Raw genomic sequence first — 1,153,433 nt, 5'->3', positions numbered from 1 at the left:
GGGTCAGTACCAAAGTGCAGAGTGGATTTGCCCTCACTTCCACACCGGGGATCCCTTTATGAGGGGCCTTGGGTCAGAACCAGAGCGCTGAGTGGATTTGCCCTAACTTCCATACCGGGGATCCTTTTAAGAAAGCCTGGAATCAGAATCAGATCACTGAGGGATTTGACCTAACTTCCATACAGGAGATCCCTTTAAGAGAGCCTGGGGTCAGTACCAGAGCATTTGAAGGCAATTGCCCTGACTTCCATACCGAAGATCCCTGGCCTGGGGTCAGTACCAAAGCGCAGAGTGGATTTGCCCTAAATTCCATACCAATGATCCCTTTAAGAGAAACTGGGGTCAGAACCACAGAGCTGAGTGGAATGGTCCTAACTTTCATACCGGAGATCCCTTTAACCCCTTCACGACCTTTGACGCCACGTAGGCGTCATGAAAAGTCGTGTCAGAACGACCCATGACACCTATGTGGCGTCATGACTTTAAAGCCCCCCTGCGGGTCGGGTGACCTAGGTCACTGAAAGGTCACCCGACCCGCAGATACAGGGGGCTTTGTTCTTCGCCACAGGGGGCGTGGCTTCGCCCCCACGTGGCTACGATCGCTCTGATTGGCTGTTAAAAGTGAAACAGCCAATCAGAGCTATAGTAATATTTCATCAATGAAAATTGATGAAATATTACAATCCAGCCATGGCCGATGCTGCTGTAGCATCGGACATGGCTGGAGACACCGATTCCACCCCCCCCACCGGCGATCGCCCCCCCGCAACTGAATGACAGCGGCGATCTGCCGCCGCTGTCATCATCTGCCCCCCCTCCCATTCCCTCCGCTCCCCGCCAGCTTCCGATCCCCTCCTCACCCACTCTCACCTCCCCCGGCACCTTCTAAGTCCCCCTGTCGCTCCCGGTGTCCGGCGGGTCCGGTTCATGGGCGCCGCCATCTTAGAAAATGGCGGGCGCATGCGCAGTGCGCCCGCCCGAATCTGCCGGCTGCAGATTCCATTCTTTCATTTTGATCACTCTCACAGTGATCAAAATGAAAGAAAAAGTAAATAAACCCCCCGATTATCACCCCCATAGGTAGGCAGAACTAATAAAATAAAGAAAATATTTTTATTTTTATTTTTCCATTAGGGTTAGGGTTACGGTTGAAAAGAGGGTTAGGATTGAAAAGAGGGTTAGGGTTAGGGTTAAAAAGAGGGTTAGGGTTAGGGTTGAAAAGAGGGTTAGGGTTAGGGTTGAAAAGAGGGTTAGGGTTAGGGTTGGAAAGAGGGTTAGGGTTAGGGTTGGAAAGAGGGTTAGGGTTAGGGTTGGAAAGAGGGTTAGGGTTGGAAAGAGGGTTAGGGTTGGAAAGAGGGTTAGGGTTAGAGTTGGAAAGAGGGTTAGGGTTAGGATTGGAAAGAGGGTTAGGGTTGGAATTAGGGTTAGGGTTGGAATTAGGGTTAGAATTAGGGTTAGGGTTGGAATTAGGGTTAGCGTTGGAATTAGGGTTAGGCTTGTGGTTAGGGATGTGTTGGGGTTAGGGCTGTGGTTAGGGGTGTGTTGCGGTTAGGGTTGGAGTTAGAATTGAGGGGTTTCCACTGTTTAGGCACATCAGGGGGTCGCCAAACGCGACATGGTGCAACCATTGATTCCAGCCAATTTTGCGTTCAAAAAGTCAAACGGTGCTCCCTCCCTTCCAAGCCCTGACGTGTGCCCAAACAGTGGTTTACCCCAACATATGAGGTATCAGCGTACTCAGGAAAAATTGCACAACAACTTTTGGGGACTAATTTCTCGTGTTACCCTTGGGAAAATAAAAAATTGGGGGCTAAAAAATTATTTTTGTGGAAAAAAATGATTTTTTCATTTTCACGTCTCTGCATTATAAACTTCTGTGAAGCACTTGGGGGGTTCAAAGTGCTCACAACACATCTTACATACGTTCCTTGGAAGGTCTAGTTTCCAAAATGGGGTCACTTGTGGGGGGTTTCCACTGTTTAGGCACATCAGGGGCTCTGCAAACGTAATGACGACCGCAGACTATTCCATCAAAGTCTGCATTTCAAAACGTCACTACTTCCCTTCCGAGCCCCGACGTGTGCCCAAACAATGGTTCCCCCCCACATATGGGGTACCAGCGTACTCAGGACAAACTGGACAACAACTTTTGGGGTCCAATTTCTCCTGTTACCCTTGTGAAAATAAAAAATTGCGAGCTAAAAATTCATTTTTTGAGGAAAAAAAAAGATTTTTTATTTTCATGGCTCTGCGTTACAATCTTCTGTGAAGCACTTCGGGGTTCAAGGTGCTCACCACACATCTAGATAAGTTCCTTGGGGGGTCTAGTTTCCAAAATGGGGTCATTTGTGGGGGGTTTCCACAGTTTAGGTACATCAAGGGCTCTGCAAATGTAACATGATGCCCGCAGACCATTCCATCAAAGTCTGCATACCAAAACGTCACTACTTCCCTTCCGAGCCCTGACGTGTGCCCATACAGTGGTCATCCCCCACATATGGGGTATCAGCGTACTCAAGACAAACTGGACAACAACTTTTGGGGTCCAATTTCTCCTGTTACCCTTGTGAAAAAAAAAATGCGTGCTAAAATTCATTTTTTTTGGAGGGAAAAAAATGATTTTTTATTTTCACGGCTCTGCATTATAAACTTCTGTGAAGCACTTGGGGGTTCAAGGTGCTCACCACACATCTAGATAAGTTCCTTGGGGGTCTAGTTTCCAAAATGGGGTCACTTGTGGGGGGTTTCTACTGTTTAGGCACACAGGGGCTCGGCAAATGTAACATGACGCCCGCAGACCATTCCATCAAAGTCAGCATTTCAAAATGTCACTACTTCCCTGCTGAGCCCCAACGTGTGCCCAAACAGTGTTTCCCCCCCACATATGGGGTACCAGCGTACTCAGGACAAACTGGACAACAACTTTTGGGGTCCAATTTATCCTAGTACCCTTGTGAAAATAAAAAATTGCCATCTAAAAAATTTTTTTTTAGGAAAAAAAAAGATTTTTTATTTTCACTGCTCTGCATTATAAACTTCTGTGAATCACCTGGGGGTTCAAAGTGCTCACTATGCATCTAGATAAGTTCCTTAGGGGGTCTAGTTTCCAAAATGGGGTCATTTGTGGGGGAGCTCCAAAGTTTAGGCACACAGGGGCTCTCCAAACACGACATGGTGTCCGCTAACGATTGGAGCTAATTTTCATTTCAAAAAGTCAAATGGCGCTCATTCCCTTCTGCGCCCTGCCGTGCACCCAAACAGTGCCCCCCCCACATATGGGGTACCAGCATACTCAGGACAAACTGGACAACAACTTTTGGGGTCCAATTTCTCCTGTTACCCTTGTGAAAATAAAAAATTGCGAGCTAAAAATTCATTTTTTGAGGAAAAAAAAAGATTTTTTATTTTCATGGCTCTGCGTTACAATCTTCTGTGAAGCACTTCGGGGTTCATGGTGCTCACCACACATCTAGATAAGTTCCTTGGGGGGTCTAGTTTCCAAAATGGGGTCACTTGTGGGGGGTTTCCACAGTTTAGGTACATCAAGGGCTCTGCAAATGTAACATGATGTCCGCAGACCATTCCATCAAAGTCTGCATACCAAAACGTCACTACTTCCCTTCCGAGCCCTGACGTGTGCCCATACAGTGGTCATCCCCCACATATGGGGTATCAGCGTACTCAGGACAAACTGGACAACAACTTTTGGGGTCCAATTTCTCCTGTTACCCTTGTGAAAAAAAAATTGCGTGCTAAAATTCATTTTTTTTGAGGGAAAAAAATGATTTTTTATTTTCACGGCTCTGCATTATAAACTTCTGTGAAGCACTTGGGGGTTCAAGGTGCTCACCACACATCTAGATAAGTTCCTTGGGGGGTCTAGTTTCCAAAATGGGGTCACTTGTGGGGGGTTTCTACTGTTTAGGCACACAGGGGCTCAGCAAATGTAACATGACGCCCGCAGACCATTCCATCAAAGTCAGCATTTCAAAATGTCACTACTTCCCTGCTGAGCCCCAACGTGTGCCCAAACAGTGTTTCCCCCCCACATATGGGGTACCAGCGTACTCAGGACAAACTGGACAACAACTTTTGGGGTCCAATTTATCCTAGTACCCTTGTGAAAATAAAAAATTGCCAACTAAAAAATTTTTTTTTTAGGAAAAAAAAAGATTTTTTATTTTCACTGCTCTGCATTATAAACTTCTGTGAATCACCTGGGGGTTCAAAGTGCTCACTATGCATCTAGATAAGTTCCTTAGGGGGTCTAGTTTCCAAAATGGGGTCATTTGTGGGGGAGCTCCAAAGTTTAGGCACACAGGGGCTCTCCAAACACGACATGGTGTCCGCTAACGATTGGAGCTAATTTTCATTTCAAAAAGTCAAATGGCGCTCATTCCCTTCTGCGCCCTGCCGTGCACCCAAACAGTGCCCCCCCCCACATATGGGGTACCAGCATACTCAGGACAAACTGGACAACAACTTTTGGGGTCCAATTTCTCCTGTTACCCTTGTGAAAATAAAAAATTGCGAGCTAAAAATTCATTTTTTGAGGAAAAAAAAAGATTTTTTATTTTCATGGCTCTGCGTTACAATCTTCTGTGAAGCACTTCGGGGTTCAAGGTGCTCACCACACATCTAGATAAGTTCCTTGGGAGGTCTAGTTTCCAAAATGGGGTCACTTGTGGGGGGTTTCCACAGTTTAGGTACATCAAGGGCTCTGCAAATGTAACATGATGCCCGCAGACCATTCCATCAAAGTCTGCATACCAAAACGTCACTACTTCCCTTCCGAGCCCTGACGTGTGCCCATACAGTGGTCATCCCCCACATATGGGGTATCAGCGTACTCAGGACAAACTGGACAACAACTTTTGGGGTCCAATTTCTCCTGTTACCCTTGTGAAAAAAAAATTGCGTGCTAAAATTCATTTTTTTTTAGGGAAAAAAATGATTTTTTATTTTCACGGCTCTGCATTATAAACTTCTGTGAAGCACTTGGGGGTTCAAGGTGCTCACCACACATCTAAATAAGTTCCTTGGGGGGTCTAGTTTCCAAAATGGGGTCACTTGTGGGGGGTTTCTACTGTTTAGGCACACAGGGGCTCAGCAAATGTAACATGACGCCCGCAGACCATTCCATCAAAGTCAGCATTTCAAAATGTCACTACTTCCCTGCTGAGCCCCAACGTGTGCCCAAACAGTGTTTCCCCCCCCCCATATGGGGTACCAGCGTACTCAGGACAAACTGGACAACAACTTTTGGGGTCCAATTTATCCTAGTACCCTTGTGAAAATAAAAAATTGCCAACTAAAAAATTTTTTTTTAGGAAAAAAAAAGATTTTTTATTTTCACTGCTCTGCATTATAAACTTCTGTGAATCACCTGGGGGTTCAAAGTGCTCACTATGCATCTAGATAAGTTCCTTAGGGGGTCTAGTTTCCAAAATGGGGTCATTTGTGGGGGAGCTCCAAAGTTTAGGCACACAGGGGCTCTCCAAACACGACATGGTGTCCGCTAACGATTGGAGCTAATTTTCATTTCAAAAAGTCAAATGGCGCTCATTCCCTTCTGCGCCCTGCCGTGCACCCAAACAGTGCCCCCCCCACATATGGGGTACCAGCATACTCAGGACAAACTGGACAACAACTTTTGGGGTCCAATTTCTCCTGTTACCCTTGTGAAAATAAAAAATAGCGTGCTAAAAAATCATTTTTGAGGAAAAAAAATGATTTTTTATTTTCACTGCTCTATGTTATAAACTTTTGTGAAGCACTTGGGGGTTCAAAGTGCTCACTACACATCTAGATAAGTTCCTTAAGGGGTCTAGTTTCCAAAATGGTGTCACTTGTGGGAGAGCTCCAATGTTTAGGCACACAGGGGCTCTCCAAACGCGACATGGTGTCCGATAACGATTGGAGCGAATTTTCCATTCAAAAAGTCAAATGGCGCTCCTTCCCTTCCGGGCCCTGCCGTGCACCCAAACAGTGGTTTATGACCACATATGAGGTATCGGTGTACTCAGGAGAAATTGCCCAACAAATTTTAGGATCCATTTCATCCTGTTGCCCATGTGAAAATGAAAAAACTGAGGCTAAAAGATAATTTTTGTGAAAAAAAGTACTTTTTTTTTTTTTACGGATCAATTTGAGAAGCACCTGGGGGTTCAAAGTGATCACTATGCATCTAGATAAGTTCCTTGGGGGGTCTAGTTTCCAAAATGGGGTCACTTGTGGGGGAGCTCCAGTGTTTAGGCACACAGCGACTCTCCAAACGCGACATGGCAAGCGCTAAATATTCCAGCATATTTTCCATTCAAAAAGTCAAATGGCACTCCTTCCCTTCTGAGCCCTGCCGTGCGCCCAAACAGTGGTTTTTGACCACATATGAGGTATCGGTGTACTCAGGGGAAATTGCCCAACAAATTTTAGGATCCATTTTATCCTGTTGCCCATGTGAAAATGAAGAAATTGATGCTGAAAGAAAATTTTGGTTGGAAAAATTAAAATGTCCTTTTTTTCCTTCCATGTTGCTTTAGTTCCTGTGAAACACCTAAAGGGTTAATAATCTTCTTGAATGTAGTTTTGAGTAGCTTGAGGGGTGCAGTTTTTAGAATGGTGTCACTTTTGGGTATTTTCTGCCATATAGACCCCTCAAAGTGACTTCAAATGTGAGGTGGTCCCTAAAAAAAATGGTTTTGTAAATTTTGTTGTAAAAATGAGAAATCACTGGTCAACCTTTAACCCTTATAACTTCCTAACAAAAAAATATTTTGCTTCCAAAATTGTGCTGATGTAAAGTAGACATGTGGGAAATGTTATTTAGTAACTATTTTGTGTCACATAACTCTCTAGTTTAACAGAATAAAAATTCAAAATTTGAAAATTGCGAAATTTTCAAAATTTTCGCCAAATTTCTGATTTTTTCACAAATAAACTCAAAAATTATCGATCTAAATTTACCACTAACATGAAGCCCAATATGTCACGAAAAAACAGTCTCAGAATCGCTAGGATGCGTTGAAGCGTTCCAGAGTTATTACCTCATAAAGGGACACTGGTCAGAATTGCAAAAAATGGCCAGGTCATTAAGGTCAAAATAGGCTGGGTCATGAAGGGGTTAACAGAGGCCTGGGGTCAAAACCAAAGGGCTGGATGGATTTGCTCTGACTTCCATACCAATGATCCCTTTAAGAGGGAAGATGTGCCTATATGATGGAGGCTGTGTGATGTGTATCTGGGCACAGGAGGGGGGGGATTCATTTCTGTCATGTGCTCCTTTTTGGGGGGCAGACAATGGCTGAGAGCTTATGTTCCCAGGTAGGCTAGATTTCTCCCACCATGTCAATGTCTGCTGAGGTGTTGTCAAGTGGGAAAACTTGCTCATAGCAACCAATCACAGCTCAGCTTCTTTTAACCAGCTCTGGTGAAATGAGTGATGCTTAGTGATTGGTTGCAAGGAAAACTGTTGCTCATAGCAACCAATCAAAGCTCAGCGTCTTTTGAACAGCTCTGTTGAACTGAAAGATGCTTTGTGATTGGTTGGTGATACACACACACACATTCAGTTTTATATATAGAGATTTATGCCTAGATTTTTCTCACTTCACGTCACCAACTTAGACTATTTACTGCTGATGCATCACACACAAATCGGATTAAAAAATATTTAAATTCAAGTTGTAATGTAACAAAATAACTAAAAAGCCAAGGGGTGAATACTTTTGCAAGTCACTGTATGTGGTAGTATTCTTGTGTGTGTTCAGATTTCTTGTATTAAGTGCTGTAACGAGAAAGTTCCAACTCAGCACTTAACCCACCCTTTGCAAAAAAAAACAATACTGAATTGATAGATATGTGGTGTACAAACATGCTAATATTAACATTTTAAATCAAATAGTAAAGATTAAACAAGCAGTTTCAGACTGGCCCAGAAAAGCAGTGGAGGATTATCTGGTGGGTTCTCCCCCTTGCTTCTGCATGTTTGGAGTAGATTCACTTGGGCTGAAGTTTGGAGCATCATTTAAGGTAGTACTTGCATCTACAGTTAGGTCCATATATATTTGGACAGAGACAACATTTTTCAAATTTTGGTTCTAGACATTACCACAATGAATTTTAAATAAAACAATTCAGATGCAGTTGAAGTTCAGACTTTCAGCTTTCATTTGAGGATATACACATTAAAATTGGATGAAGGGTTTAGGAGTTTCAGCTCCTTAACATGTGCCACCCTGTTTTTAAAGGGTCCAAAAGTAATTGGACAATTGACTCCAAGGCTATTTCATGGACAGGTGTGGGCAATCCCTTTGTTATGTCATTCTCAAGTAAGCAGATAAAAGGCCTGGAGTTGATTTGAGGTGTGGTGCTTGCATTTGGAAGGTTTCGCTGTGAAGCAAACATTTGGTCAAAGGTAGAAATGAGCGACTTTGCCTTTTTTAGGGTCGAGTCGGGTTTCATGAAAGCCGACTTTCGCAAAAGTCAGGTCGAACGAAATCGGCCGACTATAGGGAAAAGTCGGAGTTCCGACTGAAACACGAAACCCAATGCAAGTCAATGGGGAAGCAAAGTTGGCAGGGAGTGGAGGACAGTAAACACACCTACAGTGCCCATTTCAATGCCAAAAACATCAATTCTTATTACTGAAGCTTGTCAACCTTAATTTACTTCATAATAATAGTTACACATTGAAAACTGGGGGTTATTTGGCTAAAGATGTGGGGGGGTAGGGCTGGCTCCAGGTTTTCATGTGCCCTGGGCCAAAGAGTGTCAGTGCGCCCCTTTAACACATACCACAACTCATGATGCTCCGATACGCCACAGAAATATAGGTATAGTACAATGACAAATACTTCACTGCTTACATGACATGACTGATCTATTTTAAATTCTACAATAGCTCTAAAAGAGGACAGTATATTACTCCATACAGTATTATGGCCACCACATTGTGCGCCATACAGAATAATGAGCCCCATATATTTCTCCATACAGAATAATTGGTCACATATAATGTTCCATACAGTATATGATGAGCTCCACATAATGCCACAGTATATGATGGTCCCTATGGACGATGCTCCAGTGTGTGATGGGCCCTAATAATGCTCCATATATAGTGGGGTCCATTTGTAATGCTCCAGTGTATAATGAGCCCCCGTAAATGCTGCTCCAGTGTCTGATGTCCCCCATTTGGAATGCTCCAGTATATGATGGGCCTCATGGATGATGCTCCAGTGTATGATGGGCCCTAATAATGCTCCATATATAATGGGCTCCATTTCTTATTCTCCAGTGTATAATGGGCCCTGTAATGCTGCTCCAGTGTTTGATGTCCCCCATTTGGAATGCTCCAGTATATGATGGGCCCCATTTTTAATGAACTGAGGCATGGTATGTGAAAAGAGCTCCATAGAGTTATCTTAAGGGTGTGCTGCTGCATCCTTCACCTTTGATGTGGGTGAAGAACACAAGGAAAGGGGTTGCTCCTGACCAGAAGCCTGCACTGACGAATCAGTGCTTATTTTTTTTTTTAAACTTCAGAACAGTAGGCGATAGAGCTGGAGGCTGTTTCACCAATGTAAGGCAACACCAGTTCCTGATGCTCTGGCTTTAAAAGCAGTCTACCTACTCCCATAAAAGGGAGCCTTACAGGCCTTCCAGAGCTACACCATGACGCAGGCTCAACACATCCTGCCCTAGCTGCTATTGTGTTTTTGGCACTACCAGCAGATGCATCACCACCACCATCACTAACAGGTGGCCCCCCATGCCCACGTCCGCATCATCTTCCACCATACTTCCTCATGTTTTTTAAATGGACCCAAAATGCCAGCAGATATATGGTACTGTATCTGAAGCGTACAGCACTATACAGTCAACGAATAACAGTAAATCTCCATATATATTTCATGAGTCATACACAGATGCTCACAAGCTCAGTATGGATTACCCAATAAAATAACATGTTGAAAAAGGGTTCAGTATCACCAGATACAAGGTATATATAGTATAGTGTCAACATTATGAATCTCCGTATATATTTCAGGAGGCAGACACAAACGCTCTCAGGCCCAGTATGGATTACACAAGAATATGAAAAGCTGTAAATGGGTAATGTAACACAAGCGTACAGCTGTATCCAGTGTTGGAGTAATCTTAAATCTCCAAATATATTTTCGGAGTAACAGACAGACGTTCACAGGATCATTATGGATTACACCTGAAACTAAATAGCAAAAAAGGTTACTGTATCAGAAGCGTACTGCTGTAATCAGTGTTGGCCAAATTTAAAATCTCCGTATATATTTCCGGAGTCACCCTCACACGCTCACTCAATCAGGGTTTGACCATAATAAAAAATGTTGTTAAAAAGGTACTGGATAACAAGATAGCAAGTTTATATAATATAGGGTACAATTAAAATCTCCGTATACATAGTCCCATAGTCACTCTCAGATGCTCACTCAGTATGGATGTGACCGTAACACTAAATGTTGACCAAAGGTAGTGTATAACAAGAAACAAGCTGTATCGAGCATAGAGTAAAAATTGGTATCTCCGATTCACCAACTATATAGAAGGCGGAAACCACACACGCTCACTCACTATGGAGGATACCTTACTAAAAAATTTTGAACAAAGGTACTGTATCAGCACATACCAGGTGTATCCAGTCTAGGGGTAATTGTAAATTTCCGTCTACACTTCCGGAGTCAGACACAGACACTCACAGGCTCAGTATGTATTACACTATAATTTAAAAAGTAGAAAAAGAGAAAGGTATTCGAGGCGTACACCAGTATACAGTGTTGTGGTACTTTTAAATCTTCGTATATTTTTCAATTTCAGTAAGCCAGTCCAGACTCTCCTCTACTGCAAACTATATGGATAAAAGTACAGATGGAAAGTCGATTGTTTGCAGAAATTTGGGAATTACTCATCGTGGGAAAACTTCACGTTAGATGTTGCAGAGGCAATGCAGACCCTCAATTACTGTGTCTGTGGAGACAGTGAAAACACTTCTTTGTGAAGAAAGGATAGCTTTATTGAGTAGCGTGGATCACATCACCGTTACTCGTCTCCATCAAATTGTGATCACAGGGAGAGATGAACACATGGTCCTCACTGCCTATCACGATGTGTCTGGGCATTTTGGAGGGCAAAAGACAGAAACAACAGGCCGTAGGAGATTCTATTAGATTGGCATGAGAGGAAACATTGGAAAATGGTGGCAGGAATGTCACACGTCTATGACTAGAAAAACTATGAAAGCTGATCATAAAGCACAACTGCATCCGATTGTGAGTTGACGTCCATTACAAATGGTAGCCAATGATCATCTGAAGGTAGAGGCCAGCAGGACAGGCCATAGCTACATCTTAACCATCATCAATCAATACACCAAATTTCTATTGGCCGTCCCTGTGAAGGATTTAACTGCCCAGACTACACAGCGGTGGAGCACAGAGAGGTAAGTATTGCAACTTGCAAGTGCTGTGGCCATGACCAAGCAGGGGGGCACACTCGTGGGTGACGGTACTGGCACAGGGCCCCTCATAGTATGCTGGTGTGTCTGATGGCGAGTGGGCCCCCCCCACCGTCAGACACTGTGTTGAACTATGAGGGGCCCTGTGCCAGTGCGGTCGGCCATCAGTGGGCCCATCCACCTGTTCAGAGCAACAGCAGTTGCCCGGGTGCACCAGGTGTTGACCCCAGTACTTGGGGGGGGTCAGCCCAGTTAGGGAGGTTTAAAAAATGGCATATGTTGATGTGTAGGCTGGACATTCAGCAGCTGTAAATGGTAGAATTGTGCAAGTCAGAGGAAGAGGAGAACAAAAGCAAGGCAGTTTTCTGGCAACCTAGGTGTCATCAGGGGAAGGTGGGACAAAATCCTTGGAAAACCATGCATGGTTCATTTTAATGAAGGTTAGATCATCAACATTTTGGGTCGACAGACGGGTCCTTTTTTCTGTCAGGATTGATCCAGCAGCACTGAAGACTCTTTCAGATAACACACTAGCAGTAGGGAAAGCGAGCTCCTGTAAGGCATATTGTGCCAATTCAGGCCAGATGTCCAGTTTAGATGCCCAATAGTCAAAGGGGAATGACCTGTGAGGGAGAACATCGATATGGGAGGATAAGTAGTTTGTAACCATAGTTGACAACTGATGTCTCCTGTCACTTTCCATCGATGCAGTATTACCAGTTGTGTGAGCGGTACTTGAAAAATCAGTCCACAACATTGTCATGAAACCCCTGTCTCCAACGCCACTTCGGCTGTGTGCACCACGAACACCTCTTCCATTGTGCCCACTACGGCTCGTTGGAGAAAAAGCACCGCTGCTGTGTGATGGGAAAGCCTCAAACGGTTTACCAGAGTTGCTTGTTTGTAAGCCAATATTATCTCTAGGTTCTCCTGTGGCATGATGTTGTGTAATTTGCCTTTGTAGCGTGGATCGAGGATGCTGGCCAGCCAGTAGTCGTCATCCTTCATCATTTTGGCAATGTGGGGGTCCCTTTTTAGGATCTGCAAGGCATAATCGCACATGTGGGCCAATGTTCCAGGTGTCAATAATGCACTGCCACTGCTGGGTGAAGGAGCACTTTCTGGAAAATCCACATCCCTACAGTCACGCACAAACCCTGCACCTGACCTTGGAACGCCAACATTTTCTCTTGCCCCATGAGAAGCATCCTCCTGCCCAAAATAATCAACCCCCTCATCCTCCTCCTCCTCCTCTTTTTCCTCACCTCGTCCAGGACAGTTCCCTGACCAGACAATGGCTGACTGTCAGCAAGGCTTCCCTCCTCCTCCTCCTCCTGTTCCTCCTCCACTGCAGACGCCTGTTCCTTAATGTGAGTCAAACTTTGCATGAGCAGACGCATAAGTGGGATGCTCATGCTAATGATGGCATCATCAGCGCTTACCAGCCGTATGCATTCCTCAACACACTGAAGGACTTTACAGAGGTCTTTCAGCTTTGACCACTGCACACACGACAATTCCATGTCTGCCCTCAAACTGCCTGCCCATGTATCCTCCCACAAATGCATTACAGCCTGCCTCTGTTCGCACAGCTTCTCAACCATGTGCAGGGTGGAGTTCCACCTTGTTGCAACGTCTATAATTAGGCGGTGCTTGGGGAGGTGAAGCAATCACTGCTGCTTCTGCATACGACTGGAGTGAACGGGCGAGCGACGGATGTGCGAGCACAGTCTTTGCACCTTATGGAGCAGGGATGTTACCTCCGGATAATTATTAAGGAAGCACTGCACCAGCTGGTTCAAAGTGTGAGCCAGGCAAGGTATGTGTGTGAGTTTTGCAAGGCCTATGGCTGCCACAAAATTACAGCCGTTATCACTGACTACCTTGCCTGGCTCAATATGGAGACTACCCAGCCATGACTCAGTTTGTTGCTGCAAGTAGTCGGCCAGTACCTCCGCGGTGTGTCTGTTGTCGCCCAAACACATCATCTTAAACACAGCCTGCTGACGCTTACCACTAGCTGTTCGATAGTGGGACACCTCGTGTGCAACACTGCCAGCTGCTCATGCTCGTGCAACTGCACCCTGTGGACGACCTTTCGCTTATAGAGGAGGAGGCTCGAAAGCCTACAGGCAACTGTTTTCTATACCGTGGGATAGGCAGCACTGTTCCACCACCGCTGTGCCCTGTGGAGCCTGCATCCACCACATTAACCCAGTGCGCAGTGATGGACACATAATGGCCCTGGCCATGCCTACTGGACCATGCATCTGTTGTGAGGTGCACCTTTCCACTCACTGATTGCTTGAGTGCATGAATAATGCGGTCTTTCACATGCAGGTGGAGGGCTGGGAAGGCTTTTCGAGAAAAGAAGTGCCGACTGGGTAGGTCATAGCGTGGGACAGCGTAGGCCATGAGCTCGCGGAAAGCTTCGCTTTCAACCAAACGGTAGGGCATTATCTCTAACGAGATTAGTTTGGCAATGTAGACGTTCAAACACAGAGTATGCAGATGAGAGGATGAGTACTTTCTTGTCCTACTCAGAGTGTCTGGTAGGGTGAGCTGTACTGGAGAGCTGCATATGGGGGAACTAGCGGTGGACCGGACGGAGTGAGAGGGGGTTGGTGATGTTATTGGTGTTGATGGCCTAGATTCAGTGTTGTGTTGCAAAACCATTGTGATTCCCTGAGTGCTTTGGCCTTGCGACGACACCTCAACATTTTGTGCTGGTGGTGTACTTAACGGTGGCAGTGGTGTTACAGTGGGGGAAGTGATGGAGCGTTGCTGGCTACCTTTAGTCGGAGCAGGTGCACATGTGCTACCTGACTTTTGTAGTCCATCCACGCTAGCAAGTGCATGATGGTTAAATGTCTAAGCATGCAACTGGTATTCAAATTTCTGGGTTGTTTACCTCGGCTAAAGGTCTTTCCGCACTTCTTACAGGTAACCTTTGCCTCATCAGTAGGATTTTGGACAAAGAAGTGCCACACTGCACTCTTCCTATTATGGTAGACATTTTCTGGCCTTGCACGCTCTGCTAACTTGACCGTCTGGCCAAGCTGCCCTGCAACTCTTTTATTTTTTGGTCCATGTTTTTGGACAGTTATGGGCCTGCCAGATAACCGCTGCTGCGATGTCAATGCCTGCTGCAGATCCTTCTCCTTATCTGACCTATTGCCAGCGCCACCCCCCTCCCCCAATGGATGCCAATCCGGGTCAAGAACTGGGTCATCCATCACCTCCTCTTCAAAGTCATCTGCACCTTCCTCTTTACCTTCCTCTGTGTCACTGTGTAAGGTGGTATAGTATGCGGGAAGGGGCACCTGAGTTTCGTCAGGGTCAGATTCTGGCTCAGTAGAGTGCGAGGGCAATGTAGTGCTCTGGGTCAATGTACCAGCAAAATCATCTAGCAGTGGCTGTGCATCAGTGCACTCCATGTCAGATTCATCTTGGACTGGGGAATTCAGGATTTGACTGGATAACCCAGGCATGGTATGTGAAAAGAGATCCAAAGAGTAATCTGAACTGTGGGCTGCTGCATCCTTCACTTTTGGTGGGAGTGAAGGACACAAGGAAAGGTGTTTTTCCTGACCAGAACCCTGCACTGACGACTCCGTGCTTGCAGGTTTGGAACGTTCAGAAGAGGAGGCAATAGAGCTGGTGGCTGTTTCGGCAATGTACGTCAAAACCTGTTCCTGATCCTCTGGCTTTAAAAGCGGTTTTCCTACTCCAAGAAAAGGTAACCTTACAGGCCTTCTTGGGCCAGACGATGACGCAGGCTCAAAACCTCCTGCCTTAGCTGCTATTGTGCTTTTGCCAGAACCAGCCGATGCACCACCACCATCAGTACCAGCCGCGCCCCCCTGCCCACGTCCTCGGCCTCTTCCACCATACTTCCTCATGTTTGGGAAAATGTACCCAAAATACCAGCAGAGAGATGGTACTGTATGAGGAGCGTCCAGCTGTGTAAGGTGTATACAAAAAATTAAATCTAGGAATATTTTTTGTTAGTCACAGACGCTCTCCCAGGATGTATTTGACCGTAATACAACAAGCAGATATACGGTACTGTATCAGAAGTGTACAGCTGGATACATTTTGTGTAACTAACAATTTCCATATATGTATTTAAAGTGTGTCACATGCATCCGCTGTCTCTTTATAGTTTGGACCGTAATCAAACAGCACATATACTAAACTGTTTGCAAAGCCGACAGCTCTATACGGTGTAGGTCTGGAAAACTGTCAAATCGCCTCGACTTGGTTTTCCAGAGTTACACACAGATTGCTTGTATCCGTCTGTGATCCCAGCCGGTACACGGTACTGTGTGAGGAGCGTGCACCGCCATACGGTGTCTGTATGGAAGATTGCAAATCTCAAGCTATGCTTATACGGAGTGACACGCTGTCTCTGTATAGTTTGGACCGTAATCAAACAGCACATATACTAAACTGTTTGCAAAGCCGACAGCTCTATACGGTGTAGGTCTGGAAAACTGGCAAATCGCCTCGGCTTGGTTTTCCAGAGTCACATCCAGATAGCTTGTATTTGTCCGTGATCCCAGCCGGTACACGTTACTGTGTGAGGAGCGTACACCGCTATACGATGTGTGAAATATGAACGCTCGGTAAATGAGCAGAACAAAATAATAAAAGTTGGAGTGCTTTGAAAAAAGCAGTTTGAACAGCAGAGTGCACACACCAATGCAGTTATCAGGTAGCCTTAAAAGGCAGCCTAATCACCACCAGCGCTGCTGCACACAACTAAAATCCTCCACTTTCAGCGCTAGCAGCAGAAGCTATTTTTTTTTCTTCTTCCCTGCCTAACGCTCTCTCTATTCAGCATCAGCAGCAGCAGCTCTCCCTGTTCTAAGATCGGCAGAAGTAAGATAGCGGTCAGCAGTCACTGTCTTTTATAGCCCCTGTGATGCCACCCAAAGCCAGCCAATCACTTCAATGCCCTTCTCTAAGATGGTGGTGGCCGCTGCACATATCATCGCGTTACCCACAGTGTGCGTCCTCCATCATTGGCTGAAGAAAGGCGCTGGACGCATCATTGAAACGCGACTTTGGCGCGTGGATCGGCGACCTCATGGTCGACCTCATGCTATGGTCGGGTTTCGTTTCATGAAACCCGACTTTGGCAAAAGTCGGTGATTTTTGAATTTGACCGACCCGTTTCGCTCAACTCTAGTCAAAGGAGCTCTCCATGCAGGTGAAACAAACCATCCTTAGGCTGCAAAAACAGAAAAAACCCATCCGAGAAATTGCTACAACATTAGGTGTGGCAAAATCTACAGTTTGGTACATCCTGAGAAAGAAAGCACTGGTGAACTCATCAATGCAAAAAGACCTGGGAGCCCACGGAAGACAATAGTGGTGGATGCTCGCAGAATAATCTCCATGATGATGAGAAACCCCTTCACAACAGCCAACCAAGCGAACAACACTATTCAGGAGGTAGGCGTATCAATATCCAAATCTACCATAAAGAGAAGACTGCATGAAAGTAAATACAGAGGGTTCACTGCATGGTGCAAGCCACTCATAAGCATCAAGAATAAAAAGGCTAGACTGGACTTTGCTAAAAAACATCTAAAAAAGCCAGCACAGTTCCGGAACAACTTTCTTTGGACAGATGAAACCAAGATCAACCTCTACCAGAATGATGGAAAGAGAAAAGTATGGCGAAGGCGTGGTACAGCTCATGATCCAAAGCATACCACATCATCTGTAAAACACGGCAGAGGCAGTGTGATGCTTGGGCATCCATGGCTGCCAGTGGCACTGGGTCACTAGTGTTTATTGATGATGTGACACAGGACAGAAGCAGCCGAATGAATTCTGAGGTATTCAGAGCCATACTGTGTGCTCAGATCCAGCCAAATGCAGCCAAACTGATTGGTCGTCGTTTCATACTACAGATGGACAATGACCCAAAACATAAAGCCAAAAGCAACCCAGGAGTTTATTAAAACAAAGAAGTGGAATATTCTTGAATGGCCAAGTCAGTCACCTGATCTCAACCCAATTGAGCATGCATTTCACTTGTTAAATACTAAACTTCAGACAGAAAGGCCCACAAACAAACAGCAACTGAAAACCACCACAGTGAAGGCCTGGCAGAGCATCAAAAAGGAGGAAACAGCGTCTGGTGATGTCCATGAGTTCTAGACTTCAGGCAGTCATTGCCAACAAAGGGTTTTCAACCAAGTACTAGAAATGAACATTTTATTTACAATTATTTAACTTGTCCAATTACTTTTGGTTCCTTTAAAAACAGGGTGGCACGTCTTAAGGTGCTGAAACTCCTAAACCCTTCATCCAATTTTAATGTGGATACCCTCAAATGAAAGCTGAAAGTCTGAACTTCAACTGCATCTGAATTGTTTTGTTTAAAATTCATTGTGGTAATGTCTAGAACCAAAATTAGAAAAATGTTGTCTTCGTCCAAATATATATGGACCTAACTGTACATTGAATTCTGTAGTACTATCTTAATAAAACTCTATGCGCCACCTTAACACCTCTGTGGCACCCCAGAGTGCAGTTGCCATGATGACATTGCCTTCATCTTAGGGGTGATGTTATGCTTGGAGGCAAGGAGGTCCCCATGCCAGGTAATACACAGCATGCATCACAATTCCTTCTCCAGGCCAGAGGAAGGTAGCTCTAGATTTGACTTCAGGGGAGCTGTTCTCTCTGGTCTGAGGGGGAGTCAGTTACGTCTGTTTGCCAGTTTGTCGGTGGAGAGGGAAGGGACAGGAGTGGAGTCAAGGGCTCTAGGGAATTGAAGCTGCATGGAGCTGACCCCAGAGTCGAGCGCTGACAAAAAGGATGCCAAAGTCCATGGTGGGGCGGGTGCTGTATGTCCCAACAGCCAAATCTGGAGGTCAGGGGAATGCAAGCTCCCTGGCCACACCGAACACGCGAAGGCACTGCAGCAGACCAAGAGTCCGGGGCTGACAGTGAAAAGGCAGTGCCCTTGATAGGCTCACGCTGTCAGCCGTACAGGTTAAAACCAACGGGCAGGAGAGGGTCGCAGCTTAGCTACAGGCAGCAGGGACCCGAAAACAGAGCTCAGTAGGAAGGTCCCCACCGGGCAAGGTGAACCCCATGAATACCTCCAGGCTAGTTGGACTCCTTCTGTCATCTGTAACTGGTACCCCGGATTGCATTTTCATCTACCAAGAAGTAAAAGGTTAAGAAAACTGCACTTCTCTTTGTCCCTTACTTATTCTCTGTACCCCAACTTTCACCACCACCTGAACAGCCAAAAATACTTGCCCTGGGGCCTCGCTCTACCCATGGGGAGCTGTACCATCTTTGCTGCGCCACCATCAGCCCCAGTGGACCTAAACCGCAGCGTTGGCCACCCATTGTCGAACACCACGGGTGGCATTACGACTCAATGTCATATAACTATCCCCCATTTTATGACACGGCCAGGGCCACGGAAATGGATCACGGCCCCGTGACTTCCCCCAAAGAACTGTCTGGACCGTTTCTGAATACCCTCCAACCCTGGGGGAGCGTGTCACCTCCTTCCTTCCTCTCACACACTTTAGTCTTATTTGCTGTAAGGGAAAGAGATGAAAGGCTCTGCAAAATGTAAGTGCATGGAGTGGATGGTGGGAGACAGAGCTTTCAGTCAAATATGGGTGACTGAGGGCCCCCATACCACAACACCCATATCATCCTTTGCTGAATGAGGGCCCACTCACTCACACTGACAGCTGTGCACACATTATACATGAGCAAAAGATTCACACTCTGTATAAACATGTACACACTCACACTCACTGGCAGCTGTAGGTTAAGCTATAACAAGGAGCAACCAGGGTGGTAGTTATGGCCAGGTCACTTAAAGTTACAATCCACAAAAAAGAGTCCACTGAGCCAACGGTCAACAAGCACCCTGGCCCCCTTGTACATAAAAATGGACAAGATGGATGTAGCTCACACGATTTACCTTTTTGTTATGATCGGGTCATTGAGGAGGATGGCAGGAACAGGCTAAGCCACCAGAAGACCAGAGAGATTGGTAACTAAGCGGATTGCAGACCCCTGATCCTATCCAGACAACTAGCAGTAGCCGTGGAGCATTCCTACGATGCCCTAGACACATCGTCACAGCCGGAGGACTAACTAAGCCTAAAGACAGAAAGATTAAATCTAAACTGCCCCGGAGCAGATCCCCAAAGGAATAGACAGCCCCCAAACATATATTGTCGGTGAGACAAGATGAGACACAAACATAGGCAGAGAACAGACTGAGCAAACGATGGGGTCAAAGCTGTCTAGACAGGACAGGACAGAAAAGATACTGTCTGCAATCACACACAAAACCCTGAAAAAGTCCAACACTTCTGATATACAAAATACCTGAGGTCACACGACCTCACCCCCGCTAGATCAGCACTCTGGTATAAACTGGCAGCAAAGCAAAAAGATACTAACATAACAGGGGACTGAACAAGCTGTAACATATGAAGCAGGGCCCAGCGCTGCCCCAAGCAGGGAGCACGCTGAACCCTAGCAGCAAAACAGAAAGCAAAAAAATGACACAACCAGATTAGATGCAAAGGTTTAGCAAAAGAATCACTTAGCTGAACAATGCAGATCAGGCAGGGGACAAAAGAACTCCAAATGCACACAGAGGAAATCACCAGCAACCTCCAAGAGCAGCCAGCTCAATTATATGTTCCCAGCCAGTAATCCCAGGTTCCCAATTATTATCATCAGGTGGAGAACTTCCATCCACCTGGCCAGCTCCACTACTCTCAGTAACCACCAGAGAGAGCAGAGGGAGCTTTGGCTCAGAACTTCGAGCAAGGGAATTCACAACACCTTTTCTTCCCCTCAGCCACGACAGTCCAGGCAATTAAAGTCCAGGATCCAGCTGCAGTCCAACAGGGAATAAACTTTAATAAAGCAGAAGGGGTACAATACTGGCTTCCTTCTCTGTAATAATAATGATCTTTATTTTTTCATATATATATATATAGCGCTAGCATATTCCGCAGCGTTTTACAGTTTGCACACATTATCATTGTTGTCCTTGATGTGGCTTAAAATCTCTTTCCCTGACACTTTCCACGGCTGCACCCACTACAGCCACAGTAGCCGAAATAAAGCAGCAATCCACTCTCTGGAATCTGGACGCTTTAAGGGGCCTTTACACATAGCGATATCGATAGCGATATCGCTAAAGCGTCACTGATTTTGTGACGCAGCAGCGATATCGCTAGCGATATCGCTATGTGTGATACTTACCTCCGACCGGCTCCTCCGCTGTCTGTCGCTGATCGTGCGAGATCGTGCAGCTCCATTTCTCGTCGGGCGCTTCCTGCTGGGCTTCCTGCTGGTGCCGACAAGCGACGTGTGGACGAGGGCAGGAGGACGTCAGGATCGCCGTGTCTGAAAGGTAAGTAACGACTGCTGCTGCGTCGCTACATCGCTGTGAGATCTGCCTGTGTGGCAGCTCACTAGCGACCATTTAGCCATGCAGCAGCGATCCTGACCGGGTCGTATCGTTGTCGGGATCGGTGGTGCATCGCTAAATGTAAAGGGGACTTTAGTCCCTTCAGCGGGGACCCTTCTGAAATCCTGGGGCCATGTTGCAGTCCTTAAGTCCTTAGTACGGGGCAGCAGATTCTGTTCCCTCCTGGGATCTGTCAATGCCCCCGCTGTTCCTATGCATCTGCCCAGGGCCAATTTGCCCGGGCTACTCTCTGAAGGCAGCAGCTTCCTGCTACTTTTCTGCTGCTGGCCCAGCCCCACAGGTTAACACTTCACCGTGGGCAGCACGGTGGCTCAGTGGTTAGCCAGTTCGAATCTGCAAAGAGTTTGTATGTATTCCCCGTGTTTGCGTGGGTTTCCTCCGGGTACTCTGGTTTCCTCCCACATTTCAAAGACATACTTATAGGGAATTTAGATTGTGAGCCCCATCGGGGACAGTGATGATAATGTGTGCAAACTGTAAAGCGCTGCGGAATATGTCAGCGCTATATAAAAATAAAGATTATTATTATTCACTGTCCCTGAGCTAGTACACACAGATATAAGGAACATTACAAACACAGCACTTGTGTTACATTACATAACGTGAATACAACAGCAGACACATATTAACATACATGACAGCAAGACACAGCACAATACAGTTAATTCAACAAAGTGCATGGGGTCAACACATAGGAGAGAGTAAGGTTCCTGCCACCTCCTTTCAAAGCTATGGGTGGGCTTTCAATCAACACATTGCTATAGTCCAATAGGATCTTATCCAAACCCCATAAGGCCGCTTTCACACATTCATTATTTGGTCAGTATATTACATCAGTATTTGTAAGCCACAATCAGGAGTGGGTGATAAATACAGAAGTGGTAACGTGTTTCTATTATACTTTTCCTTTGACTGTTCCTCTTCCAATTTTGACTCACAAATACTCAGGTAAAATACTAACCAAATACTGAACGTGTGAATGTGGCCTAAAGGATATACTGGTCTATACAGAATTGACATATACATTATGTAAGTATATGTGTGTCTGACCACTCTCAATTTGACCTATAAATCTTAGTTTGATATGATCATTCCTGTTAAGGCTGTTAAAATTATATTTCTGACCACTGTCAGTCTAATTTTTTATTCTCAGTCTGATGTAATCAATTTTGTCCAGGCTGATGGATTTGGGTATCTGACCAATGGCAGTTTAACCCATGAACCATAGATGGACATTACCAATAGCAATAGCAATGTTGTTAAATCCATCAATGTGGAATGGATATTGATTTTTCACCTGTTATGAAATGAGCGAACCTGTTCGGAAAACGTTCGCCAATCTCAAATTCGGCACAAACGTAGTGCATTCGGATTTGTGTTCAGTTTCCAGAGCATTTTTACTCAAAGTCGGCAAAATTCAGTCACAGTTTGGTAAATCATCATGTTTCCACTAATGCTTTTGTTATGGCTTTGGCTAGGATAGTGGTGCTGTTGTCACGTGCCCCATCCTGTGTGACACGGCCAGCAGGCCGGTAACTAATACAACAGGACACGGCTCGTGTAATTGTCCAGTGTGACACGACCTACAGGCCGGTAACTAATACAACAAGACACAAGGGATAGGGAAACATTTACAATGGTGGGCCCTGTGATAGGGAACGGGGGACATGGAGACCTCCTGCACTCCCCTGAGTCAGTGTCCCTAACACTCCTAACATTCTCTATACAGGCTCCTCACCTGTCGCCGATCAGGATACCTGTCACCCTAGCACACCCTAGACCTATTCCTTACTAGGGAGCTGGGTGGTGCAGGCACTGGCCCCACTGCTGTACTAACACCAACATGAGGAAAAGTGACAAACAGGGAAACACTTAGCTTTGCTCTGATGCACTTGCTCCTGGCATCAGAGTCCAACACCTGAGTGCATCTTCCTTCCACCGTGTCCAACACCTGGGTGCAGCTTTACAGCAACAGCATCCAGCACCCGAGTGCCAACTTGGAGCAACAGAGTTCAGCACCTCAGTGCAGCTGTCCAGCAACAGTGTCCAGCAACAGAGTCCAGCACCTGAGTGCAGCTTCCAGCAACAGAGTCCAGCAACTGAGTGCAGCTCTACACCATAGCTGCCACTCCACCAAGCTTGGCAAGAATTCTTCACTGACACCATAGCTTCCATTCCACCATGCTTTACACAAACTCCTAGCTGACACCATAGCTGCCACTCCAGGACTCTGACTGAGCTGCCCTGGAATCCTCAGCTCCTTCTTTCACTCAGGATGGTTGGAAAAGACCCACAATTTCACCAACGTCAGTGAGCACAACTGACACACCTTTATTGAGTAAACACACCTGTTAGTGATTCCCAAACAATTACACTAACCACCACCGGGGGCAAAACTATCTCTAAAAACACCAGTGCAATGACCATACTGGCCACCGGGGCAAAACTATCTCTAAAAACACCAGTACAATGACCATACTGGCCACCGGGGGCAAAACTATCTCTAAGCACAAAGCTTAGAGAGAAAAAAAAGGTTACCAGTGCTTTTATCTGACATGATCCAGCATGGATCATGACAGCTGTAAGATTAGCTTGTTGGATGGGGGGACATGTTAATTGAGGAAAGGGGGTGTGTCTAGGTCAGTAGAGCTGTGGAAAACATTTTTTTTTTTTCTTTAATAGCTTAATGTGTAACCATTAAGGGCATAGAAGTCATCCACAACGTCATGACACATGCTCCACCAGTTGAGAGTTCCCCTTCTGTTCTCCCTCTGGTGGTGACAGGAGGCAGTGCGGTTGGTTTAAGTGGCAGTGATCTGCCACCTGATGAGGAAGATAACGATTGGATCTCTGGAGTATCAGACTGGATATAAGACAGCCGACCCACTATCCGGGTGCTGGTGATTCAGTCTGCTTCTCAGGTCCTGGACTTCAGCTCTCTTCCAGTATTCTCAAGTTAAGCTTGTTTTTTGCTAATGTTCACACTTGCGCTTGTTGGTCAATTCAGTTTGTTGTGTAATCAGCCTGCCCCTGCTGGGGCTATGCTGAAATTCCACTTCTATTAATCAGTATTTGCCAATCTGCTTTTTGTCCCTTATTAGATTGGCCTCTTTTTTGCTCTGTCTCAGAATATGTCAGAGTGCTGATATAGGTTTAGAAGTCTAGTGACTTTAGGGTTAATTTTGCTATCAGAAGTGGTGGACAATATTTTTGTAGGTTGCTTTTGGCAGATTGCAGACAGTGTCTTTCCTTTTCTGTCCTTTTTAGTTAGCCAGGCCCCATCGTTTGCTCAGCCTATTTTCCTGCCTTTGTTAGCATTTTCATCTTGTTTCACCGTCAGTACATGTGGGGGGCTGTCTTTACTTTTGGGTCTGCTCTGGGGCAGTTCGTTTTCCTCTTTTCCTGCTTTAGGCTTATGTAGTTCTCCGGTTGTGACGAGGCGTCTAGGACCAACGTAGGAACGCTCCACAACTGCTGCTAGTTGTGCGGTTAAGATCAGGGATCTGTAATCTGCATAGTTACCAACTTCTCTGGTTTTCTGAGACTTAGCTTGTTGTCTTTTTTTCCTCCTCGGTTTCCCATTCATAACAGTCTTCTGTGGTTGGCTGCCTAAGTCATAAGTCCCTGTCCATATAAAAAGCGAACATCTTGTTTTGCTCTCACCATATTCTTAGAGTGCAGACAGGCCAGCTCCTGTTTGTGCTGCTACTGAAAGTGAACTTGTCAGTTAGCTAGATAGGATCCTGTCCTGTGTGAAATTGATCTTCCAGCATCTAACTAGATTGTGCTAAAACTGTGTTGCAGTCTCAGGAGGCCTTACTTGCTAATCAAAATCGTTTGTGATAAACCTGTTTCAGTGAGGAATCAGAAGACCAGATTTCCACTTAAAAATCGCTAGGCCTACTATTGGGGTGCAGCTAGGAGGCACAATTTGCTAATCCAAATCGTTTGTGATTAAACTGTGTCTCAGTGAGAAATTAATGGCCAGATTTCCACTTAAAAATCATTAGTGTGCGCTGGTCTGGCTCATCCTCTTTGAGATCCTGCAGCAGCTGGATTTTGTAAGGGTGCCATTTGTGAGTAGCTAATATCCGCCAAAGGGATGTTCGACTGATGCCAGATCAGCGCACTGAATTTGCAGACTGGGCAAAACAAAAATTTGGAACAGGACCCTCAGTTTACACAGAACATTATGTTCTGTGTTGAGGCAAACTTTTTTAGGTGAGCCATTTATATGGATACACCTAAATGAAATGGGAATGGTGACAGTTTTCTTGCGTAGGGTGTCTTGCATTGAAATCTGATGCAATGACCCGGGTACTCTGTTCACCAGACATCAACACAATTTCTATCCACTCCTCACGTGTTAACCTCTGCGACATGTCAATGGCTGTAAGCAAAGAGAAACTTGTAAATAACTCATGGAAGAATAAAGCTACATTAAAACCAAGCACACCATTGTTTTTCTTGTGAAATTCTCAATAAGTTTGATGTGTCACATGACCCTCTTCCAATTGGAAAAAATAAAGTTGGATCCAAAATGGCCGACTTTAAAATGGTCACCATGGTCACCACCCATCTTGAAAAGTTTCCCCCTACCATATACTAATGTGCCACAAACAGGAAGTTGATATCACAAACCATTCTCATTTAATTTAGGTGTATCCATATACATTGCCCACCCTGTATTTCTACTTTGTGGAAATTGATGCCACTTTAGTGCTGTGTGACATTATTTTTGGGAAATGTGGTGACTCCAAGTTGAGTTTCCATCTGGTGGGTTGCCTGTAGTGGAAGGCATGTCGGAGGCCTGTTATATTGTTTCTACTCTGTGGAAATTGATGCCACTTTATTGGTGTGTAGAATCCAGCAAATAAGTGGCAAAATGGAACTCACCATCCTTAAAATGTCCTTTATTTGGATATCATAAAGACAGCAGGGAACTGTGCTGTGGAGACACACTGGACGACGGCCTTTTCGCGCAAAAAATGAGCTTCTACGGGTCCTAGGTGGTGAGGAAGTGAAGAGCCTCATAAAGAGGCATAAGACGTCCCCTCCTCTATTGTCAACCAGGTAAATGGAGACCTCATAACACCTATTAAACATCTAAAAGAATAACTTAATAACAAAATTCTTTAAAATACAGACACATTTTGCCAATATGGGGCCCCAAAATTCCTAGTGGCAGCCCTGTCCATTGGGCGAAACTCAAAATTAAAAATAAATCTTTTACCTCTTTTCTTATTGTCTACCAGAGTCCCCATTTCAGCAGAAGTAGAAGTCTGTAAAACAGACGAAGAACAAGCAGGGGAAGAATCAGGGTTCAGTGCTATTTCCAAAGCCGTATCTAAAATCTTTTTAGCATACGCTCTTTCAACAAATCTATTATAAAGGTCAGCAGATTGTACCTTCAAACATTCTGGATCATTGTTGATCCTTTTCAACCTTAAAAACTGGCTATAAGGTACAGATTTTTTCACATGCATAGGATGATCGCTTTTAAAGTCCAAAAGAGAGTTAGTGGAAGTGGGTTTTGATAGCCCTCCTTTTTAATACTTCTTTCTTCTGTCCTCACCAACATATCTAAAAATTCTAACTTGTGGCCCCCCAAACTTATAAGTAAAACTCATGTTCATGGAATTTGATGAATTTAAATATTTGGAGCAGATTTCACATTTCTGTCGTCTTTTGTTGCTTTCCAGTGACTGGTCAGAAAGTGCATCATGACTTTACAGACACACTGTACATGTGATGTGGGTACCCATCGCAGTACCCACCCATTGTAAGTTACAAATATCCAAAAACTTAAACGCATTATGTTTTAAAATGGACTTAATCCCCTCGCAAATAAAATTACTAAATTTTTCCTATTGTCTGTATTTGATAAAGACCTGCTAATTGCCTCTACCCAACCCTTTTGAGGGAGTAAAGACTTTCCATATCTATAGAAATCAAATCATAACTCTCCTGCCAATCAAAGGCTCGAATAGCTGATAGAAATTCGCCTGTATCCTTAATGTAAGATGGTACGGCTTTAAGGAGAGGGCGTGAATGCCAAACCATCTACTGGGAAAAGGGCTCAGTGAGTCATCCTATCTCAGATACAATGGGGCGGCCAGGGGGACACGAGCGAGATTTGTGAATTTTTAGTATGTGATATCAGTGGGGTTTCCAAGGGAAATCTGGTAATAATTTTGCCACTTTTTTTACGGGAAAGGATATCATTCTCTATCTGTTTTCTAAGAAATGTTTTCAATTTGCTTTTATACCCGTTGGTTAGATCACATCTTAAAGGCACATACGTTTGGGTGTCAAATAATTGTCTATAGGCTTCTTTATAATAATAATATCTGGATAGGAGCACTGTATTTCCTCCCTTGTCTGCCCTTTTAATTATGGTGTCTTCCCCATCCCTGATCGAAAAGAGGGCTTTTTTTACTATCAGTCAAATTATAAGGCATTTTAGGATATATCAGAGCTTCCAAATCTCTAACTACTTGTTCAGCAAAAAAATCAATGGCATTCCCCTCGGAAATGGGAGTCATATATGAGGATTTAACCCCTCCGGTGAAATGGGTTATCAGTGTTTTTGCATTTGTGGCTATGTCTGTATCAGATAGCTCAGTCAAACTGCATAAAATTGCTGCATCTTTTTTAATGGCGCTCAAAGTGTCATCATTCAATCCTGTCACCATAAAGAATAAAGGACCTACTACACATGGTTTTTCACCTTCTGCAACGATAGTATCTTTTTGTTGAGATAAAGCAAATGATTTATACAGATGAATTTTTCTAATAGCCTTGGACATATCAACTTTAAAATCTACCAAACTGAAATCTCCTGGGGTACAAAAACCCAGACCCTTTGACAAAAGAGATGTAGCAGACAAGTCCAAAACATGTTCAGTTAAATTCACAAGTTGACTAATGTGTGATTGCATTCCTTCATTTATCTCCATGAGGCCTGGTTACTCTTGTGCACTGCGCCTCCGTTTCTTTCCCCTGCCCCCTCGCCTTGTTTTCCTCCTAAAGGGGCTGATGAATTAGTAGAGACAGGTGACTGACTAGTTAAAGAAACATCCATTTCGTCATTCACACAAGAGTCTGAATCAGTAGTCAAATGATCATTTTTAGTCCTTCTAAGGTTTCTCCTAGATGCGGCATTCGTTCTCTTTCTCTGACCAACTTTATTTTTATTCCACGTAAAAATGTTTCCAGAATCAAAGTCATTCTTATCTCTAACAAATTTATCTCATTTTCGTTGCTTTATATCAATCTGAATGGGTATTAATTTCTTGTTTAATCTACTGGACATTTGCTTTCATACGGATTTCGGCAAGGCACACGAGTTGATCCGGTTCCTAAGTGTGATCCAGGAGCAGTGCAGATGTGCCAATCCATTTTTGCTTTTTTGGATGGGTCTTTATTGGTGTGTGACAATAATTTTTTGAAATGTGGAGACTCCAAGTTGGGTCTCCATCTGGTGGGTTGCCTGTACTGGAAGGTGTGTCAGAGGCCTATTAATACTATTTTTACTCTGTGGAAATTGATGCCACTTTACTGGTGTGTGACAATAATTTTATTAAATCTGGAAACTCCAAGTTGGGTCTCCTTATGGTGGGTTGACTGTAATGGAAGGTCTGTCAGAAGCCTATTATACTATTTCTACTCTGAGGAAATTGATGCCACTTTAGTGAAATGTGACAATAATTTTTTTAAATGTGGAGACTCCAAGTTGGATCTCCATCTGGTGAGTTGCCTGTGTAAGTAGAGCTCTCAGACAGGTAGGCATGCACTTACTTTCACTCAATGGTCAATTGATCAATCAACTACCAGTGTCACTTTCCTTACATTTTTCTACCAATACTACTGCATGAAAATGATGTTTATGCCATCAGAGTGTGGCTGTAAAAAGAATAAAACATTTGAAGATGTTGAATGAGGTGTCAGGGCTCCCAGTTAAAAAGGCTTACACCGCTCTCTTAACTACCTGGTTCAAATTGAAACTTCAATTCAATGCTGTAAATGCTGGCTCAGACTCTGATCCCTCATGCATGGCCCATCGCTGACTGCTCCTGTGCCAGTATGAAAGGTTCTATTGTGGAACAATTGATCAGTCAACTACCTGTGTTACTTTACTTACATTTTTCTACCAATTGTACTGTATGAAAGTAATGTTTGTGCCATCTGAGTGTGTCTGGAAAAAAAAAACATTGGGCTCCCAGCTAAGAAGACTTACAACATTCCCTTAACCCCCAGGTCCTCATTGAAACTTCAATTCAAAGCTGTAAATGCTCGCCAAGACCCTCATGCCTCATAAATGGCCCATGGCTGACCGCTGCTGTGCCATTTGCAAATTTCTACTGTTGGTCAATTGATGCCACTTTTCATTTTGTATGCCCCTAATTTTAGCTGTTTGGGAAGCTTTTTGTCACCGTGTAAGGTGTTGTGTATACATTTGGTTTGGCCTCCCATTGAATCTAATGAAGTTCGGTTATGTTCGTTGTCCTGTTTGGCTAAGATGTTTGGCAGACGTCTAAATGTTCTGCAAATTGAACTGAACTTAAAAGGTTTGTTCATCTTTATCCATTACCAATGCTACAATAAAGTGTTACAAAAACAAAACTGCTTTATTCAAAAAAAAGCAAATAAAAGCACTAACCTACACCCCCCCCTGATCATTTTATAAACCACCTAGATCCCATATTCGGCCAACGTAGTCTATGTAATCTAATGTAGTCAATAAAGTGATAACAAAAATGAAAGAAATCTCTGATATTTAGTTTCACACACTTCATCTTAATGTACATAGCTATGTCCTCCTTTTTGTTGCAGACTTTAGCCTTTCTTATTTTGATAGTAAATGGATGGTGGGCCCCAAGAATGATGTTCTCTGGTATGCCCTGTGTTCCCCAGTCTGACACTGACAAGAAGAAATATAAATTCACCTAATCCTCTATTGAGGTGTTGACAAAGAGGCAGAAAATGAGATTAATTGTTTTAAATTAGAAACACTTGGCTTCAAAAACATGCAGCTATAAGAGGTCACTGTACCATTTTCACATCACAACCAGCCTGTGTCTGAGTAATGTAGATTTACATAGTATTTATAATGTTGATATTTCAGGAGCCAACTTGTCTGTCATGTACAATTATTTGGAATGGGAATAGGATGCTATAATATCGAGAGAAAACTTCCTGTAGTACGAACTCGATGAATGATTGGGATTTGTTTGATCCTATTAACTGGACAGAGGCTGAAAAGTAGCAGACAAAGTCTACACAAATGTTTTTCCAAGCAAAGCACATGCTAAATTTCTTCCACAAACAAAACCATGACAGTTTTTCAATGAATTCTCTCATTAGGCTCTGTTTCCCACCAAATTGCCAATAAAAAATGAGTAATACGAAAATGTAGTTTACTGTTGAAGGCAATGTACGTGAGAAACAGACACAAAACAAGTATGCTACAAGTCATTTTTCACCAAAATAATGTTGAGAGAAGAACGGGAGCTAAAGTCAAGAATAGAACGACAGTTAAAAAATATAATAGTTTAATAAACAACTTTGAGATATCATGTTAATAGTAGGATGAAGACATAACTTAACTATTAGATTTATCATCCCAAATGTCTGTATTTGTATATAAACAAACTAGCCTTAATCCCTTAATTACCAAGCCAATTTTGACCTTAATTACAGAGTCAAATTTTACAATTCTGACCAGAGTCACTTTATGAGGTTATAACTCTGTAATGTTTCAACATATCCCACTGATTCTGAGAACGTTTTTTCTTGGCATACTGTACTTCATGATAGTGGGAAAATTTATTTGATACGACTTGCATTTATTTGTGAAAAAACAGAAATTTGGTGAGAATTTCACAATTTTCAAATCTTTATTTTTATGTCTTTTAATCAGAGAGATATGTCACACAAGATAGTTAACAAACAATATTTCTCACATGTCTACTTTACATCAGCACAATTTTGGAAACATTTTTTTTGTTAGGAATTTAGAAGGGTTAAAAGTTGACCAATGATTTCTCATTTTTTCTACAAAATTTCCAAAACCAGTTTTTTAGGTACAACCTCACATTTGAAGTGACTTTGAAGGGTCTATATGATAGAAAATACCCAAAAGTGACCCCATTCTAAAAACTGCACTCTTCAAGGTGCTCAAAATGATATTCAAGAAGTTTATTAACCCTTCAGTTGCTTCACAGGAACTGAAGGAATGTGGAAGGAAGAAAATGAACATTTAATTTTTTTCGCAAAAATTTACTTTAGATCACAATCTTTTTTTCACAAGGGTAGCAGTAGAAAATGGACCCAAAAATTTGTTGTTCCATTTCTCCTGAATACGCCGATACCGTAATTGTAGGGGAAATCTACTGTTTGGGCGCACGGCAGAGCTGTGAAGGGAAAGAGTGGCATTTGACTATTTGAATGTAAAATTTGTAGGAATAATTAATTGCTACCATGTTGCATTTGGAGAACCCCTGATTTGTCTAAACAGTGGAAACCCCACAAGTGACCCAATTTTGGAAACCACACACCTCAAGGATTTTATCCAAGGGTATAGTGAGCATTTTGAACCTACAGGTATGACACAGAATTTTAAAACATTAGGTAGTCATATTATATATGTCGTCATAAGTGGTGAACTCCAGTTTGCATTGGGTGCTTAGGTATGCACCAAATATCGTGAGGGCTAGAGTGACATGCTCAAGTCCCTGTGTAGAGTCGGCGGGCCGAGCCGAGCTGGGGGGTGGTCCCTCTTCTTACCGCACAGAGACGAAACAGAGACAAGATGTAGGCAAGTTCAGGGTGCAACAGGTCCAAGTTTATTCACGCTCGCCGTCCGCCTGACGGCCTCAAAAGCACACTGTACTTTCTTCACCTCACGGCCCTCCGTTTCCAGAGCCGCTTCTCACACCGTACTTTACACTAGGAACGTGTCTGTACACACCGTCCCCTCCTCACTCATCGACGCTCCTGACAGGTCCATCACTGTGGCCGCCTTAGGCCCGTAAACTAACAGCGCTTCCACTGATCAGTCGTCGTGTCAAATACGGTGTCTCACACCCAGTGCCTCGTCCCTTCTGCGGTTCTTCCTGTCAGGACCACCCCCCTGATGTTCTCTCTCCTCAGTCCCCCTGGTTTAGATTCTCCTCACACCGCACAGACTGTCACAGTCCTCCTGTCACTGGAGCTCCCCCTGGGGACTGGAACCTTCTGGAACCCTCCCTCAGTATTTATAGCTCTCCCGGGCCCCTGTCACTGTAACCCCGCCCCCCATGACCAACGGTTTCTAAAGCCCTAAGCTGTTGTCAAGTCCTTTGCTCAAACTCCTCCCTGCCATCTAATGGTCAACCCAAGGTACTGCACGTCCATTACACTTTCCTAGCTGTTTTCCCACTGTAATAACTGACACCTACCTACACTGTGCAAACCTTTCCTTCTTCACTCTGACTAGTCAATCAGTCCGTCAGGTCACCTTCCCTACACTCTCCCTTCCTTTGTCCATTGTCATCCTCGACAATCGTCATCCCTGCCTTCGTCGTTCTGAAGCTACACCTACACTCTGTTGTCGGACCAGCTGTTGGACCACACCCACTATCTGCGGGGGCCGAACCATACTGGGAGCACTATGCTCTGAGCAGCCTACTGCTAGTCACCAGCGCGCACGCCACATGACAACGTCTTTCAAATTGGGCTAGGTACACCCATATTCTCTCTATGGCATGCACCTTCCCCTACTCTCCCCTACTGTCACCTTCCACTATGCGGTACGCCATGATCGAGGTCTCTTACCTTCCAGATCATTACCAGCGCCCGCCTTCCTCCTTCAGGGGTGTCCGTGGTGTTGGGGACCTGACCTAGGACGGCTGTCTCTCTCACATCTTCCAACTCATTTTCCCTTCTTTCAATTACATGTCATGGTCGGCATCCCGGTCTTCCAGACCTCCTAAACTCTTAGATCCCTACCGGATCTCACACTTTCCTTTGGTCCCGCAGACCTTCCCTTACCCAGACCTGTTGCATTTTACCTTGGCATATTATACATTAAACAACTTTATAATAGCACAAGTACCCATTTTTATATTTTTTTTTGTTTTCTTTTGCTCATTTTAAAACCAACATAATACAACATAACATTGCAGATCCCCTTTCGTCCTCCCCCCTTCCTTGGACAAGGACACTCCTCTGCTTTTCCGTATCCCCGTTCTGTCAGGCAAACATATTTACGTATACTTTCCATACAAGGAACATAGAAAGAAGAAAGAAAGAGAGAAAAAATAGTTGCATCAGATAAACAACAACAACACATTTTTTTTTCCAAACGCAACTGTCCTTATAACCTGCACAACGCTGCTGCAAACTCCTGACAGTTCAATCCGCCTTCTAGCGGTCAGTAGTGAGGGACCCCACAGACGTGGAGTTCTGGGAATACTGAGGGTGTCCATTCAAGTCCTCTTTACGGGGGTTCACTTTCTTCGGGCTCCGCTAGCACTGCCACCGCATAATACCCGCGGGGCAGTATTCTTTATAGTAGGAAACCAAGTCCCCTTCCTTAAGCGCCCGACCATGCCATATGGAGGCCACATTCACATATACCTTCTGGCCGGTCGTGTCACGGATGAAGCAGGGGAGCAGCTGGCGTTACTGAACCCCACTTACACAGGAGCTAGTGTTTTTCTCTGTGCAGATGGCACTTCTGAGCAACAACTGGTGGTGTTGGAGCCCAGGATCAATCATGGTGTAGGCTGAGGCCTACTTGGAGCAAGTTTAATATCTGATGTAGTTTGAATGTGGAGGGAGCAGGAGACATTGCCGGACACACAGCAGGGGAGCAGCTGGCATTACTGAACCCCACTAACACAGGAGCTAGTGTTTTTCTCTGTGCAGACGGCACTTCTGAGCAACAACTGGCGGTGTTGGAGCCCAGGATCAGTCATGGTGTTGGCTGTGGCCTAATTGGAGCAAGTTTAATATCTGACGCGGGGTGAATGTGGAGGGAGCAGGAGATATTGCCGTACACACAGCAGGGGAGCAGCTGGCATTACTGAACCCCACTAACACAGGAGCTAGTGTTTTTCTCTGTGCAGACAGCACTTTTGAGCAACAGCTGGCGGTGTTGGAGCCCACGATCAATCATGGTGTAGGCTGAGGCCTACTTGGAGCAAGTTTAATATCTGATGCGGGGTGAATGTGGAGGGAGCAGGAGATATTGCCGGACACACAGCAGGGGAGCAGCTGGCGTTACTGAACCCCACTAACACAGGAGCTAGTGTTTTTCTCTGTGCAGACGGCACTTCTGAGCAACAACTGGCAGTGTTGGAGCCCAGGATCAATCATGGTGTTGGCTGTGGCCTACTTGGAGCAAGTTTAATATCTGATGCTGGGTGAATGTGGAGGGAGCAGGAGATATTGCCGGACACACAGCAGGGGAGCAGCTGGCGTTACTGAACCCCACTAACACAGGAGCTAGTGTTTTTCTCTGTGCAGACGGCACTTCTGAGCAACAACTGGTGGTGTTGGAGCCCAGGATCAATCATGGTGTAGGCTGAGGCCTACTTGGAGCAAGTTTTATATTTGATGTAGTTTGATTGTGGAGGGAGCAGGAGATATTGCTGGACACACACCAGGGGAGCATCTGGCGTTACTGAACCCCACTAACACAGGAGCTAGTGTTTTTCTCTGTGCAGACGGCACTTCTGAGCAACAACTGGCGGTGTTGGAGCCCAGGATCAATCATAGTGTAGGCTGAGGCCTACTTGGAGCAAGTTTAATATCTGATGTAGTTTGAATGTGGAGGGAGCAGGAGATATTGCCGGACACACAGCAGGGGAGCAGCTGGCATTACTGAACCCCACTAACACAGGAGCTAGTGATTTTTTCTGTGCAGATGGCACTTCTGAGCAGCAACTGGTCGTGTTGGAGCCCAGGGATTACAGTTCAGGTGGTAGAAACATGAACACAACAGGAGACCTGGATACTGTTGCCAACCAATTATTTAATCTGGAAGAGGACTGGCAAATTCAGGCGAGATCCAAGCCTTGTTCATTTTCAGAAAAGTAAGCCGGTCAACGTTATCAGAGGATAGTCGCATGCGACGGTCTGTTAGTACACCACCTGCGGCACTAAAGACGCGTTCCGATAATACACTAGCAGCAGGGCAAGCCAGCACCTCCATCCAATGCATACTGGCTAAGCTATGGCCAGGTATCCAGCTTAGAGACCCAAAACTTGAAGGGGGAAGAGCCGTCTGGGAGTATATTGAGAGGGCAAGACATGTAGTCTGTCACCATCTGACGGAAACGTTGCCTCCTGCTGACTGGAGCCGTCTGTGATGGTGTAGTCATTTGTGGCGGGCACACAAAACTTTGCCACATTTTGGCCATACTGGTCTTGCCTTGTGTGGAGGCGCTGCTTCTGCTCCCTCTTTGTGCAGAGCTTCCTCCACTGCCTCGACGCACAGAGCTGCTTTGTAAAGCACTAGCAGCACTGCTCTCGGGTGGAATGGAGAACATGATGGAATGCACCAATGTGTCTTGGTACTCCCGCATTTTATGCTCCCGGTTCAACGGTGTTAAGAGGCTTTGTAAGTTGTCCCGGTAGCGAGGATCTAGGAGGGTGTACACCCAATAATCAGCCGTGTTGAGAATGTGTGCAATGCGGCGGTCGTTTCTCAGGCACTGCAGCATGAAATCAACCATGTGCTGCAGATTCCCAACTGGCCAAGAAACGCTGTCCCCTGCTTGAGGCGTCATCTCTGCCTGCTCTGCATCATCCCACCCTCGCTCTACATACTGACTACTAGAGCATTGTGTACCTCCCTCCTCTGGAGAGATGTCGTCCTCCTCCATTTACTCCTCCTCATCCTCCTCACAAAGTGTCCCCTGCCTAGGCCTTTGTGAGGAACCACGTTGCGCAGACTGTCCAGAAGCAGATGGCATTTGTGACTCCTCATCCTCCACCTCTTCGAAAACCTCCTCCCTTAGTGCTTGCAGTGTTTTTTGAAGCAGGCACATAAGGGGGACAGTTCTGCTGACTAGTGCATCATCTGCACTTGCCATCCGCGTGGAATCATCGAAGCCACGCAACACGTGGCAGATGTCCTTCATAGTGGCCCACTCAGTGGTGGTGTAGTGTGACCGGCGCGCAGTGCGACTTGTTTGCGCCTGATGCAGCTGGTACTCCATTACTGCTGCCTGCTGCTCACACAACCGCTCCAACATATGTAACGTTGAATTCCACCTGGTTGGTAAGTCACATATGATGCGATGTTCCGGAAGAGCTGCAATGCGCGATCTTGCCATGCTGGAACGCCGCAAGTGAGCGCACTCTATGCAGACCTTGTGCAGCAGTGCATCAAGATCCGGATAGTCCCTCAGAAAGCTCTGCATGACCAAGTTGAGCACATGTGCCAGACATGGGATGAGAGTGAGGTTGCCTAGGCCCAGAGCTGCCAGCAGATTTCAGCCATTGTCACACACTACCAAGCCTGGCTGGAGATTTGCTGGCACAAACCACACGTCGCTCTCCTGCTTGATGGCATTCCAGAGCTCCTGCGCTGTGTGGCTTCGATTCCCCAAAGAAATTAATTTCAGTACGGCCTGTTGACGTTTGGCCACGGCTGTGCTCATATCGGTCATAACAGGCAAGCGTTTACGGGTCCATGTGGAGGTAGACCGTGATGGCTCCTGCAGCGCTGATTCTGAGAAACTGGAGTATGAGGAGGAGTCAATGTGTACAGACTGGATTCCTGCAATCCTTGGAGTTGGCAGAACACGTACAGCGCCACTCTCAAGATCTGTACCCGGCTCCACAACATTGACCCAATGGGCAGTGAGGGAAAGGTATCATCCCTGTCCATGGTTACTGGTCCACGCATCGGTGGTCAGGTGGACCTGGCTACTGACGGCGTTTAGTAGCGCATGTTTAATTTTTCCCTCCACATGCTTTTGCAGGGCAGGGACAGCTTGCCTGCTGAAATAAAAGTGGCTGGGCATGGTGTATTGTGGGACTGCCAATGCCATGAAGTTACGGAAGGTGTCAGTCTCCACCAGCCTGAATGAGAGCATTTCAAGGGCCAGTAGTTTAGCAATGCCAGCATTCAGAGCCTGTGCTCGGGGATGGTTTGCCGAGTATGGCCACCTTTTCTCCCATGCCTGTGCTACCTATGGCTGTAGAATGGCCTGGGAGTGTGAGGATGACAGGGAAAGTGATGCTGTGGGTGGAATGTCACTGGGTCTCTGGACAACAGTGCCAAAAGTTCTTCCATGGCGATCCTGTGAGGAAGCTGAACCAGCTGTGTGTGAGCTGGAGGAAGAGGCTACAACACGAGCTGAAGAGGTGGTAGGTGGTGCTGTAGGTTGGCCTACGTCTTCAGTGTGTCTTTGTAACTCCACCACGTGCTTTGTCTGCACATGTTTCCACATATTTGTGGTATTGAGGTTGCTGACACTTTTCCCTCTTTTGACTTTCTGATTACACAGCTTGCATTTGACAAAGCAAATGTCATCTGCAACTGTATCAAAAAAGGACCATGCACTGCAAGTCCTGGGAGCGCCCGTTTTGGGTTTTGGAAGAGGAATGTTCCTAATGGGTGCCAAAGTGAAGGCTACAGGCAACAAAGTCTGCCTCCTCCCTCTCCCTCCTGTTTTGGCCGTTCGGGGAATCTTTTCCTCAGAGCTGCTCCCACCACCTTCCTGTTCCTCACGCCATGATCGATCAAGGACCTCATCATCTACACTCCCCTCTTCAAACACCTGCTTCTCCTGGGTAGTCTCGCCAGCACAGTACGCACCAGAAAGTGGCACCTGAGTCTCATCATCTGATGCGTACTGAGGTGTGCTGACCATAGGCACTGGCCCACCCGCCTCTTCAGATTTAGAGGGACAATGCAGTTGCGCATCACTGCATATTCCCTCTTCTTCACATTCTAGAATGCTAGTTGGCTGGCCCCCTCTTTCCAAGCCAACAGATTCAGAGAACAGAAGTAGAGATGGCTCCTGTCCAGGGCTCTCTGACTGCCTGGGCAATTTGGCAGGTGGTGAAGAGACAGATGGTTGCTCTTCAGTGCTCTGGCCCTGAGAGGATGTGGAAGTTATTGAAGTCGATGCGTTAGCTGCCATCCATTCAACAACGGCTTCAATTTGATTGTCCCGCAGTAGTGGGGTACGGCGAGGTCCCACAAAGCTGCGCATAAAGGACTGTTCCCAGGTAAAACTGGGGGATGCTGAGTCACTGGTGCCCGCAGCAGGCACAGAATCCCCACATCCTCTCCCTGCTGAAACTCCACGCCCACGACCACGTGCCTTACTCCCTGCCTTCTTCATCTTGGTAGACTGATAAAGATAGGCAGAAAAGTACAAAGGGGGCTTAGTGTGCTTATTCCTGAACAGCTGCTAACAGGTATAAGAAACACTAATTTTATAAAGTGTGTGGACTACACTTTAATATGAGCTAATGTGGCCTACACAACTGTCAAGAGGAGTGTTTGGTGAACTTTATTTACCTGATTGTTTTTCTTTCAAAAAAACAAAAAGGATGTGACCAAAGATGTGAAAGCGATAGTATCACAAACTTTTTAGAGCTATTACAATGCAGGAAGGTAACCTACAATGCAATAGATGAGGCTCCAAAAAATAGGCTAATACTAATCTGGCTGGGGCTGCAGGGCACAAGTCAGAAAAAAGGCTCCTCTGTCTACTCCTATATAGTGTTTGCAACCAATCTAGCTGGATACAGATGGAAGCACAGTAATAGGAGAAATTCAGGAAAAATAAGCAGCACTAGAGCAAAAAAGAACAATGTATGAGGCAGTGACGCACGCTGAGTGAGCTACAACCAGAACTGGCTGCAGAACACACTACATCGTGAACTGCACTCACACACAGAGACCTCACAGACAGCCGTGAACAGTGCAGAGAACTGTGCACTAGCACTGAAAGGCTGCAGAAAGGCTCCGCTGTCTACTCCTATATAGTGTTTGCAACCAATGTAGATGGATACGGATGGATGCACACTAATAGGAGAATTAATGAAAAATGAGCAGCAATAAAACAAAAATAAATATGTATGAGGCAGCCTGCTAAACTAGCCTGGGTAAAGCACAATCTAGCAAATCGATATTTCTAACTGTCCCTCAGAGTCACAAGAGCAGCGTCCTGTCCCTAACTGAATTCACAGCAGAGTGAACCCAAAATGGCGGCGGCGGCTATTATAGTGCATCATGACATCATTTCAGCAGCCAATCACAGCCATGCCATTAGTGAACATGCCTACATGCCTAACAGGATGTGCCCACACTTCCTAGAATTCCTCATTGGCTGAATCAAATCAAACTGGCTCATAGCATTATGGGAACTTCCGATTCCGGTATTCGATATGCTAAAAGTATCAGAACTCAGTATCGGAATTCCGATACCGCGAATATCGGCCGATACCCGATATTTGCGGTATCGGAATGCTCAACTCTACTATCCATTACTAATCCTAAAGTCATTCAAGGGTTAAATAAACATACACAATAAGAGTAAAGTCTTTTAGTGAAATAAATGAACACACATGTTTTCCATCTTTATTGTTCTCCTAATCCAACTGAAGCCCTCAATCTCCTGAAAGAAATAAAAAATAAAAAAACAACAATATACCCATACCTGTCCAGGGAACAGTCAAGTCCCATGGCGTAATCTAGATCTGAGGGGTAAATACAGAGGAATGAGATGCTGGGAGTGGAGGTTCAGTGACTAGCCCTGACGTCACTGAAGCTCCGTCCCCTCACAGCCTGACCTGGAGTTAACTCTGAAGTGTGGGAAAATCCAAGGGAAGAGGTTACCACAGGTAATGTATCTATTCTATTCTTTCTATCTATCCTTTTTATCTATCTATCTACAGTATCTATCTACCGTATCTATCTATCTACAGTATCTATCTATCCTTTCTTTCTTTCTTTCTTTCTTTCTTTCTTTCTTTCTTTCTATTCTTTCTGTCTATCTATCTATCTACTCTTTCTATCTATGTATTCTTTCTTTCTAGCTATTTTCATGGATTAGACGGATCCGTCAAAAAACGGAAGAAACAGATAAAAAACGGATGCGACGGATCCGTTTTTTCGACAGATCCGGCAGTCAGATCTGTAGAAAAAATGGATCCGTCGCATCAGTTTTTCACAATCTGTGATGGATCCGTCGATCCGTCGCACCGACGGATTGAGACTGATGGCAAAAACCTGATGTGTGAAAGAGGCCTAACTTCGACTGCAAAGAATGGGAAAAAAAAAATACTTTTCATCTAATTAAGGGGGTAACAAAGAAGGATTTGATTTACTATTTTTTTTATTTTTTTTATTTTGATTACTGTGATATGGTCTATCACAGTGATCAAAAGGAACCAATAGGAAAAATTTCCTATTGTTGCCAGGTAATGTCTGGCAGATCTTGGCGGGCTCACTACATGTGCACCCGACATTTCTTTCCATGAAGATGATGTCGGGTTGGGGGACGGACGGATCAGGAGGGCCTGGGGATAGTGGAGATACCAGAAGGTATCAGGGGGCATCATATCTTTCTCCTCTGACATGTATATCATGTCAGAAGAGAGAGAAATGATTGATGCAGGGTGCACACTTTTTTTTGTGATCGCCTATATTCCCTGATTAACAGCTATCACGTGATTGGGCACCGGAAAATCTGTCTGATCATGTTCCCCTGAATCTCAGCTATCCCACGTTGCCAAGACACTGGAGATTTTCCAACTCTGGGGGGCACAACAGCCTTATTCACGACAGCTGTTTTGAAACAGCTACAAAGGAATACGTACCCTTAGCGATCGCTGTTTTAATGCATATCGGCTGTCGCTAAGGTGTTAATAATATGCCAATCTACCATTGAGATGCATTACTACTATGTTCAGTTTGACTAAAAGTGGAATCTGGACTTTCTTCATCAACAGCATCATATCCAAGAATTATCCCTTACATGCATTACAGTTGCATGTAAAAGTTTTAGCACCCCTGGTCAAAATTGCTGTTATTGTGATCAGTTAAGCAAGTTGAAGTTGAAAGGATCTCTAAAAGGGCTCATATTAATGATGACACATTTCCTTTGTATTTTAGGCAAAAAAAATTTATATTTTTTTCATTTTTGAAGATTTGTGTGCTCAGATTACTTTGACCAAGGTTTCAGACCTTAATTAGCCTGTTAGGGTTATGGCTTGTTCACTATCATCATTAGGAAAGGCCAGGTAATGCAAATTTTCCAGCTTTAAAAGAAAACAGTCTTCTCTAACCTTGTGCCAAAAAACAGCAGCCATGGGTTCTTCTAAGCAGCTGCCTAGCACTCTGAAAATAAAAATGGTGGAGACCCACAAAAGCAGGAGAAGGCTTTAAAAAGAAAGATAGAAAAGCGTTTTCAATTTGCCCTTTCCTCAGTTCGAGATATAATTAAAAAAATGGCAGTTAACAGGTACAGTGGAGGTTAAGATAAGGTCTGGAAGACTAAGCAAAATTTCAGTGAGCGCTGCTCATAGGAGAGGCAAATCAGAACCCCAGCTTGATTGCAAAACACCTTTCTAAACATTTATCAGACTCTGGAGTTGTGGTACATTGTACTTCTGTTCAGAGACACTTGCACAAATATGGCCTTCATGGAAGAGTCATCAGAAGAACACCTCTCCTGCATCCTCATCATAAAAGTCAGAGTTAGAAATATGCAAAAGGACATCTAAGCAAGTCTGATGCATTTTGGAAACAAGTCCTGTGAACCGATGAGGTTACAATAGAACACTTTGGCTACAATGAGTAAAGCTTTGTGTGGAGAAAAAAAGAGCACAGAATTTTAGGAAAAGAACATTGTGCCAACCATTAAGCATGGGGGTGCATCAATCACACTTTTGGGTTTGTGCTGCAGCTAATAGCACGAGGAACATTTCACAGGTAGAGGGAAGAATGGATTCAATGAAATTTCAACATGTTCTTGATGCAAACATAACACCATCTCTAAAAAAGGGGAAGTTGAAAAGAGGATGGCTTCTACAAATGGATAATGATCCTAAGCATATGTCAAAATCCATAACAGACTACATAAAAAGACTCAAGCTAAAAGTTTTACAATGACCTCATTCCCCTGATCTAAACATCATTGAAAATCTGTGGCTAGACCTCAATACAGCAGTGTATGCAAGACGACCCAGGAATCTCACAGGGCTGGAACAATTTTCCAAGGAAGAATGGATGAAAAGAAGCATTTAAAACCTGTGATACATGCAAAAGAGGGTGCTACTAGGTACTAACCATGCAGGGTGCCCAGACTTTAGCATTGGCATATTTTCCTTTTTGTATTTTGTGAAATGTAAAAAATTACCATATATATATATATATATACTAGCTGAAGAACCCGGCGCTGCCCGAGCATAGTAACTAACTGTGGTTAGTTATAACAAATTATAATTATCCTCCATCCCATAGTCCCATGCCCATATACCCATAACACATCCTCCATCCCAAAGGCCCGTGCCCATATACCCATCACACATCCTCCATCCCACAGTCCCATGCCCATATACCCATCATACATATCCACCATCCCATAGTCCCGTGCCCATATACCTGTCATACATATCCTCCATTCCATAGTCCCATGCCCATATACCCATCATACATATCCTCCATCCCATAGTCCCGTGCCCATATACCGGTCATACATATCGTCCATCCCATAGCCCCATGCCCATATACCCGTCATACATATCCTCCATCCTATAGTCCAGTGCCCATATACCCATCACACATCCTCCGTCCCATATTCCCATGCCCATATACTCATCATACATATCCTTCATCCCATAGTCGAGTGCCCATATACCCATCACACATCCTCCATCCCATAGTCGAGTGACCATATACCCATCATACATATCTGCCATCCCATAGTCCCGTGCCCATATACCCATCATACATATCTTCCATCCCATAGTCCAGTGCCCATATACCGGTCATACATATCGTCCATCCCATAGCCCCGTGCCCATATACCCGTCATACATATCCTCCATCCTATAGTCCAGTGCCCATATACCCATCACACATCCTCCATCCCAAAGTCAAACATTATGACATCATAATGAGCGGCGGCAGGGCTTGCAACCTATGATGACATCAGCGTCGCCATGGCAACCATTGTGACATCATAATGAGGGGCGGGGCTTGATACGCACCCACTGTTTCCCCATTATGCAAATAGGGCATTATGACATCATAATGAGGGGCGGGGCTTGACACGCACACACTTTTTCCCCTGTATGTAGATGGGGGCAAATTTGTTTGGTGAATTGGAACACGCGGGGTTAAAATTTCGCCTCACAACATAGCTTAGGACACTCTCGGGGTCCAGACATGCGACTGTGCCAAATTTTATGGCTGTAGCTGCGACGGTGCGGATGCCTATCCCGGACATACACACACACATACATACACACACACATACATACATACATGCATACATACACACTTCGAGCTTTATATATTAGATATGTATATATACTGTATATATATATATATATACTTTATATATATATACAGTATATATATCTATTATATAAAGCTCAAGTGTGTGTATGTGTGTATGTGTGTATGTCCGGGATAGGCATCCGCACCGCCGCAGCTACAGCTACAAAATTTGGCACAGTCACACATCTGGACCCCGAGAGTGTCCTAAGCTATGTTGTGAGGCAAAATTTTAACCACGCGCGTTCCAATTCACCAAACAATTTTGCCCCTATCTACATACTGGGGAAAAAGTGTGTGCGTATCAAGCCCCGCCCCTCATTATGATGTCACAATGGTTGCCATGGCGACGCTGATGTCATCACAGGTTGCAAGCCCCGCCCCTCATTATGATGTCACAATGGTTGACTATGAGATGGAGGATGTGTGATGGGTATATGGGAACTGGACTATGGAATGGAGGATATGTATGAAAGATATATGGGCACGGGACTATGGGATGGTGGATATGTATGATGGGTATATGGGCACGGGACTATGGGATGGAGGATATGTATGATGGCTATATGGGCATTGGACTATGGGATGGAGAAAATGTATGATGGGTATATGGGCATGGGACTATGGGATGAAGGATGTGTGATGGGTATATAGGCACTCGACTATGGAATGGAGGGTATGTATGATAGGTATATGGGCATGGGACTATGGGATGGAGAAAATGTATGATGGGTATATGGGCATGGGACTATGGGATGGAGGATGTGTGATGGGTAAATAGGCACTCGACTATGGGATGGAGGATATGTATGATGGGTATATGGGCATGGGCCTATGAGATCATGGATATGTATGATGGGTATATGGGCACGGGACAATGGGATGGAGGATAATTATAATTTGCTATAACTAACCACAGTTAGTTACTATGCCCGGGCAGCGCCGGGCTCTTCAGCTAGTATATATACATATCTAATATATAAAGCTCAAAGTATGTATTCTTGTGAGTTCATTTTCCCCTTCATTACTGAGGCCTGAGGAACTCCCTCTTCTGGTAAAGAAAGGTAGTGAGCCTGATTATCAAACACCTGAGGCTGATGATGATGACTGGCTGAGTGGAGTTACTGACTGGATATAAGGCTGCCGACGCCCTTCTGCCCTGCAGGTGATTTCTCTGTGGGATCCTTGGAGACCAGTCTGAATTCCTGCTCCTCTAAAACTAAGTTTGCTGATCGGCCTTTTGCTTTGGTGCTTTGGCTTTGTTTTGCTTTGTTTTTCTGGATTTCTGCCATTCCCTGCTGGGGTGTGCTGAATTCATTTAGCTCTGTCTTCTGAAAATACCTGAGTGCTGATTTAGTTTTTGAAGCTTAGCTGCTTCAGGGCCTTTTTCATATCAGCTTGTTGGCTTATGTCTTTGATAGGGTTTTGGCAGATTGCAGACAGCAGCCTTCCTGTCCTTTCCTATCTAGGTAGTTTTGGGCCCTGTCTTTGCTCAGTCTATCTTTCTGTCTGTGTTAGTATTTTCATCTTGCTTCACCGTCATTATATGTTGGGGGCTGCCTATTGCTTTGGGGTCTGCTCTGGGGCAGTTTAGATTTCCCCTTTCTTTCTTTAGGCCTATGTAATTCTCCGGCTGTGATCGAGGGGTCTAGGGCATCGTAGGAACCCCCCACGGCTACTGCTAGTTGTGTTGATAGGTTCAGGGGTCTGCAATCTGATAGTTGCCAACTTCTCTGGTTTTCTGGACTTAGCTTGTATTTCTGCTTTTGCCTCCTACGGTGACTCATTCATAACAGAATCACCGGCCATACCGCAGATCCTAGGGTACTCAATAGCAGGAAAGAATTGTAAAAAAAAAGTGTGTATATTTTTTCCTCTATTTCTCTGAGGCCGTAGGGGGAATTTTTTTTTTTCTCTCAATGGAGATAAAGCAATTGTCTGATCGTGTGGAGCAGCTCGCTGCGGAAGTGTGGGGAATTTCCGCCTACCTTGCTCATTCACATGCTGCTGAACCAAAGATTCCTACACCTGATGTATTTTTTGGGGATCGGTCTAAATTTTTGAATTTCAAAAATAATTGTAAATTATTTTTTGCCTTGAAGCCTAACTCGCCAGGGAGCGCCGCGCAGCAGGTTAAAATTGTCATCTCTTTGCTGCGTGGCGATCCCCAGGATTGGGCGTTTTCTTTGAAACCAGATGATCCAATTCTGACTAATGTGAACGCATTCTTTCAAGCTTTGGGGTTGTTGTATGATGAACCTAATGCCATTGATCAGGCTGAAACGACCCTGCTGGCATTGAGCCAGGGTCGTGATTCTGCAGAATTGTACTGTCAAAAATTCCGAAAGTGGGCAGTACTTACTACCTGGAATGATAATGCCTTGGCTGCTCTCTTTTGGAAGGGGTTGTCAGAAGCCGTAAAAGATAATATGGTGGGATTTCCTGTTCCCTCTGGTCTTGACGATTCTATGTCATTAGCCATTCAGGTTGATCGGCGTTTGCGCGAACGCAAAGCTGCACGAGAGGTGTTGCCACCTGTTGAACAAATGTCTGAACCTATGCAATGTGATAGAGTTTTTTCCAGAGAGCAGCGTCAGGAGTTCAGAAGGCGTAATAAGTTGTGTTTTTTCTGTGGAGATGCCTCGCATATTATTTCTGTCTGTCCTAAACGAGAGAAACGCTTTGCACACACGTTTTCTGTTGGGGGTGTTCAACCTAAGTTTCTTCTGGCTATTACTCTGATCTGCTCCCTGTCCACATTTTCCACCAAGGCTTTTGTGGATTCGGGAGCAGCCCTAAACCTAATGGACTTGGATTTTGCTAAACGTTGTGGATTTCCGATGACACCTCTGCAGACGCCTATCCCTTTGAGGGGGATTGATGCTACTCCTTTGGCTAAAAATAAACCCCAGTTTTGGACCCAGGTGGTAATGCGGGTCGCCCCAGACCATCAAGAAAATTGCAGATTTTTGGTGTTGCATAATCTGCATGATACTATTGTTCTGGGGTTTCCCTGGTTACAGATTCATAATCCAGTTTTGGATTGGAAATCTGTGTCTGTGGTGAGTTGGGGTTGTCGGTGTGCCTTTAGTGAGGCTCCGGTGTTTTCCACCTCTCCTCAGTCGCATGATGTTCCTGGTTATTTGGCGGACTTTTATGATGTATTTAGTGAGAATGAGTCTGCGTCTCTGCCTCCTCATAGGAGTTATGACTGTGCAATTGAACTGAGCCCAGGGTGTAAATTTCCCAAGGGTCGGCTCTTCAATTTATCTGTACCCGAGCACAAGGCTATGCGATCCTATATTAAGGAGGCGTTGGAGAAGGGTCATATTAGACCATCCTCGTCACCCTTAGGTGCCGGGGGTTTTTTGTAGCCAAAAAGGATGGATCATTAAGACTTTGTATTGATTATCGTGCCCTCAACAAAATTACTGTTAAATATCAGTATCCGTTACCCCTGATTTCTGATCTATTCTCCAGAGTTAAAGGTGCTTGCTGGTTTACCAAGCTTGACCTCAGGGGGGGCGTATAATCTTATTCGCATTAAGCATGGGGATGAATGGAAGACGGCGTTTAATACTCCGGAGGGACATTTTGAGTACCTGGTGATGCCTGTTGGGCTCACTAATGCCCCTTCTGTCTTCCAGTGCTTCATGAACGATATTTTCCAAGATTTTGTCGATAAATTTTTGATTATCTATCTGGATGATATTTTGATCTTCTCCAAGGATTGGGATTCTCATGTGGAACATATTCGGACTGTGTTCCGGATCTTGAGGGAGAATTCCCTGTATGTCAAAGGATCTAAATGCCTTTTTGGAGTACAGAAGATTTCTTTTTTGGGATTTATTTTGTCCCCGTCAACTATTGAAATGGACCAGGCCATTCACGATTGGGTTCAGCCCACTTCTTTGAAGGCCCTCCAGAAGTTTTTGGGTTTTGCTAATTTTTATCGGAAATTTATAGCAAAATTTTCTAGTATTGCCAAGCCATTGACTGATTTGACTAAAAAGGGTGCTGATGTGTTAAATTGGTCTCCGGAGGCTGTTTCTTCCTTTCAGGAGCTGAAGCGAAGATTCACCTCCGCCCCGGTTTTGTGGCAACCTGATGTCTCACTTCCATTCCAGGTAGAGGTGGATGCTTCTGAGATTGGTGCAGGAGCTGTTTTGTCCCAAAAGGATCCTGTAACATCTAAAATGAATCCCTGTGCTTTCTTTTCCCGAAAGTTCTCTCCATCTGAACGTAAGTAACTATGATGTGGGGAATAGGGAACTGTTGGCCATGAAATGGGCATTTGAGGAGTGGAGACATTGGTTGGAGGGAGCTAAGCATCAAGTCGTGGTCCTCACTGACCACAAGAATTTGATTTACCTAGAGTCGGCTAAGCGCTTGAACCCTAGACAGGCTAGGTGGGCCTTGTTTTTTACACGTTTTGATTTTGTGGTTTCTTTTCTTCCTGGAACAAAGAATGTCAAGGCAGACGCCCTCTCTAGGAGCTTCTTTGCTGATTCTCCTGTGGTGACCATGCCTGCTACCATCTTAGGCGAAGGGGTAGTTCTTTCTGCCATCTCGCCCGATTTGAGACGTGCTCTGGAAGAGTTCCAGGAGGACAAACCTGAGCGTTGTCCCAGTGGAAAGTTGTATGTTCCTGACCAGTAGAAGAAGAGGGTGATTTCTGAAGTTCATTGCTTTGCATTGGCTGGTCATCCAGGTATTTTTGGTACTAGAGATCTGGTGAGTCGTTTTTTTTGGTGGCCCTCCTTGACTCGTGATGTCAGGAATTTTGTGCAATCCTGTGGGACGTGCTCCCGGTCTAAATCGTGTTCTCACTCTAGTGGGTTGTTGATGCCTTTGCCTGTCCCCAAGAGGCCATGGACCCATATTTCAATGGATTTCATCTCTGATATGCCTGTCTCTCAGAGGATGACTGTTATTTGGGTGATTTGTGATAGGTTCTCTAAGATGGTCCATCTTGTACCACTCCCTAAGTTGCCGTCTTCCTCTGAGTTGGTGCCCCTGTTTTTACAACAGGTGGTTCGTTTGCACGGGATTCCTGAGAACATTGTATCTGACAGAGGAGTCCAGTTTGTGTCTAGATTTTGGAGAACTTTCTGTTCCAGCCTGGGAATTCAGTTGTCCTTCTCCTCTGCTTTTCACCCTCAGACCAATGGGCAGACAGAGAGAACAAACCAGACCTTGGAGTCATATTTGAGATGTTTTATTTCTGCTGATCAGGATGATTGGGTTTCATTTTTGCCCTTGGCCGAATTTGCTTTAAATAATAGAGCTAGTTCTGCCACTTTGATGTCACCTTTTTTTTGTAACTTTGGGTTTCATCCTCGATTTTCTTCAGGGCAGGTGGAGCCCTCTGCCTGCCCAGGTGTTGACACTGTGGTGGAGAGAATGCACCATATCTGGGACCAAGTGGTGGATAAGTTATCTCTCTACCAGGAAAAGGCCCAGCGGTTTTCCAACCGACATAGGACCATTGGTCCCCAGTTTAAGGTTGGTGATATGGTGTGGTTATCATCAAAAAATATTGCTATGAAGGTGGCTTCTCCTAAATTTAAGCCTAGATTTATTGGACCTTACAAGATTGTGGAGATTATTAATCCGGTCTCTTTTCGTTTGGCTCTTCCTGTCACATTTAAAATCCATAATGTGTTCCATAAATCTTTGTTGAAGAGGTTTGTTGAACCTGTTGCTCCGGGGGTGGCACATCCAGACCCTGTATTGGTTGAAGGTAACATGGAATATGAGGTAGAGAAAGTACTGGATTCCCGTCTGGCTAGACGGAGACTCCGGTATTTGGTTAAGTGGAAGGGTTATGGTCAGGAGGATAATTCCTGGGTCTCTGCCTCTGATATTCATGCCAAAAGATTGGTGCGTGTCTTTCATCGGGCTCACCCTGATTGCCCTGGTGGCGTGGTTGAGGGTTCGGTGACCCCTCCTCAAGGGGGAGGTACAGTTGTGAGTTCATTTTCCCCTTCATTACTGAGGCCTGAGGAACTCCCTCTTCTGGTAATAGAAAGTTAGTGAGCCTGATTATCAAACACCTGAGGCTGATGATGATGACTGGCTGAGTGGAGTTACTGACTGTCGACGCCCTTCTGCCCTGCGGGTGATTTCTCTGTGGGATCCTTGGAGACCAGTCTGAATTCCTGCTCCTCTAAAGCTAAGTTTGCTGATCGGCCTTTTGCTTTGGTGCTTTGACTTTGTTTTGCTTTGTTTTTCTGGATTTCTGCCATTCCCTGCTGGGGTGTGCTGAATTCATTTAGCTCTGTCTTCTGAAAATACCTGAGTGCTGATTTAGTTTTTGAAGCTTAGCTGCTTCAGGGCCTTTTTCATATCAGCTTGTTGGCTTATGTCTTTGATAGGGTTTTGGCAGATTGCAGACAGCAGCCTTCCTGTCCTTTCCTGTCTAGGTAGTTTTGGGCCCTGTCTTTGCTCAGTCTATCTTTCTGTCTGTGTAGCATTTTCATCTTGCTTCACCGTCATTATATGTTGGGGGCTGCCTATTGCTTTGGGTTCTGCTCTGGGGCAGTTTAGATTTCCCCTTTCTTTCTTTAGGCCTATGTAATTCTCCGGCTGTGATCGAGGGGTCTAGGGCATCGTAGGAACCCCCCACGGCTACTGCTAGTTGTGTTGATAGGTTCAGGGGTCTGCAATCTGATAGTTGCCAACTTCTCTGGTTTTCTGGACTTAGCTTGTATTTCTGTTTTTGCCTCCTACGGTGACTCATTCATAACAGTGTATGTATGTATGTATGTATGTGTATGTATGTGTGTGTGTATGTCCGGGATAGGCATCCGCACCGTCGCAGTTACAGCCACAAACCTTGGCACAGTCACACGTCTGGACCCCGAGAGCGTCCTAAACTATGTTGTGAGGCGAAATTTTAACCCCGCGTGTTCCAATTCACCAAACAATTTTGCCCCTGTCTACATACTGGGGAAGAAGTGTGTGCGCGTTAAGTGCTGCCCCTCATTATGATGTCATAATGCCCTATTTGCATACTGGGGAAACAGTGTGTGCGTATCAAGCCCCGCCCCTCATTATGATGTCACAATGGTTGCCATGGCGACGCTGATGTCATCATAGTTTGCAAGCCCTGCCGCCGCTCATTATGATGTCATAATGGTTGACTATGGAATGGAAGATGTGTGATGGGTATATGGGCATGTGACTATGGGATGGAGGATATGTATGACGGGTATATGGGCACGGGCCTATGGGATGATGTATATGTATGATGGGTATATGGGCACGGGACTATGGGATGGAGGATGTGTGATGGGTATATGGGCACTTGACTATGGGATGGAGGATATGTATGATGGGTATATGGGCACGTGACTATGGGATGGCGGATATGTATGATGGGTATATGGGCACTCGACTACGGGATGGCGAATATGTATGATGGGTATATGGGCATGGGACTATGGGATGGAGGATGTGTGATGGGTATATGGGCACACGCCTATGGAATGGAGGATGTGTGATGGGTATATGGTCACGGGACTATGGGATGGAAGATAATTATAATTTGTTATAACTAACCACAGTTAGTTACTATGCCCGGGCAGCGCCGGGCTTTTCAGCTAGTGTATATATATATATATATACTGTATATTTGCCAAAAATACAAAGGAAATGTTTAATTTTAAACTTTAGGCCTTTTAGAGATCATTTCATCTTTAACTTGCTTAGCTGTTCCCAATAACAGCAATTTTGAACAGGGGTGCCCAAAATTTTACATGCCACTCTATTTGCTGTAAAAATGATGAGTCTGTAAAGTTCTTAAGATCATTAAAATTATGCACTACCACAAAAAGATGCAAGTTAAAACCAATAAGGCTTTGCTACACTAAAGGGCCTGTCACACTAAGCGTTATCGCTAGCAATATCGCTATAACGTCACTGGTTTTTGTGACGTTATAGCGATATTGCTAGCGATATCGCTATGTGTGATACTTACCTCCGACCGGCTCCCCCGCTGGTTATCGCTGATCGCGCGAGAACGTCCTGGACTGTTTCTTGTCGTCAGCTTCCTGCTGGGGCTTCCTGCTGTGACGACGAGCGACGCGTGGACACGGGCGGGAGGACGTCTTCATCGCCTCATCTGACACGTAAGTAGCGACCCCCGACCCCTGCGATGTTGCTGGTGAGCTCTGCCTGTGTGACAGCTCACTAGCGACCACTTAGCGATGTACCAGCGATCCTGACCACGTCATATCGCTGGTCGGGATCGCTGGTACATTGCTAAGTGTGACAGTACCTTTAGATGAAAGTAATAGAAGAGATAAGAGAGGTGTGACCTTAGTAAGTTAAAACTATGTTGAAATGCCTACGGTTGTAGTACAGACTTACAACATTGTCACATTACAGCCATTACCAATCCTTAAAAAACTCTGGTTATCCTTGGGTCAAAATCACCATGGGTGTAAATATATAACCTCAACATATAGGCTAAGTCCAGGTGGGAGACCCCAGAGAAAGTGGTAGAGAATGAAAGGGCTAAAATCCTTTGGGACTTCACGATCCAGACGGATAAGCAGGTGTTGGCCAACCAACCGGACATTGTGATAGTAGACAAGGATCAGAAGACAGCAATGATAATTGTGGCAGTGCCTATTGACAGCAACATCAGAAAGAAGGAATATGAGAAGCTGGAGAAATACCAGGGCCTCAAAGGAGAACTGGAGAAGATTTGGAAGGTGAAGGCAACAGTGATTCCAGTGGTGATAGGAGCCCTTGGAGCAGTGACCCCTAAGTTGGAAGAATGGCTACAACAGATCCCTGGAGCAACATCTGAGCACTCTGTCCTGGAAAGCGGTAATGCTGAGAACAACTAAGATCCTGCGCAGAACCCTCAAACTCCCAGGCCTCTGGTAGAGGTCTCAAGATTGAGAAAGGACAACAAAGACCACCCCCAGTGGGGGTGAGAAGGAAGTTTTGGGTTATATACAGTATATGCTATATATTACTATATTACTGTTAACAGTTATCTAGTAAATTAAGGAAAATAACCCAACTTCCACATAAAAGACATGAGAACATAATCTACTTCACCACAAGAAATTTGATGATAAAGTAAGGAATTAGCTACTGGATATATCACTCTATACTTGGAAATAATTGACTGTAACAGTACAAACTTTAATAATCATACACAGATCGTACCATTATTAACAAATGGTAAAGATAAAAATAAAAAATAAATATATTCCTTTAACTATTTATAAATCATTTAACACAGGACAGTCATCACCACTTTAGCGTGGTTGAATGGGGGACTCTGGTAGAGCTTATGCACAGGGACCAAAGACGATCAGATCAATATACAGTATAAAATCCTCTAACATTGCAGACCAGTGTTCCTTTGTCTGCAGACCTGTGGAAATTCTTCTTAGCAGAATAAAACATGTTTTGAAGCTGCTCATTTTGGGTATTGGATAGCTTGGGAAAAAAGTAAATGCATATGTGACAAACAACACACATATTGTAGTGCAGTATATGTGGAAAAAAACATGACAATAAGAGTAAGTGAAAAAACACATGTAAGGCTAGTTTCACACTAGTGCATTTTACAGGCAGCGCACGGTGCCGCTAAGCCCCGCCCTGTCCGGTCATCTCCTCCTGCTATCGCACATGGCCGCATGCGATCTGCGCACCCTATCCTTAGCATAGGGTGCGCAGACCGTGTGCTAGTAGGATTTTTGCGTGCGCTGCGCACTTTTGAAGGTGTGCGCTGAACGCACCATGTTGCATTTTGGTGAGCTCGGCGCACCATCAAAAGTGGGCAGCACACGCAAAAATCCTACTAGCGCATGACCAGCGCACGGTCTGCTAAAGATAGGGTGCGCAGATCACATGCGGCCGTGTGCGATAGTAGGAGGAGATGACCGGACGGGGCGGGCATGGAGCGGGCAGGGGGTGGGGCTTAGCGGCACCGTGTGCTGTATGTAAAATACGCTAGTGTGAAACTAGTGGGTCGCCCTCCCAGGGCTGTGGGGTACTCGGTGTCAGTGGGATGTGTCACAGCGGCGGTGACCCGGACCGTGGCCCTGGGCGCCCAAGTAATATGAAGATGTGAATGGTGAAATGTAGTTAAATGAATAGTTTGTGACGCCACCTGTGGTGCTCGGCAAGGGAGGTGTTAAGCCGACGCTGCATGCAGATTCTCCGGGACAGATGGTGTGGTGCAGCAATGATGGTATAGCCCACCACAGGCAGGGCTGTTGTCCCAGGGCAGTGTAGATGTGGAGACACTTAGGTGATGTAGTGTCTGGTGCAGGGGATGTAGCAGTGTCAGGCAGACGGACGCAGGAAGGAATGGAGGACACCAAGGCATGTAGTTCTAAAGCTTTACTCAAAGTCTGTAGTGCCTGCTTCTGTGCCGTGTCCTCCGGGTCAGGGACTCAGTCAACCTCCAGGCAAGATGGAAAGCTCCCTTCCACACTCCGCCAACTTATGTGCCTTTCCTGAACGTCTCCTCTATAGCGCCTTTAAGTGTGAAGATCTCCAGTACCGTGTTACACTGGAGTTCCTCCTGACAGATGTTCACAAGAACGCTACTTGCACGGCAGACAGCTGTAGCCTGCTTCGGGGACCTCTACTCCTAAGTCCCGGCTCTCTATCCGTATTGCTGTTGTGCCCTCAAGTCTTAGATGAGAGTAGTGCATTTACAGCCCACTACTCCACCGGTGTCTGCTGCAGAACCATTAGCATTCATACAACCTCGGGGACCGGGCCCCGGCCTTGCACTTAGAACTTCTAGGCAGGGTTCTTCCTCTAACCCACGTCCTCTGTGTTCCCTTTTACTCCTACGTTCCGTACTTGTCCTTTCCCGTCTATGGAAGCTCAGGCTTCAGGTCAACGTCCTTCTCCTTCTTTCCTTTCCTTTCCCGTGCCAGCTGACTCAGGTCACTGAGGCAGCTGCAGCACTCCTTCCTCCATCCCTTCTTCCAGGGATCCCCACTCCTCCCGAGTGGCTTCCTTCCTCACTGACCTCCTGTCAGACTGACCTGTCATCCTAAACCATCCCGCTCATATATATATTCTGAACTCCACCCACCTCCCAGCACATCTAGTGTTCCAAGCAGAGAACCACCAAAGGTGCTCTGCTTCTCTCTAAGCAAGGAGCCGCAATGTGGTTGTGGTGAACTACTCTATTGTGTGGGGTGCGAGTGTTGGAGCGTGGTCAGGAGCCCCCAACTTACCTGGATGGTGGGGCACCACACCTTAGGTGAAGGTGCAGTACCGCTGTGGCCACTGAGCCTCAGGGGCACCACATACCCCCCGTTAAACACAGCACGTCCGTGGGCTGCAAGGAAAACAAAGTTGACAGTACAGGAACATACAAATTTTACAATGCTGAATAAACATTTCTTATACTAAACTTCCCAATGTGAGAGGCACTCATTCTTGAACGCTGCAAACAGTTATTAATTAACTACCTAAAATTCTAAGTCAAAAAGTGCAATTTTTCCATACCATACTTAATTCAAAGTGCTATTATCTGTTACTCACTATCACTTCAGTATTCTTCATCTTTCCATCTCTAGTATACATTTCTTTTCTCTCTCTAGTGCACATTTTCTACCTTCTCTCAAGTGACAACCGTGATGCCTGGTTCATCATATACATTTTCAATTCTTTATTCAAATCTCTCATCTCTGCATCAATACATTCCTAATTCTATATAAAAGCTATCATAAGACACATTATCAAATACTTCACATTAAAACTTTCAACAATAATTCTTGTAAGTGCTGGACACCGCTCCCAGCCGGGATCTCTTGCAGTGTCCTTTGATTGGAGTCATGCTCCAAATGAGGTAGACGTAATCTTCACAAAGTGTCTGTATGTAAAATATGTAAAACCAAGAGAGAGCACCTAAAGAGGTGCAACTATTTACAAGTAAAAGTTTTTGAATCACTCCAAGTTCATGATCGCTAGTTCAATATGAAGGCTGCCAACAACACAGGGCAGCACTGGGAAAACAAAAATTAACCATGATGGTCAAAAATAAAACAAAAGGCACAACGGTGCAAATAAACCCTCCTGGGTCACGAGAGTTAGTGCAAATTTTAGTGCTGGTCCCCTCCTGGGGTTCTGGAAGCTGTTGATGGGGTACTGCTTCCAGATGAAATACTTTGGGTGTCTTCATCCTGCTGGTTACTTGCTAATCGCATATACTCTGCTTCCCATAGGGAGAGATAGGGACTGGTCGAGGTAATTGAAAGGGCCAGGAAAACGTCTACTGCCTGCGGGGATGGCATATCCGCTATCTCCGATGGCGCTTCTGCTACCTTTGGTGACTCAGCTGGCGCTATGGCTGGTTCCTCAGAATCCGATTCTTCATTGTCCATCGGGACCTCAGGTGGCAGCACCGGAGCCTAGGGCTTCTGGCAGAGGTCAACTGGGCCATTTCTATTGGTGGGTTCCGTCCCCAAGGCTAGGGTCAGGTCAGGGGTGGTGGTCGTACCTTGTGCCTCCAGACGAGGTTCCAGTCCCGGCACCTGGTAGTGGATAGTGGCATCCGCAACTCCCGGGGTTGTTGATGGGATGGGCAGCAGTTGAATCCGGGCAGGGGCAAGGCCGGCCTCGGCCTGGGTCGTCGGTGGAGGCCGGTGCAACAGCACCCGGTCCAGACGGAGACGCAGTCCCGGCCCTCCATTCTGCTCCAGAGCCCTCATATACCTCCTCCAGGCGGGACTCACCCAATGACAATATCGGTTGTAAGGTGGTGGCGGATGCTGCAGGGGATGTATCAGCGGTCGCAGCCTCCGTAGGGGCGGCCTAGGGGCGAGTGGCTTCTCCTCCCTCCGTTCTTCTGTCTTCTCTTTTCATCATGGCATTCTGGCGTTCTTCTACCTCCTCTCTCGGCCCCTTTCCCGCCACTGGCTTCTGCCCCTCCTTCTTGGGGCGGCGTCTTCTTCCAGTGCCTCCATACCAAGCCAGCATACAAACCCCTCGGGGGATGGGCCATGTTGCTGTTACATAGTAATTCAGGCAGGGGAGGCCCAAGACTCTTCGTGATCTTTTCCTAGGACCTCCCATCTCTTCACGCCCTTCTTCTCCACGCCAGCGGCCATTTTTAATGTTCATTTCACAGTCTATCAAACTGGGTCTTCTGCACATTCTCACAAGTTTTAAGTCCAACAAATCTCAGATGCACACAACCCGATGGCATAGGGTCTCGTCATCCTGTTCGTGACTCCAAAATTGGGTCACCCTCCCAGGGCTGTGGGGTACTCGGTACCGGGCCGGTGTCAGTGGGATGTGTCACAGCGGCGGTGACCCGGACCGTGGCCCTGGGCGCCCAAGTAATATGAAGATGTGAATGGTGAAATGTAGTTAAATGAATAGTTTGTGATGCCACCTGTGGTGTTTGGCAAGGGAGGTGTTAAGCCGACGCTGCATGCAGATCCTCCGGGACAGATGGTGTGGTGCAGCAATGATGGTATAGCACTCCACAGGCAGGGCTGTTGTCCCAGGGCAGTGTAGATGTGACGACACTTAGGTGATGTAGTGTCTGGCGCAGGGGATGTAGCAGTGTCAGGCAGATGGATGCAGGAAGGAATGGAGGACACCAGGGCATGTAGTTCCAAAGCTTTACTCACAGTCTGTAGTGCCCGCTTCTGTGCCGTGTCCTCTGGGTCAGGGACTCAGTCAACCTCTAGTCAAGATGGAAAGCTCCCTTCCACACTCCGCCAACTTATGTGCCTTTCCTGAACGTCTCCTCTATAGCGCCTTTAAGTGTGAAGATCTCCAGTACCGTGTTACACTGGAGTTCCTCCTGACAGATGTTCACAAGAACGCTACTTGTACGGCAGACAGCTGTAGCCTACTTCGGGGACTCTCTACTCCTAAGTCCTGGCTCTCTATCCGTATTGCTGTTGTGCCCTCAAGTCTTAGATGGGAGTAGTGCATTTACAGCCCACTACTCCACCGGTGTCTGCTGCAGAACCATTAGCGTTCATACCACCTCGGGGACCGAGCCCCAGTCTTGCGCTTAGAACTTATAGGCAGGGTTCTCCTCTAACCCACGTCCTCTGTGTTCCCTTTTACTCCTACGTTCCGTACTTGTCCTTTCCCGTCTATGGAAGCTCAGGCTCCAGGTCAACGTCCTTCTCCTTCTTTCCTTTCCTTTCCCGTGCCAGCTGACTCAGGTCACTGAGGCAGCTGCAGCACTCCTTCCTCCATCCATTCTTCCAGTTATCCCCACTCCTCCCGAGTGGCTTCATTCCTCACTGACCTCCTGTCAAACTGACCTGTCATCCTAAACAATCCCGCTCGTATATATATTCTGAACTCCACCCACCTCCCAGCACGTCTAGTGTTCCAAGCAGGGAACCACCAAAGGTGCTCTGCTTCTCTCTAAGCAAGGAGCCACAATGTGGTTGTGCTGAACTACTCTATTGTGTTGGGTGCGAGTGTTGGAGCGTGGTCAGGAGCCCCCAACCTATCTGGATGGTGGGGCACCACACCTTAGGAGAAGGTGCAGTGCCTCTGTGGCGACTTAGCCTCAGGGGCGCCACACTAGCCTAAGATAACAAACTTGTGGCTATAATACAATGTTTAATTCTGTCTGTTGCATGTCTTCAAGGAGTTCCTGGACATATGGATAATAAAGTTTCCATACATTTTTTCCTACAGCCCTCTTTCAATCATTTCACTAAAAAAGGCTCAACATGTCTTTCCTGTTAAAAACAAAAAGAATCAGATCTCTAATCTCCCTAAAAGACAAAAGAAAATATTAAATGTGTTCCAACAGCTTTATTGTTATCCCAAATCCCCCCCAAATATTTTTAATATTCTATAGGACAGCTAACAGATGTGTTTCTACTAACTCCCTAAACTCTACATTTTTAAAACTCTGTTCCATCTCTCAGACCTACTAAAAGTGCAGCTTCCAAATCGGAAATCTATTTGGGGTTTGTTTTGTCTCCTCATGCTTTCTGCTTTCCATATGCCTGTTTAATTCTAAAACTCTGGTGGTATATAAACTCTATGAAGGAGACTTGAATAATACCAGTGAAGATAAAAAGTAATGTACTTTTCGTGTGCTTCATAATCCCCCAGCGATGAGCCATTCTTATTAATGCATGCCAGGCGTTATAGTTTGATTTAAAAAATAAACTTTATTCTTCAAATTCACTAAAGACATGGTTTAAATTTTTTGGATCATGTTAACAATTACTACAATCTTGGGTACTTACCGTATATACTCGAGTATAAGCCGACCCGAGTATAAGCCGACCCCCTAATTTTGCCACAAAAAACTGGGAAAACTTATTGACTCATGTATAAGCCGAGGGTGCACAGTGAGTGGCCTCAGTTATCTACACAGTATGTGGCCCCAGATAATGCTGCACAGTGAGTGGCCCCTGTTATGCTGCACAGTGAGTGGCCCCTGTTATGCTGCACAGTGAGTGGCCCCTGTTATGCTGCACAGTGAGTGGCCCCTGTTATGCTGCACAGTGAGTGGCCCCTGTTATGCTGCACAGTGAGTGGCCCCTGTTATGCTGCACAGTGAGTGGCCCCTGTTATGCTGCTGCTGCCCCTGACTCCCTTACAAAAAAAACAAAAAAACTGTATACTCACCTCTGTCGCTGCCCCCTGCTCATCAGTGTTGCGCTCTGCAGTGACTGTGCAGGCAGAGAGCGCGATAGCGCTCTCTGACCTGAATGTCACTGCAGAGGACGCAAGACAGCAGAGCGCAGGGACAGGTGAATATGCCTCCAAACCCCCCGTTCATACTCACCGGGTCCTGGCGCTTGTCTCTGCAGCTCCTCTGCTTGTTCCATGTATGTCGGCGCTGCTCTCTTCCTGGTTCAGCGGTCACATGGTACCCGCTCATTAAATATGCGCATATTTAATGAGCGGGTGCCATTTGACAGCTGAAGCAGGAAGAGAGCAGCGCCGACAAACATGGAACAAGCAGGGGAGCTGCAGAGAAGGGTGAGTATGATCTGACAACCCCGCTCCCCCTTCCCCGGCCGACCCCCGGTATATGTCTCATGTATAAGCCGAGAGGGGGACTTTCAGCCCCAAAAAATGGGCTGAAAATCTCAGCTTATACACGAGTATATACGGTAAGTTTAGTAGAACTGTTAATGTTGCTTTACAAAAAGGTATGGTACAACATAAATGCAATTTATGTCAGTGAAAGGCTGGCAGTGGACCAGCTTTGTGCAAGCCACCGCATCTAGCATTCTGTAATACTGTAGATAAACCCCCGATGTAACCTGAAAGATAAGAAAAACAAGTTAGATTATACTCACCCGGGGGTCCGGTCTGGTCCGATGGGTGTCGCGGTCCGGGTCCGGTGCCTCCCGTCTTCTAGCGATGACATACTCCTCCTTACTTCTGCCGCGGCTCCTGCACAGGCGTACTTTATTTGCCCTGTTGAGGGCAGAGTAAAGTACTGCAGTGCGCTGGCGCTGGACCTCCCTGACCTTTCCCGGCGCCTGCGCACTGCAGTACTTTACTCTGCCCTCAATAGGGCATATAAAGTACGCCACAGCAGAAGTAAGTAAGAGGACGTCATCACTAGAAGATAGCAGGCTCCGGGCCGGATCGCGACACCTACCGCACCCGACCGCGCCCCCCGGTGATTATAATCTAAGAAGTGGCCTCGAGGGAGGAAGAAATGCCACAGGGCAAGTGCCACACAGACAGCCTCACTAGGAAGGTAGATGCCTTGAAAAACTGCTGAGACTGTCAGGATGAGAAGATCAAGCACTGTGTCCAAGAAGATGAGACTTCGCTCTTCCAGTGCGTGGTAGAGGTACCAGAAGATGAGCGGGATGCTTGTGCCAGTAAGGCTGTGCATGAGACCTTTAGAAAAGCGGTAGATGCGTGTAGCGTGTACTGGGCACCAGAGTGTAAGCAGTTAGTGATACTGTCAACTAGGGAAGTCAAGGTGAAGCGGGTGGCTATCCTGAGTTATATGCACCTACACTGTCTTCGCATGAAACAGAGGATCTTGTTGTGGAATGAGGAAACCGCTCGACATCTGTAGTTTGCAAAGAAAGCCCAAGGTTGGTTTGAATTGGTGGAGGACTTCGTTCAAGTGCCCAGGAATCTGGTGAGAAAAATCATTGGGAGACTTGGCAAAGTAATGCAAAAGATCGTAGATAAGTCTGGTGTGGTGAGAGTGAGTATTTGAGCTAATGACAATGACCAGGTAGCTGGTGAAGGTAGGATGGTTCCATTCTTAGTTGTTGGATCAATGGAGAGCCTGCAGAATATCCAAATGCTCCTGGAATATCGCGTGGCGTACTTAAGAGAGGTAGATTTAAAAGGCTGCAGGTCAATAAACAGCTGCAGGAACTGTGAAGAAGATGGTGGCCACTTTCAACCTGAGGTCTGGAGAAATGAAGGGGTTTTCTAAAGAATGTAAGAATTAGAAGTAGTGACTCCTCTGTTAGCTCAGTGCTGAGTGACCTAGGCGGGAGACCCTGTAGCTCGTGATAACAGAGGGTCAGACCAAACAAAAGGTATGGGACCAAGGGAATCGCAACACCATACTGACCACTGTGGATGGGGTGTTCCCCATTCATCCCCATGCTTGATGCGAATAAGATTATACGCCCCCCGAGGTCAAGCTTAGTAAATCAGCAAGCACCTTTAACTCTGGAGAATAAATCAGAAATCAAGGGTAACGGATACTGATATTTAACCATAATTTTGTTGAGGGAACGATAGTCAATACAAGGCCTTAATGAACCATCTTTCTTGGCCATGAAAAAAAAACAGCACCTAAGGGCGAAGAGGATGGTCTAATATGACCCTTCTCCAATGACTCCTTAATATAAGATCGCATAGCCTCATGTTCGGGTACAGATAAATTGAAAAGTCGACCCTTGGGAAATTTACACCCAGGTCTCAACTCAATTGCACAGTCATAACTCCTATGAGGAGGCAAAGACGCAGACTTGCTCTCACTAAATACATCATAAAAATCAGCCAAATAGTCAGGAACATCATGCGACTGGGGAGAGGTGGAGAAAACAGGAGTGTCGCCAAGAGCACACCGACAACTCCAACTCACCACAGACACAGATTTCCAATCCAAAACCGGATTATGGATTTGCAACCAGGGAAAACCCAGAACAATGGTATCATGTAAATTATGCAACACCAAAAATCTGCAATTTTCTTGGTGGTCTGGGGCGACCTGCATTATCACCTGGGTCCAAAACTGAGGTTTATTCTTCACCAAAGGAGTAGCATCAATACCCCTCAAAGGAATAGGTGTCTGCAGAGGTGTCATAGGAAAACCACAACGTTTAACAAAATCCAAGTCCATCAGATTCAAGGTCGCTCCTGAATCCACAAAAGCCTTCGCGGAAAATGTGGATAAGGAGCAGATCAGAATAATTGCCAAAAGAAACTTAGGTTGTACACCACCCACAGCAAATGTGTGTGCAAAACGTTTCTCTCGTTTAGGGCAGACAGAAATACCATGAGAGGCATCTCCACAGAAAAAACACAGCTTATTACGCCTTCTAAACTCCTGACGTTGCGCCCTAGACAAAATTCTACCACATTGCATACGTTCAGACATTTGTTCAAAAGGTGGCAGCGCCTCCCGTGTAGTCTTGCGTTCACGTAAACGCCGATCAACTTGAATGGCTAATGACATAGAATCGTCAAGACCAGAGGGAACAGGAAATCCCACCATAGTGTCCTTTAAAGTTTCAGACAAACCCTTCCGAAAGAGAGGTGCCAATGCACTATCTTTCCATGTAGTAAGGACCGCCAACTTTTGGAATTTCTGACAGTATAACTCTGCAGGATCCTGACCCTGGTTCAATGCCAATAGGGTTCTCTCAGCTTGATCAATAGCATTAGGTTCATCATATAACAACCCCAAAGCTTGAAAAAATGCATCCACATTAGTCAAAACAGGATCTTCAGGTGTCAAAGAAAACACCCAATCCTGGGGATTGCTGCGCAGCAAGGAGATGACAATTTTAACCTGCTGCGCAGAGCTCCCCGATGAGTTAGGCTTCAAGGCAAGAAATAATTTACAATTATTCTTAAAATTCAAAAATTTAGACCAATCCCCAAAAAACACATCAGGAGTAGGGATCTTTGGTTCAACAGCATGTGAATGAGTGAGATAGGCGGAAATTCCCCGCACTTCAGCAGCAAGCTACTCCACACGATCAGACAATTGTTTAATCTCCATCAAGGAGAAAAAAAAAATCCTCCTATGGCCCCAGAGAAAAAGAGGAGAAAATATACATCTAAAAAAAAAAAATTCCGACACTTTTTTTTTTTTTTTTACAATTCTCTCCTGCTTTTGAGTACCCTAGAATCTGCGGTATAGCTGGTGATTCTGTTATGAATGAGTCACCGAGGAGGAAAAAACAAAAAGCAAGCTAAGCCCAGAAAACCGGAGAGGTTGGTAACTAGCGGATTGCAGACCCCTGATCCTATCCACAACAACTAGCAGTAGCGGTGGAGCGTGCCTACGGTGGTCCTTGACACCTCGTCACGGCCGGAGAACTAAATAAGCCTAAAGAAAGAAAGGGAAAATCTAAACTGCCCCAGAGCAGACCCCAAAGCAATAGACAGCCCCCAACATGTATTGTCGGTAAAACAAGATGAAAACACAAACACAGATAGAAAGATAGGCTGAGCAAACGATGGGGCCCTCACTAACTAGAAAGGACAGGAAAGAAAAGCTGCTGTCTGCAATCACACAAAAAACCCTGCCAAAAAATGTCCAACACGTCTGATAGAAAAAGGCCCTGAAGTCGCTAGACTTCAATTCCCTATATCAGCACTCAGGTATGTTCTGAAGACAGAGCAAAAGAGGTCAACTGATCAGAGACAAAATGGGGATTCAGCCCAGTCCCAGCCAGGGCTGGCTGAACACAAAAACTAAGTAAACCAGACGAAAACTCATATGAACAATAGCAGAGAAAATTTAGCTTTAAGCAGGCAGGAACCAAACTGGAAACGAGAAGCCACAGTCAGGAGAAATCACCAGCAAGAAACTAGGGAGTCGGCTGCCTTAAATCCAATCAGAAATTCCTGATGTCCAATCACAGTCCTCTTCCTCAGGTGGCCGGTCTCTGCCTTTTAGATCAGCTTCATTACCTCCCTTCACCAACAGAGGGAGTCCAGATAGAGAACTCACTACTCCTCATCAGCACAGCCAGCTCCATAACCCTCACCAGAAGCCAGAGGCAAACCCAAAAATGAGCTCACAATAGGCAACCCTATCAGAGGAGGTGGCGGAGTCGGACAACCTATTGTTTCAAAAGGGTTCAGTGACGAAGCCCAATTTTGATAGATGGGTTTACTTCCGAAGATGACCAAGAAGGGTCTCTTGTCGGATAAGGGAAGGTGCCAAGCCCCACGGCTTTAGTCAGAGTGGGAGGTATGTAAGGAGGTTAATAGCCGCATAATCAATGGGAGGTATGTGTCACAGGGATGGCTGATACCTGTGATGTAACCCGTAATAATTTCCTTTAGTGCATGTAAGCACTAGGATGTTGTTTAGTGCACCTGTGTCCAGGTTACGGGTAGCTATGAGAGATGGGCGGGTCTGGCTACTGATATACCTCACATCTGGGTGTGGTTACAGCCTATATAATGGAGGCTGTTTTGGAACAAGGTCTGTGGCTAGAAGTGTGGAGACCTTCATTGTTGGTGTCTTGGGAGGGAGAAGCCTCATGTGTGTGGCTCCAGACCGAGCCTGCATGCTGGACATTGCCCGGCCTGTGTGCCCACAGGCCTGAGGGAGTAGAACCCAGCTAAGGACATTTTGTGTTGTTTTGCCTGCTGTAAAGGCCGTTTACCTTCTGTTATTGCTTAGGGGTTTATGGAGCAAATAAACCCGCACAAACTTTTTAAAAAAAACGAGCCTCCTGTCTTCCTCCTGCCGCACCTGAGTGAGTACTATCTCTACACCTGGTATATGTCCCACCATTCTGGTATATGATCCACCATACTGATACATGTCCCTCCATCCTGGTATATGGTCCCCCATCTTTGTAAATGTCTGTGTCCTGGTATATGATCTCCCATCCTGGTATATATTCCTCTATCCAGGTATATGCTCTCCCATCGTGGTATATGCCCCCCATCCTGATATATGCTCCACACATCCTGGTATATGCTCTTCCATCCTAGTATATGCTTCCCCTCCATCCTAGTATTGAACCCATTCTATGCCCAAGTGGTGAGCATTTTTATAGGTACATTTTTAATTTTACACCTTTTTTTGAAGATACTGTGTCAGTTAATTCTCATATACAGTGTCTTCAATAAAATGACGCCTGAGATCACGGTATGCGTATGCACTGACTCTGGTGTCATTTTGTTGAAGTAATGTACTAGAACAGTGATGCCGAACCTTTTAGAGACTGAGTGCCCACACTGCAACCCAAAACTCACTTATTTATCGCAAAATGCCAACATGTTAATTTAACCTGAATACTGAGATTTTAGTTTAGATAAAACACCTTATAAAGAGATTAGGCGGGGGCAGCAGAGAGCAGACAGTGCAGCAGAGCAAGTAGGGGCAACAGAGAGCATGCAGGGGCAACAAATTTCAGTCACAGACAGGAGCAGGAGTGCCAGACTACAGTTATAAAGGAACATGCTCCTCCGTCCTGGTATAAGCTCCTCCATCCTGATATATGCTCCACTATCCTGGTATATGCTCCACCATCCTGGTATATTTCCTTCCATCCTGGTATATGGTCCAACATCTATGTAAATGTCACCATCCTGGTATATGCTCCCCCATCCAGGTATATGCTACCCCATCCAGGTATGTGCTCCCCCATCCTGATATATGCTCCACCATTCTTGTATACGCCCGTCATCCTGGTATATGGTACACCATCCTTTTATATGTACCCATCCTTGTATACTGTATGTCCCCGTCCTAGTATATGCTCCTCCATCCTAGTATATGTTCCTCCATCCTGGTATATGTCCCTCCATCGTGGTATATGTTCCCCCATATTTGTATATATCCCCCATCCTGGTATACAGTTTTGCTCAAAAGTTTACATACCCCTGAAGAATTTTTACTTTTATGGCATTTTTTCAGAGAATGTGAATGATAACACCAAAACTTTTTCTTCACTCATGGTTAGTGGTGGGGTAAAGCCATTTATTATCAAACTACTGTGTTTTCTCTTTTTAAATCATAATGATAACCCAAAACATCCAAATGACCCTGATCAAAAGTTCACATACCCTGGTGATTTGGCCTGATAACATGCACAGAAGTTGACACAAATGGGTTTGAATGGCTAGAAAAGGCAACATCCTCACCTGTGACCTGTTTGCTTGTAATCAGTGTGTGTGCATAAAAGCTGAGCGAGTTTCAGGGATCCACACAGACTTTTGCATCTTTCACCCAGCCACTGATGTTTCTGGATTGTGTGTCATGGGGGAAGCAAAATAATTGTCAACGGATCTACAGGAAAAGGTAGTTGAACTCTGTAAAACAGGAAAGGAATAGAAAAAGATATCCAAGTAATTGATAATGCCAGTCTACGGCATTCAAACTGTGATGAACAAATGGAATATCAGGGGCTCTATAAAACCAAAACCACCATCAGGTAGACCAGCAAAATTTTCATCCATAACTGACAGGAGAAGTGTTTAGAAAGTTGTGGGAAGCAAGATATGTTACAGTCCGCGCTGCCGAGATTCACAGATCACCTGGGATGCAAGATGTTATAACAGTGTACTCCTTTATTTCCTCCTACGCATTTCGGCGTCCTTCCTGGCACCTTCAAGGTGCCAGGAAGGGCGCCGAAACGCGTAGGAGGAAATAAAGGAGTACACTGTTATAACATCTTGCATCCCAGGTGATCTGTGATTCTCGGCAGCGCAGACTGTAACACATCTTGCTTCCCACAACTTTCTGAAGGTTTTTCCACATGCGAGTGGTTGGTGGAGGTCCTGCAGCAGCTGATTCTGTGATATGCACTCAAGCCAGTTGTGGGTTACACAACTGGAATAGGTGAGTGGAACTGCATTATACCACTCATACTTCAAGTGTCACTAGTGATAGGGCACTATTGCGCCTCTTGTTCCCCCCACCATTTTTGTATTGATACAGGAAAAGTGTTTGGGATGCAAAGAAAAACCCACAAATAACATCAGCTGAAATACTGGACTCTCTGAAAAGTAGCGGTGTGGCTGTTTCAAGATGCACAATAAGGAAGCACTTGAAGAAAAATGGACTGCATGGTCGAGTCACCAGAAGAAAGCCATACATTGCTTATTTCTGGACCTGGTCAACCTTTATCTGCGCTCACCTTTTCTGGCTCCATGGGAGTGATTCAGAAACACTTCAGGTACAGCTTGCATTTAATATGGTCTTGCTTTTAATACATTTAGGAGGCTGTAATGGCACAGCGAATGTAAAAAACGTAGAGTAGGACTGCCCTATATGAGAATGTCTTGGCGGGGTGGCTCAAAATATTGATACATTTTTTGCTAAATGTCTCATTTTGAAATACAGTTAGAAATCAATATGTGCATATGCACTTTATGTATTGCGTTCTGACCACAAGCAGCGCTGGCTTCTCCCCTCTTTACTTTTTTTTAGGAGAAAAATCAATATATGCACACACAAAGATGGGATCACCAGATATTGATTAATTTTATTTAGAGAGCAAACAAAAAGTTAAAAACACTTAAAAAGCATCCAAAGCATTGGACTGCCCACATTGATCCAATAATAAATATTTTGTAATAAACATAATCCTAGCAGCCAGATAATAGTAACATTATGAATCGATATAACAATCAAAATGCATACACAGTAAATTTTCCATACATGATCTCAAGCATAGATATAGTTCCTAAGCCTTAACAGTGCTGACTATACTTTTTATGTTATGGCCATATAAAATATATGACCAACAGAATGACCAGAGAGCCAAATAAATATAACCAAATAAAAATATATGCTGTTAGCACAATAAGATATAATAAACTCAGGAAACAAAAATGAAAAAAGCAGGATAAGAAAAAACCTGGTAAAAATAGTAGGGATTGAACAATGTAAATAATGGAGTTCAAACCCATATGTATGGAACCTGCTGGTCCATGTCTCCTTTCCTTCCTGGTATATATCCCCATCCTGGTATATGCTTCCCCAGCCTGATATATGCTTCCCTCAACTGGTATCCTCTCCCATTCTAGTAAATGCCCTCCTTCCTGTTATATGCTCCCTCCATCCTGGTATATGCTCCCCCATTCTTAAATATGCTCCCCACATCCCGGTATATGCTCCCCCATCCTGGTATATGCTCCCTTATCCTGTTATATGTTCCCCATCCTGGTATATGCCCCCTCATCCTGGTATATGCTTCCCCATCCTGTTATATGCCACCATCCTTGTACAGTTGTGGCCAAAAGTATTGACACCCCTGCAATTTTGTCAGATAATACTCATTTTCTTCCTGAAAATGATTGCAAACACAAATTCTTTGGTATTATTATCTTCATTTAATTTGTCTTAAATGTAAAAACACAAAAGAGAATGAAGCAAAAAGCAAAACATTGATCATTACACACAAAACTCCAAAAATGGGCCAGTCAAAAGTATTGGCACCCTCAGCCTAATACTTGGTTGCACAACCTTTAGCCAAAATAACTGCGACCAACCGCTTCCGGTAATCATCAATGAGTTTCTTACAATGCTTTGCTGGAATTTTAGACCACTCTTCTTTGGCAAACTGCTCCAGGTCCCTGATATTAGAAGGGTGCCTTCTCCAAACTGCCATTTTTAGATCTCTCCACAGGTGTTCTATGGGATTCAGGTCTGGACTCATTGCTGGCCACCTTAGAAGTCTCCAGTGCTTTCTCTCAAACCATTTTCTAGTGCTTTTTGAAGTGTGTTTTGGGTCATTGTCCTGCTGGAAGACCCATGACCTCTGAGGGAGACACAGCTTTCTCACACTGAGCCCTACATTATGCTGCAAAATTTGTTGGTAGTCTTCAGACTTCATAATGCCATGCACACGGTTAAGCAGTCCAGTGCCAGAGGCAGCAAAGCAACCCCAAAACATCAGGGAACCTCCGCCATGCTTGACTGTATGGACCGTGTTCTTTTCTTTGAATGCCTCTTTTTTTCTCCTGTAAACTCTATGTTGATGCCTTTGCCAAAAAGCTCTACTTTTGTCTCATCTGGCCAGAGAACATTCTTCCAAAACGTTTTAGGCTTTTTCAGGTAAGTTTTGGCAAACTCCAGCCTGGCTTTTTTATGTCTCGGGGTAAGAAGTGGGGTCTTCCTGGGCCTCCTACCATACAGTCCCTTTTCATTCAGATGCCGACGGAGAGTACGGGTTGACACTGTTGTACCCTCGGACTGCAGGGCAGCTTGAACTTGTTTGGATGTTAGTTGAGGTTCTTTATCCAACATCCGCACAATCTTGCGTTGAAATCTCTTGTCAATGTTTCTTTTCCGTCCACATCTAGGGAGGTTAGCCACAGTGCCATGGGCTTTACACTTCTTGATGACACTGCGCACGGTAGACACAGGAACATTCAGGTCTTTGGAGATGGACTTGTAGCCTTGAGATTGCTCATGCTTCCTCACCATTTGGTTTCTCAAGTCCTCAGACAGTTCTTTGGTCTTCTTTCTTTTCTCCATGCTCAATGTGGTACACACAAGGACACAGGACAGAGGTTGAGTCAACTTTAATCCATGTCAACTGGCTGCAAGTGTGATTTAGTTATTGCCAACACCTGTTAGGTGCCACAGGTAAGTTACAGGTGCTGTTAATTACACAAATTAGAAACGCATCACATGATTTTACGAACAGTGCCAATCCTTTTGTCCACCCTCTTTTTTATGTTTGGTGTGGAATTATATCCAATTTGGCTTTAGGACAATTTTTTTTGTGTTTTTTCATTTAAGGCAAATTAAATGAAGATAATAATACCAAAGAATTTGTGTTTGCAATCATTTTCAGGAAGAAACTGAGTATTATCTGATAGAATTGCAGGGGTGTCAATACTTTTGGCTACAACTGTATATGCTTCCATCCTGGCATATGTTCCCGCATCATGATATATGACCCCCATCCTTTTATATGCTCCCTCATCCTGGTATATGCTCCCCTTCTCTTATCCTGGTGGTATATGCTCCCCCTATCCTAGTATATGCTCCCCCCATCCTGGTATACTCTCCCCGTCCTGGTATATGCCCCCCATTCTGGTATATGCTGCACCCACCCTGGTATATGCCTTCCATCCTGGTATATGCTCCCCCATCCTACCTGCGATGCTGTTTTCAATACACAGAAAAAGAAAAAAGCAACAAACACTCCTGCTCACCTTTACCCTGTGTCCTTGCAGTGCGCGGCAATCTTCTGAAGTCAGCAGATGACGTCATTGCCATTCACCCCATCACGTGCACGCTGATGTCAGCTGCTGGCCTCTGATTGGCTGGCAGTGTGTATTGCGGCACATGGACCGCCAAGTTCATGCAGTACAATATACTTCAGCTGCATGTGCATCTGAGGACGTACATCCATCTGAAGTAGGAGATGGCTTTGGCGACGTCCACACTACAGTGCCATTTTATTAAAAACACACTTCACTAAAAATAGCACTGCAGTGCAGTATGCGCATGCACTGACTCCGGTGCCAAACTGCGCAGGTGTTGAGGCTTCAGACAGAAGGACACCTCCTGTTATATTAAAGATAATAAATATATCCCTCATCCTGATATATGTGTCCTTCATCCTGGTGTATATGTAGAGGTCAGCCAGGGCCGTAGTTGTGGCTGAGTTCATTGGGCCTTGTGTGCCCTGGCCTTCCAATACATAAAAATCACTCTTCACTGTCAGCTTGCTTGTCTCTCTGCCCCTGCGTCGTCAAGGCCTGTTCACCATGCTTTATGGTCACCTCCGGCCGCTTCTGAATAAACAGAGACACAGTCCAGGAGCAACTCAAAGCGAAAAATTTACTTTCATGACTTCGCAGCACATCAAGATTCATTACAACATTATTGACAGCTTGTACATTACACGGTGCTTCATCTTTCCCTGCACAACTCTCCTTGTCACACTGCACGTGCCTGTGTCAGTCCGTTTCCAGCGGCTCCTCAGCGTCCTCTCTGGCCAGCCTCACTGCATACAGGTTTTACCTCAGCCGTTTCACCCCAGATCTGAGGGCAACAGCCCAAGCAATAACCTGCCACATGATGAGCGACCTGCCCTGTTGTGCTGCCGTGACTTCTCCTGTACCCCAAGTTCCTGAAGCTGCTGCCACTGCTGTATCTGTGGCTAAATTATCCCACTGATTCTGGATAGCTGGGCTCCTCCTTAAATGTCGAGAGGTGTCACGTAGCTCAGGCATTTAGCCCACCTGAGCACTTCGGGCTACCTAGCCCTGACTGACTCTAACCAGGAACTTTTCCTGCTTTACACCTCAGCTAACCCCTCCTTTGTTAACTATTTACTTTCTATTGAACTCTTAACCTACACTTAATACACTATTATATCCCCGTCTAGTGGCCTAATAACAATACTACGTTTTCTCTATACTACACCTTAGGAATATATATACCTAGCAGCATTATAAGGCAACAATATATATACAATTATACACACTAAATGTTTGGACGGTCAGGACAGCTTCTGTAACCCCTTTACATATATGTCCTTCATTCTGGTAGATATGTCCCTCATTCTGGCTTCATCTTTGTATATATGGCACCTATTCTGCTATATGTCCATTATCCTGGGCCCCATCCTGGTATAATCCAACATCTTGGTATATGTCACCGTTCTGCTTGTTTTTTAATGTATAGAAGAAAATAAACCATTATGCTCGCCAAGGGCTCACATAAATGTCATGGGGCTCAATAGAAGAAGTATACTTTATCCCATAGTCCTCCTAATAAAGGCCAAAGCGAAGGAGGACTGGGCTCTCCATAAAACCCTGCCACGCCATTTTAAACATTATCATGGGTGTAGCCCTAAAGGTTTAGCGATAATGGGCATTGATCAAGTGGATTTGAGATTGACGAGAGGGGATGCAGGGAGAATTTTAACACAGGTAGAAAGTAAGTGGATTTATCGACTAGGCACTTTGGTCTCTCAAGGTCTGAATGAAAGCTTCAGCTTTGGGTCCTTTTTATAATTATAACTGTTCACACAAATGTATATATTTTTAAAGTTTGTAATAATGTTTTCATGTTCACTTATCTTAGGGTGTACTTGTGTCTCTAGACGATTTTTTGGCGCATCCTCTGATAAACCCTTTTTACATCCTCGGGCGGTGGTATTCTTGTTTGGTTGTGGTCATGATGGGTTCCTTCTTTGGACAGCAATACAACAGCATCCTCAAAGACATCAAGCCTTCATTTACTCCTCTTTTGATAACATTCAGAAACTTACATGGACGATATCCAGCATTCCTTCCTACTTCCTTTCATAAGAAAACCTTTGAAGTTTGGATAACCCTTATGTAATGCACACTGGGAAGAAATTAAAAGAAAAAAAAAAACAAGGAAAGATGGTATGCAGAGTCCCTTCTCGCAGATACTTATAATATATTTCTGTGTACTTTTTGGTACTTTGATTTTCTTATTTTTTATCATTAAATTCATTAATCAATGTCTTGTTGGGGCTCCTATTGCTTTATAATCTTTGAACTCTTGATTTCCACTGGTCTAATGTCCATTCCTTGTGTTCTTTAGCCCAAACAAGTCTCTTCTGCTTGTTGCCTGTCCTTAGCAGTGGTTTCCTAGCAGCTATTTTACCATTAAGGCCTGCTGCACAAAGTCTCCTCTTAACAGTTGTTGTAGAGATGTGTCTGCTGCTAGAACTCTGTGTGGCATTGACCTGGTCTCTAATCTGAGCTGTTGTTAACCTGCAATTTCTGAGGCTGGTGACTCAGATGAACTTAACCTCGGCAGCAGAGGTGAGTCTTGGTCTTCCTTTCCTGGGGCGGTCCTCATGTGAGCCAGTTTCTTTGTAGCGCTTGATGGTTTTTGCCACTGCACTTGGGGACACTTTCAAAGTTTTCCCAATTTTTCAGACTGACTGACCTTCATTTTTAACCCCTTCCTGACATGAGACGTACTATCCCGTCCACGGTACCCGGGCCCGTATGACCGGGGACGGGATAGTACGTCTACCGCGATCAGCGGCGCCCACGTGGTGAGCGCCGCTGATCGCGGCCGGGTGTCAGCTGATTATCACAGCTGACACCCGGCACAATGTGTCAGGGGCGGTCACGGACCGCCCCCGACACATTAACCCCTTGCACACCGCGATCAAACGCGATCGCGGTGTACCGGGAGTTAAAGGGAAGCATCGGCAGGGAGGGGGCTCCCTCCGTGCTTCCCTGAGCCCCCCACGGCAGCGCAATGTGCAGCGCTGCTGCGGGGGACTCCTATCCTCCAGGCCCCCGAATCCAAGATGGCGACGGGGGCCTTCGGGGGCCTGGGGAAGCTGGCTTCCTCAGTGCCTGCAAAGCGCAGGCATGAGGAAGCCTTGTGCACTGCCTGTGACAGATTGCTGATCTGTCACAGTGATCTGTGATGTGACAGATCAGCGATCTGTCACAGGACAGTGATGTCCCACCTGGGACTATGTAATAAAGTAAAAAAAAATTAAAAAAAAAGTGTAAAAATAAATTAAAAAAAATCGCCAAATAAATTAGTAAAAAAAAAAAAAAATATTCCCCAATAAATTCATTTTTTTAAAATAATAAAAAAAAAACAATAAATGTACACATATTAGGTATCGCCGCGTCCGTAACGACCTGCCCTATAAAACTGTCCCATTAGTTAACCCCTTTAGCGAACCCCTTAAAAAATAAAAATAAAAAACGAAGCAAAAAATAATGATTTATTATCATACCGCCAAACAAAAAGTGCAATAACGCGAGATCAAAAAGACGCATATAAATATCCATGGTACCGCTGAAAACGTCATCTTGTCCCGCAAAAAACAAGCCGCCACACAGCATCATCAGCAAAAAAATAAAAAAGTTATAACTCGCAGAATAAAGCGATGCAAAAATAATTATTTTTTATATAAAATAGTTTTCATTGCATAAAACCGACAAAAACATAAAAAAAGACCTAAATGAGGTATCGCTGTAACCGTACTGACCCGAAGAATAAAAGCGCTTTATCAATTTTACCGTACGCGGAACGGTGTAAACGCACCCCCCCCAAAAGAAATTCATGAAACGCTGGTTTTTGTTCATTCTGCGTCCCAAAAATCGGAATAAAAAGCGATCAAAAAATTTCACGTGCCCGAAAATGTACCAATAAAAACGTCAACTCGTCCCGCAAAAAATAAGACCTCACATGACTCGGTGGGTCAAAATACGGAAAAATTATAGCTCTCAATATGTGGTGATGCAAAAACTATTTTTACAATAAAAAGCGTCTTTTAGCGTGCGACAGCCGCCAAACATAAAAACCGCCATAAATAGTAAATCAAACCCCCCGTTATCACCCCTTTAGTTAGGGAAAAATAATAAAATAAAAAAAATGTATTTATTTCCATTTTTCCATTAGGGTTAGGGCTAGGGTTAGGGCTAGGGCTAGGGTTAGGGTTAGGGCTAGGGTTAGGGTTAGGGCTAGGGCTAGGGTTAGGGCTAGGGTTAGGGCTAGGGTTAGGGCTAGGGTTAGGGGCGTGTTGGGGTTCGGGTTGGAGTTAGAATTGGGGGTTTCCACTGTTTGGGCACATCAGGGGCTCTCCAAATGCAACATGGCGTCTGATCTCAATTCCAGCCAATTCTGAGTTGAAAAAGTCAAATGGTGCTCCTTCCCTTCCAAGCTCTGCTATGCGCCCAAACAGTGTTTTACCCCCTCATGTAGGGTATCAGCCTACTCAGGACAAATTGCAAAACAATTTTTGGGGTCCAATTTCTCCTGTTACCCTTAGGAAAATAAAAAATTGGGGGCAAAAATATCATTTTTGTGGAAAAAAAATGATTTTTTTATTTTCACGTCCGAGTGTTATAAACTTCTGTGAAGCACTTGGGGGTTCAAAGTGCTCACCACACATCTAGATAAGTTCCTTGGGGGGTCTAGTTTACAAAATGGTGTCATTTGTGGGGGGTTTCCACTGTTTAGGTACATTAGGGGCTCTCCAAAGGCAACATGACACCCGCAGACCATTCCATCAAAGTCTGCATTCCAAAACGTCACTACTTCCCTTCCGAGCCCTGACGTGTGCCCATACAGTAGTTTTCTCCCACATATGGGGTAGCAGCGTACTCAGGACAAATTGGAAAACAACTTTTGGGGTCCAATTTCTCCTGGTACCCTTGGGAAAATAAAAAAATGGTGACTAAAAGATCATGTTTGTGGAAAAAATACGAATTTTTTATTTTCACGCCCGGGCGTTGTAAACTTCTGTGAAGCACTGGGGGGGTCAAAGTGCTCACCACACATCTAGATAAGTTCCTTGGGGGGTCTAGTTTACAAAATGGTGTCATTTGTGGGGGGTTTCCACTGTTTAGGTACATTAGGGGCTCTCCAAAGGCAACATGACACCCGCAGACCATTCCATCAAAGTCTGCATTCCAAAACGTCACTACTTCCCTTCCGAGCCCTGACGTGTGCCCATACAGTAGTTTTCTCCCACATATGGGGTAGCAGCGTACTCAGGACAAATTGGAAAACAACTTTTGGGGTCCAATTTCTCCTGGTACCCTTGGGAAAATAAAAAAAATGGTGACTAAAAGATCATGTTTGTGGAAAAAATACGAATTTTTTATTTTCACGCCCGGGCGTTGTAAACTTCTATGAAGCACTGGGGGGGTCAAAGTGCTCACCACACATCTAGATAAGTTCCTTGGGGGGTCTAGTTTACAAAATGGTGTCATTTGTGGGGGGTTTCCACTGTTTAGGTACATTAGGGGCTCTCCAAAGGCAACATGACACCCGCAGACCATTCCATCAAAGTCTGCATTCCAAAACGTCACTACTTCCCTTCCGAGCCCTGACGTGTGCCCATACAGTAGTTTTCTCCCACATATGGGGTAGCAGCGTACTCAGGACAAATTGGAAAACAACTTTTGGGGTCCAATTTCTCCTGGTACCCTTGGGAAAATAAAAAAATGGTGACTAAAAGATCATGTTTGTGGAAAAAATACGAATTTTTTATTTTCACGCCCGGGCGTTGTAAACTTCTGTGAAGCACTGGGGGGGTCAAAGTGCTCACCACACATCTAGATAAGTTCCTTAGGGGGTCTAGTTTCCAAAATGGTGTCATTTGTGGGGGGTTCCACTGTTTTGGTACATCAGGAGTTTTCCAAACGCGACATGGTGTCCGATCTCAATTCCAGCCAAAAACGTCAAATGGCGCTGCTTCCCTTCCGAGCTCTGCCATGCCCCCAAATAGTGGTTTACCCCCACATGTGGGGTATCAGCGTACTCAGGACAAATTGCACAATAACTTTTAGGGTCCTGTTACCCTTGGAAAAATAAGAATTGAGGGTGAAAAGATCATTTTTGTGGAAAAAATATGATTTTTTAATTGTATGGCTTTATGTTATAAACTTCTGTGAAGCCCATGGGGGTTCAAAGTTCTCACCACACATCTAGATAAGTTCCTTAGGGTGTCTAGTTTCCAAAATGGTGTCATTTGTGGGGGGTTTCCACTGTTTTGGTACATCAGGGGTTTTCCAAACGCGACATGGTGTCCGATCTCAATTCCAGCCAAAAACGTCAAATGGCACTGCTTCCCTTCCGAGCTCTGCCATGCGCCCAAATAGTGGTTTACCCCCACATGTGGGGTATCAGCGTACTCAGGACAAATTGCACAATAACTTTTAGGGTCCTGTTACCCTTGGAAAAATAAGAATTGAGGGTGAAAAGATCATTTTTGTTTAAAAAATATGATTTTTTAATTGTATGGCTTTATGTTATAAACTTCTGTGAAGCCCATGGGGGTTCAAAGTTCTCACCACACATCTAGATAAGTTCCTTAGGGGGTCTAGTTTCCAAAATGGTGTCATTTGTGGGGGGTTTCCACTGTTTTGGTACATCAGGGGTTTTCCAAACGCGACATGGTGTCCGATCTCAATTCCAGCCAAAAACGTCAAATGGCGCTGCTTCCCTTCCGAGCTCTGCCATGCGCCCAAATAGTGGTTTACCCCCACATGTGGGGTATCAGCGTACTCAGGACAAATTGCACAATAACTTTTAGGGTCCTGTTACCCTTGGGAAAATAAAAATTGGGGTGAAAAGATCATTTTTGTGGAAAAAATATGATTTTTTAATTGTACCGCTGTACGTTATAAACTTCTGTAAAGCCCTTGTGGGTTCAAAGTTCTCACCACATATCTAGATAAGTTCCTTGGGGGGTCTAGTTTCCAAAATGGGGTCACTTGTAGGGGGTTTCCACTGTTTAGGTACATCAGGGACTCTCCAAACGTGACATGGCGTCCAATCTGAATTCCAGCCAATTTTGCATTGAAAAAGTCAAACGGCGCTCCTTCCATTCTGAGCTCTGCCATGCGCCGAAACAGTCGTTCCCCCCCACATATCAGGTATCTGCGTACTCAGGACAAATTGCACAATAACTTTTGCAGTTCAATTTCTCCTGTTACCCTTGGTAAAATAAAAAAAATTGAACCTGAAGTATTTTTTTTATGAAAAAAAGTTAGATGTTCATTTTTTTTTAAATATTCAAAAAAATTCCTGTGACGCACCTAAAGGGTTAATAAACTTCTTGAATGTGGTTTTGAGCACCTTAAGGGGTGCAGTTTTTAGAATGGTGTCACTTTTGTGTATTTTCTATCATATAGACCCCTCAAAGTGGCTTCAAATGTGATGTGGTCCTAAAAATAAAATGGTGTTGTAAAAATGAGAAATCGCTGGTCAACTTTTAACCCTTATAACTTCCTAACAAAAAAAAATTTTGGTTCCAAAATTGTGCTGATGTAAAGTAAACATGTGGGAAATGTTAGTTATCAAGTTTTTTGTGTGCCTTATCTCTGTGATTTAAGGGCATAAAAATTCAAAGTTGGAAAATTGCGAAATTTTCAAAATTTTCGCCAAATTTCCGTTTTTCTCACAAATAAACGCAAGTTATTTGAATGAAATTTTACCACTAACATGAAGTACAATATGTCACGAGAAAACAATGTTAGAATCACCGGGATCCATGGAAGCGTTCGAGAGTTATGACCTCATAAAGGTACAGTGGTCAGAATTGTAAAAATTGGCCCGGTCATGAACGTGCAAACCACCCTTGGGGGTGAAGGGGTTAAAGTAATGATGGCCACTCGTTTTTCTTTACTTAGCTGCTTTTTTCTTGCCATAATACAAATTCTAACAGTCTATTCAGTAGGACTATCAGCTGTGTATCCACCAGACTTCTGCACAACACAACTGATGGTCCCAACCCCATTTATAAGGCAAGAAATCCCACTTATTAAACCTGACAGGGCACACCTGTGAAGTGAAAACCATTTCCGGTGACTACCTCTTGAAGTTCATCAAGAGAATGCCAAGAGTGTGCAAAGCAGTAATCAAAGCAAAAGGTGGCTACTTTGAAGAACCTAGAATATAAGACATACAGTATTTTCAGTTGTGTCACACTTTTTGTTAATTATATAATTCCACAAGTGTAAATTCATAGTTTTGATGCCTTCAGAGTGAGTCTACAATTTTCATAGTCATGAAAATAAAGAAAACTCTTTGAATGAGAAGGTGTGTCCAAACTTTTGATCTGTACTGTATACTGTGTATATATATTGTGGTGTAATGACCACTGTGTCCGCTAGGGGGCACTGTGTGGATGAGAGAGGATGAGTGACAGAATATGGAAGGACCGTTATGTATCTCAAGGTGGGTGGCCTTGAGATGGAGACTTATGTATGTGTGTGGATCAGCAATGACATTGCTGAGGTGTTGCTTCAATGTGTCAGGGAGAAGTCTCCAGGTAACTAGAGAGATGGGCGGCCCTGGCTACCTACAAACCCACCCAGGGGGTGAGTTTAAAGAACACTGTTGTAAAGAGTGTGTAAATGCTTGAAGGACCTGTGATGAGGTCAGAGTCATGTGACCCGGTGGGCATGGCTATGGACCATATAATGTGGCCAGGGTAGGTCACATGGGGTGAATGCTGGGACCTGGTTGGTCCAGTGTGGAAGGTCCCATCTGAGTGAGATGGGGCTGCCTTCTGACAGCAAGTGAACGCTGTGTTAATGGCTGCACATGCCTGTTAATTCCCTGGAGGGAATGGACGTCTGCAGTATGAGGAACCATGAGTGACCCTGACATGGGTGAGATAACTGAGGCTAGAAAGCCTGTGTACGCTTAACCTGTGCGACCACAGGGATTACAGAGCTGAACTCTGGCATGGACGCTATGCTCTTATATGAACTTTATGTTGCTTCTATGGGTTTATGCTGCTGAATAAACCACATGGACTGTTTTGAGTTTATGGAAAATCTGTGCCGGATCTGATTTTGTGGCTGCTGAGCGAGTATCCCCTACTTGAATGACAGCGCTACCTAACAATATATATATATGTATACACACACCGCATATATATAGTATTTTTTTTTTCTTAGATAAATATTGCTCCTCTGCAGTCATTTTTCATCGTTTATCCTTGCCTAGTCCACATTTTACCATTAGCAATTTTCACATCCGTGCACTCCACTTAAAAATGTCTGGTGACTCCATATTACATAGGGCACATGCCAAACCCCTTGGGTAATCTGGGGTATATTGCCATTGGGCCCTCGGTAGTTAAACAAGCCCCCGGAAAAAGCATAGGTGAAACAGCGTTGGGTGCGAGGAGAACACGGCACCCAATGTCAAAACTGTTTACTGTTACCTTTCACCACTTGGCATCGACTGCATACTATCCTTGTGTATGTAGAGTTTGCATTTTCTACCATTGATCCTACAGCTCTTGTGCACCTTGTGTAGAGGCATTTAGTATGTGTGATCATCTGAAGGTCTAATATTGTATGCATACATATTGCACTGCAGCACTAGATTTGATATTAGATTTTACTAGATTTGATATTTTCTAGGATAGATATTGGTTGTGAATTTGAGTAAAAGTGTCAAGCACTTTTGATTTTGTTTCAGGACATTTTTGATTATCCATAGTCATCTATGTAGTATAATGCACAGTCCATCAGAGCATTACTGCCCTTACTGCTGTATGGAGCCTGGTGAGCAGAAGCAAGGAGGTTGAGCTTGGTCCAGGCCCTTCTTTTTGTTTCTGTTCACCGGGCCCCTGGGGCAGGATTCTGCCAATTCAGTAACTGAACATGCACAGAAATAGTTAAAATCCATCAGCCAATCAGTGGCCGGCAGCTGATTTCAGCACACATGTTGTTGGTGTATGATGTCACTGTCATACGCCGGCACATGGGTGCCTCAAACAGATGAGAAACAGGATGCCGCTGAACTGCGGCCAGGTAAGGAAAAATATTTTATTTTTATACTAAAAGCCACAATATGGTGGCAGGATGAGAGTTCATATGGGGACAGAATCCAGGATGGGAGCTCATATGGGGCAAAATCCAGGATGGGAATTCAAATGGGGCCAGGATCCATGATGAGAGTTCACATAGGGCCAGGATCCAGGATGGGAGTTCATATGGAGCCAGGATCCAGGATGGGAGTTCATATGGGGCTTGTATCCAGGATGAGAGATCTTATGGTGCCAGGATCTAGGATTTTAGTTCATAAGGGGCCACAATGGGAGTTCATATGGGGCCAGGAATCAGGACAGGAGGTCATAAGGGGTCAGGATCCAGGATGGGAGTTCATATGGAGAACAAGGTCCAAGATGAGAGTTGATCTGAGGCTTGGATCCAGGATGGGAGTTCATAAGGGTCCAGGATCCAGCATGGGTATTCATATGGGGCTAATATCAGGATGGCAGTTCAAATGAGGCCAGGATCCAATATGGGCATTTTTAAGTGGCCAGAATAAGAGTTCATATGGGACCAGGATCCATGGTGGGAGTTCATGTAGGACCAGGATTTATGATGAGAGTTCATAAGGAACCAGGATGGGAGATCATGTGGGGCCAGGATCCAGGAAAGGAGTTCATGAGGGGTTCCAGGATGGGAGCACATATGGGGCCATGATGGGAGGACATATGGGGCAAGGAATGAGACACATGGGAGCCAGGATGGCAGATGTTATTATAGGAAGGTACCCTGGATGTGGGATATTATCACTGTAGGGGCTAATTAATGAATATTAGTACTGCTGTGATGCATTGTTGTTCAGGGTGACACTATGTGTATTTTTTCTTCATCTGACATAGTGTAGAAGTTGGGGGAAAAGCAGGAAATGTGCTCAGGAAGCAGTGCTCTAGATCAGGGTTCCCCAACTCCGGTCCTCAAGGCCCACCAACAGGTCATGTTTTCAGGATTTCCTTAGTATTGCCCAGGAGATAATTCCATCACCTGTGCAATACAAAGGAAATCCTGAAAACATGACCTGTTGGTGGGCCTTGAGGACTGGAGTTGGGGAACACTGCTCTAGATAACTGTGTGTTATTTTCTGCATAGACTAGTCCTTGCTGGAAGAAGTGATGTCAGTCTGCACTGGATGAAGAAGAAAAGCAATGATTAAGGACTTCAACTAGAGATGTCACTGGTGAGTCGTGTGTTACCTGTACACTGACACTATACACTATATACAGTGCTCCTGTATTTAATGGTACTAATGGTAATATTAGTATTGTGTTTTTTTACTAAGGATCAGTATTGTAGTATTCAATCACTATGTGGTAGTAATACGTGATCTGGTCATGGTGTGGCAGTATTTGTGTCTTGTATGTGGTATCATTCAGTCATTGTGTGGTGGTAATATGTGGTCTGGTCATGGTGTGGCAGTATTTGTCCCTTATTTGTGGTGGTATTCGGTCACTATGTGGAGGTAATAGGTCATGGTGTGATGGTATTTGTTCCTTCTATGTGTTATTATGCCATCACTATGTGGTGGTCGTATATGAACCGGCCATCGTGTGATGGTATTTGTCCATGGTATGTGGTATTATTGGTCATTTAAAAAAGATGTATGTGACACACTCCCTTACCTAAAAGAGTATTGGGTATTTTAAGAAATGTTTAATAATAGAGTAAGGCCCTGCCAAAAGAGTCTACATAGTCATAATGGCAGGCTTAAAAAATTCTTTTGGCCAAAACAAAAGCTGATGGCATGTATTTGATCTGGTGTTTGATGGGAACTGTTAATATGTGATTAGTGAGAACATGGTGCAGAAAAGGAGTTTTTCCAAGAGTGGGCAGTGGGACTGTAGAAGGTTTGAGGGCTGGGGTGGAGCCTAGGTGGAGTCTCATTGGAGCCTGGAAATTTTGCTAGTATGGAGCCCTAAAATTCCTGGTGTCAGCCCTGCAACTCACAGTCATCCATAAAGTATAATGCACCCCGTAGTCATACATAAAGTATAATTCACCTCATAGTCATCTAAAAGAATAATTCACCCCATAGTCATGCATAAAGTATAAAGCATCCATAGTCCCCCATAAAGTATAATGCACCCTTATAGTACTCCATAAAGTATAATGCATCACATAGTTATCCATAAAGTGTATTGCACCCCAACAGTCATCCATATAGTATATTACACCCCATGGTCATACATAAAGTATAATGTACAGCCCATATTAATCTATAAAGCATAATGCAGAGCCCATAATCCTCCATAAAGTATAATGCACCCCCATAGTCATCTATAAAGTATAATGCACCACCATAGTCATCCATAAAGTAAAATGCACTCCATAGTCATCCATAAATTATAATACACAGCCCATACTCATCCATAAAGTAATATGCACTACACTCATCCATGAACTAGCATGATCACTGATTAAAAAAAAGTACTCACCTTCAGCATGCGCCGCCCCCTTGAGTAGCTGGCAGCTGACTTCAGCGTGCGACGTGAGCGCATGATGTCACTACCATGTGCCCCGTCATGTGAACACCGATGTCGGCCGCTGGTCTCTGATTGGCTGGCAGCGTGTATTGTCCAAGGATGCACATCCAGTTGAAGTGATTGACCACAGTCATTTCACAGCTGGATCATAACTTCCCCACGGAAGGTTATAGGGCGGCGGTTTGGGGGCCATCGGGTCCAGCTGGACCCCTGTTATGCTACGAGACAAAACACGGTTTTGCTACCTGGCTTCTACTAGCTGTTCTGTTTTAATGCCTACACTGGGGTGCTAGAGCGGATTGAGACCATGGCAGGCATTTGGCCAGTTCACGAGATCTGAAAAATGTAACCAGTGTAGATCTAGAACGTACGATTACTCCATATTCTCATTAAATCTCCTTATGAAATCCTCATCTGGAAAATTAGAATGAAGCAGTTACACAGCGTTGCTTCCGCAGGGGTCATCCTGTCATGAAGGTCTTGGTATAAACTAAGTGGGAGTGGGAGTATTCCATTTGAGGCAGAGGAGGCTGGACCACCTGCTGAGCCAGGTGTCATGTTAGAGACATGCTGAAGGAGGATTGGATCCCCAATTGACACAAGAAATGTTTAAGTTCTTTACAAATTTGCTCCACTAGTCTGGAGGGACTGCCGGAGTACCTGAAAGACTTCAGACATGTATTCTCGGAAAAAGAGGCAGATATTTTACCTTTTAATTATCCTTATAATTGTGTTATTGATCTTGTCCCCTATTCCAAATTACCTAAAGCTCGCCTGTATAATTTGTTAAGACCTTATTATTGCTATGAAAGAATATCGAAGTCAAAGTTTACAAAAGTAGCTGCTGCATTTTCCTTTGTTAAAAAGAAAGATGTTGGCTTCTGTCTTTGCCTCGTTTTTCATGAATTAAACAAAATTACCGCTAAAAATACTTACCCACTTCCACTGATCCCTGACCTATATAATCAGTTTATGGGGGCTATATCTTGTACTAAACTGGATCTTAGAGGAGCTTAAAATTTGATACGCATCCGGGAGATAGATAGAAAAAACTTTGGCATTCTAATAGTTGCACTGGAAGAAAGTAGCTTTATTCAGTTAAACTGACCAATGTGAACACAAATTAATTCAACTTTTTGGTCAAATAGGGCCTTTATCACAGTATGTCTAGGGGGAAGAAGTGGTCAGAAGGTCCAGAGCAGTGAGGATTTAGTCGTGCCATGAGGAGTGGCGCCATTTGGTGGAAATGTTGGCTTTATCTGTGTTCATATGGGTCGGTTTAACTGAATAAAGCTGCATTCTATTTCTGAGCGTGTTCTCGACATTACAGTATTTATTTTTATTATTTGAAAATCTTGTCATGTCTTTTGGGTTAATTAATGCACCAATGGTATTTCAAAATTTTATAAACTGTATCTTTTCTGATTGTATTAAAAGATTTATTGTGGTATACCTTGATAACATTCTAATTTTTTCGCCAGAGATGGATTCACACAATGAACATGCCCATTTGGTTATATGAAAGCTTAGATAGAATTCTTTATTTGATAAACTGGAGAAGTTTACCTATTCTGTCCAAAAGAGATATCGTTCCTTGGGTTCATTGTATCAGCTGAAGGTTTTAAGATGGATCCTGGGAAGGAGCAGGCCATAATTAAGTGGGTTCATCCTCGTGACCGTAACGCATTACAATATTTTTTAGGATTTGCAATTTTACTACAGAAAATGTATTAGGAGTGTTTTACAGATCACTAAACCTCTCATTGATCTCATATGTAAGGGGGCATCTTAAGTTTTTGTTGCCGGTTGCTATTAAGGCATATAATAAATTAAAAGAGTATTTTATGACCAACTTGCGACCATGTTCACGTTTCTCTAGGAAATTTTCATCCGCCAAGAGAAAATATGATGTTGGGAATCACAAGCAGCTCGAGGTTAAATTAGTCTTTAAAGAAAGGAGACATTTTTGGATGGGAACAGCAGAAAAAAGGCAGCACCGCTTACCTGGCCAAGTCTTTGAACAAATGCACTACAGTATGCAGCCAGCCCATATAGCAAGATGTTGGCAACACTGGTGCAAAATACTAAATACATAGCCACTCATCACCTACCCATTCATAATGCATAGTGTCTGGTTCTCAGCTTATTAGTCACACCCCTACTATTTGATTAGGTGGGCTGGTCAGCACTCTCAATGCATCCCAGTGTGAACACTCCTGTGTACAAGACCAAATGTGCTGGGCTTGGCTGCACCCTGAAAAATATAGTTCACAAAATACATAAAAATAGTGAGGTATTGGTCGATATTTTGGCCAAAACATGCAAGCTTGCATCCCACACCAAGGGTCCCCATACTTCCAAGTCCTGTCACTAAATAACAAAGCCACAAAAAAAGAACTAAAATACTCCAAAAATTTAAAAAGCGCAGCAGAAAAAAGGCAACACTGCTTACCTGACCAGGTCTTTGAAGAAATGCTCTACAGGATGCAGCCAGCCCATATAGCAAGATGTTGGCAACACAGGTACAAAATACTAAATAGACAGCCACTCACCACCTACCCATTCATGGAGGGGGTAACTGCTTAATATACATTTGCACAATAAAGGCATATATATGGCACTGTTCACATAGAGGTAATGTGTCTGGTTCTCAGCCTATTAGTCACACCCCTTCTATTCAATTAGGTGGGCTGGCCAGCACTCTCAATGCATCCCAGTGTGAACACCTCTGTATACAAGACTAAATGTGATGGGCTTGGTTGCACCCTGAAAAATATAGTTCATAAAATACATAAAAATAGTGAGGTATTGGTTGATATTATGGCCAAAACATGCAAGCTCGTAACTCACGCCAAGGGTCCCCACACTTGTGAGCTCTATCACTAAACTAATAGCAAAGCCACAAAAAGAGAACTAAAATCTTCCTAGGAGGGAGCAGCTTATCAAATCATGGTGGTGACAGATCATAAAAATTTAGCCTATATTGAATCAGCTAAACATTTAACCTTAAGATGGGTTAGATTGTCCTTATTTTTCTCTAGATTAAATTTTTCAATCAAGATCAGGCATGGGTTCAAGAACATGAAGACTGTCATTTATTACACAGCCTTGATTGGGTTTCTAATCCAAAGCCTCTATCGTCCATTCTTTCTCATGGTTTTGAGGTTTCTATGGTATCCTCGGAGTTGGATGTGGAGACCTGCAAAGCCCAGCCATTGGCCACTTCTGCTACTTTAGGTTCCAAATTATTTTGTGCCGGTGTATCTACAATTGTGTCTGTTGCAGGAGTTTCATAATTCTGTCTTGAGTGGTCATCCTGGGTTTACTGCTATAAGGAAAGCTATTGCTAGACTTTTGTGGTGGTCATCTATAATAATAAATGCCCTAAGCAGCTTCCGGTTGTAACAACTTCCGTCCAGTTGTAACCGGTGACGTCACCGTACACCTCTTTCCATGTTAACCCTCAACACACACACTCCTCTCACCTTTCACCATCTCCACTCACTCTTTCACTCCACATATGACCCTTTCTCTCACTCCGTCTCTCATACTCACGCCGTCATCGCCACTGATCCACGATCCCCGACATCTTCTTCCGCCGGCGCCATCCTGGATCCAGACGTCCTCCACGCCGGCGACATGTTCTTGCGGCGATGCCATTTTGGATCGGCGAAATCCCGCGATAGTCAAGATGGCATCGCCGCAAGAACATGTCGCCGGCGTGGAGGACGTCGGGATCCAAAATGGCGTCGGCGAAATCTCACGAGATTTCACCGACGCCATTTTGGATCCCGACGGCATTCACGCCAGCGACATGTTCCTGCGGCGACGCTATTTTGGATCAGCGAAATCCCGCGATACTCAAGATGGCGTCGCCGCAAGAACATGTCGCCGGCGAGGACGACGTCGGGATCCAAAATGGCGTCGGCGAAAACTCGCGAGATTTCGCCGACGCCATTTTGGATCCCAACGTCCTCCACGCCGGCGACATGTTCTTGCGGCGACGCCATCTTGACTATCGCGGGATTTCGCCGATCCAAAATGGCGTCGCCGCAAGAACATGTCGCCGGCGTGGAGGACGTCTGGATGCAGGATGGCGCCGGCGGAAGAAGATGTCGGGGATCGTGGAGCAGCGGCGATGACGGCGTGAGTATGAGAGACGGAGTGAGAGAAGGGGTCGTATGTGGAATGAAAGAGTGAGTGTAGATGGTGAAAGGTGAGAGGAGTGTGTGTGTTGAGGGTTAACATGGCAAGAGGTGTGATGCTATCGCATCCTCCCGATGCGATAGCATCGGGCCATAATCTAGTTCATGTATAATGATATAAAAATTTCGTATTTGCTTGCGAAACATGCACATGCGCTAAAGTCAGTCTTAGCCGGTGAGCCAGGGAATTGGCACCCCACTACCAATTGCAGAAAGACCTTTGTCCATGGATTTCATCACTGATTTGCCTTTCTCTAGTGGAAAAACTGCCGCCGTCAGGATCCCTTATCCCTAGTAGTCACCTATTACTGCCCTCACTAGTGCACTGGCTGGTAAAGAGCACTAGACTCACTTCTGCAGAATAATGCACAAAAGGGGAAGTGACAAACACCAAAGAGACAAGGTAACAAAAACACCACACTTAGCTTATGTACACCACTGCTAAGCTCCACACCGCAGATAACAACAGCAACTGGACTCCAAACACAAGACGTGGCTGACACCAGAGAGCTGCTCCTGCTAGACTGGCCTCCAGAAAGGAAATGTATCACCAACAGTCAGCTGATGCAACAGGTGACCTTTTAAAAGATGGTGGGAGTGGTCACCGCCCACATCAGCTGACCAAGCAGCAATGCAATTACACCAGATTGCCAGCGGGGGAAAAACTGACTTTAACCTCCGATGGTCTAAAATATTTTAACTGAGAGGAACCAGAGCTGCCACAAATCCAACAATGGATTGTGTCAGTACCCCCCTTTCAATGAGGTGCCTCTGGACCCTCAACACCAGACCTCACCAGAAAATGATATATGGTGAGGTTTACGGTGAATGCAGCCTGATGGAGATGACAATAATGTAGGCTCTGGAGGCACCACAAATCTCCAGAGTATGGACCTGTGGAATCAGTTGTGTTATGAATGAGTCACCGTAGGAGGCAAAAACAGAAATACTAGCTAAGTCCAGAAAACCAGAGAAGTTGGCAGCTATCGGATTGCAGACCCCTGAACCTATCAACAACAACTAGCAGTAGCCGTGGGGGGTTCCTACGGTGCCCTAGACCCCTTGTTCACAGCCGGAGAACTAAATAGCCTAAAGACAGAAAGGGAAATATAAACTGCCCCAGAGCAGACCCCAAAGCAATAGGCAGCCCCGAACATATAATGACGGTGAGGCAAGATGAAAAAACACTCACACAGATAGAAAGATAGGCTGAGCAAATGATGGGGCCCAAGCTAACTAAATAGGACAGGATAGAAAAGCTGCTGTCTGCAATCCACCAAAATCCTATCAAAACAAGAGCCAACAGACTGATAGGGAAAAAAGCCGTGAAGACGCTAGGCTTCAAAAAGACTATATCAGTACTCAGGTATTTTCTGAAGACAGAGCAAAAAGGAATTCAGCTCACCCCAGCAGGGAATGGCAGAAATCCAAAAAAACAAGGCAAAACAAAACCAAAACACAAATGCAAAAAGCAGAGCAGAAAACTTAGCTTTTGAGGAGCAGGAATCAGACTGGTCTCCTAGAATCCCTCAGAAAAATCACCAGCCAGGCAGAAGGGCGTTGGCTGCCTTATATCCAGTCAGCAATTCCCGTCACCCAGTCATCATCATCCAGCTCAGGTGCTTGGTAATCAGCCTCACTACCTTCCTTCACCAGAAGAGGGAGTTCATCAGACCTCAATGGTGAAGGGGAAAATGAACTCACAACAGTACCTCCCCCTTGAGGAGGGGTCACCGAACCCTCATCCACGCCACCAGGGCGATCAGGGTGAGCCCGATGAAAGGCACGCACCAATCTTTTGGCATGAATATCAGAGGCAGAGACCCAGGAATTATCCTCCTGACCATAACCCTTCCACTTAACCAAATACTGGAGTCTCCGTCTAGCCAGACGGGAATCCAGTATCTTCTCTACCTCATATTCCATGTTACCTTCAACCAATACAGGGTCCGGAGGTGCCACCCCAGGAACAACTGGTTCAACAAACCTCTTCAACAAGGACTTATGAAGCGCATTATGGATTTTAAATGTGACAGGAAGAGCCAACCGAAAAGAGACCGGATTAATAATCTCCAAAATCTTGTAAGGTCCAATAAATCTAGGCTTAAACTTTGGAGAAGCCACCTTCATAATGATATTTTTTGATGATAACCAAACCATATCACGAACCTTAAACTGGAGACCAATGGTCCTATGTTGGAAAACCGCTGGGCCTTTTCCTGGGAGAGAGATAACTTATCCACCACTTGGTCCCAGATCTGGTGCATTCTCTCCACCACAGTGTCAACACCAGGGCAAGCAGAAGGCTCCACCTGCCCTGAAGAAAATCGAGGATGAAACCCAAAGTTACAAAAAAAGGTGACATCAAAGTGGCAGAACTAGCTCTATTATTTAAAGCAAATTCGGCCAAGGGCAAAAATGAAACCCAATCATCCTGATCAGCGGAAATAAAACATCTCAAATACGACTCCAAGGTCTGGTTTGTTCTCTCCGTCTGCCCATTGGTCTGAGGATGAAAAGCAGAGGAGAAGGACAACTGAATTCCCAGCTTGGAACAGAAAGTCCTCCAAAATCTAGACACAAACTGAACTACTCTGTCAGATACAATGTTCTCAGGAATCCCGTGCAAGCGAACCACCTGTTGCAAAAACAGGGGCACCAACTCAGAGGAAGATGGCAACTTAGGGAGTGGTACAAGATGAACCATCTTAGAGAACCTATCACAAATCACCCAAATAACAGTCATTCTCTGATAGACAGGCATATCAGAATTGAAATCCATTGAAATATGGGTCCATGGCCTCCTGGGGACCGGCAAAGGCATCAAGAACCCACTAGAGCGAGAACAAGGTTTAGACCAGGAGCAAGTCCCACAGGACTGCACAAAATTCCTGACATCACGAGACAAGGCGGGCCACCAAAAAGACCGACTCACCAGATCTCTAGTACCAAAAATACCTGGATGACCAGCCAATGCAGAGCAATGAACTTCAGACATCACTCTCTTCTTCCACTGGTCAGGAACATACAACTTTCCACTGGGACAACGCTCAACTTTGTCCTCCTGGAACTCTTCCAGAGCACGTCTCAAATCGGGCGAGATGGCAGAAAGAACTACCCCTTCGCCTAAGATGGTAGCAGGCTTGGTCACCACAGGAGAATCAGCAAAGAAGCTCCTAGAGAGAGCGTCAGCCTTGACATTCTTAGTGCCAGGAAGAAAAGAGACCACAAAATCAAAATGTGTAAAAAACAAAGCCCACCTAGCCTGTCTAGGGTTCAAGCGTTTGGCCGACTCCAGGTAAATCAAATTCTTGTGGTCAGTGAAGACCACGACTTGATGTTTAGCTCCCTCCAACCAATGTCTCCACTCCTCAAATGCCCATTTCATGGCTAACAGTTCCCGATTCCCCACATCATAGTTACGTTCAGATGGAGAGAACTTTCGGGAAAAGAAAGCACAGGAATTCATTTTAGATGTTACAGGATCCTTTTGGGACAAAACAGCTCCTGCACCAATCTCAGAAGCGTCCACCTCTACCTGGAACGGGAGTGAGACATCAGGTTGCCGCAAAACCGGGGCAGAAGTGAATCTTTGCTTCATCTCCTGAAAGGAAGAAACAGCCTCCGGAGACCAATTCAACACATCAGCACCCTTCCTAGTCAGATCAGTCAATGGCTTGGCAATACTAGAAAATTTTGCTATAAATTTCTGATAAAAATTAGTAAACCCCAAAAACTTCTGGAGGGCCTTCAAAGAAGTGGGCTGAATCCAATCATAAATGGCCTGTACCTTGGCCGGGTCCATTTCAATAGTTGACGGAGACAAAATAAATCCCAAAAATGAAATCCTCTGTACCCCAAAAAGGCATTTTGATTCTTTGACATACAGGGAATTCTCCCTCAAGATCCGGAACACAGTCAGAACATGTTCCACATGAGAATCCCAATCCTTGGAGAAGATCAAAATATCATCCAGATAGATAATCAAAAATTTATCCACAAAGTCTCGGAAAATGTCGTTCATGAAGCACTGGAAGACAGAAGGGGCATTAGTGAGCCCAAAAGGCATCACCAGGTACTCAAAATGTCCCTCCGGAGTATTAAACGCCATCTTCCATTCATCCCCATGCTTAATGCGGTTAAGATTATACGCCCCCCTGAGGTCAAGCTTGGTAAACCAGCAAGCACCTTTAACTCTGGAGAATAGATTCGAAATCAGGGGTAACGGATACTGATATTTAATAGTAATTTTGTTGAGGGCACGATAATCAATATAAGGCCTTAATGAACCATCCTTTTTGGCCACGAAAAAAAAAACAGCACCTAAGGGTGAAGAGGATGGTCTAATATGACCATTCTCCAACGCTTCCTTAATATAGGATCGCATAGCCTCGTGCTCGGGTACAGATAAATTGAAGAGCCGACCCTTGGGAAATTTATACCTCGGGCTCAGTTCAATTGCACAGTCATAACTCCTATGAGGAGGCAAAGACGCAGACTCATTCTCACTAAATACATCATAAAAGTCAGCCAAATAGTCAGGAACATCATGCGACTGAGGAGAGGTGGAAAAAACCGGAGCCTCACTAAGGGCACACCGACAACCCCAACTCACTACAGACACAGATTTCCAATCCAAAAGCGGATTATGAATTTGCAACCAGGGAAACCCCAGAACAATGGTATCATGCAAATTATGCAACACCAAAAATCTGCAATTTTCTTGATGGTCTGGGGCGACCCGCATTACCACCTGGGTCCAAAACTGAGGTTTATTTTTGGCCAAAGGAGTAGCATCAATCCCCCTCAAAGGTATAGGCGTCCGGAGAGGTGTCATCGGAAATCCATAACGTTTAGCAAAATCCAAGTCCATTAGGTTCAGGGCTGCTCCCGAATCCACAAAAGCCTTGGCGGAAAATGTGGACAGGGAGCAGATCAGAGTAATTGCCAGAAGAAACTTAGGTTGAACACCACCCACAGAAAACGTGTGTGCAAAACGTTTTCTCGTTTAGGACAGACAGAAATAATATGCAAGGCATCTCTACAAAAAAAACAGCTTATTACGCCTTCTGAATTCCTGACGTTGCTCCCTGGACAAAACTCTATCACATTGCATAGGTTCAGACACTTGTTCAACAGGTGGCAACACCTCTCGTGCAGTCCTGCGTTCACGTAAGCGCCGATCAACCTGAATGGCTAATGACATAGAATCGTCAAGACCAGAGGGAACAGGAAATCCCACCATAGTATCTTTTACAGCTTCTGACAAACCCTTCCGAAAGAGAGCTGCCAAGGCATTATCATTCCAGGTAGTAAGGACCGCCCACTTTCGGAATTTTTGACAGTACAATTCTGCAGAATCTCGACCCTGGCTCAATGCCAACAGGGTCTTTTCAGCCTGATCAATAGCATTAGGTTCGTCATACAACAACCCCAAGGCTTGAAAAAATGCGTTCACATTAGTCAGAATAGGATCATCTGGTTTCAAAGAAAACGCCCAATCCAGGGGATCGCCACGCAGCAAAGAGATGACAATTTTAACCTGCTGCGCGGAGCTCCCTGACGAGTTAGGCTTCAAGGCAAAAAACAATTTACAATTATTTTTGAAATTCAAAAATTTAGACCGATCCCCAAAAAACACATCAGGAGTAGGAATCTTTGGTTCAGCAGCATGTGAATGAGCAAGGTAGGCAGAAATTCCCCGCACTTCTGCAGCGAGCTGCTCCACACGATCAGACAATTGCTTTATCTCCATTGAGAGAAAAAAAAAATTCCCCCTACGGCCTCAGAGATATAGAGGAAAAAATATACACACTTTTTTTTTTTTTTTACAATTCTTTCCTGCTATTGAGTACCCTAGGATCTGCGGTATGGCTGGTGATTCTGTTATGAATGAGTCACCATAGGAGGCAAAAACAGAAATACTAGCTAAGTCCAGAAAACCAGAGAAGTTGGCAGTAGAGTTGAGCGAAACGGGTCGAAAAATTTCAAAAGTCGCCGACTTTTGGCAAAGTCGGGTTTCATGAAACGAAACCCGACCCTAGGATGAGGTCGGCCACGAGGTCGGCGACTTACGCGCCAAAGTCGCGTTTCAAAAGTTTGTTTTGCGCTCTTTTTCAGCCAATCAGGATCCACGGGCACTGTGGGCAATGTGATGACATAGGCAGGGGTCACCACCATCTTTCAGAAGGGCATGCAAGTGATTGGCTTGCTTTGGTGGGCGTCACAGGGGTTATAAAAGGGCGTGCACGCCGACCGCCATCTTACTTCTGCCGATCTTAGCATAGGGAGAGGTTGCTGCTGCTGATTCTGTAGGGAGAGCGTTAGGCAGGGAAGAAGAAAAAAAACTGCTTCTGCTGCTAGCAATTTTGCCTGTACAACACACCAGTCACTGTGTGTGCAGTGCAAGGGGAGGCTATATTGTGGTGGATCAGCGGTGTTGGTTGTTAGGCTGCCTTCTAAGGCTTCCTGACAGCTGCATTGCTGTTTACCCACTGCTCTGCAAACTGCTTTTTTAAAAGCAATCACAATTTTTTTTTTTCGTCCTGCTGAGGTACTGAGCGTGCATTTTTTCACACCATACAGCGGTATACGCTCCTCACACAGTACCGTGTAACAGCTGTTATCACAGCCACAGTGAAGCTATCTGTGTGTCACTCTGTGAGAATAAGTCGAGGACATGTTCCGTTCTTACAGACCTGCACCTACTAGTTTTGTCTAGCTTTCAAACAGTTAAATATATTTGCTGTTTGATCACATTCAAAACTATAGAGAGACAGCGTGTGTCAGTCCGTATACTTAAAAAACACGGAGCTTGACAATTTTACGTACACCGGACAGCCGTGTACGTGCACGCTCCTCTCAGTACCGTGTAACGGCTGTTATCACGGCCACAGTGAAGCTATCTTTGTGTCACTCTGTGAGAATAAGTCGAGGACATGTTCCGTTCTTACAGACCTGCACCTACTAGTTTTGTCTAGCTTTCAAACAGTTAAATATATTTGCTGTTTGATCACATTCAAAACTATAGAGAGACAGCGTGTGTCAGTCCGTATACTTAAAAAACACGGAGCTTGACAATTTTACGTACACCGGACAGCCGTGTACGTGCACGCTCCTCTCAGTACCGTGTAACGGCTGTTACCACGGCCACAGTGAAGCTATCTGTGTGTCACTGTGGAAGGATAAGTGGAGGACTTGTTCCGTTCTTACAGACCTACACTCTAGGGAGATTCCTATTCTGCCCAATTCTACATACACCTTGTAGTTTGTGATACACTAGCCAATTTCTGCCTGTGACATAGCGCTCTGATATTCAGTGGGCCTCACACAATCCAAAAGTGTCCAGTGTCCACTAGTGTGTGCAGAAATTCAAAATCTCCCTTATCCTGTAGTCACTTTTTTCACACCTGTGCCATCGAGCCTGTGACATAGCGCTGTGATATTCAGTGGGCCTCACACAATCCATAAGTGTCCAGTGTCCACAAGTGTGTGCAGAAATTCAAAATCTCTGTGATCCTGTAGTCACTTTTTTCACACCTGTGCCATCGAGCCTGTGACATAGCGCTCTGATATTCAGTGGGCCTCATACAATCCAAAAGTGTCCAGTGTCCACTAGTGTGTGCAGAAATTCAAAATCTCCCTTATCCTGTAGTCACTTTTTTCACACCTGTGCCATCGAGCCTGTGACATAGTGCTCTGATATTCAGTGGACCTCACACAATCCAAAAGTGTCCAGTGTCCACTAGTGTGTGCAGAAATTCAAAATCTCCCTTATCCTGTAGTCACTTTTTTCACACCTGTGCCATCGAGCCTGTGACATAGCGCTGTGATATTCAGTGGGCCTCACACAATCCATAAGTGTCCAGTGTCCACAAGTGTGTGCAGAAATTCAAAATCTCCCCTGTCCTATAGACACCTTGTACCTTGTTTTACATTACTATATAGTTTGTTGGATTTTGTCTACATTTCTACAAAAAATGAGGAAGGCTGGTGGAAGAGGCCGTGGAATTGGGCGGGGGTTGGCAGCTGGTAATGATGGTGTTGATGGTGGATCTGATGGTAGTGGCAAGAGCAAAATAGGACCGAATGCAGGAGGTGTTGAGCCTGCGTCATCGTCTGGCTCCATAAGGCTTCGAAGGCTTAGTTTTCTAGGAGTTGGCAAACCGCTTTTAAAGCCAGAGCATCAGGAAAAAGTTTTGTCTTACATTGCTGACTCAGCCTCCAGCTCTATCGCCTCCTCTTCTGAAGTTGTAAAAAGTAAAAGCACTGAGTCGTCATTGGAGGCTCATGTTCATGAACCACACCTTTCCTTGTGTCCTTCACCCCAACCAAGATTGAAGGATGACGCAGGCCATACTACTGATTACTCCATGGAGCTGTTTTCACACACCATGCCTGGATTATCAAGTGAAATGGTGAATTACCCAGGCCAAGATGAATCTGACATGGAGTGCACTGATGCACAGCTGCTGATAGATGATTCTGCTGGTACATTCACTCAGAGCACTACATTGTCCTCGCAGTGTACAGAGCCAGATTCTGACCCTGATGAGACTCAGGTGCCCCTTCCCGCACACTATACCACCATACACGGTGACACAGAGGAAGGTGCACATGACATTGAAGAGGAGGTGATGGATGACCCAGTTGTTGACCCAGATTGGCATCCATTGGGGGAAGAGGGTGCTGCTTCCAATAGCTCAGATGAGGAGCATCCACAGCAGACATCGACATCGCAACAGCTGTTATCTGGCAGGCCCGGAGCACTCCAAAGACAGGTTCCAAAAATCAAAAGAGTTGCTGGACAGCTTGTCCAGAGGGTCAAAAGATCACAGCGTGCTAGGCCGCAAAATGTCTGCCAAAGTAGGAAGACTGCAGTGTGGCACTTTTTTGAACAAAATCCTCATGATCAGGCCAAGGTTATCTGTAAGAAGTGCGCAAAGACCTTTAGCCGAGGGAAAAATCTGAAAAATTTGAATACCAGTTGCATGCTTAGACATTTAACCACCATGCACTTGCAAGCGTGGACACAACACCAAACCTCAAGTGCCACATGTGCAACTGATCACAAAGAAGGTAGTCAGCAACGCTACATTGTTTCCCCCACTGTAAGCCCACCGGTTAGCACAGCAGCAAATGTTGAGGTGTCGTTGCAAGGCCACAGCAGTCAGGGAATCCCACTGTTATATCAACGAAATACTGAATCTAGGCCATCAGAAAGAACACCAACTCCATCACCATCATCAACCCTCTCTCAGTCCGCCCTGTCCACCGCTACTTCCACCATATGCAGCTCTCAAGTCCAGCTCACCCTCCCAGACACTATGAGTAGGTCAAGAAAGTACTCAGTCTCTCATCCGCGTACACTGGGTTTGAACGCCCACATTGCCAAACTAATCTCGTTTGAGATGATGCCCTATCGGTTGGTGGAAAGCGCAGCTTTCCGCGAACTCATAGCCTATGCAGTACCACGCTATGACCTACCCAGTCGCCACTTCTTCTCTCGCAAAGCCATCCCAGCCCTCCACCATCATGTAAAAGACCGCATTGTCCATGCACTCAAGCAGTCAGTGAGTGGAAAGGTGCACCTCACAACTGATGCATGGTCCAGTCGGCATGGCCAGGGCCGTTACGTGTCCATCACTGCGCACTGGGTTAATGTGGTGGATGCAGGGTCCACAGGGGACAGCGGTGGTGGGACAGTGCTGCCTAGCCCACGGTATAGGAAACAGTTGGCTGTAGGCGTTCGACCCTCCTCCTCCTCCTCCTCCTCCAGAAGCGAAAGCTCGTCCACAGAGCGCAGTCGTATGAGCACTCCATCTGCAGCTGCCACTGTTGCACACGAGGTGTCCCCCTATCGAGCAGCTAGTGGAAAGCGTCAGCAGGCTGTGTTGCAGATGATGTGTTTGGGCGACGGACACACCGCCGAGGTGCTGGCCGAGTACTTGAAGCGACAAACTGAGTCATGGCTGGGCAGTGTACATCTTGAGGCAGTCAAGGTAGTTAGTGATAACGGCCGTAATTTTGTGGCAGCCATAGCCCTTTCAAAATTCAGCCACATACCTTGCTTGGCTCACACCTTGAACCTGGTGGTGCAGTGCTTCCTCAAAAATTATCCGGAGTTAACAGCCCTGCTCCAGAAGGTGCGAAGACTGTGCGCGCACATCCGCTGGTCGCCTGTACACTCCGTTCGTATGCAGAAGCTGCAGCGATTGCTCCACCTTCCCAACCACCGCCTCATTATCGACATTCCAACAAGGTGGAACTCCACCCTGCACATGGTGGAGCGGCTGTGCGAGCAGAGGCAGGCCATAATGCATTTGTGGGAGGATACACGGCCAGGCACTTTGAGAGCAGACATGGAGTTGACAGGTGTGCAGTGGTCGAAGCTGAAAGACCTCTGTAAAGTCCTTCAGTGTTTTGAGGAATGCTCACGGCTGGTAAGCGCAGACGACGCCATCCTAAGCATGAGCATCCCACTTATGCGTCTGCTCATGCAAACTTTGACGCACCTTAAGGAGCAGGCGTCTGCAGCCAATGTTGATGAGGAGGAAGAGGAGGAGGGAATCCTTGATGATATTCAGCCATTGTCTGCTCAGGGACCTCTCCTGGACGAGGTGGAGGAAGAAGAGGAGGAGGAGGATGATGATGGGGATGATTACTTAGGGGAGGAGGATGCATCTCGTGGGGCAAGTGAAAATGTTGGCGTGGCAAGGTCTGGTACAGGGTTTGTGCGTGACTGGAGGGATGTGGATTTGCCAGAAAGTGCTCCTCCAACCAGCACTCGCAGTGCATCATTGACACCGGGAACATTGGCCCACATGTCAGATTATGCCTTGCAGATCCTAAAAAGGGACCCCCGCATTGCCAAAATGATGAACGATGATGACTACTGGTTGGCCAGCATCCTGGATCCACGCTATAAAGGCAAATTACAAAACATCATGCCACAGGAGAACCTTGACCTAATATTGGCTAATAAACAAGCAACTCTGGTAAATCGGTTGCTTGAGGCATTCCCAGCACACAGCAGCGGTGATGGTTCTCACACGAGCCGTACGGGCCGGGGGCAGCTTGGCAGAGGTGTTCATGGTGCACACAGCAGAAGTGGCGTTGGAGACAGGGGTTTCATGACAATGTTGTGGACTGATTTTTCAAGTATCGCTCACACAACTGGTAATACTGTATCGATGGAAAGTGACAGGAGACAGCAGTTGTAAACTATGGTTCCAAACTACTTTTCCTCCCATATCGATGTTCTCCCACACAGGTCATTCCCCTTTGACTATTGGGCCGCTAAACTGGACACCTGGCCTGAATTGGCACAATATGCCTTACAGGAACTCGCTTGCCCAGCTGCAAGTGTGCTATCGGAAAGAGTCTTCAGTGCAGCTGATCAATCCTGACAGAAAAAAGGACCCGTCTGTCAACCCAAAATGTGGATGATCTAACCTTCATTAAAATGAACCATGCATGGGTTTCCAAGGATTTTGTCCCACCTTCCCCTGATGACACATAGGGTGACAGAAAAATGGCTTGCTTTGGTCCACCTCTTCCTGGGACTAGACCTATTTCGCCTTTTGCATCAGCTGAATGTCCAACATCAACATATGCCACTTTCTAAAACTCCCTAACTGTGCTGCCTCCCCCCCCATGGCCGGGGTCACCACCTAGCGCACGACACCGTGCGAGTGCCGTTGCCCTGGACAGGTGGGTAGGCCGACTCTTGGGCGCGGGCACTGGCACAGGGTCCCTCATAGTGCAATCAAGTGTCTCTGACGGTGGTGGTGCACACCCGCCGTCAGACACACCGCCGTACTATGAGGGGCCCAGTGCCAGTACCGACGCCCACGAGTGGGCCCCCTTGCTTGGGCAGGGCCCCAGCATTTGCAATCTTTACCTCTCCCTGCTCCTCCGCTCTGTAGTCTGGGCTGTCAAATCCATACTGTGCCTGACATCGTCTGAGCCTGCCTCCTGATGTATAGACATATATTTTGAATGTGTACGCTATCCATACATGTTATCCGGGGATACGGTACCCTTTCTCACCTTTGTGCAATCACGTGCAATCCATACTGGGCCTAACACCGTCTGAGCCTGCCTCCTGATGTATAGACATATATTTTGAATGTGTACGCTATCCATACATGTTATCCGGGGATACGGTACCCTTTCTCACCTTTGTGCAATCACGTGCAATCCATACTGGGCCTAACACCGTCTGAGCCTGCCTCCTGATGTATAGACATATATTTTGTATGTGTACGCTATCCATACATGTTATCCGGGGATACAGTACCCTTTCTCACCTTTGTGCAATCACGTGCAATCCATACTGGGCCTAACACCGTCTGAGCCTGCCTCCTGATGTATAGACATATATTTTGAATGTGTACGCTATCCATACATGTTATCCGGGGATACGGTACCCTTTCTCACCTTTGTGCAATCACGTGCAAGCCATACTGGGCCTAACACCATCTGAGCCTGCCTCCTGATGTATAGACATATATTTTAAATGTGTACGCTATCCATACATGTTATCCAGGGATACGGTACCCTTTCTCACCTTTGTGCAATCACGTGCAAGCCATACTGGGCCTAACACCGACTGAGCCTGCCTCCTGATGTATAGACATATATTTTGAATGTGTACGCTATCCATACATATTATCCGGGGATACGGTACCCTTTCTCACCTTTGTGCAATCACGTGCAAGCCATACTGGGCCTAACACCGTCTGAGCCTGCCTCCTGATGTATTGACATATATTTTGAATGTGTATGCTATCCATACATGTTATCCGGGGATACGGTACCCTTTCTCACCTTTGTGCAATCACGTGTAATCCATACTGGGCGTGAGAACGGCTGGCGAGCTGTTAAGCAAGCTACAGCACCTGTGGTTTGCACACGTAAGTTTTTCATTTTTTCAGGAATGACGGTTAGGCCTAATTCCGGAACTGCGGTTGACCTGCACTTACTGGGAAATTATCGTTCGCGGGTAATAATTGTAATCAGTGATCCCCATCACTAACGTTGTTCAGCGGGTTATCTTCACCTGTAAGCGACAAACGCTGGCCTTTTCAGTGTAGCGCACATGCAGCCACGGACATGTAAGGGCATGACACACCAGTTATTGGCCAATCTCATGTGCCAGAGCCTCACGTGTCCCTCTAGTAAGCCGGACTCGGACCGCGGGGCATGACGGAGTCTCGTTCGTTAACAGAATTAAGCTTGCAATGTGTGCATCTTTTCTTTAGCTGGCATGGTTGAGGTTTCCCAGGTGGAGTCGAATTTAACCGTAGGCTCCACTCCTGGTGGTGCCCTTCTGGACATTCCTTTAAGGTTCAGCTTTGCAACCATACTGCCCACGTAAAACAAACACTTTGCCTTCATGAACACTGTTTGGAGGGTCATGACTCATGGGAATAACGCCGCCCAATCAGTTAACCTGCTAGAGAGATCCTTCGTTGCTCCCAAGCATGACATCACACTCCCTAGGAGGAAGGTAATGCCACTGTGGCGACCGTACTCCTGGGGGCGACACAAGTGCACTGATGCCCAGCCACTGCTCGATGAATCTGCTGGTACATTGACCCAGACCACTACATTCCCCTCGCACGCTACACGACCTGAATCTGACCCTGATGAAACTCAGGTTACCCTTCCCATATACAGTTCCATCTTACACGGTGACAAAGAGGAAGCTGCAGATGAAAGTGCAGGTTCAGCCCACCCGCCATCAGACACACCACCGTACTATCAGGGGCCCTGTGCCAGTGCCGTCGCCAACGAGTGGGCCCCCCCTGCTTGCTCAGGATCACAGCACTTGCAAGGTTGAAATACTGTGCAGTGAGATGGAAGATGGGGACGACGAGGAGTCCAGACTAGTACAGGGATTCCTTAGCGAGGAGACTTATTTGATTGTTTTCAATGTTGGGGCAGCAATTTTTGGGGAGCACTATACTCTGGAGAATGATAGATGGGGCCCACCATACACTGGAACATTCCAAAGGTGGACATCAAACACTGGAGCAGCATTTACAGGGCCCATTATACACTAGAGCATTAGAAATGGGGCCCATTATGTTTGGCCCATTATGTTTGGAGCATTGGGTTTCGTGTTTCGGGACGACCCCGACTTTTCCCTATAATCGGCCGATCTTGCTCGACCCGACTTTTGAAAAAGTCGGGTTTCACAAAACGAAACTCGACCCTAAAAAACCAAAAGTCGCTCAACTCTAGTTGGCAGTTATCGGATTGCAGACCCCTGAACCTATCAACAACAACTAGCAGTAGCCGTGGGGGGTTCCTACGGTGCCCTAGACCCCTCGATCACAGCCGGAGAACTAAATAGCCTAAAGACAGAAAGGGAAATCTAAACTGCCCCAGAGCAGACCCCAAAGCAATAGGCAGCCCCGAACATATAATGACGGTGAAACAAGATGAAAAAACACTCACACAGATAGAAAGATAGGCTGAGCAAATGATGGGGCCCAAGCTAACTAAATAGGACAGGATAGAAAAGCTGCTGTCTGCAATCCGCCAAAATCCTATCAAAACAAGAGCCAACAGACTGATAGGGAAAAAAGCCGTGAAGACGCTGGGCTTCAAAAAGACTATATCAGTACTCAGGTATTTTCTGAAGACAGAGCAAAAAGTAATTCAGCTCACCCCAGCAGGGAATGGCAGAAATCCAAAAAAACAAGGCAAAACAAAACCAAAACACAAATGCAAAAAGCAGAGCAGAAAACTTAGCTTTTGAGGAGCAGGAATCAGACTGGTCTCCTAGAATCCCTCAGAGAAATCACCAGCCAGGCAGAAGGGCGTTGGCTGCCTTATATCCAGTCAGCAATTCCCGTCACCCAGTCATCATCATCCAGCTCAGGTGCTTGGTAATCAGCCTCACTACCTTCCTTCACCAAAAGAGGGAGTTCATCAGACCTCAATGGTGAAGGGGAAAATGAACTCACAACACAATGTTGAACCGGTCGGGAGGGAGAAGGCCCAAGATTGGGGATCATCCTTGAGAAGGGAGACTATAATCCCCACAGGCTGTTCCTCACTCCCTTAAGAACAAGGGCGAAGCCTGAAATACAGCTTGCAGGCTTTTTAAAATACTACAAACTTATTTCTCCCTCCAGAGAAACGATCAGGGAGAGATATTTTGGGTTCCGGTTGAGCCTGTAACTGAGCCGAGGCCCAGATCCTCATCAACTGCTGAAGCTGCTGCGTCACCTTGTAGGGTCGAGCAGGTTCTCAGGATGCAGTGACGAGACACGAGACAGGGTATGACTTGTATAATAAACTTTTATAAATTGGAGCCACTAGGGCTATGCTGAACAGGCAAAACGGGTAACACAAATCTGTCCTCGCAGGGACTCAATAAAATAAACAATACTTTTCTAAGTAACTGGGAGTAACCCGGCTAGTCCAGGTGTCGAAGGCCGGAATATGGCCAAACTATGGTACTTATTGCTATAGTCCACTTATCCCTCCATGTGTCACTCGGGATCGCAGATGCAGCCGTTTTGAGATTGTTAATGCGGAGGCCTTGACGCCTCGATATTCCAGGAAGATTTAGACTCGACAGGCCCTGAAGAAACGGTGCCGGTGGGGCGCAATAGTCCCTGAAGAAACGATGCCAGTGGGGCGCAAAAGGCCCTGAAGAAACTATGCCGGTGGGGCACAACAGGCCCTGAAGAAACGGTGCCAGTGGGGCGCAACAGGCCCTGAAGAAGTGATGCCGGTGGGGCGCAACAGGCCCTGAAGAAACGGTGCTGGTGGGGCGCAACAGGCCATGAAGAAACAGTGCCAGTTGGGGCGTAACAGGCCCTGAAGAAGCGGTGTCGGTGGGGCGCGGTAATGACGCAGTTCCCCCAAATGACTGGTGGCCGTCCTCTGCTAAGGGTCCCTCCGTAACCGGGACATGTGCCTCTAACGTCGCCTATGGCAAAGTGGCGTCCCCTGAGGCCGGTGATGACGGGGTCGCCGCGGTGGGAGAAGGCCGGGGGGCAGTGTCCAGGCCTCTGTGGCCGTTTTATGTGTAGTCACAGCCGTGACCTGAGGTGAAGGATCTGTCCCACAAGGGTGGGGGACGGCGGACGTGGCTTTCTGAGAAAGTGGGCGGGAAGCGGCCTCCGGTAAAAGTCTCTCACGTCTTACTTGTCGGTGAGTGCGCAGTATCCTCCTCACAGGCTCCTGTTGGTGTCCCCTCCAGTCGCCCGTCTTCCTGCCTCCTGTCACACTCTCTCCCAACTGCCAACTGAGCGCGCCCCCTGCTCCTTTTATCCTCGCCCCACCCCCTGTTTCCCTCACAACTTCGGTCATGTCTCTCCCTTTACTGTTCTCCCAGTATTGTTCCCTCAGGAACCCTGATGGCGGCCCCCTGGGTACCGGCCCGGTCACTGTCTGGGAGTCCTCCTCCCCACAACCTGACCCTGCAGCTCCTTAAGCTCATCAGTGAAGGTCTGGATCAATTGGACAAAGGCCTGTATTTGAGCCATGGTTCACCGGAAAAAATGTGACAGTTGGTGATAATGTCATGAAGTGACACGACCCAACGGGTGGTCGGCCATTGAATGGCACAACACACTCACAACGGAATGGAATAGGGGAGAGGAAGGCACTACCGATAGGGAATGAGGGATGGTCACCACCTGCGCTCAAACCTGATCCTGTCCCTCCACTCACCTAATGCTTTATGTGAATCCTTCCCCCACCACTGTCAGGATACCTCATCCCTAGTAGTCACCTATTACTGCCCTGGCTAGTGCACTGGCCAGCAAGGAGCACTAGCCTCACCTCTGCAGAATAATACACACAGGGGGAAGTGACAAACACCAAAGCGACAAGGTAACAAAAGCACCACACTTAGCTTATTTACACCTCTGCTAACTCCACATCTCAGATAGCAACAGCTACTAGACTCCAAACACCAGATGTGGCTGACACCAGAGAGCTGCTCCTGCTAGGTTGGTCTCCAGAAAGGAACTGTATCACCAACAGTCAGCTGATGCATTAGGTGACCTTTTAAAAGATGGTGGAAGTGGTCACCGCCCACGTCAGCTGACCCAGCAGCAATGCAATTACACCAGATTGCCAGTGGGGGAAAAACTGACATGACATGGTCCAAAAGGAAAAAGTTTTAACTGAGAGCAACCAGAGCTGCCACAAATCCAAAAATGGATCATGACATGACTGCTTGCAGCTGGCAAAAAAACACACTCGCCGTAACAGTGGCTGCAGGCAGTAAAATCATTTTAACTCTGTGTCTGTTCAGAAACCTTAGCCTGTTAGACTTATTTCAGTTTGTCAAAAGTATTATTATGTTGTTTTAGTATTTTCAAGCATCATCTTTCCATCACAAAAACTAATTTTATTCATTTTTTGTACAAGTACAGTTAAAAATTTGTGTTGTAAATATTGGCCAAATTGTTTACTGTTATAGGGACAGCGCTAAGGCATTACATATAGCTGGACTTTGATGTTTCTAACAAGTTGTGTCTTAAACATCTTAAAGAATCCATAGTAAGAAATAACTTTAGTCTAGGAAGTTAATGAAAAAACAGCATGTAAGATTTATGGAACCAAAAGAAAACTGAATTCTCCTTTCTACAGTCATAAAACAGCCACAGGAATCGAATTTTCACAGTTCATGTGGATGGCATAACATTGAATGCTTCAACGTGATTTATTATGCTTCATGGGAAAGGATCTTTTTATTTTTTTCTTATTTACATCAAATGGCATTTATTAAGCCTGTCAGAATACTTCAGATTGTGAAGTATGTTGTTATAGCTCACAACTTTAGATATATCTTTCCCACTGACTTCTGTGTAATTATGCAGTATTGTACATTTTTATGAAAACCACTGGCATGACTGCATTTGAACAGAGGGTCACCGCAATTTTCCAAAAGTCATAATTTCATGAGTCCAAGAAGCTAAGGTATAGAGAGTTTGGTTGGATGGTGTTCATTGTGCATTAGCTGTGATTTTTCTTTCCTGGCAAATTATACAGCAGCACTTCAGGTAATCCATTGTGAGAAACTGGGTCTGAGCAGAAAAAGTAAATTAATGTGCATGCAAAATGTAATTGCATATGAACACATGACCTTTACACAGAGAAAACCAAAAGCAAAACACAAAACAAATATCCTGGAATAAAAAAGTTAAAAAATATATTGCAAAAATTGCATGAAGGTAGTAATAATAGTAATAATAAGGGTATTTAGTTAACATAATTTTGATCAAAATAATGTAGAAGCAATCCTGCCACGTCACGGCAACCCTTGTGGGACAGTCCTAACTCTTGTATTTAAAACCTTTCCACTTGTCAAGTGACGTAAATGTGAACAAGGACAGAGGGACTGAACCACCAGTAATAGTATAGGCCAGACAGGATGGATTTTCCAACTCAGAAACAGGGTGGTCACACCCTTATATGCACAGAATGCACAATGAAACAAATGAGAAACTGGGTCTGAGCAGAAAAAGTAAATTAATGTGCATGCAAAATGTAATTGCATATGAACACATGACCTTTACACAGAGAAAACCAAAAGCAAAACACAAAACAAATATCCTGGAATATAAAAGTAAAAAAATATATTGCAAAAATTGCATGAAGGTAGTAATAATAGTAATAATAAGGGTATTTAGTTAACATAATTTTGATCAAAATAATGTAGAAGCCATCCCGCCACGTCACGGCAACCCTTGTGGGACAGTCCTAACTCTTGTATTTAAAACCTTTCCACTTGTCAAGTGACGTAAATGTGAACAAGGACAGAGGGACTGAACCACCAGTAATAGTATAGGCCAGACAGGATGGATTTTCCAACTCAGAAACAGGGCGGTCACACCCTTATATGCACAGAATGCACAATGAAACAAATGAGAAACTGGGTCTGAGCAGAAAAAGTAAATTAATGTGCATGCAAAATGTAATTGCATATGAACACATGACCTTTACACAGAGAAAACCAAAAGCAAAACACAAAACAAAAATCCTGGAATAAAAAAGTAAAAAAATATATTGCAAAAATTGCATGAAGGTAGTAATAATAGTAATAATAAGGGTATTTAGTTAACATAATTTTGATCAAAATAATGTAGAAGCCATCCCGCCACGTCACGGCAACCCTTGTGGGACAGTCCTAACTCTTGTATTTAAAACCTTTCCACTTGTCAAGTGACGTAAATGTGAACAAGGACAGAGGGACTGAACCACCAGTAATAGTATAGGCCAGACAGGATGGATTTTCCAACTCAGAAACAGGGCGGTCACACCCTTATATGCACAGAATGCACAATGAAACAAATGAGAAACTGGGTCTGAGCAGAAAAAGTAAATTAATGTGCATGCAAAATGTAATTGCATATGAACACATGACCTTTACACAGAGAAAACCTAAAGCAAAACACAAAACAAATGTCCTGGAATAAAAAAGTAAAAAAAATATTGCAAAAATATATTTTTTACTTTTTTATTCCAAGATATTTGTTTTGTGTTTTGCTTTTGGTTTTCTCTGTGTAAAGGTCATGTGTTCATATGCAATTACATTTTGCATGCACATTAATTTACTTTTTCTGCTCAGACCCAGTTTCTCATTTGTTTCATTGTGCATTCTGTGCATATAAGGGTGTGACCGCCCTGTTTCTGAGTTGGAAAATCCATCCTGTCTGGCCTATACTATTACTGGTGGTTCAGTCCCTCTGTCCTTGTTCACATTTACGTCACTTGACAAGTGGAAAGGTTTTAAATACAAGAGTTAGGACTGTCCCACAAGGGTTGCCGTGACGTGGCGGGATGGCTTCTACATTATTTTGATCAAAATTATGTTAACTAAATACCCTTATTATTACTATTATTACTACCTTCATGCAATTTTTGCAATATATTTTTTTACTTTTTTATTCCAGGATATTTGTTTTGTGTTTTGCTTTTGGTTTTCTCTGTGTAAAGGTCATGTGTTCATATGCAATTACATTTTGCATGCACATTAATTTACTTTTTCTGCTCAGACCCAGTTTCTCATTTGTTTCATTGTGCATTCTGTGCATATAAGGGTGTGACCGCCCTGTTTCTGAGTTGGAAAATCCATCCTGTCTGGCCTATACTATTACTGGTGGTTCAGTCCCTCTGTCCTTGTTCACATTTACGTCACTTGACAAGTGGAAAGGTTTTAAATACAAGAGTTAGGACTGTCCCACAAGGGTTGCCGTGACGTGGCGGGATGGCTTCTACATTATTTTGATCAAAATTATGTTAACTAAATACCCTTATTATTACTATTATTACTACCTTCATGCAATTTTTGCAATATATTTTTTTACTTTTTTATTCCAGGATATTTGTTTTAGGTAATCCATTGTACCTGAATTATTTTATTTCATATTGTGGGTTTAACACCTTCACTGGAACCAAACTTACAGTACCATTTTTAAATTGATGGTGCTATAAGTTCTGTTCATAGGGTCATGGTGTTACATCTAAATGTGAGCAGTTGCATATGGGTAAAATAGTCCAGTAAGGCTAGGTTCACATTTGCGTTTAAATCTGCAGCGTATCATCCACATTCTCAAATGCATGCAAACGCATAGTTATGCAGCATTTTTTATCTGCATCATCTTACGCATGACGGCAAAAAAATGCAGCGTTTACATGCGTGTATGCGTTTTTGCATGCGTTTGCAATTTTTTTATGCACATGAGTTAGAAATTTCCAATTTTTTCTAGAAGCTTTTCCTTGACATCAGACACCCAGTAGGTGTGTCTCATGGGATTTCTAGATATATATACACACACTGCACTGAGGAAATCCTCATCTTTGCCTGCTGTATCTAGCTGCAAGATGGATCTTGACCTGGACAGCTTCCTATCTGGATGTATAACTGAAGTTGGCTGCTGCCTTTGCTTTTGCTTGTCAAGAACACAGAAGAGAAAGACTGAGAAGATGTCGTCGTCGCTATTGGCAACACCCCATGCTTGAACTCCGAAAGAGCCGTGGAGCCTACCACTTTTTGTACACCGAGCTGCAGCAAAACACGGAGAAGTTTTTTGACTACACGAGAATGTCGCAACAGAGCTTCCATGAGTTGCTGCTATGTGTCCAAGGATCCATCGCCAGGCAGGACACATAGCTCCGTCGAGCAATTCCTGATGAGGAAAGTCTCTTGGTCACCCTGAGGTACGTAGTGTTGAAAAAGAAATTCCTGTCACAAATAACCCTAACCCTACCCTATCCCTAACCCTAGCCCATCCCTAACCCTATCCCTATTGTTAGGGCTGGTGGAATGCACCAAATAATAAAGATGGTAATAAGGTGTGTTCGCAGCCTGGGGTCCACCGTGCAAGGGTGGTAAACTGCTGCTAAGTAATGGCAGATGCTATATAGTGGTATAATAGAGAAACACATGTGAGTTAAAGTCACCCGGTGTGTACAGGGGGCGACTCTGTTGCTTCACAGAGCCGCACTACCGCTGAATATAAATGCCGGAGCCTGTTAAAGCTCACAGAGCTCGGCAAGGTAAACGCTCAGTATCAGGTCACAGAACTCAGCCCCAAGGACACAGTGTCAGAGTCCTTCCAGACCTACTAAGAGTGTGGCGTCGCAACTGCGGATGCCACTAAGTGACGCTGGTGACCGTGGAGTGTCGACCAAGTGAACCATGGCATACAGACCAAGCCACCACTTGGCATTGATGCTAGTCTCTGACTCTGCCTCCTACTTGCTCCTCAGCCTGGGCGCTAACAGGCTAGACTACACAACACATGTGTACCAAGGGTAGGGGTTACCAATGAGTCATTCACCAGAGACATTCATACATGCATACAACTCTCACTCCACATGGTCTAAATATTTCTCCATATTAGCACATGGCCGAGCGGCCATGCGAACCTTTTATAGCCGCGTCCTTCTGGGACCTTCCTGACCTTCCTGATGGTCCAATCCGAGCTGGAGAAGGACCTGAGCATGCAACCTCCGATCTCCAATGAGAGATCGTCCCATGGGCATGCTCAGTGGACCGAAAAGAGGACTTAGTCCCTGGAGTAGCTCGCTGCTGACCAGCATGCATTGCTATAGCTGGACCAGAGGTGGCAGTAGCAACCAAATCTACAGAGCTGGTCAGAGCAGAGCGCCTGGATCAACGAGCCTGCTGAGCAGCCTCTTCTGGGCCAGAGAGAAATGGGAGACTGCCAAATGCAATGCTCTGGGATTCCTGTTGTGCCTAACACCTATCCCGAAGCAGTGTATTGATTTTTGTTTTTCATTTTCTTTTCCACAGATTCCTGGCTACTGGAGAGACATTGTCCTCGTTACATTTCCAATTCTGTATTGGGGTATCCACCCTTTCTGAGATTATTGTAGACACTTGTCATGCTTTAGTTGGCATTCTGCGGCAAGAATTCCTCCCCAACTCACAAGTGAACTCTGGATTAAAAATGCCTCCAAATTCCAGGAAATTTGCAATTTTCCTAATTGTGTGGGGGCTGTGGACGGCAAACACATTAGGATTATGAAACCAGCTGGAAGTGGAACAGAGTACTTCAATTATAAAAAATACTTTTGCATAGTTCTAATGGCTATTGCGGCTGCCGATTGTAAATTCGTTGCTGTGGACAAGGCAATGACTCGCAGACGTTCAAAAACTCAGTCATGGGCCAATGTCTGTATGGGAATGATTTTAATTTTCCACCGCCACGACCTCTGCCCAACACTGATGGACCGCCAATACCTTTTGTTGTTGGTGATGAGGCTTTCCAAATGTGTGCCAATCTCATTAAACCATACTCTAGTAGAAACTTAAATCACACAAAAAAAATTTCAACTACAGACTGACAAGGGCACGAAGAACCGTGGAGTGTGCATTTGGATTGCTGGTATCGAAATGGCGCATTTTGAGCACATGCATTAATGTAAAAATTGACAACATTAATGAGGTTGTGAAAGCATGTGTTCTTCTGCACAACTACATAATGGTAAAAGAGCAACCAAGCTTACAACCTGAGGAACCTGTTACATTGCATGATTACCAATTTCACCCTCTGAGAACCACTCTGAGTTGCCCAGATGAGGGATAAGTTTGCCACTTACTTTGTTTCAGATAATGGACGTGTGGCCGGGCAAGACAAAATGATTTAAGCCACTAAGTTAAGTGTACCTATTATGTTTTGTACCTGTTATGTACCTGTAAGGTCAAATATTACTTACCTGTTATGTTTAAATGTACCTGTGATGTTAACATGGACATGTAATAATTTACCCCTAATGTTTACTGATTTAAATTTAAACTACCTTCCCTCCAAAAAAAGTGTGCTTGTGTTGTACCCTACCTCATAAAACAAGTGTGTTTGTGTCGGCAGCAGCGCATAAAGATAAAAAAAGCAAGGTATAGTGGTAACAATATAGAACAACTTTTATTTTCAACACTTTTACAACTTTTATTTTCAACATTTTTTCGAAAAAAGGGTTAAGGTTTGGGTGATTTGTTTTTTCTTTGGGGTTTACGTGAGGGTGAAATGGGTAGGACCTTAGGGGTGTGGAGCTGTGAGGATTGGGTGGTAGTTGATGAGGAAGGGGTTACAGGGGAAGGGTCTACAGGGGAAGGGGCAACCAATTGAAGGATTGGATCAGAGATGGCAGTGAAGACATTGGGGAGAGATGACAAAGTGGAATCATGGGAATTGATAGACAAACTGAAAGGAACAGACAGAGACATAAGGAAAGGTAGTGACCATTTGGTAGGTGAGGGTGGAGGTGGTGGGTTCAAAGTGGGCAGATTTTTTTGGCTCCTGGTTTTGGTCCTGACTCCTGATGCCAAGATTTTTTTTTGGACCATGCTTTTCTTGGGCGAGTGGGAGTGCTGGGCTCTGTAGCAGTCATCTGGCATGGTGCTGGACTGGGCCGCATTAGGGGTGCTGTAGTGGGCAGGGGTGCAGGAATTGGCAGGGGTTCTGGACTGGGCAGGAGTGGTGGACTGGGCAGCATCGTTGATCCTGATGGCTGCATGGGTGCTGTTCTCTGGAGCATGGTGGATGCTGCCGGCTGCAGAGTTGAAGGACTTGGCAGCGTGGGCGCTCGGTGAACTGGAGGCAGTGGTGGTGGTGGATAGTTTGGTGCTGTGGGAACTAGACAGCAGATTTGATGCTGGTAGTATCCTCTGGCCTGTTGAGTGTAGGATCGTGACTGCTACTGCTGCTACTGTAATGCATGGCTGTAAGCAACCTGGCAGACCTGCATGACAGACAGCTGGAGTTGAGGCATAAGGTTTTCTGACACACTCCGCTCAATCACCTAGACCAGGCGATCTAGGTGATTGTTGACTTCCTTGAACCCACTCTTCACTCAGTCAGCAAACAACCTAACCCCATCCTGGAAGACCGAGCTTAATTGAAGAAACTCAAGCATGCCTCACCTCTCACAGGCCCTCTGCCACTGACGAGAAGTACCCAGCAAAAGCAGAGGCAGAGGGCTGAGAGAGGGGAAAACCTCATGGACAGGCTGCCTCGTCCCCAGCCTGTGTAGCCTGCAAGGTTGCTCCATCGCAGCTGGATAACTGGTACTGTGTCTGTTAAGTGGATGGTAGATGCGGGGCCGCTTCAACTGAGGCGGCTCCGGGTTGTTTGGTGCTGCACCAGGTTCTGTGTGGAAAAGAGAAAAACATTAGTGCAAAAATCAAGGTTGTGTTGTGCTGCTCCAGGTTCTGTTCGTGGAAAAAAGTAAAAATTAGTAAAAAGAAATTTTTCTTTTTATATACTTACGTTCGCTGAGCAAGGGCAGGCCTCAGAAAGGCAAGGTCCCGGTGGTATTTGTATTTGCGAAACCTTACAGCAGAGCCACTTTGAACCCAAAGCTCCTCTCTCATGTCATTGTTGAAGCGGTCCTTCATAGAGTGCCAACGGATTTTGATTCACTTCACTGTGTAGGGAAAAAAAAGAATTAGAAAACAATGTATATCCATTCACAGGTTCATTGCCAGTCCTGACCACATTGCAATACTTACCAAAATCAGTTCTGGCTCGCGGCATGGCACGGTCCCAACCAGGCAGCAGTGATGTTGCCACTTCTTCTCAGAGCCGTTGAATCACCACATTGTCGGAGTGGGTGTCCCACAATGGTACTCGCTCTTGCACAAGGTGGATGAGTTGTTCGCTATCTATATCCAGTGTGGCTTCTTCCCATTGTGAAACCTATAGATAAAATAGAAAAAAAGAATTTTAAGGTGAAAAAAAATTGTATTACAACTCTGATGAAAGGAATACTTTCACCCCGTCTTTCCTCCTGAGGCACATGAGCCTGATGACCCTAGGAAGAATCCTCTCCACTGGACTGCTCCTGCTCTTCATCACTGCCAGGTACCTGTAAAGAAATTAAATTATTTAACACATGTGGAGTATTGCCAGTCAATACATACCAATCAGTAAAGCAAATGTGATTACATAATCTTTGTCCGGTCCACCCCAGGAAGAAGTCTGTTCTTCGCTTGAAGACATGGTTGAAGAGCAGACGAGCAGCCAAGTGAAACACTACAGAAAAGAAAAGAAGAAAAATTAAACTTGCAAAGATCCAAAAACATTACAAGCAGTAGTCCAACACCACAGTAGTCAGCACAGGCCAGGGACAGACGATAGCAACAGGAGCCAACCACAGCACCAGGAAACGACCACGGGAAAACTGCTGCACCAGAAGACATCCACTGCGCCAGAAAGAATCAGCCAGTCTACAAGGAACAGAAAAAGCATTCCGAGAGACAGACATTTCCAAAGCTTCTGTACTTACACAGACAGTGTTGTCCTCACCATGACAGAAAGGAGCACCAGGAGATGAAATGGGGAAAACCGGTGCACCAGGAGACACCCACTGTGCCACATAGAATCGGCCATTCTACAAGGAACAGAAAAATCATTCACAAAGACAAACATTTCCAAAACAAATGTTGTCCTCACCACGACAGAAAGCAGCAACAGGAGACAAATTGGAGAAACCTGCTGCGCCAGGAGCCAACCACTGTACCAGGCCAAGTGACACGTCTAAAATTAAACAGAAAAAAAAATTAATGGAAAGTACAAACATCAGTGAGGGAGGGTGACATTTTCTAAGTTTCTATACTTACATAGCCAGTGTTGTGGTATCATCCAGAGTCCAGAGAGTTATGGCCTTGCTATGTCCACACTTCCTTATATAAAGCTCTCAATCATCAGGTAGATGAATCACTTCCTGACTTGCATTTATTTGTTAAAAAAGTAGAAATTTTACAAAAATTTTGAAAAGGGTTAAAAGTTGACCAGCGATTTCTCATTTTTACAACAAAATTTGCAAAACCGGTTTTTTTTGGGACCACCTCACATTGAAGTGACATTGAGGGGCCTATATGACAGAAAATACCCAAAAATAACACCATTCTAAAAACGGCACCCCCAAGGTACTCAAAACCACATTCAATATGTTTATTAACCCTTCAGGTGCTTCACAGGAATTTTTGAACTATGGAAAAATAATAAACATTTACTTTTTTTCACAAAAAATTTCCTTTTTTTTTTTTCTACTTTTGCAAGGGTACCAGGAGAAAATGAACCATATATTTTGCTGTGCAATTTCTCCTGAGCATACTGATACCCAAAATGTAGGGGAAATCTACTGTTTGTGCACATGGCAGGGCTTGGAAGGGAAGGAGCGCCATTTAACTTTTTGAATGTAAAATTTGCTGGCATAATTAGCAGTCGATATGTCACGTTTGGAGAGCCCCTGATGTGCCTAAACAGTAGAAACCCCCCACAAGTGACACCATTTTGGAAACTATACCCCTTAGGGCACTTATCTAGATGTGTATTGAGTACCTTGAGCCCCCAGGTGCTTCACAGAAGTTTATAACGTTAAGACGTGAAAATAAAAAAAAATCACATTTTTCCCAATAAATCTTTTTTAGCTCAAAATTTTGCATTTTTATAAGGGTAACAAGAGAAATTGCTCCATAAATTTTTTTGTGCAATTTCTCCTGAGAGCGCAGATACCCAACATGTGAAGAAAAACAACTGTTTGGATGCATGGCGGGGCTTGGAAGGGAAGGAGTGCCATTTGACTCTTTGAATGTAAAATATGATGGAATAGTTAGCCTATGCCATGTCACATTTGGAGAGCCTCTGATGTTCCTAAACAGCGTAAAAACCCCACAATTGATAACATTTTGGAAACTAAACCTCTTATGGAACTTAACTAGATGTGTATTGAGCACCTTGAATCCACAAGTGCTTCACAGAAGTTTGTAAGGTTAAGCCCGGGAAATAACAAAAATCTATATTTTTCACACAAATATCTATTTTAGCTACAAATTTTGTATTTTCACAATGGCAAAAGGAGAAAATGGACCACAAAGTTTGTTGTGCAATTGTTCCTGAGTTCACAGATACCCCATATGTGGTCAAACACTACTTTTGAGACACAATGCAAAGCTCAGAAGGGAAGAAACGCCATATTACAGTGCAGATTTTGCTGCACTTGTTTGAGGGTGCCATGTTACATTGGCAGAGCCCCTGAGGTGCCAGAACAGCTGAACCCCCCATAAGTGACCCCATTATACCAATTGAATCTCTCATTTAATTCATCTAAGGGTGCAGTGGTTATATTGACACCACAGGTGGGTCACAGACTTTTAGAGCATTGGGCAGTGAAGAAAAAAATAATTTACATTTTTACCACCAAGATTGTGTGTTAGCCCCAAGTTTTACATTTTCACACAGGGAAATTGGTAAAAATGGCACCAGAATTTGTCCCATAATTTCTGCTGAGTGTAGAAATATCTCATATGTGGCTGTACAGTACAACTTAGCCATACGGAGAGACTCGGGAGGGACGAGCGCTATTTGCCTTCTGGAGTGCAGATTTTCCTAGACTAGTTTGTGGATTCCATATAAAGAGCCCTTAAGTGCTAGAAAAGCAAAATTCCCCCTCAAGTGACCCCATTTTGGATATTATATCTAGAGATGTATTGACAATTTTGACTCCATGGGTGTTTTCCAGAAACAGGCAGCAGTGGATGTTGCTGAGTGAAAATTGCAAACTGTGGTTGAAGTTCGTTGCAGTCACCAGTATGATATGCCTAGCTCATGCTTCTGGAGACATGCACCCATAAATTAGGCGGGCTCTCATCACTACAGAAATGCCAAACATGTGGGCAATAAATGTTGTTTAGGCACACTGGGACTCAGAAGGGAGGGGGGGCATTTGGATTTGGGAGCGGAGAATTTGCTGAATTTCTTTTGGGGAGCAAGAAGTCATTTCGCTTTTAAAGAGCCTTTTTGCTGCCAGTAATGTGGAAGCCCCTTATATTTCCCTTAACAGATGACAGACCTGAGTGGGGACTTGCTTTTTTTGTGGTTTGAGTTGAAGATTTTTTTGGGAACAGTTTACATAATGTTTGGGATTACATTTATCTGGCACTCTACACTGAGCACTTACTTTGAGTTTCCATCTAAATCTCAGAGTGACGTGACAGATAAAACCCCGAGGGATCGATTCCCTATAATGAGGCAACAGATTTACTCTTGACTCCGTCTGAGCTCTGCTCAGCGGTGTCCTTTTCAGAAGTGCACAAAACTGTGGCCTATGTCACTTTTATGCAGTCCTAAAAAGACGGACATCGCCAGATCACAGGTCAGAAGGCATCCACAGTGCCTCCATCTGCCTCATTATAGGGAATCTTCCACCAGAGGTTCCATCTGAATCATGTATTTCAGAGATTTACATGGAAACCCCAATGTAAGCGTTCAGTGCAGAGCACAGGATAAATGTGAGCCGAGCCTTACTACGATCTTTAGGAGGCAGAATGAACAAATTAACAGCAGGTGAAGAATTTGTTTTATTTCATTTTTACACTGTTCCTCATGTGGTATAAGTTTATAGATTACTTTATTCTTCAGGTAGGTGTGATTACAGCAATACCAGATTTATACGGGTTTTATGTTATCACACAATAAAAGATGTTTCTTATTTATATTTAAACAGCTATAATTTTACCATATTTCGGCTAACAGAGTCAAGTGGCAGCTTCTTTTTTTGTAGGACGACTTGGTGGTTTTATTGGTACCATTTTTGGATACATAACAATTTTGATCACTTTCTATTCTAATTTTTGGGAGGTAGAATGAACAAAAAACAGCACTTTGAGAATTACTTTTTGAGCTTTTTCTATACCATTGTATGTGTGGTAAAATTGTTAAAGCAGCTTTATTCTTCGGGTCAGAATGATTACAGCGATATAACATTTATATAATTTTTTTCATATTTTGGTGCTTTTACATAATTATTATTATTATTATTTATTTATATAGCGCCATTAATTCCATGGTGCTGTACATGAGAAGGGGGTTACATACAAAGTTATAGATATCGTTAACAGTATACAAATTTACAATGACAGACTGGTACAGACGGGAGAGGACCCTGTCCATGCAGACTTACAAAAACTATTTTATAGAAAAAATAATTATTTTTGCATTGATTTATTCAGAATGCTATAACTTTTTATTTTTCCACTGACAGAGCTTTATAGTAACTTGTTTTTTGTGGGGCAAGATGACATTTCGAGCGGTACCATTTTTATTTACATTCGTCTTTTTATTTGAGCTTTATTGCACTTTTTGTTTGGCGGTATGATGATAATGAATAGTTTTTTTGCCTAATTTGTTTGTTTTTTTATTATTTTTTTTACTGTGTTCATTAGTGGGACAGTTTTATAGGCTGGGTCGTTCCGGATGCGGCGATACAAAATATATGTACTTTTTTTCTTTTTTCTTTTTTTTACATAAATATTTGCATTTAGTAGCTTAATACTTATTCATTCTTTTGGTCTTTATTTGGGGATTTTTTTTAATTTTTTCACACTTTTTACTAACTTTTTTTTACTTTTTTAAATTGTTCCACTAAGGGACATCACCTTTACTCTGCAATGCTTCTGTACTGCAGGCCTTCAGAGCATCATCTGACAGGCAGGGAGGAAGTGTGTCAGCTCCTGCTCCTAGCAGGTGCTCACAGGCCACTTTTACTGACCATGAAGGACCCCGGGGCCATCTTGTGGCTTGGGGTCACCATGGAGATCATCGGCACAATGCAACGCAGCTCTTGTGTTGAAGGAAGCAGAGAGGGAGGTCAGTCCCTCTGCGATGCTCCTCGATGTCGCTGTCACTATTGACAGAGGCATCAGAGGGGTTAAACGTTCGCAATCAATGCTAGCACTGATCATGGGCATTGCTGCAGGGTGTCAGCTCTAACATTCACCTGATTGCGCGCAATCTCAGTGCCGTATATATACTTCTCTTTGTGGGTACTCAGCTCCCGCAGAGCTGTATATATACGGCACATGTTGGGAAAGGGTTAAAAGTATAAAAACAAAATGCAAAGAAATCCCTTTTCCCCAAGTTAAAAAAAAAAAAAAACGTATTTGGCATTTCAACATTCATAATAGTCTGGTCCATCAAAATGTTATATTAATTAACCCATACAGTAAACACCATATAGAAAAAAACAAAACACCAAAATAGTTTTTTTCACAATCAGAACAACCTCAATGAAAAATGTAGTAAAAAGCAATCAAAACATCATATATACCCCAACTTGGTACCAATAAAGCCAACAGTTCAGCACTCATACAGCTTTATTGATGGAAAATGGTGACCAGACTAACTTTTTTTAACAAATTTCTCAAATTTTCTTCATAATTTAAATTTTAAAAAGTGCAAGTTTGTTATTGCCATAATTACTTTGAGATAAAAAAATCATGTTTCTAGGTCATTTTTACAATACAACAAGCACTTTAAAAGCAATACCCTAAATACAATGGCAGAATTGAATTTTTTTACTAACTGATCCCACTTTTTTTTTCCTCATTTTTAAGTACATTGTAATGCAAAATAGTTAATATAATTAAAAAAAACTTATCACTCTTCTCATACAAAACAAGCCCAAATATAACTATGTCACCAGAGAAACAAAACGTGGCTACAGAGGCAAGAGGTAAGGCCGGGGTCACACTTGTAAGTGCAATGAGAGAAACTCATGCAAGACTCTCGCCTCAATACCTGGCACTCAGGACTGGAGTGTGCAGCTGCATGTCTTTCTATGCAGCTGAACGCTTCAGTCTGAACCACCGGCGACAGTGCCGGGTATTGAGGTGAGAGACTTGCGCGAGTTTATCTCATTGCATTCGCAAGTGGGACCCGGGCCTTAATGTGGAACAGGCTATTAGACTTGTTTAAGAGCATAGTGAGTCTGTCTTAGGCTATGTGCACACATTGATTATTTGCTTGCAGAAATTTCTGTAAGGTTTCTGCATCTCTTTGCAGGAAAAATGCTGCGGCAAAAATGCACGTTTTTGCCTCGATTTGGTGTGTTTTTGTCATGTTTTTTGCATGCATTTTGGCACAGGAATGAAGTCTTCTTTCAGGTAAATAAAGATATTTAAAAAAAAAGTTTTGCGATGTTATTTCTTGGTTCAACACCTTTTTCATGCTGTTATCAGTGACAGCAGACATAGCCCCATGGGAGCAGTAGTCTCATAGGCCCATGCCTGCGGGTCACAGTCACAGTTGAGGGATCATGCTGACATCTGCCAGCATGATCCCGCAGTGCTCTGACTGACAGTCTTACATTACCTGCAGGTGACAGTCACAGCTTCAGGGTCACGATGACATCTGACAGCATGATCCCACAGCACTCTGTACTGGAGTGTGCAGCTGCATGTCTTTCTATGCAGCTGAACGCTCCAGTCAGAACAGTCGGTGGCAGTGCCGGGTATTGAGGCGAGAGACACGCGCCAGTTTCTTGCATCGCACTCGCAAGTGTGGCCCCGGCCTAACTGTCAATATATCAGTGGTCATAACAATGGATACCTAAGGTCCTGCAATGCCTGCACATCAGGCATTCAGAAAGAGACATTCCGAATCAGAAAAATGTACTACATTTCTAATTATCTGCTAATATTATTATTATTATACCTACTACATATTGGGATGGGATATTGGAGATGGGAATACCACTTTAGTGATTTATGGAGCTGACAAAATGGTTGTCCAATTTTTGGAGGATTTTTGCTTAGGGGTTTTCAAGAAATAAGATGATATTTAGTAAACTGTTTTCTATGGTCCATACATAGGAGTTTATGATCACTGATGTTTTTTTCTCTCCATCTGGGAACAAAGTGACCATGCTTTGGAATTTAAAAAATATATATATTATAAATTATTTGAACCAAAGCAGTTGTTTAACATTCATGCAATACACTGAACCCTTTGTATAAAATTGTGATATTTTTAATCAAGTGAAAATTCACCTGAAATTTGTTACATGTGACAAATATACATCCTCCTTTAACTTACATTTGTCATTTGTGACTTCAATTTTCAATAAGATATCAAAAATTATGGCAAAATAAATTACACAAAATGAAAAATAAAGAAAAAGTAATATGAATGATAGTATTAAACTCCTACATGAATATCAATCTATTTCCTGGTTGCAGGTGATATTTAAGGTATAGCACCTCAGCAGTACCATATTACATTTCCTGAACAAGGTGAAACTTGTACATTAATATTCTTGGCACCTACACTTTTTCAAGAAGTTCTTTACAGGCGTGTAGTCTGTGTAAAACTTTTATAAAGCTAAACTTAACTGTATTACAACTAACAATTTCCAAAGGAACAAGAATACGTTCCCTTCTGTGCTCAAACTTTCAGTATAAATATTGTCATATTCAATATTGTCAAGTACATCCTTTCCTGCATAATTTAAAAATTGTAAAAAGTGATCCTTCATCTCTACCCAGCATATAAGGAACAAAGTAAATGATCGGCTTAAAACAATGCTTTAGTTATTTTAACTCAAGATATTTAACTGACAGAAAGATTTAGAGTTGGAGAAAAATCAAACTAGCTTGTCAAGCAATAGTATGTTCTTCCAATTAGATCTGATGCGAATTGATCCACTGCAAATCCACTTCAAGTCAAATTTCCTGAGATTCCCAGGTCCTGACAAATCCGACCAATTTGGGATTTGATTTGCCTAGATTGCAAATAAGAAAAAAATGTCTATTAACATTTCATACAGTGAGGAAAAAAAAGTATTTAGTCAGCCACCAATTGGGTAAGTTCTCCCACTTAAAAAGATGAGAGAGGCCTGTAATTGACATCATAGGTGAGATAAACTATGAGAGTCAAAATGAGAAAACAAATCAAGAAAATCACCATGTCTCATTTGGCAAGATTTATTTTGCAACTTATGGTGGAAAATTAGTATTTGGTCATTAACAAAAGTTTATCTAAATATTATGTTATATATCCTTTGCTGGCAATGACAGAGATCAAATGTCTACTGTAAGTCTTCATGAGGTTGGCACAAACGCTTAAGCAGGGGGACTGGCACTGCAGGATCTGAGTACTGGTGTGTAGTGTGTTGCTGATGGTAGCCTTTGTTACGGTGGTCCCAGGTCTATGCGTGGTTCTTGGATTTTTTCTCACCTATCTTGTGATCATTTTGACCCCATGGGGTGAGATCTTGCGTGGAGCCCCAGATCGAGGGAGATTATCAGTGGTCTTGTATGTCTTCCATTTTTTTATTATTGCTACCACAGTTGATTTCTTCACACCAAGCTGCTTGCCTATTGCATATGAGAGGAAGCTGAGTGATCAGTCCCATACTGTTATTTGTTGGAGGTGTCATGCCCCTGCCATATAGGGCCATAGGCTTTCGTTGCTCTTATTTTGCCTACCCCACCTGCAGCATGGTTCCTCAACCTGACGAGGGCCCTCAGATATGCTCAGTGTCAGTAACGGGGTGCAAGTGTCTGGACTATTGGACTCAGGAATTTTGGTGACCCTGATAAGGGCCACACTTCCTCATCAACTGGTCCTTGGGAAGGTGATGGGTGTCCGATGTATCCATGGAGACACTAAAAACTATCCTGTGGCTTGGGAGGATGCAAGCACAGACTCTGGCACTGCGTCTCAGAAAGTGGGGGTTGTCAAGGGATTGCTGCACCCTATAATCATTGGACGGGACTTTGAATTGTTTTGGGACCTGTGGGTGAAAGCAAACAGGTCTGATTGCTCGGACAACAGCGAGGTAACCCCTAAAGGAGCCTGACGAGTTTTGCTTCTGTGTGCTTGTTGGCAATGAGAATGTGGCAGCATCCCATTAGGTCAGAATACCAAAAATTTAGTTGACCGAAGGAACCTTTGCAACTACCCAAATCAGGGACTTAACTCTTAAAGGAACAGATGCTTCAGCGATTCTACTGGCCTGAGTGCTACAGAGAAATCATGAGCTATTATCGTTCCTCCACCACATGTCAGCTAACCTCCCCTTTGGCCAACTTCTGCAGTCTCCTAGTACCGCTGCCCGTCATCAAAATTCCATTCGAGTGTGTAGCGCAAGAGGACTTCCATATAGTCCGCAAGAGAACATCAATATATATTGGTGGTTCACGATTACACTATGTAACAAATTTTTATTTATCTTTTGTTCCTGGGTCCAAAGTGTGTTTTTCTAACCCATTATGTCTAAAACAAATAGACGATAGTTGTTGTTCCACAAAAACTTTGCTTTTGTGAGTAAGAGAATAACGAATCGTAGTTTAAAAGCAATTATTTGTTTTAGATGGCATCAAGAGGTTGTTTGTGCCCAGCAGATGCATTTTGCTACATGTGGACAATTTATAAAGACAATAGCAAGAAAGTATTCTGTGAAAGCATGTCGTATGATGTGCGAGGTCTACAAGGCATATTTTGTAGCATAACAGAATTGTAGCAAGCATAATACATGTAGGAGGGTAAACGGATGTAAATATCAATAGACAAATATCATATACCCCTCATATACATGTACACATAAGGGACCATATCAGGGCTAAATGCATCAGCATATTAATACCAAACCCATGGACTGTAAACATGCCAGAGCTACTGCTTATAGATATAAATGGTTAATACCAAAACAGCCATGAATGAGTAGTCAGATTAAATAACTGATTGTGCAGAAGTGGAGGATGGTCTGGAGGCTGACGGTCCTCCACTTCTGCACCCAGGGGTGGTTGACCCTGAAAGCCCGTTTTTCATATGTGGTCATTGAGTGTGCGCATAGTCTCCCTCTTTTACCTTTGTACTTGTAGCTTTACTATATACTATATTTGTATCAATAAAGTTTACATTTTATATGTGACCTTATGATTGCTCTTTTGTTGTTTGGCAAGGCATATTTCGGCATGCCTGTCGGGGATCAAGACAAGCCCTGGGCACCTCATTTCACATGCGAATGTTACAAGAAAACTCTTGAAGGTAAGGTGAACAATTGCTGCTTGTTTAGATTGCAGTGCTTTATTTTGTAGAATTTCAATGATTTAGATCTAGTACAGTTTAACCCCTTACTGGCCGCAGACGGAATGGTACATCCATGGCCAGTATCCCCCGCTATGATGAGGGCTCCAGTAGTGTTTTGAACAGCTGACATGTGCCCACAATAGGTGCGAGTGGAATCGCGATCCACTTGCGCCTATTAAGTAGTTAAGTGCCGCTGTCAAACTATGACAACGGCATTTAACAAGCGATTTAACAGAATTAATTTTTTGGTCATTGTAATAAAATGCACAGCAAGCTCCTTGTTTGGTGGCCAAGAAGCTCCTTGTTTGGTGGCCAAGTCTAAAGTCAGCATGGAAAATGTTAAGATGGTGGACACCTTGTCCTGCTCACAGAAACAACAATGTCATAAGATTTTGTAGCAGAATAAAGACCTGTTTTCTGAGTTTATGGTTCTCACTCTGGTCAGAGAGCATAAAGTACTCACAGAGCATCATGTTTGCGTCAACATGAAACCATATCAGATTACAGAGGCCCATCAAGAGGTGATCTTGAAAGAGGTGAAACGGATGCTGAATCTGGGAGTCATTGAAGAGTCCAAGAATGGCTGGTCCAGTTCCATAGTGTTTATGCCAAAACCAGATGGGAAGTGGTGGTTCTTTAAAGACTACATGAAGCTCAATGAGGTCTTGAAGTTCCACACATAACCCAATGCCCAGGGTAGATGAACTGATTGAAGGACTAGGGACGGCAAGGTGCATTACCACCCTTGACCTCAAGAAAGGGCATTGGCAAATTCCATGTCCAAGATGCCAAGCAGAAGACAACCTTCTCAATGTTAGATGGTTGTTTCCAGTACACAAGGATGCCATTAGGGTTACAAGGAGCTCCGATCACCTTCCAGAGAGCCGTGGACCAAATCCTAGCTACCAACAAGGAACATGGAGCAGCCTAACTGGAAGACATTGTGATCTTCAGCCAGGTTTGGGGAACCATCTGAGTAAAGTCCAGGTGATACTATAAACCTGAAGATATGTGCCCCGGGCATGTAAGAAGCTAAGTATTTGGGCTATGTAGTAGGCAGGGGCGAAATAAAGCCCCAAATAAATAAAGTTGACGAGATCCAGAGTTGGCCATAACCTCTCTCAAAGAAACAGGTCAGAGCATTCCTGGGCACTGTGGGCTACTACAACTGGTTTATCCCTAATTTTGCCATGATGGCCGCCCCTCTGACAGACCTCCTTAAAGGGACAAAGTCACCTATGGCTAAATGGTCTTCAGAAGCTGAGATTGCCATCCAGGAACTGAAACTAGTCCTCTGCCTTGTATAAATAGCCAGTGCTGGTGGCACCAGATTTCTCTAAGGAGTTTGTGGTCCAGACGGACGCATCAAATGTTGGGCTGGACACTGTCTAATCACAAGAGGTGAACAGGGAAAAGCACCCCAAAATGTATCTAAGTTAGAAACTGTCATCCTGCAAGAATAATTACTCCATCAGTGGGAAAAGAATGTTTGGCCATCAAGTTAGACACTTTAAGGTACTACATCTTAAGCAGGAAATTCAGGCTAGTGTCAGACCATGCCAAGCTGAGATAGATGAGGGAGAATAAGGGGAACAATGCCCGAGTTACCAAGTGGTAAATAGCATTTCCAGATTTTAGCATCCATGTAGCGCATAGGCACGGGAAACTGCATGGCAATGCTGATGCTCTGTGAAGGGTCTGCTGTCTGATAGTAGAAGGTGCCAAGCCCCCTAGTTTTGGACAAAAGGGGGTTTGTATGTAAGGTGACAGCTGGACAGGTCACGGGCAGGAGGTGTGTGTCCCTAAGGTGCCAAGCCTCAGTGATGTAGGAGCCAGAAAAGCGGGATCCAGCACACAGTGCGGAGAGGAGTTTTAATGGTTCTGGATAATGGGTCTGAGTTTTATGAGCAGCTGAAAGAGCTACATAGGTTGAGCTGCTCAATTACCTCCAGCCAATGTCTTTGAATGTGAGATTTAAGGCAGCTGATGCATCTCACTTGGCCTGTATGTGCGCAAGGTGAGGAGTCTGAGTGAAGATTTTCCATTTAAATGGGTGAGCCCGTGCTTTGTATTGACTGATTATTTTCCATTTTTGTTCTGTTATATGTTTTTTTAACCCAGAAGAGGCTGTTTTATTTTGTTAAACAGACGGTTTAGGAAATTTAATAAACCACCTGTTTGCTTTGAACCAACAAACTGAATCCCTGTGTGTGAACCAGTGTCTACCATCACACAACCCTTTTATCCCCTTGGATGAGCTGTGGCAAGACCATATGATGATGATAGTGGGCACCCAAGAGTGATTGTTGTGATCAGAGCTAACTCATTGATCACCTCACTGATGCTGCTGTCAAATGTGGCATTGGCATTTTAGAGGTTAAGAGGGAGAGTTCTGATATTCATAGAAGAGCGACAATTATATACAGTTGTGGCCAAAAGTATTGACACCCCTGCAATTTTGTCAGATAATGCTCAGTTTCTTCCTGAAAATGATTGCAAACACAAATTCTTTGGTATTATTATCTTCATTTAATTTGTCTTAAATGAAAAAACACAAAAAGAAGTGTCCTAAAGCCAAATTGGATATAATTCCACACCAAACATAAAAAAAGAGGGTGGACAAAAGGATTGGCACTGTTTGAAAAATCATGTGATGCTTCTCTAATTTGTGTAATTAGCAGCACCTGTAACTTACCTGTGGCACCTAACAGGTGTTGGCAATAACTAAATCACACTTGCAGCCAGTTGACATGGATTAAAGTTGACTCAACCTCTGTCCTGTGTCCTTGTGTGTACCACATTGAGCATGGAGAAAACAAAGAAGACCAAAGAACTGTCTGAGGACTTGAGAAACCAAATTGTGAGGAAGCATGAGCAATCTCAAGGCTACAAGTCCATCTCCAAAGAACTGAATGTTCCTGTGTCTGTGTCATCAAGAAGTTTAAAGCCCATGGCACTGTGGCTAACCTCTCTAGATGTGGACAGAAAAGAAAAATTGACAAGAGATTTCAACGCAAGATTGTGCAGATGTTGGATAAAGAACCTCGACTAACATCCAAACAAGTTCAAGCTGCCCTGCAGTCCGAGGGTACAACAGTGTCAACCCGTACTATCCGTCGGCGTCTGAATGAAAAGGGACTGTATGGTAGGAGACCCAAGAAGACCCCACTTCTTACCCCGAGACATAAAAAAGCCAGGCTGGAGTTTGCCAAAACTTACCTGAAAAAGCCTAAAACATTTTGGAAGAATGTTCTCTGGTCAGATGAGACAAAAGTAGAGCTTTTTGGCAAAGGCATCAACATAGAGTTTACAGGAGAAAAAAAGAGGCATTCAAAGAAAAGAACACGGTCCCTACAGTCAAGCATGGCGGAGGTTCCCTGATGTTTTGGGGTTGCTTTGCTGCCTCTGGCACTGGACTGCTTGACCGTGTGCATGGCATTATGAAGTCTGAAGACTACCAACAAATTTTGCAGCATAATGTAGGGCTCAGTGTGAGAAAGCTGTGTCTCCCTCAGAGGTCATGGGTCTTCCAGCAGGACAATGACCCAAAACACACTTGAAAAAGCACTAGAAAATGGTTTGAGAGAAAGCACTGGAGACTTCTAAGGTGGCCAGCAGTGAGTCCAGAATTGAATCCCATAGAACACCTGTGGAGAGATCTAAAAATGGCAGATTGGAGAAGGCACCCTTCAAATATCAGGGACCTGGAGCAGTTTGCCAAAGAAGAATGGTCAAAAATTCCAGCAGAGCATTGTAAGAAACTCATTGATGGTTACCGGAAGTGGTTGGTCGCAGTTATTTTAGCTAAAGGTTGTGCAACCAAGTATTAGGCTGAGGGTGCCAATACTTTTGTCTGGCCCATTTTTGGAGTTTTGTGTGAAATGATCAATGTTTTGCTTTTTGCTTCATTCTCTTTTGTGTTTTTTTCATTTAAGACAAATTAAATGAAAATAATACCAAAGAATTTGTGTTTGCAATCATTTTCAGGAAGAAACTGAGTATTATCTGACAGAATTGCAGGGGTGTCAATACTTTTGGCCACAACAGTAATAGATACAACACTATCTAATACTATAGTATTTCAGTTTATTGTATAGGCACAAGAAATCCAAACTTGAAGTCCCCTACGAGGACTAATAAAAAGAATATTATAAATGGTAAACATTTATATAAAAAAACAACAAATTTAAATCTTGCAATCGACTTCTTTTCCCAAAATGCAAATAATGAAATTTAAAAAGAAGAAAAAACTGAAAAATGTCCCATTGGCAAAAACATACAATATGAGTGTGATTTCCCATTGAAATAAATAGTATCATTTGAAACTTGTTTCTGTGGATTTTGAAGTGGATCCATTTCACAATCTGCATAAACAATACTCCATGCGAGTATACCATAATGATGAGGTACACTGTAGGCAGTGGATTTAAAATACACAGTAGCAGTGACTAAACATCGTAATGACAGTACAGCTATAGGGCCTAAACGCAAATGTGTTTCACCATAGCTTCTCTTTTGTCCTTTATCCCAGGATTAGCTAAATATAGCATGACAAAATAAAGTAGCAGTTACAAATGACACTTCTATAAAGGTGTGTTTATTTTGGAACATATTCACAGACAATGAGACTATACTAAATCATTTGTTTGAGAGTCCATGCTTCATTTATTTAGAAGGCAGACATAGTCAACAAGAGTGTTCAAACACATATGGGCTGTGTGCAAACATCCAAAATCCCAACCAAATATTTACATGTAATGTGAAATTATTGCATTGATTCACTTAACATTACACATATTTTCTACAATTTATCTAATGTCTCTCCATTTTTTTCTGGGTTGCCAAGTTGATTGTTTCATTTTGCTGTCCAGAATGACTCTTTCATAATAATATCTATTGCTGCAATTTTTTGTGTATATTTTGTTCACTAAATTTCACCAAAATATGGGATTTTTATCCACCAGGAAACTGTCTTAAGTTGGTTAATAAGTCCTACTCAGATTTCTGGTGTAAAACAGTTTGAAAAGTTCCAAAATTTTTGAGCAGTGTGGAGTTGAGTAAAAAATGTTATATCATCTTTTCTAGTTGTTTTATGCCAGGTTTAGCTAGGTCCACCAAAATGGGTTTATCTGGGATGGGGCCCATCAAATTCACTGAAACTGAGACGTTTGAGAAATACACTGCTGTTCCTTAAACAACCCCTTGAGAAGCACTTATGGTGAGGTGCACACCACAGCAATGATGTGTCAAATTCATTAGGTGGTAGGCACCTCTTAATAAATTTCACATTTTGAACTGCAGCAAGATCATAATTAAGGCATGACAATTCCAATAACAATGAATCGCCCCTATTTGTCAGTATGTACAGACTAACAATTAAATCCTTCAGTTATATAGCTTTTCAGTTATCCTTTGGTTCTACTGCTAAACTATGAAATGCATGATGGAAAGAAGTGGGAAAGATGACATGGAATATGAGTAAATGTGTAGAATGCATAGGGCATGAAACAGTACTCTTAGCCACAACTCAGAATCAACTGGTAATATGAATTAGAGAGTAAATATAATACATGTTTATTATCAGTGTAAAGTCTAAATGAAGCCTCACCTATGAGAAGCAGACTTCATTATCTGTAGGTACTGTAATAGGCAAAAAACTTTTTATTTACTAATAGGAGCTAAAATAATTTAGAAGGGAGCATAGCGAGCTATATACAATGCATAGAATATAATGGGTGGTGCATGACCAACCACAACAGACAAAGAGCTGTGAAAGTAATATGTAATTAGTAGCTATTAGCATGCAGCTGACAGGCATACAATATGTAGAGGAAATTACATACGTCTTATTGGAGCTGCTTAATTGTACATGTTTTATGTGTTATATTGGTCTATAGATGCCATTTTCTGCTAGAGGCAAACTATTTTGCATACTTAAAAAATATAAATAGGTTAACTGGGGTCTAAGTATATTGGCACCAGTGGTTGTAACTTGAGGTTTGCAAGCTGGGTTGTGAGAGTCATCTAAATCTTAAGGTACTGTCACACTTAGCGATGTACCAGCGATCCCGACCAGCGATATGACGCCGTCAGGATCGCTGGTACATCGCTAAGTGGTCGCTAGTGAGCTGCCACACAGGCAGATCTCACCAGCGACATTGCTGGGGACGGGGGTCGCTACTTAACTGTCACACTAGGCGACCCTGCGTCCTCCCGCCCGGCTCCACGCTCGTCGCTTGTCTCTCCACAGGAAGCGCCGCAGGAAGCTGACGACGAGAAACAGTCCTAGATGTTCTCGCACAATCAGCGATAACCACCGGGGGAGCGGGTCATAGGTAAGTATCAGACACAGCGATGTCGCTAGCAATATCGCTATAACGTCACAAGTTATAGCGATATTGCTAGCGATATCGCTTAGTGTGACAGTACCTTTAAAAGAAAAAGTGTTGTCGAACATTATGCAGCTGTGTAGATAATGTACACTGATGATCAAAAGGGTAACAATGTTTTGAACTTTTGACTTTCAGGCTCCATATCCACTACTGCTTTGAATGTGAGACTACCATCATTCTATAGACAATCATCTTGGCTAGCTCATGCATAAATTTGACTTGCAACCATTTAGCATATGATTAGTTATGCAGATTCTTGTCATGTCACTGCATTTTTACTGTTTTGCTCCTAAAAATCTAATTTTTGATTTTTATTATGTAAATTCACCTTTGGCTTTCAACACAACCTGAATCCTACCGGGCTTGCTCTCGACCAGATTCAAGTATGTTTCCACCAAAATCTCATCCCAGGTCTCTTTTATACGTTCCCAAAGTTGGTGCATACTGGTTGACTCACTTGGGTATGTATATAGCTTTTTCTTCAATTCTACAGATGAGTATTCAATTGGATTGAAGTCTGAGAACTGTGGAGCTCAATACCACATTGTCATTGAACCATTTATTCACCAATCTCGATGTATGCTTTGAATCACTGGAACACTATGTCGTAATTTTCATAGTAACTTGTCTTGTAGAATATTCATATATCGCTCAGTATTGGGACCACAATCGACCCTGATCCATTTCCTTCGGCTGTGAAACAACCCCATATCATCAGGTTTCCTCCACCAAACTTGACATTTCCTTCAATTTCTCAATCCATTTGCCCTTTTTCTTTTGTTTTTTTTCTAGACCCATTTGCAACCATCAGAGCCTAGACTATCCACTTTTGTCTCATAGCTCCAAATCATGAATTTGCATCCTTCTAATGTCTACTTTTCATACTTTTCTTGCAAACTCTTCTTATGACAGGTCAAGGCGTCTTCACCTTTTTTCGGACTTGTGTACCATGTGTCGCTTAGTGCTATTATGAAGCATAGGAATAATCTCCACTACCGTGTTTGTCATGCCAGAACTGATAGACTATATGATGAGCCGACTTGTTGACTCCAATATTTTACCTGGATGTCTACCTCTTGGCTTTTGAATGCATGGATAGACTTCATTTTGTATTCTCCCAACTCACTAACATGATGCAGTTTGGCAATTTTCTTGGCCAAGAGACTGCTATTGATGGGCTAAATAATGCTGTGTCTTCTTCATGGCTGCACCTCGATTAGAACCAGTGACCTTTTGCCTTGGAATCAACCTAGTAACTCACTAAGCTATTAGGGAATGTGAAAACAGGTTGTAATTAGTAGTATACAGGAAGAAAAAGATTTTTCCACTACTAGGAGCAAAACAGTAACAATGCAGTGATATGACAAGAATCTGCATAGCTAATCATATGCAAAATAGTTGCAAGTCAAATTTAAGTATAAGATATCCAAGATGATTGTCTATAAAATGATGGTAGTCTCACGTTCGAAGCAGTAGTGGATAGTGGGATATGGAGCCTGAAAGTTAAAAGTTCAAAACATTGTTACCCTTTTGCTCATCAATGTATGAAAATAGCCATTTAAAAGCGATGCATAACAAGCACGAAAATAGAGATGACAGAAGATACACTCACATGTGCCATTTTGTGTGCTTTGCTTTTATTTTTCTGTAGTTTCCACAAGCTATGAATAAATTTAAAAAAGGATGCAAAATTTGCATGAGTGAATATATCTTCACATTTTCTTTTTTTAGGATAGTGCAAAACTTCACTCAAAATAATGTTTTGCCTTGGAAAAATGTCAAAGAACAGTACTCATTTTCATTTAATATTAAATATTTTCTGTTTCTCAATGATGGACATGCTCGTCTTTTTGAATATGTCTTGACAATTCATGAAAAGCAATAAATATTGAAAAGATTTTAGAGTGACCTGAACAACACTTTTGGCTTAACACATGTTCCTATTTGCGGAAGTACGGATAAACTTATACCTTGTGAAAAGTATTTGAGTATTAGAGGCTCTTAGTTCAATCCCAATGTTTCAAATATAATACCCACTCTGTAATATAACCTGGGACTGTGTGTGAAGAAATCACCCCATAAATATGCACTGTAGTCTCCTTCAAGTACATAGGAGCTCATTAGTAATGCAGTGTCAACAAATGGGTTAAAGCTGCCTTTCTATTGAGTGTATAATGCACTGCTGAATCTATTAACCTTAAGTAATTGAAAAAGAACTAACTTGACATATGTAATGACAAATCCTTTATTTGTTTCTTACCTGCATCAGAATAGAGGCAAAAGTGCTGGGCAAGCAGTAGGTCTTGACATTTAAATGAATTTGCTTAGAAAGCCCCTCTTTCCACTACTGATGTTGTTACTTTTAGGGTGGAAACTTTCACTCATTTCAGACCAAGTTTAACAGTAAAGTGACTATTGTTCTGTTTCTTCTGGATTAGGAGACTCATTATTTTGATGTTTTTCTAACATATCGGAGATCCCTATTTATGACTCATGTGCTCACAACTTAGTTTTTACATTTTGAGATGTGATAACTAGACTTATTATTTTAACTTAGATTTTCCAGTAAAGTCTACATTTAGAAAGAATTATCCACCCTTATATGATCAGATCTAGGATTAAATGTGTTGCATTTGTCTGGTAATGAATGCATGCATTGTAAATGCCATTTTCCAAAGGTTCTAAATCCAAACCCTACCACCCTTAGCCGTTTTAATTTTTACATTTCCATTCATCAGGGACAAATTTAATATTCCATACTCGGGTGTTATATTTCTTCTTATGAGTCTTAGACGTTTATACACCGTGTTTGACATCTATCACGCATGATTGCAACATGGAGGTCAGCTCAGCATGCATATGTTTTAAATGGAGAGAGGGAAATAAGTCACTACCAAACACCTCCAGTAGTAGCTAATATCTCTTAAGAGAAAAATGGCTGTGCATTGAAATTCAATGTCGCAGGTTCTCTTTTTCCCCTGAGGAAGCTGCTCGTTCCTGCAGTGATACGGGTGGTGTCTTTCCCATTTACCCTTACAACTAACACTTTGCATTACTAGACCCTATTATCCTTTCTTATCTGGGACTCACTTCTTACCATATTCTCTATTTGTTTGCTTTCCCCCCAGATCTTCCTTATTCTGACAGTACCTTACTCTTATGATGCTATCATTTTGATGGACTTCATCATTAGTATTTTAGTAACCAACATTGCTTGGTATGCTGTTGGTTGCTTATTTCTCTAATTTGTGCAAGTTCTATCAGTATTGCTTTTTTACTATATGACCAACCATTGGTTCAATTGATGTACACACAATAGAGTCTGTTGATGGTGCACTTGTAACTAGGAATGGGCGGACCCTTGGATATTCGGGTTCGTCGGGTTTGGCTAAACTTTAGAAAAAGGTTTGTTTCGGGTACCAGAACGGCACCCAAACTTGATCATGAACCCCATTTAAGTCAATGGGGGTGCCTGAACAACAGGAGGTTCCCACACATTCCTCTTTGTGACATGTGGGAAACAGCAGCTCTGATCTCTGGTAAGCTTTCTAAAGTCACCGTCGGTGTCAGCCGCTGGGTATCGCGGACCACTACAGGCTCTTATGCTTTTACTGTAATGAATAGCTTGAAGTGCTGGCCTTAAGGAGATTGAATTGCAAGCAGGTAGTCCACAGTGAAGGATCTAAGCAGAGCTGCTAAAGTGTCATCCAAAAATAACCAACAAGGAAGCAAGCCTAGCAGACGAGCCAACCATCAGTTGAAATAATGTTTTTTTTTCTGGTATTTCCCAGTGAATTGAATGTATTGTCAGAAAATTACCAATTTTTTTTTATCATAAACATAATTTTTAAATATTTTAGTTTATGACTTTTTAATTGAAAAGTCACAAAACTTTTGAAGTTTTCACACCAGTCCCAGCCAGCATCACCAAAGTAGGTGAAGCATGGGTGGGACAAGACATGGCAGTGCCTTCTACAAAATTAATAATAAATTACGATACCTTAGTAACTTATGCCAGAAATGTTGCTCTAGTCCCTGACTGGGGAAGCATTTCTGGTGCACATCACTGAGAAGACGTGCCAAATTCCTGGGTGTGTCTTTTAATAAATTTTGTGCATCTTATCAAACCATGCCCACTAATTTAAGACTGGTGCTGCATGAATTGGCCCCTTTATGTTTTGTAAAGGTCACTTCTAAGTAGTTATCTCATTATCATCATAGACCAAATATAACATAGAAACAAAATGAACATATGCCCTAGTATAAGTAAGTGAAAAGCAATAGTGCATATAAATAACATAAGGTACTTAAACACTTTTTTTGATTTTAAAAAGTGTAAAAGCCATCCCACCGGCACCAAGGTGTACCCAGTTGGGATGGTCCTAGCCTCTAGTACTAAAACCTTACCATGTCTCAAAAATGACCTCAATATGAATAAAGGGCCGACCTGTACCGGGGCCCAACTGTGGACACTTAGCAATGTGAAACTTTATAAATGTAATGCCCAGCTAATTAAAAAGGGAGGCTACACCCTTAGGCTGGGTTCCCACTGCGCTATGACAGTCCGTTTAACGGACTGAGTTACACCGCGGTATAACGTGGTGTAACGCAGTCCATTAACGCTGCCATAGCCTCCCATTAATTAGCGCATCGCGACATATGCCGTAAAGCGGCACACGTTCATGATGTGCCGTTAAGCACTGACGGAGCCTCGGACGCGGCCTGCAGCGTCTGAGGCTCCATCACAGCTAGCACTGATGATTCATCAGTGCTAGCGGTCGGTCATAGCATGTCACCGCTAGCGCTGATGAATCATCAGCGCTAGCGGTATAGCATAACGCATATCGCGTTATGCTATAGTGTTAACGCAGCCCGTCAACGCTATGCGTTGATAGGGCTGGTTAATGCTATGTGAACCTGGCCTTACATGCAGCACTAAATGCAAAATACTAAAGGAAAGCCAAAATAAATTAACTGGAGTATAGCCCCCGTCACACACAGCGAGATCGCTAGCGAGATCGCTGCTGAGTCACAAGTTTTGTGATGCAACAGTGATCTCACCAGCGATATCGCTGTGTGTGACAGGTATCAGAGACCAGCCCCCCTGCCAGGTATCTCTGATCGTGCTTAAAAGCCCTGGACTTTTTTTTGATCGTTGGTCTCCCGCTGGCCAGCACACATCGCTGCGTGTCGCAGGCGGGAGAGCAACGATCACCGAGCTCCCAGCTCGTATCCAAGGTAAACAGTGGGTTTCTAAGCACCGCACGGCGCTTAGAAACCCGCAGTGTACCTTAGATACCAGCGCGCTGGTGCAGGGAGTTGGTATCCAAGGTAAACAGCGGGTTTCTAAGAGCCGCGTGGCACTTAGAAACCCTCTGTTTATCTTGGATACAAGCTCCCTGCACCAGCACGCTGGTATCTAAGGTACACAGCGACGCATGCTCTCGTCGTTGCTGGTGCTTATCGCTGATGAAGCTGCCTATTTGGCAGCTCACCAGCGATCATGTAGCGACACACCAGCAATCCTGACAATTTCATATCGTTGTCGGGATCTCTGGTGAGTCGCTATGTGTGACGAGGCCCTAAGAGTTTGTATACATGCAATGTGTAGGAGCATGTTCACTTTCATCATAGGCAAGATTACTACTGGTAAATGTAACACCTACATATAGATAGTACAGGAATCATTATTGACAACAGATAATAGAATCTGCTTACCCTTCTCACACATAATGACCACTGCACATGTCATAAAGCAAGTCCAGAATACTCTTCATTCCAAGTAAATGGCAATGCGTTATCTCTACAGTATATCCAAAAAACACTTCAGCATGCAAAAATAGCAATCAGGAGGTCAAGGATCCATATGTGAGACTCCAGTAACAGAAGTTTCTGACCTTGACTTCCTGATTCTCAGATTTACCTTGATAAAGGCCTCAATGGCCGAAACATTGGCTTGTTTGTTTTACTGTGAACAAATTAATCTTTTTGGAATAAATCTCATAGACTTATTTGACTTGATATTTTTGTGTGCCAAAGTATTTTTTGGATATAGTTGAGATGGATGTCTTAGGGTACCGTTACACCTAGCGATGGACCAGCGATCCCGACCAGCGATATGACGTGGTCAGGATCGCTGGTACATCACTAGGTGGTCGCTAGTGAGCTGCCACACAGGCAGATCTCACCAGCGACATCGCTGGGTATGGGGATCGCTACATACCCGTCAGTCGCGGCGATCCTGAGTCCTCCCGCCTGCATCCACGCGTCGCTCGTCGTCACAGCAGGAAGCGCCGCAGGAAGTGGCCAACGAGGAATGATCCAGCAGCTTCTCGCGCGATCAGCGATAACCAGCGGGGGAGCCGGTCGGAGGTAAATATCACATGCAGCGATATCGCTAGCAATATCGCTGCAACGTCACAAAATCGGTGACTTTACAGCGATATTGCTAGCGATATCGCAGTGTGTAACGGGGGCTTTACTTTAGAGCACCATCTATTGTTAATAGTTGAGCACAAACCTAATCCCTACTAATAAGTTATCTCTAGATACCAGATTTCCCTGTCCGAGTGGCAGTTAATGCACGTCTCTGAACCAGTATAAGCACAACTCCAGACATGTCTTCCATCTAGCACATCTGGGTTTTATGACAAGGTGGTTGCTCCTATTAATTAAAAAATAGAATTTGAGGGAAAAAAGCAAACAAAACAGATTTGAAAAAAAAGTTGTTACAGCATCTAGATTTAATTAGCGAGAAAATCTACATGGAAGTCTCCAGAGATTAAGAATGGCTGCCAAATTAAGAAGCATACATTCAAGCAACGATTGTTAATCTTCATGCAATATCTGTAAACCACTTTGCTGTCAGATAAAAAGAGGAGCAACATTGGAGCAGCTTCAAAGGACAAGGCACTTTTTCTCATTTTTAATTTTTTCTTACTACATGGCACAATAATCCTGTACAGTAAATTTGTCATAGACAAGAATCATTAGTTATATACTATTGTACTTTTGGAAGAAATACAATTAAGAATTTGGAGCAGGCATTCCTTTGATAAAAGACTTTTATCTAGAATACAATCTCTCTAAGACGTTAAATGTGTTGTTAGGATCTAAGGATAGAAATGCACAAAAGACATTACTTTACTTGTCAAGTTCAAACTATGGTCAAGTATGTTTACAGTCATGGCTCCTACATATATCTTAATGTTAGATTAAGTAAAGATTGTAAATACTTAAGGTATTATTTCATGTTGGTTCTAGACAGCAATTACCGTTTGAATATCCCAAGTGAAGATAGCAAAGCATATTTAACATTTGGAAACAAATAATAGTATTAAATAGTATTAATAGTATTAAATAGTTAAATTGGTCAAAATGGAAATACTATTGAAAACCCCTCATTCCAGACAGTTAAAAAATTATTGATATAACAAATTTTAGAGATGATCTAAAGATTTTACTAGCAGGACACGTTTATTCTTCATTACAAGTACACTAACAAGTTGACGCTGCATTGACTTGGTTGTGAGACCAGTAGCACGGCTATTCCGCCAAAGTATCACAATTACTAAGTAATTTATATTATTTATGATTTATTTTTAGTCATGAGTAGTGTTGAGCATTCCGATACCGCAAGTATCGGGTATCGGCCGATACTTGCTGTATCGGAATTCCGATACCGACTTCCGATATTTTTTCAATATCGGAATTCGGCATCGGAATCGGAAGTTCAAAGTTGATTGACAGACTGACGTCATCATGATGCGCGGTGTGTGCGCATCATGATGCGCCGTCATTTCGGGCCTTCCGGGGGTCTCTGCCGGCCTGCCGGGGGGCTGTGCCGGCCTGCCGGGGGGCTGTGTGGACTGCCCGGGGTCTGTACCGGCCTGCCGAGGGGCTGTGCCGGCCTGCCGGGGGGCTGTGTGGACTGCCCGGGGTCTGTACCGGCCTGCCGGGGGGCTGTGCCGGCCTGCCGGTGGTCTGTGCACCCTGTGGGGGTCTGTACCGGCCTGCCGGGGGGCTGTGCCGGCCTGCCGGTGGTCTGTGCACCCTGTGGGGGTCTGTACCGGCCTGCCGGGGGGCTGTGCCGGCCTGCCGGGGGGCTGTGCTGATGTCCGGGGGTCTGTGCAAGCATCGTCCGATGGGACTACAAGTCCCATCGGGCATGCCTGCTACCATGACAGTGATTGACACATTAGCCAATGATGGGACAGTAGTAGTCCCATCATCCGGCTAATGTGTTAAATGTTAAAAAAAAAAAAAAAAAAATACTACATACATACTACATGCATGCTACATACATACTACATGCTACATACATACTACATATATACTACATGCATGCTACATACATGCTACATACATACTACATGCATGCTACATACATACTACATGCTACATACATACTACATATATACTACATACATACTACATACATGCTACATACATACTACATACATGCTACATACATACTACATGCATGCTACATACATACTACATGCATGCTACATACATACTACATGCATGCTACATACATACTACATGCATGCTACATACATACTACATGCATGCTACATACATACTACATGCTACATACATACTACATACATACTACATATATACTACATACATACTACATACATGCTACATACATACTGCATGCTACATACATACTACATACATACTACATACATACTACATGCATGCTACATACATACTACATGCATGCTACATACATACTACATGCATGCTACATGCATGCTACATACATACTACATGCTACATACATACCACATACATACTACATACATACTACATGCATGCTACATACATACTACATGCCACATACATACCACATACATACTACATACATACTACATACATACTACATGCTACATACATACTACATATATACTACATGCATGCTACATGCATGCTACATACATACTACATGCTACATACATACCACATACATACTACATACATACTACATGCATGCTACATACATACTACATGCCACATACATACCACATACATACTACATACATACTACATACATACTACATGCTACATACATACTACATATATACTACATGCATGCTACATACATACTACATGCTACATACATACCACATACATACTACATACATGCTACATATATACTACATGCATGCTACATACATACTACATATATACTACATGCATGCTACATACATACTACATGCTACATGCATGCTACATACATACTACATACATACTACATGCTACATACATACCACATATATACTACATACATACAATACATTCATACAATACATACATAGACATACAGTACATATAACATAGAGTAACATACTTACCAATACTTGTCACATTGTTCCCCGAAGCCATTGTCTTTTCCGGAATAAATATTAACATAACAAACCACAAAAATACTCACCCACGATCCGAAGCAGTCCACGAGTGTGTCCCACGACGATCTTGGGTAGAGAACGGCAGCATCAGATGATGCTGCCGTTCTCTACGGGCTGCAGGAATCCAATGACGGAAGGTAGGTATCCTTCCGCACTGTATTCCTCCGCCACTTAAAAAAAAAAAGTCCCTAGTCTCACTTTATGCCATTGCTGCGTGGGAAATTCCCACACAGCAATGGCATAAAGTGAGACTAGGGACTTTTTTTTTTTTTAAGTGGCGGAGGAATACAGTGCGGAAGGATACCTACCTTCCGTCATTGGATTCCTGCAGCCCGTAGAGAACGGCAGCAACAGCTGATGCTGCAGTTCTCTACCCAAGATCGTCGTGGGACACACTCGTGGACTGCTTCGGATCGTGGGTGAGTATTTTTGTGGTTTGTTATGTTAATATTTATTCCGGAAAAGACAATGGCTTCGGGGAACAATGTGACAAGTATTGGTAAGTATGTTACTCTATGTTATATGTACTGTATGTCTATGTATGTATTGTATGAATGTATTGTATGTATGTAGTATATATGTGGTATGTATGTAGCATGTAGTATGTATGTAGTATGTATGTAGCATGCATGTAGCATGTAGTATGTATGTAGCATGTAGTATATATGTAGTATGTATGTAGTATATATGTAGTATGTATGTAGCATGCAGTATGTATGTAGCATGCATGTAGTATATATGTAGTATGTATGTGGTATGTATGTAGCATGTGGTATGTATGTAGCATGTAGTATGTATGTAGCATGCATGTAGTATGTATGTAGCATGCATGTAGTATGTATGTAGCATGCATGTAGTATGTATGTAGTATGTATGTAGCATGTAGTATGTAGCATGCATGTAGTATATATGTAGTATGTATGTAGCATGTAGTATGTATGTAGCATGTAGTATGTATGTAGTATGTATGTAGTATATATGTAGTATGTATGTAGCATGTAGTATGTAGCATGCATGTAGTATGTATGTAGCATGCATGTAGTATATATGTGTTATGTATGTAGCATGCATGTAGCATGCATGTAGTATGTATGTAGTATATATGTGGTATGTATGTAGCATGCAGTATGTATGTAGCATGCATGTAGTATATATGTAGTACGTATGTTGCATGTAGTATTTATGTAGTATGAATGTAGCATGTATGTAGTATGTAGTATGAATGTAGCATGTATGTAGTATGCATGTTGTATGTATGTAGCATGTAATTTTTTTTTTTTTTTTTTTTTTTTTTTTTACATTTAACACATTAGCCGGATGATGGGACTACTACTGTCCCATCATTGGCTAATGTGTCAATCACTGTCATGGTAGCAGGCATCGCCCGATGGGACTTGTAGTCCCATCGGACGATGCCTGCACAGACCCCCGGAGCCTGCACAGCCCCCCGGCAGGCCGGCACAGCCCCCCGGAGCCTGCACAGCCCCCCGGCAGGCCGGCACAGCCCCCCGGCAGGCCGGCACAGCCCCCCGGAGCCTGCACAGACCACCGGCAGGCCGGCACAGACCACCGGAGCCTGCACAGACCCCCTGGCAGGCCGGCACAGCCCCCCGAAAGGCCCGTACAGACCCCAGAGAGGCTGTACAAGGGCAGGAAAGGGTTTTTCTTATTCCGATACCGGAAGTCCCATAGACTTGAATGGGACTTCCGGTATCGGAATCGGCGATACCGATACTTTTTTTAAAGATCGGCCGATACCATCCGATACGATACTTTGAAGTATCGGACGGTATCGCTCAACTCTAGTCATGAGCGAACCTGCTAGGATAAAGTGTTATCCAACCATGCTTAGGTGCTGACCGAGTGTCTTCGGTGTGCTCGAATAATAAGTTTGTCCCCGCAGCTGCATGTCTCGCTGCCATTCAACAGCTGCAATACATGCAGGGATTGCCTAACAAACTAATCAGGATGCATGGATAAGCTTTTCAATTAAAGTGAGAAGGAGTGATTACAGCAGTCACTGTTTAGTGGAGACTTTATAGTTGCAAAGTTTATCTTCACTTGTAGTATTAGTTTATGAAAGTAAACAAGTGTATAAATAAAATGATGGCTTTTCTTTAGGTGTCACAATGAAAGTACAAAGGGTTAAAAGCTATTCATGCAAGTGGCCATAAATATTACATAGAAGAAAATTGATGGTTGAACAACTGTTTAAATGTCTTGTGAATGGTTGAACGGTATTTTCATTGGTGCAGACATATAATCATGGCTGAAAGTGTTTGCACCCTTGAAATTGTTCCAGAAATGAAGTATTTCTCGCATAAAATTATTGCCCTTACACATGTTTATTTCCTTTGTGTGCATTGGAATAACAAAGAAAAAAGGTGAATTGGGCAATATTTCTCACAAACCCCAAAAATGATCCAGACAAAATTGTTGGCACCCTCAACTGAATATTTGGTTGCACACCCTTTGGAATAAATAACTACAATCAACCGCTTCCTATAACCATCCACAAGCTTATTAAACCTCTCAACTGGAATTTTGGCCCTCTCTTCTTTTGCAAACTGATCCAGGCCTCTCATATTTGATGGGTGCCTTTTCCCAACAGTAATTTTAAGATCTCTCCACAGGTTTCAATGGGATTTAGATCCGGACTCATTGCTAGCCACTTCTGAACTTTCCAGCACTTTGTTTCCATCCATTTCTGGGTGCTTCTTCAAGTATGTTTGGGTCATTGTCCTGCTTGAAGGCACATGACCTAGGATGCAAGGCCAGCTTTCTGACGCTGGGCACTACATTGCAACCCAAAATCCTTTGGGAATCTTCAGATTTCATGATGCCTTGCACACAGTCAAAGCAGCCAGTCTCAAAGTCAGCAAAACAACCTCAAAACATCTTTGAACCTCCAAAATATTTGACTGTATGTGTTCTTTTCTTTGTAGGCCGCATTACATTTTTGGTAAACATTACAATGATGCACTTTAGCAAAATGCTATATTTTGGTTTCATGTGTCCTTAAGACGCTTACCCAGAAGAATTTTAGCTTACATACATTTTGGCAAACTACAGTCTAGCTTTTTTATGCCTCTGTGTCAGTAGTGGGGTCCTCCTGGGTTTCCTGCGATAGTGTTTCATTTAATTCAAATGTCAATGGATAGTTCATGCCGACACTGATGCAACCTGAGCCTGCAGGACAGTTTGAATTTCTTTGGAACTTGATTGGGGTCTGCTTATCCACCATCCGGACTATCCTACGTTGCAATGTTTCATCAATATATCTCTGCTGTCCATGTACAGGGAGATTTGCTGCAGTGCCATGGGTTGTAAACTTATCGATTATGTTGTGCACCGTGAAGAAAGGAACATCGAGATTACTGATATTGTTCAACAATTTTGGTTATAAAGTCCTCTGACAGTTCTCTTCTCCTCTTTCTGTTCTCCATGCTTAGTGTAGCATACACACAGACACGCAATGGAAAGATTGAGTCAACTTCTCCCTTTTTTATTTGGTTTCAGGTATGATTTTTATTTGGACCACACCTGTTATCACATGCTTGAAACAAAGTTGTTTATCCATCATTTTGGAAAGGTGACAATAATTTTGTCCAGCCCATTTTTGGGGTTTTGTGTGCAGTAATGTCAGTTAGCCTTTTTTTTCTCAGTTTTTTTGTGTTGTTCCAAGACACCCAAATTAAATAAACATGTATAACAAGGCATGTGTAATTGCAATAATTTTCTGGTAGAAATACTTCATTTTTGGAACAATTTCAAGGGTACCAACACTTTCAGCCATGACTGTACATATTTGGGATCATATTGGTTCATCTGTTGCCTAAAATAGCTGTTCATTGCTAAATTTTGTCCTTAATACAAAACTACACAAAAAAAACACCATTAGTGATGAGCGAGTATACTCGTTGCTCGGGTCCTCCGAGTATTTTGGCATGCTCGGAGATTTATTTTCTGTCAACGCAGCTGCATGATTTGCGGCTGCTGGACAGCCTGAATACGTGTGGAGATTCCCTAACAAACAGGCATTCCTCACATGTATTCAGCCCGTCCAGCAGCCACAAATCATGCAGCTGCATAGACAGGGACTAAATCTCCGAGCACATCAAAATACTCGGAGGACACGCAAGCATGCTCAGGAAAACCCGAGCAATGAGTATACTCGCTTATCACTAAACACCATTAATCTAATAATGATTGTCTATCCTAAAAGCAAACCAACAATTTTAAAAGCTTGCAAAACTCTTTTAATTACATCCCGTCATTTTGAAATCTGATCTACAGTACAAGCACAATATTATAGGGTAGCGGGCGCTGATGATGTCGATATACATGTATGTGGGAAAATTTCAGTAAAACTTACATTTCATTAATTGAAATCCCTGGTGTTTGCTCATGAGTCCAGTCAGTGGTCTTATTCAGTGATAGACAATCTTCATTGTATGATTGTGCATGCAGAGATTACTGTTAATCACTGAGTAGGACCACCCACTGGACTCATATGCATGAAAACATCAGGGATTACAATCACTAAAATAGAAGTTATGGTGAATATTTTCCAAGAAACATATATATTATTCTGCTCAGCTTCTCCTGGTCTATACCATGGTGTCCACAGATCAGACTGCATGTACAAACCATTGAGCATATTGTGCCTATGTGACAGTTACCAAAAAGTCTTCTATGGCAATATGTTTGTAATTACTGTATTCTTAGGTTGAACTATGACACTTATCTGCAATTGTCTTCATCTAAAAAGAAACCACTTGAGTGTATTAAAATCACAAGCTATATGCACTGGAAAGCTATACACAAAGCATTAAAGAGATTAGGCAGCAAAAAAAGTATTTTGATTGGCTGCAGTGGTCACATATCTGGTATTTGGAAATCAGCACTGAAGTAAAAAATAGAGAAAGTACTATGAACCTGAGAAAAATATAGACTAGAGAATAAATCTGAGAAGCAACAAAATTGGAGTACAGTAGGATTAAAATGGAATAGAAATGTATTCAAGTGGAATTGAATTCTAGTTGAATGTTAGAAAAATCCATATTTCCCAGAATACAGATTTTTTTTTGCAATTCACTCCTTAAGAATTCAGCAAAATGGCAGCCGGCTAATTACAAAGATAAATAATACTTATTTTAACACTCACTACTCTGGCCTCCTCCTCTGCTTACTCTCCACCGTATAATAATAATAATAATAAATTTTATTTCTATAGCGCCGACATATTTCGCAGCACTTTACATTTCAGAGTGGATTTGTACAGACAACAGATATTACAGCATAATAATAATCACATAGATTATAACAAATACCAAGAGGAATAAGGGCCCTGCTCGCAAGCTTACAGTCTATGAGGAAAGAGGTAGACACGAAAGGTGGGTGGTAACAGTTGCCCTGATTGTATGGACCAGCCATAATGTTAAGTATGTAACAGTACAGACACAGAGGGCTAATGGATGCATAAAGCATGTGGGAACATGATGCGGGGAACCTGGATATGGTAAAACTTTTGGCTGTGCCACACAGGGATAGATTAGGTTATTGTGTTGAGGCGATAGGCCAGTCTGAATAAATGCCTTTTCAGGGCACGCTTAAAATTCTGGGGATTGGGGACTAATCGTATTGACCTGGGAAGTGCATTCCAAAGAATTGGCACAGCACATGTAAAGTCTTGGAGACGAGAGTGGGAGGTTCTGATTATTGAGAATGCTAACCTCAGGTCATCAGCAGAACGGAGGGCGCGGGTAGGGTGGTATACTGAAACAAGGAAGGAGATGTATGGTGGTGCTGAGCCATGGAGGGCCTTGTGGGTGAGGGTAATAAGTTTATACTGAATTCTGGAGTGGATGGGTAGCCAGTGTAATGACTGGCACAAGGTAGAGGCATCGGTGTAACGATTGGTGAGGAATATGATCCTGGCTGCAGCATTCAAGACAGATTGGAGAGGGGAGAGTTTGGTAAGAGGGAGACCAATTAGAAGAGAGTTACAATAGTCGAGATGAGAATGAATAAGAGAAACAGTAAGAGTTTTTGCAGAGTCAAAAGTAAGAAAAGGTCGAATTCTAGAAATGTTTTTGAGGTGCAGATGACAAGAGCGAGCCAGTGATCGAATGTGGGGGCAAAGGAAAGCTCGGAGTCAAGTATGACCCCAAGACAGCGGGCATGTTGCTGGGGAGTAATAGTGGAACCACACACAGAAATGGCAATGTCGGGTATAGGTACATTAGTAGAGGGAGGAAACACAAGGAGTTCAGTATTTGACAGGTTCAGTTTCAGATATAGTGAGGACATGATGTTAGACACAGCATTTAGACAATCGCTGGTGTTTTCTAGAAAGGCTGGCGTGATGTCAGGAGACGAAGCGTATAATTGGGTGTCATCAGCATAGAGATGGTAATGGAAACCAAATCTACTGATTGTTTGACCAATAGGGGCAGCGTACGAGGAGAAGAGGAGGGGGCCTAGAACTGATCCTTGAGGAATCCCAACAGTAAGGGGAAGGTGAGAGGAGGAGGAGGAACCGGCAAAAGATACAGTACAGGAGCGGTCAGAGAGATAGGAGAAGATCCAGGAGAGAATGGTGTCCTTGAGGCCAATGGAACGGAGCATAGTGAGGAGGAGCTGATGATCCAAAGTGTCGAATGCTGCAGAGAGATCCAAGAGAATTAGCATGTAGAGTAATGACCATTTGATTTAGCTGTTAGTAGATCATTAGAGACTTTAGTGAGGGCAGTTTCAGTAGAGTGTAAAGAGCGGAAACCAGATTGGAGAGGGTCAAGAAGAGAGTTGTCAAAGAGATAGCAGATAAGATGGGAGTGGACCAGGCATTCCAGGAGTTTAGAGATGAAGGGAAGATTAGAGACAGGTCTATAGTTAGCGGCACGGTTTTGGTCGAGAGATGACTTTTTAAGTAGTGGATGTATGATGGCATGCTTAAATGAGGAGGGAAAGATACCAGAAGAGAAAGAGAGGTTAAATATTTTAGTTAGGTGAGGGGTGACAGCAGGGGAAAGGGACAGGAGGAGATGTGATGGAAATGGGTCACTGTTGAAAGTGGTTGGGCGAGAAGATGCAAGGAGCCTGCTTACTTCTTCTTCTGTGACTGGTTCAAAATCAGAGAGTGAGCTAGATGCAGTGGGGCAGGGAGGACAGTGCATGGTATGAGGTGATTGGGAGATAATTTCCTGCCAAATCTGGTCAATTTTTTCTTTGAAGTAATTAAATTTATAGGGTAGATTGAGAAAGTTAGCAACAAAAGTGGCTCATTACACGGGGCATTGATCTGAACTATTCATATGTTACTTCTGTTCCAAGCATCAATATTTCAGTTACAACTGCATTGTAGTTCATTTTGGAAAGGATCTGGTCTCACAGTATTGGTCATCATCTGTTTCAGTCTTATTCCTCTAAGGCTGAGGGATTTCTTTTCTTTTTAATAGACACTATATGTTTAGTTCACATTACAGACAATTACAATGCGTTACTTTATTATAACAGTGTAATACTTCATGTTAAACTGCAAAAATAAAATGGAAGGTGTAAGAAAAAGTGGAAAGTAAGCTAAGCGAACTATTGTAAATAACAGAAAGTGGTAAATGGTACATATCCAAAATAAATAGTATTAAACTAAATTAATAGTGGTTAATATAAAAGTGGCTAATGGAAGATAACCATAATAAATAATAATTAATAATACAATAGCATGTATTGTGGTTATGAACCATTAGTCACTTCCTGTTATTTACAATGGTCAGTGTGACCATATTCCATCTACTTTTGTCGCACCACGTGTCCCCTGCCTTTCATTTTCATTTTGTCTCTCTGTCTGTCATGTTTTAAAAATTTTTATATGTCAATAAAATCTATGAATTCTGCCAAATAGTTTTTGTGTATAGGTATCATTTTTGAGGTATATACATTTTGTTACTATACTTTATAATTTTTGTTCTTATATATTTATAATTGGGGGCTTTCCTTCTGAAATTGGTTATTTGGTTTTATTAAACTATTTGGGCAAGATATTACCATAAAGTGTCTTATTTAAAAATAATAATGAAAGTGAGAAAACAACTACACGATAAGCATCGGTGCAGACATTTCCTCTTCTTAAAAATGCCATCAAGTTGTATAAACTAGTATAAGCCTGAGCATGCCATAGAGAGTGAACTTCAAAGATTTTTATGAGCGCAGATATAAAACTGCTGTTATTGGCAAGGTGCCATATTGTTTTTATGGACTTTGTTGCAGAATAAAACACAAAACTCCATTTAGAATAAGTGCAGAATTAATGGCAGCACTAGTTAAAACATCATTGAACAATAAAAGGTTCTGTTTGTTTTCATGGTTTTATTTTAACTCTGCAACAAAGTTTAATGCCTTCAGTTTCATCTAGAAGTCAATATCCGGTATTTTTTATTTTCACATATTTTTTTATTCACAATGTCAGTGACCTGCTATCCTAATATATAAATTTTCAGCTTGTCACTTGGCACAAAATGATGTGTTATATGTGGTTTTACACAGCTATATCAGTTATAATGTACTAAAAAAATATGCCAAGGGAAACTGACACACCGGGGGAGATTTACAAACCAAACTAAGTCAGAATTCTAGCTTAGCTTGCAGCAAAAAAATATTACTTGTCTTGTGCTAAATTAACTGCATTTAGACACTTGTTGAAACTCACTTGACAGTTTTTAAAAGTGTCTTGAAAAGAAGGATGAGGTTTACGGGTGGCTTTAAAGTTTCAAATTACTCTAAAATTATACCAACAAATAGTGGTCTTTAGTAAGCAAACCAAGAGGTAGCATAAAGGTGGAAAAAGTGTCTAACATGTCTAACAAGATATGTGTACAACTGTGATACACTTGCCCCTTTTTTTACCATAAAAGTCTGAATTTGGGCAGTGCATGACAAAAGAATGTTCTCTTTGAAGTGCTATGACCACTAAATGCTCATATGGACATTGTGGAGAGAGTCAGGATGCGAGGAGTGGGCTTAGGTACAGAGGCAGCTCCACATCGTTCACATGCCAGTTGCGTAGCTGGCATCTCCCTCTCAAAGTAACGATTTTTGATAGTGCCGATCCCTGCTGTTAACGCCAGCATTTAAGTCCAGCGATCATGACTAGCATTCATGCACATTTCCATTGACCTCCATGATGTGATTGTAGGCTGCCGATGGGTTGCCATGGCAGCTGTGGCCCCCATTATTGCCTTTTCTTTCTTGTGAAGTCCAGCCACAGGTTGGTCTTCATAGACTTAGAACTATAAACCGCAATAGTTCTATATAAAAATCCTATAGACACAAAAATAAAATAAAATTGAAAAAATAAATGCAAATGACTGCCCTTTTTCCTAGTTAAAACTAAACAAATATAAAAATACACACAGACAATATATACATACTTGGTATTTCTGCACCTATAAAAGTCTAATCTATGAAAATATAAAATTTCTTAATCTCTACAGCAAACGTTGTAAATAAAAACCATTGAAACACTAAGGCTGGAGTCACACTAACCTGCGCAAAATACGGTCAGTATTTTACATGCGTAATACGGATCAATGACCACTAAATAGTGGTCCGTAGGTCATCCGTAAGCAAGGTGAGGTCGCGTATTTTGCGCATGTGTGTATCCTTATGTAATCCGTAATCAATCCGTATGGCGAGATTTTCTCGCAGCCTTGCAAAATGGACATTTAACGGTTTTGAGGCCTGCAAAGAATTTAAATCATTAGCCTGCACCCTATTTAGACACTCAGAAACAGGTGGCTGCCTACATTCTGTACATTTCTCACCTTGCTTTCACGAGGTGTGTTGGTGTTCTTTGTGCAGCATGGCCGAGGGTCTGACATTCAATACAACCGAGCAGGTTCTCTTTACCTGGCTTTTGTCACGGCGCTTTGGCCAACCATATCCTGTGATAGTGGATCTGCGGAGGAGGAGACGCATGTGGGTACATCCACTTTTGAGGCAACGACTCACAAGAGGTCATTTTCACCGCCTCTATTCGTCTCTGCGGGAGCATCCGGACAAATTTTACCAGTACTGTCGAATGAGCATTTCCACATTTGATCGCCTCTTGGAGACAGTGCGCCCTGGGATCACCTTTCAGGACACTAGGATGCGCAAAGCCATATCTGCAGAGGAGCGACTTCTACTCACAATACGGTATGTACTCCACGACCACATTCTCTATGTTCATAATGTGTGTGTTAATTTATGTTTTTTGGCCTTCTTGGACAAAGTTTAATACCCTCATCTTACTCAAAATATGTTTCACCTGACACAGCAGAATGTTACATCTAATATGTACTGCATATCACTTAGTCATTGTGCCACCAAATATGTGTGTGTTGTTCTCTCTCATTCCCTACCAAGTTTGGTCGGCATGTAACTGATTTTTTTTTACTTTACCCATTCTAACCTGTACTATTTCTGTTGTTCTACAGCTTCCTGTCCACTGGCCTGTCTTATGCCGCCCTCCACCATGAGTTTCTCATTGGAAAGTCAACCATTTCAGGCATAGTGAGGTCTACATGTGCAGAAATCTGGACAAGACTCCATCAGGTGGTCCTACCCGAGCCCAGGATGGAAGACTGGTTAAGGATTTCAAGGGACTTTGAGGAGAACTGCCAGTTTCCAAATTGTATTGGGGCCCTGGATGGCAAACATATCAGGGTGCGTAAGCCGCCGAACTCAGGCTCCCAATTCTTCAATTATAAGCAATACTTTTCTGTTGTATTGTTGGCTCTGGTAGACCCTCAATACAAGTTTATAATTGTTGACATTGGGGCCTATGGAAGGACGGGAGACTCTAGAGTCTTCAATACTTCCATAATGGGTCGGCGGCTACGCACCAACCAGTTGGATCTACCACCACCACGCCAGCTACCAGGCTCCCCTGAACAATCAGTCCCTTATGTCCTTGTGGCAGATGAGGCCTTTCAGTTATCACGCAATGTCATGAGGCCATATCCCCGGCGCAACCTTGACCACAGGCGCAGAATTTTTAACTTGCGCCTATCACGTGCTAGGCGACTGGTGGAGTGTTCCTTTGGGATTCTTTGTGCCAAATGGCGGGTACTCCAGTCTGCCATTCAGTTGAGTGAGCAAAATGTGAATGAAGTTGTCAAAGCCTGTGTTGTTCTGCATAACTTCACCAGGATACATGATTGTTCCTCCTCTGATGGTGTTGTGCGTAGGCCGGACAATGTGCGCAGGGTGAGACCACCTATCATCCCTCAACGTAGACCGCTCTCTGGCCTCAAAGTGCGTGATATATTCACGAATTACTTTATCTCACCTGAGGGGGCAACTTCTTGGCAAGAGAATGCTGTGTCTATGTTATAATTTTTTTTTTTCAAAGTGTGTCTAAATATATATTACTCAAGCCTTTTTATGATTCTATGAGTGTTTCATTGCATTGGTTGGTGTCTGTTAGTATGTTGTGAGGGATTGTGAATAATCACACAGAGACGTTAACTAGAGTAGACAAATTTTTAATTTTGCCTTTTTTTTTTTGTTTTGCTTAAAGGAAAGCATAATTTTGCCATAACACAAATTTGGCAATTGCCAAAATGACCCTTTGTGCCTTCTTTAACTTGGTGTAACATTAACATTACAGAAAAAAACTGCAACAAACATTATGCAATAACAACATTGCTGCATGCCTACATTAACCTTGATTAGGCAACAAAGGGTGAGCTCCATCACCTAAATAAAGTCAATAAGATAACACTCACATTTCCTCATAATGTTATCCAATCATAGAAAGATTCCACCATGACAGGCAAGGCTACCTCACATCTTTCACACAGATATTACCTGTCTGTAGAACAGACAATATTTAAGCATGCTATACCGGAAAGGATGAAAATACAAAAATCACTTGTTAAGACATAGAGAGAGCGTGATATTCTGAATGCTGGTCGCCTCAAATTGTTTTACTAGAGATTGTTAACAACAAAGTTGACTACTTAACTAAAGGCAAGCACGCCTTTCCTATGCGTTAGCAAGTGACTAGTGTATTTTCATCCTTTCATGTAACAGTATAGCGCATTTAAATATTCTCTTTTATACACACATGTAATATCTGTGTGAAAGGCGTGAGGTAGCGTTGCCTGTCATGATGGATTGTTTCAAATGTTTGGAAAACATTGTTTAAAAATGTGAGTGTTAAATTATGTTCTAAATGTTGGTGAAGGAGAACACCTGTTTTTTTGTCTAGATTAGAAGCACCAGTTACCTGTTACTGGACATCTCCAAACTTTTGATTCATAAATCCTCATATGTAGGGGAAGGGGAACGGGGAGGAACAGCCTGTGGGTGCTGCTGGACATTGTGGCCAACATCGCCCTGTGTGGGGCCATACTGTTGCCCATGATGCTGTTGTTGTCCAGCCTCCTGGGCCTGTTGGTGACACTGGCCAGAGCAATAATGATGATGGTGAGGGGCTTCTTGTTGGCTCTGGTAGGCCCGTGGCTCATACCCACCAAGATAGCCAGATCGTCCCCAACCAGGTTGGGACCAGCCTCCAACACTGGGTGGGTACAAGTGGCCATATTGGTGGGGTTGGCTTGATGAAGACACTTGGGGCTGCGGAATAGAAGGATGGGTAGGGGGAGGAAGGGGTTGAGGTGTTGGCCCACGTATTAGGGGCTGTTCAGACCCTGCTTGAGCAAGCATCTGTGTGGATGGTCTCATGCGCATTAAATTTCTTGGTGAAAGCTGCCACCTCTCCAGAAATTCAAACACCTCATATGGGGTATTGGGGGGTGCTGGCATCAAGCAGGATCTGAATACACCCCCTAATACGGAGCCTGACCTCACGGGTAAGGGCACGGAGATAAAGGGTGAGGCTACGTGCATAGGCCTCCTCACCATCATCTGTAGTGACTCTGGACAAGTAATTCAGCACCCCAGTGTCCACATTGGTCCTGCTCTCTTGAATGGTGACATGGCGCCTTCTTCTTATTCGCCGTGATGCTAGAGCAGCCTGTGGGGAGGGCCTGATCTGGGCAGTTGGGCTGCTGCACATGTTGCCCATCTCTTCCAGGATGGGTGAGGTTGCAGCTGCAGACCGTCCTGGTGGTGTGTTGTGGAGGGCAGCCATTGTGTGTTCTGGTGATGCCTCCTCTTCAGCCATCCTTCTTGTAGGGGGAGAAGATGGGCCAGCCACCTCATCCCCTACAGGATCTATAATGGGCTCTGCCTCTGAGGCCGTTCCTCGATCCGTAAGGTTGGATTGAGTTCTGTTATGAAATCGAACAGAGGCAAAAATACATCAATATTTTTGTCCCTGTAAAGTATTTGTGTAATGTTTTTGTGTCATGTGGTGTGAGGTATGTACTTACGGTCTCAGAGCCAGAATTGGGGCGAGGAAGTTCAGCCGGTCATAGTAGATATATTTGCGCTTGACATGGCCAGCATCCCCACTCCTGGACCGCTGCTGGCGTTCCCGGCGGTACTGGTCCCGGATGCTTCTCCACCGTTTCATCACATCTTCCACTGCAATGTGACAGGAAAGATTGTCAAAATCAGATATTTGAGAGGTCACATTTTCAAACAGTAGTCTAGGCATGGGGCCTTATGGGGTGTGCGTTCTACCCATGGTGGCATATGTAATTGTGCCAATACCCAGGGTCTCATTAGCTCCCCTGAAACAAATTTTAGTGGCTAGGAGGATGAGGAGCTTGTGGCCTAACCCCTAATTATGGCTGTGTGAAGCCACGTGTCACATCCTAATGTAACGGCCTCATGAGGCTAATAAAAGTACATGCACAGGAAGGGGGGGGGCTGATTGTAGATTCATTTTAGAGCGCGCGCTAACGTTAATTATATTTTTATGGTTGCACTTACGAATTTTATGCTGCTCATCACGTGGTCTGTCACCAAAGTCATGGTACATCTGGCGACAGATGCGCCTCCATGACGCCTCCTTTCTTGTGCGGTTCGCATAGTTTGCGTCGCGTGGGTCCCATATTTCTGGACGCTCCTGCACCAGCACAATTAGCATCTCTACATTAATATATGTGGATGCCATGCTGCTGCTGTACTCCGTGGAGGCGTACTTCCTGGATGTCTGGAGCGCTTTTTGAGCTCATTTGCATGTCTACGCTTCCTGATGATGGATTGGCCCATTTCCTGTTCACCAGCCAAAAGACCTGCGTATTGCTCGCAGGTCACACGTGTGTTCCGTGTGTAATGCGTATTTTTTGCCACCCATAGACTTGCATTGGCGTACTACGGGCGTAGTACGCTGACAATCGCAGCATGCTGTGAGTGGCACGGAGCGTAGGATACGGAGGAGAAATATACGGCTGGTGCGAGTGACCCCATAGAGAATCATTTGTCCGTGTCTAATGCGTGCTTTTAGCGCCTCTCACTCTCCCGTATTCCTCGCCAGTGTGACTCCGGCCTAAAACTTCCTTTTTAAGTTGCTGTTATACATTCAACATTAAAAAATGCAGTAAAAGGAGATCAAAACATATTATATTAACCTAAATAATATCAATTAGAACCCCAACTCGGCAAGCAAAGAAAAGACCTCACACAGCTACATTGAGAGAAAATTAAAAAAAAATCTTAGAGAATGAATACAGAAATAATTTTTTTTACAAAGTTCAGAACTTTTTAAGCAACTAAAAGAGTTTAAAAAAACTTGTACATGTTCAGTAGTTTGGTATTGTCATAGTTACACTGACCTGTTGCATCGTGTTGCCAAGTCATTTTAACTGCACAGTTAGTGACATAAAAATTAAACCCAAAAATAATGTTTGAATAGGGTGTTTTCATTAGTCCTCCTCACTTGGAATGTTTATTCCATTTTCCTGTACATTATCTGGTAAAATCAATGGTATCTGTTAGGTACCATGATTTTCCCACTGCATGGGATGGATCCCAAGCCTTGTCTGGCCCTACCGTCTCCCATTCGGGTCCAGCCACTAAGACTGCTGCTCAGCACAGGCATCAGCCCCAGTGTCTTACTCAGGTTCATGCCATGTGCTTGGTTACTGCTGATGCTAAGCCTTTAGTAAGCAGTGGCATACAGGTACTGCCTTGCGCTCAGGAGGCTAAGTCCAGAGGTCCAGAGATCACCTTTCTGATCATGTCCGTGATGTGGCGTCTTCCTATTGGAGGTCGGACGCCAGCTGCTCAGGTGATGTGGCAGCTCTGGATTGGTCCACGGGCAAAGTCCTGTCCATCTGGACATGAGCCTAATGTATAAAAGGCTCTCAGAGGCGCACGCCAGTGCACTAGTATCATTTATGGTTAGAGTGTGTGAGTGGATACCACTCTGTATGCATGCGAGTGTGTTTAGATGCCTCCTGAGTTTTAGTCAGCTAGGGATTTTTGTACCTGCTTGGCTTAGCATCTGTTTTTCACATATGTGCGGTTAGCACACTGGACGTACAGGGCAAGATCCAACCAAAGAGCTGTGCTCCCCTGTGAAGTCTACGGGGTTTGTAGTTAGCGTCAGTTTTTGTATTTTTCTTGTGACTCAGCATCTGTTTCGGCCAAGTGTGCGATTGGCATGGGTCAGTTACAGAACGAGCACAACCCTTTAGCTCTACCTCTCTGTGAAGCTAACAGAGCTGAGTGTTGTACGTTCTGTTCATACTGCATGGAGTTAGCGCAGTGATATCATGTAAAGATATCATTCAATTCTGTGATACAAAAGGATTATATTAGTACTTTTGATCCCCCCTGACCCCACACCTTTGATGCATAAATACCTTTTTAATCACTCTTCCGGTGTATGTAAATCGCCGCGGTCTGGTCCGATGGGCATGGCTTATTCTCCTTCCCCCCACCTTAGCTTGCTGGATGTAATTTCATCTGTGAATATCACAGATGCTGTTGTGTTTTTGCGCCTGCTCATTGATAAGGCCGCTCGCTCTTGCGCAGTATGCTTTGACCAACTGTGGGCAAAGCATATAATCACTACAGCGCATGCGCGGGTATTTTTCCCTGCTGTCTATGACCCGGAAGTCTTTACATGCCAGAGACGCTCTTCCTGGACGCCGGATACCTGAGAAAAGGTCTGAGCAGTGCGTTCAGTAGATAATTTTCTTCCTCATGTTCCGGGGTAATGCGCACTGCTCAAGCATACTGCGTTAGTGAGAGCGGCCTTTTCAATGCGCAGGTGCTGAAAAACTACGTTAACGCAAGACTAACAATAACAAAATACGTAGAGCAAGACAGGGGTGGGGGAAGGAGAATAAGCCACTCCCATCTGACCAGATTTACATACATCGGAAGACAGATTTAAAAGGTATTTAAGCATCAAAGGTTCGGGGTCAGGGGGGATCAAAAGTACTAATATAATCCTTTTGTGACACAGAATTGAATGATATCTTTACATGATATCACTAAAAATGGGTGACAGATTCTCTTTAAGGCGTTTGCTTGCTGTCTTTAGTTCGTCATTGCTCACACTAGTAGCAGTTTTACATCTCTGCATGGAAGACCCCGGGTTGTGATCGCTATTTATGATTTATTTTATTTATTTTATTTAGTGATATCCGCAAACCCTAACAGTGTCTTTCAAAACTACAGCTCTTCCTAAAAAAAATTGCAAACCTACATATGGCTGTGCTTATAGAAGAATAGAAAAATTATGAATATTTGAACAAAGGAAGTAAAATATGAAAACCTAAAAATGAAAATTGGCTACTTCCTCCACACCATCTTGTTATTTATATCAATGTTATAAGAAGTGATATCAACTATTGTGGTCAAATTACCATTTGCTGTGATCTGCTCTTCTACGTGCCAACTCACACCTTAGGCTGGAGTCACACACAACTATTAAAAAATCGGTCCGATTTTTACGGTACGATATCGCACAAAGATTTCTTGTCCAGGGATCCGTCTGTCATACGAATTTCTGGCGATGAACCGATTTTATTTTCATCTAAGCATCAAATTGACTTCCAATGCCAATGCCTGATGCTCTTTCCTGTGACCTGGAGAAGTCTTGCGATTTTATCGCAAGTCACACTTGTGGTCCGTTTGTAATCCGATTTTTAATCGCACCCATAGACTTGCATTGGCGAGTCCGATCCGAAAATTGGTGACAATCGCAGCATGCTGCGATTGTCTCGGTCCGAGGAAATGTTCCGAAAAAAAATCGGATGATGAGAGCTGCCCCATAGAGTAACACTGGGATGAATGCTGGGATGAATGCAATGCGATTTTTTATCGCATTGCATTCGTCCGATTTTTTCGCTAGTGTGACTCCAGCCTTACGCTAATATTCTACAAACACTGTAAATGTAACAGGCAGCTGAAGGCACAAAAAGATCGTGCGGCACCTTAAAAAATCTTTGACCTCACACCAGATCTGGATTCACGACAACACAACTCCATAGTGTATAATGTCATCTACACTGCTTTTACTTCTTTCTTTGTGCTAAAAATGGTGTGAAGAGCAGGAATCTGTCTCCGTGTGCTGTGTAGTACATGCGAAAACCCCTAGCAGCTAGTCTTCTCGCACTAGGTCAGATAGAAACTGCAGAGAGAAAAACTGATAAAAATGTCAGCTGCAATACATAATATAGAATACTAGTCCTCATGGACATACGAGAAAGTTTATTATGAAAAGTGGCTTGAAAGTGCAGTTAGCCTCTAAATCGTTATTCCCATAATATTGTTATTTCCTATCAATAGGATAGGGAATAACTTACTTGTCTCTGAGGATTTTGACCATTGTGACAACTGGTGAATCAAAGATTGGATTCCTGGATCTCGAAAATTCAACCTTGAATGGAACAGAGGTCCATGATCAACCTCTGCTGCATTCATTATCTATGGGACTGTTGGAGAAAGCTGAGCTGAGCACAATGCTATTTCTTGCAGTCCCATAGGCCGTGAATACAGGTCTATAATGTGCAACTGCTCTTCGTTCAAGACAGGGCTCCGCAGAGCCTTGTTCCAGGGTGTCAGAACCTCAATCTAGGGATCACATGTAGTACCAGCAGTCGGACCTCAGCGATCAATAAGTACTGTAATAATTCACTGTCAAAAGCTAGCACCCCTTGAGGTGACCACACACATTAGATTACTGTCAGCCTAACTTACAGATTTCAGTGGAACCAGTCATGAGTAGAAGGGTGTCGACTCCTAACTCTTACCTCTTGGGGCGGCACGGTGGCTCAGTGGTTAGCACTGCAGCCTTGCAGCGCTGGAGTCCTGGATTTGAATCCCACCAAGGACAATATCTGCAAGGAGTTTGTATGTCCTCCCCGTGTTTGCGTGGGTTTCCTCTGGGTACTCCGGTTTCCTCCCACATTCCAAAGACATACTGATGGGGAATTTAGATTGTGCGCCCTGTCGGGGACAGTGATGAAAATGTGTGCAAACTGTAAAGTGCTGCGGAATATGCTAGCACTATATTAAAAAATAAAGATTATTATTACCTGATGGATGCTGCCAGGGATAAAAAAAAGTATTTTGTTCTTAGGGATCATATGATGCACCACCACCAGATCATGGTAACTGAATGAGCAATAATTCCAGGAAATTAAAAGTGCACTAGTAAAACTCAATACTTTTGGCTTATTTTTGTGCTATTCTATGGTTATTGCCCTTTTTTGCCGGGTCCTAATTCAGATGACATAGGGATAAAGACACAAGCAATGCAACATGAGATTTTCAACATAAAAACATAGAAAAATAAGATTTGTTTGAATACATAAACCTTCAGTATGTTCTCTACAGATAAAAGGAGGATTTGCTGAGAGCTGTGCTTTATTGTCAGCTTGTTAGTATAAAGTTTTCTTGTTTTAATAACGATAGTCAGACCCGAAGATCAAGTATGGACTTATAATTACAGTAAAAGCTTAGAATCCAGTTTAAAAGACTTAATGTTATTTCTTTTGCCATACATTATCCATTGTTACTTTAATGTGAAACTAATTAATTATAGAATCAATAGTTCGGTTTAGGTCTCCCGGACGCTGCGTTTGAACTTATTCTCGCACTAAGCCACTAAATCTTTGTCAATCCCAGCCCTCATTAAGATAATGAATGTAGCTCAGAGAAATTTGTAGAGTTCTATTTTCGTGGTAGTGATCAAGAACTAGACTCATCATTAAACGTAAGAGCAATGGACCACCTTCACAGGTACACATGTTATTGCCTACAGCTAATTTTGAAGGCAAACATTAAAGTATTTAGGAGGGAACCTAATATTATCAGACTGGGCTTTTCTTTTCGCCTTTGACTTTCACTTATGACATGCTACTGCACATCACAGGATCCTCGAATGGAAACACAAAGGAAGTGATAATCCAAAGTATAATAAGATCAAAATAAAATCAGATTAAATGTTGGGAAAGCTTCCCTGGTGTCTATGTCTATCATCGAGAGAAGTATTGTGTTGCTCCACAACAACACATCACTATCAGGCAGATGTTAGTTACTACCATGTGGTGGGTAGTCTTGTAGCCCCAGCCATGATTAGATGGTTACATATTATTGAAGTAGTCTTCAGCCATGTAGAAATTTGTTGGATAGAAAGGCAGCTGGCGGTACTGAGGCATGTGAACATGGGATGGTCGATTAAAACATCTTGAGCTTGGGCTTTATGAAAATCTCAAATATTAGAAAGTAATTACCAGGACATGTGGAGATCACAGAAACAATTATTCCTCCTGCAAGCATACAAATCAGCCCCAAGTAATGCATTAGCACATAGGTTTAGTATTGTTTAGCGTAAGCACATGGGAATCATTAACAATTAATCCTAGGATTACTAGACATGGATAAATAAAACATTGTTTGAAACAAAGAAATTGTTATTAAAGGCAGACTCACATTATCCGTCCAGTACGGTGCACATAATCAGCCCTGACTCGGTGATAACTGGCGCATTAATACGACCTATGGGCACTTCACTAGAGCAAAGACTTTTGGCACTGTGCATCACCTTGCAGAGGATTTTGCCATAGAGCAAAATCAATGAAGAAAATCTGCTATAAATCCGCATGCTCTCAATGTCCAATGAATTTTATTGTCATGGATTAGATTTAAAAAGCGTCATTCACACGTATTGTATTGTAAATTGTTGCAGATTTCAGGTGCCGAATCTGTACCCCAAAAATGAGTGGCATTTTAGCAGCATGTGAATTCATCTGTATGTCGGCATTGACTCCCTATGGGTCTTTATTATGGGTCTATTATGGGAAAATATGATTTTTCAATGATACGCAGCTTTTTCTCCATATTACATTTAATGAAAGTTTCTTACGGCATCCTCAGCTTTTATTAAAAAAAACATTCTTCAGCAGGGCTGTGCACTAATAATTTTTTAAAGCTTGTTTGCTTGCATTTTTTAAAATGATAACCTTCACATTACTCACTTTCCCCTGCTCCAGCAAAACCTCTGTCTCCTGGATTTTGCTGACCGGCTGCGTGTGGAGTAACCTCAACACACGTTCCTTCCAGAGTATGATGTACATTTATGTCCATAGGTGTGAAGGAGTTAATTTATTACATTTTTACTTCCCTTTGGGAGACATAATGAGGAAATAGGTAAATTAATTCTCCTGAGGAATGAGGAAATGTGAATTGATTTGTTCACCATGAGTCCTGACCAGAACTGAGTACAATGATCCATTTACTATTCAGATGCTACATAGAATACCTTAGAATTGTTTCCTATGAAGTGAAAGTCTCAACATATTTGAGCTTACTCAGATAGAATACAGTAAAGAGTGCATTACTGTTATACTGAGGGGATTCATCCACTGCGCAAATGACAAATATTTGGGTGATGGGTCCTCTTTAACTGGTGTGAAGTAAATGACTTTGAAGAAGAATTAAAATCCTTTTTTTACATAAGATTTCACAAAAAGAAAGGTGCAGAATGGGGGACCTTATACTATATAGACTTATAGAGGGACTTTATTAATGGTGGATGCCACTTTAACAATGCTCCCATTGTGGTCCTGTATATTAATAATGCCCACCTTGTGGCTTCATACTTTAACAATGCTCCCATTGTGGCTCCATACATTAACAATAAGCCCATTGTGACCCCACACATTATCAATATGCCCATTGTGGTCCCATACATTAACACCGCCTCCTTGTGGCCTTATAGATTATTAATATATGAGGCCACAATTTTTGACATTCCAACTGTATCAGGACACAATAGGTGAACGTTATTACTGTATGGGTGACAATGGAGAGGAAGATATTACTGTTGCATTTGAGCTTAAAGGTGTACATTAATATTGTATGGGACACTAATAGTAATGTTACTATTGTACGGGAATCCACGAAAGGGAACATCTACATTAATACTATATGGGGAGGCCACATAAAGAGAGGATACTTTTACTGTTAAAAATTGTATTTTTGGGGACACAGTCACTATGCAGGCATGTAGGATGCCACCATCGCACTTTTCTTCATCTGGCGTAGTGTAAAAGTGGGGGGCATAAGGTGCTCTAAAAGCGATCATTTATAGATGTTTGTGTTTTGTTGTGGCTGGAAGGTGTCATAGTGGTCTGTATCAGATAAAGAAGAAAAATGAAGATGACGGAGACATCACTGGTAAGTCACTGGATTTATGTGTACACATTATATACTATCTGTCAAGACTCTGTTATCGCATGTCCTGGGACCAGGGGCTCCTTCCCTCCGCCCTAGCTCGCCCTGGATTACTTCTGATGGTGAATAGTGAATACACCGGGGCCACATACCTTGCCTTAACTCCTGAATCCCCCTTCTGTCCGTACCCTTCCCCCACCCTGGGAAGAGGGGAGTAGTAGTCTACTGCAATACACCAACCAGACTTAACAAAGTTATACGAACAACGGTAATTATTATTATTATTTATTTATTTATATAGCGCTATTAATTCCATGGTGCTGTACATGGGAAGGGGGGATACATACAAAGTTATAGATATCGTTAACAGTAAACAAATTTACAATGACGGACTGGTACAGAGGGGAGAGGATCCTGTCCTTGCGAACTTACATTCTACGGGATAGTGGGGAAGAGACAGAAGGTCGGGGGTGCAGCAGCTCTGGTGGTGATGAGGCGGCAGCTCAGGCGGTGGTGAGGCGGCAGATTGGTCATTGCAGGCTGTAAGCTTTCCTGAAAAGATGGGTTTTCAGGTTCCATTTGAAGGATCCGAGGGTGGTGGATAATCAGACGTGTTGAGGCATGGTATTCCAGAGGATAGGGGATATTCGGGAGAAATCTTGGAGGCGGTTGTGCGAGGAACGAATAAGTGTGGAGGAGAGTAGGAGGTCTTGGGAGGATCGAAGATTACGTGAGGGAATATATTGGAAGATTAGTTCAGAGATATAAGGAGGGGAAAGGTTGTGGATGGCTTTGTAGGTCAGTGTTAGTAGTTTGATTTGGATTCGTTGAGGAATTGGGAGCCAGTGGAGGGATTTGCAGAGGGGAGAGACAGGAGTAGCGAGGAGAGAGGTGGATTAGTCAGGCAGCAGAATTGAGGACAGACTGTAGTGGTGCAAGATAGTTAGCAGGGAGACCACAGAGGAGAGTGTTGCAGTAGTCAAGGCGGGAGATGATGAGGGCATCTACAAGAGTTTTTGTAGATTGAGGACTGAGGAAGGGACGGATTATGGAAATATTTTTGAGTTGGAGGCGACAGGAGGTGGCAAGAGTTTGGACGTGTGGTTTGAAGGACAGGGCAGAGTCGATAGTTACTCCGAGGCAGCGGATTTCAGGTGCGGGAGAGAGCGTGATGCCGTTTACCATAATAGATAGATCGGGTAGGGAAGATACGTGAGAAGGAGGAAACGGTAATGGAAAATACCAAACATACATATAACAGATGTATGCACTGGAGAGTGGAAGATGGGGTCAAACCAAAGTAACATAGTACCATAGTAACATAGTTTTGAAGGCTGAAGGTAGACCTTATGTGTTAGGCGTCAGGTTTCTGCGTCTGCTCTGCAGGAATCTAGAGCCTCACATTCTGCGTTCTTCTGCTGTCTATCTACTGCAGAGAAGATTACTTGGCAGCAGACCGCTCCAGAGACTAAGCCCCTCTGTGCTCCTACTGGGCTTGCTCACGAGACGATCTCCCATTGGAGATCAGGAGTCATGTGCCCAGGTCCTGCTCCGGATCTCATTGGTCCATCTCGGAGATCTGGAAGGTCCCGCATGGCTATAAAAAGCACACATGACCGTTCGGCCATGCGCTGGTATAGACTATACTTGCTATGTGTGAATGGTGACGGATGTATGTTTCTGGTGACTGATTCATTATAAAACCCCTTCCCTCTGATATTACGCATGTGGATAGGGGATTAGTTTAGCAGTCAGCCCCAGTCAGTGGCAAGCCTTAAGCCACTGTGCACACTGCACCGCTAGCGTCCGACATTGCGCTTGCTTTCTGGCTTTGTCGTCGAGTGGCAGTGTCCTATGCCGTGCTGCAGTTGCAGTCCTTCTTGGCGCTCGCAGAAGTGATGCCGCACACACGGTAAGTCTAGAGGGACGCAGCTCCCCTGTCTTGGGTCCTACTCCTGTGACCAGATGCCATGTGTGCATTTACCTGAGGCCTGTGTCACTAACAGGTTCAGCATTTTGTATGTTTTGTTGCGGCACCTCTGTGTGTGAACAGAGCCGCTCTGCGCACTCCGGGTGAAGTTGAACCCGTGCGCATTATACCGCCATATCGGCACCTCTGTGTGTGAACAGAGCCCGCTCTGCGCACTCCAGGTGAAGTTCAACCCGTGTGCATCATACCGCCATATTGCTCCTCTGTCATTACCTAGCAGCGGTGTAATACCTACTGCACGGTGGACCCCAAGCGGCGAATGCACTTTGTTATTTATTTTTATTTAGTGCGTTCCGCCATTCCTAACATTATAATAGCGCCAGGGTCTGGCTAGTAATGGCAGATCAGCAGCAACTCCTTCAGTGCATTCGCCAGCTAGAGGGCCGGTTGGCTACTCTTGAGAGTGTTATCGCAGCGGCGAAGTCTTCGGAGGCTGCTGTACAGGCGATCGCAGAGGCGGTTTCACCTATGTCCACGTCCTCCCATGCACCGACAGTTACCTGCCTCCCATTGTCCGATAAATTTTCTGGCAATGGCGCCTCCTGTAGGGGTTCTGTCAGCCAGTGATCTATCCAGCTGGAGTTACTGGCTGCGCGATTCCCTATGGAACGGGCCAAGGTGGGGTTTGTTGTTTCCCTTCTGTCGGGCAAGGTGTTGGAGTGGGCTACACCACTATGGGAGCGTGGTGACCCAGAGGTTCGAACCGCTGCTCAGTTTCTAACAGCTATTAAGCAGGTCTTCCTGGGACCACGGGTCACGCACAACACCTCTCTTCAGCTACTCGCTTTGACTCAGGGATCCCTCTCGGTTAGTCAGTATGCCGTTCGTTTTCGGACACTGGCTTTCGAGCTGGAGTGGTCTGATAAAGCCCTCATCCCTGTGTTTTGGAGAGGTTTGGCGGAGCATGTTAAGGATGCTGTCATGATCCAGCATGGATCTGACAGATTAAATGGATAAGTGAACTTTTTTCCTTTGGCTTGGTGCCGAAGTGGTGTGATTGCCCCCGGTGGCCATTAGAATTATTACACGTGGTGTCGTTCATTCTAAGTTGCCCCAGTGGTGGTGAGCGGTAGTGCACTTTAGTTTCTTTGGTTTAATGTGCACTTAATTATAATTCAGGTGTGAGGCTCTTTAAAAGAGTTCAAGTGGGTGATATTGTGTTCGTCATTTGGGAAGCAAGCCTGGGTGAGGAAGGAGCTGAACACGAGTCCTGCACAGCCCAGCCAGAGGGGACGAGTGGCAGCTATGTGGTCTGCAAGAAGGGTTGGCATGGTGTGGTGGAGTCACAGTTTATGGTGTCGGCAGGAAGTGCTTGCATGGCTTGGTGGAGTGACGACTATGGAGAGAGTTGCACTCAGCATGCGGGACTTGGTTGCTGAGAGCTGGACTCAAGCATGCTTGACTTTTTGGGCAGGAGCTGAACTCAACTTTGGGACTCTGTTACTGGACTTCTGCAATTGGTGGTGGACTCTGCTCCAAGGCTGCACTATGATGAATTATCCAGTTAAGGTGATGGATCCGGGTGGAGGAGAAGATGCACGCAGGTGGTGGGCTCTGTTGCTAGGAGCGTACGCAACAGAGCAAAGCTAAGTGGTGTCTCCCCTGTATTGTCATCTTTCCTTGTGTGTGTTTAGTGCAGTGGTGGGATAGTTTCCGCACCGACCAATTCCCTAGTGAGGGTTTAGGTCAGGGCGAGCTAGGGTTAAAAGGTATCCTGTGCGTCGCCCGGTGCGGAACCGGCATAGGGAATGTTAGGAGTGCAGGAACTCTGGCTCAGGGGAGTACAGGAGGTCTCCACGTCCCTATTCCCTATCGCAGGGCCCACCATTGTTAATGTTACCGAGGTTCCCCTTTATTATTTAAATTTGCCTTACTGGAGGTGGGGTTTCCAGACTATTGTATAAATACGTGTAATACCTAAATTCGCCAGTTGGAGGCGGTGTATCCAGCTGCACGTCTTATTATTTAAATTCGCCCAACTGGAGGTGGTGTATCCAGGGTCACGTGTGTCATATGGGTTCCCCTTGCGGTACTCACTGCGTCCAGACACACGTGACCGTGACAGATGCTCTCTCTACCAGAGAGGTTCCTGCAAGTTTGGAAGAGCTGATTGCCATTTCCACCCGCATTGATCTCCGTTTTTCGGAGCGCAGTCTGGAGCGTGCTCAATTCAAACAGAAGGTTACCTCCGCTCCCAACTTTTTTGAACCTCTAGAACCACCCGAGCCAGAGACTCCACTCTCAGAGCCCATGGAGGTGTCTCGCGCCGTTCTCGAGGCTCGTCCGTCGCAAAACTCCATTTGCGGTTGCCATTGTCAATGCGCTGTTTCTCAGGACAACAGTGTCCCGCAATGGCCAAACTCTGTGCCGCCGGGCAAGAACTTTGTCCCTCCCCACATTCGGCCGAAGGTCCTCACGTAGGCACATGCATCCAGGGCGGGTGGTTACTGTGGCTACATGCAGACCACAAAACTCCTGGCAGGGTCGTATTGGTGACCACACAGGGCTCGGGACATTAAAAAATATATTCAGACATGCGCCTAATGTGCTCGGGTTAGCCTCCTTAAGCAGAGAGTGGAGACGTCCGCCGTCACACCGCGGCGTTCCATTTCAACTGATGCTCCAGGCGGTTTTGCCGCTCCCGTTGTCTCCCACGTGTCCCTTCTTAAACCTGGCGATCTTGCTGCCTCTGATACCTTCCACATGTCCCGGTTTTCCGTGTCACCTACCGGGACATCAGACTTGCTCCGGACGAGTCTGAGGCCTATGCCTCTGATGGGCACAGGGTGGTGGAATGGAAGGCTCAGAGAGGAGGGGGCGCCAGGAGGGGGGGTAATGTTAGGCATCAGCTTTCTGCGTCTGCTCTGCAGGAATCTAGAGCCTCACATTCCACGGTCTCCTGCTGTCTATCTACTGCAGAGAAGATTACTTTGCAGCAGACCGCTCCAAAGACTAAGTTCCTCTTTGCTACTACTGGGCATGCTCACGAGATAATCTCCCATTGGAGATCGGGAGTCATGTGCCCAGGTCCTGCTCCAGATCTCATTGGTCCATCTCGGAGATCTGGAAGGTCCCGCACGGCTATAAAAACCGTTCGGCCATGCGCTAGTATACTTTAGACTATACTTGCTATGTGTGAATGGTGATTGATCTATGTTTCTGGTGACTGACTCATTATAAAACCCCTTCCCTCTGATATTACGCATGTGGATAGGGGATTAGGTTACCAGTCAGCGCCAGTTAGTGGCAAGCCTTAAGCCACTGTGCACACCGCACCGCTATGCTAGCGTCCGACATTGCGCTTGCTTTCTGGCTTTGCCATCGAGCGGCAGTGTCCTATGCCGCGTTGCAGTTGCAGCCCTTCTTGGCGCTCACAGAAGCGACGACGCCCACACGGTAGGTCTAGAGGGATGCAGCTCCTCTGTCTTGGGTCCTGCTCCTGTGACCAGATACCATGTGTGCATTTACCTGAGGCCTGTGTCACTAACAGGTTCAGCATTTTGTATGTTTTGTTGCGGCACCTCTGTGTGTGAATAGAGCCCGCTTTGCACACTCCGGGTGAAGTTGAACCCATGTGCATTATACCGCCATATCGGCACCTCTGTGTGTGAACAGAGCCCGCTCTGCGCACTCCGGGTGAAGTTGAACCCGTGCGCATCATACCACCATATTGCTCCTCTGTCATTACCTAGCAGCGGTGTAACATCTACTGCACAATGGACCCCGAGCGGCGAACGCACTTTATTATTTATTTTTATTTAGTGCGTTCTGCCGTTCCTAACATTATGTCCATCTAGTTCAGCCTATTTTTAGTGCAGTTGTTCTGCATTGTTGATCCTGGGGAAGGCAAAAAACCCACAGAGTAGAAGCCAATTTTCTCCATAGAGAAAAAAATTCCTTCCCCTATGCTGGGTCAACCATCTACCTATAATATTATGTTATTCGTAACCTTCTGTACTGTTACTCACAAGAAAAGCAGCCATTCCTTTCTTAAATTCATTCAGTGAGTTGGCCATCACCACTTCCTCAGGAAGAGAATTCCAGAGCCTCACTGCTCTTACCGTGAAGAACCCTCTTCTATGCTGGTGCAGAAATTGTCTTTCCTCCAAACGAAGAGAATGCCCCCTTGTTCTTGTCACAGTCCTTGGTACAAACAGTTCACTGGAGAGATCTCTGTATTGCCCTCTGATATACTTGTACATATATATTAGGTCTCCCCTAAGTCTTCTCTTTTCTAGAGTAAATAGACCTAATTTTGATAACCTTTCTGGGTATTGTAGTGAATCAACTCCATTTATCATTGTAGTAGCCCGCCTTTGAACCCTTTCAAGTTCAGTAATGTCTTTCTTGAGCACCTGTGTCCAAAATTGCACACAATACTCCAAGTGTGGTCTGACGAGTGATTTGTACAGAGGGAGAATTATGTTTTCATCTCGTGTCCCCAGACCTCTTCTAATGCATCCCATGACCCTATTTGCTTTGTTGGCAGCTGCCTGACACTGGGCACTCCAATTTAGCTTCTTATTGACCAAGATGCCTAAGTCTTTTTCCATGTCTGATTTCCCCAGCAGTTTCCCATTTAGTAAGTAATTGTAGCATCTGTTTCTCCTTCCCATGTGCATAACCTTACACTTATCTGTGTTAAACCTCATTTGCCATTTTTCAACCCAATTCTCCAATTTACTCAAATCTGTCTGTAGTTGCAAACTGTCCTCCTTTGTGTTAACTACCTTACATAGTTTTGTATCATCTGCAAATGCTGATATTTTACTGTGTAAACCATCCACTAGATCATTAACCCCTTAATCCCATATGACGTACTATCCCGTCCATGTGCCCTGGGACTTAAATCCCAGGAACGGGATAGTACGTCATAGCGATCAGCGGCGCCCACGTGGTGAGCGCTGCTGATCGCGGCCGGGTGTCAGCTGATTATCACAGCTGACACCCGGCACAATGTGTCAGGGGCGGTCACGGACCGCCCCGACACGTTAACCCCTTGCACACCGCGATCAAACACGATCGCAGTGTACCAGGGTTAAAGGGAAGCATCGGCAGGGAGGGGGCTCCCTCCGTGCTTCCCTGAGCCCCCCCACGGCAGCGCAATGTGCAGCGCTGCTGCGGGGGGCTCCTTCCCTGCAGGCCCCTGAATCCAAGATGGCGACGGGGACCTTCGGGGGCCTGCAGGGAGCTGGCTTCCTCAGTGCCTGCAAAGCGCAGGCAAGGAGAAAACCTGCACACTGCCTGTGACAGATTGCTGATCTGTCACAGTGATCTGTGATGTGACAGATCAGCAATCTGTCACAGGACAGTGATGTCCCACCTGGGACAATGTAATAAAGTTAAAAAATAAAAAAAAGTGTTAAAATAATTTTAAAAAAATCGCCAAATAAATTAGAAAAAAAAAATATTCCCCAATAAATTCATTTTTTGGAAATAAAAAAAAAAACAATACACATATTTGGTATCGCCGCATGCGTAACGACCTGCCCTATAAAACTGTCCCATTAGTTAACCCCTTTAGTGAACCCCTTAAAAAATAAAAATAAAAAACGAAGCAAAAAATAATGATTTATTATCATACCGCCGAACAAAAAGTGCAATAACGCGCGATCAAAAAGACGCATATAAATATCCATGGTACCGCTGAAAACGTCACCTTGTCCCGCAAAAAACAAGCTTCCATACAGCATCATCAGCGAAAAAATAAAAAAGTTATAGCTCACTGAATAAAGCGATGCAAAAATAATTATTTTTTTATATAAAATAGTTTTCATTGCATAAAACCGACAAAACATAAAAAAAGACCTAAATGAGGTATCACTGTAACCGTACTGACCCGAAGAATAAAGCCGCTTTATCAATTTTATCGCACGCGGAATGGTGTAAACGCACCCCCCCAAAAGAAATTCATGAAACGCTGGTTTTTGTTCATTCTGCGTCCCAAAAATCGGAATAAAAAGTGATCAAAAAAGTCAAGTGCCCGAAAATGGTACCAATAAAAACGTCAACTCGTCCACAAAAAATAAGATTTCACATGACTCAGTCGGTCAAAATACGGAAAAATTATAGCTCTCAATATGTGGTGATGCAAAAACTATTTTTACATTAAAAAGCGTCTTTTAGCGTGCGACAGCTGCCAAATATAAAAACCGCCATAAATAGTAAATCAAACCCCTCGTTATCACCCCCTTAGTTAGAGAAAAATAATAAAATTAAAAGAAAATGTATTTATTTTCATTTTCCCGTTAGGGCTAGGGTTAGGGCCAGGGCTAAGGTTAGGGCTAGGGTTAGGGTTAGGGCTGAGATTAGGGTTAGGGGTGTGTTGGGGTTAGGGTTGGAGTTAGAATTGGGTGGTTTCCACTGTTTGGGCAAATCAGGTGCTCTCCAAATGCAACATGGCGTCTGATCTCAATTCCAGCCAATTCTGAGTTGAAAAAGTCAAATGGTGGTCCTTCCCTTCCAAGCTCTGCCATGCGCCCAAACAGTGTTTTACCCCCACATATGGGGTATCAGCGTACTCAGGACAAATTGGACAACAACTTTTGGGGTCCAATTTCTCCTGTTACCCTTGGGAAAATAAAAAAATTGGGGACTTATTGATCATGTTTGTGGAAAAAATACGATTTTTTTTATTTTCATGCCCGGGCATTATAATCTTCTGTGAAGCCCTTGGGGGTTAAAAATGCTCACCACACATCTAGATAAGTTCTTTAGGGGGTCTAGTTTCCAAAATGGGGCCATTTTTGGGGGGTTTCCACTGTTTAGGTACATTAGGGGCTCTCCAAAGGCAACATGACACCCGCAGACCATTCCATCAGTCTGCATTCCAAAATGTCACTACTTCCCTTCCGAGCCCTGACGTGTGCCCATACAGTAGTTTTCTCCCACATATGGGGTGTCAGCGTACTCAGGACAAACTGGTCAACAACTTTTGGGGTCCAATTTCTCCTGTTACCCTTGGGAAAATAAAAAAAATGGGGACTAAAAGATCATGTTTGTGGAAAAAATGCGATTTTTTTATTTTCACGCCCGGTCGTTAGAACCCCCCAGTGCTTCACAGAAGTTTATTAGTGCTCACCACACATCTAGATAAGTTCCTTGGGGGTCTAGTTTCCAAAATGGTGTCATTTGTGGGTAGTTTCCACTATTTTGGTACATCGGGGCTTTCCAAACGCGACATGGTGTCCGATCTCAATTCCAGCCAAAAAAGTCAAATGGCGCTGCTTCCCTTCCGAGCTCTGCCATGCACCCAAATAGTCGTTTACAGCCACATATGGGGTATCAGCGTTCTGACAAATTGCACAATAACTTTTAGGGTCCTGTTACCTTTGGGAAAATAAAAATTGGGGGTGAAAAGATCATTTTTGTGGAAAAAATATGATATTTTAATGGTACTGCTGTACATTATAAACTTCTGTGAAGCCCTTGTGGGTTCAAAGTTCTCACCACATATCTAGATAAGTTCCTTGGGGGGGTCTAGTTTCCAAAACGGGGTCACTTGTGGGGGGTTTCTACTGTTTAGGCACATCAGGGGCTCTTCAAATGTGACATGGCATCCGATCTGAATTCCAGGCAATTTTGCATTGAAAAAGTCAAACGGCGCTCCTTCCCTGCTGAGCCCTGCCATGCACCGAAACAGTGGTTCCCCCCCAAATATCAGGTATCAGCGTACTCAGGACAAATTGCACAATAACTTTTGCAGTCCAATTTCTCCTGTTACCCTTGGTAAAATAAAAAAAATTAACCTGAATTATTTTTTTGGTCAAAAAAAGTTAAATGTTCATTTTTTTTAAATATTCAAAAAATTCCTGTGAAGCACCTGAAAGGTTAATAAACTTCTTGAATGTGGTTTTGAGCACCTTGAGGGGTGAAGTTTTTAGAATGGTGTCACTTTTGCGTATTTTCTATCATATAGACCCCTCAAAGTGGCTTCAAATGTGATGTGGTCCATAAAAATAAAATGGTGTTGCAAAAATGAGAAATCGCTGGTCAACTTTTAACCCTTATAACAGCCTAACAAAAAAAATTTTGGTTCCAAAATTGTGCTGATGTAAAGTAAACATGTGGGAAATGTTACTTATTAAGTTTTTTGTGTGCCGTATCTGTGTGATGTAAGGGCATAAAAATTAAAAGTAGGAAAATTGCGAAATTTTCAAAAATTTCTGCAAATTTCAGTTTTTTTCACAAATAAACACAAGTTATTTGATTGAAATTTTACCACTAACATGAAGTACAATATGTCGCGAGAAAACATTGTCAGAATCACCGGGATCCATGGAAGCGTTTCAGAGTTATTACCTCATAAAGGGACAGTGGTCAGAATTGTACAAGTTGGTCCGGGAGTAAACGTGCAAACCACCCTTGGTGGTGAAGGAGTTAAAGGGGTTGGATACAGCCCCAGGAGGCCCAGGAGGTTTTGCAGTACTAATAATTCACTGCAAATCAAAATTTTGGGGAAAATTCAGTGAAGCTGGTGAATTTGACTTTCAAAAGATTCACTCGTTTCAAAATTGTGATCAGAATTAATTAATTCATGGAATTGTGAAAATGCTTCCCAGTTGCATTTTATCAGTGAAAAATATCTATTATCTCATTTAGAAACTGTGATATTCCCCCATAAAATTTCACCATACATGACAAGACAAAAATGGTGTGACAAACAAGTAGGCAGGAAAAAAATACCATCTTAAACAGCATCAGCCTTGTTGAATTGTTTCAACTGATAATGCAGCCAGTCGAATTGATTTGTTTCACCAAAATTGCAGCCAATTATTCATTAAATGGGTTGTCCCATGAACAAGTTACATTTTAATTAATAGATCGTTGCATAATCATAGTATGATTACTTCCCTAGTATGAATCATAGTATGAATAGTTCTACAATTGGATGTGTTAAACAATGTGCCTATACTGAGATGATCTTATAACTATGCTCTTGCTATGTATTGTGTAATGGCTGTGCATGACTATGCAGAGCTGCTCCAGTTCATTTTTGGCACATACCATAGCTCCAGGCCTGATGAAGAAATATAAGTCACTTATGATAAGTAAGTATAAACAACAGGGGCTCACACCTGCTACTTTCTGAGGAAAAACATTTCCTTACCTGTTTTATCACAGGAGTGATTATTTCTGCCATGTTTCCATCTCTCTGAAATCATCATAAACCAAGACAGTGGCATATAAGCTCAGCAGCAACTGGAGCATCTGCATCACTGTATTGATTTATGATGAGCTGAGGGGGCTGGAGATGTGGTAGAAATGCTCACTTCTGTGTCACATTAGGCAGGGAAATGTGTTACCTCAGGCAGGGAATTGTGATACTTCAGGCAGGGAAATGTGTTACATCAGAAAGCAGAAGCTTTAGGCTATGTGCACACGTTGCGGAATTGCCGCTGAAATTTCTGTGGGAATTCTGCAACTCCCTGCAGCGGGAAATATGCTAGAATTACGCATGCGTAATTCCCACGATAAACTAGCGTTTTGCAAGCGTAATTAGCTTGCAGAATGCTAGCATTTTCCAAGCGATCTGTAGCATCACTTGGAAAACTGACAGGTTGGTCACACTTGTCAAACATAGTGTTTGACTACTGTGACCAACTTTTTACTATTGAGGCTGCCTATGCAGCCTCAGTAGTAAAAAGATATAAAATTAAAAATAATAAAAAAATAAAAAATTGTGTTTTTCTCACCTTCCGGTGTCCCATGCAGCGTTCCCGATCCTTGTGATGCTCCCAGCAAGTCCCGTTCCCAGCGATGGCTTGTGACAATGACCTTTGATGACGTAGCGGTCTCGCAATACCGTAGTGGTCTCGCGAGACCGCTATGTCATCAAAGGTCATTGTCGCAAGGCATCGCTGGGAATGGGACTTGGCGGGAGCATCGCTGAGGCCTGGGGGCGCTGCAGGGGATGCCAGAAGGTGAGAATATCACCATTTTTTATTTTAATTCTTTTTTTTACTGGCATATGGTACCCAGGGCCTGGAGGAGAATCTCCTCTCCTCCAGACTGTGGGTACCATCCGCTCATTTTCCGCTTACTTTGCGCATGGTGGGCTTAGCCACATGCGGATAGTAAGCGGAACAATGCATTCCTATGTGTGCGAAATTCCCACAATTCCGCACAAAGAATGACCAGCACGGTCAGCAGTATTATCAGCATGCGTATTTTTCCGCAATGCGATTTTGCAGCGGAAGAATACGCAGCATTAGCACAGCATGTGCGGAATGTCATTGAATACAATGGCTTGCTTATTTTATGCGTTTTTGCAGCGTTTACGCCGTGTTTTCGCCGCAAAAATGCAAAAAATACCGGGGAATTCCGGACGTGTGCACACAGCCTAAAGTGCACCTCAATTTTCATCTGTATACTCACGTATCACAATTGTCTTATGTTTTATGCTCCCCCCAGCTAGGAGCTGTGGTATGTGTCAACTGTGAACTGCAGTGCTTTGCATGGTCAGTCACAACAAAAAAATAGTATATAGCAGGGCATATTTATAAGATTATCTCAGCAAACAACATTTTTTGTTAACCTTCAATTATTGAATTTATTATAATTCCAAGATCTATTGATTAAAATGTATTTTGTATGTGGGACAACTCTTTTAATGTTGCATTTGGTCATTTTTTTATTACTTTTACCTAATACGTATAATTTAAATTTGCTAAGGTGTTTTAATCACATACATAGTGCATTATCACCATCAGTTTATGTATACTGAATCACTTATCTATTTCCATGTTGATTTAAGGAAGCAACTTGTCTGCTTCCGAAATGTCATATTTCTGCTGATAGAAAATCTGATTAATGAGACTAAATGAACCCGCAACTGGGAATTTCCTAATTTCTGACTACATGATTGAGGATGTTTTTTTTTTAGTTATTTTAACAGTTATTTCGTATGCCAAAATAATGTGGCTCATTAGTCCAGATATCAAAACTCTTTATGTCTTAAAATAACATCATTTTTTACATTATCTTTTCTTTTTTTTATATCAGTGAAGCAAAACCCAGACCATCAACACATGTTTAAAAGAATTGAAATTCAATATAATCAGCCCCAATGAATAACAAAGAGCTGTAGAAACAGGGTTAATTATATGTATAGAATTATATAACAGGCCAATATTTTACGTTCATTTAAACAGACATGGTCTTCTCTAATATATCAGAAGCATTTCAGTATTCACCAATTATACAGCATCTCATTTATCATAGTGAACATATCTCTGTATCAGGAATATTTTCATGTACAATGGTATACAGTCTATGGGTGTTACTCAATCACCATCCTTAACGACAACACATAGAGAAAAAGGATTTTTAAGAACTTTTTCAGTTGGAAATCACTGCAGAATCACTTTGCTATTTCTTTATATCTGTAATAATGGAAGGACGATCATCATTCCCTGAAAATGTTATAGTAGACCCCTTCACCCTCAATTTTCTATTTTTCATTTTCATTTTTTCCTCCCCTTCTTCCCAGAGCCTTAACTTTTTTTTATTTGTCCATCAATATGGCCATATGAGGACTTTTTTTGCTGGACGAGTTGTATTTTTAAAGACACCATTGATTTTACCATATAGCATACTGAAAAATGAGAAAAAAAATCCAATTGCGGTGACATTGCGAAAAAAATGCAATTCCGCAATTTTTATTTTTTTTTTATTTACCACGTTCACCAAATGCTTAAACTGGCCTGCAATATAATTCTCCTGGTTAGTACGAGTAAGCAGACACCATACATTTGAAGGTTTTTTTTTACTTAAGTGTAGAAAAAAATTCAAAGTTTGTGAGAAAAAAACTGTTGCCATATTCCAAGACCCGTAATATCTCCATTTTTAGGGATATGGGGTTGAGTGAGGACTCCTTTTTTGTGTGCAAGCTAACACATTTATTGATATTTTGGGGTAGATGCAATGTTTTGATCGTCCTTTATAGCATTTTATTGCAATGTTGTGGAGGCCAAAGAAACAAAATTCTGGCATTTCATTTTTTTTCTTTTCTCATTTGGTTTACCGATTGGATTAATTTACTTTATATTTTGATATATCAGACATTTCTGAATGCAGTTATACCAAATATGTGTATTTTTTATTGGTTTATTTTGACTGGGGCAAAAGGAGGGGGGTGATTTGAACTTTTGTGTTTTTTTATTATATTAATTTTTTTTTTTTAAGGTTTTTTTTCACTTTTTACTGGCTTCAATAGTGTCCCTAGGAGACTTGAAGCTGAAAACATGGCTTCAGCCCTGCTATGTGTAGCATAAATCATGATTTCGGAACGGCGTTCACAATGACAGGCATCAAGATCTTCTACAGACACTTGGCTGTCATGACAACCCATCGGTGCCCTATGATCATGTGACGGGGCACAGATAGGCGAGTTTTCTGGCCAGCATGTGTTACATGCCACTGTCAGAGATTGACAGTGGCATTCAATTTGTTTACAGCTGTGGGTGGATCACAAATTCACCTGCGGCTATTAGATGCTTATATATCATGTCCAAGGAAAGATGGAAGCTCAGCGCCGGAACCTGCATCAAAGGCAGGGACACAACCGATGATGTACCTATATGTCATCGGTCATAAAGGGTTGATGTATGTGATTTTCAGCATTGCCTATTAAAGTGTACTGTGAAAACTCATGTAGTCTTGAAAAGGCTTACCACATCATTAGGTATAGTCCATGTATACAATCCCTTATAATTGTGGGTGCTACTTCTGTTGAAAACCGACTACACTTAGTATAATTGAAAAAAAGAAAACAGCAAATTCACTTTAATTAAAAGAGAATAAAAAGAATATTCACCATTGGCCACAGACTGACGCGTTTCTGGCGTACACAGGGCCAAAGTCAGACTGCTGTGCATGCCATAAATGTGTCAGTCTGTGGCCAATGGTGAATAAACTTTTTATATCCTTTTAAAGGATTTCTAATAAAGAAGAAGCAAGCTTTTATTTAAAGTGTATGTGCTCTTTACTTTTTTAGATTATGAAAACTCATGCAAACTGAAAGGATTTTTGAAAAAAAGGGCTAGCAATTAGTGGGATGCTGAGGAAGGAACTTTAGCAATATAAGGGGCTGTAGAGACCGGGTACACCAGTGAGAATGCCTGTAGTTACAGCACAGTGAGCATCCGCCAATCAGACAACTACGGTAATTCTACCAGAACAGGAATCCAAAAATGTGGCAGAATACTTTCAGTGATTATAGCTTAGGGTGAAGATGGAAGAGGCCCAAATGGGAGTATAGATGGGAACAATGGGAGTACAGCAACTGGTAGTCCTAAGGCTACTCTGTTTTGGACGGTGTCACCCTGTAACAGTGGTGGATTGTGAGGTGCCATCCTAGTGTGGAAGTTTTTGGAAGAGAAAGCTATGTCTTGACTCATGGGAGCATCTAAAAAGGTAGATTCTGCAGCCTGTGTGCAGAAATGTATAATTGTGAGCATGGGATCGCGACACCCAGACTAACCAACTTTGGCTTATCTATTATGACAACACAGCAGTTTATCTTAATTATCCAGATGTAAGCTAGCAGATTCTTTTTGCAGGTTAAATTGATATTTGTAAATTGATGAATGGTTGTTATTTTCCTGTTATATCAGCTCTTACAGTTTATCGTACTGTTATCTTTGATATGCCTCTGTAACAATATACATCCAAACATCCAAGAGATCCAAAGATCCAAAGAACCAGAGATTCTTTACAAAACCACAGATTTGGACCCACCGGTCACTTGAGTCACATGGATAAGTCTGGGAAAGCCAGGATTGGGACCCTTCGGTAACCTGGCTCCATGGAGTTGTTGGGAGAAGTAAGGTTGTAACCTAGTCTTGTAAGTGCCTAGTTGTGAGAAGGACACATATGTTTCAGTGAACTTTTATATGCTTACACATCCAGATACAATTTACAAAATAATCTCTCTATCCAAATGATAACATATCATAATTAGTGATGAGTGAATATACTCGTTGCTCGGGTTTTCCCGAGAATGCTCGGGTGTCCTCCGAGTATTTTGGCGTGCTCGGAGATTTAGTTTTCGTCGCCTCAGCTGCATGATTTTTGGCTGCTGGATATCCTGAATTCCCTATCAAACAGGCATTCCTCACATGTATTCAGGCTGTCCAGCAACCGCAAATCATACAGCTGCGTCGACAGAAACTAAAATACTCTGAGGACACCCGAGCATGCTTGGGAAAACCCAAGCAATGAGTATACTTGCTCATAACTAATCATAATCACAATTCTGCTGTTTGCTGTGTCTTGCTTTTACTTCATTCATTGTGTGATAAAAATGACCTGGCATCGTGCTTTTAAATTTTAGTGCAATTTCAGCTATACCGAGCATGTATATATTTTTTTTATTTGAATGACCAAAAACTAGAAAAAAAATTGCTATATGTGAAGAAGTTTGCTTTTGTGTAGCAAACTAACTTTTTTTATTATAATTTTGGAGTACATACAATTTTTTGATAACTTTTCATTGAATTTTTGGAAGAGTTAAGGGAACTGAAAGACATACATTCTGTAATATTTTTTTCCTAATGTAGAGGTTGAATAATATATTTTGAAAGACCAGACTTTTACACACCAAATACTGTATGGTATTTATTATGCCTTTAATGGGGAAATGGTAGGTACAGATCATTTAAAATTTTATTTATTTTTTTGGTTTCTTTTATAAGATTTTTAAAAGCTTTTTGTTTTTACAATTTTTCAGTCACCCTAGTGGACTTGAACCTGGGATGATTTGATTGTTCTATATACTGCCAAACAGTTCTTTTCTGTAAATAGCAAAAATCAAGGTTCATTATAAAGCCTGCGGCTAGGCTTCAAAGGAGTACCAATGTCCAGGCTCAGACTGGGGGACAGAGAGGGGGACATTATATTAAATGGGGGCCAGAGAAGGTGACATTATACAATATAGAGGCCAGAGAGGGGTATATTATACAGTGTGAGGGTAAGAAAAGGGGGCATTATACTACGCGAAGCCCAAGAGGTTGCCACAAAGGGGGACATTAAATTACATGGAGGCCAGAGTGGGGTCATTATACAGTATGTGGCTACTATGGGTAACAATAAATTACATGGCGCTAGGTAGGGTGCATTACATTAAATGGGGACTAGAGAGAGGGACATTATACTAAAATAAAGCTGGAAATGGGGACATTATATTACATTGGGACCAGAGAGGGAGAAATTATATTATATGAGAGCCTGGGAGGGGGACATATTATTAAATTATAGTGTGGAACAATATATTGTATTATACTGTATGGGACCACAAAGCTGGGACAGTATACTGTATGCAGAAACATGTAAAGTAAACATGTAAGCTTGAATAAAGACCACAATTGCTGTTGAGACACATTGCTTATTCTCTCAAATTTTTGTCCATTTGTACAAACCCTAGTGCCATGATATTCTAGCTTTTTCAAATAAAGTATTTTGAATTTTATCCGGGAGCTGGATCTAAATTATTTTTCTATTATTCTGTATGAGGACCGTAGTGGAGGATATTATACTGTATAGAGTCCACAGAGGATGATATTATACTGTATAGGGGCCAGAGAGGGCGATATTATTACTATATTGGGGCCAGAGTGGGGAACATTATACTATATGGGAGGACATTATTAATGTATGGGGCCACATTAACATTGTTGCTTACATTAAGAATTCCCACCTTGTGGCCCCATACATTAAAAATGCCTCCATTGTGACCCATGTTAGCAATGCCCCCATTATGACCTTGTACATTAACAATGCATATTTTAAATGTGTGGGTTCACAATTTTATTTGTACCAACCGTATCAAAGCATAAAAAGTGGATGCTGTTACTGTGTGAGTATCACTGGCAAGAGAGGCATTACTGTTGAATTTGAACACAACAGTGGAAATAATTACTCTTTGTATTAGGGCATAAAGAGGAATTTTATTATTAAAACTAATATTACATGGGGCCACAGGGTGGGAAACATTTCTACTGTAAGAGGGTTCCAAAGGACATCAGTACGGTAATATATTTTATTTTGGGGGACAATGAAACTGTGCAGGCAAATTGGGTGGTAATATGGCACATTTCTTTTTCATCTGGTGCAGTGTACAAGTGGGGGAGATAATGGAGAAGGTACTCTAGAAGTGATTAGCTATCGATGTCTGTATGTTTCATTCTGCAGAGAGAAGTCATGACTGGAAGAAGTCATGGAGGTCTGAGCTGGATAAAGAAGAAAAGCAAACCAGAATTACTTCAACTGAAGATTTCACTGGTAAGCTACTGGACTTACCTGTTCACTTACACTATACATAACATACTATCTACAGAGTTCCTGTGTAAAATGTCACCGGTGATCATTGTATTTACCTGTATACGTACACTACATATTATTTATAAAGCTCCTATAACATCACTGGTGATCAGTATAAATTACCTGTACACTATACAGTATACTAAAGTTTATACTGATTCAAACAAGCCCCTTTTTTCTGTTAGATTGATTTCAACAAAATCGTTTGTTTAATTTAGCCAGTGATATGCAAATTAGTGGGTGACTAGTTGAGGGAGCATTTATCTCTCCTGGACTAAACATCCGATACATCATGTTCTCACAACTATATGAGTGTGAGTAACAAGATTTGCAAGAGTCGTATCCACTTTCTCTTGGCAAATCACTGCCTTCTTGACAATGACCACTGCGCATTCCCAGGGAAGCACCAGTTGATGATAACTAGGGATGGGCGAATCAACTCGTTAGGACTCGTTACTCTGCGAGTAGTAGGGGACTCGCAGGACTCGGTACTCTGCGAGTTTCCAAGCGATTACTCACACAGTAACGAGTCCAAAGTAAATCAATGGCAATCCTAGTTTTGGTCCGTTTTGTATTCTACTCAGATTCTCAGATCAATGCTTTCTGCTTTCAAAGTTTAAATCCGAGTTTTGCTTTCAGAGTTTAAATCAGAGTTTTGCTTTCAGAGTTTAAATCCGAGTTTTGCTTTCAGAGTTTAAATCAGAGTTTTGCTTTCAGAGTTTAAATCAGAGTTTTGCTTTCAGAGTTTAAATCCGAGAGCATTCAGAGTTTTGCTAACTCGCTATCACTGTAGGATCATTTTTGACAGTCAATCCGGGTCCAGCAGCAGAGGAATCGCTGCAAACTCGCTTCCCCATTAATTAACATTGGACTCGCTAGACTCGCAACGAGTAGCGAGTCCTGCACTCGGACTCGTTAGAGTCTAGCGATTCCGAGTAATTTAGGATTCGCCCATCCCTAATGATAACATTAGTGATATGATTAGACTTGTTGAGTAAATTGCCCCCTCGACTAGTGACCCACTAATTTGCATATCCCTTGCATATACATTATTTTATAGAAATTGATTAAACTGAAAACAAAAGAAAGGAGATTTTTGGAAGCAATATAAAAAGTTGGATAAAGACATGTTACCAATTTGTGTGATATGCGGAAGCTCTCCAGTTACCTTTAAACCCTTTACAACATATGATGCATATTTAAGTCATATGTCATATCCCTAATTTTGATGCGAGCTCGCAAGCTGAGCCTGCATCTTTCCCGACACATGATGGCTGACTTAAGCAGACATCATTTGCCTTTAACAGCCAAGGGTGGAGCAGTGCTCCTCCAATGGCTGTTAACCTGTTATATCATGCAGTCAATCTCTTATAGTGGGATTTAACATGCAACGACAGAGACATGTGTCATTCTACATTCCAATCGGTGCTCCCGTGATGTGATCATTGGACACTAATAGATTGTGATGACAGCCGGGGCCCATGGCCTGCGTTCATAGGAGAAACACTGCTATGTATAGAACAAGCAATTGGATAGCTTCAAATCTCCTAAGGGGGCTTTTAACCCCTTTCCGACATGTGGCATAATAATACGCACATGTCGGTTTCCCACTGTTTGGTGCGGGTTACGGCACTGAGCCCTCACCTTTCCTAGCACAAGACAGCTGATCTACATAGCTGACATGTGCCCACAACAGCAGCGGGTGGAATTGCGATCCACCCATGGCCGATAACTAGTTAAACGCCACTGTCAATCTCTGACAGCAGCATTTAACTTGCGCTTACAGGAAGCGCATCTGTGGCTCAGTCCATCGGTGACCCTGTCACATGATCGTAGGGCACCGATGGGGCAGAATGACAACCAGAGGTCTGCAGCAGACCTCTGTGTTTGTCATTGCCAAATTGCAATGGCAACTCAATATAAGTCCTAATAATTTTTAAGTTGAAATCTGGGCTTCTGATTTGCCACTGAAACACAGTGTTAGCACAAATGATTTGGAGTGGCTGACTGGGCATCGTGGCTGCACCACTATATTTGACCTAACAATTTTTAAGTAGAAATCTGGCCTTCTGATTTGCCACTGAAACACAGTTTTAGCACAAACTATTTGTAGTAGCTAATTGGACCTCCAGGCTGCAACCCAATATTAGTCCTAACAATTAGTAGCAAACGGGGCTTCCAGAGACAGGACAGGATCCAATCTATTTAACTGTCAAGTTCACTTTCAGTACCAGCACTAGTGCAGAAGCAACCTCTCTGCACTGTGACACTGAGCAAGTGTCGCCAGAAAATCATGATGTCCGCTTTTTATTTGGCCAGGTACATGTGACTTCGGCAGCGAATCACAGAAGATCTTGTGTCGTGATGTTGTGGATGGTTTCTGCATCCTGATTGGTTGCCGGAATCAACACATATAAAGTTATACAGTTAAGGGGGAAAAAGCGTGCGCCGCTTTTGTAATCTCTTCACATTATACTCTAACCTCTCCACATCCTCTCCCCTCATCAAACATGTTCCCCCTGCTCCCTCCACCCATCATACAGCAGCACTATCCTAGCCAAAGTAATTACAAAATCATTAGTGGAAATGGGATGATTTACCAAACTGTGACCGACTTTTGCCGCCTTTATGTAGAAATGCTCATGAAATCGAACATGAATCCGAATGTGCTACGCTTGTTCTGAATTTCAGATTGGCAAATAATTTCTCACGTTTGCTCATCTCTAATCATGGTGCCTACCAAACTGGACATTCACAAAAGAAACCTAAGGAGATAGCTTTCTCAGGAGATTAGAACGAAAATTATAGAAATACATGTTAAAGGTAAAGGCTATAAGACCACCAGGTGTACATATGATTCAGAAGTTTAAGGTTTATAGGACTGTAGCAAACCTCAGTGACCACAGCCACAAGAGAAAAACTGATGACAAATTAAAGAGATGAATAATACGAATGGTATTGAAAGAGCCAGAACAAATTCCATAGAGATTAAAGGTGAACTTCAAGGTCAAGATAAATCAGTGTCAGGTCACCCCACCTATCTTTGCCTTAGCCAAAGTGGACTTCATACACTTAGGTAGGAAGGAAGGATCATCCCCGCGCTGCCGCAAGAAGAATTCCAAGAATTGTAGACGTTTCAATGTGGTTTATTCTACACGTTTCAGGGTTCAGGTGACCCCTTCATCAGGACATACCACAAATATTGTACAAGAGTCATAGGCATACAGGGTTTAAGTACACATCAGCATTTGAAAACGACGCCCAATGGATCAGATGACACCCAGTGTCAAAGTTCAGACTCATCAGAGAGTTCACATGACAAGATTAAAAGTAATCAGAGAAATACAAATTAATATCTTACACATTTAACCTTATTTTTGTTTGTAGGACAACGAAATTGAAACAGAGAGATATCATGGAAAGAGAAAAAATGGCGAGAAACACATTTTAAAAGGTTCTTTTTTATCATCTCTTTCGTCAGTTTAACTCAGGATCCTATAAACTCATTTTTATAATGTTTTTTTATATTCTGGACCAGATTCTCATTTGCTGTATGCTTCAGCATTTTAACTCCCCGTTTCTTAATTATTAGGGTACCGTTACACCTAGCGATGCACCAGCGATCCCGACTAGCGATATGACGCAGTCAGGATCGCTGGTGCATTGCTAGGTAGTCGCTAGTGAGCTGCCACACAGGCAGATCTCACCAGCGACATCGCTGGGGACGGGGATCGCTACTTACCTGTCAGACGCGGCGATCCTGCATCCTCCCGCCCTGTTCCACGCGTCGCTCGTCGGCGCCACAGGAAGCCCAGCAAGAAGTGCCCGACGAGGAATGGTCCAGGAGCTTCTCGCGCGATCAGCGATAACCAGCGGGGGAGCCGGTCGGAGGTAAGTATCACACATAGCGATATCGCTAGCAATATCGCTGCAACGTCACAAAATCGGTGACTTTACAGCGATATTGCTAGCGATATCGCAGTGTGTAGCGGGGGCTTTAGTTTGTTTCAATTATATTCTCTCCCCTTTTCATTTAAGAAAATTTATTTTTGTGGTATAACATACTCCCAAATAACTTGACAAACACATTTCCACTTTTAATATAAAAAATCTTTTAATATTTATTAATAAAAAAGTATTTTAACTATAATAATAATAAATTTTATTTCTATAGCGCCGACATGTTCCGCAGCACTTTACATTTCATTTGTACAGACAACAGATATTAAAGCATAATAATATTCACATAGATTATAACAAATACCAAGAGGAATGAGGGCCCTGCTCGCAAGCTTACAGTCTATGAGGAAAGAGGTAGACACGAAAGGTGGGTGGTAACAGTTGCCCTGATTGTATGGACCAGCCATAATGTTAAGTGTGTAACAGTACAGACACAAAGGGCCAATGGATGTATAATGCATGTGGGAACATGATGTGGGGAACCTGGTTATGGTAAAACTTTTGGCTGTGCCACACAGGGCTAGATTAGGTTAATGTGTTGAGGTGATAGGCCAGTCTGAATAAATGCGTTTTCAGGGCATGCTTAAAATTGTGGGGATTGAAATATGGTTCAATGGTGGCAATCTGTGTCCTTCAAGAGTCCATCCCTCCAGCTCAGTAGCTCAAAGTAAATACCTTCACCTCTGAATTTTTTCCATTGCTCCTATGTGAGTTCAATTCCACCTTTTTTCTCAGTATGACTGTGTTTCTTGCCATTTTTTTTCTCTTTCCATGATATCTCTCTTTTTCAATTTCGTTATCCTACAAACAAAAATAAGGTTAAATGTGTACGATATTAATTTGTATTTCTCTGATGACTTTTAATCTTGTCATGTGAACTTTCTGATGATATAACATGAACCGACGAGCACGTCATCACATTCAAACAGTCCCTCACTACTTTCAAGACCACACTCGCCACAGCTAAACAAACCTACTTCTCATCTCTCATATCCTCCCTGTCTCACAACCCTAAACAGTTATTCAACACCTTCAATTCTCTCCTCCATCCCCCAGCACCTCCTCCCTCCCCACTCATCTCAGCTGAAGGCTTTGCCTCATTTTTCAAGTAGAAGATTGATAACACCAGAGACAGTTTTTGTCAACAACCCCCAGAGCCCCTCCTCCCCACTTTCCAGCCCTCCACCTCCAAAACCAACTTCTCCACCATTACAGAAGATCGACTCTCCACTCTACTCTCAAGATCACATCTCACCACCTGTGCACTTGACCCGATCCGTTCCCACTTCATCCCAAACCTCACCACAGTCTTCATCCCAACCCTAACCCAAATCTTCAACCTATCACTAACAACTGGTGTTTTCCCCTCAAGCTTTAAACATGCCTCCATCACACCTATCCTCAAAAAGCCCTCTCTTGACCCATCCTCTGTATCTAGCTATCGCCCTATATCACTTCTCCCCTATGCCTCCAAGCTACTGGAACAACACGTCTACCTTGAACTGTCCTCCCATCTCTCTTCTTGCTCCCTCTTCGACCGCTTACAATCTGGCTTCCGGTCACACCACTCCACTGAAACTGCCCTTACTAAGGTCACCAATGACCTCTTAACCGCCAAGAGCAAGCGACACTACTCTGTCCTGCTCCTCCTGGACCTGTCGGCTGCCTTTGACACAGTGGACCTTTCCCTATTATTACAGACCCTCTCATCCCTTGGCATCACAGACTTGGCCCTATCCTGGATCTCATCATACCTAACAGACCGGACATTCAGCGTCTCCCACTCACACACCACCTCCTCATCTCGCCCCCTATCTGTCGGAGTCCCACAAGGTTCAGTCCTAGGACCCCTGCTCTTCTCCATTTACACCTTTGGCCTGGGACAGCTCATAGAATCTCATGGCTTTCAGTATCATCTCTATGCTGATGACACACAGATCTACATCTCTGCACCAAATATCACCTCCCTACTAACCAGAATCCCTCAATGTCTGTCCACTATTTCATCCTTCTTCTCTGCTAGATTTCTGAAACTTAACTTGGACAAAACAGAATTCATCATCTTTCCCCCATCTCATGTGACCCCCCAACGAACCTATCCATTACAGTAAATGGCTGCCCACTCTCCCCAGTCCCACAAGCTTGCTGCCTCGGTGTAATCCTTGACGCTGATCTCTCCTTCAAACCACATATCCAAGCCCTTTCCACTTCCTGCCGACTTCAACTCAAAAATATTTCACGAATCCGTTCATTCCTCAACCAAAAATCTGCAAAAACCCTAGTCCATGCCCTCATAATCTCTCGCCTTGACTACTGCAACCTCCTGCTCTGTGGCCTCCCCTCGAACACTCTTGCACCCCTCCAATCTATCCTAAACTCTGCTGCCCAACTAATCCACCTGTCCCCCCCGCTATTCCCCAGCTTCTCCCCTCTGTCAAACCCTTCACTGGCTCCCCATTGCCCAGAGACTCCAGTACAAAACCCTAACCATGACAAACAAAGCCATCCACAACCTGTCTCCTCCATACATCTGTGACCTCATCTCCTGGTACTTTCCTGCACGCAACCTCCGATCCTCACAAGATCTCCTTCTCTACTCCCCTCTTATCTCCTCTTCCCACAATCGCATACAAGATTTCTCTCGCGCATCACCCCTACTCTGGAACTCTCTACCACAACATATCAGACTTTCACCTGTTGTGAGTTCATTTTCCCCTTCACTACTGAGGCCCGAGGAACTCCCTCTTCTGGTAAAGAAAGGTAGTGAGCCTGATTATCAAACACCTGAGCCTCATGATGATGACTGGCTGAGTGGAGTTACTGACTGGATATAAGGCTGCCAATGCCCTTCTGCCCTGCGGGTGATTTCTCTGTGGGATCCTTGGAGACCAGTCTGAATTCCTGCTCTTCTAAAGCTAATTTTTCTGCTCGGCTTTTTTTCATTTGTGCTTTGACTTTGTTTTGCTTTGTTTTTCTGGATTTCTGCCATTCCCTGCTGGGGTGAGCTGAATTCCTTTAGCTCTGTCTTCTGAAAATACCTGAGTGCTGATTTAGTTTTTGAAGCCTAGCTGCTTCAGGGTCTTTTTCCATATCAGCTTGTTGGCTTATGTCTTTGATAGGGTTTTGGCAGATTGCAGACAGCAACCTTCCTTTCCTGTTCTGTTTAGTTAGCTTGGGCCCCATCGTTTGCTCAGCCTATCTTTCTATCTGTGTGAGTGTTTTTTCAACTTGCTTCACCGTCATTATATGTTGGGGACTGCCTTTTACTTTGGGGTCTGCTCTGGGGCAGTTTAGATTTCCTTTTCTGTCTTTAGGCTATTTAGCTCTCCGGCTGTGATCGAGGGGTCTAGGGCACCGTAGGAACCCCCCACGGCTACTGCTAGTTGTGTTGATAGGTTCAGGGGTCTGCAATCTGATAGTTGCCAACTTCTCTGGTTTTCTGGACGTAGCTTCTATTTTTGTGTCTGCGTCCTACGGTGACTCAATCATAACATTCACCTACCATCGAAACCTTCAAAAAGAGCCTGAAGACCCACCTCTTCCGACAAGCCTATAACCTGCAGTAACCACCGATCGACCAAACCGCTGCATGACCAGCTCTACCCTCGCCTACTGTATTCTCACCCATCCCTTGTAGATTGTGAGCCTTCGCAGGCAGGGTCCTCTCTCCTCCTGTACCAGTTATGACTTGTATTGTTTAACATTATTGTACTTGTTTTTATTATGTATACCCCTCCTTACATGTAAAGCGCCATGGAATAAATAGCGCTATAACAATAAATAATAATAATAATAATCTCCCATATACAATGGAAACAAGGGAGGAATGAAGAGATCCCAGAAAATATATTAAAACAGTAAATTTTATTCAAGTAGTATTTAAAATACAAAACTGAAAATGTTAAAAGGCATGATGCTGTCCAAGGGACACTGAGCAAAAAGAATATATAACAAATATACACTGTTGTACTGTGATATACTATGTCAATTAAACATTATATTTCTCCCAGTTAGTGCAATACAGCATGCAGTAATGTTTGAAACAACAATTCACAGGCGCTTCCAGCATTCATGTGATACAGGCAAAAATAGCCATATAGAGGAAATAAGTATACTGACATGCCTAAAGAATCATGAAACGGACACAAGTATGACCGCTATATTAGCACCACCAAGTGAAAGAATTAGCTAGTAATTAAGATATAAAATAAAGAGAAAGACATGTTACCTCTTTACAGATACGTGTGGCTCAGCGTCCCCTCACCCCGACGCGCGTCAGTAAACTTATTTCCTCTATATGGCTATTTTTGCCTGTGTCACATGAATGCTGGAAGTGCCTGTGAATTGTTGCTTCAGACATTACTGCATGCTATATTGCACTAACTCAGAGACATATAATGTTTAACTGACATTGTATACCATAGTACAACAGTGTATTATTTGTTATGTACCCTTTTTGCTCAGTGTCCCTTGGACAGCATTATGCCTTTTAACTTTTTCAGTTTTGTATTTTAAATACTACTTGAATAAAATTTACTGTTTAATATATTTTCTGGGATCTCTTCGTTCCTCCCTTGTTTCCATTGTATATGGGAGATTTGTGTTATATAATTATTGCTGAAGTGCCCTGTGAGATTTGAACACCTTTTTTGCTAATTAGAACTTTCTGATGAGCCTGAACTTTGACACTGGGTGTCATCTGATCCATTGGGCGTCATTTTCAAATGCTGATGTGTACTTAAACCCTGTATGCCTATGACTCTTGTACAATATTTGTGGTATGTCCTGATGAAGGGGTCACCTGAACCCTGAAATGTGGAGAATAAACCACATTGAAACTACTACAATTTTTGGAATTCTTCTTACAGCAGTGCTGGGATGATCCTTCCTTCCTACCTAAGTGTATGCATCAACCAGGTCCTGCACTAACCTGTGGATCTGTCTTTCCTTCTCTCTCCAGGTGAGTAGTTCTCTTGGTGGGAAACTCTGTGTAACGTTTGATAAGACCCTATTTGCTCTTTTATGTCTCCCTCTTTTCTCAAAGTGGACTTCATAGAAGATGGACAAGGAGGAAATTATTGTTGAAAGCAAATCATAAAAAAGCGACACTGGAATTTGCAAAATGCATATTGAAAAACCTCAAAGCTTCTGGAAGAATATCCTTTGGACAGGTGAGATAAAACTTGTGATTTTTGGCAACTCACATCAGCTCTATGTTCAGACAGAAAAATTAAGCAAGCAAAGAAAATAACATTGTACCTACTGTGAAACATGGAGGAAGCTCAGTAATGTTTTGGGGCAGATTTGCAGCATCTGCAAAGGGTGTTCTGAATCTGTGATACGTACAATGAAATCTCAAGACTATCAAGGCTTTCTGGAGTAAAATGTGCTGCCCAGTGTCAGAACTATTGGTCTGAGTCACAGGACATTTGTCCCATAACAGGATAATGATCCACGCAGCTTTAAACATTCACAAATCCATAGAACTCACAGCTTAAAACATCAAAGAATAGCTAAGAGCAAATAAAACATCAAAGAATAGCTACGAGCAGACCATTGGCGTATTCTCTAATGGGTTCCATGAGCTCTGGTCTAAATTCTATTGAACATCTGTGAAAGAAACTTAGTCCTCGCTTCCACTTACATATAATCACATTGTATAAATTATATAAATTTATTTTCATTTTGTAGTGATAAATAATTATTAGTATTTGATCCCTCTGGCAAACAAGACTTAATACTTGGTGGCAAACCCTTGTTGGCAAGCACAGCAGTCAGACGTTTTTTGTAGTTGATGATGAGATTTGCACACATGTCAGAACTCAGGAGGAATTTTGGTCCACTCCTCTTTGCAGATCATCTCTAAATCATTAAGATTTTGAGGCTGTTGCTTGGCCATAAGTTTTCTATGAGATTAAGGTCGGAGACTGGCTAGGCCACTCCGTGACCTTAATGTGCTTCTTTTTGAGCCACTCCTTTGTTGCCTTGGCTGTATGTTTTGGGTAATTGTCTTGCTGGAAAACCCAGCCACGACCCATTTTTAATGTCTTTGCAAAGGTAAGGAGGTTGTCACTCAGGATTTTACGATACATGGCTCCATCCATTCTCCCATTGATGCGGTGAAGTAGTCCTGTGTCCTTAGCAGAGAAACACCCCAAAAACATAATGTTTCCACCTCCATGCTTGACAGTAGTGACAGTGTTCTTTGGGTCATAGACAGCATTTCTCTTCCTCCAAATATGGCAAATTGAGTTAATGCCAAAGAGCTCAATTTTTATCTCATCTGACCATAGCACCTTCTCCCAATCATACACAAAATCATCGAGGTGTTCATTGGCAAACTTTAGATGGGCCTGCACATGTGCCTTCTTGAGCAGGGGGATCTTGCGGGCACAGCAGGATTTTAAACCTTTACAGCATTTTGCGTAATGTGTTACCAATGGTTGTCTTGGTGACTGTGGTCCCAGCTGCCTTGAGATCATTAACAAGTTCTCTCCGTGTAGTTTTAGGCTGATCTCTCACCTTCCTCTTGATCAAGGATACCCCACGAGGTGAGATTTTGCATGGTGCCCCAGATCGATGTCGATTGACAGTCATTTTGTATTTCTTCCATTTTCTTACTATTGCACCAACAGTTGTCTCCTTCTCACCCAGCGCCTTACGTATAGTTTTGTAGCCCTTTCTAGCTTGGTGCAGGTCTATGATCTTTGTCCCTGACAACTTTAGAAAGCTCTTTGGTCTTGCAAATGTTGTAGATGTTAGAGTCTGACTGATTGAGTCTGTGGACAGGAGTCTTTTATAAAGGTGACTATGTAAGACAGCTGTCTTTAATGCAAGTAACAAGTTGATTAGGAGTGTCTAACTGGTCTGTAGGAGCTAGAACTCTTAATGGTTGGTAGGTGATCAAATACTTATTTCTCACTGCAAAATGCAAATAAATTTATATAATTTATACAATGTGATTTTCTGGGTTTTATTTTTGATATTCTTTCTCTCAATGTTAAAATTAACTTACTCTTAAAATTATAGACTGTTCATGTCTGTATCAGTGGGCAAACTTACAAAATCAGCAAGGGATCAAATAAATATTTCATTCACTGTAGATACAAAAGGAAAACAAAAGCAGCACCAGAAATGGATCGGGGTGCTGTGTTTCCCAGGAAAATACCAAATCTTCAATAAGTAGAAAAAATTAGAGGTAACACACCAACTTGTAAAGGTGAAAAAGTGCCATTTAATAGACCATACTGGCGATGTTTCAGTTCAAAACAAGAAGCGTTTGAGAAAGGTTCTTGGTTTGAACTGAAACATAGCCTTTATGGGCTATTAAATAACACTTTTTTCACCTTTACAAGTTGGTGTACTGCCTCTAAATTTTTCTACTAGATAGATACTGTATTTTTCGGACTACAAGACGCATCCCAAATTTAGAGGAGGTAAACAGGAAAAATAATTTTATGTGAAAATGAGGGTCTGTCTTACAGTCCAAATTTAGCTTACCAGGGGGTGGGGTCACAGGAGGCAGGGTCGCCGCTGCAGGAAGCCGGCGGTGGCAGGTGTGGGGCGATGCAGTGGGCCCTGGGCTGGGAAGAGAGGGTGATCCAGGAGTTATTCATCTCTCAGTGGCGAGCTTAAGGAAAATGTTGTCAGTGCACCGCAGGATTGTAGTTCCTACTGTGCACACTGATCTCCCAGCGGTGGGCTTTATGAAAATGGTTGCCAGAAGTGGTGCATGTGCAGATTGAGATCTCGGGTTGTCTCTGCCTCCTGTGACCCCTCTCCACCGCCACAGGTAACCACTGCCAATAAATTGTTGAACGAGTGATAGTGTGGTGGGGTGTTTAAATATTGTTTTCTGTGTGTGTTTTTAGTTTTTATTACTGGGTTAGTTATGTGGGTGTTTGATAGACTCCTCTCCATTACTACATTGCTAACCCCCGGGCTTGATGGCAGTTGTGATTTTTGAAAAATCACAGCTGTCATCAGCCTCAGCTACCATGGCCTTGATTGACACCGCAACAGGGAAATCAGAAAAAGTAGGGCAAAGAGGCCAGAATTGGCGCATCTAATATGATGCACCAATTCTGAGGTGGCTTCTGGCTTGTATTTTTAGGCTAGGAAGGGTCCAATAACCAGGGACCTTCCCAGCCTGATAATATAAGCCCACAGCTCTCTGCTTTACCTTTGCTGGTTACCAAAAATAGGAGGGACCACATGTCATTTTTTAAAATTATTTATTTATTTAATAGGTTAAGTAAGGCTAAACATCCTTCAGTGCCACATGAAAGACATTAAAGACATGCAAGTTTATTGTAATGGGCTTGTGATATATATCTACAAGACATCTATTCTATTTATTTATCTATCCATCTATCTATCATCTATCTATATCTGTATATAATATTGCTATATTCGTTAGTAAATTAGCTTAAGTTACGTAGAGAATTGTAAAAGATTACGTTAAAAATGCATCGCATACGCATGTCATACAGTCTGATTTCATACAGATGCTAGGTGAAAAAGTAACACACATTGCACTCACATGACACTCACGTAGCATTACTTTTCAGGATCACCAACACAGTGATTTTTTTTTTACTCATATGTGAGCGAGGTTTCATACATGTAGTCTAGAGAAGATGCCATCACACCTGAGAGAGCTGTGGATAGGTGCAGAAATCTCAAAAGGTTGTGCAATAAAATATAAAGATAAGAGTATCATTTGGGCAGCATGGTGGCTCAGTGGTTAGCACTGCAGCCTTGCAGCACTGGAGTCCTGGGTTCAAATCCCACCAAGGACAACATCTGCAAGGAGTTTGTATGTTCTCCCTGTGTTTGCGTGGGTTTCCTCCCACATTCCAAAGACATACTGATAGGGAATTTAGATTGTGAGCTCCATCAGGGACAGTAATGATAATGTGTGTGCAAACTGTAAAGAGCTGCAGAATATGTTAGCGCTATATAAAAAAGTACCATCATTTTTGTCCAAGTCATTTTGATTATTTTTTTTTGCTTTTAAATTGTTGAACCGCAATTCAAAAGCAATGTCTGAATTTCATTAGTTTCAATTTATTTCAGTGGCCTTTGTGGGTCTTTCTTTCTTTAATAGAAGAGTACAAACAATATTGTTCATGTGTGTACATGAGATTTTTCCAGGCTTCCCTATGGGGGAAAAAAAGAACAAAAGTCACACAGTTAACAATGTATTTCAGCACACTACAGGCATGAGTTTTCATGAAGTCACATTCACTTTGCATGGACAGATAAATAAAAAAATAAAAAACAATAAAAAACAATAAAAAACAAAAAATTCTGTCCCACAAGGGTTGCCGTGATGTGGCGGGATGGCTTGTACATTATTTTGATCAAAATTATGTTTACTAAATACCCTTATTATTATTACCTTTATGCATTATTTGCAGTATACATTTTTTACTTTTTAGTTCAGGATATTTGTGTTTTTTGCTTTTTGTTTTCTCTGGTTAATGGTCATGTGTTGATATGCACTTACATTGTGCATACACATTAACTTACTTTTCTCAGTTCAGATTTGTTTTTTATTCATTTCATTGTGCATTCAGTGCATATATGGGTGTGACCGCCCTCTTTCTGAGCTGGGAAAGCCATCCAGTCTGGCCTACACTGTCACTAGTGGTTCAGCCGCTCGACCCTTGTTCACATTCACGCCACTTGGCAAGTGAGAAGGTTTTAAATACTAGAGTAGGGAAAACTGTCCCACAAGGGTTGCCGTGACGTGGCGGGATGGCTTGTACATTATTTTGATCAAAATTATGTTTACTAAATACCCTTATTATTATTACCTTTATGCATTATTTGCAGTATACATTTTTTACTTTTTAGTTCAGGATATTTGTGTTTTTTGCTTTTTGTTTTCTATGGACAGATAAATGCAGCAGATTTTATGCACAAAAAAATAATTCAGGGTAAAAATGCAGTTTTATGTTATGTGGGAAATTGACACCGAGATTAAGAACATTCTCTGTTCTAAACGCGTCTGGTGATCTCACGTTCCTCCACATGTTCCCCCGGCTCTTATGTGAATTTCACATGTATATCATCTGAACACTTACCGGATTTTATTTGTATGAAATAGAGGACATCTTGTTTTATCTGCATTATGCCGGAAGCTGGATCTTATTTCCTTCTTATGTAGAAAATTGACCATAGACTGCATACTAGTGTAAGGTACTAGCAGGAACATGGGATGCAGTGACGAGCAGGAGGCAGAGCAAGAGTTAACAGGTGTTTTTATGCAAGAATAAAAATAGCAGTATATGCTCCGCGCAGGGAGCATGAGCATTGAACAGATGTAAAACGGTACACAGACAATGTACAATGAACACTTTGCAGAGTCAAGATTGATAATAAAATGTCTTAACTTATCAGTTTGTAGTTCCTGGATGAGGGAGGTTGGAAAAGTCCTCGATGGCGCCGTAGGTGGTGCGAGACGGCGTTGAAACGGTCCCGGATGTAATTATAGCACAGTCTCTGTGCTGAAGCGTTGCTTCTAGGCTTTTCCCGGCGGAGTCTCTCAGTCCTGGTACACGATGGGGAATGAGTGGAGCTCTCTGACACCGCGTGCGTAGTGCAAAGTCCTGGAGCAAAGGCCACAGCCACGACTTCGCTTTCAGAGCAGTAAAGGGACTCAGTGGTGAGTGAAGTGCTGGACCTAGTCAGGGACGCCGGTCTGAGATGGCATCTACGGACTACAGTCTGAGTGGAACGGCGGTCAGGAGCTGCACAGTCAACGTGAGCGGGAGAGGACAGGCAGTCAACCTAGCTGGATACTTTGCCTGGCAGAGCGGAGATGGAGTAAACCTTCTCCCACAGGGTAAGCTCTGCTCCCACCAAAAGCCCCAACTTCGAGCACTCCCCTCTTTTTATGTCTACCCCACCTCCTGCAGTCAGGTGCCCAGGACTGCTCTGGTCAGGAAATGCTTTCCCCGCAACAATGGTGACAGCCCTGATGGTTCCAGCCCAGACACACAAGAAGCTGTCCCAGCCCGGTCCATCTCCCTACACTAGCAAACAAAACAATTATCTCTTAAGTTTGTTGTAGTTTTGATTGGCAGCATCCATTTCTTCATACAATGTACTGAAGAAAGGGGAAAAATTGTAATGAAATAGTGACAAAAATGCAATATTCTGCCATTGATTCTTTTTACGTAATTCATTGTATGGTAAGAATGACATGGCAGCCTATTTCTCCCAGTCATTAGGAATACAACATTACCATGGATTTTATTTCCTTATTTAAATGAGGAAAAAAAGCAAAAGTTTGTAAAAGAAATATTAGGGTTTGTGTCACACTTTTCCAGTACCCATAATGTTTGTATTTTCAGCCAATTAAGCTGTGTGAGGGATTGATTTTTGAAATGTGAGTGACTGGTTTTATTAATACCAATTTGGGACACATACCTTTTCATCATGTTTATTGCATTTTTTTAGGGAGACATGGGTAACAAAAAATGCTTGATTAAAAAATAATTATTTTTTTTCTTTTTATAGCATATAGTCTCAGGTAATTCATGATATATTTTGATATACTATACATTTACTGACTCCACACATGGGCATCACAGGGCTGATATGCATGAATGTCATTTTGTTTTAGGGGGTTAAACACTATTGTCTATCTTTATTACACCTTTTGGTCAATTTTTGCTGTAATTTGGCGTATGTCTTATTTTAGGCCATTCCAAATAAACCAAAACCTTACCACAAAGTCACTCTAAGGGATGAGCAAATCTTTCGTAATTTGAATTCACCAACTTTGCCAAATTTTCCCCAAAAATGTGATTTGCAGCAAATATATTTGTGCACATTTCAATGCTGGGAAGCTTGTAATTGCAGGTAAAATGCAAGTGGTGGAGAGGAAAAAGAAAGAAAAAACCTCGCTGATCATAAGAGCTTATACGTTACAGGTGAGAAAAAGAGAGAACCCAAGCTTAGACTTTACAAGCAAGAGAGAGGACCCCACTGACCATAAGAGCTTACTCTCTACAGAAGAAGGAGACTTAGGCTGGGGTCACACTAACCGATGATAAATGAGGTCCGTATTTTACATGCGTAATACAGAGAAATGTCCCCTAAATAGTGATCCGTATGTCATCCATAATCAAGGTGTGGTCGCGCATTTTGCGCATGTAAGCATCCGTATGCAATCCGTATGTAATCCGTATTGGATCCGTATGGTGAGATTTTCTCAGCACCTTGCAAAATGGACATTTAATGGTTTTAAGGCCTGCAAATTATTTAAATCATCAGCCTACACCCTATTTATTGGCTCAGTAACATGTGCCTGCCTCCAATCTGGCCATTTTTGACCTTACCTTGTCTTGGTGTGTTGTGGTTGTGTGGCCAACATGACAGACACACTTAGTTTCAACCCTACTGAGCAGGTTCTCTTCAACTGGCTTTTGTCACGCCGCTTTGGGCATCCATACCCTGTGATTGTGGATCCGAGGAGGAGGAGACGAATGTGGGTCCATCTGCTTTTGAGGCAATGCCTCACGAAAGGTCATTTCCACCAGCTCTATTCTTCTCTGCGGACTCATCCAGAAAAATTCTTCCAATATTGTCACATGAGCCTGGACACCTTTGGTCTATTGTTGGAGACAGTGCGCCCTGGGATCACCTTTCAGGACACCAGGATGCGCAAAGCTATATCTGCTGAGGAACGACTTCTACTTACATTACGGTATGTATTCCTCAACCACATTCTCTATGGTCATGATGTATAGCTTAAAGTATGTTTCTTCTCTTCTTTGTTTTACATTTGTTGCCCTCATCTTTGGCCAGATATCTTGTACATTTCATACCCGATTAATATGTGTAGTATTAAATGTCTAGCAAATAGGCCTTATTATTCAAAAAAGGTGTGTGTTTTAACAGATTTAAAGTAATACTGTGTTCTATTGATATAGCTCTCATTTATCATTTTTTTTTATTGATTTTGTTCACCTTTTGTGGTTATCCAGCTTCCTGTCCATTGGCCTGTCATATGCCGCACTCCATCATGAGTTTCTCATTGGAAGATCAACCATTTCAGGCATAGTGAGGTCTACATGTAGTGAAATATGGTCAAGACTCTATCAAGTCATCATGCCCGAGCCCAGGATGGAAGACTGGTTGAGGATCTCAATGGACTTTGAGGAGCAATGCCAGTTTCCAAATTGTATTGGGGCCCTGGTTGGGAAACATATTCGGGTGCGTAAGTCGACAAACTCGGGCTCACAATTCTACAATTATAAGCAATACTTTTCTGTTGTTTTGTTGGCTCTGGCCGACAATGAATACAAGTTTATTATTGTAGACATTGGGGCCTATGGAAGGATGGGAGACTCTAGGGTCTTCAATACTTCCATTATGGGTCAGCAGCTATGCACCAACAAGTTGGATCTACGCCCACCACGGCAGCTACCTGGCTCAAATCAACAATCTGTCCCTTATGTCCTTGTGGCAGATGAGGCCTTTCAATTAACGCGGCATGTAATGGGACCATATCCCCGGCGCAACCTGGACCACCGGAGCAGGATATTTAACTTGTGTCTATCACATGCCCGGCAACTGGTGGTGTGCCTTTGGCATTCTTTGGGAAAATGGCGTGTTCTCCAGTCAGACATTCAGCTGAGTGAACAAAATGTCAATGAGGTAATCAAAGCATGTGTGGTCGTACATAATTTCACCAGGATTCATGATTGCTCTGCCTCTGATGGTGTGGTGCGTGTGATGGACAATGTGCGCAGGGCGAGACCACATGTCAACCCTACCCGTTGTCCACTCTCTGGTATCAAAGTGCGTGATATTTACACAAATTATTTTATGTCACATGAGGGTGAAACTTCATGGCAAGTGCATGCTGTGTCTATGTTGTAAATTTTTCTTTTTTGCCGTTGTGAAAATATATATATTACAACCCGTTATGTCTTTTCTGTTTCTAAATCACTGTGTAAGCATATGGCAGCATGTCGTGATGTAAGTGCATCATTGATAAAGACAACAACTATTGAAAGTTTAAACTTTTCATGTATCTTTTTTTAAGGCCTTGTGAAACCATATTCTAGCCATATGATATTTTGCAAAATGGCCATAATAGGCCTTTGAGCACAAAAAATGGTAAACTGTTACATTACAGCATTAACCACCAAAAAAACACACAAACTTATAAATTGTGGTATGTAGCGGGGGAGAAGGCAGCAGCCCAGCCTGTGTTGCCTGCTGGCTAGTTTGGCCAACTTGTCCCTCGGCCTGTGAGGGGGCATTCTCTTGCCCATGATGGAGGTAGTGGGCCAGCTCATGGGATTGAGGTGGATACTGGGCACTAGGATATTGGAGACGACTCTTCTGTTGGGGCTGGTAGGGCCGTGAGTCTAAACCACCAAAATGGCCATGTCGTCCCCAACCAGGTTGGGACCAACCTCCAACACTGGCTGGGAACAAGTGGCCATATTGGTGTGCTGGGTCCCTGACATTTGGGAATGATGTTGCCAATGTTGAGTAGGGGGGAAGGGGGCGAGGTTTAGGCCCATGTGTAGGATGATCCTCAGACCATGATTGAGCAAGCACTTGGGGTTGGGGGTTAAGACGCATGAGATTCCTGGGTGAACGCTGCCACCTCTCCAGAAACTCAAACACCTCATAAGGGGTATTGGGGGTGTGTGCTTGCATCAATTGGGAACTGAATGGATCATCGCACACATAGCCTCATTCTGGTTACGGATGCTGCACCAGCGTCTCATTACATCTTCGACTGCAATGTGACATAAAAGAATTAAAAATTTAAATTTGGCTAAAACAAGTTTTTGAACTAGTATCAAAGTCATGTGGCCTACTAGGGAGTGAGTTCTACCCAGGGTGACATATAGCATTGGTGCAACCCGGCCAGATGCATGGGGTCACAGTAGCTCAGGGAGCATGTAGCAACTATTTAAACTGGTTTTGCTAGGCATTATGAGGCGCTTGGGGACAGAGTAAAATTCTCTCAGGGTCAAACAGTGGGTTCAAAAATAATATACAGGCCCCAAGAGCCCAAAATCACAAGCACAGGATGTGGGGGAGCCTACTTGTAAAATAATTTTTTGATAGCAAGTAATTTGGCATACATAATTTATGGGCAGTTACCCATGTTCTGCTGCTCCTCACGTGACCGATCACCAAAATCATGGAACATTTGTCGACATATGTGCCTCCATGCAGCCTCCTTTCTGGCCCGGTCTGCATAATGTGCACCCCGTTGGTCCCATAATTCCGGGCGATCCTGCACAAGAACAATTAGCATCTCCACATTCAGATTCAGGTAGGGTGCCATGATGCTGTACTCCGTGGAGGCGTACTTCCTGGATGTCTGGAGCGGTTTTTGAGCTAATTAGCATGTCTAAGCTTCCTGATAATTGCTTGGACCATTTCCTGTCACCTGCCAAAGTCGTGCATATTTCTCGCAAGTCACACGTGTGGTCCGTGTGTAATGCGTTGTTTTTGCGCACCCATAGACTTGCATTGACGTATTGTGGCCGGAATACGCTGACATGCACAACATGCTGCGATTGGCACGGACCTTAAAATACGTGCGAGAAATTTACGGCTGATGGGAGCTACCCCACAGAGAATCATTTTTCCGTGTGCAATGCGTGGTTTTTACGCCTCTCACTCATCCGTATTTCTCTCTAGTGTGACCCTGGCCTTACCCAGTGACTCTGGAGATATAAAACGACTCTGCCGTATAAACTGTTCTCCACTGGAAACTGCTGATCTGTGATGTCCCAGGTACTGACAACCACTGTATAAGGTCTGAAAATCTGTTTGAAGTCATTTACAAATGTAAATTTTTGGTGAAGAATCAACAAGTGGAACACAATTGTGAAGTTGAACGAAATTTATTGGTTATTTTAAATTTTTGTGGAAATTCAAAAACTGAAAAGTGGGGCGTGCAATATTATTCGGCCCCTTTACTTTCAGTGCAGCAAACTCACTCCAAAAGTTCATTGTGGATCTCTGAATGATCCAATGTTGTCCTAAATGACTAATGATGATAAATATAATCCACCTGTGTGTAATCAAATCTCTGTATAAATGCACCTGCTCTGTGATAGTCTCAGGGTTCTGTTTGAAGCACAGAGAGCATCATGAAGACCAAAGAACACAACAGGAAGGTCCGTGATACTCTTGTGGAGACGTTTAAAGCCAGATTTGGATACAAAATGATTTCCAAAACTTTAAACATCCCAAGGAGCACTGTGCAAGTGATCACATTGAAATGGAAGGAGTATCATACCACTGCAAATCTACCAAGACCCGGTCGTCCCTATAAACTTTCATCTCAAACAAGGAGAAGACTGATCAGAGATGCAGCCAAGAGGCCCATGATCACTCTGGATGAACTGCAGAAATCTACAGCTGAGGTGGGACAGTCTGTCCATAGGACATCAATCGGTTGTACACTGCACAAATCTGACCTTTATGGAAGAGTGGCAAGAAGAAAGCCATTTCTTAAAGATATCCATAAAAAGTGTTGTTTAAAGTTTGCAACAAGCCACCTGGGAGACACACCAAACATGTGGAAGAAGGTGCTCTGGTCAGATGAAACCAAAATCGAACTTTTTGGCAACAATGCCAAACGATATGTTTGGCATAATGGCAACACAACTCATCACCCTGAACACACCATCCCCACTGTCAAACATGGTGGTGGCAGCATCATGGTTTGGGCCTGCTTTTCTTCAGCAGGGACAGGGAAGATGGCTAAAATTGATGGGAAGATGGATGGAACCAAATACAGGACCATTCTTGAAGAAAACCTGTTGGAGTCTGCAAAAGTCCTGAGACTGGGATGAAGTCTTCCAACAACACAATGATCCCAAACATAAAGCAAAATCTACAATGGAATGGTTCACAAATAAACGTATCCAGGTGTTAGAATGGCCAAGTCAAAGTCCAGACCTGAATTCAATCGAGAATCTGTGGAAAGAGCTGAAAACTGCTGTTCACAAACGATCTCCATCAAATCTCACTGAGGTCAAGCTGTTTGCCAAGGAAGAATCTAGAAGTATCTTTATGTTTGAAGCATGATATGTGGGAAAAGATTGGAAAGCTGCAGGGGGACGAATACTTTCGCAAGGCACTGTATGTATAGTGTATAGGGTAAGTGTAGTTATTGGATTGACCAATAGATGGGGCATTATAGTGTACAGAGCTTTCAGCTATTGAATACTATAGGAAAAGGTTAATTATAGGAGGGGCTGCTGTGTGGTAAACTAGGAATGTTCCCTTAGGTAGGCAGAAGGGCCTGGGTGCCTGAATTGTCCACATGGGCTCTAGACCCAGGACACCACAGCAGTCACGCAATGTTTTAGAATAAGAGAAGCTTATCCATTCGGAGTCTATAGGACATAAGTATTGCATCAAGCAACAGGATTGCAGCAGTTCATAGCTGAAGAAAGGAAGTCGTCCGGGAAAGTAAAGGGTGCAGATTGTTCAACATGTGGCAGATAGTTGCATTGGTCGATGCTCTCAGGACTGGGGCAAAATGGGCCAGAGAATCCCCAAGCACAGGAAGTCTGAACAGGGATAACGCTGCGGTACCGCCTAAGGCGCTATTACCCCATAATGTACTGGAGGATGTGGAACTGAGTACAGGGAGAGAACAGAATGAGAATTGAATGGAACTTGCTGTTGATGTTGTAACTGACAAGAATGTGCTGCCAAGTTGTTCAGGTAAATTTTCACTTGTTTCATTTGAACCGGACTGTGTCTCAGTTCTTGTGAAACCAGTTGTAGAAAGGCTTCAGCAACACAGTGGTATCCCTGTGGCGCAATGAGAGACGTCACAGGTATGCTGGTGAAAGAATGCTGTTTTCATGTGAGAGGAGGCCAGGGCACAGATACACCGGAGTGCTCGGCCATGACTTCCGCCCTGGACTTCCCATACATAATGACTGTTAGAACTTACCAGTATTGTACCTTCACAAATGCTTTGAATACAGCTGACCTCAAATACAAAATTCTTTGCTGTCCATAGTAACCAATTAGAGCTTAAAGAGGTATACCCATCTCCAAGATCCTATCTGAAAATTTAGTAGTGTATTATTATTATTATTTATTTATATAGCACCATTGATTCCATGGTGCTGTACATGAGAAGGGGTTACATACAAATTACAGATATCACTTACAGTAAACAAACTAACAATTGGGTCGCCCTCGCACACCCAGGGCAGCAGGGGTACTCGGTACCTGGCCGGTGTCAAGGTGGGAATGTGTCACAGCAGAGGTGAGAAAGGGCACCTAAAGAGATGCAACTATTTACAATAAAAGTTTTTGGATCAATCAGCGTCTATGATCTCCACAGTTCCATTTCAAAAACAACACTGCCAAGCAAAAACTGGGCAACATGATAAACAAAAAAGGCAAAGGCACAACTGGTGCAAACAAACCCTCCTGGGTAACGAGAAATTTTGTAATTCTATTTCTTAGTGGCTACCAGATTCAAAGTAGTCATCAGCAATCTGCAGGTACTCCTCTTCCCACGGTGTCAAGCCAGGGATCCTTGGTTTGGGCTGCCGAACTGGAGATAATGGAATAGCAGCCTGGTTCTTGGAAACAGGACCTGAGCAGTCTGTGGGGTACCAGTAGATGGAGCATTGACTGATCTTGATGGCAGGTACCTCTCGATGAACTCTGCAGGGATACGTCATACATTCAGGGCGTACCATCCCCTGAGTCCCTCATGCCGGGTGAAGGTCACATATTCCCCAGGCTGCAGGTCTCTTTTAGGGTGTTCTTTGGGCAAGTGGGGTTCAACGTCCCTCCGATTAAAGAATAAGTCACTTATCCTTTTGGGGTCTGCAATAAATCTGAACCCCCGTTCTCGATTGACGTTAAGGACCTGCCCCCATCCTGCGGCATCCTGGGAACCGTAATGCCCAGCACGGGTCCTCTTTTCTCTTCAGATCTGGGCCCAGTACAGCCAATCTCCTCTGCTCCCTCTCCCGGCACTCATCTGCCAGCTTTTTAATGGTGGCTCGGCAATAGGCCTCATTCTGCTCCTCCTCCTCCCGGGACCTGCTTTTGCCTACTGGGGCCTGCGACACCACCGTTGGGGGTTCCGGTGTCTCGCTTCGGGGACTGGCTTCCCGGTCCCAGACCAGGTCTAGTACTACCTGGCCGGCCGCTGCAACGGTGGGGCAACCCCGGGTCTTCTCGAGTGAAGGGGCGCCGGACATACCTGAGGTCTCCTGGCGGAGCGGCCTTGGCACCGGTGCAGATGATAAAGGAGAAGTTGCGGGTTCTGGATCCACAGGGGTCTCTGTGGGGACCGGCACAGCCGCGCCAGGTCCAGGCGGGAGCTCTGCTTCCACTCCCGGGTCCTCCGGTAACTTCTCCGGGCCGGTGGTGCTCAACCGCATGGTCAAAGTAGATGTGTAGGTCAGCGCCGCCTGGGGACAGTCCAGTGCGGTAGCAGCGGGTACCGATGGAGAGGGTGGTACCGCTGGTGTAGGCCCCACTGGGGCATGCTGCCGTCTCAGCTTCTCCAGCGCTTCTCTTCGTAGCTGCAGAAGAGTAGTCAGTTCAGCGATTTCATCTTCTAATTGAGGTGGTTCATTCCGGAGTTTGGGTTGGAGCCATCAGCCATGGTGCCGGGGGTTTGCACTTCCCCGCGCTCCGCAGGCCTCCTTCCCTTGCTCTCCAAGATGGCGTTCTGGCGTTCTTCTTCTTGCTCCGCCCTTCTGCTCGCCACTGGCTTTCTCTGCCCCGCCTTCCGGGGGCGGCGTCTTCTTCCAGCGCCTCCATACCAAGCCAGTATACGAACCCCTCGGGGGGGGTGGGCTATGCATCAGTCACATAGTAATTCAGGCAGGGATGGCCCAAGACTCTTCGCGGTCTTTTCTTAGGACCTCCCATCTCTTCACGCCCTTCTTCTCCGCGCCAGTGACAATTTCTAATGTCCATTTTACAGTCTATTAAATTTGGTCTTCTGCACATTTTCAAAAGTTGTAAATCCAAGGCACACAGAACCCGATGGCATCGGGTCTCGTCATCCTGTTCGTGTCACCAAAATTGGGTCACCCTCGCACACCCAGGGCAGCGGGGGGTACTCGGTACCAGGCCGGTGTCAAAATGGGAATGTGTCACAGCAGCGGTGACCCGGTCCATGGCCCTGGGCACCCAATATCAATGGCGGTGATGTTAATGGTGTTAAAGTTTGTTAGAATAGTTCGTGACGCCACCTGTAGTGTTTGGCAAGTAAGATGGTAAGCCAACGCTGCATACAGATCCACTGGGACTGATGGTGTGGTGCAGCAGAGATGGTGTAGCTCCCCACAGGTGGAGCTGTAGTCCCAGGGCAGTGTAGGTGCAATGGGTGATGAGAGGCACAGAATGGTATGGAGGCTGGTACCCAGGTGTAGTGGTGAGGGAATAACTGGAGGACACCCGAGTATGCGGTTCCAAAGCTTTACTCACTGTTTGCAGTTCACACAACTGCCTGCCTCCGTACTGTGTTCTCCAGGTCAGGGCTCCAGCCAACCTCCAGGCAGCATAGGATTCTCCCCTCCACACTCCGCCAACATGTACCTTACTGAACGACTCCTCCAATGCGCCTTTAGGTGCTATGCACTCCAGTACCTAGTTACCCTGGAATGCCTCTCTCTAGGTGTTCCTAGTCTTTACTTGTATGACAGACAGCTGTAGCCTGCTTTGGGGACTCCTCACTGCGTCCCGGCTCTCTATTCAGTTGCTGTTGTGTCCCAAGTCTATGATGGGAGCAAGACGTTAGCGGCTCACTACTCCTCCGGTGTCTGTTGCGGGACCTAAAGATCCAATCAACCTCGGGGACCGGGCCCCGGCCTTTGCGCTCTCTGGACTGGTAGGGTTCTCTATCTTTCTTCAACCAGCTTCCCACCGTCCTTCTATTCTCTTTCGTTCTGATCTGTTCTCTCTCTCTTATGGAAGGTTAGGTTATCAATTTTATCAGTCTCTTTCTCTGGTCTTTCTCGTGCCAGCAGCCCAGATCACTGGGACCTGCTGCAGCACGTCCCTCAGACACCCATCTTCTCTCTTCTCTCTCCTCTACCCAATTAACCACTAACTCTCACTCTTCCCACTCTTTTATATCTAACTTCACCCGCCTCCCCAGCACCTCTCGTGTTACGAAGCCAGGGACCACAAAAGGCACCCTATGACCTTTCCAGCATAAAGCATGGATGGTTCCCTGCTGAACTATCCTGTGTGTGGGGTGCAGGTGTTGGAATGCGGAAAGGAGTTCCCAGCCTACCTGGATGGTGGGGCACTACACCTTAGGAGAAGGTGCAGTACCTCTGTGGCGACTGAAGCCTCAGGGGCGCCACACAATCACAGACTGAAACAGAGGGGAGGTGACCCTGCCCTTGCAGGCTTACATTCTACAGGATGGTGGGGAAGGAAACAGTAGATTGGGGGTTGCAGCAGCTCCAGTGTTGGTGAGGCAGTAGCTCCGGTAATGGTGAGGAGGCAGCGGGGTCATTGCAGGCTGTAAGCTTTCCTGAAGAGGTGGGTTTTCAGGTTCCGTCTGAAGGATTCGAATGTGGTTGATAGTCGGACGTGTTGGGGCAAAGAATTCCAGAGGATGGAGGATGTTCGGGAGAAGTCTTGGAGGTGGTTGGGTGAGGAGCGAATAAGTGTGGAGGAGAGAAGGAGGTCTTGGGAGGACTGGAGATTACATGAGGGAAGATACCGGGAGATTAGTTCAGAGATATATGGAGGAGACAGGTTATAGATGGCTTTGTAGATCAGTATTAGTAATTTGAACCTGATACGGTGAAGTAATGGAAGCCAGTGAAGAGATTTGCAGAGGGGAAAAGCGGAGGAGTAGCGAGGAGAGAGAGAGGAATTAGTCAGGCAACAGAGTTAAGGATGGACTGGAGAGGTGCGATGGTGTTATCAGGGAGCCATAGAAAAGGATGTTGCAGTAGTTGAGGCAGGAGATGATGAAGGCGTGCACAAGCATTTTAGTAGATTGAGGGTTGAGGAAAGGACGGATCCTGGAAATATTTTTGAGGTGGAGTCGACAGGAAGTGGAAAAAGCTTTGATGTGCGGTTTGAAGGACAGGGCAGAGTCAAGAGTTACTCCTAGGCAGTGGACTTCTGGTACAGGGGAAAGGGTGATGTTGTTAATTGTTATAGAAAGGTCAGGTAAGGAAGATCTGTGAGATGGAGGATTATTTGGTTAGAGGGTGCCGGGGTTTGGGGATAGCGAAGGAGAGTGAAGGTTAGTGGAGCAAACACTGTAAGGGCATATGTAAACTTAGTGAAGGAGTAAGATGGTTTAAAAGAAAAGCTATGTCCAAGTAATAAGAAGTGCTTACTCGGCAGACATACCCAAAAGAGACAGATACATAGTGTGGGGTCCTGACTTCTGCCGTGACTAACTGCCATTGAAATAACTGCAGCTTCTGTATACTTAGCTGTAGTTATACTTTGCTGCAGGATGTGTGCATCCACCCCTCATGCGTGCACCCCTTAGAATGCTACTAAATTTATAGGAGTGAGTAGAGGATCAGGTGAAAGGGATTGTGGGAGCTGGTTTGGGATAAATTAGCAGTTGGCTAGCACAGCAGGAGTGGATAGATGATCAAAGATGCTCAGCCTGGCTACATTTATATGCTGTAACACCTTTCACCAGATAACATCTAGAGTGACCCCAGCATGGATATACAGCAGTGAGTATTAAGTAATTAAGTAAAATGCAACAAATGAATTATACCAAAGATTTAGCAGGCACATAAAAAAGATATATATACTGTATATATACTGCATATGCTGTATATTGCAGGATGATAGGCAGCAGATGAGACAGCAAGCAGAGGTGTAGAGTTAGACCATTAAAATATATTGTAGGGTGGCAGGCAGCAGATGAGACAGCAAGCAGAGGTGTAGAGTTGTACCATTAAAATATATTGCAGGGTGATAGGCAACAGATGAGACAGCAAGCAGAGGTGTAGAGTTGTCCCGTTAAAATATATTGAAGGGAGATAGGCAACAGATGAAACAGCAAGCAGAGGTGTAGAGATGTACCATTAAAATATATTGCAGGATGATAGGCCAACAGATGAGACAGCAAGCAGAGGTATAGAGTTGTCCCGTTAAAATATATTGAAGGGTGATCCATTGAAATAACTGCAGCTTCTGTATACTTGTTACGGGCTTGCGGAACGCACCAAATAATAAAGATGGAATAAGGTGCGTTGGCAGCCCAGGGTCCACCGTGCAGAGATGGTAAACTGCTGCTTGGTAATGGCGGAGGTTATACAGCAGACAATAAACACGTGAGTTAGCGTCACCCGGTGTGTACAGATGAGAGTTCTGTTACTTCACAGAACCGCGGTGCCACACAGAGTAAATGCCGAATCCTGTTAAGCTCACAGGACTCGGCCAGATGAGCGCTAGAGTACGGACACAGAGCTCTGTCCCAAGGACACGGGATTAGAGTCCATCTAGTCCACTAGCGCTTGGCGCCGCTGCAGCAGTGCTAGCACAGGATAATAATCCCAGATAAGCGTGCAGGTGTGCACAGAGCCGCTCAGGCAGACGCCTCTAATCACCCAGGGTTGGGCCAGATAAGGGCACAGGTTGCGCAAGGCACTGCACAGGCGGTAGCTGCCACCTGCCGTGGTACGATAGTGCCCTGCAGAGGGCAACACCATCGGACGCTAGTGTGTGCAGAGTACTAGGAGCACAGTGGCGTGAGCATAGCCACCTATTGGCGCTGACTAACTCTGAATCCTTAACCAACATGCGTATCCAAGGAAGGGGAGGGAGTTTTACTGAGTCAGTCACCAGATACATGCATCCTTCAGCATACACACAAATAAGCATAAAAGTCTATACTAGCGCATAGCCGTGTGGCCATGCGACTCTTTTAGAGCAGCATCCTTCTGGGACCTACCTAGTGGTCCAATGGGAGCAGCAATAGGACCTGAGCATGTGACTTCAGACCTCCAATGAGAGGACTTCCCACAGGCATGCTCAGTGGACCCAAAGAAGGACTTAGTCCCAGGAAATGCTCGCTGCTAGCTATTGCATGTTACTATAGCTGAACTCTCATTAGCAGCAGTAACCAAGCCAACAGTAGTAGACTGAGCAAGACGCCAGGAATCATGCCTTTGCTCAGCAGGCTCATCTGCGGCCGGAGAGGAATGGGAGACTGCAGATGGCAAGGCTCTGGATTCCTCCTGTGCAGAAGCAGGAACCCAATGCCTAACAATACTTAGCTGCAGTTATACTTTGCTGCAGGACATGTGCATCTACCCCACATGCATGCACTCCAATATGTCAGGGATTTTACTTGTCTATCCCACTTTCCAGTTCCAGTTAGGAACTTGCAGCTCTCTGGCAACCCTTTACCCTCAGGTCAATCAGGGGACTGCACCTAGGATACGTAGTCGCCAGAAAGACTGCCTTGCTGTGTACTGGCTATTGGGCACTCTGCAGTGAGGGCGGTATGTATATTTCCAGTCTCAGGCTGGAAATAAACACATAAACCTCTGTTCTGTCACTGCCAGGGTCTCCAAAATCCCCAGAACACTTTGCTGCCACTAACTCCCCATTTGACAATAAAACCAATATCGTGTCAAGAGCCCACCCACAGGGTAGCGTAATTTAACACGGAGATCGTGGCGGTTCATTCTTAGAGCAAGGAAAAGAAACTAGTACATTTTATAGATTTCCTCCAGAAAATATAGGCAGTGTTTACAAAAATACAAAAGATGTTACAAAAGAGAAAAAATACAGTATATACAGACAGTTGAAATAAAAGGGATTAAAATAAGAACTTACACACCTCGGTCACTGGTACGTCGTGTGGATGAGTGGGAGGAGAATTTTCCCAGAACAAAGGGGTACAAATGCACAGCTTCCTGCAGCTGATTCCACAGGCAAGTAATAAAAATAACATTAGTCACTTCCAATTAGAAAAGTAGTATAGCTCTATAGAGCTAGCTCTCTTTCCTCATGTGCATGCATTGTAGGACCTTAGGTATCCATGGTTATGACCACTAGCAACTAGCTAACCATCTGTCACTACAACTGTGGTTGTAACCATGGATACCTAAGGTCCTGCAATGCCCTGCACATGAGGAAAGAGACATAGTGAGTCAGAAAAGCTTTACTACTTTTCTAATTGGAGGTATTTGCTAATATTATTATTATTACACCTACTACATATTGGGACAGGATTTTGGAGATGGGAATACCCCTCTAACTTTTATTTAGCAAACTTCTATGGAAAAATGAAAGCTGAATTGTAATTGGCTGCCATGGTTAACAAAATACAATTTGACTATTAGACAGTTAAATAATAAGCAATATTTCTATGCTGAGACACAATGTACTTTACATAATTACATAATTCAGTATACCAGCAATTTGTAATAAAAATAGGGTAAAGTAAAATAGAGAAAAAATTGAAATTTCGTGTAACCCTCAGGGCCAAAAATGTCTTTAAGGTGTTTAATAAGGTAGTTTTAATTTTATTATGTTATTTATATTGGGTGCCTTTTATTGTATCTAAAAAATAACAGAATAAATGTAAAAGAACAATTCTGCATTTATAAGATTTTATTATTTTCTTATTAAGGATTTTACTGATTTAACAGTGCTGTACTTAGACGTGGTCCTCTACCAAGTATTCTTCAAAATGACTAATAAGGGCAAAAGATTAAGCACACCACAAAAGCTTTCTTAAATAAGCCCTCATGACATAAAGCATTTGTAAAATTTTTGTGCGCGCTATTTTTATTATGTCTCTGCCAGAAGTAAAAATCCCAAGCACCATCCTTAACCACTCAATCAGGAAGGGTAAACACAGGCTGTTTTCTCAAGACTTACCAGACTGTCACTGCTGTCACTGAATGAACCCTCCAATATAAGCAGAGTTACACCACATAAGTCTCTTTTCTTTTCCTGATTATTAATGTATAATAAAAGCAGAGCCAAAGTAAACAGATGCAGGATTTCTAAGTCAGGAGCCTAAGTCCTGCCTTACATACAGAATCTACATTATAAAAAAATGTGTTTCAATATTACGGCTAATGTTAAAGAACATAACACTGCAAATATGATGCCATAGTAAAGTTATATAAATAATAAACCTACAGAAATGTGGTTGAATAAAGACATATGTCCTATCACATTCATCCAAGGGTGGGATGATGGGAATGTGGGTGTAGAGAAGGGGGCAAGTAAATCTTTAAGGGGGCAACCACATGGTCATTTCACACAGACAACGATGGCATTGCAATGTTCGGACTGACAGGCGGCTATCCTGACCCAAGCCTGATAGCCTGTATTTCTATGCAGCGGTCATGCTCAGGTCAGAAGAAGTACAGGCCCGTCCGTGCACTGCAATGCGATCGTCGTCCGTGTTATACGGCCACTTCACTGTGCCCTAAATCTGTTTCCCCTTACAAAACAAGAAGAGTGTAAAAATCTGAATGGCATGCGCCAATCTAGTAACATCTGGGACAAACTTTGATTTAATAGTAACTAAACGTATAGAGCAATAAAAGTTACAAAACATTGAAAATCACTTTATTAGGGGGTTTGTGTCGATTCCTGTAAAGATTGACACTTATGTGACCCGTGAATCGCCGCTTTTCCCATATCTGTTTTCCTGCCTTTAGCTGCATTGATATCAGAGTATACACATTTTGGAGTACAGCTGATGGCAGTGAAGGGTTAGCACTTGTGTCTCACTAAATCTGGGGAAAAACCTGCTGCAAGAGATTGCTCAGATACGAACAGCACTCAGAGGATAAGACTGGGGTTTACCCTTTCACTGTCATCATCAGTCCTCCAAATGACTATGTTCTGATATCAATGCAGCTGAAGGCAAGCAAATAGACTGGGCTCAAAAGCAAGGGTTTAGAAGCCACTTAAAGCATTTTTTTACAGGATTTAAAAATAAATGCCCTAAAAAAGTGATTTGCAAAATGTAATAACTTTCCATGCTGAACAAAATTATTAAAAATAAATAATGTTTATTCTTTCAGCAGTTTTGCAATGAGGTTCTATACATCTCTAAAAAAACACACTATAAAGCCTAGAAGTAAGAGCATCATACCATGAAAGTAGCAAGTAATATTAATGCATTAAGATAAAGTCACATCTTCAAGGAAAAATATTTATATTCCAATAATACCATGAATACACAAGCAGAGGGGCTCACATAGCTTAACATCTTCTAACATATTTCAGTGACAATTAGAACTTTCAACACCTTTTTATATCTTTCCTAGTAGTCAGATATCACTTTAATTAGGATTTTGGGCCCAATTCATTAAGATTAGTGTTGTACACACCAATCTTAATGGAGGGGCGTTGTGGAGCAAAATATTCCTGAGTAAAAGGCACACGCCACTTAATGAATTGGGTGCATCTTATAAGTAAAGCGCACCTCCACTAGAAATGTACTGCAGTTAGGGACTGGAATACATTTCTCTCAAAATTGCACCATCAAAGTGGCATAAATGTTCATGCATTAGATGTGCGGACTTAGCCATGCCCCGTCTGGCTCCCGTTATGCCTAATTTTTACTAAACTGGCTGGAACTAGAGTGGATACACCAAAAGTCTCAACATTTTTGTCCAAAATTTCAGTGAGCAAAAATGTTGCCACTTTTTAAGGTGTTTTATGCCAGAATTCTGGTGAAAATCATTTAATGAATAAAGCCCTTTGTGACTAGCTTTATAGACACAGACTTCATGCAACTTGAACATCCTTGAAAAGCAAGAGAACACTTCAAATTGGCAAAATTTAAAGTAAAGTCCACAGTGAAGACTGCGATAATATGTGAGTATATGCAAGTAGTCAATCTATAAACAGCCTGCTGAATTTTGCCTATGATACCATGCATTTGTAGATATAGTAATCAAAGCCGATACCTTGAAGCTGGATGTGCATCTATTTGACTTCACAAGGTTTTGAACTGTTAGGGTCCCGTTACACATAGCAATGCTCCAGCGATCCCGACAACAATGCGACCTGGTAAGGATCGCTGGTACATTGCTACATGGTCGCTAGTAAGCTGTCAAGCAGGCAGATCTACTCAACGACGCAGCAACGATACCACTATTCATATAACGACCTCGGCAGTCGTTGGGACCTTGTCACACAGCATCTATTGGGACGACTCAGACTTCGATAGGCGTGCTTCAGCGTTGCCTTTTCCATGCCCCTCTGCTCAGATTAGTGGCCACTATTGTGCTATCATTCTCTGATTGGGCGACCTCGTCATAAAAGACAATGTAGTAGCGCTCCCATTCATTCTTCCTGAGCGCTGTGGATCGTATTATACGGTATTCCTGCAGCATTCCCGTGTGAGTCGCTAGTGCGTTATTATTCGTGGATTTCACTACGCGGTTTGCTTCAGCGTCCCTGTCTGAGTCGCTACTGTGCTATTATTCGTGGATCTTACTACACCTTCTGGTTGCTCCGTCTTGCAAGGTAGGCATTGTTTGGGGTCTCAAATTAAGATCTTTGTTGCGTTTCCTTTTTTAGGTCAGCTATCTCTTATATTTAATCATAACTGTATTCTACATTGTGGTCATGATTTTACACTTGCAAGCCAATGCAGGGCTGCTTGGCTTCTATCTGTGTACATACGCTTTGGCATGGACAGCCATTTTAGTTTGCCTGCCTCACCCGCCCCCGCCATTGTAGGATCTTTGTAGCATTTCCTTTTATAGGTCAGCTATCAATTATATGCAATCATAACTCTATTCTACATTGTGGTCATGCTTTTACACTTGAAAGCTAATGGGGGGCTGCTTGGCTTCAATCTGTGTACATATGCTTTGGCATAGGCAGCCATTTAAGTTTTCCTGCCCCGCCCAACAATCACTAGTGCATTTCAAAAGTGGATTTTGATTTTTCAAAAACGTCACATGTATTGTACTGTTCTCACTGTTTGCTTTTTTTTTTCAGATGTCCTCCGATAGACAGGAATTTATTCGGGAATTGATCGAAATGTATCGGTCCCTGTCCAGCCTTCAGAAGATAAAATCTGCTGACTACAGCAATAAATATACAAAAAGGAGGCTTATGAAAAACTAGTTGCCCTCTTCAAGCAGCACAATCCCAGCGACATGGTGGATGAGACTGCGGTGAAAAAAAAAATTCAGGGCCTACGCACAGTCTACAAAAAAGAACTAAATAAGGTCAAGAAGTCCACAAAGTCTGGTGCTGGTACAGAAGAAGTCTATGTGCCCAAGTTATGGTACTACGACTTAATGGCCTTCACACGTGACCCAGTATCCCATGTTACCTCAGGCTTCCCAATTTTTTACTCTGCCCAGGCAATGTGTTAACGATTTAGACTTGTATTATCACCAATTGTAGTTTCAGTGATATTTTCTTTTATTTACTGATTACTTATGACATGTTGTTTTATTTTATTGTTTACATATTTCTGACTGTAATTTAAATATTATTTTGCTTCAAACTTGTGGCCCGCGTTACTAAATTCTGCATACAGTTATTAGCTGGCCTACTAAGGCGGGGTAATGGGCTGGGTGGAGGTCAGGGCCGCCATCAGGGCAGTACTCCCGTTAAAGATGCACAGATATAATGGGTGTGTTTTTATTATTTTTTTTTACTTTCTTTTTTTAGTTTATTTTTTAATTTTTATTTAAATGTATATTTGAATGTTTTTGGTTCTCTTTAAGGGTGTATGTTAATGTTTTGGAGTAAGTTGACACTGCAGAGGATATAAACTATAAATATATAATTTATATATATATATATGTATATATATATAAAATATAATATTTTTTTATTTTTAAATGTAATGATTTTTAAATTTAACAAATAAAAAATAGCAATGTGGCTATTATTGCCTGCCACCCTGTTGTTGGGTCACCACATACCTCTCCAGCATCACTCCATGTTGATGCATAGCTGCCATCATCCGCCTGTGTGATGCCAGCAGGTCCTGAAAGGTTGGGATTTCTGTTGAGGGAATGGTAAAAGTTAACCAGGCTAATTCTGTTGCAACATCTAACTAAAGGTACATGTTTGTGGTTTAACACTTACGGTTTTGGGGCACCCCTGTTCCTCAGATGAGGAGCTGATAGCCCAACCTGATAATAATAATAATCTTTATTTTTATATAGCGCTAACATATTCCGCAGCGCTTTACAGTTTGCACACATTATCATCGCTGTCCCCAATGGGGCTCACAATTTAAATTCCCTGTCAGTATGTCTTTGGGATGTAGGAGGAAACCGGAGTGCCCGGAGGAAACCCATGCAAACACGGGGAGAAGATACAAACTCCTTGCAGATGTTGTCTTTGGTGGGATTTGAACCTGATCCTGTGGCACCACCGGCTAGGGAAACACACAAAACTTTATATTACACGACAGTCTTCCATCCTTCTAACACCCAAGTATCCTTTCCAACTTGTTTTGGGCCCGCTTCTTTTTATCATATTTATTAATGACCTTGTAGAGGGCATAGAGAGTAGAATTTCAATATTTGCAGATGACACTAAACTCTGCAGGGTAATCAATACAGAGGAGGACAATTTTATATTACAAGAGGATTTATGTAAACTAGAAACTTGGGCTGATAAATGGCAAATGAGCTTTAATAGGGATAAATGTAAGGTCATGCACTTGGGTAGAACGAACAAGATGTATAATTATGTGCTTAATTGTAAAACACTGGGCAAAACTGTCACTGAAAAAGACTTGGGTGTATGGGTGGACGACAAACTCACATTTAGTGGCCAGTGTCAGGCAGCTGCTGCAAAGGCAAATAAAATAATGGGATGCATTAAAAGAGGCATAGATGCTCATGAGGAGAACATAATTTAACCTCTATGTAAGTCACTAGTGCGACCACACTTAGAATACTTTGTACAGTTCTGGTCTCCGGTGTATAAGAAAGACATAGCTGAACTGGAGCGGGTGCAGAGAAGAGCGACCAAAGTTATTAGGGAACTAGGGGGTCTGCAATACCAAGACAGGTTATTACACTTGGGGTTATTTAGTTTGGAGAATCGAAGGCTTAGGGGTGATCTTATTACAATGTATAAATATATGCGGGGACAATACAAAGACCTTTCTAATGATCTTTTTACTCTTAGACCTGTGACGGGGACAAAGGGGCATCCTCTACATCTGGAGGAAAGAAGGTTTAAGCATACTCACAGATGCGGATTCTTTACTGTAAGAGCAGTGAGACTATGGAACTCTCTGCCATATGATGTTGCAATGAGTGATTCCCTAATAAAATTTAAGAAGGAACTGGATGCCTTTCTTGAAAAGTATAATATTACAGGGTATATACACTAGTTTCCTTAATATTGCGTTGATCCAGGGAGCTAGTCAGATTGCCGTATGTGGAGTCGGGAAGGAATTTTTTTCCCCAATGTGAAGCTTACTCTTTGCCACATGGGTTTTTTTTGCCTTCCTCTTGATCAACATGTTAGGGAAAGTTAGGATAGGATATGGGTTGAACTAGATGGACTTAAAGTCTTCCTTCAACCTTAATAACTATATTACTATGTAACTATATTATGTGCTTCAATCACCGGAAGCCGCACCTGTACCAATGTCACGGAGTGACGCGGAGAGAAAGCATCTCTGGATGAAGATGACCCAGATGTGAAGGCGGGGTAGCAGCAGGAGACGAGGTTGCAGCTTGGGAAGGGGTAGCAGCTAGAGATGGCTGTGCTGGTGGGGACGGTGGCGTAGCAGGAGATGGCTGAGCTGGTGGAGACGGTGGTGCTGCTAGAGATGGTGGTCCTAGGAATAGGAAAAAAAAATTATTGAGCGGAATACTCCAACTTGATTTGGGCTTTTGGGGCGGCGCTTTGGCTACTTTAAATTAAGCATTCGCTACTGTTATGCGTTATGCTATGGAGCATGGCAGGGAGAGTACAGGATGTCAGAGCAGGAGGCGGGACAGGCACCCTGGGGCGGTGATAACAAAACAGAACCTCTCCAGATCCGCTCAACAACACTCACCTCGATCCCTTCGATTTTGTGCATGGATGCTGGCGATGCGCTCACTGGACCGGAAGCGCAGGTCCGCCAGCTTCTTCCTGATCTGGGAAACAAGATTTCAAGGGCAGTGAACATATGATTACAGGTGGCCCTGACCCATGGTGACCACCCCATAACATGCACTAGCTGTGGAATAACTCCCAATACTTTGTATACAAAAACACTTGGAGTAAAAACATCCACCAGGAAGAATAATTAAAATAGTTTTATTCTCAAAGATTCATGATATAGACAAAAAATACATAAAGACGGGTCACATGATTAAAGAGCTCCATATGATGAAGAATTCAGGTGCAGAAAAAACACACACGCAGCAATACTAAGAGCAATGGAGTAAAAAGTGTGTATAATGGATATACAGAGATAAATAAAGTGCCAATGCTTCAAGTCTTTCTTTCAAATATCCAAAAAATCCCACAAAGTGACCCCCTCACAATAATAAACTGTCACAGCATAGTAGCTCAAAATCTTAGTTTGGAGGCCACATATTGAAAACCTATTCAAAAACGCTTACCCATAGCTGATTAGTATGCCACACGTGTAGCCCCTATGCGCGTTTCGCGTGGGCTTCGTCGGGGGGCATTTTGTCTATATCATGAATTTTTGAGAATAAAACTAATTTAATTATTCTTTCTGGTGGATGTTTTTACTCCAAGTGTTTTTGTATACAAAATTCTTCCTGATCTGGGTTGTGGATCGCTTCACACCGAAGCGGCGGGCTAGGCCTCTCCGTATCCTCCGCAGCACTACACATTTGTGGATCATGGGACGATAATGGAATGCGTATTCATAGTCACATGCATCAACCTCCCTCACAAGAAATCCACCTCAGCATCCTCCCATGGAAGAGAACGCCTGGCCGCCATCTTTTCACAGCTATGGGCACCACACCGCATCAACGACGCCCACCAGACCGTCATGACGTCACAATGAACGGTCGACCCCCCCTTGGGACGCTAATGCATCCTCAAAGGGAAGCAACCTTAAATTCAGCGTATCCGCCTGATCGGAGACGCAACTGCGTTTGCAAAGTGTCGCTTCCTCGATACAGCGTCTATGGTCAGACGGGAACGCTGGTGTGTGCACCGTTGCTGTTTAGTATGGATATCAATACATCTAATTGTTAACATAGGTGTATAGACATTAAAATAGGAATATATTTGTATGTACACCATGTTCCTAATTATTATGCAATTGTTCTTTTTCTCTGATTTTCCTAAACCGTTGGTGCAAATGACAGTCAGTGTAAAAAAGTCATCACGCATTGGAGTGTATATCGAATTTTAGCAGCTGATAAAATATATAATTAGATATATATAAAGAGAGAGAGAGAGGAGAGAGAGAAAGTGCACAAAGAGCTGCACATGTGTACGGCCCTATTAAAATCAATGTGGCTGCCACATGTATGCGACCGCTGCGTGCACGGGCCCTTATTAGTGAAAGAATGACAAAGCTTTTCTAAAGTAAAAAGTAAAGTTTATTACAAAAATCATTACAGATAATGAAAAATAAATGTATAAATGTGATCAGTAGACCACCAGATCTGATGCTGCCAAGTAACAGCACCAGGACCGTTAAAATATTGGCAGTAGTTGTTTCGGCAGACCTTCACATCATCCTTGGTTCTGCCGTGTACGACTGGTTAAAGTTCTGCAATTGCGGGATCATTTGCACACCAGTTACCGAGCACCACTTCACCATTTGTTTGGTTGTCAGAGTCCACGAAGCCAGGCGGACTGTACGCAATTGCATTGTACCGCCGAAGGAAGTTGTGCAGCACGCAACAGGCCAAAGAACTACAGAGTCTATAGATTCAAGCTTCAGGTTAATAGGCGTGTGGAAAACTCTGAAGCGGTTCACCATAATGCCAAAGGAATTTTCTACAACCCGTCGTGCCCTTGACAACAGGTAATAGAAAATTCGTCTTTCCTCCGTAAGACTTTTTTTGGGGGTACGGTTTTAGTAGATTGACATGAAGTGGGAAGGCTTCATCACCGACGAAAACAAAATTAAGGTTGCCTGTTGTCTCCGAATTGGGAGGCAAGTGCAGGTCACAGTTGTTCAATCGCTCTCCAAAAAGTGTGTGCTCCAAAACACCACCATCCGAAACCATGCCGCTCATGCGAACATCAACATTTATAAATTTGTAATTGGCATTAACGAGGGCCATCAGGATGACGCTGAAATAGCCCTTATAATTGTAGAAATATGATCCGCTGTTCGGTGGTTGAGTGATCTGCACATGTTTCCCGTCCAACGCCCCACCATAGTTGAGGAACTGCCAAAGCTGCTCAAAATCGGAGGCAATTTTTTTCCATTCCCCTCCATTTTGGGAAACTGACTGTAGCTCCGCAGACTGCAGATAATCACATTACATGTCTCCGGAATGAAAACGCTGAGCAGGGACCTTGAAACAGCTGAAGAAAATTGTAAGTCTTGCAGTGAGCATCCGGTAGCCAGGAATTGCAGCGTGACTGCCAATCTTTCGTCTGCCAGGACAGCAGCATGCATTGCTGTATCCTTCCATTGAGTAAGTGGCATAACACTTTCCAGTAACAGCTTGAAGGATTCCTCTGACATCCGCAGATAGTTGCAGAAATCATGAGGATTCATCTCCTGAAGCTCTCTTACAAGGTGCATGTGGGAGAATTTGGACCTCTGCTCCAGCCATTCTCTGGTACACATGCGACGCTTCCATTTGGAACGCCTCTCTAGCATCCATGCCTCACCTTGTTGCCAAGCTCCCTCAATCAGCAATGCAGCAACCACAACAGCACGCTCCATGTCGTTCATGATGTGCAAACTGCAAAATAAAAGGTAAAGATGAGAGAAGTTTCAACAAAACAAAAACGCCATAATTATAACTGTACATGTTAAATGTTATGATTGCATATAATTGATAGCTGACGTATAAGTAATGGAAATGCTACAAAGATCCTACAATGGCGGGGGCAGGCGAGGCAGGAAAACTAAAATGGCTGTCCATGCCAAAGTGTATGTACACAGACAGAAGCCAAGCAGCCCTCCATTTGCTTGCAAGTGTAAAATCAAGACCACAATGTAGAATACAGTTATGATTAAATATAATAGATAGCTGACCTAAAAAAGGAAACGCAACAAAGATCCTAATTTGAGACGCGCAAACAATGCCTACCTTGCAGAAGCAGCAACCAGAAGGTGTAGTAAGATCCACGAATAATAGCGCACTAGCGACTCAAACAGGGACACTGAAGCAAACCGCGTAGTGAAATCCACGAATAATAGCGCACTAGCGACTCACACGGGAATGCTGGAGAAATACCGTATAATACGATCCACAGCGCTCAGGAACAAAGCATGGAAGTGCTACTACGTTGTCTTCTTTTATGACGAGGTCGCAGTAGTGACCACCAATCAGAGCTGAGGGGGCGTTGAAAGGAAAAAGCAAAATCATGCCTGCGTCGCTGAGTTCTGAGTCGCCAACGCGGTCGCTCGTCATTGTTATTATGGCGTCAATCACAGTGATGCATGCTGGCCAGCAGGATGCCAACTATCAAAAAATGGCCCAGGACATTCGAGCACAATCAGCGATATCCAGCAGGGGGGCCGGTCGCCACTATGTGTCACACATAGCGAGATCGCTGGCGAGGTCGCTGTTGCGTCACAAAATCGGTGATGTTTCAGCGATCTCACTAACGATCTCGTTATGTGAGATGGGGCCTTTAATAGACTGTGGACTTTGCTTATCACAATGCTCATACAAAAATTGTTTGCATCACGTGAGACCTGTATCATGTCAGAATTTGGATACCAGCTGTTAGAGATGAGCGACTTTGCCTTTTTTCGGGTCGAGTCGGGTTTCATGAAACCCGACTTTCGCAAAAGTCGGGTCGAACGAAATCGGCCGATTATCATGAAAAGTCGAAGGCCGACTGAAACACGAAACCCAATGCAAGTTAATGGGGAAGAAAAGTCGGCAGTGAGTGGAGGACAGGAAACACACCTACAGTGCTCATTTTAATGCCAAAAACACAATTCATATTTCTTAAGCTTGTCAACCTTAATTTACTTTATAATAATAGTTAGGCATTGAAAACTGGGGGTTATTTGGCTAAAGTTGTGGGAGGGGGTAAGGCTGGTTCCAGATATTCATGGGCCCAGGGCCAAAGAGTGTCAATGGGCTCCTTTAACACATGCCACAATTCATGATCCTCTGTAACTGCAGAGAAATAGCGGTATAGTACAATGAAAAATACTTTACTTCTTACATCACATGACTGATATCCATTTTAAATTCTCCAATAGCTCCAAAAACAGACAGTATATTACTCCATACAGTATTATGGCCACCGCATAGTGCGATATACAGAGTAATGAGGCCAATATAGTTCTCCATACAGAATCATTGGTCCCATATAATGTTCGATACAGTATATGATGAGCTCCACATAATGCTACAGTATATGTCGGTCCCCATGGATGAAGCTCCACTGTTTTATGGGCCCAAATAATGCTCCATATATAATGGGCCCCATTTCTAATGCTCTAGTGTACAATGGGCCCTGTAAATGCTGCTCCAGTGTCTGATGTCCACCCTTGGAATGCTCCAGTGTACGGTGGGCCCCATATATCATTCTCCAGAGTATAGTGCTCCTCAAAAATTGCTCCCAACCTTTAAAACAATTAAACAAGTCTCCTCGCTAGGGAATCCCTGTACTAGTCTGGACTCCTCGTCGTCCCCATCTTCCATTTCTCTGCACTTGGACTGTTTAGGCAGAGGGCGTACAGACGTTATGTCATCACGCTCTCTAACCAGAATGTCACTGTCTGGAAACGCGGAAGACGTCACGGCGGTGGAGCAGGGAGAGGTAAGTATTTCAACTTTGCAAGTGCTGTGATCCTGAGCAAGCAGGGGGGGCCCACTCATTGGCGACAGCACTGGTACAGGGCCCCTCATAGTACGGCAGTGTGTCTGACGGCGGGTGGGCCCTCCCACCAACAGAGACAAGTTTACGTACTATGAGGGGCCCTGTGCCAGTGCCCTCGCCCATGAGTATGCCCCGCCACCTGATCAAGGAACCTGCACTTTCATCTGCACCTTCCTCTTTGTCACCATGTAAGGTGGTATAGTATGCGGGAAGGGGAACCTGAGTTTCATCAGGGTCAGATTCTGGCTGTGTAGAGTGCGAGGGGAATGTAGTGGTCTGGGTCAATGTACCAGCAGAATCATCTAGCAGTGGCTGGGCATCAGTGCACTTGTGGCGCCCCCAGGAGTACGGTCGCCACAGTGGCATTACCTTCCTCCTAGGGAGTGTGATGTCATGCTTGGGAGCAATGAAGGATCTCTCTAGCAGTTAAACCAACACACAACACAGTTCCCACTCCAGGCCAGCAGGGAGACCTCTGAACATGACTGCTGAGGAGCTGCTCTCTGTGGTCGAGAGGAGGGAAGTTAGGGCAGTCTGTGAAGGGAAGGGGAAGTGTGTGGATGTGAGAAGGGGAGCTGGAGGATGAGCAGAGTTAAGGCTCACTCCTAGCTAGCGCACATGGTCCGGATTCCGGTCTCCGAGTTTGTACGGACACTGACGGTCCTGCAGCAGAAACCGGAGGAAGTAGCAGCTGTAAATGCTCTGTTCCCAACTAAGGCTTGGAGGCCCCAGCAGCGACTTGTGTGAGCCAGAAGGAAAAAGCTACGGCTGCCTGCCATACAAGAAAGTTTCAAAAGAGAGTCAACAGGGTGAACTTCAGTGAACTCCGTTCAAGCGCTTATCTGAGGTACTCGCAGTACTGAGGCCACACTACCTATCTGTAGAGAGAGATTCCTAATTTGCTTCCAGGTTGACCAACTCCTTCTCCATCTGTACTCTGGGTCCTGGACTGCACTTACCAAGTACAGGTAAAGGAACTCCACGGCTGTGTCTGTCATCTTTCTCCTGCGCCTGGCACAAGGCTCTGCTACATCCTGCACTGCACACCATCTACCAACTCTTTCATCTGCCCTGCGACTATGGCCCTACCTGTGCAAGGCTTCTACATCTTACCTGCACCACAACATCTGTCCCAGAGAAGCGATACTGCAGCGCTGGTCAATCTGATCAGAAACCACAGGTGGCGTCACGTATCATTCACCTATAAACGTTATTCACCCCTTTGCATGGACGCCCAGGCCCACGGACCGGGTCACCACCACCGTGACACATCCCTCTGAGACACTGGCCCAGTACAGATTAACCACACTGCCCTGGCTGGCCACCCACACTCCATGTCAAATTCATCTTGGACTGTGGAATTCACGATTTGACTTGATAACCCAGGCATGGTATGTGAAAAGAGCTCCATGGAGTAATCTGTAGTGTGGCCTGCCGCATCCTTCACTTTTGGTAGGGGTGAAGGACACAAGGAAAGGTGTTGTTCCTGACCAGGAGCCTCCACTGATGACTCAGTGCTTTTATTTTTTGAAACTTCAGAAGAGGAGGCGATAGAGCTGGAGGCTATGTCAGCAATGTAAGCCAAAACTTGTTCCTGAAGCTCCGGCTTTAAAAGCAGTTTACCTACTCCCAGAAAAGGGAACCTTCGATGCCTTGTGGAGCCAGATGATGACGCAGGCTCAACACCTACTGCCTTAGGTGCTATTGTGCTTTTTGCACTACCAGCAGATGCACCACCACCCCCACCACAATCAGTACCAGCTGGCAACCCCCGCCCACATCCACCATACTTCCTCATTTTTGGAAAAATGTACCCAAAATACCACCAGCTATATGGTACTGTAAAACAAGGTACAAGGTGTATATAGTATTGGGGAGAATTGGAAGCTCCCTAGAGATTTTAGGAGGCTGAACTATTATCTCAGGCCCACTATAGATTACACCTGAATTTAACTGGCTGAAATAGGCAGGTGTATGACCAGGCACAAGGTGTGTATACAGTATTGGGGAGAATTGGAAGCTCCCTAGAGATTTTAGGAGGCTGAACTATTATCTCAGGTCCACTATAGATTACACCTCAATTTAACAGGCTGAAATTGGCTGGTGTATGACAAAGTACAAGGTGTGTATATAGTATTGGGGAGAATTGGAATCTCCCTAGAGATTTTAGGAGGCTGAGCTATTATCTCAGGCCCACTATAGATTACACTTCAATTTAACAGGCTGAAATAGGCAGGTGTATGACCAGGCACAAGGTGTGTATATAGTATTGGGGAGAATTGGAAGCTCCCTTGAAATTTTAGGAGGCTGAACTATTATCTCAGGCCCAATATAGATTACACCTCAATTTAACAGGCTGAAATTGGCTGGTGTATGACAAAGTACAAGGTGTATATAGTATTAGGGAGAATTTGAATCTCCCTAGAGATAGATTTTAGGAGGCTGACAATGATGCTCTCTGTCCAAGTATGGCAGCAGGCAGCCTAATAAGCAGGACCGCTGCACACAAAAGTGTGGAACAATTAACGCTTGGTAACTGTGCAGAAAAGAGGAAGAAAAGTATTTTTGCTTTTAAAAAAGCAGTTTGCATAGCAGTGTGCAAACAGCAATGCAGCTATCAGGGAGCCTTATAAGGCAGCCTTATAACCAACAGAGCTGATGCACAAAAAATATAGCCTCCCCTGTCACTGCACACAAACTGTTGTGTTGTACAGTGGAAATCGCTAACAGCAGAAGCAGTTTTTTTGTTCTTCTTCCCTGCCTAACGCTCTCCCTTTTTTAGAATCAGCAGCTGCAACCTCTCCCTATGCTAAGATCTGCAGAAGTAAGATGGTGGTCGGCGTGCACGCCCTTTTACAGCCCCTGTGACGCCACACAAAGCAAGCCAATCACTTGCATGCCCTTCTCAAAGATGGTGGTGACCGATGTCCATGTCATCGCGTTGCCCACAGTGTGCGTCCTCCATCATTGGCTGAAAAAGGGCGCTGGAAGCATCATTTGAAATGCGACTTTGGCGCTCTGGTCGCCGACCTCGTGGCCGACCTCACGCTATGGGTCGGGTTTCGTTTCATGAAACCTGACTTCAGCGAAAGTCAGTGACTTATGAATTTGACCAACCCATTTCTCTTAACTCTACTAGCTGTTATTTTCTGTTACTGCTTTTGGCATATGTAATAAAGAATGTGAACCTTTTCCCTGTGATGGCAGCAACATGTGAGTAGTTAATCTTTACAACAGCATGCAGTATTTTGATACTCTGCATATCATCTGCATGTCTCAAGTTATGGATTGCTGCATTAGTAATGAATCAAAACAACAGTACAATAATCCAGCTCCAGCATCAGTACTGAATGCATCACCAGAACCACAGTTAGTACAGAAATACACCACTAGAGCCATCATTAGCACAGGAATGCAGCACGTGAACAGCCCTTATGAATATGACTTATAACTGCCACGTTATCCCCCTTGTAAACTATAACCACCAAACAGTCCATTTTTATGAACTGTACCCGTTATAATGTCTACTGCTATTAAACACTGCCTCCACATCATCCCCAATTTTAAATTATAAAGGACACTATTCCCCTTGTGAACTATAACTACCCTACTGCCCACCTCATGAACTATAACTGCCACACTATTCCCCTTTATGGACTATAACCACCACACCGTCCTCTATAATAAACTATAGATACGACATGGTCCTCCTTTATTAGCTATGATGCCACACTGTCTTCCTTTTAAGAGCAATAATTGCCATACTGTCTGCTGTTATGAGAAATAATTGCCACACTGTTCCCTCCTATAAATTATTTCCTCTACACCATCCCTCTTTCATACTACAACAGCTACTTCCCACCTTATGAACTACAGTATAACCGTCACACTGTTCACTCTTATGAACTATAATTGCTTCATTGTACCTCACTGTACCCTCTTACAAACCATAACTTCAACACTGTCTTCTCTTATAAATATAGATACCACACTGTAATCTCTCATAAACTATGATGCCATACTGTTCCATCTTATGAACTATAACCATCACATTAAATCCTTATGAAATATGAGTATTACACTGCCTGTCCTTATGAACTGTAACTGCCTCACTGTACCCCCTTATGAACTATAACTGTATTCTACTATAAAATATTGTCTCCACATCGTCAGTTCTTATGAACTACAACTGCCACACCATCAACCTTATGAACTACAACTGCCACACTATCCAGCCTTATGAAGTATAACTGCCACATGGTACCACTATAGTTTATAACTGTGTACAGTATGGCAGTTATAGTTTATAACAGCCACACTCTACCCACTTATGAAATATAACCATTCCACTGTTTATCCTTATGAACTAATGCCACACTGTCCTCCCTTATAATCTATAAATGCCACACTTTACTTCCTTATAAACTATTACCACCACACTGTCGCCTTTGTGAACCATGACCTCCACAGCATCCTCCCTTATGCTTCCCTCACAATTGCCCCTCACTATAATGTGCCCCCTCTTTACCCTTTTCCCCTGTGCACACTGTCATAAAGACACAGATGCAGTTAAAGTTTTGAAAAACTCCTGACATTCTGGGACAGTGGGATAGCTTCCCAAATTTGGGATTGTCTAGCTAGATTTGAGGGTGATTGGGAGGTACACAATGTCACGTGGAGGCTACATACGATGTCAGACAGGGGGCCTATGGTTCTAAAACACAGAACTATATTCCACTCCAGCAATTACAATTACTGCACGGGGAGTGTACTATTTGCATAGGACGTAGAGAAAATACCTACATGCTTATGTACTATTTTAAACATACCTTGCTCATTTTATTTTATAATAGTGTCATGGCATCATTGTAGAGAGGTTTTATGGTGTCTTCTTAATTAGCAATTCATAAACACTAGCATTTACCAGAATGCCAACATCACCTGCTTTTATTGGATTTAAAGCATTAGCATAAATTCATATATAGATGTCAATTTGTATTTCTGGTCATCCACCTCATATATTTTGCTCATTAAGCCAAACTACATGACAAGGTGCTTTTGGGGGCTTTTAAATAAGCTTTAGGTGATTTGTGAGATGACTGGGTCAAAGGCCTAGCACGTTTAACCACCAGGAGAGAAGTTTAACAAGATCAGAAAAAATACAAGAAAGAAGTTTTCAATTGGCAAGAATAATGAGGTGAGGCTTAGACTGATGATGTCATAATGGTGCTCATTGAGAGACAAACACTTTATTCTTTAGTCTTGACGTTACCACATGCAGCTTTCCTTAGGAAAGATAAGGCCAAATCCTAGTATAGGAAATTAAAACAGTACTATGAATCTATTGTCAACTGGGACATCGTAACCAGTGGTGGCATTCCCTGTGGTAATCATTTCAGTAGAGCATTTCCTAGTTATACAGTTGTCAGGGCTATAATTTAGCTCATGCTGCCCCAGGCACTAAGTGTCACAGTCAACACCTTCTATTGGTGATAGCAGTCAGTCAAATGTGCTCCGCTAACAGCTATCTCTTAGGACTCAGCAGCTTTTATAATTGTTTTATATGTTAATACTGTATTAGTATGCAAAAAATAATAATTGGTTTGGATTGCCATATTTTATGAGCTATAAATGTTTATTTTTCTATAAATTAAGTTGGAAGCTTGTCTTTTATGCAAATGAGCCATAGCTTTCATTTTCATTACCACTTAGTAATTGTAACTGAGGAAAAGTGTTTTGGCTTTATTTCTTTTATATATCAACTAGAAGGAGGCCCGATGCGAGGGCGGTAATGTCACGATGTTGGCAGTCTTTGCAACGTTGAGAATCTCTCCCCCCCATGTGCTCACCCACCTATCGACTCTCTCTTTCCCCATGTTCCCCATGTGCTGACTTCTCCCGTCTGTGCTCTGTTCTTTGACCTGTCCACCCCATGTGCTATCCCCCTTGTCTGCTGTCTCTTTCCTTTCTGTTCTGTGTTCTCCCCTCATGTGAGGTAAAATATTGTTTAACCCCTTCACCCCCAAGGGTGGTTTGCACGTTCATGACCGGGCCAATTTTTACAATTCTGACCACTGTACATTTATGAGGTCATAACTCTGGAACGCTTCCATGCACCCCTTAAGGTGCTCAAAACCACATTCAAGAAGTTTATTAACCCTTTAGGTGCGTCACAGGAATTTTTTTGAATATTTAAAAAAAAATGAACATCTAACTTTTTTCACAAAAAAAATACTTCAGGTTCAATTTTTTTTATTTTACCAAGGGTAACAGGAGAAATTGGACTGCAAAAGTTATTGTGCAATTTGTCCTGAGTACGCTGATACCTGATATGTGGGGGGGAACGACTGTTTCGGCGCATGGCAGAGCTCAGAATGGAAGGAGCGCCGTTTGACTTTTTCAATGCAAAATTGGCTGGAATTCAGATCGGACGCCATGTCACGTTTGGAGAGTCCCTGATGTACATAAACAGTAGAAACCCCTTACAAGTGACCCCATTTTGGAAACTAGACCCCCCAAGGAACTTATCTAGATACGTGGTGAGAACTTTGAACCCACAAGGGCTTTACAGAAGTTTATAACATACAGCGGTACAATTAAAAAATCATTTTTTCCACAAAAATGATCTTTTCACCCCAATTTTTATTTTCCCAAGGGTAACAGGACCCTAAAAGTTATTGTGCAATTTGTCCTGAGTACGCTGATACCCCACATGTGGGGGTAAACCACTATTTGGGCGCATGGCAGAGTTCGGAAGGGAAGCAGCGCCATTTGACGTTTTTGGCTGGAATTGAGATCCGACATCATGTCGCGATTGGAAAACCCCTGATGTACCAAAACAGTGGAAACCCCCCACAAATGACACCATTTTGAAAACTAGACCCCCTAAGGAACTTATCTAGATGTGTGGTGAGAACTTTGAACCCCCAAGGGCTTCACAGAAGTTTATAACATAAAGCTGTACAATTAAGAAATCATATTTTTTCCACGAAAATTATCTTTTCACCCTCAATTCTTATTTTTCCAAGGGTAACAGGACCCTAAAAGTTATTGTGCAATTTGTCCTGAGTACGCTGATACCCCACATGTTGGGGTAAACCACTATTTGGGCGCATGGCAGAGCTCGGAAGGGAAGCAGCGCCATTTGACGTTTTTGGCTGGAATTGAGATCGGACACCATGTCGCGATTGGAAAACCCCTGATGTACCTAAACAGTGGAAATCCCCCACAAGTGACACCATTTTGAAAACTAGACCCCCCAAGGAACTTATCTAGATGTGTGGTGAGCACTTTGAACCCCCCAGTGCTTCACAGAAGTTTATAACACCCGGGCGTGAAAATAAAAAATTCGTATTTTTTCCACAAACATGATCTTTTAGTCACCATTTTTTTATTTTCCCAAGGGTACCAGGAGAAATTGGACCCCAAAAGTTGTTGTCCAATTTGTCCTGAGTATGCTGACACCCCATATGTGGGAGAAAACTACTGTATGGGCACACGTCGGGGCTCGGAAGGGAAGTAGTGATGTTTTGGAATGCAGACTTTGATGGAATGGTCTGCGGGTGTCATGTTGCCTTTGGAGAGCCCCTAATGTACCTAAACAGTGGAAACCCCCCACAAATGACCCCATTTTGAAAACTAGACCCCCCTAAGGAACTTATCTAGATGTGAGGTGAGCACTTTGAACCCACAAAGGCTTCACAGAAGTTTATAATGCCAGGGCATGAAAATAAAAAAATCGTATTTTTTCCACAAACATGATCAATTAGTCGCCAATTTTTTTATTTTCCCAAGGGTAACAGGAGAAATTGAACCCCAAAAGTTGTTGTCCAATTTGTCCTGAGTACGCTGATGCCCCATATGTGGGAGAAAACTACTGTATGGACACACGTCGGGGCTCGGAAGGGAAGTAGTGACGTTTTGGAATGCAGACTTTGAGGGAATGTTCTGCGGGTGTCATGTTGCCTTTGGAGAGCCCCTAATGTACCTAAACAGTGGAAACCCCCCACAAATGACCCCATTTTGGAAATGAGACCCCCTAAGGAACTTATCTAGATGTGTGGTGAGCACTTTGAACCCCCAAGGGCTTCACAGAAGTTTATAATGCCCGGGCATGAAAATAAAAAAATCGTATTTTTTTCACAAACATGATCAATTAGTCCCCATTTTTTTTATTTTCCCAAGGGTAACAGGAGAAATTGGACCCCAAAAGTTGTTGTCCAATTTGTCATGAGTACGCTGACACCCAATATGTGGGAGAAAACTACTATATGGACACACGTCGGGGCTCGAAAGGGAAGCAGTGACATTTTGGAATGCAGACTTTGATGGAATGGTCTGCGGGTGTCATGTGCGTTTGGAGAGCCCCTGATGTACCTAAACTATTGAAACTCCCCACAAGTGACCCCGTTTTCGACACTAGGCCCCCCACGGAACTTATCTAGATGTGTGGTGAGCACTTTGAACCCCCAAGTGCTTCACAGAAGTTTATAACGCTCGGGCGTGAAAATAAAAAAATCATTTTTTTCCACAAAAATGATATTTTTGCCCCAAATTTTTTATTTTCCTAAGGGTAACAGGAGAAATTGGACCCCAAAAATTGCTTTGCAATTTGACCTGAGTAGGCTGATACCCTACATGTGGGGGTAAAACACTGTTTGGGCGCATGGCAGAGCTTGGAAGGGAAGGAGCACCATTTGACTTTTTCAACTCAGAATTGGCTGGAATTGAGATCAGACGCCATGTTGCATTTGGAGAGCCCCTGATGTGCCCAAACAGTGGAAACCCCCAATTCTAACTTCAACCCGAACCCCAACACACCCCTAACCCTAATCTCAGCCCTAACCCTAACCCTAACCCTAGCCCTAACCCTAACCCTAATGGAAAAATGGAAATAAATACATTTTTTTTATTTTATTATTTTTCCCTAACTAAGGGGGTGATAACGGGGGGGGTTTGATTTACTATTTATGGCGGTTTTTATGTTTGGCGGCTGTCACACGCTAAAAGACGCTTTTTATTGTAAAAATAGTTTTTGCACCACCACATATTGAGAGCTCTAATTTTTCCGTATTTTGACCCACCGAGTCATGTGAGGTCTTATTTTTTGCGGGACGAGTTGACGTTTTTATTGGTACCATTTTCGGGCACGTGACATTTTTTGATCGCTTTTTATTCCGATTTTTGGGACGCAGAATGAACAAACACCAGCGTTTCATAAATTTCTTTTGGGGGGTGTGGTTACACCGTTCCACGTGCGATCAAATTGATAAAGCGGTTTTATTCTTCGGGTCAGTACGGTTACAGCGAAACCTCATTTAGGTCTTTTTTTATGTTTTGGCGCTTTTATGCAATGAAAACTATTTTATATAAAAAATAATTATTTTTGCATCGCTTTATTCTGCGAGCTATAACTTTTTTATTTTTTTGCGGGACAAGATGACGTTTTCAGCGCTACCATGGATATTTATATGCGTCTTTTTGATCGCGCCTTATTACACTTTTTGTTTGGCGGTATGATAATAAATCATTATTTTTTGCTTCGTTTTTTATTTTTATTTTTTAAGGGGTTCGCTAAAGGGGTTAACTAATGGGACAGTTTTATAGGGCGGGTCGTTACGGACGCGGCGATACCTAATATGTGTACTTTTATTTTTTTTATTTCTAAAAAATGGATTTATTTGGGGGAATATATTTTTTTTTTCTAATTTATTTGGCGATTTTTTTTAATTTATTTTAACACTTTTTTTTTTTTTTTTTTTACTTTATTAAATAGTCCCAGGTGGGACATCACTGTCCTGTGACAGACCGCTGATCTGTCACATCACAGATCACTGTGACAGATCAGCGATCTGTCACAGGCACTGCAGAAGGCTTCCTCATGCCTGCGCTTTGCAGGCACTGAGGAAGCCAACTTCCTGCAGGCCCCCGTCGCCATCTTGGATTCGGTGGCCTGCAGGAAAGGAGCCCCCGGCAGCAGCGCTGCACATTGCGCTGCCGTGGGGGGCTCAGGGAAGCACGGAGGGAGCCCCCTCCCTGCCGATGCTTCCCTATAACCCCCGGTACACCGCGATCATGTTTGATCGCGGTGTGCGGTGTGCAAGAGGTTAACGTGTCGGGGGCGGTCCGTGACCGCCCCTGACACATTGTGCCGGGTGTCAGCTGTGATAATCAGCTGACACCCGGCCGCGATCAGCGGCGCTCACCACGTGGGCGCCGCTGATCGCGGTAGACGTACTATCCCGTCCATGGGCATAGGGGCCCGGGTCCCATGGACGGGATAGTACGTCTCATGTCAGGAAGGGGTTAAAAACAGTCAGTGAAATAGTTTACCTCCCAAAATGAACCCTGTGTGATCCCCTGCTGTAATGTCAGTATTGTATTTTGTTTCCTTTCCTGCCCAGGAGATGTGGTATGCTCCATACACGGTCAGACACAGACAATTTTTAAAATGAACTTTCATTCGTGAGAAAACCCCTTTAATGTGACCGGCTTCCTCTGCCTGCCGACACTTCGCGCTTCTGCCGCCGGGATCACCTGAATGATTCACTGTGCCTGCGTGGAATTCCAGCAGGCGCAGTAAATCAGACCGCCACCATCTTTGTGCAGACAGATCGCGGCGGTCACATTAAAACTTTGCATGTGCTTCTCCTGTACAATGATGGTGGCGGTCAGTGAATCATTCAGCTGATCCCGTCAGCGGCCTGTTCGTGACGGGGTTCCGGTGGTGGTACCGTACAAGAGGCTGCATACAGCGTATACAGTGTGTGTGTATGTGTGTATATGCCTTATGCACCACAGACACAGAGTGTGTGTGGTGCGTACGGTGTATACAGTGTGTGTGTGTGTGTGTGGTGCCTCTGGTGCGTTAGGCATATACAGTGTGTGTTTGTGTGTGTGTGTGGTGCGTACGGCTTATCTGGTGTGTGTGTGTATGTGTGTGTGTAATAAAGAGCAGGTGTTGGGTATGTCACCACGGAACAGACAGACAGTTAAAGGGGGGTTTATTTACAGGGATTAACACTGGCAATACAACAGTGCGAATATGTGCAGAGTGAAACAGATTCTCGAACAGGCAAACAGTGTAAACAGTATTAACCTGATTTTCTTGAAAACTTAACAGTCTGATGGAGACTTGCTTGCAGAGTCATCTTCTCCCGCGTAGGCGCCGATCACCAGCGGCACTTGTCGTCTCTAGTCTCTGTGAGCTCCGAAGTCTCTAGTAACCCACAGCCGGGGTCTCAGGGGTTACTGCAAGAGGCAGAGGGGGTACTGGGCAAACGTGGTCCCCTCTGCTCTGAGTCTTTTGCTTAAACACAACAGTCTCTCCCAGGGGAAACAACACTCTGTCTCTTGTTAGGTCTCTCAGCAGGAATCAGGGGCTCTGCACTAGCACTGCGGGTACCGGGGCTACGCGCAGGGGTCGCGGTCTGTGCACGGGCTACTGTCTCTGTACGGGCCGCTGTCTCTGCATGGACCGCTGTCTCTGCACGGAAGTCAGGGAGTACCTCTCCAGTCACTGCAGACTCCGGTTCCACATACTCACAGGATGCAGTCTCTCTGTACAGTCCCCCGGTATTTGCCTTCTGAACAGGAGTTCTGTCTCCTCCCCGGAGCGCGGCTGTGTCCTCTCCTGACCGCTGCACAAGCTGCTCTCTGCTCAGCATGCCCTGTCTTCTCACTCTCTCCCCTGCTTCCTTCCTGTGCAGCACAACTTCCTCCTCCCCGCTGCTACTAACAGGCCCATGATGCAGTCGGTCCAGGTCTAAGGGTCACCCCCCCGGCAAACCTACTGAGAAGCTATATGGTTACAGGCATGGAGCAGAGGAGGTAAACCCTTTCTTGTCCTTCTTGTGCTTCAGCCCCTTACATGTGTGTGTGGTGCGACAGTGTTCCGCTGGTGGTAGCGCGCAAAAGCTGGTACCACCTGCAGTTTCGATATTGAGACATGCATCACTTGGGTGTCCCAATATGGTCGTCGGTGAATTTCTGCTGCTTGGAATTCTGGGATCAAGACACATCTGGATGGAACAGGATGTGAAGACATTACAAGGTAAGTATATATTAAGATGTAAATCAAAATTAATATCCCATGGAGGTCTGAATTTGGAATGATACTCAAAATCAAAATGGAAAATCAAATTACAGGCTGATCACAACTTCAGTAGAAATGCCTCAAGACAAGGAAATTATGCTCAATGGTTCTGATGAGGTGGTGGATGTTCTCCTGAGCGATAGCCAACCAAACCTGGATTAACCCCTTAATGTCTATGGACGTGCACAGTCCATCATGGCAGGAGGTAACTTTCAGCACCATGACGACTCTGCACGTCCTGCCTTTGAACTGACACTGCGTGTAAACATGCAGTTTCAGTTATTATTATTATTATTATTATTATTATTTATTTACATAGCACCATTGATTCCATGGAGCTGTACATGAGAAGGGGGTTACATACAAATTACAGATATCACTTACAGTAAACAAACTAACAATGACAGACTGATACAGAGTGGAGAGAGGACCCTGCCCTTTCGGGCTTACTTGCTACAGGATGGTGGGGAAGGAGACAGTAGATTGGTGGGTTGCAGCAGTTCCGGTGTTGGTTGAGGTGATATCACCGGTAGTGGTGAGAGAGAAGGAGGTAGCAGGTCATTGCAGGCTGTAGGCTTTCTTGAAGAGGTGGGTTTTCAGGTTCCGTCTGAAGGATCCAAATGTGGTTGATAGTCGGACTTGTTGGGGCAAAGAATTCCAGAAAATAGGGGCTATTCGGGAGAAGTCTTGAAGGTGGTTGGGTGAGGAGCGAATAAGTGTGGAGGAGAGAAGGAGGTCTTGGGAGGACCGGAGATTACGTGAGGGAAGGTATCGGGAGATTAGTTCAGAGACATATGGGGGAAACAGGATATAGATGGCCTTGTTGGTCAGAATTAGTAATTTGAACTGGATACGCTGAGGGAATGGGAGCCAGTGAAGAGATTTGCAGAGGGGAGAAGCGGAGGAGTAGCGAGGAGAGAGATGAATTAGTCGGGCGGCCGAGTTAAGGATGGACTGGAGAGGTGCGAGGGTGTTAGGGAGACCACAGAAAAGGATGTTGCATTAGTCGAGGCGGGAGATGAGGGCATGCACAAGCATTTTAGTAGATTGAGGGTTGAGGAAAGGACGGATTCTCGAAATATTTTTGAGCTGGAGGCGACAGGAGGTTGAAAGAGCTTGGATGTGCGGTTTGAAGGACAGGGCAGAGTCAAAGGTTACTCCGAGGCAGCGGACTTCTGGTACTGGGGAAAGTGTGATGTCATTAATTGTTGTAGCTAGGTTGGGTAAAGAAGATCTGTGAGATGGAGGAAAGATGATGAGTTCAGATTTGTCTACATTGAGTTTGAGGAAGCGAGAGGAGAAGAAGGAGGATATGGCTGATAGACACTCTGGGATTCTGGACAGCAGAGAGGTGACGTCTGGGCCAGAGAGGTAGATCTGAGTGTCTTCAGCATAAAGGTGGTAGTGAAATCCGTGGGACTTTATGAGTTGCCCCAGACCAAGTGTATAGATTGAGAAGAGTAGGGGTCCAAAAACAGTCTTGAGGGACTCCAACAGAGAGAGGGTGGGAGGAGGAGGAGGTGTGGGAGTGGGAGACGCTGAATGTGCGGTTGGAAAGGTATGAGGAGATTCAGGATAGGGCAAGGCCTTTGATGCCGAAGGAGGAGAGGATCTGTAGTAGGAGGCAGTGGTCAACTGTGTCAAATGCAGTGGACAGGTCTAGAAGCAGGAGTATAGAGTAATGTCCATTTATTTTGGCTGTAAGTAGGTCATTAGTAATTTTGGTCAGGGCTGTCTCAGTGGAGTGATGGGGGCGGAAACCAGATTGTAGATTGTCAAAGAGCAAGTTAGATGATAGGAGGGAGGAAAGTTCAGCGTGGACATGCTGTTCCAGGAGTTTGGAAGCGAATGGAAGTAATGATATTGGGCGATAGCTGGACATGGCGGCTGGGTTGAGGGTTGGCTTTTTAAGGATAGGCGTGATTGTGGCATGCTTGAAAGCAGAAGGGAAGGTACTGGACATTAGTGATAGGATGAAGAGGTGGGTTAGGGATGGGATAAGTGTGGTGGTGAGGTTGGGGAGGAGGTGGAATGGGATGGGGTCAAGTGCACAGGTTGTGAGGTGCGATTTGGAGAAGAGGCGATTAAGCTCCCCTTCAGTGATGTTGGAGAGTGAGGTTATGGGGTTTGGGCATTGGTCTGGTATACAAAGGGGTTGTGGTGGTTGAGTGATGAAGACTTGCCTTGTTTGGTCAATCTTGTTTTTGAAGTGTGTGGCAAAGTCCTCGGCAGAGATGAGGGAGGTTGGAGGAGGCAGTGGTGGGCGGAGGAGGGAGTTAAAAGTTTTGAATAACTGTTTTGGGTTGTAAGATAGGGAAGATACGAGGGTTGTGAAGTAGGCTTATTTAGCAGAGGTGAGGGCAGATTTGAAATTGTCTGTCATACAAATAGAGTTGTTAAGAACATCTGACAGGAGGAACTTCAGAGTACCACGGTACTGGAGCTCTTCACACTAAAAGGTGCAATAGAGGAGTCGTTCAGGAAAGGTACATGTTGGCGGAGTGTTGGAGAGGAGAAGCCTGACTTGCCCGGGAAGTTGATTGAGTCTCTACCCCGGAGGACACGGCACGGAGGCAGGCACCAGTGTGTACCATGAACTGTGAGTAAAGCTTTGGAACTACAAGCCCTAGTGTCTTCCATTCAATTGCGCGCCAACGCCGCCAGCACTGCTACATCTGGGTTGCAACATTCCTCACAACAACTGCGCCTATACACTGCCCTGGGGTTACAGCTTCACCTGTGGGGAGCTACACCATCTATGCTGCAACACACCATCAGCCCCAGAGGATCTGCACGCAGCGTTGGCTTAACATCTTGCTTGCCAAACACAACAGGTGGCGTTACGAACTATCACATAAACTATATTACAAACCACCATTGATTTGGGCGCACAGGGCCATGGACCGGGTCACTGCTGCTGTGACACATCCCACTGACACCGGCCCGGTACCGAGTACCCCACAGGGCGACCCACAATCAGTGTAGGAGCCCAGCGCTGCAGTGGCTGAGCGTCCTGCACTGACAGCTAGGAGTGGAGCTCCCACCTCCCCTGGCTGTTAACCCCCTCACTGCTGCGATCGAGTGTGATCGCAGCGTTCAGAGGGGGAGGCAGAGGGTAGGGGGCTACCTCTGCCTCAGGTCGGCGTCCCTGCGATGTAATCACGGGGCCCGACCTGTGCCATGATGACCCGGAGGTGTCATGACAACCTCCGGGTCATTTACCTACGGAGAGCTGGTGAAATCATGCTCACAGCAAGGTGTCACCAGCTTTCAGCATTGGTATAATGCATTACAATGCTGGAGCATTGTAATGTATTATACCTAAAGTGAAAGCGAAAGTGAAAGTCACATAAAGTGACAAAGTAAAAAAATGTAAAAAAATTATTAAAAAATTCCCTAAAAAATCCCCTAAAAATTACACATTTTTGTGTAAAAAATAAACAAAAAAATACGCATGTTTGGTATCGCCACGTCCGTAAAAGTCCCACCTATAAAAGTGTCACCCTAGTTAACCTGTTCAGTGAACGCCGTAAAAAAAAACACAAAAAAGTAGCAAATTATACTTTTTCCAAGCCGTATCATCATACCGCTTGGAAAAAGTGCAATAACACGCGATCAAAAAGACGAATATAAATAAACATGGTACCGCTGAAAATGTCATCTTGTCCCGCAAAAAACGAACCACCATACAGCATCATCAGCAAAAAAATTTAAAAAGTTATAGCTCGCAGAATAAAGTGATGCAAAAATATTTTTTCTATAAAAGTTTTTATTGTGTAAAAAACACCAAAACATAAAAAAAATATAAATGAGGTATCGCTGTGATCGTAGTGACCCAAAGAATAAAGCTGCCATACTAATTTTACCACATGCGGAACAGAGGGGGAAAAAAAAGCATTCCTAAATTGCTGGTTTTTGTTCATTCAAAAAATGAACAGAAAAATCAGAATAGAAAGCGATCAAAAAACCTTATGTGTCTGAAAATGGTACCAATAAAAACGTCAGCTCTTCCCGCTAAAATCAAGCCCACACATGACTCTGTCGGCCGAAATATGGAAAAAGTATGGCTCATTGAAGATCATTTTTGTGGAAAAAATATGATTTTTTAATTTTACGGCTCTATGTTATAACCTTTTGTGAAGCCCTTGGGGGTTCAAAGTGCTCAACACACATTTAGATAAGTTCCTTGGAGGGTCTAGTTTCCAAAATGGGGTCACTTGTGGGGGGTTTCCACTGTTTAGGCACACAGGGGCTCTCCAAATGTGGCATGGCGTCCGCTCTCGATTCCAGCCAATTTGACATTCAAAATCTCAAATGATGCTCCTTCCCTTCTGAGCACTGCCGTGCGCCTAAAGATTAGTCTTCCTCCACACATGGGGTATCGGTGTACTCAGGAGAAATTGCACAACAAATATTGTGGTTCATTTTCGCCTGATACCCTTGACAAAATAAAAAAAAAAATTGTGTCCAAATAAAAATTTTGGGGAAAAAAAGTTAAATGTTCATTTTTTCCTTCCACATTGCTTCAATTCTTTTGAAGTACCTAAACGGTTAATAAACTTCTTGAATGTGGTTTTGAACACCTTGAGGGGTGCCGTTTTTAGAATGGTGTCACTTTTGGGTATTTTCTGTTATATTGACCCCCCAAACTCACTTCAAATGTGAGGTGGTCCCTAAAAAAATGGTTTTGTAAATTTTGTTGGAAAAATTTGAAATCGCTGGTCAACTTCTAACCCTTATAACTTCCTAAGAAAAAAAAATTTTGGTTCCAAAATTGTGCTGATGTAAAGTAGACATGTGTAAAAAGTTATTTATTAACTATTTTTTGTGACATATCTCTCTGATTTAAGGGCATAAAAATTAAAAGTTTGAAAATTGCAAAATTTTACAAATTTTCGCCATATTTCCATTTTTTTCATAAATAAACACAAGTCATATCGAATAAATTTTACCACTAACATGAAGTACAACATGTCACGAAAAAACATTCTCAGAATCAGCGGGATACGTTGAAGAGTTCCAGAGTTATAACCACATAAAGTGACAGTGGTCCGATTTCAAAATTAAGGCCTGGTCTTTAACCTACAAAATGGGTTGGTCGTTAAGGGGTTAAAGCATCAGTTATCTCCTAGACAGTCTGCGCTAAAATGTGGTATTGTGGATGGAACAAAACATGATGTCCCAGATGTGCTTGATTGGTTTCAGGTCTGAGCAATAGGCAGGCCAGTCCATGGTATCAATGTCTTCATCATGCAGGAACTGATGACACACTTCAGCCACATGAGGCTTAGCATTTTTGTATGGGGGTCAGGGCTTAGCCCCTTTAAATGTTCATGCTGCTATTTATATTGATCTGTACATAATTGCTATATATTTCATTGTGACGTGTTTTCATATGTTTATTGCTGATTTATACTAATATGTAAGCTAGGGACAGTGCAGTTAGGGAAAAGGGCCACTAGATGGGGGCACTCAGTACACTGCAGAGGAAGGTTTACTTGTAGGACACTTAGAGGTTAATTCTAGGAGGGGTAGCTGGGGAATAAGTTAGACAGATTTCCTGTATATAGTCAGTCAGGGGCAGACCCCTGTGTGTCCTCAGGTGGCCTCTGGCCTGAGCTGCTTAGCTACCATGCAGCGTTCTGAAGTAGAAGCCCAGCCATCCAAGGAATGAGTAGGAGTATTAAGGAAAAAGAGAAGTGTAAAGATCACAGTATATGCAGCAGAGTAGTGCCGAAGTTACAGAAAAAGTTTGGGTACAGAAAAAGTAGAGCGGGCCACCGTGAAAGTGCGCGGGCAGGATAACCGTAAGGGGGTGGAAGACCCAGTAGATAATATTTCTGTGTCTGGGCTGAGGTCAGTTCCAGGGAGATAAATACAATTCGCGTTTTCACTGGGCTCCTCGTCCCATTATATCTTTGTGGCCTATTCCTGTGAAGCAGAAGTTAGGGAAAGACGAAGAATAATGCATTGCTGGTACTGTGACAAGTGTGCTGGAAGTGTTATGGATGTGCTGAGTCCTGAAGAGAATAAATCTGTTATTTTTAAAGTTGCTTTGGACTCTGCCTCCTATCTTTTGAGTGGAAGGAAGAACGGGGAACACTGCAGGGAAGAAGCAGCTGACAGCTCAGTGAGTAAGGATTGTGCTGACATGACTACAACCCTGTCACTGTTTTACATTTTCATGCATTAGAAGTAACCCAGGGTCCAGTGCACCTGCATATGGTCTCACAATGGGTCTGACAGTCTCATCCCGGTGCCTAATAGCGTGCACATAAGAGGGTTATACGGCCCACCAAAGAAATGCCTCCCCACATTACTATGGACCCACTATCAAAATGGTCAAGCTGGAGGCTGTTGCAGGCAGCAGAACATTTTCCACAGCATCTCCAGACTGTCATGTCTGTCACATGTGCTTAGTGTGAACCTGCTCTCATCCGTGAAGCGCTCAGGATGCCAGTATTGAATTTGACAATCTTGGTGTTCACTGGCAAATGCCAATCATCCTGAATGGTTTTGCACTGTAAGCACAACACCCACTTGTGGATGTCGGGTCTTCATGCCACACTCATGGAGTCTGTTTGAGCAGACACATAAATGTTAATGGCCTGATGGAGGATATTTTGCAGGGCTCTGGCACTGCTCTTCCAGTTCCTCCTTGCACAAGGGAGGAGGTAAAAGACCTGTGCTGGGTTTTTGCCCTCCTACGGCACCCTCCACATCTTCTCGTGTACTGGCCTGTCTCCTGGTATCTGCTCCATGCTCTGAACACTGTGTTGACAGACACAGCTACCCTGCTTGCCACAGATGACATTGATGTGACATCCTGGATGAGCTGCACTACCTGAGCAACTTCTGCCTAATGTTTCTGTACCTCTAGGGGTGAGAGCAATGACTAAATGCAAAAGTGACCAAAACAACAGCCAAAAAGGATGAGAACAGAGAAAAAGTCTATGGTCATTACCTGCATAACCACTCCTTTATTAAGGCTGTCTTGCTAATTGCCTATCATTTCAACATGTTGTCTGTTCCATTTGCACAAGAACAGGGTAGATTGATTCACAATCAGTGTTGCTTCATAACTGGACAGGGTAATTTCACAGAACTGTGATTGACTTGGAGTTACATTGTGTAGTTTAAGTGTTCCCTTTATTTTTTTGAGCAGTGCATATATATACATATATATACATATACAGCTCTGGCAAAAATTATGAGACCACTGCAAAATTTTCACTTTGATTTTTCTCTTTATAGATATGTTTTTGAGTAAAATGTAAATTGCTCTTTTATTCTATGAACTACTGACAACATTTCTTCTAATTTCTAAGCAGTAAATGTTGTATTTATTTATAGAAAATGAGTAATGGCCAAAAGAATTTAAAAAATGCAGTGCTTGCAGACCTCAAATAATGCTAAGAAAACAAGTTCATAATCATTTAGAAACAACAATACTAACATTTTAACTCAGGAAGAGTTCATGTGGCGCCCCTGAGGCTCAGTCGCCACAGAGGTAATGCACCTTCTCCTAAGGTGTAGTGCCCCACCAACTAGGTAAGTTGGGAACTCCTTTCCACACTCCAACACCTGCATTCCACACACAGGATAGTTCAGCACTGATCACATTGCGGCTCATGCTTAGAGGGTAGCAGAGCTCCTCTGGTGATTCCTTGCTTCGTAACATGAGATGTGCTGGGAGGTGGGTGGAGTGGAGATCCATATAAAAGAGTGGGAAGGTTTAGAATTGCAGGTCAGTCTGACGGGAGGTCAGGCGAGAGGAGTTCAGTTCTGAAGTTAGTTTTGAGTTCAGTTTGAGTTCAGTATAGAAAGAGTGCTGCAGCTGCCTCAGTGATCTGAGCCAGCTGGCATGGGAAAGAGAAGAGAAGGAGAAAGACATAGAACTGCAAACTAAGCTTCCATAAGAGAGAGAAGGAACAGCGCGGAACGAAGGAGTAGGAGAACAGAGAGGAGTTGTGGGTTGGAAGAGGAACCCTGCCTATAGGTTCTCAGCGCAAGGCCGGGGCCCGGTTCCCGAGGTGGTATGGACACTTATGGTTCTGCAGCAGACACCGGTGGAGTAGTTGGCTGTAAATGCACTACTCCCATCTAAGACTTGGGACACAACAGCAACACGGATAGAGAGCCGGGATCCAGGAGGTCCCTGATCAGGCTACAGCTGTCTGTCATACAAGTAAGGTTCTAGGAACATCTGTCAGGAGGAACTTCAGAGAACCACGGTACTGGAGTTCTTCACTCTAAAAGGCGCAATGGAGGAGTCGTTCAGGAAAGGCACATGTTGGCGGAGTGTTGGAGAGGAGAACCCTGACTTGCCCGGGAGGTTGATTGAGTCTCTACCCCGGAGGACACGGCACGGAGACGGGCACCAGTGGTTACCAAGAACTGTGTGTAAAGCTTTGAAACTACAAGCCCTGATGTCCTCCATTCATTCGTCGCTAACACCTCCAGCACCGCTACATCTGGGTAACAGCATCTATACCATTCTGCGCCTCTCCTCGTCCATTGCACCTACACTGCCCTGGGACTACAACTCCACCTGCGGGGAGCTACACCATCTTTGCTGCAACACACCATCAGTCCCAGCGGATCTGCATGCAGCGTTGGCTTAACATCTCCCTTGCCAAACACCACAGGTGGCGTCATGAACTATTCAAATAAACTATAACACTATTAACATCACCGCCATTGATATTGGGTGCCCAGGGACACGGACCGGGTCAGTGCTGCTGTGACACATCCCCCTGACACCGGCCCGGTACCGGGTACCCCGCTGCCCTGGGTGTGAGGGCGACCCATTCAGAAATCAATATTTTGTATAATAACCATGATTTTTAATCACAGCTTTCATGCATCTTGGCATGCTTTCCACCAGTCTTTCACACTGCTTTTGGGTGACCTTATGCCACTCCTGGTACAAACATTTAGGCAGTTCTTTTTTTGATGGCTTGTGACTATCCATCTTCCTCTTGATTACATTCTAGAGGTTTTCAATAGGGTTCAGGTCTGGAGATTGGGCTGGCCATGACAGGGATTAGATGTGGTGGTCCTTCATCCAAACATTGATTGACCTAGCTGACACATTGTCCTGTTGGAAAAAACAGTCCTCAGAGTTGGGGAACATTGCCTGAGCAAAAGGAATGAACTGTTTTTCCAGGATAACCTTGTATGCGGCTTGATTCATACGTCCTTCGCAAAGATTAACCTGCCCAATTCCAGCCTTGCTGAAGCATCCCCAGATCATCACCAATCCTCCACCAAATTTCACAGCTGGTGCAAGACACTTTACCTTTTGTTGGGCAAAGCTGAAAATTAGACTCATCAGAGAAGATTACCTTACTCCAGTCCTCTATGGTCCAATCTGTTATGATTGGGTCACCAAGGAGGAAAGCAAGACCAAGCTAAGCCACAGAAAACCAGAGAGGTTGGTTACGAAGCGGATTGCAGACCCCTGATCCTATCCACACAACTAGCAGTAGCCGTGGAGCGTACCTACGATGATCCTAGACGCCTCGACACAGCCGGAGAACTAAATAAGCCTAAAGCAAGAAAGGGGAATCTAAACTGCCCCAGAGCAGACCCCAAAGGAATTGATAGCCCCCAAACATATATTGTCGGTGAGAAAAGATGAAAACACAAACGCAGGTAGCAAAATAGACTGAACAAACGATGGGGCCCACACTAACTAGACAGGACAGGAAAGGAAAGACTCTGCAATCACACAAAAAAAACCTGCAAAAACTGCCCAACACGTCTGATAGAAAAACACTGAAGTCACTAGACTTCACCCACTATATCAACACAACGGTATATTCTGAAAGCAAAGCAAAAAGAGGACAATCTAATAAGGGACAAAAACAAACTGGCACAAGCAGTAACATAAGGATGGAAATTCAGCACAGCCCCAGCGGGAGCTGGCTGACCACACAAAACTGAAATAGACAAAACAAGATCAAATGTGGACAATAGCAAAAGAACACTTAGCTGAGCATGCAGGGACTGAGCAGGAAACTAACACCTCAGGAGGCAGGAAAAATCAGCAGCAGGGAGAGAGGGAGTTGGCTGCCTTAAATCCAGTCAGAAACTCCAGATCTCCAGTCATTTTCCTCATTATCAGGAGGCAGGCCTCTGTTAATTAGATCAGCTCCATTACCTCCAGTAACCACCAGAGGGAGCCCGGAAAGAGAACTCACGACCCCTCTGTCAATATAACCAGCTCCACTACTTTCACTAGAAACCAGAGGTAGGCCACAAAGCGAATTCACAACACCAATCCTTTTAGTTCAAAAAAATAAAGGGAACACTAGGCACTCTTACTGAGCAGACACATGGATGTTAGTGACCTTCCTATCATTTCTACCTGTTGTAGGAGAAATTGAACCACAATCAGTGTTGATTTCATTACATTTTGTTGTTTAAGTGTTTCCTTTATTTTTTTGAGCAGTATATATGTATATATACAGCATATATATATATATAATTATATATATATATATATTATATATATGTAAATATATATATAATCTGTTTCAAATATTTTTTATACCTTTTTACACAATTTTCACACCTACTAGAGGACCTATCTATGCTCCTGATTCAAACATGATTGCAGTGTTCCAGTGCCATAGGGAAGCATCGGGCAGGGAGGGGACTCCATGTGTGCTTTCCTGAGATCTTCAGAACAACACGATGTGCTTGCGTTGTTCTGAGAGCCTCCTTCCTGCAGAACCCCGGATCCAAGATGGCCACGGGGTCCTTGCAGGTCCTGCAAGGGAGGTGGCTTCTCAGTGCCTGCTGAGAGCAGGCGCCGGCAAGCCTCCTACACTGCCTGTCAGATAGCTGATCTGACACAGTGCAGTGCAAAGTGTCAGATCAGCAATCTGACACTATATAGTGAGGTCTCACCCTGGGACAGTGTAAAAAAGTGAAAAAAAATACATGTGTAAAAAAAATTTTTAAAAAATTCCTAAGTAAAGAAAAAAATATTCCCCAATAAATACATTTATTTATGTAAAAAAACAACAATAAAAGTACACATATTTAGTATCATCGCGTCCATAATGACCCACCCTATAAAACTGTCCCACTTGATAACCCCTTTAGTGAACCCCTTAAAAAATGCAAAAAAGGCAAAAAAAAACAATGCTTTATCATCATACCACTGAACAAAAATTGGAATAACACGCAATCAAAAAGACGGATATAAATAAACATGGTACCGCTGAAAACGTCATCTTGTCCCACAAAAAATGAGCTGCCATACAGTATCATCAGTAAAAAAATAAACGTTATTGCTCGCAGAATAAAGCGATGCAAAAATAATTATTTTTTATATGAAATTGTTTTTATTGTATAAAAGCGCCAAAACATAAAAAAAAGATATAAATGAGGTATCACTGTAATCAAACTGCTTTATCAATTTTTCCACACGCGGATCGCTATAAACGCCCCCCAAGAGAAATTCATAAATTGCTGTTTTTTGTTCATTCTGCATCCCAAAAATCGTAATAAAAAGTGATAAAAAAATGTAATGTGTACGAAATGGTACCAATAAAATCTTCAACTCGTCCTGCAAAAAATAAGACCTCACATGACTCTGTCGGCCAAATTATGGAAAAATTATAGCTCTCAAAATGTGGTGATGCAAAATCTATTTCTTGCAATAAAATGCGTCTTTTAGCATGTGACAGCTACCAAACATAAAAATCCACTATAAAAACATGCTATAAATAGTAAATTAAATCCCCCTTTATGATCCCCGTAGTTAGGGAAAAATAATAAAAGAAAAGAAATGTTTTTATTTCCTTTTTCCATTAGGTTTAGGGCTAGGGTAGGGTTAGGGTTGGGATTAGGGGTGTGTTAGGGTTAGGTTTTCGGTTAGGGTTATGGTTAGGGTTGGGACTAGGGTTAGGGGTGTTAGGGTTAGGGTTGTAGTTAGAATAGGGGGGTTTCCACTGTTTTGGCACATCAGGGGCTCTCCAAACGCGACATGGCGTCCGATCTCAATTCCTGCCAATTATGCTTTGAAAAAGTCAAGCGGTCCTTACCTTCCGAACTCTGCCAAGCGCCAAAACAGTGGTTTACCCCCACATATGAGGTATCAGCATACTCAGGACAAATTGCACAATAACTCTTGGGGTCCAATTTCTTCTGTTACCCATGGGAAAATAAAAAATTGGGGGCAAAAATATCATTTTTGTGGAAAAAATATAATTTTTTATTTTTATGGATTTACGCTATAAACTTCTGAGAAGCACTTGGGGATTCAAAGTTCTCACCACACATCTAGATGAGTTCCATGAGGGGTCTAGTTTGAAAAATGGGGTCACTTGTTGGTGGGGTTTCCACTGTTTAGGCACATCAGGGGCTCTCCAAACTTGACATGGCATCTTATCTCAATCCCAGCCAATTTTACGATGAAAAAGTCAAATGGCGCTCCTTCCAAGCTCTGCCATACACCCAAACAGTGGTTTACCCCCATATATGGGGTATCAGTGTACTCAGGACAAATTGCACAATTACTTTTGGGGTCTAATTTCTCCCGTTACCCTTGGGAAAATAAAAAGAATTGGACCTGAAATAATTTTTTGGTGAAAAAAAGTTCTTTTTTTAAGCATTCCAAAAATTCCTGTGAAGCACCTGAAGGGTTAATAAACTTCTTGAATGTGGTTTTGAGCACCCTGAGGGGTGCAGTTTTTAGAATGGTGTCACTTTTAGGCATTTTCTATCATATAGACCCCTCAAAGTGACTTCAAATGTGATGTGGTCCCTAAATATAATGGTGTTATAAAAATGAGAAATCGCTGTTTAACTTTTAATCCTTATAACTTCCTAACAAAAAAAAATTGGGGTTCCAAAATTGTGCTTATGTAAAGTAGACATGTGGGAAATGTTATTTATTAACTATTTTTTGTGACATATCTCTCTGATTTAAGGGCATAAAAATTAAAATTTTTAAAATTGCTAAATTTTCACCAAATTTCCGTTTTTTTCACAAATAAACGCAAGTCATATCAAAGAAATTTTACCCCTATCATGAAGTACAATATTCACTAGATAGACAGTCGCACTCAAAAATGACTTGGTCTTATTGAAGAATCTTTGTGATTTTTGTAATTTTTATTTTTTTATGTCTTTTTCTCCTACAGCCCCTAACTGGCACTCTGAAAATAATTTTCCTATCTCCCACTCTGAAACTTCTATTTGAGGTCAGTACTTACTATGTCAGCTTTGCTTCCCCATGCTTGCCACTTACCTCCACCACCCCCTTTGTCTTAATGCATCACTCAGCAAATGTAATTTATTATGATCCTTTTGGCCAACAGCCTGAAACGTCCTCTCTGTCTACTCAAGTAGCAGCATTGTACCCTCCTTGTTTTTTCACTGATCCCGATGTTGTCAATTTTTATGTATGTGAATGTGTGCTATATTTACAAGGGCCCTTCAATTCTTTTGCTTTTATCTGTACATAGTTATACCAAATATGTTCGTTTTCTCTGACATTATGTTTACTCTGTTCATTTTGGTAATTATTGCCCATATTTTATCTTGCAGTATGGTTTGAAAAAGACCTATGGTTAGGTCGAAACGTAACCATATAGAATACACTTCTGGGATTTATTGCGGTGTTACACTATCTGTTGAATTGAAAAATAAAAAATAAAAATCACAAAGATTCTTCAATAAGACCAAGTCATTTTTGAGTGCGACTACCTATCTAGTGACTATTGCTTGTGGATTTTCCACACTCAGTCAGCACCTATCTAAATAGCAAGAGTGCACGTCTTTTTCTTTTACATGAAGTACAATATGTCATGAGAAAACAATGTCAGACTCACCGGGATCCATGGAAGCATTCCAGAGTTACAGTATTACCTCATAAAGAACAGTGGTCAGAATTGTAAAACTTGGCCCGTTCATTAACGTGCAAACCACCCTTGGGGGTAAAGGGGTTAAAGACTCCTAAAAAAGTGTGTGTGCACATAATCGTAAATGCTTTCCTCCTTCAGAGCCCTCCTACAGAGCAATGTCACTGAAGAATGTGGTTAAATAGTGTAAAGGTCTGTTTACACAAAACAACCAGCGTTACGATAAGGGTACCATTACACATAGCGACGCATCAACGATCCCAACAACGATACAATCTGGCAAAGAGTACGCTGATACCCCATATGTGGGGTCGAACCACTGTTTGAGCGCATGGCAGAGATCTGAAGAGAAGGAGCGTCGTTTTGTAATGCAGACTTTTTATACTATTTTATTTTTTAGACTATACTAAAATATACTATTTTTTATGCCATTCCAATTTCTGTATTTGTGATTATCCAACATCATTCCTCGGGTTGGCACGATTACAGCGCTACAGGATTTATATCCATTTTACATGTATAGCTTTTGACACACTATAAAACAATGTTTTTTTGTGCATAACTTTTTGGAATAAATGTTTGCATCGCCGATGCATTTTGAGAGTTATAATTTTTCCCTATTCCGTCCAACAGAGTCATGTGTGGGCTTCATTTTTGCAGGACGAGCTGACATTTTAATTGTTACCATTTTCAGGCACATTTAATGTTATTTGATCGCTTTCTATTCCGTTGTTTTACACATTAACAACATTTATACACCAAATAATTATTTTCCCATCAGTTTATTCTGCGAGCTATAACTTTTTTAAATGATGATACCACTTGGAAAAGGTATAATGTGCTTATTTTAGGAGTATATTTTTGTAATGGCGTTATAAAAAGGGGTTAACTTGGGTGACGCTTTTATAGATGTGATTTAAATGGATGCGGTGATAACAAACGTTTATTTTTTAATTACATTAACATATGTTTTTGAAGAGTAATTTTTCCTGGAATTGTTTTCTTAATGTTTTTTTACATTTTACATAATATTTTTGAAAAAATTATTCTATTTTCGCTTTCATTTTCGGTTTAATACATAACAATGGTCAAGCATTGAAATGCATTGTATCTATGCTGAAAGCTGGTGAGACCATGCTGCGTGTTTACACGCTGAGACTGTTCAAAGGCAGCCCGTGCACAGTCTGTATACTCAAATTTAAAAAAAATAAATAAATACAAATAAAAAATGTGCTATCAGAACAAATGAATGTCCCCCAAAAAAAAAAAGCACGAACCAACAAAACAGATCGGCTCAACAACACTCACCACGACGCCGTTCATTTTGTTCTTGGATGCTGGCAATTCGTTCATTGGACCTGTATCGCAGGTCCGCTTATCTTCTTCCTGATTTGGGTTGTGGACCTGTCAATCCCAAATCGGCGGGATAGGCCCATTCTTATTTTGCGCAGCACCATCTTTTTGTGGCGCATAGGATGGGCACTGTGTTGTGGGCATGCATAGTCACGGGCATCCATCTCACGAATGAGATAGCGCACCTCTGCATCCCCCCATGGTGCTGCATGTCTGGACGCCATGTTTTATCTGCAATGTGCTCCACACCGCATTAACGATGCCCACCATTGCGTTGTGATGTCATGACGCTTGGTTGGCGCCTTTGGGGACGCTAATGCATCCTATAAACTGCGTCTCCAACGGCGCCGACCGAGCGTCATGACGTCACGACATACTGGTGGGCGTCGTTAATGCGGCGTGGTGCACATTGCAGAGAAAACATGGCGTCCAGGCGTGCAGCACCATGGGGGCACGCAGAGGTGCGCTGTTATGATTGAGTCACCGTAGAAGGCAAAAACAGAACTGCTAGCTAAGTCCAGAAAACCAGAGAGGTTGGCAGCTATCAGATTGCAGACCCCTGATCCTATCACAACAACTAACAGTAGCCGTGGGGGGTTCCTACGATGCCCTAGACCCCTCGATCACAGCTGGAGAATTAAATAGGCCTAAAGAAAGAAAGGGGAAATCTAAACTGCCCCAGAGCAGACCCCAAAGCACTAGGCAGCCCCCAACATATAATGACGGTGAAGCAAGATGAAAACACTAACACAGACAGAAAGACAGACTGAGCAAAGACGGGGCCCAAACTACCTAGATAGGAAAGGACAGGAAGGCTGCTGTCTGCAATCCATGAAAAACCCTATGAAAATAAGAGCCAACAGACTGACAGTGAAAAAGGCCCTGAAGACGCTAGGCTTCAAAAAAGCTATGTCAGTACTCAGGAATATTCTGAAGACAGAGCAACCGGCAAAAGGAGATTCAGCTCATCCCAGCAGGGAATCGCAGAATCCAGAAAAGCAAGTAAAACAAAAACAAAACATAAATGCAAACAGGCAAAGCAGAAAACTTAGCTTTAGGGAAGCAGGAATCAGACTGGTGTCCTAGAAGTCCACAGAGAAATCACCCGCAGGGCAGAAGGGCGTCGGCAGCCTTATATCCAGTCAGTGACTCCACTCAGCCAGTCATCCTCATTAGACTCAGGTGCCTGATAATCAGGCTCATTACCTTCCTTTACCAGAATAGGGAGTTCACCAGACCTCAGTAACAAAGGGGAAAATGAACTCACAACAGTGCGCTGTCTTAATATCATAAGTATCACTGTCAGGGTAGCAGGCATTATCGTATCGTACGATGCCTGCATACACACACACAAGCATACACCCCCCCACCGGACAGACAGATGACCTACGTACAGGTCTGCAAGACAACAGAAGACACCTCCCCCTGACAGCTCGATGAGCCCTGCACAGGTAACGACAGACCCACCCGTTGAGCCACAGACAGACCTTACCATCTATGTGGCCGCCACACGTAAGCACATAGCGGACCACTGTGATGCTGCCAAGTAACAGCACCAGACCTATTAAAATATTGACATCACTCCCCTTTCCCCATCACTCCCATCAGGCCCTTATGTGTGAAAGAACCATAAAGTATTTGTAAAGTAACACATAGCTTTTATTTTATTTAACAAAATAACAACAAATGAGCATAAAACAATGTATAACTGTGATCTCTAGGCTACTAGATCTGATTCTGCCAAGGTACAGCACCAGGACCATTAAAATATTCACAGTACTTGTCTCGGCAGGCCTTGGCATCATCCCTGGTTCTGCCGTATATGACAGGTTGAAGTCCAGCAATTGCGGGATCATTTTCCCACCAGTCGCCGAGCACCACTTCACCATTTGCTTGGTCAGCAGAGTCCACAAAGCCAGGTGGACTGTACGCAATAGCATCGCGCCACCGAAGGAAATTGTGCAGCACGCAACAAGCCAACACCACAGAGTCTATAAATTCCAGCTTCAGGTTTATAGGCATGTGGAAAACTCTGAAGCAGTTGGCCATGATGCCAAAGGCATTTTCTACAACACGTCATGTCCTTGACAACCGGTAATTAAAAATTAGTCTTTCCTCCGTCAGACTTTTTTGTGGGTATGGTTTGACAAGATTGGCATGCAGTGGGAAGGCTTCATAACCCACAAAAGCAAAATTAAGGTTGCCTCTAGACTCAGAGTTGGGAGGCAAGTGCAGGTCACCATTAGTGAATCGCTCATGAAAAATTGTGTTCTCCAAAACTCCACCATCTGAAACCCTGCCGTTCATGCCAACATCAACGTTAATAAATTCATAATTGGCGTTAACAAGCGCCATCAGGATGACGCTGAAATAGCCCTTGTAGTAATACGATCCGCTGTTAGGTGGTTGCGTGATCCGCACATGTTTGCCGTCCAAAGCCCCACCACAGTTAGGAAACTGCCAAATCTGCTCAAAATCAGAAGAAATGTTTTACCATTCCACCTCCGTTTTGGCTCCATAGACTTTAATTCCAGAGACATGCAAGGCGATTGTCCAAAGTGCTGAGCAAAGACCTCGAAACAGCAGCAGAAAATTGCAAGTCTTGCAGTGAGCATCCGGTGGCCAGGAATCGCAGCGTGACTGCCAATCTTTCGTCTGCTGGGACAGCAGCACACATCGCGGTATCAAGGAAAACTAAAATGGCTTCCTATATGAAAGCATAAAATTATTTAGAATCGAGTTATGAATAAATATAATAGATAGATGGCCTATAAATGGAAAGGCTACAAAAATCCTACAATGGCGGGGGTGGGCGCGGCAGGAAAAATAAAATGACAGCCTATACAAAAGCATAAAATAATTTAGAATCTAGTTATGATTAAATAAAATTGATAGATGGCCTATAAATTGAAACGCTTACAAAAAACCTAAAATAGCGGGGGTGGGCGCGGCAGTAAATGTAAAATGGCTGCCCATGCCAAAAAGGAAGGAACGAGATAGAAGCCAAGTAGCCCCCCATTAGCTTTCAAGTGTAAAAGCATTTACAAAGTGTAGAATAGAGTTATAAAAAAAGAAACGCAACAAAGATCCTATTATGAAACCCCAAACAATGCCTACCTTACAAAGACGGAGCAAAATCCTGACGATATGAGAAAATACACAAAATCACGCAGTAGCGACTCCGACAGGGTCGCTGAAGTAAGCAGCCAAGTAAAACGCACTTGTGACTCGCCCGGCAACGCAATGCAGCAGGCAATACCGTATCCACAGCGCTCAGGAACTGTGTCTTTTACGCTGTAGCGGCCACCAATCGGAGCTGAGGGGGCGTTGCAAAGCAAAAGTTAAATCACGCCTATGTTGCAGAGTTCTGAGTCACCAACGAGGTCTCTCGTCATTGATAAAGGGCATCAAACATAGCGATGCATGCTGGACAGCGGGATGCCAGCGATCAAAAAATGATCCAGGACGTTCGAGCACAATCAGCGACATCGCAGCAGGGCGCCGGTCGCTGCCGCGTGTCACACATAGCGAGATCGCTGCCGATGTCGCTGTTGCATCACAAAATCAGTGACGCTTTAGTGATATCGCTAGCGATTTCGCTGTGTGTAACGGGGGCTTAAGGTAAACTTTTACCTCTCAGACGTCGTTTGACTCCATTTACACAGGCAGACCTCAGCAAATTATGTGCACTGAGTGATATTTACTAGCTTGCTCAGTGCGCATAGGATGCAATGGATGATGCACCCCCAAGATTGATGATCTTTTATGCCATGCAAAAGATGAATTCACCCGATGAAGGTACATTTTCCTTTTTCATTGGGTGATTGGTGTTGTCTTTATACGGGTAGAGTAGATACTCGTGAAACAAGCTTAACGCTGGTTCACAAATATCTTGCAGTGTAAATGCATCTTTAGAACAGGTAAATTTACATTGCTCCACCAATCTGAGGTGAGCTACAGGAGAAACAGAGGAGCAATACCGATTTCCTCACCTTTCTCTACCTTGTACTCCCTGCTCCAGTCATCTGCCTTGTTGGAACCCCTCGCCCTCCCTGAAATATGTTGGTTCTGTTATTAAGTCCAAAATGGGGCAGAAAAGGGGTTAAAAAATATTTTCTTTTATTAATATTAATCTTTTTTAACTGCAGTATATTCATCAGGTAGATACAGTCTTGAAATTATCACTAGCCAAACTGCATCAGTACTGTGTTAATCAGACTAAAAAGCCATTAATTAGCATAAGAAACTTGAAAGGAATAATTATCTGGCCTCTAGGACTTGTTTAGTTGTTTTTCCCTCCATTATTTAAAGCAATTCTCCAATCAAGGTGGCAATATAGTGGTCTGTAATTAGATAGCAATGAATGGAGCAGGCAAGCACAGCTGGACACAGAAAAGGTGAGTTTCACATAACCTCCAAAGGCATGTTCACACGTCACGTTTCTCCCGCAACTGCAGCATTGCACTGTTCCAGCAAAGTGAATGATATTTCTGAAATCTCATGCAAATGTTGCTTAGTTTTTCCTTACCGATTTGAAACAGTTTCAAATCTGTGGAATTTCAATTCTTTAAATAGGTTGTCCACTACTTTATCATTGATGACGTATCCTTAGGATAGGTCATCAATGTCTGATCGGTGAGGGTCCAACACCCGGCACCTCCGCTGATCAGCTGATATCATTGTCGCTGGTGGTCGGAAATGCTCAATTGCAGAGCTGCTCCATCTTCTGATAGTGGCTGTAGCTGGGTACAGCACATCTGAATCATATTGATTTGAATAAGGGGTGGATGTGCAGTACCCAGCTGCGGCCACTACCAGAAGACGGAGCAGCTCTGCAAATTAAGCACCGACAGTGAGAATGGCTGATTGGTGGGGGTGCCTGGTGTTGGACCGATCAGACATTCATGAATAGAGATGAGTGACTTTGCCTTTTTTAGGGTCGAGTCGGGTTTCATGAAACCTGACTTTCTCAAAAGTTGAGTCGAACGAAATCGGCCAACTATCGGGAAAAGTCGAAGGTCCGACTGAAACACGAAACCCAATGCAAGTCAATGGGGAAGCAAAGTTGGCAGGGAGTGGAGGACAGTAAACACACCTACATGCTCGACCGCTTTTTTAAAGTGCGCGAAATCTCTCTCTCTCTGCACATGTCATCTCGTTGCCCACAGTGTACGTCCTTGCTCAGTGGCTGAAAAAAGTCACGTGCAAGCATTCTGGGAAATCTGACTTTGTCGCTCGTTTTGCCGACCGCATGGCCGACTTCACGCTGTGGTCGGGTTTCGGTCGGCGAAACCCGACTTTGCCATAAGTCGGCGACTTATGAATCTGGCCGACCTGTTTCGCTTAACTCTATTCATGAACTATCTTAAGGATAGGTCATCATCATCATCAATAATAAAGTAGTGGACAACCTCTTTAAGCAGTTTTTTACCCATACTAATGATTGGGAAAAAATGAACGCAAAAACGTGACAAAAATGTTTGTTTTTTGCAGCATTTTTCTTGCCAAGAGACAGTTTTGATGCACAAATTGTCTGCAGCAATTACTTAGCATTTGCAGTGTGCACAAACCCCAATAGATATGAATTTGGCGCATAACACAGGTATTTGCTATGGTACAAATAGTCCCTGTTGCTCCATTTTCTATCTAAGAGAAAAACAGTAAAAATACGTTACTCAACACTTGGTGTTAGTCCAGGTGAATGTCCAGCAGTCTGAGTCTACTATAATGTAATTTTATATATTTGTGAGATATTTACTATAAAAGAAACATGCTCCCGTGGTGTTTTTTCCTAGGGAACTTCAGCATTTGACAATTATGCTTTTTGGCTTTTGATAGATTACAGTTCAGATGAAATCATTTAATGCAAGAAATTCTTCAACTGGATTTCAAGCAAGATTGTTCCAGAAAGGCATATTTCCAAACTGATCATCAATCACCGTCTTCAGACTACTGAACATATTGTGATCATCAGAATGGGGATGGTTACGTGTAGACTAAATTATTGTCTGGAAGATGTACATATTTCTAAAGTTGCAAATATTTATAAAATGAATGATTCTGTGATGATACACTGCAGATTATTTAATCGTCATTGCTCTCTTAAATTAACATCTGGTTTTGGTTTATTAAAAAGGGTGGAAATGAGTTGTTACTACAAAAAATTGCTTTCGGGTGTGAGTCATGTATAAAACTGATGGTTCTGAAGAATGGCACAAGTGAAGGTAACAGAACCCATATTTCTTATGTTTAAATCAAGAATTAATAAACATAATTTTTTAAAAAAATGTGTTTTGCTTTTTACTCATTTATGTCAATCTACTGAGCCTTCAGTAGGCTGACACTGGTTTTGGAACTTTTGAGAATTCAATTTATCTCATCAGAGCTAGAATTACAATGAACAGTGACTGTTGTGAATTCGCTTTCTGGCCTACCTCTGGTTACTAGTGAAGGTAGTGGAGCTGGTTATATTGACAGTGGGGTCACGAGTTCTCTTTCTGGTCTCCCTCTGGTGGTAACTGGAGGTAATGGAGCTGATCTGATTAACAGAGGCTTGCCACCTGATAATGAGGAGGAGGATTGGAAATCTGGGGTTTCTGACTGGATTTAAGACAGCCGACTCCCTCTATCCCTGCTGGTGATTTTTTCCTGCCTCCTGAGGTCTTAGTTTCCAGCTCAGTCTCTGCATGCTCAGCTAAGTGTTCTTTTGCTATTGTTCACATTTGATCTAGTTTTGTCTATTTCAGTTTTGTGTGGTCAGCCAGCTCTGGCTGGGGCTGTGCTGAATCTCCATCCATTGGCCTCTTTTTGCTCTGCTTTCAGAATGTACCAGAGTGCTGATATAGTGCGCGAAGTCGTGTGACTTCAGTATTTTTCTATCAGACGTGTTGGACATTTTTTGCAGGGTTTTTTGCATGATTGCAGACAGTGTCTTTCCTTTCCTGTCCTGTCTAGTTAGTGTGGGCCCCATCGTTTGCTCAGTCTATTTTCCTACCTGTGTTTGTGTTTTCATCTTGTCTCACCGTCAATATATGTTTGGGGGCTATCTACTCCTTTGGGGTCTGCTCTGGGGAAGATTAGATTTCCCCTTTCTTGCTTTAGGCTTATTTAGCTCTCCGGCTGTGTCGAGGCATCTAGGATCATCATAGGTATGCTCCACGGCTACTGCTAGTTGTGTGGATAGGATCAGGGGTCTGCAATCCGCTTAGTTACCAACCTCTCTTGTTTTCTGTGGCTTAGCTTGGTCTTGCTCTCCTCCTCGGTGACCCATTAATAACAGAATCACCAGCCTAAACCGCAGATTCTAGGGTACTCAAAAGCAGGAAAGAATTGTAAAAAAAAAAGTGTCAGAATTTTTTTTTTCTTTAATGGAGATTAAGCAATTGTCTGATCGTGTTGAGCAGCTCGCTGCTGAAGTGCGGGCAATTTCTGCTTATCTCACTCAATCATCTGCTGTTGAACCAAAAATCCCTACTCCTGTTTTCTGGGGATCGGTCTAAATTTTTGAATTTTAAGAATAATTGTAAACTATTTCTTGCCTTGAAGTCTAACTCATCGGGGAGCTCTGTGCAGCAGGTTAAAAGTGTCATCTCCTTGCTGCACGGCGATCCCCAGGATTGGACTTTCTCTCTGACACCTGGAGATCCTATTCTGACTAATGTGGATGCATTTTTTCAAGCCTTGAGTTTGTTGTATGATGAACCTAATGCTATTGATCAAGCTGAGAAAACCTTATTGGCATTGAACCAGGGTCAGGATTCTGCAGAGTTACACTGTCAAAAATTCCGAAAGTGGGCGGTCCTTACTAAATGGAGTGATGATGCCCTAGCAGCTCTCTTTCGGAAGGGTTTGGCAGAAACCGTAAAAGATGTTATGGTGGGATTTCCTGTTTCCAAGTGGTGGATAAGTTGTCCCTCTCTCAGGAAAAAGCCCAATGGTTTTCCAACCGGCATAGGACCATTGGTCCACAGTTTAAAGTGGGTGAGATGGTTTGGTTGTCATCAAAGAATATTCCTATGAAAGTTGCGTCTCCAATGTTCGACCAAGCTGAAATACATTTATTTTGATCGCTTGGTATTTTTGGCACCCAGTATGGATCTCAGACCGTAAGTACAGACATCACACCACATGACACATATGCTTTTTAGGGTCAGAGATACATTTTGTTTTTTGTACATTTCCTAACAGAACTCAATCCAACCTTACAGAGAGTGAGACAGGGTCGGATACTGAGCCCATTATAGACCCGGATGGGGGATGTGAAGAGGTGGCTGGCCCATCTTCTGAACAGAGCTTTTGCAACCCCCAGCTCCACCAGCATCAGGCCCAGCATCAGGTTCTGCACCTGGTCCAGACCCAGCAAAGCCACCAGCAGCCAGCAACTTAGAAGATCCTGGCAACAGCAGCAGTCTTACTGGCCGTGTTGAACGGTCCCCCCAGCCTGCAGCTGTTGGCCGCCGTAGGAGACGGAGAAGGGACAACACTGCCTCTGATACCCGGAGGCATGTAGTCACAGGTGTCCTAAATTACCTGTCCAGGGCGACCCAAGATGAGGGTGAAGAGGCATATTCCCGAAGCCTGGCCCGGTACCTCCGTCCCCTACCCCGTGAGGTGAGGCTATGTGTGCGAGGATCCATTCAGATCCTAATTGATGCATGCACACACCCCAATGACCCATAGGAGTTGTTTGAGTATCTTGAGAGGTGGCAGCTCTCAACCCGTAACCGTATCCGTCTTGTCCGACAACCAGCTGTGCATGCTCAATTAGGATCTGAGTGTCCGCCTGCACATGTGCCTACACCTCCACCCATTCCCTCCCCAAACCAACCTTGACAACAACATGGCCAAATGGCAGCCTATAACCAACCTGCCCAATATGGCTTCTTGTACAGACCTTGTGTTGGAGGCTGGCCCCAACCTGGGTGTGGATGACATGGTCATATTGGGGGGTATGATCGACGTGGCTACAATCAGCCACAGGATTTTAATCAACAGTATCCTTATGGTCTTTTTGGTGCACAGCTGCAGGAATATGGCCACATATTCCCATATCCCCAACCCCCAACAAAGAGATGAAGGTCTCCCGCCATCACCTCCGCCAAGCTTCCAGCAGTTATAAAATACAAAATTGTTTTATTTTTTGTTTTTGTTGGTAATTATCATTTATTGTTACCTATTTGGGTGTCCAAATATGCAAATGTTATATACAGAAAAGGCTAAATAGCCTGGGCAATATCTGCCATATGAAAAAAATATGGTAAACAGTATTCCAACCTATTTTTTGCATTTATAAAAAATTGAAAATGCATCTTTGGCCCTCTTCTTGAATTATTTTAGGCATTCAAATAAGTAAGCTAACTTTATCACATATAAACCGATCACACACATCATAGAACAACAAAAAATAACATTATTTTCACACACATAAGAACATCACAACATAGATACAGCCTGATCTTGCCAGGTAGTAGCACCCTGAGGTGAAACTAAATACTGGGTGAACACATCACGTACTTTGAGTCATGAGAGAGGACGCCGTAAAGGGAGCACATGTGGCCTAGGCCTATCCCCATTGTCCACCACACCTTCAGTGACATCAGATGAGGAGCAATCATGCAGTCTAGTGAAGTTATGGAGGACCACACAAGCTTTGATGACCTCATTGACATTGGCTTCATTCAGCTGAATGGCAGACTGGAGGACATGCCATCTGGCACAAAGAATGCCGAAGGCGCACTCCACCAGTCTTCGGGCACGTGAAAGGCGCAAATTAAAAATCCTGCGCCGGTGGTCAAGGTTTCTGCGCGGGTATGGCCTCATGACATGCCTGGTCAATTGGAAGGCTTCATCCCCCATTAGGACATAAGGCACTGCTTCTTGATTTGAGCCTGGTAGCTGACGTGGTGGTGGTAGGTCCAACAGGTTATTGTGCAGCCGCCGACCCATAATGGAAGAATTGAAGACTCTAGAGTCTCCAGTTCCTCCATAAGCCCCAATGTCTACAATTATAAACCTGTAGTTACTGTCAACCAGAGCCAACAAAACTACAGAAAAATATTGTTTATAATTATAGATTTGGGACCCTGAGTTTGGCGGCTTATGCACACGGATGTGCTTCCCATCCAGGGCTCCAATACAGTTGGGGAATTGGCAGTGCAACTCAAATCCCCTGGCAATCCTCAACCAGTCTCCCATCTTGGGCTCTGGCATGACCAGATGATGAACTCTGGACCAGATTTGAGAACATGTAGCACGAACGATGCTGGATATTGTCGATCGCCCAATCAAAAACTCCAGATGGAGTGCTGCATAAGAAAGGCCAGTTGAGAGGAACCTACAATTAAACAAATGTAGAAAATATATACATTAAAATACATGCTCAAGGATGCACACATTACATATAGATCACCAGAACAGTGTGTAAGAAGCTAGGCAAACAATACATATACACATGTACCACGGCTAGGTAATGTGGAATAACACATCAAAGTGTTCTAAGTTTTAGAGCATATATTTCTTACCAATTCTTAATGCTTCTTGGCCAAAAAGGGGTTACTGAGTAAGAGAATTATTTTAGAAACTAATCATCTACATACATTCTGTAGCTGAGGAATACATACCGTAACCTAAGGAGAAGCCGCTCCTCCGCAGAGATACATTTGCACATCCATGTGTCCTGGAAGGTGATCCCTGGGCGCACTGTCTCCAACAAAGCATCAAAGGTAGAAACGGTCATCCGACAATAGAGGAAAAACTTGTCAGGATGTGTCCTCAGAGCTGCATAAAGCCTGTGAAAATGGCCTTTATTGCGTCGTTGTCTCAAATGCGGATGCACCCACGTTCGTCTCCTCCTCCTTGGATCCACAATCACTGGGTATGGCTGACCAAAGCGGCGGGACAAAACCCAGTTGAAGAGAACGCGGTCAGTTGGGGTGAACTGAAGTGTCTCTGACATGTTTGCTAACAATCACAAGACACCAACACAAGCGCAGCACCAAAATGGGCAGATTGGAGGCTGCCAACTGATGTTGAGGCAATAAATAGGGTTGGTGCTGATGATTTAAATTATGTGCAGGCCTCAAAACCATTAAATGTCCATTTTGCAAGGTTGCGAGAAAAAAACGCTATACGGATGCTTACATGAGAAAAATACATGGCCACACCCTGACAACGGATGACATACGGAGCACTATTTAGGGACCATTTATGCGTATTACGGCCATAAAATACGGTCCATATTTCTCTACGTTGTGTGTGACTCCAGCCTTAAATATCAGTACCCGTTACCCCTGATTTCTGATTTATTTTCCAGAGTTAAAAGTGCCTGCTGGTTTAGCAAGCTTGACCTCAGGGGGCGTATAATCTTATTTGCATCAAGCACGGGGATGAATGGAAGACGGTGTTTAATACTCCGGAGGGACATTTTGAGTACCTGGTAATGCCTTTTGGGCTCACTAATGCCCCTTCTGTCTTCCAATCTTTTATGATCGATATTTTCCGGGACTTTGTGGATAAGTTTTTGATCATTTATCTGGATGATATTTTGATCTTTTCCAGTGATTGGGATTCTCATGTGGAACATGTCCGGACTGTGTTCCGGATTCTGAGGGAAAATTCCCTGTATTTTAAGGGATCGAAGTGCCTCTTTGGTGTACAGAGGATTTCATTTTTGGGATTCATTTTGTCCCCGTCGGCTATTGAAATGGACCCGGCCAAGGTACAGGCCATTTATGATTGGGTTCAGCCCACTTCTTTGAAGGCTCTCCAGAAGTTTTTGGGTTTTGCTAATTTCTATCGTAAATTTATAAGTAATTTTTCTGGTATTGTCAAACCACTGACTGAGCTGACCAAAAAGGGAGCTGATGTGGTGAATTGGTCTCTAGAGGCAGTCTTGGCATTTCAGGAGCTTAAACGGAGATTCACTTCTGCTCCGATTCTACGGCAACCTGATGTCTCACTCCCATTTCAGATGGAGGTAGATGCTTCTGAGATTGGTGCAGGAGCCATTTTGTCCCAAAAAGACCCGCTGACTTCTAAAATGAATCCCTGTGCCTTCTTTTCTCTAAAATTCTCCCCATCTGAACGTAACTATGATGTGGGGAATTGGGAATTGTTAGCCAGGAAATGGGCATTTGAAGAGTGGAGACATTGGATGGAGGGAGCTAGACATCAAGTTGTGGTCCTCACCGACCACAAGAATTTGATTTATCTTGAATCAGCCAAACGCTTGAATCCTAGACAGGCTAGGTGGGCCTTGTTTTTCATGCGTTTTAATTTTGTGGTCTCTTTTCTTCTGGGCACTAAGATAAAAGGAGAGATACAGGGCGCATCCACTGTGTGAAATCCGTATAAAACAATTAAAATTGTGGAACAGTAAGGAAGGTGCTCACCTATTGGGGTTGTGAGGAAGTCACAACACACATGAATGCTTAAGAAGCAGCAGCAAGTCTGCACAGGGTCCTAGGACAGAATTGCAGAAATGACGTGGAAGTGCAATAAGGACTGCGCTTGCTTCTGGTAGAGTAAAGGGTTCTTTATTCAGCCAACGCGTTTCCTGAGCCTGCTGGCTCACTTCATCAGGGCAGATTACATTGGAAGACAGTGAAACATACTTATAGAGAAAAAAGGCGCCAATACAGGGTCAAACAGAATCAGCAAAGGTCAAAAAAAAACAAAAAAAAAACTATGAAACTTTATTACAAGCATAAAAAACACAACAATAAGAGTATATATAGAAAAGAAAAAATAAAAATATGTAAAAGTACAAAAAATTAAAATATAAAACAGAGTGCTATGGATCACGGGGTTAAAACATGGCTATAGTTAAAAAAGGTGAGTCCTCAAGGGGTATTAGAACCTGGCTCATAAAATGCAAATGGAAGGTATTAGTCTACTAGACCATTAAGCTTGACTGTGGTGGTGTGAAGAATAAATTGAGGGGTTGTTTGTCACTTTATTTAGAAAAAAAAAAAAAAAAATATAAGCAAAGGTCAAAAAATGGTAAAGAATAAAAACAATGAAATTTAATCACAAACATAGAAAACACAACAATAAGAGTCTATATAGAAAAGAAAAAATAAAATTATGTAAAAGTACAAAAAATATGAAACAGAGTGCTAAGGATCACAAAACATGGCTATAGTTAAAAAAGGTGAGTCCTCAAGGGGTATTAGAACCTGGCTCATGAAGTGCAAGTACAGACTATAAAGTGCAAATGTAAGGTATTAGTCCACTAGACCATTAAGCTTGACTGTGGTGGTGTGAAGAATAAATCCTTTCCCCCTCTTCTATCACATAAAAGCATCATTGATAATATTGAGGCCATAGGGACCAATTGTCTTTAATTTATAAATCCAATAGACCTCTTTTCTATTCAGTGCTTGGGTTCTATTGGAAACGTGTTCAGGGATGTGTTCTATAGGAAAAATGATAGCTTTAGAAAAATCTCTTTGGTGAAATAAATCAAAGTGACGTGACAAACCGTGTTTTTGATACCCAGTTTTAGTGTTGTGTCTATGAGAGTTCATTCTACAGTGAAGGGGTTGTGTGGTTCTGCCAACATACAATTTAGGACAAGGACAAAGGATGACATAGATGACAAAGGAAGACACACAGGACAGGTGGTTAGTGATGGTGAATTTTTCTGAGGTGAATGGATGTGACAAGATGAATGTATTATGAGCAATATTACTGCATAGGCTGCACCTGGGTTTCAGGCATCTGAAAATGCCTGGTGTCAAGCCAGTGCAGTTATCAGGAGTACACTGGGTCAATCTGCTAGGGGCCAGATGGTTTTTTAGTGATCTGGCCTTCCTAAAAGTGACAGTAGGTCTATCAGGCAGAACTTTATTGAGTATTGGATCTTTTTTGATAATATACCAGAGGTCACCTAACATATTTTTTATCTCTTTATGTTGGGAGTTATAAGTAGTGATGAAGTTGGCCAGGAAATGGGCATTTGAAGAGTGGAGACATTGGTTGGAGGGAGCTAGACATCAAGTTGTGGTCCTCACCAACCACAAGAATTTGATTTATCTTGAATCAGCCAAACGCTTGAATCCTAGACAGGCTAGGTGGGCCTTGTTTTTCATGCGTTTTAATTTTGTGGTCTATTTTCTTCTGGGCACTAAGAATGTTAAGGCGGATGCCCTTTCTAGGAGTTTCTTTGCGGATTCTCTTACTGTGACCGAGCCTACTACCATTCTAAATGAGGGGGTAGTTCTTTCTGCCATTTCACCCAATTTGAGACGCGCCCTGGAGGAATTTCAGGAGGATAAACCTGAGCGTTGCCCTATGGGAAAATTGTATGTTCCTGACCAGTGGAGAAAGAGAGTGATGTCTGAAATTCATTGCTCCGCATTGGCTGGTCATGCAGGTATTTTTGGTACCAGAGATTTGGTGAGTCGGTCTTTTTGGTAGCCTGCCTTATCTCGTGATGTCAGGAATTTTGTGCAGTTCTGTGGGACTTGTTCTCGGTCCAAACCCTGTTCTCGTTCTAGTGGGTTGTTGATGCCCTTGCCGATGCCCAAGAGGCCATGGACCCATATCTCAATGGATTTTATTTCCAATCTTCCTGTCTCTCAGAGAATGACTGTTATCTGGGTGATTTGTGATAGATTTTCTAAGATGATCCATCTTGTACCACTCCCAAAGTTGCCATCTTCATCAGAGTTGGTGCCCTTGTTTTTACAACAGGTGGTTCGGTTGCACGGGATTCCCGAGAACATTGTGTCGGACAGAGGAGTCCAGTTTGTTTCAAGATTTTGGAGAGCTTTTTGTTCCAAACTGGGAATTCAGTTATCTTTCTCCTCTGCATTTCATCCCCAGACCAATGGGCAGACTGAAAGAACAAACCAGACTTTGGAGTCCTATTTGAGATGTTTTATATCTGCTGATCAGGATGACTGGGTCTCATTTTTGCCCTTGGCCGATTTCGCTCTAAATAATAGAGCTAGTTCTGCCACTTTGATGTTGCCCTTTTTCTGTAACTTTGGGTTTCATCCTCGATTTTCTTCAGGGCAATTAGAATCTTCGACCTGCCCAAGTGTGGACACTGTGGTAGAGAGAATGCAGCAGATTTGGAACCAAGTGGTGGATAAGTTGTCCCTCTCTCAGGAAAAAGCCCAATGGTTTTCCAACCGGCATAGGACCATTGGTCCCCAGTTTTAAGTGGGTGAGATGGTTTGGTTGTCGTCAAAGAATATTCCTATGAAGGTTGCATCTCCAAAGTTCAAGCCAAGATTCATTGGACCTTATAAGATTTTGGAGATTCTTAATTCTGTTTCTTTTCGATTGGCTCTTCCAGTTACATTTAAGATCCATAACGTGTTTCATAAATCTCTGTTGAAGAGGTTTGTGGAGCCAGTAGTTCCTATGGCGGTGCCTCCTAACCCTGTATTGGTTAAAGGCAATGTGGAATATGAGGTAGAGAAAATATTGGATTCTCTTTTGGCTAGGCGGAGACTCCAGTACTTGATCAAATGGAAGGGTTATGGCCAGGAGGAAAATTCTTGGGTCTCTGCTTCTGACATTCATGCCGATAGACTGGTTCGTGCTTTTTCACCGGGCCCATCCTGATCGGCCTGGTGGCGTGGATGAGGGTTCGGTGACCCCTCTTCAAGGGGGGGTACTGTTGTGAATTCACTTTCTGGCCTACCTCTGGTTACTAGTGAAGGTAGTGGAGCTGGTTATATTGACAGAGGTGTCGCGAGTTCTCTTTCTGTGCTCCCTCTGGTGGTTACTGGAGGTAATGCAGCTGATCTGATTAACAGAGGCTTGCCACCTGATAATGAGGAGGAGGATTGGAGATCTGAGGTTTCTGACTGGATTTAAGACAGCCGACTCCCTCTATCCCTGCTGGTGATTTTTTCCTGCCTCCTGATGTCATAGTTTCCAGCTCAGTCCCTGCATGCTCAGCTAAGTGTTCTTTTGCTATTGTTCACATTTGATCTGGTTTTGTCTATTTCAGTTTTGTGTGGCCTCTTTTTGCTCTGCTTTCAGAATGTACCAGAGTGCTGATATAGTGGGCGAAGTTGTGTGACTTCAGTATTTTTCTATCAGACGTGTTGGACATTTTTTGCAGGGTTTTTTGCATGATTGCAGACAGTGTCTTTCCTTTCCTGTCCTGTCTAGTTAGTGTGGGCCCCATCGTTTGCTCAGTCTATTTTCCTACCTGCGTTTGTGTTTTCATTTTGCTCTAGGGCACTTTAGATTTCCCCTTTCTTGCTTTAGGCTTATTTAGCTCTCCGGCTGTGTCGAGGCGTCTAGGATCATCGTAGGTACGCACCACGGCTACTGCTAGTTGTGTGGATAGGATCAGGGGTCTGCAATCCGCTTAGTTACCAACCTCTCTGGTTTTCTGTGGCTTAGCTTGGTCTTGCTCTCCTCCTCGGTGACCCATTCATAACAGGTGACACTTCTATTGTAAAGTTGACAAATAATAGATAATTCCAAATTTACCTCCTTCCCTCCCTGCAGAATGTGTCTCACTTATTTTAACAATAAACTATCCATTTGCAAAAGTACAAGAGCCTCAGTTATTAAAAGCACCAATCTAGCATTTCTTTATTTTACCACTGGAGAGTTTCTCTGCCCCTAGTAATACAGGGTGGGCCATTTATATGGATACACCTAAATAAAATGGGAATGGTTGGTGATATCAACTTCCTGTTTGTGGCATATTAGTATATGGGAGGGGGAAACTTTTTAACATGGGTGGTGACCATGGCGGCCATTTTCAAGTCTGCCATTTTGGATCCAACTTTATTTTTTCCAATGGGAAGAGGGTCATGTGATACAAAGTGCTGCCCATTGTGTTGGATTGTCAATGCAACTATCTTCTCCCACTCTTGACACACTGATAGCAACATCATAGAAGAAATACTAGCACCGGCTTCCAGTATCCGTTGTTTCAGATGCTGTAAGAATCACACAATGGGCAGCACTTTGAACACATTTTATAAGTGGTCATAAACTTGTAAATAACTTATGAAAGAATAAAGTTACGTTAAAAGCAAGCACACCATTGTTTTTCTTGTGAAATTCTCAAAAAGTTTTATGTGTCACATGACCCTCTTCCCATTGAAAAAAATAAAGTTGGATCCAAAATGGCCACCATGGTCATCACCCATCTTGAAAAGTTTTCCCCTCCCATATACTAATGTGCCACAAACAGAAAGTTGATATCACCAACCATTCCCATTTTAAATAGGTGTATCCATATAAATGGCCCACCCTGTATATTTACCAGGCACCTTCTTCTGCTCTTCCCAGCACCACTCCGTACCTGTTCCACCATCTTGTGACCGCAGTTTCAGACTGACTGGAAGTTAGAGATAACAGTCACAAGCGCTCATCAATGCAAGGACTCTTTCAGATAGATGTTTGTAATTATTGATCCAATCTCAGATCGCAATGCAAGGACTGAATGCGCGTCTCCTGAACTGAGAGTGACGGCCTCATAGAAATATATGAATCTGTCAAGCTCATGTTGGGAGATGTGCAGCCAATCCGTCCGTTGTGATCATAAAGGTAGACTGAGAAGTGACTTCTGGATCTCCGACAAGCACTAGAACAATCTGGCAGGTGACAAACTGCAGAAGACAACCAAAGCATGGCCTAAACAGATTAAGACAGCAAATGGTAAGTATAATACTATGGTCAGGGAACAAAAATTAGTAACACCACTCCAAAGGTAAAATGAAAAAAAAATGCAGGAAAGGAGCTTTAAACTGTATAAGTGAAAAACTCTTTGTTGCCCATAGCAAACTAATTAGTGCCCCGTGTTCATTTTTTCAACTCGCTAATGACCTATAAAGTACATTTTCATAAAAGGTTGTTAAGGAATGAATGAAGCAGTTTTAGGAGCTGAGGTTGCTTCATACCAGCCAGAGGATGCCTGTGCATCTGCCTGTAATAAAAAAATGGACAAGTCTGGCATCACCGTAATTGTACTGATCTGAAGAACTTTCTGTGCAGGATCGTCCTGGGCCATTTTTTGATCGTTGGTCTCCTGCTGGCCAGCACGCATTGCTGTGTGTGGCAGCGGGGGAGCAACGATCAGCGACGCTGTATGCTGGTTTCCAATGTAAACAGCGGGTATCTAAGAGCCGCGCAGCTCTTAGATACCCGCTGTTTACATTGTAAACCAGCTTGATCGCTGGTCCTGATCGCTGAAGGGCTGTCTATGTGACAGCTCACCAGCGATCAGCCTAACGATGTCCCAGCGATCCCATCCATGTTGAATCATTGGTGGGAACGCTGGGACATCGTTTTGTGTAATGGGGCCTTTAGTGACCTTCCTATCATTTCTACCTGTTGTTAATTCCATTTGCACAACAGCAGGATAAATTGAATCACAATCAGTGTTGATTTCACAGAAGTGTGACTGACTTGGAGTTACATTTTGTTGTTTAAGTGTTCCCTTTATTTTTTTGAGCAGTGTGTGTGTGTGTGTATATATATATATATATATATATATATATATATATATACATATATGTATATGTAAAGCTCTGGCAAAAATTAAGAGACCACTCCCAAATGTTCATTTTGTCTGATTTTTCTCTTTATAGGTATATTTTTGAGTAAAATGTAAATTGCTTTTTTAGGCTACAAACTTCTAACAACATGTCTCTGAATTTCCAAGCAATAAATTTTGTGTTTTTTCTGGAAAAGGAGAAATGGTCAAAATGAAAAACAAAACAAAACAGTGCTCTCAAACCTCAAATAATGCAAAGAAAACAAGCTCATAATCATTTAGAAACAACAATACTAATGTTTTAACTCAGGAAGAGTTCAGAAATCAATATTTTGTGGAATAACCATGATTTTTAATCACAGCTTTCATGCATCTTGGCATGCTTTCCACCAGTCTTTCACACTGCTTCTGGCGCAAAAATGTAAGCAGTTCTTTTTGTTTGATGGCTTGTGACTATCCATCATCCTCTTGATTACATTCTAGAGGTTTTCAATGGGGTTCAGGTCTGGAGATTGGGCTTCCCATGACAGAGTTTTGATGTGGTAGTCTCTTAATTTTTGCAAATGGGGTTTTTATGCAATCATACTTGGATTTTTTTTTCCTTTTTACAGTAGTCTGGTAAAACTTAAAAATTAATGGCGTTATTCAAAACTAAAACTTATTCCAAAGGAAAAAACCCTTATATGACAAAGCAGATAATAATATACAAAAAAAATCTAACTTTTGGAACAAGGGGAAAAAAATATTGCCAAAACAAAAAATTCACCAGACCTTAATGGGTTAAATAGCTCCGGTAAAAGGAAAGCATCACTGTGTTTGGTTGGTATGGGCAACAAAAAGTTTTTGGAAAATGTGTCCCATTTACAGTATTAAGTCTAGACATGTTTGTCTCCCCTACCCAATTCCTCTCTGATTTTATTAAGTACAATGCTGTTTTGCACTCATCAGTAGATGCTGGCCATGAGGGAAGGAAGACACATTTCTACACCCATGTTACAGCTGCCATACTACAGGTGTAACAAAGTAACTCAAACTGATAGCATCATAGACTTGTGAATGTAATATGTGCACAGAAATGTGTCCGTATCATGCTTCTGTATAACTGGCATTATGGCTATGGTCACCTTTCCAACTATTTTTTGTCCCACTGGATCTAAAAAGAAAAAATGATGTAACTTTGCAATAGTTCTTAAATAAAAATTACCTTTCATATTGAGTCTACAGCTCCATGCAGATCTGTAACGTAACAAACTAAAATAGAGACTGTATAAACTGAATCTATAGTCCTACTATATTCCATCATCCACCAACAATAGAGCAATTTTCATTTTAGATGCATTGACCTCATTCATTTTTTTTCTTTTCAAAAGGCATACATAGCCTGCAAATACTCACACACACAATCATAATAATATCTCATTACAAAATTGAAAGTTTACAGAAACACCATACAGTAGAGGAACTAGGTGACTCTACAGTAAATCCACTATACATTATATATATATATATACATATATATATATATGTGTGTGTGTGTGTGTGTGTGTGTGTGTGTGTGTATAGTGCTTAGCATAAATGAGCACATTCCAACAGATTTGTCAGAAAATCTTTAGTTCAAAACCCTTCAGAATCAGCATTTTCTATGGGATGCAATACTACAAGATACTCTCACAAATGATTGATTGCAAACAAGATTTGGATTTGTTATTTTGCATAGTCAAAAAATGACTTTCCTAGTAAATTCTTTCAAGATTATCTTGCAAAACTAGGTACACTCCAATAAAAGTCTTAGGAACCAAGCTAATAAATTAAAAATAATTCAACCAAGTTCACTGCAGTTAGCTAAATAAGAGGAAAGCCAAACCCATGACACAATATGGCATCCACTACAGAGAAATTGCATGAATGGGTGTCCTCCACGAAGGAAGTCTCTCCTAAAACCCATGCACAAAAAAAGTTAGCTTTCAAATTGATAAGGCCCATGCTGACAAATATGAATATTACTGGGACTCTATACTCTGGAGTGATGAGACCAAAATAAATGTTTTTGGAACGGATGTCTTCACAACTGTATGGCATTGTAAAGGTGAGGAGAGTATGAAGAAAAATGCATGGTGCCTACGGTGAGACATGGTGGTGGCAGTGTCCTTATATGGGGCTGCATGACTCGCAGTGCTATTAGTGGCACACAGGGTTATAAGTAGCCACCAACACACCAAACACACATGATACTAGCGCACAGGCGTGCGCTCCAGAGGACCTTTGATACATAAAGCTCAAGTTCAGACAGACAGGACCTTGTCTGTGGACCAATCAGAAGCTGCCACATAACCAGAGCAGGTGATGTCCGAGCACCAATGAGAATGCGCCACATCCCGGACATGCTCAGTAGGATGAAATCTGGACTTATGCTCGAGAGTACAACACCGCATGCGTAAACCAGTAGTCACCATAGGCTTAGCTGGAGAGCCAGCAGCATCTACATGTGCAGTATGAGCCTGGGCTGAGCAGTCATCCCAGCGGCTGAGCCTGAATGGGAGACCACAGCACGAGACAAGGCCTGGGATCTATCCCTTGCAGTGGAAAAATTCCAGTGCCTAACATTACCCCCTGCTAACACCCCCTCCCCGGTGACATTTGTCACGCTTGAAAATCGCCATACACTGGGAGGAATGGATGTGCTTTTGCTGGTCGGCCGAAGCTACCAGTGGTATATAGAGCTTGCCCGGGGGTACCTGAGCTTTAAGACGCAGACTCTCACAAAAACTACCCCTTTTTTTTGCTCCCCTTTGCCTAATCAATCTGGGGAGAATGGAGGCGCAGCCACGGTATCCCCAAAAGTACCTCATCCATACCCTCCAAAATAACCAGAAAATATATTATCTTCTGATAGTCTGGAGAAACAGTGAGGGTAAGGGGTACGGTCCGATGTGAAATTGGGGTTGGCAAGACAGCCCCATTAGTTACCCAAAAAGACATTGGCTTAGGTAGCATTAACAATGAGATAGCATGCCGTTGGGCAAACGTAGTGGACATGAAATTGCTCTCTGCCCCGGATTCCACGCAAGCCTGCCTAGTGAGAGCAGCTGACCCACATGTTAGTGTAACCCCAAAATCTAATTTGGGTGACACCTCAACAGGAACTAGTGAACCTCTCCCCAAGGCCACCTGAGGCTGTGACTCTTTCTGATGCATGTTGCACTTATTAGCGAAGTGTCCAACTTGCCCGCAGGCAAAACAAGTCAGCTGCGGACATACAGAGCGGGAAACTGGCTCTCCTTGAGAGACATCCATGGGCTCTACATGGTCATCAACCAGAGTTGGGGAACACATGGGATTGGCAAAGTTCAGAGCCAACAGGACCTTAGATTTAGTTTTAGTATGAGCTTGCTCCAAATCACACTCAACATGTCGCAGATCTATGTGGGTGGCCACAGATATTAACTCCTTCATGGAAGTTGGAATCTCCCTAGTGGCCAAAGTATCCCTGATGTGACCTGCTAATCCCTTCCAGAAGATAGGTATCAAAACCTTATCAGGCCACTCCAACTCGGTAGCCAAAGTGCGGAAACGGATGGCAAACTGGCTAACCAAAGATAAACCCTGAGTCAAAGCCAAGAGCTGGAGTGCGGTATCGTGAGTTACCTGTGGTCCCAAAAGAAACCTCTTTCAGGGCAGCCAAAAAAAATCGAAAGGCACTAAGGATCAGATGATCATCTCGTTCCCACAATGGTGTAGCCGACTCAACTGCCCTGCTAAAAAATAGGGAAATAATAAATCCCACCTTAGTACGCTCTGTCGGATATTGTGAAGCCAGTAACTCCAGGTGGATTGAGCACTGATTCAGAAACCCTCTACAAGCATTGCTGTCCCCAAAAAAATTTTTTGGGAACGAAAAACGTGGCACTGAGGAAACAGGAGCCGCAGCAGCAACCTTAGTAACGGCTTCGGTGGCTGCTTGTGCTACCATCGCGGCGAGGTCCCCAGTTGAGGTAGCCTGCTCAAGAGTGGTCAATCTGCTCTCAAGCTGCTGGATGAACCACTGAAGATGCTGATCATACGCCATTGCTAGCCAGACCCTGGCGCTAGTATACTGTTAGGATCTGTGGAACGCACCAAATAAGAAAAAATAATAAGGTGCGTTCGCAACCCGGGGTCCACTGTGCGGTGATGGAGAAACAGCAGCTAGAACAAAGGCGGAGCAAGGCTGGGAGAAAACACTTTCAGCACAATGAGTTAAATGTCACTCAGTGTGCACAGAGTGCAAGGTAACAAGCTCTGTTACACCACAGAGCGGTACTATGAAGCAACGCACAAAAGACTGCACAAGCGTATAGAAAATAGAATACTAATTGGGATCCCTATAACTCAACCTCCCAGGGAAGTCTAAGCTGGTGAGTGAGCCTGCTCTGACACACGGTTGTGCTTTCTGCACACACGCCTGAGGATACCCAGTGCAGATGTTAAGTTCAAGTGGGAGTTCCCACCCTACACTGCCTTTCTAGACAAACACTCACAGTGCTATTAGCGGCACAAGTGCACACAGGGTGGTAAGTAGCCATCAAGCTCTTTCTTACCGAAATCTCGTTCGTCCCTTATCAACCCTGTCATACTCCCAGTTCTACCCTGTCCTAACTCCCTTTCCCGTCCTTTATCCTATTACTACCGTTCTATGCCCTGTTACTCCCTGCGTGGAGTATATTTGTTGTTAAGAAAATTCCATTAACTCATGATCTGTCTTCTGCCGGTGGCGACATCCCGCGTTCCTGTGATTTCTACAATGTATATCAACAGAACTGTATTTTTGGAACCATACTTGATATAGATAGTGATGCACTTGGAGGTGAAAGGCTCCTGACTTGTGCTTTACAGTAATGAGCTATAATATTGGCCCAGGGGTCATAAGTATAACCCACAGCAGTTTATAAGCAATAATGATAAAAAATGGAGTGACAACAAGCACCTGCAGTCTGAGAGTTGGAACAGTTCTCACACACATCCTCTTCCTGGCCCGGCTCAGAGAAGAATTAGATGTTGTTTGAGGTATTGATTCTGAGCACCAGATTCCTCTTTATGCTCGCTGAAAGCTATAATGATTTCACCTCCAGTGCTCATAAAAACCACATTGCACTGGGGACTCAACCAAATATGTTTCTCTCTTTCTGTTTTGAACATAGGCTTGTGCATTTGCGCTCTTAATGTGTTGTATCATATTGCAAAGGTCTGAAACCATGCCAAATAAAACCAAGCAACTCTAGCAACTAAACACAACATGTAGAAACAGAGCATGCATTTATAGCATGGCGGAAAACTGATTTTCATGTGTCCTACTCTGTAAATAGTTTCGAAATTCGGTTTTGCCTGTATGTGGCATTTAAATACATGGGTCCTTTCAATAGATTGAAATGAATAGTTGTAAACTATGAGCCGGGACTGACCTTCACTCTGTATAGGCATTTCCATAGTACCACTCCTCTTCATCTCTAGGAATATAACCTCTAAGAAACAGCATGTAGCGGAGAGTTTATCTCTAGTCTTTATTGACCCTATAAGTCATTTCAACTGTTTTATGTGGTAGGAAGTGACTTCTGTAGTTATAGATTTGTATGACTGTGTATAACCTGTGGTCATATACTGTGTATTTATCTCATAGTCTATAAAAGTTCATTTTATTTATACAGCAAAGCACAATGACCCATGCTCAACTCATATATCTAAAGTTATGCATAGAATATTTAAGTGTGATATAGAGCAGAGGTTTTCAAACCGCTCTTCTGGGGCCTGACCCAGATATTTCCACCCCAGTATGTAATTGATCAGGTCTATGATGTAATTTCTATGGGACCATGACCATCCACAAATCACAAGGACTCTGACATCTACATGTTGTATTACTGTGATTGAAAAATTGTTAATTTGTACATTTGCAATAGCAGTGGTCCTACCTCCCAACTTTAGAAGAACAGAAAGAGGGACAAATTATGCGAAGTGTGTAGTGCACATGACAAATTCTGACCGTGCCTCTAGCAACACACCAAGCCACACCCATTTACCAATCCTTTTTACCATGGCAGTAGATGTCAGAGGGAGTGAGCAGGTGCCCAAGACTACAGGGTGTAGACCTAAATCTGGGATTGTCCACCTGTGTCCCAGACGTCTGGGACTAGAGATAAACGCATTGATTCATGGGACTCTGGTCCAGCATCCAGGCCGATGGTGCCTGGCGGCTGGATGGGAGGCTCACAAATCTTTTATCTTCCAGCATCCCTGGCATGGCTTTTGATTAGCCATGGCAGGCACAATGCCATCTATGTGTCCTGCTAGTTGGGACCTGGTGATTTATTTTTTGTTCATTCATTCACGGTTGTAGCAGCAAGAAGTTTCACATCTTGATGTAATGTTCGCTATATGATATCTTGCTTTTGGTGTCTATAAGGCCACGTTCACACGTTGCTGTGTTTTTTGCTTTCTGCAGGTGTCTACAACAAACTACGCAATAACAATCTTCTCTGATTGTTGCATTATTGCTGAATTTTTTATGCCTTTTCTCCTTATCTGATGCATTTTTGGTGCAGATGTCAAACTGCGTATTTAAGTGGTTTTTATAGTTCAAAAAATCTTTGAATCTGTACTTAAATAAGTGACTGACGTTTTCTAAATGCGTTTTTTAGGCTGAAAATAGAAGCCTCTAGAGAAAAAAAAGCACCAAAATCACAGCGCTCAGCAGCGCTTTTAGACACACATGAAAATCACATCCATTTAGCATGAACAGTTAAAAGCTGCAGAATTTTTGTGCAAAAACAGCAGCATTACATTTTTATTTCATTTTTTTAATAGAGAAAAAAAACAATCATGGCACTTTTTATGCCATTTACCAATCATCATAAACAATCTGATCTCTGTAATGTGTGGGTCATTACGATTAAAGGTACACCAAATATGCCTGTTACTTGCTGATTTGTGATGTCGATTATTTTTTTTTAATTACATTATTGTAATTGTTTTTTATCAATTTTTAGGAATTTTATAGGAAGAAACAATAAATACCTTTTTTATTCTATCTCTAGATTACATGGACATAGAAATACATATACAGTATCTATACATCTATACATAGCAGTGTATTTCTATCTCTATGTACCAGAATCATCTGCCTATGGGTTTAATTGCTGCAATGCAGCTACAAGTTTCCTGCAATTATAGAGATGGAGGTTTCAAGTCCCAGGGAGACTCACAAAAAAATAAACTTTTTGTAATTATTTTTTTAGTAGTTTTATAGGAACAAATAAAAGTGACTTTTTCGTCACCTTTAGAATACAGGGATATAGAGATACACTGCTATGTACATATGTATCTCTATTTACAAGTATAATCTGCTTCTGGGTTGCATGCTATTCAACTGAAGATTACCAAATTGTCCTATGTTGTGGGCCATGGGTCACAGCAAGAGCTGCTGCCTACGGCATACAGGTACATAGAGGTACACTACTATGTGCAGATGTATCTCTATGTACCAGTACAATCAGCTTATGGGCTCACAGCCTGCTATACAGCTCAAGATTATCAAAAACTGCTGCTTGCAAACATGGAGGTCATGAGTTTGATTCTCGAGGCAACTAGAGAAGACTATTGTTCAATTTATGTACATGAGCAAAGAAATGTTGGCCCTGCCCCCGAACTAAGGAGTAGCCTGTGAAGAGAGTGAGAGGAAGTGGACAAAACCTTGACTTAGCTGGACTGAGCCCTCAAATCGGGGCAATCCTGTTAAATCTGGGATGGCTGGGAGTTATGGTAGTTGTGCACCACCAATGTAAGGTCAGGTAAATTGAATTGAATATTTATTAATTATATCAAATACAACAGTTCTATTGGAAATTATACTTACGGTATTAAGACATGTTAGTAAACTACACTTATTAAAGATGGAGAACCTTTTGCAATTCAAATTTACCAGCTTTGCAGAATTTTCCCCAAGAATTTGATTCACAACAAAAATTTGCAACAAATCTCAATACTTCAAAACCTCTAATCGGCTGGGCTTTTTAATGAAAACATAGCCTTACGAATGTCCAAGTGATCGCATCCTATCTGGCTCATGAAAAACAGATGGTAACTGACAGTATTCACTAGCCTATTTAGCAATACATTGAGCAGAAGACATTTAAGGCTACTTAAAAACTATTTAAAAATCATCGCTTTTGAAGGCCAGATGCCGACACAGCAGACGCGAAACACGCACAAGGGTTACACGTGGGGCGTGCAGTAAAGCTATGGGTAAAAATAGCACTATCACTTTAGTGGGAATTGTATACCCTATCTTGCTAGGTTGTGCTGCTTGTTTGCGCGTGGTTTTGCTGCACCTGAGTCTTTGTCTAACTGAAACCCTGTCTTTGATATGACTCTTTTCATGCTTGTTTTTTCAGTGACTTCTGTGTATTAAGCTAATAAAAATTATATTGCTTTTACTCTTTTGTGGTGGATTAGTTTACTCGAATTTTTGCATGTACTGTATACATGTCATGATCCAGCGTGGATCTGACAGATTAAATGGATGAGTGAACTTTTTTCCTTTGGCTAGGTGCCAAAGTGATCTGATTGCCCCTGGTGGCCATTAGAATTATTACACGTGGTGTTGTTCATTCTAAGTTGCCCCGGTGGTGGTGAGCGGTAGTGCACTTTAGTTTCTTTGGTTTAGTGCACGTAATTATAATTCAGGTGTGAGGCTCTATAAAAGAGAGCCAGGTGTGTTCAATCACTGTTGGTGATATTGTGTGTTCGTCATTTGGGAAGCAAGCCTGGGTGAGGAAGGAGCTGAACATGAGTCCTGCAAGAAGGGCTGGCATGGCATGGTGGAGTCACAGTTTATGGTGTCAGCAGGAAGTACTTGCATGGCTTGGTGGAGTGGCGACTATGGAGAGAGTTGCACTCAGCATGCAGGACTTGGTTGCTGAGAGCTGGACTCAAGCATGCTTTACTTTTTGGGCAGGAGCTGAACTCATCTTTGGGACTCTGTTACTGGACAGCTGCAACTGGTGTTGGACTCTGCTCCAAGGCTTAGCAAAGCTAAGTGGTGTTTCCGCTGTATTGTCATTTTCCCTCATGTGTGTTTAGTGCAGTGGTGGGATTAGTTTCTGCACTGACCAATTCCCTAGTGAGGGTTTAGGTTCAGGGCGAGCTAGGGTTTTTAGGTTCCTGTGCGTCGCCCGGTGCGGAACCGGCATAGGGAACGTTAGGAGTGCAGGGACACTGGCTCAGGGGAGTTCAGGAGGTCTCCACTTCCCTATTGCAGGGCCCACCATTGTTAATGTTACCCAGGTTACCCCTTTATTATTTAAATTCGCCTTACTGGAGGCGGGGTTTCCAGACTACTTTATATATACGTATAATATCTAAATTTGCCAGTTGGAGGCGGTGTATCCAGCTGCACGTCCTATTATTTAAATTCGCACAACTGGAGACGGTGTATCCAGGGTCACGTGTGTCATATGGGTTCGCCCTGTGGTACTCGCTGCGTCCAGACACACGCGTGACCGTGACAATACATATCGCTGGGAGTAATTCCATGGCTATTGCTTGTGGTGGTTTGGTTACTTAGGCCTGAGGCCACCCATTACAGTATGTATGCTGTCCTAAAGATTTTATATGCTAATTAGGATTACCATAATTATTAATATTTGGCAAATGACAGAAAAATGAGAGAGAGAATGTTTTAAGGTATTTTTATTACTTACTGCAAAGTCAAAAGTTTACATACACTAAGATTACTATGCCTTTAAACAATTCTGGACTGCCCATATGATGTTGTCATGTGTTCGGAAGCTTCTGAGTTAATTTGAGACACACCTGTGGATGTATTTTAATGCACACCTGAAACAAACTGCTTCCTTGTGTAGCATCATGGGAACTTCTTAAGAAATCATAAAGGATATCAGGAACATAATCGTGGACTTGCACAAGTCTGGCTCATCCTTGGGTACAATTTCAAGATACCTGAAGGTGCCTCATTCATCTGTACAAATATATGGAAGTACAAACAAGATGAGAATGTCCAGCCATCATACCACTTAGGAAGGAGACGGGTTCTGTGTCCCAGAGATGAACGTGCTTTGGTCCGACGTGTGCATATTAACACAAGCAAAAGACCTTGTAAAGATGATGGCGGAAGCTGGTAAGATTGTGTCATTATGCAAAAGTATTGTATCGATCTCTATCAGTACAAGAACTGTATCAATATAGGCTGAAAGGCCACTCTGCCAGGAAGAAGCCAATACTCCAAAAGAAACATAAAAATGCCAGATTAATGTTTGCAAATGCACACAGGAACAAAGATCTTAACTTTTGGAGACAAGTCCTGTGGTCTGATGAAACTAAAATTAAACGTTTTGGGCATAATGACTATCGTAACGTTTGGATGAAAAAGTGAAAAGCTTGGAAGCTTAAGAACACCATCCCTACTATGAAACACGGGAGGGAGGGGGGCAGCATCATGTTGTGGGGTTGTTTTGCTGCCCCCAGGGACTGGTGTATTTCACAAGATAGATGGCATCATGAGAAAAGAAGATTATGTGGCAATACTGAAGCAGCACCTCAAGACATCAGCCAGGAAGTTAAAGCTTGGGTGGAAATGGGTCTTCCAAATGGACAATGACCTGAAGCATACTGCCAAAGTGGTAGCAAAGTGGCTTACGGATAGCAAAGTCAATGTTTTGGAGTGGCCATTACAAAGCCCTGATCTCAATCCTATTGAAAATTTCTGGGCGAAGACGAAAAGACAGGTGTGAGCAAGGCGACCTACAAACCTGAATCAATTACACCAGTTTTGTCAGGAGGAATGGGGCCAAATTCCGACCAACTATTGTGACAAGTTTGTGGAAGGATATCCCAAATGTTTGACCGATATCATTCCGTTTAAGGGCAATGGTACCAAATACTAATGAAATGTATGTAAACTTTTGACTTTGCAGTAAGTAATAAAAATGCCTTAAACATTCTTTCTCATTATTCTGGCATTTGACAAATATTAATAATTATGGTAATCCTAATTGACCTAAAACGAGAAAGGTTTATTCTGATTTCATGTCAGGGGGACCATATACAAGGATGTGGGACCATATATCAGGACTAGCTATTGAACCAGTTCAACGCCCAGGTGGCGAGCATTTTTATTGGTACATTTTTGTGCTATGTTAAAGGGAACCTGTCACCAGAAATAACACTATTAACCTACAGATATGTGGTTAATCTGCAGGTTAACAGCATTACTATGCTGTCTGGCATCTGCAAGCACCTGAATGCAATGGTGAGGACCTATACATTTGCCTTTGACAATGCTACAGCAACCAACATTCTCTCCAAGATCACCAACTCTGGTGACTTTGTAAAGGTTCCGGCCCATGAAATTCGGACATGGGACTATGAAAAAGAGAGAAGTAGATTGATGTCTTATGACCTTCACCCCTTTACTCTAGCAGAATATTATAAGCTGAATAGGCTCCCATGTAGACTTAGATGCCACCTATACCCAACACTTTTTTATGACAAACCAGAATACTGCGAGAAGTTTAGGCAAATCTTAAATATTCTCTTGACGTTATTATTCTAACCATTGATTCACTTCAAGCACCCATAACAGACTGAGAAAAAGATTACGTCCACAGAAGAACAAGTAACGTCAACTCTCTCTACTACGGACTGGCAGAACCTGAAGGCCAAAACATACAAGACTATCAAGGAACACTGTAAATCCTTACAGGACAAAAAAGATCCAAGTTCCAGAGAGATTCTGAAGATTACCTACAGGAATGAGTCTACAAATGGAACGAATCATGGAATCCAGCACCATGGCATACGAACTACGGTTCAAGAAGACAAGGATCATTCAGCACTGACAGCAATGGCTCTACAGGCCCAGACCCAGGTGCGTTTTTAGCCAAGCGACAGCTAACGAGTGGCAACACAAGACTTACAGGAGGAGATCGACTCGGAGGGTCACCTGCAAACACTGGCGATCGAATGGCAACAAAATCCCAGGTAAGACCCCAAACTTGATGGTCAACATATGATCCTACACCCTCAGCCCTGTGCAACTGACAGTGCTCCAATGTGGCCTTTCCTTCTCCCCTACTCCCCCCTGGAATAAAGTTAGACTTGAACAAGACCTCGAGCATTTATTCCGTAATATTTGTCTGAAGACTCACTTCGGACTTCAACAGGATCTGACTAGGAACAGAGGCTCTCCAGCCAGGGACACCTCTGCTCCTGAACTATCCATATCCCCATTGGGGCTCTGTAACTAAAGTGCTTTTAACCTACCACAGGGTAACCATGCAACAGAGGCGTCTATTGCCCTCATACACAAAGACATAGACCAGATCCTAGTTCAACACCAGAAGGGTTCACTCCCTATCAGTAGCAATGTGACACAAATTGAGAAAAAATTCCCTCAGAAATAATCAACACATAATCGTTAAACTAGCTGACAAGGGTTAGGCAATTGTCATCATGAACCAAGCCAATTATATTAATGAGATTATACGCCACCTTTCTGATACAAAGACCTATAAAAAAAATCCTCTGAGATCAAACAGTCATAATCAGGCCCAAAATAGACCATATTCTCAATAAATATCTATCCCTCAACACCATTGACCAAAAAACATCACCTTCGTGACCAATTCACATTCTGTTACCCCAGTCTTTTATGTCTTGCCAAAGATCCATAAATCCCTAGCCAATCCTCCAGACCGACCAATCGTTGCATCCATAGATTCAATACTGTCCCCACTATCAATATTCTTGGAAAAGATCTTCACCCCACTCATCAAAAACACCTGGTCTTTCATCCTTGGCACAGGGCATTTTCTTAACACTATTAGACAGATAATGGATATTACCCCTGAGTGCCTTCTGGTCACTCTTGACATCAATAACCTTTACACATCCATCAGACACAATTTAGGCCTAGATGCACTACAAAATCTACTAGAAACCTCTGATCTTACCCGCAGTTCCAAACTAATTTGTCTGTATCTCACAAGAACTTTCTTATTTTTTCTACAAATCTGCGGTACAGCCATGGGTTCTAACGTGGCGTCAGACTTATGCACTGCTACATGTGTGGTGCCCCTGAGGGTTCAGTCACCACAGAGGTACTGCACCTCCTCCTGAGGTGTGGTACCCCACCATTCAGGTAAGGTGGAGACACCTGACCACGCTCCAACACCTGCATCCCACACAACACAGTAGTGTAGCAAAGCACCCTTTGGTGGCTCCCTGCTTGGAACACGAAGCGTGCTGGAAGGTGGGTGGAGTTTAGTTGGCACCAAAAGAGGGGGAAGAATTTAGGATTGAGTCCCACTGACTCTGTCAGACTAAGAGTGAAGATCCCCTGAGTGGGATGGAGGAAGGAAGTGCTGCAGCCGACCTCAGTGACCTGGATCCGCTGGCACAGGAAAAAGACATTGATGGAAAGCCTAACTCTCTCCATTAGAAAGAAGGATTAGTACGGAACGTAAGGAGAGGAGGACTAAGGATTAGGGTTAGAGCAGAACCCTTCCCAAGTTCACAGCGCAAGGCCGGGGTCTGGTCCCCTAGGTGGTATGGATACTAATGGTCCTGCAGCAGACAACGGAGGAATAGAAGTAGTGACCACTTTATTCCCACACAAGACTTGGGGGCACAACAGCAACGAGAGTGAGCCAGGACTTAGTAGCAAGGAGTCCCTGAAGCAGGCTACAGCTGTCTGCCGTACAAGTAGAGTTCATAGGAACATCTGACAGGAGGAACTCCAGTGTAACTCAGTACTGAGAGTACTTCACTATAGGCGCAAAAGGGAGACGTTCAGAAAAGGCACATATGTTGGCGGAGTGTTGAAACGGAGTACTTCATCTTGCCTGGAGATTGGCTGACCCCCTGACCTGGAGGACACGGCACCAAGGCGGGCACCTGTATGCTCAACAGACTATGAGTAAAGCTTTGGAACTACATGCCCTGGTGTCCTCCGCTTATTACTGCGCCAACCCACTCAGCACTGCTACATCTCTGTGCCAGACACTACACCTCTCCCTTAACACCTATCTTGTTCATCTACTCTGCCCTGGGACTACAGCCCTGCCTGTGGAGGTTTACACCATCATTGCTGCACCACACCATCTGTCCCAGAGGATCTGTCTGCAGCGTCGGCTTAACATCTTCATTGCCGAACACCACAGGTGGCGTCACAAATCATTCACTCATAAACTTTATTCCATCACCCTTAACCCCCTTTTACAATGGATGCCCAGGGCCACAGACCAGGTCACAGCTACCGTGACATCTCCCATTGAAATCCACTGGGTCCGGCTCCGAGTACCCCACGGCCCTGGCACGGGGCGACCCACATGGATGCCTTCAAATGCTATCTCAGGTACATAGACGACATATTCTGTATATGGAACGGCACACCTGATACACTGCTCAATTTTTTTTTTTACGTATCTAAACTCTTTGTGACCCGAATTGCAATTCACACTCAACTCAGACAAAGCTAGAATTTTGTTCCTCAACATAATGGGGCTTAAGGAAAGTGAGGGCAAACTCATCACAAACCTCTATACCAAACCAATAGACTGCAATAATCTCTTACTTTACTCCAGCTGCCACCCCAAGGCAACGAAAAACAGCCTACCCATTCACAGTTCCAACTTGTTTCCAGAATAGTTTCAGACAAAAACTTGGTAACTACATGCCTTGATGAGAAGTCCCAGAAATTTCCAGATAGGGAGTACCCTGAACTGATCCTTACAAAAGAAAAACAAAGGATTCTCAACATTACACCCTCAGTTGCTCTGACCCCTAAACCAGAAGGAATCTCATTTGTACACACACTACCCAGTTATGCCCAAGATATACAAATTCCTCAATAAACATTGGTCTCTCTTAACAAGAGCCTATCCACAGATAGATGTATTCAAAACTCCAGCTCTGATGTGTAAAAGGAGACCAAGAATCATTAGGGATCACTTAGTGAGAGCCGACATGGTAGCTTTCTCAAACAACCGAAACAAAGCTTCCTCGGGGCTGAAAGGACGAGTACATTTCCCTGCCTAGGCTGTGCCTGTTGCTAAAACGTTATCTAATCAAGTGATAGCACCTACCCACCTACAGGCAAATGCTATAAAATCAGATGATTCTACACCTGTGAGTATATATGATTCAATATCCATGCGGCCTATTATATATAGGGGAAACCACACAACATTTGTGAGACCGAATAGCAAGTCATAAGCCTACCACCAGATGTAAGAAAGCGTGGATCACACTACCTCACACCCCAACCACTTTCTAGCTGTCAGTCACTTGGTATCTGAGATTCCAGGTTGTAGAACAGGTCGATAGGCCAAGGTGAGGAGGCAACCATGTTAAATTACTTAAAGAGAGAGAATCCATTTGCATCCACACTATACAAATCCTAGCACCCAAGGGTTTGAATAGAGAAGACTTGCTAATCAGCTGAACTTTGGCACCATGGCTTACACCCCTATCCCTGGGACTATTCAGTTTTTATAATTTTCTGCATTACAAATGAATCATAAAAATTATGCTTTTTTATTTGTCTTTCTGTATGCTTGTCTATACCTGGTTGCCTGCTGTACCTGATGTAATTGATGCCATCACAATTATCTCCCTGGTGAGTATATAGTGATGCATGCTTCTTTTTTTCCCATCGAACCTATTTCTTACCTCTTCCAGACCACTGATATACCTGTTAATTTTTCATAGATCCCTTAGGAGTAAGTAATATCCAGCAATTAGATTTACATTTTTATTTTTATTATCTTTATTTTTTATTGTTTTATTTTAGTTTTATTTCTATTTCTATTTTTATTTACTATTTATTTCTTATTATTTTTATTTTTCAGTCTTATTTTTCATTTTATTCTTTTCAGCTTCACTACTGTTTTATTTTCCATTTTTTCATTATATTTTCAATATTTTTTTCATGTTTTCATCATTTTTTTGGACAATTAAAAACTTGGGGCCAAAGCAACATTTTAATGGAAAAAATGGAAATTTTCAATTTATTCAATCCAATGTTATACAATTCTGTAAATCACCTAAGGGTTAAGAATGCTCACTACATTCCTAGATGAATTGCTCAAGAGGTGTAGTTTCCAAAATGGGGTCTTTGTGGGGGTCCCTCATGTTTTCACATGGCAGGGGCTCTGCCAACACAACATGGCATTCGCTTTCCATTCCAGCCACAATTGCATTTCAGTATTCAACTGGAGCTGCTTCCCTAACAAGCCATGCATGCAGCCAAACAGTAGTCTTCTGTCACATATGGGGTACTCAGGAGAAACTGTACAACAAATTGTATGGTCCATTTTCTTGTGTTACCCCTGTTGAAAATGAAAATTTGGGGCTGAAGTAACATTTTTGCAAGACATATATATTTTTTATTTTCATGGCTCAACATTATAAAATTATGTGAAGCATCTGTGGGTTCAAGGTGTTCATCGCACCACTAGATAAGTTCCTTGAGGGGTGTAATTTTCAAAAAAGGGTCACTTGTGAGGATTTTCCACTGTTTAGGGACATAAGGGGCTCATTAAATGTAACATGGTATCTGCAATCCATTCTACATAATTTTGCACTCTAAAAGTCAAATGGTGCTACTTCCCTCCCGAGGCCTGCTGTGCGCCCAAAGAGTAGTTTTTCACCACATATGGTGTATCGGTGTACTCAGGAGAAATTGCACAACAAATTGTACAGTCAATTTTTTCCTGTTACTCTTGTGAAAAAGAAATATTTGGGGCAAAATAAAGTTTTTTGTGGGAAAAAATTAAAATGTTCATTTTTTCCTTCCAGATTGCTTTTACTCCTGTGAAGCACCTTAAGAGTTAAAATACTTCTTTATTGTGGTTTTGAGCACTTTTGGGTATTTTCTGTGACATAGGCCTCTCAAAGTCACTTCAAATGTGACGTGGTCCCTAAAAAAATGGTTTTGTAAATTTTGTTGGAGAATCAAAAATTGCTGATAAACTTTTAACCCTTATAACTTCCTAACAAAAAAACTATGTTTCAAAAATGGTGCTAATATAAAGGAGACATGTAGTAAATTTTATTTTTTATCTATTTTAAGTGGCTTAAGGCCATAAACATTCAAAGTTTGAAAATTGCTAAATTTTCTCATATTTTGTCAAATTTTCTATATTTTCATAAATAAAAGCAAATTATACTGATTAAAACATACCACTAACATTATATACAGTAGCATTCCAGAGTTATTACTTCTTAAAGTATCACTGGACTAAATTGTAATATTTGCCCTGGTCAGGAAGGTGAAAATAGACTTGTGGATGAAGGGGTTAAAGCCAATAGACCATTATCAAGCACATAACAATCTCCATGTTCTGCACTGCAATCATTACTGTCGCCATCACAATTTCCATTACTCCCTCAGCCATGAAAAGTTATTATATCACTGTAAATGAGGTGTGCTTATGTAGATGAATATTTGAGGGACAGATCAAATATGTAACATATTATTTATTACAAATAAAAGGTCACCCAATGTAAAAGGAATCAATGGATTTGTACATTCCAGGCATGAAAATTGAAAATGCTTACATAGTCTTCAGCTAAAAATGTTCTTAAATGTATATAGTTGATATAATATTGTTTTTTCCATCAGACTGTGACTACATTTGGTATAATTCCATCTATCCTGACATTTACTCTTGAATAATATATATATAGCAGTATCCTGCTTAAGTTATGCTTCAGCGCTCTGTTTATGTAGCTGTAATATTAATTACTTTCATAGAATGTATAAGAAAATATTCCCTCCGCAGTATCCAGAGAGAATATTTTCCTACGCACCATACAGATACTGTATACTGGGATGGAGCAAGATCTGCCTACAATAAGCCCAACTGAAAGAGATGCAGCAAGAGTTCACATTGACCATCGACACGTGATCCGATTAATACAGATTCAGTGGCATGTAAAAGTTCGAGCACCGCTGGAGAAAAATTACTGTTGTTGTGAAGAGTTAAGCTAGTTGAAGTTGAAATGATCTCTAAAAGGCCTAAAGGTAAAGATAATACATTTCGTTTGTATTTTAGGCAAAAAAATATATACACATATTCATTCGTCTTTTACATTTTAAAAATTCCAAAAAAGGAAAATGGGCAGATGAAAAAGTTTGGTACCCTGCATGGTTAGTACTGTGAAGCACCCCATTTTCACAGTTTGTAAACGTTTTTATAGTCAGAAAAAAGTTTTTGAATTCTTGTTTGATGGATTTTCATCCATTCTTCCTTGAATATTCTTCCAGTTTTGAGAGATTCCTGGGTCGTTTTGCATGCACTGCTATTTTGAGGTCTGGCCACAGATTTCAATGATGCTCAGATCAGATCTGGGCAGCACGGTGGCTCAGTGGATAGCACTGGAGTTCTGGGTTCAAATCCAACCAAGGACAATATCTGCAAGGAGTTTGTATGTTCTCCCCATGTTTGCGTGGGTTTCCTCCCACACTCCAAAGACATACTGATAGGGAATTTAGATTGTGAGCCCCATCGGGGACAGTGATGATAATGTGTGCAAACTGTAAAGCGCTGTGGAATATCTTAGCGCTATATAAAGATTATTATTATTAGATCAGGGGACTGTGAGGACCATTGCAAAATCTTCAGCTTGCACCTTTTGAGGTTGTGGATTTTGATGTGTGTTCAGAATCATTATCCATTTGTAGAAGCCATCCTCTTTTCAAATTCAGGGTTTTTTTTACAGATGGTGTTATGTTTGAATCAAGAATTTGTTGTATTTTCATTTAATCCATTCTTCCCTGTGCCCATGAAAAGTTCCCTGTGCCATTGGCTGCAACACAACCCTAATGCATGATTGATCCATCCCCATTCTTAATGGTTGGCGACAATGGTCGAGATGTTCTTTTCCTGAAATTTTGTGCCCTTTTCTCCCCACACATACCTTTAATCATTGTGGCCAAAGAGTTGTATTTTAACCTCAACGGTCCACAGGACTTTTTTCCGAAATGCATTTGGCTTGTTAGATGTTCTTTTGCACACTTCTGAGGCTGAATTTTAAGGTGAGGATGCAGGAGATGTTTTCTTCTGATGACTCTTCCATGAAGGCAATATTTATGCAGGTGTCCATAAAGAGTAGAACAATGTATCACAACTCCAGAATCTGCTAAATCTTTCTGAAGTTCTTTTGCAGTCACGTGGGGGTTCTGTTTTGCCTCTCTAGCAGTCCTATGAGCAGCTCTCACTGAAAAGTTGCTTGGTCTTCCAGACCTTATCTTGACCTCCACTGCTCCTGTTAACTGCCATTTCTTAATTACATTTCAAACTAAGGAAATAGCTACATGAAAACGCTTTGCTATCTTCTTATAGCCTTCTCCTGCTTTGTGGGAATACACCATTTTCATTTTAAGAGTGCAAGGCAGCTGTTTAGAAGAACTCATGGCTGCTTTTTTTTAAAGGTTAGAGGAGGCTGGCTTATATAACCGTGGGAAATTTGCATCACCTGGCCTTCCGTTTTGCAGTCAAGCAAGGGTTCTGATTTGCTTCTCCTATGAGCTGCTCTCACTGAAATTCTGCTTGGTTTTCCAAACCTTATCTTGATCTCCACTGTTCCTGTTAACTGCCATTACCTGGCCTTTCCTAATGATGATCTATATATATATATAAAACTGAGTGTATGTATGTATGTGTGTGTGTTAAGCCACGCCCACTTCACATAGCCCCGTCCACTCCACATAGCCACACTCACTCCACACGCAAAGCCCCCTATAATAAATATCCAATCTAATATACTGTATAAATATCTAATATATATATATATATATAATAACTATCTAATATATATATATTTCACAGGCACATCTTCTTGGCCACAACAGGTTACATTGCCTGTGTTGCCCATAGCAACCAATCACTAAGCATCTTTCATTCCACCACAGCTGTTTAAAAGATGACAGCTGAGCTGTGATTGGTTGCTATGAGCAACAGTTTTCCTGGTAGACCGTTGTGATAACTGAGGCGTATTATTCTTATCATTTCTATGGTGTTATCGTCCTTCTGTAAAGCTGGAAATAACACAATTTATTACCGCGCCAACAAGGACCACCCCCTGACACAGACTGCAGGGGGAGTCCAGAATCAGGAACTTCTCTTTGCCTGGCATGAAGCGTCTCATTAACTTAAAAATTCAAACACAGATTAAAAAAAGAAACAAGACGAATTTCTCCAACCCAGGTATCATTTTAATCGGTGTAACAGCGCCAACCTAACAATGCCTGGCTCTCTTTAAACTTATTTATACAGCTACAACTAATGCCACTCTAAATTTGTCCTTCTTTACAATTAGTAACTAAATGGTATTACACTCAGGGGGTGGAGCCGCCGCAATGAAATGCTCTGTGCTGCAGGGACACTGCACCTCCACCGTGTACAGACGTGAGGGAACCTGGAGATGACATACAGGTATATACTATATTCAGGGGGAGATGACATACAGGTAAATATTATATACAGGGGAGATGACATACAGGCATATACTATATACAGGAGGAGATGACATACAGCTATATACTATATACAGGGGAGATGACATACAGGTGTATACTATATACAGGAGGAGATGACATACAGGTATATACTATATACAGGAGGAGATGACATACAAGTATATACTATATACAAGAGGAGATGACATTCAGGTATATAATATATACAGGGGAAGATGACATACAGGTACATGTATACACTATATACAGGAGGAGATGACATGCAAGTATATACTATAGTCAGAGGAGATGACATGCAGGTATATACTATATACAGAAGGAGATGACATACAGTTATATACTATATACAGGAGGAGATGACAAAGAGATATAACTATATACAGGGGAGATGACATACAGGTATATACTATATACAGGAGGAGATGACATACAGATATAACTATATACAGGAGGAGATGACATACAGATATATACTATATACAGGGGAGATTTCATACAGGTATGTACTATATACAGGAGGAGATGACATACAGGTATATACTATATACAGGAGGAGATGACATACATGTATAACTATATACAGGGGAGATGACATACAGATATATACTATATACAGAAGGAGATGACATACAAGTATATACTATATACAGGGGGAGATGACACAGGTGTATATTATATACAGGAGGAGATGACATACAGGTATATACTATATACAGGGGAGATGACATACAGGTATATACTATATACAGGATGAGATGACATACAGTGACAATTTATGTGCAATACAATCACTATACTTTGTTATAACTAACCACAGTTAGTTACTAGGCCCAGGCAACGCCGGGCTCTTCAGCTAGTAGTGAATAAGCCATAACCCTAACAGGCAAATTAAGGTCTGAAACCTTGGTAAAATTTATCTGAGCACCCAAATCGCCAAGGGTGCCCAATCTTTTGCACTGACCCATTTCCATTTTTGTAATGTTTTAAATGAAATAAATTACAATATAATTTTTTTCCTTAAATACAAAGGAAATGTGTCATCTTTAACTTTAGGTCTTTTATAGATAATTTCATCTTCAACTTGCTTAACTGTTCACAATAACAGTAAATTTGACCAGGTGTTCCCAAACTTTTACATGCCACTTTATGTGTATATATTTGTTTTGGGTTATTCTTTAGTTTATGGCAGTATGAATAGTTTCCTATCAGTTTATATTTTAGGACAAAAGTGTCACTTCATACAGAGGTTAAAGTTGAAGGTCACAATTGTAGTACAGGCAAAGTTAAAGATAAAGGTCTTAATAGGAAGTCAGCTGCCAAAACTCCATAACTTAGATGAGTAACAAAAACAGGAAAGGAGCAAGGGTTAATAGCTAACAACGAGCAGCAATACTTAATTTGTGGCTAAAGGCAAGCAAAGAAACATGGTCAGCAGGAAAACTGAGGTTTAAATCCCATGACCAAGTTTATGTCATCAGCAAGTAACAGAAACCATGGCAAAGTCACTCTCCAACCGGATTTGTTGTTGTCTAACATTGTCATGCCGTGTGAGCGCTGCAGACAATCAACTGGTACTAATGGGCTGCAGCGCTCACACCTCTCCTGGGTGTAGAACTTTTGCCTGATGGAAGAGTGAGTGTTGCAATCAGCAGCCAATAATTGGCTGAAGTGCTCACATAGCATAATAATGTCACATACTGTAAATACTGTCAGACCCACGCAAACATCGCTGAAATGGCAACGGGATAATGAGTTCAGTATCAGTTTTATTTATTTTACATGGAGTGATACAGCATTGAAGAAGGGGTTGTCAATGTAAAAAGATGATCCAAATAATATAAACAAGCATTCTTCAACATGAAATGTAGCAACATGCAGCAGAAAGATCATATAATTCCCAGAAAAGACACAGCTAAATGGATGGATGCAGTTTTATTAAACAGTGTGAAGGTGTTGTTGGGTTCACAGCTCTCTTGTGAAACTCATGTTCCTCTGTTTGTCCTTATACTACCTTGCAAACCTCATCAGTTTTGTGATGCGTTCTAGTTTACCGTTACAATGCTATTTTCTTGACCTTGGTCCTATGGTAGAGAATGCTGTTTAAATCACAAGAGTGATTAGTCCAATTCTGAGGCAATATTCTAAAGGTCTGTCCACTTCCCTTAAGCCAAACCAATATTGGACACTATTGATTTACCAGTTATACGCACTTTTAACTTAGCAAAAATCCATAGTAATAATCTGTACCTAATAAAGGTTTTCAAAATTTCCAACCCATGTATCTCATCCATGCATCTGAGACATGCTGAATAGACCATGCAGAAATGCTGTCATGCAATATATTACTGTTTAGCAATCAATTACCTAAATAGGAGAGTAAAGAACCATATTATTGAAGTAGTTCTGAATGTCAAGGCACTTAGGCCCCAATTCAAGACTAGCGATTTCCTCTGTGCTCTTTATGAGGGTGTGGTGGATGGAATCAGACGCTCCTGATTCATTTAGAGGTACATGGCTGTTAATAAATCAGGAGCATCTGACGAATGCCATGCGCCTTTGTGCACCACGTCAAAAATCTTACACCAGTCCCTGACTGAAGTAAGATTTCAGATGAATTAGACAATCTGTAGCATTACCTTGTCATGCCCGTCATGCCCCAGCTCCACCCACCCTCACCCATTTTGGCCTCATTTGAAAACAGCAAAAGTTGCAAAATTTTTGCACAAAGCCAAGTTGCGCCAAATTCTTGTGACTTTTCAAAACTATCTACTCCAGAATTCTGGCAAATGGCTTGCATCAATTGTTAGTTAATGTTGTATACTGGACAAAAGAACAATCCGATATGCCATCCAGTGACATTACTCTTATAATGAAGATAAAAGCAAAGTGTAATGGTGTTCGCAGGAGAGAAGAGGGGTATCAAAGATTGCCCTGGTCTTGTTCGGACTCTCTGATTACTAGTATGGAAGCAATTCAATGAACTTTAGTGCTTTCTAATTTCTGAAACACCCCCCAAAAATACCACTGCATATAGTTAAAAAAAATGTCCGTTATAAGTTACCAGTAATGAAAATAACTGTTTACTATAATACAAAATGATTGAGAAAGCCAAAAAAAGTCTGCAAGTCAGACCTTGTACACACAGACATCTGTCTACTGCAGGTGACAGAGCTTTGTACACGGTGCAGAAAAGTGAAGTTTCCAAAGAAAAAGATTTCCATATTTCCTTCAGAACTTCAAATGGTTTACGGCTTCAAATTTCTGAAAAATCATTATTAGGACTATCGTATGATCACATTTGTATGATATTGTTTGTGGAAAGAATTCCTTAAGTTTAGATCTGTATATCATTAGAAATATTTATTTATAACAAGACACATACAAATTATGTGTTTATGTGAAGAAGCTCCATTGAAAAGTGGAAGGCTGCACAAAACATTGGATTCAGCCACAAATCAGTTCAGTTTCTTAAAGGGAATCTGTCATCCCATTTTAGCCCTATAAGCTGCGGCCAGCACCATCAGGGGCTTATCTACAGCATTCTCTAATGCTGTAGATAAGCCCCCGATGAAACCTGAAAGATAAGAAAAACATGTTAGATTAAACTCACTGGGGCGCGGAGTCGGGTGCGGTGGGTGTCGCTGTCCAGTCCGGCACCTCCCATCTTCATACGATGATGTCCTCCTTGCTTCTCCCTTGGCACTTGCGCAGGCGTACTTTGTCTGCCCTGTTGAGGGCCGAGTAAAGTAGTGCAATGCGCAGGCACCAGGAAAGGTCAGAGAGGTCCCGCACCTGCGCACTGCAGTACTTTACTCTGCCCTCCACAGGGCAGATAAAGAACACCTGCGCAGGAGCCGAGAGAGAAGCAAGGAGGAGGACATCATCATATGAAGATGGGAGGTGCAGGACCGGACCGCGACACCCACCGCACCCGACTCCGCCCCCCAGTGAGTATAATCTAACGTGTTTTTCTTATCTTTCAGGTTATATCGGGGGCTTATCTACAGCATTACAGAATGCTGTTGATAAGCCCCTGATGGCTATGGCCGTAGCTTATAGGCCAAAAATGGGGTGACAGACTCCCTTTAACTATGAAAAAACTTTTGTTTGGAAGATTTAGTGCTAAAAATGTTTGGTAAACAGCTCAAACTCAGTGAGTTTTGATGGAGATTGTTTGTGAACAGCAGTTTTCAGTAGAGATGAGCGAAACAGGTCGTCAGATTCAAAAATCACCGACTTTCGCCAAAGTCGGGTTTCGCAGAGCGAAACCCGACCATAGCGTGAAGTTGGCCATGCGGTCGTCGACCCGAGTGCCAAAGTCACATTTCCCATAATGCTTGCAGGCGCCTTTTCTCAGCCAATGAGCAAGGATGCATACTGTGGGCAACGAGATGACATGGGCAGCAGCCACCACAATCTTAGAGAAGGGCATTGCAGTGATTGGCTTGCTTTGTGTGGTGTCACAGTGGCTATAAAAGCCCTGACCACTGACCGCCATTTTACTTCTGCTGATCTTAGTGTAGGAAGAGGTTGCTGCAGCTGTATCTCAGTAGGGAGAGAGTTAGGCAGGAAAGAAAAGTGATTCTGTGCTTGTGCTGATAGCAATTGAATTAAATTTTCCCCTACAACGTATACAGCTGTACGTTTCTGATACAGTACCATATATCTGCTGTTTGTATTACGGTTAAATCCATACTGGGAGAGCGTCTGTGTGTGACTCCGGAAATAAATATGGAGATTTAAATTTTCCCCTATACCGTATACAGCTGTACGCTTCTGATACAGTACCGTATATCTGCTGTTTGTACTACGGTCAAATCCATACTGGGAGAGCATCTGTGTGTGACTCTGGAAATATATACGGAGATTTAAATTTTCCCCTACACCGTATACAGCTGTACGTTTCTGATACAGTACCGTATATCTGCTGTTTGTATCACGGTCAAATCCATACTGGAAGAGCGGCTGTGTGTGACTAAGGAAATATATGCGGAGATTTAAATTTTTCCCTACACCGTATACAGCTGTACATTTCTGATACAGTACCGTATATCTGCTGTTTGCATCACAGTCAAATCCATACTCGTCTGTGTGTGACTCCAGAAATAAATACGGAGATTTAAATTTTTCCCTACACCGTATACAGCTGTACATTTCTGATACAGTACCGTATATCTGCTGTTGGTATTACAGTCAAATCCATACTGGGAGAGCGTCTGTGTGTGACTCCGGAAATAAATACAGAGATTTAAATTTTCCCCTACATCGTATACAGCTGTACGTTTCTGATACAGTACCGTATATCTGCTGTTGGTATTACGGTCAAATCCATACTGGGAGAGCGTCTGTGTGTGAGTAAGGAAATAAACACGGAGATTTAAATTTTTCCCCACACCTTATACAGCGGTACGCTCCTCATACAGTACCATATATCTGCTGGTATTTTTGGTACATTTTCCCAAACATGAGGAAGTATGGTGGAAGAGGCCGCGGACGTGGGCAAGGGGGGGCAGCTGGTACTGATGGTGGTGGTGGTGCATCTGATGGTTATGCCAAAAGCACAATAGCAGCTAAGGCAGGAGGTGTTGAGCCTGCGTCATCGTCTGGCTCAAGAAGGCCTGGAAGGTTCCCTTTTCTGGGAATAGGTAAACCGCTTTTGAAGCCAGAGCATCAGGAACAGGTTTTGGCTTACATTGCCGAAACAGCCTCCAGCTCTATCGCCTCCTCTTCTGAAGTTTCAAAAACTGCAAGCTCTGAGTCATCAGTGCAGGCTTCTTGTCCGGAACAACACCTTTCCTTGTGTCCTTCACCCCCACCAAAAGTGAAGGATGCGGCAGGCCACACTTCAGATTACTCCATGGAGCTCTTTTCACATACCATGCCTGGGTTATCAAGTCAAATCCTGAATTCCCCAGTCCAAGATGAATCTGACATGGAGTGCACTGATGCACAGCCACTGCTAGATGATTCTGCTGGTACATCGACCCAGACCACTACATTGCCCTCGCAGTCTACTGAGCCAGAATCTGACCCTGATGAAGCTCAGATGCCCCTTCCCGCATACTATACCATCTTACACGGTGACACAGAGGAAGGTGCAGATGAAATTGAGGAGGAGGTGATGGATGACCCAGTTGTTGACCCGGATTGGCATCCATTGGGGGAAGAGGGGGCCACTGGCAACAGCTCAGAAGAGGAGAAGGATCTGCAGCAGGCATCGACATTGCAGCAGCGGTTATCTGCCAGGCCCGTAGCTGTCCAAAAACATGGTAAAAAACAAAAAGAGATGCAGGACAGCTTGGCCAGATGGTCAAATTAGCACAGCATGCAAGCCCTGAAAATTTATACCATAGTAGGAAGAGTGCAGTGTGGCATTTTTTGACCAAAATTCTATTGATGAGGCAAAGGTTATCTGTAAGAAGTGCGGAAGGACCTTTAGCCAAGTAAAAAATCTACGAAATTTGAATACCAGTTACGTGCTTAGACATTTAATCACCATGCACTTGCAAGCGTGGACGGAATACAAAATCTCAGGTAGCATATGTGCACCTGCTCCAACTGGAGGTAGCCAGCAAAGCTCCATCGTTTCCTCCACTGTAAGCCCACCGGTAAGAACACCACCAGCAACAAATGTTGAGGTGTCGTCACAATGCCAAAGCAGTCAGGGAATCACAATGTTTTTGCAACAAAAGACTGAACCTAGGTCATCACCACCACCATCACCATCACCAACCCCCTCTCCGTCCGTCAGGTCCACCGCTAGTTCCCCCATATGCAGCTCTCAAGTAGGACAAGAAAGTACTCATCCTAACATCCACGTACACTGGCTTTGAACGCCTACATTGCCAAACTGATCTAATTAGAGATGATGCCCTTCCATTTGGCTGAAAGCGAAGCGTTCCGAGAGCTCATGACCTACGCTGTCCCACGCTATGACCTACCCAGTCGGCACTTTTTTTCTAAAAAAGCCATCCCTGCCTTCCACCTGCATGTGAAAGACCGCATTGTCCATGCACTCAAACAATCAGTGAGTGGAAAGGTGCACCTCACAACAGATGCATGGGCCAGTAGGCATGGCCAGGGCCGTTAAGTGTCCATCACTGCGCACTGGGTTAATGTGGTGGATGCAGGCTCCACAGGGGACAGCAGCAGTGGAACAGTGCTGCCTAGCCCACGGTATAGAAAACAGTTGGCTGTAGACGTTCGACCCTCCTCTTCCTCCTTAAACGAAAGCTCGTCGACACAGCGCAGTCGCACTAGCAATCCATCCGCAGCTGCCAGTGTTGCACACGAGATGTCCCACTATCGAACAGCTAGTGGTAAGCGTCAGCAGGCTGTTTTAAAGATGATGTCTTTGGGCGACAATAGACACACCGCGGAGGTACTGGCCGAGTACTTGCAGCGAGAAATTGAGTCATGGCTGGGCAGTCTACATCTTGAGCCAGGCAAGGTAGTCAGTGATAACGGCTGTAATTTTGTGGCAGCCATAGCCCTTGCAAAACTCAGACACATACCTTGCCTGGCTCACACCTTGAACCTGGTGGTGCAGTGCTTCCTAAATAATTATCCGGAGTTAACAGCCCTGCTCCATAAGGTGCGAAGACTGTGCTTGCACATCCGTTGCTCGCCCTTAGACTCCAGTCGTATGCAGAGGCTGCAGCATGGAACTCCACCATGCACATGGTTGAGAGGCTGTGCGAAAAGAGGCAGGCTGTAATGCATTTGTGGGAGGATACACGTGCAGGCAGTTTGAGGGCAGACATAGAGTTGTCGGGTGTGTAATGGTCAAAGCTGAAAGACCTCTGTAAAGTCCTTCAGTGTATTGAGGAATTCACACGGCTGGTAAGCGCAGACGACACCATCACAAGCATGAGAATCCCACTTATGCGTCTGCTCATGCAAACTTTGATGCACATTAAGGATCAGGCGTCTGCAGCGGAGGAGGAAGAGGAGGAGGAGGAGTGAAGCCTTGATGACAGTCAGCCATTGTCTGATCAGGGAACTGTCCTGGACGAGGTGGAGGAAGAAGAGAAAGAGGAGGAGGAGGAGGAGGAGGGGGATGATTATTTTGGGGAGGAGGATGCTTCTCAGGGGGGGCAAGAGACAATGTTGGCTTGCCAAGGTCAGGTACAGGGTTTGTGCGTGACTGGAGGGATGTAGATTTAGCAGAAAGTGCTCTTCCACCCACCACTGTCAGTGCATCATTGACACCTTTAACATTGGCCCACATGTGTGATTATCTGTTGCAGATCCTAAAAAGGGACCCCACATTGTCAAAATTATGAAGGATGACGACTAGAGTTGAGCGAAACGGGTCGAAAAAATTCAAAAGTCGCCGACTTTTGGCAAAGTCGGGTTTCATGAAACGAAACCCGACCCTAGGATGAGGTCGGCCACGAGGTCGGCGACTTACGCGCCAAAGTCGCGTTTCAAAAGTTTGTTTGCGCTCTTTTTCAGCCAATCAGGATCCACGGACACTGTGGGCAACGTGATGACATAGGCACGGGTCACCACCATCTTTCAGAAGGGCATGCAAGTGATTGGCTTGCTTTGGTGGGCGTCACAGGGGGTATAAAAGGGCGTGCACGCCGACCGCCATCTTACTTCTGCCGATCTTAGCATAGGGAGAGGTTGCTGCTGATTCTGTAGGGAGAGCGTTAGGCAGGGAAGAAGACAAAAAAACTGCTTCTGCTGCTAGCGATTTGGCCTGCACAACACACCAGTCACTGTGTGTGCAGTGCAAGGGGAGGCTATATAGTGGTGTATCAGTGGTGTTGGTTGTTGGGCTGCCTTCTAAGGCTTCATGACAGGCTGGCATTGCTGTTTACCCACTGCTCCACAAACTGCTTTTTTAAAAGCAATCCAATCTCCCTTATCCTCTAGTCACTTTGGTCACAGCTGCGCCATCGAGCCTGTCACATAGCGCTCAGATATTCATTGGGCCTCAAACTGCTTTTTTAAAAGCAATCCCAATTTTTTTTTTGTCCTGCTGAGAAGAAAAAAAAACTGCTTCTGCTGCTGATAGCAATTTGGCCTGCACAACACACCAGTCACTGTGTGTGCAGTGCAAGGGGAGGCTATATTGTGGTGTATCAGTAGTGTTGGTTGTTGGGCTGCATTTTAAGGCTTCCTGACAGGCTGGCATTGCTGTTTACCCACTGCTCCGCAAACTGCTTTTTTAAAAGCAATCCAATCTCCCTTATCCTCTAGTCACTTTGGTCACAGCTGTGCCATCGAGCCTGTCACATAGCGCTCAGATATTCATTGGGCCTCACACAATCCAAAAGTGTCCAGTGTCCAAAAGTGTGTGCAGAGATTCAAAATCTCCCTTATCCTCTAGTCACTTAGGTCACAGCTGTGCCATCGAGCCTGTCACATAGCGCTCAGATATTCATTGGGCCTCACACAATCCAAAAGTGTCCAGTGTCCAAAAGTGTGTGCAGAGATTCAAAATCTCACTTATCCTCTAGTCACTTAGGTCACAGCTGTGCCATCGAGCCTGTCTCATAGTGCTCAGATATTCATTGGGCCTCACACAATCCAAAAGTGTCCAGTGTCCAAAAGTGTGTGCAGAGATTCAAAATCTCCCTTATCCTCTAGTCACTTAGGTCACAGCTGTGCCATCGAGCCTGTCACATAGCGCTCAGATATTCATTGGGCCTCACACAATCCAAAAGTGTCCAGTGTCCAAAAGTGTGTGCAGAGATTCAAAATCTCACTTATCCTCTAGTCACTTAGGTCACAGCTGTGCCATCGAGCCTGTCACATAGCGCTCAGATATCAGTGGGCCTCACACAATCCAAAAGTGTCCAGTGTCCAAAAGTGTGTGCAGAGATTCAAAATCTCACTTATCCTCTAGTCACTTAGGTCACAGCTGTGCCATCGAGCCTGTCACATAGCGCTCAGATATTCATTGGGCCTCACACAATCCAAAAGTGTCCAGTGTCCAAAAGTGTGTGCAGAGATTCAAAATCTCACTTATCCTCTAGTCACTTAGGTCACAGCTGTGCCATCGAGCCTGTCTCATAGTGCTCAGATATTCATTGGGCCTCACACAATCCAAAAGTGTCCAGTGTCCAAAAGTGTGTGCAGAGATTCAAAATCTCCCTTATCCTCTAGTCACTTAGGTCACAGCTGTGCCATCGAGCCTGTCACATAGCGCTCAGATATTCATTGGGCCTCACACAATCCAAAAGTGTCCAGTGTCCAAAAGTGTGTGCAGAGATTCAAAATCTCACTTATCCTCTAGTCACTTAGGTCACAGCTGTGCCATCGAGCCTGTCACATAGCACTCAGATATCAGTGGGCCTCACACAATCCAAAAGTGTCCAGTGTCCAAAAGTGTGTGCAGAGATTCAAAATCTCACTTATCTTCTAGTCACTTAGGTCACAGCTGTGCCATCGAGCCTGTCACATAGCGCTCAGATATCAGTGGGCCTCACACAATCCAAAAGTGTCCAGTGTCCAAAAGTGTGTGCAGAGATTCAAAATCTCACTTATCCTCTAGTCACTTAGGTCACAGCTGTGCCATCGAGCCTGTCACATAGCGCTCAGATATCAGTGGGCCTCACACAATCCAAAAGTGTCCAGTGTCCAAAAGTGTGTGCAGAGATTCAAAATCTCACTTATCCTCTAGTCACTTAGGTCACAGCTGTGCCATCGAGCCTGTCTCATAGTGCTCAGATATTCATTGGGCCTCACACAATCCAAAAGTGTCCAGTGTCCAAAAGTGTGTGCAGAGATTCAAAATCTCCCTTATCCTCTAGTCACTTAGGTCACAGCTGTGCCATCGAGCCTGTCACATAGTGCTCAGATATTCATTGGGCCTCACACAATCCAAAAGTGTCCAGTGTCCAAAAGTGTGTGCAGAGATTCAAAATCTCACTTATCCTCTAGTCACTTAGGTCACAGCTGTGCCATCGAGCCTGTCTCATAGTGCTCAGATATTCATTGGGCCTCACACAATCCAAAAGTGTCCAGTATCCAAAAGTGTGTGCAGAGATTCAAAATCTCCCTTATCCTCTAGTCACTTAGGTCACAGCTGTGCCATCGAGCCTGTCACATAGCGCTCAGATATTCATTGGGCCTCACACAATCCAAAAGTGTCCAGTGTCCAAAAGTGTGTGCAGAGATTCAAAATCTCACTTATCCTCTAGTCACTTAGGTCACAGCTGTGCCATCGAGCCTGTCACATAGCGCTCAGATATCAGTGGGCCTCACACAATCCAAAAGTGTCCAGTGTCCAAAAGTGTGTGCAGAGATTCAAAATCTCACTTATCCTCTAGTCACTTAGGTCACAGCTGTGCCATCGAGCCTGTCACATAGCGCTCAGATATCAGTGGGCCTCACACAATCCAAAAGTGTCCAGTGTCCAAAAGTGTGTGCAGAAATTCAAAATCTCCCCTGTCCTATAGACACCTTGTACCTTGTTTTACATACTATATAGTTTGTTGGATTTTGTCTACATTTCTACCAAAAATGAGGAAGGCTGGTGGAAGAGGCCGTGGAATTGGGCGGGGGTTGGCAGCTGGTAATGATGGTGTTGGTGGTGGATCTGATGGTAGTGGCAAGAGCAAAATAGGACCGAATGCAGGAGGTGTTGAGCCTGCATCATCGTCTGGCTACATAAGGCCTCGAACGCTTAGTTTTCTAGGAGTTGGCAAACCGCTTTTAAAGCCAGAGCATCAGGAAAAAGTTTTGTCTTACATTGCTGACTCAGCCTCCAGCTCTATCGCCTCCTCTTCTTCAGTTGTAAAAAGTAAAAGCACTGAGTCGTCATTGGAGGCTCATGTTCATGAACCACACCTTTCCTTGTGTCCTTCACCCCAACCAAGATTGAAGGATGACGCAGGCCATACTACTGATTACTCCATGGAGCTGTTTTCACATACCATGCCTGGATTATCAAGTGAAATGGTGAATTACCCAGGCCAAGATGAATGTGACATGGAGTGCACTGATGCACAGCCGCTGATGGATGATTCTGCTGGTACATTCACTCAGAGCACTACATTGTCCTCGCAGTGTACAGAGCCAGATTCTGACCCTGATGAGACTCAGGTGCCCCTTCCCGCACACTATACCACCATACACGGTGACACAGAGGAAGGTGCACATGACATAGAAGAGGAGGTGATGGATGACCCAGTTGTTGACCCAGATTGGCATCCATTGGGGGAAGAGGGTGCTGCTTCCAATAGCTCAGATGAGGAGCATCCACAGCAGACATCGACATCGCAACAGCTGTTATCTGGCAGGCACGGAGCACTCCAAAGACAGGTTCCAAACATCAAAAGAGTTGCTGGACAGCTTGTCCAGAGGGTCAAAAGATCACAGCGTGCTAGGCCGCAAAATGTCTGCCAAAGTAGGAAGAGTGCAGTGTGGCATTTTTTTGAACAAAATCCTCATGATCAGGCCAAGGTTATCTGTAAGAAGTGCGCAAAGACCTTTAGCCGAGGGAAAAATCTGAAAAATTTGAATACCAGTTTCTTGCTTAGACATTTAACCAGCATGCACTTGCAAGCGTGGACACAACACCAAACCTCAAGTGCCACATGTGCAACTGATCACAACGAAGGTAGTCAGCAACGCTACATTGTTTCCCCCACTGTAAGCCCACCGGTTAGCACAGCAGCAAATGTTGAGGTGTCGTTGCAAGGCCACAGCAGTCAGGGAATCCCACTGTTATATCAACGAAAGACTGATTCTAGGCCATCAGAAAGAACAACAAATCCATCACCATCATCAACCCTCTCTCAGTCCGCCCTGTCCACCGCTACTTCCACCATATGCAGCTCTCAAGTCCAGCTCACCCTCCCAGACACTATGAGTAGGTCAAGAAAGTACTCAGTCTCTCATCTGCGTACACTGGGTTTGAACGCCCACATTGCCAAACTAATCTCGTTTGAGATGATGCCCTTTCGGTTGGTGGAAAGCACAGCTTTCCGCGAACTCATGGCCTATGCAGTACCACGCTATGACCTACCCAGTCGCCACTTCTTCTCTCGCAAAGCCATCCCAGCCCTCCACCATCATGTGAAAGACCGCATTGTCCATGCACTCAAGCAGTCAGTGAGCGGAAAGGTGCACCTCACTACTGATGCATGGTCCAGTCGGCATGGCCAGGGCCGTTACGTGTCCATCACTGCACACTGGGTTAATGTGGTGGATGCAGGGTCCACAGGGGACAGCGGTGGTGGGACAGTGCTGCCTAGCCCACGGTATAGGAAACAGTTGGCTGTAGGCGTTCCACCCTCCTCCTCCTCCTCCTCCTCCTCCAGAAGCGAAAGCTCGTCCACAGAGCGCAGTCATACGAGCACTCCATCTGCAGCTGCCACTGTTGCACACGATGTGTCCCCCTATCGAGCAGCTAGTGGAAAGCGTCAGCAGGCTGTGTTGCAGATGATGTGTTTGGGCGACAGACATACCGCCGAGGTGCTGGCCGAGTACTTGAAGCGACAAACTGAGTCATGGCTGGGCAGTGTACATCTTGAGGCAGGCAAGGTAGTTAGTGATAACGGCCGTAATTTTGTGGCAGCCATAGCCCTTTCAAAACTCAGCCACATACCTTGCTTGGCTCACACCTTGAACCTGGTGGTGCAGTGCTTCCTCAAAAATTATCCGGAGTTAACAGCCCTGCTCCAGAAGGTGCGAAGACTGTGCGCGCACATCCGCCGGTCGCCTGTACACTCCGTTCGTATGCAGAAGCTGCAGCGATTGCTCCACCTTCCCAACCACCGCCTCATTATCGACATTGCAACAAGGTGGAACTCCACCCTGCACATGGTGGAGCGGCTGTGCGAGCGGAGGCAGGCCATAATGCATTTGTGGGAGGATACACGGCCAGGCACTTTGAGAGCAGACATGGAGTTGACAGGTGTGCAGTGGTCGAAGCTGAAAGACCTCTGTAAAGTCCTTCAGTGTTTTGAGGAATGCACACGGCTGGTAAGCGCAGACGACGCCATCCTAAGCATGAGCATCCCACTTATGCGTCTGCTCAAGCAAACTTTGACGCACCTTAAGGAGCAGGCGTCTGCAGCCAATGTTGATGAGGAGGAAGAGGAGGAGGGAATCCTTGATGACATTCAGCCATTGTCTGCTCAGGGACCTCTCCTGGACAAGGTGGAGGAAGAAGAGGAGGAGGAGGATGATGATGGGGATGATTACTTAGGGGAGGAGGATGCATCTCGTGGGGCAAGTGAAAATGTTGGCGTGGCAAGGTCTGGTACAGGGTTTGTGCGTGACTGGAGGGATGTGGATTTGCCAGAAAGTGCTCCTCCAACCAGCACTCGCAGTGCATCATTGACACCGGGAACATTGGCCCACATGTCAGATTATGCCTTGCGGATCCTAAAAAGGGACCCCCGCATTGCCAAAATGATGAACGATGACGACTACTGGTTGGCCAGCATCCTGGATCCACGCTATAAAGGCAAATTACAAAACATCATGCCACAGGAGAACCTTGACCTAATATTGGCTAATAAACAAGCAACTCTGGTAAATCGGTTGCTTGAGGCATTCCCAGCACACAGCAGCGGTGATGGTTCTCACACGAGCCGTACGGGCCGGGGGCAGCTTGGCAGAGGTGTTCGTGGTGCACACAGCAGAAGTGGCGTTGGAGACAGGGGTTTCATGACAATGTTGTGGACTGATTTTTCAAATACCGCTCACACAACTGGTAATACTGCATCGATGGAAAGTGACAGGAGACAGCAGTTGTCAACCATGGTTACAAACTACTTTTCCTCCCATATCGATGTTCTCCCACACAGGTCATTCCCCTTTGACTATTGGGCCGCTAAACTGGACACCTGGCCTGAATTGGCCCAATATGCCTTACAGGAGCTCGCTTGCCCAGCTGCAAGTGTGCTATCGGAAAGAGTCTTCAGTGCAGCTGGATCAATCCTGACAGAAAAAAGGACCCGTCTGTCAACCCAAAATGTGGATGATCTAACCTTCATTAAAATGAACCATGCATGGGTTTCCAAGGATTTTGTCCCACCTTCCCCTGATGACACATAGGGTGACAGAAAAATGGCTTGCTTTGGTCCACCTCTTCCTGGGACTTGACCTATTTCGCCTTTTGCATCAGCTGAATGTCCAACATCAACATATGCCACTTTCTAAAACTCCCTAACTGTGCTGCCTCCCCCCCCATGGCTGGGGTCACCACCTAGCGCACGACACCGTGCGAGTGCCGTTGCCCTGGACAGGTGGGTAGGCCGACTCTTGGGCGCGGGCACTGGCACAGGGTCCCTCATAGTGCAATCAAGTGTCTCTGACGGTAGTGGTGCACACCCGCCGTCAGACACACCGCTGTACTATGAGGGGCCCAGTGCCAGTACCGACGCCCACGAGTGGGCCCCCCTTGCTTGGGCAGGGCCCCAGAATTTGCAATCTTTACCTCTCCCTGCTCCTCCGCTGTGTAATCTGGGCCGTCAAATCCATACTGTGCCTGACACCGTCTGAGCCTGCCTCCTGAGACATATATTTTGAATGTGTACGCTATCCATACATGTTATCCGGGGATACGGTACCCTTTCTAACCTTTGTGCAATCACGTGCAATCCATACTAGGCCTAACACCGTCTGAGCCTGCCTCCTGAGACATATATTTTGAATGTGTACGCTATCCATACATGTTATCCGGGGATACGGTACCCTTTCTAACCTTTGTGCAATCACGTGCAATCCATACTGGGCCTAACACCGTCTGAGCCTGCCTCCTGAGACATATATTTTGAATGTGTACGCTATCCATACATGTTATCCGGGGATACGGTACCCTTTCTAACCTTTGTGCAATCACGTGCAATCCATACTGGGCCTAACACCGTCTGAGCCTGCCTCCTGAGACATATATTTTGAATGTGTACGCTATCCATACATGTTATCCGGGGATACGGTACCCTTTCTAACCTTTGTGCAATCACGTGCAATCCATACTGGGCCTAACACCGTCTGAGCCTGCCTCCTGAGACATATATTTTGAATGTGTACGCTATCCATACATGTTATCCGGGGATACGGTACCCTTTCTAACCTTTGTGCAATCACGTGCAATCCATACTGGGCCTAACACTGTCTGAGCCTGCCTCCTGAGACATATATTTTGAATGTGTACGCTATCCATACATGTTATCTGGGGATACGGTACCCTTTCTAACCTTTGTGCAATCACGTGTAATCCATACTGGGCGTGAGAACGGCTGGCGAGCTGTTAAGCAAGCTACAGCACCTGTGGTTTGCACACGTAAGTTTTTCATTTTTTCAGGAATGACGGTTAGGCCTAATTCCGGAACTGCAGTTGACCTGCACTTACTGGGAAATCATTGTTCGCGGGTAATAATTGTAATCAGTGATCCCCATCACTAACGTTGTTCAGCGGGTTATCTGCACCTGTAAGCAACAAACGCTGGCCTTTTCAGTGTAGCGCACATGCAGCCACGGACATGTAAGGGCATGACACACCAGTTATTGGCCAATCTCATGTTCCAGAGCCTCACGTGTCCCTCTAGTAAGCCGGACTCGGACCGCGGGGCATGACGGAGTCTCGTTCGTTAACGGAATTAAGCTTGCAATGTGTGCATCTGTTCTGTAGCTGGCATGGTTGAGGTTTCCCAGGTGGAGTCGAATTTAACCGTAGGCTCCACTCCTGGTGGTGCCCTTCTGGACATTCCTTTAAGGTTCAGCTTTGCAACCATACTGCCCACGTAAAACAAACAATTTGCCTTCATGAACGCTGTTTGGAGGGTCATGACTCGTGGGAATAACGCCGCCCAATCAGTTAACCTGCTAGAGAGATCCTTCGTTGCTCCCAAGCATGACATCACACTCCCTAGGAGGAAGGTAATGCCACTGTGGCGGCCGTACTCCTGGGGGCGACACAAGTGCACTGATGCCCAGCAACTGCTCGATGAATCTGCTGGTACATTGACCCAGACCACTACATTCCCCTCTCACGCTACACGGCCTGAATCTGACCCTGATGAAACTCAGGTTACCCTTCCCATATACAGTTCCATCTTACACGGTGACAAAGAGGAAGCTGCAGATGAAAGTGCAGGTTCGGCCCACCCGCCATCAGACACACCACCATACTATCAGGGGCCCTGTGCCAGTGCCGTCGCCAACGAGTGGGCCCCCCCTGCTTGCTCAGGATCACAGCACTTGCAAGGTTGAAATACTGTGCAGTGAGATGGAAGATGGGGACGACGAGGAGTCCAGACTAGTACAGGGATTCCCTAGCGAGGAGACTTATTTGATTGTTTTCAATGTTGGGACAGCAATTTTTGGGGAGCACGTTACTCTGGAGAATGATAGATGGGGCCCACCATACACTGGAACATTCCAAAGGTGGACATCAGACACTGGAGCAGCATTTACAGGGCCCATTATACACTAGAGCATTAGAAATGGGGCCCATTATGTTTGGAGCATTATTTGGGCCCATAAGACAGTGGAGCTTCATCCATGGGGACCAACATATACTGTAGCATTATGTGGAGCTCATCATATACTGTTTCAAACATTATATGGGACCAATGATTCTGTATGGAGAAATAGATGGGCCTCGTCATGAGATGTAAAAAGTGAAGTATTTTTCATTGTACTATACCGCTATTTCTCTGCCGTATCGGAGCATGATGAGTTTTGGTATGTGTTAAAGGGGCGCTCTTTCGCCCAGGGCACATGAAAACCTGGAGCCAGCCCCCCCCCCCAACTTTAGCCAAATAACCCCCATTTTTCAGTGCGTAACTTGTATTATGAAGTTAATTAAGGTTGAAAAGCTTAAGTAAGAAGAATTGATGCTTTTGGCATTCAAATGGGCACTGTAGGTGTGTTTCCTGTCCTCCTCTCACTGCCGACTTTTATTCCCCATTGACTTACATTGGGTTTCGTGTTTCGGGACGACCCCGACTTTTCCCTATAATCGGACGATCTTGCTCGACCCGACTTTTGGAAAAGTCGGGTTTCACGAAACGAAACGCGACCCTAAAAAACCAAAAGTCGCTCAACTCTAATGACGACTACTGGTTGTCCAGCATCCTTGATCCACACTATAAAGGCAAATTACAGAACATCATGCCACAGGAGAACCTAGAGCTAATATTGGCGAACAAACAAGCAACTCTGGTAAACTGTTTGTTAGAGGCATTCCCAGCACACAGCAGCGGTGCAGGATCTACCACGAGCCGTACTGGGCCAAATGGTAGAGGTGTTCGTGGTGCACACAGCCAAACTGGCGTTGGAGACAGGGGTTTCATGACCATGTTGTGGACTGATTTCTCGAGGACCGCTCACACGACTGTTAATACTGAATCGATTGCAACAGACAGAAGACAGCAGTTGTCAACTATGGTTCAAAATTACCTCTCCTCCCCTATCGATGTTCTCCCTCACAGTTCATTCCCCTTTGACTACTGGGCCTCTATACTGGACACCAGGCCTGAATTGGCACAATATGCCTTACAGGAGCTCGCTTGCCCTGATGGTAGTGTGCTATCAGAAAGAGTCTTCAGTGCTGCTGGATCAATCCTGACAGAACCCGGCTGTCGACCCAAAATGTTGGTGATCTCACTTTCATTAAAATGAACCATGCCTGGGTTTCAAAGGATTTTGTACCACCTTCCCCTGATGACACATAGGTTTCCAGCAAAATGGCTCGCTTTGTCCTCCTCTTCCTCCGACTTGTGCAATTCCTCCATTTGCAGCTGCTGAACGTCCAGCCTACACTTCAACACACGCCAGTTTTTCCACCTCCCTAACTGGGCTGTACCCCCCCAGGGCCGGTGTTAACACCTGGTGCACCCGGTCAAGTGCTGGGGCCCTGAGCAGGTGGGGGGGCCCACTCATGGGGGACAGCATTGGCACAGTGCCCCTCATAGTACGCCGGTGTCTCTGATGGTGGGGGGGCCAACTCTCCATCAGAGACACCGTCGTACTATGAGGGGCCCTGAGCCAGTGCCGTCGCCCACGAGTGGGCCCCCCTTGCTTGCTCAGGGCACTAGCACTTGCAATTATTACCTCTCCCTGCTCCACTGCTGTGACCTCTTCTGCATTTCCTGACATTGACACTCAGGTCAGAGAGCGCGATGACATCACGTCTGTACGCCCTCTGCCTGAACAGTCCAAGTGCAGGGAGCTGGAAGATGGCGACGCTGAGGAGTATAGAGTAGAGCAGTGCCCAGCGAGGAGAGGTTTTTCATTTTTTTAATGTTTGGAGCAATATATGGGGAGCATTATACACTGGAGAATTATATATGGGGCCCATCATACACTTGAGCATCATAGATAGGGCCCATTATACACTGGAGCATCATATGGGGCCCATTACATATGGAGCATTATAAATGGAGCCCATCATACACTGGAGCATCATCCATGGGGCCCATCATACACCTGCTCATTAGAAATGGGGCCCATCATACACTGTAGCATTATAAATGGGGCCCATCATACACTGGAGCATCATATACGGGGCCCATTATACACTGGAGAATTATAAATGGGGCCCACTATATATGGAGCATTATACACTGTTTGCATAATTATTATTAGGCAAGTTGTATTTCAGAGGAGAATTCTTTTTATTATTGAACAACAACTATGTTCTCAATCAACCGAAAAGACTCATAAATATCAAAGCTTAATATTTTTGGAAGTTGGAGTGGGGTTTTTTTAGATTTGGCTGTCTTAGGAGGACATCTTTTTGTGCCCGTAACTATTACTGTGCAGAATTATTAGGCAACTTAATAAAAATCAAATATATACCCATCTTACTTGTTTATTTTCACCAGGTAAACCAATATAACAACACAAAATTTAGAAATAAACATTTCTGACATTCAAAAAAAAAAAAAAAGGGACCAACATAGCCACCTTTCTTTATGATGACATTCAAAAGTCTTCCATCCATAGATTCTGTAAGTTGTTGATCTGTTTACGATCAACATTGCATGCAGCAGCCACCACAGCCTCCCTGACACTGTTCTGAGAGGTGTATTGTTTTCAATCCCTGTAGATCTCACATTTTATGAGGGACCACAGGTTCTCTATGGGGTTCAGATCAGGTGAACAAGGGAGCCATGTGATTATTTTTTCTTCTTTTAGACCTTTACTGGCCAGCCACGCTGTGGAGTATTTGGATGCATGTGATTGAGCATTGTCCTGCATGAAAATCATGTTTTTCTTGAACGATACCGATTTCTTCCTGTACCACTGCTTGAAGAAGGCATCTTCCAGAAACTGCCAGTAGGTCTGGGAGTTGAGCTTCACTCCATCCTCAACCCGAAAAGGTTCCACAAGTTCATCTTTGATGATACCAGCCCATACCAGTACCCCACCTCCACCTTGCTGGCGTCTGAGTCAGAGTGGAGCTCTCTGGCCTTTACTGATCCAGCCTCGGGCCCATCCACCTGGCCCATCAAGAGTCACTCTCATTTCATCAGTCCATAAAACCTTACAAAAATCTGTCTTAACATATTTCTTGGCACAGTCTTAACGTTTCATCTTATGTTTCTTGTTCAAAGGTGGTCGTTTTCCAGCCTTCCATACCTTGGCCATGTCCCTGAGTATGGCACACCTTGTGCTTTTTGATACTCCACTAACGTTGCAGCTCTGAAATATGGCAAAACTGGTGTCACATGGCAACTTAGCAGCTTCACGCTTGATTTTCCTCAATTCATGGCCAGTTATTTTGAGCCTTTTTTTATCAACACGCTTCTTGCGACCCTGTTGGCTATTTGCCATGAAACGCTTGATTGTTCAGTGATCATGCTTCAAAAGTTTGGCAATTTCAAGGCTGCTGCATCCCTCTGCAAGACATCTCACAATTTTTTGAGTCCGTCAAATCTCTCTTCTGACCCATTTTGCCAAAGGAAAGGAAGTTATCTAATAATTAAGCACACCTTACATAGGGTGTTGATGTCATTAGACCACACCCCTCCTCATTACAGAGATGCAAATCACCTGATTTACATAATTGGCTTTCAAGCCTATACAGCTTGGAGTAGGACAACATGTATAAAAAGGATGATGTGATCAAAATACTCATTTGCCTTATAATTCTGCACACAGTGTATAGGACCATCATACACTGGAGCATCATCCATGGGGCCAATCTTATACTGCAGCATCATATGGGGCCCATTATATATGGAGCGTTATATAGGCCCATCATACAAAGAGCCTCATCCATGGGGCCCATCATATACTGGAGCATCATATGGAGCCCATCATATACTAGAGCATCATATGGGGCCCATTATATATGGAGCATTATATAGGCCCATCACACTATGGAGCATCATCCATGGGGCCCATCATATACTGGAGCATCATATGGGGCTCATCATATACTGGAGCATCATATGGGGCCCATCAGATACTAGAGCATCATATGGGGCCCATTATATATGGAGCATTGTATAGGCCCATCATACAATGGAGCATCATCCATGGGGCCCATCATATACTGGAGCATCATATGGGGTTCATTATTTATGGGACATCATATAGGGTATGGAGCATTATATGGAGCACATATGGGGCCTATTCTGTATGGAGCATTAAATGGAGCCCATTCTGTATGGAGCAATATATGGGGCCCATTATATACTGTATGGAGCTTGATATGCGACTCATTATACTGTATGGAGCAATATGTGGGGCTCATTCTACTCTATGGGGACCGTCCTATACTGTATGGCACATTATATGGGGACCATCATATACTGTAGCATTATGTGGAGTTCATCGTATGCTGTATGGAACATTATATGGGACCAATTATTCTGTATGGAGCAATATATGGGGCTCATTATTCTGTATGGCGCACTATGTGGTGGCCATAATACTGTATGGAGGAATATACTGTCCGTTTTTTGAGCTATTGTAGAATTTAAAATAGATATCAGTCATGTAATGTAAGAAGTGAAGTATTTGTCATTGCACTATACCAATATTTCTCTACTGTATCGGAGCATCATGAATTGTGGTATGTGTTAAAGGGGCCCACTGACACTTTCGCCCGAGCACACGAAAACCTGGAGCCAGCCCTACCCCCCCACAACTTTAGCTAAATAACCCCCAGTTTTCAATGCGTAACTATTACTATAAAGTAAATTAAGGTTGACAAGCTTAAGTAATAAGAATTTATGTCGCTGGCATTGAAATGGGCACTGTAGGTGTGTTTACTGTCCTCCACTTCCTGACGACTTTGCTTCCCCATAGACTTGCATTGGGTTTCGTGTTTCAGTCGGACCTCCGACTTTTCCCGATAGTCGGACAATTTTGTTCGACTCGACTTTTGAGAAAGTCAGGTATCATGAAACCTGACTCGACCCTAAAAATGGCAAAGTCGCTCATCTCTAGTTTTCAGCTCTTTCCACAGATTTTTGATTGGATTCAGGTGTGGACTTTGACTTGGCCATTCTAACACCTGGATACGTTTATTTGTGAATGATTCCATTGCAGATTTTGCTTTGTTTTTGGGATCATTGTCTTGTTCGAAGACAAATATCCATCCCAGTCTCAGGTCTTTTGCAGACTCCAACAGGTTTTCTTCAAGAAAGGTCCTGTATTTGGCTCCATGCATCTTCCCATGAATTTTAATCATCTTCCCTGTCCCTGATGAAGAAAAGCAGCCCCAAACCATGATGCTGCCCTCACCATGTTTGACAGTGGGAATGGTGTGTTCAGGAAGATGAGCTGTGTTGCCTTTACGCCAAAAATATAATTCGATTTTGGTTTCATCTGACCAGAGCTCCTTCTTCCACATGTTTGATGTGTCTCCCAGGTGGCTTGTTGCAAACTTTAAACAACACTTTTTATGGATATCTTTGAGAAATGGCTTTCTTCTTGCCACTCTTCCATAAAGGCCAGATTTGTGCAGTGTACGACTGATTGCTGTCCTATGGACTGACTGTCCCACCTCAGCTGTAGATCTCTGCAGTTCATCCAGAGTGATCATGAACCTCTTGGCTGTATCTCTGATCAGTCTTCTCCATGTTTGAGATAAAAGCTTAGAGGGGCGGCCGGGTCTTGGTAGATTTGCAGTGGTATGATACTCCTTCCATTTCAATATGATCGCTTGCACAGTGCTCCTTGGGATGGTTAAAGTTTTGGAAATCCTTTTGTATCCAAATCCAGCTTTAAACTTCTCCACACAGTATCACGGACCTGCCTGTTGTGTTCCTTGGTCTTCATAATGCTCTCTGTGCTTCAAACAGATCCCTGAGACTACCACAGAGCAGGTGCATTTATATGGAGACTTGATTACACACAGGTGGATTATATTTATCATCATTAGTCATTTAGGAGAACATTGGATCATTCAGAGATCCACAGTGAACTTCTGGAGTGAGTTTGCTTCACTGAAAGTAAAGGGGCCGAATAATATTGCATGCCCCACTTTTCAGTTTTTGAATTCCCACAAAAATTTAAAATAACTAATAAATTTCATTCAACTTCACAATTGTGTTCCACTTGTTGATTCTTCACAAAAATTTAACATTTGGTATCTTTATGTTTGAAGCATGATATGTGAGAAAAGGTTGAAAAGTATCAGGGGGTCGAATACTTTCACAAGGCACTGTAGTATTCTATGTGTATATATCTATTCGGTCTATTCTATTCTAACCTGTCAGTGTGATTTTACTGTACGTGCACAGGAATTGCCGGCTTTTCTTCTATCTATCTATCTATCTATCTATCTATCTATCTTTCTAATATATAAAGCTCAAGTGTGTGTATGTATGTGTGTGTATGTCCGGGATTGGCATCCGCACCGTCGCAGCTACAGCCACAAAATTTGGCACAGTCACACGTCTGGACCCCGAGAGTGTCCTAAGCTATGTGGTGAGGCGAAATTTTAACCCAGCGTGTTCCAATTCACCAAACAATTTTGCCCCTATCTACCTAATGAGGAAAAAGTGTGTGTGTATCAAGCCCTGCCCCTCATTATGATGTCATAATGGTTGCCATGGCAACGCTAATGTCATCATAGGTTGCAAGCCCCGCCGCACATTATGATATCATAATGGTTGACCATGGGATGGAGGATGTTTGATGGGTATATGGGCACTGAACTATGGGATGGAGGATATGTATGACGGGTATATGGGCACGGGACTATGGGATGGAGGATATGTATGGCGGGTATATGGGCACGGGACTATGGGATGGAGGATGTGTGATGGGTATATGGGCACTGGACTATGGGATGAAGGATGTGTGATGGGTATATGGGCACTCGACTATGGGATGGCAAATATGTATGATGGGTATATGGGCATGGGACTATGGGATGGTGGATATGTATGATGGGTATATGAGCACGGGACTATGGGATGGAGGATGTGTGATGGGTATATGGGCACTCGACTATGGGATGGAGGATATGTGTGATGGGTATATGGGCACAGGCCTATGGGATCGTGGATATGTATGATGGGTATATGGGCACGGGACTATGGGATGGAGGATAATTATAATTTGCTATAACTAACCACAGTTAGTTACTATGCCCGGGCAGCGCCGGGCTATTCAGCTAGTTATCTATATATATAAAAACAAGTGTATGTGTGTGTGTATGTGTGTGTATCAATCCCCGCCCCTCATTACAATGTCATAATGGTTGCCATGGCGACAATGATGTCATAATGGTTATATGGGCACGGAACTATGGGATGGAGGATGTGTGATAGGGAAAATGGGCACTGAACTATAGAATGGAGGAAATGTATGATGGGTATATGGGCACAGGACTATAGGACAGTGAATATGTATGACGGGTATTTGGGCACAGGACTATGGGATGGAGGATATGTATGATGGGTATATGGGTACGGGACTACGGGATGGAGGATATGTATGATGGGTATATGGGCACAGGACTATGGGATGGAGGATGTGTGATGGCCATATGGGCACTGGACTATGGGATGGAGGATGTGTGATTGGTTTATGGGCACTGGACTATGGGATGGAGGATAATCATTATAATTTGTTATAACTAACCACAGTTAGTTACTATGCCCGGGCAACGCCGGGCTCTTCAGCTAGTCTATATATAAAAATGAATGTATGTATTTGTGCGTGTGTCAGCCACACCCACTCCACATAGCAACAAATCACTAAGCATCTTTCATTTCACCAGAGCTGTGTAAAGGAAGCTGAGCTGTGATTGGTTGCTATGAGCAACAGGTTTCCTTGTAGACAGCTGTGATAACTGAGGTCTGGTATTCTTCTCATTTCTATAGTGCTAATGTCCTTCTGTAAAGCTGGAAATAACACAATTAACATGCCGACACAGACCACCCTCTGACACAGACTGCAGGGGGGTCCAGAATCACACAGGATAGGATTAGATACTCAGCTCAGCAAACTGTATCACACAGGATAGAATTAGATATACGGCCCAGTATCACACATCATAGGATTAGATACACAGCTCAGCAGACAGTATCACACAGGATAGGATTAGATTCACGGCTCAGCAGACAGCATCACACAGGATAGGATTAGATATAAGGCTCAGCAGACTGTATCACACAGGATAGAATTATATTCATGGCTTAGCAGACAGTAACACACATCATAGGATTAGATACACAGCTCAGCAGACAGTATCACACAGGATAGGATTAGATTCACGGCTCAGCAGACAGCATCACACAGGATAGGATTAGATACATGGCTCAGCAGACAGTATCACACAGGACAGGATTAGATACACGGCTCAGCAGACTGTTTGACACATGATAGCATTAGATACACGGCTCAGTAGACTGTATCACACAGGATAGGATGAGATACACGGATCAGCAGACAGTAGCACACAGGATAGGATTAGATACACGGCTCGACAGTCATTATCACACAGGACAGTATTACATACATGGCTCAGCAGACAGTAGCACACAGGATAGGATTAGATACATGGCTCAGCAGACAGTATCACACAGGACAGGATTAGATACACAGCTCAGCAGATGGCATCACAAAGGACAGAATTAGATACACAGCTCAGCAGACTGTATCACACAGGACAGGATTGGATACACGGCTCAACAGACAGTTACACACAGGATAGGATTAGATACACGGCTCAGCAGACAGTATCACACAGGACAGGAAAAATTCACAGCTCAGCAGACAGTATCACACAAGACAGAATTAGATACACAGCTCAGCAGACAGTATCACACAGAACAGGATTAGATACACAGCTCAGCAACAGGATGTGCCAAAGGGGAGGACATTTTCATTCCAAGAATTCCACTCATTCCATCTGATTTGCCTTTTGATTTTAAACGCCTCCTGTTTCCACTTCAACTGGCATTTGCAGTGTCCATTAACAAGACTCAGGGACAGTCCTTGAAAGTAGTAGGGATCGATTTGCAATCTCCATGCTTTTCTCATGGTCTACTTTACGTGGCCTGTTCGAGAATTGGAACTGTCAAAAATTTGTTCATCTTTGCATTGAAAGGAAAAACCAAAAATGTTATTTATCAAAAGGCTCTTGAATGAGTTGAAAATAAAATACTATCAATATTTAGGTAATCGTTTAGTTAATTTATATATGTGTGTGTGTTTTGACAAATATTTCCTTTGAAAACGATGTGTAAATGACATAAAGAACTGCTGCATGTAAAATCTCATGTTAAAATCGCATTGCAATCGGATAGCAATCGCAATGCACTCGGATGTAAATCGGATGCTAGGTGTGAAAAGCGCATTGTACGAGCATGACACTCACATGATAGTCGCATGTCACTCGTCTGTTTTTTCGGTCCAGATTACGGAACTTTTTTTCTCACATATGGGTATGAGCCCTTAGAATTGTCCTACAGACGTGTGTTTGAACTCTAATTTCATCCAAGTCCTTTGTTCCTTTTGTCTCCTTAGGGTACTGTCACACTTAGCGATGTACCAGCGATCCCGACCAGCGATATGACACGGTCAGGATCGCTGGTACATCGCTAAGTGGTCGCTAGTGAGCTGCCATACAGGCAGATCTCACCAGCGACATCGCTGGGGACGGGGGTCGCCACTTACCTGTCACACCAGGCGATCCTGCGTCCTCCCGCCCGGCTCCACGCGTCGCTCGTTGTCACAGCAGGAAGCGCCGCAGGAAGCAGATGACGAGAAACAGTCCTGGACATTCTCTCGCGATCAGCGATAACCAGCGGGGGAGCGGTCGTAGGTAAGTATCAGACACAGCGATATCGCTAGCAACATCGCTATAACGTCACTAGTTATAGCGATATTGCTAGCGATATCTCTTAGTGTGACATGCCCTTTAGACTTCAGTGAACTCTCATCATTCCAGCAGGTTAACTCATACCTTGCCGTATGCTTCTTGAAATATTATTGAAGTCTGTTGGAAATACCTGCACCTGCTGCTATTTAACCCACTCCTTGCTGTGAACATCATGAACTGTTATTAGACACTGTTTGCATTACCTACACCTGTATGCTTGCTTCACACCTGTTGTTTTCCTCACTTCTGCCCCCTGCTTCTGTAGCTTCTATCATGTTCTACATTGAAAGAGTAAGGGCTCATACTCACTTGCGAGAGATTCACATGATTCTTGTGCGTGTCTCTCGCATGAAAACCTGGCACTGCCGCCGGCACTGGGACAGGAGCGTGCGGCTGCATAGAAATACATGTAGCAGCACGCTCTGGTCCCAGTGCCAGCAGCAGTGCCAGGTTTTCAAGTGAGAGAAACGCACAAGAATCATGCAAGTCTCTCGCAAGTGAGTATGAGCCCTAAGTGGAAAAATGGTGGAACTCCTGATCAAGGTGCTCAAGTAGGGTCCAAAACCATAGAAGCATTCATCAAAAACTTGGCACTCAAACGGATGTAAATTTTAACACTTTAATGGCAGTGAAGTAGTACAGTAAAGCAGATGTTTCAGTCTATGGAGACCTTCATCAATGTACTAAAAATTGAGTGTAAACAAAAAATTGTATATCAATCCAAGTCACAAAATGCCAAATCCAAAACAGCAATATAATTTTGGGAAAACTTCAGACAATTGGTATATCTTTTGTGAGTGTGATAAGCTAGTATCTATATTCAAGAATAAAAAAAAAAAGAAAAAACCTACCACGCTGCTTAAGACAATGGAGAAAAGGACACAGTATCCAGCAGAGTGCATCACTGAAATTTTAAATGTAATGAGATTAGCAGCAGCGACATAAACGCAGTATGCACAGATGGTTCTATGGTGCACCATATGTGATGAGATTAGAAGCGGCGATGTGAACGCGGTATGCACGGATAGGTCTATGGTGCGCCATATGTGATGAAATTAGAAGCGGCGACATGAACATGGTATCCACCACTGGTTTTATGGTGCACCATAGATGATGAGATTAGAAGCAGCAACGTGAGCGCAGAATCCACCACTGGTTTTATGGTGCTTCATAGGTGATGAGATTAGAAGCGGTTACGTGAATGCAGTATCCACCACTGGTTTTATGGTGCACCATAGGTGATGAGATTAGAAGCAGTGACGTGAGTGCACTATCTACCGCTGGATTTATGGTGTACCACAGGTGATGAGATTAGGAATGGCGACGTGAACACAGTATCAGCTGCTAATTTTATGGTGCACCATAGGTGATGAGATTAGAAGCAGCGACGTGAATATGGTATCCACCGCTGGTTCTATGGTGCAGCATATGTGATGAGATTAGAAGTGGCAACATGAATGGGGTATCCACGGCTGGTTCTATGGTGGTTCCTGCTGTCTCCTCAGATTTATGTGAACTCTCATCATTCCAGCAGGTTAACTTATACCTTGCCCTATGCTTCTTGAACTATAATTAAAGTTTATTCACCTGCCCTCACGAATCTATTGGACGCTACAGAAGACACAGGTCCTCAGCCTCCGCACAATCAGCGATATAGTCTGCCATTGGAAAGGTAACAGTTTTTCATTATTTGAATCTTTGGAAAACTGGAAACCAGGAAAAATGTGACTATCACGTATGTGACCACTGGCTCTATTAACTCATCTAGCCTTCTTTTTTACTTTACCTAAGAGATTATCAGACAATGAAACTCAATCTGTACCTCATCTATCCATCAACGTATGGTAAAGTTCTCATTATCCACATTAATTTTACTAATGTCTACACCATCTATGATGAATAGAATTGTAGTGACTTCCATTACTACCCCTACTTTTGGGTTTTGACTCTAGTAAACCTTTAAACCTTTTAACCATTCACCAAGCCACGCAGGCATGTCAACGATGCATTGAACCTCTTCTCTCCGTGGCAAGTTGTGGCTTCAGTTCTGATTCCCTTCTGGGAAGGTAATCAAAGTGCAGACAAATATATATATACTTATTATTGAAGTCTGTTGGAAATACCCCGACTCCCTGTTGTGAACATCATGAACTGATATTAGGCACTCTTTGCATTACCTACACCTGTGTGCTTGATTCACACCTGCTCTTTTCCCACTTCTGTCCTCCTACTTCTGTGTCTTCTAGCCAGATTGTCTGCTGATCGCATTGCCATCTATTAAAGCCCTCATTGTACCAAGTGCCTGAAAGCCTCCTGTGCTGACACCCGGATTCACTGTATCCTCCCTGACCTGCGACTTTGTGGGTCCACCTCATCACATGAGCCTAAGTAATTGATCAGTGATGTGGTGTAGCTGGCATTTGTCCTGCTGTAGGTCTTTCTTCAAGCAGAAGCAAGAAGTACAATAGTTTTTCCAAAAAAATCAAAAGTCAATGTCAGTCAGAGAAGGTGTGCTGTCTGGTCACAAGCAACTGTACTGAGATTTTTCCTTTCTTCTGCAAACGTTTTTATGACAGGGGAATAATTGTTTGTTTTTTTAATACAAAAGAAAGATCCCTAAAATTCAAACATTTAACCACAGCAGTCTACCTCACAAAATGTGCATGGTTGCAAAGAAATTGCTTTTTGCATACCCGTTTTCCTAACTAAAGTTTACTTCAGAACATGCCACACCAATACTGCACCGTATACAGGTGCCAGCTTTTTGGTCATGCAACTACACAGCAACTCTTATTTTGTCACTTTATGGAAAGAAGATGATATTGTTAAAAAAAATGGAGAAGTAATAAAAAATGTACACATTTAACTCTGCATCACATCTGACAATAAGTAAACATGGCAACAGCATCCACGATACAAAACTTCTTTTATTCTTCCATCACCAGTACAGGGAAGACAAGCAATGTTTCGGCCTTAATACATGGACAGGTCTTTATCAACCATAATAAGGCTGTTATATCTTGATAAAGACTTATCCATTAGAGATGAAGGGATGGATTGAAATTCAAATTCACCGTCTTCTCCAAATTTTTCCAAATAAATTTTAATAGCCTGGAAAATATGTATAGAATGCTGCGAGTTCCCTTTGAAGTCGGTAGATCATGTTTCGAGCTCTGTAATGCAAACACAGCCTTTTTAATGCCTCAATGATTGCCACCTTCCTGGCTAGGGAAAAAAAATGGTAAGCAGAGGTAGCTAATAGCATATTTAGCAACACCCTGCAGTAGCAGACTTTTTAGGCTACTTAAAATATATAAACCGTCTAAAAATTCTCTATCTTGTGGGCAGATGCATGCATTATTGCTCTGTATAGGCAAATGGTGCAAACAGCATTTTCATATGGTTGGATGCATCATTCATGCCGGTTTATCCCTGTTTAAAGAGCTTTGCACTTTGCTAAATGAAGAAGTAGTAGCTTTTTGATAAGTCGTACAAAAATTATCCATTTAATTAGGGAGGCAAAATTGTTTTGAATGTGAAAAAGTAATGGCCTCTCAACTATCATGGAAAAAAAGATCCATTTTGGGGGTCTGCAACTGGTTTGCTAATAATATAATTATTATGGAACTACAAATTATTTTTATCAAGCCTTCCAAAAATTATCCCTTTTTTCTAGTTTTTAAAATGAAGAAGGTATGGCTTCTTGTCATCAAACCTTTTAAAAAATTAACCTCATTTTGAGAGCTGATTCTTGAGCATACAAAAACTTGAGACTTTCTCAACCTCAGTAGTACTGTCTAACACTAGACAGGAAATGTGTGACTGGCATGGCTGCAGCAGCAGGAGCAGCACCACAGTTGGGGCAGGCAAGGAGATACTTGGAAGTTCAGGGCCAACAACGGCAGCCCTGGCAGCAACAGTACAAAATAGCACTAAGAAGCACACTGGGCATCCAGGAGGTATATGGCTGTGCAGTGACTGCAGAAATGGAAGTATAGCAGAGAAGTAAGACAGGGCAGGCAAGAAGATGGTTGACAGGACAGGGCATCAACAGTCCCAATAGCAGCAGTACAGTCTGACACTATGAAACACAGGCGATAGCCAGAACATTTGTTGTAACTAGCCTGGCTGTGCAGTTATTGCAGCCAAAATCAAAGGGAATGTTAATGAGACAGCTATGGAGAGGAAGGTCACTGTACAACCAGCAATGGCAGCTGCAATTGCAGCAGTACTACACTATGGATGATTTAATAGATTGGAAGTTGATGCCAATCTGAGTTTGAGCTGGGTCGCCCTCCCAGGGCTGTGGGGTACTCGGTACCGGGCCGGTGTCAGGGGAATGTGTCACAGCAGCGGTGACCCGGTCCGTGGCCCTGGGCGCCCAAGTAATGGGGAGAGGTGGTTAAATGCATAGTTTGTGACACCACCTGTGGTGTTCGGCCAGGGAGGCAGACAGACAGATCCGCTGGGACTGATGGTAGGGTGCAGCAAGGATGTAAAAGCTCCCCACAGGTGAAGCTATAGTCCCAGGGCAGTGTAGATGTGGTTGGTACAGGAATGTAGCAGTGCCGGAAAGGTAGGAAGCAGACAAGACACAGTGGGGTGCAATTTCTGTACCTTTACTTGATAACTGCAGTCCAGGGTCCTGATTACAGATGGTAACGGAGCAGGCTAGCCTGGAAGCAACTCAGGGATTCTCTCTCAGCAGATGGGCTGTGCAGTCTCCTTCCCTAGCGCTTGTTTGAATGAAGTACTCCAGTACTAAGTTACTCTGAAGTTCCTCCTGTCAGATGTTCCCAAGAACCTTACTTGCACGGCAGACAGCTGTAGCCTCTCTCGTGGACTCCTCTCTCTCTTGAGTCCTGGCTCTCTATCCAAGCTGCTGTTGTGCCTCAAGTCTTAGATGGGAGTAGGGCATTTACAGCCTCCTACTCCTCTGGTATCTGTTGTAGGACCGTTAGTATCCGTACAACCGTTGAGACCAGGCTCCAGTTCATGCGCTCTCAAGCTGAGGGAGCTCTCCTTCCTAGCTCAACCTCCAGCTTCTCTCTTCACGTCTGCACACTTCACCCTCCGCAGACTAACTAACCACTCCTTCCTCTTGACCCTCAGAGAGCACTCCTCCCCTTAATCCCGGTTCAGAGTTCCCCCTGTAGGCCTGGAGTGGAACTGTGTTGCATGTATGGATTGACTGCGAGAGAGACCCATCATTGCCTAAAGTCACAACTGATCCATGCCTGATTCATTTTAACTTATTTCCACTGGTTCAGTCTGCAGAGCTAGAAGTCCATGGGATCAGAGCAGGGCCGGACTGGGACTAAAATTCAGCCCTGACATTTGAAGTTACACAGGCCACTAGTCACATGGTGACTATATAATATCTTTGTACACTTGTAGGTTACAAGAAGTCAGAGGAGATTAACACGACTATATAACATGTAGTCACAGCTGTGCCCTGTATTTCAGCTCAGTCCTATTTATTGCTTTTAGTTGCAGTACTCCTCCCAAAGCTCTGTCCCCTTTTGTACGCATGGTGACAGAATTCCTGGCAGAACTGCTATCCATTGGGCAACCAGACCCCCTGGTCATAGCTGCCCCTATCATACCTCACAACTTTTGAAGAAGGGAAAGAGGGACAAAGACTGTGGTGCATGCAGCGCGCCGCTGCAAATTTTAGGCCATGCCCCGGCCACATCCATTTCGCAACTAGTCACACCCATGTCCACGCCCAACCGCACTCATTTAGCACTGCTGATCACACTGACTGGTACTGAGGGCACAGTGGCTGGCATTATGGGCACATTTGCTGGTGCTGTGGGCACACTGACTGGTACTAAGGAAGAGAGAAAGCAGAGAGAGAGAAAAAAGAAAGCAGAGAGAGAGAAATAAAGAAAGGAGAGCGAGAGAGAAAGAAAGAACAGAGAGAAAGAAAGAAGTAAAGAAAAGAAAGAACAGAGAGAAAGAATGAGAGGAAAGAAAAAGAAAGAAAGAGGGGAAATAAAGAACAGAGAGAGAAAGAAAATGAGGGACAGAACAGAGAATGAGAAAGAAAGATTCTGTAAAGATACTATAGCAGCCCGGCTCCCATTGTAGTGCCCACCTGAGCCTCCCAATGCAGGACATATCATGATCCGCTCACATGGCTGGCATCCCCGATTCTAAGGCGATCCTTCTGTCTGCGCTGTCGGAGGAGGACATGGTGATGGATTTGAAGCATTCATCGTTCCGTCACAATTTCCTTATGAAATTATCTCATTTCCGGTCAGCTTCCAGCACATCACTACCGGTGGAACGTCATGTGTGAGTTTTAAAATGCTCCTCGGGGCTCCGCTGTGTACTCCTGTGTCCGTGGGAAAAGCCTGCTTTGTATGCTTTGTACACACTTGGCTCCACTCCGTACATCCCGTACACATATGGCTCCACTCCGTACACACAAGACTCCTCTCGGTACACCTTGTACACGCGCGGCTCCGCTCCGTACACCTCGTACACACGGCTCTGCTCCGTACACCTCGTACACAAACGGCTCCTCTCCGTACACCTCGTACACACACGGCTCCTCTCCTCAAACCTCGTACACGCGGCTCCGTTGTGTACACCTCGTACACACATGGCTCTGCTCCGTACACCTCGTACACACACGGATCCGCTCCATACACCTCGTACACACACGGCTCCGCTCCGTACACCTCGTACACACGCGGCTCCGCTCCATACACCTCGTACACACATGGCTCCGCTCCGTACACCTCATACACACACGGCTCCTTCTCCGTACACCTCGTACACATCCTGCTCCGCTCTGTATACCTTGTACACACACGGCTCTGCTCCGTACACCTCGTACATGCAGCTCCACTCCGTACACCTCATACACACACGGCTCCTCTCCGTACACCTCGTACACATCCGGCTCCTCACCGTACACCTTGTACACATTTGGCTCCGCTCTGTACACCTCGCCCACACCCGGCTCCGCTCCGTACACCTTGTACATGCGCGCACCGCTCCATACACCTCGTACACACGGCTCCACTCCGTACACCTCGTACACGTGGCTCCGTTCCGTACACCTCGTACACACACGGCTCCGCTCCGTACATCTCATACACACACAGCCTGCTACATCTACCCTGTACACCCCTCCTGACCACACACATACTTCCCTCCTCCAGCACCATGACAACCAGCACAGCAGAGTCCTGCAGACACCAAGAGGCAGGGCTGTGCGCACAGGACCTGTGATGAGGTCACTGGAGGGGCGGAGTAAGGGGTCTGGACAAAGACTCCTGATCATGTGACCCCCTGACTCCTCCCCTCCTGTGACCTCATCACAGGTCCTGTGTACAGAGAAGAGAGCAGGCAAGCGATGCTGTGAGTGGCTGTGGGCGGGGGGTCTCATGCTAGGGTGAGGATGGGGTGCGTTGGGGGGGTGTGGCGGCTTATCTCCCTGCAGTGAGGGATAGAAAAATCCCAGGAGGGTTGGAAACTATAACCGTCGTGCCCGCAGAGAGGGCCGGCGGCAGGAACAACAGCCAGGCCAGTGGCCGCATCAGCTGGCAAGTGGCCAGATGAGTGGGCGCTGCCGCCTGCGGCCCACATGACAGCGGCCCAGCGGGAAAATGCCCGGTCGGGCACATTACCAATCCGGGCCAGGATCAGAGCTAAGGATATTTGCTTTAAAAAAGACACAATGCAAGTTAGACCAGCAGATAAACCATCTGGTCCATCATGTCATATGTAGAGTGATTTGAAAAAGTGTTCATACCCCGTGAACTTTTCCACATTTTTTCACACCCAGAAACTTTTTATTTTATTAGGATTTTTTTGTGATGTACCAACACAAAGTAGTAAGTTTTTGTGAAGTGTAAAGTAAATGATACATTGTTTTCTAATTATTTTAAAAACATAAATCTGAAAATTGTGACATACATTTGTATTCAGGCCCGTGTCCATTTGCCTCCAGAAGTCACATACCGTATATACTCGAATATAAGCCGAGATTTTCAGCCCATTTTTTGGGGCTGAAAGTCCCCCTCTCGGCTTATATTCGAGTCATATACACTGGGGGGTAGGAGGGGGAAGGGGGGTGGGGGTGTCAGGTCATACTTACCCGTCCTGGCGCTGTATCTTCAGCCCCCAGCTTCTCCGCGTTCTCTCTTCCTGCCTTCAGCGGTCACGTGGTACCGCTCATTAAAACTCATGAATATGCGCATATTCATGAGTTTTAATGAGCGGTATCACATGACCGCTGAACGCAGGAAGAGAGAGCGCGGAGAAGCTGGGGGCTCAAGAGACAGCGTCAGGACAGGTAAGTATAGCGATACTCACCTCTCCTGCGTCCATGGCTGCTTGCTGCTGTGTGTCATCGGTCAGTGACTTCAGACAGCAGAGGGCGCGGTGACGTGATTAGTGCGCCGCGCCCCCTGCAGGCTGAACGTCACTGACCGATGACGTGACAGATAGCGGTGAGCAGCCATGGACGCAGGACAGGTGAGTATCTGACACCCAGCGACGGAGAGGTGAGTATGTCATTTTTTTTATTTTTACATGCAGCAGCAGCGGCAGCACATGGGGGGAATAACACTGGTCAACAGCATTTTTGGTGCCAAAGATATTTCATCGAATTTAGGGTATTTTTGGGGTGCTGATTCTGAATATGTCATCAGTTTTGCCAGATTGGCTCAAGTTTTTGAGATTTTTGGTATCTTATTTATAGCACTTGTTGGTAAATGCGACGCATCATCTCATTAATTTCTTTGGATTAGTACTTGAACTGAGCAGTTCTCAATATAGTTTTGTGTTAATTAGTGTTCTAAAAGTTTGTTCATAGCTTGATTTTTGCACTAACTTTATGTTGTTGTCTGTTTTCCAGTGAAAAGCATGAACTCATCAAGAAGAAGTTGTCTTAACGATCCAGACTCATTCTGTTACATTTGTGGTGAATACACACTGCCAAAACATAGAAGAAACATAACAGACTTCGTAAAAAAAGTGTATTTTGCCTATTTTGGGGTTATGCTTGGGGACCAAGACAAGTTTTGGGCACCACACATAGTGTGCAAAGCATGTATCGAATTATTACGAAAATGGAGCAAAGGACAAAGAAAAAGCTTCAAATTTGGTGTTCCAATGGTGTGGAGAGAGCCAAAAAATCATCATGATGACTGTTATTTATGGTAAACACAGGTACAGGCACATCTTCACAATGAGGGACAGGCCTTCTTGCAGATTCCATGTTACTCCCATTTTCGTTTCTTATGCTTATTGAATCCTTGCACTTGCACTGCACAGAAATAACAGTCATCATGATGATTTTTTGGCTCTCTCCACACCATTGGAACACCAAATTTGAAGCTTTTTCTTTGTCCTTTGCTCCATTTTCGTAATAATTCGATACATGCTTTGCACACTATGTGTGGTGCCCAAAACTTGTCTTGGTCCCCAAGCATAACCCCAAAATAGGCAAAATACACTTTTTTTACGAAGTCTGTTATGTTTCTTCTATGTTTTGGCAGTGTATATTCACCACAAATGTAACAGAATGAGTCTGGATCGTTAAGACAACTTCTTCATGATGAGTTCATGCTTTTCACTGGAAAACAGACAACAACATAAAGTTAGTGCAAAAATCAAGCTATGAACAAACTTTTAGAACACTAATTAACACAAAACTATATTGAGAACTGCTCAGTTCAAGTACTAATCCAAAGAAATTAATGAGATGATGCGTCGCATTTACCAACAAGTGCTATAAATAAGATACCAAAAATCTCAAAAACTTGAGCCAATCTGGCAAAACTGATGACATATTCAGAATCAGCACCCCAAAAATACCCCAAATTCATTAAAATATTTTGGACACCAGAAAAAAAAATTTTTTTCGTTGACCTGTGTAATCTAAGGAGCTTCTTATGGGGTCAGCATAAGGGGGAATAATCTAAGGAGCTTCTTATGGGGTCAGCATATGGGGGAATAATCTAAGGAGCTTCTTATGGGGTCAGCATATGGGGGAATAATCTAAGGAGCTTCTTATGGGGTCAGCATATGGGGGAATAATCTAAGGAGCTTCTTATGGGGTCAGCATATGGGGGAATAATCTATGGAGCTTCTTATGGGGTCAGCATATGGGGGAATAATCTATGGAGCATTTCCCACCCTAGACTTATACTCGAGTCAATAAGTTTTCCCAGTTTTTTGTGGCAAAATTAGGGGGGTCGGCTTATACTCGGGTCGGCTTATACTTGAGCATATATGGTAATTAGTAAATTGAGTACATTTGTGTGTAATTTATTCTCAGTAAAACTACAGCTGTTCTGTGAAGGCCTCAGAGGTTTGTTTGAGAATATTAGGGATCAAACAGCATCATGAAAAACCAAAGAACACACCAGACAGGTCAGGACTAAAATTATGGAGAAGAGTAAAGCAAGGTTAGGTTAGTCGTATTAGTTGTATACTCCACAAATCTGGCCTATATGGAAGGGTAGCAGGAAGAAAGCCTTAAGAAGTCCTTTTGCAGTTTGCAAGAAGCAATGTTAATGACATACCTATCATGTGAAAGAAGGTACTCTGGTCAGATGAGACTAAAGTAGAACTTTTTGGGCTAAATGCAAAAGTGGTTAGCACTGTAGCCTTGCAGCGCTGGGGTCCTGGTTTAAATCCCACCAAGGACAACATATGCAAGGAGTTTGTATGTTCTCCCCATATTTGCATGGGTTTCCTCCAGGTTCTCCGGTTTCCTCATACACTCAGAAGAAATACTGATAGGAAATTTAGATTGTGAGCCCCATTGAGGACAGCGATGATAATGTATGTAAAGCACAGCAGAATAAGATAGTGCTATATAAGCAAAGCATAATAAATAAATAATAATAAAATGCTATATGACTTAAGATTGGGGAATAGCTTTACCTTACAGCAGGACAACCACTGTACCCATACTGCCAGAACTAAAATGGAATGGTTTCGATCAAATCATATTCATGTGTTTCAATGGCTCAGTCAATGTCCAGACCTAAATCCCATTGAGAAATTGTGGCAAGACTTGAAAATTGCTGTTTACAGACGTTCTCATCCAATCTCACTGAGCAAGAGTGAGTTTGCAAAAAAAATGGGCATAATTTTCAGACTCTAGATGTGCAAAGCTGGTAAACACATTGCACAAAAGACTAGCAGCAGTAACTGCAGCAAAAGGCAGTTCTACAAAGTATTTACTCATTGGCGCTGACTACAAATGCAAGTCACAATTTTCAGATTTATATTTTTAAAATATTTAGAAAATCATGCATTATTTCTTTTACACTTCACAAGTACTTGTCACTTTGTGTTTTTATATCACATAAAATTGCAATATTTTGTGGTTATAACTCGAAAAAAGGTGCAAAAGAGCACTAGATTTATTGTTTCTGCCCCATCTTACATCCCTTGTCATATTATCATAAACAACTGTCCATATCAACCCAAAATTAGCCTCTAGACTTATAATCTGATTCTGCTTAGAAGTTATGTAGAAAAACTCCTAATGCTTTTTACTCAATAGCAAGGGAATCTTGGCATTTCAAACCATTCAAAATGTGATCCAGTTTCAAAGTCTTGGTAGCATTAGCATATCAGCGGATAATTAGTGATACAAACTGTATCATGCAGAAAAGTGAGCTATTTGCTGTAGTCAGAAGTAGCTCATAAATCCCGGGGACTGGAGGAAGGCCAGAGACTGAGGCTCTCCAGATGTCCCAAAGTAAACAGATTCTCCATAAGGCGAATTTCCTCATTTACTGTTGGCAAGAGACGCACCTTTACATCTAGTGCAGCATTATCACCCTTTTAAATTCTGCCGCATTCAATTACTGCAAGCTACGCTATATCTTTCCATCTCATCAGATAAATAAGAGACAGCTCAGGCAGACTATGTGTATATAGAAAATCTGCTCTTAATGGGAAATTATTTGAAGAAATACCTCACCCAAAACTTTTGAACTTTGTCCACTGGAGAACCTTAAAAAAAATTGGACGGTTCTTCATTGGTATACATCATTTATTTTTCTAACACATATCTTGCTTGGTCTGAATCGCAATAACTTGGAATGAAGCTGACGGTGACGTTATTTTTCACTAAATCAATTGTTATTAAAAAATTTTAAAAAAAAGACAATGATAAGATGACAGCAGTAACTAATTAGTTACTAGTACATAAGAGATGATGAATGCCAGATATGGTAGTTGTGCATTTGGAATACATGTTTTTATTTTCTATTCTAGCCTGTAACACTATTAACATTACCAAAACATTTATGTAAAAGAACTTTATACTATTCCATTAGACGTCTGTAAATCATAGGAGATTAGTTTTTAGCTCTGAGGAAGAAATAAAAAAACATGATAAGTTGAATATTGCACACTTGTATGTTATTTAAGGTATAGTCCTTGTAAGGAATATTTTTTACTGTGACAAGATCTACATAAGTGTAAAAGTTTGGTCATAATCAGATGAGGGATTGCAAACTGAACACCATTAATATAGCATTTTACCTACGTGACTGATGGAGAAACCCAAAGAGTTGAGAATGGGAACATTTGCAAAAGCCTTTTGATCTTCCGATTCTAGTATCTGTCCTTTTTTTTAACATATGATGAATGGGGGTAGCATACACGTTTAGCATTATTTTCACCTAACACATAAAGCGTTATCATAATGCAGAAAAATCTCTTGTTGCAAAAATCTGTAAGTGAAGACTCAACACAGCACCAGCCATTGAATACATTAAATTCTAGTTTTCTGCACTGATATATCTTGACACACCGTGGTGTGTGCATTTTTAGGAAAGACTGTATGTGCGCATGCCTTGTGTACCTTTTCATCACGTCAGTACAGAAGCATAGGAAAAATTGGTTTTAAGCCTGTTGCTCGTAGCAAATGCAAGTGCAGGGTTGCGCATGGGATCCATATCTAAGGGCATGATTGACCCTTAAGTGCTAAGTGTGCCACAGTAAAACTTTTAGTGAAGAATACCTCAATATTACCACATGAGAACAAATCTCTATATACCACTGTATAAAATTGGATGCTCATAAAAATCAGCCATTGCAACCTGCGGACACTTTATCACAGCTCCATATAACACAGTGTATGTCATGTGCATTAGTCCTTAAAGGGAGTCTGTCACCTAATTTTTGGGCTATGAACTGCGGCCACAGCCATCAGGGGCTTATCTACAGCATTCTGTTATGCCGTAGATAAGCCCCCGATGTAACCTGAAAGAGAAGAAAAGCGAGTTATATTATACTCACCCGGGGGCAGTCCGGGTCCGGTTCGAGGTGCTGGACCTCTTCTGGCGCCTGCACACTGCAGTACTCAGCTCTGCCCTGAACAAGGCAGAGCAGTGCACCTGCGCCAGGAAGCAAAGAAGAGGACGTCGGACCGGACCGCTACACCCAAACCGGACCGCCCCCGGGAGGGTATAATATAACTTGTTTTTATTCTCTTTCAGGATACATTGGGGGCTTATCTACAGCATTACAGAATGCTGTAGATAAGCCCCTGATGGTGGTGGCCGCAGCTCATAGCCCAAAAAATAGGTGACAGATTCCCTTTAAAGCAGTTGAGAATTAAACAATAGATCTGGTGGGTTTTCTCCTGAACAGAGCTCCACCTTTTGACATTGGGTTGTGGCTGGTGTCGCACCCTATCCTCATTAAAGAGAATGCATAATTAGATATAGGCCATGTGGATGAACAGCACTGCTTTTGACAAAAAAAAAAAATTATCTTACCCAGACAAACCCTTTAAAGACATTCTCCAGAGTATTAAAAAAATGGAAGAAAAAAGAAAAAAGTCATTATGAATAAATTTCTAAGGAATAATCAAATCACACCAGTTTTGTCTAGGGAGATAATCACTATGGCTAGTTTTACATTTGCAGTTGAATCCACAGCTTATCTTCCACAATCTCAAACGCACGAAAAACCGCATGCAAACACGTGCAAAAGCAACGGTTTTTAGATGCATCAGCTTACGCATGTGGTCAAAAAAACCGCAGCGTTTGCATGCTTTTTCATGCGTTTAGCATGCGTTTGCGCTTTTTGTGCGCAAGGTGAAAAATTTGCCAAGAGAAAAATCTAGACTCCACCAATGGGACACCAATGGGCTTGTCTTATGAGATATCTTTATATAGACCCTTGGACAGCTGAAATCTTCAGATTTTGCCCCTGTATCTTGTGTCATGATGGATCTTTCCATGGAGAGCTTTCATTTCAACCTGGATTTAAGTATAAAGCTTAATATAAAAATTGATATGAAATACCAATTATACACTGGCGCTTCCTAGTGTAGAAAATTTGGATATATATATAAGGTAACTGCTGCTGGTATATATATTGAGTCTGTGCGCACCCAGAAAAGAATACAATATACAATTAAAAAATATACCTGCGCTGGTTAACTATATCCAAGTGAAACAAAAGAATGACCAAACATAAGGTGAAAAATCAAATAAAGCATGTAATAACCTAAATAAGTATGTGTGATAAGAGCCACTGATTAAAGTGACTATGGATTGGTATATCACTTACTTCATATTGGTTGTGAAGCTGCAAGTGGATCCAGCATGTGCCACGTGGAATGATGGCTGTGCCGCGGTAGTGAAAGCAGAGACACAGCACCAAGGAAGCATCCCTCCTATAAAAAGTGGTGTGATAGCGTCTCTGGAGCTGACAGCCGCTGGATGTAGAGAAAAAATGGCGGCGCACTTCGGCCGAGAGGCGCCGCCGTCAAGCAGCAGCTGGGGAGGGGGAAAAAAGACCAGGTGACGTCACCAGAGGAAAAGGAAGGGAGCGCGTGGAGGTCAAAATGAAAACCAATGCGTTTCTAAGGTCTACGGACCTTCTTCATCAGAGCCCTGCATGCCGGCGGCGCCTGTCGGCCGGAGCGCGCCGCCATTTTTTCCCTGCATCCAGCGGCTGTCAGCTCCAGAGACGCTATCACACCACTTTTTATAGGAGGGAAACCTCCTTGGTGCTGCGTCTCTGCTTTCATTACTGCAGCACAGCCATCATTCCACATGGCACACGCTGGATCCACTTGCAGCTTCACAACCAATATGAAGTAAGTGATATACCAATCCATAGTCACTTTAATCAGTGGCTCTTATCACACATACTTATTTAGGTTATTACATGCTTTATTTGATTTTTCACCTTATGTTTGGTCATTCTTTTGTTTCACTTGGATATAGTTAATCAGCGCAGGTATATTTTTTAATTGTATTAAGTATAAAGCTGTTTCTTGCCTATGCGTTTGCTTGTGAGCAACAAAGAAATAGAGGAAGACGGCGTCGGCATTATTGGAGACACCCCATTATTGAAGTCCGGGAAAGCCGTGGAGCCTACCACACCCTATACAGCGAGCTCAATGCCAACCCAGAGAAATTTCCAGAATATACCAGGATGTCTCAAGAGACCTTCCGGGATTTGCTTGGTCATGTCCAAGGAGCCATCCGGAAACAGGACACCCAGCTCCGTAGAGCGATTCCTGCAAAGGAACGTCTCCTGGTCACATTAAGGTACGTAATTATTCTAAACAAACGCCTGTCATAATTATTATTGTTCTGCCTTGTATTAATTTTTTTTCTCCTTTATCTGTTTAGCTTCTTAATTTTTTTCTTTCTCTGTTTGGCAGATTCCTGGCTACCGGAGAGACCCTATCTTCGCTGCATTTTCAGTACCGGCTAGGAATTTCCACCCTGTCTGGAATTGTTGCAGACACCTGCCAGGCTTTGTGGAACGCTCTCCGGGATGAATTTATCCCCCTATCCACCGTGGAAATGTGGCTTGAAACTGCCAAAAATTTCTGGCGAGTGTGTAATTTCCCCAACTGTTTGGGAGCAGTGGATGGAAAGCACAACGGATTGCCAAACCCTCCAGATCTGGATAGCAGTACTTTAACTACAAGAAATATTTTTAAGTAATGTTCATGGCTATAGCAGATGCGGACTGTCGATTTATCGCCATGGGCATTGGAGCTTTTGGCCATGGCAATGACTCCCAGACTTTTAAAAACTCTGATATGGGCCGACACTTGTATGGAAAAAATTTTAATTTACCCCTGCCATGACCTCTCCCCAACACTGAAGGCCCACTGGTGCAATTTGTTATGGTTGGGGATGAGGCCTTTCAGATGTGTGAAAACCGTCTGAAGCCATTTTCCAGTCGGGACTTGAACCACACAAAAAGGATTTTTAACTACAGACTGACAAGGGCCCGAAGAACTGTTGAGTGTACCTTTGGGATTCTTGTCTCCAAATGGCACATTCTTGAGACAGCCATTAATCTAAAAATGGAGACAGTCGATGAGGTTGTCAAAGCCTGTGTGGTTCTCCACAATTACATAATGGCTAAGGAGCGACCCACATTGAACTGGATGAACCAGTTGCAAACCCATTGCCAGATTACCAGCATCACCCTCTGCGGTCAACAGTTGAAGTTGCCCACGAGGGAACAATTTGCTACCTACTTTGTTTCTGACATCGGACGTGCGGCATGGCAAGATTGTATGGTGTAAAATGTTCTGTTGGGTTTGGGTCTGTACCAGTCATGTTTAAAATGTTCCTAATGTTTGTTGTTAATAAACAACGTGTTTTGATACCTGTACCAAGTCTCCTATGTCTTTCCTCTCAAAACCACTTATGATGTCAGTGGTATGGTAGTTGGCGTCATTACATCCTGCGTCTCTTCTGCAGTATCTATTGGACGCAGACTGAAGAAATGATGGAGGTATAATACAAAGCATATCTATACTCACCAGGCCATGTGTCAGAAATAGTGAGTTCATGATGCACAAAACCCAACATCATGAATTCACTATTTCTGACACCTGTCCAGATGAGTATAGATATGCCTTGCATGTCCTCCATCGTCTCTTCAGTCTGCATCAAATAGATTACATAGACTGAATAGATGCTGTTGGTAATAGAAAGCAGATCTATACTCACCAGGCGATGTGTCAGAAATAGTGAGTTCAGGATGCTGGGTTTTGTGCATCCTGAATTCACAATTTCTGACAGCTGGCCAGGTGAGTATAGATATGCCTTGTATTACCTCCATTGTCTCTTCAGTCTGTGTCACATAGATTAACGCAGACTGAAGAGATGCTGGAGAAAATACAAGTCATATTATTTTTTGACAACTCATAGCTCCATGACAGACACAAGAAGCAAAGCTGCAGTGTTCAAGCTGTGTCACTCCTGGAACTATGTGGTGTCAAATATTTAAAGTGTACAGCGCAGTGTTTTTCACAGGTTCAGAGCTTCTTCTTTTCTTGTTCCCAGTCTGCAGAGTTGTAGACTGCCAATGCCCACTCCCTCTTTTTATCTATCTTTGTGGGGGGGTGGCTAATTAGTGTCTAGACAGATTTATTCAGGAAAAACACATGCGTTCACAAACGCAAACACGTGTGCTTGCGAATGCATGTGTTCTCATAAACTTCAATGCATTGTTTCAACGCATTCCTTCTGCAAACAACCACATACATTTCTAGGCGGCAAATTGACGCCTTCAAAATTGCAACATGTTGCATTTACCGCGCCCAGCCGCAGACGACTAAATGACGCATGCATCGTCAAACGCGGCAAAAAGCATACAAACGCATGTACCTGCGTCCCCAATGTTAAAGATTGGAAAACACGACGCATGCGGATGTATGCAGCAGAAACGCTGGGGACACAACCGCAAATGTGAAATCAGCCTAAAGCACATTAAAACTCAGAAACCAGTCTTAGAATGATAATAGCATGTGCTCATCCTCACTCCTCCCTTCATGTATAGGAGTACTAAAGTAACAAGAGGCTGATCACACTATTGAAGATACCAGGGGTATAGGAGTAAGAAAAAGCTGCTCAATGTCATGATCCAGTCCAGAGTTTGTTTTCTGCTGTCTTCTCTTTGGACGGGTCATGCGGGGGTAAATCCCCTCTGCCTCATTCTGGAGCTGGTGGGGTTATTTCAGTCCTCTGCAGCCTGCGTGCCAGTGTCAGCTGTAGTTCATGCTTCCTGGCTAGAACCTCTGACCCTATACTGGTGATCCTTCTGCCTCTGACTTCCCAAATTGCGTATGACTTGGCCTGATCTCTGAACTCTGCCTCTTGTTTTCCGTCTCTGATACCTCGCTCTCTGACCCTGGCTTGTACCCTGACAACGGCTTACGTCTTACGTTTCTGATACTACGTTCCTGGTAGGTTCTGACTTCTCGCTTGTCCCTGACTACACTCTTGCTTCTCCCTTTGTACTTCTGCTCCTGACAGTTGCTGACTTCGTCTAGTCTGACTACTCACAGACTGAGCAGCACGTTACACTGACATTGCTGTCAACCCTGTCTTTTTATCTAATACTGTAGCTACCAGTGGTGCAGAGGAAAGAAGATGCTGCTCACACTGCTGGCCATCATGTCTTTCTGATCTAACACTGAAGCTACCAGGAGTGCAAAGGTAAGAAGACGCTGCTCACACTGCTGTCCACTATGTCTGTCCGATCTAGTCCTAGAGCTAACAGGGTTGCAGAGGTAAGAAAATGGTACTCACATTGCTGCCCACTATGTTTTTCTGATCTAATACTGGAGCTACCAGGGGCGCATAGGTAAGAAGACACTGCTCACAATGCTACCCACCATGTCTTTCTCATCTAGTACTGGAGCTAAACAGGGGTGCAGAGGTAAGAAGATGCTGCTCACACTGCTGTCCACCATGTCTGTCCAATCTAGTCCTGGAGCTAACAGGGCTCCAGAGGTAAGAAGAGGCTTCTCACACTGTTGTCCACCATATCTTTCTGATCAAACACTGAAACTAGCAGGAGTGCAAAGGTAAGAAGACTCTGCTCACACTGCTGTCCACCGTGTCTGTCTGATCTAGTCCTACTGTTAAACAGGGTTGCAGAGGTAAGAAGACATTGTTCACATTGCTGCCAACCATGTCTTTCAGATCTAATACTAAAGCTACCATAGGTGCATAGGAAAACAAAAAAAGACAATGTGTGCATACACCATAATGAAAATAAATAAGTAAAAAAGCAAGTGTATTAAATAATTAACATAGGGTATTTAGTAAACACTATTTTTGATCAAAAAAAGCATAAAACTGTCCCACCGCGACAAAGTATGCCCAAATGGGACAGTAACTACACTCTCTAATGTTAAAACCTACCTAGTGTGAACAGTGGCAGAGAGTATCTGTGTCTTATCTGGACACCCAGCTTTGGAGGGACTATATATGAATTGCCCAGTTTAGGTCATACTCCGGCTCACTTTTCTGCTTTTTTTTTATTTATTTATTTTTTTTATAGGTGTATAGGTTAGAAGACACTGTTCACAATGCTGCCCACCATGTCTTTCTGATCTAGTCCTGGAGCTAACAGGACTGCGGAGGTAAGAAGACGCTGCTCACAATGCTGCCCACTATGTCTTTCGGATCTAATACTGAAGCTACCATAGGTGCATAGGTAAGAAGACTCTGCTCACAATGCTGCCCACCATGTCTTTCTGACCTAGTACTGGAGCTAACAGGGTTGCAGAGGTAAGACTCACAGTGTGAGTCACATGATGGTTACTCAGACTCTTCAGATCACTCTGTTCTCTATGGGTCAGACAGAAGTCTCTTTCAAAATGTAATCCTATATAGCCTATGTAGCCTCGTTCTGGCGCTCCATTGGCTTAAATTGTGACAGCCACTTATGGGTCACACAGAGAGTAGTGTGATCCTGACAATCTGAATTGCCATCACATGCCTCAGAAGAGGACCGGAGCGGCACTGGATACTGGAGAAGACAGTGATTGGTAAGTATATTAATACAATGACTTTACACTACCCTAAAATTAAATGGTCTTTAACTGAGGACTTTTTTACAATAAGTTCATTTTACTACATTATGAAATATCATTTTTCTTGCAAGTTCTCTCTGGTCAAAATAAAACCACAAGAATAAAGGACTGTATAGTACAGCAGAATATGTCTGAACTATATGAACCACTGAACCACAGCATGACCTGCTCTACCCTCTCCTACTGTATCCTCACCCATCCCTGTAGACTGTGAGCCCTCACAGGCAGGGTCCCCTCTCCTCATGTACTTGTGTGTCCCTTGTCTTACACATGTTTACTATACTTGTCTATATTTCCACTTTTCACATGTAAAGCGCCGTGGAATGAATAATAATAATATGTGAAAAAAAATAATATCCATGTAATAAGATGTATTTTAATGTTTCCATGTCAATAATTTAACATTTAATATTTAAATTCATTTTATTTTATATAATGTTTGATTTATGCTGTCACGATGAGAAAAAACTACTAGGTCACGTCCTAGGTGTAATGCTTTTAGAACTGTCAGCTAAAGTCAATAAATGCACTTAGACTAAAAGGGAAACTGTATTCAGGCATGTTTACTTCCACTGTATTGACCGTAAAGAGCTTAGCGGGATTAAAATATTTTGTTTATATGCAGTGTAATATCCTGATGTATTAGGAGCGGTAGAGAATGCAACAAATCGTCACGTCCCATATTTCCTGTTTAGCAAGCATTCCAATGCAATGAGAAGGGAATAGAATAGAATGGAAAATAAGAAGAGATAAGGAAGGGTTTTCTGTGGGGAAATTTAATGGAACTTTGGCAGATAAAGTGACAGGATGACCAGTAACTTCAACTACAGTATAATCCATTTGACTGTAATAAAACCAATGTTTATTCTTCACAAATCTAATAAGAAGCTCATTTATCCCAATATGTAGCATGAAAACATTTAGTGAACCAAAAAGCGTGTTCAAGAAATAATTAATCATCAAAATTCTGTTTAGACTTTATGCAATAGATTTAAATCAACCCTATAAGTAAAAAAGAAATGGGTACGCATAATTAACCCCTTTACTCCCAAGGGTTGCATGTTAATGCCCAGGCCAATTTTTACAATTCTGACCACTGTCCCTTTATGAGGTAATAACTCTGCAACGCTTCCATGGATCCCGGTGATTCTGACAATGTTTTCTCATGACATATTGTACTTTATGTTTGTGGTAACATTTCTTTCATATAACTTGCATTTATTTGTGAAAAGAATGGAAATTTGGCAAAAATTTTGAAAATTTTGCAATTTTCCAACTTTGAATTTTTATGCTCTTAAATCACAGAGATATGGCACACAAAAAACTTAATAAGTAACATTTCCCACATGTTTACTTTACATCAGCACAATTTGGGAACCAACTTTTTTTTTGGTAGGAAGTTATAAGGGTTAAAAGTAGACGAGCGATTTCTCATTTTTACAACACCATTTTATTTTTAGGGACCACATCACATTTGAAGTCACTTTGAGGGGTCTATATGATAGAAAATACCCAAAAGTGACACCATTCTAAAAACGGCACCCCTCAAGGTACTCAGAACCAGATTCAAGAAGTTTATTAACCCTTCAGGTGCTTCACAGGAATTTTTTGAATGTTTAAAAAAAATGAACATTTAACTTTTTTCACAAAAAAAATTACTTCAGGTTCAAATTATTTTTTTTACCAAGGGTAACAGGAGAAATTAGACTGAAAAAGTTATTGCGCAATTTGTCCTGAGTATACTGATACCTGATATGTGGGGGGAACCACTGTTTGGGCGCATGGCAGAGCTCGGAAGGAGCGCCGTTTGACTTTTTCACTGCAAAATTGGCTGGAATTCAGATCGGATGCCATGTCACGTTTGGAGAGCTCCTGATGTGCCTAAACAGTGGAAACCCCCCACAAGTGACCCCATTTTGGAAACTAGACCCCCCAAGGAACTTATCTAGATATGTGGTGAGCACTTTGAACCCACAAGGGCTTCACAGAAGTTTATAACGTACAGCCGTACAATTAAAAAATCACATTTTTTCCACAAAAATGATCTTTTCACCCTAATTTTTATTTTCCCAAGGGTAACAGGACCCCAAAAGATATTGTGCAATTTGTCCTGAGTACCCTGATACCCCACATGTGGGGTTAAACCACTATTTGGCAGAGCTCGGAAGGGAAGCAGCGCCGTTTGACTTTTTTGGCTGGAATTGAAATCGGACGCCATGTCATGTTTGGAAAGCCCCTGATGTGCCAAAACAATCGAAACCCCCAATTCTAACTCCAACCCTAACCCCAACACACCCCTAACCCTAATCTCAGCCCTAACCCTAGCCCTAGCCCTAATAGGAAAATGGAAATAAATACATTTTTTTATTTTATTATTTTTCCCTAACTAAGGGGGTAATAAAGGGGGGTTTGATTTACTATTTATGGTGGGTTTTTATATTTGGCAGCTGTCACATGCTAAGACGCTTTTTATTGTAAAAATACTTTTTGGATCACCACATTTTCAGAGCTATAATTTTTCCATATTTTGACCCACAGAGTCATGTGAGGTCTTATTTTTTGCAGGACGAGTTTACGTTTTTATTGGTACCATTTTCGGGCACGCAACATTTTTTGATCGCTTATTATTCTGATTTTTGGGACGCAGAATGAACAAAAACCAGCATTTCATGAATTTCTTTTGGGGGGTGCGTTTACACCGTTCCGCGTGTGGTAAAATTGATACGACTATTTTATTCTTCGGGTCGGTACAGTTACAGTGATACCTCATTTATATCTTTTTTTATGTTTTGGCACTTTTATGCAATAAAAACAATTTTAAATAAAAAATAATTATTTTTGCATCGCTTTATTCTGCAAGCGATAACTTTTTTATTTTTTTGCTGATGATGCTGTGTGGTGGCTCGTTTTGTGTGGGACAAGATGACGTTTTCAGCGGTGCCATGGTTATTTATATCCGTCTTTTTGTTCGCGCGTTATTGCACTTTCTGTCCGGCGGTATGATGATAAAGCATTATTTTTTGCTTCGTTTTTTATTTTATTGTTTAAGGGGTTTGCTAAAGGGGTTAATTAATGGGATAGTTTTATAGGGCGGGTTGTTGTGAACGCGGCAATACCAAATATGTATACTTTTATTGTTTTGTTTTTTTTTATTTTCAAAAAATGAATTTATTAGGGATTTTTTTTTTTTTTATTTATTTAGCAATTTTTTATAACTTGGATCCGGGGACCTGCAGGGAAGGAGGCCCCCACAGCAGCTCTGCACATCGTCCTGCTGCGGGTGTCTCAGTGAAGCACGGAGGGAGCCCCCTCCCTGCCGATGCTTCCCTAAACCCTCGGTACACTGTGATCATGTTTGATTGCAGTGTGCCAGGGGTTAAAATGCCGAGGGCGGTCTGTGACCAACCCTGACACATAGTGCTGGGTGTCAGCTGTGATAATCAGCTGACACCCGGCAGCGATCAGCGGCGCTCCCCACGGGGGGGCACCGCTGATCGCTATGATGTACTATTCCATCCTTGGGACTTAGGTCCCAGGTCACATGGATGGAATAGTACATCTAATGTATGAAAGGGGTAAAAGTGAATCTGTCACCCCATTCTTTCACCATCAGCTGCCAGCACCGCCATCAAGGGCTTATCTACAGCATTCTGTAATGCTGTAGATAAGCCCCCGATCTAACCTGAAAGAGAAGAAAAACAAGTTAGATTATACTCACCCAGGGGCGGTCCAGGTCCAGTCTGTGTCCTATGGGTGTCGTGGCCCTGTCCGGTGCCTTCCATCTTCTAACGGTGATGTCCTCTTCTTTGATTCCCATCGTGGCTCCTGCGCAGGTGCACCGCTTTGCCCTGTTGAGAGCAGAGCAGAGTTCTTTGATAACCAGTATATACTGAAGGAAGGAATGTCCTGAACGACTGGATGCGTTTCGAACACGTGTAGTGCTCTTAGTCCTCAGTTTTGAAACGCGTCCAGTCGTTTAGGACATTCCTTCCTTCAGTATATACTGGTTATCAAGCAGCTTATTTTTTAATTTGTTTCAAAAAAGATTTTGGATTTTATTTCCTGAGCTGGATACCTTCTTTTTTCTACAAGTATTCAACGTTAAGCAGAGACGCTTCCTTGCTCGGACAAAACCATTCATGTGCGATGTGGAGATCAATATAAGGGTGAGCTGAATCTACTTTTTTCTATTCAGAGCAGAGTTCTGCAGTGTGCATATGCTGGACCTCTCTGACCTTTCCCGGCACCTGCGCACTGCAGAACTCTGGGTTCTGGTTAGGGTTAAGGTTAGGGCTAGAGTTAGGGTTAGGTCTAAGGTTAAGGTTTGGGCTATAGTTAGGGTTAGGGTTGGGGCTAAATTTAGGGTTAGTGTTGGGGCTAAAGTTAGGGTTAGGGTTGGGGCTAAAGTCAGGATTACAGTTACGGTTGGGATTAGGGTTAGGGTTGGGATTAGGGTTACGGTTTGGATTAGGGTTAGGGGTGTGTTAAGGTTAGGTTTGTGTTTAGGGTTATGATTAGAGTTGGGATTAGGGTTAGTGGCGTGTTGGAGATAGGGTTGGAGTTAGAATTAGGGGTTTTCCACTGTTTAGGCACATCAGGGGCTCTTCAAACGCGACATGGCTTCTGATCTCAATTCCAGCCAATTTTGCATTGAAAAGTCAAACGGCGCTCCTTCCCTTCCGAGCTCTGCCATGCACCCAAACAATGGTTTACCTGCACATATGGGGTATCAGAGTACTAAGGACAAATTGTGCAACAACTTTTGGGGTCCAATTTCTCCTCTTACCCTTGGTAAAATGAAACAAATTGGATCTGAAGTAAATTATTTGTGAAAAAAAGTTAAATGTTCTTTTTTTAAAACTTTGCAAAAATTCCTGTGAAGCACCTGAAGGGTTAATAAACTTCTTGAATGTGGTTTTGAGCACCTTTAGGGGTGCAGCTTTTAGAATGGTATGATTTTTGGTTATTTTCTATCATATAGACCCCTCAAAGTGACTTCAAATGTGACGTGGTCCCAAAAAAATGATTTTGTAAATTTTGTTGTAAAGATGAGAAATTGCTGGTCAACTTTTAACCCCTATAACGTCCTAGCAAAAAAAAAATTTGGTTCCAAAATTGTGCTGATGTAAAGTAGACATGTGGGAAATGTTAATTATTAAGTATTTTGTGTGATGTATCTCTGTTATTTAAGGGCATGAAAATTCAAATTTGTAAAATTGTGAAATTTTCTAAATTTTTGCCAAATTTCCATTTTTTTCACAAATAAACGCAAGTCATATCAAAGAAATTTTACCACTATCATGAAGTACAATATGCCATAAGAAACCAATGTCAGAATCACTGGGATCCATGGAAGTGTTCCAGAGTTCTTACCTCATAAAGGGAAAGTAGTCAAAATTGTAAAAATTGGCCTGGTCATTAACATGCAAACCACCCTTGGGGGTAAAGGGGTTAAAAAGGAGGCAATATGTCACTCAAAATGGTATTGTAGAAAAACGATAACTGGCAACACCAATATAATTGTTTTCTAATAAATGTTTTTATGATGTATAGAAACAAGCAGATACCGAAATGGAAGATGCTTTCTCTCTCACTCTGTCTCGCTCTCTCTCTTTCTCTCTCTCTCTTTGTGTAAATAATCTAACTTCTGAGCAAGTGAATTGAATAAACTGTTCCAGATTTATTGTATTTGAATTTATTCTACAAATGATGAAGAATGAGTCTTTACAGAATTGTGTAGCCAATGTGCATATTGTGCCTTTTAAAGTGACAATAACCAATAAGTACTACTCTATCAGTTGTGTGTAATTAATTAAAAACACCCCCACATTATACTTTTGAGTACTGACAGGTCATATGCCATGTTCAATTGCAAACTCTTAAGACTGGTTAAGACAGTAAGAAAAAGGTTAACAAAAACCACTTGGCACTACCGTCTTCCTCCCATAAATGCACAATGATGTATCCACACGTAATCTTTACCCATAGCTAACTGCCATAAATTTCAGCTGTGCTCTGTCATTATGCTCAAAGACACTAAAAGTCCAAAATTGGAGAAATGAAGACTGGATGAGACATAAGTTGGCTTGAGAACTTCCAACCAAATCTTATACATGGATTTTGACATTAACACAATTTGCTATACAGGTTTGTTTCTGATTTATAGTAACATAGTAACATAGTAACATAGTAATTAAGGTTGAAGGGAGACTTTAAGTCCATCTAGTTCAACCCATCCTATCCTAACTTGCCCTAACATGTTGATCCAGAGGAAGGCAAAAAAAACCCATGTGGCAAACAGTAAGCTTCACATTGGGGAAAAAAATTCCTTCCCGACTCCACATACGGCAATCAGACTAGCTCCCTGGATCAACGCAACACTAAGGAAACTAGTGTATATACCCTGTAATATTATACTTTTCAAGAAAGGCATCCAGTCCCTTCTTAAATTTTAGTAGGGAATCACTCATTACAACATCATATGGCAGAGAGTTCCATAATCTCACTGCTCTTACAGTAAAGAATCCGCGTCTGTTAGTATGCTTAAACCTTCTTTCCTCCAGACGTAGAGGATGCCCCCTTGTCCCAGTCACAGGTCTAAGAGTAAAAAGATCATTAGATAGGTCTTGGTATTGTCCCCTCATATATTTATACATTGTAATAAGATCACCCCTAAGCCTTCGATTCTCCAAACTAAATAACCCCAAGTGTAATAACCTGTCTTGGTATTGCAGACCCCCCAGTTCCCTAATAACCTTGGTCGCTCTTCTCTGCACCCGCTCCAGTTCAGCTATGTCTTTCTTATACACCGGAGACCAGAACTGTACACAGTATTCTAAGTGAGGTTGCACTAGTGACTTATATAGAAGTAAAATTATGTTCTCCTCATGAGCATCTATGCCTCTTTTAATGCATCCCATTATTTTATTTGCCTTTGCAGCAGCTGCCTGACACTGGCCACTAAATGTGAGTTTGTCGTCCACCCATACACCCAGGTCTTTTTCAGTGACAGTTTTGCCCAGTGTTTTACAATTAAGCACATAATTATACATCTTGTTCGTTCTACCCAAGTGCATGACCTTACATTTATCCCCATTAAAGCTCATTTGCCATTTATCAGCCCAAGCTTCTAGTTTACATAAATCCTCCTGTAATATAAAATTGTCCTCCTCTGAATTGATTACCCTGCAGAGTTTAGTGTCATCTGCAAATATTGAAATTCTACTCTCTATGCCCCTTACAAGGTCATTAATAAATATGTTAAAAAGAAGCGGGCCCAAAACTGACCCCTGTGGTACCCCACTGCTAACCGTGACCCAGTCCGAGTGTGCTCCATTAATAACCACCCTTTGTTTCCTATCCCTGAGCCAGCTCTTAACCCACCTACACATATTTTCCCCTATCCCCATTGTTCTCATTTTATGTATCAACCTTTTGTGTGGCACCGTATCAAAAGCTTTTGAAAAGTCCATATACACCACGTCCACTGCATTCCCTTGGTCCAGTCCGGAACTTACCTCTTCATAAAAGCTTATCAGATTAGTCTGACAGGAACGGTCCCTTGTAAACCCATGTTGATATTGGGTCATAAGTTTATTCTTCTCCAGATACTCCAGTATAGTATCTCTTAGAAAACCCTCCAGGATTTTACCCACAGTTGAGGTTAAACTCACTGGCCTATAATTTCCAAGTTCAGTTTTTGTCCCCTTTTTGAATATTGGCACCACATTTGCTATACGCCAGTCCTGTGGTACAGACCCTGTTATTATGGAATCTTTAAAGATTAAAAATAATGGTCTATCTATGACTGTGCTTAATTCCTGCAGTACTCGGGGGTGTATCCTATCCGGGCCCGGGGATTTGTCAATTTTAGTGATTTTTAGATGCCGCCATACTTCCTGCTGGGTTAAGCAGGTGACATTTAATGGAGAATTTTTATCCCTGATCATGTTATCCGTCATGGGATTTTCTTGTGTAAACACTATTGAGAAAAAGTCATTTAGCATATTGGCTTTTTCCTCATCCTCATCCACCATTTCACCCAGACTATTTTTAAGGGGGCCAACATTATCATTTTTTAGCTTCTTACTATTTATGTAGTTAAAGAATATTTTGGGATTATTTTTACTTTCTCTGGCAATGAGTCTCTCTGTCTCAATCTTTGCTGTCTTGATTTGCTTTTTACAGAATTTATTTAATTTTCTGTATTTATTTACATCATCACTACCTACTTGCTTTAATTCTCTAAATGCTTTATTTTTATCTCTTATTGCACCCCTTACAGCACTATTTAGCCATAGTGGCTTCCTCCTATTTCTCACATGTTTATTCCCATATGGTATATATTGTGCACAGGTCCTATTCAGAATGTTAATAAACGTCTCCCATTTTCTTTGTGTATTTTTATGTCTCAGGATATCGTCCCAGTTAATTGCACCAAGATCATCTCTCATCCGTTGGAAATTAGCTTTCCTGAAGTTTAGTGTCCTTGTAACCCCTCTACTACACATCTTATTAAAGGATACATGAAAACTTATTAATTTGTGATCACTATTACCCAAGTGACCCCCAACCCTTACATTTGATATGCGGTCTGGCCTGTTGGTTAACATTAGGCCTAGCAGTGCCCCCCCTCTTGTTGGGTCCTGAACCAGTTGTGAAAGGTAATTGTCTCTCATAGTTGTCAAAAACCTATTACCTTTGCTGGAACTGCAGGTTTCGGTTCCCCAATGTATTTCAGGGTAGTTGAAGTCCCCCATAATAATGACTTTTCCTTGAGTTGCTGCTTCATCTATTTGCTTTATGAGGATATTCTCTGTTGCTTCCATTATTTTTGGAGACTTATAACAAACCCCTATCAGTAATTTATTATTTTTCCCCCCTCCCCTTATCTCTACCCACAGGGACTCTACATTTTCATTAGATTCATATATATTATCACGCAGGATGGGTTTTAAGGATGATTTTACATATAAACACACGCCTCCCCCTCGTTTATTAGTACGGTCATTTCTGAACAGACTATAGCCCTGTAAATTAGCCGCCCACTCATGGCTCTCGTCCAGCCATGTCTCAGATATCCCCACCATGTCATAATTATGCTCCAATAACATTAACTCCAATTCCTCCATCTTGTTGGCGAGGCTTCTGGCATTAGTATACATGCACTTTATGTATCTCTCTGTACCTCTATTCTTTCTTAAATTATTAACTGTTCTAACCCCACCCCCCATGCCACCCCCACCCCCAATCTCATTATTTGTGCCCAGGTCTCTATCTGCACTGTCTTCCCCTCCTATAAAAGGAATACCCTCCCCCCCCGTCCCTAGTTTAAACACTCCTCCAACCTTCTAGCCATTTTCTCCCCCAGCACAGCTGCACCCTCCCCATTGAGGTGCAGCCCGTCCCTAGCGTAGAGCCTGTAGCCAACTGAGAAGTCGGCCCAGTTCTGCAGGAACCCAAACCCCTCCTTCCTACACCAATTCCTGAGCCACTTATTAACCTCCCTAATCTCCCGTTGTCTCTCTAGCATGGCACGTGGTACAGGAAGTATTTCTGAAAATACCACCTTGGAGGTCCTTGCTTTAAGCTTACAGCCTAATTCCCTGAAATCATCTTTAAGGACCTTCCACCTACCTCTAACTTTGTCATTTGTGCCAATGTGCACCATGACCGCTGGATCCTCACCAGCCCCTCCCAGTAATCTGTCAACCCGATCAGCGATGTGTCGGACTCGAGCGCCAGGTAGGCAGCACACCGTTCGACGATCCCTGTCTTTGTGACAGATTGCCCTATCTGTTCCCCTAATAATTGAGTCTCCCACTACCAGAACCTGTCTGGCCTGCCCTGCTCTCCTATTTCCCCCTTTGCTGGAGCAGACACTCCTCCGGCTTTCAGAGGACATGCCTTGCTGCAGCAGTGCTACTCCTCCACTAACACTCCCCTCATCTGCCAACTTAGCAAACTTATTGGGGTGTGCCAGATCAGGACTAGCCTCCCTGGTGCTCTTCCCTCTACCCCGCCTTCTAACTGTCACCCAGCTAGCTGCTTCATTGTCCTGCAGCTCCAACCTAGCATCCCCCCCCTCATCTATCCCATTGAGCCTCTGCTCAGTGAGCAGAAGACTCCTTTCCATATTGTCTATGGATCTCAGTGTTGCCAGCTGCACATTTAGATCCAGTATCTGGGCTTCCAAATGCACAACGTGCTCACATCTCGCACAGCAGTATGCACCCTCGACCGGCTGTTCAAGGATTTCATACATGCGGCAAGACGTGCACTGGATGGCATTGGCAATAGTGGAGCACATCCTAATGGGGATTGCACCAGACAGGAAAGATAAGCAAAAATAAAATAAAAAGTATTAATAAAATATAACAGTAATTCAGTAATACCTCCCTTGGAAACTCCCTGAATCCAAAGTCACTGAATCTCAAGTCACACACTTACCACAGTTCGCACTTACGCTCAGGTCACACTCAGCTCATTCACACACGCTCAGGCAGAAGATTTAAAAGATTTTTTTTTTTTCTTTTTCCCCTTTTACCAGCACACCACCTTGCTGCTCAATGCACTTCCAAAAGGAGTTAAGCCCCAACCAGCTGCCCCTTATAAACCCTTAATTACTGTATGAACTCCCACCCTTAATTAACCCCTTGTGAATATAGTTACACCTCAAGATTTAAATGCAATATAGTTAACCCTTAAAAACACAGATAGTAAAATAAGAGATTAAAGATTAGAGAGAAAAAAATAGGTTAAACAAGCCCCCAAGCCCCCCAAAGATTGAACAGGTAGAAAGCACTCAGCAACCCACAATTCAGCAACTCACACAGGTATTTGTTATAGGTTTTCCAAACACCTCTTCACTGAATCTCAAGTCACACACTTACCACAGTTCGCACTTACGCTCAGGTTACACTCAGCTCGTTCACACTCGCTCAGGCAGAAGATTTAAAAGATTTTTTTTTTTTCTTTTTCCCCTTTTACCAGCACACCACCTTGCTGCTCAATGCACTTCCAAAAGGAGTTAAGCCCCAACCAGCTGCCCCTTATAAACCCTTAATTACTGTATGAACTCCCACCCTTAATTAACACCTTGTGAATATAGTTACACCTCAAGATTTAAATGCAATATAGTTAACCCTTAAAAACACAGATAGTAAAATAAGAGATTAAAGATTAGAGAGAAAAAAAAATAGGTTAAACAAGCCCCCAAGCCCCCCAAAGATTGAACAGGTAGAAAGCACTCAGCAACCTACAATTCAGCAACTCACACAGGTATTTGTTATAGGTTTTCCAAACACCTCTTCACTGAATCTCAAGTCACACACTTACCACAGTTCGCACTTACACTCAGGTCACACTCAGCTCGTTCACACTCGCTCAGGCAGAAGATTTAAAAGATTTTTTTTTTTCTTTTTCCCCTTTTACCAGCACACCACCTTGCTGCTCAATGCACTTCCAAAAGGAGTTAAGCCCCAACCAGCTGCCCCTTATAAACCCTTAATTACTGTATGAACTCCCACCCTTAATTAACCCCTTGTGAATACGGTTACACCTCAAGATTTAAATGCAATATAGTTAACCCTTAAAAACACAGATAGTAAAATAAGAGATTAAAGATTAGAGAGAAAAAAAAAATAGGTTAAACAAGCCCCCAAGCCCCCCAAAAATTGAACAGGTAGAAAGCACTCAGCAACCTACAATTCAGCAACTCACACAGGTATTTGTTATAGGTTTTTCAAACACCTCTTCACTGAATCTCAAGTCACACACTTACCACAGTTCGCACTTACGCTCAGGTCACACTCAGCTCGTTCACACTCGCTCAGGCAGCAGATTTAAAAGATTTTTTTTTTCTTTTTCCCCTTTTACCAGCACACATTGATTGACACATTGAGTCAATGGCATAAATTCTCCAGTCAATTTACTGGAAAAGGCATTGCTAATATAAAACTGACAATACTTTAGTCTACAGAATTTTTTTATTTAGCGATCTCCGGCTCGATCTTGAGCCATGGCGACTTCATGGACCAACGCTCTGTAGGAAGGCCGAACTTGTGCAAACCTAGATAGGTTCACCAGGGTCTTCTCACCCTATATCATATCATGCCATCTGTTGCTGGTCTTCTTAGCCTTGCTCCTTCTGTTCATCTGATCTTAATGTCCTTCTCCAGTGATTGCTCTCTTCATATGATGTGTCCAAAATAGGTCAGTCATCGCTTTATGATCTTTGCTTTGAGTGGCATATCTGGCTTGATTTGTTCCAAAATTGGTTTGTTTGTTCTATTTATCATCCATGGTATTGATAACATCCTTCTTCAGCTCCACATTTTGAATGCATTTATTCTTCTTCCGTCTTATTTTTTCAACATCGTCCATGTTTTGCATCTATATGTTACCTCAGAAAAGACGAAACTATGTACAAGCCATGTCTTTATCACAAGTGAAATGTTCCTCGATTTGAAGACCTTGTCTAATGACTTCATTGTTGATTTTTCCATAGCTATTCTCCTATTGACTTCTGGTGTCATCATTGCATCTTGAGTCATCATTGATCCGACTAGGTTAAAGTCATTTACAATTTCCAATCCGTCACCATCCATCTCAGATGTGTTCTGGTCGTACCTGGCAGTAGTAAATATCTTTGTTTTCTTTGTGTTGAATAGCAGCTTTCCATTTTGGCAGTCTGTAAGAAGTCCTTCATTCCATCGATTGTTGCTATCAATGTTGTATCATTGGCGTATTTAAGATTGTCATCCAGCAATATTAATTCCTTCTTTTTCTGCAAGCCCAGCCTTCCTGAAAATAGCTTCTGCATATAAATTGAAGAGAAATGGTGACAGAACTTATACTTTTTTGGCACCTCTCTCTACTTTGAACCATGCTATGTTGCTGTGTTTTCCGTTTATACTCTTATTTCTTGGTCGATGTAAAGGATCCGAAAGAGGCTGAACAGATAGTTTGGCACACCAGCGACCTTCTTAGTATTCCAAAATTTCTGGTGATCAACACAGTTGAAGACTTTGCTGTAGTTGAAAAAACAAAAATAGATCTCTTGTTGTATGCTATGGCTTTTTCCATTATTCATCTAATTTTAGCAATCACATCTCTTGTTCCTCTGGCAGCTCTTTATTAAAGTAAGAATGTAACCGCCTCTGTAAGATCTTCAGTAGTATTTTTCTGATATGAGTTATGAGTGCAATAGTTCGATAGTTTCCACGGTCAGTACCAACTCCCTTCTTCGGAATAAGAATAAGCATGGATTTTGTGCAGTCCTTGGACCATTTACCAGTTGTCCATATCTGTTGACTCAGGCATGTGATGACATCAACTGCTGCTTCAGGAGACTTTATTAGCTCTACTGGAACATTATCACATCCAGGGGCTCTGTACTTTGACAGAAGCTATATCGCACCAACAACTTCACCTTTCAGGATGTTCAGTTCTCTATCATTACAGTCTCAGTTTCTTCATGTATAACTGATTAGTTCCTGTAGAAGTTCTCCATGTGCTCTTTCCATCTTTCCTTGATCTATTCTGGGTCAGTTAGTTTATTCTTATTGGAGTATTTCAACTTGCCCATTCTTGGTTGAAACTGTCCGTGTGTCTTTTTGATCTTTAGGTATGCCTTTCTGGTCTTGCCCCTCAGATGTTCTCTTTCTATCTTTGTACAATATTCAGAATTGAGAGTCCTCAGTGATTGATACCTTTTATTGGATGACTGAAAAGATGGTAACAAATTGCAAGCTTTCGAGTCAATGCCTGATGAAGAGACCTGAGTAGTCTCGAAAGCTTGCAATTTGTTACCATCTTTTCAGTTAGCCATTAAAAGGTATCAACCACTGACGACTCTCAATTCTGAATATTTTTCCATCTACTGGCTAACACGGTACAAAGATATACATCTTTCCTGTATCTTTGTATCTTTCCTGTCTTTTGTAATAAAGTTCTTTGCCTGCTCAAATGGCTCTCTCTAGTCTGTTACTGATGTTGTCTGTGTTCTGCTTGTTACCTTTTGCTTTTGCCATTCGTTTATCTTCGATGATCTGTAGGGTCTCTTCTATTAACCATGGCTGTGAGGGGTCTCTACTGCCTCTTGTTTATTGTCTTACTGGCTTCTTCAGTAGTAATAGTCTTTATATGTGTCCAAAATTGCTCAGACTTTCTTTCCTCTGAGTCCAGTGATGTAAATTGATTGTGCAGACTGTTCCAAAACACTTCAAATTAGAGTTGAGTGAAACGGGCTGGTCAAATTCAAAAATCGCGTTTCAAATAATGCTTCCAGCGCCTGTTCTCAGCCAATGATGGAGGATGCACACTGTGGGCAATGCGATGACATGGGCAGCAGCCACCACCATCTTAGAGAAGGGCATTGAAGTGATTGGCTGGCTTTGTGTGGCGTCACAGTGGCTATAAAAGGCCGTGACCACCAACCGTCATATTACTTCTGCCGATCTTAGAATAGGGAGAGGTGCTGCTGCTGATTCTGAATAGGGAGAGCGTTAGGCAGGGAAAAAGAAAAAAAACTGCTTCTGCTGATAGCGCTTTTCACTGTACAGTTAGTGTGCAGTGAAAGGGGAGGATTTTTGTTGTGTGCAGCAGTGCTGGTGGTGATTAGGCTGCCTTTTAAGGCTACCTGATAGCTGAATTGCTGTCTGCACACTGCTGTTCAAACTGCTTTTTTCAAAGCACTCCAACTTTTATTATTTTGTTCTGGTGAGTTACCGAGCGTTCATTTTTTCACACACCGTATAGCGGTGTACTCTCCTCACACACTACTGTGTACTGGCTGGTATCACGGACAAATACAAGCTATCTGTGTGTGACTCTGGAAAAACAAGCCGAGGAGGTTTTCCATTTTTCCAGACCTACACCTTATAGAGCTGTCCACTTTTCAAACAGTTTCGTATATCTGCTGTTTGATTACGCTCAAAACTATACAGAGACAGCGTGTGTCACTCCATATAAAAATAGACGGAGATTGACAATTTTCCATACAGACACCGTATAGCGGTGTACGCTCCTCACACACTACCGTGTACCGGCTAGTATCACGGACAAATACAAGCTATCTGTGTGAGACTCTGGAAAAACAAGCCGAGGAGATTTTCCATTTTTACAGACCTACACCTTCTCGAGCTGTCCGCTTTTCAAACAGTTTTGTATATCTGCTGTTTGATTACGCTCAAAACTATACAGAGACAGCGTGTGTCACTCCGTATGAAAATAGACGGAGATTGACAATTTTCCATACAGACACCGTATAGCGGTGTACGCTCCTCACACACTACCGTGTACCAACTGGTATCACGTACAAATACAAGCAATCTGTGTGTGACTCTGGAAAAACAAACCGAGGAGATTTTCCATTTTTCCAGACCTACACCTTCTCGAGCTGTCCGCTTTGCAAACAGTTTCGTATATCTGCTGTTTGATTGCGCTCAAAACTATACAGAGACAGCGTGTGTCATTCCGTATAAAAATAGACGGAGATTGACCATTTTCCATACAGACACTGTATAGCGGTGTACGCTCCTCACACACTACCGTGTACTGGCTGGTATCAAGGACAAATAGAAGCTATCTCTGTGTGACTCTGGAAAAACAAACCGAGGAGATTTTCCATTTTTCCAGACCTACACCTTCTCGAGCTGTCCACTTTTCAAACAGTTTCGTATATCTGCTGTTTGATGAAGGGCAAAACTATACAGAGACAGCGTGTGTCACTCCGTATAAAAATAGACGGAGATTGACGATTTTCCATACAGACACTGTATAGAGCTGACCGATTCTCAAACAGTATTGTATATCTGCCGATCGAATTACAGTCACATCTATACAGAGTCAGCGTCCGTGTGTGACACTCCGTAAATACATATACGGAGATTGTTAGTTACACAAAAAACGTATACAGCTGTACACTTCTGATACAGTTCCGTATATCTGCTTATTGGATTACAGTCAAGTACATACTGGGAGAGCATCAGTGACTAACAAAATATATACGTAGATTTAATTTTTTTTATACACCTTACACAGCTGGATGCTCCTCATACAGTATCATCTCTCTGCTGGTATTTTTGGTACATTTTTCCAAACATAAGGAATTATGGTGGAAGAGGCCGCGGACGTGGGCAGGGGGGGCGCAGCTGGTACTGATGGTGGTGGTGCATCGGCTGGTTCTGGCAAAAGCTCAATAGCAGCTAAGGCAGGAGGTGTGGAGCCTGCGTCATCGTCTGGCCCAAGAAGGCCAGTAAGGTTCCCTTTTCTTGGAGTAGGAAAACCACTTTTAAAGCCGGAGGAACAGGTTTTGGCGTATATTCCCGAAACAGCCACCAACTCTATTGCCTCCTCTTCTGAATGTTCGAAAGCTGCAAGCACGGAGTCGTCAGTGCAGGTTTCTGGTCAGGAAAAACACCTTTCCTTGTGTCCTTCACCCCCACCAAAAGTTAAGGATGCGGCAGCCCACACTTCAGATTACTCTATGGAGCTCTTTTCACATACTATGCCTGGGTTATCCAGTCAAATCCTGAATTCCCCAGTCCAAGATGAATCTGACATGGAGTGCACTGATGCACAGCCACTGCTAGATGATTCTTCTGGTACAATGACCCAGAGCACTACATTGCCCTCGCAGTCTACTGAGCCAGAATCTGACCCTGATGAAACTCAGGTGCCCCTTCCCGCATACTGTACCACCTTACACGGTGACACAGAGGAAGGTAAAGAGGAAGGTGCAGATGACTTTGAAGAGGAGGTGAGGGATGACCCAGTTCTTGACCCGGATTGGCATCCATTAGGGGAGGAGGGTGGCACTGGCAATAGTTCAGATAAGGAGAAGGATCTGCAGCAGGCATTGACATCACAGCAGCGGTTATCTGGCAGGCCCGTAGCTGTCCAAAAACGTGGACCAAAAACTAAAAGAGTTGCAGGACAGCTTGGCCAGACGGTCAACTTAGCACAGCGTGCAAGGCCAGAAAATGTATACCATAGTAGGAAGAGTGCAGTGTGGCACTTCTTTGTCCAAAATCCTACTGATGAGGCAAAAGTTACCTGTAAGAAGTGCGGAAGGACCTTTAGCCGAGGTAAACAACTCAGAAATTTGAATACCAGTTGCATGCTTAGATATTTAATCAACATGCACTTGCAAGCATGGACGGACTACAAAACCCAAGGTAGTACATGTGCACCTGCTCCGACTGAAGGTAGCCAGCAACGCTCCATTGCTTCCCCCACTGTAAGACCACTGCCACCGTTAAGCACACCACCAGCACTAAATGTTGAGGTGTCATCGCAGGGTCAAAGCACTCAGGGAATCACAATGGTTTTGCAACACAATACTGAATCTAGGCCATCGCCACCAATACCATCACCAACCCCCTCTCACTCCGTCCGGACCACCGCTACTTCCCCCATATGTAGCGCTCCAGTCCAGCTCACCCTACCAGACACTCTGAGTAGGACAAGAAAGTACTCATCCTCTCATCCACGTACACTGTGTTTGAACGCCTACATTGCCAAACTAATCTCATTAGAGATGATGCCCTACCATTTGGTTGAAAGTGAAGCTTTTCGCGAGCTCATGGCCTAAGCAGTCACACGCTATGACCTACCCAGTTGGCACTTCTTTTCTCAAAAAGCCATCCTAGCCCTCCACCTGCATGTGAAAGACCGCATTGTCCATGCACTCAAGCAATCAGTGAGTGGAAAGGTGCACCTCACAACTGATGCATGGTCCAGTAGGCATGGCCAGGGCCATTACGTGTCTATCACTGCGCACTGGGTTAATTTGGTGGATGCAGGCTCCACAGGGGACAGCGGCGGTGGAACAGTGCTGCCTAGCCCATGGTATAGGAAACAGTTGGCTGTAGGCTTTCGACCCTCCTCCTCCATAAGTGAAAGCTCGTCCACAGAGCACAGTCGCACGAGCACACCATCTGCAGCTGGCAGTGTTGCACACGAGGTGTCCCACTATCGAACAGCTAGTGGTAAGCATCAGCAGGCTGTGTTAAAGATGATGTCTTTGGGTGACAACAGACACACCGTGGAGGAACTGGCCGACTACTTGTAGCGACAAACTGAGTCATGACTGGGCAGTCTACATCTTGAGCCAGGCAAGGTAGTCAGTGATAACGGCCGTAATATTGTGGCAGCCATAGCCCGTGCAAAACTCACATACCTTGCCTGGCTCACATTTGGAACCTGGTGGTGCAGTGCTTCCTTAATAATTATCCAGAGTTAACATCCCTGCTCCATAAGGTGCGAAGACTGTGCTCGCACATCCATTGCTCAAATGTCCACTCCAGTCGTATGCAGAAGCTGCAGCGATTGCTCCACCTCCCCAAGCACCGCCTAATCATAGACGTTGCAACAAAGTGGAACTCCACCCTGCACATGGTTGAGAGGCTGTGCGAACAGAGGCAGGCTGTAATGCATTGTGGGCGGATACACGGGCAGGCAGTTTGAGGGAAGACATGGAACTGTCGGGTGTGCAGTGATCAAAGCTGAAAGACCTCTATAAAGTCCTTCAGTGTTTTGAGGAATGCACGTGGCTGGTAAGCGCAGACGACGCCATCATAAGCATGAGCATCCCACTTATGCGTCTCCATGCAAAGAGAAGAGGTCGCACTCATCGAGATTGAAGTTTCACTGATTTATTGACATATCATGAACATGTCAAGTCGGGGGAGTGACATAAGGAGTGCAAGAAAGGCTGACAACGGCCGTTTTGCGCTGCTCGAGCGCTTCAACGGGTCAACGTGACCCGTTGAAGCGCTCGAGCAGCGCGAAACGGCCGTTGTCAGCCTTTCTTGCACTCCTTATGTCACTCCCCCGACTTGACATGTTCATGATATGTCAATAAATCAGTGAAACTTCAATCTCGATGAGTGCGACCTCTTCTCTTTGCATGGATTCCCAGGATTGACTGTTTCCAGGTCTGGCACCCGAGATTCCCAGCTGCTGGGGTTCTGCATGCCGCACATCATTTGAAGTCACACGGTAACAGAGGTGCCGTCCGCTTTTTATCTTGAGTTTTGCCACTTATGCGTCTGCTCATGCAAAGTTTGATGCACATTAAGGATCTGGCGTCTGCAGCGGAGGAGGAACAGGAGGAGGAGGAGGGAAGCCTTGCTGACAGTCAGCCATTGTCTGGTCAGGGAACTGTCCTGGACGAGGTGGAGGAAGAAGAGGAAGAGGAGGAGGAGGAGAATGAGGGGGATAATTATTTTGGGCAGGAGGATGCTTCTCAGGGGGCATGAGAAAATGTTGGCATTCCAAGATCAGGTACAGTGTTTGTGAGTGACTGTAGGGATGTGGATTTGCCAGAAATTGCTCCTCCACCCAGCAGTGGCAGTGCATTATTGACACCTGGAACATTGGCCCACATGTGCGATTATGCCTTGCGGATCCTAAAAAGTGACCCCCGCATTGCCAAAATGATGAAGGATGACGACTACTGGCTGGCCAGCATCCTCAATCCACGCAACAAAGGCAAATTACACTACATCATGCCACAGGATAACCTAGAGATAATATTGGCTAACAAACAAGCAACTCTGGTAAACCGTTTGTTTGAGGCTTTCCCAGCACACAGCAGCGGTGCTGGTTCTCCCACGAGCCGTAGTGGGCACAATGGAAGAGGTGTTCGTGGTGCACACACCCAAGTGGCGTTGGTGACAGGGGCTTAATTACCATGTTGTGGAATGATTTCCCAAGTACCGCTCACACGACTGCTAATACTGCATCGATTACAAGTGACAGGAGACAGCAGTTGTCAACTATGGTTACAAACTACTTATCCTCCCATATCGATGTTCTCCCTCACAGGTCATTCCCCTTTGACTATTGGACCTCTAAACTGGACACCTAGCCTGAATTGGCACACTATGCCTTACAGGAGCTCGCTTGCCCTGCTGCTAGTGTGTTATCTGAAAGAGTCTTCAGTGCTGCTGGATCAATCCTGACAGAAAAAAGGACCCGTCTGTCGATCCAAAATGTTGATGATCTAACCTTCATTAAAATGAACCATGCATGGATTTCAAAGGATTTTGTCCCACCTTCCCCTGATGACACATAGGTTGCCAGAAAACTGCCTCGCTTTTGTCCTCCTCTTCCTCGGACTTGCCCAATTCCGCCATTTGCAGCAGCTGAATGTCCAGCCTACACATCAACATATGCCATTTTTTAAACCTCCCAAACTGGGCTGCCCACCCCCCCAAGGGCTGGGGTCAACACCTGGTGCACCGTCGCCCATGAGTGTGCCCCCCCTGCTTGGTCATGGCCACAGCACTTGCAAGTTGCAATACTTACCTCCCCCTGCTCCACCGCTGTGTAGTCTGGCCAGTTAAATCCTTCACAGGGACGGCCACTAGAAATTTGGTGTATTGATCGATGATGGTTAAGATGTAGCTATGGCCTGTCCTGCTGGCCTCTACCTTCAGATGATCAATGGCTACCATTTGTAATGGACGTCAACTTACAAGCGGATGCAGTGGTGCTTTATGATCACCTTTCACAGTTGTGATAATCACAGACGTGTGACATTCCTGCCACCATTTTTCAATATCTCCTCTCATGCCACTCCAATAGAATCGCCTACGGCCTGTGGCTTCTGTCTTTTGCACTCCAAAATGGCCAGACACATCATGATAGGCAGTGAGGACCATGTCTACATCTCTCCCTGTGATCACAATTTGATGGAGACGAGTAAGGGTGATGTGATCCACGCTACTGCGATAAAGCAATCCTTTCTTCACAAAGAACCATTTTCGCTGTCTTCACAGACACAATAGTTGAGGGTCTGCATCTCCTCTGCAACATCTACCGGGAGGTTTTCCCGTGATGAGTAATTCCCAAATTTCGGCTAACACTCGACTTTCCGTCTGTAGTTGTATCCATGTAGTTTCCAGTAGCGGAGAGTCTGGACTGGATTACTGTGATTGAAATATATACGAAGATTTAAAAGTACCACAACACTGTTTACTGCTGTACGCTTCGAATACCTTTCCCTTTTTCTACTTTTTAAATTCTGGTGTAATACATAGTGAGCCTGAGTGTCTGTGTCTGACTCCGGAAGTATAGACGGAAATTTACAATTACCTCTTGACTGGATACACCTGGTATGTGCTGATACAGTACCTTTGTCAAAAAATTTTATTACGGTATCATCCATATTGATTGAGCGTGTGTGGTTTACGCCTTCTATATATACGGTGAATCGGAGATACCAATTTTTACCCTATACTCGATACAGCTTGTATCTTGTTATACAATACCTTTGGTCGACATTTAGTATTACGGTCAAATCGATACTGAGTAAGCATCTGAGAGTGACTACGGGACTATGTATATGAAGATTTCAATTGTACCCTATAATATATATACTTGCTATCTTGTTATCCAGTACCTTTTTTACAACATTTTTTACTATGGTCAAACCCAAACTGAGTGAGCGTCTGAGGGTGACTCCGGAAATAAATACCGAGATTTCACATTTGGCCAACACTGTATACAGCTGTACGCTTCTGATACAGTAACCTTTTTTGCTATTTAGATTCTGGTGTAATCCATAATGAGCCTGTGAATGTCTGTCTGTTACTCCGGAAATATATTTGGAGCTTTAAGATTACCCCAACCCTGTATACAGCTGTACGCTTGTGTTACATTACCCATTTACAGCTTTTCATATTCTTGTGTAATCCATACTGGGTCTGAGAGCGTTTGTGTCTGCCTCCTGAAATATATATGGAGATTCATAATGTTTACACTATACTATATATACCTTGTATCCGGTGATACTGTACCCTTTTTCAACCTTTTATTTTATTGTGTAATCCAAACTGAGCCTGTGAGCGTCTGTGTATGACTCATGAAATATATATGGAGATTTACTGTTATCTCTAGACTGTATAGAGCTGTATGCTTCTGATACAGTACCATATATCTGCTGGTATTTTGGGTCCATTTTCCAAAACATGCGGAAGTATGGTGGAAGAGGATGTGGACTTGGGCATGGGGGGCCACCTGGTACTGATGGTGGTGGTGGTGCATCTGCTGGTAGTGCCAAAAACACAATAGCAACTAAGGAAGGAGGTGTTGAGCCTGCGTCATGGTGTAGCTCTGGAAGGCCTGTAAGGCTCCCTTTTTTGGGAGTAGGTAGACTGCTTTTAATGCCAGAGCATCAGGAACTGTTTTTGGCTTACATTGCTGAAACAGCCTCCAGCTCTATCGCCTCCTCTTCTGAAGTTTAAAAAAATGCAAGCACTGAGTTGTCAGTGCAGGCTTCTGGTCAGGAGCAACCCCTTTCCTTGTGTCCTTCACCCACACCAAAAGTGAAGGATGTGGCAGCACACACTTCAGATTACTCCATGGAGCTCTTTTCACATACCATGCCTGGGTTAATTAAAAATGGGGCCCATCATATACTGGAGCATTCCAAATGGGGGACATCAAACACTGGAGCAGCATTTACGGGGCCCATTATACACTGAAGCATTAGAAATGGGGCCCATTACATATGGAACATTATTAGGGCCCATCATACACTGGAGCATCATCCATGAGGCCCCTCATATACTGGAGCATTATAAATGGGGCGGATCAGACACTGGAGCAGCATCTATGGGGCACATTATACACTGAAGCATTAGAAATGGGGCCCATTATATATGGAGCATGATTTGGGCCCATCATACACTGGAGCATCATCCATGAGGCCCATCATATACTGGAGCATTCCAAATGGGGGACATCAGACACTGGAGCAGCATTTACGGGGCCCATTATACACTGGAGCATTAGAAATGGGGCCCATTATATATGGAGCATTACTTGGGCCCATCATACACTGGAGCATCATCCATGAGGCCCATCATATACTGGAGCTTTCCAAATGGGGGACATCAGACACTGGAGCAGCATTTACAGGGCCAATTATACACTGGAGAATTAGAAATGGAGCCCATTATATATGGAGCATTATTAGGACCCATCATACACTGGATCATTATCCATGAGACCTATCATATACTGGAGCATTATGTGGAGCTCATCATATACTGTATGGAACATTATATGTGACCAATTATTCTGTATGGAGAAATATATGGGGCTCATTATTCTGTATGGCGCACAATGTGGTGGCCATAATACTGTATGGAGTAATATACTGTCCTTTTTTTGAGCTATTGTACAATTTAAAATAGATCAGTCATGTCATGTAAGCAGTGAAGTATTTGTCATTGTACTATACCTATATTTCTTGCCGTATCGGAGCATCATGAGTTGTGGTATGTGTTAAAGGGGCGCAATGACACTCTTTGGCCCAGGGTACATGAAAACCTGGAGCCAGCCCTACACCCCCCCACAACTTTAGCCAAATAACCCCCAGTTTTCAATGCGTAACTATTATTATAAAGTAAATTAAGGTTGACAAGCTTAAGTAATAAGAATTGATGTTGTTGACATTGAAATGGGCACTGTAGGTGTGTTTACTGTCCTCCACTCCCTGCCAACTTTGCTTCCCCATTGACTTGCATTGCGTTTCGTGTTTCAGTCGGCCTCCGACTTTTCCCTATAGTAGGCCGATTTTGTTCGACCCGACTTTTGCGAAAGTCGGTTTTCATGAAACCCGATTCGACCCTAAAAAAGGCAAAGGCGCTCCTCTCTACTTCAAGTATGTTGCTCAAATCGAAGTTGGAAATGGCCTGTTGTCTAGTCTGATTAACTCTAATTTTTGCAGTCAAAAGTTCATGATCAGTTCCACAGTTAGCTCTTTGGCTTGTTTTCACGGTAATGAGCGACGACCGCCATCTTTGGCTAACACATATGTAGTCAATCTGTTTCTAATATGTCCCATTTGGTGACGTCCATGTGTAGAGTCTACATTTGTAATTTTGGAAGAAGGTGTTCATGATGGACAGCTGATTTGCCTTACAAAAGTCCTTTCTCCAGCCCGTTTCGCTCACCAAGTTGAAAGATTCCAATACTGGTTCCATGTTTGTCGTGGCCCACTTTGGCATTCAAGTCTGCCATGATAAGTCTTGCTTTTGGTATAGAATGTAGAATTTAATCAAGTTAATTATCACATATTTGTATGCTTTAATATGTATACATACCTGCAAGTGATAAACATATTTATCTACAAATTTAAAAAACTAAAGAAAGCAACACCGTGTTCATATATCCTGGATCCACATCCTGGGACCCTGACATACAGTTCACCAATAAGATAAAAAGTCAAAAATTGGGAATATTGCTGTATATAGTGAAAATCAATATCTCCTATGAAGCTCAGCCTTTGCAGCACCAAGTTGGCAGCGATGGGGAAATCTGTCACCAGGTTATTGTTACCTCATCATATTTTTGTCTGCTGTAGATATAGCAGTGCTCAGAAAACTTACCCTGCCCACACCACTGATTAGAAGCTCTCTATGTACATTGTATATTGACAGTAAGCCGCTAAACTAGGGTAGTGACATGGTTGGACCAGAAAGCACGTGGGCAGCTAGTCTCGTACTGATAATCTGTTGATAAGACACTGGTAATGTTGAAACTACAGCACACAGCCTAATAAGTATCAAATCACTGAAATCAGTATCTCAACCCATACCTCATGCTGCCCAAGAGTAGATGGCAAAAACCTGCTGACAGAACCCCTTTAAGTAGGACCCTGGCAGCCATGGTAACCCATGGGTGCCTTATGATGACATTGCAGGTGACTGATGGTGGCCAATGTGTGTGATCACAGGTAACTGGTAATTGACAACGGCATTTAATTGGCTAACAGCAGCTATCAGAGCTCAGCTCTAGCCGCTGCTGTTAGACGCAGATGCTGGCTTTGTAACACAACCAGTATCGACGCCATGTGCAAGGAGCTCAGCTCCTGACCACCCTCTATAAATGAGCACCTCAGCACTGAGGTACATGTACTTGATTTTTCAGTAAGCGGTTAAGAATCATTGTTTTGCATCATTTCACAATTTATCAAGACTTCAACCTCATTTTCTCGAAAGAAAATCAAAGGAGTAGTTCGAAATTAAAAGTACTATGGAAACATTAGCACTTCTACTTTTGTCTAGAATTTCTAATTGGGGTGTACAACCTCCATAGACCATACACTCCATAGAGGTGGTGTTTATGGAAGAGTGGGCAGAAAAAAGCCTTTATTTACACAGAAAAATTGTATGGCTCGCTTTCAGTCTGCCAAAAGACATGTGGGAGACTCCCCAAATGTATGGTGGAAGGTGCTGTGGTCAGTTGAAACCAAAATTGAACTTTTTAGCCACCAAGGTAAACGCTATGTCTGGTACCAAACGATCAGTCGGTAATCCGTATTGTCGTGGTGCTCGTGAAGAAGTAACAATGAATACAGAAGACCTGGCATTCATGTGTTGAATAATTGCTATTATGCACACTGAAGTTTTCAGTTTGTTTGGCCTATTTGTTGTTTGCTTCACAATAAAAAGAAAACCAAGAGTTCACAATTGTAGGCATATTCCTTACTGATGCAAATACTAAAAAAATGTGAAATTCCATGTTGTGAGGTAGCAAAATGTGAAAAATGGGTGAATACTTTTGCAAGCCACTGTATATAGAGTGTACTTATTTCCATGCTTTCAGTATACTTCCGTTCCGCACCATCTTCAATCCTAGCTTGCGTCTTGCTTGTTATTCCTTTAAATGCTGTTGTAAATCCCATTTTGCATAAGTACTGCATCACAGGAGCAGCTGGAGAGATCTCTGTCTGCTGTGGTAAAACTGATTATATTTCACTCTATATTCTCCTAAACAAACAAGTAGATTATAAGGATACAATCAGGGTGGCTGAATTGTGATCTCCTCCATTATAACTGAGAGGCACTGTGCAGTCATCATCATTATCTTGTATATAAACTTCTGTCATCCATCACTCACCCATCCTATGGAGAACGTCAGTTACAGAGTCCATGCGACTGCATCAAATAGGAATTTCTGATGGCTGAGATGGAGAGCCCCATTCACAGAACATAAAGTCAGGTAATTACTGAGGGGCACCTTGTTGTCACATGACCTACCTGATAGTATACCATGAATTTCCTGATAGAAAGGGACAGCTAAATAAACTAATATTTATTTATTGAGAGACATGTGGCAGGATGAATAAAAAATGGAGTGCTACTTTAATCACTTTTTTTTCTTGTTAAAGTAAATGGATTCTGAAATTGAAAAATAAAAATGTTAACTTTAAATAAGTACATACCGTATCTTGACTGTTCTAGCGAAACATACAATATGTTCTGTTTCATGAAAAATCATGCTATAATAAACATTATAAGCATTGCAATGCTTGAGTTCAATTTGGTATTCTATGTGGAAAATATGATTTGAAAACTATAAAGCTTACAATTCCAGATGGCTAACAACAGATGACTAATATTCACAAATGTTTAGCAAGTGTTTCAGAAAAGCTCAAATGGATAAAAGGAACATGATGGGAACTGATAAATAAGATGCTTTGATTTTAGTTGGCCTATTGCTATTCAATAATTCTAATGCAGTAAAAATCCTATAATCTGTTAATACAGTGTGTATGGGAAGTATTCAGAACCCTTTAAATTTTTCACTCTTTGTTTCATTGCAGCCGTTTGGTAAATTCAAAACAGTTCATTTTTTTCTCATTACTGTACACTAGGGTGACCGGATCTCATATGGGGGGGAAAAAATGTCAGAATCTTGTTCGTCTGGACCCCACAAAACGATTCCCCTTTCCAGATATTGAGAGAGCCAAAATTTGAGCTCGATCAAACGACGTTAACCCGTGCCGCTCGTCGCTCAAAGTTTGAAAAAATCCAAATTGAGGTATTTTAAGATTTAGGTATTTTGCATAGTCTGTTAGACTATAAAGAATGTGACAACAACATTGCAGAAATAGCCCTGACCAAATTTTCGAACCATTTGTGGTATTTGAATGCAGAGTTGGTGGGATTATCGTTTTTTGATCCCACCATTACAAACAATGAAAAGTTGTTAATGGCTAATAAATTGCTCAGTAGCACAGATGAACCATCAGAGCACGCTAACCTACATGAGTTGATAATTTTACATAGTTATCTAATCTATTCTAGAGCTTTTGTTAAAGTAGTTTTTGAAACGTCAGAATATAATGCTCGGCATTTGCTTACAACTTGCAGGACATATTGCTTTTGTTCTTCATCTTTTGTCAGAAGGTCGTTAAAGTCGGTTACTTCCTACCTCTTTTAATTTTTCTTTCCTAACTTTTGGATTTACAACCCTAGCGTGCTCTGATGGTTCATCTGTGCTACTGAGCAATTTATTAGCCATTAACAACTTTTCATTGTCTGTAATGGTGGGATCAAAAAACGATAATCCCACCAACTCTGCATTCAAATACCACAAATGGTTCGAAAATTTGGTCAGGGCTATTTCTGCAATGTTGTTGTCACATTCTTTATAGTCTAACAGACTATGCAAAATACCTAAATCTTAAAATACCTCAATTTGGATTTTTTCAAACTTTGAGCGACGAGCGGCACGGGTTAACGTCGTTTGATCGAGCTCAAATATTGTCTATCTCAATATCTGGAAAGGGGAATAGTTTTGTGGGGTCCAGACGGACAAAATTACGACATCGATTTTTTGCGGTCACCCTACTGTACACTGTGCACCCCATCTTGACTGAAAAAAAACAAATGTAGAAATTTTTGCAAATTTATTAAAAAAAATGGAAATATCACATGGCCATAAGTATTCAGACCCTCTGCTCAGACACTCATATTTAAGTCACATGCTGTCCATTTCCTTGTGATCCTCCTTGAGATGGTTCTGCTCCTTCATTGGAGTCCAGCTGTGTTTAATTAAACTGATAGGACTTGATTTGTAAAGGCACACACCTGTCTATATAAGACCTTACAGCTAACAGTGCATGTCAGACCAAATGAGAATCATGAGGTCAAAGGGACTGGCCAAGGAGCTCAGAGATAGAATTGTGGCAAGGCACAGATGTGGCCAAGGTTACAAAAGAATTCTGCAGTACTCAAGGTTCCTAAGAGCAGGGTGGCCTCCATAATCCTAAAATGGAAGAAGTTTGGGACCACCAGAAGTCTTCCCTTCACCTGGCCGTCCAGCCAAACTGAGCAATCGTGGGAGAAGAGCCTTGGTGAGAGATGTAAAGAAGAACAAAAAGATCACTGTGGCTGAGCTCCACAGATGCAGTAGGGAGATGGGAGAAAGTTCCACAAAGTCAACTATCACTGCAGCCCTCCACCAGTCGGGCCATTATGGCAGAGTGGACCGATGGAAGCCTCTCCTCAGTGCCAGACATATGAAAGCCTGCATAGAGTTTGCTAAAAAAACACATGAAGGACTCCCAGACTATGAGAAGTATGATTCTCTGGTCTTATGAGTTGAAGATAGACCTTTTTGGTGATAATTCTAAGCGGTATGTGTGGAGAAAACCAGGAACTGCTCATCACCTGCCCAATACAGTCCCAACAGTGAAACATGGTGGTGGCAGCATCATACTATGGGGGTGTTTTTCAGCTGCAGGGACAGGACGACTGGTTGCAATTGAAGGAAAAATGAATACAGCCAAATGCAGAGATATCCTGGCTTAAAACCTCTTCCAGAGTGCTCTGGACCTCAGACTTGGCTGAAGGTTTACCTTCCAACAAGACAATGAACCTAAGCACACAGCTAAAATAGCAAAGGAGTGGCTTCAGAACAACTCTGTGATCATTCTTGACTGGCCCAGCCAGAGTCCTGACCTAAACCCAATTGAGCATCTCTGGAGAGACCTGAAAATGGCTGTCCACCAATGTTCACCATCCAATATGATGGAACTGGAGAGGATCTGCAAGGAAGAATGGCAGATAATCCCCAAATCCAGGTGTGAAAAACTTGTTGCATCATTCCCAAGAAGACTCATGGCTGTACCAGCTCAAAAGGGTGCTTCTACTCAATACTGAGCAAAGGGTCTGAATACTTATGACCATGTGATGTTTCAGGTTTTCTTTTTTAATAAATTTACAAAAATGTCTACATTTCTGTTTTTTTCAGTCAAGATGGGGTGCAGCGTATGCATTAATGAGAAAAAAAATGAACTTTTTGGAATTTACCAAATGGCTGCAATGAAGCAAAGAGTGAAAAATTTAAAGGGGTCTGAATACTTTTCGTATCCACTGTAGATGCCAGAATATCAAGCTTCTTAGACAATTGCAGAAATGGAGACACAATAAATAGTAAATGGAGACACCTTTCAGGAAGAATGCACAAAATAATGTGCTAACATAAAGAGTTTTCATAATGCATTTTTTTTTATAAATCTGATACATTTCTTTTCTTCCTATCTTCTCTTTTGTTACATTCCAGATTTAGTTCTGTGGTGAAAACAAATGTCGAATAATTGGATACAGATTAAAATAATTTAATGGGGAAAGAGATTTTTGTAACACAAGAACTGTGGTTTCTGTTATGTAAGTAAACCAGAATGCAGCATCAAGGGCATATTAATCGCAGTTTGAGACGGTGCAACTGCGTAAGGGGAATCTGTCGACGCCAGCGCCTATTTCAGCTGTAGGAATGTATTGTGGAGCAGAGACCTGTGGGGTTCCTGCACCACAATATACGTCACTGGCCAATCAGAGGTCGGGAGCTGGCGTTGATGTGCCAGTCACAGGCACCTCATAGCAGTGATGTTATGTATCTCTTATACCAAGCATGCCGTAGTAAGCTGCTGGCTACAGAAGAAGACACTGTACATCAAGCGAGTAGGGGAAGGTGAGACTTAAAAAAAGAAATGTGTTAGAGAACAGCAACAGAATGGAGAACATAATATTACAGGATGGACATAGAAGTGGGAACATTATTACTGGAATGGAAATGGAGACATTGAACCAGGATGGGGGTCATTAAAGCAGGAAGAGGTCTAGGATGATCATTATACAAGGAAGGGGTCGAGGATAGGGGACATTACACCAGTATGGGAGACATTCTAGCTGGAATGAGCCCAGGATTGGGGACATTACACCAGAAAGGTGCCCAGGATGGGGGACATTATACCAGTAAGGGACCTAGGATGGGAACAAGGTGCCCAGGATGGGGATCATATATTACTGGAATAAGCCAGGATGGGGACATTACATCAGGATGAGGGACATTATTACAGGAAGGGGCTCAGAATGGGGGCTTTATAGCAGGAAGGGTGTCAGGATGAGAACACTATACAAGGAAGGTTACCAGGATGTTCGACATTCTTGCTTTAAGGGCCCAAGGATGGGGAATATTGAAAGGCGCACAGAATGTTGGACATTTTTATTGCAATGGCCAGGATGGAGGACATTATATCAGGAAGGAGTCCAGAATGAGTGACATTAGTACAGTACGGGGGACATTATTACATTATGGGGGTCAACACGTACATCTTAATAGGTTATAGAATGCTACAAGGTCCCATACATCTGACCAACATGCAGGTGGAGGCCCAGGTCCAAAATCTTCAACTGGACCCATTGTAATCCATATCTGACATGATAGACACCAACAATTCCTAACTCTGTTGACTTACAATAATGTCTGTTAGAGTTTTGTTATGGTGTAATTTATTTTGAAAGAATAGTGCTGCATGCTGTACTAAACTTCCTATTAATTGAGATGGAATCTGCAACAGATGATCCTACAAACATTTTCAAAGCAGATGTGAAAACCACCTTAGTTATTTATTTCATGAAAAAGACAGTAACGAGTGAAATTAGGGATAGAACAATACTAGCGTGATTGACTGAGATTACATGTGCAAACAATGTGTCTTCAGTGTACATTTGGCAAATGCAAAGCTCCACTTTGTGAATGTTTTTATTTAAGTTGGAATCTTTGAATGATGTTTTCCTCTATGTAGTATATACAGTTGCATTTGATGGCAAATGCTTCCATATACCAATAATAGAATACTAAATTGTAGTGAGAACATAGCCTATGATGCTATTATAAAGATATTACAAATAAGGATTTATATCACTTATATTACTTCATGTATATAAAATTAATACAAACTTTTCTAATTTCTGCTAATTTCTGATTCTTTTAGAAAGATAGCCTGTGAGTAGGACATCAGTATAGGATTGGTGGGGTCTAACTCTCTATTCCTCCACCGATGAGCTGTTCGAAGGGGCTGCCTCGCTCTGCAATTGCCGAGTGCTTTTTATTGTTTACGAGGCACAGGTCCATACTTCATATCTGTGCCTGGTATTACATCGCTGTTTAATTCAGTCCCATTTATTGTAACTGAATGTAATTATTGTGAGGTGAAACACTAGGTACAGCCAGTACTAAAAGTAGAAAGTTGTGCTGTATGTGAGTTGGCCACAGATGAAACCTCATCTAACAAATGATCACTGAAGGTTACAGCTATTTAACTCCTTACCGCCAAAGCCGTTTTCACCTTCCGGTACACGGCCAAATTTTTCAATAGTGAACAGTGTTACTCTATATGATAATAGCGCTTCAATATATCCCACTGATTCTGAGATCATTGTTTTTCATGACAGTATCATGATAGTAGTAAAGTCAGTTCGATATGATTTGTGTTTCTTTATGAAAATATTAAACATTTGACAAAAAAATTTTTGAACTTTGAATTTGTATGACCTCAAAAAAAATAGTCATACTACACCAAATAATTAATGACTAGCATTTATGATATGTCTATTTTATGCCAACATCATTTTGAAACATATTTATCTTTGGTAGGAAGTTAGAAGGGTTAAAAAACTAGCAGTTTTTTTTTATTTTTTCTGCAAAATTTACAAATCCTGTTTTTCGGGGGGACTACTTCACTTTTAAAGTGACTTTGGGGGTCCTATATGACAGAAAACCCCTAAACAAGATCCCATTATAAAAATGGCACCCCTCATGGTATTCAACACTGCATTCAGGACGTTTGTTGACCCTTCAAGTGCTTCATAAGAATAATAGCAAAGTGGAAGAAAATAATGAAAAACTGTATTTTTCCCCAAAATTTTGCTTTAGCCACACATTTTTCACTTTCACAAGGGTAACAGGAGAAAATGGACCATCCAATTTGTTGTGAAATTTCCCCTGCTACCCCATTTATGGGGGAAAACTACTGTTTGGGCACACAGTAGAGCTTCAAAAGAAAGGAGTGCCATTTTGGAAATTAGACTGCATGTATGGTTTGCGAGCACCATGTCACATTTGTAGAGCCCTTGTACGGCCAAAAGAACAGTAACCCCCCACACATGACTGCACTTTGGAAACCATACCCCTCAAGAAATTCATCGAGGGGTGTGGCAATCATATTGAACCCACAGGTGCTTTACAAAATTTTATAACATTGGGGCATAAAAATGAACAATTACATATTTTGTTTACACAAAAATGTTGTTTTATCCCCATATTTTTCATTTTCACAAGGAATCAGGAGGATGAGGACCTAACATTTATAAAGCAATTTCTTCATTACCCAGCATCATGTGGTCAAAACTATTGTTTGTGCACGGCTGGGCTCAGAAGGTAAGAATCACTATTTAGCTTTGGGAGCACAAATTTGGCAGTAATAGTTTGTGGACAATACTTGCAGAGACCCTGAGGTGCCAGAACAAGAGATGCCCCCCCACAACTGACCCACGTTTGAAACTACACCTCTCAAGAAGTTCATCTGAAACTGGAATAAATATTTTTATCCCACAAGTGTATTTACCAATTTATTTACCAACAGGATGTGAGAAAATGAAAAGTAGATTTTAAAAAAATCTTTCATCTTTACCTTGGCCATTAAAAAAAAACATCCCCCGTAAATTATTATGCTATTTATCCCAAGTACAGCAGCACCCTATATGTGGTCATACACTTCTGTTTGAGCATATGGAAGGGCTCAGAAGAGACAGAGTACCATGTGGCTTTAAGACTGCAGAGACCTGTGTGTCGTAAGCAGTGCCTTCCCGCCTCCCACCAATCCCGTAATAACAAAACACCGACAAGCATGGATGGGTTGAACAAGTCAGTCACAGTTTATTAATAAGCAGAGAGAGGCAAGTACAATTCGCAACGGACTCATAGCTGGAAGTTCCGTCACTGACCGCTGGGCAAGGAAGCTGATGAGCGGTTATGAAACTTGCCCCCTCTACACTACCGCTGTGACATAATAACATAACAACGTGAATAAAACTTTGCATAAAACAAAAGGGGTTTTTTTTTTAAATCTAAACTTTAAACAATAGACTCGCCCGCATATCGAAAATTCTATAAGGGAGGGAGGGTGGGACAAAAGCTTCTATGGGTCAGCCGAGGAGAGAGAGGAAGACCCTGGCCCCCGCACCTGAATTTAACCCCTGAGGGTGTGGCCGGACGCCCCTTCCTCTCACTTCCCGTTGGTCAGTTGGGCGTCCTAATTATGGCATCACCTGGGGGAGTTGTGGGAGGGGAGGCACTGCACAGAGTTCCCTTCTAAATTAAGTCCATGGGGGCTCTACAGTCAGATGCACGTTCCTTATGCAGTACTGTGCCTGCCAGGGAGTATAGTTTCCTGGAGTAGGTTGTAGGCACCATTTGCAGAGCTCCTAAGCTTCCAAAACAGCAGAGATCCACTCGGGAGATATGTGCTCATCAGTTTTCACTGTTAAGATGGGTCACAAACCATCAGTCCACCATAATCCTCCACTGTAGAGAGACATACACTGCATGGTATACATCTCTGTCCAGCATCCTCCTGTTGTCATGATTTGCTCAGCTGGTAGGATTAGGTAGTTCAGAGGTTAATCTGGGCGGCCTCACTCTGGGATTCTGGGAGGCTTCTTATAGCCTCATTGTGGGGTCATTCCTCGCCACTTATACTCTGACCCTTGGCCGAGTGTGTGTGACCTTGTTGTGCCTGTGTCTGTGCTTTGTGCATGTGCTACTTTATGCTTGTCTGGTTCTGATCTGGTTCTGTCCCTGTTAATATTTCTGCCTGTCCCTCCTGTACTGTGCTGTTATCTCTGTCTATGACCCCCTTGGCTACGTCCTGACTATTCTCTGCCCGCCCCTCTTGTACTGCGCTGCCATCTCTGTGTTTTGACCCTTTGGCTACATCCTGACAATTCTCTGCTCACCCCTTCTGTACCGCGCCGCCCTCCCCTTGTATGAAACCCGTTTTTGTCTGACCAGTGTGGGAGGAACGGCCCCTGTCAAGTGTCCGGGCCGGAACCAAGGGAGCCGTCATCTGGGTTCCGGGGGAAACTGTACTCGGAGGACAGAGTTCAGGGACAGACCGTTGTGACAGACAGATGGGCTGGGGGAGGGACCAGCATAAAGGAGGCGGGGAATTCCCAGGATGATAAGTCAGCAGACCGGGACAGAGGCAGCAGGAGACCGTGGGAGTGACTGAAAGCTAGAGCGACTTTCCAGTGCCAGGGAAGACGCTCACTGAGGACTCCAGAGGGGCGGCGCCAAGGCGATCATCCGCTCCAGCCGGCGGCCACTGCGGCCCCAGTTCGACCCGCGGCAGCTGCCACCTCACCTCAGCCCGTGGCTGCGGCCTACCTGCGGTCACCCACGACCGCTGCCATCTCGCTTCAGCCCGTGGCTGCAGCCTATCCACGGTCGCCTGCAGCCGCTGCCATCTCGCTCCAGCCCACGGCTGTGGCCTGTTCCCAGCAGCCGCCCTGCTCTCACCAGTGGCTGTGGCAAGAACAGTGCTGTCGGCGGCCACCACTGTCCCGCTCTGGTCCGCAGCAGGGGCCGAGCCTCTGCTGGCCGCGGACTTCCCGTCGCAGCCGTTAGCTGCGCAGGTGGCCTGTGATTCACCACCCTACATCACTGCTGCTTGCCCCTGTCCGGGGACTGCGGCCCGTCCGTCCAAGGACTCCCTCGGGGCTTGTGGGGCTCCAGCATCATCAGCGCGCCGGAGCACACAAAGACTTCGTCAACGCCTCAGCAACTGGGCCCAGCGACTTCTACGCCAAAAGACCACCATACCGAACGGCGAGGGACGTCTGGACGGCTAAGTTGACTATATAATTAAGGACCCGTAGTCGGCCACACCGCAGCCCTATAGTGACCAGCTATTGCCGGAAGTAGTCGTGTTCTACCCGTTTGTGTTTGCTTGTATAGAGCCCCTGGGAGGGCAACCCGTGTTACCCCTTTTGTTGATCAGGCCGTGACTGAGGAAAGTTCCCTCTAGTCTTATAAACGTTAATATAGAAAGCACCAAATTGTCTCGCGACTCGTCACTGCATCCTGCGTACCTGCAAACACCACACCTGCTTTCACCCTCCAGAGTCACCGCTGCATACCCCCGGGTCTGCAGTCTTCCAGTGGTGCTCCACTGTGGCCCGGCCCCTCCTGTGACACGTAGTCACATGATCGCAGGTCCTTCTGTCTCCTGCAAGTACAGCGTCCCCTCTCACTGCGGTGCTCCGGTCCCGTTTGCCTGAGCTCCCCCGCAGCACCTGATCCTTGAGCTCCATCGTAGTGTGGGTGAGTCACTCTGTTCAGCCATGGCAGATCGCTGATGCTGACAGGGTCTTGACACCTGTATTGGAAAGTGCTGTATTTTCTCATAAAGTCACATAAGTGCATGTTGGCCAGTCAGAGGCTGAAAGAACACTGCGTCTGGTGAATGGTTGGCCATGGTGACGTTACAATATATGTCTGGAAAAATTTCCAGATTTATACTGTAGGCTAGGTGCATGGATGCAGTACTGTGCATGCTGTGAAGGGGTTAAATATAAACGATCCAGTCTGGTCAATGTGATGTTTCTCATACTACTGAAAGGTGGGAAGAGCTGCAAAACCAGTCAACCTACAGTCAATAGTGGCACTGCTTCTGGAAAACATATCACCCCCTTAAAGGGTGACATACTGATGCTTCATAAAGAATTGTACATTTTTCTGTGCGAAGAGTGTGGATCACCACATACTGATTAATAGCCACTTTACATAAAAGGTGAAATGGAACTGTAATGAACAGAACAAATATAGCCTCTGACACTTCATTATATTTTTTCATTTCACCTGCTATGAGTTCATTTTACTAAAGGAAACTCTTAGCTAATTTCAGACATTGATGTTATTAGTAGTTAAAATTAGTTCTGCAGATGAGAAAAATGACTATGCATAAAAACATAAATAAGACCCAAGCAAAGCCAATATCACCCAAGTCTTGGTTAGATCGCATAAAAATAATTATTTCGGAATCAGACATAATTTACATTAGTGGGGAACAAACAAGATGTTACAGGTTACTCTGCCTTTAAGGGGTTGCCTCATGAACAAAGTACATTTTAATCAATAGATCTAGGATTAATAAATTCCACAATTGGATGTGTTAAAAAAATGTCCCTGTGCTTAGATAATTTCATAAATGTGCCCATGTTGTGTACCGTGTAATGGCTGAATCTGACTGTGCAGGTACATAGCCGCAGAGGCATTATCTGAGGCGAAGGGGGCAGGTGCGGCATGTGCCCTGGGCGCAGCCAACTTGGGGGGCACATGCTGCGGCACTCAGAAGTGTCTCCCCAGCGGCTGCATTTTGTTGCCCCCTGGAGTGGGAGTTGGCTGTTCGCTGAGCCGGCAGTCAATCTGAGAGCCGGATCAGAGAAGGCGCAGCGTGCCGGCTCCCAGAGATCAATTGTACTAGGGTCTTTCACACGATGTGACAGCCCACCACCCCTGAAAGAAGCATTTCTTGTAAAACACGTGTTGGTTGCGGTGGGACCCTGACTCTGTATCATAACAGCCTGGGACTACGCTTCTCTGTACTCTTTAGACTCAACGAACCCTACCACACTGACATTGACATAGCTTCTGACTCGCCCCCAGAGGCCGTGGGGTACTCGGTGCCGGGCCCGTTGATTACAATGGGAGATTTCACAGTGGCAGTGACCCAGTCCGTGGCTTCAGGCGGTCAATGTAAAAGGGGTAGTGTGATGGGGATAAAGTTGTTGAGATGATTCGTGACGCCACCTGTGGTTTCTGGTCAGTTTGATCAGCGCTGCAGGGTTGCTTCTCTGGGACAGATGGTGTGGTGCAGCAATGATGCTGAAGCTCCCCACAGGTGGAGCTGTAGTCCCAGGGCAGTGTAGATGATGTTGGCAAGCGGGGAGATGGTGTAAGGAGCAAGAATAAGTGGAGGACACAAGGGCATGTAGTTCCAAAGGCTTTACTCACAGTCTGGTTCGCACAGATGCCCGCTTCAGTGCCGTGTCCTCCAGGTCAGGGGCTCAGCCAACTCCCAGGCAAGGTAAAGTACACCTTTCCAGCACTCCTCCAACATGTGCCTTCTCTGAACGTCTCCACACTAGCGCCTAATCTGAAGTACTTGTAGTTGCGTATTAAACTCAAGTTCCTCCTTCTTGATGTTACTTAGAACTCTAATTGTACGGCAGCTGTAGCCTGCTTCGGGGACTTCTTGCTATCATGTCCCGGCTCACCCGCGTTGCTGTTGTGCCCCCAAGTCTTAGTTGGGAATAAAGTGGTGACGACTTCTATTCCTCCGGTTTCTGCTGCAGGAACATCAGTATCCATACAACCTCGTGGACCGGACCCCGGCCATGCACTTCAAACTTGAGCAAGGGCTCTGCTCTGACCCTAGTCCTTAGTTCTCTTCTTCTCCTTACGTTCCGTACTAAACTATCTTCCTTCTGAAGAATCAGGCTTTCTATGGCTCTTTCCTGTGCCAGCAGCTCCAGGTCACAGGAGTCTGCTGCAGCACTTCCTTCACTCCATCCCTCTCAGGGGATCTTCTCTCACAGACTGACCTTTTCCTAATATTCTCCCACTCTCTTGTGCAGTCTAAGCTCTACCGACCTCCCAGCACTCTTCGTGTTCCAAGCAGGGAGCCACCAAAGGTGCTTTGCTACATTACTATGTTGTGTGGGATGCAGGTGTTGGAGTGTGGTCAGGTGTCTCCACTAGAGTTGAGCGAAACGGGTCGAAAAAATTCAAAAGTCGCCGACTTTTAGCAAAGTCGGGTTTCATGAAACGAAACCCGACCCTTGGATGAGGTCGGCCACGAGGTCGGCGACTTACGCGCCAAAGTCGCGTTTCAAAAGTTTGTTTTGCGCTCTTTTTCAGCCAATCAGGATCCACGGACACTGTGGGCAACGTGATGACATAGGCACGGGTCACCACCATCTTTCAGAAGGGCATGCAAGTGATTGGCTTGCTTTGGTGGGCGTCACAGGGGGTATAAAAGGGCGTGCACGCCGACCGCCATCTTACTTCTGCCGATCTTAGCATAGGGAGAGGTTGCTGCTGATTCTGTAGGGAGAGCGTTAGGCAGGGAAGAAGACCAAAAAAGTGCTTCTGCTGCTAGCGATTTGGCCTGCACAACACACCAGTCACTGTGTGTGCAGTGCAAGAGGGGAGGCTATATAGTGGTGTATCAGTGGTGTTGGTTGTTGGGCTGCCTTCTAAGGCTTCCTGACAGGCTGGCATTGCTGTTTACCCACTGCTCCGCAAACTGCTTTTTTAAAAGCAATCCAATCTCACTTATCCTCTAGTCACTTTGGTCACAGCTGTGCCATCGAGCCTGTCACATAGCGCTCAGATATTCATTGGGCCTCACACAATCCAAAAGTGTCCAGTGTCCAAAAGTGTGTGCAGAGATTCAAACTCTCACTTATCCTCTAGTCACTTAGGTCACAGCTGTGCCATCGAGCCTGTCACATAGCGCTCAGATATTCATTGGGCCTCACACAATCCAAAAGTGTCCAGTGTCCAAAAGTGTGTGCAGAGATTCAAACTCTCACTTATCCTCTAGTCACTTAGGTCACAGCTGTGCCATCGAGCCTGTCACATAGCGCTCAGATATTCATTGGGCCTCACACAATCCAAAAGTGTCCAGTGTCCAAAAGTGTGTGCAGAGATTCAAACTCTCACTTATCCTCTAGTCACTTAGGTCACAGCTGTGCCATCGAGCCTGTCACATAGCGCTCAGATATTCATTGGGCCTCACACAATCCAAAAGTGTCCAGTGTCCAAAAGTGTGTGCAGAGATTCAAACTCTCACTTATCCTCTAGTCACTTAGGTCACAGCTGTGCCATCGAGCCTGTGACATAGCGCTCAGATATCAGTGGGCCTCACACAATCCAAAAGTGTCCAGTGTCCAAAAGTGTGTGCAGAGATTCAAAATCTCACTTATTCTCTAGTCACTTAGGTCACAGCTGTGCCATGGAGCCTGTCACATAGCGCTCAGATATCAGTGGGCCTCACACAATCCAAAAGTGTCCAGTGTCCAAAAGTGTGTGCAGAAATTCAAAATCTCCCCTGTCCTATAGACACCTTGTACCTTGTTTTACATACTATATAGTTTGTTGGATTTTGTCTACATTTCTACCAAAAATGAGGAAGGCTGGTGGAAGAGGCCGTGGAATTGGGCGGGGGTTGGCAGCTGGTAATGATGGTGTTGGTGGTGGATCTGATGGTAGTGGCAAGAGCAAAATAGGACCGAATGCAGGAGGTGTTGAGCCTGCGTCATCGTCTGGCTACATAAGGCCTCGAACGCTTAGTTTTCTAGGAGTTGGCAAACCGCTTTTAAAGCCAGAGCATCAGGAAAAAGTTTTGTCTTACATTGCTGACTCAGCCTCCAGCTCTATCGCCTCCTCTTCTTCAGTTGTAAAAAGTAAAAGCACTGAGTCGTCATTGGAGGCTCATGTTCATGAACCACACCTTTCCTTGTGTCCTTCACCCCAACCAAGATTGAAGGATGACGCAGGCCATACTACTGATTACTCCATGGAGCTGTTTTCACATACCATGCCTGGATTATCAAGTGAAATGGTGAATTACCCAGGCCAAGATGAATGTGACATGGAGTGCACTGATGCACAGCCGCTGATGGATGATTCTGCTGGTACATTCACTCAGAGCACTACATTGTCCTCGCAGTGTACAGAGCCAGATTCTGACCCTGATGAGACTCAGGTGCCCCTTCCCGCACACTATACCACCATACACGGTGACACAGAGGAAGGTGCACATGACATAGAAGAGGAGGTGATGGATGACCCAGTTGTTGACCCAGATTGGCATCCATTGGGGGAAGAGGGTGCTGCTTCCAATAGCTCAGATGAGGAGCATCCACAGCAGACATCGACATCGCAACAGCTGTTATCTGGCAGGCCCGGAGCACTCCAAAAACAGGTTCCAAACATCAAAAGAGTTGCTGGACAGCTTGTCCAGAGGGTCAAAAGATCACAGCGTGCTAGGCCGCAAAATGTCTGCCAAAGTAGAAAGAGTGCAGTGTGGCACTTTTTTTAACAAAATCCTCATGATCAGGTCAAGGTTATCTGTAAGAAGTGCGCAAAGACCTTTAGCCGAGGGAAAAATCTGAAAAATTTGAATATCAGTTGCTTGCTTAGACATTTAACCAGCATGCACTTGCAAGCGTGGACACAACACCAAACCTCAAGTGCCACATGTGCAACTGATCACAACGAAGGTAGTCAGCAACGCTACATTGTTTCCCCCACTGTAAGCCCACCGGTTAGCACAGCAGCAAATGTTGAGGTGTCGTTGCAAGGCCACAGCAGTCAGGGAATCCCACTGTTATATCAACGAAAGACTGATTCTAGGCCATCAGAAAGAACAACAAATCCATCACCATCATCAACCCTCTCTCAGTCCGCCCTGTCCACCGCTACTTCCACCATATGCAGCTCTCAAGTCCAGCTCACCCTCCCAGACACTATGAGTAGGTCAAGAAAGTACTCAGTCTCTCATCCGCGTACACTGGGTTTGAACGCCCACATTGCCAAACTAATCTCGTTTGAGATGATGCCCTTTCGGTTGGTGGAAAGCACAGCTTTCCGCGAACTCATGGCCTATGCAGTACCACGCTACGACCTACCCAGTCGCCACTTCTTCTCTCGCAAAGCCATCCCAGCCCTCCACCATCATGTGAAAGACCGCATTGTCCATGCACTCAAGCAGTCAGTGAGCGGAAAGGTGCACCTCACTACTGATGCATGGTCCAGTCGGCATGGCCAGGGCCATTACGTGTCCATCAATGCGCACTGGGTTAATGTGGTGGATGCAGGGTCCACAGGGGACAGCGGTGGTGGGACAGTGCTGCCTAGCCCACGGTATAGGAAACAGTTGGCTGTAGGCGTTCCACCCTCCTCCTCCTCCTCCTCCTCCTCCAGAAGCGAAAGCTCATCCACAGAGCGCAGTCGTACGAGCACTCCATCTGCAGCTGCCACTGTTGCACACGATGTGTCCCCCTATCGAGCAGCTAGTGGAAAGCGTCAGCAGGCTGTGTTGCAGATGATGTGTTTGGGCGACAGACATACCGCCGAGGTGCTGGCCGAGTACTTGAAGCGACAAACTGAGTCATGGCTGGGCAGTGTACATCTTGAGGCAGGCAAGGTAGTTAGTGATAACGGCCGTAATTTTGTGGCAGCCATAGCCCTTTCAAAACTCAGCCACATACCTTGCTTGGCTCACACCTTGAACCTGGTGGTGCAGTGCTTCCTCAAAAATTATCCGGAGTTAACAGCCCTGCTCCAGAAGGTGCGAAGACTGTGCGCGCACATCCGCCGGTCGCCTGTACACTCTGTTCGTATGCAGAAGCTGCAGCGATTGCTCCACCTTCCCAACCACCGCCTCATTATCGACATTGCAACAAGGTGGAACTCCACCCTGCACATGGTGGAGCGGCTGTGCGAGCAGAGGCAGGCCATAATGCATTTGTGGGAGGATACACGGCCAGGAACTTTGAGAGCAGACATGGAGTTGACAGGTGTGCAGTGGTCGAAGCTGAAAGACCTCTGTAAAGTCCTTCAGTGTTTTGAGGAATGCACACGGCTGGTAAGCGCAGACGACGCCATCCTAAGCATGAGCATCCCACTTATGCGTCTGCTCATGCAAACTTTGACGCACCTTAAGGAGCAGGCATCTGCAGCCAATGTTGATGAGGAGGAAGAGGAGGAGGGAATCCTTGATGACATTCAGCCATTGTCTGCTCAGGGACCTCTCCTGGACGAGGTGGAGGAAGAAGAGGAGGAGGAGGATGATGATGGGGATGATTACATAGGGGAGGAGGATGCATCTCGTGGGGCAAGTGAAAATGTTGGCGTGGCAAGGTCTGGTACAGGGTTTGTGCGTGACTGGAGGGATGTGGATTTGCCAGAAAGTGCTCCTCCAACCAGCACTCGCAGTGCATCATTGACACCGGGAACATTGGCCCACATGTCAGATTATGCCTTGCGGATCCTAAAAAGGGACCCCCGCATTGCCAAAATGATGAACGATGACGACTACTGGTTGGCCAGCATCCTGGATCCACGCTATAAAGGCAAATTACAAAACATCATGCCACAGGAGAACCTTGACCTAATATTGGCTAATAAACAAGCAACTCTGGTAAATCGGTTGCTTGAGGCATTCCCAGCACACAGCAGCGGTGATGGTTCTCACACGAGCCGTACGGGCCGGGGGCAGCTTGGCAGAGGTGTTCGAGGTGCACACAGCAGAAGTGGCGTTGGAGACAGGGGTTTCATGACAATGTCGTGGACTGATTTTTCAAATACCGCTCACACAACTGGTAATACTGCATCGATGGAAAGTGACAGGAGACAGCAGTTGTCAACCATGGTTACAAACTACTTTTCCTCCCATATCGATGTTCTCCCACACAGGTCATTCCCCTTTGACTATTGGGCCGCTAAACTGGACACCTGGCCTGAATTGGCACAATATGCCTTACAGGAGCTCGCTTGCCCAGCTGCAAGTGTGCTATCGGAAAGAGTCTTCAGTGCAGCTGGATCAATCCTGACAGAAAAAAGGACCCGTCTGTCAACCCAAAATGTGGATGATCTAACCTTCATTAAAATGAACCATGCATGGGTTTCCAAGGATTTTGTCCCACCTTCCCCTGATGACACATAGGGTGACAGAAAAATGGCTTGCTTTGGTCCACCTCTTCCTGGGACTTGACCTATTTCGCCTTTTGCATCAGCTGAATGTCGAACATCAACATATGCCACTTTCTAAAACTCCCTAACTGTGCTGCCTCCCCCCCCATGGCCGGGGTCACCACCTAGCGCACGACACCGTGCGAGTGCCGTTGCCCTGGACAGGTGGGTAGGCCGACTCTTGGGCGTGGGCACTGGCACAGGGTCCCTCATAGTGCAATCAAGTGTCTCTGACGGTGGTGCACACCCGCCGTCAGACACACCGCTGTACTATGAGGGGGCCAGTGCCAGTACCGACGCCCACGAGTGGGCCCCCCTTGCTTGGGCAGGGCCCCAGTATTTGCAATCTTTACTTCTCCCTGCTCCTCCGCTGTGTAATCTGGGCCGTCAAATCCATACTGTGCCTGACACCGTCTGAGCCTGCCTCCTGAGACATATATTTTGAATGTGTACGCTATCCATACATGTTATCCGGGGATACGGTACCCTTTCTAACCTTTGTGCAATCACGTGCAATCCATACTGGGCCTAACACCGTCTGAGCCTGCCTCCTGAGACATATATTTTGAATGTGTACGCTATCCATACATGTTATCCGGGGATACGGTACCCTTTCTAACCTTTGTGCAATCACGTGCAATCCATACTGGGCCTAACACCATCTGAGCCTGCCTCCTGAGACATATATTTTGAATGTGTACGCTATCCATACATGTTATCCGGGGATACGGTACCCTTTCTAACCTTTGTGCAATCACGTGCAATCCATACTGGGCCTAACACCGTCTGAGCCTGCCTCCTGAGACATATATTTTGAATGTGTACGCTATCCATACATGTTATCCGGGGATACGGTACCCTTTCTAACCTTTGTGCAATCACGTGCAATCCATACTGGGCCTAACACCGTCTGAGCCTGCCTCCTGAGACATATATTTTGAATGTGTACGCTATCCATACATGTTATCCGGGGATACGGTACCCTTTCTAACCTTTGTGCAATCACGTGCAATCCATACTGGGCCTAACACCGTCTGAGCCTGCCTCCTGAGACATATATTTTGAATGTGTACGCTATCCATACATGTTATCCGGGGATACGGTACCCTTTCTAACCTTTGTGCAATCACGTGCAATCCATACTGGGCCTAACACCGTCTGAGCCTGCCTCCTGAGACATATATTTTGAATGTGTACGCTATCCATACATGTTATCCGGGGATACGGTACCCTTTCTAACCTTTGTGCAATCACGTGCAATCCATACTGGGCCTAACACCGTCTGAGCCTGCCTCCTGAGACATATATTTTGAATGTGTACGCTATCCATACATATTATCCGGGGATACGGTACCCTTTCTAACCTTTGTGCAATCACGTGCAATCCATACTGGGCCTAACACCGTCTGAGCCTGCCTCCTGAGACATATATTTTGAATGTGTACGCTATCCATACATGTTATCCGGGGATACGGTACCCTTTCTAACCTTTGTGCAATCACGTGCAATCCATACTGGGCCTAACACCGTCTGAGCCTGCCTCCTGAGACATATATTTTGAATGTGTACGCTATCCATACATGTTATCCGGGGATACGGTACCCTTTCTAACCTTTGTGCAATCACGTGCAATCCATACTGGGCCTAACACCGTCTGAGCCTGCCTCCTGAGACATATATTTTGAATGTGTACGCTATCCATACATGTTATCTGGGGATACGGTACCCTTTCTAACCTTTGTGCAATCACGTGTAATCCATACTGGGCGTGAGAACGGCTGGCAAGCTACAGCACCTGTGGTTTGCACACGTAAGTTTTTCATTTTTTCAGGAATGACGGTTAGGCCTAATTCCGGAACTGCAGTTGACCTGCACTTACTGGGAAATCATTGTTCGCGGGTAATAATTGTAATCACTCAGTGATCCCCATCACTAACGTTGTTCAGCGGGTTATCTGCACCTGTAAGCGACAAATGCTGGCCTTTTCAGTGTAGCGCACATGCAGCCACGGACATGTAAGGGCATGACACACCAGTTATTGGCCAATCTCATGTTCCAGAGCCTCACGTGTCCCTCTAGTAAGCCGGACTCGGACCGCGGGGCATGACGGAGTCTCGTTCGTTAACGGAATTAAGCTTGCAATGTGTGCATCTGTTCTGTAGCTGGCATGGTTGAGGTTTCCCAGGTGGAGTCGAATTTAACCGTAGGCTCCACTCCTGGTGGTGCCCTTCTGGACATTCCTTTAAGGTTCAGCTTTGCAACCATACTGCCCACGTAAAACAAACACTTTGCCTTCATGAACGCTGTTTGGAGGGTCATGACTCGTGGGAATAACGCCGCACAATCAGTTAACCTGCTAGAGAGATCCTTCGTTGCTCCCAAGCATGACATCACACTCCCTAGGAGGAAGGTAATGCCACTGTGGCGACCGTACTCCTGGGGGCGACACAAGTGCACTGATGCCCAGCGACTGCTCGATGAATCTGCTGGTACATTGACCCAGACCACTACATTCCCCTCTCACGCTACACGGCCTGAATCTGACCCTGATGAAACTCAGGTTACCCTTCCCATATACAGTTCCATCTTACACGGTGACAAAGAGGAAGCTGCAGATGAAAGTGCAGGTTCGGCCCACCCGCCATCAGACACACCACCGTACTATCAGGGGCCCTGTGCCAGTGCCGTCGCCAACGAGTGGGCCCCCCCTGCTTGCTCAGGATCACAGCACTTGCAAGGTTGAAATACTGTGCAGTGAGATGGAAGATGGGGACGACGAGGAGTCCAGACTAGTCCAGGGATTCCCTAGCGAGGAGACTTATTTGATTGTTTTCAATGTTGGGACAGCAATTTTTGGGGAGCACTATACTCTGGAGAATGATAGATGGGGCCCACCATACACTGGAACATTCCAAAGGTGGACATCAGACACTGGAGCAGCATTTACAGGGCCCATTATACACTAGAGCATTAGAAATGGGGCCCATTATGTTTGGAGCATTATTTGGGCCCATAAGACAGTGGAGCTTCATCCATGGGGACCAACATATACTGTAGCATTATGTGGAGCTCATCATATACTGTTTCAAACATTATATGGGACCAATGATTCTGTATGGAGAAATAGATGGGCCTCGTCATGAGATGTAAAAAGTGAAGTATTTTTCATTGTACTATACCGCTATTTCTCTGCCGTATCGGAGCATGATCATTGATGAGTTGTGGTATGTGTTAAAGGATGTGTTAAAGGGGCGCTCTTTCGCCCAGGGCACATGAAAACCTGCAGCCAGCCCTACCCCCCCACAACTTTAGCCAAATAACCCCCATTTTTCAGTGCGTAACTTGTATTATGAAGTTAATTAAGGTTGACAAGCTTAAGTAAGAAGAATTGATGCTTTTGGCATTCAAATGGGCACTGTAGGTGTGTTTCCTGTCCTCCTCTCACTGCCGACTTTTATTCCCCATTGACTTACATTGGGTTTCGTGTTTCGGGACGACCCCGACTTTTCCCTATAATCGGACGATCTTGCTCGACCCGACTTTTGGAAAAGTCGGGTTTCACGAAACGAAACACGACCCTAAAAAACCAAAAGTCGCTCAACTCTAGTCTCCACCTTACCTGGAGAGTGGGGTACCACACCTCAGGAGGAAGTGCAGTACCTCTGTGGCGACTGAACCCTCAGGGGTGCCACACTTCCTTAGAGTTGCCCTTTACTGTAGAGGAACTGCGGGCTGCTGTAAAAGAAACCAAGTCGGGAAAGGCCCCGGGCCTAGATGTATTTTCACTGGCCTACTATAAATTGATCTTGGGATATCTCTCTCTCTTCATCTCATCACTAGCCTTAATGCGATATCTAAAGGATCTGCTCTCCCAGGAGACTGCCTGCGAGCCAACACATCAGTGATACATAAGCAGGGGAAAGACCCAGCACAATATGCAAGTTAGGCTGGTTTCACATTTGCGTTTTTTTGCGCTTGAAAAAAACGCATACGTGCGCATGCGTTTTTTTCCCCTATATTTAACATGGTCGCATACGTGCGCGCTGGCATGCGCACGTATGCGTTTTTCATGCGCTGCGTTTTTTTGGGGTGTGGGTTTGTATTTTACAGACGCTACATGTTGCATTTTTTGGTCCGCCCAAGCACTGCAAAAAAGCGCATGCGCACGTATGCACACATTTTGCGCTAAAAATGGCCATTATGGCCTATGGATGCGCATACGTGCGCACTGGCATGCGCATGTAAGCGTTTTTTTAGCGCTGCGTTTTTTTGGTGGTGTCCACTAGTTGCACTAGTTAGAAAATTCTAAAGTAAAAAAAAAAAAGTCTATATAAAGGAGGTGCCTGCCAAAACTCTGCCACTACTACACTGACAGATTGGAGAGCAGACAGTCACCAAGGAACCCATCTTCTATCAGCGTCAAGAATGTGAGTATTACATCATATGCCTGTCCTTTTAAATTATGTATGTACTAATGATTTTTATTATTTTGCAGTATGTCTTCAGAATCAGAATATTCCCCATCGCGGCAGGAATTGGCGCAAGCAGACCGTGAGGTGATTATTTTCGTGCATCTGGTAAGTATATCTGCTGCTACTCCAAATCTCTTACGTTTTTTTCAACTTTTTTAAGACATCATCATCATCTTCTGCGGACGGGACTACTGAGGGCGAAGAGCAGGAGCAGCGAAGCCAAGTCCCGGTGGTGATACGGAATGTATGTATCAAATGATTTGTAATGTTCTTTATTTTTTATCTTCTATTTTTACTCTTTTTTATGTTTCTTTTTTTTGTAACTTTTTATTCAATTTAAATTTGATTATTCTAATGAATGTGTTTTGTCTAGGTTCCACAACGGGATGAAGACGTCTACCTGGATAATGAGCAGCTCATCAGCCTGGTCCAGGAGCGTGCGCCGTTGTGGGACAGCCATGACCGGCTGTACAAGGACAATGTGGTGACCCGGCGGCTATGGAATGAGGTGGCCGCAGCATTGATGGATGGCTGGGACAGCGCCACAGCATCCTCCAAAAAGGCGTTTAGTGAGTATTTCCCTGCTCTGTATTGTGCCGCAGTGACTGTTGTCCTTGACGGCACTGTTGGGTTTCGTGCTAGGTATATTCTAGCAGGAAACTCAACAGTGTCATCGGGCTCTACAGTGACTGCTTTGAGTATTGTATTGCTGTATTGTGCCGCAGTGACTGTTGTCCTTGATGGCACTGTTGGGTTTCGTGCTAGGTATATTCTAGCAGGAAACCCAACAGTGTCATCGGGCTCTACAGTGACTGCTTTGAGTATTGTATTGCTGTATTGTGCCGCAGTGACTGTTGTCCTTGATGCCACTGTTTTTTTTTTCCCAACAGTGGACAAAGTCCGAACACGTTGGCGTTCGATCAAGGACCGCTTCAACAGTGATGTTCGTGCTGAGGGCCAGGTTCGCAGTGGATCTGCGTCAAGGACCAGAACTAGATACCGTCACTATCACGCGTTGCAGTTCCTAAGACCGGTCCTTGCCACGAGATCGTAAGTATTATAAATTTTGGGTTTTTAGTTTTATTAATCTGTGTTTTTCTAATCCACAGCTGATGCTTCTTGTAAAGGCATGGTAGTAATGATTTTCCTTTCTTCCACAGCACCTGTAGCAGCACCCTGCAACCTGGCCCTAGAGCGGTCCTTCCTCGGACGTCCTCTGACCCGTCCCAGCCATCCGACAGCCAGGAAGCACCTTGCAGGTCAGCCACACACACAGCTGGTGACCAGGAAGCTGGGCCATCAGGTGTTCCCCTGTCCCAGGTCTCTGCCACTGGTTATGCGGGCACTACCCGCCAGCGGCAGAGGGCATTGGACAGGAATGTCTTGCCCGAGTTTATGCATTTGAGCGAGGCCTTTAATTCCAGCCTCAAGTCGCTGTCCGACAGAGTTGAAAACGGTTTTGCACTCATGGAACGTGGTTTTAACCACTTTGAACACCGCTTCAATTCTGTAGAACAGCGCCTTGACCGTCTGGAGGCCGACCTCAACAGACCAGCACACCATTTTATTAGTAAGATTGAAAAGGGCATGGCGGAACACCTTAGTCCTGAGCAACAGCTGAATGTGCTGCAGGCCTGCAACAATGCTTTCTTGCAAGCTATGCAGCATAATCGGTACGGTCAGCAGTCAGTGGTGTCATTTCCACCTGTGCCACCATTGACTCGCTTCACCTCACTACCGACTTGTGCTGCATACCACTGCACGGACACCTCTATTCAAAGCCAGGACACCCACCGTTACACCACCATAAGTCTGAGTGCAGCTGGTCACTTCACCGACACCACCATGGCAAGCGCTGCTCCTGTCTGGAGCACCACCGCCACTCCCATGCATGCGTGGAGCTCAGCCACCACTAGGCAAACATGGAACAGCCCTGCCGCTACAACAACATGTAGTAGCCCTGCCACCACCACTCCGCAAACCTGGACCATCACTGCCGCCACCAGTCCTCCTGCAAGGACGAGCACTGCCAACCAAGAGCAGCAGCAGCAGCCACCTCAGCAGCAGCAGCAGCCACCTCAGCAGCAGCCACCTCAGCAGCAGCAGCAGCCACCTCAGCAGCAGCAGCAGCCACCCCAGCAGACGGGGGACCTACACTCAATATTTGCCCCAAGTTCAAGGCGAAATCAATCAAGGCGGGCATTGGGCCAAAGTCGGTCCAGGCACACAAGCCTACGGCGACATACGATTACAACAAATGTACCTGAACAGATTTCCTCTCCTCCAAGTGTTCCTAGTTTAATTCCCTTAACTGGACTACCTTCCCCCACAAGTTTTGTTGCCCCTTCCCCTCAAACACCGTCTTCAACTGCAAGTGTTGCATATTCCCTGCACACCCCCAAATTGAAACCATCTGCCCCCAAATGCCGAAAAAAATAATTTTTTTGTTTATTTTTGTGGTTAAAAATAAATTTACATTTGTGGTTCACCATTACAAAGTTTGATTAATGTTGTTTGCACCGCTCACACACACTGATGGGTAAATACATGTTAAAAACCAACCCAAGGCCTAGTATAGTCATATGTGAAATAACACGGACTAGTAGTCATACCAAGGCCTAGTGTAATAACTCGAGTTTTACCAACTAGGATCTGGTTTCATGAAAAACAAACTGTTGAAACTTGTTTCAATTTTTTTAGTCAAGTTTCACCAGATTGTTTTTCGTGAAACAAGATCCTAGTTGGTAAAAATCGAGTTATTACAGTAGGCCTTGGTATGACTATACTAGGCCGTGGTATTTCACATATGACTATACTAGTAGGCCCAAGGCCTAGTATACTCATATGTGAAATAACACGGACTAGTAGTCATACCAAGGCCTAGTGTAATTACTCGAGTTTTACCAACTAGGATCTGGTTTCATGAAAAACAAACTGTTGAAACTTGTCTAAAAAAATAAGTTTCTTTCTTTAAAAATGTTTCAATTTTTTTAGTCAAGTTTCACCAGTTTGTTTTTCGTGAAACAAGATCCTAGTTGGTAAAAATCGAGTTATTACAGTAGGCCTTGGTATGACTATACTAGGCCGTGGTATTTCACATATGACTATACTAGTAGGCCCAAGGCCTAGTATACTCATATGTGAAATACCATGGCCTAGTATAGTCATACCAAGGCCTAGTGTAATAACTCGAGTTTTACCAACTAGAATCTGGTTTCATGAAAAACAAACTGTTGAAACTTGTCTAAAAAAATAAGTTTCTTTCTTAAAAAATGTTTATTTCTACACTACCACAATTTTAAATAAAAGTTGGAATTGAGCTGATTACATTCATCCACTCAATGCTGACTTGTATTCCCCATTGACTTTCATTGGGGTTGGGTTTTGAAAAAATCACATACTTTTTTTTCAACTAGTTGGACAATTTTCTCTTGAAAAAAATTGGTTTCCTGATTCATGGCCTGGTTAATACGCATCAGATTTAACATGCAGCTTTGCTTACGTTCCAATATATTTCACGCAGACTAGCAATGCTGCATTTTAACTCATATGTGTATTTACCTGCCCAGGTGTGTGAACATCAAAAACTTCACAGTTATACATGGGAAGTTTTTTATTTAATTGGAGTTTAAAAAATATAGTGCACTCAGTAATGGTATCAAATAAGGTTTTTTATTACCATAAACAAACAAAAACATTCTTACACCATTTCATCTTGCCAGTGCACCCGTCCTACATCAGAAATAAAGTAGGCCGCAAATTGGTCCCTCATTTGGCCAACTTCAACGGATGACCTGAGAGGGTGCTGAGTGAATTCAGGCAATGGGTTAGGAGCATCAGCGTCCAGTTCAAAGGTCGGGTGCTCTTTAGCCATCACAAAGTTATGTAGAACCACACAGGCCTTCACCACCTCATCGACTGTTTCAAGTTTAAGATTAATGGCCGTGCCGAGAATTCGCCATCTGGAGACAAGAATCCCAAAAGCACACTCGACAGTTCTTCTGGCCCTGGTCAGCCTGTAATTAAATATTTTTTTGGTGTGGTCCAAGTCCCGGCTGGAGTAGGGTTTCAGTAAGTTTCCGCACATTTGAAAAGCCTCATCGCCAACCATTACAAAGGGCAGTGGCGGAGCTTCGGTGTGAGGAAGAGGCCGTGGCATAGGGAAATTAAATTGGTTGCCATACAACCTCAGGCCCATGTCTGAGTTTTTAAAAGCCTGTGAGTCATTAGCACAGCCAAATGCTCCAATGTCCACTGCTACAAACATACATCCGGCATCCGCAATGGCCATGAGTACTATTGAAAAGTACTTTTTGTAATTATAGTACTCAGATCCCGTTCTTTTGGGTTTGATGATCCGTATGTGTTTACCATCAACAGCTCCCAAACAGTTGGGGAAATTGCATACTGTCCAGAATTTGTCAGTAATTTCCATCCACTTTTCAGCGGTGGGCAGGGGCATAAATTCTGGACAAAGAACATTCCAGAGAGCCCGGCAGGTCTCCGCAACAATTCCAGACAAGGTAGAGATTCCAATACGGTACTGGAAGTGTAGTGAAGATAGGTTTTCTCCAGTTGCCAGGAATCTGTGAACAGAGAAAGAAGTTAAATTAATATTTATGTATATCATTTTAAAAAACTATAAAATAAAATATTAGTACATTCACGAAAACTAATTACCCAAGGTTTTGAATATTAAATTTTAAAAAAAAGCAATCAGACCGCACCCCTTGGTTTTTAAATATTACGTACCGTAATGTCACCAGTAGCCGTTCCTCAGGAGGAATCGCACGACGGAGCTGTGTGTCCTGTCTCCGGATGGATTGTTGGACATGAGCAAGCAAATCCCTGAAACTTTCTTAGGACATCCGGATATAATCTGTAAATTTCTCCGGGTTTGCCTGGAGCTCGCTGTAGAGGGTGTGGTATGCCCCACGGCTCTCCCGGAGTTCAACAATCAGATGTATCCACATACGCCGCCGCTGCCGTCTTCGCTGCCTCTCTCTCTTCCTTTGTTCATGGCAAGCAACTGCATACGCCTGAGCCATCGCGATGTCCAAATCCAAGTTGAAGTGAAAACTCTTCCAGCGCAGATCCATGGTCACGAGAAGAATCAAGAAAATGGGAAGAATACTGTAGACAGGGTCTATATATTAACATACCACACCCACAATGAAGTCCCATTGGTCTTGTGTGTTGTTGAATGTTTTTTTTTTCTTTTTTGGGGGGTTGTCCAAAAATCTGTAAAAAAACGCAAACGCACAAAAAACGCATAGAAACGCACAAAAACGCTGCGTTTTTTCCCTGCATGCGCATAAAAATGCTTGAAAAAAACGCAGCGTTTGTATGCATTTGTATGTGTTTTTTCTATGCGTTTTTTTGCGCTAAAAACGCGCTGGAAAAAAAAGCAAGTGTGAAATTAGCCTTATAGGCCTATATCCCTGCTCAACGTGGATATTAAGCTGTTTGCAAAAATGCTTGCATCCAGATTTTCTCCACTTTTGACAGGGATTATCCACCCAGGTCAGGCGGGTTTCATGAGGGTGAGAGAGGCCAGGGACAACACAACCAAGGCATGGAACCTAATACATAGAGCCAGAATTAAAAGTCAACCTCTTATGCTACTATCTACCACTGCAGAGAAAGCATTCAATAGAGTGAACTGGGTTTTTATAAATGAGACCCTTCATAGACTAGGCCTAAAATCCAACATGTTACACTAAGATATCAGCATTATACTCAAAGTCAATTGGCAATATAAAAGTGAATGGGGTATTCTCCAATAAGTTTGTTATATGCAATGGTACGCATCAGGCATGTCCATTATCTCCTCTGATCTTCATTCTTACGCTAGAACCATTTCAGAGGAAAATCCGGTCTAATAAGAATATTGAGGGTCATTGTGGTCGGGGTTCTTCATGTAAAATTGCAGCCTATGCAGATGACCTGCTTTTTTTCATTAACAAACCAGCCAAATCTTTGCCTACTCTAATGGCAGAGTTCAGTACATATAACAACCTCTCTAATTTTAAAATCAATTTTGCCAAATCGGAAGCCCTGAACATGAATAACCTTCAGTCTATAGTGGCATCCCTAAAAGCAGCTTTTAGTTTTAAATGGGCCAAGACAACGATAAAGTATCTAGGGTTCGGCAGAAGTGCAATATTTAAAATTAACATTCTCCCTCGAATCCTGTATGTTATCGAGGCCCTTCCAATTGCTGTCTCCTTGTCCTTCTTTAAAGCTCTTGCCACGGCTCAGATGAAGTTTATCTGGTCGGCTAAGCCTCCCCGTGTAGCAAGGAATACATTGTATCATCCTCTGGGGGTACTGCCTTGCCTGATTTCAGATTATATTATAATGCTGCCCACCTTTCTAGAGTTCTGGACTGGTGTAGGACAGTAATGGAGAAGGAATGGCTCGGGATTGAACAAAGTTTCACAAACATCCCTCTAACCACTATTCCCTGGTTTGGCATTTCTGTAGTTAATGTTCTAAAGACACACCCTACTATTGGAGCTACCCTTGCGTGCTGCAATAATCCTATTGTCACGCTCACCTCCCCGGCGCGTCCTCCAGCCTCTGTAGCCGCCGCTCGGACCGCTGCCGCCACAGCGCGTCCTGACCTTGCTTCGGGCCCTGCTCCTGCCGCCGCCGCGCCGTCCGCCTCTGCTGCGTCCCCTGTTGCCATGACGCCGGCGGTCTCCGCTCTCCCCCCTGGCTCCACGCTGCCCAGGCACTTCCGGTCCTCTCGGCCCGCCTCCGCTGCTTCTCTCCAGGTACGCAGGCGCACGCCCCCCCTGTCCAGGCATCCTATCCCTCGGATCCCAGACTCCGCCTCTCCCTAACCCGGAAGTCCTCCTGCGTGCCCTATATCAGGCAGCCTCTCCCTAGGCCCCCTGCCTGATTATCAATTGTGCTTCGCGCTCTGATATCGGGTCCACGCTTCCTAGCGCTCTGTCTGTCTCTGTGCCTTGTACTCCTCCTGACTTCCCGCCAGTCTGCCTGTCAGTTACCCTCTCGTGTTCCTTTCCAGGTCTGCTCCGTTCCTGTCCTCGTCCGCCTGTTCCAGCTTCCCTTCTGCTACACGTTCCAGCATCCCTCCTGGTGGTTACCTCCTTCCTCGCGGCAACAGCAGTCTCCCCTGTGGTCGTCTTCATTCCCACCGGTTCTCCAGTCCTCCCCTGGCCTACGTCATCCTCCGGTTGTCCCCGGGTATCAGCTTCCGTGGCGATAGTCTCCCTTGGGTCTGCCCCTTACACTCTCTGTATAGGGGGTGGTCCACCTGGTCAGCTCACCTAGGGGAGGTTCGTCGTCGCGGTCCTGAGGGTTCAGCTCCCGGAGGTTTCCAGCCTCACAGCATAACAGAATAATCAGGCCATGGACCCCGCTGGTACCCCGAACCCAACTCAGAAGGAACTCCTGTTCCTACGAGAAAACCAGGCGAGGATAATGTCCTTCCTCAAGTCCATGGAGTCCCATCTGTCATCCATACAGACCTCTGATCCCACTAGCGCTCCTCAGGTGGCGAGTCTTCAGCAGGAGCTCGCACAGCAGCGTGACACTCAGGCCCACATTTTAAACTATATGGCCTCGGTGGATAACCGTCTTCTGGCTCTCCAGTCCACAGCCTCCACTCCACCCCAGGCTGCAGCTCCCCACCCACCACCCCCTCTAGCAAAGCCCCCATGCTTTAACGGCGATCCCAAATTATGCAGAGGGTTCCTAAACCAATGTCTGCTACACTTTGAGCTGTCCCCTCTGCAGTATTCCACTGACCGGGCCAAGGTTGCTTTTGTCGTGTCCCACTTGGAAGGGGAGGCCCTGGCTTGGGTAAACCCCCTCTGGGAACGAGATGATCCCATAGTCTCCCAGCTGTCCATTTTTCTGGACACCTTTCGGAAGGTGTTCGATGAACCGGGTCGCTTAGCCTCTACTACCGAAGCGCTGTTTAATCTCCACCAGGGGGCGCTCTCGGTAGGTCAGTACGCCATTCGGTTCCGTACCCTATCTTCTGAGTTAGGGCGGAACAATGAGGCCTTGGTGGGAGCCTTTTGGCGGGGACTCTCTGCTCGAATTAAAGACGAGTTAGCAGGCCGTGATATTCCAGCCTCCCTGGAGGACTTGATCTCCTTGGCCACCCGCATCGACCTACGATTCCAGGAGCGATCCCGCGAGGCCGCCAGAGAGAGAAGACCTTGCGTCCTACCGGTCGCTCGCAGCCCTCCCCGCTCCCGTCCTGCGTCGTCTTCTGTGGTTCCTGCACCGGAGCCCATGCAAGTAGATCGGCTAAAACCGGTGGAGGAACGCCGGAGAGAGAGGATCGAACAGAGGCTCTGCTTCTATTGTGGGAGTGCTTCCCACTTCCTCCGTTCCTGTCCTATCCGCCCGGGAAACGCCTCCGCCTAGGACAGGTAAGAGAGGCCTCCCTAGGTGATTATGATTCCTCTCTACCTTTGGTTCTCTCCGTTCTTCTGCACATAGGCTCCAAACGTTTCTCTGAGTGGGCTTATCTTGATTCAGGCACAGCGGGCAACTTTATTCAGTTCGAGGCGGTTAAGAGACTTCGGATCCCTGTGCGATCCCTGGAGACTCCTCGGCAGATTGCTTCGGTCGACGGCCGACCCTTGCGGATGTCCGTTACTCAGGTCACCGAAGAAGTGGAACTTCAGATTGGAGCCTTACACCGGGAGAAGATTGTCTTTTATGTACTGCCCGCGCTATCCCATACTATCCTCTTGGGCCTACCCTGGTTGAGAACGCACGAGCCTACCTTGAACTGGCGCTCCGGGGACATCCTGCGCTGGGGACAGTCTTGTCAAGACCGATGCCTGTCTGCCGTTCTACCGAAGAACTTCACGTCTCTCACTTTGGCCTCCACTGATCTTCCATCGGCCTATTGGGCTTTCTCGGACGTCTTCGATAAGGAGGCAGAGGTTCTACCCCCGCATCGACCCTACGATTGCCCAATCGATCTGGTCCCAGGCTCGACTCCTCCTCGAGGTCGGATCTATCCTTTATCCCCTCCCGAGACTCTGGCCATGACCGAATATATCAAGGAAAACTTGGCCAGAGGCTTTATTCGCAAGTCGTCGTCACCTGCAGGAGCAGGCTTCTTTTTCGTCAAGAAAAAGGATGGATCCCTTCACCCCTGCATTGATTATCGGGGTCTCAATAACATCACCATCAAAAACAAATACCCGCTGCCTCTCATTCCGGAGCTATTTGACCGTCTACTGGGAGCACGAATCTTCACGAAATTGGATCTCCGAGGGGCCTATAATCTAGTCCGCATTCGCTCCGGTGACGAGTGGAAGACTGCTTTCAATACCCGAGACGGCCACTACGAGTATTTAGTTATGCCTTTTGGCCTGTGCAATGCTCCCGCAGTGTTTCAGGAGTTTGTCAACGACGTGTTTCGAGATCTTCTCTACTCCTGTGTAGTGGTGTATTTGGACGACATCCTCGTATTTTCCCCGGACCTGGCTGCTCACCGAAAAGACGTCCGTCAAGTCTTACTACGATTAAGAAAGCATCGTCTCTACGCCAAACTCGAAAAATGTGCCTTTGAGCAATCTTCTCTGCCATTACTGGGTTATATCATTTCGGACTTGGGCCTACGTATGGACCCGGGAAAAGTGTCCGCCGTGCTCAAATGGCCGCGTCCCCAGGGAATCAAGGCGATTCAACGTTTCCTTGGTTTTGCCAATTATTATCGGCAGTTTATTCCACACTTTTCCACCTTGACCGCTCCAATCTCCACCTTAACCCGTAAGGGAGCCAATCCTCACCTCTGGTCCTTGGAAGCTGAGGATGCTTTTCAAGCCTTGAGACAAGCTTTCGCTATGGCTCCCATCCTCCATCGTCCTGAGATCAACAAACCTTTTATTCTCGAAGTAGACGCATCAGCCATCGGAGCAGGGGCGGTTCTTTCCCAGAGATCTCCCTCCGGCCGTCTGCTCACATGCAGTTTTTTCTCGAAGATGTTCTCCACCACGGAGAGGAACTACGCCATTGGTGACAGAGAGTTGCTTGCCATCAAATTGGCCCTGGAGGAGTGGCGGTACCTTCTGGAGGGAGCTGTGCATCCGTTCAAAATCTACACCGACCACAAGAACCTGGCATACATCCGGTCTGCACAAAGACTTAACCCCCGGCAAGCCAGGTGGTCATTATTCTTTGCCCGCTTCGACTTTGAACTGCATTTCCGTCCTGGAGACAAGAATCTCAAAGCAGATGCGTTGTCCCGGTCCTTTCTGGTCTCAGATCATGAAGAGGAGCCATCGCACATCATGGATCCCAGTAAAGTTATCATGGTCGCACCCGTTAACTTGACTTCATTACCGTCGGGTAAGACCTTCGTGCAGGAAAGTGAGAGGAGACGAGTACTACGCTGGGGCCATGCCTCCAAACTAGCCGGCCATGTAGGCCTCAAGAAAACGCTCCTTCTCATTTCTCGTTTTTATTGGTGGCCATCGCTTCGTCAAGATGTCCGAGACTTCATTGCCTCGTGCCCATCGTGTGCCAGAAACAAAGTCCCACGGCATCTACCCTCCGGACTCTTACACCCGCTTCCGATTCCTTCGGCCCCCTGGCAGCATGTTGCAATGGACTTTATTACTGATCTGCCCCGGTCTTCTGGTCACACCGTCATCTTGGTCGTGGTGGATCGGTTTTCTAAGATGGCCCATTTTATTGCTCTGCCCGGCTTACCCTCCGCGCCTGAATTGGCGAAGATTTTCGTCACCCATGTGTTCCGGATTCACGGCTTCCCCAAACATATCGTTTCCGACAGAGGGGTTCAGTTCACCTCACGGTTTTGGAGGGCCCTGTGAAGTACAATGGAGGTAACGTTGGACTTCTCCTCTTCCTACCATCCCCAGACCAACGGCCAGGCTGAACGCACGAATCAAATCCTTGTTTCTTATCTCCGGCATTTTTCCAACGCCCACCAGAATGATTGGTCCAACCTACTCCCTTGGGCTGAATTCACCTACAACAACCATACCAGTGAATCCTCCTCCAAATCACCCTTCTTCATTGTCTATGGACAACATCCAGGTGTACCTCTGCCGGTACCTCCTGTCTCGGGTGTGCCGGCGGCCGATCTTCTGACCGAGGAGTTCTCCAGGGTCTGGCAGGAGACCAAAACCGCGCTTGATCTGGCTCAAGGTAGGATCAAGAGACATGCGGACAAAAGACGCCTGGATTCTCCACTGTACCAACCCGGAGATAAAGTATGGCTGTCTTCAAAATTTGTCCGTCTAAAACAACCCTCGCACAAACTGGGTCCTCGGTATATAGGTCCATTTGAAGTCTTGGCTCGGATCAATGATGTGGCCTACAAGTTAAAACTTCCCGCCTCGCTGAGAATTCCTAATTCGTTCCATGCTTCTCTCCTAAAGCCTGTTATCCTGAACCGTTTTCACTCTTCCACTGGCCGCTCACCCCTGCCTGTGTCCGCACAGGATGTCTTTGAAGTTAAAGACATTCTTGCGATGAAAAGATCCAGAGGTAGGACCCTCTTCTTAATTGACTGGAAGGGATTAGGTCCCGAGGAGAGATCTTGGGAGCCTCGCAAGAATATTCAGGCTCCTCATATCCTAGCCCGATTCCTTTCTGGCCTTAAGAGGGGGGGGCGTAAGGAGGGGGGTACTGTCACGCTCACCTCCCCGGCGCGTCCTCCAGCCTCTGTAGCCGCCGCTCAGACCGCTGCCGCCACAGCGCGTCCTGACCTTGCTTCGGGCCCTGCTCCTGCCACCGCCGCGCCGTCCGCCTCTGCTGCGTCCCCTGTTGCCATGACGCCGGCGGTCTCCGCTCTCCCCCCTGGCTCCACGCTGCCCAGGCACTTCCGGTCCTCTCGGCCCGCCTCCGCTGCTTCTCTCCAGGTACGCAGGCGCACGCCCCCCCTGTCCAGGCGTCCTATCCCTCGGATCCCAGACTCCGCCTCTCCCTAACCCGGAAGTCCTCCTGTGTGCCCTATATCAGGCAGCCTCTCCCTAGGCCCCCTGCCTGATTATCAATTGTGCTTCGCGCTCTGATATCGGGTCCACGCTTCCTAGCGCTCTGTCTGTCTCTGTGCCTTGTACTCCTCCTGACTTCCCGCCAGTCTGCCTGTCAGTTACCCTCTCGTGTTCCTTTCCAGGTCTGCTCCGTTCCTGTCCTCGTCCGCCTGTTCCAGCTTCCCTTCTGCTACACGTTTCAGCATCCCTCCTGGTGGTTACCTCCTTCCTCGCAGCAACAGCAGTCTCCCCTGTGGTCGTCTTCATTCCCACCGGTTCTCCAGTCCTCCCCCGGCCTACGTCATCCTCCGGTTGTCCCCGGGTATCAGCTTCCGCGGTGATAGTCTCCCTTGGGTCTGCCCCTTGCACTCCCTGTATAGGGGGTGGTCCACCTGGTCAGCTCGCCTAGGGGAGGTTCGTCGTCGCGGTCCTGAGGGTTCAGCTCCCGGAGGTTTCCAGCCTCACAGCATAACACCTATAGTATATTCATCAATCATACAACAGGCCTCCTCCATGTATCCTATATAGGGAAATCCACTCTCCCCCCCCCCCAGAGCTAGAGGACAAAGTATTCTGTTCTTGGTTTAATAATGGTTGTTTGAGAGTATCACATTTTGAAATGGGAAAAGAATGGCCATCAAAGGAATGCCTTCAAGGTCTTTCCTCCCCCTCTTCTTTCGGTTTCTGTAGAGCTGGTCAGTTATCTCATTTCTTATACTCTCTTCCATCTAGAGTCCACTACAAAAATGACAAAAATATGTTCAAAGAAGAGTGCACAAAAACAGAACCTATGAGGCACACCTTGCCTTTCTCCTACTCCCTACTGATCAGTCCCATGGATCAACCCAAAATACATTTCCAAAGTCAATGGGAGAGTGATTTAGGCCAAACTCTGATGACGGATCAGTGGAAACGTATATGTAATTTAACACACAAATTGTCTATTTGTTTGCGTTTTCACAAGGCCGGTTACAAACTGTTATTGCGATGTTACAGAGTCCCAACCCGACTGCATGAGATATTCCCTGATGCCAATCCTATGTGCTGGAGATGTGGGGAGGAAGAGGGCGACCTAATGCATATATTCTGGTCTTGTAAGCTTCTTTCCCCTTTCTGGGAAAAAGTTGATCTAGTGATAGGTAAAATCACAAATCTTATCACAAACCTAAATCCGGCTGTCATCCTTCTCCATCACAGCGACAACCCTTTTAAAACCTACAAAAATTGTATATTGAGACACTTAATTGCATCTGCTAGAGCAGTGGTCCTCAACCTTTCTGACCTTGAGAGCCACATTCAGCTTAGAGAGAGGGTTGTGAGCCACATTCAGCACTGAGAGAGGGTAGCGAGCCACATCCAGCTCCCACCCCCTTCAAAGTAGTGTCATCCAAAGTCCCCATACAGGTATAATGATAACAAAAGGTTTTCCACAGAAATCACTCCAAAGCAGTGCACTGAGATCCAGGGGTTCCCACAATAACCCCACTCAGTATTCACTCATCAAGGACTCCCAACACACAGTCACATCCAGCTTTGAGCACCTCCTCTAACAGGTAGTACCATCCTCCAGCGTACCACACCTAAAACATCTCTAAATCCCTAAGACCAGTATATGTGCATCCAGATCTGCTCTTCTGTGCAGGGCTACTCCCAAAATTTAATATTTTGAGATGTGCTCTTCATACCTGTTTGCTAGACCTAGACCTAATGCACCAAACTGGCAGACAGCCGTGAGCCACAATTCATGAGACCGCGAGCCACATGTGGCTCCCGAGCTACAGGTTGGGGACCCATGTGCTAGAGCGTGCAGTCCTTTGTAGTGGAAAAAACACAAAATCCCAACAGTTTTCCTATGGTTTGCTAAAATGAATGAGATAATGCTAACAGAGGAATTAACCTTGACAATAAGCAGCTCATATCGGAAATTTTACAAATGATGGTATCATTGCATAGAATTTAAATCCTTCAATGAATATCGGGATCTCATGGGAGACAACTGATTCAGCAGTTCCGGTGCCTCTGGATATAGTTCATTGTCCCCTTTGTCGGTATTTCCCTACCTCCCTCATGTTTCTTCTCTTTTCTTTACTCTCTCTCTCTTTTTCTCTCTTACCTGATTACTTTTTTAAACTTCAATTTTATTTTCAATGTAACTGTAAGTACAAATTTTGGTTATTCCCACTGTTTAATGCTATATGCATTTTGATATATTTAATGGATTCACTCTTAACACGACTAAAATTATGATTGTTATGACTCTTGTATTTGTGTTTTGAAAATTTAATAAAAGTTTTAAAATAATAAAAAAAAAAAAATAACAGCCTGTGGCTACATTGTGAGTTCTTCAAAATGCTGTTTTCAGAAGGATTCAGACTAAGCCACTAAATACACTGCAAAAATTACGGTTCTACCGCAATTACATGAAAAAACATGACCTCGATAAGTGAACACAGGCTTAAAAAGATTGTGCGCTTCTATTTTCTTCATTTTAATTTAGTTCATTGTATTCATTAAAGGGGATTTCCTACTAACAAAGTTAATTTTAACCAATAGATCTTGGAATAATAATAATTTCCACAATTGGATATGGTTGAGAAAATGTTCCTGTGCTGAGATAATCTAATAACTGTGCCCCTGCTGTGTACTGTGTAATGTCTGTGTCTGACCGTACAGGAACATGGTCTGATCATACCAAAGCTCCTAGGCAGGGTGGAAGCTAAAGAGTATACAGACAGGACAGCATGGGATAACAGCTGATTCTTTTTGTGAGACATAGCATTTCACTGCCTGCTTTTAAAAAATGTTTTACTTCAGGACTTATACTCATCTTCGTTTAAATCAGACAAGTACAATCCGATAAAAAAAAGATTGCACTTGTACCAATGTTATTCATTGATTTATTACTCATCTGTAATTTTTTTCTTAGCTGAAATTTAGATGAGAAAAAAATTGCAGCATGCTGCGAGTGGCCACGTATATTGGACAAGACTCACCAATGCAAGTCAATGGGTGTGAGAAAAAAAACTAAATGTACGCGGTCCAGCCATATGCCATCAGATTTTTAAAGATGCATAACCATTCTGTAGCATAGAACACTGTACATGGTCTTGTAAATGATAGTAGGATAATAGTTGCAGAAGAAAAATGTGTTGCATACACAAGTCATACTGATGCTATATGAGAAAATTGCATTGAACTCAAATGACACTTGTCCTAATTTTCTAGATCAACATCAGAGCGATTTAATTAACGCTGAGTGTGAGATGAGTTTGACCCCTCAAAGAAAGAATTCCCATGCTTTAATGTCTATATACTTAAGGCCCTGTCACACACAGCGATCTCGCTAGCGATCTCGCTATCGCGACAGCGATCTCACCAGCGAGATCGCTGTGTGTGACACCTATCAGCGACCGGCCCACCCATGCCGGGAATTGCTGATCGCTGTGGAAAGGGGTGGACTTTTTTTTGATCATTGGTCTCCCGCTGGCCAGCACGCATTGCTGCGTGTGGCAGGTGGGAGACCAGCGATCAGCGAGCTAGAGCTTGTAACCAAGGTAAATAGCGGGTTTCTAAGCACCACGCGGCGCTTAGAAACCCGCTGTTTACCTTGGTTACCAGCTCCCTGCACCAGCGCACTGGTATCTAAGTTACACAGCGACGCTCGCGCTCGTCATCACTGGTGCTGATCGCTGGTGAAGCTGCCTGTTTGGCAGCTCACCAGCGATCATGTAGCGACACACCAGCGATCCTGACAAGTTCATATCGTTGTCGGGATCGCTGGTGAGTCGCTATGTGTGACGGGGCCCTTATTTACTTCCTCCGCAGACTAAGAGTAAGGCTATGTGCACACACTGCAGATTCACCTGCGGGTTTTTTCCCGCGGAACCGCAGGTAAAACCGCAGGTAAAGTGACCTGCGGTTTTGCTGCGGTTTGGCCTGCGGTTTTGCCCTGCGGTTTCACACCTCTACTATGTTAAAGGTGTGAAACCGCAGCAGAATCCGCAGAAACAATTGACATGCTGCGGAAAAAAAAACGCAGCTTTTCCGCAGGTAAAAAACCGCAGCGTGAGCACTGCAGTTTTGAAAACCCATAGGCTAACATGGTAAAGTACCATGTCTGTGGAACTGCTGCAGTTCTGCAGGGCCAAAACCGCAGCAGAACCGCAGCAAAAACCGCAGCGTGTGCACATGGCCTAAGGATGAGCTGACCCGTAGATATCCAGGTTCGGTCAGACTTTTTTTTTTAAAGTCTGGTTCAGGACCAAAACTTGACCCCGGACACTGAAACCCATATAAGTCAATGGGGACCAGAACATTAGTACTGTAAAATGGCTGTAAAATGGTTGGAGTAAGAGGTAAGGGGCTGCAAAAGCAAACAAAATGTGGGTAAGAGCAGAACAATTGCTCTGCAAACAAATGTGGATAGGGAAATGACTTAAGGGGGTTCTGTCACCATAGCAATCATCGTAAAGTAGGAAGTAAATGAATAACATAAAAAATGTAACAGTGCCCTCACAGACAATGAGGCTTACTACTGCCAGTTCAGTTAAAAATTTCACTCACAGAGCATGGGGAGAGTACCCCCAAAGATCAGCTTGCAAATTTCACCCACAGAGCATGGGGCAGAGTATCCCCACAGAAGCTGATGAAAAATTTCACCCACAGAGCATGGGGCAGAGTACCCCTACAGAAGCTAATTAAAAATTTTACCCCCAGAACATGGGGCACAGTACCGCACAGAAGCTGATTAACATTTTCACTCACAGAGCATGTTTTCATATTTCCCCCACAGCTGCAAAATTTCAGCTCCACTACAGAAGCGACTGATGAAAAACCGGTAGTATAATTTTGGATTGAGCTGGCTGTTCACTGTCAGGCTTCCTACCTGCAGTCCCAGCCCCTTTGCCTTGGGACGCATCCCCAATGCTGTTGCATACAGGTCCCAGGTGCCCAATGTGTTTACCTTTAAAAGATTATTGTTCGAAGCAAGCAATCATGCCTGAACACTCCGGCCAGGGATAATGGAATAGTACTCCGCTTCTATTTAATCGTTTGTTAGAACTGGGGCCATGACTAAGAGGGGACCTGGTGGAATACAAAGCCTTGTCTAGAAGTTGGATCCAGGATAGCCATGTAGCAGGAACAACAAGCATGAGCAGGAGCTTCCTTACATCAAGGTTTCAAATAAACTGAGTTACCCTTAGTGCTGATAAACTCTTCAGTGATCTGTAGTGTAAGAACCGTGTCTGGGCCGATCACCAATGTGCTATTGCCTGTGACAGTACCTGAAATTGAACAAACTAAGATGGCGGTGACCTGCGGTCAGAGGTGGAGAAGACTGGCCAATCGTGGAAGTAGACAGTACCCATTGGACATTCGACCCAGAAGATGGGATATGCTGAAACCAGGGTTCGGACTAGAATGGGAGTTGTGTTCTGGAAGAAGGCGAATTTGAAAATGAAATACGGTTCACTAGGTAAGAGATGATGAGTGAAAGAGGAGTGGCCAAGGGTGGAGTCACCAGGAGTGACAAGTAATGGGGTAGTGCGTCAGATGGCCTGCTCCCGGAAGGGCGGGCTGAAGAGAAAAAGACTGCATGGAAGCTGTCACTGGGGACAGTCTTGTCAGGAACACCGCACTGCACCTGCTCACTGAGCCAGTATGCATGTCCTGAGTACAAAACTGTGCACAAAGATACCTGTGGAATGGGGCAGCAGTGGTGATGATGCATGCTCCAGGCTCACAGGACCTGAAGCATGTGACTGCTGAGGGCGTGGTCTAAACTCCAGAGAGCTAGGAGCTGAGGAAAACTCCTAGAAAGGTAACTACAGGACAATGTTACCAAGGGGCATAGACAGAGACAGAAACCAGATCAAGCCAGGGTCAAAGCACAAGATAGCACGACAGTACCGAAGGGTTAGGCAGAATGGATAGTCAGGATGTAGCAATAGATCAGAAAACCAGAACGGGCAATAGACGGTACAATAGGGACAAACTGTAACAGAGTAATGATAGCCAAGCCAGGAGGTCAGAACTGGAAAAGACAATAATACCAAAACAAGAGACGGAGTACAGAGTGAGGGGACAGACCGGGTCATACACGGGAAGCAAACAAGCAATGCAGTGCACACGCACACCAGGGGGGGTCAGACACACAATCAGAACAACAGTATAGCTGACAGAGAACTCTGGTAAAGAGTGAGTATAAATACCTCTCCCAGATCCAGAAAGAGGCCATGTACACTTAACCCTGTGAGTGCAGGGCAAGAACACTGTCCAAACCATGACAAGTCTGCAGTGAGGCAAGTGGAGATAGCAGCAGTAAGACCACGTGAGAGCAAAATCAACAGTTATCATGGCTTCCGCTGTTGCAGACAAGCGAGTGCTGAGCAGCGCTATGCCGGAGGACACAGCGGCTGGGAACAGCAAAAGATATTGCGAAATATATGAAAAATTAAATTAAATTAACTAATGGGAGGAGGATGAGAGGTGGCAGTGCAGCCGTGGACTACAACCTAATGTAGGGAAGCAGGGGGAGTCTGCATCTGCCCAGACGCAAAGCTAGACAGGTGCAGCAATGCAGACCAGGCTGGCAGAGGATATACCACAGCTTACAAATACCACCATGACATTCAGGGAGCTGTACCCTTTGGGTGTGTAAAAACCCAGCAGTGGATTAAAAGATTTAAAAAGGGAGAAGGTCACCCTTTACAGTTGGCGTGGGGGATTGTGAGTGTAAGGAGGAAGACTGGGCTGCGGGTACCTGTGCTGCGCTGGGTTCGGAACTGTCGAGGCTGCGTTTCTTGTTTCCCGGGGGAAGGCAAAAAGGCCCGGACAGGTGCTCTGGCTCGGAAGCTGGAGACGTGGTTAAAAGTGAAAGCGCTCAGCGTTGGGAATTTTCCCATCAGCCGTGAGAGAGGTCAGGTGTGTGCGCAGCGTGTTCCATGGGGTGCGCAGCAGGGCCGAGGCAAAACGGGGCCGGCCATAAGATAGGACACTGCCGGAGCCTGCGGCAGTAGCAGGGAGAGAGCCTGGAGCCCTGTTCAGCTGAACGCCGCATGAAAGCTTAAGAGCCTGAGAGAGCGAGGTGCCGTGTGCCCGGTAGTTACCAGACAGCAAAGTGACGTGGGCTCTGTGATCGTACTGTACTGTATCCATGCCCCATAGAGAAAGTTGAGTACTGGACAGACATTTGCAGCCTAACTTGCCAGTCCACGTTGGACTCTGTCAATGCTGCCACCCTGTTTGCTTTGGTTACAGCAATCTATGGACTAGGGGCTCAGCAGGACTGTTGTTTGCAGGTCTCCACTGGAAAAGCACCACACCAGTCATTGCTTGTGTTACTGACTTCAAAGCTTCAGTTGATAGCTGGGAAGCCTCTGACACGATAAGTGATTTAAAGAACTGCCGTTATCTTGTTTATTGCTCAATAACTTTGCCTATTGCTTGCCATTGAACTGTTTAACCCTCTGTGAGGGACGAGTAAGAATCCATTTTGGATTATATGTTCAGGACATCTCCATCCACTGCAGAAATGTGCCCCCACCCTTGCATTCCCCCAGGCCATAAAAGGCAATGCAATGTCTTTATTTAATAAAAAATCCAGGGACAAGCTCTTTGAAGCTTGGTCCCCACCAATTGGCACCAGGGTGTGAACGCCTGCAGCTACAGCTAGCTGGCTCCCTTTGTCTGACCAAGCATATGGAGACCTCGTGGCACTATAGGTCACAGCAAGACTCTGAGGTATCAAATCTGGAAAATGACCTCTAATAACAGAATGCAATATCTCTAAGATTAGCCGAGCAAATAATCGGAATCGGCATTCCTTCCCCTATACGCCGTGCCCGAAAGCCACCTGTAGCACTCTGCGTTATTGAGTTATAAAGCATAGCTACCAGAAATTACATACGGTACACATATTTAGTCTCTATGCACAGATAAAATCCAGCAGAACCCAGTGGCGGCGCCACCAACCCATTCAGAGCTTCGGTTGGAAAGTTATAGGCCATCCATGATTCTGGACAGAAAATTGTATTCTCAGACATGGGAGGAGGGAGGCAGCCCAGCTCAGGGCTGGTAGCAGAGTGTGGTATGGAACAGCCTAGGAAAAATAAGGCAGACCCTCAGTTTGGACTTAGTTCTTCTACAGGCAGGAGTTCCATTACCAAACGTGGCAAAGGGAACCACATAACTAAGATTTGGACCTGTGATCTATCAGCGCCTCCCTGTGGTCACGTGCTACATAACACCGTAAATGCAACCTATCTATACCCTACCTTGTACTGCACTCCTGACTGTAAAGTTGTATATTCATTCTTGAATATATACCTGTATATTTCTAGTGCACCTTTTCGGCGATTAAATATAAAACTTATCTTGGGCTGCTGTTTTATACACAAATCCCCACGTCCACATGCTCGGTTGACGCTACCCGGGTTGGTTTCTGACCTGATATAAGCCTGTTGTCGGATGGGGCTTATTTCGAACGAAGAATGGGTGGCAGAATACCATACTGTGTTATTGAGGAACTCTGGCAGTGATGGCTAGGTGGTTTATATATATACATCTCCATCCTGGACTGGTGATATATATCCCCCCTCACTGGGAGCACCTCAATAACTCGTACCTATAAGAGAAGCCTTTCCGGAGACTATTTACCCTTGATGCAGTTCCCTGACTGACCTGGGGCAAGTGGTGATGCCAGAGAAATGACACCTGCTAGGTCCTTCTCTGTCCTCCCCCGACGTGAGCGAAGGCGACACCCCCTTCCCTTGTGCAATCCGACACACCCTCTTTTAACTATTCATCTCCCTGCAAGGAGTTAACCCCCTATTAAATAAAAATTCTTAAATTTGTTAACTCTTGCTCTTGGCAGAGATGGTCCAGAGCCTCGAAGCACCTACCCCGAACGCGGCAGAGCCGGAGTGGCCCCACGAAATATGGCAGGAAATGCAGAAAATGAGGGCAGAAATAAGGAGCCTAATGGAAGTCCTTGCTGTTACCTTGGCATCCAATCCCCTACCCCGGGGTAACTTACGGCAAGAGATAAGAGAGTTTAGAGGAGAGATACGGAGCGTAAGAGAAACTCCAGCCGCAGACCCAGAATCTAATTCTATATCCTGGGATGAAGAGCGATTACAGAGGGGGTATGCCTCTCCTGGAAGACGGCGATCTAGTCCGAAGCACCCACCATACAGGTGCAGAAGTGAGTGTTGGACTTGTGGAGAAATGGGACACATGTCAAGGAGTTGCCCTACACGAGACAGCCAATGGCAAAAATTCGCTAACCCCACCAAAGGAAATGCTCACTGGAGAGAACGCTGCACATGGAGGAGACAGTCCTGGGACAGGGAAACCCACCCCCGAGGAACAGAGTGGAGAGAGAATGTCCGCCCATTGCAGAGTGACCATGGAGGACGAACGGACACCTGGAATAAATCGTATGGTGAGCGGAGGGGAGCCTTGCCCAGAGCCAGATAGAGCCATGGCGTTGGACGCCAAGAAGTGAGGGAGAAGGCGTCACCTGTTTGCAGTGAGGGGCTCAGCAGAAGGTGCAGGGAAAGAATACGGGAAAGAAAACACAGAACCATAATCCTCAATCAAGTAAAGTAAATGTATAAAGTGACACACATCCATGAGAATGGGTAAGAACTAACAATGACATGACTTGTTCCACCACTGTTAGGGTTAAAAAACTGGGATGGCCACTGACTTTTCAAAATGAATGGTACTATGCATTGCCCTTTACTGTATGTGGTGATAGTGAGTTTGGCACTTCTCAATTACTTCTTGCATAATTAGTAGCACTGTCACTTTATACTTTTACTTTACTTGATTGAGAATTGTGGTTCTGTGTTTTCTTTCCCGTATTCATGCATGTGGGGTGACACTATAATTTTAGTGCACCTTTTGACCGGATTTGAAAAGCTTTATTTTTGATAAAACTATTTTGAGATATGTTTTGAACTATGTCTTATGAATTAACTTGTCATTAAAATGTACCTTTTTAATTACTACTTAATATTTTGTGGCTTATGTGCTCCATGTTTCTATGTTCTAAAATCGATATTGATTGCAGCTTTTAAAAGGCAGTCAGAGGGAGTGAGCTCCTTCTGCCCTCTGGCACCCCAATGATAGTGATGATGATCATTGCTGTGGTGACCAGACGTAATCTTAGCGACATCTGGGTCATCAGGCTCTAGCATGCGCAGTGTATGATCTAACTCAGGGTTCTCCAACTCCAGTCCTCAAGGCCCACCAACAGGTCATGTTTTCAGGATTTCCCTTGTATTGTACAGGTGATGCAATTATCACCTGGGTAATACTAAGGAAATCCTGAAAACATGACCTGTTGGTGGGCCTTGAGGACTGGAGTTGGGGAACCGTGATCTGATCTAACTAAATAACTAAGGCCAGGTTCACATAGTGTTGTGGCAGTCCGTTTAACGGATGAGTTGAAAGGACTGCGCGAACACTACTCTTCTTTTGATCGCATTTGCGCAGCTGCCCCATCTGCACTAGCCATGATGGACCCTCGAACGCTGTAGACCACGTCTGAGGTTCCGTCACAGCATGACGGCACATCTGTAATGCATGCCGATTATGACATGCGTTAGTGATGCGCTCGGTTATGGCAGTCTATGGGTGCATTAACGGATGCGTTACATCGCATTAATGCTATTTTGTAATGCAATCCGTTAAGCGGACTGCCATAACGCTATGTGAACCTGGCCTTACTAACTAACTTGTGTCAGTGCACCTCTGACAGTTGCAAAGCATAGCAATACTCCCATAGAGTGCTAAAAGTGAGAGTCCCATAGTGGACCTGAGTAAAAACGTTAAAAAAAAAGTTGTAAAAATATTTTTTTTAAAAATTCACAAAATAATAGAAAATGTGTAAATAAATATTGTACTCATAAATAAATATTTTTATGAAAAAAATAAAATAAAAAAGTCGACATATTTGGTATCGTCGCGTCCTGAGGCAAAAAACAATGCTATTATCATACTGCGGAACAAAATTGGAATAAAACGTGATCAAAAAGACCAATGTAAATAAAAATGGTATCGCTGAAAATATAATCTTGTCCCCCAAAAAACAAGCTGTCATACAGGTCTATCAGCAGAAAAAAAGTTATAGCTCTCAAATTATGCTATTTGTTTTCTATAAAATAGTTTCTATTTTGTAAAAGTGCCAAAACATTAAAAAAAATTATAAATGTGGTATTGAAGCAATCAAACTGACCCAAAGAATAAATGTGCTGTACCAATTTTACCACACATGGAAAGGCAGAAAATAAAACAAAAATTTCCAGAATTGCTGGTTTTTGTTCATTCTGCCTCCCAAAAATAAAAATACAAAGAGATCAAAAAATGTCATGTGCCAAAAATGGTATAGATAAAAACATAAACTAGTTCCGCAAAAAATAAGCCCGGAAATAACGCTGTTTGCAGAAACATGCAAAAATTATAGCTAACAAAATATGACGATGCAAAAACTGGTTTTTTTTGCTTTTTGTTTGTTTTGTTTCTTTAAAAAAAGCATCTTTTAGTGTGTGACAGCAACTAAACATAAAAACCCAATATAAATGTTCTATCCTCACTAAATGAAGCAGAATTCATGTAGCTTATACAGGCAGCTAAACCACTATACTGGGGTCCAATAAGGAGACTGTAAGTTGAATCTGTGCTTTATTGAACGTGATGGTATATTGGCGCAGTGAAACTACAATGCAAACATATATACACTCAGTCAGTACGGGGTACATTAGAATTCATATATACATTATAAATCAACATCTGCACTCCTAGCTGAGCAGGGGAAACTAACTAGGTAGGCTAATATGGGATAGAAATTAGATACAGGAAACATAAGTACATACCAACGATTCTGTCACAAGGGGAGAAGAAAAATGAGATGCTTACTGGATGCAGGCTGAGGGAAAACGGAGAACTGGAGGGAAAATGGGGGCTGGACTAATCATAATCCTTTGCAAAGCTTACCAGAATGCATTGTGAACGGAGGGAAAAAGAGATTCAGGAAGTGAAAGTAAAATAACACAATAACACTGCGGTTATGACTGTGGTCACTAGAGGGAGCCAGAAACAATAAAAACATTAACAAGCAGATAATCAGGGATTATGAATTAAATGTCGGAGACAGAATACTCCCCGTCTGGCATCAAACGGATGTCACTATTCTTTTTCTCCGAAGACAACAATAGGACCAGCTCAGTTACTGGTCTGGAGAATGACTTAAGTTTATTCCCTTTGGTCATCCTCAGTTCGACTTTGCGGACGTTGCCATCCTTACTCGGGAATGTTGCAGTCACTAGTCCAAGTGGCCACTGGTTCCGATGGGCTTGACAGTCTTTCACAAGGACGAGGTCACCAATCCTCAGGTTAGGCCTTGTAGATTGCCACTTCGTCTGTGACTGCAGAGTAGACAAGTACTGTTTGCGCCACCTGTCCCAGAATGTGTTTGCAAGATTTTGTACCTGTCTCCATTGGTGCTTGTAGAGGTCCTTAGCGTGGAATCCTCCTGGAGGGGCAATGGATAGTTCTGTTTTCTGGATGAGGAGAGTAGCTGGAGTCATTGTATGAAGTGTAGACACCTGAGGGCAGATTCCAGCATCTGAGTCCTCTCTCACTAGTTCAAAGGTGTCTGAACAACGTTCCTCAGTGTACAATAGTTGTGCTTCCTAGTCGACTTGCGTCAACTGCTCTAGTTGCATGATCTACAGGATTTTGGTTCGTGGGAATGTAATGCCACTGTTTTTGATGAATTGATCACCTAATTCGTAGCACTCTGCTATCGACATAAACGTAGAATCGTCTAGTTTCATTGTGGATGTATCCCAGGACTACTTTGCTGTCTGAGTAGAACTTGGCATGTGTCAGGTCGATATCCATTTCGGATGCAATGAACTCTGCAAACTCGACGGCTAAGACTGCAGCACAAAGCTCTAACCTTGGTAAAGTGTGCTCTGGTTGTGGAGCAAGTTTGGCCTTCCCCATAACAAATCCAATGTGGCTCTGACATTTGGAGTCTACAGTTTTGAGATAGGCAACAACAGCAATTGCTTTGACAAAAGCATCTGCAAATATGTACAGTCTTTGGCTTTGCGTTTCTGTAGATGGCACAGGGGTGTATGGTCTTGGAACATTCAGGTTGGAGAGGGCTGCTAAAGAGTTCTTCCATACTTCCCACTGGATTCTCTTATCAGGTGGCAGATGTGCATCCCAGTCAGATATTTCCTTAGGCTAGTTTCACACTTGCTTTTTTTTGCAGCGCGTTTTTCCCGCAAAAAAACGCATTGAAAAAACGCATACAAAAGCATACAACTGCTGCGTTTTTTTCAAGCATTTTTATGAGCATGCATGAAAAAAACGCAGCGTTTTTATGCGTTTGTATGCGTTTTTAGTGCGTTTTTACCGCGTTTGCGTTTTTTTCCAACATTAGGTGGCCCCTCACACTAACCCAAACCATGACTTTACTAACCCTAACCCTGACCCTAACCCTAACCCTAACCCTGACCCTAACCCTAACCCTGACCCTAACCCTTAACCAAATCATACTTAACCCTAACCCAAACCCTACACCCTAACTAACCCTAACCCTAACCCTAACCCTGACCCTAACCCTAACCCTAACCCTGACCCTAACCCTAACCCTAACCCTAACCCTGACCCTAACCCTAACCCTGACCCTAACCCTTAACCAAACCATACTTAACCCTAATCCTGACCCTAACCCTGACCCTAACCCTTAACAAAACCATACTTAACCCTAACCCTGACCCTAACCCTAACCCTAACCCTAACCCTGACCCTAACCCTTAACCAAACCATACTTAACCCTAATCCTGACCCTAACCCTGACCCTAACCCTTAACAAAACCATACTTAACCCTAACCCTGACCCTAACCCTAACCCTAACCCTGACCCTAACCCTAACCCTAACCCTAACCCTGACCCTAACCCTTAACCAAACCATACTTAACCCTAATCCTGACCCTAACCCTGACCCTAACCCTTAACCAAACCATACTTAACCCTAACCCTGACCCTAACCCTAACCCTAACCCTGACCCTAACCCTAACCCTAACCCTAACCCTGACCCTAACCCTTAACCAAACCATACTTAACCCTAATCCTGACCCTAACCCTGACCCTAACCCTTAACCAAACCATACTTAACCCTAACCCTGACCCAAACCCCAACCCTAACCCTGACCCTGACCCTAACCCTAACCCTAAACCCCTTAACTAACCCTAACTCTAACCCAAACCCCTAAATTCCATGGTTAAAAAAAAAAAACGCATATGCAAAAAAACGCATACATGAGCATGCCAGTGCGCACATATGCGCATCCATAGGCTATAATGGCCATTTTTAGCGCAAAACGTGCGCATATGTGCGCATGCGCTTTTTTGCAGGGCCAAAAAATGCAACATGCTGCGTCTGGAAAATACAAACGCACACCCCAAAAAAACGCAGCGCATGAAAATCGCATACATGCGCTTACAAGCACGCAGGTATGTGCTCCCATGTTAAATATAGGGGAAAAACGCATGCGCACATATGCGTTTTTTTCCAGCGCTAAAAAACGCAAATGTGAAACCAGCCTCAGTTAAGTCTTTTAGTACGGCTTTGCCTTGTATAGTAACAGGAGCTGCGAAACCCAAGGGATCGTACAGGCTGTTGATGGTAGACAGGACACCTCTGCTTGTGAAAGGCTTTTCTTCCTGGCTGACCTGAAAGGTGAAAGTGTCTGACTGTAGATTCCAGAGAAGCCCGAGGCTGCATTGCATTGGTGTGGGGTCTGACCCCAGGTCCAGGTCTCTGAGACCATTACACAAGTCTTGTGAAGGGAATGCTTTCATGAGTTCTTGGCTGTTTGAGGCTATTTTGTGAAGCCTGAGGTTAAAGCAAGCAAGCATCTCTTGGGCTCTCCTGAGAAGACTGATGGCAGTCTCATTTGAAGGCATGGCTTTCAGACAGTCATCAACATAAAAGTCCTTTTCTATGAATTGTCTGACATCTGATCCATATTCTGTTTCTCCTTTTTCTGCCGACCTTTTGAGTCCATAGATGGCGACTGCAGGTGAAGGACTATTGCCAAAAGATGTGCACTCTCATGCAGTACTCTGTGACCTCTTTTGTAGGATCATTGTCTCTGTACCAGAAGAATCTTAGGAAGTTCCTGTCTCTCTCTCACAAGGAAACAATGGAACATTTGCTGGATGTCAGCGATGAAGGCAATGGAATCCTTACGGAAGCGCATAAGTACTCCCAGCAGTTTGTTATTGAGGTCTGGTCCTGTCAGTAGAACATCATTCAGGGAGACATCATCAAACTTAGCACTGGAGTCAAACACCACTCTAATTTGGCCCGGTTTCTTAGGGTGGTATACTCCAAACATGGGTAGGAATCAGCATTCTACAGAGTCTTTGAGAGTGGGAGCTAGTTCTGCATGGCGGTTCTCAAAAATCTTTGACATGAAGAAGAAAAAGTGATTCTCATCTCTGGCTTCCTTTGTAGATTATGTTTGAGAGAGGAGAAATGTTTTAATGCCTGATTTCTGTTGTTTTGTAGACGTGGTCTGTGGGTTCTGAAGGGAAGAGGTGCAACCCAACTGTTGGTCTCATCTTTTACAAGTCCCTTTTCCATTACCTCTAAGAACAACTTGTCCTCTACCGACATTGCTATTTGGTTGTCTTGCTTAGTTCTCTGGAAGACTGTGCACCCCAACTGATCCACATAGCTTCCTGACACCATACTGCTGTCATGAGTAAAGTCTATTAAATAATTGGGCAGTTCGATGCTGTGTGGTAGTTCCTTGACATGGAACTTGTTGTTGCAAGGTTGAAACAGAGATGGGTGTCTTTTCTCCAATGTATTTGGTAGCATACTTGTCACCAGAAGATGGGGCGTGCACATGTCCCAAGCATGCGTTTCCTATTATGACCCATCCTAGGTCTAGCTTTTGGGCATAGGGAGCATTGTGGAGTCCATTGATGTGACATCTCACCTTATGGACCTGTAGGATGTCTCTTCCCAACAGCAGTATTATCTGAGCCTGATGGTTGAGTTCCAGTATAAGGTGTGCTATGCGTTTCAAGTGAGCGTGATGGATTGCCACATCTGGCGTAGGTATTTCAGATCTATTGTCTGGGATCTGGTTACACTCAATGATTGTAGGTAGTGGTAGGCAGAATTGTCCGTCTAAGGACTCAATTTGGTAGTCAGTGGCTTTCCTGCCTGATGTTGTCACAGTACCTGCACATGTCTTTAATGGGTAGGGAGTGCTTGGCCCTTTGATGTTGAATAGGTCAAAAAATGTTGATCTAGCCAAGGATTGATTACTTTGATCATCCAAGATAGCATACAGTCTGACAGCTTTGTCTCTATGACCCTTTGGGTACACTCTGACGAGGCATATTTTTGAACAGGACCTACTGTCTATTGTCCCTTTACAGATTTCAGTACTTTGTGAAGTGATCTCTGGCATAACTGCATCAGTGCTCCTTTCCTCCCCGCCATGCTCATTGTCAGCTGGCGTGTTTTGTGCACTCCATGGAGCTGGGCCAGGGTGTAGAGCAGTGTTATGATCTGTGGTGCCACATTCTGTGCATTTTACACTGACCTTACAATCCTTGGCGAGATGAGTTGTGGATGAGCAGCACTTGTAGCAGATACCGTTCTCTTTCAGGAAGCTTCTGCGATCTGGCATAGATTTTCCCCTGAAGGCTCTGCATTTCAGGAGAGGATGAGGCTTCTGATGGAGTGGGCACTACTTGTCAGGTTCTTGTACCTTTGTCTCTGATTGGGAGCAGCCAGCAGACCTGTAATTGGAACTTGGAGAAGAAACATAAGTCTTGTGCACTGCCACAGACGTTCTGCGTGTATTTGCAGCTGGTGGCTGTGCGGCATATGACATTGCAAAGTCAAAGCTGGGATCATTTCTGATTGTCACTTGTTCGTGTATAAAGTCTACAAAAATGGAGAAGGGAGGGAATGGAACGGTGTGTTTGTATTTATATGTGGAACCACGTGTGAGGCACCTCTCCTGTAGATTGTAGGGCAACTTTAAGACTATAGGGTTAACACCTTTGGCTGTGTCAAGGAATGCAAGTCCTTGTAGGTCACCTTCACATTTGGCAACTAGGACTTCCTTTAACAGGTCACTTAATTCTCTAAGTTTCTGGAGACCTTTGTTAGATATTTTAGGAATGTCATCGATTCTTTTGAACAAGGCTCTCTCTATTACCTTTGCTGAGCCGTAACATTCGTCCAGCCTCTTCCAAATCTCTTTGAGGCCAATTTCAGGGTGGTTTATATTAATATCTCTGATCCTTACTGTGTGTTTGACTGACTCTTCTCCCAGGTATTTGACTAAGAGGTTTATCTCTTCCTTGTGTTGTAGCCCCAATTCTCTAGTGACATTTTGCAAGGAAGCTTTCCAAGCTCTGTATCCTTCAGCGTGGCCAGTGAATTTCATGAGTCCCTTGGCAACCAGATCAAGTCGTATGAAGAACTTAGCAAATTCTGTTGTGAACCGGTTGTCAGCAGAGTATACTGGTGATGGGTCACCCTGATAGTGATGTGAGGTGAGTTCATACCTGTTAGTATCCACAGGGTGATGCCAACCGGTGTCATATTGCTTCGGTCTGACATGCGGTGTGTCAGCAAGGCAATTCACGTTGGTTACCTGGTGAGGGGCAAGGTAGTCATTAGCAGAATTGTTTTGCTCCATGTTTTCCTGGAGCTGAGCCTCATGATGACTCTCACTCTCTTCACTGGATGTTCTTGGTTATAGTTGGATCAGGAAGTTCATTGTCATTCTGAGATGTGTGTTGTTGTGAATCTTGCAGTGGCAACTTCAGACTTGACGCACTGCTTCGGCTACGCAGCTCAGGGTTGTGCGTGGCTTCTAGTGATTCTGCTTTGGCTAGTGCTGCAGCAGCTTCTCTTTTTACTGCTAGGCTCTCTAAGGCAGCATCCACGCGTGCCTTCTCTAACTGCGTCTTTCTCTCTAGTTCAGCTCTCTCTAAGCATAACCTGCTCTCTAGGTCAGCTCTCTCTAATTTAAATTGCATCTCTTGGTCAGCAAAGCTTGCTCGTATTTTGGCGGCCTCAGCATTGGCGCGGGCAATAGCGACCGCGCTGCTGATGGATACAGTCTTGGAGGAGACAGATGTAGCAGATTTTGCCCTGTGGGATTTGTGGGATATGGTGTCTTGGGGGAATGCTTGGCTGTGCAGAGATTGCTGTAGCTGTATTAGTCTCTGTGTAGCCAGTGACATGAATCTCACTAGGTGGGTGAGTGCAGTTTCACTAGTTCCTGCAAGCTGGATGAAGGGCTGTCCTTTCCCTGAATTCCACTAGCTGGATGTCCATTGCTTTACTGGCTCCTGCAGGATGGAAGACTCTTCTTTCTCTGAGTTCCCACTAGCTGGATAGCCACTGTTTCTCTGTGGTCCTGCAAGATGGAAGGCTCTTCTCTCTGTATTGCCACTAGCTGGACAGACGCTATTTCACTGTTCTGTCCTCACTAAATGAAGCAGAATTCATGTAGCTTATACAGGCAGCTAAACTGCTATACCGGGGTCCAATAAGGAGACTGTAGGTCGAATCTATGCTTTATTGAACGTGATGGTATATTGGCGCGGTGAAACTACAATACAAACATATATACACTCAGTCAGTACGGGGTACATTGGAATACATATATACATTATAAATCAACATCTGCACTACTAGCTGAGCAGGGGAAACTAACTAGGCAGGCTAATATGGGATAGAAATTAGATACAGGAAACATAAGTACATACCAGTGATGCTGTCACAAGGGGAGAAGAGAAATGAGATGCTTACTGGATGCAGGCTGAGGGAAAATGGAGAACTGGAGGGAAAATGGGGGCTGGACTAATCATAATCCTTTGCAAAGCTTACCAGAATGCATTGCAAACGGAGGGAAAAAGAGATTCAGGAAGTGAAAGTAAAATAACACAATAACACTGTGGTTATGACACTGGTCACTAGAGGGAGCCAGAAATAATGAAAACATTAACAAGCAGATAATCAGGGATTATGAATTAAATGTCAGAGACAGAACACTCCCCCTCTGGCATCAAACGGATGTCACTATTCTTTTTCTCCGAAGACAACAATAGGACCAGCTCAGTTACTGGTCTGGAGAATGTCTTAAGTTCATTCCCTTGGGCCATTCTCAGTTAGGATGGTCAAAGGGCACCAACCTGAAGAATAAAGTTGTCTAATTACTTATACCGCACAAGGAATAGCGTAAAAAATTAATAATACCAGTTCTTCACCTACTGTTGATTTATTCATTGTGTCTTCCAAAAATCACAGTAAGGCTCAGCTCACATTTATCCTGCACTCTCTGCATGTAAATCTCTTAAATATGTGATTCAAACGGAACTCCTGATGGAAGATTACCTACAATGAGGTAGATGGAGGCACTGTGGATGCCGTCTGACATGTGGTCCGGCGATGTCCATCGACCACAGTTTTGTGCAATTCTGAAAAGGACACTGCTGATTAGAGGCCAGACAGAGTTCAGAGTAAGGCTGAGGTCACACTTGCGAGAAACTCGCACGAGTCTCACGTCTCAATACCTGGCACTGCTGCCGTCAATAGAGCCTGGAGTGTGCGGATGCATGTATTTCTATGCAGCAGAACACTCCGGTCCGAGGGCAGTGCCGGGTATTGAGAAGCGAGACTCATGCGAGTTTGTCTCAAGTGTGACCCCGGCCTAACTCTGCTGCCTCATTATAGTGAATGGATTCTTCAGGGGATTCATCTGAATTACATCACTCATGAGATGGATCAATGTGATCCCAAACAATTTGTGATATGTTCCTACCAAAAGCTTCAAATCAATCCACAAAAAAAGTCCCCACTCAGGTCCGTCATCTGTCAGTGGAAATATAGGGGGCTTGCACATTACTGGTAGCACAAAGGCTCTGGAAAAGAAAAATGGCTCCTCGCCCCCCAACAGAAATTTGGCAAATTCTGCGCTCCCAAATCCAAATGCCTCTCTCTCTTCTGAGCCCTCATGTGCCTAAACCCCATTTAGTGTCCACATATTTGACACTTCTGAAGCTATGAGAGCCTGCTAAATTTATGGCTGTGTGTCTACAGAGCCATGATGTCACAAGTGTGTCATGTCGTCCTTCGAGATCTGGGGTTAGGTGATCTTTACGTACTGTGAATCACAGGTCTTCCAATTAGCCTGTGTGTTTTGTTCCTCATATTAAATGGACTTCGTTTCCTTTGGCGCTGAAGAGGTTAATGACTTTTTGTATGCTGGATAGAGACATGCAGCTCCATCTCACAGCTGCTCCTAACCTGCTCATTTTTCCTCTCTATAAAACGTGGCCAGACCTTCTCTTCTCTGCCTGCAAAAGTTTTGCTTCCTGGCTTTCTGAAGTTGGTGTGCTGAAGTTGGAGTTCATAGTTGCTGCTGGAGATTGTTGTTTGCTGTTTTGGGTGTATGCATTCTCCATTATGCTTTTTTCCATTTGGTTTGTGCCTTCCTATCCTTCCCTTTATTCCTCTCTACCCTTGGCGAGTGTTTTCGAATGTAAATTGCTTTTGTTATCCCTATTTGTCTTACGTGTATACACTAACATAACTGTCCCAGGCCTCCTTGTGGAGGGGTAGGGATAGCTTAGGACATTAACAGGAACATAGTAATGTTGGCGACTCAGGAGTCTCTACCTTTAAGAGTACCCCCGGGTCAGGGATAGTTAGGGTACCAGTTCCATGGACAATTTGAGGGGCCCCCTTCCCTACCAAAGAACATCACAGCATGACACATGAGCTGCTCACTACAACGTACTGGTCATTACAACATACTGGCCACTACAATGTACTTGGGACTACAACGGCAGTTTGCAATTTTCACTCAGCAACATCCCCTGCTGCTTGTTTCTCAAAAACACCCATGTAGTCAAAATTGTCACAACAGATGTAGATAAATTCCCAAAAAGGAATCCACAACCTCTTTACCTCCCGCAACCTCCTCTGATCCACGACCTCTTTACCTCCCACAACCTTTCCTTCCTGGCCCTCACTGAGACCTGGCTGACACCCCTTGACACGGCCTCCCTGGAGTTATGGCGGCCCCCACTTTACCCACACTCCTCGTCCTGGCAGCAGACATGGTGGAGGAGTGGGTTTCCTCCTTTCTAAAAACTGCTCCTTCAACCCTATCCAACCCCCACCCTCCCTTATCCTCCCTTCTTTCGAGGTTCACTCTGTCCGTATCTATCCTCCCTCCAATCTCCAAATGGCTGTCATATACCAACCACCGGGCTCAGCCACTACCTTCATTGACCAATTTTCCACCTGCCTCCTCCAATTTCTCTCTGCTGACATACCCACCATCATCATGGGGGACTTCAATATCCCCATTGACACCCACCAACCAGCAGCCTCCAAGCTCCTGTCACTTACCTCATCCTTTGGACTTACTCAGTGGTCCTCCACAGCCACCCACACAGATGGACATACATTAGACCTCATCTTCACCCGCCTCTGTTCCCTATATAATCTCACAACCTCTCCCTTCCCCCTATCTGACCATCTACTCACCTTCTCATCCTTGTCCTTCTCACCTGCCCCCCATGTCCAGCCACTAGCACATCCTCACAGAAACATCGCACACCTAGACATTCACAGACTTTCAGACTCTCTTCTCCCTCTGTCCTCCATATCTTCACTCCACAACATGGACAGTGCCACCGCTTTCTACAACGCCACCCTCACATCAGCCATAGACTCAGTCGCTCCTCTCATGCATGGCAAAGTGCGACAAACCAATAGGCAACCCTGGCACAACAATCTCACCAAAAACCTTCGACAAGCATCCATTGTCGCAGAGCGGCGTTGGAAGAAAACACGCCTGCCAGACGACTTCACTGCCTTCAAACAAGCTACAATTGCCTTTAAATCAGCCCTCACCTCTGCTAAACAGACCTATTTCACAAACCTTGTATCTTCACTATCCCACAACCCAAAACAACTGTTCAGCACATTCAACTCTCTCCTCCGCCCACCACTGCCACCTCCAACGCCCCTCATCTCTGCTGAGGACTTTGTCACCTACTTCAAAAACAAGATTGAGCAAACAAGGCAAACCTTTACAGTTCCACCACCCCTACTGCTCCACATACCAGACCTCTGCCCTTCCCTAATAACCTCCCTCTCCAACATCACTGAAGGAGAGCTTACTCATCTCCTTTCCAAATCATGCCTCACCACCTGTGCACTTGACCCCATCCCTTCCCACCTGCTCCCCAACCTCACTAACATGATCATTCCAGCCCTAACCCATCTCTTCAACCTATCCCTAACTTCTGGTACCTTCCCCTCTGCCTTCAAACATGCCACCATAACACCCATCCTCAAAAAAATCAAACCTTGACCAAACTGCTATGCCCAGCTATCGCTCCATGTCACTGCTCCCGTTTGCTTCCAAACTCCTTGAACAGCATGTCCATGCTCAACTTTCCTCCCATCTCTCATCTAACTCCCTCCTTGAAATCCTGCAATCTGGCTTCTGCCCCCACCACTCCACTGAAACTGCCCTGACCAAAATTACTAGTGACTTACTCACACCCAAAGCTAACAGACATTTCTCCTTCCTCCTCCTTCTTGACCTGTCCTCTGCCTTTGACACAGTTGACCACTGCCTACTGCTACAGATTCTTTCTTCCCTTGACATCAAAGACCTTGCCCTATCCTGGATTTCCTCATACCTTTCTGACCGCACATTCAGCATCTCCCACTCCCACACTACCTCCTCATCCTGCCCCTCTCTGTTGGAGTCCCCCAAGGCTCTTTCCTGGGGCCCCTACTTTTTTCCATCTATACTCTTGGCCTAGGACAACTCATAAAGTCCCATGGCTTCCAGTACCACCTGTATGCAGATGACACTCAGATCTACCTCTCTGGCCCAGATGTCACCTCTCTGCTGTCCAGAATCCCGGAGTGTCTATCAGCCATATTCTCCTTTTTCACCTCTCACTTCCTAAAACTCAACGTAGACAAAACTGAACTCATTATCTTTCCTCCATCTCACGTATCTTCCCTACCCGATCTATCTATTATGGTAAATGGCATCATGCTCTCTCCCGCACCTGAGACCCGCTGCCTTGGAGTAACTCTCGACTCTGCCCTGTCCTTCAAACCGCACGTCCAATCTCTTGCCACCTCCTGTCGCCTCCAACTCAGAATCAGTCCCTTCCTCAGTCCTCAATCTACTAAAACTCTTATACATGCCCTCATCATCTCCCGCCTTGACTACTGCAACACCCTCCTCTGTGGTCTCCCTGCTAACTCTCTTGCACCACTCCAGTCTGTCCTCAATTCTGCTGCCCGACTAATCCACCTCTCTCCTCGCTACTCCCCTGTCTCTCCCCTCTGCAAATCCCTCCATTGGCTCCCAATTCCCCAATGAATCCAGTTCAAACTACTAACACTGATGTACAAAGCCATCCACAACCTTTCCCCTCCCTATATCTCTGAACTAATATCCCAATATCTTCCCTCACGTACTCTTCAATCCTCCCAAGACCTCCTACTCTCCTCCACACTTATTCGTTCCTCACACAACCGCCTCCAAGATTTCTCCCGAATATCCCCTATCCTCTGGAATGCCATGCCTCAACACGTCCGATTATCCACCACCCTCGGATCCTTCAAACGGAACCTGAAAACCCATTTTTCCAGGAAAGTTTACAGCCTGCAATAACCATTCTGCCGCCTCACCACCACCCGAGTTGCCGCCTCATCACCACCAGAGCTGCTGCACCCCTGACCTTCTGTCTTTTCCCCGCTATCCCGTAGAATGTAAGTCTGCAAGGACAGGGTCCTCTCCCCTCTGTACCAGTTTGTCATTGTAAATTTGTTGTGGAAACTTGTTTACTGTTAACGATATCTATAACTTTGTATGTAACCCCCTTCTCATGTACAGCACCATGGAATTAATGGCGCTATATAAATAAATAATAATAATAAAAAGGAATAATTTCCAAAACGGGCTCATTTGATGGGGGATTCAGCTCTTGTAGCACATAGGTGCTCTGTACAAGGAGTCCGCAAACTATTCTAGGAAAATCTGCACTCCAGGAGGCAAATAGCGCTCGGTCCCTCCCGAGTCTCGCCGTACGGCTAAGCAGTACAGTGCAGCCACATATGGGGACTTTCCATCTTCAGCAAAAATTGTGAGACAAATTTTGGTGACATTTTTACCCACTTCCCCTAATTAAAATGTAAAATCTGGTGCTAAAACCAAATTTTGGTGGTAAAAATGTCATTATTTTTTCTTCACTGCCCAATGGTATAAAATTCTGTGACAAATTCTATACCTTAAGAAGTATAGTTTTTAAAATTGGGTCACTTATGAGAGTTTCTCTTGTTCTAGCACCTAAGGGACTCTTCTAATGGGTCATGGCATCTGCAAGCCATAACAGTAAAATCTGCACTATAGTATGGTGCTCCTTCCCTTCTGAGCTTTGTACTGTGCCTGAAAAGTATTTCCCAATTACATGTAGGGTATGGACGCACTCAGGAGAAATTGCACAACAAGCTGTGATGTCCATTTTTTATTATTGGCTTTTAGAAAAATTAAAAACTTGGGGTTAAAACACATTGTTAGCTGTAAAAAATGTAATTATTCTTTATTTACCATACAATGGTATAAAATATGATCACTGCATCCCTAGATTAATTCATTATTAGGCAGTGTAGTTTGTAAAGTGAGGTCATATGTGGTGGGTTTCTGCTGTTCTGGCACATCAGAGGCTCTGCCAATGTGACATGGTGCTCTCAAACCATTCCAGCAAAATCTGAACTTCAATATGGTGCTTCGTCCCCTTTGGCTTTTTACTGTGCCTCAAAAGTAGTTTTCAACTGAATAGGGTGCATTGGTGTACTCAGGAGAAATTGCACAACAAATTTTGGGGTCCATTTCTACCTGTTACCCTTGTGAAAATAAATACTTTTTTTGTGGGGAAAATATGAATTTTTATTTTCATGGCTCTACTTTATAAATTTCTGTGAAGAACCTGAGGGTTCAAGGTGCTCACCTTACATCTAGATACATTACCAAAGGGGTCTAGTTTCCAAAATTGTGTCACTTATGGAGGATTTCTACTCTTTAGGCACATCAAGGGGTCTTCAAATGCGACATGGTGTCTACTAATGATCCCAGCCAATTTTGTGTTCAGAAAGTCAAACGGTGCTCCTTCCCTTCCGAACCCTGCCGTGCGCCCAAACATTAATACTCCCCCACATGGCATGCTCAGGAGAAATTGCATAACAATTTTTTATATCAATTTTCCCTGTTGCCCTTGTGAAATGTAAAAATTCGGCTAAAAGAAAAATGTTTTGGAAAAAATGGGACTTCTTTTTGTTTTACGGCTCAACATTATAAATGTCTGTGAGCCAGCTGGGTGTTCAATGTGCTCACCACACATCTAGGTAAGTTCTTTGAGGGGTCTAGTTTCCAAAATGTGGTCACTTGTGGGGGTTTCCACTGTTTAGGCACATCAGGGGCTCTCCAAATGCAGCATGGCATCCGCTTTCGATTCTAGCCAATTTTACATTCAAAAGTGCTCTTTCCTTTCTGAGTCCTGCCATGTGCCCAAACAGTACTTTCCCCACACATATGGGGTATCTTTATTCTCAGGAGCAATTGCAAAACAAATTTTGTGGTCCACTGTCTTTTGTTACCCTTGGCTAAAATAAAGAAATTTGAGTCTAAAGTTAAAAGTTAAATGTTCATTTTTTTCTTTCACATTTCATTAATTCCAGTGAAGCAGCTGAATGTTATGACACTAGTCACTTCTCACTGCCAAGCTGTGAGTCAGAGTGGTCAAAGAGTCCAAGGTCAGAAACCAGGAGGGTACGTTACGAACAGAAGGAAGAGACAAAGGCGTAGTTAGGTAACCTTCTGAGGTCAGAGTACTGGGAGAATAACAAATCAGAGCAGAAGGGGTTTAACAGGTGGAAGGTCAGAACAAAGTCCAAGGTCAGGCAACAGCTCAAGCATACAGAACTCAAGGCACAGGAGAACAAACCTCATAAACTGAATGTACGTCTGGCAGCATTCTGGGAGACACAGCTCAGTTAAGAAGCATGGCAATTACTTAGAATAATGAACACTTGGAGACAGCCCATGTCTCACAGTCTCAGATTGGATAGTCGAGCTGTCAATCAACACAATGACAGCTCAGCATGTCCTTGTACCAGAATGGATGGCCAAGCTGTCAATCAAAATACTGACAGCTTCAGCACACCCCTATTCCAGATTGGACGGCCAAATTATCAGTACCTGCATCCCAGACACACTGAGGGGTGGAACCGTGACAAATGGTTAATAAACTTCTTGAATGTTTTATTTTAGCATCTTGAGTGGTGCAGTTTTTAGAATGGTGTCAATTTTGGGTATTTTCTGTCATATAGATCCCTCAAAGTCACTTCAAATGTGTTGGGTACCCTAAAAAAAATGGTTTTGTAAATTTTGTTGTAAAATGAGGAATCGCTGCTCAACTTTTAACCCTTATAACTTCCTGACAAAAAATATGTTTTAAAAATGTTGCTGATGTAAAGTAGACATGAATGTGGTAAATGTTATTTATTAACTATTTAGTGTAACATAACTCTCCTGTTTACGGCCATGAAAATTAAAAATGTGAAAAAAAAATTCATCACATTTCTGATTTATTTTCAGAAATAAAGTCATAGCAAACAAAGTTTACCAATATCATGATGGACAATATGTCAGTACAGTGTCAATAAACAGTTTCAGAATAAGGGGATCCATTGAAGCATTCCAGAGTTATTACTTCATAAATGGACACTGGTCAGATTGTAAAATTTGGCATGGTCAGGAATGTCAAACAGGCTTGGGGGGTAAATGGGTTAAAACAACCTAGAATTAGCAAAACTAATTACTTGCAATCTTAAAAGAACATTGAATGAACCAAAAATAAACTAACAAGATACAACCAGGGTATAGTTTGGGAGGATGAGAAGGAAGAACAACAGCAGGGTGGAGTTTAGAGCAGCTTTAAACCAGACATTCTGTGAAAAGTCCGTGTTCGAGATTTGATACTGGACAGTAGGTGTCCAGTGCGGACCCCAGACTTTTCAGCTCAGGTTCGCTCATCCCTATCCAGGAGCTGTGGTATGATGAGACCATGTTTCTGCACGGTCATGCGCAGCCATTACACAGTACACAGCAGGGACATATTTACAAGATTATCTCAGCACAGGAATATTTTTTTTAAAACACATCCAATTGTGGAAATATTTTCATTGCAGGATCTATTAATTAAGAGGAACTTTGTTCATGGGAAAACCTCTTTAATTAAATTCATTTGGTCCAATGAGTCAGTTATTGAGCAGCAAACATTAACCACAATGTGCACAGTGCATAGAAGCAGATCTATGTGTATAAACAAACATAAGACAGTTCATCAGTCTAGAAAAGTCTAAAACATTTGTGAAAGTTGAACTCCTATGCCTTTATAAAAATAACTATGATAGTATCATGTAACTACCATATTTTATGTGTCATAGGTGCAGTTTAGACCCCTGAGGAGATGCAACTGCTTCTTTCTCCCCCTAACACTATGTCCCTGCTACACAAGATCCCAAAGTTGCAATACATTAAAACTGAGTTACTTAAACTATGGGATGATTTCCTTAATTGATGAAAATAAGTGCAATTACAAAATCAGTGTTCAAATAAAGTATTTTATAACATAAATATATTGATATTATTTGCAACCACGAAGGTGGCAGCTATATTTAAAGAGAAGATAAGGCCATGGAACATTCCCAAGTGGTTAAATGGTAACACACTCTTGCTGGATGAGATCATAGCCTTATTTTTAGCTCTGAGATAACTACACTACATTTTATATCCACATTTAGTGACTTCTGCCAGGAAATTCAGCAATAAAAGCAGTAGTTAAAAAAAGCCTCTTTTAGTCACTGTGATGATTTTCTGTGGTTTGAGTCAATGATTTTGGCTCTGTTACATAGCTCTGAGAACTTCGTATAGTTGGCTCTTGTTGAGGGAAGAAAGGGGAAAGCCTAAGGACAAGTATTTTGTCACTAGGGAGCATTCTTTAAATGCGAGCTATTCTCACCAAACACATTACATAAGCCTTATAAATCATTTGTGACCACTTCTACTAAAGCATGATGCATTAAAATGTAATGAGTCTTACACCAGACCTAGTGACATGACTCTTGCACACCAAAGTGCTAATGTGTTGATCCTAATTGCACTTAGATGATGCAAGTCGAAATATTATTAATGCCGGCCAACAACATCAGAAACAATGAGTCTAACTTCCCCAAAGGGGGTACTTTTATTATATATTATTCATGACTTTCCTCTATTAATAATTCATCCAGAAACAACTTATTCTTTCATCCCTGTAAATATTTATCCATCCACCGCAAACAGTAGTACTGACTTCTTCTAGTGACAATATCAACTTGCCGAAGGTCAAAGCTTTTCCACTGTCCAAATCGGTGTGTCAACTGGTTTTCTTCTTTTTGTCCTATGAAACAACTAGCATATTCTAGTCCTGTCATTAAAGGAAAAAAAAAAACTTTATTTTTTTGTACAAAAAGAATAATAAGTAAAAAAAAATGCACACATGTATGTCTTAAGATGCAGATATAGTTGAATACGGGACATGTTGCTCACTTCCCAAATATTTTTATATACTAGTAAGTTTACAGCTACAGTTTAGTGCATAATTTTATTCAGCATATTGTGTAGATTATGGTACTAAGTTATTTATACTGTTAGAACTATCATTGTATAGAAAGGCCTATAATTTCTTTGTGTGCAAATCCTTAAAGAGGTATTCTCAAATTTAAAAGTTATCTGACCCCTGTGGCCCCCACAGATCTCGAGAAACCCCTGCTGAAAGGATCGGAGGTTGATCATGTGCACTGCCAATTGGCAATCTATAGATTTTATTAGGAGCACCAAAGATCACCCGAGCACTGCGCTCTCCAATCTGTGGCGCTTATTAATAATGAATTGAGACGTAGTGCACATGATGGACCATGGCATCATTCAGCCATGGCTATTTAAAGCCATGTATCTTGGGATCGGTGGAGGCCATGACTGTTGGACCCCAGCTGTAATGAGTGTGTCATGTCAACCTGGAAGATCTGGAGGTAGAAGATCACTGCGTATTGTGAATCTCAGATATTCCATTTAGCCTGTGTATTTGGATCACATATTAAATTAATTTGGTGCTAAAGAAGTTAACAACCTTTACTATGCTGGTCAGAAACATGCAGCTCCATTTCAGTTGTTTCTGATCTGGTCATTAACTCTTCCTATAAAACCTGGCCAGACCTTCTCTGTCCTGCCAGTGAAAGTTCTACTTCCTTGCTCTTAGGAGACGCTGTGCTGAATAGGAGTTTGTTGTTGCTTTGGAGATTTGTCTTCCTGTGCTGTGTGCTAAAGTAGTTGAAGTTTGGAGCTGGAGTTGTGGTGTTCTGTAGGTTGCTGTTGTATGTATATATTTGTCTCCTGTTCCTTTACCATTTAGTTTATTCCTCCTTGTCCCTATCCTCCTCCCTATTGTAGGTTAGTGCTTTTGTATGATAGATGTTTTCTGTTATCCCTGTTTTTGTCTTTGTGTCTGGTCTACCTTTCATTTCTGTTCCATGCCCCATGGGGTGAGAGAGGTGACAGATGAGGGTTTTTACAGGAGCATAGTAAGGTTGGAGACTCAGGCCTCTCTACCTTTAAGAGTACCCCTGGGACAGGGATAGTTAGGGTCCCAGCTCCAGGGGCAGTTTGAGGACCCTCCTTACTGAAGACCCTCACAGCATGACACCAGGAATCAGAAAGTTGTCCCCTATCTGTTGTGAGTTCATCTTCCCCTTCACCATTGAGGTCTGGTGAACTCCCTCTTCTGGTGAAGGAAGGTAGTGAGGCTGATTGCCAAACACCTGAGCTGGTGGAGGATGACTGGGTGACGGGAGTTGCTGACTGGATATAAGGCAGCCGACGCCCTTCTGCCTCGCTGGTGATTTCTCTGAGGGATTCTAGGAGACCAGTCTGATTCCTGCTCCTCAAAAGCTAAGTTTTCTGCCTTGCTTTTTGCATTTGTGTTTTGGTTTTATTTTGCCTTGCTTTTCTGGATTCTGCCATTCCCTGCTGGGGTGAGCTGAATTCCTTTGTGTCTTTTTGCTCTGTCTTCAGAAAATACCTGAGTACTGACATAGTCTTTTTGAAGCCTAGCATCTTCAGGGCCTTTTTCCCTGTCAGTCTGTTGGCTCTTGTGTTGATAGGGTTTTTGGCGGATTGCAGACAGCATCTTTTCTATCCTGTCCTATCTAGTTAGCTTGGGCCCCATCATTTGCTCAGTCTATTTTTCTATCTGTGTTAGTGTTTTTTCTTCTTGCTTCACCGTCATTATATGTTGGGGGCTGCCTATTGCTTTGGGGTCTGCTCTGGGGCAGTTTAGATTTCCCTTTCTGTCTTTAGGCTATGTAGTTCTCCAGCTGTGATCGAGGGGTCTAGGGCACCGTAGGAACCCCCCACGGCTACTGCTAGTTGTTGTTGATAGGTTCAGGGGTCTGCAATCCGATAGCTGCCAACTTCACTGATTTTCTGGACTTAGCTAGCATTTCTGTTTTTGCCTCCTACGGTGACTCGTTCATAACACCTATCCTTCTAACAGGGAGTAACTTCCAAACCTGAGAACTCCCCTTTAGTGATATAGTTTTTTGTTTTACTTTAGGCTAGTATCTAAAGCTGGGGTTTCAAACTCGGCTTGGATATATTGGCTGCACATAGAAAAAATTTGAATTTTGGGGGACCGCATTCATTGAAGGACAAAATAACATTTTTAGTGACACCATTTCTTTCTATATACCTTTTGAAAATTTTTGCCATGTTTGTTTTATGCTTTTATAGGTTGGGTTGTTATGAATGTGGAGATAACAAATGTGCACTTTTTCTTTGTTTACTTTAGTTTATATATGTAAGCATTTTTAGTGGCAAAATATTTTTTCATACTTTATTTAGAATTTTTTTTTTACAATTTTGTTTTCCCCAATTAACCATATACAGTAATATTGTCTTACAATTAGCACTATACAGTAATTCTGGCAAACATCTTGTAGTGATGTGCACCATTCTGGTCTCCATCTTTCAGCAATGTCCTTATCCTGGTCTTGATCCTGTACAATGCCCCATCCTGGTCCACTTCTTGAACGAATGCCCCATCCTGGTCCAATTCTTGTACTAATGTCCCATCCTGGTCCCCTTCTTGTATTAATGCAACATCCTGGTCCCATTCTTGTAGTAATGTGACTTTGTCTTCATCTTGTAATGCTGATCCATATTGTCTATATTGTCGTTAAGTCCCCATCCAGGTCCCCATATTCTAGTTATGTCCCACACAGGTCCCCATATTCTAGATGTGTCCCTTATTGTGCTGTTCTTCACATACACATAAAAGAGAAAAAAAGAAGATTCTTCTCAACTGTCCTCCGTTCCCTCGGCATCCTTTCTGCACATGCGGATCGCAGGCACTGTAGACCACTTGATGATCATGGCCCAGTGCAGGATCTGGTGACAGCAGCGCTTTTGTAACGAATGGAAGCGGAGGCAGAGATGGTGAAGTTCACATTCGTTTTTATTTTTTAAGTGGAACCTCGGGACCACGGTTCGGGGGGCTCCGAAGGGGGCGTGACTATTGAGCCCCGGGTACCCATTGTAAAGCCCCTCAAACAGGGCCAGAATGGAATACCCGGAGGACACAGGTGCTACCTCCAGTTAGACCCTGAACACGAGGCAGCTGTCCCAGCGGGACCAAAAGGGATAACAGTAGTTACAGCAGAGTCCGTAATAAGACGGGTCCTGGATCCGGGTAGTTGGTAAGGAGTCGTTTCCAGTAACCTTTACACAGTCCTTGGACTCGGACGGCTGTTGGCAGAACGGGATGGCTTTCGCCCAGATAGTTGCAGATATAAGCAGGAAGCACAGGATACTGATACTCAGTGGAGACAGATAGCATTAGACTGCAGATGCAGCGCAGACAGGTTAGCATGAGAACCGGATGTAGCAATGATTGATACTCGTTGCTCCGGCGCTCTCCCTCTGGAGGAGAGGCCAGAAATAGCAGCCAGTGCGCTGCCATTGGATAATTGCATTTTTTGAAAAATGCACGCCGTCCCTTTAAGAAGGCAGGAGAGCAGGCGGGCAGGCACTAATAGCTCTAGTTACAGATCTGCCGACAGAACGCCAGGAGGTGAAGGCTGGAGGGAGGCCTGCATGCAGAGCAGCAGCATGAGACCCAGAGGAGGCCGGCTGCCGCCTAAGGACAGCATGTGTGGCTGGAGGTGAGTGCCCAGATCGGAGGGCAGCGGCAGACCTGGGCGCAGCGCCAGGACGGGGACGAGGTGTAGCAGTGGCAGACCTGGGCGCAGCGCCAGGACGGGGACCGGGTGTAACAGCTTTATTTCAGTTGCATGTGCATTCTTGAATGCACATTCAATTGCTGTGCATAGCCAAGCACTCTGCATAAAAATACCAATGCCAGCCGCCTGCCAAAAACTAACTGGGACATCCAAATCAGAAAACTGGTGTGTACCCACCCTAGAGAGGTATTATTCACTCTAGACACGTAGGTTCCCAGCAGATCTGAGCCCGCCTTGTCATTGGCTGCTGGGAATTCATGAATTGGCCAAATTATGTGCTAAGCGTCTCTATTTTTTCTTATTATTTAGAGCAGTAATGCTATTCATATTTCATACATTACATATTTACATGCTTTAGCACTACGGAGTGCAACTTTGTTTGTTTGTTGTATATGGAGGTGACTACTCCTAGTTCACACCAGTTTTCTGATTTGGAAATGCCAGTCAGTTTTTCGCTATTTACAAAGTATAGGAATGCACCCTAAGAAATTATTACATATAATCCCACAGACGATGCCCAGAAGGATAGAAAAAAAGTGCAATGACACTCCACTACATCGAAAATGATTGTTTATTTAAACTTCTTAAAAACATTTGCCAGTAATTAAAAGGTAAGGTTACCTCAAGGAACACAATTAGATCAGGCAAGAAAAAGAGAAGTTTCTATGCATGGCAGTCTCACTTATAGTAATATAGTATTGAGGACAATGGTCCATACTAGTGTTTATATATAGTACGGGGAACCTAATTGTACATAGACCAGATAGTGGTTAGAATAGTATAACAATTAGTAGCTTAAAATTTATTTAACCAGGCAAAAGTGAAAACATTATAAATTCTAACCATATCACAGTAACTAGGGAAATCAAATAGCTAAAACGTAATATGCAAATATCAATATATACATGGCAGTCTCACCTATGGTAATATTGCATTAAGGATAATGGTTCACACTAGTGTATATACATTGGAAGTTGAACCTAATGGTGCAGACATTGGTTAAAATAGTATAGCATTTAGTAGCTTACAAATGATTTTACCATGTAAAAGTGGAAACATAAATTCTGACTATATCACAGTAGGTAGAGAGATCAGATAGCAAAAGCATAAAATGCAGATATCAATAATGCTTAGCATAGTTAATAACAACTGCAAACCTATGGGAAGAGTACTAACATGTGTCACCCATGTGAAAATAAAACAACATACAAATGCTCATCTAACGAATGGGCCTCAAACAGAGAAGAAACGAGCCCCACCTAGATGCATTAAGGATATAGATGGTCAGCTATGAATCAGTTATATAGGTAGGCAAAACATCTAAAAGGTACAGCAATCGAGACATATTCCACTCATAAATGCCATAGCCTAATTGCACATATATGTAAACATCATGCAAAATTATGAAAAATAAGGTCTCTCAGGACCACAAAATAGACAGTCAGGTGAAATAGTAATGTTTAAAAGGGAACAATCTCACCAGTTAGAATAACGGGTCAGGAGTCCCAGAAGATCCTCTGTTCAATCAAACTGAAGGATAAATTAGGGGAAGACAATACCCTGACACATCCCTAAGGGGCTAACAATCAGCTAATCCCCAGACTCCTGCCCTAACAAGGGCAGTCCACAGCTAGCCCTAAATTGCACATGCCCTGCACTTTCCCTAAGGTGGTGTCCCAACGCGTTTCATCCAAGTAAAATCTTCAGGGGACTAAACTTGTAAAGTGCCATAGTGCTATAAATGAGAGGAAACAAAACCTTCCACTCCCTATGCTGTCCTCGGGAAATGGAGGAAAAAGGGCATATTTATAGATAACCTCATGTGCAATCACCAATCCTCCTCCTAAATTCACGAATGGTCTTACCCACATATTCCAATCCGCATGTGCAAGTAGCCTTGTATATGACGCCTTTCGTGCCACAGTTCATGAAGTGTTTGATGTGGTGACTCTTCCCCGTTATGTTGCTCACAAAAATCTTACCCACTTCAATGTGTTGACAAGCCACACAGTGGCCACATTTATAGCAACCCACAACGTCACTATCCAACCATGTTTTTGTAGTTGGGGTGGAAAAATGACTATGCACGAGTCTATTGTTTAGGGACCTAGCTTTCTTATAGGTAATTTGAGGATGGTTGCTTAAAAAAGGAGAAACATCATTATCCATCTGTAAGATAGCCCAATGTTTTTGAATAATGTTCCTCACTGGGACCGCCCCATTATCGTAAGTCGGAATAAACCTCAAAGTCTCATTTTCAACATCTTTTTTACTGTTATTGGAATTCAACAGCTCAACCCGCTCACAGCCTTTGGCTTTTTGATATGCTTCTTTTAGTACGTTCCGGGGATAGCCCCTATCAAAAAATCTGTCCCTCAAGTCTCTGGCTTGGGCCTCAAAAGTCATAGTATCGGAACAGTTTCTTCGAATTCTAAGGTACTGTCCCTTAGGAATAGCTCTCTTCAGGTGTTGTGGGTGGTGGCTACCCCAATGTAACAAAGAGTTGGTAGATGTTGGCTTCCTATATGTGGAAGTAACCAAATCCTCTTTTTCATTTTTCTCGATAAGAATGTCAAGAAAGGGCAATTTCGAGGCCTCAATTACTGATGTGAAAAAGAGACCTATATCATTACAATTGAGCCTGTTTACAAATTCACCGAACTCCTTGACTGAGTCTTTCCAGACGATGAATATATCATCTATGTACCGTGTCCATATTTCGGGGACACGGCACATAGACGAACCATCCAACTGGTCACCCCCAAACACCACCGTCTCCTCCCACCAGCTGAGGAGGAGATTAGCGTAAGCCGGCGCACAGGGGCTCCCCATGGCTGTCCCCCTCAACTGGTGGTAGAATTTACGGTTAAATGTGAAAAAATTGTGTGTTAGACAAAATCGGAGGAGCTTCAATACAAAATGATTATGTTCACGGTACTGGCAACCTCTCATATTCAGAAATCCTGTCTATTTTGTGGTCCTGAGAGACCCTATTTTTCATAATTTTGCATGATGTTTACATATATGTGCAATTAGGCTATGGCATTTATGAGTGGAATATGTCTCGATTGCTGTACCTTTTAGATGTTTTGCCTACCTATATAACAGATTCATAGGTGACCATCTATATCCTTAATGCATCTAGGTGGGGCTCCTTTCTTCTCTGTTTGAGGCCCATTCGTTAGATGAGCATTTGTATGCTGTTTTATTTTCACATGGGTGACACATGTTAGTACTCTTTTAATTGGCGGATTAAAAGTTATGTTTTATTTTCCACCTATTTCTTTATCATATATCCTATTAATTGGGTGAGATTCAATTTATGTCAATTCCTAACAGAAATTGTCTTATGTTTTATTGATAAAACCTGTGGGAAGGTAGTCTGGCTAATGGTATCCCAAGCCCCAACAAAAGTTTTATCCTGTTTCCTCAGGGGGCATGAGGAAGCAAGGTGTAACACTCATCGAGGCTTGGGACACCAATAGTAAGGGTACCCTATAACAGGTTTGCAATTGCTATTAACTATACTTTGCATTATTGATATTTACATTCTAATTAGATGGGCCTGATCTTATTCAATACAAGTGTATTGAGAAAAGCCTGAAATAGTCTAGTCCAAATGTGACTGGGAGTATGCAATTCGCATATTTGTGATCACATGATCACTGTTCCTGGTGCCAATGCTCAGGAATCCTCAGAACGTACAGTGTATGATGTGAGGATTTACAGGTTTCTAATTACATATAGTGACTGCAGACTTCTAGTTTAAAACTGGTCATCTCCTTTTAATAGTTTCCTTAATGCTGAGAAATACTGGCAGATAATTATTTAGCATGCAATACCATTAAGTAGGCATCTGATTGTCTCCATATGTATTCTGCAGCAGTACAATGCTATGAGGCACAGCAGTGTTCTACTTCTCCACTGAGTTATGTTGACAGAGTTTTCCCTTAGTTTACTTTTATTATTTATCCCTAAATAATTGACAAATTCTTTATCACTAGACTGCCAAGTCCGTCCTTTTTACTGCAACCTCCAGACCATTGCTGTGACCTCCTCTGATCACAAAAAATAATGGTCCAGAGCACACCTTATCTTCTCACTGCATGGCTTTAGTGAGGTTGCCTGTGAATAGATAGATCATCTAGCATGTAGCTACCGTAGGTCAGAAATCTCAATTGTGGGAAAACCTGTTTAACAGGGCAGCTAGTTTTTATCAGTTGTGGAACTGCACAGCAGAATCCAGTGAGAGCTCTATAGTGGTCACAGCCGAGAACTGCACATCCAGCCACCACCATCACTATAAACAGCTGATCGATGTGGGGTATTGCACTATCAATCTGGTTCAATTATTTAACCTAAATGCAGGTCAACAGCAGAAAAATACTGGCAACCCTTTTAATAATGTGTTCCATGGTCATAAAAGCTTTTTATCTCAAACCCTTCTTTTTGGTAGATTCAGGAGTTAGTTTTCTTTAAGTTGAGATGCATTATTATAGGCACACAACCAGCATCATGTGTTTACTTGTCAGATGCAACCACATGTAACTGTATATCTAAAGCTAGGGATATACTGTACTTTGGATAGCTGTTGACTGAATAATGTTTGGTAAGTGGCTATCTTTCCAACCTCCCTTAGCTCAGCCAAATATGTTATAATTTTGAATGTGGAGAAAGGAGTTAGCTGCGACCCTGAATACAAAAACATCAAACAACTTGAACCTAACTACCTAAACCATCTCACTACTAAGGGCAGGTGTCAGGATGAACCCTATACACATTAGATGGTTAGCCAGGTTTGATGTAATTGATGAGTTTGGTCAACAATAATCTAATGTGTATGGTCAGCTTTTTTAGTTCAATTTTTAACCCATAACTTCATACTCATGTAATAACATTCCTGGACGTGTATGGTAGCAATTGGCTAAATGCTTGTGACACCAAGTCACTTTTCATGGACAAGCCATGAGTCGGGATAATCGAGAAGTCTGAGGTCAACAGCCAGGAAGGTATGTCATGAACAGAGCTGTAGTACATTTGCCAGTCGGGTGGTCCCTTTCGGCCGCGGAACAGACTGGAGGCAGACACAAGAATCCGTTCAATCAGGTCCAAACTTTATTGGGTGTCCTGCTGACATCCACGGCATACACTACAGCTTCTGCCTCCCCGGCCCGGGTACCCGTCACCTCCTGCTGCTATGATTGGCAAAGATTCTCCGGGTTCTTTCACCGTGGCTGTCGTTAGGCCCACGGCCACAGCGCTTCCCCCTGGCTAAGTCTGCCTGCTGTACACCTACTCACTATTGGTGGCCCAGCCGTCCAGTGTCCAAACCTTCCGTTAGTCACCGCCGTCCTTTCCTGTGGCTGCCTTCTCAGGGCCACCCCCCTTTCTGAGTTACCGTCTCTGGCTCTCCTCTGTCCTTCCTGAGCTTCTCCTTTCTCCATCCTCTCCTGTGCTCTTCTCACTTCTCTCTTCCTCCTGGGTGTCTCTCTGCCCTGCCCCCTGGGACTCTCCTTCCTTATATCTCCTCTTTCTGGAAATCCCCTTCCAGTCCCGTAACTCAGCCCACCATGACTATGCGTTTTCCCTAGCCTAAGGCCTGCTGGTAAGTCCTTTTCTCACTGCTCTCTGTCTCCATCTTGTGGCCAAAACCCAGTACTATGTTGTTGTGTTTCTCACTGCTCTCTGTTATGAATGGGTCACCGAGGAGAAAAAAGCACAACAAGCTAAGTCACAGAAAACCAGGGAGGTTGGTAACTATGCAGATTGCAGATCCCTGATCTTACAACACAACTAGCAGTAGCCGTGGAGCGTGCCTACGATGTTCCTAGATGCCTCGTCACGGTCGGAGGACTAAATAAGCCTAAATCAAGAAAAAGGAAAACTAACTGCCCCAGAGCAGACCCCAAAGGAATAGATAGCCCCCACACATGTATTGACGGTGAAACAAGATGAGGGCACAAACACAGGCAGGAAAATAGGCTTGGAAAATGATGGGGCCCAAACTAACTAGACAGGAAAGGAAAGGAAAGACACTGTCTGCAACCTGCAAAAAACCCTACAAAAATCATGTCCAACACTTCTGATAGCAAAATTAAACCTGAAGTCACTAGACTTCTCCCACTATATCAGCACTCTGAAATATTCTGAGACAGAGCAAAAAGAGACCGAACTAGTAAGGGACAAAAAGCCAATTGGCAAAATACTGATAAATAAGAGTGGAAATTCAGCACAGCCCCCAGCAGGGGCTGGCTGACCACACCAAAAAACTGAATAGACCAACAAAATCAAGTGTGAACATTAGCAGAAAAACTTAGCTTTAGATGACTGGAACAGAGCTGAAAACCAAGAGCTGACAAGCCAGAATGAATCACCAGCAACTGAATAGGGCATCGGCTGTCTTAAATCCAATCTGAGACTCCTGAGATCCAATCGTCATCCTCATTCTCAGGTGACAGATTTCCACCGATCAAATCAGCCTCTCTACCTCCTGTTACCACCAGAGGGAGTCTGGAAGGAGAACTCACAACTGGTGAACCAGAGAATGAACTCACAACAGTACCCCCCCTTGAGTAGGGGTCACCAAACCCTCATCCACGCCACCAGGCCGATCAGGATGGGCCCGGTGAAAGGCACGAACCAATCTATTGGCATGAATATCGGAGGCAGAGACCCAAGAATTATCCTCCTGACCATAACCCTTCCATTTGACCAAATACTAGAGTCTCCGTCTAACCAAATGAGAATCCAATATTTTCTCTACCTCATATTCCACACTGCCTTCAACCAACACAGGGTCAGGAGGTGCTGCCATAGGAACCACTGGCTCAACAAACCTCTTCAACAGAGATTTGTGAAATACGTTATGGATCTTGAACGTAACTGGAAGAGCCAATCGAAACGAAACAGGATTAAGAATTTCCAAAATCTTATAAGGACCAATAAATCTTGGCTTAAATTTAGGAGATGCAACCTTCATAGGAATATACTTAGACGACAACCAAACCATATCACCCACTTTAAACCAGGGACCAATGGTCCTATGCCGGTTGGAAAATCGCTGGGCCTTTTCCTGAGAGAGTGACAACTTATCCACCACTTGGTCCCATATCTGCTGCATTCTCTTAACCACAGTGTCCACACCTGGGCAGGACGAAGATTCCACTTGCCCTGAAGAGAATCGAGGATGAAACCCAAAATTACAGAAAAAGGGTGACATCAAAGTGGCAGAACTAGCTCTATTGTTCAGTGCGAATTCGGCCAAGGGCAAAAATGAGACCCAATCATCCTGATCAGCAGATATAAAACATCTCAAGTAAGACGCCAAGGTCTGGTTTGCTCTCTCAGTCTGTCCATTGGTCTGGGGATGAACCGCGGAGGAGAAGGATAACTGAATTCCCAGATTGGAACAAAAGGCTTTCCAGAATCTGGAAACAAACTGGACTCCTCTGTCGGACACAATATTCTCAGGAATCCCATGTAACTGAACCACCTGTTGTAAAAACAAGGGCACCAACTCAGCGGAAGATGGCAACTTTGGGAGTGGTACAAGATGGACCATCTTCGAAAATCTATCACAAATCACCCAGATAACAGTCATTCTCTGAGAGACAGGAAGATCAGAAATAAAATCCATTGAGATATGGGTCCATGGCCTCTTGGGCACCGGCAAGGGTATCAGCAACCCACTAGAACGAGAACAGGGTTTAGATCAAGAACAAGTCCCACATGACTGTACAAAATTCCTGATGTCACGAGATAAGGCAGGCCACCAAAAGGACCGACTCACCAAATCTCTGGTACCAAAAATACCTGGATGACCAGCCAATGCGGAGCAATGAATTTCAGACATCACTCTCTTTCTTCACTGGTCATGAACATACAATTTTCCCATAGGGCAAAGCTCAGGTTTATCCTCCTGAAATTTCTCCAGGGCGCGTCTCAAATCGGGTGAAATGACAGAAAGAACTACCCCCCTCACCTAGGATGGTAGTAGGCTCGGTCACACTAAGAGAATCGGCAAAGAAACTCCTAGAAAGGGCGTCTGCCTTAACATTCTTAGTGCCCGGAAGAAAAGAGACCACAAAATTAAAACCCATGAAAAACAAGGCCCATCTAGCCTGTCTAGGATTCAAGCGTTTGGCCGACTCCAGATAAATCAAATTCTTGTGATCGGTGAGGTCCACAACTTGATGTCTAGCTCCCACCAACCAATGTCTCCACTCCTCAAATGCCCACTTCATGGCCAACAACTCCCGATTCCCCACGTCATAGTTGCGTTCAGATGGGGAGAACTTTCGAGAAAAGAAGGCACAGGGATTCATCTTAGAAGTCACAGGGTCTTTTTGGGACAAAACAGCTCCTGCACCAATCTCAGAAGCATGTACCTCTACCTGAAATGGAAGTGAGACATCAGGTTGCCGTAAAACTGGAGCTGAAGTAAATCTCTGCTTAAGCTCCTGAAATGTTGAAATAGCCTCAGGAGACCAATTCAGCACATCAGCGCCCTTCTTGGTCAGATCAGTTAGTGGTTTGACAATACCAGAAAAATTACCTATAAATTTACGATAGAAATTAGCAAAACCAAAAAACTTCTGGAGGGCCTTCAAAGAAGTAGGCTGAACCCAATCATAAATGGCCTGTACCTTTGCCAGGTCCATTTCAATAGTCGATGGAGATAAGATAAATCCCAAAAATGAAATTCTCTGTACACCAAAGAGGCATTTCGATCCCTTAACAAACAGGGAATTCTCCCTCAAAATCCAGAACACAGTCCGGACGTGTTCCACATGAGAATCCCAATCACTAGAAAAGATCAAAATATCATCCAGATAGATGATCAAAAACTTATCCACAAGGTCACGGAAAATATCATTCATAAAGGACTGGAAAACAGAAGGGGCATTAGTGAGCCCAAAAGGCATCGCCAGGTACTCAAAATGTCCCTCCGGAGTATTAAACGCCGTCTTCCATTCATCCCCGTGCTTGATGTGAATAAGATTATACACCCCCCTGAGGTCAAGCTTAGTAAACCAGCAGGCACTCTTAACTCTGGAGAATAAATCAGACATCAGAGGTAACGGGTACGGATATTTATGTACAAAAATATTTGGCACTCAAAAATGAAGAAGCAGTATATTCTTTATTTAGCATCCAGACAAAAATAGACTCATATCGTATGAACGTTTTCAGTCCAACAACGGACCTTCATCAGAAAGCTTTTTTGGTTTCTTTTGGTAGAAAACTGCAAAAGATACCGATAGGGTAATAGCTATCCTTAGGTGGTAGCAAAGTCTATGCTGCTGGTATTATATAGAGGCTGGATTACGAGTCTATCTGGTTGGAATTAGATAAATGTGACTGGATAAAGCAGGGCTACAGGAATGGGTTAACAGGAATGGGTTAACAGCGCTAAGGGTGCAGGCTCTGCAAACAGATACAGCGCCTAGTGCCTGCAGGAGAAATCCAGGGTGCCGCCACATGATCAGACAATTGCTTAATCTCCATTAGGAAAAAGAAAAAAAATCCTCCTACGGCCCAAGAGAAAAAAGAGGAAAAAATATTAAAAAAAAATTCTGACACTTTTTTTTTTAACAACTTTTTCCTGCTTTTGAGCACCCTAGAATCTGCGGTATGGCTGGTGATTCTGTTATGAATGGGTCACCGAGGAGAAAAAAGCACAACAAGCTAAGTCACAGAAAACCAGAGAGGTTGGTAACTATGCAGATTGCAGATCCCTGATCTTACAACACAACTAGCAGTAGCCGTGGAGCGTGCCTACGATGTTCCTAGACGCCTCATCACAGCCGGAGGACTAAATAAGCCTAAATCAAGAAAAGGGAAAACTAACTGCCCCAGAGCAGACCCCAAAGGAATAGATAGCCCCCACACATGTATTGACGGTGAAACAAGATGAAGGCACAAACACAGGCAGGAAAATAGGCTGGGCAAATGATGGGCCCAAACTAACTAGACAGGAAAGACACTGTCTGCAACCTGCAAAAAACCCTACAAAAATCATGTCCAACACTTCTGATAGCAAAATTAACCCTGAAATCACTAGACTTCTCCCACTATATCAGCAGTCTGAAATATTCTGAGACAGAGCAAAAAGACACCGAGCTAGTAAGGGACAAAAAGCCAATTGGCAAAATACTTATAAATAAGAGTGGAAATTCAGCACAGCCCCCAGCAGGGGCTGGCTGACCACACCAAAAAGCTGAATAGACCAACAAAATCAAGTGTGAACATTAGCAGAAAAACTTAGCTTTAGATGACTGGAACAGAGCTGAAAACCAAGAGCTGACAAGCCAGAAGGAATCACCTGCAACTGAATAGGGAGTCGGCTGTCTTAAATCCTATCTGTGACTCCTGAGATCCAATCGTCATCCTCATTCTCAGGTGGCAGATTTCCACCGATCAAATCAGCCTCTCTACCTCCTGTTACCACCAGAGGGAGTCTGGAAGGAGAACTCACAACTGGTGAACCAGAGAATGAACTCACAACAGCTCTCTGTCTCCATGTTGTGGCCAAACCCCGGTACCACGTTGTCCTGCACTGATTCCCAGCTGTTAACCATACACATACAATAAAGCATAGTGCACATCATCCTTTACATGTTCTTTCCTTCTCAGACAGATCCATAGGTCAGTCCACCCCCTACCAACTCCCTTCCTTTGACCATTGTCATCCTGACAATCCTGTATCCTTCATTTTTCTTTTCCCACTTTCTTTTGCCCGTGTGGCCGGTTTGCCAAGCAGTGCCTGGAGCCCTCTAGCTCGACACAGGGTGCTGGGCAGAGCTGGGAGTAATTAAACTCCGAGTAGCTGATGGCTACCTGCCAGTGCAATTTTCATTCATTGGGGTGGGATCACCCGGACTCCTCAACTAGTGTTCTCTCCCACTATTCTCACTTTCCAGGACTGTGCTCCACTCTAGGTGTGGGATGACCACGGCTCCAACCTACCGGGTCACCGCCCTCCCTGTTCTTCTGCTCTGGGTATTTTCCACCTAGGACCTGACCTGTGGACCACCGTCTGTTCCAAATCACAAACTTTCTTATTCCCTTCAATTCTAGGATTAGTCATGGTAAACATTTTTTCACATCTTCACATTTTGGACCTCTTTCTTGAACATTTTTCAATATAACAATTTTACCAACTCTTCTGGCAACATTTACATCATTTTTGTTACATACACTCATTACCTCTACTTTTAAATATTTATTCCAACTACTATTATTAATTAACTTTTTCCCTCTTAACTATTCAACATATTTACTAATATTCCTCATCACAATAAACATTTAGGCTAACCATTATTATTAATTCACTCTTTCCCTTTTAACTATTCAGCATGTCTACTAATATTCTTCGTCACAATAATAACCCCCCAAATCTTTATATAGACATTATCTAAAACATTTGTAAATACAAGAGCGCCCCCTTCCTTTATGAGCAGTACCCCCAACCACATCCCGGCTGCATCAGGCTCAGGGCTCCTTACCCCGAGGAGACGCAAAACAGTCCCCTGAGCTGTGCAACGGTGCGCAGCAGTCCCGGTAGTTCGTGAACATCAACAGTGCTCCGGGCCATCTCCTGACGGCCGTTCTTCTTTGCCAGCAGTAGGGCACCCCACAGCCGTGGGGCCCCCAGGATGCCTGGCTGCCACCGGGCCACGAGTGTCCACTTACGCCTTAGTTTTTCTGCTACAGAAGCGCAACAGGTGCCCCCAAACAATTTTCCTCAGGTCCCATGGACTGTCATGGACTCTCCAGATGAGTGCTGCAGGGTTCCTTACCCTGGGGGGAATGTGGGGCAGTCCTAGATGGTATAAACATGAACTAGAAGGGGAAGAAGGGCCATGGAGGGTTCTGCGGCGTATGTCACAAGCCGCATCCCTGCGGGAGGCCTGGGCCCTGGCTCGGGCCAAAGAGGACTCTGCATCCGCAGAGCCCCCAAGCAGAGGGGAAGATACAGGGGCAGAGGCGTCCTCAGTTGCCTCCGCACGGGGGCCGACATCTTCTCCGGAGGGCACGGTGGTTCCAGGGGACACCGAGCGGGAGCGCGGGGGCCCAGTGACGCAGACCTTGGGCCTCATGTCCCTGCAGTGGGATAGCGTTGAGGCTACGCGGTCCATCACTGGCCAGGGTAAGGATGCACTCACCCCCTCTGATGTCGCGGCTCCGCTCTGTCGGCTCTCAGCTTCTGCCGGTGATGCTGCGTACAGGAGGCCGGGCGGGGGAGGTTGGAAATCACTAACTAGGATTTTGGGCCTAGCGTCCGGATGAGGCGGGGAAGCGGGGGCTGCCGGCAGTGCCGCCGGCCAGGGTGGGAAGACACTCACCTTCCCCGGCACCGCGGCCTCCTCCCGCTGGATGGGCTCGATGTTGTCAGCCATCACCCACGGGAAGGGTCTCGCCTGTCCTCTGCTACTTCCAGTCCCGTCGCCTCCTCCTGCTGTTCTTCATCCCGCTGTCCGGCAGGACCGGTCTCCAGGCTTGATGGTTCCGCAGGACACGTCAGCGACGGCTGCTCTAATGGCTATAAAGAGCAGGTCCCGTTTCCCGCGCTGTCTCTGACTCTGGCATGAACGGTGGAGAGTGTGGGCGCACCTTCGCTAGGTAATCCTGCTCCAAGGCTGCAAGCTCAGATGTTGAGGACTCCATCTGCGGCAGGTCTTCAGGACGGGTGAGAGCTTGCTGCTTTTGTAACGGCTCCCAGCTCCCGCTGTAGTCCTTTAACGTGGGAGGGTGCCCAGCTTTCCTGCAGCGGCACCCAGCTTTCCCAACAGGGCGATTGTCATTCGATGTGCACTGCTCCCCACAGGGGAAGGTTCAGCTTAGCTGCCCCTGGTAGTCCAATTTAGCGCCAACCTCCTCCTTCCCAACAGTTGCCATCTCTGGAGGTGCGCAAAGTCTCTTTCAGGATTCCTCCTCTTTCTTCTTTTCCTATTTTTTAGCCAAATCCGGTCTGTAGTCTGTTAATGTAGAAGAGTACTCAGCTTTTCTGCAATGGCATTCAGCTTTTCCAGCAGTGTTACTCTGGGTCAAATCGGGCAATTACACTCACAGTCCAAATTGTAATCCACTCAGGCACAATCTTCAACCTGTTCAGCTCAGGTCTTAATTTGTAATCCACTCCGGTAAATCTTCAACCTGTTCAGCTCAGGTCCTTTGAATCTTCGGCACGGTCTCACCGCTGGCATTGGTGTATTAGGCGGTGATGATCCTACCGACTACGCCAATTGTAGTACGTGTGCCGGCTGGGGGGTGGTCCTTTTCGGCTGCAGAACAGACTGGAGGCAGAAACAGAAATCCGTTCAATCAGGTCCACAACTTTATTGGGTGTCCTCCTGACATCCACGGCATGCACGACAGCTTCTGCCCCCTGGCTCGGGTACCCGTCACCCCCTGCTGCTACGATTGGCAAAGATCCTCCGGGTTCTCTCACTGTGGCTGCCATTAGGCCCACGGCCACACCACTTCCCACTGGTTAAGTCTGCTCGCTGTACACCTACTCACTCTTCGGTGTCCCAGCCGTCCAGTACCCAAACCTTCCGTCAGTCACCGCCATCCTTTCCTGTGGCTGCCTTCTCAGGGCCACCCCCCTCTCTGAGTAACCGTCTCTGGCTCTTCTCTGTCCTTCCTGAGCTTCTCCTTTCTCTGTCCTTTCCTGTGCTCTTCTCACTTCTCTCTTCCTCCTGGGTGTCTCTCTGCCCTGCCCCCTGGGTCTCTCCTTCCTTATATCTCCTCTTTCTGGAAATCCCCTTCCCAGTCCCATAACTCCGCCTACTATGACTATGCAGTTTCCCTACCCTAAGGCCTGCTGGTAAGTCCTTTTCTCACTGCTCTCTATCTCCACCTTGTGGCCAAAACCCAGTACTACGTCGTCCTGTTTCTCACTGCTCTCTGTCTCCATCTTGTGGCCAAAACCCGGTACTACGTCATCCTGCACTAATTCCCAGCTTTTAACCATACACATACAATAAAGCACAGTGCACATCATCCTTTACATGTTCTTTCCATCTCAGACAGGTCCATAGGTCAGTCCACCCCCTACAGAGGGAAGAGCAAAGTCGTAGTCAGGTAATGGTCCGAGATCAAAATACCAGGAGGACTGCAGATCAGAGTACAGGGGTTATACTGAATGATGGTCAGAATGAAGTCCAAGGTCAGGCAGCGATAGATCAATGAGTAAAGTACAAGACACCAGACTGGACAACTGGGCTGTCAATCACTGCACAGAAAGCTCAGCACTGAGAGGTGGAATTGTTACAGTGTTCCTCTTTATAACATTTATAAGAGTCCTTGAAGTTCATTGGAAAACCAAGATCTTTAAACCAAAATATTGTCCAACCTAGCTAAAAAGAGCCTTAACAAAATCTTTGCATGACAAAATTTGTCGTAGAACACAGTAATTTCCTGACTTACTAAACAAACATAAAAATATTACATCAGAAATATGGTTCTTAGATAAAACATACAATTTGTAGCTAATCCATGCTAGCACTAAATGAGTGTTAACATATATAATCAACAGAATCTTTATTGAGTACAATAAGTTTGAAGAATGTTCGTTCCTTCACTGTGTAATTTGGCAACTCTTAATGTTGTTAGTAATGAAGGTTGACATTAAAATGACTGAGAAATTCTAGCATCAGTCCCATATGTAATTTAGGGTTTGAAGTATAATATATTCAACCATTTTTGTTGTTTCTTGTGGTTACTAGTACAGAACATTCCATTATGACATTCAATATCAACATCTATGGCCTTTAATGTTAATGATGGAATATTTACCAGTTCCAATTAATCTTGATTTGGTTTCATTGAGCTACTTTGTATCAATTTAATAAGACTAAGTAAAAGTCAGAACAATATTTACAGCTCACACAATCCTGTGCCCTAAGCCTTTAAGCACCCCCATAAAAGCTTAAATTACATTTTCAAAACCAGAATCTATAATCTGTATACACAGGTTAACCTTAATCCCAAGTAATAGGAAATATAGTGGCTTGATATCTCCACCATACTATGTCTGGATAACGCCCATTTATGCAGAGCTTACCACACAGACATCTTTACCCCATGCTTTCAGATTCATCCTTACCCTCTTCACAAACCCACACCTACTGATCCTACTTTTCCCTTTAATAATGTATCTGGCAAGACCAAGTATCAAAAACACTTATAAAAATTAACTTTTATTTTTATCAATAAAAACGAATATCAATGGAAGAAAACAGAAAAACAGAAAGGCAGCACTCCATAGCATAGTTCAGCAAAATAAACAGGGCCTTTCTGGCATAAATTCAAAAGAAAAAGATGACATACAACTAAGTCCACTTGTCTGAGGGTTTTGCCTACTCAGACCACCAGGTGTGGAGACTTGCTCTCTCCAAAATCCACAACACACACTGACTCTCACGTTAAGCTACTTAAGCAAGACCATGTGATGATCACATGACTGTGACATCATGGGATCCTGTCAGTACACATGCCAGTGTCGGACCTGCAGGTGGAGATATGATGAGCAACCTCCAACCACTCTATGTGTGCCCACTAGAATTGAGCGTCTTTGGTCGGATCGGGTTTCATGAAACAAAATTTGTTTCAGATGAAACTTGTCCGACTAGGGCAAAAAAAGTCGGAGTTTCGTCCGAAACCCGACCCCAATGCAAGTCAATGGGGAATAAAAGTCGGCATTGAGTGGATGAATGTCTTCCGCTCAATGCCGACTTTTATTTCCCTTTGACTTGCATTGGGGTCAGGTTTCAGACGAAACTCCGACTTTTTTTGCCCTAGTCGGACCAGTTTCATCTGAAACAAATTTTGTTTCATGAAACCCGATCCAACCAAAGTGCCCACACTCTAGTGCCCACATAAAACCAGCCCATGCATGCAACTTTAATTTAATCCTTTCAGCATGTAGTTTGCAAGAGGAAAAATAACCTGGTTTCACATGACTGACGCCAGCATGCACAGTGACACATATCTCCCCTCATATACTGTGCCAGTGACCCTGTCACAACATATATACACATAATGTTCTTTTAATTTTTCAGTTTTAGTTTTTATTCAGTTTTTATTTTTAACATTTTAAATTTGTAATCTTTTACTTCACATTTCCAGCATTTTTACCCAAAGTTTTGTTTCCATAATTTTCTGCTTTCTAAACACATCCACATCTCCCCATTTTTCTTTCTATTTTCTTCCTTTTCTTTTTTTTCTACATTTCTTTTTCCTGAACTTTATTTGCAGTGACAAGTTATGAATCACCCACATTTCATGTGGGTGTTTTGGATAACACCCTATTGCGTCCTCTTGTTCCCTAGTTATTTTCCTATGTAAAAAAAAAATGGTATAAATGAAAATGCTAAATAATGTTTTTTTTGGCAAAAATAAAATAGTTATAGCTTTTAGAATATGACGATGCAAAAACAAATTAATTTTTGTAAAAGATTGATTTTATTGAGTAAGAAATAGCAAAGCGTAAAAAAAATATATAAATCTGATATCTATATAATCGTAATAACCCGAAGAACAAATGGTCTCATTACTTTTACCACATGGCGAATTGCACAAAATAAAAAATAAAAACAATAACTGAATTGCTGTTTTTTGTTCATTCTGCATCTGAAAAAATTGAGAAAACTCTGATAAAAAAATGTTATGTACCCTAAAATTGTACCAAAAAAATCTTTAACTCATCCCACAAAAATTAAGCTATCACATTACTCTGTTCTTAAAAAAAAGCTATCGCTCTCAGAATATGGCAATGAAAAAATTTTAAAAAGTATTTTTAGTGAGTGATTGCTTCAAAATCTAAAAAATCCCAATATAAATCTGGTATTGTTGTAATCACACTGACCCAAAGGGTAAAGCCATCTAATCACTTATATTTTATATTGCACGAAAATTTAATAAAAATAGAATCTACTCTTGTATTGCTGTTTATTTATTTTGTCTCCCAAAAATCAGCTTAGTTTACTTTAATCCTGTGCTCTCCACTGAGCACATACATAGGAGTTTCCTTTTAAAACACAAAAATTCATATCGAGTCCCCTGGACTGTGTTTGGTCTCTGTTCTGGTGGTGGCACATTATTTTAGGCGTGGTTTTAGCGCACAAGTGTGTGACCAAAGTTTTGTGCATGCCTTAAAAGATGGTTTCATTACAACTGAAGCTAAACAGAGTCTACAGAGTCTCTATCTGCCTCATTGTAGTTGGTGGTTCCATTGGGGTTTTGTATGAATCGCTTTTTTGGAAATTTACACGAATATCTCAACATAAGAAGACAAGAATGTAATCCCAGCCTTACATTGAAAGTGACCACAAAATGCTTTGTAAAGCAACACCAAAAGAAGAAACTTTACAACAAGCCAGGGTATGAAATAATAAAAAAATAGTTTATTGAAAATATTAAAAACAACATATAAAAGAGGGAAACACCGCAGGTAACAGGAAAGAGGTGGGCACCGCAGACTGTATATAAATGTAAACAAGTACTCCAAAAAGACCTAAATATGCTATGTTCACATAAACATTCCTTTATGTGTCAAAGTTCCAAGAAGGGAACTAAAGTAATTAATACAGTAGTTATTTCCATATTGCTCATGTGAAAGAGGTAAGACACCTAATATAAATGATATGAGACAATAAAACACTGTGTTTACAGTGAGTGCGGAAAGTATTCAGACTTCTTTAAATTTTTCATTCTTTGTTTCATAGCAGCCATTTGGTAAATTCAAAAAAGTATTTTTTTTTCCCATTAATGTACACTCTGCAACCCATCTTGACTGAAAAAAACAGAAATGTAGAAAATTTTGCAAATTTATTATAAAAGAAAAACTGAAATATCACATGGTCATAAGTATTCAGACCCTTTGCTAAGACACTCATATTTAAGTCACATGCTGTTCATTTCCTTGTGATCCTCCTTGAGATGGTTCTAATCCTTCATTGGAGTCCAGTTGTGTTTAATTAAACTGATAGGACTTGATTTGTAAAGGCACACAACTGTCTACATAAGACCTCACAGCTCACAGTGCATAGAAGTAAGAAACTTGGCACTCAACTTATGATAAGGAAATCCAGATTTTTTATTTAGGCAGTCATAAAAACAGAGGACGTTTCGGTCCCAGTTGGACAATGGTGGACTCCGGGTCAGTGTAGGAGAGGCTAAGCACAGCGCCTGCTTTTCAAATCCCTGCTTTTGGTCAGCTTTGACCTATACACCCCTTCTCATATTTGCAGGACTAAACTCTAATTACAGTTGCTGCTACGCCACCTTCACCTACAGGCACATTTAGCCCTGTATCTATACTTACTCATTCATACAGCATTCGGGCTGATGAAGGTCCAACTGGGACCAAAACATCCTCTGTTTTTGTGACTGCCTAAAAAAAAATCTGGATTTCCTTATCATAAGTTGAGTGTCAAGTTTCTTACTTCTATCTTACTGGCTTGGGAACCTACTTGAGCACCTTCACAGTAGTGCTACGGTTTATTCTCAGCTCACAGTGCATGTCAGACCAAATGAGAAACATGAGGTCAAAGGAACTGACCAAGGAGCTCAGAGGCAGAATTGTGGCAAGGCACAGATCTGGCCAAGGTTGCAAAAGAATTTCTGCACTACTCAAAGTTCCTAAAAGCACAGTGGCCTCCATAATCCTTAAATAGAAGAAGTTTTGGACCATCAGAAGTCTTCCTAAACCTGGCCATCCAGTTAAACTGAGCAATCGTGGGAGAAGAGCCTTGGTGAGCAAGGCAAAGAAGAACCCCAAGATCACTGTGGCTGAGCTCCAGAGATGCATAGGGAGATGGAAGAAAGATAAATAAGATACTCTGGTCTGATGAGACAAAGATAGGACTTTTTGGTGATAATTCTAAGTGGTTTGTGCGGAGCAAACTAGGCACTGCTCATCACCTGCCCAATACAATCCCAACAGTGAAACATGGTGGTGGCATGGTGTTTTTCAGCTGCAGGGACAGGATGACTGGTTGCAATTGAAGGAAACATGAATGCAGGCAAGTACAGAGATATCCTGATGAAAACCTCTTCCAGAGTGCTCTGGACCTCACACTTGGCCGAAGGTTCACCTTCCAACAAGACAATGACCCTAAGCACACAGCTAAAATAACAAAGGAGTGGTTTCAGAACTACTCTGTGACCATTCTTGACTGGCCAAGCCAGAGCCCTGACCTAAACCCAGTTGAGCATCTCTGGAGACACCTGAAAATGACTGTTCACCAACATTTACCATCCAACCTGATGGAACTGGAGAGGATCTGCAAGGAAAAATGGCAGAGGATCCCCAAATCCAGGTGTGAAAAACTTGTTGCATCATTACCAAGAAGACTCATGGCTGTAGCCAGCTCAAAAGGGTGCTTCTACTCAATACTGAGCAAAGGGTCTAAATACTTATGACCATGTGATATCAGTTATTCTTTCTAATACATTTGCAAAAATGTCTACATTTCTGTTTTTTCAGTCAAAATGGAGTGCAGAGTGTTCATTAATGAGAACAAATGAACTTTTTTGAATTTACCAAATGGCTGCAATGAAACAAAGAGAGAAAAATTTAAAGGGATCTGATGCAGTAGGGAGATGGGAAAAAGTTCCACAAAGTTAACTATCACTGCAGCCCTTCACCAGTCGGGTCTTTATGGCAGAGTGGCCCGACGGAAGCCTCTCCTCAGTGCCAGACATATGAAAGCCTGCATAGAGTTTGCTAAAAAACACATGAAGAACTCCCAGACTATGAGAAATAAGATTCTCTGGTCTGATGAGATGAAGATAGAACTTTTTGTTGATAATTCTAAGCAGTATGTATGGAGAAAACCAGGCACTGCACATCACCTGCCCAATACAATCCCAACAGTGAAACATAGTGGTGGCAGCATCAATCTATGGGGGTGATTTTCAGCTGCAGGGCCAGGACAACTGGTTGCAATTGAAGGAAACATGAATGCGACCAAGTACAGAGATATCCTGGAGGAAAACCTCTTCCAGAGTGCTCTGGACCTCCGACTTGCCGAAGTTTACCTTCCAACAAGACAGTGACCCTAAGCACAAAGCTAAAATAACAAAGGAGTGGCTTCAGAACAACTCTGTGACCATTCTTGACTGGCTCACCCAGTGTCCTGACCGAAACACATTTGAGTATCTCTGGAGAGACCTGAAAATGGCTGTCCACCAACGTTCCCTTTCAACCTGACGGAACTGGAGAGGATCTGCAAGGAAGAATGGCGGAGGATGCCCAAATCCAGGTGTGACAAACTTCTTGCATCATTCCCAAGAAGACTCATGGCTGTATTAGCTATAAAGGGTACTTCTACTCAATACTGAGCAAAGGGCTTGAATACTTATGACCATGTGATATTTCAGCTTTTCTTTTTTAATACATTTCTATATTTCTGTTTTTCTTCAGTCAAGATGGGGTGCAGAGTGTACATTAATGAGAAAAAAATGAACTTTTTTGAATTTACCAAATGGCTGCAATGAAACAGTGAAAAATTTAAAGGGGTCTGAATACTTTCCGTACCCAATGTATATAGCACCAATAGCACTGCATTAAAGTTATGAATTAAGTTGAAAAAGCAAAGTTGCTCAAGTATAAATGACATTCAGGATCCTGAATGTCGTTTATACTTGGGCAACTTTGCCATTTCAACTTAATTGATAACTACTGTATTAATTACTTTAGTTCCCTTCTTGGAACTTTGACACATAAAGGAATGTTTATGTGAACATAGCATATTTAGGTCTTTTTTGAGTACTTGTTTATATTTATATTATTTACATTTAAGACCCATCAGTCTTATGAGACCACCTTGACGATGGTTCATGGACAGACATCATGTGGCCAAATTTTGTGCAAAGTGTCTCATTCATTTTTTCCTAACATTCAAAAGCCATATTGCCATTCATATTTCATATATTTCACATTGGCATGCTTTAGCAGGATAGAGTGCAACTTTTTTTGTATATTACATTTATATACAATCTGGGGTACGCACCTTTTTTCTGTTACCTGCAGCGTCTCCCTCTTTTATATGTTGCTTTTAATATTTTCAATTAACTATATTTTTATCATTTCAAACCCTGGCTTGTTGTAAAGTTTCTTCTTTTGATGTTGCTATATATGGTTTTTACTTTATGACCATCAATATAGGATAATTAGTTGGTGTATTTAAAAAATGCTATGTAGCCAAACAGTAACCCAGACTGCCCCTATTATGATCCGCCTATTATCCGCACAGAGCATGCTGTGAGGATTCCTTGTTGTCAATGGAAAAATCAAACGGTAACATGAACTGAAGAATGCGATAAGCATACTCCAAGGGACATTCTGACTAGACTTGTACATCTTCGGTCAATACACATCTGGAGAATCTTCACAGCAAATGTGAGGATTCACAAGCCTGCAGTCACGTAGAGTGACTGCAGACATGAATGAAAAACCTGGACCACCCATTTTAAATAAAATGTTTATGTGTAAATAGATATACTTACTGTAAATTTACAAAACTATATGAAAGAAAAATCATAGCCTAGATTCAAGAATATATATTATTACGAATGCAATATATTATACACAAATGTTATATATCTACTATAGGCTCACATTAGATAGTTCTCATTACACAATATTCATATGTCAAAGGTAATATGGGAGATACACACGTGGTCAAAATTGTTGGTACCCCTCATTTATTGACAGAAAAACCCACAATGGTCACAGAAATAACTTGAATCTGACAAAAGTAATAATAAATAAAAAAAATCTATGAAAATGAACAAATTAAAGTCAGACATTGCTTTTCAAGCATGTTCCACAGAATTTAAAAAAATGAAACTCATGAAATTGGCCTGGACAGAAATGATAATACCCCTGAAAATAATTTGACAAAAGGAACATGTTAAATCAAGGTGTGTCCACTAATTAGCATCACAGGTGTCTACAATCTTGGAATCAGTGAGTAGGTCTGTATAGAAGGCTACATATACTCACTGTGCTGTTTGGTGACATGGTGTGTATCACACTCAACATGGACCAGAGGAAGGGAAGGAAAGAGTTGTCTCAGGAGATTAGAAAGAAAATTATAGACAAACATGTTAAAGGTAAAAGCTATAAGACCATCTCCAAGCAGCTTGATTTCCTGTGACTACAGTTGCACATATTATTCAGAAATTTAAGCTCCATGGGACTGTAGCCAACCTCCCTGGCCGCAGGAGGAAAATTAATGAAAAATCAAAGAGATGGATACTACGAATGGTAACAAAAGAGCCCAGAAAAACTTCTAAACAGATTAAAGGTGAACTTCAAGCTCAAGGAACATCAATGTCAGATCGCACCATCTGTCATTGTATGAGCCAAAGTTGACTTCATGGGAGACAACCAAGGAGGACACCATTGTTGAAAAAAATCTTTAAAAACCCAGACTGGAATTTGCAAAACTACATGCAGACAAGCCACAAAGCTTCTGGGAGAATGTCCTATGGACAGATGAGACAAAAATTGAACTTTTTGGCAAGGCACATCAGCTGTATGTTTACAGATGGAAAAATGAAGCATATCAATAAAAGAACACTGTCCATACTGTGAATAATAATAATAATAATCTTTATTTTTATATAGCGCTAACATATTCCGCAGCGCTTTACAGTTTGCACACATTATCATCACTGTCCCTGATGGGGCTCACAATCTAAATTCCCTATCAGTATGTCTTTGGAATGTGGGAGGAAACCGGAGTACCCGGAGGAAACCCACGCAAACACGGGGAGAACATACAAACTCCTTGCAGATGTCGTCCTTGGTGGGATTCGAACCCAGGACTCCAGCGCTGCAAGGCTGCAGTGCTAACCACTGAGCCATCGTGCTGCCCCTGTGAAACACAAAGGGGGCTCTGTTAAGCTCTGGGGCTGCTTTGCTGCATCTGGCACAGGGTGTCTAGAATCTGTGCAGGGTACAGTGAAATCTCAAGACTATCAAGGGATTCTAGAGAGAAATGTGCTGCCCAGTGTCAGAAAGCTTGGTCTCAGTCACAGGTCATGGGTCTTGCAACAGGATAATGACTCAAAACACACAGCTAAAAACACCCAAGAATGGCTAAGAGGAAAACATTGGACTATTCCGAAGTGACCTTATATGAGCCCTGACCTAAATCCTATTGAGCATCTTTGGAAATACAGTAGCTGAAACATGTGTGGCGCCCTGTGTCTTTGCTGCCACAAAATGGTCAAATATCTACTCTGTTGTATGTGTTTTGTAAATGATGGGAGTTATGCTTTCTTTGCTGGAGACAGCTGCACACACACAATTTTACCTCACTCCCTTACTTCCCTGAAGCTTAGAGCTTTAGAGACATACCATAACTGGGAGGGGGAGGAATCGGGTTGCTGTTCTGTCAGGAAGACGGTGGAGAGGAAATGGAGAAGGTTCCAGGAGCAGTAACAATGCTGAGAGGAATCAGGGAATCAGCCCCTAGACCATCTATGCTTTTAGAGTTGAATGGTAAGCTGAGAGACTGTGAGGTTCATACAACCAACAGCAAAGTGTTGTCTCCCAGGAAGACTACAGCAACTGAGGATCAGTGAAGGATTGTGCAAGAAGAAAGTTGTGCTTCACACAGGATTCAAGCTGCAAGTCGCCGGGGGAGAAACCACAGTGTGTAAGTGGCTGTACTGGAAGTTTCAGACTCCGGGAAGCCTTGGTCCCTGAAGGGATTAGAACAGCAGGAAGTTTTCACTGAGTCACAGCAGAGAGAATGATAACTCCCATCTTGCAGAGCAGACTGTAACCCTGGTGAGAAAGTTGTATTTTATCCTCTGAACTGCATATGAACTTCAGTAAATGATAAAGTGGCTATCCTTGTCTCCTGCCTTATTACTCCATGCCATCTACTTCCATCACAATCTCTGGGGGGTCAGCCCTAGTTGGAGGGGGTTAAACACCTGCACTGCCATCACCATCTACCCCCCAGGGATCATCTGCAGTGCCGAATATCTTACAGTCGAACACTCCAACTGGCGTCACGAATTCTTTTTCAAATTTCTTTTATTTTTACTTTATTTTTCAACCCCCATTTCACTGTCTCTGGAGCACAGTCGCCGGGCACGGCTGCCACCCCCGTGACCTCCTGATTCTAACGCTGCCTGGCGACCTGAGTACCCTGCTCTGGGCGAGACAAAACTTGGCATCACGAACAGGATCCTGTGCACCTAAAGTCCTATAGGAGCAACGACCTGCAGCAAATGAAGCGGTGAGTCGCACCCCTGCAAGGGTTATCTGGGGGGAAGATGTCCTCAGGGTGCAGCAGCTGCAGCTCCCATATTTCCGCTCTCCATGCCTTATGTACCTGGTGCGGCATGGCTGCCACAGCACACTGGCGAATTGCACACCTTAAGTGACTTCAATGAGAAGCTGCGCAGCATGTTTGAAATTTACCCTATGTCAGAAGAGCATAAAGTCAGTATACAGTCAGCTCAGTGGCGCCGCTCAGAGAGAAGTTAAATCTTGGCCAGCGACTGATAAAAAGACTGGAAAAGACATTTTTGCTAAAGTAAGGGATACTTTTGACACCCGTACTGCTTCAGAAATAAAGATGTGGTTTTTCAGCTGCAGACAGAAATCTCAGGACACTGTTAGAGACTATGCCCTAAACCTGCAGGAGGCACTGCGGGCCATTAAACAAATTGATCCAGACAGTGTAAGAGATGAGACCAAAATGCTGAAAGAGCAGTTCATTGAGGGCCTTTTGTCTGATTCTAGTAAGGCTCAACTGCGCATGATGTCATTGCAGAACCCTGACTATAGCTCCTTCAAGTTAGAATTCTTGGCTATCGTTTGGGCAGTGACCGAGAGGTTCAAGCACTATTTGGCCTCATCTAAATTTACCATCTATACGGACAACAATCCGATAACCCATCTGGAGACCGCCAGGCTCGACACCTTGGAACAAAGATGGATGGCTCAGTTGTCTAATTATGAGTTTGTCATTAAATACCGAGCTGGCACTAAAAACGACAATGCCGATGCTTTGTCCCGTATGCCAAATGCTCCTGTTCCAGCAGAAGATCTAACAGATCTGGAGGAAATAGAGATGACAGCATTCCACCACCATGGTGCCTCCCAAGACTTTAACCACGTGACAGGGAGAAGTCTTGCCGTTCACGAGGTTTCCCTTAATCCACTACCCCACCATGGTTGGGCAGAGACGCAGAGCAGTGACCCGGCTATATGTATTGTCAAAGAACTACTTGGAGAAGCAGATTCATCTCCAGCTCCTGATACGCCTGCAGATAACAATTAATATAACAAATAACATAACAAATACTCTGAGTGAGTTCCATATAGTTACATAGTCAAATAGGTTGAAAAAATCCTAGGTCCATCAAGTTCAACCATTCATTTCTGCACTTTATGATATACAGTGAAGAGCAAAAGGGTAACAATGTTTTGAACTTTTCACTTTCAGGCTCCATATCTCATTATCCACTTCTGCCTTGAACATAAGAATGTTATCATTTTATAGGCAATCATCTTGGATATCTCATACTTAAATTTGACTTGAATTATTTAGCATATGATTAGTTATGCAGATTCTTGTCATGTCACTGCATTATTACTATTTTGCTCCTAAATATCTAAGTTTTAATTTTTATTATCTTGTTAGTATTTTGGAAATCCACCATTGGCTTTCAACACTATCTGAATCCTTTTGGGCATGCTCTCTGTCAGATTCAAACATATGCCAACCTAAATCTGAACCCAGGTATCTTCTACACGTTCCCAAAGTTGGTGTATACTAGTTGACTCACTTGGGTATGTGTACAGTTTTTTCTTCAATTCAACCCACAAGTATTTGATTGGGTTGAGGTCTGTGGACTGTGGGGGCCATTCCATCACCTCTAATTCATTGTCATTGAACCAATTCTTTGCCACTCTCAACATATGCTTTGTGTTGCTGTCCTGTTGAAACACCATGTTATCATTTTCATGCCAATAAGTACTTGAGTGTACAAAGTAACTCATCTTGTTGTATTCTCAGATATAGCGCAGATATAGCTCAGCACTGAGACTACCATCGATCCTGGTCAAGAATCCAATGCCTGTGGCTAATAAGCAACCCAATATCATCAGGCTTCCTCCACCAAACTTGACATTTCCTTCAATTTTTAAATCAGTTAGCCCCTTGTTTCAGACGCATTTTCACCTATCAGAGCCTAGTCTATTGACTTTCTTGTCCTTGCTCCAAATCACCGGTTTCAAATCTTTAAATGTCCACTTTCATACTTTTTTGTAAACGCGAACCGAAGCTTCTTATGACAATATTGAAGTTGAGGCTTTCTCACCTTTTTTCGGGCCACCATTCCAGACTTGTGTAATGTGCGTCATACAGTGCTGCATCCATGCTTGTGATCTCACTATTATAAAGCATTTCAGCCATCTCCACTTCCATGCTTGTGATATCACTATTATGAAGCATATGAGCCATCTCCACTGCCATGTTTGTCATGCCTGAACTGATAGACATTGAGATGAGCCAACTTGTTGACTCCGATATTTTGCCTGGATGACCACCTTTTGGATTCTGACTCAGACTTTAAAGATGGACTTCAGAAAAACAGATTTTAATGGACTTCGGAAGAGTGTAGGAAAGGTCCAATGGCTGGATGTTCTAAAGGACAGAAATGTCCAAAAAAGATGGGAGATTTTGCTAAATATAATTCTCATTGCACAATTGATGACAATCCCGAAAAAAAGGAAGAATTGGAAGCATTTAAAGAGACCAGGATGGATGAACTCAGAACTTAATCACTTGTTAGAAAGGAAAAAAGAAATGTATATTAATACATACCTAAAGAAAAATATAATGCTGTTTGCAGGGAATTCAGGGCAAGTGTTAGAAGACCTAAAGCCAGTAATGAAGTGAGGCTTGCACGGGAGATGAAAAGCAGTAAAAAAGGATTTTGGATGTATGTCAAAAGCAAAAGAAAAGTCAAAGATGCTATATAATTTTTATAGGATAAAAAGGGTGAAGTGGTCAATAATGATGTTGGGAAGGCAAAACGTTTACATTCCTATTTTGCATCTATGTTTTGTAAAAAAGCTGTACATCAGCTGATCTTCACAGTGCTATAATACGAATAAAATAATCTACACTATCAACAGAGAGATGGTGAGGGAACACTTAGCTGATTAAAATTGATTGAAATCTCCTGGTCCAGATAAATTACGTCCTAGGGTACTGAAAGAGTTAGCTGAGGAAATTGCAGAACCACTAGCCAGAATCTTTGATAGATCCTGGAGATCAGAAGTCCCAGAAGATTGGACAAGAGCAAATGTTGTCCCGATCTTCAAAAAAGGAAAAAAGATGGAGCCAGGAAATTACAGACCATGGCAGAATAGGGAGGTAGGAAGGTGGAGCGAGTACTGTTATAGACACTGCTTGGGCACCTGTTTAACCAGGGTTCATATCTGGTCTCTGCCGGTATATGTGTCTGCGTTTAAGGATGTGTTCTCAGAACAGAGGTGTTAAGATCTTCCTCCTCATCGTCCATGTGATTGCACCATTACTTTAATTTCTGTGGCCAAATTACCTAAGAGCAGGTTGTATAATATTTACGTTTACGGTCCTGAGAGCCAGGCTATGAATGACTATATCACAAAAAGTCTGGCTAAAGGTCATATTAGACTTTCTTCATCTCTAGTTGCAGATGGGGGGTTATGCCCACAATTTGGGATACATACAGTATGCTCTCCCTCTCATTCTGAACCTCTTAAGAAGACCATCTGGGCAAAGTGGTTTTCTAAACTGGACCTCAAAAGGGTCTATAATATCATCCGTATAAAGGAGGGGGATGAGTCAAAGACTGCTTTTAATACACTAGAGGGACATTACGAAAACCTTGTTATGCCATTTGGGCTGACTAATGCCCCTGACATTTTTCAACACTTTGTAAATGTCATTTTTCACCATCTGGCAAGTAGATTTGTGGTAGTCTATCTGGATGACATATTGATTTATTTGCTGGACCTAGAGTCACATCAGGTACATGTCAGGCAGGTCTTACAAATACAGTACATAGGGACAAAAAATTATTTGTTAAACCATAGAAATATATAATCTTGGTTCAGATCACTCTTCTGGGATATTTCTAATTGTCCACTGGTTTTCTCATGGATTCAGCAAAAGTCCTGGCAGTACTAGATTGGGATCATCCTGAAGATGTAAAAGCTTTACAAAGATTTTTAGGGTTCACCAATTGTTACCAGAAGTTCATCAAGAACTTTTTGATAATGGCCAAACCACTGACAGATATGACCAGGAAAGTTAGGGACTTTTCTAAATGGTCCACTCCAGTCAGTGAGGCATTTGCTACTTTAACCCCTTAACCACCAGGGGTATTTTTGGTTTTGCATTTTTATTTTCCCTCCCCTTCTTCCCAGAGCCATAACTTTTTTATTTTTCTGTCAATATTGCCTTGTGAGGGATTATTTTTTTGTGGGACGAGTTGTACTTTTGAACGACACCACTGGTTTTACCATGTCGTGTACTACAAAATGGGAAAAAAATTCCAAGTGCGGTGAAATTGCAAAAAAAAGTTCAATCCCACACTTGTTTTTGCTTGGCTTTTTTGCTAGATTCAGTAAATGCTAAAAGTAACCTACTATTATGATTCTCCAGGTCATTACGAGTTCGTAAACACCCAACATGTCTAGGTTCTTTTTTATCTAAGTGGTGAGTAAAAATTGCAAAGTTTGTTAAAAAAAAAATTGTGCCATCTACCGAGACCCGTAGCTCGTCTCCATTTTTCGGGATCTCGGGTTGGGTGAGGGCTTATTTTTTGCGTGCCGGGCTGACTTTTTTAATGACACCACTTTTGTGCAGATACGTTCTTTTGGTCGCCCATTATTGCAATTTAATGCAATGTCACAGCGACCAAGAAATCGTAATTCTGGCATTTTGATTTTTTTTCTCGCTATGCCGTTTAACGATTGTGTTAATCCTTTTTTTATTGATAGAGCGGGAGTTTCTGAATGCGGTGATGCCAAATATGTGTTTGATTTTTTTTTACTGTTTTATTTTGAATGAGGCGAAAGGGAGGTGATTTGAACTTTTATATTTTGTTTATTTTTTTCGTATTTTTAAAAACATTTTTTTTTACTTTTAGTATGATTCAATAGCCTCCATGGAAGGCTAGAAGCATCCACTACTTGATCGGCTCTGCTACATATAGGCGATGCTCAGATCGCCTATATTAGCAGAAATACAGCATTGCTATGAGCGCCGACCACAGGGTGGTGCTCATAGCAATCGGGCAGCAACAACCATAGGGGTCTCCAGGAGACCTCTTGTTATGCCAATGCATTGCTGACCCCTGATCACGTGACGGGGGTCAGCAATGCGTGTATTTTCGGCCGCGTAGCCAGAAGCATTAGTTAAATGCCCCTGTCAGCGTTTGACAGTGGCGTTTAAACTAGTTAATAGGCACAGGTGGATCGCAATTCCACCTGTGCCTATTGCGGGCACATGTCAGCTGTTCAAAACAGCTGATGTCCCGGCTTTGATGCGGGCTCACCGCCAGAGCCCTTATCAAAGAGGGGGAGACGTCCAATGACGGACTGTGTCCGTCATTGGACTTTAAGGGGTTAAAGAGATGTTTTGATTGTTCACCAATTCTTACATAGTCTGACTTCACTCAACCATTCATTGTAGAAGTTGACGCATCGGAGGTGGAAAAAGCGTTCATCTCCAAGTAAAAAGCGTTCATGTGCATACTTCTCCAGGAAACTCATCTGCTGAGAAAAACTCCAACATTGGTATTAGGAAACACTAAAGAGGGCCTTTGAGGATTGACATCATTTTTTGGAGGGGGGCAGTTCATTCGGTCATGGTAATCACAAATGATAAAAATCTTTTGTATTTGTAATCTGCCAAAAAGTCTGACACCTACACAGCCAAGATGGTCATTGTTTTTTTACCAGATTCAACTTTTTTGTGACTTATAGGATAAAACAGAAAAATGGAGGGCACCATCAATGACAAGGTATCACCCATAACATGTTCAGAAAATGCATAAACAACTGGGAAAAAGAGGACATGTAAACTACGCTTAGAGGTTAATCTTTCATTTTCTTCCGCCTTTCATCCACAGTCTAATGGGCAAACTCAATAAGTGAACCTTAATCTTGAGACATATCTTAGGTGCTTTGTGTCAGAGAATCAGGAGGATTGGGTGCCTTAATTACATCTAGCTGAGTTCGTTGTGAATAGGAATCTACTGGCAAGTCCCCATTCTTTGGGAATAGGGTTTTTGTCCTCAATTCGGCTCCTTCAATAGGAATCATTCTTCAGGAGTAAATGAGGAGGAACGGTTTTCTTTGCCTATTACATCAGTGTGACAATGTGTTCTTAAAAATTTGAGGAGGATGGGGCCCAAATATAAGAGTATGGCAGACTGGAAACGCTTTGTGGGTCTGGACCTGTGTGTTTGTGATTTTGTGTGGTTGTCTTCTAAAAACATTAAGTGGAAAGTTCTGTCTTGAAAACAGGGACCCGGGTTCATCAATCCCTATAACATAGTTACCATTGTTAGTCCAGTAGCGTTTCGCCTTGTTTTACCACCAACTTTCAAGATTCATAATGTGTTTCACCGATCACTTCTCAAAAAATATATTACTCCTCTGGACCATCGCCACCACACCTTCCTCAGTCATCGTTGATGGGAATCTGGAATTCCAGAGAGCGAAGATTATCGATTTTCACTTTGTATGCCTGTCTCTTCAATATTTGACACATTGGAGGGATTAGGGTCCTGATGATAAAATGTGGGTACCAGCATCTGATGTCCATGCGATCAGGTTTGTTCGGTCTTTTCTCACTTCACATACAGATGAACCTGGTTCTAAAGCCCCCCGTCACACACAGCGAGATCTCTAGTGAGATCGCTGCTGAGTCACAAGTTTTGTGACGCAACAGCGATCTCACCAGCGATCTCGCCGTGTGTGACAGGTATCAGCGACCGCCCCCGCCGGGTATCGCTGATCTTTCTGGAAAGCCCTGGACATTTTTTTGATCATTGGTCTCCCGCTGGCCAGCACACATCAGCGAGCTGACGCTGGTTTCCAATGTAAACGCGGGTAACTAAGGGTGCGCGTCACTTAGTTACCCGCTGTGTACCTTAGATACCAGCATGCTGGTGCTGGGAGCTGGTATCTAAGGTAAACAGAGGGTTTCAAAGCGCCGCATGGAGCTTAGAAACGCACTGTTTACCTTGGTTACCAGCTCCCTGCACCAGCACGCTGGTATCTAAGGTGCACAGTGGGTAACTAAGCGACATGCGCGATTGTTACCCGCGTCGTCGCTGTCCTGATCGCTGCTGAGATCTGCCTGTTTGGCAGCTCACCAGCAATCATGTAGTGACACACCAGCGATCCTGACAAGGTCATATCATTGTCGGGATCGCTGGTGCATTGCTATGTGTGACTGGGTCCTAAGGTTCCTGGGGTCCCTCTTAGGAGGGGGGGTACTGTCACGGGAATACAAAAGGAGGGGCCAGAAGATAATGGCGTCTGGTTACACAAACTCCTGCACTAATTAGAACTGCTTTCCTCTGTCATCTAGAAACCCATAGGTTTCTTTTCAGCATGATATGTGCTGAAGGAGTTAATTGGCCATGTTATGGGCAGGTTTTTAGGTGAGTAGGTAAGAGATAGGAGGGATGCCTACTCACTATATCCCCATCTCAAGGGTGTGGCTTGGGAAATAAATGTCCAGCCAGGTTTTTTTTCTGTGGTATGTTTTGTGTGGAGACAATCAAGTCTATAGGTTGACGCTCCTGTGAGACCTACCATATGTGTTGCCCCAGAAGTGCTGGGCAGGATTGTTTATGAACTTCTTATTGCCTTTTGACACAGAAAGGCTGTTTTTCTTTTTTCATTTTGGGTTTATGATACAATAAACCACTCAGAGACTTTAACCCACACGTGCCTGTGTCTATCTCGAGGAGCAACTAAGTGAACCAACCTTCCATTAATACTATTAAACAGTATAGGTTTTCCTTGCTCTGTCATTGCAAGCGTTAATCAGTTAAGTTGATCTCCTGGAGTTCTCCATCCTGAATCTTCTCAGCTGTTTTGTGTTGGCCACTGGTATATGTGCTCGCCACTGGTACCTGGGAGTTGCCAGTGATAGTGGTTCTACTTCCTGATTTGAAGTTGAAGGAGAAATTCAGTGTTTGGAGTAAGCAGTTGCAGATTCTTTCCAGGAGATTGCTGCTTGGAGTTGGTTTCCATGTTTTATCTTATCCTCTCCCATTTGGTTTATGCCTCCTATTCCTCCCGTTTCCCACTTTGTTGTTTTGTGAGTGTATTTGCATGTTTGTAGTTTACTTTTATCCTTGCCTGTTAACCACTGTCTACATGGTTAGTGTTTTCCATTACACTTTTGCCTCACACCTCCCTGGAAGGAAAAGATAAGGGTTAAGATAAGACACAGCAAGGTAAGAGACCCCAGTATCTCCACCATGCATGGTAATCCGTAGGACAGGGATAAGCTAGAGTGCCCCTAGTTTGAGGGAATGTGTAACTGCCCACAATCCCTTGTCATTACATGAAAGGTTGTTCAGTGGTATGAACCCAAAAGCATGCTGCAGAATGCTATGTGCTAAGAGGGGTTAATCCGCCATGACAGGGCTGTGATTTTGTGAACAGCTAATGAGTTGGGTGAGATGTCTGTTCACGATATCTCCACCCTAGGATGTGGTCCTGGAGTTAAAGGTAGAGCATCTGCACTCACTCAGTGTTCTGCGTGCCTGAAGGTGAGAAGACCTACAGAGTTCTGCTTATGTTAATCAGAGGTGAACTCTGTTTCTCAGTGGGTGGACACCACAGTTATACTGACTGTAGTGAGTGCTGGTTTTGTTTCGTTATGCCAGCAAGACTGAGTATGTTTACTTTATTTTGGACTGGTTTATGAAACATGTTTTTAATAAACCACTTGAAGAGTTAAATGAAAAGCATTCATTTGACTACCTTATTAACCAGTCAAGTAAGCCGATCTACTACACCTGGTAAACGTCAGTGAATTCATCACCAAAAGCTTATTAAGGTTGACTCTCATGGGTATGACTATTGAGTAAGCTTTGTGTTTAGTTACCCTGTGCTTTGGAAGATATCACCAACCAGTAATCTCAGCTGCTATATTCTCTGCAATCTCCTCTGGGTTCTATAATGTGCATCACCTTCTTGGATCAGGCTTGCTGATTAACCATTTGTCTGCTGTAAGCATAATGGACCAGACTTGTTCACACTTCAGTTGCTCCTGTATCAGAGTGTATGTTCTCAGCTCCGCTGCCAACAATTATATCCATTTGTTAACTTATTAATGCTTTACATGTATTTTCTGTAAGCATAACAGCCACCATGCCTTCTCCTGGCATGAATCTGGTTAAATTGGATCAATTACATGTTGGAACCATGATCCAGTCTCTTCGCACCTTCATATACCAGAAATAATAGGCAAACCTTGGATGTGGATGCTCATTCATAACTTAAGCCCCCGTCACACACAGCGAGATAGCTAGCTAGATCACTGCTGAGTCACAAGTTTTGTGACGCAACAGCGATCTCACCAGCGATATCACTGTGTATGACACTTATCAGCGACCGGCCCCCCTGCCGGGTATCGCTGATCGTGCTCGAATGGCCAGGACATTTTTTTGATTGTTGGTCTCCCGCTGGCCAGCACGCTCTGCTTAGAAACCCGATGTTTAACTTGGTTACCAGCTCCGAGCACCAGCGCGCTGGTATCTAACGTACACTGCGGGTAACTAAGCGACGTGCGTCGCTTGTTACCCGCGTCGTCGCTGTCCTGACGCTGCTGAAATCTGCCTGTTTGACAGCTCACAGACGATCATGTAGTGACACACCAGCGATCCTGACAAGTTCATATCGTTGTCGGGATCGCTGGTGAGTTGCTATGTGTGACGGGGCCCTTACTCAAAGACAAAGTGTGTATATCAATTGTCAGGTCTAGTACTGGGGAATTTATCCATAACAATGCAGCAGATACCTGTAGTACTCCTCTCCTCGTACTATAGGAGGAATTGAAGTGCATAGTAAGAGAGGTGCTTACCAAACATGGTACCAAGTTGAAAGCAAAAGAGATCCTTTATAGTTTTTTATTTAATACCAAAAATAAATGCATTAGAGCCAACATTTAAATTGAATCACTCCCCATCTATTCTTAATGAGAGAAGAAGTCAAACACGTTTTTGATCAGAAATATTTTATCTTACAGGGTCAAAATAGGAAATACATTTGTGAAGTTTACAATCAATGCTGCTGTTCTTTGGCCAGGTTACTATACTTCATACGTCCCAAATGTTCCACCCTTCCATCTTGAGTCTAGCGGTCTAGGGAGAAAAAGTGAATATGATTCTGTTAAGATCTCTACAATATTCATAGAAATGCAACACAAAGAAGGAAAAGTCATGAAAATATTAATTAATGAAGTCTCATATATATATTCCACGTAGAAAGAACAAAGGGTTACCATTTTTTTTATCTGCATTTATTCATCTGGATTCATCATTAAGAGGTATCAACCACTGAGGACTCTCTATTCTGAATATTTTTTATCTGGATAATCATCTGTGTATACGACTTCATATAGGATATATCTAGGCGGTGCAAAGCTCCAAGAATAGCATATATTCACAAAGTAGTAATAGAAAGGCAACACTCACCCATATCCTTTGAATTAAAAGTCCTTTATTTTGTACACGTGGACATCATTCTTGGTGGTGGGCAAGTAAAAATAAGGGTTGTGGCAGGGGAGAAGAGAAGCAACGGGCTACGGTCATTTTGCGCCTTTGCTGACGCTTCTACGGGTCCATTCTGAACAGAACAACGGACTATGGCCGTTTTGCGCCTTTGCTGATGCTTCTACGGGCCATTCTGAACAGATTATTATGATTATTTATTAGTGGCATAGTCAATCCTTTTAAAATACGGTAATAAGCAACTGATTGGTTGATAATGTTAATGTTACAAGAGTTATTGTAAAAGAATTGAGAAGAAATACACATAGTGTCCGGGTAAAAGGACTGATCCAACCTATGAATGCTGAAAGAAACATGCCAGATAGGTTTCTTTCATGTCAGACTGATCACTTCTGATGTAGAGTATATTTATTGAAGGAAGTTAATAAAAACATTCATAATTTAATAAACCATATGTGTCTGTTTGGCAAAAAATGTCTTCAACCACAGGAAATGTAATCACTTGAATATGAAGAACTCAAGACATATCACATCAGCAAGAACATCCATGTGCTAAGTAAAACCAGAAAAGCCAAGACCAACAGCTGTGATGGACAAGTAGCTGAGCTGGCGATTGAAACCTGAGCTGCTGAAAGTTTAAAGAAAATTGTCATTTATGTGAGCAGAAGGTTTTTGGACTTATATAGTATCTATACAGTTAAATGTCTGAATCTAGAGGAAGAAAATGAAAATATACAAACCATAGAATGAGTAAAGGAAAAGAGATTATAGGTGTAACCCAACTCAAAAAGCAATCAGGGGAACCATTTATTTAAGAGTTAATGGTGTTTCTATTGTGGAATTTAAGATGGTGCAGGCTACGTTTTACAAGCAGAAGCACATTTTCAGCTCCTATAAGAAGCTTGTATTACCAAGACACAAATTGGTGTTTCTTTAATGAACAAAAGCAAACTTGAGCCACAGTGTTCAAATAAACACATAGCAGGATACAATGGATGATGTTTGCTTGAAATAATAGCCAATATTGTATTATACCATACAATGATAAAGCTGCAAGAGGTTGACATTAACCCGGAAAGTCCAATCATCGCCGGCACTGCAGAATGTAAACATTCATTATGAATGGATGGTTTTTCACAAATATTGAACGGTTCTTTACCTTTGGGTGTGTTGAACTTTGACCTTGTGTTTATTTCTAGAGTCTATAGTTTTGGGGCGATAACATGCAGAAATATTTTGCTATAATAAATGTGGACACCATTCCAAAACAATTTAGAAAAAAAATGCATACAAAAGTGAAAATTAACCATATCCAGATGGTAACATGTAGCATGGTGACATGTTGTCTTTGTTGTCACTATGGCATTATATTAGCTGCAGTTACAAGGACTGCAGGTTATGCCCTACGGGAAACAAATGCAAATAATTTATATAACATTTATGCGGTCTACTGTTATTGACAGAACTACATTGCTGGAGGAAGGTGGGGTAAGTCTACTATGCATATTATATATCAATATATTGAATCTCTACCATAGCTTTTACTTCTACCAATTTATTTTTAATTTTCAAATTGCTGATCCAAGCCAAACACAGTTCTCAGTTACAGCTGCAATCAAAATTATTCACACCCCATTGGAAAATAGGTTTACTGGCAAAACGCATTAACTGTTTGCAAAAAAAACCAAAACAATAATTCAAATACCTCAAAACAGCTAACATAACAAGTTGTTTCTCCAAATTCAACACAAAATGACACTTTTACTGAATACTATAGTCTCAGAATTAATCAACCCTTTCATGATAATAGTCTTTAGGACTTAATAGAGCACCATGTAACTGTTATGATCTGCTGTAAACATTATGCATAGCAAGGCACCTGATTTCTTATCCCATTCCTCCTGGGCAATGCCCTATGATGGGCACAGTTGGAATGATGGCACTGTCAGACTGCCTGATGCGGTGGTCCAAAGTATCTCCCTGGTAGTTCCAGAGTGGGATTTGGCCTTCTTTAAGCCAGCTGACAGCCAGCTCAGAGAAAGTGTAATACGCCCGCTCCCTGAATTCAATTGCACTCGCGTCGTCCAGACACGAGTACAATGAAGCTCAGATCAACAGACCTTCTGGGTAAGAGTGATATCAGAGCATGATTAGGTCAAGTGATCACGCTGCTGACTTCACTATCCTGTGCCACATAGGTGGTGAATGTTGGTATGCTAAGAGCTCTAGTGGACTTGAAGAAACGTAAGTTTTTTTGTCATGAGAAATCTTTTGAATGGGCAGTATATTGGGGGAGTTAGAAGAGACTGTATGGGAGGAGAAAATGTGTCAGGAGACAGTATGAGGAGCGAGGGGGCTGTGTGAGGAGATAGTGTAGAGAGTGAGGGTGAAAATGTATGATGAGACTGTTTGGGGAGAGAGTGAAGAAATGTGTGAGGAGGCAGTATGTGGAGCGGGTGGAGAAATATGTAAAGAGACAGTTTGGGGATTTGGTGGGAAATGTGTGAGGTGACAGTAGAGGGAGAAATGTGTGAGGGTACAGTAGGTGGAAGAAAAGTGTGAGATTGCAAAGTATAGAGATGGTGTATTATCAGGGGCAGTATAAAGAGGGGAAGCATGAGTGTGAGGGTACAGTATGGTGGGGATAGTATGCAGAGGAAAAGTGTGAGGAAGGGCATATTATAGAGACTAAACAGTATAGGTAGAATACAGTGTGAGCGTACAGTGTGAAAAGTGGACCCAGTATGGCAAGGAGAGGGCAGTGTGAAGGGCATGTACAAAAAGAGGGATAGTGTGGGAGTCATATTTTGTGCACGGACCAAAGCAAGGGGCAGCTATTTTTAATCAGGTGCATTATAATCACACTGATATTTTTAAAGTCACTATTTCAGAGTGTGCTGCAGAAGACCCGAGAAGATGAAATTCTACAGAGGGTAGCTATAGATGTGAAAAGTCATCATTCGGACAAGATTGAGAAGAAAATAAAGAATGATTCCAGTCACAGAACAAGGCACTAGTAAGGTACCTGCATGTAAATGTTTAAATGTGATACTGCCTGCATCTCATCAGTACTGTGATTCCTGTATGGTTCACAGTTTGATATTGACTGATTATGACTGTTTATTATCTCCTTACCATTGTCAAGGACATACTGGCAATTGTAGGTTCATGTAATACAAATGTCTATGGGGCTGAAGTGACAATACAATTGCATGCTGTACTAAGCCTGGTGCTGTTCTCATGTGCCAATGTAAGATCTGGAGCTGTATTCCTGTACTGATGGTAGTTCAGGTGTTGTATTCATATACTGATGGTGGTTCTGATGGTAAAGTTCTGTTCTATTGGTGGTTCTGTTGATGTATTTCTTTATTGGTTGGTGTTGTGATGCTGTATTTCTGTACTGATGGGGTTCTAATCATATATTTCTGTATTCCTGTGTTTATTGGTTCTGATCCTGTACACACAGTGACAATATAAGTATTTGATACACTGCAGATTTTACAAATTTTCCCACCAACAAAGAATGAGAGATCTGTAATTTTTATCGTAGGTACACTTCAACTATGAGAGACAGAATCTAAAAATAAACACCAGAAAATCATGTTTTATGATTTTTAAATAATTAAATTGCATTTTATTGCATGGAATAAATATTTGATCACCCACCAACAACCAAGAATTCTGACTCTCACAGACCTGTTAGCTTTTCTTTAAGAAGCCCTCCTACTCTGCAGTCATTACCTGTATTAATTGCACCTGTTTGAACTTTTTACCCGTATAAAAGACACCTGTCCACACACTCAACCAATCACACTCTAACCTTTCCACCATGACCAAAGAGCTGTCTCAGAACACAAGGGATAAAATTGTAGGTCTGCATAAGGCTGGGATGGGCTACAGAACAATAGGCAAGCAACTTGGTGAGAAGGCAACAACTGTTGGCACAATTATTAGAAAATGGAAACAATACAAGATGACAGTCAATCTTTTACGGTCTGGGGCTGCATGCAAGATCTTGCTTCGTGGGGTAAAGATGATTCTGAGAAAGGTCAGGAATCAGCCCAGAACTACAAGGGAGTACCTTGTCAATGACCTGAAGAGAACTGGGACCACAGGATCAAACATTACCATTAGTAATACACTATGCATGGATTAAAATCCTGCAAGACACGCATGGTCCACCCTGCTCATGCCAGCACATGTTCATGCCCATTTGAAGTTCAACAATGACCATCTGGATGATCCTGATGAGGCATGGGAGAAACCCATGTGGTCAGATGAGACTAAAATAGAACTTTTTGGTATCAACTCCACTTGCCGTGTTTGGAGGAAGAAGAAAGATGAGTACCACTCCCAGAATAATGTCCCAAGCGTGAATCGTGGTGGGACAAACATCATACTTTGGGGGTTATTTTCTGCAAAGGGGACAGGATGACTGCACTGTATTGAAGGCAGGATGGATGGGGTCATTTATCGAGAGATTTTGGCCAAAAACCTTCCGAGAAGAGCAAAGAAGATGGTTCATGGCTGTGTCTTCCAGCATGACAATGACTCGAAACAAACAGCCAGGGCAACTAAGGAGTGGCTCCACAAGAAGCATTTCAAGGTCCTGAGTTGACTAGCCAGTCTCCAGACCTGAACCCAATAGAAAATCTGTGGAGGGATCTGAAATTCGACATTGCCCAGCGACAGCCCTGAAACCTGAAAGATCTGGAGACTATCTGTATGGAGGAGTGGGCGGAAACTTGGGCAAGAACTACAGGAAACTTCTGACTTCTGTAATTGCAAACAAAGATTTCAATAACAAATATTAGGCCTTATTTTCTATTGTATCAAATTTGTATCAAATACTTATTTAATTAAATAAAATGCAAATTAATTATGGAACTATCATACAATGTGATTTTCTTTCTTTTAAAAAAAAAAAAAAAAAAGATTCTGTCTCTCATTGCTGAGGCGAACCTACAATAAAAATTACAGACCTCTCCATTATTTGGAGATGGGAAAACCTGCAAAATCGGCAGTGTATTAAATACTTATTTTCTCCTCTGAATGTAAGAATCCATAACTTGCAAGATTACATGCTACATGGCCATGTTAATAAAGTATTGTGCCATTTGACAAGTTAAAGGTTACTACATTAAAGCGATTGTACAGGTTTAGGATAAAACTCTGCTGTCACTTTGAGAAAGTGAGGTATCATCACGTGAAATGTGCGTTGGGGATTTCTGTACTTGCATGTGCACTGGTGTCTCCTTATAGCAGCATGGGTAAGGATTGCCTTATGTGACTTTTTTGAAAAATACTGGAATTGATGGGGATTACTTACAGAAGAAGTCTAAATGGCCTCTTTGCAGACATGGATACTTTATTATAAAAATCTTTCCCCAGATTTATCCTATCCACAGTGCCCATCTGCATTTTTGGTTACCCCCTTGGTGCTAGTTACCACTTGTTTGTCTGTCTTAACACCTGTGGGGAATTTTAATGTGGGTGGGTATTTTTTTATAAATAAAATTCATTTTTTTAAGCCTAAACTACTCAATTTTTCTCCTTGTTTTGATTCTGTTCTTTGAGGAGTGGCGTTCTATGATGTCCGATGCTGGATAAGTCTATTATGACTATCTATATAGATGTAAAATGATCCTTATCACTTTACATGACTGCAGACTTCTGAATCCTCACTGCATACGCATTACACACAGTCAGGACTCTGATGACGGTGGTGAGAGGGGGAGATCACGTAACCACAAGCATTCGATTTGCATACAAGCATTTGATGTTTAGTGTAGGGACTCGTAAGCATGGGGACCCTTGGCACGGGTTACAATCTCACGTATTTTGGCCAAAATATCAGCTAATACCTCACTATTTTTGTATTTTGTTTGCACTATATTTTTCAGGGTGCAGCCAAGCCCAAATACGTCTGGTCTTACATGAGGGGTGTTCACACTGTGATGCATTGAGAGTGTGCTGGCCAGCCTGCCTAATTGAAACATAGGGGCGTGATTAATAGGCTGTGACCAGACACTATGCAGTACCTTTGTGCGAACAATGCCCTATGCGGGTCTTTATTATTCATTTGTATACTGGGCAGTCACCCCCTCCAGCAATGGGTAGGTGGAGAGTGGCTGTGAATCTGGTATTTTGCACCTGTGTTGCTAACATCTTGCTTTATGGGCTGGCTGCACCCTATAGTGCATTTGTTCCAAGATCTGGGCAGGAACTGAAACTGCCCTCACTAAAGTCTCTAATGATCTACTAACAGCTAAATCAAATGGTCATTACTCCATGCTAATTCTCTTGGATCTCTCTGCAGCATTCGACACTGTGGGTCATCAGCTCCTCCTCACTATGCTCCATTCCATTGGCCTCAAGGACACCGTTCTCTCCTGGTTCTCCTCCTATCTCTCTGACCGCTCCTTTACTGTATTTTTTGCTGGCTCCTCCTCTTCTCTTTGTACACTGCCCCTAATGGTCAAACAATCAGTAGATTTGGTTTCCAGTACCATCTCTATGCTGATGACACCCAATTATACGCTTCTTCTCCTGACATCACGCCTGCCTTTCTAGAAAACACCGGCAATTGTCAAAACACTGTGTCTAACATCATGTCCTCACTATACCTGAAACTGAACCTGTCAAAGACTGAAATCGTCGTGTTTCCTCCCGCTAATAATGTACATATACCCGACATTGCCATTTCCGTGTGTGGTTCCATTATTACTCCCCAGCAACATGCCCGTTGTCTTGGGGTCATACTTGACTCCGAGCTTTCCTTTGTCCCTCACATACGATCGCTCTTGTTATCTGCACCTCAAAAACATTTCTAGAATTCAACCTTTTCTTACTTTTGACTCTGCAAAAACTCTTACTGTTTCTCTTATTCATTCTCGTCTCGACTATTGTAACTCTCTTCTAATCGGTCTCCCTCTTACCAAACTCTCCCCCCCTCCAATCAGTCTTGAATGCTGCTGCCAGGATCATATTCCTCGCCAATCGTTACACCGATGCCTCTACCTTGTGCCAGTCATTACACTGGCTACCCATCCACTCCAGAATCCAGTGCAAACTTATTACCCTCACCCACAAAGCTCTCCATGGCTCAGCACCACCCTACATCTCCTCCCTTGTTTCAGTATACCATTCTACCCGCGCCCTCCGTTCTGCTGATGACCTGAGGTTAGCATCCACTATAATCAGAACCTCCCACTCCCGTCTCCAAGACTATACACGTGCTGCGCCAATTCTTTGGAATGAACTTCCCAGGTCAAAACCATTAGTCCCCAATACCCACAATTTTAAGCGTGCCCTGAAAACTCATTTATTCAGACTGGCCTACTGCCTCAACACATTAACCTAATCTATCCCTGTGTGGCACAGCCAAAAGTTTTTACCATAACCAGGTTCCCCGCATCATGTTCCCACATGCTTTATACATCCATTAGCCCTCTGTGTCTGTATTGTTACACACTTAACATTATGGCTGGTCCATACAATCAGGGCAACTGTTACCACCCACCTTTTGTGTCTCCCTTTTTGTCCTCATAGATTGTAAGCTTGCGAGCAGGGCCCTCATTCCTCTTGGTATGTTATGATCTATGTGATTATTGTTATGCTGTTATGTCTATTGTCTGTACAAGTCCCCTCTGAAATGTAAAGTGCTGCGGAATATGTCGGCGCTATAGAAATAAAATGTATTATTATTAGGTAAGTGGTGCTGCCTTTTTGTCTGCTGTTTACATCAAATTTTTGGAGACTGAGTCTTTAGTGGTTTTGCTAATTCGATATGCATACATGCAGTCAAGTGCCACCTACGTGTGTGCTGCATTTCTCAATTCACTTGTTTTGAGAGAGGCTGTCTAGTCGAAATGTGGCTGGAAGTATGTAAATCAAATAATTATGGTCATATGACCGCTCTTGCCATTTACATGGTAGAATCCTGAGCTTGTGTATTGTGTTCTGTGAGGATAGAATAACTGCAGACTTTCTTCACAAACGTGAAAAAACTCTTTAATTATAAAATAAAACACCGTAGCATACCAAATCTTATCAGCATGTAATATATTCACTTTCAGGATTCAGTTCTAGATAAGAGTTTTAATAAGTTCTGATATGAGTTTTTCATACTTGTGGTCACATGCGACTAGCTTATCTTCCTGCTTCCTGCTTCTTTTAATGAAGCAAAAACTGCAGTTTTTTGCTAAACATTGAGATTATCAGGATGAGCAGCTAGTCGGCACATGGCTGTAAGTATGCAAATCACATATGAGCACTCACATGATGATTACTCAAACTGCATAAGCTGTATATAGGAGGGGCGCCAAATGGAATTTTAACCCCGGGTGCCGGAAAACCTAGATCCACCTCAGATATTGCTATCCACACGCTACAGGAATCCAGTTGCAGAGGAAGTAAAACGGCCCCAAAGCATCACTGAGCCACCAATAAAATTCCTTGTAGGGAGGGTGTTCTCTCCAGCATATGTGTCACGGGTGTGTCAGGTGACAGTCACCCTGGATCCGGCTGTAGAAGGTCTTTGTGTTCAGCTCAAGCACCTTCTTGATTTTGGCATCAATGTTATGGAGCGATAACCTTCTCCCTCTAGGACCCAATAGTTACCTCCACCTTCTGCTGCTAATCACACACCTGGGCTGAAGGTTTTAATGCATTCAGTTGCTGCAGCATGGTGCGGGTGTAAGCTCTTATGTGCCTCAGTCTTGTTGGAGGTTCTAAGGACCCTTGCAGGATTGCTAATGTGACGTCTCTGTTGTCTTCTCAAGCTAAGTGGTCTTCCTTCTATGTCTTTTATTTTAGTGGGGACTAACTAGCACCTACCCCGTCCCCTCCCTATGTAGGTCCTATGGATAGGGGCAGGCAGGGATTAGGCTCCAGCTCAGTGATAGGTGCAGAATCTATATAGGGGCATTTAGGGCAGACAGGGTGAGTTTAGATCTGCCAGGGGGTCTCCATTCCCTTTGTTGTGCACTTACTTATCCTTCACCCAACGTGACAATATGCTTCATTCCATACATACAAATGATCCATGGATCTGAACTTTTGTTTCATTGCCCCACAGAACAGAAGCCCAAAACTTCTGTGGTCTATTTAATTGAGCATATTTCTTGTATTATTGGGACAGTAAAGTTGTACATTTTGAGTTTGTTTATGGCGACCTTCAACATTTAATATGTTATTCAGTGCAGACTGAAACCTCAGTGTCTGCTGTCACTAACTCTTGCTGCAGGTATTTTGCAGTCTTGAAGAGTTTTTGACCACCTACCACTTCAGGAATCTGGTCACAGCCAGTGATAGTTCTCTCTCTCTGTTTGACCCAGTAAACCCTTAAGCTTGAATTTGCACACTATGCTTTTAACTAAATCTCTTGGAAAATAAAACACATTTGAATCTTTTTTGCTATCCATTCCCTTGTTTATGAAAGGCTCTTCCTTTATTTTTTGGACCACGCTCTTGACCAGACCTTATTTCTAAAGTGCAAATCAAAAGTCACAGTGCATAAACCCATACTAAAGTCCAGGTATTTGATGTGATGAGCCATCTAAATTCTTCTTTATTGATTGGTTTATTGCTAATTTGCAATGGTCGTTGATTGAATAATTTTGATTGCAACTGTAATAGCTACTGATAATAATATACTGACGTTAACCCCTGAATGACCCAGTAATTTTTATATTTTGTGCTTTCGTTTCTTTGCTTGCCTTTTCCAAAAAAACAGTACTTTTTAGGTTTCTGTCGACATAGTCACATTCATTTTGCCTTATAATTTAAAGAAAAATGGGAGAAAAAAATTAAAATCCAGTGAAAATATTAACCACTCTGCTATTCTGCCATAGGTTTTTGGTATTGCTTTCATGCCATTCATTATGCAGTAAAATTGACCTGCCAAAATGATTCTTCAGGTCAGTACAATTACAGTGATAGCAAACTTGTCTAATTTTTTTGTGTGTATTATTTTAGCACTGACTTGAGCCCATGACCATTCGCTTTTAATATACTGTATACTGCAACATGACACTATTGTAGTATATAGGGAAATTGCAGCTCTCATGGATCTCAACCTTTAGCTAAGCTTCATTGAAGGAACAAGAAGGCAGTGACAGAGACCTTCAGCAGGTTAACGGCTGCCTTGGTGACCCATAGGTTCCCCGAGATCATATCATAGGGAGCAAAAGGAAGCCGATGATCATGTACGCCACCACTGATCTAATCTAAAGTCTGCTGTCAGAGATTTACAACAGTACAATTGTTTAATCTACAGTGAGCAAAACGTGCTATGGCCACTGCAGTTAAAGGCAGATTCCAGCTATGTAAGTTTTTCTGGTACGAAGCATTCTCAACTCCTGAGACTGCATCATACATTCCTTTTCGACTTATGATGAAAATGTATGTAATAGGTCTGTAAGGAGATCATTTCAATTTCAGAAACAAGAGATTCATTTGCCATGTCCTTAATGTTTCATTTTACTATTAATTTGAAAATTTAAGGAGCGCCATTTGACTTTTTGAATGGAAAACTAGCTCCAATTGTTAGCGGACACTATGTCGCGTTTGGAGAGCCCCTGTGTGCCTAAACAGTGAAAAACCCCACAAGGGACACCATTTTGGAAACTAGACCCCTTAAGGAATTTATCTAGATGTGTGGTGAGCACTTTGAACCCCCAAGTGCTTCACAGAAGTTTATAACGCAGAGCAGTGAAAATAAAAAATAATTTTTTCCCTCAAAAATGATTTTTTTATCCTGCTATTTTTTATTTTCACAAGGCTAACAGGAGAAATTGGACCCCAAAAGTTGTTGTGCAATTTGTCCTGAGTACACCGATACCCCATATGTGGGGGGGGAACCACTGTTTGGGTGCATGGGAGAGCTCGGAAGGGAAGAAGTGCCATTTTGGAATGCAGACTTTGATGGACTGTTCTGTGGGCGTCATGTTGCATTTGCAGAGCCCCTGATGTACATAAACAGGACAAATCCCCCACAAGTGACCCCATTTTGGAAACTAGACCCTCCCAAGGAACTTATCTAGATGTGTGGTGAGCACTTTGAATCCCCAAGTGCTTCACAGAAGTTTATAACGCAGAGCCGTGAAAATAAAAAATCATTTTTTTCCCTCAATAAATGATTTTTTAGCCCACAATTTTTTATTTTCAGAAGGGTAACAGGAGAAATTGGACCCAAAAGTTGTTTTACAGTTTGTCTTGAGTACGCTGGTATCCCATATGTGGGGGGGAACCATTGATTGGGCACACGACGGGCCTTGGAATGGAAGTAGTGACGTTTTGAAATGCAGACTTTGATGGAATGGTCTGCGGGCGTTGTTACATTTGCAGAGCCCCTGATGTGCCTAAACAGTAGAAACCCTCACAAGTGACAACATTTTGGAAAGTAGACCTCTCAAGGAACTTATCTAGATGTGTGGTGAGCACTTTGAACCCCCAAGTGCGTCACATAAGTTTATAACGCAGAGCCGTGAAAATAAAAAAATCATTTTTTTCCCACAAAAATAATTATTTTAGCCCCTCAATTTTTTATTTTCCCAAGGGTAACAGGAGAAATTAGACCCCCAAAGTTGTTGTGCAATTTTTCCTAAGTACGCTGATACCCCATATGTTGGGGTAAACCACTGTTAGGGCACACATCGGGCCTTGGAAGGGAGGGAGCACCGCTTGACTTTTTCAACGCAAAATTGTCTGGAATCAATGGTGGCACCATGTCGCGTTTGGAGACCCCTGATGTGCCTAAATAGTGGAAACCCCTCAATTCTAACTCCAACCCTAACCCCAACACACCCTAACCACAACCCTAACCCCAACACATTCCTAACCCTAATCACAACCCTAACCATAATCCTAACCCCAACACACCCCTAACCCTAATCCCAACCCTAACCTTAACCCTAATCACAAGCCTAACCCTAATCCCAACCCTAACCCCAACACACCCCAAACCCTAATCTTAACCCTAATTCCAACCATAACCATAATTCTACCCCTAACCCTAATTCCAACCCTAATCCTAATTCTAACCCTAACTCTAATTCTACCCCTAACCCTAACTCCAACCCTAATAGAAAAATAAAAATAAAAATATTTTACTTATTTTATTATTTGTCCCTACCTATGGGGGTGATAAGGGGAAGTGATTTACTTTTTTTTATTTTGATCACTATGATAGGATCTATCACAGTGATCAAAATGAATGAACGGAATCTGCCATTTGGCAGATTTGACGGGCGCACAGCACATGTGCTCGTTGTTTTGGAAGATGGCGGCACCCATGATTCGGGACGGCAGGACACTGGGAGCCACAGCGGGACTCGGAGGGTACCGAGGGGGGGAGGGGGTGATCAGAAGGTGGGGGGAGCAGAGGATGATGGCAGCAGCAGATAGCTGCTGTCAGTCAGTAGCGGGGGCCGATCGCCCCGTCAGTCGGTGGGGGGTCGGATCGGTGTCTCCAGCCGTCCCCGATGCTATTTCAGCATCGGCCATGGCTGGATTGTAATATTTCTTCAAATTTCATTGATGAAATATTACTATTGCTCTGATTGGCTGTTTCACTTTCAACAGCCAATCAGAGCGGTCGTAGTCATGGGGGGGCAAAGCCACACCCCCTGGTGTGAAGCCCAAAGCCTCCTGTATCTGTGGGTCGGGTGACCTTTCAGTGACCCCGGTCACCCGACCTGCAGGCGGGTGATTTATACCATGATGCCTACGTTGGCATCAATGGTAATAATGGCACAGGTTTTCATGACACCAACGTAGGCGTCATTGGTCGGGAAGGGGTTAAGGGAAGCTTTCAGAATAAGGTGGCATGTGTGTGCATGAGGAATAACCCAATATTTCTCCATAATATGGTAAGAATTCTGCATTTTTCACCGCTGCATGCTGTCTCTAGAATATTCAGTTTCAGTTGTCCTTGAGCTAGTGGGTGGAGAATAGCTGCTATGATGTCTTCAATACACAGATACACAAGGAATTCATGCTCAGCTGTCTCAGTGTAACAAATGTTCTGAGGCAGCAGCAATGAAAACATTATACAAGTAGTACTGAGTAATGTAGCTGTGAATCCAGCTTTGTAAAGAGATAAAAAATATTTGTCAAGTGCCCCCTTTTCAGCTACACCTCTTACCAATATTATAAATGGCACACATCTATTGATAACTTTATTTATGTCAATGCAATAAATTACTGGTTTATTTTAACAGTTACACTACATGTTTATGACCCAATGTAGCATAAATTTTATGTTTCAGCTTTTAATTAATTCATATTGTATATTAATTGATAGAGTTGTGGCCAAAAGTATTGACACCCCTGCAATTCTGTCAGATAATACTCAGTTTCTTCCTCAAAATGATTGCAAACACAAATTCTTTGTTATTATTATCTTCATTTAATTTGTCTTAACTGAAAATACAGAAAAAGAATTGTCCTAAAGCCAAATTGGATATAATTCCACACCAAACATAAAAAAGAGGGTGGACAAAAGTATTGACACTGTTCGAAAAATCATGTGATGCTTCTCTAATTTGTGTAATTAACAGCACCTGTAACTTACCTGTGGCACCTAACAGGTGTTGGCAATAACTAAATCACACTTGCAGCCAGTTGACATGGATTAAAGTTGACTCAGCCTCTGTCCTGTGTCCTTGTGTGTACCACATTGAGCATGGAGAAAAGAAAGAAGACCAAAGAACTGTCTGAGGACTTGAGAAACCAAATTGTGAGGAAGCATGAGCAATCTCAAGGCAACAAGTCCATCTCCAAAGACCTGAATGTTCCTGTGTCTACCGTGCACAGTGTCATCAAGAAGTTTAAAGTCCATGGCACTGTGGCTAACCTCCCTAGATGTGGACGGAAAAGAAAAATTGACAAGAGATTTCAACGCAAGATTGTGCGGATGTTGGATAAAGAACATCGACTAACATCCAAACAAGTTCAAGCTGCCCTGCAGTCCGAGAGTACAACAGTGTCAACCCGTACTATCCGTCGGCATCTGAATGAAAAGGAACTGTATGGTAGGAGACCCAGGAAGACCCCACTTCTTACCCTGAGACATAAAAAAGCCAGGCTGGAGTTTGCCAAAACTTACAGGAAAAAACCTAAAACGTTTTGGAAGAATGTTCTCTGGTCAGATGAGACAAAAGTAGAGCTTTTTGGGCAAAGGCATCAACATAGAGTTTACAGGAGAAAAAAAGAGGCATTCAAAGAAAAAAACAAGGTCCCTACAGTCAAACATGGCGGAGGTTCCCTTATGTTTTGGGGTTGCTTTGCTGCCTCTGGCACTGGACTGCTTGACCATGTGCATGGCATTATGAAGTCTGAAGACTACCAACAAATTTTGCAGTATAATGTAGGGCCCAGTGTGAAAAAGCTGGGTCTCCCTCAGAGGTCATGGGTCTTCCAGCAGGACAATGACCCAAAACACACTTCAAAAAAGCACTAGAAAATGGTTTGAGAGAAAGCATTGGAGACTTCTAAGGTGGCCAGCAATGAGTCCAGACCTGAATCCCATAGAACACCTGTGCAGAGATCTAAAAATTGCAGTTTGGAAAAGGCACCCTTCAAATATCAGGGACCTGGAGCAGTTTGCCAAAGAAGAATGGTCTAAAATTCCAGCAGAGCATTGTAAGAAACTCATTGATGGTTACCGGAAGCGGTTGGTCGCAGTTATTTTGGCTAAAGGTTGTGCAACCAAGTATTAGGCTGAGGATGCCAATACTTTTGTCTGGCTCATTTTTGGAGTTTTGTGTGAAATGATCAATATTTTGCTTTTTGCTTCATTCTCTTTTGTGTTTTTTTCATTTAAGACAAATTAAATGAAGATAATAATACCAAAGAATTTGTGTTTGCAATTATTTTCAGGAAGAAACTGAGTATTATCTGACAGAATTGCAGGGGTGTCAATACTTTTGGCCACAACTGTAGTAGGATTTTCTTAAAGGAACTTGGGAGCAGAGGTTATTAGAATTGTCATTTATCAACAATGGACTACAGTGGTAAAACTTACTAAAACTGTCCAGATTGGTCAAATATAAAATATCCTCCAATTCTAAACAAGCTGATGTAAATGGACATTGGAAAAAATAAATAAAAAAATAAAAATAGGATAAACACTTATATATTCTCCACATTGCCGTCCGGCTTCTTGATTGTGATTTATCCTAGGGTTTTCCGCAATGGTTTTCTCAGACAGGAATGTAAAAATAAATACAGATTTTACTGTCTTGGCTTATTTATTCCCACAGGAAGCAGAGCGTATTTACAAATCGTAAATGCAAGTTATTTTTTGTTAGGTTGTTTGCTTTTAAATTTGTCTCTCATGACACGGCTGCTTGAGAATGCAAACATTCTCCAAGGGATTCTGCGGGTCTCCTGGCAATAAAACTAGATAGTGTCACTATAACGAAACAGCGAGTATGTTAACTACATGGCAAAATGTGCAACATCCCATAACTTCAAATGTTTACACTGTAACATGGTACAGGAAAAAGAGTTTTATTGCAATGATTCTGCAATATACTCAGACTAAGCAAACTGCTACCTTTAGGAAGTTGAAGTGGGGAATCAAGCACTCCTCTGCTTGTCTTCTAGCTGCCCTCTACAGAACCCAAATGTGAATGGAGAGAAAAAGGACCTGGAGCGAAAGCACAAAACATAACTGCTATTTCATTTTTAACCCCTTCACCACTTTGTGCTTTTCCGTTTTCGTTGTTTGCTCCCCTTTCTTCCCAGATCCATAACTTTTTTTTTTTATTTTTCTGTCAATATGGCCATGTGAGGGCTTGTTTTCTGTGGGACGAGCTGTAATTTTGAACGGCACCATTGGTTTTACAGCATAGTGTACTGGAAAACAGGAAAAAAAATTCAAAGTGTGGTAATTGAAAAAAAGTGCAATTCCACAATTTTTTTTTATTTTTTTTACTATGTTCACTAAATGCTAAAACTGACCTGCCATTAAGATTCTCCAGGTCATTACAAGTTTATAGATATCAAACAAGTATGGGTTCTTTTTTACTTAAGTGGTGAAAAAAAATCCCAAATATTTACAACAAAAAAAAGTTGTCATTTTCTGAGACCTGTAGCGTCTCCATTTTTTTGATCTGGGGCCGGGTGAGGGCTTAGTTTTTTGAGCCGAGCTGACATTTTCTTTTGATCACCCATTATAACATTTTAACCCCTTCCCGACCAATGACGCCACATAGGTGGCATGAAAACCTGTGCCAATGTGACTAGTGACGCCCCCGTGTGGGTCGGGTGACCGGGGTCACTAAAAGGTCACCCAACCCGCAGATACAGGGGGCTTTGTTCTTCACCACAGGGGGCGTGGCTTCGCCCCCACGTGGCTACGACCGCTCTGATTGACTGTTAAAAGTGAAACAGCCAATCAGAGCGATAGTAATATTTCATCAATGAAAATTGATGAAATATTACAATCCAGCCATGGCCAATGCTGCAGTAGCATAGGACATGGCTGGAGACCCAGATCCGACCCCCCCGATCGGCCCCAGATACCGACTGACGGCAGCAATGTGCCGCCGCTGTCATCATCTGCTCCCCCCCTCTCCCCCCGGTACCTCCGATGTCCCTCTCCGGCTCCCGGTGTCCCGCCATCCTGCTTCATGGGCACCGCCATCTTGGAAAATGGCGGGCGCATGCGCAGTGCGCCCGCCGAATGCAGATTAATTCATTCATTTTGATCACTGTGATAAACTCTCAAAGTGATCAAAATAGAATGAAAAGTAAATAAACCCCCTGTTTATCACCCCCATAGGCAGGAACAACTAATAGAATAAAGAAATTACTTTTATTTTTCCATTAGGGTTAGGGTTGGAAATAGGGTTAGGGCTAGGGTTGGAAATAGGGTTAGGGTTGGAATTAGGGTTAGGGTTGGAATTAGGGTTAGGGTGGAATTAGGGTTAGAGTTGGAATTAGGGTTGGGGTTGGAATTAGGGTTAGGGGTGTGGGTTATGGTTAGGGTTGGGATTAGGGTTAGGGATGTGTTGGGGTTAGGGCTGTGGTTAGGGGTGTGTTGGGGTTAGGGTTGGAGTTAGAATTGAGGGGTTTCCACTGTTTAGGCACATCAGGGGGTCTCCAAGCGCGACATGGTGCAACCATTAATTCCAGCCAATTTTGCGTTCAAAAAGTCAAATGGTGCACCCTCCCTTCCAAGCCCCGACGTGTGCACAAACAGTGGTTTACCCCAACATATGGGGTATCAGTGTACTCAGGACAAACTGGACAAAAACTTTTGGGGTCCAATTTCTCCTGTTACCCTTGTGAAAATAAAAATTTGCGAGCTAAAAATCATTTTTTGAGGAAAAAAATGATTTTTTATTTTCACAGCTTTGCGTTATAAACTTCTGTGAAGCACTTGGGGGTTCAAAGTGCTCACCAGACATCTAGATAAGTTCCCTGGGGGGGGTCTATTTTCCAAAATTGGGTCACTTGTGGGGGGGTTCCACAGTTTAGGCACACCAGGGGCTCTGCAAATGTAGCATGACGCCCGCAGACCATTCCATCAAAGTCAGCATTTCATAATGTCACTACTTCCCTTCCGAGCCTCGACGTGTGCACAAACAGTGTTCCCCACCCACATATGGGGTACCAGCGTACTCAGGACAAACTGGACAACTTTTGGGGTCCAATTTATCCTGTTACCCTTGTGGAAAAAAAAAATTGCTGGCTAAAAAATAATTTTTTTTTTAGGGAAAAAAATGATTTTTTATTTTCACGGCACTGCGTTATAAACTTTTGTGAAGCACTTGGGGTTCAAAGTGCTCACTATGCATCTAGATAAGTTACTTAGGGGGTCTAGTTTCCAAAATGGGGTCATTTGTGGGGGTGCTCCAATGTTTAGGCACACAGGGGCTCTCCAAACACGACATGGTGTCCGCTAACGATTAGAGGTAATTTTCATTTCAAAAAGTCAAATGGTTCTCCTTCCTTTCTGAGCCCTGCCGTGCTCCCAAACAGTGGTTCCCCCCCACATATGGGGTATCGGTGTACTCGGGACAAACTGGACAACAACTTTTGTGGTCCAATTTCTCCTGTTAGCCTTGTGAAAATAAAAAATAGCGTGCTAAAAAATCATTTTTGAGGAAAAAAAATGATTTTTTATTTTCACTGCTCTGCGTTATAAACTTTTGTGAAGCACTTGGGGGTTCAAAGTACTCACTACACATCTAGATAAGTTCCATAAGGGGTCTAGTTTCCAAAATGGCGTCATTTGTGGGGTTTTTTCACTGTTTAGGCACACAGGGGCTCTCCAAACGCAACATGGTGTCCGATAACGATTGGAGCTAATTTTCCATTCAAAAAGTCAAATAGCGCTCCTTCCCTTCCGGACACTGCCGTGTGCCCAAACAGTGGTTTATGACCACATATGAAGTATCTGTGCACTCAGGAGAAATTGCCCAACAAATTTAACATCCATTTTATTCTGTTGCCCAAGTGAAAATGAAAAAAACTGAGGCTAAAAGAAAATTTTTGTGAAAAAAAAAGTATTTTTTTTTTTACCGATCAATTTGTGAAGCACCTGGGGGTTCAAAGTGATCACTATGCATGTAGATAAGTTCCTTGGGGGGTCTAGTTTCCAAAATGGTGTCACTTGTGGGGGAGCTCCAATGTTTAGGCGCACAGGGGCTCTCCAAACGAGACATGGCAACCGCTAAATATTCCAGCATGTTTTCCATTCAAAAAGTCAAATGGCGCTCCATCCCATCTGCACCCAAACAGTGGTTTATGACCACATATGAGGTATCGGTGTACTCAGGAGAAATTGCCCAACAAATTTCAGGATCCATTTTATTCTGTTACCCATGTGAAAATGAAAAAATTGATGCTAAAAGAAAATTTTTGTTGGAAAAATTAAAATGTCCATTTTTTCTTTCCACGTTGCTTTAGTTCCTGTGAAACACCTGAAGGGTTAATAATCTTCTTGAAAGTAGTTTTGAGTAGCTTGAGGGGTGCAGTTTTTAGAATGGTGTCACTTTTGGGTATTTTCTGCCATATAGACCCCTCAAAGTAACTTCAAATGTGAGGTGGTCCCTAAAAAAATGGTTTTGTAAATTTTGTTGTAAAAATGAGAAATCACTGGTCAACTTTTAACCTTTATAACTTCCTAACAAAAAAAATTTGTTTCCAAAATTGTGCTGATGTAAAGTAGACATGTGGGAAATGTTATTTAGTAACCACTTAGTGTCACATAACTCTCTGATTTAACAGAATAAAAACTAAAAATTTGAAAATTGCAAAATTTTCAACATTTTTGCCAAATTTCTGATTTTTTTCACAAATAAACGCAAAAATTATCGACCTAAATTTACCACTAACATGAAGCCCAATATGTAACGAAAAAACAATCTCAGAATCGCTAGGATCCGTTGAAGCGTTCCTGAGTTATTACCTCATAAAGGGACACTGGTCAGAATTGCAAAAAGTGGCCTGGTCATTAACCTCTTCCTGCCATCAGACGTACTATCCCGTCCATGGGACCTGGGCCCCTATGCCCATGGACGGGATAGTACTTCTACCGCGATCAGCGGTGCCCACGTGGTGAGCGCCGCTGATCGCGGCCGGGTGTCAGCTGATTATCACAGCTGACACCCGGCACTATGTGTCAGGGGCGGTCACGGACCACCCCCGACACGTTAACCCCTTGCACACCGCGATCAAACATGATCGCGGTGTACCGGGGGTTAAAGGGAAGCATCGGCAGGGAGGGGGCTCCCTCCGTGCTTCCCTGAGCCCCCCACGGCAGCGCAATGTGCAGCGCTGCTGCGGGGGTCTCTTTCCCTACAGGCCCCCGAATCCAAGATGGCGACGGGGGCCTTCGGGGGCCTGTAGGGAGCTGACTTCCTCAGTGCCTGCAAAGCGCAGGCATGAGGAAGTCTGCAGCAGTGCCTGTGACAGATTGCTGATCTGTCACAGTGATCTGTGATGTGACAGATCAGCAATCTGTCACAGGACAGTGATGTCCCACCTGGGACTATGTAATAAAGTTAAAAAAAAAAAAAAAGAAAAGTGTTAAAATAATTTAAAAAAAAAATCGCCAAATAAATTAGAAAAAAAAAAATATTCCCCCAATAAATCCATTTTTTTTAAATAAAAAAAACCCAAAACAATAAAAGTACACATATTAGGTATCGGCGCGTCCGTAACGGCCTGCCCTATAAAACTATCCCATTAGTTAAACCCCTTTAGCGAACCCCTTAAAAAATAAAAATAAAAAACTAAGCAAAAAATAATGATTTATTATCATACCGCCAAAACAAAAAGTGCAATAACGCGCGATCAAAAAGACGCATATAAATATCCATGGTACCGCTGAAAACATCATCTTGTCCCGCAAAAAAACGAGCTGCCATACAGCATCGTCAGCAAAAAAATAAAAAAGTTATAGCTTGCAGAATAAAGCGATACAAAAATAATTATTTTTTATATAAAATAGTTTTCATTGCATAAAACCAACAAAACATAAAAAAAGACCTAAATGAGGTATCGCTGTAACCGTACTGACCCGAAGAATAAAACCGCTTTATCAATTTTACCACACGCGGAATGGTGTAAACGCACCCCCCCAAAAGATATTCATGAAACGCTGGTTTTTGTTCATTCTGCGTCCCAAAAATCGGAATAAAAAGCGATCAAAAAAATCACGTGCCCGAAAATGGTACCAATAAAAACGTCAACTTGTCCCGCAAAAAATAAGACCTCATATGACTCAGTGAGTCAAAATACGGAAAAATTATAGCTCTCAATATGTGGTGATGCAAAAACTATTTTTACAATAAAAAGCGTCTTTTAGCGTGCGACAGCTGCCAAAAATAAATACCGCCATAAATAGTAAATCAAACCCCCCGTTATCACCCCCTTAGTAAGGGAAAAATAATAAAATTAAAAGAAAATGCATTTATTTCCATTTTCCCATTAGGGTTAGGGCTAGGGCTAGGGTTAGGGCCAGGGTTAGGGTTAGGGCTAGGGTTAGGGCTGAGTTTAGGGTTAGGGATGTGTTGGCGTTAGGGTTGGAGTTAGAATTGGGGGTTTCCACTGTTTGGGCACATCAGGTGCTCTCCAAATGCAACATGGCGTCTGATCTCAATTCCAGCCAATTCTGAGTTGAAAAAGTCAAATGGTGCTCCTTCCCTTCCAAGCTCTGCCATGCGCCCAAACAGTGTTTTACCCCCCACATGTAGGGAATCAGCCTACTCAGGACAAATTGCAAAACAATTTTTGGGGTCCAATTTCTCCTGTTACCCTTAGGAAAATAAAAAAAAATGGGGGCAAAAATATCATTTTTGTGGAAAAAATGATTTTTTTTATTTTCACGCCCGGGCGTTATAAACTTCTGTGAAGCACTTGGGGGTTCAAAGTGCTCACCACACATCTAGATAAGTTCCGTGGGGGGTCTAGTGTCCAAAATGGGGTCACTTGTGGGAGTTTCAATAGTTTAGGTAGATTAGGGGCTCTCCAAACGCACATGACACCTGCAGACCATTCCATCAAAGTCTGCATTCCAAAACGTCACTACTTCCATTCCGAGCCCGACGTGTGCCCATACAGTAGTTTTCTCCCACAAATGGGGTGTCAGCGTACTCAGGACAAATTGGACAACAACTTTTGGGGTTCAAATTCTCCTGTTACCCTTGGGAAAATAAAATAATTGGGGACTAATTGATCATGTTTGTGGAAAAAAATATGATTTTTTTATTTTCATGCCCGGGCATTATAAACTTCTGTGAAGCCCTTGGGGGTTCAAAGTGCTAACCACACATCTAGATAAGTTCCTTAGGGGGTCTAGTTTCCAAAATGGGGTCATTTGTGGGGGATTTCCACTGTTTAGGTACATTAGGGGCTCTCCAAAGGCAACATGAAACACGCAGACCATTCCATCAAAGTCTGCATTCCAAAACATCACTACTTCCCTTCCGAGCCCCGACGTGTGCCCATACAGTAGTTTTCTCCCACAAATGGGGTGTCAGCGTACTCAGGACAAATTGGACAACAACTTTTGGGGTCCAATTTCTCCTGTTACCCTTGGGAAAATAAAAAAATTGGGGACTAATTGATCATGTTTGTGGAAAAAATACAATTTTTTTATTTTCATGCCCGGGCACTATAAACTTCTGTGAAGCCCTTGGGGGTTCAAAGTTCTAACCACACATCTAAATAAGTTCCTTAGGGGGTCTAGTTTCCAAAATGGGGTCATTTGTGGGGGGTTTCCACTGTTTAGGTACATTAGGGGCTCTCCAAAGACAACATGACACCCGCAGACCATTCCATCAAAGTCTGCATTCCAAAACATCACTACTTCCCTTCCGTGCCCCGACATGTGCCCATACAGTAGTTTTCTCCCACAAATGGGGTGTCAGCGTACTCAGGACAAATTGGACAACTTTTGGGGTCCAATTTCTCCTGGTACCCTTGGGAAAATAAAAAAATTGGTGACTAAAAGATCATGTTTGTGGAAAAAATACGAATTTTTTATTTTCACGCCCAGGCGTTATAAACTTCTGTGAAGCACTGGAGGGGTGAAAGTGCTCACCACACATCTAGATAAGTTCCTTGGGGGTCTAGTTTCCAAAATGGTGTCATTTGTGGGGGGTTTCCACTGTTTTGGTACATCAGGGGCTTTCCAAACGTGACATGGTGTCAGATCTCAATTCCAGCCAAAAACGTCAAATGGCGCTGCTTCCCTTCCGAGCTCTGCCATGCGCCCAAATAGTGGTTTACCCCCACATGTGGGGTATCAGCGTACTCAGGACAAATGGCACAATAACTTTTAGGGTCCTGTTACCCTTGGGAAAATAAAAATTGGGGGTGAAAAGATCATTTTTGTGGAAAAAATATGATTTTTTAATTGTACCGCTGTACGTTATAAACTTCTGTGAAGCCCTTGTGGGTTCCAAGTTCTCACCACATATATAGATAAGTTCCTTGGGGGGTCTAGTTTCCAAAATGGGGTCACTTCTGGAGGGTTTCCACTGTTTAGGTACATCAGGGGCTCTCCAAACGTGACATGGCGTCCGATCTGAATTCCAGCCAATTTTGCATTGAAAAAGTCAAATGGCGCTCCTTCCCTTCTGAGCTCTGCCATGCGCCGAAACAGTGGTTCCCCCCAACATATCAGGTATCAGCATACTCAGGACAAATTGCACAATAACTTTTGCAGTCCAATTTGTCCTGTTACCCTTGGTGAAATAAAAAAAATTGAACCTGAAGTATTTTTGTTGTGAAAAAAAGTTAGATATTCATTTTTTTTTTAAATATTCAAAAAATTCCTGTGACGCACCTAAAGGGTTAATAAACTTCTTGAATGTGGTTTTGAGCACCTTAAGGGGTGCAGTTTTTAGAATGGTGTCACTTTTGGGTATTTTCTATCATATAGACCCCTCAAAGTGGCTTCAAATGTGATGTGGTCTGTAAAAATAAAATGGTGTTGCAAAAATGAGAAATCGCTGGTCAATTTTTATCCCTTATAACTTCCTAACAAAAAAAATTTTGGTTCCAAAATTGGGCTGATGTAAAGTAAACATGTGGGAAATGTTACTGATCAAGTTATTTGTGTGCCGTATCTCTGTGATTTAAGGGTATAAAAATTCAAAGTTGGAAAATTGCGAGAAATTTTCAAAATTTTCACCAAATTTCCATTTTTTTCACAAATAAACGCAAGTTATTTGAATGAAATTGTACCACTATCATGAAGTACAATATGTCAAGAGAAAACAATGTCAGAATCACCGGGATCCATAGAAGCGTTCCAGAGTTATGACCTCATAAAGGGACAGTGGTCAGAATTGTAAAAATTGGCCCGGTCTGAACGTGCAAACCACCCTTGGGGGTGAAGGGGTTAAGGTCAAAATAGGCTTGGTCATGAAGGGGTTAATGCAATGTTGCTGTGACCCAAAAAACGTAGTTCTGGGGCTTTGATCCTTGTTCTTGTTAAGCCATTTACAGATCGGATTAATTATTGTTATATATTGATAGATCGGGCAATTCTGAACGTGGCAATACCAAATATGTGTATTTTTTATTTTCAATGGGACGAATGGGGGGTGATTTAAACTTTTATATTTTCTTAATATTTTTTAAAACTTTTTTTTTTTTTTTTTACTTTTCAAGTCTTCAACCCCGCTCTGTGTAGCAGAAATGCTGATTTGCTATGAGCGCCGGCCAATGGGTGTTGCTCATAGCTATCCAGCAATGATAACCACAGGGGTCTCCTGCAGACCCTAGGTTGTCATCCTAACCCATCTGTGATACACGGTCATGTGACACATGCACCGATTGGTGGAGTTAGTTACACGCTTCCAGTGCCATCATGTTAAATGCCGGTGGCATCAAAAAATCAGCTGACATGTGCCAGAAAAGTTGTGGGCTCGTCACGCCCGCAGCAAACAGGGGGAGGTGACCTTGGATGTACAGTGGGGCAAAAAAGTATTTAGTCAGTCAGCAATAGTGCAAGTTCCACCACTTAAAAAGATGAGAGGCGTCTGTAATTTACATCATAGGTAGACCTCAACTATGGGAGACAAACTGAGAAAAAAAAATCCAGAAAATCACATTGTCTGTTTTTTTTTCATTTTATTTGCATATTATGGTGGTAAATAAGTATTTGGTCAGAAACAAAATTTCATCTCAATACTTTGTGATATATCCTTTGTTGGCAATGACAGAGGTCAAACGTTTTCTGTAAGTCTTCACAAGGTTGCCACACACTGTTGTTGGTATGTTGGCCCATTCCTCCATGCAGATCTCCTCTAGAGCAGTGATGTTTTTGGCTTTTCGCTTGGCAACACGGACTTTCAACTCCCTCCAAAGGTTTTCTATAGGGTTGAGATCTGGAGACTGGCTAGGCCACTCCAGGACCTTGAAATGCTTCTTACGAAGCCACTCCTTCGTTGCCCTGGCGGTGTGCTTTGGATCATTGTCATGTTGAAAGACCCAGCCACGTTTCATCTTCAATGCCCTTGCTGATGGAAGGGGGTTTGCACTCAAAATTTCACGATACATGGCCCCATTCATTCTTTCATGTACCCGGATCAGTCGTCCTGGCCCCTTTGCAGAGAAACAGCCCCAAAGCATGATGTTTCCACCACCATGCTTTACAGTAGGTATGGTGTTTGATGGATGCATCTCAGTATTCTTTTTCCTCCAAACACGACAAGTTGTGTTTCTACCAAACAGTTCCAGTTTGGTTTCATCAGACCATAGGACATTCTCCCAAAACTCCTCTGGATCATCCAAATGCTCTCTAGCAAACTTCAGACGGGCCCGGACATGTACAGGCTTAAGCAGTGGGACACGTCTGGCACTGCAGGATCTGAGTCCATGGTGGCGTAGTGTGTTACTTATGGTAGGCCTTGTTACATTGGTCCCAGCTCTCTGCAGTTCATTCACTAGGTCCCCCCGCGTGGTTCTGGGATTTTTGCTTACCGTTCTTGTGATCATTCTGACCCCACGGGGTGGGATTTTGCGTGGAGCACCAGATCGAGGGAGATTATCAGTGGTCTTGTATGTCTTCCATTTTCTAATTATTGCTCCCACAGTTGATTTCTTCACTCCAAGCTGGTTGGCTATTGCAGATTCAGTCTTCCCAGCCTGGTGCAGGGCTACAATTTTGTTTCTGGTGTCCTTTGACAGCTCTTTGGTCTTCACCATAGTGGAGTTTGGAGTCAGACTGTTTGAGGGTGTGCACAGGTGTCTTTTTATACTGATAACAAGTTTAAACAGGTGCCATTACTACAGGTAATGAGTGGAGGAAAGAGGAGACTCTTAAAGAAGAAGTTACAGGTCTGTGAGAGCCAGAAATCTTGATTGCTTGTTTCTGACCAAATACTTATTTTCCACCATAATATGCAAATAAAATGAAAAAAAAAACAGACAATGTGATTTTCTGGATTTTTTTTTCTCAGTTTGTCTCCCATAGTTGAGGTCTACCTATGATGTAAATTACAGACGCCTCATCTTTTTAAGTGAAGGAACTTGCACTATTGCTGACTGACTAAATACTTTTTTGCCCCACTGTACCTATACGTCCAAGGTCGTAAAGGGCTCAAACAAAACTACTGTTAAATGTTAGTAGAATAAATAAATAGAAAGAAAAAATATGGTTGGATAAATAGCTCAGAAAGCTATTGTCATGATACAGGATGGGGTTTTGTCTTTGTCCCATCCTGGTTAGACAGGGGTTACCGTATTTTTCGGACTAGAAGACGCACCGGACCATAAGACGCAGCCCAATTTTCAGAAGGAAAATAGGGAAAAAAATAATAATGTGTCAAATGGGGGTCCGTCTTACAGTCCAAATTCAGCTTACCTGGGAAGGGATCTGGCACAGGTGGAGAAGTAGTCACAGGGATCATTCAGTGGTCCAGGCTTGTGCGGTGGCGGCGGCTCTGTGCTGGGGCAGCTGCGCTGGAGCTGGGGCGGGTGGGCTGTGCAGGGGCAGCTGTGCTGGGGCAGCTGTGGCAGGGGCAGCTGTGCTGGGGCAGGTGGGCAGGGGCAGCTGTGCTGAGGCAGGGGCAGCTGTGCTGGGGCAGCTGTGGCAGGGGCAACTGTGGCAGTTGTGGCAGGGGCAGCTGTGGCAGGGGCAGCTGTGCTGGGGCAGGTGGGCAGGGGCAGCTGTGGCAGGGGCAGCTGTGCTGGGGCAGGGGCAGCTGGGGCAGGGGCAGCTGAGGCAGGGGCAGCTGTGCTGGGGCAGGTGGGCAGGGGCAGCTGTACTGGGGTAGGGGCAGCTGTGGCAGGGGCATCTGTGGCAGGGGCAGCTGAGGCAGGAGCAGCTGTGGCAGGGACAGGTGGGCTCTGCGGTGGGGGCAGCGGGCGGCGCTCTGCGGTGCGGTGGTGGCAGCGGGCTGTGCTCCGATGCAGGGGCGGCGGCTCCGCGGCGTTTCTTCGCAGCCCGGAGGCCCCCTGCACACCCCTTGCTGGGCGCCGCCATGTTGCGGTGGCCTCCGGGAGCATGGACCCCGGCAAGATGGCCGCCGGTCCGGGGTCCATGCGCAGCTTCAGATCTCGTGCCGAGATCTCGGGGGACGAGATTCAAATCTCCATGCTCCCGGAGGCCACCGCAACATGGCAGCGCCCAGCAAGGGGTGTGCGGGCTGCGAAGAAACGCCGGTGGAGCCGCCACCCCTGCACCGGAGCATAGCCCGCTGCCACCACCGCACCGCAGAGCGCCGCCCGCTGCCACCACCGCACCGCAGAGCCTCGCCCGCTGCCACCAGCGCACCAGGTACCGTGCATTGCGACCATAAGACGCACCCCCCACTTTCCCCCAAAATTTTTGGGGAAAAAAGTGCGTCTTATGGTCCAAAAAATACGGTAATTGTATCTGCCTCTCTCTTGTGTTTAGGCAGCTATTTAGTTGCCACATGACCTAGGTCCGGTGTCAGTGATAATTCTGGTCCCTCGGCTTGAGGAGCTGGCCTTGGTTACTCTGTTGGTTATGGTGCTTCTCTGTATACATGTCCGCTGCTGTGTGTATGACCCGGCTTGTTCCTTGACTTGAGTTTCTGTCCTCTGTTTTGGTACTGTTTAGCTTGCTCTGGTTTCTGATTCCCTGGCTTGTCTCTGATTACTCTTCCATTTTTCCCCCAGTACCACGCGCAGATCTGGTTTTGACCTATTAACTTGTTCCTGACCACGTGCTTGCTGTGACCTCGGTACTTCGTATTACTGCTTGCTGCTGACCAGGCTTTTGATGTTTTTGCTGCCACCTGGTGGTGGTTTTGGCTGCTGCAGTGCAGGCTTGCCCTAGGAGTGTGCAGTCCCTTCTCCCCACTGTTGCCAACAGGTCGAGCACACACAAACCTGCATTGTAGCTGCATGACAGCTATCATAAATTGAGAAATACTTAAATTGAAGATAGAAAAATAGACAACTACACACACAAAAAAATCTGATCAGCATATCAACAGAAAGAAGCATATGTGAACAGGTGCAAGCTGATGTGACCAAAATAAAAAAAACACTCCTCCCATCAGACTAAGATTGGAAGGATCCCATCTCACCTTTAACCCCTTCACCACTTTGGGTTTTTCTGTTTTTGAGTTTCTGTTTTTTGCTCCCCTCTTCCCAGAGCCAACTTTTCTGTCAATATGGCCATGTGAGGGTTTGTTTTTGGTGGGAGCTGTACTTTTGAACGGCACCATTGGTTTTGCCATATAGTGTACTGAAAAACGGGGGAAAAAAATCAAAGTGCGGTGAAATTGCAAATAAAAGTGCAATTCCACAATTTTTTTTTGCTTTGCTATTTTACAATGTTCACTAAATGCTAAAACTGAGCTGCCACTATGATTCTCCAGGTCAGTGCGAGTTTGTAGCTACCAAACATGTCTAGGTTCTTTTTTATTTAAGTGGTCAAAGAAAAAGCCAAAGTTTCTTAAAAAAAAGGTGCGAAACTACGCCCATCAGACTGGACTGTGAAGATTACCATACAGCACGGGAGAAATTAAAAAGGTTTTTCGCGAGAATACAAGAGGATTCATGGGGTTCTATAAGGATTTAGGGAATGCATAGCTGACGCTGAATAAGGTGACATTTTAGCTGCTATGTCACAAAACTGGTGACAGGTTGGTTCCCTTTAAACAAGAATAAAGATAAAGTTTTTGAATGGCCAAGTCACAGTTCTGACCTTAAAGCAGCACTCCTCCTCCTATCAAAGTTTTTATTCTCATAATAAATTGAAATCATCATATTATATATCACTGTGTAATTGCAATTCCTCCAAACAAGCACATCCCTGGTGACATGGTTACATCAAGGTGCGCAAAGGGGTTAATTTTATTTGTCTGTTCCTACACTTCGAAAGACAAAAGAAATTCCCTAACACATATGTGAAATAGCTCTGATAAATAAAATTTGCCCCAAAGATATGAATGTTGTTACACAACACAATACACTATTGCAATCATGCATCTTACAAAAATACGTACAATTCCAGATACACACATACGGTATGCAGACATGTACACACACAGAAGCAGAAATGTACACACAATACAGACATGCACAATTACGCAGACATGCATGTTACAGACATGCACATACAAGCAGACATAGTTGTGCTCAAAAGTTTACATACCCCGGCAGAATTTTTGCTTTCTTGGCCTTTTTTCAGAGAATATGATTGATAACACAAAAACTTTTTCTCCACTCATGGTTAGTGGTTGAGTTAAGCCATTTATTGTCAAAATACTGTGTTTTCTCTTTTTAAATCATAATGACCACCCAAAACATCCAAATGACCCTGATCAAAAGTTCACATACCCCATTTCTTAATACTGTGCATTGCCCCTCTAATATTAATGACAGCTTGAAATCTTTTGTGGTAGTTGTGGATGAGGTTCTTTATTTTTTCAGAGAGTAAAGCTGCCCACTCTTCTTGGCAAAATGCCTCCAGTTCCAGTAAATTCCTGGGCTGTCTAGCATGAACTGTGCGCTTGAGATCTCTTCAGAGTGACTCAATGATAATGAGGTCAGGAGACTGAGATGGCCACTCCAGAACCTTCACTTCTGCTGTAGCCAATGACAGGTCGACTTGGCCTTGTGTTTTGGATCATTGTCATGTTGGAACGTCCAAGTATGTCCCATGTGCAGCTTCCGGGCTGATTATTGTAAATTTGCCTCCAGAATTTGCTGATAACATGCTGCATTCATCTTTCCTTCAACTTTGACGATTTTCTGTGCCTTTGTAGCTCACACATCCCCAAAACATCAGCAACCCACCTCCGTGCTTTACAGTAGGAATGGTAATCCTTTCATCATAGGCCTTGTTGACTTCTCTCCAATGTAATATTTAAGGTTGTGGCCAATAAGTTAAATTTTGGTCTCATCACTCCAAATTACCTTGTTCCAGAAGTTTTGAGGCTTCTCTTGGTGCTGTTTTGGGTATTGTAGGCAAGATACTTTGTGGCATTTGAGCAGTAATGGCTTTCTTCTGGCAACTCGACTATGCAGCACATTTTTCTTCAAGTGCCTCCTTATTGTGCATCATGAAACAGCCACACCGCTAGTTTTCAGAGAGTCCAGTATTTCAGCTGTTATTTGTGGGGTTTTTTTTTTTTGAATCCTGAACAATTTTTCCTGGCAGTTGTGGGTGAAATCTTTGTTGGTCTACCTGACAATGGTTTTGTTTTTACAGAGCCCCTGATTTTCCATTTGTTAATCACAGTTTGAACACTGCTGACTGGCATTATCAATTCCTTGGATATCTTTTTGAATCCCTTTCCTGTTTTATACAGTTGAACTAACTTTTTCTGTAGATCCGTTGACAATTCTTTTGCTTTCCCCATGACTCACAAAACAGAAATGTCAATGGCTGTATGAAAGATGCAACAGTTTGTCTGGGTCCCAGAAACTCACTCAACTTCTATGCATACAGTGATTACAAACAGACAGCTCACAGGTGAGGATGTTACCTTTAATAGCCAATCATACCCAATTGTGTTAACTTCTGTGCATGTTAGGCCAAAATCCCCAGCGTTTGTAAACTTTTGATAAGAGTCATTTGGATGTTTTGGGTTGTAGTTATGATTTAAAAACAGAAAACACAAAAGTTTGACAATAAATGGCTTCACCAAACCACTATCCATGAGTGGAGAAAAAGTTTTGGTGTTATCATTCATATTCTCTGAAAAAAGGCCACGAAAGTAAAAATTCTGCCAGAATATGTAAACTTTTGAGAACAACCGTATGCACACACGCAGACATGCACACACACAGTACACTAATATACACATATGATACACAGACATGCATTTACATGCAGACCTATACACATGCAATACAGATATGCACACATATGGCACACTGACATGCATATACACGCAGACCTGTGCACATGCAATGCACAGACATGCACACACATACACACTAACACTATGCAGACATGCACCCACATGCACACATATGGTATGCAGACAAGCACACACGCAAGCACACGTGTTTATATTCAATAATCAGACATGCACACAAACGCAGACACTCATTTGCACACACACAAGCAGACATACAGACATATTAAGAGTGTTTTAACATGGGGAAGCCAGAAGATCACATTCGCCTTCCCCAGGCTGGTGTCCCATCTGGCCCACTTGATTGAAGCTCCTCTCCGGTGAGAAGATGGCAGTGCAGGGTGCATTGAGTGATGTTATTTAGCAGACATGGCTGCACAGAGCTTACTTTGCAGACACATCAGGGTCAGCACACAAACAATTAAAGCCTAAGAGCCCGCCCTTCTGATGAAGATACAGGTGGCCCTGCACAGCTGTCGAGGGAGCGGCCCAGAGGGCATTTGCCACTCTACCCCCCCCGGCCCAGTCTGCCCCTGTATCTGTCTGTATGATTTTTCTATTCTTCCAAATCTATTGTATCTATTTTTTTCTTCTTCAAACACGTAATAGTTGCTTTTAAAAGTGAACTACAACATTTGTTCTTATTTTTGTGCCAGCTCTTCGTTTCTTATTATTTACATGTACTGTATATTCTGCAGAGGGCAGATTTCCATCATTACCAGAAAGTCTGATAGAGCTAGGGTCCTATCAAACAATGCTACACCTTGTCGTGGCTTGTGGGCACACATGAATTGGACAAATTGAATACTAAGTACCTCAATTTTGTTAGCATAGTAGATAAGGATTTTTAATTGCATTGCTGCCATATTTTATTATCTTTGTGCCGCTCTCCTCTGTAATCCAGGAGGCGATACTCATACAGATATCTATAGTCCCCTCCTGGAAACGTAATAATAAATGAGTATCACTGCACACATATAGCATTGAAAGAGTAACACAAACCATCAAACAAATATTTATTATTTATTATTTTCATCTACATTAAACAATAGTAAAAAATTATTTGAAGTACAATAAAAAAATGACATGGCAATCTCAGCGTTCTGATTGACCCAACCTATTTCTCCCAGATATGCTTTGCATATACCATGCTGCTTGTCATGGCTCTGTATAAGCAAGAAAATGGTAAGTACTGAAATTGTAGCAACGACTTACTGCACAGAAGTCTAAGCACCGTCCTGGCATGTACAGGGTGGGCCATTTATATGGATACACCAGGGTGGGCCATGTATATGGATACACCTAAATAAAATGGGAATGGTTGGTGATATCAACTTCCTGTTTGTGGCACATTAGTATATGGGAGGGGGAAAACTTTTCAAGATGGGTGGTGACCATGGCGGCCATTTCGAAGTCGGTCATTTTGGATCCAACTTTGTAAATGGCCCACTCAGGTGTATCCATATAAATGGCCCACCCTGTACTTCCAGAAAACCGCTGTGTGCCCTAATTCTGCTACAAATGGAGGATGATTGTATTACCGTAATCGTCCCATGAAACAATATGCATTATTAAACTTTACGTCTGCCAAGTAACATATGCAGGTAATATGTGACTTACCTACAGTAGATCCTTAAAGTGATCTCTAGCATCAACTCTCTAACACAATCTTATATTATCAGTAAACTGCTGCTTGTTGCCAGTTCTCACAGTATGGCTCCATAGTAATGTGTAAACTATACATTTTCTACTTATAAAATTGGTAACTCACAACTTATTAGCAATTTGTATAGTACTAATAATGATAAAAAAAAAACCCTGAAAATGCTAAATATCGCTTGACTCATAGTATGAGAAAATCGGAAAATAGCTGATGACATTGGTTGCTTACTGTGACGGGTTTAATAAGGACTGAACAAACATGGATGATTTTTTCCAAAAACAGCGCCACACCTGTCGAAAGGTTGTCTGTGGTAATAGAGTTCGGACCTATTCACTTAGCAGCTTGCTGTGGTTTTGATAAAATCACTATTTATCTGTTGCGGTTCTCTGAATGCTGAGCTCTGTACAACCCCGCCCACAGCGCTGATTGGCAGCTGTGTTCTCTGTGCATAGGCAGAAAGCTGCCAATGAGTGGGGGAGTGAGGTTATACAGCGCTCATGAATATGGAGGACTACATGGCAGCAATTATATTAGTTTTATAGTGATGATTTCCTGCTGATAAAACTGTGAATTTATCAAAACTGCAACAAGCAGCCCAATAAATGACATATTGCTGCATTCAGGGTGTGTCTCTACACAGCACTGTTCGCAGATTATCTAACAAATCCTGGTGACAGATTACATTTAAGAAGGAAGCCATGTTTTCCAAATCTTAGACAACTATTTAAACTATTCATTTTAAAGGGAAACTATTTCAACATTCCATTTTGTAGCCAAAGGGGATTTTTCCATAATAATCTTGTAGATGGAAATGACTGACATTTTATTATTGAATTGTAAACATGTACTATGTAAAAAAGGATGCTTACAAAGTCATAAAAAATGAGAACAAATTAACTGGTATCTGTAGATCATTCATGGATGCCCAAGCCATCCTCTGGAAATCACATGCAAATCTTCATAGCTGAGATCTGGCAGACGGCAGGAACAGGGATCCATGGAAGTAGTATCACTGTAGGGATTAGAATCCAGCTTCTGTGTCCTTATCCTGAGGGTCCACGGATTCCCCTATTGATGCCAGAGCACAGTGTTAAAACACGAGAAATCCAGATTACTTAATAACAAGTATTAAGAGACTACAAATACAGCAGAGAAAAAATACATTAGAATTAAAAATAGAGGATTAAGTAGAATGTCACTTTCTATACGTTGTTAAAAACAGATACACAATATATGAATTATTTTCTAATTTTATATTTTAATGCACATCACTGAGTCAGAGATCGTGATAGTGTACAACTTTGCTGTATTGCTACCATATAACGTCTTTCATGCGGAGAAAGCACAAATAGGACAAAGGAAAAGAAAAGCCACAATAAAATAAGAAACAATTTCCAAGACGAATCCCAAAGTGATGTTAATTTTAGTAAAATTAAAAACTGGATAAACCTCGTTATGTCAGCACAGTCACCATTGTTCAGTCCCTAAATTAACCTATTATTTTAATACACACACAACTATCTAACAGTACGAATGAGAAATGATGTGCCGAGCCTTGAAATACCATAAAAAAATATTTTTTGATATGTGCAAAACTATCAACACATAAATAAGCAAGGTTTTGTCCCGCAACACATAATTTAACCCCAGGTTTTTTTTTTACGTTTGCATTTATTTCCTTCCAAAAGTCATGTTTTTCATTTTTCCGGCACTATTTGAAGGCTTGTTTTTTCAGAATGACTTGTAGTTTTGAATGACACCATTTGTTTTACTGTACAATGTATAAAAAACGGGAAAAAACTGTGAGATGAAATGCTGAAAAAAATACAATGGTGAGCTGACAGTTTTACTGATATAAATTTGGGGTATATACGATGTTTTGATTGCATTATTTTAGGGAGGCGTGCTGACCAAAATGTACAATTCTGGTGTTTTGATTCTTTTTTCTTTACGGCATTTACCGTACTGAATAAATAATATTATATATTGACAGACCAGACTTTTACTGGTGCAATGATAGCACGCAATTTTTTGCATTTTTTAGTTTCCTTTGAGGACTTGAACTTTTGATTGCTTTTACTCTCTACTGCAATACTATGGTACTGCAGTGCATAGTGAAAATAGAGGTCTCCCCTGAAACTCATCCACAGGCTGAGCTTCACAGAAATACCAAGATGGCAATGACGGAGGCCTTGAACTTTCAGCATCTAAATGGTTAACAGCAGTGGTGAGAAGAGATGTTAGCTATGTAATATATCCAAAATGTATGCGTGACCAGAGAGTCCTCTCCACACATGGTGATGCCAGAACTGACATACATGTACGTCACTTTGTGCTAAGGGGCTAATGCTGTATTTGTACAGCCCTTATGCCATAAACCACTATGGCTAAATAGAGCTGTAAGGGGCGCAGTAATTGACAAAAATAAAGCATTTAGAGAATTAAAGCAAGTAGGTAGTGATGAGGCATTAACTAAATACAGAAGATTAAATAAATTCTGTGAAAAGCAAATCAAGACAGCAAACACTGAGACAGAGAGACTCATTGCCAGAGAAAGTAAAAATAATCCTGAAATATTTTTTTTTTTTTTAAATCAGATAAATTTTTATTGCATAGCAAAATATAAAACAACCAGCATATTCAATCTGTGAAGAGTATACAAGTTACACATGTTTTCAAAACATTTTATTTAAATAAAAGTACACAGTAATGCAACATTGATCTTCTGAGGTCAGCACCTCTCCGCCCAGGGATTCCATATTGTTTCAAAGGTACCAACCTTTTACCTTTTAGCGTATATACTCTTTTCTATACCCATAATATAGTCAGACTGTCTATAGAACTCCCGCATTGTCGGTGGCTCTTCACTTTTCCAACATCTGGCAATCAGTTTCCTCGCAACATATAATAATCTAGCTATTGCTAGTTTATGATAATTCGATACCCCGATCTCCTCTACATACCCCAAGATACACACCAGAGGCTCCCTTTCAATTCTACAATTATATACCCTTCCAATTGCAGTCGTCACTTCCACCCAAAACGTTTTTAATTTTGGACATTGCCACAGCATGTGTATAATCCCAGCCCCTTTGGTCCGACATCTCTGGCATTCGGAAGTTTGTCTCAACCCCGCCTTGTATAGCCTATCTGGAGTCCTATACACTCTATGGAGCGCATAAAACTGAGACAGTCTGGCTGGTTTGCTCAGTGACAACTTGGGTACATATTACATTATTATTTCCCATTTATCTTCCTCTATATCTCCCACCTCTTTCTCCCATTTCTCTTTTCCTTTAATTAGATATCTTTGTAGGAAGGCAAACAGTGGGTCCCTGTATATCTCTGAAACAACGCCTCTCGTCCCCCCTTTTGCACAAACATAGTTTACCAGAATATCCGCCCGAACCTTCATATTAACTGTTTTACTCTGAGTCCTGTAAGCATGGTGGAACTGCCTATACTGAAACCTACAGACCTCTGGCAACCCGTAAACCTCCTGCAGTCTCTCAAAGGGTAACAACTCCTGCCCATCCTGAACCTGGCCGATGTAAAATATTCCCAAACCCTTCCAAATTTTAAAGTTCCCCATTTTAACAAACTCCGGTAAATTATAATTTTGCCATATTGGAGAGAAGTCAGTTAGATATTCCACCCCTCTAATCTTAATTTCCTCCCACATCTTATGAATCAGTAAACAAGTGGGGTAGACCCAACCAGCCTTCCTAAAGCATCCTGCTTCCAGGCCCTGGATCAGTGGACTCCTATCTAAAACATGCGCCAAAACCCTTTGTGATCATATTATCACTTTCTTTCCAGCCCCTTATATGTTGACCCTGCGCAGCTAAATAGTAAATCCAAAGGTTCGGAAGTGCCAAGCCCCCTTCATCCTTAGGTCTCTGCAGAATTTCCAGTCGAAGCCTTGCCTGTTTTTTCCCCCAAACCAGCTCTCTGAAAAGGGAACCAATGGCACGGAACCACCTCCTGGGTATCCAGATAGGGGCATTATGTAACACATATAGAAGCTGGGGCATTAAAATCATCTTGATCAAATTGACTTTCCCCACCACTGAGATATGCAATCTGCTCCATGTCCCTATTTTATTTCTGAATTTCCCCAACAGCGGAACCAGATTGAGATCAATATAGCCAGATAGTGGAAGCGACACCTGAACACCCAAGTATTTGAATTTCTGAACCACGGCTAATTTCGCTCCCTCTCCCCTTAACATGAGTTCGTCCTCCCCACCATCAACCGCCATAATATTGGACTTTTCCCAATTAATGACTAGGCCTGACACTCCCATGTTATGAAGAGTCACCGAAGGAGGAAAAAACAAAATACTAGCTAAGTCCAGAAGAACCAGAGGTTGGCAGCTATCGGATTGCAGACCCCTAAACCTATCCACAACAACTAGCAGTAGCCGTGGGGGGGTCCTACGGTGCCCTAGACCCCTCGATCACAGCCGGAGAACTACATAGCCTAAAGACAGAAAGGGGAAAAACTAAACTGCCCCAGAGCAGACCCCAAAGCAATAGGCAGCCCCCAACATATAATGACGGTGAAGCAAGATGAAAACACTAACACAGATAGAAAGATAGGTTGAGCAAATCATGGGGCTCAAGCTAACTAAATAGGACAGGATAGGAAAGCCGCTGTCTGCCACCCGCAAAAACCCTATCCAAAATGTGCCAACCGACTGATAGGAAAAACAGGCCCTGAAGTCGCTAGGCTTCAAAAGACTATATCAGCACTCAGGTATATTCTGAAGACAGAGCAAAAGATCAACAGATCAGAGACAAAAATGGAATTCAGCTCACCCCCGGCCGGGGATGGCAGAACTCCCAAAAAACAAGGCAAAACAAAAACAAAACTGAAGTGTACAAAGCAGAGCAGAAAAACTTAGCTTTGAGATGCAGGAATCAGACTGGTCTCCAAGAATCCAGCAGGATCACCAGCAAGGCAGAAGGGCGTCAGCTGCCTTATATCTAGTCCTCAATTCCAGCCACCCAGTCATCATCTAGCTGCTCAGATGTTTGGTAATCAGCCTCACTACCTTCCTTCACCAGAGGAGGGAGTTCATCAGACCTCAACGGTGAAGGGAAAAATGAACTCACAACAGTACCTCCCCCTTGAGGAGGGGTCACCGAACCCTCATCCATGCCACCAGGGCGATCCGGGTGAGCCCGATGAAAGGCACGCACCAATCTTTTGGCATGAATATCAGAGGCAGAGACCCAGGAATTATCCTCCTGACCATAACCCTTCCACTTAACCAAATACTGGAGTCTCCGTCTAGTCAGACGGGAATCCAGTATCTTCTCTACCTCATATTCCATGTTACCTTCAACCAATACAGGGTCAGGAGGTGCCACCACAGGAACTACTGGTTCAACAAACCTCTTCAACAAGGACTTATGAAACACATTATGAATTTTAAATGTGACAGGAAGAGCCAACCGAAAAGAGACCGGATTAATAATCTCCAAAATCTTGTAAGGTCCAATAAATCTAGGCTTAAACTTAGGAGAAGCCACCTTCATAGCGATATTTTTTGATGACAACCAAACCATATCACCCACCTTAAACTGGGGACCAACGGTCCTATGCCGGTTGGAAAACCGCTGGGCCTTTTCCTGGGAGAGAGACAACTTATCCACTACTTGGTCCCAGATCAGGTGCATTCTCTCCACCACAGTGTCAACACCTGGGCAGGCAGAAGGCTCCACCTGCCCTGAAGAAAATCGAGGGTGAAACCCAAAGTTACAAAAAAAAGGTGACATCAAAGTGGCAGAACTAGCTCTATTATTTAAAGCAAATTCAGCCAAGGGCAAAAATGAAACCCAAACATCCTGATCGGCAGAAATAAAACATCTCAAATACGACTCCAAAGTCTGGTTTGTTCTCTCCGTCTGCCCATTGGTCTGAGGGTGAAACGCAGAGGAGAAGGACAACTGAATTCCCAGCTTGGAACAGAAAGTCCTCCAAAATCTAGACACAAACTGAACTCCTCTGTCAGATACAATGTTCTCAGGAATCCCGTGCAAGCGAACCACCTGTTGCAAAAACAAGGGCACCAACTCAGAGGAAGATGGCAACTTAGGGAGTGGTACAAGATGGACCATCTTAGAGAATCTATCACAAATCACCCAAATAACAGTCATTCTCTGAGAGACAGGCATATCAGAGATAAAATCCATTGAAATATGGGTCCATGGCCTCCTGGGCACCGGCAAAGGCATCAACAAGCCACTAGAGCGAGAACAAGGTTTAGACCGGGAGCAAGTCCCACAGGACTGCACAAAATTCCTGACATCATGAGACAAGGCGGGCCACCAAAAAGACCGACTCACCAGATCTCTAGTACCAAAAATACCTGGATGACCAGCCAATGCAGAGCAATGAACTTCAGACATCACTCTCTTCCTCCACTGGTCAGGAACATACAACTTTCCACTGGGACAACGCTCAGGTTTGTCCTCCTGAAACTCTTCCAGAGCACGTCTCAAATCGGGCGAGATGGCAGAAAGAACTACCCCCTCGCCTAAGATGGTAGCAGGCTTAGTCACAACAGGAGAATCAGCAAGGAAACTCCTAGAGAGGGCGTCTGCCTTGACATTCTTAGTGCCTGGAAGAAAAGAGACCACAAAATCAAAACGTGTGAAAAACAAGGTCCACCTAGCCTGTCTAGGATTCAAGCGCTTGGCCGACTCCAGGTAAATCAAATTCTTGTGGTCAGTAAGGACCACGACTTGGTGTTTGGCTCCCTCCAACCAATGTCTCCACTCCTCAAATGCCCATTTCATGGCTAACAGTTCCCGATTCCCCACATCATAGTTACGTTCGGATGGGGAGAACTTTTGGGAAAAGAAAGCACAAGGATTCATTTTAGATGTCACAGGATCTTTTTGGGACAACACCGCTCCTGCACCAATCTCAGAAGCATCCACCTCAACCTGAAACGGGAGTGAGACATCAGGTTGCCGCAAAACCGGAGCAGAAGTGAATCTTCGCTTCAGCTCCTGAAAGGAAGAAACAGCCTCCGGAGACCAATTCAGCACATCAGCACCCTTCCTAGTCAAATCAGTCAATGGCTTGGCAATACCAGAAAAATTAGCTATAAATTTCCGATAAAAATTAGCAAAACCCAAAAACTTCTGGAGGGCCTTCAAAGAGGTGGGCTGAACCCAATCATAAATGGCCTGTACCTTGGCCGGGTCCATTTCAATAGTTGACAGAGACAAAATAAATCCCAAAAATTAAATCCTCTGTACCCCAAAAAGGCATTTCGATCCCTTGACATACAGGGAATTCTCTCTCAAAATCCGGAACACAGTCCGAACATGTTCCACATGAGAGTCCCAATTCTTGGAGAAGATCAAAATATCATCCAGATAGATAATCAAAAATTTATCCACAAAGTCTCGGAATATATCGTTCATGAAGCACTGGAAGACAGAAGGGGCATTAGAGAGCCCAAAAGGCATCACCAGGTACTCAAAATGTCCCTCCGGAGTATTAAACGCCGTCTTCCATTTATCCCCATGCTTAATGCGAATAAGATTATACGCCCCCCTGAGGTCAAGCTTGGTAACCCAGCAAGCACCTTTAACTCTGGAGAATAGATCAGAAATCAGGGGTAACGGATACTGATAATTAACAGTAATTTTGTTGAGGGCACGATAGTCAATACAAGGCCTTAATGAACCATCCTTTTTAGCCACGAAAAAAAACCAAGCACCTAAGGGTGAAGAGGATGGTCTAATATGACCCTTCTCCAACGACTCCTTAATATAGGATCGCATAGCCTCGTGCTCGGGTACAGATAAATTGAAAAGCTGACCCTTGGGGAATTTACACCCCGGGTTCAGCTCAATTGTACAGTCATAACTCCTATGAGGAGGCAAAGACGCAGACTCATTCTCACTAAATACATCATAAAAGTCAGCCAAATAGTCAGGAACATCATGCGACTGGGGAGAGGTGGAGAAAACAGGAGCATCACTAAGGGCACACCGACAACCCCAACTCACCACAGAAAACGATTTCCAATCCAGAACTGGATTATGGATTTGCAACCAGGGAAACCCCAGAACAATGGTATCATGCAAATTATGCAACACCAAAAATCTGCAATTTTCTTGATGGTCTGGGGCGACCCGCATTAACACCTGGGTCCAAAACTGAGGTTTATTCTTTGCCAAAGGAGTAGCATCAATACCCCTCAAAGGGATAGGCGTCCGCAGTGGTGTCCTAGGAAATCCACAACGTTTAGCAAAATCCAAATCTATCAGGTTCAGAGCTGCTCCCGAATCCACAAAAGCCTTGGCGGAAAATGTGGACAGGGAGCAGATCAGAGTAATTGCCAGAAGAAACTTAGGTTGAACACCACCCACAGAAAACGTGTGTGCACAACGTTTCTCTCGTTTAGGGCAGACAGAAATAATATGCGAGGCATCTCCACAAAAAAAACACAGCTTATTACGCCTTCTGAACTCCTGACATTGCGCCCTAGACAAAACTCTATCACATTGCATAGGTTCAGACATTTGTTCAACAGGTGGCAAGATCTCTCGTGTAGTTTTGCGTTCACGTAAACGCCGATTCACCTGAATGGCTAATGACATAGAATCGACAAAACCAGAGGGAACAGGAAATCCCACCATAGTATCTTTTAGGCTGAGTTCACACGTGGCGTTTTTTTCGCGTTTCCGCGGCGGTTTTAACCGCGTGATTTTGCCGCGAAAAATAAGCATCCCATGCATTCCTATGGGATTCTGCAATGCTGTGCTAATGCTGCGGTTTTTACCGTGGCGGAATCGCTTCGCAGTAAAAAAACGCAGCATGCTCATTAATTTTGCGGAATCGCGGCGATCCCGCACCCATAGGAATGCATTGTTCCTCTTACTTCCCGCATGTGGCTGTGCACACCATGCGGAAAGTAAGCAGAACACTTGCGGATGGTACCCACGGTCCGGAGGAGAGGAGACTGTCCTCCGGGCTTTGGGTACCATATCCCTGTAAAAAATAGAATTTAAAATAAAAAATATTGTTATTCTCGCCTTCCGATGTCCCGCGCAGCATTCCCGCCTCTCTCCATGCTCCCGTTCCCAGTAGTCCTTTGCGAAAATGCCCGCGATGACGTCCGTTCTCGCGGGATCGCGAAGTCTCGACGTCATCGCGAATTACCGCGAGATTTCACGATCCCGCGAGAACGGACGTCATCGCGGGCATTTTCGCAAAGGATTACTGGGAACGGATGCGCAGGACGTCGGAAGGTAAGAATAACACCATTTTTAATTTTTTTTTTACATTCTATCTTTTACTACTGATGCCGCATAGGCGGCCTCAGTAGTAAAAAGTTGGTCACACTCGTCAAACACTATGTTTGACGAGTGTGACCAACCTGTCAATCAGTTCTCCAAGCGATGCTACAGATCGCTTGGAAAACGCTAGCATTTTGAAAGCTAAATATGCTTGCAAAATGCTAGTTTTTCCGCGGGAAAATCGCGGGAATTTAAAATGCGATTTTCCCGCGGAATGGAATTCCGGAATTCTCGCGGTAATTTCCGCGAGAGTTCCGGTACGTGTGCACTTAGCCTTACAGTTTCTGACAAACCCTTCCGAAAGAGGGCTGCCAAGGCACAATCATTCCAGGTAGTAAGGACCGCCCACTTTCGGAATTTTTGACAGTACATCTCTGCCGAATCCCGACCCTGGCTTAATGCCAACAGGGTCTTTTCAGCCTGATCAATAGCATTAGGTTCATCATACAACAACCCCAAGGCTTGAAAAAATGCGTTCACATTATTCAGAATAGGATCATCAGGTTTCAAAGAAAACGCCCAATCCTGGGGATCGCCGCGCAGCAAAGAGATGACAATTTTAACCTGCTGTGCGGAGTTCCCCGACGAGTTAGGCTTCAAGGCAAAAAATAATTTACAATTATTCTTGAAATTCAAGAATTTAGACCAATCCCCAAAAAACACATCAGGAGTATGAATCTTTGGTTCAGCAGCATGTGAATGAGCAAGATAGGCGGAAATTCCCCGCACTTCAGCAGCGAGCTGCTCCACACGATCAGACAATTGCTTCATCTCCATTGAGAGAAAAATTCCCCCTACGGCCTCAGAGATATAGAGGAAAAAATATGCACAAAAAGAAAAAAAAAAAATTCTGACACTTTTTTTTTTCACAATTCTCTCCTGCTATTGAGTACCATAGGATCTGCGGTATGGCTGGTGATTCTGTTATGATGAGTCACCGAAGGAGGAAAAAACAAAATACTAGCTAAGTCCAGAAAAACCAGAGAGGTTGGCAGCTATCGGATTGCAGACCCCTGAACCTATCCACAACTAGCAGTAGCCGTGGGGGGTTCCTACGGTGCCCTAGACCCCTCGATCACAGCCGGAGAACTACATAGCCTAAAGACAGAAAGGGGAAAAACTAAACTGCCCCAGAGCAGACCCCAAAGCAATAGGCAGCCCCCAACATATAATGACGGTGAAGCAAGATGAAAACACTAACACAGATAGAAAGATAGGTTGAGCAAATCATGGGGCACAAGCTAACTAAATAGGACAGAATAGGAAAGCCGCTGTCTGCCACCCGCAAAAACCCTATCCAAAATGTGCCAACTGACTGATAGGAAAAACAGGCCCTGAAGTCGCTAGGCTTCAAAAGACTATATCAGCACTCAGGTATATTCTGAAGACAGAGCAAAAGATCAACAGATCAGAGACAAAAATGGAATTCAGCTCACCCCCGGCCGGGGATGGCAGAACTCCCAAAAAACAAGGCAAAACAAAAACAAAACTGAAGTGTACAAAGCAGAGCAGAAAAACTTAGCTTTGAGATGCAGGAATCAGACTGGTCTCCAAGAATCCAGCAGGATCACCAGCAAGGCAGAAGGGCGTCAGCTGCCTTATATCCAGTCCTCAATTCCAGCCACCCAGTCATCATCTAGCTGCCCAGGTGTTTGGTAATCAGCCTCACTACCTTCCTTCACCAGAGGAGGCAGTTCATCAGACCTCAACGGTGAAGGGAAAAATGAACTCACAACACTCCCAAATGTTTTAAGAATGTTCATCACACCAAACAATGAGTCTCCAGAATCCTCCAAAAAGAGCAGCACATCATCTGCAGAGCTATTTTCTCTTCTATCTTCCCATATTTAAATCCCCTGACCGAGGTCGCATTTCTAATTGTCTGTGCCAAGGGCTCCACTGCCAACGCAAAAAGTAGCGGGGACAGTGGACACCCCTGCCTAGTCCCTCTGTGAAGGCCGAAACTATCTGACAATTGCCCATTAACTTTTATTTTGGCCGTCGGGGATGCATATAATAATTGTATCCATGAAATAAAAATTGGCCCAAACCCCAAACTCTTCAACGCTTCCCAGAGATATCCCCATTCGACACTATCAAACGCTTTACGCGCATCCAGCGATACCACCACCCTGCGACCTCCATTGTCCGACGGCAGCTGTAAATTCAAGAATAGTCTACGTAAATTAATTGCTGTGGACTTATTTGGCATGAAACCAGATTGATCAGGATGAACAAGGTCCTGGAACACACTCGTCAATCGGTTAGCCAGGACCTTAACATCTGCCGTCAGCAACGAAATGGGCCGATATGATTCAGCCAATTCTGGATCCTTACCCTCCTATGGAATAACCACCACCACCGCCTCTCTCATGGACAATGGCAGCTCCCCTTCCTTCAGTGTCTCCTCAAAAACTGCCTTCAACTGAGTCATTGTCACTCCCTTTAATTGCTTATAGACTTCTCCCGGCAGGCTGTCTGCCCCAGGAGTCCTATTACTTGTCACTGACATGATGGCAGATTCAATCTCCTCCTCAGTTATGGGCTCTTCCAACCTAAGTCTGTTACTATCTTTAATACTAGGGAGTCTCGCCCTCTCAAGAAAATCTTTAATGTCCCCAACAGAAGCCTCCAGTCCAGATGTATACAACTTTTTATAAAACTTCCCAAATTCTCCCAAGATATCTCCCATGGTTTCCAGCAGTATCCCAACATCCGTCTTTAATTTGTACATATATGAGGAGTCTCTCTGTGCCGCCGACACCACCGAAAGCAAGTGCCCCACTTTTTCTCCCTCCTCATAAAATTGCGTTTTCTGAAAAGCTCTCCGTCTCTCTGCCTTCTCCAAGTATAGCTTATTAACTGCTTCCTGGGCCCCCATAAGCCTTCCTTGCTTTTTCTCCGATAGATCCGCCACCATATCTATCTCCGCCCTTTCTAATAACTCCACAATCGCCTAATCCTTTAACCTAGTTGCAGATTTACATTTAGATATTTCCCGAAAGAAGAGGTCTCTCAGAAAAGCCTTCATGGCATCCCAAACCACCCGTTTACTAGCACTGCCCTCATTAAGCTGCCAGTATTCTTTCATCTCCCTCTCTATGATGTCCAAATTTATATGTTCAAGCCATAAGGGGTGCATTCTCCATCCCCCCCCTCCTCCCCTCTGACTTTTTGATAGATAATTCAATTGGTTTATGATTCGAAATTACCCTCAGGAGATATTCCGCCCCACAGACCATCCGTGTCATTAACTCATTGCCCGGCGCTATATCTATCCTTCAGAGGGACCCATGGGTCGCAGAGTAACAGGAGTAGCAAACTTCATTCTCATTCCTTACTCTCCAGAGATCCACCATCCCCAATTCCCACATGAAGGTACCAAATGGCGAAAGTTTCTTTGCCCCTTTATCCACTCCTTTTTATGTCTGTCCCATCCTTCATCTATTACATTATTAAAATCTCCAATAAGTAACAGTGGTAGTCCCATTACCTTCTTAAATAAGTCAAATATTTTCCGGATCTTAGTCCTCGAGAATGGGGGCGGTATATACATAGCCGCCGCCACACACATCGGCTGCCCATAAATTCGACAAATTAAAAAAACATATTGTCCACATGACTCTCCATTTCCTCAAATGGTGTAGATTTCCCTATGAGCAGGGAGACCCCCCTGGCGTATTTAGAATATGTGGAGTGATACGCCTTCCCAATCCACCTTCTTTGTAATATCTCCACCTTTTCCCTCAATAAATGCGTCTCCGGAAGGCATATCACTTCCGGCCCCCTCTTTCTAATGTATTCCAGGATTGCCGCCCTTTGTGTCCCTTCAGTCAATCCTCTTATATTCCAACTGAGTATTTTAATTTTATCCCCCATCATGTATACTAAAGTGGATAATTTCCCAGACCCCATGAAATAGACCACTGCTGTATGTGCTTTTTAGAACTTGTTCTAAAACAACAAACCTCCATTCCCTCCTCCCTCCACCCTCCCCAACATTTAACACTACAATAGCCCAAAAACATAACTCTGACATACATTCAGCCTCTCCTCTCGGAGAGTGGGTAAACCTGCTTCTGATCACCATCTTAACGTTACCTCTAAAGTTGCTATCAACCTAGCACACCCCAGCAACTCCTCGGCATGTACAAAATTATAGTAATACAGTTTTTTGAACATAAACTATCCCTCCAAAATCTGCATCCTATATTAAAAAACAAGAAGCATCAGACTAGACCAATCAGTAATCGTCCAATTTTATCATATAAATCTTCAGTTTCTTCTCACTTCCCTCTTTCCTTTCCCGCCTTAAGCTTCTTAGTATTTGAGTCCAACCATTTGGTAGCCTCCTCCGGTGTAGAGAAAAAATGAACCTTGCCCAGGGCCACAACCCTGAGCTTTGCTGGGTATAGTGTGGCGTAACTCAATGACAAGTCTCTCAGTCTCTGCTTCACTGCTCCGTACTTAATCCTCTGTTTTTGCACTTCAGCCGAGTAGTCAGGATAAATAGAGATCTTTTGACCATTGATACACATATCATCAGCCTCTCTGGCTTTCCTCAGTATAATGTCTCTGTCATTAAGGATTTTGGCAATGATGGTACGAGGGGGAGATCCAGGGGGAAGGGGTCTCATGGGGACACGATGGGCCCTTTCCACTGAAAACATTTTAGACAAATTGGTGACACCAATCTTACTTTGGAGCCATTCATCAATAAACTTTGTAGGATCAGTCCCTTTAGCCTTTTCAGGGATGCCCTTAGTCTCACATTATTCCTTCTGGACCGGTTTTCCAAGTCATCAGTTTTATCAGACAAGGCAGCACATTTCTGCAGACATTGAGTGTGAGACTTTTGCATCTTAGCAAGCTGATCTTCCAGCACACTCACTCTTTCCTCCACTGCACCTATTCTGGTATCAACTTTATTCATGGCAGCTTTAATTTTGGTCACTTCACTTTTAACCCCATCCACTCTTTGAGAATGGGACGTCAATGTGGTTTTACAAAATTTAACCAAGTCATAAATGTCACGCAGCGTGGGCTCCCCTACTTCATGTTCCACAGTAACTTCCTGCTCCATGTTCTCCTGCTCTTGGTGCTCTTCCTCCCCCTCTGATTCCCCCCGCTCCACTTCTTCTTCTGAAACTTCGTCCTTATCTATTCCAGACTCTCCGTCATTCTCCCTCCTCTCCTCAGCCATCCCTTTCATAGCTCCCTACACCCAGGCATACTATTCCAGCTTAGCTGCAACCTTTAACCTCTTTGCATAGGAGGCATTGGCGGCATCTGCTCGCTCCCTCACCTCAGTGCTGCAGGTGCCATCTTGAGCCTGGCTCCCTGCTCCTGTCTTGGCGTCCTGCTGTCTTTTCCGACCAATCACGGTCGTTCCTGTCAAAGTTGCACCTCGGGGTCAGATACCGCTCCCTTCCCCCACCAGCACAGACCAACACCAGGACTCTGGAGGGACTTCAAAGCAGGATAATAAATATTGCACAGCGGAGGAATGCCAGCAGCTGTCCGTTCACATCAGGTGCCAGGACACGCCCCCCCAAAAAATATTCTTTAACTACATAAATAGTAAGAAACTAAAAAATGATAGTGTTGGCCCCTTAAAAATAGTCTGGGTGAAATGGTGGATGAGGATAAGGAAAAAGCCAATATGCTAAATGACTTTTTTTCAACAGTATTTACACAAGAAAATCCCATGACAGATAACATGATCAGTGATATAAATTCTCCATTAAATGTCACCTGCTTTACCCAGCAGGAAGTACGGCGGCGTCTAAAAATCACTAAAATTGACAAATCCCCGGGCCCGGATGGGATACACCCCTGAGCACTGCAGGAATTAAGTACAGTCATAGATAGACCATTATTTTAATCTTTAAAGATTCCATAATAACAGGGTCTGCACCACAGGACTGGCGTATGGCAAATGTGGTGCCAATATTCAAAAAGGGGACAAAAACTGAACTTGGAAATTATAGGCCAGTAAGCTTGACCTCTACGGTGGGTAAAATCTTGGAGGGTTTTCTAAGAGATACTATACTGGAGTATCTGAAGAATAACCTCATGACCCAATATCAACATGGGTTTACAAGGGACCGTTCCTGTCAGACTAATCTGATAAGCTTTTATGAAGAGGTAAGTTCAGGACTGGACCAAAGGAATGCAGTGGACGTGGTGTACATGGACTTTTCAAAAGCTTTTGATACGGTGCCACACAAAGGTAGATACATAAAATGAGAACAATGGGGATAGGGGAAAGTATGTGTAAGTGGGTTAAGAGCTGGCTCAGGTATGGGAAGCAAAGGGTGGTTATTAATGGAGCACACTCGGACTGGGTCTCGGTTAGCAGTGGGGTACCGCAAGGGTCAGTATTGGGCCCGTTTCTTTTTAACATATTTATTAATGACCTTGTAGGGGGCATAGAGAGTAGAATTTCAATATTTGCAGATGACACTAAACTCTGCAGGGTAATCAATACAGAGGAGGACAATTTTATATTACAGGAGGATTTATGTAAACTAGAGGCTTGGGCTGATAAATGGCAAATGAGCTTTAATGGGGATAAATGTAAGGTCATGCACTTGGGTAGAACAAACAAGATGTATAATTTTGTGCTTAATTGTAAAACAATGGCCAAAACTGTCATTGGAAAAGACCTGGGTGTATGGGTGGACGACAAACTCACATTTAGTGGCCAGTGTCAGGCAGCTGCTGCAAGGGTAAATAAAATAATGGGATGCATTAAAAGAGGCATAGATGCTCATGAGGAGAACATAATTTTACCTCTATAGAAGTCACTAGTGCGACCACACTTAGAATACTGCGTACAGTTCTGGTCTCCAGTGTATAAGAAAGACATAGCTGAACTGGAGCGGGTGCAGAGAAGAGTGACCAAGGTTATTAGGGAACTAGGGGGTCTGCAATACCAAGACAGGTTATTACACTTTGGTGTAATTTAGTTTGGAAAATCAAAGGCTTAGGGGTGATCTTATTACAATGAATAAACACCTGAGGAGACAGTACAAAGACCTTTCTAATGATCTTTTTACTCTTAGACCTGTGATGGGGACAAGGGGGCATCCTCTACATTTGGAGGAATGAAGGTTTAAGCAAAATCACAGACGCGGATTCTTTACTGTAAGAGCAGTGAGACTATGGAACTCTCTGCCATATGAGGTTGTAATGAGTGATTCCCTACTAAAATTTAAGAAGGGTCTGGATTCCTTTCTTGAAAAGTATAATATTACAGGGTATATACACTAGTTTCCTTAATATTGCGTTGATCCAGGGAGCTAGTCTGATTGCCGTATGTGGAGTCAGGAAGGAATTTTTTTCCCCAATGTGAAGCTTACTGTTTGCCACATGGGTTTTTTTTTTGCCTTCCTCTGGATCAACATGCTAGGGCAAGTTAGGATACGATACGGGTTGAACTAGATGGACTTAAAGTCTTCCTTCAACCTTAATAACTATGTTACTATAAAGTGCCGCCCCCCACCCCAAAAAAAAATAAATCACAATTTCAATTTGGCATGCAAAAATGTGAAATCTTGCACCGGATTCTAAGGCACACAAATAGGACAAGGCTAAAAGAATTTTTACTGCTCCACATAAACATTTGAAAATGAAAACAATAAATATGTAACCTGAACAAGTTGCTTTCCCTTGTTCATTTTATTAGAGTCTACAGTCATCCATAAAATTAAACTTTGGTCACCATTATAAGCTGTCAGTGAGGAAAGAAAGAGAAAAAGGGTTTTACTATCCCAGGAGGATGTTGACTCTCATCACGGTCATTACTCTTTAAACATATTAAAGAGGGTATTATTTACAAGTCCTTTGACTTTTCATATTCCACTTTGTGTTAGCGGAGTACAGGAAACATTCCAAAAACTCAACACGCTGTTGAGATAGTTAAGAGGCCATGAAATCAGTTCTCATATTCAACATTTCTTCCACAGAACTAGAAGGGAAATGTGTAAGGTCAATTTACTGGCCAGTAGTTATTTTTTGCTGTTTTACACCTATAAAGAGACCATGTTGAGGATGATATAGGATGTGGCAATCTGCATCTAACTTCATGGTTTATTCCCATCCCATATGTTATTTAAGGACTTCTTATTACGACCTTTACAGCCATTGGACATGTACATTTAAAGGGGTATTCCCATCTCCAAGATCCTATCCCAATATGTACTAGGTGTAATAATAATAATATTAGCAAATACCTCTAATTAGAAATGTAGTATAGTTTTACTGTTTCGCTAGATCTATTTCCTCATTTGCAGGCATTGCAGGACCTTAGGTACCAATGATTACTTCTACTGATAAAGTGACAGTTAGTTAGCTAGTTGCTAGTGGTCATAACCATGGATACATAAGGTCCTGCAATGCCTGCACATGAGGAAAGAGACATAGCGAATCAGAAAAACGTTACATTTCTAATTGGAGGCTTTGCAAATATTATCATTATTACACCTGCTACATATTGGGATAGGATCTTAGAGATGGGAATACCCCTTCAATCATATTTATCTCAGCAAACAAGTATGGGGCTGTGCTCGTAAAGCCGTCCATATGATAGATTTTCCATCCAGTATTTTACTAAAATGTTAGATGAAAACTGAAGACAAAACTAATACTATTATTTCCAATGGAATTGTTGCCACCTGTACATGGCATTATTTCGACCTGTGCAGCGCACCAGTTGTTGTGCCAAACAGGCGGATAGGTCTAGATGCTGACGGGAGGCTGAATCATAGAGTTAGATGCAACTAAGAAAACATTGGTCCTAGTGCAGTAAAATCAGCACATCATGGGAATAAAAGCCTGCTTATGTGATTATGTTTTAATTCCTAGCAGAATTATTAAGGAGATAAAATGTAAAACATGATGTAAAGGATCCTGCATTCAAATATCACCCCTAAGTCAAGCCTACTCTTTTATATCAGTATAGTTACCGTATTTTTTGGACTATAAGATGCACCCCAAATTTTCAGAAGAAAAATGGGGAAAACAATTAATGCGTCAAATGGGGGTCCGTCTTACAGTCCTGAGTTCTTCTTACCCGGGAGGGATTGGCAGTGCTCGTGGCAGCAGGAGTTGGGCGATTCTTCCAGTGGTCCGACGCTGCAGTGCGATGATCTCGCTCCCATCCCAGCCTGGTGCGGCTGGTGGGGCACATTCAACGGTGCTCGGTGGTACGGGGGAGCTCCAGCGACATTTTGTGAAAGCCCGGAGCCCCTGCAGTTCTATTGCCTCGATGCTGTGGCCTCCGGGAAAATGGCCATTGGAGGCGCAGATTGAGATCTTGGCAACGAGATCTCGTCCCGAGATCTGGGGAGACGAGATCTAAGACTCGAGATCTCAATGTGCGCATGCGTCGCCTCCGACGGCCATTTTCCCGGAGGCCAGATTGATTCCCCAGCCGCAGATTGAGATCTCGGCAATGAGATCTCAACCTGAGACCTCGAGAGACGAGGTCTTGGAGCCGAAATCTCAATCTGTGCATGCGCCACCTCAGGCGGCCATTTTCCTGGAGGCCACAGCATCGAGGCAATAGACGTGCGGGGGCTTCGTGCTTTCACAAAATGTCGCCGGAGCCTCTTACACCACCGAAAACCGCCGAAACTGCCGCATCAGCTGCTCCAGGCTGGGATGGGAGCAAGATCATCGCACTGCAGCGCCGGACCACTGGAAGAATCGCCCGACTCCTGCTGCCACCACGCTAACTGTAAGTACATTCCGACTATAAGATGCATCCCTGTTTTCCCCCCAAATTTGTGTGTCTTATAGTCCGAAAAATACAGTACAATATATTTTTTTCTGCATCATATAAGTGAGAACTAAGACCTACATCTGCCCGGCATGAAGTTTGAACACAGGTTTTTGCTAAACATTCTATGGTTAAGAGCTACATGTTCGAAACAGGTAAAGTGCTTTTATCCCTAATGTTTCAATGGATCTGAAATAAAGACTACCTTGTTTCAATTTGTTGAGGTAGTATACTGCACGTAGAAGGGCTGTTCTTTTATTACATTATTATAGGATTTCTTGAGGACTTAGATATTGACAATCAATCCGTAGGAGATACAATACGATACCAGCTTTTTGCAGCTCCCACACTGACTTTATGTACAGAGTGTACAGAGCGGGAACTGCACAGCTCAATACACTGTGCAGTGGTTGTTCTCGGGTACTGTAGCTCGGCTCCCATTCACTTTACAGGAAGCTGAACTGCTGCACCCGAGAATGGCCACTACACAGTTTACAGAGCTGAGCTGTTCCTCCTCTGCATACTCTTTACATCAGCCAATGTGGAAGCAACAAAAGGCTGATCTGTGATAGTGCACCCACTGATTGCTCCCTAGGTTGAAAAAAGACCTAGGTCCATCAAGTTCAACCTTTCTTCACTAGTTAGATATTTTTGTACTTAAAGCCATCAATATTTCAGTTCTGGACAAACCCTTTAAATACATAATTATACATCATAATATCTAATTAACTGCATGAAATCAATCCCTTTACAGTCCTGTTCACAAAAGAATCTTGAAGATCTCAAAACCTTTTACCTGGCATGAGAAGAGAGTGTTGAGATCCAGAATCAGCACTTAAAGACAATCTTCCGCCTTTGGCCAGCCTATCACACAACAAGGTGATGTGTTTCTTCAGCTTGGATGTATCTTTTGGAATGCTCAACTGGCTGCTGAGGTTTAATGCCTGCTCTTTAGAACTCTTAGATAAACACGTCCTTAAAAGATGAGATAATGCCGCATCCACCGATTCTTCCCACCCCTGATAAAAAAAAGAGAAAGAAAACAATTAAAATAAGCTCTATAGAAACTCCATGTAGGTATTGGTATTGTTTGTACCTTTTTCATATCTCCAGACCCTGAATTTAAGGGGAGTTTAAAATTATAAATATTATTGTATGTTACAGGTCTTGCAAAACTTCTTAAGAGTCACAGTATAAAATGCTAAATTCTGCGTTATTAATATTTTGTACTAGGCCGACTTCAGTCTTATACACCTAAAGCTGTTTTCTGTAATAGCTGATGGAGCCTTCACTCCATGGTCATTGTAAGCTGAATACTTTGAATCATACTGTCAAATTTGTAACATTTCTTGTGCCATAAAAGAATCATCGACATTAATAACCATTGTGAAAAATGAGATATCTAAGGTGGCAACACCTTGGGAAGTGTAAACAGTTCCAAAATAATCACTACACAAGAAATAAAGAGCAGCAAGGCCTATGAGACAGCACTGGAAAAAGATGTGAAATAGGAATTTTACTGAAATTTTGTGACAAACAGAATAGATAAATACACTTCAACATAATAACAGTTTATAACACTTGGGAGACATAAGCGTCATGGTTTCTGCTTATTGTCAAGCACACTAGTTCTCAAGCGGGAGGCACATTACTTGAACAGTCTGTTCCCACAATTAGTCTCTTTTACCTTATTCAACAATGGCCTATGAATTGGTCACTTCCCCTGGTAGAACTTCATGGTTTGTCTATTTACCTCCATTTTTCATGGAATAAATCACTCAGTTTTTCAACATTTCTTTAAATAGGTTGTCCACTACCAGAACAACCCCTTCTCAATCTGAATAATTGCCCCAGTTTAAAAAAAAACCAAACACTTATACTCAGCTCCGGTGTGAGTGTCTTCGGACAAATCAAACATTAAGAACAAGTCAGAGGGCAGCCATAACCCTGACTTCATGTTCATGTTCAATTCATGCTAAGGTGGGGCAGTGAAGCCGTCACTGATTGGGTGCAGGCCTTTTGTGACGTAAAAACCTCACATGAGCCCTGAGCAAGCAAGTGGAGAAATTGTTGGAATGGCATCGGCACAGGAGGTTAGGAGACTTTTTTATTTTTATGTGGGCAAACATTCAGATTGAGAAGGGGAGTGTCGTAGTAGTGGACAACCCATGTAAGGCCTGACAATCAGCATCAGATGGTAAATATCCATTTCCAAGCCACCATTGCAAGCCTCAGTTGCAAGGATCACTTGTCACTCCACCTCGCTTGCCCGTCTACTCATAGTAAGATCAATATCAAATGCCAGACAGTGGTTCGGCACAAGTGAGCAACAAAATCTCTCTGAGGGTATACTTCGAAAACAGGCAACTTCATCAGATCAGTCTTCTTTACAATATTTGCAGCTCTCTCTTTCTCTATCTCTAGTAGGCAGCTATTTTGGAAACTCTTTTGGCAAGCTAAAACTGTGGACACTTTCAGAAGCTCCTAGTCTCCCTTCCACCACAGATCTTGCCCCATTTTCTCAGTAAAGGGATAAATACACCTCACAGGCACATGCCCAAACTGCTCTTCTTCTCCTCAGCCCAGTGCTCACATGCTGACATCTCCTCTTCAAAGCAACAGTATGCTTACAGAAGCACCATATGTTTCCCCTTTAACACCCTGGCACTTTTACCAGGGAGCGGCCTCTAGCATTAGCCAGAGTGTGATAAGAGGAACCTGTGGCTGACAGCACACCACCATTATCATAATTTTATTGTCTTTTCTAACATTTTCAATGTCACTTCAACAAACTTTGCATAAATCAATAGTTCAAGCGAATTTAAGAAAAGTTGTAATATATCTTATCAGGCCAATTAGCTTTTTTCTCAACTTATCAGACATTAATTCCCCTTCCTTTTGCCCATTAACTCTGATTATATACTCTGAAAAACACCAGCTCACAGAAGTAGGTTGCTCACAGGTTGCAGCTGCCTTTAAACTCTAATGAGAGGAAATGGGAGAAGTGAGGAGCACTTAGCAGACTGACCAACCAGGCAGACACATGCAGAGACACAGGCAGAACTTGCTGCAGCTTCTAGCAAATTTATCTCACTGTAGTACTGGATTCACAGCCACACAGCTCAGTATTATAGTATAATGTACTCTATGATGCACTGCTGCTTCTGTGTACATGCTATAAAGAAAGAAGACCAAGGTTACCACATGTTTCTGTGTGTTTAGTGTAAGGCATATATCATAGCAGTGGGTCTCCACCCATTAGGTCAAAAACAGCAAAAACATAGAAATACAGACTGCAGATGAGAAAACTGATGAAAAATGCAGGCTACTAGTCCTATAAGTTATTGTGTTATTCCTCAAAGACACACACAAAACATTATTCTGAAATGTTACCTGAAATGACAGATACACACACAAATACATCTCAAAATTTAGTAGGTTAGTATTATTCGGGAGCCATGAGCCCCCGAACTTACAACTAGAACACAGGGGCTGGGATCCTCTTTATTTTGACTTACCTCTAAGGCTTGCCTGTACTGACCCAGTGGACATGAGATTATAGAGGTATAGATCTCAGAAGGGGTTTACATGCCCTACCCTACTGGAGTACATTCACAATAAAGGTCTACAAGACTAGTGAACAAATAATATTACATTTTGAATAGCTGCCAATGAAAACAATTAGCAATACTATTCTTTTCTTCTCTATAGCATATACAAAATAAACATTTTTCCCACACAATATATAAAAGTTGCAATATTATATATTTTTCTTTTCTTCAATGACACTCTCTGGAATGAATAAGACAAATCTGGCCCCCAAAAACTTGTCCTCTAGTTATCAAAAAATAGGAAAAAAATGTAAATGACTAAATAAGATGGCTGTAAAAATATAAATGAATACAGAAAAAAAAATGGACAACAAAAACTACAGAAAGGATTTTGTTATGGCCCAACATTTAACAACAGGATTTGTATATGGATAAATATGGATTTGCAACTGTACTGTATAGTTAGCACTCTCCTTCCTGCAATCTGGGTCTGCTGATGCATTTTACTACTTCAATATATCTCTAGATTTCCTATGTCTTTTAATGACTGTCCTATAAAGTGCTGCAGTACAAGAGGAAAGACAATTTAGCTCTAGACACGGACGAAGATGGAGATTGTCCATAACTGGTGACCATATGGCCTAATGATATAGCATATATGTTAGCCAAAAAAGAACCACCAACGTGTAACATTATTTTAGGTTCTATTCCAGAAATACATAAGGCTTTATAAATATATTGTAAGGAACAATATAAATGCCACAAAATACATTTTAATTACAAGCAGGGCATATTCCCACACAGGCTACTCTATAAAAACCTGTTATTTCATGTGACGTCAGATCACCCAAGGAAAATGCAAACATTGCCATTTCATCATACACTCAACAAATTCATTTCATGAACGAAAATAAAAGAAGTGTAAATTGGAAATGAGGTATAAACAGTCTGAAATGTGGATTACATTGGCCAAAAAAAGATTAAATACTAAGGACAAGAATTGATTTGACATTCTAAAAGACCCTATCATGGGGTTAATGGGTTTTTTATTACATTAATGGACTCATGAATATGTCAAAGTGTTGTTTTACTCGTTGTACATTACATTGTCACAGTTCTGCGCACCGCCCACAGGACTGTACGGACTCCATTCGCGCATATACACACGTCTGTAAATGTACTGTCCAAGGCTAAAGCTTGTCTATAGTTTATCCTCTATGGACTTGAGCTTGTCCATATTGTGTCAATAGTTTTGATAAGTTTTTCAATCTTTGCCCAAAAGTAAGGCATGTCAAGAAGAAATAACTATTTCTTATCCATTAATGTATAGGAGGCTGGGGAATAATGCTAATTAGAGCCTGAGCAGTTCCATTTATGTGAAATGAAGTGTACCATGCTAGTAAACAGCTTTTCACCTAACTGCTTATCAAATTGACCAATTTTCTAAGTAAACTGTCATTTATTTCATGCAATGACTGGTAAGTAGAAGTCCTCACCTGAGCATGAGCCTTTATTTGCCTGGTTCTCGCAGCACTCACATTGTACTCCTCTAAAGTCAGACCAGGTCTGTAGCCGTGACACATACGGTTATGTGCAAAATAATAGCAGTCTAACATCACTAATGTGTTTCATTACTGTTTTTTGCATTAAAGATTAAAAAGCATACGAAAAAATTGATGACTAGGTGTAGGCGAGTAATAGGCAACCAACAGAATCAACAATAGCGACAGGTACGCTGCTAATTGAGTGTAATTGACTGATCTAATGAAAGGGGGGTATTCTAAGCAATAGCAGTGTGAAGAAACAGGTGTCAATTATAGCCCTTGTTTAAAAAAGGAGGGTAGCAAATGTCCTACCTCCTGGTTTAAGCTCTTGCTCAGTGAGTAAAATGGGTTGTTCCAGACATTTTACCAAAAGAGAATGCACTGTGATGAGAAGTTGATTGGAGAGGGGAACACATTTAAAAAAGTGTAGAAAATAATTGGCTAAATAGATTTCCAATGCTTTTAAATGGCAAACAAGACCTAAAACATGTGGTCGGAAAATAAATACTACCATCCACATACTGTAGATCATAGAATCACAAGAATAGCAAAGAAGCATCCAATAATCAGCTCCAGGGAAATCAAAGAAGATCTTCAGTTACCGGTGAGTCCTGCAACCATCAAAGTTTGGATTTGCCATATCGGTCAAGCACAAAGAACAGTTGAGATGTCAGTCGTCCCTTTGGGACCTTCCACTAAGAACTTATGACCCATCCAAGATATTGGGAATTATTTCAGCTAGGAGGTCAGGGGAGAGGTTTCAATTTGGCCCAGATGGGCGGTGGCAAATATGGGAGGTGGCGAGCTAGGGGTTAAAAACTAACTACACACATTTAGCCAGTGTTATTGTTCTGCCACGGAAGCAATGTCACGTCCGCGTGGAGCCGAACCAGAAACTAAGGAAGCACCTGTGGGGTTGTTTCTGACCCAATATAAGCCTGCTAACGAACCTGGCTTAATTTTAATGAGGAACTGGTGGCAGCAGGCCGTTCTGGTGTTATTGGGGGATCCTGGTAGTGAAGGACCAGAGGTTTATATATGTATATTCAAGGCCTGGGACTGGTGATGTATATATACCACCCTCACCGCAGAGCGCCCCGATAACAAGTACATAACAGGGCAGCCTCTCCGGTGACTACTTATCCTAGGTCAAGTTCCCTGACTGATCTGAGGGTAAGGGTATGCTGTAATGTCTATTGTCTGTACAAATCCCCTCTGAAATGTAAAGTGCTGCGGAATATGTCGGCGCTATAGAAATAAAATTTATTATTATTATTATTAAGGGCTCATACTCACTTGAGAGAGACTCGCACGATTCTCGTAGGAGTCTCTCACATGAAAACCTGGGACTGCCGCCCGCACTCAGACCTGAGCGTGCGGCTACATGTATTTTTATGCAGCCGCATCCCCGGTCTGAGTGCCGGCGGTAGTGCCAGGTTTTCATGCGAGAGACTCGCACGAGAATCGAGCGAGTCTCTCGCAAGTGAGTATGAGCCCTAGGGGGGCACCATAGAGATGTGTCTGCGTAAGTTCTGTCACAGATTGATGACAGCGGTGGGATATCTGTATCCCCCAACTCTCGTTCATCACACCTATGTAAAGTCAGACTAACTGCAAGAAACTCTTTTAACCCTTTCGCGCCTGAGCCTGTTTTTGCCTTCGTGACCAGGCCAATTTTTTCAATTCTGACCAGTGTCACTTTATGAGGCCATAACTCTAGAACGCTTCAACGGATCCTGCTGATTCTGACATTGTTTTCTCATGACATATTGTACGTCAGGATAGTGGTAAAATTTCTTAGCTATGAACTGCGCTTATATGTTAAAAAAATCGAAATTTGGCAAAAATTTTGAAAATTTTGCAATTTTCAAACTTTTAATTTTTATGCCCTTAAATCAGAGAGTGATATTGCACAAAATAGTTAATAAATAACATTTCCCACATGTCTACTTTACATCTGCACAATTTTGGAAACATAATTTTTTTTTTTTTAGGAAGTTATAAGGGTTAAAAGTTGACCAGCGATTTCTCATTTTTACAACAAAATTTACAACACCATTTTTTTTAGGGACCACCTCACATTTGAAGTGAGTTTGGGGGGTCAATATGACAGAAAATACCCAAAAGTGACACCATTCTAAAAACTGCACCTCTCAATGTACTCAAAACCACATTCAAGAAGTTTATTAACCCTTCAGGTGTTTCACATGAATGAATGGAATGTGGAAGGAAAAAATAAACATTTAACTTTTTTTCACAAACATTTTACTTCAGAACCATTTTTTTTATTTTCACAAGTGTAAAAACAGAAAATGAACCACAAAATTTTTTGTGCAATTTCTCCCAAATACGCCGATACCCTGCATGTGGGGCTAAACCACTGTTTGAGCACACGGCAGAGCTCAGAAAGGAAGGAGTGCCGTTTGACTTTTTCAATGCAGAATTGGCTGGAATTGAGATAGGACGCCATGTCGCATTTGGAGAGCCCCTAATGTGCCTAAACAGTGGAAACCCCCACAAGTGACCCCATTTTGGAAACTAGACCCCTTAAAGAACTTATCTAGATGTGTCGTGAGCACTTTGAACCCCCAAGTGCTTCACAGAAGTTTATAACGTAGAGCCATGAAAATAAAAAATCATTTTTGTTCCACAAACATGATCTTTTAGCCCCCAATTTTTTATTTTCACAAGGGTAACAGGAGAAATTGGACCCCAAAAGTTGTTGTCCAATTTGTCCTGAGTACACTGGTACCCCATATGTGGAAGAAAACTACTGTTTGGGCACACGGTGGGGATCGGAAGGGAAGTAGTGACGTTTTGGAATGCAGACTTTGATGGAATGGTCTGCGGGTGTCATGTCGCGTTTGCAGAGCCCCTGATGTGCCTAAACAGTGGAAATCCTCCACAAGTGACCCCTTTTTGGAAACTAGACCCCCCCAAGGAACTTATCTAGATGTGTGGTGAGCACTTTGAACCCCCAAGTGTTTCACTAAAGTTTATAATGTAGAGCCGTGAAAATAAAATCATTTTTTTTCCACAAAAATGATCTTTTAGCTCCCAATTTTTATTTTCACAAGGGTAACAGGAGAAATTGGACCCTAAGAGTTGTTGTCCAATTTGTCCTGAGTACGCTGGTACCCCACATGTGGGGGAGGACCACTGTTTGGGCACACGGTGGGGCTCGGAAGGGAAGTAGTGACGTTCTGGAATGCAGACTTTGATGGAATGGTCTGCGGGCGTCATATTGCATTTACAGAACCCCTGATGTACCTAAACAGTGGAAACCCCCAATTCGAATTCTAGCCCTAACCCTAGCCCTAACCCTAGCCCTAACCCTAGACCTAGCCCCTAGCCTGCCTACCTGCTTTTTTTTTCTTTACTTTTTTTTTTATTTTTGTGTTTTTTATTTTTTGTATTTTTGACTCATAGTAACGCCACTTCTCCTCTGATCTCACACTGGCAGATGATCAGAGGAGAAGCAGCGTTACTATGTGACAAGATCGCTGTCCGGCACATAGTAACGCCACTTCTCCTCTGATCTCACACTGACAGATGAGCAGAGGTGAAGCAGCGTTACTGTGTGACAAGATCGCTGCCTGACACAGCTGTGCCAGGCAGCGATCAGCTGTGCCAGGCAGCGATCTAGTCACACTGTAACGCGGCTTCACCTCTGCTCATCTGTCAGCATGAGCTCAGAGGAGAAGTCGCGTTATAATGAGGGAGATTGCCGGGAAACAAGCAGCTTTCCCAGCGAGCTCTCTCATTGGCTGCTGTGACGCGACGTCATCAGGACCTGAACCAATCAGGTCTCGATGACGTCGGGGGTCCCAGCATGCATTGTGCACCGGATCCCCGCGTTATAAGGTATGAGGGGGTCCCGGGGGGCACAAAACCGCCGACAGTAGATAAACGTCGGCGCTGCACAAAGCCCAGCAAGCGCCAACGTTTATCTACTGTGGGCGGTCGCGAAGAGGTTAAAGTACCATTGCTAAAAAAAAGGATGTGCTGAAAAGGTTACAGTATGTCGGAGAACACATTGACTACCCTAAAGAGACTCAACATTCTATGGACAGATGAGAGAAAGATTGTTCTTATTGGGTCTAAAGGCCGCAGACAGTTTGTGAGAGAACACATAAGCTCTGAAGTCAAGCCACAGTACACTGAAGACTGTAAAACATGGAGGTGCAAGCATAATAGTTCGGGGATGTTTATCATACAATGGAGTTGGGGCCATTTATCGCATACCAGGCACCATGGAAAAGTTTGAATATATCAAAATACTGGAAGAGATCATATTGCATTATGCTGAACAAGAAATGCCCTTGAAATGTGGGTTTCAGCAGGACAACAACCCCAAACACACCAAAAAATTGGCAATATCCTGATTCCAGACCAACAAGATTGATGTTATGAAGTAGACAACCCAATCCCTAGACCTCAATCCGACAGAATATTTGTGAATTGACTTAAAAAATGCTGTCATTGATACAAGACCTAAGAATGCAAAAGAACTGTGGAATGTACTCGGGTAAGCTTGGGCTGGAATACCTGTTCACAGCTGTCAGATTTTACTTGACTCCATGTCTCACAGATGTAAAGCAGTTATCAGAAATAAAGGTAAAACCAAAAAATATTAGTTCAGTGATTAACAGAAAAGTCTGTAAACAAATTTGTTTATACTGTGGTTCCGAGTTTGTAAATGAAAACGCAGACATTTTAAAAATTGATATTTTGTTCATGTTTTCATTAGTAATTGAATGTGTAGTGGAAGAAGTGAAGGAAAACTGAAAATGGCCAGATAAAGTGATCTGAACAGAGGGGCGGTTGCGAGCTCTAAGCTTTAGCACAAAGAGCCAAATTGAAAAGTTGCCTGTTTTTAAAAGCACTTTGCAATTTTAACCATTTAAGAACTTGAAATAAACTCTTTAACAAATTATTTAAAATATTGAAAATAATGGTGAAGAAACATATCGTACTGTTATCTAACACATAGCAGGCACACAATATTTTGATTACATTTCCATATCCACTCTGGTTTCTTTTGCTCATGATAAAAACTGTAGGACATTAATAAATGTCAACCTGACCTGTTGACATTCCTGTTGACTTTCCTGTTGGCATTTTACATAAAATGTCACTAGTTGAATGGCAGCAAGGTGCGTTCTACAATGGAAAACAAAGATGGCTCCTGATGTTGTAGACAGTTTGTAAACAGGGAATTCTGAGACATAGGAGTAATTTGTTATTAGTCCTCTTTAAGCTGTTGTTAATGAGAACTTTTATATGATGTGAATGTTTTTACATTTTAGACTAATTTTATTTTGACTCGCGAAGGCTATATGCAAACATTGCGGATTTGTTGTGTTTCCGCAGCATTTTTTCCATGTGGAAATGCTCCAAAAACACAATGGATTACTTACTTGATTGTTAATCAATGACAGTCCTGAACTGTGCACATGCTGCAGAAATTTCTGTCCTTACTTGCAGCGTTTTATTTTTCGCAGAATGTCGATTCTTTTTGCGGATCTGCAGCGTTTTTCACCCATTGACTTCCACTGAGTCAGTCAAATCTGCAGCAAAAACGCAGGTGTAAAAAGGTTTGCGGATTTGCTGCCAAAAACGCTGTGGAATTGTCAAAGGAAATGATGTCAGAAGAAGTGATTGTACTTAGGCGTCGTCTGATGAGACTACTACTCCAATCCGGCTATGTCTGCTGTCACATATAACAGAGACAGCATGAGCCAATGATGGGAGAATAGTCTCATCATATGGAACCTAAGTTCAATTGTAAAAAAAAATCAAAACATTGACATAATCACATACAATATACATACTCACCGAACTCCTAATCCCCGATGCTCGTGTCTCCTGCAAGCAATCAAAAATAATAAACCAACATATACTCCCTGTCCGCCGTAGTCCATTTACTACGAGTGTCCCATGTCAATGTCACCCGGCCTCCGGCGATACACTGACAGGAGGTAATTGCTCCCGCAGTGTATCACTGAGCCACCTTGAGAGTTCACCGGAGTTCATCAGCTCTAGTCCTCTCACGGCACCGCTGCATGAGAAAGTTCTCACACAGCGGTAGTGCCTTGAGAGCACTGGAGCTGATGAACTTTGGTGAGCTCAAACAGCAGCGCAGTAATACACTATGGGAGCGATTATCTCCTGTCAGTGTATCGCCGGAGGCCAGGTAGAGCAGTCACATCTCCCGATATGACTGCTCTACATATGAGATTGCCGTGGGACACTTGGTGTTATGGACTACATCGGACAGGATAGTATTGTATGTTGGTTTATTATTTAATTTTTGCCGCAGGAGACGAGGGAGTCTGGGATTAGGCGTTCAGTAAGTATGGTTAATTAAGATTCAATAAAGGAGTCTGTGTGATTTTTTTCAAAAAAAGATTTTATGCTGGCTGTGTGTCTATTTACCATATAGCTATAGGATTAGTAATGGATAGGTATGTTATAGACGCCTCTCTATTACTAACCTGTGGGCTTGATGTCACCTAACAATACAAAGGTGACATCATCCCCACAAATATGAACCCCATTTGCCACCACTACAGGGAAAGTGGGAAGAGCAAAGCTAAGTGCCAGAACTGGTGCATCTATATGATGCACCATTTCTGGGGCAGCTGAGAGCTGATGTTTTTAGCCTTGGGGCCTTCCCAGGCTATTAATATCAGCCCACAGCTGTCTGCCTAGAATTTTCTGGTTCAATTTTATAGGGGGACCCCACGTCAATTATTTTCTGGGGTTCCCCTCTAATCTAGCCAGTAAAGGCTAAGAAAACAGCCGTGAGCTGATATTAACAGCATGGGAACCTTTTTGGCTATTGGCTCCTTCCCAGAATATTAACATCAGCCATCAGCCGTTGGCTTTCCCTATGCTGGTTATGAAAATTATGCGGGAGCCCATACAATTTAAAAAAAAAAATTGTAAAAAAATAAATATTGTGTTTCACGCAGATATCAGACAGTTGCTGTTTTGTTACAGCATATGTAGGTTAATTATGTTAATGCTCGTGTGTGTTTTTATTTAACTCTTTTTATGTACTGTTTTATTAATGAGGGTATCTGGCTGACACCTGTTCATTACTAAAACTCGGGCTTGGTATTACATACTGTATATATATACAGTGGGTATGGAAAGTATTCAGATCCCTTTACATTTTTCACTCTTTGTTTTATTGCAGCCATTTGGTAAATTCAAAAAAAGTTCATTTTTTCTCATTAATGAACACTCTGCACTCCATTTTGACTGAAAAAACAGAAATGTAGAAATTTTTGCAAATTTTTTAGAAAGAAAAACTGATATCACATGGTCATAAGTATTTAGACCCTTTGCTCAGTATTGAGTAGAAGCACCCTTTTGAGCTGGTACAGCGATGAGTCTTCTTGGTAATGATGCAACAAGTTTTTCACACCAGGATTTGGGGATCCTCTGCCATTTCTCCTTGCAGATCCTCTCCAGTTCCATCAGGTTGGATGTAAACATTGGTGAACAGCCATTTTCAGGTCTCTCCAGAGATGCTCAACTGGGTTTAGGTCAGGGCTCTGGCTGGGCCAGTCAAGAATGGTCACAGAGTAGTTCTGAAACCACTCATTTGTTATTTTAGCTGTGTGCTTAGGGTCATTGTCTTGTTGGAAGGTGAACCTTCGGCCAAGTCTGAGGTCCAGAGCACTCTGGAAGAGGTTTTCATCAGGATATCTCTGTACTTGGCTGCATTCATGTTTCCTTCAATTGCAACCAGTCATCCTGTCCCTGCAGCTGAAAAACACCATGCCACCACCATGTTTCACTGTCGGGATTGTATTGGGCAGGTGATGAGCAGTGCCTAGTTTGCTCCGCACATACCACTTAGAATTATCACCAAAAAGTTTTATTTTTATCTCATCAGACCAGATAATCTTATTTATCGTTCTTCCATCTCCCTACTGCATCTCTGGAGCTCAGCCACAGTGATCTTGGGGTTCTTCTTTACCTCTCTCATGAAGGCTCTTCTCCCACGATTGCTCAGTTTGGCTGGATGGCCAGGTCTAGGAAGACTTCTGGTGGTCCAAAACTTCTTCCATTTAAGGATTATGGAGGCCACTGTGCTCTTAGGAACCTTGAGTACTGCAGAAATTCTTTTGAAACCTTGGCCAGATCTGTGCTTTGCCACAATCCTGTCTCTGAGCTCCTTGGCCAGTTCCTTTGACCTCATGATTCCCATTTGGTCTGACATGCATTGTAAGCTGTGAGATCTTGTATAAACAGATGTGTGCCTTTACAAATCAAGTCCTTTCAATTTATTTTACCACAGCTGGACTCCAATGAAGGAGTAGAATCATCTCAAGGAGGAATACAAGGAAATATACAGCATGTGACTTAAATATGAGTGTCTGAGCAAAGGGCCTGAATGACCATGTGATATTTCAGGTTTTCTTTTTTAATAACTTTGCAAAAATCTCTACATCTCTGTTTTTTTATCAGTCAAGATGGGGTGCAGAGTGTACATTAATGAGGAAAAAATGAACTTTTTTGAATTTACCAAAGGGCTGCAATGAAACAAGTAGTGAAAAATTTAAAGGGGTTTGAATACTTTCCGTACCCACTGTATGAGCTGCTGTGAGTTCAGCGTCAGTGACTAGCGGTGATGTCATCAAGGTTACCACCAGTCACTGAGGCTGCGTAGGATGGAGAGATGGCTGGCTGAATGGATGAGGGCTGGATAGAGGGATCAATGGATGAGGGATGGATGATGGATGGATGGCTGGGGGATGAATGGAGGGATGTATGTAGGTATGGCTGGATGAGGGATGACTGGATGGATGACTGAATGAGGGATGTATGTGTCAGGGAAAAATGGATGAGGGATAGATGGATGAAGGGTGGATAGATGAGAGATGGATGGATGAAAGATGGAAGGAGGGGCGGCTGGAATCCATAGTTTCCCACACCGTAATCCATCTGTGCGACGTGCTCTTCAGCATGAGCGGTGGCATCATGCGACTGTTCATACTAAGAAGCAATCAAGAATGAGCTGCAGCAAGCAAGTCCCCTGAAATATGGTGATCACCGCTAGCACAATGAGAAAAAGTCACACAGTGCAGCGGTGAATTCACCACAGTCCACCGTGAGAACTTTCTCCCGGTGAACTCACCACCGATTTACCGTAACTTTTTCTCACTGTGCGAGTGGTGACCTCACCAAGGTCATCGCAGTCCCGACTAGGACTAGTTCACTGTCCCGACTAGGAACGCAGCCTCAGTGATCGGTGGTAACTTCAATGACATCACTGTTAGTCACTGATGCTGTGCTCGCAGCAGCTCATTCCTCAGTGATTATCAGCCAGGATGGTCACATCTTGGCACTGTCCAGGCTCAAAACTGTTTATCCCCAGAAATAGCTTACGGAGTGCGACAGAAATTAGGACAGTGAGTATTTTTGTTGATTATTATTTTATGTTTTCACAGGAGACGATGGCTTCAATAGAATGGATATTAGGTAAGGGTCACGGGTGTGTCAGGTGTGATGGAACGTCATCCTGGATCCGGCTGTAAAAGGTCTTTGCTAATAGCTCAAGCACCCTCTTGATTTTTGTATCTATGTTGTGGAGTGATATCCCTCTCACTTTAGGACCCTACGGTTACCTCCACCTTCTACTAATTAGACACCTGTGCTGAAGGTTTATATTCATTCTGTGTCTGCAGCATGTTGCTGGTGTTAGTTGTTGTCTCTGTCTTGTTGGATGTACTAACAGTTGGTTAGTTCCTTCTCAGAAGACTCTTGGAGGATTGCTGGCATGACATCTCGGTTGTCTTCTCAAGGTAAGATTTCCCATTGTTTGTCTAACCTCTTTGTGTTTAGCTGTAGTTGGGACTAACTAGTGCCTTCCCCATCCCCTCCCTAACCACGGCCTATGGCTATGGTCAGGTAGGGATTAGGTTAATGATCAGCAACAGGTGCAGAACCTATATAGGGACGGTTAAAAAAGACAGGGTAATTTTAGATCTAGCTAGGGGTCTCCACTCCCCACTTCCCTAGTGTTTGGGCTCCCCCCTCCCTTTCCCCTTTGATATGCACTTACTTATCGGTCACCCAGTGTGACAGTAAGTATAAGAGTGTTTATTTTTAAATAAAACAGTAAAAGAGTTTTTTTTTTTTTAATTTCAAAAAAAGGACTTTATTCTAGCTGTGTGTTTATTTACAATATAACTATAGGATTAGTTATGGATAGGTGTCTTATAGTTGCCTCTTCATTAGTAAGCTGTGGGCTTGATATTACCGGACAATACAAAGGTAACATCAACCCCATAAATATTACCCCACTTGCCACCGCTAGAGGGCAAGTGGGAAGAGCCGGCAAAGGACCAGAATTGGTGCATCTAATAGATGTGCTTTTTTTTGGGCGGCTGCAGGATGCTATTTTTAGGCTGGGGGGCAATACCCATGGCCATTTACCAGCCTGAGAATTCCAGTTGTCTGCTTGTTTGGCTGGTTGTCAAAAATGGGGGCACCCCACGACATATTTTTAAGTGATTTATTTAGATAATTAAAAAAAAAAGTTTTGCCTGGCTGGTAATCAAAAATACAGGGGAACCCACGCTGTGTTCTTTACTGTATTTACTCGTGTATAAGTCGAGTTTTTCAGCCCCTTTTTAGGGCTGAAAAAGACCCTCTCGGCTTATACAACGAAAGCCGGCGGGGGAGGGGGAGTAGGTGAGCAGGAGACATCATATTAACCCTCCTAGCGTCTGCATATCCGGCTCTGCTACATCTCAGTCCCGGGGTCTGCATCTCCCTTCCTGTCTTCTTCCTTTGCTGGTCACATGGTACCGCTCATTAAAGTCATGAATATGGACGTGTCTCCACTCCCATAGGGGTGGAGAGCATATTCATGACTTTAATGAACGGTACCATGTGACCACACAGGAAGTAGACAGGAGGAGAGATGCAGACGCCAGGTCTGAGATGTAGCAGAGCCAGATATGCAGATGCCAGGAGGGTGAGTAGGACTGGGAAAGAGTGAGCCATGCCATATTCACCTGTCCTCGTTCCACTGCTATGCTCAGTCTCCCAGGTCCTCTGGCTGTGACGTTCAGGTCAGAGGGTGCGATAACTTGTTTAGTGCGTGCCCTCTGTCTGAACAGTCACTGCAGAGAGCCGGCGACGCTGAGGAGCAGTGGGCAGCGACGAGAGTTGAGTATGTCATTTTTTTTTTAAAGTCACAGCAGCAGCAATATATGGGGCATATTCTAATATGGAGCATGTTATGGAGCCACCATTAACCTTTCTGCAGCATTATATGGGGCGTATCTTAATATGGAGCATCTTATGAGGCCACCATTAACCTTTCCGCAGCATTATATGGGGCATATATTAATATGGAGCATGTTATGGGGCCACCATTAACCTTTCTGCAGCATTATATGGGGCGTATTTTAATATGGATCATCTTATGGGGTCACTATTAACCTTTCTACAGCATTACATGGGGCATATATTAATATGGAACATCTTATAGGGCCACCATTTTACTTTTATTGGTATCTATTTTTATTTTTGAAATTTACCAGTAGCTGCTGCATTTCCCACCCTCGGCTTATACTCGAGTTAATACGTTTTCCCAGTTTTCTGGGGCAAAATTAGGGGCCTAGGCTTATACTCGGATCGGCTTATACACGAGTATATACGGTATTTATTTTGAGCGAAGGCGCTGACTGAATACTCCCATCAGTCGCCGCCTGCTTTCGCTGTTATCAGGTGTTGGCTGATGGGAGCAGTTGTCCCATCAGCCGTCGCCAGTGACCAGAGGTAAACTTTTCACCTCAGATTGCAGCTGCGGGCTCACGCTGCCATTTACTGCCGATCAGAAGCAGTGTTTGCCGAGCTGTTATGCACATGACAGCGTGACAAACACTGGATGTTCTAACCCACCATTCAAGTGAATGGGGTCCGGTTTCGGGTACAGTTCTGGTACCCAAACCTGAACTTTATTTTTTTTTTTTAACTGTTCGGTCAAACCTGCAGGACCTGAACATTCAGTGGATCTCCCATCTCTATTCACTAATGATGAGTTCATAATAAAGTATTACCATAAACGTATAACATAACTGTCTGAGAGGCTGTTGTTGGTGCTGCGCAAAACGTTGATTGTCAACAGATTAAGAAACTTAAGAAACTGACAGACTCCATGGATGGAAGGCTTCTGACTGTTATTGAAGAGATTGGTTGGCTACATTGGTCAATGATAATTTTTTTGGAAATGTCAGAAATTTATTTTTGCATTTTTTGAGTTGCTTGATTATTTTTATAACTAGCAGATGAAAAAGAACAAAATGTAATGGAAAAAATTTTCTTTAGTTACATAACAATTATACACATTAATAGATACCCAGGATATTCTCCTAAGAAAGAGAAAACCTTACTTTTATCTTCTTAAATATTCAGGCTTTAGGTTTATTAACCTTTTGAATTGACCAACAGCATTGTAGTTATTCAATAATAAAATGAATAATCAAAAATACAAATTACCTAATTGTGCATACAACATACAAGCACACTGGGCAGAACCAAAGAAATCATATTGATAGATATCTCTGTTGCAGACAGTGACATTTTTTGGCTAGCTATTTATTATAATTTAATCTGTCTCTTTAGTCCATATAGTTAAATCTATTAAATTGCAAACTTTACCAAGAAACAAGGAAACAAATTTTCTTCATAAAACAGAAAAAAATCCTACTCAACTCCAAAAAAAAAGCAATCAGTATATATCATTCCCCTGAACTAACTGTGCATTTAACCCCTTTGTGACTGGACCAATATTTTAAATTCTGACCAATGTCACTTTATGTGGTCATAACTCTGGAATGCTTCAATAAATCCCAGTGATTTTGAGACTGTTTTTTCATGGCACATTATAATTTATGATACTGGTAAATTTAGATTGATATATTTTGTGTTTATAAAAAATCAGAAACTTGACAAAAATGTAAAAAATTGCAGTTTTTACACTTTGAATGATTATCCCTTTAATCCAGATAGCCATACCACAGAAAAACATGAATAAATAACATTTCCCTCATGCCTGCTATACATCAGCACCATTTTTAAAATGCTAATTTATTTTGTTAGCCTTTTAGGAGGTTTAAAAATGTAGCAATAATTTTTAATTTTTTCAAGGAAATTTACAAAATGTATTTTTTTGAGGGACCTATCCAGGTTTGAAGTGACTTTAGGGGTGCTATATATTGGAAAACCCCAAACATGATACCATTTTAAAAACTGCACCCTCTGACATATTGAAAACTGCTGTCAGGTAGTTTATTAACCCTTCAGGTGATTTTCAGGAATTAATGCAAAGTGGTATAGCCGGAATGAAAAAGTGTTTGCTTACCACCTAAATGTCACTAACTTCTGAACTGGCCGCTGTAGCGGGAGACTCTAAGGCCACTATTTGGCCATGAGCTGCTATGGCAAACATCAGGACCACATAATCATGATCTCTGTGTGTCATTTAGATTAAAGCGCAAGCCCCCACAATCTATTAACCATTTATTTGATGTAGTCACTTTTGACAGCAGCAACTAAGGGGTTAAACATATATGGATGGTGCCAACTCCGATCATTTATGATACAGCAAGTTGTCAGATATAGTGGACAGCCAACAGCTGCTGGCTTGTCACCTGTATGGGGATGATATTCCCTTATATCTCAGGTCAGTAAATATACTTATTGGCTGTCATGAAGGGGTTTTAAAGCAATTTAATATCCAATATAGTATTATTTCTTTGCAATGTACTGTATTTGAATAGACTTGTGAATCCCCAGCGCACTCCCTGCACACTGCGAGGATTCGACAGCTTCTGAGCTGGTAACGGCGCTGATGTATGCGATATGAATACTCCCAGCCACAGTCTATCTAGTGGGCACGGCCTCACTCCATACACTTGTATTGAGCAAGGCTGTGTCCACTAAATGGCCGCGCTCACTGGATCCGTCACTAGATGGGTCGCATTCTCCCGCAATACAAGTGTATGAAGATAGGCCATGCCCACTAGACAGCTTCTGCCCAGGAGTATGCATAACGCATACATCACCAATCAATAATTTAGGCAACCCTTTAATGGCGCATCCTGTTGATATACAAAATATGTCTCCTACAGTTGGGAATTGCCTTTACTGAAGTATATTGAGTCCTCACAGCCCTGGAATGAGAGCTGTGGACAAAGACGGACACAAACAGAAAAGGGCTCCTATTCAGAAACACCCTTTGTAGTCCAAAAGCGCATCGAAATGCACTCCTTTATGTGACCATGACAAAAGCTGCTTGTGACTTTGGAACTGGAAGTGGGCACCCTTGGCACTTGGGCCTTTATGCTGATGCACAAGATGCACCATCTTAGAAGTAGCTTATGACTAGCAGCTTTATTTTTGATTAATGGACATATTAATAGACAAAATATATTGCCAAGTTTTGTAGAATCGTATTTTGGCCATTTGTATTTACCATCACCATTTAGTTTGGCTAGGCAATAAGTGTTGGGCAAAATATTTACTTGATCAAAAATGGCGATGTCTGATTAATAACAAAAGAATTTGTATAAAAATGAATTTATAAAAAAAATCCACTTGGTTCAGTAAACAAAGCAATGTGCATTCTAGATTAAGAGGTATAAGACACATAAAATCTAGAGGCTAAATGAAATCCGTAGCCTGCTGGGTTTCTCTACATTGTTGACTGAAAATGAAAATCCCAATGGTGTTACTTTGTTAGGATAAAGATAAATCAAAAAGCAGAAATATGGGTGGAAGAAACAAAAGATGAAAAACACTCAGAATTACAATGTGCCAAAAGGAAACAAAGAAAAAAAGCATGTGGATCTATAAACTGAACCCATGCATCGAGTGTCCAAAACCAGGCGTTAACTATAAACTCTACCTTAAAAACGGTGCCAGATGGATTAATTTAACAACTCAATTTTACAAGATATACAGAAAAGCAGTATGGGTTTCATTTCAGTCATAGAGGGGCCTGCAGTACATTTCCAGAAATGCATTGTATGCCCTACTGGCACTTGCAAGGGTAAATCGCACCTTTTTTTGTGGGTGACCTGCTAAAATTCATTTAGTGGAGGCCATAAAATGGAAAAGAAAAATGAAAAGAAAGGTTATCTGGTTTCACATTGGCCATAAAACTCTGTGTGCACTGTCATAACAATAATAAGGTGAAGAATTGTATATGCCAAACCGCTAGTAAGGAACCAGTAAATTCCTCTGGAGGTGTTCTGGGTGACATCATAAGCCACATGAGAAGAAGCCTGGAGTGGTCACAGCAAGTATAAGAAACTTTTTACAGCCATTTATGACCTTTCTTATTGAGTTTGGGCATACTGGGTATAGATTTTTACCTTTGTAATTTATTTCATTAATGCAATATTCTTTGCAAGCCAATAGCATGTTCAAAGATAGGACGCTCATTCCGAAGTCGAGTTATTTCCAAGAAAATAGCGTCTTTGAAGCCAGAAAATTACCAGTCCATTGCACCCTGAACCAGATGACAAGTAGGCTGCTTAAAAAAAAAAAATATATATATATATATATATATATATATATATATATATATGTGTGTGTATATATATATATACCTATAATTTTACTGCGATTTTGAATGTTGAATGTCTACATTACATCACAGTGAATACTTATTCCATCTGATGTCCAGAAATCTCCACTTTTCCAGAAAGGAATGGTTAGTCGTGGACAATATTTTAGATGATTTTAGCAATGCAAAACCTAAAATCCAGAGGAGTCTTAGATGTTTTCTAAACTTCAGGTGCCTAACGGTTTTCCCACTAATTAGGCCTCATGTACAAATTTTATATTCATCCTAATATGGGTTTATATTGTACCCCTGTGCCTTTCCAAATTCATATACAGTATATGGGGCATTTTAGGGAATATGTTGGATACACTTTAGGGAGTATGTAGGAGACACTTTAGGGAGTATGTAGGAGACACTTTAGGGAGTATGTAGGAGACACTTTAGGGAGTATGCAGGAGACACTTTAGGGAGTATGCAGGAGACACTTTAGGGAGTATGCAGGAGACACTTTAGGGAGTATGTAGGAGACACTTTAGGGAGTATGTAGGAGACACTTTAGGGAGTATGTAGGAGTCACTTTAGGGAGTATGTAGGAGACACTTTAGGGAGTATGTAGGAGACACTTTAGGGAGTATGTAGAAGACACTTTAGGGAGTATGTAGGAGACACTTTAGGGAGTATGTAGGAGACACTTTAGGGAGTATGTAGAAGACACTTTAGGGAGTATGTAGGAGACACTTTAGGGAGTATGTAGGAGACACTTTAGGGAGTATGTAGGAGACACTTTAGGGAGTATGTAGGAGTCACTTTAGGGAGTATGCAGGAGACACTTTAGGGAGTATGCAGGAGACACTTTAGGGAGTATGTAGGAGACACTTTAGGGAGTATGTAGGAGACACTTTAGGGAGTATGTAGGAGACACTTTAGGGAGTATGTAGGAGACACTTTAGGGAGTATGTAGGAGACACTTTAGGGAGTATGTAGAAGACACTTTAGGGAGTATGTAGGAGACACTTTAGGGAGCATGTAGGAGACACTTTAGGGAGTATGTAGAAGACACTTTAGGGAGCATGTAGGAGACACTTTAGGGAGCATGTAGGAGACACTTTAGGGAGTATGTAGAAGACACTTTAGGGAGCATGTAGGAGACACTTTAGGGAGCATGTAGGAGACACTTTAGGGAGTATGTAGGAGACACTTTAGGGAGTAATTAGGAGACACTTTAGGGAGTAATTAGGAGACACTTGAAATTGGTTTTGACTAATTAGAATAATATGGCAGAGGGAGATCAACAAAAGCCTTGCCCGAATATTGCTCCTAGATCCACAACAAACATGAGTAATCAGAGATGAGCTGTCATGGATATACAGTATCTGTGACAGATCCCTTTGACTTCTTGCATAGCACTGCTGGAAGGATCATTATATATTCTAAGTGAATGTCCAACTCAACTGATTGGCTGGATGCAACCACATGGCTGCAGCCAGCTCAGACCACAATAGTTTATATTTTGGTAATTTTTTAAGGCACGTTCCCTTTAAAAAACAAAAAACAAAGATATGTTGTTAATATCAGGTTTTTATGCTAAAAGTAATTTCAGTAAAGTTTTGGAAAGTATTTTTATATTTACACATTACTATTTATATTAAATAATACAAACATTGTGTACTTTCCATTCTGGCCACTAAACCTAATGATAGGTTCATACTACCTCTACAGAATATATCCCTTTCCAGAAGCCACACGGGTATACTGCAGACACCGGTCTACTGGCTCTGTCTTTTTGACTTCTTCAGCAGAGCTTTTTATTTATACCTTGATTTGGGTAAATGTCATTGTGAAGGGAGGGGAAGAAGGTGAGCTGTGACCATCACCATCTATATTTGAGGAATCCTGCAGAGTATACAGGTGTCATTTTACTCCTGCTTGTAATAATAATAGCTAAAAATCATCGGTACAGAACAAGAAGAAGTAAGAGTATAGTATTTCACTTAGTGGCCAGTGTGAAAATGATAATATTTCTGTATTTTCTTTCATATAGATAGTGATATTTAAAATTGAAAATAAAAACATTATCAAAAGTGTGTAAAAAAAATACAGATAATACAAAAACCTGATTAAACAGTGCAAGACTGGACCATTTACCCCTGTTCCTGACCAGTCACATTCTCAGTTTTTTCATACATGTGGTTTAAAGAGCCGTAAATAATTTTCTTGTTTAGATATTCAAGTGATTTTTGAATTATTTTCCAGTTTACATGGGTCTTAATTTTTAAGTCACAGTCATATTCCTTTCTTTTGATGACATTGGAGGATATCAGAGGGAAAATAAGGGAGACAAGTGTCTATTTTTCTCATTTTTGTGACAGCAAAGGACCACTAAAATGCATTTAAGGATTTGTTCCCCATTCTGTAATTTTTTTTGGCACCAGACATGTGTTTTTTTTTCTTATGCCGGCAGGGCTAGTAACAACAATTTGTATTAACAGTGGCACTTCAATTATTTTATTTATGTATTTTTTATTAATTTCATTTTTCATTTATTTTAGACATTGTGCCCCCCATAATGTTATAAAAGACCCCTTTAGGGGGCATTTCAATTTTATTTTATTATTTTCATCTTAATTCCCTTGTAACTATGGTTGGCATACTAGCCCTAGTTACAGGGGAAATTTAATTTTTTGGCTGCATAAGTCTTGCTCCCTCCCTATGCACAGCAATCACATGATCGATGTCATTATCATAGAATCATAGAATCGTAGAGTTGGAAGGGACCTCCTGGGCCATCTGGTCCAACCCCCTGCTCAAAGCAGGATTCGCTAAATCATCCCAGTCAGATGTCTGTCCAGCCTCTGTTTGAAGAGTTCCATTGAAGGAGAACTCACCACTTGTCGTGGCAGCCTGTTCCACTCATTGATCACTCTAACTGTCAAAAAGTTTTTTCTAATATCTAATCTGTGTCTCCTCCCATTCAGTTTCATCCCATTGCTTCTAGTCTTTCCTTGTGCAAATGAGAATAAAGTTGATCCTTCTACAATGTGACAGCCCTTTAGATATTTGTAGACAGCTATTAAGTCTCCTCTCAGTCTTCTCTTTTGCAAACTAAACATTCCTAAATCCTGCAACCTTTCCTCATAAGACAGGGTTTGCAGACCGGTCACCATTCTGGTCGCTCTTTTCTGAACTTGCTCCAATTTGTTGATGTCTTTTTTAAAATGTGGTGCCCAAAACTGGACACAATATTCCAGATGAGGTCTGACCAAAGAGGAGTAGAGGGAAATAATGACTTCACGTGATCTAGACTGTATGCTTCTGTTAATACATCCTAGAATTGCATTTGCCTTTTTTGACTGCTGCATCACACTGTTGACTCATATTCAGTCTGTGATCTATTAGTATACCCAAGTCTTTTTCACATGTGCTGTCACTTAGCCCCATTCCTCCCATTCTATATATGCTTTTTTCATTTTTATTGCACAGATGTAGTACTGTGCATTTCTCCCTGTTAAAAACCATTCTGTTAGTTGCTGCCCACTGCTCCAGTTTATTTAAATCTTTTTGAATCCTCTCTCTCTCTTCTCTAGTATTAGCTATCCCTCCTAGCTTTGTGTCATCAGCAAATTTAATCAGTTTACCCTCAATTCCTTCATCTAAATCGTTGCTAAAGATGTTGAACAATACAGGGCCCAGGACAGAGCCCTGTGGTACCCCACTTGAGACATTCTTCCAACTGGATGTGCAGCCATTTACGACCACTCTTTGGGTCTGATCAATAAGCCAGTTATGAATCCACCTAACAGTTGCCTTGTCCATTCCATACTTAGTCATTTTTTCAATAAGGATTGTATGAGAGACTTTGTCAAATGCTTTGCTGAAGTCAAGATATACTATATCTACAGCATTTCCTTGATCCACCCAATCAGTGATACCGTCATAGAAGGAAATTAAGTTAGTCTGACATGACTTATTAGTTACAAACCCATGCTGACTGTGTTTAATCACTTCATTCTTATCCAGGTATTGACATACATGTTGTTTAATAATTTGTTCAAAGATCTTTCCTGGTATAGAAGTCAGACTCACTGGCCTATAGTTGCCTGGGTCCACCTTCTTCCCCTTTTTGAAGATAGGAACAACATTTGCTCTTCTCCAGTCTTCTGGCACTTCTCCTGTTCTCCAAGAATTTTCAAAGATTATGGAGAGGGGTTCAAAAATGTCTTCTGCTATCTCCTTCAGTACTCTGGGGTGTAATTCATCTGGACCTGGAAACTTGAATTCATTTAGGTTAGCTAAGTGTTTCCTCACTATCTTTCTGTTTATAGATATCCTGGATTCTTCTATTCCCTTAATAAGACAGTGAATAACAGTTGATGTTATATTTCCTTTCTGAGAGAAAACAGATGCAAAATAGGAATTTAAAAGTTCAGCCTTCTCAACATCCTGTCTTACCATTTCATCATTTTCATCCTGTAAAAATCCTATAGCATCTTTGACTTTTCTTTTACTTTTGACATATCCCCAAAATCCTTTATTATTGCTTTTGACATCTCTTGCAAGCCTCAATTCATTTTCAGCTTTAGCTAATCTGATTTGTGCCCTGCAGGTTCTGCAGACAGCGCATTATATTCTTCTTTAGATATGCCTCCCTCTTTCCATTTTATAAACATTTTTTTCTTCCTTTTTAGCATGTGCTTAAGTTCTGTGTTCATCCATCCTGGCTTCCTTAAATGCTTCCTATTCTTCCCTCTTTTCGGAATTGTTAACAACTGTGCTTTGAGAATTTCATTTTTCAAGATTTCCCATCCTTCCTGGACATTTTTGTCTTTAAGGATATCCAGCCATTGGATCCCTCCAATTCTCTTTCTGAATCCCTTAAAATCTGCCTTTCTGAAATCTAACCTTGACGTCTGAGTCTTCACAGGTCTTCCGCCTCTAGTTATCCAAAATTCTAAAATAGCATGGTCGCTACCTCCTAGGGTCCCAGCCACTTATACCTCCTCAACCATTTCCTCCCTGTTTATAAGGATTAGATCCAAGGTAGCAGTTCCCCTTGTTTTCTCCCCTACCTTTTGGAAGATAAAGTTGTCAGCAAGAGAGGATAAGAATTTCCTTGACCTGTTAGTTTTGCCTGAGAGAGATTCCCAACAAATGTCTGGATAGTTGAAATCTCCCATGACAACTATGTCATATTTTTTGGAGAACTTGGCCATTTGATGCATAAAGAGTTCATCCATATCTTCAGCTTGCACAGGCGGCCTGTAGTAAATGCCTACAATGGTGTCCTTTCTATTGTTCTGTCCTTGTATTCTTACCCAAACAGTTTCCACAGAACTCCCAGTCTCTGAAGCTTCAATCTCTGTGCAGATATACGCGTTTCTAACATACAATGCGACACCCCATCCTCGTTTATCAAGTCTGTTTCTTGCAAATAAGTTGTATCCTTCTAGTCTTGTATTCCAATCATGTGTATTGTCCCACCAAGTTTCAGTGATTCCAATGACATCATATTTCTTTTCCTGTGTTAGTAGTTCCAATTCTCCTTGTTTGTTGCCCATGCTTTGTGCATTAGTATAGAAACATTTTAGTTTGTGATTGGTTTCTCTTTCTCCAATATTTTTATTAATTAGATTCTTTCGTCTTTGTTCTTCCTTTCCACTTCTAATAGCAGAGTTCTCAATAGCATTTGTCAGGTGTATGGCTTTTTCTGGTCTTTTGCTTCCCTTCCCATGTTGTTCTAGTTTAAAGCTCTCCTTACAAGTGTAGCAAGGCGACTTCCAAATACATGCTTTCCAGTCTTCATAAGGTGCACCCCATCTCTAGAAAGTAGTCCATCGTATAAGTAGTTCACTCCGTGATCCAGAAATCCAAATCGTTGCTGACGGCACCATCGACGTAGCCAGTTGTTCACCTGCAGAATCTTTTTCCACCTCCTTGTTCCATGGCCATCCACTGGGAGGATGGAAGAGAAGACCACCTGCGCTCCCAGTTCTTTCACTTTCTTGCCTAAGTCTTCAAAGTCTCTGCAGATGGTTTCCAGGTCGTTTCTTGCGGTGTCATTTGTCCCCACATGTAGTAGCAGGAATGGGTATTCATCTGTAGGTCTGAAGAGTCCTGATATCCTGTCAGACACATCTTTAATTTTTGCACCTGGAAGACAGCACATTTCTCTTGAAGTTATATCCGGTCTGCAGATAGCGGCCTCTGTTCCTCTCAACAGGGAATCCCCCATGACCACCAATCTCCGTTTCTTCTTCACAACATTTTTCTTTCTCCATCCAGGAGAACTCTGAAGGCGTACAAGGTTGCTGTTTGTTGGAAAAGTCTTATCCTGATGTATTTCTTCATCGTTTTCCTGCGTGAGAGCCTGGTACAGGTTTCTGAGCAGTATGGGTGCTGACTGCCTCCTGATCCTCCTGCTTCTCTGGGTCACATGTCTCCATTCCTCTGTTTCTTCAGGTGCACTTCGAATTTCTTCTCTTTCTGTAACATGAAGAGATAATTCTGCTCTGTCCAAGAACTCTTCACCTTCCTTAATGATCTTCAACGTAGCTAACCTCTCTTCGAGATTTTGCAACTTTTCCTCCAACAGGGACACAAGCTTGCATTTGTGATTCCTATTACTGCATAGTGCTACAGAAGGCACACATGGTAAGTAACCATCTCTGTCTTCTCTATGGGCACTGGAGAGTAGGAACCAGAACACCTGGTCGTTTATAGTCTATTGGCGGTCTGGGAGAGGTTAACCAATAGGAAATTTTCCAGTCACACATTCCCTTTAAACAAATGCTACCGTCTAAACAGATTTTAACCTTTACTGCCATAACTGACTAAAGACTAAACACCCCGACTGCTTGGGTCTCCTGATTTCTGTGTGATACAAAAACTCTGAAACCTACAAAAAATGTCTTCACCACCATGGTGATATAGAAACTAGAAAAGTGACTAGACAAGTTATTAGGAGTGAATATACTTTCATCTCTACACATCGTATATATAACTGTACATGATAGTAAGATGGGGGCAGCTATATAGAAATATGACCTTGTCCTTGCTGGCACAGTCTATCCGCTTTATGCTTTCTCAGATGTCAATAAAATGCTATTAATCAGGACATATAATATTCCATTTTACTACTAACACGTTTCCACACAATATAACAATCCTGTGTGTCTGCAGCATATTTAGTTGTGATCCATCAAGTTAATATCTATGATCCATACGGTCTCCTTGCATCGCTTTCTTCTTGAGTCATAGGTTTTATTGCCAATTTACATAACCGTCAAAACTGATATAATAAATGTATCACAGGCAGAACATTATACTACTGATTCGTACGGATAGCCTGCAAGATGTTTTATAGAAATCTGGTTGAGGTTATATAAGAAAGGTTAATCATAATGCTCAGATGGGTGTTCAGTCTCAAGCCATGCCACCTGTGACCTAGTGAGCTCAATCTATTCAGAAGGAAGAGAAATCTCATTGATAAGAGATGTAATAAGATACCTGAAAATGGCTCACACTGCCAATACCAATATAAAAATGTATGTACGAATGGAAAGCTTCAAAGAGTTCAGTTCACACAACTCAGAGGACTTGTCAGAACTATAATATTTAATGGTGACCGGCTGACAAGCTAGTATTTTCATATGTAACAATTCTATAAGGGCAAAGAGGAAAAAAACAGCACCAGGTGATTTCCATAGAAATTCAAATTTTTATCTTTTTATTTAATCCATTGCTTGCAAAAAGTTAAAAATATATGTGTCATTAAGTGTCAAGGGGCAAAACATCCCCAGCTCGCCTGACGCGTTTCGGACTTCATGTCCTTACTCAAAGGCATCTGAGATGCTGTAGAGGAGCTGAGATTAGTTGAGCTGTGTTTGATATCTGCTGCTAAAAAGTCAGCAATGTGAAACTGCAAATGCTTCTCTATTGATGCATATGACAAAGGATTATCTTCTGCTGTATGCATCAATAGAGCTACAACTGCAGTTTCACATCATTGATCTCGAAATAGCGGGCAATAAACACAGCTTTGCACTGACGTAGTAGAAAAGGGTAGGAAAGTTGATACCTGCTATATTCAGCTAAAACTGTGAAACAACAATGTTGCTAAACTGATGAAAATAGCAGAAGATAAAATTGGCCGGGCATAGTACTGTAAAGGAGAGGAGAGCGCACAGATGCATAAGTTGAATGATACACTTCAGGTCTGTTGGCACTAAATAACCGCCTATTAGGAAGCTTTTACAGCTTGGCGGTCATTTAATAGCTGTTACGGGCTGGCGGAATGCACCCAATAAATAAAGATGAAATAGTAGAAGAGGTGCGTTCGCAGCCTGGGCCCCCAGTGCAGAGGTGACCAACTGCTGCTGAACAATGAGGGAAAGGCATGTAGGAGGAAAGCCGGACACCAGTGGGTAACCACTGAGCCGGTGCTAGCAGGCACGAGCTCCATTACTTCATGCAACACGTACCAGCCGGCGAACAGCCGCAACCTGTTAACATCACAGGTCACGGTGGTGTGAACCACTGCTTGCAAAGTGTGCAGTGTCCGCCCTGATGGACGCCACTAACCAGCCAAACAACGGTGCAGGAAAGGACACATGGCGCTACTGTAGCGGACACTGCGGTAGAAGTGGCCAAGGAGGCCTATACTAGGCGCTAACGGTAGATGAGGAGCAACACTGCAGCGCTATACAGTGTTAGAGCTAATGTGCTGACTCTAATTCCTAACCCTAACTTATGCATGATATCCAAGAAGGGGGGAATTATAATGCCTCAGTCACCAGGCTCATTCATCCATCATCATACATACACTAAAATACATTAGCCTCAGAGTCTATCATAGCGCATGAAAGGGCGGCCATGCGAGTCTTTTATAGACGTGCCCTTCCGGGACCTTCCTGATCCTCCAGATGGACCAATCAGAACTGGAGAAGGACCTGAGCATGTGACTCCTGATCCCCAATGGGAGATCGTCTCATGAGCATGCTCAATAGACTAAAGGAAGGACTTAGACTCTGGAGTCTTTTGCTGCTGGACAGGTTGCATTGCCATAACAGGACCAGAGGTTGCAGCAACAACCGAACCCACAATGCTGGTGTGGGCAGAACGCCGGGATCGTGGAGTCTGCTGAGCAGGCTCCACTGCAGCCGGAGGGGAATGGGAGACCGCCGATGGCAAGGCTCAGGATTCCCGCTGTGCAGCACCCTGAACCCGACGCCTAACATTACCCCCCATCCTAGGTTTCCCCTCCCCCTGAGCCTCGCTGCGCTCAAATGCTGCGTTAAGGAGCGGGGTGTGGATATTCTCCACTGGCTCCCAGGTCCGAGCCTCAGGATCATGACCTTTCCAGTCCAGCAAAAAAAAATTTTTGCCACGCACCACCCTGCATCCCACGATGGCATTGACCTCAAACTCATCCAAAGACAGGTCGGATGTCCCGGCAGATGACTCGGAAAACTGGGACAAGTGGGAAGGCTTAAGGAGGGACACGTGAAAGGTGTCAGAAATGGCCAAGTGGGGAGGAAGAGCCAGGCGATAGACCACAGGGTTGACCTGCTCCAGGACCTTGAAGGGACCAATGTATCGCAGCGCAAACTTGGTGGACTCGGCCCGCAGCCTGATATTATGGGCAGAGAGCCACACCAAGTCGCCAGGGGCAAAAGTGGGAGCGGGACGCCGATGCGTGTCGGCGGACGCCCTCATTCTCTCCTTAGAGGCCTGGATAGCAACCTGAGTGCGATCCCAAATGTTGCAAGCCTCCACTGCCCAGTCTGCCATCCTGGAATCAGTGGAAGACACTGGCATCGGGACGGGAATGCACGGATGCTGGCCGTAATTAAGGAGGAACGGGGTCTGACCGTTGGAATCAGCTGCTGCGTTGTTCAGCGCAAATTCTGCCCACGGTAGTAAGGGTGCCCAGTCATCCTGCCTGGCTGAGACAAAATGTCGCAGGTATGTGACCAGAGTTTGGTTAGCTCTCTCAACCAACCCGTTCGTCTCGGGGTGATAGGCGGAGGACAAATTTAGGTCAATGCTGAGCAGACTGCAGAGCTTCCTCCAAAACCAAGCAGCAAATTGGGGATCCCGGTCACTAACAATCTTGTCCGGCATACCTTGGAAATGAAATACGTGCTTTATGAACAGCGCAGCGAGACCACATACAGAAGGCAGCCACGCGAGTGGCACCAGATGCACCATTTTAGAAAAATGATCAGTGACCACCCAGATGACATTGCTGCCACTGGATTTGGGCAGGCCAACCACAAAATCCATGCCGACCACCTCCCAGGGTCTGTCTGCCACCGGCAATGGGCACAGTAACCCAGCCAGCCTCTGTGGACCTGTTCCGAGCACAGGAGACGCATGCCTGAATGTATTCTCTCGTGTCCCGAGTCATGTGCGGCCACCAATAAGTCCTTGCCAGGAGTTCCGTGGTCCGCCTAGTACCAAAGTGACCACCCACCCTGGACGCGTGAGCCCACAAGAGGACCTCTGGCCGCAGGCGGGAGGGAACAAAGGTCTTGCCCGGCGGCACTGACTCAAGAGCTACCGGGGCCATGGTCCTCAGACTCTCAGAGGGGATGCTTAGCCAAGGCTCAGGCTCCTCCTCCTTCGTTGACACTACCGAGCGAGAGAGGGCATCAGCCCAGACGTTCTTCTCACCGGATAGTGCAGGGTGAAGCGGAAGTGGGAGAAGAAAAGAGACCACCTGGCTTGGCGATAGTTCAAGCGCTGAGCTGTTTGTAAGTACACCAGGTTCTTATGGTCAGTGTACACCTGAAAGGGAAACCGGGCTCCCTCCAGGAGATGTCTCCACTCGGAAAAGGCCAACTTCATTGCCAGCAGCTCCCTGTCCCCGATGGAGTAGTTTCTCTCCGCCGATGAGAAGGTCTTGGAGAAAAAGAAGCAGGGATGCTTCAGACATTGAGCATTCTTCTGGAAAAGGACTGCTCATGCACCAACGGATGAGGCATCTACTTCTAGGATAAATGGTTTATCAACATCAGGACGATGGAGGATAGAAGCGCCAGCAAAATGGGTCTTAAGAGACGAGAAGGCTGCGGAGACCTGTTCCGACCAGACCTTAGGATTGGCTCCCTTTTTGGTGAGGGCGACCAGAGGAGCCACCAGTGTGGAGAAGTGGGGGAGGAGGCTCCGCGCCTGCCAAAAGGTCTATAGGACAGTTGTAGGGACAATGGGGCGGAAGGGTCTCTGCAGATTTTTTAGAGAACACGTCCGCGTACTGCTGGTAGTGTCTTGGGAGTGCGGAGAGGTCCGTGGGACTCTCGGTGGAGGCTACCTGAATGCAGTCCCTCACGCATCTACCCTCGCAGGACTTGTTCTAACCCAGTATTCTCCCCGAGGACCACTCCATATGAGCAGAGTGGCAACGGAGCCAGGGAACTCCCAGGAGAATCTGGTTGATGCCCTCGGGCATAATGAGCAGAGACAACGTGTTGTGATGGGACGGCGAGAGTGAGAGCCCAAGGGGTGCTGTCTGATGTGTGATTGGGTTGGCAAGGTCGTACCGTTGACCACCCTGATGGTCACGGGGTGAGGAAGTGGCGCTAAGGGAATTGCATGCTGTTGGGCGAAGGCCAAGGACATGAAGTTCCCCTCTGCCCCTGAGTCCACAAACATCTCTACCTCCCAGGTGGAAGCACCATTCTCTAACATCCCTCGGAAGGACAGTTTGGAGGAGAAGGTTCCAGTGTCTAGTAGGCCTCCTCCGACTACCACTAGATGCGATCGTTTCCCGACCGCTGAGGGCACCTGTTAGACAGGTGACCAGGCTGTCGACACTGGAAACAGTGTGTGGAGATTCGCACCAGGCACGACTTGGAGCCGGTGCGAGACACCTCCATGGCTTTTGGGGGCATGACTCCCAGAGCAGGGTGTTCAAGAGGTTTAAAGAAGGCTGAAGCCAATCTAACCCTCAGTCTGGACTGAGAACGCTCCAACACACGCTCCGTGAAACGGAGATCTATGCAGGTGGAGACGGTAATCAGTTCCTCCAGACTAATGGGAACCTCCCTGGTGGCTAGAGCATCCTTAACGTGCTCAGCCAAACCTCTCCAGAACACAGGGACGAGTGCTTTCTCAGGCCATTCCAGCTCGGAAGTCAGTGTCCGGAAGTGGACGGCATAATGGCTGACCGAGAGGGGTCCCTGAGTTAGTGCCAACAACTGGAGAGGTGTCTTGTGTGACCCGTGGCCCCAAAAAGACCTGCTTTAGAGACGTCAGGAACTGAGCAGCACTCAGAACCATGGGGTCACCACGCTCCCACAATGGAGTGGCCCATTCCAAAGCCCTGCCCTACAGGAGGGAGATGATAAATCCCACCTTAGTCCGCTCTGAAGGGAATCGTGTGGCCAGTAACTCAAGCTGGATAGAGCACTGGCTCACGAAACCCCTACAGGTGGTGCTGTCACACGAGAACTTGTTGGGCAACGGGAGACGGGACAATGTTGGGGCAGGAATGGATATAGAGGTGCGGGAGACTGCCTCTGCTGCCGCCTGGACGGCGACTGCAGTGACGTCTGCAGCTGAGGCTGAGCGCTCGAGAGCGGACAACCTGCCCTCCAGCTGCTGGACATATCGCTGAGCGCTGCTCATTTGTTATTGTTAGCCAGGCCCTGGCTCTATGATAATGTTACAGGCTGGCGGAACACACCCAATAAATAAAGATGAAATAATAGAAGAGGTGCGTTCGCAGCCCGGGCCCACCATGCAGAGGTGACCAACTGCTGCTGAACAATGAGGGAAAGACATGTAGGAGGAAAGCCAGACACCAGTGGGTAACCATTGAGCCGGTGCTAGCAGGCACGATGTTACTTCACATAACACGTACCAGCCGGCGAACAACCGCAACCTCTTAGTGTCACAGGTCACGGTGGTGTGAACCACTGCTTGCAACGTGTGCAGTGTTCGCCCTAACGGACACCACTAACCAGCCAAACGGTGCTGGAAAGCACAAACACGGCGCTACTGTAGCGGACGCTGCGGTAGCAGTGGCCATGGAGGCCTATACTGGCCGACACCCTAGGCGCTAGTGGTAGATGAGGAGCAACACTGTGGCGCTATGCAGTGTTAGAGCTAATGTGCTGACTCTAATTCCTAACCCTAACTCATGCATAATATCTAAGGAGGGGGAATTATAATGCATCAGTCACCAGGCTCATTCATCCATCATCATACATACACTAAATACATTAGCCTCAGAGTCTATCATAGCGCATGGCGGCGCGGCCATGCGAGCCTTTTATAGACGTGCCCTTCCGGGACCTACCTGATCCTCCAGATGGACCAATCAGAACGGGAAAAGGACCTGAGCATGTGACTCCCGATCCCCAATGGGAGATCGTCTCATGAGCATGCTCAATAGACTGAAGGAAGGACATAGACTCTGGAGTCTTTTACTGCTGGACAGGTTGCATTGCCATAACAGGACCAGAGGTGGCAGCAGCAACCGAACCCACAATGCTGGTGTGGGCAGAACGCCGGGATCGTGGAGTCTGCTGAGCAGGCTCCACTGCGGTCAGAGGGGAATAGGAGACCGCTGACAGCAAGGCTCGGGATTCCCGCTGTGCAGCGCCCGGAATCTGACACCTAACAATATCTTGATTACATATACACACCAAAGTTAGGCTAGAGAGGAGCACATAAGAGAGGGGAAAGTGGATGGTTGGACTGAAGAGAAGAGATGTTGACAAATTTTTGAGGAGATAACAATATTCGACATTTATTTATAATATTGGGACCTATATTCCCCCCCTTTCATGTGATCTTTATTATTATTATTATACATTTATATAGCGCTATTTATTTCATGGCGCTTTACATATGAAAAGGGAAATATAGACAAGTACAATAATCATGTGTAAGACAAGGGACACACAAGTACAGAAGGAGAGAGGACCCTGCCCGCGAGGGCTCACAGTCTACAGGGATGGGTGAGGATACACTAGGAAAGGGTAGAGCTGGTTGTGCGGTAGTTCAGTAGACTGAGGATCATTGCAGGCTGTAGGCTTGTCGGAACAGGTGGGTCTTCAGATTCTTCTTGAAGGTTTCCGTTGTTGGTGAGAGTCTGATGTGTTGCGGCAGAGAGTTCCAGAGTATGGGGGAAGCACGGGAGAAGTCTTGCATGCAGTTGTGGGAAGAAGAGATAAGGGGGGAGTAGAGGAGGAGACCTTGAGAGGATCCAAGGTTGCGTGCAGGTAGGTATCGGGAGACGATGTCACATATGTATGGGGGAGACAGGTTGTGGATGGCTTTGTATTCCACACAATTGACAGGTATTTATACATATTCTGTTTTTTTTCTTATTAAATTTATTTGATGGGGGTGGGTATTTCCAATTTTTAGCTTTGGAAAAAAAATTAATTTCTTGGGGTTTTTTTTTTGCAATTTTAAATGTTTACAATGAGTTTTTTTCCTTGGTGTTCAATTTTCTTTATAAAATAAAAGTTTAATTTTTGGATGTGCCAGTATTTTGACGGTATCTTTTTGCATTTTTATTCCAAGTATACATTTATACACACTCATGTATATCAAAATATATGTAATTGCAAGAAATACTTACATTTCTGGAACAATTTCAAGGGGGCCAACATTTTTGGCCATGACTGTATATGCATTATTTTTCATGGCACTCACCTAGGCCTCTTTGTCTGGCAGATACCAATACAACCTGCCATTACAATATGTGAAGCTGGATGCACCGAAGGGCAAATAGTGATAAAAAGATGCCTAGACCACTCCTTTTGCCTTTGTGCCCCTTGGATTTTTATGCACTTTAAGTGAACTGAATATTAAGACTCATTCATCTATATTTGCATGCTGATGTGGACACAACACATTCTAAGACCAATCAGGAGAGCACTTCCACTAACAAGTGAGTGTATTGTTTAGATATATTTTCTTTTTTTTCACATAGTTGTCTGCATTTGCACTCACTTCTTACATTGTTATAAGTCCAGTGTATTCATAAGAGGGGTTCTCATCGCCATTGAAGGAATGCAGATTTATAGAAGCTAGCCAAAAATAACCTTTGGAAGGAAGAGGGCAAGCAGGGACAGGGACAGAGCCTTTTCGTAAATATACCAGACTCAAAGCCATGTTTTTATGAAACTGCAATTTCAGCAATATCAAAAAAGAAAATGGATTCACAGGATAGGCAGAAATATTAATGATATACAAATGATGAAAAAAATGGAAGCATAATGTACAAAACGTCTCAATTTATTCAGTATTGCGTATGATTACCACATTCAGAAATACACAAACGCCTAACCATACAACCAGTGAGGTTATGAATGGTCTGAGGAATGTTCTGCCACACGGAATATACCTAGGCATAAGAATTGCAACTATCCCCTGCGGGCACCTCCCTTTTTCAATTGCCAACCAATGACGTCCGAGATGCGTTTGATGTGAAACAAGTGGTGAGATGCTGCAGGCCATGGTAACACATCTAGACCACGCAGGCTGCTTGCAGTAGCATTGGCAACATGTAACACTTTGGAGAAATGGCCACACCATTGGTTCCATCATCAATTCAATGGTAGTATACCTGTAATGAAGACTAGAGGGATACTAATACTACCATACATTATGCCACTCCACACCATAATCCAGGAAGTAGGACCAGTGCGACATTGACTCATGAAGGCTTCTTTATGGCATTGCCCATGTGGTCTTCACGTGGAGACCGGAGTCTGGTATTATGGTGTGGAGTGACAAAATATACACTAGCCGGATCTCTGTAGTTTTATTTCAGGTCAGTGTTACATTGACTGGGTGAATCTAGCGGTACAGCCATTTCTCAAATGTGTCCAAGGAATCGGTTTTCAACATAACAATGTCAGACCACATGTTGCTTGTGCTACTGTGAGCAACCTGCTTGGCCTAAATGTGCTACTATGACTTGTATCCCATCAAGCACATATGAGAAGTCATTGATCAGCAATTGTACAGGCAGCTACCACCTTGGTGATGTGTGCCAAGTGTGTTCAGTGTGGCAGAACATTCCATGGACAACCATTAATAACTTCAATTAATAGCAGCCAAGGTCTGTATGTGTGTATAATAAGTTAATATTTATTCCCCCTAGCTTATATAGTAACATCATATTCCAAAGCAGTATACAGAGATATTCACTATTCACATCCGTCCCAGTTCCCATTAGGGCTCCCAAACTAATTTAATCTAGTTACATTTCATAGACTGCCAATTATTTAGTACGTTTTGTGGAAGTAGAGGGATAAGAGAGCACCTTGAGAAAATCCATACAAGTACATGGAGGACATACAAACTCCTTACATATTGTATCCTTGGTCAGATCCATTACCCTAGTGTTGCAATGACATGAGCTCCCCTTAATTATCCCACCCCTAAGTAGTGACTGTGCTGGACAAACTGTTACAACTGAATCATCCTGCTATCTACACTCACTGGCCACTTTATTAGGTACACCTGTCCAACTGTGTGTTAAGACTTAATTTCTAATCTGCCAATCACATGGCGGCAACTCAGTGCATTTAGGCATGTAGACATGGTCAAGACAATCTCCTGCAGTTCAAACCGAGCATCAGTATGGGGAAGAAAGGTGATTTGAGTGCCTTTGAACGTGGCATGATTGTTGGTGCCAGAAGGGCTGGTCTGAGTATTTCAGAAACTGCTGATCTACTGGGATTTTCACGCACAACCATCTCTAGGGTTTACAGAGAATGGTCCGAAAAAGAAAAAAAATCCAGTGAGCGGCAGTTCTGTGGCCGGAAATGCCTTGTTGATGCCAGAGGTCAGAGGAGAATGGGCAGACTGGTTCGAGCTGATAGAAAGGCAACAGTGACTCAAATTGCCACCCGTTACAACCAAGGTAGGCAGAAGAGCATCTCTGAACGCACAGTGCGTCGAACTTTGAGGCAGATGGGCTACAGCAGCAGAAGACCACACCGGGTACCACTCCTCTCAGCTAAGAACAGGAAACTGAGGCTACAATTTGCACAAGCTCATCGAAATTGGACAGTAGAAGATTGGAAAAACGTTGCCTGGTCTGATGAGTCTCGATTTCTGCTGCGACATTCGGATGGTAGGGTCAGAATTTGGCGTAAACAACATGAAAGCATGGATCCATCCTGCCTTGTATCAACGGTTCAGGCTGGTGGTGGTGGTGTCATGGTGTGGGGAATTTTTTCTTGGCACTCTTTGGGCCCCTTGGTACCAATTGAGCATCGTTGCAACGCCACAGCCTACCTGAGTATTGTTGCTGACCATGTCCATCCCTTTATGACCACAATGTACCCAACATCTGATGGCTACTTTCAGCAGGATAATGCGCCATGTCATAAAGCTCGAATCATCTCAGATTGGTTTCTTGAACATGACAATGAGTTCACTGTACTCAAATGGCCTCCTCAGTCACCAGATCTCAATCCAATAGAGCATCTTTGGGATGTGGTGGAACGGGAGATTCGCATCAGGGATGTGCAGCCGACAAATCTGCGCCAACTGTGTGATGCCATCATGTCAATATGGTCCAAAATCTCTGAGGAATGCTTCCAGCACCTTGTTGAATCTCTGCCACGAAGAATTGAGGCAGTTCTGAAGGCAAAAGGGGGTCCAACCCCTTACTAGCATGGTGTACCTAATAAAGTGGCCAGTGAGTGTATATCTCAATATAATGTACTGTGCACTTTTAATTTATCGTATATACAAAGGTTTAGAAGAATATCACCAAAGCACATTTAGTTGCAGTAAGAAAACAAAAAATTAGTTACTTTAATATATACATATGACTGTATATATTGAAGATGTTCCATTTAAAATTTTGCAAAACCAATTTATTTTATCTTATTTAATTGCAAAATCTTCCAAATGTATAATCAAAGACGACACAAAAGACTAATCAGGAGACCAATCCGGCAAAGAATATCCTACAAAGAACATAGGCATAATGATATGCATTACTTTTTTTGGGAAATGTCAGGAATTTGCAGCAAAATGTGCACATTTTACCATCAGAAATAAATATATGATCTGCAAATCACTTTGATTTAGTAGGCAAGAGCTGGAACATTTATGCAGTAGAAACATATGTGTAACTTCATAGCCATAGTAAATTCACCCCTGAAAAACGGGTTTTCCTTAAAATGGCCTCACGTTTTCTTTGCTCGAATGATATAGTGTCTATAAAGAGCTTCCCAGACATAACCAGTCCCTCCTGTAACCAAGTACAGTGCACATGGACGTGTTCCCACATTTATCATCCACCAGACTGCTGTCTACCTGCTTAGGAATGGCTCAGCAATAAATGGACTGGACTTTTAACGACATATTTTGCTGTGAAAAAGAAGTGCCATGTAGGTGCCATGTCTGTCAGCACTTTCATTTCCTCGGAATTTCAAGTTCGGTAAACAAATCAGCCGCCCTGACAGACGTCTTGATTCGTAAAGGTATGTATTTCTCTACTTCCAAATGTAAGCGCTAATGATTTTGCTTTCAACGCAACATCAGATATCCTAAAGAACGTGTGAACAAATCATACTTCATAGGCCGACAAAACAGCTGCACATTATTATGGAGTATATAAACTACCACGGGCCACATGACCTGTAGGCTTTCATTAGAACAGCAGAAAACCTAAGAAATATCATTTTATATGGCTTTGTTTTATGATACAAGTAGCTTTCACACATTACAAGCCGTGACACGCCTAATAGAATTCTTTTGATTCACTGGAGTTATTATAAAAACACCTGAAATTTTCAGGTTCTGTTCTACACTCGAGTGTTTGTACATATAAGGATCAAATTAAAGACTTATTCAAATTATATGTATGGTATATATACATACATTGCTCAGCATAAATGAGTACACCTTCTTTGAAAATAAAGATTTTAATCAATATCTCCCTGAACGAAAGAACAATTTAAAATATTTTGGCAAAACCGAGCTTCATATAACATTTTTTTAACCTAAATTATGAAAGTAAGGTTACTAGCATAACTTTCATTACAAGATCTTCAGTTAACTCAAATTAGTTGCTGCAAAAATGAATACACCCCACATCAAAAACAACCACATCTAGTATTTTGTATGACCTCCATGATTTTTAAGGAGAGCACCAAGTCTTCTTTCCAGACATGGAATGAATAATTTTGCAACACATTGCAACATCTATTTTTTTCCAATTTTTTAAGAACGACCTCTCTTAGAGCCTGGATGATGGATGGAAAGTGATGATCAATTTTTCACTTCAGAATTCAAAATAAGTGTTCGATTGAGTTCAGATCAGGAGACATAATTGGCCACTAAATCAGTTTCGCCGTGTTCTTTTTTGGACCATTGTCATGTTGTAAAAGTGAATGTCTACCGAGGGCATGGAATGATGGTAGCATCTTCTCTTGCAATATAGAGCAGTGCATCTGTAAATTCATGATACCGTCAATGAAATGTAGCTCCCTGACACCATGAGCAGTCATTTAGCTCCATATATGACACTTCCACCATGATTCTCTGTAGGTACCATGCATTTAGAAAACTAAATATAAAAATGCTTCTTAATGCATTTTTTTGCAGAGTTGTAACAACTGGGATTTTCAGCAGACACCTGGCTGTCATGTTGACACATTGGTATAGCATGCAGCGCTTGAAAGCACAGTAACCCACTCCGCCTGATTGCGTCACTTGGGACCTCATGGGAGCGTGGAAAAGCATACAAATGTGCTGCATGCCGTAAATTCTGCCACTATCGTAGATTGACAGGGTTAATTAAAAGGTTAATAGCTGTGGGCAGAGCTTGGAGCCTAACATCTACAGCACTCGGCATTAAGAGTTTAAGCATGCCTGCCTAATCGAACAGTGACCACAAGGAGAAAATCAAGTCCAAGGGGGAAGCACAGGGAGCTATTACTATCACTGCTCACTATACAGTGATTGTGCTGTAATCACTGCCTGGCACATTGATTGACACTCTGATCTGAAAACATGCCCTGAACACACACGCTGCAAAGCAGGTTGTCTAAAAAAAAGTGCTAGGGAGTGATTGCAAACCATTTGTATAGTAAGTGTAACGGCTCCCTGCACCGCTTCAATGACTACAAATGACTGGATGCAGGGAGAAAAAAAATTCATTATCTTCCTGCAGCTGCTGTTCCAGTAAACCCTCAGGCAAGATTTAACCTCTATTTACCTACAGAATACAGCTATTTCTGTAGTTAAATGGCAATTTAGAAAGGCTCCCTTTAAGACTTATTTACTTTTATTCAAGAAACTTTGTGATTCCTGTCCGCTGTGTGTGCTTGGATTAGCAGCTCATTCCTATTCAAAAAGAAGTGAGATGCCTAAAATGAATAAAGGCTTCTGCTATCTCCATTGCTATAACACAGGAAGCAATGAGAACCATGTAAACTGTATACCACAGGACTCGCTAATCAGAGGCACATGTTATAAAAGTGGGCAACAGGGTAGATAAATTGAATTAACATAAAATTATGTATACAAAAAGTTTTCTTACCTCAAAAGGAAAACCTCAATATCTTAAAAAAAATCTCAGTGTAATCTTGTAATAACAAAAAGCTACTGTACACCAGTTAAAAAGATATAAACTAAAAATTGATAAAATATGTCTAGCATGTAAAATATTTCAGAGCATGCTTTTCTGAGTCTAATGACATGGTTTAGTTGAACAGCTCATATAATCTATCGTTCTGTCTTGCCTTAACAAGTTAACAGTTCTTTGCTGATCAATGGGCTTGTTCATGACTTAATGTTTTTATTAACGACACAGTCTGGTATAAAATAATAAAAGAAGTAATATGTTATCAATCCCCTGTGGATCACAATCACTTGCTGTAGGTTGTGTGTTGGCCACTGTTGTGGCCACTAATTGGCAGCAGCGGTCATAAGTCCATCCATAGGAAGCAGGAAGAAGAGACAGATGGGCAACCCAAGAAGTATCACTGGACTGGCACTTTTTAAAAAAATGTAAGTAGCTAGACAACACCCTTAACTTAAAGGGAACCTGTCACCAGGTTTGGCCGATATGAGTTCTGGCCACCGCATTTCAGGGCTGATATACAGCATTCTATAATGCTGTATATCTGCCCCCAACCTGACCTGTAAGATAAGAATAAGAGCTTTTACTATACTCACCTGCAGGGCAGTCCAGTCTGAGGGGTGTCGCTCTTCTTGGTCCAGCGCCTCCCTCCTTGCGATTACGTACTCCTGCTTGTTTGACATGGATGACGTGTCCCGGCATCAACCACAAAGTCTCCCCAGCATTGCGCTACTGAGAAAGGTATACTTATCTGCCCTCAACAGGACAGATAAGTACGCCTGCGCAGGAGCACGATGCCGAGCAGACTGTGGTGATGATGCAGGGATGTGTCATCCACACGAACCAAAAAGGAGGATGGTGATCATAAGAAGATGGGAGGCGCTGGACCAGAAGAGCGATACCCCTTGGACCGGACCGCCATGCAGGTGAGTATAATAAACGTTATTTTTCTTCTCTTACAGGTCGGGTTGGTGGGAGATATACAACATTATAGAATGCTGTATAAAATAAATATAAAAATGCTGTATATCAGCGCTGAAAGGTGGTGGCCGCATCTCATATCGGCCTAACCTTGTGACATGTTCCCTTTAAAGAAGACATCCGGATAACATTTTTATTTCATAAATTGTCCTAATTACTTAAGAAATGATGTGTAAGTGTATTGAACAAGACTCCATAGACTTACAGAGAGAAAGCGACTTCCGACTCATATAGTGGGAAAAATAAGTATTTGATACACTGACAATTTTTCAAGTTTTCCCACTTACGAAGAATGGAGAGGTCTGTAATTTTTATCGTAGCTACACTTCAACTGTGAGAGTCAGCATCTAAAAATAAAACCCCCAAATCACATTGTATGTTAATTTTAATCATCTACCAACCAGCAAGAATTCTGGCTCTCACAGACCTGTTAGTTTTTCTTTAAGAATCCCTCCTACTCTGCATTCATCACCAGTATTAACTGCACCTGTTTGAAATTGTTACCTGTATAAAAGACTCCTGTCCACACACTCAATCAATCACACTGCAACCTCTCCAACATGGCCAAGACCAAGGAGATGTCTAAGGACACCAGGGATAAAATTGTGGATCTGCACAAGGCTGAGATGGGCTACAGGACAATAGGTAAGCAACTTGTTGAGAAGGCAACTGTTCGCACAATTATCAGAAAATGGAAGAAATATAAGATGACTGTAGATCTTCCTCGGTTTGTGGCTCAGTGCAAGATCTCGCCTTGGGGGGTAAGGATGATTCTGAGAAAGGTCAGAAATCAGCCCAGAACTACATGAGAGGACGTGGTCAATGACCTGAAAAGAGTTGGCACCACATTCTCAAACCTTACCGTTAGGAACACACTATGCCATCATGGATTAAAATCCTGCAGGGCACTGAAGGTCCCCCTGCTCACACCAGCACATGATCAGGCCTGTTTGAAGTTCATGAATGATTATCTGGATGATGCAGAGGAGACATGGGAAAAGGTCATGTGGTCAGATGAGATCAAAATAGAACTTTTTGGTATCGATTCCACTCGCCATGTTTGGAGGAAGAAGGATGAGTAAAACCTCAAGAACACTATCCCAACTGTGAAACATGCTGGGGGTAACAACATACTTTGGGTGTGCTTTTCTGCAAAGGGGACAGAATGGCTGCACTGTATTGAAGGGAGGATGGATGGGGTCATGTATCGCAAGATTTTGGAGAAGAACCTCTGTCCCTCAGTAAGAGCATTGAAGATGGGTTGTGGCTGGGTCTTCCAGCATGACAATGACCCGAAAAACACAGTGAGGGCAACTATGGAATGGATCCATAAGAAGTATTTCAAGGTCCTGGAGTGGCCTAGCCAGTCTCCAGACCTGAAACCAGTAGAAAATCTTTGGAGGGAGCCGAAACTCAATGTTGCCCAGTGAAACCTGAACGATCTGGAGAAGATCTGTATGGAGGAATGGGCTAAAATCCCTGCTGCAGTGTGTGCAAACTTGGTCGAGAACTACAGGAAATGTCTGATCTCTAATTGCAAACAAAGGTTTCTGTAACAAATATTGAGCTCTGCTTTTCTATTACATCAAATACTTACTTCATGCAATAAAATGCAAAATAATTATGTAAAAATCATACAATATGATTTTCTGGTTCTTATTTTTAGGTTCAGTCTCACAGTTGAAGTGTACTTACAATAAAAATTACAGAACTTTCCATTCTATGTAGGTGGGAAAACTTGCAAAATCGGCAGTGTGTCAAATACTTATTTTCACTATTGTACATAAACCTCTGTATGAGCTGCTTAGTCAGTTCTTCGGTCACAGTGGTAATATGTTAACATATTCCCTGCCTGTAGCACAATTCTTTTATAAAGTACAATTATACACAGCATCCTTTTTATACATGTTGTCCTACTGCAAGCTGTATAGGCTTGAAAGCCAACAGCCAATTATGAAAATCAGGTGCTTTGCATCTCTGTAATGAGGAGGGGTGTGGTCTGACATCAACACCCTATATGAGGTGTGCTTAATTATTAGGCAACTTCCTTTCCTTTGGCAAAATGGGTCAGAAGAAAGATTTGACGGACTCTGAAAAGTCAAAAATTGTGAGATGTCTTGCAGAGGGATGCAGCAGTCTTGAAATTGCCAAACTTTTGAGGCGTGATCACTGAACAATCAAGTGTTTCATGGCAAATAGCCAACAGGGTCGCAAGAAGCGTGTTGATAAAAAAAAGGCGCAAAAAAACTGCCCATGAATTGAGGAAAATCAAACGTCAAGCTGCCAAGATGCCATTTGCCACCAGTTTTGCTATATTTCAGAGCTGCAATGTTACTGGAGTATCAAAAAGCACAAGGTGTGTCATACTCAGGGACATGGCCAAGGTAAGGAAGGCTGAAAAATGACCACCTTTGAACAAGAAACATAAGATAAAACGTAGTCAGGGACATGGCCAAGGTAAGGAAGGCTGAAAAATGACCACCTTTGAACAAGAAACATAAGATAAAACATCAAGACTGGGCCAAGAAATACCTTAAGACTCATTTTTCTAAGATTTTATGGACTGATGAAATGAGAGTGACTCTTGATGGGCCAGATGGATGGGCTCGAGGCTGGATCAGTTAAGGGCAGAGAGCTCCACTCCGACTCAGACGCCAGCAAGGTGGAGGTGGGGTACTGGTATGGGCTGGTATCATCAAAGATGAACTTGTGGGACCTTTTCGGGTTGAGGATGGAGTGAAGCTCAACTCCCAGAACTACAGTTTCTGGAAGACACCTTCTTCAAGCAGTGGTACAGGAAGAAGTCGGTATCGTTAAAGAAAAACATGATTTTCATGCAGGACAATGCTCCATCACATGCATCCAAATACTCCACAGCGTGGCTGGCCAGTAAAGGTCTAAAAGAAGAAAAAATGACATGGCCCCCTTGTTCACCTGTTCTGAACTCCATAGAGAACCTGTGGTCCCTCATAAAATGTGAGATCTACAAGGAGGGAAAACAGTACACCTCTCCAAACATTGTCTGGGAGGCTGTGGTGGCTGCTGCACGCAATGTTCATCGTAAACAGATCAAGCAACTGACAGAATTTATGGATAGAAGGCTTTTGAGTGTCATCGTAAAGAAAGGAGGCTATATTGGTCACTGACTTTTTTTTTGTTTTTGAATGTCAGAAATGTTTATTTCTAAATTTTGTGTTGTTATATTGGTTAACCTGGTGAAAATAAACAAGTGAGATGGGTATATATTTGGTTTTTATTAAGTTGCCTAATAATTCTGCACAGTAATAGTTACCTGAAAAAACAGATATCCTCCTAAGATAGCCAAATCTAAAAAAAAACCCACTCCAACTTCCAAAAATATTAAGCTTTGATATTTATGAGTCTTTTGGGTTGATTGAGAACATATTTGTTGTTCAATAATAAAAAGAATACTCTCAAATACAACTTGCCTAATAATTCTGCAAGCAGTGTAATACATTTTTAAAAAAAATATAATTAGGTTTTTGAGGCGAATGTAGGGATTCCCAAAAATAAAGTAATAAGATACAGTAATTAAAGAGGAAATTAAGGGTGCCGCTTAGTCTATGAACAGATAAATTGCAAGATATCAGACCATCAGGAGAAAACAGGCATTGCTTATGATAAATAACCAAAAGACCTGAGACCAAAAAAATAACATTAAATTTACAGATTATTCCCTTTATAATAATAATAAATTTTATTTCTATAGCGCCGACATATTCCGCAGCACTTTACATTTCGGAGGGGATTTGTACAGACAATAGACATTACAGCATAACAATAATCACATACATTATAACAAATACCAAGAGGAATGAGGGCCCTGTTCGCAAGCTTACAATCTATGAGCAAAAAAGGGAGACACGAAAGGTGGGTGATAACAGTTGCCCTGATTGTATGGACCAGCCATAATGTTAATTGTGTATCAGTACAGACACAGAGGGCTAATGGATGCATAAAGCATGTGGGAACATGATGCGGGGAACCTGGTTATGGTAAAACTTTTGGCTGTGCCACACAGGGATAGATTAGGTTAATATGTTGAGGCGATAGGCCAGTCTGAATAAATGCGTTTTCAGGGCACGCTTAAAATTGTGGGGATTGGGGACTAATCGTATTGACCTGGGAAGTGCATTCCAAAGAATTGGTGCAGCATGTGTAAAGTCTTGGAGACGGGAGTGGGAGGTTCTGATTATTGAGGATGCTAACCTCAGGTCATCAGCAGAACGGAGGGCGCGGGTAGGGTGGTATACTGAAACAAGGGAGGAGATGTAGGGTGGTGTTGAGCCATGGAGGGCTTTGTGGGTTAGGGTAATAAGATTATACTGAATTCTGGAGTGGATGGGTAGCCAGTGTAATGACTGGCACAAGGTAGAGGCATCGGTGTAACGATTGGTGAGGAATATGATTCTGGCTGGAGCATTCAAGACAGATTGGAGCGGGGAGAGTTTGGTAAGAGAGAGACCGATTAGAAGAGAGTTACAATAGTCAAGACGAGAATGAATAAGAGAAACAGTAAGAGTTTTTGCAGACTCAAAAGTAAGAAAAGGTCGAATTCTAGAAATGTTTTTGAGGTGCAGATGACAAGAGTGAGCCAGTGATCGAATGTGGGGGGCAAAGGAAAGCTCGGAATCAAGTATGACCCCAAGACAGCGGGCATGTTGCTGGGGAGCAATAGTGGAGCCACACACAGGAATGGCAATGTCGGGTATAGGTACGTTAGTAGAGGGAGGAAACACAAGGAGTTCAGTCTTTAACAGGTTCAGTTTCAGATATAGTGAGGACATGATGTGAGACACAGAATTTAGACAATCGCCGGTGTTTTCTAGAAAGGCTGGCGTGATGTCAGGAGAAGAAGCGTATAATTGGGTGTCATCAGCAAAGAGATGGTACTGGAAACCAAATCTACTGATTGTTTGACCAATAGGGGCAGTGTACAAGGAGAAGAGGAGGGGGTCTAGGACTGATCCTTGAGGAACCCCAACAGTAAGGGGAAGGTGAGAGGAGGAGGAACCGGCAAAAGATACAGTAAAGGAGCGGTCAGAGAGATAGGAGGAGAACCAGGAGAGAACGGTGTCCTTGAGGCCAATGTGTCATGTCGGACGCTGTTCACACCACAGCATCCGGCAGGCAGAGGTAGTTCCACCTCCAGCCACTATAGCCTCAGTGGCGCCGGTTTGATCTTCAGGCTCTCGGGGGTTAATCCTGCTGGAGACCAGGTTGGAAGGTTAGTCACGCCCACGGTCTTTAAATAGTCATACTGGCATATGGGCGTCGCCGATTATAGCTTGTGTTTCATACCAAGTGGTTCCGGTCTGGAGTGGAGGTGTTCAAGAGAGAGAGATTCATATCTGGTGTCGTATGATCCGTCGTTATCCTTTCTCCTTCCCATATTTGTGTTTAGTTGTGCCCTGTTCACATTACTGTTTATTCCTGTGTGTGTGCGGCGCAGTGCAGTTTAAGTTCTCCCTGTCTGTCATTATTTGTGTGGGAGCTTTGGTGGTGTGACTCCTCACTGGGTGGAGGGTGGAGGGTTAAGTGCAGGGCTGAGCAGGAGATAAGGAAAGGTCGGAGGCTCAGGCATTTGCACCTTCAGCAAAAACCCTGGGTTGAGGGTCAGACAGGGTTTCCCCTAGTAAAAGGGACACCACAGGGGCCCCGGGTATTTCAGCCTTAGTTGAACTAAGCCCCCGTGACATTATAATCGGCCCACATTTTTTCAGGAGTCCATGGATCCATTAGATTCCATAACCCGCCAGTTGGCGGCACTGTCCATACAGGTCTCCGAGTTGAAAGGGGCTGTTCAGCAGCAGGGCCTGGTAGTAGCAAAGGTGCAAACGGCATCTGCAGGTATCGGTGCAGAGCCGAAGTTTCCGCTGCCAGAACGATTTTCAGGCGATCGCAGCAAATTTGTCGTATTTCGGGAGGCCTGTAAATTATACTTCCGCATGCGGCCAATATCCTCAGGTAATGAGGCCCAGCGAGTAGGGCTGGTGTTGTCATTACTGAGTGGTGACCCCCAAGCATGGGCATTTTCCTTACCAGCTGACTCTGCTACATTTCATTCGGTCGATAATGTTTTTTCTGCCCTCGGGCTCATTTACGATGACCCTGACCGACTGGCTCTAGCGGAATCTAAAATCCGCGCCCTCCGCCAGGGGGAGCGCTTGGCAGAAGACTATTGTTCGGAATTTCGCCGCTGGGCTGTAGACACACAGTGGAATGACCCAGCACTGCGGAGCCAGTTTATTCATGGGGTATCAGGGAGGGTGAAACAAGCCCTCCTGATGTATGAGACTCCGGCATCATTGGAGTCTGCCATGAGTTTGGTGATACGTATTGATCGCCGTTTTCGTCAGGGGGCACAGGAGACGCTACCTCTGGGGGAAAACAGAGGTGCAGGTGTGGTTGAAGTAGATGAGTCCCCTGAACCTATGCAGATTGCTGGCGTGGCACAGGTTCAGCCTCGCGCTCCGGGATTCCGGAAGCCCGGAGCATGTTTCTACTGTGGTAAAGGAGGTCATTATGTTAACGTTTGCCCGGTACTACCTAAGAGGGTCACACCGGCGGAAAACTGTTAAGCTCAGAGGGTATGGAGGAGACCCAACTGAGCGTATGCATATCCTCCATGATGGTATCTCAATGTATGCTCCCTGCCAAGGTTATTATCGCCGGCAGAGAGCTACCTATATCAGTGTTTGTGGATAGCGGTTCCGCCACCAATCTCATAGATGAGGAGTTTGCACACACCACCGGGTTTAAGATCGAAAAACTTCCTCACCCCATACAGGTGGTGACCATTAATGCTGTTCCCCTCCCTCAAGGGGAGATTACTGAGTTTGTGGCAGAGGTGAAACTCCACATTGGGGTCCTACATTCTGAGTCGGTTACATGTAGGGTCCTCCGTAATCTCCCAGCTCAAATGGTCCTGGGTTTTCCATGGCTGTCCAGGCACAACCCGGTAATTGATTGGAAAACTCAGGACATAGTACAATGGAGTGGTTTCTGCCAAGACAATTGCTTGGCCACATGTGTGTCCGCCGTGACGCCCAGCCTGCCGGAGGCTTTGCAGGATTTCGCGGATGTTTTCTCTGAGAAGGGTTGCTCAGAACTGCCTCCACATAGAGCCTATGACTGTGCTATTAGGTTAAAACCCGGGGCCAAATTACCTAAGGCCAGGATGTTTAATATTTCTGGTCCTGAGAGACAAGCTCTGAAAGACTACATCGCGGAGAGTCTGAGCAAAGGTCACATCCGGCCTTCGTCCTCGCCTGTAGCCGCGGGGTTTTTCTTCATTAAGAAGAAAGATGGGGGGTTACGCCCGTGTCTGGATTTCCGAGAGTTAAACCAGATTACTATCCGTGATCCCTACCCAATGCCGTTGATCCCGGATTTGTTCAACCAGGTAGCGGGGGCGAAATGGTTTTCCAAGCTGGACCTCAGGGGGGCGTATAACCTCATAAGGGTCCGTCAGGGGGATGAGTGGAAGACGGCGTTTAACACTCCTGAGGGTCATTTTGAGAGTCTGGTTATGCCGTTTGGGTTGACCACCGCGCCTGCCGTTTTCCAACATTTTATTAATGATGTATTTACTCATGTCCTGGGGAGATTTGTGATTGTATACCTGGATGATATCCTCATTTATTCTAGCGATCGGGACACTCATTTGGAGCATGTTAGGCAGGTGTTACAGTTGCTCCGGGAGAACCAGCTCTATGCTAAGCTGGAAAAATGTTTTTTTTTTGTCCAGGAGTTGCCCTTTTTGGGATATATTGTGTCCGCAGCCGGTTTTAAAATGGACACCGCTAAGGTGCAAGCGGTGTTGCAATGGGAGAGGCCGGAGAGTCTGAAAGCACTCCAGCGGTTCCTTGGGTTTGCGAATTATTATAGGAAATTTATAAAACACTTTTCGACTGTCGCCAAACCGCTCACGGACATGACAAAGAAGGGTGCCGATCTGGCGAACTGGCCTGAGGTGGCTATACGTGCATTTGAGCGTCTGAAGAATAGTTTTGCTTCAGCCCCCATTCTGGTGCAACCAGACGTGTCTAAACCTTTTGTGGTAGAGGTTGATGCGTCGGAGGTGGGAGTGGGGGCAGTACTGTCTCAAGGCTCGTCCTTGAGCGAGATGCATCCATGCGCCTACTTCTCCAAGAAGCTGTCGCCGGCCGAACGGAATTATGATATCGGCAACAGGGAGTTGTTGGCTATCAAACTGGCTTTTGAGGAATGGCGACACTTCTTGGAGGGGGCGGCTCACCAGGTCACAGTTATCACCGACCATAAGAATCTGCTCTACTTGGAGTCGGCCAAGCGTCTGTCTCCTAGGCAGGCTCGCTGGGCATTGTTTTTTACTCGTTTCAATTTTCTTGTGACGTACCGTCCCGGGGCTAAAAACACCAAGGCGGATGCTTTGTCTAGGTGTTTTCCGGGGGGAGAACCTCGGGAAGAGCCGGTACCCATCCTCCAGAAAGGGGTAGTGGTCTCGGCTCTCACGACTGAGGTAGAGGCGGAGATTGCCGAGGCCCAAGAGGAGGTACCACCAGGACTTCCCGCCAACAAATCATTTGTACCCCTGCATCTTCGGCCTAAGGTGTTGAAGGAACACCACGATTCGGTACTGGCTGGTCACCCAGGGGTGAAGGGCACCTTAGAGCTGGTATCGCGTCGTTTCTGGTGGACCAAAATCCGGCAGGACGTGGTCTCGTACGTGGCAGCTTGCATCACGTGCGCTAGGGCTAAGTCACCCCGAACCTGTCCTGCTGGCACGCTACAGCCTCTGGGGGTACCCAATAGGCCATGGACAGAAATCTCCATGGATTTTATCACTGACTTGCCAGCCTCGGCAGGGAACACGGTCATCCTGGTGGTGGTTGACCGTTTTTCAAAGATGGCGCATTTTGTGGCGTTGTCCTCTTTGCCCAATGCTAAGACGTTGGCTCAGGTATTTGTGAAGGAGGTGGTCAGACTCCACGGAGTACCGTCTGACATAGTATCTGATAGGGGTACGCAATTTGTGGCGAGGTTTTGGAAAGCTTTTTGCTCTAGGTTGGGGATCAAGTTGTCACATTCATCGGCGTTTCATCCAGTCTAATGGACAAACTGAGCGCATGAACCAAAATCTAGAACAGTATTTACGATGCTTTGTGTCCGACAACCAGGAGGAGTGGTCTACTTTCCTTCCTCTGGCAGAATTCGCATTAAATAATCACCGCCAAGAGTCATCAGGAGAGTCTCCATTCTTTTGTGTGTACGGTCAACATCCTCAGTTTTGTACCTTACGTCAGGGTGACTCCGGGGGTGTCCCGGAGGAGGATCAGCTAGGAGCCCAATTGTCATCAGTCTGGAGGCGGGTGAAACAGCGTTTGTTGAGCATGAGTGCCAGGTACAAACGGGTGGCTGACAGTAGACGCGTGCCAGGTCCGGACCTGTGTGTGGGTGAATGGGTGTGGTTAGCTACGAAGAACATAAAACTCAAAATCCCATCTTTAAAACTGGGTCCAAGGTTTATTGGGCCTTTTAGGATTTCTGCCATCATTAACCCAGTGGCTTATCGGTTGGAACTTCCTGCGGTGTACAGAATACATAACGTTTTTCACAGGGCTTTATTGAAAAAGGTGGTAGGCTTGGTGGACACGACGCCGATGCCACCTCCAGTCATGGTGGATGGCGAGTTAGAGTTCGAGGTCGCCAAGGTGGTGGACTCTCGAGTAGTACGCCGTACTCTTCAGTATTTGGTGCACTGGCGGGGGTATGGTCCAGAGGAGAGGTCTTGGGTTCCAGCCTCAGACATACATGCGGATCGGCTGGTCAGTTCTTTTCACCGTCGTCATCCGGACAAGCCGGGTCCTATGAGTCTTGAGGGCCCTGGGGTCCCTCGTAGAAGACGGGGTACTGTCATGTCGGACGCTGTTCACACCACAGCATCCGGCAGGCAGAGGTAGTTCCACCTCCAGCCACTATAGCCTCAGTGGCGCCGGTTTGATCTTCAGGCTCTCGGGGGTTAATCCTGCTGGAGACCAGGTTGGAAGGTTAGTCACGCCCACGGTCTTTAAATAGTCATACTGGCATATGGGCGTCGCCGATTATAGCTTGTGTTTCATACCAAGTGGTTCCGGTCTGGAGTGGAGGTGTTCAAGAGAGAGAGATTCATATCTGGTGTCGTATGATCCGTCGTTATCCTTTCTCCTTCCCATATTTGTGTTTAGTTGTGCCCTGTTCACATTACTGTTTATTCCTGTGTGTGTGCGGCGCAGTGCAGTTTAAGTTCTCCCTGTCTGTCATTATTTGTGTGGGAGCTTTGGTGGTGTGACTCCTCACTGGGTGGAGGGTGGAGGGTTAAGTGCAGGGCTGAGCAGGAGATAAGGAAAGGTCGGAGGCTCAGGCATTTGCACCTTCAGCAAAAACCCTGGGTTGAGGGTCAGACAGGGTTTCCCCTAGTAAAAGGGACACCACAGGGGCCCCGGGTATTTCAGCCTTAGTTGAACTAAGCCCCCGTGACACAATGGAACGAAGCATAGTGAGGAGGAGCTGATGATCCACAGTGTTGAATGCTGCAGATAGTTCCAAGAGAATTAGCATGGAGTAATGACCATTAGATTTAGCTGTTAGTAGATCATTAGAGACTTTAGTGAGGGCATTTTCAGTAGAGTGTAAGGAGCGGAAGCCGGATTGGAGAGGGTCGAGAAGAGAGTTATCAGAGAGATGGCGGATAAGACGGGAGTGAACCAGCCGTTCCAGGAGTTTGTTAAACAGTTAGTTGGTAAAACAGTTAGTAAAAAATTCATAATTTGGGAGCGGTCACACATACAAAAATAGTCATTGGGGTGGACATATTCAGCATTGGACCCCCAATATTCTCAAATTGCTAATAGAACATCTCAGCTCTTAGGCCTCATTCAGATGTTTGGGGTTTTTCTCATAATTAAACACATGGACCATTGTGCATAAGTGTATGAAGGAGGCAGTCAGCTCAATCTGGCCAGCAGTGGAGCCAATATGAAAAGAAGAAATGCCAGTGTCCAAAATGGAATAAAATCATTTTACGTTCACTTACATCTTCTTGAAATATCAAATATATCTATGATATTTGAGCTAGATGTATCCTGAATGTGGATATAGGAGGCTCCCTCATTCGACAATAGTTAAAGAGATAGATACAAACAGCAGCACAGTACAAAGAATAGCCTCCGCTAATATAACTACCAAATAGTCCACCAAGACTGTAATCATAAGTAAAAAAAAATGCTATAACAGGTCAAACAATGCTTGATACAAGATTTCACCTATAGGCTAATGAGCCCAGACAGTCCACTAATAAATCATGGCTAAAAACATATTTTTGGTGGTCTTATGCACGGCAAGAAATCCTACTTATTAAATTGTTTGTTTGAACCACAAAGGGTGTAGGTAGTGTGTCCTGCTGTTAAAGACCGGTTGGATCTTAGTGATTACTCACTTGACTAGCTACGGAGCGCTATTTGGACCAATATCCTATGCATTTTGGAATCCTCGGGAGGCTATTCTTTATACTGTGCTGCTGTTTATATATAACTCTAACTGCTTTGTTGTCGAATAAGGGAGCCTCCTTTACCCCCGTTCTGGATACATCCAGCATGAATATCACAGATCTATTTGCATTTTGACCAATCTAGACAAAGCTGTGGTATTGCTTTATTATTCACAGCAGGGCATCCTAAAATATGCTAGCGCCTTGGTTATCTCATATTATTTTCTTAAAATATCAGCAAGCCATATCAAAAATGGAGGACAAAAAATAACTATCTGATTACCTGCTTTGAGCCATTGTAGCTTTTAGCAATCATGAACAAGTTGGGCATACAACACTTATATACAAACAAGGATAATTAACCTGAAACCACATTTTTGACCATTGAACAGAAAATACAGAAAAAATTATTCAGGTCCAAAGAAAAATGACATTTAAAAGCAATATATAAATATGTATGTATATATGTACAGTATATTTCTACTATATAATCGCCTAATTCTGTCTGTCTGTTTGTAACGGAAATCCCGCTTCGCTGATTGGTCGCGGCCGGCTGTGACCAATCAGCTTCAGGCGCAGTCAGGCTGCGAATCAGTCAGGCCGCAGTCAGGCTGAGAGCAGGCACTGAGGAAGCCTGTGCAGCGCCTGTCAGATCGCTGATCTGACACAGGGCACTGCAAAGTGTCAGATCAGCGATCTGACACTTTATTGTAATGTCCCACATTGGGACATTATAATAAAGTGAAAAGAAAAAAAACGTGTAAAAATAATTTATAAAAAAATCCTAAATAAATAATAAAAGAAAATCCCTAATAAATTCTGTTTTTTTTAAATAGAAAAAAACAATAAAAATACACATATTTAGTATCACCGCATCCGTAAAGTCCCGCCTTATAAAACTTTCCCAGTAGTTAACCCCTTTAGAGAACCCCTTCAAAAAAGAAAAAAAACTAGGCAAAAAACAATGCTTTATCATCATACCGCCAAACAAAAAGTGCAATAACACGCAATCAAAAAGACACATATAAACATTGTACCGCTGAAAACATCATCTTGTCCCACAAAAAACGAGCCACCATACAGCGTCATCAGCAAAAAAATAAAAAAGTTATAGCTCGCATAATAAAGCGATGCAAAAATAATTATTTTTTTATATAAAAGTTTTTATTGCATAAAAGTGCCAAAACATAAAAAAAGACATAAATGAGGTATCGCTGTAATCGTACTGACCCGAAGAATAAAACCGCTTTATCAATTTTACCACACGCGAAACAGTGTAAAGGCACCCTCCAAAAGAAATTCATGAAATGCTGGTTTTTGTTCATTCTGCGTCCCAAAAATCGGAATAAAAAGCAATCAAAAAATGTCACATGCCAGAAAATGGTACCAATAAAAACGGCAACTCGTCCAGCAAAAAATAAGACCTAACATGACTCTGTGGGTCAAAATATGGAAAAATTATAGCTCTCAAAATGTGGTGATGCAAAAACTATTTTTACAATAAAAAGCGTGTATTAACGTATGACAGCTGCCAAACATAAAAACCCGCTAAAAATAGTAAATCAAACCCCCCTTTATCACCCCCTTAGTTAGGGAAAAATAATAAAATTAAAAAAAGTATTTATTTCCATTTTCCCATTAGGGTTAGGGCTAGGGTTAGGGCTGAGATTAGGGTTAAGGGTGTGTTGGGGTTAGGGTTGGAGTTAGAATTGGGGGGTTTCCACTGTTTAGGCACATCAGGGGCTCTCCAAATGCAACATGGTGTCTAATCTCAATTCCAGCCAATTCTGCGTTGAAAAAGTCAAACGGTGCTCCTTCCCTTCCAAGCTCTGCCATGTGCCCAGACAGTGGTTTATCCCCACATATAGGGTATCAGCCTACTCAGGACAAATTTCACAACAACTTTTGGGGTCCAATTTCTCCTGTTACCCTTGGGAAAATAAAAAATGGGGCAAAAATATTATTTTTGTGGAAAAAAATATGATTTTTTTTATTTTTATGGCTATACATTATAAACTTCTGTGAAGCACTTGGGGGTTCAAAGTGCTCACCACACATCTAGAAAAGTTCCTTGGGGGGCTAATTTCCAAAATAGGGTCACTTGTGGGGGGTTTCCACAGTTTAGGCACATCAGGGGCTGACCAAAGGCAACATGACACCCGCAGACCATTCCATCAAAGTCTGAATTCCAAAACGTCACTACTTCCCTTCCGAGCCCCGACGTGTGCCCATACAGTAGTTTTCTCCCACATATGGGATATCAACGTACTCAGGACAAATTGGACAACAACCTTTGGGGTCCAATATCTCCTGTTACCCTTGGGAAAATAAAAAAATTGGGGACTAAAAGATCATGTTTGTGGAAAAAATAAGATTTTTTTCTTTTCACGCCCGGGCATTATAAACTTCTGTGAAGCACTTGGGGGTTCAAAGTGCTCACCACACATCTAGATAAGTTTCTTGGGGGGTCTAGTTTCCAAAATTGTGTCATTTGTGGGGAGTTTCCAGTGTTTAGGCACATAAGGAGCTTTCCAAACCTGGTATGGCGTCCGATATCAATTCCAGCCAAAAAAAGTCAAATGACGCTGCTTCCCTTCCGAGCTCTGCCATGCGCCCAAATAGTGGTTTACCCCCATATATGGGGTATCATTGTACTCAGGACAAATTTCACAGTAACTTTTGGGGTCCTGTTACCCTTGGGAAAATAAAAATTGGGGGTGAAAAGATCATTTTTGTGGAAAAAATGATTTTTTAATTTTACGGCTCTACGTTATAAACTTCTGTGACGCCCTTGGGGGTTTGAAGTTCTCACCACACATCTAGATAAGTTCCTCGGGGGGGTCTAGTTTCCAAAATGATGTCATTTGTGGGGGCTTTCCACTGTTTAGGCACATCAGGGGCTTTCCAAACGTGATATGGCGTCCGATCTGAATTCCAGCCAATTTTGCGTTGAAAAAGTCAAACGGTGCTCCTTACCTTCTGAGCTCTGCCGTGCACCGAAACAGTGGTTCCCCCCACATATCAGGTATCAGCGTACTCAGGACAATTTGCACAATAACTTTTGCATTCCAGTTTCTCCTGTTACCCTTGGTAAATTAAAAAAAATTGGACGTGAACTAATTTTTTTGTGAAAAAATTAAATGTTCATTTTTTTTTAAACATTCAAAAAATTCCTGTGAAGCACCTGAGGGTTAATAAACTTCTTGAATGTGGTTTTGAGCACCTTGAGTGATGCAGTTTTTAGAATGGTGTCACTTTTGGGCATTTTCTATCATATAGACCCCTCAAAGTGACTTCAAATGTGATGTGGTCCCTAAAAAAAAAAAAATGGTGTTGTAAAAATGAGAAATCGCTGGTCGACTTTTAACCGTTATAACTTCCTTAAAAAAAAATGTTGGTTCCAAAATTGTGCTGATGCAAAGTAAACATGTGGGAAATGTTACTTATTAAGTTTTTTGTGTGCCATATCGCTGTGATTTAAGGGCATAAAAATTCAAAGTTGGAAAATTGTAAAATTTTCAAAATTTTCGTCAAATGTAATTTTTTTCACAAATAAACGCAAGTTATATGAATTAAATTTTACAACTAACATAAAGTACAATATGTCACGAGAAAACAATGTCAGAATTACTGGGATCCGTAGAAGCGTTCCAGAGTTATTACCTCATAAAGGGACAAAGGTCAGAATTGTAAAAATTGGCCTGGTCATTAACATGACAACCATCTTTGGGGATAAAGGGGTTAAGGTGGTGGCAGGCTCCTTAACTACTCAGTCACATATATGGCCATAGATATCAATAGAATCCTATGCCAATGCTCCTACACATTTCTTTAACAGTGCCCTAATGTTTCATGAAAAGCCGACAGTGTGATCAGTTATCTGTCTGCAATATGAAAAAGACAAGAATCCCCTCCTTCTCACAATTTTTCATGTCAACGGTAGGGATTTAGAAAATTCCTCCAGCCATTAAAAAGCCTTGATACATACTAAAAGCTAAACGTATGGAAAAACCACAGTGCTGGGTCGTTACTAATCCTTCAGGCACATACATTAAGTGATAGCAATCTGTGTCCACATTTGCACTTGGTCAGTTTGGAATATTTCACAAATCCGCCCTTCCCCACCCACATTGTAATGAGGATGAAGAGGATGAATTTTATGTTTTATTCCAATATCCAAGAAGTATCATTTCTCCTAAGTCATGTAACAAGGCTCATTAAAGGGTTGACATTGACTATTAGGATTGCTACTTCCCATAGGTGGCACTAAAGTTCTAGTCCTCTTCCTCTCTGAAGAGACAATTTGCATAATTAGCATGTTTTATTCCAGAAATCCACTTGATCAAGAACCATATATATTTATACCTACAGAGGAAATGTTTATATTTTAATAATAGCTGATGGACCTTGTATCATATTGTCTTTTCCTAAGTCAATTTGTAGACGTCAATGTAACATGTTTAGTACAAAATGGACATATATTAGCTGAGCAAACAGAACGCTGCATAAGTCCTGCTCATACCCTTAAAAAAACATGCAATTAGACCATGCGTGAGGATGAAGGGGAATGGCATGAAGATCTCAATGTGCTTGACTTCATTAAGTGTTTCTCTGCAATGCTTCAGGTGTATTTGCTCTGTATAAACATATGTCCTACAAAGAGCTTTGGTTTAATCCCTCTCACAAAAGAGACGGAGAGGGAAAAAAGAGACTAAAATATGGGGTTACACTTACTAAATCTACCATGAACGTATACAGTTAAAAGGGTTTCACACACTGTCACATACCATAACATTTGTAATAACAGAAAATAAAAGTCATTCTTAGACTATGCAAATTACTGCACACAAAACTATTGGTTTCCATATCCAGCATTAATGTGAAGTGATTCTGGATGTATATAGTTATATTATTGGGAGAAAACATTGATTTTATTAAAACTATTCCCAAATGTCACAAGAAAGATAAACATTCAACTTGAGTAATAAAATCATTGTCTGAGATTAGATAGAGGTTCTACATCTCCATTGACCATGTCTAGTATTACTGGTTGGCCTCGTTTAAGGGGGTATTCCCATCTCCAGGATCCTATCACAATATTCAGTAGGTGTAGCAATAATAATATTAGCAAATACCTCCAAATAGAAATGTAGTATAGTTTTTCTTATTCACTATGTCTCTTTCCTCATGCGCAGGCATTGCAAGACCTTAGGTTACCACCATTGATATAGTGACAGTTAGTTAAGTAGTGGTCGTAACCATGAATATCTAAAATCCTGCAATGCCTGCTCATGAGTAAAGAGACATAGCTAATCAGAAAAACTATACTATATTTCTAATTGGAGATATTTGCTAATATTATTATTACACCTACTACATATTAGGATAGGAATGTAGAGTTGTGAATACCTCTTTAACCCCTTCCTGACATCCGACGGTATATCCCGTCCATGGGACCTGGGCCCCTATGCCCATGGACGGGATAGTACGTCGGGCGCGATCAGCGGCGCCCACGTGGTGAGCGCCGCTGATCGCGGCCGGGTGTCAGCTGATTATCACAGCTGACACCCGGCACAATGTGTCAGGGGCGGTCACGGACCGCCCCCGACACGTTAACCCCTTGCACACCGCGATCAAACATGATCGCGGTGTACCGGGAGTTAAAGGGAAGCATCGGCAGGGAGGGGGCTCCCTCCGTGCTTCCCTGAGCCCCCCACGGCAGCACAATGTGCAGCGCTGCTGCGGGGGACTCCTTTCCTCCAGGCCCCCGAATCCAAGATGGCGACGGGGGCCTTCGGGGGCCTGAGGAAGCTGGCTTCCTCAGTGCCTGCAAAGCGCAGGCATGAGGAAGCCTTCTGCAGTGCCTGTGTCAGATCGCTGATCTGTCACAGTGATCTGTGATGTGACAGATCAGCGATCTGTCACAGGACAGTGATGTCCCACCTGGGACTATTTAATAAAGTAAAAAAAAAATAAAAAAAGTGTAAAAATAATTTTAAAAAAAATCGCCAAATAAATTAGAAAAAAAATAAAAAATATTCCCCCAATAAATCCATTTTTTGGAAATAATAAAAAAAAAAACAATAAAAGTACACATATTAGGTATCGCTGCATCCGTAACGACCCGCCCTATAAAACTGTCCCATTAGTTAACCCCTTTAGCGAACCCCTTAAAAAATAAAAATAAAAAACGAAGCAAAAAATAATGATTTATTATCATACTGCCAAACAAAAAGTGTAATAACGCGCGATCAAAAAGACGCATATAAATATCCATGGTACCGCTGAAAACGTCATCTTGTCCCGCAAAAAACGAGCCGCCACACAGCATCATCAGCGAAAAAATAAAAAGTTATAGCTCGCAGAATAAAGCGATGCAAAAATAATTATTTTTTATATAAAATAGTTTTCATTGCATAAAACCGACAAAAACATAAAAAAACGACCTAAATGAGGTATCGCTGTAACCGTACTGACCCGAAGAATAAAACCGCTTTATCAATTTTACCGCACGCGGAACGGTGTAAACGCACCCCCCCAAAAGAAATTTATGAAACGCTGGTTTTTCTTCATTCTGCGTCCCAAAAATCGGAATAAAAAGCGATCAAAAATTTCACGTGCCCGAAAATGGTACCAATAAAAACGTCAACTCGTCCCGCAAAAAATAAGACCTCACATGACCCGGTGGGTCAAAATACGGAAAAATTATAGCTCTCAATATGTGGTGATGCAAAAACTTTTTTTACAATAAAAAGCGTCCTTTAGCGTGCGACAGCTGCCAAAAATAAAAACCGCCATAAATAGTAAATCAAACCCCCCGTTATCACCCCCTTAGTTAGGGAAAAATAATAAAATAAAAAAAATGTATTTATTTCCATTTTTCCATTAGGGTTAGGGCTAGGGTTAGGGCTAGGGGTGTGTTGGGGTAGGGTTAGGGCTAGGGTTAGGGTAGGGTTAGGGCTAGGGGCATGTTGGGGTTCGGGATGGAGTTAGAATTGGGGGTTTCCACTGTTTGGGCACATCAGGGGCTCTCCAAATGCAACATGGCGTCTGATCTCAATTCCAGCCAATTCTGAGTTGAAAAAGTCAAATGGTGCTCCTTCCCTTCCAAGCTCTGCCATGCGCCCAAACAGTGTTTTACCCCCACATGTAGGGTATCAGCCTACTCAGGACAAATTGCAAAACAATTTTTGGGGTCCAATTTCTCCTGTTACCCTTAGGAAAATAAAAAATTGGGGGCAAAAATATCATTTTTGTGGAAAAAAATGATTTTTTTATTTTCACGTCCGAGTGTTATAAACTTCTGTGAAGCACTTGGGGGTTCAAAGTGCTCACCACACATCTAGATAAGTTCCGTGGGGGGTCTAGTGTCCAAAATGGGGTCACTTGTGGGGAGTTTCAATAGTTTAGGTACATCAGGGGCTCTCCAAACGCACATGACACCCGCAGACCATTCCATCAAAGTCTGCATTCCAAAACGTCACTACTTCCCTTCCGAGCCCCGACGTGTGCCCATACAGTAGTTTTCTCCCACATATGGGGTATCAGCATACTCAGGACAAATTGGACAACAACTTTTAAGGTCCAATTTCTCCTGGTACCCTTGGGAAAATAAAAAATGGTGACTAAAAGATCATGTTTGTGGAAAAAATACGAATTTTTTATTTTCACGCCCGGGCGTTATAAACTTCTGTGAAGTACTGGGGGTTCAAAGTGCTCACCACACATCTAGATAAGTTCCTTGGGGGGTCTAGTTTACAAAATGGTGTCATTTGTGGGGGGTTTCCACTGTTTAGGTACATTAGGGGCTCTCCAAAGGCAACATGACACCCGCAGACCATTCCATCAAAGTCTGCATTCCAAAACGTCACTACTTCCCTTCCGAGCCCCGACGTGTGCCCATACAGTAGTTTTCTCCCACATATGGGGTATCAGCATACTCAGGACAAATTGGACAACAACTTTTGGGGTCCAATTTCTCCTGGTACCCTTGGGAAAATAAAAAAATGGTGACTAAAAGATCATGTTTGTGGAAAAAATACGAATTTTTTATTTTCACGCCCGGGCGTTATAAACTTCTGTGAAGCACTGGGGGGGGGGTCAAAGTGCTCACCACACATCTAGATAAGTTCCTTGGGGGGTCTAGTTTACAAAATGGTGTCATTTGTGGGGGGTTTCCACTGTTTTGGTACATCAGTTTTCCAAACGCGACATGGTGTCCGATCTCAATTCCAGCCAAAAACGTCAAATGGCGCTGCTTCCCTTCCGAGCTCTGCCATGCGCCCAAATAGTGGTTTACCCCCACATGTGGGGTATCAGCATACTCAGGACAAATTGCACAATAACTTTTAGGGTCCTGTTACCCTTGGAAAAATAAGAATTGAGGGTGAAAAGATCATTTTTGTGGAAAAAATATGATTTTTTAATTGTATGGCTTTATGTTATAAACTTCTGTGAAGCTCATGGGGGTTCAAAGTTCTCACCACACATCTAGATAAGTTCCTTAGGGGGTCTAGTTTCCAAAATGGTGTCATTTGTGGGGGGTTTCCACTGTTTTGGTACATCAGGGGTTTTCCAAACGCGACATGGTGTCCGATCTCAATTCCAGCCAAAAACGTCAAATGGCGCTGCTTCCCTTCCGAGCTCTGCCATGCGCCCAAATAGTGGTTTACCCCCACATGTGGGGTATCAGCGTACTCAGGACAAATTGCACAATAACTTTTAGGGTCCTGTTACCCTTGGGAAAATAAAAATTGGGGTGAAAAGATCATTTTTGTGGAAAAAATATGATTTTTTAATTGTACCGCTGTACGTTATAAACTTTTGTAAAGCCCTTGTGGGTTCAAAGTTCTCACCACATATCTAGATAAGTTCCATGGGGGGGTCTAGTTTCCAAAATGGGGTCACTTGTAGGGGGTTTCCACTGTTTAGGTACATCAGGGACTCTCCAAACGTGACATGGCGTCCAATCTGAATTCCAGCCAATTTTGCATTGAAAAAGTCAAACGGCGCTCCTTCCATTCTGAGCTCTGCCATGCGCCGAAACAGTCGTTCCCCCCCACATATCAGGTATCTGCGTACTCAGGACAAATTGCACAATAACTTTTGCAGTCCAATTTCTCCTGTTACCCTTGGTAAAATAAAAAAAATTGAACCTGAATTATTTTTTTTATGAAAAAAAGTTAGATGTTCATTTTTTTTTAAATATTCAAAAAAATTCCTGTGACGCACCTAAAGGGTTAATAAACTTCTTGAATGTGGTTTTGAGCACCGTAAGGGGTGCAGTTTTTAGAATGGTGTCACTTTTGGGTATTTTCTATCATATAGACCCCTCAAAGTGGCTTCAAATGTGATGTGGTCCTAAAAATAAAATGGTGTTGTAAAAATGAGAAATCGCTGGTCAACTTTTAACCCTTATAACTTCCTAAGAAAAAAAAATTTTGGTTCCAAAATTGTGCTGATGTAAAGTAAACATGTGGGAAATGTTAGTTATCAAGTTTTTTGTGTGCCGTATCTCTGTGATTTAAGGGCATAAAAATTCAAAGTTGGAAAATTGCGAAATTTTCAAAATTTTCGCCAAATTTCCGTTTTTCTCACAAATAAATGCAAGTTATTTGAATGAAATTTTACCACTAACATGAAGTACAATATGTCACGAGAAAACATTGTCAGAATCACCGGGATCCATGGAAGCGTTCCAGAGTTATGACCTCATAAAGGTACAGTGGTCAGAATTGTAAAAATTGGCCCGGTCATGAACGTGCAAACCACCCTTGGGGGTGAAGGGGTTAAATACATTTGTTTACCTCTGGAGTCATAGTGCTCACAACTGAACCCCAACAATCACTGACCACCCATTAGGGATCACAGAAGGGAAATTGATTTAGGAATTTAGAAATCCATACACTCTCACACATTCTATAGATGTTATATCCGAACTCATCATCTTTCCTCCATCTCACAAATCTTCTCTACCTGATCTATCACAATTAATGACATCACGCTTTCCCCAGTACCGGAAGTCCGCTGCCTCGGAGTAACCCTTGACTCTGCCCTGTTCTTCAAACCACATATCCAAGCTCTTTCTACCTCCTGTTGCCTCCAGCTCAAAAATATTTCCAGAATCCGTCATTTCCTCAACACTAAATTTACTAAAATGCTTGTGCACGCCCTCATCATTTCCTGCCTCGACTACTGCAACATCCTTTTCTGTGGTCTCCCTGCTAACACCCTTGCACCTCTCCAGTCCATCCTTAACTCTGCTGCCCGACTAATCCATCTCTCTCCTCGCTACTCCTCCACTTCTCCCCTCTGCAAATCTCTTCACTGGCTTCCATTCCCTCAGCGTATCCAGTTCAAATTACTAATACTGACCTACAAGGCCATCTATAACCTGTCTTCCCCATATGTCTCTGAACTAATCTACCGATACCTTCCCTCACATAATCTCCGGTCCTCCCAAGACTTCCTTCTCTCCTCCACACTTATTCGCTCCTCACCCAACCGACCGCCTCCAAGACTTCTCCCGAATAGCCCCCATCCTCTGGAATTCTTTGCCCCAACATGTCCGGCTATCAACCACACTCGGATCCTTCAAATGGAACCTGAAAACTCACCTCTTCAAAAAAGCCTACAGCCTGCAATGACCCCACTACCTCCTCACCACTACTGGAGATATCACCTCAACCAACACAGAAACTGCTGCAACCCACCAACCTACTGTCTCCTTCTCCACCATCCTGTAGCATGTAAGCCCGAAAGGGCAGGGTCCTCTCCCCTCTGTATCAGTCTGTCATTGTAAGTTTGTTTACTATGATATCTGTAATTTTTATGTAACTCCTCATGTACAGCACCATGGAATCAATGGTGCTATATAAATATTAATAATAATAATAATAATAATAATAATAATAATAATAATAATAATAATAATAATAATATCTAATGGCAATTACTCATAGCAAGCAGAGATCCAAATTATCTGGAACACTTAAGGAACACAAATAGTGCAGGATGCCGCTAATATTCAGAAAAAAAATGGAAAAAGAAATATTTCAATGAGAATACTCAAGTGTTTGATATATAAAGACATTCAGCAGGCTAACTTAGCCTCACCATGGGTTTCGCCTTCATGAAACTTCTCCTTGGGCAAAAGTTAGTGAGGCATCCTGCATTATTTGTGTTCCTTACACATTCCTGATATTTCATGAATATTTGTAAGCAATAGCAGCCAGCAATGGCAACCCACTGTAACCCACAGCCTGACACAGTGAGCTGGTTCATTACCAGTGGCAGTGCCCTTGGTCTCGTGGCAATGGCCACAGATCAAAATTTCATTTAGTGAAGAACCAACTTCCACCATGACCTGACAGAAACCCACCATAAGTGGCTAATAGTGATTGACTGAAGAAGTCTTTGATCAGAACATAAAGACTACCAATGCTGCAGGCCTACTATAGTTTTATATTACCTTATGAGCTTTATTTTATCATGTCATCTGCAGAAATCACGGTATATCAATAGTGTATCACCAAGCTATTTTGGATTTTGGTTGTGCTTCTTTGTCATTATAGTGGCTCATTGCTATCACTTTTAGCATCTGGTCTACAATTTTTTTACATTAATTTATATATTGGTGTTTATTAAAGGTAAGACTAAATTTATACATTGGGGACAAAGTGAAACACAACGTGTTAAAATCACAGCAGTGATAGCGATTGTCAAGTTCAAAAAATTATCTTGACTATGCTTAAAAAAGCAAATGACTCAACTGACTAGTATATTTCAGCTATCAGAGATGGCCACAATCTCCCGATATATACGCTCCAGTCCTGACTTGTGTTTGGCACAGGACAGGGTTTCTTGTGTTGGCATATCACTAATACAGTATGAGAAGGGGTTTGGCTGATAACCCCCTTTTCTATGTATGGATCAGCTATGACAGAGAAGGGGACTGGCTTAGCTACTGTAATGAGCTGGGACGCCTCCTTCCTTCTCACACATTTTACATGCCGACACATATCCAGGGCATTAGCCAGAAGTGGATATGCCATGACTAGAGCGGACATCTGAAGATAGGGGAATCTTTGATAATTGAAGTATATTAGTGAAAGGTATAACTTTTTTAACCAGACAACCCATTTAACAACATTCATAAATATATTCTCTTGCATAGTCCACATAAACTTTACTTGTGGTGGTGCCACCAGTATGAGCACTTTCAATGGCTTACAGGTCATGATGGCAGCTAAAACCTAGCAGTGAAGCAGTCATTATCAGTTTTAGCATATTTTATTTTACTTTTTATATGTCTCCTTATAGTAGGGTATAATGATGAAATGTCTTCCAGACAAGAGTTCACAAGGCCACATCTACAAGTCTTCGCCCACAAAGCCTACTTTGTCTTATCACGATACGGAGGAGATAATGACTTTCACATAACTCAATAGCCGCTTCTGTCTACTAATCTCAGTCTTACGCTGCATTTTTACAAGGTTAAAACAGCTATTTTAAATGAGGATTTCATCATTTAGGATAGCCAACCTTTTTTATTTTTTTTGACAACTTCTTTAAAACATGGTGTTCATATAGACAAATTAAAAAATCTAAAATGAGTAGAAAAAGTGATAATTTACTGTATACGTATACTAAAATGAAAACAATAGAAATTGATATTCATAATCACCATAACCCACACAACCAACCCCAATTTCTTCCTTTACGTGGACAAAAGTTAGGAATGTAACTAAAGTGCTATTGGCCCCGGGGAACTTTTGGGCCTGGATCCCCCATCAACTTACTGCTCAGATGCACTCGAGGAGCACTATGTAGAGTACAGAAACATCGGCACCGTTGACGCTTCTGTAGGAACTGGCGATCTACATGATTGCCAGATGTCTGCCGGTATAGCGCTACATGTGAACTGTCAATTTTGTGTGCTCATTTCCCTTTATCTGGGGCTCACAGTTGAACAACAAAGTTATACAGTATATAAAAGACAGGAGCAACATTTGTTTTTTTAAATTAAAGTCAAAAGTCCCTACCACAAGAAAATGCAATAACAATCTTAATTATTTAAAAAAAAAATACATAACCCATATGTAAAAAAAAAATCTGCACATATTAGGTAACTACATGCCCTGCAACAATCTGGAAAATTAACTAAACAGGTCATTTGGTGTGAAATAAAAACAGTAGAAATTTTTTTTTAAAAAAAGCTAAACCAGAAATCATGTTTTTTTTAAATATTTTTTAAAATATAAATTATACTATAATTTACAGTATGTTACCCCCAAACAGACTAAAAATGTAATAAAATTTGTCACGGTTAAAATAAAGCCTAATATGAGTGAATACTATAACGTTATGACTGATGAAAAACGGATAAAACAAAGAAATGAAATGGCCTATAATAAAGACTTTTTTAGGCATGGTCATTAAGGACTTAATAATAACCCTTTCTTCATATTAGTAATAAATCACCATTCTAATTGCCCCTTTTGGGAAAATAAAAAAATAAAAAAATTGAGACTCACCTGATGCTGCTCCCATGATGATTGATGCAGCTCTGCTTCTTCTTCCTGGATGTTTTCGGCCCAGCTTGGCAGTGTGATGAAGTAGTGTAATTGAGCACCTTGATGTCTTACTATGCATACTCGACCTCTAGTATGCCATAAGTCTAAAAGCTCCACCACAAGTCTCAACTCTATTGGTCCAAAGGGAGCATATACAGTTCAGAGCAGTGCCTGCCTAGGAATCTGATCTAATCCTTTTCTCCTCCGGCCAATAGTGACAAAATCGATGCATTTATAAACCTTGATTTTAAACATTTACAATTAAAAAAAATTGAGATCCCCATTGCAAATCCTAGTAAAATTGTTGTATAAGGTACAATTCTGGTGACTTTGATGGCCATTCTAGTATCTTCCAGGACTATGTCTGAAACCACGCTTTGGTGGACTTTAAGGTTTGTTTCAGATCATTGTCGTGCTGGAATGGCCAAGCCTCAGCTTTCTCATAAAAGGTATAACTTTTTTCTGCTGGGATTTTCTAATACTTGATAGAATCCATCCTGTCTCTTGCTCACTACAGGTTTCCAGTGCCAAAGAGAGCAAGAAAATCATCCCCAGAAAATCACTGAACCATGCCCATGCTCCACAGCAGACCGGGCATTCTTTTCATTTGCTTCATTATCATTTCACTTAATTCCAAATGTGTCATACTACTGATCCATCTGTCCAAAAATATCCAATTTTGCTTTATCAGTTCACAGAACAGAATCCCCAAACTGTGGCTTATGTACATATTTTTGAGCATATTGGTGGGATTTGGGGTCAGTAGAGGTGCACATGTTGAAGGTCAGCATGTAGGCCTTTAGAATTTGGTTTACTGTACAAACAGACACCATGTTTTGCCAACATCAAATCTTGTTGCAAGTTTTTTGCTGTCACTGAGGGCTTTATGAACAACCGGCCCCCTCGGGAATCTGATGACAGCTTCCTTGTTTTGCCACATGCAGCTAGTGTAGTCAGTGTTTCTTTAACTTTGAACTTGGAAACTATGCTTTCAGCTGTATCTCCAGGAACATTCATTTCATTTACTATCTTTTTGTACCCTTGCCCCTTTGTATCTCTTGGCATAACTTTTTGGACCACTCTCTTGAGATTTCAAGAACATTAGTGACCTGGAGGCCAGTGTCTATTCGACATGGATGATGATTCCTTTTGAACATTGCTAGAAGCTGATGTCTGTCCTTGGATCATCTGTCACAACCTCTAAAGGGTGCTCTGCTGATCACTATTAACGTTTGACATGAAGGGGTGAAAAATACTGAAACTGCAGTATTCATTATTTGTGTTGAATGTGGAGAAACCACTTGTTATACTAGTTTTGTTGAGCCACTTACGGTAAATTGTTATTTTTTAGGTTTATTGCAAACAGCAGAAAGTTTGTACATTTACTAATTAACCACACTTGAAATGGAGGTTGAATAATTTTGATTGCAATTGGAGATGGTTGATAAATCACCAAGTATACAGCAAATATAATCACTTCATAAAGGGAACTCAGTAATGTTCCTACCTATATATGAGGACAAGATTAGACTATGGGTGGCAGGTTCAAGAAAAAACAAGTAAACTATAAAATGGTGCTTATACCACTTCGTTAGAAAACTGCTATTCACATCATAACTGGGTTGTTACGGTGATCATTATTACACTTGCATCCTTGACAAATGCACAAGTTGTGTTGCCCAATTAGTAAATGCAACCAAGAGTACAGACACACCGGCAGATACTATCAATGGCATACCCAAAAGTAACAGTAACCTAAGAAGGAGACTTCCATCACACACACACACACACACACACACACACACACACACACACACACGTGTTCTAAGCATCATGCAGGTTTGGAAGATTGTAAGTGACTTAATGATGTGGTTAGTTGTCCCCAAGTAAATGAACAACTCAGACCACCTACTTTTTATCATAGGCCATTTAACTTTTTGTTCTGTAGCAGCCTGAGGGAGGATTAACCAAGTAGAAGAGAGGTGAAAAGATCAGTTTAAGGTTCACTTAATGAATAGCTCTATTCATGGGGAATGTCAAGTCAATGAAATTCGCCTTCATGTCTGCACTTTAATTTCGTCTGCAATCAGCCTGGTAGTAAAAGCTTGTTAGACATGGTTTGTAGACTGCATACCAGGGAGAGGTAAAGTGTAGTAATGGCTCCATTACCAGACCCATCGTAGTCACACAATAAAGCTCGGCCTTGTTGTAGGACAAAGCCTAGACGTGTTACATAATAGATCTTATAGAGTACATATAAACATTTTACTGTTTCACATCTTTAGTATAATGTTAGCTCTTGAAGTTACAAGTCAGGGACACGCATCATCCCTACCTGTGAGTAACTATGACATTTATTGGAATATTCACACATGGCAGATTTGTTACAGAAATTTCTGCGACTGTCCTAAGCATCAGAATACAACTTGCAAAAATCCATATGCATGATCCAGAAGTCCATGTTTCCAAATTCAGATGTACGAAAAATGACAATTGTAGCAAGAATGGAACCTTCCTAAATCCATGTGCTTGGTGATAAAATAACCCCACTCAGATGAACGGATGGAATTGAATATGAGTTAAAATTTCTGGCCACTCAAACAGCTGTGGTTCCCTCTTTATTCTGTCGTAGTGATGGCGTATTGTCATGTTACCAGTGGGATCAACACATGATGGGCTGCCATATTCAGGTTATAAGATGACAAGTCATTATAACATCAGAGTGAGCAAAGAATTCTGAGGGTCCAAGGAAAGAAACCCCAAAATAACCAGGGACAATGGATAGCAGTTACTAAAGCTTATCTAGACATTTCAAGCTTTTTGATCACATATACCATTCCGCATGCACCAATTATATTTGTATCAAATGGTTTTTAAAGAAACACTTCCATCAAAATTTTGTATCCTCTTAATATATTGCATATTATACAGTACTGTGTACTTACAATTGCTCATTTTGCCTTTCTACCCTGTTAATTCTTCTCTTTTCTGTTAGGGCTATGACATTATGTGATTAAAAGCTGACTAGCTGAATCCTTCTACGCTCTATGTAGAAACAGGAGGTCTGACGCGCTTTGGAGCAAATAAGGCGCGTTACTTAACAGAATATAAATAAGCATACATTTGGAAGGTGAGCGTGCAACAGGCGACAAAAGGTACCTGTAGATGCTATAAGCCAGCACTGCTAAATGAATCTCCCCTGAGGAATCTATTCAGAAGAAACGCGACAGGAGGAATTTAATAAGGACATGGACTGGAGTTTAACCAAGAAAGGACCCTCCATGCCATGGTGATAGGGAACACCAGAATGTATTGGAAAACACTGGGTGAGATTGTTCTGTTTTTACTTACCTGCTGAACACCACTATAAGATAAATGTCTTGTGCTATTCCCCTTAAGATATGTATAATTATGGTATTATGGTATGCTGAATAGCATGAATACAAATATCTAAGATCGGTCTTGCTGACCTGATTCAGAGATACTTGTTGTACTAATGGCCATGATATAGACTGGGTGATACCTGGAGGGGCATAGTGCACTGCATACAGTTTCATGTAATGTGGCCAACTATTTGCTAAACCTGATATAGGGACAGTTTGTTGTACTAATGGTCACCATAATACAGGCTGGGTGAATACCTAGTGGGGCATAGTGCAATTACTCATTTTCTGGTAATATAGCCAACTTGCTTTGGTTTTGTTTGGTTGCACTTTTTTCTATGGTTGATATTTTATAAAACATGGTATTTTATTAGAGAAAGAAATAAAAGGTAATTTTTAAAATTGCATCATTGCTCATTGCATACTCATTTCAGTCGCATAAAAAATGAGGAGTCACTGCAGAAGTCCCAAGTCTGGAGTTGAAGAGGGGAATGATTTAGGTAGCGAAGTAGACTTCTTGTTTCTACATAGAGCAGATAAAAGAGAATAATTAGCTGGGTAGAAATGCAAAATGAGCAATTGTAAGTACACAGTGCTATATAATATGACTGCAATATATTGAGAGGATAAAAACTTTGATGGGAGGAGTGCTTCTTTAAAGACAATGGCCTTGATTCATCAATGTTGTTTTTCCCGTTTTTGGGAGTAATTTGCTCTTTATTAGTGTCTTTAGGTATTTGCTCTTTTTTTTCTCTAAGTTATTCTCCATTTTTTAACTTGCTATTCTTTTTTAAGCCTTTTTATATAGTTGTGTGAAAAAGTGTTTGCCCCTTTCCTGATTTCCTATTCTTTTGCATATTTTTCACACTTACGTAAATGGTTCAGATCACCAAACAAATTTAAATATTAGACAAAGATAACACAAGTAAACACAAAATACAGTTTTAAATGAAGGTCTTTATTATAAGGGAAAATTAAATCCAAACCTACAGGGACCTGTGTGAAAAAGTGATTGCCCCCTTAAAAAATAAATTAACTTTGTCTTATCACATCTTTGGGAAGCGGAGTTCAAATTCCCTAGCCACACACAAGCCTGATTACTGCCACACCTGTTCTCAATCAAGAAATCACTTAAGTAAGACCTGTCTGACAAAGTGAAGTAGACCAAAAGTTCCTCAAAGCTCGACATCATGCCGCGATCCAAAGAAATTCTGAAACAAATGAAAAACAAAGTAATTGAAATCTATTAGTCTGGAATAGGTTATAAAGCCATTTCTAAAGCTTTGGGACTCAAGCGAACCACAGTTAGAGCCATTATCCTCAAATGGTGAAAACATGGAACAGTGGTGAACCTTCACAGGAGTAGCCAGTTGACCAAAAGTACCCCAAGAACACAGCGCCGACTCATGTATGAGGTCACAAAAGACCCCACAACAACATTCAAAGAACTGAAGGCCTCGCTTGCCACAGTTAAGGTCAATGTTCATGACTCCACCATAAGAAAGAGACTAGGCAAAAATGGCCTGCATGGCAGAGTTCCAAGATGAAAACTACTGCTGAACAACAAGAGCATAAAGGTTCAGTTTTGCCAGAAAACATATTGATGATCCACGAGTCTTTTTGGAGAATACTCTGTGGACTGATTACACAAAAGTTGAACTTTTGGGAAGGTGTATGTTCCATTGCATCTGGTATAGAAGCAATACAGCATTTCAGAAAAGGAACATCATACCAACAGTAAAATACGGTGGTGGTAGTATGATGGTCTGGGGCTGTTTTGCTGCTTCAGAACTTGGAAGACTTGCAAATGGAACCATGAATTCTGCTGTCTACCAAAAAATCCAGAAGGAGAATGTCTGGCCATTAGTGATGGGCGAGTAGCATCACTGCTCGGGTGATCTCCGAGTATTTTGGCGTGCTCGGAGATTTAGTTTTCCTCATCTCAGCTGCATGATTTGCGAATTGTAGATAGGCTGAATACATGTGGGAATTCCCTAACAAACAGGCATTCCACACATGTATTAAAGCTGTCTAGCACTCGCAAATCATGCAGCTGAGGCGACGAAAACTAAATCTCTGAGCACGCTAAAATACTCGGAGACAACCCTTGCAACGAGTATACTTGCTCATCACTACTGGCCATCTGTTCATGAGTCGTGACCTCAAGCTAAAGCGCACTTGGGTTATGCAGCAGGACAATGAGCCAAAACACATCAATAAGTCCACCTCTGAATGGTTTAAGAAAAAAAAAATTAAGACTTTGGAGTGGTCTAGTCAAAATCCTGACCTTAATCTGATTGAGATGCTGAGACATGACCTTAAAAATGTGGTTCATGCTCAGAAACCCTCCAATGTGGCTGAAATACCACAATTCTGCAAAGATGAGTGGGCCAAAATTCCTCCAGAGCGTTGTAAAACACTCATTGCCAGATATCGCAAATGCTTGATTGCAGTTGCTGTTGCTAAGGGTTACTGGGTTTAGGGGGGCAATCACTTTTTCACACAGGACTATGTAGGTTTGGATTTCTTTTTCCCTTAATAATAAAGATATTCATTTAGAAACTGCATTTTGTGTTTACTTGTGTTATCTTTGTCTAATATTTCTTTATTTTGGTGATCTGAAACATTTATGTGTGACAAACTATGCAAAATAATGGGACATCAGAAAGTGAGCAAACGTTTTCTCATACAACTGTATATCTCCTCACAAACTTTCCTCATCCAGATGTATTAGGATTTGTGCGAATGTTAAGCATTTGCAGCAGAAATTTCTACACCAAAATCTCATCTCATAAGGAAAAAACACTGCAGAAAACTTGCAGTGTTTTGGGGCAGCAGATCTGGTGCAGAAATTTCTTCTGCAAATATTTAAAGGGGTATTCCCATCTCTAAGATGCTTTCCCAATATGAAGTAGGTGTAATAATTTAGTATAGTTTTTCTGATTCGCTATGTCTCTTTCCTCATGTGCAGACATTGCATGACCTTAGGTATCAATGGATACGACTAGAGTTGAGCGAAACGGGTCGAAAAATTTCAAAAGTCAACGACTTTTGGCAAAGTCGGGTTTCATGAAACGAAACCCGACCCTAGGATGAGGTCGGCCATGAGGTCGGCGACTTACGCGCCAAAGTCGCGCTTCAAAAGTTTGTTTTGCGCTCTTTTTCAGCCAATCAGGATCCACGGACACTGTGGGCAATGTGATGACATAGGCTGGGGTCACCACCATCTTTCAGAAGGGCATGCAAGTGATTGGCTTGCTTTGGTGGGCGTCACAGGGGTTATAAAAGGGCGTGCACGCCGACCGCCATCTTACTTCTGCCGATATTAGCATAGGGAGAGGTTGCTGATTCTGTAAGGAGAGCGTTAGGCAGGGAAGAAGAAAAAAAAACTGCTTCTGCTGCTAGCGATTTTGCCTGTACAACACACCAGTCACTGTGTGTGCAGTGCAAGGGGAGGCTATATTGTGGTGGATCAGCGGTGTTGGTTGTTAGGCTGCCTTCTAAGGCTTCCTGACAGCTGCATTGCTGTTTACCCACTGCTCTGCAAACTGCTTTTTTAAAAGCAATCCCAATTTTTTTTTTTGTCCTGCTGAGGTACTGAGCGTGCATTTTTTCACACCATACAGTGGTGTACGCTCCTCACACAGTACCGTGTAACGGCTGTTATCACAGCCACAGTGAAGCTATCTGTGTGTCACTGTGGAAGGATAAGTGGAGGACTTGTTCCGTTCTTACAGACCTACACTCTAGGGAGATTCCTATTCTGCCCAATTCTACATACACCTTGTAGTTTGTGATACACTAGCCAATTTCTGCCTGTGACATAGCGCTCTGATATTCAGTGGGCCTCACACAATCCAAAAGTGTCCAGTGTCCACTAGTGTGTGCAGAAATTCAAAATCTCCCTTATCCTGTAGTCACTTTTTTCACACCTGTGCCATCGAGCCTGTGACATAGTGCTCTGATATTCAGTGGGCCTCACACAATCCAAAAGTGTCCAGTGTCCACTAGTGTGTGCAGAAATTCAAAATCTCCCTTATCCTGTAGTCACTTTTTTCACACCTGTGCCATCGAGCCTGTGACATAGCGCTCTGATATTCAGTGGGCCTCACACAATCCAAAAGTGTCCAGTGTCCACTAGTGTGTGCAGAAATTCAAAATCTCCCTTATCCTGTAGTCACTTTTTTCACACCTGTGCCATCGAGCCTGTGACATAGCGCTCTGATATTCAGTGGGCCTCACACAATCCAAAAGTGTCCAGTGTCCACTAGTGTGTGCAGAAATTCAAAATCTCCCTTATCCTCTAGTGACATTTTTCACACCTGCGACATAGAGCCAGTGACATAGCGCTGTGATATTCAGTGGGCCTCACACAATCCAAAAGTGTCCAGTGTCCACAAGTGTCTGCAGAAATTCAAAATCTCCCCTGTCCTATAGACACCTTGTACCTTGTTTTACATTACAATATAGTTTGTTGGATTTTGTCTACATTTCTACCAAAAATGAGGAAGGCTGGTGGAAGAGGCCGTGGAATTGGGCGGGGGTTGGCAGCTGGTAATGATGGTGTTGGTGGTGGATCTGATGGTAGTGGCAAAAGCAAAATAGGACCGAATGCAGGAGGTGTTGAGCCTGCGTCATCGTCTGGCTCCACAAGGCCTCGAAGGCTTAGTTTTCTAGGAGTTGGGAAACCGCTTTTAAAGCCAGAGCTTCAGGAAAAAGTTTTGTCTTACATTGCTGACTCAGCCTCCAGCTCTATCGCCTCCTCTTCTGAAGTTGTAAAAAATAAAAGCACTGAGTCGTCATTGGAGGCTCATGTTCATGAACCACACCTTTCCTTGTGTCCTTCACCCCAACCAAGATTGAAGGATGACGCAGGCCATACTACTGATTACTCCATGGAGCTGTTTTCACATACCATGCCTGGATTATCAAGTGAAATGGTGAATTACCCGAGCCAAGATGAATCTGACATGGAGTGCACTGATGCACAGCCGCTGATAGATGATTCTGCTGGTACATTCACTCAGAGCACTACATTGTCCTCGCAGTGTACAGAGCCAGATTCTGACCCTGATGAGACTCAGGTGCCCCTTCCCGCACACTATACCACCATACACGGTGACACAGAGGAAGGTGCACATGACATTGAAGAGGAGGTGATGGATGACCCAGTTGTTGACCCAGATTGGCATCCATTGGGGGAAGAGGGTGCTGCTTCCAATAGCTCAGATGAGGAGGAGCATCCACAGCAGACATCGACATCGCAACAGCTGTTATCTGGCAGGCCCGGAGCACTCCAAAGACAGGTTCCAAAAATCAAAAGAGTTGCTGGACAGCTTGTCCAGAGGGTCAAAAGATCACAGCGTGCTAGGCCGCAAAATGTCTGCCAAAGTAGGAAGAGTGCAGTGTGGCACTTTTTTGAACAAAATCCTCATGATCAGGCCAAGGTTATCTGTAAGAAGTGCGCAAAGACCTTTAGCCGAGGGAAAAATCTGAAAAATTTGAATACCAGTTGCATGCTTAGACATTTAACCAGCATGCACTTGCAAGCGTGGACACAACACCAAACCTCAAGTGCCACATGTGCAACTGATCACAAAGAAGGTAGTCAACAACGCTACATTGTTTCCCCCACTGTAAGCCCACCGGTTAGCACAGCAGCAAATGTTGAGGTGTCATTGCAAGGCCACAGCAGTCAGGGAATCCCACTGTTATATCAACGAAATACTGAATCTAGGCCTTCAGAAAGAACACCAACTCCATCACCATCATCAACCCTCTCTCAGTCCGCCCTGTCCACCGCTACTTCCACCATATGCAGCGCTCAAGTCCAGCTCACCCTCCCAGACACTATGAGTAGGTCAAGAAAGTACTCAGTCTCTCATCCGCGTACACTGGGTTTGAACGCCCACATTGCCAAACTAATCTCGTTTGAGATGATGCCCTATCGGTTGGTGGAAAGCGCAGCTTTCCGCGAACTCATGGCCTATGCAGTACCACGCTATGACCTACCCAGTCGCCACTTCTTCTCTCGCAAAGCCATCCCAGCCCTCCACCATCATGTAAAAGACCGCATTGTCCATGCACTCAAGCAGTCAGTGAGTGGAAAGTTGCACCTCACAACTGATGCATGGTCCAGTCGGCATGGCCAGGGCCGTTACGTGTCCATCACTGCGCACTGGGTTAATGTGGTGGATGCAGGGTCCACAGGGGACAGCGGTGGTGGGACAGTGCTGCCTAGCCCACGGTATAGGAAACAGTTGGCTGTAGGCGTTCGACCCTCCTCCTCCTCCTCCTCCAGAAGCGAAAGCTTGTCCACAGAGCGCAGTCGTACGAGCACTCCATCTGCAGCTGCCACTGTTGCACACGAGGTGTCCCCCTATCGAGCAGCTAGAGGAAAGCGTCAGCAGGTTGTGTTGCAGATGATGTGTTTGGGCTACAGACACACCGCCGAGGTGCTGGCCGAGTACTTGAAGCGACAAACTGAGTCATGGCTGGGCAATGTACATCTTGAGGCAGGCAAGGTAGTTAGTGATAACGGCCGTAATTTTGTGGCAGCCATAGCCCTTTCAAAACTCAGCCACATACCTTGCTTGGCTCACACCTTGAACCTGGTGGTGCAGTGCTTCCTCAAAAATTATCCGGAGTTAACAGCCCTGCTCCAGAAGGTGCGAAGACTGTGCGCGCACATCCGCCGGTCGCCTGTACACTCCGTTCGTATGCAGAAGCTGCAGCGATTGCTCCACCTTCCCAACCACCGCCTCATTATCGACATTGCAACAAGGTGGAACTCTTGCACATGGTGGAGCAGCTGTGCGAGCAGAGGCAGGCCATAATGCATTTGTGGGAGGATACACGGCCAGGTACTTTGAGAGCAGACATGGAGTTGACAGGTGTGCAGTGGTCGAAGCTGAAAGACCTCTGTAAAGTCCTTCAGTGTTTTGAGGAATGCACACGGCTGGTAAGCGCAGACGACGCCATCCTAAGCATGAGCATCCCACTTATGCGTCTGCTCAAGCAAACTTTGACGCACCTTAAGGAGCAGGCGTCTGCAGCCAATGTTGATGAGGAGGAGGGAATCCTTGATGACATTCAGCCATTGTCTGCTCAGGGACCTCTCCTGGATGAGGTGGAGGAAGAAGAGGAGGAGGAGGATGATGATGGGGATGATTACTTAGGGGAGGAGGATGCATCTCGTGTTGCAAGTGAAAATGTTGGCGTGGCAAGGTCTGGTACAGGGTTTGTGCGTGACTGGAGGGATGTGGATTTGCCAGAAAGTGCTCCTCCACCCAGCACTAGCAGTGCATCATTGACACCGGGAACATTGGCCCACATGTCAGATTATGCCTTGCAGATCCTAAAAGGGACCCCCGCATTGCCAAAATGATGAACGATGACGACTACTGGTTGGCCAGCATCCTGGATCCACGCTATAAAGGCAAATTACAAAACATCATGCCACAGGAGAACCTTGACCTAATATTGGCTAATAAACAAGCAACTCTGGTAAATCGGTTGCTTGAGGCATTCCCAGCACACAGCAGCGGTGATGGTTCTCACACGAGCCGTATGGGCCGGGGGCAGCTTGGCAGAGGTGTTCATGGTGCACACAGCAGAAGTGGCGTTGGAGACAGGGGTTTCATGACAATGTTGTGGACTGATTTTTCAAGTACCGCTCACACAACTGGTAATACTGCATCGATGGAAAGTGACAGGAGACAGCAGTTGTCAACTATGGTTACAAACTACTTTTCCTCCCATATCGATGTTCTCCCACACAGGTCATTCCCCTTTGACTATTGGGCCGCTAAACTGGACACCTGGCCTGAATTGGCACAATATGCCTTACAGGAGCTCGCTTGCCCAGCTGCAAGTGTGCTATCGGAAAGAGTCTTCAGTGCAGCTGGATCAATCCTGACAGAAAAAAGGACCCGTCTGTCAACCCAAAATGTGGATGATCTAACCTTCATTAAAATGAACCATGCATGGGTTTCCAAGGATTTTGTCCCACCTTCCCCTGATGACACATAGGGTGACAGAAAAATGGCTTGCTTTGGTCCACCTGGGACTTGACCTATTTCGCCTTTTGCATCAGCTGAATGTCCAACATCAACATATGCCACTTTCCAAAACTCCCTAACTGTGCTGCCCCCCCCATGGCCGGGGTCACCACCTAGCGCACGACACCGTGCGAGTGCCGTTGCCCTGGACAGGTGGGTAGGCCGACTCTTGGGCGCCGGCACTGGCACAGGATCCCTCATAGTGCAATCAAGTGTCTCTGACGGTGGTGGTGCACACCCGCCGTCAGACACACCGCCGTACTATGAGGGGCCCAGTGCCAGTACCGACGCACACGATTGGGCCCCCCTTGCTTGGGCAGGGCCCCAGCATTTGCAATCTTTACCTCTCCCTGCTCCTCCGCTGTGTAGTCTGGGCCGTCAAATCCATACTGTGCCTGACACCGTCTGAGCCTGCCTCCTGATGTATAGACATATATTTTGAATGTGTACGCTATCCATACATGTTATCCGGGGATACGGTACCCTTTCTCACCTTTGTGCAATCACGTGCAAGCCATACTGGGCCTAACACCGTCTGAGCCTGCCTCCTGATGTATAGACATATATTTTGAATGTGTACGCTATCCATACATGTTATCCTGGGATACGGTACCCTTTCTCACCTTTGTGCAATCACGTGCAATCCATACTAGGCCTAACACCGTCTGAGCCTGCCTCCTGATGCATAGACATATATTTTGAATGTGTACGCTATCCATACATGTTATCCGGGGATACGGTACCCTTTCTCACCTTTGTGCAATCACGTGTAATCCATACTGGGCCTAACACCGTCTGAGCCTGCCTCCTGATGTATAGACATATATTTTGAATGTGTACGCTATCCATACATGTTATCCGGGGATACGGTACCCTTTCTCACCTTTGTGCAATCACGTGCAATCCATACTGGGCCTAACACCGTCTGAGCCTGCCTCCTGATGTATAGACATATATTTTGAATGTGTACGCTATCCATACATGTTATCAGGGGATACAGTACCCTTTCTCACCTTTGTGCAATCACGTGCAAGCCATACTGGGCCTAACACCGTCTGAGCCTGCCTCCTGATGTATAGACATATATTTTGAATGTGTACGCTATCCATACATGTTATCCGGGGATACGGTACCCTTTCTCACCTTTGTGCAATCACGTGCAAGCCATACTGGGCCTAACACCGTCTGAGCCTGCCTCCTGATGTATAGACATATATTTTGAATGTGTACGCTATCCATACATGTTATCCGGGGATACGGTACCCTTTCTCACCTTTGTGCAATCACGTGTAATCCATACTGGGCGTGAGAACGGCTGGCGAGCTGTTAAGCAAGCTACAGTACCTGTGGTTTGCACACGTAAGTTTTTCATTTTTTCAGGAATGACGGTTAGGCCTAATTCCGCAACTGCGGTTGACCTGCACTTACTGGGAAATCATCGTTCGCGGGTAATAATTGTAATCAGTGATCCCCATCACTAACGTTGTTCAGCGGGTTATCTGCACCTGTAAGCGACAAACGCTGGCCTTTTCAGTGTAGCGCACATGCAGCCACGGACATGTAAGGGCATGACACACCAGTTATTGGCCAATCTCATGTGCCAGAGCCTCACGTGTCCCTCTAGTAAGCCGGACTCGGACCGCGGGGCATGACGGAATCTTGTTCGTTAACGGAATTAAGCTTGCAATGTGTGCATCTGTTCTGTAGCTGGCATGGTTGAGGTTTCCCAGGTGGAGTCGAATTTAACCGTAGGCTCCACTCCTGGTGGTGCCCTTCTGGACATTCCTTTAAGGTTCAGCTTTGCAACCATACTGCCCACGTAAAACAAACACTTTGCCTTCATGAACGCTGTTTGGAGGGTCATGACTCGTGGGAATAACGCCGCCCAATCAGTTAACCTGCTAGAGAGATCCTTCGTTGCTCCCAAGCATGACATCACACTCCCTAGGAGGAAGGTAATGCCACTGTGGCGACCGTACTCCTGGGGGCGAAACAAGTGCACTGATGCCCAGCCACTGCTCGATGAATCTGCTGGTACATTGACCCAGACCACTACATTCCCCTCGCACGCTACACGGCCTGAATCTGACCCTGATGAAACTCAGGTTACCCTTCCCATATACAGTTCCATCTTACACGGTGACAAAGAGGAAGCTGCAGATGAAAGTGCAGGTTCGGCCCACCCGCCTTCAGACACACCACCGTACTATCAGGGGCCCTGTGCCAGTGCCGTCGCCAATGAGTGGGCCCCCCCTGCTTGCTCAGGATGACAGCACTTGCAAGGTTGAAATACTGTGCAGTGAGATGGAAGATGGGGACGACGAGGAGTCCAGACTAGTACAGGGATTCCCTAGCGAGGAGACTTATTTGATTGTTTTCAATGTTGGGACAGCAATTTTTGGGGAGCACTATACTCTGGAGAATGATAGATGGGGCCCACCATACACTGGAACATTCCAAAGGTGGACATCAGACACTGGAGCAGCATTTACAGGGCCCATTATACACTAGAGCATTAGAAATGGGGCCCATTATGTTTGGAGCATTATTTGGGCCCATAAGACAGTGGAGCTTCATCCATGGGGACCAACATATACTGTAGCATTATGTGGAGCTCATCATATACTGTTTCAAACATTATATGGGACTAATGATTCTGTATGGAGAAATAGATGGGCCTCGTCATGAGATGTAAAAAGTGAAGTATTTTTCATTGTACTATACCGCTATTTCTCTGCCGTATCGGAGCATGATGAGTTGTGGTATGTGTTAAAGGGGCGCTCTTTCGCCCAGGGCACATGAAAACCTGGAGCCAGCCCTACCCCCCCACAACTTTAGCCAAATAACCCCCATTTTTCAGTGCGTAACTTGTATTATGAAGTTAATTAAGGTTGACAAGCTTAAGTAAGAAGAATTGATGCTTTTGGCATTCAAATGAGCACTGTAGGTGTGTTTCCTGTCCTCCTCTCACTGCCGACTTTTATTCCCCATTGACTTACATTGGGTTTCGTGACGACCCCGACTTTTCCCTATAATCGGCCGATCTTGCTCGACCCGACTTTTGGAAAAGTCGGGTTTCACGAAACGAAACTCGACCTTAAAAAAACAAAAGTCGCTCAACTCTAGACACGACCACTAGCAACTAGCTAACTGTCACTATATCATACCTAAGGTCATGCAATGCCTGCATATGAGGAAAGAGACATGCCAAATCAGAAAAAATATACATTTTGTAATTGGAGGCATTTGCTAATATTATTGTTATTACACCTACTACACATTGGGATAAGATCTTGGAGATGGGAATACCCCCTTAACGTGTGCACATACCATTAGGCAGATTCATGAAATACAATTGTTCAAAATGTATTTTTTTCTGGCTCATCCCACACCAGTTTTTGCCGCATTTTGTATTCTGGTGCAGTTGAATACCAACAGGCAACATTCGAAAGGATTTGGCAACTTTTTGGGCTATAAAGTAGCAAAAACAAACATAAAAAACATTTCCATAAACCGTATGCAACATTTGATAAATGGGACACAAAAAAACCATCAGAAAATATCTCAACACAAAAAAAAAAAAAAATTATTTCCTAAAACGATAAATCCGGCCCAATATGTCATTTTTCATTAAGTTGTCCAGGTTTCACTTGAGCAATTGAATCCCTCGCAGGAGCGGTCAATGACTCTGTTGACACTGAGCCGCTGGATCACTGGCAGGGGCGGTCAATGACTGCTTTGTGCCGTTGCAGGGTATACCAGGCAAGTAATTAGCAATTACCTACCAGTTAGTTTTTAGGCCCAAAGTGAAAAAAATAGTCCTGGGTAAATCATTTAAGAGTTAGGCTGGTTTCACACTTGCATTTTTTTGCGCTGTATTTTAGCGTTAAAAAATGCATGCGCTTTTTTTTCCTATATTTTGCATGGGATGCGCTTATGTGTGCATACACATGTGTTTGTATGCATTTTTACGCGCATGTGTTTTTTTGTGGTGTGCGCCCGGGCGCACAAAATGCATCCTGTTGCATTTTTTTGGGCGTCCGACTTGTCTCAAAAAAACGCATGAGCGCAATGCGTTTTTTTACAGCAAGACACCCATTGTAAGTCTATGGGTGCGCATACGTACGCATTGGCATGCTCATGTATGCGTTTTTTTGCGCATGGGTTTTTTTGTTGACCATTGGTTAGACAATGGAAATTAGGGGTTTGGGTTAGAGTTAGGGTTAGTTAAGGGGGTTTAGGGTTAGGGTTAGGATGGTTTGGTTAAGGGTTAGGGTTTGGGTTAGGTTAAGAGTTAGGATGGTTTGGTTAAGGGTTAGGGTTAGTATGGTTTGGTTAAGGGTTAGGGTTAGTAAAGTCATGGTTTGTGTTAGTGTTAATCCTAACCCTATCTTGATTTTTTTGGTGAGGCCAACTAGTGTTGGAAAAAACGCAAACACGGTAAAAATGCACTAAAAACGCATACAAACGCATAAAAACGCTGCTTTTTTTCATGCATGTGCATAAAAATGCTTGAAAAAAAACGCAGCATTTGTGTGCGTTTGTATGCGTTTTTTCCATGCGTTTTTTTGCGGGAAAAACGCACTGCAAAAAAAAGCAAGTGTGAAAGTAGCCTAAGCCTTCTCTAAGTTTACAAAATGGAGTGTGACAGGTATTATTGTTTGTAAATGGTATCATGTAACATGAATACACTTTTGTAAGATTAAAGGATATTATCAAGAATAATAAAAATGATAACATTATTTCCAACACAGCACTAAAATCCCTTTAATAAATGCACATGTATGTAAATTTGCCTCTTAACTAATAAAATCCCCAAAGTGCAATGATTCACTTGTGCAATTTGGACATTAAGGTAAATTACCTGTGTAAATCGACAACACAAACACAGCTTTAATTACAGGTGAAATGTATCCTTACACAATCTGTAAAAAGAGACTTTCCAGAGTTGAGGTTTTCATTACAATGCACAGTCTATTACATGCCAGGAACGTTCTGACAGGTACGTGCGTTCCAAAACCATAAGAATCAAAGGTGCCCTTGACTATCTTTATTAAAATAGATGACAGTGGAACATGTGCACGAGAAGGTAAACACATCCACGCCAAGCTGGAGGAAACGTACTACTGGGATCTCACAGGATAACAGCGGACCTTTTCTATTCAGCCAAACTAGAAATGAATGAAGTAATGGTTGAGTCTGTGGGTAAAGGCTGCATTGTCTCAAGTCTTAGGCGACAGGTGATCCATGAGCTCCACAACAATACAAATGACACATTGTTGTGTGGCAGGTGAATGCTGTCTCCTGAAAGTCTGCGGGGACATATGATGGAACCTTAGGGCATTATTGGCAACCACCAAGTATACATAAGCTTGCCACATTAAAACATCAGAACATCAGGAAGTTTTCGGCCGTACAGTCACATTCATTAATGTTCTAATTAAGCATCATCTCACAGACAATGGATTAGAGTATGGATATCACACAAATAATTACATGGTTTTTACAAGTTTAAGATTACGGTGTTAGAGATTACAACCAAAAGCTGTTCATGGCATTTGTCTCAGGATGTACGAAAAAATGGCTATATTTGTATCATAAAAACTTGGTGTATTACCTCTGCTTTGTGATTGAGGCTGCATATTAACCCCTTTCCGATGTTGGGCAGAATAGTACGCCCACGTCAGACACCCTCCCATTGAAGTGGACTCCGGGAGTGAGTCCATATCTTTCCCGGCTAATGTCAGCTGTTTTGAACAGCTGACATGTGTCCGGAACAGCCGTGGGTGGAATAGCAATCCACCAGCGGGCTATTAACCAGTTAAATGCTGCTGTCAAACACTGACACGGCATTTTACGTGCGTTTCTGGTAATCAGGCCAGAAATCCGCCCACCGGTGACCCCGCCATATGATCGCGGGTCACCGGTGAGTTGGCATGACAACCTGAGGTCTTCTGGGGCCTCTATGGTTGTCACTGCCAGCTTGCTGTGAGCGCCGCCCAGTGGTTGATGCTCATAGCAAGTGAGTAATTCTACTACATAGATGCAAATCTGATTATCGCCTCTATATAGCAGAGCCGATCGGGTTATGGCAGCTTCTAGTCTCCCATGGAGACTACTGAAGCATGATGAAAGTAAAAAAAAAATGTTTTTAAAAAATATTTAAAAAAATCTATATATATATAAAAATGAATGTATGTATGTGTGTATCACCAACCAATCACGAAGCAGCAGAGTAGGACACCAACCAATCATGAAGCATCAGAGTGGGACGCGGAAGGAGAGCGGGGCTGAGGACGGATACAGCTACAGCAGGACAGTGCATGGAGAGCGGGGCTGTGGAGGAAGACACGTCTTCAGGACAGGGGCCTCCCAGCCCTGTCCCGGCACTCCCCATCACCAACTGCGCTATCCCCCCTCTCCCCTGCAGCTTCCCGGCCTAAATTTAGTCCCCGGCTTCACTGCAGCCTACTACAGCACTAGGCCATGCCCCCCACAGGCCGCCCAATCACACGCATTGCAGCTCCGCTCTAGCTCCGCCCACTCCGGAAGAACAATCTGCACAGCTCTCTCTCCTGGTACCGGCGTAACCGCGCGTGGTGCATGGAGAGCGGGGCTGTCGCTGTGGAGGAAGACAGCGGGGCTGTGGAGGGAAAGAACGGGAGAGCAGGGCTGTGGAAGAAGATAGCGGGTCTGTCGAGGTAGAGAGCGGGAGAGCAGAGCTGTGGAGGAAGACAGTGGGGCTGTGGAAGGAGAGAGCGGGAGAGCAGGGCTGTGGAGGGAGAGAGCAGGAGAGTAGGGCTGTGGAAGGAGAGAGCAGGAGAGCAGGGCTGTGGAGGGAGAGAGCGGGAGAGCAGGGCTGTGGAGGAAGACAGTGGGCTGTGGAGGGAGAGAGCGGGAGAGCACGGCTGTGGAGGAAGTCAGCGGGGCTGTGGAGGGAGAGAGCGGGAGAGCAGGGCTGTGGAGGGAGAGAGCGGGAGAGTAGGGCTGTGGAGGGAGAAAGCGGGAGGGCAGGGCTGTAGAGGAAGAAAGCGGGGCTGTGGAGGGAGAGAGCGGGAGAGCAGGGCTGTGGAGAAAGACGGCGGGGCTGTGGAGCGAGAGAGCAAGGCTGTGGAGGGAGAAAGCGGGAGGGCTGGGCTGTGGAGGAAGGCAGCGGGAGAGCGGGGCTGTGGAGGGAGAGAGTGGGAGGGCGGGGCTGTGGAGGGAGAGAGCGGGAGGGCAGGGCTGTAGAGGGAGAGAGCGGGGCTGTGGAGCAAGAGAGCAGGGCTGTGGAGGGAGAAAGCGGGAGGGCAGGGCTGTGGAGGAAGACAGCGGGGCTGTGGAGGGAGAGAGCAGGAGAGCAGGGCTGTGGAGGAAGACAGCGGGGCTGTGGAGCAAGAGAGCGGGAGAGCAGGGCTGTGGAGGGAGAAAGCGGGAGGGTGGGGCTGTGGAGAAAGACAGCGGGGCTGTGGAAGGAGAGAGCGGGAGAGCGGGGCTGTGGAGGGAGTGAGCGGGAGAGCGGGGCTGTGGAGGGAGAGAGCGGGAGGGCGGGGCTGTGGAGGTAGAGAGCGGGAAAGCAGGGCTGTGGAAGAAGACAGCGGGGCTGTGGAGCGAGAGAGCGGGGCTGTGGAGGGAGAGAGCGGGGCTGTGGAGGGAGAGCGGGAGAGTGGGGCTGTGGAGGGAGAGTGGGAGAGCGGGGCTGTGGAGGGAGAGCAGGAGGGCGGGGCTGTGGTGGGAGAGAGCAGGAGAGCAGGGCTGTGAAGGGAGAGCGGGAGAGCAGGGCTGTGGAGGAAGACAGCGGGGCTGTGGAGGAAGACAGCGGGGCTGTGGAGGGGGAGAGTGGGGCTGTGAAGGAAGACAGCGGGGCTGTGGAGGGAGAGAGCAGGAGAGCGGGGCTGTGGAGGGAGAGAGCGGGAGAGCAGGGCTGTGGAGGGAGAGAGCGGGAGAGCAGGACTGTGGAGGGAGAGAGCAGGGCTGTGGAGGGAGAGAGCAGGAGAGCGTGGCTGTGAAGGAAGAGAGTGGGAGAGCAGGGCTGTGGAGAAAGACAGCGGGGCTGTGGATGGAGAGCGGGGGAGAGCAGGGCTGTGAAGGAAGAGAGTGGGGCTGTGGAGGGGGACAGCGGGGCTGTGGAGGTAAACAGCGGGGCTGTGGAGGGAGAGAGCAGGGCTGTGGAGGGAGAGAGCAGGGCTGTGGAGGGAGAGAGCGGGGCTGTGACGGGAGAGAGCGGGAGAGCAGGGCTGTGGAGGAAGAAAGCGGGGCTGTGGAGGGAGACAGTGTGAGAGTGGGGCTGTGAAGGAAGAGAGCGGGGCTGTGGAGGGATAGAACGGGACGGCGGGTGGAGAGCGTGATGGCGGGTGGAGAGTGGGGCTGTGGAAGCAGAGAGAGTGATGGCGGGTGGAGAGCGGGGCTGCGGAAGGACAGATCGTGATGGCAGGTGGAGAGCGGGGCTGTTAAGGAATAGAGCGGGACCCACAGTTAGGTACTATGCCGAGGCAGCGACGGGCTCTTCAGCTAGTAAAAATATAAAATTTCAAATCACCCCCCTTTCGCCCATTCAAAATACAACAAAAAAATCAAATATGCACATATTTTGTATCGCTGTGTTCAAAATCGCCCGATCTATCAAAAAAAAAAAAGGATTAACCCGATCGTTAAACAGCGCAGCGAGAAAAAAATGAAAGCCTCAGAATTACATTTTTTTGGTTATTACATTAAAATGCAATAACGGGCGATCAAAAGATCGCATCTGCACCAAAATAGTATCATTAAAAACGCCAGCTCGGCACACAAAAAATAAAACCCTCACCCATCGCAAAAAATGGAGACGCTACATGTATTGGAATATGGCGCAATTGTTTTTTCTTTTTTTTTTTAACAAAGTTTGGAATTTTCTTTCACCACTTGGATAAAAAATAACCTAGACATGTTTGGTGTCTATGAACTCGGAATGACCTGGAGAATCATAATGGTTGGTCAGTTTTAGCATTTAGTGAGCTTAGCAAAAAAGCAAAACAAAAAACAACTGTGGGATTGCACTTTTTTGCAATTTCACCGCATTTGGAATTTTTTTCCCCTTTTTGAGTACACGATATGGTAAAACCAATGGTGTTGATCAAATGTACAACTTGTCCCGCAAAAAATAAGCCCTCTCATGGCCATAATGACAGAAAAATAAAAAAAAGTTATGGCTCTGGGAAGAAGTGAGCAAAAAAAGAAAACGCAAAACTGAAAACACCTCCGGTCATGAAGGGGTTAAAGTATCACGGGAAAAAGGCCATATTTACCACTACCTGGTGATGGCACTAATGCCTTGCAAGGATACAGCAGATCCCTAATAAAAGGTGGAGGCAGTACAGGTGCACAATACTGAAGAACAACCACTCACACACCCATAATTTATGGACGATGTGGTTACTATATATTCTCAATGCACCCAGAGATTTTTTTTCAAGACATTTTTAATCTTTGCAGGATGAAGCTGGGCCCTGTAGTGTTGGTGGGGACATTGGGGGTCAGTCCTTGCTTGTTGCACTTATTTAGTGCTGGGCAGCCAGCTGGATCTAATAGTATGGGCTTCACCAATAGGCTGTGAGTTGGCCTGATCAACTGGTACCTTATACTAACCTTATCTGTGTTTATCTATAATACAAAGCAACTGCATCCATGAGTGATCAGTGTATGAGTGGTTGTTCTTCAGTATTTGCACTTGTGTGCTGCCTCTGCCATTTATCAGTGTGACCAGGCATTGGTAAGTATGGATGTTTTTATCATTGATGTTTTTTGGAGGGGTATGATGTTCTTTTCAATTAATCAAGGCTGCATGAAACAGGGGCACTCAAAATGCTGTTATTTGACCCTATTAAGGGCTTGAGAAACACCTGGATCTAGTGTAGTGGCATTTTCTTTTGGACTCTACAAGCATTTAAACATGAAGGGTGTAGTAAGGAAATTCATGCACGGTGAACAGGGTCGTCATCAGGGCATTACTGCTGCTGCTGGCGTATGGGACCCTGTGAGCACAGGGGGCTTGGAGTGAGCCCTCTCTCTTCTTCGCTTGCCGGGCCCTAGTGGCAGGATTCGGCTGCTTCAGTTAAGATGTATATTGCCTTGCGTGAAGGGCTTCCCGCACGGCAACAGTTAACAGCTGCCAGCCAATCACAGGCTGGCAGCTGACGTCAGCACGCACAACGCCAACGTATGACGTCACTGCCATACGCCGACGCGTCATCTCCAGATGAATCGGGGAGAGGACACTGCTGAACCTCGGCCAGGTAAGGAGAAGCTTTTTTTTCTTTCATAAAGCTGCACAATGAGAGAAGAATGGAGAGACATGGGGGCAGTATGGAGAGACACTGGGGAAGTATGGAGAGACATAAGGGCAGAATGGAGACACTGGGGCAGAATGGAGAAACACGGGGGGGCATTATGGAGAGACACTAGGGCAGAATGGAGAGAAACTTGGGCTGAATGGAGATATACAGTGGCAGAATTGGGAGAACACATGGGGCCAGGAATGAGATACATGGGGTCCAGAATGGAGTACATTATGGGAGCAGGATGTGGGACATTAAGACTAAGTGTGGGTCCGTGGAAGGTTCGAGGGATGGAGGCGGAGCTGGGGTGAAGCCTGGGCAGAGTCTCAAGAGGGCCCAAAAATTTTGCCAGTATGGGGCCCTGAAATTCCTGGTGGCAGCTCTGATTGTGATGGGCAGACCGGGACATAAAAGCTGGATTGGGAACAATCCTTTGGGTGAGTGAATGACGAATGAATGAGGCTATATACACATCCACGCCAAAATGTCTGATAGGAGCTTCCATTGCAAAACCTGATGTTTTTTTACATAGAAAATGTCACGTAGGAATAACTAATTCCTCAGCTGAACCTGACAAACCTTATTACACATCAAAGAAGTCCTTTGGTAGCTGCCAATGCCTCATGCTTTCCCCTTATAACAGAAATTCCCATGAAGATGCCAACAGAGTACTGGCCACAATAAAAGCTTATATGGCCGAAAAGAAATTACAGTTAGATTTCTATATTCTATCCAAAGAGAGAAGACAAGATACATCCAGTACATAAATGGAAGGAGGTGGGCAATTATTGGTCAGATGAGTGTCCATTAGAATACTCTTTCTCAATCATTGGTCCTTGAAAACAAGACCAGGGATCAGCTGACAAAAGCCAAAAGCTTATTTGTCAGATGACTGCATTTATTTAATCTGAAAATAATTGTCGTCAGCACATCTCCTTGTGAAAAGAGGATGTCCTATGAGCTGTAGGAGGACCGAGTCCCGATACAGTTTGTAATATAGTCCATGTAAAGGGGTCATTAAACAAATGTCAATTGACTTGTTATATTGGTGATTTGAGGGCAGGCAGGTTGTAAGCAGAAACCTGCCCAGGCAAATATGTCTTGGCACCAACAGAAATTAAAGCATGTCTAGGTAAGAAAATGGGGATATTTCACATATTCATGCCTTATCCAGATGCTAAGTTTGTTGGTATGAGGGTAGAGTAATTCAAAAAGTTAAAATAAAGTGAAAGCTAACTTGGAAAATAATCATGCAGGACTCTAGAAAACAGGACTGCGGACACATCAGTACAGAACAGCAATTTTATAACCTGAAGCCTACAATTCATAATCAGTCATAATCAGACTAAATGCTAATCACAAACATACAGCATCACAGAGCATTAAAGACCCTCTGTCAGCACAGACTGACTGTTAAAACCAAACACAGTTTTGACTTTTATCCTAAGTCATGTGACAAGGCTCATTAGAGATTTGATCTTGACTTTTAGGATTGCTACTTCCTACAGGTGGCACTTGAGTTCTAGTCCTCTTTCTCTCTGAAGAGGCAATTTGCAACCAATCACAGTGTAACACTGGCGGGTGTGGACCCACTGCACCACTGGCCATGCTTACCCTGGAGGGGTGTTACTAAGTGGCTACCTGGTCTTCACTAGCAGCTGATGGTTAGGATAGTGTTGAGCTTCATGACAGCCACTAGGTGCCACTATGACTGATCATTAACGTACATTGCATATGCACTGGTTGGTCATAGCTTTAAAGCTAAGTTTACACATGTATGAAAGTGTAAACAGGTATGTATATATCTATACCGATCCACGCACCAGCTCAATAGCTACAAAACAACCACTACAATGCATATTATAATATATATATTGTGAGGCAGTGACTGGTGTTACATGTGAGGGTCACTGAATGTTCACCCAGGATGCGCACGGAGGAGTATTGAGGCCTTCAGAGGGCACTGCAGTCTCAGGCGTAGCTCTGGTTGGAATGCAGACTAAAGGTATTTGACATGCTAGTTGTCCAAGGCAGATTTAGGGAAAACCTGCTCTGGGTTTTGGTGTTTTGAAACAGACAGCAGATGGTAGTGTTGCAGTCGGTTTCATTCCTGGCCTGGGTTTTCCATGTGGCCCAAGGCCACAGGTGGTTAGTTAAAAACCCTGCAGTATAGGGTTTGGGTGTGTCAGGTTGAGTATCAGTCAGCTGTGTGCTAGAGGGCAGAGCAGTTGGCTCTGCAGCGCTCCATCTGTGTGAGGCAACACAGTCAGGAGGATCCAAAGCAGCCAAGGCAGTTCATTGGCCTGGCACTAACAGCGTGCACGGTGGTGCAGTCACCCACAGCAACTGGTCTCGGAGGTGGAATGTCTTGTGCCTGGCGGTGAACTGGAGGTAGACTGTCTTGTGCCGGGAAGAGGACTGGCATGTTTAGTAACTGTAAACTGGAGGATATGGTTCCCAGCTGCGATCCAGAGGATATTGTGTGAGTAGAACAATAACACGGTGGTGCAGTCACCCATGGCAACGGGTCAGAGGAGGACTAGCGTGTTCAGCGACTGTAATCCAGAGAATATGTGCCTGGCTGCAATCCGGAGGATATCGGGTGCTGTGTTTTGCTAAGTTGAACAATAAAGAGATGTTTTGCTTTGAACTTTGCTGGGTTACTGCTTCATCACTGCATAGTGTGCTATGCCATCGCTACACTACAATATATATATATCAATATATATACACACACACAAACAGTATATACACTTAGTAACACTGAAATTGCAAAATTGTTACAGAAAGAAGAAAAACGCATGAAATTATGAAAATCACTGGATGGAGACATGTTAATGACATGCAAGTGAGGGAAAAATGGAAACAAAATATTCAAAACAACTCGATTTATTCAGTAGTATGAGTACCACAAACAGAAGTATACACACTTGCACTACACACCTTAGCATGATATCAATGAGGTTATTAATAGTTGTCTGATGAATGTTCTGCAATGCTAAATGCAGTTAGGCATGCAAATCATCAAGATATACTACTGGCAGCTCTCTGTCTTTTACTGTCAACCAATGATGCGCTTGTTAGATGACTAGTCCAGAAATGCTGCAGAATATGGTAGAATGTATCATGATGAAAAATAGCTCCTGGGACACTAAAGAAATTATGTTTTCATTTTTTCATCATTTGAATATCAGTAACATGGCTATTGATCCTGTGATTTCCATAATTCCATGACCTTTCCCTCTCGGTGTTGTAACTTCAATTATGAGGAATGCATGTACAATATAAATATTATATATATATATGTATATATAGCTGAGGTGTGACTTTGGCCCATACTTCCACATAAACACTCTTCAAATCCTGACGCTTCAGTGAGCTCCTTCTATGAACTCTGAGCTTTAGTTCTTTAGAGTTTTAGTTCCTTACATAAATTTTGTACTGAATTCAGGACAGGTGAATGGCTGGGCCATTCTAGCAACTTTATTTTCTTTCTCTGTAACCAGATTTAGTTTCCTTGTCTGTGTGTTTGGTATCATTGGTGTGCTGTAATTACAGCCCTTGTTTCATCCTCATCATATATAAATTTATATATACAGTAGGGAAAAAAGTATTTAGACAGTCACCAATTGTGCAAGTTTGCCCACTTTAAAAGGTGAGAGGCCTGTAATTGATATCATAGGTAGACCAAAACTATGAGAGTCAAAATGAGAAAACAAATCCAGAAAATCATGTTGTCTGATTTGGCAAGATTTATTTTTCAAATTATGGTGGAAAATAAAGATTTGGTCACTAACAAAAGTTCATCTCAATATTTGTTATATATCCTTTGTTGGCAATGACAGAGGTCAAACGTTTTCTGCAAGTCTTCACAAGGTTGGCATACACTGTTGGTGGTATGTTCTCCCATTCCTCCATGCAGATCTCCTCTAGAGCAGTAATGTTATGGGCCTGTTGCTGGGCAACACGGATTTTCAAATCCCTCCAAAGGTTTTCTATGGGGTTGAGATCTGGAGACTGGCTAGGCCACTCAGGACCTTCATATGCTACTCCTTTGTTGCCCTTTTGGTGTGCTTGGGATCATTATCATACTGAAAGACCCATCCATGTTTCATCTTCAATGCCCTTGCTCAAGAAAGGTGGTTTGCACTCAAAATCTCATGATACATGGCCCCATTCATTCTTTCATGTACACAGATCAGTCGTTCTGGTCCCTTTGCAGAGAAACAGCCCCAAAGCATGACATTGCCACCCCCATGCTTCACAGTAGTTATGGTGTTCTTTGGATGCAACTCAGTATTCTGTCTCCTCCAAACACTATGGGTTTTGTTTCTCCCAAACAGTTCTTCTTTGGTTTAATCAGGCCATATAACATTCTCCCAATACTCTTCTGGATAATCCAAATGCTCTCCTGAGGAAATTCTCTTCTCAGCATTTTTGGTGCATGCTCAGTGTGGTACACACCAAGATACCAAACAGCACAGTGACTACTTTTTACCCATTAAATAGACAGACCGACTACAAGTTTGTAGACACCTGTGAAGCTAATTACAATGCACACCTTAGTCTATCATGTCCCTATGGTCAAAATATTTTCTATCTTATCTAAGGCTATCATTGTTTTTGTCCAAGATATTTTTGATACTTTGCTTGTGTATATATACACTCACTGGCCACTTTATTAGGTACACCTGTCCAACTGTGTGTTAAGACTTAATTTCTAATCAGCCAATCACATGGCGGCAACTCAGTGCATTTAGGCATGTAGACATGGTCAAGACAATCTCCTGCAGTTCAAACCGAGCATCAGTATGGGGAAGAAAGGTGATTTGAGTGCCTTTGAACGTGGCATGATTGTTGGTGCCAGAAGGGCTGGTCTGAGTATTTCAGAAACTGCTGATCTACTGGGATTTTCACGCACAACCATCTCTAGGGTTTACAGAGAATGGTCCGAAAAAGAAAAAAAATCCAGTGAGCGGCAGTTCTGTGGCCGGAAATGCCTTGTTGATGCCAGAGGTCAGAGGAGAATGGGCATACTGGTTCGAGCTGATAGAAAGGCAACAGTGACTCAAATTGCCACCCGTTACAACCAAGGTAGGCAGAAGAGCATCTCTGAACGCACAGTGCGTCGAACTTTGAGGCAGATGGGCTACAGCAGCAGAAGACCACACTGGGTACCACTCCTCTCAGCTAAGAACAGGCATCTGATGGCTACTTTCAGCAGGATAATGCGCCATGTCATAAAGCTCGAATCATCTCAGATTGGTTTCTTGAACATGACAATGAGTTCACTGTACTCAAATGGCCTCCTCAGTCACCAGATCTCAATCCAATAGAGCATCTTTGGGATGTGGTGGAACGGGAGATTCGCATCAGGGATGTGCAGCCGACAAATCTGCGCCAACTGTGTGATGCCATCATGTCAATATGGTCCAAAATCTCTGAGGAATGCTTCCAGCACCTTGTTGAATCTCTGCCACGAAGAATTGAGGCAGTTCTGAAGGCAAAAGGGGGTCCAACCCGTTACTAGCATGGTGTACCTAATAAAGTGGCCAGTGAGTGTATATAGATATATATATATATATATATATATATATATATAGAGAGAGAGAGAGAGAGAGCGAGAGATATATATTATTAGGCATCGGGTTTCTGTCGCTGCACAGCAGGAATCCCGAGCCTTGCATTCGGCAGTCTCCCACTCCTCTCCGGCTGCAGAGGAGGCTGCTCAGCAGACTCGTCGATCCAGGCGCTCTGCTCAGACCAGCTCTGTAGGTTTGGTTGCTGCTGCCACCTCTGGTCCAGCTATAGCAACGCATGCTGGTCAGTAGCAAGCTACTCCAGAGACTAAGTCCTCCTTTCGGTCCACTGAGCATGCCCGTGGGACGATCTCTCATTGGAGATCGGAGGTCACATGCTCAGGTCCTTCTCCATCTCGGATTGGACCATCAGGAGGATCAGGAAGGTCCCGGAAGAACGCTGCCATGCGCTAGTATAGACTCAAATTGTTATGGAGTGTATGACGATGGATGCATGTATCTGGTGACTGACTCATTATGAAACCCCTACCCTTGGTTGTGTTTGTTGTTAGGGTTCAGCGGTTAGAGTCAGTACCTGTCAGTGTCTACTGTATATGCCACAGTGCAGTCCAGCCTTCTGCACACTAGCATCCGATGGTGTCGCCCACTGCAGGGCACTATCGTACCGCGGCAAGTGACAGCCACGCCTGTGCAACGCCTTGCGCAAGTTGCACTTATCTGGCCCAATCCTGGGTGATTAGTGGCGTCCGCCTGAGCGGCACTGTGCACACTTGCACAAGTTATACTTAGCTGGCACCGCAGCTGTGGTGCCGAGCACTAGCGTGTCTAGAGGGACTCTAACCCAGTGTCTCAGGGGCAGAGTCCTGTGACTACACGCTAGCGCTCACACTGCCGAGCTCTGTGAGTACAAACAGGCTACGGCATCTATTATTTGGAGGTTGTGCGGCTCTGTGAGGTAACAGAGTCCGCCTCTGTACACACTGGGTGAGGTTAACCCCGTGTGTCCCTTTATTATACCTTCACATCACGCCCGCCATTACCGAGCAGCAGTTAACACCTCTGCATGGTGGACCCCAGGCTGCGAACGCACCTAAATACCATCTTTATTATTTGGTGCGTTCCGCCAGCCCCTAACATATATAGATAGATATAGATATATATATATATTTTAATTTTATTTTATTTTGAGCCACAATTCAAAAGCAATGACTGATTAACATTGGTTGATATTCACATTTTATCAGTTTCATATTATTTCAGTGACCATTGTGTTTTTTTCTCACTTTAATAGAAGTGTACTATCAATGTTGGACCACATTTGTGAATATGTGGGGCTTAATGCTCTTTTGCTCTTTAGTAATCACCATGTCCACACAGGCATGAAGTTTCTTGGTGTCAAGAGGTAGATTATTAAAGTTCATAAATCTCTAGCATAAGAAAAACAAACAGCCTTTATTCCAACGTAAAGGAAAGTAAAATAAACAAACAGTCCATATGGCAATATGGGATCACAGAGGGCTCACCCATTCAAAGATAAGTCCAGTCTTAATCAACCTCTGGCAGAGACTGACTAGCATACAGTAGGTCTTTTGACCTCCAAATGCAGACCCCCTCCTTGAGGTAGCCTAGCTGCCTTAAATAGGCCCTTCAAATCCCAGAGTGGAGACATGGAAGTGGCCAGTCCTTGAGGCAGCCTAGCTGCCTTAAATAGGCCCTTTAATTCCCAGAGTGGAGATATGGGAGTGGCCAGTCCCATCCAGCTCTTCTGGCTGTTCCTAAAACCCGGAACCAAAAATACAGACCCATGAAAAACCCTCTCAGCAACTTATTGTTGCTGGAGCCTTCTTTTCTGGAACACACATCACTGAGGCTAGCCACCTCGATGACACATACCTTCTGTTCAGGAACCTTGACAGCTGCTTTCCTACAATATACACACATATATGTATGTATGTATGAATGTATGTATGTACAGGGGGAAAATAAGTATTTGATACACTGCCAATTTTGCACGTTTTTCCACCTACAAAGAGTGGAGAGGTCTGTAACTTTAATACTAGGTACACTTCAACTGTTAAAAAAGACAGAATGTTGACAAAAAATCCAGAAAATCACATTTTATGACTTTTACATAATTGGCATTTTTTTGCACGAAATAAATATTTGATGCCATAGGAAAACAGAACTTAATATTTAGTAAAGAAACCTTTGCTTGCAATGACAGAGGTCAGACGTTTGCTGTAGTTCTTGACCAAGTTGGCACACACTGCAGCAGGCATTTTGGCCCTTTTCTCCATACAGATCATCTCCAGATCTTTCAGGTTTCAGGGCTGTCGCTGGGCTACATCGAGTTTCAGCTCCCTTCAAAAATGTTCTATTGTGTTAAGGTCTGGAGACTGGCTAGTCCACTCCAGGACCTTGAAATGCTTCTTGTGGAGCCACTCCTTAGTTGCCCTGGCTGCTTGTTTCAAGTCATTGTCATGCTGGAAGGGCAGTCTCCAATGAAGGAAACCACCTATGCCTATGTATGTTGATCTCCATGAGTTCATTCATCCTCATTTTTCACAGTCTTCTACTAGGCATTGCTCCTACTGGCCAGTTTCCTACTCCACACTGATGAGGGGCAATACCCGGAAACAGCTGTCTGTGGATGGATACCATGTTTTAGCATAGGTGGTTTCCTTCATTGGAGACTGCCCTTCCCGTGGTTGCTCCTTCCTGGGGAAAGACCAGGCTAGTCATTGCTTGCGTTGAGAAACATGTGATGGTGTCCCCGTGGCTTGTGTTTTGAATGTTTTTACATATTTCCCATAAGGGATGGGGGCATTGCTCTAGAATCACTGCGTTGAGAAACATGTGATGGTGTCTCCGCAGTGTGGGATGTTGATCTCCATGCGTTCATTCATCTTCATTTTTCACAGTCTTCTACTAGGCATTGCTCCTACTGTCCAGTTTCCTACTCCACACTGATGAGGGGCAATACCCGGAAACAGCTGTCTGTGGATGGATACCATGTTTTAGCATAGGTGGTTTCCTTCATTGGAGACTGCCCTTCCCGTGGTTGTTCCTTCCCGGGGAAAGACCAGGCTAGTCATTGCTTGCGTTGAGAAACATGTGATGGTGTCTCCGTGGCTTGTGTTTTGAATGTTTTTACATATTTCCCATAAGGGATGGGGGCATTGCTCTAGAATCACTGCGTTGAGAAACATGTGATGGTGTCTCCGCAGTGTTGGATGTTGATCTCCATGAGTTCATTCATCATCATTTTTCATTGTCATGCTAGAAGACACAGCCATGACCCATCTTCATTGCTCTTACTCAGGGAAGAAGGTTTTTGGCCAAAATCTCATGATACATCACCTCATCGATCCTCCCTTCTATACGGTGCATTTGTTCAATCCTCTTTGCAGAAAAGCACCTCCAAAGAATGATGTTTCCATCACCATGCTTCACGGTTGAGACAGTGTTCTTGGGGTTGTACTCATCCTTCTTCCTCCAAACATGGCGAGTGGAGTTGATACCAAAAAGTTCTTACCCTACGAAGTGCGTTCTTGCATGGAACCCTAGAATGAGGAAGATTGACAGTCATCTTGAGTTTCTTCCATTTTCTAATAACTGTGCCAACAGTTGTTGCCTTCTCACCAAGCTGCTTGCCTATTGTCCTATAGCTCATCCCAGCCTTGTGCAAGCCTACAATTTTGTCTCTGGTGTCCTTAGACATCACTCTGGTCTTGGACATGGTTGAGAGGTTGGAGTGTGAATAACTGAGTGTGTGTACAGGTGTTTTTATACAGGTAATGAGTTCAAACTGGTGCAATTAATACAAGTAATGAGTGCAAAGTAGGAATGCTTCTTAAATCTGTGAGAGCTAAAATTCTTGCTGGTTAGTAGGTGATCAAATACTTGTTTCATGCAATAAAATGCAATTTAATTATGTAAAAGTTATGCAATGTGATTTTCTGGTTTTTACTTTTAGATTTTTTCTCTCACAGTTGAAATGTACCTACGATAAAAATGACAAACCTCTCCATTCTTTGTAAGTGGGAAAACGTGCAAAATCGGCAGTGTGTTGTGAATTCTCTCTCTGGCTTACCTCTGGTGATTACTGAAGGTAGCGGAGCTGGTCAGATTGACAGAGGAGTTGCGAGTTCTCTTTCTGGACTCCCTCTGGTGGTTACTGGAGGTAGTGGAGCTGATCTTATTGACAGAGGCTCGCCACCTGATAATGAGGAAGACGATTGGAGATCTGGGGTTTCTGATTGGGATTTAAGACAGCTGACTCCCTCTATCCCTGCTGGTGTTTTCATCCTGTGCCTTCTGAGGTCTGATGTCTCCTGCTCTTTCCCTGCATGTTCAGCTAAGTGGTTCATTTGCTATTCTGTTTGCATTTGATCTGGTTTTGTTTATCTCTGCTTTGTGCAGGTCTGCCAGCTCTGGCTGGGGCTGTGCTGAATCACCGCCCATATATTACTGCATGTGCCAGTTTGCTTTGCCCCTGTTATATTGGTCACTTTTTGCTTTGCTTTCAGAATATACCAGAGTGTTGATATAGTGGGGGTGAAGTCGGGCAACTTCAGTGTTTTTGTGCATCAGACGTCTTGGACTTTTTGCAGGGTTTTTTGCGTGAGTGCAGACAGTATCTTTCCTTTCCTGTCCTGTCTTGTTAGTGTGGGCCCCATCGTTCGCTCAGTCTATTTTTCTGACTGCGTTTGTGTTTTCATCTTGTCTCAATGACAATATATGTTTGGGGGCTATCTATTCCTTTGGGGTATGCTCTGGGGCAGTTTATATTTCCCCTTTCTTGCTTTAGGCTTAGCTAGCCCACCGGCTGTGCCGAGGCATCTAGGATCATCGTAGGCACGCTCCACGGTTACTGCTATTTGTGTGGACAGGATCAGGGGTCTGCATCCGCATAGTTACCAACCTCTCTGGTTTTCTGTGGCTTAGCTTGGGCCTGCTATCCTCCTCGGTGCCCATTCATAACAGCAGTGTATGAAATACTTATTTTCCCCACTGTTTACACACACACACATACAGAAACTGTAGCACCTTAGTGTGTACCAAGTGTACATGTGTATGACAGTGTATACCCAATTGTAAAGCTCAATATTTACAAACAAGACATGTTAAATAATAATAATTCATTCTAAAAATATGGTTTCTTAAGGGCATTAAATTAAATTAGGCCTAAAATCATAAAGTAAAATGATCAGGTATTTTGTGTACTGAGGGAATTTCAGGTTATGGCTTCTGGCCCCACACTAGTTTCTTTTATTTTTAACATCAGATAGCTAAGTAGTCAGTATGTAATTTTCAGTTGATGTAAAGACAAACCAAGCACAGTCATAAAATCCCTGCAGTAAGAAAATAAATATAGTCAGACCTTTATACGGTTATTGTGGATAAACCACAAATATATTTGTTTGGACTCCTAACAGAGAAGCAGCATCCATTATGTTCTCAAATACACTTTAATGTCTGCCTCTCATCTGGAAACAAATCTAGTACACAGCAGTTTTATTTTATAGTCCAGGCATATGCATATAATAGTTCACTCCGGAATAACCCTTAAAGACCAGTGCTTGATACGTGGGGAGAAAAAACACAGAGACCTGAGCTTCATTTTCCACTTGTCCAAAACAGAAAAGACTCAAAAATAATATAAAAAATTAAGATAGATTCCAGTTAAAACATAAAATCCTTTAATGATAAGCTAAAACTCTACCTCCACAGAAAATCTTGGGGAAACCAAGTTAGAGAATGATAGACATGCTGCTGCAACGCGTTTCAGACACATTCCGGCATCCTTTCCCAAAGTTCAGTCAAAGGACAAATTTCCGTGCTCCCAACATATAGAGCTGCACAGGTGAGCTGGCATCCCTCCCACTATATCCACAAAATTAATATACATGGAATCCACACATACCAGTCAATGCACCACTTTTATCCCTAAATAAATTGAGATAAATACTGAAGGAGCTGGTCAGTAATCTTAAAGAGCACCTGTCATGAGTATTTCATACCCCAAACTAAACGCAAGTCTATAAAAGTGCTCTAGTGCAGAATAAATCCTTGATTTGCTTTTAGAAAACCGTTTTGCTATTTTAAAGAAATGCATTGCTAAAATTGTAAGGCCTGTTTCACACATCCGTTTTTCTGCTCAGTCGAAATCCGCCAAAATGGCGGAAAACGGATCCGTAGGCGGATTGAAAAAAACGGGTGGCACCGGACCGTTATTTTGACGGATCCGTGTAAGGTAGAATTTTAAAGGAACCGTGTCTGGAATAAAGGAAGGAGAGAGAGAGAGAGAATTTTTCAGCGGCCAGAACCGGGTTTAGGGTTAAATTTTTGCCAAAGGTAATTCTTCCGGGCATGCGCAGTGAAAAATGCGGATCCGGCCAGGCATAAAAACGTTTCATGGTCCGTCCAGTCATGTCAGCGGACGCCAAAATTTTGGCGTATCCGTAAAAAAACGGATCCAACGGATGACCATCCGTCAAGATCCGCCGATAATGCAAGTCAATGGGGAAAAAAAACGGATCCGCCAAGAAAAATGGCGGATCAGTTTTTTTTGCAAAACGGCGGATTTTGACTGATGGAGACAAACGGATGTGTGAAAGAGGCCTTAATGAGCCGCAAATGCAGCACTTGCAACTCTCCTGCCTCTCCCCATTTCCTGACAGTGACTTACAGATCACTTTTATTTCAGAGACCTGCATTCCCTATTGAGATCTCTCGTCAGCTCCATCAGTGCATGGGGCAGAACATATGCAGTAAGGTCTTCATGATCACACAAGACCAAGTACACCGCCCCAGGTAGTGACGACAAGGTGAGAGATCTTAGTGGGGAAAGCAAAACCATTAGTTCAATGGAATAGATGTGTTAAAAAATGTTCCGCTGAGATTATCTTAGAAATATGCCCCTGCTGTGTACAGTATAATAGCTGTGTCTGACCATGCAGAGATGCTCTAGCTCATGGTCAGCACATACCACAGCTCTTGGCAAGGGGAGGGAAGCATAAGACACTTAAGATAAGTTTAATCCCTGAGGTATCACATTTCCCTGTCTGAAGTAACACAGAAATGAGCATTCATGCAGCATCTCCATCCCTATGAGCTCATCACACATCAAGTCAGCGACTTAGGAGCGCCAGCATTTTCCTCAGTCTATACATTGCTGACCTTATTTATGGTCACAGGACTAGTAACATGGCATAACCTGTTATGAATGAGTCACCATAGGAGGCAAAAACAGAAATACTAGCTAAGTCCAGAAAACCAGAGAAGTTGGCAGCTATCGGATTGCAGACCCCTGAACCTATCAACAACAACTAGCAGTAGTCTTTGTGGGTTCCTACAGTGCCCTAGACCCCTCGATCACAGCCGGAGAACTAAATAGCCTAAAGACAGAAAGGGAAATCTAAACTGCCCCAGAGCAGACCCCAAAGCAATAGGCAGCCCCCAACATATAATGACGGTAAAGCAAGATGAAAAAACACTCACACAGACAGAAAGATAGGCTGAGCAAATGATGGGGCCCAAGCTAACTAAATAGGACAGGATAGAAAAGCTGCTGTCTGCAATCCGCCAAAACCCTATCAAAACAAGAGCAACAGACTGATAGGGAAAAAAGCCCTGAAGACGCTAGGCTTCAAAAAGACTATATCAGTACTCAGGTATTTTCTGAAGACAGAGCAAAAAGGAATTCAGCTCACCCCAGCAGGGAATGGCAGAAATCCAGAAAAACAAGGCAAACCAAAACACAAATGCAAAAAGCAGACCAGAAAACTTAGCTTTTGAGGAGCAGGAATCAGACTGGTCTCCTAGAATCCCTCTGAGAAATCACCAGCAAGGCAGAAGGGCGTCGGCTGCCTTATATCCAGTCAGCAATTCCAGTCACCCAGTCATCATCATCCTGCTCAGGTGCTTGGTAATCAGCCTCACTACCTTCCTTCACCAGAAGAGGGAGTTCATCAGACCTCAATGGTGAAGGGGAAAATGAACTCACAACAATAACTACTCCTATGATTAAACAGGTAGGGAAATGTGTTACGCTTCCCCTCTAGCCTGGAGCTGTGGTATGTGCAAATCATGAACTGGAGCAGCTCTGCATGGCCAGACACAGCCATTACATAGAACATAGAAGGGGCATATTTATAGTATCTCAGCACAGGAGCATTTTTATTTAATACATCCAGTGGTGGAACTTAATATTATTCTAAGATGAACTAATTAAAATGTAGTATGTTCGTGGTACAACTCCTTTAAGGTTCACATGGACACAGCTTTCAAGGCTCATATAGTCCAGTCTTTTTTGTACCTGATAGATTTTTATTGCACACCTAAAAAAATACCAACAAAATTAGTTTCCCTTAAACCACCCCCATTCAGCCCCTTAAAATACACTGCTGACTGGTAAGTAGTCCATTGACCGTTAATGCAGAAGATAGATTTATAAAAGAAAATATTTACCGTAGTTATAGAACTCACAGGTCAGGCTTTACTAGTTTCATGTTTCCAAAAGTGCTATAGTTCCTAACTGAAGAAAAGTGCTATAAAAATATTATACTGTATTGCATGTACTATAGCTTTCAATGACACCATTCATTTTAACATACACGTTTGGTAAAATGGTAAAAAAAAACAAAAAACAATTCCATCAGCATTTTTTTCGGGGGGGGGGGGGGGGGGGGGGTTTGTTTTTGCAATGTCAATTGAGAGTAAAAATTACCTGTAAACCGGATTCTTCAGGTCAGTACAAATATGATTATATATTGCATATTGATTTTGTTGTGTAATTAATGGGAATCTCTAAGCAGTTTTTTGCAATGTAATCTGAGGACAGGATGAAATAGGGGCTAAAACACAAAATTCAAACATGTATCACATGTCCGGCTGTGAGATGTTGCTTACTGAAGGTTTTATCACCTTGTTATCATTGCTCGGATTACAGAAGCTACAGCAGCAAGTGAGCCCTAGTCCGACTACTGCCCCTGTGATAAGTAGCTCACTGTCTATAGATTATGTACATAGGGAGCCTGGTGTGGGCGGAGTTAGCATTCTCAGTAAACAGTGAAACATCTCTGGATTAAAGGTGTATTACCTACATCAGACTGCTCTCAGATCACTTTAAATCAAAAACAACATTTGTTTTATATTTTTAAAACAATTTTTTTAAGTTTAGTTTTAATCCTTATTACATTTTAGGTTTTGTTTTTACAGAATTCATTGTGCTTTAAAAATGACCTGGAAACATGATTTCTCAGGTCAGTAAAACTATGGCCATGCTAATCTTGTATAGCTTTGTTTTATTTATGGTGGCTCAGTGGTTGTCCTGGGTTCGAATCCCACCAAGGACAATATCTGCAAGGAGTTTGTATGTTCTCCCCGTGTTTGCGTGGGTTTCTTCCGGGTACTCCGGTTTCCTCCCACACTCCAAAGACATACTGATAGGGAATTTAGATTGTGAGCCCCATCAGGGACAGTGATGAAAATATGTGCAAACTGTAAAGCGCTGCGGAATACGTTAGAGCTATATAAAAAAAAAAGAAACAAAAAGATTTATTTTTTGATGTGCTAAAAAAAAATGAAATTTGTAAATAAAAATACAAAATAATTAGTTTGCGTTGCCATTTTCTGAGATCTGTCATTTTTTTTATCCACTGCCAGAGCTATATAAGGACTTGTCTTTACCATCGAGATGACACTTTTTCAAATGTTTTTGGTATGTAAGGTGTTTTGGTTGCTTTTTAACGCTTTTTACCATTTTCATTCTTCTTTTGATGAAGCTGTGTGAAGGCTTGTTCTTTTGCATGGTGAGCGGATGTTTGTGTTGATGCCAATTTCGAGTAACAAAGAATGTTTTCATTGTTCCTTATAGCATTTTTTTGGATAAGGAGATAGGAGTGCAGCTTGTGCTGCCATTGACCAAGGTTAATCCAGGTGGTCAGTATCAAAAAACTTCTCAGGCCTCTCCTTTACTTATGTCCTCCTTCCATTAGGTTTGAGTACAGCGGCCGGAGCAAGACCATGATTGAATAATACACCCCTCTTTATGTAGTTGTGTGGCACACAACTTGATCAGTTGAGTGTCCAACACGCTAACTCACCTTCACCTGTTGCCCATGCTGTTATATAGAGAGTGCCTCTAGTTTTTACTGCATTTTTTGGTTAAGTTTCAATTTATCTCTCATCTTTTACCATAACATAAATTAATTTTATATTTTGATAGATCTGACGTTTATAAAGCATGTGAAGAGGTAGAAGGTTTGTGAATGTAATCCGCGCTGCCGATTAAAATGCAGGACCAGAGATATCCAAATGAAAGAAAGTGGTTTTTATTTCAACACGCTTCGAAGTTCAGATGACTACTTCCTCAGGAACACAACCACATGTATTAAATAAGACCCTATGTGCGCTGATTTCTTCTACAGTTACGTTTTATGGAAAAAGACATTCAAAATATATATTTCTTATTTCTTTATTTTTTAATTGGGAAAAGGGGAACAATTCAAATTTTTATTTATTTTTTTTAAACTTTTTTTTTTTTTTTTTTACTTTTTTTTTAGTCTTGGAGGACTTAGACCTGCAAATATCTGATCAATTTTTCTATATACTATAATACAAAAGTTATTTATTATATAGCTAAAATCTCAATCTCTTATGAAGCCTAGTTTGTGACTAGTTTTCGCAGGAAAACTGACATAGAAGGTACCCAACTCTCCTGGCCACCTATTGGCTCTCTGCAATATGGTGCCGGGGGTCCGATAGGCACATGAAATGACATCCCACTCAGAGCGTGCTCAGTAAATGCTGCTGTCAGACACTTACTTTGCCATTTAAGGGGTTAACAGCGGGGATTAGAAGTTAGCTCTTATCTCTGCAGCTGAAAGTAGAATAACACAGCCCACAATTGCAGGGTATATTCCCGTGTCACTCCATACACGGGGACCACACACAGGATGTAACATTACATCCAGTGTCGAGAAGAAATTATTAGACCATTCACCTTAGGCCTGTTTCACACTTCAGTTTTTTGACATCAGTCCAAATCCGCCAGAGTCTGAAAAACGGATCCGTTTCCGTTTTGCCACAAACGGATGTCACATGATCCTTTTTTTGATGGATCTGTTTTTGGAGGCAAGGTGATGAAATATAAGGGGAAATGACTCTGGAAAAGGAGAGAGATTTTCCGAGCTTGGGGTTAAATTTCTGGCAAGAAAGTTCTTCCGGGCATGCTCAGAGTCACAAAGTGGATCCGTTGCCGGATTCCGTGAAAAAACGGTTGGCAACGGATCCGCCACCCATAGGCGACCAGTATAACGAATGGCGGATAGCGGCGGATCCGTTGCTATCCGCTATTTTGACGCAGCCAAAAAACGTTTCATTGTCCGTCAACTCAAGTTAGCGAACGCCAAAATTATGGCGGATCCCTCAAAAAACGGATCTAACGGATGACCATCGGTCAAAATCCGCCCTAATGCAAGTCAATGGGAAAAAAAACGGATCCGCCAAAAAAAATGGCGGATCCGTTTTTTTTGCAAAATGGCGGATTTTGACTGATGGCAACAAACGGAAATGTGAAACAGGCCTTAGACAATACAAAGTTTATGGGGACAGAATGATCATAAATTTTATAATTTTGTAACCATATTGCATGCATATTGCTGGCAGAACATCTCCAGTCCATATGGGGCAGTGATGCACCGCTGACACTTTTAATGCCAGCATAAACTATCCAATCAGCAAGCAAACAAGAAAACTATCCAATCAGCAAGCAAACAAGCAATCAATCCAATCAGCAAGCAAACAAGCAATCTATCCAATCAGCAAGCAAACAAGCAAACTATCCAATCAGCAAGCAAACAAGCAAACTATCCAATCAGCAAGCAAACAAGCAAACTATCCAACCAGCAAGCAAACAAGCAAACTATCCAATCAGCACGCAAACTATCCAATCAGCACGCAAACTATCCAATCAGCAAGCAAACAAGCAAACTCTCCAATCAACAAGCAAACTATCCAATCAGCAGGCAAACAAGTGTTTGCACATTCACCAGATTAAAGGCAGCATGTTGTACGGGCTGATGATCACTAACAAGCCTTCCTATGAATGCTCCTTCGACAATTTTCAGCCTGTGTAAATGAGTCTCTACTGAAACACATACATCTAGTAATATGTGATTTTTGGCATCATAGTGGTTTCATCTTGTATTATACATAATAATTTATAATAAGTTTTGATGGAGTCTCTATTGTGCAAAACGTGGCGACAACCAGTTGGACATCTAACTAGAAAATCTAGGCTGAGGGACTCATAACCTCATTTCCATCATTCATAACAGTTTTATGTAGCAATTCTTGGTACTTTCTTTTAATGTGACATCCTGGAGATGTTTTTGCATTACGCTTGGCCAAATATTTATAATACAAACACAAAGAAAGTCATAAGTCATTCAAGTCTCCATTAATCACTTGTAATTACAATCTACAATAAAAAAAAAAAAGAAAGAGGTATTGTCACAAGCTGGCGAGCAAATTTAGGAAGTAGAAACTTAATAAACGTTAAGATACAACACTTCCAATGTGGCTTCTTATTTCTTTTTAATTATAATTCCAAAAACAACTAGCTGAGTGCATTCAAGGATAGACATGCTTGGAGAAATTCTGCTAATTTTGGTGTTAGTTACATGTCAGAGGATTCAAGTTTGGATCACCAAGGATTCCCCCCAAAAATTAGCTGCAGTGTCTTATAAAGGGTAAAAAGTACTCAGGGAGAGAACTTAAATGCAAAAGTCTTGCTGCTCGGTACAAAAATTTGATAAAAAATATTTTCGAGTTAAGGTCAATAAATGGGCACCAATACAAAGACTATCACACAGTAATAAAGGCAAGGTGGTGGGTGTTTATTATATTTCTCAGCACACTACGACATCTGTTAGTAGAGTCTGTAATCCTTACTCAAGTTGATACTTTCCAGTTTCTCTTCCAGGTGCTGTCAAACTGTGGCTATTTGTCACGGGGGCTTAGTTCAACTAAGGCTGAAATACCCGGGGCCCCTGTGGTGTCCCTTTTACTAGGGGAAACCCTGTCTGACCCTCAACCCAGGGTTTTTGCTGAAGGTGCAAATGCCTGAGCCTCCGACCTTTCCTTATCTCCTGCTCAGCCCTGCACTTAACCCTCCACCCTCCACCCAGTGAGGAGTCACACCACCAAAGCTCCCACACAAATAATGACAGACAGGGAGAACTTAAACTGCACTGCGCCGCACACACACAGGAATAAACAGTAATGTGAACAGGGCACAACTAAACACAAATATGGGAAGGAGAAAGGATAACGACGGATCATACGACACCAGATATGAATCTCTCTCTCTTGAACACCTCCACTCCAGACCGGAACCACTTGGTATGAAACACAAGCTATAATCGGCGACGCCCATATGCCAGTATGACTATTTAAAGACCGTGGGCGTGACTAACCTTCCAACCTGGTCTCCAGCAGGATTAACCCCCGAGAGCCTGAAGATCAAACCGGCGCCACTGAGGCTATAGTGGCTGGAGGTGGAACTACCTCTGCCTGCCGGATGCTGTGGTGTGAACAGCGTCCGACATGACAGTACCCCGTCTTCTACGAGGGACCCCAGGGCCCTCAAGACTCATAGGACCCGGCTTGTCCGGATGACGACGGTGAAAAGAACTGACCAGCCGATCCGCATGTATGTCTGAGGCTGGAACCCAAGACCTCTCCTCTGGACCATACCCCCGCCAGTGCACCAAATACTGAAGAGTACGGCGTACTACTCGAGAGTCCACCACCTTGGCGACCTCGAACTCTAACTCGCCATCCACCATGACTGGAGGTGGCATCGGCGTCGTGTCCACCAAGCCTACCACCTTTTTCAATAAAGCCCTGTGAAAAACGTTATGTATTCTGTACACCGCAGGAAGTTCCAACCGATAAGCCACTGGGTTAATGATGGCAGAAATCCTAAAAGGCCCAATAAACCTTGGACCCAGTTTTAAAGATGGGATTTTGAGTTTTATGTTCTTCGTAGCTAACCACACCCATTCACCCACACACAGGTCCGGACCTGGCACGCGTCTACTGTCAGCCACCCGTTTGTACCTGGCACTCATGCTCAACAAACACTGTTTCACCCGCCTCCAGACTGATGACAATTGGGCTCCTAGCTGATCCTCCTCCGGGACACCCCCGGAGTCACCCTGACGTAAGGTACAAAACTGAGGATGTTGACCGTACACACAAAAGAATGGAGACTCTCCTGATGACTCTTGGCGGTGATTATTTAATGCGAATTCGGCCAGAGGAAGGAAAGTAGACCACTCCTCCTGGTTGTCGGACACAAAGCATCGTAAATACTGTTCTAGATTTTGGTTCATGCGCTCAGTTTGTCCATTAGACTGTGGATGAAACGCCGATGAATGTGACAACTTGATCCCCAACCTAGAGCAAAAAGCTTTCCAAAACCTCGCCACAAATTGTGTACCCCTATCAGATACTATGTCAGACGGTACTCCGTGGAGTCTGACCACCTCCTTCACAAATACCTGAGCCAACGTCTTAGCATTGGGCAAAGAGGACAACGCCACAAAATGCGCCATCTTTGAAAAACGGTCAACCACCACCAGGATGACCGTGTTCCCTGCCGAGGCTGGCAAGTCAGTGATAAAATCCATGGAGATTTCTGTCCATGGCCTATTGGGTACCCCCAGAGGCTGTAGCGTGCCAGCAGGACGGGTTCGGGGTGACTTAGCCCTAGCGCACGTGATGCAAGCTGCCACGTACGAGACCACGTCCTGCCGGATTTTGGGCCACCAGAAACGACGCGATACCAGCTCTAAGGTGCCCTTCACCCCTGGGTGACCAGCCAGTACCGAATCGTGGTGTTCCTTCAACACCTTAGGCCGAAGATGCAGGGGTACAAATGATTTGTTGGCGGGAAGTCCTGGTGGTACCTCCTCTTGGGCCTCGGCAATCTCCGCCTCTACCTCAGTCGTGAGAGCCGAGACCACTACCCCTTTCTGGAGGATGGGTACCGGCTCTTCCCGAGGTTCTCCCCCCGGAAAACACCTAGACAAAGCATCCGCCTTGGTGTTTTTAGCCCCGGGACGGTACGTCACAAGAAAATTGAAACGAGTAAAAAACAATGCCCAGCGAGCCTGCCTAGGAGACAGACGCTTGGCCGACTCCAGGTAGAGCAGATTCTTATGGTCGGTGATAACTGTGACCTGGTGAGCCGCCCCCTCCAAGAAGTGTCGCCATTCCTCAAAAGCCAGTTTGATGGCCAACAACTCCCTGTTGCCGATATCATAATTCCGTTCGGCCGGCGACAGCTTCTTGGAGAAGTAGGCGCATGGATGCATCTCGCTCAAGGACGAGCCTTGAGACAGTACTGCCCCCACTCCCACCTCCGACGCATCAACCTCTACCACAAAAGGTTTAGACACGTCTGGTTGCACCAGAATGGGGGCTGAAGCAAAACTATTCTTCAGACGCTCAAATGCACGTATAGCCACCTCAGGCCAGTTCGCCAGATCGGCACCCTTCTTTGTCATGTCCGTGAGCGGTTTGGCGACAGTCGAAAAGTGTTTTATAAATTTTCTATAATAATTCGCAAACCCAAGGAACCGCTGGAGTGCTTTCAGACTCTCCGGCCTCTCCCATTGCAACACCGCTTGCACCTTAGCGGTGTCCATTTTAAAACCGGCTGCGGACACAATATATCCCAAAAAGGGCAACTCCTGGACAAAAAAAAAACATTTTTCCAGCTTAGCATAGAGCTGGTTCTCCCGGAGCAACTGTAACACCTGCCTAACATGCTCCAAATGAGTGTCCCGATCGCTAGAATAAATGAGGATATCATCCAGGTATACAATCACAAATCTCCCCAGGACATGAGCAAATACATCATTAATAAAATGTTGGAAAACGGCAGGCGCGGTGGTCAACCCAAACGGCATAACCAGACTCTCAAAATGACCCTCAGGAGTGTTAAACGCCGTCTTCCACTCATCCCCCTGACGGACCCTTATGAGGTTATACGCCCCCCTGAGGTCCAGCTTGGAAAACCATTTCGCCCCCGCTACCTGGTTGAACAAATCCGGGATCAACGGCATTGGGTAGGGATCACGGATAGTAATCTGGTTTAACTCTCGGAAATCCAGACACGGGCGTAACCCCCCATCTTTCTTCTTAATGAAGAAAAACCCCGCGGCTACAGGCGAGGACGAAGGCCGGATGTGACCTTTGCTCAGACTCTCCGCGATGTAGTCTTTCAGAGCTTGTCTCTCAGGACCAGAAATATTAAACATCCTGGCCTTAGGTAATTTGGCCCCGGGTTTTAACCTAATAGCACAGTCATAGGCTCTATGTGGAGGCAGTTCTGAGCAACCCTTCTCAGAGAAAACATCCGCGAAATCCTGCAAAGCCTCCGGCAGGCTGGGCGTCACGGCGGACACACATGTGGCCAAGCAATTGTCTTGGCAGAAACCACTCCATTGTACTATGTCCTGAGTTTTCCAATCAATTACCGGGTTGTGCCTGGACAGCCATGGAAAACCCAGGACCATTTGAGCTGGGAGATTACGGAGGACCCTACATGTAACCGACTCAGAATGTAGGACCCCAATGTGGAGTTTCACCTCTGCCACAAACTCAGTAATCTCCCCTTGAGGGAGGGGAACAGCATTAATGGTCACCACCTGTATGGGGTGAGGAAGTTTTTCGATCTTAAACCCAGCGGTGTGTGCAAACTCCTCATCTATGAGATTGGTGGCGGAACCGCTATCCACAAACACTGATATAGGTAGCTCTCTGCCGGCGATAATAACCTTGGCAGGGAGCATACATTGAGATACCATCATGGAGGATATGCATATGCTCAGTTGGGTCTCCTCCATACCCTCTGAGCTTAACAGTTTTCCGCCGGTGTGACCCTCTTAGGTAGTACCGGGCAAACGTTAACATAATGACCTCCTTTACCACAGTAGAAACATACTCCGGGCTTCCGGAATCCCGGAGCGCGAGGCTGAACCTGTGCCACGCCAGCAATCTGCATAGGTTCAGGGGACTCATCTACTTCAACCACACCTGCACCTCTGTTTTCCCCCAGAGGTAGCGTCTCCTGTGCCCCCTGACGAAAACGGCGATCAATACATATCACCAAACTCATGGCAGACTCCAATGATGCCGGAGTCTCATACATCAGGAGGGCTTGTTTCACCCTCCCTGATACCCCATGAATAAACTGGCTCCGCAGTGCTGGGTCATTCCACTGTGTGTCTACAGCCCAGCGGCGAAATTCCGAACAATAGTCTTCTGCCAAGCGCTCCCCCTGGCGGAGGGCGCGGATTTTAGATTCCGCTAGAGCCAGTCGGTCAGGGTCATCGTAAATGAGCCCGAGGGCAGAAAAAACATTATCGACCGAATGAAATGTAGCAGAGTCAGCTGGTAAGGAAAATGCCCATGCTTGGGGGTCACCACTCAGTAATGACAACACCAGCCCTACTCGCTGGGCCTCATTACCTGAGGATATTGGCCGCATGCGGAAGTATAATTTGCAGGCCTCCCGAAATACGACAAATTTGCTGCGATCGCCTGAAAATCGTTCTGGCAGCGGAAACTTCGGCTCTGCACCGATACCTGCAGATGCCGTTTGCACCTTTGCTACTACCAGGCCCTGCTGCTGAACTGCCCCTTTCAACTCGGAGACCTGTATGGACAGCGCCGCCAACTGGCGGGTTATGGAATCTAATGGATCCATGGACTCCTGAAAAAATGTGGGCCGATTATAATGTCACGGGGGCTTAGGCTGGTTTCACATTAGCGCATTTTCAGCGCGCGCACGGCCGGGGGTAGCTCCGCCCCCGAGCCGGCTCTCTGCCCGGCGTGCCCGCCCCTTCCTTGTAGCGCCGCCTCCTAGCGGACAGCGGCGCCTGCGATCGGCGCACCCTATCTTTAGCATAGGGTGCGCCGATCGTGCGCAGGCCGTGCGCTAGTTGCGCTTTGACCTGCGCTGCGCACTTTTGACGGTGCGCCGTGCGCGCCAAAATCCGAAAAGTTTGATTTTGGCGCGCACGGCGCACCGTCAAAAGTGCGCAGCGCAGGTCAAAGCGCAACTAGCGCACGGCCTGCGCACGATCGGCGCACCCTATGCTAAAGATAGGGTGCGCCGATCGCAGGCGCAGCTGTCCGCTAGGAGGCGGCGCTACAAGGAAGGGGCGGGCACGCCGGGCAGAGAGCCGGCTCGGGGGCGGAGCTACCCCCGGCCGTGCGCACGCTGAAAATGCGCTAATGTGAAACCAGCCTGAGTTCAACTAAGGCTGAAATACCCGGGGCCCCTGTGGTGTCCCTTTTACTAGGGGAAACCCTGTCTGACCCTCAACCCAGGGTTTTTGCTGAAGGTGCAAATGCCTGAGCCTCCGACCTTTCCTTATCTCCTGCTCAGCCCTGCACTTAACCCTCCACCCTCCACCCAGTGAGGAGTCACACCACCAAAGCTCCCACACAAATAATGACAGACAGGGAGAACTTAAACTGCACTGCGCCGCACACACACAGGAATAAACAGTAATGTGAACAGGGCACAACTAAACACAAATATGGGAAGGAGAAAGGATAACGACGGATCATACGACACCAGATATGAATCTCTCTCTCTTGAACACCTCCACTCCAGACCGGAACCACTTGGTATGAAACACAAGCTATAATCGGCGACGCCCATATGCCAGTATGACTATTTAAAGACCGTGGGCGTGACTAACCTTCCAACCTGGTCTCCAGCAGGATTAACCCCCGAGAGCCTGAAGATCAAACCGGCGCCACTGAGGCTATAGTGGCTGGAGGTGGAACTACCTCTGCCTGCCGGATGCTGTGGTGTGAACAGCGTCCGACATGACACTATTCCTTTAATACCAAACTTTCGTGGGTATTCATAATTCACTATAAGTACCTAAATTCCTATTTTGACTTTGACGATTATTGGCCAGACTAAACAGGCCGGCAATCAGGCTTATAAATTGTTACCAGGAGCATATTGTTTAAGAGCACATAGCGTGTTCGAAACGCGTTCAGCTATCACCAGGCACGCTTCCTCCGCTATATCCGGCAGAGTATGTCTCAGCAGCTCTGCCATGTTTTTAAAAGGATATAAATAAAGCAACTTGATTTTAATTATGGAAGCTGGATCTTCCCTCTCCTACATACGTCTATTCCAACCGTCCGGCAAAGACGTGATTCCATGCTTCAAATTCCCGAGTATACTGGGAACCAACTAAAGGGTGAGCTGAACGAACTTTTTCCATTTCATATAATTAAATATACAATACATGTAAATCAGAAAATCACAATTCTTGGAATACCATACAAATGACGCACAGCTAATGCATGAACTTTTGACACCCTAATCTTTTGATGTCAAGATGACTTTCGTTTCACAATAATCTCAATAGCATTGTTACATTGTTCTTCCACTTGTGTCTGCGGTCTCACATTTGGCTCTATTCTCATCCTGTGAAATGTCAATTCTTTCTTCACTAATATACCAGACAAAGGAAAATGTCATTCATAACTCCAGGTCTTGTTGTGAATAGGTGTTGGGTTTTCTTTTAGCCTACTAACAAATATTATAATCTTATTTTTCCCCATCTAAAATGCACACAAACACACTAACAGCCCAAACGGCATATGAACAGCATATGGACATGCTCATTCTCCATCATCTGTTGTTTAAAAATGCCGTCAATCAGAGGATGTGGTGGCGACAATATGCATAGTCTATGAGGAAATCAAATCAAACTACGAAAAACCGAACTGATATCCAAAATTTTATTGTTAAAACATATACAAAAATTGTATATATATGCACATGTATGTATATAAAAGAAGGGGTGGGATCACAATACCCGAATGGAGGAATACCGGAAAACAATATGGCATCAATAATTATAATTACAGTAGAGTGTCCTCAAATGAAATGCAAATATGAAGATCATTGAGTATGGAATAGCACATATCATGATAAAAATGTACTGTAGTTTAACCAAAATGTATACAACATAGCATGATTAAATTGAAAGGTATAATGACCAATAATGTATATGAACATATATTTAATTGCAGACTAGTGCCAACATAAAAAAAGTATATAAATATATAGGTACATAATTACATGATGCGCGTTTATATACTGTGAATAAATGCCACTCTATATGCACCAATGTGCTGTAGGTTAAATAGCCATGCCATACTGCACACACCTGAGAAAAACACAAGTTAAATAGAGAACAATAAAGTATACAATGCCACAATGCACTTTAATATATTTAAAACTAGTGCCACTTTCTATGCACCAATGTGCCGCAGGTAAAGTAGCCGTGCCATAATGCATACAAATATAAGAAACACATGTTCAGAAAATAGCTATAAATACCTAATGTCTGTTAATGCCAGGTTCCCAGTACACGTCCGACCCCGACGCGCGTTTCGGCGTCTGCCTTCATCAGGATGGCCCTGATGAAGGCAGACGCCGAAATGCGCATCGGGGTCGGACGTGTACTGGGAACCTGGCATTAACAGACATTAGGTATTTATAGCTATTTTCTGAACATGTGTTTCTTATATTTGTATGCATTATGGCACGGCTACTTTACCTGCGGCACATTGGTGCATAGAAAGTGGCACTAGTTTTAAATATATTAAAGTGCATTGTGGCATTGTATACTTTATTGTTCTCTATTTAACTTGTGTTTTTCTCAGGTGTGTGCAGTATGGCATGGCTATTTAACCTACAGCACATTGGTGCATATAGAGTGGCATTTATTCACAGTATATAAACGCGCATCATGTAATTATGTACCTATATATTTATATACTTTTTTTATGTTGGCACTAGTCTGCAATTAAATATATGTTCATATACATTATTGGTCATTATACCTTTCAATTTAATCATGCTATGTTGTATACATTTTGGTTAAACTACAGTACATTTTTATCATGATATGTGCTATTCCATACTCAATGATCTTCATATTTGCATTTAATTTGAGGACACTCTACTGTAATTATAATTATTGATGCCATATTGTTTTCCGGTATTCCTCCATTCGGGTATTGTGATCCCACCCCTTCTTTTATATACATACATGTGCATATATATACAATTTTTGTATATGTTTTAACAATAAAATTTTGGATATCAGTTCGGTTTTTCGTAGTTTGATTTGTTTAGTTTTCCGAATTATCCTTTATTTGTCCATAGATGTGCATAAATTGGTTTATTACAAGTAATATATTTAATCAGGATAAGCACTATTGTCTTGGAATTCTTTTTGTACTTATAGTCTATGAGGACAGGACAGTTTGTATCAGCAATCTAACTGCAGATTAAAGGGAAGCTATCACCAGAGAATGATCTGTTGCTTTTGTCTTACGTATATTCTTGGCAATGTTTTTTTTTTAAATATCACAATGTGTATTAAAAATCTTACAATTTTGATTTCGACCACTAAGGTTCTTTTAGACTCTAATGTTCTATTGTTTCAGGAACAACACATGTACATAACCACAATGAACAGAATCAGATTCAATCTTTTCTACTGAAGCAGCTAATGATCCTGTGCAAAGGTCATTGTGACGGGCAGGCAAGCAGGGTCAGCTGTGACATTGACTATTGTGTTAGTGGATCCTGTGTCTTCAGAGGTGCTACCTGTCATTCTAGTCCTACCTCTGATAATTAAGAACCTACTGAATTCACTTCCCGAAATGACAGGAAATAGGAGTCCAAAATTAGTACAAGCGTCCGGTGTGAAAATTGCAAGATAACTACTTTTTTCAAATAAAGATGGGAACATGACAAAAAAAACAACACACTTTTTTTTTAAATACATATAACACAAAAACCTAATTCACACAGGCTATCTTCCAATAATATCTCCCCTTCAATGCTGATTTCAAATGACAGAGCAGCAAACTATATGAACGTTGGGTCTACTAGGTGTGGGGATCCAGGAACAGCTTATCCAACAGAACCAAGTCTTCCAAGTTATGCCTCTCGCAATACTAAAGCTATAAAAGAGACATAGAAATATATCATCCCATTGTGGATTTTACTTTACTGGAAAATCATTTTTTGAGTTCATCTGGACCTAATGTGAAGTGTATATAAAAATGCCAACATGAAGGCAACACGAGAAAACAGTCCACAAAAACATTAGCTGGAGTGCCCTACTATGTAAAGTGTTAGAGACATCCTGAGGGACTTGTCTGAGGGTAATCAAACTCATATTTAACAGTTGGGATGCTAAATATTGTTTGGCGGAGAACGAAGGTTGATGTATGAACTAGCAGGTATTGATTACATTGTCTGTCCGCTGTGCGACCTTTCCAACACTTGCACATAAAGCACTGCGTCTGTGAGAACCCAAGCTGGGAGGTTTATGAAATTAGCTCCTCTAATGTGTTTAGGATTACAACCACAACTGAATCCAACTGCTTTTCTGATTACTGTCACTTCATTACTTTCCTTGGCAGTAAATTTATTTTGTGTCTCGATGATTTAGTTTCAACAAATGTTACTTGTAAGGGTGATTTCCAATGAGATTGGATAGTCAGGTCTTCCATCTGCAGGTTGTTTCTATGAGAAGAGTGAACTTGAGCTACCCTCCCACTGAGCCGTCTGGATCGCCTAACTTATGTGTCTGTCACAGACAAGATATTTTCCTGGAATGTGGAATTTTTTGGAAACTTTCCAATGCACCTAGAGCTGTCTAGGATCCTGTTTGAGATACTATGCAAAATCATTTACTAATAGATACTGGATAAAAACCATAGGCAAAGACTTTTCTGTCTGATTTTTCAGTGATCATTATTCTTCCTTCATGCACTCTTGTCAACTCTACAGGTGTACTCTAAAAAATGAGAACCGCAGGGAAACTTGGAAAATCTACTGGGTGCCACGGACACTCGCAATGAAGCAGCGCTCCTGTAAGTTTTCTTGTGGGTGACACATAGCTGCTTAGTCACACAGAGGTTTGGCACTGAAATGCACATGTTGAGGGCATGAAAGACGTACGTAGGCCTAAAAAACAGGTCATGACTAAGTGAAACATTTTCATGAGTGTGTGATCAATAACTCTCTGAAATAGTATTTGTAAAAGCGTACAAGTATACATAATGCTGTATTACAGATTTATGCATATGTGGTACATTGTTCATCATCGTTAATGGGCCTTTGCTGAGCTACAGCAAGAGCATGGGTAATAGAAGTCATCTGACCATATCAATGTGTATTCACGAGCCCATACTAAACCTCCATGTGCTTACGATTTTATACAAAAGGAATACAGTTTATTTTTTATATTCCACCTATTCCTATTTTGCAGCACTTAATCCATTCTGCAGATGGATGGATACATCTATTTTACTACTTTCAAGTACAAAAATCATGATCTGAAAATATGTAAAAACAAAAAAATACCAGTAATATGAAATAATGGCTAAAGTGTGGTTTAAGAAAAATAAAAATAAGGAATTAAATACTACAAGGGCATAACCATCTTACCAATTCTTGACCATCCTGCTGCAAAGGTAAAAAGGTGGATTCCAAAATGTTGATTTGCTCATTACTAAGTTTCTGCCACAGTCCAATCAGTAGAATTATCAGTTGTGTTGCAGTCTTCAGCTTTATAAATGCCCGAAACAGGCCGTTCTGCAGTTCTTCGGTGGCATCTGCTATACCTATAACCTACAGGAAAAAGGGATAGTTCAGATGATCTCATCTATACAACTGATCACACGTGCAACCTAGAAAACACAACAGGACCATTGAGTACAGGCTCTTTATAGAGAGGAGGAAAAAGTTAACATTATTTTCAAGAGGAATCTACTTCATTCAGGAATGGCTTTTTTTGTTTTTAGAGGCTTCTTTTTTCTTCCAGAAGCGTTTTTAAAACTGCCTTGACAAGGTATTGAAGTGGTTCTAAAAAGGTCTTTCATACATTTTTTCGGCAAGCTTTTTGAAGGTTTTCAGCTTTATAGTGTCAAGTTTGGAGCAGACTGGATAAGGAATCTGCATCCCTTTTTTTTTCCTAAGGTGATATTTTCATAATCTCTTTGGAAAACAGCTCGAACACTGGTCGCATGAACAGCAAAGTGAATTTTCCATTGAAAACCAAAGAAAGAGTATTCAAAAAATAATAGAAGCAGTTTTTGATACTGATTTTGGAGCATATCTGCTTAAAAGTTCTCCTAAAAAAATGTCATGTGACCCTAGCCTTGGCAGGTGGGCATGAACTTTGGCTGCACAGATCAGTATCATGGAATCCATAGAATTCTTTGACCCCATGTTGTGTCGCCATGTTACTCCACAGTTAGAAGTAGACAGTAATTTTCTTTTTTTTTTTTTAACGGATGCCATATAAACTGAAGTTTGCTCCAATATATTGCTTCTTGAGGCTTCTTGAGGGAGAATAAAGTGCTACAAAAAGTGCCCTACAGTAGCCGATAAACAAGCTTTACATCGCAGTTCTGCGGTATCCCTAGCTGTGTAATATAAAAGCTTTGTGATCCCGATAAAGCTCATCAAATTGTTTCGGCGTTGTAGCATTATCACCATGATACCATTTCTTTCCAGGTAGAAACTGTGCTAACTACATGTTTAATATCCAATGAGACTATTGTATTCATTTACTAATCCATACAAACAATAAACCTAATATCACATAGCAAAAGACACAGTTTTTTCCAGCAGCAATTTTTATAAATGGCTACCAATACAGATCTGTTCTTTCTTACCTTTCCTCAGTGAACCTGTCCTCAGGATAGTAAGACCCTCACTAATGCATGGGAGTAAAGAGCCTTGCCTGAAGAATTCCATTTTAACTTCCTAGAGTAGTCCAGCCATTAAGTTTTAGTAGGAAGTGCAGGGGTGGGCACTGCAGCTCCAGCTCTCCAGTCTCTCCTCCCTTTTCCTCGCCAGCTACCAGCCTCCAGTCTCTCACTGACAGGTCAGCCTCCTCTGCTCTAGATTTTGAGCAGATCAATAGTCTGGATTTCGCAACATCATTGGAAGCTTACTGCTTTCTGGAGGCAGGTCACTGAAAGAAAAGTCTTCTTCAGAGATTGGAGGCTCGTGGTGGGCAGGCTGGAAAAAGCCAGAGAGAGGCAGGAGAGCCGGTAGTGCAGTGTCCACCCCCTGCAACTTCAACTAAAACTTCAAATGTGGGGTCCTCCATGAGGTCAAAATAAAATTCTAAAAGCAAGGTCTGGACTGAATAAGAATTAAAAGCTCTGTGCTAACAGGAATGCCCTGTTGGGAGAAGATTATGGTATATGTGGACAACCGGTGGCTGTGATGTGAGCTGCAGCCGCTGCAGTTTTACTAGCACGTCACAATAATGTGTTCACTTTAACCCCTCCACGACCAATGACCTATAAGTACATAATCAGTCATTTCACTGAATTTGATGCGGCCTCTGGTGCTGAGCCCACTTCTTCCCCTGCACATGACAGCGGTCATGTGGCTCTTACAGCTGTGGGTGGATCCGCGATCCACCCACGGCTGTTAACAAGTTAAATGCCACTGTAAATCTCTGACGGCGGCATTTAACATCAGAATATTAAACATCAGAAAATTGCAGCTTGAAGACTCCTAAGGAGATTATTGAAGTTAATAAAAAATGTAAGAAAAAAAAAAAATATTTAGTACGGCTGAGTTCATAAATGCCCAATCTATCAAAATATAAAGTAAATGAATCTGATTGGTGAATGACATAACGAGAAAAAAATTAAAATGCCAGAATTAAAATGTTTTGGCCGCAGCAACATTGCAATAAAATGCAATAAGAGTCAATCAAAGCATCATATCTACCCCAAAAAAGTATCAATAAAAATGTCAGCTTGGAGCACAAAAGCTAAGCCTTCACACAGCCGCAGATCCCGAAATATGGAGACGCTACGGGTCTCGGAAAATGGTGACATAAGCAAATTTTCTTTTTCTTATAAATTTCGGAATTTGTTTTCACTAGAGTTGAGCGACTTTTGTTTTTTTAGGGTCGCGTTTCGTTTCGTGAAACCCGACTTTTCCAAAAGTCGGGTCGAGCAAGATCGTCCGATTATAGGGAAAAGTCGGGGTCGTCCCGAAACACGAAACCCAATGTAAGTCAATGGGGAATAAAAGTCGGCAGTGAGAGGAGGACAGGAAACACACCTACAGTGCCCATTTGAATGCCAAAAGCATCAATTCTTCTTACTTAAGCTTGTCAACCTTAATTAACTTCATAATACAAGTTACGCACAGAAAAATGGGGGTTATTTGGCTAAAGTTGTGGGGGGGGAGGGCTGGCTGCAGGTTTTCATGTGCCCTGGGCGAAAGAGCGCCCCTTTAACACATACCACAACTCATCAATGATCATGCTCCGATACGGCAGAGAAATAGCGGTATAGTACAATGAAAAATACTTCACTTTTTACATCTCATGACGAGGCCCATCTATTTCTCCATACAGAATCATTGGTCCCATATAATGTTTGAAACAGTATATGATGAGCTCCACATAATGCTACAGTATATGTTGGTCCCCATGGATGAAGCTCCACTGTCTTATGGGCCCAAATAATGCTCCAAACATAATGGGCCCCATTTCTAATGCTCTAGTGTATAATGGGCCCTGTAAATGCTGCTCCAGTGTCTGATGTCCACCTTTGGAATGTTCCAGTGTATGGTGGGTCCCATCTATCATTCTCCAGATTATAGTGCTCCCCAAAAATTGCTGTCCCAACATTGAAAACAATCAAATAAGTCTCCTCGCTAGGGAATCCCTGGACTAGTCTGGACTCCTCGTCGTCCCCATCTTCCATCTCACTGCACAGTATTTCAACCTTGCAAGTGCTGTGATCCTGAGCAAGCAGGGGGGCCCACTCGTTGGCGACGGCACTGGCACAGGGCCCCTGATAGTACGGTGGTGTGTCTGATGGCGGGTGGGCCGAACCTGCACTTTCATCTGCAGCTTCCTCTTTGTCACCGTGTAAGATGGAACTGTATATGGGAAGGGTAACCTGAGTTTCATCAGGGTCAGATTCAGGCCGTGTAGCGTGAGAGGGGAATGTAGTGGTCTGGGTCAATGTACCAGCAGATTCATCGAGCAGTCGCTGGGCATCAGTGCACTTGTGTCGCCCCCAGGAGTACGGTCGCCACAGTGGCATTACCTTCCTCCTAGGGAGTGTGATGTCATGCTTGGGAGCAACGAAGGATCTCTCTAGCAGGTTAACTGATTGGGCGGCGTTATTCCCACGAGTCATGACCCTCCAAACAGCGTTCATGAAGGCAAAGTGTTTGTTTTACGTGGGCAGTATGGTTGCAAAGCTGAACCTTAAAGGAATGTCCAGAAAGGCACCACCAGGAGTGGAGCCTACGGTTAAATTCGACTCCACCTGGGAAACCTCAACCATGCCAGCTACAGAACAGATGCACACATTGCAAGCTTAATTCCGTTAACGAACGAAACTCCGTCATGCCTCGCGGTCCGAGTCCGGCTTACTAGAGGGACACGTGAGGCTCTGGAACATGAGATTGGCCAATAACTGGTGTGTCATGCCCTTACATGTCCGTGGCTGCATGTGCGCTACACTGAAAAGGCCAGCGTTTGTCGCTTACAGGTGCAGATAACCCGCTGAACAACGTTAGTGATGGGGATTACTGAGTGATTACAATTATTACCCGCGAACAATGATTTCCCAGTAAGTGCAGGTCAACTGCAGTTCCGGAATTAGGCCTAACCGTCATTCCTGAAAAAATGAAAAACTTACGTGTGCAAACCACAGGTGCTGTAGCTTGCCAGCCGTTCTCACGCCCAGTATGGATTACACGTGATTGCACAAAGGTTAGAAAGGGTACCGTATCCCCAGATAACATGTATGGATAGCGTACACATTCAAAATATATGTCTCAGGAGGCAGGCTCAGACGGTGTTAGGCCCAGTATGGATTGCACGTGATTGCACAAAGGTTAGAAAGGGTACCGTATCCCCGGATAACATGTATGGATAGCGTACACATTCAAAATATATGTCCCAGGAGGCAGGCTCAGACGGTGTCAGGCCCAGTATGGATTGCACGTGATTGCACAAAGGTTAGAAAGGGTACCGTATCCCCGGATAACATGTATGGATAGCGTACACATTCAAAATATATGTCTCAGGAGGCAGGCTCAGACGGTGTCAGGCACAGTATGGATTGCACGTGATTGCACAAAGGTTAGAAAGGGTACAGTATCCCCGGATAACATGTATGGATAGCGTACACATTCAAAATATATGTCTCAGGAGGCAGGCTCAGACGGTGTCAGGCCCAGTATGGATTGCACGTGATTGCACAAAGGTTAGAAAGGGTACCGTATCCCCGGATAACATGTATGGATAGCGTACACATTCAAAATATATGTCTCAGGAGGCAGGCTCAGACGGTGTTAGGCCCAGTATGGATTGCACGTGATTGCACAAAGGTTAGAAAGGGTACCGTATCCCCGGATAACATGTATGGATAGCGTACACATTCAAAATATATGTCTCAGGAGGCAGGCTCAGACGGTGTCAGGCCCAATATGGATTGCACGTGATTGCACAAAGGTTAGAAAGGGTACCGTATCCCCGGATAACATGTATGGATAGCGTACACATTCAAAATATATGTCTCAGGAGGCAGGCTCAGACGGTGTCAGGCACAGTATGGATTGCACGTGATTGCACAAAGGTTAGAAAGGGTACCGTATCCCCGGATAACATGTATGGATAGCGTACACATTCAAAATATGTCTCAGGAGGCAGGCTCAGACGGTGTCAGGCACAGTATGGATTGCACGTGATTGCACAAAGGTTAGAAAGGGTACCGTATCCCCGGATAACATGTATGGATAGCGTACACATTCAAAATATATGTCTCAGGAGGCAGGCTCAGACGGTGTCAGGCCCAGTATGGATTGCACGTGATTGCACAAAGGTTAGAAAGGGTACCGTATCCCCGGATAACATGTATGGATAGCGTACACATTCAAAATATATGTCTCAGGAGGCAGGCTCAGACGGTGTCAGGCACAGTATGGATTGCACGTGATTGCACAAAGGTTAGAAAGGGTACCGTATCCCCGGATAACATGTATGGATAGCGTACACATTCAAAATATATGTCTCAGGAGGCAGGCTCAGACGGTGTCAGGCCCAGTATGGATTGCACGTGATTGCACAAAGGTTAGAAAGGGTACCGTATCCCCGGATAACATGTATGGATAGCGTACACATTCAAAATATATGTCTCAGGAGGCAGGCTCAGACGGTGTCAGGCACAGTATGGATTGCACGTGATTGCACAAAGGTTAGAAAGGGTACCGTATCCCCGGATAACATGTATGGATAGCGTACACATTCAAAATATATGTCTCAGGAGGCAGGCTCAGACGGTGTCAGGCCCAGTATGGATTGTACGTGATTGCACAAAGGTTAGAAAGGGTACCGTATCCCCGGATAACATGTATGGATAGCGTACACATTCAAAATATATGTCTCAGGAGGCAGGCTCAGACGGTGTCAGGCACAGTATGGATTGCACGTGATTGCACAAAGGTTAGAAAGGGTACCGTATCCCGGATAACATGTATGGATAGCGTACACATTCAAAATATATGTCTCAGGAGGCAGGCTCAGACGGTGTCAGGCACAGTATGGATTGCACGTGATTGCACAAAGGTTAGAAAGGGTACCGTATCCCCGGATAACATGTATGGATAGCGTACACATTCAAAATATATGTCTCAGGAGGCAGGCTCAGACGGTGTCAGGCACAGTATGGATTGCACGTGATTGCACAAAGGTTAGAAAGGGTACCGTATCCCCGGATAACATGTATGGATAGCGTACACATTCAAAATATATGTCTCAGGAGGCAGGCTCAGACGGTGTCAGGCCCAGTATGGATTGCACGTGATTGCACAAAGGTTAGAAAGGGTACCGTATCCCCGGATAACATGTATGGATAGCGTACACATTCAAAATATATGTCTCAGGAGGCAGGCTCAGACGGTGTCAGGCACAGTATGGATTGCACGTGATTGCACAAAGGTTAGAAAGGGTACCGTATCCCCGGATAACATGTATGGATAGCGTACACATTCAAAATATATGTCTCAGGAGGCAGGCTCAGACGGTGTCAGGCCCAGTATGGATTGCACGTGATTGCACAAAGGTTAGAAAGGGTACCGTATCCCCAGATAACATGTATGGATAGCGTACACATTCAAAATATATGTCTCAGGAGGCAGGCTCAGACGGTGTCAGGCACAGTATGGATTTGACGGCCCAGATTACACAGTGGAGGAGCAGGGAGAAGTAAAGATTGCAAATGCTGGGGTCCTGCCCAAGCAAGGGGGGCCAACTCGTGGGCGTCGGTACTGGCACTGGGCCCCTCATAGTACAGCGGTGTGTCTGACGGCGGGTGTGCACCACCACCGTCAGAGACACTTGATTGCACTATGAGGGACCCTGTGCCAGTGCCCGCGCCCAAGAGTTGGCCTACCCACCTGTCCAGGGCAACAGCACTCGCACGGTGTCGTGCGCTAGGTGGTGACCCCGGCCATGGGGGGGGAGGCAGCACAGTTAGGGAGTTTTAGAAAGTGGCATATGTTGATGTTGGACATTCAGCTGATGCAAAAGGCGAAATAGGTCAAGTCCCAGGAAGAGGTGGACCAAAGCAAGCCATTTTTCTGTCACCCTATGTGTCATCAGGGGAAGGTGGGACAAAATCCTTGGAAACCCATGCATGGTTCATTTTAATGAAGGTTAGATCATCCACATTTTGGGTTGACAGACGGGTCCTTTTTTCTGTCAGGATTGATCCAGCTGCACTGAAGACTCTTTCCGATAGCACACTTGCAGCTGGGCAAGCGAGCTCCTGTAAGGCATATTGTGCCAATTCAGGCCAGGTGTCCAGTTTAGCGGCCCAATAGTCAAAGGGGAATGACCTGTGTGGGAGAACATCGATATGGGAGGAAAAGTAGTTTGTAACCATGGTTGACAACTGCTGTCTCCTGTCACTTTCCATCGATGCAGTATTACCAGTTGTGTGAGCGGTATTTGAAAAATCAGTCCACAACATTGTCATGAAACCCCTGTCTCCAACGCCACTTCTGCTGTGTGCACCACGAACACCTCTGCCAAGCTGCCCCCGGCCCGTACGGCTCGTGTGAGAACCATCACCGCTGCTGTGTGCTGGGAATGCCTCAAGCAACCGATTTATCAGAGTTGCTTGTTTATTAGCCAATATTAGGTCAAGGTTCTCCTGTGGCATGATGTTTTGTAATTTGCCTTTATAGCGTGGATCCAGGATGCTGGCCAACCAGTAGTCGTCATCGTTCATCATTTTGGCAATGCGGGGGTCCCTTTTTAGGATCCGCAAGGCATAATCTGACATGTGGGCCAATGTTCCCGGTGTCAATGATGCACTGCGAGTGCTGGTTGGAGGAGCACTTTCTGGCAAATCCACATCCCTCCAGTCACGCACAAACCCTGTACCAGACCTTGCCACGCCAACATTTTCACTTGCCCCATGAGATGCATCCTCCTCCCCTAAGTAATCATCCCCATCATCATCCTCCTCCTCCTCTTCTTCCTCCACCTCGTCCAGGAGAGGTCCCTGAGCAGACAATGGCTGAATGTCATCAAGGATTCCCTCCTCCTCTTCCTCCTCATCAACATTGGCTGCAGACGCCTGCTCCTTAAGGTGCGTCAAAGTTTGCATGAGCAGACGCATAAGTGGGATGCTCATGCTTAGGATGGCGTCGTCTGCGCTTACCAGCCGTGTGCATTCCTCAAAACACTGAAGGACTTTACAGAGGTCTTTCAGCTTCGACCACTGCACACCTGTCAACTCCATGTCTGCTCTCAAAGTGCCTGGCCGTGTATCCTCCCACAAATGCATTATGGCCTGCCTCTGCTCGCACAGCCGCTCCACCATGTGCAGGGTGGAGTTCCACCTTGTTGCAATGTCGATAATGAGGCGGTGGTTGGGAAGGTGGAGCAATCGCTGCAGCTTCTGCATACGAACGGAGTGTACAGGCGACCGGCGGATGTGCGCGCACAGTCTTCGCACCTTCTGGAGCAGGGCTGTTAACTCCGGATAATTTTTGAGGAAGCACTGCACCACCAGGTTCAAGGTGTGAGCCAAGCAAGGTATGTGGCTGAGTTTTGAAAGGGCTATGGCTGCCACAAAATTATGGCCGTTATCACTAACTACCTTGCCTGCCTCAAGATGTACACTGCCCAGCCATGACTCAGTTTGTCGCTTCAAGTACTCGGCCAGCACCTCGGCGGTATGTCTGTCGCCCAAACACATCATCTGCAACACAGCCTGCTGACGCTTTCCACTAGCTGCTCGATAGGGGGACACATCGTGTGCAACAGTGGCAGCTGCAGATGGAGTGCTCGTACGACTGCGCTCTGTGGACGAGCTTTCGCTTCTGGAGGAGGAGGAGGAGGGTGGAACGCCTACAGCCAACTGTTTCCTATACCGTGGGCTAGGCAGCATTGTCCCACCACCGTTGTCCCCTGTGGACCCTACAACCACCACATTAACCCAGTGCGCAGTGATGGACACGTAACGGCCCTGGCCATGCAGACTGGACCATGCATCAGTTGTGAGGTGCACCTTTCCGCTCACTGACTGCTTGAGTGCATGGACAATGCGGTCTTTCACATGATGGTGGAGGGCTGGGATGGCTTTGCGAGAGAAGAAGTGGCGACTGGGTAGGTCATAGCGTGGTACTGCATAGGCCATGAGTTCGCGGAAAGCTGTGCTTTCCACCAACCGAAAGGGCATCATCTCAAACGAGATTAGTTTGGCAATGTGGGCGTTCAAACCCAGTGTACGCGGATGAGAGACTGAGTACTTTCTTGACCTACTCATAGTGTCTGGGAGGGTGAGCTGGACTTGAGAGCTGCATATGGTGGAAGTAGCGGTGGACAGGGCGGACTGAGAGAGGGTTGATGATGGTGATGGAGTTGGTGTTCTTTCTGATGGCCTAGAATCAGTCTTTCGTTGATATAACAGTGGGATTCCCCGACTGCTGTGGCCTTGCAACGACACCTCAACATTTGCTGCTGTGCTAACCGGTGGGCTTACAGTGGGGGAAACAATGTAGCGTTGATGACTACCTTCGTTGTGATCAGTTGCACATGTGGCACTTGAGGTTTGGTGTTGTGTCCACGCTTGCAAGTGCATGCTGGTTAAATGTCTAAGCATGCAACTGGTATTCAAATTTTTCAGATTTTTCCCTCGGCTAAAGGTCTTTGCGCACTTCTTACAGATAACCTTGGCCTGATCATGAGGATTTTGTTCAAAAAAGTGCCACACTGCACTCTTCCTACTTTGGCAGACATTTTGCGGCCTAGCACGCTGTGATCTTTTGACCCTCTGGACAAGCTGTCCAGCAACTCTTTTGATGTTTGGAACCTGTCTTTGGAGTGCTCCGGGCCTGCCAGATAACAGCTGTTGCGATGTCGATGTCTGCTGTGGATGCTCCTCATCTGAGCTATTGGAAGCAGCACCCTCTTCCCCCAATGGATGCCAATCTGGGTCAACAACTGGGTCATCCATCACCTCCTCTTCTATGTCATGTGCACCTTCCTCTGTGTCACCGTGTATGGTGGTATAGTGTGCGGGAAGGGGCACCTGAGTCTCATCAGGGTCAGAATCTGGCTCTGTACACTGCGAGGACAATGTAGTGCTCTGAGTGAATGTACCAGCAGAATCATCCATCAGCGGCTGTGCATCAGTGCACTCCATGTCAGATTCATCTTGGCCTGGGTAATTCACCATTTCACTTGATAATCCAGGCATGGTATGTGAAAACAGCTCCATGGAGTAATCAGTAGTATGGCCTGCGTCATCCTTCAATCTTGGTTGGGGTGAAGGACACAAGGAAAGGTGTGGTTCATGAACATGAGCCTCCAATGACGACTCAGTGCTTTTACTTTTTACAACTGAAGAAGAGGAGGCGATAGAGCTGGAGGCTGAGTCAGCAATGTAAGACAAAACTTTTTCCTGAAGCTCTGGCTTTAAAAGCGGTTTGCCAACTCCTAGAAAACTAAGCGTTCGAGGCCTTATGTAGCCAGACGATGACGCAGGCTCAACACCTCCTGCATTCGGTCCTATTTTGCTCTTGCCACTACCATCAGATCCACCACCAACACCATCATTACCAGCTGCCAACCCCCGCCCAATTCCACGGCCTCTTCCACCAGCCTTCCTCATTTTTGGTAGAAATGTAGACAAAATCCAACAAACTATATAGTATGTAAAACAAGGTACAAGGTGTCTATAGGACAGGGGAGATTTTGAATTTCTGCACACACTTTTGGACACTGGACACTTTTGGATTGTGTGAGGCCCACTGATATCTGAGCGCTATGTGACAGGCTCGATGGCACAGCTGTGACCTAAGTGACTAGAGAATAAGTGAGATTTTGAATCTCTGCACACACTTTTGGACACTGGACACTTTTGGATTGTGTGAGGCCCACTGATATCTGAGCGCTATGTGACAGGCTCAATGGCACAGCTGTGACCTAAGTGACTAGAGGATAAGTGAGAGTTTGAATCTCTGCACACACTTTTGGACACTGGACACTTTTGGATTGTGTGAGGCCCAATGAATATCTGAGCGCTATGTGACAGGCTCGATGGCACAGCTGTGACCTAAGTCACTAGAGGATAAGTGAGAGTCTGAATCTCTGCACACACTTTTGGACACTGGACACTTTTGGATTGTGTGAGGCCCAATGAATATCTGAGCGCTATGTGACAGGCTCGATGGCACAGCTGTGACCTATGTGACTAGAGGATAAGTGAGAGTTTGAATCTCTGCACACACTTTTGGACACTGGACACTTTTGGATTGTGTGAGGCCCAATGAATATCTGAGCGCTATGTGACAGGCTCGATGGCACAGCTGTTACCTAAGTGACTAGAGGATAAGTGTGAGTTTGAATCTCTGCACACACTTTTGGACACTGGACACTTTTGGATTGTGTGAGGCCCAATGAATATCTGAGCGCTATGTGACAGGCTCGATGGCACAGCTGTGACCTAAGTGACTAGAGGATAAGTGAGAGTTTGAATCTCTGCACACACTTTTGGACACTGGACACTTTTGGATTGTGTGAGGCCCAATGAATTTCTGAGCGCTATGTGACAGGCTCGATGGCACAGCTGTGACCAAAGTGACTAGAGGATAAGTGAGAGTTTGAATCTCTGCACACACTTTTGGACACTGGACACTTTTGGATTGTGTGAGGCCCAATGAATATCTGAGCGCTATGTGACAGGCTCGATGGCACAGCTGTGACCTAAGTGACTAGAGGATAAGTGAGAGTTTGAATCTCTGCACACACTTTTGGACACTGGACACTTTTGGATTGTCTGAGGCCCAATGAATATCTGAGCGCTATGTGACAGGCTCGATGGCACAGCTGTGACCTATGTGACTAGAGGATAAGTGAGAGTTTGAATCTCTGCACACACTTTTGGACACTGGACACTTTTGGATTGTGTGAGGCCCAATGAATATCTGAGCGCTATGTGACAGGCTCGATGGCACAGCTGTGACCTAAGTGACTAGAGGATAAGTGAGAGTTTGAATCTCTGCACACACTTTTGGACACTGGACACTTTTGGATTGTGTGAGGCCCAATGAATATCTGAGCGCTATGTGACAGGCTCGATGGCACAGCTGTGACCTAAGTGACTAGAGGATAAGTGAGAGTTTGAATCTCTGCACACACTTTTGGACACTGGACACTTTTGGATTGTGTGAGGCCCAATTAATATCTGAGCGCTATGTGACAGGCTCGATGGCACAGCTGTGACCAAAGTGACTAGAGGATAAGTGAGATTGGATTGCTTTTAAAAAAGCAGTTTGCGGAGCAGTGGGTAAACAGCAATGCCAGCCTGTCAGGAATCCTTAGAAGGCAGCCCAACAACCAACACCACTGATACACCACTATATAGCCTCCCCTTGCACTGCACACACAGTGACTGGTGTGTTGTGCAGGCCAAATCGCTAGCAGCAGAAGCAGTTTTTTGGTCTTCTTCCCTGCCTAACGCTCTCCCTACAGAATCAGCAGCAACCTCTCCCTATGCTAAGATCGGCAGAAGTAAGATGGCGGTCGGCGTGCACGCCCTTTTATACCCCCTGTGACGCCCACCAAAGCAAGCCAATCACTTGCATGCCCTTCTGAAAGATGGTGGTGACCCGTGCCTATGTCATCACGTTGCCCACAGTGTCCGTGGATCCTGATTGGCTGAAAAAGAGCGCAAAACAAACTTTTGAAACGCGACTTTGGCGCGTAAGTCGCCGACCTCGCGGCCGACCTCATCCTAGGGTCGGGTTTCGTTTCATGAAACCCGACTTTGCCAAAAGTCGGTGACTTTTGAATTTTTTCGACCCGTTTCGCTCAACTCTAGTTTTCACCACATAAATAAAAAAGAACTTATACATGTTTGGTGTCTATGTACTCATACTGACCTGGGGAATTATATTATCAGGTCAGTTTAAGCATTTAGTGAACATGTCAAATAAAAAGCCCCAAAAACTTTGCGGAATTGCACTTTTTTTTGCAATTGTACCACACTTGGAATAATTTCTCCATTTTCCAGTACACTATATGGTAAAATCAATGGAGTCATTCAAAAGTACAACTCGTCCCACAAAAAACAAGCCCTCATATGGCTATATTGACAAAAAAATCAAAAAAGATTTGGCTCTGGGAAGAAGAGGAGGAAAAAACAAAATATGGAAAATAGCCCGGCGATAAAGGGGTTAAATCATGAGCAATTGGAGGCCTGAACAAAATTTGTGGAAAACTATGGATTGAAGCACCTGTGTCTCTTTATTTCAACATTTTATAATTAGAACAATTAGACTGAATTTAATTTTATAGTTTATAGTGTTTTCACAGGATACCAATGGTACAAAAATAGCAGAGGGGAGTGAGTAATTCACCAATTCTGGTAATATTTCATAACCTTTGTGACTATGAGACTCTTCCTGTTACCTGTGTCTCAAACATCTACTCTCCACGTAATACTGATCATAATAAACTAGCTAATTAATAATAGTATAATATAATACACTAGCTATTGAGCCCCTTCTATGCCGGGTGGCGAGCATTTTTATTGGTACATTTAATAAAATGGCGATCATGGTATGCGCATGCGCTGACTCCGGCATCATTTTATTGAATTAATGTACTACAACATCAACATAGAAGTGTGCACTAATAATGGGATAATGGCTTGCCCACTGCTAGGCTGGCGTTGTAGTACAATTATTCAATAAAATGGCGCCGGAGTCAGCGTGCGCATATCCAGTGCCATTTTGTTGAAGACTCAGTTTCTGCAAATTTGCATACACAGTGTACTCAATAAAATGGTGCCGTAGTGCAGTACGCGCAGAAGCTGGCTCTGGGGTCACACTGAGCAGCTGCCACCTATCCCGGCTTTAAAGAGAAGGACACATCCACCATTATATATAAGATACCTGACCAGTGTGGGATCCATCTCTGGGCTTTTTATCTGCTAGGAGAATAAAAGGGATGATTCATCTGCAATGAATCTTTGGAGATTGCAGCAGCCATGAATCTGCGAACAGGGGGTACAGAAACCTGGTATTCCCAAAAGATGACTCTGAAGTGGGACTAAACCACTAAAAGACCAATTTCCTTATGATGCATATTCCTTATGATCATCTGGGTAACAATACAGAAATATATTCACTGAGTTTTCTTTAAGCCACATAAAGAAAAAAATAATACTGGGAAACTATTCTGGAAATAGTTCATACTACGGGCCTCTAAATTTAGGCTCCAGATGATGCGTTACATTAGTGACGGGATAACCAAATGTAACTTTTAGATACAGAAAACCAATCATTTCCGAAAATTGCCTGTGATACATCCTTTCTATGATGTCTACTGAGAGCTAGAAGGAAGGGGGTTACAGGAAAGAAGTAACATTTTGTAGGCAAGTGACACAATATACAACACCCAAGTGGCAGACAACTGGTTACATTTCCTTCCACTTTACAATGTAGGAGAAATGTGTGATCTGATGAGCTGCGTATAACGGAGGAATGTTTCCTATATTAGAAATCTGGCATGCTTTACAAAATATATACAGCTCAAGGTAAAACAGTAATACTGTCATAAAAAGTCTGTATAAGTTATGCAGAGATTTTATTACAAGAGCTTAGAGACATCAGTCTGTTCAGGATGTACTAACATCACTAATCGCTATGCAGAAAACGCTGGATATAACTCACAATGGTACAGCAGTACAACAATCAGATAAAACACACAAGGTGGTGGGGAGTATATGTAACCATAGGGGGTGCAGAAGATACAAGCATACCGGGCCGTATGTACGTTTGGCCTCCATAGTCTCTTGCCAAGTGGACAGTAATACTAAGTATTCTTTTATGAATCGCAAACTGGAATATTTTAAAATGAGTCCAAGAACATCCAAAACAATCAGGATTTCCTACTGTTCAAGGAAATGTACCCAAGCTCTATGCTTTTCAGGCTATCAGTATGTCATCATGTGTTAGACAACCCAGAATGTCCTTCTATACAGCAGAACAAGAAGCCATGAGAGGAGCACCAAGGGGTGTAACTGTTGGAACCGGTGATAGATGTAACTGTAAAATCTATCAGCCATTTCGTAGTTGATAGTGATTACTGAAGCAAGGCTATAACTTCTAGATTACCCGGATGCAAGAAGACCCCCCCCCCCGGATGTACGCGGGTGTGACTTGTGTTAATAAAAACAAACAGAAAACTATAATCAATGTCAGTCCAAGGAGAGTTCTGTATCGTTACCCGCCAAAAATGAATAGCTCCCTTTCATAAGAGAAAGAGGCAACCCAGCGACATCAGGTTTAGCACATTTCGTCAGTTTATTGATTTTTATTCCTGTATTGTTTTATCCATTTGGTAACATCTTTGTATATCTTTATAAACACTGCCTACTTTCTGGTGTAAATATAAAAAAAATGGAATAGCTTAGTTCCTTTTGCTCTATAAACCGCACCCCTGAAGCCATATGCTATCTGTAACGGGTGTCCAATCAGCCTGTATAAAGGACTGGTGGTGGCAGCTAGTTCTTTTTGTTATTGTGGAGTTGACAGTGACTGTAAAAGGGTAAATAAATGTATCTATTCCATGAAATGGATTCAGATGTGAATATACTATATGATCACTGTGTGTTCGCCAATAACTGGCCTGTTGGCAAAAATAGCCATGGCCTTGTCCATCATTCGTCAGTCAATTGCATAACTGTCCTGATGATTGGAGGTGGCGAAGTGTTGTTCCCTGACAAATTAGTGATGATGTCACTTAGTGATGATGTCACTGCTGATGTCACTGAGGCTGCGCTGACTCCCCGCCTGACCCGCAGTGAACTGACAGCATGGGAAAATGTTCACAAACTTTCCCACGCTAATCAGCTCATGTCCGGTCAGGCAGGGAGGCTGCACAGGCAGCTTTACCTTCATTGGTTTCAGCTGGGCCGGTCGCATTAGCACCGCTCCCGGTTGTAAACTATTTAACCCCTTCAGATGGATTGCAGCGTGGGACATGACTGTACGGCGGACAGGTATGGGATATTGTTGCTTTTTTATTTTTTTTTTTTTACAGGAGAACGATGGCTTCAATTGGATTGGGAGTTAAATAAAGATGGAAAAACGTGTGTATTTCATTAAAAGTCTTTATTCTTAATATCTGTGTGGTTTTTTAACCCTTTCAGACTAGTGGATTAATAATGGAAAGGTGTTTTATTGACACATCTCCATTATTAACCAGTCTTAATGTCACCTTACATTAGCAAGGTGACATTAACCCCTTCACCCCCAAGGGTGGTTTGCACGTTCATGACCGGGCCAATTTTTACAATTCTGACCACTGTACCTTTATGAGGTCATAACTCTGGAACGCTTCCATGGATCCCGGTGATTCTGACACTATTTTCTCGTGACATATTGTACTTCTTGTTAGTGGTAAAATTTCATTCAAATAACGCGTTTATTTGTGAGAAAAACGGAAATTTGGCAAAAATTTTGAAAATTTCGCAATTTTCCAACTTTGAATTTTTATGCCCTTAAATCACAGAGATACGGCACACAAAAAACTTGATAACTAACATTTCCCACATGTTAACTTTACATCAGCACAATTTTGGAACCCAGATTTTTTTTTGTTAGGAAGTTATAAGGGTTAAAAGTTGACCAGCGATTTCTCATTTTTACAACACCATTTTATTTTTAGGACCACATCACATTTGAAGCCACTTTGAGGGGTCTATATGATAGAAAATACCCAAAAGTGACACCATTCTAAAAACTGCACCCCTTAAGGTGCTCAAAACCACATTCAAGAAGTTTATTAACCCTTTAGGTGCGTCACAGGAATTTTTTTGAATATTTAAAAAAAAAAATGAACATCTAACTTTTTTTCATAAAAAAAATACTTCAGGTTCAATTTTTTTTATCTTACCAAGGGTAACAGGAGAAATTGGACTGCAAAAGTTATTGTGCAATTTGTCCTGAGTACGCTGATACCTGATATGTGGGGGGGAACGACTGTTTCGGCGCATGGCAGAGCTCAGAATGGAAGGAGCGCCGCTTGACTTTTTCAATGCAAAATTGGCTGGAATTCAGATTGGACGCCATGTCACATTTGGAGAGTCCCTGATGTACCTAAACAGTGGAAACCCCCTACAAGTAATCCCATTTTGGAAACTAGACCCCTAAGGAACTTATCTAGATATGTGGTGAGAACTTTGAGCCCACAAGGGCTTTACAGAAGTTTATACGTACAGCGGTACAATTAAAAAATCATATTTTTTCCACAAAAATGATCTTTTCACCCCAATTTTTATCTTCCCAAGGGTAACAGGACCCTGAAAGTTATTGTGCAATTTGTCCTGAGTACGCTGATACCCCACATGTGGGGGTAAACCACTATTTGGGCCCAAGGCAGAGCTCGGAAGGGAAGCAGCGCCATTTGACGTTTTTGGCTGGAATTGAGATCGGACACCATGTCGCGATTGGAAAACCCCTGATGTACCTAAACAGTGGAACCCCCCCACAAATGACACCATTTTGTAAACTAGACCCCCCAAGGAACTTATCTAGATGTGTGGTGAGCACTTTGAACCCCCCAGTGCTTCAAAGAAGTTTATAACGCCCGGGCGTGAAAATAAAAAATTCGTATTTTTTCCACAAACATGATCTTTTAGTCACCATTTTTTTATTTTCCCAAGGGTACCAGGAGAAATTGGACCCTAAAAGTTGTTGTCCAATTTGTCCTGAGTATGCTGACACCCCATATGTGGGAGAAAACTACTGTATGGACACACGTCAGGGCTCGGAAGGGAAGTAGTGACGTTTTGGAATGCAGACTTTGATGGAATGGTCTGCGGGTGTCATGTTGCCTTTGGAGAGCCCCTAATGTACCTAAACAGTGGAAACCCCCACAAATGACCCCATTTTGGAAACGAGACCCCCGACGGAACTTATCTAGATGTGTGGTGAGCACTTTGAACCCCCAAGTGCTTCACAGAAGTTTATAACACTCGGACATGAAAATAAAAAAATCATTTTTTTCCACAAAAATGATATTTTTGCCCCCAATTTTTTATTTTCCTAAGGGTAACAGGATAAATTGGACCCCAAAAATTGTTTTGTAATTTGTCCTGAGTAGGCTGATACCCTACATGTGGGGGTAAAACACTGTTTGGGCGCATGGCAGAGCTTGGAAGGAAAGGAGCACCATTTGACTTTTTCAACTCAGAATTGGCTGGAATTGAGATCAGACGCCATGTTGCATTTGGAGAGCCCCTGATGTGCCCAAACAGTGGAAACCCCCAATTCTAACTCCAACCCGAACCCCAAAACACCCCTAACCCTAACCCTAGCCCTAACCCTAGCCCTAACCCTACCCCTAATGGAAAAATGGAAATAAATACATTTTTTTTATTTTATTATTTTTCCCTAACTAAGGGGGTGATAACGGGGGGTTTGATTTACTATTTATGGCGGGTTTTATATTTGGCAGCTGTCGCACGCTAAAAGACGCTTTTTATTGTAAAAATAGTTTTTGCATCACCACATATTGAGAGCTATAATTTTTCCGTATTTTGACACACCGAGTCATGTGAGGTCTTATTTTTTGCGGGACGAGTTGACGTTTTTATTGGTACCATTTTCGGGCACGTGACTTTTTTGATCGCTTTTTATTCCGATTTTTGGGACACAGAATGAACAAAAACCAGCGTTTCATGAATTTCTTTTGGGGGGGTGCGTTTACACCGTTCCGCGTGCGGTAAAATTGATAAAGCAGTTTTATTCTTTGGGTAAGTACGGTTACAGCGATACCTCATTTAGGTTTTTTTTATGTTTTGTCGGTTTTATGCAATGAAAACTATTTTATATAAAAAATAATTATTTTTGCATCGCTTTATTCTGCGAGCTATAACTTTCTTATTTTTTCGCTGATGATGCTGTGTGATGGCTCGTTTTTTGCGGGACAAGATGACGTTTTCAGCGGTATCATGGATATTTATTTGCGTCTTTTTGATCGCGCATTATTGCACTTTTTGTTTGGCGGTATGATAATAAATCATTATTTTCTGCTTCGTTTTTTATTTTTATTTTTTAAGGGGTTCGCTAAAGGGGTTAACTAATGGGACAGTTTTATAGGGCGGGTCGTTACTGACGTGGCGATACCTAATATGTGTACTTTTATTGTTTTTTTTTTTTTTTATTTCCAAAAAATGGATTTATTGGGGTAATATTTTTTTTTTTCTAATTTATTTGGCGATTTTTTTTTTTTTTTTAATTATTTTAACACTTTTTTTTATTTTTTTTTTAACTTTATTAAATAGTCCCAGGTGGGACAACACTGTCCTGTGATAGATCGCTGATCTGTCACATCACAGATCACTGTGACAGATCAGCGATCTGCCACAGGCAGTGCAGAAGGCTTCCTCATGCCTGCGCTTTGCAGGCACTGAGGAAACCAGCTTCCTGCAGGCCCCCGAAGGCCCCCGTCGCCATCTTGGATTCGGGGGCATGCAGGAAAGGAACCCCCGCAGCAGCGCTGCACATTGCGCTGCCATGGGGGGCTCAGGGAAGCACGGAGGGAGCCCCCTCCCTGCCGATGCTTCCCTTTAACCCCCGGTACACCGCGATCATGTTTGATCAAGGTGTGCAAGGGGTTAACGTGTCGGGGGCGGTCCGTGACCGCCCCTGACACATTGTGCCGGGTGTCAGCTCTGATAATCAGCTGACACCCGGCCGCGATCAGCGGCGCTCACCACGTGGGCGCCGCTGATCGCGGTAGACGTACTATCCCGTCCATGGGCATAGGGGCCCGGGTCCCATGGACGGGATAGTACGTCTGATGGCAGGAAGGGGTTAACCCCTTATTACCCCATATGCCACCCGCTACAGGGCAATGGGAAGAGAGAGGGTAAGTGCCGGAATTGGTGCATCTTACAGATGTGTCATTTCTGGGGTGGCTGGGGGCAGATTTTTTTAGCCGGGGGTGAGCAATAACCATGGTCCCTCTCTAGGCTATTAATATCTGCCCTCAGTCACTGGCTTGCCCCCTCTGGTGGAGAAAATTGTGCAGGATCCACGCAAGTTTTTTCCGTGAATTAATCCTTTAATTTAACACCTACAGCTGTATGTAAACCAAGTCTCACATCCTGTCGGTTTCTGTAATAATTTTACAAAAGCAGACAAATGAATTATCACCTATTCTACTTTGTACAGTCATATGTTAAAATTTGGGCACCCCTATTAATGTTAACCTTTTTTCCTTATATAACAATTTTGGTTTTTGCAACAGCTATTTCAGTCTCATATATCTAATAACTGATGGACTCAGTTATATTTCTGGAATCAAATGAGGTTTATTGTACTAACAGAAAATGTGCAATTTGCATTTAAACAAAATCTGACAGGTGCAAAAGTATGGGCACCTCAACATAAACGTGACATTAATATTTCGTAGATCCTCCTTTTGCAAAAATAACAGCCTCTAGTCGCTTCCTGTAGCTATTAATGAGTTCCTGGATCCTGGATGAAGGTATTTGTGACCATTCCTGTTTACAAAACAATTCCAGTTCAGTTAAGTTTGATGGTCGCCGAGCATGGACAGCCCGCTTCAAATCATCCCACAGATGTTCAATGATATTCAGGTCTGGGGACTGGGATGGCCATTCCAGAACATTGTAATTGTTCCTCTGCATGAATGCCTGAGTAGATTTGGAGCGGTGTTTTGGATCATTGTCTTACTGAAATATCCATCGCCTGTGTAACTTCAACTTCGTCACTGATTCTTGCACATTATTGTCAAGAATCTGCTGATACTGAGTTGAATCCATGCGACCCTCAACTTTATCAAGATTCCCGGTGCCGGCATTGGCCACACAGCCCCAAAGCATGATGGAACCTCCACCAAATTTTACTGTGGGTAGCAAGTGTTTTTCTTGGAATGCTGTGTTTTTTAGCCTCCATGCATAACGCCTTTTTGTATGACCAAACAACTCAATCTTTGTTTCATCAGTCCACAGGACCTTCTTCCAAAATGTAACTGGCTTGTCCAAATGTGCTTTTGCATACCTCAGGCGACTCTGTTTGTGGCGTGCTTGCAGAAACGGCTTCTTTCGCATCACTCTCCCATACAGCTTCTCCTTGTGCAAAGTGCGCTGTATTGTTGACCGATGCACAGTGACACCATCTGCAGCTAGATGATGCTGCAGGTCTTTGGAGGTGGTCTGTGGATTGTCCTTGACTGTTCTCACCATTCTTCTTCTCTGCCTTTCTGATATTTTTCTTGGCCTGCCACTTCTGGGCTTAACAAGAACTGTACCTCTGTTCTTCCATTTCCTTACTATGTTCCTCACAGGTTAAATCTCTGAGACAACTTTTTGTATCCTTCCCCTGAAAAGCTATGTTAAATAATCTTTGTTTTCAGATCATTTGAGAGTTGTTTTGAGGAGCCCATGATGCCACTCTTCATAGGAGAATCAAATAGGAGAACTACTTGCAAGTGGCCACCTTAAATACCTTTTCTCATGATTTGATACACCTGGCTATGAAGTTCAAAGCTCAATGAGGTTACAAAACCAATTTAGTGCTTCAGGAAGTCAGTAAAAAGTAGTTAGGAGTGTTCAAATCAAGAAAATGATAAGGGTGCCCATACTTTTGCACCGGCCAAATTTTGTTTAAATGCAGATTGCACATTTTCTGTTAGTACAATAAACCTCATTTGAATCCAGAAATATAACTGTGTCCATCAGTTATTAGATATATGAAACTGAAATAGCTGTTGCAAAACCCAAAATTGTTATAAAGAAAAAAGGTTAACATTAATAGGGGTGCCCAAACTTTAACATATGACTGTATCTCTCTATGAAATATAAAGGTATATATATATATATATATATATATATATATATATATATACACACACACACGTATTCTTTGTGCATACATGTATTATATCTTTTGTATTCTAACCTGTGGGTGTGATTTTACTGTATAGCCGCACATGAATTGCCGGCTTTTCAAAGGACACCGGTGTGCAAAAATCGGACAGCACTTGCATGGTGCGAGTGCTGTCCGATTTTTTTCTCGCACCCATTGACTTGAATTGGTGAGTCTCGTCCAAGAATCGCAGCAACACGCAGCATGCTGCAATTTTTTTTCTCAGTCTGATTTTGGCTGAGAAAAAAAATTGCAAATGAGATGTCACCTATTGAATAACATTGGTCCGAGTGCAATCCGATTTTCTATCGGATTGCACTCGTCCGTATTTCTCGCCAATGAGTATGAGCCCTTAGAGAACTTGTAGCCCCCATTAGATGGAGTACTACTAAAGAAAAGAAAAAAGTAAGAAGACATGGAAGATTTGCTATATGAAAATTCTAATATGTTATAAGCATGGAGCTACCAAAAAATATGCTAAAATTCTGAAATAATAATTTTAGAAGGCGCTATAGTGGTCTTCTCATAGATTCATTAGATAGGGAGGGGTCATTCATGGAGAAAATATACCTATAAACCAGACTCTCATGCTAGAGAACCTCGATCATTAGTGCATTATATGGACACACCATTGATTTCAATTAAACCTGTGTAATTCTTAGCTTCCCTTGTGGAGGCGCTGCAGGAAAATTCCCCGAGGGACATCAACTGATTGTCAGGGGACATCTACAACAAATACAAATATTGTACAAAGCAAAAGCCAAAAATTGAAGGTGTCGGAGGATGAGCAGGTTGCATTTTGGTAGTTTGCCAGTGGTCACACAAATATACCCATACGTGTGGGTTTTACATTCCAAAGCATTTGTCAAGATAACGTATCATTGTACCACAATGGTCCTTGCAAAGCGCATTCACAAGGTAGCCACTAACTAAATGCTTTTGATCCCGGTAAGAATAGGTTCATCTGATCTATACCTGGCTGTGCCTGAATGCTCTGCTTTGTCAGCGAGAGAACTGTCTACAGCATAATATGTCCGAGTTTTGTAAGGAGTAGAATGGCGCCAGGATGACAGTGCAGCATGAAATGTCAGCGTAAACACTTTTTTCTGTTACAATGTTTTTCATTCTTCTTACGCAGCACAATCATCCTAGATGAAATTCCAGAGACCAATAGGTGCAGATGGCTTTTTGATAGTAGTGGGAAAAGATTTAAAGAATCCTGAGGCATCGGTAAATGCTATCAAGTAATGCTAGGGACATTTTATTGTAGCTTTTTATTGCATTTGTTGTGGTCTTTTATTTATATATTATTGTTTATTCATATTATTTATTATTGTTTATACATATATTATTATTTATATATTAAATGCCCTTACTAAATAATAATAATAATAATAATAATAATAATAATAATAATAATAGTGAAGCACATGACATAACAGATCACAAAATACAAAAGTAACACTAAAAATTGTGCGGAGTTCTGGAAGCGCATGTTTGTTCCACCATACTATCTCCAAAGGGGCATATCCTGACATGGTCGGCATAGGTGGGACAATGTGTGTGTGTAGACACTTCCCCCCAACTGGTAACTCCCAGCTGTCAAGTTATCGATAACTGAAACCACACAACATAAAGTTCTGGGAAACGTTTGAGAATTGCGATTTCATTAACAATTATGCACATGCTAGAAGAGAAGACAGGTTCTTTTTGAAAAATATTTTAAAGAATTATTCTTGTCTAGTGAAAGTTTAAAAAAAAAAATTGACAAATGTAACTTATGAAGAAAGCTATACATTGGTTGAGAAATACTGAGCATATGTTGGAACAACTTACAATTTTAAATATAATTTGCTACCAGCTTTTTGCTACCTAATCTGAGAGCAGTGTCATTTACTGAGCTACTTGCTGTAGCTTATTTATAAAATCACTGCGGTTCATCAGCTTATCAGCAGGAAATGATCACGAGTAGACTAATAAACCTGACACCATGTAGTTCTACAAATTCATGAGCTCTTTATAACCCCGCCACAACCACTAATTGGCAGCTTTCTGCCTATGCACAGTGTACACAGAAAGCTATCAGTGGTGTGGGCGGGGTTATACAGAGCTCAGTATTTAGAGAGCTGCTAGATCCGCAGCAGATAAAACAGTGATTTAATCAAAACTGCAACATGCAGCCCCGTAAGTGACACATCACTGGAATCAGGGTCTCTGCCCCTACATTATACTGCTTTCAGATAAGGTAGCTAATACCTGGTAACGCATTATTTTTAAAATTGCATGTTGTTTTACCATATGGTCAGCATTTCACAACCAATTCCTACATCATGCTGTTCACAGATGGAGTAGCGGAAACCTGGTGACAGATTCCCTTTAACACCACTAACCTATAGAAGAAAAGTGCTTCATACATTTTATATATATATATATATATATATATATATATATATATATATATGTTATTTAATCTGAAGTGTGGACATAGAATAAAAAAAATACTAAATCAATAACGATTTCAACAAGTTTTAGCTTCTCATTTTAATTAAACTGTTCTTGTAACGTCAGGGTTAGTAATGTGAGATTTGAGCACGGTTGGACTAGATTCACATTTATCTGTTCTGACTTTTGAAATTCTTCCCAACAGATATCTTACATTTCTTTATTTCACAGAGAGAATAACCTTAAAAATCATCACAAAACCTGTAAATTCACTATGTTAAAGGGAATCTGTCACCCCATTTTCGGCCTATAAGCTGCGGCCACCGCCATCAGGGGCTTATCTAGAGCATTGTGTAATGCTGTAGATAAGCCCCCGATGTAACCTGAAAGAGAAGAAAAACAACCTATATTATACTCACCTGGGGGGCGGTGGGTGTCGCAGTCCGGTCCGGCGCCTCCCATTTTCTAGAGATGACGACGTCCTCCTTACATCTGTCGTGGCTCCTGCGCAGGCGTACTTTATCGGTCCTGTTGAGGGCAGAGTAAAGTAATGCAGTGCGCAGGCGCCAGGAGAGGTCAAAGAGGTCGCTTTTCTTATCTTTCAGGTTACATCGGGGGCTTATCTACAGCATTACAGAATGTTGTAGATAAGCCCCTGATGGCGGTGGCGGCAGCTTATAGGCCAAAAACGGGGTGACAGATTCCCTTTCACAGATGGCTGCTTACCTGTAAAAACTGACCTAACACATAAAGCTCTCGGAACAATGTTATTCAATGGGACTATTCTGATGACAGCTTTAACACAAGGCCCAACTGTGCGCGTGTAAAAGATCACAGCGAGTGCCGGTCTCTTCCGCACATTGGGTTAGACTCCACTATTCAAGTCTACGGCGGCGCAAAATAAAATTTGGTCTTGGAAAGTTTATTAATGCTGTGGTGTAGTGACCACTATGTCAGCTAGGGGGCGCTGTGTGGGTGTCCCAGGACGGGTGTACAGGCACATTGAGGTGGTAACAGGAGCAGGGTCCTAAATGACCATTATGGGTCTCAAGGTGGGTGGCCTTGGGATGCAGGCTCCAGGGTGTATTGATCAGCAGAAGTACTGCTGATATTTCTGTTACACTGTGTCAGGGAAGCCTGTGTGTGTCTATGTGCAATAGAACCTTTAGTGATGTCATAGCCATGTGATCTCCTGTGGTTGTGGTTACAGGGCTATGCAATTGAGGTGTTTGGCACATGTGAGAGAGTGTGAGGGAGTCTGTCTGAGTGTGGACAGACTTCCATGTGTCCAGGTGGGACACTACAGAAAGTGTATATGGGGAGGACTACAGCTCCCAGCAAGTGCTGAGACTCTCGGTCGGAGTCTCCAACCACGGACGTTTTGTGTTTCTTTGCCTGAGCTGAAGGTTACTTTTCAGTGTTACGTTGCCTTGTGGGTTTATGAAGTGAATAAACCACATGAACTTTGGGAAGAACCTGTCTCATGATTGTCCCCTGCTGCACCTAAGCGAGTCACATCCCTACAATGCTGATGCAGATTTTAAAAATGGGTCATATGAATAGCCCATGGATGACAATACGCATGAAAAACTGACAATTTTATAGTGGATACGCATATGGAAATTTGGCCTGAAGCAAAGCAAAACAGTTTTTTTTTATTCTGGACAATAGGATTTGAATATTATTTTTCAGCTAGAATAAGTCGGAATTTGCAATGGAATTCATTTGAAACAGCGCATCGGTGCAGGAGCTATCCATATTTATCCGTATTTAGCCGTATTTATTCACGCTAAATAACCAAACTAGAATTAAGACCGGGCAGCAAAAAAAAAAAAAAAAGGACATGAAGCTGAGAAATCTGTTGCACATGTTATTTACTTACTGGCAACCTGTAATTTTCATAAAGCAGGTTGGCAAAGGTACACTCAGAGGCAAACGGAAACATATGTCTCCCGGGTTTAACCCCTTACGGTCACAGCCAATTTTCTCTTTCATTTTTCTCTGCTTTTTCAAAGAGCCAGGACTTTTTCATTCGTCTAACAAATACGGGGACTTGTTGTTTGCAGGACGAATTGTACTTTTGAAAGACACCATTCATTTGATTTTACATAAGAAAATGGGGAAAAATTCCAAGTGATGAGACATGACATCTTCGCTTTCATTTTAACAGTGTTAGTTGTGCAGTACAAATTTCCAGGACAACATCAAACATGTACAGTTTATTTGCTCGTTCAGTGGCTTAAAAAAAAAAATCTGAATTTAAATAAATTTTGTTTGTGTAATCATTTTCCATTTTCTATTTTTTCATCAATACGGCTGGATGAAATCTTGTTTTTTAATTTTTACCGAGGGAGCTTGTGTTTTTTTATTGATACCATTTTTGGGTACATACTGTCTATATGGTACTCGTGTATAAGCCGACTTTTCCAGCACATTTTGTGTGATGAAAACGCCCCCCTCGGCTTATATACGAGTCATTGTCCCAGAAGCCGGCGGGGGGATGGGGAGCGGTGGAGCAGCAGGTCACAGGAGGCAGGAGTCGGTGGCTGCGGCTGTCACTGTACCCGCTGCTAAAGAGAAATGAATATTCATTGCACTGGCAACTAATATTCAGTTCTCTTATAGCGCACACAGTTACAGCCGCCGGCTTACAGCAGCTGTAAAAAAAAAAAAAAAAAAACCAACCCTCCTACTTATCTTCTGTGCGCGACCTCGCAGCATGTTGTTTCGCCTTCCAGCAGCTCCTGCGGCCAAGTGATCACGTATCCCACTGAGTGGAGAGAGGTGAATATTCATTACCTTAATGAGTGGCCGCAGGGGCTGTTGGAAGTCAGAACAACATGCGCGCAGGGAAGGTAAGTAGGATAATTTTTTTCTTTTTTTTTATGCTTTTCTCATGGGATACCAGGACAGGGATGAGAAGCCATGCAGACAAGAACTGGGATAAGGAGCCATGTATACCAGGATGGGGATGCCGGGACAATGCATACCCGGCTTATACTCGAGTCAATACATATTCCCAGTTTTTCGTGGCAAAATTAGGTGCCTCGGCTTATACTTGGGTTGGCTTACAGTGGGTATGGAAAGTACCCACTGTAAGCCCTGTGAGGTCTTATATAGACAGGTGTGTGCCTCTACAAATCAAGTCCTATCAGTTTAGTTAAACACAGCTGGACTCCAATGAAGGAGTAGAACCATCTCAAGGAGGATCACAAGGAAATGGACAGCATGTGACTTAAATATGAGTGTCTGAGCAAAAGGTCTGAATACTTATGACCATGTGATATTTCAGTTTTTCTTCTTTAGTAAATTTGCAAAAATGTCTATATTTCTGGGGTTTTTTTTCAGTCAAGATAGGGTGCAGAGTGTACATTAATGAGAAAAAAATGAACTTTTTTGAATTTACCAAATGGCTGCAATGAAATAAAGAGTGAAAAATTTAAAGGGGTCTGAATGCTTTCCGTGTATGCTTGAGTATATACGGTAAGTCATTTTGATCTCTTCTTTATTACATTTATTGTGTGGAAGTGCGTTAAAAAAAAACAACACAATTTTGTTGCTATTCTTCAATTTTTTTTGCGGCATTTACCATATGGGTTAAACAGTTTTATATTTTGATAGATCAGATATTTAAGGATGAGGTGATATCAAGTATGTATGTTGTAATTTCTTTACTTTTAACTAGGAAAAAGGGGTGAGACGAGACGATCCTAATATTTTTTTTTATTTTTATTATATTTTTTAAACTTTTTTTTTAGCTTCTCCCTTATTTTGTCAGTCACTATAAGGAACTTGACCCTTTGATAGTTTAATCGCTTGTAATATGTACCGCAATATAAAAATCATGCTCTCCTATTAAGCCTAATGTGTGGCAGTACTTCACAAGTGAACAAACACAGTTGAAAAGGGAGCTCTCAGCAGGCCCCCGGATGCCACAGCAACTCATTGGCACCACTTGATCGCGTAGCAGGCAGGTCTATGGGCACTCAAACAAATGGCTGTGCTGGATCACACCGTTTAAATGCTACCATTAGTGATTGTCAATGTCATGTAAGGGGTTAACAGCAGCAATGAAAACTGAAACACAGCTGCCATCTGCCCTGTGTGGAGCAGGGCCAGCTCCTGAACCTTCTCGCACAAGTAGAAAAAGATAAGTTTCCAGCTCCGGTTAAAAGCATATACTTTATTGAAAACACATTAAAGCCATGATTTCATGTGGATTCCATAGATGTAACCATATATAGCAGTTACGCGATTCAGACATTATCCTGCGTCCTTTATCTGAGCTAACCTTAATGGATCTCTCAGATCTAATATGCACCCTGGGAATCAAGAACAGAGTGTACCCAAGTCACGTGACAAAGAATCACATGACATGCAAATCAACCGTGAGTAGAAACAATCAGAAAAAATAATACATGTTAAAAAAAGGTTTTAATTTTTTCCTACCTAAATATTTCACATTCAACTGTGTGCAATACTGTATTATTAAAAAAAGAAGCATTTAACAACTGTGGCAACTCGACCAGGAAGTGTGAAGTTAAAGCTACAGAAAGGGGTCACTGGGGTTCATAGTACATAAAAGTCGGAAACAATCGGCGGACTCCATAACTGCAGAGTTTCTAACTTCCTCAAGCATTAACAAGAACACAACATCACTCTCTGAGTCCCTTCTCCCTCTTACAGACATAGCTTCCCTTCATGACACAGATGCTGCTGCCACCTTTTATAACACCACAATAACAGCAACGCTTGATTCGGCTGCCCCCCTCACGCAGAGCAAAACTCGAACAATCAACAGGCAGCCCTGGCTGACCAGCCTGACCAAAGAACTGAGATGGGTTTCCAGGGCCGCTTAGCGGAGATGGAAGAGAACCCATTCTACTGAGCACTTCAACGCATACAAGCAGTCCCTTGCCAGCTTTAAGTCCACACACTCTGCTGCAAAACAAACTTACTTCGCATCTCTCATATCCTCCCTGTCTCACAACCCTAAACAGCTCTTCAACACTTTCAATTCTCTACTCCGTCCCACAGCACCTCCTCCCCCTCCTCGCATTTCTGCCGAAGAATTTTGCCTCCTTCTTTAAGCAGAAGATCGACAAGATCAGACAAAACTTTGGCCCGCAGCCCCCAATGCCCCTCTTAGCCGCTCAGCCCTGTTCTGCAAAAGCCAGCTTCTCCACCATGACAGAAGATCAACTCTCCACCCTTCTGTCAAGATCACACCTCACCACTTGTGCCCTCGACCCACTCCCGTCTCACCTCATCCCTAACTTGGCCACAATCCTCATCCCTAACTTGGCCACAATCCTCATCCCATCTCTAACACACCTTTTCAACCTTTCACTTACAAATGGTGTTTTTCCCTCATCCTTTAAACATGCCTCAACCACACCCATCCTCAAAAAGCCCTCCCTTCACCAATCCTCCGTGTCTAACTATCACCCGATATCTATTCTCCCTTACGCCTCAAAACTATTGGAACAGCATGTATGTATATCTTGAACTGTCCTCCCACCTCTCCTCCTGTTCCCTCTTTGACCGGTTACAATCTGGCTTCTGACCGTATCACTCAACTGAAACTGCCCTAACTAAAGTCACTAACGACTTACTAACTGCCAAGAGCAAGCGACACTACTCTGTCCTCCTTCTCCTGGACCTGTCCTCTGCCTTCGACACAGTAGACCATTCCCTCCTGCTACAGACTCTCTCATCTCTTGGCATCACAGACCTGGCCCTATCCTGGATCTCACCATACCTAACAGACTGAACATTTAGTGTCTCCCTCTCACACACCACCTCCTCACCTTGCCCCCTGTCTGTCGGTGTTCCCCAAGGCTCTGTCCTAGGACCCCTACTATTCTCCATCTATACCTTCGGCTTGGGACAGCTCATAGAATCCCACGGTTTGCAGTATCACCTCTATGCCGATGACATGCAGATCTACCTATCTGGACCCGACCTCGCCTCCTTACTGACTGAAATCCCACAATGTCTGTCTGCTATCTCAGCCTTCTTCTCTGCTTGCTTTCTCAAACTGAACATGGACAAAACAGAAGTCATCATCTTTCCCCCATCTCACTCAACCCCTCCACCAGACCTATCCATCAATGTCAACGGCTGCTCTCTTTCCCCAGTCCCGTACGCTCGGGGCCTTGGGGTGATCCTCGACTCTGCGCTCTCTTTCAAACCACATATTCAAGCCCTCGCCTCCTCCTGCCACCTCAAACTCAACAAATATTTCCCGGATCCGCTCATTCCTCAACCACGAAACCACAAAAACACGAGTGCATGCTCTTATCTCCCGCCTCGACTACTGCAACCTCCTACTCTCTGGCCTCCCTTCTAGCACTCTGGCTCTGCTCCAGTCCATCCTACACTCTGCTGCCCAACTAATCCACCTGTCTCCCCGTTATTCCGCAGCCTCCCCCCTATGCCAGGCCCTTCACTGGCTTCCTATCACCCAGAGGCTCCAATTCAAAACCCTAACCATGACATACAAAGCCATCCACAACCTGTCTCCTCCATACATCTGTGACATGGTCTCTAGGTACCTACCCGCACGCAACCTTCGATCATCCCAAGATCTCCTCCTCTACTCCCCCCTTATCTCTTCTTCCCACAACCGCATACAAGACTTCTCCCGTGCTTCCCCCATACTCTGGAACTCCCTACCGCAACACATCAGACTCTCACCATCAACAGAAACCTTCAAGAAGAACCTGAAGACCCACCTGTTCCGACAAGCCTACAGCCTGCAATGATCCTCGGTCTACTGAACCACAGCACGACCTGCTCTACCCTCTCCTACTGTATCCTCACCCATCCCTGTAGACTGTGAGCCCTCGCGTGGCAGGGTCCCCTCTCCTTATGTACTTGTGTGTCCCTTGTCTTACAAATGTTTACTATACTTGTCTATATTTCCCCTTTCACATGTAAAGCGCCATGGAATAAATGGCGCTATATAAATGCATAATAATAACAATAATAATAACATCTTAGTGCCAGGAGATCAATGGAATGGGTTTCTATGGCGGAGAAGCAGTATGCAAGCCTTACATCACCAAGCACGATGGCAACTGTCTGATAGAAGGTGCTACGCACACCACCACTGGACTCTGGAGCAGGGGATTAAAGTAGAATTGCTTACAAACACTGATGATTCAAATCTGTAATATCTTTCTTTTCATCTCAAAGCAATATCACAAATTATCTCAAAATAAATACAGAGATAGATATCAAAGCAGCCAAACAAAACATCCATGAATAGCATATGGGATGCTGCACAGAGTGGATTGGACATGGAAAAACTCAGTTGAACATTTCGAGGGCATGAACCATTCCTCAAAGATTTGGAGCAGTGGAAACATGTTCTGTGGAGTGCGGAATTAGCCTATGTCGTTAAAGCGTAACCATCATTTAAATTGTTATTTTATAAATAAATAGTACACTTGAAAACAAGCAAATTTCTAATACATTTTATCAGAGAAATCTGCTTCTTTCTCTGCCAGGACAGATCATTCATTCTCAAAATTCACAATTCACTCATACAATCTATATTAAGTGAAGACAGATTGTTCCATTACAGAGATAGGAGATGGCGGCTGCTGCTAATAAGATTCCATGTAAATAGAAGGGGAAGAGGAAGGGAGGAGCTGGAGGCAGAGCTTCCCCTTCCTCCGCGCCCTTTATCTACAGAGAATCTTATCAGTAATAGCTACCATCTTTTGTCCGACTAATTTAAAAAAAATCTCTTTTCCGAATAACAATTTTACCTGTAAATTGATAATTTAGACAATTAAAACTCAATCCTGGAGGAGAAACAAGCAAATTTCTCTGATAGGATACATTAAAAAGTTTCTTATTTTCATGTGCACTACTAAAGTATATTATAAAAATTATACAGATGGTTACACCTTAACCCCTTTGTGACAATGGACCTACTATTCCGTCCATGTGCCCTGGGACTTAATGCCCATGGACGGAAGAGTACGTCATACGCAATCAGCTGTGCTCACGGATTCTCGCAGCTGACACCTGGCACTAAGTGCCAGGAGCGGTCACGGACCACTCCCGGCACTTTCACTCCCGGAACACTGTGATCAAACATGATCGCAGCATTCTGGGAGCAGGCAAAGGGGCTGTCATCTGTGACAGCCCCTCTGCCTTTGGATCGGAGACCCTGCGGCATGACGTGGGGTCCCAATCACTCCCAAGGTAACCCGATGTAGTCATGACAACATCCTGGTTATCAGATCTCAGAGACTTCCTGTTGTGCGCAGTTCATGTCAGGAAGTCTCTGAGGTCAGTGTGCACAGAGTGCAGAGCTGACAGTTTATATGGCATGCAGATCTGCATGCGATATAAGCGATCAGCCTGCACAAAATGAGTGTCCCATAGTGGGCCACAATGTAAAAGTTAGAATGAAATTTAAAAAAAATTTAAAAAAAAAAATTGTAAAAATATTTTAAAAAAATATTAGAAAAAATACAAAAATCAATATTTATTCCATCAATAAATATTTAAATAAAAAAAATCTCAACAATCTAAAAAAATAAAAGTACACATATTTAGTATCGCCGCGTCCGTAACGACCTGACCTATAAAACTGTCCCACTAGTTAACACCTTTAATGAACACCATTAAAAAAAAACAAGGTGAGAAAACAATGCTTTATCATGATACCGCCAAACAAAAAGTGCAAAAACGCGCGATCAAAAAGACGGATATAAATAAACGTGGTACCGCTGAAAACGACATCTTGTCCCGCAAAAAAACAAGCCACCATAGAGCTCCATCACTGGAAAAATAAAAAAGTTATAGCTCTTAGAATGAAGCGATGCAAAAATAATTATTTTTTCTATAAAATAGTTACTATTGTATAAAAGCGCCAAAACATTAAAAAATGCTATCAATGCGGTATTGCTGTCATCGTACTGACCCAAAGAATAAAACTGCTTTATCAATTTTACCACACGCAGAACGCTATAAACGCTCCCCCCAAGGAAATTCATGAATTGCTGGTTTTTGATCATTTTGCCTCCCAAAAATCGTAATAGAAAGCGATCAAAAAATGTCATGTGTCCCTGAAAATGGTACCAAGAAAAACGTCAACTCGTCCTGCAAAAAACAAGACCTCACATGACTCTGTGGGCCAAAATATGGAAAAATTATAGCTCTCAAAATTTAGTGATGCAAAAACTATTTTTTACAATAAAAAATATCTTTTAATGTGTGACAGCTACCAAACATAAAAACCCACTATAAATAGTAAATCAAACCCCCTTTATCACCCCCTTAGTGAGGGAAAAATAATAAAATAAAAAACATGTATTTATTTCCATTTTCCCATTAGGGTTGGGGCTAAAGTTAGGGTTGAGATTAGGGATAGGGTTGGGATAAGGGGTGTGTTAGAGCTAGGTTTGTGGTTAGAGTTATGGTTAGGATTGGGATTAGGGGTGTGTTGGAATTAGGGTTGTAGTCAGAATTGGGGGCTTTCCACATCAGGGGCTCTCCAAACGCGACATGCGTCTGATCTAAATTCAAGCCAATTCTGCGTAGAAAAAGTAAAACGGTGCTCCTTCACTTCCGAGCTCTGCCATGCACCCAAACAGTGGTTTATCCCCACATATGGGGTATCAGCATACTCATGACAAATTGCACAATAACTTTTGGGGTCTAATTTCTCCTGTTTCCCTTAGGAAAAGAAAAAATTGGGGGCGAAAAGATAATTTTTGGGAAAAAATAAGATTTTTTATCTTTACGTCTCTACATTATAAACTTCTGTGAAGCACCTGAGGGTTCAAAGTGCTCACCACACATCTAGTTAAGTTCCTTAGGGGATCTACTTTCCAAAATGGTGTCACTTGTGGGGGGTTTCCACTGTTTAGGCACATCAGGGGCTCTCCAAACGCGACATGGCGTCCGATCTCAATTCCAGGCAATTTGGTTCCAAAATCGTGCTGATGTAAAGTAAACATGTGGGAAATGTTATTTATTATCTATTTTGTGTGACATATTTCTCTGTTTTAAGGGCATGGAAATTCAGAGTTGAAAAATTGCGAAATTTTCAAAATTTTCGCCAAATTTCCCTTTTTTTCACAAATAAACGCAAGTCATATCAAAGAAATGTTACCACTATCATGAAGTACAATATGTCACCAAAAAAACAGTGTGAGAATTACCGGGATCCATGGAAGCATTCCAGACTTATTACCTCATAAAAGGACAGTGCTCAGAATTGGAAAAATTGGCCTGGTCATGAATATGCAAACCACCCTTGAGGGGTAAAGGGGTTAAGTTCCAGTGAAGGAAAATATTAATTTTTTGGCATACGAAGACATTTTCGACAATTATATGGAGTCTACTTTGTGTTTAGAGTTTGAAGCAGGCCCTTTTCTGTTCCAGAATGACTGTGCCCCAGAACACAAAGCAAAGTCCAGAAAGGTAAAATTGGGAGCATTTGGTTTAGAAGAACTCGACTGGCCCAGAGGCCTGACCAGGTACGGACTTGGGGCTGAAATCCAGCCCTGGCATTTGAAATCACACAGGCCCATGCTGTCCCCGTCCCAAGCACCAGATTGGATATATTACTAATATACCCAGGATGGAGGAAAGGAAGATTTACTACAAGACCAATATTTCTAATGATACCTGTGGCCTGCTGGGGTAAGATACCGAGTCAGCAACTTTGTGCTCCATCACAATTCTTAACAGTATGGATGTCTTTAGAACACCGATTCTGCTAACAATGTAGCAGACAAGGCAGCCCACAACCAGACAGGCCCTTCTGGCATTTGCCAGAATTGCCAGATGGTTATTCCAGCCCTAGTATCCAACATTAGTGTCTGACCTCAGAAATGCTGTTCTGGACAAATGGGGAAAAATTCCCATAGACATACTCCAAAATCTTGTAGAAACCCTTCCCTGAACAGAGTAAACTGTTTTAACTGCAGAGGGGGACCAACTCAATATTAATGTCTACGGATTTAGAATGGGATGTTATAAAAGCTCGTGTAGATGTATTGAGTACACGCCTCAATTCTTTTGTCCATATAATATATATATATTTATACTAATGTGTCTAAATGTATTTTATCTGACTGATATAACATCTGCTACAAATTATACAGTGAGGAATATGCCAGTGAATTAATTTGAATCTATTGAAGATGCTTTGAGCAGAAAGCCGTTATATTAGTAGAGAGATGTGTAAAGCACCAGATAAGCAAAGCTAGTGGAAAGTGAATACTGGGCAAGTGTCACTTGTGCCTTCCACTAATCCTTACTGGATGCTTGCTATAAAAATAAGAGATCATCAAAGAAATTCATAGGTGATGCATGATGTTACATTACATTTTGGTGTTTTAGCCGCTGATGGAAAGACTTGATTATGACATTTCTGACAATCTATGGTTGAGAGAATGCAACTCATTGTGGAAAGAGTTTGAAAAAGACCTTATGAGGAGCAGGTATATTGATTCCTTGTCAACCTGAATCATGTTCAATCTCAAGATGAAACACTGATCTTCAAAAGAAAAAAAGACACCAGAAATCCAGAAGTGCTGGCACTCATTCCTCGCTTGTGAAACTGCAAAATCAAGCATTTTTTTATGTTAGGCTAAGTGCCCACGTTGCAGAAGTGCTGCAGAAATGTCTGCAGCATTTCCGCAACTCCCTGTGGCGGGTAAAACGCATGCGGAATTCGCATGCATTTTCCCGCAAAACACAAGCGTTTTAACTGGCGGAATGCTTGCGCTTTCCAAGCGATTTGAAGCATCGCTTCAAAAGTGATTGGCAGGTTGGTCACACTTGTCAAGCATAGTGTTTGACAAGTGTGACCAACATTTTACTATTGATGCTGCCTATGCAGCATCAGTAGTAAAAGATAGGATGTTAAAAATAATTTAAAAAAAATAAAAAATATGGTTATTCTCACCTTCTGACGGCCCTCGATCTCCTCAGCGGCGCACCCAGTACGTTCCGTTCCCAGGGATGCTTTGCGCGAAGGACCTTTGTGACGTCACCATCGCGAGACCGCGACATCATCTCAGGTGATTCGCGCAATGCATCCCTGGGAACGGAAGATGCTGGCAGCGTGGCTGAGAGGCGGGAGAGGTCCGGGGGCCATCAGAAGGTTAGTATATCACTATTTTTTATTTTAATTCTATTTTTTTACAGGATTATGGTACACAGGGCATGGAGGAGAGTCTCCACTCCAGGGTACCATCCGCACATGAAGCACTCACTTTACGCATGGTGCACATAACCACATGCGTAAAGTGAGCATTTCAATGCAATCCTATGGCGGCGAAATCGCCGCGATTCCGCAAAATTAATGGACATGGTGCAGATTTTTCCGCTATGTGATTCCACAGCGGAAAAATCCACAGCATTGGCACAGCAACTGCGGAATCAGATAGGATTAAATGGGATGCGTTTTGTTTGTGTTTTTTAAGTGTTTCTCCGCTGCAGAAAAAAAGCGGCTGAAACTTTTACAAAATGCAACGTGGGCACACAGCCTTACAGTAGAAATATAAAGATCTAATAATTTTAAAATACAGGACAAAAATATAACCTTGAGAAACGATTTGCTGAGTTTAAGTAACCAAATATAGAATATCCAAGGGCATACTAAGAAAATACAGGGAGTATTAAATAATAAAATGTTCAGGAATAAAAAGAAACCATTAAGGATAAATAAGACAGTACAAATTTTAATAAGACAAAAACAAAGGGCATTCAAAATCTTGAAGGTTGAGAATACAGAAAAAACATTTCTGGAGTATAAAGATCTCAATTATAAATGTAAAAAAGAAATCAAGCTAGCAAAGTTATCTACAGAGAAAAAAATAGTCAGCAACATTAAAATAAATCCCCAATATTTTTAGAAATACATCAATGCCAAAAAACCAACAGACTCTATAGGTCCCTTAAAAGACAATAATAACAAGATAATTATAGAGAACATAGAAAAGGCTGAGATATTCAACAGGCACTTTTCATCAGTGTTCACCAATGAACTGTCTGTTCCAGAGATCATTCAACAAGGAAAAAAAAAATCGAAGATTACCATGTGATATAACTGGTTTAACACAAGAAGAAGAACGCCTGCGCCTGAGCAAATTAAACATTGACAAATACCCAGCCCAGTTGGCATTCATTCACGGATACTGAGCGAATTGTGCTCAGTAATGGACAGACCACTGTATCTCATATTCTTAGACTCTCTTGTAACAGGGGTGGTGCCAAAGGATTGGAGGATGGCTCATGTGGTTCTGATATTTAAGAAAGGTAAGAAGGTGGATTCAGGCAACTACTGTCCAGTAAGTCTAACATCAGTAGAGTGCAAAGTTTTTATGAGATGACCTGCAGAGATATATTGTAGAGTATAATCTAACAAATGACAACCAGCATAGATTCATGAAAGATAAGTTGCGTCTAACTAACATGTTGGGTTCTATGAGGAGGTAAGTGCAAATCTGGATGGTGGTAATGCAGCTGATGTGATTTATCTGGACTTTGCAAAGATATTAAAATCTGACCTTGACATTAATGACAATATTGCAAAACGATCTGGATAAGATGACTGAATGGGCAAACACTTAGAAAATGAGACTTAATGGAGATAAATGAATGTAGAGTGATGAACTGAGGAAGGAGTACGGTATATACTCGTGCATAAGCCAAGATTTTCAGCCTTTTTTTGGGCTGAAAATCCCCCTCTCGTCTTATAAATGAGTCATATACCTGGGGATCGGCGGGGGAGGGGGAGCGGGGGTGTCAGAGATCATACTGACCCCTCCTGGCATGGTCTCTGCAGCCCCCCCGCTTCTCCCATGGTCTCCCTTCCTGCCTTCAGCGGTCGAGTGGTACCGCTCTTTAAACTCATGAATATGCGCATATTCATGAGTTTAATTAGCAGTACCACGTGACTGCTGAAGGAAGAGATGCAGGAGACCGTGGGAGTCGGAGAAGCGAGGCTGCAGAGACCGCGCCAGGAGGGGGTAAGTATATCCAATATTGACCTGTCCCAGGTCCATCGCTGCTCACCGCTGTCTGCTGCGTCCTGTGTCAGTGACGTTTACGCAGCAGGGGGCGTGGTGATGTGGTTAGTGCATGCCGCGCCCTCTGCTGGCTGAACAATCATTGACACAGGAAGCGGCAGACAGCAGTGAGCAGCGATGGACCCCGGACAGGTGAATATCTCAGGTGCCAGGTCCTGAACAGGAGAGGTGAGTATGGCATTTTTTTGCAGCAGCATATGGGGGCATAATATATGGAGCATCTTATGGGGGCAGCATATGGGGGCATAATATATTGAGCATCTTATGGGGGCATATTCTATGGAGCAGCATATGAGGGCATATTCTATTGAGCAGCATATGGGGGCATATTCTATGGGGCAGCATATGGGGGCAGCATGCGGGGGCACATTCTATGGAGCAGCATATGGAGGCATATTCTATGGAGCAGCATATGGGGGCAGCATGTAGGGGCATATTCTATGGAGCAGCATATGGGGGCATATTCTATGGGGCAGCATATGGGGGCATAGTTTATGGAGCAGCATATGGGGGCAGCATATGGGGCATATTCTATGGAGCAGCATATGGGGCATATTCTATGGGGCAGCATATGGGGCAGCATATTCTATGGGGTAGTATATGGAGGCATATTCTATGGGGTAGCATATGGGGCATAGTCTATGGAGCAGCATATGGGGCAGCATATGGGGGCATATTCTATGGAGCAGCATATGGGGCATAATCTATGGGGCAGCATATGGGGGCATAATCTATGGAGCAGCATATGGGGGCATAATCTATGGAGCAGCATATGAGGGCATAATCTATGGAGCATTATATGGGGCATATTCTATGGAACATCTTATGGGGCCATAACCTTTATGGAGCAGCATATGGGGCATATTATTCTATGGAGCATCTTATGAGGGCATTATTAACCTTTGTGCAGCATTATATGGGGTGTATTTTGTATAGAGCATCTTATGGGGCCCATCATGAACTGTATGGAGCATTATATGGGGCTCCTGATTCAATATGGATATTCAAAAATATTTAACCTACTGATGCCTCAATTAATTTTACTTTTATTGGTATCTATTTTTATTTTTGAAATTTACCAGTAGCTGCTGCTTTTTCTACCCTAGGCTTATACGCAAGTCAATAAGTTATCCCAGTTTTTCGTGGCAAAATTAGGGGGGTCAGCTTATACTCGGGTATATACAGTAATCCTATTGCTGCACATACATTAAATAGGAGTATACTTGGGAATACAGAACAGGAGAAGGCCTTGGATATTCTGGTTATAAGTAAGCTGAGCAGCAGTACTCAATGTCAAGCAGCAGCCACAAAAGCAAACAAGATTTTAGGATGTATAAAAAGAGAGATAAAATCCCTTCATCCCAGTTACATCTGTGCACTGCACCAATTGTAGAGATGCTAGGCACCATCTGACAGCTTCTAGGTGCCAACTGCTCTTCTGCTATCGGTCATGCCTCATAACTGAAAGAGAGAAACTTGACTTCAGCTGACTTCTGAAGGATGAGGATGCCAAATCTTACAGAATTTAGTCAAAGCAGGAGAAAGCTGTGCACAGGACTGGATGCTGCCTATGACGTCCTCAATAGTACCGGACTTCTGACACATCATCTGATCTACTTTTAGCTGCATGACGTACAGCAGTTTGTGAAACTGATCATTGCCTGCAGTTGCACCCTCTACTCTCTTTTTGGCTCTGTTGACCAACTGAACCATGACACTGTCTGGATTCAGGTCATAGCAATGTGGCTCAGTGATTAGCACTGCTGCTTTGCAGTACTGGAGACTTCTGTTCAAGTCCCATCAAGGACAAAATGTGCAAGGAGTTTTCATGTTCTCCCCATGTCTTTCCTCCAGAAACTCCAATTACCTCCCACACAATAAAACATGCTTATAGCGAAGTTAGGCTGTGAACCCCAATGGAGACTATGTAAGTAAAATTAAAAATAATAAAAATGGACAAAGCCCTGCAGAGGACGTCGGCAGGGCATTACGTAGCTAAACATTTATTCAAAGATAACAACAGGGAAAAAGTAACAAAGTATAAAGGCCCAGTGGTCATTGTGAGAGAACATAATCCATTTTGCTACTATGGTATCCATTTTTTCTTAACGTCTGCATAATGGTGATTAAATAACAGTGATGTGAGGGCAAGTTTCACATTTATATTCACGCTCCAAAAGTTCCTATTGGCTCATAACTTTTCCTTTGTCTGTGACGCTATTTAAAGTGCCTACACGAGTTAATATACCAGAAATCCTGGGTACACCCTACAAGGCTGTGCTGTATTGATTTCCCTAACGCTCGTAAAACAAATCTTATTAATTTGGAGTTCGAAAGGCAAAGAAAAGAGTGTGTTTCGCTCACACCATAATAGGTACTAAACGGTTATGGACAATCTAATGGGTAACCCAAATAGAGAAACATAAAATCAAAAAGGAAAATATCACAGAAGTTCATAAAGCCATAAACAAAACAGAATAAGATATAAAAAAATATTTATTACATATTATAACCAAGGTAAAAAAGCGTGGCTCGCAAAGTGGACTGACATGCAGAGGGGAAGACAAATTGTAAGAAATCAGGAGCACGAATAATCTGGAGACTAACAGTGTAAGTGTATATAGATGACAAATTCTACCTTAATGTTATAAACATACTTGCTGTCTCAAGGCTTGCATAATTTAAAATATTGGTGAGAGATTTCAAACCATAGCAAATACCGTATATACTTGTGTATAAGCCCACCAGAGTATAAGCCGACCCCCCTTTAATTTTCCACAAAAAACTGGGAAAACTTATTGACTCTCGTATAAGCCTAGGGTGGAAAATGCAGCAGCTACTGGTAAATTTCAAAAATAAAAATAGATACCAATAAAAGTAAAATTAATTGAGACATCAGTAGATGCTCCATAGATTATGCCCCATAAGATGCTCCAGAAATTATGCCCCCATAAGATGCTCCATAGATTATGCCCCCATATGCTGTTCCATAGAATATGCCCCCATATGCTGCCCCATAGAATATGCCCCCATATGCTGCCCCATAAAAAATGCCCCATATGCTGTTCCATAGAATATGCCCCCATATGCTGCCCCATAGAATATGCCCCCATATGCTGCCCCCATATGCTGCTCCATAGAATATGCCCCCATATTCTGCCCCATAGAATACGCCCCCATATGCTGCTCCACAGAATATGCCCCCATATGCTGCTCCACAGAATATGCCCCCATATGCTGCTCCACAGAATATGCCCCCATATGCTGCTCCACAGAATATGCCCCCATATGCTGCTCCATAGTAGCTGCCCCATATGCTGTTCCATATAATATGTCCCCATATGCTGCCCCCATATGCTGCTCCATAGAATATGCTCCCATATGCAGCTCCATAGAGTATGCCCCCATATGTTGCCCCATAGAATATGCCCCCATATGCTGCCGCTGCTGCTGCAAAAAAAATGACATACTTCTTGCTGGGGGCCAGGTGTCGGGTCCTCGCTATGGGGGACAGGTGCTGGTGTTGCTGCTCACTCAGGACCCGGCACCTGAGATATTCACCTGTTCCCCAGTACATCGCTACTTGCTGCTGTCTACTGCATCCTCTCTCAGTGACTGTTTAGGCAGCAGAGGATGCGGCACATACTAACTACGTCACCGTGCCCTCTGCTGCCTAAACGTCACTGACACAGGACGCAGCAGACAGCAGAAAGCAGCGATGGACCGGGGACAGGTGAATACTGGATATACTTACCCCCTCCTGGGGTGGGCTCTGCAGCCCCCCTGCTTCTCCCACAGTCTCCCTTCCTTCCTTCAGCGGTCACGTGGTACCGCTCATTAAACTCTTGAATATGCGCATATTCATGAGTTTAATGAGTGGCATCACGTGACCGCTGAAAGAAGGGACATTGTGGGAGAAGCGTGGGGGCTGCAGGGACGCATAATGATCTCTGACACCCCTACTCCCCGCTGACCCCTAGGTATATGACTCCTGTATAAGCCGAGAGGGGGACTTTCAGCACAAAAAAATGGGCTGAAAATCTCGGCTTATACATGAGTATACATGGTAATACTGGATGGTAAGTAAAAACAGAGTAAACAAGAATACAGCATATAATGAAGGATTTCAAACCAAAGGCTTGTCCTCTCCTGCTGGAATAGTGACAGCCCAGACGCACGTTTCAGCAATGAGCACTTGGCAATATTCTGCTTTTTGTAGGTTTTTGAAGGATGGTTTAGGTTTTCTCTAGTGATGTGATGCTAATCAGGAATAACATTTCAAAACAGGCCCCGCTGAAACTGCAGTTTCAATAGCAGTTATGGAATCACAGAATGTTAGAGTTGGAAGGGACCTCCAAGGTCATTGTAGGATTCACGAAAAAAATCCCAGACAGATGTCTGTCCAGCCCCTGAAGACTTCCACTGAAGGAGAACTCACCACCTCTCGTGGCAGCCTGTTCCACTTATTGATCAACCTCACTGTCAAAATGTTTTTTCTAATATCTAATCTGTATCTTCTCCCTTTCAGTTTCATCCCATTGCTTCTTGTGTTTCCATGTGTAAATAAGAAGGATGATCCCTATACTGTGACATCCCTTCAGATATTTGTAGACAGCTATTAAGTCTACACCTACTTACACAATTAGGCAACCTTAAAAAAGGAAATTATATTGAAAAGTATCAGACTGTGTATAGGTGTTTATTTTGCCCCGTCCAAGTCGTCTTTGTTTGCATACTTCCCCTGTTTCCAACACATCAGCTATCTCACCCCTTTACAGGTGCTATTCCAATGAGACAATCAATAGTATTCTCTTCATCTGTCAGTCCTTTATATCTTATAGTGGATCAGGAAACCTGATGGGGTTCTTACAAATGAAAGGAACAGTTAGGATAGGGGGGAAGAATCCAAAGATGCCTACCCTTATATCTACTGAAATGACTCTCGGTGATGTCAGGATATGTTATGGTGGAATTACTATTAAAACATGACTGCGTATTAATAAACAGAAGAATATTGCAATACCCGACGTTACGTTTTCACTCTAAAGCAAAACCGGTTATTTGCTCAGTAAAAAGTTAAGCACTTTTTATTATTTGTGATGAAATAATATAAAAAGTATTAAGAAAGAATTCCAGCTGGCTCCATTTGTGGGATTTGCTGTAGAGTGGTTATAAATATGCAGACTCTGAAACTTCTGAGATTAGCGGAAAGCAAAACACATTCAATAAAAAATAAAAAAAAACTCGAAACCCCCAAAAATTACTAATATTGGATCTTGAAATCATTACTGTCACCTCCAAATTTACGGAGGTATCCATAACAGTGATGTCCTCCAGCCAAGACATGGAGGGATAAAGGGAAACCTGTTGCTTATTAGTACACATAAGCTTAATCATTAGTGATGAGCGAAAATGCTCGGATAAGGTCTTATCCGAACATGCTCAGGTGCTAACCAAGTGTCATCGGCGTGCTCGAATACTATATGTTCGAGTCCCCGCGATTGCATGTCTCATGGTTATTCGACATCGGCAACACATGTAGCGATTGCCTAACATACAAGCAATCCCTGCATCTGAGACTGTCTAATAGCTGCAAGACATGGAGTCGCTGAGACTCGAACATAGTATTCAAGCACGCCGAAGACACTCGGGTAGCACCTGAGCATGTTCGGATAACACAGTAGAGCTTCCACTCTAGAGTAATGGCATTGGGTGCAAAATGGCTAAGGAACACAAACCAATCATCTGAAAGGTGTAATAAGACAAATAGAATGTTCGGAACATGTAGTATGATAAACGAAGGTCACATTCGCTACAGGGATTACAGTAAAAGGTCTGAAAAATAAAGTTCACTATTGGACGCCACAAGTAGGTATAAAAGAAAAAGAGCTGTCAGCAGACGCCACATACAGCAGCTCATTCTTTAAGGGTATGTTGACATGGAACATAATTGTTATGGAAAACTCCTATAATAATTCTGCCAGAACCTGAATGTTCATTTGCCATGGACACTCCACACCAAAACGAGAAACTTTTGGCGCAGGTATGTCAGCTGCTGACAGGGTAATGTAAAAACTAAGGTCCACACTACACTTCCCTCTCTGGTAATACTGGCCTGGTCACCGGCCGGTCTCAGAACAAACCAGCCTCCTGCTATCATGTTTTCACCCATGATCAAAGATAAAGGATTTTACAGAAGATTTTCAGATTTTAAAAAATTCAAAAACTTTATTCCAAAAATAGTAAAAATGACAATCCTGGTACATCCAAGAAATATGCACTTTTTTTCCTATGTGTTTCAGGCTAAATCTAAGTGCTTCATTATGGATTGCCATTTTTTTTTATCTTTGGAATAAAATTTTTAAATTTGTTTAATCTGAAAAGTGTCTGGAAAAACTTTATCTTTGATCACTTTTTGGTCACAAAGGACAAGAATGGTGTTCCTGTGCTGAAGAATCCCAGAAGTCTCACAGGATGAGAACTCTCATACATGTTTCTCGGCCCATGATCACTGCAGAAGAATAGACCTACAACCATAATAGTCCATTACTTACTCATACTCAGGGAATTATCTAATGTAAATAGTATTCAAAATGGTGCAGTCAAAGAGAAAGAAATCTATTGCATGACAAAAAAGTGCAAAATGCCTGTATCAATGTGTGCAAATACTGATTAGAGGAAGTCGCATGGGCTGACTCTTCACTGCCATTATCTGTACTCCAAATGAGTATGCTCTGATATCAATGCAACTGAAGTCAGATAAATAATCTGGAGAAAAGCAGGGATCTAGAAGAGACATTTATGCATTTTTTTACAAGAGAGAAGAAAAATCAAATAAAATGATTTGCAAAGTGTCAAAAATGTCCAACATTATTAACCCCTTAGTGACAGAACCAATTTGGTACTTAATGACCAAGCCAATTTATACAATTCTGACCACTGTCACTTTATGAAGTTATAGCTCTAGAACACTTTAACGTAGCCCACTGATTCTGAGATTTCTTTTCGTGACATATTGTACTTCATGATAGTGGTAAAATTTATTTGATATAACGGGAGTTTATTTATGAAAATAAAGGAAATTTGGGAAAAATTTTGCAATTTTCAAACTTTTCATTTTTGTACCCTTAAATCAGAGAGTGGTGTCACACAAAATAGTTAATAAATAGCATTTCTCACACGTCAACTTTTCATCAGCACAATTTTGTAAACATTTTTTTTTGTTAGGACGTTATAAGGGTTAAAAGTTGACCAGCGATTTCTCATTTTTCAAACAAAATTTACAAATCCATTTTTTTAGGGACCACCTCACATTTGAAGTGAGTTTGGGGGGTCAATATAAAAGAAAATACCCAAAATTGACACCATTCTAAAAACTGCACCCCTCAAGGTGCGCAAAACCACATTCAAGAAGTTTATTAACCCTTCAGGTGTTTTACGAGAACTAAAGCAACTTGGAAGGAAAAAATTAACATTTTACTTTTTTCACAAAAAATTTACTTTGGAACCAAATTTTTTTTTATTTTTACAAGGGTATCAGAAGAAAATGGACCACAAAATTTGCCGTGCAATTTCTCCTGAGTACGCCAATAGCCCGTATGTGGGGGGAAAAAAACAACTGTTTTGGCGAATGGAAGGGCTCAGAAGGGAGGGAGCAACGTTTGACTTTTTGAACGCTAATTGTCTGAAATCATTGGCGGTGCTATGTTGCATTTGGAGACCCCCTCAAGTAACTAAACAGTGGAACCCTCCAATTCTAACTCCTACCCTAATCCCAACCCTAACCCCAACACACCCTTAACCCTAATCGCAACCTTAACCGTAACCCTAATCACAATCCTAACCCTAACACCCCTAATCCTAATCACAACCCTAACCACAACCCTAACCCTAACCACAACCCTAACCGTAATCCCAACCACAACCCTAACCCTAGCCCAACCCTAACCCAATCCTAACTTTAGCCAAACCCTAACTTAAGCCCCAACCCTATCCCTAACCCAACTCTACATAGTAACATAGTTATTAAGGTTGAAGGAAGACTTTAAGTCCATCTAGTTCAACCCATATCCTATCCTAACTTGCCCTAACATGTTGATCCAGAGGAAGGCAAAAAAAAACCATGTGGCAAACAGTAAGCTTCACATTGGGGAAAAAAATTCCTTCCCGACTCCCATACGGCAATCAGACTAGCTCCCTGGATCAAGGCAATATTAAGGAAACTAGTGTATATACCCTGTAATAGTATACTTTTCAAGAAAGGCATCCAGTCTCTTCTTAAATTTTATTAGGGAATCACTCATTACAACATCATATGGCAAAGAGTTCCATAGTCTCACTGCTCTTACAGTAAAGAAACTCTAACCCTAGCTATAACCCCACCCATAACCCTAACCCCAACTATAAGCCCAACCATAACCCTAACACTAATGGAAAAATGGAAATAAATACTTTTTATTATTTGATTATTTTTACCTAACTAAGGGGGTGATAAAGGGGGGTTTGATTTACAATTTTTTTATTCTGATCACTGTGACAGGATCTATCACAGTGATCAAAATGAACCAAAAGGAAAAATGTCCTATTTTTGCCGGATGCCAGCCGGCAGATCTCAGCAGGCACACTGCGCATGCGCCCGCCATTTTCTTCCAAGACGACGCCGCCTGCCGGGAGACATCACCGGGTGATGCAGGAGGATCCAGGGACACCGAAGGTACCAGGGAAAGAGGATTGAGGGACCCCATTTCTCTATTCTCTGATGTGCAATCACATCACAGGAGAGAGAAATTAAATTGGACATTTTTTTTTTGAGGTCACAGTTATTCCGGTGATCGCAACACTTGGGTTGGTAAAAATACTGACCCGAATCATGTTCTCTGGGGTCTCAGCTACCCTCGGGAGCTCTATTCACTTATTTATCATCGCAGTTAAAAAGCGGCGCTCAGGAACATGCACCCTTAACTTCCATCGCTAAAAAGCATATCATCGGTCGTTAAGGGGTTAAAAAATTACTGTTTTTGTACTTTTCAAGAATCTGATCTGAGCCGCAGATATACATATTGGACATTTTGACTAATCTTATGGTGAAAAAAGTGCCACAATTGCTCAACAGTGTCATGAGCTGGCAACTGTGCTAACCAGCCCTTCAACCACAGAACTACAACTCCCTACTTTGCTGTCAGATAGCCTTTATACATTAGAAGAAATATACCTTGGAGAGATGACTTACATGATGAAGTCTGACGAATTTATCCCTGACAATGAAGCAAGATGTGTCAGGATAAATGGAATGATTATCATTCTTTTGGGTTTGCTGAAAAAGAGCATGACCTATCATGCAACATTGTACACCAAAAATGTGCCAAAACGTTCGTGCAAACTTCTGGCACAATGCAAGCCAACTTTTATGTGGTGTAATCTAAAACTATGCATTGTAAGGTCGGGTTTCAAACGGGCGTATTTCATGGCACGTATTTACACAATGACTGGACTGACCACGGGTCTCCAACCTGAGTTTACAGCCACATGACACATATGAAGTGGTAAGTCCGGGTCAGGGGATCCCTGGTCAGTCCAGTAATTGCTGGCCATTTGAGCCATTTTATAACAGTAGTCTAAGTCTACAATGTCTTAAAAATAGACAATCTTAATAAATGTACCCGAATATGTAAACCTGTCACTTCATGTGAGCATGATAGCAGCATTCAGTATCCATCCAATACATGCTCTTTGCCAGACACATCTCCTTTTTTCTACTAATAGTTATAACGTAGACTGATCTAGGGGCGGGAATACCATTGGTGAAACCTAGGCAGCTGCACAGGGGTCCAAGTAGTTAGGGGATCCACTTTCACCTCCAAACCAGGTGGTATTATGCATTATGATGAACTACTGGACTATAAAGGGCCCATATATTGTTCTTGTACAGGGCCCTCTAATACTCTTTACCAGGTATCAATAAAACAAATGCTGTTTTTTTTTATCTTTGCGTTTTATTAATAGCTTGCTGATCCCCATACTGGTATATGTCTTTATACAGGTTGTAATTGAGTTTAAAAAAGGAACAGTACCATTAATGATATGATTATCCAAAATATGCACATAATAAAGGTATTATGTGATGGGGTCATCTATTCTACATTTGGCTCTGAGGATGTTTTAAAATTGGCAAACAATAGTTTTCAGCAAATTATCAACATTGATTTCAAATGATTTCCACATGGCCTAACATAATTCCCCTGAAAAAGTGTAATTTTATGAGCTTTACTATCAAAAGGAACAAGAAATCTCAGCTGCAAGTCCTGCCAAGTCTTTTAAGAAGTTTGCCTAGAGCAGAGCGGCGACCATGTAATGCAATCATGCAAATAAAAAGGGTCTTCCACTTACCATCATGAACTGCACTCCACATCGAAATTTAATTTTCTATCAATATAGTTTCTCCTCTTAAGAATTAATCATCAAATCCAAAGAAGGGTATTTAATCCTGGAATCAATTTTTTTTCTCATATTTGCTAAATTCTGTTTTCCAAACTGAGAAGTATTGAAGATCTATAGTGCAAAAATTTGCTTTTATTATATGTCCTCTAACTTTCGGACCATTTAGTTGCCAAATTAGATTCTGAAGCAAAAGATCCTTGGTTTTATTATATATATATATATAGTCATATGTAAAAGTTTGGGCACCCCTATTAATGTTAACCTTTTTTCTTTATAACAATTTTGGTTTTTGCAACAGCTATTTCAGTTTCATATATCTAATAACTGATGGACTCAGTTATATTTCTGGATTCAAATGAGGTTTATTGTACTAACAGAAAATGTGCAATCTGCATTTAAACAAAATTTGACCGGTGCAAAAGTATGGGCACCCTTATCATTTTCTTGATTTGAACACTCCTAACTACTTTTTACTGACTTCCTGAAGCACTAAATTGGTTTTGTAACCTCATTGAGCTTTGAACTTCATAGCCAGATGTATCAAATCATGAGAAAAGGTATTTATGGTGTCCACTTGCAAGTAGCTCTCCTATTTGATTCTTCTATGAAGAGTGGCATCATGGGCTCCTCAAAACAACTCTCAAATGATCTGAAAACAAAGATTATTCGACATAGCTTTTCAGGGGAAGGATACAAAAAGTTGTCTCAGAGATTTAACCTGTCAGTTTCCACTGTGAGGAACATAGTAAGGAAATGGAAGAACACAGGTACAGTTCTTGTTAAGCCCAGAAGTGGCAGGCCAAGAAAAATATCAGAAAGGCAGAGAAGAAGAATGGTGAGAACAGTCAAGGACAATCCACAGACCACCTCCAAAGACCTGCAGCATCATCTTGCTGCAGATGGTGTCACTGTGCATCGGTCAACAATACAGCGCATGCATAACGCCTTTTTGTATGACCAAACAACTCAATCTTTGTTTCATCAGTCCACAGGACCTTCTTCCAAAATGTAACTGGCTTGTCCAAATGTGCTTTTGCATACCTCAGGCGACTCTGTTTGTGGCGTGCTTGCAGAAACGGCTTCTTTCGCATCACTCTCCCATACAGCTTCTCCTTGTGCAAAGTGCGCTGTATTGTTGACCGATGCACAGTGACACCATCTGCAGCAAGATGATGCTGCAGGTCTTTGGAGGTGGTCTGTGGATTATCCTTGACTGTTCTCGCCATTCTTCTTCTCTGCCTTTCTGATATTTTTCTTGGCCTGCCACTTCTGGGCTTAACAAGAACTGTACCTGTGTTCTTCCATTTCCTTACTATGTTCCTCACAGTGGAAACTGACAGGTTAAATCTCTGAGACAACTTTTTGTATCCTTCCCCTGAAAAGCTATGTTGAATAATCTTTGTTTTCAGATCATTTGAGAGTTGTTTTGAGGAGCCCATGATGCCACTCTTCATAGGAGAATCAAATAGGAGAACTACTTGCAAGTGGCCACTTTAAATACCTTTTCTCATGATTTGATACACCTGGCTATGAAATTCAAAGCTCAATGAGGTTACAAAACCAATTTAGTGCTTCAGGAAGTCAGTAAAAAGTAGTTAGGAGTGTTCAAATCAAGAAAATGATAAGGGTGCCCATACTTTTGCACCGGTCAAATTTTGTTTAAATGCAGATTGCACATTTTCTGTTAGTACAATAAACCTCATTTAAATCCAGAAATATAACTGAGTCCATCAGTTATTAGATATATGAAACTGAAATACCTGTTGCAAAAACCAAAATTGTTATAAAGAAAAAAGGTTAACATTAATAGGGGTGCCCAAACTTTTACATATGACTGTATATATATATATATTTTTATACTCAGAATACAAATGATGTCTTCTTCCTATTATGTGTTAAATGGACCTACAGTATGTCTGGATGACAGATTATGGGGTAATAGACACCATTACTGTAACCACTCCAAGGGGTCAGCTGCCATCTACCTAAGGCAAGTCCTGGAGTAGCTCCTGGTCCACTTCCTTTGTCTCTCCTTGGATCACGGTATTGTATGCTGCTGTGTATCTGAGGTCAGGTTGAGGGAGGCTCCTAGTTATGCCCCTCCAGGTTTACCTTGTGCACCGGCACTTTGGTTCCACCACCCGGCCTGTTATACATGGTCATTGCGGTCAACAGTTTGTAAACTTTCAAAATTAAATGTTAGGAACAAAAGCACGTAGTGTAACAAACCAATGTAAAAACAATCCCTGAAGTAAGCAGTAGTCTAAAATCTGGATTTTCTTGGAATAATGAAAATATTTGTCCTCCAGCTGAGGTTAGAGTTGGACATGTTGATGGGTAAATTTGGAAGGATACCAAGGAACAATGCGTAATTGACCTTATTTTAAAGAGAAGTTAATACCTCCTACTTCACAGATAATAAAGATGGAAGCCTTACAAAAATCTCATGTTTGGGTACATTACTCCACATGAGTTCCACTTTTCTAAAGAAAAGAAGCTTGTTTAACATGATCCCAGCGGCCAAGAAATGTATCCAAACTAAAATAACCGCATCAGTTTTTAATTCTCCTCCGAGGCATTTTTTCTTGTATATTTGGGTTTGGACTCATGTGCAGCGAGTTCTAAAGTTAAACAACGCTGGTCTGTGGCAAATTAAAAATTTCCCTTACAATTGGGGAGTATGAATATTTCCTTTTTTTTTTTTTCACTGAAACCAGACTGTCTACCAAAAATGTCTGTGCACCACATTTGCTGAAAAGCACATCAAAGGTTACTTGTAATGAATAAAAAAAATAGATTTACTATATTCTGAATCTTCCCTCAAGAGAGTAAAGACAGGAGAGTACAGCTCCTTATTACCAGGCTGACTAAGCCACATTATCAGCATTAACCTCAGTCCTGCATATGTTTCCTGACCTAGAACCCCGAGATCGCAACAGTTTTTTGTGCAATAGAACATTATTCTTTCCAGTGTCACCCACAGGAAAGAAAAGCACTGTTAACCCTGAAACCCAAAATTCTCACTGGCATAGAATTACCTTGGAAAGAAAAAAAATGAGACATTAAAAGTATAATAGTAATATAACAAAAAAAGATTTTGGCAAATGCTGAAGGCTTGGTTATAAAAAAGATTTAAAGGTAACTGAACAATTCCAGAAACACTATGGACCTACAGATATACGACTGATCTAGTGTTAAAATTATACCTGCCTGTCTTGATACATTTTTTTTTTACTTTTCAGTGTATTTGTTAGTCCCTTTAGGGGACTTGAAGCTGCGATCGTCTGATGGCTTCTACTACACATAGCGATACCACATTGCCGCATATGGTGAAAATCAAGGTCTCTCTTGAAGTCCAGCCACAGGCAGGATTTCAGAGGAGCTCCATGATGACGGGCACAAAGGTCTTCAACAGACCCCTGGCTGTCATAGCAAATCATTGGCGCCCTGTGATCACATCATAGGAGCACCAAAGGGTGCATAGAATGACGCACCCCCATGCTAGAGCGCTAAGCTCCTTGTCAGAGTTTGACAGTGGTATTAAACTGGTAAACAGTAGAGTGCAAAGCCACCCAAGGCTGCTGGAGACAGATCCAGGCTGTGACACCCTATGAACCCGCTCAATACACCCACTACTGACTTGCGCAGTATGTGTATGGTCGGTCACCAAGGGGTTAAAAATGAAAGACTATTTCGCCTTTAGAGTCTCTCTGTTTCTCTGCACATTAAACTTTGATGTGATCTGTGGTTCTAAATCAGTCGAGAGCTCAGAAAAAGACAATGGAGCTACAAATGCTGCCGGCAGATTATCAGAGCAAACACACTGTTGAATTCTCAATTAATTAATTCTGCAGGAAGAAACAGACAGTGCAACACAGCGGTTATACAATGCAAGTGGTGACAAATTTTCAATTAAAAAAAAGGATTTTTAGCATCAAATATATGCAGTTTTAGTTCACAAAAGTCCTCTTTAAGGCTACACATAGGATAAGTGCAAAGAAACTAGAGGGAAAGGGAGCACTCCCTATATAATACCACAAAGGGATTGACAGCATGGCAGAATGTATGGCGTTGACCTGGATGAGTGGTGTGCGGCACAACTCTGATGCCGGTATAGGACCAAATGATAGAAAGCTGCTGCACTCACACCTAGCGGGTGGAGAGGACAACCAAGCATGGGAGGCAAATTGTGGTGGTGGTGTCCGGGAGATGCCAAGGAGGAACAGTGGACCAAGTACTATTTATTTTCGTTCTCCCGACATATTGGATGTTGCAATCACACTCAAGCAAATAAAGGACAAGAGAAGTGTTGACGTTAAAAATCATAACCATTGTTTAAATGGCAACACTTATTTTGTCATTTATTTGCTTGAGTGTGATTGCAACATCCAAGATGTCGGGAGAACGATAAAACACATCCATTCCCGAATTAATGAGCACAGATATTATATAAAAATGGTGCTCTTAAATCACAGTTAATCCAAACATTTCTATAAGATCATACCAACAAACAAAATAACAATTATAATTTAAATATTTCAATTAATTTATGTTTAACTGTACATGAGCAGATACCGACCCATGTCCCTATAGATTTTAAAAACGAATCAATCGTAAATCCTATTGTATTTTTAAATTATCTACCCTAGTGCCCGAAGGGTTACATGAGACTATTGCGAATATACAGTATCTCTCAAGTCGTTTTAAAGTTTTGTATTTTTTAAATAAATCCAATCCTCCATATTTAGTCTACCGTACCTCCTTGGCAGAGCCCAGACACCACCATCACAATTTTCCTCCAGCACCTTGACATATATGATAAGAAGATATTAGACCTTTATTTCTATACATCTTCAAAGACCAGTACATAAACATCTAAAAACTATTAGAACCATCCAAAGACTCTGAGATGTCAGGCTCCAGCCTAAATAATACTGACAACTGCCCCCATGGATAATGAATAACCAGAAAGATGATAGCTCAGGTAATCAGATAATAGTTTTCACAATACATAGATAAAATACACGTACAATAATGAAGCATCACAACAGCAATGAGAGAATTGTAGTGACTATCACAAAATAGTGCAACAGAAACACTATGAACCATCCAAAAAATAATAATATAAAACATTTGCCTGAGCATACATCAGTATTAAACCATGGGGTGATCGTTACACCATGCATATGGCTATATCAAGATGGCTTCCTCGTGTATTTATTTTATATATGGATCCGAAAAACATGAACTCACTCCAAATTAATCCAGAACTGTTTTTTCAACAAACTTTGCATAAATCAATAGAATTGTCAAATATAAGAGACTTTGTAACATATCTTATCAGAGAATTCTGCTTCTTTCTCCACTTATAAGCCACTTTTCCTCCTCCACCAGCACTCTGAGCTCATCATTCACTCTAAAACAAAAAGGCTATTTGGCCTATTAAACTCTAAGGAGAGTAAAAGGGTTGAAGAAGTAAAGAGCAGAGTGAGAAAATGGGCAAAGGGTAACACACAACTTTCGTCCTGAACTCTTCTAGCTCTCTCCAGAGCTGGATTCACATCTACAATGCTCAAAGCTGCCGTCTATGTGCTAATTTAGGAATGAAGAGCAAGAATCCCTTTCTGTATGCTTTGGTGGTGTATTGGTGAAATCACGGCAACTTGTCTCCTCTGATCAACTCAATTTCCAATTAAGCGATAGAAACTGCAAAGGTGAATACTGATGACAATACAGAATACAAGTTTTACAATGGCCAGGAATAATGTTATTCCTCATATAGAGACACAGGACGATTTAGTGTGAAAAGTGATTTGAAAGCACAGTTACCCTTTCATGCTCCTCCCGTAATACATATCATATTGGGAATTGGCGTTGTGTAGACCTAAAACATAACACTATGGATGGTGTGGGACATTCACTACTTGAAGCGACATTTGTTATGATTAGGTAACCGAGGAGGATAACAGGGAACTAGACTAGGCAACCAGATAACAAGAGAGGTTGGTAGCTTAGGGGATTGCAGGCCCCTAAACTGACAACACAACTAGAATTATCCGTGGGACGTACCTAAGATGCCCTAGACGCCTCAGCCAAGCCACAGAATTAACTAAGCCTAAAGAGAGAAATGGGTACCGGGAGTAGAGAATAAACTGTTTAAGGAATGGAGAGACAGGGGTATACAGGAGAAAGCTCATCTGACTCATCCTACAGAGAACAGATGGCTAAGACAAAATGAAATAATAGAAAAATTTGATCTCCAAAAATTTCAAACGGTACAATTTGAACAGATTAGGTATCATATCATGTCCCACTTAATAGACACGCAGGCGGAGTTCACATGCAACGAGTTCGATAGAATGGTGGATGCAGCAAAAAACTTCTCGTCTATTTCAATGTTGTACAGCACGATGAGAGGGGTGCTTTTAGATCCAGATACCTTCTATAAAAAATGGGAATCGCAACTGGAGGACAGGGCTATTGGAGACAAAATAAGGAAGGGGTGGACCAAAGCTCGCCAGTCCCTTATTAATGAAAGCTGGAGAGAAACTCAATTCAAAATAATACACAGGGCAATTTACGCCTTCCAGTTTCCAAGGAGCTCTGATAAGCCAGAAAGACTCACGCAATGTCCCAAATGTAATACCCCATATACTGACTTACTTCATGGCCTGCTGACTTGCAAGCAGGTGGCAGACATGTGGGGTGCAGTTAGAAAATATATAAAGAACATATGGGATTGGGGCGATGAAATCCAGAGAGATTTGGTTTTATTTCACTATTGGGAGAAGTCCACCGATGCTCATGTAGGGGGGGGGGGGCCCCCCGCAGGTCATTCACATAATCATAATGCTCATGAAAAAAAATATTATTACAAAACTGGCTACAGAAGGACATGCCCACCATGAAAGAACTCTCGGGACGCCTGAAGCATGTAATGCTAATGGAGAGGTTAGAGGCAGAGAAGAGGAAGTCTTGCGAAACATCTAGATTTTTTACAAAATGGAGGCACTATATTGTGGAGCACTGTAATAAGGAGGAAATACAACGTATAGTTGGACCTTTCAGAGACACAACGTGGTACCACAGGGAATCCTTGGGGGGGAACACTGGGAATATTAAACCTGAACTGAAGCAAATGATCCCCGTGAGCCAAAGAAAGTCAAATACGGAAGGTCTTAGGGCCTGTGAGCGAGTAGGCTTTTCACTAAGCAAGGGAGGAAAAGGTTTTAGGGTTTTGGGGGGCGGGAGAGATTGTTGGGGAGGGAAAAGGGTAACAAGGTCAAGGTTGATCTTCAAATATGTAATCATAGGGGGGAAATGAGACGCCAATGATTATTAGACAGACTGCTACGAGGTGTACACGTTTTTCAATTATTGCTGTGAGGATGCGTTTCTCCGAACTATGTAATTATGTATCATGATCTGTATCTGTTTTTTGTTAAAAAATTTGTAATAAAAATAGAGTTTAAAGAGAGAAATGGGAAAGCTAAATTGCCCCGTAGTAGAACCCCAAAGGAATAGATAGTCCCCGAACATATATTGCTGGTGAGACAAGATGAAACAGAAAACACAGGCAGAGAATAGAGTAAGCAAATGATGGGGCCCAAACTGTCTAGATAGAACAGGACAGGAAAGGATACTGTCTGCAAACACGCAAAAAACCCTAAGAAAAGTCCAACACGTCTGATATGCAAAAATACTGAGGCCACATGACCTCTCCCCCACTAAATCAGAACTCTGGTGTAACTGGTTACTAAAAAGACTAACATACGCTGTGGTATATAGAACAGAGTTCAGCGCAGGTCCCATCAGGGAACCAGGCTGAACTCACACCAGCTAAGCAAAAATCAGAGACAAGGAAAAATGGATCCAATGCAAAAAAAGATTCAAAAAGACAAATAACTTATCTGAAAGATGCAGGACGGAGCAGGAGACAAGCAGACTTCAAAATATGCTCAGGAAGCAAACCAAATCACCGGCAAGAGCTGAGGGAAGGTTGTTCACTTAAATGTCCCCAGTCTGTAACACCTGTCCTCCAACCTTCCTGCTCAGGTGATTGATTTCTGCCAGCTAGACCAGCTCCATTACCAGCTGCAACCACCAGAGGGAGCCCAAACTCAGAAGCCAGGTCAAAAGTGTTCACAACAGACATTATTAGGGCACTGCAAGTGACAATATCTGTGGCGGTCTATTGGAAATAAATAACATTTCCTCCCATAGTTGAACAGACAATCTCTCAGATTTCAATGACACTTACATGAGTATATTTGTATACACATGGCTATCTTGGTGCAAATCACATGTGAGTAATCATTTCCATTAATGTAGGTTGAGGAGCTACAATTCATGCATTAGCAGCAAATAACTTTAAGCCAGGAATATTTAAATGTGGCTTTTATCATAAAACACTAAAATTCTACATATCTCTACATCTTAGATTGTGTGTGCTGCACAACAGATGGAATATTACAATCTTGATGTGTGAGCCAACAATGTCTCGACTCACAAAACTCAGTTAAATCAGGACAAGCATGTAAAAACAAACAGGAATGCTGCGTCTGTAAGCTTCTGGGTTAGCAGTTTCCTCATCTACAGTAACAGTTAGACAGTCTGCACTTTACTGCGGAGAAAAAACACAGATGCTCAGCCTTCTTCTGACCTTTTTGAAATGCGGTTTTAAGATGGATTTTAAATTAACACAGGAATATGACAGCAACTCGATAGAGGAGCACTCAGAAAATCTCATTTAGAACACCATTTGACCCAATATCAGAAGTCATCCCCAGGTACCTCTCTTCCTCTCATCCTGCTACCTGTACTAGTGATCCTGTTCCCTAAGACCCCATCCAGTCAATTTCCCCGATGGCCACTAATCACCTAAAGGTACTGTCACACTTAGCGATGCACCAGCAATCCCGACCAGCGATATGACGCGGCCAGGATCGCTGGTGCATCGCTAAGTGGTCGCTAGTGAGCTGCCACATAGGCAGATCTCACCAGCGACATCGCAGGGGTCGGGGGTCGCTACTTACCTGTCACACTAGGCGATCCTGCGTCCTCCCGCCCGTCTCTCCACAGGAAGCACCGCAGGAAGCTGACGACGAGAAATAATCCTGGACGTTCTCGCGCGATCAGTGATAACCAGCGGGGGAGCAGGTCGGAGGTAAGTATCAGACACAGCGATATCGCTAGCAATATCGCTATAACGTCACAAGTTATAGCGATATTGCTAGCGATATCGCTAAGTGTGACAGTACCTTAACTCAAGTATGTAACCTCTCTCTTAATTTAGACATCATTCCTTTCTTTTGAACATATTGGTATAGTCCCATCACGAGAAAAATATCTTGAAACACCTGTCCTGCTAGCTACTGACCGGTCTCAAATCCTACATTTATATTTGAACACCTGAAATGACTGACCTACTCTCACCTAATTAGCTCTTTACCAACTCTTTTCTTAACCCTTTCACACGCCAAACTCAACTACTCTTTATTGAAGCTTCTAGAACTCTCTATGGACTTTGTAAATGTAGACCACCATCACTTACTGGAATAAACCACAATCTTAGGATATAAACACCTTCCCACGAAAAGAGAACAATGAAGTAGTGTTAAAAGATATAAGTTTATTAGAAAATACAACTCAAAACAATAAAATGAAACAGAATGGGACCTGGACACACAAGGGTGATGTACAGGGCAACCAGCATAGCAAAGTAAGAGTGTGATAGATAAGGAACACAAATGTGTGCACATGAAGCCTGCCAAGGTCTCCGATCACCACATATCCGATGCAGCCTACACAAATGCAAATGGAAAGGTAAATTTACCTAATGGAAGAAGAAATCCTGGCTGCACAGAGACGACCAAGAGACCACCAAGCACGTGTCCTCTCACCGACACTTACTGGTCTGCTTCACGCCACTGAATTTTAACAGGTATTCTTGTAGGAAATTATCACTTAACCACAGCACAAATGGTACCTTCTAGACTGGTGGGGTCAAAGGTCTGAGGTTACTACAGATACCAGAATATCTTTTGCCCCAATTTTAATGTAGCAGTTGTGCAGATTCTTGATTGCCACTCCATTGATTCTCTTCGGAAAGCTGAACACTGTATTTTGTTTCCGGACTACCTCTGTAAAGATACTGCTCTGTGGCATTTTTTCCTACTTCGTGGGCCACACGTTTAGTGTATCACTTGCTCTAGACCATTTTCTTCTGCCATCCTTTCATTGTCTCTAACAATATGCTTGGCTGAATCTTTAAACGGAAACTGTAACATGAAAAAATGCTATTAACCTGCAGATATTCAGCTAATCTGAACCTGCACAGTACCTGCACCTTGAACCCCATTGCCAGGAGGAAATTAACCTTATCCTCCCTGCAGCATTTGGGTTTTAGTTCAGGGGTGACGTCAGCACAGATTGAGTCACCGCTCTGTGTGGCTGCTGTAACCACGACCCCCAGCACTGAGTGACACTCGCTGAGCATTAGACCCAGCGGTCAGTGCCAGGGGTGCGGTTACAGCTGCCACTCTCTATACAAAGGGCAGTGACTGATTCAGCACCAACAGCGCCAACATGACAAACCCGAATGCTGCCGAGAGGAATAAACTTCATTTCCTTACACCAGCGGAGCTCAAAGTGCAGGCGCTGGGCAGGTTCAGAACGCTATTAACCTGCAGATTAACAGCATTTTTTCACGTGACAGGTTCCCTTTAAACAACTGAAACAAAGCTACTTAAACACTACTTTATAATTTCACAACCCAGGATTCCAGTATTCCCAGGTTCAAGAAAGAGATATATGCATAGAATATTTAAAAATGATTATTTTATTCAGAAATATATAAAAAAAGATTACTGTTGAATAAAATAGCAGGCAGAACCTACATAAACATACGAACATGTGGAGTTACGTACGGTAGGTGTCTTGTAGCAAAAGAAGGTGCCTCATTAGACATGTCTTGGCAAACAATGAAGGGGCACAATTTAAATGTGAATACAGTCATACATCAATTGAAAGTCAAAGTGAATAAAGTAAAAAATTCACATATACAGGATATTTCCATGTTTTACAGATAAAGTGCAATATTGAAGTCAAAATAAATTGCAATTCAGAACACCTATATTTGATCCAAATACAGTACAGACCGAAAGTTTGGACACACCTTCTCATTCTTTATTTTCATGACTATGAAAATTGTAGATTGACTGTGAAGGCATCAAAACTATGAATAAACACATGTGGAATTATATACAGTTGTGGCCAAAAGTATTGACACCCCTGCAATTTTGTCAGATAATACTCAGTTTCTTCCTGAAAATGATTACAAACACAAATTCTTTGTTATTATTATCTTCATTTAATTTGTCTTAAATGAAAAAACACAAAAAGAATTGTCCTAAAGCCAAATTGGATACAATTCCACACCAAACATAAAAAAGAGGGTGGACAAAAGTATTGGCACTGCTCAAAAAATCATGTGATGCTTCTCTAATTTGTGTAATTAACAGCACCTGTAACTTACCTGTGGCACCTAACAGGTGTTGGCAATAACTAAATCACACTTGCAGCCAGTTGACATGGATTAAAGTTGACTCAACCTCTGTCCTGTGTCCTTGTGTGTACCACATTGAGCATGGAGAAAAGAAAGAAGACCAAAGAACTGTCTGAGGACTTGAGAAGCCAAATTGTGAGGAAGCATGAGCAATCTCAAGGCTACAAGTCCATCTCCAAAGACCTGAATGTTCCTGTGTCTACCGTGCGCAGTGTCATCAAGAAGTTTAAAGCCCATGGCACTGTGGCTAACCTCCCTAGATGTGGACGGAAAATAAAAATTGACAAGAGATTTCAACGCATGTGTTAATTCATAGATTTGATGCCTTCAGAGTGAATCTACAATTTTCATAGTCATGAAAATAAAAACTCTTTGAATGAGAAGGTGTGTCCAAACTACTGGTCTGTACTGTACATAAGGCCGAAATCAAAGTCCACAGTCTAAAATAAGGCTGCTTTCACATTTGCTTCTGTGAACGCAGCGTTTTATCTGCATACATCCGCATGCATCCAGTTTTCATATCTTTAACAAGATGTACGCAGGGACACGCGTTTGCATGCATTCACCTGCGGATGCTTACGCATGCCCCATATGCTGCCCCATAGATTATGCCCCATATGATGCTCCACAGATTATGACCCCTATGCTGCCCCATATATTATGCCCCATATGCGGCTCCATATATTATGCCCCATATGCTGCCCCATAAGATGCTCCATAGATTACGGTATGCCCCATATGACGCTCCGAATGGATATGGCCCCATATGCTGCTGCGAATAAGTATGACTTTAATGAGCGGTACCACGTGACCACTGAAGGAAGGCGCTGGAGACCTTGGGAGAAGCATGGGCTGCAGAGACCGTGCCAGGAGGGGGTAAGTATGATCTGACACGCCCGGCTCCCCCTCTGACCCCCTGGCTTTTATGACTCAAGTATAAGCCGAGAGGGGCACTTTCAGCCTTAAAAAATGGGCTGAAAATCTCAGATCATAATCGAGTATATACGGTAAATGTCTGCGAGTCATTACCTCTTCCAAAAGATCTAATGTCCATGGTGACAAATCTACAGTCTGCTGCTGCAATCGCCATGAGCACTATAGAAAAATATTTTTTTCATAATTAACCCCTTCACTACCAAGGGTGGTTTGCACGTTAACTACCGGGCCAATTTTTACAATTCTGACCACTGTACCTTTATGAGGTCATAACTCTGGAACGCTTTCATGGATCCTGGTGATTCTGACATTGTTTTCTCGTGACATATTGTACTTCATGTTAGTGGTAAAATTGCATTCAAATAACTTGCGTTTATTTGTGAAAAAAACGGAAATTTGGCGAAAATTTTGAAAATTTCGCAATTTTCCAACTTTGAATTTTTATGCCCTTAAATCACAGCGATACGGCACACAAAAAACTTAATACATAACATTTCCCACATGTTTACTTTACATCAGCACAATTTTGCAACCAAAATTTTTTTTTGCTAGGAAGTTATAAGGGTTAAAAATTGACCAGCGATTTCTCATTTTTGCAACACCATTTTATTTTTAGGGACCACTTCACATTTGAAGCCACTTTGAGGGGTCTATATGATAGAAAATACCCAAAAGTGACACCATTCTAAAAACTGCACCCCTCAAGGTGCTTAAAACCACATTCAAGAAGTTTATTAACCCTTTAGGTGCGTCACAGGAATTTTTTGAATATTAAAAAAAAAATGAACATTTAACTTTTTTTCACAAAAAAAATACTTCAGGTTCAATTTTCTTTATTTTACCAAGGGTAACAGGAGAAATTGGACTGCAAAAGTTATTGTGCAATTTGTCCTGACTACGCTGATACCTGATATGTGGGGGGGAACCACTGTTTCGGCGCATGGCAGAGCTCAGAATGGAAGGAGCGCCGTTTGACTTTTTCAATGCAAAATTGGCTGGAATTCAGATCGGACGCCATGTCACGTTTGGCGAGCCCCTGATGTACCTAAACAGTGGAAACCCCCCCAAGTGACCCCATTTTGGAAACTAGACCCCCCAAGGAACTTATCTAGATATGTGGTGAGAACTTTGAACCCACAAGGGCTTCACAGAAGTTTATAACGTACAGCGGTACAATTAAAAAATCATATTTTTTCCACAAAAATGATCTTTTCACCCACAATTTTTATTTTTCCAAGGGTAACAGGACCCTAAAAGTTATTGTGCAATTTGTCCTGAGTACGCTGATACCCCATATGTGGGTGTAAATGACTATTTGGGCGCATAGCAGAGCTCGGAAGGGAAGCAGCGCCATTTGACGTTTTTGGCTAGAATTGAGATCGGACACCATGTCGCGATTGGAAAACCCCTGATGTACCAAAACAGTGGAAACCCCCCACAAATGACACCATTTTGGAATCTAGACCCCCCAAGGAACTTATCTAGATGTGTGGTGAGAACTTTGAACCCCCAAGGGCTTCACAGAAGTTTATAACGTACAGCAGTACAATTAAAAAATCATATTTTTTTCCACAAAAATGATCTTTTCACCCTCAATTCTTATTTTTCCAAAAGTAACAGGACCCTAAAAGATATTGTGCAATTTATCCTGAGTACGCTGATACCCCACATGTGGGTGTAAACCACTATTTGGGCGTATGGCAGAGCTCGGAAGGGAAGCAGCGCCATTTGACGTTTTTGGCTGGAATTGAGATCGGACACCATGTCGCATTAGGAAAGCCCCTGATGTACCAAAACAGTAGAAACCCCCCACAAATGACACCATTTTGGAAACTAGACCCCCCAAGGAACTTATCTAGATGTGTGGTGAGCACTTTGAACCCCCCAGTGCTTCACTGAAGTTTATAACGTCCGGGCGTGAAAATAAAAAAATCGTATTTTTTCCACAAACATGATCTTTTAGTCCCCATTTTTTTATTTTCCCAAGGGTAACAGGAGAAATTGGACCCCAAAAGTTGTTGTCCAATTTGTCCTGAGTACGCTGATACCTCATATGTGGGAGAAAACTACTGTATGGGCACACGTCGGGGCTCGGAAGGGAAGTAGTGACGTTTTGGAATGCAGACTTTGATGGAATGATCTGCGGGTGTCATGTTGCGTTTGGAGAGCCCCTGATGTACCTAAACAGTGGAAACCCCCCACAAGTGACCCCATTTTGGAAACTAGACCCCCTAATGAACTTATCTAGATGTGTGTTGAGCACTTTGAACCCCCCAGTGCTTCACAGAAGTTTATAACGACCGGGCGTGAAAATAAAAAAATCGTATTTTTTCCACAAACATGATCTTTTAGTCCCCATTTTTTTATTTTCCCAAGGGTAACAGGAGAAATTGGACCCCAAAAGTTGTTGTCCAATTTGTCCTGAGTACGCTGATACCTCATATGTGGGAGAAAACTACTGTATGGGCACACGTCGGGGCTCGGAAGGGAAGTAGTGACGTTTTGGAATGCAGACTTTGATGGAATGGTCTGCGGGTGTCATGTTGCGTTTGGAGAGCCCCTGATGTACCTAAACAGTGGAAACCCCCCACAAGTGACCCCATTTTGGAAACTAGACCCCCTAATGAACTTATCTAGATGTGTGGTGAGCACTTTGAACCCCCCAGTGCTTCACAGAAGTTTATAACGCCTGGGCGTGAAAATAAAAAAAACATTTTTTTCCGCAAAATTATATTTTTGCCCCCAATTTTTTATTTTCCTAAGGGTAACAGGAGAAATTGGACCCCAAAAGTTGTTTTGTAATTTGTCCTGAGTAGGCTGATACCCTACATGTGGGGGTAAAACACTGTTTGGGCACATGGCAGAGCTTGGAAGGGAAGGAGCACCATTTGACTTTTTCAACGCAGAATTGGCTGGAATTGAGATCAGACGCCATGTTGCCTTTGGAGAGCACCTGATGTGCCCAAACAGTGGAAACCCCCAATTATAACTCCAACCCTAACCTCAACACACCCCTAACCCTAATCTGAGCCCTAGCCCTAACCCTATCCCTAACCCTATCCCTAACCCTAGCCCTAACCCTAACCCTAGCCTTAACCCTAGCCCTAACCCTAGCCCTACCCTAACCCTAACCCTAGCGGGAAAATGGAAATAAATACATTTTCTTTTAGTTTTATTATTTTTCCCTAACTAAGGGGGTGATAACGGGGGGTTTGATTTACGATTTATGGCGGTTTTTATGTTTGGCGGCTGTCGCACGCTAAAAGACGCTTTTTATTGTAAAAATAGTTTTTGCATCACCACATATTGTGAGCTATAATTTTTCCATATTTTGACCCACCGAGTCATGTGAGGTCTTATTTTTTGCGGGACGAGTTGTCGTTTTTATTGGTACCATTTTCGGGCACGTGACATTTTTTGATCGCTTTTTATTCCGATTTTTGGGACGCAGAATGAACTAAAACCAGCTTTTCATGAATTTCTTTTGGGGGGTGCGTTTACACCGTTCCGCGTGCGGTAAAATTGATAACGCGTTTTTATTCTTCGGGTCAGTACGGTTACAGCGATACCTCATTTAGGTCGTTTTTTTATGTTTTGTCGGTTTTTTGCAATGAAAACAATTTTATATAAAAAATAATTATTTTTGTATCGCTTTATTCTGCGAGCTATAACTTTTTTATTTTTTTGCGGATGATGCTGTATGGTGGCTCGTTTTTTGCGGGACAAGATGACGTTTTCAGCGGTACCATGGCTATTTATATGCGTCTTTTTGATCGCGCGTTATTGCACTTTTTGTTCGGTGGTATGATAATAAATCATTATTTTTTGCTTCGTTTTTTATTTTTATTTTTTAAGGGGTTCGCTAAAGGGGTTAACTAATGGGACAGTTTTATAGGGCAGGTCATTACGGACGCGGCGATACCAAATATGTTTACTTTTATTGTTTTGTTTTTTTTTTATTTTCAAAAAATGGATTTATTGGGGAATATTTTTTTTTTTTTTAACTAATTTATTTAGCGATTTTTTTTTAATTATTTTTAACACTTTTTTTTTTTTTTTTTTTACTTTATTACCTTGTCCCAGGTGGGACATCACTGTCCTGTGACAGATCGCTGATCTGTCACAGGCACTGCTGCAGATTTCCTCATGCCTGCGCTTTGCAGGCACTGAGGAAGCCAGCTTCCTCAGGCCCCCGAAGGCCCCCGTCGCCATCTTGGATTCGGGGGCCTGGAGGAAGGGAGTCCCCCGCAGCAGCGCTGCACATTGCGCTGCCGTGGGGGGCTCAGGGAAGCAAGGAGGGAGCCCCCTCCCTGCCGATGCTTCCCTTTAACCCCCGGTACACCGCGATCGCGTTTGATCGCGGTGTGCAAGGGGTTAACGTGTCGGGGGCGGTCCGTGACCGCCCCTGACACATTGTGCCGGGTGTCAGCTGTGATAATTAGCTGACACTCGGCCGCGATCAGCGGCGCTCACCACGTGGGCGCCGCTGATCGCGATGACGTAATATTCCGTCCATGGTAATTAGGTCCATGGTCACATGGACAGAATATTACGTCAATTGTAGGTAAGGGGTTAAAGTACTTGGATCCAGTTCCAGCCAGTTTGGAAATTCTAATATTTTTTCCGTTCACAGCTCCCAAACAATTTGGGAAATTACAAATTTACCAGAATTTTTCTGCATTTTCCTGTCAGATTTCAGTGTTGGGTAGGAGGATAAATTCCTCATACAGAACGTCCTACAAAGCCCAGCAGGTGTCTGCAACAATCCCAGAAAGTGTTGAAATTCCAATCCGGAACTGGAAATGGAGCGATGTTAAGCTCTCTCCGGTAGCCAGGAATCTGCCGAACAGAGAAAGGAAAAAAACATTAAGTACATGGCTTTTAGAACAATAATATTTATGACAGGTGTTTTGCCGAACAGAAAAAGGAAAAAAAAAATAAGTACATGGCAAAACAATAATATTTATGACAGGCGTTTCTTTTGAAATATTACATACCTTAGTGTCACCAGCAGAAGTTCCTCAGCAGGAATCTCTCTACGTAGCTGTGTGTCATGCCTGCTGATGGCTCCTTGTACACGAAGCAGCAAATCCCTGAAGATCTCGAGACATCCTCGTGTACACAAAATATTTATCCGGGTTTGAACGGAGCTCACTGAATAAAGAGTGGTAGGCTCCATGGCTCTCTTGGAGTTCAACAATGGGGTCTGGCCAAAAGCGACATCTTATCTGTCTTTCTCTTTTCTTTTCTTGCTCACAAGCAAATGCAAAGGCAAGAAACAAGCTGAGATCCAAATCCAGATTCCGATAGAAACTCTCCATGCAAAGATCCATCTTGATACTGGATACAGCAGCAAAAGATGAGGATTTCATCTGTACAAGGGTCTATATACAGAATTTCCATGAGACGCCCCCATTAGGAGTGGCTTGTGTCAAGGAAATTCTCCTGGAAAAGCATTTTCCTATCGAACGCATGCGCATAAAAAGTGCAAACGCATGCATGCAAACGCTGCATTTTTTGCCGTCACGCGTAAGCTGATGTGGCTAAAAAACGCTGCATTAGCATGTGTTTGCGGATGATACACTGCGCACATATACGCAAATGTGAACCTAGCCTAAGAGCAATATACAGGTCCAACAACAACAAAATGCAGGAATGAAACAGCCTAATCTATTATGCTAAGTGCAATTCTGAAGGCTTTCATTAACAGATTAGTATATATGTTGTATGAAGCTGGTAATAGTTTGCAAGGCCCGGAAAACTTACTTTTTAGTTCAATACATGCTCACATGTGGGAAGAAAAATCCAGATGATGCCGTTTAGCTAGTGCTTTTTCCAACATCCCTTGGTCCAGTCCGCACCTGCTAGGGTTCATCTGTACATCAGCCGGTCCACTCTGCAGCTATCAGCCCTCATCTGTACATCAGCCGGTCCAGTCCACATCTGTCAGCCCTCATCTGTACATCACCCGCTCCAGTCCGCACCTGCCAGGGCTCATCTGTACATCAGCTGGTCCAGTCCACACCTGCCAGCGCTCTTCTGCATATCAGCCGGTCCAGTCCGCATCTACCAATGCTTATCTGTCTACCAGCCGGTCTAGCCTGAACCTTCCAGTGCTTCTGTATACCAGCTAGACTAGTCTTCATCTGTATACCAGTGGGTACCATCTGTATCCGTGGCCCGATGTTCCCTCAGTACATGCCTGCATCTGCTGTCTCTCACTCGGGGTCATTCCTGCTACCAGTTGCTTGGGGGTTAGTTGTCGTGCGTCCATGGTCTGTCCTGGAGAGACAAGGCTTGTTACAATGCCCGGTTATTGTCATGTAAAAAAATCATACCATTTATGCCACCACATTATTTTTATTTCTCCCCTTCAAAATGATTTCAGCTTGTTTCTCGATGAATTTGTATAGATTATAAGTGACATAAAGGTGGAAAAAGTTCTGGAATTATTCTTGGCATGATTTCTTTACATTACAAAAACTTGACATTTTAACGGGTGTGTAGAGTTTTTGTATCCACTGGAAGTGGAAAAGAAGCCCAGAATACCAGGCAGAGAATTGCAGGTGCAGAAGTGAACCCACCCTGGTCTGGCTGCCACAGTACAATGGTCGGGGTACCAGAGGTAGTTTGAATCTTTTTGTTCATTCCTAATAACCTGCTATACAACTAAATGCGAAAATTTAAATTCCCAAGTAACTCTTCTTACAAACTTATCTAGCATTGTAATTCTAGATTTGTATTAATGTCAGGAAAATTTGAAACTCAACTCAAAGACTAAATTATAAGATTTATGTTGCAAAAAAGCCTCCCCCTACAAACCCGAGAAATGTGAATTTATACTCAAGACTGTGTTAATCCCAGGAAATACATAACTTGTAGAAAGACCCTTGATGAGAATTTTTATTAAACATGTACAAGAAAATGTGACGAGCTTTTAACACCAGTCATGGCATCCTTAGGGGCTGAAGAACATGCAGCATTAGAGAATATGCAGATGTTGGCTATTCTCTTCCAGTTTGGAAGATGTCTTATGTTAGAGTAAAATAAAACAGATTTTGGATCAAAAAGACAATCGAGCACCTTTTTTTGGGGGGAACACAACAGAAGAGTACATGCAGCAATAACAGAACTTTTGTGCCAGACATTCCTCTGAACACTACTCCGTTAACAGACGATTAAAAACCCTGAGGCCGAGCAGCGGTATTGTGCTGACTGATGCTATAGACCAGCACACTTCAGACATTTTAAAGGTAGAACGTCCTTGCAGAAGAAGTACAGATTTTCTTTCATTGACTTTCCCAAATACAAATGTATTTATACAATTATAAACTTTAGTTTGGTATGAACTTGGCTATGATGGTTTCCTATGAATAATTTGGACAAATTCAAAAACACAAGGGAACAAGCTTAGGAGGAGTTCCAATATAGCATAGAAGGTAAGATAGTTATGATATATGAGCGATTTTTCATCATTTTGTCAAGTGTTAGAAGAAGTTAGTCATCTTGAATAGTGTGGAAGCCTGAAACTACTAGGTTTAAGAAAGAATTATTTCATTGGCTGCGACAACATACTTTACAAAGAGCAATATTCACCCTGTATTGTTTCATGAACAAGAGAGATCTCCGAAATGCATTGAGGACGTTTTGTAATGTGTTTTATATATTTTACTAATGGATAAAGAGTTGTGTAGATTTTCACCACTTCTCCTGATTGCCTGTGATTGCCATGTATTGGACATGAACACTTGGATGTGGAACAAGCCTCCTCAAAAATCTTAAAATAACTCTGCTTGCTGTCCTGTCTGTATTAAGTGCCTTTTTCCTGAGACACCTACTCTCCATGAACTCTAGTTTTTTGTGTGGATTTTGAACAACTAGGGAAAATTCCATCCAGGAGTACCATAATCTCTGGCATCAAGATGGTTAAAGAGTGACCGTCGGTTTAATTTTTATTTGATAAATTGATTAATATACATGAAAATAAGCAACTGTCTAATATATCTTATCGGAGAAATCTACTTCTTTCGCCTCCTGGGTTGGTCTTTAATTTCCAATTCATGGGTACAGTCTGTATTCTGTATTCAGTAAGACAGATTTTACCATGAGAAAGATAGGAAACGACAGTTGCTGCTTTTAAAATTTTATGGAGAGGAGAAGAAAGAGGAGGGAAGAACTAAAGGCAGACTCAGACATTCTACTGCATGTTCTCCTGAAATGACAGTTACAGAACTCCATAGAACTTTAAGAGCACCAACTGCCATCTTCTCTCTCAGTAATGGTAAAGTCTGTATTTACTGAAGACAGATTTTACCCAGGAACTAAGAATTTGGAGAATGAATACCCTGACTATGACGGCGGCCCTACAAATTCAATAAATGTTGGTGGAACACATAATTGCACATGGGTTTTATTAAGCACAGAGAAATAAAGCTGTCCAGACGGCTATATAATGGGTAAGAAATGTTTGGTAGAAGTTCAGAATTTGTTGGTGAAAAAAAAAACGAATCAGGAATGTTGATCTTTAATAAGCCCAAACTTTTGCTCTCAAGGGAGATAAGTAGCCACCAAATGTATCTGGCAGCAGATTACTCCCCTCTCCTCACAGAAAACACATAAGTGGTAGGAACATGTACGGGGAGTTCATTAGGAATAACTAACGGTTATTTCAAGTGTATAGGCGCCTTAACAGACAACTGGAGGACAAACGATTGAGTTTGTTAGGCTTCAACATGTCCAACACATTTACTTCCTGCATAGACTGAACATTTGCCAAATATCAAAAACACACAAGTCTAAAGTGAATGACAACCATGGGTACTGCTTCCCGTACACACAGGGCATAGCCACAGGATAGTCCATAAATGTATATTAGATGCGGGTCACATCAAAGGGCCTGCATCTGTCTAAAGAAAGGGGTCCTGATGCACTGCACTGTCAATGGAGAGGTGGATTCTTTCTTGAGGGACGAGTTGTAGCTTTGAATGACACCATTTACTTTACCAAACAATATACTGGAAAATGGAAAATAGAATCCAAGTGAAGGAAAATTGTTAAAAAAAACACAATTCTATCAATTTTCTTATATTCATTTTTGTAGTATTGTGTAAAAATGACCCAGCAATATGGCTCTCCGTTGTAGCAAAAGTACCAAACTTAGCAGTTTTTTGTCAGTATTTTCTGAAAACACAGATAGGCACCATTTAAATTGTGGTAGCTGTCAGAGCCGTCAACAAAATGGTTAATCAGCAGCAAACCAAGTAAGCTCCGGTTGCCACTTTGAGGCTGGAGCTAGTTGTATAACACAGCGAGCACCGTGTACATAGGACATACTGTTACAACCTATGCTGTAAGGGGTTAAGCATGCTTATTAGTAATTCACTGCTACCTGACAAACTGGTGGCAGCAGTGACACTTAAAGCTGACCATATACATGAGATTTCTGTCTGCACAGTGTGTACAGGGCAGATAGCCATCTCTCCACACTACCCAAGAAATGCAGCCCATGTGTTTTCCACAGGGAGACATCTATGGTATCGGATTATCTCCCTTGAAACAAAGTGACTGTCTGTTGAAATTCCAACAGCTTGATCCTTCTCTCCCCTGACATCCTATGCTGGGGAAAAGTCAGAAGACCCCACACACAACAGATCGTTGGCCAATCCCCATCGAAATTGGTTGGATTGGTTGATTTTTAGCACATATGCATGTGGCATGTTAAAGGGAACCTGTAATGTTCCCAAAGGTTATTAACCTGCCTAAGGGTTAAACTGCAAGTTAAAGCCACATTCACACGTTCAGTATTTGGTCAGTATTTTACATCAGTATTTGTAAGCCAAAACCAGGAGTGTGTGACAAAATATTAAGTTAAGGGTACCATCATTTCTGTCCAGGCCTATGTCATGAGCTTTATTTTTTTTTCTTAATTATGTGGAAGCATGGTTGAAAATCAATGTCTGACTTTCATTTGTTCATTTTCATAGATTTTTGATTTATTATTACTTTTGTCAGATTCAAGTTATTTCTGTGACCACTGTGTGTTTTTCTGTCATTAAACGAGGGGTACATATATATACTGTATATATCCATAGAATTGGTGATGAATGTAAGATTGCTGAGGGTCTCACTTCTGGGACCCCCACCGATTATGAGAACAGGAATCCCTGAGTCTCTTGTATTAATAAAGTGGTAGCGCAGATGCATGAACACGGCTCCATTCCCGGTTTATGGGACTGTCAGAGATAGCCGACTGCTGTACTTAAATATACAGCTCTAGCAAAAATTAAGAGACCACCACATCAAAACCCTGTCATGGGCAGCCCATTCTCCAGACCTGAACCCCATTGAAAACCTCTGGAATGTAGTCAAGAGGATGATGGATAGTCACAAGCCATAAAGCAAAGAAGAACTAAATAAATTTTTGCGCCAGAAGCAGTGTGAAAGACTGGTGGCAAGCATGCTAAGACGCCTGGAAGCTGTGATTAAAAATCATGGTTATTCCACAAAATATTGATTTCTGAACTCTTCCTGAGTTAAAACATTAGTATTGTTGTTTCTAAATGAGTATGAACTTGTTTTCTTTGCATTATTTGAGGTCTGAAAGCACTGTTTTTTTGTTATTTTTTAATTTTGACCATTTTTCTTTGTCAGAAAAAAAATACAAAATTTATTGCTTGGAAATTCGGAGACATGTTGTCAGACGTTTGTGGAATAAAAGAGTAGTTTCCATTTTACTCTATAAAATATACCTATAAAGAGAAAAATCAGACAAACTGAACATTCGGAAGTGGTCTCTTAATTTTTGTCAGAGATGTATATATACATACACATGAAACTGCAGCGTAAACTATAGTGACATAATGTAATTCATAGTTAATAATTGTTATACTGTATTTTTACATGGGGATTCTCCTTAGATCAGTACATCTAGGGGAGAATATGTTGGTACTAAAGTATTTAGGGAGTATGCGCCATTTTTTTCTCTTGACTTCTTATTTTCTGTGATAAACAATTTTGGGGGGAGAAGTGTATATACACAGAAGTTCAGCCAACAGAACACCCCGGGCGTCGTTTGGAGAGACCACATGACACGGATCCTGAATACTCTTCGGCGCACATAAGCACTTATGCTGAGTGACAAATATGCGGTCAGAGATTAGGACTGCACATTCTTTTAGTTCCTAGCAGCAACAATTTCTGGGGCTAAAATGAGACCTCCGCATACAGATCAGAGTGTCTTGACATTTATTATTTGTTTGTCTTTGCCGTTGCCATAAAAGACACATTTATAGAAGTAGTTTAACAAGAGTGTTTCTGAGCCAACACCTTTGTTGTAAGCTGTTCTGTGTAAGCACTTTCCTGTGTAGCCAGACACAAAAGAAAGTATTGCAAGACACCAGGGACAAAGAAGAGCACTGATTTAAGTAGCAGTTTAATTAAAACGGGACAACAAGCTGCCACTCAATGCTTAAACCGCTGGGGTTCATTAGTCAGGCTGAATGGCTTCCAGAAGATGTGGAATCCTATCCTTTTACTGCAAGCTTCAGCCCAGTGGAGATAATATGTGCTAAAAGGATTGACTTAATATAAACAAGAGTAATAAAGTGAAGAGACAGAAACATTCCCATCCCCTCCATAATCACTCGTCCATAAAACGTACAAAGTGATGCTCCAATGTTCCCTTTGGGCAAACACCTGTTTACAAAAGGGACAGATGACAAGAAAAAAGAGAATACATCTCCTGATCCTTTCCAAATTGAGGGTCCTTCTACCAGACTATGTCAGATCACGTAATCTCATGTTCTGGACAATTAATGGAAACCTTTCACTTTTTGTAGCTTGTTAAAAAGTAATAAATTAGAGAAAGTACAAAGACATGAGAAAAATAAATTATTTTAAAAGAAGAGTAAAAGATTTTTCCATATTTAGAAAAGTGGTCCCCAAACGACTGGATAGTAGTTAAAAAAACAAAACAAATAAAGACAATGTTCACCCTCCTGGGTCCATTGTTGACTTTCCATCGCTACTCTGGTATCTGTATTTTGGCTGCAGCCGTGACGTCACAACTACGGCACACATCACCGCTGTCGCCAATTAATGACCGGCTCGCACCATCTACAGAGCTCATTGATCGGCTAAAGTGGTGATGTGCGCTGCCGTCATGTCGTCACTGATACAGCCAAACACATAAAGACAGGAATAGCGGTGAAGAACCAGCACTGGGCCTGGGAAGGGCAAGTACTATCTGTGTTTATTTTTTATACTAGTATCCAGTTGTCTAGAGACAACTTCTCTAAAAGTAGACAACCCTGTTAAGCTAAAATTTATTTGTTTTACTCAGTTATATAGAATCGTTAATTCCACATCACTTTACACACGTGATCATCACTGTCTCCATTGGTTCTCACAATCTAGAATCCCTATCAGTATGTCTTTGGAATGTGGGAGGAAACCCACACAATCACTGGTAGGATATACAAATTCCTTACAGATGTCCTCTGTTGGATTTGAACCCAGGACCCTAGCAGTAAAGCTGCAGTGCTAACCACTGAGCCACCGTGCTGCCCTAGATATTATATCATCAGCTCATCCTTAAAAAATAAGCAGAAAAAATCCATCTTATTAAAAAATAGGTTTTACTACTTGTTTCACCAACATGTCAGACTTGAAAATGATTACTACAACTCAGACTAGTTTCTCATGTCTGACATTCCCGGTCCACGTAAGGACCGCAGTGTTCGAGCCAGCAGCAGTTCTCCTTACCTGAACTAAACACCCTCATACATTGCTATGTTTGAGTCAGGAGACCTACGGCCAGTCCAGACATCGCGGCACATAATCAGATTGTAAATCTCAGATGTGTAAAATCGGTCTGCTACGGCAACACTATCAGTATTTAGTCAGTACGAGTATTTCACATCAGTATTTGTAAGCCAAAACCCGGAGTGGGTCAAACATGCAGAATTGGTGCACTTGTTTCTATGATACCTTGTCCTCTGATTGTTCCTCCCCGGGTTTTGGCTTACAAATGCTGAGAAAAGATACTGAACAAACACTGATAGTGTGGCCATAGCCTAAGAGAATATATACTATGAAAAAAATGAGTGTACCGAAGTGATAAGTTGTATGGAAACCTGGCTGTATTTCATTTCCCTGCAGTACCACGACAGGAGAAAATAAGCATTGCACAGTACCCTTCATATCAACAGGCTCTCTCTACAATACAAGGATGAAGTTTTTTGACTTCCCAATGAAGTCAATAGGGAATATCGAATGCAAATTCACCAAAAATTTACATTACAGATTTAATTTCCAGACTGCATGTCAATTTATGTCCAGATATCTTTCAGAAGAAGGTGGATCGGATTTGTTGAAATCTCATCTAGTTTTTACTGCTGTATTCCTCCACATATTTTCCACTGTAACAGAAAATGCAATGAATGCCCGCTACGTGTGAAAAAGGCCTTAAAAAAATAAATCCCCTACAATTGTTAGATTTACATTTGCTTTTGCTGTAGATCGATATTTCCATTGATGAGATGAAGAAGCCATCTCTCTACCCATCCACTGATACAGTAGCTTGCGAAAGTATTCATACTTAGTTTTTTTTTACCTATTTTGTTACATTACAACCTGTGTATAATTATTTTTGTAATCTGATGTGTGTGATGCATCAGCACTAAATAGTCTAAGTTGGTGAAGAGAGTGAGAAAAAAATAAGCATAAATTAAATTTATGGGATCAAATAACAAAAAATTGGCATGTGCATATGTATTCTCCCCTTTTGCGATGAAGCCCCTAAAATTTCTGGTGCAAGCAATTACCTACATACTGTAAGTCACATGCTTAGTGAAAAAAAATCTCCTTGTGTGCAAGCTAAGTGTGACATCGTCTGTCAGTATATTCACACACCGCTCTGAAAAGCCACAGAGGCTGCAACAGCATTAAGCAAGAAGCATCACTGCACACCGCTCTGAAAAGCCACAGAGGCTGCAACAGCATTAAGCAAGAAGCATCACTGCACACCGCTCTGAAAAGCCACAGAGGCTGCAACAGCATTAAGCAAGAAGCATCACTGCACACCGCTCTGAAAAGCCACAGAGGCTGCAACAGCATTAAGCAAGAAGCATCACTAATCGAAGAACACCATGGAGATCACCAAACAAGTCAGGGAAAAAATTGTTGTAAAAATTGTTGTAAAGTACAAATCAGGGTTGGGCTATAAAAAAATACCTCAATCTCTGATGATCCCGGGAGCACCATCAAATCCATTATCAACAAATGGAAAGAGCATGGTACCACAATAAATCTGCCAAGATAGGGCCACCCAACAAAACTCTCAGCACGGGCAAGGAGGATATTAATCAGAGAGGCAACACAGAAAGCAAAAGTAACCCTGAAGGAGCTGCAGAGTTCCCAAGCAGAAACTGGAGTATCTGTCCATACAACCACAATAAGCCATACACTCCATTGAAGTGGCCTTTATGGAAGAGTGGGCAGAAAAAAGCCTTTACTTACACAAAAAAAAATTTTGAGTTTGCCAAAAGACATGTGGAAGACTCCTCAAATATATGGAGGAAGGTATTGTGGTCAGATGAGACCAAAACTGAACTTTTTCTCCACCAAGGTAAACGCAACATCTGGTACCAAACCAACACAACTCATAACCCCAAGAACACCTTCCCCACAGTGAAACAGGGTGGTGGCATTATGCTGTTGGGATGTTTTTCGGCAGCAGGGAAAATGGTTCATGTTAAAGGGAAGATGGATGGTGCGAAATACAGGAATATTCTTAAGCAAAACCTATTTCAGTCAGACAGTGATTTGAGACTGGGACGGAGGTTCACCTTGCAACAAGACAATGACCCAAAGCATACTGCTAAAGCAACGTTTGAGAGGTTTAAGGGAAGACGTGTAAATGTTTTGGAGTGGCCTAGTCAAAAGCCAAGACCTTAATCCAAATGAGAATCTTTGGTCAGACTTGAAGATTGCTATTGCCCTTGAGGAAACCAACTAATTTGAAGGAGCTGGATCAGTTTTGCCTTGAGGAATTGGCAAAAATCCCAGTGGAAAGATGTGGAAAGCTCATAGAGACTTATCCAAAGCAACTTGAAACTGTAATTCCCACAAAAGGTGACTCTAAAAAGTACTGACTTTAGTAGAATAGTTATGCACATTGAAGTTTTCAGTTATTTTGTTCTATTAGTTGTCTGCGTCAGAATATAAAGAAAACAAAATCTTCACAGTTGTAGGCATGTTTTTTATTTGTACTGCTGCAAACCCTCCAAAAAACAGTGAAAATCCAGGTTGTGAGGTAGAAAACATGAAAAATGCCAAGGGAGTAAATACTTTTGCAAACCACTGTATTTAAGAATGCCACATTACTGATCATTAATTATTTTCCAATAATTTCAACTGCAACTGATGAAGACCACAGTAGACTGACTTTTCCACAGAAGTCTTCCTGCAAGTCTTTTTTGGTAGTTGTGGATAAGGTTCTTTATTTTCTCAGATGGTAAAGCTGCCCACTCTTCTTGGCAAAAAACCTCCAGTTCCTGTAAATTCCTGGGCTGTCTAGCATGAACTGCATACTTGAGATCTCCCCAGAGTGGCTCAATGATATTGAGGTCAGGAGACTGAGAATGCCACTCGAGAACCTTCACTTTGTTCTGCTGTAGCCAATGACAGGTTGACTTGGCCTTGGGTTTTGGATCATTGTTATGTTGGACCGTCCAAGTACGTCCCATACACAGCTTCATGGCTGATGACTGCAAATTTGCCTCCAGTATTTGCTTATAACATGCTGCATTCATCTTTCCTTCACCTTTGACCAAGTTTCCTGTGCATTTGTAGCTCACACATCTCCAAAACATCAGTGATCCACCTCTGTGCTTTACATTAGGAATGGTGTTCTTTTCATCATAGGTCTTGTTGACCTCTCTCCAAATGTAATGTTTATGGTTGTGACCAAAAAAGTTAGTTTTGGCCTCATCACTCCAAATTTCCTTGTTCCAGAAGTTCTGAGGCTTGTCTCTGTGTTGTTTTGCGTATTGTAGGCGAGATACTTTGTGGCATTCGCGGAGTAATGGCTTTCTTCTGGCGACTCGACTATGCAGCCGATTTTTCTTCAAGTGCCTCCTTATTGTGCATCTTGAAACAGCCACACCGCTAGTTTTCACAGAGTCCAGAATTTCAGCTGATGTTATTTGTGGGTTTTTCTTTGCAATTTTTGTGGCAGTTGTGGATGAAATTTTTGTTGGTCTACCTGACCGTGATTTTGTTTTTACAGAGAACTGAATTTTCCATTTCTTAATGCCAGTTAGCAGCTTTCAAACTGTGATTATCAATTCCTTTTTGAGAATCAATATCTTTTTGTATCCCTTTCCTGTTTTATACAGTTCAACTATATTTTCCCGTAGATCTGTTGACAATTCTTTTGCTTTCCCCATGACTCACAATCCAGATATGTCAGTGGCTGGATCAAAGATGCCAGAGTCTGTCTGGATCCCAGAAACTCACTCAGCTTTTATGCGCAAACACTGATTACAAGCAAACAGGTCACAGGTGAGGATGTTACCTTTAGTAGCCATTTAAACACATTTGTGTCAACTGCTGTGCATGCTATCAGGCCAAAATCACCAGGGTATGTGAACTTTTGAACAGGGTCATTTGGATGTTTTGGGTTGTCATTATGATTTAAAAAGAGAAAACAGTAGTTTGACAATAAATTGCTTCACCCAACCACTAACCATGAGTGGAGAAAAAGTTTTGGTGTTATCATTCATATTCTCTGAAAAAAAAATGGCCAAGAAAGCAAAAATTCTGCCACGGTATGTAAACTTTTGAGCACAACTGTATCACTTACATATGTCTAAAGTATACAGGGTTTGGGGTCAGTGGGATGGGATTTCTGTATTTGTATGTTTGTATTATTGAAAATAAAAATACAAATCTACATGATAAATAAGTAATAAAATGTGTGCCCACTTCCTTAAATCATTTATCATAGGTAATGTAACGGAATCTTTATTCTGCATTAAATACTGATTTAGGTATAGCTGCTTTACACTCATAACCTTGAGAGAACCAAATTAAGATAACACTTTCACTGTATGCCACTGCAAACAAAAATTAACCATATATGCGCTAGATTTTATTATTCCTAAGGCGCCCCTTTGTGACAGCAAAGTGTCATTATTAATGAGCATCAAATGTACTGATCAAATACATTATATGGTATACAGTTGTGTGAAAAGTGCCTCCTTCTTGAATTCCTATTCTTTTGCATGTATGTCACACTTATCGTATATACTCGTGTATAAGTCGACCTGAGTATAAGCCAAGGCACCTAATTTTGCCACAAAAAAATGGGAAAATGTATTGGCTCGAGTATAAGCCAGGTATGCATTGTCCCCGCATCCCCATTCTGTTTGCACAGCCACCTCATGCCTGTCATTGTATGTATCGCTCCTCATCACTATCCTTATATGCATGGCTCCTTATCTTGGTCCTTGTCTGCATGGCTCCTCATCCCTGTCCTGGTATGCATGGCTCCTCATCCCTACCCATGTATGCACGGCACCCCATGAGAAAAGCATAAAAAAACTACTTACCATCCCTGCGTGCCATCGCAGCATTTTTTCTTCCGGCTTCCAGCAGCTACTGCGGATGGCCAATCAAGAGTCCCCGCTCATCAAGGTAATGAATATTTACCTCTCCACTCAGTGCGGACACATGATTGGCCGGCCACAGGAGAGCTGGAAGCCGGAACAAGATGCTGCGAGAGCGCCCAGGGAAGGTAAGTAAGAGGGGGAGTTTACAGCCGCTGGAAGCTGGCGGCTGTAACTGTGCACACTATAAGAGAAATGAATATTCTTTGCCAGTGCAGTTAATACTCATTTCTCTTTAGCAGCAGGCACAGATACAGCCGCAGCCTGTCTCTTCAGACCTGCTGCTCCACCGCTCCCCTCCCCCGCCGGCTTCTGGGACAATGACTCGTACATAAGCCGAGGGGGGCATTTTCAGCACAAAAAAGTGCTGAAAAACTCGGCTTATACACGAGTATATAAGGTAAATGTTTCAGATTACCAAACAAATTGAAATATTAGACAAAGATAACACAAGTAAACACAAAATGGAGATTTTAAATTAAGGTCTTTATTATTAAGGGAAATAGAACTCCAAACCTACAGGGCCCTGTGTGAAAAAGTGATTGCCCTCTAACTAAACCTAACAACTGGTTGGGCCACCTTTAGCAGCAACAACTGCAATCAAGTATTTGTGATAACTGTCAGTGAGTCATTTACAACACTCTGGAGGAATTTTGATTTTGGCCCACTCATCCTTGCAGAATTGCTGTAATTCAGCCACATTGGGGAGTTTCCAAACATACACCACCTGTTAAGCATCTCAATCGGATTAAGCTTAGGACTTTGACTAGGCCACTCCACAAAGTCTTAATTTTGTTTTTCTTAAACCAGAGATGGACTTGCTGGTGTGTTTTGGATCATTGCCTTGCTGCATAACCCAAGTCCGCTTCAGCTTGTGGTCACAAACAGATGGCTGGACATTCTCCTTCAGAATTTTTTGGTAGACAGAACTCATGGTTCCATTTACCACATCAATTCTAGGTCCAGAAGCAGCAAAACAGTCACAGATCATCACACTACCACCACCATATTTTACTGTTGGTATGATGTTCCTTTTCTGAAATGCTGTGTTACTGATAAGCCAGACGTAATGGGGCATACACCTTCCAAAAAGTTCAACTTTTGTCTAGTCAGTCCACAGAGTATTCTTCCAAAAGTCTTGGGAATCATCGAGAGGTATTCTGGCAAAACTGAGATGAGCCTTTATGTTCCTATTTCTCAGCAGTGGGGTTTTCGTCTTGGAACTCTGCCATGCAGGCCATTTTTGCCTAGTCTCTTTCTTATTGTGGAGTCATGAATACTGAGGCAAGTGAGGCCTGTAGTTCTCTGGATAATATTGTGGGGTCTTTTGCGACCTCTTAGATGAGTAGTCACTCCGCTCTTGGGGTAGTTTTGCATTGCCGGCCGCTCATGGGAAGGTTTACCACTGTTCCATGTTTTTGCCATTTCTGGATAATGGCTCTGTGGCTCACTGGAGTCACAAAGTTTAAGAAATGGCTTTATAACTTTTTCCAGACTGATAGATCTCAATTACTTAGTTTCTCATTTGCTCCAGAATTTCTTAGGATCACTGCATGAAGTCTGACTTTTGAGAACATTTTGGTCTACTTGACTTAGTCAGGTCCTATTTAAGTGGTTTCTTGATTGAGAACAGATGTGGCAGTAATCAGGACTGTGTGTGGCTAGAGAATTTGAACTCAGCTTCCCAAAGATGTGATAAACCACAGTTAATTTGTGTTGTAAGGGGGTGGGAGAGGCAATCACTTTTTCACACAGTGCCCTGTAGGTTAGGATTTCTTTTTCCCTTAATAATAAAGACCTTCTTTTAAAAACTGCATTTTGTGTTTACTTGTGCTATCTTTGTCTAATACTGAAATTTGTTTAATGATCTGAAACACCTTTTCACACAACTGTAAGTCCACTCTGCACGTATATACAGTTGTGTGAAAAAGTAGTTGCCCCTTCCTAATTTCCTATTCTTTTGCATGTTTGTCCACCGAAATGTTTCAGATCACCTAACAATAACACAAGTAAGCACAAAATGCAGTTTTTAAATGAAGGTCTTTACTATTGAGGGAAAAAGAAATCCAAACCTACAATGCCCTGTGGGAAAAAGTGGTTGCCCCTCACACACCCTTAAAACATAAATTAACTGTGGTTTATCACATCTTTTGACACAGTGGACCATTCCCTATTATTACAGACCCTCTCATCCCTCGGCATCACAGACTTGGCCCTCTCCTGGATCTCATCATACCTAACAGACCGGACATTCAGCGTCTCCCACTCACACACCACCTCCTCACCTCGCCCCCTATCTGTCGGAGTCCCACAAGGTTCAGTCCTAGGGCCCCTGCTGTTCTCTATTTACACCTTTGGCCTGGGACAGCTCATAGAATCTCATGGCTTTCAGTATCATCTTTATGCTGATGACACACAGATCTACATCTCCGGACCAGATATCACCTCCCTACTAACCAGAATCCCTCAATGTCTGTCCACTATTTCATCCTTCTTCTCCACTAGATATCTGAAACTCAACATGGACAAAACAGAATTCATCATCTTTCCCCCATCTCACGTGACCCCCCCATGAACCTATCAATTACAGTAAATGACTGCCCACTCTCCCCAGTCCCACAAGCTCGCTGCCTCGGAGTAATCCTTGATGCTGATCTCTCCTTCAAACCACATATTCAAACCCTTTCCACTTCCTGCCGACTTCAACTCAAAAATATTTCACGCATCCGTTCATTCCTCACCCAAGAATCTGCAAAAACCCTAGTCCATGCCCTCATCATCTCTCGCCTTGACTACTGCAACCTCATGCTCTGCGGCCTCCCCTCAAACACTCTCGCACCCCTCCAATCTATTCTAAACTCTGCTGCCCGACTAATCCACCTGTCCCCCCGCTATTCCCCAGCTTCTCCCCTCTGTCAATCCCTTCACTGGCTCCCAATTGCCCAGAGACTCCATTACAAAACCCTAACCATGACATACAAAGCCATCCACAACTTGTCTCCTCCATACATCTGTGACCTCGTCTCCCGGTACTTTCCTGCACGCAACCTCCGATCCTCACAAGATCTCCTTCTCTACTCCCCTCTTATCTCCTCTTCCCACAATCGCATACAAGATTTCTCTCGCGCATCACCCCTACTCTGGAACTCTCTACCACAACATATCAGACTCTCACCTACCATCGAAACCTTCAAAAAGAGCCTGAAGACCCACCTCTTCCGACAAGCTTATAACCTGCAGTAACCACCGATCGACCAAACCGCTGCACGACCAGCTCTACCCTCGCCTACTGTATTATCACCCATCCCTTGAAGATTGTGAGCCCTCGCGGGCAGGGTCCTCTCTCCTCCTGTACCAGTTATGACTTGTATTGTTTAAGATTATTGTACTTGTTTTTATGTATACCCCCCTCACATGTAAAGCGCCATGGAATAAATGGCGCTATAACAATAAATAATAATAATAATAATCTTTTGGAAGCCTTGATGTTTTTAACTCCTGGACGGAAAGTGACCACAAAATTCAATCTAGTAAAGAACAGGGACCACCTAGCTTGTCTAGGGTTGAGATGTTTAGCCAATTGAAAATATGACAGGTTCTTGTGGTCTGTGATAACAATAATAGGATGGACTGCCCCCTCCAACCAATGTCGCCATTCTTCGAATGCCAATTTCATTGCCAAAAGCTCCCTATTACCCACGTCATAATTTCTCTCAGCCGAGGATAATTTTTTTGGAAAAGAGGGCGCACGGATGCTATTTACCAGGGGATGAACCCTAAGACAGCACAGCCCCAACCCCCACCTCCAATGCATCTACCTCCACGACAAAAGGTTAAGAAACATCAGGTTGACTGAGTATAGATGCAGTGTCAAGACAACTCTTTCAGGAGGAAAAAGCCTGCTGAGCAGCATCTGACCATTTAGAAAAATGGTCACCTTCCTTGTCATGTAAGTAAGAAGTTTCACCACTACCAAATAATTTTGAATACATTTCCGGTAAAAATTTGTAAAACACAGAAAAGGTTGTAATGCCTTCAGGTTCTCGGGACGGTCCCATTCAAGCAAAGTACAAACATTATCTGGATCCATTCTAAAACCCAAAGATGACAACATGTACACCAAAAACTGTACCTCCTGGACGGCAAAAACATATTTCTCTAATTGGGAATAAAGCTTGTTATCCCTTAATATCTGAAGCACCTGTCTCACATGCCCCGATGTGTCTCCAAATCAGGTGAATAAACCAAAATCTCATCTAGACAGACCACCACAAACCTGCCTACCAAATGATGGGAAATATAATTTAAGAAATGCTGGAACACCACAGATGCATTGGTCAGATCGAAAGGCATAACCAGACGCTCTAAGGCTGGGTTCACACGTAGCGGAACTCTTGCGGAAATTACCGCGAGAATTCCGGAATTCCATTCCGCGGGAAAATTGCATTTTAAATTCCGGCGATTTTACAGCGGAAAAACTAGCATTATGCAAGCGTAATTAGCTTGCAGAATTGCTAGCGTTTTCCAAGCGATCTGGAGCATCGCTTGGAGAACTGATTGACAGGTTGGTCACACTCGTCAAACATAGTGTTTGACGAGTGTGACCAACTTTTTAGTATTGAGGCCGCCTATGTGGCATCAATAGTAAAAGATAGAATGTAAAAAATAATAATAAAAAAATATTGTTATTCTCACCTTCCGACGTCCCGCGCAGCCTTCCCGCCTCTCTCCACGCTCCCGGTCCCAGTAATCCTTTGCGACAATTACCGCGATGACGTTTGTTCTCGCGGGATCGCAACGTCTCGCGGTCATTCCATAAATATGGAATCAGAAAAAGAGAATATGGATCTCGGATAGTAATGAGATACAATTCCCAGAAATCTAAACAGGGATGGAGACTGCCATCTTTCTTTTTCACGAAAAAGAACGATGCTGCCACGGGCGATGATGAAATTCTGATATGTCCCTTCTCAAGACTCTCAGTAATAAAATCTTTCATGACTTGTCTCTCAGGACTGGACAGATTGTACAGTCTGGACTTGGGAAGTTTAGCTACGGGAGTCAGGTTAATAGGACAGTCATATACACAATAGGGGGACAATTCCTGACACCCCTTCTCAGAAAATACGTCCTCAAAACCAGACAAAAACGTAGGTAATGTCCCTGTAGATACTGCATGCCAGAGACACCGCACTACACTCGCCCACAGAGCCAGTGCGCGTGTCCTGAGTACAGAAACAGTGCTAAAAGATACCTGTGGAGCAGGTCAGCAGAGGTGACAATGCGTGCTTCAAACTATTAGTGTCTGGGTCCAGTCAGCGCCGGAAAGTAAAGAGGCACAGGACCTGTGGACACTGAAGCTAGCAAGCTGGCACAGGACCTATGGTCAGGCGACTACAAGGGGGCGGGGCTTAGCGTCCTGCTTTCAGATATGACAGGACACCATACAACAACTCAGGGTCAGGCAAAACGGAGGTCACAACAGTACGGGCAAACGAGGCACAGGAGAGACAAACAGACGGGTAGTCAGACAAAGCCAAAGGTCATACACAAGAGGGCGACGTGGTACCAAGGGGACAAGCAGAGAGAAGTTGGGTCACAAGCAGAGAGTCATAAACGAGAGGTAGTGCAGTACAAGAGGGGCAGGCAGAACTCGTACCAGGGACAGAACCGGATCAAAACCAAACAAGCAAGCAAGATATCAGGCACAAGGCACACGTACGCACAAGGTCAACTAACTCAGCCGTGGGCAGGAGTATAACTGACACCGGACCTAGGTCCAGTGAGCATTAAATAGCCGCCCTCTGCCAGAGAGAGGTGGAACAATTAACCCCCAGTCTGATCAGGACGGGCCAAAGCGAAACCCCATCCTGGATCATGACAGTACCCTCCTATCAATGGGGGCCACCGGACCCCCAGGTCTCTCAGGGTACTTGGCGTGAAAGGCCCGGACCAACCGATCTGCATGGACCGATCGAGCAGGAACCCCCGACCGTTCTTCAGGACTGTAGCCTTTCCAATGTACCAGATATTGAAGGGCACAACGGACCAACCTAGAGTTGACGATTCGTTCCACCTCGTACTCCGACTGCCCGTCTACCAAAACTGGTGGTGGCGAAGCTGATGATCCCTCCCCACCGGACCTCACAGGTTTCAAAAGGGCCTTATGGAAAACATTTGGGATCCGCAGAGATGGCGGGAGCTGCAACCGAAAAGCCACCGGGTTAACTGTTTCGGTAATTACATAGGGACCTATAAACTTGGGTCCAAGCTTCGCAGAGGGGACCTTGAGCCTTATATTCTTGGTGGACAACCATACCTTATCCCCAATCTGAAACACCGGTCCTGCGGATCGTTTTTTGCCCACAAAAAACTTAAATTTGTCCTGGGCCTTCGTAATGTTACTCTGGACCTCCCACCTTACCTCCCCCAACCGCTAGATCGTCTCATCCGCCCCAGGACACCCAGAATTCAAACGGGAAAATTCTCCAAAATGAGGATGAAACCCATAATTACAGAAAAAGGGAGATGTACCCGTAGACTGGTTAATGCGGTTGTTAAATGGAAACTCGGCCAACGGTAACACAGAACACCAATCATCTTGTCGGGCTGAGGTCAAGCAACGCAAAATTTGCTCCAGAGATTGATTGGTCCACTCGGTCTGCCCATTAGTCTCAGGATGATAAGTGGAAGAAAAGGAAAGACCAATACCCAACCTCTTGCAAAAAGCCCTCCAAAATCTGGAAACAAATTGCACTCCTCTATCAGACACCACATTCAAGGGTACCCCATGCAACCGCACCACATGCTCAACGAACAATCTCGACAACGCTTCCCCATTAGGTAGAGCTGCCAAAGTTACAAAATGTGCCTGCTTACTAAACCTGTCCACCACAACCCAAACGACGGTATTACCCTTGGAGGGGGGAAGGTTGGTGATGAAATCCATGGACAAATGAGTCCATGGTCTTATCATCAGAGGCTAAAGCAGACCACCAGAATACTCTAGCAATGGCCTTCCGGGTAGCTGAGATCCCTGGATGTCCATCCAGAACTGAGTCATGGAACTCCCGGAGCTGGCACGAAAAGCTTATCCACCGGCTTAGTTGGAGGTGCCAGAGACTGAGCCTCCCGAATCTCCCGTTCCAACATATTAGAAATATCTTCCACCACCACCCCAGGCTGAAGAATGGAGGACGGAGGTTCCGGGGGGGGACACCGGATCTAGACTGCGTGACAAGGCATCCGCTCTGACATTTTTAGATCCTGGCCGAAAAGTGAATGAGAAATTGAACTGGGAAAAAAAAAGTGATCATCTAGCCTGTCTGGGAGTCAACCTTTTAGCTGACTCAATGTAAGTGGTTTTTGTGGTCCGTAATTACAGTTAAAGGATGGACAGCCCCCTCCAAAAAATGCCTCCATTCTTCAAAGGCCAACTTTACGGCCAGAAGTTCTCGATTCCCCACATCATAGTTTCTCTCCGCAGGGGAGAACTTCTTTGAGAAAAAGGCGCAAGGTCTCAAATTGGTCAAAGTGGCGGGTCCCTGGGACAATACCACCCCCACCTCTGAGGCGTCTACCTCAACAATAAATGGTTCTGACGGGTCCAGTTGAATAAGAACCGGGGCAGACATGAAACATTTTTTTAAAAACTGAAACGCCGCTACCGCTGCGGTTGACCAATTCTTGATATCGGACCCCTTTTGAGTCATATCTGTGAGGGGTTTAACCACCCGTGAGAACCCCCTTATAAATTTACGGTAGTAATTGGCGAATCCTAGGAAACGCTGCAGAGTCTTCAAATCACAAGGCTAAACCCACTCGACAACGGCCTGCACCTTATTAGGATCCATGCGATACCCTTCAGCAGACACAATGAACCCCAGAAAAGACAGTTCCTGGACAAAAAATAAGCATTTTTCTAATTTAGCAAAGAGACAGTTCTCCCGGAGCCTTTGGAGAACTGCCCGAACATGACCAATGTGAGCCTGTTTATCAGGAGAGCAGATCAATATGTCATCCAAATATACCACCATAAAACGTCCAATGAAATCAGAGAACACATGATTAATGAAATTTTGGAAAACCGCTGGAGCATTGGTCAGACTGAAAGGCATGACCAAATTTTCAAACAACCCTTCAGTAGTGAGAAAAGCGGTTTTCCACTCATCTCCATCCCGGACTCGGATAAGGTTAACGCTCCCCGTAGATCTAACTTTGAAAACCACTTAGCTCCGGACAACTGATGTATAAATCAGGAATAAGTGGAAGGGGATACGTATTCCTCACAGTTATCTTATTTAACTCACGAAAATCAAGGCATGGGCGTAAACCACCGTCTTTTTTCCTTACAAAAAAGAACCCCGCCGCTACGGGAGAAACAGAAGGACGAATGTGTCCCTTACGGAGACTCTCGGAAATATATTCTTTCATCGCGGCCCGTTCTGGACCCGAAAGGTTATACAAGCGGGCTTTGGGCAATTTAGCACCTGGAACCAGGTCAACGGCACAATCAAATGGGCGGTGTGGTGGTAAAACCTCAGCCTCCTTTTCGGAGAAAACATCCGTATAGTCTTTCAGGCACTCCGGAATACCTTCCAGACCCACGGACGTCACAGACACCGTAACAAGACATTTTTAAGAACAATAGGGACCCCATTTAACAATGTCCCGATATTCCCAATTAATTACAGGATTATGCAATTGTAACCAGGGGAACCCTAACACCAGTCCCGCAGCCAGGTTGTCCATAACAAAACATGAAATATGTTCCTGGTGTAAGGAACTCACTTTAAGGAGAAACTCTTCAGTGCGAAACATGTTATTTTTAACCAGTGGTGTTTTGTCAATGGCAACAATGTGAGTAGGAGTCTCCAACCTAACTGTCCCTAGCTTAGACCTGGCCACCAAGTCCAAGTCAATAAAGTTCAATGATGAACCGCAATCCACGAAGGCAGAAGTGGATGTAGACACTCCCACAACAAAGTTCCACTTGTAACAACATTTTAGAGAAGGCAGAAAAGGGTACCTGAGAGCCTGGGTGACCTCCATGACAGTCACCCGGGCTCAGTCGCTTGTTGGTCAGAGGACCGGAGGGGCAATCCTTTTTCCAATGTCCAGAATCACCACAGTGAAAACAGCATTTTCCCATGCGCCGTTGTCTCTTTTCATTTTCTTTAAGGTCGATGGTTCCAATCTCCGTGACTTCCAATGTATGACTGGCTCCCCTTTCTTGGGAGAATAACGGTCTCTCAATTTGCCTCACTCCCCTTGCCCGTAGCCTGCGATCCATTCGCACGGCCTGTGTCATAGCCTCTTCCAGGGAATCAGGTGGGGGGTGGAGAGCCAAGGCATCTTTCAGATGTTCAGACAGGCCTCTATGGAACAAACCCCGGAGGGCGGCGTCATTCCAGCAGACCTCAGCAGCCCAGCGTCTGAACTCTGAGCAAAACCACTCGGCTGAGTGCTTCCCCTGGCACACACTCATCACCATGTCCTCAGCCATACGCATTCGATCAGGCTCATCATGAATATGCCCCAGGGCTTCAAAAAATGCATCCACATTCATACGCTCAGGGGCCGTGGTCGGAAGGGAGAAAGCCCAAGCTTGGGGGGCTCCCCTTAACAGAGACATAATGACCCCCACTCTATGACCTTCATCCCCAGAAGAGTGTGGTCTCAATTAAAAAAAAAAAGCTTACAGCCCTCCTTGAAAACTCTGAATTTCAGAAAAGGTATCTGGTAACTTAACCGGAGACTCAGGGGAAACTAAAGTAACATCCTGAGCCCCCGATGAGAATACCCCCTGCACAGTGTCAGCGATCAGCTGCTGAGACTGAGCCAGGACTCGTTGTTCTCCAAGGAGTTTCTGAGACATCTGAGTCAGGTGCCTCACCTGCTCAGAAAGAGTGTGCATAGGATCCATCACATTCACAGGAGAATGGGAGCAGAGAAAAAAAAATGGTATGGGTCAGTTATAATGTCAGAGACACCACACTACACTCGCTCACAGAGCCAGTGCGCATGTCCTGAGTACAGAAACAGTGCTAAAAGATACCTGTGGAGAAGGTCAGCAGAGGTGACAATGCGTGCTTCAAACTATTAGTGTCTGGGTCCAGTCAGCGCCGGAAAGTAAAGAGGCACAGGACCTGCGGACACAGAAGCTAGCAAGCTGGCACAGGACCTATGGTCAAGTGACTGCAAGGGGGCGGGGCTTAGCATCCTGCTTTCAGATATGACAGGACACCATACAACAACTCAGAGTCAGGCAAAACGGAGGTCACAACAGTACGGCCAAACGAGGCACAGGAGGGACAAACAGACGGGTAGTCAGACAAAGCCAAAGGTCATACACAAGAGGGCGACGTGGTACCAAGGGGACGAGCAGAGAGAAGTCGGGTCACAAGCAGAGAGTCATACACGAGAGGTAGCGCAGTACAAGAGGGGCAGGCAGAACTCGTAACAGGGACAGAACCGGATCAAAACCAAACAAGCAAGCAAAATATCAGGCACACGTACGCACAAGGTCAACTAACTCAGCCAAGGGCAGGAGTATAACTGACACCGGACCTAGGTCCAGTGAGCATTAAATAGCCGCCCTCTGCCAGAGAGAGGCGGAACAATTAACCCCCAGTCTGATCAGGACGGGCAAAAGCGAAACCTCGTCCTGGATCATGACACTGCAGAAAGGGAAATGTTTTGGCAGTTATCTTGGCACTAATTTCCCCACTCCACAATTTCTTTGGATTGCCAATCCACTATTGAATTGTTTCACCAACCAGGGTAAACTCAGTACAATTGGAGTGGGGAGACCCTTCAGGACATAAAAAGGAATAACCTCATAATGAAAATACCCCACCCTCAGTCTTATGTTATGTACAATTTGCGTCAACGCTATCTGTGCAAGCGGTGCAGAGTCTATGGTGTAAATAGGAATGGGCTTAGCTAAAGTAAATCAAGCAAGCCACTGAGTTCTATCAAACTCAGCATCAACCATGCTGACTTCAGATCCGCTGTCTACAAATACAGAAATGATCTCAATCCTGCTCTCTAGCACCACCTTTGCTGTCAGGACAAACCGAGAATAACAGGTTGAAGATGAATATACCCCTTGATTATCCAACACACCAGACTCACAAGGGTTAATCAAGTTTTTTTGTTTAGGAATCAAAGGATAGACCCCAATAAAATGTCCCTTCTTCCTACAAAAAAAAACACATGCCGCTTTTCTTGCGAATGTCAGGAGAGACATACGACGCAGAAGCACCTCCTAACTGCATGGGTTCCTCTAACTCCACAAGTATTGGTTCACCCCTGGACCCCCCAGTACAGGGGTATTGTCCTGGAAAGCAGGCTCAGGAGAAGGTGGTCTTACCCATTTATCCTGCAGACGTCTATCCACCAGTATAACCAATGACATGACAGCCTCCAATGACTCTGGGGTTTCATACACTGCCAAGGCATCTTTTAACCTTTCAGTAAGACCTTGACAAAATTGACTTCTAAGAGCTGAGTTATTCCATTTGGTATAAGGTGCCCACCTACGGAATTCAGAGCTATAAGTCACCACTGAACGATTTCCCAGTTGAAGGTGATGCAGCCTGGATTTACTGGATGAACTTTATTTATCTTTCAGGGTGCAGTTGGGCCCAGATGGCTCTGTAAACTGTGACGTCTGTTCACACGGGATGCATTTTGGTTAGTACTGGACAGCCCACCTGATCTAAAAGTATGGACGTCACTAATAGGCTGTAAGTCAGATGCTCTGCATTACCTGTATGTGAACAGCGCCGCATACAGATTATTTTTTGTGCACTAATATACCAAACAGCCACCCCCTCCATGGATTGGTAGCTTGAGAGTGATTGTTTCATCAGTATTGTTGCACCTGTGTTGCCGCCATCTTTAATTAGGTCCACTACATCCTGATAGTGCATTTGTTTGGAGGCCTGGGCAGGTAGGCACCTCTGCCTTTTTCTGGTGTTTTCTGAATAATTTTTGGAGGATTTCTAAGTCCTCTTTTTGTGGTTTTGAAGCCCGGATTCAGCCAAGGACATTCGGTCAGGATCATCTTAGATAAGGGCTAAAGCCCTGAAAAACCCGTCAGCAGACTGGAGACAAATAGACCCTTGTGGCAAAGAAAAAGCCCAAGTCTAAGGATCCCCTTGCAACAGTGAAATCACAATTTCCACTCATTGTTCCTCATCTACAGAGGAGTAAGGACGAAGTTTAAAATAACAATTTACATGCTTCTTTAAATACAAAAAAATTGTCTTTACCTCCTGAAAACCTGTCCGGGAGGGCAATTTTGGGTTCAAGCTGGACTGGCTTACCTGCAGAGTCTCCCACAACAGGAGTCTGCAGCCGCTGCCATTGCTGCTGAACCTCAGATGGAAGGTCAGTCACTTCCAGTGACAACCTCTGTAGCTGCTCTGCCAGCACAGAAACGAGATCCGTGAACCCGGAAAAAGAAAAAAAAGCACACTGAAAAAAAAAAATCATACAAAAAAAAAAAAAAAATCACATGTCAGGTTTTTCTTTCCTTTTTTAAAAGTGTACGACTGGTGTTAATGTCAGGTTGGGTGAGGAAGAAGCAAGGTGCACAAAAACAGGAAGAGAGAGGTGAAGCCCAAACACTAGGGAAGAGGGGAGTGGAGACCCCTAGGCAGATCTAACAACACCCTGTCTCGCCTGACATCCCTAAATAGGTTCTGCACCTATTGCTGAGCAGGAACCTGATCCTAGTGATAGGCCCTGGACAGGAACGGGACAGGGATTGCGCTAGTCAGCCCCCACTACAACTAAAGACAAGAGAGGATAAAAACCCACAAGGGTTGCCGTGACATGGTGGGATGGCTTGTACATTATTTTGATCAAAATTATGTTTACTAAATACCCTTATTATTATTATTACCTTTATGCATTATTTGCAGTTTATTTTTTACTTTTTATTTCAGAATATTTGTGCTTTTTGGTTTCTCTGGTTAATGGTCATGTGTTAATATACACTTACATTGTGCATACACATTAATTTACTTTCTCAGTTCAGACTCCAGTTATTTATTCATTTCATTGTGCATTCAGTGCATATAAGGGTGTGACCGCCCTCTTTCTCAGCTGGGAAAGCCATCCAGTCTGGCCTATGCTTTTAATAGTGGGTCAGTCCCTCGATCCTTGTTCACATTCACGTCACTTAGCAAGTGAAAAGGTTTTAAATACTAGAGTAGGACTGTCTCACAAGGGTTGCCGTGATGTGGCGGGATGGCTTGTACATTATTTTGATCAAAATTATGTTTACTAAATACCCTTATTATTACCTTTATGCATTATTTGCAGTTTATTTTTTACTTTTTATTTCAGGATATTTGTGCTTTTTGCTTTCTAAAGACAAGAGAGGGTGGACAAACAAGGGGATACACTTAGCTTGAGAAGACCACCGAGATTTCATGCAAGCAATCCTCAAAGAGTACTCCAAGAAAACACTTGCAGATTACTAAAACTTCCAAACAGACTGAGGGAAATTGAGCTAACAACAGCACCATGCGGAAGAGACTAAAGGTATTTAAACCTTCAGCAAGGGTGTGTTAATTAGCAGCAGAAGGTGGAGGTAACTGTTGAGTCCTAGAGGGAGAAGGATAATCACTCCATTACAGAGATCCAAAAGTCAAGAAGATTCTTGTAGAGCTAATCGCAATGACCTTCTACAGCTGGATTCAGGAAGACTGTCTGTCACACATGACACACCCGTGACAAATCCCTTCATTTCTCAGTGGGTTAAATGTTACGGTTTATCTGTGTATATCTATATATTCACAGTGGACCTGAAGATGACTTTTTATCTAATCAGTAAATAGCCATGTATAAGAAAGAATACACTGTTTGTTCTTTTACCAATCGCTCATTATCCAATTAGTATGAATCTGTCGTAACTCTTACAAGTCTAAGAACTCATTTGAGCTGAAGGCAGAATAATGTGCTGTCATTTCTCTAGCAACAAATGGCCCTCCTTAAAAACTCATTAGAAATATATTATTTTCATGGTGATTAATTGTGCGGTGCAAGGTTTCATAAATCTGGGGACAGTCTCTTTTAATTAATAAGACAGAAAAAGGAAGGAGTCAGCTCCAGGATTAAACGCAAGAGTCGGCTTAGGCTCTGAAAGAGTTCAGACAGTTTACGAGATATGACCTTGGATGTTAACTTCATCCAGCTGAAATGTGTATCAAAGGCCTTTAACGGAGTCCCTGAGGCAGCCTACATTTAACAGCTAAAAAGTTACAAACAAAACCTTATTCAGACCACTCGGTGACAACTCTGCATAGGAAAATGTAAAAGTAATACACAAAATAGATTGGCAGTGTGCGTTACCAGTCTACTTGAAGACTGAAAACCTTTGATTTCACAGTCTGGTGCTTCTGAGCTTTCACCACACTATGAAGATGAATAATATAAACAGGATCTAATCTATTTAAAGAAGGGAACACCAGTCAATATAGAAAAAACGCTATGTTAACTTCAGCTACAAAAATGACTAGATACTTGATAATGATTGAATACTGGATGCAATCATTAGGCCACAGAAGAAGAGAAAGTTACATGGAAGTAAGGAATGGTCAGTATTCTCAGTATCTTTCTCGTAAGCTCTCCACATGTATCATATAAATCACTGCTCTATCGAGAATTCTTAGGTAAGATACCAAAGGTAGCTTCACTTTGAAAGACAAGAAGAAGTTCACTTGAGTTAAAAACTGTGCATATACTGCGTTCAAAGAAAAACAAAACACTCAGTGGTAGACACACACAAGAATGAATTCAGTCATTATGAAACCCAAAGAACCCTCAGTCACTTCTAACATAGTTGGGTAACTGTGCTAATGTCCAAGCAGCCCTGTGACTATCTTATTATGTCAGTACACTTTGATTATGCAAATATCAGGGTGGGTAAGAATCTGTTAAACACAATTGTGTGTGAAATCCACCTAGGTACGAAAATAGGAACTATATCACTGCATACCAAATTACTGGATATGACTGCCATTCATATCACACCTTCCACAGTGACTTCATACTTTCGTATGCCTACAGGGATAATGCAGAAATTGCGGGAAAAAAAAATGGCTTAAACACTGCAATCAAAATTACATGCCTCTAGTAGGCCATGGATCTAGGCTGCTGCCTCTAATAAACCCTGGATTGAGGTTGCAGCCTATACCCTCATAGATCACTGTTGAGCACATATACAAAAGTATTCATAGCATGACACACATGAATAGAGAGGAGAGTCTTTGGACATTAGTAGAGCAATATAATAATAATAATAATTTTATTTCTATAGCGCCGACATATTCCGCAGCACTTTACATTTCAGAGGGGACTTGTACAGACAATAGACATTACTGACAAGATATAGAGTAAACGGGCACCAACCACAATATCAGTTTAGGTGGGATCACCTGGTGCATATAAATGGATTAGAGCACATGAAAAGGGAAAAGTATATGCACACAAATAGGGATCACCACAAAGATATGAAAAAAGTATCAATTTTATTAATGGACACAACAAACAGACACTTTGTGGTTAAAAACAATTAAAAAGTCTGAACAACCAGACATTGATAACAAAACAAAGACAATGGGTCATTTTAATAAATAGTTAAATGCTATGGGTCCCAAGACCAACCATACAGTATAATGCCAGGTATCTGCTAGTTACCATAACCTAGGGTCTATCAAATCAATTGTTATGACAATCATGACCTCAAATCAAAAAAATACCATATTATCAATAACTACTATGGTTACATAGAAATTCTACATATACCATGGACAGAAAATTGAATGCTTATCATGTTGCCAACACAAATAAACAGACATTAATAAGTCCCTTTCCCTAGCGTGATATCACCTGGTTTCTGAGGATGAACAAGCTACCGGGTAGGTTACATGGGACCCCCAAACCCACGCGTATCGACACAGTGATGTGTCTTTCTCAAGGTCAGTGTGATGTTCTGTTGAAGTCCTTTATATACCTATCCAATTAGTAATCACTCTTACCAGCTGAGTTTCAGAGTGGGGGAGAAAGGTAGATCGGATCTGAGTTTAATGAAACAGCGTCCTGCTCCCATCCGTGTGCAGGAGCTTATATTAAGATCATATATCACATCAATACATTCAAGCACAAGCACCAAAACATAAGATGACGCATAGTGTGAACACGGCCACAGTTTGATGTGTCAAAAAACAATCTGGACACTGGCACAACATAACAGCAATAATAAACTTTATCTGTGCACTCAATATAATGCGCTAAGGCTGGTTTCACACTTGCGGTTTTTTTCGCGGTATTTTAGCGCTAAATAGCGCATGCGTTTTTTTCCTATACTTTGCATGGGATGCGCTTATGTGCGCATACACATGCGTTTGTACGCGTTTTTCCGCGCATGCGTTTTTTTGCGGTATGCTCTCGGGCGCACAAAATGCAACCTGTTGCATTTTTTGGGCGTCCGACTTGCCTCAAAAAAACGCATGCGCGCGCAATGCGTTTTTTTACAGCAAGACACCCATTATAAGTCTATGGTGAGCATATGTCTGCATTGGCATGCTTATGTATGCGTTTTTTTGCACATGCGTTTTTTTTTTTTACCATTAGTTTAGACAATGGAATTTAGGGGTTTGGGTTAGAGTTAGTTAAGGGGGTTTAGGGTTAGGGTCAGGGTTAGGATCAGGGTATGGTTTGGTTAAGGGTTAGGGTCAGGGTTAGGGTCAGGGTTAGGATCAGGGTATGGTTTGGTTAAGGGTTAGGGTTAGGGTCAGGGTTAGGGTTAGGGTTAGTAAAGTCATGGTTTGGGTTAGTGTGAGGGGCCACCTAATGTTGGAAAAAAACGCAAACACGGTAAAAACGCACTAAAAACGCATACAAACGCATAAAAACGCTGCGTTTTTTTCATGCATGCTCATAAAAATGCTTGAAAAAAACGCAGCATCTGTATGCGTTTGTATGCGTTTTTTCAATGCGTTTTTTTGCGGGAAAAACGCGCTGCAAAAAAAAGCAAGTGTGAAACTAGCCTAAAAGTGCTACCATAAGATGACGCATAGTGTGAATAAGGTCACAATTTGATGTGTTAAAAAATAATCTGGACACTGGCACAACATAACCGTAATAATAAACTTTATCTGTGCACTCAATATAATGCGCTGGAAGCGCTACCATAAGATGACGCATAGTGTGAATAAGGTCACAATTTGATGTGTCAAAAAATAATCTGAACACTGGCACAACATAACAATAATAACTAGATGTGTATTTCCTGAAGGAAGTACAGATAGTGGTTTGAAATGTTGCCCGGGCTGCCCCTTTAAGAGAGACTTGGCTGCTGCCCCTACAAGACTTTCAACTCAGGATCCGTTTTAAATGTGGGTGCCTCTCAGGGGCCACTTTGGCCTCAGGGTCTGATTTGGTGGGTGGGGCCCCTCAGGATCCGATTCGGTGGCCTGGGCTCCTCAGGATTTGAATTAGTGGCAGGGATTCCTCAGGGTCCAATTTTGTGGGTGGGGCCCCTCAGGGTCTGATTTTGTGGGTGTGGCCTCTCAGGGTCCGATTTTGTGGGTGTGGCCCCTCAGGGTCCGATTTTGTGGGTGGGTGCCCTCAGGGTCCAATTTTATGGGTGGGGCCCCTCAGGGTCCGATTTTGTGGCTGGGGCCCCTCACGGTCCGATTTTGTTGGTTGGGCCCTTCAGGATCCGATTTTGAGGGTGGGGCCCATCAGGGTCCGATTTTGTGGCCGGGGCCCCTCAGGGTCCGATTTTGTGGTTGGGGCCCCTCAGGGTCTGATTTTGTGGCCGGGTCTACTCAGGGTCCGATTTTGAGGGCGGGGCCCCTCAGGGTCCGATTTTGTGGCCGGGGCCCCTCAGGGTCCGATTTGGTGGGCGGGGCCCCTCAGAGTCCGATTTTGTGGTTGGGGCCCCTCAGGGTCCGATTTTGTGGCCGGGGCCCCTCAGGGTCCGATTTTGTGGCTAGGGCCCCTCAAAGTCCGATTTTGTGGCTGGGGACCCTCAGGGTCCGATTTTGTTGGTTGGGCCCCTCAGGATCCGATTTTGAGGGTGGGGCCCCTCAGGGTCCGATTTGGTGGGCGGGGCTGCTCAGGGTCTGATTTTGAGGGCGGGGCCCCTCAGGGTCCGATTTTGTGGCCGGGGCCCCTCAGGGTCCGATTTGGTGGGCGGGGCCCCTCAGAGTCCGATTTTGTGGTTGGGGCCCCTCAGGGTCCGATTTTGTGGCCGGGGCCCCTCAGGGTCCGATTTTGTGGCTAGGGCCCCTCAAAGTCCGATTTTGTGGCTGGGGACCCTCAGGGTCCGATTTTGTTGGTTGGGCCCCTCAGGATCCGATTTTGAGGGTGGGGCCCCTCAGGGTCCGATTTGGTGGGCGGGGCTGCTCAGGGTCTGATTTTGTGGGTGGGGCCCCTCAGTGTCCGATTTTGTGGCCGGGACCCCTCAGGGTCCGATTTTGTGGGTCGGGCCCCTCAGGGTCCGGTTTTGTGGCCGGGGCCCCTCAGTTTCCGATTTTGTGGCCGGGGACCCTCAGAGTCCGATTTTGTGGGTGGGGCCCCTCAGGGTCCAATTTGATGGCCGGGGCCTCTCAGGCTCCGATTTTGTGGATGGGGCCCTTCAGGCTCTGATTTTGTGGGTGGGGCCCCTCAGGGTCCGATTTTGTGGGTGGGGCCCCTCAGGGTACGATTTTGTGGGCGGGGCCCCTCAGGGTCCGATTTTGTGGGTGGGGTCACTCTGGGTCCGATTTGGTGGGTGGGGTGGCTCAGCCTCCGATTTGGAGCCTGGGGTCACTCAGCTTTCGATTTGGCACGCCGGCCCTTTAAAACTCATTTTGTTGTGCCGGCCCTTTAAGAATCACTTAGGCACGTCGGCCCTTTAAGAGCCAGTTTGGCGCACTGGGCTTCTAAATCCAGTTTGGCGCACATTCTCTCTCAGGGGCATGTGTCATGTGATGAAACTAGATTTGCATTTGTGCTGTGGGTTTCACTTTAAGAGCTGATATTATGTGGCAGAAGCTCTGTCCTTGGGATGTCATGTGACGTTCGTAGGCGTTGGCATAGTAACTGGGTCTGCCTGCGCATATCAATGAGCTCAACTGCCATTTCAATCGCCTCAGGGCACGTTTTGCCATTACCCATTGAAAAGCATTGGAGACAGTGCATTCCAATGACGGGAAAAAAAAATTTCAAACGCAAATTGCGCAAAAACTACAAATCCGATCGACACGAAAAATACTTAGCACACCTCTCGTGGACGCTGGCTTCGAAACAACACCTTAACGGCATCTGTGCGTGTAGCGGTTCGGGCTGTATTAATTGCGGAAATCAACTTAATAATAATAATAAGAAGAATAAGTTAGCAGCGTTCGGATTACAATATAGTGGTTTTTTCAAACCACTATAACTAGATGTGTATTTCCTGAAGGAAGTACAGATAGTGGTTTGAAATGCTGCCCAGGCTGCCCCTTTAAGAGAGACTTGCGTGCTGCACCTGCAAGACTTTCAACTCAGGATCCGTTTTAACTGTGGGTGCCTCTCAGGGGCCACTTTGGCCTCAGGGTCCGATTTTGTGGGTGGGGCCCTCAGGGCCCGATTTTGTGGGTGGGGCACCTCAGGGTCAGATTTGGTGGGTGGGGCCCCTCAGGGTCCGATTTGGTGGCCGGGTCCCCTCAGGGGCTGATTTGGTGGGTGGGGCCCCTAAGGGTCCGATTTTGTGGCCGGGGCCCCTCAGGGTCTGATTTGGTGGTTGGGGCCCCTCAGGGTCCAATTTTGTGGGTGGGGCCCCTCAGGGTCCGATTTTGTGGCCGGGGCCCCTCAGGGTCCGATTTGGTGGGTGGGGCCCCTCAGGGTCCGATTTGGTGAGCGGGGCCCCTCAGGGTCTGATTTGGTGGGCGGAATCTATCAGAGTCCGATTTGGTGGGCGGGGCCCCTCAGGGTCCAATTTGGTGGGCGGGGACCCTCGGGGTCCGATTTGGTGGGCGGGATCCCTCGGGGTCCGATTTGGTGGGCGGGGCCCCTCGGGGTCCGATTTGGTGGGCGGGGACCCTCTGGGTCCGATTTGGTGGGTGGGGCCCCTCGGGGTCCGATTTGGTGAGCGGGGCCACTCTAGGTCTGAATTGGTAGGCGGGCCACTCTGGGTCCGATTTGGTGGGCGGGGCCCCTCAGAGTTCAATTTGGTCAGCGGGGCCCCTCAGGGTCCGATTTTGTGGTTGGGGCCTTTCAGAATCCGATTTAGTGGGCGGGGCCCCTCAGGGTCCGATTTGGTGGGCGGGGCCCCTCAGGGTCCGATATTGTGCCCGGGTCCCCTCAGGGTCTGGATTTGTGGGTGGGGCCCCTCAGGGTCCGATTTTGTGGGTGGGGCCCCTCAGAGTCTGATTTTGTGGCTGGGGCCCCTCAGGGTCTGATTTTGTGGCTGGGGCCCCTCAGGGTCCGATTTTGAGGGTGGGGCCCCTCAGGGTCTAATTTGGTGGGCGGGGCCCCTCAGGGTCTTATTTTGTGGGTTGGGCCCCTCAGGGTCTGATTTTGTGGCCGGGGCCCCTCAGGGTCTGATTTTGTGTCCGGGGCCCCTCAGGGTCCGATTTTGTGGCCGGTGCCTCTCAGGGTCCGATTTTGTGGTTGGGGCCCCTCAGGGTCCGATTTTGCGGCCGGAGCCTGTCAGGGTCCGATTTTGTGGTTGGGGCCCCTCAGGATCTGATTTTGTGGCCGGGGTCCTTCAGGGTCCGATTTGTGGCCGGGGACCCTGAGGGTCCAATTTTGTGACTAGGGACCCTCTAGGTTCGATTTTGTGGCCGGGGTCTCTCAGGGTCTGATTTTGTGATTGGGGCCCCTCAGGGTCTGATTTTGTGGCCGGGCCCACTCAGGGTCCGATTTTGTGGGTGGGGCCCCTTAGGGTCTGATTTTGTGGGTGGAGCCCCCTGGGTCCATTTTGGTGGGCGGGGCCACTCTGGGTCCGATTTAGTGGGAGGTGCCCCTCATGGTCCGATTTGGTGGGCGGGGCCCCTCATGGTCCGATTTGGTGGGCGGGGCCCCCGGGGTCCGATTTGGTGGGCGGGGCCCCTCTGGGTCCGATTTGGTGGGCGGGGCCCTTCAGGGTCCGATTTGGTGGGCGGGGCACCTCTGGGTCCGATTTGGTGGGCGGGGCCCTTCAGGGTCCGATTTGGTGGGCGGGGTCAATCTGGGTCCGATTTGGTGGGCGGGGCTCCTCGGGTCCGATTTGGTGGGCGGGGTCAATCTGGGTCCGATTTGGTGGGCGGGGCTCCTCAGGTTCCGATTTGGTGGGCGGGGCCCCTCAGGGTCCGATTTGGTGGGCGGGGCCCTTCAGGGTCCGATTTGGTGGGCGGGGCCAATCTGGGTCCGATTTGGTGGGCGGGGCCCTTCAGGGTCCGATTTGATGGGCGGGGCACCTCTGGGACTGATTTGGTGGGCGGGGCCCTTCAGGGTCCGATTTGGTGGGCGGGGTCAATCTGGGTCCGATTTGGTGGGCGGGGTCAATCTGGGTCCGATTTGGTGGGCTGTGCTACTCTGGGTCTGATTTTTTGAGCGGGGCCACACGGGGTCCGATTTGGAGGCCAGGGTGGCTCAGCCTCCGATTTGGAGGCCGGGGTGGTTCAGCCTACGATTTGGAGGCCGGGGTGGCTCAGCCTCCGATTTGGAGGCCGGGGTCACTCAGCTTTCGATTTGGCGCGCCGGCCCTTTAAGACTCATTTTGGTGCGCTGGCCCTTTAAGAATCACTGTGGCACGTCGGCCCTTTAAGAGCCAGGGTGGCTCACTGGGCTTCTAAATACACTTTGGCGCACATTCTCTCTCAGGGGCATGTGTCATGTGATGAAACTAGATTTGCATTTGTGCTGTGGGTTTCACTTTAAGAGCTGATATTATGTGGCAGAAGCTCTGTCCTTGGGATGTCATGTGACGTTCGTAGGCGTTGGCATAGTAACTGGGTCTGCCTGCGCATATCAATGAGCTCAACTGCCATTTCAATCGCCTCAGGGCACGTTTTGCCATTACCCATTGAAAAGCATTGGAGACAGTGCATTCCAATGACGGGAAAAAAAAATTTCAAACGCAAATTGCGCAAAAACTACAAATCCGATCGACACGAAAAATACTTAGCACACCTCTCGTGGACGCTGGCTTCGAAACAACACCTTAACGGCATCTGTGCGTGTAGCGGTTCGGGCTGTATTAATTGCGGAAATCAACTTAATAATAAGAAGAATAAGTTAGCAGCGTTCGGATTACAATATAGTGGTGTTTTCAAACCACTATAACTAGATGTGTATTTCCTGAAGGAAGTACAGATAGTGGTTTGAAATGCTGCCCAGGCTGCCCCTTTAAGAGAGACTTGCGTGCTGCACCTGCAAGACTTTCAACTCAGGATCCGTTTTAACTGTGGGTGCCTCTCAGGGGCCACTTTGGCCTCAGGGTCCGATTTTGTGGGTGGGGCCCTCAGGGCCCGATTTTGTGGGTGGGGCACCTCAGGGTCAGATTTGGTGGGTGGGGCCCCTCAGGGTCCGATTTGGTGGCCGGGTCCCCTCAGGGGCTGATTTGGTGGGTGGGGCCCCTAAGGGTCCGATTTTGTGGCCGGGGCCCCTCAGGGTCTGATTTGGTGGTTGGGGCCCCTCAGGGTCCAATCTTGTGGCCGGGGCCCCTCAGGGTCCAATTTTGTGGGTGGGGCCCCTCAGGGTCCGATTTTGTGGCCGGGGCCCCTCAGGGTCCGATTTGGTGGGTGGGGCCCCTCAGGGTCCGATTTGGTGAGCGGGGCCCCTCAGGGTCTGATTTGGTGGGAGGAATCTATCAGAGTCCGATTTGGTGGGCGGGGCCCCTCAGGGTCCAATTTGGTGGGCGGGGACCCTCGGGGGTCCGATTTGGTGGGCGGGATCCCTCGGGGTCCGATTTGGTGGGCGGGGCCCCTCGGGGTCCGATTTGGTGGGCGGGGACCCTCGGGGTCCGATTTGGTGGGTGGGGCCCCTCGGGGTCCGATTTGGTGAGCGGGGCCACTCTAGGTCTGATTTGGTAGGCGGGCCACTCTGGGTCCGATTTGGTGGGCGGGGCCCCTCAGAGTTCAATTTGGTCAGCGGGGCCCCTCAGGGTCCGATTTTGTGGTTGGGGCATTTCAGAATCCGATTTAGTGGGCGGGGCCCCTCAGGGTCCGATTTGGTGGGCGGGGCCCCTCAGGGTCCGATTTTGTGGCCGGGTCCCCTCAGGGTCTGGATTTGTGGGTGGGGCCCCTCAGGGTCCGATTTTGTGGGTGGGGCCCCTCAGAGTCTGATTTTGTGGCTGGGGCCCCTCTGGGTTCGATTTTGTGGCCGGGGTCTCTCAGGGTCCGATTTTGTGGGTGGGGCCCCTCAGGGTCTTATTTTGCGGCTGGGGCCCCTCAGGGTCTGGTTTTGTGGGTGGGGCCCCTCAGCATCTGATTTTGTGGGTGGGGCCCCTCAGGGTCCGATTTTGTGACCGGGGCACCTCAGGGTCTGATTTTGTGGTTGGGACCCGAGGGTCCTATTTTGTGACTGGGGACCCTCTAGGTTAGATTTTGTGGCCGGGGTCTCTCAGGGTCTGATTTTGTGGTTGGGGCCCCTCAGGGTCTGATTTTGTGGCCGGGCCCACTCAGGGTCCGATTTTGTGGGTGGGGCCCCTTAGGGTCTGATTTTGTGGGTGGAGCCCCCTGGGTCCATTTTGGTGGGCGGGGCCACTATGGGTCCGATTTAGTGGGCGGTGCCCCTCATGGTCCAATTTGGTGGGCGGGGCCCCTCATGGTCCGATTTGGTGGGCGGGGCCCCCTGGGTCCGATTTGGTGGGCGGGGCCCCTCTGGGTCCGATTTGGTGGGCGGGGCCCTTCAGGGTCCGATTTGGTGGGCGGGGCACCTCTGGGTCCGATTTGGTGGGCGGGGCCCTTCAGGGTCCGATTTGGTGGGCGGGGTCAATCTGGGTCCGATTTGGTGGGCGGGGCTCCTCGGGTCCGATTTGGTGGGCGGGGTCAATCTGGGTCCGATTTGGTGGGCGGGGCTCCTCAGGTTCCAATTTGGTGGGCGGGGCCCCTCAGGGTCCGATTTGGTGGGCGGGGCCCTTCAGGGTCCGATTTGGTGGGCGGGGTCAATCTGGGTCCGATTTGGTGGGCGGGGCCCTTCAGGGTCCGATTTGATGGGCGGGGCACCTCTGGGACCGATTTGGTGGGCGGGGCCCTTCAGGGTCCGATTTGGTGGGCGGGGTCAATCTGGGTCCGATTTGGTGGGCGGGGTCAATCTGGGTCCGATTTGGTGGGCTGTGCTACTCTGGGTCTGATTTTTTGAGCGGGGCCACACGGGGTCCGATTTGGAGGCCAGGGTGGCTCAGCCTCCGATTTGGAGGCCGGGGTGGTTCAGCCTACGATTTGGAGGCCGGGGTGGCTCAGCCTCCGATTTGGAGGCCGGGGTCACTCAGCTTTCGATTTGGCGCGCCGGCCCTTTAAGACTCATTTCGGTGCGCTGGCCCTTTAAGAATCACTGTGGCACGTCGGCCCTTTAAGAGCCAGGGTGGCTCACTGGGCTTCTAAATACACTTTGGCGCACATTCTCTCTCAGGGGCATGTGTCATGTGATGAAACTAGATTTGCATTTGTGCTGTGGGTTTCACGTTAAGAGCTGATATTATGTGGCAGAAGCTCTGTCCTTGGGATGTCATGTGACGTTCGTAGGCGTTGGCATAGTAACTGGGTCTGCCTGCGCATATCAATGAGCTCAACTGCCATTTCAATCGCCTCAGGGCACGTTTTGCCATTACCCATTGAAAAGCATTGGAGACAATGCATTCCAATGACGGGAAAAAAAAATTTCAAACGCAAATTGCGCAAAAACTACAAATCCGATCGACACGAAAAATACTTAGCACACCTCTCGTGGACGCTGGCTTCGAAACAACACCTTAACGGCATCTGTGCGTGTAGCGGTTCGGGCTGTATTAATTGCGGAAATCAACTTAATAATAATAAGAAGAATAAGTTAGCAGCGTTCGGATTACAATATAGTGGTTTTTTCAAACCACTATAACTAGATGTGTATTTCCTGAAGGAAGTACAGATAGTGGTTTGAAATGCTGCCCAGGCTGCCCCTTTAAGAGAGACTTGCCTGCTGCACCTGCAAGACTTTCAACTCAGGATCCGTTTTAACTGTGGGTGCCTCTCAGGGGCCACTTTGGCCTCAGGGTCCGATTTTGTGGGTGGGGCCCTCAGGGCCCGATTATGTGGGTGGGGCACCTCAGGGTCAGATTTGGTGGGTGGGGCCCCTCAGGGTCCGATTTGGTGGCCGGGTCCCCTCAGGGGCTGATTTGGTGGGTGGGGCCCCTAAGGGTCCGATTTTGTGGCCGGGGCCCCTCAGGGTCTGATTTGGTGGCCGGGGCCCCTCAGGGTCCAATCTTGTGGCCGGGGCCCCTCAGGGTCCAATTTTGTGGGTGGGGCCCCTCAGGGTCCGATTTTGTGGCCGGGGCCCCTCAGGGTCCGATTTGGTGGGCGGGGCCCTTCAGGGTCCGATTTGGTGGGCGGGGTCAATCTGGGTCCGATTTGGTGGGCGGGGCCCTTCAGGGTCCGATTTGATGGGCGGGGCACCTCTGGGACCGATTTGGTGGGCGGGGCCCTTCAGGGTCCGATTTGGTGGGCGGGGTCAATCTGGGTCCGATTTGGTGGGCGGGGTCAATCTGGGTCCGATTTGGTGGGCTGTGCTACTCTGGGTCTGATTTTTTGAGCGGGGCCACACGGGGTCCGATTTGGAGGCCAGGGTGGCTCAGCCTCCGATTTGGAGGCCGGGGTGGCTCAGCCTCCGATTTGGAGGCCGGGGTCACTCAGTTTTCGATTTGGCGAGCCGGCCCTTTAAGACTCATTTCGGTGCGCTGGCCCTTTAAGAATCACTGTGGCACGTCGGCCCTTTAAGAGCCAGGGTGGCTCACTGGGCTTCTAAATACACTTTGGCGCACATTCTCTCTCAGGGGCATGTGTCATGTGATGAAACTAGATTTGCATTTGTGCTGTGGGTTTCACTTTAAGAGCTGATATTATGTGGCAGAAGCTCTGTCCTTGGGATGTCATGTGACGTTCGTAGGCGTTGGCATAGTAACTGGGTCTGCCTGCGCATATCAATGAGCTCAACTGCCATTTCAATCGCCTCAGGGCACGTTTTGCCATTACCCATTGAAAAGCATTGGAGACAGTGCATTCCAATGACGGGAAAAAAAAAATTCAAACGCAAATTGCGCAAAAACTACAAATCCGATCGACACGAAAAATACTTAGCACACCTCTCGTGGACGCTGGCTTCGAAACAACACCTTAACGGCATCTGTGCATGTAGCGGTTCGGGCTATATTAATTGCGGAAATCAACTTAATAATAATAAGAAGAAAAATAAGTTAGCAGCGTTCGGATTACAATATAGTGGTTTTTTCAAACCACTATAACTAGATGTGTATTTCCTGAAGGAAGTACAGATAGTGGTTTGAAATGGTGCCCGGGCTGCCCCTTTAAGAGAGACTTGCCTGCTGCCCCTGCAAGACTTTCAACTCAGGATACGATTTAACTGTGGGTGCCTCTCAGGGGCCACTTTGGCCTCATGGTCTGATTTTGTGGGTGGGGCCCCTCAGGGCCTGATTTTGTGGGTGGGGCCCCTCAGGGTCCAATTTTTTGGGTGGGGCCCCTCAGGGTCCGATTTTGTGGCCGGGGCCACTCAGGGTCCGATTTGGTGGCCGGGGCCCCTCAGGGTCCGATTTGGTGGCCGGGGCCCCTCAGGGTCTGATTTGGTGGGTGGGGCCCCTCAAGGTCCAATTTTGTGGCTGGGGCCCCTCAGGGTCCGATTTTGTGGCCGGGGCCAATCAGGATCCGATTTTTGTGGCCGGAACCCCTCAGGGTCCAATTTTGCAGGTGGGGCCCCTCAGGGTCCGATTTTGTGGCCGGGGCCCGTCAGGGTCCGATTTTGTGGGTGGGACCTCTCAGGGTCCGATTTGGTGGGCGGGGCCCCTCAGGGTCCAATTTGGTGGGCAGGGCCCCTCAGGGTCCGATTTTGTGTCAGGGGCCCCTCAGGGTCCGATTTTGTGGTTGGGTCCCCTCAGGGTCTGATTTTGTGGCCGCGGCCCCTCAGGGTCCGATTTTGTGGCAGGGGCCCCTCTGGGTCCGATTTTGTGGGTGGGGCCCCTCTGGGTCCAATTTGGTGGGCAGGACCACTCTGGGTCCAATTTGGTGGGCGGGGCCTCTCAGGGTCCAATTTTGTGGTTGGGTCCCCTCAGGGTCCGATTTTGTGGTTGGGGCCCCTCAGGGTCCGATTTTGTGGCCGGGGCCTATCAGGGTCCAATTTTGTGACTGGGGCCCATCAGGGTCCGATTTTGTGGCCACGGCCCCTCAGGGTCTGATTTTGTGGCAGGGGCCCCTCTGGGTCTGATTTTGTGGGCGGAGCCCCTCTGGGTCCAATTTGGTGGGCGGGACCACTCTGGGTCCGATTTGGTGGGCGGGGCCTCTCAGGGTCCGATTTGGTGGGCGGGGCCCCACAGGGTCCGATTTGGTGGGCGGGGCCACTCTGGGTAAGATTTGGAGGCTGGGGTCGCTCAGCCTCCAATTTGGAGGCCGGGGTCGTTGAGCTTCCGATTAGGAGGCCGAGGTCAAAAAGCCTCTGATTTGGAGGCCGGGGTCGATGAGCCTCCGATTTGGAGGCCGGGGTCGATGAGCCTCCGATTTGGAGGCCGGGGTGGCTCAGCCTCCGATTTGGAGGCCGGGGTGGCTCAGCCTCCGATTTGGAGGCCGGGGTGGCTCAGCCTCCGATTTGGAGGCCGGGGTGGATCAGCCTCCGATTTGGAGGCCGGGGTGGATCAGCCTCCGATTTGGAGGCCGGGGTGGATCACCCTCCGATTTGGAGGCCGGGGTCGCTCAGCCTCCGATTTGGAGGCCGGGGTGGCTCAGCCTCCGATTTGGAGGCCGGGGTGGCTCAGCCTCCGATTTGGAGGCCGGGGTCGATCAGCCTCCGATTTGGAGGCCGGGGTCGATCAGCCTCCGATTTGGAGGCCGGGGTCGCTCAGCCTCCGATTTGGAGGCCGGGGTGGCTCAGCCTCCGATTTGGAGGCCGGGGTGGCTCAGCCTCCGATTTGGAGGCCGGGGTCGATCAGCCTCCGATTTGGAGGCCGGGGTCGATCAGCCTCCGATTTGGAGGCCGGGGTGGCTCAGCCTCCGATTTGGAGGCCGGGGTGGATCAGCCTCCGATTTGGAGGCCGGGTTGGCTCAGCCTCCGTTTTGGAGGCCGGGGTCCATCAGCCTCCGATTTGGAGGCCGGGGTCCATCAGCCTCCGATTTGGAGGCCGGGGTCGATCAGCCTCCGATTTGGAGGCCGGGGTCGATCAGCCTCCGATTTGGAGGCCGGGGTGGCTCAGCCTCCTATTTGGAGGCCGGGGTGGCTCAGCCTCTTATTTGGAGGCCGGGGTGGATCAGCCTCCGATTTGGAGGCCGGGGTGGATCAGCCTCCGATTTGGAGGCCGGGGTGGCTCAGTCTCCGATTTGGTGTGTCGGCCCTTTAAGACTCATTTGGGTGCGCTGGCCCTTTAACAATCACTTTGGCGCGTTGGCCCTTTAAGAGCTAGTTTGGCTGACTGGGCTTCTTTTAAATCCACTTTGGCGCACACATTCTCTCTCAGGGGCATGTGTCATGTGATGAAGCTAGATTTGCATTTGTGCTGTGGGTTTGCTTTAAGAGCTGATATTATGTGGCAGAGGCTCTGTGCTGGGGTTCAAGTGAAGTTCGTAGGCGTTGGCATAGTAACTGGGTCTGCCTGCGCATATCAATGAGCTCAACTGTCATTTCAATCGCCTCAGGGCACGTTTTTGCCATTTCCTATTGAAAAGCATTGGAGACAGTGCATTCTAATGACGGGAAAAAAATTTTCAAACGCAAATTGCGCAAAAACTACAAATCCGATCGACACGAAAAATACTTAGCACACCTCTCGTGGACGCTGGCTTCGAAACGACACCTCAACGGAGTCTGTGCGTGTAGCGGTTCGGGCCGCATTAATTGCGGAAATCAACTTAATAATAATAACTAGATGTGTATTTCCTGAAGGAAGTACAGATAGTGGTTTGAAATGGTGCCCGGGCTGCCCCTTTAAGAGAGACTTGCCTGCTGCCCCTGCAAGACTTTCAACTCAGGATCCGTTTTAACTGTGAGTGCCTCTCAGAGGCCACTTTGGCCTCAGGGTCTGATTTGGTGGGTGGGGCCCCTCAGGATCCGATTCCTTGGCCTGGGCTCCTCAGGGCTTGAATAGTTGGCGGGGATCTCTCAGGCTCCGATTTTGTGGGTGTGGCCCCTCAGGGTCCGATTTTGTGGGTGGGGAACCTCAGGTTCCGATTTTGTGAGTGGGGCCCCTCAGGGTCCGATTTTGTGGCCGGGGCCCCTCAGGGTCTGATTTTGTGGCCGGATCCCCGCAGGGTCCGATTATGTGGGTTGGGCCCCTCAGGGTCCGATTTTGTGGCCGGGGCCCCTCAGGGTCCGATTTTGTGGCTGGGGCCCCTCAGGGTCCGATTTTGTGGCTGGGGCCCCTCAGGGTCTGATTTGGTGGGTTGGGCCCCTTAGGGTCTGATTTTGTGGGCGGAGACCCTCTGGGTCCGATTTGGTCGGCGGGGCCACTCTGGGTCCGATTTGGTTGGCGGGACCACTCTGGGTCCGATTTAGTGGGCGGGGCCCCACAGGGTCCGATTTGGTGGGCGGGGCCCCTCAGGGTCCGATTTGGTGGGCGGGCCCTCTCTGGGTCCGATTTGGTGGGCGGGGCCACTCGGTAAGATTTGGTGGGCGGGGCCACTCTGGGTAAGATTTGGAGGCCGGGGTCGATGAGCTTCCGATTTGGAGGCCGAGGTCAAAGAGCCTCCAATTTGGAGGCCGGGGTGGCTCAGCCTCCGATTTGGAGGCCGGGGTGGCTCAGCCTCCGATTTGGAGGCCGGGGTGGCTCAGCCTCCGATTTGGAGGCCGGGGTGGCTCAGCCTCCGATTTGGAGGCCGGGGTGGCTCAGCCTCCGATTTGGAGGCCGGGGTCGATCAGCCTCCGATTTGGAGGCCGGGGTCGATCAGCCTCCCATTTGGAGGCCGGGGTGGCTCAGCCTCCCATTTGGAGGCCGGGGTGGCTCAGCCTCCCATTTGGAGGCCGGGGTGGCTCAGCCTCCCATTTGGAGGCCGGGGTCAATCACCCTCCGATTTGGAGGCCGGGGTCGATCAGCCTCTTATTTGGAGGCCGGGGTGGCTCAGCCTCCCATTTGGAGGCCGGGGTGGCTCAGCCTCCCATTTGGAGGCCGGGGTGGCTCAGCCTCCCATTTGGAGGCCGGGGTGGCTCAGCCTCCCATTTGGAGGCCGGGGTGGCTCAGCCTCCCATTTGGAGGCCGGGGTCAATCACCCTCCGATTTGGAGGCCGGGGTGGCTCAGCCTCCGATTTGGAGGCCGGGGGGTCGATCAGCCTCCCATTTGGAGCCTGTGGTCACTCAGCTTTCGATTTGGCGTGTTGGCCCTTTAAGACTCATTTCGGTGCGCCGGCCCTTTAACAGTCACTTTTGCACTTCGGCCCTTTAAGAGCCAGTTTGGCTCACTGGGCTTCTAAATACACTTTGGCGCACATTCTCTCTCAGGGGCATGCGTCATGTGTTGAAGCTAGATTTGCATTTGTGCTGTGGGTTTCGCTTTAAGAGCTGATATTATGTGGCAGAAGCTCTGTTCTGGAGATGTCATGTGACGTTCGTAGGCGTTGGCATAGTAACTGGGTCTGCCTGCGCATATCAATGAGCTCAACTGCCATTTCAATCGCCTCAGGGCACGTTTTGCCATTTCCCCATTCAAATGCATTGGAGACAGTGCATTCCAATGACGGGAAAAAAAAATTTCGAACGCAAATTGCGCAAAAACTACAAATCTGATCGACACGAAAAATACTTAGCACACCTCTCATGGGCGCTGGCTTCGAAACGACACCTCAACGGAGTCTGTGCGTGTAGCGGTTCGGGCTGTATTAATTGCGGAAATCAACTTAATAATAATAATAATAAGAAGAAGAATAAGTTAGCAGCGTTCGGATTACAATATAGTGGTTTTTTCAAACCACTATAATAATAATAAGAAGTTAGCAGCGTTCGGATTACAATATAGTGGTTTTTTCAAACCACTATAATAAACTTCATCTGTGCACTCAATATAATGCGCTAAAAGCGCTACCATAAGATGACGCATAGTGTGAATAAGGCCACAATTTGATGTGTCAAAAAAAAAAAAAAAAAAAGTAAAAAATATAGTCTAGACACTGGCACAACAAAACAGTAATAATGAACTTTATCTGTGCACTCAATATAATGAGCTTTCATCTGTTCACTCAATATCACGGCACCCAGATTGAATCCTTGCTGGAAGCATCTTGGGGATATAGCAAAAATCATGTATCACATCAATACATTCAAGCACAGGCACCAAAGCTTAATGCGCTAAAAGCGCTACCATAAGATGATGCATAGTGTGAATACAGCCACAATTTAATGTGTTAAAAAGTGGTCTAAATATTGGCACAGAATGACAGTAAAAATATATCTGTTCATGACACCCAAATTTAGTAGCCCTTGCTAGCACCATGGCTTAATGCGCTAAAAGCGCTACCATAAGATGACGCATAATGTGAATACAGCCACAAAATATATCTGTTCACTCAATACAACGACACCCAGATTTAATAACCCTTGCTAACACCATGGCTTAATGCGCTAAAAGCGCTACCATAAGATGACGCATAGTGTGAATCCGGCCACAATGTAATGTGTCAAAAAAGTGATCTTGACACTGATGCAGCATGACAGTAAAAATATATCTGTTCACTCAAAATAACGACCCCCAGATCTAACAGCCCTTGCTAGCACCACGGTTTAGTGTGCTAAAAGTGCTACCATAAGATGACGCATAGTGTGAATACAGCCAGAGTGTAATGTGTCAAAGAATGGTCTAAACACTGGCACAGTATGGCAGTAAAAATATATCTGTTCACTCAATATTACGACACCCAGATTTAATAGCACTTGCTAGCACCACCGCTTAATGCGCTAAAAGCGCTACCATAAAATGACGCATAGTGTGAATGCAGCCGCAATATAATGTGTCAAGAAGTGGTCTATACACTGGCACATCATGACAATAAAAATATATCTATTCACTCAATATCCAGATTTAATAACCCTTGCTGGCACCACGGCTTAATGCGCTAAAGGCGCTACCATAAGATGACGCATAGTGTGAATACAGCCACAATATAATGTGTCAAGAAATGATCTATACACTGACACAGCATGACAGTGAAAATATATCTGTTCACTCAATATAACGATATCCAGATTTAGTAACCCTTGCTAGCACCACGGCTTAATGCGCAAAAAGCGCTACCATAAGATGACGCATAGTGTAAATACAGCCACAATTTAATGTGTCAAAAAGTGGTCTTGACACCGGCACAGCATAACAGTAAAAATATATATCTGTTCACTCATTATAATGACACCCAGATTTAATGGCCCTTACTAGCACCACGGCTTAATGCACTGAAAGCGCTACCATAAGATGAAGCATAGTGTGAATACAACCACAATGTAATGTGTCAAAAAGTGGTCTAGACACTGGCACAACATGACAGTAAAAATATATCTGTTCACACAACATAACACCCAGACCCAGTAGCCCTTGCTAGAAGCTCCACGAAAATATAGGGAAAATCAAATATAGTCACCAGGTTATTCAAATCAGATATAATTGTGAAGTCTACGTGTTTATATGTTCATAATTTATCTTGATGAAATCAAGCACCCTCCTATATTTTAAATCACTCAGAAACCAGGCTCTGATATCACCCCATATAGATATAGACTTAACAGGGTTACTTAGCTAATCCTGAAGAAGCTAACCATCTGCACAAAATTCTCCTACAGATGTTGATGACCAACATATTAAGACACAGAGCATTTGAGTCAGACATGAACATGAGTTATTTTAGTATCAAAGGTACATCCATATGAAGTTCCAATATAATACAAGGACTAGACCACAACTTGTGTACCATCAATAAGAAACATAATCATCACAAGATAATTAGTCTTAAGTGTCCAAATATTATCCAAGATGTAACGAATTGGTGGTTGTTCTATCCCAATCAACTTCATCATCACGTATCTTTCAGAAGGTATTCTCCCAGATTTGGATCCCAGTCCTAGAGCCCTATGGACAAAACAAAAGAAAAGAAAACGTCATGGGGCTGGGGGTTCACGGGAGGAATCAGTGTATCTAGACCAACTGTAGACTGGTCATCAAAGGAGATAAGAAGATAGTAAGTTAACTCTCTTTGTAGAACCCTGTATACAGCAGCTCTTCATTTAAACCCCCTGGAGCCAAGCTTTTGAGTTCAAAGATCCATCTGGCTTCACGCCTCAATAGCTCATTTGTAATTTTACCTCCCCTGATGCTTGTCTGAACTCCTTCCAGCCCCATGACTCGAAGGGACTTTGGACTACCACCATGACATTCCAAAAAATGAGCTGCCACAGACGTGATCTGTTTTTCTTTAGTTTTATCAACTCTAGCCGTGGCTATATTAGAGAGATGTTGTTGAACTCTCCTGCGCAACTCGTGTGGTTTGACCCACATACACCTTATTACAACCACAAACCAGTGCATAGACCAAATTGCGCGAACGACAATTGAAATATGCCCTAGACTGGACCTGTATAGGTATACCTGGTATTGAAAGCCCCCTAGTCGCAATCATCAGTGGGCATACTGTACAATTACCACAAGGGAATGATCCCTTGTTGGAATTACCACATCTGATTTTGGTTTTGGAACGTCTGAAATGGCTATTCGTAAGGTAGTCCTTAAGGTTTGTTGCTCTCCTTGCTATCATCCTAGGCCTCTCAGAGATAAAATTCTTTAGTTTATTCTCACTACAAAGAATATCCCAATTGTTGTTCAAATTTCTATAAATATCACCCCATTGATTATTAAATTTGGTTATTAAATTTATTGTGCTTGGATTAGTTCTCACCCTAGGTCTCAGGGTTTCTTCTCTTGTGCAGTTCCTTGAATATTGATACGCTCTAGACACCGTATTTCGTGGATAACCACGTTCCAGGAAACGCTCCGTTAGAGCACGAGATTCTTTTTGGAAATCCTCCAGCCGACTGCAGTTCCTCCTTAATCGTAAGAACTGTCCCTTCGGGATCCCATTACGCAGGTGGGCTGGGTGAAAACTCTTGTAATGATGAAAGTTATTCGTCGCTGTACTCTTCCGATGAAGTGTCGTGTTTATCTTATTATCTTGAATCATAACTTTCAAGTCAAGGAAATTCACCGAGCTGTTGGAAACACAGGAGGTTAAACGTATATTCCAGCTGTTGTTATTAAGTTCCTCAACAAAAGAATCAAATTCTACCCTCGAGCCTGTCCATAGGATGAGGATATCATCAATAAAGCGGTACCATCCATGCACATGGCACTGGAAGGCTGATTTTGTCCGCACTTGAGTATTTTCCCACCATCCCATGTACAGATTCGCATACGATGGTGCACATTTGGCACCCATAGCGGTACCCGAGACTTGCCTATAAAAAACTCTATCAAAAATGAAATAGTTTTTTTCAAGTACTTCCCTCAAAAGATCCAAAACAAAGGTATCATGTCCCCTGTGCCCTGTTGAGAACAAATCCAAAAAATACTCTACAGCCGAAATACCTATGTCATGCTTTATGCTCGTGTATAATGCCTCGACATCTAAAGTTGCCAGAAGGATGTGGTCCGGAAGTTCCAAGGGTTCCAGGCACTGGATAAGATGTGCCGAGTCACGAATGTAAGAGTCCAGTCCCTGTACTATAGGCTGCAAGAAAAAGTCAACATATACACATGACCTTTCGTATAATCCTCCTATACCCGACACAATCGGTCTCCCAGGTGGTTTTTGCAGGGATTTGTGAACTTTGGGCACCATGTAAAATGTTGGTACTACTGGATGTTTTACTGTTAGAAAGTCCTTCTCTTTTTTATCTATTATCCCATATTGATATGCCCTACAGAGTAGTCTATCTAGATGAGATTTGAAAATCTCTGTGGGATCAGAGGGAAGGGCTTGATAATGTTGAATATTAGTCAATTGTCGCCTGGCCTCATCCATATACATATCCTTAGGCCATAGGACCAAATTTCCCCCTTTGTCAGCCTGCTTGATCTCAAATGTATCATTATTCCTTAAAGCAGATAGCGCCCTCCTCTCTCCCTTTGAAAAGTTATTATGACCATGTTTATTTAGTTTTAATTTTTGAATGTCTCTACTAGTCTTCTCAAAGAAGATTTGTATGGCTGGGAAGAGTGCAAATGAGGGAGTTGCCTGAGAAGGCAACCTACCTGTAAATTTTCGCCTCCCATCATTATGTTCATTTTCTTCCAAGAGATCAAGGAGGTCCCGAAGTACTTGTCTATCATTATCAGATACATCATTAATTTTTGACGGATTTTGATATAGCATTTTAAAAGTCAGCTGCCTACAAAAGAGGAAAAGATCTTTAGTCAGTTCAAACTTATCCAGCATGTTCATAGGTGAAAAAGAAAGACCCTTTAACAGTACTGACCTCTCCATGGTTGACAACACATATGAAGTAAGATTAATGATCCTCAACTCACCCAGTGCCATGTCTTGTTCGGGCCCCTGCTGATTATGCTCTCCCATCACCGTCGGTTGTTGTGTCGAGTCACTCGCTTGAAGCTCGGTGACCACTCTCTGTATCGTCCCATATTCTTCTTGCGTCTTGGTGTGTTTCCTTCTGCCCCGTCTGTGCCGCTTTCGCGGTTGCTCGTGTCTGAGGATAAAAAAATCACTAGAGGCGTAGTTGGACTTGTCTACCAGTTCCTCCCTTCTCTTGGTCTGTTGTTTATAGCCACTTCTATTGCGTTTATTTCCATGATGTGTCCATCTATACGCCTTCTGATCCTCATAGTCCATTTTATCCCTATGGAATTTGGACTTTTTACCTCGTATGATGTCTTTTTCAAATTTATCTATGTTCACTTTTAATCGCTCCTTAAATGGATCAACCTTCTCTCTTTTATCATAGGTAGCAAGAGTATTTTCTTTAGTCCTAATTTCATCCTTTAACCGAGAAAGGAGAACCCGGTCATGCTCTATTAACATGTCCATTATTAAAAAAGAGCATTTTTGAAGGCCCTGCTCCCATGTTGTCCTGAAGTCTGGGGCTACTTCCCAAGCAGGGAAGATCTGCACCCTCAATCCTCGAGGTACTAAATTTAATTTCTTGTACTCCTCTAGCGTTTTGGCATTCCAAAATGTCTTAGTAAGATTTTTATGCAAATTGGTAATGTCCGAAGTTAAACCCAAAAAACCGTCATCATTATTTGCACCAATCCCAGAAACAGTATCCACTGAATCAAATATATCCGTCACTTGCTTCCCCCAAGCTAACTCTCTGGTATTTAAATCCATAATCAATAATAATCCAAAATGTGCCTCCGTTTAAGAAAGACTAACCACTGCAGAAAGCCACAAAAACCAATGTCTGACAAGATATAGAGTAAACGGGCACCAACCACAATATCAGTTTAGGTGGGATCACCTGGTGCATATAAATGGATTAGAGCACATGAAAAGGGAAAAGTATATGCACACAAATAGGGATCACCACAGAGATATGAAAAAAGTATCAATTTTATTAATGGACACAACAAACAGACACTTTGTGGTTAAAAACAATTAAAAAGTCTGAACAACCAGACATTGATAACAAAACAAAGACAATGGAGGAGTACAAGAAATTAAATTTAGTACCTCGAGGATTGAGGGTGCAGATCTTCCCTGCTTGGGAAGTAGCCCCAGACTTCAGGACAACATGGGAGCAGGGCCTTCAAAAATGCTCTTTTTTAATAATGGGCATGTTAATAGAGCATGACCGGGTTCTCCTTTCTCGGTTAAAGGATGAAATTAGGACTAAAGAAAATACTCTTGCTACCTATGATAAAAGAGAGAAGGTTGATCCATTTAAGGAGCGATTAAAAGTGAACATAGATAAATTTGAAAAAGACATCATACGAGGTAAAAAGTCCAAATTCCATAGGGATAAAATGGACTATGAGGATCAGAAGGCGTATAGATGGACACATCATGGAAATAAACGCAATAGAAGTGGCTATAAACAACAGACCAAGAGAAGGGAGGAACTGGTAGACAAGTCCAACTACGCCTCTAGTGATTTTTTATCCTCAGACACGAGCAACCGCGAAAGCGGCACAGACGGGGCAGAAGGAAACACACCAAGACGCAAGAAGAATATGGGAAGATACAGAGAGTGGTCACCGAGCTTCAAGCGAGTGACTCGACACAACAACCGACGGCGATGGGAGAGCATAATCAGCAGGGGCCAGAACAAGACATGGCACTGGGTGAGTTGAGGATCATTAATCTTACTTCATATGTGTTGTCAACCATGGAGAGGTCAGTACTGTTAAAGGGTCTTTCATTTTCACCTATGAACATGCTGGATAAGTTTGAACTGACTAAAGATCTTTTCCTCTTTTGTAGGCAGCTGACTTTTAAAATGCTATATCAAAATCCGTCAAAAATTAATGATGTATCTGATAATGATAGACAAGTACTTCGGGACCTCCTTGATCTCTTGGAAGAAAATGAACATAATGATGGGAGGCGAAAATTTACAGGTAGGTTGCCTTCTCAGGCAACTCCCTCATTTGCACTCTTCCCAGCCATACAAATCTTCTTTGAGAAGACTAGTAGAGACATTCAAAAATTAAAACTAAATAAACATGGTCATAATAACTTTTCAAAGGGAGAGAGGAGGGCGCTATCTGCTTTAAGGAATAATGATACATTTGAGATCAAGCAGGCTGACAAAGGGGGAAATTTGGTCCTATGGCCTAAGGATATGTATATGGATGAGGCCAGGCGACAATTGACTAATATTCAACATTATCAAGCCCTTCCCTCTGATCCCACAGAGATTTTCAAATCTCATCTAGATAGACTACTCTGTAGGGCATATCAATATGGGATAATAGATAAAAAAGAGAAGGACTTTCTAACAGTAAAACATCCAGTAGTACCAACATTTTACATGGTGCCCAAAGTTCACAAATCCCTGCAAAAACCACCTGGGAGACCGATTGTGTCGGGTATAGGAGGATTATACGAAAGGTCATGTGTATATGTTGACTTTTTCTTGCAGCCTATAGTACAGGGACTGGACTCTTACATTCGTGACTCGGCACATCTTATCCAGTGCCTGGAACCCTTGGAACTTCCGGACCACATCCTTCTGGCAACTTTAGATGTCGAGGCATTATACACGAGCATAAAGCATGACATAGGTATTTCGGCTGTAGAGTATTTTTTGGATTTGTTCTCAACAGGGCACAGGGGACATGATACCTTTGTTTTGGATCTTTTGAGGGAAGTACTTGAAAAAAACTATTTCATTTTTGATAGAGTTTTTTATAGGCAAGTCTCGGGTACCGCTATGGGTGCCAAATGTGCACCATCGTATGCGAATCTGTACATGGGATGGTGGGAAAATACTCAAGTGCGGACAAAATCAGCCTTCCAGTGCCATGTGCATGGATGGTACCGCTTTATTGATGATATCCTCATCCTATGGACAGGCTCGAGGGTAGAATTTGATTCTTTTGTTGAGGAACTTAATAACAACAGCTGGAATATACGTTTAACCTCCTGTGTTTCCAACAGCTCGGTGAATTTCCTTGACTTGAAAGTTATGATTCAAGATAATAAGATAAACACGACACTTCATCGGAAGAGTACAGCGACGAATAACTTTCTTCATTACAAGAGTTTTCACCCAGCCCACCTGCGTAATGGGATCCCGAAGGGACAGTTCTTACGATTAAGGAGGAACTGCAGTCGGCTGGAGGATTTCCAAAAAGAATCTCGTGCTCTAACGGAGCGTTTCCTGGAACGTGGTTATCCACGAAATACGGTGTCTAGAGCGTATCAATATTCAAGGAACTGCACGAGAGAAGACACCCTGAGACCTAGGGTGAGAACTAATCCAAGCACAATAAATTTAATAACCAAATTTAATAATCAATGGGGTGATATTTATAGAATTTTGAACAACAATTGGGATATTCTTTGTAGTGAGAATAAACTAAAGAATTTTATCTCTGAGAGGCCTAGGATGATAGCAAGGAGAGCAACAAACCTTAAGGACTACCTTACGAATAGCCATTTCAGACGTTCCAAAACCAAAATCAGATGTGGTAATTCCAACAAGGGATCATTCCCTTGTGGTAATTGTACAGTATGCCCACTGATGATTGCGACTAGGGGGCTTTCAATACCAGGTATACCTATACAGGTCCAGTCTAGGGCATATTTCAATTGTCGTTCGCGCAATTTGGTCTATGCACTGGTTTGTGGTTGTAATAAGGTGTATGTGGGTCAAACCACACAAGAGTTGCGCAGGAGAGTTCAACAACATCTCTCTAATATAGCCACGGCTAGAGTTGATAAAACTGAAGAAAAACAGATCACGTCTGTGGCAGCTCATTTTTTGGAATGTCATGGTGGTAGTCCAAAGTCCCTTCGAGTCATGGGGCTGGAAGGAGTTCAGACAAGCATCAGGGGAGGTAAAATTACAAATGAGCTATTGAGGCGTGAAGCCAGATGGATCTTTGAATTCAAAAGCTTGGCTCCAGGGGGTTTAAATGAAGAGCTGCTGTATACAGGGTTCTACAATGAGAGTTAACTTACTATCTTCTTATCTCCTTTGATGACCAGTCTACAGTTGGTCTAGATACACTGATTCCTCCCGTGAACCCCCAGCCCCATGACGTTTTCTTTTCTTTTGTTTTGTCCGTAGGGTTCTAGGACTGGGATCCAAATCTGGGAGAATACCTTCTGAAAGATACGTGATGATGAAGTTGATTGGGATAGAACAACCACCAATTCGTTACAACTTGGATAATATTTGGACACTTAAGACTAATTATCTTGTGATGATTATGTTTCTTATTGATGGTACACAAGTTGTGGTCTAGTCCTTGTATTATATTGGAACTTCATATGGATGTACCTTTGATACTAAAATAACTCATGTTCATGTCTGACTCAAATGCTCTGTGTCTTAATATGTTGGTCATCAACATCTGCAGGAGAATTTCGTGCAGATGGTTAGCTTCTTCAGGATTAGCTAAGTAACCCTGTTAAGTCTATATCTATATGGCGTGATATCAGAACCTGGTTTCTGAGTGACTTAAAATATAGGAGGGTGCTTGATTTCATCAAGATAAATTATGAACATATAAACACGTAGACTTCACAATTATATCTGATTTGAATAACCTGGTGACTATATATGATTTTCCCTATATTTTCGTGGAGCTTCTAGCAAGGGCTACTGGGTCTGGGTGTTATGTTGTGTGAACAGATATATTTTTACTGTCATGTTGTGCCAGTGTCTAGACCACTTTTTGACACATTACATTGTGGTTGTATTCACACTATGCGTCATCTTATGGTAGCGCTTTCAGTGCATTAAGCCGTGGTGCTAGTAAGGGCCATTAAATCTGGGTGTCATTATAATGAGTGAACAGATATATATTTTTACTGTTATGCTGTGCCGGTGTCAAGACCACTTTTTGACACATTAAATTGTGGCTGTATTTACACTATGCGTCATCTTATGGTAGCGCTTTTAGCGCATTATATTGAGTGCACAGATGAAGTTTATTATTACTGTTATGTTGTGCCAGTGTTCAGATTATTTTTTGACACATCAAATTGTGACCTTATTCACACTATGCGTCATCTTATGGTAGCGCTTTTAGCGCATTATATTGAGTGCACAGATAAAGTTTATTATTGCTGTTATGTTGTGCCAGTGTCCAGATTGTTTTTTGACACATCAAACTGTTGCCGTGTTCACACTATGCGTCACCTTATGTTTTGGTGCTTGTGCTTGAATGTATTGATGTGATATATGATCTTAATATAAGCTCCTGCACACGGATGGGAGCAGGACGCTGTTTCATTAAACTCAGATCCGATCTACCTTTCTCCCCCACTCTGAAACTCGGCTGGTAAGAGTGATTACTAATTGGATAGGTATATAAAGGACTTCAACAGAACATCACACTGACCTTGAGAAAGACACATCACTGTGTTGATATGCGTGGGTTTGGGGGTCCCATGTAACCTACCCGGTAGCTTGTTCATCCTCAGAAACCAGGTGATATCACGCTAGGGAAAGGGACTTATTAATGTCTGTTTATTTGTGTTGGCAACATGATAAGCATTCAATTTTCTGTCCATGGTATATGTAGAATTTCTATGTAACCATAGTAGTTATTGATAATATGGTATTTTTTTGATTTGAGGTCATGATTGTCATAACAATTGATTTGATAGACCCTAGGTTATGGTAACTAGCAGATACCTGGCATTATACTGTATGGTTGGTCTTGGGACCCATAGCATTTAACTATTTATTAAAATGACCCATTGTCTTTGTTTTGTTATCAATGTCTGGTTGTTCAGACTTTTTAATTGTTTTTAACCACAAAGTGTTTGTTTGTTGTGTCCATTAATAAAATTGATACTTTTTTCATATCTTTGTGGTGATCCCTATTTGTGTGCATATACTTTTCCCTTTTCATGGACAATAGACGTTACAGCATAACAATAATCACATAGATCCTAACAGATACCAAGAGGAATGAGGGTCCTGCTCGCAAGCTTACAATCTATGAGATTTACGCAAGTATCAGTTTCATCAATGGTTATACCCAAACCTGTAACTCTCTTAAACTCTCTTAACAATACACATATAAATCAACAGTTTCAGAATACATGGAAAGGTTTCACCCAATTTAGGGGGCAGTGTTTATACCCGGCTACTGTATCCCCGCCTAGTAATCGGTGGTGGACTCTATTCCTTTTTTACCTCCCTTCTCCCGACGTGTTTCATCACCACTCATTAGGGGAGTACCTAGGGATGTATGTGACCACGTCGCTAAACACATTGCCATCATATGCGACACACAGTAACCTCCGAGATGTGGAAGTCTTGGTCAAGGATAAACAGTACGGGAGTTGCAGCCTATGACGGTGGGGGGGGGGAGAAGAGGCGGTCCTGATGACCAGAGAGTGAGCAGCAAGAGTCTGTTCAGACAGAGTAATCATTAAATCGCCCTGAAGTGCCTAAGTGCATACAAGACCATTCATATAGATGAGTCACAGTAGTTCACCCAGATTTACCTCTATATAGCTGAGTCTTCATTCAGACCATATGCGGTTTTGCAGGTCTACAGTTGAACAGACGGTATTGCTTCTCCCACGATGATAGTATACATCTGGATCCTGGTGCCAGTAGTATTGCTGTTCCTGATACAAATGGAAGCAGCAGTGGCGATTGTCAATAGAGGAGGTGGGTGGTTCAAAATGGCCGGTAACAATCGTCCCTGATGAAGGAAGTCTAAGTCTTCCGAAAGGCGTAGGATTGTAATCTGGTCCTGTCAGCTTTCCTTAGCCGATCACGTGATCTATCACGTGACTGTGACGTCACGCAAGGTCCTGTACCATGCCGGCTTAAGCCATACTCACGGCGGATTACCCGCTCCTGACTGGTGGCACTGCGTCGGTGAGCAGGACGATAGTTACCGGTCGGGACATCGCCTGCCACCTTTAACTGTACCAGAGGTGTACATTTTGAACCTCCCACCTCCTCTATTGACACTCGCCACTGCTGCTTCCATTTGTATCAGGAACGGCAATACTACTGGCACCAGGATCCGGATGTATACTATCATCGTGGGAGAAGCAATACCGTCTGTTCAACTTTGGACCTTCAAAACCGTATATGGTCTGAATGAAGACTCAGCTATATAGAGGTAATTCTGGGTGAACTACTGTGACTCATCTATATGAATGGTCCTGTATGCACTTAGGCACTTCAGGGCGATTTAATGATTACTCTGTCTGAACAGATATACCACTGGTTTTAGTGAGAGATTTGTTTTATTCTCATTTTTATTATAGGATATTATTAGCGCAAATACACATTTTTTGCTAGAATATTAGTGCTAAAATTCCTGTGAATACATCAATTACAACTAATGTCTCTAAATGACTTTAACAGTTCCAGATCTGCAGATAACAGCTCTTTCATCTCCAAACACTGAAGAAAATGTTCTGAACACTGAAACTTTCCTGAGCCAGTTACCCCAATGGTGTGCAACTGCGCAGGTAATAGGAATGTGGTGGCCGACATGTGTTTCTAAGAAGTTGTCAGTTCTGGTTAAATGGTGAACGAGAGAAAGAATGGGAAGAAAAGCTATGCTGAGCACTGTGCCTCTTCAGCTACTCAATATAATGTCCTCTCTAGCGAGATGATCTTAGCTTTGTATGGCCACATGCTTTTCAAGGCCCGTTACAGACCCCAAGTGGAAGGTGACTATGCACAACAATTAGTGTTTATTTACCCCCTTAGTGACAGAGCCAATTTGGCACTTAATGACCAGGTCAATTTTTACAATTCTGACCACCTGTCAATTTATGAGGTTATAGCTTTGGAACGCTTCAACGGATCCTTGATTCTGAGATTGTTTTTATGTGACATATTGTATGTACTTCATGATAGTTGTAAAATTCATTTGAAACAACTTGCGTTTATTTATGAAATAAAGGAAATTTGACAAAAATTTTGAAAATGTTGCAATTTTCATATTTTTAATTTTTGTACCCTAAAATTAGAAAGTGATGTCACACAAAATAGTTAATAAATAACATTTCCAACAAGTCAACTTTACTGTACTCAGCACAATTTTGGAAACTTTTTTTTTTTAGTTAGGACGTTATCAGGGTTAAAAGATCAGCAATTTCTAATTTTTCCAACAAAATTTACAAATCCATTTTTTTAGGGACCACCTCACATTTGAAATGAGTTTGAGGGGTCAATATAACAGAAAATACCCAAAAGTGACACCATTCTAAAAACTGCACCCCTAAAGGTGCGCAAAACCACATTCAAGAAGTTTATTCAGGTGTTTCACAAGAACTAAGGCAATGTGGAAGGAAAAAAATGATTATTTTACTTTTTTCACAAAAAAATTACTTTGGAACCAATTTTTTTATTTTCAAAAGTGTATAAGGAGAAAACGGACCACAAAATTTGTTGTGCAATTTCTCCTGAGTACGCCAATACCCAGTATGTGGGGGGAAAGCCACTGTTTAGGTGCATGGCAGTGCTCAGAAGGGAGGGAGCACCGTTTGACTTTTTGAATGCAAAATTGGCTGGAATAAATGGCGGTACCATGTCAGGTTTGGAGACCCCCTGATGTACCTAAACAGTGGAATCCCCCCAATTCTAACTCCAACCCTATCCCCAACACACCCCTAACCCTAATCCCAACCGTAACCATAACCCTAACTACAACCCTAACCCACCCCTAACCCTAATCCCAATACTAACTGTAATCTCAACCATAACCACAACCCTAGCCCAACCCGAACCCTAGCCCAACCCTAACTTTAGCCCAACAATAGCTCCAGCCTTAATTATGTATCAAGGTCATAGAAAGACTTGGGGAAATTAATAAAAAGTGATTATATAATCCCTTAAAACACTTATCTTTAGTTACTCCAATGTTAAAAAACATCGAGTGGTCGTAAATGGCTGCACATCCAGTTGGAAGAATGTCTCAAGTGGGGTACCACAGGGCTCTGTCCTGGGCCCTGTATTGTTCAACATCTTTATCAATGATTTAGATGAAGGAATTGAGGGTAAACTGATTAAATTTGCTGATGACACAAAGCTAGGAGGGATAACTAATACTAGAGAAGAGAGAGAGAGGATTCAAAAAGATTTAAATAAACTGGAGAAGTGGGCAGCAACTAACAGAATGGTTTTTAACAGGGAGAAATGCAAAGTACTACATCTGGGCAATAAAAATGAAAAAAGCATATATAGAATGGGAGGAATAGGGCTAAGTGACAGCACATGTGAAAAAGACTTGGGTATACTAATAGATCACAGACTGAATATGAGTCAACAGTGTGATGCAGCAGCAAAAAAGGCAAATGCAATTCTAGGATGTATTAACAGAAGCATACAGTCTAGATCACGTGAAGTCATTATTTCCCTCTACTCCTCTTTGGTCAGACCTCATCTGGAATATTGTGTCCAGTTTTGGGCACCACATTTTAAAAAAGACATCAACAAACTGGAGCAAGTTCAGAAAAGAGCGACCAGAATGGTGACCGGTCTGCAAACCCTGTCTTATGAGGAAAGGTTGCAGGATTTGGGATTGTTTAGTTTGCAAAAGAGAAGACTGAGAGGAGACTTAATAGCTGTCTACAAATATCTAAAGGGCTGTCACATTGTAGAAGGATCAACTTTATTCTCATTTGCACAAGGAAAGACTAGAAGCAATGGGATGAAACTGAATGGGAGGAGACACAGATTAGATATTAGAAAAAACTTTTTGACAGTTAGAGTGATCAATGAGTCGAACAGGCTGCCACGAGAAGTGGTGAGTTCTCCTTCAATGGAAGTCTTCAAACAGAGGCTGGACAGACATCTGACTGGGATGATTTAGCGAATCCTGCTTTGAGCAGGGGGTTGGACCAGATGGCCCAGGAGGTCCCTTCCAACTCTACGATTCTATGATTCTATGATCTACTCAGTGAATACAATTGGTTAAATACCAAAATAAAAAAAGACCAATAAAAATCTACAACACCCTGCAATAAGCCTGACCTTAACCTGCCTAGCCGTGGAGATTGACACCTTATAAAAGCGATTTTTATTGGCGCCCCCACTCAACGAGGACTATCCCTCAATTACCTACTTTACCCTATCAATATAGGTGGGAAAACAATATAGATGAAGAAAAGAAATTAAACAATTTAGATAATTATCCTGGCAAATATTAAAAAAATCCCTGCAGGTATTAGGTAGACCATACGGATATAGTAGTATAAGAGTACAAAGTTAATCATCCATCACTATGATAAGTACTCTAGACAGATGCTGTTTCTTAAGATATATGCTTATCCTGGCCTATTGTATGATTCTATGCTCAGGGATTCATTTCACAATAAATATAGAAAATTAACAAAAGCAATATTAAAGAATCAACTTATTATAGACAGGATGTTCCCAACGCATTTTCCCGTTGTCACAGTTCATCAGGAGCCCAAATGATGGTAGCAATGATAAAGATGTAGGATGCCATGATGGATGAATAGCATATCCCAAACCTAACTCTAGTCCCAACTCTAACCCTAGCCTAACTCTATCCCTAGACCCAACTCCAACCCTAGCCAACCCTAAGCATAATGGAAATACATTTTTTTATTTTATTATTTTTACCTAACTAAGGGGGTGATAAAGGAGGGTTTGCTTTACTATTTTTTTATTTTGATCACTGTGATAGGGTTTATCACAGTGATCAAAATGAACCAATAGGAAAAATTTCCTATTGTTGCTGGGTGCTGACTGGCAGATCTCAGCTGGCGCACTGTGCATGCGCCCGCCATTTTATTCCCGGAATATGCCGTCGGCCGGGGGGCATCAAAGGGGAATGTAGGAGGATTCAGGGACACTGGAGGTACTGGGGGGGCTACCCCTGGTAGCCGAGACCCCAGAGAAATTCCGACACTGCGGGGAGCTATAACCTTATTTCTCAGCGCTGTTAAAAAGCGGCACTGAGGAATAAGTACCCTTAACTGCTGCCATTAAAAAAGGCGTATTGGTGGTCGTTAAGGGGTCAAATGATAGCCGATTTTTTACAAATGACCACCTGCATTACATACAGATGTGTCCTTACTTGCCCTAAAACCTAACATCTTCTCCAATTTTTAAAGGGGTTGTCTTCATCTCTAGTTAAGAACAAAAAAGGTAATAATTGGTTAAAATAATAAATGAAAAAATGCTCAGATTCCCCATCGCACCATATGTCATGCTGCAATGATGACAGCCTGGTATAGGGAAGCGTGACCACTGCAGCCAATCATTGGATGCCACAGTGGTCAGTTGCAGTGGTCACATGTCCTTATTTCAGAGCATTGGGAATGAAGTAGAGACCAGAGGTGAACTGAGCGGTGTCAGAACAGGAGTGGTGAGAAAGGGTATGGTTTCTTTTATTTTAACCCATTCTGAGCATTTAAGCCTTTCATCAAAGAAAAAAATGGCAAGTTACATAACTTAATGCAAGTCAAGAAAAGTTAGGGTTGGTCAGGGGTCATCTTGATTGATAAACCCTAAAAGGAGAAGGTACAAGTAGTGTTATATAAAAAGCTTTAGTTATGGCCCCGCAGCCTTAAGCACATTGGCAAGTTTAGTTACTGCACAGACATTGTTTAGACCTGAGCCATCAATATTAATGTCTCATTTCTTATGTGAGCGTTTTAACAGACTGCCAAATAAATTTCAATACTACTTCTGGCCCTGGCTGGTAAGCACTGATGTAATATTACTTTGCAGCTCACACATGCATGGTCTCAGATCAATGGAACATATCTTATAATAAGTAATAGTTATCTTTAGCTGGTTAAATTTAAAAAAAATGCATAAAAAAAAAAAAAAAGAAAGCAGAATAAATGAAAATATTGGACTACAAATCTGAATTATAAAATGCGTGTATGGTGCCAGCATTAAAAGAGGTCGCCCACTACTATAGTTTATTCTACAAATAGTACAGGGTAGTCCTTTAAATATTGAAAAAAATATAAAATAAATTAAAGATATACTCAAATAGTGGATCCATGCTGTTCCTCTGCATCACTGCCTATGCTGTATATGATCTTGTGTATACATATAAGATTCTGTACATGTACAAGCTACTGCCTAAGAAGTATCACAGCATACACTATATAGCAGCAATCCCATCTTAATATATATGAGAACAGGACAGAAGACATAAGCCTTCCAGCTAGTCCTGCTCTTCGGAAGCGCATGGCTCAGGTTATACTGCAGCTTCTACAGTCAGTATGAGCAGCAAGACAGGTGCTATAACAGGGGATATAAACTATAGGAGCCTCTATCTACCATTATACTGCTTTGTGCCATATATAATGTATGTTACATCAAGGAAAAACTGAAAATGATCCCATGGGATTGGCAAAACCTTTCTTTAAAGGTCACCAGGTTTGCCACATAATCTGAAAACAGAATGATGCCGAGACAAAGACCCTGATTCCAAAGACATGCTGCTTGCTGTAGTTTCGATAAAAATCAGTTTTATCAGCAATACAGTAAATTATCAATATAGGACTAGAAAACCTGCGGCGAGGTCGTGCAGCAACATCCCAACCATTGATTGGCCTATGGACAATGTACACAGAAAGCTGCCAATCAGTGGTGTGGTGGATAATACAGGGCTCAGAATTCAGACATCTGGAAGATCTACCACAGAAAAAGCAGTTTTTAATCAAAACTGCAGTGATACATTGCTGGAATCAGGTTCTCTGCCATGACATCATGCTGCTTTCAGATAAGGTAACAAAACCTGATCAGATTTTCTTTAACCTTGCTTCAGGTACGGTGGCTTTGTTAATCTATCAGGATGGGATATGAGCCCATCTTTGGCTCTAAGCAGATGTTGCTCATCATGTAATAGAGGGCTCTTTGAGAAGGATTCAACCAAAGGATAAAGACATACTGCAGCTATAGTGAACATGTCCATAAACTATATTTTTTTTTTATTCTTTCCATTCAGTCATGTCTGACCATGGGATACTCTGACCAGTTCTCCCCAATGGCTTGATGCTCATTCTAGTGTCATTCTCGATGGTATTCAGCCAAAGCGCCTTTGGTCTCCCGTTTTCTTTTACCACTGACCATTTTCTGCACACATCTCATGTCCAAAATAGGGCAGTTTCTGTCTGATGAATAAACAAAACCTGGCACTCAACTTTGTTTGCTGATTAGTAAAGATTTTATTGAGTAGTCAGTAACATACATAACATAGTTATTAAGGTTGAAGGGAGACTTTAAGTCCATCTAGTTCAACCCATATCCTATCCTAAGTTGCCCTAACATGTTGATCCAGAGGAAGGCAAAAAAAACCCATGTGGCAACAGTAAGCTTCACATTGGGGAAAAAAATTCCTTCCCGACTCCACATACGGCAATCAGACTAGCTCCCTGGATCAACGCAATATTAAGGAGACTAGTGTATATACCCTGTAATATTATACTTTTCAAGAAAGGCATCCAGTCCCTTCTTAAATTTTAGTAGGGAATCACTCATTACAACATCATATGGCACAGAGTTCCATAGTCTCACTGCTCTTACAGTAAAGAATCCGCGTCTGTGAGTATGCTTAAACCTTCTTCCCTCCAGACGTAGAGGATGCCCCCTTGTCCCCGTCACAGGTCTAAGAGTAAAAAGATCATTAGAAAGGTCTTTGTATTGTCCCCACATATATTTATACATTGTAATAAGATCACCCCTAAGCCTTCGATTCTCCAAACTAAATAACCCCAAGTGTAATAACCTGTCTTGGTATTGCAGACCCCCTAGTTCCCTAATAACCTTGGTCGCTCTTCTCTGCACCCGCTCCAGTTCAGCTATGTCTTTCTTATACACCGGAGACCAGAACTGTACACAGTATTCTAAGTGTGGTCGCACTAGTGACTTATATAGAGGTAAAATTATGTTCTCCTCATGAGCATCTATGCCTCTTTTAATGCATCCCATTATTTTATTTGCCTTTGCAGCAGCTGCTTGACTCTGGCCACTAAATGTGAGTTTGTCGTCCACCCATACACCCAGGTCTTTTTCAGTGACTGTTTTGCCCAGTGTTTTACAATTAAGCACATAATTATACAACTTGTTCGTTCTACCCAAGTGCATGACCTTACATTTATCCCCATTAAAGCTCATTTGCCATTTATCAGCCCAAGCTTCTAGTTTACATAAATCCTCCTGTAATATAAAATTGTCCTCCTCTGTATTAATTACCCTGCAGAGTTTAGTGTCATCTGCAAATATTGAAATTCTACTCTCTATGCCCCCTACAAGGTCATTAATAAATATGCTAAAAAGAAGCGGGCCCAAAACTGACCCCTGTGGTACCCCACTGCTAACCGTGACCCAGTCCGAGTGTGCTCCATTAATAACCACCCTTTGTTTCCTATCCCTGAGCCAGCTCTTAACCCACCTACACATATTTTCCCCTATCCCCATTGTTCTCATTTTATGTATCAACCTTTTGTGTGGCACCTTATCAAAAGCTTTTGAAAAGTCCATGTACACCACGTCCACTGCATTCCCTTGGTCCAGTCCGGAACTTTCCTCTTCATAAAAGCTTATCAGATTAGTCTGACAGGAACAGTGGTACAAATAACAGACGTTTCGGTCTAACTCGACCTTCATCAGTATTCCGACTGCTATAGTGGATAGGTCCTAGGGATGGGATACCGCGATAGACAAGGTCAGCAGCACTCACTCCTCAACGGAGACTTACTAGCCTCAGAGTACGCTACTCACTAGGAAGGTGTCTACTCTAAGTGACACTACGTACAGGAGGAAATTCATCAGGCTCAGGGAGAATAATAGCATTTAAATCCCATCCCTAGGACCTATCCATTATTTGTACCACTGACTACTCAATAAAATCTTTACTAATCAGCAAACAAAGTTGAGTGCCAGGTTTTGTTTATTCACTTTATTGGCTTGGGTCCCTACCTGTGCACCACACCAGTTGTGCCACGTTTCTTACCTGATAGTTTCTGTCTAATGGTCTTGCTTTCCAGGGTCAATTTTGGGTTGATATGATTTGTTGGTAATCCTAGCTGTCCAACGGATTTGTAGAAGTCTTTTCTACCACCACAGCTCAAAGACATCATTTTTTTCTTGGGTCTGCTTTTAGGATTGTCCATGCTTGTGTATGACAAAAAAAATGTCCTCAATGCATCATACATTCTTTAAAATGAGATTCAATGAGGGATTAATCAATAGAGCCCCACTGTAGTTGAAGGTCGTAATATATTTTACAGGCATGACAAAGCTTAGCACAGAACTGAGCTTTCAACTATTACATATTAAAGGCTCCAAAGCATGATCGTAACATAACTCACTATAAAAACAGCAGATTTTGCTTCAAGCTTATCTTGGACAGCGCTATTGCATTCTAAATACTTTAGGTATCTCAGGAATTAGGCGCAGGCGCTAATACGGAATAAAGCCATGTAAACAAGTCAACTTTAATGGGCTTTAAGGAATTTGCATTTTTCCCTTTTAAATAATAGTCAATGTTTCCAGACTCATCTGGTAAGATTTTACCTGCTGTTAAAATAAGCCAGTTGTTGGCAAGACTTTTCTGAACTTTGCAGAAATCCAGCCTGCAATCTAAAAAGCATATCTGTTTTAATTACACTGAATCATCCTTCAAGCTATATATTCTTTCAACCTACATAACTGCGACTCCACTTTATTGCATTTTATGACCTTTGTTCGCCGTTGCAAAAGAAGTACTCTTTATTCGTAACACATCACTATTGGGGATAAATAAATTATTGACACCAATATGAAAAAATAGGAAATATTTGCCAAGGGAAAAAAAACCAGATGTGACGAGGTTCTACAACAGTGATTAAAGGTAGAATGCAAGTCCCAAGCATAATGCACACCAGTGCGATTAATACGTCATGCTAAATTATGTGAGAAATAATAAATTACGGCTCGCACAAAGCCTCTTTCTGGAAGCTTCTGAGAACTGAGCTTTACTGAGTGTATATTTTGAACAGAACTCTCAGAGCTAACTATTGTGCAAGTGTTATCCTTCCGCTTCTGCTATTGTCATTTCCCAAGTGCAGGAAATATTCTCGGCATCTTCAGAAATGTGCTAAGAAGATCACAGCGCTTAGTGTCACCTCATCTGTACCAGATTTGTCTAAAAACAATAAATGTGATTCTGCAAGCTGGGAAATGTCCTTGTAAGTCAGGACAAATGTATTTTTGGCAGCATAATAACAGTTAGCTAAGAAAAGAGGTCCTGTGCACTTTTACTTGAGCATCACTTACTCACTTCTCAACATTCAACACGCAACATTAAGCCGGAAATGTTGGGGAATGATAAAAATCACAGGCTGCATAAACATGATTATGATATACAAAAGATGAAAAAAGGAACATCTTGATTTATTCAGCATAAAGTATAAGCTCCAAGTCCAGATATACACGAACTTACACACCTTGACATATTATTAATGAGGCTATCAATGGCTGTCTGAGAAATGTTCTGCCAAGCTGAATGCACTTGGGCACGCATATCATCAAGATCTGCTGCTGGCTGCTCTCTCTGCAATTTCCGACCAATGATGTTAGACATTCCAGATGTGCTTGATGAGAGACAAGTTTGGAGACACTTCAGACCACTGTAGCCCATTAAGAGCAACAGAGGCTGTTCACAGTGGCAAAAGCAACATGTGGCATGGCGCTGTTTCGTGGAAAAATGGCCCCTGAGACACTTTGGAGAAATGGTCGTTGTGACCATGCAGCATTTAATCTTATGTATCCAGACGTCTATTTTCAGTTATTCAAGAACCATAGACTGTTGTCATATGAGATTAAGAAGTTGATTCTTGGATTTTTGAATGGTTGCGGTTTGCTTTTTACATCAGCTCCTACAGCTTATTGCCTGCTATCTTTGCAAGACAGGGGTGCAGGGCCATTGAACAATCAATGTTTGATAATATCTTGATTGACCATTGTGTGGGACCCCGTTGCTTGTTCACTTGCAAAACAGAGGAGGAAAAACTATGAAAATTGATTAAAAACGCAAACAATAAAAGTTAAACTTATCGCACCTCCCCCTGACATGTGGATGATGACCTGAAATACAGATGTTTGTATAATAAAAAATGAATTAGAGGCTCGTTACAAAACCACAGCCAAGTAACACAGTACAGGATAGCTGCCAGGACATCACGGCTCCATCACGAGGGAAACAGATTCAACATTCTACAGGATATAAGATTAGGGGACAACAGCCCCGGCTGAAAGAATACAAATATGCTCCACTAACCATCACTGAACCCATGGATATGTTTGAAGAAGCCAGGATTTGGACACATGGGTCACCTGAGCCATATGGATATGTTTTGGGGAAGCCAAGATTTGGACCCCCAGGTCACCTGACTCCAGGGAGACGTTCAAAGAAGCCAGGTTGTGACCCTCCGGTCACTTGGTCACGTACCTCAAAAGACTGTTGGCTTCCTAAGCTTGTCGTTATCTTCTCATTGTGGGGTGCCATTGATGGAGGTAATCAGCCCTGGAAGCCCCGAGGTTTCAGCTGCTTTAATCCCGGTGAGTCGGCGGAAAGGTGAGTCTCTGTAAATTTGCACCATCTTGGATATTTTTCTGGAATTGTTCTATGTGTTATTGTTTGTTTTGTGGTTCAAAAATATATTGCCACACTGTTTACCCTCACCCTGTGTTGTCTGAGCAGTATTATGCCAACAAAAAAAGAGAGCAGGCATTCAGTGGAATGAGCCCTGGTCCACGCGGTCTCGGGCCAAAGGACTAGAGCACCCATTGACTCCCCCCCCCGTCAGGGAGGCATATAGAAAGACCCACCATACCATACGTGAGGTATATACAGCAGGTTTAGGACGCCACCATGTCCAAATCTATAAATGTAAAGAGCGGAAAGAGTCAATAACAAACATCTGAAAGATAGCAGACTAGAGGAGAGTAGACCAATTGTTCCAGGCGCTTAGAGAATAGCGAAAGATCTGTAATTAGTAAAGCAGTAATGGGGTTATGTAACATGCTAAATGTAACATGCATCATTTTTTGTGTAATAAGGTTTTGTAATATATTAAATATATGGGCACAACATTAAAAAATAAATAAAATTAATCATGCAAATTGTATACTGTACATAGTATGAGTAATGTGCCTGGAATTATTTTGTCAGTTTCATAGCTTAAATTAATAGTACACTGCCATCTTTATGGCATTTTGTGAATAGTTATGCAACAGAATTCTCTTTCTTGTATTTATCACAGCCGTCAAGTTAGCAAAGTATAAAAGGTTTCTTTCTATGACAGATACTTTGGCGTGGAACTTAAATTTTATGTACAATGTCACAAGCTGCTTGAAAGGAAATAAAAAAACTCTGATTCTAGAGGAATGTAGAACAAATGGACATTGTTGTATTATCCAACTGTGAAATCAAATTATGTGGTTCGGTAAAAACATGGAAATAAAACAACCGCAGCATGGAATATTTTAAACAATACCATCAAATCTAGAGTTTATATAAAAATATTAAAGGGTTAAATCAGAATGGAATTATGATACATACTCTTGCACTGGCCTGAAATAATGCATGTGATAACAGACCCAGCATTCATGTACCTCACAAGATGCTGAGGCTCTCAAACCATGTTATTTTTCTCTGCGGTAAACCAGAAGTATAATTTACCAAGGTCCCATTTGATTGATGTCATATGCCTTCCATTTTTCTCCTGTGGTAAACACAGTATGCAATCTACATGGATGCATATGAAGCAATTAAAGATATACAAGGAGCAAGCTAAACAATCTCCAAACCAGACAACACTCTCAACCTTCTGAACTTTACTGAAGATGATAGTCACCATGTACAAAGCTCAACGGATACTGATCCGTAAATACTTTGTTACTGATTTTTTTTCTTTATTTTTTTCATTTTAGTGAACAGTATGGTAAATTGTGAAGGCTAGTGTATTTTATGGTCTCTTTTTCCAGGAGGGGAATCATAGCAAATTTTAGGGTGCCAACCTTTGCTGAGAAGATGGAGCACTTTCAAGGTCCGGACTTCTCTAGGATTATTAATATTTGTACTTATCTGGTGTGCATAGCCTATTTGGTTAGTACTATGTTCTCCCTCCTTATGCTTTGGAGATCTGTAAATTGTATATATGGAAAAACTGTCATTGAAACACAGAGTCTACATTTAGGTGCAAGTAAAGATCTAATAAGTGACGTAACAACTAGAGCAGATATTATCTTGGTAATCTCACAGTTTCGTTTTATTAGAAGGTACCTGCTCTATTGAGAGCACTAAAATATATTTAGCATGATCCATTATTAGATTTTAGAAGATAGGAAACATTTAGAACTGTGAAGTTTGTGGCTTATGAAAAGTTTTTAGACATGCGTTTGTGACAGTTGTCTTCTGACTGTATTTGTGGACAATCTATGTAAAATTTAGGTACCATTGTCTGGTGTCTGTAATAAAATAAATGCATCTGTCATTATTTCTGAAGCTTAGAAGTATTTGTGCAGTTTATTATGAATGCCAATTTCAGCATATTTTAGCTCACATTGCTTTGTGATCATATTAATACCTGATTGAATCCATGTAGAGGAAAGGTCGCACTCAACAGGATAAAATATGGCTTATTTATTGACACATAGTTACGTGTCAGGTCAGAGTGGAAAAACGGGAACAAAAATTCTAAGTGAGGTGAAATTGCAAAAAAAAGTGCAATTCCACAGTTGTTTTGGGTTTTTTTTCCCACCAAGTTCACTAAATGCTAAAACTAGCATGTCTAGGTTCTTTTTTAAGTGGTGAAAACAAAATCCAAAATTTGTTTTAAAAAAATGCGCCATTTTCCAATACCCGTAGCGTCTCCATTTTTCGTGATCTTGGGTTGGGTGAGGGCTTATTTTTTGAGTGCCAGCTGACATTTTTAATGATACCATTTTGGTGCAGATAAGTTCTTTTGATCACCCGTTATTGCATTTTAATGCAACGATGCGGGGACCAAGAAAACATAATTCTGGCTTTTTGAATTATTTTTCTCGTTACACCATTTAGCGATCAGGTTAATTCTTTTTTATATTGATAGTTTGGGCGATTCTGAATGCGGTGATACCAAATATGTGTATGTTTGATTTTTTTTTATTGTCTTATTTTGAATGGGGCGAAAGGGGGCGATTTGAACTTTTAAATTTTTTTATTTTTTTATATTTTTAGAACTTTTTTTCACTTTTTGAATGCTTCAATAGTCTCCATGGGAGACTAAAAGCTGCACTTGTCCGATTGGCTCTACTACATACAGGCGATGATCAGATAGGCTGTATGTAGCAGAATTACTCACTCGCTGTGAGTGCCGACCACAGGGTGGTGCTCACAGCAATCCAGCAGTGACCACCACAGAGGTCTGCTGGAGACCTCTTGTTGTAATGCCAACCCATAGGTGACCCGCGATCACGTGACGGGGGTCACCGATGGACGGATTTCCGGTACGCTTGCCGGAAGCGCGAGTTAAATGCCACTGTCAGAGTTTGACAGCAGCATTTAATGGGTTAACAGCCGCGGGTGGATCATAATTCCACCCGCAGCTGCTAGGGGCACATGTCAGCTGGCGTGTGCTGGAAAAGATGCAGGCTCAGTGCCGGAGCCCACATCAAAGGGAGGGAGTCCGACATTGGCAAACTATTACCCCCGATGTTGGAAAAGGGTTAATCAAAAAATATAAAAATGAAAACAATGTAATGCTGGCCTTTTTTTATCACCAGATCTTATGCCTATGACCGAACTTGAAGAGCTTAGGCTCTGTTCACAAGATAATTGGGTCAAACCCATCTAAGCTGTCTATATGGGCATGCAGGTCATAGAAAGCTGAATAAAATGATACCTTGATACCTACGATCCGATTACTTATTTTTGAGAAACCCACATTTTAATTATTGTGTAAATAAGCTGTTACGATCTATGGGCTATACATAGATCTCTCTGAGAATCTGTCTGTTATGAATGTAATGCACACTCATGAGTAACAGAAAAAGGGAAGACTTACTACAGGGAGATGCCTCACATCCAGTTGGTCCCTGTATAGACTAGAAAGATACTAACACAAAAATCCCATACACTGTGGTCGTAAGAATTTAGAAGGAGTGCAATTCCACCGTCTATGGGATTTTTGTGTTTGTATCTTAATGGGTGCAATCTCATACTGTTGATGTACTGTAGATTGATTTAAAGAGGGTTGTGAGTACAGACTAGAAATACCCTAGCTGCACAACTGAAAAACGCCATCTCAGACTTGGTTCCCTAAAAGGCCATCAAGAGGTTTCTCATACCTCCTGAGGAACCAGAGGGGAGGCAGCAACACACTGCCAACAAGAGAGGAAAATGGGCAGGAAGATATGAATACCCAGGTTGAGAAAATGAGAATAACATAGAGAGGGAACGCTAAAGATAGACAAAAGTAAATGCAACAAAAATAGCCTCCCAGAAACCTAAAGAGGTGAAAGGAAGAGTCACTGGGAAGGAAAACAAAAAGACTTACTGCAGTTATTCAACCGGTATTTACCATGCAAGGTAAACCCCTTAGCTGAAGGGCTGGAACTCCTAAACCAAGTCCACCTAGGGATATAGCCAGCAAGAAAGTGCAGTGAAGGATGAACATATAAAACTCAACCTAGAATGTGATAGGCAGACCAAATGGGAAAATGGAAAACACCAGAAGAGAAGCAAACCAAGAAGGGGGAACATAGACAATTGGAACCATCAGAGCATTTGGACAGGGTAGAAAAGGCAATAGCCCAGCAGACAGGGAACTGACCACAGAGCAGCAGATCAGCGGATCGAATCCCCAAACTGAGCCATGACACTGCCTACAGAGTTTATTTTAAATGAAAGGGGAATTTTCAGTGTGAGACATGTAATGGCTGAGTCTCCTCTCCTGATCTGTGTGTCTCACACTGGTAACTATCAGAAGAATCCAAGTAAAAATAAAGCTATGAATTATATCACTTTAAGGTATATGTTACTAAGTAACTAAAAAGGGTTGTAGATTATTAGATAAATACATTTTTTGACCTAGAAATAGCTGCCCATTTACTTGCAGTTTAGTTCTGGTATTGCCTTCAGTCAATAAAATAGTGCAGCTGAGCAATAATACCAGATGCCCCATAAAGATAAGTCCCACTGTGACTAGGAAGAAAAAAAAAATAATTATTTTTCAAAATCCAAGTTACCAACTCAGTTATTAAATACCCAAATTTGGGGGGAAAGCTTAAAAAACAACAAAATTGAAAACAAAGTTTAGCTATAGCTATATTAAACCTGAACATTTAATAGTGGGAGAACTTGCAAAACCTATAGCACTTTCTACACAGGTTTGAAAAAAAAAGGAAACATTCTTAAGGGACTCTGGCTTTAAGATTTTCTGGCACTAAACGATAGAGAATTATAGGCTAAAGTAATATTAAATGATGTTTCCAAAACCACGACTATTAACTGTATATAAAACCCTGATGCGAAGCAATTTTTTGATTTCCAGGAAAATATTAGCATGAACATTAACTAATGTTCCTACCTATCATCACTAAATATTAAGCAAATTATTAAACATAATATAATGAAATGGGTATTAGGCAGTGAGTAATCCATTTGGTTACTGAAGTTCAGGTCATGCTTAGATCTCATATACTGAACATATTCTATATTCTTAGTTTTACTCTCCACTATATATATATATATATATATATATATATATATATATACAAAATAAAGCTATATGTTATTACTAGATATATATCATACATAGAAACTCTAATCATAACATACTTGTGCCACATTAATGGGGGTTTTAGGCTTCTGCCTTCTCATTTCTATTTCATTTCCTTTTATGTTCAGATAATGAAATAAAACAAATTAACCGATTTCTATTTCAATTCTATGGTCTCTGGATTGATCATTTTTGACCAGTCCCATCTTCTGATCACGTATTTGTGCAGTCGGAATATTGCAACTGAAGCTAAACACATCAAGAAGGGCAACAAGGCCTCTCTCAGCCTGGGACCAATGGATCCCAGACACAATTCCCTAGGACCGCGTCAGAAGAATGCTGGAGTACAGTTCTCATGTACATGTGTCAGGCTGGATTGCGGTCGCATCAACTCCACTCATAAATGGGCAGAGGTTACGATTATCAATTTTGTTGTAGAGTTCAGCTTTCAGCAGAATCATTCAGTACTTAAGACATTGTGGGAAAATGGAAAAATATTCAGAATTGAGAGTCCTCAGTGGTTGATACCTTTTAATGGCTAACTGAAAAGATGGTAACAAATTGCAAGCTTTCGAGACTACTCAGGTCTCTTCATCAGGCATAGACTACTATGGGAAAATGAGCAACTTTTATAAGGTTTTATTTTTGCAATTCCTTTATGCTTTCGGGAGGTCCGTGACTTGAACTTCTATGCAATGTGTCTCACCGTATTGTGATTAAATAAATTTGTGGCAATCACGCACTTTCCAGGACAGCACACATGTCAAATTGGAATTGTGCAACAAGTCCTAGATGTCATATGCTGAACAGTTCTTATTGAACGGAAGCAAACCCCTTTCACTGCTATAGATAGATTCTGACCATTTTTATTGGGGCACATGAGGACGCCATGTCCAAAAGCTTACCACCATTTAATCTGCATTCCATAAGTCATTAAGAAACTCTGTAATATATTTCATCAGAGAAATCTGTTTCTTTCTCCTCTGGGACTGATCATTCATTTTCAAAATTCTCAATTCGCAGGTAAAATCTATATTCAGTGAAGGCAGATTATCACATTACTGAGATAGGAGATGGCAGCTTGCACTGATAAGATTCTATGCAAATGAAATGGGGAGGAGCTCTGATTCTAGCTCCACCCTCCTCATCGCCTCCCCTTCACATAGTAATAGCAACTGCCCTGTTTTCCAGTAAATTGAATGGTTAAATGAAAAAAATTAAGTCTTACTATGGGTATGTCAATGTAAAAAAAAGTTATGGCTTTATAGCTCTTGAAAAACGGGGAGCAAAAATAGAAAGCACAAAAACAAAAAATTGCTTGGTTAGGAAAGGGTTTAATGGGTCATCTGGTCAAATGATTAGATAGGTCATCAATATCAGAAATGGTGGAGGTCAAACACCTGACACCCCTACCAATCAGCTCCGGTGGTGACCGGATGAAATCATTGAATGGCGCTGTACTGTACCGCCCTGATGAATGTGTAATGTCCACTGCCGAGTACTGTGCATCAGCTCCTATTTAAGAGAACCAGAGCAGGCCCGCAGCGACCTTATCAGCTCATGAGAACAAGTATAACCCACCCGTCGTAGAGCAGAATACATGATAGTCTACTGCAACATTACATAACTATTAATATTTATATTCTATCACTAAACAAAACAATGCAATAGGTTTCACTACATTTTAATTATGAGCTAATAACTTCAAACGCAGATTTAAAATGTTTTAAATAGTGTGTTATGCACTGAAATGCAGGATTATTTTTTATCTTGGGATGTTATCTTGCTTATTAATACTCACTGGGAAACCAATCTGCAAAGTTAACTGGAGGACAAGCTAAGAGATCTCAAAATGTGTTTTAACATTGAATTGAGCGTCAGTAAGTAGTTGGGAAGTTTAGTGGTAAAACACCACTGGGTCAATGATCCCGATACTGCCCTCCAGTATAATGTAAACCATATTCATGCCCACACTACATATTCCTACAGAGCAGGAAAGTGAAAAACATTTGCATATGTTTGTGTGTGGATATAAGAAAAAACAAGCTTTCTCCCAATTTACTTCTCTATTACAGTCATGGCAAACGTCTCCGCAGCTATGCTGCCCAGCTGGCAGTGTAATGTGCTAAGTAGCAGGGAAGTGTGTGAATCGCATACAAATGCACTGGAACTTCTGACACGGCATACTGAGGTCCACAGAGGAAAAAGTGATTTGCCTCAGACACATGTACAAGCCAATATTCATCAGTGGAATTACCACTAGGGCTTAAATATAGGAGGGAAAAACGTTGCCGCATTTTATGAGTTGTGTGATTGGCAGGTTACTTTTCCCTGTTACAGGAATGACAAATTAAGTAGAAACATTAAATTGAGCGGAGTGGAAAGAGCCGTGCTATTCGCAGATGGCGTCGCTTTGCTCCCAGCTAATACCTATCTCTGCTCTTGTCAGTAGACTCTTATACTAATTGGCATATAATTAGATTCCATTTTTGTCGACAAATGTCTGAACTACTAACTGAAGTAGAAACCAAATAGAATTGCCAAGAAGATGGAAAGAAAGGAAGGTTCAGCTGTTAACAGACTTTCTGCCCTCATGTTGTGGGGCTTGTGAGTTGGGGCAGCAGAATAGATGCAGGACATCCTGCTCGCCCACAGTACAATGTCTGGGAAAGAGATCCAATAGATCCGAACTGCAAACACCACATGAATGCCCATCATATCAAAATTTACAATGCTGACATCAACTTAGGCTGCAATGTTCACCGTGAGACACGCTGGTCAAAATCACATATATCAAATTATGGCCCACAGGGTGAGTATATCTGGCCGGCGTCACCGGGCGGGTCCCCAGAATATATTTGGCGCTCGACGATTGGGGCTTTCATACTATATGTAGTGCTATGTGGGGCCATTCTATTGTATAGAGCACTATGAGGGGCCCTTTATACTGTATGGAACACTATGTGGTGCCCATTATACGGTATGGAAGGCAATGCAGAGCCCCATTATACTGTATGGAGGACTATGTGGGGCGATTATACTGTATGGAACACTATGTGGTGGCCATTATACGGTATGGAAGGCAATGCAGAGCCCCATTATACTGTATGGAGGACTATGTGGGGCAATTATACTGTATGAAGCACTATGTGGGGCCATTATACTGTATGAAAGGCAATGCAGGGCCCCATTATACTGTATGGAGCACTATGTTGGGCCCGTTATACTATATGAAACACTATGTGGTGCCCATTATACTGTATGGAGGACTATGTGGGGTCCATTATACTGTATGAAGCACTTTTTGTGGCCATTATACTGTATGGAGGAGAGCTGTGTGGGGATTACAGTTGGATATTCATACTGTAATGGGGTAACCATTTTTGTCAGGGGGATTGAGGGAGTGGAGGTACAGTAGGAACATCATACATGCGTGCAGAGGATACTGTGGAAAAATTCACTGTAGGGGTATCGTACTGTGTTTGGGAGAACATTTGATTACATCATACTTTATTATCTGTATTATTCAAGGGTTTTTTATACTTTGTTATTGCATATTGAAATTAGAACATTGGGCCATATGCTTTACTACTGTTCTTACATAACATATTATTCCAACATTTTATTCTAAGGTCTATGAATTAAAATGTACTTTGTTCATCAGACAACCCCTTTTAGGCTGGTTTCACATTTGCGTTTTTTAGCGCTGGAAAAAAACGCACACCTGCGCATGCGTTTTTTCCCCTATATTTAACATGGGTGCGCATACCTGCGCGCTGGTAAGCGCATGTATGCGATTTTCATGCGCTGCGTTTTTTTGGGGTGTGCGTTGGGATTTTCCAGACGCAGCATGTTGCATTTTTTGGCCCTGCAAAAAAGCGCATGCGCACATATGCGCACGTTTTGCGCTAAAAATGGCCATTATAGCCTATGGATGCGCATATGTGCGCACTGGCATGCTCATGTATGCGTTTTTTTGCATATGCGTTTTTTTTTTTAAACCATGGAATTTAGGGGTTTGGGTTAGAGTTAGGGTTAGTTAAGGGGGTTTAGGGTTAGGGTTATGGTCAGGGTCAGGGTTAGGGTTGGGGTTTGGGTCAGGGTTAGGGTTAAGTATGGTTTTGTTAAGGATTAGGGTCATGGTTAGGGTCAGGATTAGGGTTAGGGTCAGGGTTAGGGTCAGGGTTAGGGTCAGGATTAGGGTTAAGTATGGTTTTGTTAAGGATTAGGGTCATGGTTAGGGTCAGGATTAGGGTTAAGTATGGTTTTGTTAAGGGTTAGGGTCAGGGTTAGGGTTAGGGTTAGGGTTAGGGTCAGGGTTAGGGTCAGGGTTAGGGTCAGGGTTAGGGTTAAGTATGGTTTTGTTAAGGATTAGGGTCAGGGTTAGGGTCAGGATTAGGGTTAGTATGGTTTTGTTAAGGGTTAGGGTCAGGGTTAGGGTTAGGGTTAGGGTCAGGGTTAGGGTCAGGATTAGGGTTAAGTATGGTTTGGTTAAGGGTTAGGGTCAGGGTCAGGGTTAGGGTTAGGGTTAAGTATGGTTTTGTTAAGGGTTAGGGTCAGGGTTAGGGTTAGGGTTAGGGTTAGGGTCAGGGTTAGGGTTAGGGTTAGTTAGGGTTTAGGGTTTGGGTTAGGGTTAAGTATGATTTGGTTAAGGGTTAGGGTCAGGGTTAGGGTTAGGGTCAGGGTTAGGGTTAGGGTCAGGGTTAGGGTTAGTAAAGTCATGGTTTGGGTAGTGTGAGGGGCCACCTAAAAATGTTGGAAAAAAACGCAAACGCGGTAAAAACGCGCTAAAAACGCATACAAACGCATAAAAACGCTGCGTTTTTTTCATGCATGCTCATAAAAATGCTTGAAAAAAACGCAGCAGTTGTATGCTTATGTATGCGTTTTTTCAATGCGTTTTTTTGCGGGAAAAACGCGCTGCAAAAAAAAGCAAGTGTGAAACTAGCCTAAGTTTGTTTCCATATGGAAAAAGTTCATTGTTATATTGCATAAAGGAAAACTTCCTCAAGTGTAGACATTTCTTTTAATATATATTAAGAATGGCCAGTGAATTTGTCCAAGCTCTTAATTTTGGCCCTCTGCGTATTTGAATTTGACATCCCTGTTCTAAATAGAAAAAAATCCATGCTCAAAAAAATAAACTGAACACTAAAATATCACATCCTAGATATCACTGAATTATATATTCCAGTTGCAAATCTTTATTAATTAAATAGTGGAATGTGTTGAGAACAATAAAATATAAAAACGATCAATGTAAATCAAAATTAATATCCCATGGAGGTCTGGATGTGGAATGATACTCAAAATCAAAGTGGAAAATCAAATTACAGGCTAATCCAACTTCAGTGGAAATGCCTCAAGACAAGTAAATGATGCTCAGTAGTGTGTGGCCGCCATGTGCCTGTATGACCTCCCTACAATGCCTGGGTATTCTCCTAATGAGTCGGCAGATGTTCTCCTGAGGGATCCCTTCCCAGACCTGGATTAAAGCATCAGTCAATTCCTGTACAGTCTGTCGTGCAATGTGTTGTTGGATGGAACGAGACATGATGCCCCAGATGTGTTCGATTGGATTCAGGTCTGGGGAATGGGTAGGCCAGTCAATAGCATCAATGCCTTCATCATGCAGGAACTGCTGACACACTTCAGCCACGAGGCCTAGCATTGCCATGCCTCAGAAGGAACACAGGGCCCACTGCACCTGCATATGATCTCACAATGGGTCTGCCGATGTCATCTTGGTACCTAATGGCAGTCAGGGTACCTCTGGCTAGCACATGGAGGGCTGTGCGTCCCTCCAAAGAAATGCCACCCCACACCATAACTGTCCCACTGCCAAACCAGTCATGATGGAGTTCGCTGCAGGCAGCATAAAGTTCTCCATGGTGTCTCTAGACTCTGTCACGTCTGTCACATGTGTTCAGTGTGAACCTGCTCTCATTCGTGAAGGACACAGGATGCGAATGTCTAATCTTCCAATCTTGGTGTTCTCTGGCAAATTGGTGGGTTGTAAGCAGAACACTCACTTATGGACGTCAGGCCATCATACCACCCTCATGGAGTCTGTTTCTGACAGTTTGAGCAGACACAAGGATGTTAGTGGCCTGCTGGAGGTCATTTTGCAGGGCTCTGGCATTGCTCCTCCTGTTCCTCCTTGCATAAAGGAGCAGGTAGCGGTCCTGCTGCTGGGTTGTTGCCCTCCTACGGCCTCATCCATGTTTTCTGATGTACTGGCCTGTCGCCTGTTATCGGCCCATGCTCTGGACACTGTGCTGACAGACACAGATACCCTTCTTGCCACAGCCTGCATTGATGAGCCATCCTGGATGAGCTGCACTACTTGAGCACCTTCTGTGGATTGTAGACATGTAGACACCACCTCATGCTACTGTACAGTACCTCTAGGGGTGAGAGCAGTGACAAAATGCAAAAGGGACCAAAACAACAGCCAAAAAGGATGAGAACAGAGAAATGTTCTGTGGTCACCTCCTTTATTTATAAGAGTTGTCTTGCTAATTGCCTATCATTTCTACCTATTGTCTGTTCCATTTGCACAAAAGCAGGAGAAATTGGTTCACAATCGGTGTTGCTTCATAACTGGACAGGTTGATTTCATAGAAGTGTGATTGACTTGGAGTTATATTGTATTGTCTAAGTGCTCCCTTTATTTTTTTTGAGCACCATACATACAAGGAAACACTATACATTGCAAATTTCTTCCTAGTCGACAACCTACATTTGCAATTGTCAGATCAACTAATAATGAGTGACCATGAAATAAAAAGTCAAAAATTACTTATTTTACTTGCCTATTTGGCGCCATTAATTCAACAGCATTTTACAGATATCAACATCACTGTCCCCATTGGGGCTCATAATCTAAATTCACTACCACTGTGTATTTGGAAAATGGAAGGAAACAAAAGAACCCAGGGGAAACCAATGCAAACATGGGAAAATCATAAAAAGTTCTTGCAGATATTTTCCTTGAGATTTAAACCCATGACCCCAGCGTTGCAAAGTGCAGCGCTAACCACTGAAACACCAAGTTACTATCTCTGTCACGTTACAATCAGCAGCAGTCTTTTTTCCCTGCTAAATAATAATTTAGCTGGTCCTCTCTTCACTCTCTCACCACCACTTTTAATGTTGCTTTAGGACAGAAAAAAAACTTAATGGGGGAAGCACTGCCATTTGAAAATTTCCACAGATGATTGTTTGAACAAAACCTCTTAGTCAATTCCAGAGGAACTAAGGCCACAAACCTTGAACCTATATAAATGTATTTAGACTTATACAGGATTACATCCTTGGAGTAGCTCTTGGCCTGTGGAATGGGCTATCAGAGGATGGTCAGAATGACAAGTCAGTAACAAGAGGCAAGGACCTGGGACAAAATTATATAGCAGTAGAAAGGTCAAATCACAGATCGAGTTCAAAGACTAGTATCAAAAAACTTAGTAAGAAAGCTGGGAAGTGGGAGTAAACCAAACAAATGTAAAGTATAATGGACACCTCCCAGCAGTAAGCTGGTAGTTTAAGTTGGGTGTGGTTCTGTCCCATAGGTCACAGTAGGGAGCGAATTTATCCTGCTGGACAGCACACCCACCCATATTGCCATAGTAGGCAGCGCTAAAGGTCCAAAACACACCAGTATCTCTAGCAGGATGGAGCCTGTGCCACCAAGAGCTTCTGGTTCTGACGTCTTCTCCATTACCGATATTGATAGAGAATATAGATTGTGAGCCCCAATGGGGACAGCAATGATAATATATGTAAAGATCTGCAGAATATGATGGCGCTATATAAGCAAAGCATAATAAAATAAAAGAATAATGTACTTTTCACTGTGGATTGTAACAATAATGATTCCAATTTTAAATTCTCAGCTAATATAGTCCCAGTTCACAATGTCCATCCAATGCTGGCCACATTGCTTCTCCAGCATTATCAATGCCTACACAATGTTCTCAAATCCCTCAGCAGGTGTCCCATTAATGCTATGGGCCTCCTTTCCTTCTTATCACTCAAATTAGCGACATCTTTTTTGTGGCAAACGCACAGGAGGCAGCAGGAGTGATCTGTAAGAGGAGAAATGAACAGCACCTATGTAATACTGATAACTCGAGTCGTCATATCCAGCGGCTGACATCTTAGGGAAAATGCAGTAATACATGGCATGCTCTTTGGGCTATAAAGGGGTTGTAATATTTAGGGACTATGACAAAGGAGCAGACTATGCCAATCTAGTGCATTTCCCCAGCAGAAATGTGAGAACTTTGGATTGTGTGGCAGATGAATTTTTATCACATTTTTTATTTGCCGAGCGCTCCACTTATCACAGCTGCATAACTAGACTTATTCTATTGTAGGCTTTACTTATAGCAAAAAGAAACATCTTAGACTGTAGTTAGGCAGTAAATCTTGTTCCCATTCACTTGCCTCTCTCTTCTGCTATTTTCATTGGTATAGATACAAGTGTTGTCCACTAATTGTTGGGAGGTTTTATTGGAATGATTAATGTGAGGTTTTAACTTTTACTATGTCTTCATAAAAGCTTGCTGGCGGATGAATTTTAGGAAGAATTACTGCATTAATAACTCACAATAAGGCACTGCAATATATTTTAAGAAACAAATACCACTGACAGTTTTATTGGAAGGCACATGGAGAACAGCACCTGTTAAAACCAGCTACTTGCCCAGGAAGGAACTACCATTGGGTGGTCAGTAACTCAAATTAGAAGTATTTACACAAAAAGAAACTTTAGGTTTTTGCGGCAACAGATAAAATCTAAATAAAGCCGTCAGCAAATACTTAGCAAAATACAGAATACCCCTTATTTTCTTCCAGTTGGCACGCTGGCGGCCCACACATATTGCAAGTATTCTTCCAGTCTCCACTTAACCAGGAAGACTACAAAGGACAGCTTCTGAAATTGTAGCATTGTGGCTTTCCTTCCCTGTGTATGTCGTATGCGGCTCTAGTGGCCAAAACAGAGCAAAATGGAAATTCTTTAGACTGCTAGAGGTAGAAAATGTGGTTTACTTTTCTGAAATAGCAGAAAGTAACAATTTCTATCCAAACAGATCAGAAAAAAAATGTTTTAAATATGAAATTTGAGTGACACTTTAAGGATCCAGATTAACTTTAGAGGGTTTTTCTCACGTTGTTAAATGGATAAAAAAAAAAATTCCTTGGAAAAACAAATTGTCTATTCAGAGAGAGGAAGAGGACTAGAACAGAACTCTGGTGCCACCTATAGGAAGTAGCAATCCTAAAAGTCAATATCGACTCACTAACGGGGCTTGTTACATGACTTAGGATAAAAGCCAAAATCAAAATCTTAATTTGCAGACACTGTGTTTTGGGGTACTGCTCCTCGTTAGTGCAAAGTGTAAGATCTGGTTTGGCTGGGTGAGAGGAGTCTGACCGGGATCCAAGGGTTGACAAGAGTGACATGTCAAGCCTGATATACCAAGGTGAGGAGACTTTTAAGCCACAATGCTCTTCCCTCCTAGATGAGCACTGTGGTTTAAAATTATCCTCACCTCGGCATGTCAGGTTTGACATGTCACTCTCCGTAAGGAGAAACGTTATCCCTTTGATTTAGGAAAAACAAGAGCCTTTATAATGTACCCCTTATTAAAAATCCTCTCCGTTCTCAAGAGAGATTTTAATTTTATAGAGTACTAATTTTTGTGTAGGGCTGCCCTTTTTCTAAGGCATCAGTGCTTCTGCAAACCTTTGAGGCAAGAGGCAAAGCTACTATTGCTTGCAGCATGAAATAGCACACTCTTCAGACCAGCAGTAAAACCACACTACTGGTCCAAAATGTCAATCTTCAAGAAGCCGGTAGGCAGAGAAGTGGTGTGTTCCTGAACACAGAAGAAGAGTACATCCCTTTAAATAACTAACAAGAGCTAGTTGGAAATACTTCAGTCATTCCTTCTTTAAGTTGCAATCTAGCAAAAGATCTTTGAAACTGATATCCAAAACTGGAGATATTGGTCTTCTGACTTCCCAAGGATGTAGAAAACTGGAGGTAGCTAATTCCAGTCATTCCACCTGAAATAATTATCCCAGGTATTATGTGAAATCCCCCATAGACAGCAACAACTAATTTTCTCTATTTTCCTGTTCTTGTATAGGACGATTGTACAATGGGTCAAAATTGTGTCTCTAATTTCAAGGGAGCTGGTGTCAAGTTTATCTGTACAAAGGAAACTGTTCATTCCATCTTTTTCCAAATTTGGGTACAATAATAAGGACATGCTAAATTATTATATGAGTTTAATTTAAAATACATTTTGGCTTTAGTTTTTTAAATAAAACATTCCTTCTTATAGAAATCCTAAAAGGTTGATTTCATCCTATGTAATTTTACTATGAAAGAATATATTCATTTATCAGCATTTAGGAACTAGCAATCTTGCTTGAGAATGTAGGTGTTCATTCTTTAACTAAGTGTGATGTCCAAAATATATTTAGACATTAAAGTCTAAACATAAAGCAAACTTATTGTCCCATGTCCCAGGGGTTGGACAAAATAATGGAAACACCTAACGTTTTGGCATCATAATCTTCGAACATGTTATAAACATGCAAACCGTGACATATGGTAATGTTTTGTAGTTGATTATTTGTGTTATGAGATATGCGTATGTAAATTAACTGTTTGTTTTGTAGAATTGTAAGAACATTGGTGAGAACCTGTTACCAATGGCAGACCTTTCGGATTTTCAAAGAGGCCAAATTGTTGGTGCTCGTATGGCAGGCGCTAGTGTAACAGGATGTGCCCGAATGCTTGGCGTGTCAAGAGGTACTGTCTCCAAAGAAATGACTGCGTTTGAAAGAGAAGGAAAAACGTCCGCAGCAAAGCACATGTCTGGCCGAAAGTCGAAGTTGACTGAGAGAGACCGTCGGACTCTAAGGCGAATTGTGAGAGAGGATCGCAAGACCACAGCTCCGAAAATCACTGCTGAGCTCAATGAACACCTACAGAACCCAGTTTCCATGAAAACTGTTCGTCGGGAGCTGCACAACCCTGGATTCCACAGAAGAGCTGCAATTCGAAAACCGCTGCTCTCAATGACAAACGTTTCCAAGCGTTTAGAGTGGTATAGAAACCTCCAGAATTGGTCCCTCGAGCAGTGGAAACATGTGATATTCTCAGACGAATCATCGTTTACCCTATTTCCGACCTCCGGCCGAGTGTACGTTTGGAGACAGCCGAAAGAAGCATTCCATCCAGACTGCCTTCTCCCAACCGTAAAACATGGCGGAGGTTCTGTGAAGATCTGGGGTGCTATTTCGTGAAGATCCGCCGGGCCAATGATATCCCTTCATGGAAGAATTAACAGCCGAGACTATTTAGGCATTTTGGGCGACCAAGTGCATCCTATGGTTCAAGCACTGTTCCCGGAGGGGAACGCCATCTTTCAGGATGATAATGCACCAATTCATACAGCTAGAATTGTTAAAGCATGGCACGAGGAACATTCTAATGAAGTTGAGCATCTCATCTGGCCCCCACAATCCCCAGACCTCAACATTATTGAGCATTTATGGTCGATTTTAGAGGTTCAAGTTAGACATTGATGTCCGCCGCCATCGTCGGTCAATGAACTGGAGGGTGTTTTAACTGAAGAATGGGCTAAAATTCCTTTGGAAACAATTCACACCTTGTATGAATCCATACCTCAGAGAACTGAGGCTGTAATCGCCGCAGAAGGTGGACCTACACCATATTAAACTAACTTTTGTTGATGTTTCCAGGTGTTTCCATTATTTTGTCCAAACCCTGTAAATAGCTCTGGTATATGGATGGGCTTACAGCGATGGTCTTTAGAGACCCCCACTCTTTTTTCTTTATGTCAGCCACTACTCTGCATCTAGTGGTGAATGCTACAAAGCAGTGATGTAACCAATATTCTCGCAATGCATTCAATAGTTACAGAATAGTTTGGATTCTAAATCCCTTCCCCAAGATGTGGGCACCGTGAGCCTGCAGTTGATGACATTGGTTTGGCGACCTGCAGTACTCGCTTATGGCATCACAGATCAGATTGAGGTCATCAACTCCAAAAACAAAGTAAACTATCTTCCCACTCCTATGTGGTCTGAAGTTTCTGAAGGTTTAGAAGATGATGCTGCTTGTCATTTGTACCTCTTCTGATATTTTCACTTCCTATTGTTTAGCTTATTTTTGTTATACTATGGTGCCGATTTACTAAGCTATAGGCACCAGAAAAGGACTGTAAACTTTGATAAATTTGACGCATTTTAAGATTACGTAGTTTAAGAGTACACTGTTTAAAAGTTAGATTAGTAGATCATCTACCAAGGTTTGCCTGAACACCAGAGAAAAAGATGTGTTAACCAGAAATAACCCTCCAGGATCTGACCTAGCGACCAGACGAATTCTGTCAGTCTGCTCCACAGGCCAGCGGCAACTAGGAGGACTCAATGTATGGCCACTGTATAAGTCCATATCCCGGTACAGGGGTTAATGGGTGAGTCCTGAGTAGATAGGTAGCACAAAGTTAATCCATAGAAGCTTTATTTGGAGCCACCAGATGAGACTACATGTGATCTTATTCTTTTTAGATCTTGTATCACAAACATTAGTACAGAGTAGTTGTGGTGAAGTAATGATCCACAAGCTTGACAGAACTAAGACCCTCAAGATACACAATATCATAATTACACAGCTCTGATTACAACTAAAAAAAAAATTCATTTTTTTGCCTTGAAGAGCCACACTCTTACTGATGGCTGTTCATAAAAACAGTGTAATTTACAAAGTGCTAGCAGATTTTTCCATGAGCAGCGCTTACTAGCTCTCTCCAATAGAGCTTGTAAGCATTAGGGCTCATACCCATATGCGAGAAATACGGACGAGCGCAATCCGATAAAAAAAAATCGGATTGCACTCGGACCAATGTTATTCAATGGGTTACATCTCATCTGTAATTTTTTTCTCAGCTGAAAATGGACGGAGAAAAAAAAATTTATTGCTTGGAAATTCGGAGACATGTTGTCAGAAGTTTATAGACTAAAAGAACAATTTACATTTTACTCAAAAATATACCTATAAAGAGAAAAATCAGACAAACTGAACATTTGGAAGTGGTCTCTTAATTTTTGCCAGAGCTGTATATATTGACGCCTCTCCATTACTAACCTCAGGGTTTGATGTCACCTGAAAGGTGACATCAACCCCCCAACTATTATCCCATATGCCACCGCTACAGGGTAGTGTAGCCAAGACCATGCGAGTGCTGTCCGATTTTTACGCATCACTGTCCTTTGAAAAGTCGGCAATTCATGTGCGGCTATACAGTAAAATCACACTCACAGGTTAGAAAAGAATATATAGAATAGCTATATACACATAGAAGATAGATAGATAGATAGATAGATAGATAGATAGATAGATAGATAGATAGATAGATAGATAGATAGATAGATAGATACAACTCTGGCAAAAATTAAGAGGCCACCACATCAAAACCCTGTCATGGCCAGCCCATTCTCCAGACCTGAACCCCATTGAAAACCTCTGGAATGTAATCAAGAGGATGATGGATAGTCACAAGTCGGGTAAGCACGGTGGCTCAGTGGTTAGCACTGCAGCCTTGCAGCGCTGGGGTCCTGGGTTCGAATCCCACCAAGGACAACATCTGCAAGGAGTTTGTATGTTCTCCCCGTGTTTTGCGTGGGTTTCCTCCGGGTACTCCGGTTTCCTCCCATACTCCAAAGACATACTGATAGGGAATTCAGATTGTGAGCCCCATCGGGGGACAGTGATGAAAATGTGTGCAAACTGTAAAGCGCTGCGGAATATGTTAGCGCTATATAAAAATAAAGATTATTATTAAGCCATCGAGCAAAGAAGAACTGCTTACATTTTTGCACCAGAAGCAGTGTGAAAGACTGGTGGCAAAGCATGGCAAGACGCATGAAAGCAATTTTTAAAAATCATGGTTATTCCACAGAATATTGATTTCTAAACTCATCCTGAGGTAAAACATTAGTATTGTTGCTTCTAAATGATTATGAACTTGTTTTCTTAGCATTATTTGAGGTTTGAAAGCACTGTTTTTTTTTTAATTTTGACCATTTCTCCTTTTCAGAAAAAAAAAACAAACAAAATTTATTGCTTGGAAATTCGGAGACATGTTGTCAGAAGTTTATAGACTAAAAGAACAATTTACATTTTACTCAAAAATATACTTATAAAGAGAAAAATCAGACAAACTGAACATTTGGAAGTGGTCTCTTAATTTTTGCCAGAGCTGTATATATATTGACGCCTCTCCATTACTAACCTCAGGGCTTGATGTCACCTGAAAGGTGACATCAACCCCCCAACTATTATCCCATATGCCACCACTACAGGGTAGTGTAGCAAGGCTATGTGCCAGAATTGACACATCTTAGAGATGCACCTTTTCTGGGGCGGCTGAGAGCGGATGTTTTTAGCCGGGGGGGTCACTATTCATGGTCCCTTCTTTGGCTATTAACATCAGCCCTCAGCTGTCTGCATAGCCATTGCTGGCTATTAATTATAGGGGGAACCCATGCCAATTTTTTTTTTACGTGAAATAATCTTTTATTAATTCAATACATGTCCAGTATTTTACACACACACTATACTAATTGTATTTGCCACTGACATGTACATATCTACCTATTCTATACGGATTTACTGTAAGTAATCCATCTCTCCTATCCTGTTGGCTCCTGCAGTGATTTTACAGAAGCCAGCAAATGAATTACCGGCTATTCTTCTATATCTCTCTCTCTGCAATATATATATACCCGTGTTTAAGCCGAGATTTTCAGCACTTTTTTGTGCTGAAAAAGCTCCCCTCGGCTTATACACGAGTCATATGCCAGAAAGTCAGCGGGGGTTGGGGGGATGGGGAGCAGCTGCAGCCGCCGAAGAGATCATACTCACCCTCCTCCGCGCCATCGCTGGTCTCCATCCCTGTATCTCTGTCCCGGGGCATGCAGCTTCTTCCTGTGTTGAGCGGTCAGGTGGTACCGCTCATTAAAGTAATGAATATGCGCATGCAACTCCACTCTCATAGGCGTGGAGTGCATATTCATTACTTTAATGAGCGGTACCACGTGACCGCTCAGCACAGAAGGAGCTGCTGGCCCCGGGACAACGGAGAAGCAGGGAAGTGCAGATATTGCGCCAGGAGGGTGAGTATGATGGGGGAGGGTGAGCCATGTGATATACACCTGTCCCCGTTCCACCGCCGGGCTGTGTCTTCCACATCCTCTGACTGTGACATTCAGGTCAGAGGGCGCGATGATGTGTTTAGTGTGCATCCTCTGCCTGAACAGTCACTGCAGAGACATGGAAGACACAGAGGTGCATGGCAGTGGAACGGGGACAGGTGAATATCACAAGTACCAGGGGCCTGAGCCAGTGGCGACACCGGCACCTAGCCCCCATAGCACGCCGGTGTCCCTGCCTGCTCAGGACACCGGCACCTGGCCCCCAGTGACAAGAGGTGAGTATGTCATTTTTTTTTTAAATCGCAGCAGCAGCACATGGGGCATATTATTCTATGGAGCATCTTATGGGGCCATCAACCTTTATGGAGCATTATATAGGGCATATTATTCTATGGAGCATCTTATGGGGCCATCAACTTTTATGGAGCATTATATGGGGTATATTATTCTGTGGAGCATCTTATGGGGCCATCAACCTTTATGGAGCATTATATTCTATGGAGCATCTTATGGGGCCATCAACCTTTATGGAGCATCTTATGGGGCCATCAAATTTTATGGAGCATTATATGGGGCATATTATTCTATGGAGCATCTTATGGAACCATCAACCTTTATGCAGCATTATATGGGGCATATTATTCTACAGAGCATCTTATGGGGCCATCATCAACCTTTTATACAGAATTATATGGGGCATATTTAAATATTGAGCATCTTATGGGACCATCATTAACCTTTGTGCAGCATTATATGGGGCATATTTTAATATGGAGCATCTTATGTAGCCATCATTAAGCTTTGTGCAGAATTATATGGGGCATATTATTGTATGGCGCATCTTATGGGGCCCATCATGAACTTTATGGAGTATTATATGGGGGCATATTTTGTTTGGAGCATCTTATGGGGCCCATCATGAACTGTATGGAGCATTATATCGGGCTCCTGATCCAATATGGATATTCAAAAACATTTAACCTACTAAACTGATGTCTCAATTAATTTTACTTTTATTGGTGTCTATTTTTATTTTTGAAATATACCAGTAGCTGCTGCATTTCCCACGCTAGGCTTATACTCGAGTCAAGTTTTCACATTTTTTGTGGCAAAATTAGGGGCCTCGGCTTATACTCAGGTCGGCTTATACTCGTATATACAGTGTATATATATATATATATATATATATATATATATATATATACATACACGTGTGTCACTGACATATATATATATATATATACATATATATATACACTCACTGGCCACTTTATTAGGTACACCTGTCCAACTGTGTGTTAAGACTTAATTTCTAATCAGCCAATCACATGGCGGCAACTCAGTGCATTTAGGCATGTAGACATGGTCAAGACAATCTCATGCAGTTCAAACCGAGCATCAGTATGGGGAAGAAAGGTGATTTGAGTGCCTTTGAACGTGGCATGATTGTTGGTGCCAGAAGGGCTGGTCTGAGTATTTCAGAAACTGCTGATCTACTGGGATTTTCACGCACAACCATCTCTAGGGTTTACAGAGAATGGTCCGAAAAAGAAAAAAAATCCAGTGAGCGGCAGTTCTGTGGCCGGAAATGCCATGTTGATGCCAGAGGTCAGAGGAGAATGGGCAGACTGGTTCGAGCTGATAGAAAGGCAACAGTGACTCAAATTGCCACCCGTTACAACCAAGGTAGGCAGAAGAGCATCTCTGAACGCACAGTGCGTCGAACTTTGAGGCAGATGGGCTACAGCAGCAGAAGACCACACTGGGTACCACTCCTCTCAGCTAAGAACAGGAAACTGAGGCTACAATTTGCACAAGCTCATCGAAATTGGAGAGTAGAAGATTGGAAAAACGTTGCCTGGTCTGATGAGTCTCGATTTCTGCTGCGACATTCGGATGGTAGGGTCAGAATTTGGCGTAAACAACATGAAAGCATGGATCCATCCTGCCTTGTATCAACGGTTCAGGCTGGTGGTGGTGGTGTCATGGTGTGGGGAATTTTTTCTGGGCACTCTTTGGGCCCCTTGGTACCAATTGAGCATCGTTGCGCCACAGCCTACCTGAGTATTGTTGCTGACCATGTCCATCCCTTTATGACCACAATGTACCCAACATCTGATGGCTACTTTCAGCAGGATAATGCGCCATGTCATAAAGCTCGAATCATCTCAGATTGGTTTCTTGAACATGACAATGAGTTTACTGTACTCAAATGGCCTCCTCAGTCACCAGATCTCAATCCAATAGAGCATCTTTGGGATGTGGTGGAACGGGAGATTCGCATCAGGGATGTGCAGCCGACAAATCTGCGCCAACTGTGTGATGCCATCATGTCAATATGGTCCAAAATCTCTGAGGAATGCTTCCAGCACCTTGTTGAATCTCTGCCACGAAGAATTGAGGCAGTTCTGAAGGCAAAAGGGGGTTCAACCCCTTACTAGCATGGTGTACCTAATAAAGTGGCCAGTGAGTGTATATATACATACACACACACCTCTGGCAAAAATTAAGGGACCATTGCATAGTTTTATAAAAATCAGCTTCTCTACATGTCTGACAGCCATTCCATTCCAGTGTCAGTTGAATTCCAACCAGAGTACACCTCATTCTATTTAATGTCCTTCTAATTAGGTGATCACCTGAACCAAATCTTATTTAACAAAGGAAAGTATAAAAAAAAAAAAAACCTGCTGTGGTGCTCACAGTCGTCTTGCAATAGGACAAGCTGGATGTTAGTAATATCCCAAAAGTAATAGGAATGAAAAAATAACTTTTATCCATGAGTAAGGAGTTGAAAAGAAAAGTCTTGAGTGAGGAAAAGAAGGGCTCAATTCTGGCTTTACTAGCAGAGGGATACAGTGAGCGTCATGTTGCCTCTATCCTTAAATTTTTTAAGACGGCAGTCCATTACAACAAGGTCAAGCAGCAGACATTAGGGACAACAAAGCTACAGACCAGCAGAGGGCAAAAACGACTCTCCACTGACCGGGATGACCGTCATCTTATTCGATTGTCACTCAGCAACCGCACAATGACATCAAGTGACCTACTAAAGGAATGGCAAATGACAGCTGGGGTGAAGTGCACGGCAAGAACAGTTCGTAACAAGCTCCTAGAGGAAGGGCTCAAGTCATGTAAAGTGAGAAAAAAGCCTTTTATCAATGAGAAGCAAGGGAGAGCCAGGCTGGTTTGCCAAAGACCATAGAGGATTGGAGTAAGGTAATCTTCTCTGATGAGTCTTATTTTCAGCTTTGCCCAACACCTGGTCATCTAATGTTTAGACGGAGACCTGGAGAAGTGTACAAGCCACAGTGTCTTGCACCCACTGTGAAATTTGGTGGAGGATCGGTGATGATCTGGGGATGCTTCAGCAGCAAGGCTGGAATTAGGTACGTTAATCTTTGCGAAGGATGTATGAATCAAGCCGCATACAAGGTTATCCTGGAAAAACAGTTGATTCCTTCTGCTCAGGCAATGTTCCCCAACTCTGAGGACTGGATTTTCCAACACGCCAATGCGCCATGCCACACAGCTAGGTCAATCAATGTATGGATGAAGGATGACCACATCAAATCCCTGTCATGACCAGCCCAGCCCAATCTCCAGACCTGAACCCCACTGAAAACCTCTGGAATGTAATCAAGAAGAAGATGGATAGTCACAAGCCATCAAACAAAGAACTGCTTACATTTTTGTACCAGGAGTGGCATAAGGTCACCCAAAAACAGTGTGAAAGACTGATGGAAAGCATGCCAAGACGCATGAAAGCTGTGATTAAAAGTCATGGTTATTCCAAAAAATACTGATTTCTGAAGACTTCCTGAGTTAAAACATTAGTACTGTTGTTTCTAAATGATTAAGAACTTGTTTTCTTTGCATTATTTGAGGTCTGAAAGCACTGGGCTTTTTTACATTTGGACAATTTTTCTTTATCAGAAAAAAAAAACAAAATTTATTGCTTGGAAATTCGGAGACATGTTGTCAGAAGTTTGTAGACTAAAAGAACGATTTACATTTTACTCAAAAATATACCTATAAAGAGAAAAATCAGACAAACTGAACATTTTGCAGTGGGTCTCTTAATTTTTTCCAGAGCTGTATGTGTGTGTGGGTGTTTTGCAGAATATTTAGTTTTAAAACAATGTGTAAAGGACAGAGAACTGCTGTATGTAAAAGCTCATGTTAAAATCGCATTGCGTACGGATTGCATACACATGTCATACAGATTTTCCGTTTTAAAAATCGAACAGAAATCGCATGACACTCTCATGGCTTTTTTTCGGTCCAGAAATCGGACCTTTTTTTTTCTCGCATATGGGTATGTACCCTTACACTGAAGCTAGCTTAGATCTCTGGAGCACAATCTTAGCTCCTGATTCAGGCCAGATTCAGTGCTACACTGCTCCTGCAATGCTGCAGAGGCACAGCGGTTACATATAGCAACATCGGAAAGTACACAGTTTGGACCAACAGAGTAATAATGTAATGGGTCTGAACCCAAGCTGTCAATAAACCAGGCGCATATAGCCCCCCAGCAAGCAGGGAGCCAAGAGTCAGGAGAGTGGTGCACTCCTGAAAAGATCTTGTGGGACAAATGCTTTAAAGGGAACCAGTCACGTTGGATAGCTGAAATAGGGTTAACCTGCAGGTTAATAACCCCACTTTGAGTAGAGCAGCTCTGCACCTTTTGACGCTATTTATTAAAATAATAAATAAAACGCTGAAAAGCCAAAAAAGATAATAGAGGACTGATACATATGAATGCATCATATTAGGCTCGCAGAATCTTTTTTATTAAACACTGGCGTGGGAAGTGTGTTAACAGTTATATCCTTTTGATGGGAACAGCGAGAATGGATGAAGCTCTAGAGAAAGAAAATTTGACCTACTACTACTTCAGAGCTATCAACCCTGTAATAAAAAGATTTCACAAACGCACCGTTCCCACTACTGAACCCCAGTCCCACAATAATGAAAGCCTATTCTTTTTGGATATTGTTTTCAGAAGATCACATAAATCTATACACATGGGGATTTCTTTCAGTGGTTGATTGTTCATTTTGATTTAGGATGACAAGCGCACAGGCAGGTGTGTATAAATCTTGCACGTTCTTCATTTATTAAACAGGTGGTTAGCATAAGAGCGACAGTGATGTGATTCATTACAGAGAAGAGAAGGAAATCACATGGGATTCATATCTACTTTTGAGTTGAAAATCCAGAATTTTGTTCAATGACCCTGTTCTACAGTATCCTTTGGCAAAGAAACTTAACCCTACTAAAGTACAAATTGTGTTAATTCTGCAATGTTCTCTAAAAATATATACTGTACTTCCAAAACAATACAAGTAGGATGGCTAACCTTCACTTTAATCCCAGCAGATCACTATTACTCTAGAAAATATAGAATCTGAAGCTTAATCTCTTCGTGACAGAGCCAATTTTGACCTTAACGACCAAGCCAAATATTACAATTCTAACCAGTGTCACTTTATGTGCTAATAACTCTGGAGCGCTTCAATGGATCCCACTGTACCTGATTGTTTTTTCGTGACATACTGGTAGTGGTAAATTTTCTTTGATTTGACTTGGCAAAAAATTTGAACACTTTGCAATTTTCAAACTTTTAATTTTTATTCCCTTAAATCAGAGAGTTAGGTCACACAAAATAGATAATAAATAACACTCCCCACATGTCTACTTTACATCAGCACAACTTTGGAAATATAATTTTTTTGTTAGGAAGTTAGGATTAAAAGTTGACCAGCGAGGTGCTCAAAACCACATTCAAGAAGTTTCTTAACCCTTCAGTTGCTTCACAGGAACTGAAGCAATGTGGAAGGAAAAAAATTGAACATTTCATTTTTTTTCCACAGAAAAATTACGTAACACGCAAACTTTTTTATTTTCACAAGGATAACAGCTGACTACGGACCCCAAAATTTGTTGATCAACTTCTCCTGAGCACGCCGATATCCCATATGTGGGGGAAAACTACTGTTTGGGTGCACGGTTGTCACGGGGTAGTTGCGGGGAAACAGGTGATGTGGAACCTGGGCCCCTGAACTGCCCTCAGGCTAAGGGGGTGCCCTGACTTTCCTTAACTTGGGGGTACATTTGATGGTAGTGAGGCCCAAGTCCCCGACCTGTCCCTATCTTCTGTTTAGCCGTGAGCTAAACGCCCAACCCCCTCCCCAGGAGGTGAGACAGGGAATAAAGTTTACTGCACCAATAGCACAAAAGGAAAAGATAAACCAGACACCACGGGGTTAAAGCAACTAAAAACCAAAACTTAGCTTTATCTGCTGCCAACGCTTCAATCACCTCTGCTCCAGATAAGCGAACCCCCCCTCTACACCAGGTAGGTCCAGTCTTCACCAAGGTTGGTTAGCAAATGACCAGTATTACCAACAGTGAATTGCAGCCCCAGGTGGCCTTATAAAGGGAAGTGGGAGTAGTCACCACCTGCTGACTAACTAAACATATAGTAACACCAGCGGCTACCGGGGGGGGGGACCCATCAGCTGACCACCTACAGTTGTAGTAACACCAGCGGCCACCGGGGGCAAAAACCCATATTAACCCCCGAGGGCCAGAAAGGAAAAACATTTATATCAGAGAATCCAGTACCTGACAGAGATTCAAAAAATGGATTGTGACAATGGTATGGCTTGAAACGGAAGGAGCTCCATTTGACTTTTTGAATGGAAAATTTACTGGAATTAATAGCGGACGTCATGTCACGTTTGGAGAGTTTCTGATATGTCTAAATAGTGGAAACCTCCCACAAGTTACCCCATTTTGGAAACTAAACATCTCATGGAACTTAGAAGTGTGGTGAACACCTTGAACCCCGAAGTGCTTCACAGAAGTTTGCAACATAGAGCCGTGAAAATTTAAAAAAAAAAAAATCACTTTTTTCCTACAAAAATGTTCTTTTAGCCCCAAATTTCCAACTTTTACAAGGGTAACAGGATAAACTGTACCATAAAATTTCTTGTGCAAATTCTCCTGAGTACACAGATAACTCACTTGTAGGGGAAAAATACTATTTGGGAGCATGGCAGTGCTCGAAAGGGAAGGAGCACCATTTGACTTTTTTAATGCAAAATTTGCTGGAATCATCATGGAATAAGTGGATGCCATGTCGCGTTTGGAGAGCTCCTCATGTACCTAAACATTGGAAACCTCACACAAGTGACACCTTTTCGAAAACTAGACCATCTTAAGGAACTTATCTAGATGTGTGGTGAGCACCCTGAACCTCCAAATGCTTCACAGAAATATATAACATAGAGCTGTGAAAATAAATTTAAAAAATCTAATTTTCCCCACAAAAAATCTTAATTTAGCCTCAAATTTTGCTTTGTCATAAGGGTAACATGAGAAATTGAACAATACAAAGGTGACACCATTCTGAAAACTGCACCCCTGAAGGTGCTCAAAACAGCATTCAAGAAGTTTATTAATCCTTCAGTTGCTTCACAGGAACTGAAGCAATGTGGAAAGAAAAAATGAACATTTAATTTTTTTCACAAAAAAATTACTTTAGACCCAAACTTTTTTATTTTTACAAGGGTAACAGGAGAAAAGGGACCACAAAATATGTCGTAAAATTTCTCCTGAGTACGCTGATACCCCATTTGTGGGGGAAATCTACTCTTTGGACGCACGGCAGACCTTGGAATGAAAGGAGTGCCATTTGACTTTTTGAAAGCAAAATTTGCTGGAATAATTAGCGGACGCCATGTCTCGTTTGGATAGACCATGATGTGCCTAAACAGTGGAAACCCTCCACAAGTGACACCATTTTGGAAACCATATCACTCAAGAATTTTATCCACGGGTATAGTGAGCATTTTGAACCCACAGGTACGACACAGAATTTGATAAGATACTTGTCATTAGTGTTGAGCGCAAGTGCTGGCTACTCCAGATTGCATCGGGTGCTTGGGTATGCACTGAATATCGCAGGTGATTGAGTGATATGCTCGAGTCTCTGCCCCAAATGTTTTGCGGCTGTTGGACTCCACCCATAAAATGCGGGGATCCACGATACTCTGTGTATACTCAAACACCAGATGCACTTGCACTCACCACTAGCTGATATATCATTATCATTTTTCTTTTTTCCTTTTGAAAAAACCCAAATTCTTACTCCAACCCTAACTCAACTATAACCCTAACCCCATCCCTAACCGCTGTGAGGGATTTACACACTTAGCTGCTCCTCGAGGTAGACACAGGTCCACGTTTGGTTAAATTTTCTGGGTGGTTTATTGCTTCATAAACCAGGAATCCAAACTGGTAACAGAAAGACAGTCTGTTTGGTTCAAAAGAAAGTAAAAAGATCATACACAGTCCTGTCCAGCACTTCTGGAACAACACCTATGGTAGCTCTAAGATCCCCAGACACCCCCAGCTCAGGAACCTCAGCCTCACTGGTCACCGGTTCATCTTCATCACCAGCTAGGACACACAAGGGGATCTCCTCCACCTCCGACTGCGATAGGGATTCATCAGGGATGTGCTCACTGTTGCCTGAGACACTGGGTACTCCTGCTTTACCCCACAAGTCTCGCCCAATTATCATGGGGTGTATTAAGTCTCTGACAACTCTGTACCATGGCTTGTTTTAATCAACACTCTGGCAACAGGGTAGTCTTTCAATCCCCGTGGATACAGCGGACGCCCACATGTTTCCCTGTGATCAACTGGTGGGGGAGTGTGGCCATTATCAGGGTCACCAGACTCCCGGAGTTCAAGAGTCCTGACACCAGTACTCCGCTTATGCTCATGGGACATGACTGCGGCCCCTCTCCGGGCTGTAAGTCCACACTGCAGGCTGGGTAGGCATAATAAGGGCAGCGCCTGCCTAGGCTACAATTCATCTGCTCGGAAGACATAGGACAACGGGCTGCTATGAGTCCAGGACCGTGACACCGTCAGGAGATCAGGTCTTTTGCAGCAGCCTTTGGTAGCCCCTCAGTGGCTACTGGAGACCTTGGACTCTATCCAGTGGTGGTACTGTTACCCCTCTTTAGGGACTCGGGCTCCCCAGTATGGAGATGTACCACCCCCCAGCTTCCTTAGGGACATCTCAACCACTTGGTACCTTTCTATGAGGCCCACCAGGTCATCTGCATTCCGGAGGTCTCCCTGGCAACCCAGGTCTGCACCGGCCTGGGGAGGGAGTGAATAAACCAGTCCATGACCACCTGCTCGACCATCTGGGCTGGCGTGGAGGAGTCCGGCTGCAACCATTTCTGGACCAAATGCACCAAGTCAAACATTTGTGAGCGGGGAGGTTTATCATCAAAATACGCTCTTTGATGAACACCCATTTCACAACTAGTCACACCCATTTCCACGCCTCAACCACACCCATTTAGCACTGCTGATCACACTGACTGGTACTGAGGGCACAGTGGCTGGCATTATGGGCACAGTGGCTGGTACGGTGGGCACACTGACTGGTACTAAGGAAAAGAAAGAAAGAACAGAGAGAGCGAAAAAAGAAAACAGAGAGAAAGGAGAGAGAAAGAAAGAACAGAGTGAAAGAAAGAAAGAGAAACAGAGAGAGAAAGAAAGAAACAACATAGAGAAAGAAAGAGGGGACAGAAAAAAGAACAGAGAGAAAAAAAGAGGGAAAGAAAGAACAGAGAAAGAAAGAAGGAAAGAGAAAGAAAGAAAGAGGGAAAGAGAACAGAGAGAGAAAAAAAGAAAGGGGAAAGAAGGACAGAAAAAGGGGAAAGAAAGAAAGAACAGAGAGGGAAAGAGAAAGAAAGAAAGGAGAGCAGAAGAGAAAGAAAGAGCAGTGAGAGAAAGAAAGAAAGAAAGAAAGAAAGAAAGAAAGAGAAATAAAGAGGGGAAAGAAAGAACAGAGAGAAAGAAACAGAGAGAGAAAGAAAGATTCTATAAAGATACTATACCAGTCCGGCTCACATTGTAGTGCCCACTTGAGCCTCCTGGTGCAGGACATATGATCCACTCACATGGCCGACATCCCCGAGTCCAAGGCGATCCTGCTATCCGAGCTGTCGGAGGAGGACATGGTAATGATCTGAAGCGCCTCCATGGTTCCGTCACAATCTCCTCCCGAAATGACCTAATTTCCCGTCAGCTTCCAGCACGTCACTTCCGATGGAATGTCACATGCGAGTTTTCATGTGCTCCTCGGAGCGAGGCCCCTGATCATGTGACCCGACTCCTCCCCTCCTGTGACCTCATCACAGGTCCTGTGCACACAGAGCAGGGATTTATCAGTGTGGGGCTGCGGTGGCTGGTGGGTCTGTCTGGGAGGGCGAGGATGGGGTCAGTGAATGGGGGGGCGTGGCGCTATGGTGGCGGATTATAATGGGGCAATTTACCCTGGGGTTTGTGGGTCCCCCCCACACCACTGGGCCCTGGGCTGCCACCCAGATTTACCACATTATAATCCGCCACTGATCAGTGTGGTTTCTCTTATGGCTTCTCTTACTCTGCAGCACTTTTGAATTGTTTTTATATTTTGCACTATGCCTGTAATAAACCTTGAATTTTTGATCTCTAATCCCTAGAGGAGTTATTTTCTTTGATCAGTTTATTCGGGTTTAACAACCAACATGAAAACTGTGTAAGGACGAGTTATTCAATGGTTGTCCATTAACCTACTTCTATCTAATGTGAATAGCTACCTTTACTGTTCTTGTAGATACATAATGGCATATCACCAAAAAGCAAACTAATAGAGCAGAGTCCAAAATAAGCTAAAATTACTGTCGAAACATGGACACATGCCATCAGGGCCAGATGCATCAGATTTCCACAGAGATAATGAGACCTCTTATCGGTTATAAACAAGTTAGAGAGTAATGAGACAGAGTAATGAATGAGTTTGTCATATGCCAATGGTATTTAAACGCTTACATTCTTACTTGTGGCTAAGAAATTTGCCTTTTGGTAGCCTTATAATGTCAAATTTATTTTTCATATATATTTCCTTTTTTTTTGACCAAAAAAGGTTTTTTTATGCTTTGCTCAAGAGAAGTTTCCGCAGCGATGCCATGTAACTGCATATTGGCAAATCATGACATTACGCACTTTCAACACTTGTGGTCATGTGCAAGCTACATTATCACTCATACTCTCAATGTTTTTTGAAACGTGTAGATTGAAATCTAGTTTGTACATGATCACTAGTATGGAATTGTATAATCAGGGTCAAGTGAGCACCCATTCATATTGGAAATATAGGGGAATCCTGATAATGTGCACATTGCACACTGTCAAGATTCATAAATCTGCAGTTACATAGAGCGACTGCAGAAACATGATTTGTGTTTTGTATTTCTACCCTAAATATTCTCTATCATTCCTTTGTGTCTTACTATACCTAAAAATTTTCAATTCTTTCTATTCCTAGAAATTTTGTCCCCTTAAGGCAGGATGAACCTAAAATGTACTCTAACCTTTTCAGGTGAATGTAATGTGACCGTCTCTAAACTTTTGAAAGCACATGTCCAATTGTTTAATATTTCAGTACTTTTCGCACAACGTGATGTTCTCTAACAAGGAGCTTAACCCCTTAACGACAGGGGTATTTTTGGTTTTGCATTTTTATTTTTTGCTCCCCTTCTAAACAGAGCCATAACTTTTTTATTTTTTGGTCAAAATGGCCATGTGAGAGCTTTTTTTTTGCGGGACAAGTTGTACTTTTGAATAATACCATTGGTTTTACCATGTCATGTAACAGAAAACGGTAAAAAAAATTCAAGTGTGGTGAATTTGCAAAAAAAGTGCAATCCCACACTTGTTTTTTCTTTGACTTTTTTACTAGGTTCACTAAATGCTAAAAGTGACCTGCGATTAGGATTCTCCAGGTCATTACTAGTTCATAGACACCAAACATGTCTAGGTTCTTTTTTATCTAAGTGTGAAAAAAATTCCAAAGTTTGTAAAAAAAAAAATAAGTTCCCAGTTTCCGAGAGCCGTAGAGTCTCCATTTTTTAGGATCTGGGGCTGTTTCGGGGCTTATTTTTTACGTGCTGATCTGACATTTTATTGATACCATTTTGGTGCAGATATGTTATTTTGATCGCCCGTTATTAAATTTTATTGCAATGTTGCAGCGACCAAAAAAACGTAATTCTGGCGTTTTGATTTTTTTTTCTCGCGACGCCGTTTACCGATTGGATTAATTTTTTATATATTGATAGATCAGGCGATTCTGAACGTGACAATACCAAATATTTAATATTTGATTTTTTTATTGTTTTATTTTGAATGGGGCGAAAGGGGAGTGATTTGATTTATTTTTTTTTAAATTCCTCTTTTTTTTTTTACTTTTTACTTGCGTCAATAGAATCCATGAGAGACTTGAAGCTGAAGTTGTCCGCTGATGTTAGGAGGTAATGACGCGCTTCCTGAGCGTGCATGTTAAATGCCGCTGTCAGAGTTTGACAGCGGCATTTAACATGTTAACAGCCGCGAGTGAATAGCAATTTCACCCACGGCTGTTCCTGGCACATGTCAGCTGATCAGATCACCTATCATGTACCGGAAAAGGTGCGGGCTTATCGTCGGAACCTGCACCAAACAGGGGGAGGTTAATGGCAAAAGTCACATCAGGTGATTGATCTCTTTATCGCCCAACAAATTTCGGGGTTCAATTAGAATTGGTATTAAACAGAGCTCTTCATCATGCTGTTCACATTTTGACATCATGAGACCAATACAACACCTAATAATCTTCATCTCGCCATTGCGAGGCTTCAAGCAGGATGTTCTCAGTCAGTCACTGAGCTTAGAGTGTCAAAGAGTATCATCAGCAGGTTGCAACAGAGATAGAGAGACTAGAAGAGTCACAGAAAGGCACTGAAGTGGAGTTCCTATGGCAACATCTCACACTGATGACAGATTCATTGTGAACAATGCCCTTTGGGACCAGATGATGAATGCCACAAAACTCCAGGCATGTTCAAGAGAGCTGAGAGGCACCCAAGTGTCACGTCAAGCATTCAATATTGTTTACATCAGCGTGGTCTCCATGCTATATGACCTGCAAGGGTACCAGACCACACCACAAGGCACAGGCATTATGTACGCTGCACGAGGGTCCACTGGACCTCAGTGCTCTTCACTGATGAAAGTCGATTCACACTGAGCAGAAATGTTGGCCACAAACAATGATGGAGACGTCAAGAAGAAGGCTATGCATTAGCCACTGTTGTCAGCAGACAAGCCTTTGGTGGTGAGGGTGTTACAGTGTGGGCAGGTGTGTCTAGTCAATAAAGAACTGCCAACATTTTGTGAATGGTACAGTAACATGCCCCTACTACTTGAATAACTTAATTAATCCAGTCATTGCGCCTATGCATGAACAACACAGGCCTAATTTCATCTTCATGGATGACAATGCTCAAGCTAATCGAGGTTGCATCATTAGAGAACAGCTGCTGGAGTAACCCCAAATGGAGTGGCCTGCATTTTCTCCAGACCCGAATCCCATAAAAAACCTATGGGATCAGCTGAGTCGCCATGTAGAGACTTGTAACTCTCTACCCCAGAACCTCAATGACCTGAGGGCCGCCCTTTAAGAAGAGTGGGACGCCATGCCTCAGCAGCAAATATCTCGACTTGTGAACAGCACGAGACATTGTTGTCAAGCTGTAATTGATGCTCAAGACCACATGACAAGTTGAGACATTCACATTTTTTGTTGGGGTCTACTCACCACTGTTGTTGGTTTTTGTTTCAATAAACTGGTTGAGATGAGGAAATCACCATTGCTGCTTCTACTTAAATGCCCTACTTTCACGATAAAATATCACTGTAGCATGAACTTTTTACGTGTTCCATAAATTTCACCCGAAAGCCAAATATCCCTAACTTTTTGTGAGTAGTGTACTTTGTATCTTAACAGAAGATATTTTGCATCAACTTTGCTGAAGTGTTTTGACTATATATGTTCTAAAATCCATTGTTTTGTTGACTGTGGCAAATGTTTCATCAAGATCAGCAATTTTCTCACAGATTTAGGAGTCAGACACTCCATATTCATTTAGAGACACATGTCACTTAATGAACCTGGCATGCCTGACGAGTAGCATTTGACGAGTAGCAGGTACCAACTGCAAGTTATTCCTTTCGTAAACTTCTTGCAATAGCTAAACTACAATTGATAACGCTGCAACATTAGGTTTTGACAAATGTGTATCTATGATAACAATAAAACTCAAAATATCTTCAGTAACCCCAATATTCAACCCCGTGCATTGAAAAAACTCCAACTAACCTGTCTGTAGGTGCCATCCAGTAAAGTGTCTAAATTCTGAAGTGGAGCAGGTGTCTTATCTTTGAACCTTGTCAACAGAAGTTTTTGAATTGCACGAAATTGTACAGCACGTTCAGATAGCAGCTTTTCATATTTCTCTGTGTTCATTCGTAACTAGAAAAAAGAAAAACAATAATATATATTGACATAAATAACCACCTTTTGAAGAGAACGTGTCTCTTACCAAACATTTGGAAACATTTGTTACGCCCCTTGTCTCCTGAATCTGTAGTTATTTTTTTTCTTCCTGCGCTTCTTCATTGTTGAATGGTTGGGTCACTGATTTATTATTGCATGAACTTGAAAGCCGCTGACTTTCACCATGTAAAATAATTGTTCCCAGTAGTTGTAACATTTTAATCCAAGATAAAATTTTGAGATTTTTAGTTAATTATTGACAAACTTATATCTCAAGTCACAGATTTTAATACATATTTTATAGAACAAAAAAATTGCAATGGTGATAAAAAGAGTAGAGAAAGCTAAGACACAATGCTTAGAAAACAGTTTCTAAGTTGAAGGGAATCTGTCAGCAGTTTTTGGAGTTAAAACACTGAACTAAACGAGTGGTCACATGCCCGGCTGTGTGGTGTTCCTTACTTGGACTGAAGGTTTAATCACCATGTAATTAACATTGCTGTGACTTACTGGCTGAATGCTTGCAAGTCCGACTACGCCCCCTTCTGTGATAAGCAGCTCACTGTCTATACAGTGGGGAAAATAAGTATTATATACAGGGCTGATTTTGTCCCTGGTGTCCTTAGACATTCTTTGGTATAAAATAAAATATTATATTTATATATTTGGTATAAAATACATACTAATTATGTAAAAATCATACAATGTGATTTTCAGGTTTTTATTTTTAGATTTTTAGTTTGTATGTTCTCCCCGTGTTTGCGTGGGTTTCCTCCGGACACTCCGGTTTCCTCCCACACTCCAAAAAACATACTGATAGGAATTTAGACTGTGAGCCCCATCAGGGACAGTGATGAAAATATGTGCAAAACTGTAAAGCGCTGCGGAATATGTTAGCGCTATATAAAAATAAAGATTATTATTATTATTATTATTTGGTCTTGGCCATGGTGGAGAGCTTGGTGTGCGATTGACTTGAGTGTCTTTTATAAAGGGAATGAGTTCAAACAGGGGCAATTAATACAGGTAATGAGTGCAGAGTAGGAGGGCTTCTTATTGAAAAACTAACAGGTCTCTGAGAGCCAGAATTCTGGCTGGTTGGTAGGTGATCAAATATTTATTTAATGCAATAAAATACAAACTAATTATGTAAAAATCATACAATGTGATTTTCAGGTTTTTATTTTTAGATTCTGTTTCTCACAGGTGAAGTGTACCTACGATACAAATTACACACCTCTCTATTCTTTGTAGGTGGGAAAACTTGCAAAATCGGCAGTGTATCAAATACTTATTTTCCCCACTGTAGCTATGTACATAGAGAGCCTGGTGTGGGCGGGGTTAGATTTCTCAGCTCTGCTCTATTGCTAAATCTAAAAACTCTGTGTCAGAACGGCTGCACCCAGTAATCTAAGTGATACATCGCTGGATTCAGGATCTTATTGCCTACATCAAGCTGCTCTCAGAAGCGGTAGCAAAAACCTGCTGACAGATTCTCTTTAATGTACACGTATGCACTGTACAAATGTGTGTACATATTGCAGGAGAGTAATCACAGCCCAAGGTCATCAAAATTACAATAGTCACACTTTAAACTTACAATAGGAAGTCTTCTTTAAATAATAAGAAAGTAATAAGGAAACAGCAATTTCCGGAAACCAAGTGTGGAAAAATATGGAAAGCAAATGTAACCTCCATACACACACACAGATAATCCCATTAGTAAATAATATAATTCTGTGCTTTTACATGAGTTGGCAAGTCACCCAGAAATGATTTCCCAATGAGGACCAGAATACTATTTCTAATGAGCAAAGAATTTCAACTGGATTTCCTCTGGAAAATATGTGCCAGAAAGTAGTAAATGTTTTTAAGTACGACATTCCTCTGGTCAGGGCTAAATCAAAGATTTATGTTTTGTGGATAGCTGATAACCATTTTCACAAGCCCCAAACACACAGTGCAAGCAGCACTCTAATATGTTTAAAATTTATTTTCCACCAGCCACTGCTTCTTACAATCCTGACTGCAGCATAAATCCGGCACACAATTTGCCAATAACATGGGAGTTTATCCAGTTAGCTGGACGGAGGAAAAACTAAATAGGAAACTGCTGGGTGGGCAGAGTGGTAAAACACTCATCAGGTATGTATAAGGTTAAAATCAAATGCGACTTTTAGAGTAGACCAGTGGTCTTAAACTCAGCAGAGTAAAGGGGCCACACAGAAAAAATCTGAATCTGAAGGGCCGCGTACTTTGCAAAGAAAAGATTACTTTTTCAGTGATACCATTATTTTTCTATTAAGACTTTTTGATCATCATTTTTTTAAAATTTTTTGGCTTTTTTTTTTCTTTTTAATGGCGGTTACCATATGATAAAGGTTTAATTTTTTTCTTTAGATTGTACATGAAACACAATTTTTACATTATTTTTTTAATCTTTATTTTCTTCTTTTCTTGAAGAAGATTAATAATACCAAATGTGTGTTGGGGCAGTGGAGACACTCCAGATCACCGTTTAATTGCAGTAAGTTGCTTATTTGGTGCTATGCTGTTTACATAGTTAGGTCAATACTGGCCACTAGTATATTTACCCAGCGGTTTGCCATGTGGATTCATTGTGCGAGCATTAGGCACTTTCTCTTATGTTTCACCTTTTGACCTCCATACTATTGTGATTCATCACAGTCTATCACACCTGTGGTTAGGTGTTTGTGCATTACTGTCATATTTAAATTAATATGGTATGATTGCTTTTGCACTTTTCTTTTATGTACTTACAGCTTATTTATATATTATATGATATTTGTATTCCTTGTGGTTAGGTATTTGTTTAATACCACTATAAGCAATACTTTGCCAATATATTTGCACTTTTGCACTTTTTTCACTCTAGTTTATTTTTATGAGGTCATTTGAATTTTGCATTCTATTGGTGATCTGTCCCCTGCATGTTGGTGTACAGCAGCTTTTACTATTTGTGTATTTTGATAACTAATAAAATCAATTTTAAGGATTATACTTTATGGTAGGGGTTTATTTTCCTCCTCCGTTTTAGGTGTTTGAATCTTTGTATGAGTTTTTGTCCTATTTAATTAATTTTTTTGGGACCTACTTGTGTTAAATAGCTACTGGACCAGGTAGCAATTACCTCAGAGGCCTGAGGGCAGGTTAATGGAGCCACGAGGAGGGCATGCAGCCCGTCGGCCACGTGTTTGAGACATAATGAGGAAAACATGTAAAAAATGTAAATTTCAAACAATATAAGCTTGAATGGTCGCTATACTTTCAGATAACTTGATCTCTTGTGATAACTTATGTGCTAAATCATCAATCCCCAAATCACTTTATTTCAAAAAGATGCTATCTAACTTGCCCCTAAAAAATCCCTGCAAAGTGCAAACCCCTAGGTTTCTCCCTTCTTTATGCCTCATTGTCCACTGACTGTTGTTAAGTGTCATCTGTTAACAGCAGCAGTGATACCAAGAGAGATTACATAAAGTCGGGGCAGGTCTTGGTCTTTTGCTTCAGCCATTACATTTCATACAGGTATTACAGAAAGGTGTGCTTTTATTTTAAGAGTAGTGTAGTTCCAAGCAGGCAATTAAAATAATCATTATCTTACGATGACTTCTATACCAGCATATGTGTTTGGTGCAGTGGCCCACTCCAAACCTTTGCGCTTGGTAGAGATTAACTGAAGCCAATAAGCATATGGTATTTTGTTTAGCTATACCAAGATTAGCAAGGGGCAATTATTGTAAATCACTGAGCCAACTAGAATAGTAAGCAGCTCTTCACTACTTTGTAAATTACCATCAATATGCCTACTGGCCTAAGAAAATCTGTCTCTAGCAACAGAAACACCAAGATGAATTACAAGAATTACAAACTAAGGTACAGAGGGGGACATTCTGATAAGAGCGGGCAAGCCCTCGGACAATGGCGCTTCCAATGCATGCTAGGATTTGAGGAAAGGAAGGTTCCAGCAACAATATTGTTAGAAGAATACCGTTGAATGGAAAGAAGGCGTGGATGTCAAGTTACAAGGTATAAGAATGAGCACATTTCCTAGATACATTTGATTTGTTTGTGTGCCAAAAGTAGTTTTAACGTGTTGGATATGATGATAGCAAGACCAAGCGTTTCAACAGCTTGCAGTTGTTATAACCAAAAATGTCAAAATCAGAAGTTCCAGGGATGATATGGCTTATTCTAGTTAGAAGTTGTGTAATATAGATTACAGAGGTAGACTTATCGGGCTAACCCCTTATCTTACGCTCTATTACAACACATAAAGAAGGACCCAACTCCATTACACAGAGCAAATGACAGCTACCACTCTGGCTTACCCTCAGTGCTATCAATCACTGAATAGACTGCCACCAGGGCTGCATTTGAAAGAGGGTTTATCAATATGGGACAATCCTTTTGGCTGTGACTTTCATGAAATTGATTAAAGAATGTGTCATCAGACCCATTGTTCAAACAACATTTATATGTTATATGCACTTAAAATATACATATATATATATATATATATATATATATATATATATATTAGAAAAAAAAAATTTCATTACTATCTACATAAAAATGAACCATGGATTTTTGTAATACTCACCGTAAAATCCTCTTCTCCGAGATGCTCACTGGGGGACACAGGACTGTGGATGTATGCTACTGCCACCAGGAGGCTGACACTAAGTGAATGAAAAAAAGTTTAGCTCCACCTCCACAGTATACACCCTCGCCCTGGTTGCCGGCGAGACCAGTTCGGTGCAAAAGCAGTAGGAGATCAAAAACAACAGACAAAATCAACCCTAATGCAGGTAACAACATGTCTGGAAGACCCACCTCGCATCATAAATACATATTAATAGAACAAAAACCAAAAAGAGAGCCAACTGGCTACCAGGGTGGGTGCTGTGTCCCCCAATGAGCGTCTTGGAGAAAAGGATTTTACGGTGAGTATCACAAAAATCCATGTTTCTCCTTCGCCTCATTGGGGGACACAGGACTGTGGGACATCCTAAAGCAGTCCCTGGGTGGGAAGTTGACTCACCGGTCCAAGCTATACGCACCTCCCGTCTCAAGGTGCGCCACCGATGCTTGGAGAATCCTTCTACCCAGGCTTGCATCTGCTGAAGCCTGAGTATGGACATTGTAGTGTTTGAAGAATGTGTGCAGACTGGACCAGGTTGCCGCCTTGCAGACCTGTCCCGCCGATGCCTGATGCCGAAGAGCCCAAGAGGCGCCTACTGCCCGAGCGGAGTGTGCTCTGATCCCCACTGGAACAGGTGCACCTCTGATGCGCTAGGACTTCTGAACAGCCAAACGAATCCACCTGACTATGGTCGATCTTGAGGCAGCAAGTGCCTTTCTGCGACCATCGTGGAGCACGAACAGCGTGTCTGTCTGACGGAAGGATGCCGTCCGTGACACGTACTTCCTGAGGGCTCTGACGTATGACGAGACTCTCCCACACGGTTTACCGGTGCAGGGAAAAAAGAGGGCAAGACAAAGTCCTCATTAATGTGAAACGAGGAAACAACCTTCCGAAGAAAAAGAAATAGCTGGCCTGAGAACCACCTTACCCCTGTAGAGAAAAAACAGAAACGGGGCTCGACAGGATAGAGCTGCCAGCTCTGAGACCTGCCTGATTGATGTCATAGCTACAAGGGATATCACTTTCCAGGAAAGGTATGACAAAGAGACATACTGTAGTGGTTCAAAAGGAGCTTCCTGCAGAACGCTTAGGACCAGGTTAAGGTCCCAGGCGTCCAGGGGGACCTATAGGGAGGTACCAAGTGGGAGACTCCCTGGATGAAGGTCTCTACCTGCAAATTGGTAACAATCCTGCACTGGAACAGCACAGACAAGGCCGATATCTGTCTCCTGAGGGAACTAGTAGCTAACCTCAGTCAAGGCCAGACTGGAAAAAAAGCAAAAAATGTTGAGAAAGGAGAATCTCAGTGACAAATAACTGTGGTCCCTACATGACGTGAAGAAAAACTTCCAGGTGTGGAGGTAAAAACGTGCTGAGGCGGGCTTCCGGGCGCTAACTATTGTGGCAACCAAATCCCGGCCGAACCCAGCCTGGGTCAGGATTCAAGATTCAATGGTCGAGCTGTCAACACAAGGCCCCTGAGTTCTGGTGGAAGATCGGGCCCTGGGAAGTAGGCCTGAGTGCTCTGGCAGCCACCAGGGGATGATGACAAGTGGCCGCAATAGATCCGCATATCATGCCCGACGAGGTCAATCTGGGGCAATCAGAATTACTGGGACCCCCTCTGCCTAGACCTTCCTGATGACCTCTGGAAGCAGTGGTAGCACAGGCGAAACTGGTTCCATGGCAGACCAACGCGTCCATGGCGATTGCCTGTGGATCCCGGCACCGAGTGACAAACGTGGGCACCTTGGCAGTCAACCTGGAAGCCATCAGGTTCACATCTGGAGTTCCCGAGCGTTGGCAAATCTGATGGAGAACCTCGGGGTGGAGTCACCATTTCCCGGATGCAAGACCCTGCCAGCTGAGGAAGTCTGCCACCCAGTTCTCTATGCCCGGAATGTGAACTGCCGAGATCACAGAGAGGTTTCTTTTGGCCCAGCAAAGGATATGCTTTACCTCGAGCATGGCCGTCTTGCTGCAGGTGCCCCCCTGATGGTTTAGGCTAAGTGCACACGTACCGGAACTCTCGCGGAAATTACCGCGAGAATTCCGGAATTCCAGTCCGCGGGAAAATCGCATTTTAAATTCCCGCGATTTTCCCACGGAAAAACTAGCATTTTGCAAGCGTAATTAGCTTGCAAAATGCTAGCGTTCTCCAAGCGATCTGTAGCATCGCTTGGAGAACTGATTGACAGGTTGGTCACACTCGTCAAACACAGTGTTTGACGAGTGTGACCAACTTTTTACTACAGAGGCCGCCTATGCGGCATAAGTAGTAAAAGATAGAATGTAAAAAAAAAAATAAAAAATGGTGTTATTCTTACCCTCCGACGTCCCTCGCATCCGTTCCCAGTAGTCCTTTGCGAAAATGCCCGCGATGACGTCAGTTCTCGAGGGAACGCGACGTCTCGCGGTAATTCGCGATGACGTCGCGCGAATTACCGCGAGACTTCGCGATCCCGCGAGATCGGACGCCATCGCGGGCATTTTCGCAAAGGACTACTGGGAACGGGAGCGTGGAGAGAGGCGGGAAGGCTGCGCGGGACGTCGGAGGGTGAGAATAACAATATTTTTTATTTTAAATTCTATTTTTTACAGGGATATGGTACCCAAAGCCCGGAGGACAGTCTCCTCTCCTCCGGACCGTGGGTACCATCCGCAATTGTTCTGCTTACTTTCCGCATGGTGTGCACAGCCACATGCGGGAAATAAGCGGAACAATGCATTCCTATGGGTGCGGGATCGCCGCGATTCCGCAAAATAATGAGCATGCTGCGGTTTTTACCGCGAAGCGATTCCGCCGCGGTAAAAACCGCAGCATTAGCACAGCATTGCGGAATCCCATAGGAATGCATGGGATGCTTATTTTTCGCGTTTTCGCGGCAAAATCGCGCGGTTAAAACTGCCGCGGAAACGCGAAAAAAACGCCACGTGTGAACCCAGCCTTATTCATGCCACGGCCATGGCAGTGGCTGTAGAGCCAGTCGAATCGCCAGTATCTCTAGAAGGCTGATCGGGAGGCGTGATCCCCGAGGTGACCAACGTCCCTGGGCTGTGTGATGGCGAAAACCACCGCTCCCCAACCAAGGGGACTAGCGCCGGTCGTGACCACCAGCTAATGGTCCGGGAGAAAAGATTTCCCCTGCAGAAGAGAAGAACTGCTTGTCCAGCATCTGAGTGACTGCTTGATCTGCACGGACAGCCGGCACCGGTGTTCAAGAGAGAATGGGTTCTTGTCCCAAGCCGCCAAGAGGGCGTGCTGCAAGGGATGATGATGAAGTTGGGCAAACGGAATTGTCTCCATTGCCCACCATTCTGCCCAAGGCCTTCATGCCAAACCGGATGGTACGTGTGGCCGGCCGGTGAAGTTCCCGGACCCCCTGCCAGAGGGCTAGGGCAATGTCAAGAGGGAGAATCACCATCCCCCAGGAGGTGTCGAAGACCATCCCCAGAAAGGCAATCTCCTGAGCTGGAACAGGGGATGACCCTTTTCAAAATTTACCAGCCACCCTAATCGGCGAAGAGTATTCAGCATGATGTTCATGCTTTCCTCACAAACCCCGGAAAGACGGGCCCCTGACCAGGAGGTCGTCCATATACGACAAGACGACTAAGCCCCGGGAATGTAGAACGGACATGACCTTCGCCATGACCCCCTGAGAACACTCTGGGGACGATGTCTAGGCCGAAGGGTAAGGTTTTGAACTGGTAATGTAGGTCGCTGATGACAACCTTAGGAACCCTTGATTTGACGGAGAGCTGGGGATGAGAAGGAAGGCGTCTTGGATGTCGACAGAGGCCAAATATTCCCCCTTTTCAATGTCAGATATGACCGAGCGAAGAAACTCCCTCCAGAAATGCCTGACTTTGACAAAATTGTTCAGCAGCTTCAGGTCCAGAATGGGCCTAACAGTCCCGTTCTTCTTGGGGACAACAGACAGGTTGGAATAGAAACCCTGAAGTCTCTCGTTTTACGGTACGGGGATGATAACTCTGCTGCGCCGGAGAGTTTTGACGGCCTTGAACAGAGTGCATGCACAGGTTTCTGATCTGGGACGAGGAAACAGAAAAAAAGTCCTGGGGGTGGCTGATAAATTCGATCTTGTACCCCCGAGGACACCAGCTCTCTTACCCACGCATCGTATACAACGGTGAGCCAGACGTGGCAAAGCCAGCGAAGGCGACCGTCTACACTGCTGACGATAACTGGAGAATGTCTCCAGTCATTTGACTGAAAATCTGTAGGACCTAGATCCCCTCGATTTTGTGAGGCCGTATCTTTCCCAACAGGTTGGTCTTGTATGAGACCTGACGATGTCTGTCCTGGCTGGGCCAACTCGCACCAGCGGGGTTGGCCGCCGCGGCCTAAAACCTTGCCTGACACTGGTGATGGAATGGCTGCTTCCCCCCCTTGCTGAGGGAGAAAGTTGTTTAAAGCATGGCCGGTGGCCTGCGATTACAGGCTGGTCTCCCATTCTGGTCCCGAGCCAGCCTCGAGCTGCTTAACTGCCGCCACCTGACGAGAGCAGTCACGCTCAGTCAAGAATGGCCGGAGACACCCTTTCCTCCCTGTGGTGTCAGAGATAAGCTGATCTAGCTTCTCATTGAATAAATTGCGGCTCTGATAGGGCAAAGAAGGAGTTTGCCCACTATGTTGCGCCTCCTAGGACACTAAGCATGAACTGGTCTCGCCGGCAACCAGGGCGAGGGTGTATACTGCGGAGGAGGAGCTAACCATTTTTTCATTCAGTGTTAGCCTCCTGGCGGCAGTAGCATACACCCACAGTCCTGTGTCCGCCAATGAGGCGAAGGAGAAAATCCTGAATTTACACCACTTACCATTGAACCTAATATTATATCTTTACCTCCAGTTCTAAACAACAGAAGATCACCCATTCAGAATGGTTTATGTTACAGCTCCTCTCTTCATTCTCCCTTCAAAATAACCTTTGCCCAGATAAGCCCATGCCCAGTGTATACCACTGTACAAAGAAATATGGTCTGAGTCAGATTAATGCTGCAAATTTTCATGTGAAAAAATTAAGTCTAATATTAGTCCTTGTGGCCGATGAGAAAATTACACTTTTTTAATATAATGATATGAAAAATAAAAAAATGTATATCTTTGAAAAGTGCATATAACATAAAAACCTGATTTAAAGAATATTTTATGATGACACATTCTCCTTAAAGATGAACAGAGTGCTTTACGACTTATAAGAGAATACCTTTTGTTAGGGTAACCTCACAAATTTAATTCTCAAAAGATGAAATTCTTGGCATATTCTAGTTCAGAGTATGATAACAGAATGGAAATAACATACCTCAAAGTGTTGGTCAATTAGCTCAAAGTAGTCTTGCAGTGGAATAGGTCCAGAAAAAGAACTTGTAAAGTCTTTAATGCCTTGCTTCAGGAAATACTCTTCAAAGCGCATGATGAGCTCTTTGGTAATTAGCCATAGGTCCTCAAACCTTTCACTCTGGATCCTGTATCTTTCTAAAGGACAAGAACAGAAAGAATGATACAAACATTAGTTTACATTATCAGGGTAAAAAAAGTACACTCAATCTGAAAAACTTATTGTTTCCTTGTGTCAGTGAAGACCTTGCTGAGATGTTGAAGAGTGCCACATTTGGGTCCTATAGTCCAAAACAAGCTCAAAGAACTCTGCAAGTCTACTGCTTAAGAAAAAGAGCTGCTGGTATTTACATATGTAAGGAACATGGTGCCCAATTTACTGGTATACCGCTCGAGATATGTAAGAGTGCAAGAACACACTGCATCCTGATAATGTAATCTCACAATAGGCAGCACATACAGTGGCTTGCAAAAGTATTCACTAGTGATGAGCGTGTATATTCGTTGGTCGGGTATTCCTGAGCATGCTCGGGTGTCTTCCGAGTATTTTGGCGTGCTCGGAGATTTAGTTTTTGTCGACGCAGCTGCATGATTTGCAGCTGCTAGACAGCCTGAATACATGTGGGGATTGCCTGTTTGTTAGGGAATCCCCACATGTATTCAGGCTGTCTAGCAGCTGCAAACCATACAGCTGCGACGACAAAAAGTAAATCTCCAAGCACTCCAAAATACTCGGAAGACACTTGAGCAGCCTCGGTAAACAGGAGCAATGAATATACTCGCTCATCACTAGTATTCACCCCATTGGATTTTTACCTATAATGTTACATTACAACCTGTCCATAAATATTTTTGTAATTATATTTGTGTGTGAAGCATCAGCACTAAATAGTCTAAGTTGGTAACGTGAAATGAGAAAAATATAGGCATCAATTTTAATTTTTGGGATGAAATAACAAAAAGTTGATATGTGTATTCACCCCCTTTGCTATAAAGCCAATAAAATATACATACCTTTTCTGAAAGGCCACAGAGGCTGCAATACCATTAAACTTGAGGCACAAGTAACCAAACAACACCATGAAGACCAAGGAGCTCTCCAAACAAACAAATCAGGGAAAAAGTTGTTGAGAAGTACAAGTCAGAGTTGGGTTATAAAAAAAATCCCTATCTCTGCTGAGCCCCCTGAGCATGATCAAATCCATTTTCATCAAATGGAAATAACATTGTACCACAACAAACCAGCCAATAAAAGGCCATCCACCAAAACTCTCAGCACAGGCAAGGAGTGCATTAATCAGAGGTAGGACAAAGACCAAAGGTAAACCTGAAAAGCTGCAGAGTTCCCAAGCAGAGACTGGAGCATCTGTCCATACGACCACAATAAGCTGTATATTCCATAGTGGTGGCCTTTATGGAAGAGTGGGCAGAAAAAAGACTTTACTTACACAGACAAACTGAAAAGCTCATTTTGAGTTGGCCAAAAGACATGTGGGAGACTTTCAAAATCTGTGGAGGAAGATGCAGTGGTCAGATAAGATGAAAACTTAACTTTTTGGCCACCAACATAAACGCTATGTCTGGCGCCAAACCAAAGCAGCTCATCACGCCAAGAACACCACCCCTACAGTGAAACATGGTGGTGGAAGCATCATGCTATGGGGATGTTTTTCGACAGTAGGGACAGGGAAAATTGGCAGAGTCAAAGGTAAGATGGTGCAAAATACAGGGATATTCTTGAGCAAAACCTATTTCAGTCTGTCAGTGATTTAAGACTGGAATGGAGTTTCACCTTCTAACAAGACAATGACCCGAAGCATACTGCTAAAGCAACACTCGATGAGTTTAACCCCATTTCCACCTTAGACGTATAGTTACGCCTAAGGTGGGCTCTCCCTGTTTGCTGTGGGCTTTAGTGGGGAACCCACAACTTTTCCAGCAGATACCAGCTGATTTAAACAAGTGCAAGTGTCCCTAACAGGCGTGGGTGGAATCGCGATCAACTCGCGGCTGTTAACATGTTAAATGCTGCTGTCAATCTCTGCCAGCAGCATTTAAACATGATCGCACCAGAAGCGCTTCATTAATCCTGCCCATTGTAACCCATGTCACAAGATCGCGGGTCGCAATGGGTTATGACAACCCAGGGTCTGCAGCAGACCCCTGTGGTTGTCATAGCCGAATTGCTATAAGCGCCGCCCAGAGGTCAGAGCCCATAGCAAGTGAGCATTTTAGCTACATAAAGCACGCCTGCAGCACTCGTCTGTGTAGCACAAACGATCAGAAGATCGCAGTTTTTTGTCTCCCATGAAGACTACTGAAGCAAGTAAAAAAAAAGTTTTGAAAAATATAAAAAAAAAAAGTTCAAATCACCCCCCATTCATACACATACATTATTTGGTATTTCTGAGTTCAGAATCACCCGATCTTTTAATATGTGAAAAGAATTAATCCGATCGGTAAACGGCGTAACAAAATAAAAAAGTCAAAGAGTCAGGCTAGTTTCACACTAGCGTTTATTCCACGCAGCGCACGGCGCCGCTAAGCCCCGCCCCCTGCCGGCTCCCTGCCCGCCCCATCCGGTCATCACCGCCTACTATCGCACATGGACGCTTGCCATCTGCGCACCCTATCTTTAGCATAGGGTGTGCAGATCGTGCGCTAGTAGGATTTTGGCGTGCACTGTGCACTTTTGAAGGTGCGCCGAGCGCACCGAAATGCAAAATGCTGCGTTCGGCGCACACGGGCGCACCTTCAAAAGTGCGCAGCGCACGTCAAAATCCTACTAGCGCACGATCTGTGCACCCTATGCTAAAGATAGGGTGCGCAGATCGCAAGCGTCCATGTACGATAGTAGGCAGCGATGACCGGATGGGGTGGGCAGAGAGCCGTCAGGGGGCGGGGCTTAGTGGCGCCGCGCGCTGCGTGGAATAAACGCTAGTGTGAAACTAGTCTCAGAATTACGCTTTTTTGGTCGCCGCAACATTGCATTAAAATGCAATAACGGGCGATCAAAAGATCGTATCTAAATCAAAATGGTATCAATTAAAATGCAGCTCGACGTGCAAAAAATAAACCCTCACCCACTCACCCAGCCCCAGATCATGAAAAATGGAGACGCTACAGGTCTCGGAAAATGGCGACTTTTAACTTTGTATTTTTTTTCACCACTTAAACAAAAAAGAACCTATACATGTTTGACATCTACGAACTCGTAATGACCTGGAGAATCATAATGGCAGCTCAGTTTTATCATTTAGTAAACATGGTAAAATAGCAAAACAAAAAAAAAATTGTTGAATTGCACTTTTTTTTATAATTTCACAGCACTTTCACTTTTTTCTCATTTTCCAGTACACTATATGACAAAACCAATGGTGTTGTTCAAAAGTGCAACTCGCCCCACAAAAAACAAGTCCTCACATGGCCATATTGACGGTAAAATACAAAAGTTATGGCTCTGGGAAGTAGGGGAGCAAAAAAATGGAAACTTAAAAATGGAAAAGCCGAAGTTGGTGAAGGGGTTAAGGAGAAGAGTGTAAATGTTTTGGAGTGGCCTAATCAAAGCCCAGACCTTAATACAACTGAGAATTTGTGGTCAGACTTGAAGATTGCTGTTCACCATTTATCTTGAAGGAGCTGTAGCAGTTTTACCTTGAGGAATGGGCAAAAATCCCAGTGGCAAGATGTGGAAAGTTTATAGAGACTTATCCAAAGTGACTTGCAACTGTAATTTCCGCAAAATGAGGCTCTACAGAGTACTGATTTTAGGGGACTGAATAGTTATGCACACTGACGCTTTCAGTTATTTTGTCCTATTTGCTTAAAGTAAAAATAAAACCAAATATTCAAAGTTGGAGGCATGTTATTTTCAGTAAGTAAACCCTATCAAAAACAGTGAAATTCCAAGTTGTGAGGTAGCAAAACATGAAAAATGTCAAGGGGGTAAATACTTTTGCAAGCCACTATACAGCAAGTGAAAAAGGCTCTTAACCATTCACACTTCAGGAAATGCAAGTTATAGGAAAAAGACATTTCACAATATCTTTAGTGAGCTAGACAGGAGACATTGGGATTGCTTATAAAACAGATGTTGCTGAGTAAAAAGGATCCTATGTACGATAGAAACATTAACAATGGACTTTTATTGAACTTTATGACTCCAGTACACAATTGCTGTAACTAAAAAAAAAATATATGCAGTATATATACAGCTCTGGCAAAAATTAAAAGACCACTGCAAAACTTTCAGTTTGTCTGATTTCTTTCTTTATAGGTATATTTTTGAGTAAAATGTAAATTACTCTTTTATTCTATAAACTACTGACAACATGTCTTCGAATTTCCAAGTACTAAATTTTGTATTTATTTTCAGAAATTGAGAAATGGTCAAAATATAAAAAAATGCAGTGTTTGCAGATCTCAAATAATGCTAAGAAAACAAAGTTCATAATCATTTAGAAACAACAATACTAATGTTTTAACTCAGGAAGGGTTCAGAAATAAATATTTTGTGGAATAACCCTGATTTTTAATCACAGCTTTCATGCGTCTGGGCATGCTTGCCACCAGTCTTTAACACTGCTTTTGGGTGACCTTATGCCACTCCTGGGACAAAAATTTAAGCAGTTCTTCTTTGTTTGATGGCTTGTGACTATCCATCTTCCTCTTGATTACCGTATTTTTCACTTTATAAGATGCTCCGGATTATAAGACGCACCCCAAATTTTGAGGAGAAACATAAGAAAAAAATATTTTTTAATATTATGGTGGTGTTTCTTATAATCCTTGCATCTTATTGCTTCCCGGGGTTGATAAGTGCGGTGTAGCGGGGTCCCAGGCTCGCTGCTGGAGGAGGCAGGAGTGGAGTGATGCTGCACATCGCATTCAGAGATGAGGGGGGGGCTCCGATGTGTGCCGCTGCTGCGGGGGACTTGTGCTGCTGCAGGATCTTGTGCTGCTGCCGGGTTTCTCCGGGTGCTGGCTGGAGCTGCGGGTGTCTCCGGTGCCCAGTGGTGCGGCGTGTGTCCGGCGCTGCCCGGGGCTCTGCCGACATTTTGTGACAGGCCAGAGCCCCGGCATTTCCATGGTTCCCTGTGTGTGCAGTGGGTCCGGTAAAAAATGGCACATTTCCGCATGTGCCAGCGGCCATTGCTTACCGGAACCACCGCACACACAGGGAACCGTGGAAATGCCGGGGCTCTGGCCTGTCGCAAAATGTCGGCAGAGCCCGGGGCAGCGCTGGACACACACACACAGCACTGGCCAGCAATCACCGGAAACACCCTTATCACGGTCTATGGTAAGGCATGCACGCTTTGTAAGACGCTCCCCCATTTTCCCCCCCAAATTTGGGGGGAAAAAGTGAGTCTTACAAAGCGAAAAATAAGGTACATTGCAGAGGTTTTCAATGGGGTTCAGGTCTGGAGATTGGGCTGGCCATGACAGGGATTTGATGTGGTGGTCCTTCATCCATACATTGATTGACCTAGCTGTGTGGCATGGTGCATTGCCCTGCTGGAATAAACAGTCCTCTGAGTTGGGGAACACTGCCTGAGCAGAAGGAATCAACGTTTTTTCCAGGATAACCATGTATGCAGCTTGATTCATACATTCTTCGCAAAGATTAATCTGCCCAATTCCAGCCTTGCTGCTGAAGCATCCCCAGATCATCACCGATCCTCCACCAAATTTCACAGTGGGCGCAAGACACTGTGGCTTGCATCTTTCATCCTGCCACTGACGTTTCTGGATTGTGAGTCATGGAGAAAGCGAAAGAATTGTCAATGGATCTACGGGAAAAGGTAGTTGAACTGTATGAAACAGGAAAGGGATACAAAAAGATATCCAAAGAATTGATAATGCCAGTCTGCAGCGTTCAAACTGTGATTAACAAATGAAAAATCAGGAGCTCTGTAAAAACAAAACCACGGTCAGGTAGACCAACAAAAATTTTGTCTACAACGGCCAGGAAAATTGTTTGGGATGCAAAGAAAAACCCACAAATAACATCAGCTGAAATACTGGACTCTCTAAAAACCAGCGGTGTGGCTGTTTCAAGATGCACAATAAGGAGGCACTTGAAGAAAAATGGGCTGCATGGTCGAGTCGCCAGATGAAAGCCATTACTGCACAAATGCCACAAAGTATCTCGCCTACAATATGCAAAACAGCACAGAGACAAGCCTCAAAACTTCTGGAAAAAGGTAATTTGGAGTGATGAGACCAAAATTTAACTTTTTTGGCCACAACCATAACTGTTACATTTGGGTAGAGGTCAACAAAGCCTGTAAAGCATGGAGGTGGATCGCTGATGTTTTGGGGATGTGTGAGCTACAAAGGCACAGGAGACTTGGTCAAAGTTGAAGGAAAGATGAATGCAGCACATTATCAGCAAATACTGGAGGCAAGTTTGCAATCATCAGCCCGGAAGCCGCGCATGGGACGAACTTGAACGTTCCAACATGACAACGATCCAAAACACAAAGTCAAGTTGACCTGTCATTGGCTACAGCAGAACAAAGTGAAGGTTCTGGAGTGGCATTCTCAGTCTCCTCCCCAGAGTGTTTTGATGATATTGAGGTCAGATCTCAAGTACGCAGTTCATGCTAGACAGCCCAGGGATATCCAGGAACTGGAGGTTTTTTTTGCCAAGACAAGTGGGCAGCTTTACCATCAGAAAAAATAAAGAACCTCATCCACAACTACCACAAAAGACTTCAAGCTGTCATTAATGCTAAAGGGGGCAATACATGGTATTAAGAAATGGGGTATGTGAACTTTTGATCAGGGACATTTGGATGTTTTAGGTTGTCATTATGATTTAAAAAGATAAAAAGAAAAAAACACAGTAGTTTGACAATAAATGGCTTCACCCAACCACAAACTATGAGTGGAGAAAAAGTTTTGGTGTGATCATTCATATTCTCTGAAAAAAGGCCAAAAAAGCAAAAATTCTGCCAGGGTATATACATATACAGAGAGAGAGACACAGAGAGACAGAGAAGGAGACAGATTTAGACGAAGTGCAGAAATTTGCACCCAGTGTAATTGCTCTCTTAACCACGGGCATGAAGCAAGATTAGAGGCACCTGTTTGAATTTTGTGGCAATGTTTGTATCAACAGCATAGGAAGAACGCACTCACCAAAGTGTATTTTCAATTTTACGTGGAAGACAACAGTGTTTACTATAGTGGCAAAAAGTCTCGTCTGTCATTCATGTCAGCTCCCCCGTGCAGTAAGGCATACAATGCGCCTGTGCTGAAAAGCATAGCAGGCTGTGTGCGTGATTGAGGAATGCTACAGTCATTATTCAGACAGATGATGATATTCCGACTTAAGGGGCAAGGCAACGAGAAGAGGAGTTCAAATGATTGGCAGAAGAGATATCAGGCCATAAAATTAAATCTCTTTTAATAGTGGGAGTGTGGCAAAGTGGGGATCTGAGACAAAATTGAAACCAAAGTCTTATGGGATAGTTACTTCTATATGTTATAAGCTGGCCAGACAACCACTTTGCACGTACTCATCTCTTCCAAGAAGGTATTTGGGCACACAAATGTTTTGATTGAGGAATACTACTAGTCAATAATTACTCCAACATATAAAATATTCTGACTTATGCTTTTGCTAAAACTTGCCTCACAACATCATTTATAGAGGTTGGAGAAATATGTTTTATTTTTTTAAATGTGTCTATGGAATCTGGCAAGATTTGATGTACACATACGATGGATATACTTGAGCAGAGCTTGAGTACTTGAGTAGAGCTCTACTGAATTGCCAATTGTTTCATTACATATTTATTATTCACTGTGATATATACATATATGGCAAGTCTGGAGAAAAAGAGGTTTTCACTTACGAGAAGTCTTTGAGGCAAGAAGTGTGACTTTTTGTCCGGCAAGTAACTGAAATCCTACAACGTTGACTTGGTCATCATCACTACGTTCTACAAATTCTAAAAACAGGAGTATGTTAGGAAAGTCATTACAGAAACAAGAAGATTATGAGTAGTTACGATACTTAATACTTACCAGGAAACAGGTTAACCAGATTAACAGGAGGTTTGTTCGTGTCAATTGTCAGTTTGTGATTTGCTGCTTTTGATGGTTGCATAGGTAAACAAACAAGTCTTAATGGAAGTCGGAATTTACACTGAGAAACCCGAGAAACCCCTGTATAATGAGAATGAAAATGTCAGCAGGTATATTAGAGTGTAACAAGATACAGGAGGAAAAAAATCATGGCTGTTTTTTCCAAAAGCAGTTTGACATACAGTAATTTGCAAAAGATTTTGGCAGGTTTGGAAAAAAATGTTGCAAAGTAAGAAAGCTTTCCAAAATAGAAATGTTATTAGTTTAGTTTTCTAATTAACAAAATGGGAATTGAACAAATTAAAAATCTAAATCAAGTTAACATTTTGATATTCGGCGTGACCACACTTTGCAGTGTTTATCATGGAGAACAATACGATCGGCTGTCCGAAATCGGACACGAGAGATCGACAACTCTCCTGACCATCAGTCAGTTCACGTCGTCATAAACATTAGACAGTCGACCAAATCCGTCGACATTGGCAGGTTCAGCTTATAATAATCTAAAGTGAATGAGGGCCTTAAGATATTTGGAACAACCTCCCTGCCGAGATCCTTCAACAAATGTGTACAAGTGTACCTAGAAGAACTGATGCTTTGATGCTGTTTTCAAGGTAAATGGTGGTCACACCAAATATTGATTTGATTCAATTTAATTTTCTCTTTTGTCCACTCACATTACAATTTGTTGACTGATAAAAAAAAATCTAATAACATTTCTAGTTTCGAAAGTGTTCTTCTTTTGCAAAATTTTCCACAATTTTCTATGCAAATTGCCTTTTCAGAGAGGAAGAGGACTAGAACTCTAGTGCCACCCACTGGAAGTAGCAATCCTGAAAGATAATATCGACCCCTTAATGAGCCTCGCCATATGACTTAGGATAAAAGCCAAATCAGAATCTTAATTTGCAGACATGGTGTTCCAGGCTATCCACAATTGTCTAAAACTTAAGCACAGTGCTGTATGTTCATACATTATTTGTAATATTGCAGCTCGGCCCCATTAATCTTGATGACATGGAGCTGCAATACCAGTTGTAACCCATAGAGAGGAGTGGCGCTGCTTTATAGAAACAGACATGTTTTACTAATCCAGCACAAAACAATTATGACAATCTTTTTAAAGTGACTATCTACAGGATAGGTTATAAATGTAAAAATAAATTGGGGTTAGACTGCTGGGACGCCCAGAGAGCAAAAGTCTCAAACTCTAGTGTGAATGGAGCATTAGTGTGACCACAGATTCATAAACTTCTATGGATCTATCGGAGCAGTAGTGCAGCTCCAATAGACAGTGAGTGAAAGAGGTTGTCCACTACTTTAGTATTGATGACCTTTCCTTAGGATAGGTCATCAATGTCTGATCGGTCAGGGTCAAGGCTGTTATCAGTGTCGATGGTGGCAGCCGCCAGCCGGAAGTAAACACTTGTGAAGCTGCTCTGTCCACTGGTAGTGGTTGCAGCCGGTTACTGCACATCCACCGTCTATTGATTTGAATAGGAGGCAGATGTGCAGTAACCGGCCCCGACCACTGTCAGAAGATGGCAAGCTCCACAACTGTGTCCGGCTATCGGCTGCCACCACCGACACCGATAATGGCTGATCAGCGGGGTTGAAGGGTGTCGGACCCCAAGCGATCAGACATTGATGACCAACCCTAAGGATAGGTCATCAATGCTTACAGTAGTGGACAACCTCTTGAAGTAGTGGTCATGCTTTACAGCTCCATTCTCACAAGGCACATGACAATTGTTCTTGTGCTCTGTGGGATTCCAGCTATCAGACATTCGTGGACAGGTGAAAACCTTATAATACTGGCCCAAGGGCTCAACTGATATCACTTCCTCCTTATGTATGTTACAACAGCTGCTCCTTACAATCTACGATTTACTATGGTCGAAAAGGAGGATAGAAATACTAGAGACCCACATAGAAATCAGCAATTGTCCCAATTGTCTCACAGCAATTACACATGTATCACCCACCCAAAACATAGCTGAAACTCATGTGAAACCCCTTACACATGCATTACAGCACAGAATCTGTAAGAACAGGACTGGATGCCACGAGACCAGGAAAGCATGAAGTCATAATACATTTGTTTGGAACTAGAATGGTTTTCACAAATTTCTCTTTACTGTACTTGAACTGCATAAATAAAGTGAATGGACTTGTACGGTTTATTAAAAATCTCAAGACTTAAATGTATACTTTAGCTCTGTTCTTCATATAAATGTGAACAGTAAAGAGGTTTATTAGACCACATTCTACGTCACTAATTGCTAGCACAGCTCCACTTGTAATGTATATGTGGAGGGCTTTGCCAGGGTCACAGATTCAAAATTCCGTCAACTGCATGGTAAATGGAAATTAGATTAGGCACTGGCTGAAACATGTATCTCTAGTTTGTGTGCAGTATACAGAAACTATATAGTGTCCAAATATAGCTCCGAGCTGTTCCTGCGAAATTCACCAAATTAAACCTCTCTCTGTCAGATTTCATTCATGGCATCCAATCAATTTCCATAGGCATCTCAAGTTAATATTTATTAAAGACACCAATGGAAACAGACTTTATAGCCAAGTTTCCCACAGTTTAACTTAACTTCAAATATGCTTTTAATAAAGAGCAGGCCAGAATATATAACCATGTAACTCTGATCTTTGCAATGTGACTTCCCAGAGGTGCCAGCGGCTTGAAGTCATTTTTAGATATTCGTAGGATTAGAGGTTATTCAGACATCAGTTTTTCTTGCATGAATACATTCTGTGTTGTGGGGGTATTTTTACTATAGTCTATGGGGTAGTTAACATGTCAGATTTTTTTCATCAGAATTGAGTGGTCCGCACTGAAGCACAGAGACTTGTCCGATATTGATCCGATTTTCTGATCTACCATAGATCGCTAATGCTAATTTTTGTGTCCGTGAACAAAATTGAACATCACTCAGATGCCATCTGTGCTATCTGATTTGATAGGAGAAGCTTGAGAAAATCTCCATCAGTTGTTTTTTTCCATTTGGCAAGAATTGATGAAACTCCGATAGTAAAAATTGACACCGACTCACCTCTGATGATGCTTGGACCTATTTTTGTGTAGGAGAACAATCACTGACGTGTGAATGAGCCCAACAAGAAGAGTTAGATAGGTGTTACATGCCGAGGATGTGCCCTTCAGTCTATCAGTACTGCAGCACCACGTTCTATGAGTAATTTGCTTAGAGAACTGCTGCATTTCACACTGTTACAGAAGGAAATTGGTACTAATAAAGTGATGACCTCCAAACATGGCGTGAGATTTCTGGTGTATTTATATTTTTATTCCAAAATTTATTAATTAAAATGAACTTTGTTTGTGGAAAAACCCCTTTAAGGACCGGCGATATTTCATTTTTGTCTCCCCTTCTTTCAAGAGTCATCACTTTTTTGTTTTTACTTTTCAGTAGACATAACTGTATGTGAGCTTGTTTTTTGCCGGTTATATTTTTGCATGAAATTATTCATTTTATCATATAATGCACTGAAAAACGGGAAAATAATTTCAAGTGCTGTGAAAAGGTGAAAAAAAAAATTCTGTTATTTTTTTTCATTCAGCTGCTGTTTTTAGTGTTACAGCTTTGGGGTTCCTATGACATTTCCATAAATTTTTATCGCATTCTTTTGAAGAATTGTGGTGACCAAAAACCATTTTGTATTTTCCACCGTTTCAGTGTTCTCTGTATTGGATGTATTTTATTAGTCTGGGCAATTACGCAAGCAGGAACACCAAATATCTTAATATTTTTGTTTTAAGTTTTCAATGACAACCAATGACGTCCCACATGCGCTCAATGGATGAGGAGTCCAGAGTTACAGACTTCAGAAGCAAGTTTAGGCTATGCAGGCTGCTCACAGAAGCATGAACAACATACATTTTGTGTGTTGTTTAGTTGAAAAATGGCTCCTAGGACACTTTTACATTCCTTTGTGTAAACCTCTTCATGGCATTGTCCAAGAGGTCTCCAGAGCCATCTCTAGCTATTACTGCATCCAAGACAAAAGTAAGACTCAAGGCTGAAGAGGATAGACTCCCATGGCAGCCTCCATTGCCGTCCTGCCAGGTCCGTGATAGCCTTTGAGAATGGTAGCATAAACCGAACGTCTGGTTCATAGACCAATATCATGCAAACGTCTTTTGATGGTTTGTATAGACACTGTCTGACAACTTAGGTTTGGTGTGTGACTTCGAATTTCACTCACAGCACAAAATGGATCGCTACAAGCAAATTTTCAAATCGAACAAGGCCATGTGGGCAACGCTATGAGGAGCAATTCACAAGGGAACTTTCCACCAGTCCTACTCACAGGATTATGGCATGGGTTGGCAGAATATACAGTAACCATACGCCTCTATTCTTCATTCCAAATGCACCAATAGCTCAAGTTTCCATTGATCTGGTTGTGGAACCAGTGGTACAATCATTTTTCCAAAGTGTTACAGAAGCCATTTTTTTTATACAATTCCAGGTCACATGTTGCTTGTGCAACTGTGAACCACCTGAGTGGCCTAAATGTGCCACCATGGCCTTCAGCGTCTATCGATTTGTCTCATATTGTGCACATCTGGGGTTTCAGTGGTCTCCAATTACAGAACATTTCTTAGACAACCATTAATAACCTTATTGTTAGCATGTGTGGTGCTCGACTCAAATAATTTGAGATGTTCTCAAAATTTTCCATTTTATTTTTTATCATTTTCATATCATAAACATGTCTATCAATTGTGATTTTCATAATTAGATCACTTTTCAGTCTTGGTATAGTAATTTAGATTTTGCAGAGAATACATTTCTCTCTCTCTCTCACACACATTCATATGTCCTTTGCAAAACAAAACTAATTAGACCAGTGCCTTTCAGAACTGTTCACTTCCAGCGCCTCCCTGCCACATTCTCTTTTGAAATACCCATTACAAAGATGAAAGTCCTATCTATAGTTAATGTGATGACCATTTGTTACGAATGATTAAAAGCTCGATGTTGACAATACCCATTAAACAAATTACCTGCCACATTATAATTATTGGTTGCTATTGTTGGGAATTTATAATTAATTTTTGTGGTCATTCCCACCCCTATCCCTGCCTTAGGTGTCAATCAATGGATAAAAATCTGTGTTCCTTCATTTTGTTCTCCTTTGTACCTCGAATGCTACAGACAGGCATCTGTGGCTAAGACAGAACGCTTTGCTCTATCATATAAAGCATAATTTTGATCTGAGTCACAGTAGCCAGCAGCATTCCTTGGATGGTCTTTCATCTTATCTTCCGACTTTTCTAAGGTCAATACAGAGATGAGGGCTTCATCCAATTTACACAATCAAATGACAAAATCAAAGATCCCTTGAGAATTGGGTGCATTGCTTAACACCTTAATCTATCCAGTATTACTGACTACATATATAGGCACGGGCTAGAGTTTATTTGAAATAACGGAAATGAACCTAAAATTAAGCTAAATTTGTTTTGATTTACTGTATAAAATGGTCAAGTCGGGTCAATCAGGGCAAGTCAGATACAGATGGAGGGGTTACCATTTGTCATTATTTTCCTTAGTAGTTCTCTTATGTGCCCCCGACACTTGGCAGTCATGGGGTTTAGATCTTGAAACAAAAGGAAATACATTAATTTAATAAACCAAGTTTGCACTAAATGGCCACAATATTTAAACAGTGTGCCTGCCAGACTGTTCATCACCAAAACTGTCCCTCACGTCTCACTAAATAAAGACAATGCAGAATATATTCTAATATTCTATAAATCTTTGAAGTCCTCCTATAACATGAGTAGTTAGGTAAAGGCTGCGTTACCTCCAGGGCTCTATTACGTCCTGCGGTGAGGACGATCCACATTCCCAAATTTTGCTCTCGTATGAAACTAAGAAGGTGCCTAAGGCAGTTACATCCCACCGTGCTAATCAGAAGAAAGGAGAAATTTGTGTATGCGTGGTATTTCAAAGCCAAACTTTGCTCTCAATCAATGAAAGCTGAACAATTAAAAATGAAGGCTCATAAATATCAGTAGGATGGCCAAGGTAAAACTAGAAAACTAGCATATATATACAGTATATATACATAACAGTATATATACATATTATATTACTTTTCTTTTTCATTTGTTTAATGTTTACACCAGCGTTGCACTTTCCATGAATCCTGAAAGGCAGCTGTACATAGTCCTCCTGTGATTTTGGGAGAGCTCAGAGTCGCACATCGGAAGGCTGTGAAAGCCGGGAGACAAGCCCTATGGGTGCAGTAAAAAGAGCAATTTCCTGCTGTTACTTCTTAAACCAGAAAAGGAAAGAAAAGTATATAACTATAAAAGCATGGAATAAAAAGGGACATCTGAGGAACCTGAACGTACTGGTGAACTTTTAATTTCAGGTGGAAATGTTATTGACCTCACCTTGGGTTCACTTGACTAAACTTTCAGATTTTCGACACACTGCCAGATTCAGAAGGAATGGATTTTTAATTAATTGATGATAATTCTCAGAAATGATACTTTCTTTATTGACACACAAACTTGTGAAGCTATTACATACATATGGTATAATTTGTTCTTTCATTTCATAAATTGTGAGAAATAGAATATAACATAAATATGATATTGGGGGGGATTTACAGATAAAAATATTCTGCAATTATAAAGAATGATAAAATAAAAGCTGTTCAGGGAAAATAAATTTTACAAAGAATCCTTATTTCTTGTGACTGTGTTATATGCTCAGATAGAGACCCTGTCTTTTTCTTCTAGGCTAACGGTTACCATGTCATCCCACATTGAAGAAACCTGCGCAGCCTTCTGTGTCACGTGTAGAACAGCAGTGCCCTCTAGTGCCGAGACTATGCACATCCAATCAGCAAAGTTACCAAGAAGAATCAGAGCATAGAAACTGCTGATGAGCAGGAGGGATACAACTTGTTTTTTTTTTTACTCGGGGTATACTAATAATTGGACAAACACATGATAATCACATACACTTCCCAGTTCCAGAGGAGAGATTTTCAATAACGCAATAGTAAATGGAGGTCAACTCCATTCTCCCAGTGCCCACCGCTCTTTAATAAGTTAGATGATCCTAAAGAAAGTAGTTTGCTTTTCCTGGACATGGATGCTTTTACAATAAAAACAGAGGCATACTTGTTTTGAAATCACAGCCTGTAATTGGCTGTAGCAGTCAGGTCACGGAAACAACTGATGAACCACACTTCTAGTCACCTGATCCCTGCAGCCAATGAGAGGTTGCAGCATTCCTGTGATTTCCGATTGGAGCAGATATCACTTCCAGGACCTCTGAAGCGGCCTACACTGGATCAATGGTGCTGATGGTAGGCGACTATGCTTCTGGGGCTAGTATATTTCAAAATGATCTATGACTAGATTTTTTTCTGATTTAGACAACCTCTTTAAGTTTTTTTTTTTTAAAGGGAATCTATCAGAAGGTTTTTGCCATGTAATCTGAAGAAAGCAGAAGACAGAGGCTGAAACACAGAATTCAGGGATGTGTCACTTGTCAAAGTGGGTGCTGTTGTTTACTAACTGTGAAGGATTTATCACTAAGAGATTAACATTGCCATTCTAGGCCAGTAATGTCCCCTCCTATGATAAGCAGCCCACTGTCTATGGACTTTGTTCACAGAGCCTGGTGTGGGTCGGGTTAGCTTTCTCAGCTGTGCTTCAGGCTGCACTCAGTAACCTAAGTGATATACTGTTGGAATCATGGTCTCTTCTCCTACATTAAGGTGCTCTCAGATGAAACAGCAAAAACCTGCTGACAGATTGCCTTTAAGAAGAAACCCCAAAATACTCATCAATATCAGTTCCTTTGGAACACTAAGATTGAGACAACTAGTGCGCAATGTTAATATATCTAATTTTTGGATTCCTTTCTTTAAAGGGAACCTGTCACCCCCCCCAGGGTGTTTTTCACTAAAAGAGCCACCTTCAGTAGCACTAAGGCTGCATTATGTGAAGGTGGCTCTTCTGTTTCTGACCCCCATTAACGCCAAAATAGTTTTATAAATAGCTCCTCATACCTGCATTCTGTCACAGAGGTATGGAGTGTCGCCGCCTCCCAGCTGTCCATCAACCCCCTCTATAGCGTCCCTGCACCGCCTCCTTCTTTTGTATTTGCCGTTACATGTTGTCGGGTGCCTGCGCTGTGACAACTGTTCTCAGGCATGCGCAGTGCGCGCTGCACGGGAACTGCCATCAAGCAGTGGAGCGAGTTGGCAACAAGGTAGATAACAAGCTAGGTTAAAATCAAAGGGATGGTACCAAGAAAAAAATAAGCAGGCATCGATGAGGTCGAGCAACAAAGTGACATCATTAAAGACATCAGTAAGCAAGCGAGGGGTTAAGAGAGTCACTAGCCAAGTCCACAGGGAGATTTGCTAATGAAAGTGCCGTCTAAAATGAAGTCAGAATTCTAGTGTAAGTGCCACGTGTCACATTTGTTAATGGTTTTTAGACACGGTTTACAAATCACTAGACAGGATAAGAATGTGTCTAGAAAAGGGTGTGCATAAGTGATCAGCAAACGTGCTTGGATAAGGTGTTATCCGAGCATTCTCGCGTGCTAACCGAGTGACTTCGGAGTGTTTGAATAATATGCCAAGTCCCTGCGGCTGCATGTCCCGCGGCTGTTGGACAGCCGCAACACATGAAGGGATTGCCTAACTAACAGGGAAGCCCACCAAGTGTTGCAGCTGTCGAACAGCCTCGAGACATGGAGCCAGTGGATTCCAACATATTTGAGCACGCCGAAGTCACTCGGCACCCGAGCATGGTCTTATAACAGCTTACCTGAACACGTTCACTCATCACTAGTGTCCATCTAATGTTGTTTGTAAAATACATCAAATTGCACGGCACCCAGCAATGGTGTCAGCCTCACTCCCTTCCACCATCAGCTCTAAGTCAGAGAGATGGCAGCTGTAAAGGAAGGCAGATGAAGGAATGGGGCCAGAAGAGTTGTTACCAATGGTCTAGCAAAACAAGGGCATCCAGGAGTCGGAGCAGAGTACACTGGGTGACACAGCAATTGGCAAATTGTTTTCTGCTGTCAAACCACAATATACATGGCGGTCAGGAAAAAAGTAATTGTGGTAATAATACAATTTTTATTTTTATGTAGGCTCGGAATAATACGGTTAATAGCTAGAGACATCAATGTGAATCCAAAAGTGTTTGTTGAACATCGAATTTCAAGACCATTGACAATCTGGGGTCATCCCTATTTGCTGCCACAAACACATTTATATATAAAAAAAACAAGAATATGGGGTATTTTTCAAACTATTCTTCGGGACATTATTAATGTGCGCCGTGTTCAGGATTTACCATGCTCTTGAATATAATATATGATATTTAGCAACAGAGCGCTACATATACTGCCAAGGCCTATTGTTCATAATTCTTACCTTCAGGGTTCAGTTCTAATGTCACAGGCAGCAAAAAGGAGAAAGAAAAATCACAAAAAGGTAAGAAATGTTTCATAAAAGAACAGCTGAGTAAACTTTAGGGCACTTTAGCTGCAGCACAGCATATGACATTGGAAAATGGTTAATCCAATAAAGATTAGCTACTAAATGGAAATGTAATAAGCTACAGAAAGATGAGGTAAATAGGCTAGGAACAACTCCGAGCCTTTCCCATAGAGCACAGTCCGCATAGCGTTTCTCCTCAATGCTAACGTGGGCCCTCTAGCCATGGAGACCTATACAAACCTGGATTGCATACAGCATTTATCGACAGGCGGAAGGAAGCGGAATAAAGGCAGGACATTGTTAGCAGCGAGTATATAGCGTGAGTGCTCCATGTGTACACTGGATCATATAACACTGGCTTAGGGACCGCTGGCTCTGCAACAGCACAAAGTCAGTTTCTGTTTTTATTTTATACATTGCCCAAATTCAGCTTTTTAACATCTAAATATCTGATAGAGCCACAAAGCACACACAGAACTCAGATGGGTCTTTTCTGGTTCTATCATTCGTCACTTTCTTCTGGTTCTTTACGTGTCTGCCTTACATGACCTATGCTTTCTTTATTCTTCTGCACACAAAGTGTGTCATAATTAACATTACAATTATATCAATTAAACAATGGCTTGGCCTAGTCATCTTCATTAACATCTTTTGAATTCTCCTTGAGATCTTGTGGACCACCATAGACATTTTTCGGCTTTGTGTTTCAACAGCTATCTGCACCAAAATATGTAAATATATCAAAATAATATATAATAATAATAATATAATAATATACCAAAAAATACGTAAAAAAATGGAAAACACGCAATTTATTCTGCGATTATTGTGTGTTTTCCATTTTTTTACGTATTTTTTGTGACAATTTGAAGCATTTTCTTTTTCTTTATTTTTTTTATATGTGCTTTTTAGGCTCCTCATAGAAGCCTATAGGGAAAAAAGCACGCCAAAAAAAGATCATTTCAATTGGATCATAATCGAGGAGTAGTCATGAGTTTTCATGAAACCACTGGTAAACTTAGTATATTTTCTGCACAAAAAATGGCAGTAGGCAATAAAACACAGGTATGTGGTAACATGGCCGCATGGTGGAGGAGCATGCCAGAAATCATTTTTTAAAGACATTTCCATTAGCCATCTCCTAGTTTTTTGTCTGAAGCGCCGTAGAATATAATGCCATTGTAAAGAGGTGGAAATCTATGAGACACCATGGACCGCTATCAGTGTGTGCTACGACTGAGCACAAAAACACTCATAAAAATGAATTAGAAAAACAATTATTGTTCAAGCTCCCGTGTTACCAATTTCTTTTAATAACTAGAGCAGGGGTGGGGAACCTCAGGCCCCAGGGCCATTTACGGCCCTCCATGACCTTTAATCCGGCCCCCGGGCAGATTCTCAGGGAGCACAGTACTTTGGCAGGGAGTTATATTTTGATTGCCACCAGCTCATTAATTTCTTCTTGCTTGTGAGCACACACATGCAGTGTTCACTACTGAACACTGAAGGGCATGCAATGAAAGATTACGTCCTGACACCAGTGCCAGTGCCAGGATGTACTTTGTGGGCGGAGTTTGTATGGCCCCCGAAGGATGGTATAAATGTCCAAATGGCCCTTGGCAGAAAAAAGATTCCTCACCCCTGAACTAGAGGCTTACTGCAAACACAAACTCCACTTTGGCTAATGGGTAATAGAAATGAATCGTTGAAACATACAGAATAATTCTTAGGGACTTTTTACATGGGCAGGTAAACTGAGCCAACTAATGGTATAAAGGTTTATACATGTGGCATTCATCACAAATGTGCCAAATCCATGAGACAAGCAATTCTTAATACCTGTCTACAAAAGGGGATCTGTTTGTGACAATAAGCTTTATGTCAGTGTAAAAGAGGTAATCGGCCAACAAAATCAATTGCTCATTTGTCGGCACCGGGCTTGTTTACATGGGGAATAGTAAGGACTTTGATGATCATACGTTGATGTCAAAGAGTATTTATTCATTATAGCTACGCAACAAGAAAAAATTAAGTTTTTCAAAAATCATAAATTATTATTATTCCTTGTGACAAATACCCAGGTGGAACTTTCCTCTAAACACTTTTTAACTATGACTTTCCATTATACGGAGTGAATTTATTCTGCTAAATATTTATACTCTGGTGTTCAAGGTCATTACCTTGTAAATATACAAAGGCTCCCCAGTGTAGTGATAAATGTAATATAATGCCCTTCAATTACCATCCAATGCACTGAAGAGCTGGCAAATGCCGAAGCAGAATGCCGCCGGTTATTATACCACTAATGTCGCAATCATTCTAGACCTCAAAGGTTGTTTTTGCCCTTCAGCATTCCACAGGTCACAAAACTTTACTTTAATGTTGATGTAGCTATAAAAGATGTTGTTTCTTGCTTTCTTTTTGTACTAGTTGGGAGTACATAAATGTGTTGACACTTGCACAGGAAGCTCCATCATACAGGGGGACTGTCAGGTGCTGATTGTGAGGCAAATGTCCCATATATAATCATCCTTTTCGAACTGACCCAGCAGCAATCTGTTGGCAAAAAAGTTGTGCATAGACAACTTTTTTTGTCTGCCTGAAAAAAAACTGATTTCAACTGGATTAATTTTTTTTGTACATTGAAGTCTACGGAAAAAGGATCAGTTAAAAAGCCATGTTTTACTACCATTCGAAAAGGATCTGTTTTTTGCTTACTGGAGGTGGAAAAATACATATTTAGTAAATACTAGCTGAAGAGCCCGGCGTTGCCTGGGCATAGTAACTAACTGTGGTTAGTTATAACAAATTAGAATGATTATATTGCACATAAAAACCGTGCATCTAATCCTATCCTGTGTGATACTGACTGCTGAGCCGTGTATCTAATCCTATTCTGTGTGATACTGACTACTGAGCCGTGTATCTAATACTATTCTGTGTGATACTGACTGCTGAGCCGTGTATATAATCCTATCCTGTGTGATAGTCTGCCTGCTGAGCCATGAGTCTAATCCTCTCCTGTGTGATACTGACTGCTGAGCTCTGCTGAGCTGTGTATCTAATCCTATCCTGTGTGATACTGTCTGCTGAGCCGTGTATCTATTCCTATTCTGTGTGATACTGACTGCTGAGCCGTGTATCTAATACTATTCTGTGTGATACTGACTGCTGAGCCGTGTATATAATCCTATCCTGTGTGATAGTCTGCCTGCTGAGCCATGAGTCTAATCCTCTCCTGTGTGATACTGACTGCTGAGCTCTGCTGAGCTGTGTATCTAATCCTATCCTGTGTGATACTGTCTGCTGAGCCGTGTATCTATTCCTATTCTGTGTGATACTGACTGCTGAGCCGTGTATCTAATACTATTCTGTGTGATACTGACTGCTGAGCCGTGTATATAATCCTATCCTGTGTGATAGTCTGCCTGCTGAGCCATGTGTCTAATCCTCTCCTGTGTGATACTGACTGCTGAGCTCTGCTGAGCTGTGTATCTAATCCTATCCTGTGTGATACTGACTGCTGAGCTGTGTATCTAATCCTATCCTGTGTGATACTGCCTGCTGAGCCGTGTATCTAATTCTATCCTGTGTGATACTGGGCTCCCCCTACAGTCTGTGTCAGAGGGTGGTCTGTGTTGGCACGGTAATAAATTGTGTTATTTCCAGCTTTACAGAAGGACGATAACACCATAGAAATGATAAGAATAATAGGCCTCAGTTACCACAACTGTCTACAAAGAAAACTGTTGCTCACAGCAACCAATCACAGCTCATTTTTCATCTTTTAAACAGCTCTGGGACAGCGTGGCGAGTTTTGAGTGGCGACTTTTGTGTTTCGACTTTTATGTGGCGAGGTTGGTGTATGTGTGGTGAAATGTGTGCTGAGGGTGGCATATGTGTTGAAGCACGTGGTAGTGTGTGGCGCATTTTGTGTGTATGTTCATATCCCCGTGTGTGGTGAGTATCCCATGTCAGGGCCCCACCTTAGCAACTGTACGGTATATACCATTATGTAGATAGGAGCAAAATTGTTTGGTGAATTGGAACGCGTGGGATTAAAATTTTGCCTCCTAACATAGCCTATGACGCTCTTGGGGTCCAGACGTGTGACTGTGCAAAATTTTGTGGCTATAGCTACGACGGTGCAGATGCCAATATATACATACACTTTTTCCCCATTATGTAGATAGTTGTGGCCAAAAGTATTGACACCCCTGCAATTCTGTCAGATAATACTCAGTTTCTTCCTGAAAATGATTGCAAACACAAATTCTTTGGTATTATTATCTTCATTTATGTTGTCTTAAGTGAAAAACACAAAGGAGAATGAAGCAAAAAGCAAAACATTGATCATTTCACACAAAACTCCAAAAATGGGCCAGACAAAAGTATTGGCACCCTCAGCCTAATACTTGGTTGCACAACCTTTGGCCAAAATAACTGCAACCAACCGCTTTCGGTAACCATCAATGAGTTTCTTACAATGCTCTGCTGGAATTTTAGACCATTCTTCTTTGGCAAACTGCTCCAGGTCCCTGATATTTGAAGGGTGCCTTCTCCAAACTGCCATTTTTAGATCTCTCCACAGGTGTTCTATGGGATTCAGGTCTGGACTCATTGCTGACCATCTTAGAAGTCTCCAGTGCTTTCTATCAAACCATTTTCTAGTGCTTTTTGAAGTGTGTTTTGGGACATTGTCCTGCTGGAAGACCCATGACCTCTGAGGGAAACCCAGTTTTCTCACACTGGGCCCTACATTATGCTGCAAAATTTGTTGGTAGTCTTCAGACTTCACAATGCCATGCACACGGTCAAGCAGTCCAGTGCCAGAGGCAGCAAAGCAACCCCAAAACATCAGGGAACCTCCGGCATGTTTGACTGTAGGGACAGTGTTCTTTTCTTTGAATGCCTCTTTTTTTCTCCTGTAAACTCTATGTTGATGCCTTTGCCCAAAAAGCTCTACCTTTGTCTCATCTGACCAGAGAACATTCTTCCAAAACATTTTAGGCTTTTTCAGGTGAGTTTTGGCAAACTCCAGCCTGGCTTTTCAATGTCTCAGGGTAAGAAGTGGGGTCTTCCTGGGTCTCCCACCATACAGTCCCTTTTCATTCAGACGCCGATGAATAGTACGGGTTGACACTGTTGTTCCCTCGGACTGCAGGGCAGCTTGAACTTGTTTGGATGTTAGTCGAGGTTCTTTATCCAACAACCACACAATCTTGCGTTGAACTCTCTTGTCAATTTTTCTTTTCTGTCCACATCTAGGGAGGTTAGCCACAGTGCCATGGGCTTGAAACTTCTTGATGACACTGCGGACAGTAGACACAGGAACATTCAGGTCTTTGGAGATGGACTTGTAGCCTTGAGATTGCTCATGCTTCCTCACAATTTGGTTTCTCAAGTCCTCAGACAGTTCTTTGGTCTTCTTTCTTTTCTCCATGCTCAATGTGGTACACACAAGGACACAGGACAGAGGTTGAGTCAACTTTAATCCATGTCAACTGGCCGCAAGTGTGATTAAGTTATTGCCAACACCTGTTAGGTGCCACAGGTAAGTTACAGGTGCTGTTAATTACACAAATTAGAGAAGCATCACATGATTTTTCGAACAGTGCCAATACTTTTGTGCACCCTCTTTTTTATGTTTGGTGTGGAATTATATCCAATTTGGCTTTAGGACAATTCTTTTTGTGTTTTTTCATTTAAGACAAATTAAATGAAGATAATAATACCAAAGAATTTGTGTTTGCAATAATTTTCAGGAAGAAACTGAGTATTATCTGACAGAATTGCAGGGGTGTCAATACTTTTGGCCACAACTGTACCTTTTATTCACAGTATCAATTGAAAGAAAAATTCAACAGAACTGCCCTTATACTCTGTTTCAGAAGCAAATATATACACCATAAGTGTACAAACCAAAAAAGAGAGTTCTTCATCTAAGCTTGTTAAAAAAAATTTGTCTTGGTTCAACATACCCTGAAATGTGTGGTGTAAGATTATCATCTTTTCAAGAAAAACATTGTTCTGTGATACTAGTCCAAGGTATGAGTTTATATGTTTCTGTGCAGCCATCCAGTGGCTGTGATGTGGACTGCACCCTTTCATCAACTTTGCTAGCATGTTGCACGATGGTATAAAATATGTTTCACGAGAAAGTGCAAAGTCCAGCTGAGGACGGCAGAAGTGCAAAGTCCAGCAGGATGGCAAATGTGCAAAGTCCAGCTGAGGATGACAGAACTGCAAAGTCCAGCTGAGGACAGCAGAGCTGCAAAGTTCAGCTGAGGACGGCAAAAGTGCAAAGTCCAGCTGTGAACAGAAAAAGCGCAAAGTCAAGCTGAGGATGGCAAAGCACAAAGTTCAGCTGAGGACAGCAGACTTGCAAAGTCCAGCTGAGGACCACAAAAGTGCAAAGTCCAGCTGAGGACAGCAGAAGTGCAAGTCCAGCTGAGGATGGCAGAACTACAAAGTCCAGTGGAGGACAGAAGAACTACATCCATCTTAGGAACAGAGGGGTACAAAGTTCAGCTAAGGATGGCAGAACTACCAAGTCCAACTGAGAACCACAGAAGTACAAAGTTCAGCTGAGGACCACAGGAGTACAAAGTGCAACGGAGAACCACAGAAGTACAAAATTCAGCTAAGGACCATAGAAGTACAAAGACCAGCTGAGGATTGTAGAAGTACAAAGTCCAGCTCAGAATCAAAAGTTCAACGTTCAGCAGAGGACTGCAAAGTACAAAATTCAACTGAGACCAACAGAAGTACAAAGTCCAGCTGAGGAAAACGAAACTGCAAAGTCCAGTGGAGGATGACAGAAGTGCAAAGTCAAGCGGAGGACGACAGAACTACAACGTCAAGCTGAGGACGACAGAACTACAACGTCAAACTGAGGACGACAGAACTACAAAGTCCAGCTGAGGACCACAGGAGTACAAAGTGCAACTGAGAAGCACAGAAGTACAAAATTCAGCTAAGGACCACAGAAGTACAAAGACCAGCTGAGGGCCACAGTAGTATAAAGTCAGGCTGAGAACTAAAGTAGTACAAAGTCCGCCGAGGAACACTGAAGTACAAAGACCAGCAGAGAACGGTCACTGGAGAAGCAAATATTTTAAAAAAAAAAATCTAGGAACTGACACCAACACAGATGCTTAGTGTAGCAAAACTTAACAGGAGAGCAGCAAGGCCAGCAGCTCATTTTGACTTCAAAAAATAGAGACAAAGCTTGCAAGGTCACCTATCCATATTTGTTATATAGGACAAACAAACAGTAATTAGTTAAGAGTTGAGGACTTTGATGAGCGCAGTGTGTTTACCACCCATATTAATACTGGGCCAAACAGCAAACTTTTGAAAGGGCTGTGATTTTAACATCCAGATGGGAAGAACAGGATTGGACAAAAAAGTGTGCGGTGGAGGTCCTCTATGTCCACAAAGCGGTGGAAGGTGCATAGTCTGCCCACACCATAATCTGTCATTGCTAATGGCACACAAACCCAGCTATTTCCTTAGTTGTTCCAAGCAACCAGCCTTTCTCATGTGATAAGACTTGGGATGACAATGTCAAAAATCACAATTTCCGAACCTTTGGCCGCCATTCTCTAGCCAACTTTCAGAGATAAAGCTGTAAAGAGATAATACTAGGAAACAAGTTATAGTTAGCTTTCTTGGATAAATCTGAAAAAATAAAGGCCAAAAATTTCAGAACAAATTTCCAGTATTCATACTGATAATTAGCAACAGTTCTATGCCTTTATCCATTTCATACATGTAACTACGCGACTGTTATGTCAAAAACATCATTTTGACTATTGACGCCCTTTAAAATTTGCAAATTAGTACTAGTGTCACCTGTACTATACAGAGGGAAATCTGTCAAGTTTCTGCTGCCATATTTGAGAGGCCCCGATTCCAGCACCATGTCAGATAGGACAGCATAAGCTTCATCACAGACTCTCATCAATAATACTCAATTATTAGTCCTTATTGTTCGGCTGTGAGGATAGTCACCTGTAGGGGTACTGTATGAGACAACCGCGCTGCCTTCAAGGTCGGCCGGGGAACTGTTTTCTTTCAGGTATACTGAAGTGCTTATGGATTTAGACATTCCTGGGTCTGAAAAACAAGAAAAACAAAATGTAAGAGGCAGATAGATAAAATTTTAGACTAAAAAATGTAAGTTTCTAATAGTGGAAGAATTTTTGCCATGATCTTCAGCAATAAAACATTACGTATATCACTACAACCACTTAAGCTACTCACTACAAAATCACTGTTGCACTATCCAGACTCACTCAATAAATATTCTTCAATATATAGCTTTATGATCAAACATGCACAGTGACAAAGTCAGAGAATTCGAGGAACCACGTAACAATTCTTAAATGGAGATTTGTAAAAAAAAAAAAAATTAAGCAGAAAGATTGTGACATGTTGAGCATGAAGCATGAATGTTAGATAGTTTTACCACTTACCGATAGAATGAAAAATGAATTGATCCTGAGTAAGGGCTAGAAAGGGTGGGACACTGATGGACAGCACTGTCTTCTGCACATGTAGTCTGGTCCGTATTGAGAACTAAGGAGATATCAATCACAGAAAATAACTGATAAAGTTTGGGATAAAATACAAGAAGCAGTTAGACAGGTTTAATGCGATTATTTTTTTTAGCACACACACCAGTTATTCATGGCTATTCACTGAACAACAAATTAGGACATGCAAGAAGTTAACATTTCAGAGGAGATTCCATTCCATTGTGATATGTGACACATAAATATGTAATTCTAGATGGTGGCCCGATTCTAACGCATCGGGTATTCTAGAATATGTATGTAGTTTATTTATGAAGTTTTAATAATAATGCAATAATGCACCCCCCAATCCTGATATGCATGGTCCTCTCACCCCCCAATCCTGATATGCATGGTACTCCTCCCCCCTCTTTCCTGGTAAGCATGGTCCCCTCACCCCCCTTACTGGTATGCACGGTATCCCTCACCCCCCTTTCCTAGTATGCATGGTCCCCTCACGCTCCAATCCTGATATGCATGGTACCCTCACCCCCAAATCCTGATATGCATGGTCCTCTCACCCCCCAATCCTGATATGCATGGTACCCCTCACCCCCCCAATCCTGGTAAGCATGGTCCCCTCACCTTCCAATCCTGGAATGCATGGTCCTCTCACCCCCCAATCCTGGTATGCATGGTCCTCTCACCCCTCTTTCCTGGTAAGCATGATCCCCTCACCCTCCTTTCCTGGTATGCATGGTCTCGTCACCCCCCTTTCCTGGTATGCATGGTCCCGTCACCCCCCTTTCCTGGTATGCATGGTCCTCTCACCCCTCTTTCCTGGTAAGCATGGTCCCCTCACCTCCCTTTTCTAGTATGCATGGTCCCCTCACCCCCCCTATCCTGGTATGCATGGTCCCCTCACCTCCCTTTTCTGGTATGCATTGTCCCCTCACCCCCCTTTCCTGGTATGCATGGTCCCCTCACCCCCCTATCCTGGTATGCATAGTCCAGTCACCCCCTTTCCTGTTATGCATGGTCCCCCCACCCCCCTTTCCTGGTATGCATGGTCCCCCCACCCCCCTTTCCTGGTATGCATGGTCCCCCTCACTCCCCTTTCCTGATATGCATGGTCCCCTCACCTCCCAATCCTGGTATGCATGGTCCCCCTCACCCCCCTTTCCTGGTATGCATGGTCAACCTCACCCTCCTATCCTGGTATGCATGGTCAACCTCACCCCCCCTTTCCTGGTATGCATGATCACCCTCACCTCCCTATCCTGGTATACATGGTCACCCTCACCCCCCTTTGCTGGTATGCATGGTCCCCCTCACCCCCCGTTGCTGGTATGTATGGTCCCCCCTTTGCTGGTATGCATGGTCCCCCTCCCCCCCTTTGCTGGTATGCATGGTCCCCTCACCCCCCTTTGTTGGTATGCATGGTCCCCCTCCCCCCTTTGCTGGTATGCATGGTCCCCCTCACCCCCCCTTTGCTGGTATGCATGGTCCCCCTCACCCTCCTTTGCTGGTATGTATGGTACCCCCCCTTTGCTAGCATGCATGGTCACTCTCACCCCCCTTTGCTGGTATGCATGGTCCCCCTCCCCCCCTCTTTGCTGGTATGCATGGTCCCGTCACCCTTCTTTCCTTGTATGCATGGTTTCTGTTAAAATAAAAAATAGTTATATACTCACCTTCCGACGGTCCGCGATCTCCACTCCATGCGCCCAGCCTCGCGGTCCCAGTAATGCATTGCGTGAAAAATCGCTGACGACGTCACGCTCTCACGAGAGTGACGTCATCTCTGGTCTAAGGTGGAAGGCATTACTGGGACCGCGAGGCTGGGCGCGTGGAGTGGAGATCGCGGGCCGTCGGAAGGCGAGTATAACCTTTTTTTATTTTAATTGTATTTTTTACAGATGCGCTGCGCCCGATTGAGCGCTGCGCCCGACTGAGCCTGCCACTGATTGGCCGTGGCCACCAGCGGCAGGCGCAGCTTACCGTTACAAACAGCGGCACTTTTTCAGCGCAGAATTGACTTTACGCCATATCGCATTTGGAGAGCCTAAACAGTGGAAACCCCCCACAAATGACACCATTTTGGAAACTAGACCCCCCCCAAGGAACTTATCTAGATGTGTGATGAGAACTTTGAATCCCCATGGGCTTCACATAAGTTTATAACGTACAGCCGTAAAATTAAAAAATCATATATTTTTTCCACAAAAATGATCATTTCACCCCCAATAGTTATTTTCCCAAGGGAAACAGGACCTCAAAAGTTATTGTGCAATTTGTCCTGCGTACGCTGATACCTCATATGTGGGGGTAAACCACTGTTTGGGCGCATGGCAGAGCTTGGAAGGGAATGAGCGCCATGTGATGCAAAATTGCCTGGAATTGAGACCGGGCACCATGTCGCGTTTGGAGAGCCCCCTGGTGTGCCTGAACAGTGGAAACCCCCCAAAAGTGACCCCATTTTGAAAACTAGACCCCCCCAAGGAACTTATCTAGATGTGCTGTGAGCACTTTGAACCCCCAAGTGCTTCACAAAAGTTTATAACACCCGGGTGTGAAAATAAAAAAAATTATATTTTTTCCACAAACATGATCTTTTAGTCCCCAATTTTTTTATTTTCCCAAGGGTAACAGGAGAAATTAGACCCCAAAAGTTGTTGTTCAATTTGTTCTGAGTACGCTGATACCCCATATGTGGGAGAAAACTACTGTATGGGCACACGTCGGGGCTCAGAAGGAAAGTAGTGATGTTTTGGAATGCAGACTTTGATGGAATGATCTGTGGGTGTCACGTAACGTTTGGAGAGCCCTTGATGTGCCTAAACTGTGGAAACCCCCAACAAGTGATCTCATTTTGGAAACTAAACCCCCAAGAAACTTATCTAGATGTATGGTGAGCACTTTGAACCCCCAATTGCTTCACAGAAGTTTATAACGCCCGGGCGTGAAAATTAAAAAAAAAATCATTTTTTCCACAAACATGATCTTTTAGTCCCCAATTTTTTTATTTTCCCAATGGTAACAGGAGAAATTGGACCCCAAAACTTGTTGTGCAATTTGTTCTAAGTAGGCTGATATACCATATGTGGGGGTAAACCACTGTTTTGGGCGCATGGCAGAGCTTGGAAGGGAAGGAGCACTGTTTGGCTTTTTCAACGCAGAATTGGCTGGATTTGAGATCAGATGCCATGTTGCGTTTGGGGAGCCCCTGATGTGTCTAAACAGTGGAAACCCCCCAATTCTAACTCCAACCCTAACCCCAACACACCCCTAACCCTAGCCCTAACCCTAATGGGAAAATGGAAATAAATACATTTTTTAAATGTTATTTTTCCCTAACTAAGGGGGTGATAACGGGGGGTTTGATTTACTATTTGTGGTGGGTTTTCATGTTTGGCAGCTGTCACACGCAAAAAGAAGCTTTCTATTGTAAAAAGTTTTTGCATCACATTTTGAGAGCTATAATTTTTCCGTATTTTGACCCACAGAGTCATGTGACATCTTATTTTTTGCGGGAGGAGTTGACTTTTTATTGGTACCATTTTCAGGCACGTGACTTTTTTATCGCTTTTTATTCCGATTTTTGGGATGCAGAATGTACAAAAACCAGCATTTCATGAATTTCTTTTTTTTGGGGGGGGGGCGTTTAGACCGTTTCACGTGTAGTAAAATTGATAAAGCAGTTTTATTCTTCGGGTCAGTACGATTACAGCGATACCTCATTTATATCTTTTTTCATGTTTTGTCGCTTTTATACAATAAAAACAATTTTATATAAAAAATAATTATTTTTGCATCGCTTTATTCTGCGAGCTGTAACTTTTTTATTTTTTTGATGATGATGCTGTATGGCAGCTCGTTTTTTGCGAGACAAGATGACGTTTTCAGCGGTACCATGTTTATTTATATACCTCTTTTTGATCGCACGTTATTGCACTTTTTGTTCGGCGGCATGATGATAAAGCATTGTATTTTGCTTTGTTTTTTATTTTTATTTTTAAGGGTTCACTAAAGGGGTTAACTAGCAGGACATTTTTAGGCTGAGTGCAGACGGACTTTTTAGCCCTGCGGATTTTTCCGCGCAGAATGGAAGAAATCCGCAGGTCAAATGACCTGCATTTTTCCTGCGGATTTCTTCCATTTTTCCCCGGTTTTATTGCAGTTTTTGTGCAGTTTTCCACTGCGGTTTTCCCCCTGCGGATTTGGTGACAGGGGAGATGGAAAACCGCACAAAAGAAGTAACATGCTGCAGATTTTGTACCGCAGGAAAACCGCGCGGAAAAATCTGCAGCGTCTGCACAGCGGTTTTTTTTTTCATTGACTAATATGCTACTGTACATCACAATGCGGATATGCAACGTTTCTGCGTGGTAAAATCCGCTGCAGATCCGCTGCTAATCTGCATCGTGTGTAAACAGCCTTATAGGGCAGGTCGTTACGGACGCGGCAATACTAAACATGTGTACTTTTATTGTTTTCTTTATTTACAGGTAGTCTACGGTGGATTTTGACGTGTGTTTAGGAACATTATCCATTTGTAGAAGCCATTCTCTTCAGCTTTTTTTTACAGATGGTGTTATGCTCACATCAATAGAAATTCTGTGCCCTTTTTCTCCACACATTAGATGCTCTTTTGCATACGTCTGACCCCAAATTTTACGGTGAGGACGCAGGAGAGGTTTTTTTCTGATGACTCTTCCATAAAGGCCATTTTTGCGCAGGTGTCTCTCAACAGTAGAAAAATGTACCACAACTCCAGAGTCTGCTAAATCTTTCTGAAGGTCTTTTGCAGTCAAGCGGGGGTTCTGATTTACCTCTCTAGCAATCCTACGAGCAGCACTCACTGAAATTTGGCTTGGCCTTCCAGACCATATCTTGACCTCCACTGTTTCTGTTAACTGCCAATTATTAATTACATTTCGAACTGAGGAAAGGGCAACTTGAAGACGCTTTGCTATCTTCTAATAGCCTTCTCCTGCTTTGTGGGCCTCGACCATTTTCAGAGTGTTAGGCAGCTGCTTAGTAGAAAAAACGGCTCCTGCTTTTTGGCACAAGGTTAGAAGAGACTGGATTTTTATAAAGCTGGAAAATTTGCCTCACCTTGCCTTTAATAATGATGATGGTGAACAATCCATAACCCTAACAGACTAATTAAGGTCTGAGACCTTGGTCAAAGTTATCTGAGCACACAAATCTCCAAGGGTGCTTAAACTCTTCTATTGATCCATTTTCCTTTTGGTAAATTTTAAAATGTAAAAAATGACAACATATATTTTTGTGCTGAAAATGCAAAGGAAATGTGTCATCTTGAATTTAAGGCCTTTTAGAGTTCGTTTCATTTTCAACTTGCTTAAATGTTCACAATAACAGTAATTTTGAACAGGGGTATCCAAACTTTTACATGCTACTGTACAGCACGGTACAATAAGTATTTGATACACTGCCAATTTTTCCAGTTTTGCCACCTTCAAAGAATGGAGAGGTCTGTATTTTTATCGTAGGTACACTTCTACAGATCTTTCAGGTTTCAGGGCTGTCGCTGGGCATTGAGTTTCGGCTCGCTCCAAAGATTTTTTATTGGGTTCAGGTTTGGAGACTGGCTTGGCCACTACAGGACCTTGAAATGCTTCTTACAGAGCCACTCCTTATTTGCCCTAGCTTTGTGTTTCGGGCCATTGTCATGCTGAAAGACCCAGCCACGACCCATCTTCAATACTCTTACTGAGGGAAGGAGGTTGTTTCCCAAAATCTTGCGATACATGACCCCAGCAATCCTCCCTTCAATTCGGTGCAGTCGTCCAGGGCACTTTACAGATCAGCACCCCCAAAGTATGTTGTTTCCCCCACCATGCTTCATGGTTGGGACGGTGTTATTGGAGTTGTAGTCATCCTTCTCAGAATCATCCTTAACCCATGAGCTAAGATTTTGCATGGAACCCCAGACCGAGGAAGATTAACAGTCATCTAGTGTTTCTTCTATGTTCTAATAATTGTGCCAACAGTTGTTGCCTTCTCACCAACTGCTTGCCTGTTGTTCTCTATCCCATTCCAACCTTGTCCAGGTCTACAATCTTGTCTGTTGTGTCCTTAGACTGCTCTTTGGTCTCGGCCATGGTGGACTGGTTGGAAAGTGATTGACTGACTGATTGATTGTGTGGACAGGTGTCTTGTATACAGGTAACCAGTTCAAACAGGCGCAATTAAGGCCTCTTTTACACATCAGGTTTTCGCCGTCAGGCGCGATCCGGCGCTTTTGACAGAAACCGGATCCGGCGAAATGCAATGCCGGATCCGGTTTCCCCCCCATTGACTTGCATTTGCGCCGGATCGCGCCGGATGGCCATGCGTTTCATCCGGTTTTCGCCGGATCCGGCAATGTGTCGCGATCCGGCGTCTGGAAAAAACGGCTACTGTAACGTTTTTTGTCTCCGGCGAAAAAGCCGGACACGCCGGATCCGGCGCGTCCGGCTTTTTCACACAATGAAAGCCTATGAGCGCCGCAATGCGCCGGATCCGGTTTTTTTGGTCTGAGCATGCTCAGTAGCTCTGCCCACAAGACATATATAAAAGCAAGACAGTGGGACCCACAGCCACACCCAACATGCCACCCAAGAAAGCAACCAAGCGCAGCAGGAGAAGGCAGGAGACCACTGCAGCACCATCAGCACCACCACCACCCCAAATGGAGCAGCAAATGGAACATGCTGAGGAGGGGAGGCCAGCAGCAGATGAGAGACGGTAATTATCAAATCCCCCATTCCTCCAAACTAGGGCTATTGAATATCAAGATATTCATTGGCCCTTTGTTTCTCTTTATTCAACAGCCGCCCAATAGATGCAGCAGCAGCAGCAGCAGCAATGGCAGCAGCTGGAACACCACCCACAGGCATGGAGTGTGGCCACAAGGAAGACAGCACATCATCTTCTGGGAGCCCTCCCTCGCATCGTCAGCGTTTGACGGTAAGTTTTTATTTCCAAAATCCATCATCTCTGTAATATATGTCTATTCATTGCCTTTTATTTCAAAACAGGATTCACAAGATGAAGAGGAGCTCCCAGAAGAAGAAGGAAGGGGTGGACAGACACTTGGAGTGGGCTCACAATTGGTACGTTTTTTGCATCAAACGCAGAAACACAACATCACACTACACACAACACATAGAAAACAATGTTCTGCAGACCACACACAGCAAACAAATGCCTACATCCAAAGACATAACATTTTTTGTTTTCTTCTCTAGTCTTCCCAATCTGGTGCTCGGCCAAGAGGTCCTCGCAGTGCCTCCCAGGGTCGTCGGCGACAGCAACGCGGCGGTCACCAGCGTGTAAGTATAAATATTTTTGCTTTGTTTTTTTGCACTTTTTATTTCATTTCTTTTGTGGAGGCTAATTATGTTATTTTTGTCTTTTTCTTTAACAGCCTTCACAGCGTGCTCCCGACTCTGACGGTGAGGATGGAGGACTCGATGTGGACCACCTCATCGATCTCGTCAGAGAAAGGGAGCCGCTCTGGAATATGGCTGACCGCCGCCACGCTGACCTTATCGTTACCCGACGACTCTGGGAGGAAATCTGTTCGCTCCTTGTGGGCCGCTGGGAGGACCTCGATGTTCGGGCCCAGATTAAAGAGCGTAAGTATATACAGTACCGGTTGCTTGATGTAAATCAGTGTTTCCCGAACTCCAGTCCTCGTGGTCCCCACGGATCATGTGTTCAGGATTTCTATTTACTATGGAAATCCTGAAAACATGACCCCTGGGGACCATGAGGACTGGAGTTTGTGAAACACTGATGTTGTATACTAACCACTCCTTTCTCGTTTCAGGGAACAGAATTGTGAATCGGTGGCGGTCTGTGAGGGATCGTTTCAAGAAGGAGTTCAATAAAGAGATGCGGGCCCCGAGTGGATCTGGAGGACGCAGGAGCAAGTACAAGTACGCACAAGCCCTGTCGTTCCTCCGGGAAACAATGGTCACTAGAAGGTAAATATTACACACCACATGTGAAAAAAAATGTTAGATGTAACTTTTTTTTTTCAGCCAGGGCCATACCATGTCAGTATTTTAATTGTTTTTTTTTCTCTTTATTCCACAGCACGGTGAGCAGCACTCGGGAGCCTGCACGATTGGACCCTTCTGAGGCGATCCCTGAGGAGACCGGCACCGAGGGACACTTCGACCGCCCCGGTACATCTGCACCTTCCCAGCCTTCCCACACATTCGACCCATCTGTCCCATCCACCAGCACAGGAGCATCGTGGCCGCCTACATTACATGAAGCTGCTGGTGAGGAGATCGCTTTCCCTTTACCCCACCCTTCTGCCCCTGCCACCTCTAGTACACCTGCGGGTACTGGGCGGCAGCGGCAGAGGGGTCAGGAAAAGAGTTATGCGCCAGAGTTCTTGCATCTGAATGCATCTTTCCAGAACTGTCTAAAAGTCTTGTCAGAGCAAATCTCCGCAGGCTTTCAGCAGATCAACTCCAGCATTCTGGAGGAGAAGACACTTCTGCAAACCATGCATTCAGAAGCAAGATCTTCTCCAAACCACACCTTTTTCAGGTCTGTTGTGGAGCGCATGGCAACACTATCTCCTACCCAGCAGATGCATGTAATGCATTCGTGCCACGGTGCTCTACAGCAGGTTACCTCCCAACCTCCACCTCCCACCACTGTAGTTCCTCCACCTGCACCCCCTCCAGCCACTTTCCATCCTCCCCCTCCTATTACATCTGCACCCCCTCCAGCCACTTTCCATCCTCCCCCTCCTATTACATCTGCACCCCCTCCAGCCACTTTCCATCCTCCCCCTCCTATTACATACCAGCAACCTCACCAGTACCAGCAACCTTCCCAGTACCAGCAACCTCCCCAGTACCAGACATCTCCCCACTTCCAGCAACCTGCCCCGTACCAAACTCCTTCCCCGTACCAAACTGCTTCCCCGTACCAAACTCCTTCCCCATACAACTTTCCATCAACATCATCTGCTCCTACAGTCCCTGCCCAACCCTCCACTCCACCGCCCACCACCTCTTCTGCCTCCCACATGTCCACCCATTCTGTAGCTTTTTCCACACCATCACCTCTAACTGTTCCTTCCCCACCACGATCCCAGTCCTCTCTCCACACTCCCATTGTCGAAGTGTCCCGCAGCCCCTCCAGCAGTATTTCCACCCCACACTACACCGAGTTATAATGTTTTTTTTGTAATAAAAATGCCCATTTGGTTGGTTTCAAACCTTTATTAAAAAAGTTTTTTTAACTTTAAAAACAGTTTATACAAAAAAAAATATTTTAAATAAAAGTTAAATTATTGTTTACACTGGTTGTCTGTCATTTCTTTCTGCGGCGAAATATGTTTAAAAAAAAGGTTAAATACAGGGTATTTAAAAGGTAAAAAGGTATTCAAAACCAGGTATATAACTGTGGGTAAATTTTAGCTTTTTGCCACAGTTGTGTTCCTGGTTGTGTTTGAAGCAAAGTATTTCACCTGAAAAGTTGTGTTTATTGTTGGTGATTTCCTAACAATGTACACAACTTTTGTTAAAAGGTGAAATACTTTGCATAAAACACAACCAGGTACACACCTGTGGCCTAAAGCTAAAAATAGTAAGACCATGACAAGATAGCCAACTTTGGTTGGCAAAGGTATATACTGTTGGTCCAGAAGGTACACAAGTTTGGTTAGGGCACAAATCTTTCACACTCTGTCATCCTGCCAGTGTACTCTGCCTTGAGGTGACATAAAGTATAGTGCAAAATTGTCCCTCATTACTGAAACCGTCACAGAACTTCTAGTGGTAATATTTCCAATGACAACATCCATCTTCGCCAGTAACTTGCTCTTCTCTCCAACCTGCACTTTCTCCTCTACAACCTGTCAAAGAAGGGCTGTAGGAACATGCTATATATAGTTTTCCAGTAGCCAATCCCGTTCGGAAGGCCACAAGGGTCAATTTTAAAAACCAGATCCGGCGTAATCCGTCGAAAAACGGATAGAAAAACGGATGAACCGGATGAGACGGATCCGGTTTTGTCTGTCAAGAACAAGACGGATCCGGCAGAAAACCGGATCCGGCACATCAGGTTTTACAAAACATTTGCCAGATCCGGCATTCCGGCACGACGCCGGATCGCGCCTGACGCCGAAAACCTGATGTGTGAAAGTAGCCTAATAGAGGTAATGAGTGCAGAGTAGGAGGGCTTCTTAAAGAAAAGCTAACAGCTCTGCGAGAGCCAGAATTCTTGCTGTTTGGTAGGTTATCACATACTTACTGTATTTCATGCAATAAAATACAATTTAATTATATAAGAATCATACAATTTTTTGGGGGTTTTTTTTTAGATCAAGTCTCTCACAGCTGAAGTGTACCTAGAAAAAAAAAATAACAGCCATCTCCATTCTTTGTAGGTGGGAAAGCTTGGAAAATTGGCAGTGTATCAAATACTTATTTTCCCCACTGTAGATTCTGTAGATTGTGCTTGAAAAATCAAGAACTCTCGTAATTTGCTGTTAATTAAAATTTTCTATCGGCTTTCAGATATTAACACTTTTCTTTTGCTTACAGCTTATTGTACAGGAGACTGACCATTACTGCTGTCCTTCAGGGACCAAACATGCACAGTGTTAGCAAGTTTTTTTTTAAGATTGTTTTTGGGATCCTGTAGTGAAGTCTATAAAAAAAAAAAATCAACCTTTCAGTGGCATATTCTACCATTATAAATTATCTAAAAGTTATTGGGAATTTTCCTAGTGGCCAAAGTGATATTGTAGACAAATATTTCATCATGACTTTCCACCAAAAACAGCCCTTGCTGCTACTATTTTTCCACAAATCCTTACATAAAACACATATTGTCCTTGATCCCAATGTTCTATTTCTGAGAATGATCCATCAAAGTTGGTACAAACAAGTTACAAACTTTGCCTTATCTCTCAATGTCAAATAACATACTCAAAGTCTGAAGTGCACTCTTGGAAGACAGCCATGACTACACAGCACACAACCACATGCAGAACACAACCCTTGTCTATCGCGTTACCTTGCCTCGTTCTGTAAATGACAAGGAGTGTTTACACTGTACTTTACGTCTTTATACATCTATCAGGGGCAGAGGTTTGGCAGGACATTTTGGCATACGTGCCCAAACGACAGCCTACAAACAGGAAATAGTAGAGTGAAGTGTATTTTATTTCCCGAGAGCCTGCAGGCACAATTGGAGGTACGCGGAATGATAGTGGAGGCGGCTTTGTGAAACAGATGATTAGCGGTAGTGCATAGACGGACTCATAACCCAGTACAGAAAACAAGGGAGTGTAGGATTTCATTACGTTGTTATCAGTGTAATCAGTTCCCTTATAAAGCCTTCTTCTTACATACTGGCATCTTGTAGAAAATAAACGCCTTTCCAGAGATTACAAAACATCTCCATTCACTCAGTCCAAACAGTCACCTCATATTCCCCGTTACGCTCTAAACCCAGACATTTCTCAGAAAATTATTATGCATTACTTTCTTCAGTAATTCTCTCCATCACAAGCTAAAGACAACTTGCGTGTTTTTCAAATTTTATGTTAATGTTTAAAAAGTCTTTAATAATGCTAATAATACAGTGTTTCTTCTGTATTTATGTGTTATATTGCCCTATGTGTTAAAAACGCACATTTATATATATAGTGGATATCGCAGTAATGTAATTGGAAATTATCCATATATACAATGTTTGAGTTTTTGTATTATTAGTATGAAAGTGACACTGCATCTTTTCTGCTTGTCTACTTATTTATTAGATTCAGATAAAAAGCAATAATCTTAAAGGAGTTAGACTAGCTTCACATTTGCGTCTTTGTGCGCAAGTAGAAACGCATGGAAATGCATGCAAACGTAGCATTTACGCTTCAGCGTACGCATGACAACAAAAAAACACAGCGTTTGCATGCGTTTGCGTTTTTTAGGCGCATGAGGTCTCTAGGTGTCACATTTCACAGGAGGAAAATCCTTGAAACAGACTCCACCAATGGGACACTAGTGGGCGTGTGTCATGGGAATTCTTTATATAGACCCTGTTACAGCTGAATTCTTCAGATTTTGCTGTTTCCTGTGTCACATGGATCTGTGTTGGGAGAGTTTTCACTTCAACTTGGATCTGCACATGGCGCTGTCTTAGGCTTTTGCATTTGCTTGCCAGCAAAAAAGGCTGAGAGAGAGAAAGCGAAGACGGCAGCGGCGGAGTATTTGGAGACATCCAATTATAGAAGTCCAGGAGAGCCGTAGAGCATACCATACCCTCTACATCGAGCTCCAGACAAACCCGGCGAAATTTATTGACTATACCCGGATGTCCCAAGAAAGCTTAATGGATTTGCTTGGTCATGTTCAAGGAGCCATCCGGAGACAGGACACACAGCTCCGTTGTGCGATTCCTCCTAAGGAATGGCTCCTGGTCACATTACGGTACATAATATTTAAAAACCAATGCCTGCATAATTGTTTTTGTTCTACCATGTACTAATCCAAAGCCTGCAGAATTATTGTTCTGCCATGTAGTAAACAAAAGCCTGCAGAATTGTTATGCCATGTACTAATATTTTTTCGTTTCAGTGTTTTGCAAGACCCTAGACATAAATATTAATTTTTTTCTTTCTCTGTTTGGCAGATTCCTGGCTACTGGAGAGACCCTATCATCACTCCACTTCCAGTACCGGCTTGGAATCTCCACCTTGTCGGGAATAATTGCGGACACCTGCCGGGCTTTGTGGGACGTTCTCTGTCCAGAATTTATTCCCTTGTCCACCACGGAAAAGTGGAAGGAAATAGCTGAACAATTCTTGACAGTCTGCAATTTCCTCAACTGTTTGGGAGCGGTGGATGGGAAACACATCAGGATAACCAAACCCGCAAGAAGAGCATCGGAGTACTATAACTATTAAAAGTACTTTTCTACAGTACTCATGGCCATTGTGGATGCAGACTGTCAGTATGTTGTGATGGACATTGGGGCATTTGGCTGGGGCAATGACTCCAAGGCTTTTAAAAACTCAGACATGGGCTGTAGGTTGTATGGCAACCATTTTAATTTTCCCCTGCCCTGCCTCTTCCCAACACTGCAGGTCCGCCACTGCCATTTGTTATGGTTGGGGATGAGGCCTTTCAAATTTACCAAAACCTGCTGAAACCCTACTCCAGCCGGGATTTGGACCACACGAGAAAAATATTCAATTACAGACTCACAAGGGCATGAAGAACTGTAGTGTGCCCTTGGGATTCTGGTGTCCAGATGGCGCATTCTCGGCACAGCCATTAATCTTAAACTGGAAACAGTGGATGAGTTGGTGAAAATGTGTGTGGTTCTTCACAATTTTGTTATGGCTAAAGACAGCCCTAACTTTGAACTAGATTAACCAGCTGCCAATCCATTGCCTGATTTCACTCAGCACCCTCTCAGGTAATCAGTTGAAGTTGGCCAAATGAGGGACCAATTTGCGGCATACTTTATCTTTGATGTAGGACGTGTGGCATGGCAAGATGAAATGGTGTAAAATTGTTTTCTTGTGTGTATGTTAATAAAAAATCTGTTTTGATACCTGTAACGAGTGCACTCTGTCTTTATACACTCCAATACAATAATCACCTGCCCAGGTGTCCAGTGAATTCAGGATGCTGTTTTTTGTGCATCCTGACTTTACTAGGAGTCCTGACCAGGTGATTCTAGATAGAAAAGTTGTTTGACCTTCATCATCTCTCCAGTCTGTGTTCAATAAGGCAGATTGCAGCGACGGTGGAGATAATACAACTAATATTTATATCACCTGGCCTGATGTTACAAATGGTGATTTTGGGATGCACTAGCATCCTTCACTCTTTATGACACCTGACCATGTGAGTATAAATATTAGTTGGAGTATCTCCACTGTCGCTCAGTATGCACGCAGACTGGAGAGTTGATAAAGGTTTATACAACTTCTACAATACCTTGGCCTGGTGTAATGCTGATGTGAGGATGCCCAAAAAAAACCGCATCATGACTTCAGAATTTTATGACACCTGGGCAGGTGTAAATACACATATGAGTTAACCTCCAGCATCTCTCCAGTGTGCGTTCAATAGATAATGCAGACTGAAGCGACGCTGGAGATGACAACTCATAGGTATACTCACCAGGCCAAGTGTGCTAAATAATTATGATACCAGGCCAGGGTACTGTAGATATGTATTTTCTCCATCATCTCTTCAGTCTATTCACCACAGACTGAATAGATGATGCGGCTAATTACAAGGTATATCTAGAATCCCCTGGCCTTGTGTCCCAAAGAGTGAAATGATGATGGTCAAAATACACCATCATCAATTCACACTTTATGATACCTGGCAAGGTGAGAATAGATATGCCTTGCACTATCTACCATCCTATATTCAGTCTGACCAATATTAGCAGACTGAAGAGACTGGTGGTGAAAATACAAGTCAAATATTTGTGTTTTTGACAACACATACCTCCAGGACTGACACAAGAAACATGTGTCAGTACTGGAGCTATGTGGTGGCAAAAACACAAAGTGTATGGCGCAGTGTGTAGGCGGCGAAAGACACAATAACTGTTGTGAGTTCATTTTCCCCTTCACTACTGAGGCCCGAGGAACTCCCTCTTCTGGTGAAGAAAGGTAGTGAGCCTGATTGTCAAACACCTGGGGCTGATGATGATGACTGGCTGAGTGGAGTTAATGACTGGATATAAGGCTGCCGACGCCCTTCTGGCCTGCGGGTGATTTCTCTGTGGACTTCTAGGAAACCAGTCTGATTCCTGCTCATCTAAAGCTAAGATTTCTGCTTTGCCTTTTTGCATTAGTGTTTTGTTTTCCTTGCTTTTCTGGATTCTGCCATTCCCTGCTGGGGTGAGCTGAATCTCCTTTTGCCTGTTGCTCTGTCTTCAGAATATTCCTGAGTACTGACATAGCTTTTTTGAAGCCTAGCGTCTTCAGGGCCTTTTTTACTGTCAGTTTGTTGGCTCTTATTTTCATAGGGGTTTTCACGGATTGCAGACAGCAGCCTTCCTGTCCTTTCCTATCTAAGCTAGCGTGGGCCCCATCTTTGCTCAGTCTATCTTTCTGTCTGTGTTTTGTTCTTTCTTCTTGCTTCACCGTCATTATATGTGGGGGGCTGCCTTTTACTTTGGGGTCTGCTCTGGGGCAGTTTAGATTTCCCTTTCTGTCTTTAGGCTATGTAGTCCTCCGGCTGTGATCGAGGGGCCTAGGGCATCGTGGGAGCCCCCCACGGCTGCTGCTGGTTGTGTTGATGGGTTCAGGGGTCTGCAATCCGATAGCTGCCAACTTCTCTGGTTTTCTGGACTTAGCTAGCATTTCTATTTTTGCCTCCTACGGTGACTCAATCATAACAAATAACCAAACAGTATTTGGGGAAAACAAAAGGACATTTGTTTAAAAAAAAAAAAATACCAACAATTTACTGGGAGTGACATTCGGGGGAAGATGGTGGCAACTTGGGGGTGTGGAGGGACGAGGAATGGCTTACAGAAGAGGAAGGGTTTCTAGGGGAAGGGACGACTAAAGTAGAGGGGGAAGGGAGCTCAGGGATGGAACTGGAGGCATGGAGCGGGTCGGACACAGTGTGAGGTGAGGGGGGAGGAAGTATAAGAATTTTTCTCTTTTTGTGGGCACTTTTATGTTTTCTGTGGCCTGCCTGGAGCGCCTGGTGCTTGTGGACCTCCTGGAGCTGGGGGACCTCCTGGCAGGATCCTGTAGCTGCTGCGGCATGCTGGTAGTGGTGGTGGAGGTCCTGCCAGGGTCCGTGGTTGCAAATACTGAGTGTGGGTCCCCCAGCTGTTGCTGCTGCTCGGTGGTGGTCCAGGCAGGAGTGGTGGCAGTGGTGGTCCAGGCAGGAGTAGTGGCAGTGGTGGTCCAGGCAGGAGTAGTGGCAGTGGTGGTCCAGGCAGGAGGCAGGAGTGGTTGCGGTAGTGGAGGACCAAGCAGGAGCAGCGCTTGGCATGGTGGTGGCGGGGGAGTGTCCTGCTGCACTCGGCTTTGGGGTGGTGCAGTGGTGTCCGGCATGGTTTTGAATGCAGGTGGCAGTACAGTGATATGCAGCAGAAGTCGGTAGTGAGGTGGAGCGAGTCAGTGGTGGCACATTTGGAAATGCCACCACTGGCTGCTGCACGTACTGACTCTGCTGCATAGCCTGCATGTAAGCAGTGATGCAGGCCTGCATCACATTAAGCTGGAGATCAGTACTAAGGTGTTCCGCCATGCCTGTTGAATTTGAGTAAAAAAATGGTGCGCTGGTCTGTAGAAGTCGGCTTCCAGATGGTCAAGGTGACGGTCGACAGCCTGGAAGTGTGTTTCCCTTCAGGCAAAACCACTTTCCAGTCTGTCTTACAGCGCCTTGAGGCCATTCTGAAAGACCGAGCTCAAGTGAAGGAACTCGGGCATGATGGTCCTGTCCAAGGCCTTCTGTCGCTGGCGGGAAGTACCCGCAAAACCAGTGGCAGAGACCTGGGACAAGGGAACACCTGACAAACCAGCTTCCTGGTCTCCAGCTGTCTGTGGTGAAGACCCGCAAGCTGCTTCTTGGCTGTCGGATGGCTGGGACAGGTCCGAGGCAGCTCGATGAAGGACCTGCTCCAGGACCAGGTTGCAGGGTGCTGTTCCAGGGGCTGTGAATAGAAAAGAAAAACATTAGTATCAAGCATTTACAATAAAGCGCCAACTCCTGTGGAATATAAAAACGCAGAGTAAAACACAATCCAATAGAACAACAAAATACTTACGATCTGGTGGCAATGACCAGTCTTAAGAAGGCCAACGCCCGATGATATCGGTATTTGGTTGAGATCCTTGCCGCTGCACCACTGGGAATCTGGCTCTCCTGACGGACATCCCTGTTGAAGCGGTCCTTCATCGAGCACCAACGGGTTTTGACTTTGCTCACTGTAGAAAAAAAAAAATTAGACAATGCACTGTAGGCCGGGATAACACAAATGTGTGTGATGCTAGAAACTCGCAGGAGTTACTAGCATCACACACAATTGTGTGATCCCGGCCAAGGTCACTACCGCATCACACAGCATTGAAATACTTACGAAATTCCTTGCGGACCCGTGGAGAGTCATTGTCCCAGCCATCCATCAACATTGCGGCCACCTCTTTCCAGAGCCGCAGGAGCACCACGTTGTCCGAGTGCAGTGGAACACAGCTGTCCCACAACGGGACTCGCTCCTGGACCAAACTGATGAGGGCTTAATTGTCACGGGCGAGTTCTTCATCCCGTTGTGGAGCCTAGAAAAGAAAGAAAAACATTAATCTTGTAAACATTTGGAAATGAAAAAGATAGAAAACAAGACAGAAAATAAGCAAGATTGAAGAGGAAAAACAGGCCAGAAAAAAGTCAGGGGGAAAAAAAAAAAAAAAAAAAAAGAGTACGATCAGTCAGTCTATACTTACACGCAGTCTCCCCGCCTGCACTTGGACTGGCTGCTCCTGCTGCTCCTCCGCTGACGTGAACGATGAGGTCTGAAAAAGAAAAAAAGAAAATTTGCCACATGTGTAGATGCGACAGCGATTACTTACCAATCAGTAGGGAAGGAAGGTACTCACTTCACTCTCTGCTTATGCCAGTTCACCAGGGCCTGGTGTAAATTCCTCTCCAGAAGACATGCTGCAATAAAAAAAGAGACATTAGTACATAATACATTTAGAAAAAAGGACAGGCAGACATTAGGTTTAATACTCACATTATTCCAGTTGATGTTTCCCTCTTGCAGGCTGTAGGATGCTTCTCTCTTGCAGGCTGTAGAGTGGTGGACTGCCAGTGCCAACACCTTCTTTTATATACACTCCCCCCAAACAATGTTTCTTTGAGTAGGGGGTGGTTTAAACCACTGTCTAGACAAGTTAACTAAAAAAAGCATGATTTTGAAAAAGCATGCGTGCGCATATCCATGCGCATGCCTGTGTTTCCATAGACTGTAATGTCGAATGCATGCTTTTTTTTAACGACTTTGGGCGGACACAAAAATGCAACAAGTTGCGTCCGGCGCGTCTAGGCGCACACCTGGAAAAAACGCAGACGAACGCGTGCAAATGTAAGACCATGCGCATGCATGTTAAACATAGGTGCGCATGACGCATGCGATCAGATGCGCACGATGCACTGCGCAAAAAAAAACCGCTAATGTGAAACCAGCCTTATCCAGTCTAATGTAAAATGAAAAGTCTCAAGTCACTCTGTGTGACTGCAGTCTTCTGAATAATCCCAGCGCGTGCCATGTGTGTTGCGAACATTCGCTGTTCTCTGCCCCGGAAACGGTGGTCAGGTATGAGATATGTATACTCCCTATCAATACACTTGCATGGACCATTGGCCGCACCCACTAAATAGATGCGCCCACTAGACAAGGCATGGCTTCGGTCCATACACTTGTATTGTATTGAGCAAGGCCGTACCCACTAGATGGGTTATACCCAGGAGTATGCATATCGCGTACCTCCTGGTCGTTCACGTGGCAGAGAACAGCGAATCCTCACAGAGCACAGTGCGTGTGCTGGGAGGATTCAAAAGACTACAATCACACAGTGTGACAACAGACTTATAATTTTAGACTGGACAACATCTTTAAAAAATAAAAGTATTAATATTTAAGACACTTGAATTAGTATATTTTTTTGTTAATCATGTGGTCTAACAACACATTGGTGTTCGATGCATAACTCATAACTCAATTAATTGTACAAGAAATGGAGGTGGACAATAACAAGGAGCTCAATATTTATGCCTATACATACAAAATGAGAGAGAGGAAAATAAAGAGAAAGACAGAAGAAAAAAAAGAGAGAGCGAGAAACAAGAATAAGATAGAATACAGAGAGAAAATAAAGGAAGGCAGGGAAAGGAAAGAAGGAAGGAAAAAATGATGCTGGGCAAAGTATTAAAAAATATGAAATACAAAGTTGTGGGAAAGTAATGTGTACCAATAAAACACTACTTCTCATTTACTAAAAATCAAGTACTGATAAAGCTCTGTTGACTGAAAAAATAAAAAGCCTAAGGGTCTTAGAAAATAGTTACAGAAATCAAGTTTTAAAAAAAAAAAATTAGGATTCAAAAAAATGACGAAACTTTAATATCAGACCAGCTGAAAATACCTAACATGTCAAATATAATGCACAGTGAAAGTCATAAAAAGGAACCTGAGCAACAATGGTAAAATTTTGTTTTGTTCAATTCCATCCCACCCCACAGATTTTCCTGTTCTTTCGTAAATTATATCGTAAATTAAATGGTGGATTTCAGAACTACGTCATCCCGAAAAATCAAGCCTTCATACAGGTATGTTGACATTAAAATAAAAAAGTTTTATCCCTTGGAAAACTGGGATGAAGAAAGAAAAAATATTTTAATATGGAAAGGGGTTAAAAAGTAAACCAATTTCTAAGGGTATCTGCACACGGTCAGTAATTGGCAGCGCTTTGGATGCAGCACATGTCCGCTGCGTCCAAAGCACTGCCAGCTGTTGAACGCAGGTGATTCTGCATGTGTTCACTGAACTGTGCGGAATCACTGCATCCAATATATTGCATTGGTCAAATTTATCTCCGCAAGATAAACAGACATGCTGCGGTTTGGAAAGACGCGCCGCATGCCAGTCTCCGCAGGTAATCCGCAGGCATTTGTGCACGCATAGTGGACATGGGATTTCTTGAAATCCCATCCACTATGCTGTAACATCTGGACACTGCAGGTTGGACACTGTGGAGGTATGCAGCGTCCAAGCTGCAGCGCTTACTCACCAAGTGCACATACCCTAAAAGGTTTGGCAATGGAAAAAAGACTAGTTGCAGAACAAGGTAAGGGAACTGAGCGAGCTGTGAATTAAAATACTCACCTTAACTGTAACTGATGGGACAACTTCAGACTCCACAGCACTGTCTACAGCTTGCTGTTCAAAACAAACACAATTTTTGTAAAATAGCTTTTGTTACATATTTTACTTTACCATAAGCAAACAAATAGGAAACTTTCATATTAAAACTAAGCACAGGCATCATACTACATAGTAAAGGAAAACAACGGGAATTTTTGATACTCACAGTAAAATCTTTCTCCTAGCCTTCATTAGGAGACACATGAACCATGAGGTTATATGGTGGTACCTGCAGGCTGACACTAAGAATAGCTGTTCAGTTACTGCAAAAGCAGTAGGAGGAGCAAAACCAAGACCCCCAAAACAAGGGATGGTGATGTGTCTGCCAATGAAGCATACGAGTAAGAGATTTTATGGCGAGTACCAAAAATCCTTATTTCTCAGAACACTTCTTGGAGAACACAGGAATCAAGGAACTTCACAGGGCAGTACCTGAGGTGGGAAAACTAATACCAGTACTGTATAAGGAAGAATTGCAATCCCTCAGATTACGAACCTAGAAACTGCCCCTTGCAGTACCCTTTTGCTAAGACTTGCATCCATAGGCACAAAGATAAGAGCTCCACAAAGATGTGGACAGAAGACTAAGTAGCAGCTCTATGGAATACAAGAACAGATACCTGGAGACTTCTACCACATGGGGAAAATGAGCCGTACCTTGGAAGTTGCACCCTAGCTTAGCTTGATTTTCCACATTGGCAGATCAAAACCAGTGAACAATGGTAGTCCCAGAGACCTCTGTAAAAGAATATTAAGATAACCAATAAGGAATCTGAACACAGTTGTAAGGTGGAAGGCAGACACGATGCTAGGGAGAAAGGAGGGTGCCAAATGTAAGACCACTCTGCCCTGCAAAAAAAGGTGAGAGGTGATAGTGACGACTCGGAGCCTTGCCTGATCGCTAAAAGGAAACAAATATCCCTGCCAGAAAGCCAGAATGGAGACATATCTCTGATCAGCATGAAAAGAGAGGGCTGAAGGGTGTCTAAAACCAGATTGAGGTCCACTAGATCTTACAATAGCTTTGAGCTTGCCTTGCCCATGGAGGCAGTACTGACCTGTGGTCTACAAGGCAAGTTCATTTAAACAAGGAAAGCCAAAGCAACAACCAAGTCCTCGTGAGTCAACCCTGGCTCAAGAAATGCTAAAATTAAAAAGGAGGATAATGGCGTAAAAAACACTGCTAATAGGTCTTCAGCTGTGGAAAAGATGCTTTTAACTGATATAGTAGAAATGTCACGGCTCTTATTTCCCAACCCTATTCAGAACAACCTAATCAGAAATGACCAAAGATTTCTGAATGGCAGACCCAACAGTACTGCCAGTAAAGTAAATTACCAAGAAATCGGTTAAAAGATGAGACTATTGGGAAACATCTATCTGGATGCTTGGGATGGTGACTGCTGGCATAAGAGATGAAGAATCAGCCTGAAAGGGAAAGACCAAGATTTCCTGGAATGATTTCCTGGAATGTAAAAAAGACTTTAATTATCCCCTGCACCAATCACCTTTATTGGAGGAGGTAGGCTTATGGGGAGAGGGAGAGCATCAGTGATGTAAAATCTTCAAATGCCTTGGTGGTCCAGGTAACACTCGAAAGAGTCGGGCATGGCCATCCGACAGGAGGTGAAAAGATGGAGACACTGTAAGCTTTCTCTAACCCAACCATCATGGAATTTAATTGAAAAAGACTAGGTTAAGAAAGAGGCTGCCCTGTGCACAGAGCTATGAACCAAAGTACAGAATTAACACTGCATAAAGGGGAGTCTTCAATAGTCATTCAATGCATCGAAAGTGGCACCCTACTCCATTATGACGAATACACAAGGAAGGAGAGTCTGAGTCTCCCCGGAAAAAAAGAAGCCGACTGGCAAGACGGTCAGACTGTCAAGGGGATAAAAGGAGAAATGATCCTAAGGCCCAGGGAGTGTCAATCCTACTGTATCTGATCGTGTTTCTAAAGATACCACTAACAAAGTGTTCCTTCTGGCTGGACATGCCTTTATGAGTGTGACCCGCCAGCATCCACCATTGCAAACTAAAGAAAAGATGAGTGATAGAGTCACCCATTCCTCTAGAATTAAAGTAAATCTTCCTGATAATGGTTGGACTCATCTATCAAAAGGGAGCTATCCTTCAACAGCACAAAAATCTTGAGGAAGGCTACCTGGACAGCTTGAAGAATGCACTAAGCTGAGAGGTCTCTTTCACAGAAAAAGATTCTGGCTGGAAAATAGAAAAAAATCACAGAAGTCTGCAACTTTACCAAACCAAGAAATCTCTGTTCATAGGTCTGATTCACCTAGGATGAAGTCAGATACCTGTCATTTACCTGAAATACAATGGGTCTGAGCTAAATGGACTGACTAACCTAGGATGAGGTCAGAGTACCCAATGTTCCATGTGTGCAAACTGACCTACAAAGCGGCATCTGCTAGATGGTTAATCACCCTGGACTGTGATAAGAGTGAAAATGGATTGTATGCAAGATCATCCCTACAAAAAGGCTTTACTTTTGCTGACTTGCAGAAAAAAATGGTCAAAGCACTGCCATTGCTATTTACAGTACAGTGGCTGACTCATCTACAAACAAGCACTTGTCCTGGAGTCCCATCAGGATCAGTTATTAGTTACTTTCAACTAAGAAATTTTAGTCCGGTGGTCAGGGAAGAGATCAGAGTACTATCTGGTTTGCTAGTGTGATACAACCTATGAGGGATCTCATTTGGCTGAACTGGCTAACTGAGGGAAGTGTAAACAGCACTGCCGAATTTATTTCCTAAATACAGCCAGCGGAGATGTCTGTTTGCTGTTCTGATGCACTCTGGAAAGAGGTTAAAGTACACTCTAAAGGTACTGTCACACTTAGCGATGTACCAGCGACCCCGACCAGCGATATGACGCACTTGGGTGCTACACCTGGCTGGAAGATCTCTGCTTTCTGACTCTGGGAAGAGGTCTGAGTACCATGTGGCTCACTTGTGCAACGTGAACTAAAAATGAGAGAAGATACTGGTCAAAAGTCAGATTCACTCTGAGTCTGTGTACAGTCAAGTTGGGTTGCATGGTTACGTTCTACTGAGATAACTCTGCCTGATAATCCGACCCCTCTGAGAGGGAATAGAGTTCGAAGTGCGATCTGTCAGGCAGAAAATGGAACTTAATGATCCGACCCCTTGGAAAGTGCTGCTCACACTATTGGACATAGCCATATCTGCTCTCACAATACATACTACTGAGAGGACTCATTGAAAAGCATGGACAGGGTACAGGCAGGCTCACCAGAACAATACACCCATCTATGGAAAATCTGATTATTGGTCTGACTCACTGTGGAAAATGGTTAAAATAAGGTACAATTCCCACTGTCTGGATCGTTTGCGTGACCTGCTCTTTAAAGAGATCAGTGCTGCGGGTTATGACTCACTTAGAGAAGTAGTCAATGCACCTGTAGATTGCTAAATGTGTGGGGTGCACCCTATAGAGAAAACTCTTCATGGATCTGCCGTACCCAGGTAATATGGCAGAGCGCTATATAGATCACTTCTACGATGTGCCACATCACCTGCAGTGGGAGGTGCTCCAAATATCATCAAGGTTTCAGGTTCACCTGTGAAATATGCCCAGGTGTCATCTGGTGGGTCTTACTCACTTTAAAGGGTGGTCAGAGCAGCATCTGGATTGCAGGATCACCATCAGGATTTGTCCAGTTGTGAGGTCTTATCTTGTGGGTCTGAATCACTCTGGGAGGAAGTCAAAGTAGTATCTGGGTTGCAGGTTTCAACCGGCTGTAAGGTATCAGTTGGTTGGTCTACTCATGCTAAGAGGTGGCCAGAGTACCATGGATGTAGAGGAAATTGTTAGATGCTTCATGACTGTAACCAAGGAAAATAATACCTTGGCAATCTTGTATCCCAACTAAGACAAAGCCATGGTATATTCAATTGGGGGTGCTCTCTCAGCATGGGCAGCTCCGGAGCAGGTGTCAACAGAGGGCGGGCAAGTGCCAGCAGCGTAAATTGTCATGGATTAAACCAATGGGATCCTGAGCATACATAAAGGTAACCAGGGCAGGCAGGCAAACGTGATATTTAGTAGGTTCGGACATGATGGAAGTGATAAAGACAGGCAAGAAAAAACTGCTGAAGCAGACAGTGGAGAGGTAACTGCATGAGGTAAAGCTGCGAGCTGAGCTTGGAAGGTGGCCTGGAGAGTCTGTACTTTGGTCTGTGACAGAGTGGTGAGGCCAGGCTGCGGCACGGTGAGGTAGGATGGATGCCGGACTGTGTAGTGAGGCTGGACAGCTATGGCATGGAGAGGCTGTATGGCTGTTTGCCAGGTTAGGCTATGCAGCCGCCTGTCTGATGAGGCCAGACGGTGCTTACAGATAGACCGTTATTGTTACCGCAACATTTCCCAAAGATAGTGAGGACAACAACTGTGGAGATGCTGGTAGCGATGTGACCCCAAAATATAGAAGCCTTCTGTGGAAGTGTGGCCCAATACTTGCATCGTTCTGCTGGCAGCAGAAGTACGTATGAGGTGGAGCATACCTGAATGGCACGAAAGGGAGGTGTGCCCTGCCAGGAGGCGGCTAGGCCGTAAAGATGCCAATCACTAAATTAGAGTCCTGGGCATGCCAGAAACCGAGAGGTGCTGTGAGCTACACTGGATGACCAGATAATAAGCAGAGCAATCACGCCCAAATCATGAGGGCTACAGGCACCCCCAGCTGGCTGAATTGAATTCCCTGGAAAAACAGGGATGTGGGAAATAAAAGGAGAGACTCAGAGGCACAGGATCTACCACTGGACCTCTGAGAAAACACTGAAGTGGCTGCAGGGAAAGCCAGTGCAACACAGGATCAAAGCAAGGGAACTACTTAACTGTCCTAAATAGGCTTGATCCTGTGGTCCTAAAAGTTCTGGATCCATTTTCTGCTCCATGCCACATGCCATGCTTTTGAGGGCAGAAGTAAAAGGAAAACGATCATCTGCCCCAGTTACCTGATCGTCCAATGCGTCAAGGTACAATTGTCTTGTTGTCCCAAAAAAAAGGTTACAGACTAATTGTACTCTCCGTTGCTTACTGGGGTGAAAAAAAGAGTATCACCATTCCACTCTGCTATCCCACCCAAAAGAAAAAAAGAGAGATAGGTTAGGTTCTACAGGAAGGAATCATATGCAAAACAGGCCTGGAACTCAGACCTGTGTCTGCCTCCAACGTGACAAAAAGCTAAGCTCAATAGCTATCTGTCGACTGGCCAAGGATAGGCTCTTGAAGAGGAGCTGACTTTCAACCTCCAGATGACAGCATATAACAACATGGTTCCTGTGTCCCTCAAGGAAGCATACAAAAAATCTAAAAAAAACAGTACTTGGAGCTAAAATATTGTAATACTCATAAATACAGTATAGGAATATATACTAACACAACTAAACATATACTATTACAACAAAGTGTTTTGCTACGCTTTCCTGTATAGCACCATTAATTAAACAGCACTTTACAGGTATTATTGCCCCATTAAGGCTCAATCTAAACTAACTATCAGTATGGCTTTAGAGTGTGGGAGAAAACTGGAATACACACAGGAAACCCAAACAAAAAGGGGAGGACAAACTCTTTGCAGATGCTGTCCTGAGGTTTGAATCCGGGAACTCCATGCTGTGCAAAGCTATGAAGCTAACCATTGACTTACCGTGCTGCCCAAAATGACAAACATCATCTAAGACATATTTTACATCACAATGGGTTCTTTTTTATCTAAAGCTCATATTCAGTGCCAGAAAATAGAATTCCATAAGAAAAGTTGGATGTAATAAGTTTTAATCCAGAAAAGCACAATTAGAGCATATTAAATTGACTCCTGTGAGAAATCTTTAAATGGAAGCTATCGTCAGACAAATATCTATTGTTTAACCTAGGTTTTTGTATTAATTTTTTTTATATATATATTTTTATTATTAATTTTTGGCAATGATTTTTTCCCATATCACTTTTCTGATGACAGCTTTGCTTTAAGCGAGGGGACTAACTTAGGTTCCAATGAAAATGAAATTTAGATTCAAAAGAGACTGAATTGGGCAAAAAATTTTGCTACTTTGAATAGTCATAAATTATATCATTATAATCATATAAGTAAAGGAATACAATATTAGCAATTTAAAAATACAAGTTGCATTCAGCAACATTCAGGATATCAACACATATCTCTATTAAAGGGAATCTGTCAGCGGGATTTCACAGCCCAGACTATTTATATGCACATTTAGACAAGTCCAGTAATACCTTTAAATGGCCAGTCCATTCTTCTGTTACTAATAAATCAGAGTTTGTTTTAATTGCTATGCAAATAAGGCACATCTACAGCCTTTGTCACTCCAGCTCTATTCTCTGCTCAGGGCTGTTGCCGACTCTCGTGCTTGAATGACAGATTATATGTTATGTGACTTCACGCAAAGGAAAATCATCAGGAGGAGGTGGCGCTGGGCAGGAAATAGAGCTGGATGACAGAGGCTTCAGATCTACAACAGTACTTCAGCCTCATTTTCATATCAATTCGAATACTGATTTCTCAGCAAAGGAGGAACAGATAGGCCATGTAAAGGTATTGCTGGACATGTCTTTGAAAGCGCGTCATGGACATATAATTAGTTTGAGGGTGAAATCCTGCTAACAAAATCCCTTTAAGACAACCCTTCTTCAGGGCAAAAATCAAAAATATATCAGTCAGAAAGTACATGATTTCTATGTGCTTCAGCAGTACTTGCTGCATAACCTTTTGGCAACTGACAAGTCAAGGGTTCATAGACAGTAGTGAAAATCTAAAAATGGTATAAAGTTACTCACCGACACAGCATCAACAACAGGAGATACATTAGCCAATAAAGTCATATCATCATCTTTTTCAATTTTAGGCCAAATATCTGGAAAAAAAAGAAACTGCATATAAAATTTCTTGCTAGGTCATATAAAATTCTAAGAAAATTCCTATATGACAACACTGGCCAGGTACTACAAAATATCTAAAGTTATATTTCACTTAGGCCTGTTTCACACTTCAGTTTTTGTGTCAGTCAAAATCCGCCAAAAAGGCGGAAAGCGGATCCGTTCTTAACTGATGTGAACGGATGCCACCGGATCTGTTTTTTTGACGGATCCGCCGAATGAAGAATTTTAAAGGAACCGCTGCCGAGAGAGAGAGAATTTTTTTCGTTCGCCAGAAAGGATTTCAGGGTTAAATTCCCGGCTGACTTCCTGTCTCTGGGCATGCGCACTGTAAAATGCGGATCCTGCAGCAAAAAAAACGTTGCAGGGTCCGTCCAGGCATGTCGGCGGACGGAAAAAATTTGGTGGCTCCGCAAAAAAACGGATCCAACGGATGGCCATCCGTCAAGATCCGCCGGTAATGCAACTCAATGGGGAAAAAAACGGATCCGCCAAAAAAATTAGCGGATCTGTTTTTTTCCAAAACCGGCGGATTTTGACTGATGGTCAAAAACGGAAGTGTGAAACAGGCCTTAGTAACCTAAAATCATAGCAAATTCTATAAAAAAATATTTTTGCATATCTACACTTTGAATGTCACCAGTATGGTGTCTTCAATTTAATGGAGAACTCCATGATTGATTTTTCCTTCCAAACTCTAAACAAAAACAACAGTGCCATATGACAAATGTAAATACTGTATACATACCGTGTGTATTATATATATATATATATATATATATATATATATATATATATACACACACATACATATATATATATATATACACACACAGCAAGTTAAGTATTGAACACGTCATCAATTTTCTAAGTAAATATATTTCTAAAGGTGCTATTGGCATGAAATACTGGTGTGATACTGAAATGTACTGTATTTCATATTTTGTACAAAAGATATTGTTGATGCTTCAAGCTGCCTCATGTATGGAGAAACAAGTTGCATGCATTTCTCAGGTGTTATTTTGGCCCATACTTCATCACAAACACTCTTCAAATCCTGAAGGTTCTATGGGCTCCTTCTATGACCTCTGAGCTTTAGCTCCTTCCATACATTTTCTATTGGATTGGGGTCAGGTGATTGACTGGGCCATTCTAGCAGCTGTATTATCTTTCTTTGAAACCAATTGAGAGTTACCTTGGCTCATTGTCTTGGTATATGGCAGCAGATTTTTCTCAAGAATGTCTCAGTATATTTGTCCATTCATCTTCCCTTCAATCACATGAAGTTTTTCTTAACTGCCATATGCTGAAAAACAGACCCACACCATGATGTTCCCACTTACAAACTTCACTGTTAGTATAGCATTTTTTGGGGTGATATGCAGTGCCTTTTGGTCTCCAAACATGGTGTGTATTATGGCATTCAAAGAGTTCAATTTTTCTTTCATCTGATCAGACTATATTCTCTCAGGCTTTGAGGAAATTTTTAAATGTGCTTGAACATATTTCTTGTTCAGAAATGGAGTCCTGCATGGTCAGCGAAAATACAGGCCATGGAGGTTGAATGTATTATTTATAGTTTTCTTTTAAACAATTATATCTGTGAATTCCAGGTCTTTTTGTAGCTCTCCACAGGTAGTCCTTGGTTGTTGGACAACTCTTCTGATATTTCTTTTCATGCTTGTGTGGAGAAAAGGGGTCAGTGGATGCTCTTGTCCGCTGGCCCGGCTGCCTTTAGCAAGACTGCATGGACCAGGGCTCATACCACTGAACGCCCGCTCTGTCAGTGGGCAATACACTACACAGATAACACAGGGTTAGGGTAAAACAGTGTGGCAATACTTTATTGAACCACAACAGCCAATAGCAAACAGAACAATCCCAGCAATTACCCCAAGATGGCGCACCTTACAGGGTGTCACCCTTCCGCTGACTCACCGGGATAATGACAGATGTTATGTCCAAGCTCCCAGGGTTGCTACTCCACCTGTGACACGCACGCAGAGGGGAGATAATGACAAGCTTGCAAAGGTCTTGAGACAGCTCACTGGTTTTAACCATCATGAGATGTTTCTTGTGTGATACATTGGTAAGGAGGCACCTTTTTATAGGCCATCAGTTGACCCAGCTGATATTATTTTTCACTAAGTGGCAGGATTGCTTTCTAATTGCTGACAGATTTCAGCTGGTTTCAAAAACTGACCGTCACATCCAAGCATAAGCATAGTGTGAACAGGTGCTTAACCTAGAGTCACCAAATCATATACATTCAAGCAAAAAAGTAAGCACACTGTAGCGCGAAACCATGCAAACATGAAAAATGAATAATGAATTGCATTACTGCATTAGAAGTATGAAAAATTGAGAAAGTTTATGTGTACCTGGAAGCCACGTAAAGGCATTTCTTGTTTTCCAGGTCCCTGCCTATGCCAATCCTCACTAAGACTGTAGTCTCCATCTGAATGGGAACCTATGAAAAATCCTCTGTTAGGACTGAAGTCTATATCTCTGTGGAGGGGAGCCATTTTATGCGCGAAACTTTCTCAATTTTTCCTACTTGTAATGCAGTAATGCAATTCATTATTCATTTTTCATGTTTGCATGGTTTGGCGTTACAGTGTGCTTCCTTTTTTGCTTGAATGTATATGAGTTGGTGACTCTAGGTTAAGCACCTGTTCACACTATGCTTATGCTTGGATGTGACTGTCAGTTTTTGAAATTTGTATTCATTTACCTTCTGACTGAGCACTCCACCTGTTAGCTGCAGGCGTTTTTAATCAAACCAGGGCCATTTCCCCTCCACAGAGATATAGACTTCAGTCCTAACAGAGGATTTTTCATAGGTTCCCATTCAGATGGAGACTACAGTCTTAGTGAGGATTGGCATAGAATAGGGACCTGGAAAACGAGAAATGCCTTAATGTGGCTTCCAGGTACACATAACTTGGCCATTTTATGTGCTAAACTTTCTCAATTTTTCATACTTCTAATGCAGTAATGCAATTCATTATTCAGATTTCAGCTGGTGTCAGGACTTTCCTTTGTTTTTGCACTTTTCTTTCTTCATGTGTTCAATACTTTTTTCCCTGTGTAATTTCTCATTATTACACATAATTTATGGACATTTACGGTTTGACTTCTTTGCCTGTGTGGATTGGATGAGTTGTTACCGATATCTGGTGAGAATTTCATGCCAGTAGCACATTTACTTATAGAATTGGTGACATGTTCAATACTTATTTCACCTGCTGTATGTATTAAATCATAATGACAACAACAGAAGACTTCAAGCTGTGACTGATGTCAGAGGGGGCAATACATGGTATTAAGAAATGAGGTATGTGAACTTTTGATCACGGTAATTTGGCTATCTTCTGGTGACTCAACCATGCAGTCCATTTTTCTTCGAGAGCCAACTTCTGTACATGTTATAAGGCAAAAATCACCAGGGTATGTAAACTTTTGATCAGGGTCATTTGGATGTTTTGGGTTGTCATTATGATTTAAAAAGAGAAAACACAGTAGTTTGACATAAAATGGCTTCACCCAACCACTAACCATGAGTGAAGAAAAAGTTTTGGTGTTATCATTCATATTCTCTGAAAAAAGGCCAAGAAAGCAAAAATTCTACTGGGTATGTAAACTTTTGAGCACAACTGTATATATTATATACCAGCGCAATAATTGAATAAAACACATCCAAAATAACTGCAGAAAACCATAAAAGTGAAGTCTGGTGAATCCAGTGCTCCATGGGTCCTGTCTGTCATCAATAAAAGTAATAAACTTAAAATGACAAGAATTGTTGCACAAAATTAACCAGAGTCTTCAAGCAAAATTCAAGGAAATCCTTTTAGAATGAGCATGTTAGAAAGAAAGAGACCTGCAGAGCACCGATGGGGAAGAGCAGAAGCTTTCAGTGACCTAACGAATCGTTTTACTGGAAGTTTGGCATTTAAACGTCAATATAATTTCATGTTGCGAATGCCTTGTAAAATGCTTGGCTCTGGCGACCTTGCTAGCCAAATAAGATTTAAGAAAAATAATTAACATTCATTTCACGTGCCATAGTTAATACATCTAAATTACAACAAGTGTTTATAGAACTAGACCATTGACATTGCATAATATGTACTGCAGATGTGCAGAGTTAGTCAAGCTTTTATAGTTTTGTACATAACCCCATGTTTCGCTATTAATTAGAATATACAACTATAAAAGATGAGAAAATCAGAAGTAAGATCTGTAAGAAGCAACAAATGTTCTAAACAGGAGACTCACTGTGATTTTGCTGCTTAAAGCCAACCTGTCAGCTGGATTTTGCTAAGTAAACTACAGTCCTTGCCATGCTGCAACTGTTATACTGATTAAAATGATACCTTGGGTGAAGAAATCCGTCTTGTAGTTTTTGTGAAATCATTGTTAGACATTTTCAGTTTAAGACATGCTCGTGCTCCGGGGCAGGACTGTAGGCAGAGTCTTATCTTCCTACTCTAAGCCAGAGAAACCAAGAAAAGACTCACCCTCCCCTGCTCCCAGGTGCTAAGTATCTGCCGCTGCTCCCATTGTCTGTTATTGACTGTATCGCTGACGTGACATTGACAGTGTTAAGGCCCCGTCACACTAAACGATGCACCAGCAATCCCGACAACAATACAACCTTGTCAGGATCGCTGGTGCCTCGCTACATGATCGCTGGTGACCTGTCAAACAGTCAGACTCACCAGCGATCAGGACCAGCAAGGACGCTGGTATCCAAGGTAAATATCGGGTAACTAAGCGGGCAAGTCGCTTAGTTATCCACTGTGTACCTTAGATACCTGCGTGCTGGAAGCTGTTATCTAAGGTACACAGCGGGTAACTAAGCGCGCGCATCACTTAGTTACCAGCTCCCTGCACGAGCACGCGGTATCTAAGGTACACAGCAGGTAACTAAGTGACGGTGCGCGCTTAGTTACCCGATATTTACCGCAGATACCAGCTCCCAGCATCTGCTTACAGCGCTGGGAGCTCGTTGATCATTGCTCTCCCGCTGCAACAAGCAGCGATGCATGCTGGCCAGCGGGAGACTAACGATCAAAAAACGGCCCAGGACATTCGTGCACGATTAGCGACAAACGGCGTGGGGGCCGGTCGCTGATGCGTGTCACACACAGCAAGATCGCTGATGTATCACAAAATCAGCGATCTCGCTGTGTGTGATGGGGCCTTTACACCCAATCAGAACTCAGGTAGAGCCACAGAGTTCAATGATCGACTGCAAAGCAGTCGACAGGATATCAGTATCGTAGACCATAATGACTTCAGGAGTAATGGCGGAGACTCATTGGACCTGGTGTGGGGAAGGTGACTTGACGGACAGACGTGACTGGCAGTAGGAGGGGACGGTTTGTACACCAGAGACGGAGATTGACAGGATAGAAGGGTGACAGCTAGGAAAAGGCAGGAATGGAGGGTGTAGTACTGAGAAGTGACCACAAGATGGCAGGGGAGAGTAGTGCAGGACTATACATCAGTGTTATGAAGAGTCACCGTAGGAGGCAAAAACAGAAATACTAGCTAAGTCCAGAAAACCAGAGAAGTTGGCAGCTATCGGATTGCAGACCCCAGAACCTATCAACAACAACTAGCAGTAGCCGTGGGGGGTTCCTACGGTGCCCTAGACCCCTCGATCACAGCCGGAGAACTAAATAGCCTAAAGACAGAAAGGGAAATCTAAACTGCCCCAGAGCAGACCCTAAAGCAATAGGCAGCCCCCAACATATAATGACGGTGAAGCAAGATGAAAAAACACTCACACAGATAGAAAGATAGGCTGAGCAAATGATGGGGCCCAAGCTAACTAAATAGGAAAGGATAGAAAAGCTGCTGTCTGCAATCCGCCCAAACCCTATCAAAACAAGAGCCAACAGACTGATAGGGAAAAAAGCCCTGAAGACGCTAAGCTTCAAAAAGACTATATCAGTACTCAGGTATTTTCTGAAGACAGAGCAAAAAGGAATTCAGCTCACCCCAGCAGGGAATGGCAGAAATCCAGAAAAACAAGGCAAAACAAAACCAAAACACAAATGCAAAAAGCAGAGCAGAAAACTTAGCTTTTGAGGAGCAGGAATCAGACTGGTCTCCTAGAATCCCTCAGAGAGATCACCAGCAAGGCAGAAGGGCGTCGGCTGCCTTATATCCAGTCAGCAATTCCAGTCACCCAGTCATCATCATCCTGCACAGGTGCTTGGTAATCAGCCTCACTACCTTCCTTCACCAGAAGAGGGAGTTCATCAGACCTCAATGGTGAAGGGGAAAATGAACTCACAACACATCAGATTATGGCTCAGGATATGCTTAGTCATGGGGGGTGGGGAGATAGGAGCCCGGGAGGGGAATTCCCCTGTGAGAGAGGGGATAAATAGAAGTAGGCGGCTCAGTTGAGTTTAGGGAGGCGCTCAGAAGACAGGGGAGAGAGAAGAGCTCGGCCAGGGGACGGACAGAGAGGAGACAGTCATGGGGGTGGCCCTGACCCGACGGACCGCAGGACAGACGAGGCCCCGGGGCGTACCGACTGGACGACGACCTCGGACAGGTGAAGCACTGGGGTAGATTGGTCTAGGACTGCCCCCAGTGAAAGATCCGCGAGGTGCGTTACTGTGACTGGAACGAAGGGACTGGTACCCGGGCCTGGAGACAGTGTGAAGAAGCTGCGGTGCGTGTTTGGTGGTTGTCAGGAGGACGACGAACAAATCCGGAACTGTTACACATGAAGTCTGTCTCCGCCTCGTCCTTGAGTCGCCTGGTGTCTGCGGCATCCGAACAGGGTAAGCAGTGGTCCACCCCCCAATCCCGGCCCCTACCACACTGGAAAGGGAGATTAAAGCTTAGTTTGTTTTTTAGCTTTCAAATACTGCAGCCAGGGGTTTTCCAAAACAAAAAAACCCTTTAAGCGGCACAATATGTGTCAGGAAACCAATCCACAAAACCTTTACACCATTATGAACCTAAATCAATCACACAAGGCACGATAGATCACTCATGTTGTTATCACCATTTTCTTACTTTGCTATCTGCAAAGCACAGCAGAAATCCAAAATTATCCTGATAAAGGCAAAGTGTCACCAATCTTTAACCTTTATGTTACGGTCACCCTCACTTTTAAACAGTATTTTCCTTTTTCTCAAACCTTTCTTATTTACAAAATAAAAAAATAAGAATTTCTGACCACAGGACCACCACTCAATAGATGATTTCGGAGAGCTTGCAAGCATTCTAAAATCGATGGAGGCCTGATACTATCGCATCGGGAGGGCAGTAATGTCATGATGGGGGCAGGCTTTGCAGTTTTGAGAATGTCTCCCCCCCATGTGCGCACCCACCTATCCACTCTCTCTTTCCCCATGTGCTGAGTTTTCCCGTTTGTGCTTTCTTCTTTGACCTGTCTACCCCATGTGCTATCCCCCTTCTCATGTTTCTGCGGTAACTAGGAAAGCTGTCCTTTTCTTTGATGGTCTATTCTTGGTATTTTTTTGATGTTGATATTTGCTTTTTAAAGGGGTTTTCGCACGAACGAAAATTCATTTTAAAAATTTTCTGTGTCTGTCCGTGTACAGAACATACCACATCTCCTGGGCAGGGGAGGAAGCAAAAGACAATACAGACATTACAGCAGGAGATCGAAGAGGATACATTTTGTGAGGTAAAATATTGTTTAAAAAGAGTCAATGAAATATTTTACACCACAAAATAAATCCTCTGTGATCCCCTGCTGTAATGTCAGTATTGTCTTTTGCTTCCTCCCCTGCCCAGGAGATGTGGTATGCTCCGTACACGGTCAGACACAGACAATTTTTAAAATGAACTTTCATTCATGGGAAAACCCCTTTAATGTGACAGGATTCCTCTGCCTGTAGACACGTCATGCATCTGCCGCCGGGATGAGCCGAATGATTCACTGCGCCTGTGTGGAATTCCCGCAGGCGCAGTAAATCAGACCGCCGCCATTTTTGTGCAGACAAATAGCTGCGGTCACACTAAAATTGTGCATGCGCTCCTCCTGTACAAAGATGGCGGTAGTAAGGGAATCATTTGGCTGATCCCGGTGGTGGCGTGTTCGCGACGCTGTTCCGTTGGTGTGTGTGTGTGATGAGACGGTGTTCCGCTGGTGGGACCATGCAAGAGGCTGGTACCACCAGCAGTTTCCATATTCAGACACCCATCACTTGGGTGTCCCAATATGGCGGTCGGTGAACTTCTGCCGCTTGGAATTCTGGGATCCAGAGACATCTGGATGGAACAGGATGTGAAGACATTACAAGGTAAGTATATATTAGATAATTATTCTCACTGGTTTCTTAATCTATTGCATACATATTTCAGGGCTTATGATTTTTTGCCTTTGTCTATTACATGACCCAAGGAGCTAACTATTTGGTACTTACTTGTTCTCTCCACCATTTTATGTCTGTGCCTCTGTGTGCTCCCTTTTGAATGGCTGATACTTTGATTATTAACACATGATCTATATATTTTTATATTGATATTTGGCTTGCACATTGTTCCTATAGGTATACTCATACTGCACTCAAAGTATCAAGGAGGTCACAACATTACTAGAGCTTTGTACTAAGGTGAAAATCATCTAGCTAGCAGCTAAAGGGCATTTCCCATCTTCATAGATGGATATTGTCATATAGTGCTTGTAAAAACAAGCACCTTTGCCATTTACTGCTTATTAAAAATTCACAACCGTTCTGGAGATATTAAGACTTTTCTTTTGTTTATAGCTTGTTGTCTAGGAGACCGACCACCATTGCAGTCCAGCTTGTAAATACTGTGTTGAAGCTTGCAGGGATTTGAAGATAACAGCAAATTGTCACTTATTATTTGTTAATTAATATATAAAACATTGAAAACAAACAAGGAGATGAGCTGTAAATCAAAAGAAAAGTGTTACCATCTCAAGAATGGCTGAAAATTTTAGTAAGCAGTATACAGTAAAATTGTTCGATTTTCCAAGCACTCTCCGGCAATCAACTTTTATGAAGATGAAAAGAACCCATTATGACAATAGTAATATTCATATATTTAGTTAATATTTTGAATAGATATTTTCCAATATACAATTATAGGTTAATGAACATAAGCTGTCCCATCTGAAAGTGGATTATGAGCTACAGAGGGATGAAGGTCTGTGGGCTACAAGACGAGAGCAAGGGAACATTGTGGAAAATAATCAGCATTATCTGCCCCCAAAAATCATTTGAAGTCACTCAGATAACATTTCATTTTTATTCTGATATCAACAAAAACCTTTCGCCCAAGTGTTGAAGCTTGGTAGATGTGTGGTGGGCCTAGTATAGTAGCTAGGGGGTATATGTGACAAGCTGTCACTGATCGGTATATGCTGGGTGGGTAGAACTACGAGGACTCGTAAGTCCTCTAGTCTGGCATTAGAAGGCTACCCTACTATCAGAGGTGCAGGTGTTGGAAACCCAGTGAGAAACCTTATTTTATTGTCTATTCCTGTAAATAGGAATGGCAATGGCTCTAGATGAGCAACATTTACAGAAAGCTTTCTTCTAAAACAACAGGTTCAAGTAATAAGACTAAGTCAGTGTGAATCATGCCATTTCCTGGAGCACATGACACCATAAGCCAGAATGACTCTTTCAACCCAGTCTAGAAACACACCAAAGTCAGCTGTAGTCCTAACATACGGACTGCCAAAGTGTTAATGAGAGAGTAACCAAAACCATGAGCCACTCCATGTAAAAGTCATTGAAGTAATGCACCAGTTTTACTCTGACTTCAAAATTCCTTTGCTTGTGCCAGTAACCTGAACTCGATTTTTGAAGTGGTAGCTTAGTCTTGCTAATAATTAGCTTAAGTGGCTACAGAAAGCTTAGACAAGAACAGTCACACTAGTTTATGATTCATATTTTTGGCTAGTATACCTGGAGACAGGGAAGTAGAAAAAAAAATATGAGAAGCAACTGTCCCATTGAAAAGATGAAACCAGGCGCTATACTATACACTGAAACGCAGGATCTTCGGCACAGATTCTTATAGGAGTGCCCACAACTAAAAATAACGTAAGAATTAGTCAAGGTAAGATTTTTCTACCATTAAATACAATACAGCAAACAGACTCAGAGATACAGTTATTGGAGAAAAAATACCAGGATTGTTTCTGCATTGGTTATTAACATCTATATTACTAGAAATAAATTAACTTTTTAATGGATATTTGTAACCATGTATTTTTATTATCCCATAGCTCTCTGGCTAGATTCAGCAGCATGGAGACGTTACAAGCGTATCTCAGGCTGCATGTTCCCCACCCTGTATACAGCACGGGGTACATATTGGTGGTTGTTTCATCCAACAGATCAGAGTACAGAGGGAAAACAATCACTTAAAGGGGATATATGAGACTTTAAAAAAAAAAAATGTTCCTAACCACTAACAGACAGGTAGTTGATACCTACCTGCCTGCTGTGCGCTGCGCCGTTCCTTGCCAGCCCAGAACATCACAGACTTCTGCTGAAGCCACGTCTACAGAGAAGTGGTTTCTTTTCCTGTTGACAGGGCGACACTATTGGTGTCATGTTGATTGATAGCCGGATCCTCGCTTCCTAATTGGGGAAAGTCGCTGTCAATCTGCATATGACACCGGTAGTCCCGCTCTGTCAACAGAAAGAGAAACTGCTGCTCTGTTGACAGGGAGTAGCTGAATCTCTTGCAGGTTCAGTCAGTGACTGGCACCGGGTACAACAGACAGGTAGTTGCCTCTGTTAACAACTACATGCCTGCTAGTGCTAAGGCACATTTTTATCTTTTTTGAAGTCCCTGATATCTCCTATAAAGTGGTCAAATCACCTTGTCAGCCAAAGGGGAGTAAACTTATAAAATAAGAGTAGTCCAAGCAATGACACTTGTCAAACCTACAGCAGGTATAGGAATGTTAAAGACTCTGAAATCAACTCACAGAGAAGCTACAGTAGCATAAACGGCAATAAAAGTTAACAGTGGCTATGATAGAAAGGTGTCTGGGCAAACAGTGTAAAGGTTAGCAAAACATCCTGCAAATATGGCACCGCAGCCACAAACTAGGTATAGTACCCATGTTGACCCCTGTTAGTCACCAAGAAAGCCTCCATGGGGCCATGGAAGGTGCCCTGGACTGAGGATTTAGGTTTTCTTTAACATAATATAGACAAATGGTGTATTTGTGTCACTTGCCTGGGTAGGAGATGCACTAGAGGAAAAAAGTGGTCCAGAATAATCAGTGTGAAGCTCTTGGCACTGTTTTGCCAAGAAACATTGGGTTCCTGGATTTAAACAGAATCTGCCAAGTCACATTGCACTTCTAAACTGGCCCCAATCACGTAGAGGTCATGTAATGTGCAGCTCTAACATATGTCTGTAAAGCTAAACACCCCCATATACAAGTAAAAAAAAAACACTTAATCAGGGGGGGTATGGTCTGGTCTGAAATGCGCGGCGGGGTTCGGCAACACATTCCTTACACAGGGTATCACTCTCCTGATATGTTCCTCTCTCTAATGGTTTATATAAGCATTCATGCTTTGCAGCACATATGTTTCAATAAATGTGATCTTTATGACTCTGTATCCTATATGGACAGAGTAGATATTTAATGGCAGCCCTGTAATTGACAGTTATACACCTTTGATACCATCTTTATGGATTGGCAATTGTAAACTCTGTGTCCGTATTTGACCACAGTTGTTGCCAATTAAAATACCCTACTCTCTACACACACATATACCTCCGAACACACACATTCATTTTATGCGACTAATACATTTTCATTGTTCATCTGAGTATCTATGAGTAATGTACATGGACACAAAGGTAGAAAACAAGAACAATGTCTCTAAATCTTCTGTTGGTGTATTAGATAGCTGGCAAAAACCAACATGAAAAGTAATGTAAACACAGCTCTTAGGGTAAAACAGGAAAACAAAAAAAAAAAACCAAAATGTTGTAACACAGTCCATACATTTGCAGGGAGCTGCCCGCTCTGGAGCAAAACAGGTTCAGTCTTTCCTCCTCAGGACACAAACCACTGAAGATGAGAGGATCCTACTGATCAACTATTGCCTCTGGAAGCTAGCTACTTAAGTCCCAGACCACACCCAGGGGTGGAGATAAGGTGGACAACCACATAAAACCCAGCCCTTTAAAGAAATTAGCTATTAACCCCTCTCAGCACTTAATGCGCTAGAGGAAAAATCTCTGGGTCTTACATCACTGGCGAAATAAAGCGCCATGAAACATATCCCCCCTCCAGCATTTTACCAGTCACTTTGTCACAGGATTTTCATATATACAGTGGGAGGAATAAATATTTGATCTCTTGCTGATTTTGTAAGTTTGCCCACTGACAAAGGCATGAACAGTCTATTATTTTAAGGGTAGGTTCATTTTAACATTGAAAGACAGAATATCAAAAAGAAAATCCAGAAAATCACATTGTATAAATTATATAAATTTATTTGCATCTTGCATTAAGAGTTTCTCTGCTAAGGGCACAGGACTATTTCACCGCATCAATGGATGGAGTCATGTACTGTAAAATTCTGAGTGACAACCTCCTTCCCTCCGCCAGGACATTAAAAATGGGTTGTGGCTGGGTCTTCCAGCAAGACAATGATCCAAAACATACAGCCAAGGCAACAAACAAGTGGCCAAAAAAGAAGCACAGTAAGGTCATGCAGTGGCCTAGCCCGTCCCCAGACCTTAACCCCTTTCTGACATCAGACGTTCTATCCCGTCCATGGGACCCGGGCCCCTATGCCCATGGACGGGATAGTACGTCTAGCGCGATCAGCGGCTCCCACGTGGTGAGCGCCGCTGATCGCGGCCGGGTGTCAGCTGATTATCACAGCTGACACCCGGCACAATGTGTCAGGGGCGGTCACGGACCGCCCCCGACACGTTAACCCCTTGCACACCGCGATCAAATATGATCGCGGTGTAACGGGGGTTAAAGGGAAGCATCGGCAGGGAGGGGGCTCCCTCCGTGCTTCCCTGAGCCCCCCACAGCAGCGCAATGTGCAGCGCTGCTGCGGGGGTCTCTTTCCCTACAGGCCCCCGAATCCAAGATGGCGACGGGGGCCTTCGGGGGCCTGCAGGGAGCTGGCTTCCTCAGTGCCTGCAAAGCGCAGGCATGAGGAAGTCTGCAGTAGTGCCTGTGACAGATCGCTGATCTGTCACAGTGATCTGTGATGTGACAGATCAGCGATGTCCCACCTGGGACTATGTAATAAAGTTAAAAAAAAAAATAAAAATAGTGTTAAAATAATTTTTAAAAAATCGCCAAATAAATTAGAAAAAAAAAAAATATTCCCCCAATAAATCTATTTTTTGGAAATAAAAAAAAAAAACAATAAAAGTACACATATTAGGTATCGCCGTGTCCGTAACGACCCCCCCTATAAAACTGTCCCATTAGTTAACCCCTTTAGCGAACCCCTTAAAAAATAAAAATAAAAAACTAAGCAAAAAATAGTGATTTATTATCATACCGCCACACAAAAAGTGTAATAACGCGCGATCAAAAAGACGCATATAAATATGCATGATACCGCTGAAAGCGTCATCTTGTCCCGCAAAAAGCCAAACAGCTTCATCAGTGAAAAAATAAAAAAGTTATAGCTCGCAGAATAAAGCGATGCAAAAATAATTATTTTTTATATAAAATAGTTTTCATTGCATAAAACCACCAAAACATAAAAAAATGACCTAAATGAGGTATCACTGTAACCGTACTGACCCGAAGAAAAAAACTGCCTTATCAATTTTACCGCACGCGGAACGGTGTAAACGCACCCCCCCAAAAGAAATTCATGAAACGCTGGTTTTTGTTCATTCTGCGTCCCAAAAATCGGAATAAAAAGCGATCAAAAATTGTCACGTTCCCGAAAGTGGTACCAATAAAAACGTCAACTCGTCCCGCAAAAAATAAGACCTCACATGATTCGGTGGGTCAAAATATGGAAAAATTATAGCTCTCAATATGTGGTGATGCAAAAACTATTTTTACAATAAAAAGCGTCTTTTAGCGTGCGACAGCCGCCAAACATAAAAACCACCATAAATAGTAAATCAAACCCCCCCGTTATCACCCCCTTAGTTAGGGAAAAATAATAAAATTAAAAGAAAATGTATTTATTTCCATTTTCCCATTAGGGTTAGGGCTAGGGCTAGGGTTAGGGCTAGGGCTAGGGCTAGGGTTAGGGTTAGGGTTAGGGCTAGGGTTAGGGCTAGGGCTGAGATTAGGGTTAGGGGTGTGTTGGCGTTAGGGTTGGAGTTAGAATTGGGGGGTTTCCACTGTTTGGGCACATCAGGGGCTCTCCAAATGCAACATGGCGTCTGATCTCAATTCCAGTCAATTCTGAGTTGAAAAAGTCAAATGGTGCTCCTTCCCTTCCAAGCTCTGCCATGCGCCCACATGTGTTTTACCCCCACATATAGGGTATCAGCCTACTCAGGACAAATTGCAAAACAATTTTTGGAGTCCAATTTCTCCTGTTACCCTTAGGAAAATAAAAAATTGGGGGCAAAAATATCATTTTTGTGGAAAAAAATGATTTTTTTATTTTCACGTCCGAGTGTTATAAACGTCTGTGAAGCACTTGGGGGTTCAAAGTGCTCACCACACATCTAGATAAGTTTCGTGGGGGGTCTAGTGTCCAAAATGGGGTCACTTGTGGGGAGTTTCAATAGTTTAGGTACATCAGGGGCTCTCCAAACGCACATGACACCCGCAGACCATTCCATCAAAGTCTGCATTCCAAAACATCACTACTTCCCTTCCGAGCCCCGACGTGTGCCCATACAATAGTTTTCTCCCACATATGGGGTATCAGTGTACTCAGGACAAATTGGACAACAACTTTTGGGGTTCAATTTCTCCTGTTACCCTTGGGAAAATAAAAAAATTGGGGACTAATTGATCATGTTTGTGGAAAAAATACGATTTTTTTATTTTCATGCCCGGGCATTATAAACTTCTGTGAAGCCCTTGGGGGTTCAAAGTGCTCACCACACATCTAGATAAGTTCCTTAGGGGGTCTAGTTTCCAAAATGGGGTCATTTGTGGGGGATTTCCACTGTTTAGGTACATTAGGGGCTCTCCAAAGGCAACATGACACCCGCAGACCATTCCATCAAAGTCTGCATTCCAAAACGTCACTACTTCCCTTCCGAGCCCCGACGTGTGCCCATACAGTAGTTTTCTCCCACATATGGGGTATCAGCATACTCAGGACAAATTGGACAACAACTTTTGGGGTCCAATTTCTCCTGGTACCTTTGGGAAAATAAAAAAAATGGTGACTAAAAGATCATGTTTGTGGAAAAAATACGAATTTTTTATTTTCACGCCCCGGCGTTATCAACTTCTGTGAAGCACTGGGTGGTTCAAAGTGCTCACCACACATCTAGATAAGTTCCTTGGGGGGTCTAGTTTACAAAATGGTGTCATTTGTGGGGGGTTTCCACTGTTTTGGTACATCAGGGGTTTTCCAATCGCAACATGGTGTCCGATCTCAATTCCAGCCAAAAACGTCAAATGGCGCTGCTTCCCTTCCGAGCTCTGCCATGCGCCCAAATAGTGGTTTACCCCCACATGTGGGGTATCAGCGTACTCAGGACAAATTGCACAATAACTTTTAGGGTCTTTTTACCCTTTGGAAAATAAGAATTGAGTGTGAAAAGATCATTTTTGTGGAAAAAATATGATTTTTTAATTGTACGGCTGTATGTTATAAACTTCTGTGAAGCCCTTGGGGGTTTGAAGTTCTCACCACACATCTAGATAAGTTCCTTCGGGGGTCTAGTTTCCATAATGGTGTCATTTGTGGGGGTTTCCACTGTTTTGGTACATCAGGGGTTTTCCAATCGCAACATGGTGTCCGATCTCAATTCCAGCCCAAAACGTCAAATGGCGCTGCTTCCCTTCCGAGCTCTGCCATGCGCCCAAATAGTGGTTTACCCCCACATGTCGGGTATCAGCGTACTCAGGACAAATTGCACAATAACGTTTAGGGTCCTGTTACCCTTGGGAAAATAAAAATTGGGGTGAAAAGATCATTTTTGTGGAAAAAATATGATTTTTTAATTGTACCGCTGTACGTTATAAACTTCTGTGAAGCCCTTGTGGGTTCAAAGTTCTCACCACATATCTAGATAAGTTCCTTGGGGGGTCTAGTTTCCAAAATGGGGTCACTTGTAGGGGGTTTCCACTGTTTAGGTACATCAGGGACTCTCCAAACGTCACATGGCGTCCGATCTGAATTCCAGCCAATTTTGCATTGAAAAAGTCAAACGGCGCTCCTTCCATTCTGAGCTCTGCCATGCGCCGAAACAGTCATTCCCCCCCACATATCAGGTATCAGCGTACTCAGGACAAATTGCACAATAACTTTTGCAGTCCAGTTTCTCCTGTTACCCTTGGTAAAATAAAAAAAATTGAACCTGAAGTATTTTATTTGTGAAAAAGTTAGATGTTCATTTTTTTTTCTTAAATATTCAAAAAAATTCCTGTGACGCACCTAAAGGGTTAATAAACTTCTTCAATGTGGTTTTGAGAACCTTGAGGGGTGCAGTTTTTAGAATGGTGTCACTTTTGGGTATTTTCTATCATATAGACCCCTCAAAGTGGCTTCAAATGTGATGTGGTCCGTAAAAATATAATGGTGTTGCAAAAATGAGAAATCGCTGGTCAATTTTTAACCCTTATAACTTCCTAACAAAAAAAAATTTTGGTTTCAAAATTGTACTGATGTAAAGTAAACATGTGGGAAATGTTAGTTATCAAGTTTTTTGTGTGCCGTATCTCTGTGATTTAAGGGCATAAAAATTAAAAGTTGGAAAATTGCGAAATTTTCAAAATTTTCGCCAAATTTCTGTTTTTTTCACAAATAAACGCAAGTTATTTGAATGAAATTTTACCACTATCATGAAGTACAATATGTCACGAGAAAACAATGTCAGAATCACCGGGATCCATGGAAGCGTTCCAGAGTTATGACCTCATAAAGGGACAGTGGTCAGAATTGTAAAAATTGGCCCGGTCATGAACGTGCAAACCACCCTTGGGGGTGAAGGGGTTAATCCCCTAGAAAAATTATGGATGAAGTTGAAGCTCTGAGTTGCCAAGCGACAGCCTCAAAATCTTAATGATTTAGAGATGATCTGCAAAGAGGAGTGGATCAAAATTCCTCCTGACATGTGCGCAAACCTCATCATCAACTACAAAAAGAATCCTGTGCTTGCCAACAAGGATTTTGCCACCAAGTATAAAGTCTTGTTTGCCAGAGGGATCAAATACTTATTTCTCACTGCAAAATGCAAATAAATTTATAATAATTTATACAATGTGATTCTCTGGATTTTATTTTTGATATTCTATCTCTCAATGTTAAAATTAACCTACCCTTAAAATTATAGACTGTTCATGACTTTGCAAGTGGGCACACTTACAAAATCAGTGTGAGGCTGGGTGGACTCCAGGGGTGAACCCTAAGGACAGCTACGACGAACCTCCCTCGGGCGAGCTGGCTAGGTGTACCATCCCCTATACAGGGAGCGTTTGGGGCAGGCCCAGGGGAGACTATCGCAGCGGAAGCTGATACCTGGGGACAGCTGGAGAGGAACACAGACAAGTGACGGACTGGAAGGCGGGAAGGAGAAGCCGGCGACCAACGGGGAGACTGCTGCAGGACCGGGAGGAGGTTGACGACACGGGTGAAGGCAGACACGGATTGGGATGGACAGACACTGGGAAAGACACTGGTGCAGGCAGGAACAGGCTGGGAAGGACGGACTCTGGAAAGGAATACAAGGAGGTCACAAGGAGAGGCATGACAACGCGATAGGTACGGAACAGAGCGCTGGGCAGGGGGAATGCAGGAGAGCGTGGACCCGAAATTAATCATGAAACACAAGTTATAATCAGGCACCGAGCAGGGGGCGAGGCTACCTGATATAGGGCGTGCTTGCAGGACTTCTGGATCAGGGTCCTCCAGGATCACGGAGGCCAAGGGATAGGGCAGTTCAGTCTGGAGGATGTGTGCCGTAGTCTATGGTACGAGGCGCGCATGCGCACCCGACAGGGGACAGAGACCGGCCGCAGGACCGGAAGTGGAGGAGCTGGGTGACGCGCGCCTACTGTGGGAGCGTGCAGGGAGAGGTGAGTGCGCTGGTGAGCTGTGGACAGCACAGGCACGAGAGAGGAGGCAGAGGCAGCAGGAGCAGTGGCTGCAGTAACAGCGGAGGCAGCGGCTGCAGCGACGGTAGGTGTGACAGTATGCCCATCCTTACGCCGCCTCTTCTTAAGACCGGGAAGGAACCTTGCTAAAATTCGAGGAGCCTGGATGTTCTCCTGGGGTTCCCAAGATCTTTCCTCGGGACCAAAACCCTTCCAATCAATTAGGAAGAGGGTCTTACCTCTAGATTTTTTCATAGAGAGAATGTCTTTAACTTCAAAGACATCCTGTGCGGAAACAGGTGGAGGCGAGCGACCAGTAGAAGCGAGGAACTGATTAAGTACGACAGGAGTCAAGAGGGAAACGTGGAAGGAATTGGGAATTTGTAGCGAGGCGGGGAGCTTTAACTTGTAGGCAACATCATTGATACGAGCTAAGACCTCAAAAGGTCCGATGTACCGGGGACATAGTTTATATGAGGGGAGCTTAAGGCGGACAAATTTCGAGGACAGCCATACTTTATCCCCAGGATGATACAATGGGGGATCTAGGCGTTTCTTATCGGCATGTCTCTTGATCCTGTCTCGTGCTCGTTCAAGTGCATTTTGGTCTCCTGCCAGACCCTGGAGAACTCCTCGGTCAGAAGATCGGCCGCCGGCACACACCGAGACAGGGGGTACCGGCAGAGGTACACCAGGATGTTGCCAATAGACAATAAAGAAGGGTGACTTGGAAGAGGATTCGCTGGTGTGGTTGTTGTAGGCGAATTTGGCCCAAGGGAGCAAGCTGGACCAATCGTTCTGGTGGGCGTTGGAGAAATGTCGGAGATAAGTTACAAGGATCTGATTAGTACGTTCTGCTTGACCGTTAGTTTGGGGATGATAGGCAGAGGAAAAGTCTAACGTCACTGCCATCATTTTGCATAGGGCTCTCCAAAACCGCGAGGTGAACTGAACCCCTCTGTCCGAAACAATGTGCTTGGTGAAACCGTGAATCCGAAAAACATGGGAGATGAAAATTCTCGCCAACTCGGGGGCAGAAGGTAAACCAGGCAGAGAGATGAAGTGGGCCATCTTGGAAAATCGATCCACGACCACAAGGATGACTGTGTGGCCCGAAGACCAAGCTCCCTGCATCGCGCGCTGGTAACTAATGTACACATCGGGTATCTAAGGGACGCACGTCCCTTGGATACCCGATGTGTACATTAGTTACCAGCAGATCGCTGTTCTCCCACCTGTCACACGCAGCGATGCGTGGTGGCCAGCGGGAGACCAGCGACCAAAAAAAGTCCTGGTCTTTCCTGCAGATTGTTTGCTTGTCAGTTCATCCTCAGGAATCAATGTTTATATTCAGTGACAGTAAGCAGAGGAAGACGAGCAGGCCAGACAGTAGATTACAAAGGTAGAGGTAAATCAATCATTCAAGCAATCCCCTTTATATCTCAAGGTCTCAATCCATTGTTCTTCCAGCCTAGTTGGGCAAAGCATACTGCGCAAGCACGAACGGCCTTATCAATGCGCAGGCGCAAATAAACAACGCTATCTGTATATATATATATATATATATATATATATATATATAATATCGCTACTGCTTATGTGCCTGTATTTTTTCCTGTGTCTATGACCCGGAAGTCGGGACATGTGACAGGGAAAAATACCAGCAGTGAAAAATACCAGCACATGCGCAGTAGCGATTATATGCTTTGCCCACAGTTGGGCAAAGCATACTGCGCAAGCACGAACGGCCTTATCAATGCGCAGGCGCGAATAAACAACGCCATCTGTTATATTCAAAGAAGAAATTATGTCCAGCAAGCCAAAGTAGGAGGAGAATGAGCCACGCTCATCGGATCGGACCGCGACGATTTCCATAAATCTGACGAGTGATAAAAAAGGTATCTATCTATCAAAGGTGCGGGGACTGGGGGGATAAAAAGTACGACTACAATACTTAGGTAACACACAATTGAATGATATCATTATATGATATCTCAAAAAAGGGGTGACAGATTCCCTTTAATAAAGTGCCCCTTTCCCAAATGTTAATTGCAATCAGACAGCTCTGAAGCAAAGCTGACAGAACTGTGAGTAGAGCTGCAGCTGTAAATTTGTTTGTAATGAGATAAAGATCAGTTCTGTTGAGAATTGTCTCTTCAGAGAGCAAGAGGACTAGAACTCTAGCGCCACCTATTGGAAGTAGCAATCTTAATAGTCAATGTCAATCCTTTAACGAGCCTTGTCACATGATAAGTCATAATAAGTCATGATAAGTCATGGGACAAGGCTCATTAAAGGGTCGACATTGACTATTAGGATTGCTACTTCCAATAGGTGGCACTAGTGTTCTAGTCTTCTTGCTCTCTGAAGAGACAATTTGTATATTTCGCAGAGGAGCATTGAGACTTTAAGTCTCCTCATTTCGGCATGCTTAGCATGTCACTCTCTGCATGGAGAAACAATACTTCTTGGATCCCATTCTGCTGAGAATGATTTTAACATGTCTCACACTGGAAATGCCCCCTTTCATTTAAAATAAGCTCCGGGGGCAGATTCTCAGGGAGATCAATGTCCGGCTGATACACCTTAACAGCTCAGCTATATATAAGACATCAGATCACAGATTTTAAGGTATCATTGTATCTAACTTCCTATGACCTACATGCCCATATAGACGGCTTAGGAGGGTTGATCCTAATGACAGATTCTCTTTAAGTGCATTCAGCCAAAAGGTAGGGCAGTCACCTATGGGAAGCAGTCGATATCTTTCCAGGGCATTGCAAAACCAATACAAATAATCTAACTAGTTGATAAGGTAAAGTTTTGCATTCACTTTTGAGACCTTGTGTTTCGAATGCCGTAAATTTGCTGACCTTGTGTTTTTGTAGCTTCTTTGATAATTCTCTGAAGTTCTTTCATTTCAGTATCCAGCTCTTCATAATTTATGTCCCTGGATTCCACTTTAGGGGCTTGAAAAAGATACGGATCTGTTCCGAAATAGGAGCATTGCAAGTGGCCACTGTCACTTAGGGTGACTATGATTCCTTTCATGTCCCTGTTGGAAAAAAATAAAGAACTTACTGTGCAGTAGAATCATGCAAGATGTATATTTATACCATTACACATCATATTGAGGTCCGGAAAATCAGATTGATAAAGAGAATCTTCCAGCAGGTTTATTCTACCCCACCATAAAGCAATGATTCCAGGAATGTGTCATTTATGGGGCTGCTTACTCTAGTTTTCATAAAATCTGCTACAGATCTAGCAGCTCACTGAATGCTGAGAGATGTATAACCCCGCCCACATCACTGATTGGCATGCTTCTGTGTACACTGTACATAGACAGAATGCTACTAATCAGCGGTGGGGCCAGGGTCACAGAGCTTATGAATTTGTAGGAATACTTGGCAGCAGGCTTATTAGTTCTCTAATGATAATCTGCTGCTGATAAAACAGTGATTTTCTTGCAAGCAGCCCAGTAAGTGAAACATCACTGGAATCAGGGTATCTGTCCACACATTGTGATGCTCTCAGAATACATAGCAAAAATTTTGTGACAATATCTAATTAAGAATACATTTAGTGATGCAAAGAAAGGCAACGCTATTGTTATGAATTACTCGAGGGGTGCTATGGATTGTTGAAGCTGAGATAAAGCACCTATTTCCCATAGGAAAAGGCAGAAGAATCTCTATTCTGTGATTCCACAGAAAACTGTATGATAAAAAGCAACTGTGCCATCTAATGAAAGAATGATGGAGTAGGCTCTCTATCTGTACAGCAATCTGCACTCAGTAATGCGACCATGGCGGGGAAAGGGAGGTGATGCATTTCTATGGAAGCCAAGGGCCTGACCATGGGTCCCCCAGCTTGAAAGAAGCAGATGCCATAGGGCTCATACTCACTTGCGGGAGACTTGCATGATTCTCGTGCGAGTCTCTCGCATGGAAACCCAGCACTTCCGCCGGCACTGGGACCAGAGCGTGCGGCTGCATAGAGATACATGTAGCCGCACGCTCCGGTCCGAGTGCCGGCGGCTGTGCCAGGTTGACTTTCTTCACCTGGTGGGGTTCGGGTTTTCCTTGCAATTAAAAGGGCACAGATCTGTAAAAATAAATAAAAAACTAAATTCTATGAAAGGCTAACATTCTCATATGTAAAGTAAATATAAGAATGCCGCCTCCAAAAAAGAAAATAAAAAGACCTTGCTTCATTAAAAACATAAAAAATAGATATGACACAACATGTATAAAACAAACCGCTGAAAAAAAACTAGCACATTATTTAAACAGTATCGCATGAGGCAGGAAAGAACTAAAGCTAATGCTTTCCACATTCACCTAACGCCGGGATCACACATGCGAGGAATACGGCCGAGTCTCGCATGTTAATACCCGGCACTGCCGTCGGCACTCAGGAGCGGCGCGTGCGGCTCCATGGATTGCTATGAGGCCGCATGCGCCGATCCGAGTATCGGTGGCAGTGCCGGGTATTAACATGCGAGACTCGGCCGTATTCCTCGCATGTGTGATCTCAGCCTAAGATGAAGTACAGAACTAAACATTATATAATAAATTATTTGTACCCCACATATAGCTATTTTATCAGTTATACCTTTTTAATTATACCAATATTAAGTTATACTCAATGATTGCAGTAATTAAGGCTCCTCTTGCTCCCTTTTTCTTATTTGTTGGTGCCGCCGAGCTTTTTTAGGATTATATTTCTATCCTTCTCATCTTTAGATACTAGCAAGAATAAATCCCTAATAGTCTATCTCCGGTTACAATAACACAGACCCAATGAAAACGCCTGAATAAAACTAGCCAAAACACTTAGACGCTTTGTGGATTGATCTGTAAGGGAATTGCTTTAGATGTTGGAATTGTATTGCTTTTTAAAAGTACAAACCATTCCTGGAGGATTCCATGAAATGAATACACGGTGTACCCGAGCTAATGAGCACCGCAGTGCAGCCACACTTCTCATTAAATGTAATTAACTAAAAATATAGTTCCATTCAGAATAATGGAAAAACATGGCTTTCCAAGTCTCTATCTTGTCTTATATAGCTTAATTTACAGTGAGCCTGAAATGTAGTACTGAGTTTCTGCAAAAGCGATTACGACTTTTGGCACACAGGCCGTGCAATGTCACCTGCAAATCCAATTACCCTCACAAAAGATTTTTACAACGGATCATTCAGTTGTCTAACGCAATACAATCCCTTAGTGTGACACGTTTATAGCTTGCGGAAATCCATTTGTCATATGACAATTTATACAGAAATATATTTATATATAATTGTTATAAATACAATTATAGACATAGACGTAGTTTGGCATAACCAATTCTAATGAAGAACACTATATGTTATGAGTATTTTATATAGGTGAACACTTTAGGACAGAGGTCCCCAACCTTTCTGACCTTGAGAGCTACAATAAGCTCTGAGCGAGGCTTGCGAGCCACATCCAGCTCTCGCCACTTTCACAGTAGTGACCCCCTGAGCCCCCATTACCGGTATGACGACAGCCAAAGCTTGCCCATAGAAATCAGATTGAGGCAGTATAACAAGATCCAGGGGTCCCTACCTTACCCCCTTTTCAATCTGCACTACTATGAGGGGCTACTCACAAAAGTCACCATCCGGAGACCTAGTCTTCATAGCTGATTGCTAGTCCTGGTGCTAATGCACCAAGCTGGTAGACAGCCGCGAGCCACACATCATGGGCCCGTGAGCCACAAGAGACTCCCGAGCCACAGGTTGGCTTCCTCTGCTTTAGGACATACAGGCTCATGCCAGTTTCCGACTGCTGTGATATTGTCAGTTTGGGTCCTTACATTTTCACATAGCGGAAAAGCTGCGGATCGCTTATCTGGATTTCCACAATGGCAGCAAAGTAGATTCCATTCGAACAGTTCTCATCAAAGCAATGCAAGAAAATATTTGCTGGTAAATAGACATGGAGTTTGGATTTTAAATCTGCAACATGTAAATTCTTAGATCGGTTCCGGATTTTCCCCACTTAATTCAAAGAGGAAAAGAAAACAACAAGTTCTAAACGACAGTAGATTTTGTTGCTCATTAATTGCAACACCACTTACTCCCCCTGGTGGCTCTATTACTTGGCCCCCTACTGGTCTCTGTGCGATCCAACCTCTGTCGCTGATGTCTCATTCTATGTGACCGCTGCAGGTAAACCACAAGATGCAGCAGTCTGGTGGGATAAGGCATCACTGGCAGATACCAGGTTGTATACAGTATATATCATTCAGAATGAATGAGTACAACCCCTTTAAAAAGTTTTAATCTCGCTCAACACAAAACAACCAAAATTTTGAAAAGACTGAGTTTCAGATAACAAGTTTTAACCCATAACATAAAAGTGAGGTTAATAATCTAATTTTCATTCCAAAATCTTCAGTTTTTCTCAAATTAGTGAATGAAAAAAGGACTATACCTCACATCAAAAACAACTACATCTAGTATTTTGTATGAAATCCATGGTTTTTAAGGAAATCACTAAGGCCTGTTTCACACATCAGTTTTTTGTGTCAGTTGTAATCCGCCAAAATGTCAGAAAACGGATCCGCCTGTGTACGGACATCAAAGTGTGCCACTGGACCGTTTTTTTGACGGATCCGGTGAAGGAAGAAATTTAAAGGAATGAGAGAGAGAATTTTTCAGCCGCCAGAACAGAGTTTAGGGTTAAATTTGCGGCCGAGGCAAGTCCTCCGGGCATGCGCAATGTCAAATGTGGATCCGGCCACCAGAAAAAACGTTGCATTGTCCGTTCAGGAATGTCGGCGGAAGCCAAAATTTTGGCGGATCCGCAAAAAACAGATCCAACGGATGGCCATCTGTCAAGATCCGCCGGTATTGCAACTCAATGGGAAAAAAACGGATCCGCCAAGCAAAATGGCGGATCTTTTTTTTTTGCAAAACGGCGGATTTTGACTGATGGTAACATACGGATGTGTGAAACAGGCCTAAGTCCTCTAGGCATGCAATAACCATGTTGGTGACATACTGTAACATTCAACTTTTTCTATTCTTTTATGAGCATGGATGCTGGCTTGAGAGTGATGCTCAACTTGTCTCGTCAGAATTCCCCTTAGGGGTTCAGTTGGGTTTCGATCAGGAGACACTTGGCCACTGAATCAATTTCACACTCATTGTTCTTCAGAAATGAAACAGTGACCTTACCGTACATGTGAGTTCTGGGTCATTGTCATGTTGGAAAAGTGCAAGTCTACAGAAGGCATGGATAGATGATAGTGCTGTCTTTCAATATAGAGCAATACATCTGTGAATTTATGAGATATATGATACCAACAATGAACTGTAGCTTCCTGACACCAGCAGCAGTCATGCAGTCCCACATAAGGACACAGTCACCACCATGTTTCACTGTAGGCCCATGCAATTTTCTTTGCATTACTCACGTTTGTGTCGCCATTTAGTTTTATCACTCCAGAGTGTAGAGACCCAATAAAGACAAAGACATTGTGTTATTGCATCAACACAAACAAAATCATAATGGAGCTGATGTAGTTTATGGATCAGTCCTTCAATCCCAAAAGATTAAATGAGTAAAATTGCAAAAAACACTACACTACAACACTGGGTAAAAATGAAAGAGAGAGTTTTAGTACATCTCATGGCATGCGCCGAATGTGCAGCCAAGGACTCTGTTCACATTATCTGTATTAGGTAGTGAGCGCTTTCCCACTTGAACTCAATGTTATAGCATAGTAGGATTTTTTCATATATTTCAGCATTGGCCCTGGCAAATTGTAGGCAGGCTTTCTTGTGCATGGACTTTAGGAGAGGCTTCCTTTGTGGACGACACTCATTGCTTTGCAGTGTGTTCTGTTGTGAGTTCATTTTTCCCTTCACCAGTGAGGTCTGATGAACTCCCTCTCCTGGCGAAGGAAGGTAGTGAGGCTGATTACCAAACAGCTGAGCAGGTAGATGATGACTGGGTCACAGGAACTGATGACTGGATATAAGGCAGTCGACGCCCTGCTGCCTTGCTGGTGATTTTCCTGCTGGATTCTTGGAGACCAGTCTGATTTCTGCTTCTCAAAGCTAAGTTTTGCTCTGCCTTTTGTACACTTTAGTTCTGGTTTTGTTTGTCTTGTTTTTTGGAGTTCAGCCATCCCCGGCCGGGGGTGAGCTGAATTCCATTTTTGTCTCTGATCTGTTGATCTCTGGCTCTGTCTTCAGAATATACCTGAGTGCTGATATAGTCTTTTTGAAGCCTAGCGACTTCAGGGCCTGTTTTTCCTATCAGTCTGTTGGTTCATTTTTGGATAGGGTTTTTGCGGATTGCAGACAGCAGCTTTTCTATCCTGTCCTATTTAGTTAGCTTGGGCCCCATCATTTGCTCAACCTATCTTTCTATCTGTGTTAGTGTTTTTCATCTTGCTTCACAGTCATTATATGTTGGGGGCTGTCTATTGCTTTGGGGTCTGTTCTGGAGCAGTTTAGATTTCCCCTTTCTGTCTTTAGGCTAATATAGTTCTCCGGCTGTGATCGAGGGGTCTAGGGCACCGTAGGAACCCCCCACGGCTACTGCTAGTTGTTGTGGATAGGTTCAGGGGTCTGCAATCCGATAGCTTCCAACTTATCTTGTTTTCTGGACTTAGCTATTATTTTTGCTTTTTCCTCCTTCGGTGACTCATTCATAACAGTGTTCCTAATTGTATTATGAGAAACACTCATCCCAGTTTGACTTTCTATGTCCTTAGCTAATTGCAATGAACTTGCATATCAATTTTCTTCAACCCTTCTCATCAGAAAACACCTGTTTGGATGTTATCTTCCATGGTCGGCATGGACGTCTCTTGCGGTGGTTGCAGTTGCATCTATTTTTAAATATTTGTATCACTTTTGCTACAGTATTTTGACTGATAAGCAAAGCTTTGCAGATCTTCTTGTAGATTTCACAATTGTTGTGTCAAGAAATTTATTTTTTAGCAGATGACATTTCTCTTCCATGTGGTTCCATTGATGAGAGCATGAAATAGGAAGAGGTTTTCTTTGCTAAATAATGCCCTTTTATAGTCAACTGCTGAAAAACCTGTTAAATGAATAATTAAACTTATCTGTTGTTAAATTCTTGTTAAGTAGAACTTTGTAGTCTAAACTTTAGTTTTGTACCTAAAACTTTAATTGGGGTGTAGTAATTTATTCAACATAGTATTAAACTAATTTGTTAGGAAAATTTCTTTTTTTGGGAGTGCAAAATGACAAATCTTGTGTGCAATCAATAGCCGACATTTGTGGGAGTATTTTGTAGCTTAATATCCCAAAGAAAATGTTGATTCCGAAAGGAAACTAAAGGCTTTCTGACAATTTGGTAGGAATGTGCTCATTTATACTGAGGTGTGTGTGTACTTTTATTTTTAATCTATTTTTTTAATTTACACACACTACTATTTTTCACAGACAGGTTTGATAGCAAAATTAACACAATTTAACAGGGGAGACGGTATCCTGTGTGCCAAGAAGTGAAGGGAAACAGAACAGAAAATGAGACTTTTGATTGATTGATAAGTAGACATATTATGCACCTTAAAAATACTACTCACACATCAGGCAAGGACAGGAGCATTGGGGCCTGACCGATGTATACCAAGTGCATCAGTCTCCTTCTTCCGCTCTCCACACACCTATTGCATTATATGACAAGCTATCAATAAAAGAGTAGAGGGTGGTGATGGGTGGGAAGTAATGAAGAAGACTGATGCTTTTGCCCCACCTCTGTCTACGCCCACTGCACTTCCAACCTCAATAGCGGGACTCTTGAGCGCCGTAGTAGCACTTTAAGGCCAAACAGACAGCCATCATCTCTTCGCATACAATAGAAGTATATGACAAATGCAGGAAAGTTTGGATCTATTTTACAGTTAGATGCCCTATGCATACAAGACACTTCATTCTTACCTGTGCAGTGCAGCAAAGTGTTTTCAGTGACAATTACTTTTTAAAAAAATACTTTTTCAATGGCATCAATTGCCATCAGTACAAGAAAGTAATGCTCTATATACGGATTAGTGTGTAGCCAAGAAATGGCACAAAAGCTTTTAAAGAGCTATCTGATGACAATACACTTATCCTTGTAGGTGTTAGCAGTTCATATTGCACAGGTTAGAGGTTGGCTCAGGTTCTTTTTGTACTGTTATTCAAGCATGAGAGAATCCCAGAGAGTTGCGTTACAGATTATCACTAGTGGCTTGCCTTCTCAAAGGTTAGAAGGTTCACTTGCTGTGAAAGAAGAGAAAGTGGAAATGTAGCTTGTAACACAAAAACGCTGAATAGCGATAAGAACTCTCACCTCACATGCAGAATAGTAATAAAATGATCTAAAGCACATCCTTTAATTTGCTTACCCAGAACTAATTTATAAGGACTAGAATACTGCTAATAGCAGATTTAGTATATACTGGCATAGAGCGCAGCACAATATACTGGAGCATGGGATTTGTTATGATAAAGGAAGCAGTTAAAGAGAATCTGACAGCTGATACATTCTGCCCGATCCACAGGCAGCATATATCAGACATTGGCTGTATGATTTCAGCAAGGTAGGTTTGACTTCGAAATGCTGCAGCGTTACAGAGAGGAACATACTTTAATCGCTGCCAGGGACCGAGCCACATAGGCGAGAAGTCGAAAAGGCCGGTCCCTGGAGGGTCCTCTACTCCCGTTCCCCTTGAGTGACAGAGGTCTCCCTGCATGCATCTACAGGAACAGACCTGTGAGTCAGACAGCAGATAGAGACAAGTTGCCGGGGTCCTGCTTTACCAACTAGTCTCCCATTCGACATGGTACGCAAGCTTTTGTATCTTTAAGGCTAGTTTCACACTAGCATTCATGGGCGCAGAGCCGCCGCTAAGCCCCGCCCCTGGCCACGCCCCTCCAGTCAGTTCCTCCTCTGATCGCATGACGCTGCATGCGATCAGTGTACCCTATATTTAGTGTTGGGTACGCTGACCGTGCGCTCTCGCTGGTATGATTTTGCTGGCTGTGTTGCATTTTTGTGCACTGGGCGCAGCGCCAGCAAAATCATACCAGCGCACGACTAGTGCACGGTCAGCGTACCCAACGTTAAATATAGAGTACACTGATCACATTCAGCGTCATGCGATCGGAGGAGGAACTGACCGGAGGGGGCGCGGCCCTGCGCCCGAGAATGCTAGTGTGAAACTAGCCTTATCTCTGAAACCCCACAGCGTGCTGCACATAGCCAAGGGCATCATGTATCAGCTGTTAGGTTCCCTGTAATGGTGAGTAGTCTGAGACTGACTGCTCATTCTGCACAACACCGCTTTGCCCAGAACTGATGTTTAATGGCATACTTGTATGTCACTGCACATTCCTGTGTGTCAGGATAGCAGAGTTATTCAGGCAATGTAAGCCATACTGTGTGTGGGGGACATGGTGCTAGTGCAGGGGCAGACCCCAGTAGATTTTCTCATCCATGAGAATCTGGCCAATTATGCAAATGTGAGCATAATGCGATCCGATTCTCCCGGGTTAGGAGAAGATGGAGAAAAGAAATGTTTCCATCTTATCCATTGTGTCAGTGCGCAAATATCGGACTGTACTCAGATGTCATCAGTGCGATGTTTTCCACAGACGTATTGACTGGTATGGCCGAGTGTGATCTAAATATACGATCAAACTCGGATATACAGCTATTTTTTCCACAGAGAGACTTTATCTGATAAAAAATTCAGACATGTGAACAGCCCCATATACTAACATTGGTCCGATGCTATGTTTTGTCGGATTGCACTCGGCCTGATAATACAGCTGTCTGCAAAAGCCCTTACTATTATTGCAGAAGAAATTGAAGCTAGCAAAGTGTGGCCACTAATGTGCTAGCCATATATTCAAATGTATGCACCACAGCAGATGGCAGGACATTTTTAAGTATCGCACATGTTTTTTTTGGTATATTCTAAATAAAAAAAAAAATTAAAAAAAAAGATACTTTCCAGTTTTGTTTTTTTTTGGAATACAGAAGGATTTGAAAGCACTACATCTGGAGGTTAAAAGGATAGAAAAAGACAGAGACTATCCCATTGTAGGATAGTCAGGACATTAAAAGATAAGTTTATGCTAATCTGAAAAGTTTTTCTAGAAGGTACAGCCAAATATCCAATCCCAGGCTTATAGTGGTCCAGGATCCAACAGATACAATTTGACAGAAAGAAAAATGGATTAATGCCAGCGCTCCTCAGGAAATGATGATGAAGACGTTTTACTTCAATTTCCAAAGGTTTGTTTTGTGTAATTCAGCTAAGCCATTGGGACTGTACCGATCGCTTCCTCAGACTTAAAAATGACCTTGCACCAAATTTATCATGTTTAACTGGACACAGGGTTGCAGCGTGGAATAAGGGTATGTGCACATGATCAGTTACTTCCAGCAGAAAAATCTAAGTAAATACTATGTGTTGGTTGGAAAAATGTTGCATAAAATAAGAAAAATATTCAGAATTGAGAGTCCTCAGTGGTTGATACCTTTTAATGGCTAACTGAAAAGATGGTAACACATTGCAAGCTTTCGAGACTACTCAGGTCTCTTCTTCAGGCTAGACTAATACAAAATCTGAAGAGTCACATATTTATGCACAGTACAACACAGAAAAAATGCAATGGATAAGACAAGTGACGTGAAGCAGAACTATCAGTATGGGAGAGGGAGAAACATAAATATTGGACCAGTACATAGATAAGGAGTCCGGATGTTTTATGGTCCTCTGATTGGGGTCTCCTAACGTGTTGTGATGCCCCACCAGGTCTTGAAAGCAAATTCTTTAATTGATGTAAAAAGACATAAATCCATGCGACACATTCATTCCAGCACTGAGCGTGTCAAAGGTCGTCATAAATTTATACTCCCAAACACGTCTCTCTCTCTGAGATGTAAAGTTACCTTTCAATACCAGTAATTTCATATCCATGTTGCTGTGATCAGGGATACAAAAATGTTTTGCCACAGGTAGATCCATTCTTTTTTCTCTTATTGTGTGACGATGAGCATTCATCCTTGTTCTCAGTTTTTGCCCGGTCTCCCCCACATACAAACCCCCAGTTGGACATTTAGTACAAATAATTAAGTACACCACATTAGATGTAATGCAGCTGAAAGTACCTGGGATCTTGTAGTCCTGATGTGAGTTGGGGATCTTTATCTTGTCCGTGGTCATTATAAATGGACAGGTTTTACATTTTTTCTGGTTGCAAGGAAAGGTTCCTGCAGCTGTTCGAGAGGACAGGGAGCTTCTGACAATGATGCTTCTTAAATTTGGGGGCTACCTAAAACACAGCAGTGGGGGGTCTGGAAAAATGGATTGTAATCGGGCATCTTTTTGTAGTAAAGGTTGTAATTTCCGTGCAGCTCCCCTTAGCACTTCCAGATTTGGGTTGTAGGTGACTACTAGAGGCACCCGGTTATTTTCTTCTTTAGCTTTGTAATGTAGCAGGTGATTCCTTGACATTCTGGTGGCTCTTGTAATTTGGTTTTCAATTGTTCTTGGATGGTAGCCCTGATTCAAAAAGGTCTTTTTGAGGCGACCAAGGTGTTTGTCTCTATCCATGGGGTTGGAACATATACGATTGTATCTGATGGCTTGGCTATAGATAATAGAGTTCTTTATGTGTTTTGGATGGAAACTGTCCCATTTAAGGTATGTTGAACGGTTGATTGGCTTTTGATACAAGGATGTCTCTATTTCATTGTTTTTTAGCTTAATGATGGTGTCCAAAAAGTTAATCTCAGTGCTGGAGTAGTTGAGTGTTAAATTGATGGTGGCATGAAATTGATTAAACTGTTCGTGGAACGTCTTTAGCTGTTGCTCAGATTCCGTCTAGATGATTAAAATATCATCAATTAAGTGGTAGTAGGCCAGGGGCCTGATGGGGCATGAGGACAAAAAGTCCCTTTCAAGCTTGGCCATGAAAATATTTGCATACTGTGGAGCCATTTTACTTCCCATAGCTGTGCCAGTCTCTTCACAATAAGAGAAAAAAGAATGGATCTACCTGTGGCAAAACATTTTTGTATCCCTGATCACAGCAACATGGATATGACTATTACTGGTATTGAAAGGTAACTTTACATCTCAGAGAGAGAGACGTGTTTGGGAGTATAAATTTATGACGACCTTTGACACTCTCAGTGCTGGAATGAATGTGTCGCATGGATTTATGTCTTTTTACATCAATTAAGGAATTTGCTTTCAAGACCTGGTGGGGGCATCACAACACATTAGGAGACCCCAATCAGAGGACTATAAAACATTCGGACTCATTATCTATGTACTGGTCCAATATTTATGTTTCTCCCTCTCCCATACTGATAGTTCTGCTTCACGTCACTTGTCTTATCCATTGCATTTTTTCTGTGTTGTACTGTGCATAAATATGTGACTCTTCAGATTTTGTATTAGTCTAGCCTGAAGAAGAGACCTGAGTAGTCTCGAAAGCTTGCAATGTGTTACCATCTTTTCAGTTAGCCATTAAAAGGTATCAACCACTGAGGACTCTCAATTCTGAATATTTTTCTATCTACTGGCTAACACGGTACAAAGATATACATCTTTCCCGCATAAAATAAGCACATTTTAAGGCTATGTGCCCACGTTAGCATTTTTAAACAATCAGGAAATTGATCTCCTTCCCAGAAAACGCGCGTTTTAGTTCCGCGCGTTTCTTGCACGTTTTTTGCACAAAAGACGTGCGTTTTTTCCGCGCGTTTTCTGGGAACAAAGTGCTAAAAACGCTAAGCAATGCGGAAATTAATGAGCATGCTGCGTTTTTAGCCGCTAAGCGATTCCTGAGAGTTTAAAAATGCATGCATTGTCACAAAAAGCCAAAATCGCATGCAAATTAATGTGAAGCTTCTTTTAAGCGTTTCTGCAGCGTCTGATCCGGCTCAAATGCTGCGGAAACGCTGAAAAAAAAAATGCAACGTGGGCACACAGCTTTACTGTGTTTTTTGCAAGCATTTATGATGGTAATTTTCCCCAAATAATTAGAACAGATGAAAAACACTGCAAAAACGCTAACAGAATTGACATGCTGCAGACATGAAACTGCTTCAAATCCGTAAGGAAAAAATAAGTAATGTGTGCACGAAACTTCAGGAATCTCTTTCACTTTGCTGGGACTAGGCAATCCTTTGATTTTTTTAGACAAAACTGCACACAAAAAATGCAACATAAATGCAGCCAAGTTGTAGGGTATGTGCACATACCCTACAACTTTTTTTGTGTGTCTCTTTTGCAGAGAAATTAGCAATAAAAGTATTTGGCACATAATGGGTCCACTTAGTTTTTAGTCCAAGTGGTTGTTATCAGATAGTTTTCACTGGGGGCGTGTACTTCACAGCTAAGCTCAGCTGTATTACCCCTCCCCCCAGACTGACTCATGCAGGTTAGACCAGGAGATCCGGGCTGCATCATTATGTCTCACACACTGAGAAACCTGCACTAAGCTATTCAGGTGCCTTCTTTCTTTTGAATGTTCCTGCCTACTTTTGATTCATCAGCATCATACAGAAAAAGGAGTACACGCCCCCCAGTGAAAACTGTCTGTTAACACACTTGGACCTAAAAAAAAAGTTAACTCATTATGTACTAAATACTTTTATTTCTAACAGAGAGACAAAATTTAAGGGGGTGGAAGGGTAAAGAATACATAAAATAACCAATGTACACATGATTATTTCCTGAACATGACCTGCAACAGCTCATTTTTCCTTCCTTCAAATTTAAAATATTTTAGTGCACATTTCATTGGAAAATGCAAATAAAAGTGTAGTATCACCAATAAAACCAACTCGACCATAAAGTGTTTGGAATCCTTGAACAAATGGCATAGCACAGTGGAAAAGATGAGGTTAAAAAGAATTACGCACGTTAAATTGGTTAGTACTTTTCAGGACAAGAGCATAAAAATAGATAACTTTACTAGTAGTGGACATCGATGTAAAAATGTAAAGAAGATTCAATGCTTTAATTACCGTCATATAGAATGTTTCATTTATTTAATTGTTCTATTCAAAGCTTAATAATATTGTCCTACGGAATAATTTCCAGACAATTTTTATCTGGCAGGATTTTACAGGAGATGTCATGAAGCGAGAAGAGTTGGCAAGGACTGAAAATCCACAGCAAAGTTCTACTCAGCCGGAACAAAAACCTAATTTAACGGCTGTTGACAGACTAACGCTTTAATGTCAAATAATACCACCATAAAGAGAATACTGAAGGACACAGAAAAGGGGCTAAGTGATCCGTGAACTTGGAGTGCATAAAATACTCCAGAAAATAGGTTACTTGTGGAGGGTGATGAGATTTAGGCAATGCTAGAGAGGAACTTGGGGGCCATTAAAGTGCACTTCACTCATCTGAATAAGCCTATTGTGGAAAAGTGAAGAAATATTATGCTTCTGTATGTTATATGAGATGCGGAGAAAGTGACTATCAATGAGAAATGTTTATCATCCAAATCCTATTCAAACACCTATTTCTGAAAGAAATACATTTCTTCACAGATTAATGTGAAAATGAAATACAGCCCGTCTATGCTTATAGCCCCCATGGGGCATGCTTTTATTACTGGCTAGATTGAAAACATTTACTGTGAATTATGCTAGATATACAGTACTTAAAAATAAATATTCAAATACACCCCATATAGTGTATATGTCTAAGGCTTTGTTCACACGTCTGCCTGTTTGTATTTCCTTTTTTATGACCCATTTGGAAAGCGCATAAATGGAAAGAAAAAAATCAGTACAAGGAGCCCAAGTGCATTCAGTGCGTCAGAGTATTCCCCAGAACAACCTTCATGACCTTGCGATTTTCCGACTTAGCTTTTTCCTCTCCTTCTTCCCATAACCATAACTTTTTTTTTATTTTTCCATCATTATGGCCGTATGAGGGCTTTATTGTGGGACGAGTTGTGCTTTTGAATAACAGCATTATTTTACCATATAGAGTATTGGAATAAGTGAAAAAAAATTCTAAGTGCAGTGAAATTGCAAGAAAAAAGTTCAATTTCACAATAGTTTTTTGGGTTTTTTATTTACCATGTTCACTAAAGGCTAGAACTGACCTGGTAATATGACTCTCAAGGTCAGTACAGGTACCTAGATATGTAGGTGTTCTTTTTTAATTAAATAATGATAACAAAATCCAAAATTTAAAAAAAAAAAAAAAAAAAAAAAAAAAAATTGCTTAGGTTGCCCTGTTCCAAGACCCGTATCACCTCCATTTTTCAGGATCTGGAGCTGGGTGAAGGCTTATTTTTTTTGTGCCCTGAGCTGATGTTTTTATTGATAGCATTTTGGGGTGGATACAATGTTTTGGTCGCCCGTTGTTGCATTTTATTACAATGTTGCGACGACCCAAAAAAAGTAATTCTGGCATTTAGATTTTTTTTCTCGTTACACTGTTTACCGATGGGATGAATTTACTTTATATTTTGGTAGATCAAACATTTCTAAAAGCAGTGATACCAAATATATGTATTTTTATTGTTTTATTTTCAATGGGGCAAAAGGGGGGTGATTTGAACTTTGTTTTTTTCCTAATTTTTTTAATACTTTTTTTTAAAGTTGTTTCTTTCTTTTTTAATTTTTATTGACTTAGGAGACTTGAAGCTGTGGTCATCCGATCGCCAGTATTATACATAGCAGGGCTTCAGACATCAGGTTTTTTTGTACGAGAGCTATCTGTATTTTTCACGGATAGCACTCGTGTAACTATGATAGTCTAATTGAGTAGTCCACGTGTCCAATTTTTTCCTCGGACCGAGAGGTCCACACAGAAGCACAGTGGCTGGTACAATATTAAGTGCCGGATCAAACTTGCCAATGCAAGACTATTGGTCTGTGAAAATATCAGCACTCACATGCCACCACTATCAGGTTTTTTTTTCGTCCAAAGAAAACTGATGAAACTCTGATGACTCTGATAAAAAAAATTGATGAAACTGTTTTTTGAGTACGAGAAAAGTCAAAAGACATCTGAATAATCCCTAAGAGGCCCCTCATTTGGCTGCTCCCTTGTAACCATCCACCTGTAGCCGAGCACACAGGGGTGCGGACCCTTGCAGGAAGAGGTAATGCTGGTAATGCTTGAATGGTACAGAGGGAAAAGGGAACATGGAGAATAACTATTTTTATAGTAGTGAGAAATTCATATATGTATGATTGGGAAGTTAAAAACAGGTGCAATCCAGAAAGAATGTGCAGTAAAATAAAACCTTACAGGTGTCCAGTAGTAGCAGCATACATTTCCATTAGGCCACGAACAGGAGTATTGGGACTCTCATATTGCTCAATTTTGCCCAACTTTATTGGCTAAAACTAGTCTTTCTTAATGCCAATGACTAATTTTTCTTGGCGAGAACAATAAACTTATTAATGGCAGAAATAACATGAGCGTTGCCAATTTATTAATTGAAAACCTCTATATTTTAAACAGAGAAATTCTGCTTGGGCAGTAAATGTGAAGGTTTATTAAAAGGCCTTTCTCCTGGCCTTCTTCTCTGGAAAACTAAAAAAACAACAGAGTTATGCATCTACTAGACGAGACACATTTCAATACATGTGAAAAATTCTGAAATAGTTAAAAACTGAAACATACTATCATTTTTTTTTTCAGAACACAACACAAAATGTACACTAATAGTGCAAAAAGTTCTACTCTGTGCTGGTGTCATTTACTAAGTGTAAGACAGCGCTTACTGCGTGTGTTGGAGGACACTCGCTTGGCCACGGGATGAAGGCACACAGGCACGTTTTTCTCACAAAACAGTCTATTTGGTTTAATATACCTACACATAGTCCACAGCATTTTATAGTATCCGGCTTTACTCGCAGTTACTAAACATGTCGGACTTCTCACTTCGTCCCGTTTCCATGGGTGACGGCACGCCAAACAGTTCATTACGTCCATCAACGGAACATAATAAACACCGACAGTCTGTTCCAATGTCAGATACTTCTCCGCCGTTATTATAACCCCCTGTCCTGGAGTTACCTTCCTGGAGCTCCTGCTCCGCACACTGACCTCTTGTCAGTCCTGGCTCCCAGTAAAGCTGCCGAACTGGGATCACGGACAATGCCTTGCTCACCAGGCCACCAGACAGTTCCAGACCCTCATACAGATGGTAGCTTCCACAACACAGTGCCATCACAGACTCTGACAGTCCATGGTCTCACCCTGTGCTCTTCAGGAAGTCCGTCCCCTCCTGGGACCTTCCAACACAGGACATTAGAACAACGAATATGTGACCCAAACCCTGGTCACATTATGTAGCTGCAACCACCCCCATAAGTGGGTGGTGTGTGTGGTTAGTCAGTCCCGTCCAGCTCTCCAACTAACCCTGTAAGCCCCCCTTATAAACTACACAAAGGCTTGTGGAACTACAAGTCCCAGAGCAACATTTCGGGTTAAAACGCAGACTTCCTCTGCAACACATACCAGACATTTACAATAATGCTGGACACTGTCTCACCATTACCGTTATGCCTCCATGCGTATCCTGAGAAGCACATACAGTGCCCCCTAGCTGTAACAGGGGTCACTGCCTCACATAAGGTATTGGCTAGGCTTCAGCACAACAGCTTCTACTGGAAAAAGTTACTATTTAATCAGACAAGTTTCATAGGTGACAGTTTCAAGTATCTAGCAATTTGTCTCAAAAGTAAATAATAAATTAATAATCATACTTTCAGCACTATCGCAAGCCAGGTTAGTACAAAAAATATGCAGTATATCCATATTTCTTTTTTCATCATGCATAATTCAAAAAAAATCATATGCTGCCTGGAGAACAGATGTGCAACCCATTTGGCAAGAGCTGATTTGATAACACTAGTGCATGTCCAAATCAATCACTTTTCTGACACACAAAAGGTGAGTTACATTGGATGCTACTGCATTCTCAGACGCACAATAGTGCTGAGATATGGATTCGCTGCTGCCCCGTGATTTTTATTGGATATATTACATGTAAAATCAGTTATGCACAAATTAGAAGGTGGAAAGAGGTGGACATATTACCTCTTGGAAATTGTCATTAGTTAATAGAATACCAAAATATAACCCTTTCTGAGAAACTTTTCATTAGGAAAAGTAAAAATGTCCTTTTTAATTTGATAATAACATCTCTGGCTCTATAAGAGAAGTCACTAAAGTTGGGCTCTCCTCCTTTCTCACAATCTTGACAGTTTTGTGAGTGTGAGCTGGGACATAATAGCGTGCAGAGAGAGACTTCGTGCAGAATGTAAACAGAGGGGAGATCTATACTGTGGTCTTCCTGATAGATGTATGACGCAATTTAAGATGGATTCCAGTGTATTATGGAGCAGCAGGAAGAACAGGAGGTAAAGAGGTAAAACCTGTCACAGCTCCTCTTAGGCCTGTTTCACACTTCAGTTTTCCGGCGTCAGTCAAAATCCACCGTTTTGCCAGAATGACGGATCAGTCAAAATTAATGAAAAACGGATGCAACTGATCAGTTTTTTCGACTGATCCATCTAGCGGATCCACTGAAAAATGGATCAGTTTAATCAGTTGCATCCGTTTTTTTCATCTGTTTCTTCCATTTTTTTTGACGGATTTGTCAAAACTGCAGATTTTGGAATTTAAAGGAACACGATTCGAGAGAGAGAGAGAGAGAGAGAGAGATTTTTGGTGCCAGAAAGGTTTTTGGGGTTAAATTAAAGGAACAGAAATGAAAAAACGGAATCCGACGACGGATCCGTTTTTTGACGGACAGCGACGGATCCCCCGCCCATAGGCGACCATTGTAGCGGACGACGGATGGTGACGGATCCGTCACTGTCCACCTTTTCCACTGAGACAAAAAACGTTCCTAGGGACGTTTTTTTTCGGCCGACGGACAGCTATTTTTCGACGGATCCGTAGTACGACGGACGAAACAGAAGGCCATCCATCACAATACGTCACTAATACAAGTCTATGGGGAAAAAAACAGATCCGCCAGGCAAATCCGTCAGATCGTTTTTTTTCTGCTAATGATGGATTGTGACTGATGCCAGAAAATTGAAGTGTGAAACAGGCCTTACGTGTGTCTGTTGAGGACTATGTGAAGTAAAGTTCAGATGCCATACAAATGGCCCACCCAAAAAACTTGGCCTCATCACTGAACATAATGTTCGGTGTAAACTGAGGGTCCTGTTCCAATTTTTGTTTTGCCTATTCTGAAAATTCAGCGCACCGATTTGGGTTACCAACCATTTCCATTTTATTTAGGTGTATCCATATAAATGGCCCACCCTGTATATACACAGTGCCTTGAAAAAGTATTCATGCCCTGTGACCTTTTCCACATTTTTTATGTTACACCTACAAACGTATGTGTATTTTCTGGAATTTGATGTACTATACCAACATAAAGTTGCAAGGATTTGTGAAGTGTAAAGGAAATCATACATGGTTTCTCTAATTTTTTTAAAAACATAAATATAAAAATTGTGAAGTGCATTTGTATGCAATTCCCTTCAGTCAATATTTTGTAGGACCACCTGCTGCTGTAATTATTAGTGCAACACCACAAACAAGAAAGGAAGGTGCATAAAATATCACCACCTAGAGTGTAATCCTTATAATAAACTCTTTATTAATAGAATATGAAATTCACAATTAATAAAATCAGAACTACTGAACACAAGATGCCCAGGGACAGGGTGTCACCAAAGCAATACAGCCACTTCAGAAAATGCAAAAGCCCTTTAAATCACCCTAGCAAATAGGTTCAAAACACTACTGAAGGAATACAATATGTAATAATATTAGACCAAGAAAAAAAATCACATCAGTCAAAATAGCAACATAAAAATCGTAATAAATATAAGGTGCAGGTGCAATTGAGTTAAAGGTAAGGAGCTGAACCCTATTGATATATAGGCATTAAGAATAGACTCAGTGTAAAGTGCACAGTGGAACATCTACAACTTAAAGCAAGTGACTGGCCAATGAAGAAAAAAGGCTCAGTGAAATGCTAAGAAAAAGGTTGCATAATTACTTACAAATTATTGATGGCAATGTGCTGGTAACACGCTGTCCCCTCCGCCCCAAAGCACGTTTTGTTAAGACTCAGGAGGCGTGTGTTGGGGAGGGGGTTCTGGCTATTTAAACAAAATCTGTTAAATCAAAAACCGAGTGGTGCCTGCCTGTTTAAATGAATATGATCCTGGTTGGAAGATACAGTTGTGGCTAAAAGTATTGACACCCCTGCAATTCTGTCAGATAATACTCAGTTTCTTTCTGAAAATGATTGCAAACACAAATTCTTTGGTATTATTATCTTCATTTAATTTGTCTTAAATGAAAAAACACAAAAGAGAAGGAAGCAAAAAGCAAAACATTGATCATTTCACACAAAACTCCCAAAATGGGCCAGACAAAAGTATTGGCACCCTCAGCCTAATACTTGGTTGCACAACCTTTAGCAAAAAAATAACTGCGACCAACCGCTTCCGGTAACCATCAATGAGTTTCTTACAATGCTCTGCTGGAATTATAGACCATTCTTCTTTGGCAAACTGCTCCAGGTCCCTGATATTAGAAGGGTGCCTTCTCCAAAGTGCCATTTTTAGATCTCTCCACAGGTGTTCTATGGGATTCAGGTCTGGACTCATTGCTGGCCACCTTAGAAGTCTCCAGTGCTTTCTCTCAAACCATTTTCTAGTGCTTTTTGAAGTGTGTTTTGGGTCACTGTCCTGCTGGAAGACCCATGACCTCTGAGGGAGGCCCAGCTTTCTCACACTGGGCCCTACACTATGCTGCAAAATTTGTTGGTAGTCTTCAGACTTCATAATGCCATGCACACAGTCAAGCAGTCCAGTGCCAGAGGCAGCAAAGCAACCCCAAAACATCAGGGAACCTCCGCCATGTTTGACTGTAGGGACCGTGTTCTTTTCTTTGAATGCCTCTTTTTTCTCCTGTAAACTCTATGTTGATGTCTTTGCCCAAAAAACTCTACTTTTGTCTCATCTGACCAGAGAACATTCTTCCAAAACATTTTAGGCTTTTTCAGGTAAGTTTTGGCAAACTCCAGCCTGGCTTTTTTATGTCTCGGGGTAAGAAGTGGGGTCTTCCTGGGTCTCCTACCATACAGTCCCTTTTCACTCAGACGCCAACGGATAGTACGGGTTGACACTGTTGTACACTCGGACTGCAGGGCAGCTTGAACTTGTTTGGATGTTAGTCGAGGTTCTTTATCCAACATCCGCACAATCTTGCGTTAAAATCTCTTGTCAATTTTCTTTTCCGTCCACATCTAGGGAGGTTAGCCACAGTGCCATGGGCTTTAAACTTCTTGATGACACTGCGCACGGTAGACACAGGAACATTCAGGTCTTTGGAGATGGACTTGTAGCCTTGAGATTGCTCATGCTTCCTCACAATTTGGTTTCTCAAGTCCTCAGACAGTTCTTTGGCCTTCTTTCTTTTCTCCATGCTCAATGTGGTACACACAAAGACACAGGACAGAGGTTGAGTCAACTTTAATCCATGTCAACTGGCTGCAAGTGTGATTTAGTGATTGCCAACACCTGTTAGGTGCCACAGGTAAGTTACAGGTGCTGTTAATTACACAAATTAGAGAAGCATCACATGATTTTTCGAACAGTGCCAATACTTTTGTACACCCTCTATTTTATGTTTGGTGTGGAATTATATCCAATTTGGCTTTAGGACAATTCTTTTTGTGTTTTTTCATTTAAGACAAATTAAATGCCGATAATAATACCAAAGAATTTGTGTTTGCAATCATTTTCAGGAAGAAACTGAGTATTATCTGACAAAATTGCATGGGTGTCAATACTTTTGGCCACAACTGTAGATGTGCAAGCGCAGTTGTATCGTTCATGACCCAGCTGTCATGGCACATGTGCCGCTGCCCCAGTATCTTCCAGGACCTTCAGACAAGCCGCGATGGAACGCAAAGTACCCACAGCTGTCATGGAAATGGCACACACGCAGTGTGGTCCTGTGGCCACCGGTCCGAAACTTTGATGTCAGGGAAAGCAGCGCATGCGCACAAAGATCAGGAGCCGGGTACAACGAAAAAAAAACTCCATGTGTACAGGAACTAGAGCGTGAGAAATAAAAAAGAAATAAAACAGAAATGAAGCTCCGCATGTACCTCAAGATTCATATTTTATTAATAAAAGGATTACACTCTAGGTGGCGATATTTTATGCACATTCCTTTCTTGTTTGTGGTTATTGTTGTTTTGAGTTTTTTGTCCTATACACTTTTGGGTCACCCCTTTGTGATAAAATTATTAGTGCAAGTCTTTTGGGGTATGTCTCTACCAGCTTTGCACAGCTCACATGCTGCGCTAACTCCCTGCAATGAACAACCCATGACAATTCAATTAACTCCCAATACCCACAGTTTTAAGAGTGGCCTAAAAAACACATTTCTTTAGACTGGCCTATCCCCTTGCCTCACTTATTTAACTATTCTCGATTTGCCCTTGCAAAATTTTCTTTCAAATCAGGACCCTATTAGCATCTGATTACACCCTCCATGCACTTTACCCCTTAGTGACAGAGAAAATTTGGTACTTAATGACCAAGCCACTTTTTACAATTCTGACCACTGTCACTTTATGAGATTATAGCTCTGGAACGCTTAACGGATTCCACTGATTCTGAGACTGTTTTTTTTCGTGACATACTGTACTTCATGTTAGTGGTAAAATTTATTCGATGTGACTTTTATTTATGAAAAAAACGGAAATTTGGCAAAAATTCATACTTTTATTTTTTGTTCTCTTAAATCAGAGTGTCATATCACACAAAATAGTTAATAAATAACATTTCCCATATGTCTACTTTACATCAGCACAATTTTTGGAAACAATTTTTTTTTTTGCTAGGACGTTATAAGGGTTAAAAGTTGACCAGCGATTTTCTCATTTTTCCAACAAAATTTACAAAGACATTTTTTTTAGGGACTACCTCACATTTGAAGTGAGTTTGGGGGGTCAATATGACAGAAAATACCAAAATGTGACACCATTCTAAAAACTGCACCCCTCAAGGTGCACTAAACCACATTCAAGAAATGTATTAACCCTTCAGGTGCTCCACAAGAACTAAAGCAATGTGGAAGGACAAAATTAACATTTTACTTTTTTTCACAAAAAAATTACTTTAGACACAAACTTTTTTATTTTCACAAGGGTAAAAAGAGAAAATGTACCACAAAATTTGTTGTGCAATTTTCTCCTGCGCACCCCATATGTGGGGGAAAGCCACTGTTTGGGTGCATGGCAAAGCTCAGAAGAGAGGGAGCTCCGAAGGACTTTTTGAACCCAAAATTGGCTGGAATCAATGGCGGGCCCCTGATGTACCTAAACAGTGGAAACCCCCAATTATAACTCCAACCCCCCAACACAGCCCTACCCCTGAGCCTAATCCCAACCCTAACCCCAATTCCAACACCCCAACACCACAACAGTAACCCCAATACTACAACCGTAACCCCAACACAACCCTAACCCTAGTCTCAACCCTAACCCAACCCTAACCCTAGCTCTAACCACAACTTTAGCCCCAACCCTAATCCTAATGGAAAAATGGAAATAAATACATTTTTTATATTTTATTATTTTTAAGGGAGTGATAAAGTGTTTTTTTTTTATTTTGATCACTGTGATAGGGTCTATCACAGTGACCAAAATGAACCAATAAGAGAAATCTCCTATTGTTGTCATATGTCGGCCGGCAGATCTCAGAAGATCCCAGAAGAAAATGCAGAGGGCCGGGGGACAGGGCTGGAAGGACCAGGGGACACTGCAGGTAGCGGGGGGGGGGGCTCGGAGGACCCCATTACTCTCTCCTCTGATAAGCTATAACTGCAATTGAAACACTGAGGACGGTAGAAACCAACCTGAATCATGTTCTCTGGGGCCGAGACAGTGGAGATTTTCCGAAGCTGGGGGTGCTATAGCCTTATTTCTCAGCACCGTTAAAAAGCGGCGCTGAGGAATAAGTACCCTTAACTGACTCCGCTAAAAGGCGTATATGTGGTTAAGGGGTTAATAGCCCTCTGTGTCGGTACTGTACACACAATGGCTGGTGACCGGATCATGCAGCATTATGTGAATATCCTATCTACTATATAATCGTCTAATTCTGTCTGTCTGTAACGGAAATCCCGCGGCGCTGATTGGTTGCGCCCGGCTGGCCGCAAGCAAACAGCGCATTCGAACGACGCACGCCTCCGTCGGGAGATTTGCGGTGCAGGGAGAGAAAGAGAGATTCTAGAATACCCGATGCATTAAAATCGGGTCACCATCTAGTTTATTATATTGATGGCTGAACCTTACAATATAAGCATTTTTACCATTTATCTTTCATGCCTCCTATATTTCCTTTTAATATCTGTTAAGTTATGTGTTATTCTGTAGCATTTTATTGGCTGTACAAATCCCCTCCAAATGAAAAGTGCTGATGAATTTGTTGGCGCTATAGAAATAAAAATTATTACTAAGGACCAATCTTCTTTGCACACTAGCTCTAGCTCAGTAAAATTATATAGAGTGTCCCTGAACAGCAATTTTCAAGTCTTGCCACAGACTCTCAATGGGATTTAGGTCTGGACTGTGACTGGGCCATTCATACACATAAATATGCTTTGATCTAAACCATCCATAGTAGTCCTGGCAGTATGTTTAGTGCGGTTGTCCTGTTGGAAGGTGAAATTACACCACTGTCTCAATATGCAAATTGTCTCTTCAGAGAGAAAGAGAACTTGAACTCTATAGCGCCTCCTGTTGGTAGTAGAGATCCCACAAGTCACAATCAACCCTTTAAAGAGTCTTGTAATATGACTTAGGATAAAAGCCAAATCAGAATCTCAAATTGAGAGTCATATTACAAGACTCGTTAAACTATTGATTGTGACTTGTAGGATCGCTACTACCAACAGGTGGCGCTATAGAGTTCAAGTCCTCTTTCACTCTGAAGAGGCAATTTGCATATTAAATTTCCCAGAGGAGCACTGCACGGTGAATAAGCCTCCTTACCTTGGCAAGACAGAGCTGGTATGTCCCTCTCCACACGGAGAAACCTTACCCCTTAGGCCACTGTCTCAAGTCTTTTGTAGTCTCTTTCAAGTTTTCCTCCAGGATTTCCCTGTGTTTAACTCCATCCAGAATCCCATCAACTCTGACCAGTTTCCCTGTCCCTGCTGAAAAAATCATCCCCACAGCATGATGCTGCCACCATGAAGTTTGATGGTGGGGATGGTGTTTTCAGTGTGATGTGCAGTGCTAGTTTTCCATCACAAATAACAATTTACATTTAAAGGGGTATTCCCATCTCCAAGATCATATCCCAAGATATATCAGGTGTAATATTAATAATAGCAAATAACTTCAATTAGAAATGTAGTATAGGTTTTCTGATTCGATATGTCTCTTTCCTCATGTGCAGGCATTGTAGGACCTTAGTTATCCATGGTTACGACCACTAGCAACTAGCTGTCACTATATCAGTAGTCATAACCATGGATACCTCAGGTCCTGTAATGCCTGCACATGAAGAAAAAGACATCGCGAATCAAAAAAACATATACATTTCAAATTGGAGGTATTTGCTAATATTATTATTACACCTACTACATCTTGCAGATGAGAATATCCCTTTAACTCAAAAAGTTCTACCTTGGTCTGATCTGCCCAATTCTCCTTCTTCCACATGCTAGTTATGTCCCTTTCATGGCTGTTTGCAAACTGGCTTGCTATCAAATAAGGCTTTCTTCTTGCCTCTCTTCCATAAAAACTAGATTTGTAGTGTATACGACTAATATAGTAGGAGCAGATGTGAGTGTTCATCAACCGCTCCTGCTCTCACTTTAATTAGCGGTAGAATGTGTCGGATGATGGGAGCAGTAGTCCCATCAGCTGACACCCGTGACCGCAGGAACCGCGGGTCTCTGACCGGCGGGGATGATTTTACCGCCGATCAGAAGCGGTGTTTGCCGCACAGTCATGTACATGACAGAGCGACAAACACCCGGCGTTCGAGCAGCCGAACCCGAACAGTATGGAACTTTACTGTTCGGGTTCGCCCACCTCTACTCCTGAGGACTGCAGTGAAGATATGCAGGCCGCTCTCTTTTTTCCATACCCCGGGCATCCCGGACGCCTGCAGCTTGCTTCAGGACACCCGGCGTAAAAGACGTCCCCCGACTTCTGAGAAGATTTTCAGGGGTTATAAAGTCGTCTTATATTCCATAAAATACAAATGCACATAACAATTTTCAGATTTAGAAAACAATGTATCGTTTACTTTACATTTCACAAATACTTGCTACTTTGTGTTAATATATGGCATAAAATTCAGATAAAATACAACTAAGTTTGTGGGTGTAACATGAAAAAATGTTCACGGGGCATGAATACTTTTCAAAGGCACTATAATATATGTATATATATATTTATTTATATACTGTATATACATACACACACATTGTTTGAGAAAGGCTGGTGTTGCGCCAAAAGGCGTCACATTTTTAAATGCTGTATGCACTGATGGTTTATCAGTGAGTACCAGTCTTTTGCACTGATCTATACAGGGTGGTCCAAAAGTAGGTGGACAGAAAATAATAACATTTATCATGATTTATATATAAAATTATATTTACTAACTCAAGTCTGCCTGTTACACTTCGACAAACATTTTTGCACAAGTCTCCTTGGGTATTAATTTCTTGAAATGAATCTCTTATGTAATTTTTCAAATCACTTTTTGGTTTTCGACTATAAACTTTGTCCTTGAGTACTCCCCAAAAGAAAAAATCAATTGGGGTCAACTCTGGTGAACGTGCCGGCCAATCAAGTGGGCCTCTTTGGCCAATCAACTTATTAGGAAATGTTTCATCAAGATACTTGCGGACTACTCTTGAATAATGTGGAAGGGCCCCATCTTGTTGTAAATAAAGGTCATTTGAATTAGGCTGTTGCTGTAACTGGGGAACAATTTGATTCATTAAAATTTTGAGATACTTATCTCCTGTGACTGTTCCATAAAAAAAAATGGTCCAAAAACACCAAAACTTGAAATACCACCCCAAACATTGACACCAGGCTCATTTATTTGTTGCTCTAATGCTAAATGCATGTTCTCATTATACCAGTAAATACAATTATTTCTGTTAATGTGGTCAGATAATTTGAAAGAAGCTTCATCACTCCACATAATGTTATCTAAAATTACTGGATTTTCTTCAATTTCGTTAAGCATAATCTCACTACATTGCAGCCGCCTGTCTGGATCATCCTCCAATAAACCATGAATTAGACGTGGACGATAAGCTTTCCACCCAATAGATTTCAGGATTCACATGATAGAAGCCTGTGAAATTCCCAATTCTAAAGAGACTCTTCTGGTGGACTTTTTTTTTGACTCTGAACAAATGTTTCAGCAACAACTTGCTTATTATTTTCTGTACAGGCTGTTTTGGGTCTAACAGTTTTTAGAGCATTAAGGATTAAGCCAGTGGCATCGAATTTGCCATGAAAATGGTAAATGGTTTGTCTTTTTGGGGCTTGAGTACCAAATTTTTCAACCCAATTTGCTCTAACTGTTTCAGCATTTTGAGATTTCCAATACTCTTTTAAAATCCATTTTCTTTGATCTGTATTTAAATTATTAGAGTTGAGCGACTTTTGGTTTTTTAGGGTCGCGTTTCGTTTCGTGAAACCCGACTTTTCCAAAAGTCGGGTAGAGCAAGATCGTCCGATTATAGGGAAAAGTCGGGGTCGTACCGAAACACGAAACCCAATGTAAGTCAATGGGGAATAAAAGTCGGCAGTGAGAGGAGGACAGGAAACACACCAACAGTGCCCATTTGAATGCCAAAAGCATCAATTCTTCTTACTTAAGCTTGTCAACCTTAATTAACTTCATAATACAAGTTACGCACTGAAAAATGGGGGTTATTTGGCTACAGTTGTGGGGGGGGAGGGCTGGCTCCAGGTTTTCATGTGCCCTGGGCGAAAGAGCGCCCCTTTAACACATACCACAACTCATCATGCTCCGATACGGCAGAGAAATAGCGGTATAGTACAATAAAAAATACTTCACTTTTTACATCTCATGACAAGGCCCATCTATTTCTCCATACAGAATCATTGGTCCCATATAATGTTTGAAACAGTATATGATGAGCTCCACATAATGCTACAGTATATGTTGGTCCCCATGGATGAAGCTCCACTGTCTTATGGGCCCAAATAATGCTTCAAACATAATGGGCCCCATTTCTAATGCTCTAGTGTATAATGGGCCCTGTAAATGCTGCTCCAGTGTCTGATGTCCACCTTTGGAATGTTCCAGTGTATGGTGGGCCCCATCTATCATTCTCCAGAGTATAGTGCTCCCCAAAAATTGCTGTCCCAACATTGAAAACAATCAAATAAGTCTCCTCGCTAGGGAATCCCTGTACTTGTCTGGACTCCTCGTCGTCCCCATCTTCCATCTCACTGCACAGTATTTCAACTTTGCAAGTGCTGTGATCCTGAGCAAGCAGGGGGGGCCCACTCGTTGGCGACGGCACTGGCACAGGGCCCCTGATAGTACGGTGGTGTGTCTGATGGCGGGTGGGCCGAACCTGCACTTTCATCTGCAGCTTCCTCTTTGTCACCGTGTAAGATGGAACTGTATATGGGAAGGGTAACCTGAGTTTCATCAGGGTCAGATTCAGGCCGTGTAGAGTGCGAGGGGAATGTAGTGGTCAATGTACCAGCAGATTCATCGAGCAGTGGCTGGGCATCAGTGCACTTGTGTCGCCCCCAGGAGTACGGTCGCCACAGTGGCATTACCTTCTTCCTAGGGAGTGTGATGTCATGCTTGGGAGCAACGAACGATCTCTCTAGCAGGTTAACTGATTGGGCGGCGTTATTCCCACGAGTCATGACCCTCCAAACAGCGTTCATGAAGGCAAAGTGTTTGTTTTACGTGGGCAGTATGGTTGCAAAGCTGAACCCTAAAGGAATGTCCAGAAGGGCACCACCAGGAGTGGAGCCTACGGTTAAATTCGACTCCACCTGGGAAACCTCAACCATGTCAGCTACAGAACAGATGCACACATTGCAAGCTTAATTCCGTTAACGAACGAGACTCCGTCATGCCCCGCGGTCCGAGTCCGGCTTATTAGAGGGACACGTGAGGCTCTGGCACATGAGATTGGCCAATAACTGGTGTGTCATGCCCTTACATGTCCGTGGCTGCATGTGCGCTACACTGAAAAGGCCAGCGTTTGTCGCTTACAGGTGCAGATAACCCGCTGAACAACGTTAGTGATGGGGATCACTGATTACAATTATTACCCGCGAACAATGATTTCCCAGTAAGTGCAGGTCAACCGCAGTTCCGGAATTAGGCCTAACCGTCATTCCTGAAAAAATGAAAAACTTACGTATGCAAACCACAGGTGCTGTAGCTTGCTTAACAGCTCGCCAGCCGTTCTCACGCCCAGTATGGATTACACGTGATTGCACAAAGGTGAGAAAGGGTACCGTATCCCCAGATAACATGTATGGATAGCGTACACATTCAAAATATATGTCTATGCATCAGGAGGCAGGCTCAGACGGTGTTAGGCCCAGTATGGATTGCACGTGATTTCACAAAGGTTAGAAAGGGTACCGTATCCCCAGATAACATGTATGGATAGCGTACACATTCAAAATATATGTCTATACATCAGGAGGCAGGCTCAGACGGTGTTAGGCCCAGTATGGATTGCACGTGATTTCACAAAGGTTAGAAAGGGTACCGAATCCCCAGATAACATGTATGGATAGCGTACACATTCAAAATATATGTCTATACATCAGGAGGCAGGCTCAGACGGTGTTAGGCCCAGTATGGATTGCACGTGATTGCACAAAGGTTAGAAAGGGTACCGTATCCCCAGATAACATGTATGGATAGCGTACACATTCAAAATATATGTCTATACATCAGGAGGCAGGCTCAGACTGTGTTAGGCCCAGTATGGATTGCACGTGATTGCACAAAGGTTAGAAAGGGTACCGTATCCCCAGATAACATGTATGGATAGTGTACACATTCAAAATATATGTCTATACATCAGGAGGCAGGCTCAGACGGTGTTAGGCCCAGTATGGATTGCACGTGATTGCACAAAGGTGAGAAAGGGCACCGTATCCCCAGATAACATGTATGGATAGCGTACACATTCAAAATATATGTCTATACATCAGGAGGCAGGCTCAAACGGTGTCAGGCATAGTATGGATTTGACGGCCCAGACTACACAGCGGAGGAGCAAGGAGAGGCAAAGATTGCAAATGCTGGGGCCCTGCCCAAGCAAGGGGGACCCACTCGTGGGCGTCGGTACTGGCACTGGGCCCCTCATAGTACGGCGGTGTGTCTGACGGCGGGTGTGCACCACCACCGTCAGAGACACTTGATTGCACTATGAGGGACCCTGTGCCATTGCCCGCGCCCAAGAGTCGGCCTACCCACCTGTCCAGGGCAACGGCACTCGCACGGTGTCGTGTGCTAGGTGGTGACCCCGGCCATGGGGGGGGAGGCAGCACAGTTAGGGAGTTTTAGAAAGTGGCATATGTTGATGTTGGACATTCAGCTGATGCAAAAGGTGAAATAGGTCAAGTCCCAGGAAGAGGTGGACCAAAGCAAGCCATTTTTCTGTCACCCTATGTGTCATCAGGGGAAGGTGGGACAAAATCCTTGGAAACCCATGCGTGGTTCATTTTAATGAAGGTTAGATCATCCACATTTTGGGTTGACGGACGGGTCCTTTTTTCTGTCAGGATTGATCCAGCTGCACTGAAGACTCTTTCCGATAGCACACTTGCAGCTGGGCAAGCGAGCTCCTGTAAGGCATATTGTGCCAATTCAGGCCAGGTGTCCAGTTTAGCGGCCCAATAGTCAAAGGGGAATGACCTGTGTGGGAGAACATCGATATGGGAGGAAAAGTAGTTTGTAACCATAGTTGACAACTGCTGTCTCCTGTCACTTTCCATCGATGCAGTATTACCAGTTGTGTGAGCGGTACTTGAAAAATCAGTCCACAACATTGTCATGAAACCCCTGTCTCCAACGCCACTTCTGCTGTGTGCACCACGAACACTTCTGCCAAGCTGACCCCGGCCCGTACGGCTCGTGTGAGAACCATCACCGCTGCTGTGTGCTGGGAATGCCTCAAGCAACCGATTTACCAGAGCTGCTTGTTTATTAGCCAATATTAGGTCAAGGTTCTCCTGTGGCATGATGTTTTGTAATTTGCCTTTATAGCGTCGATCCAGGATGCTGGCCAACCAGTAGTCGTCATCGTTCATCATTTTGGCAATGCGGGGGTCCCTTTTTAGGATCTGCAAGGCATAATCTGACATGTGGGCCAATGTTCCCGGTGTCAATGATGCACTGCGAGTGCTGGTTGGAGGAGCACTTTCTGGCAAATCCACATACCTCCAGTCACGCACAAACCCTGTACCAGACCTTGCCACGCCAACATTTTCACTTGCCCCACGAGATGCATCCTCCTCCTCTAAGTAATCATCCCCATCATCCTCCACCTCATCCAGGAGAGGTCCCTGAGCAGACAATGGCTGAATGTCATCAAGGATTCCCTCCTCCTCTTCCTCCTCATCAACATTGGCTGCAGAAGCCTGCTCCTTAAGGTGCGTCAAAGTTTGCATGAGCAGACGCATAAGTGGGATGCTCATGCTTAGGATGGCGTCGTCTGCGCTTACCAGCCGTGTGCATTCCTCAAAACACTGAAGGACTTTACAGAGGTCTTTCATCTTCGACCACTGCACACCTGTCAACTCCATGTCTGCTCTCAAAGTGCCTGGCCGTGTATCCTCCCACAAATGCATTATGGCCTGCCTCTGCTCGCACAGCCGCTCCACCATGTGCAGGGTGGAGTTCCACCTTGTTGCAATGTCGATAATGAGGCGGTGGTTGGGAAGGTGGAGCAATCGCTGCAGCTTCTGCATACGAACGGAGTGTACAGGCGACCGGCGGATGTGCGCGCACAGTCTTCGCACCTTCTGGAGCAGGGCTGTTAACTCCGGATAATTTTTGAGGAAGCACTGCACCACCAGGTTCAAGGTGTGAGCCAAGCAAGGTATGTGGCTGAGTTTTGAAAGGGCTATGGCTGCCACAAAATTACGGCCGTTATCACTAACTACCTTGCCTGCCTCAAGATGTACACTGCCCAGCCATGACTCAGTTTGTCGCTTCAAGTACTCGGCCAGCACCTCGGCGGTGTGTCTGTCGCCCAAACACATCATCTGCAACACAGCCTGCTGACGCTTTCCACTAGCTGCTCGATAGGGGGACACCTCATGTGCAACAGTGGCAGCTGCAGATGGAGTGCTCGTACGACTGCGCTCTGTGGACGAGCTTTCACTTCTGGAGGAGGAGGAGGGTCGAACGCCTACAGCCAACTGTTTCCTATACCGTGGGCTAGGCAGCACTGTCCCACCACCGCTGTCCCCTGTGGACCCTGCATCCACCACATTAACCCAGTGCGCAGTGATGGACACGTAACGGCCCTGGCCATGCCGACTGGACCATGCATCAGTTGTGAGGTGCACCTTTCCGCTCACTGACTGCTTGAGTGCATGGACAATGCGGTCTTTCACATGATGGTGGAGGGCTGGGATGGCTTTGCGAGAGAAGTGGCGACTGGGTAGGTCATAGCGTGGTACTGAGGATGAGTACTTTCTTGTCCTACTCATAGTCTCTGGCAGGGTGAGCTGGACTTGAGAGCTGCATATGGTGGAAGTAGCGGTGGACAGGGCGGACTGAGAGAGGGTTGATGATGGTGATGGAGTTGGTGTTCTTTCTGATGGCCTAGAATCAGTCTTTCGTTGATATAACAGTGGGATTCCCTGACTGCTGTGGCTTTGCAACGACACCTCAACATTTGCTGCTGTGCTAACCCGTGGGCTTACAGTGGGGGAAACAATGTAGCGTTGCGGACTACCTTCGTTGTGATCAGTTGCACATGTGGCACTTGAGGTTTGGTGTTGTGTCCACGCTTGCAAGTGCATGGTGTTTAAATGTCTAAGCATGCAACTGGTATTCAAATTTTTCAGATTTTTCCCTCGGCTAAAGGTCTTTGCGCACTTCTTACAGATAACCTTGGCCTGATCATGAGGATTTTGTTCAAAAAAGTGCCACACTGCACTCTTCCTACTTTGGCAGACATTTTGCGGCCTAGCACGCTGTGATCTTTTGACCCTCTGGACAAGCTGTCCAGCAACTCTTTTGATTTTTGGAACCTGTCTTTGGAGTGCTCCGGGCCTGCCAGATAATAGCTGTTGCGATATCGATGTCTGCTGTGGATGCTCCTCATCTGAGATATTGGAAGCAGCACCCTCTTCCCCCAATGGATGCCAATCTGGGTCAACAACTGGGTCATCCATCACCTCCTCTTCAATGTCATGTGCACCTTCCTCTGTGTCACCGTGTATGGTGGTATAGTGTGCGGGAAGGGGCACCTGAGTCTCATCAGGGTCAGAATCTGGCTCTGTACACTGCGAGGACAATGTAGTGCTCTGAGTGAATGTACCAGCAGAATCATCCATCAGCGGCTGTGCATCAGTGCACTCCATGTCACATTCATCTTGGCCTGGGTAATTCACCATTTGACTTGATAATCCTGGCATGGTATGTGAAAACAGCTCCATGGAGTAATCAGTAGTATGGCCTGCGTCATCCTTCAATCTTGGTTGGGGTGAAGGACACAAGGAAAGGTGTGGTTCATAAACATGAGCCTCCAATGATGACTCAGTGCTTTTACTTTTTACAACTGAAGAAGAGGAGGCGATAGAGCTGGAGGCAAAGTAAGACAAAACTTTTTCCTGATGCTCTGGCTTTAAAAGCGGTTTGCCAACTCCTAGAAAACTAAGCCTTCGAAGCCTTATGGAGCCAGACGATGACGCAGGCTCAACACCTCCTGCATTCGGTCCTATTTTGCTCTTGCCACTACCATCAGATCCACCACCAACACCATCATTACCAGCTGCCAACCCCCGCCCAATTCCACGGCCTCTTCCACCAGCCTTCCTCATTTTTGGTAGAAATGTAGACAAAATCCAACAAACTATATAGTAATGTAAAACAAGGTACAAGGTGTCTATAGGACAGGGGAGATTTTGAATTTCTGCTCACACTAGTGGACACTGGACACTTTTGGATTGTGTGAGGCCCACTGAATATCTGAGCGCTATGTCACAGGCTCGATGGCACAGCTGTGACCAAAGTGACTAGAGGATAAGTGAGATTTTGAATTTCTGCTCACACTAGTGGACACTGGACACTTTTGGATTGTGTGAGGCCCACTGAATATCTGAGCGCTATGTCACAGGCTCGATGGCACAGCTGTGACCAAAGTGACTAGAGGATAAGTGAGATTTTGAATTTCTGCAGACACTTGTGGACACTGGACACTTTTGGATTGTGTGAGGCCCACTGAATATCTGAGCGCTATGTCACAGGCTCGATGGCACAGCTGTGACCAAAGTGACTAGAGGATAAGTGAGATTTTGAATTTCTGCAGACACTTGTGGACACTGGACACTTTTGGATTGTGTGAGGCCCACTGAATATCTGAGCGCTATGTCACAGGCTCGATGGCACAGCTGTGACCAAAGTGACTAGAGGATAAGTGAGATTTTGAATTTCTGCAGACACTTGTGGACACTGGACACTTTTGGATTGTGTGAGGCCCACTGAATATCTGAGCGCTATGTCAAAGGCTCGATGGCACAGCTGTGACCAAAGTGACTAGAGGATAAGTGAGATTTTGAATTTCTGCAGACACTTGTGGACACTGGACACTTTTGGATTGTGTGAGGCCCACTGAATATCTGAGCGCTATGTCACAGGCTCGATGGCACAGCTGTGACCAAAGTGACTAGAGGATAAGTGAGATTTTGAATTTCTGCTCACACTAGTGGACACTGGACACTTTTGGATTGTGTGAGGTCCACTGAATATCTGAGCGCTATGTCACAGGCTCGATGGCACAGCTGTGACCAAAGTGACTAGAGGATAAGTGAGATTTTGAATTTCTGCAGACACTTGTGGACACTGGACACTTTTGGATTGTGTGAGGCCCACTGAATATCTGAGCGCTATGTCACAGGCTCGATGGCACAGCTGTGACCAAAGTGACTAGAGGATAAGTGATATTTTGAATTTCTGCAGACACTTGTGGACACTGGACACTTTTGGATTGTGTGAGGCCCACTGAATATCTGAGCGCTATGTCACAGGCTCGATGGCACAGCTGTGACCAAAGTGACTGGAGGATAAGTGAGATTTTGAATTTCTGCAGACACTGGACACTTTTGGATTGTGTGAGGCCCACTGAATATCTGAGCGCTATGTCACAGGCTCGATGGCACAGCTGTGACCAAAGTGACTAGAGGATAAGGGAGATTTTGAATTTCTGCAGACACTTGTGGACACTGGACACTTTTGGATTGTGTGAGGCCCACTGAATATCACAGCGCTATGTCACAGGCTCGATGGCACAGCTGTGACCAAAGTGACTGGAGGATAAGTGAGATTTTGAATTTCTGCAGACACTGGACACTTTTGGATTGTGTGAGGCCCACTGAATATCTGAGCGCTATGTCACAGGCTCGATGGCACAGCTGTGACCAAAGTGACTAGAGGATAAGGGAGATTTTGAATTTCTGCAGACACTTGTGGACACTGGACACTTTTGGATTGTGTGAGGCCCACTGAATATCACAGCGCTATGTCACAGGCAGAAATTGGCTAGTGTATCACAAACTACAAGGTGTATGTAGAATTGGGCAGAGTAGGAATCTCCCTAGAGTGCAGGTCTGTAAGAACCGAACATGTCCTCGACTTATTCTCACAGAGTGACACAGATAGCTTCACTGTGGCTGTGATAACAGCCGTTACACGGTACTGTGTGAGGAGCGTACACCGCTGTATGGTGTGAAAAAATGCACGCTCAGTACCTCAGCAGGACAAAAAAAAAAAAATTAGGATTGCTTTTAAAAAAGCAGTTTGCAGCTCAGTACCTCAGCAGGACAAAAAAAAAAATTGGGATTGCTTTTAAAAAAGCAGTTTGCAGAGCAGTGGGTAAACAGCAATGCAGCTGTCAGGAAGCCTTAGAAGGCAGCCCAACAACCAACACCACTGATACACCACAATATAGCCTCCCCTTGCACTGCACACACAGTGACTGGTGTGTTGTACAGGCACAATCGCTAGCAGCAGAAGCAGTTTTTTTTTCTTCTTCCCTGCCTAACACTCTCCCTACAGAATCAGCAGCAACCTCTCCCTATGCTAAGATCGGCAGAAGTAAGATGGCGGTCGGCGTGCACGCCCTTTTATACCCCCTGTGACGCCCACCAAAGCAAGCCAATCACTTGCATGCCCTTCTGAAAGATGGTGGTGACCCGTGCCTATGTCATCACGTTGCCCACAGTGTCCGTGGATCCTGATTGGCTGAAAAAGAGCGCAAAACAAACTTTTGAAATGCGACTTTGGCGCGTAAGTCGCCGACCTCGTGGCCGACCTCATCCTAGGGTCGGGTTTCGTTTCATGAAACCCGACTTTGCCAAAAGTCGGCGACTTTTGAAATTTTTCGACCCGTTTCACTCAACTCTATAAATTATTTGTCATTATGGGTTATCTGAATTATCTGAAAAGAAAACAGATTTGGGGGAGATTTATCTGTGAAAACTAGATCTGTGAAACTGACTCAGTTGCCCTTAGAAACCAATCAGATTCCACCTTTCATTTTCCAAAGAGGCTGTGAAGAATGATAAGTGGAATCTGATTGGTTGCTAAGGGCAACTGAGTCAGTTTCACTTTACACCATGTTTGATAAATCTCCCCCTTCATAACCCTATTACACATACTGTCCACCTACTTTTGGACCACCCTGTATATACACACAGTCATGGTCAAAACTGCTGGCACCCTTGAAATTATTCCTGAAAATGAAGTATTTCTCCCAGAAAATTATTGCAATTACACATTTTATAATACACATGTTTATTTCCTTTGCGTGTACTGAAACACAAAAAGACAGCATAAGAAAGACAAATTGGACATAATTTCACATAAAACCTCAAAAATGGGCTGGACAAAATTGCTGGCATTTTTACAAAATTGTGGGTAACCAACTTTGTTTCAAGTATGTTTGCTTCAATTACAATTTTAATGGATAGGTTAAAAAAAGGTTAAAGAGAATCTGTCACCAGTTTTTTGGCCTATTAACTAAAAATATCATCTAATAGAGTGTGAGCTATACATTCCCCAACTACTTGTGAAACCCCGACTCCCCATGAATCCCCTATAAAACCTTTTATATTGCTGCCGCGGAGTATGTAAATATACTCGGTCCAGTTCGATGGGCGTTGGATCTGGTCCCTCTCTCCACCCCTCCACGGTGTGCTGTACTCATTCCGTTATGTGAATAGCACTGTTCGTGTACATGTCCCGCGCGTGCGCATTCAAATTGCCTCCCGCGCGTGCGCAGTATGCTTTGCCCAACTGGGTGCAAAGTTGAAAAGCATTAGTGCGCATGCGATGGTGAACTATGTCCTGGAACACAGCTAAATACTTCCGGGACATAGTGCTTCATGGGGAGTCAGGGGGTTTCACAAGTAGTTGGGGAATGTATAGCTCACACTCTATTAGATAATATTTTTAGTTGATAGGCCAAAAAACTGGTGACAAATTCCCTTTAAAATTGTGGTATTTTTTCTACTATAAGGTTTCCCCTTGAACGAACACAGCTGATATTTTCTCAATGTCATTCACTTGATCAGTTGCGACTGGTTTCCTATTCACGATCAATGGCATGAAAAAGTTTAAATTAAATTACTAATATTGTGAATAGTCAAGCAAGTTGAAGATGAAATTATCTCTCAAAGGCCTAAATGTTCCATTGTAATTTAAGGAAAAAAACAACATATTTTTCAGATTATAAGATGCACTTTTTCCCCAAAAGCTTTAGGGGAAAATGGGGGCGAGTCTTGTAATCAGAATTGTAGCTGCAGTGGAGCTTCCCGGCTGCGTTGGAGTAGGGTCCCAGGGTCGCTGCTGCTGGAAGCTCCTAGCAGTGGTGGAGGCAGATATTGGGCCTTGGCTGCAGGCCCCAGGCTAGTAGGACAAGATGTTCGGCGGTGCGAGGGCTCCACCGTCATTTTGTGAAAATCCAGAGCCTTGCGCTTTCCATACTCTTTTATGCGGTGCACTCTGGGAAAATGGCCACAGAAACGGCGAATGTGCAAACTGAAATCTCGGCTCCTGAGATCTCAATTACGCATGTGCCTCCTCCGACGGCCATTCACCCACAATCCACAGCATTAGAAAGCATGGAAGGTGCGGGGCGCCAGGCTGTCACAAAATGTCAGCAGAGCCCCTGCATCGATTAACACCTGGTTATACCAGACTGGAGACCGCAGCCACGGCTCAACTCCTGCCACCTCTGAACACTCCATCCTACCAGCCTGGAGCCTGCAGAATCTTTTGCCTCTGCCACCAGTGACCCTGCCACCTGGGACCTCACTCCACGACTGCTGCTCCCCATGTAAGCTACCACAAAGCAGATTATAACACACACCATTTTATTAAAAAAAACAATTATTTTCCTCCGCTGTTTTATCATAGAATCATAGAATCATGGAATCGTAGAGTTGGAAAGGACCTCCTGGGCCATCTGGTTCAACCCCCTGCTCAAACCAGTGCGTCTTAGGGTTGTGCACACACTGCGGAATGCTCTGTGGATTTGTCCGGGCGGATTTAGTAAAATCCGCAGGTCAGAAGACCTGCGGTTTATCTGCGGATTAGCCTGCGGGTTTGCCTTACGGTTTATCATCTCTACAATGGAGCAGATGGCAAACCGCAGCGTAATCCGCAGAAAGAATTGACATGTCAATTCTTTCTGTGGTTTTGAAACTGCAGCAAATCCGCACGGAAAATTCCACAGCATCTGCACTGCGGTTTTCATTTTGCATAGAAAATAAAGGTACTGTGTAGCGCAGCAGAAACTGCTGCGGATCCGCAGGGCCAAATCCGCTGCGGATCCGCAGCAGAATCCGCAGCGTGTGCACACACCCTTATAATCTGCAAAATACGAATATATATATATATATATATATATATATATATATACATACACACAGGGGTTGGACAAGATAATGGAAACACCTAACGTTTTGACATCATAATCTTCGAACATGTTATAAACATGCAAACCGTGACATATGGTAATGTTTTCTAGTTGATTATTTGTTTTATGTGATATGTGCATGTAAATTAACTGTTTGTTTTGCAAAATTGTTAGAACATTGGTGAGAACCTGATACCAATGGCAGACCTCTCAGATTTTCAAGGAGGCCAAATTGTTGGTGCTCGTATGGCAGGCACTAGTCTAACAGAAAGTGCTCGAATGCTTGGCATGTCAAGAGGTACTGTCGCCAAAGAAATGACTGCGTTTGAAAGAGAAGGAAAAACATCAGCAGCAAAGCACAGGTATGGCCGAAAGTCGAAGTTGACTGAGAGAGACCGTCGGACTCTAAAGCAAATTGTGAGAGAGGATCGCAAGACCACGGCTCCGAAAATCACTGCAGAGTTCAATGAACACCTACAGAACCCAGTTTCCACGAAAACTGTTCATCAGGAGCTGCACAAATCTGGATTCCACGGAAGAGCTGCAATTCGAAAACCGCTGCTCTCAATGACAAATGTTTCCAAGCGTTTAGAGTGGTGTAGAAACCTCCAGAATTGGTCCCTCGAGCAGTGGAAACATGTGATATTCTCAGATGAATCATCGTTTACCCTATTTCCGACCTCCGGCCGAGTGTACGTTTGGAGACAGCCGAAAGAAGCATTCCATCCAGACTGCCTTCTCCCAACCGTAAAACATGGCAGAGGTTCTGTGATGATCTGGGGTGCTATTTCGTGGAGATCCGCTGGGCCAATGATATCCTTTCATGGAAGAATTAACAGCCGAGATTATTTATGCATTTTGGGCGACCAAGTGCATCCTATAGTTCAAGCACTGTTCCCGGATGGGAATGCCATCTTTCAGGATGATAATGCACCAATTCATACAGCTAGAATCATTAGAGCATGGCACGAGGAACATTGTAATGAAGTTGAGCATCTCATCTGGCCTCCACAATCCCCAGACCTCAACATTATTTAGCTTTTATGGTCGATTTTAGAGATTCAAGTTAGACGTCGATTTCCGCCGCGATCGTCGCTCAAAGAACTGGAGGGTGTTTTAACTGAAGAATGGGCTAAAATTCCTTTGGAAACAATTCAAACCTTGTATGAATCCACACCTCGGAGAATTGAGGCTGTAATCGCCACAAAAGGTGGACCTACACCATATTAAACTAACTTTTGTTGATGTTTCCAGGTGTTTCCATTATTTTGTCTAACCCCTAAATATATATATATATATATATATACAGCTCTGGCAAAAATTTAGAGACCATTGCAAAATTTTCAGTCTTTTTCTTTATAGGTACATTTTTGAGTAAAATGTAAATTGCTCTTTTATTCTATAAACTACTGACAACATGTCTTTGTATTTCCAAGAACTAAATTTTGTATTTATTTTCAGAAAATGAGAAATGGTCAAAATAACAAAAAAATGCAGTGCTTGCAGACCACAAATAATGCTAAGAAAACAAGTTCATAATCATTTAGAAACAACAATACTAATGTTTTAACTCAGGAAGAGTTAAGAAATCAATATTTTGTGGAATAACCATCATTTTTAATCACAGCTTTCATGCGTCTTGGCATACTTTCCACTAGTCTTTCACACTGCTTTCTGGTGACCTTATGCCACTCCTGGTACAAAAATGTAAGCAGTTCTTTGTTTGATGGCTTGTGACTATCCATCTTCCTCTTGATTACATTCCAGAGGTTTTCAATGGGATTCAGGTCTAGAGATTGGGCTGGGCTGGCCATGACAGGGATTTCATGTGGTGTTCCTTCATCCACACATTGATTGACCTAGCTGTGTGGCATGGCACATTTTTCCTGCTGGAAAAACAGTCCTGAGTTGGGGAACATTGCCTGAGCAGAAGGAATCAACCGTTTTTCCAGGATAACCTTGTATGTGGCTTGATTCATACGTCCTTCGCAAAGATTAACCTGCCCAATTCAAGCCTTGTTGCTGAAGCATCCCCAGATCATCATCGATCCTCCACCAAATTTCACAGTGGGTGCAAGACACTGTGGCTTGTACCCCTCTCCGGGTCTCCATCTAACCATTAGATGGGCAAAGCTGAAAATTAGACTCATCAGAGAAGATTACCTTACTCCAGTCCTCTATGGTCCAATCCTTGTGGTCTTTGGCAAACTTTAGCCCAGCTCTCCTTTGATTCTCATTGACGAATGGCTTTTTTCTAGCTTTACATGACTTGAGCCCTGCCTCTAGGAGCCTGTTACGAACTGTTCTTGCCGTGCACTTGACCCCAGCTGCCATTTGCCATTCCTTTAGTAGGTCATGTGATGTCATCCTGCGGTTGCTGAGTGACATTCGAATAAGATGATGGTCATCCCGGTCAGTGGCGTGGTGTTTTTGCCATTTGCCAGTCTGTATCTTTGCTGTCCCCAATATTTGCTGCTTGACCTTGTTGTAATGGACTGCCATCTTAAAATTTTAAGGATGGAAGCAACATGACGCTCACTGTATCCTTCCGCTAGTAAAGCCAGAATTGAGCCCTTTTTTCCTCACTCAAGACTTTTCTTTTCAACTCCTTTTGCATGGTTAAAAGATATTTTTTTTAATTCCTTTTACTTTTGGGATATTACTAGCACTTGTTTTGCCATCCAGCTTGTCCTATTGCAAGAGGATTGCGAACACCACAGCAGGGTTTTTTTTATACTTTCCTTCGTTAAATAATATTTAGTTCAGGTGATCACCTAATCAGAAGCACATTAAGTAGAATGAGGTGTACTCTGGTTGGAATTGCAGTGGTCTCTTAATTTTTGCCAGAGCTGTATGTACAGTTGTGGCCAAAAGTATTGACACCACTGCAATTCTGTCAGATAATACTCAGTTTCTTCCTGAAAATGATTGCAATCACAAATTCTTTGGTATTATTATCTTCATTTAATTTGTCTTAAATGAAAAAACACAAAAGAGAATGAAGCAAAAAGCAAAACATTGATCATTTCACACAAAACTCCCAAAATGGGCCAGACAAAAGTATTGGTACCCTCAGCCTAATACTTGGTTGCACAACCTTTAGCCAAAATAACTGCGACCAACCGCTTCCGGTAACCATCAATGAGTTTCTTACAATGCTCTGCTGGAATTTTAGACCATTCTTCTTGGGCAAACTGCTCCAGGTCCCTGATATTTGAAGGGTGCTTTCTCCAAACTGCCATTTTTAGATCTCTCCACAGGTGTTCTATGAGATTCAGGTCTGGACTCATTACTGGCCACCTTAGAAGTCTCTTTCTCTCAAGCCATTTTCTAGTGCTTTTTGAAGTGTGTTTTGGGTCATTGTCCTGCTGGAAGACCCATGACCTCTGAGGGAGACCCAGCTTTCTCACACTGGGCCCTACATTATGCTGCAAAATTTGTTGGTAGTCTTCAGACTTCATAATGCCATGCGCACAGTCAAGCAGCAAAGCAACCCCAAAACATCAGGGAACCTCCGCCATGTTTGACTGTAGGGACCGTGTTTTTTTCTTTGAATGCCTCTTTTTTTCTCCTGTAAACTCTATGTTGATGCATTTGCCCAAAAAACTCTACTTTTGTCTCATCTGACCAGAGAACATTCTTCCAAAACGTTTTAGGCTTTTTCAGGTAAGTTTTGGCAAACTTCAGCCTGGCTTTTTTATGTCTCGGGGTAAAAAGTGGGGTCTTCCTGGGTCTCCTACCATACAGTCCCTTTTCTTTCAGACACCGACGGATAGTACGGGTTGACACTGTTGTACCCTCGGACTGCAGGGCAGCTTGAACTTGTTTGGATGTTAGTCGAGGTTCTTTATCCAACATCCGCACAATCTTGCGTCGAAATCTCTTGTCAATTTTTCTTTTCTGTCCACATCTAGGGTGGTTAGCCACAGTGCCATGGGCTTTAAACTTATTGATGACACTGCACACGTTAGACACAGGAACATTCAGGTCTTTGGAGATGGACTTGTAGCCTTGAGATTGCTCATGCTTCCTCACAATTTGGTTTTTCAAGTCCTCAGACAGTTCTTTGGTCTTCTTTCTTTTCTCCATGCTCAATGTGGTACACACAAGGACACAGGACAGAGGTTGAGTCAACTTTAATCCATGTCAACTGGCTGCAAGTGTGATTTAGTGATTGCCAACACCTGTTAGGTGCCACAGGCAAGTTACAGGTGCTGTTAATTACACAAATTAGAAAAGCATCACATGATTTTTCGAACAGTGCCAATACTTTTGTCCACCCTCTTTTTTATGTTTGGTGTGGAATTATATCCAATTTGGCTTTAGGACAATTCTTTTTGTGTTTTTTCATTTAAGACAAATTAAATGAAGATAATAACAACAAAGAATTTGTGTTTGCAATCATTTTCAGGAAGAAACTGAGTATTAGCTGACAGAATTGCAGGGGTGTCAATACTTTTGGCCACAACTGTATATATATTATATATATATATATATATATATATACATACATCTTTTACAGTTTAAATATTACAAAGAGGAAAATGGGCCAATGCTAAACTTTGGCCACCATTGGAAATTTTTTTGCTCAGATAACCAAGGTTTCGGACCTTATTTAGCCTGTTAGGGTTATGGCTTGTTCACTATTATCGGTTAGGTGATACAAATTTCCCAACTTTAAAAAAAACTGCCTCCTCTAACCTTGTGCCAAATCAGTAGTCATGGGTTCTTCTAACCAGCTGCCTAGCACTCTGAAAATAAAAATGGTGGAGGCCCACAGAGCAGAAGGAGGCCATGAGAAGATAGCAAAGCATTTTCAAGTTGCCCTTTACTCAGTTTCGAAATGTAATTAAGAAATAGCAGTTAACAGGTACAGAGGAGGTCAAGATAAGGTCTGGAAGACCAAGCATAATTTCAGTGAGAGCTGCTCGTAGGATTGCTAGAGAGGCAAATCAGAACTCCCGCTTAACTGCAAAAGACCTTGAGAAACGTTTAGCAGACTCTTGAGTTGTGGTACATTGTTTTCCTATTCATTGACACCTGCACAAATATGGCCTTCATGGAAGAGTCATCAGAAGAAAACCTTTGCTGTGTCCTCAACATAAATTCAGGCTCAGATGTATGCAGAAGAACATCTAAACAAGCCTGATATATTTTGGAAACAAATCCCATGGATTGATCAGGTTAAAATAGATCTATTTAGCCACAATGATCAAAGGTATGTGTGGAGAAAAAAGGCCACTGAATTTCAGGAAAAAAAAATCTCGCCAACCATTTAAGAATTTGTCTACTGTGTGGGCGCTGGGAACCACGTGTTATACAACCGCATGAGAGCCCATTCACTAAGAATACCGACACCTCTGGAATGGCGCCGGCACAGGAGTGGAGTATAAGATTTTTTATTTTATTAGGGCTAAATATTTAGATCAAGAAGGAGTTGCCCTAGAAGTGGACAACACATTTAAGCATTGGAGTGGATCACTCATGCTTTAGGGTTGTGTTGCAGCCAATGGCATGGGGAACATTTCACGAGTACAGGGAAAAATGGATTCAATGAAATTTCAACAAATTCTTGTTGCAAACGTAACACCATCTGTAAAAAAGCTGAAGTGGAAAAGAGGATGGCTTCTACAAATGGAAAATTATCCTAAACACATGTCAAAATCCACAATTGACTACTTCAAAAGGTGCAAGCTGAAGGTTTTACAATGGACCTCACAGTGCCCTGATCTGAAAGTCATTGAAAATCTGTGACTAGACCTCTAAATAGCAGTGCATGCAAGACAACCCAGGAATCTCACAACACTGGAAGAATTTTCCAGGGCAGTATGGTTGAAAATCCCTCGAATAAAAAAACAAAAGACCCTTGGCTGGCAACAAAAAGTGTTTCCAAGCTGTGATACTCGCAAAAGAGGGTTCTAGTACTAACCATGCAGGATGTGCAATCTTTTAGATTGGCCGATTTTTCTTTTTGCAATTTTTAAAATGTAATAGATGAAAAAAAATTTTTTTGCCTAAGTACAAATGAAATGTGTCATCTTTAACTTTAGTCCTTTTAGAGACCATTTCACCTTCAACTTGTTTAACTGTTCAAACTAAGTCATTTTGACCAGGAGTGCGCAAACTTTTACATGTCACTGTATATTTTAGTTTGGGAACATATTTTTTCATATGGATATACCTGTAAATGCTGGGGCTAATGATGTCACAAATATGCATGCAGACAATATACTGTTCACATTAATTTAGGACTTTCACTAAATTTTGAATGTTGGACTGGACAACAGATGTAATAGTTTAAGCAGAGCGGCATAAAGATTGTTTTTCTTATTAGCAATGCCTCTCTGTTACGGAGATATAAGCAAAGTATTTTGCTCTTTATGAGCACATTTTCTTCAAAAGTGGGTGCAACCAGATTATTTTCATTGGGGTCATGTACGTCTTCCTCCTGTATGATGTTGCTGGATAATTGCCAGAACTTCTATGATTAAAAACTTTCACCTTTTATTATTATGCATTAAAACCATAACTAAGAGGTACCAAAATCAATTAATATCTCTTAGCAAATATACATAACCTCTAGAGATATACTGTATAATCTCTTTGTATTCCACATGCCAGTCCTTAATGACATTATTCCTTAAAAAATATGTTCCACCCTGACTGAAGGGGTTGGAGCCCTACATAAAGATATGAAATGACGTCCCCACTCTATGTTGTCTGCTACTATCCTTTCCTTAGTGAGAACTCATATTAGAGTACATGCAGGCTGATATTCAATAACAAAATAGGTATACAGAATAGCATGCAGCCTATGACCAGTTAATGAAAAAATATACAAATAAGAATATAAAAAGTAGATAAAATAATTTAAAAAAAATGTAAAGACTAGCAGTAAATGATTAAGGCACATATCAATTGCAACAGCTGCATATACATTACATTAGCAGACAGTCCCTCTTTCCATCTGCATGCTCATATGATATTCTGATTAGAAGGGGTTCCGTATCATATTTCATTCCAACAAGTTTCCCCTCTACTTCATCACAGGATTCTGTTCAGAAGTTCTTTTAAAGAAGGCGAAGAGGGAAGCACGATCACTTCATTCCCACCCCTATCTCCTGCATTCTATGTATACAAATGATGGATTTTTCATAGAAGTTTTGATACTTGGATAATTGTCCTTACTGTAATTGTTTTCCTTGTTCTCCAATAATAACACTGCACAACAAATTTTAGGGACGTTCTTGTCCCCTGAGAAAATTTTATTGTATCTTAAAGTTAGGTCCATATATATTTGGACAGAAACAACATTTGTCTAATTTTGGTTCTAGACATAACCACAATGAATTTTAAACAACACAATTCAGATGCAGTTGAACTTCAGACTTTCAGCTTTCATTTGAGGGTATCCACATTAAAATTGGATGAAGGGTTTAGGAGTTTCAGCTCCTTAACATGTGCCACCCTGTTTTTAAAGGGACCAAAAGTAATTGGACAGATTAAATAATTGTAAATAAAATGTTCATCTCTAGTACTTGGTTGAAAACCCTTTGCTGGCAATGACTGCCTGAAGTCTTGAACTCATGGACATCACCAGACGCTGTGTTTCCTCCTTTTCGATGCTCTGCCAGGCCTTCACTGCTGTGGTTTTCAGTTGCTGTTTGTTTGTGGGCCTTTCTGTCTGAAGTTTAGTCTTTAACAAGTGAAATGCATGCTGAATTGGGTTGAGATCAGGTGACTGACTTGGCCATTCAAGAATATTCCACTTCTTTGCTTTAATAAACTCCTGGGTTGCTTTGGCTTTATGTTTTGGGTCATTGTCCATCTGTAGTATGAAACGACGACCAATTAGTTTGGCTGCATTTGGCTGGATCTGAGCACACAGTATGGCTCTGAAATCCTCAGAATTCATTCGGCTGCTTCTGTCCTGTGTCACATCATTAATAAACACTAGTGACCCAGTGCCACTGGCAGCCATGCATGCCCAAGCCATCACACTGTCTCCGCCGTGTTTTACAGATGATGTGGTATGCTTTGGATCATGAGCTGTACCACGCCTTTGCCATACTTTTCTCTTTCCATCATTCTGGTAGAGGTTGATCTTGGTTTCATCTATCCTAAGAATGTTCTTCCAGAACTGTGCTGGCTTTTTTAGATGTTTTTTTAGCAAAGTCCAGTCTAGCCTTCTGATTCTTGATGCTTATGAGTGGCTTGCACCGTGCAGTGAACCCTCTGTATTTACTTTCATGCAGTCTTCTCTTTATGGTAGATTTGGATATTGATACGCCTACCTCCTGGAGAGTGTTGTTCACTTGGTTGGCTGTTGTGAAGGGGTTTCTCTTCACCATGGAGATAATTCTGCGATCATCCACCACTGTTGTCTTCCGTGGGCGCCCAGGTCTTTTTGCATTGATGAGTTCACCAGTGCTTGCTTTCTTTCTCAGGATGTACCAAACTGTAGATTTTACCACTCCTAATGTTGTAGCAATTTCTCGGACGGGTTTTTTCTGTTTTTGCAGCTTAAGGATGGCTTGTTTCACCTGCATGGAGAGATCCTTTGACCGCTTGTTTCCTTCACAGCAAAACCTTCCAAATGCAAGCACCACACCTCAAATCAACTCCAGGCCTTTTATCTGCTTAATTGAGAATGACATAACGAAGGGATTGCCCACACCTGTCCATGAAATAGCCTTGGCGTCAACTGTCCAATTACTTTTGGTCCCTTTAAAAACAGGGTGGCACGTGTTAAGGAGCTGAAACTCCTAAACCTTTCATCCAATTTTAATGTGGCTACGCTCAAATGAAAGCTGAAAGTCTGAACTTCAACTGCATCTGAATTGTTGTTTAAAATTTATTGTGGTAATGTCTAGAACCAAAATTAGAAAAATGTTGTCTCTGTCCAAATATATATGGACCTAACTGTATACGCTGAACATGAATATGTGCTTCAAAAGTCTGTATCATGTAAGGTTTTTAACCCCTTCATGACCAGAGCTTTTTTAAATTTTTCGTTTTTGTTTTTCGCTCCCCTTCTTTCGAGAGTCATAACTTTTTTATTTTTACATCAATATGGCCATGTGATGGCTTACATTTGCGGGACGAGTTGCACTTTTGAACGACACCATTGGTTTTACCATCTCATGTACTCGAACACGTGAAAAAAATTCTAAGTGCAGTGAAATTGCAAAAAAAACTGCAATCCCACACTTGTTTTTTGCTTTTCGCTCTTTTGCTAGGTTCACTAAATGCTAAGACTGACCTGCCATTATGATTCTCCATTTCATTACGAGTTCATATACACCAAACATGTCTAGGTTCTCTTTTATCTAAGTGGTGAAAACAAATTCCAAAATTAGTTAAGAAAAAAAAATTGCGCAATTTTCTGAGACCCATAGTGTCTCCATTTTATGTGATCTGGGGTCGAGTGAGAGCTTATTTTTTGCGTGCAGAGCGGACATTTTTAATGATACCACTTTTTGTGCAGATGCATTCTTTTGATTGCCCGTTATTGCATTTTAATGCAATGTCGTGGCGACCAAAAAAACATAATTCTGGCGTTTTGATTTTTTTATCGCTTCGCCGCTTAGCGATCATGTTAATTCTTTTTTTATCGATAGATCGTGCGATTCTGAACGTGGTGACACCAAATATGTGCAGGTTTGATTTTTTTTTTTTATTGTTTTATTTTGATTGGTGCGAAAGGGGGGTGATTTGAACTTATGTTTTTTTTATTTTTTTATATTTTTAAAACACTTTTTTTTACTTTTGGCATGCTTTATTTGCCTCCATAGGAGGCTAGAAGCTACCATAGCGCAATCAGCTCTGCTACATAGAGGTGATGCATAGATCACCTATATGCAGCAGAAGTACAGGCTTGCTATGAGCACCGTCCACAGGGTGGCGCTCATAGAAATCTGCCATCAACAACCATAGAGGTCTCAAGGAGACCTCTGGTTGTGATGACAACGAAACGATGACCCCCGATCACATGACGGGGATCGTCGCTGCACGTATTTCCGGACCGGCGTCCGGAAGTGCGTTTAAATGCCCGCTGTCAGAGTTTGACAGCGGCATTTAACTACTTAATAGGCGCGGGTGGATCGCGATTCCGCTCGCTCCTATTGCGGGCACATGTCAGCTGTTAAAAACAGCTGACATATCGTGGCTTTGAGGTGGGCTCACCGCCGGAGCTGAACTCAAAACGGGGGATACTGCCAGCTGATGTACTATTCTGTCAGCTGGCAGTAAGAGGTTAAGAAACAACAGTTTATAGTCTACATTATGACGTCCGAGACACTACATACATGTGCATCGATGTCAGTAGCAAAAGTAATTGTTCAAAAGTGTTTTGCAGACAACATTCGCTTATAATCCGTGTCAGATACTTCTCGAATAAGATTCCAGCAATAGTCAGTCAGCATTGATGTACTCTACTTTCCCTGGTACCTTTTCTCCATCAGCGCAATGTCTTGGTAAAATCTTTCACCGTGTTCATCGCTAACGGCACCAAGACTGGCTGGAAAAGAGTCCAAGTGAGAAGGAACAAAATGCATTTTTAGTGACATATTGCATTTCATCAAATGATATGCTGTGAGCATGTTGTCCACGAGTTGATCAAAGTTCGGTGCCCTGCTGTTGCCAAGGAAGTTGAAGGTCACATCTTTAAAGGCTCTCCATGCCACTTGTTCAGCACCTTGCAAAAGACCATCAAAGCTACTGTCATTCATTATATCTCTGATTTATGGGCCAATAAAAATACCTTCTTTAATCTTTGCATCAGTTATTCTTGGAAAAATCTGTTGCAAGTAAGAAAAGGCTTCCGATCCTTTGTTCATTGATTTGACAAAATTCTTCATAAGCCCAAGTTTAATATGCAAAGGAGGGAGAAATATCTTTGCTGGATCAACAAGAGGATTGTGTTTAACATTCTTCTGTCCAGCAACCAGGTTTTCACGGAGTGGCCAGTGCATTTCTTGTACACGATTGTCTCACTCACAAATAAAACAACAATACTTGTGTTAGCGTGGGTGGTCAGGAGCCGGAATCTCCAGGAGTGGACCCTCTGGACCGTGGCACCGAGGGTCCCCGGGCGAGCTGCCAGGTGGAACCGACTCCTATACAGGGACCGTTAGGAGCAGGCCCAGGGGTTCGAGTACCACGGTAGCCGGTACCGAGAGGGGCGGCTCAGGATGGACTGGAGTAGGACAGTGGGACTGAAGTGTAGATGACAGAACAGGGCTGGCGCACAGGAGACAGGAATGGGGTAAGACTATAGACTGGAACGTGGAGGAACTGAAGTGTAGATGACAGGACAGAGTTGGAACACAGGAGACAGGAATAAAGGAGGACAGAAGGACTGGAGCAGGATGGAACAGGAACACCGGAGGAGGACTGGAGTAGGACAGCAGGACTAGAACAGGATGGAACAGGAACACCAGAGGCAGAACTGGAGTAGGACGGCAGGACTGGAGCAGGATGGAGCAGGATGGATCAGGAACACCGGAGGCAGGAGACGGAGGAAACAGGAACATTGGAGCAGGACTGAGAATAACTGTTAGCAAACACGGAAGACAGGCTGCGAGGCTGCTGCAGGAAACACTGAGGACAGCACCGAGAGACTGTAGAGAGCACAGGAGGAAGCAGGGCCCAGTGTGCAAGGTAACACAACGATCAGGCGCCTCCCTCAGGGTGAAGCGGTCTGATATAGCCCCATCTTGTCTGCCATTGGTCCGAAGGTGCTTCCGGGTCAGGACACAGCTGGAGCACAAGAAGCAGCAGGGAGGCGTGGCGGCGGCCTATGGCGCATGCGCATTGCATGCAGGGATGGCGTCGGCGGCGAGCCCGTCAGAGGTGACCGCTGTGGCCGTCGGGTGGGGAGAGGCTGCAGCGTGGGAACGGAGGCCGGCTGCGGCGTGGGAGCGGAGGTCGGGTAAGTATGACGGAGCAGTGTAACAGCTTGGTACATCCAAGCTGCAGTCCAAGAAGAAGTGCAACAACTTTTAGAACACCACATATATTCCAGTTATAATTTCTATAATTAATGTGGGTCAACAGTAACTCCATATTCTCATACGTTTCTTTCATGTCTACAGCATTTCCAATAGGTATAGAAGGATAGATATTTCCGTTGTGTAGTAAAACAGGCTTCAGACTTAAAACTGACAAGTCAATGAACAGTCGCCATTCCTTCGGGTCATGTTTGCATCCAAGAGCACCAAACAACCCCAAGACATCGTTGCAAAAGGTTAAACTGTCAACATGGTTGAAAAATTGAGTAAGGTCTTCTTGACAACTACTAAAAACAGAAAGTCTTGTTCCTTGTAATAAGATTCCGTTCTTGTAGCCTTGATCCCAATAATTCTGCCTGCCTCTTTGACTATTTCAAATCTCTAACCAAGTCACTCAGATCAGCTTGACTGAACACATGTGGATTAGATGTAGAAGGCTCAAAGTCTGGGTCTGCAGCAGTTTCATTTTCCACTGACATTGTTAGTTCATCTTCGTCATCCTCCATTGTCCATACTTTGGATAGCTTTGGAACACGAAGAATTTCATTCTGTGGCACTGATCTTATGGCTGAAGGAAGATTAGGATATTCTATTGATTTCTTGTTCTTTGCTGAATATCCTGTTACATATGTAAGGCAGAAGTAGCAATCTGTTACATGATCTCTCTGCTCTCTCCATATCATTGGGAGAGCGAAAGGCATTGTAGGTCGCGATTCATTCAGCCATTCTCTAAGTATGTCAGTATTGTCTTTTGATTCCTCGCCTGCCCAGGAGATGTGGAATGCTCCGTACATAGTGAGCCGAATGATTCACTGCGCCTGCGCAGAATTCGCATAATAAGTGCTTGCATATGTGTAGATCAGCAATTTGTTATTTCCGTGGAAAATTCAGAATATACTGTTTCAGAAAAAGTTCATATATGAGTTTTTAGAACTAGAACAGAATATTATAATGTTTCGTATCATTTCTCAAAAACGTCACGTGATAGGAAAAATCTGAAATCAGAATGAAAAAATCTATCAGAAACACTCAAAATTATCCGAGGGACAAAACCTTGGTATCACAGTGTAAGGCTGAGTTCACACGTAGCGTTTTTTTCGCGTTTCTGAGGCGGTTTTAACCGCGCGATTTTGCCGCGAAAACGCGAAAAATAAGCATCCCATGCATTCCTATGGGATTCCGCAATGCTGTGCTAATGCTGCGGTTTTTACCGTGGCGGAATCGCTTCGCGGTAAAAACCGCAGCATGCTCATTAATTTGCGGAATCACGGCGATCCCGCACCCATAGGAATGCATTGTTCCGCTTATTTTCCGCATGTGGCTGTGCACACCATGCGAAAAGTAAGCAGAACATTTGCGGATGGTACCCACGGTCCGGAGGAGAGGAGACTGTCCTCCGGGCTTTGGGTACCATATTCCTGTAAAAAATAGAATTTAAAAATAAAAAATATTGTTATTCTCACCCTCCGGCGTCCCGCGAAGTCTTCCCGCTTCTCTCCACGCATCCGTTCCCAGTAGTCCTTTGCGAAAATGCTCGCGATGACGTCCGTTCTCGCGGGATCGCGAAGTCTCGCGGTCATTCGCACGACGTCATCGCGAATTACCGCGAGACGTCGCGATCCCGTGAGAACTGACGTCATCGCGGGCATTTTCGCAAAGGATTACTGGGAACGGATGCGTGGGACGTCGGAGGGTAAGAAACACTATTTTTTATTTTTTTTTACATCCTATCTTTTACTACTGATGCTGCATAGGCGGCCTCAGTAGTAAAAAGTTGGTCACACTGTCAAACACTGTGTTTGACGAGTGTGACCAACCTGTCAATCAGTTCTCCAAGCGATGCTCCAGATCGCTTGGAAAACGCTAGCATTCTACAAGCTAATTCCGCTTGCAAAATGCTAGTTTTTCCGCAGGAAAATCGCGGGAATTTAAAATGCGATTTTCCTGCGGACTGGAATTCCGGAACTCTCGCGGTAATTTCCGCGAGAGTTCCGTTACGTGTGCACTTAGCCTAAGCAGACAGCAACACTCAAAAGGAAAGAAGAACACGCACCCCACCATAGATTAGAGTTGGTTTCTTATTGTGTGAGATGTAATGCTACAGCTCTTCTGCTCATCTAATTCTGCATAAGTCAGTGTGGGGAGAGGGACTATGCAGCAGAGTTTAGCTGTGTCATATTTCAAACTATTGCATCAGTTCTACTCCTCTCATAACACAGTCAGCTCTGCTGTACTACTCCTCCACTCACACTGCCTTTTCGGATACACGTCAGTAATCGCACTTATGTCTGCTATGCTCAGGCAACTTGTAATAGCTCTGCAGTGAGATCAGGACTGTCATTATGTCTCATGCTTGTGTAACATGCCTGCTCTGCAATACTTCTTTGTGAGATATACTGTAAACATGCTCTGATCTCATTATGCAGTGATTGTAAGTTGAGCACAGCAGCCATCAGTGTCATATTGATACATTTCCGAATAGCATTTTTATTTCCTGGTAACACCCACTTGGAATAAGTAAAAATTAATTTATTAGGGGCCACATATTTTGCAGACACTATTGAATTGGTTAGTTCAACATGAAAAATATGGTGAAAGATCCCCTTTACGCTTCTCAACTGGTCTGTTCATATGAAAATCACTGTCAATTAATATCTTTACTTGTCAAAGACTCTTACCGGAGATTGAAATGCTACATTTCTGCATACATGTAAATACTTTTTTCCCCACAAGCTCGGTATCCTGTCTCTTAATAATTTATTAATAATAAAGTCTAGTTCCCGCTTCTATTCTGATTTTTACTCCACAAGTGTAGAGAATCGTGCTCAGTAATGATGTGTGATATAAACTAAACAGTATAGTGAAGACTGAGCCATACAAATTGCTGGACATACAAGTACCAACAACCCAGCCAAGAGAATCTAAATCTGGAGCCTACCTAATGCCTGGACAATAATTGAGAGAACAGAACATACGTTCACATAAAGTGTGTGTAAATGTCCTATAAAAATCTGACATGGGGTAACATAAAACAGGGGCTCACAAAACAGTGGCATGTAAAAGTTTGGGCACTCTGTGAACAGTTAAGCAAGTTTAAGATTAAACGCTCTCTATACAGCCTAAAGCCAAAGATGACACATTTCCCTTGTATCTTAGATATATGTATATATATATATATATATATATATACATATATACACAGTGCAGACCAAAAGTGTGGACACACCTTCTCATTCAAAGAGTTTTCTTTATTTTCATGACTATGAAAATTGTGGATTCACTCTGAAGGCATCAAAACTATGAATTAACACACGTGGAATTATATAATTAACAAAAACGTGTGAAACAACTGAAAGTATGTCTTATATTGTAGGTTCTTCAAAGTAGCCACCTTTTGCTTTGATTACTGCTGTGCACACTCTTGGCATTCTCTTGATGAGCTTCAAGAGGTAGTCACCGTAAATGGTCTTCCAACAGTCTTGAAGGCGTTCCCAGAGATGCTTAGCACTTGTTGGCCCTTTTGCCTTCACTCTGCGGCCCAGCTCACCCCAAACCATCTCGATTGGGTTCAGGTCTGGTGACTGTGGAGGCCAGGTCATCTGGCGTAGCACCCCATCACTCTCCTTCTTGGTCAAATAGCCCTTACACAACCTGGATGTGACATCGGCGGCCGTGACCGCCGATGCCCCTTCAGCGGCGGCGCCCGCCGCAACGTCTCCTCACCTGCACGCCCCCGTCCACGCCCGCTCTGCCTTCCGCCCTGCTGCGGGCACACGTGCCGGCCTTAGGTCGCGGGCGCCCATCCTCCCTCTCTCTATCTCTGGTGGGGGGTGTCGCTGAGGGGTGGGGCTGGAGGACGTACTTCCTGGCTGTAGGATATTTCAGGCGTCCGCCCTATGAGGAGGGCGCCTGGTGATCGTGTGGTACCCCTGCACCTTTCTGGCCGCTACAGTTCCACTGTAGTTCTCACTTCATGTGCATTCCTTGTCACCAGTTTGTTCCGCCTCTGTCCTTGTTCCTGTGCCGTCCTCCTTGCCTGCCTTTGCCCTGCTCTGTCCGTGCGTTCCCCAGTGTCTTCCCTGTCTGTCGGTTGTGTATAAGCCTCTCCGCCAGTCCCTCTGTACCTTTCCCTGCTTTCTATTGCTCCTCCTTCCCGCCCACGAACGCCTGCTCTAGTTCCTTTAGTTCCATCTGTCTCCCATAGCCTTGCTGTCCTTCGAGCCGTCCCTCTTGGTTCCGGCTGTCGCGCTTCTGTCCCCTGTGGTCCTGCCCCAAACGATCCCTGTATAGGGGTCAGTCTTCACCTGGCGTGCTCACCCCAGGGGCTCCAGATCCGCGATCCAGAGGGTCCACTCTCGGACGTAACCTGCTCCTAATCGTCACAGTATCACCAGGCCATGGACCCCGCCGGTGCCGCGGCTGCTACACAGAAGGAGCTGCTTTTCTTACGAGAGAATCAGACCCGGATAATGTCCCTCATGAAATCCATGGACTTCCAGCTCTCCGCCCTGCAAACCACTGACCCAGGGCATGCTCCCCTCTTAGCCAACCTCCAGCAGGAGATCGCGCAGCAGCGCGATGCTCAATCTCACATTTTGGGTTATATGGCGTCCGTTGACGATCGACTGCTTGCTTTGCAGTCCTCTGCGGCCGCTTCTACCCAAGCCCGGGACGCTGTTTCATTTCCACCCCCCCGCCTGGTATAGCTGGGACCCTAAGTTATGTAGGGGCTTTTAAAACCAGTGCAGACTGCACTTTGAGCTTCTGCCCCAAAAATACCCCACAGATCGCGCCAAAGTGGCGTTTATAGTGTCCCATCTCGAGGGAGAGGCGCTGGTTTGGGTGAATCCTTTATGGGAGAGGGATGATCCCGTGGTTTCCAGTATCCAGAATTTTTTGGAGACATTCTGCAAGGTGTTTGATGAACCCGGGCGCCTAGCTTCCACTATGGAGGCCCTTTTTTACCTTTGCCAGGGATCCCTTACGGTAGGGCAATACGCCCTCCGCTTTCGGACCCTGTCTTCGGAGCTGGGGTGGAATAATGAAGCTCTTGTGGTTGCCATCTGGAGAGGCCTTTCTAGTAAAATCAAGGACGAACTTGCCAGGCGAGACACTCCCACCACTCTGGAAGATCTCATCTCTCTGGCTACTCGTATTGATATGCGCTTTTTGGAACGCGCCAGAGAGTCGGCCAGAGAGAAAAGGCCCTTTAGGTTGTATCAAGCTCCTATTCCGCGTTCTTCCGCACCTCCTATTAGCTCCGCTCCTGAGCCCATGCAGATAGATCGTATCAAGCTCTCCGAGCAACGGCGCAGGGAGAGGATGACAAATGGACTGTTTGTACTGCGGTGGAGCCAACCACTTCGTACGCACCTGTCCTGAGAAGCCGGGAAACGCCTCTACCTAGGTCAGGTAAGAGAGGACCTCCTAGGTGATCATAACTCCTCTCTACCACTTACCCTTTCAGCTCTGATTATTACAGGTCAGGGGAGTGGATCTGTGGAGGCGTATGTGGACTCGGGTGCGGCAGGTAATTTCATTCGCCAAGAAGAGGTTGACAAACTCCAGATTCCGGTGGTCTTCCTAAGAAATCCGCGTGCAATCACCTCCGTCGATGGCAAACCTCTACCCGAACTCATCACCACGGTTACCGCCGAAATTGACCTGCAAATTGGTGCACTCCACCTCGAGAGAATAGCCTTCTACGTCCTGCTTCAGTTGTCCCATGCTGGTCTTCTAGGGTTACCCTGGCTCAGGCTGCATGAGCCAGTTATCAACTGGCGCTCTGGAGAGATCTTGCGCTGGGGGCACTCCTGTCATGAACGCTGTCTGCGGGCCCTAGTTCGTCCTCATTCTCTGCCTAGGCCAGTCGATCTCCCGGGCCTTCCTGCACCATATCACGCATACACCGATGTTTTCAGCAAGAAGGAAGCGGATTCTCTGCCACCACATCGGTCCTATGACTGCCCTATCGACCTGATTCCCGGAGCTGTTCCTCCCAGAGGAAGAACGTATCCTCTCTCCCCAGCAGAGACCACGGCTATGACGGTATACATACAAGAAAACCTGGCCAAGGGGTTTATTCAGAAATCCTCATCCCCTGCGGGTGCAGGTTTTTTCTTTGTCCGGAAAAAGGATGGATCACTGCGACCATGCATTGATTACCGGGGCCTGAACAACATCACCGTTAAGAATCGATATCCGCTCCCGCTGATTCCAGAACTCTTCGACCGGTTGAGAGGGGCTCGGATCTTCACGAAGATGGATCTGCGGGGAGCCTACAATCTGATCCGGATCCGCGCAGGGGATGAGTGGAAGATGGCCTTCAATACCTGTGATGGGCATTATGAGTATCTAGTCATGCCATTCGGTCTCTGCAATGCTCCGGCTGTGTTTCAGGAATTCGTTAACGAGGTGTTCCGGGATCTACTCTACTCCTGCGTGGTGGTGTACTTAGATGATATTCTCATCTTCCTGCCCGATCTGCCCTCTCATTGGAGGAGCATGCGCATGGTCCTACATCGTCTTCGATAGAATCAACTCTAAGCCAAAATTGAAAAATGACTCTTTGAGCAAACATCGTTACCCTTCTTGGGATATATCGTCACAGATTCCGGCCTGAAGATGGATCCAGAGAAACTCTCTGCAGTACTCAAGTGGCCTCGTCCCGTTGGTGTAAAAGCCATCCAGCGTTTCCTCGGATTCGCTAACTATTACCGACAATTTGTGCCTCATTTTTCTACAATTACCAAACCCATCATGGCCCTGACCCGTAAGGGACAAAGTCAAACAGCTGGTCCCCAGAAGCTGAAGACGCCTTCCTTGCTCTGAAACGTTCTTTTGCATCAGCACCAATCTTACATCGTCCGGTAGTCAGCAGGCCCTTCGTCTTAGAGGTGGATGCCTCTTCCACCGGAGCTGGAGCGGTTCTGTCCCAGCAGGCCTCTTCTGGACGTCTGGTGCCTTGCAGGTTTTTTTCAAAAACCTTTTCGCCTGCGGAGTGCAATTACTCCATTGGAGACCGGGAATTGCTAGCCATTAAGATGGCCTTGGCGGAGTGGCGATATTTACTCGAAGGGGCAGTACACCCTTTCACCATCTTCACGGACCACAAGAATTTGGCCTACCTGCAGTCCGCCCAAAGACTCAATTCCTGGCAAGCCAGATGGGCTCTGTATTTTTCCCGTTTTGATTTTAAGCTTCACTTCCGACCTGGCAATAAGAACATCAAAGCGGATGCACTTTCCAGGTCTTTGCAGTCGCCAGAGAGGGATGAAGATCCATCGTACATTATCGAGCCTGCTAAAGTTATCACCGTGGTTCCTGTGAATTTCTCTACTCCTCCACCAGGCAAAACCTTCGTTCCTCAAGACAAACGTTCGGAGGTGCTGCACTGGGGGCATTCCTCCAAAGTTGCTGGGCACGTTGGGACTAAGAAGACCTTCTTGCTGCTTTCCCATTATTACTGGTGGCCCGGCCTTCGCCAGGATGTTATGGACTATGTAGCCTCGTGCACGACCTGTGCCCAGAACAAGGTTGCAAGGACTCTGCCCTCCGGACTTCTTCACCCCTTACCAGTTCCAGAAACTCCTTGGCAGCAAATTGCTATGGATTTTGTGACTGATCTCCCCCGCTCAGCTGGATGTACCACCATCTTAGTCGTAGCAGATCGCTTCTCCAAGATGGCCCATTTCAATCCCTTACCTGGACCGCCGTCAGCCCCGAGGTTGGTCGAGATCTTCATCCACCAGATCTTCAGGCTGCATGGTCTTCCTCAGCGGATCGTGCCGGATTGAGGGGTCCAGTTTACCTCTCGATTCTGGAGGGCTCTCTATCGACTTATGGGTACATCTCTCGATTTTTCCTCTGCATATCATCCTCAGACCAACGGGCAAGTGGAGCGACTTAATCAAGTATTGACTACCTGTTAACGTCACTTTTCCAACGCCCATTAAGACAATTGGGTCTCTCTCCTACCCTGGGCTGAATTTTCGCATAACAACCATCCCAGCGAATCAACCGTCAAATCACCATTTTTTGTGGTAACAGGTCAGAATCTTGGTAGTCCGCTGCCCTTTTCCATGTCATCAGGAGTTCCCGCAGCAGATACTCTTGCCAAGGGATTTTCGCAAATTTGGAAGGAAACCAGGGAGGCGCTCGAGAATGCCAGTGCCCGAATTAAGAAACACGCGGACAAGAGACGGAAGGATGTTCCTCCGTACCATCCTGGTGACAAAGTCTGGCTTTCAACCAAACATATCCGCCTGAAAGTCCTTTCTTACAAGTTAAATCCCCGGTACATCGGGCCTTTTGAAGTGATTAGACGCATTAATGAAGTGGCTTATAAACTGAGGTTGCCTGCTTCGCTCCGGGTTCCTTACGCCTTCCATGTCTTGCTCCTGAAACCTGTGATTCTGAATCGGTTCCAACCAGCTTCCACTGCCTCTCCTTCACCAATTGGCTCGGATGACGTCTTTGAAGTAAAAGACATTTTGGCCATGAAAAAAGTCAGGGGAAAAACTTTCTTATCGATTGGAGGGGTTTTGGTCCCGAGGAGAGGTCCTGGGAGCCTCGAGAGAATGTCAATGCCCCTCTTATCATGAAAAGATTTCTGGCCAACCTCAGAAGGGGCGGACGTAAGGAGGGGGGTACTGTGATCGCCGATGCCCCTTCAGCGGTGGCGCCCGCCGCAGCGTCTTCTCACCTGCACGCCCCCATCCACGTGCACGCCCGCTCTGCCTTCCGCCCTGCTGCGGGCACACGCACCGACCATAGGTCGCGGGCGCGCGTCCTCCCTCTCTCTTCCTCTGGTGGGGGGCGTCGCTGAGGGGCGGGGCTGGAGGACGTACTTCCTGGCTCTAGGATATTTCAGGCGTCCTCCCTATGAGGAGGGCGCCTGGTGATCGTGTGGTACCCCTGCACCTTTCTGGCCGCTACAGTTCCACTGTAGTTCTCACTTCACGTGCATTCCTTGTCACCCGTTTGTTCCACCTCTGTCCTTGTTCCTGTGCCGTCCTCCTTGCCTGCCTTTGCCCTGCTCTGTCCGTGCATTCCCCAGTGTCTTCCCTGTCTGTCGTTTGTGTATAAGCCTCTCCGCCAGTCTCTCTGTACCTTTCCCTGCTGTTTCTATTGCTCCTCCTTCCCGCCCAGGAACTCCTGCTCTAGTTCCTTTAGTTCCGTCTGTCTCCCATAGCCTTGCTGTCCTTCAAGCCATCCCTCTTGGTTCCGGCTGTCGCGCTTCTATCCCCTGTGGTCCTGCCCCAAACGATCCCTGTATAGGGGTCGGTCTTCACCTGGCGTGCTCGCCCCAGGGGCTCCAGATCCACGATCCAAAGGGTCCACTCTCGGACGTAACCTGCTCCTAAATCGTCACACTGGAGGTGTGTTTGGGGTCATTGTCCAGTTGAAAAATAAATGATGGTCCAACTAAATGCAAACCGGATGGAATAGCATACCGCTGCAAGATGCTGTGGTAGCCATGCTGGTTCAGTATGCCTTCAATTTTGAATAAATCCCCAACAGTGTCACCAGCAAAGCACCCCCACACCATCACACCTCCTCCTCCATGCTTGACCTTTTCTGCATCGCACAAAGACACGGTGGTTGTAACAAAGATCTCAAATTTGGACTCATCAGACCAAAGCACAGAATTCCACTGGTCTAATGTCCATTCCTTGTGTTCTTTAGCCCAAACAAGTCTCTTCTGCTTGTTGCCTGTTCTTAGCAGTGGTTTCCTAGCAGCTATTTTACCATGAAGGCCTGCTGCACAAAGTCTCCTCTTAACAGTTATTGTAGAGATGTGTCTGCTGCTAGAACTCTGTGTGGCATTGACCTGGTCTCTAATCTGAGCTGCTGTTAACCAGCAATTTCTGAGGCAGTGACTCCGATGAACTTATCCTCCGCAGCAGAGGTGACTCATACTTCCTTTCCTGGGGCGGTCCTCATGCCAGTTTCTTTGTACTGCTTGATGGGTTTTGCCACTGCACTTGGGGACACTTTCAAAGTTTTCCCAATTTTTCGGACTGACTAACCTTCATTTCTTAAAGTAATGATGGCCACTCATTTTTCTTTACTTAGAATTTGTATTATGGTAAGAAAAAAGCAGCTAACAGTCTATTCAGTAGGACTATCAGCTGTGTATCCACCAGACTTCTGCACAACACAACTGATGGTACCAACCCCATTTATAAAGCAAGAAATACCACTTATTAAACCTGACAGGGCACACCTGTGAAGTGAAAACCATTTCCGGTGACTACCTCTTGAAGCTCATCAAGAGAAATGCCAAGAGTGTGCAAAGCAGTAATCAAGCAAAAGGTGGCTACTTTGAAGAACCTAGAATATAAGACATACAGTATTTTCAGTTGTTTAACACTTTTTTGCTAATTATATAATTCCGTGTGTGTTAATTCATAGTTTTTATGCCTTCAGAGTGAATCTACAATTTTCATAGTCATGCGTTTCTCCCACGGATAGCAAGGGTTTTGCAAGCGTTTTTCGCTTGCCGAATGCTTGCGCATTCCAAGCGATTAGCATCGCTTGGAATGTGATAGGTAGGATGTTAAAATAATAAAAAAAAATAAAAAATATTGTTAGCTTCCGACGGCCCCTGATCTGCTCTGTGGCGCTCTTCCGGTCCTAGTAATGCTTTGTGCGAAGGACCTGACATGACGTCAAGCTCGCGAGTGCGCGGACCGGAAGGTGCCGGGAGCGTGGTGAGAGGCGGGAAGGACTTCGGGGGCTGAGGGTGAGTATATCACTATTTTTTATTTTTATTCTATTTTTTACAGGATTATGGTACCCAGGGCCTGGAGGAGAGTCTCCTCTCCTCCAGACCCTGGGTACCATCCGCACATGATCCGCTTACTTTGCGCATGGTGGGCATAGCCACATGCGGAAAGTAAGCGGATCAATGCATTCCTATGGCGGCGGAATCACAGCGATTCCGCAAAAAGAATGGGCATGCTGCGGATTTTTCCGCTATGCGATTCCGCAGCGGAAAAATCCACAGCATTAGCACAACATTGTGGAATCCCATAGGATTGCATGGGATGCGGGTTTTTTTTGCGTTTTCACGGCAAATCCGCAGCGAAAATGCAACATGTGCACACAGCCTTAATCTCTTAATTTTTGCCAGATCTGTATATATACACGCACACACATACAGGTGCTTCCCAAAAATTTAGAATATTATCAAAAAGTTTATTTCAGTTCTTCAATACAAAAAGTGAAACTCATATAGAATCATGATGATTCTGGCTAAGGCTGGTTTCACATTTGCGTTTTTTAGCGCTGGAAAAAAACGCTAACCTGCGCATGCGTTTTTTCCCCTATATTTAACATGGGTGCGCATACCTGCGCGCTTGTAAGCGCATGTATGCGATTTTCATGCGCTGCGTTTTTTTGGGGTGTGCGATTGGATTTTCCAGACGCATCATGTTGCATTTTTTGGCCCTGCAAAAAAGCGCATGCGCACATATGCGCACGTTTTGCGCTAAAAATGGCCATTATAGCCTATGGATGCGCATATGTGCGCACTGGCATGCTCATGTAAGCGTTTTTTTGCATATGCGTTTTTTTTTTTAACCATGGAATTTAGGGGTTTGAGTTAGAGTTAGGGTTAGTTAAGGGGGTTTAGGGTTAGGGTTAGGGTCAGGGTCAGGGTTAGGGTTGGGTTTTGGGTCAGGGTTAGGGTTTAGTATGGTTTGGTTAAGGGTTAGGGTCAGGGTTAGGGTCAGGATTAGGGTTAAGTATGGTTTTGTTAAGGGTTAGGGTCAGGGTTAGGGTTAGGGTCAGGGTTAGGGTTAGGGTCAGGGTTAGGGTTAGGGTCAGGGTTAGGGTTAAGTATGGTTTTGTTAAGGATTAGGGTCAGGGTTAGGGTCAGAATTAGGGTTAAGTATGGTTTGGTTAAGGGTTAGGGTCAGGGTTAGGGTTAGGGTTAGGGTTAGGGTCAGGGTTAGGGTCAGGGTTAGGGTTAAGTATGGTTTTGTTAAGGATTAGGGTCAGGGTTAGGGTCAGGATTAGGGTTAAGTATGGTTTGGTTAAGGGTTAGGGTCAGGGTTAGGGTTAGGGTCAGGGTTAGGGTCAGGATTAGGGTTAGGGTTAGGGTTAGGGTCAGGGTCAGGGTTAAGTATGTTTTTGTTAAGGGTTAGGGTCAGGGTTAGGGTTAGGGTTAGGGTTAGTAAAGTCATGGTTTGGGTAGTGTGAGGGGCCACCTAAAAATGTTGGAAAAAAACGCAAACGCGGTAAAAACGCGCTAAAAACGCATACAAACGCATAAAAACGCTGCGTTTTTTTCATGCATGCTCATAAAAATGCTTGAAAAAAACGCAGCAGTTGTATGCTTATGTATGCGTTTTTTCAATGCTTTTTTTGCGGGAAAAACGCGCTGCAAAAAAAAGCAAGTGTGAAACTAGCCTTACTGCCAATGAAAACACAAAAGTCATTATCTCAGTAAATTAGAATAAATAGCAAAATAAACACCTGAAAAGGCTTCCTAAGCGTATAACACAGAGGTTTCAAACACGTGGACACTGAGGCAGGTATCTGCGGCCCGCGGTGTACCACGTTTCACTCCCTGAGGAAGGGGGAACGCAGGCATTCAGGAGTGGCGATGGCATTGGCTGTTCTGTGTGCACACACTGCACAGGACCTGTGATGAGGTCACAGGAGGGGAGGAGTCAGGGGTCACATGATCAGGGGCCTCAGTGTGTGCTGGTTGCTGCTGTCTGTGCTGGTTGACATGGTGCTGGATGAAGGTAAGTTCATGCGCTGGGTCAGGAGGGGTTTACAAGGTGGATGGAGCAGAGCCGTGTGTGTACGGGGTGTATGAAGTGGAGCACTGTGTGTTTGAGGTGTACGGAGCCCTGTGTGTATGAGTTGTACAGAGCGGAGCCATGTGTGTACGAGGTGTATGGAGCGGAGCCCTGTGTGTACGAGGTGTATGGAGTGGAGCCCTGTGTGTTCAAGGTGTGCGGAGCCCTGTGTGTATGAGGTGTACGGAGCGGAGCGCTGTGTGTACAAGGTGTACGGAGCCCTGTGTGTACGAGGTGTACGGAGTGGAGCCGCGTGTGTACGGAGCGGAGCCGCGGGTGTACGGGGTGTATCAGGTTTGAAAGAAATGCGGCCCCCCAGCTCAAATTTTTTTTTTTATGTGCGGCCCATTTACTCTGCCAAGTTTGAGACCCCTGGTTTAAACTGTCCCTTTGTCTGTTTCAGAAGGCTCCACAATCATGGGGAAGACTGCTGACTTGACAGATGTCCGGAGGCAGTCATTGACACACTCCACAAGGAGGATAAGGTTATTGCTAAAGAAGCTGTCTGTTCAGAGTGCTGTATCCAAGCATATTGATGGAAAATGGAGTGGAAGGAAAAACTGGTAGAAAAAGCTGCACAGGCAACCGGGCTAATTTGAGGGAGATTCATAAGGAGTGCTTGATTCATGGCTTCAAGAGCCAACAGACACAGACATATCCAGGACATGTGCTACAAGTGTCGCATTCCTTGTGTCAAGTCACTCATGACCAATAGACAACTCCAGAAGCGTCTTACCTGGGGCCAAGGAGAAAAGAACTGGACTATTGCTCAGTGGTCCAAGGTGTTGTTTCCAGATGAAAGTAAATTCTGCATTTCATTTGGAAATCAAGGTCCCGGAGTCTCGAGGAAGAGTGGAGAGGCAAACACTCCAAGCTGCTTGAGATCTAGTGTGAAGTTTCCACAATCAGTGATGGTTTGGAGAGCCATGTCATTTGCTGGTGCAGGTCCACTGTGTTTTATCAAGACCAATGTCAGTGCAGCCAATCTACCAGGAAATTTTAGAGCACTTCATGCATCCCTCTGCTGAAAATCTTTTTGGAGATGGATATTTCATTCTCCAGCAGGACTTGGCACCTATCCACATTGCCAAAAGTACCAATACTTTGTTTAAAAACAACAGTATCACTGTGCTTGATTGGCCAGCAAACTCACCTGACCTTAACCCCATAGAGAATCTATGGGGTATTGTCAAGAGGAAGATGAGAGACACCAGAGCCAACAATGCAGACGAGCTGAAGGCTGCTATCAAAGCAACCTGGGCTTCCATAACACCTCAGTAGTGCCACAGGCTGATCACCTCCATGCAACTCCACACTGATGCAGTAACTGATGCAAAAGGAGCCCTGACCAAGTATTGATTGCATTTACTGAACATACATTTCAATAGGCCAACATTTTGAATTTTAAAATCACTTTTCAATCAGGTGTTAAAAAAAGTACTCTAATTTACTGAGATAATGACTATTGGGTTTTCATTGGTGGTAAGCCATAATCATCATTATTATTATTATTATTTTTTTATAGCGCCATTTATTCCATGGCGCTTTACATGTGAGGAGGGGTATACATAATACATACAAGTACAGTAATCTTAAACAATACAAGTCACGACTGGTACAGGATGAGAGAGGACCCTGCCCGCGAGGGTTCACAATCTACAATGGGATGGGTGAGGATACAGTAGGCGAGGGTAGAGCTGGTCGTGCAGCGGTTTGGTGGATCGGTGGTTACTGCAAGATGTAGGTTTGTCGGAAGAGGTAGGTCTTCAAGTTCTTTTTGAAGGTTTCCATGGTAGGCGAGAGTCTGATATGTTGTGGTAGAGAGTTCCAGTGTAGAGGGGATGCGCGGGAGAAATCTTGCATGCGATTGTGGGAAGAGGAGATAAGAGGTGAGTGCAGAAGGAGATCTTGTAAGGATCGGAGGTTTCGTGCATGTAAGTACCGGGAGACTAGGTCACAGATGTACGGAGGAGTCAGGTTGTGGATGGCTTTGTATGTCATGGTTAGGGCTTTGAACTGGAGTCTTTGGGTAATGGGGAGCCAGTGCAGGGATTGACAGAGGGGAGAGGTCGGGGAATAGCGGGGGGACAGGTGGATTAGTCAGGCAGCAGACTTAAGAATAGATTGGAGGGGTGCGAGAGTGTTAGAGGGGAGGCCACAGAGCAGGAGGTTGCAGTTGTCAAGGCGGGAGATGATGAGGACATGGACTAGGGTTTTTGCAGATTCTTGGTTGAGGAATGTACGGATCCGAGAAATATTTTTGAGTTGAAGTCGGCAGGAAGCGGAAAGGGCTTGGATATGTGGTTTGAAAGAGAGATCAGTGTCAGGGATAACCCCGAGGCAGTAACACCAGAAGCACCAAAAATAACCCCTAAAATTTAGCTTTTAATTCAATAACTAAAAACATTAGTGAAAATGACTAAAAGAAGGAGTAGTAGAGGACAAAAATGAAGGGTAAAAAATATTTAGTTCTCTTCAGTTATCACATAATGGGCCACCAGCTAAATTGCCCTAGTCAGCCCTAGTTTAACCCTTCCTAGCCGCGGAGGTTGGCACCCTAGTTGTAGACGATATGGCGCCCCTGCTCAACGTCGGTATCCCTAATGGCCCCTACGTCTCCCTACATATACAAAAAGGGACACAAAAAAAGAAAACACACACACTTATAATACCGAAAAAAATATATAAAGAGACATAAATGGTCTCATAGATAATACTAAATTGCTATGAACTTATCTCGTAGTATTTCTGATGGTATGAAAACCCCAAAAGGAACTTATCTCGGAGTCAAAAAAATGATAGATGGGGTTAATATCAGGCAGCTTAGAGAAGGACTTATCTCGTAGTCACAAAAATGCTAATAAGCTGCAAATGGCAGACCCAATTACCAAATAGCAAAATTATTAAAAAACGGCTACAAGAAAATTCAATGAAAAGCACATATACTGATTTATTTGTCCTGAGCCCCGGACAAACGTTGGAAAATAGTACAAAAATTGTACATTAAAGGCAGTAAAAAAGCAGCCTATGTAGCACATACGGCGGCCGTTACCTTGCAGGTGAGGGTAAAGATCACCCTATTTCACAGGAATACAATATTCAGCTCAAATCCAATATCAGTGCGTAGAACAAAACACACCAAAATGTGCTACCTAACAAAAATCATAGATAAAAATAAATGAAAAAATGAGGCTACCATATTCATCTCAGATTATGCAGCGTGGTACACCGATATTCAAGTAGCAATGCATACAAAGTCACATAGCATAATTGCTCAGTAGATTAAATCTGAATAGATAGTACCACAGAGGGATCTGCCAAAAATAATGTACAACATTATACTTATCAGCCACTTGATGCATATGGAAACCCGACGCGTTTCCCCCTCTTAGTCTGCTGAGGGTTCATCAGGGGTCAAAAAGTGGGGTCTCTTTACCCCTGGCTGAGAGAGCAATACAGTGTGCGGCTTTACTTCAAGCGCGTTCACCGCCATTGTTTAAAGATTCCGCGCCGGTATAGAACGCCCACTTCTGGTCACCACAATCCAAGATGGTGGTCTAAACCGGAAGGGATCATATTGAGGACGGACAGTACTCAAACATGCCGTGCAGCAGCCACCTGAATGACGTAGACACCGCGCACCTTACTAAAAAGCACTGATGGAAACAGGAATTCACAAACTAGTGCCTGAAGCAAAATGATTAAATAGAGTGATACATCCTTCTCAATGGAAATACCATATCGCGCAAATAATATGCGGACAATCTTACAGTCTAAAAAGAGTGTAACTAGTTGAAAAATAACATGCGCACGTAACAATCCACATAAATTCAACTGCTTCATTGTTCAGAGCACCTAGAACTTCAAAAAAATAGAGGAAACCAGTCCTCAATGGCATGGAGTGAAATAAATGTATCCCTAAGTAAAATAAATAGAAAAAAGAAACAAATTAAAAAATACCAATAGTAATAATACACCGACCAAATTATCAAAAACAATATAAAAAGCTGTCTGGGAAAATGTGAAACACACTGATTATAGATAACTACTAAATATGGTATGTCAATATGGTACATGGTACATCTATTTTTTTTGAAGTTCTAGGTGCTCTGAACAATGAAGCTGTTGCGCGATATGGCATTTCCACTGAGAAGGATGTATCACTCTATTTAATCATTTCGCTTCAGGCACTAGTTTGTGAATTCCTGTTTCCATCAGTGCTTTTTAGTAAGGTGCGCGGCGTCTACGTCATTCAGGTGGCTGCTGCACGGCATGTTTGAGTACTGTCCGTCCTCAATATGATCCCTTCCGGTTTAGACCACCATCTTGGATTGTGGTGACCGGAAGTGGGCGTTCTATACCGGCGCGGAATCTTTAAACAATGGCGGTGAACGCGCTTGGAGTTAAGTCGCACACTGTATTGCTCTCTCGGCCAGGGGTAATGAGACCCCACTTTTTGACCCCTGATGAACCCTCAGCGGACTAAGAGGGGGAAACATGTCGGGTTTCCATATGCATCAAGTGGCTGATAAGTATAATGTTGTACATTATTTTTGGCAGATCCCTCTGTGGTACTATCTATTCAGATTTAATCTACTGAGCAATTATGCTATGTGACTTTGTATGCATTGCTACTTGAATATCGGTGTACCACGCTGCATAATCTGAGATGAATATGGTAGCCTCATTTTTTCATTTATTTTTATCTATGATTTTTGTTAGGTAGCACATTTTGGTGTGTTTTGTTCTACGCACTGATATTGGATTTTAGCTGAATATTGTATTCCTGTGAAATAGGGTGATCTTTAGCCTCACTTGCAAGGTAACGGCCGCCGTATGTGCTACATAGGCTGCTTTTTTACTGCCTTTAATGTACAATTTTTGTACTATTTTCCAACGTTTGTTCGGGGCTCCGGACAAATAAATCAGTATATGTGCTTTTCATTGAATTTTCTTGTAGCCGTTTTTTAATAATTTTGCTATTTGGTAATTGGGTCTGCCATTTGCAGCTTATTAGCATTTTTGTGACTACGAGATAAGTCCTTCTCGAAGCTGCCTGATATTAACCCCATCTATCATTTTTTTTGACTCCGAGATAAGTTCCTTTTGGGGTTTTCATACCATCAGAAATACTACGAGATAAGTTCATAGCAATTTAGTATTATCTATGAGACCATTTATGTCTCTTTATATATTTCTTTCGGTATTATAAGTGTGTATGTGTTTTCTTTTTTTGTGTCCCTTTTTGTATATGTAGGGAGACGTAGGGGCCATTAGGGATACCGACGTTGAGCAGGGGCGCCATATCGTCTACAACTAGGGTGCCAACCTCCGCGGCTAGGAAGGGTTAAACTAGGGCTGACTAGGGCAATTTAGCTGGTGGCCCATTATGTGATAACTGAAGAGAACTAAATATTTTTTACCCTTCATTTTTGTCCTCTACTACTCCTTCTTTTAGTCATTTTCACTAATGTTTTTAGTTATTGAATTAAAAGCTAAATTTTAGGGGTTATTTTTGGTGCTTCTGGTGTTACTACTGATTATATAATCCCATTGATTAGTCCTGAGGTCTGTTTTTAACCCCGAGGCAGCAAGCTTGTGGGACTGGAGAGAGTGGGCAGCCGTTTACTTTAATGCATAGGTCTGTTGGGGGGGGTCACGTGAGATGGGCGAAAGATGATTAATTCTGTTTTGTCCATATTAAGTTTTAGAAATCTAGTGGAGAAGAAGGATTAACTAGCAGACAGACATTGAGGGATTCTGTTTAGTAGGGAGGTGATATCTGGTCCAGAGATGTAGATCTGTATGTCATCAGCAAAGAGATGATACTGAAAGCCATGAGATTCTATGAGCTGTCCGAGGCCGAAGGTGTAAATGGAGAAGAGCAGGGGCCCTAGGACTGAACCTTGCGGGACTCCGACGCATAGGGGGCACGGTGAGGAGGTGGTGTGCGAATGGGAGACGCTGAATGTCCGGTCTGCTAGGTATGACGCAATCCAAGATAGGGCCAAGTCTGTGATACCAAGAGATGAGAGGGTCTGTAGTATTAGGGCATGGTCCACTGTGTCAAAGGCAGAGGACAGGTCCAGGAGGAGGAGGACAGAGTAGTGTCGCTTGTGTAGTGTCATCATCAACAGAAATAAACACTTGAAATAGATCACTCTGTTTGTAATGACTCTATATGAGTTTCACTTTTTGTATAGAAGAACTGAAATAAATTAACTTTTTGATAATATTCTAATTTCGTTAGAAGCATATACGGTAGTCATTTTTTACATTTTAAAAATTACAAAAAGGAAAATGGGCCAATGCAAAAGTTTGGGCAACCTGCATGGTTATTAGGACCTCCTCTTGCAAATATAACAGCTTGCAAATGCTTTTTGTACACATACAAGTCTTTCAATTCCTGTTTGAGGTATTTTCAACCATTCTTCCTTGGAAAATTCTTCCAACTCTAAGATTCCTGGGTGGTCTTGCATGCACTGGTGGTTTCACGTCTAGCCACTGTAAGATGGCAGTCGTACAAGTCCATAAGGGGAGATGTGTGTCATTGCAGCTATAAGCTGTAGTTATGTGAGCTCGGAAGTACCCTCCAGCACGTATAGTGCTGAGAGAGTTGTTTGGGCCAGGTTTTACGAGCAGTCATAAGAAATGGGTGGGAATGACTGCTCACCTATCCCTACCCAGGGGCGTGGTTTGGCTAATAAAATGGAGGCCAATTGCCTCATTCAGTGTCTGTGGCAGGAGATGTGGAGACCTCCATGTGTTTTGCTGAAAACACTGACTTGAGCGGGCATCCCAGCAGTGCTATATGGACTGTTAGTTTTCTGTTTGTTTTCACATTGTGTCAGAAAAGTCTGTTCATTTGTTTTTCTATCCAGAGCAGTTTATGCAGTTTAATAAACTTGCTTGGACATTCCAGTAATACCACTTCTTGTGCCTGCCTCAACTGCAGCCGAGTGAGTACAGATCCCTACACCACAGATTTTCAATGATGTTCAGATCAGGGGACTGTGAGGGCCATTGTAAAACCATCAGCTTGCACCTTTTGAGGTAGTCTATTGTGGATTTTGATGTGTGTTTATGATCATTATCCACTTGTAGAAGCCATCCTCTTTTCAAATTCAGCTTTTTTACAGATGGTGTTGTGCTTGCACCAAAACTTTTTAGACATTTCATTTAATCCATTCTTATCTCTACCAGTGAAATATTCCCCATGCCATTGACTGCAAGACAACCCCAAATTATGATCAACCCACCCCCATGCTTAAGAACTGGCAAGATATTATTCTGTGCCATTTTTTTTTAACACATACCTTTGATCATTGTGCCCAAAGAGTTCTATTTTAACCTGATTGGTCCGAAGGACTTGTTTCCACAATACATTAGGCTTGTTTAGATGTTCTTTTGTATACTTTTGATGCTGAATTTTATGGTGATGATGCAGGAGAGATTTTCTACTTATGACTCTTCCATGAACGCCTTATTTGTGCGGGTGTCTCTGAAAAGTAGAGCAATGTACAACAAACCCAGAGTCTGATAGATCTTTCTGAAGGTCTTTTGCAGTCAAGAGGGGGTTCTAATTTGCCTCTCAAGCAATCCTACAAGTAGCGCTCACTGAAATTTTGGTTGGTCTTCCAGACCTTATCTTGACCTCCACTGTTCCTGTTAACTGACATTTCTTAATTACATTTCAAACTGAGGAAAGGGCAACTTGAAAACGCTTTGCTATCTTCTTATAGGCTTCTCCTGCTTTGTGGGCCTCCATCATTTTCATTTTCCGATGTTTCAGGCAGCTGCTTAAAAGAACCCATGTATCACCTGACCTTTCCTAATGATGACAGTGAACAAGCCATAACCCTAGTTTGAAGAAGCTCTGCAAAAATGGGTAGAGCTGGGGATGAGCCAGGGCAGGATGGAGCACGACAACTCCTGACTGGTGTAGCATGTCTGGTGAGGCGCACGGAGGAACATGCCACTAAGAAAATGAAACGAATTAACCAAGTGGCATGCACCACTTCATGATTTTGAAGCATTATATTCTAGTGAGCCTTTCATTAAGACTGGAGTGTGCAAACGCAATTCTTGATAAATCGTCCTCTTTGTGTTGGCCCTTGTGAACAAATTCATTACACTATGGCTAAATGCATTGTACACAGGACAGAATTTAGCTCGTATAAGTGGGCCTTTTGGCTTCCATGCATCTCTTCCATAATCGTAAAAAAGCAGACTAAACAAAGAGTTATGGTTTAAATACAGTGTGTACGGAAAGTATTCAGACCTCTTTAAATTTTTCACGCTTTGTTTCATTGCAGCCATTTGGAAATTCAAAAAAGTTCATTTTTTTTCTCATTAATATACACTCTGCACCACATCTTGACTGAAAAAAACAGAAATATAGTAATTTTTGCAAATGTATTAAAAAAGAAAAAATGAAATATCACTTGGTCATAAATATTCAGACCCTTTGCTCAGACACTCATATTTAAGTCACATGCTGTCCATTTCCTTGTGATCTTCCTTGAGATGGTTCTACTCCTTCAATGGAATCCAGCTGTGTTTAATTAAACTGATAGGACTTGATTTGTAAAGGCACACACCTCTCTATATAAGACCTCACAGCTCACAGTGCATGTCAGACCAAAGGTTAAAGGAATTGGCCAAAGAGCGCAGAGACAGAATTGTGGCAAGGCACAGATCTGGCCAAGGTTACAAAAGAATTTCTGCAGTACTCAAGGTTCCTAAGAGCACAGTGGCCTCCATAATCCTTAAATTGAAGACGTTTGGGACCACCAGAAGTCTTTCTAGACCTGGCCGTCCAGCCAAACTGAGCAATCGTGGGCGAAGAGCCTTGGTGAGAGAGGTAAAGAAGAACCCCAAGATCACTCTGGCTGAGCTCCACAGATATAGTAGGGAGATGGGAGAAAGTTCCACAAAGTCAATTATCACTGCAGTCCTCCACCAGTTGGGCCTTTATGGCAGAGTGGCCCGACGAAAGCCACTCCTCAGTGCCAGACATATGAAGCCAGCATAGTTTGCTAAAAAACACATGAAGGACTCCTAGACTATGAGAAATAAGATTCTCTGGTCTGATGAGATGAAGATATAAGTTTTTAGTGATAACTCTAAGCGGTATGTGTGGAGAAAACCAGGCACTGCTCATCACCTGCCCAATACAATCCCAACAGTGAAAAATGGTGGTGGCAGCAATATGCTATGGGGGTGTTTTTCAGCTGCAGAGACAGGGCGACTGGTTGCAATTGAAGGAAACATGAATGCGGCCAAATACAGAAATATCCTGGATGAATACCTCTTCCAGAGTGCTCTGGACCTCAGACTTCCAACAAGACAATGATCCTAAGCACACAGCTAAACTAACAAAGGAGTGGGTTCAGAACAACTGTTTTTAAATAGTTTTTATTGGATTTTTCATTATATTAGTTGGAAAGGTTGAGGGAAAGAGGGGGGGGAGGGAAAGAGAGGGGGGGAGGGAAAGGGAGGGAGGAGGGGGAAAGGAGGAGACGGGGGAAGAAAGGGAAAAAGAGGGGGATAAAAACTAGAAAACCAAGGTAACATTTTCAAATAGACCTATTTGGTCAAAATAACAGTTAGTCCAAGTTATTATATGATCGACAGAAATGATACGTGTGATGTCAAATTATATTCTGGAGAAAAACAAATCACATCAAAAGAACCAGTTCGCTTATCGTCTATTCGTACAGGAGGATCAGCTGGTCTGGAATTGGTCGTTCCACACTTTCCATTTCTTGAGGTATCTCTCGATACCGTTGTTACTGATAGCTAATCTCCACTCAATATTGCTATGTTGGTGTATTTTTTCGAGAACATCGACAAATCTGGGACAGTCCTGTTTCTTCCACCAACGCGCTATTTCATTCTTTATTACTAAAAAAATGTGTATAATTATGTATTTTGTTTTGGGGGTTATTCCATCCAAGTCCAGAGAGAGCAAAGCTCTCTGTGGAGTAATAAGAAAGTCTTTTTCAAATGACTTTATATGCCTTGAGGCTTCGGCCCATAGGGTTTTAATTTTAGGACATCCCCAAAACAAATGATACAAGTTTCCAATTTGAGTGCATCCCCTCCAACACAATGGGGAATGTTCCTTGTTTATGTGCGCAAGCCTTGATGGAGTATAATACCACCTGGATAATATCTTGAAGTAAGACTCTTGCAAAGAGGCAGATATGCTAGACGAGTAAGTGGATCTTGTAGTGATGTTCCATTGCTCTGTAAAAAGGCTTACCTGAAGTTCCGATTCCCATCTTTTCATGTAGGGATTTTTACGATTATTGTTATCATTATTGAGGCATCTGTATATGCTATTTAGACTCCACACCATCTCGTTTTTTGTGTTACATAGTAACAAAGTCAGATTCTCGTCAGAACAACTCTATGACCATTCTTGACTGGCCCAGCCAGAGACCTGACGTAAACCCAATTGAGCATCTCTGGAGAGACCTGAAAATAGCAACGTTCACCATCCAACCTAACGAAACTGGAGAGGATCCGCAAGGAAGAGTGGCAGAGAATCCCCAAATCCAGGTGTGAAAAACTTGCTGCATCATTCCCAAGACGACTCATGGCTGTACTAGCTCAAAAGGGTGCTTCTACTCAATACTGAGCAAAGGGTCTGAATACTTATGACCATGTGATAATTCAGTTTCTTTTTTTTTTTAATAAATTTTCAAAAATGTCTACATTTGTTATTTTTCAGTCAAGATGCGGTGCAGAGTGTACATTAATGAGAAAAATTTTTGAATTTACCAAATGACTGCAATGAAACAAAGCGTGAAAAATTTAAAGGGGTCCAAAAACATTCCGTACCCACTGTATCTTAACCTCTTAGTAGGTAAGACTTTGAATCAATTTTACCCCAGCTCTCACAAAATGGAGAAAGGTACCAAATTGCATCATAATTTTCCTTCTGAAAATGACTTTCATTGTTACCATTGCTATTTTCAAACACATTAAAGGTAACTGGTCAGCTCCCCTCACTGTCCTCAAAACCCCTATAGCGGCATGGGTCCAAATTTCTTTAATTTGACACAGCAGTTTGTGTGCTGGTTAACGCTGCAGTGTTTGGACATTCTCAAGTTATCTCTTGAGCAGTCCAGAGCAATGCAGTCCCTTTACCGTTTCCTCATTTCCCAGTTTCTAGCAGGGTGGACGCTCCTCTTTGGTAGACAGCGCTGGTAAATAGTGTAGGGTTAGTGGCGGAGGTAGAGGAGATGAGAGATATTGACCAACAGGGATGGTGGGGTGACCCACTTCTTGACGCCGACAGACTAGAGACTGAGACAAACTGAATTCAACAGGTCCGTGTTTATTCACTGCCTTTTGACGACTTCCACACTTCACGACAGGACTTTCACAACTCCTTTTTACACAGACCCGGGTACCTTCACTTTCTCTGTTTCACCGTCGTGGCGTCCTTTGTGACTTCTTCCACTGTAGCTGCCCTAGGCACTTTCACCTCAGCGGTTCGCCATTCAAAGTACGCCATTATCTGTTGCTCTCAGACCGTCTCTGTCTGCCGCCACTGTCCTTTTGGGTCACCCCCCATGACCGTCTCTACTGTCAGATCCTCTCTGAGGGCTCTCTAATGCCTTTCTCTTCACAGTAGACCCTCCTTTCTAGTGAGCTCCCCTGGCTGACTGAAGCTTTTGGAATCTTCCCTCAGCCAGCCTTTATACTACCTGCCCTGGTAGCTCCGCCCACTATCACCTGACCGAGACCTCTGACCAATGACAGTGACCTTGACCCCTGGCAGTTACATAACTACTTTCTTCGCTCCCCACTGCCCTCTAATGGTAACTCTACAGCACGGCACCCATTTCCTCTTCATCTCAGTGCTTCCATTCCTACACTGAGCTATCCCTCTGCCTACCACTAAAGGCAGATCTCTCCATCAGGTCCCCCTCCCTACATTCCCCCTTCCTTTGTCCATTGTCGTCCTCGACAATCTCATCCTATGCTCCTGGGGGCATGATACTAGGGACCTGACTCCTGTACCCCGGTCTGTCTACACTCTTACTGTCTTGAAGTCCTGTCCTCTTGACTAAATCATGGTCGTCATACGTCACAGACCTGTTGGACACACATTTTTTTTTTTAAATATCACTTTAACATTTCAAATTTGGCTATATATACTAAACAGTTTGTTTGTTTGTTTTTTTTTAACTATATATCTTATGCTTACTTCTAACCGTACTAGACTATCACGCTGTAAATTTTCCATTTAGCACTTTTCAAAGCATAACATCTTCAAAACCGTCTATAGCTTTTACTATGCCATGCTTAATTCTATCAAATTTAATTTTTTTTTAGGCATAACATTTTTCCTTTTAACCGAAACATAAATATTATAAACATTGGTGCTCCCCCTTCCTTTGAGGAGAGCACTCCCCCGTATGCATCCCCGCTACACCAAGAGTGGGCACTTATTACCCAGTTGGGGACTTCAAACTGTCCCTAGGTCATGCAACGGCGCACGACAGTCCCGGCAGTCCATTTAGAAGGATACTCCGAGCCACCTCCTGGCGGCCAATGTTTCGCCAATTAGCAGGGAACTCCACAGCCGTGAAGTCCCCGGGATGCTTGAAATGTTCTAGGCCTCGAGTATCCCTGATGCCCAAGACCCAGGAGTCCTTGTCTCTTTTTATGGAGGCTCATACCCCTCAGGGTAGGTGATGACTGCTACCGCATAGCAGCCGCAGGGGCAGTATTCGTTGTAATAGGAGACCGGGTCTCCCTCTCGCAGAGCCCGTCCATGTCTGACGGGGGTCACAGTGAGGTAGTGTTTGTGGCTGGTGGCGAGGTCCCGGATAAATCCATAGCCTTTTGTGGTGTTAGCATATACAAGCCGCCCATATGATTGAGGGGTAGTCATGGCTGCCTCTTCCTTCTTGTGTAACGGTGCCCACATCTCCAACTCATTGGCCTCCTTCTGTTCATTAATCTTTGCATCCCAGGCGGAGGGTCCGGCGTAGGCCGCAGAGTCCAGTGGGCGGGCTGCCGTTGGGGTCAAGAACGGGGCAGAGGCGGCCGCGGACATTGGGGAGCAGGTCGCAACCAGAGTCACGGACGGGACAGAGGCGGCCACAGGCATCGGCGGGTAGGCCGTGGAGCAGGCCGCAGTAGGGGCCGAAATGGCGGCAGGCCCTGATGGATAGGCCGCCGCCAGAAGATGGAGCATGGCAGGGGAGGCCACAGGTTGGTTCTGCGCCAGCAACACGGAACAAGGTGCCGCTGGGCGGGGCAGCTCAGGATCGCTGACAGGAGCCGCAAAGTCATCCAGGGCCGGGGTCGCTGAAGAACGGGATGTCAGGCGGGGAGGCCGGGGGCCGGTGTCAGGGCCCTGGGGCCTGTCTTGTACACGGGGTATGGGGGCGGGGTCTGCCTGCGGTGCCGCCGGCTGAGCCGGAGTAATGCTCACCTTCCCCAGCACCGCGGCTCCCGACAGTCCATCCCGCAGCTCCTCCAGCAGCCGATGTTCTTCACCCCGCCGTCCGGCAGGGCCAGCCTCCAGGCCCGATGACTCCGCACGGATGGTCGGCAACAGCTCTAGCAGCTGTTCCTGGTAGTCCAAGGTGGCTGCAAACTCCTGTGCTTCTTTTTGACACCAAATCGCCACAGCCATTTTTAACAAAGCACTTTTCCATTCCGGATCCGCTTGTTAACAGCCAGCAATCCACAGTCCAGTTTTTTTTTTTTTTTTATAATCCACAAGGGCAAAAAGCAACTTGGGTCCCTTGGCTCTTCTGGCGCAGGCTTGCCACAGAAGATGATGTATTTGCGGCAATGATCCTGCCGATTACGCCAAATGTAGGGTTAGCGGCGGAGGTAGAGGAGATGAGAGATATTGACCAACAGGGATGGGGGGATGACCCACTTCTTGACGCCGACAGACTGGAGACTGAGACAGAAATTGAGTTCAACAGGTCCGTGTTTATTCACTGCCTTTTGACGACTTCCACACTTCAAGACAGGACTTTCACAACTTTCTTTTTACACAGACCCAGGTACCTTCACTTTCTCTGTTTCACCGTCGTGGCGTCCTTTGTGACTTCTTCCACTGTGGCTGCCCTAGGCACTTTCACCTCAGCGGTTCGCCATTCAAAGTACACCATTATCTGTTGCTCTCAGACCGTCTCTTTCTGCCGCCACTGTTCTTTTGGGTCACCGCCCGTGACCGTCTCTACTGTCAGATCCTCTCTGAGGGCTCTCTAATGCCTTTCTCTTCACAGTAGAGCCTCCTTTCTAGTGAGCTCCCCTGGTTGACTGAAGCTTTTGGAATCTTCCCTCAGCCAGCCTTTATACTACCTGCCCTGGTAGCTCCGCCCACTATCACCTGACCGAGACCTCTGACCAATGACAGTGACCTTGACCTCTGGCAGTTACATAACCACTTTCTTCTTCGCTCCCCACTGCCCTCTAATGGTCACTCTACAGCACGGCACCCATTTCCTCTTCATCTCAGTGCTTCCATTCCTACACTGAGCTATCCCTCTGCCTACCACTAAAGGCAGATCTCTCTCCGTCAGGGCCCCCTCCCTACAATAGCACCATAGCATTAATATAACTATAAAGCCCAGCACAAGTTTCGCTGCATCACATTTAGCGGTCTGTGTTTTTTTCTGGAATGTACACGGTATTTACACAGAGAGATAACAGAGCATTTGAAAAAGCACATTGCTCCAATAGCAAGAGAAAAGAGCTTAGGAGACCTGCTCTGAAAGCTGCAGACCGGTGCTTTATAACTGTCTCCTCAGCAGATGAGAGGGAGAGAAGAGAGGGAGGTGAGCAGCTAACTGCTCTATAGAAATGAATGAACTGTTGAGCTGACTGGGATGTTAAGAGTTAACCCCTCTCTTGGAATGTATCTACAGTGAACTATTGACTAGTCAGTAGAGGTTGGGCTCCATGGAAACCAACTGTACACTATAAAAGGTAAAATCTCCTATTGCAGGAGAATGACCGCAAATAGAAAAAGCAACTACGGTAAATTGCAAACTTGCTTATTTTCATGCCATCTAACTAATTAAAGCAATTTAAGTACTTGAAAAAACCCTTTAAACTTTATTCTGCAGTGTTGCATATGGTAATAAGGCAGGAATAGTCCGCCAGCGTGTCTCTTTCCCTGGATTTCTCCTGCCTTGGATTTTCTAATTATGTCTCCATGGGTATTATGTCTCCAAAAAACTGGTTATGGTAGCTGCATTACACCAGCTGTCAATCACACTATGCAATGTATATCTAGGGGTCCGATTCATAAAAAGTCCAGGGGAACAGATACCCCGCAGAGCTAGTTCAGGTTCTTGGATATATGCAACACTGCAAAAAAAAAGCAATTATTCAAAGACTGCAGAGTTATTATGGCACAAAGACACCTTGATATATTTAAGAACCCATACCACTATAGTATAGTATACTGTACAGTAGGGGTGATTCCCTTTACTGACACAGTGACAGATACAGTTCAGGAGAGCAGAAGCACTCAAGGGAAGAGCAAGTTAGAGCTGGAAAAAATGGCTTAAAAATCAATAGTCCTTTTATGCGTCATTTACTAATCCTTTTTTAAGGGCTCATACCCATATGTGAGAAAAAAAACAGTCCGATATCCGGACAGAAAAATCGGACGACTGCCATAAGATTGTCATGCGAGTGTCATGCTATTTCCATGCAATTTTTACACGGTACATCCGTATGACATGCGCATGCAACGCGATTTTAACATGAGCTTTTACATACAGCAGTTCTCTAATGTAAAAGCCCATGTTAAAATCGCATTGTAGAACAAAACTGTACACATCGTTTTAAAACCTGATTTCCTTCAAAACATACATATATATATAAATATATATATATATATATATATATATATATATACATACATCCACCATCAAAGAAAGAGGACTGTAGCACTCACCGATCCAAGTAGAAAATCCGCTTTTTATTGGCAAAACATTTCAAAACTCCATAGCCGGGAGGCTGAAGAAAGGAGTGAGCAAACGCTGACGACGGCCGTTTCGCGCCGAATAGCGCTTCTACGGGTCAGTTAGTAGAAGGATGTGACGTGGTAAAATATACCCTGTCACCATATTGCGCCTCCTTCTACAGCTGCTGCCATAATGACATGAAATACATAAAAACATGTTAAAAACAATTAAACACAATTCTGAAAACGTATAGAAATTCAAATACATGTGTAGAAAAAATATATAATATAATAACATTGCTCATAGAATCCTATATGTACACTTTTCTCCAGAAAAGAAAAAAAATAAAATATATAAAAAAAATATATATATATATATATATATATATATATATATATATATATATATATATATTTGTGTGTGTACCCATCTTTTGTACCATTATCGCTGAAATTATTCATCAATGAAATACCTACCAAGAAAAATAATTATATTTGACACAGTTTTGCAAACAATATGTTGATCCATGGACAACGCTATACAAACCAACTATAAAAATTATGGTAATTAATAGATAAGGATCTAATGGCAGAAAATTCACATTGCTCATAAAATCCTATATATGCACTGCTCAAAGAAAAATACATACACTTTCTGTATCCTTATCACTGTAATTGCTCATCCATAACATGGCTACTACAGAAACCAGTATATACCCCACATGCTCTGCAAACAAGATATTAAGCAGTGAACAGCGCTACAGAAAAATGGACATATCCACCCTATCGTTAAACCCTATGGGGCCCATTGCTTTGGTATGCATAATCCACCTAGCCTCACGTCTAAGACTACCTCTTGAAGCTCATCAAGAGAATGCCAAGAGTGTGCAAAGCAGTAATCAAAGCAAAAGGTGGCTACTTTGAAGAACCTAGAATATAAGACATACAGTATTTTCAGTTGTTTCACACTTTTTTGTTAATTATATAATTCCACATGTGTAAATTCATAGTTTTGATGCCTTCAGAGTGAATCTACTATTTTCATAGTCATGAAAATAAAGAAAAAGCTTTGAATGAGGTGTGTCCAACTTTTGGTCTGTACTGTAGGTCTCTTCCTTGTGGTGGCAAATTACTTTTCTCCAAACCTCCAAATACTAACACATTAGGATCACCCGCGTGTGTCTCTCTTACATGATTGATTAATCGCGGCACTCCTTTACCAGATAATATGGATTTATAATGCTCCCTGAAGCGAACATATAAGAGCCGTATGGTCTTGCCTATATAGTAATATTTGTACGGGCAAAACACCACATAAACAAAATCAGTTTTGCATGAAATAAACTCTGAGACTGAATGGTTTACTGCCCCCATACGAATGATTTTGTCTGTCGTATGAAATTTACGATAGGGGCACCTGTGATTGCCTTTCGGAATACCTGCATGCAACCAATTTACATGATCCTTCCTGATGCGGTTTCGAACTAAAATATCCCTTAACCTGGTACTGCGTCTACACGAGATAAGTGGTCCCCTTGCTACAATCTCTGCTAATTCCTTGTCCCTTTCCAGGATGTGCCAGTTTCTCCTGATGAAGGCACGAATTTGTCGTATATTGAAAACAAAACGTCAATTTCTTTTCTTTTTTACCGATTGTGTTATTTTTCACAAAAATTCCATCATCGGTGACTGTTTAAACCTCTGTCCACTCTATCTAAAGCTGTTATTAGTAGTTTGTCTGGGTACCCTCTTTGTCTGAACCTATTGTATATTTCTGTGGAATGTGCAATATAGCCTTCGTTAGTATTATTAACCCTACGTATTCTGAGCAACTGACTATAAGGCAAGGATTTTTTTGTGTAAGGCGGGTGAAAACTATTAAAATGCAACATAGAATTTGTTGCTGTGGGTTTTCTAAATTAAGAAGTACAGACAACCCCATCAATAATTTCCACCAGGACATCAAGAAATTCCAATTTGGTGCCACCAAAAACGGATGTAAACAGCATGTTCATGGTGTTAGTGTGATTAAGATAGAATAAAAAAGCCTCAAAGGTTTCCCTAGGGCCGTCCCACACCATGAAGATGCCGTCCACATAAGGTACAGTCTGATGTGCTTGCGGAAATTGTTACTGGAGGAATATATGAATTTCTCCTCAAACCTAAAAACAAGTTAGTGAAAGTGCATGCTGCCGGAGTCCCCATCGCAGTCCCAACATTTTGCAGGTACCATGTGTCTACAAACATAACTGCATTGTGCGTGAGCACAAATTTTAACCCCCTCACAGACAAAGTCTATGAAATTTTGTTCCTTGTCTACAGTATTCAAAATCTCTCTAATGGCCTCCACCCCTGCGATTTGGGGGATTCTCGTATAGAGACTTTCGACGTCAATTGACACCAAAGAAAAACTCGGTTGCCAAGTAAAATTCTGTATTATCTTCAAAAACTCGTTAATGTCTTTGATATAAGATGGAATATTTTTTAATGATGGACGCAACAACCAATCCATGTACTGTGACAGGGGTTCTGTGATGGACCCTATCCCAGATACTATGGGACGTCCTGGGGGAGAGGTAGATGATTTGTGTATTTTGGGAACATGGTACCAATGTGGTCTCGACGTCTCGTGGGAAACTCCGGCAGCAGCTTCTCCGCTTTCTTTTGTGAAATCACTTTCAAATCCACCTATTTCCTCAAAAAAGATTTTAACTCATTATTGAATTTATATGTAGGATCTTTCTGCAACTTAGTATACGTAACTACATCAGACAGTTGCCTACTTGCTAAGTTCATGGATTTGGGTAGTAACACCGTGTTGCCACCTTTATCAGCACGTCTGACTACTGTATCTGCCCAAGTGGTAATCTCTTTTAGTGCCTGCTTCTCTGCAGAAGCCAAATTGGGACACTACCGCCTCCATGTCCTTAATCACTTGTGCCTCAAAGAGGTCTATAAGATTACCGGGAGAGGAAGGCGGCATATAATTAGAAGGTACCCCTCCTATGAATGGACTATCTGATGTAGGTATATCTATACTTGCACATTCCTGTGTACCTGTAAGACTGAGTAATAACTGAGCATCCTCTCTATTATCAAACAATGCTCCTGTCTCCTGTCCCTGCCATAAATCCTAATGGGCCAATTTTGCATGGGCGTTCACCTTCCAACACTGTATTTACGGTAGGTTAGGATTTAAATAATTTATGTAGAAGAATTTTCCTGACTGATTTAAACAAATCAATCTTGAAATCAGTCAGGTTAAAATCATCTGGGATACAATAACTCAAACCTTTTGATAACAGAGAAACATGTGCACTGCTTAAATCATGTTCTGTTAAATTAACCCCTTTACTCCCAAGGGTGGTTTGCACGTTAATGCCCAGGCCAATTTTTACAATTCTGACCACTGTCCCTTTATGAGGTAATAACTCTGGAACGCTTCCATGGATCCCGGTGATTCTGACAATGTTTTCTCGTGACATATTGTACTTCATGTTAGTGGTAAAATTTCATTCATATAACTTGCGTCTATTTGTGAAAAAAAACGAAAATTTTGAAAATTTCACAATTTTCCAACTTTGAATTTTTATGCTCTTAAGTCACAGAGATATGGCACACAAAAAACTTAATAAATAACATTTCCCACATGTTTACTTTACATCAGCACAATTTGGGAACCAAAATTTTTTTTTGTTAGGAAGTTATAAGGGTTAAAAGTTGACCAGCGATTTCTCATTTTTACAACACCATTTTATTTTTACGGACCGCATCACATTTGAAGTCACTTTGAGGGGTCTATATGATACAAAATCCCCAAAAGTGACACCATTCTAAAAACTGCACTCCTCAAGGTGCTCAAAACCAGATTCAAAAAGTTTATTAACCCTTCTGGTGCTTCACAGGAATTTTTTGAATGTTTAAAAAAAAAAATGAACATTTAACTTTTTTTTCACAAAAAAAATTACTTCAGGTTCAATCTTTTTATTTTACCAAGAGCAACAGGAGAAATTGGACTGGAAAAGTTATTGTGCAATTTGTCCTGAGTACGCCGATACCTGATATGTGGGGGGAGATCCACTGTTTGGGAGCATGGCAGAGCTCGGAAGGGAAGGGGCAACGTTTGACTTTTTCACTGCAAAATTGGCTGGAATTCAGATCGGATTCCATGTCAAGTTTGGAGACCTCCTGATGTGCCTAGACAGTGGAAACCCTCCACAAGTGACCCCATTTTGGAAACTATACCGCCCCCCAAGGAACTTATCTAGATGTGTGGTGAGAACTTTGAACCCCCAAGGGCTTCACAGAAGTTTATAACGTACAGCCGTACAATTAAAAAATCATATTTTTTCCACAAAAATGGTCTTTTCACCGCCAATTGTTATTTTCCCAAGAGTAACAGGACACCAAATGTTATTGTGCAATTTGTCCTGAGTACGCTGATACCCCATATGTGGGGGTAAACCACTATTTGGGCGCATGGCAGAGCTTGGAAGGGAAGCAGCACCATCTGACTTTTTTGGCTGGAATTGAGATCGGACGCCATGTCGCGTTTGGAAAGGCCCTGATGTTCCCAAACAGTGGAAACCCCCCAATCCTAACTCCAACCCTAACCCCAACACACCCCTAGTCCTAATGGGAAAATGGAAATAAACACATTTTTTTATTTCATTATTTTTCCCTAACTAAGGGGGTGATAAAGGGGGGTTTGATTTACTATTTATAGCGGTTTTTTATTTTTGGCAGCTGTCGCACGCTAAAAGACGCTTTTTATTGTAAAAGTAGTTTATGCATCACCACATTTTGAGAGCTATAATTTTTCCATATTTTGACCCACCGAGTCATGTGAGGTCTTATTTTTTGTGGGACGAGTTGATGTTTTTATTGGTATCATGTTCGGGCACGTGACATTTTTTGATCGCTTTTTATTCCGATTTTTGGGATGCAGAATGAACAAAAACCAGCATTTAATGAATCTTTTGGGGGGTGCATTTACACTGTTCCGCCTGCGGTAAAATTGATAAAGCGGTTTTATTCTTCGGGTCAGTACGGTTACAGCGATACCTCATTTATGTCTTTTTTTATGTTTTGGCGCTTTTATGTAATGAAAACAATTTTATATAAAAAATAATTATTTTTGCATCGCTTTGTTCTGCGACCTATAACTTTATTTTTTCTCTGATGATGCTGTGTGGCGGCTAGTTTTTTGCGGGACAAGATGACGTTTTCAACGGTACCATGGTTATATCCGTCTTTTTGATCGCGCGTTATTGCACTTTTTGTTCGGCGGTATGATGATAAAGCTTTATTTTTTGCTTCGTTTTTTATTTTTTAAGGGGTTCAATAAAGGGGTTAACTAGTGGGACAGTTTTATAGGGCGGGTCGCTTACACGGCGATACCAAATATGTGTACTTTTATTGTTTTCTTTTATTTTCAAAAAATGAATTTATTAGGGAATATTTTTTTTTTAATTTAGCGATTTTTTTATAAATTATTTTTACGCTTTTTTTTTTTTTTTTAACTTTATTACAATGTCCCAGGGGGGACATCACTGTCATGTGACAGATCACTGATCTGTCACATCACAGATCGCAGTGACAGATCAGCGATCTGTCACAGGCAGTGCTGCAGGCTTCCTCATGCCGGCGCTTTGCAGGCATGAGGAAGCCGCCTCCCTGCAGGCCCCCGAAGGTCCCCGCTGCCATTTTGGATTCGGAGACTTGCAGGGAAGGAGACCCCCGCAGCAGCGCTGCACATTGCGCTACTGCGGGGGTCTCAGGGAAGCACGGAGGGAGCCCCCTCCCTCCCAATGCTTCCCTAAACTCCCAGTACACTGCGATCATGTTTGATCGCAGTGTGCCAGGGGTTAATGTGTCGGGGGCGGTCCGTGAGCGCAGCTGATCACGCTAGACGTACTATTCCGTCCTTGGGACTTAGGTTCCAGGTCACATGGATGGAATAGTACGTCTAGTGTAGGAAAGGGGTTAAAGATTACTTTGTTGTGAGGCGCAATCAGTGTCTGTCTCTACGAGACATGTTTCCTCTTGCGGTATTGGCCTGTTGCGTCTCTTTCGTCCTCTTCTTCGTCTTCCTTCTAAAGGGACATTAACATTCCTTGTTCCCTGATGGAGGCACGAATCCTAGCACATCCTGGAAAGGGACAAGGAATTAGCAGAGATTGTAGCAAGGGGACCACTTATCTCGTGTAAACGCAGTACCAAGTTAAGGGATATTTTAGTTCGAAACCGCATCAGGAAGGATCATGTAAATTGGTTGCATGCAGGTATTCCGAAAGGCAATCACAGGTGCGGCCACTGCCCCTATTGTAAATTTCATACGACAGACAAAATCATTCGTATGGGGCAGTAAACCATTCAGTCTCAGTTTATTTCATGCAAAACTGATTTTGTTGTTTATGTGGGTGTTTGCCCGTGCAAATCTAATAAAGCTCAAGTGTGTGTATGTATGTATGTATATATAATAAACAAATCTGAACTGAGAAAAGTAAGTTAATGTGTATGCACAATGTAAGCGCATATCAACACATGACCATTAACCAGAGAAAACAAAAAGCAAAAAACACAAATATCCAGAACTAAAAAGTAAAAAATGTATACTGCAAATAATGCATAAAGGTAATAATAATAAGGGTATTTAGTAAACATAATTTTGATCAAAATAATGTACAAGCCATCCCGCCACGTCACGGCAACCGTTGTGGGACAGTCCCTACTCTAGTATTTAAAACCTTTTCACTTGCCAAGTGGCGTGAATGTGAATAAGGGTCGAGCGGCTGAACCACTTGTAACAGCTTAGGCCAGACTGGATGGCTTTCCCAGCTTTTTAGTTCTGGATATTTGTGTTTTTTGCTTTTTGTTTTCTCTGGTTAATGGTCATGTGTTAATATGCACTTACAGTGTGCATACACATTAACTTACTTTTCTCAGTTCAGATTTGTTTTTTATTTATTTCATTGTGCATTCAGTGCATATATGGGTGTGACCGCCCTCTTTCTGAGCTGGGAAAGCCATCCAGTCTGGCCTACACTGTCACTAGTGGTTCAGCCGCTCGACCCTTGTTCACATTCACGCCACTTGGCAAGTGAAAAGGTTTTAAATACTAGATTAGGGACTGTCCCACAAGAGTTGCCGTGACGTGGCGGGATGGCTTGTACATTATTTTGATCAAAATTATGTTTACTAAATACCCTTATTATTATTACCTTTATGCATTATTTGCAGTATACATTTTTTACTTTTTAGTTCTGGATATTTGTGTTTTTTGCTTTTTGTTTTCTATGTATGTATATATGTCCGGGATTGGCATCCGCACCGTCGCAACTACAGCCACAAAATTTGGCACAGTCACACGTCTGGACCCCGAGAGTGTCCTAAGCTATGTTGTGAGGTGAAATTTAACCTCGCGTGTTCCAATTCACCAAACAATTTTGCCCCTATCTACATAGTGTGGAAAAAGTGTGTGTATATCAAGCCCCGCCCCTCATTATGATGTCACAATGGTTGCCATAGCAACGCTGATGTCATCATAGGTTGCAAGCCCCGCCACTCATTATGATGTCATAATGGTTGACTATGAGATGGAGGATGTGTGATGGGTATATGGGCACTGGACTATGGGATGGAGAATACAGTCATATGTAAAAGTTTGGGCACCCCTATTAATGTTAACCTTTTTTCTTTATAACAATTTTGGTTTTTGCAACAGCTATTTCAGTTTCATATATCTAATAACTGATGGACTCAGTTATATTTCTGGATTCAAATGAGGTTTATTGTACTAACAGAAAATGTGCAATCTGCATTTAAACAAAATTTGACAGGTGCAAAAGTATGGGCACCCTTATCATTTTCTTGATTTGAACACTCCTAACTACTTTTTACTGACTTCCTGAAGCACTAAATTGGTTTTGTAACCTCAGTGAGCTTTGAACTTCATAGCCAGGTGTATCAAATCATGAGAAAAGGTATTTAAGGTGGCCACTTGCAAGTAGTTCTCCTATTTGACTCTCCTATGAAGAGTGGCATCATGGGATCCTCAAAACAAGTCTCAAATGATCTGAAAACAAAGATTATTCAATATAGCTTTTCAGGGGAAGGATACAAAAAGTTGTCTCAGAGATTTAACCTGTCAGTTTCCACTGTGAGGAACATAGTAAGGAAATGGAAGAACACAGGTACAGTTCTTGTTAAGCCCAGAAGTGGCAGGCCAAGAAAAATATCAGAAAGGCAGAGAAGAAGAATGGTGAGAACAGTCAAGGACAATCCACAGACCACCTCCAAAGACCTGCAGCCTCATCTTGCTGCAGATGGTGTCACTGTGCATCGGTCAACAATACAGCGCACTTTGCACAAGGAGAAGCTGTATGGGAGAGTGATGCGAAAGAAGCCGTTTCTGCAAGCATGCCACAAACAGAGTCGCCTGAGGTATGCAAAAGCACATTTGGACAAGCCAGTTACATTTTGGAAGAAGGTCCTGTGGACTGATGAAACAAAGATTGAGTTGTTTGCTCATACAAAAAGGCGTTATGCATGGAGGCTAAAAAACACAGCATTCCAAGAAAAACACTTGCTACCCACAATAAAATTTGGTGGAGGTTCCATCATGCTTTGGGGCTGTGTGGCCAATGCCGGCACCGGGAATCTTGTTAAAGTTGAGGGTCGCATGGATTCAACTCAGTTTCAGCAGATTCTTGACAATAATGTGCAAGAATCAGTGACGAACTTGAAGTTACGCAGGGGATGGATATTTCAGCAAGACAATGATCCAAAACACCGCTCCAAATCTACTCATGCATTCATGCAGAGGAACAATTACAATGTTCTGGAATGGCCATCCCAGTCCCCAGACCTGAATATCATTGAACATCTGTGGGATGATTTGAAGCGGGCTGTCCATGCTCGGCAACCATCAAACTTAACTGAACTGGAATTGTTTTGTAAACAGGAATGGTCACAAATACCTTCATCCAGGATCCAGGAACTCATTAATAGCTACAGGAAGTGACTAGAGACTGTTATTTTTGCAAAAGGAGGATCTACGAAATATTAATGTCACTTTTATGTTGAGGTGCCCATACTTTTGCACCGGTCAAATTTTGTTAAAATGCAGATTGCACATTTTCTGTTAGTACAATAAACCTCATTTGAATCCAGAAATATAACTGAGTCCATCAGTTATTAGATATATGAAACTGAAATAGCTGTTGCAAAAACCAAAATTGTTATAAAGAAAAAAGGTTAACATTAATAGGGGTGCCCAAACTTTTACATATGACTGTATGTATGATGCGTATATGGGCACGGGACTATGGGATGGAGGATGTGTGATGGGTATATGGTCACTGGACTATGGGATGAAGGATATGTATGACGGGTATATGGGCACGGGACTATGGGATGGAGGATATGTATGATGGGTATATGGGCATGGGACTATGAGATAAAGGATGTGTGATGGGTATATGGGCACTCGACTATGGGATGGCGAATATGTATGAAGGGTATTTGGGCATGGGACTATGGGATGGAGAATATGTATGATGGGTATATGGGCATGGGACGGAGGATGTGTGATGGGTATATGGGCACTCGACTATGGGATGGAGATGTATGATGGGTATATGGGCACGGGTCTATGGGATCGTGGATATGTATGATGGGTATCATTTTTATAGTTGGTTCTTATAGCATTGTCCATGGATCAACATATTGTTTGCAAAAACTGTGTTAAATATAATTATTTTTCTTGGTAGGTATTTCATTGATGAATAATTTCAGCGATAATGGTACAAAAGATGGGTACACACACACACACACACACACATATATATATATATTTTTTTTTTTTTCTGGAGAAAAGTGTACATATAGGATTCTATGAGCAATGTTATTATATCATATATTTTTTCTACACATGTATTTGAATTTCTATACGTTTTCAGGATTGTGTTTGATTGTTTTATGTTTTTATGCATTTCATGTCATGATGGCAGCAGCTGTAGAAGGAGGCGCACTATGGTGTCAGGGTAAATTTTACCACGTCACATCCTTCCACTAATTGACCCGTAGAAGTGCTATTAGGCACGAAACGGCCGTCGTCAGAGTTTTCTCACTCCTTTCTTCAGCCTCCCAGCCAAGTTTTAAAATGGTTTGCCAATAAAAAGCGGATTTTCTACTTGGATCGGTGAGTGCTACAGTCCTCTTTCTTTGATGGTGGATTTGCATACACTGTGTTTTCTGGACTAGCACCCATGATCACGGTGTCAAGCCTTAATACGCATAATGGATTTGACAGCAAAGACCTGCAGTGGTACCGGCGGTGCCGACTGGCTTTTTTCTTGTTACATTGATATGTTCCATACAAGCGTAAAGTAATGAGCACCGCCGCTGAGCCACCTGCAGCAATATACACCAATATTCATTAAGTTTTTAATGTGACCAATAAAACGTTGGATTTTACTCTGGTGAGTGCCACCCCTTATTCCCTTTGTATGAATATATTTTATATATAGATAGATTAATTAAAAGCTGGCAAATGATCTGCAGCATACAGTATAGAATAGAATAGGTTAAAGTAGAATAGATATATACACATAGAATAGGTGCATATATATACACTCACTGGCCACTTTATTAGGTACACCTGTCCAACTGTGTGTTAAGACTTAATTTCTAATCAGCCAATCACATGGCGGCAACTCAGTGCATTTAGGCATGTAGACATGGTCAAGACAATCTCCTGCAGTTCAAACCGAGCATCAGTATGGGGAAGAAAGGTGATTTGAGTGCCTTTGAACGTGGCATGATTGTTGGTGCCAGAAGGGCTGGTCTGAGAATTTCAGAAACTGCTGATCTACTGGGATTTTCACGCACAACCATCTCTAGGGTTTACAGAGAATGGTCCGAAAAAGAAAAAAAATCCAGTGAGCGGCAGTTCTGTGGCCGGAAATGCCATGTTGATGCCAGAGGTCAGAGGAGAATGGGCAGACTGGTTCGAGCTGATAGAAAGGCAACAGTGACTCAAATTGCCACCCGTTACAACCAAGGTAGGCAGAAGAGCATCTCTGAACGCACAGTGCGTCGAACTTTGAGGCAGATGGGCTACAGCAGCAGAAGACCACACTGGGTACCACTCCTCTCAGCTAAGAACAGGAAACTGAGGCTACAATTTGCACAAGCTCATCGAAATTGGACAGTAGAAGACTGGAAAAACGTTGCCTGGTCTGATGAGTCTCGATTTCTGCTGCGACATTCGGATGGTAGGGTCAGAATTTGGCGTAAACAACATGAAAGCATGGATCCATCCTGCCTTGTATCAACGGTTCAGGCTGGTGGTGGTGGTGTCATGGTGTGGGGAATTTTTTCTGGGCACTCTTTGGGCCCCTTGGTACCAATTGAGCATCGTTGCAACGCCACAGCCTACCTGAGTATTGTTGCTGACCATGTCCATCCCTTTATGACCACAATGTACCCAACATCTGATGGCTACTTTCAGCAGGATAATGCGCCATGTCATAAAGCTCGAATCATCTCAGATTGGTTTCTTGAACATGACAATGAGTTTACTGTACTCAAATGGCCTCGTCAGTCACCAGATCTCAATCCAATAGAGCATCTTTGGGATGTGGTGGAACGGGAGATTCGCATCAGGGATGTGCAGCCGACAAATCTGCGCCAACTGTGTGATGCCATCATGTCAATATGGTCCAAAATCTCTGAGGAATGCTTCCAGCACCTTGTTGAATCTCTGCCACAAAGAATTGAGGCAGTTCTGAAGGCAAAAGGGGGTCCAACCCCTTACTAGCATGGTGTACCTAATAAAGTGGCCAGTGAGTGTATATATTAAGCAAATGATATTTTTCTCTGATTTTCCTAAATAGTCGGTACAAATGACAGTGAGTCTAATAAAGGTCATCACCGGTTAGAGTATACATCAAATTTTATTGAAGAAACCTCCCAATAATAACAGTATAATCTCTAAAATGAATAAAAACTAAAATTGCACTGTTCCAAATTATTAGGCACATTAGAATTTCTAAACATTTGATATGTTTTAAAGAACTGAAAATGCTCATTTGTGAAATTTGCAGCATTAGGAGGTCACATTCACTGAACAAAAAAGCTATTTAACTTCAAAACATTCCTAACAGGCCAAGTTACATGTTAAGATAGGAACCCTTCTTTGATATCACCTTCACAATTCTTGCATCCATTGAACTTGTGAGTTTTTGGAGAGTTTCTGCTTGTATTTCTTTGCATGAAGTCAGAATAGCCTCCCAGAGCTGCTGTTTTGATGTGAACTGCCTCCCACCCACATAGATCTTTTGCTTGATGATACTCCAAAGGTTCTCCATAGGGTTGAGGTCAGGTGAGGATGGTGACCACACCATGAGTTTATCTCCTTTTTTGCCCATAGCATTCAATGACTCAGAGGTATTCTTTGCAGCATGAGATGGTGCATTGTCATGCATGAAGATGATTTTGTTCCTGAAGGCACGGTTCTGCTTTTTATACCATGGAAGACAGCTGTCAGTCAGAAACTCTATATACTTTGCAGAGGTCATTTTCACACCTTCAGGAACCTTAAAGAGCCCTACCAGCTGTTTCCCCATGATTCCGGCCCAAAACATGACTCCTCCACCTCCTTGCTGACATCGCAGCCTTGTTGGGGCATAGTGGCCATCCACCAACCATCCACTACTCCATCCATCTGGACCATCCGGTGTTGCTTGACACTCATCAGTAAACAAGACTGTTTGAAAATTAGTCTTCATGTATGTCTGGGCCCACTGCAACCATTTCTGCTTGTGAACACTGTTTAGGGGTGGCCGAATAGTAGATTTATGCACCACAGCAAGCCTTTGAAGGATCCTACACCCAGAGGCTCGAGGGACTCCAGAGGCACCAGCAGCTTTAAATATCTGTTTGCTGGTTTGTAATGGCTTTTTAGCAGCCACTCTCTTAATCCAATGAACTTGCCTGGCAGAAACCTTCCTCATTCTGCCTTTATCAGCACAAACATGTCTGTGCTCAGAATCAACCACAAATCTCTTAACAGTACGATGATCACGTGTAAGTTTTTGGGAAATATCTAATGTTTTCATCTCTTGACCAAGGCATTGCACTATTTGATGCTTTTCAGCAGCAGAGAAATCCTTTTTCTTTCCTAAATTCCTTGAAACCTGAGCCCTGCTTAATAATGTGGAACATCATTCTTAAGTAGTTTTCCTTTAATTGAGCTCATCTTGTAAACTAATTATCACAGGCGTTTGAGATTGATTTCAGTGATCCAAAGAGCCCTGATACACAATACCATCTATGAGTTTATTTGAAAAACAAAAAATTACATCTTTAGGACACTTAAATCCAATTTGCATAATAATTTGGAACACAGTGTATATATACACACACACACACACACACACACATATATTTATATATATACACATCAGTGACACACACATATATATGTCTTTATATTTCATACAGAGATACATAGAAGAATAGCCGGTAATTCATTTGTCGGCTTCTGTAAAATTAAAGAAAGAGCCGACAGGATAGAAGACATGGATTACATACAGTAAATCCATGCAGAATATTTAGATATGTATATGTCAGTGACCAATCCAATTAGTATAGTGTGTGTGCAAATTATGGGACATGTACTTAATAAATGTTTTTTTGGGAAAAAAAATTGCATGGGCTCCCACGCAATTTTCTGCGCCATAGAGAGAAAGCCAGCAACTGGAAGCATCTATTTCTAGCCTAGGAAGAGACCATGGTTATTGCCCCCCCTCCCCGGCTACAAACATCTGCCCCCAGCCGCCCCAGAAATTGCGCATCTCCAAGATGCGCCAATTCCGCCACTTAGCCTCTCTCTTCCCACTGCCCTGTAGGGGGTGGCGTATGAGGTAATCGTTGGGGGTTGATGCCACGTTTGTATTGTAAGGTGACATCAAGCCCGGATTAGTAATGGAGAGTTGTCAATAAGACACCTATCCATTACTAATCCTATAGTAGTGATAGGGTTAAATAAAGACACACAGCCAGGATAAAGTATTTTAGTGAAATAAAGCAGTAAACACAGTTTGACATCTTTATTGTTATGCTAATCTAAACGACGCCCTCATTCTCCTGTAAGAATTTAAAAAAAAAAAAAAAAACAACAATATACCATACCGGCATTCAGTCCCACACCGTAATCCATATCTGGGGACTGAACAGTTTACAACCAGAAGTGGTGCTAAATGCGACCGCCCCGGCTGTAAGCCACTGATGAATGAATGAGAAGCTGCCAGCGCTTGCTTCAGTGACTAGCGGTGACGTCACTGATGTTTGTCTGTCTCACAGCCTGACCCGCGCTGAACTCTTGAGGGGGGGGAGCAATAGCACTTGAGAAATAAGTTAAAAAAAATTATGTAACAAAAAATCTATTTAAAAAGGTTGTCTAGAACTTACCTACCCACAGAGCCCGTTAACATCCCCAAAAAAGTACAGAAACAGCCATTCATGAAAATACAGTACACTTAGTATACACTTGGTCCTTTTGAAGGACAGTTCACAGGACAGTTAAGGAGGACCCATCATGAGGATTTAATACCCCAAGATAATGGCATATATGTAAAGGTGCTTTAATGCTGAGTAAATACCTTATCATGACATGCAGGATTACAATAAAGGTAACACCTCTATCATAGCTTGAGACACAACGCAGGATCAAGTCATTCAATAAATGATGGTCACAGAAACTGGGGGTGAAATTGCCAAGAGTTGTAAAATCTTTGGGCAGCTCCATGTTGCACAAAAAAATTGCAACTTTTCAAAGCCAATTATGCTAAAATTCTGCTGTTATCATTGATGATTGGGGCCATAATCATTAAATCAATGCCACTATATACAATTACTAGACTATTGAGAACAAGAGATGGGTGGATGGATTTGAAGGACTCGGTCCATTGTCCAGTTCACAAGTCTATGGCTGCTGAATGAGATTCGGGGTGCGGCTTCTGATTAGCGGGGCTAGTGCCACGACTTCTGTGCTTTACGCCACAATGACGACATAGCACAACCTCGGCTAATCAATTCCACATACTGGGGATCCTGAAAGGTAAGAGAGTCACAAATTGCCCATCACGGGCCAAAGACTACAGAATTGACCTGGATAATAGACCAGAGTTCCGCAAATTAATCCACCAATCTTTAATTGGGACTAGCTCAGTAAAGTGACTGGAAAAATAAAGTAACTCAAAGACAGAAGGGAAAATCCAGGAAGCTGAAAAACTTATCTTCCTGCACATTATAAAAATATCATTGCCACAATATTCACAAAATAGTAGCAAGTAGTAAAGAAAAAAAATGGGTAAAAGTAAATGTAGCAAAGCAAACAATTCCTTTGTATGACTCCCACGGCTGTTTGAAGAGATAACACTTTCTCATGTACAAGCAAAACCAAAACGCGGATATTTCAAGACACTTACTGGAAACTGGCGACCTTCACTGCGACAGGAATGTGCGGAAGCTGAGCAGCCCACCTCAGTGTCACATCCTGGTACACAAGTAACATGTTATTATGGTTTCCCACCAAAGAGTTTATTGTTCCTTCACTCACTGGAAAAGAACAAGAGGAAAGTCCTATGTGAAATATTTTCTGTTCAGGGTATTTAGAGCTATATATTTATATGGCAGCTAAGAACATTGGGGCAGATTTATTAGTACTGACTAATTCTTACAGACAGTCCTAAAATGCAGCGGATTTGTCACAGTAGTTCATGCGGTTTGGTAAGTCTGTCTAATTCTAAGATCTCCGAGTTTACACCTCCTATTAGTTTGCACACTATTTGAAGAATTATTTTGGAAGATGATGCCCCACGTTAGGCCACAGCCTCTTCTTGATAATCTACACCCCCTTTTCAGCAAGACTAATCCTCAGACACGTTGGAAAAACTGTCTAAAAGGTGTAATAAATATGGTGAGATTCACAAATTCTGCCAGAATTTGCTGCATTTAATAAAAATGCTTAACTACCTTTTATATATTTCCTGTCCTATACGTCACCTACATACTATATGCCGGACCAGTATATTATCGGTCCGTGCTCCGCGTGCACAGCGGACAGCACACTGACCGATGAAAATCATATCGTACAGCGCATTTCATGTCTGACTGTGTGTTTTGTAGACATTACATTTTTTACCATAATTTTCTGAACTTCCAATTTTGAACAGAGGCGGAACGCCAGCCTAAAGGTTAAAAAAAAGCAGTCCATATACAGTACAGACCAAAAGTTTGGACACACCTTCTCATTCAAAGCGTTTTCTTTATTTTCATGACTTGATTCACTCTGAAGGCATCAAAACTATGAATTAACACATGTGGAATTATATAATTAAAAAAAAAGTGTGAAACTGAAAATATGTCTTATATTCTAGGTTCTTCAAAGTAGCCACCTTTTGCTTTGATTATTGCTTTGCACACTCTTGGCATTCTCTTGATGAGCTTCAAGAGGTAGTCACCGGAAATGGTATACCAACAGTCTTGCAGGAGTTCCCAGAGATGCTTAGCACTTGTTGACCCTTTTGCCTTCACTCTGCGGTCCAGCTCACCCCAAACCACCTCGATTGGGTTCAGGTCTGGTGACTGTGGAGGCCAGGTCATCTGGCGTAGCATCCCATCACTATCCTTCTTGGTCAAATAGCCCATACACAGCCTGGAGGTGTGTTTGTGGTCATTGCCCTGTTGAAAAATAAATGATGGTCCAACTAAACGCAAACCGGATGGAATAGCATGCCACTGCAAGATGCTGTGGTAACCATGCTGGTTCAGTATGCCTTCAGTTTTGAATAAATCCCCAACAGTGTCACCAGCAAAGCACCCCCACACCATCACACCTCCTCCTACATGCTTCACGGTGGGAACCAGGCATGTAGAGTCCATCCGTTCACCTTTTCTGTATTGCACAAAGACACGGTGGTTGGAACCAAAGATCTCAAATTTGGACTCATCAGACCAAAGCACAGATTTCCATTGGTTTAATGTCCATTCCTTGTGTTCTTTAGCCCAAGCAAGTCTCTTCTGCTTGTTGCCTGTCCTTAGCAGTGGTTCCCTAGCAGCTATTTTACCATGAAGGCCTGCTGCACAAAGTCTCCTCTTAACAGTTGTTGTAGAGATGTGTCTGCTGCTACAACTCTGTGTGGCATTGACCTGGTCTCTATTCTGAGCTGCTGTTAACCTGCGATTTCTGAGGCTGGTGACTCGGATGAACTTATCCTCCGCAGCAGAGGTGACTCTTGGTCTTCCTTTCCTGGGGCGGTCGTCATGTGAGCCAGTTTCTTTGTAGCGCTTGATGGTTTTTGCCACTGCACTTGGGGACACTTTCAAAGTTTTCCCAATTTTTCGGACGGACTGACGTTCATTTCTTAAAGTAATGATGGCCACTCGTTTTTCTTTACCTAGCTGCTTTTTTCTTGCCATAATACAAATTCTAACAGTCTATTCAGTAGGACTATCAGCTGTGTATCCACCAAACTTCTGCACAACACAACTGATGGTCCCAACCCCATTTATAAGGCAAGAATTCCCACTTATTAAATCTGACAGGGCACACCTGTGAAGTGAAAACCATTTCCGGTGACTACCTCTTGAAGCTCATGAAGAGAATGCCAAGAGTGTGCAAAGCAGTAATCAAAGCAAAAGGTGGCTACTTTGAAGAACCTAGAATATAAGACAAACAGTATTTTCAGTTGTTTCACACTTTTTTGTTAATTCTATAATTCCACATGTGTTAATTCATAGTTTTGATGCCTTCAGAGTGAATCTACAATTTTAATAGTCGTGAAAATAAAGAAAACGCTGAATGGAAGGTGTGTCCAAACTTTTGGTCTGTACTGTATGTACATTTGTGATCACATATTGAATATACTTTGTTATTTGTTTATTAAAATCTGTGCTGATTCAGAGCTCCTGGATAAAGTGAATGGTCCTACTCAGTGGATGAAACCCATCCCAGCATGACAATGCATTATGTGATTCCTGTCGCTCATTACTTGGGATCGCCCCCTTTAGTTCTGAGCCTACCATCAGCAGGGGTCAAATGACCTATGATTTTGTCGCATGAGAAGAAACCAAAGTACTCAGAAGTTCAAGGTGAACAGAAACTCTATAAAATGTTGCCCATGGCTGGCTACTAACATAGGGATAAAAGGTTTAACAAATCTGAGAGTTCAACAAGAAGCATAAGAGACAGTATTGAGAGCGTTAGTAATGGTGCTGGAAGCACAGCTGCACCTTCTTGTACATATCTTGTAGAACTGTAGGGAACCTGCCTCAATATTTGTACAACAGCTGCTTGAGTTTGTAGCACTGTACTCTGGATACTATTTTAGCCAAAAACAATTAGCCACAAAAGCAGAATTCTGGCTCAATACAGGTAAATGCACAATCTATGTAATAAATGCCTTGCTTTTACTTACCTTAGTCCGTTGCCAAAAAAAGGTGTCTGTAAATTATCAAGAGGAACAGCACATGCAGACAGCATATTACCCCATATATAAACGTGTACACCGGGTCCTGGGGCGCTCCCAACATTACTCTCCAACTAACCTGAACAATATGGAAGGAAGCAGCTTGGACTGTACTCAAGCTTTTTCATGAAGCGGATCTGTCCGTTCTCTTTGAGGCAGAAGAAGTTTCTCTCGCCAAGTACAAATATGGAGAAAACCGTGTGATTAAAAGTCACTATGCTGATATCCAAGGCCTGCTCACCTATGTTCAGGATCCAGTCGGCCTGTGCAGGGTAGAAAATTAAGCACTTTAGCAGCTGCATGTCACCTAATTGATGCTTGATGTTCTCCAGACGCACATTTGTAGATCATGAAGAGCATGCTGTTACCTAGCCCAAAGTGCTAGAGAACATGCCATTTGTTATCCTTGGGCTTCCTCATTTCCACGACATTAAATTGAATTATTCAAAGCAAAGTGCAACGCTTTACAGACATTTTCTGAATAAACAATATAGCAGTTTAGGCTCTGTAACGTGTCTCCATCCTTCTCCAGGCGTTTTCCTGCTTCACCACTATAAGGCTATGTGCACACATAGTTTTTTGTCTCTGCGGATTTTGTAGAGAAAACCGCAGGAAATCCGCAGGACAAAGTGCTGCGGTTTTTCTGCAGTTTATCTGCGTTTTTTCTGCGGTTTTGCCCTGCAGTTTTACACCTCATAATGGATGAGGTGTAAAACTGCAGCGTTTCTGCACCAAACAATTGACATGCTGCGTTTTGAAAACCGCAGCAAAACCGCGCAGAAAAAAACGCAGCATGTGCACAGCTTTTTTTTATTTCCATAGGAAATAAAGGTACTGTACAACGCAGCAGAATCTACTGCGGTTCTGCAGAGCCGGAAACGCAGCAGAAACCGCAAAGTGTGCACATACCCTAATCTGCCATGGTGGAGAGGAAGCTGTATGTAGATTTATAGAAAGGAGGCATCACAGACGCACATTCACATTACGTTTACCTTTGAGGAGACACGACGTTCTAGTGAATTAACAAACCCCTTTAATTCAATGAAAAAAATAAAAAATTGCAACCTAATAGGAAATCTTCATTCACACTCAGGTTGTCCTATACAGGGAATTTTAAAAAAAATGTTGAAATACAGGACTGGGACCCTACCAGAGCCTGGGGTGAATAGAGGGACCCTAACTGGCTGCTAAATTGCTAATACGGTAGCCCTTGTGCCATTACCCGGTGCCAGTTTTCTACTAATTTCCCATCAGAAAAACTATGCTATATTTCTAATTAGAGGTATTTGCTAATATTATTAGTATTACACCTACTACATATTGGGATAGGATCTTGGCGGTGGGAATACCCCTTTAAAGGGAATCTGTCACCCCTTTTTTGCGATATCATATAATGATATCATTCAATTGTATGTCACATAAGGATTCTCTTAGTACTTTTGCTTCCCCCTGACCCCGCACCTTTCATGCAGAAATACCTTGTTTATATCGGTTCAGATGTATGTAAACTGCCGCTGTCCGGTCCGCTGGGCGGGGCTTATTCACCTGCTCCCCCCTCCCTGTCTTGCTCTACGCAAGAAGACAACTAGCACAAAAGACTTCAAGCTGTCATTGATGTTAGAGGGGGCAATGCACAGTATTAAGATATGGGGTATGTGAACTTTTGATCAGGGCCATTTGGCTTTCTTCTGATGACTTGACCATGCAGTCCATTTTTCTTCACGCCTCCTTATTTTGCATTTTGAAACAGCCACACCACTAATTTTCAGAGAGTCCAGTATTTCAGCTGATATTATTGTGGGGGTTTTTTTGCATCCCAAACTATTTTCCTGGCATGTCACAGGCCACAGGTGAGGATGTTACCTTTAGTAGCCATTCAAACCCATTTGTGTCAACTTATGTGCATGCTATCAGGCCAAAATCACCAGGGTATGTAAACTTTTGATCAGGGTCATTTGGATGTTTTGGGTTGTCATTATGATTTAAAAAGGGTTAATCTGACAATAAATGGCTTTACCCAACCACTAAGCATGACTGGGGAAAAAGTTTTAGTGTTATCATTCATATTCTCTGAAAAAAGGCCAAGAAAGCAAAAATTCCGGGGTATGTGAACTTTTGAGCACAACTGTAAATGATGTATTGAATGTGGGGAAGAGGAGTTGATAATAAATAGAGAGTGGGAGAGAAAGACATGACAATGAATTGGGGTGGAAGGGGCATGTAAATATAATAAATCGGGGTTAGGGTCAGATCGGGAGGTACATAGTGGGGGGCGCTGATGATGAAGTGACTGGTAATGAATTGGGGAAAGCGTACAGGTGCTAATTAGTTTATATATTAAATGGGGAAAGTGGCGGATTATAATTTATATTTAGAATGGTGTGTTGCATAATAACCAATTATATATTGATGGTGGGTACACATCTGTATGCAGATGTGTAGAAGGGAAAAAGTAAGGAAAGTGCTCTGGAAGTGATGCTTTAGGTAACTGTGTTATTTCATGCAGAGACGAATCCTGGCTGAAAGAAGTTATGGCGGTCTGTGCTGGATTAAAAAGAAAAGCAAAGATGAAGGACTTCAGCTAGAGACGTCACTGGTGAGTCAGTGTGTTACCTGTACACTGACACTATACACTGTATACTATACACAGAGGTCCTGTATATAATGTTAGTAGGGATCATGGTATTACCTGTACACTGACACTGTATACTATGTACAGAGCTCCTGTGCATAATGTCACCAGTGATCACTGTATTATCTCTACACTGACACTGTAGACAGAACTCCTGTGTATAATGTCACTGGTGATCCCTATATTACCTGTACACCGACACTATATACAGAGCTCATGTGTATAATGTCACTGGTGATCACTGTATCACCTTTACACTGACACTGCATACAGAGGTCTTGTGTATGTTACTGGTGATCACTGTATTACATGTACACTGACACTGCATACAGAGTTCCTGTGTATAATGTCACTGATGATCCCTGTATTACTTGTATTCTGACACTATATACAGAGCGCCTGTGTACAATGTCACCAGTGATCCCTGCATTACCTGTACACTGACACTCTATACGGTGCTCCTGTGTATAATGTCACCAGTGACCACTGTATTACCTGTACACTGACACTATATTCAGATCTCCTGTGTATAATGTCACTGGTGATCACTGTATTACCTGTACACTGACACTATATACAGAGCTCCTGTGTACAATGTCACCAGTGACCACTGTATTACTTGTACACTGACAGTAAATACAGAGTTTCTGTGTATAATGGCACTTAGTATTGTGTTTTTTTTTATTAATGATCAGTATTGTAGTATGCGGTCACTGTGGTGATAATATGTAATCTGGTCATGGTGTGGCAGTATTTGCTCCTTGTATGTGGTATTATTTGGTCACTATGTGGTGGTAATATGTGGTCTGGTCAAGATGTGATGGTATTTGTCCCTTGTATGTGGTATTATTGGTCATTTAAAAAAAAAATGTATGTGACTCATTCCCTTAAAAATACATACAAATATATTTATATTTAATGGGTTAGAGTAGTGTACGGTCCGGCCAAAAGAGTCTACTGTGCCATGGTGGTGGCTTAAAAATTAATTTGGCCAGCACAAAAGCTGCTGGTTATGAATGTGATCTGGTGTTTGAAGGGAACTGTTAATATCTGATTGGTGAGGACATGGTGGAGAAGTTGAGTTTTTTCAAGAGCAGGTGATGGGACTGTGGAAGGTTTGAAGTGTGGAGGCGGAGCTGGGTTGGAGCCTGGCCAGAGTCACAAGGGGGCCCAAAAATTTTGCCAGTATGGGGCCCCAAAATTCCTAGTGGCAGCCCTGCACCTATTTGCAGGAAGGGGTTAATGAAAGTTTCACTTGTGTTCTAAACACGCAAATCTAGTTATGGGCATAGGCATAGTTATCAGTCTGATGTAGGATAATAAGGGAATTTAACAAGGGATGGAAGCTGAACCGGAGATAACACAGAGAGTGAAATCAGCAGCAGACACATTAAAGGACTAGAAAGGTGGTGAAGGATTTGGCTATAACGATACCCCCCATTCAAAGCCTAGGAGCAGATGAAAGCTGTGCCTAGCCACACATCATTAAAAATGTGTTATTTTTCCTAAAGCATGCAATTTATGAAAGATGAGACAGAGACTTAGCAGATGCCAATTCAACAACCCTGTCATGTACACCGAAAGGTTAAAAACCAATAAAAAAAGAAAGTAGTTTTCAGCTTCCACAAATCCAGAAACCACCTGTGATGAACCCCAAATATATCAGGGATTTATAAAAGAAATTCCTATCATAAAGGTATCGTTAGAGATGGGAGCTTATGTCTTTCTAATTCTAATTCACCAGGAAATGTGAGAGCTAATATGACAGCTCAGTGTTACTAAAAGGGAAGCGCGAACCCAAACTGTAAAGTTCGGGGTTCATACTGGGACACATGGTGCCCGATGCCGAACTCCGAACACGGACTTTTTCCTGGAAGTTCGTTTTACTGTTTGGGTTCGGTGCCAAGTAAAGTTTGTTGAAAGGCTGCAGTGCGGCCAGTCAAAAAGCTTTTAGGCTGTAAGAACTTTTGGAGCCATCACTGCCATGCCAAATATTATATTATTAATTATCAACTATATTATTGTGAGTTTTCAAGCTTGATTGTGCCTTTGGTCTTGCTGTTCATGTCTACATAGCTATCTGTGGCTTTATCTGTATCATAATTTATGCTTACTTCTTGATCTGTAAAATCACCGGATCGCAGACTGAGCCACAGTTTTATTCTGAGCCTGGTGTAGAGTGCCATAACAGCCTGGTGTAGAGTGCCATAACAGCCTGGTGTAGAGTGCCATAACAAACTGGTGTGGAGTGCCATAACAAACTGGTGTGGAGTGCCATAACAAACTGGTGTGGAGTGCCATAACAAACTGGTGTAGAGTGCCATAACAAACTGGTGTAGAGTGCCATAACAAACTGGTGTAGAGTGCCATAACAGCCTGGTGTAGGTTGCCATAACAGCCTAGTGTAGAGTGCCATAACAGCCTGGTGCAGGGTGCTCTAACAACCTGCTTCACAGTGCCATAACAGTCTTGAGTATAGAGCCATAACAACCTGGTTCAGGGTGCCCTAACAGCCTGCTTCACAGTGCCATAACAGCCTGATGCACACTCCCATAACAGCCTGGTGTATAGTGCCATAACAGCTTGGTGCAGCGGGCCCTAAGAGCCTAGTGCACAGTGCCATAACATTCTGATGAGGCGTGCTCTAACAGTCTAGTGTGTAAAGTGCCATAACAGCCTGGTGCACAGTGGCATAATAGACCCGTGTAGAGTGTCAAAAAAACCTGGTACAGCGTGCTCTAACAGCCTGGTGAACAGTGCCATAACAGACTGGTGTAGAGTGCCATTAACAGCCTAGTGCACAGTGCCATATCAGCCTGGTGTATAGTGCCATAACAACCTGGTGCAGAGTGCCATAACAGCCTGGTGCAGAGTACCCTAATAGTGTAATAATCTAACACATTCTCTTCTCTACTGTGCACTTTTTGGGGTGGAAAAATTAGAGTATCAAATAGGGGATGTGGATGTAGCTGTGGTGCTACTGGTGGTGGTGTAGCTGCTGCAGGGAGAAGACGTGGTCGTTATGTGCCTACTACATGCCCAAATGAAATAACTTCCTCTGGTGCACGCAGACAACAGGACAAGTAATTTTGTAGGCACGAGTACCGCCGGACAAATGGCGAGGCCCGAACATGTTGAGACGGCTTAAGGCTGTGTGCACACGCTGCGGATTATGTGCGGATTCATCCGCGCGGATTTTGTAAAATCCGCAGGTGAAACCGCAGGTCAAAAGACCTGCGGTTTTACCTGCGGATTGCTCTGCGGTTTTGCCCTGCGGTTTTTCATCTCCTCAATGGAGGAGATGGCAAACCGCAGGAGAATCCGCAGAAAGAATTGACATGTCAATTCTTTCTGCGGATTGAAAACCGCAGATAATCCGCGCGGAAAATTCCGCACCGTCTGCACTGCGGTTTTTGATTCCCATAGGGAATCATGGTACTGTACACCGCAGCAAAAACTGCTGCGGGTCCGCAGCGGCCAAAACCGCTGCGGAACCGCAGCAAAATCCGCAGCGTGTGCACACAGCCTTAGATTGGATGGCTGAGAGTGCCTCCAGTAAATTCGTATTATCTTTCACCAGGCCCTTTGCTGAAAGCGTAGAGTTGGCACCTGCGACAATGCATGGCTCGGAGGGTGGGTTCTTGTACCAACCACTGCCAGGCACACAACTGTCCAGCCTTTTCTGGCATCATGGGAGCGATCCAGAAATGCTCAGGTACGGATTGCATTTAAAGTGGTCTTGCTTTTAATGTATCTAGGAGGCCATAATGGCACAGTGTTTATTAAAAACGTAGAGTAGGACCCCCCACATGAGATTGCCTTGGCGCGGCGGGGTGGCTCAATTGAATTGATCAATTTTTTTGCTAAATATCTCATTTTGAATACAGTTAGATGTTATGTGCAAATGCACTTTATGTTATGCGTTCAGACCTTGGCAACGCTGGCTTCTCTTTTCTTTTTGAGATACAGAGGACCCTGACAATACACATCCAACTGAGGACAGCTTACCGTTGCCGGTGAGAAACCTGGGACACATGAGCCAATACATGCTGCTGTGCCTGCGCAATGACCGTAGAGTTGCCTGTATTGTTAACAGTGCTGATTACTGGGTGGCCACCCTGCTGGATCCCCGCTGCAAGGATAACGTACCATGCTTACTTTCATTACTGGTGAGAGACTGGAAAATGTAGTAATAGAAGGGCACACTGGTAGACACGCTACTGACTGCATTCCCACCTGACAGAGGGTCAGGGGAAAAACAAGGAGGAAAAAGTCGCCAACGCAGCTGGGGTACCAGCGCCACCTTAGAAGAGAGGGTTAGCATGGCAGAAATGTGGAAAACCTTCCTGAGCACACCACAACATCTGGCACCACCATATGATATGGTCCATATTAGCGGAAGGTAGCGTTTCAACAACGAGGTGAAAGAGTACGTGTCCACATGTATCCACGTACTGAGTGATGTGTCTGCCCCATTTAACTTTTGGGTGTTCAAATCGGACACATGGCCTGAGCTTACTCTTCTACTACTAGGAGGTGATGGCCTTCCTGGTGGAAAATGTACTGCCGGAACATGTGTTTACCATGGCAGGGGATGTGATCACCATGGCAGGGGATGTAATCACAGACAGGTGCATCTGCCTGTCCAAAGTTAATGTGAGCAAGTTCACAGTAATTAAAATGAATCAGAAGTGGTTCCACAGGACATCGCCATTCCTTTGACTAACTAGAGAAGTAGACCAGCCGCACCCAGCCATTGTTATACTTCACCATAGTTTGTTTGTTCTATTTGCCATTCCCAATGTCTTGAGGTCTCCCCAAATTTAAAATGAATAAATAAACAAAAACAGTGTTGGCTCTCCCCCTCCTCTGCCTTTTCCATCTACACCACCAAGTCTACCTCTATCTCCTCCTCAACCCCCTCCTCCACTTAGACCTCCACCTCCTGGTTCAATATTGTCATTTTTATTATTTTGTTATTTTAACCCCTTAACGACTGCCAATATGCATTAAAATGGCGGCCTAAAGGGGCCTTATTTCCTCTTAGCTGTTTTAAAACGGCGATCAGAAAAAGTCTATGGCACCTCCCCCCCCCCCCCCCCCCCCGGAGTCCGAAGATCTCAGAGATTTCAGCTACCGGTTCAGCAGAGACCCTGGGGAACACAATCAGGGCCAGTTTTTCTGGTACCCAATCATGTGATATAAAAATAATTTCTATCTCTTCTGCCATGATATATCATGTCAGATGAGAGAGAAATTATGACCCCCCAAACCCATCTCAGTACCTCCGCCTCTTCTTCATGAAAAAAAAATGGCGGGAGCGGTTTTTAAAATGGTATCACTTTTGTGGCGTTTCCAATATATAGGCCCCTCAAGGTCCACTGAAATCTGAATAGATCCCTAAAGAAACAGGATTTATAAATTTGTTGAAAAACATGGATTTTTGGGAGTACTCACCGTAAAATCCTTTTCTCCGAGACGCTCATTGGGGGACACATACTGTGGGTGTATGCTTCTGCCATTAGGATGCTGACACGAAGTGAAAAAAAGAGGTTAGCTCTTCCTCCACAGTATACACCCTCGCCCCTATTGCGGGCGGAAATCAGTTTGGTGCCAAAGCAGTAGGAGGACAACAAACCAGCCTTAATACAGGTACAGCATGTCAAAAAACACCACCCTTATCTCAAATTAGTAAATGCACATAAATTTTAACAAAAACAAGAGCCAACTGGCTATTAGGGTGGGTGCTGTGTCCCCCAATGAGCGCCTCGGAGAAAAGGATTTTACGGTGAGTACTCACAAAAATCCATGTTTCTCCTTCGCCTCATTGGGGGACACAGATACTGTGGGATGTCCTAAAGCAGTCCCTGGGTGGGAGATTGACTCACCAGTCCAAGCTACATGCATCTTTTGTTTAAAGGTGCGCCACCGCTGCTTGGAGAATCCTTCTACCCAGGCTCGCATCCGCCGAGGCCTGAGTATGACTATTACAATGTCTGGCAAATGTGTGCAGGCTGGACCAGGTTGCTGCTTTGCAAACCTGTTCTGTCAAAGCCTGATGCCAAAGCACCCAAGAGGCGCCCACTGCCAAAGTAGAGTGCGCTCTGATCCCTGCTGGAATCGGCGTGCCTCTAATGCGGTAAGACTCCTAAAATGTCAAACAAAAAAAACATCTTTCTGCGCCCTTTGGGGAGCACGAACAGCGTGTTCATCTGACGAAAGGGAGCCGTCCTCGACCCGTACCTCCAGAGGGCTCTTACCAGGTCTAACGCGTGACGAGCCTCTTCCACACGGTGCACCGGTGCTGGACAAAATGAAGGCAAAACATCTTCATTAATGTGAAAGAGGACACGACTTTCGGCAGAAAAGGAGGGGTAGGTCTGAGCACCCCTTATCCTTATGGAAAGTGAGGAATGGAGCTCGGCCGGAGAGTGCCGTCAGCTCTGAAAACCAGCCTGACAAAAGTGATGGCCACTAGGAACGCCACTTTCCAGGAAAGGACCCTCAAAGAAAACCTTATGAAGCGGTCCAAATGGAGCTTCCTGCAGAACCCTTAGGACGAGGTCAAGGTCCCAGGTATCCATAGGCACCTTATAGGGAGGTACCAAGTGGGAGAGACCCTGGATGAAAGTCTTTACCTGTAACCGGGTAGCAATTCCGCACTGGACCAATATTTGTCTCCTAAGGGAACTTGGGGCCAGGCCCAAGCCTAGGCCCGACTGGAGAAACATCAAGATTTTGGGGATCAAGAATCTCAGCGGAGAAACCCCGCGTCCTCGACGCCAAGCGAAGAACACCTTCCAGGTGTGGTGGTAAATTCGTGCTGAGGTCGACTTCCAGGCGCTAACTATTGTAGTGACCACCTTGCTCCCAAACCCTGCCTGGGTTAGAATCCAAGATTAACTGGCCATGCCGTCAAACACAGGGCCACTGAGTTCGAGTGGCACATCGGCCCTTGAGAAAGGAGCTCTGGGCGCTCTGGCAGTTGCCAAGGAACGTCGGCGAGCAGGTGCATTAAATCTGCGTACCACGCTCAACAGGATTAGTCTGGGGCCAGCAGGATCGCCGAAACCCCTTCCATCTTGATCCTTTTGATGACTCTCGGCAGTAGTGACAGCGGGGGAAATAGATATGGGAGGCGACACTGGTTCCATGACAGAACCAATGCGTCCACAGCGATTGCCTGCGGATCCCTGGCCCAAGTGACGCATGTGGGCACCTTGGCATTCACTCTGGAAGCCAACAGATCCACATCTGGTGTTCCCCACAGTTAAAAAAAAAAAAAATCTGCTGGAAGTCTTCGTGATGTAGAGATCACTCTCCAGACACAAGACCCTGAGAATGTCAGCCGCACAATTTTCCTCGCCTGGGATGTGAGCTGCTGAGATCACCGAGTGGTTTGTCTGACCCACTGAAGAACGTGCCCCACCCCGCGCATGGTTGCTCTGCTGCGGGTGCACCCTTGATGATCTATGTAGGCCAACGCCGTGGCTTTGTCAGAATAAATTCGGACAAGGCGGCCTGCTAAAAAGTGATGAAACTGTTGCAGAGCCAGCCAAATTGCCCGTATCTCCACTAGCTTGGTCGGGAGGTGAGGCCCTGGGTCGTGTAGTGGCGAAAACCCTGCTCCCCAGTCGAGGAGACTGGCTTTGGTTGTCATCACCAACCAGTGGTCTGGGGAAAAAGGGTTTCCCCTGGGACAGAGAGGAACTGGTTATCCACCCTTCGAGCGACTCCCTGACTTGACAGGACCGCCGGCCCCGCTGATCAAACGTGAACGGAATTCTTGTCCCAGGCTGACAAGAGGGCGTGCTGCCGGGGGCGAAGATGGAACTTGGGAACGGTAACGCTTCTATTGCCCCCACCATTTTTCCTAGAATCCTCATCCCGAACCGGATGGAATGAGGGACTGGTTGGCGAAGTGTCCAGACTTCCTGCCGAAGAGTAAGCACCTTTTCCTGTGGGAGAATTACCAACCCTCAGCAAGTGTCAAAGATCCTTCCTAAGAAGAAAAAACCTCTGAGCTGGCACAAGAGATGACTACCTCGCGCTGACCAACCACCCTAAGCGGCCAAGAGTATCTAGCGTGATGTCAACATTTTCCTTGCATGCCCGTATTGAAGGGCCCTTAACTAAGAGGTCGTCCAAGTAAGGCAAAATGACTATGCCTCAAGAATGCAGTATGGCCATGACAACTGTCATAACCTTTGTGAACACTCTGGGAGCCTTGGCTAGCCCGAAGGGTAGTGCTATGAACTGAAAATGTCGACCATTGATGTCGAAGCGCAGAAACCTCTAATGAGGAGGAAAAAATGGGCTCGCCACCTGATGAATGCACTCATGCTCAGCCTAGAATAGCCGGTGGCAATGTGCAGATATGCGTTCTGGATATCTATTGAGGCCAAGTATTCTCTCTGCTCCATGACCGATATGACTGACCGGAGAGACTCCATCCGGAAATATCTGATGCTGACGAACCTGTTCAGAAGCTTCAGGTCCAAAACAGGTCTGGCAGACCCGTTCCCTTTTTGTGAACCGCAAAAAGATTGGAATCGAAACCCTGAGCTCTTCCGTGTTCTGGCACGGAAACAATGACTCCGTTGTGCAGGAGCGATTCGATGGCCCCTAATAGAGCCCTTGCCTAGGTATCCACCCTGGGAAGATGAGAAAAGGAAAACCCGTCTTGGAGGGCATCTGACAAATTCTATTTTGAAAACCTGAGGCCACCAACTCCTTTACCCACGTGTTGCGTGCAACACTGAACCAGACGTGGCGGAACCAGAGTAGACGGCCGCCCACCTTGCCGGTGTCGTCTGGCAAACGCCTCGAGTCATTTAGCTGACTATCCTTTGGGATCTGGATCCCCTTGATCTGGGCTGCTGAGTTCGCATTCCCCCCAATGGGTTGGATCTATATGAGACCTGCCGCTCCCTATCCTGGTTGGGGCGGCCTGAAGCGGAGGAATTGGCTGCTGTGGTCCACCCGGGGTTGCGAAAAGATCGAAAACGTGCCTGAAAAGGGTGCGAAAAAGGCGGTTTGACTCTTTGTTGAGGGAGAAAAAACGCTCTTTCCTCCTGTGGAGTCAAAGATAAGCTTATCCAATCATATTGCAGCCAGGCCTAATTCAAATGAGGGTTGACGGGAAGGGAGGAGGGGAAAAAACACCACCTTTAATCGTAGCGAGCCTCCAAGATCGGAGTCACACTTACCCCGTCCTGTGATCCACGTGCTCCTGTCGCTGCCTCTGTGCTGCCCCGTGCTCCTTTCGTCCGGGTAGGGCGGGACGTTCCTCTCCCGGCCGCGGCCTACCTGCCATGAAGCCGGGGGCTCAATTTGTTCGGTGTCCGCCCTAGCCAGGGGGCGGCGCCGGGAATGACGACACGCCGGAGGCGGGACTTCCGCCCGCGGCCCAGTCACGGCCGAAGCCACGGACTAAATTTTTCCATGCCCGCCCGCCGTGAGAGGGGAGAAGGGGGACGGGCCGGCGGCCTGCAGGCCGAAGGCTCTAGTCCCTGCGCCGGAACCCGGCGCCCACGCCTGGCGGAAGGAGGGAGGAGAGAGGAGAGGGAAGGAGGACTACCCTACACTTCCTAAGATGCCTGGAGCTTCCCGGAACGCTGCCGCAGGCCCTCCCCAGCCCTCCATACCTGACTCCGGCTCTAACACACCGCATCCTCGCCGACACCTGTTGCCACCAGGTAGAGGGGATGGGGTTAGTTTCTGGACGGTGCAGGCACCCTAACTCCATCTAACCCCTTCAGGGGGTGAGGAGAGGGACCATCCGCCGCCTTGCAGCACTGCCGTCTAGTGTTAGTGGAGCAGTGGGGGCCGCACAGACTAGTCTTGTGCCTCTGTAAAAGCCCATGATTTCTATACCTAGGGGTGTAAAATTCATGGAACTTTTTTGTGGACTTCGTGCGCTGCCAAACATTAGACTCAGATCCAGTTGAGATGAAAGATTATGGTTTTATTCTACCATAATCTTTCATCTCAACTGGATCTGAGTCTAATGTTTGGCAGCGCACGAAGTCCATAAAAAAGTTCCATGAATTTTATATGTCGACGGTCACTGGTTTGACCCTTGGATGTGCAGCAGCTGAACGCATATTCTACATGCTTTACCTTTCCTGCAGCGGGTGAGTGGATAATATATAATTATATATCTTTTACCATCGGATAAGACCCTATTTGCGCTCCATTTGTTCCTACAGTATAAATCGTTTATACCTAGGGGTGGACAGGGCTAATTCCGGCATCGTGTCCCACGTCGCGGAAGAGGATACGTGGAGGGACACTCGCACGTGCTCACCCGTTGTTGGTTTGGGGAAATCGGACCCTTTCAATAGGATCCGTTGCCCCTGTCTCTTCTTCATAAAATAACAAACAAAAATAGACGTCTGGGGAAAAAACCCAGATATGTCCCTCGGTGCGGGAAAGGATATGTGGAGACGATACTCAACACGTGCTCGCCCGTTGTTGGTTTGGGGAGATCGGACCCTTTCAATAGGATCCGTCGCCCCTGTCTTATCTTCATGGAAATAAAAAAAAAAAAGAATTCTGGAGAAAACCAAACACGTGTGCCTCCAAAGAACTGATTTCCACCCACAATAGGGGCGAGGGTGTATACTGCGGAGGAGGAGCTAACCTCCTTTTTTCCCACTTAGTGTCAGCCTCCTAACGACAGAAGCATACACCCACAGTATCCGTGTCCCCCAATGAGGCGAAGGAGAAATGATAAATTGATGGTAAAAGTTTAACCCCCCTAACATCCTAAGAAAATAAAATGACGTTTGAAAAACGATGAAGATGTAAAGTAGACATATGGGAAATGTTATTTATTAATTATTTTGTACAGCATGATCAACTGGTTTAAGGATATAAAGATTGAAAGTTTGAAAATTGTGATTGTTTCAAAATTTTTGCCAAAATTGTGATATTTTCACAAATAAACGCAAGCCATATCAAACAAATTTTATCATGATGTACAATGTCATGAAAAAACAAAATCTCAGAACGCCCTAGTTCAAGATTTGTAATTATTTTATTTTCATTCTGTTATTTTAAGCAATTTCACTAAAAAACACAAAAGCAGTGTTTGCTACCTCCTCCTCTTCCACCTACAATGCCACCTCTTCCACTTGGACCTCTGACTCCTGGTTCAAGATTATTTTTTATTCTATGATTTTTAATTAATTTTCCGACCCACATTTGTTTGCAGGGCAATTGTTCTGCTGCTACCCCCATTTTGCTCCCTTTTTCCGTCCCCCAGGCCTTAATAAGACCATTTTACAGCACCAACCTTTGTGTCCCATTGCCTTAGGCCTGTTTCATACTTCCATTTTTTGACGTCAGTCAAAATCCACCAATTTTTGAAAAAAACGGATCCGCCAAAAAAGGGGCGGATCCGTTTTTTCCCCCATAGACTTACATTAGCGACGGATCTTGACTGACGGTCATCCGTCCCACCCATTTTTGACAGATCCGTCAAAATTTTAGCATCTCCTGGGCGGATGAGATGGACTCTGCAACATTTTTTCCAAGCGATGGTCCGCTAATTTATATTGTGCATGCCCGGCAGATTCGCTGTAGCAGGACTTTTAACCCCTTAGTAGCGTTCTGGAACAGTCGTGCAAAGAAAAATCAATCTCTCTCTCTTTCCAGACTCGTATTCCTTTAAATTTCAAAAAACAGATCCGGTGGCATCCGTTTATGCCACAACGGAAACGGATCCGTTTTTTCACAACCTGGTGAATTTTAACTGACGTCAAATAACTTAAATGTGAAACAGGCCTTATATGTGATTGAATATCAAGTTCAAGTTAAGATCTAGTGCAAAAACTGAAACTAGCTGCTGACCATTAAACAGACAGAAGGAAACTCTTTAATCCCTTCACTAGCTGGTGAATTTCCTTTTTTTTGGTCATTTTTAATTTTTCCTCACCTTCTTGCAAGAACCATAACTTTTTTATTTTTCTAGCCATATAGCCATTTGAGGGTTTATTTTTTGTGGGACAAGTTGTACTTTTGAATGGCACCACTGATTTTACTATACAGTGTGCTTGTACTGTAAAATGGGAAAAAATTTCAAGTGAATTGAAATTGCAAAAAAAGGGCAATTCTACAATTGTTTTGTTTTTATTTATCAAGTTCATTATATGGTAATGAAGGAGACATGAAGCTGCGATCGTCCGAACGCCTGTGCTATACATAGCAGTGCTTCACGATCTCCTATAAATGTTGGCCACAAGCTGACATTCACAAGAATATAATAATGATAGGCATGGGGTCTTCCGCAGACCCCCGGCTGTTATGACTACCCATCAGAACACTGCGATCACGCGACAGGGGTGCCGATGAGCGGAATGAATGAACCTGGCCTGTGTTAAATCCCCCTGTTAAATCCAGTGATCTAACTTCTTAACAGTCGATACACTTAATGCTTGATTGAATCAGCCATCAAGTGCGGGGAAACTTGAGGGCTTGGAGGGTGAGCCCACATCAAAGAAGGGACATGTACATCAAAGGTGGTGAAGCGTTTAAAGATTTTTTTTCCTTGTTTTGCCTTTCAGCAACCATAACTTCTCATTTTTACACTGACGTGGCTGTGTGTATATTTGGGGTGCTGTTTGGAGATCCATATAAATTATGAAATGATTTATACATAAAAATAAATAAATGAATGTATAAAAACAATATTGGCTCTTTTTTTTTTTTTACAGGGTGGGATGACTTGTGTCATGCTGACTGGCAGCTGGATCCTGCTGCCTAATTGGGGGAAGCTGGCTGTCAATCAGCATGACACCGGTAGTCCCACCATGTCAACAGGAAGAGAAACTGTGCTCTGTGTTGACAAGGAGCAGTTGAATCTCTGGCAGGATCGATCAATGACCAGCACAGTGTACAACAGACAGGTAGTTGCCTCTGTTAGCAACAACATGCCTTTTTGTTTTTTAAACGTCCTGGATATCCTCTTTAGGCCTTTTTCACACATCCGTTTTTCCCTTCAGTCAAAATCTGCCAAATTTTTAAAAAAACGGATCCGCCAAAAAAGGGGCAGATCCGTTTTTTTCCCTCATAGACTTATATTATTGGCGGATCTTGACTGACGGTCGTCCGTCCCACCCGTTTTTTAAAGAAACCCGCCAAGATTTTAGCGGCTCCCGGGCGGATGAAACGGAGCCTGCAAAATTTTTTGCTTTGACGGTCCGCTGATTTCAGCATTAACCCATAAATGCCGCTCCAGGAGCCGATAAAATCTCTCTCTCTCATCGCGCTCCAACTCACTCGTCCCTCCTGCGATATCCCGCTCCCGCTCCACCTCCTGCGATATCCCTCTCCCGATTGCGCTCCACCTCCCGTGATATCCCTCTCCCGATCGCGCTCCACCTCCCGCAATATCCCTCTCCCGATCGCGCTACTCCAGCTCCCGCGATGTCCCTCTCCCGCTCCACCTCCACCTCCTGCGATATCCCTCTCCCGATTGCGCTCCTCCTTCCGTGATATCCCTCTCCCGATCGCGCTCCACCTCCCGCCATATCCCTCTCCCGATCGCGCTACTCCAGCTCCCGTGATGTCCCTCTCCCGATCGCGCTCCACCTCCCGCAATATCCCTCTCCCGATCGCGCTACTCCAGCTCCCGCGATGTACCGCTCCCGCTCCACCTCCTGCGATATCCCTCTCCCGATTGCGCTCCACCTTCCGTGATATCCCTCTCCCGATCGCGCTCCACCTCCCGCCATATCCCTCTCCCGATCGCGCTACTCCAGCTCCCGTGATGTCCCTCTCCCGGTCGCGCTCCACCTCATGCGATCCACATGCAATTCGCGACCGCCGCGGTCGCTGTAAATTTGGCCGCATTGCTTCTCCCACGGATCCTTCATCCTACGTGCTCCGCTGACATCCATCCGTCACGGATCAGCTGGTTTCAACCTTTGGCGGATTTCAACTGACCGCCGATGACGGAGATATGAAACAGGCCTTAACTGTCGATTTATCAGAACTTGCAGCAGAATGTTTGTCTGTGTCTACCCCTATATCCTCCATAGAAAAATAAACGCAACAACTGTCATCTCCTATCTCTGTAATGTGAAAATCTGGCATCAGTGAACACAGATTTCACACATTTTACTTATGAACTGAGAGTGAAAGATCAATACGGGACGAGAAAGAAGCATATTTTTTTATAAGATACATTTTAGTTGCTTATTTTCATGTGCACTATTGATTGCTGAAATAAAAATTTAAATTATGGCTATTCTCTACGTTGTATGAGGGTTGATATAACCAATGGACAAGGTAAAAGTCTTAAAGGGAAGGTGCCATCCCAAAAACTAATTTTCAGCAATTGAAAAAATGTGAAGAATTAATGTTTACATTTTCTTAAAAAATATTATCATTTGTTTTTAATTTTGTAAAATATGAAAAATAATTTTAAAAAGTTTGGCATTTCCACTTGTTAACACTAGGGGGAGCAGATAATGAAATTTGGCACAAAAACCTAGTGTACTGTACAACTAGCTCACATTACTGTCCTGCAGTAATTATGGGCATAGTGTCCATGATGTTTGATTTTGATATATGATATGATCATGCCCTAAAATGGACACTGTATGGGCGGAATCTGCTGACATGGGTGTGGTGTCACTCCTCTCCTCCCCTACTGGGTGCTTGCTAAGGGAAAAGAGAGGATGACATCTAGTAACACAGTGAGCAGCCATTTTGATGGGGCCTGCAAAGTTATACTGACTGTCTTTTCATGTAAAGTCTGGATCAGAACAGGTCACCAATCAGCAGAAATGTTTCCTGGATTTCTGTGGAGCAGACAAGAAGACGGTCCATCCATGTGTATAAAACACAGCGCTCTATGTACAATCCCTGGCACCGAACAGGGCGCCCCCCATAGACCAGCACACTGCTCTCCTGAAATACTCTGTGCTGCTGTCGCCCTGCTCCTTCCACCATACATCAGGCCCCTGTCGCCTCACTTTCACACATCGCCAGGACTGGATCTGAGGAGAGGAATGGGGTCTTCGGTCACCGAGGATGGCAGGCAGCAAGGATTCTGGGAGCAGGGTGACAGCAGCACAGAGTATTTCAGGAGAGCAGTGTGCTGGTCTATGGGGGGCACAGAGAGAGATATATGGTGGAGGGAGCAGGGTGACAGCAGCACAGAGTATTTCAGGAGAGCAGTGCGCTGGTCTATGGGGGGCACAGAGGGAGATATATGGGGGAGGAGCAGGGAGGCAGCAGCACAGATTATTTCAGGAGAGCAGTGTACTGGTCTATGGGGGGCACAGAGGAAGATGTATGGGGGAGGAGCAGGGTGACAGCAGAACAGAGTATTTCAGGAGAGCAGTGCGCTGGTCTATGGGGGGCACAGAGGGAGATATATGGGGGCACAGAGGGAGATATATGGGGGAGGAGCAGGGAGACAGCAGCACAAAATTCAGGAAACATTTCTGCTGATTGATGGCCTGTTCTGATCCAGACTTTGAATGCAAAGACCCCATTCCCCTCCTCAGATTCTGTCCTGGCGATGTGTGAAAGCGAGGCGACAGGCACAGTCCGGGGTGACGCTGGGAAGCAGGCTGGGGGGAATGGAGCCATACAGTAAAGATAAAAATGAGACCCCTCTCTTCAGCTGCCTCCCCAGCCCTCCCCTGACTGCACCTATTACCCCTGACCTCTGTGCAGGTGCTCAGCCAGAATCACGCTAGAATGGGTCCCTTTTTAGCAGATCACAAATAATACCGCCATATACTTCACACACAATGCCGCCATATAGATCATACACAATACCACCATGTAGATCACACATAAAACCAGCAGGGTGACAGCAGCACAGAGTATTTCAGGAGAGCATTATCACACGGCAGAAAATTAGATACACGGCTCAGCAGACAGTATCACACAGGAGAGGATTAGATACACGGTTCAGCAGTCAGTATCACACAGGAGAGGATTAGATACACAGCTCAGCAGACTATCACACAGGAGAGGATTAGATACACGGCTCAGCAGACAATAAGGTAAAAAAAGAAAAATTTTTCAGCTCACCCCAAAGAAGACAGCTATAAGTCCGATCGGTGCACGGAATGTGGAAACAGGATCCCTCTGCAGCAAAGCGTGATATGGAAAAAATTCCAGCATCCAGATCAGTAATTAGATTAAAAAATTTTTTATTCCTTTATTCCAAAATTAAAAAAATCATAAGATTCTCCATCATGATAAGAGACGCATCAGGACGTGTAGTTGGACGCGTTTCGGACAAAAAAACAGTCCTAATTCTAAGACAAGATTTTTTTAATTTTGGAATAAAGGAATAAAAAAATTTTGAATCTAATTACTGATCTGGATGCTGGAATTTTTTCCATATCACGGCTCAGCAGACAGTATCACACAGGAGAGGATTAGATACACAGCTCAGCAGTCAGTATCACACAGGATAGGATTAGATACACAGCTCAGCAGTCAGTATCACAGGATAGGATTAGATACGCAGCTCAGCAGTCATTATCACAGGATAGGATTAGATACGCAGCTCAGCACACAGTATCACACAGGAGAGGATTAGATACACGGCTCAGCAGACTATCACACAGGAGGATTAGATACGCAGCTCAGCAGTCAGTATCACACAGGAGAGGATTAGATACACGGTTCAGCAGTCAGTATCACACAGGAGAGGATTAGATACACAGCTCAGCAGTCAGTAACACACATGAGAGGATTAGATACACGGTTCAGCAGTCAGTATCACACAGGAGAGGATTAGATACACAGCTCAGCAGTCAGTAACACACAGGAGAGGATTAGATACACGGCTCAGCAGACTATCACACAGGAGAGGATTAGATACGCAGCTCAGCAGCCAGTATCACACAGGAGAGGATTAGATACACGGTTCAGCAGTCAGTATCACACAGGAGAGGATTAGATACACAGCTCAGCAGTCAGTATCACACAGGATAGGATTAGATACACAGCTCAGCAGTCAGTATCACAGGATAGGATTAGATACGCAGCTCAGCACACAGTATCACACAGGAGAGGATTAGATACACGGCTCAGCAGACTATCACACAGGAGAGGATTAGATACGCAGCTCAGCAGTCAGTATCACACAGGAGAGGATTAGATACACGGTTCAGCAGTCAGTATCACACAGGAGAGGATTAGATACACGGCTCAGCAGACTATCACACAGGAGAGGATTAGATACACAGCTCAGCAGTTAGTATCACACAGGAGAGGATTAGATACACAGCTCAGCAGTCAGTATCACAGGATAGGATTAGATACGCAGCTCAGCACACAGTATCACACAGGAGAGGATTAGATACACAGCTCAGCAGTCAGTATCACAGGATAGGATTAGATACGCAGCTCAGCACACAGTATCACACAGGAGAGGATTAGATACACAGCTCAGCAGTCAGTATCACACAGGAGAGGATTAGATACACAGCTCAGCAGTCAGTATCACAGGATATGATTAGATACGCAGCTCAGCACACAGTATCACACAGAATAGGATTAGATATGCAGCTCAGCAGTCAGTATCACACAGGAGAGGATTAGATACACGGCTCAGCAGACAGTATCACACAGGAGAGGATTAGATACACGGTTCAGCAGTCAGTATCACACAGGATAGGATTAGATACACGGCTCAGCAGTCAGTATCACACAGGAGAGGATTAGATACACAGCTCAGCAGTCAGTAACACACATGAGAGGATTAGATACACGGCTCAGCAGGCAGTATCACACAGGATAGGATTAGATACACGGCTCAGCAGGCAGTATCACACAGGAGAGGATTAGATACACGGCTCAGCAGGCAGTATCACACAATAGGATTAGATACACGGCTCAGCAGGCAGTATCACACAGGAGAGGATTAGATACACGGCTCAGAAGGCAGTATCACACAGGATAGGATTAGATACATGGCTCAGCAGTCAGTATCACACAGGATAGGATTAGATACACTGCTCAGCAGGCAGTATCACACAGGATAGGATTAGATACACGGCTCAGCAGGCAGTATCACACAGAATAGGATTAGATACACGGCTCAGCAGTCAGTATCACACAGGATAGGATTAGATACACGGCTCAGCAGGCAGTATCACACAGGAGAGGATTAGATACACGGCTCAGCAGGCAGTATCACACAGGATAGGATTAGATACACGGCTCAGCAGGCAGTATAACACAGGAGAGGATTAGATACACGGCTCAGCAGGCAGTATCACAGGAGACAGTATTACAGATATGCCCACACTGGTGAAACTTCCAGCCCCCCCACCCCAATTATACACTAGACTATGGGCTGTATATGTCACTGTCCTCCTCAGTCAGCCATAAAAGCTGTCATAAAAGGGAAGGTGTCAGATTACCGGAGATCACTGGGGCTGTGTGTGAGTGAGGAGGCGGAGACAGAGCAGGAGGACAGTGGAGCTGGAGCAGGAAGCACGGTGCAGAAAGTCGAGCTCAGCAGATAGCACTGGGCTACAGTAAAATGGTGCCCAGCCACACCTACAGCAGTGATTGGTGCAGCCCATAGGGGCGTGCCCAGTTCACTGCTAATGAGGCTGCATGGTGGGGTCGGGAACCGATCACAGTCTCCTATGTCCAGGGACGGCCATATTTCCAGACTGTATGAGTCCTCCACAGATCTGCAAATCAAGATGGCAGCGCCCAGTGGCTACATTAAAACATTATTACAAACAAACCATAAATCCTAGTTAGTACAACATTTGCTGAAACATGTTTTGTTACTTACTCTTTTTTTGCAAATTATATAAAATTGCGGCACCTTTCCTTTAAACTTACAGCTGAAATGTACACATTTTTTTCTGTATAATATCCTCTTAAATTTCAATGAAAATCACAAGATTTAATATGAACATGATAAAAAAATATTTCCTTTATGTAAAGAAATACAGTGAACTGTTATGGTTGTAACTTTGGTAATAACGTTGAAATCGTTTTTGCAATGTTCAACATAAGAAAAAAAATCCCAGTGAAACAGTCTAGAAATTAGACCCCGATGACAAGTGGAGAACTTTTATCTCATCACTGTACTTACTGCACACAAACATAAAATGATCACCTAACGACCAACCGTATAGTGATTAGGTGAAAATCCCGCACAGCGCCAGCAGTATGGACATAAAAGAGTCTCCTGTGTGATGGAGCAGGAGACACTCATACATACTCACGTAAAAATGATGAGCAAGGGAATATTAGATCAAAAAATGAACAAAACCTAGATTGTTCCTTTTAAGACCAAAGGGAGTTTCATTAACATGTGATAAAATATTCTCTGCCATATGAGTTGAGACAATTTCTGGTATAGCGTGTCTGTAAAACAGCTGCAGCTGGTGTGTAGCCCACTGAGGGTCTATTAGCTATATATCTAGTGAACAGAACTGCAAAGCTAAAAATCATCTCAAGTTTTTACACTAAATTACTGGAATACACAGAATAGTACAGCAATGTACGGGATATCTGACTATCTGCAATGGTCTGGGAACATTAAGCTGCTCTCAGCAGAGGGACATGAAGAGACAAAGTTCATACAGCACCAACCAAGAGGTGAGGCTTACACCCTGATTTACAGTTTATCCCCATTCAAATGAATGCAATAGTGGAGAAAGCCCAGAAATAAACTCCTTTAGGTTCAGATACTGTGTGGAAGTCTTTCTAATACTTTGTCAAGTAATTTTTTGCACAGCCTACAATTATGGCTAATATTGCTAATAATAATAATAATAATAATAATATAATCAAATAATAATCAAATCGCACTGTCCACAGTGGAGGAACCATGATGTTGTATGATAGTGTTGTAATTTTCATGTTCTCTTTGATAGAGGCATCTCAAGCCAATTACTTTTACTCACTTGTACTGGTTCCAGTGCCGGACCTTTCTCCCATCTCCCACGGCCACCTCTTTTTGCAGCAGTCCCCCGGGTTTTTACAGATAACCTAACAGACTTATCTGACGACATCATCCTAGGACTTTTAAGGTCTACTCAGGCAAAGGCCACAGGCATGGGTGTTGAGTAACATTGTCCACCACTGCCTCAAGTTTGTCAGGATTTGCTTCTACCTTACTTGGCTCAGGTCCAGCCATGTGTCTCCATCTCTTTTGCTCTTCTCGAAATCCAGGCAACAATCAATGTTATTTTCAAGTTTAGTTTAGTCCTGCTCACTAGACATTGTTGACACCTAACACTCAGCTAGAAAGTTATTAACTACTCATAATTGTTATTGGAGCTGTTCACAGCTGCACTATGCAATCAAGGTATTGCATCTCTTTAAGTCAGTTTCCATTTTGCCTATACTTCAATGTTATCTGCTGTTAACCATTTAATTGCTTCAAGTCACACTTTGAATGTATTGTTGCCATTTACAGGTGCTTCTCACAAAATTAGAATATCATCAAAAAGTTAATTTATTTCAGCTCTTCAATACAAAAAGTGAAACTCATATTATATACAGTCATTACAAACAGAGTGATCTATTTCAAGTGTTTATTTCTGTTAATGAAAACCCAAAAGTCATTATCTCAGTAAATTAAAATACTGTATAACACCAGTTTGAAAAATGATTTTAAAATCTGAAATGTTGGCCTCCTGTGTGTATGTTCAGCAAATGCACTCAATGCTTGGTTGGGGCTCCTTTTGCATCAATTACGGCATCAATGCGGCGTGGCATGTTGGCGATCAGCCTGTGGCACTGCTGAGGTGTTTTGGAAGCCCAGGTTGCTTTGATAGCAGCCTTCAGCTTGTATACATTGTTGGGTCTTTTGTCTCTCATCTTCCTCTTGACAATACCCCATAGATTCTCTATGGGGTTAAGGTCAGGCGAGTTTGCTGACCAATCAAGCACAGTGATACTGTTGCTTTTAAACCAGGTATTGGTACTTTTGGCAGTCTGGACAGGTGCCAAGTCCTGCTAGAGAATAACATTTCCATCTCCAAAAAGCTTGTCGGAAGAAGGAAAGCATGACATGCTCTAAAATGTCAAGGTAGACGGCTGCGCTGACTTTGGTCTTGATAAAAAACAGTGGACCTACACCAGCAGATGATATGAATCCTTAAACCATCACTGATTGTAGAAACTTCACACCAGACCTCAAGCAGCTTGGATTGTGTGCCTCTCCACTCTTCCTCCAGAATCTGGGACCTTGATTTCCAAATGAAAGGCAAAATTTACTTTAATCTGAAAACAACACCTTGGACCACTGAACAACAATCCAGTTCTTTTTCTCCTTAACCCGGGTAAGACGCTTTTTGTGTTGTTTATTGGTCATGAGTGGCTTGACACGAGAAATGCGACACTTGTAGCCCATGTCCTGGATACATACGTCTGTGTGTGGTGGCTCATGAAGCAATGACTCCAGCAGCAGTTCACGCGTTGTTAATCTCAAAATTTTTGAATGGCCTTTTCTTAATTCTTTCAAAGCTACGGTTTCCTGGTCGCTTGTGCACCTTTTTCTACCACACTTTTTTCTTCCAATCAACCTTCCATTAATATGCATGGATACAGTGAACAGCCAGCTTCTTTAGCAATGACCATTTGTGGCTTACCCTTCTTGTGGAGTGTGTCAATGACTGCCTTCTGGATATCTGTCAAGTCAGCAGTCTTCCCCATGATTGTGGAGCCTACTGAAACAGACTAAGGGACCTTTTTAAACTTTTAGGAAGTCTTTGCAGGTGTTTTTTGTTAATTATTCTAATTTACTGAGATAATATGCCTTTTGAGGCTTCATTGGCTGTAAGCCATAATCATGAACATTAACAGAAAAAAAACACTTGAAATGGATCACTCTGTAATGACTCTATATAATATACAGTGGGGCAAAAAAGTATTTAGTCAGTCAGCAATAGTGCAAGTTCCACCACTTAAAAAGATGAGAGGCGTCTGTAATTTACATCATAGGTAGACCTCAACTATGGGAGACAAACTGAGAAAAAAAAATCCAGAAAATCACATTGTCTATTTTTTTTTCATTTTATTTGCATATTATGGTGGAAAATAAGTATTTGGTCAGAAACAAGCAATCAAGATTTCTGGCTCTCACAGACCTGTAACTTCTTCTTTAAGAGTCTCCTCTTTCCTCCACTCATTACCTGTAGTAATGGCACCTGTTTAAACTTGTTATCAGTATAAAAAGACACCTGTGCACACCCTTAAACAGTCTGACTCCAAACTCCACTATGGTGAAGACCAAAGAGCTGTCAAAGGACACCAGATACAAAATTGTAGCCCTGCACCAGGCTGGGAAGACTGAATCTGCAATAGCCAACCAGCTTGGAGTGAAGAAATCAACTGTGGGAGCAATAATTAGAAAATGGAAGACATACAAGACCACTGATAATCTCCCTCGATCTGGTGCTCCACGCAAAATCCCACCCCGTGGGGTCAGAATGATCACAAGAACGGTGAGCAAAAATCCCAGAACCACGTGGGGGGGACCTAGTGAATGAACTGCAGAGAGCTGGGACCAATGTAACAAGGCCTACCATAAGTAACACACTAGGCCACCATGGACTCAGATCCTGCAGTGCCAGACGTGTCCCACTGCTTAAGCCTGTACATGTCCGGGCCCGTCTGAAGTTTGCTAGAGAGCATTTGGATGATCCAGAGGAGTTTTGGGAGAATGTCCTATGGTCTGATGAAACCAAATTGGAACTGTTTGGTAGAAACACAACTTGTCGTGTTTGGAGGAAAAAGAATACTGAGTTGCATCCATCAAACACCATACCTACTGTAAAGCATGGTGGTGGAAACATCATGCTTTGGGGCTGTTTCTCTGCAAAGGGGCCAGGACGACTGATCCGGGTACATGAAAGAATGAATGGGGCCATGTATCGTGAGATTTTGAGTGCAAACCTCCTTCCATCAGCAAGGGCATTGCAGATGAAACGTGGCTGGGTCTTTCAACATGACAATGATTCAAAGCACACGGCCAGGGCAACGAAGGAGTGGCTTCGTAAGAAGCATTTCAAAGTCCTGGAGTGGCCTAGCCAGTCTCCAGATCTCAACCCTATAGAAAACCTTTGGAGGGAGTTGAAAGTCCGTGTTGCCAAGCGAAAAGCCAAAAACATCACTGCTCTAGAGGAGATCTGCATGGAGGAATGGGCCAACATACCAACAACAGTGTGTGGCAACCTTGTGAAGACTTACAGAAAACGTTTGACCTCTGTCATTGCCAACAAAGGATATATCACAAAGTATTGAGATGAAATTTTGTTTCTGACCAAATACTTATTTTCCACCATAATATGCAAATAAAATGAAAAAAAAACAGACAATGTGATTTTCTGGATTTTTTTTTCTCAGTTTGTCTCCCATAGTTGAGGTCTACCTATGATGTAAATTACAGACGCCTCTCATCTTTTTAAGTGGTGGAACTTGCACTATTGCTGACTGACTAAATACTTTTTTGCCCCACTGTATGACTATCACTTTTGTATTCAAAAACTGAGATAAATTAACTTTTTGATGATATTCTAATTTTGTGAGAAGCACCTGTACCATTGCGCTGTTGGAAGATACCAGACGATTACTCCAAAATTCTTGTGATTAACTGCATCCTTTCTGGGGACTGGATTTCCCACACATCTCTGAATTTCTGTGACTAACTACATTCCTACTGGAATATATCAGTTTCCTGTACAATTACTGTTCCCATATGAGCCACACCTGGCTCAGCTTCTTTTGGTGCCCGTTAGTCCTCTTGATTGGCTTCAAGATCCTCGCTCATCTATGTGTCGCCGGTCAAGACCCCCTCCACTGCACCATTGCCTTCAGTTCATGCTATAAACCCAGACCTAAAGCTTCCAGAATCCACCTCAACTGGCGAGCCATTAATACCAATCCTTTTATAGTACTCTTTTCTAATCACCCACCCTCCAATGTATATGTTTGCTTTGCTCATTTTGACTTTTTCTTTAGTTATCATCATGTTTTGAGATATACAGTCATGGCCAAAAGTATTGACACCCCTGCAATTCTGTCAGATAATACTCAGTTTCTTCCTGAAAATGATTGCAAAACACAAATTCTTTGGTATTATTATCTTCATTTAATTTGTCTTAAATGAAAAAACACAAAAGAGAATGAAGCAAAAAGCAAAACATTGATCATTTCACACAAAACTCCCAAAATGGGCCAGACAAAAGTATTGGCACCCTAAGCCTAATACTTGGTTGCACAACCTTTAGCCAAAATAACTGCGACCAACCGCTTCCGGTAACCATCAATGAGTTTCTTACAATGCTCTGCTGGAATTTTAGACCATTCTTCCTTGGCAAACTGCTCCAGGTCCCTGATATTTGAAGGGTGCCTTCTCCAAACTGCCATTTTTACATCTCTCCACAGTTGTTCTATGGGATTCAGGTCTGGACTCATTGCTGGCCACCTTAGAAGTCTCCAGTGCTTTCTCTCAAACCATTTTCTAGTGCTTTTTGAAGTGTGTTTTGGGTCATTGTCCTGCTGGAAGACCCACGACCTCTGAGGGAGACCCAGCTTTCTCACACTGGGCCCTACATTAAGCTGCAAAATTTGTTGGTAGTCTTCAGACTTCATAATGCCATGCACACGGTCAAGCAGTCAAGTGTCAGAGGCAGCAAAGCAACCCCAAAACATCAGGGAACCTCCGCCATGTTTGACTGTAGGGACCGTGTTCTTTTCTTTGAATGCCTCTTTTTTTCTCCTGTAAACTCTATGTTGATGCCTTTGCCCAAAAAGCTCTACTTTTGTCTCATCTGACCAGAGGACATTCTTCCAAAATGTTTTAGGCTTTTTCAGGTAAGTTTTGGCAAACTCCAGCCTGGCTTTTTTATGTCTCGGTGTAAGAAGTGGGATCTTCCTGGGTCTCCTACCATACAGTCCCTTTTCATTCAGACACCGACAGATAGTACGGGTTGACACTGTTGTACCCTCGGACTGCAGGGCAGCTGGAACTTGTTCGGATGTTAGTCGAGGTTCTTTATCCAACATCCGCACAATCTTGTATTGAAATCTCTTGTCAATTTTTCTTTTCCGTCGACATCTAGGGAGGTTAGCCACAGTGCCATGGGCTTTAAATTCTTGATGACACTGCACACGGTAGACACAGGAACATTCTGGTCTTTGGAGATGGACTTGTAGCCTTGAGATTGCTCATGCTTCCTCACAATTTGGTTTCTCCAGTCCTCAGACAGTTCTTTGGTCTTCTTTCTTTTCTCCATGCTCAATGTGGTACACACAAGGACACAGGACAGAAGTTGAGTCAACTTTAATCCATGTCAACTGGCTGCAAGTGTGATTTAGTTATTGCCAACACCTGTTAGGTGCCACAGGTAAGTTACAGGTGCTGTTAATTACACAAATTAGAGAAGTATCACATGATTTTTCGAACAGTGCCAATACTTTTGTCCACCCTCTTTTTTATGTTTGGTGTGGAATTATATCCAATTTGGCTTTAGGACAATTCTTTTTGTGTTTTTTCATTTAAGACAAATTAAATGAAGATAATAATACCAAAGAATTTGTGTTTGCAATCATTTTCAGGAAGAAACTGAGTATTATCTGACAGAATGGCAGGGGTGTCAATACTTTTGGCCATGACTGTAGATATATATATATATATACACACAATACACAATCAGATAACTGAAAAGCCCTAGCACTGGAACGCACAGGTGGGCGGTGTGCTAAATAATGCTTTTTTTTATTTTATGACAAACCCTCTCCTCTGGCAGGATTTCAAAAAGTAATGTAAAATTCCTTTAAAGGGAACCTACCTACGGATTTATGCTGCCCAAACCACAGGCAGCATGGATGAAAGCCTGGCTGGACAATTGCAGAGAAGACTATAAGCTGGCTTATGGTTCACATCTTCAGTATTTGGTCAGTATTTTACATCAGTATTTGTAAACTAAAGTATAAAAAGTGTAAAAAGTATGATAGAAACACATCACCACTTCAGCATTTTTAACCCACTCCTGACTTTGGCTTACAAATACTGATATAAAATACTGACCAAATACTGAACATGGGCATGTGGCATGAGGTATAGACTTCTACGGAACATCTTGGTATTCATATATATTCTTAAAGGGGTAGGCCACTACTTTTTTATTGATGGCCCATCCGTATAATAGGCCATCAGTATCTGATCATTAGTCAATCAGTAGTGCCAGCTCTGTTAAAACTATAGTGGCCGCATTCAGGTATTACAGATATATCCTTCGGGTTGCCTCCAGTAACAGCTGATTATTGGGGGTGCCAAGTGTCACACCCCTACTGATCAGATATTGATGACCTATCATGAGAATAGGACATCAATAAAAAAAAAAAGTAGTGGCCAACCTCTAATTGCATGACATGTTTCACGATAAGACAAGATGTTTTGAGGATTTGGACTCTCTTTTTCAAGTGAGTCAATATGCGAAGTCTGGTTAATAAGCTTACAAATTGTGCTAAAATTATTCAAGAGGAACTACCCCTACCAATTGTAAATACTGATGAATATTCAGAAACACTTACCAAGAGTTTCTTGCCAGAACCAATTTTTTGCTGCTCAATTTCCTTTTTAGTGTCAGCATCTGTTGCCACAGCAAGCGCCTGGTATCTGTGCAGAGAGCAACATATCAGAACGTTCCAGCCCGCGTCCAGGCAATGGGCCTCACACACAATCAGTCTATAGTGAGCATCTACTCTCATGGAGATTTCTCTACTTTATAAACATGGCATAAAAAAAAATAAATCTAAAGAGGTGGAGAGAGCAGTGACCGTGACTGTGAAGCCTGGATGACTGACTAGGATATTCCATTAGCTCTGAAAATGTCACACCAGAGCTCGCATATAATGGGTATTTAATAGACATTATTATGAGATGCATATAATGTATTGTATTAAGATTGGTTGTTTCTTGTTTTTTTTACAAACCTTGTTTTTTTTAATTTTTCCAATAAAGTTACAGTAATCTCAAATGTGTATACATATATATTTGTAATACTTCTGCACATTTTTTTTGTAATAATTTCTATTCTTGCATTCCACAGGGAAAAAAATATTCTTTTAATTTCACTTCTTGTATCTGAGGACAATTTTTGGTATTTAGAATCACAAAGGCTTTGAGCGTGTGATTAATTGTTACTCTGCTTACAGACGTCCTAGTAATCCACGGCTCTGGAACGGCGGACCAGGATTATGAATGCTTCAGATCAGGGGCCTTCATTTCAATCCCAAATGTCATGTAAAGCTATGAGCACCCCACCACCTCATTGTGGGAAAGGTGAGAATAGGATTCCAGAGGGCATCTGCTCCTCTGCAAGCCACTGAGGTGTGGTTACTACTGACTTCAGGATCTATGGGTCAATATGGCTGGGATTTGAGGTTCCTCTGATCATCGCCATTATCGCAGGGAGCTTACCTGTCATTACTTGGTAATTGCTACAGCCATCAGGGGACACCAATACAACACTTTGATTAGAATAAACGTAGCGCTCTGCCGTACTGACTGCCATACTGGTGGATAATCAGGTTAAAAAGTTTATCACGTCACCAGTCAAATTTTCCTGTTCCAATTAAATTCTTACATGATATTCAGGACAATGTGATTTTGGGGAGTGTGACTCTGGTAAAGTATTCCACCTAAGACAAGAGACTGGAAGGGGGTCATGTGGAAAAAAGAAAATGGAAATCTGGGGTTTATACTCACTTGTAGCTTTCAACTTGTCGACAAGAAGAAACAGTAACAAAAGAATCTGTTTTAGGACTGTATCTCAGCGGACCTGGTAAGAGAAACCCGGGCAGGGAACGCCCAAATGCATAGCTCTCCTGTTCAAAGAACATAAGCATCCCGTCCATGGACTGAATACAAATCAAATCTCGACCTGGGGAAGAAACCAAGATTTTATTAATATTTGATGTCTTGCTTTGCCCCAAAATATTAAATACAGAATGATTCTAGAACTTAATTTTTTTAATCACATCCAAAATGATATTCTACAAGATTTTATACTCTTAATAGGCCAAAGCATTAAAGGGGTTGTCCACTACTTGGACAACTCTTGATTCCTCATGCTTGGCCCAGTTAGATAAAAACACATACTCATCTCCCATGCCGGCGCAGTTCCAGTGGTGTCGGCGCTCACATTCCCTGTGCTCATGTGAGGTAGTTATGTCATGTGAGCCCGGTGTCAAATCAGCGCTGGCATCACTGTTCCCATCTTCGGACAGTGACACCAGTGCTGAATTGGGAGAAGGGTTCATGTGACGTAGCAACTACATGTGAGTCCCAGGAACGCAGACACTGCTGGAATGGTGGCGGCACTGGCGGGGAGTATTAGTGTTTTTATTTTAATGGTATAAAACATGAGGGATGAGAAGGGGAAATCATAGTAGTGGACAACCCCGTTTAAGTCCCCAATTCATAATTTGTGTTTTTTATAAGTCCCTTTCATTTTTTTGTTGCGGTTTTTGGTACCAAATTCATCAAAATGGTGCATGCAATGAGGTTTTTTTTCTGTCTTGTGCTCTTTTTGTGAATTTTTGTGCCAAAAGTTGCACGTTTCGCAAAAGTTTTTAAAACGTCACAATTGATGAATTAGGCGGAAACATCTTGAATCGCTAAACTCCACCCACAAAGCGGAGAAAGAAAAACAAGCAAGCACATATAAAATAGACTTCAAAAAATGTACACTTAGAATAATGAATTGGGTGGGAACAAAAAAGGCATGGAATGTAAAACACTAGACAAAAACCAGGCACAGAAGGCAATTAATCCGGGCGTCAATCTACTGTCAGATGAAAGTAATAACATTAATTATCTTGTGACAATTAATCTGTCAAGCGGTGGAATATATAAGCCAAAAATTAAACAGTCAATTTTTGAAGATGATGCTGCAAAGTAAACTAAATGGACAAGTACAAGGATTTAAGTGACTTTAACAAGGGCCAAGTTCTGATAGCTAGATGACAGAAAAAATGTGCTTCAAAGACTAAGTTTTGGGGGGATGTTGCCAGCATGCAGTGGCTTGCACCCTGTGAAAGTGGCTTAAGGAAGGACAATTGTGGCACTAGCTTTAGAATCAATGGTGTCCAATGGTTTCAGAAGCATATAAAGGCGTTTAAACACTTCCTGATATCCACCATACATGTACTGTGCAAGCAGGGTCGGACTGGCCTAGTGGGTTAGCGATGAAATGCTCGGTGAGCCCAAGAGAAAGAAGATGGGGAAAAAAAAAAAGTTTTAAGAGCACATGCCCCTTAAAAGTGCAGGAGGCATGGGAGCATGCACACAGACCTGACCTGCCGCCACAACTGGGGCTGACGTCGCCATCCGGCGAACCCAGGCATGTGCTGGGGCCCTGAGGGGGGGGCACACTATGGGACCCATGAGTAGGAGAAGCCCGATAAAAAAAAACTGGACAAATTTGATATCACCATAATACTACTGGTCTAGACAATTATGACATCAGGTCATTTTTACAACACAATGAACGTCTTAAAAATAATTAAAAAAAAAAACAATGTCAGAATTTGTGGGGTATTTTTGGGAATTTCACTGCACTTGGTATTTGTATACCCATTTTCCAGTATAATATGTGGTAAAATGAATGGTGACATTCAAAAGGGCTTAAAACAAAAGGGCTTAAAACAAATCTGATGCATGGAGTCGATGTGTCGTCTCCATTCTGGTGGCATGAAGCAGAACTACATTTCAGTACATTTAAAAAGATTTATAGATCAACCTCTCTAAAATGTTGAATATGTCTCTATAATCCTCCAAGGCTAACCCAATAACATTCTTTGCACACATGCAGATAGAATAAGATCTCTTGCTATTATAAATCTGCTAAAGAATAAAATTATGAGGTAAATTAGTAACAGGATTCCTTCTATAAACATATAGCGAACATTGCTCTGCGAGCCAACTACTTGAAAAATGATCTTGAATGCAATAAGCCGCCATTATGTTCCTACATACTGTACATTTCTCTAATCCAGTAGTCCCCAAGCTCCAGTCCTCACAGCCCCCAACACATCGTGTTTTCAGGATTTCCTTAGTCTTGCAAAGGTGATAGAACGAGGCAATTTCTGATGCCTCGATAATAATTCCATCACCTGTGCAAAACTAAGCAAATTCTGAGAACCTGATCTGTTGGGGGCTATGAGGACGAGGTTTGGGAACCACTGGAAATCAAATTGTACATGCGGATGTGGGCCCACACGTAGACACAACTGTCACTGTTAGACAAAGGAAGGGTTGCTACTACTGCCTCAACTACAATTTCTTGTTGATGTCTAAAGTAGTAGTCCCCTTTATACTCACATCCTACTACTGGTACTGGGAAAACGTTTTGCATAAATCATGATCTAATTTGCGATTTCGTCCATATCTTTTGAGGTGCCTTATCCACTATGCAATACCATCAGGTAGGCAACTGAGAAACGCTCCAAATTTATTCTTCTGTGACTCCCAAACATAAAGCTGAATTGTATTCCCCATTAAAAACAAGACGTCCTGGAAGTGATGATATGGTCACCACAGAGCTCTGATCTCAACAGTGAGTCTGTGTGGAATTATATATATGAAGATAAAAAGAAGGATTTGAGCAAGCCTACATCCACAGAACTATTGTGGTTAGTTCTCCAAAACGTTTGTAATAACCTCCCTGTCAAATTCCTTCAAAAACTCTCTGTTAAGTGTTCCTGGAGGAATTGAGGTTTTAAAGACAAAGGGAGTACAAAAGGATGTGCATAAGCCTATATCCACAGAAGATGTGTGATTAGTTCTCCAAGATGTTTGGAACAATGTATTTACGGAGTTCCTTTAAAAACTGTGTACAAGTGTTCCTAAAAGATTTGAAGGTAACTGGTGACCATACCAAATATTAATTTGATTTAGATTTCTCTTTTGTTCATTCACTTTTCATTTTGTTAATTAATGAAAATCAACATTAACACTTCTATTTCTTTAAAGCATTTTTACATTACGGCATTTCTTCACACCTGCCTAAATCTTTTCCACAGCGGTGTATATTATCTTTCTAAGTTCTTCCAATGGGTTTCTTCTTTGTGAATAAAAAAAAAAAAGTCTTAAAAGTGGTTTATCATTTTTTTTTTTTTAATATCTATGTAAAAAAGAAATCACTAATTTTATCTTTGTTTACAGAAGCGATGTAAACTACACTGAACCTGCAGCAACGTGACTGACAACCCAATAGATGATGAATATTTCATATGAGATTCCTGTGGCAGCAACGTGGTTGCCAAGTTTAGGCTCATGGTCCAGAATGGTCACTTGGCAACGGTGACAACACACACTGGAAACCCCTGAACAAGGTTTTCCATGAATGTGTCACAAATTAGCTGGGCTAAATCTTGAATGTGTTGATAGAGAGCAGCGTCTGAATATTCTGTCCCACTGCGAAACAAGAAACTAAGAAAAGAAATAGTAGATACCTGGAAGACAACCAAATAGAAGCTTATCAGGAATAACGGCAATGCTCCAAACACCGCAGTCTAGCACAGCATTGACTTCTTTGCTTTTCAACAGGCACAACTTAAGGAACATAATTTTTTTTTTCATGGCAACGACCACCTCAGCCTTTGTCAAGATGACTCATTGACCATAAAAGCCAGACCATGTGTAATAGATGTAAATCTGGCATGGCGACAGGATCCTCCACCCAAACCACTCCATAAGCTAAAGAAATATATAAATAAATAGCACAGACATCAGATAGAATAATCAAGTTAAAAAGAACATGTAACTTACTAAAGACCGAAAGGTTGGTGGAAAAATTGGCCACATGCTTAAAAAGGACTGGCTTAAAAAGGTTGTGCAGTTTTTTCCCAAAAGTCTGCAGTCACTCTATGTGACTGCAGACTTGTGAATCCTCACAGCACTGTGAGGATTCTAAGGTGCCAGCAGTCATGTGAATCCTCACATCAAAAGGCATGCTTCCAGCCACATTCCAACTAGACATGCACAGCCTCCCTCAGTTCAAGTGAATTCAGTGAGGTCGCACATGTCTAGTCGGAATGTGGCCTGGAGTATATATATCACATACTTGCAGTCATATGAGCGCTCTGTCTCACCGCCGGCAGCGGCGAATCCTGGCAGTGCGGATTCTCAAATCTGCATTCACATAGAGTGACGACAGACTTTCGAGATAAAACTGGACAACCCTAAAGTAAAATAATTATATTTTCAGCTGTATCAATGATATACAAATATACATATAAAATAAAGGTAGCACTGAAGTCAAATACATTTTATAGCTAAAGTTAAAAAAAAAGTATAAAAATGAATCCTCTTACCCTGAATAATATCAAAAAGTTAATCATCTAACAAGAATGTTCACTAATGTATTAATCTGAATTAGAAAGTAAAAATTGTTATAGAATATTCTTATATCACGTTTTATGAAGAGATATTTGAGCCATTAATAATTATTAAAATAAATGTGACCATAAAAGAATAAATCGAACAATGGTATAATGGAAACCGCATATTCTTATTATTCTTTACAATGGATCCCACAGGGTTAATAACACAAATTATATCTTGGTTCACCTTTATTGAAATTTTACTAATGTTTTATAGAATTTCAATTCAGAAATTGAAGAACAATTTTTAAAGAAAAATTACCGGTATTCGGTAATACAGTTTTATTATCTTTACAAGCAATAAAGCGCTAATAATACACCAGGACACTAAGGGGAATTCTTTGGGCGATATTCATTTAATTTTATTAGAATTTCACATACATTTCCACATAACTTTAAGCTGACGAGAACCTGTCACGTTGTACATGAAGTCTGATCTGCGACACCATGGTATAGTGAGGAGAGGCCAAGCAGAATGATAAGTTTCATGGAAAAGTTACAGTATAACTTGTAATTTATTGATTGAAGTATCAGGTGCTGGAGCGATACGAGTCCAGTGGGCGGTCCTACCCTGTGACTGACAGCTATCTCTACATGCTCGATCACATAGGGAAGAATATCAACCACTAAATAGAACCAAGAAAAGTTACATTTAAAGAGTATGTGCCATCCTACTATTTAATTTAATAAATCAGTAGTAGACTGATGTGGCTTGCGAGAGAGAATGGTTTATCAACTGGAAAACACACCATGTGGTGTAATACATGCAATGTAAAATGTGAAATATAAAGGCTGCACAATTACAAAACTGAAGAAGAGAATTAGTGAAAATGTACCAATATCTACAGAAAAAGGCATCAAATGGGTTAATAGATTGCCCAGAGGTGGGAACTGGCAGAGCTAATTACTATTAAGAGAAGACTATTGGATTTACCGCGCAGAAACTCTGCATATCCGCATTGTGATGTACAGTAGCCTTAAAATCAATGGGAAAAAAAACGCTGTGTAGACGCTGCGGATTTTTCCGCGCGGTTTTTCCGCGGCACAAAATCCGCAGCATGTTACTTCTTTTGTGCGGTTTTCCATCTCCCCTGTCACCAAATCCGCAGGGGGAAAACCGCGATGGAAAACCGCACAAAAACCGCATGAAAAATGGACGAAATCAGCAGGAAAAATGCAGGTCGTTTGACCTTCGGATTTCTTCCATTCTGCGTGGAAAAATCCGCAGGGCCAAAACTCCGTCTGCACTCAGCCTAAGTATTTGATTCTTTTCATTTAATAATGAACATTCAGTTTTAAGAATTTGAAAAGTGCCGCTTTCCTCCATCTCCATGATATTATTATAGAAGTATATAGTATACATGATCAGAAAATCACAGGTTCAAGTCCCCAGTGGGGATTGAAAAATGATTAAAAAAAAATGTAAAAAGTTTCTAAAAATATAAAAAAAAATAAAAATATAAAAACTCTCCATTACTCCCCCATTAAAAAAAAAAACATATTTGGTACCACCGCATTCATAAAAGTTCAATCTAACCCATCAAGGTGAAATAAGCTAATTGGTAAACTCTATAATGAGAAAAAAAAATAAAAATGCCAGTAAAAACAAACAAAACATAGTATCTAACCCAAATTGGTATAAAAAAGAAAATGGGACCTTGTCACGCAAAAAAACAAGCCCTCAACCACAGCTCAATAAGTCTATTGAAAAATGTTACAAAAATGTTACAGACCTTGAAAAATGGTGACACAAACTAAAAAACATATAATTATATAAACTACATTTTTTAACTTTTTTTTTTTTTTTTTACAACTTACAGACTTTATTTTCCTCGTCAAACAAACCTATACAAGTTTGGTATCACTATAATTTTTGTCATCAAATGTACGCCAAAGAAATAAAAAAAATTTAAAAAAGTGGCAGAATTGTGTCTGTAATTGTAAAAAGTTGCCGCGCTAGAAGCGCTATAATACTGTATAACAAACACACAGTCTGTCAGAAATCCACAAGTCGGGGTACTAAGGCTAGTTTCACACTTGCTTTTTTTTGCAGCGCGTTTTTCCCGCAAAAAAAAGCATTGAAAAAACGCATACATAAGCATACAACTGCTGCGTTTTTTTCAAGCATTTTTATGAGCATGCATGAAAAAAACGCAGCGTTTTTATGCGTTTGTATGCGTTTTTAGTGCGTTTTTACCGCGTTTGCGTTTTTTTCCAACATTTTTAGGTGGCCCCTCACACTACCCAAACCATGACTTTACTAACCCTAACCCTGACCCTAACCCTAACCCTAACCCTGACCCTAACCCTAACCCTTAACCAAATCATACTTAACCCTAACCCAAACCCTAAACCCTAACTAACCCTAACCCTAACCCTGACCCTAACCCTGACCCTAACCCTAACCCTAACCCTGACCCTAACCCTAACCCTGACCCTAACCCTTAACAAAACCATACTTAACCCTAACCCTGACCCTAACCCTAACCCTGACCCTAACCCTTAACCAAACCATACTTAACCCTAATCCTGACCCTAACCCTGACCCTAACCCTAACCCTGACCCTAACCCTTAACAAAACCATACTTAACCCTAATCCTGACCCTAACCCTGACCCTAATCCTTAACAAAACCATACTTAACCCTAACCCTGACCCTGACCCTAACCCTGACCCTAACCCTGACCCTAACCCTGACCCTAACCCTTAACAAAACCATACTTAACCCTAATCCTGACCCTAACCCTTAACAAAACCATACTTAACCCTAACCCTGACCCTAACCCTAACCCTGACCCCAACCCTAACCCTAACCCTGACCCTAACCCTAACCCTAACCCTGACCCTAACCCTTAACAAAACCATACTTAACCCTAATCCTGACCCTAACCCTGACCCTAACCCTTAACCAAACCATACTTAACCCTAACCCTGACCCAAACCCCAACCCTAACCCTGACCCTGACCATAACCCTAACCCTAAACCCCCTTAACTAACCCTAACTCTAACCCAAACCCCTAAATTCCATGGTTAAAAAAAAAAAACGCATATGCAAAAAAACGCATACATGAGCATGCCAGTGCGCACATATGCGCATCCATAGGCTATAATGGCCATTTTTAGCGCTAAACGTGCGCATATGTGCGCATGCGCTTTTTTGCAGGGCCAAAAAATGCAACATGCTGCGTCTGGAAAATACCAACGCACACCCCAAAAAAACGCAGCGCATGAAAATCGCATACATGCGCTTACCAGCGCGCAGGTATGCGCACCCATGTTAAATATAGGGGGAAAAACGCATGCGCAGGTATGCGTTTTTTTCCAGCGCTAAAAAACGCAAATGTGAAACCAGCCTCACCGATATGTGTTCTGTGCATTCTCTGCGATCCGTCTCCCCGTGGAGGCCAGTTAGTGATGGCAAAGTAAATGAAAAGCTGTGCTTAATGCGGGGAGTGTCCTCCCGTTTGCCTGAAAAACCCCCTATGCGGTGGGCTATAGAGTACGGCGGTCAGCCTCGGCCGATAAATAATATACATAAAACAAATAAACGCTTTTTGTACTCAATCTGTTTGGTTAAAAATTAGTGAAGAAAAAATCCAAAACAGCAGAAAAACTGACCTACACCTCCTTAAAATTCATTACAGCGCATACAGTTCGGTCTCGTGATTGAGTCCCTTTGGCACCAGGCTGTCTAACATAAAAATCCATTCGGACTCAATTCTGGACATATTCTTTATATAATCACCTCCCCTGGGATTTTTTTGAACTGTTTGAATTCCAAAAAACGAAGTCCCCCCACGTGACTTGCCATGCCTTTCAGCATAGTGGCGTGACAGGGGATGACCCAAAAAACCCTTGGTGATGTTGTCCAGATGTTCTTTTATCCTCTCCCTGAGGGGAGGTGATTATATAAAGAATATGTCCAGAATTGAGTCCAAATGGATTTTTATGTTAGACAGCCTGGTGCCAAAGGGACTCAATCACAAGATGGAACTGTATGCGCTGTAATGAATTTTAAGGAGGTATAGGTCAGTTTTTCTGCTGTTTTGGATTTTTTCTTCACTAATTTTTAACCAAACAGATTGAGTACAAAAAGCGTTTATTTGTTTTATGTATATTATTTATTGATACTGATATTTTTATAAAAATATTATATTTTATTGGAGTAAACAATTCATTTTTATAATGGGTTTTTTTTTTAAGTGAGATTTAACATTAAATACCATAATAAAGTTTCTCACTTTATATACATATATATATTTTTACACATGGCTTACATCATTATGCACTTTATATTAGGAAATCAGTAAGGGATCTTTTTATATTATTAGGATTTTAAGCATGCGCACTTTGTTGCATGCATAGTACGGTGACACGGGGGGTTATAAGGAGATAGCGGTAGTGCAGCGACCAGACCTTGAGAAAGGGGGATAATTCCCCCGAAACGCGTCGGGCTGGCCTCTGCACATGTCCTTCATTGCGGACCGGTGACCGCTTCACCACGCCCCCCACTCGCCACGCTACTACACGGCGGCGCCATCGGCCGAGGCTGACCGCCGTACTCTGTAGCTCACCGCATAGGAGGTTTTTAATGCAATCGGGAGGACACTCCCAGCATTAAGCACAGCTTTTCATTTACTTTGCCATCACTAACTGGCCTCCACGGGGAGACGGATCACAGAAAGTGCACAGAACACATCGGTGAGTACCCCGACTTGTGGATTTCTGACAGACTGTGTGTTTGTTATACAGCATTCTAGGCTCTATGGCGTTTCTAGCCGGCAACTTTTTACAATTACTGGTTTGTCTGTGTGGCAGAGGAGCACACTTCATCTGCCTGCTTGCCAGCTGCTTTAAACTTAGCTGTAATTGTATTAGCGCCGGTGTGAAAATTTCTTTTATTTTCAGAATTGTATCTATTTTCACCATATTTGAATGTGTTTCCCTTTTTCCAGTACACTGCATGTTTAAACAAATGGCATCAATAAAAACTACAAATCGTCCTGTAAAAAAACAAACCCTCATTCAGCTATGTTGACAAAAAAATAAAAAAGGTTATTAATTTTGGAAGATAGAGAAAATAAAAAGAAAATTGTATGCAGAGTGAAAGGGTTAAAGACCCACTGCACTATAATACCATACGCGTTCACAATAGAGCGTGTCCAACTTACCACCGTTTTGTAACTCAGGAGAAATAGACTCATTCTGGAAAAGCTGGCGTCACTCTGTTAACTCAATTTGTGTTCATAGTCAAAAGGGAATCAGTTATGTCCCAAGATGCTAGTAAGCTGCAGCCGGAGGATATTATGGGGTCAACCTGCAGGTTAATAGAGCTCCAAACATGCCCCGGCCACTGCACTGAAAGCCTGACTTCGGGAGGAAATTACATTTATGCCCTCCGGCTTTTAGTCACAGAGTTGCGGCCGGCGTGGCTTCAGTCAGTTATGGCTGTAACCACCCCTCGGTGCTGACTGACAACTGCTGAGCTGGCTGTCAGTCAACGAAATGAGATTGACATAGAGACAGCGGCCAGTCCATATCAAGTATACTTCTTCTGATCTACAAAAGGGTGGTGATTGAGACATGCTCCCGAGTGTGAACTTTTATTGCATTTTAGTGCTGTGAGGTTTTTTTTGTTTGTAACTTGTTGTATCTATGGGCCTTTTGACTTTTTCATTATACTGATATCAAGTCCACTGGATTTTAATGGATTGATGCGGTAACACAGTCATATTGTTTTAGCTCAGATCTCATCATCAAGTGTTTGGGAATACATGAAGACAGAAGGATTTGTGCAAGCCTACATCCACTGAAGATCTGTGGATAGTTCTCCTACATGTTTGGAACAATCTACTTCTGAATTCTTTAAAAACTGTGACTCAGGTGAACCAAGAAATATGATGCTCTTTTGAAAGCAAAGGGTGAATCACATGTAATATAGATTTGATTTAGATTTCACTATTGTTCTATTGTTGAAAGCATTCTTACTTTGTAGCATTGCTTTCACATCTGCCTAAAACTTCACAATATTTCATCTCAATGTTTAACCCCTTCACCCCAAGGGTGGTTTGCACGTTCATGACCGGGCCAATTTTTACAATTCTGACCACTGTACCTTTATGAGGTCATAACTCTGGAACGCTTCCATGGATCCCGGTGAATCTGACACTGTTTTCTCGTGACATATTGTACTTCATGTTAGTGGTAAAATTTCATTCAAATAACTTGCGTTTATTTGTGAGAAAAACGGAAATTTGGCGAAAATTTTGAAAATTTCGCAATTTTCCAACTTTGAATTTTTATGCCCTTAAATCACAGAGATACGGCACACAAAAAACTTGATAACTAACATTTCCCACATGTTTACTTTACATCAGCACAATTTTGGAACCAAAATTTTTTTTTGTTAGGAAGTTAAAAGGGTTAAAAGTTGACCAGCGATTTCTCATTTTTACAACACCATTTTATTTTTAAGACCACATCACATTTGAAGCCACTTTGAGGGGTCTATATGATAGAAAATACCCAAAAATGACAGCATTCTAAAAACTGCACCCCTTAAAGTGCTCAAAACCACATTCAAGAAGTTTATTAACCCTTTAGGTGCGTCACAGGAATTTTTTTGAATATTTAAAAAAAAATGAACATCTAACTTTTTTTCATAAAAAAAATACTTCAGGTTCAATTTTTTTTATTTTACCAAGGGTAACAGGAGAAATTGGACTGCAAAAGTTATTGTGCAATTTGTCCTGAGTACGCAGATACCTGATATGTGGGGGGGAACCACTGTTTCGGTGCATGGCAGAGCTCAGAATGGAAGGAGCGCCGTTTGACTTTTTCAATGCAAAATTGGCTGGAATTCAGATTGGACGCCATGTCACGTTTGGAGAGTCCCTGATGTACCTAAACAGTGGAAACCCCCTACAAGTGACCCTATTTTGGAAACTAGACCCCCCAAGGAACTTATCTAGATATGTGGTGAGAACTTTGAACCCCCATGGGCTTCACAGAAGTTTATAACATAAAGCCATACAATTAAAAAATCATATTTTTTCCACAAAAATGATCTTTTCACCCTCAATTCTTATTTTTCCAAGGGTAACAGGACCCTAAAAGTTATTGTGCAATTTGTCCTGAGTACGCTGATATCCCACATGTGGGGGTAAACCACTATTTGGGCGCATGGCATAGCTCAGAAGGGAAGCAGCGCCATTTGACGTTTTTGGCTGGAATTGAGATCGGACACCATGTCGCGTTTGGAAAACCCCTGATGTACCAAAACAGTGGAAACCCCCCACAAATGACACCATTTTGTAAACTAGACCCCCCAAGGAACTTATCTAGATGTGTGGTGAGCACTTTGACCCCCCCCAGTGCTTCACAGAAGTTTATAACGCCCAGGCGTGAAAATAAAAAATTCGTATTTTTTCCACAAACATGATCTTTTAGTCACCATTTTTTTATTTTCCCAAGGGTACCAGGAGAAATTGGACCCCAAAAGTTGTTGTCCAATTTGTCCTGAGTATGCTGATACCCCATATGTGGGAGAAAACTACTGTATGGGCACACGTCGGGGCTCGGAAGGGAAGTAGTGACGTTTTGGAATGCAGACTTTGATGGAATGGTCTGCGGGTGTCACGTGCGTTTGGAGAGCCCCTGATGTACCTAAACTATTGAAACTCCCCACAAGTGACCCCATTTTGGACACTAGACCCTCCACGGAACTTATCTAGATGTGGGGTGAGCACTTTGAACCCCCAAGTGCTTCACAGAAGTTTATAACGCTCGGACGTGAAAATGAAAAAATCATTTTTTTCCACAAAAATGATATTTTTGCCCCCAATTTTTTATTTTCCTAAGGGTAACAGGAGAAATTGGACCCCAAAAATTGTTTTGCAATTTGTCCTGAGTAGGCTGATACCCTACATGTGGGGGTAAAACACTGTCTGGGCGCATGGCAGAGCTTGGAAGGGAAGGAGCACCATTTGACTTTTTCAACTCAGAATTGGCTGGAATTGAGATCAGACGCCATGTTGCATTTGGAGAGCCCCTGATGTGCCCAAACAGTGGAAACCCCCCAATTATAACTCCAACCCTAACCCCAACACACCCCTAACCCTAATCTGAGCCCTAACCCTAGCCCTAACCCTAACCCTAGCCCTAACCCTAATGGGAAAATGGAGATAAATACTTTTTTTTTAATTTTATTATTTTTCCCTAACTAAGGGGGTGATGACGGGGGGTTTGATTTACTATTTATGGCGGTTTTTATGTTTGGCAGCTGTCGCACGCTAAAAGACGCTTTTTATTGTAAAAATAGTTTTTGCATCACCACATATTGAGAGCTATAATTTTTCCGTATTTTGACTCACCGAGTCATGTGAGGTCTTATTTTTTGCGGGACGAGTTGACGTTTTTATTGGTACCATTTTCGGGCACATGACATTTTTTGATCGCTTTTTATTCCTATTTTTGGGACGCAGAATGAACAAAAACCAGCGTTTCATGAATTTCTTTTGGGGGGGTGCGTTTACACCGTTCCGTGTGCGGTAAAATTGATAAAGCGGTTTTATTCTTCGGGTCAGTACGGTTACAGCGATACCTCATTTAGGTCGTTTTTTATGTTTTTGTCGGTTTTATGCAATGAAAACTATTTTATATAAAAAATAATTATTTTTGCATCGCTTTATTCTGCGAGCTATAACTTTTTTTATTTTTTCGCTGATGATGCTGTGTGGCGGCTCGTTTTTTGCGGGACAAGATGACGTTTTCAGCAGTACCATGGATATTGATATGCGTCTTTTTGATCGCGCGTTATTACACTTTTTGTTTGGCGGTATGATAATAAATCATTATTTTTTGCTTTGTTTTTTATTTTTATTTTTTAAGGGGTTCTCTAAAGGGGTTAACTAATGGGACAGTTTTATAGGGCGGGTCATTACGGACGCGGCGATACCTAATATGTGTACTTTTATTGTTTTTTTTTTATTATTTCCAAAAAATGGATTTATTGGGGAAATATTTTTTTTTTTTTTCTAATTTATTTGGCGATTTTTTTTAAATTATTTTAACACTTTTTTTTTTTTTTTTTTACTTTATTAAATAGTCCCAGGTGGGACATCACTGTCCTGTGACAGATCGCTGATCTGTCACATCACAGATCACTGTGACAGATCAGCGATCTGACACAGGCACTGCAGAAGGCTTCCTCATGCCTGCGCTTTGCAGGCACTGAGGAAGCCAGCTTCCTCAGGCCCCGTCGCCATCTTGGATTCGGGGGCCTGGAGGAAAGGAGCCCCCCGCAGCAGCGCTGCACATTGCGCTGCCGTGGGGGGCTCAGGGAAGCACGGAGGGAGCCCCCTCCCTGCCGATGCTTCCCTTTAACCCCCGGTACACCGCGATCATGTTTGATCGCGGTGTGCAAGGGGTTAACGTGTCGGGGGCGGTCCGTGACCGCCCCTGACACACTGTGCCGGGTGTCAGCTGTGATAATCAGCTGACACCCGGCCGCGATTAGCGGCGCTCACCACGTGGGCGCCGCTGATCGCGCAAGACGTACTATCCCGTCCATGGGCATAGGGGCCCAGGTCCCATGGACGGGATAGTACGTCAGATGGCAGAAAGGGGTTAAAGGTAAAGTCCAAAATTGATTAACCCCAGGTGAAATTTTACAATTCTGACCTGTGTCACTTTATAAGGTAATAACTCTGGAATGTTTCAACAAATCCCAGCCTGGAGCCTCTCACCTAGCCAAATCAGTTCTCATACTTTGCACTGACGCGGGCCTATAGCCCGAAACACCGTGTCTGCAAATTGAGATTCTGACTTTTATCCGAAGTCATATTACAAGACTCATAAAAGGGTTGATTGTGACTTGTAGGATCGCTACTACCAACAGGTGGCGCTATATAGAGTTCAAGTCCTCTTTCTCAATGAAGAGGCAATTATATCTCAGTGATTCTGAGACTGTTTTTTCACGACACATTGAACTTAATGATGGTGGCAAATTTAGGTTGATAATTTTTTCATTTATTTGTGAAAATATTGGAATTTTGGAGAAAATTTTGACGATATCACAATTTTCTAACTTTTAATTTTTAGGCCCATAAACCAGATAGTTGTATCACAAAAAAATTGATAATGAATAACATTTACCACATGTCTACTTTACATTTGCATGATTTTTTAAACTTTTTTTTTGCTAAACTTTTAACCCTTTTTAGCTTTCTAGCAGCAATTTCTCATTTTCCCTACAAAATCAATTTTTTAGGGACCAGATCACATTTCAAGTGACTATGAGGGGCCTATGTGACAGAAAATACTCAAAAGTTACAATTTTTAAAAACTGCACCCTTAAAGTGCTCAAAACCACATTCAAGAAGTTTATTATCCCTTCAGGTGCTTCACAAAAAAATAAAACACTGGTGAAGGAGAAATTAAAAATTTTATTTTTTCCCATAAAAATGTTGCTTTAGCCCCACAATTCCATTTTTGCAAGAGTAACAGAATAAAATGGCCTGCAAAATTTATTGTGCAATTTCTCCTGAGTAAACTAATACCCCATTATGTGGTGGAAAACTACTGTTTGGGCACACAGCAGGGCTTGGAAAGAAGGGCTCATCATTTGACTTTTGGAGCGCAGAATTGGCTAGAAGAGACAGCAGATGCCATGTTGCGTTTGGAGAGCTCCTGATGTGCCTAAACATCGGAGATTCCCACCCAAGCAACCCCTTTTTGGAAACTATACCCACAGCTGTTTCGCAGAATTTTTTAACGTTGAGACATGAAAATAAAAAAAATTCCCACAAAAATATTTTTAGCCCCAAATTTTTCATTTTCACACGGGAAACTGGAGAATATGGACCATACAATTTATTGTGCAAATTCTCCTGAGCATGCCAATACCTCACATGTGGTGGAAGACTACTGTTTATGCACGCTTAAAAAGACAGCATCCACAATGTCTCCATCTGCCTCATTATAGGGAATCTTTCGATGGGGGTTCCATCTGAATCACGTATTTCAGAGATTTACACAACAACCCTGGTGTAAGCGCTCAGTGTAGGGCGTAGGATAAAAGTGCGCCGAGCCTTACTGCAATCTTTGGGAGGCAGAATTAGCAAATCAACAGCAAGCAAAGAATTTGTTTCATTTGTTTTTTTACGCCATTCCTTGTGCTACATAAGAGATAATAATACCAGATTTATATCGGTTCTAATGTGTGGCTGCAGTTACACACTAAAAGGGGTTGCATTGCCATATCTTGAGAGAGAATTTTTCTATATTTCTGCGGACAGTCACTGAATGTTTTTTGAAGGATGAGTTGAAGTTTTTTTTATTTTTCCACTGACAGAGCTGTATGGTAGCTTGTTTTTTGTAGGATAAGATGACATTTTAAGAGATACACTATTTTTACTTATATTCAACCTTTTGATTGCATTTTGCTCGCTGGCATGATGAAGAAGCATTATTTTTTGATACGTGTTTTATTTCCAGTGTTCACTGAAGGTGTTAACTAGTGTGACATCTTAATAGATTAGGTTGTTCCTGTTGCAGCACTACCAAATATGTGAAGTTTGTTTTTTGCTTTTACATTAATGTATTTATTGGTACAATATTTTTTCCATTTTTTGTTCTTTACTTTGATTTTCTTTTCAAATATTTTTACAACTTATTTTTGAATTTTCTTTACTTTGTCCCAGTATGAGACATCAACTTTCCCTTCCCTGCCATGATTGTTGATCTAATACTCTGCAGTGCTTTTTACATCACAGGTTATTGAATCACTGAATTTCACACAGGCATTTGGCATGTTGGCTCCTGCTCAGCAGGAACTTACAGATTTCCACAGCCATCTTTCAGTCTGGATCACCATGAAGACTATCTGCACAACACATTCGCAATCACGTTGTACTGATCTAAGCAAAGATAGAGCCTCCTCCCTCCCTCTGCAAGTTAATCAATGTTGCTGTCGCTATTAATGGAGGCATAAGAGGGGCTAAAAGCCCCCGATCAGCGCTTGCATAGATCGTGGCCATTACTGCAGGGTGTCAACTATGATGCATAGCTGACACCCGTTAATAGTCGTGGCTCCACTGGTTGAGAGTCTGCACGATCTTCATGCCGTACTCCTACAGCGCTTTGCGGGAAAGCACCTCCTGCAGATCCATACATGAACGCTGTATGTCGTGAAGGGGTTACGAAAGTAGATTTAAAGTACAGTTACACTGCATGATTATCGGTAACCAGCGTTCCTCACAATGCTCATTCCCAATATGTAATATAAAAAGGCTACAATTCACCTGACAAAAGAGCAAAGTGCTTGTTTGTCAGGTGAATTGTACTTTTTACTTACCTAAAGATCGTCATTCTCGGTATTGTATGGTCATGCATAAATCAGCCCTGTGCTGTTGAAAACAATGGCACCCTATGAGCGCAGAATAATCTATCGCTGATCCTTCTGCGTGCATATTAAACAGAATCTGTCAGCAGGATTTCACCTCCAAACTATTTACATGCATAAGTAGCTCTTTCAAAGACAAATCCAGGAATACCTTTATCTAGCCAGTCTGTTCTTCACTTAGGGGTACTTCACACTAAGCGAGATCGCTAACGAGATTGCTGATGTGTCACCTATTTTGTGACGCATCAGCGATCTCACTGTGTGTGGCATGCATCAGCGACCGGCCCCCCGGCCGGGTATCGCTGATCGTGCAGGAATGTCCTGGGCCATTTTTTGATCGTTGGTCTCCCGCTGGCCAGCATGCATCGCTGTGTGTGGCAGCAGGAGACCAATGATCAGTGAGTTCCCAGCGCTGTAAGCAGATGCTAGGAGCTGGTATCCAGGGTAAATAGCGGGTAACTAAGCGTGTGTACCTTAGTTACCCGTTGTGTACTCTGGATACCAGCGTGCTCGCGCTGGGAGCTGGTATCCAAGGTAAACAGTGGGTAACTAAGCACCGCGCGCTTAGTTACCCGCTGTTTACCTTGGATACCAGCTCCCAGCACGAGCACGCTGGTATCCAGGATAAACAGCGGGTAACTAAGCGAGGCGTGCGCTTAGTTACCCGCTATTTACCCTGGTTACCAGCGTCCTCGCTGGTCCTGATCGCTGGTAAGTCTGCCTGTTTGAGAGCTCACCAGCGATCATAGAGCGACGCACCAGCGATCCTGACCAGGTCGTATCATTATCGGGATCGCTGGTGCGTCATTTAGTGTAACGGGACCCTTACAGTCAGCATTTGAATGGATATTAAAGTGAGCCTAAAGGGCCTGTCACACTAAGCGATATCGCTAACAATATCGCTATAACTTGTGACGTTATAGCGATATTGCTAGCGATATCACTGTGTCTGATACTTACCAACGACCCACTCCCCCGCTGGTTATCGCTGATCGCGCGAGAACGTCCTGGACTGTTTCTCGTCGTCAGCTTCCTGCGGCGCTTCCTGTGGAGAGATGAGCGACGAGCGTGGAGCCGGGCGGGAGGACGTCAGGATCGCCTAGTGTGACAGATAAGTAGCGACCCCGGTCCCCAGCGATGTTGCTGGTGAGATCTGCCTGTGTGGCAGCTCACTAGCGACCACTTAGCGATGTACCAGCGATCCTGACCACGTCATATCGCTGGTCGGGATCGTTGGTACATCGCTAAGTGTGACAGTACCTTAATCATCCCGTTACATTTAGCGATGCACCAGTGATCCCGACAATGATACGACCTGGTGAGGATCGCTGGTGTGTCGCTAAATGGTCGCTAGTGAGCTGCCAAACAGGCAGATCTCTCCAGCGACGCAGCAGCGATACAGGGATCCATCGGGGTTCGCTGTTACCTGTCACACCGCAGAGATTCTGACGACTTCCGCCTGCGTCCCTGAGTTCTGCATCGCCAACAAGGTCGCTCGTCGGCGTCAAACACAGCGATGCATGCCGGCCAGCGGGACACCAACAACAAAAAGAGAGAGACAATTTTTTTTTCTATTCACGGACTTTCCGGAACCCTATTCATATTCAGGGATAAAATCCCTGGCAGAGCAAATTTGGCAGGCATGCGCAGTAGAAAATAGTGGACCGTCGCTCAGAAAAAACGTTTCAGAGTCCGTCTCTTCCGCCCGGGAGCCGCTAAAATTCTGACAGATCCGTCAAAAACGGACGCGACGGACGACCGTCAGTCAAAATCCGCCGCTAATGTAAATCTATGGGGGAAAAAAACAGATCCGCCAAAAAAGGTGCGGATCCGTTTTTTACTAAAACTGATGGATTTTGACTGACGTCAAAAAACGGAAATGTGAAACAGGCCTTAATTGTAAAGTGATGCGGAATAAAAATTATTATTTATTTATTTAGCTCATAAGTAACTGTAATTAGTTTAACAATAATTTTAGGTGGATTTGCAAAGTCAGCGATGCAATCTTGATTGTCCTCACACAATTGGTTATCAAGACGTATGGCCATGGAGATTGCAGAGTCAATGGAATCATGAGGAGAGAACTGTACTAAATATGCATTTGACTGGGTCAGAAAGTCCAGTACAAAATTGAAGAAGGAGCCTAGTCACGCCCCTAAGTCTAATACCCAGCACCAAAACTTTGTACAGTATTTTCAGCAGTATGTCATCCTTGGCATAGGCATGCTAATTTAATTCCTACAAACACTATTTGGTCAGTATCGTCATACAGGAGGCCAAGGTCCTCAAAAAACGAATCAATTGAGAAGAGTTCTGGAGTATGACAGGGTAAAGAGAAGATCCAAGCATGTGAGGTAACTGCAGAAAAGAAGTTATGAGTCAAACAACCTGGCTCTATGAACCAGCCAATTCACGGCGGAGTCTGAAGTACTGCCGACAACTTTCCCTAATGTTAACAAAAAAATGTAGTCGCCATAAAAAGTCTGGCAAATTCACTTCAGGTTCAGAAATAGTTAGATATTCAGTGGTACACAGCAGCAGTTCGGGCCTGGGCAGTTTCATCATGTTGGATCTGCACTTCAAGGTGTATCCAATTTAGGTTAAGCCCTGCATTTGATCAATCATAGCTTGGATTTGCTCTATTAGCTTTTAGACAAGTTATATTGTCACCAGTGTTCTGTACGTGATAACATTAGCAGTTCTTAAATGTGTTTCCATGGACAGGCTAAGTGTTGGAAGAGGATGATCAGGAACCACATCTACACCAGGAGCTCCAAAATAGGAGCCAAAGTGTCAGGTGAAAGGGTTGTCATAATACTAGGCAAGGTCAAAGAACAGAAATCAACTAAGCAGGGTAGAGGCTATAAGAGCATGCAATACCAGGCCTAGCAAAGTTTATAACTGGCAACCAGGGGAAGAAAGTCAGAGGATTAAATTGTGTGAGCTCTGCTGGGGCTCAAAGAAGGGGGTAAATAAGAGTAGAATTCTCAAGCTCCTTGTCTGGATTGCACCACTAGTCCTACAACAACAACCTAAACTGCTGCAGCCATCCAGCAATGCCGATAACAAAGGTGACAGAAGCAGAATAAAAGAACATAGAAGTGGACGCAACACTAAGAGCCTCTACTTCTTTCTATCCAACTATGCTCATTTTTCAATTTCAATATAAATGTTCAGGATCCAATATCCTTCGTCTTCCTTTTTTAAAAATGTTTTGTTTGCCATACCAAAAAAGCTATTGGATGTGAAAACTGACTACATTGTTTAAACTATAGGTTTTTGTGTTCCTTCTCAGGCTATTGATTGTATACCCAACATATTTAATACAATGCCCTCTATTAAAACTTTGTTTACACAATTGTTAATCAGTATGTCTAAGCGTGTTAAAAAAAAACGGTCACTAAACACTCTGCAACAGTTCATTAAAACCAATTCCCCCAAAAACAAGTCGTACATTTCAATTTTTTTTAAATATGAAGACAGATAAAAACAAGATATCTCTTTGTATAAGTATGATTACAATTGCTCGTCACTATTTCAGAAAATCTCCATCAAAGAGGCCAGTAAACAAAAATGGAGTCATGAAAAATTAATGTGCATTATTCCCATTTTCGTTTTACCAAATAAGTGAAAAAGTACACAACTTCTCACTCCAAACCATTTTGAGGATACTGCTTTGTTGTCAGTGTACAAGAACATTCTGATTTACATTCACAGCCTGCAAACCAACTGAGGTCTATGTTTTTGTTGAGTCAAAAAAGTCATCCGTGGGCTGATCTGCCCAAGACCCCTGAATGAAACAATGTAACAAACCAGCCAAAAGATTTCTGCTGCTTACTTATGTATTCGGCTCATAGTGCAGTGCCTGGTCCTGAAAAATTGGGGAAGATTTCTTAAACTAAATGTGAAAGAATTAAGAAAAAAAACATCCTACTTGCTGTGCACCACCATTTGGGCTAGATTCACACATATACAGTGCTCTCCGCTAAGCACTACATTGGGGGTTTGCATCATAATTACCCCCGAAAACAGGATTCCAACATAACCATTCTCTATCATGAGGTGGTGACAGCTTCACATATTTTAGTTTCTCCGAGTCTATGGATTGACCCAGCTATGTCCTCCTGTAGGGATGCAGAAAGTCCTCACCATAGATAAAGGTATCTAAAAGAATTTGCCCCTCATATAACAGGCTTAAGTAGCATACATTTTTGTGTGATTGAAAAACAGTGTATTTCACAGCCAGATGTGTCCACTTCTGAACTATTCCTTGCCGCCAGCTGGATTTGTCACCGACATCTGACATATTTATATAGTGAAAATATAACCTGTTTGGATTTTCAACGGATCAGATGGAATCACTTACTTTACTGTGTATAGTTTCAGCAGCCGCTGCCTCAGGAGACCTGCCATTCGGCTAGTGTGTGTTACCTTCAACGTTCTGCGAGCTACTGTTGGTCTGTGGTCTTAACGTACTCTTGGACAATACCATTTTTTACTGTGATAGGAAAATCAACCTTCTGTAGTCAAACAGATGTTGCAGAATGTAGCAGCCAGATACTCAGGAGGTTGACCACTGCTGAACTCTACGTCTCGGATGCACTTGGAAGAACGATAAATGCACTGATTTCTATATCTATATTCTTTATCTGTATGGAAATTCTATTACTCTGAAAAGGAAGCATATGGGTACAAGATTTTGGTGTGCCGGTTCTTCAGTAACTTTTATTTCCCATAGACAGTGATCACATTTTAGAAATATTGCCTCACAAATACTCTATAAAAATCAACTTGACTAAAACTGGTTTATGGACCAATAATGCTTCTAAATATAATGTTGGAACATTGATTGGGAAGGTAGCCACATAACCCGCAATGTGCTCATTTTTGTGATCTTTCCAAAACATCCATAAAAAAACAAGTACCGTAATATTGGCTGTATAACTCATCTTATTCAGCACATTATTCTCTTATTGTTTTTCAAACCCCTGTCCAAGAACATCTGTTTAATAACCAGTGATGCCTTGGAAAAGATGCCAATCAGTAATGCAAAGAATTAACCACTGTTCACAAACTGCTCAGTGGACCAGTACATACTAAAGTAACATTACCATAAACTATATGGCCAAAGGGATATGGGTAGCTTACCGTCTCACCTTGATGGTCATCATAGACCAGAACCACATTGTCCATTTTGCAGCTACAGTAGCCTCCATTGTTCTCAGAGGGCTTTCCACAAGGTGCTGGATGGGCTTCTAGGTCAGGGCTCTGTGCAAGCCACTCAGGTTCAACCACACCAAACTTATTAAACTAAGTTTGGACATGGTTTTGCACATATATGCACTGTCATGCCAGAACAAGAAATAACTTTTACGAAACTGTTCCCATTAAAATATGAAGCATACAATAGTAAAAAATAAATGTAAATATATTCTTTAAAACCTAAAAAAAACTATACCCTTATCTCTCCTCTACCACACATAACATCATCTGTAAAAAAAGCTGAAGTTGAAAAGAGGATGGCTTCTACAAATGGATAATGATCCTAAACACACATCAAAATCCACACTAGACTACCTCAAAAGGTACAAACTGAAGGTTTTTCAATGGCCCTCGCAGTCCCTTGATCTGAACATCATTGAAAAACTGTGCCTAGGCCTCAAAATAGCAGTGCATGTAAGACAACCCAGGAATCTCACAGATCTGGAAGAATTTTCCAAGGAAGAATGGATGAAAAATCCCTCAAACAAGAATAGAAAGACTCTTGTCTGACTACAAAAAGTGTTTACAAGCTGTGATATTTCAAAGGGGGTGTTACTAGGTACAATGTACGGTGCCCAAACTTTTGCATAGGCCCGTTTTTATTTTTGTAGTTTTTAAAATGTAAAAATTAATATATATATTTAATATGTAAAAATTAATATATATACAGTAGGTATGGAAAGTATTCAGACCCCTTTCAATTTTTCACTCTTTGTTTCATTGCAGCCATTTGGTAAATTCAAAAAAGTTCATTTTTTTCTCATTAATGTACACTCTGCACCCCATCTTGACTGAAAAAACAGGAATGTTGAAATTTTTGCAAATGTATTAAAAAAGAAAAACTGAAATATCACATGGTCATAAGTATTCAGACCCTTTGCTCAGTATTAAGTAGAAGCACAATTTTAAGCTAGTACAGCTCAAACAAGTTTATCACACCTGGATTTGTGGAACCTCTGCCATTTTTCCTTGCAGATCCTCTCCAGTTCCCTCAGGCACAGTGCTCTTGGGGTTCTTCTTAACCTCTCTCACCAAGGCTCTTCTCCCATGATTGCTCAGTTTGGCTGGACAGTCAGGTCTAGGAAGACTTACAGTGGTCCCAAACTTCTTCCGTTTAAGGATTATGGAGGCCACTGTGCTCTTAGGAACCTTGAGTACTGCAGAAATTCTTTTGTAACCTTGGCCAGATCTGTGCCTTGCCACAATTCTGTCTCTGAACTTCTTGGCCAGTTCTTTTCACCTCATGATTCTCATTTGGTCTGACATGCAATGTGAGCTGTGAGGTCTTATATAGACAGGTGTGTGCCTTTCCAAATCAAGTCCTATCAGTTTAATTAAACACAGCTGGACTCCAATGAAGGAGCAGAACCATCTCAAGGAGGATCACAAGGAAATGGCCAGCACGTGACTTAACTATGAGAGTCTGAGCAAAGGGTCTGAATACTTATGGCCATGTGATACTTCAGGTTTTCTTTTTTAATAAATTTGCCAAAAATTCTACATTTCAGTTTGTTTTTTTCAGTCAAGATGGGGTGCAGAGTGTACATTAAAAAATTTTTTTGAATCTACCAAATGGCTGCATAAAACAAAGAGTGAAAAATGTAAAGGGGTCTGAATACTTTCCTTACCCACTCTATATATATATATATATATATATATATATATATATATGAAATGTGTAATCTCTAACGCCTTTTAGAGATCATTTTAAAATTTAGCTTGATTAACTGTCCACAGTAACATTAATCTTGACCAGGGTTGCCCAAACTTTTACATGCTACTGTAGGACTGCCTGGTCCTTTATGTTAGCCAGAAGAACTACATCAGGTGCAAATCTGGAAAAACGCATTGTCTACTGAAAACAATGTATTCCCAACACTGTATAGTAGGAAATTTCACTGCAACACTAGAGAAAGTTCTCCAACTCATTGTTCACTATAAAAAGAAAAGTCTGTTTGACTGCAGACTTGTGAATCTTCCCAGCACATGCACTGTGGCTTGCGGGGATTCGGCATTTTCTGCCCTGGGAAAGGCGGAAAAGTATGTGATATGCATATTCTCAGGCAGCAGTCGTGTTAATTTTTCGTTCATAAATCAATAGTACTCATAAAAATAAGCAACTTTGTAATATATCTTATCAGAGAAATCTGCTATTTCTCCACTAGCACTGATCATTCATTCTAAAAATTATCAATTTATGGGTAAAATCTAAATTCACTGAAGACAGATTGCTACATTACTGAGATCGGAGATGGCAGCTGCTACTGGAAAACAAATTCTATGCAGATGGAGGAATAGGAGGAAGTGGAAACTCCGCCCCAGCTCTTCTCTTCTACATCCCCTTCCATCTACACAGAATGTTATCAGTAACAGCCGTTATCTCCTATCTCCATAATATAAATGTACATCTTCACTAATTACCGATTTTACCCATAAATTGAGAATTTTCAGAATGAATTATCAATCCTTGAGGAGAAAAAAAAGGAAACTTCTCTGATAAGATATATTACAAAGTCGCTTATTTTCATGTGTACTATTGATTTATGAACTAAAAATTAACACAACTACTACTCTTTAAAATCACACAGTCCAGAAGAGAGAGGCTACTCCTTTGTGAAATGTAAAGGACAGTCCTGATCTCATTGCAGAGCAATTGCAAGTTGCCTTAGCGCTGCAGACATAAGTGAGATTACTGACACTCAGTAATCAGGAGAGCTGATAGAAGGGTTTGTAATGTGACAGAACTAAGTTCAGTTGCTCTGCTCCTCCCCACAAACTGACTCATGCAAGAGGTTAGACCAGTGGATCAGAGCTTACATCTCACACACTGAAAAATCTGCTATAAGCTATGGTGAGGGGGTGCTCTTCTTTACTTTGAGTGTTACTGCCTGCTTATGATTGGTTACATACAGGAAAAATCGGTGCATGCCCCTATGAAAACTGACAACCCCCACTTGGACTTTTAAAACAAAGTTAACTCATTAGGTGCTAAATATTTTGATTACTAATAAGTCAGCATCGGAAAGGCGAAAAAAGAAAAATATAACATTGTGAGTCCAGTTCAACTTTAAAAATATAGTAAAAGATTTTCTTTAACAAATAGATATTGTCTTTTAGGATTTCAACTTTCAATAGATGGCATTAGAGTTTCTATAGTCTTCCTCTATGAAAAGGCTACTTGCACATTCACCCCATCCGACACTCTTTAGATTTGACCATAAGCCAAAATCTAAAGTTCATTATGTTCATCTTTGCAAAAAATTAATGACTCTTAACTGCCAAATCTTAGTTAAGCACATACAAATGAACTAGGAAACATTGAGGGCTGCTGATCATGTTACAATCATTATGACTAAGCAATGAAAGACTGGACTCACTTTCAGATTAATACCTATATTCAAGTATGTGGATCCCTTCTGTCCCAGCTCAAGAGATTAGATTCTAACTTTTTTTTATATTCTGCTGCTTTGTCTTTTGCTATCTCAACTCATTGTTCGATCTTTATTACTGCAATTTAATACTTTTAACATTCAGGATGACTACTCCACTGCTCGCTCTCTGGGACCCCTGTTCTAAATAACTATCACACCTGAACAATGAAAAATTGCACATGAAGATCATGTCTTTGCTGCTCGGCAGCAGAGAAAATCAAAATCTTATCAGTACAAAGTGAAAAACGAACCCTAGAGCCAAGGAATTTGTTAACATAAATTTAGCAACCAATGACGATCAGTCCCTAAGAGTTAATTAATTTTTGCAATAAAATCACTTTAATGTCATTGCGGGGACACAAACATTCCTTGACTTTTTAAGCTCTTTTCGTTGAATTGACTTGTTAAACATTTCCTGAAACCAGATGACCTAACTAATAGATTTGTACTTTTGTAAAGGAAAAAGAAAACATAACTAAAAGGTCACTTTATGGCCCACTGAAAAGCAATAGTTAAACATCATGCTTTATTGGAAGCCATTGATAAATTGCAGCCAAGATTTGTACGAGGACTGACTTTAAAACACGGCCATAAGAACTATTTAACATTCAAGCCTACGACCCAGCTGATAATTTTTTTCTTCCTAGCACCTAATAAAACGGTTTCTTGCAGAATTGTGGAAAAGTTAAGTACAGTCCTGTCTTATTATAAGGTTTCCTGTTACAAGGCTGTATGGTATACACATATGTTATGTTTCATTGTAAATGAAAAAAAGCCCTCTATATAACACACTCTTTGTTGCCGTGCTCCCCACTATTTCCCTCTCGGCAAAGCCTTCAATGAAAGGGTTCCAGTTTTCTAGTCTCTTTCCTATCCTTTGTACCGTCTTGGTTTTCTACTTCCTCTTGTTTCCACTTCCTATTCTGACCTTCCATGCCGGCTTTTTTTCGGAGAATGAGGGGCTTTTATACAATATGAAAGGACAGTTTCTCAGCGCGTTGAGGATTGACGGACAATTTGGGCAACAATGATGAGTTCAAGAGACACAGATCTCAAATTACTCACATTTCAGTGGAAACACCTACTCACTTCACATGTCTGCTTCTAAACCACCTCACTTCAAAAGAAAAGGAGTCTAATCCGTTCAGTCAAATGAGACCCTCTTACTATTTCATTTCTAAATGGAAATGACCCATGGCAAAAAAAATGCTTACATTACCCACCATTACACCCCTTTCCTCTTTGAGTATTCTAAGTGTTTCGAAGCCTTTGTGAAAACTGCAAAAATGGATTTGTTTAAATTTATATCAAAATCAGAACAATCAGAGCACTTAAAAATGTGTAGGTTTTATTTTTTTGCCTATTCTTAATATTTGTATTAAATGTCCTTACTTGTCTTGTTATTACTAGACCTATGATATATTAGAATTGGCATTGATGTGTCATTTTCTCAACGGCCTCTAGGCCTGGTGTTAGGCTCAGAGGCATGGAAGGTATTTTCCACAGCCAAATTGACATAAGCAGCTATCTTGATTCTGTCTCACTTATAAAGTAGAGCTTTTTAGGTATGCTCCTATTTGAGCAAAAGTAATCATGTAGGGAGGTGGAAGAGGTGAGCTGTGACCATAACCTATTGTGAATCATGGATTCTATGTTATGCACAGTAGAATAGACATTTCATCTGATGCAGTTATCTTGCCTGTGATGACATGAGCCTGCCGAAAAGTCTTCTTTACAAAACAGAAAGCATGTGAAAATTGTATGATTTCTATGTATTTTTGATTTGTTAGTTTATAATAAGAGCTATATGAAAAATAAGAAAAAAAAAAGTCATGTGTGTAAAAACCTGCTATAGCGACTCCACCACTCACTCTATCCTATGGATGTTATGAATGACTGTTCTGTTGCCTTAGGTAGGGGATCGAGGGCTGGCTGAGCTGTCAGTATTGTCAGTGACAGCTCTACTGCCCAATCTGAGGCTGAAGTGTTAGTATGGTGATTGACAGCTCAACTGTCGTAAATGACTGGGTCTGCGTGATCTATCTTGAAAATTGTCACCCCATGCTTACAGAAGCCCCTTCCACAAGTTGGTTTGGCTTGATGGGCACTTTTTGCATACCATACTGTTGTGAGTTCATTTTCCCCTTCACCATTGAGGTCTGATGAACTCCCTCTTCTGGTGAAGGAAGGTAGTGAGGCTGATTACCAAGCACCTGGGTATGATGATGATGACTGGGTGACGGGAATTGCTGACTGGATATAAGGCAGCCGATGCCCTTCTGCCTTGCTGGTGATCTCTCTGAGGGATTCTAGGAGACCAGTCTGATTCCTGCTCCTCAAAAGCTAAGTTTTCTGCACTGCTTTTTGCATTTGTGTTTTGTTTTGTTTTGCCTTGTTTTTCTGAATTTTGCCATTCCCTGCTGGGGTGAGTTGAATTCCTTTTTGCTCTGTCTTCAGAAAATACCTGAGTGCTGATATAGTCTTTTTGAAGCCTAGCATCTTCAGGGCCTTTTTTCCCTATCAGCCTGTTGGCCCTTGTTTTGATAGGGTTTTGGCGGATTACAGACAGCAGCTTTTCTATCCTGTCCTATTTAGTTAGCCTGGGCCCCATCATTTGCTCAGCTTATCTTTCTATCTGTGTGAGTGTTTTTTCATCTTGCTTCACCGTCATTATATGTTGGGGGCTGCCTATTGCTTTGGGGTTTGCTCTGGGGCAGTTTAGATTTCCCCTTCTGTCTTTAGGCTATGTAGTTCTCCGGCTGTGATCGAGGGGTCTAGGGCACCATAGGAATCCCCCACGGCTACTGCTAGTTGTTGTTGATAGGTTCTGGGGTCTGCAATCCGATAGCTGCCAACTTCTCTGGTTTTCTGGACTTAGCTAGTATTTCTGTTTTTGCCTCCTAGGGTGACTCATTCATAACAGAATCACCAGCCATACCACAGATCCTAGGGTACTCAATAGCAGGAAAGAATTGTAAAAAAAAAAAAAAAAAAAAAAAAAGTGTGTATATTTTTTCCTCTATATCTCTGAGGCCGTAGGGGGATATTTTTTTTTTCTCTCAATGGAGATAAAGCAATTGTCTGATCGTGTGGAGCAGCTCGCTGCGGAAGTGCGGGGAATTTCCGCCTACCTTGCTCATTCACATGCTGCTGAACCAAAGATCCCTTCTCCTTATCTGTTTTTTGGGGATCGGTCTAAATTTTTGAATTTCAAAAATAATTGTAAATTATTTTTTGCCTTGAAGCATAACTCGTCAGGGAGCTCCGCGCAGCAGGTTAAAATTGTCATCTCTTTGCTGCGTGGCGATCCTCAGGATTGGGCGTTTTCTTTGAAACCAGATGATCCTATTCTGACTAATGTGAACGCATTTTTTCAAGCCTTGGGGTTGTTGTATGACGAACCTAATGCTATTGATCAGGCTGAAAAGACCCTGTTGGCATTGAGCCAGGGTCGAGATTCTGCAGAATTGTACTGTCAAAAATTCCAAAGTGGGCGGTCCTTACTACCTGGAATGATAATGCCTTGGCAGCTCTCTTTCGGAAGGGTTTGTCAGAAGCCGTAAAAGATACTATGGTGGGATTTCCTGTTCCCTCTGGTCTTGACGATTCTATGTCATTAGCCATTCAGGTTGATCGGCATTTACGTGAACGCAGGACTGCACGAGAGGTGTTGCCACCTGTTGAACAAGTGTCTGTACCTATGCAATGTGATAGAGTTTTGTCCAGGGAGCAACGTCAGGAGTTCAGAAGGCGTAATAAGCTGTGTTTTTTTTGTGGAGATGCCTTGCATATTATTTCTGTCTGTCCTAAACGAGAGAAACGTTTTGCACACACGTTTTCTGTGGGTGGTGTTCAACCTAAGTTTCTTCTGGCAATTACTCTGATCTGCTCCCTGTCCACATTTTCCGCCAAGGCTTTTGTGGATTCGGGAGCAGCCCTGAACCTAATGGACTTGGATTTTGCTAAACGTTGTGGATTTCCGATGACACCTCTGCGGACGCCTATCCCTTTGAGAGGGATTGATGCCACTCCTTTGGCGAAAAATAAACCTCAGTTTTGGACCCAGGTGGTAATGCGGGTCGCCCCAGACCATCAAGAAAATTGCAGGTTTTTGGTGTTGCATAATTTGCATGATACCATTGTTCTGGGGTTTCCCTGGTTGCAAATTCATAATCCAGTTTTGGATTGGAAATCTGTGTCTGTGGTGAGTTGGGGTTGTCGGTGTGCCCTTATTGAGGCTCCGGTTTTTTCCACCTCTCCTCAGTCGCATGATGTTCCTGACTATTTGGCGGACTTTTATGATGTATTTAGTGAGAATGAGTCTGCGTCTTTGCCTCCTCATAGGAGTTATGACTGTGCAATTGAACTGAGCCCGGGGTGTAAATTTCCCAAGGGTCGGCTCTTCAATTTATCTGTACCCGAGCACGAGGCTATGCGATCCTATATTAAGGAGGCGTTGGAGAAGGGTCTTATTAGACCATCCTCTTCACCCTTAGGTGCTGGGGTTTTTTTCGTGGCCAAAAAGGATGGTTCATTAAGGCCTTGTACTGATTATCGTGCCCTCAACAAAATTACTATTAAATATCAGTATCCGTTACCCCTGATTTTGGATCTATTCTCCAGAGTTAAAAGTGCTTGCTGGTATACCAAGCTTGACCTCAGGGGGGCGTATAATCTTACCCGCATTAAGCATGGGGATGAATGGAAGACGGCGTTTAATACTCCGGAGGGACATTTTGAGTACCTGGTGATGCCTTTTGGGCTCACTAATGCCCCTTCTGTCTTCCAGTGCTTCATGAACGACATCTTCCGAGACTTTGTGGATAAATTTTTGATTATCTATCTGGATGATATTTTGATCTTCTCCAAGGATTGGGATTCTCATGTGGAACATGGTCGGACTGTGTTCCGGATCTTGAGGGAGAATTCCCTGTATGTCAAAGGATCAAAATGCCTTTTTGGGGTACAGAGGATTTCTTTTTTGGGATTTATTTTGTCTCCGTCAACTATTGAAATGGACCCGGCCAAGGTACAGGCCATTTATGATTGGTTTCAGCCCACTTCTTTTTAGGCCCTCCAGAAGTTTTTGGGTTTTGCTAATTTTTATCGGAAATTTATAGCAAAATTTTCTAGTATTGCCAAGCCATTGACTGATCTGACTAAGAAGGGTGCTGATGTGTTGAATTGGTCTCCGGAGGCTGTTTCTTCCTTTCAGGAGCTGAAGCGAAGATTCACTTCTGCCCCGGTTTTGCGGCAACCTGATGTCTCACTCCCGTTCCAGGTAAAGGTGGACGCTTCTGAGATTGGTGCAGGAGCTGTTTTGTCCCAAAAGGATCCTGTAACATCTAAAATGAATCCCTGTGCTTTCTTTTCCCGAAAGTTCTCTCCATCTGAACGTAACTATGATGTGGGGAATCGGGAACTGTTAGCCATGAAATGGGCATTTGAGGAGTGGAGACATTGGTTGGAGGGAGCTAAACATCAAGTCGTGGACCTCACTGACCACAAGAATTTGATTTACCTGGAGTCGGCCAAACACTTGAACCCTAGACAGGCTAGGTGGGCCTTGTTTTTTTTACACGTTTTGATTTTGTGGTCTCTTTTCTTCCTGGCACTAAGAATGTCAAGGCTGACGCTCTCTCTAGGAGCTTCTTTGCTGATTCTCCTGCGGTGACCAAGCCTGCTACCATCTTAGGCGAAGGGGTAGTTCTTTCTGCCATCTCGCCCGATTTGAGACGTGCTCTGGAAGAATTCCAGGAAGACAAACCAGAGCGTTGTCCCAGGGGAAAGTTGTATGTTCCTGACCAGTGGAAGAAGAGGGTGATGTCTGAAGTTCATTGCTCTGCATTGGCTGGTCATCCAGGTATTTTTGGTACTAGAGATCTGGTGAGTTGGTCTTTTTGGTGGCCCGCCTTGTCTCGTGATGTCAGGAATTTTGTGCAGTCCTGTGGGACTTGCTCCCGGTCTAAACCTTGTTCTCGCTCTAGTGGGTTGTTGATGCCTTTGCCGGTCCCCAGGAGGCCATGGACCCATATTTCAATGGATTTCATCTCTGATATGCCTGTCTCTCAGAGAATGACTTATTTGGGTGATTTGTGATAGGTTCTCTAAGATGGTTCATCTTGTACCACTCCCTAAGTTGCCATTTTCCTCTGAGTTGGTGCCCCTGTTTTTGCAACAGGTGGTTCCCTTGCACGGGATTCCTGAGAACATTGTATCTGATAGAGGAGTTCAGTTTGTGTCTAGATTTTGGAGGACTTTCTGTTCCAAGCTGGGAATTCAGTTGTCCTTCTCCTCTGCTTTTCACCCTCAGACCAATGGGCAGACGGAGAGAACAAACCAGACCTTGGAGTCGTATTTGAGATGTTTTATTTCCGCTGATCAGGATGATTGGGTTTCATTTTTGCCCTTGGCCGAATTTGCTTTAAAAAATAGAGCTAGTTCTGCCACGTTGATGTCACCTTTTTTTTGTAACTTTGGGTTTCATCCTCGATTTTCTTCAGGGCAGGTGGAGCCTTCTGCCTGCCCAGGTGTTGACACTGTGGTGGAGAGAATGCACCAGATCTGGGACCAAGTGGTGGATAAGTTATCTCTCCCCCAGGAAAAGGCCCAGCGGTTTTCCAACCGACATAGGACCGTTGGTCCCCAGTTTAAGGTTGGTGATATGGTTTGTTTATCATCAAAAAATATCGCTATGAAGGTGGCTTCTCCTAAGTTTAAGCCTAGATTTATTGAACCTTACAAGATTTTAGAGATTAGTAATCCGATCTCTTTTCGTTTGGCTCTTCCTGTCACATTTAAAATCCATAATGTGTTTCATAAGTCCTTGTTGAAGAGGTTTGTTGAACCAGTAGTTCCTGGGGTGGCACCTCCGGACCCTGTATTGGTTGAAGGTAACATGGAATATGAGGTAGAGAAGATACTGGATTCCCGTCTGGCTAGACGGAGACTCCAGTATTTGGTTAAGTGGAAGGGTTATGGTCAGGAGGATAATTCCTGGGTCTCTGCCTCTGATATTCATGCCAAAAGATTGGTGCGTGCCTTTCATCGGGCTAACCCTGATCGCCCTGGTGGCGTGGATGAGGGTTCGGTGACCCCTCCTCAAGGGGGAGGTACTGTTGTGAGTTCATTTTCCCCTTCACCATTGAGGTCTGATGAACTCCCTCTTCTGGTGAAGGAAGGTAGTGGGCTGATTACCAAGCACCTGGGTATGATGATGATGACTGGGTGACGGGAATTGCTGACTGGATATAAGGCAGCCGACGCCCTTCTGCCTTGCTGGTAATTACTCTGAGGGATTCTAGGAGACCAGTCTGATTCCTGCTCCTCAAAAGCTAAGTTTTCTGCACTGATTTTTGCATTTGTGTTTTGTTTTGCCTTGTTTTTCTGAATTTTGCCATTCCCTGCTGGGGTGAGTTGAATTCCTTTTTGCTCTGTCTTCAGAAAATACCTGAGTGCTGATATAGTCTTTTTGAAGCCTAGCGTCTTCAGGGCCTTTTTTCCCTATCAGCCTGTTGGCCCTTGTTTTGATAGGGTTTTTGGCGGATTGCAGACAGCAGCTTTCCTATCCTGTCCTATTTAGTTAGCCTGGGCCCCATCATTTGCTCAGCCTATCTTTCTATCTGTGTGAGTGTTTTTTCATCCTGCTTCACCGTCATTATATGTTGGGGGCTGCCTATTGCTTTGGGGTCTGCTCTGGGGCAGTTTAGATTTCCCTTTCTGTCTTTAGGCTATGTAGTTCTCCGGCTGTGACCGAGGGAACCCCCCACGGCTACTGCTAGTTGTTATTGATAGGTTCAGGGGTCTGCAATCCGATAGCTGCCAACTTCTCTGGTTTTCTGGACTTAGCTAGTATTTCTGTTTTTGCCTCCTACGGTGACTCATTCATAACACCATACGGTCAAACTGCTCCCACAACAGCTCAATGGGGTTGAAATCTGGTGACTGCGCTGATGACTCCATTACAGATAGCATACCAGCTGCCTGCTTCTTCCCTAAATAGTTCTTGCATAATTTGGAGGTGTGCTTTGGGTCATTGTCCTGTTATAGGATGAAATTGGCTCCAATCAAGCACTGTTCACAGGGTATGGCATGGCGCTGCAAAATGGAGTGATAGCCTTCCTTATTCAAAATCCCTTTTATCTTGAACAAATCTCCCACTTTACCAGCACCAAAGCAACCTCAGACCATCACATTACCTCAAGCATGCTTGACAAATGGCGTCAGGCACTCTTCCAGCATCTTTTCAGTTGTTCTGCGTCTCACAAATGTTCTTCTGTGTGATCCAAACACCTAAAACCTGGATTCGTCTGTCCATAACACTTTTTTTCAATCTTCCTCTGTCCAATGTCTGTGTTCTTTTGCCCATATTAATCTTTTCCTTTTATTAGCAAGTCTCAGATATGGCTTTTGCTTTGCCACTCTGCCCTGAAGGTCAGCATCCCGGAGTCGCCTCTTCACTGTAGACGTTTACACTGGCGTTTTGCGTGTACTATTTAATGAAGCTGCTAGTTGAGGACCTGTGAGGTGTCGAGTTCTCAAACTACAGACTCTAATGTACTTGTCTTGTTGCTCAGTTGTGAAGCGGGGCCTCCCACTTCTCTTCCTACTCTGGTTGGAGCCTGTTTGTGTTCTCCTCTGAAGGGAGTAGTACACACCATTGTAGGAAATCTTCAGTTTCTTGGCAATTTCTCGCATGGAATAGACTTCAATCCTAAGAACAAGAATAGACTGTCGAGTTTCACATGAAAGTTCTTTTTTTCTGGCCATTTTGCGAGTTTAATGGAACCAACAAATGTAATGCTCCAGATTCTCAACTAGCTCAAAGGAAGGTCAGGTTTATAGCTTCTCTAATCAGCCAAACTGTTTTCAGCTGTGCTAACATACTTGCACAAGGGTTTTCAAGGGTATTCTAACCATCCATTAGCCTTCTTACACAATTAGCAAACACAAAGTACCATAAGAACACTGGAGTGATGGTTGTTGGAAATTGGCCTCTATACACCTATGAAGACATTGCATTACAAACCAGACGTTTGCAGCTAGAATAGTCATTAACCACATTAACAATGTATAGAGTGTATTTCTGAATCATTTAATGTTAGCTTCATTGGAAAAACTGTAATTTTCTTGCAAAAATAAGGAAATTTCTAAGTGACCCTAAACTTTTGAACAGTAGTGTATATAATATCTGGTTTCATCGATCTATCAAAATACAAAAGTAACCATTTAGACACTGTAATTACCACATTTTGGTCATTGAACGTCTCATAAAAAAAGCAATACAGATTCAAAACGTCGCATGTACTGCAAGATGGTGTCTTTAAAAAAAGCAAAAAACATGATTTCATACAGGTGCATGGCTTGACAAATAAAAAAAAAAAAGCTATGAGTCTCTGATTCTCAACAATTTTTTTTCCCACCATTTCACTTGAATTTTCTTAGCCGATTTTCATATGGTAAAATGAATGATATTGCTCAAAACTACAACTCATCTAGCAAGAAACAGGCCCTTACACGACTATGTAGATGGAAAAATAAAATTTTATAGCTCTAGAAAGGAAAAAAAATCCAAAGCAAAAAATACTAAAAATTGCTGTTCCTGAAGGGATTATTTAAAGGTGAACCTGGAGAGCAAATGCGCCATTTTGTTTTTACTAGATTCCATACACCCATGTGTATACAGTATATCATTAGGAAGGTACTGGCCTAATACAGCCTAGTGTTTTATTATGCTTGATTTTTTTAACGGTGCATACTTCTGAATGTGTAACATGGCTACAATTTATCTAAAATAATTACCAAAAGTTTAATAAATATCTTATTCCATTTTTGGGTTCAATTGATATTTTTAATAATTGTAATGCAGGTCATCTAATGTTTCCAGTCTTACCGCTGCGGACCCAAGAGTCTAACACTTTGTATTTACACATTTGCACCCTGACAACGCTCAACCGTTGGGGATTTGCTGTTGATCCAGTCTTGGGACTGTTTCAGTCAAATGTCACATTAGCAGGCATGCCTAATCATCACATCTCAGATCTATAGTTTTACTGTAAATAGATTCATTCAGACATCTAGCAAATTCCCTTAGAGAAAAGATCTAAACTTGGCTTCTAGAGTTTGCCTGGCTATAGCGGAAATGTGGAGTTAGAGCTGCAGCGCCACCTAGTGGTGCTAAGAAGGAATGGCAAAACACGATTGAATGCTTGAGAAGCTGTAGACATCTGAAATATACACGGCAAGTTTTCATTTTGAAATAGAATTTTCTCCCATTTCTTCAACATCACATGTACAGCCACTTACTTACCTATCAGTGTAAAGAACACGGATCAGTCGTTATCCCTCTAAAGCACATCTAATGAAAAGTTGGCACCTGACCATGTTATGTCCTAAAATTAAGCATTATATAGCATGGCAAAATATTTTTTTCCTTTGAAAACCAAACTAAATAAGTATTGGTATCCATTAATAAGATAATTACCACGCCAGTATTTTATTTATTCCACCATTTGACAGTTATCAGTAAAGCGCATAAATTGGCCAATTAATGTATGCCCATCAACGACGGCAAGTTGACCTTTCTCTGTTGGGTACCTAACCTAATACTTATCAAACATGCCTTTCCTGGGATTTGAGCCTACAATTTAAATGGTCACGCAGGAATCAGCACTAATATAAACGACCGTTGGGCTGAATAAGCAAGGTACCCATCAGAGGAGGGTCACCTTGTCATGGTTGGTGAGCATTCATGAATTGGCCAATTTATGCGCTAAGAACTTTCATTTTTTAAGTACATTCTATTTAGCAACGATGCAGTTTATATCTTATGTATTCAGTGTTTGCATATATCTTGGCCCTTACAGAGAGTGCTGCTATGTTCTTTTTTTGTAGGTTGAGCAGTCACTGCAGCTTGCACCTGTTTACACTGGAGTTGCTGGTCAGTTTTATTTGCTCTCAATTCAAGTCTTTGGGAGCCTCTTTCTGGCCTCATTCTGGCTCTCACAGATTTACATTGAGAAGTGACTTCTGGAGCAGCGCTGAAAACAGCAGAAGATGGCAGTCGGTAACATTTTACTACAGGAAGAAAACATACATTTGTGATATCACTCAGGCGGTAAAATTAAAAAAAAAAACACCAAGGAGGTGCTAAAAATAAATGAGTAAAGTAGACTAATTTAGTATTGTACACTCATATGATAACAAATGGGAAGTTTGTGGTCTGTATCGCTGTAGAAAAATACAAAAATAAAAAAAAACTTTTTTTTTTTTTTTTTTACATTTTCTCCGGCATTTGATGTTCCTTCATCACCTGACAGCGCGGATACAGACCACAAACTTTCCATTTGTTCCATATTTCTCTGGTGAAGTCACCCATGGATCTGCAGCAGCCATACAACCTGGGATCAGCATATATTGATACCATTGTTAGTAATTACTATCGGATAAAGGGGGTTTTACACATAGCGATATCGCTATAACGTCACCGATTTTGTGACGATATAGCGATATCGTTATGTGTGATACTTACCACCGACCGGCTCCCCCGCTGTCCATCGCTGATCGCGCGAGAATGTCCGGCTCCATTTCTCATCGTCAGCTTCTTGCTGTGACGACGAGCGACACGTGGAGGCGGGCGGGAGGACGCCAGGATCGCTGTGTGTGAAAGGTGAGTATCGTGCACTGTATCGCTGCTGCATCGCTGTGAGATCTTTCTGTGTGACAGCTCACTAGCGATCATTTAGCGATGCACCAGCGATCCTGACCGGGTCGGATCGCTGGTGCATTGCTAAATGTAAAAGGGCCTTAAGACCCTATTTTGCACTATTTTTTCTCCTCAGCAGTTTATGTCTTACATTTATATGATATCAATTACATGGATGCCCAATGACTCAATCAAAAATCGTAGGTGCTAGAAAATATATCCAAAACTTAGGTAAGAGTCAAGGGTACAAGGAGAAGAGGAGAGGGGGAGAGAAGGAGAGGAGGGTTGCAGAATGGCCAATACAAAGTCAGACCATATACAGCAGATGAAATCACACGAGATCCCAATGAAAAACATGAAACATATATGGTGCCCACCCCACTGACTGGTGCGCACATGGATTATCTGTTACTGCTTATGGATTCTCGGTGTGTCTATAAACTTCATGTTTTTCATTGGAGTCTCTTGTGTGATTTCAACCACCGTATATGGTCTAATTTTGGATATATGAAGAGGTATTTGGTTTCCCATGATTGACATCCGTTGTGAGGTTCATGCCCTATTGGCTGGACTGCAACCTTCCTCTCCTTCACTCCCCATACTGACGTGTGTAAAAGTCCCGATTGGGCACAATTTCTACCTATGATCCTTCTCTAGATACACACATTTGGTGCACCAATATCCATTATTATATTTGTACATATACATTGCTCCTGTTGATGCATAATATATATAGGTTTATTGGCTCGTTCCAGTCTCACATTTATTTTAATCTGTTTTTATCCTTTTTGTGGATTACTTGTGTAGCGAGTGCACCCAATCATCTCAGCGCCACCACTGTACCAACCATTTGTCTTTACAATGTTTTTTTATATATGCTGTTATCTTCTATAATCATTTATGACCATTTAGGTCAGTTCTTCTCTATTTGGTTCTCCATTATGTCATATTGTACAGTAATGTGTGCAAACTGTAAAAGCGCTGCGGAATATGTTAGCGCTATCTAAAAATAAAAAAATAGAGATTATTATTAATTGTAGAGCATTTTTTTCTCCCAAAGCCTCTACTTCATTCTTTTTTTATTGAATATATGGCTCATTAAACAACAGTTCTGATTGGAAATTAACAATTGGGTAGCCCCCATTGTCCAGTGTCAAAGAGGAATGAACCTGAGCTTCTGTGTCACTATCCGAGTGTGGACAGCGCGGGAGCAGCTCCAGGAGTGGCATCTTCGGAGACTTTAGGGCTCGTTCACACAAGCGTATTTACGACACTGCTTTCTTCACGAGACAGCATTCGGACCAATGTTATTCAATGTAGCACTGCAAATAAGCGATTTTTTTACACTGACAGAATCTGCTCGTGAAACAAATTGCAGCAATGAGCATGAGACTCACATTCAACTCTATGGGTTTGTAAAAAATAAAATGGATCGGTGAGAACTTCCAAACTCAGCACCACTTTTAAAATAGATTATTTATGGGGGTCAGTTTGCAGGGAAGTCCAAAGATCTCTGAATACAGTGGTGGCCAGACATGTGCACCACTGCTTTATTCATTCACTATGGGACTGCAGGAAAAAGCCAAGTGCTGTACTGGGCTATCTCAGTACCATAGTGAATGAATGGAGCAATGGTGCACATGTCCAGGAACTGATCAATTCAGGCGGGATTCAGAGCCCTGTTTTTGAGAAGGATAGAGGACAATTTTAAAAGATTGGAGTAATAAGAAGGAAAGAAGAATGACACTAAATAGGGTTAATTTTTGGCCTGTATGCCTTTGGAAAATAAATGCTTCCAATTCATCAAGCAAGCTATATTTATGCAATAGTGTCTGCAATCAATACAGGATTTGCTGCTGACAAATTTATATATCCCACGACAAAAGTCAATGCCAATATCCTTGCAATAAAACCCAGCAGGGATTATCACTTTTATTCAAACAATTCCAATTTATGATGAATTTTCATGTGGTTGTTTTAGTCTGAGTGGATTTACATCCTGTCACTCTGGTTTTCTCATCTCAAAATTCCTCAATTCCTAATAAGATGATTTTTTTTTTATCCCTCTCGTTACTTCGGCCCAGAAAATGTGCTCCACAGAGAGCAGTAGATAACCGCACTTCAGCTGAAAGTACATGTTAAATCATTAGTTACCGACTCCCTTCCAAGTCTAATGAGACAGGATTTGTAGGTATTTAGATTTAATTAATCAAGGTAGCTCCATCCCGAAAAATGAAGATTCCCACTAAGCAGTTCTCTATATTGACCGGATGACGAATAAATGAGCGGACACAGCTACAATTCCCAAACTGGATCTTAGGTATTCAAAGTTAAATAGGGTTAAAGTTTCATGTACACCGCAGACCGCTGCACACAGAACCATATACAGTCATGGCCAAAAGTATTGACACCCCTGCAATTCTGTCAGATAATACTCAGTTTCTTCCTGAAAATGATTGCAAACACAAATTCTTTGGTATTATTATCTTCATTTACTTTGTCTTAAATGAAAAAACACAAAAAGAATTGTCCTAAAGCCAAATTGGATATAATTCCACACCAAACATAACAAAGAGGGTGGACAAAAGTATTGGCACTGTTTGAAAAATCATGTGATGCTTCTCTAATTTGTGTAATTAACAGCACCTGTAACTTACCTGTGGCACCTAACAGGTGTTGGCAATAACTAAATCACACTTGCAGCCACTTCACATGGATTAAAGTTGACTCAACCTCTGCCCTGTGTCCTTGTGTGTACCACATTGAGCATGGAGAAAAGAAAGAAGACCAAAGAACTGTCTGAGGACTTGAGAAACCAAATTGTGAGGAAGCATGAGCAATTTCAAGGCTACAAGTCCATCTCCAAAGACCTGAATGTTCCTGTGTCTACCGTGCACAGTGTCATCAAGAAGTTTAAAGCCCATGGCACTGTGGCTAACCTCCCTAGATGTGTCCGGAAAAGAAAAATTGACAAGAGGTTTCAACGCAAGATTGTGCGGATGTTGGATAAAGAACCTCCACTAACATCCAAACAAGTTCAAGCTGCCCTGCAGTCCGAGGGTACAACGGTGTCAACCCGTACAATCCGTCGGCGTCTGAATGAAAAGGGACTGTATGGTAGGAGACCCAGGAAGACTCCACTTCTTACCCCGAGACATAAAAAAGCCAGGCTGGAGTTTGCCAAAACTTACCTGAAAAAGCCTAAAACATTTTGGAAGAATGTTCTCTGGTCAGATGAGACAAAAGTAGAGCTTTTAGGGCAAAAGCATCAACATAGAGTTTACAGGAGAAAAAAGAGGCATTCAAAGAAAAGTACATGGTCCCTACAGTCAAACATGGCAGAGGTTCCCTGATGTTTTGGGGTTGCTTTGCTGCCTCTGGCACTGGACTGCTTGACCATGTGCATAGCATTATGAAGTCTGAAGACTACCAACAAATTTTGCAGCATAATGTAGGGCCCAGTGTGAGAAAGCTGGGTCTCCCTCAGAGGTCATGGGTCTTCCAGCAGGACAATGACCCAAAACACACTTCAAAAAGCACTAGAAAATGGTTTGAGAGAAAGCACTGGAGACATCTAAGGTGGCCAGCAATGAGTCCAGACCTGAATCCCATAGAACACCTGTGGAGAGATCTAAAAATGGCAGTTTGGAGAAGGCACCCTTCAAATATCAGGGACCTGGAGTAGTTTGCCAAAGAAGAATGGTCTAAAATTCCAGCAGAGCATTGTAAGAAACTCATTGATGGTTACCGGAAGCGGTTGGTCGCAGTTATTTTGGCTAAAGGTTGTGCAACCAAGTATTAGGCTGAGGGTGCCAATACTTTTGTCCGGCCCATTTTTGGAGTTTTGTGTGAAATGATCACTGTTTTGCTTTTTGCTTCATTCTCTTTTGTGTTTTTTCATTTAAGACAAATTAAATGAAGATAATAATACCAAAGAATTTGTGTTTGCAATCATTTTCAGGAAGAAACTGAATATTATCTGACAGAATTGCAGGGGGTGTCAATACTTTTGGCCATGACTGTATCTGGAGACAATCTTCCATAAAAGTGAAATAAAGACCGAAACCTATAGAATTCAACAAAGCATGCCACAATGTATTTTTCCGTTTAAAGCTCTTTATACAATAGAAGCGTGATATCTTTAAAACGAACCTGTCAATTGATTGATGCTGCCCATGGGCTGGAGGAATCAGATCCTGTTTACACAAAAGCAGCCAGGTGTTTTTCTTGATAATGCTCAGGTGTTTCAGAGAAAACTTAGTTTAAAGGGGTGCTCCGACACCTAAAATATATTTTATAACTATCGATCCTTACGCTCTAACCACTTTTGCAATTTTTTTTTTATTACAAAATGCCCTGAACTGTTCCCTGTCTAGGTAATTAATATTATTATAGATTTATATAGCGCCATTTATTCCGTGGCGCTTTACATGTGAAAAGGGGAAATATAGACAAGTACAATAGACGTATAAGACAAGGGACACACAAGTACAGAAGGAGAGAGGACCCTGCCCGCGAGGGCTCACAGTCTACAGGGATGGGTGAGGATACAGTAGGAGAGGGTAGAGCTGGTTGTGCGGTGGTTCAGTAGACCAAGGATCATTGTAGGCTTGTCGGAATAGGTGGGTCTTCAGGTTCTTCTTGAAGGTTTCCGTTGTTGGTGAGAGTCTGATGTGTTGCGGCAGAGAGTTCCAGAGTATGGGGGAAGCACGGGAGAAGTCTTGTATGCAGTTGTGGGAAGAAGAGATAAGGGGGGGAGTGGAGAAGGAGATCTTGAGAGGATCGAAGGTTGTGTGCGGGTAGTACCAGGAGACCATGTCACAGACGTATGGAGGAGACAGGTTGTAGATGGCTTTGTATGTCATGGCTAGGGTTTTGAACTGGAGCCTCTGGGCAATAGGAAGCCAGTGAAGGGCCTGGCATAGGGGGGAGGCTGGGGAATAGCGGGGAGACAGGTGGATTAGTTAGGCAGCCAAGCGTAGGATGGACTGGAGTGGTGCCAGAGTGGAGGATGATTTGTCTGGCTGCGGCCAAAGCATTTATAATTCCCTCACTGCAGCGACCTAATAGCAAGTGCACAACAAGTAGTAATCCGGCGACTAATTATCCTAGGTGTAGTTCCCTGACTGACCCGAGGGTAAGGGGGGCGCCAGAGAGCTGCAAGTTCCAAAGTGGAACTGGAAAGTGGGATATACATAAAATCCCAGCAGCTTGTAACCTATTGTGGCAGCGGTGAGATAACCAAAATAAACCCCCCTGCGTAAATTGTGAATGCAAGGAAAAAAAAAAAAAATAGTGTTCAGCTCACCCTTTATACTTCCATGTTGCTTTCAAGCACGGGCCACAGAGCTTAAGAACTTTTCGTTCGAAACGCGTACAGTGTCTCCTCAACCTTCCCTCCGGTTTTCCGGTCGCGTTCATGCATTTTTGTATTCTGCATACCTATTTTATGGATATCTAAATAAAATGTTTTGGATTTTACCCTTTTGAGCTGGACCGTCCTTTCCGTATTTTGGTAAATTGTGAGGGCAAGACAAGCTTGCTGTTTTATATCACATGGTGCCAGCGATGGGACAACCAAGATAAGCCCCCCTGTGCCTGTGACAGCCGTGTGCGGCCAAAGGTCACACCCCCTGATCGTGACATATTGGTAATTTGTAGTTCCTAAATGTGTTTTTTTAATGTACTCCCTGTAATGTACGGTTTGAGAGGATTCTCAAACATGACAACACAGGAGGCTGGGGCTGCACTCACTTCCCGCAGCTTCCATTGCCACTCCAAGAACAAGATGTCACAGGGGACAGCGCTGCAGTTACTCACTAGTTTCTTGCATCTTCGTCCTCTGAAGACATCCTGGATGCTTGGTGATAGACGCCGTGGATGATGCGAGTGCTGACACTCTGATTCTACCTCCGCAACCGTAGTGTCTGAAAGAAAACGTTGTCAGAGGGCGGTGATAGAAGTAGTGAGTGACACCAGGGCCTCCCCACAGCTTCTAGTACCACCCTCAAACGAGTCATCTCCAGGAGGCGGTGATAGAAGCAGTGAGTGACACCAGCACTGCCCCTGATGATGAGTCGTTTGAGGGTGGTGATAGAAGTTGTGAGGTGGCACTGCTGTCACTCACTGCTTCTATTTCCACCCTCTGAAAACGTCTTCCTTCATAGAAGCTACAGTGGCAGAGATAGAATTAGACCGTTGGTGCTGCACTCACATCTGCTATAGCGTCAATCACCCAAGATGCAGGATGTCTTCAGAGGCGACAGCAATGCAAGAACCTAGTGAGAAACTTCAGCACTGCTCCCTGTGATGTCCTAGAATACCTTCAGCTCCTTTATTGTTGCTGTAGGCATCTTGGCATCCTCCCGATCCAATTTTCTTCTTGTCTTTTTGTCAATTTTTGAGGGGCACCCATCTTGGTAATGTCACTCTTCTGCCAAATGTAAGCCACTTCTTCATGACCAGCTTCACAGTGTTCCATCATTTATCTAATGCTTTGGTTATCTTGATTGATAACTTTCAATAAAGAGTTCCCTTTGCTGTGTTGTAAGCTGTTTACGAAGCTTGGCTTTTGCTGTTAAATGCAACTGAGTGGGCCAGTTATAAAGATGCAATCCAAAATGGCAGACTTCAAAATGGCCACCATGGTCACCACCCATGTTGAAAAGTCCCCCCCCATAGACTAATGTGTCACAAACAGGAAGTTGATATCACCAACCATTCCCATTTAATTTAGGTTTATCCATATAAATGGCCCACCCTGTAGTCCTACACTGTATATGAGTATATGATTTATATTCAACAAAATACGGCATTACTCAGTCATAATATTTCACCACAAGCTTAATATTGTGTTCACAAGCCCATCTGAAACTCTATTTTAGCAATTTGCAGTACAGTAGTTTAGCTTTACGACTGGAGACACAGGCTAACCTCCACTCCCCATGACATCAATTAGCCTTGGGTGTACATGAACCTGCCATTGGCTCACAAGTTGTTCATCCTGGGATCAATTTTGGTAGGTTCTAACCAATATCGAGAGTACCCCAGAAAACCTGCTGTTTTGTAAATGCTCTGGACCCAATATTCTCACCATCACAATTTGGCCCTTAGCAAAGTCGCTCAGTGGTAAGGGCTCACTTGGTGAGAATGATTCTTTAAGCTGCAGGTCGGGGTGAGCAACCAGGAACGGAGGCGAAGGTGCACTGGAGCGGCTCCAGAAACAAGACAAGTAAATCAGCAAGGCCCATGGTTGGTCGGTAAGCTGGCCAGCAGAAAAACAAGTGGAGACAATAGCAGAGTTTGAGCAGAGCCAGGTACGGAGATACATCTGGGAACAGTGACTGTATAGGATACTTGTATCTCCTAGCAGAGTTACAGTTAATCACAGAAACACAGTCTGGTATCGTCCAGCAGCAGGGAAATGCTTAATCACAGGTATAACAGAAGTAAATCCAGTCTGCGATATTCCAGCAGGGAAAATGTTTAATAGCAGTGATGTAGGCAAACTGGGACTTGAGGTGAGGAAATGGTTTACTGCAATATAACATTGTAGCGGAGGCAAAATGGACTGCATTATATTGAATGTAGACGGCAGGTGTGAACAGGACAGAACAGTTGCAAGAAGTTGCTGAGAAGTTTGTGAAGACAACACCCAGTAAACAGGACTGACCTTGGCGATTACAATGGTTGATGCATGGAAGTCAGAAAAAGTAAAGGAGATAACAGACGCATGGTTAAGGCTGAGCCAACAGAAGGATCAAAAAATTATAGAGGCAACCCAAGCAAACATACATTCTCCTAGCAGATGTCGTCCTTGGTGAGATTTGAACCCAGGACCCCAGTGATGCAAGGCTGCAGTGCTAACCACTGAACTTAATACCCAAGTATCTGGCCTCTGCCAGAGTAGGCCTTAAAAGATCTAGGGTAATGATCTCTAAAGAGTTTGTCAGGTACCTGAGAAACCAGATGTGGATTACTGAAAAGGCAGGCAGCCAACAGGAGCAGGTAGCAAGGTCGGCACTTTTCCGACTACAGGAGACCTTTAAGCTTTCCCTTTATTCCCATTTCAAAAACTGACTACTTGCTGCCAAATATATTCTGACATGTGACATATCATCATTCTTAATCACTTAACCTGGTATATTTTCTGTTTGGTTTATATGTAAGGAGAAGAAGCAAGCCAGGCTTGTCTCATCCATAACGGGCATTGAACCGTCGTGTCTGTCACCTCAGTTTCAGGGGGTAGCGCTGGATGTTCCATGTGCTCAAGAAAAGGAGGCGCGGCTAAGCAGACAGAAAATGTGCGTAGAAATTCAAACTGTGGAGGCGGGAACGCTGAGCGTGCGTCAGTGGTGTAAGGTAATTTCAGCTGTGAGGCGAGAAGGTGGCGCTAAGGGAAGCCAGAGACAAGAATACACGCTGACAGGAGATGACCGACGGGGTCCCGCTAACAGGCTGCATGTACCGCTGTCCCCGCTAACATTGCTGTCCCCGCTAACCTCGCTGTCCCTGCCTACATCAAGGTCCTTGACAAGACTGCGAACTCTGCCAACGACGCTGACACAACTGCCCCGGCCGACAATACTGACTGGGGAAGGCAAGGTCTGCGTGAGGGATACCGGTGCTCAACAGTACAACTCAGCAGACCGAACAGGCCACCGTGAACTGTTTCGGGACCGTCTCACAGGTCCCGCTAGTACAAGGATTCTCACCACTGAGGGAAGAATCTGCCCCTCCTTCTGCCCTGCAACCGTTGGGACCAGTGCCCATGCTAGAACCCCGGGCAACCACCACCAGCGACAGGATTGAAAAGAAGACACCATCAGGACAACAAGAGGACATTCTCATCATAAGAAAAGCTTCCCCCATTTTCCACAAGATTGTAACAGATCCCCATTGTGGCTCATTCCAAGTGACCCCAGTCAAAGTGAGGGGCACATCTGTGACTGGAGCGCAAAGTGATAAGTGCATAGTTTACATTTTCTCCCCCTATTAGTTAAAACCCCCTTGAAGTGTACTTTGTATTAGGGAAGAACTCTCCCCCCATTTAAATATCTCCCAGTGAGGAGTATCCTCCTGTGAATTAACCCCTTAATGACCGCCAATACGTCTTTTTACTGACCTGAGTTATAAGAGAATATCATCCCTATACAGGTGACAATCCAGCAGATGTCTGCTGTACACTATAACTGACAACTTGCTGTATCACAAACGATCAGTGTTGGCACCGTCCTTACCTGTTTAACCCCTTAGATGCTGCTGTAAAAAGTGACTACATCAAATAAATGATTAATAGATTGTGGGGGCTTCCGCTTTAATCTAATTGACAAACCGAGATCATGATTGTGTGGTCCTGATGTTTGAGAGAGCAGTTCATGACCAAATAGCGGCCTTAGAGACTCCCGGCTATAGCGGTCAGTTCAGAAGTTAGCGACATTTAGGTGGTAAACAAACACTTTTTCATTCCTGCTATACCACTTTGCATTAATACCTGAAAATCACCTGAAGGGTTAATAAACTAGCTGACAGAAATTTTCAATATGTCAGGGGGTGCTGTTTTTAAAATGGTATCACTTTTGGGAGATTTCCAATATATAGGACTCCTAAAGTCACTTCAAATTGGATGGGTCCCTTAAAAAAAAAAAAATTTTGTAAATTTCCTTGAAAAAATGAAAAATTACTGTTGCAAAACCTCCTAAAAAGCTAACAAAAGAAATTAGTGTTTTAAAAATGGTGCTAATGTAAGGCAGACATGTGGGAATACCAAATTTATCATTACATAAAGAGTAAATATCTAAAATAAGAAACATAAAAAAATAGTTGTAATTTTCTTAATGATTCAATAAAGACTGGAACAGAAACCATACTTTTGAAGCAGAGGAGTAAACATATAGGGTGGGAAGCTCCAGTGCAAAGATAACAATCTGGACCCTTTACTTGCCGAGTAACAATATTTAGACAGCAGAACATTTTATACTAACAAAATATTTTATACCTGTCAAGGATGACACTAGAGAGCAAACGGAGATCCCACAGTTGCCACCAACTGTCAAGGATGACACCGGAGAAATCATGCAGATCCCCCCCCGCTGCCACCAATTGTTAAGGATGACACCGGAGAGATCATGCAGATCCCACCACTGCTACCAATTGTCAAAGGTCACAGCCAGGGGAGGTCAAGCTGACCCCATCATGCTGTTATCTTTTTGTCATAAACAGCCCTCTGCTTCCCCCTATGGTCAGGACAATTACACGAATCTACACCGATTAACGGAGGAGGCCACAGGCTGTTCTCACTAGTAAGTCAGTTATTGGAGAATTAACAGGGAGCGTATGATATGTACACTTCCGATTCCAAAGCAAGGAATATATACTCTGGACGGTCACTGCTAACTCCACAATAAACCAAGAGCGAATTAGCCACCACCAATCATTTATATGCCGATAAGACGCCTGGTTTCAGGTAGTGCATGGCTTTCAGGAGTGCAGTTTAAAAAAGAAAAGTAAAAGAACTATTACATTTACATTTAATCAAGAAAGCTAGGTAGTGTTTCTAAAAAAAAAAAAAATATACAAACGATTTTACAACGGCAACAAAACAATACAACATATACAATTACAGAAAATAAACTGGATTAACAAAAGAAACGTACTAAACGCAGGTCACAGAGATGGCTCAGCTTAGCGGATGGAAGCAATCAGATTGAAAAATATCTGGCTAACGTGGAACAAGCCTACACTGATATGTATCTTCCTTAGCATTGAACACAGATCATAATTTGCATTTTGTTTTTATCAGCTCATAAGTTACACCAACACACATCCACTTGATGATTCCCAATAGGGCTGGTTATGGAATGTGGCTTCAGTTTTAGAAAATTATTATATTCCCAACATTCACAATATCTTCACTCCTGACAAACACAGGCATTCGATATCACCATCATATTTTATATCACCTTTACATAGTAAACATGGCATGGCTGTTATCAGCGATCTGACTACTATTGATTTGGGGCTTATAGGCATGCCTCACAGTTATGAGAAAATATGCATATTATTAGCATATTACTCCTAAAGTTGAAAATGTATGTCCCATCAATATCGGATCTATATACAGACTCCAATATTCATAACTGTACATTGGAAACACACTCTGGGGAAGTTCTTACATCAGAGCAGTTCATCCTACTTCTCCTCCTTAAATCAAACAAACCTCAGACTTCATGCCTATTCCCAGCAAAATTACCATTCTTAGGCTGGTTTCAGATTAACGTTTTTTAGCACAGCGCATCGTGGGCGTCCATGAGCGCCTATGCTTAACATGGCAGGCGCATGGTCTAGCGTTTGCACACGCTTGTATGAGTTTTCGTGCGCATGCGCTTTTTGTAGTGTGCGCCTAGGTTTTTGGGTCCGTCCGACTGTGTCAAAAAACGCATGCGCATTCATGCGTGCGCACAGAATGCGACAAAATGGCGCATTACAGTCTATGGGAACGCTGGCGTGCGCATCGACATGCGCACGCCTGCGTTTAAAATCACATGCGTTTTAAGAGTTAACATGGCTGGAAACTGGCTAAAACGCATGCGCCTAAAAAACGCAAACGCATGAAAAACGCATGATGCGTTTTTTGCATGCGTTTCTATTGCGCATGAAGCGCAGCGCTAAAAAATGCTAATGTGAAAGTAGCCTTAGGGCCCCGTTACACGCTTCAATGTTCCAGCAATCTCACCAACAATCCGACGTGGATGGGATCTCTGGGACATAGTTAGCTGATCGCTGGTGAGCTGTCACATAGGCAGACTCACCAGCGATCAGGACCAGCGAGCACGCTGGTATCAGTTACATGCTGTTTACCCTGGATACCCGATCAGGACCAGAGAGCACGCTGGTATACAGGGTAAACAGCGGGTATCTAAGCTCTGCTTACCCTGGATAAAAGCTCCCAGCATCTGCTGTATGGCGCTGGGAGCTCGCTGATCGTTGGTCTCTCGCTGTCACACGCAGCGATGTGTGCTGTCCAGCGGGAGACCAACGATAGATTTATGGCCCAGACCATTAGGCAACGATTAACGATCAGCCAACTTATCGTTGATCGTTGCTACGTGTCACACGCAATGATGTCGTTTCAATATCGCTGCTATGTCACCAAACTGGTGACGTTGCAACGATATCGTTCACAATATCGTTGTGTGTAATGGGGGCCTTTAAATACCTGTCCACACCAGGTATTTAAGCCTCTCTGGGCTTCAAAAGGAGTTTTAATTAGTTTTGCCACATCTTATCTAACACTAATTTTTCTTTACCCAATGTCAACTGTGTAATTGTACATTAAGGAGGGTTGTAGATTGTAAGCTCTTTCTCGTACTGAAGATTCTGTGTGTGGGGGGGGTGAATGCCCCCTCACTGGAGAGGCCTAATGGATTTCAATTTTTTCTACGACAATATAATTGACGACACTCCCAGAATTATGGAATACCAAAGCCTCGCTAATCCTTCTAAAAAATTGGGGAAACCAGTTATTTGCAGGGGTTTCTATAACCAGGGAAAAGTGTGGAGCGGGGTAGAGAAGAAATGGGAGAAAAAGGTATGTAGCTACGTGTACCGCAAAGGGACATTCTTCGCACATGACTGCCTTCAGAAGTTGACAATTGTGATTTATGAACGTAGGGATCTGACCTCTAAGACTCCCACAACTTTTTACAGCTCAAGTTATTGGTGAAAGACCTGCAGTTCCTGTGCATCCAGATGGATGGGAGCGCTGCTGTGCAGAGTTAACTTCAAGGAAGAGTGGGGTAAAGAAGAAAGCTATTAATAACTATATTCCACGTCACAAATAGCATACAGCATAACAGCCATGTCTAAACTAATGTACTTGTTAGGGAAATCTAAAGTACTAGTTTCCTTGGGGATAAGAACATTATACCGCTGGCCAAGTCTAATCTATTTCTGTACTGTTTTATTATAGGCTATAAGAAAGTCCTCCGCAAAGAGACAGGGTGTTTCCCGCAGTCGAAATTTATTAATCTTTTAGCAGCCAGAAGTTGCAAACATTTGAAACACAGGAAGCATTATACCTGGAGCCGTAAAAGAGAATGTCTTCAGACAAAAAAAAGGTCATGCCAGCTCAAAAAGAGGAAATGCCAAAAAAATACTACACAGGGCAGCGCTTTATAGGCCATTGGTCTGAACTGCCACAACACCTATTGGGAGAATTCTTAACAACCAAAGCTTTTGTTCCCTAACCAGATCGATGGTATAAAAAAATGTCATGTCTATAATACAAGTATAAGGGTACCGAATGAGAATTAGAAGAATTGGGCCTGGAAGGGGCATCTGCAGCCATCACTCACAAAAGTTATCATTGGCCATTTGGCTTATACGCAACAAAGAAAAACACTGAGAAGTGCTCACAGCGAGCTCTTGCCACTAAGGCTAGGGCTACATGGCAACGTTGGCCACACAACATGTTGCCATGCAAAAACGGGAGTACATCACAACATAAGGAAAGTGATTAAGGCCTCTGCCGAGACAGAAACAAGCAATTTGACGTAAAATTAACAGGTATGGATGGTGACTTGATGTAAATGGATGTATTTTTGAACATTTTTGTAATTAGGTTCCATTAAAAAAGTGCACCATTGGCCTTCTATAATCTGTGTTACACTGTTTATTGCTGGCTGCAGAAATGGCTTAACTGAGCATCAATCAGCGAGCTCATTCTAATATGTGAAACCACGAATTGCTCATGAAATGAACCATTGGTGACTACTGGCCTTCTTGTATAAGAAATCCATAGTCATCTAGTGACGGTGATATAGCAGAGCCACCATAGGACTTTTGGACTTCTATATGTAGTCCAATGTTGGTCTTCTGCAATTCGTGCAGAGATATATTACAAGCGTACAACTCATTACATTTCAATATACAAAACATTAAATTTATGAATAGACAGTATCATGGAAGAACATTTGTTCAAATTTTAAGGTCAGTTCACAACATACCTTTAACTCCTCCAAATGGGCCATGAGTCATGTTGCAAGCTGTTCGCCGAAGATTATGTTCATACATCAATTTAATCTGGTGTTGGTTTCCATGTTCCACGTTTCCTAAGGTACCTGCAGAGAAAGGCAAGAAAACAAAAGGTTCCACTGAAATATTGAGTTGAACATGACTCTAAGGTTACAATCCAATGTACATTTTGTAAAAAACATCCGAATTCAAGACTACATACACTATAAAAATGTCTGCAGCCTAAAGAGAGCAGCCATGCAGACTTGAAAACAGCAGATGTCACCCTCTAACCTGCAAAAAGGAAAATGTACAGTGAACCCACACAATATTCACAGTGGTATTACCCACTGAAGATTTCACTGCAGCGGATATATAAATTGGGAACATATCCTTTTTGACTACATTAACTAGGATGAAGCCCAAAATTTTACCACCGTTAATGCACTCTGCTCAGAAATCCACACCATGCATCCGCTTAAGAGGAAGCTAGACGCCAGAACATCATCTGTATTCATATGTATACAATGCACCAATAAGCCAGGCTTTGTCTCCTTATACAAAAGTCTCACTTATCAGTCACTCTCAAAGACTGCTCAAATCCGTCTTCAGCAAGGCATCAAATTAATTTGCTGCCTATAGAAGTCTATGAAGAGGGAAGGGGGCTGAAGGAAAACATCATCAGAGAGACACAAAAAAGATGCCAAAATTGATGCAAAAATTAAACATTTCAGAATTCATGGCAAAATACACACAATGTGTGAATCCACTCTTCTATTTACTAGATCTCGCAAAGAGAAATCTGCTAAAAAATTAATATAATGGCCATAAATAGCATTATTCTTCACATACACGTGACAGCCTGTTCTGAAAAAAGTTACGGTACCTGAAAGTGGAGTTAATTCTTATTAATTTATTTTCTTATTACAGTGCTAGGAAGGAGAGTCATTCCATGCGCCCTTCGACACTCCCGTAGTGCTATCAGGGTTTGCCGATGAGTTGCAATGACAGCCGGGGATCTACTGAAGACCCCATGCTTATTAGGACAGTTCTCCTGTGAACACCACCTTCTGGATGGTGTTGACAGGTGACTGTGATTATTGCTATATATAGCAGTACTGTGGTATTGCTGAATATATTACATGATCGCAGGGTCAAGTCCCCTACGGCGAAAAACAAGTACAATGAAAATTTTAAAAAAATAAAAAAAATATAGAGAGAGAATTTCAAATCCCCTCTTTTGCCATATTAAAAATAATTTAAGTGACATGAAGTGACAGAAGTGACATGGTTAATTTTGTAAAAAAGTCCAATATATCAAAATATAAGATTAATTACAGCAATTAGTAAACAGTGTAATGAGAAAAAAAATCAAATCTCAAAGCCCGACATCTGAAGCTTCCGACTAGGACACATATTCCTTAGAAAAGTCCAGTGCCACCAATACTGGCTGTTTACACAGGTCTAGCTTCAGTTCCTTGAAGACAGTCTCAGCTTCTGAAGACCACATAGCCATAACCGACTTTGTCCCTTTAAGGAGCTCCGTCAAAGGGGTGGCTATCATGGCAAAGTTAGGGATAAACCGGTGATAGCAGTCCACGATGCCGAGGAACACTCTGAACTCCTTCTTTGAGAAAGGTTGTGGCCAATTCTGGTTCGGTTCAATTTTATTTGGGGCTTTATTTCACCCCTGGCTATGACATAGCCCAAGTATTTAGCTTCCTCCAAGCCTACGGCACATTTCCTCAAGTTTATGGAAAACCCCGCCATTTGTAGAGCATCAAGCATTGCTTAGACTTTGCTCACATGGCTTCCCCAATTCTGTCTGAAGATCATGAAGTCATCCAGGTAGGCCGCTGCGTGCTTCTTGTGGGGAACTAGGACCTGGTCCATGGCTCATTGGAAGGTGGTCGGAGCGCCTTGCAACCCAAATGGCATGCATGTGTACTGGAAACAGCAGTCTGGCATTGATAAGGCAGCTTTCTTGGCATCTTGGGACATGGGAGTTTGCCAATACCTTTTTGTGAGGTTAAGAGTAGTAATGTATTAGGCAGGCCCTAGTCTTTCAATCAGTCCATCAACATGGGGTATTGGATATGTATCGAACTTAGAGACCTCATTCAGTTTTCTATTGTCATTGGAAAACTGCCATTCTCCATGTAATTTCGGCACTAAGACTATGAGACTAAATCAGCCACTCTTGAACTTTTCAATGACTCCCAGGCTCAGCATCCGCTTCATCTCTTTCAAGATCAGCACTCGGCGGGCTTCAACTTCACCTGAACATGAGGCTCCGTGAGAACCTTATGCGCTATGACCCGAGTACACCAAAGTAATTATGAGAACACTCCAATGTAGCAAATCTCGGCACTGCTGCTTTTGAGCACATGACAGCGACTCTGCCACCTTGTTCTCTTTCATGTTGGCTTCAGACTCCGCCACCAAACACGGAGCTTCCTCGTGCTTAATATCTCACCACGGCTTAATCAGGTTGATGTGATACACCTCGTAGGGCTTCCTTCTTCCTGGTTGGTGCACTTTATGGTTGACATCCTCAACCTTTTCAACTACGTCACAGGCCCTGCCACTTGGCCAGAGCTCTCCACTGTAGGTCCCAGCACCAGTACCCGATCCCCATGGTTGAAGAGTCTCACACTCGCCTATCTATTGTACAATCTCGACTGTGCCTCTTGTGCTTTGAGGTGTTCTTTCACCATGGGCATCACCTTGGCCATTCTCTCTTGCAAATCCGCCACATGTTCGATTACACTCATGTAGGGTGCAGACTCCGTATCTCAGGTCTTCTTCCCTACATCTAGGAGTCCGTGGGGTTTCAGCCATACAACAGTTCAAATGGGGAGAAACCAGAAGAGACCTGTGGGACTTCTTTGATGGAGAACAAAAGGTATGGCAGTAGACAGTGCCAGTCTTGGCCATCCTTCTCTACTACCATTTTCAACATGGCCTTCAAGGTTTTATTAAACCTCTCCAACAAACTATCTGTGGATGGTAGACTTTAGTCCTAATTATAGTGTTTTGCACAATTCTCTCATCACCTTTGACATGAATGGCGCTCCTTGGTCCATTAGGATCTCCTTGGGCAACCCTGTTCTGGAAAAAATATGGATCCACTCCAGAGCTATACATTTGGCGGAGGAGTTTTGCAGTGGTACTGTCTCAGAATATGGTGTAGCATAGTCCAGGACCACTAGGATATACTGATGCCGTCTGGTGGAGTTGACCAGTGGTCCCACTAGATCCATGGCTATGCAATCATATGGAACCTCAATTATATACAATGGCACTAAGGAGCTACGGAATTGAGCAGCTGTGGAGGCCAGCTGGCAGTTGGGACAGGACGTACAATAATTCAGGATTTCTCAGTGACAAGCAGGCCAGTAGAACCTCTCAAAGATCCGTTCCTTATTTTTTTCTACCCCCAGATGACCACCTAACACATGCGTATGGGCCATGTCTAACACCTTGTGTATGTATGGCCCTGGACCTGTAATTGCTTGATAACCTCACCTCTCTGCTTGGTGATTGGAAATAGTAACGCCCCATTTACAGCAAAATGAACTAAATTTGAGAAACACCATTAAGTACAGTTACATTACCAAATGACCCTTTTAGAGTTAAATCCCTGAGCTGAGCGGTTCCAAAGTTTCTCCCGGACATCTCCAGCACAGGTATGTTGGCCTCGAGGGATGTTACCTCATCACCAACAAGCATGCAGAAAAGGAAAATCGTCAGCCGTGGCCAGCGATGATGTTTCTTTAGGAGTGGCCTGCCTGTCTGTCGTCCAAGCAATCAAGGGACTCCACTCTGCCCCACAAGTCCCAGAACAAAGGAAAGTCCCACCCTATTATAACAGGGTGCAAAAGATCCTTGACTACACTAACTTCATTGGCACCTGGTGCCACAGTTTGTGTCTATGACCACTCGGGCCACAAAGAAGTCTTTAGTGTCACCATGGATACAGTGGCCACCCACCATTATCTCAGGAACCAGCCGATGAGGAACTGCAATCCTCACTAAGGTTACCAAACTTACAGAGTTCAACAGACCAGTTATTTGCACTCCATTCACTGATACGGGACATGCCTGCAGCCCCTTGCTGGGTTGAGCAAAAGAACTGCCGACAAGGTATGCAAAATATGAGCAGTGTCGACCTAAGCTGCAGTCCATGTTATTGGATGGGCCCTTTGGTAGCAACTCAAACACCTCCTGGGCTCTTGGATGCCCCCCCCCCCTAGATGTGGCTCTAGATCCCTTCTTTTGGTTGTCAGCCCCCTTTCTGGAATCCTAATACAAAGATGCTAAAAACCCCTTGCTTCCCCAAGGAATTGCCGATCACCTGGTAACTTTCCAATAGCCCCACACCAGGTCAGTAGCATTCCGGGGATCTCCCTGGGCAACCCAGGAATGCTCCGGCCTCAGAAGGGAATTTATGAATCTATCCTTGCTGACCCTCTTCACCATTTGTGTTGACGAAGAAGATTCAGGCTGCAACCACTTTTGGACCAGGTGTAGGAGGTCGAACATTTGGGACCGGGGAGGTTTGTCATGGCAATAGACCCAGTGGTGCACTCACTGCACCCTGACAGTCAGTCACTCCAGAAAGCGCCAAGTTCTCAGTTTTCAGCTTGGCGTACTCTTTTGGATCCTGAAAGACCAGGTCTTAATAGGCTTTCGGCGGTTCCTCTGTTACATATGGTGTCAGAACCTCCACTCACTGCTCCGGAGAAAATTTCTCCTATTCTGCCACCCTTTTGAAAACAATAGGTACTAGATAGTATGTGCACTCAGCAATTGTGGGTGCGCTGGCTTGACTGTTTGATTCCAAATAATCAGGTGTAAGGTAATCAGCTGCACTCGCAGAGACTTTGCAAATAGTGTCTGTTATTATACAAGAAATAGTCAGCCAATCACCCCAGTGCTCAATTGTTCAATATCATAATAGGCGATGATGGGTAAAGCGATAAGTTAGGTTACGTTTCGACCCACCCTGGGCCTTTCTCAAACATCGCTAAAAAGAAATATATACAAAATTATTGTGCTGTACCAATATTCATGTGGAAATATCATAAACCCAAAATAAATATAAATACAAAATTCATGGTAAATGAAATTACATATATTCTTAGTGAAGAGGTGGTGGTGATCTTATTAACAAATCAAGAGGATTGGGTGGATTTTCTTCTCCTGACTGAGTTTGCACTCAATAAGTGAACCTTTACTGCTACCGGAACCTAGCCTTGCCTTTGTTGTGGGGGATTCCATCTGGTTTTCAGATATTGTTTTGGTTTGCAGTCTGCAGTTCCAGAGGAGGAAATATATTCATCTCGTTTGGATAAGGTTTGGAGAAAGGTTAAAAAGAGGTCTTTCGATAATTTGCGATCGAATCAAGAGAACTGCCAATTGAAGACATAGAAAGACTCCTGTCTTTTGGTTGGGAGATTCTGTGTGGTTAACCTCTTAAAATACCCTGTCTTAAAGTTCCATCAAGAAAATTTGCTCCTAAATTTGTTGGACCATATAAGAAAATTAAGATCATTAATCCGGTGATGGTTAAGCTGCAACTCCCGCTTGCATGGATGATTAATAATTCTTTTCATGTCTCGCTTGTTAATACGTTTGAAGAGACACTTGGTAGAGGACAAAGAATATGAAGTGAAGGTGTCTTGAAGTCCAGACATATCAAACGACGACTTCAGTTTATTGTCAATGGAAGAGTTTCGGTCCAGAGGATAAATCCTGGGTGCATGCTAAAGATCTACAAACCGTTCGCCTAGTATGGTAGTTCTACTTGTGGCATCAGCAGTTGGGGATCTCGGTGGGTCTAGTAGCTCCTCCTTGAAGTGGAGGGAGGGGACTGTCATGCTTCTGGATTCGAACAGACCAAGGTTAGAAAAGTGTTTTTCCTAGTCTGAACAGGGACCTGTCAGGTTCAGGCATTTGTCTTCTTTGTACATTACCCTTGTGATAGTGCTCTAGCAGTCATAACAGATATTTTGTGGAGGAAGCACAGTAAGAGGCAATTATCTATTTTACTGTAGCCACATTAGCTGTGCCTTAGGCACGCACTCCTGGGCTGTCCAGGTCACAGCTGTAAGAGGAGATCTCGGCCATTTTATAGTAGCCTGCAGCGTATGCTGTGGGCTTTACTTTCCCCTGTCATTGCATACACTGCTCAGTGCGTGCAATGACAGGAGCTGTGGGGGTCATGCTTTCACATGTCAGCATTACCCCACAGCTGTGACTGTCACCCGTTGTAATGCTACCGCCGATACTGTCGGTCACAGCGCTGTGAGATCATGCTTGCAGATGTCAGCGCTTCCCCACAGCTGTGACTATCACCCTCAGTAATGCTACCGCCGGTACTGTTGACCACAGCGCTGCGGATCATGCTGGCAGATGTCAGCGTGATTCTGCAGCTGTGACTGTCACCCGCGGTAACGCTAACGCTGGTACTGTCGATCACAGCGCTGCGGGATCATGCTGGCAGATGTCAGCATGATTCCGCAGCTGACTGTGACCCACAGCGATGACCGAAGTAAAAAAGCAGGAGCGGGCCAATGAGACTACTACTCCCATCAGTCTATGTCTGATGGGAGAGTAGTATCATCTGCCTGGTGCCTGTGCTCACAGTTTAAAAAAAAAAAAAAAAGTTACATTACATACATATGCGCATAAAAATAAAAAAACATTACACTCACCTCACACCAAATCCCGACACCCTTGTGTCCTAGAAATAATATAAAATAATAAACCAACATATACTCCCTGTCTGCCATAGTGCAAGGTAATCCAGATTGTCCCACGGCGATCTCACGTGTAGAACAGTCATATCGGGAGATGTGACCACTCTACCGGGCCTCCGTCGATATGCTGACAGAAGGTAATCGCCCCCTGCAGTGTATCACTGCACAACTGTGAGAGTTCACCGGACTTCTTTAGCTCGGTGCACTCCCTTATGGCACCGCTGTGTGAGAATTTTCCCAAGCAGCAGTGGTGCCATAAGAGGAGAGCACCGGAGCTAATGAACTCCGGTAAATTCTCAATGCAGCTCAGTAATACACTGCAGGAAGGATTATCCTGATGTGACTGCTCTCAAAGTGATCAGGATAACTGTGGGACATTATGGATTATCTTTTTGTCAGAAAGGTGAGGAATATTTATGGTTTATTATTTTATTTTTGTTGCAGGAGACGAGGGAGTCGGGGATTAGGCGTTCAGTAAGTATGATTAATTAAGATTAATAAAGGATTTTATTCTGGATGTGTCTTTATTTACCAAATAAGTATAGGATTAGTAATGGATAGGTGTCTTATAGACGCCTCTCCTCTCCATTACCAAGTTGTGGGCTTGATGTCACCTGACAATACAAAGGTGACATCAACCCCACAAATATTACCCCACTTGCCAATGCTACAGGGCAAGTGGGAAGAGCGAGGCTCAGGGCCAGAATTGACGCATCTATAAGATGCGACATTTCTGGGGCGGCTGAGAGCTGATGTTTTTAGCCTGGGCGAAGCAATATCCATGGCCCGTTCATAGGCTATTAATCAGCCTGTATGCATAGCCATTGCTGGTTATTAATTATAAGGGGACCCCACGTCATTTTTTGCTGGGGTCCCCCATTTTAATAGCCACTAAAGGCTAGGTATACAGCTGTGAACTGATATTAATAGCCTGGGAAGCTCCATGAGTATTACCCCCTCCCCAGGCTATAAACATCTGCCCCCAGCAGTCGGCTTTCCCTCTGCTGGTTATTAAAATTACGTGGGAGCCCACGCAATTTTTTTTTATTTTTTCTTTAAAATTAACAGTTGCTGTCTGGTTACAGCCTATGTATGTTCATTCTGTTAACGCTCCTACATAGGCTGGTGGCAATGTGTGCGTAGGTTTGTGTGTGTTTGTGTTTACTTATCGGCTTCGTAATGACCGTGTCGGGCTGAGTGTGAGAGTCAGAGTGTGAGTGTGAGAGTAAGCGTGTGAGCGTCAGCATGTGAACATGTGAGCGTCAGTGTGAACGTAAGCATTAGCGTGAGTGTCAGCGCGTAAGTGTAAGCGTCAGCATGTGAGCACGTCAGCATGTGAGCGTCAGCGTGAGTGTGCGTCAGGGTGTGAGCACACTCCCCCCATAGACCAGCACACTGCTCACTTGAAATACTCTGTGCTCCTGTCACCCTGCTCCTTTCCCATATATCTCCCTCTGTGACCCCCCCACTGCTCTCCTGAAATACTCTGGGCTGCTGTCACCCTGCTCCTTCCACCATATGTCTCCATCTGTGACCCCCCCATAGACCACCACACATTGCTCTCCTGAAATACTCTGTGCTCTTGTCACCCTGCTCCTTCCACCATATATCTCCCTCTGTGACCCCCCCATAGACCAGCACACTGCTCTCCTGAAATACTCTGTGCTGCTGTTACCCTGCTCCTTCCACCATATAGCTCTCTCTGTGACCCCATATAGACCAGCACACTGCTCTCCTGAAATACTCTATGCTGCTGCAACCCTGCTCCCTCCACCATATATCTCCCTCTCTGACCTCCCATAGACCAGAACAGTGCTCTCTATCCCCGTGCCTGGCCTCTCTCCCCATGTGTGCACTCTATCCCCCTGTGACTGGTCTCTCTCTCCATGTGTGCTCTCTATCCCCCTGTGCCCGGTCTCTCTCCCCATGTGTGCTCTCTATCCCCCTGTGCCTGGTGGCTGTCCCTCCTATGCACTCCTCTCCCCCTGCATGTCTCTTTCCCCATGGGTAGCTCTCCCTCCTATGCAATCCTCTCCCCCCTTCATGTCTCTCTCCCCATGGGTCGCTCTCCCTCCTATGCATTCATTTCCCCCTGCATGTCCCTCTCCCCATGGGTCGCTCTCTATGCTCCCTGTGCCTAGTCTCTCTCTCCATGTGTGCTCTCTAACCCCCTGTGCCTGGTCGCTCTCCCTCCTATGCACTCCTCTCCCCCCTGCATGTCTCTCTCCCCATGGGTCATTCTCCCTCCTATGCACTCCTCTCCCCCTTGCATGTCTCTCTCCCCATGGGTCACTCTCCCTCCTATGCAATCCTCCCCCTCTGCATGTCTCTCCCCACGGGTAGCTCTCCCCCCTGCATGTCTTTTTCCCCATGGGTCGCTCTCCCTCCTATGCATTCCTCTCCCCCTGCATGTTTCTCTCCCCATGGGTCGCTCTCCCTCCTATGCACACCTCTCCCCGCCGCCATGTCTCTCTCCCCATTGGTCGCTATCCCTCCTATGCATCTTCCCCCCCTGCATGTCTCTCCCCATGGGTCACTCTCCCCCGTGCATGTCTCTTTCCCCTTGGGTCGCTCTCCCTCCTATGCATTCCTCTCCCCCCTGCATGTCTCTCTCCCCATGGGTTGCTCTCCCTCCTACGCACTCCTCTCCCCCCTGCATGTCTGCGTGATACAGCGAGCAGCACCAACTAACAGAATCGTTGCTGCCTGCCATCCTCAGTGACTGTCTACTTGTCAGTATAACTTTGCAACCACCAACAAAATGGCTCCGCGCTGTGTTCCTAAATGTCATCCTCTCATATCCCTTAGCAAACACCCAGAAAGGGAAGAGAGGAGTGACATCACACATGTCAGTACATTCAGCCCATAATTATTGCAGTGCAGTAATGTGAGCTAGCTGTACAGTAGGTTTTTGTAAAATTTCAGTAGCTGCTCCCCCTAGTGTTTAAAAGTGGAAATACCAAACCTTTTAAAATTATTTCTCATATTTTACTAAAAATTGTAAACAAATGATAATATTTTTAAAGAAAATTTAAACATTAATTCTTTACATTTTTTCAATTGCTGAAAAAAAAATATGTTTTGTTGGCACCTTCCCTTTAAGGACATAGTCTCAAATTTTGGTTCTGCTGATGCATTCAAGTAAATACCCCTTTACATTTTTTGTGGCTTTTCGGATCGCTTTTGTGTGGCCCTTGGGCCAAAAAATGTTGTGCAAAATCCTGCACCAGCACAATCCTAGCAGTAGTCTTGAAATTAATTTCAGACTACTGCTTCTGCCATGACAAAATGCCAGTATCTTCATCTCGGTTGTTTAATATTAGAAGCAAGACTATGCAGATTTTTTATTTCAGAAATAGCTATCCACCTTTCAGACCAAGGCTGCATTATCCGACTTAGCCAATTGACAAGCGTGAAGCTGTTTCTAGGGCCTGGGGTAAACGGAGACACTTTTTTTATAACGTCATTCAATACTCAACTTTACTTTTGTACTTTAACTCAACCATCAGTTGTGTTTTTCCGGTGAACAGCTTGGCTCTGGAGTCAGCAAAAACGTCTTTTCCAGTCACTGCTTTAACTCTGCTGCAATCTAACTAGTGCAAGTCTGATCTTGTGACTCTAATGGAAAGACAGAAGTGGTTTATTACTACTTCTGTCTTCTCCTCTGCCATCTACGCCATCAGGTTTGGTTGTTATGGGGTTATTCAGAGATTGTCAAGCTTTCAATACTGAAATGTTGAAGCATAAAATGCTGAAAAGGAGATGTAATGTGTTAACACTTTTGAATTTTAATTTTACCTGAGACTGAATAAACGCTGAGCTTTTTTGGATGTAACACAGCAAGATGAAGAAGTTCTGTACCACTAAGAAAAAAAAAAGATAATAACATTAACTGTATACAGTGATATTTAAGGCAGCTTACTTTAGAATAAAATACCTTCCTGTTGGTATATCGATATCTACTGTGGCTATGGATGGCGCTGTTCACACCATATGCTTTGGGACAATCTCTCAGCATATAGCCCTGATGTACGTCACTGTATGCATTACATATTTTGCCTATTGACATTCATTATAACAAAATAGAAAAAAGTGTACTTTATTTTGCAGGGTCCACTGAATTGAAAATCGCAGTTCACTTCGGGCTTTGATATATAAAACATAGACCCACCAAACCTCCCCATCTGAATGTACATCAAAGATATATTCTTATGGTATAGTCTGCGCCCATTATAGTTCACAGATGCGTACGCATACCCAAACCGAAGTACATGCCCTACATGGTGTCCACTTACTCCAGCTGGACAAGAATGAGACTTAAAGGGGTATTCCTATCTCCAAGATCCTAAAAAATAAAGTAGCGCTCTGTAGCGCCATAGCATGCAAACATGAAATATGACATTTGAATTGCATTACTGCTGTAGAAAATTGGAAAAATTGAGAATACTTAGCGCATACATTGGCCACTTCTTGTGTGCCCAGCAGCCACAATAAGGCGATTCTTGTTGCTGGGAACCTGCCTAATGTGAATCCCATGTGGCCAATTTATGTGCTAAGTATTCTCAATTTTTCCAAATCTTTAGAGAAGTATTGCAACTCATATATATTTCATGTTTGCATGCTATAGCGCTACAGAGTGCTACTTTAATTTTTTGTCGTATATGGTGATGGCTACTCTTAATAAGCACCTGTTCACAACTGATTTCTGTTTAGAAGTGACGGTCAATCTTTTAATATTTATATCTCCAAGATCCTATCCCAATATGTAGTAGGTGTAATAATAACAATAATAAAAGTGTTATTAGCAAATGCCTCCAATTACAAATGTAGTATAGTTTTTATGATTCGCTATGTCTCTTTCCTCATGTGCAGGCATTGCAGGACCTTAGGTATCCATGGACACGATCAAGGATATAGTGACAGTTAGCTAGTTGCTAGAGGTCATAACCATGGATAGCCAAGATCCGCATTTCCTGCACGTGAGGTAAAAGACATAGCGAATTAAAGGTGAAAAGACTGCTGCAGTCAATCAATGACCTCTGATTGGCTACACCCTTAAAAGTTCATCTGTTCCATTACACCATTTCCATTAAAGAAAAAAAAAATATGCTCTGGCACTTGCCCCTAACTCTATATTCCCTTATACTTTTCCTATTTTCCACTTTAAGTTTGCTATCTCGTTTCTTCCTTCTTCCTCCTTATTTTTCATTCATTCTCTTTTCTTTCCCCCTTTTTAAAACCTTATGTACTATCGTGGGTGAGTTTCCTTCAAAGCATAATCTGTTAATCGTAATTAGTTAATTTTACTTTTTGTTCTTATATATCTCAAGACATCTAAAAAAAAAAACAGCCATATGTGAATAATATGTCTTGCATATATAACTATACTAAGTTTGGTGTACTCCTGGCTCTTTCTTTTGTGTTAACTTGTAACATATCCTTAATAAAACAGACTGAACGTAAAAAACTACTCAAAAGCTAAAAAAAAAACCACAAACATTCAAAAATAGTTGTAAATAATGACCACATTCGTGTGGTTAAAAAGTAGTTGTATCATCTAGCTTCTGTATTGTAGCAGCAGACAAAGTTATCTGAACCTCTACAGTTGTGGCCAAAAGTATTGACACCCCTGCAATTCTGTCAGATAATACTCAGTTTCTTCCTGAAAATGATTGCAAAACACAAATTCTTTGGTATTATTATCTTCATTTAATTTGTCTTAAATGAAAAAACACAAAAGAGAATGAAGCAAAAAGCAAAACATTGATAATTTCACGCAAAACTCCAAAAATGGGCCAGACAAAAGTATTGGCACCCTCAGCCTAATACTTGGTTGCACAACCTTTAGCCAAATAACTGCGACCAACCGCTTCCGGTAACCATCAATGAGTTTCTTACAATGCTCTGCTGGAATTTTAGACCATTCTTCTTTGGCAAACTGCTCCAGGTCCCTGATATTTGAAGGGTGCCTTCTCCAAACTGCCATTTTTAGATCTCTCCACAGGTGTTCTATGGGATTCAGGTCTGGACTCATTGCTGGCCACCTTAGAAGTCTCCAGTGCCTTCTCTCAAACCATTTTCTAGTGCTTTTTGAAGTGTGTTTTGGGTCATTGTCCTGCTGGAAGACCCATGACCTCGGAGGGAGACCCAGCTTTCTCACTGGGCCCTACATTATGCTGCAAAATTTGTTGGTAGTCTTCAGACTTCATAATGCCATGCACACGGTCAAGCAGTCCAATGCCAGAGGCAGCAAAGCAACCCCAAAACATCAGGGAACCTCCACCATGTTTGACTGTAGGGACCGTGGTCTTTTCTTTGAATGCCTCTTTTTCTGTCCTGTAAACTCTATGTTGATGCCTTTGCCCAAAAAGTTCTACTTTTGTCTCATCTGACCAGAGAACATTCTTCCAAAACGTTTTAGGCTTTTTCAGGTAAGTTTTGGCAAACTCCAGCCTAGCTTTTTTATGCCTCGGGGTAAGAAGTGGGGTCTTCCTGGGTCTCCTACCATACAGTCCCTTTTCATTCAGATGCCGACAGATAGTACGGGTTGACACTGTTGTACCCTCGGACTGCAGGGCAGCTTGAACTTGTTTGGATGTTAGTCGAGGTTCTTTATCCAACATCCGCACAATCTTGCGTTGAAATCTCTTGTCAATTTTTCATTTCTGTCCACATCTAGGGAGGTTAGCCACAGTGCCATGGGCTTTAAACTTCTTGATGACACTGCACGCGGTAGACACTGGAACATTCAGGCCTTTGGAGATGGACTTGTAGCCTTGAGATTGCTCATGCTTCCTCACAATTTGGTTTCTCAAGTCCTCAGACAGTTCTTTGGTCTTCTTTCTTTTCTCCATGCTCAATGGGGTACACACAAGGACACAGGACAGAGGTTGAGTCAACTTTAATCCATGTCAACTGGCTGCAAGTGTGATTTAGTTATTGCCAACACCTGTTAGGTGCCACAGGTAAGTTACAGGTGCTGTTAATTACACAAATTAGAGAAGCATCACATGATTTTTCAAACAGTGCCAATACTTTTGTCCACCCTCTTTTTTATGTTTGGTGTGGAATTATATCCAATTTGGCTTTAGGACAATTCTTTTTGTGTTTTTTCATTTAAGACAAATTAAATGAAGATAATAATACCAAAGAATCTGTGTATTATCTGACAGAATTGCACGGGTGTCAATACTTTTGGCCACAACTGTATATCCCACAGACATATAATTACGCATTCGGCCCAATTTAAATATCCTATATAGACATCACTCCGGCACTTGGCATTCCACCTCCCACTGGTCAATAGGTCTGACATGGCTGAACCTTTATTGATAACTGAGTTGATATAAGTTTAGACCCCCTGATCCTTTTTAAATAAAAATAATTTACTCTATTTAGTAGTACATACATATACATTGAGCTATAATAGAATATATAATATAGCTAGCAACAGAATAAGAGCTCTGATAAGTTTTCTCAGTTTATTAAATATCTCACAAGCTTAAATGGGTTTCTCCTAGGAGTAGGCAATGACATATAAAAAAAATCATCCTTTGTATTCCCCACTACTCTAGCGACCTTGCTCTCATGGACCCCATAGGGCGCTGGAAGTTGTGATAGCGACGTGTATGCAAACATCACTTCTAAGGTCAGTGATTGGCTACAATGGTTAGTTGGAAAACCCAACACTAACAAAAACTTCCCGATTGTGGTCCTATAACTAAGGGAATCTGTCAGCAGGATTTCTCCCCCCTCCTCAAAATATATATATGGGCACACATGAATTGGCCAATTTATGCTCTAAGTATTCACATATTTTCTAATTTTCTAGTGCAATTATATATATTTCACGTTTTCATGCTACAGGGTGCTACTTTATTTGTTAGATACAGTATATATAGAGATGGTTACTCTAAGCACCTGTACAGTACACACCTGTTTTCTGTTTGGAAGTGACAGTCAGTCTTTTATATACAGTGGGGGAAAAAGTATTTAGTCAGCCATCAATTGTGCACGTTCTCCCACTTAAAAAGATGAGAGAGGCCTGTAATTGACATCATAAGTAGACCACAACTCTGAGAGTCAAAATGAGAAAACAAATCCAGAAAATCACCTTGTTTGATTTAGCAAGAATTATTTTGCAAATTATGGTGGAAAATAAGTATTTGGTCATTAACAAGAGTTCATCTCAATATTTTGTTATATATCCTTTGTTGGCAATGACAGAGGTCAATAGTTTTCAGTAAGTCTTCACAAGGTTTGCACACACTGTTGGTGGTATGTTGGCCCATTCCTCCATGCAGATCTCCTCTAGAGCAGTGATGTTTTGGGCCTGTCGCTGGGCAACACGGACTTTCAAATCACTCCAAAGGTTTTCTATGGGGCTGAGACCAGGAGACTGACTAGGCCACTCCAGGCCCTTCATATGCTTCTTACGAAGCCACTCCTTCGTTGCCCTGGCGGTGTGCTTGGGATCATTATCATGCTGAAAGACCCATCCATGTTTCATCTTCAATGCCCTTGCTGATGGAAGGAGGTTTGCACTCAAAATCTCACGATGCATGGCCCCATTTATTCTTACAGGCCTCTCTCATCTTTTTAAGTGGGAGAACTTGCACAATTGGTGGCTGACTAAAGACTTTTTTTCCCCCACTGTATATGTGCATGTAGCTCTTTCAAAGACGAGCCAGCAATATCTTTACCTAGCCAATCCGTTCTTCCATTACTGAGAAATCAGTGTTTGAACTGATATATAACTGAGGCTGAAGACATGAATCCTGTGTCACTCCGGCTCTATTCCCTTGCCAGCGCTGCCTCCTCCCACTTGACTAACACTCTCTATGCTGTATAACTTCAGGCAAAGGAGCTGTCCGTCAAGTAGGAGAAAGGAGGCGCTGAGTGGCGAGTAGAGCTGTTCCAACATTTTATGAGATGTGTTACTGCTATCAATTTTTGAATTTTTTCAAATAAAATGGACAAATGTCTAATTTTTACCTTCTGATCTGCGTTCTATGTTTTGTTTGGAATAAAATATGGCTATTAGATTTCCAAATCACCGATTTCTTTTCTTTCCATTTAAGACAGTGACCCAACTTTTTGGGAACTGGGGTTGTAAATAAAACACATGACACACCATAGGCTAGTGCAGTGGGAACAGTATTAACCCCTTCACAAGCCCGCCCCACACCCAGCAGGTGATGGCTGTGTTTTATAGCTAGGACCGGCCACTAACAATCGCAGGTGGATCGGTGTTAACCTGTTAAATGCTGCTGTCAATCTCTGACAGCAGCATTTAAAACATGCTGGCATGCGTATGTGTCACTATCTCCACTCATCGGCATGCCCGTGACGTGATCGTAGATTGCCATGACAGCCAGGGGTCAGCTGATAACCACTGTGCTTGTCATTATGGAGCTCCTTTGAAACCCTGCCTGTGACCAGGCTTCAAAAGAGACTGTGATTTCTCCTACTGTATATGCAGTGATGCTGTTGCATTGCTGTATATAGCACAAGCTATCAGACGATCGTATCTTCAAGTCCCCTAACGGGGTTAACAATAACAGTGAAAGGTAAAAAAAAAAAATGTTTTAAAAAAATATGAAAGAAAAAAAAAGTTCAATCACCCTCCTAGTCCCCTATTGAAAATATCAAAAAGAAAAAAATACACTCATGTGGTATTGCCACGTTCAGAAAAGTCCGATCTATCACAAATTAAAAACAACCAGATCAGTAAACACTGCAAACAAAAAAAAAAATTCAAGAATGCCAAAATAACGTTTTTTTGGACGCAGGAATTCCACACAAAAAAAAAAGCTGTAACAACTAACAAGCGATCAAAAAGTCATATCCATCCCAAAATTCTATTAATAAAAATGTTGTCTCGCCACAAAAAATAAGCCATCACTCAGCTCTATAGGCCGAAAAATAAAAATGTTACACGTCTCGGAAAAATAGCGACACAACCCAAAAAAATGTTTTGGGACAAACTTCTGATTTTTTTCACCGCCAAAATAATAATAAAATCTGGACATATTTGGCATCGCCATAATCGTATTGATGAGAATTATATTGCATGATCATTTTATATCAAAAACTGTACTGTAACGATAATGTAAAATATGATGTAAGATTTCCCTGATTATCACATTTTCTGGAACATTCCAGACTATTCTATTCTATTCTATTCACATACTGAACTCTGCTATGCCAGTTGTGAGGGCTTGACCCCCACTTCCTTTCCCCCATGCCTGCAAATTTCTGCTCACTCTCAGCCTGACACTGTCCACCCCCTTGCTTCCTTCCCCCTCAGCCTGCACACACACTCAGTGTAACCTGAGATACCAGTGAATGATTTCCTTCCTCACAGCAGGGAGCCCCTTTGTCTTCCACCATGTGAGGACTTCCCATAGACAATAATGAGACTCTAATCATTTGGTCATTATGACGAGGTCAGCTTACGCTGTCGATTTCTTTAGAGTGGACCATCTGGGTCGTGGCACCCACCCACCTAGGGCGAGCTGACCTTGTGAGGAACCACCCCCTATGCAGGGAGTGTCAGGGGCAAGACCAAGGGGGTGAGCCGCCACGACTGCAGGAACCAGACGGCCGGCTCAAGTAGACACTAGGTACGTGTGTCTGACGAAAAAGGACATGCAGGAAACAAGATAAGACGTGAATTCAAGGTATCTTCATTAAGGTAAATTCAGGGTTACATCAGGTGCAAAACGTGATAACAGGGAAAACACAGCAAGGTGAGTGCGTGGCACGCCAAGGTCCATGGCATGGTACATGCCAGAAGGTAAGCCCGGATACCGGCAAGGACACGATGGCATCAGACTCCGGACAGCTGACACAGATCAGGGCATCAGGCTGCGGACACCAGCTCCGGACATCAGGCCGTAGTCTTCATGCTTACGATCTCTGGCAGTGATGGTAGGTTCCGGGAATCCAGCAGGTAAACCAGGGTAAAGGCAAGGAGACACGACAGATCTCCAGACATGGTGCGTGTTAGGGAACACGCCGTGGTCCAAGGCAAGGTTCCAGGCAGGGTGCGTGCTAGAGGTCCCCAGGGTCCAGGGCAAGGTGCAAGCAGGCAAGGTGTGCATGTAGGGAACACGCCAGGTTCAACGTGCAAAGTACAGAGCATGTTTAGGGGACACGCCAGGGTTCAAAGTTCAACATACGAGACAGGGTGCATGTGTAGAGACACGCCAGGGTTCAAAGTCCAAGGCCGAGGGACATGCCAGGGTCAGGGTACAAGCACGGCTAGGGCGGGCACGGCTGAGGCACAGACAGGAGGCTAGGAAGGCCAGGCGCATGCAAAGAGCACACGAAGAAACAAGGCAAGGCAACGCAAAAAACAAGGCAAGGCGAGAAACAGGGTAAGACAAGGTACAGGGCAAGGAGCAGAACGTAGGCAGAAAGACAGTGTCAGGTCAGAGCGAGAACAGAGCTAGCAGCGGAGCGTAGGCCAAAGCCCAGAGCCGGGTCAAGGGGGAGACCTTGAGACTAGCCCCGGAATGTGCCAGAGAGCACAAAAGGTAAGAGAGGAGGAATGGTGCGTGTGCCAGGAGGCACAACAGATCACCATAAGTAAGAGAGGAGGAATCGTGCGTGTGCCAGGAGGCACAACAGAGCACCATAGGTAAGAGAGGAAGAATGATTCGCGTGCCAGGAGGCACCACAGAGCACCATAGGTCAGAGCAAGGAAGAACAAGCAAAGACAGAGAACATAGGAAGGACCACAAGGCAGAGCATAACAAGGACAAAACATGTCACAAAGGACAAACACAAGACAAGGCACGGGACAAGAGGCAGAGTACAAGCACAGAGCGTGTGCAGAGACGCACTACAGGGCAGAGTGCAGGGGCACAGAATACAGAGAGCGACCGAGCAGACCAAGCAGCCATGCAGGGAAGCAACACGATACTCAGGCCCCGACCATAGGAAGGGGCAGTCTGATATAGGGCATTAGCACCTGCACTTCCGGGTCAGGACCAACCAGGGGAGAACATCCGGTTCAGATCCTCCAGGATCACAGAGAGCGTTGCTAGATCAGACTGGACTGGACCATAGAGAAGGTCACATGATCAGGGGCTCCCCAACACTGAGAGGTTAGCTGGGTCAGGCAGTGCTGGAACATAGGAAAGGTCACATGATCAGGGGCTCCAGGAATACAGAGAGGATTGCAGAATCAGAGCAGAGACGGATGGTTACCTAGCAACGGCGTGCAGCCATGAGGTAATGCGCACGTGCACACTGCTCCAGGCATCTTGCAGAACAACAGTCACGAGGTGCGTGTGCACACTGCTTCCAGGGATCTTGCAGCATGAGACATAACGGGCATGAGAATTCAGTGCACGTGCACACTGACCCAGGGGTCATGCGGCACAACAGACATGGCGGGCATGACAGTCATAAAACGATGTGAGGTTGTGCTAGAGAATTGAAAACTACATATTTGGAACATTCTTTGACAGGACTATTTAGCCTGTGTTTTTCCCAGTTCTAACTTCAATGGAATCAGAGAAGTGGATTCCTGCGCAGCCGGGGCAGCCCGATGCTGTGTATTTGGTTTTGAATGAACGCCAGCTGAATAAGATGATACTATGTGCGTTTCTATACAAAGTACCCTCTGCGAGATATGACTATTATAAGTTTTCAGAATCAGATCTGTAACTCTGAGCTAGGGGAGGGAGCCGGAAAACCAGCGCCTTTAGTGATGTCACAAGCCCAGGTGTATAAGTCACTTTCACACAGAACAGCCCTCATTCTAGCCTGGGAAGCTGCTGCAACCAGACCTCAATGCATTGTGACGTCTGGCTCCTCCTACCAGCATGGTTCTCCCTGAGATGATCTAAGCAATACGTGAGTGTTCTCTTAATCCCCTTTTATTTGTATTGTCATTGTACATATTTTAATAGTCTCATATTGTAAAAGCTTTTTATATCTTCTGTAAACACTGCCTATCTTTTGGCGTAAAATATAAAATTAGTTCCGTCTCTATGCTCTATGACTAATTCATGTGCTTAAAAGTTAATTACGCTACTAATTTGGGTTGGGTTCATACCCCTTTATTAATTTTAAATATTAATAGAAAAATCGGAAGCTGGTGGCAGCGAAGTGTGCTCTGGGCTAGGTGGGTTAGCTGGCAGTGATGGAAGGGGTTTTATAAGCTGATTTTCTGGCTGCAGCCATAGCCTTTATAATTCCCTCGCTGCAGCGTGACTAATAGCCAGCGCACAAGTGGCCCATCTGGCGACTAATTTCCTAGGTGCAGTTTCCTGACTGACCTGAGGGTAAAGGGGGCGCCGGAGAGCTGTAAGTTCCAAAGCGTAACCAAAAGTGGGATATACATAAATCCTTGCAGTTTGTGACATATTGTGGCAGCAGTGGGATACCTACAATAAGCCCCTGCGATAAATTGTTAGGGCAAGACTAGCTTGCTGTTTTCATCACATTGCCGGCAGCGGTGGGATAACTAAGATAAGTCCCCTGCACATGTGATAGCCGTGTGCGGCCAAAGGTCATACACCCCTTTTCATGACATGTACGTTATAAAAATAATCCCCAAGAAACAAAGATAGAATTGTGTTTTGAATTTTTTTTTTCCCCATTTTCCAGTACACTATGTGGTAAAGTGTCATTCAAAAGTACATCTCGTCCTGCAAAAAACAAGCCCTCATATGTCTATAATTACAGAAAAATAGAAGAGATATGGCTCGGGGAAGAACAGGAGGAAAAAATAAAAGCAAAAATGGAAAATGGCCGCGTCATGAAGGCGTTAAAGCTGCCTGCTCCGCTGACGGTCTAGTGTAGGTGTATAGCAGGGCAGCCGCAATCCTTCAGTTGTCAGTAGAAGAGGATCACCAAAATAGCACAGCACAAAATGTCTGGAAACTGGACCAAAATGTGCTGCCAGCAGAGACTTGTTCTGCACCCTGCCGGCAGAGTATCTTAGGGACCCCTTATACAGAGCAACCGACAGCATTAAACATTTACCAATAGGCGGTCTTTAAGGCCGGATTCACATTAGCGTTTCTGAGAGCAGCGTAGACCTGCGTACTCTCCACATGCGTCTTGTGTACCTATCTTTAACATTGTGTACGCAGGGACATGCGTTGGCATCAGTTTGTATGCAGATGCATCCCCGTGCAAACGCAACATGAGGCATTTTTGGAGGCGTCAAATATGCGCAGGCATACGCATGTGGATGAGTGTGTATAAACAAGGCATTACTGTCTATGGGAACGCATTGGTATGCAAGGACATGTCCAGGAACGGATTTCAACCACTCCAAAAAACAATCTGTATAAAAAGGGGGTGTGGACACTGGAAGGCCAGATATCTCAAGACTCTGCATGGGAGTATAGAAGCTATGAAAAGGTCTGTCTGGCTCTTTCACTGCAGTCTGTACTGTCTCTTTGTGTGTGTCATGTTATGCAGTGTGTACTCTGTGTCTCTTGCAGCCTTCTATTCCAACATGTCCTCCAGTGAAGACCTGAATGCTTCCCAGAGTGGAGACAACACTGATGAAGTGAGTACATTTGCTATACTGATTGGTATGTACTGACTGTCAATACGACACATGTGGTAAATCATGTATTTTCTTTACAGGACACTTCCAGTGCAAAAGAGCAGGAGCAGTTGAGTGGAAATTATTCTTCCCAGTGTCGTCGGGCCCGAGTTCCTAAGGTGGAAAGACGGCGTGTAAGTAGTTTTGATTGTTTTTGGTTTAAGTGTTTTATCTGTAAAAATATATGACTTCCAGCTCTGGCAAAAATTAAGAGACCACTTTCAAATGTTCAGTTTGTCTGATTTTTCTCTTTTAGGTATATTTTTGAGTACAATGTAAATTGTTCTTTTAGTCTACAAACTTCTGACAACATGTCTCCGAATTTCCAAGTAATACATTTTGTATTTTTTTTCTGACAAAGAAAATGGTCAAAATTCAAAAAAAACAAAACAAAACAGTGCTTTCAGATCTCAAATAATGCAAAGAAAACAAGTTCATAATCATTTAGAAACAACAATACTAATGTTTTGTAAACGAAAAATACCAGTAAGAAAACAACAAATGCCCATGCTACAAGGCAACTCAGTTGAGTTGCCTTGTAGCATGGGCATTTGTTGTTTTCTTACTGGTATTTTTCGTTTACAATTGATTATTTCTGTGTTTTTCACAGCATTCAAAGCCAGTTCAAATATGGATTATAAAGCCCGTGAACAGACGTGGCTGACACAGTTGAATGATGTTTTCTGTGATGATCCAGGGGTCTTGCCAATGGGAAATGGTAGAGACAAACAGCACATTTTTAATAAATTAAAAGATGTTTTGAATAAACGTATGAGGACCTGGTGGAACCGGGCCTTTTTAAACAAGTATCTTGAGAAGGGATTAATACCCAGAGGTCTTAGGGTTCAAGTGTTTCCCTCATTTGAGGTTGATGACCTCGTCTTTCGCCAAAGATGGGAAGATTTGGCTACAACATGCTCCAGGGGATTCATGGAGCTGCTGGTATCCAATAATCAGATTACTTTGGAAAATCTGGATAAAGATATTGTGGAACTGCAAAATCAATTAAAACAGGATTTGTCAAGTGAGGCTTTGGTTAGGTTTAATACTGAACTTGAAAATGAATTTGTCAAATGGGAGAAAAATATTTGTGAAAACAAATCAAAGAAATTCCAACGGGATATGAGTGATCAACAATCTAACATGGTATACAGATGGAATAGAAAACCATATTATGTCCGAGGATCCTCTCGTGCCAGATCTGCCTCTACTGTATCGGTAACATCAAGTGAAGGATCTAATCGATCACATCCAAAATATTATGACTTACGTAATTCCGGTTTTAACCGTGAAAGACAAGCTACTAAACGTAAAACTCCTCAAGTTAATCAGCAAAAGAAAAAAGAAAAGAAGGGTCTGGAGGTAATCAATTTGTCCAGTCATAGTCTTTCTAATGACCAGCTGGAAATATTGGAGAAAGGTTTATCATTCTCTCCAACTAATAATTTTGATCTCTTTACAGCTACAAAAGACTTACACCTCTTCTCAAGGAAACTAATTTTGAAAAAATTACATGAAAAAGATATTCATATGCCAGCAATAGAGAATACAGAACGTGAGGCGCTTATGGCACTTGAGGATCTTCTGGAAGAACAATCTTCAGGTACAAAAAATATTTTCCCTCAAAATTGTTATCCTAGATCGACTAAGTTTCCCCCCTTGTCTCTGTGTCCGGCGGTGGAGGTCTTTACAAAAATGGTATTACAGGACTTCCAAAACATATCTAGCAGACGCAGATGTGACAACTTGACGTCTAAACAAAGATTTGCTCTTGAAAAATTAAGGACATATGACGATATTGTTATAAAACCAGCAGACAAGGGGGGAAACATAGTCCTGTGGCCCAAGGATCTTTATGAGAGAGAGGCACTCAGACATTTGAAAGATAAACAAACATATCATAAATTGGACTGTAATCCCATTGACAAATTCAAACATGAATTAGAAGTTATTTTAATAAATGCGTTTGAGAAGGGAATAATACCCAAGAAAATTTTGGATGGACTTCTAACTAAAAAACCAAAAGTTCCGACTCTGTACTTTATCCCCAAAATACATAAAAATCCCATTGACCCTCCTGGCCTTCCGATTGTCTCGGGGGTGGGGGGTTTAAGCGATCCTATCTGCAAGTTCATTGACTTCTATTTGAAACCTCTTGTGGAGTCACTCCCTCCTATGCCCGGGACACATCGGACGTCCTATGTAGGATCAATGGGATTCAATTGGAGGAAGATATGTGGTTGGTGGTTGCTGATGTAGAGTCTCTTTACACATGCATTCGGCATGATGATGGCTTACGGGCGGTTCGCTTCTTCTTGGATGCAAGCAACTGGGATGATGCTATCTGTGATCTTGTTGTTGAATTGTTGACATTCATTTTGACAAAAAATTTTTTTGTCTTCAAGGATGCTTTTTATCTGCAGCAACGCGGCACTGCCATGGGCGCGGCCTGCGCGCCTTCTTTCGACAACCTCTTCCTGGGTTTCTGGGAAAGGGAGGTTTTTGGTGGGGGAGGTGCGCGGGTTGTTGACCATGTGCAGTGCTGGTTGCGCTATATTGATGATTTATTCATCATATGGCAAGGATCAGAGGATATGTTGCATAAATTTATGCAGCAATTGAATGTTAATGAATATAATATCAAATTGACTTACCAAATGAGCAGGGTGGCTGTGGACTTCCTGGACATAAAGATTGAGGTGGATGAGAATCGTTATTTGCAGACTGATGTGTACAGGAAGCCCACAGCTGTCAACTCTCTGCTTCATGCGGATTCCAGTCATCCCTATTCCACAATAAATGCCATCCCGGTGGGTCAGCACCTGAGAATGAAGCGTATCTGCTCTTCAACTGCCAGATTTGAGTTGCAAGCGGAGGATTTGAAATCTAGATTTAAAGCAAGGGGATACAGCAACAGATCCATTAGGAGAGGATATGAAAGGGCTAAATATCAATCAAGAGAGAATCTGTTATGCCCACGGACTAAGATGAATAAAGATAAAGATACTGTCCGTTTCATATCCACATATAATGGAGAATGGGTCTCAATGAGAAATTGTTTACAAAAGCATTGGGACATCCTCCTAACGGATCCAATTCTATCTAAATATTTGACTAAGTATCCATCCATGACTTCCAGACGTAGTAGAAATTTAAAAGATTTGCTTGTATCAAGCCATTATGTTCCAACACCTAAGCAAAATATCTTTGGTTCACGTGGTTTACCCAGGGGATGCTTCCCGTGTGGCAACTGCATAGCTTGCAGTAATATCTGTCGTATAACTGAATTTGCGTCGTCAGATGGCAAAAAGATTTTTTCTATTAATTCTCATATTACCTGTGGAACTACCCAGGTGATATATTACGCAAGATGCAGTTGCCCTAAAGTATACATAGGAATGACATCCAGACGCCTGGGCACACGAACGCGAGAACATGTACGTGATATAATTGCGGCTGAAAGTACCACAGATATAGCACAATTAAAAACTTTACCGCGTCATTTTTTGCAATTCCACAAATGTGATCCCAGATCTCTCTCGGTGCGGGGGATCGATCATGTCCAATGTGGAATTAGAGGAGGCGATATTCAACGCCTCCTTGCACAAAGAGAGTGTAAGTGGATTACAATATTGGACACTATGACCCCTAGGGGTCTCAATGAGACTCATGGATTTTCTTCCTTCTTATAAAGATAAATACTTTATAAAAATACATATTCTTTATCTTACCCTGTCCGAGGTACATTATCTCTACCTGTTACTGTTGGTTTTTATACTAATTTTCTATCTTGGTTGTTTTTATTTTAGTTGATGGTGTGCGATGGGTTTGTGCTCGTTTGCCTCAGCAATATTTTTGATAATATCTTCTTATTAGTGAGCAATAAAGATGAAAAGAAGAAAAATGAAACTTGAAATGAAGAAAGAAATAATGAAGATAGTGGGGATTATTACTCCTTGGGAAGGGATTTATCTAAAGATATAACAAAGTCCTCACTAATATTTCACCTTGGATTTTTTATGTAATTTTGTAACATGAAAATTGTTACATTGTTAAGAATGTTTCAAGTGTAATAAGAGAAATAAATATATATATAGTTCTATTATTGCTCAAATGTTTATATCATTATTATTGCTTTGAGTATATGTACGCATAAAAGTCTTTTTTATATATTGTATGCATGATTGATAATATGTATTTTTCAATTGTTATGAGAAAGCATATGGTATGAACAGCATATATTGTGCATATGTCATATTATAATTTGTCATTTTGCTTCACTTATGCTTAAATTTATTCACGTACACTTAATTATGCATATTTATATATAATAAATAAATTTAGATTTTACTTTCATCACGGCACTATATATATATTTTCTTATATATTATATATTATTTTTTATTGAGTTTGTCACTATTTTATATTTATTATTTTTATTCACAAAGTTCCATCACATTTACCCTCGGTACAACGCCGCAAGTGTGTGACGCGAATGGGTGCTTGGTACCAGCCCCATCATGTGACCACTCTGTGTAAGCTGAGACCGAGGCTTGGATGTTGTGGATAGCACACGTTTGTGTTCCATGTCAGCGCACTTTTTTCACCTCACGCTTTAGTCACATGACCGGATTCATTTGTCATAAAAGCCCGACCGAGATCGGGATTAGACCACGCCCCCTGAGGAAGCGACATCGTGAAACGCGCGTCGGGGTATCTGACCAAGATCCACACGGGACTCCATATACACCACTATGGGTAATTATTTGGTACTTATTTCATTACACTTTTTCTCTTTACCGGGCACTGGACTTTAATGGCTCTTTTGTGTCTCCATGTGAAGTGCTTATTTGGCGGTAAAAGAATTATGAGCTCTAGGGTATTTATTATTATTTAAATCCCTATTAATGGATAACATGTGCGGCTAAATATATTATAACTCTTTTTAAATTATCTTCTTTTTTTGAATATTACATGTGTTATTCATACTTTGGGTTCCGCCTTTCTTGGTCATTTTATTGACCCATGGATTTAGTCACATGACATTGATTTATGCCCATGTATGTTGTTTAATATATAATGTTTGTACTACAAATATTTATTAAAGTTTAATCTTTTGATAAATATAATGATTTTCATTGCATTTTTGGCTACAAATACTCGTTGTTCCTCCTGTACTATAATACTAATGTTTTAACTCAGGAAGAGTTCAGAAATCAATATTTTGTGGAATAACCATCATTTTTAATCACAGCTTTCATGCGTCTTGCCATGCTTGCCACTAGTCTTTCACACTGCTTATGGCGCAAAAATGTAAGCAGTTCTTCTTTGTTTGATGGCTTGTGACTATCCATCATCCTCTTGATTACATTAGAGGTTTTCAATGGGGTTCAGGTCTGGAGAATGGGCTGCCCATGACAGGGTTTTGATGTGGTGGTCTTAATTTTTGCCAGAGCTGTATACCGTAATTTATTTTTTGCTTTGTTTTTTTGTGTTTCTTTGATGTCTAGGTTCCACAATGTGAGGAAGCCAACCCCATCATTGACAATGACCAACTGATTCCTCTTGTGCAAGAGCGAGCAGCGTTGTGGGACACCCATGATCGTCAGCATTCTGACTTAGTAGTGATTCGACGACTCTGGGAAGAAGTGGCCAGATCACTGATGGCTGATTGCAACCATGGATTTCGTAAGTATTGCAATGTGGTCTGATGCGGCAGTGAACCTGTAAATGTAGGTGCATTGTTTTACAATTTATTTTTATATTTTTTCCCCTTCACAGTGAAGAGAGTAAAAGTCAGTTGGCATTCGATGAAGGATCGCTTCAAAAAGGATATGATAGAGGAGATTCGTGTTTGAAGTGATGCTGCTCCAAAGGTCACGAAATACAAATACCATCGCATGCTGGCTTTCCTGAGACCTGTGGTTGCTCATCAAACGTGAGTATCTTTGTGTTGTATTCCATGGTATAACATCTGAATTGTTCAGTTCTACAGGATATGTTGGCGCTTTAAAATTTTTTATTTTTTTTTTTAGTAATGTTTTTAATTTATTTTCCACACAGGACCTGGATGGTCCTCAGCGATTTGGCATGCGTTTGGGCTAGCAGATTATATGGTGCCCACAGAAACGCTAATGTGAACCCAGCCTAATAGCCTGTTTCCACAGCAGGCCGCAGATAAGGATGTGCAGTGAATGCTAGGTAGCTACCATTAAGGCCCTTTTACATTTAGCGATGCACCAGCGATCCAACCAGCGATCCGACCCGGTCAGGATCACTGGTGCATCGCTAAATGATCGCTAGTGAGCTTTCATACAGAAAGATCTCACAGCGATGCAGCAGCGACGCAGCGCACGATACTTACCATTCACACACAGCGATCCTGCGTCCTCCCGCCCGCCTCCACGCGTCGCTGGACGTCACAGCAGGAAGTCCCAGCAGGAAGCGCCCGACGAGAAATGGAGCCGGACATTCTCGCGCGATCAGCGATGAGCAGCGGGGGAGCCGGTCGCTGGTAAGTATCACACATAGCGATATCGCTAGCAATATCGCTATAACGTCACAAAACCAGTGACGTTATAGCGATATTGCTAGCGATATCGCTTAGTGTAAAACCCCCTTTATTCTCAGCACTGTGAGATCTGTTTATAGAGGAAGATTGCCCATCGATAGCAATGAGCTTCTGCACTGCCCAAAAGATAAGTTCACCCAATAAACACGCATTTCGCTCCTTCTTCAGGTGTCTGACAGCCTGTTTACACTAAATGATTATCATGAACGATAATATCTAAGTGCACATGCAGCTTTACTCCAGTTTTTGTTTTTTTCACATACATCAGGTTAATAAAAACTACAGAAACCTGTCAGGTTCCAGTAGTCAGTTAGGATCCATGTAACAGTGCTGATTATCGGTGAACACAAATTGATAAGAACACTTGTTCCGAATTATACAGCCATGGAAATCTACCGTGATCATTCAAGGAAGCAAAATACTGGCTTCAAAGACATTGTTAGGCCTCATTCACACGCCTGTGGTGCACATATGTGCTGTATCCATTTTCTTCAGTGATTCAACACGTACCCATTACTATCTATGCATCTGCTTATAAGTCCGCGATTTTCATGGACCATGTGTCAGCGCAAAACATAAGAACACATCGATTTTTTTTCCTGGCAGAACGGATGAGAAGGGCCAATATAAGTGCAGGGGTCCATGAAAAATATGTACAGCACACAGATGACATCAGTATGTTGTCATGTTTAACACTGGGAAACTCTGTAAATTATTTCTTTATGCATCAATGAAAAACACCGATGGTAAACACGTACACTCAGAGGACACACCGATGGTAAACACGTACACTCAGAGGACACACCGATGGTAAACACGTACACTCAGAGGACACACCGATGGTAAACACGTACACTCAGAGGACACACCGATGGTAAACACGTACACTCAGATGGCACACCGAAGGTAAACACGTACACTCAGATGGCACACCGAAGGTAAACACGTACACTCAGATGGCACACCGAAGGTAAACACGTACACTCAGATGGCACACCGAAGGTAAACACGTACACTCAGATGGCACACCGAAGGTAAACACGTACACTCAGATGGCACACCGAAGGTAAACACGTACACTCAGATGGCACACCGAAGGTAAACACGTACACTCAGATGGCACACCGAAGGTAAACACGTACACTCAGATGGCACACCGATGGTAAACACGTACACTCAGATGGCACACCGATGGTAAACACGTACACTCAGAGGACACACCGATGGTAAACACATACACTCAGAGGACACACCGATGGTAAACACGTACACTCAGATGGCACACCGAAGGTAAACACGTACACTCAGATGGCACACCGAAGGTAAACACGTACACTCAGAGGACACACCGATGGTAAACACGTACACTCAGATGGCACACCGAAGGTAAACACGTACACTCAGATGGCACACCAAAGGTAAACACGTACACTCAGATGGCACACCGAAGGTAAACACGTACACTCAGATGGCACACCGAAGGTAAACACGTACACTCAGATGGCACACCGATGGTAAACACGTACACTCAGATGGCACACCGATGGTAAACACGTACACTCAGATGGCACACCGATGGTAAACACGTACACTCAGATGGCACACCGATGGTAAACACGTACACTCAGATGGCACACCGATGGTAAACACGTACACACAGATGGCACACCGATGGTAAACACGTACACTCAGATGGCACACCGATGGTAAACACGTACACTCAGATGGCACACCGAAGGTAAACACGTACACTCAGATGGCACACCGACGGTAAACACGTACACTCAGATGGCACACCGACGGTAAACACGTACATTCAGATGGCACACCGACGGTAAACATGTACACTCAGATGGCACACCGACGGTAAACACGTACACTCAGATGGCACACCAACGGTAAACACGTACACTCAGATGGCACACCGACGGTAAACACGTACACTCAGATGGCACATCGATGGTAAACACGTACAGTCAGATGGCACACTGACGGTAAACATGTACACTCAGATGACACACTGATGGTAAAAACGTACACTCAGATGACACACTGACATACAACACTGATGGCATGGTACAATTTTTTCACGTACGTGTTTACACAATGACATGTGAATTAGGCCTTAGCAGCAGAGCAACCTACACTACCGTTCAAAAGTTTAGGGTCACTTACAAATTTCCTTATTTTTGAAAGAAAAGCACAGTTTTTTCTAATGAAGCTAACATTAAATGATTCAGAAATACACTCTATACATTGTTAATGTGGTAAATGACTATTGTAGCTGCAAACGTCTGGTTTGTAATGCAATATCTTCATAGGTGTATAGAGGCCAATTTCCAACAACTATCACTCCAGTGATCTTATGGCACTTTGAGTTTTCTAACTGTGTAAGAAGGCTAATGGATGGTTAGAATACCCTTGAAAACCCTTGTGCAAGTATGTTAGCACAGCTGAAACCAGTTTGGCTGATTAGAGAAGCTATAAACCTGACCTTCCTTTGAGCTAGTTGAGAATCTGGAGCATTACATTTGTTGGTTCCACTAAACTCTCAAAATGGCGAGAAAAAAAGAAGTTTCATGTGAAACACGACAATCTATTCTTGTTCTTAGAAATAAAGGCTATTCCATGCGAGAAATTGCCAAGAAACTGAAGATTTCCTACAACGGTGTGTACTAGTCCCCTCAGAGGAGAGCACAAACAGGCTATAACCAGAGTAGAAAGAGAAGTGGGAGGCATCGCTGCACAACTGAGCAACAAGACAAGGACATTAGAGTCTGTAGTTTGAGAAATCGACGCCTCACAGGTCCTCAACTGGCATCTTCATTAAATAGTAAACGCAAAACGCCAGTGTCAACGTCTACAGTATAGAGTCGACTCCGGGATGCTGGCCTTCAGGGCAGAGTGGCAAAGAAAAAGCCATATCTGAGACTGGCTAATAAAAGGAAAATATTAATTTGGGCAAAAGAACACAGACATTGGTCAGAGGAAGACTGGAAAAAAGTGTTATGGACAGACGAATCCAAGTTTGAGGTGCTTGGATCACACAGAAGAAAATTTGTGAGACGTAGAATAACTGAAAAGATGCTGGAAGAGTGCCTGATGCCATCTGTCAAGCAAGTGGAGGTAATTTGATGGTCGGGTTGCTTTGGTGCTGGTAAACTGCGAGATTTCTACAAGGTAAAAGAGATTTTGAATAAGGAAGGCTATCATTGCATTTTGCAATGCCATGCCATATCCTGTGGACAGCACTTGATTGGAGCCAATTTCATCCTACAACAGGACAATGACTCAAAGCACACCTCCAAATTATGCAAGAACTATTTAGGGAAGAAGCAGGCAGGCAGCTGGTATTCTATCTGTAAGGCCTCTTTCACACTTCCGTTTTTGACAATCAGTCAAGATCCGCCAATTTTGAAAAAAAAACGGATCCGTTTCTTCCCCATTGACTTTCATTATTGGCGGATCCTGACTGATTGCCGTCCGTTGCATCCGTTTTTTTTGAGGATCCGCCAGGATGCTAGTGTCCAGCGGATCCTCCAGACACTGAATTAACCCCAAATTCTGTCTGGGTGCCGGACAAAAAAAATTCTCATTCTCTCTCTCTCTCTCTCTCTCTCTCTCAACGGATCCGCTTTTTTGCCTTTTTGGCGGATTGTAACTGATGCAAATAACTGAAGTGTGAAAAAGGCCTAAAGGAGTGGCCAGCGCAGTCACCAGATCTCAACCCTATTGAGCTGTTGTGGGAGCAGCTTGACCGTATGGTACCCAAAAAGTGCCTATCAAGCCAAACCAACTTGTGGGAGAGGCTTCTGGAAGCATGGGGTGAAATTTCTCCAGATTACCTCAGAAAATTAACTGCTGGAATGCCAAAGGTCTGCAATGCTGTAATTGCTGCAAAGGGAGCATTCTCTGACAAAAGCAAAGTTCAAAGGAGAAAATTATTATTTCAAAGAAAAATCTTTTTTTTTTTAACCTTGTCAATGTCTGGACTAGATGTTAAATTCATTTGGCAACTCATTTTCATGGAAAACACAAATTTGTCTGAGTGACCCCAAACTTTTGAACGATAGTGTATGTATGTTCCCATCAGGATTCATTGGCCTTTGCAAGCAGGTCAGTAAACAAATGTCGACTGATGCTCAATGACAGGCCGAAATAAGCCCCTCTCTCAACTAGACTATTAATATCCATAATCCCATTATGATTAAAGCTTTATCTAAAACACTAATATGGTACTAGCAGAATTATTCTGCTTTAATGCAAATACAATTTGAGAAGGCTTTCACCATTTTATCAATATAAGGCAGATTTTACACATCCATGTATCATTCTCCGAGTGTGGACCCTCATGTACAAACTTGCTGTAATTCTCCTGATCCGAACTCAACCACCTCATAAGTATATATCATCCATGTTCAGACTGCATGCGATGGTCTGCACCGATCCATGATACATGAATGTGTTAAACCAGCCTAAAATTCAGAAGAAGGTTTATCTTCCAAACATATGGTTAGAAGAAAAATAATGACTTACCAAATAGCTATAAATTGTATTTGAAAAATACGGTACAATTTTACTATCCATAAATTGCATCCAAACCATATAGTAAATAACTGATCAGCAAAATTAGAAATGAATTTTCAGTTATTATCTACAATTAATCCTGTCAGGTCTGAAGTGACAGTCTTTTAAATGATCTGCTTGTGAGGTAAGAGGCTTAGGGCTGAATCTTCTTAATGTGACTTGAAAACAAGGAAACTACAATGGAGACTGCTGTATATTCAGTCCTTTCTCACATACTCAGAAATATGTATGTATCATAGGTTTTATATTAAAGACATCAACTACAAGAATGTCAGCGCAAAAACTTAACTATTAGTCAATATTAACTATAATTTATACTCCTGTTCCAAACCCCTGATGATGCCATGAGAATGGTGAAACTTGCCAAGGTTATTAAACTTAGTGAAGGTGTATGTACATTTATTTATAGGCTAATTCCAAGCCCCCAAATTTCTAATCAGATACACTAAGCACACTGCTAGCTGGCACCATATGAATGTACTGTTGAGGCCTGATTCAGACAGCAACGTTTAGGATTAGTATTACTGCTGTAAATCCTCATCTACCAATATGAACTAACAACATCATAGGTCCCAATTATACTATTAGTTTAGGTAATAAAAGTAAGGATGTGATTTTTCAACCTAACTGTTAAATGATGACCCGTAGAAGCGCAACTCCAGCGCAAAACCTCCGTCGTCTCCTACTCTTCCGCTCCCATTGTCCCGCCGAATTTTACCAGTGAGTGCCATCCGCTTTTTTCTCATTTGGATCATGACCGTTAAATGAGCCTGCATTACAGCCATCTGAGTAAGGCCTAAATCACTTACAGGGGCACTAGCAGGTAGGAAGCTAATTGAGAATGGCTTTAGAGGTCTGTTAGCGAAACAGTAAGGTACTAGTGAGATTATATATACCATATTAGGAATCTTAGTCTATATATTTTAATTCCACTCCCCTTGCTTTCCCTTATTTCTTGCTATTTTGGCTTTAATATACAGTTCAGTGCCAGCCACATTGTCAGGGGTTAGACACAAGTCCGAACCGGACAGTTACACACCCTAATAGGCTCACCTGAGCGATAAATCGCCAACAAAGGTCCAATGCCTAGGCTGGAAAATATCACAATGAAAAGCAGGGCACTGACGTGGTCTTCATCTTACAAGATAACCGCTTTTGAACACAAACAATCAGAGGCCAGTGACTTACAGAACTCAGTACCGGGTCTGTTTGGCAACCCAGAGAAGATGTACTAGACTGTTCTGTGAGCTTTTATTCATGACGTTCTTCCCGAATGCTCTCTACTCTTCATAAAACAGAATATTCATTAATCCACCACCTACCAGGTGTAAACCTTCCATGCCTCCTAAGGGAGAATGCATTTATATACACTTATACCAGAGTGGTGATTGTTTTCCAAAAACTCCCCAATGCATGTGTGCTGATAGCAAAACGAAGGGACAAAAACTTATTGCTATGCAAATGTTACCTAGCTAGCTGACGTGACCAAGAAACAAATACATGAGTACACATCACAAGGAAGCTGTAGAAACATAGAAACATCACAATTCTAGCGGAATCACCGACGGCGGTATGGACTTAAACCACATCATACTTACGAAACAAACTTGCCCACTTCTACTTGGAGAACTGGATCGCGTAGCTGAACCTCAAGTAACAAATCTTCAGCCTGAACCCCATCACCGGCTTTCGATGGATGAGGAGAGAAAATGCGAAGGAATCCGCTGTAACTACCAACAATGATTTTGTCTGGAGAAACAAAAGAGTTGACACAAAAGTAATGAAGCACTGGAAACATATGCTTAATAAGAAAAAAAACAATATCATGCACTAGTAAACGATGCAAGCTATGATGAGATTTGAGGACATTTTTTGCTGTTGACCACCCATATTATTATCACGCCCCTGAGGAAGCGAGTGATGCGAAACGCGAGTTGGTGAAGTGGTGCGGTGCGTTTCTGGATATTTATATGGGCAATCACCTTCTGTCATATATCTCCTTTGGCTAGTATAAATGTGATACTACTCTTTAAATTAGTCTATTCTAAAACGGAATGCAAATAAGATCCACTATGTGTGTGAATACCTTTATATGTTGGTGAGATATATGAACAAATAGAGTGCTGCTTCTGTGGACATATTATTGTTTAACATACATGTTGATGAGATATAAGTAGTACTATACCTATAAGAATTGATAAGGTTATAATTTATGTATGTCTGGGATTATTGGAGATAATATTTATATGTAGAAATAAGCAGATATATATCAACTTACCTCTGGAAGTCTGAAACAGTTAATGCACTATTCTGACTGATGCAAAATTCTGACATTTACCATTTAAATATAAAATTGTAAAAATGTATAATAAATAATTCCCATTATGGTAAGTAGCACAAGCATAACACTGTATATCTTATATTGAGAGACATTATTGTGTAGCACCACTGTCACCACTGGTTTTCCCCCATAAACAAATTTTTTTAACTTCATTATTTGATTTTAATTTATTTACATGAAGGATTATCACTATATTGAGATTTTTGGGACTCCTTTTACTCCTGTTTTGTATATATAATGGAGTGGCCAAGCGAATACATTTTCAAACATGAAAATCTGCAGCCGATCAGTGGCCGCCAATTAGCTTCAGGATTCACAAGACGTCCCTGCTGGATGCTGATGGCAGAAGATTGGTGGTGGCTGTATTATACGGCAGGGAAGAGCAGAGAGTAACGCCAGACCGGGAAGTATCTGAGAGTCAGAGACAGCCAGACACCCACAGGAGAAGGCAGAAGCAGGGTTTTACCAATCATTCTATACCCAGCGCTCATGTGAGGGCTGCGTACGACATGTAGTTGCTGGTACTGCTTCTTTTGGTCTTGGCAGTCATATGGTTGCTGGATGACAGATCAGAAGATCATGGTGCTGGGTTTAGCTTAAAAACGTACAATATTAAAAAAACGATAAACAATAATAAAATGAACCCTGCCTAACCATTAGTAAAACTGATGAAACGCTGAGTATAAAAACTGGCACAAGGACCAATCGCTGATGAAACTCTGATAAAAAAAATGCTGATGAAACTGGGACCTATTTTTGAGTATTAAAAAAATCATTGAGGTCTGAATGAGAACTTAGTCTGAAGTTTCTATGGTTACTGACGTACAATTATCAGTATTTCATAAGTTCTTAAACTTTTTATTTAAATACATCAAGTTTATGCAAATCTACAGCCTCGTCCATCATTTTTCAAAGCTACTGTAATTATCCCTGACATACTAAATATCAGCTTCTGGGTCAAATAATGGCTGATGACAACCCATTCTTAGCTAATCAGTGCTCGGACTTTATCACAATTTCTGTGGGTTTTTTGTCCAGCCGCTGTTTGAGGATTGACTATAGGATTGAGATCTGTGGAGTTTCCTGCCATGGACCAAAAATTTCAAAGTTATGGTCACTGAGCTACTTAATTACTACTTTTGACTTGTGACTTGGTGCTCCATCATGCTGGAAAAAGCATTGTTCATCACTAAATTGCTCCTCGATCGTTGGGAGAAATTACTCATGGTGGATAAATAGATTGTGAGTGAGCCCACTCCCTAGGATGAGCAGAAACGCTACTCATGCATGGTCTCAACATTCTTTACTGGTGGCATGACACAGGACCTAAGGGAGTGCTCAACTATACTTCTCTAAAAGTCCCCAGATTTTAACTCCTTTCTGCCATTGGACGTACTATCCCGTCCAGGTGCCCTGGGACTTACTGCCCATGGACGGGAAACTACGTCATGGGCGATCAGCCACTCTCACGGGGGGGAGCGCGGCTGATCGTGGCCAGGTGTCAGCTGATTCTCACAGCTGACACCAGGCACTAAGTGCCAGGAGCGGTCACAGACTGCTCCTGGGTACTTTAACCCCAGGAACACTGCGATCAAACATGATCGCAGCGTTCCGGAGCAGGCAGAGGCGCAGACAGCCCCTCTGAATTGGGATCGGGAAACCCCGAGGCATGACGCAGGGTCCAAATCGCTGCCATGGAGACCCGATGTCATTATGATGACATCCAGGTCTCCAGACCTATTGGACTTCCTGTCATGCGCAGTGCATGTCAGGAAGTCTCTCAGGTCAGTGTAATAGAAACTGCAGCACTGACAGCTTCTATAGCATGCAGATCTGCATGCTATTGAAGCGATCAGCCTGCACAAAATGAGTGTCCCATAGTGGGACAAAGTGTAAAAATAAGAATTAAATTTTAAAAAAAAAAAATACAATAATTGTAAAATATTTTTAAAAATAATAAATAATAAAAAAAACAATATTTATTCCATCAATAAATAAATATTTGAATTAAAAAAAAATCTAAACAATAAAAGTACACATATTTAGTATTGCAGCGTTCTTAACGACCCGACCTATAAAACGGTCCCACTAGTTAACCCCTTTAGTGAACACCATTAAAAAAAAGCAAAAAAAAGCAAAAAAACAATGCTTTATCATCATATCGCCGAACAAAAAGTGGAATAACATGCGATCAAAAAGACGGATATAAATAATGTGGTAGCGCAGAAAACATCATCTTGTCCCGCAAAAAACAAGCTGCCATATAGCTCCATCACCGAAAAAAAAAAAAGTTAGAGCTCTCAGAATAAAGTGAAGCAAAAATAATTACTTTTATATAGAATAGTTTTATTGTATAAAAGCGCCAAAACATAAAAAAATGATATAAATGAGGTATCGCTTCATCGTACTGACCCGAAGAATAAAACTGCTTTATCAATTTTACCACACGTGGAATGTTATTAACGCCTCCCCCCCAAAAGAAATTAAATTGCTGTTTTTTGTTCATTCTGTCTTCCAAAAATCGGAATAAAAAGAGATTAAAAAAAAAAGGTCATGTGCCCGAAAATGGTACCAATAAAAATGTCAACTCGTCCTGCAAAAAACAAGACCTCACATGACTCTGTGGGCCAAAATATGAAAAAATTATAGCTCTCATGATATCTTGAGGCAAAAACTACTTTTTCCAATAAAAAGCGTCTTTTAGTGTGCGACAGCTGCCAAACATAAAACCCTGCTATAAATAGTAAATCAAACCCCCCTTTAGCACCCCCTTAGTTAGGGAAAAAATAAGAAAATAAAAAAATGTATTTATTTCCATTTTCCCATTAGGGTTTGGGTTGGGGCAAAAGTTAGGGTTGGGGCTGAAGTTAGGGTTGGGGCTGAAGTTAGGGTTGGGGCTGAAGTTAGGGTTGGGGCTGAAGTTAGGGTTGGGGCTGAAGTTAGGGTTGGGGCTGAAGTTAGGGTTGGGGCTGAAGTTAGGGTTGGGGCTGAAGTTAGGTTTACGGTTATGGTTGGGATTAGGGTTAGGATTGGGATTAGGGGTGTGTTACGGTTAAATTTGTGGTTAGGGTTAAGGTTAGGGTTGGGATTAGGATTAGGGGTGTGTTGGGGTTAGGGTTGGAGTTAGACATGCGTCTGTTCTCAATTCTAGCCAAGTCTGCATTGAAAAAGTCAAACAGTGCTCCTTCCCTTCCAAGCTCTGCCATGCGCCCAAACAGTGGTTTACCCCCACATATGGGGTATCAGCATACTCAGGACAAATTGCACAACAACGTTTGGGGTCCAATTTCTCCTGCTACCCTTGGGAAATTAAAAAATTGGGGGCGAAAATAAATCATTTTTGTGAAAAAAATATGATTTTTTATTTTTACGGCTCTACATTATAAACTTCTATGAAGCACTTGGGGGTTTAAAGCAGGGCTGTGGATTCGGTAAGCCAAACCTGTGACTCAGACTCCTCAATTTCCCTTACACCGACTCCAACTCTGACTCCACGACTACGACTCCCACATATATTGCTTATATTTAAGTGAAAAATTTATTGTAGTGCAATGTGAACATCAGACATTTAATCATTTCTATGATCCAATAATCAAGATATTTAGATAGAACATAATATCTATTTATTGGAATACAACTTTAGAACACAAAAAATTGTAATAAATTGTAAATATGTAATACACTGTATACATGCACATGACCAAAGTTTGGACACACCTTCTCATTCAAAGAATTTTCTTTATTTTCATGACTATGAAAATTGTAGATTCATTCTGAAGGCATCAAAACAATGAATTAACACATGTGGAATTATATAATTAAAGTGTGGAACAACTGAAAATATGTCTTCTAGATTCTTCAAAGTAGCCACCTTTTGCTTTGATTACTGCTTTGCACACTCTTGGCATTCTCTTGATGAGCTTCAAGTGGTAGTCACCAGAAATGGTCTTGAAACAGTCTTGAAGGAGTTCCCAGAGATGCTTAGCACTTGATGGCCCTTTTGCCTTCACTCTGCGGTCCAGCTCACCCCAAACCATCTCGATTGGGTTCAGATCTGATGACTGTGGAGGCCAGGTCATCTTGCGTAGCACCCCATCACTCTCCTTCTTGGTCAAATAGCCCTTACACAGCCTGGAGGTGTGTTTGAGGCCATTGTCCTGTTGAAAAATAAATGATGGTCCAACTAAACACAAACCGGATGGAATAGCATGCCGCTGCAAGATGTTGTGGAAGCCATGCTGGTTCAGTATGCCTTCAACTTTGAATAAATCCCCAACAGTGTCACCAGCAAAGCACCCTCAGACCTCCTCCTCCATGCTTCACGGTGGGAACCAGGCATGTAGAGTCCATCCGTTCACCTTTTCTGCGTCGCACAAAGACATGGTGGTTGGAACCAAAGATCTCAAATTTGGACTCATCAGACCAAAGCACAGATTTCCACTGATCTAATGTCCATTCCTTGTGTTCTCTAGCCCAAACAAGTCTCTTCTGCTTGTTGCCTGTCCTTAGCAGTGGTTTCCTAGCAGCTATTTTACCATGAAGGCCTGCTGCACAAAGTCTCCTCTTAACAGTTGTTGTAGAGATGTGTCTGCTGCTACAACTCTGTGTGGCATTGACCTGGTCTCTATTCTGAGCTGCTGTTAACCTGCGATTTCTGAGGCTGGTGACTAGGATGAACTTATCCTCCGCAGCAGAGGTGACTCTTGGTCTTCCTTTCCTGGGGCGGTCCTCATGTGAGCCAGTTTCTTTGTAGCGCTTGATGGTTTTTGCCAATGCACTTGGGGACACTTTCAAAGTTTTCCCAATTTTTCGGACTGACTAACCTTCATTTCTTAAAGTAATGATGGCCACTCGTTTTTCTTTACTCAGCTGCTTTTTTCTTGCCATAATACAAATTGTAATGGTCTATTCAGTAGGACTATCAGCTGTGTATCCACCAGACTTCTGCACAACACAACTGATGGTCCCAACCTCATTTATAAGGCAAGAAACTTATTAAACCTGACAGGGCACACCTGTGAAGTGAAAACCATTTCCGGTGACTACCTCTTGAAGCTCATCAAGAGAAAACCAAGAGTGTGCAAGGCAGAAATCAAAGCAAAAGGTGGCTACTTTGAAGAACCTAGAATATAAGACATACAGTATTTTCAGTTGTTCCACACTTTTTGTTAATTATATAATTCCACATGTGTTAATTCATAGTTTTGATGCCTTCAGAGTGAACCTACAATTTTCATAGTCATGAAAATAAAGAAAACGCTTTGATTGAGAAGGTGTGTCCAAACTTTTGGTCTGTACGGTGTGTGTGTACACATATATATGTATACATATATATATATATATATATATATACACACACACACACACACACACACACACACACACACACTATGACTTATCTCGGCTAAGATAAAGCCTAGATCCTCAGGCTACATTCACACTATGGGCGTAGCCAGGATCAAACCTAGGGGGGGGGCAGAATCTCATACTGTTCCGCAGAATTTCATACTGCACACCTCAGCTGCTGCAGAACCTCATACTTCACACCCCTACACATGAAAATAAAGCCTGCACCTTAAGAAGATGTGGTGATGAATGCAGTCTATTTATTCCAACTATCAATTGATGTGTTACTGAAGACGAGCAATGCCTGTCCTGGGCGTCCTTTTGGGCAGCTATGAGGTGTACCTGACTGGTGCTAAAAAAAAGGAGTGTTAGTCTGTGTGCTGCCCGGCTTTCATTCTTTTTGGTACAGATATGATATGGATAGACAGATATGGATATATACAGCAGATTTCTAATCTGCTTTTGCTATTGAAAACATTATCTATGAGCTCAAAAACCTTTCAGGTGATGCGGTTTTTTAAAAAGCTGATCTGCTTTTGCAACTGAAAAACGTATCCTCAAAAAACGCAGGAAAAACGCTGTGTGTGAATGTAGCCTTAGATCAGGAATAGAACAGTCATTTATAGAACATTTCATAACTTTCCCAAATTCCTATGAAAAAATATTCAGCATATTCTGCATTGAATTACTGTACCCAATTTATTATATATTTTAGGAGTTGGAGTCGGTTCATTTTATGCCGACTCTAACTCCGACTCCACGACTCCGACTCCACAGCCCTGGTTTAAAATGCTTACCACTCATCTACATAAGTTCCTTAGGGGGTATACTTTCCAAAATGGTGTCACTTGTGGGGGGTTTCCACTGTTTGGGCACATCAGGGGCTCTCCAAACGCGACATGGCGTCCGATCTCAATTCCAGCCAATTTCGCACTGAAAAGTCAAACGGCACTCCTTCCCTTCTGAACTTTGCCATGCGCCCAAACAATAGTTTACCTGCATATATAGGGTATCAGTGTACTCAGGACAAATTGTACAACATCTTTTGGGGTCCAATTTCTCCTGTTACCCTTTTGGAAATGAAAAAATTGGGGGCGAAAATAAATCATTTTTGTGAAAAAAATATGATTTTTTATTTTTACGGCTCTACATTATAAACTTCTATGAAGCACTTGGGGGTTTAAAGTGCTCACCACTCATCTACATAAGTTCCTTAGGGGGTATACTTTCCAAAATGGTGTCACTTGTGGGGGGTTTCCACTGTTTAGGCACATATCAGGGGCTCTCCAAACGCGACATGGCGTCCGATCTCAATTCCAGCCAATTTCGCACTGAAAAGTCAAACGGTACTCCTTCCCTTCTGAACTTTGCCATGCGCACAAACAATAGTTTACCTGCATATATAGGGTATCAGTGTACTCAGGACAAATTGTACAACAACTTTTGGGGTCCAATTTCTCCTGTTACCTTTGGTAAAATAAAACAAATTGGATCTGAAGTAATTTTTTTGTGAAAAAAAAGTTAAATGTTCATTTTTTTTAAACATTCCAAAAATTCCTTTGAAGCTGTGAAGGGTTAATAAACTTCTTGAATTTGATTTTGAGCACCTTGAGGGGTGCAATTTTTAGAATGGTGTCACTTTTGTATATTTCCTATCATATAGACCCCTCATAGTGACTTCAAATGTGATGTGGTCCCTAAAAAAATGGTGTTGTAAAAACGAGAAATCGCTGGTTTAAACCCTTATAACTTCCTAACTAAAAAAATTTTGGTTCCAAAATTGTGCTGATGTAAAGTAGACATGTGGGAAATGTTACTTGTTAAGTATTTTGTGTGCCATGTCTCTGTGATTTAAGGGCATGAAAATTCAAAGTTGGAAAACTGCAACATTTTCAAAATTTTCACCAAATTTCAGTTTTTTTTAACAAATAAACGCAAGTTATAGCAAATAATTTTTACCACTATCATGAAGTATACTATGTCAAGAGAAAGCAATGTTAGAATCGCTGGGATCCATGGAATCCTTCCAGAGTTATTACCTCATAAAGAAACAGTGGTCAGAATTGTAAAAATTGGCCCGGTCATTAATATGCAAACCAGCCATGGGGGTAAAGGGGTTGATTTCATTGAGTACCTAAGGTCAAACCTCAAAAAGCAAAAACATAGAACTTATAATAAACTCCAAGCAATAATTTGGTAAAAATTTAGTATTTTGCTCAAAAGCCGATATCCAGCATGAAGGTCAACTGTTGTGAATTCTCTTACTTCTGGGTCAGGGCTCCCTCTGGTGGTTACTGTGGGTAGTAGACCTGGCCGGATTGATAGAGGTCTGCCACCTGATGATGATGATTGGAGATCTGTGGTTACTGATTGGAGTATTTAAGTCAGCAGGCTTCCTTCAATCCCTGCTGGTGATTAGTTTTCCTGTGCATTCTGAGGTCTGATGTCTCCTGCCCTGATCCTGCATTTTTCAGTTTAGTTGTTCATTTGCTAATCCTTTGCATCTGATCTGGTTTTGCCTCTTTCTGCTTGTTGTGAGGGTTCGGCGTGCTCCCTGCTGGGGGGCTGTGCTGGACCCCGCTCTATATGTTACAGCTTTTGTCAGTTTGTTCAGTTCCCTGTTATATTAGTCTCTTTTGCTTTGCTGCCAGTTCATACCAGAATGCTGATACAGTGGGGGCGAGGTCGTGAGACCTACTGTAAGTGTTTTTTGGTACATCAGTCGTGTTGGATTTTTTAGGGTTTTTGCGTGACTGTAGATAGTGTCTTTCCTTTCCTATCCTATCTAGTCAGTTCGGGCCCCATCATTTGCTCAGTCTATTTTATGCCTGCGTTTGTATTTCATCTTGTCTCACCAACAATATATGTTTGGGGGCTATCTATTTCTTTGGGGTTCTACTCCGGGGCAGTTTAGAGTTCACCTTTCTTGCTTTAGGCCTAGTTAGTTCTCCGGCTGTGTCAAGGCGTCTAGTGCATCGTAGGTACGCTCCACGGCTACTGTTAGTTGTGCTGTTATGATTAGGGGTCTGCTAGGATTAGGGGTCTGCAATCCGCTAAGTTACCAACCTTTCTGGTTTCCTGGTGGCCTAGCCTATTCCTGCCATTCTCCTCGGTGACCTGTTCATAACAGTCAACCCTGTAAATATTGGATTTGTGCATAAACTTGATGTACGATATATATCAATAGATATTTAGAAATATGAAACCCATATAACTGTATTTATCCTCTCCGAGGATCTGTTTATACCAAGGAAGGTGATGGTCACAAGGGGGCATTCTCTGCGTCTGGAGGAGAGAAGGTTTTTCCACCAACATTGAAGATTTTTTATTGTTAGGGCAGTGAGAATCTGGAATTCCTTGCCTGAGGAGGTTGTGATGGTGAACTCAGTCGAGGGGTTCAAGAGAGGCTTGGATGTCTTCCTGTAGCGTGACAATATTGTATCTTACAGTTATTAGGTTCTTTAGAAGGACGTAGATCTGGGGATTTATTCTGACGGAATTTTATAGGCTGAACAGGATGGACAAATGTCTTTTTTTGGCCTTGCTAACTATGTTACTATGTTTTTCAGTGACCATAGAAGCACCTGACTAAAAGATCTAAAAGCTGCAAACTTTGTGGAAACCAAAATTTGGGTCGGTCTGAAGATTTTTGGTCATGATTGTGTGACATGACAAAAACCTGCAGAGGTGCCTTGAGATCGGCGTCAATAGGTTACTTCCACATGGAACTTATTGGCAGTGGATTCTGCGCAGAGAAGGCCACGGTGGACATCAGCACCACACCGTGCACATTTTGTTTTGGACTTTATTAAAGAAATGCTGCAGAACAGCTACAGCTTTTACGCTTTTACTCCGCTGTGATAATCTGCAGCAAAAATTGACATGCAATATTTTTAAATCAGTAGCGCAAGCCAATAAATGCTTCATTTTACGACATAAAGTGAAAGAGTTCACAAAACCTTATCCACAATCTTGGCACTGTGATATGCACCAGACTTTCTGGAAAATCTGGGCAAAAAATTTGCTAAATATCTAACCAAAGTGAACAAATCTGGCTGGTATTAATATAGTCAGCAGTCTCTTAGCAGAATACAGGCTGTAATAACCAGTGAACTCCCTAATGCTGGAGTGGTGATTTGTTCCTTGTAATAACTCCTGGACAAGTAAATGTTTGATTTGCATTTTATTTCCTCATTTTGTGCTTTAAAGGGAGATTCCAATCTGCTACATTTGTGTCATATTCTTAGAATATGGACTAGAGATGAGCAAACCCGAACTTAAAAGTCCTGGTTCGTACCAGACACTAAGGCTGTGTGCACACACTGTGGATTGTCCTGCGGATTTTTCCGTGCGGATTTGTCAAAAACCGCAGGTAAATCCGCAGGTCAAAAGACCTGTGGTTTATCTACAGTTTTTCTGCAGTTTAGCCTGTGGTTTTCCGCTGCGGTTTGACACCTGACATGGAGCAGGTGCCAAACCGCAGCAGAATCCGCACAAAGAATTGAGATGCTGAGGTTTTGAAACCGCAGCAAGTCCGCGCTGAAAAATCCGCACTGTCTGCACGGCGGTTTTCATTTTTCATTTATTTTAATGGTACTGTACACTGCAGCAGAAACTGCTGTGGACCTGCAGGACCAAAACCGCTGCGGATCCGCAGCAGAATCCGCAGCGTGTGCACACGCCATTAGTGTCCGGTGCTAAACTACAAACACAGACTTTTCCCGGAAGTCCTTTTTAATGTACAGCGTTCTGGGGCAAGTCCAGGAGGGGAGAGAGAGGCTAGGAAAGAGACAGAGAGAATTTTCCAGCTCCAAAGTTCAAGTCCCCATTGTTTTCAATGGGGTTCGGGTTCAAATTCAAGTTCAGGTACAGTTCTTGTACCCAAACCGAACTTTGTACTAAAGTTTGCATCAAGTACCAGAACCCAAACTTCTACGGATCCGATCATCCCTAGATATGAAGAAAACGTAAGAAGCAGATCCAACCAACATTTTCTTAAGAACAGGGCCCTGACATGCGCCACTGGAGTATGGGTGGGAAGACTTCCCAATAATTTGTAAAGGAATTCCAACAACTCCATTGAAAACAAAGCAAGATTGAGACTCGTTCTCCAAAAAATGCTGATCCTGCAGGTGGGAACCAAAACTACTAACAATATGACACAAATGTATTGGATGGGAATACCAATTGAAAATGAATGAAACATCATACTTCACGAAGCAACTGAATATTACATTAACATGATTACCTTGTCCCGAACCGCTGTTGTCAACATCGGCTACAGACAAACAACCTTGATCAAATTCTTCATCCTCTCCCAGTGTGGCGGACCACCAATCGCGGGCTTTAAAAAGTGACATACCTGTAGACCATACAAATGGTGTTTAAGCTATCATTTTATACAGACTGGAACGTACATTGAACAAGATGCGAGTGGACAATATAGGAAAAGAAGTTGTCTGAAAATGTGTACATTGCAATTTTGTGTCACCCACAGCAGATGGGATAGTGACAATAAATATTTTAGCCTTGAATATAAGGTAGGCAAAATTGGGACAGTTTTGTGATGAGCTAAAAAATATGGCTTTCATTAAGATCAACATGTCCACAATGACCTTATGAATACATTCTGATGTACTGGTAAAAGTTAGCAAGGCAAAGCATCTGTGCTCCGATCTCTCCAACCCTACTACCTATCACCAAATGAATGGAACCATTGCCATCAGTCCGAGCAGGGCCACCCATTGATTATTCCATCCAAGAACTAAGTGCACAAATCTGCTGTCAGCAGGTATGAGACAGAAAAAGAAAGCTTACATACAGCAGTCATCAAGCTTGCTACCAGCTGCGGGAATACCATGAGTGTGTGATGGAGTTACGTAGGCACTGCTGATACTACAAGAGGGATGTCGGCACTGCAGTAAATACTGCGGAAAGGAAAAAGTCTTTCTTACTAACAGGGCAGTTGATAAAGGAATGCTTTCTGTTGCTCGACCACTGTGACCCCACAATGATGACATACTATATGTATGGTAGTAGCCATACTCACAGTTCCTCCATTCATACTTGGGGATTTAGGGTCGCTATTCTTGAGATCTGAAGAGTTTCAGGAGCCAGACCTCTAGCGATAAGTAGCTATCATAAATGTTGTACATAGGTAATCAAAGTTTATGGGACAAGACATTTAAGAGAAGTCTGTCAGCATAATGCCTCTTCAAACCAAATACAGACACTTGGTGAACCCTTGGCATGGCAAAACTGTTGAGTGCACGTTCCTACCTACCGTACATGTTTTCAAGCTAGCTGGAAACAAATAAGTGGGAAGGTGCACTAAACGATTTGGTCATGGCAAAGGTGCACCGAACGCCCATGTTGTAGACTCATGCTGCTGACAGACTTCCTTTAAACAACTAATGAGACCGGAGAACTGATTATATTATTAGAAGAGGTGGTGGTATGCCTGCATAGATTGAGTGTAAGGCACCAGATGGGATGATGTCGGAGAAAGAGGCATAGTGGTGTCACTGTTGGGGGAAAGAAGGTTGATGGGACACCCCAAATCTATGATTTGGGTGCACTGTTGTGACTACTAAGAAGTAGGTCATACACCAGTATAACTATAGGATGGGCATAATGCTAAGTGGAAGCTCCTGTATATAAGAAAGCAATGTAGAGGCACTAAAGCAGAAAAGTCTTTATAAGCATCTATGATATCTGACAACTCCTGCAAGAAGCTTTACAATAATCTCCTTATGGCTGCTGAACGTGCCCGTCACTGGTGGGGCTCCAATCCTCTTTACTACAATTACCTTCTGTCTAACCAATGCTGTGCGGAGGGAAGAGACCTGCAAGGAAGGTGCACATGACTGAGTGATAATTGAAGCCGGGCTGTACATGCTACTGATTACAGACAACTGTCATAGCTAATAATCACCCCAAAAAGTCACTATTACTGGACGTGTTAATAAAACATTAATTATCAGGAATTTATTAAGGCAAATAAATTAAAAGAAAAAGGGCCGATTCATTAAGACCGGCATTTCGTACATCAATCTAAATGATGGACGTGCAGAGGTAAAATGAATGAATAAATGAATGAATGCATATGGCACATCTTATCACTGGGGTGCACCTCACTAAGAATCTTATATCAGTCGGGGACTAGAGTAACATTTCTGGCATAAGATACACCACAACTTTTTATGAATTTGCCAAGAAGTTTTACCCAAGCTTGTCCCCTGCTTTGCCCACTTTGTTGGAGCTGGCCAAAAAGCGAAAAGTCACAAAACATTTGTGCAATTTAATATTTGAAAGTTTTATGCCGGAACTCTGGTTTAAACACTTAGATGAATTGGGTTCAGAGTGTCCTGGTGAACATGGCCTTTAAAATCGCAGTGTGATGTTGACAGGATTCATAGACATTTCAATGAATTTACCTTGGGATTCCCACAGAAATTACTCATTGGGAAGTTCCTCGTCTGGGAACTGTCATGTGATTACATCGCTTCTCTATGGTGGATAGAGACATTTGGGCTATCAGTATCAATGGCACAAAACAGCTATCAATGTTGGGCAAGACGCCGGCAGCCACATTTCTCCAGCAGAGAACGTCAGGCTCATCTGAAGGGTACATTTTTTTAGATATATAATGAAAGCTAATTACGGATTTTTTTAAGCTACATCGTCATATAGTACTACCATACAGTTTACATTTTATTCACCTCAATTGTAAGTACTTGTAAGTACCAAACATGATGTAAGAAAAAGCAGCTTCTATTGCTTGTGACTTACCTCACTATAAGACAGACAGCTCCGCAGAAAATTCTTTATAAGGATGTTATCACTTTCATCATTGTGCCACCATCCGTGAACCAAATTTTCTAGAAATAATATGACACATATATATAATATTATGTCAGCATATTAACCTTATATAATACTATATTATACACATTTTCCTGATATTACAGAGCGGTTCAAGGTCAGTGCAAAAAGTAGAGGCCTATAGTATAAGTAACATTAGTGGTAAACAGGCAGTGACTGAAAATCAAAGCTAAAAGTGACTTAGTTTCTCATAACAACCAATCACAACACAGCTGTGACAACTCTGTTATTGGGTGTCCAGGAACCAGGGGCTCCTTCCCTGTCCCTAAGGCTAGGGGTCCTAGTTCGTCCTGTTCCCCGGGTTACTTCTGATGGTGAAGACGCCGGGGCCACGTACCTTTCCTTAGCTCCTGAATCCGCCCTCAGTCTGTACCCTCCCCAGCCAGGGAAAAGGGGAGTAGTAGTGTACCATAGTACACCATCCAGACTAACAAGGTAATACGAACAGGGGTAACGAAAAATACCAAACATACAAATATACTCACACATGTAACAGAGGAATGCATCGGGGAGTGGAGGATGGGTTAAACCAAAGTAAAACAAGAAAGGGAATTATCACACGCTCAAAACATAGCAACTGTCACAGATAAATCCACCAAATGCCTTCTCCTATTATAACCAAACACAACCTCCAGCCATGTAGCATAAGCTATCTCTGACAACAGGTGCTAGCCAGGGCCTAATTTATATAAGAGATGGGAATGGCTAACAGTATTTAGCGGAGAGCCTTAACTCTACAAGAGCTCGCAATAAAGCAGATAAGCCCCTTCACTACCAAAAGAAATTTGCACAGTTTAATAAGAAGGTGAAGTGCTTCTATTCAGTGCAGGAGTAGGAGAAATCAGACGCTGTGGTCTTCTGGCTCCTTTCTGTCGTGGTAAACCCGTGACAGTAGCCCCCTTTTACAAGGGTCCTCCAGAACCTCAGAAGCGGATTTATCAGTGTGTGCCATGTAAAAAGACCAAATCAGCCTGGCCGTATGGATGTCAGATGCTGGTACCCACGTTCTCGCTTGAGGACTGTATCACTTTCAGTGTACCAGATACTAAAGCAACCGATGAACTAAGCGAAAATCAATGATCTTGGCTATTTTAAATTCAAAATTTCCATTCACAATGACTGGAGATGGCAGTAACAGTGATGGTACAGAGGATTCAACACATTTTTTTGAGTAGAGATCAATGAAACACATTATGGATCCTAAAAGTGAGCAGCAAAGCAAAGCAAAATGCTACAGCATTGACAATGGCCACAATGTTATAAGATGAACCTGGTACCCCGTTTCTAATAGGGAGAACCTTCAACTTAGTGTTCCTTGAGGACAACTCCAAGTCACCAACACACAGATCTAGACTCACCAAATGTCTCCTATCAGCCACACTTTTATATTTGGACTCCATATTTCTCAAATTATCAATAACCCCTTGCCACACAGACTTAATTGATTATGAAAATTGTTCTTCTTCAGGTATTCCAGAAGAAAGATTCCTATAAAATGAGCTGAACTGAGGATGAAACCTGTATGTCCCGAAAAACAGGGACTTACCAAAAGACTCATGACAATGAATATTTACTGCAAATTCATCTGAGATAAGTCTCAATATTTTGGTTAACCCATGAAGTTTGCCCATTAGACTGTGGGTAAAATGCTGAAGAGAACGACATGTGGATCCGCAAACAAGTGAAAAATGCCCTCCAAAGTTTGAAAATAAACTGAAACCCCTGGTCAGACACAATATTGGTAGGGATCCATGTAATTTTACTCTCACTGATGAAAATTTGCGCCAACGTCTTGGCGTTTGGTAAAGCAGGTAGCAAGCTAAAATGTTACATTTTACTGAATCTGTCCACCCACCACCACCAAAATTACAGTATTACCTGCCAACACGGGTAAGTCAGTAATAAAATCGACCGATAAATGAGTCCAAGGTCAACTGTGTAACACTCGCGCCTAGTATGGTTAGCGCGAGCATGGATTCTGGCCCCACTGTGCCACGGACCAGACTTACCCTCGAGGGGTGAGACTAAGCAAAATCCTTGGTGTTCGCTGGAGCCTCTAGTGGTAAGGTCAGGCTTGTGTGGCGGGAAGCTGCTAGGTACCACTCCAGGACATCGTCTGGCAGTAGCAGCTGACCCCCAATGGTACAGAACGCTGTAATGACAGCTGTAGCCAAGTACTGTAGATCTAGCATAGGACCCGTTGAAGCGCAGCTAGAGTGAAACAGCTGTCGTCCACAGAAGGTATCCACTCCTCTCCCACTGTACCAGTGTTATGGACTAAATAAAGAAATGTTTTACCAGATGGTGAGTGCCACCTTTTTTCCTGTTTTTGGACTATAAGTACTGTAGATATACCGTCTGGCTCAGCTGATGCATAGACAGGCGAGTACTGGCAACCACTGCTGGAATGCAAGCGGACACAGGTGATGTAGAGGCAAACACGGCTAGTGTACAGGCAGGTCGGTGCAGGCGGACACGCAGTGCAGGCGGATACACTGGCAGGCAGGCGGACTCAGCTGATACATTGGCAGAGGTAGGAGCTTGTTTAGACTTGAGGGACAGAAACAGTTTTCAGAAACGACTGGGAAACAGGCAGGAACAACTGTAATACAGGGACAGGAAGGACCCAGTTCAGACTGGAAGGAAAGGAACAGATTCTGGAAGGACTGGGATACAGGCAGGTATGACTGGAATCCAGAGACAGGTAGGACTCGGTTCAGACAAAGAGCCTCAGGTGTGGAACATCTGCAGAGCCGCAGGTGCGGACATGCAAGGCTATGTGCACACATAGTTTTTTGGGTGTGCGGATTTTGGAGAGAAAACCGCAGGTAAATCTGCGGTTTTGCCTGCGGTTTTGCCCTGCAGTTTTACACCTCATAATGGATGAGGTGTAAAACTGCAGCGTTTCTGCACCAAACAATTGACATGCTGCGGATTGTAAACCGCAGCAAAACCGCGCGGAAAAATCTGCAGCATGTGCACTGCGTTTTTTTTTTGCCATTGGAAATAAAGGTACTGTACAACGCAGCAGAATCTGCTGCGTTTCCGCAGAGCCAAAACCGCTGCGGAAACGCAGCAGATTTCACGGCGTGTGCACATACCCCAAGGAAACCGAAGATGTGGTCAAGCAGGAACTGCAGACGCGGTCAAGCAGGACAATTACAAGGATGAGTACACACAGGACAGACAGATAGAGTTCACACTAGATTAATACCTGGACAGGTACAAGCAGGACAGACAGGACCAGATTCACACAATGTACTTACAATCAAGTAGCAAGTGTACACAAAGATTGCTAACGTTGTACAGACACAACGGAATAGAGATAGGTTCTGGTTCAGATACTGCAGGTTCTTTGAGATAAGTGTCAGTACAGACACTGCAGGTCTTTAGAGGGATAATCAGGTTCAGACACTGCAAATTTAAGGAATAGGAAAAGGGACAGACACAGCAGGTTAGGGAAAGATCCAGACATGGATACAAATAGGTACAGGGATAGGTACTAATACAGACAAGGACACACACAGACACAGGTACAAAATTCAGGCCTGGGTACTCATCCCCTAGGGTGACAGAAACAGGAAAGGTCAGATGCAGGTAAAGATTCAGAGTACTGGCCTGGGTATACAGCCCCGAGGATGACAGAAACAATAACAAGCAAGATCAGAAACAAGCCAGGACCTGGCAACTCAGTAGTTGCACACAGACTGAAATGGAATGTTGCTCAGGCACCTTTCCATTGGTGGAGGTGCCTTAAGTACCAAGTGCCTCTTAGAAATAGGCTGGAGAAACTTTAAGAATGCACTCACTGTCTCTTTAAGAATCAGAAAGGGCAGGAGCGGCTGTCCTAAGCATGCAGCTAGGAAGTATGCACACAGAAAGCAGAGGACACAGAGCTTAGAGTACACAGCAAGCAGAGGACAGAAGTCACTGCATGACCTACAGTGGTGAGTAAGTCAGTGCATCTGCCTGGTGGGGGATGGGAAGCCATGCATTGATGGCGGCAGGGAAATTAAATACTGGGAACAGCCAATGTTTGGTGAAACTGAGATGGACGAGTATGAAAGATTTTTTGAAGATCAGAGCATATAGATGCAATAACCATCCCTGGCAAGCCTGGTGCCCAAGCAGTGTCCTTGACAGTACTCCTGAATCCGCCCTCAGTCTGTACCCTTCCCCCACACAGGGAAGAGGGTAGAAGTAGTGTAATGTAATACACCAACCAGACTAACAAGGTAATATGAACAGGGGTAACAAAAAATACCAAACATACACATTTAACAGAGGAATGCCCTGGGGAGTGGAGAATGAGGTAAAACCAAAGTAGGAGAAGGGAATTATCACACACTCAAAACCTTGCAAAAGTCACAGATAAATCTACCAAACGCCTTTTTCCTATTATAACCAACAACAAAAACTTCAGCCATGCATCATAAGCTAATTCTGACAATGAGTGCTAGCCTGGACCCAGATTATATAGGAGCTCTTAACAGAGCAGATTAACCCCTGCACTGCCAAAAGAAGTTTAGACCATTTAATAAGAAGGTGAAGTGCTTCTAATCAGTGCAGGAGTAGGAGAAATTAGACTCTGCGATCTTCTGGCTCCTCGTTGTCGCATTAAACCCATGACAACAACTTTCATTTTTCAAGACCTAAATGTAAAATGTACCTACATATTGTGACACAAGATGGTGACATCAAAGCAAGTAAAAAATGTTTGTGTGTTGGGATTTACAGGGCCTGTTGTGACAACTGAGCAAGGAATAAATTTGGTAAATGGTCTCCGCACAGAAAATGGCATTGTTTATATCGTGGGAAAGGTCCATGCGCCCAAAAACTTCAGGGGAAACAACGACCAAAATTTGAGTGTATGAACACAGTGTCTTACACATGGACCCACTGTGCCACAGGCAGGGCTTACCCAGAAGGGGTGTGACTAAACAGCTACCTGGTGTTCACTGGAGCTCTTGATGGTGGAGTTAGGCTTGTGCTGCAGGTAGCCACCAGGTACCACCCCTGGGCAGTTCCCGGTACTACAGAAGATGACCCCAAGGGTCAGGATTGCAGTTAAGGACACAGACACAGAGTCACTGGCAGGACAGACACTTGTACTTAATTCAAGTTTCAAGTACCACCGCAGCAGTTTAAAGTTGAAGTACCACCTGTGCGGTTTCAGGTTCAAGTACTGACGGTGCAGTTTGAGAATCAGATACGGCCGGTGAAGTTTCAGGTACCGCCTCAGCGGTTTCAGGTTCAGACAACACGATTCAAGGGAATAGTTTCTCATTAAAACAACACGGGACCTGGCAACATACTAGATGCACACACTCTAAGTAGGGAAACTTATGCGTTTGCTCAAGCACCCCCCTAATGGGGAGGGTGCCTTATATACCTGATGCCTCTCAGCTATTGACTGGGGACAAAGTGCACGCGCTGACTTTTTATGAATTGGGGTGTGCCAGAGCAGTAAGAATGCCACCAAGAGACCTGCACGGCGTGCGTAGGCCCAGTGAAGTAGGAAGCTACATATGGGAATGGGGACAGCGAGTCAATGCCTGGAAGAGAGAGAAAGGACGTCGGCATTGGTGTTACACATAGTCCTAGTAAGGTGACCAGGCTGATTATTATGGAACTGCTAAGTGCCACAAACCACTGTATAACATATCTCATAAGAATGTCTGCATTGTACTTCATACTGATAACATCTTCAGGAGCTGAGACCAGACAACAAACCAAAACCAATTGTCATGCAATCCCAGTGAGATACAGTGCCAACACTGGAGGTGAGTAAGCGGTTATTATTTTACTAGGCGAAACATAGGGATTGAGAAGGGTTGTCCAAGTAGTGAACAACCCCTTAAATTAAAGTGTGTTATGTTCGCGCGTTTGTGAATACCATTGCTATAATTCTGCACCCCCCTTTTTGAATCACCATGTATATGACATATAATGTCTGAATATTAGCTTTATACAATATTGTATTATTTTTACTAGCATTATATTATGCATATTAATCTTATATTATGTACATACGTCCTATATTATGTACATTAGCCCTACATTATATTGGAGCAGAACAAATAAACCCCAGTGATGGACTTCAGGCTGATGTGTTGATCTCTGGTATATATGCCATCACATGCAGCTCTGCGGTTGTACCTGGCACTGTGTATATACGGTAGTTAGGTCCAGAAACATTAGGACAGTGTCCAAATCTTTGTGATTTCAGCTCTGCGTGCCACTGTTTTTTTATTTAAAGTGAAAAAACTGAGATGCAATTGAAGTGTAGACTTTCAGGTTTAATTAAATGGGCTGAACAAAAATATCCTGTGAAATGTTTAGGAATTGCAATCATTTTTCTACAAAGATTCCTCAGTTCAGGGGCTGAAAAGAAAATTGGACAAATCAATTTTACCATAAAAAAAATGTTTGGTTTTATTACTTTGTAGAGATTCCTTTGCAGGCAATAACTGCCTGAAGTCTGGAAGCCATGGATGACACAACCGCTAGGTTTCCTCGTTTCTGATGCTAGGCCAGGCCTTTACTGCAGCTGACTTTACTGTTGCTTGTTTGTGGATTTTTCGGCTTAAAGTTTTGTCTTAAGCATGCGAAATGCATGCTCAATAGGGTTTTGATCAGGTGATTGACTCAGCCACGGCAGACTATTCCACTTCTTTGACTTAAAATACTCCAGTTACTTTCGTAGTATGTTTTGAGTCATTGCCCATCTGTACTGTGACATGACATCAATCAGCCTTGGTGCATTTGGTTGAATCTATGCAGAAAGTATAGTCCTGTACACTTCAGAATTCATCTGTCTGCTTCTGTCTTCAGTCAAATCATCAATAAACACTAGTGATCCAGTGCCACTGGAAGTCATGCATGCCCATGCCACCACATTGGCCTGCACCATGTTTTACAGAGGATGTCGTGTGCTTTGGATCATGAGCTGTTCCAAAGCCTTCTCCATACTTTCTTCTTCCCATCGTTCTGGTACAAGTTGATCTTAGTTGCATCTGTCCAATGTGATGTACCAACTAGTTGTGTGGAGAGTGACAGGTATGTATCGCACAGACAGAGGTCTGCTGTAATCTGAATCCAGAACAGGTCGCTAGGTCTTGTGGTCCTACAAACCTGTATATTTAAAAAGGGCTGGATTTAAGGGTTAACAGAAAATGATGGGTGGGACTGGTTAACCACATACCTCCCAGGGGTGTGTTCGTGTGATGTCAGAAAGGTCCTATATGCTTCCTGGTTGCCCCACATGAGGGAGATGGCCATGTGTGAGACTGAAGCTCCTGAAAGCCCAGGAAGATAATGAGGGTTTGGACTGGTAACAGGACCAAGAAAAAGGCAGACTGTGATGCCTCCTAGGGAATTCCATCCTGTTAAGCAGGTAACCCAGAGCATGGGAAATTGTGTGAACTGACAGGTGTCAATTCTGGAACTGTGCAGACATAGTGGTTTATGGGTATGTAATAAACCAGAGATGGACATGTTTTAATGAAGAAACTGTTGCCTTGTGTTATAATATTTCTGCAAAGGGAGTGTACCCCAACCCGCTTAGTAATTGCTACATAACATGTGGTGGAGAATGCTAGGGGCACTCTTGTAGCCTTGTTGCTAGTGTCAATGGACAAGGCCTACAAGCTCCGTTGCTGGGCGCAACGGACGAGGTGCACGGAGTTCTGGATTCTGCAGCAGTGCAGCCTGGTTGCTGGGGGGCAAAATGCCTGGCGTGGATCGGTGTGCAGTGGCAGGGGTCAGACAACTGGGGGTGCGTGGAGGTCAAGCGACAGCCATGGGAAGCGAAGAAGCCATGTTTGAAGTGGCTTACAGTGACCCTATTGAGCAGTTCTACCACACCGTGATCGGTGGGCATCCACAGGAGCTGGTGGGGTGTCAACGGAAAGTATCTCCTACAGATTGGGTTGCCCAAAAGGGGGCAGAGTCCCAAAAGAGGGTGGTATCCCAAAAGGGGCGGAGTCCCAAAGGGGGTAGTTGCCCAAAAGGGGGCAGAGTCCCAAAAGGAGGTGGTGGCCCTAAAGGGGGTAATGGCCTAAAAGAGGGTGGAGCATCCCGCAAAGGGGTGGTGCAGACTGACTGTTGCCAGGGACAAGTGTACTATGGGTGTTCAGTCTGCCATATGAACTACCCACCCAGCAAGGGACTACGTGGGTGTGCCCTGGAGAAGATGTGTTCGGACAGGTCCGTTATGGGAGCTGGGTGACCCTAGTGAGGGCTGTTCCCAATGTATATATACTACTCAAAAGGAAGATCGGGGTCATCTGCATCCATGGGACACTAAAGAATATCTGGTGTCCAGGGTGATCCTCAAGACGGCCATGGACATTGCAAGCCATTAAGTCGCTGTAGTCCCAAACTTAACCTATCCGGTGATAATATGCCGGGACTCTAGGCTGTTTCCAGACTGGCGGGAGAAGGGAGCTCCTCTACAGCAGAAGGATGGAGGGCTCTCTGCTGATGGCGTTGCGCACATTAAGGCAGGAACACTTCCCAAAATTGACGGTTCAGACGTACGGGTGACCGGAGGAAAGGATGCGTCTGCCCAACTTACTGACCTGACATCACATGAAGTGTACCACAGTATGACTGGTAGTGGTGTGGTAGCTAAAAAGAGTGAAGCTGACGCCAAGATAGAGAGCAACTTGAGGGTTCACCATACTGTGGGGAGTGACACAGACTCCGGGGGTGGCTGTGACTCTAGGAAAGAAAGGGAGTACAGTAAGGAAGGGCAAAGGACGGCAAATCCTCCCATCGCCGAAGGAGCAAGTGCCACAAAGAAGTGCTACAACTGTCTCTTGCTGAAAATGGAAGGTCATGTGCTTCTATCTCATATGGGAGTTCTCTTCAAGACACTGAATCGATCAGGAAGAAAGGTGACGTGTCGTTGACAGTAGCAACCGCTGAGGCTGGACACCAAAACAGCGTCATGGGTGAAAAAGTGGAGAAGGTTGAAGACTCCAAAGACCCTGAGGGTGAAGAGTTGGAGGGAGCAAAAACCTCTGAAGGTGACACATCTGAGACTCATGAGAAGGCTGAAGCTGCCATTGCTGAGACCTAGGTGAAGACATAAGGTGCAGAAGTGGAAGAATCCACAGAAGAAGTGAGGCTGGAAGCAGATACCTCGAGTGATGGAATCTCAATCAATCCATAGGATGGAAGAAGCGAGCTAAGGAGGATAAAGGAGCACTTGAAGCACAAAGAGCTTCGGAGACAGGCTGCTGAGTGCTGTCTAAGTACGCATGAGAGAGATGTCCGACCTCAGACGTCACCTAGAAGAAGACCACATGTCTACTTTACATCAGCACAATTTTAAAATTTTGAAGTATTATAGGGCTTGTAGTTATGGACGCGGCGATACCAAGTATGTGTACTTTTATTGTTTTATTTTATTTACATAAATGTATTTATTGGAGAAATATTTATTTTTTTCTTCTTTAGAGATTTTTTTCTAAAAAATATTTTACACTTTGTAAAAACATTTTTTTTTTACTTTTTTACATTGTCCCAGGATGGGACATTATTATATTACCTCAGATCGTTGATCTGACACTCTACACTGTCAAGTATCAGATCAGTGATCTGACAGGAAGTGGCGGAAGCATGCCAGCACCTGCTCCAAGCAGGTACTCACAAGCCACCTTCCCTGCAGGACCCGGAAGGACCTTGCAGCCATCTTGGAGCCACTCGTCTCCATGGAGACCATCAGAACATCTCAACTAGTAAGTACACCGCATGTCGGGAAGGGGTTAAAAAGAGTAAGCAATATATTAAAGCAGACCTGGGCAAAGTGCGGCCCGTGGGCCACATCCGGCCCTCTGCCTGTCTCAGTCCGACCCGCGGACCGAGACAGCCGTGGGGATGGAAACCTGAGGTCTGTGGGCCGCACCATGCCCTCCCGCCCGCTGTCTCCCTCCCACTGTCAGAATTGGTGGAAGAGGGGCCTGGGAACGTGAGGCAGAAGGCAGGGCACCTGGGAACGTGACGATGTGAGTATGTGGTGTTTTTTTTTTTTTTTTTTTCCTTGTGTATTAATATGGGGGTGAACATGGGGATTCTATGGGGATGATGTGCAGCACATGGGGATTCTATGGGGGTGATGTGCAGCACATGGGGATTCTATGGGGGTGACGTGCAGCACAATAGGAGGCTATGGGGTTGATGGGCAACATATGGGGATTCTATGGGGGTGACGTGCAGCACAATGGGAGGCTATGGGGTTGATGGGCAACACATGGGGATTCTATGGGAGTGGTGTGCAGCTCAATGGGAGGCTATGGGGGTGACGTGCAACACATGGGGAGGCTATGGGAAGGTTGCATACTGTCATGCGATATATGGGGAGGCTGTGCGCCGCTCAATCAGTATATGGGGAGTCTGTGGGGGCCTCATGCAGTATATGGGAGGCTGTGTTGGGCCTTATTCAGTATGTGGAGAGACTGTAAAGCTCATGTTGTATATAAGAAGGCTGTGTGGGGCTCATGCAGTATATAAGAAGGCTGTTAGAAAGGCTTTTGACTCAGTGTGGCACCCGGGCCTGTTACTGAAACTGCTGGAGAGCGGAATAGGAGGAAAGACCTATGATGTCATCAAAAGCTCCTACACCGAGAACCGCTGCAGCGTGAGTGTGAATGGTAGAAGAACGGCTGAATTCCAGCAGAGCCGTGGAGTCAGACAGGGCTGCACCCTAAGTCCAACGCTCTTCAATATTTACATCAATGAGCTGGCCACTGCTCTGGAATCTTCCACAGCACCAGGTCTCACACTCCATGACTCCCAGGTGAAATTTTTGCTGTATGCAGATGACCTACTGCTGCTGTCACCAACTGAGAAAGGTCTCCAAGAAAACCTGAAAATCCTGGAGAAATTCAGCTCCACATGGGCACTACCGATCAATGCAAAGAAAACCAACATCATGGTGTTCCAGAAAAGAAAACCAAGATCGAACCAGCACCTTCCATTTGTGCTAAATAACAGAGCTCTTACAATAATGGACAAATATACCTACCTGGGCCTGGAAATTCACCAGTCAGGGGGCTTCAAAGAAGCCATAGAGACCCTGAAGGACAAGGCCTGCAAAACCTTCTATGCCATCCGAAGGATACTCTACCATCTGAAGCCGCCAGTGAGGGTCTGGCTAAAAATCTTCGATGCCATAATCACCCCAATCCTCCTGTATGGCTGTGAAGTCTTGGGCCCTCACACATACCCAGACTGGTCAAAGTGGGATTCCCATCCAACATAAATATTCCACCTGGAATTCTATAAACACCTGCTCCAGGTCCATCTGCTGAGCTGGGCAGATTCCCACTGCACCTAGCGGTCCTGAAGAGGGCGCTGTCCTTCCAGGCTCACCTACAGAGTAGCAACCCAAGGTCCCATCACCATAAAGCCATGCTACATATAGGTGGTCTCCACAAATCAGGACCCGTGGAACAGCTCATCCAAACCCAACCTGACCGAACCTTCAACCATAGGAACCCGACAAAAGCCAGAATCAGGAAGATGGTGGTTGAGGGGCAGGAGAGGTACATAAGTGACTGGAAGAACGAGATCAGCAGCTCTCAGAAACTGACCATGTGTGTTCAGGCTGGTTTGCGAAGCAGCTGCATCATGCCACTGCTCAACAAACCATCTGGATGTAGCATAGCTGGAGTTCTTCATGGGACAACATCACATAGGGATTATCTGCAGACAGGTAAGGATTACTTTTATTTAGTTTTTATTTTTGTTTGATATTAATAAATGGGTAAAAGAGTTGAGGGGGTTTTAATTTCAAATAAAGGACTTTACTCTGTCTTTATTACACTTGACTATGGGGTTAGTAATGGAGGTGTCTTATAGATGCCTCTCCATTAATAACCAGTGGGCTTGATGTCAGCTGATATTACAAATGTAGCATCAAGCCCAATACTATCACCCCACTTGCCACCACACCATGGCAGGTGAGAAGAGCGGAGGCTAAATACCATTTCTGGGGAGGCTGAGGGCTGATGTTTTTAGTCTGGGAGGGGACCAGTATCCATGGCCCCTTTCTAGACTAGTAATATCAGCCTGTAGCTGTCTGCCTAGCCTTTGCTGGTTATTAATAATAGGGGGGACCCCACACCATTTTTGGGGGGTGGTCACCCCTTGCTAATAAAAAGTAAACGTTAAGTAGACAGCTGTGAGCTGACATTAATAGCCTTGGAAGCTCCATGTTTATTACCCCCTTACCAGACTATAAACATCAGAAAATATGGGAGACCCAATAGCATTTTTTTAAAAAGATTTATTTAATTTTGAAATAAATAAAATTACAGAAAACTACACACATAAAGCACTAACACACAAAGGAGAGCAAATAAGCTGATGATATAATACCTAATAAAAACACTTTTTTGTTATGAATGGGTCACCGAGGAGGAAAACAAGATCAAGCCAAGTCACAGAAAACCAGAGAGGTTGGTAACTACGCGGATTGCAGACCCCTGATCCTAACCACACAACTAACAGCAGCCATGGAGCGTACCTACGATGAATCTAGATGTCTCGTCACAGCCGGAGGACTAAATAAGCCTAAAGCAAGAAAAGGGGAAATCTAAAACTGCCCCAGAGCAGACCCCAAATAGACAGCCCCCACACATGTATTGACAGTGAGACAGGATGAAAACAGGAACACAGGTAGGAAAATAGGCTGCGCAAACGATGGGGCCCACACTAGCTAGAAAGGACAGGAAAGGAAAGATACAGTCTGCAATCACGCCAAAAAAACTTGCAAAAATGTCCAACACTTCTGATAGCAAAAAATACCCTGAAGTCACTAGACTTCTCCCACTATATCAGCACTCTGGCATATTCTGAGAACAGAGCAAAAAGAGGCCAATCTAATAAGGGACAAAAAGCAAACTGGCACATACAGTGACATAAGAGAGGAAATTCAGCACAGCCCCAGCCGGGGCTGGCTGACCACACAAAAACTGAATAGACCAAACCAAATCAAATGTGAACATTAGCAAAGACAACTTAGCTTGAGAAGGCAGGAACTGAGCTGGAAACTAAGACCTCAGGAGGCAGGAAAAAATCACTAGCATGGGAATAGGGAGTCGGCTGTCTTAAATCCAGTCTGAGAATCCAGATGTCCAATCCTCTTCCTTATTATCAGGTGGCAGGTCTCTGTTAATTAGATCAGCTTCACTACCTCCTGCCACGACCAGAGGGAGCCCGGAAAGAGAACTCACAACTCCTCTGTCAGCACAACCAGCTCCCTCACCAGAAACCAGAGGCAGACCAGAAAACGAGTTCTCAACACTTTTTACTTGAACATGGCTAAAATTATTATGTAATACAATAACACTACATGAAAAGATCACCTGCATATATGATGTCCCTGACACCCCAATGCATGTTTTGCTTAGTCTTTATCAGGAGCCTCCTGATGAAAACAAAGCGAAACGTGCATTGGGGGTGAGGGGACATCATACATACAAGTGATCTTTTCATGTAAGTGCCATCTTTCAATACAGAACTACTGTATCTAATTCCTAGAGGAAGGGAAAAGTATATCCCAATTCAAAATGCCAATATCATTAGGCTATGTCTTTATTTCTTATAATTACCTAATAGTCGTCCTATGAATAAGTGTGTTCTCAAACAGCAGAAACGCGTCAGGTTTCTTCAGGCTTCCATTTTAAAATGTTTTAATCATTTTTTTCAATAAAGACAATTTTTTATTATATCCTGGATGGCCGAGATGATGAACATCCTTTTTCTCTATCATTTTGTCTGCGATCGTCAGTGGGTGTGGTTCCCCCAGGAGGAACTCCAGTTGAAATTTTGATTTTGATTTCTACAACGTGGTAAGCTCCACAATTCTCTCTCCCTCCTCCACTACTACTAGTTTATATATTATATATAGACCTTAGCTCTGTGGATGCACCTGGCACTGTGTATATATAATATAGAGCCCTCAGCACTGTGGGTGTACCTGGCACTGTGTGTATATATAATATAGAGCCCTCAGCTCTGTGGGTGTACCTGACACTGTGTATATATAATATAGAGCCCTCAGCACTGTGGGTGTACCTGGCACTGTGTATATAATATAGAGCCCTCAGCACTGTGGGTGTACCTGGCACTGTGTATATAATATAGAGCCCTCAGCACTGTGGGTGTACCTGGCACTGTGTATATAATATAGAGCCCTCTGCTCTGTGGGTGTACCTGGCACTGTGTGTATATAATATAGAGTCCTCAGCACTGTGTGTGTACCTGGCACTGTGTGTATATAATATAGAGCCCTCAGCACTGTGGGTGTACCTGGCACTGTGTATATAATATAGAGTTCTCAGCTCTGTGGGTGTACCTGGCACTGGGTATATATAATATAGAGCCCTCAGCACTGTGGGTGTGACATCGGCGGTTATGCCCGCCGATGCCCCTTCTGCTGCGGCGGCCGCTGCGGCATCCCCTCACCTGCGCGCTCCCGCCCGGTCACGCGCCCGCCGTCAACTCCTCCTTACGTCGGCTCCTGGTTCCCGCCCCCTGGTTCGCGCTCGCCGCCTTCCGCTCTCTCTCTCCTGCGATGGGCGGCGCTGAGGGGCGGGCTTGGGTCTCCCCTGCGATGGGCGGCGCCGAGGGGCGGGCTTGGGTGACGCACATCCGGGGGTTGCTGTACTTCAGGCGTCCTCGCAGTTAGGAGGACGCCTGATGATTGTGTAGTTTTCCTGCACCCTCTGGACTCTACAGTTCTCCTGTAGCTTAACCGCTTTCTGCCTGACTCTCCCTGTCGCTCCCTGTCTCCTGCTCCCTTCCCTCCCAGCCTGCCTGGGCGCTGTCTTCCATCCCCGGTGCCGTCCTCCGTTCTCAGTCCGCCTAGGTCTTTCCCCGTGCCTGTCTTCCGTATTGGTTTTGTCCTGCTCCTCTGGTCCCTGCTCGTTCTTCGTACCATTGCCTTCCCTGTCCTTCTGTCCGTGGAGCCGTCCCTCTTGGTTCCGGCTGTCGCGCCTCCGTCCTCTGTGGTCCTGCCCCAAACGATCCCTGTATAGGGGTCGGTCTTCACCTGGTGTGCTCGACCCTGGGGCTCCGGATCCGCGATCCAGAGGGTCCACTCTCTAACTTAGGTTCCCTCTAGCATTACAGTGGGTGTACCTGGCACTGTGTATATATAATATAGATCCCTCAGCACTGTGGGTGTACCTGGCACTGTGTGTATATAATATAGAGCCCTCAGCACTGTGGGTGTACCTGGCATTGTGTGTATATAATATAGAGCCCTCAGCACTGTGGGTGTACCTGGCACTGTGTATATAATATAGAGCCCTCAGCACTGTGGGTGTACCTGGCACTGTGTATATAATATAGAGCCCTCAGCTCTGTGGGTGTACCTGGCACTGTGTATATATAATTTAGAGCCCTCAGCACTGTGGGTGTACCTGGCACTGTGTATATAATATAGAGCCCTCAGCACTGTGGGTGTACCTGGCACTGTGTATATATAATATAGAGCCCTCAGCACTGTGGGTGTATCTGGCACTGTGTGTATATATAATATAGAGCCCTCAGCACTGTGGGTGTCCCTGGCACTGTGTATATAATATAGAACCCTCAGCACTGTGGGTGTACCTGGCACTGTGTGTATATAATATAGAGCCCTCTGCTCTGTGGGTGTACCTGGCACTGTGTATATAATATAGAGCCCTCAGCACTGTGGGTGTACCTGACACTGTGTATATATAATATAGAGCCCTCAGCACTGTGGGGGTACCTGGAACTGTGTGTATATATAATATAGAGCCTTCAGCACTGTGGGTGTACCTGACACTGTGTATATATAATATAGAGCCCTCTGCTCTGTGGGTGTACCTGGCACTGTGTATATAATATAGAACCCTCTGCTCTATGGGTGTACCTGGCACTGTGTGTATATAATATAGAACCCTCTGCACTGTGGGTGTACCTGGCACTGTGTGTATATAATATAGAGTCCTCAGCACTATGGGTGTACCTGGCACTGTGTATATAATATCGAGTTCTCAGCTCTGTGGGTGTACCTGGCACTGTGTATATATAATATAGAGCCCTCAGCACTGTAGGTGTACCTGGCACTGTGTATATAATATAGAGCCCTCAGCACTGTGGGTGTACCTCAGCACTGTGTATACATATTATAGAGTCCTCAGCACTGTGGGTGTACCTGGCACTGTGTATATATAATATAGAGCCCTCAGCACTGTGTGTGTACCTGGCACTGTGTATATATATTATAGAGTCCTCAGCACTGTTGGTGTACCTGGCACTGTGTGTATATAATATAGAGCCCTCAGCACTGTGGATGTACCTGGCACTGTGTATATAATATAGAGCCCTCAGCACTGTGGGTGTACCTGGCACTGTGTATATAATATAGAGCCCTCAGCTCTGTGGGTGTACCTGGCACTGTGTATATATAATATAGAGCCCTCAGCACTGTGGGTGTACCTGGCACTGTGTGTATATATAATATAGAACCCTCAGCACTGTGGGTGTACCTAGCACTGTGTATATATAATATAGAGCCCTCAGCACTGTGGGTGTACCTGGCACTGTGTATATATAATATAGAACCCTCAGCACTGTGGGTGTACCTGGCACTGTGTATATATAATATAGAGCCCTCAGCACTGTGGGTGTACCTGGCACTGTGTGTATATATAATATAGAGCCCTCAGCACTGTGGGTGTACCTGGAACTGTGTGTATATATAATATAGAGCCCTCAGCACTGTGGGTGTACCTGGCACTGTGTATATATATTATAGAGCCCTCTGCTCTGTGGGTGTACCTGGCACTGTGTGTATATATATTATAGAGCCCTCTGCTCTGTGGGTGTACCTGGCACTGTGTATATATATTATAGAGCCCTCAGCACTGTGGGTGTACCTGGCACTGTGTGTATATAATATAGAGCCCTCAGCACTGTGGGTGTACCTGGCACTGTGTATATAATATAGAGCCCTCAGCTCTGTGGGTGTACCTGGCACTGTGTATATATAATATAGAGCCCTCAGCACTGTGGGTGTACCTGGCACTGTGTATATAATATAGAGCCCTCAGCACTGTGGGTGTACCTGGCACTGTGTATATATAATATAGAGCCCTCAGCACTGTGGGTGTATCTGGCACTGTGTGTATATATAATATAGAGCCCTCAGCACTGTGGGTGTCCCTGGCACTGTGTATATAATATAGAACCCTCAGCACTGTGGGTGTACCTGGCACTGTGTGTATATAATATAGAGCCCTCAGCACTGTGGGTGTACCTGGCACTGTGTATATAATATAGAGCCCTCAGCACTGTGGGTGTACCTGACACTGTGTATATATAATATAGAGCCCTCTGCTCTGTGGGTGTACCTGGCACTGTGTATATAATATAGAACCCTCTGCTCTATGGGTGTACCTGGCACTGTGTGTATATAATATAGAACCCTCTGCTCTGTGGGTGTACCTGGCACTGTGTGTATATAATATAGAGTCCTCAGCACTATGGGTGTACCTGGCACTGTGTATATAATATCGAGTTCTCAGCTCTGTGGGTGTACCTGGCACTGTGTATATATAATATAGAGCCCTCAGCACTGTAGGTGTACCTGGCACTGTGTATATAATATAGAGCCCTCAGCACTGTGGGTGTACCTCAGCACTGTGTATACATATTATAGAGTCCTCAGCACTGTGGGTGTACCTGGCACTGTGTATATATAATATAGAGCCCTCAGCACTGTGGGTGTACCTGGCACTGTGTATATATAATATAGAGCCCTCAGCACTGTGTGTGTACCTGGCACTGTGTATATATATTATAGAGTCCTCAGCACTGTTGGTGTACCTGGCACTGTGTGTATATAATATAGAGCCCTCAGCACTGTGGATGTACCTGGCACTGTGTATATAATATAGAGCCCTCAGCACTGTGGGTGTACCTGGCACTGTGTATATAATATAGAGCCCTCAGCTCTGTGGGTGTACCTGGCACTGTGTATATATAATATAGAGCCCTCAGCACTGTGGGTGTACCTGGCACTGTGTATATAATATAGAGTTCAAAGCTCTGTGGGTGTACCTGGCACTGTGTATATAATATAGAGTTCTCAGCACTGTGGGTGTACCTGGCACTGTGTATATAATATAGAGCCCTCAGCACTGTGGGTGTACCTGGCACTGTGTGTATATATAATATAGAACCCTCAGCACTGTGGGTGTACCTGGCACTGTGTATATATAATATAGAGCCCTCAGCACTGTGGGTGTACCTGGCACTGTGTATATATAATATAGAACCCTCAGCACTGTGGGTGTACCTGGCACTGTGTATATATAATATAGAGCCCTCAGCACTGTGGGTGTACCTGGCACTGTGTGTATATATAATATAGAGCCCTCAGCACTGTGGGTGTACCTGGAACTGTGTGTATATATAATATAGAGCCCTCAGCACTGTGGGTGTACCTGGCACTGTGTATATATATTATAGAGCCCTCTGCTCTGTGGGTGTACCTGGCACTGTGTGTATATATATTATAGAGCCCTCTGCTCTGTGGGTGTACCTGGCACTGTGTATATATATTATAGAGCCCTCAGCACTGTGGGTGTAACTGGCACTGTGTATATAATATAGAGCCCTCAGCACTGTGGGTGTACCTGGCACTGTGTATATAATATAGAGTCCTCTGCTCTGTGGGTGTACCTGGCACTGTGTGTATATAATATAGAGTCCTCAGCACTGTGGGTGTACCTGGCACTGTGTGTATATAATATAGAGCCCTCAGCACTGTGGGTGTACCTGGCACTGTGTATATATAATATAGAGCCCTCAGCATTGTGGGTGTACCTGGCACTGTGTATATATAATATAGAGCCCTCAGCACTGTGGGTGTACCTGACACTGTATATATAATATAGAGCCCTCAGCACTGTGGGTGTACCTGGCACTGTGTATATATAATATAGAGCCCTCAGCACTGTGGGTGTACCTGGCACTGTGTATATATAATATAGAGCCCTCAGCACTGTGGGTGTACCTGGCACTGTGTATATATATTATAGAGTCCTCAGCACTGTGGGTGTACCTGGCACTGTGTGTATATAATATAGAGCCCTCAACACTGTGGGTGTACCTGGCACTGTGTATATAATATAGAGCCCTCAGCACTGTGGGTGTACCTGGCACTGTGTATATAATATAGAGCCCTCAGCTCTGTGGGTGTACCTGGCACTGTGTATATATAATATAGAGCCCTCAGCACTGTGGGTGTACCTGGCACTGTGTATATAATATAGAGTTCAAAGCTCTGTGGGTGTACCTGGCACTGTGTATATAATATAGAGTTCTCAGCACTGTGGGTGTACCTGACACTGTGTATATATAATATAGAGCCCTCAGCACTGTGGGTGTACCTGGCACTTTGTGTATATAAATTAAAGAGCCCTCTGCTCTGTGGGTGTACCTGGCACTGTGTATATAATACAGAGCCCTCAGCACTGTGGGTGTACCTGGCACTGTGTGTATATAATATAGAGCCCTCAGCACTGTGGGTGTACCTGGCACTGTGTGTATATATAATATAGAGCCCTCAGCACTTTGGGTGTACCTGGCACTGTGTATATATATATATTATAGAGCCCTCAGCACTGTGGGTGTACCTGGCACTGTGTATATATAATAGAGCCCTAAGCACTGTGGGTGTACCTGGCACTGTGTATATATAATATAGAGCCCTCAGCACTGTGGGTGTACCTGGCACTGTGTATATATATAATATAGAACCCTCAGCACTGTGGGTGTACCTGGCACTGTGTATATATAATATAGAGCCCTCAGCACTGTGGGTGTACCTGGCACTGTGTATATATAATATAGAGCCCTCAGCACTGTGGGTGTACCTGGCACTGTGTATATATAATATAGAGCCCTCAGCACTGTGGGTGTACCTGGCACTGTGTGTATATATAATATAGAGCCCTCAGCACTGTGGGTGTACCTGGCACTGTGTATATATAATATAGAACCCTCAGCACCGTGGGTGTACCTGGCACTGTGTGTATATATAATATAGAGCCCTCAGCACTGTGGGTGTACCTGGCACTGTGTATATACAGTGGGGAAAAAAAGTATTTAGTCAGTCAGCAATAGTGCAAGTTCCACCACTTAAAAAGATGAGAGGCGTCTGTAATTTACATCATAGGTAGACCTCAACTATGGGAGACAAACTGAGAAAAAAAAATCCAGAAAATCACATTGTCTGTTTTTTTTTCATTTTATTTGCATATTATGGTGGAAAAATAAGTATTTGATCAGAAACAAAATTTCATCTCAATACTTTGTGATATATCCTTTGTTGGCAATGACAGAGGTCAAACGTTTTCTGTAAGTCTTCACAAGGTTGCCACACACTGTTGTTGGTATGTTGGCCCATTCCTCCATGCAGATCTCCTCTAGAGCAGTGATGTTTTTGGCTTTTCGTTTGGCAACACGGACTTTCAACTCCCTCCAAAGGTTTTCTATAGGGTTGAGATCTGGAGACTGGCTAGGCCACTCCAGGACCTTGAAATGCATCTTACGAAGCCACTCCTTCGCTGCCCTGGCGGTGTGCTTTGGATCATTGTCATGTTGAAAGACCCAGCCACGTTTCATCTTCAATGCCCTTGCTGATGGAAGGAGGTTTGCACTCAAAATCTCACGATACATGGCCCCATTCATTCTTTCATGTACCCGGATCAGTCGTCCTGGCCCCTTTGCAGAGAAACAGCCCCAAAGCATGATGTTTCCACCACCATGCTTTACAGTAGGTATGGTGTTTGATGGATGCAACTCAGTATTCTTTTTCCTCCAAACACGACAAGTTGTGTTTCTACCAAACAGTTCCAGTTTGGTTTCATCAGACCATAGGACATTCTCCCAAAACTCCTCTGGATCATCCAAATGCTCTCTAGCAAACTTCAGACGGGCCCGGACATGTACAGGCTTAAGCAGTGGGACACGTCTGGCACTGCAGGATCTGAGTCCATGGTGGCGTAGTGTGTTACTTATGGTAGGCCTTGTTACATTGGTCCCAGCTCTCTGCAGTTCATTCACTAGGTCCCCCCGCGTGGTTCTGGGATTTTTGCTCACCGTTCTTGTAATCATTCTGACACCACGGGGTGGGATTTTGCGTGGAGCACCAGATCGAGGGAGATTATCAGTGGTCTCGTATGTCTTCCATTTTCTAATTATTGCTCCCACAGTTGATTTCTTCACTCCAAGCTGGTTGGCTATTGCAGATTCAGTCTTCCCAGCCTGGTGCAGGGCTACAATTTTGTTTCTGGTGTCCTTTGACAGCTCTTTGGTCTTCACCATAGTGGAGTTTGGAGTCAGACTGTTTGAGGGTGTGCACAGGTGTCTTTTTATACTGATAACAAGTTTAAACAGGTGCCATTACTACAGGTAATGAGTGGAGGAAAGAGGAGACTCTTAAAGAAGAAGTTACAGGTCTGTGAGAGCCAGAAATCTTGATTGCTTGTTTCTGACCAAATACTTATTTTCCACCATAATATGCAAATAAAATGAAAAAAAAAACAGACAATGTGATTTACTGGATTTTTTTTTCTCAGTTTGTCTCCCATAGTTGAGGTCTACCTATGATGTAAATTACAGACGCCTCTCATCTTTTTAAGTGGTGGAACTTGCACTATTGCTGACTGACTAAATACTTTTTTTCCCCACTATATATTATAGAGCCCTCTGCTCTGTGGGTGTACCTGGCACTGTGTATATATATAATAAAGAACCCTCAGCACTGTGGGTGTACCTGGCACTGTGTATATATAATATAGAGCCCTCAGCACTGTGGGTGTACCTGGCACTGTGTATATATAATATAGAGCCCTCAGCACTGTGGGTGTACCTGGCACTGTGTGTATATATAATATAGAACCCTCAGCACTGTGGGTGTACCTGGCACTGTGTGTATATATAATATAGAACCCTCAGCACTGTGGGTGTACCTGGCACTGTGTATATATAATATAGAGCCCTCAGCACTGTGGGTGTACCTGGCACTGTGTATATATAATATAGAACCCTCAGCACTGTGGGTGTACCTGGCACTGTGTATATATAATATAGAGCCCTCAGCACTGTGGGTGTACCCGGCACTGTGTATATAATATAGAGCCCTCAGCACTGTGGGTGTACCTGGCACTGTGTGTATATATAATATAGAGCCCTCATCACTGTGGGTGTACCTGGCACTGTGTATATATATTATAGAGCCCTCTGCTCTGTGGGTGTACCTGGCACTGTGTGTATATATATTATAGAGCCCTCTGCTCTGTGGGTGTACCTGGCACTGTGTGTATATATATTATAGAGCCCTCTGCTCTGTGGGTGTACCTGGCACTGTGTATATATATAATATAGAGCCCTCTGCTCTGTGGGTGTACCTGGCACTGTGTATATATAATATAGAGCCTTCAGCACTGTGGGTGTACCTGGCACTGTGTATATATAATATATAGCCCTCAGCACTGTGGGTGTACCTGGCACTGTGTATATATAATATATAGCCCTCAGCACTGTGGGTGTACCTGGCACTGTGTATATATAATATAGAGCCCTCAGCACTGTGTATATATAATATAGAGCCCTCAGCACTGTGGGTGTACCCGGCACTGTGTATATAATATAGAGCCCTCAGCACTGTGGGTGTACCTGGCACTGTGTGTATATATAATATAGAGCCCTCATCACTGTGGGTGTACCTGACACTGTGTATATATATTATAGAGCCCTCTGCTCTGTGGGTGTACCTGGCACTGTGTGTATATATATTATAGAGCCCTCTGCTCTGTTGGTGTACCTGGCACTGTGTATATATATATAATATAGAGCCCTCTGCTCTGTGGGTGTACCTGGCACTGTGTATATATAATATATAGCCCTCAGCACTGTGGGTGTACCTGGCACTGTGTATATATAATATAGAGCCCTCAGCACTGTGGGTGTACCTGGCACTGTGTATATATAATATAGAGCCCTCAGCACTGTGGGTGTACCCGGCACTGTGTATATAATATAGAGCCCTCAGCACTGTGGGTGTACCTGGCACTGTGTGTATATATAATATAGAGCCCTCATCACTGTGGGTGTACCTGGCACTGTGTATATATATTATAGAGCCCTCTGCTCTGTGGGTGTACCTGGCACTGTGTGTATATATATTATAGAGCCCTCTGCTCTGTGGGTGTACCTGGCACTGTGTATATATATATATATATATATATATATATATAATATAGAGCCCTCTGCTCTGTGGGTGTACCTGGCACTGTGTGTATATAATATATAGCCCTCAGCACTGTGGGTGTACATGGCACTGTGTATATATAATATAGAGCCCTCAGCACTGTGGGTGTACCTGGCACTGTGTATATATAATATATAGCCCTCAGCACTGTGGGTGTACCTGGCACTGTGTATATATAATATATAGCCCTCAGCACTGTGGGTGTACCTGGTACTGTGCATATATAATATAGAGCCCTCAGCACTGTGGGTGTACCTGGCACTGTGTATATATAATATAGAGCCCTCAGCACTGTGGGTGTACCTGGCACTGTGTATATAATATAGAGCCCTCAGCACTGTGGGTGTACCTGGCACTGTGTGTATTTATAATATAGAGCCCTCATCACTGTGGGTGTACCTGGCACTGTGTATATATATTATAGAGCCCTCTGCTCTGTGGGTGTACCTGGCACTGTGTGTATATATATTATAGAGCCCTCTGCTCTGTGGGTGTACCTGGCACTGTGTATATATATATATAATATAGAGCCCTCTGCTCTGTGGGTGTACCTGGCACTGTGTATATATAATATAGAGCCCTCAGCACTGTGGGTGTACCTGGCACTGTGTATATATAATATATAGCCCTCAGCACTGTGGGTGTACCTGGCACTGTGTATATATAATATATAGCCCTCAGCACTGTGGGTGTACCTGGCACTGTGTATATATAATATAGAGCCCTCAGCACTGTGGGTGTACCCGGCACTGTGTATATATAATATATAGCCCTCAGCACTGTGGGTGTACCTGGCACTGTGTATATATAATATAGAGCCCTCAGCACTGTGGGTATACCCGGCACTGTGTATATATAATATAGAGACCTCAGCACTGTGGGTGTACCTGGCACTGTGTATATATAATATATAGCCCTCAGTACTGTGGGTGTACCTGGCACTGTGTATATATAATATATAGACCTCAGCACTGTGGGTGTACCTGGCACTGTGTATATATAATATAGAGCCCTCAGCACTGTGGGTGTACCCGGCACTGTGTATATATAATATATAGCCCTCAGCACTGTGGGTGTACCTGGCACTGTGTATATATAATATAGAGCCCTCAGCACTGTGGGTGTACCCGGCACTGTGTATATATAATATAGAGACCTCAGCACTGTGGGTGTACCTGGCACTGTGTATATATAATATATAGCCCTCAGTACTGTGGGTGTACCTGGCACTGTGTATATATAATATAGAGCCCTCAGCACTGTGGGTGTACCTGGCACTGTGTATATATAATATAGAGCCCTCAGCACTGTGGGTGTACCTGGCACTGTGTGTATATAATATAGAGCCCTCAGCACTGTGGGTGTACCTGGCACTGTGTATATATAATATATAGCCCTCAGTACTGTGGGTGTACCTGGCACTGTGTATATATAATATAGAGCCCTCAGCACTGTGTATATATAATATAGAGCCCTCAGCACTGTGGGTGTACCCGGCACTGTGTATATAATATAGAGCCCTCAGCACTGTGGGTGTACCTGGCACTGTGTGTATATATAATATAGAGCCCTCATCACTGTGGGTGTACCTGGCACTGTGTATATATATTATAGAGCCCTCTGCTCTGTGGGTGTACCTGGCACTGTGTGTATATATATATTATAGAGCCCTCTGCTCTGTGGGTGTACCTGGCACTGTGTATATATATATAATATAGAGCCCTCTGCTCTGTGGGTGTACCTGGCACTGTGTATATATATATAATATAGAGCCCTCTGCTCTGTGGGTGTACCTGGCACTGTGTATATGTAATATAGAGCCCTCAGCACTGTGGGTGTACCTGGCACTGTGTATATATAATATATAGACCTCAGCACTGTGGGTGTACCTGGCACTGTGTATATACAATATAGAGCCCTCAGGAATGTGGGTGTACCTGGCACTGTGTATATATAATATAGAGCCCTCAGCACTGTGGGTGTACCCGGCACTGTGTATATAATATAGAGCCCTCAGCACTGTGGGTGTACCTGGCACTGTGTGTATATATAATATAGAGCCCTCATCACTGTGGGTGTACCTGGCACTGTGTATATATATTATAGAGCCCTCTGCTCTGTGGGTGTACCTGGCACTGTGTGTATATATATATATTATAGAGCCCTCTGCTCTGTGGGTGTACCTGGCACTGTGTATATATATATATAATATAGAGCCCTCTGCTCTGTGGGTGTACCTGGCACTGTGTGTATATAATATATAGCTCTCAGCACTGTGGGTGTACCTGGCACTGTGTATATATAATATAGAGCCCTCAGCACTGTGGGTGTACCTGGCACTGTGTATATATAATATATAGCCCTCAGCACTGTGGGTGTACCTGGCACTGTGTATATATAATATATAGCCCTCAGCACTGTGGGTGTACCTGGTACTGTGTATATATAATATAGAGCCCTCAGCACTGTGGGTGTACCTGGCACTGTGTATATATAATATAGAGCCCTCAGCACTGTGGGTGTACCCGGCACTGTGTATATAATATAGAGCCCTCAGCACTGTGGGTGTACCTGGCACTGTGTATATATATAATATAGAGCCCTCAGCACTGTGGGTGTACCTGGCACTGTGTGTATATATAATATAGAACCCTCAGCACTGTGGGTGTACCTGGCACTGTGTGTATTTATAATATAGAGCCCTCATCACTGTGGGTGTACCTGGCACTGTGTATATATATTATAGAGCCCTCTGCTCTGTGGGTGTACCTGGCACTGTGTGTATAAATATTATAGAGCCCTCTGCTCTGTGGGTGTACCTGGCACTGTGTATATATATATAATATAGAGCCCTCTGCTCTGTGGGTGTACCTGGCACTGTGTATATATAATATAGAGCCCTCAGCACTGTGGGTGTACCTGGCACTGTGTATATATAATATATAGCCCTCAGCACTGTGGGTGTACCCGGCACTGTGTATATATAATATAGAGCCCTCAGCACTGTGGGTGTACCTGGCACTGTGTATATATAATATAGAGCCCTCAGCACTGTGGGTGTACCTGGCACTGTGTATATATAATATAGAGTTCTCAGCACTGTGGGTGTACCTGGCACTGTGTATATATAATATAGAGCCCTCAGCACTGTGGGTGTACCTGGCACTGTGTGTATATAATATAGAGCCCTCAGCACTGTGGGTGTACCTGGCACTGTGTGTATATATAATATAGAGCCCTCAGCACTGTGGGTGTACCTGGCACTGTGTATATATAATATATAGCCCTCAGTACTGTGGGTGTACCTGGCACTGTGTATATATAATATAGAGCCCTCAGCACTGTGGGTGTACCTGGCACTGTGTATATATAATATAGAGCCCTCAGCACTGTGGGTGTACCTGGCACTGTGTATATATAATATAGAGCCCTCAGCACTGTGGGTGTACCTGGCACTGTGTATATATAATATAGAGCCCTCAGCACTGTGGGTGTACCTGACACTGTGTATATAATATAGAGCCCTCAGCACTGTGGGTGTACCTGGCACTGTGTGTATATAATATAGAGCCCTCAGCACTGTGGGTGTACCTGGCACTGTGTATATATATAATATAGAGCCCTCAGCACTGTGGGTGTACCTGGCACTGTGTGTAAATAATATAGAGCCCTCAGCACTGTGGGTGTACCTGGCACTGTGTGTATATAATATAGAGCCCTCAGCACTGTGGGTGTACCTGGCACTGTGTATATATATAATATAGAGCCCTCAGCACTGTGGGTGTACCTGGCACTGTGTATATATAATATAGAGCCCTCAGCACTGTAGGTGTACCTGGCACTGTGTATATAATATAGAGCCCTCAGCACTGTGGGTGTACCTGGCACTGTGTATATATAATATAGAGCCCTCAGCACTGTAGGTGTACCTGGCACTGTGTATATAATATAGAGCCCTCAGCACTGTGGGTGTACCTGGCACTGTGTATATAATATAGAGCCCTCAGCACTGTGGGTGTACCTGGCACTGTGTATATAATATAGAGCCCTCAGCACTGTGGGTGTACCTGGCACTGTGTATATATAATATAGAGCCCTCAGCACTGTGGGTGTACCTGGCACTGTGTATATAATATAGAGCCCTCAGCACTGTGGGTGTACCTGGCACTGTGTATATAATATAGAGCCCTCAGCACTGTGGGTGTACCTGGCACTGTGTATATAATATAGAGCCCTCAGCACTGTGGGTGTACCTGGCACTGTGTATATAATATAGAGCCCTCAGCACTGTGGGTGTACCTGGCACTGTGTATATAATATAGAGCCCTCAGCACTGTGGGTGTACCTGGCACTGTGTATATAATATAGAGCCCTCAGCACTGTGGGTGTACCTGGCACTGTGTATATAATATAGAGCCCTCAGCACTGTGGGTGTACCTGGCACTGTGTATATAATATAGAGCCCTCAGCACTGTGGGTGTACCTGGCACTGTGTATATAATATAGAGCCCTCAGCACTGTGGGTGTACCTGGCACTGTGTATATAATATAGAGCCCTCAGCACTGTGGGTGTACCTGGCACTGTGTATATAATATAGAGCCCTCAGCACTGTGGGTGTACCTGGCACTGTGTATATAATATAGAGCCCTCAGCACTGTGGGTGTACCTGGCACTGTGTATATAATATAGAGCCCTCAGCACTGTGGGTGTACCTGGCACTGTGTATATAATATAGAGCCCTCAGCACTGTGGGTGTACCTGGCACTGTATATATAATATAGAGCCCTCAGCACTGTGGGTGTACCTGGCACTGTGTATATAATATAGAGCCCTCAGCACTGTGGGTGTACCTGGCACTGTGTATATAATATAGAGCCCTCAGCACTGTGGGTGTACCTGGCACTGTGTATATAATATATAGCCCTCAGCACTGTGGGTGTACCCGGCACTGTGTATATAATATAGAGCCCTCAGCACTGTGAGTGTACCTGGCACTGTGTATATATATAATATAGAGCCCTCAGCACTGTGGGTGTACCTGGCACTGTGTGTATATATAATATAGAACCCTCAGCACTGTGGGTGTACCTGGCACTGTGTGTATTTATAATATAGAGCCCTCATCACTGTGGGTGTACCTGGCACTGTGTATATATATTATAGAGCCCTCTGCTCTGTGGGTGTACCTGGCACTGTGTGTATAAATATTATAGAGCCCTCTGCTCTGTGGGTGTACCTGGCACTGTGTATATATATATAATATAGAGCCCTCTGCTCTGTGGGTGTACCTGGCACTGTGTATATATAATATAGAGCCCTCAGCACTGTGGGTGTACCTGGCACTGTGTATATATAATATATAGCCCTCAGCACTGTGGGTGTACCTGGCACTGTGTATATATAATATAGAGCCCTCAGCACTGTGGGTGTACCTGGCACTGTGTATATATAATATAGAGCCCTCAGCACTGTGGGTGTACCTGGCACTGTGTGTATATAATATAGAGCCCTCAGCACTGTGGGTGTACCTGGCACTGTGTGTATATATAATATAGAACCCTCAGCACTGTGGGTGTACCTGGCACTGTGTATATATAATATATAGCCCTCAGTACTGTGGGTGTACCTGGCACTGTGTATATATAATATAGAGCCCTCAGCACTGTGGGTGTACCTGGCACTGTGTATATATAATATATAGCCCTCAGTACTGTGGGTGTACCTGGCACTGTGTATATATAATATAGAGCCCTCAGCACTGTGGGTGTACCTGGCACTGTGTATATATAATATAGAGCCCTCAGCACTGTGGGTGTACCTGGCACTGTGTATATATAATATAGAGCCCTCAGCACTGTGGGTGTACCTGGCACTGTGTATATATAATATAGAGCCCTCAGCACTGTGGGTGTACCTGACACTGTGTATATAATATAGAGCCCTCAGCACTGTGGGTGTACCTGGCACTGTGTGTATATAATATAGAGCCCTCAGCACTGTGGGTGTACCTGGCACTGTGTATATATATAATATAGAGCCCTCAGCACTGTGGGTGTACCTGGCACTGTGTGTATATAATATAGAGCCCTCAGCACTGTGGGTGTACCTGGCACTGTGTGTATATAATATAGAGCCCTCAGCACTGTGGGTGTACCTGGCACTGTGTATATATATAATATAGAGCCCTCAGCACTGTGGGTGTACCTGGCACTGTGTATATATAATATAGAGCCCTCAGCACTGTAGGTGTACCTGGCACTGTGTATATAATATAGAGCCCTCAGCACTGTGGGTGTACCTGGCACTGTGTATATATAATATAGAGCCCTCAGCACTGTAGGTGTACCTGGCACTGTGTATATAATATAGAGCCCTCAGCACTGTGGGTGTACCTGGCACTGTGTATATAATATAGAGCCCTCAGCACTGTGGGTGTACCTGGCACTGTGTATATAATATAGAGCCCTCAGCACTGTGGGTGTACCTGGCACTGTGTATATATAATATAGAGCCCTCAGCACTGTGGGTGTACCTGGCACTGTGTATATAATATAGAGCCCTCAGCACTGTGGGTGTACCTGGCACTGTGTATATAATATAGAGCCCTCAGCACTGTGGGTGTACCTGGCACTGTGTATATAATATAGAGCCCTCAGCACTGTGGGTGTACCTGGCACTGTGTATATAATATAGAGCCCTCAGCACTGTGGGTGTACCTGGCACTGTGTATATAATATAGAGCCCTCAGCACTGTGGGTGTACCTGGCACTGTGTATATAATATAGAGCCCTCAGCACTGTGGGTGTACCTGGCACTGTGTATATAATATAGAGCCCTCAGCACTGTGGGTGTACCTGGCACTGTGTATATAATATAGAGCCCTCAGCACTGTGGGTGTACCTGGCACTGTGTATATAATATAGAGCCCTCAGCACTGTGGGTGTACCTGGCACTGTGTATATAATATAGAGCCCTCAGCACTGTGGGTGTACCTGGCACTGTGTATATAATATAGAGCCCTCAGCACTGTGGGTGTACCTGGCACTGTGTATATAATATAGAGCCCTCAGCACTGTGGGTGTACCTGGCACTGTGTATATAATATAGAGCCCTCAGCACTGTGGGTGTACCTGGCACTGTGTATATAATATAGAGCCCTCAGCACTGTGGGTGTACCTGGCACTGTGTATATAATATAGAGCCCTCAGCACTGTGGGTGTACCTGGCACTGTATATATAATATAGAGCCCTCAGCACTGTGGGTGTACCTGGCACTGTGTATATAATATAGAGCCCTCAGCACTGTGGGTGTACCTGGCACTGTATATATAATATAGAGCCCTCAGCACTGTGGGTGTACCTGGCACTGTGTATATAATATAGAGCCCTCAGCACTGTGGGTGTACCTGGCACTGTGTATATAATATAGAGCCCTCAGCACTGTGGGTGTACCTGGCACTGTGTATATAATATAGAGCCCTCAGCACTGTGGGTGTACCTGGCACTGTATATATAATATAGAGCCCTCAGCACTGTGGGTGTACCTGGCACTGTGTATATAATATAGAGCCCTCAGCACTGTGGGTGTACCTGGCACTGTGTATATAATATAGAGCCCTCAGCACTGTGGGTGTACCTGGCACTGTGTATATAATATAGAGCCCTCAGCACTGTGGGTGTACCTGGCACTGTGTATATAATATAGAGCCCTCAGCACTGTGGGTGTACCTGGCACTGTATATATAATATAGAGCCCTCAGCACTGTGGGTGTACCTGGCACTGTGTATATAATATAGAGCCCTCAGCACTGTGGGTGTACCTGGCACTGTGTATATAATATAGAGCCCTCAGCACTGTGGGTGTACCTGGCACTGTGTATATATAATATAGAGCCCTCAGCACTGTAGGTGTACCTGGCACTGTGTATATAATATAGAGCCCTCAGCACTGTGGGTGTACCTGGCACTGTGTATATAATATAGAGCCCTCAGCACTGTGGGTGTACCTGGCACTGTGTATATAATATAGAGCCCTCAGCACTGTGGGTGTACCTGGCACTGTGTATATAATATAGAGCCCTCAGCACTGTGGGTGTACCTGGCACTGTGTATATATAATATAGAGCCCTCAGCACTGTAGGTGTACCTGGCACTGTGTATATAATATAGAGCCCTCAGCACTGTGGGTGTACCTGGCACTGTGTATATAATATAGAGCCCTCAGCACTGTGGGTGTACCTGGCACTGTGTATATAATATAGAGCCCTCAGCACTGTGGGTGTACCTGGCACTGTGTGTATAATATAGAGCCCTCAGCACTGTGGGTGTACCTGGCACTGTGTATATAATATAGAGCCCTCAGCACTGTGGGTGTACCTGGCACTGTGTATATAATATAGAGCCCTCAGCACTGTGGGTGTACCTGGCACTGTGTATATAATATAGAGCCCTCAGCACTGTGGGTGTACCTGGCACTGTGTGTACATCTCACGGTACAGGACAATACTTAGCAGCCCCCGGGTACAATACAACTTGCTGCAATTCTACCACCCGATCGCAGTGCTGCCCGGCCCCACTAGCTCTAATGACGTCCTGTGTAGGAGAGCAGCACTATACACACATATATAACACGCAGCGTCACAATAATGGCACCAAGAACACTGTGACGTCACAACATACCTGCAAGGCGCTGTCGGTTGGATTACGTCACATCGTCCGTAGCCCCTTCAGCCAGTCACCGTACTCCTCACTTCTAAAAGATCAGTCCCACACCGCCATCTTCTCTGTGTTACCAGGGAAACGGGAACAATCAAAAGGAGGGCGCTGCGAGGCATTGTGGGATATGTAGTCTCTCAGCGCCTTACACAGAGATGCCTGGCCTGTGTGTGATCACTGATATGTATCGTGATCTCTGACGTCAGCCTGGGCTTATTACACAGACGTGCATTTAGATGCTGCGTCTTTTTCACTGTGCTCAGTCTGTCTATGAGGCTATGTGCACATGCTGCGGATTCACCTGCGGGTTTTTCCGCGCGGAACTGCAGGTCAAGCGGCCTGCGGTTTATCTGCTGATTATCCTGCGGTTTTCCCCTGTGGTTTCACACCTCTACTATGTTAAGGCTGTGTGCACACGCTGCGGATTAGGTGCGCATTCATCCGCGCGGATTTTGTAAAATCCGCAGGTGAAACCGCAGGTCAAAAGACCTGCGGTTTTACCTGCGGATTGCTCTGCGGTTTTGCCCTGCGGTTTTTCATCTCCTCAATGGAGGAGATGGCAAACCGCAGGGGAATCCGCAGAAAGAATTGACATGTCAATTCTTTCTGCGGATTGAAAACCGCAGATAATCCGCGCGGAAAAATCTGCACCGTCTGCACTGCGGTTTTTGATTCCCATAGGGAATCATGGTACTGTACACCGCAGCCAAAACCGCTGCGGAACCGCAGCAAAATCCGCAGCGTGTGCACACAGCCTAAAGGTGTGAAACCGCAGCGGAATCCGTAGAAACAATTGACATGCTGCGGTTTATAAACCGCAGCAAAACCGTGCGGAAAAAAACGCAGCGTGAGCACATAGCCTTATTCTGCTTTTTGTTAGGCGCAAATCTTTATTTATTTACAAGTTTAACCCATTGTCGTCTCTGCCAGATTTGGCATCTATAACAGACGTTTTATTTTTGTATTTCTATTACCACGTACCAGGAGCCAAGACTTTTTTGCCTTTGAGGCATCTCTAGGGCTTGAGTGTTTTCGGAACAGATAGTGTTTGTCAGACGAATAATTTTAAGGTGCATATAACATTATCAAACTTTTTTTTTTAACTATGGGAAAAAGTATAATGCAGACCCCCTCCTAGAGTATAATGCAGTCCCCCACGCACCATATAATGCAGCCCCCTCAAAGAGTGTAATGCAGCCTCCCACACACACCCTATAATGTAGTCCCCTCATAGAGCATACTGCAGACCCCTCAGAGTATATTGCAGCCCCCCAAGGGTATACAGCAGTACCCCTCACACAGTATAATGTAATCCCCTTCATAGAGTGTAATCCCGTCCCCCTCAGAGTATAATGCAGCTCCCCTCAGTGTGTACTGCAGCAACCCTTTTACAGTATAAGGCAACCCCTCATAGAGTACAATGCAGCCCACTACACACAGTATAATGCAACCCTCCTCAGGGTATACTGCACCTGTTAGAGTATAATGCGGCTTCCATTCATATAGTATACTGCAGCCCCTCATAGCGTATAATGCAGCCCCTACACACACAGTATACTGTAGTCTCCACAGTGTACAATGCATCTGTGGCGCCCCCAGGGGTATGGTCGCCACACTGGCTTTGCCTTCCTCCAGGGGAGGGTAATGCCAGGCTTGGAAGCAGTGATGGGTCTCTCCAGCAGTTCAGTTAACCTAATGCATGCAACACAGTTCCACTCCGGGCCAGCAGGGGGAACTCTGAACCAGGATTCTGGTAATGGGTGTCCTCTGAGGGCCAGGAGGGAAAGAGATGAGATAGTCTGCGGAGGGTGAAGTGTGCAGACGGGAGGTGCGAAGCTGAGAGGTTGAGCTGCAGAAGGCGAGCTCCCTCAGCTTGAGAGCGCACAGAACTGGAGCCTGGTCTCCACGGTGGTACGGATACTGACGGTCCTACCACAGATACCAGAGGAGTAGGAGGCTGTAAATGCCCTGCTCCCAGCAAAGACTTGGGACACAACAGCAATTGACTAGTGAGCCAGGACTCAGGAGAGGAGTCCCCGAGGGAGGCTACAGCTGTCTGTCATACAAGTTCTAGGAACATCTGAAGAGAGGCATTTCAGAGTAACTAAGCACTGGAGTGCTTCACACTACAAAGCGCTAGGAAGGAGACTGCACAGCCCTTCTACTGAGAGAGAATCCTGATCTGCTTCCAGGCTAACCTGCTCCAATACCATCTGTAGTCAGGACTCTGGACTGCATATACTCAGTAAAGGTACAGAAACTACAACCGCTGTGTCTTATCTGTTCCCTACGCTTTCGGCACTGCTACATCCCCGTGCCAGCTACATCTACACTGCCCTGGGACTACAGCTCCACCTTTGGGGAGCTTTACCATCTAAGCTGCACATACCATCAGTCGCAGCAGATCTGTATGCAGCGTTGGCCTAACACCATATTTGCCAACCACCACGGGTGGCGTCACGAACTAACCTACCATTAACTACATCTCCCCATTGCTTGGGCGCCCAGGGCCACGGACTGGGTCACCGCTGCTGTGACACATCCCCCTGACACCGGCCCGGTATCGAGTACCCCACAGCCCTGGGAGGGCGACCCAATTTTGGCGTCACAAACAGGATTACGGAGCCCGGTATCCCCGGGTCCTGTGTGCCATAGATTGTGTTTGTGAATTGTGTGAATTTGGCGCCATTTGCCGCGCTGCTTGGCGCGCACGGGAAGAAAGAGGGGCGGCCTTCGTGGGCGGAGCCTGCCACAGAGCGCGAAGAAGAGAAGTGCCGCATGGGAAGAGAGGACAGCGCGCGCGAGGAGGAGGAGCTGAGGCCTACAGCCCGGAGCGTCGGGCCTGCGAAGCGACCGCCGGTGAGCTCCCGCAACCCCCGGCCCTGGCTAACGTTAACTGGGGGGGAGAGAATGTCTGCGCCACAAGCCAATGCAGCGGCGGACGCCGCTGCCAACCCCGCAGTACCGCCAGGAGGAGCACCCACCGCAGCGGTCCCCATAATGCCGCTATCCATGCCCTGCATACCGGAGCGGCCTGGCTACCGCAGTACTCGGGTGAGTCACGTACCCTGAGTGAATTTAAAGAGAGACTGTGCAGCTTGTTTAAAGTTTACCCCTGTCTGAAAGCCAGAAAGTGAATATCCTGATTGGACAGCTAACGGGTGCAGCACTGAGGGAGGTGAAAGCCTGGCAGGACACTGATAAAGAGACTGTTGCAAAGGTCCTGGCCAAGCTGAAGAGCACTTTTGACACCCTCACTGCAGCTGAAATCAAGATGAGGTTCTTTGGCTGTAAACAGAGGGCACAGGACAGTATCAGAGACTATTCACTCAACCTGCAGGAGGCGCTGCGAGCAGTTAAACAAGTTGACCCTGACAGTGTAAAGGAAGAAGATCAACTGTTAAAAGAGCAGTTCATTGAAGGGCTCCTGTTCAGTACCCACAGAGGGCAGTTACGTATTTTAACCCTGATCTGGACTTTGCTAATTTCAAGGACAGGGCTATCAAGGTACTACAGGAATCCTCTGACAGCCGTCCAGCGCCCCCTAGGCGCCCAGCGATCACCTACCATCAGGAAGCTACATCCTTTCCTTCCATCCCTGTGGAGGCTGATGCCCAGACCCTGGATAAAGATCCAACTGAGGAGCTGCGTCTTCAAGTCCAGGAGCTGACCAAAGGGATGGCTGCACTCACCAGAACCGTGCAGTCCCTGCAGGATTCCTCCAAAGAAAAGGTCCAGCTGGCTTCCAGTCCAGAGGATGTCCCGTGGCTCCGGAGGAGGAGAACCCCGCCACTTCGAGGAAGGAACAACGATCGCTACGACCAGAGCGGACGTCCCATCTGTCACCGCTGTTACAAGGCAGGTCATCTTGCAAGGTACTGTCCTTTAAACGAGCAACCCCTGGGGCAGAGGGCCAACCCCCAGGAGTAGGATCACCAGGCCCAAAGTGTTAGGGTCGGCGGAACGCACCAAATATAAATAATAGTAGGTGCGTTCGCCGCCCGGGGTCCACCGTGCGGTAGGTGACAAGACCGCTGCTGAACAATGGCATATGCACCTAGTAAGTGCAGTACTGCGCTCGGGTTAACGTCACCCGAACGCTAAGAGCGGCTCTGTACCAACACAGAGTCGCTTGGCGAACACTAAAGCAAAGACACGGGCCCTGTTAGCGTCACAGAGGCCTGCGTGTGGCGGCGCAGCCGCGAACACCTATAGCTGCTGTTACTACAGCGCAGCGGCAGAGAAAGCCGCAAGCGTCGGCGCCGAGGACCGGGCGCCGACGGACGCTAGTGTAGGCGTGGAGCAAGTGGCGTGTAGCTTGCCACAACCCTGGAGCTGACTATACACACTCAGTCACCACTCGTAATATCAGAGGGTAGGGGTTTCATAATGAGTCAGACACCAGTCCATGCATCCATCACCATACACACACAGAATAATATGCTACACTAGCGCATGGCCGAGCCGCCATGCAGGGCTTTTATAGCCATGCGCTTCCGGGACCTTCCAATACTTTGGAAAGGACCAATCAGATCCAACACAGGACCTGCACATGTGACCCCTGCTCTCCACTGAGAGGGCACGTTGCGGGCATGCCCAGTAGCACGGCACGAGGACTTAGCCTCTGAAGTGGTTCCCTGCAAAGCAGGTTGTGCTACCATTGCTGCATCGGAGTTGGCAGCAACATCCAGGATCACAGAACGAGTCTGAGGAGAATGCCTGGCTCGCTGTGATTGCTGAGCAGGAGTCCGAGCGGTCGGAGGAGAATGGGAGACCGCAGGATGTCTGGCTCTGGATTCCCGCTGTGCAGTGCCAGGAATCCGACGCCTAACACAAAGAACTGGAGAGCCAAGTATGTGGGAGGGAGACCGTTCCTTCCTGTGGTGATTGACGGCATCCCCATGAACGCTTTGCTGGACACTGGCTCCCAGGTGACCACTATGCTGTATATTTTGTACAAGAGGTTCTAGGCTGATTCTGAACTCACCCGTGGCCCAACTGATGAACTAACAGTAGTTGCTAGTAATGGGCATACCTTGCCACAGATTGGATGCAAGGAAATTACTGTTAAAGTGGGCCGGGTGGAGCTAAAATCACAAGGTCTGATAATTCCCCCATGGCGCCGCTGGAGTGGCAGCCTGTTACAGTAGCTCCTTCTTTGCTCTCCTTTTTTCTCTATTTTTTCTATTTTTCCTTTCTCTTTTTTGTTACTCCAAAGGACATTGCACTATGGAAAACCATAAGAGGACCTGGACCTTCGATGGACTTTTTACCTTGTTTTTACTTGGATCTATTGTGTTGGGAAATCCAGGAACTGAAAAAGACCCTATTGTCTACTCCAGAGAAGCTATACTGCTGCTTAGGGACACAGCAAGGCAGCATGGTGCTAATAGACCAGAGGACATTCTACCAGAAATAAGGAGGACTAAGAGAAGAGGTTGCAGAGCTGGAGCCCTCAGGAAAGCTAGAAGAAGGCGCTATAGACCTGCTCTTCCCTTCATCATTATGGGCAATGTGAGGACACTCGGGAATAAGATGGACGAACTGTCGGCGCTGACCAGACATCATCGGGAATTAAGGGAGTGCAGCATGTTGCTGTTTACAGAGACCTGGCTCACTGAAGGTACTCCGGACACTGTTGTCTCGTTGGATGGCTTTAATAATAATAATAATAATAATAATAAATTTTATTTTTATAGCGCCGACATATTCCGCAGCACTTTACATTTCAGAGGGGATTTGTACAGACAATAGACATTACAGCATAACAATAATCACATACAGTAGATTATAACAAATACCAAGAGGAGTGAGGGCCCTGCTCGCAAGCTTACAGTCTATGAGGAAAGAGGTAGACACGAAAGGTGGGTGGTAACAGTTGCCCTGATTGTATGGACCAGCCATAATGTTAAGTGTGTAACAGTACAGACACAGAGGGCTAATGGATGCATAAAGCATGTGGGAACATGATGCTGGGAACCTGGCTATGGTAAAACTTTTGGCTCTGCCACACAGGGATAGGTTAGGTTAATGTGTTGAGGCGATAGGCCAGTCTGAATAAATGCGTTTTCAGGACACGCTTAAAATTGTGGGGATTGGGGACTAATCGTATTGACCTGGGAAGTGCATTCAAGGCTTTAAACTTATTCGCGCGGACAGGACAAGGGAGAGCGGTAAGAGGAAAGGCGGAGGGCTGGCGATATTTGGGAATGATAGATGGTGTGACTCTAGGCATATCGTGGTCAAAGAGCAAACATGCTGTAAGGACATTGAGCTATTAGCTGTGGGCATGAGACCTTTTTATTTACCGAGGGAACTATCGCATGTAATCATGATAGCTGTGTCATGGGAAGCCTAGGTAAATTTAGGCTGAAACCCCGGGGCCCCTGCGGTGTCCCTCAGACTAGGGGAAACCCTGTCTGTCCCTCAACCCAGGGTTTACACTGAAGGTGTGCCTGTCTGGGCCTCCACCCTGTCCTTGTCTCCTGTCCAGCCCTAAGCTGAACCCACCACCCTCCACCCAGTGAGGAGACCAAACACCGGACCCCACAAATAAGTATGGACAGGGATAAAGGAAACGCACCACACCGCGTACACACAGGAGAATACAATAATGTGCAAGGGCAACCAAAAAATACAACACAGGGAGGCAAAATAGCAACAACGGAATATACTACACCAGAAACCGTATGCTCCTTAGACCACCACTCCAGACCAGTATCGCTAGCACAATTCAAGAGCTATAGTCGGCGACGCCGATAGTCATGCAGGACAATTTAAAGACAGAGGGCGTGGCTAAGCCCTCAGCCAGAATGACAACCTGGTTAACCCAATCCAAGCCGGATCAGAAGACCAACCAGCGCCGCTGAGAACCAAGTGGTAGGATGGGGTATTACCGCTGTCTGCCGGACACCCTGGTGCGAACAGTGTCCGACATGACAGTACCCCGCCTTCTACGAGGGACCCCAGGAGCCTCACAATGTCAAGGACCCGGCTTGTCCGGATGACGGTGATGAAACCCTGTAATCAGTTGGTCCGCATGTATGTCCGAAGCCGGCACCCAAGTCCTCTCCTCAGGACCATAGCCATGCCAGTGGACCAGGTACTGTAGCGTGCGATGCACTACCCGAGAGTCAACCACCTTGGACACCTCAAACTCCAACGTGCCATCCACCAAGACGGGAGGTGGCACGGTAGAAACATCAACAGCACCCACGACTTTCTAAAGTAACGCCTTGTGAAACACATTATGTATCTTGTATACGACAGGTAACTCCAAACGAAATGCCACAGGATTGATAATTGCGGAGATCCTAAACGGACCAATGAACCTGGGACCCAACTTAAGCGATGGTATTTTGAGTTTGATGTTTCTTGTAGACAACCACACCCAATCACCCACACACAGGTCCGGACCAGGCACACGTCTACCGTCAGCCACACGTTTGTACCTAGAACCTACATTCAGCAAGCGCTGCTTTACTCTCCTTCAAACAGATGACAATTGTGCTCCCAACTGGTCCTCCTCAGGGACGCCCGCAGAGCACCCTTGGCGCAAGGTACAGAATTGAGGATGTTGACCATAAACACAAAAGAAAGGAGATTCCCCAGACGATTCCTGACAATGATTGTTTATCGCGAATTCAGCCAGAGGAAGAAACGCCGACCACTATTCCTGATTGTCAGACACAAAACAGCGTAAGTATTGTTCCAGGTTTTGGTTCATACGCTCAGTCTGCCCATTCGACTGCGGATGGAAAGCCGATGAATGAGACAATTTAATTCCTAGGCGTGAACAAAAAGCTCTCCAAAATTTTGCCACAAATTGTGTACCTCTATCAGATACAATGTCAGACGGGACACCATGAAGTCTGACCACCTTGCGAATAAATACCTGAGCAAGGGTCTTCGCATTGGGCAAAGATGGCAAAGCAACGAAATGCGACATTTTAGAGAACAGATCAACTATTGCCAGAATGACCGTGTTCCCAGCCGAGGAGGGCAAATCCGTAATGAAATCCATGGAAATCTCAGTCCATGGCTTACTGGGCACACAGAGGATGCAACGTGCTAGCAGGACGGGAGCGTGGTGTCTTGGCCCATGCGCACGTGGTACAGGCTGACACATATGAGGCCACATCCTGCCGGATTTTGGGCCACCAAAAATGACGTGATACAAGTTCCAGAGTGCCCTTAACCCCTGGGTGGCCCGCCAGGACAGTATCGTGATGATCCCCTAACACCTTTAAGCGTAGGTGTAGTGGCACAAACGATTTATTAGGAGGCAGATCCGGCGGTACCTCCTCCTGAGCCTCAGCAATCTCTGCCTCAACTTCTATCGTGAGAGCCGAGACCACAACTGCCTTTTGGAGGATAGGCACCGAATCCTCACGTGGCTCTCTACCCGGAAAACATCTGGACAAGGCGTCCGCCTTAGTATTCTTAGAACCTGGTTGGTATGTCACAAAAAAATTGAACCGGGTGAAGAATAACGCCCAGCGAGCCTGTCTGGGGGACAGGCGTTTAGCAGACTCTAAATAAAACAGATTTTTATGGTCTGTTATAACAGTAATCTGATGGACAGCCCCCTCCAAGAAGTGTCGCCATTCCTCAAATGCCAACTTGATGGCCAACAATTCCCTGTTACCAATATCGTAATTACACTCGGCAAGGCGACAGCTTCTTGGAGAAGTAGGCACACGGATGCAATTTGCCCAAGGATGGACCCTGAGACAGTACCACCCCCACTCCAACCTCAGATGCATCCACCTCCACGGTAAATGGTAGGGAGACATCAGGCTGAACCAGGATGGGAGTTGAAGCAAAACTGTTTTTTAGGAATTCAAACGCGTGCACAGCAGCCTCAGACCAGTCAGAAAAATTGGTACCTTTTTTAGTCATGTCGGTGAGCGGTTTAGCAATCATAGAAAAATTCTTAACAAATTTCTTATAATAGTTGGAAAAGCCCAGGAATCGCTGAAGCGCCTTGAGATTATCAGGCCGATCCCATTGCAGCACCGCTTGCACCTTAGCGGTGTCCATTTTAAACCCTGAGGCGGAAATTATATAACCCAAAAAAGGTAATTCTTGGACGACAAATACACATTTCTTAAGCTTGGCATAGAGCTTGTTCTCCCTGAGCAACTGCAATACCTGCCTAACATGCTCTATGTGTGCATCACGGTTGCGTGAGTAAATAAGAATGTCATCAAGGTATATAATAACAAATTTCCCCAAGAGATGAGAAAAGACATCATTTATGAAATGTTGAAATACTGCTGGCGTGCTCGTCAACCCAAATGGCATCACCAAATTCTCAAAATGACCCTCAGGGGTATTAAATGCCGTCTTCCATTCATCCCCTTGACGGACTCTTATGAGATTGTACGCCCCCCTGAGGTCAAGCTTGGAAAACCATTTGGCACCAGACACCTGGTTGAACAAATTGGGTATCAATGGCATCGGGTATGGGTCACGAACCGTAATCTGGTTGAGTTCCCTGAAATCCAGACACGGGCGTAATCCGCCATCTTGGACACTAGACCCCCCACAGAGCTTATCTAGATGTGTGGAGAGCACTTTGAACCCCCAAGTGCTTCACAGAAGTTTATAACGTCCGGGCGTGAAAATAAAAAAATCATTTTTTTCCACAAAAATGATATTTTTGCCCCCAATTTTTTATTTTCCTAAGGGTAACAGGAGAAATTGGACCCCAAAAGTTGTTTTGCAATTTGTCCTCAGTAGGCTGATATCCTATATGTGGGGGTAAACCACTGTTTGGGCGCATGGCAGAGGTTGGAAGGGAAGGAGCATCATTTGACTTTTTCAACGCAGAATTGGCTGGAATTGAGATCAGACACCATGTTGCATTTGGAGAGCACCTGATGTGCCCAAACAGTGGAAACCCCCAATTCTAACACCAACCCTAACCCCAACACACCCCAAGCCCTAACCCTAAAGGGAAAATGGAAATAAACACATTTTTTTTTTAAATTTTATTATTTTTTCCTAACTAAGGGGGTGACAACGGGGGGTTTGATTTACTATTTATGGTGGGTATTAATTTTTGGCAGCTGTCGCATGCTAAAAAACGCTTTTTATTGTAAAAATAGTTTTTGCATCACCACATTTTGAGACCCATAATTTTTTCGTATTTTGACCCACAGAGTCATGTGAGGTCTTATTTTTTGCAGGACGAGTTGATGTTTTTATTGGTACCATTTTCGGGCGCGTGACATTTTTTGATCGCTTTTTTTTCCGATTTTTGGGACGCAGAATGAACAGAAACCTGCATTTCAAGAATTTCTTTTGGGGGGTGCGTTTACACCGTTCCACGTGCAGTAAAATTGATAAGGTGGTTTTATTCTTCGGGTTAGTACGGTTACAGCGATACCTCATTTATGTCTTTTTTTATGTTTTGGCGCTTTTATGCAATGAAAACAATTTTATATAAAAAATTATTTTTGCATCGCTTTATTCTGCAAGCTATAACTTTTTAATTTTTTCGCTGATGACACTGTATGGTGGCTCGATTTTTGCGGGACAAGATGATGTTTTCAGCGGTACCATGGATATTTATATGCGTCTTTTTGATCGCGCGTTATTGCACTTTTTGTTCGGCGGTATGATAATAAATCATTATTTTTTGCTTCGCTTTTTATTTTTATTTTTTAAGGGGTTCGCTAAAGGGGTTAACTAATGGGACAGTTTTATAGGGCGGGTCGTTACGGACACGGCGATACCAAATATGTGCACTTTTGTTTTTTTTTTAATTTCCAAAAAATGAATTTATTAGGGAATATTTTTTTTAAATTTATATAGCGATTTTTTTTATTTTTAAGCTTTTTTTTTTTTACTTTATTACATTGTCCCAGGGGGGACATAGCTGTCATGTGACAGATCGCTGATCTGTCACATCACAGATCACTGTGACAGATCAGCGATCTGTCACAGGTACTACACAGGCTTCCTCCTTGCCTGCGCTTTGCAGGCACTGAGGAAGCCAGCTCACTGCAGGCCCCCGAAGGTCCCCATCGCCATCTTGGATCCGGGGACCTGCAGGGAAGGAGACCCCCGCAGCAGCGCTGCACATTGTGCTGCTGTGGGGGGCTCAGGGAAGCACGGAGGGAGCCCCCTCCCTGCCAAAGCTTCCCTTTAACCCCCAGTACACCGCGATCGTGTTTGATTGCGGTGTGCAAGGGGTTAATGTGTCGGGGGCGGTCCATGACCGCCCCTGACACATAGTGCCGGGTGTCAGCTGTGATAATCCGCTGACACCCAGCCGCGCTCCCCCCGTGAGTGCAGCTGATCGTGCTAGACGTACTATCCCGTCCATGGGCATAGGGGCCCAGGTCCCATGGACGGGATAGTACGTCTGATGTCAGAAAGGGGTTAAATATAAATCATTCTCAGACCATTCACCGGTAATAGCAGTGCTCACTCTAGGCCACCCAATCAAAAATAGTTGCTTTTGGAAATGCAATTCTAACATAATAAACATCCCAACGCATAAAAACCGCATCGATACAGCCATCAAACAGTACTTTGAAGAAAATAACACAGATGATATTGGTCCCACGACTAAATGGTGTGCCCACAAAGCAGTTATTAGAGGGCTACTGATAAAAATCTCATCTCAGGAAAAAAAATAAGAAGAACGGAAATGGAAAATATCCAAAAAAGCCTTAGAGACAAAATTAACATGCAAATCAACCTCCCATCTCCCTCACCCAGCCTACAAAGTGAAATAACTAACCTCAGAAAAGACCTCAGACAACCTTTTCCTCATATGGTGAAATCATAAAAGCAACCAAATACAAAATGTACACATCCCTCAATAAACCATTAAAATTTATGGTCAACAGAATAAAAAAAAAAAAGGATTCATAATAGAATCAACAAAATTAAATCCCCAGCTGGTACCACGTTATCACATCCTCAAGATGTGGTAAACGAATTCGCTGAATATTTTGAGAAACTCTACAACATCAACCCACTTTCCCCCCCACAATAAAAACAAATAGCTATATCATCTTATTCAGACCAAATGAATTTACCAAAACTAAGTTCTATGGATTTAGAAACCCTATCGGCTCCATTTAGTTTAACTGAAATAGAGGAATGTATCAAACTCCTAAAATCCGCAAAATCCCCAGGCCCCGACGGATTTGGTAACAAATATTATAAGACTTTCAATAAACTCCTCATACCCCACCTCTCTCAAGTGTTTAATTATGCTTCCTCCACTGGCTCATTTCCTACAGAAATGTTGGAGGCCACTATCGTCCTAATTCCAAAGCCTAAAGGCGATCCTGAGTCCATATCCAACTATAGGCCCATCTCACTCATAAATACGGATATAAAAATATACGCCAAAATATTAGTGAAGAGACTCAACCTAATTTTACCAGGCCTCATAAACAATGACCAAATCGGATTTGCCAAGGGGTCGCCACACGTCAGACGGTACGAGAAGAGTTATTAACTTCGTCAAAGCAATAAATCTCACTAAGCAACCCACTATAATAGCCTCATTAGATGCAGAAAAAGCGTTTGACCGTCTTGACTGGGGCTTCCTCAGACAAACTCTGATCAAATTCGGATTTAACAATGATCTAATCACAACTATATTAGCCCTCTATTCCAACCCCAGTGCTAAAATCTGTGCTAACAATCACTCCTCAACCTCCTTTTCCATAAAAAATGGTACCAGACAGGGCTGCCCCCTGTCCCCTCTCCTTTTTGTACTGGCTATGGAGCCGCTTGCCCAGAAAATAAGACAAGACAATTTAATCAAAGGCCTTACCACATCATCATGCCACCACAAATTTTGTTCGCTGATGACGTACTAATTGTAATGACCGACCCAGTTAATTCAGTTAAGGAGCTCCATATTGCCTTGGAGACGTTCTCAAATCTTTCAAACTTTATAATTAAAGAAAATCAAATTTCCTACCTTTCTATCTGTCCAAAGACCAGATCTCCCAAATTAAATCCTTTTCACCCATCTGTTGGGTCAATAAAGAATTTACCTACCTAGGAATCACCATTACAAAAAACCTGGTATCAGCCAATTTCAACACTCTATTGAATACCATCAATAAGGATACAAGCATCTACGGAGAGAAAGACCTATCATGGTGGGGCAGAATTCTCACTTTGAGAATTTTCACCCTTCCAAAAATTCTCTATGTTCTAGACTCCTTGCCTTTACCTATTTCGGTACCACAATTAACAACCATCCAAACAAACATCAAGAACTTCATCTGGAACAATATAAAACCCAAAACCCTTCAGTCTATCACCTTCAAAAATAATCTCATGGAGGTTTAGGGATCCCTAATCACAGCTCACTATCTAACATCCTTAATCAAGAATAGTAAACACTGGCTTTCATCCAATAGCCCCCCAGCATGGCTAGACATAGAAACCTTCATAAATAATGATAAAAAAACCCGAAACCTAATCATTAATACCCTAACAAAATGTTTCCC

The 1,153,433-nt window shown here is 43.4% G+C and overlaps 2 protein-coding genes and 2 long non-coding RNA genes across 7 annotated transcripts; 2 read left to right on the top strand and 2 right to left on the bottom strand.

The window, feature by feature from the left end:
- The first annotated feature begins 380,034 nt into the window (after nucleotides 1-380,034).
- LOC141052547 (uncharacterized) lies at nucleotides 380,035-400,545 on the top strand. The gene is made up of 3 exons (XM_073549804.1): nucleotides 380,035-380,561; nucleotides 380,672-381,649; nucleotides 400,389-400,545. The coding sequence occupies exons 1-3, from the start codon at nucleotides 380,035-380,037 to the stop codon at nucleotides 400,543-400,545; spliced, it is 1,662 nt and encodes a 553-aa protein (XP_073405905.1).
- Nucleotides 400,546-490,638: 90,093 nt separating this feature from the next.
- BBS9 (Bardet-Biedl syndrome 9) lies at nucleotides 490,639-1,140,029 on the bottom strand. Of its 4 annotated transcripts, none has more exons than XM_073549956.1 (23): nucleotides 1,139,905-1,140,029; nucleotides 1,107,806-1,107,894; nucleotides 1,105,263-1,105,376; nucleotides 1,093,926-1,094,076; nucleotides 1,070,393-1,070,457; nucleotides 1,059,824-1,059,937; nucleotides 1,008,338-1,008,512; nucleotides 1,007,161-1,007,245; nucleotides 978,055-978,238; nucleotides 974,934-975,063; nucleotides 880,264-880,445; nucleotides 859,063-859,139; nucleotides 852,172-852,225; nucleotides 832,219-832,321; nucleotides 831,755-831,859; nucleotides 823,673-823,687; nucleotides 814,151-814,291; nucleotides 813,979-814,074; nucleotides 806,079-806,251; nucleotides 795,906-796,058; nucleotides 628,626-628,808; nucleotides 511,210-511,432; nucleotides 490,639-492,370 (listed from the first exon to the last, which is right to left on the bottom strand). In XM_073549956.1, exons 3-23 carry the CDS (start codon nucleotides 1,105,372-1,105,374, stop codon nucleotides 492,324-492,326), a joined length of 2,568 nt encoding a protein of 855 aa, XP_073406057.1. In that variant the 5' UTR covers nucleotides 1,105,375-1,105,376; nucleotides 1,107,806-1,107,894; nucleotides 1,139,905-1,140,029; the 3' UTR covers nucleotides 490,639-492,323. The 4 variants fall into 4 exon arrangements, with proteins under 4 accessions (XP_073406057.1, XP_073406056.1, XP_073406058.1 ...); XM_073549955.1 differs by lacking the exon at nucleotides 490,639-492,370 and adding an exon at nucleotides 505,806-506,098; XM_073549957.1 differs by lacking the exons at nucleotides 490,639-492,370; nucleotides 823,673-823,687 and adding an exon at nucleotides 505,810-506,098.
- Nucleotides 741,859-743,347, bottom strand: LOC141052579 (uncharacterized). The gene is made up of 3 exons (XR_012220847.1): nucleotides 743,215-743,347; nucleotides 742,549-742,690; nucleotides 741,859-742,172 (listed from the first exon to the last, which is right to left on the bottom strand). It is a non-coding gene; the product is annotated as an uncharacterized lncRNA (long non-coding RNA).
- LOC141052578 (uncharacterized) lies at nucleotides 745,404-747,336 on the top strand. Its single transcript, XR_012220846.1, has 3 exons — nucleotides 745,404-745,536; nucleotides 746,061-746,202; nucleotides 746,579-747,336. It is a non-coding gene; the product is annotated as an uncharacterized lncRNA (long non-coding RNA).
- Nucleotides 1,140,030-1,153,433: the final 13,404 nt, after the last annotated feature.

The sequence above is a fragment of the Dendrobates tinctorius genome, unplaced genomic scaffold (genome assembly GCF_039654945.1).
Source record: "Dendrobates tinctorius isolate UK_male_01 unplaced genomic scaffold, ASM3965494v1 ptg000162l, whole genome shotgun sequence".
NCBI lineage: Eukaryota > Metazoa > Chordata > Amphibia > Anura > Dendrobatidae > Dendrobates > Dendrobates tinctorius.
Note: the sequence above shows the minus strand (reverse complement) of the source record. Positions and strands in the feature narration are given on the sequence as shown.

Excerpts from the sequence above, each read along its gene's own strand:
- LOC141052547 (XM_073549804.1), top strand. The coding sequence starts at position 380,035 with ATGGATGGCTGGGACAGCGCCACAGCATCCTCCAAAAAGGCGTTTAGT. Across the intron at positions 380,562-380,671 it reads CCGGTCCTTGCCACGAGATC|CACCTGTAGCAGCACCCTGC; the intron begins GTAAGTATTATA and ends TTTCTTCCACAG. Across the intron at positions 381,650-400,388 it reads CAGCAGCAGCAGCCACCCCA|AGATGGTCCAGAGCCTCGAA; the intron begins GCAGACGGGGGA and ends TGCTCTTGGCAG.
- BBS9 (XM_073549955.1), bottom strand. The coding sequence starts at position 1,105,374 with ATGTCACTTTTTAAAGCCCGCGATTGGTGGTCCGCCACACTGGGAGAG. Across the intron at positions 880,446-974,933 it reads GTGAAGGTCGCCAGTTTCCA|GGACATGAAAGGAATCATAG; the intron begins GTAAGTGTCTTG and ends TTTTTCCAACAG. Across the intron at positions 859,140-880,263 it reads AGAAGCTACAAAAACACAAG|ATATTTGGCCTAAAATTGAA; the intron begins GTCAGCAAATTT and ends TTTTTTTTCCAG.